The sequence below is a fragment of the Heterocephalus glaber genome, unplaced genomic scaffold, assembly GCF_053883595.1.
Source record: "Heterocephalus glaber isolate CG9 unplaced genomic scaffold, H.glaber_assembly_v1.0 deba00000546, whole genome shotgun sequence".
NCBI lineage: Eukaryota > Metazoa > Chordata > Mammalia > Rodentia > Bathyergidae > Heterocephalus > Heterocephalus glaber.
Window position 1 is genome coordinate 2,241,018 of NW_028258147.1, and position 1,118,180 is coordinate 3,359,197.

The 1,118,180-nt window shown below is 36.5% G+C and overlaps 2 protein-coding genes, 1 long non-coding RNA gene and 5 pseudogenes across 15 annotated transcripts; 3 read left to right on the top strand and 5 right to left on the bottom strand.

Annotated features, from left to right (window-relative positions):
- Positions 1 to 9,427: 9,427 nt before the first annotated feature.
- On the bottom strand, positions 9,428 to 146,497 carry Lrguk (leucine rich repeats and guanylate kinase domain containing). Of its 4 annotated transcripts, XM_087204411.1 has the most exons (17): positions 119,258 to 146,497; positions 118,189 to 118,283; positions 87,894 to 88,001; positions 85,431 to 85,512; positions 82,191 to 82,291; positions 78,502 to 78,583; positions 67,071 to 67,195; positions 62,467 to 62,610; positions 53,201 to 53,281; positions 50,857 to 50,943; positions 48,349 to 48,455; positions 43,073 to 43,192; positions 36,168 to 36,264; positions 32,388 to 32,501; positions 29,949 to 30,150; positions 28,154 to 28,249; positions 9,428 to 19,242 (listed from the first exon to the last, which is right to left on the bottom strand). In XM_087204411.1, the coding sequence occupies exons 5-17, from the start codon at positions 82,269 to 82,271 to the stop codon at positions 17,060 to 17,062; spliced, it is 3,519 nt and encodes a 1,172-aa protein (XP_087060537.1). In that variant the 5' UTR covers positions 82,272 to 82,291; positions 85,431 to 85,512; positions 87,894 to 88,001; positions 118,189 to 118,283; positions 119,258 to 146,497; the 3' UTR covers positions 9,428 to 17,059. The 4 variants fall into 4 exon arrangements, with proteins under 4 accessions (XP_087060537.1, XP_087060536.1, XP_021093251.1 ...); XM_087204410.1 differs by having other exon boundaries at positions 118,189 to 146,497; XM_021237592.2 differs by lacking the exons at positions 118,189 to 118,283; positions 119,258 to 146,497 and adding an exon at positions 94,170 to 95,952 and having other exon boundaries at positions 10,402 to 19,239.
- Positions 146,498 to 146,634: 137 nt separating this feature from the next.
- On the bottom strand, positions 146,635 to 963,172 carry Exoc4 (exocyst complex component 4). Of its 8 annotated transcripts, XM_087204414.1 has the most exons (20): positions 962,999 to 963,111; positions 942,652 to 942,777; positions 941,948 to 942,137; positions 928,869 to 929,063; positions 898,301 to 898,485; positions 889,083 to 889,192; positions 856,857 to 857,100; positions 830,804 to 830,978; positions 752,721 to 752,866; positions 747,871 to 747,959; positions 682,636 to 682,686; positions 605,027 to 605,123; positions 402,537 to 402,756; positions 333,997 to 334,133; positions 303,971 to 304,126; positions 277,626 to 277,804; positions 220,824 to 220,965; positions 211,005 to 211,183; positions 207,897 to 208,056; positions 146,635 to 148,044 (listed from the first exon to the last, which is right to left on the bottom strand). In XM_087204414.1, the coding sequence occupies exons 4-20, from the start codon at positions 929,034 to 929,036 to the stop codon at positions 147,807 to 147,809; spliced, it is 2,676 nt and encodes an 891-aa protein (XP_087060540.1). In that variant the 5' UTR covers positions 929,037 to 929,063; positions 941,948 to 942,137; positions 942,652 to 942,777; positions 962,999 to 963,111; the 3' UTR covers positions 146,635 to 147,806. The 8 variants fall into 8 exon arrangements, with proteins under 8 accessions (XP_087060540.1, XP_087060539.1, XP_087060538.1 ...); XM_087204413.1 differs by lacking the exon at positions 942,652 to 942,777 and having other exon boundaries at positions 402,567 to 402,756; positions 962,999 to 963,172; XM_087204412.1 differs by lacking the exon at positions 942,652 to 942,777 and having other exon boundaries at positions 962,999 to 963,172.
- Positions 228,095 to 230,890, bottom strand: LOC106010375 (protein SET-like; annotated as a pseudogene). Its single transcript, XR_015448676.1, has one exon. The product of XR_015448676.1 is annotated as a protein SET-like (transcript).
- LOC101721885 (inactive phospholipase C-like protein 2) lies at positions 309,309 to 315,996 on the top strand (annotated as a pseudogene).
- Positions 352,078 to 352,737, top strand: LOC110344258 (origin recognition complex subunit 2 pseudogene; annotated as a pseudogene).
- Positions 465,424 to 492,845, bottom strand: LOC147829594 (phosphatidylinositol N-acetylglucosaminyltransferase subunit Y-like; annotated as a pseudogene). The gene has a single exon (XR_015448680.1). The product of XR_015448680.1 is annotated as a phosphatidylinositol N-acetylglucosaminyltransferase subunit Y-like (transcript).
- LOC110344259 (uncharacterized) lies at positions 737,259 to 751,606 on the top strand. The gene is made up of 3 exons (XR_002386708.2): positions 737,259 to 737,474; positions 743,382 to 743,446; positions 751,282 to 751,606. It is a non-coding gene; the product is annotated as an uncharacterized LOC110344259 (long non-coding RNA).
- LOC147829595 (kelch-like protein 5 pseudogene) lies at positions 830,988 to 854,311 on the bottom strand (annotated as a pseudogene).
- Positions 963,173 to 1,118,180: the final 155,008 nt, after the last annotated feature.

The window sequence follows — 1,118,180 nt, forward strand, 5'->3', positions numbered from 1 at the left end:
TAAATTTCAATATCCAATTCTTCATTTATAGCAAGTATACACAGACCTGAATTTTTATATATACCTTGTGTTTTCTAATCCTGCTAAATTCAAGTACAAGTTCTAGGGGCTCCTAGAGATTTCTTAGTAATTTCTCTGTAGATGATCATTTCATCTACATATAAAGATTTTGCTTCTGCCGTGCCAATCCTATCCTAATTGTGTCATTTTATTGCCAGACTATTTTGGTGGGGACTAGGTTTCAAAGTTTAATGGACAGATAAAGAGTAAGCATATCTCCCCTTGTTCCCCACCTTAAGGAGAAAGCATTTTATCTTCTCCATTCATATAAGGCATTCTTGCTGGAAGTATGGAGTACGTGTCTTTAATTTGTTGAGAAGGTTCTGTTCTACTTCTAGTCTCCTGATAGCTTTTACCATGAACAGCTGTAGAATTTGGTCCAATACTTTTTCTCCAACTAGTGACAGGATCATATAGGTTTTTCCTTTCCTCTGTTAAAATGAGGACTTTTGGGGCTGGATCTTCCAATGCTGAACCAACACTGCCATCTCTATAACAAAACCACTTTCTACATCCTGCCAGATCTGACTTCTAAGAGTTTGTTTTGTTAAACAAATTTCTATCTATGTTCATACTTTTTTCTTCTATTATCTTTATCCAGTTTTAGGATTAGCACAATGTTGAGTTCCTAAAATGAGGGGAGAAGGGTTCCTTCTTTTTTCTGCTTTAATTGTTTGATATAATTTATCAGTTAAAATGTTTATGAGCCTGCTGTTGTCACATAGGTAAGTTTACAAGCTAGGAATATACTTTCTTTAATAGGTGCTATTCAAATTTTATATTTCCTCCAGAGTTAGTTTCATTAATTTGTCTTCCAAGGTACTTCTTAGAAAGTGTCAAATGTACTAAAAAGAAAAAAAAAAGAGATGAATCACACTTAACAGAATAATGTCTGGTTTTTTCTACTGTTTTCCTAACCAAAACTTCTGGTACTTTAGTCCTCTTCAACAAAGAAAATTTGTCTTTAATAAGGTCCACAAGTTTTCTGACAGATAACACTCAGATTGAACATATTTACCAATTCAAAGGCAGAGGGATGCAAATCAGTGGTGTATGTTTCTCTCTGCCTGTTATCAGGTTGTGCAGTGTCGGGAGCAATGCTACATAATTTTAGGGAAAAATCATTTGGTTAGCTTAGTTCTCCTGCCTACAGCCCAGTTATGGAATTCCGAGACATAATTTCATTTTGGCCTCCAGTCACAAGTGAGACCTCAATGATCCGATGATGCTGTGATTCTCCAGGACAAGAAACATCCTGGGAGCCGAAAACATCCTGGGAGGAACAAACATCTACTCAGTTCCTCCTTGTTCTTGGATTGTTACATCTTATTTATGCAGGATGTACTGAACTCTCTGCAAGCCATTTGTTACATTTGTTTCTCCTGACGTACTGAGTACTGAATAAAAGGTGTGGTAACGGTGGAGGCTTTCGTCTTTGCCGCCCAGAACAGCACTGATCAGACCCAAAGCTCAGCTTCTTCTCAGTCTCATTTTTCTACCTTTCCTGTAATTTGCCTTGTGCTGCCATGGCTCACAGGAGACTAGGACTTACTGCAGAGGTTCTAGTAACGTCCCCTTTCCCTGTTCCCTATAGTGCAGCAGGAAACTGAGACATGGGCTGAGGCTAGAAATCAGGGCACAGGCTCATCATGAAGGAATAAGGTAGCCAGTATTTTGTGGTCTGGAGGTTTGAACTCTGGATATCCCACGTCCCACGAGGAGATTAAAGAATCTATATTTGAATGTCTAAACTCTTTGAAGTATCAAGCCATACCATCCAAAAAGGCCAGGATATCAAGGGCAGATAAAGAAACTGATGACCAACTTGGAAAAACCTGAGTTTCATGAGGGTACAGAGGGTAATGAGTTCCTCATGTAGAAGGAACCTTACCTATTTACTTCTACCCAGCACACCAGGATCCAGCAAGATCACAGGGGTAGGAATTAAGAGAAAAGCCACCAGTAGGAGGGGAGAGGATACGCAGAATACCAGAAACAGAATTTAGAACCTTACACAGGAACATTTTCAAGGTCAACAGGATGGTTTGGAGGTTACAAGTCCTGCAATTTTTCAGGACAGTAGAAGCCTTAGTATTCTTGAACTTAATCCAAACATGGGAAATGATCCCCATTCCTAATGACTGATATTTGGTGACTGGGAATAACTCCAGATTTAATTATTTTGTATGAATAAATCTGACTTTCCTGACTCACACATCACGGCCCCAATTCCTATTATTTACAGATATCTGGAGTACACCCACCCATTCCTGCTTCAAAGAGACATCATCTGTACCACGGAGCTCCACCTTCAGCCCTGCCACAGGGGACTGCCTGCACAGGCAGTATAACAGAACTTTTGTGGCCTGGCTTGAAAATTCAAGCTGAGCCAATTAAATTTTTTTGTCTCCAGCTATATAAACTAAAAAGACAGAAGGAAGTAGCTGGGAACTGTGGGTACAAAGCCAAGAGGTTGTAAAGGGTCAGGACTGGACTGTGTGTAGGGTCCACTCGAGGGGGCAGGTAGGTGGAGTGTGTGAATGGAAGAGGCCTTCCCTCAGAGAGAGGTCAACAGAACACAAAACATCAGCAGACATATCCATTTCTTGTACCTAGAATATTCAACAACCATTATGACTTCAAGTAAAACGCAAAGCCATGCCTTGTAGGTACCTAGACCTGAGACATTTTGTAGGAAATAACTAGTAACCAGTCTGATTTTTTGACCATTACCTGTGCTTCTCATTTCGGAAGATGTGATTATTTGCTTAAAATAGGCTAGCCTTAAAGCATACAACCACAGAGTCCAAAACCAAAACAAGAGTTCTGTTGCTTCTGCAATTTCAATGATTGCAGTCTCTTTGCATTCCCACATCATCACACAAAAACAATTCCAAACAGAAAATGAGAAAAACCTAACTTTAATGCAGGGCCCATTTTGCATCCAATACACTTCTGCGTGCTGATTTCTTGACATTCCCAAAGAACTGAGCGGGGACCAAGTTCATGACTCTGATAAAATGCAAGACTCTGAGTAGACTCACTTTTCAAGCTCAGCCCTAAATACTCAAAATTACATCCCACATATAGCACAAGTTTTCTCTTGAAACACATATTTTATTGTATTAATTTTATCATAGTGCTTTTCTAGCCTCACAAAATAGAAAAGTTGAGTGTCAAGAATTTTCACTGGGAACCCAAGGGAAAGGTACTCAAAAAAATCTTACACTGAATATTATCCTTCTAGAACCAAAATCTATTCTTAGAGGTGTAGAAGGGAGTTGTGGGGGCTATATTCAGGTCACACCAGCCAGAAAATAGTTTAAGGGAACTTTTTAGTCTGCAAATATTAAATTCTCTTTTTGTCTGACATCATATAAGGCTCAGTTGCCACTTTACCCCTTCTGTCCCTCCCTTACCACTGGCGTTTTTTTCGCTGAAAGTTTGGCCCATAATTTAACAAAGTAGTTTCTCTTTGTAGAATCCAGGAAATCACTCATACTCGAAGCAAAAGACTTCCTAAGACATTCTTCAGCTCTCAGGTTGGGTATCTCAACATCTGGTAAGAAAGAAAGTAAAATTTAAAATAAAAGGCATAATTTTATAGTAGGATAAGAGAATTTTCTGATGTGATAGAAATATTTTTTATTTTTATTTGCCCAAACATGAAAAACTGTATAGTCTGTGCATTTCAACTTGAAAGTAAATTAAAAATATACCTTAAAATAAAGTAACAATTATTAATATTGATAAAAATCAGCCCATAATACTGAGGAGACATACCCTAACAGTATACCTAGTATTCAAAAATACAGGTCTATAAATGGAATAAAAGGAAGTCAAACATGTCAAAACAATGGCTTCTAGCTACTTAACTGAAAAATCACCCCTATAAATACTTTTCATTTGACAGAAGTCCTCTAAAAGGCTAAAAGGAAAGTGAAACATGCAGTTTTTGAAGAAACTTTGAAATAGAATGGATGATGAGGTCACTGTTTATCAGAATTTATTTGTAAATAATGTCTAATATTTCCTTTAAAACATTAGAATATCCAGAGACCTAAAACATAAGAATATAAATCTATATTATTTCTCATACAGAGGACCCAGGTATAAACACCTTTAGATATATATCAGTGTCAATACTTTCAGAAGTACTGCTTTTAAATGCTAAAATAAATTATCTCCATAAGCAATTTCAGTCAATATAATGGCTGAGCAGATATGGGAAGCTACCCCCATCCAAAGACAAAAAATTTACTAATGTATAAGAGAATTTGTTTTGTTTTTAATACTTAGCTAGGCTGAAACTAAGAAAGAAAGTTTTCCAGTTGTGACAGATGAAATGAAGCCTTAAGCAGAGGAATAGGAATTAATGCCAAAAGGGCAGAGGCACCAGGGACTTAAGCCTGGATGCCTGGACAGAAGGGGGTGGCCAGAGTTCCCATGTGCCTGGCAGATAAGATCTGGGCTCTTTGATAAGGTAGGAAATTAGAAAGGAAATGTTTGAAAATCTCAGCCCACAAATGAAGGGACTTCACCTGAGTACAGTCTCACCTGAACTTACAATAGAAGTACCTATAGGAACTCAGACCTCTATTTCTGTGCTGTATGCTGTTAGAGAACCGTGCTTTGAACACCCATCAAACTGTACAGCATTACCAAACCAAAAACATGAGGTAAAAGTTGTTGCAGACAAGGAAAAATATTCAGTTATGGCAGGGAAGTCTAAAGGGCCACAACACCTGTCTTGAGGGAACAGGAGAAAGATTCAACAGACGTAACATACGGTCAGGACATATATTCAAGGAGTTCCAGGTAGCAACAGATTCATCTAAAGAGGAGCATTAAAGTCACCATATTGATCACAACCAAAGTGATTAAAGGAGAAACTGTGTAGGAACATTCTTTGTAAAATCTTCTTGGTAAAGAAGTCATTTGAACCATTTTTAATGAGCATCCACCATGGCTGGATGTTCTGGATGTTGGGGATATAGCAAAAAACAAAAATCAAAATTCTTTGATCTGTGGGGATTGTATTCTAATATTGAAGACAAATGACACATTTAAAATGTCAGATAATAAGTGTAATGGAGCTGGATAAGGGGTCAAAGTGAGAGATGGCATGGTGGGCAAAAGAAGTCCTCTGTAAGATGGTGACATTGGAACAGAAATTTAAAGACATAAAGAAGGAAAGTATGCAAATATCTATGGGGAATGAACATCAGGCAGTGAAAGTAACTTGTATGAAGAGCCAGAAGTGTGCTTAATGTGTCTGTATCACCATTAAAAATTCACTGTTGCTTGGGGGAGGAGGTAGATCCTGTGTCAATTTCTTTAAAGAAAACTCTTGTCTGATTGAATAGTGCATTATACAAAAACTAGATGAATTTGAACAAATTGAAGTAAAGTCAAAGAACAGAAGCTATATTCATTGAAATAATTTCCAAAGAAACTATAACATACACACACACACACACACACACACACACACACACTTTCATAGTTTATATCTTCAGGGTTCTTTTCTTTTAGCTTTCTAAGACATAAGCCATTTACCTGGTATAATAAATCAAGTTCAATCTGATGACACAGTGAAGATATAATTCCAACAATTTAACATCTTAACGGTTTCTCAGCAACAAAACATTTTGGGTATAGATAATGTGTTTGGGTTACTATTTAACTACATTATAATGCGACTACTCTAATGACTTGAACCCATATAATAGTCTCATACAGTTCTTATATATTTTCTAATGTCTTACTATGTCAATGGAAAAAAGATTTTTACTTTACAATTTTTAAAAACTATACTTACCAATGTTATAATCTTGCCAAAAATTTTCTTAATGTGATCTTATTTAAACTATCTAAATCAAAGTCATCCTTGAGTCCTAGGGCAGTGAAGCTCAGCCGGTCCCAGCATCCGGAAGGAAGCTCCCCTCCTCCATCCCAGGCTCCTAGGGCAGAGAAGCTGAGCTGGTCCCAGCACCTGGAAGGAAGCTCCCCCAATGCCATCCCAAGCTCCTAGGGCAGAGAAACTGAGCTGTGTGGGAGCCAGAACCCCCCCCCCCCGTGGAAATGAGAAGACATGTAAACAAGCCTCAAAAACAGACTTCTGGATCACCTACAGCAACCCCAGAGGGAAACGAGATGGAACACTCTGATACTCAACCACCTGGACTCTCTGAACTGGCAACAAAAGAGGATCTGGGAAAAATGAAATCAGAAATAATTACTCAGATAACAGCAAAGATTTTGCTCATGGTGCAAGACATGATTAATAAATCTAGAGAGGACACAGATAAAAAAAAATAGAGGAGCTGAGGAACATGATGGAATCCCAACATAGGAAACAAATGGGATCCATAAAACAGATGCAAACAGATTTCCAGGAGATTAAAAACTCCATCAAAAGTCTGCACAGCAGAATGAACCAATGTGAGGATAGAATTTCAGATACAGAAGAAAAGATTTCAATTAGTGACCAGCAAAGAAAAATTGCTTTAAAATTGTAAAGGAACACGAGAAATCAATCCAGCAGCTGCTAGACGATGCAAAGAAGAATAACATAAGACTGATTGGAGTCAATGAAGAAACAGGAGAGAGTACAGATGACATAAAAAAACTCTTCCCAGAAGTGATGGCAGAAAACTTCCCAAGGAGGGGAAAAGAACTTGACATACAGATAAGTGAGGCATATAGGACTCCAGCTAGCCTTAATCAAAAAAATCTCCACATGGGCATATAATAGTTAGGATTCCAGAAATCCAACAGAAGAACAAAAATTCTACAAGCAGTGAGAGAAAAGAAACAAATCACATATGAAGGAAAGTCCATCAGAATCACAGCAGACTTCTCAATGCAAACCCTCAAGGCAAGAAGAGTTTGGAGTGATGTATTTCAAGCCCTAAAGGAAAACAGCCTCCAACCCAGACTGATGTACCCTGCAAAACTATCTTTCAAAATTGATGGAGAAATAAGATACTTTCATGATAAAGAGCACCTCTGGAACTTCAAGAATATCAAACCGGCACTCCAAAAAATTTTAGACAATACCCTAGAAAAGACAATGAGGATCACAACCCAGGAAACCCAGCAGAATGAATCCATTGGGCCTGACAAATTAAACCCAAAGGGGGAGACTCCAACAAAAAGAAAAAGTCATGACAAGGCTTTTAAAACTTTTGACTTCATCTCTCTAATGAATGTATAATTCAATCTTGTTATTGTACTGATTAGTATTTTTCTGATTCTAGAGTTGCACACCTTTCCTTGTGCTATACTGGCTATTTATCATCTTCTTATGTCTACTTTTTAATTGGGTTGTCTATTAATGAGCTCTAAGAATTCTTTAGATATTCTGGTCATAGGTTATATACATTGTAAATATGGTCTGTTTAAGGACTACTTTTCATTTTAATGATGTCATTTAAAGTTCTAAATTTTGATGGAATCTCATTTATCAATTCGTTTCTTTTATACATCCTGTTTTTTTGTATCCTAGGTCGTTCTTGCCTACCCTGAATTCATAAATAGTTTCCCTTATAATTTCTTCTTAAAAGTTTTATACTTTTAGGCTTTCTTACTTAGGTTCATAGATCCCTTCAAGTTATTTTCATGTATGGAAAAAAAGGATTGAGGTTAATTTTTTATATATGGATACCAGGTGTTCTAGTGCTGTTTGCTGCAAACACTATCTCTTCCTTGGCTCTTGAATTGAGTTTATATTCTATAAAATGCTAATGTTAAATAATCTTTCAAAACTCAGTGGACCATATACGTGTGGTTCTATTTCTAGATTGTTTTATTCCAATGATCTATATGTTTTTCCATACACCAACACTGCCTTGATTACTGTAGCTTTAGAAGAAGTCTTAAAATTGGGTGCTAAATGTCTTCCAACACTGTTTTTGTTTTTGTTTTTTTGTTTTTGTTTTTGGCTTTTCTAGGTCATTTGTATTCCTACATAACTTTTAAATTTCAATATCCAATTCTTCATTTATAGCAAGTATACACAGACCTGAATTTTTATATATACCTTGTGTTTTCTAATCCTGCTAAATTCAAGTACAAGTTCTAGGGGCTCCTAGAGATTTCTTAGTATTTTCTCTGTAGATGATCATTTCATCTACATATAAAGATTTTGCTTCTGCCGTGCCAATCCTATCCTAGTTGTGTCATTTTATTGCCAGACTATTTTGGTGGGGACTAGGTTTCAAAGTTTAATGGACAGATAAAGAGTAAGCATATCTCCCCTTGCTCCCCACCTTAGGGAGAAAGCATCGTATCTTCTCCATTCATACAAGGCGTTCTCGCTGGAAGTATGGAGTACATGTCTTTAATTTGTTGAGAAGGTTCTGTTCTACTTCTAGTCTCCTGATAGCTTTTACCATGAACAGCTGTAGAATTTGGTCCAATACTTTTTCTCCAACTAGTGACAGGATCATATAGGTTTTTCCTTTCCTCTGTTAAAATGAGGACTTTTGGGGCTGGATCTTCCTTCCAATGCTGAACCAACACTGCCATCCCTATAACAAAACCACTTTCTACATCCTGCCAGATCTGACTTCTAAGAGTTTGTTTTGTTAAACAAATTTCTATCTATGTTCATACTTTTTTCTTCTATTATCTTTATCCAGTTTTAGGATTAGCACAATGTTGAGTTCCTAAAATGAGGGGAGAAGGGTTCCTTCTTTTTTCTGCTTTAATTGTTTGATATAATTTATCAGTTAAAATGTTTATGAGCCTGCTGTTGTCATATAGGTAGGTTTTCAAGCTAGGAATATACTTTCTTTAATAGGTGCTATTCAAATTTTATATTTCCTCCAGAGTTAGTTTCATTAATTTGTCTTCTAAGTTACTTCTTAGAAATTGTCAAATTTATTTCAAAAAAGATTTTTGTAATATGCTTTCTATATCCTTTTAAATTTTGTAAAATCTGTGGTAATGTCTCCTAGATCTTAATATTGTAATTTAAAAAATGTATAACTGATATTGTGAAACAGGAAGAAAAGGTCTAAAAGAGCAGGGGAATTGGGAGGGGTAGGGGAAGGGAAAAAAGGGAAAGGAAAAAATATGAGAAGAGATAAAAAATGGAAACAAGGTCTTTGCAAATATGGAAGGGTGGAGGGGGTGAAGGGAGGGCAAGGGAAGGGGAAAAAAAATAAGAACCAAGAGACTCATGTAATGGTACAAGATCCCAATGATGAATGTAATTGTATACCTAAAATGTACCAATAAAGTTAATGGGGGGGGGAAGAAAATATTCCTCACTTTGAAATGAAAAAAAACAAAAAAACAAAGTCATCCTTGAAGCAACATTTAAATATATATATTATTTTATAGCACACAAAAGACAGAAAGTTATTTAGTATATAGACCAATTAAATTTATTTAAACACCTGAAATGATTTTATGATTTTATGATTTTAATGAAGCATGGCAGATTTTAAAGTTATTTTATGGATTTGCATCATTACCAAATGCAGGAAACTATAAATGAAGTATCTGGGACAACTGCAACTGCATCTCAAAATAATTCCAAATGGTTTAAACCTTTTAGACATATTTTTTTAAGTTTAACGAGTTACATACTATTTGTATAAAACATTTAAAAAGAATAAGCACAGAATCCAACCTAGGTAACAAATGTAAGTAGAGTCAATATGCCTAAGAATAAAACATTTGTGTATTTAATATCATCATACAGGTTAAGTACAGAATTTTGCTGCATAAAGCAAAAGGGAAAACAAAAAGGTGTCAATGATCTGGTACTATAGGCACATATCCAAGTCAATTTTAAAAAACAACAATCCTAATTTTATTTTATTTTGGTACCAGGGATTGAACTCAGGTCCTTGCGCTTGCAAGGCAGGCACTGGAACCACTGAGCTAAATTCCCAGCCCTAACAATCTTATATGAGCAATGTTTCTATACTAATAAGATTACATGTATCACAAAGCAACTTAATCACTCTCCTGTACAAAAACATGATAGTGATCACTTTTTAATATGAAATTTTTAAACATTTAAATGAAACCTTGCAAATAAATGTATCCATACTTTAGTTTATTGCTTTGAAAACAATTGGAAATAGATGGGTTGGAAAATAGACTTTAATCTTTGGACAAAATTCCTCAGATGTCCAGATGTCTTCAGAATCAATTTTTCCCCAAATAAAGCTATAAAAATACAGTGAGGTTTTAAAAATTGTAAGAGTAATTTATACTTCGATTAACTGCAAATACATATAAAATATAAAGCCCTATAAAAGAATCTCCATAACGAAGTATGCAACCATGAAAAGGGATTAAGGCAAATTAAAACACAATAATCTGCTATAAAATTTAAAATATTTATTTATAATAGGATAGTTACATAATTTATGGTAAAAAAAAATAAGAAAAAAACATTTAGTTCATTAGAAACTTCTATCACAAAACTGAAGATACCAAAAGAAATCATTTTTTTCCAGGACAGAATTACATCTTAATTACATCTTATCTATTTATGCTTCTTAGAAAAAAATAACAGCAAGTAGGAAAGTAATAATTTTACATAGAACCTATGATAATTCCATAGCACAATAAGCTTTTACAGTAGAAAGCTATCACATAAGTCCAAAGAAATAAGAGTAATAATGTCCATGTGTATATGGTAAAATGAATACATTTACTAAACTATTCTAACAGCAAAGTGCTATATCTTCAGTGTTCAATCAAAAGAATGGGCAGCTACTGAAACAGAAATAAGCTCTATACTGAGAAAGAGGAAAACATGAAAATACATTCACAGAAAATGAGGCAAAAAGCCCCATTACTTTCTACTAAATTTCATACTTTATAATGGCTTCAGTAGAATTTAACTAATGGGTCAACATTTGGGCACCATATCTAGAATGTTTCAATTAAAACATTTAAAAATAATACCCAGAAGTTTTGAAAATATGGATGAGTTTACTAGGTAGTTGATACTTCAAAGGATATAAAATATTGAGCAGATAAAAGTGGAAAACTTTTAAAAGTGGAAATTTGAAAAAGTGGAAAAAAAGTGGAAAACTTTCAAAAGTGGAAATTTGATACATAAAATCTGTATTACATAGAAAAATAGGGGAGAAGGAAAGATGAAAGAGTAGCAATGAATGGCAAGAAATGGGATAAAATCCTTCAGGAAGCTTCACTGGCATTTAAGTTTTCTCACCTTTGATCAATACTTTGGAATAACTTTATCTCTGACATGACTTCCACCCAAGCCCACACTGCCACCTGTGTGGGGATCTATGCTTGCTAAAGGCTTATCTTTTTGACTCAAGCAACCCTCCCACCTCAGCCTCCCAAATAGGTGGAAATACAGCTGTGTGGAACCACACTTAGCTAGGATTCATCCTTTAAGAATAATTGTTTCAAAATGTTTTTTTATTGGATGCTTTCTCCAGCAAAGACATTTTTGTCTTTCTTTATTTTACTTTTCTATTTTTGTCCTTGGACATCAAGGGTCTTTAGATCTGGTAGCAGCCAGTCTTTATCTCAACTCACCACAAAAAGCAAACAAAATGCCCACTCTGTGGACAGGTAATTTGACATCACTTACTGTCTAATCAATCTGAAAGCAAGAATAGACCCGAGCTTGATTTTATCAATGATGAAATAACAGTAAGAACAATAGATAACATTTATTGAGCATCTACTATGTGCCATGTCCTCCAAGTCTTCAATGTGTGTATCACAAGGAAATTCACAATCACCTTGGAACTGATGTTTTCCTTGCTTCTTCTCTAAACTGCAGTGCTGCCTGTGAATGCCTATTGAAGAATCTCTTGTTCTTAGTAACCTTTTGCTCAATTACCATTTTTCTAATTTTGTTTAAGGCCCTTAATTCAACTGAGGTCATCGAAGTTTTTACAAGGACTTTCAGAGAAGCTCATCTCATTTACTAAATATTTTCTAATTTGAACAGACAGTATTGTCCTATTCCAACTAATGATAAAATGCGGGGTTTTTTCCCCACTGCTTATGTGTTAATACTGACAAACACACTCATCTAAGCACGTACTATGTGCCAGACATTGTTTTGGGTATTTTCAATATATTAACTAATCTTCACAGCAATCCTGAGGTAGGTACTATTATTATCTGTATTTTATCCATAAGAACTTCGTAACTCACCCAAGTTCACACTAAATTGTAGTGGAAGTGGAATTTTCAAGGACTATTTTGACTTTTAGTCTTATACACAATCACAAGTTTCTAAGGTTCCAATCTTTAGTACAATGTCTTCAGCTTTTGCTATTCCTGACCTATCTCCCTTATTCAGCTTTAAGATTAGAGGGTTGGTCTTTAACATTCACCTATTATCAACACACATCAATGTCAAAAAGGAGTAGGCCCTCCCTCTCCTCTTCTCTGAATGCCTGGCTAATATAGGAAAGTAATTTCTAGAATTAATACCTTTCAAATTAAACGAAGCAGTTAAATTTATCTATGGACATACCATGCCAGATACTGTATCAATGGTACAGTTATCTGAAGTGAAATGTGGACGATCTTTTATGGTAAAAAGATTATGTTTAGGTTGTCAAGGAACAAAAGGCAAGGAGGTTAGCTAAGTACTTGATTTTTAAAGTATTTTTTAAGCTTTACATAAGAACTTATTACTATGTATATACTGACAAAAGACATAACTGCTAGTATCTCAGATCCATGGCTCAGAGAAGAATTCAGCATAAATGAGGCCAACCCACCCACCCAACCTCACCTGAAGGCTGCCTGAGCAAAGTAGTTGACCTTCAAGGGTGGCACCATACCAAAGTGCCAGAGTCCTCAGTGCAGGGCTTTTCAAACTGCAGGTTGCAAACTAAATTGTGAAATCAGTTTAGTAGGTCACAATCTGCATTTGGAAAATTAAAACTCAGCATAGAAAATGGGTAAGAGTGTTTTATGATGCTATGTATGTATGCGTTTACTAGGTCATGATACTGTAAAATGTATTTCTAGTTATGGAACTTGGGCCAAATGTTTGAAAGCTGAAGATCTAATGAATACTAAGTGTGTGCAATTTTCTAGTACTAAGCACTGTGTTTAATAAACCAGACAGCTAGGTTCTTCATAGCCAGCAAGTTGAGCTAGTTCTAATAAATGGCTCAGAGATCATAAAAGGAAATTTAAATATCATCCAGTCCAATAAATCACCCAGCATATGGAGACTTTTTTAAGATTTCTGGAATAGAGTATCTAACTTCTGGAGGAAGCCTGTTTGTTTTTCTACAAATCACCTCTGACTCTTAGAAAGTTCTTCATTATGCCAAATCGAAATGGACCATAAGGCTGCTGCTTTCACATGACAGCTCTTCAAAGCGTGTGTCAGTTTAATTCTATTTACTTTTTCTGAATAAACAGATTAATTGTAGAAAATACCACAAAGCATAATGAGAAAATAAAAATCATCCATAATGTAACAACCCAGAGGTAACAATTGGAGCCATGCTGGCTATACCTCCTTAACCTGCTTGCTCTATACTATATCATGAATATTTTCCTTTAAGAAAATAGTCTAAACATAATTATAATGACAACACAGCACTCTAGCTTATGGCTGTACCACAGCTTTTTTTAAAAATCCCATTAGATGAGTAGATTATTTTGAGATTTTATATAAAAAATTGGTATGTACATCCTTGCACATAATGATTTCCTCATGATAATTGCTGGTTTTAAACCACTAGATTAAAAATACACCGTTTTGTCTTTGACAGATACTGGAAAACTGTCCAAAAGTGTTCCAATTACTTTCTCACTGATGACACAGAAACCTCACTACCGTAGACATTAACCTGTTTTCATCTTTGACAACTTGGTTTCCAAAAAAAGTCTACTCTGTTCTCACGTAATGAGGTTAAATATTTTTTGACATATTTACTGGACATTTTCACTTCCTCTTTTGTGAATTGCTCGATCATACCTTTCTCCAATTATCCTTTAAGGTTTTGAAAATAACTGATTTAGGTCATTAAATATTTGAAGAAGGCTGTGATATCTGGTGGAACTGCTATCTCCATTGACTTGAATACTAGCTGCCAGACTTCTCTCTGAAGCTGAAGACAATATTGTTAATATTGTGACTTTTAAGTCCACTATGTTTTTTTCCCCTCTAAAGATCACTTTGTTGAGAAAAATATCAAGAGGAACTGATATGAACTTTGCTTGTTAATGTAAATGGGAAATGATAATTTTTAAATATTTAAGATTAGAAATTTCCCTTACATCAATCAATAACATCAGTAAAATCCTCTCATCAGAGGCAAGTTAACAGTCTTTTCGACTCCCTTCCTTGGACCACAAACAAAATGTTGTCTAGCTGCACGGAATTTAGCAACAATTTATACTATCAAAACAGAGACACAAACAAAAAACTATTAGCCTTATGAATCCCAGAGAAAGGAGGGGTGTGTGAGTTTCCACTGAGTAAGATGAAAAATCTGCTTAGTACTTCCCACTTGAACACTAACGAAAATGTAAACAGATGCCAAAGAGGACAAATTTCTGAAGTTTGTCTAAGTGAGGCGTGGGCACCTCTAATGTGTCCCCATACAGCTCATATTCTACTCTCTCCCACATCCAAGGTAGACACATCCAATCTTCCTGCAGCCACTGCCTTACTTCAGGACCTTACCAACTACCACCATAGCATGCCAGCCATTCTTCTTGCCTCCAGTTGCCCTCCTTAACTTTGTTCCTTACATCACCTCCAGAAAGATGCCTCTAAGATACAAATTTAACCATTCAGGGATCCCCTGTTGTTACAAGATGACGTTTCCAACCTCATTAGCGTGGCACAAAAGGCCTTTGGATCTACACAGACCTACAACTCTACTGGCATTTGGAGGCTCAGAACATGACAGCTGCTTATACCTCTGTGCTTACTTAGGCATATGCTGTTCCCTCTTCTAAGAGAATGTTATCTCCCCATCAGTCTGCCAGTTCTGCAACCTGAAGACTCAGCTGAACGGAGATGACCTGTTGGAAGTGTTTCCTAAGATAATTCTCCTACAGCAGGCTGGATTCTGTGTCCTTCCTGGGTATCCTTAAGACAGTTTAGAAAAGTAAATAAATGAGTTTTATTGTCCGTGAGATGCCAAATATTAGCTTAGCATGTTGCGGGGCCTCCAGGTGCCCTAATTACACGGCAGTATCATGAACCTCTTTGTCTCCCTTGAAGGGTCTCAATCATTTCACTATATCTAGAAACTATCATTGAATGGTACACAGGAAATGCTCAGGAAATGCTTATTGTATTAATGACCTAATAAACATGATTGTGATATGCTTTTAAAAATCACCCTACAACTTTTATTTTGGATAAAACAAATCAGAAAACAATTGCCAACAATACATAGTTGAAAGAAATTCTTATTTTATAAGATAATTCCTATGTCCTAGATATTTTTAACTATCAATTTCCTCTACTGAACTTGAAATAACATTTGATATTCATATAGTTTTTTGTGGACACACATCCTTTATGTTAAGACAAGATGCATCCATACAGTCATTTAGTCATTAGTTAGTTTTAAAATACAGAATGCCAAACGCAGATCAGCATGTTGCCTATGTACATAGCAAATGCTCAACAGACATAAGTACTTATGAGCAGAATTGTGGGTTGGCTGCTTAGTTCACAATTATTCTCTTTTCTGGCATGTAGTCTCCATTCACAGGAGTAGACCCAACGGATTATATCAAAGGTAACCTTGACCTGACCATAGTACATTGATTTACAAATGAAGACCTGATCCAAGCTAGGCCAATCAGTTTTTCCTCATTTTTTGTTTTTGTTTGTGTTTTTTAATCTTAGGACCAAGGAACATTCCAACTAGACCGTTTATAGTAGTGAGAATTGCCAGAAGTAAATCCATTCATAGAACTTGAAACCTGTTGGTGGCCATGTTCCCTGCCACGTATAGAAACAGATACATGGTCATTTGTAGTTCAAAGAATGAAGTCAATGTAGTGGGAAGAAACAGATGAGAAATGATGCGAGCCCTAGACAAGAGCCTGGAAGATGACAAGAGTCCTTATAGGAATCCTGGTGATGTTCAGTATTTGGTTCTCCATCTCCCTGAGAATCTGCTGCATCCCTGCCCTCCCCAAAGTTTGGTTACGCGAGATACTCCAGCCCTTCTAATAGATTGACATGCACTGGCCCCAGTTGGTCTTCTGTCATTTGCCAGCAACAGAACAGAATAGACATGAATAGATAAATGAAAACCCTGAATTTTCCCCCATTCATTTTTCCAACTCATTCAACCAGATGGTTTGGCATAATGGAGGTACAGGCTAATTTATATGAGGCTCCTGTTTGAAGAGGGAAGGAAGGTATTCATTCTGAAATACATTTGAAACAAAAGTAAGTTCCAGACAACATATGCCAATGCAGATCTGAAGCACTTGATCAGGGTGATCCATGCAAAGATGTAATCTCCTTCCTGCGGAAAGCAAATTAACCATAGGTTGGGAATCTCCAGAAACAGAACTTTTTCAGAGTTGTTTTTGTTCAGGACCCTTCAATAATGGGAGAGGCATGAGAACATTTTCTAATCAAGAAGTGAATGTTCCTAATGCAAAATATAATGGCAATTTGGCTCTGCTTCAGCCAGAGTTGGAGCTGCTGTTGGAATTTATTTATGTCTGGACATAAAGGCTCCTTGTTGGTATTAGCCTTCAGGACCGGCCTGTTGGTTGGCAGCAATTGACCTCACTGTCCCCGCTGCTGCTGCCTCTCTCTACAAGGACTACTTTCCCACTGCAATGGTGAGCAGTACAACAGAAAGAAGGACAAAGACTGGCTCCGGCTGGCTGGCCATCATGGACTGGCCCCTCTCACTGAGGTGACCTGTGGTTGCAGAAGGAAGCCAATGTGTAACTCAGAGCACCCTCACCATAGTTTTTCATCTGTGGGGTAACAGCCTTTAACAACCTGGTGGCTCCATGGTGGGGGTCACACTTTGGTGCTCTGACTGCCCCTGGCTCGAAGTCGTCCGGTCCAGCTGCCCTGCTCCTCGGCAGACATCTGACCCTGGGAAACAGCAATGCTTTTGTCTTGTCCTATGCCCCCATTTTTGCGGGTTTGTTTGTCTTTGGTTTGCAGCTTGGGAGCAGGTACCCTATCCCTTTGGACAGAGCTCTCTCTGATCTGACTAGTGCCTTTATGGGACACACTGTTTTCCCCTGAGGGTTCCAACACAGTTTCTCTCTTCCAAGACTTTTCCCTGTTGTAGACCTGGTCCCCCTTCCTTGGATGTTCCACAGGAGCAGGGTGGCCCTGTATTGACTCTGTGGGGTCCTTTTCACTCTGTATGGGTCTTTTCTGTGCAGGCAGACCCTCTTGAATTGGCTGATCACCACTGAGGGCAGCTTTGTTTTCTTTAGATAATCCTTGAGTATTCTCTCTTTTCAAAGATGGTCCTTTTCTGGATTCACTTGGTGGCAGGTTAGTCTGGGCCTTTTTCCTGGAATGATGTGTTTTTTCCCTTTTCTCTTCCTGTGATTGGGGGTCTTTGGGTTGTGGTTCAGTGTGGGGTAGCTCAGAAATTCCTGGCATGTGGACTTGTTGTCTCTGGTTCCCCTGAGAGCTTAGAGAAGGGCTGGGACTGGGATGGTCAGGTACCTTTGTGGGAGCTGGCTTGCTAGGGGACTCCAGCTGCAAGGGCATCTGTGGGCCTCTGGGCGGTGCCTTTCTCAGATGTGCTGGTCCTCTAGCTATATCTCTTTGGAGAGGGAGGGTTTTTTTCCTAGTTCCTTTCTGCTGCATGGGCTTTTTGCTTTGGGGTGAGGCCTGCATATCTGGGATCTTCTTACTGGAGGGATGGCCTGCTTTGGGAGCTTTCTTTTCCTTTGCAGGCTTTGGATCAGGTTGAACCCCCACGGTCGCAGGTAGTTGTAGTTGGATGAAGGGAGTAGGAATCTGAGGGAGCCTGATAGTGGGAGCGTCCTCCTGGGATATGTTGGGGATGTGCTGAGGCACTTGGTCCTGGACAGAGGGACTGATAAGAGGGAGTCTCACCTCACCAACTTTCTCTTCCTGGTCTTGTTGAGGAGTATGGGTGGCATGGGCACCCAGATTTGGGGGCAGTGTGGAATGGGGAGGACTGATGGCAGGAAGCTTACTGGGGTCTGCTTCCTGAGTGGGGAGAGGCCTGGGAGAAGGAATCATGGTTTGATCTGAGTTTGTTCCAGCAGCCTCTTCCCTGCTGGGTGAGAGCAGCTTGGGGGTGGGCCTCCTGCTCTGGAGGGGTGCAAGGGTCCGAGGCTGGGGCAGCCTGGTAGGAGCGAGCCGGCCTCTGGAGAGCAAAACCACTGGGTGTTCCCTATCCTGGGTCTCTTTTGTGGTAGTGGATGAGTCTTGGGGAGGCACCAGTTCAGGGTAAGGAGTACTGGCTCGGGCTGCTCCTGACTTGTGGGTTTCCTCCTTCAGAGGTGGTTGAGAGCCTCCACCGAGCTTCTTCATCGAGTCAGGGTGGGAAGGATCTTCTGGAGGAACCTGGTGGGAACTGCAAGGTGTGGGTTTGGAGGGCTCAGTTTCCACATCCTGGACTTTCTGAGGGCTGAGAGAAGCTGGACCTTGTGAAGGTTCAGATGGGGGAGGACTGCTGGGAGCCACCTTGGCCTCCCCTGATTCCTCATCCTGGTCTGAATGAGGCCCGTAGGATGGAGGAGGGTCAGGGTGTTGAAGAGGCATGTGGGAAGTGGTAATGGAAGACTGCTCTCCTCCATCTGCTTCCACCTCTGAGGGCTGGGTCTTGCTTTCAGAGACATCTGTCTCCGTGGTGGTTGTTATTTTTGGAGAAAGATCTGACTGTTGCGCACCTTCTTCCATCGGGTGTGGAGATATGTCCTGGGTCTGCTGAGGAATACCAACTGCTGGTGAGCTGGGCTGCTGGGTAGGCTCTGAAGAGATGAGTCTATTGGGAGACAGCTCTTTCTTCTGGGTTTCTCCCTCCTGGGCCAGCTCTTGGTTCTGGGAGGGAGCTGGGTTCTGATTTTCCGAGACCTTTATATGAACCTGCCCGGAGAGATGCTCTGTTATCTGGCCATCTGCTTGCAGTTTCGTCAGGCGCCTAGGGGAGGGAACCAGGTGTGCAGGTACCCCAGAGACAGTCTTCTTGCTAGAGGGGGCTCCTGCTTTAATACAAAAACAAGTTAGCTAAATGCAGTCTTAACTGTCTAGAAATTAATTACCAAAAACTTCTTTCCCTTTTGTGATGCATGTAGATCCTTAAATTAAAAGGAATAAAATCACATATAGGAGAACATAACCTTCCCTTCTCCCTGGGATAATAATTATCTACAATACTTACACTTAATAAACCTTAGAACAATTTTGGTCAACTTAAAACATGTGTAGAACCAAGTTTGGGACTGTCTGTGGGTACTGAGGAAATTTTTCACATGAATGTGATTTTAAATTTTCACCATTTTACAGATCAATGCTGCTTTTGACTGTAAAAACTAGACGGTGGGCATCTAAGCCAGACAAGTTCCCTTGTTTCCTTGGTAAATAGTGGTCCTCTTAAATAATCTGTGAATTCTATGATGGGTCATGTCTGATTACCAGTGCTTAGCAAGGGGTATGGAGCTCAGCAGGAATTCAATAAGTGATGAATGAAGAAGGGAGGAAAGAATGGGTCCAGTGAAATCACAAGGCAGCATGGCTCAGAGAAGCTGCTCCTGAGAACCTACAGTTTGTGCAGCTACCACCCACCCCGACTCTGATCCCCAGATCTCCCCTTTTCCCATTGTCTACTCTGGCTTCAAAGATGGTTCTCTGAGGCCACTGGTGATATTGATGCTGCAGAAAAGCACTACTTCCTCCTGTCACCATGAGAACAAGTTCTCAGAGTGACTGATTTCATGGATGCAATTTGCTTATGATAGAAGCCCTGATATAGGTTGGTGAGCTAATTATCATCTTAACCCAGCCCCCAAAACACAGCTAAATGTCAAGTTATCAGAGGTGGCATGCCAGTCTAGAATAGCCTCAAAGAAATGAATCTTGTCTTACTTTGGAGGAGACCTGATGCTCAGAGATTCCAAACCAAAGCAGACCTTTGAGGATATCCCAGAGTGGTCCATCTCCAGCAGCAAACTACACTCCTAGCAACCATTCCCCCTTCCCTGAAACAAGATAGGCTTGCACTACTCTGAGATCACCCTGACCCTCCTAGTCTGGACCCTCCCTCTCTGCATCCAGTCAAACCATATGTTCTTTCGGAGGGAGAGGGGAGTGGGAACAAGGAAAAGCAGCTTTCTTGGTAGGGTTCCTGGGCATATGCCCTGCTCATCATTCTTATCTCCCTAGTTTGTAAAACAAGTATAAACTAAAATACTACTTTAGATAAGAGTCAAGGTTAAATTAAAACATAAAACAGTGAAAACATCTCAAATAGGCAAATTCACAGAGAACAAAAAGTAAATTAGAGGTTATCAGGCATTAGGGGGATTTATTATTTAATGGGCACACAGTTTCTGTTTTGGATAATGAAAGATTTTGCAAATACCTAGTGGTGATGATTATAAAATATTGAGAATATACCTGATGCCACTGAATTATACATTTAGTATAGCTGAAATAGCAAATAGTACATAATAGGGACAGACATGCATACACATAATACATACATATATATATGTTTCTGCATATGTATACATTTATATATATTTTTTATGTGTATATGTACTTTTTTTTCCAATTTAAAGACAGAAAAATAAAGAAGAGTGAAACCCAGTGATGAAGGTTTTTCCCCTTAATCCCTCTAATTTCCTACAGACACAGCGATTTTCCTACTTTCACTATTTATCAACACATATAATTTGCCAAATGATATTGTGCCTTTTATTAAAATAAGAGGACCACTTATGGGCTAGTAAAATGTTCAGTTTTCCTGATCACTAATACCATTTTTTCTACCATTAGTCAGAATTCTGAACAATGATTTGCAAATATAATTTCATTTCATGATCTTTACAGCAAGAACTTGGGATGATAGCTTTCTAAAATCTTATCGGAAGCACAGACTGTCCCAGAAATAGGTTGTCTAGAGACAAAGGGAGAGAAAGACATCTCTTACACTGACTTGTGAAAACAGTGAGGTTTCTCTTTATGTTATATTGTTTAGTTGGGATTTTTTTAGATCTTCATGCTTTAAAAACAAATACTGCTTGTATTACTATAAGAGAAAAAAATGAGACAATCCCATACCTAAATTGGTATATACTTTAATAGTACATCTAAAGATCTCATTAGTTTACCATTACTCTGTGCCTAAAGCTACTATTTTATAGGTTCATTAAATGAAAATTTAATTAATGTGTCCACTGGTTCACATTTCTGGATTTAGGTTGACAGATGCTTGTACACTGAAGTGATAGGCCTTGGGGCTTAGTTTCAGCCCTTTTTCTACTCTCACTGTTAATAGTAGAAATTACACTTGCATTCTCAGTTATAAACTAGCAACATATAATTACTAAGGATAAAGCTATGTATCTTTATTTCAAATATCTGGGAATTATCTTTAGTTTGGTATGACATAAGATTACCTCTTTCAGAAAGCTGATGATGCTGGCCATTAAAAGTGTTTGTATCAAAGCCTAAACACACAAATGGTTTAATCCAACTGGGGAAAACCTCAACTCTGGAAAGCTAATGATGTCCTGTAATACTCAGTTTTCTTTTTTTAAGAAAAAGATGATTTTCAAAATCATTTCTTGAATCAAATTAGTGGCTATAGGTTAGATTTAGAGTAAAAAAGTAAGGTTTCACATTTCCCATTTAGTTTTCTCATTGCTCAGGCTAAATGGTTTTTCATAGAATTATAAATATTTTTTATTTCAATTTCTTCTCTTGGAGAGCTGAATTAGATAAAACAATTCCACTATATTAAAATTGTTGTTTTTTATTTTGAGGGGACTCATTTATATAAGTACTGTAAGTATTTGTGTAAATATACCTAAACCATAGAACTTAATATCTGAGTGACCCAGCTCAGAGTAGAGGCAAAGGCGAGACACCAGCTAGACCCAGAATAGCAGCTGTGTAGGTCCTGAGCCCTTTCTCAGGGAGTCTTGACTTTTTTTAAAAGGTAATTATGGTTGGGCCCCATTCTCTTGCACTGAACCTATAAACATCTGGCACACACACCTTGGCAGATTTTCACCCTGAAACTCAGAGAAGCCATTGATTCTAATTCTTGGGTCATTAGAGACACCATAAAAACGTAATACTAAGGACTATGTTTCTTTGGGATATTTTAAATACTCACTTAACTAATGTCTGGCCTCCACAATGTCACTGTATGTAGAAGCTGATTCTTAAACTGTCAACTACAAAACATAATTACCTCTGCAAATTAACTGTAAAAACAAGATAAAGTGTTTGGCTTAAGAAAACATGTTATTTTCTAAAATATTAAGCCTGCCAAGAAAGTAAAAGTCTGTTGAAGTTAGTATTTGATATATTAACTGCAACTCTTCCCATCTACTTTTCAAGCTGGAATTCTATTAGTCTATAACTAGATGGCTCAGGTTCAGTTAGTAAATGTATCTGAGAGTTATAAATTTTATAAATTCTATAATTCATATCTTTCATTAAATCAGTCAGCTCTAACCTAATTAGTCCATATAGATAAAGTTTTATTATACTCTTAAAATGGGAGTCCATTTTTCTATGCACACATTATCTGGCCTATTAATTTGCCAAATAGCAACTGCATCCAATAGTCAATGCTCCTGATTGTTGTAGAATAAAGAAAGATACAAAATACAGAAACGGAGCTTCTTCTAGCTGTTAAAGCTAAGTCTTGCTCATGCACCTCTGTTCAGAGGAACTGATTTAGAAATCCATATTCTCAGCTACTCAAACTAGGTGAGCTCTGGGGACTGACTCATGTTTATTCAAAACCACAGGAGGTTGACATAAAAGCCAGCACACCAACCTACTGATTTACAATGGGAGGTGGGTTAGGCTCAGGGGACAGGGCAGGGTGTTCTAACGTAAGTTACAATTCCCACAAGGGCAGATCCACCCAGAGGACCAAATTAAAGATCAGAACGTTGCTTGGATAGCAAAGAATTAAAGTATAGGGAGCCAAATTTCCTCAAGAGAAAGTTCTATGTAACCATGGAACTCTTGTTAGGTACACTGCATTATTCTACTCAATAGGCACAGCTCTGTAAAGAATTGGTGCTTGGTATGGAGAATCAGAGCAGGGTTGAACAGATACACTGACATGCTCATAATTTGAGGCCATCCCAATTTACAGATGGAACACAGCCCTCCTCTTCTCCATTAATGCCTACTTTTAGGCAGGTTAAACTTTCTTCAGGCACTTTCCAGTTGGCAGGTCATACCTTGGCTACTTAATCTCCTATGAGACATACACAGAAAGAAATTCTCAGCCATTTTCTGTTGATTTTTTTTTTTACCAGTTTCACACTAGTCTCATTCCAAAATACTAAGGGCACTTGACCTGGCAAAAGTGTTCAAAAAAATGCAAAATGGCACAGTTGGCTTAAACTTTGGCAAAATCATGACCTGGCCTCTCTCAGTCTCCCAGAATGCAACTGAGTAAACAAAATCATATTTGAGCAGTCACAAAAACTAAACTACAAAGCAGCATAGGATCAACAAAGCAGCAAGAGTGTAGTGTTCACATTTTTCAAACTATGAATGGAGTTCAGTCTACTGAGAGGATGTTTTTATTGTAGTAAAATACACATAAAAGATATCATTTTAACCATTTTTAAGCGTACAGATTCGTGGCATGTGTACATTCACATTGTGGTACAACTATCACCATCATCCCTCTCCAGAAATCTTTCCATCTTTCCAAAATCAAACTCTGTACTCAGTAAACAATAACACTCCTTTCTCACCCTCCCCCTGCCACTGGCAAATGCCCTTCTTTCTATCTCTATGAATTTGACTGTGTGAAGTACCTCACCTATGTGTAATCAGAAAGTATTTGCCTTTTTCTTCTTTTTTTTGGACTGGCTTATTTCACTTTGAATGAGGTCTTCAAGGTCCATCCATGTTGTAGTATGTGTCAGAATTTCTTTTTGAAACTGAATAACAGGCCCAGGGATTTAGCTTAATGGTTCTACCACCTGCCTCACAAGCACAAGGTACCAAGTTCGATCCCCAGTACCAAAAAAAGAAGAAAGAAGAAAGAAGAAAGAAGAAAGAAGAAGAAGAAGAAGAAGAAGAAGAAGAAGAAGAAGAAGAAGAAGAAGAAGAAGGAAGAAGAAGAAGAAGAAGAAGAAGAAGAAGAAGAAGAAGAAGAAGAAGAAGAAGAAGAAGAAGCAGCAGCAGCAGCAGCAGCAGCAGCAGCAGAAGAAGAAGAAATAATAATAATAATAATGGAGGGATTCCTAATACATATGAATTATGAAAACAAGCCAAAAAGACTTAAAAATCTCAAATAATCTAATAACAGGCAATGAAATTTAAGCAGTAATAAAACCCCATCAACTAAGAAAAGCTGAGGACCTGATGAATTTACTACTGAATTTTAGAGACGATATAACACCAATATTCCTGAAGCTCTTTAATGAAATGGAAAGGGAAGCAGTGCTCTCAAAGTCATTCCTGGAAGCTAGCATTACCATGACTCCAAAACCAGACAAGAGTCTAACCAAAAGAGAACTCTGAGGCCAATCTCTCTAATGAACATAGATGCAAAAATCCTCAACAAGATACTGGCAAACAGAATGCAACAAATTATCAAAAAGATCATACACATGACCAAGTAGGTTTTATTCCAGGGATGCAAGGACAGTTCAACATAAACAAATCAATAAATGTAATTCATTTACATAAATAGAAGGACAAAAATCACATGATAATCTCAATAGAGGTAGAAAAAGTCTTTGACAAAATTCAACATCCATTCATGATTAAAAATCTGAAGAAAATAGGTATAGAAGGAACTTATCTCAATCTGATAAATGACATTTATGACAAACCCACTACCAACATCATATTAAATGGGGAAAAACTGAAAGCTTTCCTTCAAAAATCAAGAAGAAGACAAGGATGCGCATTATCACCACTCCTGTTTAACATAGTCCTTGAAACATTAGCTACAGCAATCAGCCAAGAGAAAGAAAAAAAGGGATATGTATAGAAAAGGCAGAAGGCAAAGTATTATTATTTGCAGATGACATGATCTTCTGCTTACAAGATCTAAAAAATTCCACTGAGAGACTCCTAGAATTAATGACCAAGTCCAGCAATGTAGCACAATACAAAATTAACACACAAAAATCAATAGCATTCCAATATAATAATGAACTCACTGAGAAAGAAATTAGTAAAACAATACCGTTCATATTAGCATCAAGAAAAATCAAATACTTAGCAATTAACCTAACCAAGGATGTGAAAGACCTCTCCACTGAAAATTACCTCACTTTGAAAAAGCAGATTGAAGAAGAAATCAGAAAATGGAAAGATTTCCCATGTTCCTAGATAGGCAGAACCAATATAGTCAAAATGGCTAAATTTCCAAAACTGATACGTAGATTTAACGCAATCCCAGTCAAAATACCAACAGCATTCCTCATAGTCCTAAAGAAAACAATCCAAAAATTAGTATGTTCCATATTAAAAGAAGAGACTTTGAATAGCAAAAGCACGTCTAGGCAACAACAGCAACATAGGAGGCTCTGCAATACCATATTTGAAGTTATATTACAAAGCTGCAGTGATGAAAATAGCATGGCACTGGCACAAAAACAGACATGTGCTTCAATGGAACAGAAGAGAGGAAGCAGAAAGAACCCTAGGCACATTCAACTATTTGATCTTCAACAAAAGGGCCAAAAACATGAACTGCCGGAACAATAGTCTCTTTAATAAAGGGTGCTGGGAAAATTAGATAGCCAGAAGATTGAGTCTAGATTCACATATCTCACCATGTATTAAACTAAAATAAAAATGAATCAAAGATCTAAATGCTCAAACAGAAACAATCTGCTGGAAGATAAAATAGGTAAAACTCTTGAAGACAGAGGCATATGGGTCAGGGATTTAGCGCAGTGGTTCCAGCGCCTGCCTCACAAATGCAAGGTCCCGAGTTCGATCCCCAGTACCAAAAAAAAAAAAAAAAAAGACAGAGGCATACATGAACTTTCTGAAGAGAACCCCAATGGCACAAGAAATAATACCAAGAATTAACAAATGGGCTTATATTAAATTTAAAAGCTCCTGCACATCAAAGGAAACAACTAATAGAGTGAAGAGACAACCTACAGAATGGGGAAAAAAAATTGCCAGCTACTTCTCATACAGAGGGCTAACATTTAGAATATGGAAAGAAGTCAAAAAATTAGACCCCTCACAAAATAAAAGCCCCAATCAAAAAGATGGGCAACTGAAGTAGACACTTCTCAGAAGTACAGATGGCCAATAAATACATCAAAAAATGTTCAACATCACTGGATATTAGAGGAATGCAAATTAAAACAACAACGAGGTATTATCTTACTCCAGAGAGAATGGCTATCATCAAGAAATCAAATGATAACAAATGCTGGTGGTCGCTGCCTGCCTTGCAAGCACAAGGACCAGAGTTCGATCCCCGGTACCAAAAACAAAAAACAAAAAACAAAAAACAAAAAAAACAAAACAAATGCTGGTGAGGGTACAAGGGAAAAAGAAACGCTTCTACATTGTTGGTTGAAATATAAACTAGTACAACCACGATGGAGATTAGTATGGAGAGTCCTCAAAAAACTAAAACTAGAAATTCCATTTGACCCAGCTATTTCTTCTAGCAATCTTCCCATGTTAAAGTCCTCATATTACAGGATACATGCACACCTGTGTTTACAGCAGCACAATTTATAATAGCTAAGTCCTGGAAACAGCCTATATGTCCCTTAACAGATGAATGGGTAAATAAAATATGCCATTTATACATGATGGAGTACTATTCTGCCATAAGGGAAGATAAACCTGAGGCATTTGTAGGTAAATAAATGCACCTCGAGACCATAATGTTAAGTAAAATAAATCAGACATACAAATTTAAATATCACATGGTTTCTCCTTATATGAGAAACCCAAAATATAAGTAAAGAGCAAAATAAAGGTTAGATAATAGAAAGTAGGCAAATCTTTTTCAAAGGGGAAGGGGAACATGAGATGTGGGTGGGGAAGAAGGGAAAACAGATTTTTAAAAAGAGAATCAAAGAACCAAATGGAAATAGAGCTTTTTCAAATGGGAAGAGGATTAAGAGTTGGAAGGAGCAGGAAGGGATGGGAGGGAAAAGGGACAAAAAAAGAATTAAGATGCGTTATGTACATGTACAAACTCCCCATGATAAATATAATAATTATGTACTGCAAACATGCACTAAAAAAAATTCAGTTAAAAAATACTTGTATACTGAAATTCTAAGCCTAGGAACCCTAGATTCTAATGGGATGCACTCATATCTTACATCATTTGCTGCTCCTGATCCATGAGGTAGGAACAGGAGTAGCCAGAAGTCCATTTAGCAGGACAAAAAACTCAAACTCAAAGAGCAGATAAGAAATTTACCCAAGGGAACAGGAGGGCCAGCACCAGGGTTATCTGAACAGTGTGCTTTGGTTATCTGGTTATCTGGCTGCAGTGCAACATTTTGAGGAAAGAGCAATTCAAAGAAAAGGGGAATGAACACTTCTGGACTAAATCTAAACCTGATGAATAGAACCACACCTCATCCCTGTAAGGGAATAAGCTTCTGGGAGGCTAAGTTCTAAACCATGAGACAACCCTATCTACTGCACCCTTCCAGGGGATTCCCCTGCATGTCTCTGAAGGGCAGTCCCCTGAACTCCATTACAGCCATGGAGACAAGCAGTTACAGACAGGTCTACAGGGCTGATTCATGCGGTTTGTTTGTGGAACGATCACCCCAGAAGAATAGCCCATTAAAGAGTTAAAACCAGCTCTACCCTGGCTGACATGTACTCAAATAATAATTCACAGACTGGAATTTTTTTTCAAGAAAAAAAAAAAAATCGTGGCACAGGGAGATGGGAAAGTACCTGCAGTTGGAGCCAGACCCTTGGCAGGTTCTTCAGCCAATCCCAGGTATTCCCTAATGAGCTGACTCAGCTTTTGATAGGCAACATCTAGATCATCTACAGTAAATGAAAGATTTATTTTAATGCAATGGGATCATGTCAAAATACACTCCATGTTCAACTGCTGGTGGTACTGATTTGGTCATTACATTTAATTTTATGAATACAGTGGTAGACAGCATTAAGATCACCCAAATAACATTTTACCTCTGTTTAATCTTCTGCCCTTAAGCGTAGGTGGAGACCCTGTGGAGCTAATGAGACGTCACTGCTGTGACTATGTTATATTATATGGGATTTTTGCACATGCAAATAAAGTTATTAATGAGTTTGAGTTAGTTAACAGGGAGATTATCTGAGTGAGTCCATTCTAATCACATGAGGCCCCATAGAAGGACCGGGTTTTCTCTAGCTGTTGGGAGAAGCCAAAGTCAGAGACTCAAAGCACAAAGAGGACTGGATGTGCTGTGAGTGGCTAGCAGATGGTGAGCACCACACAGATAAAACCTTGGGAGTGGTGTCTGTGGACTAAGGCAACCTCTCACAGACAGGCAATAAGGAAACAGGGCCCTTGGTCCTACAACTGCATTCTGCACCAAGACTGAACTTTGGAACAGATTTTTCCCTAGACCTTTAGAGGAGAACTCAGCCCTGCTGACACCATCATCCCTGCCTCCGGATACCCTGAGCAGAGAACCCAGTTATACCATACCACACTCTTAACCTGAACTGTGCCCTAACAAATGGGTATTACTTTAAGCTACTAAGTATGATCATTTCTATGCAGCACTAAAAATCCAATATGAATTTGTAATATCTTAACAAGTTTTAGAGACCAAAAACTATTAAGTTGAACTGTATGAAATTGTTTTTATGAATCAAAAAAGTTGAATATTAATAATTTCATAATTCAATTTAATGCCCCTCATCTCTCCAGTCCCCCACCAAAAACAAAAAAATCAGTACTAGTTTTTTTTGAGAATTCTTCCAGTAATATTTTCCTATAGAAGTACAAGAAAATACAATTACATAATTTTTTACATAAATGATGGCATACTATACCTATGGTTGTGAATCAGGATTTTTTAAAGTACCAATATAACTTAAAGATAATTTCTTATCTATATACAATGTTTTCTCTTTTTTTTTTTTTTTTTTGGTACCTGGGATCGAACTCGGGTCCTTAGCTTGCGAGGCAGGCGGTGGAACCACTGAGCTAAATCCCCAGCTCTCATTCTTTTTTATGGATATAAAATATTATACAGTTTTAAAATATGTAGAAATTTCCATATTCCAAGAAATTCTCTCACTGACTACTGCTTCAAGTAAGTAGCCATTTCTGAGTTCATTTTTGAAAATGTTTGTTTTATACAGATATTTTTATAGTTATATTTTTAGTAAATCAGTTTTTAACTATAGGAAGATTATGATAAAAACTGCTTGAATTTCATATGCCTTCCTAAAAATTTAAATGTCTACTTCAAATTATATATCTAACTTTGTTCCCACCATGTCCCTAAGGAAAAAAAACCTATTCCTGGCCCATTTTATGCTAAGTCTTGTTAGTTAGGATCTTTCAGAATAATAAAAATAATACTCTGATTAAAACATTGGAAAGTCAGATCTTGTGTATTTTTGCCTCTTTTGCAGCTCTTTGTAACTGTTACAATATTTTTCCCTTAAGCATTTTATTTCCATGAAACAAACTTTTGATCCAGTGACACCATACATCAAAACTCTACTGAGAGTTACTGACCTGCATTGATTACTGCATCAAAATAACCTGGAAATTTCTGATTAATTTTAATATAAAGGTCCACTCGGGAAATGGCAAATTCAATTTCTGCACGACTGAATAATCCTTTTCTCCGCAAGTATCCCTCATATTTTTCCTTATTCATGGGTACCACCAAGACATATCGAGGCTCAAAATAGGAAAATTTCAAACTTCTCACACCCTAGGCATTTAAAGAAAAGATAATGAGTTGGAAAGACACATGATTTAGAAATCATTTTGGAGACATCTGGCAACATAGGTATAATAAGTATTGAATAATTTATTTTGTCTGTAGAATTAGCCACTATTTTCTTATGAATATTTCAAAGTTGGATTACTTTTCTCTCTTCATTAAATATTAAATTGTCACTGCAAATATTAGAATTCATTCCATCTGGTTGTCCTCTAATTAATCATGCAAATGAATATAACTGTTAGAAAACAGATATAAAACAGGTACATTCATGTCAGTACTGGTACTTTATTACCAAAAAACAATTTCGATTCAGTTTATCACAAGGCATCACTGGAGCACAAGGAGATGTAACTAGAGGAAAAAAGCTCCTTTGCTGTGCCTCAGTGACCACGTTGGGAGCCTTCCTGTTCCTCAACCAGTAACCTGGGTGGGCTGGTTCCAATGACATCTCATAGCCTCTGTCCACAGAGAAGCATGAAGACCAAACTCATGGTAACCTACTAACCAGGAAATCATAGCTTGAAGCCATGTATGGTGCTTTCCACGAATATGGAAAGCTTGGTTTGTGACCACTGCTCTCCAGTTCTTGTAGGCTCTACACAAATCCCTCAAGCTCTCTGGACATGAGTTTCCTTGTGGGTAAAAGGAAAGAGTTGGTCCAAATGGATTCCACAGTCCCTTCTATCCCATTTCCATCATCATCAGTTTAACTCAAGCTCAAAATCTTTGTTTTAAAAATTCAGTAGAAAGAAACATAAGCTCTTTTTAAAAGTTTCTGAGAGAGTCAACAATAAGGGCAGTTTGGAAAAAATACTTCAGCTGGAGAGAACCAGGGGAATAAAACATGGTTTATAGACTCGACCTCCTGAAAATGAGTAGCACGAAGCTCTCAAGGAGGAATAAAGTGAAACAGGAGCCATCACTCAGATAACTGTTGAAGTGGAAAAAAGGTAGACCAAAAAAAGATGGAGCATTTCTACACTAAAAATTGCATTAGTTTTTGTTTCTGTTTTGTCCAGAAGAAATTTTTTTCTAATAGGTCTTTTTTTAAAAAACTAATTAACATCAAAACAAACAAAACCCCCTCTTCAAGATACAAAACCAATCAACTGCAGAAAGAAATGCAAGGTTTATACAGAAGATTTAAAGGCTAGAAGAAATGTAATGAGTTCAATTGAAACTAGAGAAGAATTAAACCAATTCAAGGAGCAAATTAGAATTTAGTCTCTTGCTCTGTGAAGTTACAGAAGAAAATGCAGAAAGATTCAGAGTTAACAGGAAAAGAATACCAGACTTGTCTAGGTTTTATTTTCTTTAAGTCTGGTCTACTTGAATTATCTTTATTATAAAAGTATTATTATGGGGGCCAGGGATTTAGTTCAGTGGTTCTGCTGTCTGCCTCACAAGTGCAAGGACCTGAGTTCGATCCCCAGTACCAAAAAAAAAATAAAAGTATTATTATAATGCTCTGAGAAAGTACTTGGAAAAAAAAACTGTCTCTGAAGATTTTAAGTATTTAATAAAGCTATATATATATATATATATATATATATATACACACACATATATATATATACTATATATACTTGTGAAAAGAGTGAGTAAGAAATTCATGATTTAACTCTGGATCTTAATTTTGGAAAAATTTATTTATATTCTAATTTCAGAAGATTTTTTTTTTTGGAGGTGGGGGGGGGGGTGGAAAGAGAGAAAAACCTCCTGAAACTTGCAAGTCTAAGTTGCTGGCAGTATAAAAGATTTAACACCATGAGCAACTGGAATCAAATGGCAGCACAGCCCACACATTCCCCATGAAGAGCACAGGATCAGGGGTGACTACTCCTGAAGGGACAGGGACTAGGTTCACACACTGCACAAATCGGGGTTTGCCTAACATCACCCTGAATAAACAGACACCATGCTGTTAAAAAAAAGGACAATTTAGTGATGAGACAAAAGAAAATAAATCTTGAATGGAAATTTTACTCATGCTACATATACAGTCTCTTGAATTGTGATCTAAATCCTGTCACTTAACTCTTCCCATGTCTTGCCGGCCCCACACTAATTTTAAATGTAATACCTCACACACACTTTGGTACGCATTTCTCTTGTGCCTAGTACTGTGTTGCCTACAAATTGTAGGCCTAACTTTACACACACACACACACACACACACACACACACACACACACAAAGTTAATTAAATAAAAACCACTTACTTCTATTTCCATATGGACACAGCTTGCTAACCCATCTCTTGCAATGCCTTCTACGGTGTCCCTATTTAATCCATAACTGTAATTGCCATAATTAAATGTTAGAATGAATTTCCCCTGGAATTCGAGAAGTACAAAGATTTTCATGTAATGGCAACCATAATGAAATTTAGTATAAGTAAAATAAAATAACTTGATCTCTTATTTTCAACAAATATTAGCAACTGTAAGAATGACAAAATTATAACAGGGTTATGAAACTGAACATCAAACTGTGATAGAGAAATTTACTCAGAATCCTCAGCTGACAAAAATAGGTTTGTGGAAATAATCTGTTGACAAAACATTAGAGGATGGTTAAGGACTGAAGCTTACTGTACAACAGACCATTTGGATTACTTACACACTTTCAACCAAACCGGCACCACAAACCTTCATTAGAGACAGTGAAACTCGTAGCCTGCTCTTTGCCTCCACCATTTCACTCTGCCAACATCCCAGGTAGTCCAGAAAAGGCTCCCATTCCCCAAAACCTTGCACTCCAAGATAAACCATGAGTTACAGCTAAATCCTGGGGGCTACGATATACATGGACATCCTCAAAAGTTTAAAAAACAGACTCACCATGTTTTCCCTCATAAAGACAGCTTTTTATTGAAACTTCTCCAAATATTATTCAGCATAATTATTGTCTGCCCTGTAGTCATCTGAACAACAAATACCACCCCCTCTGTAATCCAGAAGCTCAGTTCTTCTGACAGCTATACTCCCTTGCAAAACATACAAGAAAAAACACCTATCTCAAAATTGCTTGTGACTTTTTCTTTGACAATAGTATATTTATTAACTAAGTCTAATATAAACTGAAAGGCTGATGACAACAGAAGGAATAAAAATGTGGATGACCTTAGTAAGTGTGATTTCTCATACATATGACTTTAAAGCAAATAATGAAGTGAGAACTTCCAGGGCTGCATTGAATCTCACCAAAGGGCAGCAACATCATTAAGAATAGCAAGCAGTTAAGAGTCTATTGCTATCCTCCTGGGCCCAGATGTTCTGGAGATGTGTGCAGATGGAGGATGGGTTATCTGTCAGGGGAAAGGTGTGGAGCAGAATCACAGGATATCTCTTGGGATTGGCTGGGTCTCTGGGAGATGTGTCTCCTGCGGGTGATGAGGAAAATCCATATCCCCCCATAATCAAAATAAGTTTCTGTTATGTACAGTATTTCCAAAGGTAAAAACTCAAAACAATCCTTAAAATTTTACTTTTTCAATATCATACTGTCTCTGTTCTTTGGGAAAAAAGGTACTGTGACTCCTTTTCTTTATATATACATATATATGTATATATAAAATATATATGTGGAGATAGATAGATAGATAGACAGACAGACAGATGTATCCCTAACCCTAACTCTAGCTATCTAGGTCTCCTCCCAAATATATATGCTTTATCTTTTACAGTGTGTGATAGTTAATTTTATATGTCAACTTGGAGGACATCTGAGGATGAGATTAACATTTAAATTGGTGAACAGTGTAACAGACTGCCCTCCACAATGTGAGTGGGCTTCACTGATGAGGGGAAGACCTGCATGGGACAAAAAAGTCAGCCTTTGGACTTCACCTGCACCATCTGCTTTCCTAGGGCTGCAGGCAGGCAGATTTGGGTTTGCCAATCTTCATAACCAGATGAACTAAGCCCTTTTATTATCTCTTTCTATATATATCCATACACCCTATTGGTTCTGTTTTTGTGGAAAAACCTGGCTAGTAATCTGACACCCTGTTTTCAAAATGTATAGATATTTGAATTACTTTTCAGATATGTGTTTGCTTACATGTTTGTATAAGGATGTTCTTCTGTAGATGCCAAAAACATTTTTTGGATGGATGCACGTTTGATCCCATTAAATTGATTTGTTAAGCATTGAGATGAAGTAGTCTCCCTGTTCTGGCTGCAATACTTTCATTTCTTGCTGCATGTGGATTTCCATAAATAACAATAGTCATACTTCAAAAGTTCCCAGGTCTATGCTTTCATTTCCACAAGGCAGAGAGCATTTCTGTAGATAAGTGATCACATATGTGCCTATGAAAAGGGTTCAGGTGTCTATGGACCACATTTGGGAATAATCTGTGGGCTGGGGGAGGCATCTGTTGGAGGAGGCCTGTGGATATGGGAAGGTGCAGGTCCATATGTCATGCCTGTCACAGAAGGTAGGTGTGACTGTCCACAGTAGGTGTTGGGGGAGGGTAGGCCAGGGTGTCTGTCGAAGTAAGCCATGCTGTCAGGGTGGGAGTTGTGAGTGTGTAGAGACATCTACATACAGAGGGCTGAGTATGTGGGTGTGACTGGTGCATCTGACAATGTGCCATGAATTTATAATTTCTAAGTTTATCGCCTATTAAACAGTCTCACACTGATGTTAAAAGAGATCACAGGCAAAATTCAAGTAGAACAAAATGACAGTATATTAAAGTAATATATGTTAGCAGAAACAGTAAAAATGAGTACTTCTAAAACACATGGGGATTTTTATAGAGTGTAAAACTACAAGGCTAAATATAACATGGAAGCATAGTGATTTCTTAGACTAGGAACTGAACTAGACTCACTTGATTTCAGACCTGATAAAGGTGTGGAACATCAGGGGAGCGCGCAGGGTCCCTAACGACAGTGAACTCAATCAATAGGAAAATACCTCAGAGTCTAACAGGAAAAACTAATAATTTTGGGAACTACTTGTCTTTCAACCTAAAGAGTCTCAAAAGAGCCTATGACCATACCATCCGGAATGTGCCTAATCTTGTTTAAAGAATCTTAACAGAATGGTTCTTTGTAATATCAAGATAACTCCTTCAATCTCTGTTGAGGCTTCTAGAAATGCACAATTCCAGAGGAATCAATAAATCCAACTAATTGCCAAAATAGAGGCCTTAGAAAGAAAATTATAATGACCATGATGTTCTTTTGACAAGTTTCGAGGAGAAACTGCCCAGGGAGTGTAGGACTTTCTCACTAGCGCTTCTCTGTGAGTGCAAAAGTCCTAGAAACACACTGTGTGCAGGGGTGGTCCTTCAGAACTGAGTTCATGGAACCTGAAGAGCTTAAATGCTCCATGATGCCTAAATGTTCCCTGATAGTGTATTCTGAGGGTACAAGCCAAGGTCTTTATTCAGGGGTGAAGACAAAGACTGGAGGGAGGAAAGAGACGGAGACAGAGGAGAGGGAAAATGTACCTATCCGTGTCGCAGGATGGATGGTGATCTTTCAATGCCAGAAACAGATCAGGCCCTTCAAGAAGGCTTTAGAAGAAAAAGTAGCAGTGTTGGATTCATTTGGCAACAGAAAGAAGGATAATATAAGCAAAAATAAGTCTGATGGTGAAGAAAAACCCAGAAGCTTAGAGGTTCATTAGCAGTGACGAAGATGTAAGGCACAGTTTAACTGAAGTCATGGCTAGGTATGTACTGACATTCCCACAGATAAAATATCTTAGGATTGTGAGGACTAGCTTTCTCTATGAAGGCCAAGAAGAAACAAATAAATTGTTTTTTAAAAAGTGAATTCAAAGACAAGGGTGCTGAGCATTACTACCAACGACTATTACTATCAGGGTTTCTGTAAAAAACAAAACAAAAACAAAAATATTTCAACTCAAATGATATTTACAAGTACAAAATTTAACTTCTCCCTTTTAAAAAAATCACTATTGCCTAATATTTCTGAACTAGAACATGTATTACTTATGCAATAGAAATAAAGTCTCCTTACCATGTTGAGCATTTCATCGAAAACTTCTTGAGAGATAAAATGATAATCAACTCGATCCCCTTCTCCAAAGTATGGTGGCCTTGTAGTGTGACAGGCCCTAAAATCACAAAATAGACAATGTAGTCTATTTCTATTACCTTGAACTTCCAAATGGAGATGGTTTCAGTAAACAAAATGTTTAAAAATTGAAATTGATCTATATAGCATAAATCATAAAATAATCTAATTGTGAAGACACTGTGGTTGTAAAATGCTAGACTGCATTCAATCACTATAGACTGTAAGGATTATACAAATTTTAGATTATTAGTATCAAATTTTTACTCACTGCTATTTTATCACCTTCTGAATCACTCCCTCTGCCACCACCTAATAATTCTTAAATAAGTACAACAATATCCATTACCCTACTAACTGCTTTCATGTTCTCTCTGCTGTATGCACATTTTCTGCAGGCTCCCCTCCTCTTTCTCCACCCTGCTGGCCCTCTTGTTTTGCATGACTAAATCTGTCACCCCTCCTAGCATTTTCCCTGAGCTCCAATGACTGCACTGTGCACCTCTTCATACCCCCATAGCCTCAATCTGTGCCAGCTGCAGTCTAATGCTTGTTCAACACTATCTCCTCCAACACTGGAGGGCAGAAACATCTCATTCACCCTGTGCTGCAAGTCCATGTCAGTACTTTACTTGACCTTCCTATAGGAATCTACAAGTCTGATGCTGAATGGAATTCTCAACTCAACCAGAAAGGCCTTTTCTATCCACTCTTTAAAATAATATCCCCACCCTATAAGACTCCTGACGACTATTACCAGAACTGTCTTCTTTCATATACATTTTTTCTATATTCCCCAGAACATACAAATTATGAGGGGAGGACCTTGTCTTGTTCATCTTGCATTCCCAATGCCTGACATATAGCAGATATTCACTAATTAACTATAAAATTAATAAAAATGAAACACATAAAGCAGCTAACAGCAGCTAGGAACTCCATTGTATAGTTAACTATTAAAGTGACTTCCCCAGGGTCAAACTGCAGGCTGGGCAGTTCTGGGCAGTCCCAGAACAAGAATATGGGGTCCCTGCTACCCAGGACTCTGGATTTCATATCATTCTGCCTTCTCAATATTAAGTTCTAGGAGTGTAAACTGATTTTTAGATTATCCTAGGATTTTAAAATGAGATGAAAATAGCCAAACACTTGACATGTTGTTTCATTTATTTCTCACAAAAACCATGAGGCAGATCTTAGTTCTTATTTCTATTTTACAGATGATGAAACTGAGGCATAAAAATGATGTATGCTCCTAAGTAGCACCACGAGGATGACTCCAAAGTCAACTGTTTTTTAAATAGCATACTGATTAAGAAGGTAAAGTTGCTACTTCAAAAACCTACACGTCATAAAATCAAAGACAAATGTTTATATCTGACTGTTCCCCTTCTATTATAATCAAGAATTAATGGCACTAGCACATTTTCAGGTCTTCACATTAATTTAAGTTACATACTCTGGAAAGAATATACATCCTCAGAGATCACTGTCAAAACACTGTGACATTTGTTTTGTGGTTTGAATGCACTGGCATTTCTTCCCCAGCCTTGGCAGAGACCTGAGATCCTCTGTCTACTGGTGTCCTTGACAGTCAAGGAAGATAAATCCGTGGCCTGGCATCCTGTGCTGCGAACCCTTAGCACAATCTTTACACGCTACACTGAATTTACATTTCCCTACAAAGGAATTGAGTGGCAGGCACTTTTTTCAGAATTTTTAAAAGGGAAACAAAACAAAGAAGCAATCTGAAGCATGTAGGCAGGTAAACAAAGAGATGCTCCACTGATGTGGAGAAGGTTGATGACAGAATCTGCAACTGTATAGAACTTTCTATTAAGAAGGGCCTAAGATGACCTGTGGGTTTTTTGAATCTGTCATCCAATTTTCACATATAGAAATTTTCACTGTGTAGTACACCATCCAACTGTGAATATCATAAAAGGAATACTTCATAGTGAAAGCAATGTTTCACAAAACTTACTTTTAAAAAATGATGCTAAATTTAGAAAAATTTATTTGAGTCATCCCTTTCAAATATCCTTCCCTCTTCTGCCTAAATACTTCCATGAGGGGCCGGGGATTTAGCTCAGTGGTTTTACCACCTGCCTTGCAAGCGGAAGGATCTGAGTTCGATCCCCAGTACCAAAAAAAAAAAAAAAAAAAGAAAGTAAATAGGTCCATGAGTTTGTTCTTTATTAATTTACTAGATAAATCAAGGTAAATAATCAAATCATGGTTTGCAATGGAAGCTACACTTCCTGTTAGTTTTACTTAATAGACAAAAGGACTGATTTGGACATTAACCCCAGACTGCAACTCTGGTCCTAAATAAAAGTCTAGAGTAAGTTTAGACATTCCAAAGGCCAATTAATTGGTGAACTGTCATCAAGGCTGCTAAGAAAAAAAAGGACAGGAGATGACCAGGAGCAAAGGGAATGTGGAAAAACAGGTCAAATAACAGAATGCTAAAATATCCGGGGAAATATAATAGGAAGAAAAGACGTCTAAGAACAGCTGGCAAATGGATGAGGAAATAGGCTTTTTTTTTTTTCAGTGTGATTCAGAAGCATGCAGATTTAGAATCTCAATTTGTGACCAGATTGGCTCAGGAAACACTGCACTTCCTGATATTACCAATAGTTAGGCAGAGGCTTGGCAGTGAGCACATATGAACTCAAGCACATTACAGCATGCCATATTGTGAGTGAGCTTTTTCAATGGGTATCCACAAAAGCCCAGATATTCCTAGAACATTTTATAGGTAGATTAAGTTGGTTTTCACACTCAATGCTAGTATACATCAATAAATTGCTGGACACAATTTAAGGGACCATGAACACAGGGATTTCCATACATACTATGTCTGAGTATCAGATTTCATGAAGCCCCTACTCTGCTCATGTTCCCTTAACTACACACTGACCCCCAACTCCTGCCTTCATCACCTGTTTCTGTATTCTAATTGGTCTTCTCACCTTCCTTCCCCAAGCCCCGTCCTAACTGCTGACAGGATACTCTCTAAAATGCAACTGAAAATATTCCATTCCCCTGCTTAAAAGCCCTTTGTGACCAGACCCATGACTATCTTTCCAGTCTTTTCTTCTGCATTTTCCATCATACTTCAAGCTTAGGCATGCTACCATCAGTGTTCTCAGTTAATAAAACTTGTCTGTTGTTCTCTACAAGGAATGCAAAAAGCAACTCCACTTAAGGTCCACATCCTGCTTCTCTTTTATTTTGAGCACTCTTTACTTCCTCATCATTGCAAACTATCTTGTTAGACAGCATTTCCTGTCTAAAGCCCATGCCAGATTGACTGGAAGCTTCCAGAAGGAGAAGACCCACGTCTGTTCATTTCAGTTTTTATCACCAGCACATGGCATGTGGACAGTGCTCAATAACTACTGGCTGAATGAATAAATGAGCCATTCTTCAAATCTGTTATATTTGTATAGACAGAGTAGACTGTATTTAGGTTGCTATACCTCATACCACCTCATGCAACTACTTTAGTATAATGCAATTATTTATGATGTGAAAAATAAAATATATTTAGTAGTAAACATCATGAGGTTATGAAAATAGAGATTGTTATAAAATAGAAATTTAAAGAAGAATAAAGGTTTTCTTTCAAGTCTATTCAGATCCATAACATGACCTTAAATTTGGAAGATTAAAAGGCACGCTGGTATGGTTCTGTGGTGCCCTCATTATCCAGCATATTTCCAAGAAGCCACTGATTTGAGTGGCAATATAAAATTAGAAATAGACTGTGAAAGCAGTAAATGTGTATCTCCAGGCCACTCATAACTAACAGAGGTAAAGAAAGAACATCCAACCTATTTCTAAAAACAAATAGTAAAATCACAACCTAAGACTAGAGCAGAATTTCTCAGCCACACCATTTGTTATATGATTGAATTTTGTTTTTATTTATCTATATGGATATACAACTTAGCATGTGAAAATTTCACTGAAATGTCTGGATCTTCAGTCAATATAATTTAAAAAAGAAATAAAACACCAGGAGAAAATAAATAGGAGGAAAAGATTCAAGCAAGTGGCAGGGAAAATGCCTTTATAAATGCTTTTATATTTCACAAAGAGACTATATCCATGCCTGCTTTCATTTAATCAAAAATCAATAAAACTTACGTTGGATAAAGAATTTAAAAATAAAGTCTAAACAAAAGCATTACCTTGCCCCTGAAGATGTGCTTTGGTTTTATCTTCACTTTTAAAGGAAGTTCCTGCATATAATGGTAGAACTCTCTTACTTTCTCAATGGATGAAATTATTAGCTATCTAACACCCTTTTTTTTCCAGTGGCATGGTCTTTGCCCTAGGCCTTGATGGAATTCTCAGAATGATGTGTACCCCCTAAGCTAGCCCTGGTCTCTGCCTCCGGCAGACCTGACACTGAGTGGTTGGCCCATACTCTTGAGCCTGTGAGGGAGGTGGATGAGTGAGGATGTAATCAGTAGGGAGAAGTCAGGAGTATTTTTCCACTCACCACTAATTCCAGCCACAGGAGAAAAATCCTAGAAGCAGCACTGACAGTACTGGATATGAAGTTCATTTTAAGGTTCCATTTTGCCATCTCAGGCCACCACACAAACTACACAGCACTAATTATATAAGATCTGAATTACCCCCCACATTATATGTTTCATAAAGGCAAGGACCTCACCAGTCTTGTTTTCATTCTATCCTCAGAGACAAGCACATGGGAAGAACTCAATAAATATTTAATGAATGAATGAATGAATGAATCCATCCAATTCCCCATGTACCAGAAACATCATCTTTGCCTCTAATCACAGCTATTTCCACTAAGCATTGTATATGTTACCATTATTCGGCTATTCATTCACTCACTCAGTCATTTCACAGATATTCACCACACATATATTAAGTACCTGGCCATGTGCTGTGCCCTGAAAACTCAAATGGTAAACAAGGCTGACATGGTCCCTACCCTGATTGGGGTTACAGATGAGCAGGAAAAAACAGATATGAAATAAATCAATCAAAGCTTGATAAACTTTCTAATAAGGAAAATGTAGGATTTAGTGAAAATGAATAATGGGGGCGGGCAGGTAGGAATGTAGAAGCAGATTACACCAGAATCTTGATGGGGATTCAACAAACACCTCTAAGAATACATCAGACCAATCATGCAGTAGCACATCACAAGCAAATAAAAAGGACTGGGCTACCAACTATTAGCAACATAATTGGTATCGGAGATATGAAAGAAACCAGAGAAAGCTGTGGCTTCCTAAGTCACTTTGGTTTGCTAAAATGTTCTAAATTTACACATTAGCACACACCTTTTTGTCCTTATTTGACCTTCTATTCACAGTATTCAGCTTATCTTTTAAAACAGGTTAGGTGCCTCCATATAAGCATAATGGCACTATATACTTTTTAAATTCTAGCATTAACTTTTATTTTTGTTATTTCAGGGTGTTTAAAATATAGCAAATTAAAATAAGCAAATTATTCTATACTATATGCATATTAGAGTTGTCCAAATGTAGTCTGCAATTTTAAATACCTAAATGAATGAAAAATGAAATGTAAAGTGGATAACAGCTGCTAGGAACTCTATTGTGTGAACATATGTAGCTTAAGTGAAGGGCTTCTTGTGACAGCATTAGAAAAGTTTGCACTTATTTTTCTTGCTGTCCTGCATATATTTGTAGTCACATCCTGAGCTCATCAACATGTAGTACTAATCTAAAAGTAATTCTTTTTGCCACACATAAAAAATAAAAGAGGAAACCTATTTAAGAGAACACAGTGACAATTCTAAATCTGACTCCCAGAAACTTCTAAAAAAATTTGTAAATCCAGCAGGACAGTTTTCTTGGATGGAACTAGTCTTCCGGACACTATCCTCTATTTTAACAGGGCCACTAGGGAATCACTCAACACAATATTTGCTCCAGAAAACTTTAGTGTATTGACTACTCTGCTGAAGGAAAGGACAGGAAACAACTTTGCTGCCCCTTCTCTGTCCTTCCTCCTGAAATATGCCTTAGAAGAGGAAGGCAGGTCTGGAGACACAGAAGCTCAAGTACTGCCAGAGCAGGAAGGAGCTTTGGGGACGTCCCTGGAGCACAGCCCCACGCACCAGTGCACTGCCCACATGCTGCCTGACACACTGCCAGACAACAGCAGAGGAATCCTGCCTTCAAACACCATTCTGCTCAGTTACAAAGCAGAGTATTTTCAAACCCTGCAGAGAGATTTGGGCTGGCATTGAATTAAGTTAAACATGAGCAGAATTAAAGTTAAATAAATACACACACACACACACACACTATAATATAATAAATGGAAAAGAAACTTGAACCTCTTATGCCAAAAATGAGCAATGGCATAGATGTACCATGCATATTTACTTGTCTGATACAGTGGTCATTACTAAGTTTACTGTCTGTTGCACAAACGAGAAACTATTTTACTTCTTGCTACTTGCTAAGTTCTTCTGTAACTAGGAGTACATTTTAACAAGCATCTCTACCACATCAATTAGAATGAAATGAGAATCAAGATTCCTGGTATTTCTAAGACCAGATAATCACATTGATCTGATTTTATCAATAAATTACCTTCAAGGACTCTCAGGTTGCTCTGTCCCTACCAAGAGTTCATATCTATTGAGCATTCAATGAGCTTACCACTTGTAGCTCTGCTGTAAAATGGATCATAAACAAGTTGCTTTGTATATTTGTGAGCTTGTTTAAGTAGTCAAAATTAGCAATATCTGAGATTTTTATCAGGAATCAACAATTTGGAAGAATTTCTGAGGCTTACAAGTCAATAAACAAACTTACCCATATCTGAAGTAAGTATTAAACTGTCTGCAGAGGCGGTGAGCAAGTTCTCGTTTCCCACAAGCTTGAGGCCCAGCCAGTATCAGCATGGGATAAGGGGCATCCAAACTGGGAAGAGTGCTGCAACACAGGACCAGGCAATTACTGTCCCACGCCTGTCAGAGAGGCCACATATTAATTGTAGCCATTTGACCCAATCTCCATTTCATAAGCATCATTAATTACTACTTGCTGTATCCAGACAGGGCAGAAGGATGTGCCTACTTTCCAGAAACAAGTTGATTATAATTATCAAAAATAATCTTCAAAGTATAGGTAACAAGGTAAAATACAAATTTGTGTAAATTTATTTTAAAAAGCTTTTTTTAAAGGAAAATGTGGTAAGATATTAGTTCCTGCTAAAGCAGTCTCAGTAAAAGGAATGACTGTTCTCTGAGCATTAATGTTTAACATTCATATCTATTACATTAGAATGCAGGTAGGCATAACAAACAATAATAACAACTAAAATTTACCTGAGTAATTACTACGTGACAGGCACTATTCTAGGAGTTTTATGTGTAGCTCCTTAATTATAAGAAACTAATAAAGATATTTCTGTCATTATCCCCACTTAGCACATGAAGAAACTGAAGTACAGAAAGGTTAATTAACTTGCTCAAAGGAAGAGAAGAGTTATATACAACTCTAGGCTTAGCTTCCATGCCTGAAGACTGAAATGAAGAATGAATTTAATAAAATCTCCTGCGTGTTCACTCATGAAACAAATTGTAGAATTACCCAATAAAATGTTTTGTGGTAGTGGAGACTGAACCTAGGCCTTTGAACTGAGCTACATACACAACCCTGTTTTGTTTTGTTTTTTAATTTTGAGACAGTTTCTCGCTAAGTCACTGTTTCCCAGGATGGCTTCAAACTTACAATCTTCTTGCCTCAGCCTTCCAGAGTTCTAGGATTACAGACACACACCAACAAGCCTGATTAAAATAAGATATTTTAAAATACATTTTAGGTGTGGATTCAGTAAAAACTATGAAATAGCACATTATCCAGGATCTCTGAGTACCCACAGAAAAACATAAAAATTTAAGAACAAGAGCCCTTGGAAAACATTTATAACAAAACTAGATGAAAGAAAGGGTATCTCCAGGAAAACAAACCCTGACAAAGCCTGCCTGGTCCTAGAGTCTGTGTGGAAGACGCCATGGGGCAGGGCCTGGCAGATATGAGGACAGAGAACCCCAACAGCCACTAGGTACTTGCTAGATGCAGACAGGCTCAAACTGTACATGTGCAAAACCTGTTCATGAATGTCCATAGCAACTTCATTAGTAGCCAAAAGCTGAGTCTACCGAGATATCCTTACCAGGTGAATGGTTAACTGTGATACATTCACAGCACGGAATACTACTCAGCAATAAAAAGGAATGAACTGTTGATACATGAAACAACTTAGGTGAATTTCTGGAGAATTATGTTGAGTGAGGGTATAAAAATCCAACCACCAAAAGTTGTACTGTATGATTCCATTTATGTGACACTCTTGAAATAATCACAATTTAAAGATGGGGACAGATTCACGGTTGCCAAGGATGAAAAGATGAAAGAGAAGGAGGTACAGTTATTACAGACAGCTAAGTTAGGTAAAAATATTTTAGGCAGTCAGCTAGGGCTGGGCCCTCAAGAGAGTCAGTACAAAAGATAAAAACATTACAACTGTGGCCAGAGGTTCATCTGTTGGAGACCAGGCTTCAAGATAAAGACAAAATGACCAGGCCTACATACTTCCCCATGGGATGAGATAAGTGGTAACACTTGGCCCAACAAAGCCTAGATAGACATCAGTCACCTTGGTGGGTGACCAAGACCCTTGGACCTATCCGTCCCTTAGAAGTTCTTTGTTCTTTTCATGTACACCTGCTTCGTGACTTGCTTCCTCGTTGGATCACTATTACCAAAGTGAGTATACTTGAAACCTTATTGGTTGATCATAGCTTTAACCCACATCGTACCCTTGTGGTTGTGTTCTATAAAACTTCCCCTGTAAAGTGAGATCCCTGGCCACCCATTCGGGACCTTTCCTGCCTCTCAGGAGCTATATCTCTCAATAAATATTTCCTATTCTTAACCTCTGTTGTTCCCTAGAATTCATTATTTGATTTTGAGGAACACGAACTGGCACATCTGACATCTAGCAGGTTGGGAGTTATAATATTTTCCTATACCATATGAGGTCCGATATCATTCCCATATCACTGTGGCTATGAGAGGACATCACCAGGGATCCTCATGATGAAACTGCTCTGTATCATGAATGTAGTGGTGTGCAGATGAACCCACCCATGTAATAAATTTGCAGAGAACTAAAAGCATATGCAAGTACATGAAAAACTAGTGAAATCTGATAGTGTTGGTGGATTTCCTGGTCAATTTGCTGATTCTGATACTCAAATAAAGTTATGTAAGATCATCCTTGGGGAAAATGGTGGAGCATATGTAGAATTCTCAGTATTATTTCTTACAATTGCCTGTGAATCTGCAATTATCTCAAAATAAATTCTTTTTTAAGAAAAATGCCTAAGAAGAAAAAAAATATTTGAGAAAGTGACAAATACTGAAAATAGGCAAAGGAGATTTTCCTAAAGAAGAAAATCAAAGCAAAGGAACAGGAAAATTTTAAAGACTAATTCAAAAAATTTTTCTTAAAACTAAAAAAAAAACTAAACAAAAAAGGGGGACACATTATACCTAAAATATCCCAGAACAACTAATAATAAGATAACATCTAGTAAAATTACTGGACATCAAGAAAAAGAAAAAAAAAACAACTAGAAAAAGACAGCATAGGATTTTATAAGGGAAAACAAATTATTAGATTTTGATAACAACGTTTTATGCCAAAAGAAAATAAAGCGACATCTTTAATATATTCAAGGGCAGAAAGTGTGAGCTATGAATTCTATATTTAGCAAAAATGACTTCCAGGTATGAAGGACACAAACTATAAATACGTAAGAATGATCTTCTAGCTCTTCCTGAGGAATCCTTTAGAAAACAAGCTTTGCACAACTAAAATGACTCAACCAACATCAATATAAGGACTCATAATAAACATACAATTGCCATAGACTAATGAGAACTAAGACTAAATAAAAACGAAGAAGAAAGTATAGTATGTGATGTCTGTTATGTTTTAACAATAAAAGCACAATACACTACTCTTTAAAAGGAGTGGTTGGTACAATATATGGAATAGGCAAATTCACAAAAACAGTAAATTAGAGGTTATCGGGGGCTGGGAGCAGGGGAAGGGGTTGAATGGGTAAACAAGGGCAAAAATGCTTTTAATGACTTTCAGTGATCATGCGGGTAATAGTATTGGGCTTCTGATACCATTGTGATAAAACGTGGACTTTAAAATATACGTAATTATGGGATTTTGCAATTCTGTATTCCTCTGTGTGCTTGAAAACCAGGATTCTTTGGGTGGGAGAAAAGAAAATGATATGTGAGAGAGAGAAGGCTAAATAAAGCCTTGACTGTTGTCTTGAAATTTAGTTCCAAGTATCATTATCAGGAGTTCTAGATAAATCTATCTAGATACAGAGAAATAATTAGATGGAATAATGTAGACAGGTACAGACAGGATGGGTGGATGGGTGGATGGATAGATATATGGATGGATAAATAAAAATGAAAAATGTTCTTAGTTCTTTTCACTAAAAGGCCTAGAAACAATGACCAATTCAACAGCAAACAATACTGCTAGCACTCAGACTGAGACTAGGATGTACCATTTTTCACAAAAATCAGTGCTTCTTGGAGAAATAGCTAATTCTAGATTTGGGACAGAACACATACAAGATGAGTCTGAGGATGTTTGTCATACTAAAGAGCAAGGGAGCTATCGATGGCTACCCGGCCAGTCAAGGTTTGTCTGTGTCATTCTAGGATGGTATTCTTGCCCCAATCATGCCAAAAGAGGGGCCAGTGATTCTCCAATAATGCAACATACATTTCACAAGGTCAAGAGTCAAAATGACTCCTGGAGCTGTGTGCTGGCTTGGCATGGGAAGGGAAATGTCAGGCAGGCCAGCTACTGGTCTAGAACTGTGAGTGCTGTTCCATTCTGAACTCCAGGCCTGCTTGCCCTTTGCTCTTTGCCTGATAGCCAGAAATGATTAAGAAATGCACATTTATCAAAACACCGCTGCAAATATTTGATACATGCTTTTATACAAATGTACCCTAAAGCATGAAACAAGTATCAATATTATAAACTAAAAAAGAAATACAATGAGGATATAAATATACTTCCTTAAATCAAATGTGCTTTTCCAGATGTATGCAAATAAATGATAAATCATTTCACCTAGAGGGATCTCATTCACATATAAAACTGTCAGTGTCTACATTATCAAATTATATGTAAAACTCATGTCCTGGGTCACAAAAATAAAACATTTTGCTCTCTGTGGGAAACCAACCAGGTGAAGTACAGGAGCAAATACCACATGAAGAAAAAAAGCCATTTACATCTGACAGTTTTACAAGTATTTTTAAAGTGCCTTTGGGTATTGATAGAATTTCTGCATTATACTTATAGCACAAATGGCCATCTGTTTCAACAGATTGTTTTAAAAGAAATGGAGAAACCGCGGTAAATCTGTCTTCAAATTTAGAGGTGAGAGACTCTATTCATGTGTTCAACCAAGCTGGGCCACTCCTTCCTGCTGGGTTGATTGTAGCTCAGTACAAAGACTATTTCAGGTTTCCCTCAGGCTAGCTGGGCTTCCTTCTAGGGACTCTCTAATAATCTGAATTCACAGAATGCTCTTTGGCTGGGGTATTTAGCATTCTTTCACACCCAAGGGAAGATTTATAATGGATATGAATGATCACAATTTTCTATTAATGAGGCTGTCTGTGATAGTTTCCTAAGCCAGAAAAGTTGACAAACTTTAAAGATTTCACTGTCATATGGCTCCGGGTAGCTAACATACAAGGGGCCAGATGAAAGAATGAAGATCAATCAGCTCACACCATGCCTGGGAAAACACCAACCAGTGAGTGAGTAAGAAGCCCGTCCCAGTTCACGATAACACGCCATGACAGACCTATAACCTTCCAAATAAAGACCAGGCCCTTTCCTCAGAGAAGGTGCAAAAGTATCATTTACAGGAAATGAAGGGACACAAAATAGAGGGCTAAAGAAAATGATGAGGTTCTTCTTTGCTGGCTACCCTGAGCTTACCCCATAGGATATTGGTAAATACCTGTCAAAGATCCTCTGAGGTCGCATAACGCTGTTGACAACGTGGGTCAGGTGATCTTGAGCTGCGACCACTTCAGGGGGAGGGTCATATTTATTCACAGCTGCCACCTTTTCCAGAATTAGAAGAGTAAGAGGGGAAAATGACTTGTTTCTAAAAATAAGCCAATGTTCAGGTTTTCTTTAATGAAATAGTTGAGACATACAACCAGGTATACAAAATAATTAAACACATAACCATGAGCCTTTGTATTCAATCTTCATATCAACTCTAACTTTCCAAAAAACTAAATAATGATAATTATTTTTAAATATTGAAAGAAGTCTTCTGATCCCCTGCTTCTTTATAGTTCTTCATTTGAAAGGGGAACAGGGGAAAGGAAATCCTGAAGTTCATAGTTACTTTTAATATAGTAAACATTCCAACTTTTAGTAAGAGAAGGAGGGATAAAATTTATAGATTCCAGGTAGTTGATTCTGGTGAACTTTTTTCTCATACTGTATCCTCAAGAATTATGCTCACGGGGGCTAGGGATATAGCTCAGTGGCACCGCACTTGCCTGGAAAGCTCAAGGTCCTGAGTTCGATCCCTGGTACCAAAAAATAAAATTTTTTTTAATTCTAAAAAAAAGAATTATTCTCATGATTTTGCATTCTACAAAAACTCTTAGCTTAACTTTCTCTAGTCAAGGGTACAAAGTAAGATCAAAAAATATGATGAATGTTTAAATAAAAATGTATTAGTGTGTCCTTATCCACTTTATTCACCAGATTTGGCACTGTATGACTTCTGGCTCTTTTCCAACATCAAAATGATTGTGAAAGGCAAATGAATTGACTCAGGGTAGAAGGCAGCCATGAAAACACAATTAAAGCTGAAGGACCCTAGTTAGCAAGACAGACTCCATATTGCTGCTTGACCCACCTGCCTGCCCTTTAGATGAACTCAGAAGGAGGAAGCTTAAAAACCTCTTCCCCTTAGAAAGTCTCTTTAGAAACAACAATTAATCAACTATTGTTTTACAAATGTTGTAACAGCAGGATGTTCTGCTTCTGTACCCTTTGCTTGTTTTACTAGTTCTATCCCATGGGGGGCCTAGAAACTGTTGGCCTCAAAGGTGTATAAAACATGTTTGTCAACCCCCAGTCGAGGCTCGAGTCCGATGCTCAGCTCGGGTCCTGGCCAGTAATAAACTCCTGTGTGGATTTAATATCTTAATATCGGTTTCTGGTTGGTTCTTTCTTACTGGGTGTAACAAAAGCCACTCACGAAAGAGGACTCCCAGAATGGCTTCAGAAAGTGGCAAGAATGACTGGGTGTGTTCCAAGTGAGGGAAGTATATTGAGGAGGATTAATGACAATGTGTCTTTTATTTTAATAATTTTTAAAAATTTTTTAAATGTACTGTATTTTTATCACACCTGGAACAAGTCTTTTCTTCATAATATACAGTTCTAAATACATTATTCTCAACTACCACACTTTTCCAGAATATGTGGTTTAATTCTTATTTCTTTTGCAAAATGTTAAAGGAAAAAAGAAACCTAAGTGCCTTTGAGTGTGAGAAAAATAATGGGGAAGCATCTGTATCTACCTTTAACCAAGATTGCAAAAAGGCATATATGAGATGGAATATGTGCCTTTCTATGTATTTATACCTCTTTTGATTCTTATCTCAAATTTGTATCCAGTGTAAGAAATCCCTCATTAGTAGAGATTTCAGCTGTCATCATCCACTAAAGGACAACAAAGCAGCTACCACAGCAATAGAGAGATGGATCCTAACATTCAAGACCTGGTTACTCTGGAATTGTGTGACCAAATGAATCATTATTTTAAAGGGCAAAATTGAAGCACTTAAAATATCAAGGTAGTGATTTATTTGAGAACCTTTACATTATATGGTAGAATGACATTATAATACATTTTATTGTTAAATGCGCTTTTGAAGTAACATGGAATCATATACCCTCTGAATAGGACCATCATATAAACTGCGAGTCTGCCACAACATGACCTAGGTAAGAGGATAAAAAGAGTATTGTTCTTGTCCTTTACTATCAGGCTTTCCACTGTACCGATGGCTGGCCTTCTACTGCATTTGTGTTGATGCCAGTCCCCAGTTGGGTTACTGGGGATTAAACTCAGGGCCTTTGGACTGAGCTCTGTCTTAACCCCTTTATTTATTATTTTTGATACAGGGTCTCACTGAGTTGCTAAATTGCCCAGGTAGGCTCAAACTTAGGATCCTCCTGTCTCAGCTTCCCAGAGTGCTGGGATTACAGACGCGCATCACCACACCCAGACATGTGTCCAGCTTTGCAGAAGGCTCAACTTGAGATCCTAGCCTAAGACAAGGAATCAGTCCCACAATAAAGAATTAATTTTTTTTAAAGATTTAATTTATGTATTAGCATGCATCTCGTTGATTGATAATATTGGTCCCACAGCAGGCAGCATGAATTTTTGAGATATTAATCCATAAACACATGAAATGACATGATCGCGTACCTTTTCTTCCACTTTAATTTTCTTCTGATCTAATTCTGTTAATCGCAGTAGCATAAATATTACAAAGAGCCAGTATTCAGATTTCTCCTATTTAAAATATCAAGAAGAACATTCAGTTGCCTTCCTTTCCCCAGTTCACAAGCATCAGCATGCTGTTCTCATAAGCTTAGACTTTCACAATTACCCTGCCATCCCCACACCCCTCCTAGGTTTCTACGTGTTCACACTTAGCCCTCCCCTTCTATTAACAACTCAGATGCAAACTGTGCCTTGTAATTCATAAAGATCTTCAAATGTGCACATCTTATTAATCTCCCTATGAGTTGATTAGGGTAGGCAGGATTATCCTCATTTCTAAAGAGAAAAGCAACTGAGCCTCAGAGATGTGAAGCATCTCATATCTAAATTCCAAGGATTCAAACACTGCCTTCTAATGCCAAAGAGTTTTATTCCTGGAAATGATGAAATTTTACTATTTATTATTATTTTTCCTTTTTTGTATTCTTTTGTATTAACTTGTGTCATTCACCATGAATTTGTCTTACAATAATAAAATTATATTCATTTGTAAAACAAATTATTACTCCCTATAATCTGCTGCATTAGGGTTATCTGCATTTTAAAAATGTAATTTTTTCTTCATACTAAGCTGCTACATCTCTTAGAAGTGCAAGATATTAGTGGATGCTGCCATTCATAGATGAGAAGGCACATGCAGTAAATATGTATCTTTTACCTAGGTTCCCAATGCAAAGAAATGAGGAGATTATTTTATGTACTTCCACATGTAAATATTGCAGGAGGCTTCATATATGATGTGTTAATGTGCATCTAAAGGTTTGTGCAGTTTACACAGATGTATGCATGAACACTTTCCACAGATCTGAAACCGGGGTGTGATGAGGCCATTAAGCCCTCTTCCTTAACTTCCAGAAATGCTTTAAATTGCCTGCCACTATTCCCATACCAGCCATTTTTATTTTTTAATTATTTTCCTATCTGGAATAAATATATACAGAAGGAAATAGGTATTAAAAAATAATACAATCAAGAGTCTGTGGAAGGATATAGGTAGAGAAAGGGAATGAAGGATAAACAATGTTATGGCTTGTATCTAGATGTCCCCCTAAAACCTCATGTAGGTGGGGCTTTTTGGAGGTGGCTGGATCTAGGGTGTATGATGCAGGGATTAAGGATGTGTTGCTAGGATTGATTCATAGTGCAAGGCTAGGATTAAGGCTTTCCCACCACGGGTGTGAGTGCTTTTGGCCCTAAGGGACAAAATGAGGGCTGCTGTTGTCACTTGATGCTTGCTACTCTGCTGTTTTGCTGCCTTCTGCCCTCCATGAACTATTTCTCCTCTGTGAGGCCCCTCTGCCATGTCATTCTTCCTTGGATCCTGCATTGAATTCAGGAATTCAATTCAGTGAATTGAAACCTCTACAAATGGTGGTGAGCTACAATAAATCTTTCCTCCTTTAACTTTGAATGTCAGGCATTTTGTCTCAGCAATGAAATAAGTAACTAAGACAGACAAAGAGGGAAGGAAAGAGGCCAAGAAAATGGATCTGTCAATGGAAAAAACAGAGAAACCTGGAAAAAATGTCCCTGAAGCTTAAATGATAGAGGTTAAAAACCTCTACGACAGTGACCTCTAAGACCTTTTGCCCAAACTGCTACTCAAAACCCACTTATTTATTGCAAAGTTCCAACACTGCAATTAAACTTGAATACTGAGGTTTTCATTTAGAAACACAACCCATACATTAACATCTTTTGTCTTAAAAGAAAAACAACACACATGCCATAGGTTCACCACCACTGTCATAGTAGATAGCACATAACTTGGCTCTATAATTACATATTTTACAATCAAGCCAATTTCATGGCTATATCCAGGCAAATTATGTTAGGTATCTAATCTTATACTTTCTTTTCCCCATTGTAAAATAGGTACAATATTCTGTCTACACCTCTGGGGTCTCGTATTCTCTACTATGAAAGAATATTGCTCTACAATCTGATTAGCTTTCTCCTGTAATCTTTAGAAAGTCCTAAATGACCACACAGAGCAGATAAATGACATTCAACTTTAGGTTTTACTCTGACAGTGGTGCCATGTCATAGCTTGTTAGTCACAGAGAATAACAATTTCTTGAAAAGCAACACATTTTAGGATCTACTTTACTTAATCCTTCTAATTGATTTCTAAGAGACAGCAAATGAAGATTTTTTTTCAAAAATGTATTCACATTCTTGATCAAAAGTACTTATTGAAGATGAAAAATTCCAGAATCATCCTCCCCTATTTCCCCTCCCCAGATATATAAATGATCATTCTCACCTGAATTGGATTTCTTAGAAGATTGATAATTCGAAGGATAGGAAGATTTTCAATATATTCTATTTCATCCAGCTCAGCAATCTGTTTAAGCAAAGAAAAAATATTGTCAACAGATAATGCACAAAGACAATAGAAAATATGATATAATAGGAGCCACTTTGGAATCTTTAAATTCAAATTGAATTTAAATTTGAAACTGAAATTGAAAATTTGCTGTTGAATATCTTGCTTTTTAATGAGAATCCCCAGAGCTAGTACATAGCTCTATGTAGTACATAGGAATTATTACAAGCCCCTTCAATACATGTGGACACACACTGCCACATCTTCTTTTTCCCCCTCTGGCAAGAGAACAGTAAGCTTCCTCTTCTCATCCATGTTTATTTAAGTAGAAATAAAATAGCACATACAGTAAGAGAAACAGTATGAAAATCCATGCATGGATGACTTGGTTGCCCCCTTCCCCTCCTGGCCCTCCCACACCACCCCCAATGTCCCACCCCAGCCTGCCTTCTGCTCCCCGCTTACCATGTGTGGCTCTGTCACTTTTCCCATAGGAAAGAATTATTTTAAGGAAAAGTGAAAATTGTTTCTTTTTTAAAAATTTTTTTCTAATTCTTTAAATTCTTTTATTGGTACATTTTAGGTATATAATATGTTTACATTTATCATTGGGTGCTTGTACCTGTACATGATGTATCTTGGTTCTTATCTTTTCCCCATTACCTATGCGCCCTTCACCCCTCCACCCTTCCCTATTTACATAGACTTTGTTTCCATTTTTTTTCTTTCCTCATAATCTTTCCTTTCCTTCTTTCCTTGAAAAATGTTTCTTGATGGGTATCTACTGTTCACCTTAAATTTTTTTGCTAAATTGAATGCTTTATACACTTTTTTATATAGGCTGAGGTTTCATGGTTCTAAAAAAAATAAGAGAAGATAAGATTGCCTGTCAGGTCTTTAACCCAGGATAGGGCTTGGATTGCCTAAATTTTTCACAAAACACAAACATTTTTATTGAAATTTCCTATAATAAGTAAAATAATAATCTTATTTCAAGTATAGATATTGAACTTTTGCAGTAAGTTAAGGTGTTGGTTAATCTTTATTATAAAGTTGGTTGAATTGAGAAACATGTAGGAAATTGGTAAAGCACATTTCTGGGTATGTCTATGAGGGTATTTCTTGAGAAAGTTAGCACGTGGCATAGCAAACTGAGGAGGAAGACCTGTCCTGAACATAGACAGCATCATGTAACAGGGTGGGAGCCCAGTAAAACAAAAACAGACTCTCACCCTCTCTGCTTCCTGGTAGCCATGAGGTAAACACCTTCTCTCCACCCCACACTTCTGCCATGATGCTTCTGCCTTCCCACAGGCCCAAGAAGAATGGAGCCAGCTAATCATGGACTAAAATCTCTGAAACCGTGAGCCAAATTAAACCTTTTCTTCTTTTCTCAAGTATTTTGTCACAGTGACAAAAAGCTAACACAGCTCTTTTTAGTTCTGGTTTTTGTAAAAAAATCTAAATCATTTCTGTATGCATTATAAAAGCATTTCAACATCCAGGTCACCAATAACTCCTGAATTATCCAATTACAAAATTCAACTAAATGTAAATTTAGTCCCCTTGTGCTGGGGACTTAGCACAGTGATTCCACCGCCTGCCTCGCAAGTGCAAAGTCTTGAGTTCGATCCCCAGTACCAAAAAAAAAAAAAAAGTAAATTAATCCCAAAGCTAAATCAGTGAAGGAACATATGCACCCTGTTCAAAGGATGCCATTTTCAAAGATAAAATATGAAAAGGGCCAGGGATTTAGCTCAGTGGCACTGCGCCTGCCTGGCAAGTGCAAGGTCCTGAGTTCAAGTCCCAGTACCTCCCCCCCAAATACATGAAAAGTAAGCTCCAAAGTTACACTATACAATGTGTACACATTAATCTGGCTAGAGCGACGTTATGCTATTATGCACATCTTTTCCCATAGACTGTCCACTAGACTGCCATTTGGATCATCTACAAGAAAACGATTTTATATTGCTATAAAAAGGTTTTATATTGCTATTCAGGAAGGTGGGAGGTAAACTTGGTTCATATTGCTCCATTAGAAGTTTCAAGTAGTGGACAGATTTCCTTCTAGTATATAGTTCTTGTTCTTGTTACTAACACAAACATTAAGAAGAAATGTGTTCCTGCATCCATCCTGTCTCATCAACAAGTTCTGACCACATGCACCTGCAGGCATTGCTGGTAAGAATAGAAATTGGAACGGTCTTTCTGCAGGGCAATCAGATGTGTAAATATGTACATAAACTATGAACCAGCTGTCCACTTCAAGGGGTTTACACTAAAGAGATCATCAGACACACAAAAAATAGATTCAAAAACATTCAGTCTAAAGTTAAAAGTTCCTAGTGTCTTAAGAACATCATTACATGATTAAATGAATCATAACACAGTCCTACAGTAGGAACACTACGTACTCATTTTAGGATATGGTGATATCTATGGCGATTGATATGGAAAGATCTTGATATGTTGTAAATACCATGAGTGCAATGATCATGGACTACATAAAAGCATATTACCAATAAGATGTCTACTGGGTCTTCTGAGAATCAAATGTAAGGGATCCAACTTTCCTCCCAATCCTTCCAAGGGTAGGATGAGGTTTGTTAGAGGAAATAAGCCTGAGAGCAGCTGGGCTTTAAGTCTCCACTTCAGCCAAATTAGCCAAGTGCAGGAGATACTGGTTCTGCATGTGTTCTCCTTGCTGCACAATCCCACCCCATCTTTTCTCCTCCTTGTATCCTCTCTCCAAAAGGCCAGAGCCCCAAGGTTGTGCTTTTATAGAAGGCAGAGAGACAGCAATACTCCAAACAACTGAAAGTAAAGTACAACCAGAAAGGTTATATTCTTACAAGAATTTCAGCTATCTGCTGCCAAGAATGTCCCACCAGCACCTTCTGTATCCTCCCTGGCCTCTGATGGCTTCTTTCTACCCAGCAAGGATTCTGCCAACTTCTGGTTTTTGCCATTTCCTTTTTGGCCATGCTCTCTAAACATCAGCATCCAGACCTACAGAAGCCAGGTAAGGCCTTTTCTTTAAAACATACACACACACACACACACACACACACACACACACACACACGCATGCACACACACGCACACACATCTTTAGGAAAGAACTGAGTGCAATGATTAAAGTTTTTCCACTGAATAAATCTGTGCAGTAAAACAGTTTTTTTCAATCTGTGGGGCTTTAACAACTAGATAATGATGAAGAACAATATGATGATGAGTACTGGCCTAAGAATCAACAGATGCATTGGGTATGGTGGTGCACACCTGCAATCCCAGCACTCTGGAAGTTGAGGTAGGAGGATCACAAGTTCAAGCCCAGCCTAGGCAATATAGCAACTTAGTGAGAGTCTCTCAAAATAAAAAAATGTAAAAAGGGTTGACATAGCTCAATGGAAAGGCCCTAGGTTCAACTGCTAGTACCATAAAAAAAATCAACAAATGGACTAATTGGACCAATGAAACAATATATTTAAAAAAGTAAACCACAAATCAGTGAGAAATTTATTCAGTAAAACTACTGATTAAATGAATGAATAGAAATTATTTAGCATAATGAAAAGCAAAGGAACAACTGTTGTCAAATAAATGATAGTTAAAGGCATGAATCGACTTTTATTTTTTTTAGACAGGATATATAGTTCAGGATGGCTTTGAACTCACCATGTAGCCCAGTCTGGCCTTAAATTCTCGGCAATCCTCCTGCTCAGCCTCCCAAGTGCTGGGATTACAGGTATGCACCACCATGCCCAGTTTGAATAGAGAATTTTTAAATAAGAAATCAATGATTGACAAAAAAAGTTTAATCTCTCTGATAATCAAAGAAATTCATATAAATAGAATATAAACTATCTTTTTCTCTATCAATTTGATGTAATTTTAAAATATTTGTTGATAAAGGTATATAGTAAGATGGGCCTATAATAAGCTATTTTAACGTCATATACTGCAGTGGAGTATTAATTAGTATGAACCTTCAGGAAATGTATTAACAATCTTTAAATGTCCATATCCAGTAAATCTATCCTAAGGAAATAATTAAAACTGAATATAAAGATTTATGTATAAGGATATATACTTATTTTTAATACTAAGTTATAAACATAACAAATTTTAAGAAATAAATGGCTCAATAAATCCTGATATATTCCTAGCACACTGGGAGGTTGATGCAGGAAGACTCCAAGGTTGAATCCAGCCTGGGCATCTTAGTGACTTAGTGAGACCCTGTCACAAAAGTAAAAATAGAAAAGGACTGGGATATAACTCAGTGTGAAGGCCTGGGTTCAATTTCTAGTACTTAAAAACAATCTGACATATCAGTTAATAGACTAACAACTATTAAATCAGATTTTTTAAATGTTGGGAAAATTTTGTCTCCCGAATGAGAATTGGATGCTCATCTCAGACTACCCACAAAAATAAATCTTAGTTAAAGACCAAACAGGAAAAAAAGCCTTGAAGTTATAGGAGAATATTTAAAATCTTTAGGATATGGAGAAACTTCTTAAGTGAAACATATATGCACACAAACAGAAATTACAAAAGATCACAGTTCAGTATAACTTTCAGCCCTCATTCTGTATTTACCAGATGCAAAGCTTCACTTAGTGTATGCGGACTGCATTGTGTGTCAATTCCTAGGACTGCCATGACAAATTACCACACACTTGGAGGCTTAAGACAACATAAACTTATTCTCACAGTTTCAGAAAGCCAAAGCCTAAAATCAAGGTGTAAGCAGCTCCACGCTCTCTCTACGGAGTCTAGAAGAGAATCCTTCCTTGCCTCTTCCAGATTCTGGGAGCCCCAGCATCCCTTGGCTTGTAGCAACACAGTCCCAATCTCCGTCCCGCCTTTACATGGCCACATGGCCTCTCCCCTGTGTTTGCCAGTTTTCTTCTATTGTGTCTCTTACAAGGACACTGCATTTAGGGCCACTCTAATTCCAGGACTATCTCATCTTGTGATCCTTAACTTGGTTTATTTGTAAAGACCCCTTTTCCAAACAAGGGAACATTCATAGATTCCTGGGAGGGAGGGCTTGGTCCTGTCTTTTGGTGACCACAGTTTAACCCACTCTATTTCACCAGGATTAGCTTCCAGGAGAAGTCATTCCATGCCACAGCTGCCCTTCCATCCTAGATGGCTGGCATAGTGCATCAGGGCTGGAGAGGGATGTCTGGTCTAAAGTTGAAGGAAAAATGGATAACCTCAGAAATCTCTCTGGAACCTTCTTTCTCCTTCCTTACTACTTCTTTGTGTCTTACTGAAGGCCTTGTCTCAGCTAAAATGATTCTGCTGATCTTCAGTCTCTATATCCTCTCTACACCCAGTAGGGAAACGTTTGAGCCTCGTTCTTATACATAGTCATTCCAGCATCTTACCACATGCATCTGAAGCACCAAGCAAGCACTTGAGGCAAATCTGAGTATCCTTGAGGGCTTCTGAGAGTCATACATGCAGTCAACAAACATTGTTAAGTGCCAATGATGAACTAGACACTGCATAAGGTGAACAAGAAAAAGTCCCTGAGCTCATAAAGCTAACATCATATTGAGAAAGACAGAAACTCTTCAAGATACTGAGTACATGATTTGCTATAATTTCAGGCAGTAATAAGTACTAATGGTAAATAAAGCAGTTGACAAAATAAAGAAAACAGAGAGGGGTTGCTGGAGAGGCCAAAGGTGGTCAGAAGCCATCTTTGAGGATTTGACAGAGCCTAAATGAAATGAAGCGGTGAACTGTTTTGAAAATTTTAGGAAAAGATTCTAGCAGAGATGCCAGATAAATTTGGAGGAAAGACTTCAACAGAGGTACCAGATCTATGAAGCCCCTGAAGTAGAGAAATAAGGTTGGTCTGTAGGAGGATCAGAAGAAAATGCTGGCAACTTGCCATTCCAGTCCCCTTCGGAAAGGAGCACTTAGCTCTAGGTGCCGCAACTGAGAGTGCCAGTCTCCATTCTGTCCCCAGGCAAGTGGACTGGCTGTGACAGGCCTTCTTGGGCTGCATTGCTTAGCTAACCCAGTCAGGCAGGTCTTTGACTTGCTTTAGCAGGGTGAGTTCAATTCCATGGAGCCAGGTCACCAAGAAGTAAGCCAAGTTCATCACCATGACATAGGGATTAAGTTGGAAACTACAAATAAAGAATAAAACCATGATACTCTTGGTCTGGAAGTTCAACAAGTACTTGGAAAAGTGAGGAGGTAACACTAGGACCTGGACTCCAAATGTGCACTCAGCAGAAAACCAAGGCTACCTGGAAAGAGAAATTGCTAGAAGAGCTTCTGCTATCAGTGTAACTATGCACTAGCTCAGGCTGACTGGCCTTGGCCATCTTCTTGCATGTAAAGAAGGTATAAGCCTCCAAGGGGGCCAGGTCTCCCTCTTGCCTGTATCCCATGACAGGGTACCAACTACCACGAATCCCATGACCAGATACCTGGGCCAGATAGAATGAAGACTAATTTTATCAGGAAATCTGATCATTCCAGCATTTCCTATACTCAGCACTGACTGTATCTATATCCATGTTGTCAGCCTCGGGAGGCCACAGGCCCCCAAGGAAACATCTACTTCAACCCCTATCTTTTCAGGCCTAACAAATGTAAATCAAGAGAACTATCAAGTTAGATTAGGAGTCAAAGTGTCTTCAATCCCTTCCCCCACTCCCCACCCTGTTCCTTCTGTTCATATACATGAACAAAAGCATAAGCCAGCATCCAGTGAAGACAGGGTAATGTCCATGCATTGCTTGCCTGAGAAATTAAACGTCATGCATCTCTGAACAACAAGAAGCAAAAACAACTCTACAAAGAATTCCTATCCATGTAAATCATTGCTAAAATAAAGACCAGAGCTGGGGATTTCCTGAGTTCGATCCCCGGTACCAAAAAAAAGAAGACTAGAATCATGGTCTTCAGGAAGAATGGCCAAGGCACTCTAAAAAAACTAGGAGGGTGAAGGAATGTGGCAGTTACTTAGGACTAAAGTTCTTTCCTTGCTTCTCTTGCTTTATGAATATTACCTTGTTAATCTGTACAGAAACTTAGAAAAAATATGGGGAACAAATACAGTGAGATGATGACAATAAGACTCAAAGAAGTGACCCAGCATTCTCTGAGTCACTCTCAGACAAATATCCCATGGCCAAAAGAAAGGATAGAAATTATAACAGAGTTAACCACTTGATGTATCTTAACTGCGAGACATGACTTAAAATCTAACAGGGACTGCAAAGTGGAGTAACAAAGGCCTCCACATTGCCAGTTGACAGTAAATATTTGCAAAGGACAGACATGCAAATGACCACATGATCATAGCATGCTTCAACAGTTAAAACAAGTAAGCAATATTGAAAGTGCTAACAATATAACAATATTCCTGACATCAAATTAATCATATAAGAAGTAAAAGCTATGCTATGTTTCTTTTACATGAAAATTTTCCATTTCTAATATATAGAATTCCCAGTCATCCTGGAGAAATCTCTGAGGAACATTCAGATGTCACTGCTCAAAGAATATTTCAAAGTACTCTTGGTTACTCCCCAACCTGTCCAGTGGGAAGCCAGGGAACTAGTTATCATCATGGACTCAACTGTTGACAAAGGAGATCCTTTGGGACAAGTGGCCACTTTTAAAAATACACTCTCTTTAATATTTGAAAAATATAAACTCCTTTCTTCATTTAAGGATGAAAAGTCTCTTGAAATGGAAGAGAACAATATACTATTTGTGAGGGGTTTCTAGACTTGCACCCTCCAATATGGTAGTTACTAGCCATGTGTGGCTACTTAGCACACTTAATACAGCTAGGATCAAGTGAGATGTACTCTAAGTGTAAAACACACACTCAATGTCAAACTCTCAGTGTGAGATGACAGAAGGTAAAATATCTCATCAATAATTCTGTATGTAAATTAAATGCTAAAATTATAATATAATATTTTGGACATATTGAGTTAAGTAAAATATTTTACAGAAGCTAATTTCAGCTATTTGGTTTTTCCTTGTATTGTGGGTACTAGAGAATTTTAAAGACATCTGTGGCTCACATATATGGCAAATATTATATTTCTATGAGAAAGCACTTTAAACAAGCCTTACACCATATCCATTTCTGAAGGGAGGGCACTGGCCTTTCATTCGCTGTATTAACCTGGAGAGGTAGAACACACTGACTCTGGAGGCAAATCATTCTAGATTAGAATCCTGGCTCTGCTATTTGATTGAAAAATAGCTTTAGGCAAGTTATTTAGCTTCTCTGTGTCCCAATTTCTACATCTCTAAAATAATAGCAATAGGGTCGTATCAAGGATTAAATGAGATGAATAAAGTGCTTAGGCCAGTGCTTGATGTATAAGTACTCAGATTAAAATAACTCAGATATCTCTGGGTTATTTTATGATTGTAATTGTTACTAGTATCATTACTGTTATTCCTTTTCCTAAATCCTGAGCTGCACTGATTTGAGATTTAATGAGTGTATTCTACCTTTTCAACACTCCCTGTGTATATGTGAAATCCATTAAGCAGAAAAAAATTTTTAAAACAAGTCATCAATGGCATCTGCATAAAGGGGACTTTAAAACTACATGAAAGCGAGATTGTGCTGACTTTCCAAGACATGGCATTGGGAAAAAAAGGTCATCCTCTAGAATTAATAAACCTAGAAGTCATCAAAACAATTTAAAATACAAACCAAGTAAGATGAGGATGAATGGTTTTTATTATGATTAAGTTTACTTATTCCAAGACCTTAAGGATTAACTTTTCTTGATTTTTAGCAACCTAACAGATGATACAAGGTTTCTGGAGAAAGGGTCGTCAGCAAAACTGATAAGCCCCCTCACAGCATGACAGGCACGGTCTCCACAGCGTCACATCTTACTCCAGATAGTGCCCTTTCACAATCTGCCCAACTTTTCACTTTCAAAAAGAAATAAACCTTTAAAACAATGTAATTAGGAATCATAAAATTTTCAAAAATTATGAACTGTAGTATTATTTACTTTTAAAAAATAGTTCTGCAACTACTACTCTAGGAAGTTTGCTAGGACATTTCTAAGCTGCCAGTTCAGATAGCAGCCCTTGCAAAACTACTAACGGAGTGTCTGTGCTGACTCTCCAATATGACCTCTTATGTACACCCTGAGACTAAGAGTTGTGAAGTACATTACCTTATTATCCTCTAGGTTGATTACTTCCAGAAGGTTGTGATCCTCTAAGCCTTGGAGGCTACTTATTTGATTGTGGGACAGATCCAAGTTCTGCAGAACTTTCAGATCTTCCAAACCTGTGATCTTCTCAATCTGGTTATTGTTCTAAAATGGACAAAATACACTTAATGTTTTAAACCCATTCAACAGGACAAGTCTTCATTTTGGATACTGCCCCAAATTGCTCTAAAAAAAAAAATCAGTAAGCCATTCTTCCAACCGCCCCCTTTGCATCATTCTCCTCGCCAGAAATAAATCCTAGATTTTTCAGCTTAAAGATCAGACTGTGGTATTTTATTTATTATTTTAACATTTTCAAGTTGAGTATCCAGATCAGTAGGAAAGATGACAGCTAGATAATATAAGCTTTTGACATTGCAAGTCTAAAGCCTAATAGCAGCTCCATGTTTGTCTTTAGAAATACAAGTTTAATGCCACTCAGTTTCATTTGATCACAATAAAACTTGAATATTGTAATTCCCAGATACATTTTGTTTTCAGAAACATTCTAAACACAATGACATCACATCATGCAGGCTGTGGTAGTCTGTTGGCTTGATGGCCCTCCAACAAGCCATACCTGCAATTAGGCATGCTCTTGTGCAGTTGTCTCCTCTTCAGCCTAGCCTGGCCTCTAACTTCCCTTATAACCAAAAGAGGATATCAGGAGTATGCCATTTCAAAGCCTCAGGGCAAGACCTGAGATATCATGAAGAACTGCAGCTATTCTATTGTAGAAAACTTGTGCAGAGGTCACCTAGAAATAAAGTCATGCAAATAGGCCCCAGGACTAACCACAGAGAGAACCCAGCCACCTCAGTGCCCAGATGAGTCACATCCTCAACCAGTATGTTAGCTGAATGCAGCAAGATCAACAGAAGAACCCTCGGCTGACCCTAGCTCAGATTAAAAATTGTTAGCTAATAAAATTCTTTCCCAAAGTTATTACAAGTGAGGTGGCCTGTTATGTAATCCTAGATAACCAAACAAGCTCTTCAAAAATTCACACATAAGCATCTCTCAGACAATGAAAATAAAACAAAGATCCCATATTCAAATGTTGTGGTTGTTCTGATTTTCAATGTACCCACAATAACAAGAATTATAAAAATTTACATTCTTTTGCACATTTTCCAACCCATTTCATTTCTTAGTTTTCTTAGCTTTGAGATATAGGAATATGTCAGAGTAAAATTAAAACCTTTAGTTTGAGTTGAGAACTATGAAAAAGAATAATATTGAAGTCCCACTTAATACTTTTACCTGTCCTCAAATATTCAAAACTTTTAATGAGCATTAAGAACTGAAAAATTAAAAATATTCTCTTCCATCAATAATATTTTCATTGGTACATGTTTCTTGGTACAATAGCAAAAACTCATTTCCATCCTGTTTTTCATAAAGTTTTGCTTCAATAATGAGCCAGATTTGTGTCCATTAGTATAATTCTATGGCACCTTAAAACATGTTAATAAAATATTAATAATCTATAAAGCTTGGTTATAGCACATGAGGGTTTATACTATTCTTTGGTTATATATTTGAAAAATCCCATTATAAAATGAAAAAAATATTCATAGCCCCATTTGCCAAAGTGAAGTCAAATTTCCTTCTGTGCAGAGTTCAAAAAAGCTATAAAAAGTATTATAGAAAAGAGAAAAAACTACACAAAATTTATCACATTACCCATATCAATTTAATGTGTTGAAATAAGACTTCAATATCCTATTCCAAAAAATGCCCATGTACAAATTTATATACAATTCACTTCTTCAAAAAGAAACTTTGAAGAGCTTTAGATGTGCTAGCCAGATTGTAATTCCTCTTCTCAGTGTCTCTGATGGCTTTCAAAGTTGCAGATGATATGAGCAGAGTGAGGCCTAGAAAAGTTTAATTAGATAGCCTGTGGTCATAAAAGAAACCAGAACTGAGAAAATTTCAGAATCACAGAATTTCTGAAAGTTAGGTAGTTAGAGCTTTTATCCGAGGCTGAAAAGCTGATTATCACTCCTAGACTTGAACATCCAGTTTCTGCATGAACAATTCTTCCTGCTTGTTTTATAATGATCATAGAGAAACACTTTTAGAGAAAGCTATTTTCTTAAATAAATGAAATTAGAAACATTCTTAATTTACCAATTTGGGAGAGAAAGCCAAGTGGCTCTTACTGTGAGAAAATGAAGTATAAAGTTCGGAATGCATTGTCATCACTTGCTTAGAAGCTGGACTACAGAATTAGTAAACCACATTTCTCATTTCATCTTTAAAATTATCTTAAAAGTTGAAGGTTGAGAAGTAGCAATTGGCTTGTTCTTCTTTTTCTAAATTTTAAAATGAATTCCTTTCAATAGTAACTAAAGCAACTGGCTTTCTGATTCTATGAATTAAAAATAAAAGCATATAACACTATTGAAACCAATGTATATCATTTTATGTTATAAATTTATTAAAATTTAGGAAAGAAAATCATTCTCAAAAATTTTAAAGAAAATAAATGATAGCACACTAATTTTTAGTTCTTAGGCAATGGATTCAGAGACTACAAACAACCTACTTAATCTATTTGTAGAAAATATAAGTATTTTATGCTTCTTTTTAAAAAACTGCTTGAGACAGAACTGTCAACGTGGATTACTTATGTTATTAATGAAACAAATTCTTAGGATGAAAGTACTATGTGTCATTCTTAATAATGAGTTCAATTCTCATTCCCCATAGCACTCCTCCATACTTCTTTCCACTTTTCATGCACTATTTAAAATTAGTGAGAATGTCAATACAGGCAAGTATGTAGAGAAAAGGATAAGCTTTAAACAAACTACAAAATGAATAGTACAATACTGCCAATAATCCTTCAGATTATCATAAATTTGAAATGTGACCTTCTTTGCTAATTTTAAATTTTTCAATTCAATTTATCAAATTCATTTCTATGCTTTTCTAACATGCCTTAGTAGGCAGAAAACATAAAAACCACAGGTAAGTTATTAAACTTTTCCATCCTCAGTTCCATCCTTAGTCCTGGGATACAGTCCTCACTGTAGTCTCAGAAAGGACTTCAAAAAGCACTTCAGGCTCTAAATTCAGGGCAAGAAAATTATGACATAGCCAACCTTCAGTGATATATGGCTAAATACAGTAAGATAGGGATAGTATATCAGATATCAAAAATCTGCATATAACTTAAGATGTCATTTCAAACAACAGTTCAACATCCTGTAAAATAGTTTACATAAAAAATGAATAAGCTACAAGAGTCACAGCTTGAAATCCTCCCTACCCACCCTGGGACACATGCAATAAAAAATAGTAAAGTCATCTAGGGTAGATGGAAAAGGGAAAGAAGAATCCTGGATATTCCACTAACACTATTACAGCCCCTCACTTTAGTGATCCCTGTACTATTATTTTTTAAATATCATGTATTTGGGGGGGGAACTAGTATGATTCTGATAAATTTTTTTATAAATAACTTCCATTTTCATTGAGTCACAGTCACATGACACATCACATGGTGTTAAGGCTTGTGTCTCAATGTCCCCCACAAAACCTCATGCAATCATAGGTGGGCTTTTCAGAGGTGGCTGGATCTAGAGTGTGATGCTGGGATTAAGGGTGTGTGATTACTAAATTAGTCCACTGATGGGTTTGGCATAGTTCTAGGTAAGATTAAGGGTGCCCCATCTTGGGTGTGAGTGCTACCTGCCCTAAGGGCAGGTAGCTTAGATATAATATAAAGGGATAGAAAGACTCTGTGGCTTGAAATTTGGGGGTTGCTGCTTGCTGCCTTCTGCCTGCCCTGCTTTGCCATGGACTGTTTCTCCTCCATGATGCCCCACAGCCATGCCACCTTGCCTTGAAGACAGCCAACTATGAACTGAAACCTTTACACACTGTGAACTAAATAAATCTTTCCTCCTTTAACTCTGGGTGTCAGGTATTTCATCTCAGCAACAAGAAAAGTAACTAAGACGCATGGCTTTAAAAGAAAGCTCTCTGAAAAAACAATCTAATTTAAACTTTCTGCTTGGAATTATTCATTTATTCTCAGCACAATTTCTGATTTTCTAGAATGAGAGACTAGCATGTATTAATGTAAAAGGACTGCCCAAGTTCAGTACCAAGAAAACATTTTGAAAAACAATAAAGAATGTGTTTGAAAGCAATAAAGTAAGAAAAACAATAAATATCTTGCTTAAATTTGCTCAATATTATTTTTTTAATTCATTAAGTTTACTGGTACATTTTCACCAAAAGATATTTTAAATACTTATTTAAAATATACCTTTCTTTCCCAGTGTAAAAAATCAATCTAAAAAATGTAATTTGGACACCAAATAGGAAAATCAGTTTACTTTAGCATGGAATATTGATCATGTGTACACACATACATACACACACACACACACACACACACACACACCCCAAGCAAACTAAAGACAATAGCATTTAATGAAGAAATTAGCTCCTTATACACTTGAAAAATTCTCAGTAGTCAAAATTCATACATTTACTAAACATTACCCATTACTTCTATAAAGAATAACATTTTGCTCAACTCTCACCAGACAAAGTATTTTGATTGGTAACATGTTTAAGCCATTAACTGTTGTGATCTTGTTGTTGGCCAAACTAAGGTGAGTTAGACTGCTGCACATCTCCAGGCCACTGATTTCTTCTATTTCATTGTCTGTATACCATGACTATGTTTAAGGAAAATGTGATTGAATGGATTTTGAAGAAAAAAAGAATTAGTGTTAAATCATCGCTAGAAAACTCAGACAATAGCATAAGTATTATATGCCTGATATAGAATAAACACTAAATCCTGAGACATATTTTTATTATAGAATATCAGAATATATTGTATAATATATACTATATATATTAGAATATAACACATCATATACATTCTTTCAAATATTAGAATATAAGAAAATTAATTGTGCCTGGTGGCATACACTTGTAACCCCAGCACTCAGGAGGCTGAGGCAGGTGGATTGTTGCAAGTTCAAGAATAGCCTGTAAAATTAAAAAAAATTTTTTTAAAAAGAATAGCCTGTAAATAGCAAGGGATGGAGGGGTTGAAGGGAGGGCAGGGGAATGGGGAAAAAATAAGAACCAAGGAAGATTATGTAAAGGTGCAAATTTCCAATGATGAATGTCATTAAATTGTATACCTAAAATGTACCAATAAAATTAATTTTTAAAAAAACCTAAAAAAATTGTATAAAATTAAATTAGTATAAAATATAAAATTTCTATAGCAAAAGAAAATAATAGCCTGGGCTACATAGTGAAACCCTGTACCAAAAAAAAAAATATATATATATATATATATATATATATATATATATATGTTACGGCTTGTATCTAGATGTCCCCTAAAAACCTCATGCAGTCATAGCTAGGGCTTTTTCAGAGGTAGCTGAATCTAGAATGTGTGATTGATTCATGGTGCAATGCTAGAATTAAGGGTGTTAGGATTAAAGGTAGGTAATTACCTACTAATCAGTCCACTGATGGGTTTGGCACTGTCTTAATCCTGGTAGCCTAGATACAATATAGGGGGCAGAAAGAAGCTTGTCTTGTCCCTTTCGTGTTTTGCTACCTTCTGCCTGCCATGAACTCTTTGCGATGCCACCCACCTTGGAGCCAGCCAATTACGGACAGAAACCTCTACAAACTGTGAGCTAACTAAACGTTTCCTCCTTTAACTTGGGGCATCAGATATTTTGTCCCAGGAATGAGAAAAGGAACTAAGATAGAATATAACAGAATTATTTTGCTTTTGAGTGTGCTTAGTTGCATTTCATTCATTATTGACTCATTTAATCTATATGTGAAGAAATACCACAGGAGTTCAGAGCTGCCTCCTTGGTAGTGTGTTTTCCCTTGGTGAGATAATGATTCCATGAAAAACTCAAGCACTTCCCCTCAGACGTGTCTTCTGAATACAGGGTTACTCAGTGAGCTTCATCATATTCATTACTAGAGTAGCACCACGTGACACGTCCTCTGTAGCAAATGGATGGTCCAAGACCAATGCCCTTTCACTCTTTCTACCTCTACTGGCTTTTCTTCTTCCTTTAAAAATAATGAGGTTTGAATTCTGCCTTAATTTCTTCATCTGTTGTTAAGTTTCTCTACTTATTTTTAAAATTTTAACATTTTATCTTGTGTCCTATCCTTGTGGTCACCTAAAACTGCACTCTCAAAGTCACCAATTCTAAACAAACAAAAACAACAGAAACATGAAATTCAACAAAATGTCTCCCTAAACTCCCAACTCCCCTGAAGCCAATCCAAGGGGCACCAAGGAACAGAACAGCATAAGGCACACACCCAAATTAAAGGATAAGTGAGGAGATCAGAAAACAGATGGAAGAGGTATTCAGGGAGATCACAAAAAATATAACTAAACAGATAATGGAAGTAATAACCAAAATGATCCACGGGCCTTCAGAATACATAATAAAAAACTAAATGAGCTAATCAAAATGATAAAAAATCATGAATGACAAGTTTAGCAAAGATTTAGAGTCCATGAAAGGGCTTCAATGAGCAATCCAGGAGATTAAAAATTATACTGAAAGTATGGGCAGCAAAAGCAACCAGTGTGAGGACAGAATTTCAGAACTAAAAGATAATGATGCTTTCAAAAACCAACTACTCAGAAGGGGAAATGGCGAGGGTAGGGGAAAGGAAAGAAGGGAGTGGAATTAATATGAGAAAATGAAAAAATGGAAACAAAGTCTTTGTAAATACAGAGGGGTGGAGGGGTTGAAGGGAGGGCAGGGGAATGGGGAAAAAATAAGAACCAAGATACATCATGTAAAGGTACAGATTTCCAATGATGAATGTCATTATATTGTATACCTAAAATGTACCAATAAAATTAATTTTTTTAAAAACCCAACTATTCAAAGACACCTTAAAAAGACCAAAAGAACATGAAAAATGAATCCAACAGCTGCTAGATAACACAAAGACTAACCTAAGAGTAACTGGAATAAGTGACAAATCAGAAGACAACACAAATGGCATAAAAAACTTGTTCTAAGAAATGATGGTAGAAAAATTCCAAAATATAGGGAAAGAAGTAAACATACAGATAAGTAGTCAGGTTAATTTTTTTCAAAATGTTGATTAGATATTATGCTTCAATTGAGAAATTCTCATAGGATGAATTCCAAACTCCACTCTGGCATATAAGGCCCTTCACTGTAAGCAAAACCTATTTATCCAATTTCACCCCAATTATAACCCAATGGGAATTCCCATTTCTCCCAGGTCAATTTTCTCAATCATTCTGAAATACTAAGAACTTTCTTACTTGGCAATGTGGATATATAGATATATATAGATAGATAGATAGATATAGATATAGATATAGATATAGATATGACCTTACCCATTCTTCAGGACTTACTCCAAATGCAATGATAGGGTGTTTTTTTTTTTTTCTGTTTTTCTTAAACATTCACATTAAACTGGCATTTGTTTTTGACAGATAATCCTCCTTTTCTTATTTCTTTTTAATTACACAAGTAAGTCCAAATGATAGCCTGGGAGTACAGATTCAAAATACATGTAGTAGGCAAAAGATTACCAATCACAATACATTTTATCGATAGAAAAAGACAAACCAACACAATAGAAAATGGACAAAGAATATGTCCAGGCAAGTTCCAGAAAAACAAATCCAAGTGGTTAATAAAAATATGAAAAGATGTCCTATTTCACCTATAGTCAAGGGAAAACAAATTAAAATGGGATGTCAGCACTCTGACAGGTTGAGGCAGGGAGATCACGAATTCCAGCCTGGCCTGGGCAACTAACCAACTTAGCAAGACTCTATCTCAAATTAAAATACTGAAAAAGGGAAGAGGATGCAGCTCAGTGTGAAGGCCAAGGGTTCAATCTCTAGTACCGCAAAGAAAAAAGAAAGAAAAAAATATATATATAAGATGCCACTTTCACTCCTCAGTTTAATAAACATTTTAAAGTAAAAGGTTTTGAAGAACAGATCATTTTCTATTACTAGGTGAGAGGTTCATTATGATATAGCCTCCGTGGAGGCAATCTGGCAAAATCTATCATAACCATCCATAAGGCAGAGCTCCTACTTCTTGGTATCCATTCTTTGTGAAACCATTTCTTTCTCTAAGCCTTTTGTGGTCAACTTACGACACTTGGCTCTCTTTCTGTTACTCAAAGAACAAGAATTTTTTAAAGAGAAAAGAAGGAATCTTAGATTTCACACAAGGGCTGGGGGTTTAGCTCAGTGGAGCCACCGCCTGCCTCGCAAGCACAAGGCTCTGAGTTTAATCCCCCAGTACCAAAAAAAAAAAATTTCACACCAAAAATACATTCTGCCTCATAATTATCTGTAATTATCCTAACTGTGCTACTTATTAGATACATGATTTAACTGCTCTCTGCTCAGATTTTTCATTTGTAAAATGGAGTCAACACCAAGCTGCCATTAGGCCAAAAGGTAGGCCACAGGCAAAAACTAGAAAATGGGTGCTAATGTGATAACCTCACAATTAAAAGGCACTGATATCATTACTAAATTACAATTACACAAGGCCAAGAAGTCCTCTACCGCTTGGCCAACAACATGGAAATGGAAGATTTAAGGAAAACTAAATAAGAATATGTTGCTAAATGTGCCAGAAATTCCTAGGTTTCCCTCATTGGTTTCAGATTCAATTCATGGGCAGAAGCATAGTTTTGTTATGGCTAATACACATTTTCAAATCTACTTCCATAAAGCTCCTGCCAGAAAAGCCCTACAAATAGACATTTATATTCACAAACACTATCCTTTCTACTACCATTTTCTTTGGGCTGCTTAAATAATTATTCCAGAAATAGGACAAAGACCAGATCTTTGTAGATGTCTATTGTAATGAAAGATGGGCATGAAATACAAAAAATAGAAGATTAAAGTATCTCACACAGCTATCTATGGATGCAATAAAACACCCTTGGACCAGACAATCTTTGGCAACAAAATTAAACCACAGAAACTTCAATGGGGCATTTGCCTCAGTGTCACAGAGAGAGCAACAGTATTTACACCCTTCTTTAGGAGCAACAGTTTCCTGGGAGCTCTACTCCCACAAGACGAAGATGTTCAGAATCACGGCAGAATAAAATGGACTGTGTGGGCAGCTGGGTAAGGAAACATTCCCATGAGAAGTGGGCAAGAATTTGGAAACTAGAAGACAGGAATCCTAACACTATCAAGAGATACCAAGAATTAAAAGCTTGTTTATTGGGCCCACAACAATTTTCCAAGACATTCGAGGCTACCATGGCTCCCTTAATGTATCTGGCTGCCTCTGAGCTTTGAAGCCAGCAGCCAGTCATGTTTTCCAAAGCGAGTACTGCAAGGACGGAGAGGAGGAGGAGGAATGCAGATGCCTCCCTGTGATCACAGCCAAGCTTCCCACAGACTCCACCGCCATCGCCCACAATGCTGGGCCACAGGTGAGAAATGCACCGAATGCCCCTATTGAGAAATATCCTCATTTCAGAAAAATCATCTCCTCCCATTTCCCAACTCTCCTCTCCCCTTTAACTTTCAAGGAATGTGAGGCACTGGAAGTTAATCAGGTGCTCAAGTAGAGTGCAGCTGGTCCTCCACATCCACAGGTTCCCATCCTCATATTCAACCAACTAAGCTCAGATGGAAAATATTTGATTGTACAAAACTGTGTCTCTATTGAATTTGTTCAAACTTGTTTCTTGTTGTTATTCCCTTAAATATACATTATAACAACTATTTCCATAGCTTTTTGTTGTATTAGGTATTGTAAACACTGGAATACAGGGATGAATTAAAGTATAAGAGCAATTATACATAAATTATATGTAAGCACCAATCATGTATAAGACTCAAATATAACTGGATTTTGATATCTGATAGGGGTCCTAGAATAAATTGCCTGGGGAATAACGACTTCTTAGAATGGCACAACAGTTTTCCCTACCTAATTATTCCAAATCACACCATGTGTGACCATCAGCAAGAATAACAGTCAACATGCTGAGCTCTGAGTTTGCAATTTGCTTTAAGTAATACCTTTTTCTCTCCAATCTCCTGTTTTCTTATTTTAAGAAACTTCATGCAATGTTTCTTACCCTTCCTCCTAATATTATTCTTGCATGCTTATCTTGGGAGTTTCTGATAAGAAGAAATATAATCTGATAAATTACTAAACTCTAACAATGAGTTCGCTTCCTGGGTTAGTCCTCTGAGATGTATTATAATTTTTAAAGATGGCTAACAGGAGAAAGAGAGTCAAAGAACTCAAAATCATCGTGTTGCCTTCTAGCTCTGAAGTTTTACCATTTTGTGAATAAATCTTTTGCAGTGGAATTTTAGATTCTTACAAAAACTGAGAGAAGAAACCCTATGGCACTTAAGCACAACTTTACAACTAGGGGGGAAAAACACAACAATATATTTTTACAGTTTGGCAGTGCTGACAATGGTTCACAAATGCTTGACATGAATTATTCACTAGTTCAGTATTTGGTCTTATTCATTTGTTTACAATCATAAAATATGGTTCAAGTGTATAGAAAATGGTTACTGAAAAATAAGTAGGAAATCCATCACAATTCTCTTAGTGGAGAGAACCACAATGATGGCTTTAATCAAAACCAATCCTGAAAGATCTATATCACTTTACCCTTGAAAAATGGTTTTCACTCTAGGGGTGAATCTTTCTAAGAAATGAAGCATGCACATCGTTTCAACGGCTCTGTGATAAAAGTAGTAATTACTCAGTGAACTGCAACATGGGAAAAAACCAATGGAATTCAAGAGACCAGTCTCAGTTGGACTATTTATCAGATGATCTTGGGCAAACTGTTAACTCCTCTCTGGGTCTCATCTCCTTATCCATAAAATCACAGTGTGGACTAGATGGTCTCTAAAGTTTTGTCCAGATTTAAAATTCCATGAATCATTTTTTAAATACATTCCAATCACTACTCAATGATTACTTATAGGTAAAAAATAAACTTCATTTTTACCTAGCAACAAAGATATTTACCTAAGCAAAGTTGATCATTTTGCAATTTTGGATGATTATTAATTATCAGTTGTCCACATAGAGAAGAATAAAATAGCCTGATGAGATAAACTAAAAAATTTATACCTTATAATTAATAATTCTTTCTGGGGTAGTATTATAATCTATAATCACACTTTCAGTATTATTAGTTTGATTAACTGATTATTTTCAAAGAAATCAATTCAGAACTTTTAAGTTTTAAAATTCTTATATAGAACTGAGTTAAACTGAATTCTTAAATAATATTGGCCCATGCACCAGCTGCTTTTGTTTACTTTTTTTTTTTTTTTTTTTTGGTACTGGGGATTGAACGTGGGTCCTTCCGCTTGCACAGCAGGTGGTGAAACCACTGAGCTAAATCCCCCGCCCACGCTTTTGTTTACTTTTAACAGTATAATGGGAACTAGGGGTTTAGCTCAGTGGAAGAGCACTTGCCTAGCATGTACAAGGCCCTGGATTCAACCTCTAGCACCACACCAAAACATGCATGCACAGGCACAGGCACACACGCGCGCGCACACACACACACACAACATTCTTGCAACTATTCCTCACCCCAAAACAAGAGGTAGAACATTGGCAACAATGTAAATCTGCCTCTGCACACCTCTCCTGTCAAATCCTTATGTCTGCCTCTCAGAGATAATCACTATGCTGAACTGTCTCTTCCTTCTTCCCTCTTCCATTAGGTTTATACCTAAATTATATTTTTTATTAAGATTCATGCTTTTTGCTGCATGTATGTACATTTCACTCACTTTCACAACTATATGACATACTGCTCTGTGACAATAGCAAAACTTATGTTTTCTCTAAATAAATGATTGGGCTGTGCTGATTCAAGTTTTTGCTATTATCAGCAATAACACTAAGAAGATTCTGACACAAGCATCCCAGTGCATATTTGCTAAACTTTTCTTTTGCAGAAATGAAAGTGCTAGGTTATAGTGAATTTAGATACTTAACTTTAAAAGATAATATAAAATTGTTTTCTAAAGCGGTTGAACAAATTTCATACACACAAACAAAGTAAAAAGAGAGCCTTCTTGCACCAATATGTTCTCCAACAATTGGTATTTTTAGTTATCTTAAATTCTGTCACTGGAACGGATGTGATAGAGTACCTCATGTGGTCTTGAGCTGCATTTCTCTGAAAGCAAATGAGACTGATATCTCTTCATATGTTTATTAGCTTTATCTGATTTTTTGTAACATTCTTTTTACATCTTTGTGCATCTTGTTATCTAGAAACTTCAGATATATTTCTCCTTAACTAGAATTCAATACCCTTCAGTATTTATGATTTCCTCCTTCCCCAGGACTTATTGATCCTTAATAAGATTTATGTTTGTTAGTTGGGCGGGGAGACACATACTCTGAGAGGCTGAGGCAGAAGGATCACAAATTTGTGCCCAGACTACAATTTAGCAAGAGCCTGTCTATAAATGAATGAATGAACGCCATGTATGTAGCTTAGTGTGAAGGCTCTTAGTCCAATCCCCAATACTCCCCCTCCTCCACAAAAAATTATGTTTGCTGCTCTTATAAATGGTGTCGCTTGTTTTTTGTGTAAAGACATACAATTGACTTCCATGTATTAAATTTATGTCCATCCCCCTTGCTGACCTCTCAAAATTCTATTGCTTCTAGTGCAAGTTCTTTTTTATATTCTTTGTTGATTTTGCAAAGAATGGCTTTTATTTTCTCCATACCAATCTTATACTGCACCTCTGTTTCTTTCTCTTGGTTATGGTGATGAGACCTCCAAAGCAATGAGTAGAAGTAACAATCGTAGAAATCCTTTCCCTTATTCCAGACTTCAAAGGAAAATGCTTAGAACATATCCCAAATTTGGATAAAGTTTCTTTAACACTTTTGTACACATTATCAAATAGAGAAAACACCCTACGACTGAGAGTTTTATTGTAAATGAGTGCTGGATTTTATTAAATTTTACATATCTATTCAGCTTCTTTAGCTAAAGATACCAAGATTTATTTTCCTTGAATTGTTAATGTTGTAAATGACATTTCTAGATTTTCCAATTTACCCTTACATTCTGAGATGAACCCAATTTGATCATAATAAATCATCTTTTTGATATACTGTCAGATCCATTGCTATTATTTAGGATTTTTAAACTTATGCTGTACTACGAGTGAAATAAACCTGTCCTTTTCTTTTCTCTTACAGTTCCTTGTCTGGTTTAAATATCAATGAACTTCCTCAGAATGAGCCATGAGTATGCCTATTTTTAATGAAAGACTTTTTTGATTATCAGAAAGTATTCTTGGAAAGTTCGGGTCTGATGGGTTTTATTTTGCTTTATTTTGGTAGAATGATTTTAATACATTAAGTTCATTTTAATTTGGGATGAGTAACTTAATAGGACTACTCAAGGTTTCTATTTTCAAACCAATGCTTTTCTGCATAATGTTTTTATAGAAATTTGTCTATTTCATCCAAGTTTTCAAATGTACTAACATAAAACTTGGTTTAAAATCCCCATTTTTTTAATCTCAAAGCATTTTATCCTTTTGAAAGTAATCTAATATTGTGCTTTTTTCCTCCAAAGAGATTAATTTATAATCTTATCAGCTATTTTTTACTTCCAGCTGTTCAGAAAAACTCATAAAACTCCACTGCCTACATCATGCACAATATTTGATCAAAAGGAACAAAAGAGAAAGAGGCATATCTAATACTCTTAGAAACAAGCCTACAATCTTTTCAAAACTGTAAGACATCCGAATTTACTTCATCAATAGCCCACAAAGAGTAGATTGCTTTGGCTACTTGTTCTTGCGCTTTTTTTCAAACACAGGTGAGTAATGACGCCACTGTTACACTCTAATTATACACACACATGCTGAATTTCAGTTCGTTCCGGTGTATAATTACAGCTTTTCATACTTCACTGATAAGCCTCAACTGCTATATCTAATGTCAAGTTTTAAAAAATAGCCAGGCACAATGGTCAACATTTATAACCCCAGCTACTCAGGAGGTAGAGGCAGGAGGATAAGTTTGAGGTCAGCCTGGGCAACTTAGTCAGACCCTGTCTCAACATAAAAAATAAACAGGACTGGGGATGTAACTCAACAGAAGAGCATTTACCCAGTGTGCACCAGTGTGACCCTAGGTTCGATCCCAACACTGCAAAAAATAAAATAAAATTCCTTTATGATATTTAAATTTTCAAAGTCACAATACATTTTTACAAGGTCCCGAGTTTGATCCCCAGTACCAAAAAAAAATACATTTTTATACAGAAAGCTAAATTTATATAGAGATTAAGATTCTCATGATAGAAATGTTTTAAACCGTATTCCCCATTTTGAATCTAGAACACTAGAAAGTTATTTTCTTTGGCAATTCCAGTCTGCACACAGAAGAATGTTTTTCTGGGGGACAGCTCTTCCCATAGAAAACTCCATGCTACCATGTCTGGACCCTGAAGGACAAGAAGGGACTCTGGATGCTGAGTGCCCTTCCGGTAGCCAGCAGTTTAGAGGGCAGCTGACTCCAGGGCTTCTGAGGCTTTAAATGCATTTGAAAGGTCTGCATCTTGTTTAAATACAATTTGTGGTTACATAGGTCTGGCATAGAGCCCAAGAATCTGCACTTCTAGGAAATTTCAGGTGGTGCTACTGCTGCTGGTGTCTTCCATGTGGCCTGAGATGAGATTTTGAGCCAGATGGCTTCTGAGCTCTCAAGCTCCATCTCTTTGCAGTTACTGCACACGATTGTTCTATGGAAAGATCTCACTAGTGTGTGTGAACTTCTAGTTTGTCATCAGAACATTTCAGTTGGATCATCATCTGATTGCTCTATTAGGCTACTATCAGGAATAGCTGCTCATCACAAAAGCTCTGTCTAAATGCCTACCGATTGGACATTTTCACATATAGGTTCTAAAGGGAGTGGGACTAGGTTCTATCACTCCATTATATGAGAATGAATTATCTCTACAAAATACGTCTTCAAGGAAATGTACCTTCTGCGATCTCAGCTGCTTCACAAACAAGCTGCTACCACATCCCTGGAATGAGGCACCAGGGGCAATCAATTCATTCTCCATCCTGCCCCTGCTCAAAACCTCAGGTGAATAGAAGATACTTACTGAGGAAGAGAAGGTCCTCCTCCTGTATTGCCCAGAGAACATCAGTCTCTGGTGTAAAGATGAGAGGCAATCTCATTAAACTCATAGGTCTCCAATGAACCCCTTACACCCTGGTGGTTGAAGGTGACTTTAAAGTAGATACTCTGTATACATTGGGGCCTTCTTTATGCAAGACATATATTTCCAAAGTTGGCTGCAAATCAAAAGTTGATTTTGGCCTTTTTTTTACTGAAAGAATGTTTTAAATCTAATATAGAGGCTGGTGGTATAGATCAGTGGTAGAGCACTTATCAGCATACTCAAACCCTTGGGTTCAATCACCATCACCACAAAAACAGACAAACAAACAAGAAAGGTTAGCTTTTTTAAAGGAAACTTAGTGTGAATTATTTTGTACAATAATCATAACTTTGCCTTGGATAAATAGCTGAATTTTTAAATGCTGAATTTATATAAAATAGGGGACAAGATAAAGTAGATTTTAACAAGTAAACTAAAACAGCTTCTCTAGTTCCAGATTAAGAAGAATCCTTCATTTATTAGAAAAAGGATTATCTTACTTAGCTTTTGAAGAGTAAGATGCTTTTGGCAAGCTTTGAATTACAGTTTTATTTCTTGGTACAGTAAAAAATCTTTCCTTATTTTGTGACTATCAATTCTTAATCATTTCAATGAGACAATTCTAATACAATGTCTATCTGTTACTATTTCATGTAATCTGGTATACATTCTTTGTTGGAACTGTTAATTGAGTTACCCCCTTTATTCAAAGGATACTGTCCAAAATTAGTTTGGTGAGAGAATGGTATGCTGACAAATCACACATTTCAGAAATTTGGTTGCAGGAAAAATCCACCTTCTGGTAAGAAAAAGAAAACAATACGTTACATATTATTTTTCATTCATACTCACCACAATAATTAAAGAACAAGAAGGTATATTTGGTTTTAGGGTTAGAATTCATTACTGAAAGAACACTAAGGCTAACACATTCATGTATCGCTGACCGTTTTCTAACCAGCATCCTTGTCTGTCCACTTTCAAGGATACAAAGGAAGCCAGCACTTCTGTGGGGGATCCCCATGGCCTAAATTCTTCCTTTTCCCACAGCTACTCTACTTCTCAGTGTTTATTTTCCACTCTCTTGGTCTTCCTTCACCATTTATCTCAGTTCCACCCTCACCACCATGCTTTTCATGTTCTGTAACCTCCAGTAGACCTTATCCAGCCTGTTTATATGCAGAGCTTGTTTCTCTTGCCTTTGCCTTTTCTGCCCCTGTCTCAATAGATTCTCCCATGTCACCACCTCCTAACTGCCAGAATAGTCCATCTTCTTCCTCTCTCAGGCTACACCACCTCAACTTTACATTCTTTCTCAAAATTGACTATTTTAAGGAAGACATTTTCAGCAACATCTGTTGTTTCTAGTCAAAAACATGAGGGTAGGGGCTGGGAGTTTAGCTCAGTGGCAGAGTAGTGCCTAGCACGTAAGGTCTTGGGTTCAATCCTCAGCACCACCACTGGGGTCAGGGGGCTAAAAAACAACATTAAATAACTTTCATTAATTATTCACCTACTGGTAAAGATAAACAAAAAAATTTTTTTAAGAAAAAAAGTGTTTGAAACACTGCTTAGATAACTTGCTGGGCACACTGAAATCATTTTCTGGAAAACTATCAAGCAATTTGTATTATACACACTATTCTTAATTTTCATGACCTTTAAAACTGTGATTCCACCCAAAAACTTTACAAAGATTGTTTTAGCAATGAATTAAGTGCTAATACTTTAAATACAAAAAAAATTTTAGAAACAACACAAGTAGCAAGAGTAGAAAACTGCTTAAGTCAATTACAACATAACAAGAGTTACCTAGTAAAATCCAAGTTTGCAAACCATGTAAAGAAACAGAAATGTGCAAACAGTGTTAAGTCAAAAGCTTTGAACATAAATTTACTTGCTACAAATGGCAAGTATGTAACATGCACACTATGAAATAATTCAGCTTGGCATGATGTAAATGGAGTTTAGCATTCAGTTTTTTTCTTATATAATAATGGTGGGTTAGAAATAAAGTTATTTTATGGGCTTACTTGTAACTGACACTTTTCCGCCAACACCTAACTATGCCTCTGTTGGGGCTATATGTCCATACTATGCCTTCTAAGTACCTATGATGCCAGGTTTGTTGAAAGGTTTTAAAGGTGTTATGATATTGCTCTGAGTCCCATTGGAACCCATATCTTACAGGACGTATCCATCAAATCAAATAACACTTTTCACCTACTAAGAGCAAAAGTGTTGTAAGAAATCTAAAACTGTACAAGTACAAGCCTCTGCTCTTTATAAAGAAATGCATGCTCTCTCTGGATGGTGGCAAAAGGCTTATAGATATTAAAAGAAAAAAAAGTAGATCTTCTCAAGAGGGTGGTACATAGGTCTGCTCAAGCCTGACTTATTGGGAAGATACAGGCTTTGTGCTCTCAGACATGGAGTTCAATCCCAGCTCTCCTACTTTCCAGCAAAGGTTAAGTAGAACTTAACCTTTCTGAGTTTTCAGTGTCCTCATCTGTAAAATGGGCCAGTAACAGCTGGCTCACAGATTAACTGGGAGGATTAAATAAGAAATGCATTGAAAACACCAGAAAGCCTCACTGATTTCTTCTCAGGTCCTTCTAGAGTTTGCATAAAGTTGAAACACCTCATTCCAGGGCAAATACTTCTCAAAAGTTACCAATGTATTTGCTGGTAATTCTCCAAGAAGTTGTAACCTCAAAGATGTAGCATATGATTTGTTTTTTGTCGGCTTGTGGGGTCTTTTGGGGAGAAGGAAAGGCAGAGGTGATTGGAAGAAACTGCAAGGAAAGTTTCCCAGGGGAGGAATCATGCTGTTACCATGACTGATTTCCCTGGGGCTCAGACTGAGGTAAATAGGACAGCAGAGGAAAACTAAAATGGCTCTGCAAATATAATTCTTGACAACTTTGAGACTATGCAGTCCCACACTGAGCACAAAAAGGCCCCAAATGTGGCTTATTTAGACAAAGGCATATCACTGTCACCCTGGGAATAACTATAATTTCAAAAGAAAAACCACAATACTAATAAAAATGGAATGACGTGAAACAATAGGGAAAAAAGGTATTATCACTCCCAGAAGAGAAATATCAAATTCTTGATTTCAAATAGATTTTCATATTTGTGCAGACTTCAGAGGAATAATTCGTATCTAAGTTAACTGATTTTGTACATAAAATGGATAATAAAAGATAGTAATTGATGTCCATTCCTTAGAATACATTTTATTAAGCATGATGGCACATGCCTATGATCCCAGCACTTAGGAGGCTGAGGCAGGAGGATCTCTGTGAGTTCAAGGCCAGCCTGGGCTGCATAGTGAGTTCTAGGCCAGCCTAAACTACATAGGGACACCTTGTCTCAAAAACACACAAAAAAGGGCCAGGGATTTAGCTCAGTGGTCCCGACGCCTGCCTCGCAAATGCAAGGTCCCAAGTTTGATCCCCAGTTCCAAAAACACCCACCATTTTATTAAATATTTGAATCCAACAGAACAATACTCATCACAAGCTCTGCGGCAATGAATCTTAAATTTGTCAGCATACATATTAAAATCACCTTGGGGACATCTAACACATCCAAAGCCCAGTCCTTACTTTGTACCACATCAGTCAGAGTCTCTAGCATGGAATCCAGGCCACAGTAGATCTTAAAATTCTCCCAGGTGATTCCAATGTGCAGAAAAAAATGGGGGACCTGCCCTCCATGATCTCTACTTAAGTATGGGCCAGTAGCCAGGATATTACCAGGAAGACTGGAAGAAATCACAGTCTCTGGCCCCATCCCCAACCTGCCAGGTGGGACTCTAGGTTTCACAAGAACCATGGGGGACCCAGGTGCACCTGGAGGCGGAATACAGCAGAGTTCTCTAGGGCAGCAAACCGTTCCCCAAACCACTGTCCACAAGAAGTTCATTTTTGCTTCAGAAGTACCAAAGCAAATGCAGAGAAGCAGGAAAGGAGATCCGAAAGCATTATTTTATTTTTTAAAAATAAAGGTTGGATAATTAAGAGAACAAAGTTTGAACCTCTCAGAAATTTTTACAAATGTTTCAGATAAAACTGCTCTGGCAAGCGAAATGTAATAATGACTACTGTTTAAAAAGGCTGAGGTGGGGCCGGGGATTTAGCTCAGTGGTTTCACCACCTGCTGCGCAAGCGCAAGGACCTCACTTCAATCCCAGGTACCAAAAAAATAAATAAATAAATAAAAAATAAAAAGGCTGAGGTGACAGACCATCTCCCTTTTCCTTCTTTTTTATTCTGATTGAAACACACGATTTACCCTACAAAGTACTCTCTGTCAATTTTCCACTTTAGCTCTATTTTGCTTATTTAATGTACGTTGAAAACCACTTACCATATGTAATTAGTACTAATAAAATGTACCTTGAGATTTTTGGGTGGCTTGAAATTGAAGAACGTAGTCAACTTATTTTGAGAAGCATTAAGTTCTAGAAGATAAGGCATGCAACTAACACAAGACAAATCTGAGGGGGAAATAGACACAGAACAGCTAAGTCAATAAAATAACTTGAAAAAGTCATTAAAAACAGCATATGCTGCATCAGAATATTTTTAAATTCCACCAGTTGCAAGTACATCTTAAGTATTCTAGATGAGTAAAATAAATGATAGCAGGAATGTGTGAAATATTTTTTACAAAAATGTGCAAATACCTCTAGTTCTTACCTGGAGCCTGCCCACCTCTTCTGTCCCCTGATTTCTGGGATGTCCAAGTAATAAATGGCTGAGATCCCTCACACGTCCCTGCTCACCCTCCCACAAGCTGCTAATGCCTAAATATTTCAAAAATTACCAGCCTTCAAGGAAAGGATGAGAAACTGAAGCCTTAGATAATCCTCTTGATAATTAGCCCCTAAATAACTGAATTAGGTCTTTTTAGAAGATTGGAAATGCCACAATTAGAGAACCCTCTTTGTTGTAAATTCAATTTTGTTTTAGTTGGAATTAATCCTAAATCTCATTAATTATTTTACATGATTTAAATCGTTGCTATTATTCTGATTTGACTCTGGATTGGTTTGAAATTACATCTGAATTTTGCATTTTATCCCTAGCAAATATTCTGAAATTTAAATACTAAAAGGACTATGTGCTAATAGATTCCAAATGGAATTACATATAAAACACAAAAGCTGTGAAGCACTGTTTTTTCTTTCTCTGCTGCTTTACAGCAGAGGCACTCTGAGAAGGGAGAGATCAGGAATAATCAGATAATAAGGGTTATAGCCTTGTCACTACCAGCAATTCACTTCACCACCTGCAAATAATAACAATAATAGCGTCTTCCCAGTTCTCAGACTCTAAAGTGTGGACAGGGCCATTACAACTGCTCAGAGGGATGGCTTCTAGTAGGAGAAAGCAGCCTCACATTCAAAGCCAAGCAATGCGCTTCTACCTCCCACATGCAGACTAGGAGAGGTTAGGGTGCCAGGGCTGTGGGGACCCTGCCTTGGAGCACGTGGGAAGGCAGTTCGAGAAGGCCTCTGGCCCCTTTCCTTCTCAATGGACCTTAAAGCTACAAAATCCCCACCAATTTCTACTTCATTCTTCTGAAATAAGACACATCCTAAATGCAAATGGCTCTAGATGAGACAATAAATTGGGACACTGCCACTTTGGCACAAATGAATGAGCCAATCAAGGAGCTGCCTAAGAGAGAAAGTAAATGCTTTATGATTTGTGTCTATCTGTCCATTCTGAGCTTGGCTGTATGTGTGTTGGGAGTGGGCTCTGCTCTATCAACTGCCACTTCCCAAACCTAGTTGTAGCCAATCCTTTTGTCATACTCTGGACATCTGTCTGATAGCAGAAGCAGCAGCTACGTAGTACTTAGAGACAAAGTGATGTTGAATACATTTCAACACTTTGTAGAGAGCCAATGTTTTTGAAAATCGCCATGACAAATAATCCCCGGTCTGAGTGGCCAGGCCCCAAACTCCAGCAGGCTGTGAAGTCCCTACTAGGTGCAGTGACTTCCTTGTCCACCAGATGGCAGGAGCACCTCATATCTATATTAGTGGTTCTCAAAGTGAAGTCTGGATCAGCATCATCAGCCTCAACCAGGAACTTATTCTAAACGCAAATTTTCAGGCACATCCCAAATTTACTGAATCAGATACACTGAGGGTGGAGTTTGGATATCTATTTTAACATACCCTCCCAAGATGATTCTGCTGCAAGCTGAAATTTGGTCTACATCATCAGAAATCAGGAAGGCTGCCATCACAAAAGAAAAATATGCTGTACCCAACTCATCGCAGGCTCTCAAAGATTGCTAAATGAATAAAATGGGCCACCCAGGATTACTGGAGACTGATCTGGGTGAAAAGGAAAGCTTCTGTTGCAACTGGGGACTCCTTGCCCATGTGGCATGGACATGAAGAAAGTCACTTTCTTCGATGTGAGGACCAAGCACTGCCAAAGTCACCCACCACTCTGCAATCTCTCATCCACTAAATCAACCTTGGAAGTGTGGGGTGGGTGGAGCACTCCTGCCAATAATATGAAAAAAGTCTTTCTGATGATATATATGATCATCATAGTCTGGGATGCGCTTTAAAATTACCTTAGGGTAGAGGGACAGGGAGATGTAGATGAAACAAGACTGCCCATCAGCTGCTAACTGCTGAAGTTCAGTACACACTCCAATATTCTCTCTATGCAACTGTTTGTAATTTTCAAAACTAGCTTTAGACTATTTCTTAGCTATTGAAGAGTAAATTCTGACTATTAGAGTCATATGGGAAGGGATCAGAGAATGAAACGGAAGATCTTTATTAGGAACATCTGATTTAATCAGTAGAGAAAGCAGGTCAGAAATAATGACTTGCTTTCTTCTCTAGAAGTCTGAAGAAAAAAAATGTACACTGTTAAAAACAAGTAAACCCAGATACAGCAACAGGAATCAAGCTTTGAAGAAAATGTGACAATTATTAAATGTGAGCAAGGTGTTATAACAAATATATAGAACTACAGATGGCAGAGTTGGGTTGAGAGAATCAACTAAACATGTAGAGACAGCAAAAAGAGAGAAAAATAAATTTGTGAACCCTTGGGGCTCAAACAAGGATAGAAATAGCTAGACAGGATTACAATGTAAATATAAAAGCAAAATAAAGAATTCACTATAGAGGGCTGGGGATTTAGCTCAGTGGTTCTAGCACCTGCCTCACAAGCGCAAGGTCCCGAGTTCAACCCCTAGTACCAAAAAAAAAAAAAAAAAAAGAATTCACTAAAGAAAAAAGACATTTGTCTGCATTAAATAACAAATAGAAAGAAAAAGGAATCATCATTCAGGAAGTATTTTAGAGATAACAATTGATCTCTTAAAAAGGAAACCTAAGGCAAACATCCCATCCCCTGTTTTTAATTATCCTTGAGTGCATATCAGCCATATCATCGCAGTGCAGACCTGTGCCTTTTCCTCACTCATCCGGTCACTGGTGCCTTCTGAGGGAGAGGGAGCATGGAAAGGAAAGGATCAATAGGAAAACTAATCTTCAAACCACTCATATCAAGTTTGGTCTTATTAAACTGCATTATATACTGCAACGTTTAAATTTTGAAATCAGTGCACAATCTGCTAGGATGACAATTACATACCTTCAATTTTATTCACCGAAAGATCCAACTTCTGCAGGTGAACATATCCACACAAAATGCTAATGTTGGTTAAATCACAACCCTGAGAAAATAAAAGACTTTAATATTGGGTCAGCAGATTAGTAGCCAGCCTTACAATATCTGGAAATAATTGTTAATGGAAAGAAATCCAGAATTTCTTTCAAGAGTACAGAAGAAGCAAGAGAACAAAATCTGAAACCTATTACTAATAGGATCTCAGACTACAGACCCCATTAAAAAAAATTCCTCTGAAGAAAATAATAGCTTAGAAAATTAGTATTGTTAGCAAGAATGAATACAACATGAAAAGGCAAATTAAAGCAGTGTTCATGAAGACCTTCAGAACAGTTTTACATTTTAAAAAACACACAAAATAGCAATAAAGACAAAGCTTTTATCTAGTAGAAAAAAAAGCCAATGCCTAGAATTTAAATGAAGTTTTAAGAGAGTTCACACCTAATCAGGAGATCATTAATAATACTACTTACACTTTCACAAGAGCTCATTTTCAAAGCTCTTTCACAATAATCTCAGCTGATGAAACACACCTATGAGATGTATAGGGCAGATTATTCTCAGTTTAGAAATGAGGACTATGAGGACAGAGAGGCACATAAGTTGCCCCAAGTCACAGAGCAATTAGAAGCAATATCCAAGTTTCCTCAGCTCTTGTTAAAAATTCACCCCTGGAAACTCTGCTTCTAGGGAACTTCAAGTGGGGATTAAAAAGGAATTTGATCCTGAGGAACAAAGAATTATATGACTATATATGTCATATTGTCAGGATCAGGAAAATACCACCAAAGAAAAATCATTGTAAGTAAGCTCTCATATAGGAAAATGATGATTGTTTAATGTAGACTGCTAAAAGAGTAATCAATACTGAATATATACTATGTACTAGACATCACTGAGCTTGGCATGGTTCAAAATAAAATGATAAAATAGAGATATATTGTGCCCTTAAGAAATGTATGACTTAGAAGGAGAAAAGATATCTACACAATAAGAAGAAATTTAAAAATGTATAATGTAAGTAAGATAAAAGGGGGGGTGTCATTGAACCAGAAAGTGTATTCAGTAAGACAGGTTAATAAGGCCAGGTAGTTCAACATGTAATATCTCAAATGTAATGAGGTCAGTGGCAAAGTAAGTCAAGCTTCAGTCCCTTCAGCTGGAATAAGATTCAAAGGATTGCTTTCTTGGTAGATCAATTTAAGGCATGGCACTACATGCATAAGTAGAATATTGATTGAAAGGGACTTGTGTGGGACTGTATAGGCTGCTGGAATTATATCATTCTGATAGCTAACAGAGTGCATTTGCATAGGGTATTCCCTGTACGTTATTGTCTGACTGGCTGAGTCATCAGTGAATAATGTTATATAAAGTGATAGGAGTAAAAGATTATAACCTTAATGTGCTGACTTCAAAGGACAAATCATGACACAGGTGAAAACAGCTTAATATTCCTTGAATAGCTTACCAATTAAACCCAAGACAGTCTTGCAATGAATTTACCAATCATGAAACCAAACATGGTGCTACAATAAAGTTTGTGTGCTTTTTTTCTTTTTCTTTTTCTTTGGTTTTCTGAGACAAGGTCTCAGTACGGATTCCAGGCTGACCTTGAAATCACTATGTAACCCAACCTGACCTCAAACACGAGGCAGTCCTCCTATCTCACCCTCCCAAGTGCTGAGATTACAGGTCCACGCTACCATGCCTATCAGTGTGCTTTTTTTTTTTTAACACATGTATCTATGTTTGCAGATCTCCGAGAATTTAACATTTTACAATTTGAGGGAGCAAAAAGAGTTAAATTACTTTGCTAGGACTGTAACGACACAAGGAAAGAAGCTGAACTCTGAAGAGTGCTTTTTTAGGATAAACTTGGAGCTAAGATTTTGTGTCATTCTAAGACTCAGAATAAAATCTTGAAAACTGATGAATAACAATAGATTTTTTTTCTCCAATGAGAGGTATCTATTAGAAAGAAAATATAGCTCAAAGCTACTTATTTCTTGACATACTTAAGGGGAAAGTCAATACCAAAATACTTGGTTCCCTTGGATTCAGATATAAATTTCAGTGTTTCTTTCACTGATCAGAGAAAAAATTCTTAAGGTTTTTGGTTGGTTGTACAGAATCAAATTCAACCTCCTGGGAAAAAGCACTGATTACTATAATATAGACTACTTAAGGTGAAAGAACTAGAGTGTGAAGAGAATGGGAACAAAGGAATTTGGGGGCCTGATTACTGGACTGGCCAGAGTCTTTGAAGTCCACTATTTACATAAATATCTCTTATCATCAGTTTCCATCAAATGCAAGCCCTTGAGATTTTGCTGCTATCACAAAAGCTATGAGTACCAACAAAAATGGCCATGGTCTAGGCAGTGTCAAGAGGTAGTCAGCCTAAGATGAGCCTGTTATACTCACTGATAAAGTTAAGTGGAGGTAGACCTGCTCAGTCCCAGAGCCCGAGCGCCCCAATTCATGGAGTGCCTGGGCCACAGCCTCTTCTGTCAGGACCCCATCAAATTCCTCCTGAAAAAAAAAAAATAGTGGTAGACAAAGAAAGGACTACCATTAGGAAAAAAAAAACTAACCTGTCATATCCAGCACTTATTTAGGAATATATGTATATTTATACCCTGAGCAAATGTATACAATTTACCATTTCCAAAGAAAATTCTATGTTGAGGACACATAATACTATATATAATTTAATAATATCTATATAATTACTGTTTTTACTGTCCTTGATTTTTCATGTGGTCACTTGTATTAGTTATTCAAAGTTGAGTGAATACAGTACTTGTTGAAGCATTAGTATCAATGGTGATTTTTATCATTGATCAATTCCCCATTCCAAGCACCGTGGAAGAATTCTCTCTCTCTTTTTTTTTTTTTTCTTTTGGTACCAGGGATTGAACTCGGAACCTTGCTCTTGCGAGGCAGGTAGCAGAACCACTAAGCTAAATCCTTGGCCCACTATGGAAGAATTCTTAAGGATCAACTTGTTAACCCATTTTCAACCCTCATGTAGGTATTCTTATGTCCATTTTAAAGATGAAGAAACTACGGTTTAGAGGTTACCTTGCCTCGTAGAGGCAGTAAGTCTGATAGAGATCAAATAAAACCCCAAATATACCTGACCCCTGGGCAATTCTATCTTTAATGCTTTCCCACACCCCAAAGGATGGTTACATCAACTGAAGGCAATTAATTCTCTAAATCTAGTATTGTTGATGAAGAAAACAGGTCCTCAGTTCACTTCTTTTTGGCTATTTTTTCTGGATATATGTAATTTACAAGACTTATTAAAAGGGTACTAGTCATTTCCATAAGGAGATTGGCCCTTAGTCTATATAGACATCCTATGAACCAATGGTCAACCAATATGCTCTCTCTTAATAATGACAGAAGAAATAACATGTGGGTGTTATGTTTGTGGTGCCTCCAATGCTATAATGACCAACACATTAACACTGACATCAATGTGGCAATAGAAAATACACCAGTCACATCTATGTACCTAGCCACGACGAGGATATGAACTACTGCAAAATATATTTTTTCTGGGCCGTCTCTATTGATTCAGGAGCCAACAACACTGCCCTAGCTGCTGGTACTGAGGGCGTAAGTATTGTAGGCTTGGGCTACTTAAAGAGCCCACCCGAAGATTTCCACAGATCACAGGAATGCTGTCTATATGGAAGATAGCACAATTCTATATTGGAACTGGGCAGGCATGGTTTGAACCTCATCTCTGCCATTTTAGATATGTGACTCTGGGGAGCTAAGGTTTTCTCTAAACCTTCGCATATCTTCATCTATAAATAGGAAATGTTATTTTCTTTGAAGGAGTTTTGGACACAACACCCCAAAGTATGTTGCTTTGGTGTATTGATTGTTTTGAGCTAAAGGCACTTGAAAAACAGCAAATGGAAGAAGAAGCTTTCTCTGAACTCCTTTTATCTACCTAAAGACAGACCCTCCAAAAGGAACTCAATTGTCATAAATCCCCTCCCTGGGAGTTTCATCAGCCAGAGAAGATTGATCCTTATCACAGCAGAGGAGAAGAGAGCTTGGCACCACACTCAGAAAAACTCTGTTAGGAACTATTGTATCTTCTATCTATTCTTCTAAGAGCCCATGCGTCTTTCCTGAAAAACATTTACTCTGCCTTGAATAGCCTCTTAACATGTTATATAAGCTTTCAAATTTCACTGCTTTATGGAGAGTATTCACTTTTTTCCTATGATGCTTCTATGCATGTAATATTAAAAATTAGTAAATTTGTAAACCTATTGCCATGTTAATCTGCCTATTTTTGGTTTAGTTCATGGACCCAACTATCACAGCTAGGAGGATAAAGGGAAAGTCTTTCCTTCTCTATATCTCCTTTGATGTTTTGGGAAGAACTTTTAAAATGTATATAAAGCTCTTAGCACAGTGCCTACAACATAGCAAGTGTTTCCAATAAATGAGTTACTATGTTCTGATGACAGAAATTCCACATCTTAATGTTTCACGCAACTATACCAATCAACCTATTCACAAGATAGGAAAGATACTCTCTTTTCTGAATAAAGGTCCACTGTCTTTTGTTCCACCTAGACCCTCAAATTCACCCCCATTTTCTGGACAGGAGTCATTCCATAGTAAGTGGATGCCTAACAGGGAGATGAGCCACACTATTAGTACCTTCCCTAATTCTCAAGGCAAGACCCCACACAGCAATCCCCTCACACCTCCTTTCCTATGCTTTGGCAGTTCCATACCTTCTTCAAAGGCACAGTGAATGGGCACTTCTTAGTCCTCTTTCCACTTAACCTACTGGCAGCTCAACCCATTCCCATGTTTCTGAGGCTCTTTTTGTCTTGGCTTTCCATATAGTTCTTCTTTCTTTTCCTATTCCTCTGACCAGTCCTTTCCAATTTCCTTTGCTGATTCTTCATCTGCCTGCCAGTGAAAAACCTGTATCCCTGGGCTTCTGTTCTGGTTCCTTCCCTTCCCTTCCCTTGTCTTCCTGGATGATATCAACAGGCTCTGCTGCTAAGGTCTCTAGGTCTCCTACTCTGAGACTCCTCCACTTATTTCCAGTCATATGCTTCCTATATCCACCTCCTTAAGGCACAACTCCATCTGCTCTTGATTCCTACTGCACACAATGACCAGACTATCCCCCTCTGGCCCCCAATTCATGTCATCGGCCTAACAGTCAGCCCAGATGTCTAATATTTAATTAGTGAGTATCCCATCTTAAATATTTTAAGTGTTTCATCTTTAGCTTCCCTTCCATTCTCACTGTGACTATCTTAATCCAGACTCTTCTCACTCTCCCCTAGATATTGCTAGAATCTTCTCAGAGTCTCAGCTATCCTATCTCACCCCACCTGGCCATCAGAGCAGTCCCATACTGCTTAGAGACCCAAGTCTATGTCAGTACAACAGCACAGAGCCCTACCCCAAGTGCTTCTTTCTGCTCTGACCTATAATTCTTGAGGAGGAAAAACTGCCATCCACCTGCCCACAGCTCACCTCTCCACCCCTACTGAGTCCACTTCCCCTAATCCCTACAATCGAGTTGTCATCTGTGCACATCTCTGGATATAAGAGTACAGATACTGAATTGCTATGATTTACTCACATTTTTATCTCCTTTTGAGAGCAGGGACCATGTATGTTCTCAATCATGTTCTTATCTTCTATCACTAGGCCTGTGATTTATTATACCTATAATTTTTGAGAGCCTACTCTGTAAGAGACACTATATTAAGACCTTTAATATAGAGGTTTTCATTAAATTCGATGTCCATAACTATCCCATGAGTAGGCATTATTTTCCACACTTGATTACAGGCAAAGACTGGTTTTCATGAATCAAATTTTGGGCCCAGACATTTTGGCTGTATATAGTCAAAGAATGCTTCCTATTTAGCAATCATCCCATAAGTGTTTGCTTAATGAAGGCTAAATTAATTACTCAGTGGGATATAATTAGTTGATAAAAACATGTAAGCTAATATTTGTTTTAGTATCAATATTATGCTAAGCTTTCTATATACAGGATCTCACTTAATTCTCACCTTATGGGATAGGTATTTTTACAATCCCCCCACTACTGATGAAACATAGGCAACTTAAGTAACTTGTTCAAGATTTCCTAACAAAAGGCTAAACCAAGTCTCAAAAGTAAATCCTTGTTTCTGTAGGCAGTTCTTCGAACAGCTAGTCTATACTGCCTCCCTTCAACTCATAAGGGCTTCTGAAGTTTGAGATTGGTTGCACTGTGAATACTCAATAAACATTATGCCATCACAGCATTATAACTTTTAACCAGACTAAGACATGAAAAATAAACCATTAAACATGAACATCCAAGTGTTTCTTTTCAAAACAGTTCAGTTGATTCAGCATTTTAAAACTTACTGTTTTTCATATAATACTATGAAAACTCCAAAAGAATGTGGAAATACAAAACAAACATTAATGTTTATATGTAAGTGAAAAAAATAATGAACTTCTTCCAAAGACATCCTGCAATCCAAAAAGGAAAATAACTACTTCAGGTCAACTCTGTCTATGGGTTGTTAATGGCATGCTGAAAGACAGATTAACAACGGTACTAATGAACCCCATAGCTGAGGACCATGTGTTAATTAGAATAATAAAGTATATGGTGGTTCATTTGTGAATTCCTCTGAGATGGAAGCTGGTAGAAACCACACAAACATTTCAAAGTTGCAAAAACACTGTTACAGTTTTGCAATAATGGCTGTTAAAGGCAGCAAACTAAGTCAACAAAGTAAGTAATAACTTTCAATGGTCAATTTAGAGCAAAATTAAGAGTGGAAGCAGCTCGGATAGGAGGAAAAAGAAAAGACAAGATGAAAGATGAGACAAATATTCAAAGAGAGCCAAGGGACATCACAAAAGAGGGCTTGAAGTAAGAGAAGAGTGTAAATGGATAATAGTAGAATCAGAATAACAGAAACTATTTGCAGGTTAAAAGGGAGACTAAGAAGACAAAACAGGAAAGGAGTTTGTGAAGGTAAACAGGCATAACAAAAATAAACATGTTTGACTTCAAGGAAGAAAGGTGATTAAGATAGAAAGATGCTCAAAGAGAAAGTCAGAAGAATACACAGAATGGAGATATTGGAAACATTCTATTTCCCCTTATTATATCTACTTCTGAAAAGAATCTATACTATAAACAATTTATACTATGAATGTGGTAGCCAAAACAAGGAGGAAAACCTAACAGTACTGAAAAGAAACAAAACAATACATGTTTTTGAAAGAAAGCAAACATTTTATTAGAAACCAAGAGAAGAAAGTAATGTGATGAGAAGTAGAAAGGAACAAGATGGCCGGGTAAGAAAGAAACAGGAAGATAGTAAGTGTAAAAATAAGTGGAATAAATGAGTGGTGGCTAAAGGAAGTATAGTAGAAAACAGAGAATCAGTATTAATATGAAAAACAATTTCACTACCCCAAGTAATACAAGTGGGAATGTTCGGAACACTTCCCATTCTAAAATACTCCTACAAGTACTACTCAGCCATCAAAACCGAGAAATTAGAGGCATTTATTGCTAAATGGATGCGCATGGAGGTGATATTCTTAAGTGAAATAAACAAGACACACGTGTAAATACTGAATAGTTTCTCTAGTGTGAGAAACTGAAAGTGTAAATAAGGACTAAAAGGTATAATAGATAATGTGTGATAGGAAGAAAAGGGGCAAAGGGCAAGGGGAAGGGGGAGGGGTATGGGAAAGGAAAGAAAGGAATGGAACTAATATGAGAAAATGAAAAAATGGAAACAAAGTCTTTGTAAATAGGGAAGGATGGAGGGGTTGAAGGGAGGGCAGGGGAAATGGGAAAAAATAAGAACCAAGAGAGTATGTAAAGGTGCATATCTCCAATGATGAATGTCATTATATTGTACACCTAAAATGTACCAATAAAAGGATATACAAAAAATAAATAATTAAAATACTCCTACAGGGAACTGGCTGAACATTCTATGGCTCCTTCTTGTGTCTGTGTGTATGTGTATGTATTGTTTACATAAAGCACATACCCCTGGCAGAAGTAATATACATATAAAACTTTTAAGTCACATACTCTTTGAAGGAGCACCCCAAGATGAATGGACCCCAGATTTGGTACAGTGTTCTAGTACTTCACAGTTCTAGGAAACAGATCTTGGGGATGCCAAAGATGAACTCTGTCTATTCACAATAAAGTAATAATTTTGTCAAGGTGTAATTATGAAAATGCTATAGTCAAAACTTCTATTCTTGGGCTGGGGATCTAGCTCAGTGGTTTCGCCGCCTGCTGCGTAAGCACAAGGACCCGAGTTCGATCCCCGGTACCAAAAAAAAAAAAAAAAAAAAAAAACACAACTATAACTTTTCATAACGATGCTGGGTAACTATTCATAAGTAGCCAAATGTGTTCATGAAAAGGAAAGATATTTTGAGATATTTAAAACAGGGAATAAAGAAACGGGTAAGAGTAATGTGCTGACAGAAAAAGGAAGTAAAAAGGGTGGCCTTGAAGCCATCTGAAGAGGCGCTCGAACCTAAGTGAGCTCAGCTGCAGCGGGTGTGGGGCGCGTTAGGGAGCCGCGGGGAAGCAGCAAGGCCTGAGGGCTGGAGAAGAAAGCCAGAGCGAAAAGACTAGGGGGAAAGGCCCACCTCCAAATCCAGCATTTCGGACTTTGAGGACTCCCCGGATTCCCCTTCTCCGTGTTCTTCGTCCGGAGGGCGGCGAATGAGCTGCTGGAGCAAGTGAGAGGAGGCTCTGTTGAAAGTACCTTTCGGCCTCTGTCCCGTGGAAAATTGAGACCAACAAGACTGAAGTCCTTTTTCTGAGCCTAACGGTCTCGATGGGCCTCCAGTTGATAAAGTGCCCAAACGTCTCTTGAGAGAGAGCAAGCTCGAACCCGGGGGATCTTTCCAGGAGGCCGCCATCTTGTTTAACTTGGTCGCCTAGGAGACTGGCGCCGGGGAGGTGGAGCCGCGAGGGATTCTGGGCGCTGTAGTCCCTGACCCTCTGCGCGGGCTCCCCTAGCGCTCAGACTTTGATTTTTTTTTTTTTTTTTTTTTTTTTTCCTGTCTGGCTCTTTGTTAATTTTCTCTTGTTAGTCCGCCCAGTCGCTAGCTATACTTCTTTTTGCTTGTCTTTCTCGTTTCTACCTTTTTTCTCCACCTTTTGTCTTCAGATGTCTTTCTCCCACCTCGAGACACACACACACACACACACACACACACACACACACATACACACACACACCGCCCCTTAGAGCTTTTTGAGCCCACCCTGGATCACAGGTGCGTCTGTCCGGCTTGGTTCACAAAGGATTCTTTGGCAGACTCATACTTTGGAAGGGTGTGAGGTCCCCAGTGATGTCTATAAGAAAGCTAGTGACACCGAAATGTAACTGCAGAGCTTGGTGCTCGGAGCTGAGGCTGTGCAGAAATGAAATAGAAGGCATGACTTGTCCTTATGGCTTAATTGTGGATAATTAAGAGAAACTAGGAGGCGACTTCTGCGAGCTAATTTGCAAATAATTTACATTTCCCCACTCCCCGAAATGATAAGCCCTGTCCTTTCGGATCCACAGAAAAAGAGGAAAAAATGACTGTCAAATTGACACTGTATCTGAGAGCCCCTGAAACGCTATTAGCATCCCATAAATAATTGTATTAGTCAAGTGACCTGCATTGGTAATTATTTTAATCTTGCTGCATAGGTTCTTTCTGCAGTTTTAGAAAATATTCTTTGCGAGAATACAAAAGATGATCGTGCTAGTGTGATTTTCGTGACCCAAATCCCATAGCCTTAAGCTCCGCAAAGTAGACACTCCATAGAAAAGTGGAATGAAAATTATAGTAACCATTACTGCTGTAGTGATGACAATAAAGATCCTTGCAGGGAAGTCGCCCTCATCCTCCTGGCCTTACAGGGCCTTTTCTCCACGCTTCAGTGACAGCAGTTGCAAATACAAAATGATTCTGTCAATGGCTGTCAGGGGAGAAGGAGAAAAAATCCTTATGGACACCATCCATTGACTATTATCTTTCTCAGTGCTTGAGGGACCGTTAAAACTGACATAAAGCTTTCAGAATTACCTTCCTTCATTATCTCGCTAGTCATAAATGTAAAGGCTGCATTGAAAGTATGTCTTTCTGCTTCGTTCATCTTGCTTCTTTCCCCAGGCAGATTCCTCCAAGGGATTCATCCCCACAGCCACCCCCAAAAGGCCTGGCTCCAAATAACTGCAATAGGAAGGAACTGGTTAGAAGATATAAAATGCAAGCCCAGTGCATGTGCATGCAATTTGTGTGTGAGTGTGTGTGTGTGTGTGTGTGTGTTTTAAATAACTTAATCAGCATTCTAGCAAAACTGGCCTTGCTAATGTCAATCTATTGAGAGAAGTGTCTTAATGCAGAATTAGGACTTGTCAAAGAATAATTTCAAGAAATTTTAAAAAATAAAGATTCTCAAAAACAAGAAACATGTGAGAGATTCTGCTCAACTCATTAATTAATAAGGAAATGAGTAAAATGGTACCGAAATATTAGGACTCCATGAGGAAAGACATTCAGAAATAGGTTTGCCAAGTTAGACACAAAACTAGGCAATGCCCTACAAGATGATAAATCTTAGTCTCTGGGTTTACATACATATTTCTAAGTATTTGGCTTCTTTTTTTTTTTTTTTGTCTTCACATCTACCTCTGTCATCACTTAACATATGAGGCTCAGGGAAGTTAAATAACTGGGCAAAAGTCATGGGGTAGTACTGAAATCCAATCCCAAAATAACCAATGCCACAGCCTACCACTGCCTTCAACCAATGCCTTCAACTACCACTTTCACAGGTGAAGAAAAACATGTGAAACAAGATAAAGCTACACAATAAGAGATCTCAGAAGGAAAAATATATCAGTCTAGGTTTTTAAGAATTAATACAGGCCGGGGATTTAGCTCAGTGGTTTTGCTGCCTGCTGCGCAAGCGCAAGGACCCAAGTTCGATCCCCGGTACCAAAAATAAATAAATAAATAGATAGATTTTTTTTAAAAGAATTAATACAAACTGGGTGTGGTGGCATATGCCTGTAATCCTAGCAGGGTGAAGGCTGAGGCAGGAGGATCTCAAGTTAAAGCCAGCCTGGGCAATTTAGTGACTTAGAGAGATCTTGTCTCAGAATAGAACAAAAAGGGGCTTGTAGCTCACTGTGAATGCCCTGGATTTAACCCCTAGTATCAAAAAAATTACTCAGAGAATTGTTTTCATAAAATATCAAAGCATATTAGAATCCGAAGGAATCCAGAAGTCCACATTAAAACAAACTCTTCCTTTTATAGAACAAATGGGTGACCCTCAGGACCAGTGATTTCCCAGAATTGCCTGACTTGTTAGCAGCAGGGTAGGATTTGAGTCCAAACTTCTTGTTGCTCAGTCTTTGCTCTTCCTAGTTTACCTTAGGCTCTGTAGGTTGGAATTTTACTAATAAAATCCTTACTTTGGGATTCTGAACATCAAAGTAGAAGGCTTTGTCTTTATAAAACAAAGAAAGGTCTAAAGGGGAAGAGAAGTGGGACGGGTAGGGGAAAGGAAAGAAGGGAATGGAATTAATATGAGAAAATGAAACAATGGAAACAAAGTCTTTGTAAATAGGGAGGGATGGAGGGGTTGAAGGGAGGGCAGCGGAAGGGGGAAAAAATAAGAATCAAGAGATATCATGTAAAGATACAAATTCCCAATGATGAATGTCATCATATTGTATACCTAAAATGTACAAATAAACTTAATGAATAAAAAAAATTTTAATTTATTTTCTAGATAGAGAAGAAAAAATTAAAGAGAAAGGAGGTGAGAAAAAGTATTTTGTCTAAACTCTTCCCATCAGTACAAAGCATGAGTAATCGCTTCCATTTATTCATTGCTTACTGTAAACCAGGCCTGTGCTACATAAACTCAGGGCCTTCACAGTGAGCTACCAGCACATTTTTATTTTATTTTAAGACAAGGTCTCTCTAAGTCATTAAATTGCCCTTACTGGCTTCAACTTTCAGTCCTCCTGCCTCAGCCTCTCAGAGTGCTAGGATTATAGGTCTGTGCTACATGGAATATACACATCTCATTTAGTTGTTTGAACTTTTCTCTGAAAAAGTAATTTATATCATCACTTTACAAAGGAGAAGGAAGATCAAAGATGTTAAATAAGTTACCTAGTCATGTACGTGCCTACACCCCCTCCCTTTCCTTTTCTTCCTTTCCTTCCCTTCCCTTCTTTTCTCTTTTTATTTCTTTTTTTTCTTAGCCACATATGTATCCAAACCAAAAAGCCCCTGATCTTAACCATGCATGCTTTACTTTCCCTAAACATGTGAATTTGTTTCTCCAGAATTTCTTGTAGGCACAGAGCCTAGGGAAGTGGAGAGCCAAGGCAGTGAGCTGGGGTCCCCCAGCAGGCAGGATCTTCTGTGATAACCCTGAGTCCTTCTCAGCTTTGTTGGGAGGAAAGTGAAAACAGAGTTGCAGAGAGAGAGAGAGAGAGAGAGAGAGAGAGAGAGAGAGAGAGGCGCCTGAGAGGCACTGCCTTGAGAGGAGATCAAGAACAGGGAGTCGTTAGGGGAGAACTGAGGGAACAAAGAACTTAAATTGGAAAGAAGATACTAAATACCAGGCTGGGAATTTAGCTCAGTGGCACCATGCCTGTCTCGAAAGCACAAGGTCCTGAGTTCAACCCCCAGTACGGAGGGGGGAAAAAAAAGATGCTAAATACCAATTTTAGCTACTCAGTAGCTTTTCCTTGGTGCTATTATCAACTCTTACCTCTAACTTTTCTTTTTGTTTGGTTTTCTTTCTTTCTTCTCCTTCAGTGTGCTCCATACTGCCTCAAGGAGCCACAGAGAACTCACTGAAGCACCATGAAGTATTTCATGTTTTTTAACACACTGATATTTTGGCATGTGTTAGATATAGTACAAGCTTCTAGTTCATAGTTAGCCACAGTTTCAGCATTATATCAGGTTATGTTCCACTTGATAAAGTCACATTTTGTGAAAATACACCAATTGCTGTATTTAAAAAAATCAAGTACTGCAAAGAATAATGTGTAACAGGAAATGAATGAGTGAGGGTGGCAGTGTTGAGTGTGATTACAAGGTCTGTCTTCCTGCTGAAACTTCTGTGCTCAACTGGGGTCTTTCCTCACTGCATTCAGCACTCTGGTATGAATCCTTTCCTACTGAGAATGGAAAGAAAAGGCAAGATGAGCGCCTGTTGCCTAAATTTGTAAAGAGTATCTGCCCAGGATTGTGGTTATGGGGCAAGGGAAAGAATGTACATCTCCTTCCCCTTTTTGTTCCTACACCTTCTCCCCAGCCGTCTGTGAAAAAGAGGAAAAAACAAAACAAAACAGTGCTTCTCAGGCATGTTGAGATGGCAGCATCTTGAGTTCATGGTTTGGTTTTATTTTATAAAACACTACAGTTTTTACAGAAAACCATGAAATGAGAAAGGAAGATAGGCAACAGAAGGTATCACTGATATAACTATAACAACTAAAATACAACCACAGCTAATATTTATGAGTGATTACTATGTTCAGGGAATGTTCTATGTGTTTTATGTATATTAACTCATTTAATCCATACCAGCACATGCAAGGTCAAGATTCATGTTTCCATACTACAGATGAGGAAAAATAAATGTAAAAAGGTCATGTTACCCACTCAACCCACTTTTTCAGACAGTAACAAAGCCAGTACTCAAAAGGAGAGTCTAGTTTCCCAGCCTAAGTCCTTAATCCAAACACTGTACTTCTATCTGCTTTAGTAAAACTTTATGGAGGAGAACCTTAACTTTGAAATGATTTGATGCATTACATTATCTTTTTATGTTTTTTTTATCTCTTTCTATGAAGAAGGAATGATTCTTCATAGGAAAAGAAGCTTATCGCTTAATAAAATCCTAGTAGGTCTATAGACGGTAGGTAAATAATTATATAATCATTTAGTTTCAGTGCCATCAGGGCTAAAAGGGAGCAATAGAGTCTGTGGGACTATCTTCTGGGGTCTTGATCCAAAATAGCAGGGAGGGGCCTTTCAACAAAATGTCACACAAACACGTTGGACCCCATAATGATTATGTAGGAAGCTGGGAAAAGATGGTACAACAAATGAGGAATTTATTATTACCCTGGCAGAAATTAACTGTATTCCCATTATTATTGTCACAATTAGTTGAACTAATGGGATCCAATAAAGTCCAGGAAGGACTTTGAGCCAAGTAATATCTCTTCTAGCAGATATAAAAGGCATTTTGGGGTGAGCCCCGGTAACAGTTAACCTGGATTAGACACTGGTGTTGAGATAAAAGATAAAAATGGCAGTCTGGGCAAACATCACCTTAAAAGCTCAGAGTCTAAGTCAGGAAAGTCAAGCCAATGAAGAGTTCTTACAAAAGAATTTCAAGCATCAACTTGTGAATAAAATCTGAGCAGGGGACTATGTGGGGATTACTGAGAATTTCTAGCTCAGATAACTTTAACCCACAGAAAACTGGTTTTCATCAGGGATGTCACAAAGACTTAAGATCAAAATGATTAAAAATGATGAGCAGAGGGACTCTATAAAATATTTTGGATGACAATATAAGGACTTGAGGATATTATGCCAGGAGGAATTCAGGAAGAAATTATCAGCATGGGTGGCAGGAAGGAAAGAGAGCTTGAGAGATCCCAGGTTTAATAACCAAAGCATCCCAATGGTACTGAATAATAAAAACAAAAGAAAGAGCAAATAGAAGACAAGGGGATGAAATGGCCAAGAAATCCTATCACGGCCAGCCAGTCTGAAAACAGCAACATACTTCAGTTACTAAAGAGCAGGTGTGCAACTGCAGTCCTTTGTGGAAGAGCAAATCACACAAGCTCCAGCATAAACCACAGAGCACAGCCATGTCATCCTTATCACCAATTGCTTACAACCTAGAAGGCCCCACTACCATAAGCAGAAGGGTTTGCTGCTTCAAGCCCTGCAGACACAAAAATAGCTAAGGTCCCCCCTCCCCAAGGATTGAACCCAAGGCTTTCACACTGAGCTACATCCCCAGCCCTTTTATAATTTTTCATTTTGAGAAAGGGTCTTGCAAAATCACCAAGTTACCCAGTCAGGGATCCATCGTGCCATCCTCTTTCATCAGCCTCCCCAATTTGGTCTCTTTTTATAAGGAATTTGTATATGGTTGGTGTTATGACTTGTGTCTAGATGTCCTCCCAAAGCCTCATGAGGTCATAGGTGCAGCTTTTCAGAGGTGGCTGGATGTGATGTATGTGATGCTGGGATTGATTTATGGTGTAATGCTAGGATTAAGTGTCCCCCAACCTGAGCATGAATGATATCCACCTTAAGGGCGGGTAGCCTAGATAAAATATAAGGGTCGGAAAGGGGGCTGCTGTTGTTCCTGACTATTGTGTGCTGCTTTGCTACTCCACTTTTTTGCTGCTTTCTGCCTGCCATGAACTGTTTCTCCTCTGCAATGCCCCTCTGCCATGCCACCCTGCCTTGGAGCCAGCCAACTATGGACTGAACCTCTAAGAACTGTGAGCCAAATGAACCTTTCCTCCTTTAAATTTGGGTGTTGGGTATTTTGTCTCAGCAACAAGAAAAGTAACTCAGACAGTTGGGCAGCAGAATACGGAAAACAATAGATTAAAAGTAATCAAGAGGAGATGAATTCCACTTGATTGCTCTGGCATTATCTTGCAGGCTCTCAGGGAGGCACTGAGGAGGGGACAGCATGCAGGACACCAATCCCATCTACAATGCAGAGAGCTCACTCCTGGACTCAATGCCCCTGACCAGTCCAGGGGAGACCTCGGGGGAGAGAACATTGGTCTGGGGAGAGAAAAGTATAAGATAAGTCAGATGATAGATAGATAGGTAGATAGATAGATGATAGATATGATACACGATAAATATGCAGGTACACAGACAGATGGAGTAAGGAATTAGTTTATGCCATTATGAAGGCTAAGAGGTTTACAATCTTCACTTGGCAAACTAGAGACCCAGCAGAGCAGGCGGCACACTTCTCGTACAAGTCTGAAAGCCTAAGAACCAGACATATGGTAGTATAAGTTCTAGTCCAAGGGCAGGGAAATATCAAAGTCTCAGATCAAGCAGTTAGCAGAATTTCCCACTTACTCAGCCTTTTTGTTTTATTCAGGTCTATTGATTGGCTGAAGCCCCCATATTAAGGAGGGTAATCTACTTTCTTCAGTCTACCTATTCATATGCTAATCTCATCCCATAATACCTTCACAGATACACCCAGAACGTTTGATCAAATATCTGGAGCCTGTTGGCCCAGTCAAGTTGACACACAAACTATCCTAGCAAGTAACACTCATGGGAAGTTTCTAAAGTGAATGACAGAAAGCAGGTCCTTTGGAATCTGTGAAAGAGAAAGAGCCTCACATCCTCACTGTTGCTATAGCAGCCTCCCTGTTCACCAAGTGGGCCTCGTGGATGCTATGGCTGGACATCCTTCTCTGCTTTATGGAGCACGGCCTGGGTAGCACTCCTGCCTTCCTTATGGTCATCAGGATGCAAACCACTAAAAATATTAAAAAGCCTGGGGGCCGGGGATTCAGCTCAGTGGTTTCGCCGCCTGATGCGCAAGAGCGAGGACCCGATTTCGATCCCCGGTACCAAAAAAAAAAAGTCTGGGATGCACATGGAAATAATAATGATTATGATAAGAGCCATACTTGCATGAAAAATTACCAATAGATAAAAAGTGGCTTTGAAATTCTTTTCTTTCCAATCAAACATCAGAAGTTCAAAGTGGAAAGAGGATGCTAAAGAGAGAAATCACACTGCTGCAAGGCCTTTTAGTAAATCATAGGACATTATCTTGGCAACATACATTTCTGGAGAACAAAAATCTATAATCATCAGAAGAATAAGATGGAAGTTTGGCCTTTGCCCTGCACAGCCTTTAGATAGTCAGGTGAGTAAATTCGTGTTCAGATTATTTATCTGATTTATAAAGTCTTGCAGATACAAAAAGTTCTGTATATGCACAATATTTTCATTATTCAATAACCAGAGATTTAGGGCATTTTTCAAGGTTCATTAATTATTGACATCCTCCAAAGCAACTCAGTTTGTTATGTTTTCAGTTTTTGGTTTTAGTTTTGTTTGTTGGTTTGTTTTTTGAGACCGAGTCTCACTATGCAGTTCAGGCTGGCCTTAAACTCACTATGTAGCCCAGCCTGGCCTTGAATGATCCTTGCCTCAGCCTCCTGAGTGCTGGGATCACAGGTGTGCACCACCACACCTAGATTCTTTGCTTTGATTTTTGTTTCTTGACCAAATCAAATTACTCAAGAGTCCACCTTGACTATGAACTTGTTTGGAAAGTGATTTACAGCTTTTACAAATTTTTTGGAAAAAAATCATTTTGGAGAAATTTTCCTTTCACCTCTAAAATACTGAGTTGCTCTTAATGCTATGCTTTCTTAAGAAAATGTGGTGAAATACATATTAATATATAATTTATGAAGTAACCATGCTTAAGAGTGTAAGCCAATGACATTAAGTATATTGATATTGTTTTGCAATCACCACTACCATCCATCTCCTGAACTTTTTCATCTTGCTAAACTGAAACTCTGTGTTCATTAAACACTTCCTATTTCTCTCATCTTCCTTCCTGTCTCTGTGACTTTGACTAGTTTGAGTACCCCATGCAAGTAGAACCACATAGTATTTGCCCTTTTGTGACTGGCTATTTCATTTAGCATAATGTCTTTAAGGCTCCTGTATGTTGCAGCATGTGTCAGAACTGTCTTCCAGGGCCTGGGATGTAGCTCAGTGGCACAGCGCCTGTCTAGAAAGTGAGAGGCCCTGAGTTTGATTCCTGGTATCAAAAAAAAAAATCGTCTTCTTTTTTAAGGCTGAATAATATTCCACTGCATGTGTTTCACATCTCACTTGTCCATTAACTATCAATAAACACTTGAAATGCTTCTACTTTTTGGTGATTGTAAATAATACTGCTACAAACATGGGTGTGAGGGCCAGGGATATAGCTCAGCAACACAGCACCTGCCTGGCAAGCACAAGGTACTGAGTTCGATCCCCAGTACCAAAAAAAAAAAGAGAGTGTGAAAACACCTCTGTGAGATTCCCCTTTTACTTTTTTGAGGGTACATATACAAACATGGAATTGCTAGGTTATGTAGTAACTCTATATTTAATTTCTTTTGAAGAACCATCATATAAATTTTCTGCAATGTCTGCAACTTTTTACATTCCCAACAACAGTGCACAAGGTTTCCAGTTTCTCCACTTCCTCACCAACACTTGTTACTTTCTGTTTTGTGAGAGGAGCCAGCCTGATGGGTATGAACCTCATACAGTACATTCTCCTAATGATTATGATGCTTATTGCTCATCTTTACATCTTCTTTGGAAAAATCTCCAAAGTCCTTCAAGTCTTTCCCCACTTTAAATTGGTTTTTGTTCTTTAAGTTATGAGTTCTTTATATATTTTTTAAACTAGCCCTCTAGCAAAGGTTTGGTTATAAGTAGTTTATTCTAAACCATAGGTTGTGTTTTCCCTCTGTCGATTGTAATCTTTGAGGCATAGCATATTTTAGCTTTGATGTAGTCCAATTTACCTATTTGTATGTTTATTGCCTGTGATTTTAGTGTCATATCCCAAAAAATCATTGCCAAAACCAATGTCATGAAGCTTTTCTTAGTTGTTTGTTTGTTTGTTTTTCAGCTTTACTTTGGTATAACTGCTGAAAATTATATACAGTTCAGGTATACAGTTTGATGTTTTGACATAAATATACATTGTGAAATGATCATTGTAATAAAGCTTATTAATATATTATTCACCTCAAATAATTACTTTTCCTGTATCTTTCTTTCTTCCTTTCTTCCTTCTTTTTATGTGTGTTTTTGTGTGTGTACTTAAAATCTATAGTCTTAGGGGTCCGGGGATGTAGCTCAGTGGTGCCTCACCTGCCTGGCAAGTGCAAAAAATCTACACTCTTAGTAAATATAAATATACAATACAGTATTATTAACTATGGTCATCATACTATATATTAGATCTTCAGAACTTATTTATTTTTCTTGAAACTTTGTACACTTTGATCAATGTCTCTCCATTTCACCCTCCCCAAAGTCCCTGGAAATTATCATTCTATTCTCTGTTATTGTCAGTTTTACTTTTCTTTAAAAAATTCAACATATGAGATCATATTCTGTCTTTCAGAATCTGATTTATTTATTTTACTTAGTATAATGTCCTCCAGATTCATTCATGATATTACAAATGGCAGAATTCTCCTTCTTTTAAAAACTGAATAATATTTATATATGCTACATTTTTTTCTTTATCCATTCAACTGTTGATGTACTAGGTTATTTCCATATCTTGGTCATCATGAATACTGCTGCAATCGACATGAGAGCACAAATTCCTCTTAAAGATCCTGATTTAATTTCTTTTGGATATGTACCCAGGAATAGGATTGCTTGGTCATATACTAGTTTTATTTTTAGTATTTTTTTATTTTGTTTAATTTTTAATATTTTAAAAGGAAACTCATACTGTTTTCCATAATGGCTGTACTAATTTATATTCAAGAGAGTTCAAAAGTTCCCTTTTCTCCATATCCTTGCCAACATTCGTTTTCCTGATAACTGGTGATGTTGAGCACCTTTCCATATTTCTGTTAGCCATCTGTACGTCTTCTTTAGAAAAATATCTATTCAGATTCTTTGTTTCATTTGTAATTGGGTTGATTTTTTGTTGCATTTTGTTTCTGCTAATGATTTGGATTTATTCCTTATATATTTTTGATATTAGCCCCTTATCAGGTAAATAATTTGCAAATAATTTTCCCATTCACTCCTTTTGAGTTTTTCCTTGATACGCAGAAACATTTTAGTTTGATGCAATGGCACTTATCTGACTTTGCTCTTAATTGCCTGGACTTCTGTGTCAACCTGAAAAAATCTTAACCAAGAAAAATGTCAAGAATATTTTCTCCTATTTTTCCTTCTAGTAGTTTTACAGTTTTAGGTCTTTGTTTTGAGTTGATTTTCATGTATGGTGTGAGATGGGGGTCCAATTTCATTCTTCTGCATGTAGACACCCAACATCACTTGTTGAAAAGACACTTCTGCTTTTTTGTTTTTGGGGGGTTTCTTTTGGTACCAGGGATTGAACACAGGACCTTGTACTTGTGGGGTAGGCATAGGAACCACTGAGCTAAAACCCCGGTCCCTAGACACTTCTGCTTTTTAAAAAAATATTATTTGCTTTCTTTGATTCTTCAGCTTCCTGCTGTAGTTAGACCTTGGATACCTCAACATCCTTTGTTAGTTACTGAGTCCCTTTGTTAAATTCTCTACAGATTTCTGCCTGGGCCTTATGTTTCCTGCTGGGCCCACGACTGATAGGAATGGTAAGTGAATCTAAACACAATCATTTGAAAGTAGCCAAGAAACTGCCCAATTAGTCCAGAGAGATATTCACCTTGACTTTTAACATCCTGTTTGGAGGGGTTTTTTTTCTTTTTCTTTTTCTTTCCCCATCGGGAGGGAGAAGCTGAGGAAAGAGAAGAGAAGGAAAATTCTGATTTTTTTCTTTTTAAAAGCTAAAATTTCAAAGGGAAAACTTGATGTAAAAGACCAACATACCCTCCTGAACACTGATAAAGATAGTTATTATAAACAGACCAGTAATAGGATTTTATACTACCAGAACCTTAAAGTAACCAAAAGTGATTCTATGATGTCCTCAAATCCGGTCAAGAAGTCAAGCATTGGGCTGAGTAAGGGTGCATCTCGGTGGCAGAGTGCTTACCTAGCATCAACCATGTTCTGGGTTTGATTGCAACACTGAACAACCAGAAAAAAAACTGGAGATTTAGCTCAGTGGTTCTGCTGCCTGCCTCGCAAACACAGGGACCCGAGTTCGATCCCCAGTACCAAAAAAAAAAAAAAGGTTAGGCACTGCTTATATATTACTCAGCCATGGAAATTTGTTTGCAATTTGGGTATAAGAGTCAAACTCATGGCTGGATTACATTAAGCAATAATTTATGAGAAGTTAGTGAGAAAGATGACATCAATCTAGGACTGTCAAAGTGTTCTTTTAATCTTGTTCTTTTAGTCCTGTCTGAAAGTGATTACATCTTCTGGCTCCTTTTTCTTTTATGCATTTGAACTTTCTAATTGGGCAAAGCCTTCCTCACCCTGAACTATATCAATTATTGACTAATCTGATGGAGTCCAGAAGAGCCTTCTGCCATCTAACTGTACTTGAATTAAATTATTCTGTGAACTACACCCAGGATCTTATAAACATAGGGATGAACTACACAGGTAGTCAGAACTATAGCACTTCCTACACCTGGAAGGTATCTCTATTGCTGATTCAACAATTATGAAGTGCTACTGCTATTCTTATAAATATTCCCACTTTTCAACAACATCTATCAGAATTGCAGGGTTAGGCTCAGGCCTCAGATGAAAATCCACTATGTGTAGGAAATTTTGCAAACCCAACCCACTGCAAGGACAACTACCATCACAGTTTATCTGGTTACACAGTGAATTTCTAATCCGTTGACTTATCAAAAATTATTCATATCAATCTCTAATAAAATGGATTGGGTTATAGTTTAAAATATAGATAGAATGATATTCTCCTGACTAATCAGCCTACACTTATTCAAATAATGGCTTAAATTAGGAGAGAAGACTTCCAAATTTGATTCATATCTCCTCACGCAACCATTTCTCAGAGAAGCTGCCACATCTTCTTAGATAAATCCTAAACAATATTTTATATTTTCATTAAGCTTGTTTTTAAAAATGAAAGTAAAAAGACAAGGTATTTTTCACTCTGGCAATAAACCTGCACAGGCAGAGAATTAGGTGTCAGAATCTTTAGTAGCAGCCACATTATTTAGCTGATGAATTAACAGGAATTTGTGGAAGAGGAGGTAGGATTTAAAGTTAAAGCTGAATAACAATTAGGTTTTAGTGTCATTAAAATTCTACTTTCAGCTGCTACTAATTTTCTTTTGACCACAAAAGACATTAGTTTTTCTGTGTAAAGAGGAAGGAGATCTACACTGTTTTACAACAGTACCTTCCAAAAAGACTGCCACTGTAGTACGAGGTTGTCATTTGAATTGTGAAGACAGGAATAGATGAACAGAGAGGGCAAAATAGGGAAAGACAAGAATGTACATACTGTGGTGCAGGCTAGAATCTGGAAAGCATGAACAAACTCAGCAATACTGTTTCTCTAGGTAAGAAAACAGGTGTGAGACAGTAACCAGCAAGAGCAGAGGCAGCCCCTGGGCCTCTCAGTAAACCTGGGAGCAGAGCACTGACTCATGTGGATATGGGCCAGATATTAACAAGAAAAGAATCAGATGCTTCAAAAGGAAGGATTGAGATGTCATGTAAGGCAAAAAACAAACAAACAAACAAAACAAGTCCTTTTAACTCCAAGCAACATTGTGGCTATTGGGATTAAGCTGTCATTGAGATATTGATTTATATTTGGAACTTACATGGAGATGACAGTTTTAGAAACTAGTGCCCAAAAATGGAGCACCTTGCTGTACTGAATATTTTAAACTGAAGAGATTTGAGAAAACCATAGAACCAGGAGGGTCAATGACCACCCCTCCCTTCTTCCCTGAAACAGGTCACAAAACCTAGGAAGGATTTTTCTGGCCTTCCCTGAAGCAGATCATAAGGCCCTCATTGGAGAGATGCCCCCACCGGATGTTTGGAGGAAAGGAACATCAAAGAAGATGCTAAGAAGAATCTGAACAGGACTTGCTAACTTTCCCCCAAGTTGTTAGCATTACATCATACCCTTTCGCCTTGTCACATTTTTCTATGCCTTTCCACTCTTGATCAAAACCACTTCAGATAATACTTGGGTTGAACTGATATAAGGAAAACATAACTCCCAACCTGCTAGATGTCAAATGAGCTCAGTTTGTGGTCTTACAACATTGAAGAATGAAGTCGTGAACCAAAGAAGGAAGTTAGAAGAGTTCATTGGAAGTAAGAATAAGAATAGCTCCTAGATTTCCAGGAGGGGTCCTGGGTGGGTGGCCACTAAGGCCCTTTGTCAGGGGTAAGTTATACAGCAAAATCACAATGTCGGTCCAATGTGACTCAAACTACAATCAACCTATAGGATTACAAGTATAGCTATTATAGGCAGCTAAGTTAGGTAGAAATAAATATATAGTCAAGGAGGGCCTAGGTGTTCAAGGAAGTCAGCAGAAAAAAATAAAGACAGCTAGGCATGGTGGCTCATACCTGTAATCCCAGTATTTAGGAGGCTGAGGCAGGAAGATGGGCCTGTGAGTTCAAGGCCATCCTGAAGAAGGCCAGGCCCAAGATAAAAACACAGTGGCCAGACCTACATGCCTCCTAAGGGATAAACAATGAATTGAGATTATATTGTAATTAGTACCACCTAGACCATTAAGTGCAGATAGGCATCAGATCCCCAAGTGAGTGAGCAGAATATCTGGACCTACCCCTTCCCAAAAATGTCTCTGTTTCAGAAGTCATAGATAAGCCATGGTTAATGAAGCCAGACATATACCCTAGCTAGGTGCCTCACTTCCCTACTGGATCAATATTAGCTAAGCGGGTATACTTGTAATCCCATAGGTTGATTGTAGTTTGACCCACATTGTATCCACATTGTGACTTTTCTGTATAAACTACCCCTGACCAAAGGCCTAGGGTCCAACCCACTTTCAGGACCTCTCCTGTCTCTCAAGAGCTATCTCTCAATAAACCTTTCCTAGTCTTCACCTCCTTTGTCCCTTGGAATTCATTCTTCAATTTCAGAGGCCATGAATTTGGCACATCTGACATTTAATAGATTGGGAGTTATAGCTCTCCTATATCATAGCCACTTAGCTAATATTGATCCAATAAGGGAAATGAGTCATGTAGCCAGAGTACATGGAAAGAACAAAGGCATTTTTAAGAAGGGAAGAGAGTACGGGTCCGAACGTTCTGGGCATCTGCTTATGTGTCTGATGCCTGGCTGAGCCCACTGGACTAGGTGATGCTAATTACAGTACAATCTCGAGCTGCTGTTTATCTCTAAGGAGGGGAGGCTTCGGGTCTGGCTATTGGATGTCCATCCTGAGGCCTGCCTCTCTTCAGATTTGCCTCCAGCCACGATTCTGATGTCTTTATTTTTCTGTGCTGACTTTCTCAAGGGCCCAATCCCTCTCTGACTACATATTAATTTCTATCTCACTTAGCTGTCTTTAATATTACTACCTCTTCAGGTCTTTATTTCTTTATGAAGATGCCTGTGTCACATGAAAATTTATGTTAAATAAATTTTCTCTTACTAATCTGAATTTTGAGAGCCCTACACAATATACTTAGGGTTGGTAGAAGGAAAAAGATATTTTTCCTCTCTTTCAGGACAGGACTTGAGTTATAGCACAATTATTCCTTTTCTCCCCTCTCCCAAACAAATGCCCGGTGCTCTTTTAATGTCACCAGGACAATCCGCCTACCTAATTCCTGATTAAAGATAATAAATATAGCAACTGAATATATTTCACTGTTGAGCAGGCCCATTGAAGTATTAATTGAGAGCAAAAGATCATAAGCCTTTTAATTAAGTGACAAACTAGAATCTGAGCTGTGGACTGTCAGATACAATTCTGAGTTCAACCATTCAAAAACTGAAGCACTGATGGAGAGGAAATATTACAGCTTAAGGAAGGTATGGAAATCCAAAATAAGGATAGGGCCACCACAGCTAAAACTCAAGATCATTACAGTATTAGGAAAAACTAGACATTCTTCTTAAAGCAAGTCTGGTAAACACACAGCTCCCGGAGAAAAGCAGCAAATCAAAGAAAGCTGAGTCTGTAAATTTTGAGCCACTCAACTAAAATAGAGGAACAAGAATTTGCTCTCAAAGAACAAGAGTTAAAAAGAGAGCTGCCAAGAGAGGCTGAGATAAGAAAGGAATGACTCAGCAGGAAGATGGTAGGCCTCTTAAAAATGAAATGTGGGTCAGAGCTTCAGCTCTCTCCAGCCTTCCTAATAGCTCTTCAGAGGGTGGCTCTGTTCACTTTGTAGCCATCCCTTAAAGACACAAGGACACGCATCCCATTGACCTCATCGCAGCACTAAAAGGGTTCACATTCAGTTGGAAGATGCCAGTCCTTCTTTGTAATTTACATACTAAACAGAAGCTTCTAGATTCCTGGAATTTCCCTTAGGAAGACAAAATAAATGAGAAGAGGTCCTTAGGCTAACTCATGATCTAGTAGGAGATACTGAACCAAATCCAGATCATTCTTTATGGGTGAGCACCGTAATACAGTGTGATGGACGCTAAAATAGGAAGCTATGGCCTGAGCACTGAGGAAAAGCAGAGGAGGTGGTACTTGCCGGCTGACCCTTTCTGAACCTAACACTTCTCAGGGTCATAGCCTAGTGAACAGTGGAGCAACAAGTCCTTGCAGAAGAGAGAAACAGCATGCCAGTTTTTCCTTTTTTGAGTCCCCTAACTTACTAGACTGGCTCAACATGTTTTCTTTCCTGAGTATTTATGAAAAATACTTTATCTTACCAGTTTTCCCCAGAGACTGTATGGAACTGTAAATTATTTAATGTGTTTTCTCTGAAAATGTATCTGTCGGTTATCGGGTAGCTTCATCTAAAAATGGCTCACAATTAAACATTACCAGGTTTGGGGCTGCTCGTCTCTCCTTCTGGGGTTGGATTCCAGGTTCTTCTTGTATCAAAGAATTGAATGAAATGAGCCAAAAGCAGTGATAAAGTTTATTTGAAAAAGTAAAAATGAAGTGTTATGGTTTGGGTCTGAATGTCCCCCCAAAGCCTCATGTGGTCATAGGCTTGATCTAGAGTGTGTGAAGCTGGAATTGATTCATGATGCAATGCTGGGCTCAAGGGCACTAGGATTAAGGGAGTGAGTGCTACCTGCCCTAAGTAGTCTGAATAAAATAAAAGGGGCAGGGAGCCATTCTTAAGGTTCCCTTGTTGCCTTTGTGACCTTGTCTGAACCATGTTGTTTCTCCTCTGCAGTGGCTGTTTGCCATCCCTGCCTTGGAGCCAGCCAATTATGGACTGAAACCTCTATGAACTGTAAGAACTCTAAGCCAAATAAACCCTTTCCCTTTTACCTTTGGATGTGAGGTATTTTGTCTGAGCAGCAAGAGAAAAGTAAGTAGCACAAAGAGTGAGGGAAAAACTGGCTCTGCAGTGCAAGGCTGGGCTGGGTAAAAGAGGAAAAAGTAAGATAAAAGCAGACCCTAGAGGAAGCAGGGCAGGATATTGTAAGGAAAGCCACAATAGCAAGCTCTTCTTGGTGTCTGTGTCCTTTTATGCTGACTAAATCTCAAGGAAACCCATGAGAACTTCCACATGTGGGTCCTGAGAGGCGGTGCTGGGATCCCATGCCTCAGGCTGATATCAGATCTAGGCCATCCTGTTGAAAATCTGCGAGTTCTGGCAAGAAGTCCCTGTGTAGGGCTTTGGGATCTGTTCTGTGCATGTGTTTTGGGATCTTGTGATTAACAGGTCACACCTACTTCCCCAGCCAGTTTTGCCATGCCCTAATCGCCTATGTCAAACCCACTAGCAAATTAATAAGCACCTTGTCCACAGGGTACTGCCACCATTTCAAAGATACATGAACTTTACAGGAAGGGTATCTATTCTATTCCAGGCACCATAGTGCATTCTTTACATACTTTGTGTACTTCATGTTTCTTAATATTCACATGGGGATTTGCTATCCCTATGTTGCCGATGAAGAAACAGAGTTTAGGGTGATCGGGAGACTTTCCTACCAGTACATGCACTGCTTTGTACAGCACCAAAATATATGAACCCAATTCTTCTGATCCCAAAGCCTGTGTTCTTTCTACCATAATAAAACCATCCCACAAAATACTGAAATACAATGAAGAACACCTGAAATTTCTTAGAGGGGAAAAGCTATTATTGATTAATAAATAGATTAAAATATTGAGTCATGAGAAAGCAAAGCCAGAGCATAGCCCAAAAATCAACTGCTTAAAGATGAGAGATTCCCCACCTCCACTCTACCCTTTCTTCCTAAAAGAAACTCTGCTCTTTCAGGAACCCTGACTTCCAGTGGCCCTGAGGTAGGACAGAAGAAATAAAGATAGGTAGAAGGGAGACAAGAAAATTTTTATTTTATTTTATTATTTATTTATTTATTATGGTGGAGGGCGTGAGACAAGGTCTCATTATGTGATGCAGGCTGGCCGCAAACTCACTATTAGCACAGGCTGGCCTCGAACTCATGCCAATCCTGCCTCAGGCTCAGTGCACCAGCAAGCCCAGCAAGGATAATTTTAATTTTAAAATTCTACGTTAAGGAAAATATAGCTTCAGGACACAAAGTTACCCAAGGGTACAGTGCCTTTTTTCCCTTCCAGGAAAATTTTTCCAAAAAATTCCCAGGAGTCTGAAAATTACAATAAGCCTATAAATTGGGCCTGTGCTTTTTACCTACAAACTGAGCCTGCATTTTTTTTTCCCTCTGATGCTATAGATTCACAAATTCTACAGACTTCCACCCTCAAGAAAACAAAATTATTAATTAGTTACCATAGTTTTAAACTTCAAGTACATCCAAATGGTTTGTATTTTAGTGTCAAAAATAGTTTATTTAATTAGCTTATGAATGAGATAGGTAGCTAGGGAAGAGCCTGAGATAGAGTTGGGTGATCAGTCATACTGATGGGAATTCAAACAAGAATAAACAATGAACTAGGACTCTGGATCAAGAATAAACTTCTTCAGGCAACATGGAATGCAGCCCCTTCCGAAGTGCAGCCATTCCCTACTAAATTCCTAAGTTTTGAAGAAGTTAAAATGCAAAAGAAACAGGTTTCTTTAATCCTTTAAAAATCCAAATTTCCTTTAAAACCTACATGTTGAATAACTGGGTTGAAGTCTGAATTCCAATTGGTCACTTTTTATCCAGAGAGCCACCGGTGATAGATGGCCACTAAACAATTGAGCAATCCTTCAGCTCTAGATTGAGAGGTCATATGGCCAACCTCTCTGGACCCCTCTTGTAAATCCACCAGCTACTTTTCTTATTATTATTTCCAGTAAAATTCCCCTAACCTCCTTTTTTTGGCTCGTGACTTCATTCTTTGATGTTTGCAGAACCGCAAGCTCAGTACATTTGGTTCCACTAATCTAGCCCACCAACGATAACCTGACAGACACTAGGAATACATGTCCTAGGTCTCCTAGACTATCCATCTTGAGGACACCTCCACCCAGGAGCACATAAATACTGCCAGCCTCAGGCCACAGTGCACCTCTCTCTTGAGCATCTGTAGTCTTATTTTCTCTGAATACTTCCTTAACTCTGTCTAAGAAACTATGCCTCTCACTGACCTGTCTCAAAATGCTTTTCTGTGATATGAGACTTTGAACCTACTACCTACTCTGTGGATGGATGGGTGGATGGGTCTCCATCTTCACTTTGTGGGGACCACCTTGGATCCCAGCAGGTGACAGCCCTACTCAGTGACAGCCCCTTGATTGATGTCAGCCAGTCAAGCCAGTTTTTTATTTAGGATGGATACATGGAACTTGTCTGATCACTGATAAGTCTATGATTGTAGGGCCTCTGGGAACAATTTTCCTGCCTCCCCCCAGGGGACTGAACGTAGGGCTTTGCATATACTAGGAAAGTGCTCTACCACTGAACTATATCCCCAGTCACCCTCTTTTTTATTTTGAGACAGCATCTCACTAGGTTGCCCAGGCTGACCTTGAACTCATGATTCCACTGCCTCAGCCTCCTTGGGATTGCAGGTGTGCCCCACCAACCTGGTGGGAAATTTCATTTATTTATTTATTTTTGGTACTGGGGATCAAACTCAGGACCTCGCACTTGCCAGGCAGGCACTGTGCTGCTGAGCTACACCCCCAGCCCAGAATCTTTTTTAAAAAGTTTCCAGGAAAAGACAGATGATCTCTTTTTGCATGGATTTGTGACTGTTCCACATAGGGCTCATAGGGATCTTTGAGATTCCAAGGCTGGCTTTTGATGACACGGTGGACAGGTGCAACATATCCAAACCTGTGTCTTTGGGTATGTCAGTGAGCTTCCCCATTCACAACGTTTGTTATACACATGAATCATCCCCTCGGCTGTTAAAGCCACTGGTCGATAAAGTCTTAACCATCCATTTTCTATAGCCCTGCTCTTCGTTTTCTTTTCTCTAAAACAGGGAGTTGATAGAAGCTTTCCAATCATCTATGCTTTATGGCTTAAAGAAAAGGAATCTTAGGAGAAATTACTGTACAACTTCCGGGTTCCAAAGCTCCTCTTTTGTAAAGGTTTTAAAATTAATTTTATTGGTACAGTTTAGGTATACAGTATAATGACATTCATCATTGGAAATTTGCACCTTTACATACTCTCTTGGTTCTTATTTTTTCCCCATTCCCCTGCCCTCCCTTCAACCCCTCCATCCCTCCCTATTTACAAAGACTTTGTTTCCATTTTTCCATTTTCTCATATTAATTCCATTCCCTTCTTTCCTTTCCCCTACCCCTCCCACTTCCCCTTCCCCTTTGCCCCCTTTCCTCCTATTACACATCTATTATACCTTTTAGTCCTTATTTACACTTTCAGTTTCTCACACTAGAGAAACTATTCAGTATTTTGTATAAAGTTTTTTTTAAAGCAGATTAGAGTAGAAGAATTCCCTTCCTCTCTCTGGTTCAGGCATGTGAATTTTAAACTCCTGAAAATGACCCACCTTCTTGGTCAGCAGGATGAATTTGGGGTCTGTGGAGGGAGCCTGGGGTCCCTTGGCTCTTTTATCATTTGCCTTTATGGTGGCTGTCTCCGATGGTTAAATGGTTACTCAAGCTATTTTGCCTCTTTTTTTTTTTTATAGAATCTAGGGCAGTTAATCATTTCACATTCATTTCTCATTTGTAATTTAGAGAGCTTTCTCTGTGAAATGCAAAGCAATTTCACAGGAAGCCACAGGAAACTTCTCTCCCCACATTCCTTCATAAGATCAAACAAGTATCTGTCAACAAAGGGCAGTCATCCTGGACTCAAGCCCTTTAATATGATAATGAGATAATGCCAGGTCTGGATTTCTCCTGGGATTTTCAAGGGTGTTCAGACTACATCCTGCCAACACTTCTTCTCCCAATTCTACCCCTCACAGCATCCTTGACAACCCCTCTCTCTCTCAAACTCCAATTCATCTCTCAATAGTCTCTGTGTTCTCTGCACTCTTGACCCCTTTACTTTACAGCCTCAAACTCATAAGACATCCAAATTTTTGTCATTCAAATCACCAAATGCCGTGGAATTCCTACTATGTGCAAGGCACTGTGATAAGCACAGTGCAAGATGGAAACCACAAAACAGTCATATGTCAGCCCTTAATCCATATTCAAGTAAGGGAATCAAATAGGAGTAAATAAGATGAGCAGAAAGTCCAAATGAGGGTTCCAGTTTTGACCAAATGAGGCGGAAAGGACAGGTGCGACAGAGGGAGGTGTACTAGTCAGTTTTCCCATCGCTGGACATGATACCCAACACTCACAACTTAAAGGAGGAGAAATTTAATTTTCCCATTTTAAAAGGATTTAGCCTATGGGCAGCTGGCTCCAAGGCAGAAATATCATGATAGAAGGACATGGTGGAGGAAAGCTGCTTAATTCATGGAGACTGGGAAGCAGAGCAGGGGAACAGTGTTAGAGAAGAAGAGCCAAGGGACTGGATATTGACCCTCAGGACCATTTATCCCACCCAGGCACGCCCAGAAGTGTGTTCTACAAATCCTCTGGGTGGTTTCCAAAGCCAATCAAATTGTCACTACACCCTAACCACCACATCTCACCTCTTTTCAGCTTTATATTCAAACACATTTTCTTAAGCCACACTTAATCTCCAAATAGACAATAGCAAGTTCACATTTCCGCCTAACATATTACAACTATCATGCATTACACTAGAAATGCAACAATACCTTCTCCAAAGTTGTAACTGTTCCAACATTTTTCAAAAGTCTAAGTCTACATCTTTTCTGGGACTCAAGGCAAACTCTTGGCTGTGAACCCTGTACAAATAAAAACAGGTTACGTAATGCCAAGGTACAGTGGCACAGGGTAAATATCCCTATTCCAAAAGAGAGGAATAGAAGGATAGAAAACAATCAAACCAAAGCAAGACCAAAACCCAACAGGGCAAATATTAAGTACTTTAGCTCCATACCCAGCATCCAGAGCACACAGTGGCAAAATGTGAGTTCCAAAGGACTTGAGCAGCCTCATTCCTATAGCTTTCCCAGTTGCAGCCCACATGGTTTCTCTCTTGGGTTGATTCCACTCATACCTTGCAGATTTCCTTGGGAGACATTTCATGCACTGGCATCATCAATTTCCTGGGGTCTCCACTCTACCTTTGGCTTTATTTCCACAGCTTCATGAACTGCCCTTTCAGGAACTCCTTGCCTGGCCTCCTAGGCCTCCCTCTGAAATCTGGATGGAAGCCTCCCTGAACCTACAATGCTTGTATTCTCATGCTGGTAAAACCACCATCACCTGAATGCTGTCAAAGTCTGCTATCAGTGGGAGAAGTAGTTGGGTCCCCTTGGACCATGGCTTCAGCCACCTCTGAGTGCCTAGATGCCTGAGCATGGTGAAATGAGTACTGGAATACCAATCTCTAGGAGGCCATTCTCAAGCAGGTGTCCCAAGGAGTCTCTTCTCAAATGAAATGTTAATGTTCTTACATCCTTGAAACTTTGATGGATGGAGTCTTGCTGATTTCTTACATGCTCTCAAGACATCTTTCTCCTTCTTGTGCAAAGTAGTTGGTTTCTTTTTAATGGTACCAATCTCTTCAGCCACCACACCGTCTTTATCTCAACTTCACATATGGTTCCTTCTGGGTCTAAAATTAAGTTTTTCAAAATTGTCTGCCCTGCTTTTTGTCCCCAATTCTCACTGTAAATCTGGATAAAAGTGGCCAGCAGTACCCATGCCACAGCCTGTTGAGCTGCTTTGAAATTTCCTCTACCAGTTCAATTAGCCCACCACCCTTAATCTGTTGCATAGTATTGGGATATGGGCAAGATATAAACATATTTTCTGCTAAAGTGTAACACACATAGTCTCTAGTACAATTTCCAATGGAGGGCCAGGGATTTAGCTCAGTGGTTCCGCTGCCTGCCTGCAAATGCAAGAACCCGAGTTCGATGCCCCATACCAAAACAAAAACAAAAACAATTTCCAAGGGAGTCCTTGTTCCCAACTGAAGCTCCTAGCCTGGTTTTTACTGTAAGCATTTTTATCAGCTTTCTGGTCTTCCAAGCTCCAACCAGAAACCACCCATCGTGTTCTTCTCACAGCATTCTAAGGCTTCTTTAGCCTACATCTCAAACCTTTCCAAATTCCTTTCACAAACCAGTTGCAAAGGCTTCTAAATTATATGGTCAGATACAACTTCACTTCTAACACAAATTTTCTGTATTAGTTAGCTTTTCCATTGCTGGACAACCACAATTTAAAGGGGGAGAAATTAATTTTGGCTCACATTTTAAGGTGATTCAGTCCATGGTCAGCTGGGTCTAAGGCAGAAACATCATGTAGGAAGGTCAGGATGGAGCAAAGCTGTTTAGTTTATTGTGGCTGAGAAGGAAAGCATGAGAAGAGTGTTAGAGAGGAAGGGACAAGGGAACAGACTTAGACCCCAAGGCCACACCTCCATGATACACTCAGACACACTCAGAAGTGTATCCCACCAATCCTCCAAGCAGATTCAAAGCATATCAAATTGACACTCCACCTAAGTACCACAAGAGGTATGGTGCAGAGTAGGGTGAATCAGCCCCTGCCACCCTCTCATCTAGTCTGGAGATCAACTGCAGGATCTGGTCTCAGATGCCCACCATTTTTTCCAGCACACCCTTTTCTTTATCTCTGTTTTTAAGCAGTCCATTGTGGTTTTTTTTCCTTTTTTCTTTTACTTTTTTAACTACTGCCTCCTCTTGCCAATGACAAGCTCTCGTCAACCACTTTTACAAATGCAATATTATTATTATTGTTGTTTTTGTTGTTGTTGTTATCATTGCCTTTTACTCACTTTTTCCTCCTGTAAGCTGTGTATTTCTTTCTTTCTTTCTTTCTTTCCTTCTTTTTTTTTTTTTTTGGTACTGGGGATGGAACTCGCGACCTTGCACTTGCAAGGCAGGTGGCAGAACCACTGAGCTAAATCCCCCGCCCAAGCTGTGTATTTCTAAAGCTGAGGATGAGAAAGGGTCCACTCAGGGCATTGATCAAGTAAATCTTATATCCTAGCCCATGGGGACAAGTATTTAACAAAAGAGGGGGCGCTTGGAGTTCCCTAGGGCAGAGGGTGAGAAGATGGTTTAGCCTCTGTCTCTTGATAAATTTCCCAGTCTCACTTTATCAGGAGATACCACGAGCTTCAGCGCTATGGTAAATGGGATCTGCATGGTGCTGTGCGAAGTGACATGAAATGAGGCAGGATGGGATGGGTTCAATGCCCCGTGTGCCTTTTCCATAAGAACATATGACAGGCTTAGATACCTCATAGCCTATATTTCAGTGATTTGTTGAATGCTAGAGATAAGGAAACCTACCAGATACCACTGAAGGGGTGGCCTTTGTCCTTATATTTCTTAGAGCTAAAATAACCATTAATACCAAAAATGAGGACCTTTTACTGGCAACATGTACTTGAACAAATATTTAGCCTATTTTATCTTCAGTTTTCTCACCTGGAAAACAAAGGTAGTAAATGTATTAGGCAGGATTAATGTGAGAATTAAATAAAAGAATGTAAATTCAGTGCTGACCATAGATTGTGGCAAATAAGTAAAAGTTAGTGAATGTTAGTTCTTCTTCTCTCCAATCTCTTTACATAAAAATTTGAGATTTCAGTTTGATTTTATACTATAGGGGAGGAAAAATATATTTCCTTTTTCTGTCAGTAGACTCATGGCTGAGGCCCCTATAACAAAAGACAGAGTAATGGGGGAAAAGCATACATTTCATTTAGTAATTCACACCTAACAACTTCAGAAGGAAATGAAGACCCAAAGAAGCAGCTAAATTAATGCATTTTAAACTAATTTGATGAAAAGTCATACAGAAACATAATTAGAGAAACATGGATGATTCAAGGATAATAAACTGGGGGGAGGCCTGTTCATTTGGGTTTTTCCTCTGTGTCTCTTTGTCTTCAAAGATAAAAATACTCCTTTCCTCCAAGCATAGGGAGGGCACCTCTCCAATGAAGGTTTTATGACTGTCTTGGTTACTTTTCTCATTGCTGAGACAAAATACCCAATGCTCAAAGTTAAAGGAGGAAAGGTTTATTTTGGCCCACAGCTTGTAGAGGTTTCAGTCCATAGTTGGTTGGCTCCAGGCCGGGTGGCATGGCAGAGAAGCATCACAGAGGAGAAACAGTCCATGGTGGGCAGAAGGCAGCAAAGAAATGAAATATCAAAGCATCAGCCTGCCTCTCCCTTTTATCCCTTTCAGGCTACTTGCCCTTTGGGCTGTACCACCCACATCAAAATGGGCCTTCCCATTATATCCACATCCAGAACTATGCCAAACCAATCAAAGGACTAATTTAGTAATCACATACCCTTAATCCCAGCATTGTACAGTTAATCCCAGCATCACATACTCTAGATCCAGTCACCTCTGAAAAGCCCCTCTTATGACCATGTGAGGCTTTGGAGGGACCTTAGACACAAGCTATAATAATGACTCACTTCAAGTAAGGTCAGAAAATCCTTCCTAGCCTTTTTTTTGAGGGGGGTGCCGGGAATCAAATCCAGGACCTTGTGCTTGCCAGGCAGGTGCAGCACCACTGAGTTAAATCCCTGGCCCCTTCTTAGCTTTTATGAGCTGCTTCAGGGGACAAAGGTGAGAGGTCAGTGAGTGATATTTTCATTTCTGTATTTTTCTCATATTCTTTCTGTCATTAGGTGGAGTATAATGAGGCCCCCCCACAACAGGAATCTCAACTTACCCCACCCATAAGCTACCTTGTAGGTTCACGTAATTGTTACAGGAAATTAATTTTCAAGACACATCAGTGAACAATATAGAAAGGTTTATTAGTCAGAGTTAAAGAAGTACACACTCGAGAAAATAGAGTGCAGGTCCTCAAAGGCACGGTATGGTTGGGGCTGGGAGTATTTATGCGTACTTAGAGATGTCCTCAAAATAGATGACCTAGGATGTATTTTCCTAGTGTTGGTCAGGTTACTCATTAGTGGGCTATGTTAGATGGTAAACCATTTGCATGTTTGTGAAATTTAGGGATATGCTACCCCCTTAATAATGCTACTTCCTGGAGGATGGAAGTCTATGGGAAGAAAAGCACAGGCTTAATGTACAGGTGAAAAGCACAGGCCCAATTTACAGGCTTATTCTACTTTAAGAACCTTAGGAATTTTTGGAGTGAGTTTTCTGGAAGGAAAAAAGGCACTGTAACCTTAGGTACTTTGTGCCTTAAAGCTGCAGTTATCTTAAAAGTAGAATTTTAAAGTTACAAGTTTCCTTATCTCCTTTCTAACCATCTTTATTTCTTCTATCCAATCTCACTTCTACTTAAATATGTAATATACCACAGTGCTATTTGGCAGGGGTGGTGGTTGTGGTGATGGTATTAAGCTGGGGTGTCAAACTAAAGCTCAATGTAAATAGTAAAACAAGAGATTTGACCAATCAGAAAGCACCACTAACCTTTCCACTCTAACCTATTAACTATATTGTCTTTGCTTCTGCACCACCCTGTAAAAGCTCACTGTCCACCTGCTCCAGAGGCCGGGCTCTCTGTATCTCTCTGGTTCTCAGTGCTGCCCAATTCAAGAATTGCTCATCCTCAAATAAACTGTCAAAATTTATTTTCTTTAAAACTTTTCTCTTACCAGAAGTAAAAAAAAAGACTACCCATTTTTAAAATGAGATAGAATCCCATAACCAGATGTGTATAAATATCTTAGCAAAAGTCTAAAGTCTTCTCTTCAGAGGAGAGCATACTGTGCTTCTGGATAAGGTGGCCACTAGCCATGGTGGTCAATGATCACTCGACATGTGGCTAATACAATTGAGATGTGCTGTAAGTGTGAAATAAACTCTAGATTTTGAATACTTCATGCCAAAAAAGGAAAATGCTTTATTCATTTAAAATATTGTATATGGAAATTATAATATTTATTTTGGACACATTAGGATAAGATCATGTAAAATATTAATTTCATCTGTCTTTTTTCCTTTTTTAAAATGGCTATTAGAAAATTTTAAGTTACCTGTGGCTCATATTCTAGTTCACTGTTGAACACTGAGGCAGTGAATGGTTTTGGTGACAAGCCATTCTGTGAGATCTTATTCAATGTTATTGGCCTAATAAGCTTTGGTAACAAGAGATCACAGAAGATGTTATTCACTTGTACCTGTCTTAATACATATAAAGCACAGAAGGATGTATGGTCAGGTATGAATTATATCCTAAGATCCTTCAGTGTTAACCAGGGCTTTTCTTACTTGGCGTTAAAGAAAGGATTTCTGTCTGGCACTAAAAGCATCCAAGGTCTGCTCAAGCTGTTTCTTTTATGCCTTTCTCCTGATACATCAATTAAGAAGGCTTTGATGACCTGAGCTAACTGTGTGTCAGAGAGCTCCCTGCTCACCTGCTAATTAACTCTCCAAAGAAAGCACAGGAGTTGCCATATCTAGAGGCTTCCATTTCTGCTTCCTGCTTTGGCAGGCAGAACAAGCAAATCACCCACCCAAGTTCACGCTTTTGTCTTTCTGGTTGAGAAAGACTTTTCTTAACAAATAATAGCGCTCTTTGCATGACTTCATCTTTGCAAATAGAGGGACCTCTTTGTTAAAAGCAAGGCTCCAGCAATTTTTGCCAGTGACCAGGACTTTTCTTTGCAAGTACCATAGTACTTAGACACAAAACTCCTCTACATTTGAATAGGTCAAAAATGGACTAACAGAGCGGGTCTTCTCTCATTGCATTTTATTTAATTTCCTGGAGAGCAGAACTATTTATTGGCTGGCTCCCAAATTTCACTTCTCTTGTTGAAATGGATGATTTTATATTTTCTTCTAAGTTCAACTTCCTGCTGGACTCCCCCACTTCAAGGCCCCACAATCAGTGTGTGCCAGATAAGCTTGCCTCCATCCACAGGGCCCTTCTCCTCTACCACTGCTGTTCACTACAGCTGTTCACCAGCTACTGCCTTGCCAGTCACCAGGCTCAAAACATTGATGACTAGCAAACTATGCCATGTCAACATATTTTCACTTCTTGTCCTCATCCCCTCTTTTTTGGTCTGCTGCCATTTTCCTAATTCAGACTTTCTTTGCTTCTTTTTCATATAAATGCCACATTTCTCACCTTGACAGCTTCTTGGCTTTTTATTTTTTTTTCTGAGGAGGAGCATGTGAGTTCATCTTTCTGTGGAGGTCTGAGCAAGTCACTCCCTGGCACAGGACTTGGTTCCCTGGGGCCTATATCCTCAGGACAACTATCTCAAAGCACGTTAGGCCAAAGTGGATACAACCAAACATGAACAGAAAACAAGAAAACTCTCCCAGATAAAAAAGCTGGAAATCTTCCCAGCATTCAAAGCTATCTGTTGCTTGGGTATAATATTCCTTCCTATGATTCCTCTTCAAGCAGAGGTTCCAGTACAGCCTTCTTTCCATGCCCAGGTATGTATTCATTATCTAGGAGGTTCACCTTCATCTCTTTATTACCAGGAAGGAGACTGAGGGGTTCTACCCTGGGGAGATCAGAGATCCAGCTCAGCCCAGACAAGAGCGTGTTCCTCCAAAAACAGAGTTCAAAAGCAGACATGCTCTGAGGCAAATCACCAAGGAAAATTAGAGTAACAGAGAGACAACACAAACAGTTAAGGAAACCCAAGTACACCCAAGGCAGTGGGAAAAGAAGCAGGTGTGGGAAAGTTCAAAGAAAAATATATGGTTGTAAAGTATGGAGTAAGGGTTAATCAGTTGATTCTTAGGAGAAGGGAAAGGAAAGAGGGTTTATTGGGATGCTTATTAGCACATGGGGCTTCAGTTGACACTGGAAAAATACTGCTGATCAGTTGTAAATATCCTGTTATTTTAGAGGGTTCTGTTTGCATCTTTGGTTGACCACTCTTGCAAAGTGTTCATAATGACTTTAATCTTTTGGTGCACTGCAGCCTGTAAATGTTAAAGTTTGACAAATAGGTTGCTCAAGTGGGCTGGATCACTACCTTGTTAATGTCTAATTCTCTACCTAACATCCCTCTCTACCTTTATCTAAGGCTGTCTTTTTCCATGTCTAAAATACAGTACATAGTGTGTGTGTGTGTGTGTGTGTGTGTGTGTGTGTATTAGTTTTCTAGGGCTGCTGTTACCAACTACCACTAACTGGTGACTTAATGCAACAGAAATTTACTGTCTTACATATCTGGAAGTCAGAAGTATGTGATCAGGATGTCAGCGGTGCCGCTCCCTCTCAAGGCCTCTCTTCTAGCCTCACTTCGCTCTGTGACTTGTGGCAACAAACTCCCACCCTTATACGGGGTCTTCCCATATGTGTGCCTATCTCCATATTTCCCCCTGTAGGGGAGAAAAGTAATGTATTTCCCATCCAATTTATAGTTCAAATCTGAGACTCCTATAATAAAAGATAGATTAACAAGAGACAAATATATACATTTATTCATCATAAGTTTTATGTCACACTATACCCTTCATGAGTGAAGACACAAAGAAATGGGGACTCGTGTATTTTTATGGATAGGTGAGCAGAGGTATGACTGGAGGACAAAGGGTCTGATCTAATGGTAATAAGCTTGGGTGGGGGATTTGGTAAGGCCTGTCTTCTCAGATTCTTCTTGGCATTCTTGTGTTATATTCTTTCCACCGGCATAGGACAACATGACTGTCTCATGAAGGTCTTCAAGGGAGAAGAGAAGGAGAAGGTGAGAGAATGACCTTCCTAGGTTTTATGGCCTATTTCAAGGTGATAGAAAAGTGAGAATGACCTTCCTGCCCTTTTTGTTTTCTCAAATGCCACAACATGCTATATTGGAGTAGCATGTCCAGAGCTCCATCATCTTGTTTTATTGGAAGATGTAAACTATAGACCCACCTTATTCCAGTATGACATCATCTTAACAAATTACACCTACAAGATCCTGCTGACAAATATGATTACATTCTGAGGTATCAGAGCTCATGACTTCAATACACAAAGTTTTGGAGGACATAGTTGAATCCATAACACCATCCTTTAAGACAACCCAAATGCCACCTTCTGGAAACATCCCTGACTCTGCCCATTTCCATAACCCTTGACATAATCTCTATTCTTCTGTGAGTGCCTCTGGCCTGAGTAACTCAGAACTTTTCCCTGTTTTATGACACAAAACACTGGCTTTGCATCTGGTTCAGATGTTTCAGTTGGCTCCAAGTTATCTTCTACAGGGAATGTTGACCTTGCCTGTACAGCTTCTAATTCTCATGCCTGTATCTCATCTGCCTTGGAGAATAGAGCACAGGAAGGAAAATAGCTCTTCTTGGTCCCAGAGGTTATTTTTTGCCTCACAACAGCACCACGGTTCTGTGGACAGCCCGGAAGCAGCACCTCCAATTGCTGTGGCAGAAGAACTGAAGTTGTTCTGAACTATCCCCAATCAGCAACTTTCCCATCCAGAGCAGATAATCTGCTAGTTAAGATGCAGATCTTGATTTCCTTTCACAGCCTGCTCAGCCACATTTTGTGGTTTTGATTAGGAAACAGAGCCTTTTGTGTGAGAATTGGGTCGGGTCACACCATTTAATAAAGCTATCATGACTGATGCAAGCACTACACACAAAAGGAAGCAGGAGTCGCACAGCTGTACTCTTTGTGGCATGAAATCGTGCAGCTTGCACTTGGGTAGAGACCTTTTTGATGTCACAGGGTGAGGGATTAAGTCATAATTATGTAGATCTAAATTACCTTCCAGCAAACCCACCGGCAGTTCTTCATTAACATCACAGCAGGCTTTAATTCCGGCATAAGACTGATCATCCTTCAGCTGCCTGACATCCAGCCTGCAGAATATGTTTGGAATTAAGCAGGGACCTTGGTTGAAAAGAACATCAGGTGCTGTTTCTCTTTTGTCTCAGATGTTACATTGATTAATATGTGTGAGCCCTCTTTTCATGACAGGGCTTGGGATACGGCCCCACACACCTGCTTTCACAGTCCAATGCTCCCCGTGCTGGAATCTTAGAACCAGTAGTTATGGGGACCTTAGCTAAAACTGCTAATTTAAGTTTGATCAGAAGGCCCTGCAACCCTAGGTCATATTTTTCACCCCCAGAATCATTTATGACTGAGATGGCCAATGGAACACACCATGAATATTTTCCAGACCCCAAATGGCTCTTCAGACTTTGAATCAGAGCTATAACATCTTAGTGCTTCTCCCTAAGAAGGCTGAGATAAGCAGGAGGAAGGGCTTATGGAGAAAAAGGATCATCTGGTAGCTTGGGCATTTCTGTCCCATCTCAAGTGGTAGAGGTAGATCCCTGTTCAATGTGCAGGAAGCCTTGGCATTAATTATTTGACTCTTCCTTTGGGTCACTCAGTTGCTTGTCTCAGCAAAGATAGTCTATGAGCCAAAATCACCTCTTGCATCTTCCATTAGGGTGAACCACAGTGACCACCTCCAATGTATGCAAAATATAATAGCCTGATGTAAGTGGACTGACTGCAAAGTAGCCTCTGTGAACAAAGAAGAGTAAGATTTGCACTAGACCATGAAGGAGTGAATGATTGTCACACTCATCTCTGGGACTTGTTATATTTGTAAAAAGGAATCTTTAGCTTATTTTATATTTGATAGTACCTAGCTGCTAACAAAAGCACACAGGAGATATCAAAGAGTTAGGAGAGACCATCCCAGCCAGTGGATATCTAAATAGACCTGCTTTTGAAAAAGAACACATCACCAGGCTTCACACCAGGCCTACTAAATCAACATTTCCATTGGCTTGAAGTTGGATTTTCTTCCTCTTTGAGTTTCCATGAGTCTTAGTTTTTTTTGTTGTTGTTTTTTGTTTTTTTGGTACCGGGGATCGAACTTGGGTCCTTGTGCTTGCGAAGCAGGCAGCGGAACCACTGAACTAAATCCCCAGCCCAAGGCTTAGTTTTTAAAAATTTTTATTTTTTTATTTTTCCAAGGCTTAGTTTTAATTGGTGCAACTTCCTAATTCTTCTTTGTCATCTCTGATAGTTGTTTTTATTTTATTTTATTCTACTTTATCGAGATAGGATCTCGATATGCTGTCCAAGGTGGTCTCAAACTCCTGGGCTCAAGTGATCCTTCTAGCTCAGCTTTCTGAATACTGGAACTACAGGTAGTGGGTGTCACTGTACTCAGCTTGTTTTCAAATTTTTTATCTTAACTTCTTTATGTATATACTTAATAATTCCAGATGACTTCAAATCCTTCCTGGAAAACAGATGGTGGTGGTGAGTATCAAATTATAAGTAAATTTGAAAATAGAGATCATCTTGTGCTGAAACAATCCTCTAGGCACCAGAGATGAAAATCACATCCATCATCTGTGATAAGTGGCCATCTATCTTCTGATGAATCTTGAAATGACAAGCAGCACACTACTTTCAAATGCAATTTATTCCATTGTGGGCTGCTCTTACTATGCGAAGTTCTTCCTTGTTTTAAAACAAAGTTATGTGTGGTAACATTTCCCTATTTGTTTTCATTCTTTCCTTTGATTGTTTCAGAGGATTTTTTCCCCCTCAGCATGTAGCAGTTACTATTGCTGCATAACAAATTATTCCAAAGCTTAACTGCTTAAACAATAAACATACTTTGTGTGAGATGCATACTCAGGGAGGGTCAAGAATCAAGAAAAAATGCCCTGAGTGAATCTGGGTCAGGGTCGCCCATCAGGCTTATTATTAAGATGTTTGTCGGTGGGGCTTGGCTGAAGTTGGGGGGTTTGTTTCCAAGATGACCAATCCCATGGTTTATTTATTTATTTATTCATTTATTTATTTATTTTTGGTACATTTTAGGTATACATTTATCATTGGGTGCTTGTACCTGTACATGATGTATCTTGGTTCTTATTTTTTTTTCCCATTACCTGTGCACCCTTCACCCCCACCACCCTTCCCTATTTACATAGACTTTGTTTCCATTTTTTTTTTCTTTCTCATAATTTTTCCTTTCCCTTCTTCCCTTTCCCCTTCCCCTCCCGCCAACACTCCATGGTTTGGGAAGAAGGCTTCACCTCAGTTTCTTGCTGGTTTTTATCAGGAGCTCTTTCCATAAGACTGCTTGAATGTCTATCACATTGCAGCTAGCTTTCTCCAGAGACGTGATCTGAGAGAGAACAAGTGGAGGCATCTGGCCACACACCATCACTTCTGCCATATGCTACTCAGGAAAACTGAGTCATGAACTACAATCCAACTCAAGGGGAAGGGAATTAAACTCCATTTATTCTATCTTTTAAACTAATTTCTCTCTCATTATTGATATCCTCTCTTTGGTGAGACATTAATTATACTTCCCTTTTAACATGAAATAGGAAGAAAAGGGGCAAAGGGGAAGGAAGTAGGAGGGCTAGGGGAAAGGATAGAAGGGAATGGGATTAATACGAGAAAACGGAAAAATAGGAACAAAATCTTTGTAAATAGGGAGGACTGGAGGGGTTGAAGGGAGGGCTGGGCAAGGGTGAAAAATAAGAACCAAGAGAGGCTATGTAAAGGTGCAAATTTCCAATGATGAATGTCATTATATTGTATACCTAAAATGTATCAATGATTAGAATGAATAATCGATAATGTAAAATAGGAGGAAAAGGGCCAAAGGGGTAGGGGTAGTGGGAGGGGCAGGGGAAAGGAAAGAAGGGAAAGGAAAAATGCTGAGAAATGGAAAAAATGGAAATAAAGTCTTTGTAAATAGGGAAGGGTGGAGGGGGTGAAGGGAGGGCTAGGAATGGGGAAAAAATAGGAACCAAGATGCATCATGTAAAGGTACAAGTTCCCAATGAGAAATGTAAATGTGTTGTATACCTAAAATGTACCAATAAAAGAATTTAATTAAAAAAATTATACTTCCCTTTAATTCTTTAGTCATAGTTTCTTTTAGTTCTTTGAACATATATATATTAGCTGATTAGAAGTTTTTGTATAATGAGTGCAACATCTAAGCTTTCTCAGCGAGAGTTTCTATTGGCTGTTTTTCCCCCTATGTAGAGCCCATACTTTCCTGTTTCTTTGCGTGTCTCAACTTTTTATTGTTGACAGAGCCATTTATGTATTTAATTTTAAAACTGAAGTGTGTAAAATAGTGTAATAGTTATGCTTTTAAAGTATAGACATGGGCTAGGGAGTTGAATACTTGCCCTGAGTCCAATCCCCATCACTGCAAAATAAACAACAAGAGCAGCTAGTAAAGAAGATGTATAATTCAGAGCATTTTAGCATATTCACAGGATGGGCAAATATTATCAATATCTAATGCCAGAACATTTTTGTCACCCTGAAACTTTACACCTGATAGTTGAAAAATGGACATTAAAATAATGTAACGGGGTAACCCTGGAAATCAGAACCCTTCCTTGACCAGTGGTTTGTTCCTGTTTTATTATTGTTGTTGTTTAGTAACTTTTCTAGAAAAAAATCTGCATTAGATGTACTCATTGTTAAGGTTTAAATACTAAATATTCCCCCAAAACTCATGTCCCCAGTGTAGCAATATTCAGAGGAGGGTCCTAGAAAGTTAACTGGATCATGCTTTAAATTCATTGATGAAACTGTAATTTATTTATTTGTTTAGAGACAGGGTCTTGCTACATAGTTCAGGCTGGCCTTAAATTCATTATGTAGTCCAGGCTGGCCTCGAACTTGCAGCAGTGATCCTCCTGCCTCAGCCTCTCGAATGCTAGGATTATGGGCATGCACCATCATGCCCGGGTTGTGGTCATATCTTAAGGCCCACCATTGAGTACCTGTACTCAGAACTAAAATCCAAGGTCTTTTCTCTTAACCTGGCCCCAAGCTGCCTTAACAGTTATAACACTTCACCATAGAATTAAGGTGGTGGGGAGGCCAGGTCTTTGGTGAATGCTTTATAGCCGAAGAGGGCACTTTTCCAGAAGAGCCTCTTTTCTCTTTGACCATTTGGAAAGCCAGTAGCCTCTGTACAGCCTTGTAAGGCAGGGAGGCATCTACTTTCAGAAAAGCCTTCCCTAGGTCCTCCTGAGACCAAGGTAATCCAAGGGGAACTCAGGTGTTAAGCTGAGAGAGGAGGACCTGCCAACCTCTTGAGATCTTCACTGATCAGCTTTCCCCTCCAGGTTTCCCAGTGCTGATCCCACCAATTGCAGCCACAATCTCACTTTTGGCCACTCAAGAAATGTTTGTATAGTTCATGGTGCCCTGAGAAGAGATTTTATGCTGTCTGTAACAATGACATATCTTTCTGTTATCAGATAATTTAGGAAACATCCATGACTTCCACAAGAGCCTTTGGGAGTTATAATTTAGGTCTGCACATTTATCTTGGAAACAGCGGCCTTTACAATGACCAGTGGTAGGTGGTGACCAAGTGATAACTGATCAGGAGAAATTCCACTCCTTTGGCTGAGCCATGCTTCCAAAAAGGGACGGCTGAGACTGAACTGACCAAAGCTCTTTCTTTGTGAAAGGCCTTCTCAGCAGAGCCAGGCGAGCAACTCATTGGAGCCAGACAGCTTTGGCTTGTATTGCCTGTGCATATTACTGATGTTGGAAGGGGTCCTGTTGGCTTTCTATGAGTCTCATTGTTCTGTGGAGAAAGAGCTGGAGAGAGATTCATTTTGTAAGACACTTACATAGAGGAACTGACCCACACAGTAGAAGGTTAGGAGGGGAATAATGTATATACAGATCTTGCCCTCCTCGGAATCTTGAACCTGAGAGTGTGGTAGGTTAAAGAAGGCTGCAGCTTCACTAGTATTCCTTCTAATGGGAAGTGGATCTCTTAGTGGTCTGTTACTTTTTGACCTTTAGAGTATGACCAAATGATAGTATGCAATTTTATGCCTGGTCTCTAACAGAACTTGTGTTTGTTACTTTTCCTCTTGTTGCTGAGACAAAATACCCAATCCTCAAAATTAAAGGGGAAAAGGTTTATTTAGCTCACAGTTCACAGAGGTTTCAGTCCATAATCGGCTGACTCCAGGGCAGGGTGCAGAGGGATCACAGTTCAAGGCAGCGGAAGACAGCAAAAGCAACAAGGGAGCTTAACAGTGTCTCTCTGCCCCTTTTATCCCATCCAGACTACTGGGATTAGGGCGGTGCCAAACCAATCACTCACGTGTAGTGATTTAGTAATCACACATCCTTAGTCCCAGCATCACACATTCCAGATTCAGCCAACTCTGAAAAGGAAGCCTCACTTCATCTGCATGAGGCTTTTGGGGGGACATCTATACAGAAAGCATAACAGGACTGGTAGCTTCTGTTTTAGACTCTTAGAGCCTTAAGCCATTATCATGAAAGATGTTCAACTACTCTGTTGGAGAAACTCCATGGAGAGGCTCAAAGATGAGACAGAGAGAGAGAGAGAGAGAGAGAGAACCCAGCTGTGGAGCCTGACCAGTTGTTCCCACTAAGGTGTCAGGCCTGTAAGTAAAGCAAGCCATCTAGGGTCCTCCAGACTGGCCCAGATGGCAACTTAATATCACAAGTGACCCCAGTGGGTGCCACAGTAGTGGAAGAATCACCCCACTGTGCCTTTCCCAAATTCATGACCTATAGAATCATGGGATATAATCATTGTTTTAAAATATGAAGTTTTGGGCCGGGGATTTAACTCAGTGGTTTCGCTGCCTGCTGCGCAAGCACAAGGACCCGAGTTCAATCTCTGGGACCAAAAAAATTAAAAAAAAAAAAAAAATGAAGTTTTAATTTTAATCATGCAGAGATAAATAACTGGAACAGGAAGCCAGTGCCCTTCTATGACAGTGTCCCTTATTCATGAACTAGGGACCAGAGTTAGACTCTGGCTTTTCTGTAGCTGTATGTAGATGGGGAATATATGGAATATATATACATATATTTCTTTATATAATTCTCCTAGGTGCCTGCTTGATGCACAAGCTGGTCATACCCAATAGGGACGCCTTTGTCCTCTTAGTGGATGGCAAATGTTGTGCTTATGACCAGTAAGTAAATATCTAGAAGGAAAATTGCTGAGTCACGGATATTTATGGTTCAGAGCTTTTATGTACACACTGCCAAATTTTATTCCAGAATGGTACTACAGATTTCTACTTTCTTCCAAAGTCTGTGAGAATCCTTTCTTCCTACACCCCTCCTTTATCCTTAGTAATACTGGTTGTTATCGAATATGGTAGTGTGATCTTATAAGTAATGTTATTTATTTACATGCCTGAGGTGTCACCATGCCTGGCACAATGTCTGGAACAAATTAGATGCATAATAAATTGTTTTAACAAATGAAGAAAGACTATAAAGCCTGCAAAAAGCTCTTCCTCTAGCTCAGAGGCCTCTCTGTATTTCCTAGATGTCCCTCAAATTTATCATCCATCCACACCTTTACCTCCAACTCTGCTTCTTCCCCTTTGATGTTCTTTCCTCATCTCATGAATGGTATCCTATACACTCAGTTAACCTACCTAGAAACCTGGGGACCGTCCTTTCCTCCTTTGCTACTTCTTACTCCCTCCCTCCTATCCAACCAATGATCACATCCTGTCTGATTATTTATCCTCAACCTATTCACTCATTCTAAAAGTATTTATCAAGCATCTATGATGTGTCAGGGATTGTTCTAAGTACTAAAGATACAGAGAACAAAAGATACAAAAATCCCTGCTCTCACAGTTAAATTGTAAAGGATCCCGGAGTCGATAAAAACTATGGAGAAAAATTAAGCAGAAAAGGGAATAAGGTAGGTGAGACAGGCTGCTGTCTTAAATAGGTGGTCAAATAAGGATTCATTCAGAGGCTGAAATTCAAGCAGAGACCTAAAGGAGGTGAGGGAGCAATCAATCATATCTTAAAAATCTCTCGAATCTGTCCACTTCTCTGCTCTGCTGTGCCACTGGTCCTGTGGAAACCACCACCGGACTACTGACTACTCGTCTTTGTGCCATCCACCTTTCATTTCATATCCATCTTCCCTTCAGGGGGGTATTTGTTAAAGTCAAAACCTGATATCCTCTCTTTGCTAAAAATCACTTAGTGCTTACCCCAAATTGCTCAAGATAAAAAAATTCAAATTTAACCGAGTGTGGTGGCGCATGCACTTGGTAGGCTGAGGCAGAAGGATCATCAAGAGTTCCAGGCCAACCTGGACCACATACTGAATTCAAGGCCAGCCTGTGCGACATAGTGAGACCCTGTCTCTAAAACAAAAACAAAATACAAATTCATTAACTAATATCTCCTTAAAAGCTCCTGGATCCTTCTCCAAACTTCTTTCCCCCATGTCTCCACTTACAGCCACAGGTACTTTGAGTTTTTTTCAATAAGCATAGAGCTGAACTTTTTAACATTTTCTCACAGGGCCTTTCTTCTCATTCCATAAAGAAGATAGGGTTTTGTTTTTGCTGTTGTTTTATTTGGGTTTAAGATGCATTTTAGAGAATGTAGCTCTCTTTCAAAGAGCCTTGCATTCAAGGATAGGTTTTGTGACAGGATGAAACTTTCTAATCAGGAAGGTAAGAGCTAATCATGCAGATGAGCGACATTTGTAGCTTAACTAAAGCAGGGGCTGTGGCTATACATTATTAATAAGCTGAGGGCTGGTGGCATGGCCCTGGCTATTAATAGCATTAAGCTAGATGGACTCCAAGTCTGGACGTGATGAGAGTACAAAGTTCTGCATCCTCCGAGAGGGAGTCCTTTTGCATAGCAATTGGGTTAGGTTTTGGGAGGCGGAGGACTTGCACTGAAGTGCTCATGTACAAGTTCATGGGCTCTCTGGGTCAGAATTCCCCACTGTAGGTGACTGGAGAACTCCGTGAGTGAGAGAAGCACCAGGGCACAGGGTCAGACCATAGCCTTGTATCCAGGGGACCTTGTCAGTGTTCTTGTGCTCTGAGGCAGGCCAGGATCACACTCTGGATCCTGCCTTGCAAATCCAAGTTGTAGTTCCCAAGGTCAGGCGGGAAGCTCATTGCAAATCCGTGCCCACAACCAGCAAGGTGACAATTAGTAGATGTCCTATTGCAGGGATTAGAGAAACTGATACTGCATCTGAAGGGAGGAATATTAATGAGGGTCAGGACAGATGAAGCTGGCAGCTCCCTGAGAAAGGCTGTCCTTAAAGAAAGACCAGACATAGGATCATCCTTTCAGAACCTACTCTCCTGAGAAGGGCACAGTCAGATTTCTCGAGGATTGTCTCTAAATTGAAATGATGCCAAAGGGCTGGTTAATTAGCACAGGAAGGGTTAGAACGAGAGGTGAAATGGGTTTAACACAAGTGGTTGGCTAGTATGACTTTATGGGCTTTCTTAGTTTCTGTGAATGAATTTTAAAATTAGTAAACTCAGAACTTAACAGCTATAGAATAACATTGGATCTCATAATTAATGGGGAATTCTGTCTTTAGATCCACTCAAATGTGGGTCTGATTCTGCTGACAGAACATGTTTATGTTTGCCTGGTAGTAAATGTTCCAATAAAGTGCTGGTCAGAGACTGGGGACCTCACCTAACCTACAGAGCGTGTTGAAAGATGACTTTTGTACTTGCTTGTAAATGTGGTTTGTGGATTGCTTACTTTGTAGCTTACCACCTGCTAGCAAAATTTTGAGGAGGAAGCTCATTACTCTGAACTCTTCTTAATGGTAAAAGACTACCGGTATTTACCAAATAAACCTGCTAATGAGAAATGTCAAATCTCCATAGATCAGTCCTTTCTGGAGGGTTGGGATTTGGGGCAAATTACTCAAATACTCTTATTTTCCTTCTGAATTCTGAATGGGGTTTGGGACCCTATGTAACCATCTCAGGGGTCTGATGGGCAGGACCTACTCTGTAACTAGCTGCATCCAGGAGATGTGGAAATGAAAATTCAAGAAAATGATGACAGTTACAGTAAAAGGACAAAACATGAGAATTTCTATAACCCCTATGAAAATACTTTATGTTGCTGTAGCATAGATGAGTGAATTGCACTCTTGAAGTACCAAAAGGCCCAGTGCCTTGTGCTTTATTAGTCTCTTAGAGCTGGCTGATTTAACAGCTTTTCAGTTTATGTCCCCTCATTTTAAAATGGCAACTTCAGATCTTGTTCAAAACCCACATTTACTTCCACTGGGACATCAGAAAAATGCAAGAAACTCTGGCTGTTGCACAGGAGGGTAGGAAAAGAGAAAATAGATTTTTTCTCCTGGTATTTTCATGTTTGATGAATGTGACTTGAGTTGTCAGAAGGTAAAAACTCAATTCTGAGGACTGGTACTGAATAGTATATAACGCAACTCCAAAACAAAAAGGGGCTGGGGCAGTGGAATAACTAGGCCTTAAAATTTAACAGCAGCTATGTATGGCCTCTTGTCGAGTTTTTTTTAAAGCTTTAATAATTGTTAGTTATTAGAGATAGCAGTTTTCTACTTCTATATTGGGTTTCTATAGAGCTTACCTATGATAGCTGGAAACACTGAACTAAGTCCTAAGTATACGGGCTCACAGACATTATTTGAGAGAAAAGAAAGGAAGGAGCAGAGAAAAAAAAAGAGTGCTTAGTTGTGCATACTTCTTGCCCCTGCCCTAAACCTTTCTCTATTTAAACCTAAAGCTCGTGTCAGTAGCTCGGAAATGCTTGATCCCCCTTGTCTTCCCAATGTAAATGTATTGGCAAATTCCTTTCCTGTCTTTCTATTTGGTTTCTGGGGCAAGTGGCTGTGATAGGGAGGGAAGAGATGTAACTCCTAAACCTGCTAGATAGCCAAAATGTGAGTTCGTGTTCTCTAAAATCGAAGAATGAATTCTAGGAACAATGGAGGTTAAGAGTAGGAAAAATTTATTGAGAGAAAGAAAGCTTCTAAGAAAGACAGAAGGGGACTGGAAAGTGGATTGCCTGCCCACGCCACTTTTCAAAGATTTTTTTTTTTAATTTTTAATTTTTTTATTTTTTGTCACTGAGGATCGACCTCGGGTCCTTGCGCTTGCGAGGCAAGCGACGGAACCACTGGGCTAAATCCCTGGCCCTCAAAGATGTTTTATATAGCAAAGCCATGTGGTGAGGTAGGTACAAAGCAGGACAAAAGTATAAGACCCAATGGAAATTTACAAGGTAGGCATGAGGTGGGGCCAAACCACGAGCAACCAGTAAGATTACAAGTACAGTCACCCAGGTGATATTGATTAAATGGGGGTCAAATGGGGGAGCAAGTCAGGCAGCAAGCATACAAGGATTTTCAGTAAGGGTGGGTCAGGGATATTTCCTGGAGAGGCTGGGTTAAAACCTTGACCCCCCCCACCCCGGTGATTGATACCTGTTTAGAATATCAGTCACTGCTATTCATCCTCCATGGGTATGGTAGTTTCTCTCCTTTTACAACACTGGCCTTCAGTGAATGTGTCTTCACTGTCCTCCATGTTGGCTCCTCCTGGGCTGGCCCTGTCTAACTGCCTACAAGATATCTAATTAATTTACCTATCTGCAATAGCTGGATCTAGGACTCCAGTAACAGCAGCAGACCAAGACACTGATTTTTCTTTCCCCAATTCTTATTTTTTGTTAATGCATGTTTGATTTCCTCTCCATTGGTGCCTCTTGGATCTGCTTTGGGAGACTTGACAATCTTTGGAAGGGTTTCGTTGCCTTGTTTTTTCTTCCTTCCTTTCTTTTTTAAATTAATACACACTTGCAGTATATGATGACTGCATTCATTGTGTGGGGTCGGTACGTGTACATAACATATCTTAATTCTTTTTACCTTCTCATCTCCCCTCCTCCTTTTTCCTCCCTGCATCACTTGGTCCCCTTCCCATTTGTAAAAGATCTGTCTTTCCCTATGTCCTATTAGCAATCATTTATTTTGCTATTTATTTATTTTTACCTTTCTCTTACTTTTTAATTTTAGAACATTTAGTTCATTTGCAGTAATGACTACATTCATTGTGGAGAGTTGGTGCATGTACATAACACATTTAATTCTTTTCTCATCCCCCACCCAGCCCACACCTCCCTTCTCTTAGTTCCTTTCCCATTTGGAAAAGCTTTATTTCTATTTTTTCTTTTTAAATCCTTTCCTTTCCCCCTCTCCGTCTCTTGTTCTCCTTCCCATTTGAAAAAGATCTCCCTACTATCTTTTATTTTGCTCTTTATTTGTATTTTGTTTTATATAAGACAAACCATGTGATATTTAAGCTTGTGTGTCTGATCTATTTCCCTTAATATTATGGTCTCAAGATGCATCCATTTATCTACAAATGCCTCGTTTATCCTTCTTTATGGCAGAGTAGTACTCCATTGTGTATAAATGCCATAGTTTCCTTACCCATTCATCTGTGGATGAACACATAGGCTGCTTCCAGGATTTAGCTATTATGAATTGTGCTACTGTAAATATGATTATACATATATCATTGTAGTATGATGTCTTTAACTGTTTTGGGAAGGTATCTAGAAGTGGAATAGCTGGGTCAAATGGAATTTCTAGATTTAGGTTTCTGAGGAGCCTCCATACTGATTTCCACAGTGGTTGTAGTAGCTTAGATTCTCACAAACAATGTAGAAGCATTCCTTTTCCCCCATAGCCTCACCAGCATTTGCTATTATTTGATCTTTTAATGATAGCCATTCTTTCTGTAGCAACAAGTCTTCATGAGTGCACTCTGCTATCTTGCTCATGCTTCTAAGCTTTCTTTTGGTTTACTTGCATAGCTTTTTTTTTTAACTGTGGAGGTTGTCAAAATATACCCTTCATCCTAAGACCCCTTGTTCCCTAACTCCACTTTTTCATAAGATCATGGGCTGATGCCACCTTGTTCACTAAGTTGCGTTTGGTAACAATAGTCTACAATCACTATCCCTTTCTCTGAATTCCTCCAGTATTTAGCCTGAACCACAAAGTGAACTTTCACTGGTATACTGGCTTATAACTTTCCATAGCTGATTCATGTGTGTTGCCCTGTTCTTTTCGTAAGATGGTCATGTTTTTGAAGGCAGGGGCTTGTCTTCTTTTGTTCTACTCGGCAGCCCAACAGTGTGAGAGATATGCTGGGTCTCCCAACTGTGGGGCCCTGGGGTGTGGTAATCAGGAGATCTCCACACCTAGCCCTAGGTGTCTCCACTCTGTTCACTTGGACATCTTCATTTTGCTGCTTTGGAAAGTGTAATGGTTAGCTCTCTGAAGTGCAATCCAACTCTATGTATTCACAGTAGACTAAGTTATGGCTAAGTTTGGATCGCAATGTCACCATAGGCTCATGAATTGAAAGTTTGGTCCCCAGCTCATAGAAGGTGGTGGCACCTTTAAGAGGTGGGGCCTAGTGGAAGGAATGTAGATTATTAGGGCCACGCCTTTGGAGTAGGTTGTGAGAGCCAGGTCTCCTATTCTCTCTCTTTTCTGCCTCTCTGTCATGAAGTGAACATGCCTCTCCTGCCATGCTCTCCTATATATGATGTTGGTCCACGCCCAAGGAAGATGGACTGAAACCGCTGAAACCCTTGTTATGGCTTAGATGAAGAATGTTCCCCAAAGGCCTCATATACTCAAGGTGGGGCTTTTGGAAGGTGACTTAATCATGAGGGTGACATGACTGACTTTCTGTTAGGAGGTGGGGTCTGGTTGAAGAGGTGGGTCACTGGGGGCATGATCTGGAGGAATATATCTCACTCTCCAGCTGCTCTCTTCACTCTCTGCTTCCTGGTCACCATGATGTGAGCACCTTTCCTCCATGTGGTTTCGATGCTGGAGCTGGCCAACCATGGACTGTAACCATAAGCCATAATAGATCTCTTCTCCTTTAAGTTGTAGATGTCAGGTATTGTGGTCTCAGTGATGAGAAAGATGACTGACACCATGATCGAAAATAAACCTATCCTTGTTATAAATTGATTTATCTCAGTATTTGTTATAGTAATGAAAAATTAAAAGCTAACAATTACTGACAGATTAATTTATGTCAATCCTTGGCCCTAAAAGAGTAAAAGGAATGTCCCCTCTCTCTGCCACCTTTTAGAAAGGTTATCTGGGCACTTCTCTTGAAGTCTCCAGATTCCCTTTACTTCTAGGTTCTGGTTAACAAACTTCCTGTTTCAGGGCAGAAAGAAAGGAGAGAAAGTAAGGGTTGGGAAGGGAGGAAGAAAACTTACCTTCACCAGGGAAACCACCTCCAGTAGGCTATTATTTTGAAAGGTTGTGACCAAGGGAACAGAGTCTTGATATCCCAGTGGCAGGAAGGAAAAGAGACTGGCATTTGGAAGAAAGAACAAAGAACTGTCCAACATCGAATGCTGTATGTACAAAGCTGAGAAAGAGACAGGGCTGAGGAATCCATGTAGCTCTATTATAGACAGTTAAGTTAGGTAGAAATATCTGTAGGCAGTCAGACAGGGTTGGGCCCTCCAGGGAGTCAGTGCAGAAGATGAGAACACACCAAAACTGTGACTGGAGGTGCACATCTGAAGATTAAAATCACAATGGCCAGATTTGCATGCTTCCCTAGGGGACAAAGGGAAGCTTGAGATTACTGGTACCATCTTTTTGAGATTTCCCCTATAAATAAACCGTTATCTCATTAGGGCTGGGCCATTCTCTCCCACTCACTGAGACCAAGACTAAAGACAAGACTAAGACTATACATTATCAATCAAGGTTAATGATGTCATCCATGTACAACTGCTACATGACTTGCTTCCCCACTGGATCAATATTACCTAAGCAACTATACTTGTAATCTCATTGATCCTAATTCTGTACCCACCTTGTGATTGTGCTCTGTAAAACCTCTTTTGTGAAGTGGAGTCTGTGGCAACTCACTTTCCAGGTGCTCTTCCTGCCTCTCAGTAGCTGACTCTCCCTCAATAAAATTGCCCTTTTTTTTTTTTTTTAGGCAGGGTCTCCCTTTGCAGTTCAGCCTGGCCCTGAACTATGTAGCCTAGGCTGGCCTCAAACTTTTGGCAATTCTCCTGCCTCAGCCTCCTGAGTGCTGGGATTACAGTTGTGCACCACCACACCCAGCAAAATTGCCTACTCTTAACCTGTCAGTCTTCAGAATTCATTCTTTGATTTTGGGGAACACGAACTTGGTGTGTCAGACATCTAGCAGGTTGGGAGTTACATCTATTTCCCCCATATCATTTGGAGGTCCTATATCAGCTCCACTGTGCCTGGCTCACAGTACTCACAAGGGACACTATTAGAGGCTTGACCATGAGGTCTGGAGATCACTGGTGAAGCCTGGGGACACTGGTGAGGACTTCTGCATTGGGAGCAAAAGCAGCAGAAGACAACAGGCACCCAGAGTCACAGCAGCAGCAGGGCTGACAAAGTGATCAGGATGCCTTCATACCGATGCTGTCTTCACCCCTATCTTCTTGATTTGTTTCAGCAGTACGCTGTTGGCCCAATGGGAAGGAGGGAAAGCCTTCCCCTGGAGAGGAAGCCACAAAATATAACTGAACTTGGACTTGTGCTGAGAGTGTTAAGGAGAAGCTTAGAGCTACATTTGATTTAGAAAAATTAGAAAAACAAAAGAATATGACAGTTTATTCACCTCAATTACATAAAGCAATTTGAGAACTTATTAGAAATCCATGATTGCGCATTCCTCAGAGTAAGAAGGAAGAGTAACAGAAAACTCAAAACCCAGGCAGGCCATTAAGCCTGTGAAGGCCTGGTCCCTAAAGGATACTGAAGCCTTCAGAGTTGATGTGAGGTGCATAAACAAGCTGGTGGCAATGAGATGCAAAACCCTTGCTAACAGATGAAAAGAAGCAGACTGGAGGAAGCAGACACGAAAGACAGTTGTCCTGCATCAGGGAGGGGGCTGAAACCATCAAGGAACAAAATCAGGACATCTGGTTCTGGCTCCTGTCTGGTTCCCTGGGGGCGTCAGGCATCCAAACACAGCAAGCAGCTGTCTGGGGCCCCTCCTGCCATTCCCCAGGTCTTTCTAACCATCTGGGTCAGTGTGGTGTCACTCTTAAGCCACTTCAAAAGAGCACATTGTTTCAGTATTAGGTCAAAAACTCAAGGAAATGGACAAGATAACAACAATATTGTTTATGTATATATAACATTTATTACATACCAAAGAGTAAACACTTCTTTATTCAGCAATATTATTGGATAGAAGGTATTATTATTATTACCCAATTTCATAGATGAGAAATCCTACATTTTGGGAGTTTAGTGACTTGTCTGAGAGGAAAACACTTTTTAAAGGGTGATGGGGTTTAGAATCTGCCACTCTAGCATACTGAATATTCCAGGCTGAAGGAACCCAAGAAACAGCATGTTCAGGAGGATCTCTCTGACATGTCTCATCCTTGTTCTCTGGAGCAGGTCATAAAATCTAGGCAATGTTTCTGATCTGTCCCTGAAGGGCACCTTCTGTGAGGGGTACCTTCTCTACATGGGGCAGAATGGAGCCTCCTTTTCTCTGAAGACACAGAAGCAGAGAGGAAGCTGACCAAATAGGTACGTAACCCCCAGCTGGCTCCTGCTCCTTTGTCCTGTCATTCCTCTGTAACTCTCTACTTTTCATCAAACCCACTACTCAACAACAACAACAGCAGGAGCAGCAACAAAACAGTTTAACTGTTCAGGTTTTCCCTTCTTAATGAAGGTTCCTGTGTCATATAAAACTAATTACATGTATATAAATTTGTATGTTTTCCCACTGTCAATCTGTCTTTTGTTGAAAGGGCCCCAGTCTAGGAATCCAACGTGAGTAAAAAGAAAAGATTAGTTTCTCCCCTATAAAGGCTAAAGGGACATTCTGAGCCAAGATACAACAGATTTCAGAACTGTGGCATTGACCTCATCATTCTCCCAGCCTTGGCAGCGACTGGCCCAGGTGTGGGTCACTTCAGCCTCCAAATAGGGCTCAGTCCCTGGGGCCTTAGGAGGTTTGTGTTTCTAGGTTTTTGTAGATACACTGGCTACAGGGGTGGGCTCGGGCAGCCAGAAGCTAAGGAAAGGCAGAAAGAAGGGTGAGGAATGGCAACCCCAAATTAGGTCTAGGAATGGTCTGTCCTCTCCAGGGAGCCATAGGAAAGGACAGAGGGGTGGAGGAGTCAAACTCAGAGAATGTCAGTTGGGACTCAGAGGAGGTGAAGTGCTTTTCGTTTGCATACTGGACAAGGTAAGCTCAGAATAGAGAACAGAGAAAGGAGATTCGAACTTGAACTCTGGCATAGGGCCAAGCAAGACCACCTGGCAAAGTCCTCACTCCAGGCCTTAGTTTTCTCTGTAATGTAGGTATGATAATATCATCTCTGTCACAGCATTATTGTGGGGATTAAATGAAATGATGTCATAAAGCAACTGGAAATCATCTGACACATATTCAGTGTTCAAGAAAAGGTGTGTAAAGCAACATGACAGCAATTATAAAACAAAAACAGTAACAAAACCCTGCTACTAAATGGTTTCCTGATCTCTCATAGTTAAGTACATCCTTGTGAAGGAAAACTCAGCCTGGGTTTTCTGTATGGAATCAGGTTCCTCCTAGCATATCTATTATAAGTCAGCAGCAAGCTGAGGCCATGTTTGTAAGCAGGATCATATATAATGGAAACTGCACTCAATGGAAAGTACCTCACCTCTTTTTCTAGTTGTATGTATTCATTTAAAAAAAATGTCTGCAATTTTTTTTTTTTTTTGGTATCGGGGATTGAACTCAGGACCTTGCACTTGCAAGGCAGGTGCCAGAACCACTGAGCTAAATCCCCGGCCCCATGTCTGCAGTTTTTACAGGTCATTTCAGTCTTGAGATCCCAGGGGCTCCCGTTCCAGGAGTGTCAAAGTCCTGGTGATATTTTTAAACACAGACACATAACTGGCCCAGGTACATTACAGCAACTCCTCCAGTCACGCGCATTTCATCACACTCACACCTTACTCTCTTACCAGAAATGCTTTTCTAGTGTTTGCATCTTAGTTCATTTTTACAGAAATTTCCAGTTCAGCTCCAGTAGCATTTGCATCTCATTACACTCCTGATAATTAGCTCTATCTCATTACACCCCAGCCCAGTTGGAATAGGATTAGTTGTTTTCAGGTGTAAAACTATGGCGTGCAACTTACTACACCTCTTCAAAATTCCAGACAGGCCTTCTGCCTCAGCCAAATTAGGACAACAACTTCCAGCTGTGTACAGTTCATTACCACTTCTATTCAGGAAAAAAACTTCACTGTATTTCACATCTGGTCATATGCTTATTAATTATGTACTTCTCATAACAACTGGGCCTAATTAGGACAGAGTTGAGACCTTTGTCGAGCCTAGTGATTCTTTATGTTTTCTTGTTCTTGATACCTCATTACCCTCCCTCCAAATTAGGCCCAATTTGTTTTACATCCTTGCCACATTAAGACAATTGCTCTCAGGTATGCATATTTCAGCATATACTTTGCTTTTCAAGCAAAATTTTGTTGACCAGAACCTCATTTTCATATCCTGCTAGAAGGGCAGCCACTTCGATGGTCTTCTGGTCACATCTGCCTTGAATGGAGTGATTCAAGTTTGGGCTTGCTAAGTTCAGGCTGGTGGCTGGTCTCTTGTTCTGTTATGAAATTTCTGTGGTCTGGTCCTGGGGAGGCAGCCACAGCAATCCCTCAGGACAAGAATCCTGAATGCAATGGCCACGGTCCATTCATAGAGCCAGTGAGGCAGGAATCCCTTTGTTCACTAAGAAACAGTAAAGGGTAAACTGCCAGGCTGTGCTAGCCAGCAAGGGCACAGTGGGTAGTGAACAGTGACGTTCCGAGACTCCAGAGGGCAAAGCTCAGATGAGAGCAGCAACAGGGGGTCTGGCTGAAAGTTTCAGTCCTCAATCCTATCAGATGTCTTCCTAAATGAAAGGAAGTCTTACAGAATTGGGGGACTCTGGCAAGAGGAAGATCACAGTGGAAGTTTTAAGCAGCAAGTGGAAGTTTAAGTGCCATGTCACAGGAACTGTCTTTTTTGCTTGCCATTGCATGAATCCCACATCACCTGAGCTGTAAGAGGCAATTATCTTTTTCTGACTGACTGAATGAATACATTAGTGCTAAGAAATGTGGATATGACTTGACAGTAAGAATCATCAGGGTTTGGTTGCCACCAATTTAACTTGTCTGTGTTGGAGTTTTTCTTTCCAACCTATTTGAACCACAGAATAATGACTACTAAGCTTGGCAAACACGCAGGCAAGATTGCAGCCCAAAGAGGGTCTGGGGCTTATGTGAATGGAGTCACACTGTGTGCCTGACGCAGTGATTCTGGGTGGAAAGTCCCACCACAGACTTTGGGTGAATGCCCAACTGATGAGTATGGGCTGTAGGAGCTCAGGCGTGGCCCTACCACTGAATTCCAGCTGATCTGGACCCACTTAGAAGTAAATTTGGCCGGATGGGGATTTAGCTCAGTAGTTCTGCCGCCTGCCTTTGCAAGCACAAGGTCCCGAGTTCAGTCCCCGGTACCAAAAAAGAAGAAGTAAATTTGGCTTTCAGAGCCTGGAAGCAGATATTGTCCATTTCGGGCAAGGACAGCAGGAGGATGTACTGTGTCCTTGTCTAATGTGGGGATGTTATTAGCTGTGAGGGGGAGAAAGTTCTAGTTGAGTAAAAAGCTTTAATAATCCCATTGTGAGGTAGGAATAAAAACACCACATTAAGATGAAAGTTCTTGAAGAAACTTTATTAATAGGATGGGTATTTTAAATAGGTGCTGATGGGGTAAAGGGCACAAGAATATCTGAAGATTAGTTTTGTTTATAAATTAAGAGGTGTACTGACACAAGATAGATAGCTAAAAGTAACAAAATAAAACAAAACAAAACCCTGCAGTGGAAACAACTACCAGTACTTCTGAGAACACTACTTGCCAACACATTTCAAGAACTGAATCCATCCTGTTAAATTTAGTTTTTTTAAAGGAATTTACCCTAAGGGTGGCTAAATTGGGAGAGACTCTTCCATTACTTTCAGATCCCCTGGGCATGGTAGAAAGGAAAGCAGTGTTTATGACACAGGGTTGTTGTGAGGAGAAAATGGGAAAAAATGATAGGTATCATAGAGCAGGTGACAGTGAGCAGGAAGCTCTTCCTGGGAGCTGCCATTGCTTGTGGAGCTTTCTCTGAGGATCAGGCTGGGTGTAACAGCCTCAAAGCCCTTCTCCTTCACAGTCATGTCTACTGTCCATCTCAAGGCTCTCCCTAGTTCTTTGAGCCCTCTCCAAGGTGCTGTGATTAGTGTTGCAAACAAAGTGCCATATACTGCTGTCCCTGGTATGGGAAGGGGACTGGTTCCAGGACCCTTGTGGTTGCCAAAATCCAAGGATGCCCAAGTCCCTTCTATACAGTGGCATGATACTGAATATAGCCTATGCACACTCTCCTGTGTCCCAAATCGTTTCTAGGGTACTTATACTACTTGATATAATATAAACACAATGTAAATAGTTGCAATGTTTTGTCTAGGGAATAAAGATAAGGAAAAAGGTCTGTTCATGGTTATACAGACACAATTTTTTCCATACGTAGGTGTGATCTGTAGTTAGCTGAATCCTACGAGGCAGAAGCCATGGGTAGGAAGGGCCAGCTGTATGTCATCCCATTTGTCCTGTTTGCTTTGTTTTCAGTGCTTCTTTGGTGAGGCCTATCTTGTCGGGCCTATGAGCTGCAACAGCACACTTTAAGGAGTTGTCCTTACGGCAGAATGCTCTGTGGCTATTTGTCAGTGTGTGTATATTCTGGGTCCTATCCTTGGTGGACCTGGATCTTCTAGCACTTTCCAGTCATGACTCTGAATAGCACAAAACCAGTCTGATAATCTCCCCAAAGTAGACCATAATCTGTGGAAACCTTCACTTTATCCCCAATGATGGTAGGTTTTAAGATGGCCAAGTCATCTCCATTTCCATCCATTCAACCATTTGCTGAATGCATTTTTGACTTTTTGAAGAATGAAGACTGATGTGATAATCTTCAAAGAAATTTGTGCCTTGAAAGTCTTAGACCAAAATCCCTACCCTCCTCTTTCTATGCAGAATTGATGCTTTTCAATTCCATCATTACTGTAAAGTCAAGCAAGGTGTCCACTTTCCTAAATGCTCCCCTGTAGCAGCTGATCTGCCATTTCTCTGCTGGTTCTCAGAGCTCCTGACATTCTATTCAGCCCAAAACCACAACCCTTTCTACCTCCAGAAACACTATGCTGAGCCCTCCCCAGTCCTATCCATAGCTCTTCTGGCATCGCAGTCACTCAGTATTATTACCCTGGATGGGGCAGGAAGGAAAAGAGAAATCAAAGTGTCTACTCTGGGATGCCGTGGCTATTAAGTGGAGGCTTTCATACCAAAGTGATCTATTGCGCTCTCCCCTTATTGTCTTCCTCCCACATCTACTCTTCAGTAGATCACTTCCAAGGACCTTGTTGGGAGCCATTTGTTTTTCCATGGTGGTTTCCTACACAGACTCAAATTCTTCTCAGTCAGCCCTCTGACCCATATAAATGTGTAGCATTTCTTCCCTCCAGAAGCCCCCGGAAGGCTGTCCTGCAGCTCCCTGCTGGATCCCTGCACAACTGCTCCACTGTCTAATCCAATTCCTAGCTCAGCCCTGAGTGAGCCCTCATCAAGATTTGGAGTCAAGTCCCTTCTTAGATAACAGTAGTGTCCTCTTTGTCTACATATCTGCCCTGAGCATAGCAGTACTTGGCACACATTAGGCCATCAGGGAATGTTTGCTGAATAAAGAATGTAAGAAAAACAACATGCCACATTTAAGCTTCTCAAGACAGTCTTTATTTTTTTGTTTATTCCATCAAAACCAAAGTTGTTACAAACAGGCACAAAATCCAGTCACAGACCTTCCCGCTCGCCTTTCCATGTGTGTTCAAGATGCTTCCTGATCACCGCACTGTTCCTCCTGTGACAGGTGACCATGCACAGCAAGAGGACTGGGGGCCTGGGGTAATGGTGAAGTCCAGTGTGCCAGGAACACAGTGAGCATCTGCACTACAGGAAAGCAACTCTGAAACAGGCTCAGTTGGTGGCCCCACAGAGAGAGGAGAAATGTCATGGCTGTCCCATCATCCTTGCCCTCAGCTAAGCAAACCTGGGCTACTTTCCCAGATGTTCATGGGAAGATAAGTAAGCACCTCAGAATCATTAACCTCCAAACAAGGTTTTAAGTGAGGCGAGACGTTCTCTAACCATTATTTTTTTGGAAACCAGAGTGGGTCAGACCACCTTTCCTTCTTCCATTTTTATCACTAATTTATGGCTCTTGGTTTTGATACAGTCAAAATACAAAGGCAGTAAACCAACCAACAGCCTAGGTACAAGCTACAGCATATAAATTCTCTAAGAGGTTGAGATAAAGGATATTTTCCCCCCTAACTCTGAAGAGTTCCTGTTTTGGTTAGGGAAATTTGTTGAAAGCCACAACCAGCTGAGAAGCCATTTATATGATTTGGGTAAAGTGATAGAAAACAATGCATGTACACTTATTTTATTGGACTGTAAACCAACAAGGTCAAGAGAGTAGAAACAGAAGACTATTAAGTGGCTTTAGGAATGGACTAAAACATAGGTGCCAGTCTACTTTGAAAGCTGGAATTTTATATATGCCGGGGAATAAACAAAGTATAAGTCATCCATTCGTTTCTCAGAGTGTAATAGCTTGATATACCTTCCTTCCTTGGCCTACCTCAGCCCCTTTAGAATCAACTGTACTAATGTAGTTGTTACAGTAAAACATTTTGTACTGCAAACTTCCTTCAGAGCTCCTAACAAAAGCCAAACCTAAAGAGAAAATAATCCTTACACTTTTCTTTCTACTAAAGCATCAGCATAGACAAAACTAACCTTGGAAGATACCAAATAACATACCAATAAAGAGGTGAGTCTGAGGAAACAAAAGCAACCCCCACCCTACCGCAGTGCACCCCATTAAACAGTAGTTATTTTCTTATCTTTGGTGGCCTGCTTGATGGCCGCCTGCTCACAGATGATCTCCTTAAGTCTCTGGAGCCTCGAGTTCTGGGTGGTCTGGTCCCCCACTCCCGTCTGACTTCGGTGCAGCAGGGTCAGGGCGTGGATGTATTCCAGCTCCGTGTACTTCACGCCCTGGTCCACCACCAGGTTCAGGAGCTCGTCGGCCGTGTTGTACAGCATCTCATAGTACTGCCTAGGATGAAGATAGAGCCCTGCTCAGTGCCATCAGCAGCAGCAGTGTTGGCTAAGTGGGGATGAAAATGCTCTTGAAATGTTAATTGGTTTACTTACTCCACAAACACTGATCTCCTGGCAGTCTGGTTTTGTTTCATTCAATCCTTCATTTGTTCATTCATCATTTATTATTGGAGTCTTTATAAAACATATGTTTTTTTTCCTCCATAAAGAAGATAATAATAGTACCTACCTTTTAGGGTTATTGGAAGAACTGAACTGATTAATCTATATAAAGCAGTTAGAATGGTGGTGCTTCATAAAGGTAAAGTCTTCTTAGAACTATGATAGAAATATAACAAAAGTAACAGCATGGCCCTTTTTCCTCAAGAAGTTCCAAGACAGGTAAGAAAGGGAAAAAGAAACCTAGAAATAGCAATTTTATTGCTGGTGACAGAGTTCCTTCCCCTGCCTGGTGCCATTTAACCCTCACTACACCCAGGAAGTTGCAACTTCCTTTACTTGGATAAGAAAACTGAAGCCAAGAGGAGTTAGAAGACTTGTCCAGTGTCACAAAGACAACACCTACCATCCCTAAAACCAGCATTTCCGCTACTATACATGTACTCAGTGTATGCAGGACTCGGAACTACCACTTGCACTATTCCCAAGCACCTAGGGGTGGTAAAGGCTCTGAGCCAGCTTTGCCAACACAGCCTGTTAGCAAAGGGACAGAGGGCCTCCCCGGGCACCATTCACTTTCTTCTCTCTTCCTGATATGAAGGGAGCTTTGGGAGGATTGAGGGATTCAGGCAGTAGCGGTTTAAGGCAACTCTTCTGAGTGAAAGGATCTTAAGGCTCTATCTGGATCACTGGCTTAAAATCCTGTGTTATTGGACTCAGGGCTTTGGATTTGTTTCTTCATCAGGAATACCTTGGAAAAAAACACACATTCTAAAATGAAGCCATTCTAGGAGCTTTGTAATTTCAAGAATATTTTATAAATCACTGCTGCAATGGATATGTGATCAAAAAAAGTTTTGGTATCTTTTCATATGGTTGGTCTACTTCCTGCACTGCTGACCCTGTTTTTCTAATTAACATACAATTAAAAAATAGAATACTTAAAAAGAAGATTGAACCCAGACAGTGCTAAGGTACATTCTCATCCCTTTTTAAAAAATCTTATTTTGAGTCAGTTTTGCTAAATTGCTCAGGCAGGCCTTGAACTTGTCAGCCTCCTGCCTCAGCCTTCTAAGTACCTGGGATTATAGGCATATACCACCATCTCTAGTGAGAAATGATATTCTTTTGTGATATTCTCTAAATAGTAATGGGAATGAAAGTAGTTATTTTAGATGAATCATCATGAATCTCTTCTAGGAGCAAATTGTTCAGCATCACTGTGTACAGGGTCCTCTTAGGGCTACTTTTTTGTAATAGTTTTAAATGAGTGTGCCTTTTAAGCTCCTGGAGCCTGGTAGCCAGGAGCCACTGCACTGGTCAAGGCTAACTTTGAATGTAGACAATAGTACTTCTTATGTATTTCTTATGCTTCACGTGTAGTATAAAACCCATGTGAGCTTTATGTTCTACTCCTCAATATATCTGTTGTAGTTCAAAATATAATACTTTAAAAGCTGGGTGTGGTGGTACATACCTGTAATCCCAGCACTCTAGGAGGCTGAGGCAGGAGGATTCTAAGTTTGAGCCCAGCCTTGGCAATTGAAAGAGGCCAAGCTTCAAAATAGAAAATAAAAAAGGGCTGGGGAATACAGTTCATTTCAAAAGCCCTGGGTTCAATCTCTAGTACCACAAAACAATAACAACAACAAAACATACTGTAGGAAGATGTACTGTATTTGGCCTATGGCTTCATATGTTTCCTTGTACACAATGGCTTCTTCCCTGTGTGGGACTGTGTGATTCAAAAGTTAATTACTCCCCTAGATTCTGTTGTAAATTTGATGGTTGGAGTGTGTTTGCCTCGGGACAATGGACAATCAGTAATAGGGCGAGGTTACTCAGCCATCTGTTTGCCCTAAATCCAAATGTCCCGGGGCCCAATATCTATAGGACAATCTGTAAACAGGGTGGTCGTAACTGTCAGTCAGGATGTCTGCTGAACATCAGCATATGACAATGAGCCACTAACCTTTGTTCTTTTTTTTTTCTGTGAATCCACATGTTAACCCCCCCCCCCCCCCTTAACCCCCTATAAAACAACCTCGGACTCTGAGCCAGGTGCCTCTCTAAGCTATTTTGCTTCGGGAGTGCCGTCTGGCCAGACTAATAAAGGTCTGTTTCCCAACATGGCCGGTGTGTTCCTTCCCGGGTGTGCTCCACTCCAGCTCCTTGGAGCGTTTGGTAAGGCCCTCGGTCTTACATTCTGGAGGCACCACTGGGATCCCCGGGTGTGCTCCACTTCAGCTCCTCGGAGCGTTTGGTAAGGCCCTCGGTCTTACACCTGATATTGGCCTTTATTTTGAGAACTGAGGCTGTATACCATTTAATTGTTTCCCTTAGGTGCACAAGTGAGTGAGAGAGCTGTCTCCTTAGGGAAAATTCTTAAGAATATACATTTTTAAAATTGCTTAAGAACTCAGAAATAAAAGTAGATTTACCAAACAGAATGAAAATTTTGGGCTCATGATTCTTTTTTTCCTCCCTTGATTCTTAAGTTAGAAGGGACTTGAAACCTGCAATTTCTAGACTACTGGTTTTCAAATTTCAGAGCACCTCACTATGAAAAGAGCAGAGTGCTGAGGTCCAATCCTCAGATATGATGATTGTCAAAGAATCTAAGCCGGTCGGCACTCAGCCAGAATTTGTTTGGGAGGGGAACAGTTACACAGCCATCCCTGTCTCTGCTAGCCAGGACCTAAAAGCAGCAGGAAAGGCTACAGAAGCAGTAGTGAATGGTTTGTGATATTTTTCACTAAAATTAAACCAAAAGAATTGAGGTTTTTGCATTATGATGCTGACGTTTTCATAATTTCTCTTAAGAAGTAACACTGAATGGTAACATTGCAGCTCAGATGCAATTGGATTTCTTTTGAAAAATCAGATGAATTGTTTCCAGGGATACTGGCTGGTTTTCTATTGAGACTTTGTTTCATGCTGGGAGCAAACAAGACAAAGATGCCTGGGTGTCTAGTCCTGGATCATCCAGTGATAAGTGACAAAGGCCATGCCACTTAAGTCCTTAATGTTTCAATATCCTCTGTGCAATGAAGACCTTTATAAATCCCAGGATAACACCCTGAAGTGGACTGAGAGACAAAAAAGAGTTCTCAAGAGCTGCAGATGAACAACAATGTGCCAGAACCGCAAAGCTGAGTTATTAAACAAAATTGACAGGTAACTGATGGTGTATTTTCTATAGTTAGGGAAAAATTTCCTTATAACCATGATGATATATTAGATCATAAGGAAATATAAATATTTAAAGACAGAATGAAATTCATTTATCTTTCAGAAAGGTACCCAGTAGCAAAGACTAATAAATCAGCATAGCAACAGTTAGATGGGGTAGTGAGGAAAGGGTGCCACAAGGTGCCCTAAAGGGAAAACAGGAAAATGCCCCAAACTATGCAATTAGAATGAGCTTCCATGATAAACACCGACAGACTGAAATGAAATCAGGTAACTCCACAGGGATAAATAACTGATCAGTACTCATAGAAGCCTCAGGAAAATGAAAGTTTGGTCTTTATCATCAAGTACTAAAATAGCAGCCATGGCTTCCAGGGCACCACCTTTTATATTAGCTGGCACTTTACTTAGCTGGCTGGATGGGATCAGTGAACCCACATTTGATTTAGATATTTTCTGGCTCATGACTTATAGAAAAGTCTCTTCATATCCCATAATGTTCAAAGAGCAAGTGCTAGATGTGGAACAAATATCCTATTTCAAAGACCAAGGAGTTTCACATCACCCTGGTGGATAGAACATACTTTGAGGAAGTGTCTGCCTTCCCAGGATTGATTTTACCCTTTGCTGTGTGTCTTTGGGGAGCTACTTCCATGGCAGTATGAGCAGAGAAGGCAAGGGGGTGGGGGCATGATGTCACATAGCCTGGCCTATGGTCACCATCTATAGCATGACAACATTGATACTCTGTCTGATACAAACAGATTACTTTCTCTTACCAACCTTATGTTTGCTTTATCAACAGACTGTTCTTCCTTGTGATTTTTTTCTCTCTTTTTCCCTCCCAGTGCTGGGCATTGAATACTCTACCACTAAGCTATACTCCTATCCCTCTTACTTTATTTTAATGGCACTGCACCACCACTGTCTCCTCATTGATTCTGTCTGAAAACATTTTTACTAGTAAGCGTATTGTGGTAAGATGGGAAGATCATCATATATATATATATATATATATATATATATATATATATATATATAAAATCTTTCTCTGATTGGAAAATTAATACAGGTACCATATAGAACATATGGGCCATACAGAAAGATTATATGGAGAAAGGATTGCTCATATAATTCTATTATAATGACATGCAACATTTTGGAATATTTTCTTATAGTCCTCTTCCTTTGATGTAGTATTTTAGCCAATTTTTTTCTTATGGTTGAAATATTTGGGGTAAAACACAATTGGACACTGGGATTGTTTCCAATTATAAAAAAACTTTCTTTTCTGAGGATAGATTTCTAAAAGCAGAATTAGTCAAAAGGTAAGTACATTGTTGAGAACATTTGTCAATACTGCCAAATTGCTTTTTGATTTTCAATATATGTAGTTATACAGTAGGTACAAATTGCTGATTTTTCAATTTTTGAGTATTAGTACTTTTCTGATCTTTTTAAAAAGCTTTTCATAAATTTTCATACACATACCAACCAAGGAGAGCTTGAGTATCTTGTCCCTTGTTCTATACCTCCAACTCTGGCATGCTCAACATAAAACTAGGTACTGCATCTCTGCAAGTTACTGCAAATAGTTTCAGTTTTATTTTGTGTAAAGCAAGGGAATAAAGCTTTATGAAAACCATCTCTTCCCAGTGCAACTCTCCTTCCTGTGCCTGCAGTCCTGGGTGTGAATGACAGGAAGGCCTTGAATGGAGAACTGTCCAAAGCCCATGACAAAGCTTGGCCATCTGTCTAACTTTACTTGGTGGAATTCAGAGTCTTGTCCCTGAAAAGAAACTGTGGTTCTAAATGTAGTCATTCCTTGCCACGTGCAGAGGATTGGTTCCAGGATCCCCAGGCTCAAGTATTTATATATAACTTATATACTTCCTCCCATATGTTTTAAATCATCTCTAGATTTATACCTAAAACAATGTAAATACAACACAAATATTTGTTATACTGTAGTGACAAGGAAAAGACTTCTAAATAGTCAGTACAGATAAAATTTTTGTTCCTGAATATTTCTGATCTTTGGCTGACTGAATTCATGTATGTAGAATCCATGGATATGGAACATGTGAATGAGGATGACCAACTGTATACAGCTATGTTTCATGCTGTTTCATAATCTGTCTTGACTACAGTAATATTAATAATGTATAATTTTTAGGTACATCAATATAGTTGATCCTTTCAAATAGGTACAATAATTATCCACATTTTATAGATGAGAAAACTGAGCTATAGGGTATGAGTGATTTGTCTAAGGTCTCAAAGTGAATGAGCCTACAAATCCTCTGTAACATAGATATTTTATACCGTAGAAAGCAAGGAAAGAATAATTGCAAAGAATATTTGAATAGCTAGTTCATTTTTATTCATGATTTTCAAAATACACATTAAACAAAATTCCTACCTAAACTGCCTTCCATTGTAATAGAATGAACCAATATTATGTCAATTTAAAATTCACTTACACAAACTTGAAGTCATATTTGAATAGCATGGGATTTAATCTGGGAATTCAGTGTTCCAAACTTAAACTTTAGCATTTAATTCAGGAGTTACAGGATAGATTTTTGGTCCTTTCACTTTATTATCTATCTTTTTTGCCCCTCCAAGCTTATAAGGGTGAGGTAATTGTTCTTTTAAAAAGTTGGCTGCCCTTCTGATTCATCATTTCTTTTTTTTTTGGTACTGGGGATCGAACTCAGGTCCTTGCACCTGTGCAGCAGGCAGAGAAACCACTGAGGTAAATCCCCAGCCTGACTCACCATTTCTTTGAAGAAGGGAGATAATTAAGTATTCTTTTTGTTCTGAAATGGGAACTCTTAAACACTAGTGGTGGGAATGTGTAGCCCCATGGAAAACAAAATGGAGATTTCTTTAAAACAAATAGAATTACCAGATGAGCCAGGAATCCCACTACTGGTCATATTATTTCCTTTGTATAAAGGAAATAAAATCATTATATCAAAGAGGTACTTGTACTCTCCTATTTATCACAGCAGTATTCACAATGGCCAAGATATGGAATCTACCAAAGTGTCCATCAACAGATGCAAGAGTAAGGAAAATGTGGTACATATGCTTAATGGAAAATTTTTCAGCTATAAAAAATAATGAAATCCTGTCATTTGCAGCAATTTAGATGGAACTGAATGGAGGTCATTATATTAAGCCAGACAATGCCACATATTTTCATTTATTTGTGGAGACTAAAAAGCCACTCTTACAGTAGAAGGAAGTAGGATAGTGCACACTAGACACTGAGAAGGGTTAGGGAAAGAGGACAGAAAGATGTTGAATAAGGGGACTAAAACACAGTTAAATAGGAGGAATTTATTCTAGTTTTCTATAGTGCAGTGTTATGGCTTGTAGCTAGATGTCCCCCCAAAGCCTTGTGTGCTCACAGGTGGGGCTTTTTGGAGGTGGCTGGATCTAGGGTGTGTGAATATGGATTAAGTATGTGTGATAACTAAATTAATCCACTGAGTAGTTTAGCATAGTCCTGGGTATGGATAATGGGAAAGCCCACCATGGGTGTGGGTGGTACTATTCAATAATCTTATAGCCTGGATAGGATAAGAGAGAAAGGAGGGGTGCTGCTTGCTGCTTTCTGCCTGCCCTACCATGGACTGCTTCTCCTCTGCCATGCTGCTCTGTCTTGGAGCCAGCCCACTATGAATTAAAACCTCTACAAATTGTGAACTAAAATAAATCTTTTCTCCTTTAACTTTGGGTGTTGAGTATTTTTCTCAGCAATGAAAAAGTAACCAAGATACATAGTAAGCTAACTATTGTCAGGAGAATCTATGATACATTTGTAAATAACTGGAAGAGTATGATAGTTTCCCACATATAGAAATGACTAATATTTGAGGATATGGAAGTGCTTATTACCCTGAATTGATTATTACATATTGTACCCTGTAAATATGTAAAAATATTATATTCAATAAAAAAACACTCTCTTCTAGTTCTTCCTGAGATAAAGCTAGTACAGTATTAACATCAACAAGAGAATTAAGTGCTGTGGCTGACTTCTAAAATACAAGCTTGAGAGGGTGAAAAACTGACAGTAAACTGCAGTATTGATTGTAGCTCCCAAAATTATTTAGCCAATACAGATTGATATTCCTTATCTGAAATGCTTGGGGCCAGAATGTTTTGAATTTACATTTTGGAATATTAATATGTACAGTATATAATCAAATATCTTGGGGATGAGACCCAAATCTAAACACAAAATTCATTTATGTTTTACATATTCCTGCTATGATTTGGATCATAGTTTGGGTATCCCTCCAAAGGTTCATGTGTTAGGAGGCTTGCTCCCCAAGATGGCAGTTCTGGTAAGTGGTGGAGCCTTTAAGAGGTGGGACCTAATGGCAGATTCTTAGGTCACTGGGCATGCTGTCCCTAGAAGGGAATACTGGTTTCCTGGAGTGAATTTTGGGAGAGTGAGCTGTTATAAAAGCCTGGGCTGACCTCTGTGACATCTCAAGCTTCCTATATCAAGATGTGATTGGGCTCAGTGGCACTGCTCCTGCCTGGCAAGCACAAGGTCCTGGGTTTGACTCCTAGTACAAAAAAAAAAAAAAAAGATGTGATCTCTTGTTCCTGGATACCTCCCATCATCGCCACCCACCACGACATGATCCAGCCAAGGGGGCCTCATGAAAGCTGAGCTGATGCAGAAAGCATGCCTTTTAATCTCCAAACCTGTGAGCTAAATAACCCTACTGTCTTCAGAAGCAGCTTGCCTTGGATATTTCATTACAGTAACAGAAATATGACTAACAACATTTATACAGTATTTTTAGTAAGCCTGCAATTAGACTACAACCTGTCACATGAAGTCAGGAGTAAAAGTTTCTACTTGTGGCATCATGTTGTTGCTCAAAAAATTTTGGAGTTTGGAGCATGTCAGATGTCATTATTAGATTAAGAATGCTTAATTGTAGTTGGGGTATTTCAAGTACTTTAATAGAAACTCAGAGGTAAAAAGGGCCACACATTTTCAGGTGAAACACTCAACTCTTACTTTCTCTATGTCCTCAATGGTACATATGATTATAAGTAGGGAAATGGAAAGAAAGAAAAGATAGATCTGAATAATCCATAAAGTAGATAACCATTCCATAAATAATTGAGAGGTGGTTATAGCAGAAAGATTTGGAGAATACTCAAGAGACCAACTACCCTTAGATTCTGGTTATGTCTCTCATTCCCCCTTAACTAGCCATGTGACCTTGGTCAACTGCTGTCAGGTCTTTGGACATGTTTCCCAGGCGAAAATCAGAGAGGTCACAGCAGATGCTATTTAAACACCATGGCGTGTTTGGATTTTACACCCTTTAGAGCACTTCTTGCCTATTCCTGTAATATCACAGGGCTTCCATCAGAATCAGCTGATTCTGATTTCTAACAAGCAACGGGAGGCGAGATGCGTTAGCAGTACATTTGGAAACATCCCGAGTAAGTGTAATCTTAGCTCCAATGGACCAACAAAAAAATGATGGTAATCCTGTGTGTCACAAGAATAAATTAGTATATTGAAAAATATAATATAATAGCCCTTAAAGAGCTTACAGTTTATGCCAGACATGGTTAAAATTTCTAATTTGCAATGAGTTGATGTTACTTCCATTTCAGGAATGAGGAAACTAAAATAGAAGAGAAAGCTAAATAATTTTCAGACAGTTAGTGGCAAAATTAGATTAACATCCCACATTGGAATAGTTTTTTTTTTTTTTAACACTCTTCTCAACAGATTGTGCAGGTTTTTGTTCTGAGCAGAGCACTCTAGAATTAAAGAACGGTCTTTAGAGAAGATGTTGCCTATATTCCTTCAGATGCCGGCAGAAAACCATGTGAGAGGTAGAAACAGACTGACAGACTGTGGCTTTGAGGCTTGCTTGGGTTTCTTTGATCAGTCATCTACCTACATTTTCTTCATTGAAAGTGATACAATCCTCCACCCTAACAAGAGACTCTGGGTTCAATTCTCAGCACCACAAATTCTTTTTTTTAAAGAATAAAGTATCTTGGGCCTAGGATTTAGCTCAGTGGTTCTGCTGCCTGCCTCGGCAAGCTCAAGGTCCCGAGTTTGATCCTCTGTACCAAAAAAAAAAAAAAGGAATAAACTATCTTAACTACCACATTTCAGCAATACTTGGGGTGTCTCTCCCAGAGAAACTTTAAAAGTTATCATCAGCTATGTTCATTTCTCTCAGGAACATATTCTGATCCTTTTGATGGTCAGTAGAAGCCAGGCCCTGGGTTTATTTCTCCTCTGAAAATACTGTTCAAAAACGAAGAGATTCATCTAAGACATCTCCATCTCTGTTGAGATGATGACTCACTCCCAGAGGCAGTTACAGTAATTGTAATGGGAGAAAATGTCTACGTTTCCTTAGTTGGTTTCCTTAGTTGGCAACTTTGGTCTCTCCTTAGGCTTGTGTTCATCCTAAATTTATAAATATCAATGGTTGAAATTTCCTCTACAACACTTTAACAATTCGTATGTCACTCTCTGCTACATCAGATAATTTTTTAAATTAAGTTTTCTACAACGGGGCTAGAGCAGGATCTGCATTTTAAATTCAGTGCAGTTAAAATTGTGTTTCTTTGGTCTGGCACTGCCTTTGGTCAAGGCCCATTTGTATGAATAATTATTTAGCCATTAAGTAGGCTGCTCAACTCCTCCTATTTTGATGGTTTTAATAAATATTGATCAGGCATATTTCTGTTTGCACTTGCCAAAGCAATTCTGATGGATTCATCTTCTGATGCTATCAAATAATGAAATATGAAAGAGTGAATAGAATTACCCTCTTGCTCAGTGATTTTATTTAGGCCCTTCATTTTACTTTCATAATTGTGTTTGTCTCATACTTCTGTAAATGCTCTTTTGATTATCAAACCAATGCCTAGGTTCTTAACCCAGACCCTGGGTTAAGAAGAGCTATACTGTGCTGAATATCACTTTAGAGTCTTTTCAATTAAAAAAATAGTTTATCAAATATCCCTTGAGAGTCTTTTCAATTTTAAAAAATAATTTATCTAAAATCATGGGTTAATAAAAGGACACAATATTATTCACTTTGGTGACCACAAAGCTACCTATTGTTTACCAACTTGCATGAGCTTCTCTCACTGTGTATTATCTCTCTTTCTCTGCTTTTTTTTTTTGGTACCGGGGATTGAACTTGGGACCTTGTGCTTGTGAGGCAGGCACCAGAACCACTGAGCTAAATCCCTGGCCTCTCTTTCTCTGCTTTGATATGTGGGAAATAATTGCTAAGGTACAGTGAGCAGAGGCTCTATGGTTTTTTCAGTTTTAGGTAATGAAATGGAATTATTAACTTTTCAATTAATAATGCAAAGCATTTCTTCAAAGGAAAACCTAATATTATCATTATTAATGTTTAGAAAAGTCCAATGACATTTAAAATGATTATATAACATAAAGGTACAGTCTTTGGCTTCAAGAAGCTTTTTATTTACTCTTTCAAAAAATTAGCTGGGTGTGGTGGTACATGCCTATAATCCCAACTACTAGGGAGGCTGAGGTAGGAGTATTGAAAGTTTGAGGGCTTAGCAAGACCTTGTCTCTCAAAATAAAAGGAGCTGGAGATGCAGCTCTGTAGTAGAGTACCCCTGGGTGTGATAACTAGTACAAGGAAAAAAAAATGAAATCTATCAATCAATCAATCCAAGCCTAGATCAAAGGTATTCAAGACACAAGGCAAATGTTTTTATTTAAAGTTCAGCAAAGGTGGTGCTTGCCAGACTTCCTGTCTGTTCCTTATTTCTTGGTACATGAAGAAGAAGAATTGGAGGGCACTAGACAAGCGAAAGAAACCAAGGCTTGGTGGGAAGTAATGATTAGAGTTAGTGATGGGGGATGGGGAAGAGAGTAGCTAGTGGGCTTTAGGCTTCTGGATAGATCAATCCATCCATCCATCCATCCATCCATCCATCCATCCATCCATCTATGGTGCTGGAGACTGAACCATGCAGGTCCTCATCTATGCTAGAGAAGTGCTCTACTACTGTGCTATATACCCAGCCCAGCTCCTGCATTTATAATATGGGGGTCTTGAGGACCTGGAAATGTCTAGGGTGGAAGGTCACTAGAGATAGCTTAGATTGCATGGGTTTGACAGGAAAATATTCTCATTAGAAATTCATCCCAAAAAGGCCAGGGTGATGCATTGATTGTAGTCGATGCCAGTCACAGTAGTTCTGTTTTGTGGCTATCAACTGTGCTACCTCACAATTAGGCTGAGGCAAGTGCTGGTGACGGTGAATGTATCATTCACAGCAACCCATTACTGCTATTGGGCTATCATTTGCATCAGCCTTGCAAACCTCTCAAAACATCTCAAAACAGTTTTGTCTCAGCAAAATACAATAAATATTTTTGGACTGAAGAGGCAGAAAAGAAAAAGGTTTGGAAGATGATCTAAAAAAAATCAGTGGATTATTTGAAAAGTGTGAGCATATGCAAATCACAGGTCCCAATAGCAAACACTTGAGAAGGGTGCATTAACCAAACCCTTAGCTTATTTATGCAAGAGAGAAAACCTAAATAAACCAAAGCTACAAAACGGGACACCTGGGATTCAAGGACATGTGATTCAGAATGGATGCCAATTAGAAAAATAATGGGCTAAATAGGAAGGAGTTAATGGAAATATGTACAGTATCCAGCAGGGTTTAATTAAGGACCCAAAGACTCTGACAAATGTGATGGATAGCTGTGGGAGCAATGTGAATTTAGTGGATGAAAAGACCATTGTAGCTGATACATATTTGCACGCCAGTGAACCATTTGATACAGTGGCTCTAAAAAAATAAAACTAGCAAAATGAATTTATTCTGAATGGCTACCTCTGAGAGGACATAGGCTGAAAAACAAACAAAGGGTGATGATAAAGGCAAGTCAAGAAACTCAAAGGCGAAAGAATCTAGTGAATGGTAAGGACATTGGCTTTATAACTGATCTTATGTAATACTTTAAGGTGCAGGAAGATACAGAGAGTGGTGGAAAGGTCAAATGTTAGTAAGTGGGGACAAGCTGGGAACAACAAAGAGAAACAATGCAAAGGACTCCAGAGTATTTAAAATTAGGGGAAGCAAACAACAAAAGGAGATTCTTCTTAGAGAAATCCAGGTGAATTTGTCTGGAAGAAATTGTGACCACCTATATTCAATGGTTGGCAGAAACCTTAGAACAGCCATAGGTAAGATAGTCCTTGGGGGTGTGGAGGGGAAGGGCTGTGAACTAGGGAATTTTCTTACTTACTTTAAAAAACAGTACAAAGAAGTGATGGTAATTCCTGTCGTTTTGGGTTTCACAGTTCTTTTTTGCTTTATATCATAAACCAACTGAAAGAAAATTAGAAAAGAGCATCACAGAGGGTTAAAAGGACAGAGGGTTGGGGGGAAAATAGAAGAGTAAAAGAGATCAGCCCAATGATGGTTTGCAAATGTCAGGTTATCAGAAAGTGAGGTTTTCCCCTATCACCTTATTTAAAATGATACTGCTCCATTCTCATCACACTGTCCTTTCACTGAGCTTTGGCTTTCTTTTTAGGAAGCTTTTCCATCTAAAAATCTACACATTATAAAATATATTTAAACATATATTTTATATTATATATACTTAAATATATGTATAGTGAGAGACACAGCATAGTAGAAGGTTACGATCACAGTGTTGGGTCCCAGTGGTCTAGGTTTGAATCTCAGTTTTGCTTCTTACTGTTTTATGACTTTGGGCAATTTTTTTTTTCAGTAGTGAAGTTTTATTAAAGGTAGGAAAAGAAACAGGCTCTGCAGAGTAAGTTTGGGCCAGTAAAAGTAGGAAAAGAAGAGTACACCTTACGGTTTGAGGCTGGGCCACCATGCAAGAGAAAACAAAGTGGCCCATTTGGGGCAATTTATTATTCTTGCTGTGCCTTATTTTCTTCATCGGAGGAAAAGAAATAGTAAAATGGAGTTGTTACAGAGGTTAAATGATTAAGAACCACGGATTAAGGTGATATAAGTATTTACTGCATAAAGAAATGTCTGCCTCCCCTCACCCTCAAATAAGCTCTATGAGAAAGGGATGGAGTCTCTGTCATTCTTTGCTGTTCCCCTTGGCCTGTGAAGAGGGCACCTGGTGGGTGGGCATTGAATAAATGAAAAGGAATGAATGAATATGAGAGGTGGAAGTTCGTAAATTTCATTAAGTGACACAGCACAATGTAAAAAGACTACGATTCTCTGAAACCAGGAGGAAGGAATTGTGAATAAAATAGTTGATCTACGTAAAATCCAAAGGAGCATTCTGATGTAACTCTGAGAGGACGATGTTTGGAATAACTGATTGCCAATGGCAAAGAGAAAGGCACAGAAGGAAAAGATGCATTTTTTGCTAATGATTTGTAATTCTCTTTGTTAAGACTTGTGTTTAGCTGTCCCCGCCAAAGCCTCATGTGGTGATAGGTGAAGCTTTTTTTTGAGACAGGGTCTCACTATGTAGTTCAGGCTGGCCTTGAACTTACTGTGCAGCCCAGGCTGACCTCAAACTCACGGCAATCCTCCTGCTTTAGCCCCGCAAATGCTGGGATTATAGGCATGCACCACCACATCTGGCATAGGTGGGGCTTTTTCAGAGGTGGCTGGATATACAGCATGTGACTCTGGAACTGCATCATGGTGCAATGCTAGACTCAAGGGCACTAGGATTAAGGGTGTGAGTGCTACCTGCCCAGAGTAGCCTGGATAAGATAAAAGGGACAGAAAGACACTGTTAAGGTCCTGTGTTGCTTTTGCTGTCTTTGCTACAATGAACTGTTTCTCCTCTGTGGTGCTCCTCTGCCATGTGCCACTCTGTCTTGGAGGCAGCCAACTATGGACTGAAACCTTCACGAACTCTAAGTCAAATAAACATTTACCCCCTTAACTTGTGGATGTTGGGTATTTTGTCTCAGCAACAAGATAAGTGATTAAGACACCCTTTAACTTATCTTTCATTCTCTGCAAGAATTAGACATAAACCGCCTTTTACTTAAGATGTATGACCTTGGAAATTTTTTAACAGTCTGAACTTCAGTGTCTTCATTTACACAATGGGATAAGCAATACTATGTCATGGGTTATGCGTATTTACTAATGCTAGTAGGTTCAAGTCCAATCTCCCAACACTGATATCCAAAGCCTTTGAAAATATTTGGCTCCTATTTGGCTCACTTTTTCTTTTACTTTTCTTCTACTAGTTTCAAACTTTCAGTTAGGTCAAACCAAGTTCACTTTTTCTTCTACTTTTCTTCTACTAGTTTCAAACTTTCAGTTAGGTCAAACTAAGCTGGTCACTGTCCTCTGGATTTAGAACTTTTGCCTCTAAGTATCCAAGCCTAGCTCTTCTTCAAGAATGAGTGAATCTTTTTTGTTTGTTTTTCTGTCTTTTTTTTGCGGTACTGGGGATCGAACTCTGGACCTTGTGCTTGTGAGGCAGGCACGGCACCAGTGAGCTAAATCCCCAGCCCCAGGAATGAATCTTTTAATCTCTATGAAGATAATCCTGAGCAATCATTCATTCTCTATCACTTGCTCTATGAGTTATCCATTTCACATATATCATTCAAAATCGTATCTCTTTAAATATTAATTTTAATAACAATTTAAAAATCATCACATAAAAGGTGACTAAGGTACTTAGTAGATATGTAAACTTGAAGAAGTTATTTAACCTTTCTAGCCCTCAGTTTCCTCATCTGTGAAATGGAGATACTGGTAAAATCTAGCCTATAGAATTATTAAGAGGAATACACAAGTTAACATTTATAAAGTACTTGCAACAGTATTTGGCAAATAACATTTGATATAAATTTTTGTTAAGTAAGCAAAATGAAAGGAACAAAAAAAAAAAAGTGCAAAGTCTTTCATACCTTCGGCCACCCACCCTACTTCCTAGTTTCTAGTGTATACTGCCAAATACAGTTACACACATACATACAAGGATAGTGGATTTTTTAAGTGTGTGTGTGCACATACAATATATTTAAAGATAAATGGTATTTACATGCTGTTCTGCACCTTGCTTTTTCTACTTAACAATGTGTCTTGGAGATGGTTTCATTTCAGTACATATCGACCTGCCTCATTTTTTTTAATGGCGGCAGAATAGTCAATTGTATGGATGTACTGTAATATATTTTTATTATCTTCACCAAGATTGCAGGCTCCTCTATGACAAAGATTGTCTTATGTCTCTCTATTGTCCTCAGTGGTTATACAGAGCCTTTCAAAGCCCTGTTTTAAAAAATTTGTTTACTTGTTCAATGAATATTTAAGCAGCAATTATACACCAGGTGATATATAGTAGGTATTATGGATGCAGAGATCAGTAAAACATAGTCCTTGATCTCTAGTGGTGCCATCTGGTATGAAAGTAGCCATGCACTTACAGCAATGTGACTGTGGCTATGATAAAGGTACAGAGAGAGTCAGGAAGGGTTGTATGCTTCTTCAAGCAGTGAGGGAAGGCTCACTGGAGAAGACATTAATGACAAGGCAAACATGAGAGGACAATGTTCTCCAGGTGCACAGGAAATGGACTGTATGACATGGGTGAGAAAGTGGGGAGAATAGGATGTTTCCTTGAAGTGGAAATGATTTATTCCTCAGTGGAGTATGAGAGAGATGTGGGGCAGGCAGGAAGGAAAAGGGGTAGGAAGGAAAACAGACCTGGGGGTCATGCAAAAGACTCTGGCCTTTCATGGGTGGGTGAAAGGAGAAAAGGAGTAGGCTGTCTTAAGAGCTGTTAAGCTTTTATTTTGCCTAAACAAAATGTTGTACTTATCATCTATTATAAGGTTTAATAAAAAAGGTATTTTTTACACTCCTTAAAAAGACATAATCTCCAGACAAAAATATTAAATGTTTTATTTTACAAGAAACTCATTAAACTCACCCCTTTGTAATTATTTTTCTAATTTCCTATGGATGAGGACCACCATGCTTCAGCTTACCCCCATCTCCATCCCTACTGCCATGGCACTTGGGAACCTATGCTGTAGTTGATGGTGGGGAAGGAATCTGAAAACAGATAACCCCCTTTCAGGAAGAAGTTACACATGTTGAGGACTGTGTTTCAGAAAGACTCCTCCTGCTGCAGCATACAGTTGGGCCTGGGGGGCCAGAAAGCTTCACATTGGTGGACAACCTAGTTTGCTGTGGCTCGCCCAAGTTCTCTTCACTCAGGACTTGTCAAATTTCTGGAAGTTTTCTTCACAAGTCCCCAAACTTAGAAGCTCAACAAAATTAATCTCAGAGAGAGAGCAGGGTGGTAGAGAACAATACAAACAATATATTCTGACTCTTATCTCTAGTATCTTTCATTTAGGTCAGTGCTGGCCCCAGGGCCATTACGATACACACCCTTGGGCTGGGATGAGGCAGAGGCTGAGAGGAAAGGGAAGGCTGCCAGTGAGAATACAGGAGACGAGAGGAATGAGTTTTACTCAAAGGGCCTGGGGAGCCTCATGTGTAATGGGTAGGAGGTGCAGAGAAACACACTCACAAATGAAAATCAGGAAATATCTGCAGTGGGAGAGTGACTAAAGGAGGCTTCAGGGTGACTGTCACATTCAATATCTTTATCTTGCTGATGGTTACGAGGGTATAATCACTTTGTAAAGGATAATTAAGCTGTACACTTACGATATGTGCAGTTTACTGTGTATACAGTTCAATAAAAACACAATACCTCCCTCCTCCCTCACCTCCCAGAAGCAAAGGAAAGAAAGACAATCATTACCCCTACTCCTCATGGTCTTCCTGACCTATGAGGGAGAGACACCAAAAATACAGAAGGTAAATCAAGAACAGGATTGCTATCTAATTTAATCTCCGCCAACCATACAAGAAAGGTTTCATGACTTTAATTCAGTGAATAAATAAAGTGGCCTTGTCTTCATGTGACTGACATGAATTCAGACCCTGGTCAGTATGCTTACAAAACTCAAGCTCCAAGAATCGACCTAAGTTCTGTGAGCTTATGGGAGCACTAGCACTTAGAAGAGTCTTTGTGACACAGCAAGATGGTGCATAGATTCTTAGCTTAGAACTGGGAGTTCAGTCTTGGGAGGATGTCTGTAGGGACATGAGATAGTGTAGGATAAAATTAACCAAAGAAAAATACATTCTGAGAGTCAGCAGAAAAATGAGGCATTGGGGGAAAAATAGCAATTTTTAAAAAATGGTCCTTTTCATATAAAAAGAGTAATACTTAGACAATGGCACTCTTCTCAGTCTATTATAAAGAAAAGGGGCTTTGATGAAAAAAATTTATATAGTGTCTGCATTCTTTTTCCTTTTTTTTTTTTTTTTAGCAAGAGAAAGTATCTGATTTGAAAAAAACCTCTCAGAAAGGACACCATTATGAGAGCAAGGCCTGTGAACAAGTTTAATGCCCTATTTAAATGCTAATACTAACCTATACCTCTGGAACGCACAAAAACTAAAGTTTTTCAAAGACCATAAAGTGAATTTAAAATGAAACCTTAATTTCTTTATGAAATAATTTTTTTTAATTTGTGAAGAGCAAGGTAGCCTGTGGAATTTTGTGAGAGAGAATACCATTTTGATCAGAGTAAAAACGAGCTGGTGACAGGGTAGGTAAAGTGATGGGAGAGATTTCAGCATCCAGTGAGCAAGGCTGCCTCTGCCACCGTGCTTCTGCCACACGTTGTACCTGATGAGGAATGGAGGTAGATTCTCTCCTCCTCCTCACAACTGTTTCCTGTGATGACAAGAAACAAAGAGAGCCAAGAGTACTGGTGTCTGGAAGGAAAGCTGGGGACAAAAGCAAAAAGGAAACAAAAGCCTGGGAGTCACTGGGTTCAGAATAAAGAGAAGGACACAAGTGCAGCTGGAAGGGGTGCTTGAGAGTTTAAGAGCTGCTTTATTCTCCCAGAAACCAATGTTAATGAATGCAGGCAGCCAAGGCTGGAGTGCCCGGACAGGCTTTGTTATAAGGCAGCCAGGGCCTGGGGGGGCCTCGCATGTAATGGGTGAGGGTGCGCAGGGAAACACTCAAAAATGAAAATCAGGAAATACCTGTAGTGAGGAGTGACTAAAGGAGGCTTCAGGGGTGACTGTCATATTCAATATTTTTTATCTTGGTGATGGTTATGAGGGTATAATCACTTTGTAAAAGGTAACTAAGCTGTATACTTAAGATATGTGCAGTTTACTATATATACAGTTCAATAAAAACAAAACACCTCCCTCCTCTCACCCTACAGAAGAAAAGAAAGGCAAAGAAAAAAGAAGAAAGAGCATGTGGCAGACCAGCTATTAAGGTAGGCCTGGATATACAGTATATATTTTTAACTCAGTTTCATACCCTAACATTAAAAATGCTAAATTTATAAATGAAAATCCTATGCTAACTGAAAGATTATTAAAAAGACCGCACACTGCATAATTCCATTTATATGAACTATCCAGAAGAGACAGAAAGTAATTAGTGGTTGCCAGGGGTCAGGGTTATAGAAGAATGCAGTGACTGTTAATGGATACAAGGCTTTTTTTAGGGGCACTGAAAATGTTCTAAAATTAGCAGGTGATGATGGCTGTACAATTCTGTGACTACACTAAAAAACCTGTGAATTGCACTTTAAAAAGGTTAATGTTTATGGTATATAAATTACAACTCAATAAAGCCATTTTAAAAATGCAGGTTTTATGAACTAGAAGCATGCCTTCAATATACAGAAGACATTGGTCTACAGCCAATACTGTAGTGAAGAACCATCCATTAATTAGGACATTTGCTGCAGATCAATGTTCCACTGTGATAACTGCAGAAAAAATTCTCTAAGCTGACAGATATGAAAACATTTTCATTAAGTGACCCTGAAATGCACTAAAGCCACTTCTCAGGGCGCCACACTTTTGTCATTTAAGTAACTCTCAGCATTTTGTACTAAAGGCTTTCAAACTCACTCCATCCCTATATACTAATCTCAAGAAGAATTTATGACAACAAATAATGAGTAATGTGTAGTAGAAAAACAGGTTAGAACTGGGAACAACTCTACATATAATTATAGAGTAATAGAAGTATAATTGAGCCAAAGATACACTAATGATTGTATTACTGTTTATTATTAAGAAGGACAATAATGAAGGGGAATAACTAGCATTTAACACTTATTACATGGTAGGTGGTTTCTGGCATACCTGAAGTCTTACAACCCAAGGCTCACAAAGACTAAATACCGTTATCTGGCTGATTCAAAACACCACAATTGAATTATTTTCTTCAGGATTGAATTCTGACTACAAAACAATATGCTAGCCTATCCTGTCTCTCCAGATTATCCCAGAAAAACTACTGAGTTGAGTCATGAGAGAACAGTTTCTAGAAAACAGAGTAAGGATTGTGGAGCCAAAAATGTTCACTCATGAGAAGGCCACTGAATATGTGTAACAAGCCTATGGAAACCTTAAAGTGTTATACAAATCTATGTGTCTGGGAAGAACATATTAATGGGTACTGAGTGAGGAAATCAGACTCTGAGGTGCAGGTGACTGCTCAAAGAGTAAAGATGCTACATTACAGTGGAAGATGAGACATCTTGCAATTGTATGCTTTTTTTTGCATAAATGACCTTCAGCTCTTCATTCATGACCATGAATGATTCTTCACAGTTGAGGTGAGGTTATAACTAGAGAGGAAGGCAGAGGACAGGATGGCCTGGGATCTCAGTGGGTAAAGATTTTTAAAGAAATATATTTTCTTTAATGCTGATCCCTAATAGGAAAATAAGTTATTGAAAAGGCAGCAAAAAACAGTCTGGATGCTTGAACCTAATTCTCCTCCAATACTGCAGAAGAAGGTGGCAGGTAGAACAGAGTACAAAGGACTTATTCCATTTCCTTCATACTTGCTATCTTCAGAATCAGTCTCATCTTTTCCAATGCTTTTAAAAACCTAATGAAGTTTCACAGGGCTTCACAGGTCCTGGTGGGGATGTCTGTCATCAGGATGTGGTCTCTGGATCATTCCCCTATGGCTCCGAGGCAATGATAGTGTCATGACTTCCATTTCAGTGCAAAATAACTAGGATGAGGGCGGTGACAAGGACTCCTCGATCGAACTTTGGATACGCTTCTTTGAGCCTCTTCTCCACTAGACTTCATTGTGTGGCAGGATGGATTATTTGAGATTGTCCATGGGTCACAAATAGAATTAGATTCACCCTACACTGCATGGACTCTTAAGTTGCTTATCTCATTACATGCTCCATCATGATCAGGCCAATGCTACCAACCAAGGTTAAATATTCTGCATCAAATTGACGCCTGTGTTGGAGATGCAAAGGCCACCTTGGCAAGTATGGAAAATAGAAGGAGTAACAAGCAAGCCTCAATCTGAAGTATTCTACAGTGGAACTACTCTGGCCTGCCTCCTGCTTCCTCACTCCACTCCATACTTTCTTCTCAGCAAATATTCTAAATTAAAAGCTGAGGAGAGGATTCACCAACTACCCTCCCCAGCCACACAAAACTATAGCACTATTCAATATACCTACTGGAGTTTTAAAGTCAAAGAATGTCAAAGTGATACTGGAAGATGTTACATGTTTTTTAGGGGCCAGGAAAGAACTGCTATGCTTGGAGGTCCTTCAATGTCCCAAACCAGGTGGCCAGAGTATCCTTTCCATTCTAAACTTATATTTCCATTCAGAATCTGTTTCACTGGCAAACATTTCTAATGTTTTCAAAGAGAAACATTTCAAATGTAGTGATGAAACAAACATTGGTTTGTGACCCAAATGTTTTCTCTGGCTGGGGACTGGTAGTGGTGTTTGTGTAAATGTTTACAAATCATTTGGGCAGGAAAACTGCAGTGATGTGTCTCAGTAATAGTTGCTTGGAGGAAAAAATTTCAGTGCTACCAACTGCAGCCAGCATATCATTAAGAGAATGCTTATCCTTTCCTTCTTATTCCGTGTGACAGCATAGATATGATATGACATCTCTGATGCATCTATTCAAGTCTTTGTCCTGTCACTAGCTAACTAGTGACCATGATTATGCTACACAATCCCATTGTACCTCAGTTACCATTATCTGGAAAAGTAACTAGATTAGGCTAGAGAAGATGACATCTAAAAGCCATCCAAGCCTATGAGGGAGTCCGGGGTTGGGGGAAGGGACAGCATTATTAATATTATTTCCATTTTCCGGGAAATGCAATTTAGGCTTGGAGAGATGAGGCCCCAGGTCACACAGCTAATCAGCAGCAGAGCTTTGACTTAAATCTGCATCTCCTGAGCCCACAGCCTGTAACCTTCCCATTATACCACACAGGCTCTCAACAATTTATCTGGTTCCCTGGCTTCCTGGGGGCCTCTGTACTAAACGATAGTGGGCCCAGTCGTAGATGGCCCACATTTATTACTTTCCCTTTCACTTTCATTATTTTTCTAGCATGCATTGTGTCACTCAATCTGCACTAAAAAAAAAAGTGCTTTTGACACGAGGGAGCATCATGCGCATTGGGAAATGTGGTTGATGCAGCTTTATTTCAGTGTATATTCAATTGAATGGAATAGCAGCTTCACTGTAATAAAAAGCTTTATTGTGTTTTGTAATGAAGACACAAAATACTTAGTTGAAATCTCAGTCTTTTAAATGAATCTGCTTTACACTCTATTGCAGAGATGCAGATACAAGGGAATTCAAAAGAGGTTTCCACAAATGATTCACTCAAAGTGCTGAATCTTTGAGTGGGCACCTCAGTTTTGCCCAGGGATTCTTACTTTTTCTAAGGGTTAGGCCAGGTTTCTTATCTTTTTTCCCCCCACTGTGTTTATGGCAGGACCTCCCTGATCTTTCTCAATGTTTATTCTAGTTGTAAGGACTGATAGACTTCCCACTAAATAGCACTGTTATATGATCTCAATCAGGGTGTGTGACCTATGGGTGCACATACACTTAGGCACACACAGCAGAATAAAAGACAGCTAGCTCTAGGGAGGAGGGAAAATGAGGAGTGTAAAGTCTTTAAATAAAGATTGTAACTGTTGTTGGACTGCACAAAGATACAGAGTAATTAAAAAGCTCTTCAAAGAATGGTGTAAGTCCATTAAATCCAGTTAAATAATTTTTTAAAACACTGCAAGAGATACTTCTTGCTGTTTCCTTCTCTCACAATGAACTGAAGGAAGAATATCTCATTTTCCAAATGGAACTTTATGGAGTTTTCAATAAGGCCCCTCTGCACTTATCTAAATCTTTAATTAGTTCTATAATATACTGATGATATCAAGCCTAATTAAATTTATATAGATAAGGTGCAATGAAATTCTAACCAAGTGAGCTGGAAAGCATATATGAAACAATAAATTTAATGGTTCAAGCTGATAAGTATAATTTTATGTAAAAAATTAAATTTACACGTTGTATTCAAATTGATTTTGAGTGTGCAAATTATTAGAAAAAATCTCTTAAATATATCAGTAAAATTGCTAATCCAGCCTGTTTAAATATCAGTTATTAATGTCTGCATTTGCAAATAAGCCACACACATTTGCATTTTCACTGCATATGGTAAAAAAATTATCTAAACCTTATGGGGCTTTATTAAGAATACTACGTGATTCTTCTTTTGGCTTCATATATAAATTAAGAAGGCAAAGAAATGACTATTGAGTTTAAAGAAGAGTCAGCAATTCAATATATAGCAAGGCAAAGATGATATGTATGTATTTGCTGACTAAAGCAGTTTATGTGATCTTTGGGAAAAGAACTTTACAATGGTACAATTTCCCCTTGCTTAGAACTAACTGCAACAGAGCCATCTACATATATCTGATACCATAATTGTGGGGAGAAGTGGTCATAGCAAATATGGTAGCCTTTGCCATTGGTTTGGGGAAGAACTGAAATGTACAGTTACATTTTATCAAAGGGTAAAGGTTCACAATAGCTCTTTACATTTCACAGTTCAGCCAAGGAGAAGGCTTGGAAAGCCGTATTAAATATTTACCTGACGAAAGAAAAGGCCCAATCACATATAACATGGGATTTTATCAGTAATTTTGGGTTTCCCAATGTGATTTGCTGCCCTTAGAAGCATTAGTCTTAAACATTCTTACATCTTCTTCTTTGTTGAAATAATATTGAAGATATCACAAATACTGAGTTTAAGTGACCTCAATATTAGATACATATTGGTAAAAATTTGCGCAGTGATTACTCTGCCATTATCATTATATGCCTTATTATACATCATGTACTTGCATTATGGAGTATACAAATAATATGTAAATGATTTAGTGAACAGAAAAATGAGGGTCAACTGAAGCAATCATTCTTGAGAAGGGATAGATGTGCAATGTATTTTGGAAGGTGGGAAGTTTAGGAATCAGTCAGCAGCACAGCTAGAAGAACAAAGGAATGGAGGAAAGGAAGACTGTAAGATCTATGGGAACAGAACAGACTTCAGAGCAAAGAATGAGAAAAGTAGGTGGCCAGGTAAGAAGGAACAGTCATTGGGTGAATTTATATTCAAGTATGAAAAATGAGGGATGGACTGAGTATTTACAAAGATGTCATTTGAACAACTGAGCAAAATATTAAGAGAAGCAGGATTTGGGGATGATTACTCAAAATACATCACAAAAAAGAGCTGAAGAGAAGAGAATGAAAGACATGAACATTAACTGAGGGATCACTGCTTTATCTCTGATGTCATACAGTAGAGATGGTGGGGATAGTATAATAGGAATGGAAATGAGAACTATTTAGAGGAAGAGTTAACAAGTCTTAGTGTTTCCCTGGATATAACAGGATGACAAGATAGACAAGATAGGCTTATTTGCAAATGCAGACATTAATAACTGATATTTAAACAGGCTGAATTAGCAATTTTATTGATACATTTAAGATAACTACTGTATTACCAAGTTTTTATAACGTGAAGTCTAAGGAATGGGGAGTGGAACTAAGGTTCAGATCTTAAGACTGCTTTTAGAGAAGCAAAATCAAAGTGAAGGAACTTGTTTGTTAGAGATATCTGAAACACTGGGGGAAGAATTGCTAGGATCAAATAAGTATAATGCAGAGCATCAGAGGTCAACAACTGTTGAAGGTTTCCTTCCTGAATGGAGAATGCTGTCAAAGTTTAAACTGGAGACTTGCTTTATGAGAGAAGATACTGAGCCCTTTTTGATGTCAACTATTCAATGAAGCAAAAGCCCTTGTGCTCTGAGACTCTATCCCATGGTTGCTCATTCTCTTGGGGCAGCTTAGCCAAACAATATCAAGAGCTGAATGGCAGTAGTCAGTTGTGAATGGAAGTCTATGATGGAAGGCAGCAAGAGGGAGACATTAGACCTAACAAGGTCATGTCACTCTGCATTATTAATGTGACTACCTGTTCTGATCCTTAGTTTTTTGTTTGGAATTCCAGGAATGAAAGCAAATATAGAGCACCAAAGAAAAGTGATTTAGAGTCTTATATTGCCTTTTACAAATTTGGTCAAATCATGTATTACCTTGCCAGAAACAGTTCACATCTACATAAAACAGATTTTGATAACATTTCCAGGTGTTTATGGACCCCTGGAGCTCCATCATGCACTCTCAGTTAGCCTTACATGATTGATACTCTCAACAGTATACCTACTCAGAAATACATACATACATCTGTTTAGAGACTTGTCTTTCCTATGTGACAGGAAGCCTATGTGAGTGCACATACACTTCTCACCCATCTGTCTCCCTACCTGTTTATTAAGGCCTCATCTAGTGTTCCTTCACTCATTTTTATTTCTGATTAATCATTCAGACAAGAAGGAAGAAGAGTGCTCCAGCAGAAGAGTGGAGCAATGTCGGGGTAGGCAGATCTTTCCATGTTTCAGCAAAGAAAATGAAGGCAGCTTTCAGTCTTTCCAGGAGCAGGAACACAGGTTATGGAATTTATTATGTAGACCCAACCATGTATTTTTTTACCTATGCACTTTGATGGGTTTGAGTCTTCTGGGCAAGCAAATGTGCAATTATCTTGTTTCTTGGCACTTTTATCTGGACTCAGTCAGGCCCTAGGAAGATCTTGTTTCAAACAAATAGCCTAAGGATCATTCAAGACCTTTAGTTATTGTAGATGGTGACAGATTCAGGTTGGAAGCATCCTGTGGCACACCTATGTTGCAGGGTCTAGGCCTCATACTGCTGTCAGAAAAGACGAGGACATGAGGGCCATGGAGGAAAGAAAAGGAACATGAAGCCAGAAATGGGAAGAAGTAGCACAGAGATGGGAGTTAGTTAAAAGGTAGAGACAGGGAAAGGGATCCAGAATTGAAAGGAGACAGTAACAATGTGTTACAAGTGATTTCTCAAAAAACTATACACAGTAATTTAGCTCAGCACTTTAAGACAATTTTAATGATACTAAAACAAACTAGAGAGGCCAACAAGCTCTAACACCTGACTTTATGCAGTGGTTCCTGAAGAGCAGAGACATGAATGCCTAGAGTATCAACACAGCACTTACTATTCAGTAATGCCTAACATATCCTGCAACCAACACAAGTTTAACTCTTTTTATGTGTTTCTTAGATCTCCAAGGGAAAAGTCTCAGGCTTCTACAGCTCTGGCTGCATGTTAAAATCCTAAATCTGCTGTGTGAAGGTTCAGCAGTGCCAATCCACCTGGTGTGGCTGCCTCTCAGCTGAATGACTTCAGACATGCTCCACCTGCCAGATACGCTAATCTTTTCATAATCAATACTGCAACATCTTAGCCCACAAATGCCAGCTCTGCCTTGGAAAATGTGATGTCTCTTCTACTGAGTGGGACACAATGGACAAAGGAGGCCTAAATTGCACTCGATTTTGTTCCCATCTTGACCTTTTAAAGGTAGACAGCGGAAAGACAAGTTAGATATTTCAGCTTCTTGTTATTCATAGTTCTAGACATTTTGAAAAGAACTCCCAAGGTTCAAAATCAGAGAAAAGCTGAGGTGGTAAGTAGTTAAGTCATGAGGATTACTATTTTATAATTGGAATACTGAAAGTAAAAATACATGCTTCTCCAAGAACTCCTGGGTTATCACTGAGGAATAAGAATATGTAAAAAGTCACAGGAAGTCTTGGGTTTGTTTTATGTGGCACTGTGTTCCATAATATGAGTCCATAAACCTAGAATAACTGCTCTATGGGAATTCAGAGGAGAAACTGGAAAGACCAGTGGTCTCAGGACCAAGAAAAACTTCTGAGGAGGGAGGGATGGGAATAGTCAACTACTAAATTATATCTACAAAGTTCATGGCAGTTTAGAGAGCCATGGATACCAAAGCTACAGGAACACTGCTCCTGTCTTATGGCCTTGGTGGGATGAGAAGAATGGACAACCTAACACCAGACCCTAATCTCCACTGATATATGTTGTGCTTATTTCAGTTTCTCTGAGCCTCTCCATCAGAGAAAAATGCTAGAGAATCAATTATTGAATTATAACCCTATAACATATTTTACCTACCATATCATGCTTTTTGACCATCTGATTTCATTTTGTAATTCAAAGTGTTTCAGTGAAGAAATAAATTGCCCTGGTCTCCTTCTGTGAGACCACTGCACTGAAATCCTCTTCAATGGAGCTCTGTAGGATCCAGCTCAGGGCAACGTGGGAGCAGCTTGCAGTCTTTGATTGATAAAATGTAGTCAAAACCACTGATATCTTCTCCCTTTGGTCTTTCTCCTTGTTGGTTTTCATCTTTCTTCTTGCTGCTATATTCATGTTTCAAATGAGAGTTAAATTCCCCTGTCTTGACCCCTTATTTGCCTCACTTTCCAATAGTATCAACAACCTACTATAAAAAATATTAAACCTGGGAAACCAAGAGTAAGATGTCCTTGTGCATGTTACAGTAGAAAAAAAGGATGGAGCCAGGGATTTAGCTCAGTGTTTCCACCACCTGCCTTGCAAGAGAAAGGTCCTGAGTTCCATCCCCAGTACCAAAAAAAAAAGTAGTTGGAAAAAGGATAGAACACTTACTGATCTCTTCCTCGAGTTTGTACTTAGTTGCTTCTATTTGCAGTTTTATTTTAATCCTTACAACCCCCTAAAGTGTAAACAAGTCATCTTTATTTTATAGAGAAGGTAAATAAAGTATTAAAAGGTTAAGAAACTATTGGGGGTTATGCAGCTACTACAGTTTGAGTTCAAAACCTGGTTTGCACTTGTTTGTACTTTACCAAGTTGCAAAACAAGAAAGTTTTGAGAAGAGAAATAGAATCCTTTTATCTCTATAGAATCTATTATGTGAAATCTATAGAACATGTAGAGAGATGAAGGATCTTTTACATAATTATACAAGCTATTTAACCAAAGGAAAAAAAATCACATAGCTATGAGGGTTCTAATTTGATACTTTAGCCAGAAAGAAATTCTATTTCTGTATCCTGAATGTGAATTTCTGAACACAGGAACCTGACGGTGACCATAGCCTTTTGTTCTGAAGTATGACTTGTAGCAGAACTGAGTACAGGGATAACACAAACAACAACTTTTCTTTAACAGGTCTGTTGGTAAGAACACTTATGGATTAAGACAATATCAGATTACCAGATGCCATGCCTAAGTCTTAGGTTTCTACTGAGATACACACTGGCATTCCCAGGGACTTTCCACCAAAGTAAGAATGCTGAGGATGGCTGGGAGGAAGCACTTTTCAATTTTTGTGGCCAGTGACTCATTTTAGGAAGGTGTGTGATAACATTTTAGCCATTCAGACATGAGAGGAAGTCCGCTGAGGGATTGCTGGAAAATGTCTCCTTGTTAACAAAAATAAAACACAGGAAAAATGTTCCACTTCCATGGGATGTTTTTGTGGTGCTTGGAAATTCAGCTGCCAACCCTAAAGCACAGAGGAAGCTTCTGAGTATGAAGGCAACACTTTGGGTGATGGAACTGCAAAGAGATGGCAAGAATCTGGGTTCTTAAAGACATCAATGGGCCACTGAATTAGCCACTCTCAAGCCATGCTCCACTGGGACTTTAACTTACACGACAGAATATACAGTTAAGTGCTTTAAGTGTTTTAAGTCAGAGTTTTCTTTTACATGTAGTCAAAAGCATCCTACAGATAAGTCTATTTTACAGCTCTTGTCTATACTTTAGGCTTATAATGTATACTTTCAGTGTAAGATGAAAATGATGCTTTCATATTTTGTCTGCATGATGATTCATGAAAAAAATTAAAAAGGATTTAGGCCACCACGTGTACATATGTAATAGTGTTCAGCCAGGTACTGTGTAAGGGTTACATTTCTTTATCAGTCAGTCACAACCCTCAGACCTCCTGAAGACGTTTCTAGAAGTTTGCTTTGTAGGAATTTCTTGTTTCCCCTTAGTATTTCCAATTGGCTTTCCTGTTTCTTGCACTACTTGTATTTGTCATACCTTACATTTTCTTTCCAACTTGTCAATCACACTACCTATTTTTTTGTTTTTTCTTTCCCCAGAGACCTTTCTCCAAGGGAACTATATCTTATTACTCCAATTTGGGCTTATTCTCCTCTATGGCCACTTCATGGCCACCCTTTCAGTATTTTTCTGAGTGGGGTCAAGTGTTTTTTAGACACGATGTTTTCTAATTCTTTGGTCTATTTTCTTGCTTTACTTGAATACATGCTCAATTAGGGCCCTAGGAGCAAGAGCGGGAAAGGTAAATTTTCTGAGTCTTTATACATCTAGAAAGGTCTCTCTTGCCCTCAGAAATGGCTGATACAGTTTCTGATATATAATTCTACGTTAAAATCATTCTTCCTCAGAGTTAGAAAGACACTGCTTCATTATCTTCTGGCACTTGGTGCTATTTATCTCTAGTCTGACATCAACTGACTTTTTAACGTCTCTCTCCGGAGCATTCTGAAAATTCATGTGACTGGGTTTATGTGTGGCTATTTTTTCATCCCCTGCCTTGGGCACTAACAGACTCTTGTAATACAAAGACCCATGTCCTTCCTCAGGTTGGCAAAAACATTTCTACTATTTTTCAGTAATTTCCCCTCCCCTTCATTTTCTGTTCTCTTTTCCTGGGACTTTAATTCACTGGATCCTGGGCCTTTTAAGAATAGGCAAAATCAAGTTCCTAAAATGTCTCTTCTAGTGGTTGGAGGGTGTTGTGCCTTGGAGTGTAATGTGGGGTAGTACAGAAGACACCAATAGGTAGGTTTCTCTTTTAGGGGAGCAGATGGAATGTCAACTGTCAGGCAGGGAACCTCTTTCTCCAGTTGCTAAATTATGAGGGCTGAGGCATCAACATTTCCATCAGAAAACTTGACTTGACTTAAATACTTCTTAAAGTGGCTTTTCATTCTCCAACATTTTGGAAGAGAGAATAAAACAGTGCTATGTGATGTATTTTGATCAATCTTTCTATTTTCAGTTTCTCTTGGCACTCCCAACTGGAACTTTCCTGAAGCTCTCACTGCACATTCTCAACTGAGGGTTTTCCACTGGTTTATTCATTAACAGTGTCCCATATTGTTCCTATCTTTCAGAAATCTACTGACACCTTTTGTTCATTGGTAAATCCCCTCCTATTTGTTCTCAGTTGAGGATTCATTCCTTTCTGTTTCTCTATGAAAGTACAGTAGTGATGTCTGCCATATTGTCTCCTACATATTATTTGAGTTTCACAGGCTTTGTTAAGGACATTGTCAAATAACTTCCAACGTATGGCATTAACCTCTATCTACCCAGTGGTTGGGGAGGAGGAGCATTAAGCAGTAAGTAGGTACCTGGTGAGGGGGAGGCTGTTGATGTTCTCCCTTATGCTAGACAGAATAGTCTCTTAATTGCTTTTTATCTCCAGTAACCAGTTAAGAAGAGACCTATTGGGCTTTACTATGCCAATCCCTAAAAGTGTAGGATTCTTTTATTCTCCTGAACCATTTTCTCTGAAAGGTAACCTGCTTCCATAGGTAGCCAGGTGACCACCATAGTCACTTCACCAGTGAATGCACCCTGCTCAGGCTGGGGTGGTCCCAGTTGGTGTTAACACTGGGAGGGTGAAAATGAGCAGTGGCAGTAAAGGGTGTCAGATGGCTCTGAGACTGGCAGGGTGACAGCATCTGCACCTAGATGTGGTATGGAGAGATGCCAGTCACTCCCATTAGCAGCAGAAAGATGATAGCAGGGGCGACAGCTTGTATGTGATGGTGATGACAGCAGCAGCAGTGAGATCATGCTGGCAGGTGCTGCAGACACCAGAGGAGCAGCCACTGGACAGTGACAGCAGTTACAACTGCAGAAGAAAAGTGGTGACAGATGTATGGCTGGACACATCTAATACAGTAATGTCATAGATTAAAAATCACTTTTAGTACATAGGGTATTGCTTTCTAGGTAATGGGTAATATGATTATAAGAAAAGACTTCATTTCATTTAGTATGTTTAAAGATGCCACAAAACAAGGGGCCTTTTTCTGATAGCAAGGTCAGAAGACCTTATAAAAAGCCTTTGTCACCATCTCTGTATCATTAATTCCTTATTTCAGCTTTCAAGGACTTAATTTACTGGTAGAAAGGCTATTATTTCTAGACAGGCTGTACTCTCTGTTGTCATCAGGAGGCAATAAAGAGTCATAATTTATATTCCTAGATGGGTGGGGTTACCTAGGGAGTTCAGATATTTAGTATTTTAAAGCATGACTTTATAAATTCATTGTCTACTTATTTAAATCACCACAACTGAGAGTTTCAGCAACAAATGAAAAGTTATAAAAGAAAAATGTTCAAAATACGAGACAAAAGAATTCTGTTTTACTTCTTTCGCTGTTCTGAACTTAATGGAGTCTAGACTCATTTGCACAGAAAATTTCCTTTCCTTCTTGAGATGCATTCATCCTAACACTGGAATTGCTATTTCTTTAGTAGCCTATTGGAGCATGGGTCATTTTCCAGTATAAGGAAATCTAGCTAGAAGGAGATGTGTGTCACATTTTTAACTAATACTATCTGTTTCCATCCTCCCAAATATAATGGATTCTTCCTCTAGCTGGAAGGTCCTTAGCCATAATTAGCTCCACAACCAATTCTTAATAATAATAATGAAGATGATGAAATTAATAACATCTCCAGGAGTACTAAAAGCATTCCATTACTTCCAAAGGCAGCATAAACTCAGTAGCACTTTTTCCTCAAACATAAAAATGTTTCCCTTTTGAGGATGTAGAGAGGAACTCCTTGCCACTCTCAACTTTTATTCTTCTTAGTTTGTTTTTTTAACAAAATAGCTTGAGAGATAATTCATAGAACACATAACTCTTCCATTTAAAGTGTATAATTCAAAGATCTTTCACATATTTATAGATATGCACAATCATCACCATAGTGAATTTCAGAACATTTTCATCAGTTTAAAAAGAAGCTCTGGTGGGCCGGGGATTTAGCTCAATGGTTTCACTGCCTGCTGCACAAGCGCAAGGACCTGAGTTCGATCCCTGGTACCAAAAAAAAAAGAAGCTCTGGGGAATGGAATAAAATTTTTAAAAAGTATAAACTTCAAAAAAATAAACATAAACTCTGTATGCTATTCCCATTTCCCACCCAGCCCGAAGTGTTAAATATCAATCTGTCTGTGCAGATTTCCCTGTCCTAGGCTTATGAATCAAATCATAGAATATGCTGTCCTTTTGACTTTCATTTAGCATAATGTTTTCATGGTTCCTCTACATATGCAGCATATATTTATAGCATGTCAATCTTATTAATAACACTTCCCTATATGGATTAGCCACTTTTTAAATCCATTCATCACTGATGCTCATATGGCTTATTTCCACCTTTTGGCTATTATGAGCAATGCTGCTATAAATATGTGTTTGTAAGTTTCTGTGTGGACAAAGTTTTCATTTCTCTATATACCTGAGAGTGAATCTTAGCTTAATGTTTTCTCTTAATTATTATCAGATTGTACTGCTCGTATTTCTAAGCCTACTGTGGTATAGTGTACACAGGCAGGAATCATATCTTTGTCTTTGCAGCTCCATGAGTTATGACTCTCACATACCTTCGATAAATAGTTGATGTTCAAATGGAATGACAAACCCCTTGCCAGTCTGTCATAACTACTTTAAGTAAGTGACTCTTTTAGAAAATGTTTCAGATATTGGAGTAGTTTAAATTATATGTTTATGTTTGTACATGGATACACTTATTAAGCAAATTAGTGGTAAGAAAATTCCAATGGTATATGCTTCAAAGAACAGGCTACTTCGAAAGAACCACTGACCCTTGTTGCCTTTGCTCCCTTGTGTGTGGCATGTTGTTTCTCCTCTGCGATGCCTGTTTGCCATCCCTGCCTTGGAGCCAGCTGATTATGGACTGATACCTCTATGAACTGTAAGCCAAATAAACCTTTCTTCCTTTAACTTTGGATGTTGGGTATTTTGTTTCAGCAACAAGAGAAAAGTAACTAACATAAAAACAAAACAAAATTGTCCAAGCTGGGCTCAAAATTGCAATCCTCCTACATTAGCCTCCCACAGTGCAGGAATTACAGGCTTGCATCACAGGGACCAGCACCTTGGGGTTTTATAGAAAAGGGGGACAGAGCTCACAGTGCAGAGGAGGAGGCTTCTGGGTCGACGTACCACTGCTCCCAGCATAGAGGAGGAGGCTTCCGGATCTATATATCACTGCTCCAAGCATAGAGGAGGAGGCTTCTGGGATGCTGCAGCACTGCTCCCAGCACAGATGAGGTAAGCTGTGCAGGCACCAGGAGCACACCCCCATCCAGTCAAAAGGAGAAGACATGTAAACAAGCCTCAAAAGCAGACTTCCAGATCACCTACAGCAAGCCCAAAGGGAAACAAGATGGAACACTCTGATACTCAACTACCTGGACTCCTCGAACTGGCAACAAAAGAGGACCTGGAAAAAATAAAATCAGAAATAATTTCTCAGGTAACAGCAGAGATTGTGCCCATAGTGCAAGACATGATTAATAAATCTAGAGAGGACACAGATAAAACAAATAGAGGAGCTGAGGAACATGATGGAATCCAAACATAGAAAACAAATGGAATTCGTACAACAGATAAAATCAGATTTCCAGGAGATTAAATACTCCACTGAAAGTCTACACAGCAGAATGAGCCAATGTGAGGACAGAATTTCAGACAGAGAAGATAAGATTGGAATTACTGATCAGGAAAAGACAAATTGCTTCAAAATTGTAAGGGACCAGGAGAAATCAATCCAGCAGCTGCTAGAAAATGCAAAGAAGAGTAACATAAGACTGATTGGAATCAATGAAGAAGAGTGCAGATGACATAAAAAAAACTGTTCACAGAAGCAATGGCAGAAAACTTCCCAAGCAGGAGAAAAGAACCTGACATACAGATAAGTGAGGCATACAGGACTCCAACTAGCCTTGATAAAAAAAAATCTACACACAGGCATATAATTGATAAGATTCCAGAAACCAAACAGGAGAACAAAGTTCTACAAGCAGTGAGAGAAAAGAAACAAATCACATACAAAGAAAGCCCAAATAATCACAGCAGACTTCTCAACACAAATCCTTAAGGCAAGAAGAGCTTGGAGTGGTGTATTGCAAGCCCTAAAGGAAAATATCCTCCAACCCAGATTGATGTATCCTGCAAAACTATCTTTTAAAATTGATGGAGAAATGAGATATTTTCATGACAAAGAGCACCTGAGGAACTTCACAAATAACAAATCAACACTCCAAAACATTTTAGACAATATCCTAGGAAAAGACAATGAGGATCACAACCCCAGGAAGCTCAGCAGAATGAATCCATCAGGCATGGCAATAAATTAAATGCAAAGGGGGAGAATCCAACAAATAGAAAAAGTCATGGCAGTGATAAGTCAATATGTTTCAGTTATAACCATCCATGTTTATGGTTTCAATTCACCAATCAAAAGAAATAGACTGGCAGAATGGGTCAAAGAGCAAGATCCAACAATATGCTCCATACAAGAAACATACTTAATTCAAAATGAAACTCATAGACTGAAAGTTATAGGGTGAAAAACATTACTCCACATGACAGCAACCCGAAAAAAACAGGAGTAGCTATCCTCTTTGCGGATCAAGTAGATTTCAAATCCACACTGATTAAGAGAGACAAAGAAGGACACTACATTCTAGTAAAGAGAACAATCGAAGAGGAAGAGATGACAATCATAAATAGACATGCACCAAACACTAGTGCACCTAACTATATAAAACAAATATTAAAGGACATGGAAAATCAAATAAGCACTAATACAATAGTAGTGGGAGACCTCAATACCCCACTGTCACAAATAGATAGATCAACTAGACAAAAAATAAGCAATGAAATACTAGAACTCAATCAAACTCTTGAACAAATGAACTTAACAGATGTTTTCAGAGTATTCCACTTCACAGAATCAGAATACACATACTTTTCAGCTGCACATGGGTCATTCTCAAAAACAGACCACATACTGGCTCATAGAACATATTTAAGTAAGTGCAAAGGAACTGAAGTTATCCCCTGTATATTATCAGACCACAGTGCAATGAAATTGGAGATCAATAGCAAAAGAAACAGCAACAATTTCATAAACACATGGAAATGGAACAACACACTTTTGAATAACCAATGGGTCAAAGAGGAAATTAAAGAAGAAATCAGACAGCTCCTTCAATTAAATGACAATGACAATACAACATATCAGAATCTATGGGACACAATGAAAGCAGTCTTACGAGGGAAATTCATAGCAGTGAATACGCATATTAGGAAAACAGAACAAGCCCAATTAAACAACCTGATGCTGAACCTCAAGCTTCTAGAAAAAGAAGAGCAGGACAACCCCAAAGCTCATACAAGGGAGGAAATTATAAAGATCAGAGGAGAAATCAATGCAATGGAGACTAAGAGAACAATACAAAAAATCAATGAAGCCAAGAGTTGGTTCTTCGAAAGAATCAACAAAATTGACAAACCCTTAGCCAACCTTATCAGAAAAAGGAAAGAAAAGGCCCAAATCCATGCAATTAGGAATGAAAAGGATGAAATTACAACAGACCCAGCAGAAATCCAGAGGATCATCAATACCTACTTCGAGAACCTATATGGCAATAAGCTGGAAAATATAGAAGAAATGGACAGATTCCTAAATATGTATGAATTACCAAAGTTCAACGAAGAAAAATTCTAAACAACCCAATATCAACCAATGAAATTGAAAATGTAATTAAAAACTTATCAACTAAGAAAAGCCCAGGTCCTGATGGCTTCACTGCTGAATTCTGCAAGACATTTATAGAGGAACTACTGCCACTACTCTTTAAACTCTTCAATGAAAGGGAAGCGATACTCCCAAATTCATTCCTGGAACTAAGCATCACCTTGACCCCCAAGGCAGAGAAAGACCCAACCAAAAAAGAGAACTATTGGCCAATCTCACTAATGAACATAGATGCAAAAATCCTTAATAAGATACTGGCAAAGAGAATGCAGAAGATCAACAAGAAGATCATACACCCTGACCAAGTGGGATTCATCCCAGGGATGCAGGGATGGTTCAACATACACAAATCAATCAATGTAATACACTATATCAATAGACCCAAGGACAAAAATCATATGATCATCTCAACAGATGCAGAAAAAGCATTTGACAAAATCCAACACACATTTATGATGAAAACCCTACAAAAAATTGGAATAGATGGTCTCTACCTCAAACTGATAAAAGCCATCTATGAAAAACCCACAGCCAATATCATACTGAATGGTCAAAAACTGAAATTCTTCACACTAAAATCAGGAACAAGATAAGGATGTCCACTATCACCACTCCTGTTCAATATAGTCTTGGAAACATTAGCCATGGCAGTTAGACAAGAGAAAGAAATAAAAGGAATAAAGATAGGAAAAGAAGAAGTCAAATTGTCATTATTTGCAGAGACATGATACTCTATATAGAAGACCCCAGGAACTCCACCAAAAGTCTTCTAGACTTAATAACCAAATTCAGTCAAGTAGCTGGATACAAGGTCAACACACAAAAATCAATAGCTTCTCTGTACACGAACAGCAGACTCACTGAGAGAGAAATAGGGCAAACAATTCCTTTCACAATAGCTTCCAAGACACTGAAATACCTAGGAATCAACCTAACAAAAGAAATCAAAGACCTCTTCTCTGAAAACTATGGCACTCTGAAAAGAGAGTGAAGGTGATATCAGAAAATGGAAAGACATCCCTTGCTCCTGGGTAGGAAGGATCAACATAGTGAAAATGGCCATACTTCTAAAACTGCTATATAGATTCAATGCAATCCCAATTGAAATCCCAGCAGCATACTTCATGGACCTTGAGAAAACAATCCAAAAATTCACTTGGAACAAGAAGAGACCCAGAATAGCAAAAGCAATTCTAGGTAACACAGACATTGCAGAGGGTATCACAATCCCCAACTTGAAACTATACAGCTACTGTGATAAAACAGCATGGTACTGGCAAAGAAACAGACTTGAGGACCAGTGGAACAAATTAGAAGATGCAGAAACAACCCCAGGCACACTCAGCCACCTCATCTTCAACAAAGGTGCCAAACACCCTTACTGGAGGAAAGATAGCCTCTTTAATAAATGGTGCTGGAAATATTGGGTTTCAATTTACCAAAGATTAAAATTAGACCTATATCTCTCACCATGCACTAAACTAAAATCAAAATGGATTAAAGATCTAAATATTAAAACAGAAATGCTGAACTGGCTGGAACAGAGGTTAGGTAGAACTCTTGAAGACACTGGTGTAGGGAAAGATTTTATGAACAAAACCTCAGTTACCCATGAACTAGCACAAACAATCAACAAGTGGGATCTCTTCTTATTAAAAAGCTTCTGCACAGCAAGAGAAACCACCAAGAGAGTGAAGAGACAACCCACAATGTGGGAAAAAATTTTCACCTGCTGTTCCTCAGACAAAGGTCTACTATCTAGAATCTATAAAGAACTTAAAAAAAAAAAATCAGACCTCCCAAATTTAAAGACCCAATCCAAAAATGGGCATCTGAAATCAACAGACATTCCTCAGACAAAGAAGTAGAAATAGCAAAGAAACATATGAAAAAGTGTTGAACATCACTGGTCATTAGAGAGATGCAATTGAAAACAATGCTGAGATTCCACCTCACCCCAGAAAGAATGGCTGCTATCATGAAATCAACCAATAACAAATGCTGGCATGACTGTGGGGAAAGAGGAACACTGCTCCACTGCTGGTGGGAGTGTAGACTGGTGCAACCACTGTGGAAATCAGTATGGAGATACCTCAAAGAACTAGGACTGGAAGTCCCATTTGACCCCGCTATTCCCCTGCTGGGTATCCTCCCCAAAGAAGTAAAAAAATCATACCACAGTGATATATGTGCATCCATGTCCATAGCAGCATAGTTTGTAATAGCTAAAACTTGGAAACAGCCCAAATGCCCATCAACTGGAGACTGAATAAAGAAAATGTGGTTTTTAAAAAAATAAAATGGGGTGCTACTCAGCCATAAAAAATGAGAAATTAGAGACATTTATAGCTAAATGGATGCACATTGAGGCGATACTCTTAGGTGAAATAAATAGGACACGCATGTGTAAACACCAAATAGTTTCTCTAGTGTGAGAAACTGAAAGAGTAAATAAGGACTAAAATGTATAATAGGTAATGTGAAATAGGAAGAAAAGGGGCAAAGGGGAAGGGGAAGTGGGAGTGGTAGGGGAAAGGAAAGAAGGGAATAGAATTAATATGAGAAAATGAAAAAATGGAAAGAAAGCCTTTGTAAATAGGGAGGGGTGGAGGGGTTGAAGGGAGGGCAGGGGAAGGGGGAAAAAATAAGAATCAAGAGAGATTATGTAAAGGTGCAAATTTCCAACGATGAATGTCAATATATTGTATACCTAAAATGTACCAATAAAATAAAATTTAAAAAAAAAAGAACTACTGAGGTTCTATAGAAAGGAAGAGACTCAATGTACATTCTGTGAGGGAGACATCAAACAACATATTTTGGGTAATGAAGCCAGGTCATCCTTCAACTTAAAAAAGACCATGAACTGGATGAGTATCTTGGTCTAGCTGTGGTACACTTCCTTTATCACATACAGAGAAAACCAACTGGGCATGTATCCTATTGCCATGAGGTAGACTTCCCATTGGTTCCTCCAGACTCCTCAGAAAGACCACTGGAGGGGCTTAAGGGTTCACTCACATCTCTCACATCTATTGTAGCAGGATGGATTTTATTTTTGCTAGTGCGGACTGAACCCAGGCCTTTACACTGAGCAATGTCCCATCCCTGCACATGCTTTTAAAATTTTGTGACAGGGTCTTGTAAATCATTACGTTGACTAGGCTAGGTTCAAACTTGTGATCCTCCTGCCTTAACCTCCCACCATGCTGGAAGTACAGGCATAAGCCACTATGCTGAGAACACTTTCAAGGTAGTCAGTGGGAGTGTATCTTAGACCAGGATGTAAGTGGCCCCAACACTGTGCTTTTCTCCAAATTGGAAATATATCTATGTAGACTTTTCTTCCCTTGTCCTGGTATTTTAAGGAGACATTTGTTCATTATGATCATGAACACTCGGCTCAGGCAAAAAACCTGTGCACCCAACTGAGAAATCTTCACTGGAGGTAGTAGTTCCAGGTTACCACTTGACAACATAAGTGCTAACCCATATTTCCCAACCTTGGGCAGTGGCATCATGCCTACTTGTTACAGGAAGCGAGAGGGTCAACCTCCACACAGGGACTAACCCAACTATGGTATGCTCTTCTGGTAAAGATAAGACTTTCTGCTCCTTAGTAGTAGGAAGTCTCCTATGATATCTCATTCTCACATAATCACAGTTTTTTTTTTTTTTTTGGTACCGGGGATAGAACTCGGGTCCTTGAGCTTGTGCAGCAGGCGGTGAAACCACTGAGCTAAGTCCCCGACCAATAATCACCGTTCTTATATGTTGTTCTGATTTAGTTTAGCAGAATTTAGATAATTAATTGTATTATATTTTCTACTTTAATTTCCTTACGGAAAATGATCCAAATGATATAGGCAGAGCATATATTTATAGTTGAGAGAGAATAGCAATATTATATCAAAAGCTAATAAAACTTATAATCTGTTTGCACTTGTTTAGTAACAAGGACATGAGTATAATTATCACCCACAGGAATTGTTTGCAAGGAAATCTCTGGAGCAATACTACTCTAGTATTAGAGAAGGAAAAACATTATGGTTGGTTAACATGACATCCTTAGGAGTACATCAGGACCAGGGAGAGGAGATGTCCACCACAGAAGATGCCCTTCTGGAGGATTCCAGGAATCTTCTTCTCAGCTGTCCATTGCTGGTGCAGGGCACTACTACTTGTGAGGAGAATGTGAACAAGTGTGAGAGCTTCTGGCATCATCAGTCTGAAGGCTGTATTGAGATCTTCAGGAGGGAGCCTAGAGCAAGGAGATTGGGAATCCAGGCTCCAGCCCTATGAGGGCCATTCACTGGCAGTGACTCCATCTCTTAGAGTCAGTTTCCTGCCTGTCAAGGAAAGGGCTAGATGGCACCATCCAAAAGGTCTCTCTAGCGAAGACCTTGTTGATTTTGGAAAACACCGCCTTAATAATCTCAGCTGCCTGGGGTTCTTACCAAGTTCTACACTTGGTTTTGCTCTCTAATGCTTTCTCCACCACTCTCAGGAAAACTATAGTCTGCTCAGCCAATTCAGTTTTTACTGCTTTTCTTCTCATATTCTCAGACCTCTTTTGCAGCTTTTTTCAGGGAGGGGGATTATTTCATTTTTTTTTTCTTTAGTTCATGAGAGAGGTACTAATCACATTCCTGAAAACCTTCAGCTTCACAGGAGAAATATAAGCAGGGGTTACTATTGTTTCTGGTCATTTCAGCATGTATTGTTAATCAAAGGGACAGAAAATGACCAATGAATTCACATCTTGAAAATGACTCTCTTTTGTTTGATAGCAATCATCCTGAAAGTTTTATTTTTATATGAGCCCATAAACACTAAAACACACACTTGGCACATCCAGGGCTAATACATTCTTGAAACAAACTAAACCTGAAGGAATAAAGTACAGCATACTATGGTCAACAAGAACTTGATTGTTTTATAGGTATAGTTTCAGGACAGTAGAAGCTTTCTCAAATTATATTTTGTAATCTTTTTTTTTTTTTAGTAGCATTTGATTTTTGAGAAGGAAACCTTTCCTGTGCCCATCATGTCCTCCTTCCTTCTAAATTTACCTCTTTCAAAGTGCAACCCCAAACTGCTTCAACATGTTCTCTATTTCAACATACTCTGAATAATGTCGTAGCAGCATATCTTTTTTAAAAAACAAATTTCTATAAAAGAATTGTTTTAAAATGTCTATCTTCTTTGACACATCAAAAACTCAGTACTTTATTGTCTGGACCACCTATTTATTAAACCTTATTCACTCAGCAAACTGCTACTAGGTTTAGTGATTATCCCTTGTTTCTGTTTATCCAGCATCTATTTCCTCTTCTTTTGGTAACTGAACCTTTCTTATCTCTGGAATGTGTCCTATGAGGTCCAGGTTTGACTAATCAGTCTTCCATAACAGGTGTGGACAGGTAACTTGGACTGTCCAATCAGAATGCTCCATTTCTCCTGAGTACAGAAACTGGCTCAAAAATGGATACAGCTGGTCAAGGGTTTCTCCATGACATCCACTGTATGCATTTTGGAAGAATGAGACTGACTCCCCCAGCCAAGATTTCCAGTTACGAGTATGAAATAAGTTTGGGCTACTATCTTACCATTTTGAAGAGACAGGCTATGAAATAAACCCAAGTTGATACAAATAAATGCAAGAGTTGGAGGAAGAAAAGGAGTGAGTCCTGCTGAAATGATTTGAATACTTGGGTAAAAGCAAGTCTAAAAGCAAGTTTCTCTTGAAAATCAGTTTCATGATCCAATAAATTACTTCTTTTGCCTTATACTAGTTTGAATTAGGTTTCTGTTCCCTATAACTGAAAGAGATCTCACAGATACTTTAGCTGTCTACTGAGTTAAGTGCATCTACCCTGGAGCCTGTCCAAAGGTAACCCTCCATGAACTATGCGTTGCATCATTCCTGCCTTCATTTAGTCCTCTTCTACCTTAAATCTAGCTAGCCCTGTGATTTGCTGTAAGATGGATACTGTGCCAGTCCTGGGCCTAATAATTGATAATTTGAAATAGGAAAAGGTCCAAAGGTGTAGGGGTGGTGAGAGAGGAAGAGCAAAGGAAAGAAGGGAAAGGAAAAATTATGAGAAAAGAAAAGAAATGGAAACGAAATCTATGTAAATAGGGAAGGGTGGAGGGGGGTGAAGGGCACACAGGTAATGAGGAAAAAATAAGAATCAAGATACATCACGTACAGGTACAAGCACCCAATGATAAATGTAAACATACTGTATACCTAAAATGTACCAATAAAAGAATTTTTAAAAAAAAGGCCTGGCAACTTCTACTTTTTTTGCTTTTGGGCCCCTAAATTAACAAGCATCACTGTGCTGTTGGAGTAACCATATGAGAAAGCTACACAGAGAAGGACAATCTCTGAGATTGTCCAAAGGTGACTGGGGAACCTAGCCATCTCTGTATCCCAGCTGAGACCAGTCTTCCATTTATCCCTGGGTCATCAGGTATATGCGAGAAGCCATTTTGGGTGTTTGGCTCCAGCTGCAATCAGCCAATAGCCTTACAAGAAATCTCAAGTCTTACTGCTGAGCCCCAGTCAATCTGCTAAATCAAAAGAACTAATATAATGGTTGTTATTCTAGTTACTATGTTTTGGGAATGATTTATTACACAGAAACAGATGACAGAAACAAACGCATAGATCCAATAATTAAGTTTTTACATTCAGGAAATGCAGTCTAGCCAATTTTGCTTTTTTTTTCTTTGGTACCGAGGATCGAACATGGGACCTTGTAAATGTGAGGCAGGTGGTGGAACCACTGAGCTAAATTCCCAGCCCCTTGCTTTCTTTTTTAATAATGAAAATTTCTGATAGTTGTAAGTATGTTATATAATTCACCAAGATAAAGAGATACGATGTGGATAAAACTTTAATAGTATGTAGTGCATGATCATGAAAGACTAGATTTTACTATGCATGTGTGTAATGTGTGTAAGAGTCAGGGTTCTAATCGCAGAGAAGAAATTATTAGAATGATCCTGAATAACTCCCAGATAAGCCAGGATGACTTGAGAGTGAGACTTGGAAAGTGATCAGGAATAAACAAAGCTAGGCAGCAGCTAGGAACATGGCCAAAATCATTCTAGAATCACTCTTCAAAGACAGTTTCATGAAGATACCATCACTGCTGCTGCTGGAGACACAACAGCATGTCTTGTTCTGCTGCCAGAAGAACTGGACATTGGCCATGTCATGGCCTCTGCTACTGCCACCACCTTATGCAACTGGAGGGTGACACTGAGACTACTTCACATGGTTCTCCATTCCCTTGTGTTCCCAGATGCTGGTTCCCTGTTCAGAGTCTGTTGTAGTGCATTTGTTGGAAAAGGTCCACATAGTGAGCAGGTCTGGACTTTTTTTTTTTTTTCAATGAAGACTGGTCTCCACTCCTTCCAAGGCCCAGTGATGGGAACACCCTCAACACAGAGAGAGACTAGGTGGCCAAAACATGACCAATATCAACCATATATTACCTACAGAATTCTTTCAAAAGGACTAGATATTTTCTTGACAGAAAAAAAAAAGTACATGGATTTTTGATTCCTCTTCCTTTTTGAATATTTTAAACTAATTTTCAAAAACCACGTATCTTCTAAAGACAAATTTCATCAGTTGACATATTACCACCACATGTAGAGATTCTATGAACACTCTGGGGACTGAGACTTGTTCTTGGTGGCAGTCCCTCTCTGCTGCACTGCCTGGCCTAGGCTTCCTCCCTGCCTTGGACAGCCTCTAATGCAACAGCCATGTTAGGTCTCTCTGAGGTCCTACACCCTTTTGGCCTCATTTGCGTATATTAGTGATGGTGGTCATTCCTTTCCAGGCCTTAGGTGCTACGCTAAAATCCTTCCTCATAATCTCGTATTCTCTTTTTTTTAATCCCTGCTGGTCTGCTAAACAACATCGTCTTTCAATTTGTCTTGGAGAAGTTAAAAAAACTGTTACACACAAACCCCTTTACTGCCTTTCAACTAGGAACACTCCATTACCACTGTCTATTTAATAGTCAATAAAAGATACTGAGGCCACAGTCTATCTTCTTGAAGTACTAATGCATTACATTGTCATAAGCAATATGGCACAGTGGCTAAAATACAGACAGACATGGCTTTCTATCATGGTCCCGTTATTTACTACTAGTAAAAACCTTGGGTTGCTTAACCTTTTAGAGACTTCATTTGCTCATTTGTAAAATAAAAATGCTAACACGTAAGCATGAGTTTAATGTAAGGATTCACTGAGATAAACCACACACACACACACACACACACACACACACACATATACATGTAAACCACATATAGTAGGGTGCCTTGCACAAAGTATATGCTTAATACATTGTATCATTAGTAACATTAACAATAACAAATGATATAAATATTTAAGTAATTTGTTATTATCTAGTCTTATAGAAAAATAAAATGTTATGACAGAATTATAAACATATAACTCCATGATGAAGTATGAAAAGGAAAAGAGGAGCTGTAGTTAAACAGACATTCTCTCTCTCTCTCTCAGTTTTTTGAGACAGGGTCTTGGTTGGTAGGTAGTTCAGGTTGGCCTTGAACCCACCATATAGCCCAGGCTGGCCTAAAACTTGGGGCAATCCTCCTGCCTCACCCTCCCAAGTTCTGGGATTACAAGTATGCATCACCATGCCTTGCTTATACTGAGATACACTGAATGAGCACTTTTTTACAGACAGAATACTATACAGTACAATTTATATACTACTACAACTACCCTAAAAGTAGTAATTCCCTTCTTTGAGGACAAATAGGATCTTCAAGGGCAAACATCATGAACTCCAACTGTCATTGCAAAAACATACAGAAGACCCAGTGAGAATGATCTTCCAAATAGAAGAATTAACAATAATCAATTCTCACTGTTCTTATATTTGATGCTAAATATACATAATAATTCAAAGAAAGAAAGTACTGCTGGAAAAGGCAAACTTTTTTTTTCTTTTAAGAGAAGGAGAACTTGGTCTAGAAGATTAAGCAAATTTTTGAGGTTAGGACTTATAATTGCTGGCTGTCCAGGAAAGGACAAGAAAGATTAGGTAGGATAGAAAAACACTGTTAATATTAATTAGTTGAGTTGAAAAGAAGTGTGAATATGTATAGTTCATATAGTTAGGGGTGAGCTAGCCTTAGTGCAAACTGCAGGATCTCTATGTGAGATAATATATCATGCTGGCCAGCGTGTATGCTGTACTATGTATCTCCCTGTTAAGAGAATTGGCCAAAGGAAATTTCTCTTTGTCCAGACGACCAGAGGTCCTAATGGAAGGAAGGGACTCCAGGAAGGGAGCTGCAGTTGTTTTTTGAAAGTTGCACATTTGGTTTTTTCCTTTTAATTTTTTTAAAAAGGGGGAAAGAGCTATTATAGACTGTGGCTTGAGGGCCCATAATTTAAACATATGCCATTGGTGAGAAGGAGCCTCAAAATGCCTGACAGCCAATTCCCCCTTCTGTACAACATACAGTAAATATTTAAAGCTCATTAGAGGAACTGGCAAATAGCTGATAGCCAATAGCTACACAACTTCACCAAGGCAATCAGCTCCCTGACAGACATATGCTTCTCTTGTTCAAATGTTAGTTATGTGTCATTATCATTTCAATACTTATGTCTCTGGAGAACTATGAAATCGAGAAATGAAACAAGCCAAACCAAATTTCTGAAAACTGAAAAATAAAAATTCTCCTATGTTCTATAATTAAGATTCACAAAAGAACCAGACAGACCACTATGAACACGGAGCAGAAGGAAGCTGAAGCTTTAAATGAATGATTTACCACAGCAAGTAATTACTTTATGTTTTTCGCAAACATTTGAAACCTATTATTACTTTCACAGTGGCACACATCAACAGAAGACTGTCACCTAAGGGAGAAATGGGGAACTGGGCTGTAATTAATTTCTGGTCGAATATATCATGAAGCCTTTAATGTTGTCAATAAAGGCTCTAGCCACTAAATTCCCCAACCTCTCCCTCCCTTCTCTGTCCCCAATACTGCCAAAATGTTTAATCAGCATCTTTGAGAAGCAGATTGCCCGGAGGAGAATGAGATGCAGTGTTAATGCCTGCTGAAAAGTTGAGCCATTGATCGGCCCCTCTCCCTGGCCAGGAGTATCAAGACAGAAAAGTCAATCAAGAACTGGCCTCTTCTACCCCGACTTGGTTTTTTTTCTTATTTGACTCCATCTACAATTGAGAAAAACAGAAAGTACACAATTCTTCGGAGGAATTTAAACATGTAGATGTCGGGCAATGAAAATCATTACAGCAGCAATGGAAGCCTATATCTTTAAAGGTTAGAACACAAAGATTACGAGTGCCTCCAGGAAAAGTGAAATGGCTGATCTGAATAAAACGTTTCCATCAACTGGAAAAGCACAGCACAGCAAAGCAGATGAAGAGCTACAGCGGATGTGACATTTATGTTTTTGAGTACCCACATGTTTATTTTTTGAATTACTGTTCAGAGCCTTATAAGACCTTTCCAGGTTATGGACAAAGTGTAGCCAGCTTCTATCTCTATCTGTCTGCCTTACTCTTCCGCACCTGTGGGGGAACAAATGCTGCAAGCATGATCTTCACTATGAAAGTCTTAGGCCTGCCTGCATTACTTCCTTCTGACTTTCCTTCATTCACACACACAGGTAGTAGTCAGTTGCTCAGTCAACAAATACTTTTTTTGTTTTTTTGGTACCGGGGATCGAACTCAGGACCTTGTGCTTGCAAGGCAGGTGGTGGAACCTGAACTAAACTGAGCTAAATTCCCAGCCCCAGTCAACAAATATTAAAATGGCTGTTATATATTGTAAATCTGAGAAATTTTTGCAGTATCTTAACGGAATTGGGTAGGAGTTAATTTTCTTTCTTTTCAAAATCTTTTCTGTTTCTTTTTGAGAGAGAGAAGTAGAGGCAAGAGTAGCAGCCCTCTCAACTCCACCACTGGCACTACCATCATGGAACTCCGGGCCAGTCAAATCTGCAAGAGACCCAACAGTTGATCTTCTAGTCAAACTCGTTTTATAGATAAGGAAATATCAGCCAAGAGAGTTGAAGTGAGTTGCAATGATTAAAGATTTAATTTGATTACCCCCCACACACTAGAAAAATGAAATACAGATGCCCCTTGACTTCATGATGGAGTTATAAACCCACTGTAAGTTGAAAATATTGCAAACTAAACATGCATCTAATATATCTAACATATGCAGCATCACAGCTCACTTAACCTAGCCTAAGTTAAATGTACTTAGAACATTTATCCTAGCTTATACTTGGACAAAATCATCTGACACAAAGCCTATTCTCTACTAAAGCAATGGCAGTATCATGTAATTTATTGAATGCTTTATTAAAAGTGAAAAAAGTAATTGCTGAATATGCTAGACCCTGGGTTCAATCCCTAGTATAAAAACAACAAATGAACAAAGAGAATTCTTGGTTGGGTCCATTTTCTCACCATCACAAAGTTGACAAATGTAAGTAAAACCATCATAAGCTGAGGACGTTTTAGTTCATTTGAAACTTTCAAGAACCCAACCTGGTTTTGCCTCAGTTTTTACATGTGTAGACTGACAATAATAATGGTGACTCCCTTGTGAGTAGTTTTAATGATAAATCAACTTAATCCACAAAAGAGCTTTAAGGCTGTTTTTGCTTTTACTTCCTGCAATAGGAGAGAAAGAAACAAAGAAAAAAACAAGGGGAAGGAAATAACAAGGGGACTAAAAGAGAGTAACAGGCTGAAACAAAAATGGCCTGGATATTGTATAAATCTCAAAGACCATGAGAGGAGGTCAGGGCAGTATTTCTCCAGGCGTGTCCACAAACTACCTGCATCAGGATCTGGTACTCTTCCACTGGACATGTCGGGGCCCCACCTTCAACCTTCTAAATCAGATTTCTTTTTCAGTACCGAATATTCAGTCCAGAACCTTTGTACTGAACTACATCCCCACATCTTTTTATATTTTATATTTTAATTTTTTTTTGAGACAAGGTATCACTAAGTTGCTAAATTGTCCAGGTTAGGCTTCCACTTTTGATCCTTCTGCCCCAGCCCCCCAGAGTGTAGAAATTACAGATGTGTATTACCATGGCAGCTCTAAATCAGACTTTTTATTTTTTATTTTTGGTGGAGTTAGAGAGTTTCTTCTTAAAGTCATCAGAAAATTTTTATACCCTCTTGCCTTCAGGAACATTTATTTGGTTAAACAGCTTATTGTCTTCAAAGTACAGGTCTATACATTGGGGATCAATGTTAGAGCTGGTCAGTGATGTGGAAGATCAAGCTCTAGTTCTAACTTGTGGTATGGTTCTGGGCTAGCAGTCTCGGGTGATAGATAAGTGCTACTACACCACAATAGTCGACAGTGGGTTGTACGACCAGCAGAAGACAGAAAAGCAACACAGATTCTGACGGCTGAGCAAAACTAATCCTACAATACAGGTCAGGATAGAAGGAATCTGCAGCTAACTAAAACTGTCAGCCATCACAGCTAATGGATATCAAGGGGGAAAGACACAAAACTAGAAAAAAAAAGGAAAAGAAAATATTTGAGGACTAAGACCTTCACTGATGAATGAAATTATACTGTAATTAAACTAAGCAAAACAGATATCCATTATTTATCAAAACAATACCCTTACCTCACATGATTAAGCTTATACATGGAATTTGGGGTTGGGATAACCTAAGTTTGTATCCTGCCTGTATTATTATGTAAACTGGGAATTTACTTAACCTCTTTAACATGTCACTTTTTCATGCACAGAATGAGATAATAATAGCTACATATAGAGTTTCAAGGAGGACCAGGCAATGTAGATAAAGCATGTTATGTGCTACTGAGCTGAATTATATAATAGTAGTTACTGTATAATTACTCTTATGGTATTATATCATCAGAGAGAGAGAGAGAGAACAAAACATGTTCTCTAGGATGATTTGCACTAAAGACACTGGTCTTCTAGGAGCTGTGTTTGTTTTAGAGAAAGAAGTTTAGAGTCAGAGGTCGGTATAGCTCTGACTTGACTATTTTTTAGTAACCTATCTGTATTTAGCTAAGGATGCTTTCTGAAACATACTTGGAAATTCATATAGAACCAAACATTCTTCAAAGCCCAAATTACATTCATAAATACCTTAGTTAGTGAGTCTTTTACAAAGAAAGCAAACAAGCCAACAAACAAAAACAAAGAAAGAAAACCCCCAAAACACCCAGAAACCAAAGCAAATAAATAAAAATATAATCATGGTAACTAACCACAAGAATTTCATAATTAAGTAATGAGGGAGAACATGTTAATAAAAATGAGAGTAATAAAACAATAAAAGATGGGAACAAATACAAAACAATATGGCATATAATGAAGCAATGAGTATAGAAAATTAGGGAAAAAGGATTATAAAGAGAGACTGATATGGGCAGACACATTAGGGAAGGTTTGAGAAAGCAAAGGGACTTGGCTGAGCATTGGTTATAAGCTTCACTGTGGCCGGATGGCCCCTCTTCAGGACTCTGGTCTTGCTTATTTGGCAAAGGATGTGAAGTAGAGAAGGAGGCAGACACAAGAGAGGTCTTTCTGCATATGATGGAGCAACACAAGGCAGGAGCTGGAAAGGACGTTGACCTTGATGTGACTGTAAGGAGCCAGTAACTTTGCTTTTACAACTACAGCAACGGTGCCTGTTTCCTACTTTTATGCACCCAAATTTCAATAGTATATCTTCATTTAGAATACAAGGTCAGCTTCTCCAAGTTTTTTTAGTAATAATTCTAATAAAGTCAATAAATGATCATCCTGGGCTTTCGTCACAGAACAAGCTTAATTTTTCTTCAGCCCTCCCCTGGCAGAAAAACAGCCTTTATTGGGTGGATTAATTAATTTCCTAACTATGATGGCCTCAGAGGTATTACAGGATATATAAATAGCACAACTTGACAAGAGATTTTGGACAAGTCACTTCTGATTTCTGTTCCTTGGGATCTTTATAGGATAATAATAACACCTGCCATCTATGCCAATCTCTGAATAATTCCAATTCCAATAAATGTGCTACAAAGACAAGATTGCCACTGTCTGCCAGTAATCTCAAGGAATTTTAAATTATACATTGACATTATATATGTACAAGGTGTGGTGACATTAACTGAGCATAATCAAAAGAAATCTTAAGCAAAGCTCACATATGATACACATTTATGAGAAATCAAACAGTTATGGACAGGTATTTTTCTGAGAGGCTTATAAGTACTCATTGTTCCCAGGTGCTTTATGGAGCATATGTAGACTAGTGAGACATACTCAATGCATTCAAAGAGCCTTAATTAAACAATTATAGACCAATGAATTGTTACAATGTATGGAGCCTACCATGAGGGTAATAAACCCAGAAAAAGAAGATCAGATGAAGCAGTATGGGCAGAAATAGGGTAGTAAAGTCAAATGAATTTGCAATTAGATGTAACATTACTTAAATCTACCTATATAAAAATGTCTTTAAGAATATTCAGAGACTGTCATACACATTTTTGTTTTATTATTAAATTTTATTAACAAGTCCATTTCCTCAAACCAGGCAGCAAAAGCTATGTAATTCACTAAATTTGCCAATTTACTCTGGTCTCTAGGAACATTATGGTAGCTTTTTATTACTATTAAAGAGACTTATTAGTATTTTTATGGGCATTATTATTAAAATAATTTTTGGCAGATGACTAATTTCTCCTACAAAATTAATCACAAAGTAATATAGTTTTTTATCTTGAGTCAAAAGTCTGGAGTATTAAAGGTGAAGCTTGGAAAAGGGGCAGGTTATCTGGAAGCTAGAAAGCCAGATAAAACCAATGGTAGAATAAAGCTGGTAAAACAATAAACAGTGAAAAGGATGTAGAAAATGTGTTGTTTTTTTCTTAGAAAAAAAACTACTTTTCTGGAAAGGCAGTCAAAGAAAAATTTTTTAGATACGTGGGGACATTTTCTATCAGCCAGGACCCATTCTCAATTCAAAATAGAGATGGAGTTTTAGACTGCAGTTATTCATGTGTCTGGATGCCTGTGGGTGCTTCCAGTAGGTGGCAGCATGTCATTGCTAATCTCCCTCTAAAAAGCTGTGTCCTGGTCACTCCAAATAGGAAAACTTATAATCTTTCCAACAGAAAACAAAAGTAATGTTCCCATTCAATAGGCTGGTAGGAAATAAATGTATGAACAACCCCCTCCCTGGCATTCAATATTCTCAGCCATAACAAAGATCATTTCTAGAAAGTACAAGGTCAAGGATAACTCAAGGGTCTGAATTAGATGTTTAGTTTCTAGGCCGGCTCTGTCATTCTGTCACCTTGAGGAAGGTATGTGGACAGTTCACCTCCCAGAGGAGTAGAGAAGTTAAAATGAGAAAGTGCTTTTATTAATGAGGAAGCCAGATGCTACATTAATTTATGGGGAAAGCAGCCTTTCTGTGCAGGCAGACGTGGGCTGCGCATGGATGCTCTTTGCCGTCATGTAAATTCTTTCCTGGCCCTTGTCCTGTGGTACCATTCCTCCTCTTTTATCTTCAGGGGTTCCTATTCCCTCTCATCTTTCACTGTTAGTGACTGGTCTCAGTCTGTAGTATATATTTTCTCTTAGATGTTTTAAACAACGCCATGCTGATAATCCACCAAATCTGTTCAACTCTGGACTTTCCCTCAAGCTTCTAACTTATGGATCCACTTGTGTATTGGACATCTGTACTTGGCAGTCCCACAGGCACCTTACATTTGTTAAGCTACTAATGCTCTTCCCCTATCAAACCTAGTCCTCTCTTTCTTTGGACTTGTATGTTACTGTGCCCCCAGTTAGCTACCGGTGTTAGAAACTGGAGAGTCATCCTTCACTTTTCAGTCTTCAAATCTTGCCAGTTTTATCTCCTTCACACTTCTCAAACCTGTCTCTTCCATTCCCATTAGCACTGATCTGATTCACACCACATACACCATTCTCTCAGCAATCACCTTTCTGTAGGACTGCAAGGTCTTCAGTTTTACCTCCCTCAAATTCATGTCCTTGGTAGCTGCTGAGCTGCTTGAAATATAAATATAATCATCTCATTCCTCTGCTTAAAATCCTTCAGTCACCTGCTGGATAAAGTCCAAGTAACTGTATCACCCTGCAAGTATTTACTGAATATCTACTACATGCTAGGTACTGGTCTAGGCTGAGTCCATAGTAGTGAACAAAGAGTCAGAACCTACAGAGCTCCCATTCTACTTTGGGTAGACAGATAAGGAACAACAGACAAGTAAATATAAAATATGTAAGATATATGACAAGGCAAAGTTAATCAGGGCACGAAGAATAGGAAGTGCTGGGTGGGGGGAGAAAGGTATGTTTTGAAATTGTAGGGGAGAAAGTAGCACTTGGAGCTTACCCTAAGCTAGTTCTGACTTCCTCGCAGGACTCTTCTTTCACTGTCCTCTTTCTTAAATATCTCCCCCAGTCCCTTTGAACTGTTCTTTCTGTTCAAAATTGCTCCATCACCACACTGTGCAATTCCACTTAGTTTTGATATTAAGCATCATTTCCTTCTCCAACAATGCCTCCTTGATCTCCTATATCTCAAGATGGATTAGGGAAATTAAAAAATTAGCCAAATTTCCTTTATAAAATTCTCCCATGTATGTGAGTATAAAACTTGGGCTACTCATTTCCTATGATATATCACTTAGGATTTTTAAAGCTTTTTAAGCTCTACTTTTTTTAGAACAGCTTATTGCAATATAATTTACATACCATACAATTCACACATTAAGATATACAATTCAAGGTCTTTTAATGTATTCATAGGGTTATACAACCATCAGCACAATCTAATTTTAAGCATTTTCATCAGCCTCAAAAGAAATCCTGTGTCCATTTCTCCATTTCATTTCCTTTCAACCCCTCAGTTCTACATAATCACTAATTTACTTTCTATCACTACAAATTTGCCTATTTTGGACATTTCCTATGGATGGAATCATATATTACGTCACCTTTTTGACTAGCTGCTTTTTATTTTCTTTCCCCTACCATCAAGCCAAGCACTCTACCACTGATTCACATCCTCATTTCTCTGACAAGCTTATTTAACATAATATTTCAAGGTTCATCCATGTTGTGTCATGTATTAGTATTTTGTCTATTTCATGGACAAATACTACTCATTTATGAACTTACCATATCCTATTTATTCATCAGTTGATGAATATCTAGGTTGTTTCTGCTTTATGGCTTTTGTGAATAATGCTGCCATAGTTATTTGCATGTGTACACATGTTTCCAGTTTCTCCATATCCTCAGCAATACTTTTATTGTTTTAAAAAAATATTATCATAATCCTGGAGGATGTAGAGTAGTGTCTTACTGATTTGCATTTCCTTAATCACAAATGATGTTGAGTATCATTTCTTACTCACCTGTATATCTTCATGGGGTAAATATTTATTCAAATTTTTTGCTTATTTATTAATATACTTTATTTTTTAGAAGTTTCAGATTTATAAAACAGTTGAGATAACAGTACATTGTTTCCGTATAATTTATACCCAGTTTTCCTATTATTCATATCTGACAGGTACCTTTTCACAATTAATAAACCAATTTGAATATACTTTTATTAATTAGAATCCATAGTTTAGTCATCTTAGTTTTTACCTAACGTTCTTTTTCTCTTCCAGAATCACATCCAGGATACTATCTTACATTTAGTTGTCATGACTTCTTTACTCATGGCTGTGGTAGCTTCTCTAAACTTTACTTGTGTTTGATGACTTTGACAGTTTGGAGGAGTACTTTGAAGGTATTTTATAGAATGTCCCTCTACTAGAATCATTCTGATATTTTTCTTGTGATTAGATTGGAGTTATGGTGTTCTGGAAATCTTGGAAAGAAATGCTCAGAGACACAGAATTTGGGTAAAAAAATAAAAGTTTACTTGCAAGCCGGTGGGACTGCCAGAAACTGGTCTGGTCAGAGGTCCTGTCATCCCCCCTCCCCTTTCTTTTGTTAGTCTCTTCTCTTTATACTTTTTGTTAGTCATTATCTCACCCCTAGTGGTCTTTGATGTGTAAATACAATTCCAGTTCCTACCTACAAGTCACAGACACAAGATAAGCACATACACATTGTAAATTCACTTAGGCATTTGCAATTTTGTTAGGTTAAAATGTTATTTATAATTAAGTTACCGGTTAACACCTTAAACATCAAGAGCTTTGGGAAAAGCAAATCTTAAAGGAATACATTACTTATTTTGCTTCTACAATTACCTTCATATTCAATCTACTAAGCTACTTAAAACTCTCCTCTATCAATGTGATTTACAGAAAGCTTCGGGTTTATGTGTAATTTGACTAGCAAGGCAAGGTAACTGTTATTTTAGTTTGGACATGTGGACCAATTCAAGTAGGGGGGTTGTGGTTAAGAAATGCTGCAGGCATTTCCTTATCTTGGGATGGTGCTAGTGCCTGCAATCATTTTACATTTCCCTTAACAATGGGATCTGGGAAATGATTACAGATGTAAAGCACCATTTTTATCACATTGTATCAATGGCACATACTGTCAACATGTTCATACATGTTGATGTTGACCTTAAGAAAATGGAGGCTGTGAATTTGGTTGTTTATATATCACATTACTAATACTTGAATCATATTTCTGTTTGCCCTAATTGCATTAGACTTTAGTGAAGAATTGAGCAGTGAGAAGCCTGTGCCTAAACATTAACATGTGAAGTTTATTCTGTTTTAGGTAAGTTCTGTAGGGAAGATAAAAGGATGCAAATTAATGCATTTCAGGCCTTTTGGCACGCCCACTAGTAGACAGTTCTCTGTCTTGAGCTAATTTAATATATCAGCAGCATTTGACACAGATAAAGACACCCCACTTCCTCTTAAACACTCCACTGGACTTCTAGGACCTGGCCCTTCTTAGTTATTTTTCTACTTTATTGGTTGTATCTGCCCAAATTCCTCTGCTGGTTCTTCAACACTCCAGCATCTAAATAGTGGACTACCCCAAACATTTCTCATCCTTTCTCAAGGCCTTAAATCCCATCTATATGCTGATAATTCCAAAACTCATCTCCAGCCCACACCTCTTTGCTGAACTCTCCATCTATAGTCAGTCCTCTCCATACTGTTTCTATATTGATGACTAATAAGCATATCAAACTTAACATTCGAAACCCAACCTCTTGATATCCCGTCAGTATCTGCCTCCTGCCTTCCAAGTACTCAACTGGCTTCACCCATAGTCTGGTTCATTTTCATTTCAGTACACAAAAGCTCTACACTGTTCAGCAGAAAAACCCTGGAATTGCTCACAACCATTGCTGCTGTACTCCTAATCCCTAAACAAACCCTGTAAATTTGTTTCTTTTCTTTTCTTTTTTCTTTCTCTCCCTCTCTCTCTCTCCTTCCTTCCTTCCTTCCTTCCTTGTAGTACATAATGTTTACATTCCTTGTGGGAAAGTGGAACATGTACATAATATCTCTGAATTCCATTCTTCATCCCCCTCTTCCTTCCATCCATCTCTTGATGCCCTTCCTTTTCTTTTTTGCATATGTTTGCAATATACACAACGTTTACATTCCTTGTATGGAGCTACTGGTACACGTACACAATACATCTTAATTTCTTTTTAGATCCCCTTTCCCTCCCCTCCCACTTGCCCATCCCATCTCTTGTTCCCCTTGCCATTTGAGAAAGATCCATCTCCCTGAACACGATCTCCTTTTCATTGTTTTCACTGCTGTCATCTTGGTTTGAACCACTACTATCTTTCAGCTAGAAGACTACTGCCATAGTTTTATAACAGACCCTTCTGTTTCTGACCTTGTCTATAACCTCTCCTCCCTAATTATCCATTTTTTTAACATAGCAACCAGAGATTCAGATTATGGTACGCTTCAGTGTCAAACCCTAATAGCTTCCTATCTAACTCAAAGCAAAAGCCAGTGTCATTACAACGGCCTTTGAGATCTCAGCTCCTTAGATTAAATGTCTGACATCACCTCTTACTCTTTTCCTTGGTCACTTCATTCATGGAGGCCTTTCTACTGTTTCCAAGTGTCAAGCAAATTCCCTCCTCTAGAGCTTCACCCTGAGAGTCCCTTATTTAGTCTGTTCTTTCCCTAGATATCCTCATGTCTTTTTCCCATTCTTGTTTTTGCTCAAATGTTACCCTCTCATTCATAATTTCCATGAACACACTAAAATTTCAGATTACTTCCATTATACCCTGGCATTTTCTATTCTCTTCTTCATGCCTAGTTTTTCATCATAGAATATATCATCACATTTTGCATTTTACATATTTACTGTTTATTAGCTTGTATCTCATCCCAGAACAACACAAGTACCATGAGGGCTGAACCTAGAGAGCACACACTCCCAAGAAGTACTGAATCAGTTGAACGAAGGAAGAAATAAAAGGTTTATCAAAGCTTTCTTGTGTGTTAGAGCTTGTTTCCTTAATAGTTGCTAAACCTTAGCTTATATTTCCTAATCTTTTCAGAATTAAGAGTGAGAGATAACAACCTAAAGAAACTTAGAATGAGCTAATGTGGTGCTATATACTTGTAATTCCAGCTACTTGAGAGGCTGAGGCAGAAGCACCATAAGTTTGAGGCCAGCCTGGACAACTTAGTGAGACCTTGACTCAAAATACATAAAGGGCTGGGGATGTAGCTCAGTGCTTGTGGGTTCAATCTCTAACACCACAAAAAGGAAGAAAAAAGGAACGAAGGAAAGAAAGGAAGAACAAAAGAATGAACGAACAAGAGAAAGAAAGAAAGAAAAAAAGAAAGAAAGAAAATCCAAAAGGGGGTTAAAAATCAAAGAGCAATGAAAGTTTGAAGGAGGAGAGCAGGAAGCAGAATGATAGGATACAGGGAGAATAAGAGGTCACTGTAATGGGAGAAATGAAGAGAGAAGGGAGAACGAGGGGGAAAAAAACTAACTCTGGGATGCTCTTTTTGAATAATGACTTCATTTCTTCTACAAAGATTACCAGATTTATGCTGGGAACTTCAGCACCCATTCAGACCTTTCTTGTAATACGGAATTGCACATGGGAGTTCAAATTAAGATGACTTGTGAAGAAAGAAGCAAAAAAAGTATACTTAGGAAGCCCTTCTTCTTTCTAGCTAATCTACAGCATTTTTTCTTGGACAAAGTATCTTTTTGGTTTTGAAAATCAACAATGGGGTCAAAAAGGTCAAAACCATGGCAGAGCTCAAGTGATTATTATCACAAAGGATGGGCTCTTCATCATTCTGGTAAGGTTATAGGATGTCTTATCTTTTGCTCACCCAAGATTTACTCTCCCATTAGAGATTAGAGTACAGGTGTGTATGAAAGAGATTGACAACAATACCACGACCAGAAGATTCAACATAAATGGAATTACTCCAGATCTCACATTCTTTAGTACAGAAAAATGTCATGCTTTCTACTGGCCAGGAAGGCTATGAAAGTAAAAAACTGCAACTACTGTGTAACTTCTTGTTAAATAAGTTTTCTGACACATGGCAACCAGTGATTAATTACTGTGTTAGAAGATAACATTCCTATAGAGATTTGTTGGAAATACAGATGCTGTCCATGCCTGATTAGACATTGGTTAAGGAATGCTGAGGCACACTGCAGCAGTCTATTATTTCTAGCTATTTTGGTATTGCTGTTATATTTATTTTACATAGTTTCAAATTCCATACAATTGATGGAGCCCATTTCACAAAACCTGTCTCTACCAAAAACAAGGAAGGAAAAAAATTAGGCTATAAAGTGTGTTGTATTAAAGCAAGAGAAAATGAGAAAGGGACTATGACTAGGAGGGCTACATTATTACTTTTTGCAATGCTTTCTGCTTAAAAAAAAAGAATGGAGATGCTTTTTGCTGCTTAAAAAAAACTATAATGGAGATGCTTTTTTAAAAAAAATAACCCTATAAGAAAACTGCTATGTCAGCTGGTTAAGACTTTCAGGGTATTAAAGATAAACTAACCTGTCAATATCCAAGCCCTTCAAAAGCACCAAAGTAAGCCTTGATTTGACATCAATATTCATCCCATACACATAACAATAATTTTTTCTGATTCAAGAACTGAAATAACAGTTCTAGTCTCTTGAAGCTTACCATCTAGATAGAGCTTACCATCTAGTAAGAAGATGTCTTCTAAACCAGGATTGGAAGGGCATAATGTTTCAATACTATATGTTTATCCTAGCTTGTTTCCTTTCATAATTCATTAAGAAGAGTAATAGTGTAAGTCTTTCCCAAGTGGTCACATTCAGCTTTTGCCTACTTCCTCAGACATAATTCACAAATCCAACTATGAGAAGTCATGACTGGGTTGCCAGTCAATCTTGTCCTGAACAAACGGTTCACTGGAATGTGGCCCACTAATGCCAGTCTCAATATTGCCCAGTCAGCATTTCATGATTCAGATGCAGCTTTCCCAGTATGTGTTTGAGCCCTGTACTGTCTGCCAAGCACTGTATTAATTTATTTATTTTAGCTAAATAAAAAAATCATTTAAAAAAGGATGATTGAATTTAGGAATTATACTCCTCAGAGAATTAGTAATGGTTCTCTATATCCCTCAGGCCTTCATGTTCTTAACTTCCTCTTGTCAATGTTATTATGAATAGACTAATTCAATAATGAGATCATTTCCCATAAGAGAAGGCAAATAAATGCAGCATTCAGTCACACCTGGTTTCCTTAATCTGAGCAAGGAAGACTTTCCACCAAATTTAGCTTAAAACACAGAATTTCATAAAAATTATACACACACACACACACACACACACACACTTTCCTGCAAGTAAAAGAAAAAAATCAGGGAAGCAGAAGGGCAAAAAAGCAAAGGAACAAGGTAGCAGCACAACAAATGGAATAGTAGTGTGGGGAACAAAAAACATTTAAAATGAACATAAGTGGTTCATTTTCAAAACAAAGATTCTCAAATGTACATCTTCATAGTGTCAAAGTAACAGAATATTTATCATATCATTAAATACCTCAATAATTGCTTCAATTTTCCTGAACATTTCAAGAATCAAAAAATCAAATGAAAAGACACAGAGTAATAAATAGGCAGAAGCACTCTGGACAATCACAGACAAATGACTTCCCAGCCACAAAAGCTTCTGGAAAATGAAAAGGTTTATGGAATAATCTACCTATGTATAAACAGCAACAGAGCTGCTATTATCACCCACCCTCTTCAAAGCTGTTTAAACTTTCATTAAAGATCTGATTATTTGAAATATAAACAGTGTTAAAGACCAAATGAAGAGCAAACAAAATTAACTTTCAAGTTTGAAAAAGTGTCTTATGAGAAAAACATTAAAAATTGAGATCAGCAAACCTAGAAAAGGGAAGGAGAGGTGATGAAGAGCCATTTTTCTCCCAGTGGAAACAACAAGAAGAGATTGGTTTCAATGGGAACAAGACAGAAGAGGTGACAAAAATGGGTTCTTGTTATCTACCACTAAGAAAAAAAAACAAAGGAAACTATTACAAATGGTTAAAAAATAAATAATGACTCCATTATACCATGGAATATTTGTTCAGGCATTAAAAGGAATGTTTTCAAGCAGTATTAATGAACATTATAGATATGAGAAAATGCAATTAAAATTATACTAACACAGTTCCAATTTTATTAATAGAAATATGCATGGATACATGTAAAAAGACACATATATATACCAACATGCACCAAAAGCCAGGATAAAGTACACTAAAAAAATCATAGTTTCTAAATCAAAGGCTTATCAGCAATGTTTAGATTCATCTTTTTATATTATCTTAGTATTTTATGTAATAAGACTATATTACTTTTATATTCAGAAAAAAAGTCACAAAAGCTTGGTAATAAGAAGAACTTAGATTAGACAGATGGAGTAACTATTTCCTTAAGGGATGTTAAACATTCAACAGAATTTTGTAGAATTAAATTTTCTATCAGCTAAGAATATCTATCTCTTACTCTTTTTTTTAAAATAGGCTTTTAAAATACTAAGAATCTAATATTTAAAATGGCTTTACAGGTAGTGAGTCCTAGCTTTGGTACAAGAAACTTAGTTCAACCTTTCCTCTTACCTTGCAAAGTCCAAGTCTGCTTCTCGTGACATGGTGATGTTGGTCAAGTTCTGCTGAAGAACAAAAATGTTTCTACACATTTTCTTGATGCCAGATTCACTGATGCGCCTGAAGTACTGGGCACCATTGATGAGGATACAGGAGATGAGGTGTCCCAGGCCTGAACGGTCAGCACAGTATAAAGCGGAGGAAAGACGGGGAAGATTAGTGGCATCCGGCAGAAACTTGCACACAGGATGACTCTTTTTTCATCTGCCATAAATTTAAATGGCCACAGAAAACCTGTCTGATGGCTGCAACAGTTCATCTCACAATAATTTCAGAATATTTCTGCATGGACCTAGTGGTTAGAAATGGGAAGAATTTGTGCTGTAAACAAACCCCACTACATCCCTAGTTCTAGCATTGTCACATTCACCTGAAGCTACCATACCAAGGGCTTAGAGAATATTCCGGGTTGTTATAAACTATTAACATGCATAGCAATTCTTGGCTTTATGTACAGATATCTGGGAAGCAGAAAAGTACACATGTAAGAACATCTGTTGGGCCTGTTGTGCATTACATATGTATAAACATCTGTATGGCTTCTCCTTCCTCCCACATAACAGAAAGGGGGATACTTTTGGCTTAAAAGCTGATTAAGAACCTTAAAAAGTAAAAATAAATTAATACAAATGGAGGCACTGACAGTAATGCGAACCAATCCCAACACTTACAAGTAAAAATCAACCAGTAAAAAAGTTACTGGCAATAATGCATTGGCAATGGTAATAGAATATAATGTAATAAAAAGTAAAGTGTAAAGAAAAAGCAGATTGTGACCTTTTGAATTCCCATGAGACATCTCTGGACATTTCTGTGGCTCTATAAGTGGTTTATTTTCCCATCTGAAGGACCACTGTAGAGTCTATAAAAATTGGCAGAGAGGGGCACAGGACATCAGCAAACTAATAGGTTTTCTTCAGGATGTCCCATGTAACTAAAATGAAGTATGCTGGTTCAAAAGTGAGTACATATGGGTTATTATTTTTAAAAGTTAGAGTTAACTCTATATACTTGGAAATAGGTAAATGTTCCTTCATTTTTTCTTCTTCCAAAGTTGGCCTCTAGGAGGACATTTTATTTAGAACGCTAAAGGTAGTATGACAGGTTACAAGCAGTCTACTATTTTTTGCTATTTTTCTCTTCTGGAATCATAGTCTTCATGGTTCAGACTGCAGTGCAGGGCACATCTTCAGCTTCTTTGGCTTCCTCTGTTTACAAAATATATTTCTCCTTGGTTGAAATGAAAGCAGAAAAGGGAGAGGAAGATGCACTCTCTTTTGCTTCAGCTACATTCACCCAATGTTGCTTCAATACCACAAACTTGTCTGTGGTACCAGTTAAAATGAAGAAAGAGGCTTTTATGTCAAGAAAAAGAAGCACAACTATGAATTCTACATTTAAAGCTAGATTACTTGTATTTATATAAAAAATATTTCTAGGTCAAGTTCTGCTGTTATTCTACTGTGTCAATATTGTGACTTCAGGTATAGATTTGCTCTGTGCTGATATAATGTGGTCTGCCCAAAGTATAGCCAATGAGGTGATTGTACTGTTTGTACAGAATAAGAAATCATAACTTGTAAAAAAATAAATTTTATCATATGAATATATGGATGTTGTTATGTAGGGCTTGGAAAGCCAAGGTCCAAGGGGAAGCTCTGTGTAGTTAAGGAAAAGTGGCTTTTCATGGGAACACTTCAGCTTTAAGCTGCAGAGAATTAAAGGTGCCACCAAATTCATAATGCCACAAGCTAACGCTAACCCTTTAATCACTTAACTTTTTGACTGAAATCTCTTTCAGAACACATCTCCATTTTTATGACTTCATCTTTATAACTGAATGGGAAAATAGGATTTTAGAGGGACCAAAATCGCTGGGACATAACTTTTTCATAATGTAAGCTTTGGCCATGCACTGACATTGTACCACCATCCGTTTGCTACAAGCTTTAAACAGTGTATTTAATTATCTTAAATAAAACTGGTTTAATTCTGTGTGAGAAAAGATACTTTTGGTACTCAGGTCTATGTTTAACCAAATCAAACCAAATACAAAGGGAATATAATTTGAAATATAATTGAATATAACTTGACAAGCGTTTGCTATACTTCAAATAATTGCCCCTCCTCCCCTCAAGTGGTGGTTCTCAAGTGGGCACTGTTGGGAGGTGCTGGCAACTCATGTGGTGGGGTCTAGTCGGAGGTCCTCAGGTCATCGAGGGTCCAACCTTCAGGGGAAATGTGAGATCCCAGACTTTTTCTCTTTCCTTTGGCTTCCTGGCCATGAGGTGAACAGTTGGCTTTGCCACTTGCTCCCTGACATCACCTTCCCCACCCCTATGAGAAGCCTAAAGGTATTGTGTTTGCCTGATCATGGGTTAGAACCTCTAAAACTGTGAGCCAAAATAACCCCTTTATCTTTGTAAGTTAATTATCTCAGGTATTTATTATAGTGACTGGGTCCGATGAATGAAATTCAGCATGAAAAGTTATTTGCCCAGCACCACAATTTAAAAAATTTTGAAGGCAGATATCTTTAGATAGTACTGCCTCTTCACACCTTCCCTGCATGGCTCTTGCCTGAAACATTTATGGATGTAGCCTTCCTAAAAATTGCTGCTAACCATAGGCTTCTGTTTTTTTTAGACAAGATAAATTTTATGAGAGAAGACTTCTCCTTCCATTGATAATTTTACCTAATGAAATATTTTTCAGGGTTCTCTTATTGTATGTGTGTTTTCTTTCCTTTAATGAGCAACTCTTGAGTTAATTTGTAGTCCATTCTGCGTATTTATTCAAATCTCAGAAGTGGCCTGTCAAGGTAGGCAGCCAGACAGCCATCTGCATTATCTTGGATTAAATCTCCCTATCAACCAGGAGCAGATGGCAGCCATATCATCTACCTAGTAAAACACAGCAAGGCTAGGTATTGCAGCTTTAATCCAAACTTAGCAAATGACTTTTTTTCTACAAGTTCTGAACATCAATAAAATAGAAAATTAGGAAAACCTTCACCCTTCTTTCCCCCCAAAACTCCCAGAGACAGGGACAGGGTCTGACCTTCAAAGATATACTGGAACTTGTGCTGTTGAAGGCTGGCACTCATAGCCTCTTCAATGGCGCTGATATCTTTGTTGAGCTTGACCACCAGAGGGTCATAATCCATGCTTTCCACATTGGCAACAATGGCATAGTTCCCCTCTTTTGCTAGAGGGATGAGATAGTGGAAACAGTGAACTCTGAAAAAGAGATAGTTAACAATAAATCTCTCTGGTGAAGATAATGATCTTCTGTGACACAGCACCAAAATATCTGAAGCATCAGTGGCTTCATAGATTTTTATGTACCCTTCCAACTGTTTTCAATCAGAAAGCCATCTTAGTTTTTCCACAGAACTGAGTGATCTGGAGCAAGTGTGTTATATGATCTTTGCTTGTTTATCCATACAGTGCTGGTAAGGAATGGATGAGTTCTAAAGGTCTTTCTAATGCCAGGATTATATGCACAGTACAAAAAGCGTTATATCTTTCAACAGATGTTGAGAATGAAAGGGCAGAATTCACAGATCCACAAAATACAGGCTTTTGAGGGAGATTAGTGGTTCTGATTCCCAGTTCCAACATTTACTGACTGTGTGACTTTAGGCAAGCTACTTTTATCTTTCTGTGCTTCAGTTTTCCTATCTGTGAAATGGGGATAGTAATACCTCCTACCTCATGAAGTACAGTGAGAAACCACTATATATAAAGTGTATAGCACAGTGACTGCCACAAGGAAAATGCACAGTAAAGTGTTCGCTGTCATCATTAGTACTATTTGTATTCCTGCTAAATTACTACTTAAATCACATACTGAACATCTACAAATTTGTTAGAAAGCATGCTAGGTTCTGAGGATATAAGACAGTTTGTGCCCTTAAAAACTCTATAACTTAGAGGGGCAGCCAGAAAAAAAAAATGAACAAAGGAGACAGCATCTCACTCAAAGTCCATCTACACAGGGTGCCATGGAAATTGGTCATGGTATGTTAGGAAAGGTTCATGACAGAAGGAAATACTGAATCTCAGAATATATTTGAGTGAGCTTGAGGAAGAAGGGCATCTCTGTGCTGAAAGGTCTTAGTTATATTTCTAAAGTTCTTTTGGTTGAAATTGATAACTGCCAAAGAAGTCTAATGGGGGTAATGATTGGCTATACCTCCACAGTCCGCTTAAGTTGTCATGAAAGCCAAATTGCCATAAAAATTCAACCACACATACATCTATTCTGAAAAAAAAAACAAACCTCAAAAAGCAAAAAACTCCAAATGAACACCATCCATTGTTAGACACAGTTTAGTCTGCTTCTGTAAGCTCAGTGAAGTCTTAACTCTTTTCTGTTCTAGGTACTCTGTCTTGAATGGAGGGTTTGCTGCAGGTAGACATAAGCTTAATTCAGAGATAGGGTGGGTTCTATGACCCAGAGAACTGACATCAGATAAAAAGAAATATTACTAAATAGATGACGGCAAGGACCTTGCATGTTACAGTATCTCTAATGATACAACAACAGGCTTGCCTACCATTTCTCTTTTTTTAGTCAGGTTCATTGAGAAATAACTTACAGTAAAATTCTGCCTCCTCTTGTCAATGTATACAACTATTAGTTTTTGTGGGTTTTTTGCACTTTATTAAATTCTTTTATTGGTACATTGTAGGTATACAACACAATTACATTTCTCATTGGGAACTTGTACCTTTACATAATGCATCTTGGTTCTTATTTTTTCCCCATTCCTAGCCCTCCCTTCACCCCCTCCACCCTTCCCTATTTACAAAGACTTTATTTCCATTTTTTCCATTTCTCAGCATTTTTCCTTTCCCTTCTTTCCTTTCCCCTGCCCCTCCCACTACCCCTACCCCTTTGGACATTTTCTTCCTATTTTGCATTATCGATTATTCATTCTAATCATTGGTACATTTTAGGTATGCAATATAATGACATTCATCATTGGAAATTTGCACCTTTACATAGCCTCTCTTGGTTCTTATTTTTCACCCTTGCCCAGCCCTCCCTTCAACCCCTCCAGTCCTCCCTATTTACAAAGATTTTGTTCCTATTTTTCCATTTTCTCATATTAATCCCATTCCCTTCTATCCTTTCCCCTAGCCCTCCCACTTCCTTCCCCTTTGCCCCTTTTCTTCCTATTTCACATTACCTATTATATATTTTAGTCCTTATTTACACTTTCAGTTTCTCACACCAGAGAAACTATTCAGTATTTACACGTGTGTCCTATTTATTTCACTTAAGAGTATGGCCTCAATGTGCATCCACTTAGCTATCAATGTCTCTAATTTCTCATTTTTTATGGCTGAGTAGTACTCCATTTTATAAAAAAAGCCACATTTTCTTGATCCAGTCTCCAGTTGATGGGCATTTGGGCTGTTTCCAAGTTTTAGCTATCACAAGCTGTGCTGCTATGAACTTGGGCGCACATATATCACTGTGGTATGATTCTTTGAATTCTTTGGGGAAGATCCCCAGCAGTGGAATAGTGGGGTCAAATGGGACTTCCAGTCCTAGTTCTTTGAGGCATCTCCATACTGATTTCCACAGTGCTTGCACCGGTCTGCACTCCCACCAGCAGTGGAGCAGGGTTCCTCTTTCCCCACAGCCCCGCCAGCATTTGTTATTGGTGGATTTCATGATAGCAGCCATTCTTTCTGGAGTGAAGTGGAATCTCAGCGTTGTTTTCATTTGCATCTCTCGAATGACCAGTGACGTTGAACATTTTTTCATGTATTTATTTGCTATTTGTACTTCTTTGTCTGAGAAACATCTGTTCATTTCAGATGCCCATTTTCGGATTGGGTCTTTAAATTTGGGAGGTCTGATCTTTTTAAGTTCTTTATAGATTCGAGATAGTAGACCTTTGTCTGAGGAAGAGCAGGTGAAGATTTTTTCCCATATTGTGGGTACAACTATTAGTTTTGACAAATGCATATAGCTGAAAAACCACCATGAGAGTCAAGTTATAGAAAATGGCCATCATTCTAAATCTCCTTGTGTCCCTTTGCATTAATCCCTACTTGATGTCTTTGACAAGAACTGGTCTATTTTTATCCCTATAGTTTTGTCTTTTTCAGAAAGTTATCTAAATGAAATCATTTAGTATGCAGCTTTTTATTTCTCTTCTTTCATTTTGCATAAAACATCTGAGATTATGCTGTTACTGTTCATTCCTATTCCTTGCTGAGTAACTTTCCACTGAATGGTAGAAGGTTTATCCATTTATCCAGTCACCAGTTGATACTGAGATTATTTCCAGTTTGAAATGGTTACGAATAAAACTACACATGCATAGGTTTCTGTGTAAATATAAATTTTCATTTCTCTTGGGTAAATAAATACTTAGATGTGGGACTGCCAGATCATATGGTAAATGAATATTTAATTTCATGAGAGGTGGGCAAACTGCTCTTCAAGGGATCTCTGCCATATTGATTTCCTACCAGTAACGCACAAGAGCTCCATCCAATTGCTTTGCATCCTCACCAGCACACAGTGTATCCATTTATAAAAAGTTGTACTCATTTTAATAGATGAATTTCATTGCTGTTTTAATTTGAATTTTCCTAATGACTAGTTGTAGTCATTTTAATAGATGTACTTCATTGCTGTTTTAATTTGCATTTTCCTGATGATGAGCATTTTTCATTTTCTACCCACATATCTTTGGTGAAGTATTTGTTCATATCACTTGTCCAATATTTAAAAAATTGGGTTCTTTGATTTCTTATTAAGTTTTCTTTTGTTTTGTTTTGTATTTTTGGTACCAGGGATCAAACTCGGGACCTTGCACTTTTGAGTCAGGCGGTGGAAGCACTGAGCTAAATCCCTGGCCCTCTTATTAAGTTTTGAGAGTTATTTTTATCTTCTGGTTAAAGGTCCTTATCAAACATTCTGCAAATATTTTTACTCAATCTTTGGTTTGTCTTCTCATCTTTAAAATAATGATTTTTTAAAAAAAAATAATGATTTTTAATTTTGATGAAATTCAACATCATTTTTTTCTTTTATGGGTGGTATTATATTTAAGAAATCTTTGCCAAAACAAAGCCATACATTTTTTCTCCTACATTTTCTTCTAGAAGTTTTAGGTTTTACATTTAGTTCTAAGTTTTACTATAGCGTTTGTTTTTTTTTGTGGTGGTGGTGGTGATAGTGCTGAGAATCAAACCAAGAGCTTTGTACATGCTAAGTATATACTCATCACTGAGCTACACCTTCCAACCTCTAGGATCCATTTTGAAATACGATTTTGTGTAAGGTTTGTGATAATCTTATCACCTGTTCATGCAAGGGAATCTAACTGTTTTAGCTATGGTTCCTTTTCACTGATAGGTGTGCATCTTAACATGACTATTTTCACCAATTAAAACTCATTCTAATATCCATGTGCTGGTTGCAGTTCTCTCTCAAACATGATCTTTCTGATATAATGAAAGCTGAACAGCCCTGGAATGAGATTTATAACTAGGTCAACTGATTGCTACTGTGGCACAAATTTAAAGAAAATAGCATTTAGTTGACATCAAATCATCTATGCCAAAGTGGTTTAAAAAATAAATTATAAACAATATAAGCCCAGACAACAGAAAGACCATGTAAAAAAGTCTGAGACACTAATGGAGGATGGTCCTGAGGAATGGCCAGTGGTTCTTTTCTGCTACGTACAAATCACATGACAGAGGCATGAGGTGAGCTTGGCGAGCTGGCCAGACATCAGGTAATCGCAGGCTCTGGAGTTCATCTAAGGCATCTGCACTTTATTTTAGGATCCATAGGGAGCCCTAGGAGAATTTTAGGAGGTGAAATGATATAATTAGATATGAGCTTTGCAAGATTAGTGTGGCACAGTATAAAAGTGGATTGATGAGCCACATATGGTTGCACATGCCTGTAAATCCAGCTACCGAAGAGGCAGAGGCAGGAGGATCACAAGTTTGAAGGCAGTGTGGGCAACTCAGTGAGGTCTTTTCAGAAAAAAAAAAAAAGCTAGGGATGTAGCTTCAAATGGAATCAACTGAAGGTAGAAAGACTGGTTAGGAAAGTCTTTTGAATTGGAGGTAGGAGCTTATGAGATCCTAAAGCTGGTGGTAGAGAGGAGAGACAGCCACTGCTTAAGGTATTATCTTCTTCTTCCCAAATTATTAGAGATTAAAAAGAAATTAAACTATTATCTGTGAATGTCAAATTCAAGTGAGGTTTTTTTCCCTTTAAATTCTGGCATGTTGTTGCTGACCTTAACATGACTTTGGCATTAAGGTTTTCTGCAAACACTGCTGATTACACAGCGGGATGGTTGATTTTCAGAAAGTGCACACTTAGGATCCCAATAGTGACAGGCAGTTACTGTTGAACCCACTTAGAGCCCTCCTGATGGTGAGGGAAATCAGGTGATAAAGGTGACATTCTTGGTTGGCGTCTTGGGCTCAAATGGCAATTTAATTTTCTTCTAAAGTTCAAATAGAGGGGTAAAAAACCTCAATAATTTTTTAATGGTGTCACCATGTCTTTCATCTTGGGCGTGTCATCTACCTTATGCCTCAAACTGTGGAAAAGGCTGCTTGGTAGTTAAAAGTGACACAGGTAAAATGTCAACTGCTCTTTGGATGGGTTCTTCAACATTGAACTTGCTGGATTTGAGAACATTTTTGGTTTGAACTTTAGCAATGTTAAGGAAAAGTATGTGCTATGGATATAAAGCTATTTTCAAGAGTAAGATAAATTGATATTTAAAGTTGTTCTGGACTTCTAGCTTGCATATCTCCTTTTATATGGATTTTTTTTCGTTCTATCTGTGCTCTTTCAGTATAGTGGCTTCTTGGCTAAAAGTGCCAGACACAGTACCTAACCAGCCACTTCTTTATCACACCAGTTCATGGACAACAGAGCTTCAGTTCTAACACTTTTCAAAGCAGGAGAGGAATAAATCAAATAATAGTTGATTATCACAACAAGGATAATATGGGCCACATAGTCTCTGTACCTTTTGGGTACAGTATGTGTACTGGATTTGCAAGTGGATTGCATGGGAAAACAGAATCTATAAACAAGTTCATTTTCTTTAAACAGCAATAGATTTTGTTTGGGGAAACAGAACCTGTTTTGTCTGGGTTTCAAATGAGTTACTTCTTAAGAATCAAGCATGTTTTAAGTGAGCACATAATACGCAACAGAACTGGTCCAGGTTCAGGACATCTGTAACAAAGAACAAGGCACAGCTGGAGGAGCTGATGGTCTCTCCCCAGTCCTGCATTCTGGGTCCCCACTTAGCAGTTCCTTCTGTTCTCTATCTTATTTGTTTTATATTATCACTGTATGGTGCCCCCTGACATTGTTAATGTGATAAGACAGAATAAAGTATGCCAACATTTATCATCTGAGCCACAAATGAAACAAAAACAAAATGGAGCATTTTCATAAGAAAGTAATCTGAATGCTGAAACCATGCTATAAGTGGAAATGTGGAAATTTAGAAGAAAATAAACATATTTAGTGTTCTCAAGGTCAAGGAGAAATAATTCTCCATCCAGGCCTCTAAAATTCAGGGTTTTTTCATTATTCAGTCTGAAATTATTTTTTCTGTTTTTAACCTGATGTTGAAAGAGATACAGCAATGGGTATTACAGTATTGTATGGTTTCTTATAAAGTTAATAAATAATGACTACAACATGTTCAGCATTATAAGAATAGTATTGCCAAGATGTACAAAAATAAAAAGGGCAGAATAGAGGTTAAGGATTTAAAAGATTTTACTCAGACGTGTTGAAAATATCCCACTTGGAATTAGCTATGTTACAAGTAGGTAATTCTTAATGTTGAACACGTCTTGCCAACACACAATCAATAGCATAAATTCCAGGAGTTGTGAGAGTAATTAATTTGGTGTTCCCTTGATTTTCTTTGCAACTCAGGTAACAGGGCAGAATATTACTAAGGGTTTTTTTCCCATCTTTTTCTGTTACATTTATCTATTCATAGAAAACACTCTATTTCACTATCAGCTTGAAAATAAATAGAAAACAAATCTAAAATTTATCATAAAACAAATCAGAAAATATAGCAAGAGCCTTGATTTTGGGAGAGGTTAATGTAAGAAATAAAATTCAGAAATATTGTGGAGTAAAATAGATTCTAAGTCTGCAATGCTATTTATAAACAGTAACACACTGGGCAAGATAATGAGGAATGAAAAAGGGCAGTGACACACAAAAGAAGTGACATCAACACTCCTGAAAGGCATCTGACTGATAACTGGAGTCTAAGCATATTCCAAAGGTTGAACTGTGGGCCTCAGTTTTGTCTACACTTTTAAAACTTAAATCTAGTAAATCTTTACTAGATTTAAATTTTAAAATAAAATATTCAACACAACTTTAATAACGTTCTAAAGTAAAATAAAATATTCGACACAACTTTAATAATGTTCTAAAGTAACAGAGAAGAAAATGCATTACCACATCATGCACTTTCTGATCCTGAGGTTTCAAAAGTATATATCCAACTGTCCACTTGACATTGCTGCCTAGATGTTTACTAAGCATCTTAACCTTCTCTTCTTCAGTTTTTCTGATCCAAATATGGCCCTGGCATCTTCACAGTTTGCTCAGGCCCCAAAACTGGTGGTGGTTTTCCTGGAGTGCTTTACTTCTTTCACTGACATCAGCCTCTTTAACCAGCCCAATTTTCCAACAAATTTTATCACCTGTCTTTAGTATAGGTCCCAAATTCAATACCTTCAGACCTCCACCCTGTCACCTTGGTGCTCATAACTGGTGTCAACTGGTCACCTAATTTCCATTCACATTTCTCCCTACATTCATATTTCTTCCTTTTCCATATACACCCAGAGTGATCTTTCAAAAATGTTAATTAATGTCTCTCTCCTGCTTCTTAATGTACTTCAATTAAAATCTGAATTATTCACTTGGACTGTAATACTACAGTTTGTCAGGCTTCATGACCTCACATGACCTGGCTCCAGTCTGTCTTCTGGATCTTTTTCTTTTATTCTTCCCAGCTGCCTTGTTTATCAGTCTATAGACCTATCTGGCTCTTCACTGCCAAACTTGATTGTGTCTCAGGACTTTTGTGAGTGTTGAACCTTCTGTGTGAAACTTTTCTCCCCTAATGTTTATACATATGGCTCTTTTTTTTTTTTTTTTTTTGTACTGGGGATCGAACTTGGATCCTTGTGCTTGTGAGGCAGGTGGTAGAACCACTAAGCTAAATCCCTGGCCCCATTTGGCTCTTTTTGTCACTCTGTTGTTTCCTCTGACTACTCTTTAAAAACAAACAACTCCTCCCATTCCTAACCAATCACATACACTGTGCACTATCCAATACACACTGGCCACATGTGGCTACTGAGTACTTGAAATGTCACTTGTCCAAATTGCTATAAAAAATATAAAAGGTGCAGAGTCCAAAGGTTTAGTACAAAGAAACAAGATATTTCATTAATCATTTTTGTTAATTACATGTTAAAATAACACATCAGATATACTACATAAAGTAAAAATATTATAAGTGAATTACTTGTTTCTATTTTTTCAAGTGTTACTGTAAATTGAGTATCTCTTATCCAAAATGCTTAGGAGCAGAAGTTTTCTGAATTTAGGAATAATCACACAGACTTTATCGGTTGAACATCCCTTATCTAAAAATCCAAAATACTCCAAAATCCAAGGAGGATTTCAAATTTTGGACTTTTTGGATTAGTGATGCTCACCTTGTATTAGAACATTTTAAATGATGTGGCTTGCATTTGCAGTTCACATTTTCTTTCTATTGAATAGCAGATTGATCCCACTATGTCATATTACTACTTTAGTTGTACTTATCTGAAATTATCTTTTTTGGTCTAGTCATTGCCCCCAACAGTAGAATGTTGTCAGTAGAATGCTGTTCACGGGAGCAGGGGTCTTGAATGTTTTGTTCATTGGGGTACCTCAATTTTTAGAACTCTGCCTGGTGCAGAGATGGCACTCAGTAAGTATTTGTTGAATAAATGAATGAATAACTGGAGGCTTTTAGTTCTTCTTCCCTTTCCATCTCTTCAATAATAAAAAAATACTAAAGCTAAACAGAATTTTCTGCACTGTAGCAGAAGGAACACAGGCTAAGAACATGACATCATTAGAAATGTGTTATTTTTTTGCTGTTATGCTTTGAAGTTTATTCCCTAGCTGAATCTGTTCTTGAATTATTATTCTCTTCATTTGGATTTTAAGTTCCTTGAAGGAGAGGACCATGGTTCTTGTATCTATATATTCCTTTCTTTTTACTTTAGTAAAAATAACAGTGACAGTAAGGTCATCATAACTGTAAAGCTACCATATTTTGAGCACTTACTATATGGCATACATTTTGCTAATTATCTATTTCATTTATAATATCTCTCTAAGTTAGGAATTTCCATTTTTAAAATTTTAATTTTTATTAGTACATGTTTGTAGGACATAATGATTACATTCATTGTGGGAAGTTGGTACATGTACATAACAACCATTTCCATTTTTATGAAAAGGAAACAGAGGGCTTGCAATGTTACTTAGATGACCTCAGATCACCTAGTAAGTCAGTAGAGATACTCAAATCCAGGGTGTTCTGGCTTCAAAGGCCATGTCTACTCTGAGTCATCACACTCACAAAAAAGCAAGAGCTCAAATGGTTAAAAAGTGACTGAATAATGCTAAAAATCATGTTAAAGAAAAAGGACATCATCAATAAACACCACAAATTATGGTGATGAGCCCCAGAAATAAGCAAGTGATGGATAACCCATAGTGCACTGGCATCACAAAGTCCTGTGTTCGGCTGAGTCATACCTCACTTCCAGATGTAAGACCAGCAAGCAGCGGTCGGCCATGTCCTGGAAGGACTTGGCAAGTTCACTCAGAGTCTGCATGATCTGCTCGGAGACAGGGGGCAGGTCCATGTTCACATGGCTCTCTTGAGCAGGAGAAAGCACTAGAAAAAGGAGTGAGGACAAAACATCAATCATTTCATTCATGCCTACTGACTTTTTTGGAATACATTATTATTTTCTTGTTCATCTTGTTATTTTTTTTGTAACCAATTTGGCCAGTGCTAATGTGGGCAGCATTAGAAGTATAAGACATGTTTGATGTAATCTGTACTTGATTAACTATGGGAGCTCAGCTGATTGTCTGGAATCAATTCAGAGAATGACTGAAACACGACCTCAGAGCTGGAAGTGGCCTGTACAGTTGGGTGACTTGACTAAATGTTCTGTGCTTGTGTTTTTTGTATACCTTCAAGTGGCTGTTCAGCTTCTTGTTGCACTCACACAAATGTTTGTGAAAGGAAACTAATACCTTTTGAAGCAGCCTCTTCCATCTCTGAAATATCTGATTCTCTCACAACAAAGCCCAGGATCTGTCTTCATTGACTTCTCATGATTGGCTCTCATTCTACCTAACTCTGGTCATTCTATTGTGTGTCACTACTTCATGTATTGAAGATACCTCTACTGGTTTCCTTGAAGTCTTCCCTTTCCATGCTGAATGTTCTCAGTTCTTCAATTATTCTTCAAATAACTGGATTAAATAATTTTATAATTCTTAAAATGTATTGACCAAAACATTCCAACTGTTCTATATCTCTTTGAAATGTGGAACTCAGGACAAAGCAGACTAAATACTACAGAGGGGCCTGACCAGCATAAATAGTACTTTTTCTAGATCCCCTGCTCCTTGCACTGAGGCATAAAATCTGGAGTGGAAATGGTAGTGCGCTGTATTCCATTTTAACTCATATATAGCTTACAGCCAATGAAATGTTCTAAGAAGGTCTTTTTGGAAAATTGGATAGAGTTACCTTCTATATCTAAAATAATTTATGAAAATATTTAAAAAACATTTAAACATTTTCTTCCAGAAAATACTGAGCAGCAAAAAAAGTGAGCTATATTTGTTTATGTCTAGAATTCGATTCAATTTTCAGCTCTCCACAATTTCTCAAATATCATCAACAATAATTTGACATTATTTAAAATATCTCTTAAACCCATCATATTAGACTGATATGCATATCCATGTTTATAGCAGCATAGTTCATCATAGCTAAATCATGAAAGTGGTCTGTATGTCCATCAACAGATGAATGGATTAAGAAACTGTGGTATTTACACACAATGGAGTACTTCTCTACCATAAAGAAGGATATACTTGAGTCATATGTAGGAAAATGGATATACCTTTAATCAATAATGTTAAGTGAAATAAATCAGACACACTGCTTAAAATAATGATTTTTCTTGTATGAGAAATCAAAAGTATGAATAAATCAAAAGTAAAATAAAAGACAGACAATAGGAAACAGGAAGATGGGTCTTTGGCAAATGGGAGGGAGACTAAGAGACAGAAGAAGGAGGGAGGGGAAGGGGACGCAAAAAGAAATTGAATGTTTCTTCTGCATGTACCAACTACCCACAATGCAGGTATTCATAATGTATTGCAAACATGTACTAACAAAAATTTTTTACAAAGTTAAAATTTCTCTTAGTGCTTTACATGCTAAGTACATGAGTTCTGTGTTTCTACCGCTTACATTATGTGACAAAGAGGTAATTACTTAAATTTTCTCTGCCTTAGTTCCTTTTGTAAAATGAGGATAATAGTACTTCTATCAGGAAGTTGAACAGATTAATATAAGTAAAACACAACAATAGTACATGAAGCTTACTCAATATTACTATAAATCAGAAACAAATAGTTTTATTATTTAGCTTGTTATTTGTTCAAATTGAGTCTTAAGATTAATTACAGCCACACAGGACTTACAAAATACTTCAGTCTGTAAGTTCAATTTCCATTTAACAGTATTTGTTTTCTTTTCTATCTGTACATCCCCCCACCCCCAGCATATAGAATTGTTTGGCTCCCTTGATTTGGGAAACATGGGGTTTGATGAGGCATCCCTGACTAACTTGAGAGGCAGGCTCACTTTACAGGATGGGGAGTCAGCATCTGGTTGTAGCAGTATCTACAGTTATGGTCTCTCAGTGCTGGATCAATTCCTAAACTTTGTCAAGGCCAGACAAGGTCCCAGATAGATAATCCAGATGTATAACTTATAAGGCTAAATTATCTTCTGTGGAGCCAGACTCTGATCAATTAAAATAATTATGATAAACATAAAAAAGCAAATGTTGCTCAAAAGAACTGATGTATAAGGAGGAAGGGACTGTAGCAATATAGATTTTTAAATTATTACCAGTTTTGATATCATCCTAGATGTTTACTCGGTCGATCTGCTGGAGGGTGATACAACATTGCATCCCCTTTGTAATGGTAACGTTATTCATGTTATTTGATTATAAGGCAAGAGCCTTGCTTTCACAATGTTTCATATGGCAGGCTAGGTGAAAGGGACTGTAAGTAACACTGTTAGAATATTTTAAAGCATTTTAGGGCTTTTCAGTTTCTAGATTCCTCTGTCCTGTGACATTATGGCAAGAAGAGTTACCTATGTGTATATCAATAAGAAGAGGCAGAAGTCAGGCCCAGAATGGTCTAAGGTCCAAAGCTATATTAATTGACCAAATTTTATCAAGAGGATTCTGGACAAAAATGCAACCAAAAAGTGAAAAACTATACTTTCCAATTGCAGAAATACATAATTTCATCATGTGGAAATTGGTACTGTCAAACTATGAAAAAAAAATCTAAGCAGCGTAAGTCAATGGCAAGTTGAGCTGCAAGGTAAGAGTAATTTTGAGTAGTGACACACTGTATATTGCATTTGAATGTAACCCACAGCAAAAAATATAACCTTTTATTAATGCAATGAAAAAATAATACCCAGAGCTCTACAGAAAAGCTGGCTTATAAATTCCTGAGGGCTTATTGAAATTTAGTTTTCTTAATAAGAAAAAATATATGGAACAAAAAAAGGCTGAGCATAGCAAACAAAGACAACACAAAACAATTAACTACCTTTAAATGTCAAATGGAAATACACAAAAAGGCAATGCTGACAGATCTGTTTGGGAGATTATAGTCAAGAAATTAAGTTACTGGACACCCCTCCCACCACAACTGCACATACTCTTTTAGAGGCTGATTTCATATTTATCACAGGGATTGCTCCTCACATCAGAATGGTCTACACGGATTGAGCTTTATAAAATACTAGTTCTACATGAGGAAACTGAACCTTGTTCTCTCAAGCAGACATTGCTTTTATTTCTTATTTTTAAATTTTTTTTGGTGAAAACACAGTTATTCCAATTCCTCTCCTTATTCAACTCTATTCTAGATTCTGCAAAGGATTATTATTTGCATTCCCAGTCCTGCTTGTAGCTAAAGGTGGCCACGTGACAGAGTTTGGTCAGTGACCTCCTAAGTAGTCTTCTGTAACTCTTGGGAAGATTTTGTTTTTCCTGATAAAAGGGGAGAGTTGAGGCTGGTGCCATTCCCTTAAGTCCCCTCACTCCCCCCATTTTTCCCAAGAAAAGATCAGGAACCAGATGCTGGTTTTATTGCTGGACGACTGAGCAACATCAACAAGTTTGCCTTCAGCTTTCTTGTTCTAGTAGGAAAATAAATACCTCTTTAAATCACTATAGGTTACATAATAATAATTTGCTGCCATGTAAAATTCTACTTTCAGCCTCCGAAAATTTAAGTTCTAGTGTCATGTCTGAAGATTAAAATTTTTCTCTTTTAGCTCTCTCATACTCTCTTTTCCATTATACCTGCTGTCCAGCTTTCACGTGGTAATCCCTTCAAGCTTTCCTTGTAGATTAGGTCACTTTCAGGGCCCTCAGCATGGTTTGCACAGTTGATCCCCTCAGCTACTCATTTACCAGGAACCTCAACACACTTAGTTCTTCTCTTTTCACTAAAGCTAGCCAAAGCTCTGTCTAATCCTGGATCAAGTCTAGAATTCATCCTTTGACAGGAAGACCAAGCAAAAGTACAACTGTTGCCAATAAAATGTTCTGGATTTTAATCTCACCCCCCACCCCCCAAAAAACCCAACAAAGCAAAACAAAACCAAAAAACTGGGCATGGTGGCACATTCCTGTAATCCTAGCACTGTGAGAGGATGAAGCAGGATTGTCCAGCCTGGGCAATTTAGTGACTTAGCAGGACCCTGTCTCAGGAAAAAAAAAAAAAGTAGGGGAGTGGCTCAGTGGGAAGATCTTGATTACATCCCGAGTACCACAGTGCCACAATTAAAGTAAATAAATAAAAATGAAAAATGAAAACTTTCGATACCACTTGTCAGTCCTTTTTCCCTCACTGTTGCTTGTTTAGTTCCTGTTCCTTTCTCAGTAACTTTTCCATATTCATGCTGCTCCTCAATCTATTCCCTATTACTTCTCTCATGAGGACCCAGATTCTTACTAGGACTTCAAGTTGGGTCTGTTGGTGTATGGCCATAATCTCAGCTACTCAGGAGGTTTAGGCAGGAGGATTTCAAGTTTTACACTAGCTTGGCTATTTAGTGAGATCCTATCTTAAAATTAAAAATTCCTCAGGGTACCATAATCTCATTTCTACCTTAATCTCTTTATTAAAAATTATTCTGACAATGATCAATGATAGCCTAATTTCCAAGTCCACTGGATAATTCTCAGTCCTGGTCCCATTAAAGCTCTCTGCTACATATGACATCAAAGCCCATTTATTTCTTCAAATTATGTCTTCTTTTGGCTTATATGGCATGTTCTTTTGGTGTGGTTTGACCTCCCTGGTATTTTCTGCACAGTTTCCTTCGCTGAATTCTCTTCCTTGGTCCCACCCATAAATGTTGGTGTTCCTGGGGAATTTTTTCCTCTCTTGGTCCTCCTTACTTGTCCTTATGTCCTGGGTTAACTCATCCATTACCACTGCTTGCACTATTGTCTATGAGAGAATGGCTCTTAAACCTCATTTGATTATTTCTTTCAAGATATTGCTACCTGTGCATCCCCTAGACATCTCTAACACTGTGTTTTAAAAACTAAACACAAGGGCTGGCAATTTAGTTCAGTGGTTCCTCTGCCTGCCTTGCAAGTGCAAGGACCTGAGTTCAATCCCCGGTACCAAAACAAACAAACAAACAAAACCAACTAAATGCATTATCTTTCTTTGGCATCTGTTCTCTAACCTGAATTTCATTTCTGTCAGTGATATATCAATTTAGAAATCAGAGCTACAAATATCAGTATAATCTTTGATCCTTCCTTTCCAACAAAGACTAATTTCTGCCAATTTTATTTTTATTTAAATGTTTTCTTAATATTTATTTTCTCTGTTTTCTACCTATGGCCACTGTCTTGGTTTACACCTCATTTCTTCTACAGAATACAGCAATAAGTCCCTTCCACTGGTGCATTTGTCTCTTGCTTGACCTCTTTTCATCTTGTTAACATGAATTAGGTAAATAGAATTATTTATCTTAAACACAAATTTGGTTACGTTGATTTCTTATACAAATCATATCAAAGTTTCCACTGCTTATATGATCAAGTCTAAGCTCCTTACCAAGGCTTTCCATGAATTATGATTTCTACCCAACCTTCCAGTTTTTCTCTATCTCTTACTAGGTTCTTCTTTTTCTCCAACTTATCTTCTAAGCCTGGTCCTCTGACCTACAAATCTTTTGAAGCAAGTTTCCTAAAAATATCATTGTTTTATGATTCTGTACTTTTTTGGGCTCCTCTCTTTCCAAACTATTTATGTTTTCTAGGGCAGGATCAGTGTCTCTTTCAGGTGTTTCTTGTTCACATCCTTCAAAGAAGTGGTTATCATGTACCACTAAAGTTATCAGTATGTCTCCCTTCTAGACCACTAAATACTTTAGGACAAGGATAATACATATTTTTCCCCATTGTAAAGCCAGTAGAATAACTGGAATCATTGCAGGGTCTCAATCAATGCCTTTTTAATTAAACTGAACTAATGATTTCAAATTGACCAACATAACTTGACAGAGAATTCACACAATAACAAGCTGATAAAGAAGGAACACTTTTCATTTATGCTTATAACTTTCTCCTTGGTTTCCTGGTTGTAATCTAGGGAGAAAGTGGGGATGCGGAAGTAGTTCATTATAGTTAGTTTTCTAAGCTATTTAGCAATCTTGCAGAAATACAATTCATACAATTCTGGTTAATCTTTATAGTCCAAGTACTTCTCTTATAGACTGTGAAGCCCTTTAAAAGTCTTCATGATTAGTTAATCCACCTTTCTGCAGCTAAGACATGGAGTTTCTCTTTTCTGTTGACATATAATCCTTAGCATGTCAAATTCCCAGCATCTCTCAAGGAAAGCCAACATACTGTCATGGAGAAGCAATCAGTCGAGGACATTAGGATGTCTCAAGTGGTTCCATATCCTAATATTAACCAGACTAAAATCTGTTTAGATCTTAAAATTAGTCAAAATTGGACTCATTCAGACCCAGAAGAGCATCTGTTTTCAAGGATGCAGCTGCTACATTTTCAATGGCAACTTACTGTGACTTCTTTAATTGATTCATATGAGGATGTCCTTGTGCATCTGCAATATTATCCAAAATTGTGGTAACATTAGCTTACACTGGTATCAGCTGTCATGAAAGTGATAAATTGAAAAGGGAAAGAGTTATCATGGTAGGAAAAGTAAGGTTAACTGTGAAATCAAACTTCTTTTTTAAATCAAATTTTTTAGAAGATAGAAAAAATGATGAGTGATGCCATGAGACTTTCTCACTGGAAACATTTTAGGAGATCCAATTTTGGTACATTAATGATTTCTGAATCCTCTTATTTGTACAGGGTGACAGGTATCACATACTGATATCTGCTCTAACCTAAAATTATTTAATTTCCAATATTCCATTTTCCTATTTAGAAAATGGTGGCACTGGCATCTTCCTAGCTCCTAGAGCAATGGGTTATAAGGTCTGATAAATAATTGTGAGATCCTTTGATATTGGTACATTTTTGTGGGTATACTCACGTTTATTCTTCAGACTATTACTACTGAATTATTAATTTTATGTTTTATTATATTAAACAATGAGTACTTACCAGAAAATATATAAAAAATAAAGTATTAAATTTTTAATATTTATCATTTACAAAAAATCATCAAGATTTTCAACATCAACTATTTTTTGGTGCACAAAGTCTAAAAAATAACAGTAGAAATAAAATTCCTATATGACTTGCCATAAAATACCAATAGAACTCTACAAAAAATAATCTTTATTTCAATTATCACGCCTAAGGCAGACTTCACACATAACAACAGCAGGTTCCATACATACGTATTGCTTACACTAACAGTACACATTTTGCTTTCCTGACATTTTTGTAGGCTATACTTGACATCTCACTGGTCTTGCTGTTTTGTCAGGAGGTTATTATATTATACAATGTGTAGTTAACAGGAAAATAAAACGTCAATAAAGTATTAAATTTTTAATGTGTATTTGGTGTTTAGACTAAACATCAACTTTTTCAAATCAGCTGTGTACTTGCGTACAAAACCTAAAAGATAACATCAGAAATAAATTCCTTTATGAACTACAATGAAAATACCAAGAGAAGTCTACAACAAAAAAAATCTTTGCTTCAACTGTTTGCACCCAAGGCAGTCTTCACACATGACAATTGCATGTTCCATGCACACATCTCCTTACACTGATAGCACATGTGTTTACTTTCCTTTCCTGTGTGGCAGGCCACTCTTATTACCTTTCTTGTGTTCTTCTTTTGTCAATAGCTTATTATACTGTACTATTGCAGACAGCAGAGTTAATTAGATACACTGTGGGTAGTTGAGACAGAGCCAGGCCCTTGAGGGAGTTAATATAGAAGACAACTGAGGCCCATTTACTGAAGGCCAGGATTCAAAAAAGAGGAACTATTACGCTTTTATACTTCTCCTAGGGATGAACAGCAGTATTTTTTTTCATTAAGTTTATTTGTACATTTTAGGTATACAATACACCGTTATATTCATCATTGGGAACTTGTACCTTTACATGATGTATCTTGGTTCTTATTTTTTTCCCATTCTCCTTCCTTCCTTTCAACCCCTCCACCCCTCCCTATTTACAAAGACTTTGTTTCCATTTTTTCCTTTTTCTCACATTTTTTTCCTTTCCTTCTTTCCTTTCTCCTACCCCTCTCACTTTCCCTACCCCTTTTGGTCTTTTCTTCCTATTTCACATTATCAACTATACATTTTTTTTTATGTACACATGTAGTTTTATTGTAACAAAGCAACTTGTACACTTTGAACGTTTAAAACTGCGCATCACCTTTTCCTTTCCAGTGAAAACAAAAAAGAATTTAAAAATAAACCAACAAAATTACAGTAGAGAATGTCAATTCCAAATAAGACCCTACAGGTTCTGCTGATTCTCCCATCAAGTGGCAGGGCTCAAGTCATCATTAGGAGAGGATTTTATTTTAAAAGTGTCATCTTAAACTGCAAGGATGTCTGTTAACATCACAATTAAACATGCCAAAGGAGAAGCCATGTTGTCAAATGCCCACTTAACCCACCCAAACATCTCAAACCCACCCTTTGCTGATCTTCTATACCCCATTTTTTAAAGTTTTTTTTTCTTTTGTTAAACAAGAGAAAGTAGACAGGTACCTGTTGGTAAATGCTAACTGTCCATATTCACATAGAGACACAGTGTAATCTCTGAGCCCAATATACAGAGAAACGAGGAAAAGAGCTAGACTTCTATGCACTACTACACAGGGGCCGAGCGCCCTCCAGCTTCTCGCAGAGCGAAGGGAGCTGAAGGGTTTTCTTTTGTCCCACAGAGCACGGTGGTGTTGATTCCATACAGTTTGTGTGAGACAGGAGGGGATCAAAATGAATTTAGGACAGAAGGTTGTTGAGACCCTTTTCCCATTGTGTTCTGCTCAAGGCATCTTCCCACAAAGTAAGTCGAGAACCACGGTGTTTGAGAAAAGACTTCAAGAACAGGGCAACTGGGCACAAGAGGGGGGAAAAAAGACTGCAACTTGCTCCCAGAGAATGGAGAAAATTTAAAAAAAAAAAAAAAGGGAAAAAGGGGGGGGAAGAAGGTTGGAATCCATCAGTGTTCAATTAGTCATCTTCTCCATCCTCCTCTCCTTCTTCCCCTTCATCATCATCTTCATCACCTTCATCCTCATCCCCTTCTTCATCAATGTCTTCCAATCCTTCTTCTTCTTCTTCATCATCTTCATCATCATCATCATCTTCTTCTCCTTCCCCTTCCTCGTCATCCATATCAGGAACCAAGTAGTACTGCAAGGGATTTGGCCAAATACCACCCTTGATGACCTCTCCTAACTCATCTGCACCTGCATCAGAATGGTCGGTAAACCAGGTAAAGAAGCTCTCGGGTTCTTCATGCTGTCTCTTTCTACTGGCTTTATTCTGTGTTTGACTTGAACGTTTCGTCAAATCCTTTCCAGATTTCCATTTGATTTCAGTGGACTTTGAAGATGGATCACCACTCTCATTCAGATGAAATTCTTTGGAGAGAACTTTATTTTCGAAGTAAGGATTTTCATCAAAATAAAAATCTATTCTGTAACCTGATTTTATATCTTCAAATTCTGTCACTTCGACTCTGGTCAAATAATGCACTGCCTCTTCGTCTTCCTCCCCAAGCAGTGCAGACACTTGTGGATGGTTAACAAATGTTGTTACCCAAAAATTGGGGATTTTGGCGATCAATTCTGACCTCTTCTGAAAAAATGGTTGGCGGAGTTTGTTCTATTTCTGTTCTACTTTCAATATCTCCTCACTGGCTTGTTCATTACGTCTATTTCATTTTGTACTTCATCAATACGTTCAATTGCTTCTTGTTCTTTTTCTGAGGTCTCGTCGGCCCCGTCGTGGTTGGAGTTGAGCTCTTTTTTACTGACTTTGGCCGCCGGCGCTCACCTGGCGCTGCTCCGCGGTCGGGGGAGAGAAGGGAAGGCGAAGGGGGCGGGCGGGCAGGCGGCTTCCCTCACGCCACACGCGCGGGCGCCCGCTCGGTCCGGCGTGCCGGCCCCGGCTGGGGCTCCTGCTAGCGGAGGGGAGGCGGCGGCGGCGGCGGCGGCGGCGGGCGAGCGCTTTAGCTCCCTCACTCGGGCTCCGCGCTCCCGCTCGCTGCTCGCTCTCCCCTCAGTTATACATTTTGAACAGCAGTGATTGACATTCTAAATAGGTATCAATCACCTAGGTGGAAGATCAAAACCTCCCTAGTCCATTCTCTCCCAGAAAATCCTCATTCATTCCATGTAGACTTGCTTCCCCATTTCATCCCTATTTAATCAGTATTACCTAAGTGACTATACTTGTTTTAATATTGGATGACCCTAGTTTTGTCCCACTTCATACCCACCTTATGATTTCCAATCGAATCAATATTACCTAAGTGACTATACTTTTAATCTTATTAGTTAACTATAGTTTTGTCCCACCTTGAACCCACCTCACCTCGTAGCTTTGGTCAAAACACCCTTGAGAAGTGGGCTTGGTGGCATCCCACTTTCTGGGTGTCCCCTTCTGTCCCTCTCAGGCAGGAGCTGTCTTTCCCTCAATAAATACTCCCTTCTCTTAACCTCCATTACTCCTAGAATTCATTTTTTGATTTTAGAGAACATGAACTCAGTGTTTCAGATATCTAGCAGATTTGGAGTTATAATATTTCCCTTACATTATTTAGATTATTTGGAAGTCCTATATCACACGCCCTCATATCGGTACAACATGCACTCAGCAAGAAAATAAGATATCAATAAAATAAAATATCAAGTATCTAATGAGTGCTTAGAATAGCCATCAACATTTTCACATCAGCTGCTTACTTACTTACAAAATCTAAAAGATAGTATCAGAAATAAATACCTATGTGAACCACAATGTAAATATAAACAGAAGTCTACCACAGAAACAATCTTTGTTTCAACTGCCACACTTAAGGCAGTCTTCACACATAACAAATGCATGTTCCATGCACACATCTCGCTTACACTGACAGCACATGTGCTTACTTTCTTGTATGACAGGCCATTCTTGACACCTCTCGTCTTCTTTTGTCACAAGCATCTTACTATATTGTACAATATGTACTTAGCAGGAAAATAAGATATCAATAAAATAAAATATCAAATATGTAGTCAGTGCTTAGAATAGATATTAACATTTTCACATCAGCTGTTTACTTGCTTATAAAACATAAAAGATAATATCAGAAATAAAAACCCATGTGAACAACAATGTAAATACAAACAAAAGTCTACCACAGAAATAATCTTTGCTTCAACTTCACACCCAAGGCAGTCTTCACACATGAAAATAGCATGTTCCATACACAAGTATTGCTTGCACTGATAGCAAGTATGTTTTGTTTTCCTGTTCTTTCTTGTAGGGCACAGTTGACATCTTTTCATTTTCCTGTTGGCACAGTAGGTCTTTGAGATGCTGTGCCTGCCTGTTCACCTGTCAGCTCACCAGTGTGCTGTACAATTTTTTTTGCATAGTTTCCTGGGCAGAAATATTTTGTTTTTCCTCTGCTGTAAATGATCTCTTTTGAGTTCCAGTCCCAATCCTCTAAGAGAATTTTTCTGCGGTATCTTTCACTTGTTATTTTCTTTGTAAACGACCAAACTATTTATGCCACACATGTTTAGCACAGAGTAAAACATAATCATTGGCCAATGCTTTGTTTTGAGTGACATCATGGTTGCAACAGAACTCATCAACATTTACTCCACCCTTGGTTTTGTTGTAGAAAGTTAACATCTCAGGCTTCTGTTCTGTTGAGGTTTCCCTATCAGTATTTCCATCATGGTGCAATGCTGACATCAGCACTACCAGTTTGTTTTTCATCAATAGTCATGTATTCAGATGGTGTGTAAACTGACAATTACACACAAATCTCTCAAACAATGAGTGGACAGTAGTCAGATGATCAGTTCTTTTTCTTTCTTGCTGGGTGGTTTTGTCATCAAACATCAGGCAATTTTAAAGGAAACCAAATCTCCTCAGTGTCATTGTTATTCTACAAACTTCATGCCCACATTAATTGCTTTTCCATAAGCCTTTTACATTCTTGTGATTACCATGAGAAAGCCCTTACTAAATACAGCAGACCTACGAATGCCTTCAGTGAGGTGTCTCTTATTAAATATATTTTGAGTTTGACTATTGGTGCATATAGAGCATTTTACTTGTAGTTCAGCATTTGTGTATTTTACAATATCTTGTAGCATTTCATCCGTTACAAACAACTTCCAACATTGAATGGCAGTCCTGGCATTCTGTCCAATAGGTTTCACCCATGCCAAGATCCTCACTGTATTTTTGGATTTAGTTCTAACAATGGATCATTCCATTTGGTTGTGTGACCATTTACAAAATTTGACTAGTGAAATATGTACTGATATTGATGTTTTCTTCATCATCTCAATCAAGGAGGTCTGCATTTCCTGTGTCTGTATGGGTCAATTCTTGCTCCATTTCACTGTCACAGGAACTCTGGTGCACAGGCCCAACATCAAAGTCATTATCACCTTCATCATCCCTGCATGAGTAATGTGATGATTCACTTTCCTCCAAAACTTGCAAATCTGGTTTTTCATGTGCCATTCTAGTGAACTGGGCTACCTAAAGTAAACTTTTTAAAAAACAAATCTTAAATGCACAGAAATTTAGCAATAAGCATATCATGGGTAAAATTTACCTGTTGCTGCTTTGGAGTTCCTGTACACAACGAGCCTTCATCTGCCAAGTGCTGAATGCACAGATTGGTATTTGCTTTCCTCAGGTGCACCCACATTCCATTATGGTAAAATACATGTTTTTATAACAGAAGAGTGGTGTACGTGTATTATACTCCCTGTAATGCTCAGGTAAACATACATAAAATGTTAGCTGGAGCATTATGTGGGTAAAAATCCTAGTTTGACACTTTTGCATACATGCACACATCTTGCTATTCTTTGTACCAAATGAGTAAACAAAAAGATTGCTTCCTGTATCCTTCAGGCACAGCTACTGAGACACACAGCCTGCTACTATTATGCTAAAGTACAAATTTACAGTAGAAAAGTATGGGATGGTTTGCTGTAACTATCCCTCTCCCTATATGTCTATGGGATATCCTACCAGCAAGCCAGTATCAGACATAACAATACCACAGCTCCAAGTTGAAACTTTAATGCCAGCTACTTTTATCCTGTGTTTATAATTGCTTTGTGCTACCATTCCTACTTTTTATTCATTCCCTTTAATTATTTATGAACTACACAAGCTAATCTCCCACCCCTACCCTAGTGCTTTGTACATTTCAGGTACTTGATAAGTGTTTACTAATAAATTGTTTATCTATTTATGAAGCCTAGTGTCTTCTGAAATGGGTATGTGACCTTCGCTAAAGTGTTTTCTACCTTATTAACATTTAATTTGAATTTTCTTAGGATAAAGATGTCCTTTGCTCTTTAGTTACTGTAAAGTTTCTTGGTAACTCTGATTACTCTCTTTCCTGAGACACATTTTCTAATACTTAGTTACTTTTCTGCAACAGACTTCAGTTTCTGCCACTATGTCAATTCATTTGTTTAGCTGCCTTTCTCATTTTCCAAACCATCTACAACCTAGTTTTACGGGGGTTTTTTTTGCTATGTTTCTACATAAAAAATGTTTGGAAAGTTCTCTTCATTTTATATCCTATTTCATAGGCAATAGTTCTTCTATCCTCAAATAATAACTAGTAACTGAGTTTGAACTAACCAAGTCAATTGATTTTGAAAAACAACGTGCAGACTGACATTGTTCAGTGGAATTCTGATTCCAAAGGATGGGGACATATTCATATTCAACATTATCCAGATTAGACCCCTTACACGCGCGCGCACACACACATGCACACACACACACCACTTGTCCTAGAAATACAGCCAATTCTATAAAATATAGCTGCAACCAATGAATCCTTTTCTATCTAAATAATTGTGCCATAAGAACTCCCAGACTTTTCACTGCTATCCTTGCCTGGGAGGTCTCTTTTGCCCACTTTTACAGGTGAGGAAAGGCAAACAGAAGAGACTAAAAAATTGTGGTGGGAAAAGTAAAAAAAAAAAAATCATTATCAGAAAGTAAAAAAGACATAAGGGTATGGAGTCTGGATGGCAAGGTGAAAGCATATTATTCATATTTGCCTTTCTAATCTCCAGTCACTTAAGTGACAATATATTTAAATGAAAAACAAATGCTCTGTGAATATGGAGGAAACATTTTATATGTGAATGTAGGAGGTGGATACCTACTTTTCTTCTGTTATTTAAATGATCATGTGTTAAATCTCTTCTTCCTACTGTTCCTAAGATGATGTATAACATAACTTCTAAGAATTCTATAGAACTTTTTTTTTGAAATGTCATATATTTCCCTAACTATAGGCAGTAACTCTTGGGGGAAGAGAGGGTGTGCCTGTCCTACTCACTGTGCAGCTTTATGTCTGAAATGCTCAGTAATTTTTATTTGAAACTACACTATTATAAGCCCCTCCTTACCCCCAAAAGATCATGGACTAAACTCATAAAGAATTTGTACTTAATTTTAAGGATGCTGTTTAATTTTCAACTCATTTCCTGCTGCTTCCCAAAATATAATTTATCCTTTTACTTGTTATTAATGCTAGAACAAATTTCTTGCCAGCTCTAAGCCTTGTTTTCTTCCTACACACAACTCAGAGAGTTGCTCTGTGGACCAAATGGGGGACTGTGGTACCTAGCACTGTGCCTGCTTGTGGCCGTCCTTGGAATTCTAGTCACATTCTGTCTCTTTCCTATGGTCTTAGTACCTTTCATTTTGCACTGAATTTACTCACAGTCATCTCTAGTACACTGAGATCTGTGCAGACAAACACAAAAACTTGTTCTACCTGGCACCTCTTATTGTATATAGCTGCTCCTGCTGATACTCAGCAGATGGCTGATAATGCTTGCTGAATTTTACCTTCAAGTTAAGGACAAGTCAAAGAGTTTTATAAGCATTTTTAAAAAAGTATATCTGCATAATGCTTTTAGCCTAATGTCTTCCAAATAGTTCATTAACCTGGAACATTATTTTTTTTTCAGAGTAAGAAATTGAAGCTCCAGAGGGTATGAGGATCTGAAACTGAAGAATTACTCCAGATATTTAACTGTATAGAAAGAACAAAGGAGGCTCATGTAAGGCCCATTCTGAAGAGAGGAAAAAAAAAAAAAGAGCTAAGTTAAAAGTGGATATTTGTTCCCTTAAGCTACTGTGGGATAAGAAGTCAATTCTGAGCCAGCAGTATACACACAGCACAGCTCGTTACAGACAATCTCATCTAGTTACTCATGAAATAGTGCTTGATAGTAACAAGTATAACCAGGTCTGCTGAACATTTCACTTTAGGATCCTATCTACATACAGTGCACCCAGCACAGACACATGATCTTTATACCTTGTAACTGATAATAAGACCCCAGTCTCTTTCAGTCCTGGGGAGAAACATTAAGATTGATTTTTTCCTTTTATTTCAAATAATCCTCCCAAAGGCTTTGTAAGAACCTCATCAACTACTAAAAAGGCATATGGCATGGCCAATTCAGCTCCTGGTAGATATGAAAGAGAAATGAGTGGGGGAAGCTGATGAACATCTCTGAGTCCTTTTGCTAAAAAGCACTATTGTGGAGTTATATTAGATTTCCATGGATTTTGTTAGTCTTTTGTATTTCTGTAAAATCCCACATCAAAGAGCATCTTAAAGTGTTAACAAATACTAAACCAGATATTTTGGGTGAATAAGTGACATGGATTTAAGTTGTAAGGTAATTTTTGAGGCAAAAATATTACAGGGCAGAGAGAGAACATCTGTCCATGTGTTCAAACAGTATTCTACTAGCTTTAGCATTTGTAAACTTTCCAAAGAGTCTCAGGGGAGGACTTACTCACTGAGTAAATTAGAATCATTAGGTTCATTTACAAATGGTAAAACTGAAGCAAAGAGAAGTAAAGTAGGGTTCCCAATGTGACACAGCAAGCAAGTGCTACAAATGGAGGCAGAATTAAAGGACTGAACTGAAAGTGCTAGATGGAATCCCTCTTTAACTTTTTCCATTTGCCTTTTTTTTCATGAAATTTCTTTTTCAGGCAGCTGTATCTGCCTGAATTTGGGTTAGAATTAAGAAATAATCATTACTTTGCTGACTGCAAGTACAACTTCACTTTTATCTTTGTATCCCAATGTACCTGTGGTTTCTGGGAGTGGGAAGTGAGTGCGAAGGTGCCCTTTGGAAGCAGAGACCTGAGTTCAAAATCTGACTTTCTCATATACTTTTCTATATCAGATTCTCTATCTGTAAAAGAAAGATCATCATACCTACCTCACAGAATTCTGATGACTAAATGAGAAAATCTACAAAGGAGTAGAACATTTGACATATAAATGCTTGTTAATGGCAATTACTATTCCTACTACAACTATTATTTATTCAGTAAAGATGTGTTAAATGAATACATAACAAAAAGCCACTATCTGTATTTTTTATATTTTTTTTCATTCATTAATTTTATTGGTACATTTTAGGTATACAATATGTTTTCATTCATTATTGGGAATTTGTTCCTTTATGTAATATATCTTGATTCTTATTTTTTTCCCCATTCCCCTCTCCTCCTTTCAACCCCTCCACCCCTTCCTATTTACAAAGACTTTGTTTCCATTTTTTCCTTTTTTTCATATTTATTCCTTTCCCTTCAAAGCATTTGTTATATTAATCTTACTTTTGTTTTCTGGTTCATTTGTCTCTCAGATTCAAGTTAACATTTAGTATCATTTTCTTACTCTGAAGCAATCTTTCTACATACCTTTTGTCTTACACATTACATTTCTACATGTTTTTCCTCCAACAATGCAGTGATATACATACATACATATATATAAATGCTTTTAAAGATAGTTAAAAGGAAGATGAAATATGCATTTATACTTCCTGTTATAATTAAAAAATTATCATTTTCAGTGCTCTCTATTATGTCTGTGCTGAGTTTTATTACTGCTTATAGTCACTTGTCTTCTATATGAAGACCTCATTTAGTATTTCTTATAAGGTGATCTACTAGCAACAAATTCACCCTTTCAGTTTATCTGGGAATGTCTTTTTGATACTTTAATTTTTAAAAAACAATGTTGCTGAATAGGATTCTTGGTGGACCTTTTCTCTTCTAGCACTTTGAACAGATCACTCTACTTCTTTGTGGTCTCAATTATTTCTTATCAGAAGTCAGCTGTTAATCTTATTGAGGTCCTCTTACATGTGAGGAGCCACTTTTCTCCTGCTTATCAAGTATGTTTTCTTTTTCTTTCAGCAGTTATATCATTAATGTGTTTATTGTACATCTCTTTGCATTTATTTTACTAGGTATTTATTGACCTTTATGGATGTGTAGATTAATGTTTACTTTTCATTAAATTTGGGAAGTTTTCAGCCACAATTTCTTCAAATATTCTTGATACTTCTTTGTATCTCTCTTGTCCTTCTGGTTGTCCATTACATGTATATTGGTACACTTAGTTGTGTCCTGATTTTTCTGAGGCATTTTCATTTTTCTTCTTTTTTCTTTTGGTCTCTGTTCTTTGGATTGCATAATTCATGCTAACCTATCTTCAAGTTTACTAATTCTTTCTTTTGACAGTTTAATTATAATGTTGATCTCCTCTAGTAAATTTGTTATTTTAGTTATTATACTTTTAATCTATAAAATTGTCATTTGGATTTTTTTTCTAATTTTGATGTTATTGATAATCTCTGTACAAAAACTGTCATCATACTTCTTAGTCACTGTTATAGATCTTCATATATTTATAATGTCTACTTTAAGGTTAAATGTAAAATGTGACATCTCGTTACTCTCTGAGGCAGGTTTTATTATCTGCTTTTCTTCCTGTGTGTGGATCACACTTCTCTGTTTCATTGCATGAAGTACAATTTTTGTTGAAAACTGGACATTTTTTGGTACTAGGGACTGAATCCAAGGCTATCACACTGAGCTATATACCTGCACCTAGCCATTTATTATCATTATAACTAACATTATCATTATTATTGTTATATCACTAAGGACAGGACATCACTAAATTGCCCATCTGGGCCTTGAACTTGTAATGCAGAGTCAGCTTCATAAAGTGCTTGGATTACAGCTATACATTATCACGTTTTACTTATCGTTCATTCTGGATACCGTATTCCACTGTGAGGAACTTATTGTAGTTTTCTTGTCAATTTGTTTACTGTCCTGGATGAACTATTTATTAAAGTCTACATCTTGTTTCCAGCCATGTACATTCTAGTGTTGCTCCTCAGTGGATGCAGGCTTAAACATGCAACCAGTCACCTGAAGTCACAATTGCTTTAACAGGTCTCTCTTTGATTGTTCCTCTGTATGCACCTAACCCGTAGGCACCACTAATTGCCAGCTGATTGTTCTATTATAATGGCCTGTGGCATAAATTGTCCCACTGGCTGATCCAGTTAAGTCTGCATTTCTGATACGGTGGTTTTTGGAGTCAGAGTTTGAGATTTGTTCTGACTCTGGGGAGGCACTTCTCAGCTCTCTTTTCCTCTGATTCTCTTTGTTAAACTTTCTGGCCTATCATCTATCTTGTATCTCTTAGGAATTTATCAGACTTCTTTTTGCTGTTTTAGCACAGCCTCTATTATTTTTGGGAGTGTCCTCTGACTCAAACTTTCCCATAATTTGTTTCAAATAAAGTCAATTTCTTGAGAGCTTTGAGTTTTATGACTTCCCTCTCCCACTGGGAAAAATATCTTATCTTGGCTCTGGAACTTGGTAGGGAGCAGTTGTTCAATTCTCTTTTAGCAACAATTCTGCTTTTGTTGCAGTGTGAAAGGCAAAAGTGTAGTTTTTGAACTTCTTCGGTTATTTTTTTCTGTTGTGTATCCTTCATCCTATGGGTGAGGATGACCAGGGTCCTATATTTAGAATGTGCTATTCCTACGAGAAAGTTTCTGTCACATGAGTGAGGAGGCTTCAGTAGAAGGAAGAAGCCTCTAATTTCATTTCTTCCCTCTCCTTAAATTCCACTCCTGCAACTCATGATGGAAGCAAGGAGAAATGCTGCCTACTTGCTGCTTCTGGGAAGGTGCCACACCTCTGAGCTGGGATCTGGGGAAAGGAGCACAGTGTTTTTTCCCTACTATCTGTATGTATGTGGACACTGGAATTGGGTTTGCTTTATACATTTGAGGGTAAAACCTGAGTGACTTTGACTGCAGAGGAAAATAAGCAGAGCCCTAGAAACTTGGCAATCCTGTTCCTGTTGCTGTGTGGACAGCAACATACAACTGATTTATCTGGAGATTGAGGTGGCCTTGTTGCCAGGCACAGACCATCGCTGTGACTAGCTATGTGGTTGGTATGAGCTCCTTTAAAGCATGCTGGAAATAAAAAATACACAGAGAATTAACTTGCTGACACGCAGTACAGAATTTGTAGGTATAAATCTCTCTAAAACAATTTCTCTTCAGTGAGTACAAGTGTGGCCCATTCTCCAGTACGTGGTAAAATAACAGTTAAATATTTCCCCCTTATTCTCTCTTGTGTCACATATTCCTTGTTGTAGGCTAAATTGATGTGCTGATACCATATACATTTCGACTAATGCCTTATGTAGTTTAATAATATATGACCATATTTCTGTCTTTATTCATTAGTAACACATGAGTACTATTCACACATTCATTTTAGTTTTGCCATATAATCCTGGAATAATTAACAGTCCATATAGATGCTTCCAGAATAATATTTCCTAAAAAGCGAAATATTTCTAATCTGTGCCTATAACCTTCCAAGAGAAGTGATCATTTATCCATCAGCTGATTACATGATTTCAGGATATTGCCTGAAAACCTAAATAACTTTTTCTAACTAAAAGAATATGACTGTTCTCATATTAAGTATCCTAAATAACTTTTTCTAACTAAAAGAATATGACTGTTCTCATATTAAGTATGAACCAAATTTTTCTATCAACAACATTTTTATTGATTATCATTTCCTTTGGAATGGCCCCAAAAGCAGTGGGTAAATTCTGTCTGATTCAACCACTCACTAATTGAATAATGCTAGGCAAATTATTAAACTTGTGAATCAGAGTGACAATATTTTTAGCCTAAGAGGGTCACTGTGAGAACAATGATAATAAACACAGTAAATGTTCAGCAAATCTAAATTATTGTTTTTCAACTTTCTGAGAGGAACCCTGTACCAGTGTTAATTCCTAGACTCATTTTCCTACCAAAAACCCTTTCATGACTAATGGTCACAAAAGAAATGATATATACACATATTTAGACATTTATGTGATACAAAATATGACATTTTGAACTTAAGGCATCCCACAGCATTAGAAATGTACAAACCAATGAAGATATGCAGGAGAAAAAAGGGATTAAAGGTGGCAGGTCTGAATTTTATGTACACAATTTTCATCTAGAAAAAAGGAAGAATGATTTTTTCCAAAGTTGTAGAGATGGTACTTCAGGCAGGCATATGGTCATGGTATTTTGGGGAAAAACAAGAAATGATGTTCAGAAACAGCTCAAGAGGAGACAATAGTGTTTCTTACATTATTTTGAGGAGAAATGACCTTCAGGATCACTCCTTTTCCAAGGAGAGGATGCCTGTGGATCTTAATGCTTTAGCAAACTGAACCTATGAGTCATTTTAGGAATTCAAAGTATTATTCAACAAATTGTTCATGCATTTGAGAGATTAGGTCTGTCTTGTACAAACATGATGTGAAAGGTCATGTTTATATTGGTACTTTGAATCAACATTTAGTTCATGACCACAGTTTACTTCTCTTCTGTCAAAGGCATGATGAAAAGAGGGGAAAAAGAATACACATGGGTGTGATTCCAATATGGTTTAAGTAAGGGAGTGATGATTATGAATCTAAACAGCCATTACTGGGGCTCTATGTAGTTTTGACCTGAAATTATAGAAATTGTGATATTTTCACCTGAAGAAACAGAAATTGGGTTATAAATTATTTTAATATGCACATAAAAGACACCAACTAATCAGGTCTTCTATTAAGGTTTAAAACAGCTGAATCAAGATTATTTGGGAAAGATGATTTTTCTATTTATTACTGTAGGGCTCTTGTTATTTTATTTGGTTTCTTAGAAATATGTTCCCTTTCATATTATCCTAGACTAAATTAACTGCAGAAAGTGAAGTAGGAAAACACCTTTGTGTCCTTGTCTGTTGTCATCATGGCATCCTCCTAGGCCACTTTTCTGGAAGCAGAGGAACATTTTCTAACCTCCTGGCAGGACTTGGGGTTTGCATTCTGCCACTGAGTGGCGCTCCCAAAAGATGCACAGAGAGGAGAAAGCATTCTTCTGCAGTGGTAGAAAGATGCTCAGGCAGTTGGCAAATAAGAGGCTTGCATCAGCTTCCAGGAGAGCTCCTGCAAACGGCTGCTTCCTTGCTGCAGGCAGGTGAACCCAAGGGGTTCCATTTCCTGACTTTGCTGAAAGCCAGCAGCTACTTTTCTTGCTTTTTGTTTCTTTCCAACTGTTTTCTCTGCCCTTTAAACAATTTTTAAAACCTCTATTTCCCTGTATTAAACTTCCTCTTGGTTGCAATATCTAAACTGGTTTCCATACTCCTGATTGAGCCTTGATGAATGAATGCAACCTTCTACTCACATTTGGAGGGGGACAAAGTGGGATAAAGGGTCACCAAGAAACCCCGGGATCTCCTTTTTATGGAGTATTGTAAGCTCCAAGGCAAAGGTTTTCAGAAAGGGCTCTGCAGACTTTCTAACATTTCAACCTCCATTCTCCTACCTGTCTTGACTTTCCCCATCTTACAGAGGGAAGTTCCACTTTTATTATCTAATTAAGATTTAGCTGTATAATTATACTGAAAGAAAGGGTTCTGCTGCTGAAAAAAAAGAGAAGAAAGAAAAAAAAAGGTGTTTACAAACAAAGCATTTGGTCACAAACAAGGAAGTTTCTACTGCATTTCACTTGCACCTGACACCAAAGCAGGTGAAAAAGTCAAACATTTAAATTGTGAAATAACTTCTATAGGCTGAGGATGGGTGGTGGGAAAATCTTATATACAATAATATTTATTTGGAGACAAGAGAACTGCTTCTCTTTTTTCTTTATTATTTTAGTTACGTGATCTGTAGTATTTTATCTTTTTGCATTTACTGAGTACAGAATTACAAGTTGCTCATATTCTCAAAAACACATTCTAAGATTCCCTTCCAAAGTAGATGCAGTCTTCCTTTCAGAAAATGTTCCACAGAAACATTTTGCTTTCTAATTTTTCAGAAAATCATACCATAGGCTTCTCTATTATTTTGTAAATAAATCCCAGTTTAAAGATGTAGACCCTGATGGACACCTAGGTTGATCTTGTTTCTTGGCTATTGTGAATAGTACTGCAATAAACATGTGTATGAAGTTGTCTCTTTGATATGCTAATTTCATTTCCTTTAGTTATATACCCAGAAATGGGATAGCAGGATCATATGGAAGATCTGTTTTTATTTTTTGGAGGAAGCTTCATGATGACTGAATAGATAAAGAGAATGTAGTATATACTCACAATGAAGTATTATCTAGCTATAAAGAATGAAATCTTATTTGCAGCTAAATAGATTGAACTGGAGGATATTATGTTAAGTAAAATCAGCCAGGAACAAAAACAAGTACCACATGCTTACTTTCATATACTAAAAGAGTCATTCTGAATGTAGAATAGTGATTACTAGAGGATGGACAAAGAGGGTTAGAGGAGCAGGAATAGACAGAAATTAAACAACAGGTACCAAAACACAGCTGCATAGAAGGATTTATAGGTTCTTGTGTTCCACAGCACAATAAGGTGACTATAATTCACAATAATCTGTTACACATTTTATGAAGATCTGGAAGAGAAGAGCTTGAAGGATCCAAATAAATAAGGAATGGAAATTCTAGTTACCCTGATTTAATCACTACATGCTTGTATACATGTGCTGGAATGTTACATGATACCCTATTAATATGTATAATTATTACATTTAATTTAAAAAGATGCAGACCTCAACAAAACAGACTTCATAGCAGGGTCATTCAATTTGGGTTTGCTTTCAATAATTCTATAAAAGATTCAGGGTAGCACCAAATATGTCTTCCCAACTTCTTGTTTATAAACATACTAAGAAGGTAACAACTTTTGACCTTCACTGTTTATGGAGTCCAGTGATGGCAAACCATTTACAGCTTTCACTGATAATAAATCTCTGACTATGGCAAGCATGACATAGGGTTGCCACCACTGGTTTATACCGTCAGCCCATTGGCAAATGGATTAAAGGCTTGAAATTAAGAAAGAATCAAAATTGATCAAGATATGATCGATTACCCAACAATAAATGCGATTATTATGTATCTCAAACATATAACACTAAAAGAAAAGAAAGAAAAAAATCACTTATTAAGGAAAGGCTTAGCTTTCTTGTTCTCAGGCTTATTCATAAAATACTCACTTTCAAACAGCAAATACTGGTTGAGTAACCCTTATTCAAAATGCTTGGGAGGAGAACAGTTGCAGCTTTCAGATCTATATGGATTCTGGAATATTTGCATAGAGTATATGAGTTGAGCATCCTATTCTGAAATTCCAAAATGCTCCAAAATCTGAAACTGCTTGAATATAATGTTGCCCAGAATTTTGGAGTTTGAGGTTGTTGAAATAGAGCTGGTCAACCTGTACTCCAAAATTTTTGCATCTTCCTTCACTGGATTAAATAGAATTTGGTTTTCAGAGAAACAATGAATAATAATGGTACACTTTAATTTGGTAGGATACAAGAGCTAAACTGAAAAATATGTCCATATCTGTTTGAGATATTAAACATACATATTTGGGACTGTGGCAAGAATTGGCTTCTAATGACTAATTATATGGATATATGGATAGTGACCCTCTTTCTTCTTTCCAAGTCTCAACCAGTCTCTTTCCATGGCTCTTGGGCACCTGCGCTATTTTTCTTTCCCTCTTGTGAATACATATTGGCTTCTGATGCATTCTTTTCTAAGTGCTAACAATTATATTTGTTCTAGGGATTATTGTTTAACTTTAGTCTATTCAGAGTATAGTCTCTAGAATTTCTTCATTCACTTTTTTGAGGTCAGGGATATCCCCTAGCAATTTCAGCAAATTTCCAGTAACACCCTCAGATTTGATCCACATGAGCTCTACTTTAAAGAAGCCAGATGCCATCTGATACTTTCCTTGCAAGTGTTTCTTACCATAACTTGACCTCTCCTTTCATTTGAAGATCAGTTTCTTTTCTGAAGAGAGGTGTTGCTTTCTATTGACATACAGTTCCCACTTCACCACTCAGTGGGCTTTCTGTTTCATGTTCTTTCTATGCTTAAGCACAGCCATATACCATGCTTTTGTTGTCTCAGGAGCTGGAGCATCAAGTCATTCTGTGTTTTAGCTTCTTGGACAATGCACCTGCAGGTTCACCTTGTATTTCATGTGCCTGTGGTGCATTCATCTGTGACTGTAGGTCTTTTCATTTTTTAGACATAATTCTCTGTGTGAACTCATCAGAGAGTTCCTTTCATTATACACAAGAGTGTGGTAATTAAAGGTACAGACTGCGGAGCCACACTGAATTCCAAATCTGGTTCCATCATCTAAAAACTTAATAGCTGTCTGTCTTTGGGTAAGTTATTTCACCTCTCTGTATATGAGTTTACCACTATCTAAAGATGGAGAGAATTTCAGTATCTACTTCATGGGTTGTTGGGAGAATAAAATGAGTAGCTTATATGTGTATTTTAGAATACCCTCTGACATAGAAGATATTTGCTATTATAGTTTGAACATCCTTACTTGAATATCTGAAATCTGAATTTCTACCAAATCCACAACTTTCAGAGTACTGACATGATATCACAAGTAGAAAATTCCATACCACTCTTCATGTGATGTGTTGTCAAAACTAAGGTGCACTAAGAATAATGCATAAAATCACCTTCTGTCTTCTTGTATAAAGTATATATGAAACATAAATGAACTTCATGTTTACACTTGGGTAGCATTCCCAAAACATCTCATTACATATATGAAATATTCAAAAATCTAAAAAAATTCAGAATCAGAAATACTTCTAGTTTCAAGCCTTTTAGAGAAAGGATAATCAACCTATATTATATTTTATTAAAGCTACCTAGCATACTGTAGTTCAACTTTTATAATGTAAAATCTCCCTCATCATGAATTACAGTTGTTCCTCAGAATCCACAGGGATTGGTTCCAAGGACTTTCTATGGATAACAAAATCTGAGGATGCTCAAATCCCTAAATAAAGTGATAAAATATTTAAGCATAACTTACACACATCCTCTAGTGAATTCTAAATCATATTTAGATTATTTCTAATCCTTACAAAGCAAATGCTATATAGTCTTTATATTATATTTTTAAGGGAGTATTGACAAGAAAAAAGTCTGCACATGCTCAGTACAGATGAAATTTTTTCTCCCAAATATTGCTAAATCCATAGATGGAGAGCCTAAGTATATGGTGGGCTGACTGTACTCTGTTATGGCAGCACTAAATAGACTAGACAAGTCTTCACCACCCATCACTCACATTAACAGATCCAGTTCTAACTTGTCTCTTTGCCTCAAAAATGATTCCTCTCCAATATATTTCCCAAAGTTTAACTAGAGAAATCCTTCTAAAACACCACTGAATCATGTATCTTATGTCTAAAATATTCTTTTAGTATCTTGGCTGTGTTCTCCAATAAAATGTCAGCTGGTCCTTGTGCACATCTCTAGCGTGAGCCCCATACATGAATCATCCCTAGAGTGAGTCCTAGGAATACATGAATCATCCCAAACTCATCATAGTTTCTTTCACTTCATAGCCTTTTCTTTCACTTACGTGATTTATCCTCTAATTATCCCCAGACAATTAGTATTTATCCCTGAAGACCAGATCAGAGGTCACCTCCTTCAGAAACACATCCCTGCTACAAATCACATTCTAGTGAAACTATTTTTATTCTATCTTTTTCATGACTTATTAAACTCCTACAGGCAGAGAATGGGTAGTGTTCACTCCTGTCACTATAGATTTTTGAGAAGAAAGTGTATCTTTGCTTTTTACTTCTGATGAAAGACTGGCAAAAATCTCTCACTTCATAGAGTGTAAATCATAAATACAATGGATGGACTGATTGTCTGCAATGCAAGGTACTGAAAGAACAGAAAAGACAGATTGAGAAGGACAAAGGGAAGCAGAGGGAACTCATTTTAGCTTAATGAAATGTAATACGGCCCTCAGACCAATATCCCAGCTCCACCACTGGCCCAACAGGTATTTTTTATCCTTCAGTTTTCTCTCTATAAAATGGGAATAAAGATGCCAGCTTTCTAGTTAGCTCAGAAGAAGGCTATGGGGATTAGCCAACAATGGATGACTGCAGAGTAAGGTACAAATGTAAAGGGCTAGGGAAGTTTTGCGAGGGGTACCTCAGGAAGTCAAAGAGAAAGCAAACTTAAAAGTAGATACAACAACTTCGTAGCTTCCTTGGGATCTCTGATTGCTGGTTTTGAGGAAGAGACAGTGACTCTCAGTGAAGTTCAGAGAGTGATGCAAACTCATTTGAGATGAGCTGTGATAAGCAGGCCTGACCATGGACCCATCAGCTTACTAAACGCTAAGGACAGCGCAGACTGCCACTGGAGATGAAGAGCCAGCTAAACACTGGATTAGCTTTTCATTTTGTGAATTAATGTTCTTCATGGATTGTGTACACTAACCACTAATGAACTGTCTCCTTCTAACTGCCTGGGGTACTTCTCACTGACTTTGCAAGAAAGCATAAATTTCACATGGAAATTAGCACTTTCAAGGAGGCAATCACTTCTTTAAAAGAGGATTTGTTTTCCATTAGTTTCTGCAAACATCCTGCCTTAAGAAAAAATTGCCTCTTTATAAATTATCTAATTACTTTTATAAAAACTAAAGAGACAAAAAAATCTTTCATAAAAATTTATCTATCCATCAGTCCATCTTATATAAAGGCCCAGATATGAGCTGAGAATATTTATCCAAAAACCCAACAACTCTAAAGCCATACTAGTGTTCCATAACAAAATCTATCTCTTCCAAGTTAGGATTTTCTGTTTGCCAAGGTCCTATAAATCTTTACTCCTGTAGAATTGGACAGTCAAACCTCTGATGTACATACAAGTTAAGATAAAATCATGTTTAAGTTAAAATAAATTATCACAGAAAAAGATACACTGGCAATCCTCTTAAAAATCCCCCTTGGGAGGGCCGGGGATTTAGCTCAGTGGTTTCACTGCCTGCTGCGCAAGCGCAAGGGCCCGAGTTCGATCCCCAGTACCAAAGAAAAAAAAAAAAAATCCCCCTTGGGTTGAACATATGTATCTCATTATTCTTGCTATTTTTTTAAGAAGTTTCTGGAAGTCTTTTTTCATGTCTTTAGTTGTACTATCATGGCTGCCTTGATGTCCTAAATGAATTCAAAATGTTTACCTTTCATGATCATTTTGACTTTGGAGAAGAGCCAGAAGTTGCACAGTACCAGATCCAGTGAATAAGGTAGATGAAGACACACTAATGTTTTTATGAGTCTGCCTTTCTGTTGGATAACTGGCAGCATTCACTGCATTTCTGATCATACTTTGCAAAGACACTCACAAAAGAAGACTTCTAGAACTGCTTCAGAAAATGTCAAGAGTGGTGGCCTAAGTGTTTGCAAAATGGAGTGTTCTGAGGGGGATTAATAGCAATGTGTCTTTTACTATAATAATTTTTTAAGATTTAAACTTTCACTGTATGTTTTGATCAGCCCTTGTAATAGTATTTCATTTATCTGGGCCCTAGGACCTCTGTATCTTACAAAGAATTGTATGGTCAAGGTTAAAGGTCTCTTCTCAGCCTTTAACCAGCTTTTCTGAGGGTACTTCATCTAGAAAACATTTTTTAAAGATGCAGTAGTACTTTGGGAACCGTTAAAAGGAGGAAAAGGATGGTGTGTCTGGGGAAATGCTGCCTGGTGGGCTGTCTGCTCTATGGCTATCTTGAACCAGTAAAGCCCAGAGTGATAAAAGTAAGTGCAAAAGCCTGTGAGAAAATATGCATTGTTTTTTTTTCTTCAATTGGGTTGGCTTTCTTTTTTAATATAAAAAGTTATGATCTAACATAAAGAGCTAGTCAAGAGGCTGGGAGGTCTGAGTTCTATTGGGTCTTTCGCTGATTTTTCTAGGAGCACTTAGGATTTATTTTCTTCCCCAAAGATTTATATACTTGCCTATGTTCCTAAGAATTTGAAGTTCTTTCCCATATATTACTTCTTATTAGGCTTGCAGATTTTAATTAAAAGGATTTCACAAGGGCATACATACATAATAAAAACATTCTCATAAAATATATAAGACAAGTTCCTATTTCTATACTTAATATTCATCCTTTAAAGATAAACTACCCCTTTATTCTTCTCTTCATAATCTTTAATATTTCCTAGGTAATTGTGTTAAAAATAAAACAAAACCTCTGTACTGAGGTAGCTCATGTCTTATGCAGATAATGGCCCCAGGAGACCAAAAGCTCCAAAGCAGCCAAGACCATGTACCTACTGTTCATCTTTGAATCCCTCAGGCCTGATACAGTCCTGGGCACAGAGTGGACTGAATGACTGAAGTAACAGAATAAATGAACAATATGCCTTCTATCTAGGTGACAGTTTTATCTTCCTGTTTCTTTTATGGGAGTCCTCATCTTTTTCCTTTATGACAATCTAGTATCAGGGAGTATTTTCCAATAATTTAAGTATAAAATCAGTCTTTTCCCCAAATCCTTAACCTGACAGTAATCTCACTGGGGCTTTGGTGCCCACAACATCTAGCATTTTGTTACTTTCCTTTAATTCTTGTCTTTATTCATCAGAAACATCCCTGAGTACTGGCATTTCTTTTGCCCTTGGGCTGTCTCCAGTCTACAGAAAAGATCCTAAAGGCTTAAAATTTCTGTGCTCCACTGTGGAATATATTTTCTAGTTTATATAACGAAAGTACTTAGGTAAGGCTACTGGTTTTTGTTGGCCAATTAGCATTTATTAAATAGTATATACTCTAAAATGTTCACTTTTTTTTCCTTTTAAATGTATGAGCAGTTCAAAGCTCTGAGCATTTTAAATATGGGCACCTTCCCTCTCCCCACCCAAAACAAAACAGGAGCCCTGAAATCACCTTGTCATGATACCTAATCTGGGGAAGCAAAGGGAGGCATAAATACAGCGAGGGGCTACCTGAAGCCATTTGGTCAATGGCAAGTCCATAAAAAGTAGCTGCAGGCTGCTTGGGATCAACTCTCTGTTTATATAATGCTTGCCACCCCAGTATCTCAAAGGCATCCCTACATGTACAGCACGTGAAAACATATTGAAATCCTCTTCAGATCACAATACATCTGTTCTAAGAAGCTGAATGGGAGATGCCAGGGGAACATTAACTCACAATTTCCTAACTTGGGTGGAATTAAAATATCAGTCACAATGTGGAATTAATGTAACCCTTTGCATTTTAAATACATATTATAATTAAATGACACCCATCTGTAGAATATGAGACTGCATTTTTATTGAGGATTTCAAATGATATAATCTGTTCCTATGAAGCATAAATGGCTTGGTTCATGTTTCCAAAAACCTCAAAAGAATTATATAGATCTGGCATAAGCACATGTGCTGACACTCAATTTTGCTTAAATTTAAATCTGTTTAACTTGTATGATAACTGTTGTTTGTGTGGGAAGATTGAGATTATGTATAAAGAGTGACAGAAAATAAAGAGCACAGCCTTTTAAACGTTTTGAGTTGTGTCTTGGCAGAGGCTGTCGGAGGGAACCAGAGGGTGAAGGCGGCCCCTCTTTACCTTGCTACAGCAAGGTAGTGACAGTAATTCTCTCAAATGAATTTAATTTAATGATACTGTCCTCAAAGGTAAAGGTATGTTAATGAGCCAAACTATCAAAATACAGACAGGACAGACACTCGAGAATTGCACAATTAGCTAAGACAGAAAGGTTTTGGGTATGTATAAAATTTCTTGGAAAAATGAACCTTACCAAAAATAAGGAGAGAGCAAATGCATCATTTTGTATTCAGGACTATTATTTAGCATATTTCTTGATGTGGTATTTCCACACTAAATATAAGATAAAGCTACAGACAAGAAGGAGATAACCCAGGTTTTATGCAGGTCTTTCTGTGGCACTGCCCTAATGTGTGACCTCAGGAGAAGGAGACATTCGCTCTTGGTTTTCTCATTCATAAACTGCAAGAGGACAGCAAACTGGTGCTGGGATTAGGAGTGTGAGAACTAGCGTCAACTGCACTTTTTTCTCCACTACTGAGGATTTAATTGAAGGCCTTTGCATTGAGCTACATCCCCAGGCCTGGCCCCCTTTTGGAGACAGGGTCTCCATAAGTCACTTACATGCTGTGACTGTTAATCCTAACATGTAAACTTTATTAGATTAAGAAAAGCCTAGTGGATTAGAAAGCATGCTCAGGGGTGTGCCTGGACAGGTCACAGAGACATGGCCTTGGAAACTACATATATTCCCTGGCCCATTTCTCACTGGTATTACTCCTCTGCTCTGCTTCTTGGCTTCCATGGGATGAGTAGTTGTAATCCACCAGGCCCTTCCATCATGCTGATTCTGCCTTGGAATAAGCAGACTATGGACTTAACCCACTGGAAACTGTAAGCCAAATAAACTTCTGAAAGTTGTGAGTGATGGGTATTTTGTTTAGTGACAGGAAAATGACCAATACAGATGCCCAGGCTGGGCTCCAACTCAAAATACTTCTTCAGCCTCCCAGCATGGTAAAATTACAGGCATTCATCATCACATGCTAACTGCAGTTTTAAATTCTGCCTTCACCAATCTCAGTTAGAATTTCCTCATCTGAGAAATAAGAGCATCCATCCCCTATCTGTAGGCTGTTCTAAGAACCAGACAAGATGACATGTTAGAGTGGACAAAACAAGAGCCTACTTCCTACCAGGCTGGTGCTCAGTAAATGCCACTGCAGTCAGAAGAGTCTGGCTTGCCGTTCTAGGTTGTCACCAACTCTCTCATGACTTTAGAAGTTATTCAATCTTTGAACTTTAGTTTTGTTATCTGAAATAAATGGAGACAGTAACACCTACTGTTTGGTTTCCTGTTGCTGCTGTGACTAATCACCACATTACTTTGTGGCTTATTTTCCTACCCTTCTGGAGACCAAAAATTCAACATGGATCTTACCGGCCTAAACAGGTGTTAGAGGACCTAGGGTGAATCCTTTTCCCTGCCTTTTCAAGATGAAGAGGCTGTTCACCTTTCTCACTTTGTGCATCCCCCATCTTGCTCCTTTTTCAAAACTAGCAATGATGGGTTGAGTGTTTCTCACTCTTCATTACTCTAACCTATTCTTGTTCTCTTCCACTTGTAAGGACTCTTATAATTATACTGTGTCCACTTGCATAATCCAAGATGATATCCCTATTTTAAGGTGAGCTGATTAGTAACTTTTATTCCAATTTGCCTATAGTATTTTATTGATTCTAGGAATTAGGGTGTAGATTCTTTTAGGGTGGGTATGATTCTGTGTACCTCACTTTACCCTCATAGGGCTGGGAAAATTAGAGATATTCTTAAACCCTCTGTATACTATCTTGTACATTATAATTGCTAAGTAAATGGTAGTGCTTATCACTGGAGCTAAGTTGTGGCTAAGGCCCTATCAAATTTAGAAATTCCGTGATCTTTAGGTATCACAGCTAAATGTTTTTCTAACATTTTTTATAATTTGATTATAAAGAAGTAGAGTCCAAGCTCTCAGCATTTATCTGTAAATACTTCTCTATGAACAGCCAAAATATTTTAACAACCTAATATGTGGCTCTCTGATTGATCTTGATAGCAATTTGAGACAAATTAAATCTCTCAGCCAAATTATTATATCCCTGGGAGGATATGCCTTAAAAGCTCTATCAAACAGCTTATATGAAGATCTTCACAATGGAGAATTATTTGTAACATTATTTATGGGGGATATATGTTAAATCTTTAAATATTAAATATACATGAATTATTTTTTACCTTTTTTGCATATATGTACATTTATTTACTTAGTTTTATAAGAAAAAGCCTAAGTCAAAATCTTGGGGTATCTCTTGGAAGTACTGCTGGTAAGTAGAATCAGGGTCCATCTACTCTGATAGGCACTGTACAGAGTAGAGACGTGCCCTGTTAACTTTAGCTACCTAATGTCTTTATGAAACTGGAGAATACCTTGGCAAGAGAGTGTGACCATGACCAAGGCAGAATGTAGAAGAAGCCACCTGGGATTTTACTGAATACCAGAGAGTAGATTTTTTATTATCTTACCCAAATCCAAGCAATAAATTATTCTGTTCAGATATGGGTTTGATGATCATTATAGGAAATTAGGGTAACTGCTGTCATAAATTTCACAGAAGAAATTTTAGAAGATTCACAATTATGGAAAATTCAGGATCCAAGTGATACTTGAAAGGTCCATTTTTCTTTAATTTTCAGATCTCAGGAGGACTGATTGGAACTTTGTGGACAACAGGCTCTTCCTTGATTGGGCCTACCAACATATTTTCATATAGTAGTATAAATTATTAATAACAATTGATTAAAAACATAAAAGTGAGCACTCAGAGAGGACTTTTACTACTGCAATTACTTTTAGTTTGCTTATTAATCAAAGGTAGATATGCACATAGATTCGAGTCAATTTTCCTAAGCTTTTTCTTTTGAACTAGAAAACCACTTTCAATTCTTTTTAGTTGAATTCTTTAGCATAAAGAGTGTGCTATTACTTTGTGATTTTTTTAGTTTTAGGTGTTTATTTGTTGCTCTGCCTCCAAGAAAGACAAGGATTTCAACTTCCTCTACGTACATGCTCTTCCCAATATCTTTTTGCTATAGAGTTTCCCTAACATTGGTTAAATCAACATCTCCCGTTTAAGCAATTGTGACTAGATAAATGCTCCTGCTATCTAAAGCTATGTGGTATTCAACAATTTTCCTCCTTATATCATATTTGTTTTCTCTGGTGTTTTTAACAGTCTTATCAGTTGCTTCCTTAGTTTTCTACGTGCTGAGGATCACTCAACTCAGATTGAACAATCCTCCTTTCAAAACACTCAGAAACACTGAGTGTTCTATCCACATATTTCTTTACGCAGAGTTCTTATGACACCCGAGATATCCTTCTGGGTGAGCTCCCCCTAGGCTGGTGGCAAACCTGGTATTGTGGCATTAGGATCCTGTCCTCAGCCTGGAAATGTTTTTTTTTTCTGTGAGGATTCTAGAACCCCCATTTCTTGCAGTCTATGTCTTCCTATGTTTATACAAACTGCTTTAGTTTGGTAGATTCTGTGGAAGAATGTATGGAAAGTAATTTGTTTTGAGACTTGAATATCTGAAAATATATTCTTCCCTTATACTGAAATGATCATGTGGTTAGACAAATGACCCTAAAGATAATGTTTCTTAGAATCCTAAAGGTCTTTTTCTATTGTCAAGTAACTTACTATATTACTTTTAACAAGTCACTGCTTTCCTGCTTCTTGGTCCAGTCTACAGAAACTAATTATTATTTTTTGGACAGTTGTAGGATTTTCTCTTTATCTTGAGGGTTCTTCAACTTTGTGATGACTACTTTGGTAAGAATGAGGGTTGGCTTTTAGTTACTTAGCCCTATCAATTTGAAAAGTCATGTTTTACATTTTAGAAAGTTTTCTTATGTATTTGGACAGGTCCCACCATTTGTTTTCTCTCTTCGTGGCTCTATCCTTCAGTTATTTAACATCTTAGGGTCCATGGGTCATTTTTTCCTCCCTCCTGCCCCTTTTTCTGTCTTTGTTTTACTCTCTTGGAATTCTTCAACTCTACCTTCTAACCATTTTTCTGAGATTTTTATGTCACTTTCTTTTTATTTTCTGAGATTTCTTATTTTGAATGTGTTCCTTTCATACAGGATGGACATTGTTCTTTTTCTCATGGATGCAATATCTTCTCTTATTTCTTGTAGGGAAATTTTTAAAAAATGTATTTCTTTTTCTTTCTATATGATACTTGTCTCCTCTAAGTTACTTTTTCTATTTGTTCTGTTCTCTTTGTTTTATATTAAATGAGCTCTGCAAACTACCCTTGGCTGTCTGCTCATATTCAAGAGAAGCTAAATGAAGTTTTGCATCTAGGGTGAGACTGATGAATTGTGGTCATCCTTGTAGGCGATCTGGCCAGTCTCTTTAACTGGGGAACTACTGATGTTAATGTCTTTAGGCCACCCCCCCTCCTGCCCATGCAACTGATTATATTCTTCTAGTCTCTTGCCTGAAGTTATACACTAGATGCTAGACAATAAGTAAAGAAGAAAGGTCTCCGTAGTCATTAAAGTAAATTTTGCCTAACTTTAGTATGATATCTTTATGTACTAAGCTATGATTTATATTCCTGAGTCTAAGGAATCCCTATTTTACCAGGTTTTTTTTTCATTAATTTTATTGGTACATTTTAGGTATACAATATGATGACATTCATCATTGGAAATTTGTATCTTTACATGATGTATCTTGGTTCTTATTTTTTTCCCCATTCCCCTGCCCTCCTTCAACCCCTCCACCCCTCCCTATTTACAAAGACTTTGTTTCTGTTTTTTCCTTTTCTCATATATACTCCTTTCCCTTCTTTCTTTTCCCCGACCCCTCCCAGTTCCTCCTCCCCTTTAGACCTTTTCTTCCTATTTCACATTATCTATTATACATTTTGATCCTTATTTACAGCGAGAAGCTCGTGTGCACCTGAGTGGTGCGGGTGTGCACAGGCCCCAGCCAAAGGCCTGCCTGGAAAAGCCTTGCTCAGGCTCCCAAGCAACCTCCAGAGGCCTGCCCAGATACCATGGGTAAGGGCGCACAGATCTTATTTTACCAGTTTTAGAGACTGAACTTCCCAGTGCTTTGTTATGATAGGAGCAGTGGCACAGCTAGGTGAACTGGGGGAAGGGGGAAAAATCTGAGGGTACATATTTCTGAAAAAGATTTTCAATGAATTTTCCTGTTTTTACTCTTGTCTTCATTTTCTTTCAATGGTAATTAGCTATGCCAATTCCCTACCTTTGGATAAAAAGGATCTCCTAAAAAACAAAATAAATGTGTTATTCAGTAAGTGACTATTTGGGCTGAAGTAGGCACTGAAGGAAAAATTATGTAAAGAAAGGAAAGATAAGTCAAAGTGGAAGATAAGAAAGAATATTTTCAGTAAACAAAATCCACACTTAGCAAGGGATAAAATAGGCATATACTTCAATCTATTGCTTTAAATGAGCAAACTAAATGACTAAAATACTATGGAAATTCAAGGGCAGCCCTTCTATTTAATCATAGGAAAAATTCTTCACAGAGATAAATGGATGACTAGAGAAGAACCTTCCAGTGTTACAGTTGTTATTAGCAATTTTGAAATGTAAGAGGAGAAAAAAGGAATAATATTTGAAGAATAAGAAAAATAGTTGGTTTAGTTGATTCAACTGTCAATTCTGCAAATAGAAGCAAGGTAGAAGTTATAAGGTTTGCACTGGAAATATTTGTTAATTTAGTTCAATTGCATAAAATATTTACTGAGTACCAGATATGTACATGGAATTATGCTATTAATTAGTCTTATTACTGATACAGACAACCATACTAACCCTGTGAACATCTAGATCAACAGGAAATATCACTAGGCCTCATTAAGCATGGTTGTTAGTACTTTTGGTGTACAATCTAAGACAATGTAAAGTATTGGTGAGGAAAAGAAATCTCAGTGCTAACTGATCTAGCAGCTGGGTTGCTAAGTAATTTGCATGTCTATTTCTATGTGGAAAGCAGAAAATTAAGTGGATTGCCACCTAGGCAACTGACCCCTAACAAATTAAAGCTAAAAAGCTATTTCACTGTTCTTGTTTCCCACACTACCTAAGTACATTCCTGGAATGCATTTCTCAACTGTTAACATGTTTCAAATAATTCTTCAGGGGTTAATAACAGCTCCTAATAATAAAGAATTTTGTTGCTTTATGATATATGTGAAACTTTAAGAAATGAACTCTAAGCGTTGAGGATGAGCCTTCCAGGCCACCGTACCACTGCCCCCAGCACCGAGGAGGTGAGCCACACTGGTGTCAGAAGTACCCGCAACCCCCCAACCCCCAGTGAAAGGAGAAGATGCATACAGAAATCTCAAAACCAGACTTCCAGATCACCTAAAGCAACCCCAAAGGGAAACAAGATGGAACAATATTATACTCAACCATCTGGACTCCCTGAACTGGCAACAAAAGAGGATCTGGAAAAAATGAAGTCAGAAATAATTTGTCAGATAACAGCAGAGATTGTGCCCATAGTGCAAGACATGATTAATAAATCTAGACAGGACAGAGATGAAAAAATAGAGGACCTGAGGAACATGATGGAATCCCAATACAGGAAACAAATGGAATCCATAAAATAGATACAAACAGATTTCCAGGAGATTAAAAACTCCACTGAAAGTTTACACAGCAGAATGTGCCAATGTGAGGACAGAATTTCAGATATAGAAGATAAGACTGTAATTAGTGACCAGGAAAAGAAAAAGTAATTTAAAATAGTAAGGAACCACAAGAAATCAGCAGCTGCTAGATGGTGCAAAGAAGAATAACATAAGACTGATCAAAGTCAATGAAGAAACAGGAGAGAGTGCAGATGACATTAAAAAAACTGTTCACAGAAGTGATGGCAGAAAACTTCCCAAGCAGGGGAAAAGAACTTGACATGCAGAAAAGTGAGGCATATAGGACTCCAACTAGGCTTGATAAAAAAAAATCTACACACACACACACACACACACACACATATATAATAGTTAAGATTCCAGAAACCCAACAGAAGAACAAAGTTCTAAAAGCAGTTAGAGAAAAGAAACAAAGCACATACAAAGGAAAGCCCATCACAATCACAGCAGGCTTCTCAATGCAAATCCTCAAGACAAGAAAAGCTTGGAGCGAGGTATTGCAAGCCCTAAAGGAAAACAGCCTCCAACCCAGACTGATGTACCCTACAAAACCATCTTTCAAAATTGATGGAGAAATAAGATACTTTCAAGACAAAGAGCACCTTAGGAACTTCAGGAATACAAAACCAGAACTCCAAAACATTTTAGACAATATCCTAGGAAAAGACAATGAGGATCACAACCCCAGGAAGCCCAGCAGAATGAATCCATCGGGCAGGGCAAGAAATTAAACACAAAGTGGGAGAATCCAACAAAAAGAAAGTCATGACAATGATAAGTCAATACATATCAGTTATAACCATCAATGTTAATGGTCTCAATTCACCAATCAAAAGAAATAGACTGGCAGAATGCGTCAAGAAGCAAGATCTAACAATAAGCTGCATACAAGAAACACACTTAATTCAAAATGAAACTCATAGACTGAAAGTAAACAGGTGGAAAACAATACTTCATGTGACAGCAACCCGAAAAAAAGCAGGAGTAGCTATCCCTTTTGCAGATCAAGTGGATTTCAAACCAACACTGATTGAGAGACAAAGAAGGACACTACATCCTTGTAAAGGGAACAATCCAAGAAGAAGAAATGACAATCATAAATATACATGAACCAAACACTAGTGTGCCCAACTATATGAAACAAATACTAACGGACATGAAAAATCATATAAGCACTAATACAATAGTAGTGGGGGACCTCAATACCCCACTGTCATAAAGAGATAGATCAACTAGACAAAAAATAAGCAACAAAATAATAGAACTCAATCAAATTCTTGAACAAATGAACTTAACAGATGTGTACAGAGTGTTCCACCCCACAAAATCAGAATACACATTCGTTTCAGCTGCACACAGGTCATTCTCCAAAATAGAGCACATACTCGCTCATAGAACATGTTTAAGTGAGTGCAAAGGAATTGAAGTTATCCCCTGTATATTATCAGACCATAGTGCGATGAAATTGGAGATCAACAGCAAAAGAAACAGCAAGAATTTCATAAACACATGGGAACTGAACAACACACTTCTGAATAACCAATGGGTCACAGAAGAAATTAAAGAAGAAATCAGACAGTTCTTTCAGTTAAATGACAATGACAATAAAACATATCGTAATCTATGGGACACAATGAAAGCAGTCTTATGAGGGAAATTCATGGCAGTAAATACTCATATTAGGAAAACAGAGGGAAGCCCAATTAAATGACTTGATGCTGAATCTCAAGCTTGTAGAAAAAGAAGAGCAGGACAACCCCAAAGCTCATACAAGGGAGGAAATTATAAAGATCAGAGGAGAAATCAATGCAATGGAGACCAAGAGAACGATACAAAAAAAATCAATGAACACAAGAGTTGGTTCTTCGAAAGAATCAACAAAATTGACAAACTCTTAGCCAACCTTATCAGAAAAAGGAAAGAAAAGGCCCACATCCATGCAATTAGGAATGGAAAGGGTGAAATTACAACAGACTCAGCAGAAATCCAGAGGATCATCAATACCTACTTCCAGAACCAATATGCTAATAAGATGGAAAGCACATAAGAAATAGATTCCTAGATAAGTATGAATTACCAAAGTTGAACGAAGAAGACCTAAAAATTCTAAACAACCCAATATCAACCAATGAAATTAAAAACGTTATTAAAAACTTATCAACTAAGAAAAGCCTGGGACCTGATGGCTTCACTGCTGAATTCTGCAAGACATTTAGAGAAGAACTACCACCACTACTGTTTAAACTCTTCAATGAAATTGAAAGGGAAGCAATACTCCTGAATTCATTCCTGGAAGCAAGCATCACCTTGATCCCCAAAGCAGGGAGCAACCCAACCGAAAAAGAGAACTATAGGCCAATCTCACTAATGAACATAGATGCAAAAATCCTTAATAAGATACTGGCAAATAGAATGCAGAAGATCATCAAGAAGATCATATACCCTGACCAAGTGGGATTCATCATCACCTCATCCTGCTGACCAAGAAAGTTGGTGATTTTTAGGAGTTTAAAATTCACATGCCTGAACCAGAGAGAGGAAGGGAATTCTTCTACTCTAATCTGCTTTAAAAAAAAAACTTTACACAAAATACTGAATAGTTTCTCTAGTGTGAGAAACTGAAAGTGTAAATAAGGACTAAAAGGTATAATAGATGTGTAATAGGAGGAAAGGGGGCAAAGGGGAAAGGGAAGTGGGAAGGGTAGGGGAAAGAAAAGAAGGGAATGGAATTAATATGAGAAAATGAAAAAATGGAAACAAAGTCTTTGTAAATAGGGAGGGGTGGAGGGGTTGAAGTGAGGGCAGGTGAAAGGGGAACAAATAAGAACCAAGAGAGACTAAGTAAAGGTGCAAATTTCCAATGATGAATGTCATTATATTGTATACCTAAAATGTACCAATAAACTTAATTTAAAAAAAGAAATGATCTTTAATAAAGGGGTTATAAAATACAGGAAATTATGGAATAATCTATTATTTACATGGAGGATACAGAAAATGCCATATTAACATTTAGATATCTTGACTGTCTAAAGACCAGAGTGGCTTGAATTCCTTGGATCTTCATAAGAAAAATCTCAATTTATTTTAAATTATGGTTTTGTACCAGGAATTTATTAAAGACTAAAGACTGGTAGAAATTCAAAATTAAGTATTTAAAAGTTATGGTATGCGTTTTAAATTAGTGAGTAGTTATTGGACACTTCTATTATACATGGTATTACTGGACTGTCAGTATTCAGTACATATTCCCAAGTACATACAGGGTCACTCAGATATTTAATGGTGTATAATTATTCTGCCTTTCTAAAATAAACTATTTATGAGATATAACTGAAAAAAATCCCTATGAACAATTCTTTTAGTGAAACATATTACAAGTTAATCTTTAATGAAGAACGAAAGAAAGAAAAGCTTTGACTTTAGGGAAATACACTTGCATTGAAATCTTTAATTCAGTCAATTCTAAGCCATGGATATAAAGACCATTTTGAGTATGCTATTGAGGAACACTAAAAAGAGGCATCATTTTAATTGTGCATTTTAGTCTCTTTCTCTAGTCCTTACATTGAGAAAAAACAATTGAGTGTATTATCAGTTCAAAAATAGAGTTTTTAGTAAGAAATGCATAGTACGTATATTCTGTGTACAGGCCAAAATAATTAATTATAAATAATATATATACCTTTTCTGGTACTATTTCCTTATAATTTCCAGAATGAATGTGGTAGGAAAAATATGGTTACAATTCTTTGCAGCTTTTCTCATTTCGAAGTAGTCTTTTCCCCACCTCTTCCTTATGGGTTACATTCTTACATTGTCTGACAGGACGTGGCTGAAATTATCTTGGATAAGCTCCAGAACCTAGGCTTAGATATTCCCAGTTCCACCTTTGCCTTCTTGGAATTACCCTGGGTGCTGACTCCCCAGGTAAGGCACCCTTAGGTTTGGTGTCAGCTAAATATAGCTGCTTGAAGAGCTCTGGCCAGAAAAACTGCCTAATCACCTCTCTGAATTGTGGGAAATATTTGAGTGTTTGTTTCATAGTTCCAGATAACAGATAATGGAAAGAACAAGTTTCTGTACTCTTCTGTACATTTATTTATTTACTTATTTATTTATTTTGCTGTGGCATACTTCATTTTGCAATGACTGAGACCCAAGAGGTTCCAGAGAAGAACTGTTTTTAATTTCTGCTTTACTTTCAAAACATCTTTTCATATTGAGTCACTTCTATCCTTTACCACTTTATTTTAAATTATGTAGAAAAAAATCTGAAAGCTGCTAAAGTCCCAATTATGTCATATTTTCAGAGACAATTCACAGTGCTTATCTAATAAAAAACCAAAAACAACATGAAAACAAAAAAGCAATCACAATGCTGTCCTTTTGGTCCCATAAGAGCTCTATTTGGAGACAATACTGTTTAGGATGATGATCCCCAAATTCCTTTGAGTACATATGCCAGTAGCAAAATATTTTTGAGCCCAGATTATCAGCATATGTACATTTAATTATTTAAAAATAACACACATGTATTATATTACTAATCTGTTACATACATTTAACATAACAGAAATCAATAATAGACAAGCTAAAAGTGGAACAAATAACGTTCTTAAATGTCTTCCTAATTATATATTATGTCTTCCTAATTATTTGCTCCACCAGGAGCAAATAAATGTCAGCTGTCATTTTCTCATCGTTCATTCTTCCTTGTATCTTTAATCCATAGTTTCCCTTTTAAGCCATTAATCTACCTTGTGAAGGTGCATTTAGTAAAATCTAGAAAATACAATCTATAAATCCTCATCACCAGGTACTTTTTAGAAAATGTTGAAAATGAAAAAAAAATAGCAGAGGATAAAAAAATGTCAATGTCAGCCCTCCTTATTGTGGAATCCTTAGGGATTTCCTCAGAATACCTCCTGTAATACTCCTTAACATATAGCTCTAATGAGAGTTTCCATGTCATCTCTCATATTAAATATAAGTAAAACATATTGTTTCTGATCGTTTTAGTTTTTACTTTTTATTTTTTTTTCTCTCTCTTCTTTTGTTTATTGAGACAGGGTCTTGCTATGTAGCTCAGGTTGGCCTTGTACTCATAGCGATCCTCCTGATTCAGCCTCCTGAGTGCTGGGATTGTAGGCATATGCCACCATGCCCAGATGTTTTAGTTTTAGAAGTATAAATAAATGAGCTTCTCTTTTCTGTTCCTGACCTAATGTATTATTTTATACATTCCCTGGGTATAGGCATATAGTCCACATTGTAAATAGCTTATCTAGAGAATAGCACAGTGTACTTAAATTCATAGAGATGGGAAACAGAATGAATGGTGTGTGCCAGGAGCTGGAAAGAGAGGAATGAGGAATGATTCTTTGATGGGTACAGAGTTTCAGGATGGGAAGATGAACCAAGTTCTACAGGTGGATGATGGTGATGTTGTACAACAACATGCATGTACTTAATGCCATAGAATTGTCCATTTTAAAATGTCTAAGATGGTAATAAAAAGAAATATTAATTTCCATTTGCACTTAGCACTCCTAAAGTCTGAGCAGCATGAGGACTCTGAGAACTCTCAGAAGTGTTTTAGAACCCTAGAGGCAGCAAGAAAGGGGTAAGCAGCTGACCAGACAATCTATTACTTTTGTGGAGAAGGCCTAGCTGAAGCTTGGATACGTGTGAACTAGGGCTATCCCATAAGTCTTCTTCAACACAGACAGAATCCTTTGATGTTAAAAGGCCCAAGAACTCCAGAACAACTAGGAGCCCTATTATTATGTGGTCTACATGTTTGTTATAATCTTCACTGAAGCCCCAGTACAGCAGCTGTTCCATTTCCGTATCTCCTGATACAATGAAGGACAAATTTATAGAGAAAGTCATTTCATGAAAGTTGGAGGTTTAACCTTAAGTTTCACTCACTGTGGTCCTAAATAAATGCAACTTTACCCTGTGCCTAAGTTTCAAAGCCACATAGATTTTGGGAGGTTTTTAAACCTAAGAGCTCAAAATCTAACTTCAAATGCAATACATCAAAGATCCCTTGACAGTGAAATTAAATTATCAAACAGAATATCAAGAAGAAGGATAGGTCCGGGTATTTAGCTCAGTGGTTCCGCCACCTGTCTCGCAAGTGCAAGGTCCAGAGTTTGATTCCTGGTACCAAAAAAAAAAAAGGACAGGGAGTGGGGAAAATAAACAAAAGGCAGATGTGGGCATTTTAAGTTCAGTACCACTACAGACAAATATTGGCAGCAAAATGGGAGAGTCAGAAATGAAATAGTTTCAGGATGGCTAAGGATGAGGAAAAGAGCCTTACAAAAGTAGCAGAAGAAAGAAACTACTACTTATTGGGTTTAGTGTTTTCTAGACACTGTATCCAACATTGTTTATACATTGGTCGACTTGATTCTTCAAACAATCCTGTGAGGGATTTAAAATACAGATGACACTGTCAGCAATGTTAGGTACCTTTATCCAACTCCTCTGTTGAGTTACACTGGTGCTGAGGAATAGAAAGAGGCAAGAGAGTTAGATTATATGTAGACTTGGCCTCAGTACTCCAAGGACAAGACTGGGTCAAGGGAGAGAAAATCTAGACACAGTGTAAAAGAACAGCACCCCTACCCACTTGTTTTGTGGGAATGGGAGCTGGTAGGAGGAGTTTCTGGCCGCTGGTGGTGCTTGTGGCAGCCATCTGTCTGTCAGTGACCCATGCTCTGCTTCCTAGAGAGAGGCAGATACAGCAGCATATGCAGAGCTCTTGTGGGGGTGTTTCTCTAGCACACTTCCAAGATTTCTGCGAAAAGCTAAAAGGCTGTTGGCTTGAACAAATGCGTTAATTGGGCTTGTAGTACCTTTAAACAAATAATATAATGATGAATTTTTAGTCATCTCTCTTTTAGACCCAGACACGACAGTTCTGAGCATCTCCTTTCTCTGGGTAATGTTTAAACAAATATTTTTCTTCACATAGTCAACCCCAAAGGACAGCCCTTATTATTAGTATATGAAGGAAGATTCCAATGCTATTTCTGTTGAAGGCATACAATAATAATCCATAAATCTTAAAGTTAATACTTTGGTGAGAGTTTTCTAACAAAATCTTTTTTTCCCCAGTATTCTGATATCACAACTAAAAGATCATCCCCAGAAAAGGTCAAGATTTTGTCATGAAATTTCCTGAGTGAGGTTCTGTTATTTTTCTAAAAAATGTAAGAATATCTCCTGGATAGCATGGACAGGTCCTCAGGAGGCCTAAGGAGAGATTTCCCAATGAAAGGAGACATGTGGCCATTTTTTTCTGTTCCTCTGTTGAAGCTGTCTCACCTGAATCTTCCAGGGACTGTCATTCTGTAGAGAAGAGACTGGGTCTTAACTACAAAAGAGCCATCTTCTACAAGAGTGCCTAAGATAAAGCCTGGAGTAAAGAAACACCTAAAACCATGTGTTATAGATTGGATCCAAAGCTTAGGTAAAGTATATAGATCATTTAAAAATAATCATTCTACAGTCACAGGTAGGAGGACCTTTTCAGATTTAAAATAGTTAAAATTCTCCATAATGAGTTATAGATAGAGAGAGATATTATTTGAACTGGCATCTCTCCCCCAGGTGCCAGGCTAATGACTTCATCATTTTCTTTTCAGGAAATTTCTCATATAAAGACAGTCTGTATTTACAGAGAGATCCACTTACATTGCTTATCACCACCTTCCTGAGGTACTATAATATAATAATTCTGATAATATTTTCCTTGCCTTGTCATCTAACCACATCAGCTTCATAATACCTCATACTTGCCATCAACTGTGCGTTTTAACAGAATGGGGGTGGGGGTCCAAAGAGATACAGAATATACATATGCTGGAAAATAAAAAGAATGAAACAGAAGAAGAGGGGAAAATCCTAATTGCAATTAAAATGCAATAGTTCTTCACTGCATGTCCCAATGCTAGTTAATACAGACATTTCCAATAACTTTAATCTTTAAGTAATGATTGCTGAAAAAAGAATCAAGTTTGCGTTTCTTAAAAGACAAGAGGGTAGAAAATAACTTGTCATATCTGGCTGGTTTGGAAATATAAAATCCAATTCTGAAGAAGTAGAGATAAGAAAACTGCAGTGGAAGTGCCATCAGCTTAGCAAACACTAAATAATGAACAATGCAGAGACTGTCCAGCATGATAAAATACTCTATTAGACGGACTGTTTTTAAATGACTGATAATTGTGGCACATCCACAGTGAAAGGTTATTGAATTTTTATCTGTACAAGAAGCTTTTGACAGACTTGCTAAAAAGTCACCTACAAATAGTACCTTCTTTAGATGAATTTGACCAAAGGGGTTTTCCAGTATGTAACATCTTTCTGACATTTACAGGATTTTTGCTTCCTTGAAGAATCAGATCATATATTCTTGGTTTTTATAAAGATACTTAGATATTTCATCAGTCTTAGAGGAAAAGTCCCCATTCTTTTCATAAAAGTTGGATTAAGTTGTTAGTTAAGCACCCAGTCAAATCCACCCAGGATTCAATGAACAGAGTGCAAAGATGTTAGTACACAGAATTAACTGCTAATTAGTCCTTAGAGACCTATACCTGATGTATATCTGTTCCTCATATAAAAAGGAAGGTCTTTTATATTTTTATTGTATAATTTATAAAATTTAATATAATTACAGTATTTGATTTAATATAATGAAATAAAAGAGTTTTTCCCTGAATACATGATCATCAAAGTTGCTTTCAGAATAGATCCTTTAAGGGCAGGGGATACAACTATAATGCTTCAGGTTCTTAAAAGTAGGTGAAACAATGTCAATCTCCCCATTCTTCCCTTTAGTTTACTCAAGGCCATTCATGCCAGAGACACAGCATGGGATTCATCTTAGTGTTGGAATTTTGAGAGACACCCAAAGAGAGCCACATTTCTTTCTGTAAGGAAACCCAGGCACACTGATTTGGTGTTCTGAAGTACCCTGTAAAAAGTGACTCCAGTGTGTTGTTTTTCCACACCCTGAGAACAGTCAGATTTAGTATAGATTTTGTCACTGACTCAGTTTGACCTTGGGCAAATGGCCAAACTTCTGTTTCATGATCTTGCTTTGTAAAACAGAGAAATTAAAGGCTGGCCTGTCAACTATAGCTTGAGGCAGGGATAGGTAATAAAAAATTAATGATTACAAAGGTCCTTGAAAGTATGAAATGTAATCTAACTGTGGAGTACCATTACTATCATGATACCTTTTGGGACTGTTACATGCACACACATTCGCACATATGCCCCTTGGCAACACTATCCTGGGGTTGGCAGTCTGGAAAAAGTCTTTATGCTCTATTGATGAGTAAGTAAGCTATCTGAAAAAGCACCTCCAGTTGATATTTAGAATGATTTTCTAAAATGCCACCAAATGATAGAAATTTCTTAGCCAGTTCTTCTCTCTTTCTGGGTTTTCTCTCAGGGTTCATCTTTCCTCACTCATTGCATTCTGTGACATATCTAAACCCAGTTTCAAGGATGAAGAAATTAAAACACATACTCTTTTTCTAGTGAGGAGTTCATTAAATCACAATTTCACATTGGTCCAGGGCTTATCTACAGCTTTAAAGCATCTAACGATTAAGATAAGAGCTGAGATTTAATGGTACAATCAGCACCTTTAGGTACAATCTTTCACTATTTCTCATTATAAAAAGCCTTTCGGCAGTCAAATCAGTCTCCTTAGATCTCTTGTTCCAGATATACTGCCACAGAAGCCATTCTTCAGTACTATGCCCGGTGTCAGCTAAGGCCTGGGCAAGTCTGCATTTTCACATCTTCTTAGTCTGGCTCTACAATTTTGACATTCCATTTTAGAGCCTTCTTTTGCTTTCCAGCTTCTCCTGCCTCTTCTTTTTCCCAGAGATTTTCATTTTATTTATTCTTCTTGTTTCTATTTCATAGTTTTGTTTGCAGATACAAGCATTCAGCTGTAAGCTCTCAGCCACCACACTTAAGTATCAACGATATTATCATATTTTAATAAAATATTTCCCTTAGGGATACAAATGCTGGCACTTGCAAAGAAAGAGCCACATAATTCTTTTTTTAATTAATTTATTTATTTTGGTACCGGGGGTCGAACTCGGGTCCTTGCGCTTGCATAGTAGGCAGCGAAACCACTGAGCTAAATCCCTGGCCCAGCCACATAATTCTTTATGGGGAGAAACTTGGTGCTCCATAATTACACTGGACCACCAGCAACAACCTTCTATAGCATCACAACTGATAATAACCTCCTTGCAGAGTGGGAACAGATACTGCTTCCTAATTAGGACAGGGAACTCTACAGATGAGCAGCTAATTGTCAGAAGGGAACTGGTTTTGGATCTGGCACATTTTTCAATAATAGCTTAGCCTTCTTTTCATAGTTCTGAAGAACAGAAAGGTACCCTGACTTCTCAGATGGCTATTTGTGGGCTTGTGAATGTAGATCTACTCTTAGACACATTTGGGAACTGGTGGAGTGAGAATCATGCTTTACTAGAAATGATCCAGGAGTACAGATGTTCAGTTTTAAAAGTCATCAAATATGAGATAAAAGAGAAGTCAAGAGGAGTAGGAGAAAGGTAAAGACCCAGTCCAAAGAATGATAAGATTCAGGGCAGGAATAAGAGAGTGATAAGATTCACACAGGAAGCTCAGGAATCTACTATTGAGTACTCTCTGTGTGTCAGACACTGCTAAAAACTCCAAGTTCATTATCTCATTTAATAGTTACAGAAACCAAATAAGTAGGCATCATTATTTCAGATTAATAGGTGAGGGAAATCTATTTAGCTCAAAAGGACTAAATAACTTCCCCATAGTGATATAATAATTTGCTTGAATTGTCCTCAAATATATCTTACTTCAAAGTTAAGTGTATGTGATATGCCTTAGACCAAATAAAAAGAATGGAAAAGATTCTATGAATTAAAAGAAGAGCACAGATATGTGAAGAAAGGCAAAAGCAGCCATATTGGGTGCCCAATGAGAAGAAAAGGAAAACAGTAAATAGGAATGTTTAAAAGAGGTATCCCTTGTGCACCAGCATTTAAAGTGTGGTCACAGCATAGGAACCTAGGAAATCCACTGAGATCAGCCCCCAAACTGGATGATAATCGACAATCATCCTGTATTGTACTTTAATGTGGAACAGGAGATGGAGGGGTTCAGGTGATATTCCTTATTAAACATAAGAAAAAGCAGCTTCTCCATTCCTAGTAACAACATGGGATTCAGAAGAGTCTTAAATGATCAGGTGAACACCTGAACAGAGCAGCTTCCACACAATTCTCTCTTCACTGTCATAAATTTCAATGCATTTATAAATATCAACAGAGTACAGTATAATTAAGACTGAAAATGAACAAAACTGAATCATCATAAAATTACCACTTGGTGTTTTTGTTCCTACAAAACATGATTCGTTGTGAAACTGAAATTGAGTATAACATGGAAATATATTTGGACATTATTTTAATAAGACAGATAGACTCACATAGAAGTATAAGTAGTATCAATTAGATGAAACCAAAACATATTCAGAGTTGGACAGTGGGTGGGAAACTCAAATACTAAAGGCAATTTAATTTCTTTAATAAACAATGTGGTCTTGAAATTAATCAAAAAATTTGGAAAGCAGCATCAAAAAAAGAATGATAGGAATAGGATGAAAATAGTATCAATAAAAGAAAAACGATAGCAAGAGAACCACAGCATAAGAGACAACTTAAGAAAACGACAGCTCCTAAAAAAAAAAAAAAAAAAAAAAGATTAGAAAGCCTAACCACAGAAACTAAACATGTAGAGATGTAGAGATGGGCTAAGCAATATTAAGAAGGAGCTGTCTGATAATAGTCTACAAATATTTGAAACTTGTAAATATTGAAGCAGGAGACAAATTACCTAATACACAGGGAGTTCTAATTCAAAAGAATCAGATGAAATTATGACAAGGAAAACTCTGGATTAATGGTTTGAAAAAGGAAAACTGAAACAGGACAGTTTCCTGTGAGACATTGATTAGGGAAATTTATTCTCATTTGTGCCAAGGTGGAAAACAGCTGGGAAATTTGCACTTTATTTTTAATTCACCATCAAAGCACAAGGAGTCTAACATAGTGAGCTCTAGCATGAACAAATTCAAATTACATCTTTACAAAATGTTATGTCATAGTAGGCAAAGTATATACACATCCTGATATGTGACACAACCATGCACTTGGGAGATGGGGTGGACAAATGATCTTTATTTGCAATGATACATTTGACCAATAAACACATCCATAATCATTCCATAGGTTTGAAAGTTATAGATTTTTGTGTTGAGAAACATGTATTCCTTATGCCCTTTCTAGCTTGAAAAGAGTAAAAGGAATTTTTACAGTCAGATTTGGGTGATAGTTGGGCTAACAAAAATTTGCTAAGCAGAAGTGGTTTATTGTGCTAACTCTGGCATAGAAACAAAGTACAGTATATCTGTGCCTGGTGTTTTTGTTCACAAAATTAAAAATCATGTAAATGATCTGAGAAAAAATCTGAGAATAGAAGAACCAGCAAATAAATTCAAAACATTTTCCAAATATAAAGAGCTACAGAAACTGAACAAATTGTGGTTTTTTTTTTTTTTTTTTTGGTACTGGGGATCGAACTTGGATCCTTGCGCTTGCGCAGCAGGAGGCAAGACCACTGAGCTAAATCCTCGGCCCTGAACAAATTGTTAAAGGCTCTAAAATTAGCAGTTCTTAACTTTGGCTGGAGAGATAATAGAAATCATAGATGATTCTAATATGAGCCAGAGTTGAGAACCACTCCTTTAGAATTCTGGTTTTCAGTCAGGATATTGCCCTATGGCAATTAGATCAAAATCTCTAGGAATAGGGCTCAGCTCCCCAGCTGATTATAACTGATACACAGCCCAATTTGGGAAATGTTACTCTAAAAGGATATATCCAAGAAAGCAAGTTTCACTGGCAAAAACACTGTACATTAAAATGTAATAAAAATTATTTTAAAATAAGACTTTTTAGTGAAGAAATCTCAACATGGTTTTGTTTGAAAATAATATGGTTGTTTCTATGTATTAAGGGTTGAATATACACATGAGAACTAAGAAGCAGCTGCAGGTTCTAACATAGTGGCTCAAAAGGAAAACCAGCTCCTCCTACCTAAACCGCTTTAGACACATAAGATTGTAATTTATATCAATTACATAACTGTTTAAGGTAGATAATCATTTTGGTAGGTATTCACTTGTCCAATTATTGAGTTTACCATAGATACATTCACTATATTAAAGCATACCAATTTGTGATGAGAAAGTGGAGAATTGATTTAGAATTCAGAAGGAACTATCTACAAAGGTTTATATGAATTGGAGGCACGAAAATCATTCTCAGAATATCATCAGTGATAAGTTACATGGATAACATAGATCAGTGATGGTGAACCTTTTAGAGCTTTCAATGATAAACAGCTGGCTGCAGCACTGGTACTACATGTTTGCACCACTGAATAGAACCTTGATGTGATCAGAATGCACTCTACCTTTCCAAAATCCAAAATCCAGAAGCCAGTCTACTGATGAAAAGACATCAGACAAACTCACATGAAGGACATTTTACAAATACCCAACCAGCAGCATTCCTCTAAACTGTGAAGGTCAAAAACAAGAAAAGCCAGGAAACTGTCAGTCTAGATGAGAGTAGGAGACAAAATAACTAAATGTATTGTCATATCCTGGAAGGGCTACTAGGGCAGAAAAAGGATATTAGGTAACAACTAGAAAATTTAAACAAAACTAGGGACTTCAGTTAATGGAAATGTTTATCACTTTGGTTCATTACTTGTGACAAATATAATACAGTCATGTCAGATGTTATTAAAGGAGAAAACTGGGTGTCAACTATTATCACTGCAACTTTATTCTAAAACTAAGACTTTTGAAATCAATTTTTATTTTTAAAAGGTCCAATCCTAGGACCATAATGGACATATTAACCTTTTTCTGTAAATTAAGGTTATGGTATTAGAAATGCTTTGCTTCAAAAAAAAAGTAAAATAAATTCTAATCCTGGAGATTATAATTATTATTCATTTATTTATTTTTATTTTTTTATTTTTTTTGTACCACAGATCGAACTCGGGTCCTTGCATTTGCGCACCAGGCGGCGAAACCACTGAGCTAAATCTCCGGCCCTGGAACAAATTTTTAGGTGAATCTGGCTGTGTCATGGAGGTGGGGCCTTGAGGCTTGTTGGGTCCTTCACCTCTTTGGCTCTGGCACTCTTCCTTTACTCTGCTTTCCTGTTGCGATGAACTAAGCAGCTTTAGTCTGTCATGCCCTTCTGCCATGTCCTTCAACAGTGCTGTCTCACCTTGGGAGCCAGCCAATCATAGATTGAAACCATGAGCTAAATTAAGCCTTTCCTCCTTAAAGTTGTGGGTATTGTGTACTGTGTTTCAGTGATGTTAAGGCTGACTAACACAGTCTCCCTGAGAAAGCAAGGAATATAGGCAAACAAGCCCATGAGCTTCCTTCCAGTTCTATATAGTCTACTTTTAAAAGCAATACCTCCTTACTACAGAGCCTAGAAGTAAAAACCATTTATTTACCGCCAATCGATTTTTGACAAAGGTGCTAGGAAACACACACTGGAGAAAGGACTGTCTTTTCAATTAATGGTGCTGGGAAAATTGGATGGACACATGCAAAAGAAAGAAACTAGACTCTAGTGTCTCACCAGTTATAAAAATCAACTCTCAATGGATTAAAGACTTAAATGTAAAAACCCTAAATGATGCTGCTGCTACAAGAAACCATAGAGGAAATGCTTCAAGATATTAAAATTGGCAAGGTTTTTTTTTTTACAAGATCCAAAAGCACAGAAAAACAAAACAAAAAATAGACAAATGGGTTTATAGTAAACTAATACCTTCTTTACAGCAGAACAATCAACAGAGTGATACAACAACCTACAAATGGAAGAAAATATTTGTAAACCACACATCTGACAAGGGGTTAATATACAGAATATATAAGGAACTCCCAAAACTCCACAGGAATGAAACAAATAACCCAATTAAAAATTGGCAATAGATCTAAATAGATATTTCTTGAAATAATGTATACAAATGGTCAATAGGTATAAAAAATGCTCAATATCACTAATCATCAGAGAGATGGAAATTAAAACCATGATGAAATACTGTTGCACCTCAGTAAGAATGGCTTTTATCACAAAACACAAGGCAGCAACTTCTGATGAGGAGATGGAAAAGGGAACCTTTGCAAACTACTAATGCAAATTAATATAGCCACTATGGAAAATACTATAGTATGGGAGATCCTCAAAAAATTAAACTACCATATGATCCAACAATTCCACTCTGGGGTATATATTCAAAGGAAATGAAATCAGAAGATTGAAAAGACAACTGAATTCCCATGTTCAATGCAGTACTATTCCCAACAGCCAAGAAATGGGCAAAAAACCAAGGTCTCCATCAACTGATGAGTGGATAAAGAAAATGTGGTACATATATATAATGGAATACTATTTAGCCATAAAAATGAAATCCTGAAAAATGAAAAATGAAATTTCCAAGAGCATAGATAGAGTTAGAGATCATTATGCTGAGTGAAATATGTCAGGCACAGAAAGGTAAATACCACATGATCTCACTCATATGTGAAATATAAAAAGATGGATCTCATAAAAGTTAAGAGCATAGCGTGTGACCGATGTGGTGGTTACTAGAGGCTGGGGAGAATATGAGTGTTGAGAGAGATGGGGTACCAAGTTACAGTTAGATGGGAGAAAAGTTCTGGTGTGCTATGGCATAGCAGGATAACTACAGATAATGTTAACAATACCGTATCTTTCAAACAGCTAGAAGGAAGGATTTTGAATGCTTTCACGTTAAAGAAATGATAAATGTTTGGGGAGATAGATAGGTGGTAAATAACAAATGCATGTATCAAAACATCACATTATCCCTTAACTATGTATAATTGTTTTTAAGTATTAGGTAAAATAAATTTAATAAATAAATAATATAGCCTTAAAACAAAAGAATAAAAAAGTCACTCATATAAAAATTGGAATATAATCTAAGGATTTTTATGTAGGTCACATTTTAATCTGGGAATTTTCTTAATCATAACAATATCAGTCTTTAGGATTCCTACAAACAGCAAATATTACAAAAAGCAGATATTGTTTTATGCCTTTACTGGAAGATTGAAATTGTGATCAGTGGTGGAAAATATGTATAAACCTAAGTTATGAATACTCAGTGCTAAATGTGACCATACTCAACTTGCACTGAAAGATTTGCTGTTAAAACAGATCCTGAACATAAAGGTATTCTAGAGGAGGGAGTGGCAGATAGACTTAGTTCGGGTTGGAGAGAATGACAGAATCAGAAAACAATACACATACTGACAAAAGAGAACCAGAGAGACCACCAGAGAAGGTCAAGCCTGGTCAATCCAAGTCCTCCCTGGGACAGTTTCTGGAGCATTTGGCAACAACATTCTTTTTCTCTGGAATCAAATCATCCTGGGACAAAAGGCGGTCAAAAATATCATAGGGAAAGTGCTTATCTGAGATTAAAAGCAATAGAGAAAGCGCCAAGAGATAAAGAAAGGGAGAGAGACAGGTGAGTAAGCAGGCCTGTGACCTGATGGTATCTTCTAAATATCTGGATTCAGCCACACCTGAAGGCCTTTCATTTATCAGCTTCATGAGTCAATGCAGTCATTTCATTTTGGTTAGTCTGTAGCTTTCAACTGAAAGAAGCCTATGGGGGACAAGTGCAGCAGAGGTTGAGGGAGAAAATACCCAAAGGACATGGAACAGGAATGAAGGACTGCAGTAGCACAAAAATGAGAGAAATGTCTTGTGTAGTTAGCATCTAGAAGAAGTGGGAAGGCCCCTTTACATGTAAAGAAGATGGAGTGACATTTAGGTAAACCCTAAAAGATATCTTAAAATTACCTTTGAACGTATCATCACTTCTCATTCTCTGACAATGTATGACCAACCATTCTCTTTTTCAACTGGCAGAGAATTCTGCTCTGTACTCTTTGAAGGAAGATTCTACTATGAAAATAACTTTCTGCAAATGTTCTCTAGTCCATTACAGTATAGCTTCTTTAGTTTAATAAAGGATGGCATTTACAATACCAATTAGCAAACAGGACATGCAACAAGAAATAAACCTGAGGGGCCGGGGATTTAGCTCAGTGGTTTCGCCGCCTGCTGCACAAGCGCAAGGACCCAAGTTCGATCCCCGGTACCAAAAAAAGAGAAATAAACCTGAAATCTTCTTGTCTTTCCTCCCATCCTATGTGTCCATGAGTGCTGAACAAAAAGCCGCTATTTTTTTCATAATAACTAGGATCCAGACTTAGCAATGCTTTAGCTGTAGTAATTATTTGGTTTGCTTTTCAAAAGAATACTAAAGAGCTGTCCCTTCTCCCTTTGTAGAGTCACACTGACGTGGAACAATCAAAGTAACTCATAATCAGAGGATCCCCTATTTTGTTCAAATTGTAAATATCAATGGGCATCTGTCCTCGGGGTTCACAGAGTAGGCAAGTGTGGTTGAACCAGGCTGGCTGTTGCAGGATTAGCCAGGGTCCCTCAATGTTCTGTTTTAGCAAAACTCCAGAAATTGTGATTATAGTTCACTTGGGTTTTGTACTGATCATCAAAATGCTGACAGTCACTTAAATCACTCACTGGGTGGAATAATCACCCTGAAGAAACTGAGAGGGTGCAACATATGATAAAATGGAGCTAAGCACATAAGACAGAGTGTTAACAGGCATGATAGAAGAGATCTGTGTCAGAATAACAGAAATGATTAAAGACGTGAATTAGACATCCTCTCTACTGGATATTCTTAATGACATGAACACAATAGCTAAATGTCCAGTTGCAAAGTTAAGCATAACTTAGGGAGCATCTTCTGTTGATGCCAAGTTAGCCTGTCTGAGTCACTCAATGGCTTGCTATAGAGGCTATGAACCATCTCACCTTGTAGAGCCCTTTGTGAAAGGACAAGAGCAGAAATCTGGAATGCTGTGCCATTTGAAATAAGAGACTGTGTTATTAAATATGAAATATTTCTGGCCCACAACACGAGAGGACCCATTCTAAAAATCACTGAGAAACTGGCCCAAACACTAGCAGGAGACAAAGAAAACCAGGAATCTGGTCTCTTTTCAGAGTCATTCATTTTGTAATTAACAAAGAGAAAATTAGCTTGTTCTGACTTTTTTTGGGGGGTGTGGATTAGGTTTAAGAGACAAAATGGGTACTTTCAATTACTGTTTGCGATAGAATTGCACGCTATTATGGGATTATAAAAGTTGGAGGGGTCTTTCCAGGATACTTCTGAATGCAGTTTGCTCAAATATAATACTATGACCAAACTACCCTTACTAAGTACATACATTTCCTACTCTTACAGATTTCTGAGAATACATGTGAATAATTTTATCATCAGATAAACATATTTTAAGTCAAATGTATAAAAATAAAAGCACAGCCAGGTAGGACGGTGCACACTTGTAATCCCAGTTACTTGGTAAACTGAGGCAGAAGGATGGCATGCTCAAGGTTGGCCTAGATCATTTAGCAAGATCCTGCCTCAAAATAAAAAAAATAAAAAGTATCAGAGATATAGCTCAGTGGTATAACACTCTTAGGTTCTGTCCCCAGAAATACAAAATAAAATGAAAATTAAAAAATAAAATATAAGTGAAAAGTATTTTATGAAGATTTATAAAGCAGATTATCTTCCCATTTTTTCAGTCCCTTCTTCCCACGACACGCTGGTCTTCCAGATGGGGATACAATCAGACTGAGATTGTATATGTAGTAAGCATTCAAGGGATGTGTTGAATCTGGGTATGGGGCCTATATTTCACAAAATAATTTACACCTGTGAATTTTAGTCACTCTTCCTTCTCTAGGCTGGAATCATTGTTAATCAAATAATAACAACTTCTCAAAGAACAGTGGTAATAAATAACTCATTCTGAAGTTCAAATAGCATAAGCATTTTCTTTCTTGTAATCATCTGACAATTAATCCTAATAGGAAATTCAGCGCTGATTTTGCTGTTTTCTTCTTCCTGCTGATGATCTGCTTTTTACTATCCTGTTTCCATCTCTCTATTCATGTATCTAAATCAGACTTTTCTTTTATTCCTTCTTCATGTCAGTTTTTCTTAGCTTTTGTTTTAACAATATCATAAATATTCCCAAAGTAATGCTTTCAAAAAAGTTATTTATCTTATAGTCATTAAAGCTTACATGCATTAGTTTTAAAATTATTTTTGAGTCATTGGTCCTTTATAGAAAAAGAAGTTTCCCACTCTTGTTTCATAACCTACTCCTTAATATCCTTGAAATCTTTGTTACCTCTCAGCAATCTCTTTTCCAGAATAATTGTTGTCCTCATTACCTTCATTTTCTAGCACCTTAATCACTTCTATTATTCTCTTTTTAGACACTTTTTATTAGCTCTGTATCAAGTTAAAATGAGAACATAGCTGTTCACTCAGCCCTGAGCTGAAACACTGCTGCCCTTCAGAAGTTCTCGTGCCTTCTGCTCTTGAGGCAAAGTGGTTTGATCTGACGCAATTTTATGTTGCTAAGATTTAGCATCAAGCTATGTTAACATGAGCTTTCCTGGCTCCCCACACACCACACAGGGGAAACAGATTAGTCCCTTCCCCAGAACCTGAAGTAGGAGATAAGCAACAGGAACCTTCTGACAACCTGGGACATGCGCACATATGGTGACAGGTGCATGCACACACATTTCAAATGAAGGCACTCAGACAAGTTCCTCAATCATCTCTATAATTGGTGTTTTACTAGAAACTTACTCTGAGATGTAGAAAGATTAGAGAAAGCTGACTTCGTTCGGCCTGCCAACCATTCTAAGCTTTCATGCATGTTAGCCAAGGCTTTGAGGTCACTGACGTCACGGAGGATGTCTTGTGGAGGGATTAATTTATCACCCAGGTTCCCAATTAGAACTTCAGATTCCTTGCCAAAGGCTGCCCTGAAAAAAAATCAGATACATACTTCACTTACAGCATGACAAAGGGAGGGCAACACTTTTTAGGGCGTGCCTAACACAATGATGACTATAATCACTATTTCATTGCACACTCTTTACCCTAGGTTTAACTTTACTAGAAAACTGTTACATGCCTGCTTAAAACTGTTCTGGTAGGGGAAAGAGTTTTTTTGAAAGAAGAAAGAACTGACCCCAATGGTGTACCATCAGCAGGAATCAGTATGGGCTTGAATGATACAGTGACAGTCCCCAGGGTTGGCTTCTATGCTGCTTTCTTTTCTGGTTTCTTCTCCAGCTATGGAAACTGATGAAGGTAGGGTGGCAAATATGTACATTGTTTGCAGGTTATTGTAATAAAATGAAACAACCAAGTTAATCTGGTGGCTAGAAAATATTGTAAAATAGTCAAAAACAGAGAGTACCCTGCCTTTTTAAGAGATCATCTTATAGCTGAGATAGATGAAAAGTTTCATTCATTTACTTTTTTTAGAAAAGATCGGAGACATACTACAAGCCTTAAGGTATTCATCATTTGGAAAAAGAAAGCAATAAAAATCAATGCTAAGATTCTTTTGCTAACTGGAAAAATATAATCAGGTGGGTTTCACAGAGTCTAGTGTCTTCCAAATGTTTTTAGGGGTTGAAAAGTCAAGTCACATGGAGTTATAAAGGACAAAGTTGGAAGGGACTCTGGAGAACACATGGCACAGCTACTGTGGAGATGAAGGAATAGAGGCTGGGAAGTGAAATGCTTCTGTCCACACTACACAAGTGGGAGGGCTGGGGCTCATGTTGCCCAGTTTCATCAGGTCTCTTTCAAAAAGAGATAGGGCTCAAATGAGAACTGGTAACTGAGGATGGCAGATAGAAAGATCATGTCTTTTCAGGAAAGTTACACATGGTAGGCAGCAGATGCTGGAGGAAGATACAATAGGCACCTGGAGTTTTCGCGGGGTTTTTAAATCTCAAAACACCTTAAGTGAAAAGATAGACAAAGGCTTTAAGTAGAACAGCTCAAATTGAGTTTCAAGCAAGCAGTGACTATTAACAGGTGAAATATAGTCAGAAAGATGCTTAATTGACAGACTGGCACTCAATACCCACGACTACAGCAGATGCTCAGTGTCGAGAAAAATTACTGCTATGAATTAAATGCTTATTAAAAGTATTTCTGTCATCAAGTAGTAACTCATGATTAACCTTATTTCAAGAGTTACCTTTTTATTTTTTAAATATTGTTTTTAAATGTTTATTTTTATTACTACATGTCTGCAGTATGTAATGACTGCATTCACTGTGAGGAGTTGGCACATGTACATAACACATCTTCATTCCTTCTTCACCCTCCCCCCTCCTTTGCAGGGCACTATTATGGAGGCAATCAAGTGTAGCAGACTGCACACATGAAACTGGTGCCAACAGATCTCATCTATGCTCTTGCACAAGATCTTGGAGGACCCAATGCTGCATTTGTAACTAATTTCCAGATGAGATAATGCTATTTTCTTTGACTAGCAAGGGTCAGAGCACAGGTTTCAAAGTGAGGAAAATCTGGGTTTGAATCCTGAATCTGTCATTTACTGTGGGATGCTTTTTAACATGTGGGATGTCTGGGGGTTAGTACTGATGAAATAATGCAAGGATCAGATGATTAAAAAAATTTTTTATTGGGGGCCAGGGATTTAGCTCTGTGGCACCATGCCTGCCTTGCAAGCACAAGGTCCTGAGTTTGATCCCTGGTACCAGAAAAAAAAAAAAAACCTTTTCATGGGAAAACTTCAATAATAATAAAAATGGTTAAGAGTATAACAAATCTCTATGTATCTACTGCCCAGTTTAGCTATCAGCAACTCTTAGTAAATCCTGTTTCCTCTGCCCTTACCACTACCCTCATCAGTGTATTTTGAAGCAAATCATTCAGGTGATGCTCTTAAGTGTGTAACAGTGCTTGGAACTAGTCAAAGCAAGTAAGTTATAAGCTGATATTTTTTGGGATCTGTTAAGACGACTAGTTACTTAGCATCAAGTCAAGGCATGTGATGATGAATAAATTTCAATAGGTAAGAATAAGAAGCAGGAAATAAGTTAGATCCCAAACTAGTTTTTTAAACTCAACCATGTAACACCATCATATACATCACCATCTCACAGAATCTTCAAGAGATGAATTACTGCGACAGAAATAACTAGCTGCCAATCCAGTACTTATTATCCTATGCCTTCCTCACAAAAGGACCCTAATATTGCTGGAGTCAACAATGGTTCCAACTTAAAAAATAATGAAACACAACAAAATATCCTGCTAAATTTCCCTGCCTCTCTTGCAGATGTGGTGGTCAATGACATGTAAACTGAAATCATGAGCTTCTAGCCCACTTTTGGCTTTGCCCTTTGTAGAATGCAGCCATAGGAACTGAGCTGCAGCAGCTCTTCTTAAACATCAGGTGACCTTGAGCATTGAAGTCAGTGCTGAAAATAATAGAGCCAAAAGATAAGAGAACATACTGAGGACATCATGGAGCTGTGATGCAGTCCCAGACAATGTGCTTCTGGGCTTCATGTCATAGAAGAGAAAATGAAACTGTCTTTATTTAAGCCACTGTTATTTCAAGTTTCTGTTACTAGCTACTAAACGTAATTTCTAACTGGCACAATCATCTAATTAGCATAAGTTATGTCATCCTTAGAAAACTTTCTCTGAATTTAGTTATCTCTAAAATCCAGTTACTGGGAAAAGCAGAACTGTGTCTCCCTCATAACTTGAGTCCAGAAGACATTTATAATATCTTCCCCTGGGCTGTCACTCAGTCAAGTTGTAAATATTTAGTTTTCTTAATCTGCCCTTCTGTATCAACTCTTTCTGTCCCTTAATCATCTTTGATAGATATAACACAAAAAAATGCCTCTGAGCTTGGTGGTTAAAAGCAATAGGGGAGGCAAACAGCTTTGAAAGCCAGGCTTGAAGCCATTTTTATGCATGTAGGTGTAACCCCGGGTGCAATGTGACAATCAAGACAAATGTTATTATGTAGAAGTCTAATCCGTGGTGTGGAGATGTGTGGGCCCCAGGCTTGTCTGTGGTATGCTTCCAGCGCTAGATGCAGATCCCATTTCCCTTTGGCTCACTGAGATTTGCTTAACCTCCTCAGACAGGAGAACAATAGACTGAGAAAAATACAAACTCAAATTCAACTCATGTTGAATACATAGTAGACATCTCATTTGAAAGGAATTCATAATCACCCCCTAACAACCTGGAAAAAGCACAGAAACCGTGACATGGAGGATAACTGATTGACAGCTATAACCATTTCACACAGAAAACCATTCCTTCGAGGATTTGTATGTGTGAAAGCTTGGTGGAAGGTTTTTATGTGTTACAATAACCTTAGAGTAGTGGCTTGAGCTTCTTGAGTATAGATTTTTTTCCTAAACCTTCTGATTTATTAAATTATAGCACAATATGCTATGAAAAACTATGAGGTTATTAGAAATTATATAGCAGAGAATACTTATAGAAAAAAATTTGATATAGCTTATTTTTAGTCATTGACATGCAGTTGAATCAAACAACTATTAAACTATGTACTATGTCATGCCTATCATTACCATAATAAGAAAATAGCTGTATATATATGAACTGAATAAAGATTGGATCTCATTGTACCAAAAATGTGAACTGTGTGACTAGATCATGCTTTATGTTTTCTGTACTTTTCAAATTTTCTTTAAAAAAATGTTTACTTTTAAATAAAAAAGATACTTAAAATCCAACCAAACATAAGAAAACATTCAAACATGGGTACTTTTAAAAATTTCAGCATGAACAGCAGGCAGGACAGGTACTAGAGCTGAACTGGGAGCCGACAGGCAGCAGGCCTAAACTTGTGGCTCCAGGATTGCTAAAAACATAGTCACTGTCCCCTGTAAAGTACCTCACTGGCAGAATGACTACATTGCAACTGGTATTATTAGAATTATTTCCACCTTTTAGATCTGAATTTTACATAGTCTTCATCTTCTGCTTATTACAAAAATTTAGTGAAGACATCATGTATTTTTGAGTGTCACAGACAATAGAATAATCACTGTGTTGAGAGGATGAAGAGAAACTCAGGGACTCAGGTCACTGCACTGAGATAATCTGACGTGGCCAAGAACAGAAAGAAGAACTAAAAACTTGCATGTGTTAAGTACCGAATCTCATATATACAGCCCCTTCATAACTAGCTGGCCAATAAGCTCACACAAAAGCCTACAAAACTGAATTAGACTGTTAAACCTGTTAAGCTTAATTTTTACCATACAATTTTTTTAATTTTTAAAGAGCTTGATCTGATGAGAATTTGAGAATTTTGCCAAGAGTGTTAAAGCCATTTAACTTAATTTTACCATACAATTATAATCTTTAAAGAGGTCTAGCTGACAAGAATTCATTTAAGAGAATTTGCCAGATATGCATAAAATTGTTTTTTTAAATAGTTTTGTTATCCACAAAAAGGAAGGCAAAAAAATCTGCATTTTCAGCAGACTAAATGAAATTATGAAAGAAACATCATAAATGGTTTCAAAGTGATTGATTTGCAGATCAGGGCCTTATCTGATCATATGACAAATACATTCAGACCTATTTCCCTCTCTCCCTGCCCCCATCCCCAAATCTACCACTGCTTCCTGTTGCTGAGCCAAAATCTGAGGTCAGTGCTCCAGGAGTTCAGGACACACTGCCTGAAGGGTGAGTTACCCTATGATCAGAACAGATTTGGGAGCCCTGAGGATTGGTTCTAATGACCAAGCAGGTGGACAGACTACTCCCCTTGTGGAGGGGGCAGTGTTGTGCTTACTCCTACCTGTAACAGACACTCTGGGTATGGAACTGCCTTCCTTGCCTGAAACATTTCTGTCACCACTGTCAGTAGATCCACTCAAGGTCTTAGTCACAATCATGGCATCCCATTCAACAATGTTTCTGACCAAGAAATTTATTTTACAGCAAAATGAGGTAAGGCTCAAAGTCCTAGAATTCCCCTCTCTTGCTGTATATCCAACTGTCCAGATGGAGCTGTATTGACAGGGGTGGAATGGCCTATGCAGAATTTAGCTATGACACAAGTTAGGAAACTATTTACAAAGCTGGAGTACTGAAATACTTTGACCCAGAGATCAATATATAGGGCTCCTACCCACGAAATAACAAACGTGGAAATGTGAATTTGGGAACACAGGATTAAAACTAGAAAAGGCCCCTCCTCTCATTAGTAATATTACCCATGGAAGTTTTGATCTTTCCATGCAACTTTGGGCTGAACTGGCCTAGTGTTATCCAGGAAGGAATATTTTCACTATAAATTATAACAATGATTGCATTTAATTGGAAGGAGAGGTCGTCATCAGACTATTTGGGGCTTTTCACACTATTCAACCAACAGGCAGAGAAAGGGATTATGCGAACATCTGGAATGCATGACCTGAGTTTCCAAGGAAAAGTAAGTTGCTTCTGTGCAGGGAAAGGAGGACTATGTTGGATTCACTGGGACCCCTCTTAGTACCATACTTCCATGTGCATAGCAAAAGCCACAGAAAAACCATGGCAACCCAATGAAGGCAGAACCACAAAGATACAGGTCCTTAAGAAACAAAGGATAGGTTCAAAACAAACGGGTAAAACACTCTTGAGTACTGGAGGTGTTGGCAAAGGGCAAGGGCATCGTGATGAGTGGCTGAAGTAAGTGGTAAATAGTACCCACTGTCTTGTGACCAGTTACAGAGAAGAGGTCTGCAACAGCCTTGCACTTTAATGCACATATCAATCAATGCTTTCTTCTTTTGTTCTTTTGCTTCATCTATTTTTTATTATATTAAAATATACATAGGTGCATACATTGTATATGTATATATCATCAATAAATTTAAATATACAATTCAACGACACTAAATACATTTACAATGTTGTGCAAAGATCCATTTCCAGAACTTTTTCATCATCCCAAACAGAAACTTTGTGCCCATTAAACAGTAACTTTCCATTTCTCCTTTTTCCAGCCTCTGGTAACTAGTATTCTACTTTGTATCTACTGAATATTCCTAGATATTTCATATAAGTGGAATAAGGCAATATATGTTCTTTTGTATCTGCCTTGTTTCACTAAGTATAATGTTTTTAAAGCTCATTTTGCTATAGATCAGAATTTCATTCTTTTTTTCCATTGTATGTACAGATCACATTTTGTTTATTTGAATCTGTTAATGGATAATTGTTGTTTCTATATTTTGGCTTGTATGAAGAATGTTGCTATGAGCACTGGTGTATGTTAATCTATTACAGTGCCTGCTTTAACATTTTCGTATGTATGTCTAGAAGTGTAATTACTACATCATAGGGCACTGCTTAACTTTTTGAGGAATAGCAAAATTGTTTTCTACATTTTAAATTCTACAAGGATTCCAATTTTTCATCTTTATCAATATTTGCTATTTTTTGTTTTTAAATAATAGCCATCCTAAAGGGTATGAAGCAATATTTCCCATACTTTATATGAGCAGTGTTAGTAGTAGTTAACATTTTACCAGACATGAAGAATCACATCTCACCTAAAATGGAAGACTGTGGAGGCCCTAGGCGTGAAATAAATACACTAACTGATGAAACTTTGAGTCTCCTTTGTTGGGGAAAGGGGAAATGCTTTTATATAATCAATGGTTACCTTATACTAAGCAGAAGCATGAACTTCTAAGATACTGGTACAGAGTAGGAATGGGTGCAGAATAAAAGGGGTAGACCCTGAAACTCCTATGCTGCTTTACTTTTAGATCCATCAATCCACTCTTCCCCCTTCTCTGATCTGCACTCGGGAGAGGAGCCTCACCATGTGGCTGTTTCCTAGGCTCCCAGTGAGGTCCTGACAATGGGAGACCCTGGCAGGTAAATGAAGGGCAAAGAAAAAGGAGAACGTCAGGGCTTTTATCCCCCTTCCTCTCCTTACTAGAGGAAGTCTCTAGCAAATCCGAGATGTCTCATGCATTTCCTGCCTGGCTCTAGTTCCCATCATGTCCCAGATTCCTTTGGGTGCATGTGTGTGCTACTAACATGTCTCCCCTTGATATTTTAGCTAAGAGGTGTGGTGGTGGTGGTGCTGGTGGTAATGGCTTCATGTTGCTGCTGAGCTGTGAATATTCTGTTTGATTCTCAAATCCTTATTAGTCTGTGTAACTAATTCTCAGCATTAAATTCCCTCCCAGGTAAATACTTAAAAGTGGTTTTTATTTTCCATGATAGACCTTGATTTATATGTACAAGACCTCATAATGATATTTGACTATTTAATGGAATTGGGAACTGATTAAAGTCTTTAGCAAGTAGATTAGCTAGATCTGTTTTCTAAGTAGAGAAACAGAGACATGTTAAGGTGACCTTTTAAAAATCACTTAGGCACTATCTAGCAGAATTTAAAAAATAAAGGCTACGTCATCTACCTAAATTCCTAATAATACTGACTGGTTCTTATGAGATGTGACAATGACACTTCTATTTAGCTTTTCTGCTTTCTACAACTGTTCAATCTTCAGCCTTTTCAAAATCTATTTTTTCAGTGTCAAAAGTAATGATGTAGTGCAATTCTGATGTGTTCTTTAAGCAGGCTTTAAAAAACTTTTTCCAGAATGATCTTAACTAACCCTTCATATATAAAAAGTAATAAAATTGTTCAGTTATCTTGATAACAATATATGTTTTCCTCCTAGAAACTGCTAAAACTCATCGCTAAGTCTTTCCTGCAAGGGTTTTCATGCATGTACATTTCACGACATACTATCATGTGAGCTACTTTTCCTCTTTAAAAATAAGCAATTGTTTGTCTTTAGAAGTTTGTCTCTTCCTTCAATGATCATAATCAAGGACTTTTCCTTTGTTTTCTTTACTGAATGGTCTTTCGTCATTTACAAACTTGCAATGCTTTTGGCTAGCTAGATGAGGCCACTCAGTCTCACAATGTGCAGAGGCAGAACTGAGGAGTGCACAGGACCTCAGTGTGTTCTTTGCAATTAAATTGCACATAGGAAAACAACAGTAACTTTTCTTCTTCTCTGTTTTGCTCAGATTTAAAATATTTTTTTCTATCTGAAGGAAAATTGGGGTTTCTATTTATTCAGATATGACAGCATGAGAAATTGACCATGACTGCCATTAAGATGTATGTAGGTTGGCTGCTTGCGACTTTAAATCAGCATGGTCAGTGGGACAGGCACAAACCCTAGACTTAGGGATTTATGATGTTCCGTACACATTAAACCTCACACCACAGACCCTCCAACCTACAGCCCCGACTATAAATTTACTTTCTGTCTCTATGGATTTCCTCTTTCTGTACATTCATGTAATTCTCAACCATATACATAGAATCAGACAATATATGGTTTGTTGTGGTTACCTTCTTTCACTCAGCTTATGTTCAAGGTTCATTCGTGTTCAAGATTGTAGTAGTATTTCACTTATTTTCTTATTGTCAAATATGGTCCATCATATGTATACACTGCATTTATCCATTCATCATGTGATGGGCACTTGAGTAGTTTCTACCTTTAAGTAATTATGATGCTTCTATGAAGACTCATGTATAAGTTTTTGTGTGGATGTGTGGTTTTACTTCTTTTGGGTGTACATATCTAGAAGTAGGATTGCTGGGTCACATAATAATTCTATCTTTAAGTTTTTAAGAAATGACAATATTTTCCAAAATAAGTATACCACTTTACATTCCCCAGTGGTGAATAAGGTTTCCAATTTCTCTATATTCCTGTCAACACTTGTTATTATCTGCTTTTAAAATTGTACTCATCCTCATTGGTGTGAAATAGTACCTCCTTGTGTCTTTGATTTGCACTTTCCTGATGGCTAATGATCTTTTCATGCACTTATTAACCATCTATATATCTTCTTTATAGAAATATCTATGCTTATTACTATCCATATATCATCTTCAGAGAGATGTCTATTCTAATTTTTTATTCATTTTAACTGTGTTGTCTTTTTACTACTGAGTTTTCGAAAATTATGTTGCAGATATTTAGCAGGAATTCACTTTTAAACAGGCCATACCCTAGACCCTGTGTTGTGTTCAAATCCACCCCTGTCATAATAAGCACATCTAGTGGTCAGATTTTGATTTCTAAATAACATTTCTAAATAAAAGAAACCAGGATTCTGAGGAGAATGGCTGATTCCAGGTATGGAAGGAAAAATACAAGATGAGCATATGAAATTTGTTGTACTACAAGTATTCAAAGATAAATGGGGTCAGGTTAGGTATCTGAGACAATTTGAATCTCAAAAACAGTAAAAGTAATAATGAATTTTTTTCAGTTGTGATAGAGAAACTGGTATGGAATCAGTTCTCCCACTGTGGGCCAAACCATAAAACAATCAAATAATTAAGTAACTGCTCAGATGCTGAACAATAGGCAGCAAAATACTGTGAGCCCCCGGGAGAGGGAAAGCTATGAAGTAAACACCATCCCAGCTTCCCATCTGGTGGCATTATCTACACTACAGTGCAAATATTTTATATACATAAAATTATATATAATATATTATATATGTGTATGCATATATATGCATATTTATATACACAGTGTAAACACATCAATGTTTGTACATATGTGTATAAATATATATGTGCATGAAATACATATTTGCATTGTATATATGTGCACTATGTATCTTAGTTATTTTTCTCACTGCTGAGACAAAATACCCAACACCCAAAGTTAAATGAGGAAAGATTTATTTTGGCTCACAGTTTGTAGAGGTTTCAGTTCATAACTGGCTGGCTCCAAGGCAGGGTGGCATGGCAGAGGGGCAACATAGAAGAGAAACAGTTCATGGCAGGTAGAAGGTAGCAAAGCAACAAGGGATGACAACAGCCCTTTCTATCCCTTGTATCTTATTCATATTACTTAGGGTGAGTGGCACTCACACTCTTAATCCTAGTGCCCTTGATCATAGCATTGCACCATGAATCAATCCCAGCATCACACACTCTAGACTCAGCTACCTCTGAAAAAGCCCCACCTTTAAGCACATGAGACTTTGGGGGGACATCGAGACATAAGCCATAATACTATGTATATAGGCATATGTGTGTATCTCCAATAGATAATTAGCGAATACATCACTGGACTACAGTAGAATATACATCCATTACAGTTATACTTGGAGGAGATATCAAGGTCATACTTTGAGCCATTATTATAACAAATACAATACATGTTAATGAATTGAATTAATTTCAGAGTGTATCATCTGACCATAAAATAATTAAATTACAAATCAGTAACAAAAAGATATCTGGAATGTCTCTGAATGCTTGAAATGTAAGCAACATATGTTTGAATAACTTGTGAGTCACAGAGGAAATAATAAGGAAAAAGATATTTTGAACTGAATGATAATGAAAACACAACATATCAGAATTTGTGGGACACAGCCATTTTCATTCATTGGTGCATAGTCTATGGCTGCTTTCATATTATAGCAGTAAAGCTAAATACCTATGAGGGAGACTAATTGGCTCATAAAATATAAAATATTTTTCAGTTCATCCCTTTACAGAGTTAGCTAACTTTTGCTTTAAGTAAACTGATCAAGAAATAAGTGAGGGGGCCAGAGATTTAGCTCAGTGGTTCTGCCGCCTGCCTTGCAAGCGCAAGGTCCTGAGTTCGATCCCCTGTACCAAAAAAAAAAAAAAAAAAAGTGAGGGAAGTCATATCACCAATATTAGAAATTAAATAGGGGCCACTACTACAGATAATTCAGACAGTAGAAAGATAATAAGGGAATATTTTAACCCATTGTATCAATGACTTCAGTAATTCAGGATCACATGGATAAGTTCCTTAAAATATACAATTTGCAAAATTGATATACAGGTAGTAGAAAATATAAATGCCATTATATACAAAATAGTAAAGAAAAGCCTCTCAAAAAGAAAACAGCAGATACAAATGGCTTCATTATTGAATTCTAGTAAGCACTTAAAAAATAATACTAGCACTCCTCTTACCCTTTTAATTTAGTAGTGGGGACTGAACTCGTGGCTATTACACTAAGCTATATCTGCAACCCTTTTTTAAATTTTGGATCACGGTCGTGCTAAGTGACTAAATTCCCCAGGCTGGGCTCAAACTTAAAATTCTCCTGCCTCAGCCTCACAGAGTACTGGGACTGCAGGTGTGCATCACCGTGCTTTATAATACCAGTCTTATAACTCTTACAGAATATAAGGATCAGGAAAAAGGCTGGCAAGGATGTGAAGTAATGAGGACTCCCTTGGCAGTTTCAAATAAGATTAAACATACCCTCCTATGAGCCAACAATTCTACTTCTATGTAATTGTACAAAAGAATAAAAATATACGGCGACAAAAAGACTTCACCAGAATCAATGATCAACACAACATCATTAGTAGCGGTTTTATGTATGAGGAGCTGAAACTGGACACAACCCAAACAAGTGAATGGAAAAACAAATTGCAGTACTGTATATTCAAAAGTACTGCATAACTCAACTGTAAAATTAGTATAGATGAAACTCAAACCATTATTCTAAGTGAAAGAAGCCTGATACAAGAATATAAACTGTATGATTCTACTAATTAGAACTTCCAGAATAGGCAAAACTAACCTATGGTGAAGATATCAGAACAGTGGTTTCCTCCAGTGGGGAAGAGGCAGGAGGAATCTTTTTGGGGTAACAGATGTGTTCTCTATATTGACTGTGGGTATAGGCTACATGTGTAATTTGTCAAAACTCACCCAATGGAACATTAAGACCTGTTGTATTTACTGTACATATATTATAGCTAATAAAAAGTTAAAAAAGAAAAAAGAGGGTGATGATTATAATGCACTGAATGTTTTTAAAAATGCGTTAGCACAACATAAGATAGAATGAGAGGGAGAAGCAGATGGGGAAAGAAAGTAAGGAGGTAGAGAGCAAAAGTTCTTTTTTCATATAAGAATATCAGATAATAATGTTTTAGACAAGGTTTATCAAAGGATGCTGAATGTATTGATGAATGTTAGAGGAAAATCACATTGCTTTAGGGATTATTAAAATAATAACAGAAGGAACTAAAAGCACCTTTACAAAGAGGAGGTCTGGCAGTTACTACCTTAAATGGCCAAGCATGGCTATGCTGGAGGTTTGAGCCAGGGTTGAGGTGAGGTGATACAGTGGAAAGTACGAAATATCATCTATGTGGTGTTACTGACAGAAATGGTCATGCTGGATATAAGCACAAAGAAATGCCAGATGATTCAGATCTTACTTGACCTCTAGTCTAGCCTAGAGACTTACCCAAAGATCATGTAAAATAGAGGGACTTGATGAGACCATTGCAGATTAGTGGAAGCTAAAGAGATAAAACATAATGTGTGAACTCTGACTGGATCCTGGATATTTTAAAAATCTAGGTGAGATTTCTGAGGAGTAATTGGGGAACTATGACTATAGACTATATGTTGGACAGTTTAGAATGAAGGTTGATTGTTTTAGGTGTGGTGCCCTAGAAAGATGTCCATATCTTAATTGGAGAAAACTGTGACTATATTATTTTAAATGGAAAAGGAAATTTATAGATGTGATTAAGGTTAAGAACTTAAGAGGTAGGGAGATCATCCTGGATTAATTGGTATATCAAATCTAATTATATGATCCTTAAAAGTGAAGATCCTTCCCTGTCTGTGGCCAGGGAGTGAGATGGTATCATGGAAGAAGGGTCAGAAAGATGCTCTGTACTCACTCTGAAGATGAAAGCAGATCACAGACCAAAGAATTAGTCTGGGCTCTAGAAGGTGGAAAGTCAAGGAAATGCATTCTTTCCCACGTACTCCAGAAAGAAATCCAATGTTGCAGATACCTAGATTGTAGCCTACTGAGACTTGGGCTACACTTCTCACTCACAGTAGTACAGAATAACAAATCTGTGTTGTTTTAAGCCACTATATTCATGCTAATTTGTTAGGGTAGCAACATAAAACTAGTATGTGGGTATTTAAGACTTTTTTGTTTTTGTTCTTGGGAGATGCATACTGATTGTTTAAGAGTGAAAGGTCATTATGCCTATTGTTGAGGACCAGAGAATTAAGGCCTAATTGGCCTCTTCTGTGAGCACAAAGGAGAAAGGCTGCACTCAAGGGTGACTGCATATTAGGGAAAAGTGAAGACAGCTGAAGTTAGGTTGTTTAACCAGAGAATGTACTAATGGATACTGGGAACCAGATGAATCTTGTGTTACCTTGATTTCTTATGTCCGTGTTTGGGTAAATAAAAGCAAGGTGAGCCAAAGGCTCAGGGCTCTTCTGCCAGTTAGAGGTATGAGCTCCCTGACTGACCTTAAGTAGACCCGACTCAGTGTCTCTTCATCATTCATCCTGGGTCATTTGCCTCCCAGTCAGGGCTACAGGTGTTGCCCCAGCGTGGGACTGGAGACCCAGGTCACCTACAGCCTATAGCATAATTTTGGATGGTTTGGCAAGTGGAAAAATTGGATATGTATTTGGAGAGAGAGTGGAGTGAGTATTGCAAGATGCAATCAGAAAATCTAAGCAATGTACGATGTATACATTGTACCGTTATTCCAGCATTTTGGTGGGTTTACATTTTCAAATTTCAAAACAAAAAAGGATTAAGCCCAGGGATAAAACTAAGAAGTAAGAAACAGAAGAGCAATTATTGGGCCTTTATAAATTACTATCTCCTCTACTTCTATTCAGAATTGTTCCTAGGCAGTGAGTAGTGTCCTGGCAATTACTTCCTACAGAGATCCCTTGACAGTGTTCTTTAAGTTTCTAATCAGTATGTTGATCTTCTGGAAATGGAGGTTTTGCACAAGGTATAACGTAACATGAATAAAAAAAATTAATGCACTAAATCAAAACCTTGGACAATATTACTAAAGCAATCAGAACTCTTGCAAATTCTTTCTGCCCTTCTCCCTTGAGATCCAGAGAGAGAAAATATAGAATGATAGTTATGTTCTGACCTGTTTAACCCACGAATGCATAAATGCACATTTTTTCTGGTCAGTCTTTCTGTCCTTGTACCAGTATTTTGGACTTGAGCTCTTATTTATGAGCAATGAAAAACTACTGTGTATAAGTGAACCTTTTCTAGAAGAAAAAAGGCTAAAGTTATCAAGGCTACAGTAGGCAAGGATCTAGAGACTAAATTGCAGGCCCCATTGTGCTAAAGGGCACTTTTCTGCAATGTGGGCTCCCTATCTAAAACACACACAAAAGTATATCCAAACAGAGCTGAGATCAGGGTTCAACCAGTCAGTCTCCAATTAGAGACCACTATTTTAATCGTAGGTCAACGTAGGTAACTATGAGATAAGTTTAAATGCAATATTATGGGAGATTCATCGTGCTAAAAAAATTTCTTCATATTTGATTCAGACCTGCATAATAGATACAAAAGAAATTCTTTAAAATTTCCCTATAATTATAGTTTTAATTTAAGCTATTTTTCCCTAGTGCTATCATTTTAGTTCTTTTAAATATTAAATATTCTATACAGTAAATAGTTATCTTTTTATTTTTGATTAATTTCCAATTGCTAATTTAAAACTACAGCTCATATTTTAGGTAAACAGTTAAGTATTTGTACTATATACTTTAAAATTCCTACGCTATTCTTCCTCTTAACACCATTACCTGTACAGTGGACCCTCAAGTTATGACCAGCCTGACATAGGAACAACTTGGGTTGTGATCAGAATTTTAGTTTTAACTTTAGACCAAAGTCTTGAGCTATGAACCCGAATGCTGGCCACTTTTGCTTCCCGATGGTTTCAGATACAGATTTAACCCTAAAAGAGTTCTGGGAGGAACATTACAACATCCTTTCCTGTGTGGGGTTAATTGAGAAATTCTGGGCCAATTTCTAAGGTCACTGAGATCTGCCTGTATACAGCAGATTTTGAAGGCTGTGTAGAGGAGCCTGAGCCATCAATTGACCAACTTGAGTTACAACCAGCCCTCAGGAACCAATTGAGTTCGTAAGTCAAGGGTCCACCGTATAACAATTAGTACATTAATGCAGACAAACATGCATTCAATAAGCATTTACTAAACAGCTATTACGCCCACTCATCCTATGCTTGTCATTTAATACTAAAATTCTAGAAGAATGATATTCATCAGGCACTCTGGTCATCAACACCACACCTTTGGTATCTGTGTTGAATCCTGATTTGACCTAGAAACTGGATAGTTTCAAAACCCATCTGCTTTTGTGACCAGTGCTTTTCTGGAAACTTCATGGGAAAATAGTAATCATCAAAGAATTAACCAAATCTTCTCATAAAACATCTCTATAATTGAAGGTTGTCTTTCTGAGGTACCAAATAAATGACAAGTATTTGTAAAACTATGCCCTAAATGTAAACAATACTAAAACAAGAACTCTATAGTAACTAAAACTAGGAAAAATTATATTGAGAGTTTGATGAAATGATCAAAATGCATTGAGAGTATTCATTATACACGGAGTTCTAATCTATTCCAAATTATATATGCAAGACAAAGCCACAACTTTATTGGAACTTAAATATAAGCAAATATGCTGGTGAAAAAAAAACAAAACCAAATACTGGCACATGTGCACAGGCATGAACACACACAATCGTTATTTTTAAAAATAGTGTATAAGCCTGTAAGTTCTAGACTCACAGAGGGTGGCTGGTGGATAAAGAGATGGAGGTACACGGAGAATCAGAGTAGGGCAGGAACCCAGGGCTCAGTCTCAGGGTTTTCTCCACATTTTGTGTAGTATTCCTTATTTGGAATAAGTAGATGAATATACCAACATATCCAAGGATGGAGAGTCAAAATTCCTTGAAAACTGATACTGGTAACAAAAAGCAAAATGCTAAATTGTGAAGGCAGCATATTACTTAGAGACTGATGGCTCCAGCTAAGAATTATGGTATACAGATTCAACTTAGAATAAAGTTGCACTGACATGCTCTGTTAGCTTGGGGGAAAATATATCTTTTAAAGTAAGTCACTCAAATAAGCTTTGCCACTACATTTTCATTATAGATGATGTCAAGCAGCACCAGATACAAACAGCTAATACAAGCTGTTTCTTCAGTTCCTGTGGCTTCTTGGAGGTATGTGTTTTCCTATCAGGAGTAACAGTGAGTTATACTTTCATTCAAATAGCAACTTTACCATCAGAAACATGTCTTAAGCTTCAAAAGATTATCAGTACAGGATTAAAATAATAATCATAAATTGAACACAAGTGTAATATATTAAGTTTAAAAGTCAAATTAATAGAGCACTAAACACCTTCCTCTGAGTATCCAGATTATCGACTATCTCTAATTGTCATACAGTCCTTTGGAAGAATCTAAATCTGTTCAGAACAGAGACACTAAACAACTGATCTTAAGCAAGAACAACTAAGTATTAGTTCTTCAAGGCAGCTCTCTTAGAATAGAGAAAAGAAGGGATGAGAAATAGATGGGGGGGGGGGTTCCAGGAGAAAGATACACAAAAAAAGATAGAAACTGGCAGTAAAGTGAGACACTAGAAATGAGTGAATGTTATGAATAAAATTGGTAGACACTGAAGATGAATTGAGATTTTTTTCAGCAATAAAAATGTTAGAATGCTTGTATTTGTGAAGAAATAGTGAACTGGCAGTATGTATTAAGAGGGATTGAGGATGTATGACATTTTTTAAAGCAAATAAAAATTTTAAATCAAAGTAATAATTACTCATGGTTAAATAACCTATAACAATGAACACTGATACTCTGTCCTGCTCTATGCTAGCTTCAGTTCTGGGTCCCAGAAAAAAATGACATGCAATGTTTAAATAAAAAAATTACATGCTCTGAATTCTTTCAGTGATTACATCCATCTTGTTAAATGATCTATTGAAACTGCTACATATTAATATATTAATTTTAGACTTTTTATTCTGACCTCTTGGATGGGTGACGTTTTAGCTTACTTGGATCCCTTCCTCTTACACCCAATTGCATCCCTTCATGTTCCTATGTAGTTATCCTATGAATTTTAGTTTTTTTATGGTCTTATCTTTATATGTTTACAAACAGTTTTAACTCTAGCAGCACTGTTCACCTCACTTGTGTGCCTCTCCCCACACTGTGATGTCCTAGCCCAAATGAACCAGGGTGGTTTGCAGGAGGAGAGAAGGTTTCTGGCAAGGGATGTTAGAGGAGCTGCTACCTGAGCTCTATCTTGAAAACTGAACTGGGCAGGTACAGGAGATAAGGTAGGATTAGAGGGCATTCCAGGAAGGAGAAATGGGCATGGCGGGCAGAGGGATAAGAGACCATGGAGGACCAGGAATCTGAGAACATTCAATAGGGAAATAAAGCAGATGTGAGCAAACAAGTGGTTCTTCATCATGTGGTAGAAAATTTCAGACTGCAGAAAAGGCAGGGCTCAGAAAAGCCTACAGCAGGCACAGGACTTAGTAGCAGTGGTTCCAAAAGTCTCCCTGCTTGCCCTTGTCCTGTTCACTACCCACTATAGGCATTAATGGGCTTCATTATAGGCATCCTGCCCATCACCATAATGGCACAGATAATCACTGTCAACCTCAAGGCATGCCAGAATAAGAAAGATGGCAAATTTTTATCAAGACTCTAAAAGAGAAAAAGAGCAATGGGATTAAATACAAACCTACATAAAAATGAAACAAATCCATGATCTGAACATAAATTAAAAAATAGAAAATAAAAAATTAGTGACTTTTTAATAGTACAAACAGAATTTTAATTCTCAAATAGCTGCCTAGTCATATAGCATCCATGCAACCCATAGGGAAGATTTTAAGTTTGGGGTTTTTGTTATTGTTTTTCACTTACTGCCAATGTTTTGCTAAAGACTCATATCGTTTTGATATAGTAATATAGTGAATAATTAAATCATCTTGAACATTAATATGTTTGTAGCTGAGTTTCCGGTAATGGCCTGCCTTTTTTGTTTAATTTGAGATTTAAATCTGCTTCTCATCCTGACTCGCCTTGCAATGACCCACCTCCAGCCATGACCTTCAACTTGTTTAATTGAGGAGAGGAAAAGGAACATTTTAGCAAAGCATTTTCTACCCTTGCACATATTTAATATATTCATGTTTTCAGATTCATCTTTCCTTTTATAATTACATTTTTAAAGTCATATTAAGCATCCAGAGATAGTGAAATAAATGTTTCCATTCTAATGAAGGTTTTGTTCAAGATAGCTGGAATCATTTTTTTCCCCCTTCATCATCTCTTTCATTTGCTCTTCCAAATTTATCTAAAGATTCTTGAATAACTGTATTTAGGTGGAACATTTTAACAGCTGTTGCTTATATTATGTTGAGAATTTTAAAAATTTCGAAGTGGAACTTTTTGGAAATTATTAATGCTCTAGTTTATTCATACTATTTCTTTCTTTCTTTTTTTTCTTTTTGGTACTGGGGATCAAACTCTGGACCTTGCGCTTGTGAGGCAGGTGGCGGAACCACTGAGCTAAACTCCCAGCCCTATTCATACTATTTCTATATCTAAATATAGTCCTAGCTTTGCTAAGTTTCTGCTTCTCTCAGAATTGTCTAATCTAAAAATAAGAAAGCGAACAGGTATAAAGACCTACACAAGGAAGAAACAAAACAAACTAGCTAGTTGCTGTGCTGAGCACCACTCAGGCCTGTGCTTTAAAGGGAAAATGTTATTAACTATATGTAACTTTCAGGGAGTCCGCTTACTACATTTTCTTACAATTTGAGACATTCCCATTCTTCCTTTGATTATTTTCATGTGAAGAGTAACTTGATTCTTCCAATTTTTAAAATCAGTTTCATTCGGCATTCATTAAGGATCTATTGTGTGTTACACAGATTCCAGACAAGGAAGGTAAAAGTGCAAACATACCTTCTGTTTTTATTCTCTTTTTTCATGAAACATGTAATATAGAATTCATGCCAAATAAAGACTCAGAAATTATAATAATGGCTTGAAAATTGAACACAGTATTTTGCTATTATTTAATCTTTATTTCATAATTTCATAAAATAACAAAAAGCCATCTTAATGAACGAATATACCACTCATTTAATTCTCTAGGTAAATTTTATAAAGTTATGCTCTAACTCAATAACTAAACGTACCTAAAAATCTTCTTAAGTCTCTCATCTTTGTTCAAGACTTCATCACCTATGTAAGACCTATATAATTTATTTAACGTAATTAAAAAAATTTTTTTTTTAATTTCTTTTTGTACCAGGGATCAAACTCGGGTCTTTGCGCTTGCGAGGCGGGGGGTGGAACCACTGAGCTAAATCCCTGGCCCTATTTAATATAATTTTTATATTTCATCTCCTTGGTGGTCTTCTTTCCCTTTTCAACAACAGTTATGCCTATTTTCTCTGCTTCGAGTAGGCAAACATATAAGACAAAGGAAAGCAAAAGTACCAGTTTTTTTTTTTTGGTACCGGGAATCAAACTCAGGACCTTGCGCTTTCGAGGCAGGAGGTGGCACCACTGAGCTAAATCCCTGGACCAAAAGTAGCAGTTTTTAAGTACCTACAGTCTTAGTTTCAATACATTATTCCTCCCAGATGTAGATGGATATATGCTTTTTAACAAGGTGCTACTGGAAGAGAAAGAGCTCACAAAAATACAATACATTAAATATAAGACAGTACCAATAATAGCAAACAAAATCTAGAGTCAAAGTGCCTACACGGTAAGTGTCTGACATTAGCAGAAAGTGATTTGATTATTAGACAAAATTACGATCATAAACATGAAGGAATAACTCAAAAGTACAAAAATTCTGATCCTTTTTTAGGCTGATGGACTATAATGTGGTGGCTCTGGTAGCTACACTACTTAGGTTCAAATTCTAGCTCTGTCACTTAATGGCTGTATGAACTTGGGGAAATTACTTTCTCTGCACCTTAATTCCCTCAATTTGTTGAATGAGAATAATAATACTTGGAAACTCATAATGTTGTACAGTGCTAATCAATGGCAACTCTTACTGTTACAACTGTTGAAATAGACTGCACAATCCATTCAGAGACTTAAGTATCATCCATCTCTCTGCCTGCTGTAGTTCAAGACTAATTCGTAGTTTTTATGTATTATTTGTCCTTTATTACCTGGAAACTCTGGTCCTGCTAATCACACTTAAGAATTTTCAAAGCTGACTCTAGAGAAATGACACTTATTCTTTGAAATTCAGTAGCTGTAAGTGAAATATTTAAAGGTTTTTGGGGACTCTTTTCTAACATTGGCCTACCCATCTCCAAGATAATCCTTCCCTGTCTCCTTTACTACCCTCAATACCTTCCTCCTTCTGTTAATTACAGTTCCAGAAAGACAGGCTACTTTTTACCAGTGGATATGCTCTGTTCCCAACATACATAATATCTAATGTCTACACACACACACACACACACACACAGGTGCAAAGACAATGAGTTGGAGAGCCTGCTTTCAGCTTCCTTGGGAACAAAAGCATATTTGCTATTTTTCTTTTTTGTATTAAAGCCCTAGCTTGACATAGTTTTTTCTCCTCTATTGAAAGTTAAGCCTGAAAATACTACATTTTATTTTTCAGTTAAAAAACAAGAATGAAAAAGGGTCTCATTTAGTAATGAAGGGAACATAACCTTTATTCAATTCAAAGGGCAATGGATTCTATACTCATCTATGCACCAAACAGCATTCGGAACTTTAAAAGATAATTACAGGAGGATAGTGTGACTTTTCAGTCTTTGTGGCTTATGCCTTGTTCTATGGTGCTCTAATGGGCTAAATCAAAGCTCTCTGTTAACTCTACCATGTTGGAATATAAATTAAAAGCATCTTCTCTTACATACTTCTTTTAACTTCTAATCTGGATAGAGAATGTGACAGGTTAAGAGGAAAGAATCAATCACGTATAAAATAAAAGACTTAAAATCATTTCTCTTCTATTAAAGCAAACATAATTTGCTTTTCAAACCATGTCAACATGCAAAAAAAAAAAAACCTGACAAATCTCTTGGGCTTAATGTTCAGCAAAAGAAACCAAGTCACTATGATTAAACTTACAGAAAACTTGAAGACAAAGAAAACTAAACTTTGATTATAGAAGTCAGAATAGTGGGTGTTTTGAGTGAAGGACTTTGGGGGACATTAGAAAAGTTCTCTATTTTGATATGGTAGGTAGTCCTATGGGTAAAATCATATATATTTCACTGAGTTACATGCTTAGGATTATACTTCATGTAAATTGCATCAAAAAATAAAAATTGTCTAATTTCTTTTTTCTTCAAGCTTAAAATAGGAAATGATACACTTCAGTGAGCAAAGCAAAAGTAAAGACAGCCATAATCTTAATTCTAGCTCTTTTAAATAAAAAGAATGAGGTGGAACACACAGGCTCATCTCTTTGGGTAACCACTCTCTTTTCTGGAAAAGAGCCACAAAGGACGACTGAAATATACAGTGAATGTTTAAACTAAAAAAATTATTATAGTAAGCTATTTTAATCCTCTTCAAAATACTCTCTCTTTTTAAAAACACTTATTCTGTTGTTCTTGCCACTTTCTGAAACCATTCTGGGAGTGCTTTTTTGTGAGAGTCTTTATGGGATGTGGTAAAAAATACTGAGTATTTGTGAAAACATTCCAGTGTGTCCACATCTACCTCATTTACACTGAGGAAGGCATAACAATGCAACTAAAGACATTCTTGAAACTGTTTCCTATAATTGTAATCAATTGATGATAACTAATACAACTGATTAAAAAATCCTCTGAAAGTATAAAATACAATTAAGAAATTATATAATAATCAGCTCAGAAATAACAATAAGAAGATACACAATCATTTAATGTTCTAGCCCAACTAGGACTAAATTATCCTCTGGAAAGTAATTTCAACACAACTATTAAGCTAATAAATATGGTTAAATGAGTACACTTAAAGAGAAGAAATGGGGATATGCTTAGGCAGACCTGTTAAAAATCTGGCAAAATAGGGGCTGGGGATTTAGCTCAGTGGTTCCGCTGCCTGCCTTGCAAACACAAGGTCCCGAGTTCGATCCCCCATACCCAAAAACCAAAACCCAAAAACCAAAAAACAAACAACAAAAAATCTGGCCAAAATAATAAGTTATTCTGTGAAACAGTAGAGTCTTATGGCCTGAATGTCTGTCTTGGGGTCAGTTTGATAATTTCTACTTGAGACTCTAATCAATCAATCTCCAAATCATTTTTTATCTCTTGAAAGAAAAAAATGATAAATATATTTTGATATTAAATCCATAATAATAATCTACATGAAGGGAAGCATGGAGTACAGGATAGGCAATAAAATTTAAGATAGATAATTTATTTCAGATACTGGGGGATATATATTCAGCACAAAGTTTTTGAAGAAAACCTTTCTGACTTTTTCATAAGCAAAAATTTCTTCAACAGGATACCAAATGTATTTCCATAAAATAATAAATTGGAATTGTTAAACCTTTAAAAAGTTTTATTTAGTAAAAAACACCATCAAGAGAGTAAAAAGGTGACCTATACAGGGCTAAAAGACTGATATATCTGTAACAAAGGAATTTCAACTTGATAAAGAACTTAAAAATCACTAGGGAAAAAGACTATATAATTAAAAATAGACAAAACATGTTATAAAAGAGGATGTCCAAATGGCCAATAGTTGCTTAACTTCATCATTCATCAGAGAAATGTGTATTAATGACAATGAAGTACCTCTACAAAACTACTAGAATGGCTACAATTTATATTAAAAATATCAAGTATTGGTGAGATATGGAGCAACTGAAACTCATATTCCATTGTGAGGGTATAAACTCTTAGGGTCACTTTGGAAAATTGACAGAGTGAACTAAAACTCAACATTTACATAGTATTATCCAGTCATTTTACTCCTAGCATAAACCCAACAGAATGCATACACATGGTTACTAAAAAAAGTACAGCAGAATATTCATAGCTGTACTATTTAAAATTGTGCCAAACTGAAAGTTATTCTGATGCCCATCTGTAGTAGAATGAGTAAATTATGTATACACATTTATGTGTAAATACACATATATATGCTACACATATACATTTAAACATATATATAGACATATAATAAAACATTTTTTAAAAATTTGGTGCATACACATAATGGGATACTCAGAATAATAAGAATCTATCTATATACAAGATGGATGAATCTTGCCAATGTAATTTGGAACATAAAAGCCAGTCATAAAAGAGTACATAACTGGATGATTTTATGAAGCCCAAAAACAAATTAAACTAGTCTTTATAGTTAAATAAAAGTAAGTCTTGAATAGGCAGCAACTGGAAAGAAGTACAAGAAGACCTCTTGTTGAGCTCTTCTGTTTCTTATTGTTAGTGTTCTGTTGCTTGATCTGGGTATTGGTTACACGAATGAAAACTGAAAATTCAAGCTGTGCCTTTGATATGTGTAGATTTTTATATATTATGCCTCATTAAAACCATATATTTATTAATATGTAGTAAATGAAAAAACAAACCACAGGTAATGTGTGTAGAAAAAAAATTATAAGAATTAAGAGGAAATTTTAGAAATAAAAAATACCCTAGTGGAAATGAAGAATGTCTTTGATAGGATTAGCAATAGATTGCATATGACTAAAGAAAAAATTGTAACCTAAAAGAAATGTGAATAGAACTTTCCAAAACTGACATCCAAAGAGAAAAAAGAATGGAAAGACACAACAAGGTATTTAAGAAATGTAAGGTAATTACAATATATGCAGAATGGTGAAAAAAGTGGAAACAAAAGAGAAGAAATACCTGAAACATCATTTCAAAAATATTGAGAATTTTTCAAAACCAAAAAAAATACCACACTACAGATCCAGAAAACTCAGAGAATACCAAGTAGGATCTGTACTCAAAGTTTTACCATGAGGTATATCATATTTATACTACATAAAATCAAAGACAAAAACATCTTTAAAGAAGCAAAAAACCCCAACTACCTTACCTATAGAACAACAAGGATAATAATTAGGTCAGGCTTCTCATCAAAAATCATGTAAGCAAGGAGAAAATAGAGAGTAATATTTAAAATGTTTTAAAAAATCACCAGTGATTAATTTTATGTGTCAACTTGACTGGACTAAGTGATGCCCAGATAGGTGGTGAAACCTTATTTGTGATTTGTCTATAAGGGAGTTTCTAAGAGAGATTAGCATTTTAATTAGCAGGCTTAGTAAGCAAGGTCTATCTACACCAATGTGGGTAGGAGAAGGGAGAATTTACTTTCTCTTTTCTTAACCTGAGATATCCATTCTTCTGTCCTTAGATATCAGAGCACTTAGTTCTCAGGACTACGGACTCTGGAACTTACACCAGCACTATTCCATTCCTGGTTCCTAGGACTTTGGACTTAGAATTGCAGCCCTTGCTTTCTTGGTTTTCTAGCCTACAGACAGCAGTGAGACTTTTTGGCCACCATAATCTTTAAACTAACCCTGTAATCAGTCAGTCTGTCTATCTATCTGCCTGTCTGTCTATCTGCCTGTCTGACTGTCTATCTACCTATCTATCTTTCTTTCTATCTATCATCCATCCATCCATCCATGCATCTAACCATCCATCATCTATTTCATTGTTTCTATTTCTCTGGAGAACACTGACCAATACACCAAGATTTCTGTCCCCAGTGAAATTACCCTTCAAAAGTGCAGGAAAAATGAAGATTTTCTTAAACAAACAAATATTGTGGGAATCTGTTATCAGCAGACTTGTCCTGCAAGCAATGTTAAAGGAAATTCTTCAGAGAGAAGGAAAATGAAGAGGTCTGAAACTTGAATCTGTGGTAATAAAGAATTTATAGTAGAGAGGGAATAAATAAAAGTAAAAATGAAACTTTTTTATTCTTAATTGATAGTTGTTCAAAATAATAGCAATATTTTGTCTAGTGATTATGGACTATGGTTGAATGAATAACAACATTATAAGCTCCAGAAGGGAGGAATTAGGACTACTTTATTATATGGTACTTATATTATTTTGTAGTGGTACAGTTTTAGATGAAAATGGACTTTGGATGGATTGCTAATTTATTTATCTACAATTACTGTTCACATTGTGAGAGAGACAAATCCAAATTAAAGTAAAATATTGGACATTATTTCTTTTAATACTTTTCTGGCCTTTGTTTCTTTAAAGTGCTTTTATTTTATTTTATTTTTTTACCATTTATTCTTTCACTTACATAAGCAAAAGTTAATAAGAATGAAGCTAGGGCCAGGGATTTAGCTCAGTGGTTTTGCTGCCTGCTACGCAAGCACAAGGACCAGAGTTCGATCCCCGGTACCAACAAAACAAAACAAAAAATAAGAATGAAGCTAATTTTGATGTGACAAAGTATTACTGTCACCATTTTTCTACTTTTTGTAGTTCTAAAACATCAGAGGTGCAAATGTTTCCCTCTTCCAAGCCAGCCACATGGAAATGAGGATCTTCATCAAATTCAATGGCTAAGTAAATAATTTAAATTATTCAAATTTAAATTTTAGGTAAAAAGTTGAAAGGACAGAGTCCTTACTTTTGTCAAAACAAGTAGAAAACCATTAGACATAATATGACCTATGTGAATAAACATGGAGAGCACATTTGCATTTTTGGAAAACCCCAACTAACAATATTCTGATAGAAGGAATACGTTAAGAACAATGGTAACATACTCTGTCTAAGCAAGAAGCTTCTCTTTTTATCATGTTTGTAGGGTACAGGATCAATACATCTTTGCTGAGAAAATGAGTGAACAAATGAATTGTATCTTCCCTTGTAGGGGAGAATAACCTATAAATTAAATGATATTTTAACTTGATGTAGCAAAGCTCCAAATTTAACTCACTCCAATTCCTTCCTTGTAAAATTTTGAGCTCAATGCATATTTTGTGGGAAATGATGTGAGACAGGATGAAAACAGATTTTACTAAGTTCATGTAATGACAGCTTGATCTTTAGAACTGGCCAAACTTTCATGTAAAAAAAGATTAGCTAAATACATGTGCCTTTCTATGTTTAGTACAATGCAGAAAATAGACCTTTACCTTATGAAATCTTCTTCTTCTTCTCTCTTTGGCCTTAGCTGTTTGGGTTGAGCCATATTGATCCAGTTTGGTAATGACTTTAAGAGTCTGCTGATATCATCATCTTTTGCCCAAGATGCACTGATGACAAGTTTTTCTTCTGACTGGACAATGCCCCTAAAAACAGCCAACAGAAAAGAGACATTTTAGCATAATGCCTGGTATTCAGTTAGCATTTTTCCTCTACCTTATCTTCAGGATAAAGATGTCACCTCCATCTCCTTTAAATGGTGACATCCATGAGTAAGTCACATTACTGGGGGGTACTATTTCTAGATTTCATTCTCAGTTTCCTAATTGTTGAGTAACCATGGAAGCCGCTAATACTAATTATTCCCTCTAACGTTACCTAATCCCTTAAGATAAATAAAAATGTATGGTAGGTTTGGGGGAGGTCTTTCAAAAAAACGTTCAATAAATTTAAAGTTGGGTAATTTTTTTTTTTTAAGTACCAGGGATCGAACTCAGGACCTTGTGGTTGGCAAGCAGGCATGGTGCCACTGAGCTAAATCCACGGCCCCAAGACAGGTAATTATTTTAAAATTCTGTTAAATGACAACATAAATGGTACCTAAAAGGTGACAGAGGTGGTACAAATGGTTGTTCTCTGACTTCTTAGTTTAAATTATCAATTAATTCTACCTGCAGGTATTTTTCGAACTATGGACATGCCTTTATTCAAAGCAAATCTACCAGCATAAAGAAATCCTCTGCTACAAATGTCAGGCAGAAAAAGCTTTTGATTATGGCTGTCTCCAGTGGGCTTTGGCTAGTCATCTAGAGCTGACAGGCTTCAAGTCCCTTAATAGGGCCCGTGGGTTCACTATTTACACTGCTCTTATCTGAATGTACCTATAAGTTCACCTTACATGTTCAATTTCAGTTTCATTAAAGATCTCTTTCTCTTCAACACTTCCATCACTTGAACTGATTTTGATGGTCTAAAAAGTCCTTATCAGCAATATAAGTGACATAAATGACATTTATTTATGAAGGGAATGCTAATTAGCTTAAGACAACCAAGGCTCTAGGAGGTTTCTGCCATTGCAGGTGCAGCCATGAGTATCTTTCGGTGTGAGGGTCACAGTGGGATGCATTAGGAATTTTCAACTAAATATATGCCACATGTATATACATGTAATAAAAACTGCTTGATCCTATAGACAGTTTAATGTTTACAGAGAAGTTGAAGCACAAAGTTGTACACACTTTGATTCAGGACAGCCCAACTGCATATAATATAGCTTCATATCATAAGAAGCAATATTGTTCTGATTCTCTTAAAATAAGCTAGAATAAATAAGAGAACTGTGGATAATTTCTAGGATTCTTCTAAGTCACTAAAAGCAAATGTTTTCTAACAGTAATTATGACCCCCAAATAAAAATTTAAGTATCAAAACTTCTTCCATTATTTCAAATTACTCTCACTGGCATCTTCCATTCCCTTCTCTCTTGTTATTTTCCTGCATCATTTCTGTAATAGGTGGATTAATCTATGTATTAATCCAATAGTGTAACTTTTACAATATCATACTTGTGTTGCTAGGTGCAATCTTTGCTAGGTGCAATGTTACAGAATAGTATAACTTCAGATGTCTGATATCTCTTTGCAGGTGGACCCTCAATATTCTTTGGGATTCTTTTTATGAGTCTCTCATCAGCTTTTTCTCCCCATTTCCCTTAGTGGTTATTTTTTAAAAAATGTTATTTCAAATGTTATTTCTTCTCATTGCTCATCCTTCATGTTCTGGCTAAGTGACAGAGAAAGGAGAGGACCTGTTACAGACTTTGAAACATTCTGCCTCCCACCTCCAACCACCCAACTCAATTCAAATCTGTTTCATCCCTACCTATTTCCAGTAATCTCCAATTATCTCCTTGTTTTCCTGAATTTTTAGTATTTCTCTTTGCAATATTTCTCTAATTCCCTGTCATTTTTTTTAAAAAGAAACAATGAATGAATAAGCAAATCATTCTCTTCCTTTTATCCAACATTGCTCTCTATCAAAACTCTTCTGGGGCCAGGGAGTTAGGTCAGTGGTACTGTGCCTGCCTCACAAGCGCAAGGTCCTGAGTTCAATCCCCGGTACCAAAAAAAAAAAAAACCCCCCAAGAAAACAAAACAAAAAAACAAAAAAACTTGTTTATTCCCTTCAAAGAATTCCCAAAGAATTTATTCCCTTCATTCATTAAATGAGTAGCCTGAGAATCTAGTTTTCCTGATTAGTTCCGCTCACTGATATAACAGTCCCTATCATAAGTTCTGCAAAAAGATCTCTTCCTCTCAGTTTTGCAGATGTTAAAAATGCCAGTCCCTATTTGACCTCTAGATATAGTCTGATACTTCTGTAGGCCTTTCAAGCTCAACATTTGCTTGTTTCTACTACTTTGAATTCCTCTTTCATTTATAGCATCTAGTGAATTCTGTCTTCCTTTTGAGTTTGGTTACCTATCTGAAATACCTTTAAAGTTAACAAATTTTATACAATTTGCATTTGCTAGGAGTAGCAAAAGGGGTTCCTACATCTATTTATTCCACATTTTTTGACAGAAAAACCAATTGCAATAAGGGTTACACAACCAGCATTTCACTGATGTTGCTCCATCAACCCATGAATATGTTTTTATCTTCACATACTTTGAATATTATGAAGCATCCAATATTTTTGATTGGTATTTTCTTTTTTGGTATTTTCTTGACAAAATAATCATTTGTTTCCACCACTATTTCCTTCTGGTTCTTTTCCTGCCATTCTAAATCCCTAATTATAGCCAAACTGATGACTCTTCCTGTGCCCATTCTTAAATGTTGTGGCCATAGGATTTTGCATTTCTCACTTTGTCAATCTCATCTTCTTGCCAGGATCGACCCATCTGCATTGTGATGATTTCTAAATTAATATTTCCAGGGCAGCCCTCTCTTCTAAGTGTTGGACCTGCATCTCTAAAGGTTTATTCAAGAACTCTATAGTCTCATCATCATTTCAAATTAAAATTAGTCAAAAGGAATTCATTTTCTGTCTCTCTCCCAGTAGACACCTGGCCAAGCCATCCTGCGATTTGAGCCACAAAACAGTCATCCTAATTGCCTACAGCTACCACATCCAGCCAATTCTACCTCCTTAAAAATCTTACAAATTTGTCATTTCCTGTCCCAGTTCACTGCCGTTAACCTGTATTTAAATCCTCATCATCCCTCACTTGTTAGCAATAACCTTGTAACTGGGCTTCTTTTTTTTCAGGTACTGGGGATCGAACTCAGGACCTTACACTTGCCAGGCAGGTGTGGCACCACTGAGCTACATCCCCGAAGCCTAGAGCTATAAGACTATCAGTCTAACTCACCACACTACTCAGAACAGTCATGCTTGTAAACTACAAATACAATCATGTTATTGCCCTTCTTAGAACTTTTCAGTGACAAGTCTATGTAAGAACAAGACAGGACTTAGCAAGGCAAAAACATCTGCCTCTTCAGCTTCACCTCCTATTGCTTTTTCCTCTTTTGTCTCTGTTAACTACTGCAAGACAAACCTCTGTGCATGTTGAACATCCTAACCATAATGAGTTCTGCAGAGTCTTTTGAATGGGATATAGTGTTTTCTGCTTCTGCATGTTGTCACTGCCTAGAGAATCATTTTCTCATCCTCCTTGTTTGCTACTACTTATCAAGTATTATTACCTTGGCTCTTCTCTTGCTGTGGCTGAATTCTCTCTTTTGTGCCCCATCACCCTTATATCAGAGGTTTTCAACTTGGACTGCACATTAGAATCACTTTGGGAAGCTGTTAAAAAAGCACATGTCCTGGCAAGACCAAGCAAATCAGAATCTCAGGGTGGTGGTCATGGGGTAGGTAACAGAATTTTTTAATTTCCCATGTGATCCAAGAATGCAGTCAAGTAACAACCTTTGCCTTACACATAACTCTACTCTCATTGGTCTTCCTACACTGCTTTTTAAGTTGGACTCTCAAACTAGATGAGTTCTCTGAAGGTTGAATTGATCTCTTACTAGTTTTTGTGTGCCCAGTGCCTAGTATAATACCTGGTATGCATACCGTCTTCACTATTAGCAATAGGATCAGAGACAGAGAATAGGGAAAGGTAAGGGAGGGGACAGGATATGATCAGAGAATATTATATACATATATGAAAATGTCACAATGAAATCCACTATTTTCTACAATTAATATGTACTAATAAAAATGCTTCTTCAATTTTAGGTATCTAGATAACTTATTAAACAAAAACCATTTTAGTTGATTACTTTTTTTTTTTTGCACTGAATGACTCAGATGAGTTATTAAGTTCTTTGATATTGAACCAAATCACAGATCACTCTGTGCTTTTCTAAATTCAATACAAATCAAAATAATGAATAATAAATTCAAGTGTGTCCCTCTTTGAAAAATATTCAGCACAAAAAATTCCTGATTCATAAAACAAATGAACTAAGAAGTGATTGCTGACAAGTCTTCCTCTTCCTAGGTGGTCTATTACTGGAAAGCCTCAAAAGCTCATTTTCTCTATAAAGAGTTTGTTGACTATGGCATTACATACACTCCCTTTGGAAAGGAAATGAACAAACTCTATCACCTATGACTTTTATACTTATCACCTATGACTTTTATACTTATCACCTATGACTACACAATTAACACTTTGTCTTATACAATGGGGTGGGAAGACCACAGTCTGTGGATCAACTCTCTCCATGAGCTGTCTTCATATGTCCTGTAAGCCGAGTGTTGATAGGTTTAAAAGGTTTATCAAAAAAACCTTTTTTTTGGTACAGGGATCAAACTCAGGTCCTTGTGCTTGCGCGGCAGGCAGCGAAACCACTGAGCTAAATACCCAGCCCTAAAAATTTTTTAAAAATAAATTTTTGAGAATGGAGAAATTTAAATTTAAATTTAAATATCCATATCCAGAAAGAACTTTGGGTGAGTGGCTCAGTTCCTTTTAGAAGTCACATTTTAGGCTAAATTCTGCTTCGGCGCGGGGGGGGTGGGGTGGTCGGTGGCGCTTCCTGCCCACCTCCCCAAGCCCGGCCCTTGGCCCCAAAGGCGCCCTGATAGCCGGAGCTGGGGAGGTTGCCTCAGCCACGCGCTAGGACAGTGGCAGGGTTTCCAACGGAGACTGCAGCCTCGGCGGGCGTGTCCGGGGAGGAAGCCCGGGCCAGCCCAGCCAGGGGACCCCACGGCGTTGCACTCACCCCGACCCCCGGCCCGGCCGCCTGTCCCTTTCTGCGAGAGAGCAAGCCGGGCGGACTGCCCCGCCAGAGCAGCATCATCAAGGATGGTTCAAAAAGAAAAGGGAGCGAAAGAAAACAGTGTCGTTCAGCAGCATGCCGACAGAGAGGATCAGCAGTGCAAGTGATTGTATCAATTCAATGGTTGAGGGTTCAGAACTCAAAAAGGTTCGCTCCAACTCTAGAATATACCATAGGTATTTTTTACTAGACGCTGACATGCAAAGCCTGAGGTGGGAGCCATGTAAGAAGGATTCTGAGAAGGCTAAGATTGATATTAAATCCATCAAGGAAGTGAGAACAGGAAAGAATACAGACATATTTCGCAGCAATGGCATTTCAGACCAGATATCTGAAGATTGTGCATTTTCAGTCATATACGGAGAGAATTATGAGTCACTCGATTTGGTTGCCAACTCTGAAGATACTGCGAACATCTGGGTTACAGGACTTCGGTACCTAATTTCTTATGGAAAACATACACTTGATATGTTAGAAAGTAGCCAAGACAACACGAGGACTTCTTGGGTTTCACAAATGTTTAGTGAAATTGATAATAGATAGCATTGGACATATAACTTTGTATAATGCTGTGCCGTGTATCAGAAACCTCAATCTTGGTTTAAAAACAAGCAAAATTGAGCTTAAGTTCAAAGAATTGCATAAATCCAAGGACAAAGCTGGTACAGAAGTCACAAAGGAAGAATTTATTGAGGTTTTCCATGAGGTTTGTACTAGACCTGAAATTTATTTCCTTTTGGTTCAGTTTTCAAGCAATAAAGAATTCCTTGAGCTGGGGATTTAGCTCAGTGGTTTCGCTGCCTGCTGCACAAGCGCAAGGACCTGAGTTCAATCCCCGGTACAAATAAAAAAGAATTCCTTGATACTAAGAATCTTATGATGTTTCTTGAGGCAGAACAGGATGTGGCACATATAAATGAGGAAATAAGCCTTGAAATTATTCACAAATATAAGCCACCCAAAGAGGGCCAGGAAAAGGGCTGGCTCTCCATAGAGAGATCACTAATTACCTTATGTCACCTGACTGTTACATATTTGATCCAGAACATAAGAAGATCTGTCAGGATATGAAACAGCCTTTGTCTCATTACCTTATAAACTCATCTCATAATACATACTTAATAGAGGATCAGTTCTGAGGTCCCCCTGACATCACAGGATATATTCGAGCTCTTAAAATGGGTTGCCAGAGTGTTGAGTTAGATGTATGGGATGGGCCAGATAACGAGCCTGTAATTTACACAGGCCACACCATGACCTCTCAAATAGTCTTCTGCAGTGTCATTGATATTATTAACAAGTATGCGTTCTTTGCTTCAGAGTATCCTCTTATTTTATGTTTAGAAAATCACTGTTCTACCAAACAACAAAAGGTAATGGTTCAACACATGAAAAAAATTTTAGGACACAAGCTCTATACAACATCAACCAATGTTGAGGAATCTTATCTACCATCCCCAGATGTCCTGAAAGGGAGAATACTAATTAAAGCAAAGAAGCTATCTTCAAATAGCTCTGGAGTAGGAGATGTTACTGATGAAGATGAAGGAGCAGAAATGTCTCAGAGGATGGGAAAAGAGAATGTGGAGCAGCCCAACAGTGTGCCTGTGAAGCGATTTCAGCTTTGCAAAGAACTGTCTGAACTGGTCAGCATCTGTAAGTCAGTTCAGTTCAAAGAATTTCAGGTGTCATTTCAAGTCCAAAAGTACTGGGAAGTCTGCTCATTTAATGAAGTCCTTGCCAGCAAATATGCCAATGAAAATCCAAGAGACTTTGTAAATGACAACAAGCATTTTCTTGCTCGGGTCTTTCCTAGTTCAATGAATATTGACTCTAGAAACATGAACCCTCAAGATTTTTGGAAATGTGGTTGTCAAATCGTGGCCATGAACTTCCAGACACCAGGACTGATGATGGATCTGAATATTGACTGGTTTAGGTAGAATGGAAACTGTGGCTATGTCCTTTGGCCAGCCATCATGAGGGAAGAAGCCTCATTCTTCAGCGCTAATACAAAAGACTCCATCCCACGAGTCTCACCTCAGCTTCTTCACATTAAAATCATCAGTGGGCAGAACGTCCCAAGCCCAAAGGCTCAGGTGCCAAAGGTGATGTGGTGGATCCCTGCGTCTATGTGGAAAGCCATGGAATTCCTGTGGACTGTGCAGAACAAAGGACAAAAACAGTGTACTAGAATGGAGATGCTCCCATTTTTGATGAAAGCTTTGAATTTCAAATCAACCTACCTAAACTGGCCATGGTGTGCTTTGTAGTGCTAGATGATGACTATATTGGGATGAATTTATTGGTCAGTACACAATTCCCTTTGAGTGTTTACAAACAGGCTACCGCCATGTCCCCCTGCAGTCTATGACTGGAGAGGTTCTTGCACATGCTTTTTTGTTTGTCCATGTGGCTATTACTAATGGAAGAGGAGGAGGAAAGCCTCATAAAAGGGGCCTTTCTGTGAGAAAAGGGAAGAAATCTAGGGAATATGCATCTCTGAGAACACTGTGGATTAAAACTGTGGATGAAGCGTTCAAGAATGCCCAGCCCTTGATATGGGATGCCACAGATCTGAGAGAGAACATGCGGAATGCAGTGATGTCATTCAAGGAGCTGTGTGGCCTCTCCTCGGTGGCCAATCTCATGCAGTGCATGTTGGCAGTGTTTCCCCGCTTCCTGGGGCCCAATAACACAGCCCTGGTGGTCCTGAATCTGAGCGAGCCATATCCCACAATGGAGTTGCAGGGAATTGTGCAGAGGTTCTGAAGATTATGACAACTTATGACATGATTCAGTCCCTCAAGGCACTGATTGAAAATGCAGATGCTAAGGCAGAGAAGCTCAGCTGGTCCCAGAACCCGGAAGGAAGCTCCCCCATTGCCATCCCAGGCTCCTAGGGCAGAGAAGGTGAGCCTGTCCCAGCACCCAGAAGGAAGCTCCCTGCCTCCATCCCAGGCTCCTAGGGCAGAGAAGCTCAGCCGGTCCCAGCACCCAGAAGGAAGCTCCCCCGCTGCCATCTCAAGTTCCTAGGGCAGAGGAGGTGAGCCGTATGGGTGCCAGAAGCACACACACACACACACCCATATGGAAATGAGAAGACACATAAACAAGCCTCAAAAACAGACTTCCAGATCACCTACAGGAACCCCAAAGGGAAACAAGATGGAACAATCTGGTGCTCAACCACCTGGACTCTCTGAACTGGCAACAAAAGAGGATCTGGGAAAAATGAAATCAGAAATAATTATTCAGATAACAGCAAAGATTTTGCTCATGGTGCAAGACATGATGATTAATAAATCTAGAGAGGACACAGATAAAAAAATAGAGAATCTGAGGAACATGATGGAATCCCAACATAGGAAACAAATGGAATCCATAAAACAGATGCAAACAGATTTCCAAGAGATTAAAAACTCCATCGAAAGTCTGTGCACCAGAATGAACCAATGTGAGGATAGAATTTTACGTATAGAAGATAAGATTGCAATTAGTGAGGAAGAAAAGAAAAATTACTTTAAAATTGTAAGGGAACATAAGAAATAAATCCAGCAGCTGTTAGATGATGCAAAGAAGAATAACATAAGACTGATTGGAGTCAATGAAGAAAGAGGAGACAGTGCAGATGACATAAAAAAAACTGTTCATAGAAGTGATGGCAGAAAACTTCCCAAGCAGGGGAAAAGAATTTGACATACAGATAAGTGAGGCATATAGGACTCCAGCTAGCCTTAATAAAAAAAAACTACACATAGGCATGTAATAGTTAGGATTGCAGAAATCCAACAGAAGAACAAAATTCTACAAGCAGTGAGAGAAAAGAAACAAATCACATACAAAGGAAAGCCCATCACAATCACAGCAGACTTCTCAATGCAAACCCTCAAGGCAAGAAGAGCTTGGAGTGATGTATTTCAAGCCCTAAAGGAAAACAGCCTCCAACCCAGACTGATGTACCCTGCAAAACTATCTTTCAAAATTGATGGAGAAATAAGATACTTTCATGATAAAGAGCACCTCAGGAACTCCATGAATACCAAACCGGCACTCCAAAAACTTTTAGACAATACCCTAGGAAAAGACAATGAGGATCACAACCCCAGGAAACCCAGCAGAATGAATCCATTGGGTGTGACAAATTAAACCCAAAGGGGGAGAATCCAACAAAAAGAAAAAGTCATGACAAGGCTTTTAAAACTTTTAACTTCATCTCCCTAATGAGTGTATAATTCAATCTTATTATTGTACTGATTAGTATTTTTCTGATTCTAGAGTTGCACACCATTCCTTGTGCTATACTGGCTATTTATCATCTTCTTATGTCTACTTTTTAATTGGGTTGTCTATTAATGAGCTCTAAGGATTCTTTATATATTCTGCTCATAGGTTCTATGCATTGTAAATATGGTCTGTTTAAGGGCTACTTTTCATTTTAATGATGTCATTTAAAGTTCTAAATTTTGATGGAATCTCATTTATCAATTTTTTTCTTTTATACATCATGTCTTTTGTATCCTAGGTAGTTCTTGCCTACCCTGAATTCATAAATATTTTCCCTTATAATTTCTTCTTAAAGTTTTATACTTTTAGGCTTTCTTATTTAGGTTCATAGATCCCTTCAAGTTATTTTCATGTATGGAAAAAAAGAGTTGAGGTTAATTTTTTATATATAGATACCAGGTGTTCTAGTGCCATTTGCTGCAAACACTATCTCTTCCTCGGCTCTTGAATTGAGTTTATATTCTATAAAATGTTAATGTTAAATAATCTTTCAAAACTCAGTGGACCATATATGTGTGGTTCTATTTCTAGATTCTCTGTTTTATTCAAATGATCTATATGTCTTTCCTTACACCAACACTGCCTTGATTACTGTAGCTTTAGAAGAAGTCTTAAGTTAGGTACTAAACGTCTTCCAACACTGTTTTTGTTTTTAACTTTTCTAGGTCCTTTGTACACCTACATAACTTTTAAATTTCAATATCCAATTCTTCATTTATAGCAAGTATACACAGACTTGAATTTTTATATATACCTTGTGTTTTCTAATCCTGCTAAATTCAAGTACAAGTTCTAGGGGCTCCTAGAGATTTCTTAGTATTTTCTCTGTAGATGATCATTTCATCTACATATAAAGATTTTGCTTCTGCCCTGCCAATCCTATCCTAATTGTGTCATTTTATTGCCAGACTATTTTGGTGGGGACTAGGTTTCAAAGTTTAATGGACAGATAAAGAGTAAGCATATCTGCCCTTGTTCCCCACCCTAAGGAGAAAGCATTGTCTCTTCCCCATTCATATAAGGCGTTCTCGCTGGAAGCATGGAGTACATGTCTTTAATCTGTTGAGCAGTTTCTGCTCTATTTCTAGTCTCCTGATAGCTTTTACCACGAACAGTTGTAGAATTTAGTCCAATACTTTTTCTCCAACTAGTGACAGGATCATATGGCTTTTTCCTTTCCTCTGTTAAAATGATGACTTTTGGGGGTGGATCTTCCAATGCTGAACCAACACTGCCATCCCTATAACAAAATCACTTTCCACATCCTGCCAGATCTGACTTCTAATAGTTTGTTTTGTTAAACAAATTTCTATCTATGTTCATAATTTTTTCTTCTATTATCTTTATCCAGTTTTAAGATTAGCACAATGTTGAGTTCCTAAAATGAGGGGAGAATTGTTCCTTCTTTTTTCTGCTTTAAATGTTTGATATAATTTATCAGTGAAAATGTTTATGAGCCTGCTGTTGTCATATAGGTAGGTTTTCAAGCTAAGAATATACTTTCTTTAATAGGTGCTATTCAAATTTTGTATTTCCTCCAGAGTTAGTTTCATTAATTTGTCTTCCAAGGTACTTCTTAGAAGTTGACAAATTTATTTCAAAACAGATTTTTGTAATATGCTTTCTATATCCTCTTAAAATCTGTAAAATCTGTGATAATGTCTCCTAGATCTTAATATTGTAATTTAAAAAATGTATAACTGATATTGTGTAACAGGAAAAGGTCTAAAAGAGTAGGGAAATTGGGATGGGTAGGGGAAGGGAAAAAAGGGAAAGGAAAAAATATGAGAAGAGGAAAAAAATGGAAACAAGGTCTTTGCAAATAGGGAAGGGTGGAGGGGGTGAAGGGAGGGCAAGGGAAGGGGAAAAAAAATAAGAACCAAGAGACTTATGTAATGGTACAAGATCCCAATGATGAATGTAACTGTATTTTATACCTAAAATGTACTAATAAAGTTAATGGGGGAAAAAAAAAAGAAAATGCAGATGCTGTATATGAAAAGATTGTGCATTGTCAGAAGGCAGGCAGGGAATTCCATAAACATTTGCACAGCATAGGCGCCAAGGAGGGTCTGAAGGAAGAAAAACTACAAAAAGCAGTGGAGAGCTTTACCTGAAATACTACCCTCCTAAAGGGACAAGCAGATCTTTTGAAATAGGCTAAGAACGAGACTTTGGAGAACCTGAAACAAATCCATTATGCTGCTGTTTCATGCGGACTGAATAAGCAGGGCACTGAAAATGCTGAGGTCCAAAAGCCACGCTGGAGCCTAGAAGTCATACGTGAAAAAGCAAATGATGAAACTGGAGAATAGAGGAACTTCCTACAAATCATTATAGAGTTTATAACTCTAGGACCAATTGTAGTCAAATGAGACATTTGCTTTGCACTCATTAATGAGAATAATATTTGGGATTTTAAAGCACAGCTGGAATAGGTAATTACAGTCTATTAAAACTGTGAATGTAAGTAGCAATCCTGTGTGTGAAGGCAAATAAACTCTTTAAAAAGAAATTATATTCCTGGCCAAAACATGGTATGTTTGTATACAAAAACCTTCTAACGCATGAAGAACAGATTAGCCACTTTAGTTCCATTGAGAAACAGGTATTTTCCTAAGTAAAAATAATTTCTTAAGATTGGAAATGGATTGGACTGCCAAATTAGTATTTATTGGTGATAAGACCTTATCTGTTCATTTTATACATGTGTGGTTGCCAGAGTCTCTGGGTTATAGATGACTTTGGGGTCATCCTTGCTGAGCCATAATTACTGAGGAGAATTAAGTGGACAAGTTCCCTGAACCCCCGGGAACCTTGGCAAGCCATCGAGGAGAATGAGAATGTGTAATTGGACTGAAGCTCCCTGCTTGAAGACTTGTGTTAGCATATGGGGAGTCGATGCAACAGCAACAATCTGAAAGTGATGCCTTGTAAATAGTTTTTCATTGTATGAAGTAGTGTTCACATTAAAGAGATGTTTTATCATAAAAAAAACAAAGTTAGAAGCTTAAATTTAAGTCATTTTTCCAGCATTTAAATCTTTGAGGCAGATACAGTTCACCCTAGGGTTCAGACCCAGTTTGGGTCTGCGAATGTGAAATGGTACTATACACCTTGGAGATTACAAATTTCTATCTTAGCAGTTGATAGAATAAAACAAAAATTAGCTTGGTGAATACTGTGTTAAAGATATCCATATTATTTACTTAGGTATTTTATAAACATTGGCTTAAAATTTTTAACATATTCATATATTCCATTTTTTAAAGGATAGCGATTCTAATTAAAATAGTATCACATAATTCAACAATAAAAATATTCATACTGGAATGAACACCAATCCCAAAAGCAATTACAAATATTCAAAATATTCTATTTGAAAAACTGGCATTGATTAACATACAATTACTCTAAAGGATTTTTTTTATTTAAGTGGCAAAGTTCCCAACCTGACCAATTATGCTTATTAGTTTATTATTATTATCAGCAGCAGCATTTTTTAAACAGGGTCTCTCTCTGTAGTTCAGCCTGACCTTGAATCCACTATGCAGCCCAGGCTGGCCTTGAATTTGAGGTGATCCTTCTTGTTCAGCCTCCTGCATTCTGGGATTACACGTATGTATTATACTTATTAGTTTTTCATTTTTTTTCCCCAGTACCGGGTATCAAAGTCAGGACCTTGCACTTGCCAGGCAGGTGTGGTGCCGCTGAGCTACATCCCTGGCCCTAGTTTTTGATTTTGTGACTAAAAGGATCATGTGGGTTACAAAATTCCTAGACATATCTAAATCACCTCAGAAAAGAAGTGTTACATCCCCAATAAGAGGAGTAAGGTTAATCATTCCTACCAGAACCATAATCTTCTCACTAATTCAGAGCTCAATGGGCTAAAGACATAGCCATATGTGTAACTATTTGCACTTGTTCCCAGGAGCAAGAAGAAAATAGGTGTACTTCCTGAAACAAGGTGATAAGGCTGCCAGGAGAAGACTCCACTCTCTAGACACAGCTGAGTGGATTTCATTCAGAAAACATCTGCTGGTGTCAACTGGCTCTGATGTGCACTGCTTCCTTGCTGGAACAGTTGGGAAGTGCAAGTGTGCATGGTCCCTGGAAACAGCTGGGCTGCTGAGTCTTTCATTAGGTAAACAACCAGGGGCAGGTGGGGCTAATTGGCTTCAACTGTTTGGTGACGGCCAGGGCATGATGCTTCCTTTGCCAGGCTGAATCTTTTAGACTCTTCAAAAACTAGGAGCCAAGCTAGACAAATGAACCCTAGACAAGTCTGGCCCAAATTAAACTGCTGTAGTCCAATCTCCACTGTGGATGACTGGTCCTGCAGCAGACCAAAGTGCAGTACAATGTCCAGCAGCACGTATTAATGACCATTAGGTATGCAAAGAAGGAGTCAGAATTATGCTATTGAGGAAAAATAACAGAAAACAAACACAAAACCAAAAAATCTCTTATGGAGAGATATTTCATTTTAAAATGAAACAGAATACTGTATAAAGAAAACCACAGAGAAACATCAGATCATCTTTGGTATCACACTCCGTGGTGGTCCCATAGTTTTTATGATGGTGTGTATTTTTCCCCAGATGTTAAGAAACATTTGATAGCTCTGGAGATGGTTCATGGAAAGCAATTCAAGAGGACCATAGGGAAGGAGAATATGGAATCTGAGAGTTTAGAAAGTGTAACTTGGGGATAATATAATAACAATTTTAAATAGACAAGTTCTCATATGAAGAGTCATAAGCCCAAGAAGAAAAGAATAATACTGCAGCATAAGAAGTGAACCAGGAATTAATATAAAATCTGTCTCAACAATCAAATGTTCAGTTTTCTTATGAGAAGAAAATTTAAATATGTTCTATGTTTGAATATTCTTAAGATTTTTATAAAAATATATTAGACCAGGTAGCTCCCTGTTTAAACTTTCCATGACTTCTCATTCCATTTAGAATAAAATTCACATTTTCTGGTCTCAAGATCCTTCATTAATAGCTCTTAATTCTGGATATATATTAAAACATCTGAGTAGCATTTAAAAATGTATCAACTTCATAGGGCTCAGACTAGTATTTTTAAATCTCCCACATACTTAAGTGTAGTCAGAAAAGACCAAAATAATCTGACTTTCTCACCTCACGCAGTGTTTAATCTCCTTGTTCCCTGTATCCCATGAAACTGACCTGAATTCACATAAGCTCTAGGCTACTTCTTGCCTTGTACTTGCTCCTTCTACCTGGAATGTTATTTCCCACATCTTTACACAGCTCCTTCTTCTCCTTCATAATTCAACTCAAACATTTCCTCTTTAGTGAGGTCTTTCTTGGTACTCCTCCCTATCTTGAATCTTTTAAAAATCACATCATCCATATTATTGAGAAATCTATTTTATTTCTTTGTCACTATATTATCTATCTCCCTCCATTAGAATATACAATTTATGATGTCAAGACATTGACTACCTCATTTGTTTCTCTATTCTTAGCCTTCAAGAAATAAATGTGTATTTATTCAAAAATTTTATTTTAAATTATAAATTAACAAATTACAGCTCTATATATTTATGGGGTACAAAGTAATGTTATGATTTATGATTAATTAAGTCAAGTTAATTAATATATTTATCATCACTGATACTGTTTTTGTGATAAGTACATTTGAAATTTACTCTCCATGATTTCAAAACATGTGATACATTATTGTATACTATATTTACCACACTGTGAAATATAGCCTTATTCCTCTGTCTAATTGAGTCTTTGAACTCTCATCATTAACTCCCTTTTCTCCCTCCAACAACATCTGGTAATTACCATTCCATCCTCTGCTTCTGTGAATTCCACTGTTTTAGATTCTACATATAAGTGCACATAAGGTATTTGTCTTTTTGTGCCTGGCTTATTTCACTTTTATATTAGCCAATTTCTTCCATGTGGTTCCACATGGCAAAATTTCTTTCTTTTAAAAAGTGAATACTTGTACCATCTTTCCACAAGGAATGTAAACATTATGTACTATACTACACTTATGTACTAATAAACTAAGATTAAAAAAATCTGAGCTTGGGAAATCTTTGCACCTTATATATTTAGTAATGCTCACATCAGAGGAAACCACTCTGACTTGCTCCATACGCTAGCTTTAATGCTTTATGAACCTTTATGAACTTCACAGAATATAGTCTTGTCTGTTTTCTTTCATGGAACATAGTGTCACTGCATCTATTCATGTTGTTGTGTATCAGTTCTTTTTCATTCATTCCCTTGAAAGGATATACTATATATTGTCAATCTGTTGCCCAGTCAGACATCTAGGTTATTGCTAAATGGGAGCTACTATAAATAAAAATATTCTGAACATTTTCTTTAGGTGAATAGTATTAAATTGTGTATATATACCACGTTTTCTTTATCTACTTGTCTGTTGATGGACATAGGTTTATTCTGTAACTTGTCTATTATGAATAGTGCTGTAGTGAATATTGCAGTGGAGAAATCTTTTAAGCATACTGATATCAAATATTTTGGATAAATATCCGAAAAGGTATTATTGCTGGATCATCTAGTAATTCTATTTTTAATTTTTTGAGGAACATTCATTTTGAATGTTCCATAACAGCTGAACTAATTTACATTTCCGCAACAGTGCACATGGAATCCCTTTTCTCTACAGACTCACCAACACCTACTTTTTATCTTTTGATAACAGTCATTGTGACAATTATGAAGTAATATTTCATCATGGTTGTTTTTTTTTCCATTAAGTTTATTGGTACATTTTAGGTATAAAATACAGTTACATTCATCACTGGGATCTTGTACCATTGCATGAGTGTCTTGGTTCTTATTTTTTACCCCTTCCCCTGCCCTCCCTTCAACCCCTCCACCCTTCCCTATTTGCAAAGATCTTGTTTCCATTTTTTTCCTCTTCTCATATTTTTTTCCCTTCTTTCCTTTCCCCTACCCCTCCCACTTCCCCTACTCCTTTACACCTTTTCTTTCTATTACACAATATCAATTATACATTTTTAAAATTACAATATCAAGATCTAGGAGACATTACCACAGATTTTACAGATTTTAAGAGGATACAGAAAGCATATTACAAAAATCTGTTTTGAAATAAATTTGACAACTTCTAAGAAGTACTTTGGAAGATAAATTAATGAAACTGACTCTGGAGGAAATATAAAATTTGAATAGCACTTATTAAAGAAAGTATATTCTTAGCTTGAAAACCTACCTATATGACAACAACAGGCTCATATACATTTTCACTGATAAATTATATCAAACATATAAAGCAGAAAAAAGAAGGAACACTTCTCCCCTCATTTTAGGAACTCAACATTGTGCTAATCCTAAAACTGGATAAAGATAATAGAAGAAAAAAGTATGAACATAGATAGAAATTTGTTTCACAAAACAAACTATTAGAAGTCAGATCTGGCAGGATGTAGAAAGTGGTTTTACTACAGGGATGGTGGTGTTGGTTCAGCATTGGAAGATCCACCCCCAAAAGTCATCATTTTAACAGAGGAAAGGAAAAAGCCATATGATCCTGTCACTAGTTGGAGAAAAGGTATTGGACTAAATTCTACACCTGTTCATGGTAAAAGCTATCAGGAGACTAGAAGTAGAACAGAACCTTCTCAACAGATCAAAGACATGTACTCCATACTTCCAGCAAAAACACCTTATATGAATGGAGAAGATACAATGCTTTCTCCCTAAGGTGGGGAATAAGGGCAGATATGCCTACTCTTCATCTGTGCATTAAAACTTTGAAACATAGGCCTAAACCAAAATAATCTGGCAATAAAACGACACAATTAGGATAGGATTGGCAAGGTAGAAGCAAAATCTTTATATGTAGATGAAATGATCATCTACAGAGAAAATACTAAGAAATCTCTAGGAGCCCCTAGAACTTGTATTTGAATTTAGCAGGATTAGAAAACACAAGGTATATATAAAAATTCAGGTCTATGTATACTTGTTATAAATGAAGAATTGGATATTGAAATTTAAAAGTTATATAGGAGTACAAAGGACCTAGGAAAGTAAAAAGAAGAAGAAAAAACACTGTTGGAAGATGTTTAATACCTAATTTTAAGACTTCCTCTAAAGCTACAGTAATCAAGGCAGTGTTGGTGTAAGGAAAGATATATAGACCATTTGAATAAAACAGAGAATCTAGAAATAGAACCACTCATATATGGTCCACTGAGTTTTGAAAGATTATTTAACATTAACATTTTGTAGAATATAAACTCAATTCAAGAGCTGAGGAAGAGATAGTGTTTTCAGCAAATGACTCTAGAATACCTGGTATTCGTATATGAAAAATTAACCTCAACCCTTTATTGCCATACATAAAAACAACTTGAAAGGATCTATGGACCTAAATATGAAAGACTAAAATTATAAAACTTTAAGAAGAAATGATAAGGAAAAATGTCTATGAATTTAGGGTAGGCAAGAACTACCTAGGATATAAAAAACATGATGTATAAAAGAAAAAATTTGATAAATGAGATTCCATCAAGGTTTAGAACTTTAAATGACATCGTTACAATGAAAAGTAGCCCTTAAACAGACCATATATTTACAATGCATATAACCTATGACCAGAATATATAAAGAACTCTTAGAGCTCATTAATAGACAACCCAATTAAAAAGTAGACACAAGAAGATGATAAATAGCCAGTACAGCATAAGGAAAGGTGTGCAACACTAGAATCTGAAAAATACTAATCAGTACAATAGCAAGATTTAATTATATACTCATTAGGGAGATGAAGTTAAAAGTTTTAAAAGTTTGTCATGACTTTTTCTTTTAGATGGATTCTCCCCCTTTGTCATGCCCAATGGATTCATTCTGCTGGGTTTCCTGGGGTTGTGATCCTCATTGTCTTTTCCTAGGGTATTGTCTAAAAGTTTTTGGAGTGCTGGTTTGGTATTCATGAAGTTTCTAAGGTTCTCTTTGTCATGAAAGTATCTTATTTCTCCATCAATTTTGAAAGATAGTTTTGCAGGGTACATCAGTCTGGGTTGGAGGCTGTTTTCCTTTAGGGCTTGAAATACATCACTCCAAGCTCTTCTTGCCTTGAGGGTTTGCATTGAGAAGTCTGCTGTGATTCTGATGGGCTTTCCTTTGTATGTTGTTTGCTTCCTTTTTCTCACTGCTTGTAGAATTTTGTTCTTCTGTTGGGTTTGTGGAATCCTAACTATTATATGCATAAGTGTAGATTTTTTTTTGATCAAGGCTAGTTGGAGTCCTGTATGCCTCATTTACCTGTATGTCAAGTTCTTTTCCCCTGCTTGGGAAGTTTTCTGCCATCACTTCTGTGAACAGGTTTTTTTATGTCATCTGCACTCTCTCCTGTTTCTTCAGATTCCAATCAGTCTTATGTTATTCTTCTTTGCATTGTCTAGCAGCTGCTGGATTGCTTTCTCATGGTCCCTTATAATTTTAAAGCAATTTTTCTTTTCCTCCTCACTAATTGCAATCTTATCTTCTATATTTGAAATTCTGTCCTCTCACTGGTTCATTCTGCTGCACAGACTTTCAATTGAGTTTTTAATCTCCTGGAAATCTGTTTGCATCTGTCTTACGGATTCCATTTGTTTCCTATGTTGGGATTCCATCATGTTCCTCAGCTCCTCTATTTTTTTATCTGTGTCTTCTCTAGATTCATTAATCACATCTTGCACTATGGGCACAATCTCTACTGTTATCTGAGAAATTATTTCTGATTTCAGTTTTTCCAGATCCTCTTTTGTTGCCAGTTCAGGGAGTACAGGTGGTTGAGTGTCAGATTGTTCCATCTCATTTTCCTTTGGGGTTGCTGTAGGTGATCTGGAAGTCTGTTTTTGAGGCTTGTTTATGTGTCTTCTCATTTTGATGAGGGGGAGGGTGCTGCTGGTGCTCACGCGGCTCACCTCCTCTGCCCTGGGAGCAGTGGAATGGCGGCCTGGGAGTGGTTGAATGGTGGCCTCATCATGGTTGGTTTTAATTTGCATTTCCTTAAGGATTAGTTATGTTGAGCCTTTTTTTCTTCCATATCCATTGGCCAACATGTGTCTTCTTTTGACAAATGTCTATTCAGGTCCTTTGTTCTTGTTTTTTTTCTTTTGCCTTTGATGGTGCTAAAGATCTAAGTGCTGTAGATGTAACCCAAGGCCTCATATGTGGTAAGTATGTGCTATACCCCTGAGCCTATATCATCAGTCATCCTTGCTTGTTTTTAAATTGGATTTTTTTTGTGTGTGTGTAGTTATTCGGGTTTTTAATACATTTGGGATCTTAACTACTTATCACATGAATGGCTTGCAAACATTTCCTCCCAGTCTATACGTTGTCTCTTCACTTTCTTATTTCCTTTGTTATGCAGAAACTTTTATTTTTATGTAATCCCATTTGTTTATTTTGGGTTTTGTTGTCTCCAGTTTTGGGAGTCCAATCTGAAAAAAAAACACTGCCTAGCTAATGTCATGGGGATTTACCCCTATGTTTTCTTTCTTTTTTTTTTTTTTTGTACCGGGGATTGAACTTAGGTCCTTGCGCTTGCCCCTATGTTTTCTTCTTGTGCTGTCACAATTTTTGCTGTGAGGTTTAAATATGCAATTCATTTTAAGTTGATTTTTTTTTTAATATGGTGTGAGATAAGGGCTCAATTTCATTCTTCTGCATATGGATATCCAGGTTCTCAATGCCATTATTGAAGAGACTGTTCTTTTCCTAATATATATTCTTGGTACATTTATAAAAAAAATCAATAAACCATTCATGTGTGGGTTTCTTTCTCAGTTCCCAGCTCTATTATTTTGGTTGGTGAGTCTTATTTTTATGCTAGTATCATTCTGCTTTAATTACTATCATTTCATAGTATAGATTGAAATCAGGTAGTGTGATGCCTCCAGCTTATTATATTTTGATCAGAATTGCCTTGGTTTTGCATGTCTCTGTGTGTGTGTGTGTGTGTGTGTGTGTGTGTGTGTGTGTGTGTATTTCCAGATGAGTTTCAGAATCTTTTTTTTTTTTGGTTTGAAAAATGAGAAACAAAAAGGAAAAGAGAATAGAAGGGAAAAAATGGAAATAAAGCTTTTGTAAATAAGGAGGGGGAAAAGGGGTTGAAAGTAGGGAATGGGGAAAAAGGAAGAATCAAGATATATTATGTACAAGTACAAATTCCCTATGAGTGTAATTATTATGTATATCAAAAGTATACCAAAAAAATTAATTACAAAAAAGAAAAATGATTCTGAAATTTTGACAGGAATTGCATTGAATCTATAAATCATTGAGTGTACAGACATTTTTACAATATTAATTCTTCCAATCCATGAACACAGGTTATCTTTACATTTATTTATGTATTCTTCAATTTACTTCATTACTGTTTTAGTCTTCAGTACACAAGTTTTTCATCTCAGTTAAATTTATTAAGTGTGCTTTTTCATAAATATTGTGAACAGGATTGTTCTACTGATTTCTTTTTCAGAGTATTTGTTGTTACTATATAGAAATGCTACTGAGTTTCACATGTTGACTTTGTATTTTGTAACTTTATTGCATTTTTTTATTAGTTCTAATAGTTTTTGTGGAATATTAAGGGGTTTCTACATAAATGATCCTGTCTTCAACAAACAGCAACAATTTGGCCTTTCCTTTTCTATTCAGGATGCCTTTTTTTTTTTTTTTTTGGTCAAATTCCCTGGCAAGGGCTTCAATACTATATTGAATGGAAGTGGTGAGAATGGGTGTCCTTGTTTTGTTCAAGATATTAAAGGAAAGATTTCAATTTTTCACCATTGAGTATAATGTTAGCTATGTGCTTATATTACCTTTACTGTGTGTATTAAGGTATATTCTTTCCATACCTCATTTGCTGAGTGTTTTTATCATGAAAAGAAGATGAATTATGTCAGTTTTTTTCTGTATCTAATGATTATCATGTGTTTTATTCTTCACTCTGTTAATGTGATGTATCACATTTACTGATTTGTATATGATGAAGTATCTTTTTATCCTAGAGATAAATCACACATGATCATGGTGAATGATGCTTTCAATATGTGGGTGAATTTATTTTACTAGCAAGAATATTGGCCTGTACTTTTCTTTCACTGTTACGCCCTTACTTGTCTTTAGTATCCAGGGTATGCTGGGCTCAGTAATTGTTGAATAAATAAAGTAACAGACTGAAAAATGGAATAGTATAACTGAAGCACAAAACACCAGGGAAATAAGAAAAGGCATAAAAATATCTTTCTTATAACACCTTATTAAACAATGTCAACAATGTTGTCAATGGGTTAATTTAACAGTAAATAGCAAAGATACCACCAATAGCAGCAGCAATAAATAATCATAAATTCACTAATACTTATTTAATATATACCAGGAACTAGAATTCTTTAAGCACTTCACATATATTAATTATTTTCATCCTCACAACAATCCTGTGTGGTACAGTCTATAAGTATTTCCATTTCATAGATAAAATACCCAAGGATTGAAGCTAGGGATTTGCCCAGGATCAAATGCCTGGTGAGGCAGAGGACCACACCTATTATTCTGGAATCTGTGCTCCTTACTATTATTATTACTTGTTACTGTCTCTCTAAACGATTTAAAATATTTTTTAGGTTTTCTATTTCTTTAATTCCATTGACTCTTCTTTCGGCTTTATAGTCAGAAGAGACTTAGCTTTTAATGCATGCACTATAACTTGTACACTCTCTGACCTTCTCCACATTCTTATCCTTTCTGGAGCTCTGTTTTCTCATCTATAAGGTAAGGAGAATCCAATTTAACAGAGTTGCTGTAACTGACCAGATAAGCTAAAGACTATAAAGTCCCTTGCACAGTGACAATGTATTTATTGAGTCTTTATTTCTATTCCAGTCCAAGTCTTTGTAAGAGCATCAAGGCAACTGCAATAGACTCTTATCTGATCATAGTTAGGCAGGAGAAATGAGGACTGGCTGCTTGGTGCAGAATTGGTAGTACATGTGGTTAGGAAGCAATATCTGTACTGGACCAGGACTGCAGCTGATGTGCACTGGAACAGTAAAGTGAAGGTATGTACTTGAGCAATAAACATAAAAGAAAGCCCTCTACAGACATACCATGTTACATTTTGGAGATAATTATGTGAGAAAAGTCACAGTATGCTCCTTCTAGAAGCTGATAGTTCAGACAGTGATTTGTAACAAGTAGCACACATGAAAATAACTTCAGGGAAAACTACTCTTGCCCATGCCTGACTCTCTGTGGGCCTAGTGTGGGAATCCAGAAAGTATACTAAAATTTCTCCACATAACTCTGCTGTGAATCCACAGCTGAAAAGTAATGTTTTAGAGAAAGTTATAAATCATAACTGATCAAATAAAACATAAATTTAAATTACAATACATTGGGATAAGTACCAGAATAGAGTTCTATAAAATAAATCATAGAAGCATGTAACAAAAGCTTACTTGCTAAATGTCCTCTATGAAACAGACACTGTGTATACTTTATAATGTCCATTTCTGTCTATTCAATATTTAATATTTAATAAAAATGGTTCAGTGCTAGGTGATCCAAGAAGATAAAGGAGAAGCATAGTTTCAACAGGCAGACCAGAATTTAAGCTTGTGAGAACTGGCATACGACCTTGGCTGTTCCAGCATCCATAGTTAAGCTGGCAAGGGTAGGATAATAAGGCTGTAAGTGTAGGCTGTAAGAGTAGGATAGTAAATACAACAAAGCTGAAAGGCTTCATGAACCACCAGAGCTGTCTGTGTTCATTTCTGCTAGTTAGCACAATGGGGCCAGAGAGATTTTCTTAAAACACCATTTTGATCATGTCATCCTCCTCACAAAAACTTGTGATAATATTCTTTTACTCAACAGGAAAATTTTCAAAGGTCCCATTTCCCACCCAACCACACTATTTACTCTAGTCACCTTGATTTCTCAACCCTTCTCCCATGCTACTCTGAGGCTTGCTTATGCTGTTCAGAATGGCAGCATTTCTTCATTCAACAAACATGCCAATGGCCAGCAAGGGGTCCAGTCATAGTTTCTGTCCAATCGTAGTTTCAGTGATGACAAATACATCCTCATCCTACTCTTTCTTCATGTTCCAGCATGAGTTGTAGCTCCTCTATGAAGAAGCAGTGAAAGCAGTGAAAAGTAAGACCCGAGGGTGGTTTCATCCCCACCCCCAACTAATATGCTCATGTTTCATATCAATTGAGCTAAGAGCAGAGAAGAGCTTTTATTTGTATTCTCTACCAGGTCTAACATTATTAGGGGAGGGGGTCACTACCAGCCTCTGAAAAATAATTAATGAATCAATGGCAAATTGGAACAGAGAGAAACTTCAGCACACTGTGACTTCTAATTGTGAAATTACTATCTAGGGGCACATAAGCTGTTGGTTGTATCTCAGGGCAAAGAGAACAAGCAAAGGAGAGAAGCATTTAGCTTGGAAGTAGCAGAGTAATGGACCAACTGCCTGGTTGCAAATGCAGTGCAGAATTCATAGTTGAGCTTTCCTTTAGAATCCAAGGAGTGTGACTTCTAGTCCTCACCATGACATCATTTATAGTAAAGTCTCTCTCCAGGGTGAGGTATGCACAGAGAGGTGACATGTGTTTGACTTTTCTTCAAATTCCCAATGGTAGCTCAGTTTCTCTGGTAAACTTGGAAAACAAACTGATTCTCAGCAGAGGGCATTGTGAGCTTATGGATTTGATCAGGTCTGAGAAAGATCTGCTGAGAACCACACTGAGAAAATCAGACTGCAATGTTTCCCTGCTCCCTTTCTCCTTCCCAATGTTATATCATTTCGGATCATTTGAATTGTATATGGATTTCTATTTAAATCAGTCATTTTCTGGCAGCAAAACTAGAACATTTCCTGTTTTTCCTCTCACTGTAATCAGGATTTGGCTGTCCAAATTAGGACTGCCCTAATTACTCCTCAGCAGGTGCCAATCTGGGGGAGAGCAATAAATGGGAAGAGAGGAAGTAAGGACACTTCACATCTCCAGATTCATACAACAAGAAAACACATTCTCCCTGACCTGAAAAATCTGATACAGTAAATGTGCAACAAGTACCATGGGGTTATGTGTTGTGTGTGAGTGAGTGCACATGCGTGACTGTACTGCTGAATAACAAGCATAAAGATGACTTTCTATTTACTCTCTTACCAGGCTTCACAGAGTTACTTTTCTCACACTAAGAAAAATTCAACATAGGTCTGTAATTCAGCAGCCAAGACAGATCGCTCCTAGAAATTCTCCTGTATGTGGAATAATCTGAGAGTGGATATAATGAAGTGGACAACATTCCAGAGATTTTGTCCACGGGGGATGTCAAAGAGGTTCAGTCCATTGGGGGACAGAATGAAGATATTTTTTGATGACACAAAATGCCAAAAACTAAAAGCAATGGCTGTGTTCTAGAAGAAGTAGTACAAGGGAGACATAGGTTTCCTGTTTTGACAAAATGGTACAATATAAATGACAGAAAAATAACTTAATTCCCATTTTCAGGATAGACCACAGTAAACAAAAATAGTCCTGTTCCTGTCTAAAATCAATCATTTTACTTGTGCATTAGATGCCATCCCTTTCTAGCTAGCCCCACACATAACTTCAGTGATTCTCCCCTTTCTTTCCTATACCACCAATTCTCTCTTTTCCAAATTGCTTTCTTCAAAACCAGACATGCACTAATTTCTCCTATTTAAAAGAACACATCAAACAACAAAAAAATCCTTCATGTAACCTCAGGTCTCCAGGTATTACCTCATATCTCTGTTCCCCTTTGCAGTTAAACTCATGGCAAAAGTTTTTCCTATAATTACAATTTTTCTACTTCCATTTTCTTTTTTTTTAAGTCTACACTAGTCAGGTTTTCATCCCTACTACTCCACAGAAACAGCTCTTATAATAGTCACCAATGACCACCACATTGCTGAATTTATGATTCAGTTTGTTCTCAGTTCAACTGATGATTTAATAGCAGGAGTTGATCACCTTTCTCTATCCCTTTATTTGGTTTCCCGGACACCAAGTTCTGATTTCTATCTTACTTTACTGGTCATTGCTTCTCAGTATCCTTTGTTGGTTTCTCTTCATTTTGGAAACTTCTTGAGTCCATAATCCTCTTCTGTGCCATGTATATATTTAACTCTGTGGAGAACTACATGGTTTTAAATGCCATTTACATGTACTACACATATGTTGACAGCTGGCAAATATGTACCTCTAGGGTGGAGCTCTCTCCTTTTGATATGTATATCCAACTGTCTATTATAGTCTTCTCTATTTCTATGTGGATGTGTCAAAGACATTCCAAATTTAAGTGCTACTTTATTTGCCCCCAAACCTGCACTGTTCTCCATCTTAAATAGCTGGCAACTTCATTTTTTTAACTGAGAAATAAAAAGTCCCAAGAGTCGTTTTGGATCCCTTTTGTTCCCTCTTATACTCCATATCTAAAGTCTGGTAGAGAATTCTCTTGGCTGTCACTTCAAAATACATTCAGCATCCACTCACTTGTCAACATCTCTGCTACTACACAGTGTGAGCTGAGTTCATTTCTCACCTGGACTAACCCAGCAGCCCTTAATTGGTTGCCCTGCTTCCATCCTTGTCTCCCTACAATATATGTTCAACAGTAACATTTTAAAGGGTAAGCAAGATCAAGCTGCTCCTAGGCACATTTCTTTCAATGTCTCCCCATTTCACTCAGAGTAGAAATCAACATCCCTACAGAGGTCCAGCTTTCTGTTTCCTCAAGGCCATCCTCTGGTACTCACTTTACTCCAACCGTGTTGGCAGTCCCGCTGTTAAAATGTCCCACAGAAAGCTGTCTTACGGTCACAGCCTGCTGCTGGGCACTCCTTTCCCTAGTTATCCTGTCTAAATCTTTCAATTTCTTCTAGCCTTTCCTCAAACCTCAACTCTAAAGGGCCTCCTTGGGGTACCCAAATGAAAATTACAATCTCCTTCTCCTATATTCCTAAGGTATCTGCCTTCATTTTTTCTCCACAGTACTTATTATCTTTTATCTTTTTGGGGGGATACTGAAATAACTGAAAGCATGGAATCACAGAACCACTGCTGATAATCTTGGAGGTATACTAACATGTAAGGAAAAATGCCTAAGAGCATATTCTTGAGTTTCATAAAACAAAGGGAAGGTAAATTAGAGAAAAAGGTACATTTAGAATAATGGGCAAAATTCTGAACTCAGTATTACTAATAGTTCATCAACAGTTAGGAAGTGGTAGTCACCAGGAACTAGGAAGATTTCACAAAGAACAAGTTACATGAAAAGATCTTTTCAGCAATGACCAGTCTGCTTTGTGGGTGCAATGGTGCTATGGTTTGAATTAGAAGTACAGGTAATGACTCCCACTGCAAAGGTCTACATGTTAGAGGTGCGGTCCCTACAGTAGCACCATTAAGAAGTGCAGCCTTATGGACAGTCCTTATGGGCAGTCACTGAGAATGTTGACTAGTGCATAGGGGTTCCCAAAGACTTCAGATTGAGAGGAAATAAAACCACGAGAAAAGATCATCCATGATGCATAAAGTGCCACAACATAGGAAATTTAAAAATTTCTGTGAAAATAAGAAAACCAATAGTATAAAAATGGTCATCAGTGGAGTTTAGATTTTAGAATCAACTTTACCTTATTATAGTCAGGCAATGTAACATCTCCACTATAATTAATACTCATCAACACTGTGGTTTGTGAGAATTATTGGGTCTACATAATCATATATATATAAAAAGAGAGCATGCCCTGCTTTTTAAAAAAAAAGCTTTAAAAGTTAATGAATGTTCACTATAACATACCCATAACTTTAAAATGTAATGCTATTAAAAAAGTAATTATTTAAAAACAGTTTTATTGTTTAAGTCTTAAAATATTTTTATTAAGTTTTAATATTTAAAATGTTATTCAACTCTCATTCTGGTGAGACATTGGTACAATTACTTTAGAATTTGATTTTTTGAAGCTGAAAATACAACTATTGTCCAGAAAGTCCAACATTAGACAACCATTCTAGGTTAGTGGTTTTCACAATTATTGAGTATCCCTTGAAATTAAAGAGAAAAAAAAAATTAAAGAGAAAAGCCTATATTCTCCTTCTCACACTTTTATGTTGATATTGTTGCAAAAGATATGATATTCATTACAATAATAAAATAATAAACCATAATAAATATTGACACTTGAAAATCACTATTTTAAGTGTATCCAGTGTCCAGGCACAGAAATACTGTTATGATCTCACCTGTATACAAATCCACAAAAATAGAGAGTAAATGGTAGTTACCAAGGGCAAAGGTGGGGGTGGAATGAGATGAGGATACATTGGTCAAAGGGTAAAACATTTTAGTTAAACATGAGAAACATGTTTTTGAGATCTATTGCATAGTCTGGCTATTATGGTTAACACTAATACATATTCTTAAACTGCTAAGAAATTATAAATGCTCACATCATACACATGAAAAAGATATGTGAGGTGACAGGCTAATTAGCTTGATTTAATAATTCAATAATGTATTTGTACACAAAAACATTATTATACTCTACAAATGTGTACAATTATTATTTGTCAACTAAAAACTTAAAAATCCATCCAATGAATTCTTAATACCACAGGGATTTTATAGTCTCAATTATGTATTTAAAATGTACATGAAAAGGCTCTTTAACAGTTAGATTTTTTGATTTTCAATTTGAATTATTATTTCTATTTCATTTCCTCATTGAATTTTATCCTGATTGAATATATTTTTTGCTTAAAAGTATTTGATTATTCCATTGTAAATTTTCTACAAATATTTGCATGAATTCAAATCTAAAAAATATACTTTAGTTTTCTGTTACCCTAAGAGTAAGTTCTTCAATTACTATTAAGATTACTTAATACATAATTGATTATAAGTTATTAGTTATAATGATTTTAATCTAAATGTAATATTTGGTGAATAATCACTGAATACAAGAAGTAAAATATTTTTGCAAGTCCATTGCAATGATACGGTTGAGTTTCTTTTCTTTAGTTGGTCAATGTAACTGTGGATAAGTAGTACTCACTGCTGCAATGAGGGAGGGAGCTGAGGGATCAATTTATACTGTATTATTCTTTGGGGGGGGTATTGGGGACTGAAATCAAGACCTTGCACTTGCGAGGCAGGCACCAGAACCACTAAGCTAAATCCCTGACCCTATACTGTACTATTCTTTTGGATTAATTTTTCCTAAAGATTGTTTCCTGGTGCACTTATAATGACTCATTATTTATTATCCAATGTCTAAATTTTCAAGTTTATCCTTTAAGATCCTTTGGTGGTTGGTCTTACTCTGCCTATTCAACATTATTATCTCCTACTACCTTCTACTAAGGACCCTGTTCTAATCAAACTTTCTTTTCTTTGTCCCCTCCAAATATTTGGTAACTCCCTTAGTGCTTCCTCTCCTTCCTATGGCACATTTATTTATGGTCTCCACCTCCATAGATATCATCTGTCCAGTAGGTATCTTATCTTCTGCAAAATCTTTCTTGGCTGCAGCTACCCTTTCTCTGTCTTTCTCATATTTTCTTCTTTTTGCCCTTAATAGCCTGTATAATACAGGTAGTACCTGATTATGTACTGTTCTGTACCTTTCTAACCTTAATTATATATCACATATAATTTAGTATTTTACTATACATTTTTTTCTTCTGTAATTTTCACATCTTGTCAACCAGACCATAATTTGTTCCTATTATTAGCTTTCTATGAGAAATGCTATGATCTTTTCTACAAGCCCGGAGGGATTTCTGAACCAAGTGAAAAGGAATTAGAGGTATAACTAATGGTTTTCAAGTTCCTCACATTTTTTCATCCACTGATGCTGAAAACAGGCATAACTGTCCTTCTGTGACAACAAGCATGCTAGAGATCAAACATCAGGAGGAATGTATTTGTAAGAATGAAAAGAAATTCTTTATAGGTTATTAAGAGTTTAAAATTGCTCTACTTAAAAGATCTTTTCATCCACAAGATGGACTATTCAAGATCTGGAATTTTCTTGAAGAACACAAATCTTACAATTCTAGGTTTTCATAAAATCAAGACTGACTCCTCAGCTGAGCCACTCAATAGCAGACTGAAATGTCTCTGTCTCTTCATACCTTTTATTTCCTCTACTGGTAGGACTATTCAAGAATTTAACAGACTATTTTTGTGGTGCATGTTCTCAATGGGCCCTTTGATAAATTCAGGAATAAGTCTTTTCAATAATGGTGGAAGGCAATGAAGGCATTATCAATAGTCAGAACCACCACCAGATTCTAACATGACTTTGCTTAACTACTAACAAGGCTCTACCTGTAGGCTACAGAGCAGGTGTCCTTGTACTCTTGGAGCTTCACGCACACCATGTTGAGGAACTGATCGGAATATGCACTCAAGTCATGCATCAGGTTCATGAGGTCTTGCACTGTCTTCTCCACAATGATTGTGCTCTGGAAACACATAAAAAGAGAGGACACTGAAGCTCATGAGATTTCTGTATGCAAATAATGAGTAGCACAAATTAAAGGATATCATAATTTAAGACACTTGAGCTTTCCAGAAGGACATAATATTTTAAAATAGGGACTAAAATTAACAAGAAAATAAGTATCTTACATAGTGCTGATTTTCCAAAGATCCAAGAAGGTGTTTTCCCTGGAATTATCCAGGATAGGGATTTTCAAATTCCGATTTATTTCATGGAATTTTTGGCATCTATTTGTGTTTGTGTGTGTGTGTGTGTGTGTGTGTGTGTGTTTAAAGAAAATGAATATCCAGTGGGAGCCTGATTATCACCCCCAGGGTTCTACTTGAGGGTGGAACTTATGATACACAACACAAAGAAAAGTTTCAGAACTATCAATCTATTAAGAACAACTAACATTTTTGTTGAATCTTACAGCTTTTAGAATGTTTTTTCCAATATACAGCATATGTTATCTCACTTAAGAAGCTCATAATTATCATGATTACCATGAACATTTATAGGGTTCTTATAAGTGCAAGGTATAATGCTAGGCACTCTGATTTAGCTCACTGAATCATGTCGACATTCCTACCTATCAGGCAGACACGACAATCACCTCTACTTACAAATGAGTAATGAGACTCAGAGACATGAAACACAAAAAACAAGAGCTCCAGGTTTTATTTTTTTCGCCTTACCATTCTGCCACAGGGGCAGGCCTTAGTTCTTCTGCCCATAGCCCATTTTCTCACAAGGTCTTAGTATTTCATATTTGTGTTAGTCAACTTTCTGACACAGTAATAAATAACTGATCAACTTACACAGACAGTTTTTTGGGGGTTTTTTGGATCTCAGTTTGGAGGTTTCAGTCCATCATTTACTGGCCCTGATACTCTGGGCATGAGGTGATGCAGTACATCCTGGCAGAAGTACATGGTAGAGCAAAACTCATAGCCAGACACAGAAGAGAGGAAGAAGAGGCTGAGTTTTCACAGTTTTCTTCAAGGGTATGCCCTCAATAGCCAGAAACCTCCTACCAGACCCCCACCTCTTAAGGACTCTACAGTCTCCCAATAGCACCACCCTGGAGAACAAGTCTTTAACATATGGGCAGTTGGGAGAACTTTACAAATTCAAACTATAGCAATATTATTGTCACCATTGTGTAAGCAAGGTCAAACAGACTCAGACATATTTTAAAACTGAATTAAAGAACTACCTAAGCAAAAAATAATAAGCCCATCTTAAGCCTTGAGACAGATAGTACTGTGCAACAAATCAGTGTTATATCTGAAAAGAGGCACATTCAATAAACTCGATATCTTTGATTAAGAAAAGACTGAGGCATTTAAACCTTTAGTTCATTCCTCTTTCAAAAGTAACAGAATTACAATGGAATAAATATTAATCACATGCTTGGCAGTCTGGAATCCTTTGGTAATAAGTGTGTTGGATGTTTATTTATACAAAATTACATAGGAGACTTAGTCATAAAAATAAACATTAAAAATACTTTTCTAGTCTGACAGTAACTTACTAAGGAATCAGAGGTTATTTTTATTATATTTAAAGACAGACCATGGGGTACAAGATTTTGGGTAATATTTTCTAAAAATAAAAATATCTGTCAACACAATAGAGGATTAATTTGAATAGTGATTTATATTTGAATGCTTGTTCAAGATTATTTGGTTGTAGAGGCATTTGGTTTTTTTCCCCCTTCCCTTCTCTTTCTATCCCTAGAAAAATAATTAGATGAAGAGAAGGAGCAGTTATATTCTGTAAGGCAAACCTCATAGAAAACCAAATTACAGTCTCGATAGAATCCCAAGTTCAACTTCCTTTTCTGTATTGATTTTAAGATTAAAGCACTGCAGCTTCACCCTGATCCATAATCCCATTCCTCTGTATTTGTGTGTGAGTGACAGGAATTGATTCTGCCCGGCTACATGTCCCATACTAAGAATTTAAAATCCCCTTCCTGATTCAGAAACAGGATATTCTACAGCAAGTGGACAGCAATTAATAAAGGACAGCCATCCTAACAAAGCCTGTTTAAACCCTAAAACATTGCAGGGAAGATGAGCATGGAGAGATTACTCCAATTATTAGGAAAAGGGGCCTGATTCCATTCCCAATTACACTCTTGATATCATCTCTGAGGTAGTTTGGGAGCCCCTTTCTTTTCTTATGACTCAATTTAGCCCTCTAATAACCAAGGATAATTTGATTGCTTCTTTATTGGCCCACATGATGCATGTATTCAATTTGTGCATTGGCACTTTGACACCAGCTGAATTACTGTGCCACTGTTCTGGAGTCATCACAGGTGTGTTTGGCCTTTCTGACCAGATTATTAACTTCTCAAGAGGGATCAGCATTCTCCTTTTCTTTTTATCCATCTCTCATCTTTCCCTTTCTCCACTTGTTTGTAATTTCTTGGGATCTTCAAGAAAATACCACTAATAAAAGAATGCTCATATGCAAAAATAAACCTCTCTTAATGTCTTGCACATGAAGGGTGTGAGGCACATATCTCTGCATTAGGAAATCTCTGTGAGTGAAGTAGGTTTCCTCTGTATTTGTTGCAGTGCTCTCAGGTACCAACAATGCACTGATGGCATTTGGAAGGGAAAAGGTGACTGAAAACACTGGTGCATATCCCCTAGAGATTACGGATTTGAGGGCAAACAGGAAGTATCAGCAAGGAATGAGTAGAATGGCATAGTTTAATTCTAAAGGCTATGTCCAATATGGTACCTATGCAATGCTATATGATTATATACAATTTTCCAGTTATTTGGTTGGTTTACCTTGTCACTGTAGCACTCTGGATAATCAATCACTACATTGTCTTTAAGAAAAATGACACTGCAGCTTGGAAAATGATGGCAATTTTTATATGAAAAGAAGTTCTCATTTTTCAAGAATTTATAACAATTTGTAAATCAGTGGCTCTAGCATATAAATGTTGAAAATATTAAATTTCAAACAAGGTCAATCTTATTTTACTTATTTGATCTGTTTGGGATCTCAAAAGGTTTCCTGACTCATTATTAATTTTTAGATTTGCTAATGCTGAATATAAGGAATTCATAAGAAGTAAAACCCTGATTTTATTCATCATGATTTCTATTAAACACATTAAAAATGAGTGATATTTATTTAGAACCAATTCAACTGAAATTTCTGACAATTTATTAGCAGGTAATAAAATCTGGGTATAACAAAAAATAAAGGGAAAAATGCCAGGACAGTTGATGCAATAAAAAATTGCTATTAAAAATAAACAACTAAAGTTTATTACAGGGATACAATAGCCATATCGAGCAGAAAATGGGTATATAAAAACCAGCTCATTAGTTCTGCACTTGCCTAGCATGCACAAGGCCCTAGGTTAGATCTCCAGCACTGCAAAAATAAACATGAAAATAAGATGGATAAAAGTCTGGCATGAGTAAGTAACCACTTGAGCTAAAGCCAACTCACAAATAAAAATATTAGGAATAAAGATGACAGGACCTTTGACACCTTGTCCATTATTTGCCAGAATGGAGCTCTGCAGCGTGATACTAATAATATTAATTGGAAAATTGGCTCCAAGCTCAAATAATAGTGAGTTAAAGAAAACAAAAGTGGTTCCTTTATTGGAAGACTGAAAATCTTTAATATGGTAATGTCACTGTAAATCTTAATGTGCTAAATATAGGGTTTACCTTCCTACAACGAATGAAATTTAAAAAACTAAAACCATTTTCTCATAAGCCCATCTTTTTACATATATACTGGAATACAGTTTCTAGAACATGGTTTACGAATGTCTCTCTCAGTTCTCTAATTAATTTTACTGTTTTGGACACTAAAGCCCAATGACATGCTTGAGTCACATAAGGAGCACTGACTGATGAGTACAAAGGGAGAATTCAGGTCTCTTCTTTCTGGGTCCACACCCTTTCCCACACACCATGCCTCTTACACTCTGGCCCTGCCTACTTTGTAAGTCTTCTCTCAAGTTCTACTGAGCATGCATACTCCTTACTTCAACTACACAAAGTAATTAGTTATTCCTTGCTTGAATCAGGCTAATTTTTGCCTTTGTGCCTCTTGGTTTCTATGCTTAAAATGCTCTTCCTGCATTATACCTCTCACCCTTGAAGTCAATACAAGGATTACCTAGGTGCTCCAATTTCAATGCCCTTCTTCTGTGCTCCAGGAACTCTCTGGCTAAATAATTTAGAAACTAGCTTCTAAATGGGGTAAGGGAACCACCTGTTAACCTATTTCTTCCACTAGAGTCCTGTACATTCTTTTAGGTCAGTTTCTATAACTTTATATCCCTAACACCTAGCTAAGTATCTGACACACTGCAGGTGCTCGGGAAATGTTTATTAAAGGAGGTAATGCACAGCACATTCTGAACATGGTGAATGACAAGGTCAGAGAGACACAGAGTACAGTGATAATCCTCACTCCTAGGTCAAAAGCTGGACTTGGTTAGACTCAGAACACAACCTCCTTATTATTACACTACTACATCTTAATTTCCAAGGTTGTACAGACTGAACATTTACTGTGGGTGAAAGTCTTAGGTATTTGATGCAATAAACACTAATTTCATCTTATTGTATTATTTTCTATAATAGAGATCCTTTTAATATACAGTAATATCTTGGTTCACAAAAGCTTCAGTCTGCAAACAATTCAATTCACAAACAAGAGTCTTCAGCAAAATTTTGCTTCCTCTCTCAAACTCTGCATTGAGTGACAAATACAACCATGGCCATCTTCCCCATGGAAACGTAAACAAACATAGCCATCTTGCACAAAATCATAAAACAAATTAAGTTTGTATTAATAAGTAAATGTATGAGTTTTAAAGTTTTAAGACATATAAGCAAATTCACAAGTTAGAAAGAAAAATATAACTTTAATTTGGAGAATTGAGTCTCTGTAGGTTTGCTGTTTCTTTTAGCTCTTTTGTTGGTTTAGAGATGCTGCACAACACCCAGGAAACTGGAAAGCTCTTTTAAAACAATAAGAAAGAAAACATGGTCAGAGAAATCCACCTGTCCCTTTCGAAACATACTCCCCACTACCAAGACACACACACACACACACACACACACACACACACACACAGGAAATCGTGGAAAAAAAGAGTTGCACAGATGCTTGTTGATTATAATAACTTTCCTATTTATTGGGGGCATATTCAATTACAAGTCAGCAAAACTTGTATCATATTATCTGCCTTACTCTTAGCTCTAAGCAACAGTTAGCTGTAAACAGTGATGATAACTACAGCAACAACGACAGGTGCCAAAAAGAAATCTGCTTTCTCCTTTTATGTTTTGATCTGTATAATATTTAAACTGCTCTGAATGGGCCTGATCCTTTACTAGGCCAAGCAGGTAAAAGGCTGTGAATCCAGGGATTGGTGCCTGAGGAATGTTGTCTCTATTCTCCTCCAAATCATCTATCCTGCACCACAGTGATCATTTAAAAAGTTACATTTCCCACCAAAATGACTCCTTGTGTCCATCAAAAAATAAGAGCACAAATAGTTACAACAGTTTTATTTATAATAGAAGTAAATAAGCAATTCTCATGTCTATCAATAGGTGTGAGCAAATAAACTGTGGAATAGTCATATGCTGTAGAGCAAGGACAAATACTATGATATTCAACCATGGATGAATCATACAGACCTCATGCTTAGTCAGAGTGGTTAGACATAAGGAATAAAACTGCAGGATTTTATTATTACTATAATTCAGTAGCAGGCCAAAGTATTGACTGGTGAGAGAAGTTAGGATAGTGGCTTTCCCTGGAGGGGGTATATTCTGTTCGGGAAGGAGAAAACCTTGTAAGTACCAGTAATAGTCTGACTGTGTAGTTGTTACATGAGCAAAAACATGTGAAAATTCTCTGCACTTAAGATTTGTGTACGTACACTTTGTAAAGTTAACATCAAAAGAAAAAAAGTTCAAGTTATATCTGACCATGTTTCGCAGCAGCTTAAAACTCTTTACTGGATTGGGCCCATGTGTTTTAGATAATTTATAAGATCCTGCATTACAGCTTTTGTCTACCACTCCAGCCACATCTCCTACCATTTTCCCTCAGCTTTGTTAAGGTTCAGCTATGTGGGGCTCCTTTCAATCTTTCCTCACCATTTCAGAGCACTGCCCTTGCCTGTATGCTTTGCCTTATGTCCCCCTTTCCTGGAATACCTTTTCTTATCTTCCAAGTCTCAGATGAAATGTCCTTTTTGTAGAAACACTCTTCCTAACCTCCATGTCAGAGAAAGTTTTCCTGTTGCAAACACCTAGCAGATCTTTTACTTCTTGTTGTAAGTTTTACATACTTTTAGTTGTTTCCCCACTGGTCTACAAGATTTTTTAAAAGATAGTTAAATAGAATCTGGCACATAACAGGTACTCCTGAAGTATTTCTTAATTGAATGAGTAAAATTACGTACATTCTATATAAAGAACAATTCATCATCTATCAGAAGAAGGAGGAAGGATAAAAAAGCAGGTCACTGAAGCTATGCTCTGGAGTTTGGATCCCAAACAAAATCTGACATACAAACCCGTAACTGGCAATAACTCATATGTTCACCAACAGTAGAATGAAAAATAAAATTGTGACATATTCATACAAGGAGATATTATAGACAAAGCAAAGTCATAAGCTAGTGGTTCACACAATTCACATGGGTGTGCATGTTTAATGCAATCAGCCAGTGACAAAAGAGTATATGGTATACTGTTTGTTCCCATTAATGTGACACTTAAAATCAGGCAAAGGTTGTCAGAAGAGTATTTATTTTTACTACAGGAAGGAATGATATTGACCGGGAAGGGCTTCTGTTTTGGTGGGTACATGTTAATTTTAATCAATTTATGTGCAATCACTATATAAACAAATAGGTGTCCCTTCAGAAATGTTTATGAATACCATCTATAGATACACTATAGGTATTCTATTAAGATGGTTTTGACTTATAGTATATTTTAAAATATTAAGATGTAGCAGTTAGGTTGGCAATACTACTGATGACCAAGAGATAAAAACTGTTCTGGAGAAGATCAAGTGAGAATTAACTACTTGATAAAACAGAACACTATTTATTAACTAAATATCTTCTCTGTGCCAAATATTAGGCTAACTGTAGGAGATACAAAGCCAAATAAGACAAGATTCTTGCCTTTCAATAATCTTAGATGAAGAGACAAATTCACAAATAAGGACAATAAAATATCAGTGCTACAACAGGCATTTTGTATAGCAGAAACAGAAAGAGTTAATGAGATGGGTGGAAGGCTAGAGAGAGTGGTGAGAAAGAATTTACAATTGAACTGAGTCATGAAATATACATAGTGATTTTCAGGCTGAACGAAGAATGGAAGAAGAGTACTCCAGCTCCATGGAACAGCATGAACAAAAAATAGCCCAGGGCTGAGAGAATTGCAAGTAGTTCTTTGAGGCTGGGATTGAAGGGTGTGTGTGTAATCAGAAGCTAAATCATTGAGGTCCTTTCATAACATATATACACACATGGAGAACTGAACATTTTAAATATTTCTCTTTTCCAGCAAGAAAATACAACATATTAATCCAATTTGATGTCACTCATCACTAGATGACCCACTTCAAGTACAAAAATATAATTTCAAAAAGTTCCACTCTTCAGAAAAGATGAATGAACTTGTATCTAACAGAAAAGGAAAAAAACATGCTGAAGTTCTTTCATCGGGCTAAAGAGTTTTTGTTTTTTAACTAGAGAATTAACTCTTCCTATGCTTCTGCTCTACCATATACAGTAGAATTTACAAATAGGCTTGAACAAAAAAAGTGAAGTCAAATTTTTGATATTCAAAAAACTGTATCAGTTTAGAATTCAGAAAAGTGAGTATAAAGTTTATTTGCCAATTAAAAGCAGAAATTATATGATATAAATTGTCAATGATATATTTTAAACATTTTGGGTAAAGGATTATTAATAGTTGAATAAAATCTTTGCCTAACATAACATATATATGTTATACATATAAGCACAGTTAGATCTTTATGGGGCTTATGTGTGTGGGGGGTGTGATTTCATATTTAAAATAAAACAGCAAGGAAAGGGAAAGCAGCCAACAGTCATTCTTAATTAGACTGTAAGATGCTAGGGGGCAACTTTCTTTCCCTATAATACTAGGTAATAAAGAAATAACTGATGACATATACACTTCACTGTGACTCTATGGCCAAGTTAGTAATTTCACTGTATATGTAATCTAGAGAGTGCAAAGAGATCTATGGAGGGGTGAGCACTGGCACTTGTAAGAAATATCTGCAGCACACGTGCCCAACAGACAAAAGCATCTTAAGGTTGTTATTCAGCAAAACAGAAATGGCTAATTTTAGGAAAGATATAGATGTATACAGTAACATTAGTGGATAAAGTACTTCTTTTCTGTCAAGCCATGTTCTTGATAAAAAGCACAGGGCCTCCTTTCTGGAGTCGATGCTAAACTTGTTGGGATACTATCACTTGGAAGAGGAAACAAGTGATATTACGAGAGCAGATAGAAACTGGTATAAAAAGACAATGCGGGGAATGGGAGTAAAAGGAGGAGGATGTTGAATTGGGATCTGGAGGATGGATGAAATTTGGATGCTTGCAGAGGCAGAGGTGAAGTATTTCATGCAAGAAAAAAGATGTAGGAAAAAGTTGAGAACAAGAGGTGAACAGTTTGGAGACAAATGTGGCTGGAGGAGGGGCTCCTGTTGAAGAATTGGGGGAGAAAGGGTTAAATGGATGGGGGAATCAGCTGAGAAAGGCCTGCATGAGGCCGGGGTCTCCTGTACTTGGACTGCAACAGGCAGTGTTTGAGGTCATGGAGCTTGTAGTCCTAGTTCTAGAACTAAAAGCAATCCTTGTTTTCCAAGCTAATTCTCTAGTTAAAAAACAAAAACGAAACATAACAAATATAAATATTAAAGAGGGTGACAAGATATATAAGTTAGTTGATGGTATTTCAAAAGCTAAAGTCCAGGCCTCAGAGTTCCCTCTGTCTAAAACAGATGATTAACGTATGAAAAAAAATACACTGTTGAACTGATTATATTTACTGAAAAAATATGAAAGGCAACGAAGAGAGAAAGTTAGAAAAAACTCATTTGTCACAATTAAAGTAACTATTAAATAAAATTCTCCTTTGAAAATTGTTAAAGAGAAAAAATTGTACATTTGCTATGTCTTTCTACTAGGAAATATATTTCAGCATTACCAAATGGGGAAACTCTAATGAAGAATGTAAGCTAAGAAATGTAGAACACCTTAATTAGAAAGTCATTTTGTAGCCCTTAATAAAACAATTGATTCAAGTAAAAGTTATCCATTGGAACGAAAATAAAAAATGAGATATGACAGGGAAATGAACATTCACGTAGTACAAAAGTTACATCACACAATTTACTTTCTGGTCACACAAAGAAAACAATACACACTGAGTAAAGATTAGAGGGTCCTAACATCTTCCTGAGGTTAACTGCAACGTCACAAATGTTAGAAAGCCAGGTCTTATGGGGGAATTTAAACAATCTGGAAATCTTACTGACATGAGACAGAATTTGAAGTTTCAGAAGATCTAAGCAGCTAGAGTTTTGTGAGGCCAAAATACTGGAGACAAGGAGCTGCACAGTTAGAATGACAGCAAGAGGAAGAAAGAGGAGAGAGGGTTGAGACAGGGAGAGAAGACATAGGGTGGGAGAGGGAGAGGAAGAAAAAATATGCAAACTCTTTAGATCTTCAGATGGGTCCTCTTAAACCTTTGGCTGAGTACTGATCTGTGTGGAGAAAGCCACTGAGGTGAGGGAGGCCATGGAGAGAACTGGCTGAAAGAAGCAGGCAGAACAGTCCCCTAAAGTTCACTCATGGCCAGGAATGGTTCATGTTCCCATTAGCTTGAGTGGAAGAACGATCTGTCAGATAGGGTGTTGGATAGAATCCTGAGAAAGAATATGTCAGCAGTGGGGTCAAATTAGTCTTGCACTAAAGTATGCCCTGGATAAATCTGACAAAGCACAGTAATAAGCCTTAATATGATGAAGATAATTCTAAATACAGTAACTTGAATGTGTGTTCCCAAGGTTCAACAATATTCAAAGGGCTATGACAAAATCTAGCACTTAATGTAAAAATAAAACCACATTTTGCATCCAATCAAAAATTACCTGTTATGAAAAAGTATGAGGAAATACATAATGAGAAGAAAAATCAGCTAAGAGAAGCAGGCTCAGAAATGACACAGATAGTAGAAGTAACCGACAGAAGGTTGAAATAGCTATTGTAAATGTGATTCTATGTTCAACAATGTAAAGGAAAATATGAATATGATGAGAAGAGAAGTAGAAAACATAGCAATAGAAATTATCCAAAAAAACAAAGATTGCAAAAACAGAACAGAGTCAGTGAACTGTGGGACAAAATCATGCAGCCTAATATGTATGCAACTGGAGTTACCAAAGGAGATGGGAGACAAAAAAATAGTAAGGAGATACAATGGATAAAAAGTTTCCAAATATAATGAAAATGACATGCATATAGATACAAGATAAATAAATCTCAAAGAGAAGAAAAAACAATAGTAGGGCATATAATAACCAAATTGCTGAAAACCATCATAAATAGAAAAAAATTCAAAAGCACTGAGAGGAGGGAGAGAGAGAGAGAGAGAGAGAGAGAGAGAGAGAGAGAGAGAGAGAGAAAGAGATTGAGAGAGAGAGATCTGAAAGGGCTGTGCCCTGACAAAGGGAAAATGGTATTAGATGAACAAAGACTTGGCAGACATACTGAAGGTGGCCTAGAGAGGGAGCATTCATAGCAAGGAGGTGCCTAAGGTCCTGGCAGTGGAACAGAATGGCTTCAACAGTGGCGGTATGAGGTAAAGAGGCTCCAACAGAGAGAAAAAGAACAGGGACACAGGCAAGGCAGAGCAAAAGGAGAGCGGAGGAGGAGGAACGAAGGAGAACAGAGTATGATAAAAGGTAAGGAAAAAGGCTCAAGCTTCCTGTTTGGCCACATGATCCCAGGTGCTGCTGCCATGACTCCATCCGCTACGTGACACAGCCAAGGGAGTCTCCTCAGAGCTCAGCCGGTGCCGGCACCATGCCCTGGAACCTCTAATATTAATCCTTGCAAAATGGCTCTGATACAGATGGTGAGAGTACCTTTTTTTTTCAGAATAAAAGAACACCTCAAAACGATGGCTCAATTAGCTTTGGAACCAGCAAAAAAATAATAAGATGTATTCAAGTCAGTTTGAAGAGTGATCCTGAAATTATGATAAACATTTCTCAAAGTAGCAAGGGACATTCTGCTTAAGTTCAGCTGAAGAACAATGACAAAAGTGACTGTCTCTCAACACTACTTTGCAGTCTAAGAAAAAGATTAATAGTTCCAAGATCTCATTCTGACAGTGAAAGTGAATATTTTGTTTCCAACTCAGAGGATGATGAAGGGGCTACAAAGGAATGTAAAGAGGATTCTAATTTTGTCAAATTCAAAGGACAGAGAGTAGTTTCAGTTCCTGATTGCAAAGAAACACCTTCAAAGAAAATGTAAAAGAATAAAACAAGTGACTTGAAGGTCAGAGCAGTTCCAAAATGTTTTTTTTGTATTAAACTCTTTTATTGGTACACTGTAGGTATACAACACAATTACATTTCTCATTGGGAATTGTACCTTTACATAATGCATCTTGGTTCTTATTTTTTCCCCATTCCTAGCCCTCCCTTCACCCCCTCCACCCTTCCCTATTTACAAAGACTTTATTTCCATTTTTTCCATTTCTCAGCATTTTTCCTTTCCCCTGTCCCTCCCACTCCCCCTACCCCTTTGGACCTTTTCTTCCTATTTTGCATTATCGATTATTCATTCTAATCAATGGTACATTTTAGGTATACAATATAATGACATTCATCATTGGAAATTTGCACCTTTACATAGTCTCTCTTGGTTCTTTTTCTTTTTTTTTTTTTTTTTTTGGTACCAGGGATCCAACTTGGGTCCTTACGCTTGCGAAGCAGGCAGTGGAACCACTGAACTAAATCCCCGGCCCTCTTGGTTCTTATTTTTCACCCTTGCCCAGCCCTCCCTTCAACCCCTCCAGTCCTCCCTATTTACAAAGATTTTGTTCCTATTTTTCCATTTTCTCATGTTAATCCCATTCCCTTCTATCCTTTCCTCTAGCCCTCCCACTTCCTTCCCCTTTGCCCCTTTTCTTCCTATTTCACATTACCTATTCTACATTTAGTCCTTATTTACACTTTCAGTTTCTCACACCAGAGAAACTATTCGGAATTTATTCATGTGTGTCCTATTTATTTCACTTAAGAGTATGGCCTCAATGTGCATCCACTTAGCCATAAATGTCTCTAATTTCTCATTTTTTATGGCTGAGTAGTACTCCATTTTATAAAACAACCACATTTTCTTGATCCAGTCTCCAGTTGATGGGCATTTGGGCTGTTTCCAAGTTTTAGCTATCACAAACTGTGCTGCTATGAACATAGGCGCACATATATCACTGTGGTATGATTCTTTGAATTCTTTGGGGAAGATCCCCAGCAGCGGAATAGCAGGGTCAAATGGGACTTCCAGTCCTAGTTCTTTGAGGTATCTCCATACTGATTTCCACAGTACTTGCACCAGTCTACACTCCCACCAGGAGTGGAGCAGGGTTCCTCTTTCCCCACAGCCCCGCCAGCATTTCTTATTGGTGGATTTCATGATAGCAGCCATTCTTTCTGAAGTGAAGTGGAATCTCAGTGTTGTTTTCATTGGCATCTCTTGAATGACCAGTGATGTTGAACATTTTTTCATTTATTTATTTGCTATTTCTACTTCTTTGTCCGAGAAATGTCTGTTCATTTCAGATGCCCATTTTTGGACTGGGTCTTTAAATTTGGGAGGTCTGATCTTTTTAAGTTCTTTATAGATTCCAGATAGTAGACTTTTGTCTGAGGGACCGCTGGTGAAGATTTTTTCCCACATTGTGAGTTGTCTCTTCACACTGCTGGTGGTTTCTCTTGCTGTGCAGAAGCCTTTTAATAAGAAGAGATCCCACCTGTTGATTGTTTGTGCTAGTTCACGGGCAACTGAGGTTTTGTTCATAAAATCTTTTCCTACACCGATGTCTTCAAGGGTTCTACCTAACTTCTGTTCCAACTGGTTCAGAGTTTCTATTTTAATATTTAGATTTTTAATCCATTTTGATTTTAGTTTAGTGCATGGTGAGAGATACAGGTCTAGTTTTAATCTTTGGCAAGTTGAAGCCCAATTTTTCCAGCACCATTTATTAAAGAGGCTATCTTTCCTCCATTTGGCTCCTTTGTCAAAGATGAGATGGCTGAGTGTGTCTGGCGTTATTTCTGCATCTTGTAATCTGTTCCACTGGTCCTCAAGTCTGCTTCTTTGCCAGTACCATGCTGTTTTTATCACAGTAGCTTTGTAGTAGAGTTGCAGGTTGGGCATTGTGATACCCCCTGCCATGTCTCTGTTACCTAGAATTGCTTTTGCTATTCTGGGTCTCTTCTTGTTCCAAATGAATTTTTGGATTGTTTTCTCGAAGTCTATGAAGTATGCTGCTGGGATCTCAATTGGAATTGCATTAAATCTATATAGAAGTTTTGGAAGTATGGCCATTTTCACTATATTAATCCTTCCTACCCAGGAGCAGGGGATGTCTGTCCATTTTCTGATATCATCTTCAATCTCTCTTTTCAGAGTGCCATAGTTTTCAGAGGTCTTTGATTTCTTTTGTTAGGATGATTCCTAGGTATTTCAGTTTTTTGGATGCTACTGTGAAAGGAATTATTTGCCCTATTTCTCTCTCAGTGAATCTGTCATTCGTGTAGAGGAAAGCTATTGATTTTTGTGTGTTGACCTTGTAACCAGCTACTTGACTGAATTTGGTTATTAAGTCTAGAAGACTTTTGGTGGAGTTCTTGGGGTCTTCTATATAGAGTATCATGTCATCTGCAAATAATGACAATTTGACTTCTTCATTACCTATCTTTATTCCTTTTATTTCTTTCTCTTGTCTAATTGCTGTGGCTAATGTTTCCATAACTATATTGAACAAGAGTGGTGATAGTGGACATCCTTGGTCTTGTTCCTGTGAAGGATTTCAGTTTTTGACCATTTAGTATGATATTGGCTGTTGGTTCTTCATAGATGGCTTCTATCAGTTTGAGGTAGAGACCATCTATTCCAATTTTTTGTAGGGTTTTTATCATAAATGCATGTTGGATTTTGTCAAATGCTTTTTCTGCATCTATGGAGATAATCATATGGTTTTTGTTCTTGGCTCTATTGATATCGTGTATTACACTGATTGATTTGCGTATATTGAACCATCCCTGCATCCCTGGGGATGAATCCCACTTGATCAGGGTGTATGATAGTTCCAAAATTTTAACTTCTAAAAGAACACTGCAGAAGCTAAAGAGAACTAAACTGTATTGGCGAACTTTGTGTAATTTATTTAGCAAAGCTTCTCCTTCCTTTTCTGCTTGAACTTCACTAAATCAACAATATGAAAAACTGTTTCATTAATGGATGCTGTATTTGCACCTTGGGTTAAACATTATGCTTTAGAGTTTTGGTTCTAAGAGAGATTTACTAGAAAAACTTCAAACTACCATATTGCAGTATTTCATGTAGGAGTCATCAACGGTTTCTTTCTTGGAATCAGTGTAGAATCAGTCCCAAATTTGGTAATAGAAGTCCTTGATCATTATTAGTATTTTCTGGCATGTGCTGGATCAGCTAGACTGCATAATAAACTGTCTTAGTCATTTCCTCATTGCTGAGACGTAACACTCAACAACCACAACTCTAGGAGGAAAGGGTTATTTTTGCCTCACAATTTGTAGAGGTTTCAGTCCTTAGTTCGTGGGCTCCAAGATAGGGCAGCATGGTAGAGAGGCCTGGTAGAGAACTACTCACAGCAAGGGAGGCAGGAAGCAGAGAGAGAGATTAAAAGGAAGAGGAAGGTGATACACCCTTCTGGGCCACTGACCCAGGGATCCACCTCCTCCAAGCAGGCTTTACCTCCCAAGTCACATTCAGCGACAAACTCATCAGTAGAGTAACCTACTCATGAATATCACATACACATGATTCAATCACCTCCCAAAAGCCCCACCTATGAGCACATGAGGCTTTATGGGAACACCTAGATAAAAATGATAATAGAAATCAATTTAAAGAAGATTCTTCTTTAGAACTCTTTTGCTTTTGTACAAAAAGTTTTAGTAGAACACAGACCTACTTATTTGTTTACATATTGTATGTAGCTGCATTTGTATTAACTATGTCAGAAAGGAGTAATTGCAGCAGAGATTATAAATGAACCATAAAGCTTAAAATATTTACTGACTACTTAGAATATTTTTACTCCTGATTTAAACCTATGATGGACAACACTAATATTAAAAAGTAAGCTTAAAAATGTGGGTTTTTTTCCCTTTGGTATTGGTATATGTTTGTGATAATGATAATTACTTTCATCTTGGGAAATCGGTACATATATATTTAAAATTTTTTGTACATATTTATAGTACATAATTATTAAACTCATCATGGGGGATGTACACATGTAATAACACATCTTCTTTTTTTGTCTCCTTTTCCTCCCCTCCCTACATCCTGCAGCCCTTTTCCCCCTTTCCATTTAAAAAGATCTATTTCCATTTTATCTTTCAATTCTTTTTTCTTTAAATCCTTTCCGCTTCCTTACCCGTCCATCTCTTGTTCCCCTCCTTATTCCAGTAAGTTCTTCCTACTTTCTAATATCTATTCCCATTTTGTTCTTTATTTATATGTTGGGTTTCTCACACAAATAAAGCAATGCAATATTTAAATTGATTTATTTCACTTAAGATTATGGTTTCAGGGTACATCCATTTACCTAAAAATGTCCCAAGTTTATCCTTCTTTAGGGCAGAGTGTACTCCATTGTATATAAATACCACATTTTCTTTATCCATCAGGTGTTGATGAGCATATGGGTTGTTTTCACAATTTAGCTATTACAAATTATGCTGATATAAACACGGGTATGCATGTAGCTCTGTGGCAAAATGACTTTAATTCTTTTAGGAAGATTCTAGGAGGGGAATAGATAGATCAAATGGAATCTTTAGTTTTAGTTTTTTGGGGAATCTCCATATTGATTTCCTTAGTGGTTGAATCAATTTATTCCCCACTAAAAAGGGTTTCATTTTCCCTAAAGTCTCACAAGCATCTGTTATTGGTTTGGTTTTTTTTGTACTGGGTATCGAACTCAGGACCTTGTGCTTGCCAGGCAGGCATGTCACTGCTAAGCTAAATTCATGGCCCTTGATTTCTTGAAAATAGCCTTTCTTCCTGGAGATGGAATCTCAGTATTGTTCTAATTTGCATTTCTTGAATGGCCAGTGATATTGAGCATTTTCATGTATTTATTGGCCATTTGTAATTTTTCATCTGAGAAGTGTCTATTCATTTCAGATGCCCATTTTTTTATTGGGTCTTTTTTGGGGGAGGTCTAATTTTTTAGTTCTTTATATATTCTAGATATTAGTCCTCTGTCTGAGGAGTAGCTTGCAATTTTTTTTCCCATTTTGTAGTTTGTTTATTCACTATGTTGGAGGTTTCCCTTGCTGTGCAGAAGCATTTAAATTTGACATGATCCCATTTGTTGATTCTTTGTAAAATTTCCTGGGCAATGAGGTTTTATTGATAAAGAATTTGCCTACAACTATGTGTTTGTTTTACCATAGATTTAGTGTTTCTGTTTTAATATCTAGATTTTTGATCCACTTCAATTTTAGTTTTGAGCAAGGAGACAGATATGGGTTCAGGTTCAATCTTTAGCATGTGGGAAAGCTAGTTTTCCCAACACCACTTGTTAAAGAAGCTATCTTTCCTCCAGCAAAGGTGGTTGGCCCCTTTGTCAAAGACAGGGTAGCTGAGTATGCCTTGAGTAATTTCTGCATCCTCTATTCTTGTCCACAAGTCTTTTTTTTTTTTTCCAGTATCATGCTGTTTTTTAATCACTGCAGTTTTGTTGTATAACTTGAAGTCTGGGATTATGATGTCCCCTGCCTTGCCCTTGTTGCGCAGAATTGCTTTTGCTATTCTAGGTCTCTTCTGGTACCATAAAAATTTTAGGATTGTTTTCTCTAGTTCTGTGAGGAATGCTGTTGGTATTTTGCTTGGGACTGGATTAAATCTGTATAGCCATTTTGGAAATGTGGCAATTTTCATGTATTGGTTCTGACTATCCAGAATTGAGGATATCTTTCCATTTCTAACACCCTATTTGATATTCTTTTTCAGGGTACTATAATTTTCATTGTACAGGTCTCTCACTTCCTTGTTTAGGTTACAACCTAAGAATTTCATTTTACTTGATGCTACTGTGCAAGGTGTTCTATCCCTAATTCTCTCTCAGTGAGTTTGTCACTGCTGTACAGGAGTGCTATGGATTTTTAAGTACTGATTTTGTATCATGCTATGCTACTGAATTTGGTTATTAATTCTAGGAGCCATTCTAAGAGTCTTTTGCTGGAGTTTTGGGGTTGTATAGGATCGTCTCCCCAGAAAATAATAATTTAATTTCTTCCGCCCCTATCCACACTCCTTTTATTTATTTCTCTTGCCTAATTGCTCTGGCTAATGTTTCAAGGACTATAATGCACAAGAGTGGTTATAGTAGGCATTTTTTTTGTCTTGTTCTACATATACATATTGTACCTTAATCATTTTTACTTCCCCTCATCTCCAGATCTCTTTCCATTTCTACAAAGTCCACCTTTCTATTTCCTATCACCTCCCTTTTATTTTGCTCTTTAAATATTTTATGTTTTGGGTTTGAGAAACCATGATATTCAATTTTCTGTTTCTGATTTATTTTCACTTAGCATTATGGTCTAATTTTCTCATTCACAATTTGGATAGCCAAATGTTGAGAAGAAACAAGAACCAGCAAATTATTGGACAGTTGCTATCTTTGCATAACATACTACAACATCTATTGATTACCTCAGTACTCCTCTCATGTGGGATCATGCAAAGCACAGTTTTTATAACTGGCTCTGGTATGAAGCTACTATATATAATCCTTAGACTGCAGAAATCTGCTATGAACATTCTGGTTAAACAATTTGGACCTTTACCACTTAGTTCTCTGACTCATGTCTTACAAAACCTTATCCCCAATGCAAGGAAATCATCAGGCATTGATAAAACGTCAGCTGATATCAAGATAACCTTCCTGCTTTGGACTTTCTTTTTAAGATTTTTACCAGCAGTGTCAGGAGGCATTCCTTCTCAATAGCGACCTAACGCTACTTAACTGAATTTAGAGACTACAGGATTATGAGAAGAAGGGAACTGATGTATGGAGTATTTATTGATTTCTGTTGACAATGGAACACTGACAGTTTTCTTGGAAAAGGAAGAAGAGGAGGCTTCAAGATGTCCTTTACTCTTAACCTTGTGTGGGAGGGTGGTGGTATTCCAGCTGACTCTCCTCTGTTGAAAGTGTCATGCTTACATCCAACATTATTTTTCTGTCATATGAGATTTAATATTGGGAGGAGGAAATGCCATCAGTTTGAACTTTTGATTAGCCTGGTTGGTGTTCCTTTTCTAGTATTATGCAGTGGTACTTGAATTGGAGAAAATGTGCCTTTCATTCATTACCTGCTAGAGACTTTTTGCTGGGATGAATGGTGCTGTTTTTAGAATTCTTTTACACCACAAATATTATTAACTTTTCAGAGCCATTTAGCACGTTCTGAGCTCACTGTCTGCAAGTGAATTTGTTCCAGAGTATGGAAGTACAAAAGTACACATCATGGAAATCTGCTTTATTTGTTCCTCTAAGTATTGGGACTCATGAATGTGACTGAGAAGGCACACCATCTCTGGCTGTTTCTGAGACAAAGAAAGGTACTAATTGAGAAGCAGATGTTGTAGCCTTCTTCTTTTGGGTTTAGGCTACATAGTTTTGAGTAGGGTAGGGTAGGTCAAGATATGATTTCAGTGGGGATAGCAGGAAAAGGAGGAAAAGTACATAGGGTACAATATAGATAATATTTGGAATAATTAACATGGATGTCTAGAGAAATAAAATTGTGAAATACATTTTAGTAAATGATTTTAAAACAAAAGAAAAAACATTTCATTATTCTTATGTATTGACATGCTTTTCTTAAATAACATGCAGGTAAATAGTGTATTAATGACTAAATGTAACTTAACCTTGTCTCTATCAGGTAGGCATAAAACTTCTTGCAAGATATTTCAATTTTCCCCCTACAATCACAATTACCAGCCTTCTAAATATTTGCATAAGCCCCTTTTCTAAGGGAAATAAGAGGTTAACCTTCGCCACTGTCATCAGCTTATAATTTCCACCTATTCACTCAAATATTTCATACTTGAAAATGATATTCTTCTTTAAAATAATATTGCAATGCATCAGCATTTTTCACTAAAAAAAAAAGGTAAGCAAATAGAGCAAGGAAGGGGAATAGTGTAAGGGAATTTGACCTTTAAACCATAAACCAACCAAAATCCTCCAACGCAGAAGGAAGGACATAGGAGGGCTCCCTTCACATACCAGTGCTCCCTGGATCTTTATTTCCCAATTGTGTATTTCTAAATATTGTCTTTCATGCTCTACAATCTAGCATGCACAAATTTTAAAAAAAACACCTCTTCATTCTTTTCCTTAACACAACCAATGTGAGTTGTTTTGCTTGTAAAAAGGCACTTTACTCAAGAGAAAAAAATTAACAGGCAGCATAAAAATTAAAAAGTACAAAAAGACATAAATATGGATGAGTGAGAAGAGATATATACATTCGAAGATAACCAAATTCTAATCTCTACTGTTCTTATTTGACCAAAGTAAAATACCCAAGAATCATTATTTCTTTTCTCTTCTTTTGGATATAAGTGTAAATAGAACTTATGTTATAAATATTAATGTTAAAATTAGCTACCAACCTATCATTCATCTGCCATTCCATCCAAAATTTACTGAGAGGGCACCAATTTTGTGTGAGGGTCTTCCACTATACACCACTGAGAATATACCAGTACAAAGTTTACACATACATACACAAATGTAGACACTCACACACACAGAAGGAGGGAGGGAGGGAGGGAGGGAGGAAGGAAGGAAGATGGGGAGGGAGAGGAAGACAGAGAGGGGAAAGGGTGGGAAAGAGGAAGAGAGAGATTGATTTCCTATCCTCCCAGGGTTTATAGTTTAGTGAGGATAAATAAACAAGAGGTTATAATGAAATGTTCCTTAACAGGTCTAAGTACTTTATATGCATTATCATATTTATCTCATCATAAAACATTTAATCATCTATAAAGTAGGTACTATTATCAACTATTATTCTCATTTTTTATGATTTTATAGCATAATGACATTTTTTATCAATGCACTTACTTTTTACATCAATTATTTCCTTTAGCCTAGAAATGCAAAAAGACATGAATTTCAGTCATTCACCTTTTGTGGATGACAGCAGAAGTGAAGGAATTTTGGGTCACCTGATTTAGAGTACAATGCTTGGATCTATAGTTTTTATTTCTATCAATTAGCCTTAGACTTCTTCAGTGAGCCTTAGAGTTATGGGGCTTAGAGATGCTTAGAAGCCCAGAGAGTTTAGTGACTTCTACAAAATCACACAACTGTTATTTACTCAGAGTGCAGGACCTACAATTTAGTTCAGGGTAATATGACAATTTTTATGGTTCTTTCACAATTCTAGCAATCATTTTTCATTTCTAACCTATTTACCTGCTTAATAAAAATGCCACCTGAAGCATAAAACACCACTTAATAATATCATCCCCATTTTACAGTTGAGAAAACTGAAGTATTAAGAGGTTAAAGAGTTGTCTAAGGTCACACAAGTAGAAAGCAAGAGTTTTATCTAAGATGTAACTCAAGCAGCCTGAATTCAGAGCCCATCTTCTAATCACTATTTTTGTTGCTTTGAGTAAAGACACAACAGTGAACGGTGAGTTAAATCACTGCAGGTAGTTCCTAGGGTCTGGTGTAGGTCAAGGTGAATGAGAATGGCTTGAGGAAGGAGGTTACTGCCACCTTCAGACAACAGTTACATTGGTGCAGCTGGTGAGACTAAAACCAGATTTACAGAAAGCTGTGAAGGGAGTATGTAGGAAAGGAAGAGAGACTCACTTGAGATATACTTGAAACAGCTTTGAGACAGTCACACCTTGAAAGGAAGGCTCTGAAAGACTGTAAGCAGATGGGATGGATTAAAGACAGGAAATGAAGACTGTACCTTTCCATTTATAAGTAGGCTATTCTGGTTGACCACAATCTTAGTTACTTTTCTCTTGTGCTGAGACAAAATACCCAACAAAGTTAAAGGGGGAAAGGTTTATTTGGCTTACAAGTTTGTAGAGGTTTCAGTCCATAATTGGCTGGGTCCAAGGCAGGGTGGCAGAAGGGCAACAGTTCATGGCAGTGGAAGACAACAAAAGGAACAAGGGAAGGGGGAGGGACCTTCAACAGCCTCTTTCTGCCCCTTTTATCTTATGCAGATTACGTAGGGTGCATAGCACTCACACTCTCAATACTAGTGCCCTTGAGCCTAGCACTGCACCATGAATCAATTCTAGAAAAAGTCCCCCACCTGTAATTGCATGAGGCTTTGGGGGTACGTCTAAACACAAGCCATAACAACCACATTTCTGGAGGCGCGGGCCACCCTCATACCAGCAACCAAAAGATTATTCACGGGCAGTTTAAGTCAGCAAAGGCTCCTCTTTCTTCCCATTTTCCTGAGATTTCTAGCTCTTAATTCACCCAGAACTGATATCTAAGACAAAACGATAGACCAGAAAGACATAGGACTGCCATAGAGCATCAGGCTAATAGTCCAATCTATCTTAAAACTTCTTTTTGAAATTGTATCTTAGCATAATTTTCTATGCTCTGCTAACCACATTACCATAGCATTTTTTCTAACAGTCTTCTTCCTGTTCCTGAGAACTCTTAGTACTGTGCAAATATCTCAGTCAATATCCCAACAGATTGTGAGAAAGTGGAGCAGTCATTATCTTCCCTATTTTATAGCGAGTCTAACACTTAAAGCAGTTTCAAGGAACAAGAATAACACTTAGAAAGAGGTGTTCAAAGAACACCAGAATATCAAGCTGCCACCAAAGGTGGCTGGAAATGCTTTTTATTTCTTTAGATTTCTTAAATCCTCATGCTGACTAGTTTCTGTCACTTCACAAAGCATCTGTAGTCACAGGAACCCCTTTCTTGAAATAGCAGTATTATTCAAGCATTTTGTGTGATTATTTTGTCCTTTTAAAGATTACATGTCATCAACCCCTCCCCTTTAGAGCCAACAAACAAACCTCAAGTTTCACAGAGCAGAACCTTTACTTTTTTTTTTTTTTTTTTTTTGCTAGCAAAGGCAGGAGACTCCAATGACCCACAATGGGACATGATTCATTAGGGAAGAGCTACAAATACATAAATCAACATGTCAGAGAAGGAAGTCCAGTTGGATCCAGCGGGACATGCACGCTACATACACATTTGTTCCGCTCTGTGCAGTCTCACCTGTCTTTGGTGGCTCACACCATATAATAATCAATTATGCTGACAAGTTTCCCTACAAATTGTTTCAGCCTCAGTTACTCATGCACTTCAAGGGTGAGATGCGGAGGCCTCTAAGGAAGAGAATGAGCAGGGAGCCTGGCTTCCTGTAAAATAGAACATATGGAACTGTTTGGGGGAGAGAGCAATCAAGGAAGGGTGCAAACATGCACACACGAAGGAAAATTTGTTCAAGGGTACAGATACAATGCAGACAAGCCTCATACTGGGAGTGACGATAGCATTTGAGAACTAATGACTTTTAAAAAGTAGTTCTTGTTTGTAAAAACACTCGCAGTTGTAAACCCAGCATTCTAGCTCATTCCAGGAATAAATTTAACTGCTCTATACATCCTTGACATGCCGAGCAAAACAGAATGCACTGCAGGCAAAAAGCAAATAACTAGTCAGGAGCAGACCTGGTTTCCAAACATGGTTTTAACATTGACAGACTTTGGGATGTTGAGCAAGTTATTCTCCTTTTCTTCATTTGCAAGGGGATGATATTTTTCATGAACAATGGTGACAGCTCCATCTTGCCCACCATAAAGTAAACTTGGGCTTTAGCTCATCTCACCAAGTTTAGGACATGAGGCAATCACACTTGTCTTTCCTAGATTTTAGTCATCACAGCACATTACTTGTGAGGAGATAGGCCGAAATGAGATTGGATATCCCCACGATGCATTCTGATGAACTAAAACTAAACTCCAAGGCATTCTGCCAAAGTCAGTGTGAAAGAAACAGTACAAACAGTAATAGAACCACCCACAATAAGCCCAGAGAGGCAGCTTTTCCAAGTACAGAAATAGTGGTTAAAAATCAGAATATTCAAGCATTGATGCATTTCTTTCTAAGACAATCTCTTCACACAGGAAACACTTACAACTTTGGGAGGGATATAGCCAATACTTAGAACATTCATTATTTTCAGATTGTAGGATTTCACCAACCAGGAAAATAAAGTAGACAAACATAAAGCCAAATTTTTATTATAGTTAGTAAAGATGCTTGAAATAAGACATAAAACGGATCACCTGCTATACCACTGCTTTCAGAAAAGCGTGAATGTTTTAATACCAAATATGGCAAGAAAATAATAGCAGAAAAAATAGTCAGTGCCTCCCAAGAAAGTACACTTGAAATTTTTGCTTGTTCATGTGTGCTCTTGTGCACACACACACACAAGCCTCCCCACGTGCACACAAACATACTACCTACTTCATTGACTCTGCTTTACCCCTTTTCTATGGATCATATGCTGGACTGGCAGGACCAGGTAGGTAGAATGGCCTTTGGGGATCACGCTCTAAGAGGGAGTTGTTAGGTATCAGTAACAGTGAACATTTGCAGATTGCTATGCTTGAGGACACATAAGGTCAAGTACAAAGTTAAAATGTTGTGATTGCTTTTTGGGTGGTACAGAAGCACTCTTGCTTTTTAAATGGGAAGTTGTTATACGAAGCCAGGGCTTCATACTTTTTACTCTCACACTAGACTTCAGATGGAAACAGACACAGACTCATATGATTTTAAAAGTTGGAGAAATAAAATATACAAAGACTCAGCTGTAATCATTTTATCTTTGGGTTGTTAAGTATACATTTTTTAAAAATACTAAATTAGTACTAAATTTGAAAGTATTAAATGAAATTGTTCAACAGCTTCTTACTGTGGGTAACTTAGAAGGAACATTAAGGACATGTAGATATAATCTGAAAAGAAAACGATAATGATTCATAGAATTACTACAGTTCTCATGTAACTGAAAACAATAGAGCCCACTGCAAAATACAGACAGAGCATTCAAATCATTTTAATGGTTTTTCATTTTTTTTTCTTTTAAATTCTCTGCTCCTTTTATCACTACCATTTTTTTAAATGGAAAGTAGAATGTCCTTGCTGCCCATTTTCTTCTTTTCCTTTTGTTCTAAAAATGAGGGTAAAATTAAGTGCCTAGATCACTACAGATTTCCAGATGGTCAGACAAATGAGTAGTTCAACTCCTGGGCTTACATTTTTCATAGATATGGACACTTACCTCTCACTCTGACTCTATGGCTCTTGTTCAATACACATTTTATTTAGCCTAAGTATCCCAAATACGTGAAAACCAAATTTTTGCCTTGAATGAAGACCAAAATTGATTTAATTGCTAAAATCAAAATGGGAATTTTTCTATGCAGTTAGAAAAATGTTCCTATATTTTCCTGGTGTGCTTGTGGTATGTGTATTTCTGAAAGAAAATACTGAAAGTTTACATTATTTATATTTTAATTTTTGCTAGTTATTCTAAAATGTGACTGTCTTCTTATTTTTCTCCCTTTCTGCTACCCTTCTTCTGATTATTGCATTTACCCTTTTCCTAGTTTCCTACAGCTATTATTCAATGTTACAACTGCAAGCCCTTTTGCCTCTTCTTTTATTTTCATGGGTTCTTTTACTGCTGTGATTTTGGTCTTGAATGCTACAATATAATAAGCCTATAGGCAAAGACTAGAAAACAAATACAAATGTAATAACTGCATAACATATATTGCTCAATATATGTCAGGAATCATTCCAGGTGTTTTTAAAATTATTAACTCATTTGAGCTCGATAATAACTTTATGATATAGGTATTATTATTTCTACTTCAGAGATGGCAAAACTGAGAAACAAAAAGTTCAGTAAGAAGCCATGGTAAGAGAAGTAGTAAATGGTGGAACCAGATTCAAAGCTACTCAGTCTGTATCCAGAGACCCTGCTCTTAACTACTGGTAGATGAAGACTATAAAGGAGGAAAAGAGAGAAGGAATGGGAGGAAGAGGGAGGAAGAGAAAAATGAGTGACTGATTCACTGGAAATAGAAAGGATGGTAGGAGGTACAAACAAGTAGTCATAAATCCGGAGTAAAAATCTGGGCTTGATGTTCACTAGGGCTATGGGCCAAAGAAATATAAGGTAAGCACGTCTACCTTGGAGAGGCAGTTTTACCATCTTGAAGATAAATGGTAACTAGGGTGTCAAGAGGTCACTAGTGACTGGTTCAGGAGTAGAAGAGCATCATTGGTGATATTCTGGCAGACAGCTGATAGCTAGCCCTCCTGGGAGATGGAAGAGTCCTGATTTACAGTGTTTTCAAGGTCTTAGTAATATAAATAGTTCCACCAGGGCTGATTTTCAGCAGCAAATTATGCTGAAATTATCAGCTAATGATGTCACTCAACTTAGAGCTCGGAAGAAATGTACAGAAACATACATAGTGATACAATATTGTTGTCATCAGCTACAACAGATACAAATAATGTCAAGAGTAGTCATCTTAGTGAAAAAATTAAGAACTGACAAATTTATCAAGTATTACCTTTGCTTTCAATATTATGAAATCTACTTTTAATTAATAGCTGTGCTTATTAACCAGTCCAAAAAAATCCTAAAAATTTCAGAAACAACTCTCAGGAGCCTCAGGAGAGTGACTACCCTAAAGCATCCATTCTTAAGTAGGTGGATGGATACTGATCCAAAGATTGGATCTTGTAAGAACCCAAATTCACCAAAGCTAAAAAATAAATGAAGGAAGAGGGAGACAAACAAAAATGCTAAGTTTATGAAAAACAGAATTTGTAGTCTAATTTGATGAGTGAAGAAAGAGGTCAAATGTGAAAAAGAGTCTGAGAAGGTAAGTCCAGAGTGGGGCTGGATCTCTGCTCTCTGCCATTCTGCAGGCCATGAGTAGCAAACAAAAAAAAAAAGCACACCCTCTCAAGTCCTTAAGCAAGAGCTCATATCTAGTTTCTTGGTTCTGTGGAAACTTTCTTTCAGGGAAAACAATCAAAGATCAAGGAGGAGTAGATAGTATTTCATAAAACAGGCTTTAGATGAGCTGTAATGATAAGTCATTGTCTTACTGTTCTTTGGCTGGAACAAAATATATGACACCCATAAGTTAAAGGAGAAGAGTTGTGTTTTGGTTCACAGTCCACAGTTGCCTGGATCCAAGGCAGGGTGGCATGGCAGAGGGGCACTGCAGAGGAGAAACAGTCCATGGCAAAGCAGGCAGGAAACAGTGAACCAGCAAGCAGTAACAGCCAGCCTGCTTTTCCCTTTTGTCCCACCCAGGCTACAAGCCTTCTGAGTGGGGCTACTGTTTTCAGTAAATCCATTCAGCCACACCCAGAACTATGCTAATTTTGATCAGCAGACTAAATAAGTACCACACCCTTAATTCCAGAATCACACACTCTAGATCCATCCAGCTCCAAAAATCCCAACTATGAGCACATGAGGCTTTGGGGGGACATCTAGATACAAGCCATAACAATCATGCAAGAAGAAAATGTGACTAAAGAATGTAATGAAGACACTCTGTGCATAAAGTGGGATATGGCACTGAGAAAAACCTGGATGGATGGTTCTGAATAGACAAAATAAGTCCAATATCACAGGCAACTCATGAGCTTTGGAGGAAGGCAGTCTGTTTAACTTATCTAGGTTTCCTCTGAGTCATGCACAGGGCATGGTACCATCATACAATCAGGATTTTTCCACTAACTGGATTTCCGTGATATCCTGTCTCATGAGGTCTTTGAAAATGTCATTACTTAACTACAAAGGGATTTGGGAGGTGTGTGTGAAAAAATACTTTGTTTATAAAACATTCTGCCTTTTTCTTTATTGTTTAAGATTCTATTTAAAAATTCATAAGCTCACAAAGAATGCATATACAGTATAAAATTACTGCCCTCCAGCTCTTTCTATAACTTTCAGTATATGTAGCACAATACAGAATTTTAGATATGAAGCACTTATCAAATGCTTGTCCAATTAAAAGATTAGAGCAAGATCTACCTCATTACTCCAAACTGCCAAATAATGGGCTGTTTTATTAATTGACACCTGAACACATAATTATAATTGGCAATCCTACATAGCAGAGTGCCTCAGGTCAAAAAAATCAGCTACTTTCCAGATCCCAAGTGGCAAGCTGTGGATTGAACTGGAAGTTAGTTAGCATAGTTCTCACTTTTATAATTGTAAAGAGGAAGCACAGCTGTAATCCCCAGGTTGGCTTTGGTAAAGCCAATATTAAGATGGAGGTTCTTTCAGTTTTACTGAACACTGTGTTTCTACTCCCCTGTGCCCCTTACTCAAGCAGTAATGCTCTCCTGCCATAACATTCCAGTTCAGAGAAGGGCTTCTACCTTCCTGCCATGGTTGATATGAAATAGCTTGGATACAGAAAAAGAGAACAACTATGTCTAATGAAGAATCTCTGCTAAGCTCTTTTTTGAGAACAATCATTTAGTGAATATTTCTTGAACATCTACTTCCAAGAAACACTGTGCTAAGGAGATGTGAGAATAAAGGAGCAAGAGACTTTAATTAAATACCTCCTCTACATTAGGAATTATGCTAAACAGGATCCCCTGCTTCATATCATTTAGTGCTCACTATTTCATTTTACACATAAAGACAGGGAGCTGTAGAGAGGTTAAGTTCAATGTTCCAGATAACACAGGTGAAAAGTGATAGAGCCCAGAGCTGCCCCCAGACAGTAACACTCCAAGCTTCTCTTCCCATATATCACATTAGAACTAAAATCACAAATTGTCATAAATTGTCAGGCAGGGATCTGGCATGAAGAGCATGTAACTTATTCTTAGTTTTCTGGAGGACAGTAGAAAAGATGCAGAAGTTCAGCTACACACAAGAGATATACACCAGTACTATTCATCATGGCCTGGTATGCTCTAGAATGGTTTTATAGACAAGTTAGGCAGATTGGGAATTTATGGAGAATAAGTACAAAAGCTGGAACTTTATTGCTTGGGTAGGAAGAAAGAAAGGGAGGGTATTCCATATTCCTCCCCCATACCTGTTGGAAAAGGAAGGAGAGAGCCTGCTGAATAAAGGTACAGACAGCAGGAATAAGAGATACATTGAGGGAGAATTTACTTCCAGCTAAAGAAAGCAGACTGAACGTCACATTAATTCATTCTCTCATGAAACTCTACTGACATTACAGTGAAGACATTATTTTTTCTTTTCCAAGATTATTTTTTCCTTTACCTAAAGGGTATTACTGTTCACATTTCAAATGTCCTTCCCCACCAATTTCTCATATGTTTGGAAGGTGACTGGCTCATGGAGGTTCTATGGCTGACTTGTTTAACAGGCAGTGGGGGATGGCTGGAGATGAATCACTGGGTTATGACCTGGAAGGGTTATCTCCTTCCCCCACTTCTTTCCCTCTCTGCTTCCTGGCTGCCTTGGGTGAGCAGCTTTTTCTCCACTAAGTCCCTCTGCCATCCTGTCTGTGCCTTGAAGGTAGCCGATCATGGCCTGAAACCATGTTTAAGTTGTTATTTAAGTTGTTAAGTTGTTTAAGTTGTTGTTGTGGGTGTGGGTATTTTGTCTCAGAAATGAGAAAATGATTAAGACAAAGAGCAAGAAAAACAGAAGGGGTAAAAGAAAAGCAGCCCAGTTTTGGAAGCTGGAAAGCAGATAAGAGGGACAAATATCTCTAACAGACTCAAGAAACCAGACTCAAATTTGTATGACAGTAGTAAGGAAAGCTGAGAAACTTTGAATTCTCTCTACTTTGAATTCTTGACAGCTCCAGAAACATCTGGATGTAGGAGTAAAAGAGAAGGAGAAACTAGTAAAAAGATTACCTGAAGGTCTATTTAAGTAGTCAGATTCCCAGATACCTTCTCCAGCTACGCAACTATCTTTCCTCTACCTCAGGGAAAACTTGAAGCTTTAGTCTCTAAAAAGAATTAAATAGAGAGAGGGCCTCTGGACTGCAAGAGAGTAAAAGTAAAAGAAATTATAATTAAAAGTAAAAGAAATCATAGGCATTAGGTGAATTTATGCACACTAGACACCAAGAATCTCCAGCCTTCTTCTAAGATCTTCTCATTCAGTTCCACAGCTGCTGGCAGCCAGGCCTTCAATCTCTAGAAAGCAGATTATAGAATCTTTATTCTTAGAGCCTGGTTTAGAAAGAATGACCTAAAGACATGAATATTCTGGGTTTCCTAGATAAATAGCCCAGGCAAATCTCCACAGTTCTATAATCCTAGCCCAAGCCACAAAGTGTGATCAAAAGAATAAATGAAGCAGTTATGAACTCTCATTCTTAATATCTGAATAACAGAAAGGATCTCTTTGAACCAAATTCCATATAGAACTATTACCAAACACAGTTTATAGTATTATAGTTTACTTTAAAAATTCTTGTCTTTCCACCTTCTATATTCTTAGCAATTATTTTATCGCACAACTGATGAAATAACCTCACATGCATCCAGGTTTAAAAGACAAGCACACATGCTTTAAACACCCCTTAGAAGCATATACTAATCAAGAAACATACAGAGGCTAGTGTACAACTTATAATTTTCCTTTAATTAAGTTACTCAATATATATTTGCTCAGGGTTCCACTCAAGGGATCTGGCCTCTTTCAATATGAGCACCATTTTTGAGGGGGCTAATGATTTGGTCTTTGGCAGGTTTAAGGAAGGGAGTAAGATTTTCCACTATTATCCTATAGTCATACTATATCACATTTAAGTGAGTATGGCAGAATAATCTTCTGAGGGATTAAATCTGTTCTAACAGCTTTAGGAAACTTGGCAAGGGGAGGGGGCGAAAAGTATTTTTCTCCTTTTCTGCCCCCAGGTAAGAATAATCAAGTCTCTGTTTCCTCAGGAAAGGATTAACAGCTTCCTTTTTTGCAGAGGGAAATGTACCAGTGAGATGTGAGAGAGGAATGTGGACTGGGATTATTTTCAGCGGGAAGGGGTAGGGGGTTTTATATGTCTTGAAAGAGTTGATGCCAACGATGGTAATGACAACAGTCAACATTTACTAAGTGCTGACCACTGTTTTAGAAAGTGTTTAGAAATTTCTAATTTACATATAATTTATTTAATCCTTGTAACAATTTTGTAAAAACATACTATTATTGCCATTTTACAAAACTGATAACTGGGGCACAGAAAGAGTGAGTAATGGGCCCTAGGCACAGGCGGTAGTGGCAGAGACAGGAATTGAACCCAGGCAGTCTGGGCCCAGAACTCACTGCCCTAATCACTCATGATGAATCCCTGATGCCTAAGAATGCCTGGAGGGAGAAGTGGTAGCTTCCCTAAGTGGCAGGATTCGATTCCATAAACTGTCCCATATCACTATACGTTGTTGTCTTACAGCCCAATACTACACTACCATTGGATGAAGTCCAGTAGTTGAGCTTGGTTGGCCTGGGTGGAGAAATTGCAAGGCCAGATGTTTTCAAATAACCAAAGGGACTTGCAAATGAATCTCCCAGCAAGGGCCAGAATGAAACTCCCAGCAAAGACCAAGGTGGCCAAAACCATTTTCAATAGACAGAACATGTACATTTCTATTTTCATTAGAAGTTGCACAAGGCTTGCCAAACTTTAAAATTCAAAGCTTCAAATAGTACAGGAAGTGGTAGATGTACTAATTATCTTGATTGTGATAATCATTTCACAATGTACACATATAAGAAATCATCACACTGTACAATATACAAGTTTTAACTGTAAATTATACTTCAATAAAAGAAAGGAGAAAACACCCTCACAGCTTCAGAGCATGCAGGCTCCTAGATCAAAAGATGAATCAAAATGAGTTCTACGTTGGAAGAGGGAAAGTAGGTAAATAATTAAATAGGAGGGTACTTGCCAGAGCTGAAATTCAGTGGAAGAAGGAAGAGTTACAGTGCCTCAGATTAACCAATCCCCACTGCCCAGCCTGCATGACTGAGTAGCCCTTACCAGCAACAGGACAGCAGTCTCACCAGCATGGTCTCTCCAGAGGCATCAACTTGTACTGACTTCCCTTGCAGTGCAGGGTTGCACTAAAGAGCACATTCGTGCCCCTATTCTTTATTCCCCTGTGCACAACCATCTTATCCCAAGCAGACCTCGACATATTAGAGGACCTGTATATTCTGAGCAGCCACTCAGTGTCTCAGTGATAGAGTGCTTGCCTAACATGTATGAGGCCCTGGGTTCTATTCTCAGAACAACAACAACAACATAAATCAGAAAACTAGATAGTCAACAGAAAATGTTGGCAGACTAGATCTGACTGAGGGCCTGGGAGTAAAGTACCTGGGCTTTACTATGTAGGTTTATGATCACTAGTTATGTAAGTCAAAAGCTTCTGTTTTACTAATCTGCTTTTGGATATGGAGACACCTCCCCATCAGAACACAGAACAGGGAAAGGGGCAGAATAACAATAGGACTGAATTGTGAATACAGAGAAGGAACCCATGGCCTGACCATCCAGGACTGGAGAAGGTAAGTGCTCAGAAAGGACCTCTTCTTCCCATTGTCCCCAGGCCATCAAGTGTTACCAGGGTTTATGACAACAAGCCTGTTCATGTCTTGGGTTTCTATTCTTAAAAGTCTTGCTCTAGGGAATATGATCATCTCCCCTCACTCATGTGTTTTCAGTTCTTACCACACTGGACTGCTAGATCCAGATGTACCCTGGAATTAAAACATTTATGGTCCACTTCTGGTCCACATAATTTACTTGATTGTTTCAAAATTATCTACAGTCATCAAATATCTCTGCCCTTTCTAACTTGAATGCAAATATCTTTTAATAAGAAGAAAATGAATGATTTGACAATTTCCCGCTTATCAATCAATATGCTATGGATTGGTATTTGCCAAATTATTAAATACTAATCGTTACTAGAAAAAATTGGGGGCTAGTGGAATCACCTAGTGATTCCTCTTAAATTCTGTAAATTAATGAGAACCCTTAAAGTCTTCCTGATCCAGAAGAGGAAATGAAGTAAGAAGAACACAGAATCAGAGTTAGAAGAGGTAGATTCTTATCTACCCTTGATGGTGCTATATAAACTAAATCATAGTTTCCTTCTTTATAAAAATGGACAGAACAACCTCTCACAAGATGGTTGGGCATAGGATACATACAAAGGCAGTACATAAAATGCTATCCAAATGTTTGTCAGTATCATCAGTTTCCACAATATCAATCAGCCTAGTCAAATCAACTTTCAGAACCTGTAAACAAATACCCACAACAGTCATTCAACGCTCTCTACTCTTTCATCTTAGTTGTCTGAAGAGGCCATTAGAGATGTCTGCAGAGACAGTGCCAACAATCAGCAAAGTATTAACTGATCATGGTAATAAGTCCTAGACATAGGAAGAGGAAATTCTAGAATCAATATGAGAAGATATTATTGCTAATAATCCCATCCTAAACAGATGTAAGTAGAAAATGAATAACACAAGGGCTGCCTACTATCTTTTATGAAATCTGTTTACTCATATAACTGTTTGGTTAGTAGATTTCAGTAGAACTGCTGAATGTCACAATCGTTAGTCACTAGAGTCCCAGAGCTCCAAGGCAGGGAGCTTTTCCAAATAAGAAACTATTCCAAACTAAATGGCAGCCTTTATTTTCTTGGCATAGTGTTTACATGGAATAAATATACAAAGAACAAAACTGTTACCTATGTTGACAAGTTATACAGACTCATGTATCCTTGCAACAGCTCAAAGACTGTCAGCCTGGTAACTGCTGTTTTAGATGTTAATTTTTAAGTGTGTTTACTCATATATTATGCCCACTAGTATAATTTCTCACCATTAACATAAATTTGTCACATTACTAAATGTAAACATATTGGAAAAATATTTGCCCTATATAATGCTCACCTCATTTTATAAAAAAAGAAATATATACAGAGCAGGGAGTTAAGCTCAGTTGTATGTACGTAAGTATATACGTGTGTATGCATCCATGTTTCTCCCCCTCTACCAGTGCAAAGAGCAATCTTGACTTCTCATAGATAACCCTGAAAATCTTTGAAACAGCCACACATGAGTTGCACAGCTGGGAGCAATGCTTTGGCTTAACTAAAGGTCATCCTTCCTGCTGTAATTAGTACTTTTGTTAGTCAATCAATCAATCAGTCAATTCAAGAAATAAAATTTCCGGGGAATAAAGCTCTTTTTAATGAACTATGTTAAAAAAAAAAAAGAAAGAAAGAAAACTAAAGGTCTGACTTACGTGAGCCAGTATTGGTGTGTGCCTGATGGCTTTACTGAATTTTTTTTAAAGCTACATACATTACCAACTGCTGATCAACTACATTATCTCATGATTCTATTTGTGATATCAGAAGAAAATGAGCTTGAGTTTAGAAAAAACTGAAAAGATACCTCTGATATTTCCAATCTTGCCTTCTTTTCCTTAACATAAAAGATACCTGTCCTCCAAACCAGTGTTTCTCAAAATAAGTCCAGGAACCACCTTCATCAAATCACCCTGCATGCTTATTAAAACTGAATTCCTGGGCCGGAGATTCAGCTCAGTGGCACCATGCCTGCCTTGCAAGGACAAGGTCCTGAGTTTAATCCCGAGTACCAAAAAAAAAAACCCCCAAACAAACAAAAAACTGAGTTCTTGGTCTCCACCACAGATCCAGAGAATCAGAATCTGAAGGGAGGCAGAGAGCATATTCCATTTTTAAACAAGGCCCACAGGCAGTTCCTGTGTACCCAAAACTGTGGGCTACTATTTCTGGTCCTATTGTCCTTTCTTTATTTTCTGAAAATCTTTGGCGCCCTCTTCTGTGACTTAGTATCTACCCTGTCTGAACACAGGGTGGTTGTAAAGGGGTACCCTGCCTTTCATATGCCTCACTGTGACTTGAGGACAGCTCAATTACTTCCAGCTGAGGATTCTCTGTAAAAGAGGTGGCATTGAGCCAGTCATATTTAGGTATTTGGGGGTAGGTGGAAAAGCATTTAGTAGAGAAAAATGAAAGAGTAAGAATGTAAAAGCAGGAATGCTCTCAGTATGTAAGGACGATAGGGATCAGTTGAGTTTGGCTGAGATGCCTGAATGATCTTTAATTATATCTAGAGAAACAAACACACGCAGGTTGAGAGCATGCGTATTAATGCATGGAGGTAGATCATCAGATCATGTATGGGGAGGTATTTTTAAGAGTTGAAAATATTTTGCATAGGCCATTAATATTTTGTGGGCCAAAATTTAAAAAATTTAAATTCTAGATTTGAAAACTGGAAGAGTAAGTAATATCTAATAAGCACTTATATTTGTTGGCTCTATATTAGATAATTAAGCATTTGATCTTGATCAATTCACCAGTCTCTCTGAAATATTATTTTGTTTGGTGTAAAACCAAAAACCTGTACGTATTAAGATATTTGCCTAAAACAGCAGATAGAAGGGAGGAAATATTTCCTTCTCATTTGCTTTATATGGTTCTTTCTTCCTTCTCACAAACTGTCAAGTAACACATTTTTGGAGTCACCAGGATTAAACTTTTCATTATCAGTGGCACTTTTGAGGAATGAGGCTGTTTTACCCGCTTCCTCAGAACTTTCAGTTTGGTGATCTCTCATGCTCTGTTAGCTTGACTGTGTACTATGTAGAAATGCCGTGGAAAATGAGGCTTAGAAAGGGAAAATGAGCTGTCCAACATTAGTCAGTCTGTGTAACCAGATGTTCCCCCAGCAGAGCAACTCTGAGGCATATTTCTGATACGGTTAACAGCTTAGAGTTGGGCTCCTCTCAAGGACAAATGGGCATTAGCCTATAGGCTTTGGATGTTTTCAGAGGGGAAAAACATACCTATGGTACTCTGTAAGCTTCCAGAATTATATCGACAAAGCCAGCATTGTACAGGTTGCCATTGCTAAGATTTGACCTTGTTTGACTAGCAAAACTGGTAATTTCATTATCTGTTACAAACATTCCAGATGTGTCATAAGGATTTTTCTAGCCTGTATTCTGGTTCTGCTTTCTAAAAGACAAAACAACCATTTGTTGCATAAGTTCCTGCTATTTTTGAGGAGCCTCAGGATACAAAACATTAGCAACACTGACTATTACACTTAAAAGTGCTAGAGCAATTTTCATCCAGCATCTTATTTTATCTTCATAATTCTGTGCATTGAAGACACACAAAAACTTATTCTTTTCCAACTATTTTAGGGCATTTGTTTTATCTCTAGAAGGATTTTGTGAATTCATTCTATATAAAACAAAACAAAATAACCAACCAACCAAACTGTCCTAACTGATCAAGAATGGCAAGAAAGCAGCTTTCTAGTCCTTGTCTTCAATATCATTTCCTCCCTGTGCTAATGCCTGTAAGCCACTATCCTGTGAATAAACCCATTTAGTTCTCCTAATGTCAGCTGCAAGTAGGAAATTAAAGCAAATGGAAAGCCAGGCGCTGCAGCAGTTCCAGTGTGGGGACCAGGATCCAAGAGACACTCATCCATTAACCAAACAGCAGCACTTTCAAACCCAGCGGGAACCAGTGGCTCCCTGCTAAGAAACAGAAATTAACTTTTCTAGGAGATAATTCGTCTTTAGATGGTTGTCATATTCAGAAAAGCTCTCTGGGTGAGATGGTGGGAATAGAGGGAGCAAGGCTCCTAACAACACAGCCACACATAAAACAAAAGTTTATAGGGAGCCAGGTGGCGCTGAAGATTGATGTTCTCTCTTGCTACCTCTGGGACATGTGCTCGAAATGTAGCAGGAGCTGTGGTGCCATTTGCCTCTAACGGCTGCTTGGAAAAATTCTAAGACTGAACAAGCAATGACTATAGATTTAACTCACCCAAGAAAAGAACAGAGAGAAAAGTGGAATCAAGTTTTTGAGAATCTAATTGATGCCACTCGGTATGGTTTTGCAAAGTTTGGAGGGAAAGAAATCAAATACTATTCAGAGTGCCAACGATGTCAACAAAGAGACCTGCTGGAATGGAAGACTGTCACAAAATAGAACTGGAAGCTGAAGGGCCTTCTGGGAGTGGACAGCAAGCTTCAATAATATGCCACTTGCTGTTCAAAACAGATGAAGCTTAAAAGGTGCCTAGGATTGTGACATTATTTTGATGAACTTGAACATGACAGTACTACAGGGTTGGATTAACTGCCATGGGGTGAAAGTACAGGAAAACACCCTGGTATCTGTGAACTGAAGAGAACACGACTTAGTTTCAGAATCAACATTTCCTGAGCACCTGCCAGGTCTTCATCCTCAGGGTGTTTCCACTATGTGTGATTTCCAAAGGGATTCTCCATGTCTTCCTCACAGCTATTTGCCAAATACAATTATGCCTTTTTAGTTCAAGGGTACTAAACACCAATCAAGTTGAAAGTATTATTTTTAATGTTTTCCGATTCTCCATAGCATCTCTGGGTTAAAGAACCTACCAAGCAAACCATCAAGTAACCCAGAGGTGCAAAATGGGAGCAGCTTTGATTTTAACCAGCTACATTAATTGGCTACTGCCCTGTCAGTTCCAGCTTATACTACTTTTATAAATGTGAATGATACTTTTGAGGTACCACAGCACAAAAGGTATGGCAGATGATAAAAGTCATAAAATTATTTATTCAACAGACGTTTCTTGAGTACCTCCTGCATGTTAGCTATGCCAGTAGGAGCTATATGTGCAGCAAGAAAACAGTCTGTTTATACTCAAGGAATTTGAAGACTTGGGGTGACAGGGAAGTAAAGGAACAATTACCAAAGAAGCGATATTACACTGATAGTATACACCAGTGCCAGGAATTAGGCTGAGGCAGTGAGCTTCATGTGCTTAACTTATGTAATGTTCTCTCACAGCTTGCTAAAGCATCGTATATATTTTTTTCATTTACAATTATACCAATAATTTAACCTGTATAAGTCTTATATCTTTTAAATGCATTACTTAATCCTCATACTTACGCTAGAAGGGTTGAATGAGTGCTATTTCAACATATTAGATGAGGCAACTAAAGCTCAAGGAAGTCAGTCTTCCTATGAAAGGTCATAGAGGCATGGTGTGTGTGGTGGGGTGGGGTAGGCCTGGGATCTCATCTAATATTCAGGTAAGGTTCACTTTACAAAATGATTTTACCTATTCCAGATCACTTAATCTTCCTGACAATGTGTGAGGTAAATATCTCAGATCACGGGTGAGGAGATCAAGTCTCAGAGTGTTAGGGATGAGTACTATATTCATGGCTACAAGTGATAAAGCTAAAAAGGCTTACTACCAGGTACCATATCTAAACCAATGCTTTTCACATTATAGCCTACATATGTGGATATAATAATTGCAGGTAATTATTACAGTAATGTAATAATTGTTCACTAACTTTCTTGAGTGTGAAGGGTGATGCAGGGTTTAAGACTCTGACTGGCAGAAGGAACACAAGGAGCTGACTTAAGAGCTACTTTCCTATCACTAGTTGCTTCTACTCCCTCCACAAAGAAAAAGGTGCACACTGTGCTCTTCACAATCATTTATCCTTCTATATTCTGGTAACAGTAATTTTATATCATGATTCAGGCACTTAGGGTAAGAAAATGAATTTGGAAATGTGAAAGTCACAGATTAAACTATGGATCCCAAGGTCCTAGAATAAAAGTCACATAACTTTGAATGCAGTTGTGCTGATGCCTTGAGAAATGAGATAAAGAATCATTCTTGTCTGCCCAATAAATGGAAGATACATGGCCATGGTTGCTTGCATACTTTATTTTCATGTCTTATTAGAAGAAATATAGGTTACTTGCTCCAGTGTAGGTAGCTGAAATTCACAGGTGGAAATAAGTTGGTTTTCTGGTCTACTCCCATTAGATTATTCCAGGAAGGTTGCCGGTTCAGCAGGGTTGGGACAGCAATACAAAGCAGAAGAGGTTCTCTTTATTAAATGTATGGAATAAGCCATATATGAGACACAAGTGTCCACTTTTCTTTGTGGATAAAAGGAGCTGATCTGGAAATGCCTTAGGAATAGGAGGAGCCATGTGCAATACCGTAATTAGCTAGAGGGCAGCACTGTGCTACCTACTTCCTGAAATGGGAAAGATATAGAGATATTAAAAGAATCCTAAGAAGTAGGGCCAAATACTGCACAAATCTCTAGCTGATGGTCTAGATCATAAGGCATCTTCCTTCTTTAATTAATGTCAACAGGCAAGATCTTTTCTTTTTTAAAAAAAAATTGGCTTCTAGGGAGTAAGGGAAAGAGATAGTGAGAAGACAATACCTAAGCAGAAGAAATATCTAAGAGAGACCATTTGAAGGTAGGGATAGGAGTTAAAAGGGCTCAAAACCTTAAAATGCCTCAGGGTCCCATACAGCCTCTCAATTTTGCTGTCGGTTGCTCTTGTGTTTTAAAAATAAAATATCTGCTGAGTGGATTAAAAGAGTAAAGTGAATTCCCAGGTCTCTGATTACCTTTCCCTTTACCCTTTCTATCAGAATCAATCAGTAAGGTTGTCATATCTGATGTAAAGTTCTTTCCTCTTGTATTCCTTTTAGCTTCACAGCATGTGAAATACAGGACTAAAATTTTATGTGTATGCATGCGCATGCATGTGCTTTTTCAGAGTTGAGCCCAGTTAAGAAAAATGCCAAAGACAAATACCTCAAAACTGGGAGACCAATTTGAAGGGGTCAGTACATGCATAGAAGACTCCATCCTCAGTCTTTGGATGGTCTTGCCCTGAATCAATCTTTGTAGCCTGCTCTATCTTAGACTCAACCTCAGAGACATGGGAAGCTGGCTGGCTAGTGGAGAGATAAGTGTAAAAATAACACTGCTCATGTGTCACTATGAACATTCTCCTGCGGTCAAGTGGGATAGATCCTTGGACACACTCCTGCCTGATTATCTGATGAGGCAATTGTCCCTCAGCTCCTGATTAAGGCTGTTTCCCCCATGCACCTCATCTAATGGAAAGGTGAACATTCTACCTCTGGAAGTCAATGGAAGCAGTCACATCTTTGAACTCACTAGCCTAGGAATTCCAGAAACCTGTTCCTAACTATCTTTGTGCCTACAGACACACCAGCAGAAGAATGTACCTGGAAAGAGTGTACAAACATGCTGCTTAACAAACATGAACGAGCAAGCTCTTCTTAGGTTTAACCTGGCCAAACAGGTGCGAAATGTCAGGATTTCTGGTGCCCCAGAGATGAATAAAAACATGAGCACATAGTGAGGGTTTGATAAACAATTACTGAACTGTAGCAAACTAAATCAGAAGGTCTAGGGACTATTAACACTTGTGAATAGTTTCGTGGTCCTCAGGTATGCCTAAATCTGATGCTGAGCAACTTAGAGGTTAGGGCAAACAAATATTTTCTTTTCCCATAATATAGTGATGGCAATGCCAAAAAAAAAGAGAAGAAAAAAAATGAAATCTCCACAATAAGAATATAAAGAAGAGAAAAGTGGATGACAACAGACTGTAGCTAGCTACATGAAGCTGTTCCAGCTGATGAATAAGCACATAGTTCCCCTCAGTGTTAAGATAAAAAATGGCATTGTTCTAAGGAAGCCTGAGATGATCTTGGTGCCTAAACTCTGATCAAATTACACTTTTACTGATACTTTTCTACTGTGGGGCAGAACCAGTTACTGAATTCTGAACATTAGAACTAAAAAGCCAGGTAACTGACTAAATCCTAGATTCTAGTAATTTTACCTATCTTATTCTGCCAGACCCACAAGGAATACTTAAGAGCAGAAATATTAGATTATTTCTTTATTACTTTAGTTTTATTTTCCACAAATCTTTGATCTCTATGTCAGTATCAGAATACCCAATAAACTTGCTATATGTGAATGCATATAACACATAGATTTAAAGGGACAGCAGATATATATATATTTCTTTCTCTTAGAAAAATACTTCTTCCGAATTCCTTAATAATTTTGCTTGTACCCCAATTTCTATCACAAAGACTAGAGTCAGGGAAATGTTGTGCATATTTTTAAAATGGGGAAATAATGTATTTCAGAAACTATTAAATTTTAAAGACTTTTTAAGTTTTGAAAATTAGACAAGGAAATTTTATCTAAGAGTTATCATGAACTCACATAGATTCTATGTTAAATTTCTTATAGTATAAGTAGACAAAATAGTCTGTATGTCTTGAATTATCTTGAGGTAAAAGTAAAGGATGGCTGAGAGCTCACAGAGTTCAGTATTAGGAAGTGGCTAAATAACTATACTGAAGGGCTGGGGATTTAGCTCAGTGGTTCCGCCGCTTGCCTTGCAAGCACAAGGACCCGAGTTCGATCCCCGGTACAAAAAAAAAAACAAAAAATCTACATTGAGAAAAGGTTGCTTGATGAATTCTTTTCAACCTAAGGGGGTATCCCTGACAAACTACAGTACTTAGAAATGACTCATACAGAAATTTATTGATAACTTAAAACAAACACATATACTATTAAACCTACTAAAACCAGAAAGGTGAGAATGCTCTACTATCAGTAATGACAAAATCAGGATTCAACACTATCCTGATAATATGAGATCAACATTATGAAATTTAAGAGCAAGAAATGTTTTTCACTTGGATTATAAATTTGACAAAAATATGAATCAGAAATTTGACAGGTTCTTTAAAAGCTATTGGTAACAACAAAAAATCTTCAGCTGGATTCACAGCAGTATAATGTAGCATGATGGTTCATGGGAAGATCAAATCAACTGGAATTATCTTTTAGAAGTTTGTCTCACTCTTTGCTTACATCTTCCAATGGCCTCCCACTATGCTTAAAATCTATATGCACCTACCTGAGCCTTGGTAAAGTCAGTAAATAAACTGGGCTGCTGCTTTTCTCCCTGCTGTCATCTCAAGTTACTTTCTCCTCCTCTCATTACACCTCCTATACAGGGTCTCTTGGCATTGACAATTCTTGTCCACAATTAAGTCTGCCTCTTCCCATTTCCTCGATTTGAAATGCATTCCTCTCAGACTCCTTTCACCTCTTGGCTCCTCTGTATCCTTCAGGAATAGTTCAAATGGCACTTCCTGAGTGGCTTTCTCTCACCTCTGATCTCAAATAAGCTCCAGCCATCCAAGCCCCTTCTATTATATTATCCTGTCTTATTATCTTTGTAATATTTTTGACTACTTGAGACCATCTTGTTTATTTGTATGTTGTCTGGCTTATTTGGTTTTTCCACTACTTGACAGTAAGTTCCGTGAAAGTTATGACCTTGCCTGTGAAGGAAACTGAAACATCCCAAAGATGCCAATTTGGCATGCTGATTATTTTGAGCCAAAGGCAACTGAGAAACAGCAGTTGCAGAAAGCACCATCTGAATTGCCTTTTCCTACCTATAGCAAGCCATAATACTTCCTTTGAGAAAGATTCCTTCTTTGAACTAAGATGAGAAGATAACTCTTGTTAGCTCAGAGCCAGCATCAGACGAAACATGAACAAATCTTACTCCATTAGTTTCCCAAGTATTTACCACCCTACGACTGACTTCTCAGCTCCCAAAGTCTATTGTTCTTTTTTTTCAAGATGCAATATAAGCCAGAATTCTAAGCCATTGCTTTGCATAACTATCCTTGAGCTTTCATGTCTGTAATATGCACCACACACATTAATACACTTGTTGAGTTTTTATTTCTTGCTAATCTGTCTTTTGCTATAGGGATCTGTCTGAACTATGAACTTATAAGGGTTGAATGGAAATTATATTTCCCCATCAACACCTGTGTTGGGCTTGCTGTATTTCCTGCATCCAGAAGAATGCCCAAAATAGAACAGTTGCTCCAGAATTATTTGTTGAATAAAATGTTAAACATTTGTACTTGGCAGATCATAGCAGACTGTGTTTAATTCTAGGCATCTTATTTTGAGAGGGACACTGGACATTATCCAGGGAAGAGTAACCAGGATGGTAAGAATTCTAGAAACTTTCTCATTGCAGATAAGAATTGAGTAAGCTAGGAATATTCAATCCAAAAAAGAGAAGGGTAACAGGAAACATGACAGGCATCTTGCAGAAAAGAAAGTAAACTTGTTTTGCCAATATTCCAGATGGCAAAACTGGAAGGAATGAGAAATTTATTGAAAAACAGATTTTTGGTTCAATTATAAGGAAGAACTTTGTTAAAAAAGGAAAGGAGGCCAGCAAAGGAGTGGACTGCTTTTTGGGGTGGTAAGTTTCCTGCTAAAGTTTTTATTCGGCAGCAGCTGGATGGCCATCTGTCAGGAGTGATGTAAAATGAATTCTGACATGGGTGTGTGTGGGCAGGAGAAATAATCTAGATAACCTTTGAGCTCTCTAAATTCTAACCATTCTACAAGTCTGTTCATATATATGTGCAATATTTCTCAGACAGCATTTCCTGAAACATCAAGTCTCTGCAATACTCTTGTGAAAAAAAATCATTTGGGAAATAATATATATTTTATTCCCTTCTGTTATGGGCTACTGAAACATATTTAACAGTTAACTAATTCTTTTCCACATCTATTTTGACCTTGGAATCAATTTTCACATAGTACCTATTACCATTCTACAGAGCTGGATCTTACAAAACATGTTTTGGAAAATGTTAGCCTATGTTATGGGAAAAGTATTCTTTTCTCCCTAAAATGCCCTGAAGTATAAAAATACTAGAATTTCTATTTTAAAATTCTGTCCAGTGCCAAAGCATTAGGCTAAAAACATGGAAGATATACAGTATCCAGAAAAAATTTAAAGATTTCTGCAATTTCATAGACAAATAATTTATGTATCATAGAAATTGGCAGTGTGTTGGTTTTGTTAGTTTAAAAGAACAGAAGCAGCTCAAAAGAAATGGACATTCTGCTGAAAGTAGTTCCTGAGCATATTTACATTAAGAGTTATTTCTCTGAACATTATGGCCATGAACAACTCACATATACTTGGTTGCAAAGATATGGAAGACATTAATATTTTATCTGTTGAAGTGCTTAGCAATGAACATTCATATATTGCTACAGTTAAACAAAAGAAAATAAAATGTGATTTCTAGGAAGAAAATCTTTTTTCTTTTCTTTTTTTGTATTAAATTCTTTTATTGGTACATTGTAGGTATACAACACAATTACATTTCTCATTGGGAATTGTATCTTTATATAATGCATCTTGGTTCTTATTTTTTCCCCATTCCTAGCCCTCCCTTCACGCCCTCTACCCTTCCCTATTTACAAAGGCTTTATTTCCATTTTTTCCATTTCTCAGCATTTTTTCCTTTCCCTTCTTTCCTTTCCCCTGCCCTTCCCACTACCCCTACCCCTTTGGACCTTTTCTTCCTATTTTACATTATCAATTATTCATTCTAATAATTGGTACATTTTAGGTATACAATATAATGACATTCATCATTGGAAATTTGCACCTTTACATAGTCTCTCTTGGTTCTTATTTTTCACCCTTGCCCAGCCCTCCCTTCAACCCCTCCAGTCCTCCCTATTTACAAAAATTTTGTTCCTATTTTTCCATTTTCTCATATTAATCCCATTCCCTTCTATCCTTTCCTCTAGCCCTCCCACTTCCTTCCCCTTTGCCCCTTTTCTTCCTATTTCACATGACCTATTATACATTTAGTCCTTATTTACACTTTCAGTTTCTCACACCAGAGAAACTATTCGGTATTTACACGTGTGTCCTATTTATTTCACTTAAGAGTATTGCCTCAATGTGCATCCACTTAGCTATAAATGTCTCTAATTTCTCATTTTTTATGGCTGAGTAGTACTCCATTTTATTAAAAAACCACATTTTCTTTATCCAGTCTCCAGTTGATGGGCATTTGGGCTGTTTCCAAGTTTTAGCTATTACAAACTGTGCTGCTATGAACATGGGTGCACATATATCACTGTGGTATGATTCTTTTAATTCTTTGGGGAAGATCCCCAGCAGTGGAATAGCGGGGTCAAATGGGACTTCCAGTCCTAGTTCTTTGAGGTATCTCCATACTGATTTCCACAGTGGTTGCACCAGTCTACACTCCCACCAGCAGTGGAGCAGGATTCCTCTTTCCCCACAGCCCCGCCGGCATGTGTTATTGGTGGATTTCATGATAGCAGCCATTCTTTCTGGAGTGAAGTGGAATCTCAGCGTTGTAGAAAATCTTTTTTCATTTGTTTTAGGTTGTATTAACTTTTTGAGAATGTAGAAGAGACTGGAGTGATTCATTCAGTCAACAAACATTTGAGTATTTACTATGTGTTTAACATTACAGATGAAATGGTGAGCAAATACAGACATTATCTCTGTGTTCAGGAAGCTCATTATTTTGAGAAGGAGGAAGACAATTAAATAAGTCTTTATAATGATCTCAGATAAGAATAGTGATGTGCTGACTCCTGTCAGTTCGTAAGAGTGGATGGAGCTTTAGGACTTTTGTGAGTCAATTATTAGACATTATTTAAAATTATAAAAACATACAATTAAATAAATTTCATTAAAACAAAAGTAATAAATACTCAAAACTGACTACTTCCCAGTTGTTTCCTCTCTACATGCTTAAAGTTATTTATGTTTATAGTACATGTATGAATGGTGTGCAAACGTGCATTTCTTTCCAAAACTGCATTCAGCACCATGCTGGTAGCTTAAAACTGGCCATTGTGCAAGTATTTGGCAAGCAGTATAAATCAGGGCTTGATTTATTAGTCTTCTCCCTATCCCACTTCTTTTCTAGAAAGTTGGCCATTAAACATTTACCTTAACACTACTGAATAAGAACTACTTTCAAGGGGCCGGGATTTAGCTCAGCGGTTTCGCCGCCTGCTGTGCAAGCGCAAGGACCCAAGTTCAATCCCCGGTACCAAAAAAAAAAAAAAAAGAACTACTTTCAAGTGCCAAGCCTTCAGGTTTAAAACAGATGCAACCTCCATTTAAAAGTAGTAGGTACCAAAAAAGATTTTTGTATCCTGACATTCTTGATTTCAGAAAATATCTTTACTTTTTCTTAAACAAATTTTTATTCAATAAACATGTTTTAAAAACCTACCAAAATGCAAGGCTCAGGTAGAATTGAATTAAAAATAGTCCCAGAAATCAGAAAATGTACAATCTCATTGAGAAAAGTGAAAAGATAAATAATAAAACGGATAAACTGTAACTTATAAATGACGGTCCAGACAGCCAGCATTATTAGAATACAGGGAACTAGAACATTTCAGATCTGAGAGAAGAGGTGAGATGTATTTATAGTTAAGATATGACAGTTGAAGGGAAATATGAAGGATATTTCAGGTAGTGAAGAAGAATTGTGAAAGAGTAGAGTTAACAGAATTCTAAGCATCCTTTTATTTATTATTTTTTGGGTACTGGGAATTGAACTCAGGGCCTCTCGCCTGCCAGGCAGGCGCTGCACCTCTGAGCTACATCCCCAGCCCCCAAGCATCCTTTTAGAGACAGTAACCAGACCAAGTAATGGGACTGTGTTATACAAATAAACTGTTCTACATAAGATACAATTATCTTCCATACTTGTCCCTTAAGAGACATGGTAGCTTTAGTAGCGTTAAATATAAAGAAACTGAGAAAGTTTTTTGCCCCAAAACTTGAGTGTACCAAATTCTTGGCAAGTTTAACATCTTCACACGAGAACATTTCACCAAAAAGGAGACTGGCAGGGCCAGGGATTTAGCTCAGTGGTGCCGCCGCCTGCCTTGCAAGCCCAAGGTTCTGAATTCCATCTCCGGAACAAAAAAAAAAAAAAGAAGACTGGCCACAATATCCATCATTATGTCAACTGCCAAGGTTGATATAAAAAAAATCACAGACTCTGTGGACAACCTCTTGTTCTCCTCTATGGTCTTCCTCAATTTATGCACTCAGGTAATAGGGGCCATTTCTTATTTTTCTTCCCTTTGATAGGCTTTTAAATGAAAATCATATTCATGTGGGGATATGTAGTTGCAGTCTAGCTCCCGGTATGGAGTTCTGTAGGACTTGTTGTAGTTCTGTCCCCAAAACCTAAGTTTCAAAATCACTTGCCCAGTATTATTGTGGGGAATTAAAAAGTGAATCCTAATCATCTACTCCTCTAGAAAAGCTGACTTACTGCTGTTAACAATACTCACTTAGGGCCGGGGATTTAGCTCAGTGGTTTCACCGCCTGCTGCGCAAGTGCAAGGACCAGACTTCGATCCCCGGTACCAAAACAAAAAACCAAATAATACTCACTTGGGAAAAAAAAGCTATGTCTACACAGTACTTCATAATGAATAAATCTGACTCATCTACATTATCCTATTCAACAGTCTAAGAGAGGCATGAGAAATGTTATTACCATAAACTTTACAAATAAAGAGATCAGTTTGGGATGATTATAGGTCTCAAACCCTAAGAGAAATTCTAGCCAAAATCCAGCATTTTTACCACTATTCCAGGGGTCAACAAACTACGGCTGGGCCAAATCTATACACAAAATGCAATGAACCATAGCCACATGGGTTCATTTTTGTACTGTCTACAGCTACTTTTATGCTACAAAGGCAGTGCCGAGTACAGCTGTTCCTCAATTTATGATGTAATTACATCCTGATAAAATCATAAATTGAAAATATTGTGAGAATTCATTTAATGTACCTAACTTATGGATCATCAGAGCTTTGCGTAATGGAGCATACTATAGAGTATCAATTGTTCACTCTCAGGATCATGTGTTCCTCTGGGAGCTGAGGCTCACTGCCCCTGCCCAGTGTCACGAGAGAGGACTGGACTGCACATCGCTATCTTGGGAAAAGATCGAAATTCAAAATTCAAAGTACATTTTCTACTGAATGTGTATCAGTTTTCCACCACTGTAAAGTTGAAAACTGGTAAGCCAAAACTCTGAAGTTGGGAACCATCTATAGTTACAACAGTAACCATGTGGCCTACAAGGACAAACATTTACCATCCAGCCCTTTATAGAATAAGTTTGCTAATCCCTGCATGAAACCACATTGCCTTAGTTGAGTGGTCATAAATTTCTAGAGACACAGGTATGGACTCTTTCAGTCCAGCATTACAGTGGAGCTATCTGTATCTACTGGGTACTGGAAAGCCAAGGGACTACACCAGAGTGCTATCATGTGATAAGTGACATCTACATATCAACCACAGACTCTATGTCAGAGTGCCAAGCACAGCCTGCATACCACCAAAGCACATCTCAGTTAAGGCTGGTTAAAAGGCTATGATTATAAGGTGCTTAACTAACTTGAGATAGCCTCTGGTTTCTATCATTAGCATTTTTTTTAGGTTTCCAAGAAACTGAGGAAAAAGAACTGAGTAGAAAGATAGAACTAAAGATTTAAAAGATTAAATGAAAGCCTACAGTAATGAAGGAAGCAGCTGACAAGTTAGAAGTGGACTTTATGAAATTCCCTTCTCTTCTTGCTTCTTGCATTGCCTTTTCTCAAATTTCCTATCATTATTTCTCCTATTTCTTTGCTTGACTGAAGACCATTACATAGGTACAAAATAAATACAACTTTCACTATTTTGGCTATAAATTAGAATTTTCATGTGTGTATGTGTGTGTGGGGTTGTAGAAAAGACAGCAGTTATCACACAGTTCACTGAAAACTCTGTTGGTTTATTACAGTGAACAAATGATTGTCTTATATTTTTTCCTATCTTGTGAGACTGAAGAGTTTCGCCAGTCAGCCAGAGATACTTCATTTCCCCCAAAAACAGAAAGTGCACTATCAGCACTCTGATGCTACAGCAGCAAAGAACCAGATTATTATGTCTTGTGTTCATGACATGATTATAAAATAAACCTGTAATCTGTTAAAGTATGCAAAGCTTCTTATAATTCATTGCAAGCAACATGAAATGTGAATTTCGCTACACTAAGCTCTAAAGTGATACCAAGAAAGATGCAATTTGCTGGGTGAAAGGGAGTCACAGAGGCTGGGACATGTGACAAGAGCTATAAGCTGGGGAGTGATGTATGTAAAGTGCCTCTGCCAGGGAGAAAGCCCACCAAGCCACTTAATGTTTTAACTTTCTGAGAGAAGCAGCTAGCAGAACAGTTTGGGACAACTCTTACTCATAGGTATCCTCAGTCAGGACAAAGGCCAGAGGCATATTCCTAACTGGCTCTCTATCTTTGCTAGTGGACCCACATTGGGTGCTCAGTACATTATAATTCAACAGAGTTCCCAGTGGGCCATTTGTTGTAACGAAGAGTATGACCTGGATGTGTGTGGATCATGCAACAGCAGTGAACTGTGCTAGAAAACCAACATAAAGGACACACCTGACTAATTAGTCTCCATATAATCTTTCTAAATAGACAAAAGGATTTATTTCTATGAGAAAACTCTATTTTGAAGAGAAAACACTGCAATAAAACCCAAGTTCCCATGATGTAGAGAGGCTACTTATACATACACACTTCAATTTTAAAATGTTTGAATTTTCAGGGTTGAGTTAATGAATGGCCTTTTAAATAATTTTAAAAATCCATACGTGGTAGGACAAAATCTATTACAAAGCAGAAAATATAGTATGATTTTCATATATAGAAACACAGATATTTTCAGATAGTATTTTAAGAGGAGCCAAAATGACCTTTTCTATCAGGAATGAGCCCCTGACGGGGATTTTTACAAGTTTCATTTTAAAACTGAGTTGAATCTGAGGGAAATGATGTAGAGATGGTGTTCTACACACAGAAGCACAGCAGGAAGGCATGGGCAAGGGCACAAGGAAGAAAGTGAACAGGAAAGAATACACGGGTCAAAGTGGTAGAAATGGGATGCTTGGTTATGGTGAAGAATCAGGGTGACTGAATTGGTCTGGTAAAAATGTGTACATATAAATAGTTTGAGGTGATCATTAGATTTGTGTAAGGAGGATATGAAGATGGGCAACTAAATAGTTTCTGTGACAGTACTGAGGTGGAGGTAGCAAGTGATTTGTACCTATCTGCATAAAATAGGTATGAAAAATAGACTCTACTTGGAATAAGAATGGTCCTAAAAGCCAAAAAAGCTGCATTAGAAGAGACCTTGCCTACTATGAATACTATATTCTGTAACTGAGCAAATGTAAACTTTCTAGACAATGAATTCAGAAACCTGGGCAATGTAGTATACACTGGTGTTCCATTCCCAACCAAGCAAGGGCCATGTGGTTCTGCTGCCTGCACTCATCATACCCGCAAGGGGCTGTTTATGCCCTTCCCGTTCATATGTTGAAATTCTAACCACTAAGGTAAAATTCTAAATCCTAGCCCTTTGGCAGGTGATTAGATCAGGAGGTTAGATGTCTAGGACTTTTCAGCCTCCAAAACTGTGAGAAATAAAATTTCTGTTGTTTATAAGTTATCCAGTTATGGTATTTTGTTACAGAAGTCTGAATGGACTAAGACAATATAAATTCTTGAATTTCTTGCTGGTTTATTTCAGGCTTTCATCTTCTTCTAAAAAAAAATCTATTTTACATATAAAAAATAAGTACACACCCTCACACAACACTACAATTTGAACCTCATTTGAGTGTGTCTGCCAAAGGGTTTGCGGGCTTGAAGGCTGCTCCTCAATGTGGCAATGTTGAGAGGTAGTGGAACCATTAAGAGATGAAGCCTAGTGAGAAATAACTAGGTTACTGGAGGCATCATTCTTGGAAAAGGTTCTTGTAGGACTCTTGAGAGTTCTTTTAAGAACAGCTTGTTATAAAAACTGTGAGCCTGTCTCCTGAATCTCGTTTCTCCTCATTCTGTGATCTCTTCTGCACACACTTCTACCACTGTGCCAAACAGATGGGGCCACTCAATTTTAGATTTCCAGTCCCTAAAACTAAGTCAAACCAACCCTTTTTATCATAAAGTACCTAGATTCTAGTATTTTGATACTGGAACAGAAACCAGATCTATTTTCATTGTAGTATAGGATTCCCTTGTAGTTGCACATGGCAATGTATCTATTACCCTTAATGTCCCATGCCTCCAAATATATGTTAATGCTTTTTCCTCTACTAGGAACATTCCTCAATTCTTCTAGGTTAAGCTTACATATCATCTCCTTTATAGGATCTTTTTTGGAATGACTTTAAAAGCAGAACTGATCACTATTTTCTGAACTCTCAATGTGTCATATACAAAAGTCGATGATGATAGAGATAACACTGACTTGTTAGTATGTTTGCTCTTCTCTAATAATGAATGAGCTCATGGGAAGGACTCAGGTCTTCATCTGCTGCTTCAGTGTCTTATGTAGTGCTCTGTACTGAGTATGCACCCAAGATACATGTTGGCCAAAGTCCAAAGAGTGTTAGACAACTTTCAAGTGTAATACTTCAAATTCCAAAGAAATTATAGAATTCTGTAAAGCATTCATCACTATAGGGTTTGAGTATTGGCACAAGTCCTTTATAGCTTATACCCTAAAGCTCCATAAAACTCTTAAATGAATACCAGCTTTGGTCTTCTTTATTGACCTCCTACTCATATGACCACTTTCCTATTACTGTTAGACAGACAAATGCTAAACAAGCTTGCCAAGGAAAATACAGTTAAATGAATTTATTAAGAGCATACATTTTTCACCAGAGCACAATCTTCAGAGCAATTGCACTGTCATTATCTCATTACAGTAATTTCAACACTTGCTCCTGTTAACTTATTAAAAAACATTTTAAATCACTTTCTTCATTGCAGGCACAACAAACTATCTTATTACTCAAATATGGATCACTGCCAAATGATATGGCAAGGGATACGATAAAAGAAAAGCACATATACAGGAAAGTCACAGAAGAAAGGTATGCACGGAACAATATGTAGCTATGAACTACTGCTTGCCAAAAAGGAAGCAATTTTTCAATGGTGGTGCTGTTATGCCACAACAGGGTTAAGACATTATTCTTCTCACTTCATTCTATATCCTTTGGAGGGAAGAGATAGCTTACCAAGTGGCTTAAAATTGCTCTTCTATAATATTTAGATAGAGTATAAATGAAGCTCTACTTATTTAATATACATCATAAAACAACTTTATAGAAATATGTGAATATCAATCTTAAAACAGTAACAAGGAAGGCTGGGGATTTAGCTCAGTGGTTCTGCCACCTGCTTCCCAAGCGCAAGGTCCCGAGTTTGATCCCCAATACCAAAAAAACCCCCCCAAAACCAAAAAACAATAACAAGGAATCATTTCCAACATATTATCTAAGGCAGGGGTTGGCAAACTACAACCTACAAATCCAGCTGCGGCATTTGTTTGTTTTTTGGTAAGTAAAGTTTTACTGGAACACAGCCATATTCATTTACGTACTGTTTACTGGTGCTTTGAGTCTCCCATCCCCCTCAGTACTGGGATTGAAACCAGGGCCTTCACACAGAACTACATTCTAATTTTTTTTTTTGGTATGGGAATCAAACTCAGGATCTTACGCTTGGGAGACAGGCAGCGGAACCACTGAAGTAAATCCCCGGCCCCATTCTAATTTTTTATTTTGAGATAGGGTCTCACTAAGTTTGCTGATTAGCCAAGGTTGGGCTCAAATTGACAATCCTGCCTCAGCCTCCCAAAGAGCTGAGATTATAAGTGTGTGCCACCACAATCAGTTTATGGTCACTTTTATATTACAATGGTACGGTTTTTCAAATAGATGGTATGAATCCCATGGCCAAAAATATTTACTATCAAGATCTCTAAAGAAAAGTTTACTGACCCCTGGTCACAGCCTTGCTGCTGAGTTTATGTATCAGTATTATCTGAGTACTTGCTCGGAATGTAGAGCAGCAGATTTCTCCCAGACTGACTAGGTCAGAATGCACATATTAACAAGACCCTGCCTATTATGAACATGAATATTAAAATGAACACAGTCATAGGGAGAAATAAAATTCCCAAAAGAGGGATGTGTTTATTACTAGACTCACAATATTTTATTACTAGGTAACAGAGAAGGTTCCTTGCAAAGATTTTTATAAAAATAAAGGAGAGAAAAAAGGAGACAGTTTCCAATAATGTAAAATATTAATATGGTGTTATGTAGGGGACAGATTTTTAGCATGAATTTATGCCCCTAGAGAACAAGGAACATACGCAAACTATGTTAGTCCAGATGGCTAGTTTTTGGTCAGAAAAGAAGTATTACTACTGAAAGCTGGTCTAGGTCCCATATCATTCTCCCTAGTACAAAAACACCAGGCAAATAAGAAACAAATTTGCTGATTTCAACCATGTCCATTTTGTTGTCATATTCATTTCCTTTTTAAATACTCCATTTTCTCTGTGTAACAGGAAAACTGTTTTTCCAATAAGGCAAATGGGTTATGATTTGCTCCCTGAAAATAAACATGTTATAAAACCAACTCTCACTCTCTATTTTATCATGTGCTATTTCTGTTCCATTTATAAAAGGCTATCTGCTATCATTTTGGGTTTATCTTATCCAATACTCTAAGGATCTGACAGAAATGAATATCATTTCTTCTAACAGTTACAGAGCCTGCCATGTCATTTTGTTTATATTTAATATCTTTTCATTTTCCAAGTTTTGAGTTGTATTACATCCAAATTTGATATCTCAAAGAGAAAAGAACAGCATATAAAAAGTTTAAGAACCATTTTATGATCTTCCTTTCTAACCAATGGACAAAGAAATTTAGACTTGTTAAAATCACAATACTCTCTGAAACAACAGCTTTGTGAGTAGCGAAAAAGGGTGTTAGGTAATCACCTGACCGGGAACGTTACTGCTCTTTTGATAATAACTTTCAGTAGCTCTGGCAATGTTACATTCTGCTTCCAAACACATTTTGCTTTGGGTATGCTGAACTTAGCAGGTAGAAAATCCTTTTTTTTTAAAAAAAGGAACTTTTAATCTAAATATTTTAGTTTGGACCATCTTTGATTCCAGAGATGACAAACTGACTTCTGTCACTGAAAACTTATACCTTTTACCATCCCTCATTCGTCCAATTAAACCTGACAAAGAAGGAATGTGACTGATACAGTTTTGATTTTTCTTTGGCAACTTTCCAAATATTACAGGTAGGAGGAAATTCTGAAAAGGCTCAATTTCTTCTGTACAGTGCTGAGAAACTGAGGCCCAGCAAAGTTACACACATTGTCCAAAGTCACGTCATGATTTGGCAGCAGATCACCAGTGTGCACAACTCTAGAGGATGGAATTTTTCTTTTTAAGTCTCTGCATTTCCTAACTCTAAGTCCTATACCTGGCATACAGTGGGCATTCAGAAGTTGTTTGTTCAGTGGACTCCAAATCCCTGAATCCCTGTCCAAAGTTTTTTCCATTCAACCATGCCTGTTCATGTTTAACAATGGATTAATCTCTTTTATCTTCCAAAAGAATCAGAAGTCACATTTCAAATTATGCTTTTACACAGATATAATTAAATCTTTAAAAGGTGGGATGGCAAAGAAATTAGAGGTTAGAGTATAACAGACATTTTACAACCTGCAGATGCCAACAGCAGGCAGCTCCCACCCTGCTCCGCCCCCTCTTCCCCCACAGTATAATGGCAATTATATTCCAGGGTGAATAATATAATTATCTAAATGAAACCCAGAAGAAAAAAAAAGCATGCAACATAAAAGGATTAGCTGCTCAAGGACTTGTGGTTGGGGGAGGCAGGAGGATGGATCCAGGCTGACAATTTCATAAAGTAGCCATCAATTATTTAAATCATTGTGACTTTTCAGACAGCATTCTGGACAGCAAGGGAAAAAAACACTAAAAATTTGAGGAGTATAAATTAGGAGAGAGATGCTTGTTATTTGGTTTTGGAATGAGATGTGCTCTGCCTAGAGAAAGGAGCAAAAGAAAAGGCAAAGTCACTGTAAATAGGAGGTGGTTTAAAATGTTACTTTCCTGAAAATTCAGCAGAACAAAATATTTCTCTTACAGTACAAATGTTGGTGCTGTTAAAATCCAATACAAATAAACCACTCAGCACATGAAAAGTAACAGGTTTTAAGTAACACAATACATAGAATACAAAGAGAATTGGCTAAAAAGAGAGGAAGCTGGATTCTACTATGGGAACTGACATTTACCAGACATGTCACCTTAGACAAGGCACTTAACGTGTTGAGCCTGACTCCAGTAATGGACATGAATCAATTTCTAAGGCACATTCTAGCCTGGAAAATTCTGTTGAAGTCAAGTCTTTATATAATACAGAATACAAATACTAACCAAGAAAACAATAATTCAGGTTAACTATACACAATCAGGCTTTTATTAAAAAGAGTTATGACTTAAAAACTGAAATTTGTCCCATGTAGTTTATGAGTTTGGTTACAACAGTGCTTGCCTGCTATGTTATATTTCCACCATATAACTAAATCAATCTATGCCTATATATCCAAGACTTGAGAGAGGTAAATAGAATTAAAATAAGCCTACCATTTTTGCTATTACTTGAAGTATCTGGATTTACTAAGCTAGCTCTAAGGGAATTGATTATTTCTACTTGGGCGCAAGGTCTACAATTGGGATATTACTCATGAGGGGAATCTGGTCAATAGTTTCAGGAACCAATTAGCTTGGTTTTCCTTAGATTTAACTGGTTGAGAAAGAATAAAAATAGCTTTCAAATAAATCACTTATGATGACTGTTATAAAACTACTGCATTTTCCATAAAAAGTAGACATTATAAATATATAATTAACTACATAAATATTTAATGCATTTTAGACAAATATATGAGGCTTATCTCGTATGTGCAAGATTTCAAAAAATAATTATCTAGGGTCTAATTAAAAACATTCAACAACTAAATAATAACTATATAAATTACAACTTATCTCTGATTTGTTTCACTTAAAGAGAAATCTTTAATTTTTTCTTATTTATCTTCTATGCCACAAAAAGCTTCTGATCACTTGCTCCTTACAAATTTCTTGTTGTGAGTGACTGTTGAGAAAATTCTTTCTGCACTTATATTTTTGCCCGTCTGCCTGTACATTCACCCTATAAATTCCTCTCTAAATGGTACATACATGGCACTATGTGTTTGTCAAGATCTACAGAACTTTAAAATATGAAGAAAAACTGTGACTATATGAACATTTAAAAAATCATTTAGGATTTCATGAGATCATAGGATAAAATCCAGAATATGACAAAACCAGTTAATGAATGTACAAAACAACTTCACTGAAGGGAATGAGGAGAAATGACGCTACTCACTTTGGAGATGAGCACAGAGTCTGTAAGCCTAAAGGCAAAATAAAGTATAAATAATCATAGTAAATTTGTTTTTAAAGTTAAATCCAAGAAGGGTATGGGTTAGCAATTCTGATATCCTATACACACATACCAAAATTCACCACTTATACTGGAATCCGACAGTTAAGTAAACGGATGGTTGGAGATAGTTGGAGCCAGGTTTCTCACTCTTGACAGGGGGAATCCAAGTTAAGCACGAGGAAGAGCCTAGAATGTTCTAAGTAGTAATGAATTAGTGCTGGAGAAATCAGTATGAACTCATTTTTAGCTTAATATAGACACAAGTATTTATATACAGAAATATTTATAAATATGAATATATACAAGGGCTAGTATACACACATATATTTCCTCTGCCAGCTGTGAGGGCCTAGAAGTAATGATATTTAAAAATCTTACCAAATTTCCAGATTTTAGATTTTGATACCATTCGTTAATAAAAAGAACTAAGATCTTCTAAAAGCTGCCTGATTCTAAGAACAGGGCAGTGAATGCATAAGATTTATCTGGAACATACTGTAGTGCCCGTAGGTAAGGAAGTGCTTTCAAAAATTACAATGATAGGGAAATAGAAAATACAGAAGCCTACCGAAAGAGCCCCTGATGGCCAAAGCTGGAACAATTTCTGAAACAAAATAAATAAAATGATACTGAATTATAACTCTAAGTATCATCCATGAGTCCATACTGATACAAATAAATGATTAAATCAGTGGTGGTGAACCTATGGCATGCATGTTGTTTTGCTTTTAACACAAAAGGTGCTCATGTATGGTTATTTCTTCTAACCTAAAACCTCAGTATTCAAGTTTAACTGTAGTGTTGGCACTTTGCCAACACTTTGATAAATAAGTGGGTTTGGGTTTGTAGATTGGGCACTCATCTCTAAAAGGTTCACCATCACTGAATTAAATACATATAGATATGGAGGAAAAATGACAAATCTGTCATGTAGAAGCATTCCAAATAATTTAAGCAGATACTCCACTTTCAAACATAAGGAGCATACCTTCTTATTCTTACTTTGTACAAGGTTGTACAAAGTGGCTTCCCTCCAAAGAGTACATTATGTAAAAGGAAAAAAAGAATAACTTTTAGTGGGAGAACCTTTCAAACACTGCCTTGGGTGAGCAATCAAGGTTGACATCAACAATGATAAATCATATCGATAGTACATGCCTGTGAGATGGTGTCCAAAAACATGCCATCCCAGTGAAATCATGAGAAAAGATGAAATAAGGCTGTACTTCAGGATATTCTATAAAATATCTAACAAAAATTCTCAAAACTGCCACAGTTGTCAGTTATCCATGCCTGCAATCCCAGCTACTTGGGAGGCTGAGGCAGGAGAATTGCAAGTTTGAGATCAGCCTGGGCAATTTAGCCAGGTCCTGTGTCAAAATAAAAAGTGTTTAATAAGTTGGGGATATAGCTCAGTGGTAGAAGATCCTTGGGTTGGATCCCTGGTACTGCAAATAAACAAACCAAAAGTAAAACTAAATGAAAACTCACCCAGAAGCAAAAACAAACAAAACTGAAAACTTTCCAAGAAAAAAAAAAAGAATAAGAAACTGTTACATCCCTTTTACATCCAAGAGAGCCTAAGGAGAAACAACAAATTTAATATATTCTGGATGGGATCTTAGTCCTGCAAAAAGATATTAAGGAAAAACGAAACAAAAAAATAAGACCCAACAAGTCAGTATGAGTAATACAGAAACTCGGGTTAATAATAATAGAGCAATATTATTTCATTATTATTTCATTAATTATAGCTAATACACTGCAAGATGTTAGTAATAAGGAAACTTGATGTGAGGTACAGAGTGTGAAGAATTTTTTGTATTATCTACCTTTGCAAATTCTCTATAAATCAAAACTTCTTCAAAATAGAAAATTTATTTAAAAAAATCAGTATGCAATACTACTTTCCTTAGGAAACAACATGTTTGTTTTTATACACTCTATCCCTAACCATAGAAGACAGAGAGCACTTTGACCTAACTGTTGGCAATTACCATTTTATTCATTCAACAAGTGAGTGTCTAGTATGTGCCAGAAAATTCTATTAGCACTAAAGTAAAACTTTGTTAGGATGGAAGAAAAGGGTAGGGTAGTTCAAGACCTAAGAAATTAACTGACAGTCCAGCCCTCTGCTCAGGCAGACTCATCACTTTGGTAAAGCTTTGGAAGTCATGGGCAAGCACAGCAAGCAAGGTTACCAAAGCACTTCTGCAAGTGTCTGATAGGCAGCCTTGACCTTCCAATGACCAGGGGGACAACAAATTCAGAAATGCTTTGTAGAAAGAAGAAGAAGAAAGCAATTAAGCTCTCATGGGTTGAAATGGGGCAAAGAAAAGTAGCGTGTGTCCAATGGGGAGAGGTAGAGAATGGCTCTCATATAAGTGTGGTTATCTGAATTTGACTCTGTAGCTATTTGCAAATGAATGCTCAGTGTGTTCTGGACTCCACAGATAGGACCGTCCATCATGGGAATAACTGTAACTATGGAGAGGGAAAAAAGCAGATAAAAATGGTAAAGAAAAAGAAAGTGAAACCAGAGGCCTTGATGAATTTTTACCTTCAAAAGTCTTATTTCTAGCATGCACAATCCAAACTGGACATAATGATGTAGATAACCTATTAATAAGTTAGCTGTAGGATGCCTTTTCCCCAAAGCAGGACTTTAACTGTCAGAGCTACTCTGTAACTGAAAAGGAAGCAAATAAAAAACATATAGTTCAATTTTTAAATAAATAGAAATGGGGGCCAGGGATTTAGCTCGGTGGTGCTGTGTCTGCCTGGCAAACGCAAGGTCCTAAGTTCGATTTCCATAAATCCATAAATAAATATATAAAGTACCATATATTAATCCATAAATAAATATATAAAGTACCATAAATAAATAAATAAAAAGTGCTACAGCCAAATGGCTGCTCCTGTGGACACAGAAGTGGTGACCAACTCCATCCAGTTGTCTTTGAGGCACAAGAAGGGAAACCTGATGGAGATTTATGAGTAAAATATTTATTCTGGGGCCAGGGATTTAGCTCAGTGGTTCCACCACCTGCCTCGCAAGCTAAGGACCCGAGTTCGATCCCCAGTACCAAAAAAAAATTTATTGAAAAACTCATTGTTTTGAGTTTCTTTGGTCAATTATGACAATCAGCAGAATCACTTTAAATGGTGAGCTCAGCAAAATGTTGAGGCTACCAAACTTCAGGTAGCCATGAGGTCATTATCAAAAGATTCCATCTACAGAGAATTCAAAACACTCACAGGAAGCTTTCTGTCTCCCCTTTAGTTACTGGATTCCTAGATTCCTGCCTTAGCTATGTCAGTGACCCCAGTTTCTCTAGCCTCTAATGTGCTTGGGACATTAAGTCCCAAAAAGCCCACTTTTTCTTTAATGTCCATCCATCTGATCATATCCATTCTCTAAAACTTTTCACAACTCTTATCTCTTCCCACTTCAACAGAAAGCTGGTCTCCAAGCCTCAGATTTGCACTATAGAGTTTAATGCCCTCTGTTAACCTTATTTCTCACTCACCATTCATTACTTCACTCAGTTAAGACTATTCCCCCTGTCTCATGAAAACACAATGGTCAGTTTTACCTTCTATGTCTTTTTCTCTGCCTTTTCTTACATATCCTACAATGCCATAAGGCCCACTCCTTGCCAAAGGACTCTCCTGAATCTTTCAGTTATCAGTGCCTCCCCCTCCTTAACTCTTATAGTGCCAATATTCTGAACCATCACATTCAATTATAAATTGTCTTCTACTGTTCATGAATGCATAGGTGTGAGGAATTCTAATTTCCTAATTACTGGAACTGATAAATTCCCGAGAAGTGGGTTTGGACTTAAATTCATTCTGTATCTCTACATTAGCTCCTTTGATAGCACAAAGCAAGTGTTAAATAAATATTAATTTAGTTTTATCAGAATTTCAACAGTGGATATTATTCATCTGTGTCATGCCACTCTTGTTTATGGGGGAATTCATCAGATTTTTACCAGCCCATCTTACTGTCTATGCCAAGATTAAATGTATACAAGTTCTAAGTAAGACAGGATCCTTGAAAAGCATGAAGAAAAACAGCTGCTTTCCTTGACCAGTTAATCTTAAAGGGTCATTTAACTTTCATGTTGAGATAGTCTTGTTTCTCTCAATTTTCTCACTAGAACATCTCTAAGCCAGAGCTGCAAAATCCAGAAAGGGTAAAAATTACTTAGGATAAGAACCTCAAAAATTCTCTAAGTGTAGCAGTTCTCTGTCTATACTCATCTGGCTCCAACCAATAATCTTTCCAGATCAGCAATTCTGCTGCTCCCAAGAATGATAACTATCATTTGCTTGAGTTGTCGAGTCAGTCTTTTCTCTCTTCCTAGGATCTTTTGATGGGAAGCTCTTCCTCTTCTCGAACATTAGAGGAAAGTAAATAAATCTGAAGATGCTTTTGTTAGCAAGTAAAGTCAAATATATTTCAGGCAAAGGCAGCTCTCTAAAGATCTGAGTGACAGAGTGTTAATGCAGTTTGGTCCCTGTCAGCAGATCTGTCATAAGTCATTACCTTCTCCTCTGCTTATCCAAGGAGTGGGTTGAGGCAAGATCAAAAGAGACAGCAGCCAATCAACATCTCAAAATATTATCTCAAATAAGCCCCATTTCTTAGGACAGTCTACATGATGTGTAAGCTGGCCATCAGTGGACCCTGCTCCACTCACGACAGAAAGTAAATTCAGAGTCCTACTTTAAAACCCAGGGCTCAAACAGCCTCCTGTTCAAAGTTTCTTAGCACCAAGCAAAGCTGGTAAACAAGTGTCACTAGCTGTAATTACTTTTCCATTTAGCAGTCCCTTATGACTAAAGCCTTCCAGCTTGTTCTTGAAAACTGCCCCCATAACCCAGATATGGTAGATGAATTCTTGAAAAGTACTGTCTAAATAAAAATGTGTTCCAAATACATTGTGTGAGATAAAGAATTGTGGAAGAATACATTGGGAGTAATGATTTACCTAAAAAAAATTAAAATTTGAGATGATTAAGGATTCTGATAAAATACACAGAAATGGCTATGAAGATTTCCAATAGACAAAAGAAAAAAACAATGTTTATCTCTAGCCTTGTGGTATTACTCCAACAGCCTAGCTAGTTAATCTCAGTAGAAGTTACTTTAAATAGTTAACTTTTTTTTCTCTCCTAGCTCTGCAGAAAGCTACTTATAGAAGTCTTGTTAACCAGGACATTCTCTAAGAAAACTAGACAGACAGATGAGATCCTATATTTTTCAGAGATAAGGATATAAGTTAAGAATATTTATAAAATTAAAGCTGATAATGTTATATGTCTGATTTGCCTGTACATAAAAATCATTTCTCACTTAGCAGCCTTCTTCATCAAGTTGTAAGTTCCTTTGTAATATCATAGAAAGGCCCTTCTTGTAGATTATTCACAAGCATGAGATGGTCAATTTCCTGTTCCATGAAACTGTTTAAAGGAACTGTCTGGATGAGTACTTATATAAATTGAGTGCTTAACAAAGCAACTATTCTCTCACTTCATGTAGCTCTCTGTATGTTCAGATTTTCTAAGTGAGATATTAAAATCCTGTGAGTAGCACTATGGTAAGTGCTTAGGGAGTGGCTGGGAATTCATATCTGGGATATCTGAGAAGAAACAAAAATGACCAGGTTCAGTTTTGTTATAAAATAAATATAGGAAAATGTTAAGTGTAGAATCTGTGTGGGGAGTATGTTGGCATATAATGGACATTTTTCCAGCTTTTATGTATATCAAAATATTTTCATGGCAAACTATTAGAAGAAAATAGTTTCAAAGTTGTCAGGTTCTTATGCTGGTTGTTTAATCATGTATAAAAGAAGTTGTTGGTAAACTTTTTCATTTAAATAGAAAAAAATTATGGTCACATTGTTCTTCTCCCCTAGTCTTATGAGGTAGTTCAATGTCATTTTTATTTTACAAATGAGGGAAAAAGGGAGCTCAGGGAAGCTAAGTGCCTGGACTTGTCGTGGAGTTTCTAAGGATACCAGATACATACTTCATATGCTTTTCCTGCTTGATGAAATTGAGTAATAATTTCTTCCAGAAATGGCTATGAAGAATCGTAACAAAATCCTACAACAATTTAAATATATTAAATATATTAAACTAGTAATAGAATTAATATTACAAAAACAATACAACTAAATACAATGACTTAAAAACACAGATGAATGTTATAAGATCCCGAAAGTCTCCATTAGTAATGAAAGAGACAAGTTGCTCAGTCTTCAAAGTGAATAATGAGTGCTGAAAGCTATACTGACAATCTAAACAATCAAAGACAAAAACAAAGCTGTCTTCTAGTACTACGTCTTCCTGCATGAAGTCTGAAGTTGCTACAAGTGGCTGGTTATCTGAAGCCTATACTGGTCACCAAGAGACCAAGCTATGCTGCTAGTGAATGACTCAAATAATAATAGTTAAATTCAAAGAAAATAAAAGCTACGAATGGTAAGTTAGTGTTATTTAAGTATGGACAAATACGGAAGTATGAGATTAAACCTTGAAACATCTTAGCTTTTAAACCTATTTCAGCACACTAAGACCATTAGCATGATCTCTCAGAGCTTCCAGGGGAAAAAAATCAATTGATCAGCTCTCTTTTCAACTTAATGATTTTCATGATGACTTCCAGCAGACCTTAAATGGGACTAATCTATTTACACTAATAAAAGCTGAATCTATTCTGTACTAGAGAGTGGAACAGCAACAACTGGCCTTGATGCAAATGCCACTCAAATGCAACATTCTTCATATTAACATAATTTGATATAATGAAAACAATATGCTCTTGCTGCTAGCCACACTCTCCTGGGAAAACATAAGAGGCTTTTGGCAGTGCTTTGGATTAGTTGGGAAGATAATAGGTTTGGGCATCAGTGTAATTTTTTCTGGCAAATTATTATACTGTAAGTAGCTGTGTCCACCAACCTTTAATAAGGCTTAACTTGAACTCCAGCAATCATTCAGCCTACCAAGAACTTTCATTTTGAACCTTGTTGGCATCTAGAATTAAGACCATCCTAAGCCAAATGCTTTAATAGCAATACATCTCACTGCTTCCTGCCAGGTCTTCAAGGAAAGCACTGCAAATTAAATATATTGCATTCTGCGTAACTTCCTTCTAGTTACTGACCGCAGACTGCTGGTCCATTAAAAAGAAAGGCTAAAAAAGTGAAAAGTCCAGGGATTCTGTTTGTCCCTGGCAAAACTACTTCATCATCTAAAATAACAAGTATATGATTTGCATGCCTACTTCTTAAGAGAGCATAAATATTGGTTAATTACCAGAAAAAAATAATAGGAATGGAAAACAGTGGTATTCCAGGGGAGTATTGCCAGTGCTACAATAACTGAATGTCACTTTTTATATATAGATATAGTGCATTATACCTAATACTGTTTCCCTTAAATCCTACATGAAAATTCAGAATGTAACCTAACTTGGAAATAGGGTCTTTGCAGATATAATTATGGTTAAGACTGGGATGAAAGCAAACAGGATTAAGATGCTGAAATCCAATGAAAGTTCCCTTATAATAGTCAGAAAAGGAAAAATGGATACACAGAGGGAGAAGACCATGTTAAGACACAGGCAGAGTCTGAAGTTACACGAGAGCCACCAGAAGTTGGAAGAGCCTCCCTTAGAGGCTTTGGAGGGACTGTGGTTTCTGGCATCCAGAACTGTGACAGAATAAATTTCTGTGTTTTTCAGCCAACAAGTTTGTGGTGACTTATTATGGCATCCTTAGGAAACTAATCTATAGCTTTAATGATCATAAACACTGTGTGCCACTGCTGCTAACAAATGATCAGTAGCAAACCCCAGAAAAAGGAAACGGAGAAAGGAAGTGAGATAATATCATCTCTTACTGTTGTGCCCCCATAGTAAGGGGGCAAAGAGCATTCACTAGGTGGGTGTTACAGTACAAAGAGAAAGAAGTAGGTAAGCAGCAAGCTAATGGTGAAGATGCAGGATGAAAATTTAGACACATATGGCATGGATTGAGGAGCCATCAGAAAAGGTAAAAGGTCAGAAAGCTATAAAAGTTGGAGTTAATGAGCTGGCAGCTCATGAATCAAAGCAGTCACTGCTGAGATTCATGCCCATGTCACACAGGGTTGGTGGGAGAGGGTATGTTTTACAATCATTATTCCATTTAAACCAGTAGCTATTCTTATAAGACAGATTTTAATATTCCCATTTCATAGAGAAAGAAATAGATATAGAGAAGGTTAGCAATTTAGTCATGGACACAAAGATATCAAATGAGCTGGCTGAAATTTAAGTCCATTTGTGTCTGATTCTGGGGCTTATGTACAAAGCTTCGTTCAAAGTATTAAGCAGAGAACTCTGTTATAACTGGATTTAATTAAAGAATGTCTCAACTATAGCTTTTTATGCTCTCCCTCTTAGGGCATTAACTGAGTCTATGGAGTATAAAGTTTAAGGCCACTGACAGTAATTTTGGCTGCATGTTGGGATCATCTGGGCATCTTATGAAATCGATGCCCAGGCAGGCCCCATTCCTACCCAACTGATGGCATATGGGCAGTGGTGTTTTTAGGAAGCCCCTTGAAAATTCTAGTTGCTGAGAACACTGCTCTAAGTCCGCAAGTGTGAGTGGGAAGTGGAGCTGGCTGAGGAGGTGGTGACAGTGTGGTGTTTGCAGGCAGACTGTTAGCTATTTCACTTCTCAGAAGTGACTCTGACAAATACTAGGGCAGTGAAGAAAATGAAACTATGCTGTAAATGTTTAAATGTTTCAAGATTGCTTAAATTTTTTACTTGCACAGCTTATACTTGTTCCTCCAGTGATGTGGGAAGTTGAGCCTGAGCATTAGGAAAGCTGCCTCTGTCTCACGTTGCCCTGCATGAGCCAAGAAATGTGGGCTTCTCCTGCCTTGGAAAAGGCTTTGCAAAATTCAGCAATGTGCTAGACTAGGAAGTAGCTTCTGTTGCCACATCAAATATTGTTTTTACAGGGTCTGGTCCCGCATGAAACATAGTGGGATACTTTCTTTCTTTTAAGTGCCTACAACAGTAAAGCCTACACCACAAAGCTAAAGCTCACAGTATTGGACCTTAGTTCTTAACCCCAGGCTGGGAATGGTGATATTGTGTTAAGGGCATGCTTCTCAAACCCCAGAGTGTATCAAATCACCTGGAGGTTTGGTTAGATCAAAGATTCCCAAAGAGGGGTGTCTAAGCAATCTGCATTTCTCAAAGGCTCTAGTCCAGGTGAGGCTGATGCTACAAGCGCTTGGGCCAGGTTTTGTGCTGCACTGATCTAAAACAATGCTTCTCAAACACCACTGGGTAGACAAACCAGCTGGTGACACTATCCAAAAGCACACTTTGCTTCAGATGTCTGAAGCTCCTGTCTACAGGTCACTTCTTAAGTAGTTAGGGTACAGGATATGCCTTTGAGAGTAGAAGAGCTAGCTTTACTTGGGTCATTGTTCACAGACAGTTGTCCATCAGTGGTTTTCTAGGTAAAGGATAAAAACATTAAGTATTAGTCCTTTCTCACTCTCTCTTTTAACATGAGACACAAAAAAGGAAATATATCTCCAAATCAATGATAAATTAGGAAACTAAAGTGAATAAATTCAATCTCTTTCCTTGTGTCTAAGAAATGAACAATTTGTAGATTCTGGAAGGCGTATTAGATCTACCTTAAATAACTATTTCCCAAATATCATGTCCAGAATGGAACCAGAAACCCCACGATTCAGGAATAAAGAAGACTTTCTTTTAAGAGATTTCCTTAGTTTACTTTGAATCAGCATGGTTTGCTTTGCAATGGGTGGAAGCCATTTTGCAGAAAAATCAATGGCAACAGAGGATTCTCAGATGGTAAGACCAAGAAGTAAATTCAATCTTATCTTCATTCTGGGAGCATCAAAGGCATAAGAACTATGACATTTTAATTTAAGCACTGCCAGAATCATTACTACTAGCTACTATTATGACTGCTATTGTTACTATCAAACTCAAGATTATGAATTTTATATCATGGAGGAAAACATACACACACATTCTTGTACTAAGAAAGCCACTATTCATTCCTTAACTTGTTTCCATTCATTCACTGATTAAATATTGAGTGCATCCTCACTATTTAGGTCAAGAAACAGGTAAAGCTGGAGGTTTACTTAACCTCTGAATAATTGATTTAAAGGACAAGAGGCACAGTTACATGGTAAAGAAGTTGGGAGGGATCTGTCAGACACATCAAGAGACTGCCTAGAGGTGACAATTAGCTGGGAAATGTATGGCCTGGCATGGCCCAGACTGTAGTCAACTAGTTAAGAGTTTTAATGTGTCTTTGCTACTCAAGCTGAAAATGGCCATGTTTAATAAGACAGATTCTCTAGTTTACACATTTATTCAGTAGTGCACTGTTGCTTTTCTTTTTCTTTTTCATGCATCTATTGACACGTGCATGGCATTCACACTCATTCAACAAATTATTTATTGGGCATCTTCCTGCTGCCTGACACTATACTATGCTTTTGGAAATTGCTTTCTTCCAATGGGAAAAGACAGAAAAAAACAAGTTAGCAAAATTAATTACTACAGTCACAAATGTCAAGAAGGGGAAAAAAACTGAAATGTTACAGCTAGGACTATAGCTCAGTGGTACAGTGCTTGCTTAGCATGAGTAAGACCCTGATTCAATCACTAATAACATAAAAAACTAAAAATAAATTTTAAAAAGCCCAAAGTGTTAAAATAGTGATTAACAAAGGACAGATCTCTTTGGGATTCTGACACTAAGAATATTCTGTTCAGATGATTCATCTGAAGAAACATTAAGGAAGTACAGAACTTACAGAAGTACAGTCACGGTTGAAAGAAGTAACAAGGGATGTTAGGGCATCCAGAGACTAGTAATAGCAGAAAGCAGAAATCAAGGGGCAAAGAGAAGAAATGGTGTTGCCACAACCCAGTAAGAGCTGGAGCTACGGAGGGAATGTCCATCTGGCAGGACCTCTGATCATAGAGGGATGCACCAATGGCTAGGATCACGATCAAATTAGGAAGGGAAATGGAGAAGACATTACTCAACTTTGTCTTCTCACTTTCCAATCTCTTGCTCGTGCTTCCTATTTTTTAGAACCTGATCAGAAGCCACCTGGAAAGAGAGCCTTGGTGATAGAGTCCATAATGTTTAGCTTCAGTATTAAAAATGCATGGGGAGGGCCGGGGATTTAGCTCAGTGGTTCCGGTGCCTGCCTCGCAAGCGCAAGGTCCCAAGTTTGATCCCTGGTACCAAATAAAAAAAAAAAAAATGCATGGGGAGGAGTGGTCCTTCAGTAGAAAAGCCAGGAAAAACCTCCTAGTAGAGGTGACACTGCAACTAAAATTCATAGAGAATGTCTCAGCCCTGCAAAGAACCACTGGAAGAGCAACTCAGCAGAAGGAGGAGTGAACATATGTCTTTGCCATTCCTCCTTGTCTGTAGCCAAGGCTCAGTAGACAAGCCTTGTAGATCCCTTGGGAGGAACAGATCTAACAGTGACCCAAACAATCCAAGAAAGCATCTTCCTAGGTGTGATGTTTCTATTCAATTTTCTCAATACAAAAGAAGAGTTTGCTCATAAAAAGAATGCTCATAATTAGGATACTTCTCTAAGAAAGGCCCAGCACCACCGTTCAGTCTAAAGTATACATAAGGTAAAATTAAAGAAGATACATATGCAGGCAGGTAACTGAAACATATTATAATCTCCATTTTTGCAGCTTCTTTTTGTAGAGATCAAGCTTTCTGTGCTCTATATTGTCCAACTTAAGTAAAAATGTGTTTTTATATCAATGTTCCTTTAAATGAAGAGAAGCTATAATGATTAAATTACAATGTAATGATAGTTATGTATGCATAATTTGAACTCAACACTAATTTTCTTTTAGTTTCATATTTATCTTTAAGTTAATATATGTACAAAATATATCTCAACCCCACTAATAAAAATATCTACTAACAGATTAGTTTATTTCTATCACCTAGAAAATATTTCCTTATGTAGTCAAAGTAAGACTTTCAATATTAATAAGATCATTATTTGAATTAAATGATCTAACTTTGAAAAGCCAGGTTCAAATTCACTGTGAGCTAGTCAAGTTATTTACTGTAAGCCTACCACCCTCAATGATAAAGGGTTTCCTACTGGTAATTGATGCTAGGAAGAGTAACTAATTTCCTTCCTGTTAATCCCTAATATTCTGGGATGCATTTACCAATGGAAAAAAACCAATGCCTTTCAAGGACAAATTCCACGCAAATAATGAAGAGCTGTCTGCATGCTAATGAGACTCAGCATCTCCCACATTCAAAGTTAACCACTGTTTTCTTAAAGAGCTTAAGGAACTTCCATTATCCAACTATATTAGACCGAAATTTCCCTAGTGCATGTTTAATTTATTTCCTCTTGTTCTGTCTCTGATGAATATGGAAACAGATGGTAATTCTTCTTTTTTTTTTTTTTTAATTTACGACTCTTGGCAAGTCAATAAAAACAGCTGACAAAAATAGTTCTAGTGTATTATCACCTGCAGGAGAGGGCGCTGCACTCCCAGTACCTTCATGGTGTCTGCGTTAGCTAGGATCTTCAGGGGGTCAGACGTTTTAGTGACTCCTTCAATCTCCTTGTTGATCTCAGCCAAGACCTGATTGAGGAAGATGTTTTTGATGTACACGGTGAGAAACTCTCGAAGAGGACACTGCTTGGCTGGGCCAAGTCCCAGGGCATGTTCAATCTCCTGAATAAACCTGGAAGACAAACAGAGCAAAAAGTTTATTAAGCACATCAGAAAATAGTTACATAACTATGACAGCACAGCTCTGGGGATCTGTGGTCTTTGTTTCTTCTAAGCCGAGAACAGACCATTACTCCATTACTCATCTATATACAGGACTTTAGATTTTTTTTAAATAAGTTATTTCACTTATTAAACAGAAAAACATGACTTCTAAACTGCCAAGAAAGGAGAAACAAAAATACTCGTATTAATTCAAGAAGAAAGTAAGACTATATATGAGGCAAAGGAAAAGTATATGATAAAAAATTGTGGTGCAAATTAAAGAGTATACCCATAAGTAGTACATATTGGCCATTGAAACCTTCATAGTATACATATACATGTTGAGAGCAAGAGAGCAAGAGAGAAAGAAAAAGGAAGATACTCTTAAATTCATGGTACATGTGTTTTCACATTAAGAAAGGGAATGAGATGGGAGGTGAAAGACAAAGGAAAATGTCAACTTCATTTGTAGTGTTTTATTTCTTTTATTAAAACAAAGTATACATAACAGAATGTTAATAACCGTCAAATCTCAGAGACAACTATGTAAATTTTTATATCACTCTTTGTACTTTTCTATAGAGGCAGCTCCTTCTTTCTCTGTACAAGTTGAACTTATTACAGTTTAATGACATAAATCAGTCTCCATCCCTTTTCACAACATGGTTTAAATTCCATAGTATCATAATTGAGTTAGCACAGTTTATTAAATTCAAGTAAATGCATAAAGTACCAATGATAGTAATAAATCTTCAGAATCCTCTATGTGGATAACTTACGTGCATCAAGATCAGTGACCAATCATATGACTTTTTCCAAGTCTATTGGTAACTGTTCACTATACATCAGTTATTTAGTTCATGTACATGCAATAATGTACACAACTGTGTTATTTCCTTGTCTCCCAGTGATAAGCCCACATAACATTTTTATTAAGACCTACAGAGAGAGAATTAGCCAACAAAGATAAAAGTGCAGCAAGAAAAGTGATGACACTATGTGAAGTCTGGTCTGAATACAGAGTTATGGAAGAAATGGTGATTGTGGGAATCTTGACACATTTGCCATTTGAGAGACATATATAGCTACAGAAAAGGCAAACTTCTCAACACAAATAAGGACAGTAACTGTGACAAAAAGAGGGAGAAAGATGAAGAGGGTTGGGATGCCAGAGGAAATAATGGCAGCAAAAGAGTTCATATTTAAGGAAATACTGGAGATAGTTTACAATAATGAAAAAACAAGGCATAAAATGCTGGCAGCTGATCCAAATGTAGAAGAAATAGGGCAGTTGGCATAGAAAAGATGCTTATGGTGTATCTTAAAGTATATAAGGTGACGGCAGCAAGCATTCTTCAAACTACTCTTTGTAAGACATTTAAAAGGAAGTAAAACATTTTAATTATGCTTCTAATGTTATAGTATATTAAATACATATTAATTTTCTTATTTTTCACTGCCATATACATTTACTAATGGCAGTAAGAGCTTTTAATGTTGTTGGGTGTGATGGTACATGCCTCCACAGTACTCAGGAGGTTGAGACAGGATCATGATGAGTTTGAGGCCTGCCTGAGCTACATAGTGAAACCTTCTCTGAAAAAAACAAACAAATAAAAACAACCCACCACCACCAACAAAAAGTTTTTAATGTTTTAACAAAAATTATGAAGCGTCATGAAACAACTGTGATTGTTAATTAAGACTGCTTTGCATGGTTTTAGATTGCATGTTGATTTTTACATTTCCACAGTGCTATATAAAGGAAGTGCTGCTTTTAAGTTTTCTCAAAAAATAGGATGAGGAAAATAAAGTAAAATAAAATAAAATAAAGACAAAAGATGAATAGCTGAGATGATATATTCTCAATTTGTACCATAGATGATTCCTAAAAACCAGTAGAAAAGTGATCAAAGAACATGAAAAGATAATTTACAGTAAAAGAAATACAGCAGTCATTAAACATTAGAAAACAAATTCTGGAATTCATTCATAAGAAAAATGCAACGCATACAATTACACCCACACAAGTGGCCAATTCCAAAAGTTTGAAAACATACTCTGATGGCATAAATATAGGGAAAGAAGTATTCTCATATATTGTTGATAGAAGAAAAATAGTACAACCCTTTTGAAGGGCAAGTTAGTAGTACCACTCAAAATTACAAATGTATTTTCTTTTGACCCCAGAATACCACTTTCAGGAAATTCTTCTAATAACTATTATCTGAATATGGATGAGATGATCTATATACAGAGTAGAAAGATGATTTTAGCATCATTTTTATGGCACAAGACTGGGTGCAGATCAGTATGTATTTACTAAAATTTACAACAAAACCTCTGTATAAGAATTATATATCTTATCTTGTTTACTTTAGCATAAAGAAAACCAAGGAACATTTGCAAAAAAACAGTAAGCACCTGTAGGAGGCATGAATAGGGCTGAAGACTGAAGGAGGAGTAGTGGAAATGAGACTTTCCAGTTACAACTTTTCATAATTATTTGATTGTTAACAACTGTCAATGTACTAGCTACTCAGTTAAAATGAAATGAAATTAGAAAATTTAAAAATTACCTCATACATATCAAAGACTATAGTTCATAAACTGCTTTCTAATTAATTTAAAGTTTGATGTATAATTCCTTACATTTAAGCTGCCTAACGTAAGTGTCATTTACTTAATAAATCAACATTTTGCAGAAAATATTCTATCACCATTTAAATATTGCATTAATCTCTGGTGTCTGACTGCGTGCATGTGGCAGAAGGGACAGGGAGTACAATAGTGGTGTATTTATAGAATTATCATAATGAAAAGAGTAACCTAAGAAAATCAAGAAAGAAAAAAGAAAATTAAAAGGCAAGAGAAACAATAATAAGGCTTCTTAATTGATATTTTCTATATGGAAAAAGAAGTAAAAGCTTGACCCAAATCAAAGACTCATGAATCTTTAAAGAAAAGGTGAGTGGAAGGAGGCAGACAAAAAAAATGGAGAAATAAAAGCAGATAGTGAACCCTGGCCATAATTTTATTTTATTATTATTATTTTTTGTTACCAGGGATCGAACTTAGGACCTCGCACTTGCAAGGCAGGCGACGGCACCACTGAGCTAAATCCCCGGCCCTGGCCATAATTTTTAAATCTCCAAATCTTACATCCTACCATGCTGAACCCTTCTGATCTCATCTAGCCTCTCCAGAAATCCACCAACCAGGTGCACCCTGTTTCCCTTAGTCTGCCTCCAACAAAAAACTACTGTTACTAATTTGCTAATAAGTCAATCCATCAAAACCTTACTATTTTTTAATATTTTGAAAATCAATCATCAGAATACTTATCTATTTTCTTCAAAGGGATTCAGAAAAAAAGTTTTCTGAGCAGAAGTCTTTCTTACATGTTAAAAATCTTTAGCATTTACTAGAATAAAATCTTTACTAGTCAACCTGTTCCTAAATACAGTGACAGAAGTCTCTAAATCCATATTTTCCTTTTTTCTAGTTCTGTATTTGACTTTAGTCTCTCTGAAATATGAAAGGGCTTCAAGCAGCAGTGGCAGTGGGGCCCCCATCACTTTCATCACTGAGTGCTTTCTTTCAAATACAAGTCATTTATTCCCTCAAGCATACACATCAGTCTCCAATGACACATCCAGGTTGATACTGTCATCTGTAACTTGAGGGGACCTATTCAACATATTTCCAAATCTGCTTTCAGAGCTGTGAGGGACCTCACTGTGCAGAAAGCATGACATATGTGGGTAAGAATGAAAGAAAAATGAGGGCTGTCTTAACACTCCTTTTTTAGTAAAAAAAAAAAAAAAGTATAGCTGCTATTACTAGAGCTGGGGCAGAGGAATGGTAGCAAGGTGATGTTGGTCAAAAGATACAACATTTCAGTTAGAAGGAATAAATCCAAGCGATTTACTGTACAATGTGGTGACTCTACTTAATGTTTTGTATACTTGAAAATTACCCAAAGTGTAGATTTTTAGTTTTCTCATAAAAAAATACATAAATAACTATACACACTGATTAGCTCTATTTAACCATTCCATATATGATAAATATATATAAAATGATTTGTTGAATGGCAGACAGGAGGGTAAAGAAGACAATCTTCAAAAAGCTCGATTTTTCCAACAAAGTGCCTAATTACCTTTATGGAAGGAAGAAAGAATTGAATTTTTGACAATAAAAAGATCTCATTAGGAAAGAAAATACTGCAAAGTTAATCTAGAATGCAGATGGAACTCTGTCAAAGAGGCATTATCTAATCTGGAGAAATGTTTTCACACTGGGGGATTTCCTACCTCTCTAAACCACAAGCAGGCAAACACAAAGTACAGGTACATCTGTGCATGTAGAAAAAGAGACATCTACACAATGTTGTATCTAGGGCATCTAATTACAGGATTCTGAAGAACATTAATCAAATAAGTCTCTCTAAAACAGGATAAACTAAAAAGCAAATAATGAGAACATTCAACCAATTCTCAACACACTTGAATATTTAAAATATAGATCTTATTTTCTAAATTCTAATATTGCTCTTTGTAACCATAGGTTTTCTTTTCAGATTATCAACTAGCAGCCCTCTAAAAGGATATACATATTGAATAACTAAACGTTTTAATTCACTCTTACTTGCAGCAAGTTATGTGTTCTTTGGAACACACAAATGAGCATGCACTACTGACATTTCAGCAAGTAGTTTAAGAATTTTTAGCTTGATATGATTTCTATCCAGAGAAATTATAAATTAATTAAAATTTCACTCTACTTCCCAAGTCTTTTGCTTAAGCCAGCCACCTTATCACAAACTGCATTTTATCATAAAGCTTCATTTTTCCATTTTACCTAAGCCAAGAACTGTGGCCATTACCAGAGGGAAATATCCTTGAATATGCAGGGTCAATATAGCATTGTAGACTTTGCAATGGGAGCAGTGACATTTATTCCTATGAATAAAGTAACTGCTCATAATAGAATTTTATGAGAATACAGTATATTCAGAATCTCTATTGCACTTGATTTGAATGAAAATAAAATTAACCTAGAACCCATAATAAAATCTATTCCCACATGTGATCCAGTAATTCACAAAGAGCTGACCAGTTAGCTATATTCAGGTATATGAGGTCTTGAAATGACGTCCAAGTAAGGACATGCAAAGGGCCAGAAACTATTCAGTCTATAGAAAGAAGACACAGCAACAAAATGGGTCCTTTAAGAAACGTTTCATATTCAATTGCTCTCAGATATGACATTTAAGGTACAGAGAAAAATGGAAGAAAAGAAGCCTTGGAGGAAATGATTTGAGATATAGTCAACTTATATTATGAGTCAAAAAAGATCGTTTAGAAATGATTTACAAGGGACTCATTCAGAAACAGCAGCAACAGGCATATTTAAGACCATAAATCAGTAGAACATGAAAACCGAAGAAAAATCCATAAAGGTTAATGCACTTTGGAGCACATTTGCCTCTTAATTCATGGGAGTGAGCCACTGGCACATCAGGCAGAGGTTCTCCCCCAATAGCCTGTAATTGTTCATGCTGAGTCTAACTACAATCCGTGTCTTTTGTATATAAAGATTTTCTGTGTAAAAGTGCAAAATAAGCTCATCATTGCAGAACCCAATCATGTCCTCAGCCCATACCCCTAGGAGACAATTTGCTGAACTAATGAAATAAAAAAGGGATTTGGGTGCTCTTATTTGTAATGAGTAAAATTCATGCCTAGAACTAGAGAAGAACAGAGGTAAAAACCATTAACTAAAGGGAGAAAAGAATATTATCTATAACATTTGGATTCTGTAGGCTCATAAACAAATTTAACTTTTAAAAGTCTTGCGTGAGTATATTGCAAGTGATTTGTGACTACATTTAAGTGTTCCCTCCAGACTGAAAAGCACTTTAGGTAAAATGAAGTAAGGCTCTTTAAAATGACAGCTGTTAAACTTTTTTAAGCATATAATTTGGAAATTGAAGTGACTTAAACTCTACCCCTTAATATCAGGCAATCTTTTTTAAAACTCCTCCAAAATGCATATAAATAAATAAATAAATAAAGGCTACCGATACAAAACTCAAAGGCAAAATAATAATCCTGCTTTTCCAACAGATTGGGGATCCTGTTTTTAGCCTTTCAATTTTACTTTACTTACAGTAAGGTAGTCTTTCTTTCATTTTTTTTTTCATGAAATACAAAGCTGTCAAAAATTCCCCAAGAAAAATTGCAAGTTATTACAAAATGTCTATCACATCACATGGAAACTTGTGTATAACCTATTAAATATGTTCTATTTGAGTTGCTCCAGATCAGTTTGGCCTTCAGATATTCTAATGCAAGACACAGGAATCTGACAAGTCTTTCACCTGTTGCTATGTGAGTGGGAACTGTGTTAATAACTACTCAAAACTATGGAGCCCTTACCACATTCTAATCAAGTAGTTTTATAAGGATTATTTCATGCAATTTTCAAAATCATTCTATGAGGACTGGGGTATTTATTACTACTTCTATTTTACAGAGGATGAAACTGAGAAACCGAAAAAACAGCAGTAACATTAACAGCTAACAGCTTATATTGTCCTTTTTATATATCAGAACTGTTTCAGGTAAACATAACACTTTGTTTCATATATTTCTTACAACACAATGAAGCAAAGCACTTTTATTACTGCCATTTGGAATAAGAAAGGAAGGCATAAGAAGGCCAAATTTGATCTTGGACAGTTTGGCTCCAGAGATCATGCTGGACTTAATCCGACTCTATGTAACATACACTGCTAATATCACTGCCTCCATTCTTAGGGTTAGGACTTGATGTGGGCAGGTAATGTGGGAACAATCAACAGACATAGTATTTGCTGAAAACTCTACCATGTGAGTTGATGTAGTGGGACCTATATAAATGGAGAGGCCCATGATTTTACAAAACACAAATATCTTAGTATTATAAAAGACTGAATTATTTTTCCTGAAATATAATAAACCTTACCTCTAAGATTGACTTTCTGGTTCTGATTTGCATTTTTAATCCCATGTTCAATACTTTTAACTGGAAGTCCTCCTGAAAATTCAAATTATACCCAGCAGAGAACACTTCACTGCAGTCCTCTCACTGTCATTCCAGTCCTCTCTTCTGTATTCTCTATTTTTGAGTCATCATCATCTCAGATACCAAGGCTCAAGCTTAAAAATCATCTTTTATTTTTTCCTCAGTCTTACTTCATGTTAGAAGCTTCCAGACTTAGAGTCATTCTTTTTACACAATCTCTTGACGTCATACATATACTCATTTGTTCATACCTTCATTAAAGGCAACATTTGTGAACTGTCTACCTTATGCTAGACACTATAAGTGCTAAAGCATCCACAGCGAATAAATCATACTCTTGAGGGCTGTTGTTCACATACCATATGATACCAATGATAACTCAACTAGCTCAATGGTGGAGCCCAGGGAGATATTCTTGTGCCTCCATCAACATTGTAATTCATGTTCACATTAAATGAGATGATGGAGAGGAATGGAGAGAACTTAATATAAGGCCATTTCTTTCCCAGCCCTCTGCAAAACAATCTCCTAACTATTCTTTCCATCTTGAATCTATCTCACAGACAATTATCTTGTTAGTCTCACTAAAGCACAGAATATATAACTACTTGTACTTTTGTAAATGTACCCTACTCTCCTTTGTCTCTAAGCCTTTGCACGTGCTGGATCATTTACCTAAAGCACTCTCCCTACCTCTGTTTCCTGATTGTCATGTGTCCGGTTGGGTGTTGCATTAGCTTGGATGTCTCTTTATCCAGGAGTCCTTGTCCTTTACGTGTGCTATGCTGCCACACTACCCTATGTCCACAGACTTCTCTGCTGAGGGGTCTGTGCCCTACTGTTTTTAATTTTTTTTTCAACCAACAGAGTGAAGAGACAACCTACAGTATGGGGGAAAAATTGCCAGCTTTACCTAATATCTAGAATAATATTTACAATATACATCTAATATCTACATATATAACTAATATTTAGAATGTATAAAGAACTAAAAAACATTAGTCTCCTTCCCCCCCCAAAAAAGACCCAATCAAAATATGGGCAGGTGAAATGAATAGACACTTCTCAGAAGATGTACAAATGGCAAAAAAATACATGAAGAAATGTTCAACGTCAATCACTGGCCATCAGAGAAATGCAAATGAAAACAACACTGATATTACATCTTACCCCAGAAAAAATTGTATGGCTATCAATTAAAAATCAAATAATAACAAATGTTGGTGAGACTGCAGGATAAAAAGGAACCTTTTTAATTGTTGATGGGAATGCAAGCTAGTACAACCACTGTGAAAATCAGTATGGAGATTCCCCAAAAAACTGAAACTAGAAATTGCATTCTACCTAACGGTTTTAAAACTGCCTTCTGTGTACTCCATATATTAAAATATAAGTAAACAAAAAAACCCTGTCTTTTTTTTTTTTTTTTTTTGGTACCGGGGATCGAACTCAGGACCTTGCGCCTGCGAGGCAGGCAGCGGAACCACTGAGCTAAATCCCTGGCTCCCTTGTCTTTTTTTCATGAGATCTATGCAGTGTATTTCGAATATACCTGAATTTTCTAAATTGTGGCATATCTCATATCAGCTAGATATATTCTAGCTGATATGGAAGTTTGAAAAATTATCATTTTCACTATAGTCTTCCTTCAAGAACCAATCTATACCTGACTTACTTGTTCATGAAGTTTGGTCACAATCTCTTTAAACTGCTTTACTTCATTGCTTTATATATTTATTTGAACTACTTTAGTTCATAGTATTGCCATTTTTCTACCTATTTTTCTCTTTCATAATACATTTAAACTCCTTCATAATGATAGCTGTGCTTTGTACATCTTTGAATTTTACCTGAAGTATGTAATGATATACCAACTACAGTGGATATAGTTAATAAATACTTTAATAAATAATACGAAAATATCATTATAATTCACTTAGACTTGTTGTTAAAGGCCAGTACTTTTTAAAGGGGTTATAATGCATGAATTATTTTAAAGCTATGTTTTTATGGAATGAATATGGTTGGCTGAACAAGATGATAAAACAATTGAAATGATAAAAGAAAAAAGGCTATAAAATTAGATGATGCATGCATTTGTTAATGTATCAAGATGAGGAATTTAAGACAAATTATTAGCAAGTTAAAATATAGATCTTCTCTGTCTTGTGAAATATAGTTATCCTGGTCTAAGTTGAACCTTACTCAGGCATCAATAACGAGAAAAAGATGAAGTATTTCATGTGTCAAAAATATGACTTGTGCACCTGTTGGGATAAAATTACAGTATATATTTGCTGGAAGAGACAGGTAAACTACTAATAGTTCTCTTCCTCCACTGTTTCTCAACAGGATGGGTTCCATTATGTTTAATAAATGAATGGTTTGGAAAACTCAGTTTGAATTATCTCTAATAAGCCTATTTGGCAGTTAATTTTGTTCCTGAACTTAGCTTATGATTACTTCTCATCCTACTCTCATGTTTATCATCAATTGAATAATAGACAACCTGAACACAAAGCACTCTAAGGAAAAAGTACCTGTAAAAGTGTGAGTGATCCCTTAGTTGACAATTATAACATGAATCATGCCCAGAGAGTAACAAATATGAGACCTGGCCCTTAAACTTTTCTACTTCTATCTTTATTCTCATACTTTGTTATTTCAATTATGCCAGGATAATTTTCTGATATCACCGCGGTTCTCTTCTCTGCTCCCATAGCCATTCTTTCTCAGGATACATACACACACATATTCATATATATTCACATATACATATATGAAATAATATTCACAAGGTTATTATTATTTTATCTTGGTTCAAAATTCTCCATAAATTTACTTCTCACAGAGCCTTTCCTTACATAGAAAAGATTATCATATTTTAGAGTCACTTTTGGCCATGTATTAACATACTACACTCAGGGATTCGATATGAAAAAGTGGGCTCATAAAATATCAAGTTAATACCAAGATGGAACTAAGATAAACATTTTTAACCCATAGTAGCCAGCATTCCATTCTTACCATCCTGTATTCCTCTTAGAGGCATCAGATTTATTTCTTCTTTGTAGATAATTTCTTAAATAGGCTCACTTATTAGATGGGAATTAAAGGTTTTATTATTCCTACCATTCCATTTTATTTGTTTTCATATTCTCTGTAAGGTTAAATCATAGATTTAAATTTGGCTCATAAATCTGAGACACAGAAAAATATAGATTATTATATTTGTACACTGCATAAGACAGAACAAGAATGGTCATTCCTGTCTGGATGATAACCTGCAGGTGAGTATGTATCAATGGTCAAGGCATTAAAATGATGGAATACATAGCAATACCAAAGATAAAGTAGATCCTATAAAAGAATTTAGGTAAAAATATTATTAGATATTAGATAGAAGATACTAGATAGTAGGTCAAATATTCCTGAAGAATGGATATTCTTCTGGATTATGCTGATGACAAATATCTAAACCACACAGGAGGTGAAACAGCTGTTTAAGAGTCAATGTCTGCAATCGGGTGCTCTGCTCAATGGTTAAAGTCTTGGGCAGATTATTGCTACTAACTACAGCTGAATATGCAAAAGACTGAAAAAGCCTATAGAAATAGTTTGTACCTTAAAAATTCCAATGCAAGACCTCATTTCATAAGACATGTTTCCTCTTTTCAAAGCAATGGAAAAAATATAAAGGAATACATGCTTTCTTACATCCTAAGAAAATGTGAAGTGCCACCCAATGAGAAAAAAATAGATTCAATAAACTGTTTGTCTCATACAAAATTTGTGAAAAAACATTTCCAGCCATCATACTAGCAACCAGTTCCTGTTTATTGACAGGATGATAATAAACACAAAATTGTTCATTTTATGTGGTTAGAATGAAAATTACAGCCATAGGCATGAGAGCTCCAAGTACAACTCTTGGTTTTGCACTGACCATATATGCATTCAGGTTGTTACTACAAGGCATTCATATTTTTTGATACATTTAAGAATTTTTGTCATTTCACTCTTGCACATCTTGTTTGGGAAGTGATATAATAAAGTCTTCTTGGACAGGAGATATTCAGTGTATTTTTTTTTAAATGCAGCAAACTCCATTTTACTGTTTGTTTTTCATTAATTTTTGGCAAAAATCATTCATGTAAGATCACAGCAAAAATCTAAAACATAATGGTAAACCTCCCAAATATCTAACGAATTAATTAACTAAACTATTATGTGCCGATCATGAAAAAGCTGTGCCTAGCAGCTAGGGATGTGAAGTTATATAAAGCAAGTGGATCATGTTTACAAAGGGCTTTTACATATTTGAACTCATTCTGCTTTGAGGGCTTCTTTGACATTGATGATTATTTCCACTTACACATGACAAAATTGCAGTTCAGAAAAGATGAGTAATTTGCTGAAAGTCACATGGCTATCAAGTTTTAAAACCATGTCTTGAAATCAGATCTGGTTCCTAATTAGTCTACCATTCTTTCTTCTGTACCACACTTTTAAAATGGCAAAGTCTAATTCATGTAAAATTGAGATCACTGTAAAATATTTGGTCACAGACTCAATGATGCTAGAAAATGTCCCAATGAGCAGAAATATGGAAAACCACATTTTTCATAACTAAATTTTAGATACTATGGTAGTTTTAGAACATTCTCCTGCACTGTTATATCCTGAACAGTTCTAAAACCTTGGTGAAGGCCCAGGGTTCAGTCTCCAGGAACACACACACACACACACCTGTGTTCACAGACAAAAAACCAAACCAAAACAAATCCTTTGGTGAAGTCTAATGCATACAGCTTTGCTAGAAGTGAAGAACCAAATGCATATATAAAATGGAGCAACATGACAGGATCCTGTACTATTTGTATGTTTATTTCCATAGGAAAAGATTACAGAATGTGTATAACATGACACTGATGCCCCTTACATAAGCATTAAGAAGTACAAGAGATCTGGAATTTTCTAATACTCTAAACTCTTTAGTCCAAGCACAAAACTTGCATCTTTTGCCTCTCATTTCAATACTGATTCTCCAGCGACAAAAGTGAAACAGTAATTAGACTATGTGGGTTTCTCTTTAACCTGGTTGGCCATTTCCCCTAACAGCACAATTACCCTGCTAATGAGATTAAATGTGTTTTAACTAGAGGATTATCTCACTGCAGAACCCCCCTTCCTCGCTGGTTCCCACAGGATCCACAGCACTGTTGATGCACCCATCTAACATTCATTTATCTTAATGAAAGTCAGACATAAGAATTGGGCAGGCACAGTAGTGAAAAACACAAGGGCTTTGGTTTATATTGAAAAAAAGCCTCATTTAGTCAATCTGAATCTTTCTAATACCCAGTGAAATATTTATTAATGAATATCAGCACAGCAAGCCAGGAAGTCTTATTTGCATTAATTTAAACTATAAATAATTAAAGGTAGATTTCATTCTATAAGTCATGGTTTTAGAAAAATCCTCAAGTGTGATAAATAAGAGACCATTAATAAAATGAAATATATTAAAACTTGAGGGTGATAGATATTTTCATCTTCCCTCATGCTACAGATTGTTTCTCAATAAATAATTCATTGTCTTGTTACATTTATAACAGTAGAGGTAATAGAGTAAGACTCGTGATTTTTTATTTCTTCCGATCAGGATTATGGTGAATATATCCATGCTATTCATCAGGTTGGACCAAAAATTGTTATGATATTTGGATAACCCTTTATTCACTCACTTACTGTACATTTAGTGTGTTTACCACATGTCAAACATGATTGGATGGTTAAGAATTAGAAACAAACAAAAAGAATTTCACGTGCTTGGTCCTGTTCTTTAGGACCTCAGGATAAACCATCCTGAGTCAAACCAAAGCTCACATCCTAGTAGTGGTCACAAAATAAAATTACAGGTTTGCAAACAGAATGGGGGTGAGGGAGAAGTTGAGAAGATAGAAGGAAATGGGTCTGAACAGGATTGGAAGTACTAAGGTGAAGTACTTGTATTAGTGGTAAAGCGTTGTAATTTTTATACTTAATATTTATAAATATTATGTTTTATTTTATGTTACACACATGTAAAAGTACTAGATCCTGATATAAAATACTTTTTACTGTGGATTATAGTAGAGAGAAAAAATATAAAACCACTGATCCACAGAGAAAAGAACTTCAGAATTATAGTCTAGACAGGCTAACAGCACTAATGGCAAAGATCATTGTTTAATGGTTTACATATCTTATTTTCCCTATCCCTTTCTGGATTCTAGGTTTTCTGAGGGTAGACTATGGGTTAGACTTATTATTGTACTCCCCATAGTGCCTAGCAAAGTGCATTAGCAGATGCTCAGTGAAAACCTGATGCATAAAGTAAAAGTTAAGCCTGCTCTGAAAATGGCCATGATGTAAACCAGCTCCTTAGGGCTATTCTGAACTGAATATATGTGAAGAAAATATATATCCATTTGCTGTTGGTTATTACTTATGATCATTTTATGCTTGTATCTCTCTAACCATTACAATTAGACCTAACTTCACTTGTGCAAGCTCTAATTAATATTTCTGAGACTCTACCTTCAGGAGGCATTCTGGAATTACAAACAATATTGCGACTAAGACAAATTTGTGTCTTTTAGTTGGATTTGGGGTGCTGTAGGAGGAGGAGAGCAGGCCTACCAAAAACAAATGTAACATATTTGCCCAATAGCAGAACATAAAGATGGGGTGGGTGTGGGGAGCTAGTAAATAATGTGTAGCTCACAGCTAATACAAAGAAAACCCCTTTCCCCAAACATCTTTCCATGCTCTTCATTTCATCACTCCCCATGGGAATGTGTACAGTAATAAATACTATTGTTAAGAAGGTAGGAAGGAGCAGAAGGAGAGCCACCTTTATGCTCTCTAATCATCCTCATGCCATCCTTGTTATCACCTGCTCTCACCATGTTAAAGAAATTGGTGGATGTCTGTCATGAAGGTTGTAGCTCTTGGCCAGGTGCCATGCAACAATTCTTTTATTCAGGTAGGAAAAGATGGCCATGATCAACTTCAAAATAAGATGGAACCATTTTATTTGCCAAGACAACTTATATAAGTTAAAATGCTGGAAGAGAACAAAAGCATGAGACGATCTTAAAATTTTTATATTTTGCTTTGAGACTTGAGAAGTTATACATGTTTGACACTTTGTAGTACTGTTATTGGTGAATAGAAGACACCTGCCTGCTAGGTCCTCACACTGGGGAAAAAAAAAACTTATACAAAGATATCAACACTACCAGTTACTTAGATCAACTAAACTTTGAAAGCAATGACCAAGGGATGTCCATGAAATGTTTCCATGAATGAACTTTTTCTTGATCACTGTTCCTAAGATTGTCTGATTTCTCAAATGAAAGAAAATTTACTTACCAGTGGACTGAAAATTCAATGCTTGACTATTACTTAATTTGAGGACTATGACTTTATATTGTCTTATGAGACAATAAAAGATATTACTAAAAACAGAATGTTTACTCTTGGAGTTGCAAATCTTTCATGAAGAGTATAACAGAGGAAATCAAAGTGGTTAATTTAGGCCTTGATAAAAACAAGGGTCTCTTTCTTTTTGGTGAATTCTCTATAAGATGTTGTCATAAAAATGGAAAAGAAGCAGAACAGTTAGAAACTAGATCACTCAAGGATACATAGTATTTATTTTCAAATATATAAATACATAAATCTATCCATTTAATTAAAATATGATTTTAAGAGATCCATAAGGGATGACAAAGAGGTAATAAAATAATGTGAACAATTCAAATTTGTTTTCAGAATTTTTAAGTCGCTTTCATAGTTGTCACCTAATTCAGTACTACCAACATCTTATGGTGCTATGCTAGGACTTTCATTTTAGAAAGGAATGTGTTTGACTGTTAAGTATAAATTTTTTTTTTTTTTTGGTACCAGGGATTGAACTCGGGTCCTTGCGCTTGTGAGGCAGGCGATGGAACCACTGAGCTAAATCCTTGGCCCTGTTAAGTATAAATTTAGAAAGGAAGGAAAGAAGATTGGATGGTGGGATGGATGGATGAAAGAGTACATTCTAAAAAGCTATAGCTAGTGGATTTACTAAGTTCTTGGTATTTAATCTGCATCTTTGAATGTATATTGGTTCCTTTAAACTGCTTTGGTGCAATCAAGTAAGTTGAAAGGGCAATAAAATTATTTCAAAACAAATCCATTTGTATGACTCATTTATGATTCCTTTTAGCATCCTTTTCCAGATTATTACAAATGTCTTTGAGTTGCTCTTTTCCATTTCTACTTCACTAACTACCCCACATTTTACTAGCAGATTAATCTTCATTGAAGACTGCTTTAATATAATATTCTATTTTTTGAAAACCTTCAATGGCTTCTACTTCCATCACATGAATCTCGATTTCTCTCTCTAGTTTTCAAGAACCTCCTCCATTATTTTCCCATATCACTGCAGTATGCTTGTATGCTTGTGATTTCATAAGAACACAACATTCTTTCCACTCTGGACTTTTTGCCAATGTTTTTCTACTCATTCAGAACACATCTTTCCAGACTGGTTTCAGAATATCCACATTTGATATTTATGAAATTAATGAAGAATGGGCTGAGGGCAGGACAATATAAAGATAAAACAGTCAACCAGCCATTCTAAATCGTGAGAGTATGTCCCTGGGTGAACAGGAGAAGGAGATACAAATTCAATTCCCTCCATCCAATTTAGCTCCTGACTGTCAGTATTTATTGGGCTTATCAACTTTTTCTTTTTCTGGTACTGGGAATCAAACTAAGGGACTTGCGCTTGCCAGGTAGATGCTGTGCTGCTGAGCTACATTCCTAGATTGATGTCACTATTTAGCCACTCTCAGAGTGACTGTATTTTATAGTGGATCTTGTATTTTAAGATTTTTTTTTTTGTACTGGGATCAAACCCAGGGAGTGCTAATCTACATCCCCAGGACTTTTTATTATTTAATTTCACACAAAGTCTTGCTAAATAGGGTAGACTTGAACTTGTAATCCTCCCACCTCATCTTCCCAAGTAGGTGGGATTAAAGATAACATCCAACCTGTCTGATTTAAAATATGTATTTTTTATGGAATATGATGGGTAAAATACACAGTAAATACTTTTTTTTGGAGTTCAACCAAAGGGAGGTAAAACTGGAGGAAAATTTACCCGCATTGTGTTTACTATGTCAATAATTTACTAACTTGCTAAGTAATTTTCAGAAAAAAATGTGCCCATATCTGATTTTCACCCTACGTACAGCAGTGGATTCTAACATGCATATATGATTGAAACTCTATGGTATAGCCTACCTAAATTCTACTTGTCTTTCAAAAGCTCAGCTGAAGGCTTATTGTCTGTAGTCTACATTAATCTTCCTCTCTTCCCTAGCTTTCATAGGCCAAGGAATGCAATTATGTGTTTATATCTCATCTTTCACTGTCCTCTGTTATTTCTCACATGATTATTTCTCCCTAACTGTATTTCCATTTCTCTGAGTACAGAAATTGTGCTTTTATTTTTTTCTTCATTTCCCATGGTTCATAGCTCAGTCTGCCACTCATATTAGGAACTCAAAGGTACAATCTTTTTTGCAACAAGGTAAACAGAAGAGAGCACAGGGATTAGGACCAGGCATGCCTAGGTTGGAACTTCAGCTTTCCCAGACATTTAACTGTGGGACTGCCCTGATATTCTTGTTCCTAATCTTCAACATGAAGAAATAATACCTACCTAGCAGGATTATTATAAAGTTTGCAGTGATATATGTTTTCAATAATAACATGTAGTCAAATAATGTATATAAGTACATGCATAATGTATGTAAGTATAGCAATTAATACCTATATCATATATACCTATATATGATAGGTAGCATTTCCAATGATAAATTTATGTATACATGTGCAAATTAGATTAATAGAATAATGGTGGCATAAAATTTTTATCACTAAAGAGTCGGTGTCTTTAGGAAGGAAATCTTTCAAAAATTTATAATAGCCCAGTTTACAATGATGGGGCTCTCTAGACCTTGTTTGGATTTTACTAACACTATCATATGTTTATATATTGTTTAGAGCTTACAATACCCTCTTGTGTACATATCAGTATTCCCCAACTTGCAAATAAGTGATAGTGGAGACTATTATCAGGCAAAGGAAGGTGATAACACTGACAAAAATATTACAGTTTACTTGGGCCTCTGACAGTGTTGCCTTCTACTGGTGCTGCTCTTCCTCCAGTCACATGACTCACTGTTCCTCTGCAGTCTGCATACATGTTACTTTCTTAAGATGTTCAAGAAAGTCCAGGCATCTAAAATATTTCCCCAATAACTTTCTATCTCCTTCTTACCTTTTATTTCCTTGAAAGAACATCATAATCTGATATCACATATATGGATTTACTTGTTGATTTACATTCCACCAACCTCATATGAAAGAATGTAAGCCCAAGGAGGGCAGGGTTTTTGTTGATTTACAGCTGTACACCTAAAACCTAAAACTATGCCTGGCACACTGCAGGTACTATTTAGATACTTGTCGAATACATTTAAACTGGCTGGACTCCTGTCAAGTTTTCTCTATGAGCTTCAAGGACAAGAAACTACAGGAATTTTAACAAGCAGGGTTATCACTCTTAACAGAACCAGTATGTAAATGGAGAGAATGTCTTTATTTGTGTTTCCTCACCAGATCCAATCAATCACAACTGTTTGAAGAATGAAGTTCAGAAAACAGTTCTGCTTCTAAACCATCATATTTTACCCATCCCACATGCTCCCTGACTTTTAGTGTTACCTGAGGAATACTGTAATCTGTGAAAGAAAAACAAATAGTAACATGACACGGGTCTAGGCCTTGTCACCCTTCTTTAATGCCTTATCAAGATGTTGTTTCATCATTGTACGTGAAAAGAAAAGTGTAAGTGTCTATTAATATTAATTGGGCAGAATACCTTCAATTATTTAAAAAATTATTACCAGTAGCATATTCTTGCATGTTCAAATCATGCAGCTCTCAATCTGGCCCCCTGAAACAAGTAACATATGCTCACAATAAATCTCTAAAATGGCTCTATTAATAGAGTGGCTGTGGTGACAGTTTTATAAATGGGCCCCATCTTTATGCAAACTGTTTTATTAGATTGCATTATAATGAATTGTAATAAGAATACAGACATGAATTCTGAGAGACAGGACTGCAAACATGCCTAAGCTGGTCAGGGGTTTCAAAGCCCATGTATTCTGTGTGGAGGTCTGGGCATTTTGGGAACAACAGCCATCATCGGATTAGTTTTGCTTCAGTTGTATGCTTTTCTGTCTGCTTTTATCCAATCAGATAATAACAGTCTAATAACTGGCTTTGTGTCTGTCAATCCAATTACTTCCTATTTGGGATGTGCTGGCATAATTAAATCAGCAGAGAGATGGTAAGGTCTTTCATTACCCTCTGACTAAATAATTAAGTTCCTAAGCCCATCTAAGAAGTCAGGTGCCTTCCAAATAAAACAAAAGATATGAATCACTAAAAGTAATCTTGTTAACCCAATGTTATGTCAATCCCATACCTATAATAGGCATAGCCATCTAGTTCCTCCTTCAGTCCCCAGAGAAACTTCCTGGGAAGCCTTGATCAGGAATAGTTGCTCTATGGCCATATTTCCACTGGAGTCCTTTCCCCCATAATGTCTGATTGGTATCCATTCCAGGAAAATTACAACTTCAGTCTGTGATCCAAATGATGTCATCTTGGAAAAGTAAAACAGTTCTTTTATCTGACATAATCCCATTAAGAAATTAAGAGTAAAATACTGAGTAAAATAAGCTGCTGATGGAGGAAGTTAAGTGAAATTTAACTGAAAAATTTAAAGCTATATGATTATATGTCTACAGTAACTTAAATGCAAACACAAGAATTTTGATAAGGTTACCTTATAATACTCATAGGGAAATTACAACACAATTAGGAAGAATTTAAAAGGAAGCAACATGTCTTCCACATTCTCTACTCTGTCTTCCATAATGATCAGCTATAACAGGTGTTTCATGAACTCTCTATTAAACTTAATGATATTTTAAACAAGTTGTTGATAATAATAGTCAAAAATTTAAGAGGTAATACATGTGATACAGTTGGAGAAATTAGTGTCTCAAAATATAACTCGAGTTTACTTCTAAGACCCAACATGGTTAACAGATATGCTTTTTAATTTCTCCATCCTTCTTGAGTAGCTTTGTCACAGCTGTCCACCATTATGGTTAAATTCAACGTGGATATTTGGCATTTCATATCTTTCCTAGGTTAAAATCTCAGAAATAAAAAAAGATACATTAATATGGAAATAGCATAATGTCATGGAAAGAACATGGACTGAGAAGCTAAAGAACTGGAGTCCAACATTTTTGCACTGTTTTTAACCATGTAACTCATAGCCTCAGATTACTCCCTAGATCCACTAAATACAGCCTTGCATTCCATGGTTCAATTTGGGATGCTAGCATGATTTGGCCTTTTTCTCAGCTTTCCTAGTTGATAAAAGTAATCCCCTCAGGACCCTAAAAGGGATCTGAATCATCACTGCTATCTCACTATGAATATTCATTCTCAAAGGCCACAAAGACTAATAAACTCTAAGCTGCAGGGAAGGGGGGTTGGGAAGGGTTGGGGGTGTCAGCATAATAAAACAGCACTAAAAGTAAGGAGACATTAGTGTGCTGATCCACTAAAGCAGATACTTTATAGCCCTTTAATGAAGATTATATTTTTATGGTTGTGGTTAGAGAGAAAAGCTAACCCATTATATTAACCATCGTTCTCTCTTTTCTGAGTGTCTTCACTCATTGTCTATTGAGGATAATAGTACATTCAACAATGGTTATATATGAACTTGCTTGTGCAATGCCTTTTTAAAAAAAGTTATTGGAATATGTAGTCCTTCAGTTTAACAGGTAAGAAATTAGGCACAGAAAGGAGCTGCTTTGAAAAACAGTGATTAGACTGGGAGAAATTCACTCCATAGGGCCAGAGAGTGCTGGTACTCCAGAAAACGTGACAGGCAGCTACAGGTTGGGGCTATTATCAGCAGCCTAGACAGTTTCCAAGCAACTAATACAAAGATGGAAGGAACATCTGGGCTGAAAACACTGAAGTCAGGAAAAACTGAACTGAAGGTAGTATCTTTAAGGTTCTAAGGAAAGAGACAGAATAGCCTAGCAAGTTCAAAATCAGGAAAAAGTTGATTTAATTTTGAGATTTTGCAATCTCTGAAAATTAAATAAGAATGCCAAAGTGGAGGTAATATTCAATCCTGGATCAGTAAGTACTCCGGTTAGCTTCAAGTCACAAGTAATGTGGACAAGGAGCTAGGCTGCCAGTGGCATTCTGAAGTAATTCATCATTTAAACTGGGAGAGAGACATTTACTTAAGTGAAGCCTCGATTTGGCCAGCAAAGATGAAAGATTACTCTAATTCCTGAAGTCTCCTGAATCTATGAAGAATATAGAAATCCATAAAAGTTTTTCTAAAGAATTATTTTCTCGTTTGAGTAAGTCAAATTACAAACAAAGTGCACAATAAAGGATGGATAGAAGGAGACAAGGAGATAATTCTCTTGCAAATGAGAAGTGGTCCAAGAGAACATGGGTGAGAAGAGAGAGGAAAAGAGAAATGAAAAAAATATATATAAAATAAAGATATGCCATGTACAGGAACCTAATAACCTCAATGAACATAAGCATCATGTGACATAAACATGAGATAATATTAATAATATCAATAAGAACAAAAATTGGGAAAGGGAGTTTAGAGGTGAAGAGAAGCAGGAAGGAAGGGGAAGAAAATTAATAAAACAGAACCAAGCAGTATTATGTACATGTAGCCACTTCCCAGATTACTATAAATTGCTTGAATACATATGCCAATTATAACAATAAAAAAGAATATCACAAAAAAATGATTTCGACTTAGGGACAAAAGCCTTAGAAGCCTCATGAAGTGTTCAAAGTTGACTACAGAAACTGGGAAAGGAAAAACACACACAAACCATTAAGTAACAAAAAGCAGACCAGATATACGAGGAAAAAATGGCTTCCCCTATGTTCATGGTTCTCAAATCTGACTCTTTAACCAGTTTATCACTGTATCAGGAGAACATAAAGAGGAAAAGACTTTCCAAATGCAAGGGAGACCTTTTCATTGTTGTTAGAAAGGAAATGTGAGGCTGAAAGTCCTCTGAGGATTATACATTTGAGACCTATAGTTTGAAAGTTATGTCAGACACCTGATAAATATAGTCAAGATTAACAGAGCATTGTTATCTCTGTTAGAGACTTTTCAGATCATGAGAATTACAGCTGCACGCATACCTCAGTGGTAAAGCATCAGCCTAGTATGTTTGTAGGGTCTAGGTTTGATGCCCAGCACTGCTTTTAAAAAATCACTAGAATTAAAAGCATCTATGAAGATAATAAAATGAGGTGAGAATGCCCTGTTCAAACTGTTCCTCAAAGATTTTGGGACTTTACATTTACTAAATGTCTTCATTTACTAATTGAAAGCACTGGGCTGCTTTCCAAATAATCAGCTTATTCTTACAGGTAAAGAAAAAGGTAAATGGTAAGGGAGAAAATACTTTAAAAAAAAAAATCACAGTGAGTGTCCACATTTATCTTTCTTTAACATAGCCCTGTGAATGTCTCAAAGACAGAACAAACACCCTGAGAAAATGACTCACAGTCTGGTTCTCTCTACTATTTGGACAACTTAAAGTTGACTATCTGTTTCTATTATATGTTACCTTCTCTTAAAGAACTATAAATGCTTACTATTTTTATGTATTTTTCTAGAACATTAAAATTGTCTAAATTTTTACAGCTGCACTTTCATTTTGAGATAAAAATGCATATTTTACATTATAGCTCCACTTATGACTTCATCGTGACATAGTAATTGAGATTTTTGCTCTTTATGAACAATTTTCTTCTATAGCAGGTTTATTTTCCATATTTATAAAAACGGAAAATTCCTTAGATGTAAATAAAGTAATCAGCTCCTATGGACAATGTGAAAAGTATCTTTTTGAACACTTGAAGCAATGAAACAGTATGAGCTGTTTAATTTGGTTCAGAGTACAAGCCAAGAAAGCTCTTTAATTCTGAAAGGAGCATCCAAAACCAAGAGAAGGACAAAAGCCATGGCTGCAGTTCCCCTAAACCAAGGTCCTGAGCTAGGTCTGCAAATTGCCTGATGCTATGTGTAAAAATGCATGGGTGTGGCACACAAGTATTTCTACAGGGTTCACAAATTCTCATCTGATTCTTCAAGGTGACTGTAATTCCCAAAATTCTAAACCACAATATTCCTTTAAACAGTTTCATCTTCATATGAAAAACAATAATCAGTTCTGTTTCTACACTCGAGAGATAACAATAAAAGCCATAACTGTCAAGGTAAATTTTTAGAGTCATGAGTGTTTGATTTCTAAATCTAAGACAATTTTTATTTCAGAAAGATTAAATAAATGTGGAAAGGTAGCTGATGTGTTTTAGAGAAGATAGGTGTGGTAGGAAGACTTGTGAATCTTATCACCAACTTCACGGGCTTCTAAGAACTGGGCACCCTGAGCAGGCAGCTGTTGAATGAGGTCAGCTGCCAGATTCCTTCTGGTTCTGCAATGTTAAAATTCCACCATTCCCAGTGGATAAAAGATCCATAGTTCAATACCAGCCCCTAGTATTGGCCCTAATAAAAATACTTCAATGATTAAAACATTTCACATCCTTCTATCTACGTGAGTGCCTTCTTTCACTAAAACCTAATTATGCCTAGAACTAAAGTAGTTAACTAATTCAACCAATGTAATGTACATCTCCCTCCATGCTTCAGAGAGTTGAGTTTAATGCCTTTTTTGATTACTAATTATTTTCTAAGTGAGTTTAATGCTAGTGAAAACAACTGAGACCAGATGCCTGGGAATGAATGTTGGTTTGACAAACAGGTTCTGCAGAATCCTTGGTGGCATGCTGCATGAAACTCTATCTACAAATCTCAATCTGTGAGGCTTGTTTTATGAAACTGAAGAATATTTCAGTCGTGATATTATCCATTCAGTTACTGGCTAGTTGTAAACCTTAAATAAGAAGACAACCTAGCTTTAGTAATGGGGGGTGAATTATATGAAGAATTTGTCTAATCATTTATTTGAAACGGAATGCATGTAACTATCCACAAAATAAAAATTGTGTGAAATAGGACTAATGTGAACTAGTGAGAGAGGCAAATAGCCTCCATATATTTTTCTACCCATAGTCTAAGTTCTAGCACTTTGATGCAATTTGAGGTGTTACTGTAATCACCCTCTCAGTTCCAGGAAATCGAATCATGTTTTTGCATCATTTGTTTCAGCCTACAGAGTCAGTGCTTAGCAACATGTAAGTGCCCCCAATGGGATGAGCAGAGACTCATTAGCAGCTCAAAGCTTTAGGACTATTAAGCAATCTCAGGTGAAGACATCTCTCAGAATTTTCCAGTGAAAATCAATTCATCAAATTCCTTGTCTACATTCTACTGCATGCTCTACTGCTCTAAATAAATAAATAAATAAATAAATAAATAAATAAACCTTATTTCTCTTTCAGCTGGCGGAAAAGTGCAGTTCACTCAGCAACAAATGATTCACTGACTGTATTATACACTGTGAAGTGTGCTGACTTTTATTTCTGCTGGGAAGATCAGGTTGTGTTAGTTGTATGCTCATTATTTATGAGGCTGAAGGCAGCTTCTGACTCAGGAGCTGCCTAACACTAATGGTGTCAGGTCTGTTACATGAGAATATATATTTTGTCTGATTATATCGTCAATGGGTTGAAGATCTCACTAGTCCAAGCGGCAAGTCCTTGGACACTTTAATGAAAATGATTAATATGGGGCCAGGGATTTAGCTCAGTGGTTCCGCCACCTGCCTCGCAAGCACAAGGACCCGAGTTCGATCCCCAGTACAAAAAAAAAAAAAAATGATCAATATGTGGACTACATCTAAGATAGGGAGTTAGAAAATAAGTCAGTGTAATGTGATTCTGATGGTTAAACTACTTAACTGACTCAAAGTCTATCACTACTTTTAACAACAGTATAGTCTATGAGAATTACCATTACATTTTTACAATCTATGATGGTTTAGAAAATTCCCTGAAAAAAAAAAAAAACAACTCCCTGAACCTGCTTTTTGATGTGCTAAATTCTCCTCTAGGCCCTTCTCTAACTTTGGATCCAGTGAGGGTGGTTCCTCAGACCCCTTTTGAGAGAATGATCCATAAACTCTAGAAGGGTAGACTGTTTGAAGTTATTTCTTCTGCTGCAAGGCCCTATCTTTGCTTCAGGTGGTTCGTACAGTGTCAAAAAATAGCTGGCTAGAGTGACAGTCCTGGGACTTTGGAGTTGGTAAGAATTTGGGCTTGTAATGGGAACAGTATAGAGAGAAGACTCATATACTCCTTTTGTTAGGTTCTCCAGGGTGGGCCCTTGGTTTCTATTCTTCCAAAAGTTGGATTAGATGAGATATTCTAATGTCCTTCTAAAAATTACCTTTCTTGCTCACAAGATCTGAACCTTTGGTATTGGTTTCTTCTAATTACAACTGAAATAACAGTTTGTTGATATACTTGGTACACCAGAACAAAGTTGGGATGTGAAGTAAGACTTCTTAGTTTTTCTACAGGAAAATCAAGCATTTAACACATGTGCCTATTTGTCTTTCATCTCTTCCTTTAAATTCAATTTGGTGACTGGAAATAATGGCATTCTCAGGTCCTGTGGATGGAAGGAGCCAGGCAGTTTAGAGAAAGTGGGCAAGTACTCAGGGAAGACAGAGAATATACGGCCATATTTGTCTGAGTCATTCCAGGTCCTCCCCGTGTTATCTATCCCTAAATTAAACAGTAATAAAAAAGTCCTTAATTATGATACACTATAATAAACCAGACACATATAGAAAGAAAAAAAATCAAAGGAAAGAATTTCTCAATTCTATGGACATGGTTACTGAAAATGTTAAGACTCAAACTAATCCTTGCATTATTATTTTCATATTTAAAAGAAAACTTCAAAAATGATAACTGAAAAAATGTATAAGCAATAACACTACTTTTAGAAATTAGACACTTAGCCAAACAGGCCTGGGAGACATAATTTTAAGCTATTATTCCATAGCTGTTGGACTGGTAAACAGGGGTTCTTGTTCTAGATCCCTTTTTGATTATGAGACAGTAATCTGGGAGAGATGTTTAAGTGGGAATGGGAATATGACAACTGGTGATTTTACTTAGTAAAGTTAGTCTAATGAGTACTGAACTCATAGCCTTGTTTGTAGTCAAATTATGCTGTAATTAACTGTAATACACCATTCTGTGGTCACATAGCTGAAGATACCGTCTGCAGGGCCTGGAAGAGAACAGCTGTTAGGAATAAAAACCAGCAGTCAAGCAGTTAACTGCATTTTGGAAAGTAAAAGAATTTTTTTAATGGTTTCTTTTTTTAAAAGTTAGGCTGAGTGCAGCTGTGATTCTTGAACAGCTTGTTCTGAACCACACGGCCTTCCAGCCTCCCAATCTTCCCACTATGTTCCATGCTCAACTGCCTTTCAACAGCTTTCCCGAAGCAACTCTTCAGCATACTAAACTTGGGATTCTTTAACACCAAGTAACACTTTCTCTCCTTAATGGGATAATTTAGCCTTCTGACTTTCACAGCAGATGCATTTAAGACTCAGTGATGTCATTTAATTACAGACTCTGAAGAAATCTGAAAGCATCATTTTAACTAGCCTCTGCTGTCAGCTCCCTGTCCACAGTCAGCTCCCTGATGCAGCCCAACAGCAATGCCACAAATGAGAAGAAAGGACTCCAGGGAGGAATAAAGAGAAAAAGACCCAGGTCAAGGCCTATACTCCATCACCTGAATATTGATGTCCAGTATTCTCCATATATCACCTAGTTAAGTGGAGATAAAACTCAGAAAGACAAAGACTGAGAGTCCAAATTAGAAGGCAAATGAATGATCAGGTCAATATACCTACTGAATAATTATTAAGGTGCATTTTCTCAATTAGAGTGATCAAATTAAGATATCAAAGGTGCATTTTTCTGTCCTCTTAATGGTCTCTTGAAGGCTTAACCACAAGAGTTCAATAACTGTTATACACTATTACAAGCAGTTCCACTTGACTTTTGCTTAGTGAGATGGAGAAAAAAAATTGAGCAAAGAGAAGACCATGTGTTAATCAAATGAGAAAGTGTTTTATGAAAAAAGTGGCACAATTCTTATTGATTTGAATTAATATTTTTAATAATAGCACTGAAAAATGAAATGATAGGTTTCTATTATTTGTTTTTCTGTTTTTGTAGTGCTGAGGACTAAACCCAAGGCCTTGCACATGTTAGAGAAGTGCTCCTCTGCTAACCTACATCTCCAGTCCCAAAACAGATGTTTTAAACTAATGGTTTATATTCTTTAATAGCATTAAGGATGGGAGGGTGAAGAAGTTTTCATATAAGTTGTTCAATGAAAACAAACCAAGCCACATCAAAACTAAATATCCATGTACTGCTTAAAACTTTCTACTTATGCCATCAACCAAATACCTGAGGAATTAAGTTATATAAGATAAATTAGTAAAATCTGAAATCATGGCCTCAAATATGCACTAACTCCTGGTTTTGAAAACATGTACCTCTAGTATAAGTGAAGCAAGAAAGTTCTAAGCTATTTTTGTTAAGTCTGTCAACTTCTTAACCTTCCTCTTTTCCAAACCAGTTTTTAAGACTACTTACTAGCAATGATCTTACTAGCAATAAGCTCTTTCCACAATTCACTAAACGGATACTTTATTATACTTGAATGTAACAAAGTTCAAGAGCATAAAGATGGATGAGCAATTTAGCATGGTGAATGAGATGACCATTCTGGCCCTCTGTCACTAGGAACCATAAAATTTACTGTGTATAAAAGTAGTTATATTTTGAGGCTGGGGATTTAGCTCAGTGGTTCTGCCACCTGCCTTGCAAGTGCAAGGACCCGAGTTCAATCCCTGGTACCAAAAAAAAAAGTAGTTATATTTTAAGACAGTCACAAATAGGGTAATGGTCAGAGCCACGCCTTGCTATGATCATGTCACACATAGCAGTGATTCATATGGAAGCATCAAAGTGCACATGAGCACTTATCTATAATGTATCTTCTACCAATTGACCATAGCCAACTTCATGTCTCTGGATATGTCCAAGTAGAGCAGGTCTCGGCAGCCTGTACAGTAATGACACTTAAGGATGCTATCAAGTGTGGTACTCTTAAGCCCTGTAGTCAAAACAGTAAACTTTTCAGAGGATGCAAAGGCTCATATCCATGGTAGCAGATGCATTATAGAATTCTTTAAAAAAATGTTTGCTGAATGCTATTATATAAATATTAATCTTCTTATTAATCTTCATAATACTTCCATGACATAAACATTATCCTTATATTAAAGATGAAGAACAGTGAAATTGAGTAACTTCCCCAAAGTCATTAGGCAAATAAATAGCATAGACGGAATCAAAGCTTTATCTTCCAAAGGCTCAGGCTGGTGATCAGAGCAGAATCTACCAGTGGATGGCCTTGAAGCTGGGGGTAAGATCTGTGGAGACTTGTTCTGTCCTTCTGTATACTCTTCACAATATCATCTGTTACAGTTAACTGATTGTCAGCTTGAGAAAGAAATGCCCAACTAATTTGAATCGGCATAGTTCTGAGTGTATCTGAGGGGATTTACTGAAGACAGAAGACCCTCCCTAGGGCAGCCTGTCACCTGAATGGTATAAATGGGAAACAAATAAGGAAGAATCACTTCTGTTTCTCTGGAGGAGCTCCAGTCTTCACCTTCAACTTGGGCGTCATCTTCAGCCTTCCTGCACAGTTCCATCAGACTCCATCAGACTCTTCAGCCTCCTGAATGGGCTCGCATGGGACACTACAGTGAGCTACAGGCCTTCGACTGGATCCTTCAGATCTCCAGCGTGCAGACAGACCTTTTGTACTCTTTCACATCTGACTCTGTGGGTGGCCATTGTAAACCTATATAAATTATTACCTATTTGTATATCTTACATTAAATCTGTTTCTCTAGTAAGTACTGACTGATAAACCATCAGACTTTGCTATCACAGCCCTCTGCCCACATTCATAGTACAATTGTAGATATGTATTCAGGTCCTGGGAATATTTAATCCAAGGTGACAATCTTGTCTTGCATTCATTTAACAAGATTTTATCTGTAAAAGAAAGTGTTTCAGGGGCCCACTGAAGTATGACCTGCCCTAGGCTTGTCTTCTACTACGGATGATGCTGTAAAGTCTCTCATGTTGGGATCATTTTTCTGCCCCTATTTGAAACATATCTTTTGACAGCTTTCAGCCTTCCTGATCTAAGTCTCATCTGTTCAAGTAGATTATTGCAAAAGAGACTCCTTGCATAGTGAAATCACAATAAGCAGGAAGAATCAGATAATTTCTAATTGAATTTTATATCACTTTGATTAATTTTAATACCCTCAAGGCCCCAAGGATGGGTGCATTTGTGTGATTTGAAATAATCTAACAATTTTGTAAAACCAAGGAAGTATATTGGCTTGTTGGTAACCCATGAGGCTCAAGTATCTAACTAATATGGATCCCAGAATGAATGCATGCCCTCAGAGGTTACATTAATTTTAGTAAACCTAGATATGTATAAACATAACATTTCCTAATGTAGCATTTTAACAAATAACTGGCAATATCTAGATTGATTAACAAAAGTAGTAATATCACTTGGCAGCTTAGTGATACTGACTCAACTTAGTTGTTTTCACTGTTCAAAATGAATTATGTAGAAAAACCCATACAAGCTAGGATCAAAAAGGAATACTGTTTCAAAAATAAAAAGCCACAGTAATGATTAAAATTAGAAAAGTTTGGTTCTGACATAACAAAATCTTTCTTGTGTTATCACTTGTTAAATGGCATGTGTGGAAGGAAGCATTATTTGTATTTTGCAGCTGGTGAAACTAATAATAAGTTAGACAACTTGCCCAAAGATGTAAGAGCTGTGAATAAGCCAAGAACATGGTTGGGAGTTGAAGCTCTGAGCCCCCTACCTCCCCATGGATCATGATGAATCAGTTTTGAGCTTCATGTGAAACTTACAAAGGTGGAGAAAGCCCAGTACAAGGCAGTTTCACAGGAGACACATAAAGCTCTCCCATAAGCTTCACACATGTTGGTGGCTGCGCTTTGAGGGCTGTGATAATCTGGATAGTTTTAAAACTATAGAAAGCTAGTTTATTTTTTATAATGAATCTAGGAACTCCCTAAGGTCTGGTTTAATCTTGAGTTTGGTGGCCACCCTGGGGCAACAAAAAAAGAATCAGATAACTCAGAATAGCCCTTAAAATATGTTTAGCTTACAACAGCCTTCTTCACAGACTGTTTGGAACACTACACTTCAAGTTTTTCTGTTTCTTGATACTATATAATTCTCATATATAGAAAGACATCTTAGCTATAAGTTGGCATTTTTCTTTTTTAAAGTACTGAGAGAACATAAGTAGTATATGCTACTGCTATCAAGAGTTGCTGACTCACTGGCCAGTGAGTCCTACTCTCAAAGACTAATAAAAGGTCACCTTCCCAGTTGTGTGATGAGTCACTATAAAGCACTGCATATAATAAAAGCTATTTTTAGTAGATCTAATACTCATTTTGCATTTCAGGAGATAAAAAGTCACAATTCTTAGTTTTAAAAATGCTATCACGCTAACAGGAAATGTGGCAGCCATGGAGGTGACCCTCCTAGGTCTCCCATCACAGAGATCTGCTGAGGGGAGCAGAAATGATTGTCTGTCTGTATGTCACATCTTTGCATCCCTGTGGTCTCGTGCCAGACCACACTTCCCCTGGTGTGCTCCTAGCCAATGACTCTAAGCATGGCAGGCATACTTAACTGGGCCACTCATACTCAATGCAGAATTCTTCAGGACACTACAGTGCTGTAGCATAAAAAGAGACATTATTTGTGCAAAAGAAAAATTTTTGGTAGACTTCTGGTGAATCTGGGAGAGCTGTTAAGTCTAAGTAAGAGGCTGCCTCTATTAATATAAAAGAGCAATTTTAAAAATATGTGCAAGAATAAAACAGTTTAATGACAAGCTCTTACACCTGGTTCTGAGTTTCTGGCCTAACATATCTTGAGGCCACTCATATCATTAATGACCCATTTCCAAATTTAGAAAAACAAACAGTTGTTATTGACTTGGTAATACTGTCAAATAAAATGCTAAAGGTGTATTTTTCTCTAAGTTATTAGAAAGCAATTATAAAAAGAAACTGTTCAAATAGAAGAAAATGAAGCGTTTCATTTTAGAAATCATATTCACTATTAATCTGAGGCATTTAGGCCACTGACTTGATGACTAGAAAATATAAATATAAAAATATAGTTAGTTGTATAAAACTATTAGTGGCAATTAGCTCTATGATAATATCACTTGCTAAACAAATTTCATCCCTACAGCATCGAACTCCTGTTCTCCCAATCTCTCAGAATGCAGAATACCACTCTCTCTAGCAAAATCATCGGGGTAAGTCCTATGACCTAAACACCAAAAAAATCAGTAACTGGAATCTCCCAAATGATGCAAAGGTCTAGCTGAATTCTGAAAAGTTCCAAGGAATACAGTTTCTAAGATAATGAATTGTTCCTTCTCTTATTTTTTTCTTCTCTTTGCATTTTATAGTTCCATAAATCCACGTTTCTCACTTAACACTATAGCAAAAGTGAGAGTTAGTAGTATTGAAAAAGCCATTAAAAAGAAAAACTTCACTTTTATAGACAAGCACATTAAATGCATAGTATTTAAACCTCTCATTTATACAATGAAGGTGGTAAGTAGCTATAAATTTTACAGTACCTAAAAGCTAAACCCTGTGGCCTACCCAAACAAAATTATCTTCCCAATACAACACTGCAATGGAAATTTAAGCTCCAAAGGTAATTTTGCATCCAAGGTACTCACTGACGGATGATTTATACTCACAGAGATGAATCAATAGAATTTGTTTGATTACTTCATCATCCTTCGATTATATCAAATCTTCTAAGACAGCAGGACAGATCATAAGACATTTGAGAATTGCTTATGTGAAGATGCAGAGAAGGCCAAATCCTATCATATCTATTAAGGAATGGAACCTGACCATGAAATCTTAATTAACAGTGTAACAATTTACTTAAAATCTCTGATGCAGCTCGTTTGAGGCTAAATCAGAAGGGAAATGCTGTTAGCATTTTAGTAGAATTAAATTACAAGAAAAAACCAACATGACAGAGGCCACAGTATAGACTAATAAGGGATCAGACAAAACAATTACTGCTTGAGAATTGTTTCTTCTATTTGAAGAATGAAGAGGAAACAGCTCTGAAACTTTGGTGAGGCTCTGACAACTTTCTGAATGTGCAATGGTGAAAACATAGTAAGTGAATTCTATCCTCACCTTGGAAATGGGGGCAAACTCTACAATGAGATAAAATCAAGTTCCATTTTGGGTTAATCAGGGAGTCCTGAGGGACTCTGTTTATACTTTTTCCTCATTAATTGCTTCCTAAGGGCCGAATCAAGAGATGGAACAGGATGGACGGTAACTTGGGTGAAAATTCTTAATACTTTGGACCTTTCCTTTGTCTTAATCATGGCACAATCCTGGTTAAAAGGTAAATATTCTTGAGAGAATGCCTGCCATTCTCATCAACCAAGTATACTTCTGTAATACCTATAGAGACATTCGTCTTCTTAAAAATAAGATGATTAAGCATGAATGTCAGGTGACAGGAAGGCTAAAAATAGCACAGAAAGGCAAGGAAGATACAGTTACAGAATATTACCCAATTAAAGTATGGTACCAAGACAAACTTCATAATAACTCATGATGATAGTTTCTCTCTCTCACCTATATATATATATATATATAATTAAATATTATATATATATATATATATATATATATATATATTCAGGGGAGTGGGGACAGAGTGATACTAACTACATGCCAGAGACTGTTCTAAAAACTTTACATGTATTAACAAATTTAATCCTTATAAGGATCTTATAAAAGTTAGTACTTTTATTATCATCTCCATATTAGAAAACTGAAGAACAGAAAACACAACTTGCTCAAGATCACACAGCTAAAACATAATTGGGCCAAGATTTGAACCTAGATAATCTGGCTTTTTAAAGTCTGCATTTCTAACTACCAACTACTATTTCTCATATTATTCATCTACCTCTTCCTACAATTCCAAATCAGACCATCCCTGATTCTATGAATAATCATAATACGGCCTTGTTCTTCAGAAGAAATGTAATAAGAATGCCAAAATACTTTGCTGCTCTACAGTGCCAACTTTCTACATGGTCCTCAGCAGGAAGTATTTTTACTACACATTGTGGTTCAAAAGGCTACTCTTAGATTGTCTCAATGAACCTGCATGTAAAATTCCGTAATAAGGTTTCCAGATGATTTTTCTTCTGAACATTATCAAATGAAATCAAATGTAATTGATATACACATATTCTCTCTCAAAACAAGCAGAGATCTGGAAGAATAAAGTATATATGGTTTCAGGGCTGGGGATTTAGCTCAGTGGTTCTGCCGCCTGCCTCGCAAGTGCAAGGTCCCAAGTTTGATCCCTGGTACCAAAAAAAGAAAGTATATATGGTTTCTATTCTAGATGGAAATTCTGATAAATAGCATGTTCAAAGAATTCTCTTCATTTAAACCTGTAGTTTTAGCAGACTAAATATTAAAAAATCTATAACAAAAGATATTTATAAAATAATGTCTGAAAACATAAAGCAAATAATTTACTTGGCCTTCAAAGTCACCCTATATTTAGAACAAAATTAAAGCTCTTGTTTTTTTGTTTTCACTTTAGTTACTTTTCAGAAAGCTAAAGAGGCCTTTTGGTTACAGGACAGTTTTGTTTTATATGTTTAATATAAACTTTAGACAAAGTATTTAGGAAGACATCCCAAAAGCAAGGGACAAAGGAATGGCCCATAACTTGCAATAAGGAAACAGAAAATCACTCTTTGTTAAGAACACCCATTTGAATCAATAGGTTTCTGAACTTAATCCAAGTTATTTGGCATATGAATAACCTTCTCTGAGCCAAATGTTAGCTCTTGAACATTTGATAACCCTTGAAAAATAATATGTTGATGACTTAAGAGGATACAAATCAAACATGAATTGAGTCTTTCATAAATTACCCATGAACTTGGAAATTAGAAGAATAAATGAATCGTGTCCACATTCACAATGGATCCCAATTCATCATTCACATTCTGAAGTTCTTCATTCACAAAAAGGTCAATTAGCTCTTTTTGGTGGTCCCTTTTACCATAGAAAAGAATTGGGCTTGGGGCAACATGTGCCAAATGTCTGGAACAAGAGACAAGATATTCAATTAACTCCTAAAACATGACTGAATAGTGAATTAATACACAATTGAAGCTTACACACAAATCATGCCATTGCAGTTGGCAGCATCAGAAAGAAAAGGGAAGAGCAGCCTCTTGGTGTGTTGTTGTTTTACTGAACAACAACTTGGAGCAACACTACTTATATTCTTAGCACCAAAGGGTGCAGCTAGAAAATAGACTTGTGAGAATCAATAAAGATACTGTGGACAAAAAGAAACTGAAAAACTCAATTTCCTTAAGCACCTATCCTACCTAAAATAGCATTCTTAGAACTTGAAGTCACAACTTCCTTTAGCTCTCTAGTCTAGGTAGAAATGCTTCTTTAATTTAAGAGTACTTTTTTTCTTGTAGAATAACCAGGAATGACCAAGAGCTGAAAGTCCACTAAGATTACAGGCCAAAATAAGATAGCTGTAATTCCATCTAGAGATTTGGTGAAGTGATGTGGGTTTTTATTTCACCTAGCACCAAATCTAGTCTCGTAACTCCTAGAATCCCTTTTATGAAGCCCAAGAACATCAAAATTCAATTCTTTTGTAGATTTTAGAATATCTCAAATGGTCTATAACCATGACTCATCTGCACTAAGGATGTCATGCCAGTCCTACTATCTCCTATGTATTTTTGCATTTAAGATATACAAAAGAAGAGTGAATACAAAGGTTTGTTGGATGCAGATACCTTACAGAAGACATGGCCAGGAAAAAAGACTATATATATATATATATATACACACACACACACACACACACACACACACACACATACATACACACACACATACACACATGCTATGGTGGTTGGGATGCCTCCAAAGGAGTATGCATTAAAGGCCTGGGCCCCAAGATGGCATTATGGGGGGGGGCATATACTGCAGAGGTGGGAACTTGTGGGAGGTCTTAAGGTCTTGGAGGCATCCTTTTGAAGGGGATTGTAAGACCCAAATCTCTTTCCCTTTGCTTCATGGCTCATGATTTATATAGTTGGTCCACTATATGCTCCCACCATGATGTGCTGCCTTGTCAGCAGCACAAAGCAAATGAAGCCACTCAATCCTGGACTGGAACCTATAAAACAGTGAGCCAAAATGCATTTTCTATAACTTAATTGCTTAACTTATAACTAAATTGCTTCAGGTATTTTGTTAGAGGGACAGAAAGCTGATTACCATGGTATGTTCTAGCTCTATAATACCAAGTCCACAGGAAAATTATAGGGAGAATATATCCCAGATAACAATAGTGTAGTTACATACATTCTGCTGGATGCACTTGCTACACATTTGGCAGATAACATTAATTTAACTACCTAATTTTATTAAGGATAGTAAAGTATAGACAAGAGTATAAAAACAATGCCACATTATATGTCCAAATAAAGAAGGGTATATGTTTGTACAGCAGTCAGTGGGGATGTCAAGTTGACTCCTTTACTGTGGGAGTCCTTAAGAGGTGACTTGGAGTCATTTTTTCATGATATAAGCTGTGAAAGATTAATGTACTGTATTCTGATTGATATGCACACCTAACAAATGGAGGCTGTGGACTTCATCCATGCTGATTTCTATTCCTTTTCTCTGACACACGGGTATACCGTGGATTAAAAGTACTAAGAATCTTTGGCATGTAGCAGTAGAATTAAAGAATTTAGGGAGAAAATACAATTTTTCACCTCCGAAAAGACAAATTAAGAAGAAACCATGGAAAATATTGTCTGCTTTTTTGAAAAAAATGCCACAATTATGGTCCCACAGAGAGTTAAATCTATTTAAAACCTCTAGGTTTGGAGACCCAAGGGTAAAGACAGTGCTCCACTCTACCACTATGTATCCGGGTCACTGCTAAAGGTAACAGAGTTTAGTCAGGTTAACCATGTTTTTATCCTTATTTATTCAACTAATAAAGACGGAGGAGGGGTGGGAAGCTGAGTGGATGCTAGAGTCCTTAGGGAAAATAATTATAAACTTTAAATTGACCTTGGGAATTATCCATAAGCCCCAGTGATCCCTGATACTGGTCCAGGGATCAGCTTCACACAGCCCATTTATTTCACCTGAAAACAGCTAATTAACTAAACTCAATGGAAACACAAGTTCAGAACAAATGTCCATAAGTTAAGGACCATATACTATAATATGCACAAAGAGAGTAAGGAGAGGCTTGAACAAAGTAGATATTTTAAATTGCCCTTTACTGTATGATAGGCTCTGTCTACACTTACTGTAACATATCATCCCATTGTCTTAGACTTCCTTCATTTTTCAACATCTTTACTCAATGTCATTGTCCTTCCTACTGGAACAACTTTAAACTTACACAAACACCAAGAGTCCACCACTGGTAAGGAGGCTGCATTCAATTAAAAAGCAAGTGAACCATTATAGTTACCCATATGGAACTGGGTATGCATATACTGTTCATGCCTGAGAATAATTTAAATATGTCTGGATTTTCGGGGATATTAATAGCCTACAATCCCATACCCTTCCCAACTCTGCCTTGGCTGGTTAGCTGATTGGGTAGAGAATCACACAATGTAGTGAGAGCTATGGCTTAATCTGCTTTCTGATGCCAGATTATTCTGCATACAGAATATTCACTCATTACCATATATTATGGTCTTGATTCCAGCTATGAATTTTGAAAATAGTATCTGTGATCACAAGGGAATCAGATATAGATTGGCTTAATACAAGCCCAGCCCTATTATTAGGATAATGAGCGACAAGATTAAAAACACCACCATAAAATAAAACAAAGCTCAAATGTATTTCTTATTGGTAGATAGCAGACATATCTTTAGAGATGCCAGGTATCAACTATATAATCCTTTTAGGTCAGAATAGTTGTGGACAGGATGCTAGCAGTGGAAGTAGGTAAAATTGTGTACATCTGACTATATAAGGCCAAGAAAGGCGTGCTGAAACTTCTGGAAATTTATATTATCAGTCCACTGATGATAATTCAACCTCTAAAATGTAAAGTTAATTAGCATCCATATAAAAGTATCCAGAGATTTTAGCATCTGTGGAAGTTGAGACATTTTGGGATAGGATCTGCTCTGGTAATCAGAAGCTCCCAGGCAGTCACTCTAAAACCTGGCTGCTCTCCACAGTTATCCAGGGAGCTCAAAAGGCAAAAACCTAGTAAATACACAGATTAAGAGGAACTGCTCCAAATCTGCTGTATTAGGCTTTTTTTTTTTTTTTTTCTGAACAGGGACTAACAGGAGGGTGGAAATGGGGCAGGGGAGCAGGGGTCTATTACTATTATAACAGTTTTTTAGAGCTGAGGGTAGAGATCAGTGGTAGAGTACTTATCTAGCATGTACAAGACCCTAGGGTTTGATCTTACATAACACAGAAAAAACTAAAACAAGTAAATAAAAATAAAATACTCTGCAGGTAATTTCTTCATTGTGTTTGGAAACCAATGGACATCAGTTATGATAAGTTGGGTTGAAAAATCTTGGATTTCTGGACATACTTTGAAAGAGTATGCCTCTGTATTAGAAAGCAGAAATGTAGTGGGAGGCCTGAAAAAGTATGTTTTTCAACCAAGAAGGGACTGAGAGCCAGCCTTCCAATGGGCCTTTGAGCTGTAAGCAAACACTGGGAAATGGTGAGAGTGGGGGAAGAACTCAGAAGACAACACTAAATTGCTTGCTATCCTGCAGAAGACTCACTACATTTATGTTCCCCATTTATGCTCACTGAAACTCTGTGAGATTTGTATTATCCTGTGCCCATTTTACAGATCAGGAGACTCGAGCTCAGGAACATCCAGTGATTTGCCCAAAGTCACCCAGGTAATAAGTCAGTATGCAGTGGCCTTTAGGGGAAAGAACAACAGTTCAGAAGAATGGAGTTCCAACTCGAGTCTGCCAAGAAATTAACTGCACAATCTTTAGCATTCTGAGACTCAAATGCTTTTGTACAATGAAGGAACTGGGCTAGATAATTTCCACAAACCTTAAAAATTTGACAATCTATGATTTTAAGCTGACACACTCAAGGTTTCTACCTCATGGCCTAGTTTATTTAAAATTATACATCACTGCCATTTATAATAATGTTTGGTAAAGTAGGGGTATGGATAATCTAGGTTAAGTGCTACTGCAGGAGTTGTCCATATTTAAGGTTGTTAGGGCCGGGGATTTAGTTCAGTGGTTCCGGCACCTGCCGCGCAAGCACAAGGTCCTGAGTTCAATCCCCGGTACCAAAAAAAGAAAACATATTTAAGGTTGTTATAAACATAAGAAGAAATAACCTTAATTAACGCTTTCTAAGTTCTGTTTTAGAAGAGAGGGGCTAGTTGCAATTTGACAGTGTGAAAGAGGCTTTGTGCTCTAATGCATAAGCTGTAAGGACAAGTAGCACCTTCTGGGAGACCAGATGTTAGAGGCTGCTGTGTGAGATGTCCCTAAATATTATCAAGACTATAGTAACATCTCTGTGTGCAAAATGCTCGCCCATCACTGCTTGGGATGTAGAGCACATACTAAACAGAAGACACAGATTTGCAGAATGGCTGTATAATTGTTGAACTCGTGCCTCATATAATCATAGTTAATTTTGGCAGCTGATTTTAGTTATGGGAAGTGGGAAGAGGGGGAGGGGGTGACTTCTCCTGTCCTTCAACTTCCCAGAAATGTATCAGAAATGACAGCCTATGATTGCTGCAGACAGTATCTAATTAACTGTCATTATAAAACACATGTCAGAGCCTGGGGCCTATGAGAGAACTGATGTCTAATTTCTTTCCAGAATAATAAGAGTCTCCTTTGAAACAAGCTGGTGAATGAATTTTGTCTTATTAATCAAGTTATTTCAATATGACCCCTCATTTCTCCCCTATACCTCATTTTTTTTCCTGTGGATCCCCTTCCTCTAACTATTTTGGAACTCATATTTTAGACAAGTGATGGATTTAATACAACTTCTTGTCATCTTCTGCCTAGGCAATCTCAATAAACAGTGACTGCAAAAATATGATATGGAAATGCAAGCTGTTTGTAAAAACTATTAACTCACTAATGAAACAATTATTCCTAAACAACCATGAAAATTACTTACAAGCCTTATTTTCTCTCATTTTGGCATACCACGGGATTGCAATTCTATTTTCATTCCTATTAATTAGAACAAAGAATTTATTCCTTTTCTCCTTCTATTATGCAAAAACAAGCATGGTTATTGGGAAGCTATCTAGTTTCCAATTAATTTTATTTAGGAATGAGTTGCAGAGACAGAATCATTACTGATGTCCTCTAACTAGGAGGTTAAGATGAAATGGGATCTGAATGAACATAGAAAGTAGGTAATTTCCTTCAGTTCATTTTTCTGTTCACAAGATTACTCATTGGCTTCTCCAAATGGATCCATGACATTCTGAAACTAAGCAAGCAAATGAAGCTGAATGACATAAAACAAAAGACTGTCAACTGATAGAAGTTATGTGAGATTCTACAATAATATATCCATAGTAACTCTTCCTCCACTTTAGGAGTGCCACAATACACATCTACAATCATTTATGATTTCCTGTGAATGGGGACCAAGTTTATATCTGCTTGAGTCTGGGTTTTTTTTTGGTACCAGGGATTGAACTCGGGACCTTGCAATTGCAAGGCAGACGCCAGAACCACAGAGCTAAATCCCCAGCCCTTGAGTCTGTTTTTGATAATGATCAAAGCAATGTATTTGAACTGTGTATCATGTAGCATGGAATGGAAATGAAAAGAAAAAAATAGAAAATATCACAGTATCCTGTACATTTACACGCACTGTAAACTATATGCAGACATTTGGTTACGGCCCAAATGAGCTAGTACACACTTGCAGAACACTTAATTTCAGACTCTTTCTGTTAGCTATATTTGCTCCCATCTTCCCTTCACAGGAGTAAGCAGATAATAAGGAACACTCATAATACCAAAGGTCTAAAGATAAACCTATGACTTCTGGTAAAATCAGTTCCAACTTCTGCTGAAGATTTAGCTGAGACCTAGGATACTGGTATACTGGTAAATGCTGAAAGCCTCTATTACATGATTATGAAAATGTAAAAAAAAAAGCTATAATTAAAATAGGTAATTATATTTATTTAAAAATGCTGGGATGTTTATTTCACAGTCAGAAGTAATTACTTAATTGTGACATATTCCATAGCCAATACAACTCAGTAAACTATTTATACACTGAATATTCACATTTGCTTGCCCAGGAAGTACTAAAGAGTAACTCATACTTTAAAATCAAAATGTGGATTGTATTTTACATTTTCTACAGGACTTCATCTAAAGTTTTATGTGCTACAGGCAATGGAGAGGTGGCACAGAGGATTAATAATGCTAATAGATGTTGTGAACTGGGTTGCTAAGTGAAGAACAAAAAGGAAAAAGATTTATTTGCCACATATGTATCCATTTGTCCAACCAGCACTTAATCAGCAGTAACTATGTATCAGACATAATGCTAGGTATATGAGACATACAGAAGATAGTTGAATATTTAGTAAGAGGGTATCAAACTATAAACAAAGGAGTGGACTAAATGCTAGAGGTTGTGACACCAGAAAACATGTAAGTCAGTTTTGAGGCCCTTTACCTCTTAAACCTATCTCCTCTCTGTCTTTATTTACTGCCACTGCCTTGGTTCAAGTCCTCTCATCATTTCTAACCTAGTTTACTAGTATAGTTTCCACACTACAGCAAGAGGAAATTCTCTAAAGCAGAAATTAGATGTGATGATTCATTTGCTTAAGGTCTTCCCAGTGTTCCCCAGTGCCTGGTCAGAGAAAAACAAACTTAACCAAAGTAAGTGTATTTATTATTCCTTGCTTTGGGCTACCACACCTCTGTTCATTACATGGTCCCATAGTCCATTTAGCTAAACCTTGAGGATCAGATGTACTTCAGAACTCAGGAAGGTCAGATCTTAGAAAGGTTATGGAGGCCATTTAGCATAAATTACATAACAATTCCAGTTGTTTGGGGGAGGTAGTAGCTCATACTCAAATGTCCGTATGAAAAATTATACTAAGTTCAATCTTTGGTACCAAAAAAAAATTATACTAAGAGGTTCAAATAGAAACTACATAATCTATTATAAGAGATTAAGTAATTAGTTTATAAGTAGGCAGCTAGTAAGGGACAAGGTCTAAGACAGAGTCTGCTGGTCAGTGTTACAAAGAAAATAAAACGTACAGTGGGTTAAGAGTTAACTCGAGCTACATAGATCACTAGACTCAGGAATGCAAAAGCAAACATGGGAAAGTAACAGGAGTTAGGACTTTGACCCAGAAAGCAGTTCCTTGAGCAAGAGCAGGAAGTAAACGATCCTTCCCTACATCCCAGGCCTGAGTTCAAAGAATTTGGAAAGGTAAAGTAACCAGTTTTCTTTGGAACTCTGCATTACAAAACCTGAGCCTAACTGGTTCTTTTAAACCCATAGAGCCACCTGTGATAGGTGATCTCTGGACAACTAAACAAATTCCTATGTTCTGCTTATACATATGAGACCCTAGACAAATATATCATGTAGCATCCCTCTTTTTGGGACACCTCCCATCTACTAGGAGCTTGCTTTCTTCTTATACTTTCAATAAACACTTCCCCATTAACTACATGCTTTCTATGCATGATTTAATTCTTCGACTTCGTTAGACAATGGGCTCAGTTTGTACATACTACTTCACTATCATCAGTTCAGGTCACGTATTAGTGCTTAGAGACTCATACACTAAAAACTTTCACTTTGGAATACAGAATTCTGGATAAGGAATTACATATAATTATTTTCTTATAAGTCTTCTCAACTAGATATGATTTCCTCAAGGTCAACAGATATCATCTGTTTTAAACTTCAATGCTTATTTAATGTCTGCCTTATTAGCAAACACACACTTGCTGAATAAATAGCTTCTTAAGTATGCATTGGCTACAGCTTACTTTCAATGTTTACAAACAAAACTATCAATAAGCCAATATGCACTATCACAAGAGATCAAACTATGGTTGACAGTAAGAACTGTCATATATAAAGTCTACTTTAGAGGATAACAAAGGATTAAAGAATTGCAGTATGGCCTAGTGTTTAACAGTATGGGTTCTGAAATCAGACGTGCCTGGGAATGGACCCCAGCCCTGTCAGTTGCATGATAATAAGGAAGCTGCTTCATTTCGTGAGCCATAGTTTCCTCACTGATAAACTGGATTTGCTGTAGTATCTACCTAATGAGAATATTGTTATGTAACGATAAACAGGAAAACACAAGCCTAGTGCTTAGTAGAAGTTAAATGAGACAAAACAATAGTTAACTAATATTGTGATTATAAAGTAATTACAAGAACATTGACAATGTGACTGAAACAGCTACAGGAAGGATGAAGGTGGCACTTCATAAGTATAGAGGCTGAATATGCTGATTTCACCAAGCTTATTGAAGCAATGATCTACACTTTACCAACATACAATTTGGTTACTTTCTTGATGTCTCCTCTTGGCAAAGGTGAACATATTTAAAATACAGGAGATGAAGCCAGTGAAACAAAGGCATTTTGCTTTGAGTACAGGAAAAATAATTCTCTTCTAGAAGAGGAGGTGGCAAATATAATCAAAGTGTGAGGCTCCCCGTAGTGATTACTAATAGTTCTTCAAACCTGAAAGCTAATTCTGAACAAAAATCACCTCCTTTAGATATTAAACATTCATGATAAAGGGAATAAGGGAAAAATTCAAAACTATTTTAGATTTGCTTTGTTATCTAATAAGATTGACATAATTCATTTAGAGGTTTTTCCTCATTAGAAAATAACCAAAAGTTTCTCTCAAATAAGTCTCTTCTTTCTTAAATAAATGTTAGCTATTCCCCATAGTTGTTAATAAAGAGAATACTAGGAAGAAATCATTTGTCCTTCTACATACTATATGGCTCAAGGCACAATGTGTCCAGACAGACCTTAGAATTTGGAATAAAAACCAGACACAACCTCAGGATAAAAAGATTTGATGGATCAAAACTATGTCTGTTCAAAGACTCTGAGAAAAATGGTGTATTAATTGGGAACGAAACTTTCTGCCTTAGCAACCTAACTATTGAGTAGGGGGCTGCCAAGCTCAGCTGCTATCAAATACCAAAATGTGGCTATCCTGACAATGAAAGCCCAGTTACCACTGTTCAATCAGAAACCAACATGTTTTTAAATGACCAGTGCACTGGGCCTCAGCCTCTTTATATGTAGCTCACATTTAATTTTTATAATTTTGGGGTAAACAGTAAATGTAGATATAGAAAGTGATATTGAGAAAGGTTAAATAACTGGCCCCTGTACAGTTACACAACCTTGTGTGTGGCCAGCCAGTTTCTGGTACCAGATTTCCATTCCAATAAAAATCACACAGGACAGGTTTCCATGTATTCTTCTGCCTAATTCCTAACTCATTAAGTCAAGTGTCATGGCCTGAGATTACATCCTCTTTTCTATGGTCCCACAACCCATGTTTTAAAGTTTTTCTGTAGCACTTACCAAAATATTTTGAAAGTACTAACTTACATTCTGACTTCTTCATTAGACCCTGGGCTCTGACAGAATAGGCCATGCCTGGGTCGGGATTTAGCTCAGTGCCACCGTACCTGCTAGTAAGAATAAGGTCCTAAGTTCAATCCTGGCACCAAAACAAAAAAAGAATAGGCCCTGCTTTTTTCCTCTTATACCTCATAAATAAGTGCCTAGTATATAACAGCTTATTAAAGAGTGTCTGTTGAATGGAACTGGACATATGTCTTAAATTCAGCATCAAATTTTGTGGAATTCATTAAAATGTTATCATAATCCTTTCCAGTGGTCCAGGTACAAATTTCACTTAATAAGAGAATTCTTCTCAAAAAACGCTGCATTTCCATTTAGCTAATTAAGATTTATCACTTACCTTGGTGCCAGTTTGAACTTGAAAAAGAGTTTTGATGACTTTTAGTGTCTAGAGGATACAGTTCCACTACGGGGGGGGGGAAGCGGGAGAGAGAGAGAGACAGACAGACAGACAGAGAGAGACAGATATAACCCAGGGTCCCTGTCCTAAACTGCTGATTGCCTGTTTTCAGTTGACATGGGGTCAGGACAACAGTACAGTTTCTGAAGAGCATTTTTCTAAATAACAAATTTGAAGTGCCTTATACTGACCATTAACCAAGTTTTCAAATTGTCAGACAACTGGATCCTTCTTTTTCATTCTATTTCACTTCGAACTTCTTAGTTCTGCTCTTCCCACTTAAGATGATCAATGCACTGAGAATATGCTTATGTTTCCCACCCAGGGTTTCTAAGTCGTCTTCTTTTAGTCCCTGATAAGCCCACAGAGGTTTTTATTTATATGAAGATCCCTTTCCATTCTTGGCAATCAAAGCTCAAACTGCTCAAGCCATCACCAGAGGAAACCTTCCTAGGTGAGTCTATGGGTAAACAAACACAACCCTATTTCCTCTGCACATTGTTTACAACTATTGATATCTTTATTTGAATCTAGATTTACTGAATCTCAGAGCTGTAAGAAATTGTTTACTGGACTGTGAACTCTTTGAGGTAAAAGACTATGTCTTAATTTATCTTCATCTCCTGTGCTAGCACCATACCTAGTATACAGCAGATACTCATTAATGTGAGTGAATTCAAACTCATGGTTCAGTAATTTTTAAACTATGGACCTCAGAGTACAAGATGTTTGCAGACTTGGAATAGCACAAAAGGACCTTGTGTTTCATGAAGAATAGTCACATCTTTCTCCTTTATGTTAAGTCACATATGGTTTCATGTAAGATTTCGGTTGTAAAGATTTTCCACTGTTAAAAAAGCTTGAAGAAACACTGATATTAATATATCTTTTCTCATTTGTTAATATGTTTGTCTCCTGAAATAGACCGGAAGATGATTATGACACCAGGAATTCAGCTGTGTCTAAAGAGTAAGTTTAAAACACACACACACACATACACACACACACACACACACACACACGGGCGTGCATGCATGCGCTCCTGTATGCACACACCCCACTGTTTAATTGAATTCTATTATGAACTAGATGCTTTACAATATGTTATGTCATTAGACTTCCTCTCTAGTCCTATATGGTAATCATTATTGATAATGCTATCTTTTCATTCTTTTTTTGTACTGCAGATTAAACCCAGAGGTACTCTACAACAGAACTACATCTCAGCCCTTTTCTTTTTTTCTTTGTTTTTATTTTTATTTTGGGCCGAGACTTGGTAAGTTGCCTCGGCAGGACTCAAAGTTGCATTTCTCCTGCCTCAGTCTCCCAAGTGCTGGGACTACAGGTGTGTATCATTGCACCTGGTACTAATAGCCTCCATTTTATAAAAAAAAAGAACTCTAAGGCTCATAAAACTAGCAATTTACCTTAAAAGGGTTTATTTAAAATTCATTTCTACATGGATCAAAGATCAAGTTCTTGAAAAAAAAAAGTCTTTTTTATCTGAATTGGGGAAAGTAAATAGAATAAATTGAAAAAATTTAAGTTGGCATTTTAGACAGAGAAAGTAGTTGTAAACTAAATGAAGGAAAAGAACTGGTAAAAGTTAAACCTGAATAAATGCAGGCAGATATGGAAGAAGGAGTAGTTGTGTAGTACAGAGTTCCTGCCTCCTCACTAACATAAGGAGGGGAAGTTTTTTTAAACTATCCAGTGTCCGAGAATGGTGAAAGGAAGGGGATACCTGTAGAGGTAGAAGAAATCAGAAACTGAAGAAGGTGAAGAGAATGCAACAGAAAAGACCCAGCTCCACTGAGAATCCTATTTTAATTTTAATGCAAGATGTGCAAACTTGAGAAAGCCTAGAAATATACCAGGAATTGGGTTGAGTGATCATAACTAAGGGATCTGAACAGTCTGACCATAAATGTTTCAGGGAATGTATGAGAAAGTGAACTGTATTTGTTGGCTCTTTTAGAATCATTGTCAGGTACTAATTCTCTCCCTCTCTTTTCTGGAGTAGGTGGTAAGGAGGTCTGGAATGGCAGACAAGGGTCTCTTGAAAAGATAAAATGTATCCTTCAGTAGATGAACCATGTGCAGCATGATTCAGCTGGTGGTTTGGTGATGTTAATGATTTTACTCTAAATCTTAGTCCCAATTACTAATGGATATTAAAACAACTCTATTCAATTTTAGCCAATCAAAATTCCACTGAGGTAGATAAATATTTTTAAACTACTATTCTAATGAAATGTCATCATTATTATTTTAGGAAGCATATTAAATTGGAATTTCATTTAAATAGAAAGCGAGTTGCTTTTCTTTAAAGAATTATGCTGTTGCCTGTGTTAAGCAAATAATAATTAACAAGTACATACAGTTATAATTAGCAGGGAATTTAATTAAACAAATATGCCAACATAACCAGATGCATGACAAAGTAATTGTAATATGCCTTGCCAATGTATTCTTCCCCACTTCATAGTTCTTACATAGTAATTATAAAGCTATCTCTTTTTTATTTTTTTTTACAAACAGAAGTTCTAAATACAAGTCTCCTAAAAGCCACATTCAGGTAAAAGAAAGCAAAAAAAAAAAGAAAAGAAAAGAAAAAGAAAAAGAAATCTTACTAAATGGAAAACAATGGAAAATGGAATACATTGTATCACTCAGAATTTCTGATAAATGTTCAGTTGATTTTGATTTTTTTAGCCCCATCTGAATGCTACCAGCTTTCACCATTGATTCAATTTTTGGGGGTTGTGTCCTTAAGCTGGGAAAGAAGACACTGTATTTTTAAAAGATTGATTTTACATAACCTAGAAGAAAGAATATTATCCTTAGAAAAGAAAGCAAGTCATGCAGAAATCATATGCCATTTTTGTGTCCCAAAAGAGATAGGTGAATTACCAAAGGGACAGAAATACAATTTACAGGGAAAGTAAAAATATGTATTCTTGGCCCAGGGATTTAGCTCAGTGGTTTCACCGCTTGTCTAGCAAGCACAAGGTCCCAAGTTCGATTCCCGGCACCAAAATATATATATTCTTATATAACAGGGAGGAAAGAAATGTGATGAGTTAATCTGACAGTTTCCATACAGGAAAAATTATAATATAAAGGAAAATAATTAATTCAGAAAAATACAAAAATTTAATTAGATCCTATCTAAAATAAATTCGAGTATAAATTTTGATATCACAATGATATGCTATGTAAAGATCTTAAATACTATATTCCCTTTTAATTTTTATCCTACGCATTCAAAAACTACAAATTTTTTCAGTGATCAAGAAACAAAGAGCCAGGGATGTAGCTCAGTGGTGCCATGCCTGCCTGGCAAGCGCAAGGTCCTGAGTTCAATCCCCAGTACCAAAAAGAAAAAAGAAAAGAAACAAAGAACATTCACTGTAACAGAGGAAATCTAGAGATATACAGACACTTCTAATTCTTTCTTGAATCTGCCATCCTTAGAAGCATTCCATTACACTTCAGTTTTCAAAATGAGAACAGGCCATTTGAAAATATGATCTACTCTGCTTTGAAGAAAAGAAATAACTATTCAGCTTTTTATTCCCCTCCCAATCCCATCTCTCTGTCTCTGTCTCTTTGTGTTGGGGGTTGAACTCAGGGTATTGCACACACCAGACAAACATTTTACCACTGAACTATATCCTTAGCCCTCTCAGCTTTTTAAATTTTCCATTGCACAAGCTATGTCTTTAGCAGTGATTAATTCAATCAAATGGCAGGTGGGCTATAATCATCTGTGTTCAGGGATCACTTCCATTTAAATGGAAGTGCTGAAATCAGGGGAATACTCAGTTAAATCAAAGTATAAAATCTCACTAAAAAAAAAGAGTTGCTCATTTTACAGAAAACTTGTATTCACAAACAATTTAACAATGACAGCAACAATGGCCTACTACTACCTTGGATTAGTGATCCTACCTACCTTAATTAGTTAAAAAAATTTCCTCACACTTTAGCTGATGGTTACAACACAATAGTTCCCAAGTGATTCACATCTGTATTTAATGATGTAGTAACTGAGCCTTGAAAAGGTTATATGTTCTCTCTATAGTGACAACCAAACTCAAAACCAGGTCTTTGAATTTTCAATCTTCTGTCTTCCCTAATACCTTCCAGATGTCAGATATCACACAAAGAACACAGAAGTGTGTGTGTGTGTGTGTGTGTGTGTGTGTGTTAACAAATCATCACTCTCTGAGCACATTTAGTCTTTACAACTAACCTATAAGGAAGCCATCTTGTTACCACTTACATCAGAGACAAGGGCAAAAGTCAGAAGATAAAGGAAATTCTACTGAGAGAAAAGAAAACTTTTCATGTTTCCTTATGATTCATTTTTATTTTATTTTTAATAAAATACAATTTAAATATAAAATTTAAATATACATAACGATCACAGTCATCAAAGGGAGTTTGTATCTGTATGTGGTATATCTTGATTCCTCTTTTTCTCCCAATCCTCTGCCCTCCCTTCAACTCTCCTTATTTACAAAAACTTTGTTTCCATTTTTTCTTTCTTTTCTCATTTTTTTCTTTTCTCTTCCTTCTCCCGCCTACCTCCTTCCCAATTTCCCTTTCCTTTTGAACAATTTCTTCCCATTTCGTATTATCTATTATGCATTTTTGTCCTTATTGACTTTTCAGTTTCTCACACCAGAGAGACAATGGAATATTTACACATATGTGTCGATTTATTTCATTTAAGAGTATAGTCTCAAGTTGCATCCATTTAGCTATGTCTCGTTTATCTTTCTTTATGGCTGAGTAGTTCTCCATTGTATAATAAAATACATCTCTTTTTATCCATTCATCAGTTGATGGAAATTTGGGTTGTTTCCAAGATTTAGCTATTACAAACTCTTTCCCCATAAACATGTGTGTGCATATATCATGGTGGTATGATACTTTTAATTCTTTTGGGAAGATAACTACTAGGGGACTAGCTGGCTCAAATGCTACCTCTAATACTAATTTTTTGAACAATATCCACACTGATTTCCACAATGGTTGCAATAGTCTACACTCCTACCAACAGTGGAGCAGTTTTTTATTTTAAATGAATTAAAATGTTATATACATGTACCACAAGGAATGTAATCATTATATACTGCAAACATGCACTAATAAAAAATAAAAAATAAGGTGCCAGGATTTAGCTCAATGGCACCATGGCTGCCTCGCAAGCACAAGGTCCTAAGTTCGATCCCTAGTAACAAAAAATAAATAAAAATAAATAAATACAATTTTAAAAATCAAAACAAGACTAAGAAACTTTCAAGTAATTTTGAGAGCTCCCTTAGCTGGTAATTTCTGGGACTGTGGAGGCCATTAAAATCAGAAATGTCCAGTAGAAACCTGTCATACTGCTTTTAAGGAACTCTTAGTTACTCTACAATTCTCCCCTCTGGCTTCTGCAATAAACACAAAGGTAACTATCCTCTTTGGAAAGGGTTTCCTGTTACAATTTTTTGGCTAGATACTCAAAGTCATAGTTTTTAACTCCTCAGGATAGACAAATATAGGGCAGTGAAAAAACTTGCCCCAAACTTTCATTTGTTGGAGCTTAGTGACTTACAAAGAGATAGCATTTATAACTGGCTCTTGGTCTTGATGGTATGTATGTATGTATGTTTGTATGTATGTATTTGCCTTCTAGGGATTGAACTCAGGGCCTTGCACCTGCTAGGCAAGTACTGTACCTCTGAGCTACATCCCTAGCCCTCTTTATTTTGTGAGTCTCACTAAGTTGCCCAGGCTAGCCTCAAACTTGTAGCCTTCTTGCCTTAGCTTCCCAAGCAGCTGGGATTATAGGTGTGAGTTACCATGCTTGGCTCTGAACCTTATTTTAACTGTACCCAAATATCATTTATGAGAGTCTGCCCCTAGAAAGCAGAGGCTTCACTAGGATGCTGAGGCTCAGGTAAGAACAGCAACAGTGGATATGTGTTGAGACTAGGAATTTGTTTTCTCCCAGGGATAACCCCAATGAATGACTCTCCATATTAGTATTTCTCAAAATGTGGCTTCCAGATCCACAGCATCAACACTACTGGGAGAATTTAGAGATGCATATAGAGCTTTGGCCAGGGAGATTTTGTACTAACATTATAAACTAGAGTCCATCAAACAATTATTTTGAATGCCCTCTGTTATGGTTTAGATATAAAATGTCCTCCAAAAAACGCATGTGTTTGGAAGGTGATTGGATGACAGAAGATCTATACTTATTAGTTAATTTAGTCACTGATCAATTCAGTAACTGAATGTGTCCTTAGGAGGTGGGACCTGGTTGGAGGTGGGTCCCTGGGGACATGACAGGAATGGTATGTTCTTGTCCCCACATCATCTTTTTCCTTTCTGCTTCCTGGGTGCCATGGGTTGAGCACTTTCCTTAGTCATACCCCTCTGTAATATTGTTTCTGCCTTAGAGCCAAACAAGCATGTACTGAATCCTTAGAAATGTGAGCCAAAATAAACCTCTCTTCTTCTAAGTTACAGGTGTCCTGTATTTTATCCCAGAGATGGAAAAGCTGACTAAGCATGCTCCCATACTATAAAGAACATGTATTAATAATTACTAATATATAGTATTACTAATATAAAGTGACATTTATATATGCTAAGTGCATAACAAATGAAAAGTAGAAAGATTACTTTTTGTCAAAGTTAATACACTATCAAATTTTGATATAGTTTGTCTTTTTTCTATGATTATAAATTTTTTTAAACAATTATGATCATATTGTGTATACAATTCTGAAACTATTCACTTTTTCATTCTGGATACTTTCCATTGACATTAAAAACAGGTGAATACTAGTTTAATTACTACATAACACTGCATGCTATAGATATATCATGATTAATTCACCATTTCACTATTGCAGCATTTAGTTGTTTCCAATTTTCTGTTGTTATAAACGACCTGTGATGAACATATTTATAAAAAATATTTATTCACATACCAGTGTACTACTTTGGTGTAAGTATCTGCAGGTAGAAAACATTGAGTTTAAATATTTCCACAAATATTTACTAGTTGTATTAATCCATGCTACTACCAGTAGAATATTAAAGACTATTGTTGGCTATTTCACAAAAGTAAGTAAATTATTTCTTTGTTAAATTTTGGTTCCTAGTGAAATCGACTTTTTTATACATTCCTCAGCCATTATGATAGTTCTGCATATTATCTGTTCTCATCTTTTTTTCCCTTTTCAAGTTGTCATATTTTTATAGGTAAAATCAGCAATTTTATACTATTCAAACCTAACAGCTTAACTTTCAGAATTCTTAAACTGTATCACTTCCATAGCGCAATTCTAAAGTTGTATCACTTATACAATGATAGAATTCTTGGGAACACTAGACATATATACATAAAAAGAACAAAAAATACACATTACTATTCTCAATACCATTTTGGATCCCCTTCAAATCTCTAACTCTTCACACAACCAAGACTCCACTGGGATTATAACGTTTTGGACAGGCAGACAGACAGATGCAGACAAAAAAAAAAAAGGAGCATAAGAGAACCAAGCTCAGGAAGATAGTGAGGTTTCAGAGAGGCAGTGAGTCCACATATCTCTTCATGTGCTTTTTTCTCATGCTTTCTTGGCAAGCCACTTCAATGAAGTTACACATGAGGAGGGTGAAGAAACACTTTACTAGCAAAAGCCATCCCAGTATGCTGTTTGGTTAGTAGAGGCATAAATGAATGGATCCATATAAAAGTGTTTGCTTACAACTAGTACTGCAAGTAAGTCTGCACAGGGACATGGTTAGAAATGAATAAAATCATATAGAGAACTTACTCACCAACTATTTGCTCAGTCAAAAAAGTTGATTTGCACAGGTGGGATGAAGGAGCCATGAACTCATCTATATCTTTCAGACAGCTGGAGTCTAGCCCTAGTTCTGTCACCTAAACTAGTTGTGGGACCTTCACTGAATCAATAGCCAATCTATGAATCAGTTCATTCTTCTGTAAAAAGAGACTCTACAGTATCTTTCCAGTTCTAAATTCTGTAAATGCATTGACAATTGAATAATACTACTGACTGCTTCTTTTCTGTACTCTGCATTTGGTAATAGTACATTTTTATCAAGGGAGACTCAGCAAATCTTTCAAAGTAGGCTCTTAGGCACCCTTAAATTCTCACATATGCTAGAAAATACAAGGCTTTTTATGAGTTTCATGTGTCTGTTTCAAATGTTTTAGAAGAATAGTGTTATCCAAACTAATTAAATCATTTCATCTGTGTGGCTCTATGCAATTGTTGGGATTTTTCCAAAAATGCTCCTTAGAGTATCTTCTGCTTACACTGTTTTGTTCAAAACTTCAGAGGTAAACATCAACAGAGAATGTTAATCTCCTTTTAAGACTTCTTAATTAGGGAAGGTTGAAGCACCTGTAGATTTACTGCTAAACTAAATTCTCAATTTACACGTTTATTTGTGGATTCTGTATCCACAAGCTGAATACATGCTAGTTTTGGTGCAGGGTTATAAATACACCATCTTATTTTTGTCATCAAGTTGTAATGCTGGGTATTATGGGTCAAATAATAATAAGATAAAACCCAAAAGATAAACCCAACAGATATCAATCTGTTTTTCTGTTAAAATTTTGTTGTATCAGATACTGCCCAAAATGAGTATTTTCAATGCTTTATAAATATTTTGGGACACAGAACTTTCTGTTGACTAGATAAAAAGCCCCTTTTAAATCAGCCTGATAGGACATTAAGCATACTGTGCTATATTTGAACTTGTTTTTCTCAGGAAAGATTTTGTAGTATAGTGGAAATAATAATGACAGACTGAAGACCTCAGTTCTAGCTTTGGTACCTGGGCTTCTTCTAAAAGAGGCACAGAATGGTGCAAAGTCAAGCCAAGGGAAGTAGTCACCAAAGCTAGAAAACAAACCACAAGTGCCACGTACTCAGTTGTGCAGTAAGAACAGTTACACAGAGGATGAAGAGTAGAGATATGCTCTAGAAGATACTATATTCTGACATTTGAAAGCAACAGATTTCTAGCAATTTTGTAAGTCACCCTCCCCACTCCTATCTTATTCCAGAAACAGATACTCTATTAAGGCAAATAATGGTATATATGCTTCCATATCTCATCCCAATATGAATCAAAATAATATTCTGAAAAGTTTTGTTTTAAAAACATTACACATTATACTCAAATATGATCGCTGAAAACACACACCCACACCCACACACACCCACACAATACCAAAATGCTACTTTCTTCACAACAAGGACTAAACAAATATGGAGTCTTCTGAATGTCTGTTATATAAATTTGCTCTGATTTTTAAAACTTTTAAAATTTTGCTGCGCTAAGACTATTGCCAGAGAGAAATGGAAAGTAGATGAGTCTACTGTCGTCTTTACACTTTATTTTCTTCTACTGCATTCCTTCTTACATTCTGACCATCGCCTCTCCACCCAACATCCATGGACTGAAGGCATTTTTCCTTCCTTGTTTACCTCAACTTTCATGTGAACTTCAACTGAATAGGAACCTTCTATTCTTAGTTACCTTCAGTAACTAAGTTATCCTAGGCTGTAAGTATCTGATAACAATTTTATGTATACTGGTGATAGAGACAGGTTTAGATGTCTAAGCAGTCACACTACCAGGTCTTAACTCTGCCATTTACTCTTGTGCAACCATGAAAAAATAATGTAATATTGTTAAGCATGAATCTCATCTCTAAAATGACAAAGTTTCTAGGCCAGTGGTGGCAAACCTATAGCACGCATGCCACAGCTGGCTGTTTGTTGTCACTGAAAGCTCTAAAAGGTTCACTATCACTGTCTTAAGAGATATAGCATTGAAATGACAAAATACACATAAAGCCACTCCAGATCTGTGCCCGACACAGAAAATGCCCAGTAAATTAACACATTATTTTAGGATATCATTAATAGGTTTTAAATATTACCACTTCATCATTTATTAACCCTTCCCAGAAATGCTTCCATCTTAAAAGAAAATTCTTCAGAGAAATAGTATCTTAATCCAATATTCAAAGAAAAAAAAAAAGGATTAGGTACTTATATAAATTGGGAAGTGCTGGACTAAATAAAACCAAATGGATTTTTTTTTGAAATGTGGAGTTTTAGAACATTTATTATTTTAGGTTATAATGAACTGCCAAGAATGGGATTAGTAATAGTATTTTCCAATTTTACTCTCATTTGATTACAGAACACATTCCTTGCCTAGAATACCTTCTACCATCTTGCAAAACAACAGAATTCTACAGAACACAATTTAGTGCAAAATGCGTTAATGTAGAAGATTTTAATAGTGGAATCTGAAGGACTAACAGAGGGAGGAGACTTTGGACATGGAAGGGGTCCTTTAATCCAAAGTGTTTCATCACATTTAAAACTGCCTACCTTATCAATATCCTACTAGAATCCCCTTTTTATTCCTCGCCATCCACCAAAAATGCCTGAAAACTTCAACATTTCTTAAGCATTTGAAACTGGCAAAGTACTTTAATTCTTGATTTTCCCTGATGAATCACAAAATCTTTAGCCTCTTTACAATCTACAGAATGAAGAGGCACACACTATCCAAGGGGGGATATATTTTAGTAAGGTTATTAAATTTCAAAGATTAATAAAGAATCATGCTGGCATTGGGCAAGAAAAATTAATTAAGATGTACACAAACATGATTTTCACATATAATGTTAGGATTGTTAAATATGAATCCATTTAAGTCATTAAAAAGTATATACATGTATATGAAATATAAATGAGAAAGAATGAACATGTGAATGATTCAACTTCCCATTCCTGTGACAAAATATGTGCAATAAACCACTTATAAAAAAGAAAGATTTATTTTGGCTCGTGGTTTTAGAGGTTTTAGTCCATAGTCTTTTGGCCTTGGATCTTTCTGAGCCTGTGGCAAGGCAAAATATCACAGAGGTGAGTGCACTGGGAAAAGTATGATAGAGGAAGATGCTCATCTCCAGGAATTCAGAAAGCAAAAAATAACAGAGAGGATGAGCCCAAGCTCCCACTATCTCCTTCAACGTTAGCCCCAATGACTAATTTCCTTCCACTAGATCCACTTCCTAAAAGGTTCTACCAGCTCCCAACAACACCAGTATCTGGAGACCAAGCCTTTAAAACATGAGTCTTTGGGGGACATGTAAAATCCAGAATCTGGGCTGGGGATTTAGCTTGGTGGCACTGCACCTGCCTCACAAGCTCCAGGTCCTGAGTTTGATCCCTGGCACCGAAATAAATAAATAGATAGATAGATAGATAGATAGATAGATAGGTAGATAGATAGATAAGATCCAGAATGTAACAACATGTTCATCCTCACTACTTGCACTGTATCTGTACACTATTACAAATATACACCAATGGGTTTCTATGATTTTCTCCCAAACACAGAGCTCCTCAGGAGCTGAGGCCTGGCCTTTAAGCCATCTTTGTATTTCTAGTGTCTGGGATTTCACAGGCAACAATAAATTATCCATCTGATTCAATAAATAAACTATGTATTGATTTAATTATTTTCTAGTAGTATCATGACTTTCTGACAGGGTCACGGTTGCTAGTAGTACCACTAAAGATGTTTCCTTCACAGCTCAGCAATTCAGAATTCTCTCAATTCAACAACAACAGCAACAACATCAAAAGCAGCCATTAATATGATCTTTAACCTGTCTAAATAAGAAAGCAGGCTCTGGAGCAAAGGGCCTGAGTTCAAATACTGTCTCTTACTTGCTATGTTAACTTAAGCAAGTTAAACACTTATGCTTTTAACATTCATTCTCTGTATTTGTTTCAAAATGGGGGTGACAAAGAGTCAATCAGGATTAAAGGAGTCAGTCATTCTAAAGGTACATAGAACAATGTAAGTTATATGCAAAGACCACTGTCAGGACTTAGGACCAATCATTCAAAACCAAACTGATGGGGGGGGCCGGTTATTGAACAAATATTTAGCTGGAATTTAGATCCATGAATATTTGTGTTAGTCCAGGTCTGAATTTTGTAAGAATGTTAGTATATAAAAGAGTTTTCTACAAATAATGAAAGAAAGACATCCCATGGGTATTGTTACTCATTTTAAGCTATCATTTAATTCAAGCTGAGACTTGATGGCATTTAAAAGCCTCTCAGAAGAATCCACCAAACAGTTTTGATTCCAAAATTCCTCTGGAAAAGAGCTGTTTGACAATTTTCTCTTATCTTAGCCTGATGATTTTCCAAAGCTTAAGCATCCTTATGACATTCCTTTAAACATCTAAATAAAAAGTAAACATAGTCTACACATTTTAAAAAATGAGCCACTTCTTATTTTTTTCCCCAAACTATCTTCACCTCCCCTTCTTTAACTCAGCAGAAAAATCCTGAGCCATTTAACTAGGCCTTGAATGAAACTTATGTTCAATAACACATATTTGAAATTATATCATTTTCTCCTGCAATTTCATTTTAATGTAGGATCTACTACTATCTTCACCTATAAGAAGAGGGCCCTGGAAAAAAGGATAGCATCATCCATGTTAAGGCATAATGTTAACATCTGCTTATCTGTTTACACACAGAAAATGAAATCTTGAAGAGCTAATTTCACAGAGTTTTAAATAATATACGGTGAAGCCAGGAAACATTTAGTCTTTAATACCTATTTTAAAGAAGCACCTGGATAGCTTTGATCTTGCCTATTTTCCCCTTCCTATTCTATAAGGCTGAGTTTAGCATTTCCATTACAATAGCTCCAAGAGTCACTGTTTTTGACTACAGTGATTTCCCTTAAAGGAATCATCAGATCAGACTCAAATATTTTTAAATTATTTGAGTCAATATTTTATGTAACTTTCCAACGTATTTCAAACATGCTTTTCAGAATTTCTTCCCATTTTCTATTTTCTTAGTTGCACTGTATGAGAGTAAAAGAAGTTTTACCCCATCATAGAGAAGGAATGGCAGCTATTTGGATCAAATATTTCATGTGGTGTCAAGACAAGAAAAAATTAAAGCGAGAACATCTGGGACACGATATAAGGAGCTTAGAGTGGTGCAATACACAGTGAAGATAAGTGAGAAGACCTGTACTGTGCCTATTTGTACAGAGTCTACAGCAGAGTAGACATTCAGAAAATGCAATTAGGTGCTACTCTTATTTTTCTATAATTCCTTTAAAAAATTCTCAACAAAGGGCTTACTGATTACTTCAAATGGCTTTCCAACTTTGTTTTAAGAATTAATATATTATCAAGTAGGTCTTACGGAAATAAAACTGGAGAACAGAGGATTTATTAGAATTTATTTTCCAATTATTCTCACTCTGATTCACAGCAACTGCATTTTGTTTTTTGTACTGGGGATCGAACTCAGGACCTTACGCTTGGGAGGCAGGCAGCAGCACCACTGAGCTAAATCCTCGGCCCCACTACATTATGTTTTTAAAAGACTAAGTTGATAGAGGAAGGTATACAAGAGAAATCCAGGGTCAATCTTTTTCAGTAGAAAAAAGATCATCACCAATATACATTTACTGACAAGCAGCTGTGAGAATATGTTAAAAAAGATTTATAATATAAACCATCCCTCCTTGTGAAGAGTAAGGGTAGGCTGGGGATTTAGCTCAGTGGCACCATGCCTGCCTCGCAAGTGCAAGGTCCTGAGTTTGATCCCTGGGTACCAAGAGTAAAGGTATGTATATAATAAAACAAAAAATGCAAAGGAAACCATCAATACAGTGACTTTGAATATCTTTAGAACTGGATCTTACAGAGAATACTTAGTTGCCCTTCTAAACTTTAAGAAAAAAAAGAGAAAGTTATTATTAAATATGTAATGATTATCTTCTTTGTTAGCATTAAATTTAAAGTAAAATTAAGATGGATTTTAAAATGCTACATATCATATTTCATAGTACATCAAAGAACCTGTATAATTAATGAGTATGGTACATTTATGATGACTAATCAGTTTATCACAGTAAAAAGTTTTAACAGTTTATAGTAGCAGATGTATCTTCACTCTACTCCCCATTCCTCTGACCACCCCTTAAATTGTTTTGCTCCCTGATGTGGAGTTCCTTGTGACACCCAGTGGGTCAATGTCTACTCTGTTGTCTGGGGTATGGGAGGGGGGACAAAAGGCTGCTAATTCTAAGGAGCTGGAAAGTCTTGAAGACAAGATGTTTTGCCAACTGGAGCAGAGATGGACCTCACTGGGAAAACAAGGAAGCTCTCCAGAGCAGATAAAAGTTAATTATTCTGCCAAACTTGTCATGATGCCTTGCTTGCCTGCCTTGCTACCTAAAACAAACATTGGTGCTCAGCAAAACAATACTGCCTTTGTTGTTTCTCAGTAAATCTAGGGGTTTGAGTTTCTTTGGGGTTTCACTCCATTTTGGTGAAGACCCCTGGCCCCCTGACAAAGATATTCTGGCTCTCATGTCTTCATTCATCTCTCTTAACAGGGTTTGCTGGCCCAAACCCAACACCTGAGGTATCACCCATCTCTTCTTCACTTTCTATGGAGTTTAAGTACTATCATGGGTTAAAGTAGCACCTAAATACTTATAACTCCTTTACATACGTGCTGCTTCCCTTTTGAGCTCTTGAGAGATACTCCTAATTAACTAATGCACTTCTGTTGCCACAAATTTAAAGCTAAACTTTATTTCTCCAGAAATCTATTCCTATTATTATAGTTTCTACTTCAAACAAAGGTTCTGCAATATACTCAGCTGCCTAGGGGAGAACTTCTGATCAACTTTGCCTCTTTCTTTACCTCCAACGGCTGGTTAAGACCTGTCAATTCTACTGACAAAGACCCCTTACCTCAGACCTACTGAAATGATTATTTTGATCATTTTGGTCCTAAACACTTCTCAGCCAAACTATTATAAACTATCCTCACTACCTTTGTTTTTACCCCATACAAAATATTCTCTATACTACTACCATGTTACTGTGGGGCTAGAAGATGAAAAGATTAAGTGAGTAGCATAAACAAAGAATGTAGATTTGGGGCACATTGTAAGGATTACGTCATTTTCTACTCCCTTTCCTTACCATCTTTAAGTTCAAATTAGATCAAATAATTCTGACTTAAGTCTTTAAATACTCCCTATTTGATGAAATCCAAGTTACAATCTCTATATAAAATGTGCCCTCAGATTTATAGCCTTGGGCACTTCTCCAGCCTCTTATTCATACCTCTAAATACACTCAGCACATGAGCAGTGAGTAATATGTACTTGTGCAAATGTATGAGGTTATTTCCAACTTTAGAGTTTCTATAAGTTGAATCTTCAGGCTAGAATGTGCTCCTTTCCTTGTTCACCTACAAAACTCGTTGCCATCCTTTAAGATTTAACATATATAGCTGGGGATAGTGATGCATGCCTATAACTCCAGCTATACTTGGGAGGCTGAGTCAGGAGGATCACAAGTTTGAGGCCAGCCAAGGCAACTCAGCAGGCCTCTGTCTCAAAATAAAATAAAGGGCTGGGGATAAAACTTGGCAGAGTACACCCTAGCATGCACGAGGCACTGGGCTCATCATTAAAAGGAAGATATAACATATGTGATATAATGTTAACTGAACCTTTCTGGACCTCCATAAATAAAGATCATTTAATCCCTACAGTGTACCTCTGCAACATTAATTTTATCTTGCTATAACTACTAGATATTTATATATTTCATTTCTAGAGACTTTGTTTCTTGTTTATGTTTACTTATAACCTAAGGTCAATTCTAAATTTTTAAGTATTTTTTTGCTTAAATAATATCAAATATCTAATATGTATAATTCTTGAGTGTGTTAACAATACAAACATGAATAAGTTCAAGGCCCTACCTCTGAGACCACAGAAACGTAGCAGATTCAAAAAATTGTTACAATGAGAACAGCAGCATTGGTCTTAGCACAGAAAGGTTAGTTCAGCTTTTTCATATGCATATTACCAATAGATCAAAGATTCCTGTATTTATACATTGCATTTGTTTATTTTCTCAAGAAAGGCCTTTTGCAAAAGATTAAGTTCTTTCATCTTTGGAAGAGATGGTCAATGTGATAGGAAAAAGCCATCAAGTATTCCACAGCATGGGCATAAAATGGCTGTCAGAAAAGCAAGAGTGACCAAATCCCAGAGAAAAGAAGCCAACTGAAGGGGGATAGCATTAGCAACACATGAACTTGGAGGCAGGAATACATGTGGGACAAAGTGTGACAGCATCCATTGAGTGTTTAATGTGAACAGAATTAAGAAAATGTTCCAACATTTGCTAAGGGCAGTAAAACATGGCCTATTTATTCTTGTTTCTCATCTTCCATGAAGCTATCCGTGAAACTTACACTTATTTGTTGGGCAAAGTTTCTCCTGATTCTCTTAGCCCCCACCCATTTCTCAACCCGGCAAAAAAACAAAAAACAAAAACCAAAAAACTTCAATGATTTCCCTTTGATTTTTTTCCTTGTATTGTTCTGTAGCATTTTTTTTCTTTTTTGTCCATATGTTTTTACTTGTGTATTTTAGAAAACTTTGTATTCTCCAAAAATAGATCTTTAGTTTTGCCACTGAACAACTTCAGCAATAGTCCATAATCCCCTCATCTATCAGCTGCTCCTCTCTCAAGGACCACACTATCTTGGCCACAGTTTTAAAGCTCGATTCCCAACAGCATTAACCACCACAAACATTTTTACTTTACATATATAGGTTGAATGTTCCTTATCCAAAAATCCAAAATCAGAAATGCTCCAAAATTCAAACCCTTTTGAGCACCAACATGATTCCACAAGTGGAAAATTTGATCTCATGAGCTAGGTTTAGATGTTGGATGTCCCCACAAAGGCTCACGTGTGGTCTTCATGGTGGTTGTACTGAGGTGGTGTGAATCTTTAACAGACAAGGTCTAGTGGGAAGTCCTTAGGCAACTGGGATATGCCCTAGAAAGGGATTAAGGTGGTACTCATGTGACTCTTTGGCAGTTTTTGCAAGTGGGTGGTTATAAAAAGGAACAAACTTAGTTCCTCTATCCTCCCCTGGCTTCCAGTCTGAGATGTGATCTCCCTTTTCCCACATACACTCCTGCTATTGTATTCCACCATGATGTGACACAACCAACAGCGCCCTCAACAGATCTAAAATTTTCTATAGGCCCCATGTCATTGAACCTTCAGAACTGTGAGCTAAATAAATTTCTTTAGTTACTTTAGTTATTTTTGTTGTAGTAACAAAAAGCTTTGTTTCATGCACAAAATTATTTAAAATACTGAAATGAAAGGAGAAAGGACAGGAGGGAAAGGGGATGTAAAAAAGAATTAAGATGTATCATGTACATGTACCAACTCCCCAGGATGAATGTAATCATCATGTACTTCAAACATATACTAACAAAAATAAAAATTAAGAAAAATAAAATATTCTAATAAAATTACCTTCAGGCAATGTGTATAGGATGTACATGAAACATACATGAATTCTGTGTTTCGACTTGGGTCACATCCCTAACATATCTTAGTATGTATATAAGCAGTCCAAAATTTTTTTTAAAATCCAAAAATCCAAAAAATTTCTCGTCCCAAGCATTTAAGATAAGGAGTACTTAACCTGTATCTCTTACAGAAGACATTGGTGAGCTATGAATGGTGCTGAGTTTCTATCTAGGAAAGACTAAATAAAACCATGATAGTCCAGGACTTAAGACACTAGAGAGCAATGGATACTTTGGAAAAAGTGTTTTAGATAAGAAATCTTTAAATATACTGAAGCCTCACTATGCTTGACATATAAAATATTAATAATAATGACTCACTATTTAAGGCAAATAGAATCCAGTATCTTGGCAAGAAGAGAACAAGAGGAAACAGATATCATAAACATAGGCTCTGTAATTTGGATTCCAAGGTCATTTTAATATAACTCTCCATTCTCTGCTGACAATTAGAAAATTTCATTAGACCTTGTGACTTTCCTTGGCTTCAGATGAAGTTCCAGCCATCTCAATCTCAGAGGCTTGTTTGTATAGTACTCAGGGCATCAAAATTCACTGATAAAGAAAAACGCAACTACCTTGTGGAAGGCCAAGAAGGAGAACAATAATGAGTTTAAAAAGTAGCTAGGGTTCTTTGTTATCTACTGAATCTCAAAGAACTGTTAAAGGAGAAGTAATTTACTTTGGGAAAAAAAATTAACCATTGGTTTGATGTCAAAATACTAGCTCATACTTGATCTTGCTCAGTGCTTCTGCTAGGAAATTTTAGACATTATATTATCTTTGTTACATGTGATGTGATTGGATTTACTTAATGACACAGATCAAACAAGATTCAAAACAAGTTACAGTTTTAGAGTTCTTCAATGTGATTATGCACAAAGCTTTTCAACACTGGCCACCCATCCATCAGGACTTGGAGACATGGGAAAAATTATAAAGTTATCCATCTGGAGAGTATCTTTCCATTTTATCATCTCTCTGGATTCCATTAAAGAATCTACTGGTGAGAGCAGTGATTCGCAAAAACAAAGAAAACCAGGGCACTAGAATCCCCGGAATTTAATTTCCAAGCTACTGAAGTTACCACCATCGTCAGTCATCTTTACTGATGCAAGGATAGGAGTTTATCTTATGTATAAGAGAATAGATATCTGATGTAAAGCTAGCTATTTTGGCTGAGTCTATTCTGTCATGGTGCCCTTTAGCCACCTATCAAAATCAATGGAGTAAAGTACTCTTGTGTAGAAAAGGATTAACACATTCCCATTGGCTTGAATCACCAGTGATACATGCATGACTGCCCTATCAGGCAGCTTGCACCACTGGTGGTACAAACATATCTAAAATTTTTACAGGTCTTATTACTAAAAAAATGAAAATCCACCTGATGGGACAGTCATGCAAGTAACACTGGTGGGTCAACCTGCCTGGAAGTGAGACATGAATTACAGCCCCATCATGAACTTCTTAACCTACCAAATCTGAGGGTGCAAGCTTATTATGAAGGGCTTTTGCTTCCAAGATTGGTCTTTGGGATTTGGGAACTTGGATTTTGAAAGTGGTCTTACTTCTAACTGATAAGGGTGGTGCACGATCCCTGGTGTCTTTATGCAAAAAATGTGGTTTATATTTGACACTTGCATTTCTTCTGTAAGTCTGGAGTTTTTGTAAATGTGAGACAAAGGTTTTCTACATGAGCAGGTGAATAGTCTCTGACCTTGGGGACTAAATACCTAACACAGGTTGCTGCACTTTGTTGCTGTGGGAAAAGCATGCTCTGTATGACCTTCTTATGGGAAGGAAAGAATATAAGGAAGTCTAAACATGGAATCTTCCTAGACCTTGTCTTTACCTTTTCCCCCAATCATTCAGTTGAATGACTACTAAGTCACAGATACAGTTTCATGCTAAATTCCACGAGTGCTTCTAGTGAATCTCCAACCATGGGAGTGACTGTAAGGACCTTGAATATAACTTTGGATGCCTCTCCAATATGAAGCCTCCTCTGACTCCTCTCATCTCTGGGGTTCTCCCATTGGTGGGTTTCATTTGCCTTCTCTGTCTTAGCTCACTGTACCTCTCTAGATTATGGCTACAGACATGAAAAAGAGTCACTGTAGTTTTCTAAAATCTGGTATCTTCCTTTAAATCTAAATCATTTTTAATAAGTAAAGCTTTGAAAAAAATAACTTCAGTGTCTTAGTCGCTAGGGTTACTATTGTGTCATCAGTCTTATTGTGTCACTGGGACACAATACCAGACATTGGCAACTTAAAGGGGGAGAGGTTTATTTTGGCTCACAGTTTCATAGGCCATAGGTCATGTGTGATTGGTTGGCTCCAAGGCAAAAATGCCATGGTGAAAGAGCTTGGCAGAGGAAAGTAACTCACATCATGGCAACCGGAAAGCAGTGAGAGAAGGTAGGAACACAAGGAGGGAGATACACCCTTCCAGGTCACACTACCAGTGACTGTCTCCAACCAGAAACATCCTAACAGGACACAAAGATAACAGAACTCATTAGTGGATGAATCCACTGTTGAGTGTAGTGACTTCATGATCCAATCACCTCCAAAAGTCCTGCCTTCTTAGCATGTAATTTTGGGGGACATTCTAGGTCTAAACCATGACACTCAGGTTCGTTAATCAAACTATTATATCATCCAAACTATTAACTCTGATAATAGAAATTTAAGGTCAGGTAGAAAGATGGCGATTCAATAACTGATCAGTGAAAGGATTTAGATGCAATACAGGCTTTGCAGTGTGCCAGATTACACCAGGACAGCAGTTCCTAGATCTGCAAGCCAATAGGACTGATCTAGCACAGAGGGAAGATTTAAGCCATGTCCCTGACTAAGTAAAAATCGACTTGAATTTTATATTCTGACTATACAGATTCTTTTTGAGTAAGAGAACAGGGAGCAAAAAGTTAATGAGACATTCTTAATCTGAGAGGCCAAATTTTCAATCAGGATATAGATGTTGCAATTATGTAGTAATGGCTGATAGGCAAGAAAATAATTAATATTCTACTTAACTGTTGGCTTTTCTTGCTGAATCATACAGATTTTACTAAATACTGCCTCAGAATCGGAACTGGAGTTGGAGTTGGAGTTGGAAGTGGGGAGAAGGAAACACTATAGAAACTAAGAAGTCAAGTTGTATGTTCAGACTGATCCTATAAGGGAAAAAACCTCAATCAGCAGAGCCATTCAACAGACAAGGATCAGAAAGGCACATTATTATCACGATTTTACCAACATATATTACCATATGTATATTTAAATGCATAGTCACGTATTATTTTATTGTATCTTCAGTGCATACCAATTTCTGTGAATATTTCTTGTGTTATTTTAAATAACTGATGCTACTATTAATACTCTTGGAGTTCTTACTGCAAGTTAAACATGCTAACATGTCTCCTGTAAGAAAAATTAAATTATAAAAGTGGTATCAATCATTACCACTATCACTACTGTCACAAAAGCAACACGGACTGTATCATTTATTCCACTAAGTATAGAGTTGTATTTATTCTGGACTATATTGCTTTCAATAGTAATTGATTTCAGGTGTGTTCACTGCAAAGCATTCCAATACTATAAAAAATAAGTAAATAAGTTTCAACACAGAACAATAATAGTCATTTCAGAAAACTGAATCATTAGCAATTTAGAATAAACCTAACCTAAAAGCTCAAAGAAGAGAAATCTCAGAACTTCAGAGCAACAAAATGTTACTTGGAGATTCCTGAATACACTTAATTATGTCACTCCCATTACGGGTTTAGGTGTTTTTCTAAGGGTTGCCTGAACTAACAAATCTTTTGTCTTGACATACCTGAATCATAATGTTCCCCAGGCATATTTTTACTGGGTACTGCCTTTCTTCTGAATCTCTGATTTTCTCTCCTTAACATATTCTTATTCTTTCTCTCTTCCTTCCTTTGCTTTTGTTTTCTCCAAAGTGCTTCACTGAGACCCTGTTCAGAAAAATCTCTGTCCTGACTTATAAGACCATTATAGAATTTCTCACTTTCAGTCTGGCTGTTGAAGGAAGAATCATGGGAAAGATGGACTGTATCTCTGTGACTTTGAAATTTTTGGGAAGCAGATGAAAAGATTTCTGCATTCTGTTTCAATTTTCTGTATGCCAATTGTTATGGTTTGTGTCTAGATGTTTCCCCAAAGCCTCATGCAGTCATAGGTGAGGCTTTTTCAAAGGTGGCTGGAATTACAATGTGTGACACTGGGATCGATTCCTGGTGCAATGGTAGACTCAAGGACACTAGGATTAAGTGTATGACTGCTACCTGCCCTAAGTAGCCTGGATAAAATATAAGGGATAGAAAGAGCTGTGGCCAACCATTGTTGCTTTGCTACCTTCTGCTCCCCATGAACTGTTTCTCCTCTGCGATGCCTGTCTGCCATGCCACCCTGCCTTGGAGCCAGCCGATTATGGACTGAAACAAATACAAACTATGAGCATCTACAAACTGCAAGTAAACTTTTCCTTCCTTAACTTGTGAGTGTTGGGTATTTTGTCTCAGCAAGAAGAAAAGTGACTAAGACATGAACCCATGTGTATCATTACAAACCTGCTTCACTGAGGCTTCCTCTTTAAAAAAAAAATGACCATTCACTTACATAGCTACCAAGAACTGTCTGCACCTCCACACTGAATGCCAGGGCAAGTTTTAACGAAAAGCAAATTCTCCGAAAGACAAGCGAGTACAGGCCTATCTGTGTATAAGTTAAACTTAGGCAGAGAGGCATTGTGGCTCAGTGAGTTAAAAATAGAAAATCAATTAATTTGTATAATTAATATATGTTAATAATTATAATTTGTAAAAAAATATTCAGAAAAAATTTAAATTATACAAGATACTAGGAAATGACTCTTGCATTGGGAAAATTAATGCTGAATAAACCACAAAAGAAAACTGTGAGTTCACTAGCTAGGCTACAATTTTTGGAATTAAAAATTGGCATGTTTCTTCATCTGTGATACTGCTTTAATATAAAATTCAACTAGAAAAAAACCAAAGCTATTTGTTACTTAGATTTCGCAGTTATCCTAAACAAAAAGAAAAGCTTTATTTTGTTTAAAACAAAATAGTGGGAAATTAATCCACCTAGGATTTACATGGGTTGATTAAAAGTTGAAGATGAAAATATCAAAAAGTTAAAATAAATAAAGGCTATTGGTTAGAAAGGCCAGTTCTAAAAAGAGTAAGTAAATACATAACCTGAGAAGCCATTGCTTCTTTTTTGATACTTTGCTATGAACTTTAAAGCAATAAAGTGCCTTTAGGAAGGCCGAGATAATGTTTTTAAAACAGCCTTTTCTCCCTCTGTTATAAGTATTTTCTGCTAACACCATTGGAAAACACAGAATAGTCAGATATAAACACATTCACTCAACAAATATTTATTGAACGGATATTCTGTGCCCAACAACTGGCATTAGACACAGGATACAAAATTCTGAAAATGGCTGACATGAATCCTTTCTTATAAAATTTATATGCTAGAGGAAGAGACAACCCAAAACCAAGTAAATAGACAAATAAAATAACTGTGTTGTGGTAAGTACTTCAATTTTTTTTATAAAAGACAGAGAGTAACAGGAGAAAATAATTTTAAAATAAACCACATATTTTGCTCTATTTTATTTAAATCCTTTGAAAAATGTTTAAGTGCTTGTTTTATATGCTTCTCTAATGGCCAGTGGTAATGATTTCTTCATGTAGTCACTGGGCATTTGTACTTCCGACTGTGAAGGGTGTATTCATTTCCCTTGCCCATTTTTTGACTGGGTCTTTCTTGTGAGGGGGGGCAGTCTAACATTTTTGAGTTCTTATTTTTTTAAATTTATTTTATTTTATTTTTATTAAATTCTTTTATTGGTACATTGTAGCTATACAACACAATTACATTTCTCATTGGGAATTGTACCTTTACATAATGCATCTTGGTGCTTATTTTTTCCCCATTCCTAGCCCTCCCTTCATGCCCTCTACCCTTCCCTATTTACAAAGACTTAATTTCCATTTTTCCCATTTCTCATCATTTTTCTTTCCCTTCTTTCCTTTCCCCTGCCCCTCCCACTAACCCTACCCCTTTGGACCTTTTCTTCCTATTTTACATTATCCATTATTCATTCTAATCATTGGTACATTTTAGGTATACAATATAATGACATTCATCATTGGAAATTTGCACCTTTACATAGTCTCTCTTGGTTCTTATTTTTCACCCTTGCCCAGCCCTCCCTTCAACCCCTCCAGTCCTCCCTATTTACAAAGATTTTGGTCCTATTTTTCCATTTTCTCATATTAATCCCATTCCCTTCCATCATTTCCGCTAGCCCTCCCACTTCCTTCCCTTTTGCCCCTTTTCTTCCTATTTCAAATTCCGAATTTTTAGGTCTTCTTCGTTCAACTTTGGTAACTCATATGTTATCTAGGAATCTGCCCAGTTCTTCTGTGTTATCCATCTTATTGGCGTATAGGTTCTGGAAGTAGGTATTGATGATCATCTGGATTTCTGCTGGGTCTGTTGTAATTTCACCCTTTTCATTCCTAATTGCATGGATTTAGGCCTTTTCTTTCCTTTTTCTGACAAGCTTGGCTAAAGGTTCATCAATTTTGTTGATTCTTTCGAAGAACCAACTCTTGGCCTCATTGATTTTATGTAATGTTGTCTTTGTTTCCATTGCATTAATTTCTCCTCTGATCTTTATAATTTCCTCCCTTGTATGAGCTTTGGGGTTGTCCTGCTCTTCTTTTTCTAGAAGCTTGAGGTTCAGCATGTTTAATTGGGCTCGTTCTGTTTTCCTAATATGCTTATTCACTGCTATGAATTTCCCTCGTAAGACTGCTTTCATGGTGTCCCACAGATTCTGATATGCTGTATTGTCATTGTCATTTAATTGAAGAAACTGTCTGATTTCTTCTTTAATTTCCTCTGTGACCCATTGGTTATTCAGAAGTGTGTTGTTCAATTTCCACATGTTTATGAAACTTTTTGAGTTTCTTTTGCTATGGATCTCCAATTTCATCGCACTATGGTCTGATAATATACAGGGATAACTTCAATTCCTTTGCACTTACTTAAACATGTTCTATGTGTGAGTATGTGGTCTATTTTGGAGAATGACCCATGTGCAGCTGAGAAGAATGTGTATTCTGATTTTGTGGGGTGGAAGACTCTGTAAACATCTGTTAAGTTCATTTGTTCAAGAGTTCGATTGAGTTCTAGTATTTCAGTACTTAGTTTTAGTCTAGTTGATCTATCTATTTGTGACAGTGGGGTGTTGAGGTACCCTACTACAATTGTATTAGTGCATATATGACTTTTCATGTCCATTAGTATTTGTTTTATATAGTTGGGTGCACTAGTGTTTGGTGCATAGATATTTATGATTGTCATCTCTTCCTCTTGGATTCTTCCCTTTACAAGGATGTAGTGTCCTTCTTCGTCTCTCTTAATCAGTGTTGGTTTGAAATCTACTTGATCTGCCAAGAGGATAGCTACTCCTGCTTTTTTTCAGGTTCCTGTCGCATGCAATATTATTTTCCACCCTTTAACTTTCAGTCTATGAGTTTCCTTTTGAATTAAGTGTGTTTCTTGTATGCAGCATATAGTTGGATTTTGCTTCTTGACCCATTCTGCCAGTCTATTTCTTTTGATTGGTGAATTGAGACCATTAACGTTGATGGTTATAACTGAAATGTATTGACTTGTCATTGCCATGACTTTTTCTTTTTGTTGGGTTCTCCCCCTTTACATTTCATTTCTTGTCATGCCAGATGGGTTCATTCTGCTTTGCTTCCTGGGGTTGTGATCCTTAATGTCTGTTCCTAGGATATTGTGTAAAATTCTTTAGAGTGCTGGTTTGGTATTCACGAAGTTCCTAAGGTGCTCTTTGTCATGAAAGTATCTTATTTCTCCATCCATTTTGAAAGATAGTTTTGCAGGGTACATCAATCTGGTTTGGAGGCTGTTTTCTTTTAGGGCTTGGACTATGTCACTCCAAGCTCTTCTTACCTTGAGGGTTTGTGTTGAGAAGTCTGCTGTGATTCTGATGGGCTTTCCTTTGTATGTGATTTGTTTCTTTTCTCTGACTGCTTGAGTTGAGTTTCTGGAATCTTAACAATTATATGCCTATGTGTAGATTTTTTTTGATCAAGGCTATTTGGAGTCCTATATGCCTCACTTATTTGTATGTCAAGCTCTTTTCCCCTGCTTGGGAAGTTTTCTGCCATTATTTCTATGAAGAGATTTTTTATGTCATCTCCACTCTCTCCTGTTTCTTCATTGAGCCCAATCAGTCTTATGTTATTCTTCTTTGCATCATCTAGCAGCTGCTGGATTGATTTCTCATGTTCCCTTATAATTTTGAAGCAATTTTTCTTTTCCTGGTCACTAATTGCAATCTTATCTTCTATATCTGAAATTCTGTCCTCACATTGGCTCATTCTGCTGTGTAGACTTTCAATGGAGTTTTTCATCTCCTGGAAATCTATTTGCATCTGTTTTATGGATTCCATTTGTTTCTTATGTTGGGATTCCATCATGTTCCTCAGCTCCTCTCTAGATTTATTAATCATGTCTTGCACTAGGGGCACAATTTCTCCGGTTATCTGAGAAATTATTTCTGATTTCATTTTTTCCAGATCCCCTTTCGTTGCCAGTTCAGTGGTTCCAGGTGGTTGAGTATCAGAGTGTTCCATCTCATTTCCCTTTGGGGTTGCTGTAGGTGATCTGGAAGTCTGGTTTTGAGACTTATTTATGTGTTTTCTCACTTTGACTGGGGTGGAAGGCTGTTAGTGCCTGCACAGATTATCTCCTCTGAGCTGGGAGAGGTGGGACAGGCGCCGGGAGCAGTGGTAGGGATGGTGACCCAAAAGCCCTTTCCTCTGGTCTGGGAGCAGTGGGAGGGATGGTGACTGGGAAGGCCCTTCCTCTGGACCAGGAGCAGTGGCACGACGGCTCAGAAGCCCTTACCTCTGGGCCGGGAGCAGCAGGACTCAGTACCTTGGTCTGATGGTCTGGTGTCCTCTAAGTCTTTGTAGTGTGGAACCAGGTGGCTGCCTGTCTGCAGCGGGGTGATTCGGCATCTTCTGCGCAACTCAGGACCTCGGTAAGGCATGCACAGACCTGCCTGTCTGCAGCGGGCTGATTATGCATGTTCTGTGCAACTGAGGACTTTGGTAGGGCATGGGCAGACCTGCCTGCCTGCAGCAGGGTGATTCGGCCTCTTCCCCGCGACTCAGGACCTCGGTAGGGAGTGCACAGACCTGCCTGTTTGCAGCGGGCTGATTCAGCATCTTCTGCGCGACTCAGGACCTCGGTAGGGCGTGGACAGCTTGAGTTCTTTATATATTCTACATATGAATTCTCTATCTGAGGAATCACCAACAAAATTTTTTCCTATTTTGTAGGTTGCCTTTTCGTTCTACTGGTTATTTCCTTTGGTGTATAGAGGCTTTTTAATTTAATCTGATCCAATTTGTTGATTCTCAGAACTATTTCCTGTCCAACTGGGGTTCTTCATATTACAGAGATACATGCTTACTCATGTTTAAAGCAGCACAATTCCTATTAGGTAAATCTTGGAAGCAGCCATATGCCCATCAACAGATGAATGGATAAAGATAATGTGATGTTTACATACCTCGGAATACTACTGTACTGTAAAGAAATATAAACTTGACTCACTCATAAAATGAATTGCAATACTAAGAATAATTCTCATCCAATCCCTAGTTGTGTCCGTGCCTCTTCATCTTACTTTTTGGTGCCTCTGAACTGTATATTTAATGAAATACTTCTACATTACACTCCCATGAATTTCTATATTGATGAGATTTTTGACTCATTGAGTAATGACCATGCTTCACCAATTCCAACTTCCCCTAAAAAGTCCTTTTTGGAAAAAAAAAAAGGCTTAAAGTAAAAGTATAATGAAAGGTTTAAGAACTTGTGCTTTGAAACCAGACTATCCTGGATATAATACTGATTGTCTCACTACTTATGAACAAACTGAGAAGTAAGGTGGGTGAGATTTGGGGATGGTGGTGACAGTTAACTATATTATGTCCTTTACCTAGGGAGCCTTTTATAGTGTTCTGAACATAGCAGGTGCTCAATAAATAGCTCATTTTATATTCTCTATATCTAATTTTCCTGTCTATATTTAACAATAGCTAGTTCTCTTCTAAATTTTTGGGGGCCTCCAGGAAATATGTGTTTGGCAGATGTTTAACAGCTTCATATCAGCAATAAATGAAATGATGTTGGTACATAATTTGATTGTAACATTTATAAAGTGCTTTGGGCTGACAGAAATAGTGCCAATGAACACTGTAAATGGATATAAAACATAAAATATCCCTCTCACCAAACTATCCTTTCTCCTTAGATTTATATCTCTCAAACTAGGACTCCTATTTATTCCTTCCTCTATGAGATAGACACAGCAACCTAGTATGCAGCAGTAAGAAACAGGGTAAGTGTAATTTATTTAGAAGACTTACGGTACCAGGGCACAAAAATGTCAGAGTAGCTGAAACATAAAGATTAGGCTCGTTCACCTAATGTGTATGGCTTGATCATTAAGGCCTAATAAACAGATTGTGGGAATCCCTGTCAATTACATCCATAAAGAACAATGGCTGAAGTATGGGGGACAATGACTGCCACTGGGCTTTGGACTTAGTTTATAGTTTTGTGAAGGATGGCATCTAACTTCCAGAAAGATCTTGATGTTCTGGGAGAAATTCATCCACTGTCTTCCTTTGAGCTTGAATACATGACATGCCACAGTGCTTTTGGGTGGGCTTCTGCCAGTGGTGCAGAAACTGATGACATGAAACAGGTACCAGCAATGGCACAGCTGCTAATGGGCACATTTAAATCAACAGCTATTCTTCCCTTGCCATCATGCAAAGCCCCTTTTACTGCTTTAAAACAAACACAGCTTAATTTTATTTCCTGCCTGGCTTTGTATAATTTTGACATGTCTTCAGTCAAACCTGACCCAGTCTTTCAATCAGTTCCTATTTTTCTGGAGATGAGAAAACAAGAGGAAGCTAAAGTAATTATTGAAAACTCATAAGCAGCAGCTTTACCCTAATTACCTTGACTTTCCTTTTTAATTTTTTTATCGATTGTCTCTTGTTAATATACAAGTATCGACTGAGCTGGTAGAGCCTGGTGCTACTATGATAAGAACAGATGCCGTTGGGAAGCAGAATGTAATTAGGAGACCCAATATTCTGTTCGTCCTTTTCAGAAACAGAAAAGACTTTGGTAGGAGACCCTCTAAAGAATCACAGGTGTAGCACTTAAACAGCAAGAAGCTTAAATGTCTTTCCTGTCTGGTGCCTTTGCCACCAGAGGGCAGCTGGGAAAAGGAAAAACAACTCCTTTTTTCTTTGTTCTTCTTTTGATATTAAAAGAACGTGTTTCCCCTATTTTCAGCACATAATCTAGTAGAACTTTCAGGTCAACAACTTCAGGGGAATGAACAATCCAGAATGAAGGCTGCAGCCTTTTGAGCTGTGTGTTCCCTTTCAAATGCTGTTGTATTTATAATCTCAACTTAAAAAACCAAACAGCACAAAAACAACAAGTGAGTAATACTGGGTGAACTAACCTGAATATTAATGTGTCACTGGCAGTTCCTTTTAACAGATCCAGATTCCTTTGTCTGGGAGAAATTTAGGGTTTTTTTGCCATAGGCTATGGAATTTGCTTAAAATACATATGCCTATTTCTAAAGTGCTTTACACTTTTCAGTTTTTCATAAATTTGAGTTTTCTGGAACATTAATACCTTGTTGGTTGAAAGTCTTAAATTGTCATCCAAGTGTAGCTCATTGTAAACAAATAGTAAAGTTACGTGCAAATCAGTTTTCAGAGGTCAAGATGACCCTGGTAAACCAAGGTATAGCGTTGTATTCTGTTTTACTTTATCTTTTTAGGTAACTCAGAGAAGAAATAAAGCAGGAATAGTAAGCAATCCTAAATCTCTAAACAAGGTCTTTCTCAAGGGCTGGCAGTAACTGTAAGGACTGTGTTAGTGTTGCAAAATCCAAGCATGGGGGAATCAGTAGAAAGAATCCAATGGCTACAAGGGAAAAAAATGAATGAAACAATCATTTGACAAAGAAAAGGGGGTTAAAGAATACAGCAGAGATGGTGTGCTGCACAGCAGAACCATCAGTAGTTCAGTCTCTCTAAAGCATGTTACAATACAACAAAGGCACATCAATTAAAAAGTGACAATTCTACAGATTTGGGGGCCATTTAATGAATGGGTAAATGGGTTTCTAATAAAATAACTTCATCACTCCCTGAGGGAATCACTGTAATTAGCTAGTTACAGGCATAAGTATATCGCTAATCCAGATGAGTAAATGACAAACAATTCATTGGAAGGAACTGAAAAAGTCATACTATAATCTGTACAACAGTATAGGAAAGCATCAGATAATGTCATAGCTATTCTCCCATAATACAGATTTCAAAATACTCTAGTGAAATGTTGGTTCAGGCACCTTATATAATATTTAAGATTCAGAAATCAAAGCTGGAAAGATCTTTAGGATTTTGAATTATTTAAAGTTCAAGGGTAATACTGTGCTATGCACATAGCTCACCTGGAGCACCTAGACTGGGTTTCGATAGTTCAGGAAATATTTTCTCAATGCCATTAAATCCAAAGTGGTGGAAAACAAAGGCAGATTATGACTTGGGCTTTCGTTCTACGGAAGTCATTCTCTAATAGAGAGAAACACTCAAAAAAAATCTGACATAATGTGATAGTAAAAATTATTATGATAGCAATAGTATGTTAAGTCAGCTAAAGGAAAAAAAGGAAAGATTTAATTTTTCTTAAAGCTAAACTGAAACAGTTTTCTTAAAAACATAACTGAAAAGAACAACAGGGTAGCAGCAGAGCTGTAGCAGTGGAGAGGCCTTTGCATGCTCAGGTCAGCCAAAACTTCAAGAGTGAGGAGACAACCAGTAGACTAGGCAGAGACACCTGCTGGAAGACTGACTTTAGGAGACACAGGGAAGGGTAAAGAGATGAAATAAAAAGAAGTCGTCATTATGCACAACTTGAACTGTAATTCTTACTGACTTCCAACATATGGGTATGATGGAAAGCAGCTTGAATCTGTCGTGAGGTAACTTGGATTTAAGTCCTAACTCCACTCTTTATTATGTATGTGACATTTTAAACCAGAATTATTTTAGATGTAAGTGTTAGAAAACTGACTAAAAGTGGTAAGTAGGGTTTTATTGTAAGCAATAGAAAGTACTCTAGTTACTTTAAACAGAAAGGGATTTCATACAAGAAATTTGATGCTTACAGTATCATAGGAAGACTTGGTAGAGCTGGGTCTATCTAAGCTAGGTTTCCAGTAATTCTTCTAAAATAACACTAAAGAGGTGACCCACCAGAGGAACTCTAAAGAGTGAGAATATCAACATTACAATTAATGTGAGAGAAAGGAAGCTTATCAAGTGACTTGTAATACTGTCAGAAAAATACCAATATTCTCATATTCCTCCAGGTAAAAAACCAAGCCACACATAAAAAAATTGTTTTCAACTCAGTTCCTCCTTCCAAATCTCATGAGTGCATCTGTAAGAGGAGCCTAATTTGTACCCTAAATACTGCCATAAGGAAGACCAGGAAACACAGCCTCAAAGGGCACAAAAGGAGGAGCTTGAAAAGTGTCTTGAGTGCCGAATCACCATATCCACCACAGCAGATAATACATTTACATTAAGGACAATTATTAACATTCATGATAGGATTTCCAAAGATAGGACAGTTTCAGAATTAGCTAATCCAGTGGCTCTATATATCATTAAGGACTTAAAGTCTTTCCCTTTTCCTTTTATCATCAAAAACGTATCCTTGGGCCGGGGATTTAGCTCAGTGGTTTCACTGCTGCGCAATCAATCCCCAGTACCAAAAAAAAAAAAAAGTATCCTGTCTTAATTAAAAAATGGCTGCCACACTTCTACTTCACACATGTGCAAATGCCACTGGTGACAGGAACAAATGGAACTATTTCTTTGTATTATCTTTTAATCAGAGAAAAATCTTTCCCCCAAAGGATTCAGCAGATTATCTCTCACATTCACTAGCCAGAACTATGCAATTTATCCATGTCCCAGGACATGAGTGGCATAAGACATAGTATGAACATGACTAGCCTAGAAAAGTCATGATGACACTGACAAGTAGGACAAGACCCTTCCCTAAGCATATCACATTGCAGAGTGCAATCTGAATACACATCGGATTGGACTTCTAGGAAGAAGAGGGTGGGGACAGATGTAGGTAGGTAAACAACAGATTCAGCCAAATTGCTTATCTCCAACTCTCAACGTGTCTTATGCCACTGAATTCTAAAAGGAGATTGTTAATATGAGCCTAGTTGTCTATCAGGGTCATCATTCCTTTAATAAGCAATGCCTGTGATCTAATGGTCATCATTCAAGGAGGATCACATGAAATGGCATAAGTGAAACTTCTGTAGATACTATTTTTATGGAGAGTGAGAAAATGGATTTTTTTCTCAGAAAGTACCACCCTCTCTGAATAGTGTTGATTAGAAGGACAAATAATTGTCAGAAGAAAAGAAATATGCTGTGTTTGTGAAGCATTTTATATTGTCATCATAGAAAAGAAAAACTATATCTGATGAAAGACAACAATAAACCATGAAGATGGAGTGTTTCCAGAATTTTTTTTTTTTTAAACAGACTGTCATAGTGAACTATGTCACCATGCTGGTGAAGGTACACTGCCTTTACTAAGCCTGTTAACTGCTATCCCAGCAAGTAATATTGGATCAAGAATGTGAAATTTAAGGGACAAGTCTTGGTAGTATATAGATGCTAATGTCTATGCAGGCTCTTCTATATAAAATGTGTGGATAATTAGAAATTTTATGGTCCTAGAGCTTTCAAAGGGTCATATGCTCACTTGTTGCCTACAATGTAAAAGATGATGCCTATGAATTCTGCCTGTCAACTTCTAAAATTTTTTTATACTCAGTAGCATTTCATCTCATACAATTATAAAGACAGCAAGAATTATTGCTTAATAATATGCTAGTATCCTTTGGCTTGCCAAAGTCAATTCACTTAACCAAACTACATTATATTAGGAAATATTATTGTAAAACTGATGTCATAAATTGAAGATTAAATATTCTACCAATATCTTCATTTATTTACTAATAAGATTGCTATATTAGAATAATTTATCCTTAAGGACAATGGGCCAAGACCCATAGTACCATTATTATTATTATTATTATTATTATTATTAATTTGGTATGAGGAATCGAACTCAGGTCCTTGCACTTGCAAGGCAGGTGGTGTAACCACTGAGCTAAATCCCCGGCAACCATTATCAATATGATTATATATACTGGTATGTATAGTGATAAAGAAGGCTAATACTGATAAAGAAGGCTAATTTGTTATTATGGTATAACAGTAACTTGTTCAGCTGGAGCAACTTGAACTGCATTTTTCCATATCCCCCTCCCAGTGTGTTTTGGGTTAGTTTGGGCTACAAGAGGACAATTTTTCTGGCAATGAAAAGAGTGGCAGTGAAGCAGTACCCACTGTATTTTATACACTCAGCAGCTGTGGCCTCATTGTTGGTACTTCATTGCTGGCTTAACTCCCCAGCATAGGGCAACCTCCCAGCCTGCATCTGCTCCAACTATCTAGCTTCTCCTTCTTCTTTTGTTTTTTAATGGAAAATTGTGATCATCTTTTTTTTTTATTAATGTAAGCATTGGACGCCAAAGCAAAGAAGGTAATTTTACAAATTCAGAATTTTTTAAAAACATGAAATTTATTTTCATCACAGTAGTTCAAATGCATTTCTCTATAACTATCTGATATATCTGTCCTGGGATTATGTGAGTCATCCCTAACATATGGCTTTATTACTGACTTTGAAGCTAAACAAACAAAATTACAATTGACTACATTTTTAGGTTAAAAGGACAAGTCTTCAGATGATGAATGGAAGAGTTAATCTCCAACAAGACATTTTGTTGATATACTTCTTCTGATACAGCAGTTGCAAGTCAGAATCATCAAAAAACAATGCAAAACAGAAACTCAACTGAAGAAGCTTCTGGAATTTAAACCCCCATGGTCCTGACCCAAGTTAAGCAAAGCAATATAATATTGTTCCACATGAAATGGGTTTCTAATAATCCCATCTAGCTGACCTTTCAGAGACAAAGGCCTAAGACTTATCATTAACACATGTACATCTTGGCTGTGGTTACATTAATTATGCCTGAAGAGTTGAATGTCCATCTGTCTAAGTCCAAAGGTGGAAGAGCACATACGTTGGTATGGTAACGGGCAAGAGCAGACTTAAAAGCAAAAGCTGGCTATGCTAGTGAAGGCCTACGGGAAGCTTTCTCCACAGAGGCAGAACAGAATGGTCCTGCCAGAGAGATCAGTGGAATAAAAAGAATCAACGTAAGTAGAGACAGATACATTCTTCTCCCCTACTTATTACCTGCCACCTACTTTAAGCCAGACGACTTCTGAGCCAGGTGTCTCTCTGGCTCCGTGATGGTGGTACCAGCTTTTCTTAGAGGATACTCACATCTTTAAAGTTGGAGATATGGAGAACTGACAAAACTGTAGCCCATTCTCACAGATTCTAGCTTTTTTTTTTTTGGCTCTTCCTAATTTTCTATCACTCTCTTCTTCCTGTTAGTCTGATTTGTGGACTTCAAGCTCCACCACACATTGTAAAGAAAACAAGTTTGCAGGGACTGTTTAACCTGATCCTACAATTACTTAACATGAAGTCTGTAACAAATCCCTTATTTCTCTCTCTCTCTCTTTCTCTCTCTCTTTCTGTGCAGGTAGATTTCCTGCGGTCTCAAGTTTTCCTTTCACAAAATGGGTTGTAAGAAAAACAGTCATGTACTATAGTAGGTATAAAATAAGGCAGAAAAGATAGGGATATCAGGTCTTATAGTACCCCAAGTAATTTGCATTTATATTGTACTTCATAGTTCAGAATGCACTGTTAGATCTCAGGTTCTGTATCAAACTTCACTGGACCAGTTAGTTCCATTTTCTTCCAAAGCTACACAGTCAAAGCAATACCTATTTTATTAAAGTCTTCTACATATAAAAAGGATCCCATGTCTAGAGAATATTCATTTCAATTACTGGAAAACAATTCAGATGGAATGGAAGTAACAATACAACTTGGCTTAGGAAGGGACTTACAGATATACTGGTTCATATGGTACCTAAACTCCTGTCTGTAGCATCACTGGAAATGTCAGTAACACATCTTCAAATTAGAAGTTAATAGTTTAGAGAATATTTAATGATTACTGTTTTAGAGATTTAAAATTATGTTCTCTGAAAATGAGGTTCTCAAAACTCCAAAAATACATGACCAAAATTATGTACGTAAAATAGGTCATGATGACAAGAACAACTGAGCACTTACATAGGTGCAGAGTTTCACAGTTAATCCCAAAAAATGCCTTGTAGAAGGCAGATGAAATAGCATGAAATTATCATTTTATCATTCCATTCCACCTCCACTATAAAGCTCATTCTCCTACAGGAATTCTTGTCTTTTAAAATGTTGTACTAAGTACTATGCCATTTCCAGCAATGCTAACCACAAAGGTAATGAAGCTGTACATTTAATTTTTCCAGCCTTCATGAGTCTACTGGCATTATAAATGAGTCATTAACAGTCTCCCAAATAGATTGACACTGTTGTTTGCTACTGCTGAGAAATTCCATTTCTTTCAAGATAGCATAAGAACAATTTGGATTTAATAATTGAGGGGAAACAGAAAGCATGTAAAGTTAAGAGAACAGAAAAGTAAATGGGGTCCAACTTCATAGAATATTTATTTTGTCACTAAACTCAAAGGCTGAATAGCAATTTTCACAAGAAGTCTAGTTTGGAAAGATAACTTCACTTGTACAAAGAAACAAACAAAACAACTAAAAAACATCTTGACCTTGAATAGTTTCAAGGATCAATTTGCTATACAAAGTCCCAGGATATCACATATATCAAAGTCAGCCACAAACCACTTTCTAATATTAACACATATTCTGGTTAAATGTGATTCAAGAAACCAGATACCTTAGGCTACTAATTCTACACTGAATTTAGAAGTCAAATAACATAAGAAGGGTCCATATAGCTTAGAAATTTATGGCAAAAATCTTCTTGCTTATGGGATTCAAAAATATTTAATAAGTTTCATAAGATAGAAAACTTCTGAAGCTGGGGAACAACAGGAAGCAGCTCAGTTTAGCTGAAACAGTCTTTGCAGAAGAGTGATGGGGATGAATTGAAATTGTGGCAGGGGCTTACTATCCGGTGCCTCGCATTTCATGCTAATTGTTTCTATTCAATTATAGTCAATAGGGAGTCTTAGAAGGTTTAAAAAGATGTCAAAAAAGATTAGAGCTGTGCCTGAAAATCAATATGACAGTACTATACAGGGCACAGCAAAGATCAGCTAGGACGTTATTGCAATTGTCCATATACAGCCAGAACAAGATTAATGACTGTGGAGATATGAAAAGAATAGCAAATTAAAGAGCAGTTCCTAGGATTGAATCTATATGATTTAGATAATTATTGGCAATAATAAAAAGGAAGATGAAATTGAAGACAAACATGGTGTTTATGACACAACTGGCTAAAAAAACGCCAGAATCTAGGAAAACAACACTCAGGATGATAAAATCTTTGGACATGAATGTCAATGGTACTTGCAAGTAAAGATGTCTAAAAAGCAGTTTACAGTGAGGGCTGCGGATTTTGGGAAAGAAAAGTAGAGTGGTATTTAATAAATGGTGAAGCAAGGAATGATCACTAAGCTATATTTAATACAGTAGCTCACAGGCAGAGCACTTGTCTGGCATATTTAAGTCCCTAGGTTTGAGTCTGGCTGATAATGATAATAATAATGATGATGATGATGATAATGATGATGATGATGATAAGGCAGAGCAGTATTTAGGAATAAGGAGAAATGAATCAAGAGGACAGACAAAATAAGTAGTCAGAGAGATGAGAGAAAAAAGAGAATACATTGTTTTAACCATAAACACTTATGAATGTAAGGAGTAGGTTTTCACCTATGTCTAAAGAATAATCCAAGGAGGATAAATATTGGGTAGAAAATCTGCTGGATTTAAGAATTAGCCAGTTATCACAGTGATCAGAGCAGTGGCTCTCAACTCAGATTCCACATCAGAATTTTCAGGAAAGAGGTTTTAAATGATGAATGGGGATGTTTATTACTGACCAATTAAATAGTAAGTTGTTGGATTGGTGTCCAAACATTACTTATTTTTAAAAGCTATTCACATTCTAATGCACCTAGTGAAAACTGCTGTTCTCAACAGAAGACAAGCAAGAATATTCAAAGAAGAAAGATTACAGTCTGTTACAAAAGGTGCACAATCTACTCTTTGGATAAACTTTGGATAAAAAAGTAGTAACTTCGGCTGGGGATTTAGCTCAGTGGTTCTGCCGCTTGCCTTACAAGCACAAGGACCTGAGTTCAAATCCGAAAAAAAAAGTAGTAACTAAAGAGGATCTCAAGCTAGAGAAGTTTCTTTAGAAGGGGCAAATGAGCGTAAAATAAATACAGAAAATAAATATGGGAAAAGAGGACTGGATTGGATAGGTAGAGGATATGGAGCAAGAGATAATTGAGGGATTTGATATGGCAGAAGTGATTTATCCTTTAGTGGGAAAAAAAAAAAAGGAGAGAAGAAAAAGAGAGCAGAGTGGGGCCATGCTAGATAAAGCCTCTTCAGGTGGTCTCAATTGGTAAATGAATAAGCTGGTAAAAATGGAGAAAGATTACAGTATCTCAAAAGACAAAGCATCTAAGATCTGATTTAACTGAGGTTAGTAAATAATTTTCTAACTTATCAGACTTCTTTATGAGAAATGATCAGGAAGATGGCTGGAGTATATGGAGAGTACTCAAACAATATGGCTCAAAGTTTGACACCAACTACTTTATTTACAAGAAAAAGAAAAAAATGAACTACTTGAAGTTTCAACTAACATGCACATTAAGGAAATTAAAGATCTGATCAAAGTCCTGAGAGGTAGGAAAAAGTTCTGAGGCTTTAAAGCAGTAGACCTACACCAAATTATAACCTATACTGACAAAGTGTGAGCCACAGTTTTTTTTTTTTTGGTGCTGGAGATTGAACTCAAGACCTTGTGCTTACAAGGCAGGCGGCAGAACCACTGAGCTAAATCCCCGGCCCTAGCTATGGTTTTTGAAATCCTTACAATTTCAGAAAGTTGCAGGAAAATTAGAATGTCAAGGGGGTTTCTGAAAGACAAACAGAAATTTTAAAAAACTGGGAAAAAATCAAAATATAGGTTTTCTAATAAATTTAGAATAATAAAAAAAAAGAGATCATCTAAAGTTTCAGCCTCATAACCACGTTTTCAAAAAGTGAATAATTATCATGAGAAAGGTGAACTTCAACAATTCCATTTATATTCTGCCAAGTCCTGTTTAACTAAACTGGAAAGCCAATTTATGACACATCACTATCTCCCTACTTAATGTGATAATGACTGCAGAGGCTTAAAAGATTTAATTTTAAATTCTTTATAGTATGTGGGATGTTCTCATCAATAATTTGAGGTTTTAAGTGTTACCAACTCTCATCCTGGACTGCTAACAGAAGCTGTCCCAGTGATACAATGAAGCTCTCCTGTGGATAACAAACAATTTACCTGTACAAATTTGTTCTGCCAAAGGTGCTACTGTCTACTGCTTGGTAAATGGTTTGCATGAAAATCCATATATTGAATTGAGCATAAATGAAATAAAATCTGAGCAGTGATAGAATGTCAATTACGGAGTTGGTAAAATAGCCCTGTTAAAAAGTTGCTAACTTCGGCAGTTTTTTGATTCTAAGAATTTGATTTAAATATCCTAACAAGGAAAGGGAGTAACATAAAAACAGACAAGTACGTAACACAACATATATGTTAACATTTTCAAGTTCTAGTTCAGATCTTCAGAATACTTACACATAATTAACTGCTTGGTTTCTTACAATATCCCTTTGATGTAGGAAAAAAGACCCTTTATTACACCCCCTCTAAAGTTGACATAACTGAGGCTCAGAGAGGCTGAGAAGTTTGTCTTGAAGCAACTATCCAGGGTAGGTGTTGGAGGCAGGATCCAAACTAAGGTCTTCTGCCAAATTTCATACCAGTCTATGTACCAATGCTTTATATGACTAGACATATTATTTTTATCTCTTTATCATTTTTCTCTGCTGTTTTACAAGTTACATAGTTCTACAATTCAGTATATATTTATATCATATATTTTTATAATTATCATAGCAATAAATATATAGTCTTCAACTGGCACCAATTAATTTAGAAGAACCAAGGATACTGGATATTCTTTTATTTATGTTCCACATGAGAAATTTTTTTAAATGCCATAAAAAGGAAAATAGAGAGTTACCATGTAGTGGATAAGAGCTTCAGTTCTGGAAGATGAATAGGTTCTGGAGATGGATGATGATAATAAAGTTGTACAATAATGTTAAAGAATTTAATGTCACTGAACACTACATTTAAATCATCAAAATAATAAGTTTGATGTTATGTAAATTTTATTACAATATTAAAAGCAATAAAAATGTTTAAACCACACGAAGCTTTGACTGACATATTGTTGTACAAATTATAAATTTGAGGGTGAAATACGTTTGATGATATATGTTAAATATGGTACACTTCCATTTAAATGTCACCTATATTTAAAGTAAAATCGGAAGGGAAAAAAACCTAAATATCAACCAGCCTGCAGCTTAGCCATGGGGGCTCCAGCTTAGCCATGCGGGCAGGCAGAGCAGGCACAGGCTGAGTGCACCTTGCTAAATTCGGCTCGCTCCGCCCACTTGCAACCAGGAGACTGAAGGAGGGAAGACCGCCCAGGCATGCCCACCAGCCTCCAGCTCCGCCACATGGGCGCCTGCAATAACAGCTGCCCCCCCCCACCCCGCCCATTGGCTGTACAGCTACTTGGATCTACAGCACAGAGGCACCGGGGGGAGGGGGGCATGAAGGCCACTGTCCTGAACTGCAGAAGTGAACAAGAAAGAGAGGGCCTCTCTCAGGTTCCCTGATGAAAACTGCAGCCCACTGGAATAGTGAACAGAATCTCTGCAATAAAGGCACACCAGACCACTGTGCTTGGTAAGTTGGAGGGATCATCACCTCCCATCAGAACCTGGACTATCTTCAGGGGAAAGGCAGCTAGAACCTGCAGTAGAACCTGACAGAGTTCAACCCTGCAGGAGGTCAGGGAGCTCAACGTGGGACTTGCAGCCAGAAATCTGCCTGAATCTCACAGGTCTGTGACTGGCTTACTGAGACTCTTTTTTTTTTTTTTTTTGGTACCAGGGATCAAACTCCGGTCCTTGGCTTGCGAGGCAGGCAGCAGAACCACTGAGCTAAATCCCCAGCCCGAGACTCATTGACTTAACAACTGCACACTGCTGCCCACGTTCTATTCTGACAGCAGAGACATACCCTGAAGGAGGCCCTTCATTTCTATCTTTTATTTGTTAATTTCAAAATTACCACTTTTTTTGCTCTTATTTTTAATTTTTTTCTAATTTGCTACTCTTTTAAAATTTTTATTTTTCTCTTATTTCTTTCTTTTCTCTTTTCTTTCTCTCTCTCTGCCTTGCTCCCTTGCTGTTCCACATTGTTCTTTATCTCTCTTTGTGTTCCCATTCTGCCCTTAATTCCTATTTCTTCTTTATCTTTATTTTCTTGTCTTTCTTTCTCTCACTTGTACCCTCTGGCCTCACTGATAATCTTCCCCTATCCTTCTACTTACCTATTCCTCCCTCCCAAATGCCTTGTAACTCCCCATCCCTAAGGGTAAAGTTGCTATATTGAAGAGTTTATTCACTATAAACATATAGTTGGGTTGGTCCTTGTTTTGATTCAATTCACACAGTTAACGGTGATAGATTAACAACTACCACAAATTGTCATTTTCTAAGAGGTACATGATGGTACTGTATTGCTGATTGTATCACTTGGGCTAAGGTGTTATGATTGATCTAATCAGTTGTCCTTCCTGGTATAATGAAAATGAGACAGCTTCAGAGCCATGGGAGACTCAAAACCTAAAGACCAGCTATATCTGGAAGACACCTCTGAGAAACAACAATTCCATAAGTGTTCTAAATACAATAACAAATATACTTACAATAAACAACTTCAAAGTGTCAACCTAGGAACTAAACCAAGGACATTATCAAAAACAAAAATGAGAAGACATTTAAGTAAGGCACAAACTCAGACTTCCATCCCCAAAAAGGCAAATTCTGAGTCTGATAATCAACCAGCTGGACACCCTGAACTGATAGCACAGGAAGTAACAAAACAGATGAATGAGGCTCTAGAAAAATTCAAAACAAATAATTTCCCAGGTAACTATAGAGATGGTGAGCAGAGTTAAAGACATGATTAGAGGCTCTAGAACAGAAACAGATAAAAAAAAATACATGAGCTCAGAAACATGCTGGAAGCCATGAATGCCCAGCATAAGAAAGAAATGGAAAAAAAAAAAAAGAAAGAAAGAAATGGAAACAGATGCAAAAATCCTCAACAAGATACTGGCAAACAGAATACAGAGGATCATACACCCTGACCAAGTCTCATATATCCCAGGGATGCAAGCAAGGTTCAAAATTCATAAATCAATAAATATAATACACTATATTAACAGAGGCAAGGAAAAAAACCATATGATCATCTCAAAAGATGCACAAAGGCATTTGACAAAATCCAGCACCCATTCATGATAAAAACCCTACAAAAAATTGGAATAGAAGGTCTTTATCTCAACCTGATTAAGGCTATCTATGAAAAACCAAAAGCCAACATCATACTACATGGTCAAAAACTGAAAACTTTCATGCTAAAATCAGGAATAAGACAAGGATCTCCACTATCACCACTCATGTTTAATACAGTTCTGGAAACATTAGCCACAGCAATTAGAAAAGAGAAAGAAATAAAGGGAATAAAGATAGGAAAGGAAGAAGTGAAACTGTCATTATTTGCTGATGATATGATACTTTACATGGAAGACCCAAAAAACTTGGCCAAAAGACTTCCACACCTAATTGACAGATTCAGTAGAGTAGCTGGATATAAGGTCAACACTCAAAAAACAATAAGCCTTCTTATACACAAATAACACACTCACTGAGAGAGAAATCAGGGAAACAATTCCTTTTACAATAGCATCCAAAAAAATGAAATATCTAGGAATCAACTTCACAAAGGAGGCAAAAGACCTCTACAATGAAAACTACAGCATTCTGAAAAAGGAGATTGAGAAGGATATAAGAAAATGGAAAGACATCCCTTGCTCCTGGGTAGGAAGAACCAATATAGTGAAAATGGCCATACTTCCAAAACTACTATATAGATTTAATGCAATGCCGATTCAAAGTCCAACAATATACTTCACAAAACAAGAGAAAACAATCCAAAAATTCACTTGAAACCAGAAGAGACCTAGAATAGCAAAAGCAATTCTATGCAACAGAGACATGGCTGGGGATATCACAATCCCCAACTTGAAACTATACTACAAAGCTACTGTGATAAAAACAGTATGGTACTGGCAAAGAAACACACCCGAGGATTAGTGGAATAGATTAGAAGATGCAGAAACAACTTCAGACATACTCAGCCACCTCATCTTTGACAAAGTAGCCAACCACCCTCATTGGAGGAAAGATAGCCTACTTAATAAATGGTGTTGGAAAAACTGGATTTCAACCTTCCAAAGATTAAAACGTGACCAATACCTATCACCATGCACTAAACTAAGATCGAAGTGGATTAAAGATCTAAATATTAAAACAGAAACACTAAACTTGCTAGAAGATAAGTTAGGTAGAAGACATTGAAGACATTGGCATAGGAAAGGACTTTAGGAACAAAACCTCAGTAGCAAGGGAACTACCACAAAGAATCAACAAGTGGGATCTCATCTTATTAAAAAGCTTCTGTACTGCAAGAGAAACCATCAACAGAGCTAAGAGACAACCTACAATGTGGGAAAAAATTTTTAGCAGCCGTACTTCAGACAATGGTCTACTATCTAGAATATATAAAGAATTTAAAAAATCAGACCCCCCAAATTCAAAGACCCAATTCAAAAATGGGCATCTGAAATGAACAGACATTTCTGAGGCAAAGAAGTCAAAGCAGCAAATAAACATATGAAAAAATGTTCAACATTACTGGTCATTCGAGAGATGCAGATGAAAACAACACTGAGATTCCACCTCACCCCACAAAGAATGGCTGCTGTCAAGAAATCAACCAATAACAAATGCTGGTGGGGGTGTGGGGAGAAAGGAACCCTTCTCCATTGTTGGTAGGAGTGCAGACGGGTGCAACCACCGTGGAAATCAGTATGGAGATACCTCAGAGAACCAGGGCTAGAGGTCCAATTTGACCCAGCTATTCCTCTGCTGGGTATCTTCCCAAAAGAATTAAAAGAATCATACCACAGCAATATATGTGCACCCCTGTTTATAGCGGCACAGTTTGTAATAGCTAAAGCTTGGAAACAGCCCAAGTCCCATCAACTGGAAACTGGATAAAGAAGATGTGGTTGTTTTATAAAATGGAGTAATACTCAGACATAAAGAACAAGAAACTAGAGACATTTATAGCTAAATGGATGCATATTGAGGCCATACTCTTAAGTGAAATAAATAGGACATACATGTCTAAATACCGAATAGTTTCTCTAGTGTGAGAAACTGAAAGTGTAAATAAGGATTAAAATGATTAAAATGAATAATTGATCATTTGAAATAGGAAGAAAAGGTCAAAAGAGGTAGGAGTAGTGGGGGGGAGAGGTAAGAAGGGGAAGGAAAAATTATGAGAAAAGAAAAAAAATGGAAACGAAATCTATGTAAATAGGGAAGGGTGGAGGGGGTTGAAGGGTACACAGATAATGGGGGAAAAAAATAAGAACCAAGATACATCATGTACAGTTATAAGCACGCAATGATAAATGTAAACATTGTATACCTAAAATGTACCAATAAAAGAACTTAAAAAAAGAAAACCTAAATATCATTTTCCATTTGAAAAAACAGATTCATTTTGTAAAGATTATAAAGACTTTTAAGTGACTCTTGTAAAGTCAAATGAAAATAGATCAAAGTTGAATATTTATATCTTACATGGCATTCATATCAAATGAATAAAGCTCACCATACTATGCTTATCTATTCCTATGAGTTAACTTGTTTAAAATATGAGGAAAAAATAGAACCCATAATTCTAAAGAGTTTTATTCTCAATGCTGGTATTTTTGGTCATTTTTTTCAAAATGCTTTGGATTATAAGCTTCTTAAGAACAAGGACTTGTCTTTTTATTTGCAGTATGCTCACACTTTTAGTAAATAACAGAGGAAGAGAACTGGGGAAGGTAGGGGAGGGATGGAAGATTAATGATTTTACAAACATATCCAAACAGATATGAGGAAAAATTTGGAATCTCTCAAATCTGAAACAGCTGGTTACTCATCAAGTTGACTTTTTGTATCAAAAAGTTATTTTTTGTAGAGCCTTGTTCAGTAAATATGTCAGCACCTTTCTCAAACTATCATCTGTTTGAAAGGAATAAGGGCAGGTCAGAACATTTCAGCAAAGGGTCATTATAGACAATTAATTCCAATACTCCATTACTTGTAGATCCTGCTTGCCTGCTCCTATGATTTCCCCTATAAGATCTCTGACAATATAGAGAATATAACTTTAAATCTATGTAACAAGATTACCATATTGTCATTATCAATTATTACCTTCTTTACAGTAATCTCATTTGTACTATGTAGAGCAAAAAGAAGGTCACTAAGAAGGTGCTTTTGTTACTCTAGCAATTACAGGCTGTTTTTTGGTTTGCTTAGTTTTTAAACATTCCTTGTTTTGTAGCTGTTAGAAAGAGTACCAATATTAGAACAATAGAAAATTAAAGCCATTCCATTATTTAGTCAAAAGTCTATGTCTTTATTCCCTCACCTAAATCTAAAAAAAGTAATCACAGTAGCCAAAGATTATTCATCTGAATGCTATAACATTTAATTTCTAAAGGTCAATTACTTTATATCTTGCTCTGGGAAGTTTCCAGATTAAGATTTCATTAATCTTATTCCTTTGACCAAGAGATCAGGCTATTTTAGACCTAGAAAAGGAAATTTTCTTAGTCTTTTGTAATTAGGAAACAATACATCTCCTGAATACACGGAAGCATTTAGAAAAGGAGAATTACAAAGTTGATTGTGACCATTTCAATTCTTTTTTAAAAAATTACCATTAAACTATGAGCACAAACATTTGAAAAAGAAGGCTCATTAAATAAAATGTTGGACAAAAATCTGTAACTAAAAATATAAGGAAAGCTTGAGAAAATTTCACTATCCCTTAAGGAACCAAGTAAATATTCATAAGTAAGCACACACCCTCTTTCAACCATGACACATAATAGCATTTAAATCACAGAAAACACAATAAGGCCTTTTCTTTGTTTCCTAATACACAAGGAAGTGATAGTCCTGCTTCCTCCAGGTGAAATAAGTATTTACCTGGCAAAATAAGTATTTACCTGGCAGTATCTTTTATATATTCTTTCCTTCCTGCAGTTCCTCAAATAGGTATTAGCAAGATTTGTTTATTAGGCCAGTGTGATGAGGCCAGATCCACTGATTAATGACAAATAATAGTACTGCTTTCACAATACTGTACAATACAATACAGTAGTCAATTACTGTCTTCTTAAAAATGTAAAATTCGGGCCAAGGATTTAGCACAGTGGTTCCGCTGCCTGCCTCGCAAGTGCAAGGCTCTGAGTTGGATCCCCAATATCAAAAAAAGTAAAATGCTTTATAAAATGGCATAGTTATATATTTACTGAATAGACAGTAAGCAAGACAGCTGTCACTCATTCCCATTTCTTTTTACAGCCTGCCTCAAGTGTTTAGTTAGAATTAAGTTTTTTGTATTTGTTGGTTTTAGTTTTTCTTGAAAACTAATTCTAAGGAAAAACAGGGGAAGAAAATTTATCAATAGCCAACATATCTGAGAACCAAATACAGCATATATAATAAAATGATTCTCCTGTCATTCATATATTTGCATTCATAGATTTGAAAGATTGGTTTGTGAAAAACAGGTCAGACTATTTCCACAAAAATCCAAAGGCTAGAGCTGGAGCATTCAGTTGAGACTAGGAGGAGACAATGTTTTGCATTAAAATATCTTTTCTAATGGCAATTTGATTGAAAGATGAAATGAGTTTCTTCAAAAGATACAGTTTTGTGTAATTAGCGATTTAAATATTAGGATAGACAAAATTCACAATAATAGATAAATACTAGAGAAAGTTCATGTGTTTGAGGTTAGTTAAGAGTAGAAGACCTTAAAGGTCTTTGTATAATGATTTGTATATAGAAAATGATTATTTTAATCTATCTAATTAAGAAACGGGGTAAAAATCCAAATGTAGTTTATAGAACAGAAGAACTTTACATCGTGTTATAATGGAACATAATATAAGTTCCAAGTAGCTAGAAGGCAATGAAATAAGGAAAGTTTGCACTAAACATCAAGATTCATGGTTTCTCTTATAAGAAAATCTCTCTCTCTCTCTCTCTCTCTCTCTCTCTCTCTCTCTCTCTATATATATGGATATATATATATGGATATATATATATGGATATATGGATATATATGGATATATATATATGGATATATGGATATATATATATATGGATATATATATCCATATATGTACCTATATATGTGTGATACATAAATAGGAAGTAAGGATAAGTTCAAATAATTCCCCAAATTGACTATTCTGGTGTTTCAAAACTATTTTAAGATCAATGCTAATTCATTTCATTTGTGGTACTAGTTTGTTTTGTTCATCAAAAAGAAAGTTTTCTCTTTTTATTTTTTTTGTCTCTTCTTTGTAAGAGAGAATCTTTTTTGTTTATGATTTGAACTCTGAGTAAAATTTTGGCCATTCTGTTAAGATCATGATACACAATATATTAACCATTGTTATTCTCTAATTTTAAAAACAGAGACCAGTCTCTCTCTTAAAGAAAAAGATAAATTCCTAACAAATGCAATTTTCCAAGTGACAGACAGAAAACCCAACTTAAATCTAATAAAAAAGGTACTCACTGATTGAGTCAATATGTTCAAAAAGGTTTGAGACAGTCTGTAATTCTCAATGTTATCTATAGTTCTGAAATAAAAAGCTGTCTTCGATAAAGTGTGTGACAGTATCAATAGGAAGTCTCAATAAAAATTTTCCTAGCACCTACTGTCACAGAAATAATCCTTTCAAAACAACTTCCTAGCAGTTACTTTCAGGTAAGAACAGCTATGCTTCTTGCTGTCCAAGGTTCATGGAGCCATTACCTGGAGGTTTAGTTCCTCATATAACTTTTCCTTTCTCTACCTGATGCACCACCATAAATTTTTCACATAACACTTTAAGGTGTAGTGAAAAAGTTATAAATATTGACTTTGGCTGAAGTTCCTTCTCACTCAGTGATACTCTCTTGATCCACAAGAAAAGTGGCATTTGAAGGCAAAGAAAGAATCAGATGTTCATGGGCTATTATCAAGTGAATAAACTGCCAAGTGATTTAGAAGAACTTCAATAAAGAACATAAAATGAAACAGAGAAATTCAACTCTATTTAATGTAAGGCATATAACTTAAAGCATAAGCCTTTCAATATAAATGTGAAAAACTGTGCAAAGGTAAGTGGTAATAGTATAAGAGATAGTATAAACATGGATAGAGTAACAATTTTTTTGAGTTTTCCTTGTATAGACTTTATTTACAAGAAAAAACTTTAGCTTTAAGTTGACATAGTAAATAAATGAATAAAATTGGTATGACCATCTCATAAAATTCCCACAAAATCTTATTTATCTTTATTTATAGGTGAAGAAATGAAGCCTATAAGAATTTAAATTATTGAGCAAAGTGACAAGCTAGTAAATGGAAGAACTGTATATAAAAACAGTTCTTTTCCCCAGCCTCATAAACTTTCTACTGTTGTGTCATACACCTGCTCCTGTGTTGTCTAAGATATCCTGAGAATTAAAATCAACAACTAAAATCAAAGGCAGAGTGAGACGCATAACAATGGCAAGGGAGCTAAGACAAGGGTTTGAGGGTGGGTTAGATGAGACAAACAGAAGGAGAAAATACTCCTGGAGGGAAGGCATCTAAATTGGTCCTGAATAGATGACTAATGTTTCAAAAGGTAATGAAAGACAAAAACATGAAGAAACTTACAAAGAGAAGACAGAGAAATACATAATTGCAGGGCCTATTGAGACCTATGAAAAGGTGCTATACTTTAGGTCATGACAATATTAAAATATAAGTTTCTAGACAAGGAGTTGGGAATGGGGACTCATTAAAGGCTTCTGAATAGGACAGAATTGTATATTACAATTTAACAAAAGTCAGTAAAGGGTAGTATGTACCCAATGATACTCTGACTCAACACATAAACGTTTGCTTACTATATCCCAGGCAGCATTCCTCCTTGACGTGCTTTCATTTGGCTGCAGTGACTTCATTTTCTGAGTTTTTTCAATCTTTCTTATAGCTGTCTTTACTGCATTATTCTTGGCTGTTTTACTTCAGACTGGAGTTTGTCATATATCAATCCTCAGCCCTCTTTGTCAAACTCTCACTTGAGTAAATCCAATTCATACTCTGGTTTTAATACCATTATTTCTGATATCTATCAAATCTATATCTACAATTCAGAACTCCCTCCTCCAGAACTCCAAACTCCTTTTTATATAATAGACATCTTAAACTTAACAAAGCCACATTAATTGCACTTTCTTCTTCCAAATCTGTCTTATCAGAGTCTTTCCAATCTTAGTAAATGGCAACTCCATTTTACCAAATATGAAGACCAAATATCTTCAAGTTATTTCAGTCTTTTCTATCATACTGCATATTTAATCTACCAATAAGTTCTGTCAAGTCTATCTTTGAAGAAAAGTTTGTTCTTCATCATATGTCATCCAGAGGAGTCACCATCTAGTTCATGAGCCAAGTGTGACCAACAAATAAATTAAAAATTCTAGTAGCTGGACAAGGTCAACACTCAAAAAACAATAGCCTTCTTGTACACAAATAACAGACTCACTGAGAGACAAATTAGGGAAACAATTCCTTTTACAATAGCATCCAAAAAAATGAAATATCTAGGAATCAACTTCACAAAGGAAGCAAAAGACTGAAAAAGGAGATCGAGGAAGATATAAGAAAATGGAAAGACATCCCTTGCTCCTGGGTAGGAAGAACCAATATAGTGAAAATGGCCATACTTCCAAAAATGCTATATAGATTTAATGCAATGCTGACTGAAATTCCAACAATATATTTCACAGAACTAGAGAAAACAATCCAAAAATTCATTTGGAACCAGAAGAGACCTAGAATAGCAAAAGCAATTCTAGGCAACAGGGACATGGCTGGGGATATCACAATCCCCAACTTGAAACTATACTACAAAGCTACTGTGATAAAAACAGTATGGTACTGGCAAAGAAACACACCCGAGGATCAGTGGAATAGACTAGAAGATGCAAAAACAACTTCAGACATACTCAGCCTCCTCATCTTTGACAATGGAGCCAACCACCCTTACTGGAGGAAAGAGAGCCTATTTAATAAACAGTGTTAGAAAAACTGGATTTCAATGTGCCAAAGATTAAAACTAGACCCAGATCTATCACCATGCACTAAACTAAGATCAAAGTAGATTAAAGATCTAAATATTAAAACAGAAACACGAAACTTGCTAGAAGATAAGTTAGGTAGAAGACATTGAAGATATTGGCAGAGGAAAATACTTTAGGAACAATACTTCAGTAGCATGGCAACTACCACAAAGAATCAATAAGTGGGATCTCATCTTATTAAAAAGCTTCTGTACTGCAAGAGAAACCATCAACAGAGCTAAGAGACAACCTACAATGAGGGAAAAATTTTTAGCAGTTGTACTTCAGACAAAAGTCTACTATCTAGAACTGAAAAGACTACTATATAAAGAACTGAAAAAAATCAGACCCCCCAAATTCAAAGACCCAATTCAAAAATGGGCATCTGAAATGAACAGATATTTCTGAGAAAAAGAAATGAAAGCAGCAAATAAACATGAAAAAATGTTCAACATCACTGGTCATTTGAGAGATGCAGAAGAAAACAACACTGAGATTCCACCTCACCCAAGAAAGAATGGCTGCTATCAAGAAATCAACCAATAACAAATGCTGGCAGGGGTGTGCGGAGAAAGGAACTCTTCTCTATTGTTGGTGGGAGTGCAGACTGGTGCAACCACTGTGCAAATCAGTATGGAGATACCTCAAAGAACTAGGACTGGAGGTCCCATTTGACCCAGCTATTCCTCTGCTGGGTATATTCCCAAAAGAATTAAAAGAATCATACCACAGCGATATATTTGCACCCCTGTTTATAGCGGCACAGTTTGTAATAGCTAAAGCTTGGAAATAGCCCAAGTGCCCATCAACTGGAAGCTGGACAAAGAAGATGTGGGTTTTTTAAATAAAATGGAGTACTACTACGCCATAAAGAATGAGAAACTAGAGACATTTATAGCTAAATGGATGCATATTGAGGCCATACTCTTAAGTGAAATAAATAGGACATACATGTGTAAATACCGAATAGTTTCTCTGGTGTGAGAAACTGAAAGTGTAAATAAGGATTAAAATGATTAAAACGAACAGTTGATAATTTGAAATAGGAAGAAAAGGTCCAAAGGGGTAGGGTAAGTGGAAGGGGATGGGGAAAGGTAAGAAGGGAAAGGAGAAATTATGAGAAAAGGAAAAAATGGAAACAAAGTATTTGTAAATAGGGAAGGGTATAGGGGGTGAAGGGAAGACAAGGAATGGGGAAAAAATAAGAACCAAGACACACCATGTACAGGTACAAGCAACCAGTGATAAATGTAAACGTATTGTATACCTAAAATATGCCAATAAAAGAATTTAAGCAAAAAAAAAAAAATAGAAATTTCAAGTAACATTTACATGAATACTAGTTATCCTGTTTTGTTTTGTTTTTGTACCAGGGATCGAACTTGGGTCCTTGAGCATGCACAGAAGGCAGTGAAACCACTGAGCTAAATCCCTGGCCCTAGCTATACTGTTTTGATCAATAAAGCTAAAGTAGATTTCTGCACTTCAACAAAATAAAACAAAATAAAAAATAAAAATTCTATGGGAACACTACCATGGTAGTTTATTTACATAGTCTCAAAGGAACACTAGAGTAGTTTTTTGTTTTGTTTCATTTTGTTTTGTTTTTTGGCACCAGAGATAACACCAGAGTAGTTTTAACAGAGATCATACGATGCGAAAAACTTAAAATATTTACTAACTAGTCCTTTACGAAGAAAAATTTTTTTGCTAAGTTTTGGTCCATCTTATTACAAGAGCTTTTTACCTTCTCTCTGCTTTTGTCTCCCTGCCTCCCTACATCCTATGCTCCAGGAAACAACTAGAGAAGATATGAAACTACACTTTCCAGTATTGTAGCCACTAGTTGCATGTACTATTTAAATTAAAATTATACTAAATTTTAAAATTCAGTTCCAAAGGTGTATTTGGCATACTTCAAGTGCTCAATAACCACTGAACACTGCAGATAGCACAATAGTTTCATCATCATAGAAATTCTGTCACTCAGCATTGCCTTAAAGCCTAAGTCAGATCATTTTTCTATATTTCTCTAACCTTCCAACAGCTTCTCTTTTTATTTAGTATCAAAGTTTTGCTATAGCCTATTATCTGATCACTGTCCATCATCCCAGTTTCCCACTACTTCTCTGGCCTCATTTCCCTTCACTTTTCTCCATTTACTGTGTTCTATCATACAAATCCCCTTACAGTTCCTCAAAATGCCAGGCATGTTCTTCTTTCAGGCACAATGCACTTGTTTCTCTTTCTAGAATATTTGTCTCCAAATAGCTGCTTGAATTATTCTATTTCCTTTGGCCTCTGTTCAAACATTATCTTCAGAGAGCTCTTAGTTCTCTTTATCTTAGTGCTATTCTTCACCAACTGTCCTATTATCTATATTTTGTGACTCATTAATAAATAATATATATCACATCAATAATATCTGCGTTTCCTCCTAGAATATAAGTTCCAAAAAAGCGGAAATTTTGTCTAAATCATTGACTGATATATTCCCAGAGCCTATAACAACATGTACAGAGGAGTTACTCTATAAATATTTGTTAAATGAGTCAATGAATATACAGGTGAATTGGAACAAACTGCAAAACAGGATCAGAAGCATTAAGAAATATGAGGCTCTGCTTTTGAAATATGCCTCACTGACTTATCTTCCAGATAGGAGCTTGTCTTGTACTGCCAATGAAGCTTGGTTTAACAAAGATCTCCTTTAGGGTGACTTTGGAGAAACTGAAAAAGCAAGAGGATTTTCAATGGCACTCGTGTCTTAGATACTTTTTCTCCTTGCTGAGACAAAATATCTGACATCCAAAGTTAAAGGAGAAAAAGTTTATTTAGATTACAGTTTGTAGAGCTTTCAGTCCATAGTCAGTTGGCTCCACGGGAGGGTGGCATGGCAGAGGGGCATTGCAGAGGAGAAATAGTCCATGGTAAAGCAAGAAGCAGGAAGCAATAAAAAAGCAAGGGACAAACCATGACAATAGCAACCCTTTCTGTTCCTTATATTCTTATCAGTACTCACACCCTTAATCCTAGCATTACACCCTGAATCAATCCCAGCATCACATCCTTGATCTCAGGATTACACAGCCTAGATCCAGCCACTCCAATAAAAAAGAAAAAAACCCCAGCTATGAATACATAAGGCTTTGGGGGACATCCAGACACAAATCATAACAATCTCTCTGAGCAATCTCTCTGCTTCAAGATATTCAACAAGAAAGTGTGTAAGATTTGAAATATCAGTCTGGGAAAACAAGACTTAATCAAGATTTAACTAAGGCCTCAGACTACCTTCTCTAGTCCACAGACAACACTTAACCATTGCTAAATCTACTCCTGGGTTTAATTATTAATGATAATTAATAATCTTTAATCACTAATTAAAATTTTAATAATTATATGATATTTTTGTACTCTGACATAATTTAGATTGGCAAAACTAGCAATTACATATAAGATTTTTGTTTATACAACTCAGGGCTTCACTTTTAATTTTGAGTCATTAAGGAAAGAAACTCTACGTATTCAATGAATCAACACTAATATTCTCCCATCAAATATAAAGAGTATTGTTATACCTTTGCTCCTTGCTCACCAGGAAGATACTATTTCTCTTGTTTTAAATAGTGTTCTATTTCTCTAATCTAAACAATTTTCCTTAAGACTGAATGAAGGAAATACACAAAGGTGGAAGGGTGAATACAATTCCTTAAGGTCTAGCAGAAATTACTACAAGGCCAGTTAGTGCCAGCTGCAAAACAGCAGATTTTTGTTTGTTTGTTTGTTTGTTTTTGATACCGGGGATTGAACTCAGGTTCTTGTGCTTGCAAGGCAGGTGTGGGCACCACTGAGCTAAATCCCTGGCCCAGAACAGCAGATTTTGATAAAGACCAGCTGACCACTTCTCTCCTGTTTTCTGCCCTTTATAACACTTTATTTTGCCAAGAACCCCAAAGAAGCTATTTAATGAGCAACAGACAAATAGCACAAATATATTCACTCATCTAACAGTTTTCATCTGGCAAATTTGTAACATATGAATTCCAAAGCAGTTAAATAATTTAAGATTAGTAATGTAAATGGAGAAGTAATATTTAACTTATAAATAATACTCATAAAGAAAGGTATTTTTATTCTCTGAAGCATATGAATAAAAGCAAATCTGTAAAATAATCACTGACCTAGGAAAAGGTTAAGAACAGTTTAAATAATAAATGCAGAAGTGGAATTCAGACTGACACAAATTTATTTTTCTTGCATCCATATGGCAATAATCCAATCTGAGAAGCTGAATTTATGCAGCAAAGGCATAACTCAAAGTCTGCTTGTTTAAAAATGTAACAATTTAGGGCAGTTTGGAGTATTGATATTACACACTATTTTGCATGTTGAATGGTAAAATTTTACATTGATTTTCACAGAAAACACTTAAATGAACAAAAATTAATGGGTTATTTTCCCTTTCCCAATGTCCTTTAAAATAGCCAGAATTGGGGCCGGGGATTTAGCTCAGTGGTTTTGCTGCCTGCCTTGCAAGCGCAAGGACCTGAGTTCGATCCCCAGTACCCCGCCCCCCCAAATAGCCAGAATTGAGGATGAATTGTCTAATACAGTGATGGCGAACCTTTTAGAGCTTTCAATGATAACAAATAGCCTGCTGGGCACGAATGCCATAGGTTCCCAACCACTGGTCTAACAGTTACCACTTTCATTTACTACACACCAGTTCCATTATTCCAAAGACCTAGGATTTTGGTACTGTTTTACAAACTGGGCATAGATAGAGATCTGTGATTGCCCAAAGCACAGTTTAACAACAGCCATTTCCCCTGTGTGTGTGTGTGTGTGTGTGTGTGTGTGTGTGTGTAAAGTGTGTAGTGCTTAACATTTCTCCAACTCCAGCATCTTGATTTTTCTTAAAGGAGAAAGAAATAAGACTATTTTGGACACTTAAAGAGCTTCTGATTTTCCCCTGACATGTAGATAAATGCAAAGGTGACAAGAATTTAATAAATTCAGGTAGAGTATTTGAATATGTGTGATCAGAGAAACTAGTTTACTGTAGTTTTATGTCTTCCACTCTCAAAAATCAAAGTTCATTATCAATAGATTTCCAATATTTCACTGCAATGGAAGAATGATTTTAAGCCATTGAAGTCCCAAATGAGGTAAGATGTAAGACCTATTTAATAAGAAATAATAGACACATTTTATGTTATTAGTTCTGACCTCCTTTCTATGTGCCAGAACTTATATGCAGTTCTAAACTGCATCAGATCAGAAATTCATCTATGTGCCTTATTTTAAAATCAGTGTTCGAACTCAAGTCTGTTGAGGCCTTTGAAGAGTCTGAGATTTTACCCTATCTCCAAGCTTAAGTTAAGCCACCACAGTTTCATAAATGCTGGCAGAATTTTAAAAAACAAAAAACAAAACAAAACATTTACTCCTCAGTGAGAAACAAAAGACATTTTAATACTTTCTGTAGTAGTAGGAACCAGGGTATCATCATTACCTTGCAGTTGTTCCCTGAGGCCCAGGACCCACATAGGAACAGGATATGGGTCAGGTACATACTGAGTTGCACTGCAGCAGTGGAAGCCTGAGGTTGGGAAAGCCCAATTTTCATAATGGGCTTCAAAAGTAAATTTGGCTAACTGTGGCTCTGTAAGGAGACATTATGATAGCAGACAGCACACAATCTTTCTTCTAAGGCTATTATACACCCTTCTTGAGGAAATAGTTCACAACAAAATGGTATTCATGAGACATGAAGGACAAGAGAGCCATGGAAAATTGTCTGCCAAGAAATTCCTTATTATTTAAACGTGCACAGGCATTTCATATAAAAGAGACGCTTGACTTACTTGGAAGTCATAGAAATTCTTGGTATATCTATTTGACTATAAAGGTTTAAAAACTTACTCATCTTGTACCAAGTATCATATTATTTCTTTATTTTTCTTCTACTAAATCAAACAATGACCTATGTCAAATGTGATAAAACTTGTCCTCTGACATAGTAACAGTGTTAGGAATAGCAATGAGACTCTTGACTGCCAAACACCATTTTTTCTACTACTCCACTGCCAATGTACTAAAAGAGATTCTCTATCTTCTTAATGCTTCCAATTATCAGTTTTGATTTCTGGTTCTTGCCCTAAGGATGTTACATGAACTCTAAATAGGTAACATTCAAAAAGTATGTCTGATGAGGTTTCAGAGTATTTTTCTTTATAATAAGCTCCTATGAGTATGGAAAATAGTAAATTGCAAGGTGTTGCCATTGCTGATAAATGTATAAAATACAGATGTCTTACTTAATCTTAATAAAAAAATGGAAATAAAGTTCATTATTTTCCCATCTTCACTACAAACTTAGGCCAGTCCATTAATTCAGTGACAGGAAGAATGATTTCTCCAAGTTTCAAGTTCTCTATTTTCCCTTAATTGGATAAAAATAGTAAATGCAAGAGTAAGTCCACTAGAAGAAATGAATATAGCCAAACTATCAGCTTAACATCAAACACTACTTACCTAAATATTTACTTTAGGAAAACTGAAGGCTTCTATTTAATGCTAGATAGTTCTAGTCCAAAAGATTTTCTTGTTAAAATTATCAGATCACATTTAATCCCTGAATAACAATCCACTGTCACTGTGGCACATGTTGAGTGTGGCAGTCAAGTCAAGTCTCCAGCTATCTAGTCCTTTGTTAGAATCCTTTTTTACATCTCTAAGTGGTCTATCTGTTTATCTACTATGGGAATATTATTGTTTGCAAAACAACATGGAGTGGTTCCACAAGTCTCATCAAGAAGTTAAGCAAAATACTGTCTGACTTTCAGAGTTCTTTTTCTCTGATATTTTAAGAGAAAACAACAGACAAGAGTTGTACATTATATTTAACATATTATTTATTGGCAAAAATAGATGTCTTTTATATTTTTATGGATAAGGAAACTAAGGCTCATAGATCTTAAGTGAGTTGCCAAGACCCTAAGCCAGAAAAAAAAAAATCCCTCATTAGTGATGCACTGTCTTAAAACCCCAAGTTTACCCTTATTATAGATGTGGTTTTCACTCACTTATGGAAAGATCATTCTAGGCACTGAGCTAAGAATTGAGTTTCAGTGAAAAAAACAGACACAGTCTATGCCCTAAGAGGTTCCAGGGTCCACTATGGTAATGGCAGGAGACAATTACACACAATCACAATTTAGTAGGATAAGGTCCAACTATTCTCAATTCCTTTGAAGGCTAGCCATCCATCCATCCACCATTTCTTGAGAAGCAATCAGTTCCTAAACAACACTATATTAGGCAGAGTTGGAAAGAATGCTGAACAAAACATTTCTAACTTTTTATAAAACTCTAGCTTGACACATTAAAAACAATTATTATTTTTTGAAAACAGGATGCACTGTTTCTGAGTTTCTGCCTGTTCAATTTAATGAGAATTCACTAAAATCCATTTCAGAAGTACCATTCATGCTGTTTGTATGTGTTCCTAAGCATTATTATAAATAATTTGTATTAACTGTTTAACTCTTTGTTTTTACAGTGCTAAGTCTTAAACCATACCCACAAGGAAGAATGTCAGATGGACCAAGAGACCTGATGTATACTATAACTAAGGCTGTAACTGAAAGGATAAAAACAGACCAATTGGAGTCAAAGTTCAAACAACTCAAATCCACAGCTTCCTCAAACATAAATTACTTTTAGCCTAAAAGTCTTCCTGCTTCTGGTTTCTTCACCTCTTAATCTATATGGAATGCCTACTACCATATTATTCTTGCTAAAACTTCTACATAATAGTAGAATAGTACATAATAGTTTCACATAAACATCTCCACTGGCTCAAAATGGACTGGAGGATGACTCTCTGTACTATTACATTAAGGGCTCTCCACAAATCCAGTCCTACTGTTCCCAGAATGAACTCGTTCCCTGACTAGACTGGTTTACTCACTGTCCCTGAACATACATGTGCCCACACAAATTTTCTCACTATTCTCTTTGTTTGAGGATCTTTCTCTTTCAGATAATATTCACTGAACATTATGCTAAATGCTTATTTAATTCACACTAAAATCCTATGAAGATTAAACTACTATAAGCCCACTTTCACATTTTGGATTATTGAGACTTAGAGAAATTAGAGGTTTAATGTCACAGAGCCAGAAGGTGGCAAAGCTGGAACTTGAATTGAAGTTTCTACTTTTGGGGTCCAAACTCAGTCACAAAACAGTAATTCAGAAATATGGGGCTGGGATGGGGCCAGATTGGGGAAGACCTCACAGGTGGGAGGAGACAGAGACAGAGATTGAATGTTTACTACAATTTAAATTTAGTATAGCTTTGATGAACCAGACTAAAAGGAAGCAGATTTCTACAACAGGACAGGAGAAATACACCAACTCTTTAGTTCTTAAATGAATGAAACTGATTTAGAAGAGGATTCCCATTTTTTAAAAAATTACAGTTTATTTAATGGCCTCTTCTACCAGTAACTTGAATTACACAGAAAGAGTAATTGTACTAATTTCATTATTTGGCATTATTCTAAACAAAAGAATGAGAAGGAACAGTGAAATTTTTGAACATTCTAACAGTTCACCTCATCTTCTTCCCCAAACTGGGAATTGAACTCAGGGCCTCATGCTAGGGGCATTATTACACCCCAGCCCATCTTTCAATTTTTATTTTTTGAGACAGGACCTTAGTACCTTACTAAGTTGTCTAGGCTGGCCTTCAACTTGCAATCCTCCTGCCTCTCCATCCCAAGAAGCTAGGATTATAGGCCTCTGCCACCATGTCCACCAAAAATTTATCTTGGCCCAAAATTCTTTTTTTGTTTGATTTTGGTTTTGATTTGGTTTTAACAGCTAAAGCAGAGTCTATGGGAAATATCTGATGGATTTACTTTGTAACTGGCCATTTTTAATCTAACAGTGAAAGAAAAAAATAAAGTTCTTATTTCTTTATTCACATCTTAAAGAATACAGGACTGGGATGAATTATAATCCACTAAAGAAACACAGACTTTTAGGAATGTATTTTTAAATAGTGTAAAGAAGTAATTCCTGTAAGAAGGTTCTAGAAGAAAGCGCTAATTTTCTGGATATTTTCATTTTTGCAATTCATGACAGGAGAGCACATCTATACTGTACTAAAAATTATTTTAAGTCCTCAAAAGATAAGGATAGGGATGAAAAGTACATACTTTTTTTGTGAACAGGGAGAACCTCTCTGAGATCCCTCCAAATCAGTCTTTACCTTCAACATTTTCTAAATCTATGTCTGTATCTAGGTAGATTGTTTTTGTCCAAAACTCTCTCCCACTCTCCCACTAACCTCTATAAAGAGCAGTGCATTTAAGCATTGCATTTATTTTCTCTGACATATTGAAAGCCCACTGAATGTAGAGTTCCCTGTCAACTTGTTCAATTGGCAGTCTCTGCATATAGTAAGTACTCAATAAATATTTGGTAAATGAATCACTAAATCATGAAAAGTACCTAGAAATATCTTTCAAGTTAGTATCTTAACATAGTCTTTGAGAATTTGACTTTAATATTTTTAAGGAACAGAAAAAATTTCTTGATTGAGATACAAGTGCTATCTATATAAACAAGGCAAAGGTAATTATTTTAATGATTTTTGTATTGCTGACATATTCTCCCCACTTGAATAAGAACAATATGGATATCTGACAGTACTGTAACTTCCCAATGAAGAAATATGGCTTCTGGAGCAAGAATGAGAGTTAATATGAGAAGTAAACTGCCTTATCTCATGAATCTATACTACAAACACTCCTCCCTAAATGATGCTGACCTCTTAGTACTCTTTCTTCTGCCTCCATCCCTTTGTGAATGCCTCTAACAGTGTAAAGAAAACAAGCAACATCTGGTGAAATATTACACAAAATGCAAAACAGGTAAGAAATAGTCAAGTTTGATTTTAGCAAAGTTACTTCAGACATAAAGTCCTTAAGCGAGGCCTCGGTTTAAGAGAAAAATACAAGAGGTGAGCTAAAGGCCAGACAAATGAAATTCTTCCATATATACAGGGAAAATATAAGGGCCTTTATGCTATAAGACTAAATTACTATAGCACTTAACTTATGACTTTTAACTTGGGTATCTCCCATCCATTGTATTCCCAGTACAGTAATTCCTCCTTCAAAAACAGTCATTAAAAGAGGCATTTTTGTTGTTGTTGTTGTTGTTGTTGTTTTCAGGCAGGGTCTCCCTTTGTAGTTCAGGCTGGCCCTGAATTCACTATATAACCTGGGCTGGCCTCAAATTCCCTACAATCTTCCTGCCTCAGTCTCCAGAGTGCTAAGATTACAGGTGTGCAGCAACATGCCCGGCTCTAAAAGAGGCAATTTTAAGAGCTACCTCAAGGATAGCAGAGAAAGGGGTTAAACACGGAACATTATATAGTCTATAGCACAGTTACAAAACACCATATTTAGCTGGGAATGTTCAATGGTGGCAGGAAAAATGAGGAGACAGTGAGAACACAGAGGTCTCAACCAGGTGGGGACTGCAGACCCTAGAATACTTAATGCCAGATTACCCAAAGGTTCCACTCTCTGCCTAGATGCCTCCTCTATTTATACAACCCAGGAAGGAACTCCTGCTCTTTTGTGATTATAATGATGATTATGAGGAAACATGAAGAAAAGACAGAGAAAGATATGAAACATTAATGGAATCAACAGGTTTTAGATCCATAAGTAAAGTTGGAGATTGACAGATATAACCTACCCATTACACTGAAGAGAAAAATGAGATCCACAAATATGGTGTCTTTCTGAAAGCCACAGAGTGATAGAGCAGAGGCTAATCTTCAAATTTATTTACTCCTGTTTAGTCCAGTACTATTTTTATTAAATTATGACAATGATTGTGATATGAACAGAAAAGAGAGATTTGAGTTTTAAATATCAGAACTTAAAACCTGCCTGAGCTTTACACAAGTCAGCACTACAGCCTTTCATTTCCACTCTGATAAAATGGGGATGACTGGCTAACTTGCAAAACTGTTTCCTGAAATAAGATCATGTATTTTAATATGTAATACCAACTACAGAATAAAAATCCAAGGAGATCTGCTCATCAGGATGCTTTCATTAGCCAGGGAAAGCAAGAGTTAAGACAATCTGTTTTCTTATATAGCAATTGGCCAAAAGATGGGGATGGCTCCAGGATGATAAACCCAGGGCAGGGGCCCTCAATGGTTGACTCATTCGGCTCCTTCTTCCTAGACAGGCAGCCTGTCTTCAGGTTTTTCTCCCTTCAAGTTGCATAGGAGATAAAGCCTTTCTTTCTCAACAATGGAAAACAAATCTTTCAGTTTGACTGAGTCAATTCAAGTTCTAAATCTACCCTATACTATTGATATTCCTTAGGGAATGCCATGTTGTCTGGTTTAGCTCTGAGTTCTAAAGCCATCAGTCAAAGGGAATACAATTATCATGACTATATTTGTTTAGCCTGGCCTTAACTCTAGAGCTTTAAAAGTTAGATTTGCCCTAAGTCCCAATGGCTGCTTTAGGGAAGGGTGGACAGTATTAGCAAGGAAGAAAAGGAAGTGGATCCTAGGTAGGTAAACACTACTGTTCACTATAGGTGGTGGTGTTATGATAATGAATATAAAGATGACCACACAAGCCATGTCTGATGATATGGTCTAATCTCATGGAAAATACAGGCATCTTCAAGGCCAAAGAATGAACCAGTAACAAAGATGTACTTATTCCTAGTGCCCTGTACTTGTGGTTAAAATCTTTTATGTACTTAAATTCCAGAACACCCTGTTTTAAGGAAGTCCTTACTTTTCTCTGGAATCCTGAGATACTGTAAGGTTTGGATCTATTACCCCTTGTTATCTCTGACACTTGCCTAATTGCTTTCACCCTACCTTTTCTTCTCCAGCTGTAGTTTGATGTTGTGAGTAAACAAACCCACTGATCAAAAATGATCCAACCACAAAAGTTACACACATAGAAACTATATGTACTTTTTCCCAGCTGTCAATGAAACTATCAAGAGAAAGCAAACAACCGTATACCTTCTGATTTTAGTCTCATGTTTGGTCTTTTCTTCATCAATGTTTACAATTCTGACCTTACCTGTGTTCAGAAATCAACTAGAAAATATTATAAGTGACCTAGAAGTGAACAGAATTTGTGTGCCCTCTTTTACTTAATAAAATGTAAAGGTAAAAGAGAATGACTAGACAGAAGACAGCAACTAGAGTAAACAAGATCTACGGGAGTGTGTAGAAATGCTATCATAATGCAACTAGAAGTCAAAAATTGATCAGTGAGTCCAACTTGGGAACAGTGGAGCCAGAAGTTAGGGAAGAGTTCAAAGCAGTCAATACATCAAAAATCCTGTTTAAAAAAAAAAATCCTGTTATCACACTAGTAGGAAGTGGTAAAAAGCAAAGTTGTATTCAAAATAACACAAAAGTGTTCATACCAGTGATCTGAATGAGGCATCTGGTTAGAGGTTGTGTGTGTGGAACCAATCTGGAAATATGGAAAAACTTAATGTTGGAAGCAAAGTCTTGGGAAATTTATACAGCAAGCACAAGGTGCTGACAGCAGGGATAACACAAATGTTTAGGCAACCATCTGCTTTAATCTATATTTTTTTTTCTGTTGGGATAGAACTCAGGGCCATGTGTATGATAAGGATGTACTCTACCACTAAGCTATATCCCCAGACCCTAGAAGGCTTCTCACTAGAAAATTTCTACTCACATGAGAACTTACTGCAGGCCCAAAGGTGGTCATCTCCCACGTCCAAGGTCCTGTGTATCCTCTCAAGTGGAATAGACCAAGTGCCCTTCCATATTTTTGTGCCTTAGCACCCTACTGGTTTCCATTACAGCTCTTAGCATGTCCTGTCATACTTCTGCGTTCATTTACTTATTTTTTTGTCTTTCTTCTCAACTAAAATGTAAGCGCTATGAGGAGTAACTTGTATGTACCTTGGTCATAGTTACATCCCCTCAAAATAGCACAATGCTGGTGACACAATAAGCTCATATTAAGTATTTCATCAGAATGATACAATTAACAAGAAATTATCCCTATTAAAAAAAAATCCCAAGTCAAACAATCATTATTCTGAAGAAGGGCACATCTATTTGGTGAGAATGAACACAGCCAATATTTCTTCTGCTATGAATTAAATTAACTTTTCTTGTGTAGGCAACTATGTAGAAGCCAAGGTCAATTGACATTATTTTTCATGAAATTCACCCAATCCCCAGCATCTCCAAATAAACAGCAACAACAAGTCTATCTATGAGAACTTGTCTTTATCAATCTTTTCCCTTTCTCTTCTCTTGGATAACATCTCTCTGCTACACATGTTTTCAAAATAATTTATTATGGTGACATTCATAAAACATAATGTTACATATTAAAATGAAGAATTCATTAGGGTGAAATTTATATATCATAACATTAACTATAATAAAATGAAGAATTCAGTGATGTTTAGCACATTTACAATGTGCTAATGTGCTAAACATTTACATCCTTTTTACAGATGAATAATACTACATAGTGGAAGTACCATTACTCATTCTATTCATTTACATAACAACAGATATTCGAACCAATTTTGTCTTTCTGGCTGCTCTGCACAGTACACATGTAAACATGTACTTGTTTGAATCTGCTTTTCTAGTTCTTTTCAATTTACATATACCTAAGAGTAGAACTGTGGACTCATATACCAACCTATACTAATCTATGTTTATCTTTTTGTGAAATTATCAAACTTTTAACTGCTGAATTATTCTGCATTCCTACTAACAATGCAGGGGTGCTCCAATTTTCAACACTGCCAACAGGTGTTATTTATTTTTTGTTTTATCAGTACATGTGTGTAGTACACAATCTCTACATTCCTGTGGCATGTTTGTACATATAAATAACACATCTTAATTCCTTTTTTCATCCTCTTTTCCCTCCCTTCCCTTTCCCATCCATCTAATCTCTTGATGTTTATTTTTCCATTTTTTTGTAGTACATGTTTATCGTACATAATGTTTGCATTCTTTGTGTGGAGTCAGTACATGTATAACACACCCCAACTTCTTTTTTCTTCTCATATCCCTCCCCTCCCTTATACCTCCCTCCATTTCTTGATCCCTTTCCCTTACTTCCTATTATCTATCTTTCATTTTGCTTTTTATTTTTATTTTGGGTTTCTCACATAAGAGAAACCATGTGATATTTATGCTTGTGTGTCTGATTTATTTCACTTAACATTATGGTCTCTAGGTGCATTCATTTTCCTACAAATGACTAAAGTTTATCTTTAAGGCAGAGTAGTACTCAATTGTGTGTAAATACCACATTTTCTTTATGCATTCATTTGTTGATGGACATATGGGCTGCTTCCAAGTTTTAGCTCTTATGAATTATGCTGCTACAAACACGGGTATGCATGTATTACTGTAATAGATTATCTTTAACTCTTTCAGAAAGATACCTAAAAGAATAGCTGGGTCAAATGGAATTTCTAGTTTCAGTTTTTTGAGGAATCTCCACACTGATTTCCATATTGGCTATATTAGTTTACATTTCTACCAACAGTATAGAAGGATCAGACCCTGCTCACTCCCTCACACCCCAGCCTCTGCAGCATTTGATTTCTTTTTTGTTGTTGTTGGTTTGTTTTGGTAATGAGGATCGAACTTGGGTTCTTGCACTTTTGGGGCAGGCAGTGGAACCACTGAGCTAAATTCCCGCCCCTAGCATTTGATTTCTTGATGATGGCCATTCTTTCTGGGCTAAGATGGAATCTCAGTATTGTTTTAATTTGCATTTCTTCAATGGACTGTGGCATTTTTAAAATGCTCTAGTTTTGATACTTCATTTTTCTGTTGGGTACTTTTGAATCCTCTTCATGTCATATCCATTTTACATTATGAATCTCAAATTTAGGCTAAGTAGGTAATCTTTTAAAGTTTCTTGATATTAAGCACACAGAATGCCAAATCCAACATGAACATGAATTATTAAAAAACCAGGGTGGTGGGTAACAGAACTATGACCAGTCAATGAACTAAACTGTAGGCAGCAGTCAGGAAATGGAAAAAATAAAGGGCACCCATATGAAAGGAACCCTTACTCTCAACTGGGAAATCTCATAAGTATGGCCAGAAAACAATTTTGACTTTTTCCTGTTCTTTGCTAGCTCAGGCTCACTAAAGAACCAAATAAACATAGTTTTACAAATATTCAAGGTTGTTGTCATGGCACTGACTACAGGCAGGTACACCTAGCCTGACAAGAGTCTGAGTTCTTCTAAATGTAGGGAGGCTTATCAGTATCCAGCTGAGTCTATTTTACCTATAAATATCCATGGATTGCTTAATACCATGTACTTTTATGAGACTTTCAAAAGCGTTCATATGTATCTTATCAGTGGGTTTCGGTTTGTGCATCCTTGTACAAAAATCCATGAAACTCTCTCGATTTTGAGTTTCACTAAATCTATTTCTCTTCTCATTTCAGTCTGAGCATTGCAATCCAGCTCTACAGGTAGCAAATTGAAATGTTTAGTGGCCCATTGCAGACAGATTGAATCTGAAAAGAATACGGCAATAAGAAAGAAGCAAGGCATCAATATCATACAGCAAAGCTCTCACCAATGACAGCGCTGATGTAGGGTGAATGATTGAGCATTTGTTAAACTTCTACCATTGTGAAAGTAACCTATTATTTTCCTGGTTGTGCACTGAAATGCCTCAATCACCAACAGAACAAGTCAGTAAAAAACAATATAGTTCATTTTCTATTGCTGTCGTGCCTGGGGATAGTATGGCATATAGTACCCTCACCCCTGAACTCTACTTTACCAGTATGTGCTCAATTTAACCCTCTCTTCCTTCATTTTGTAGAATGTTTACTACACAGGTGACTGATGGTGATAGCTTTTCCTTTTCCTCTCCTTTCATCCAATCCCTAAGTTGTTAAAATTAACCCTGATAGTATGGCATGATTTTCTCGGTTAGGAATACCTTATCTTAAAAAAAAGAAAAGAAAAAATAAGAAAAGAAAAGAAGAATAGGACAACCATATGAAGGCAAAACAAAGTAAAACAAGAATAGTAGCTGCCCTGGAATATGTTGCTTTGTTTCTTTGGCTGCACAATAAAAATAGTTGAGCCTAATGGATAGACCTTACCCAGTAGCATTTCATAACAACTATAAGTTTACATCCCATATAGTTTCCATGTGTAAATCATCTCACCTCTGAGTGAAATCCCCATACAAAATGTGAACCACTCAAGCTGCACTCAGGTTTGTGAGCAAGAGGGAAGACATGGTGCAGGGAGACAGGAAATCCCTAAGGGTTGTCCAACTTAGTGATGGAAGCCCAAATTAGTACCTGTGCTGTTGAAGCTCCACTTGTTCTCATGTGTCCTGTTCTACAGGCCTGGTCATTAAAGCATGAAATACTTGACTGAACTAACAAGTTCTTTGATAACCAATAAAAAGTTGAAAAAATTCAGAGTCAAGGTACAAAGAATCTAAAAGTAAATGCTCTGGTTCATCTGCCACTTGATGGTGAGGATAATGTGACTAATTTGTGTATGGCATAATAATAACAACCTAACAGCAGTCTAGCTAGTGCACAGAACATTGACCGTATGCCAGGCATTCCTCTATGTGTTTCACGCACAAAAATCCTATCAAATGCTTGGAGCTGGGGTATAATTCAGTGGAAGAGTACTTGTCTAGCATATAATCCCCACAGCCAAAAAAGAAAGAGAGAGAGAGAGAGAGAGAGAGAGAGAGAGAGAGAGAGAGATATTAAGTCATTTGCCCAAGATTTCATAGGTAGACATTGGCATCAAGGGAATCAGCCTACAATTGCAGAATTTTCACTACTACATTGAAAGCATATGATTCTAAAAGGAGGTAGAAAACAGATCATGATGGTGATGGGTCTATCAGGGAAAATCTTAAAACAATGCTAAACTCAATGTAGGCAATGAATAGACATAATTCCCCAGCCACCTCCTGTGAGGTTTGGGCAAGCCCATATTAAAATATGATTATGTTCCCCTTCTGCTGGACCAGATGTAATCAAATCCTTAATCTGATAAGAAACAAGGTATTTAAACAACTTGGCAGGTAACAACTCTAACCTGCTGGGGCAGAGCCCATTGACACATGCCTGCTGATAATCAGTTTGCAGAATGTCTCACTATAGCTGATCGGTAATGTATGGAACTGCCTTGGTTCTTTTTATCTTTTTTTCCCTTCTTGATGTCATCTCCTAGATTATACTGCTGCACAAAATCTATATATTTCTATAGCACCTCTGCCAATGTCAATGGTGGCAGACTCTGCCTGATTATAACTGGCCGTACTTTGAGATTTCACAGACCATGTCACTGAAAAGGCAACTACTTATCAGTTACCCTTTTGAAGACAGCATCCATTCAGAACTGTTCTGTCGTTACTGAGTGGAACAGCAGTCTGTTATACCAGGTCAGACTAAAGGATCTAACATCTTTAGAAGACATATCCAAGCCTAATACTATAAAACTACTCTGACAAGAAGGCAACTAAATGATGAGCAAACTTACATTTTAAACATTAAATGCTGATTTTGGTAAGGTAGTCTTATAAACTACCCATGCAACAATGGGTGATAACACAGTACTAGATTTATGAGGCTATGAGGACAGACCAAGTGAGATTATTATTTTGTATTTTTAAAAACCACATTATTGAGATATGATTAACACATGAAAAGCTGTACACAGTATACTTGATGAGTTTGGAGCTAAGTATACATCACCTTTCTAGGGCAATCTTGAAGAATTTGTAAGACCCAGGTTTGTGGTCTTTTTCTAACCCTCCCCTTTTCTCCTTTTGCTTTTCTTCGAGACAGGGTCTCACTACTATACTGCCTTGGATGCCCTTAAGCTCCTAGGCTCAAGCAATCATCTTGACCCTCCCAAGTACCTGGAACTATGGCATATTCTGCCACATGTGACTATCTTCATTTCTCTCCCACTCTCAACCACTGCAATGCTGTGGACCCAAGACTTCACATATTATACTAGGCAAGTGCTCTTCCATTAAGCTACATCCCCTGCTTCACCTTTAAAGTGGAAATATTGATACTACCATAGGTTGCTGTGGGATTTAAAAGAGAGAACATATATAAAGTACTCAGTAAGTGCTGGCAATGAAATAGAAACTTCTCCCCTACAAGAATTTTACCTCCATGACAGTAAGGATACTTGACTGTTCTCTAGCACATGAGTGTTCAATAAATACTTATTCAATAGATAAATAAATAAGCATGCTGTTTGCTCTTTTCCAAACCCTTGTCAATTAACGACAATTCTTTGTTTTCAATAGTGTGGAAAGAAATTCTTTTATTAGGACTAGGTAATTTATTGAATCAATATGTCACTGTCTTAAGTCTATTTTATGTTTCTATAATGGAATACCACAGAATGAGAGATTTAGAAAACAGAAAATTTTATTTTTCATAGTTTTGGAGACTGGTAAGTTCAATATCAAGGTCCAAACAATCTGATGAGGGCCTTCTTACTGCATGGTAACATGATGAAAGGACAAGTAAGCATTCAGGCAATGAAGAGGGGCCCACAAACTTACCCTTTTATCAGGAGGCACTCCTGCAAAACCTATTCCCTTGATAAAGACATTAATTTACCCATGAAGGTGAGGGTCCATGACTTTCAATGGTCTAACTCAAAATATTGTTAAACTGGCAAATGAAAAAAATTTTGTTTTAAGTTTCTGGTGCCGGGAATTAATCCAGTGCATTAGTTTATTCTATACATGACTCAGCCACTATATCATAATCCTGCATAAATTTCAATATGAGGTTTTTTTGTTTTTCTTTTTGTTTTTTGCCATACTGATGATTTAAGTCCAGGGCCCTTATATATACTAGGCAAGTACTTGACCACTGAGCTACATCCTCAGGTCTTTCCTATCTATCTATCTATCTATCTATCTATCTATCTATCTATCTATCTATCTTCTATTTATTTGAAATAGGGTCTTGCTATGTTCTAGAGCATGGCCTCAAACTTGTGGTCCTAGTGCTTAGGTTCAACCTGAGTTTTAGATGGGAAATTCAAGCTACAGCAGTCCCCATCTGGTCAACTAAAATATTTTATCTTTCTAAAACTTAGTCCTGTAAACACCACAAAAGCTTATGATGATAAATGCCTCAAATTCTTCATTTATTTTAGCTTATTTATTTTATAGTTTTATTCTTCATGCATGAAGAATTCCTTTTTTTCTATGTTGATCACATATTTTTCTTTCTCCCCTTTTTGTCTTTTCCTTATAGTAAGTAGTCATATACCTCTACATTACTTTATATACTAATAAGATCAACACTTCTATGGCCAGTCGGAATAGAACTTGAATATTGACTCTTGCTCTAAAATGTCTCTGAGTCTTTCAGTCTCTCTGAGAACTCTAATGGTTCCCATTGGTTTCTGTCTTAAGAACTTCAAAACAGCATTTTATAAATAATATAAAGTAGAAAGCATCAAGAAAATTTCAGGTACTTTTATTGTTTCATCATCTAAGCAACTGCCAATTATCACTTGTGATAGCCACAATTTCAAAATTCCAAGGCCTTAAATCCACCAGAAGCAAATTACTGCAAATATCTCTCAAAAATAAGGATTTGAGAGGACCACAGGAGTTGCTCAGTGGTATAGCATTTGCTAAGCATCATGTGCAAGGTTCTGGGTTCAATTCTCAGCACTGCACAAAAAAGGAAGTGTGCTTTTGGGATGTAAGATAAAACTAGGCAGATTATTAAATGTAGTTTAAAATACAGACTATCAACCTACTGGTATTTTGTAGCCAGATTTATTTTTGTTTTATTTAATAATGGCTTTTCTGTCATTTTCTTGATTAAGCACAAGTATAAGCTAATTTTACCAGTACAACTTCAGTGAAAACCTTTTGTATCACTTGACAATTAATTATGGCTTCAACAAGTCCAGTAGTTTCAATTTTATATTGATTTTGTTAAAAAGAAAATAAGCATAGAGCTGGGGATTTACCTCAATGGTTTTGCCGCCTTCTGTGCAAGCTCAAGGACCCAAGTTCGAACCCCGGTACCAAAATAAAAGGAAAAAAGAAAAGCAGAAAAAGGCCATTTGATGAAAATACAAAAAATATAGGAAACTCTGTCTTCATATTCATATTCATTGAGCAAACTACTCAACTAATCTTGAACCTTTCCTCTGAGTAGCCTTAGTCCCAGCCTTCTGTTCCACCCACTCAAGTTAAAGAAAAAGCCTTCAGCTGCAGGCCTTCTGCAACCTGGACACAGGCAGGCTTTTCTTTTCTGGCCTGAGGAGGAAACAGGAAGGGCTGGAAATTTCTGTGCCTCCTTCCTGATTTGAATTTTTAAAATGTTGCTGCCATCAGCAAGCTAAGAAAAATAAGTGAGACAGCTCTTTAGGTATATATTCTTTGTGTCCACATATATTTAGAAAGCTCTCGTATTTTTCTATTTTGTGTTTCTTCTTCACTTTCTATAATAAAGAAGCAGTGATTACTGAGAAGGTTGTCAAATGATCTATGATTAAATCCTGATTTGATTATTCTCAAAAACCTTATCCTCCTCACAGCTACAGACTGACAATCATCTACCCTCTGCTGTCCAATATTGGTGGCCACCGCCACACATGACTATTTAAATGCTTCAAATGTGGCTAACCCAAACGAAAATGTACTCTAAGTTTAGAATACACCTTGGATTTTAAAGACTTTTTTTAAAAAATTAAAAACAGAAAGCAAAATATCTTAATATTTTCTATACTGGTTACAGGTTGAAATGATAATATTTTGGATGCGCTGAGTGAAATTAAAAATAGTATTTATTTAATCTGCTCATACTTTGCACATGCGTGTGTGTGTGTTACTGAAGATTGAACACAGAGTCTCACACATAAGAACAAGTGTTCCACTACTGAGTTATATCTCCAAGTTCTTTATATTTTTTGTTTTGAGATATGATCTCCCTAAATTACTCAAGATGGCACTGAACTTGCAATTCTCTCATCTAGCCTCCAAGGTTCCTGAGATTACAGGTCTGAGACATAGCACCTGGTTTGTTTAAACTATTTCTTTTTATGGTTGGCTCAAATTATGTTTCTATAGGAAATAAAATCCCATTTGTGGGTCACATTATATTTCTACTGGGAATAAAGTAACATTCATAGCTCATATTATATTTGTATTGAAGAGGGATGACCTGTACATTTGCTAACCCAAAGCCATATCTAATGTTGATTTAGGGCTTCGTGTATATATAAAGGTAAACATAAGAACAAATATAGATATATGTGTATGCACATTTCTTTTACAGTTTGCTTTGGTAATTGATAAGTCAGTTTATAAATTACTATAAAAGAGAAGAAAGGTAGTTTGCTGTAAATTGTTTAACTAGGTGTTTTCATTATTATAATTTACTTATATTGAGGCTAATGAAGCTACTAAAATAAAAACACAGACATATTTCATACACACAGGCCTACATATATACATACATATGGTAGTCATAAAAGTAACACATATTCAAACAAGTTGGAAAAAATGGTCATTCACAAACTAGCAGCAAGGCCAGGTGAATGTTACACTTTTATAAAAATTAAGTTTGATTATTTTTAAAGGTATGAGTGTATTGCGACTGCTAGATAAATACTAACACAAGCTATAGTTTAATAAACAAAAATAATGCACAACTGGCATAGAAAAGCCCCAACGGAAACAAGCTCTTTAACAGTGCCTAAAACAGCTTGATTAAACATGCAGTCTTGATCTTGTTGATCTTGTCTGTTTTTTAAAATTCTCCTTCATTAAAATCTTTAAGGTAATATTATACTTCAACTCAGCCCCAATTCAGATCATATCACAGATGCTGCATTATGTAATCCATTACTCTGCACAGATCATTTTGGGGCTTGTAAGAGCTATTTTGATCACAGAAAGTTTCTAAAGTGTAGAAGTACAGTTTAGTTTTAATTACATAGAGAGAAATGCAACTTGAAAATTGAGACTTTCTGGGTGTTTTTAACCCCGTGAGCGAATATCACAAGTTGAAGGTAATTTTTAATTTTCAATTTATGCCCATCTATATACTTAGATTCTCAAATCTACTATTCATCTGCCCTTTTCTATTTACTTAGTAAAAACATTACTACTTTTGATAAACATATAAATAGATATTAAACATTTAAATAAGAGTTAACCTCCTAAAATACTTGCTTTAGATGCTAGATATTTACATCAGAATTACTGCCACAGTTAAAATATCCTAGAATTCTACTTGAGTAACTGGCTTAGAAAAAAATTCAGTAGCAGCATGTCTTTCCATTTAAGACCAAACTTCAATATGAAGTAAACAAATTGGACCCTATGATGTGATTGATAGTAAATATGTTACATATATATACATATTCAAATACATACAAATAATATATATTAATATATACAAAATATATAAAGCAACTGTACTTAATTCCTAGGACTTTAAATTTTCTCTGAGGTAATTCCAAAGGATTTTTATTAAAATGTTCAGAACATTTGTTGGAAAATGGATGCACTTGAGACCATAATGTTAAGTGAACTAATCAGAAATATATGCTTAAATGTCACATGGTTTCTCTTAATTGAGAAACCATGTAGGAGTACAGAGCAAAATAAAAGATAGATAATAGGAAGGGAGGGAGGGAGGGAGGCAGAGAGAGAGAGAGAGGGAGAGAGAGAGAAAGAGAGAGGGAGGGAGGGAGAGAGAGAGGGAGGGAGAGGGAGAGAGAGAGGGAGAGAGGAAGAGAGAAGGAGAGAGGGAGGGGGGAGGGAGAGAGAGGGAGAGACAGAGAAAGGGGGGGAGACAGAGGGAGAAAGAGGGAGAGAGAGAAAAAGGACTTTCTTAAAGGGGAAGGGGATCAAGAGATGAGGGAGGAGGGTGAGAAAGGAGGGACAGAGAATGAAAAAACAAATTGGGATGTTATGTACATGTAATCAACTCCACACAAGGAATGCAAACATGTACTGAAAACACGTACCAGAAAAAAAAAAGGAAAGAAAAAAAGCAAGGAAGACTCAAGAGATGGGTGAGGAGGGGAGGGAGAGAAGAAGAGGATGAAAAAAGGAATGAAGATGTGTTATGTACATATACCAACTTCCCGCAAGGAATGTAAACATTACATACTACACTCATGTAAGAATGAAAGAAAATTTGTAAAATGTTCAGAATAAGAGAAGCATATTTACTTAAAATAAATATATATATATATATATATTTTTTTTTTTTTTCACATCAGGTTGATTTTATTTTTGCCACCATTGATGTACATTGTGGTAAAATTCAGTGTCTACATGACTGGTGATTTCTCAGCAGTCAGACCATTGAACACTTTCCAGTTAGGTCTGAAGTCCCTGCTCTCACTCTGAAATTACAGGCTTTCTGGATCATCACCTGAAATACTGGAGTCCTCCATGGTGTTTTGGTCCTTGTCTGGCTCATCCTTATTCATTTCTTCATTCATCTGGTGGTAATGGCCAAATAGTGTTGCTCCTTTGGCTTTCTTGGGCTTTTTTAGACGGTTGCTAATGTTTTCAGAGGGTTTTTTTCTTGAGCTTCCTTGAAGGGGTCTTTTTGCTTTCATGGTGGCCTTCAGTACCTTGCCACTACCTCTGAAACTGACTTCTTCTTTCTTCCTCTGCTACTGGTGGGTGGTTGGTCCTTAACTGTGTTAGCCTTGGTACCACCTCTGCCACTGGCTTGACAGGGAGCGCTCATCCTCTTTCTTCCTCTAGTACTGGAGATTGGCTGGTCCTCATCATTGTTAGTCTCCTGTATTTTCCTTGACACCTTACCCATACTGAAGCCTCCCAGTGGTCTACCCCAGAGCTCTGGTCTAAAATATATATTCTTAAAGTAAATGTTTTATGCATAAAATTCAATAGATCAAATCTGGATTGTTTACTAAAAGTCAGTCCTTGGATATCAAGTCTTTAACATATCAACTCAATAAAAAATAAAAAAACCAAAAAAACTGTGTAGATGTTTCCTCTACTTCCTCTAGTATTCCTAACTCAGAATCACTAAATCAGTCATATTAGGTATGACTTTTAATTTTCTCTTAAATGGAGAGGAAAGGAGTTACCCTGGGTCACAAAAATCAGTCTTGAGTCACAGCTCAATATTCTTCCCACACTAATTCGTACCTACAGCACTCCTTCCTTTTCCAAATTCTGAGAGGCTGACTTCTTCATTCTCATAGTCTCAATATTTGTTTTGTGTGCATTTTTTCATGGACTACATTTAACCAAATTAAGCCACTTTTTCCTTGGAAAAACTAATAACTGAAGTGTCCTTTCTACTATTACCAATTTCACCCAGTAACTGAATGAATACTCTTTTGTACTGAGGATCATGGGCAATAACAGGCTCATTCTTCTTACAACTAATGCTGTGGATTCCCTTTCAATATCCATGATCTCTATTACCTTTTCGAAGTTCCCATCTCAAATTACAATACAATGTTTAAATGTCCTCTTATCATTAAACTTTAATTCATAATAAACTTAAGATTTGAATTTGATCAGCTTAAATTTTCTAATAACAGACACCATTAGGCTAATATTTATTTATTTATTTATTTTTGGCATCGGGGATCAAACTCGGGACATTGTGCTTCTAAAGCAGGCACTGGAACCACTGAGCTAAATCCCTGGCCCCTAAGCTAATATTTAATATGAGAGAAGGGCTCTTTTTTCCCCTTTACTATGCAAAAAATAAATGGCAACAGAGAAGTCTCTGCAGTATTTCTTGAGCCACATTTGATACCTAAATGTCCATTTAAAAAATAATTACCAAGTTAACCTACTCAAGCAATAAAAACATAAACTTAACAAAATAAATGATTGTAGATTGTCACTGTTCTTTGTATAATATGATCGGCCATATACATCTTGATCCAGGCCTATTAGCAAAACAATGACTATAGGTTCAAAAATAATAGATCCAAAGGTTGAGTATTTGACCATGTGTCTCCGCAGATATCCATCTTGTTTATAAATAAATGGAAAGGATCTCCTGCAGTTTTAGGATTTGTCAGAACTCATAGAAGAATTCAGAAACAAATCCAAGAAAAGAGCCCAAAACGAATGTTTTGAATTTCTTTTGTTACCATACAAAGTCAAGATGACTTTGACAAAACAAGTTGACTTGATATCATGCAAAATAGATTAATGCACATGTTACAAACTGTATGTTTTATAAAAAGGGGGTCCTTAGCAAAGAAAAGACTAGTCTTAAGGAGGGGTTCTGTTAACATATAACTGGAAAATACTGCGTGCTTCACTGATCTCTTGGGCACTATGCAGTTCATCACATTATACTGGGGAAAAGTGCTGAATTGTACAAAAAACCAAAACAAAAAAATTAACTTTTACTTAACTAAGTCTCTTTCCACCTCATCTTCCAAGTCCATCTTCCCCTTTACTAGCCATAAGTCCAGTTATATTTCTTGGAGGCAATAGTTCCTACAGAATATAGTTTGCTAAGTGTTAGTGTACTGAAAAGTACACAGGATTGAATCAAATGAACACAGTGTCAAACTAAATTTAAGGAACAATTTGTATGATGTTAGCAAGCTATTTAACTCCCCAATACCTGAGTTTTCCTAATAATAAGGAGTCACAATATATTTCACAACCATGTAATGTGAAATCAATTGCTTTGGTACACTTTTGCTTGCAAGGGAAAATAATTTTATTCACTACACCAAAATAATATTTAGTGAATGTACCAGAGATGGTCTTTAAATCCATAGTAAATCTATAGAAGTTCCTAGAGACAGACAGCCTTTACTTGAAGCAACTACATGTAGATGAATATATACACACAGAAATTAACCATTATAGGGAGATTACAGAGGAACAAAAATGGTAGTTCCTCTATTTATCTGAGATTTCATTTAATGCAGTTTATTACTAGTGGTCAACTGTGGTCTGAAAATGTTAATTAAAAAATTCCAGAACTAAACTCATATGTTTTAAATTGTGCCATACTGAATACTACAAATAAAATCTTGTGCTGTCATGCACTGTCCTATTTCAGACATGAATCATTCCTTCATCCACAGTAGATATGTTTTATCTTCTTTCCACTCATTAGTCATTTGGTACCTGTCAGTAATTACTGGGTAGCCTGTTAAATGATCTCTAATTGAATCCTAACTTTATCATTCTCAGTACTAAATATTTTTACTCTAATGAAGACTTTCTCCTTTGACCAAATTTAGAGAAAGTTCTCCCTTGTCCTCTTTCTACCTAGGCCCCTGACTTTGGGCTCTGTTTTGGCCCCTTTTGCCCAGCTTTAGCATGAACATTGCTGAGTCAGTTTAGAAAAAGGCACTTACCATTGATATTTGATCACATTTCTCATTCCTGACTCTTGATAACTGATTACCCTTGATATCTGATTAAATTCTTTAATCCCTCAGCCTGAATATCTTATAACCTTAGCATACCATTAGCAATAATCCTGTTAATTTGATTTATCCAGAGTGTTTTTTACCCCTGCTGTTTCTTTAGTCATTTTTCCATTGGAGAGTCATTATTCTTGGTTACAAATCACCAGTCTTTGTTGCCTCTGGTATTGAGCCCAGTCTTCCTCCCCTATTATACAACTTTACTATGGTACCCCAACTTGAACGAAGATTTTCTACTGTCTTTAGGAAGTGTCATTAATAATTTTTTTTCTTTAACAACTCCTTCACAGCTCTCATTGCTGAAATGGTGTGATAGATTCAGCCAAAAGACTGTTGCCTTTCAATACTTTATATGTGGCTAGAATGGAGAGATGTAGGAGGAACTATATGAACACTAAAGGAGAAAGCCTAAAATGTACTGAAAGTATTTCACCATAGTTATAAACACTCTTCCCTACTAGGACATTCATTCACCAAGAAATTGCTGAATGTGTTGGTTATTTGCTTGGAGACCAAAACATAATTTCAAGACTGTTTAATTTCCAAACCATGTGAACTACAGTAACTTTGGGGGAAGGCTATAAGATGAGAAGGACTGGGTCACATAAGGAAGAAATTACATAAATAGTAGTAATATGACAAAATATATCTAAAGAAAGGAAACATAAGCAGAACTCAGTGTGCACACAAAATGTGGTGAATATTTGACTGGTACCTGAGATACCACTAGTTAATTCCAAAGGAAATGGGATCCTTTGGCTTTTCAAGTAGTGAGAGGGTAATAAATGTCAAGACTCTTATCCAGGAATCAATGAAGCATCTCTTGACAAGGAAAAATGGGTGTAGACCATGGAGCTGTGTCTTCTGAAATATTTAAAAGGCCAGATAAGCTAAACATGAAGATTTCATTTTTCTAAGGCAGGCAAACTACATTTTTATGAATATTGAAAGATAATTTACTTGTTTAAAAAATATATTCAGGCCGTGTTGTTCTAGTTCCACAGCTTCTCATACTACTTACAACAGAAAATCCTACTAAGTAATATAATAAGGCACAATTTCTGTTATTATCAATCCCAAAAGAGCAATAATCACTAAGCCATCATGTGTAATGTAAAGTAAAATCATTAATCCATTGGGACACAAAGGAAAGAGTTGCAAGGTATTGTTTTACTCTTGCCACTTTTTCAATGCATTTTCATTTTATAGAAGATTTTCATTCTATTTAATTAAAAATACATACTGAACAAAGAAAAATGCAGGTAGCTATATACATAATGGAATGCCTATTCTGTACATTGTGTGCCTGCGCTGGAACTTCCCTTTTCAACCCACCTCACATAAAGGCCAGCTATCTCAGAGTTAATCATGTTATAAAACTTACTGCCTTCTCCTTCCTGGCTCTGGTGAAGCTCCCTATAAAATTACACAGTGACCTCAGGACACTTCTATTTGCATTATAGGGTGTCTCAATCATAATCCTAACCCCGAGTTCAATGTCATACAAACTGATGCTAAATAGCTCTACTCCAGACCAGATATTTCAAGAGAGATTCAAGGTAAATATCCTCTAATCCTATTTTTGAAAATAAATTTCATACATTCCATACATACACAATTTTCTAGATTTATACACTAGTATTTAAAGATTCTATATAAATATTTTTGTTAAATAAGTACTTTTAGTCAACAGAATTATTTCATTAAGTTATATTTCAGAGCAACTAATTAACAGACAGTTAAGGTAAAATACTGTAATTGTCAGTTGCTTGAATTATTTTAAAAAGCCAGATTGAATAATTTATTTTGCAGAAAGGTTATTAATAGACAAGTCACAAGGTATAGGGAACAATGGTGCTAAAGAGGCAATTGGGAGAAGGACAGGTACCAACATGAAAACTGAGAACACAAAATACATGAAGAATAAGAATTTAAAGACAATCATTAAATGTAGTAGCATTCAAAAATATGTCTGATCTTTATTCATTAACTTATTAAAATTGTTAAGAGTACCATAAAATCTCAGTTGGCATTAACCAAAGAGATGGAGATCATACTTTGCTGACTATACATATCAAGGTATATTAGATAAAGTCACTGCCACAATAAGTGAGTACACATCTCCACACGGTCTCTGTTGATATGCTCAGCTAAAAGATATTGTTCTATAGCAGGATTCTATTCCACTAAAGATGTAGTTAACTGGGGCCAAGAGTAGACCTCAAATGGTAGCCAAGTCAAAGCATGGCTAGAAGCCAAGATAACCATTTTCTTAATAGAAATCTAAAATTAAAATGAAGGAATTAACATAGGAAAAAAAGCACTAAATGATCATGATGTTGAGAAAGACAGGAAACATCATGACGCATGCACTGAATATTTAAAGAAAACTTCAATTAAAAAAACAACATTAAGGGCCTGGGATTTAGCTCAGTGGTTTCGCTGGACCTGAGTTCGATCCCTGGTACCAAAAAAAAAAAAAAAAAACCAACATTAAGAAAGGGAAAAGCAACTCTGCTCTAGTTTAAGCAGCAGATAAAGCTCTGAGGGAAATGGCAACATGTAGAGGTAGGACTTTACAATGGTTGGCTTGGGGGTAGCAGGGAGGGAAGCAGACAGGCAGAGATGACTGACAACAAAAAATTCCAGCTGATGTTTTGGTACTTTGTAATACTAAACTTTAGAAGTGAGAACCCTGGAAGTAGGAAGGAGACCCAGAAATAACTCGCATTGAATTTCTTACCAACATAGGGGCCTATGAGGTTGAAGACAGGCCTAAGTTGATTTGAAGATTATAAAAAGATATTTCTTTTATAATTGTTTTCATCACATTTAATACCTGCATTTAGATTTTTTAAATCTCTAATAAATTTCTGATAAATTAGATCCAGGAGAGTAAGAAATTGAGCATGGCTAATTCTATAAATAAAAGAATGGTTAAATACTGAGAAATTTACATATTGATCACATTTTTGGACAAATTAAAAATTATAATATTATTGCTACTGAAATATGAAAAATTCAATATTTGTGATTTTCTGATATTGTGATAAAAATTCTGCAGTGAAATTAAAAATAAAAATGCGTGTGTCACTCTTACAATTAGTATTTTCATATACTGTCTTATTTTATTCTAAATAAAACAATCCTATCCCTATTTGTTAAACATGAAAATATACCCATAATGTACCATAAATGGCTAAAGTTCATATAAATTCTTAATTGATTAAGTTTGAGGGCCGAGGATTTAGCTCAGTGGTTCGACCACTTGCCTCGAAAGCACAAGGACCTGAGTTCAACTCCTTGCACCAAAAACAATAATAATAATAATTGATTAAGTTCAAATGCAGGCAGTATGTTTTCTTACAAACTCATTGCTTCATGAAATTTCATGGTCAAAAATAATAGGAAAAAATGGAAATAAAACTTATGTAAATAGGGAGAGGTGGAGGGGTTGAAGGGAGGGAAGTGGAATGGGAACAAATAAGAACTAAGATATATCATGTACATGTACAAATTCCCAATAATGAATGTGATCATAATGTATACCTAAAATGTACCAATAAACTTAAATTTTTAAAAAATGAAATTTCATGGCCAAAAAGATAGTAAATGATAAAAGAAAGAATAAATCAAACATACCCAGGGGTGGGGGGAGTAAGGGAAAAGTGAGTAAGAAGATTGGCTAAATCATTATGGAACATGAATATCTGTGGGCCAGCTGCAATTCAGATTCTGCTGCCTCATTCAACTCAGCTTTACAATGTTTACTGCCATTCTTGTGTTGCCCCTGCATTTTTTAATAGCTTCTAACTATGTCACATACTTGCCATAACACTTGAAATAATTTGAATGATTCTCAATTTTTTCCAAACAGCCAATAAAAGTTTGGATGAAAGTTTCACCAATAGATTTTAAAGCCTAATTAAATATACAAATAAGCTGTCAGTTCCATAACTCATCCTTCTGCATTCAACCAAATTTCCACTGGATAGAATATAGATGGCAATAATAGCCTCACAACCACAATTCTTGACAATTTTATAATTAGTAACTCCTTCACTAACTACCTGTCTTTTGTTGGGGGCGGGGGGGAGGGGGTACTGGGGATTTAACTCGCAACCTTGTGCTTGCCAGGCAGGCCTGGTGCCACTGAGCCAAATCCCCGGCCCACTTACTACTTGTCTTAAACTAGTCTCTAACCTTCACCTCACATACCTCTCTCTATTCCTTTCATAATCACTTACAAGAATTTCATTCATTGTTGACAAATCTCAGTGATTTCCAAGTATCTGAGAAATAAAAAAACAATCTTCCTTACCAAAATGTAGCAGCCTTATTTGTTGCTATAGATATTCAAGTGATCAGGAGATTTTTAAGGATATAAAAACAATTTAGTGGCATTACTACTGATATAAAAGCTCAAATTCCATCTTAATAATAAGCAATATATCCAATTCACAACAATTCAACTTCCTAATCATCAACCACAGGTTCTATATAGGTATGGGAATGTAGCTCAGAGGCTAATGTGTGTGGGGCTCTGGGTTTGATCCACAAACCCATAAAAAATCCACCAAACCTATAAGGTTCCATACTTTTTAGGTCACATCTTTCTATGGCCCATTTTATGTACTCCCAACTGCCAAGGTTAAAAATCTCCCAGTCGAATAGAATTGATTTCACAACTGACTTCATCTATTTTATTGTGCATTAAACTTACTCACTAGGGCTGGGGATTTAGCTCAGTGGTTCCTGTGCCTGCCTTGCCAGCACAAGGTCCCGAGTTCGATCCTCAGTACCAAAAAAACAAAACAAAACAAAAAAAAAATAGACTTACTAAATCAAATGTTAAGTGAGATTCAATTCATCTATCATTCTAATCCTTTCAGACTAAGTATGTATTTCTTCCAAGGGGTATGGAATACTCCTGCTTGATTTTATTCCTTTTCCTTCCTACTACCTTGAGATCCAAGGGTGACTGGTTCTAGGAGCTCCTGCAGGTACCAAACTCTGTGTATGTTCAAGTCCCTTAAATAAAATGGCATAATATTTGCATATAATCAATGTACATTATCTCTAAAATCATCTCTAGATTACCTGTAGTATTTAATGTAACATAAATGCTATGTAAATAGTTGTTCCACTTACTGTTTAGGGAATAATGACAAGAAAAAATATGTACCTGTTTAATATAGACATAACTTTTTTTTCCAATTCACATTCAATCCAAAGGCGGTTGACTTCATGGATGTAGAAAAAAATGGGTCCTGAGGATTCAGTGTGAGACCTCTAAGGAGTACAGATCTGCTCGTTTGATTATACTTCTTTTCCTTTCCTGATATACTGAGTTTAACATTCATCATTCAAAACTATGTCATTATATGTATGGATCATTAAAGCACATATATATAGACATGTACTGCCTCATACTTGAGATTTCTTAAATTTTAAAACTTTAAGTAATGCCATCATACTATATTATTTACCAAGTATTAAATTTGGAAGATTGATTCACATTCACATTTTACTGCTTCTCTATTCAATCATATTTTACTGCTATATGTTTTCACAGCATATGTATTAATCCATCTACTGATGAAGAGCTGAAATGTTTCCAGTTTTTAGCTGTGCCAATCAGTGCAAGGTGGTACTTTATTGGTAAAGCAATGTATCTTTGCTCTCTGCTTATTTGGTTATTGACTGGTTGATTGTATTGGGGGTTGAACCCAGAGCCTTGTACATGCTAGGCAAGTACTCTACCACTAAGCAACATCCCTCTTACCTCATACTGATTTCATTTTAAGAAAGTGTCTCACTAAGTTTCCCAGGCTGACCTGGAACTTGTAGTCTTCCTGCTCAAACTCCCAAGTAGTTGAGATTACAGGTGTACATCAACATGCAAGCTCTTCTGTCTGCCTTTAAGTCTGTTTTATCTTTGGCATTCCTGTTAAGATAGTTTTATTTTGATGCATTAAGATATGTATTTTTTCTATTTCCACTGTTTAGAATTCATTATGCTCCTGGGATCCAAGCATTCATGTTATTTACCAATTGTGGAAACTTCTCAATTTTCATCGCTTTAAATATTGCTTCTTCCCCTTTCTTTTTATTATCTTTTTTTTGGAAATTGTTTTTAAGTACATGTTAGAACTTCTTATCCTATGTGTTACATTTACCTATTGTTGTGTAAAAACCCACCACCAAACTGGCTGATGTAAAATAAGTACATTCTATGGGTTAAGAATTCAGGGAGGGCACAGCAGGAATGGACTATGTCTTCTCTCCCTTATGTTTGGGATCTCAGATAGGAATGCTAAAATAATTGAGTGACTCAAATAGTTGGGATGGACTCTAAATGTAGTTTGGGATTCCTCAAAACATTATGTTTTTTAGTTAGATTTTTTTCATGTCAACTCAGCACCCCAAAAGCCAATATCCATCAAACTAAATAGAAGCTGTATAATCTTTTATGACCTAGTTTTGGAAGTACCGTAGAATGATTTATGCCATACTCTTGATTCAGACACTCAAAAGCCTGGCAGTTAGAAGGGCATAGGTTCTGTCTCAAGATGGGAGAAGTGTTGAAGAACTCATGGTCCTTCTTTAAATCGACATAGAATGAGCTTGTTTTGATTTGTTGCTGATGGCTAAACTCAAGGGCTTGCATGTGCTAAGCTCATTCTGTCACTAAATTACACTCACAGTAGAATCCTACATAATTTAACTTCTCATTCATACTCTTTATACATTTTTAATTTATTTATTGGTACCGGGGATCGAACTCAGGGCCTTGTGCTTACACAGCAGGCGTCGGCACCACTGAGCTAAATCTCTGGCCCTAATTTTTTTATTTTTGAGACCAAGTCTCACTATGCAATTCAGGCTGGCCTTGAACTCACTATATAGCCCAGGCTGGCCTTGAACTCGCAGCTATCTTCATGCCTCAGCCTCCAGAGTGCTGGGATTATAGGAGTACACGACACCCAGGTAAACCTTTCACCTTTCATCTTTATATATATATATTTCACATTTATGTAACAGCTTGCTAATAATCTCTTGAGTGTATCTAATCTGCTGTTTAACCAATAAACTAAATTTTAAAGGCAAAGATTAAACAGATATTTCTCAAAGAAGTAAAAGCAGCAAATAAACATATGAAAAAATGTTCAACATTACTGCTCATTTGAGAGATGCAGATGAAAACAACACTGAGATTCCACCTCACTCCAGAAAGAATGGCTGCTATCAAGAAATCAACCAATAGCAAATGCTGGCAGGGGTGTGGGGAGAAAGGAACCCTTCTCCATTGTTGGTGGTAGTGCAGACTGGTGCAACCACTGTGCAAATCAGTATGGAGATACCTGAAAGAACTAGGACTAGAGGTCCCATTTGACCCAGCTATTCCCCTGCCGGGGATCTTCCCAAAAGAATTAAAGGAATCATACCACAGCGATATATGTGCACTCATGTTTATAGCGTCACAGTTCGTAACAGCTAAGGCTTGGAAATAGCCCAAGTGCCCATCAACTGGAAACTGGATAAAGATGTGGGTTTTTTGTTTTTTTTAATAAAATGGAGTACTACTCAGCCATAAAGAACGAGAAACGAGAGACATTTATAGCTAAATGGATGCATATTAAGGCCATATTCTTAAGTGAAATGAATAGAGGACACACATGTGTAAATACCGAATAGTTTCTCTAGTGTGAGAAACCGAAAGTGTAAATAAGGATTAAAATGATTAAAACAGATAATTGATCATTTGAAATAGGAAGAAAAGGTCCAAAGGGGTAGGGGAAGTGGGAGGGGAAGGGCAAAGGAAAGAAGGGAAAGGAAAAATTATGAGAAAAGGAAAAATATGGAAACGAAATCTATGTAAATAGGTAAAGGTGGAGGGGGTTGAAGGGTGCACAGATAATGGGGGAAAAAAATAAGAACCAAGATATACAGGTACAAGCACGCAATGATAATTATAAACATATTGTATACCTAAAATGTACCAATAAAAGAATTTAAACAAAAATAATAATAATAATAAATGCAAAGATTAAAAATCTTTATTCCTAGAACTCCATCTGGTTCTTTTTCAAGTCTTCCTAGATATTTTTTTATAGCATCTTATTCTTTTCTCGTGTTTTCATTCAAATTTTATTTTTAAATATTTGAAACATGCCCATTTTACACTCTACAATTAATAATTCCATTTCTAAAAGTGGGAAGTAATTGAACTGCTTATCCTTTCTTCCGATTCTAGCTATAGTTATGTAGTTCTTCTGTATTTCTGTAATTTGGGGTTGCAAACATGTGTTAGCATATTTTATCCATGGGAAGAACCAAGGCCTAAAACGGAAGCATACACTTCAAGAACTGTTTGCTTTTGCCAAGACAAAATTTCCTTGTTGTCTCCTTTTGCTGATAAGTCAGCCAGTCTGTCTGTCTGTCCTTCCTTTCCTTTCCTTTTCCCCTGCTGGCTCCCTTCGTGTCTCCCCCCAACCTCCACCTCAACCCCATCTCTTCCTTCTTTCTTTGGAAGGGGGATGTTGATAGGATCTGAATTTTTCTACCCTTTTACTGAAGGTGTAACTCTTCAAAATTTCTATGCTTTATATGGAGTTTTAAATTTTAAATCCTCTCTTGCACAGGCCCCAAGCCCTCTGTCCATTAGGCAGGCAGGTGCTAATGCTCCAACCTCTAGGTTAAGAGCCCAACAAATGCCCAAAGGCAGCTAAGATCTTATTGCCAGCTTACTGCCATGGTTTTCAACTTTCTCTTTATTTTTATCCTCAGGAGACCTCATGTCTATAACAAGGTCAGCAAAACATCCAGAAGAAGTTTTGTTACACTTTATCGAACATTTCTCACTACTTTTTACCAGGAAATTTCCCAGATATTTTAGCTCTCAACCTTGTCAGGGTCCATAGTCTTTTCATTTTCTTTTTTATGTGGCCCTTTTTTCCTCCCCATTTTCTTTGACTTAGAAACCCAAAATTTAACACATATTATAGAAAAGCCTTTACCTCAATAGGCCAAGTTTTTAAAACTTCAGATACAATGCTCCCTCAGTTCATAAACTTAATTCTTTCTATTATTCTGGTCACAAACTGAAGTGGTCAAGAACAAAATCAAATTCAATGGTTAGGTTCCAAGTTGACTTTCTGGAGAAATTTGATTTGGTTCTGATCCAATTTGATTTATGACCAGAATCATGGAAAGAATTAAGTTCATGAACCAAAGTACCACTGAAATTTGTTTTTTTAATTATGAGCTCCTAAAATTGGAAATTAAACAAAATACAATAATTTTATATTATAATTTTCTCAGTTCTTGATCTCCTTCTGAACCTGAACTGAGTAACACCTCAGACTGACAGTGGGAGTTGCTTGATGGAGCCAGCATGCAGCTGCTCTGAATTTCCAGCTCAGCTGGCCCCTCTCCAAAATGGCAAAAGGTCAACTGCCCTCTCCTAAGGGATGTCTGAACCTGAGTAACTCACCAGCCACTGCAGTCTGCTGTGTCCACTGCTCTGTTCCTCTACTACTTTTCCCCATGAAAGCCTCTGGGGTTGCCAGTAGTCACCATGCGTCTGCAGGTTCGAGCAACCCCTCCCATGCAGTAAGTCAGGTAACAGGGAGAAAGTCCTGCTTGCCATCTCCTTCTTTTACATTGAAATCTCTCTCTGCTCTCCCCATGAGCTTCAATTCTCTCTTCAGATCCTTGCTGGGTCCCGGGGACACACTTCCCTCCTTTTTCTCTTTCTCACATTGCTACATTCCAGTGTCTGGACATCAAATCTCAGAGAAGCTGTTTCTCTGCTATTCACCACTCCACCATCTTTTTTTCTTTATTTTTAGAATTTAAAATGCTATGAACTTTCAAATATGGACAGTGTTAATTAAAGATTTACACTAAAATTTTTAACAATGAAGGAAATATGACTGAAAAAATCTGGAAAATGGATTCACAAGACTGTATCTTTGGCTTAAGGTTAAGCTATATTCCCAGGGTTCAGTTATCTCTGAGTACTGACTAGATAGTCCAAAGTCTAGCTTATTAGAAAGGGCAAAAGAGTCAAGTAGACATTCTTAGGTCTATAAACAATACTTTTGATTTAGAAAGGAAATGTTTATTTTGTGCATAGCTCAAGCATAAAACACTTAACTGTCTCCTGGTTCTTTATTTTTTGTAGTTCAGACTTAGGTTTCAGTAAAATGAGTTACTGAGAATGCATAAGCATAGCCATTACTGACCTGATTTGTTCTGCAAACAGTGAAATCTTCCATAATGCTGGTGTTGAGCAACAGAATGAGCACTGCTATGTAGATTTACAGTTTTGTTACAACACTGAGCATCTACTTTATTTTTTGTGATGAGCCTGTCCACCACTTACTTATAGTGAGTTAAGTCCATGTTTTTAAGGCTTAGCTTCTTTATCTATAAAGGATGGTCAAATGAAATGGTATATGTAAAAACAGCTTTTTCAAAATCCATATTTGGAAAAACATTTTATTTGCATAGCCTTGAAGTATCTCTTCTAAAGTTTATAGGGTGGCTTTAACATAAGTCTAGATTTTTCATACTGCTGCATCTGTGATGTAACACCTAATCCTTTGCTGTAGAGCTGTTCTGAACATCAAGGGGATTCTGCTCCAATATTCCATGTTGGCATTTGTGAAAATGGCAGAAACAAAAAGGTCACTCTCTGACTTTCTCTCACCCTTCTCTTAAGCATACCATAAAACTTAGAAAGGATTTTCTGATCTTCCCCTGATACAGATCCTAAGACCCTCATATGAAAGGTCCCCCTCCTCCATAACTAAAACATGGGATGTTCTTGTCTCTGTAGATCAGCAACACAAAGAAGAATCAGAACAAATTGGCTTTGGCCAAGTTCCTACCCTGTTTGTCCAATATTGTTTCTCTCCAACTATTCACTTCTTAACCAGACTTAGTATAAATATACACAGGTTTCCTTATTTTTTATGTCTTCATTTCAGGAGGCTTCCACATCATAAAAAACTTAAATGCATTTATTAATCTGTCTTTTTTACAGGGGCCTTAGCTATGAATCTAGTGAAACAAACATGATAGATACCATCTTGTAAGTTCTCTCTGTTTATATCACCAGTATAAGACACATACTGATATCATGTATCCCTCCCATGTGAAGATGAGAAAAGAAAAGGCACTTCACCTCTTTGGTATTCTTTACAAAAATCCATAGCCACCATCTAATCCTATGAAAACATCAGAGAAACAAAATAATTGGCTCCTACTCTTCAAAAGCTTCCAAAACATGAAAGATAAAGAAGGACTGTGAACTAAACTTCATGGTAGGAGACTAAGGAGATTTGACACCTGAGTTCAATGTGGCCTCAAGGACTGGACTCTAGATCAGAAAGAAAACATTAATGGAAACACTGCAGAAATTAGAATAAAATCTGTACTTTAGTTGATAATAATGTACCTGTGTTAACTTTTTAGTTTTGATAGTTACACCTTGATTAAAAAAGGGGAAGACAGTGAAGGTTATTAAAAAGAGCTCTTTATACTGTCTTTGCAATCATTCTGTAAGCATAAAAATATCACAAAATAGCATGCCTTTAAAAAAAAAAAAAAAAAGAACTCCTGCATATGTGAAGTATCACATAGGTATATAACAATTATTGTCATAAGATGCATTCGCTGTGTTATATTCAATTTTATATAATATATAATAAAATCTGAGGACTGGAAGTCTACTCTGTGGTAAAGCACATGCTTAACATACACATGTGTGATTCCAAACACCACACACATACATATACACCCATACCCACATATGCACACACATACACACACAATATCTTATTAATGTACTGAAATGTTGCTACCATATCAAGTTTGGCTGAATTTCTTTTGTTACCATTTTACAGCAACTACTTTATTATATATTTTCTTATATTATTTTTCTCCTGACTAGTCTATTATACATTGACTTTAATTTAATGGTTCTTTTAAAATATGCACATATAACTTATGGTCTCATATACTCCTTCATTTACTATGGGGAAGAATGTTATCTCAAAATGGTTGAGATAGAAACTTATTAAAAAAGCAAAAATGTACAAGTTCAATAAATGATAACAGAAGTCAGAAAATCAAGAGAATTTGTTAAACATGATAACAGTAATGCAAGTAGAAGAGCTAAAAATTATAGAATGGTATAAATCTAATACTTTTCAAAGATATATATAAATACATGTATATAAATTTATTGAATCCTTACAATTATTTACAACTTATCAGTTAGGCACTGTTGTTACCTCACTTTATAGGTGTTGTAATTCAAACACAGTGAAGAAAATCCAAATTTATACAATGTGCAAACCATCCATTTTTCTCTACTTCTGAAAATTCCTTTCACCAGATTTATACCATAGTGTTTACTGAATTCATACCAAATAATTATGTAGTATATTATGCAAAAGGGATATATCGTGAGCAATTTCATAAGCCACTGTTTTCATGCACAGATTATAATTTTATACCCCACTAGTTATGCACTATATGCAAGTAGTGATTAAGATCAGACTTTTGCTACCACATAAGGTTTGAGGTTTCCGGTGAAAATTATTCAAAAGCTGACCCTGCTGAGTCTGAGAACATACTGTTATTTTTTAAAGAACTAATACATGCTTTTAAAGGAAAGGAGTTGGTCCAAATACTGCAGAAGCATGATGGATTTCCCTCTTGCACTGAACACCATGAAATGCCTTTCTTTAAACAAGTTGGTATTCTGGTCTTGCACAGACTTTGTTATGCTGTGAAAGGATTAAGGGACCATTTGAAAAGCTCCTCTCATTTTCATCTTGATTTTCTGTGCACAGTAACTCTTTTGAATATCATCTCACCTCTTCTTTTACTCTTGTCTTTTTTTATGGGGGCTACTTTCTCCTTCCCTGTGTATTTATATTAAATGGCTCATTCTAGATGACACATTTTGTTAGTGTTATAAGACGGATTAGAAGGAGTAAAATCACTGTGAGTGTTATTTCTCTTTCTTCCAGGTCAATAAGCTTACTTTCAAAGACAGCACTCCTTGATTGCTCTGCTTGGGTCATAAATGATCAATATCCAGTTTGTGGTTTATTGTACATCTGACTTATTAATTTAACTCACTGTGTACTGATTTCACAAGCAGTGTTACTCCATATCTTGGGACTCGCATCTATCATTTAAAACTGTCAAGATGCTGGCAATAGAAGAATGAATGACTTATAATTTGATTATCAGAGCTATGATAAGTAATAGATGTCAGGTTTTGAATCAACTGAAAATATATTGGGATGACTATTCTTTCACTAACCACTAAGTATTATTAAAAATGAAATTTGTGAAAATAATTTCCAGTAAAGTCTTCATTTGGAAATCTAAACCTAGAATTGCTTTATGGTCCCTGCATAACACATTTCCCCTTCCTTCCAGTTTTGTGACATTGAAATAAAATGTTAGGCACTCTTGAACCAAGAAAAGCAACTTTGTCACATCTGTTAAAATAGTTAAAGACAGTTTTCACTTTTGTAACATATGGGGAGTTAGGTAATATATAAGCATCAAAATATTTAAAGCTGGTAAATATATCCCCTGTACATGTAAATATTCAAAATTATAAGGAAATATATGTAAATAAAATATATAGAAAAAATAAATTTTCCATTTTTTAAAAAGACTAAACATAGCAATGATTATAATATACAACCAAGTTTGATTTACATGTTTAACAATCTGTCCTATCTGATTTAAAGAAACCCCAACAAAATGAATAAACTGGGCAAAGCAAATACTTAAACAAATTGGGGGGGGACCAACAACAGGAAAGTAAGATGACAAGGAAAAGTCAATACAAATCAGTTATAATCATCAATGTAAATGATCTCAATTCAAAAATCAAAAGAAACAAAGAGGCAGAATGAATCAAGAACCAAGATCCAACAATATCCTGTATACAAGAAACACATTTAATTCAAAAAGAAATTCATAGGCTGAAAGTCAAAGGATGGAAAACAATAACAATACTCCATGTGAAAGGAACCTGGAAAAAAGTAGGGGCAGCTACTTTATTTGCAGACAAAATGTATTTCAGCCAAAGACTGATTAAGAGAGAAAAAGGTCACTACATACTTGTAAAGGGAACAATCCAAGACGAAGAGATAACAATCATAAACATGTAAACATCAAATAGCAGCACACCCTAACTAAACAGAACAAATATTAATGGATGTGAAAATCAAATAAGCACTAATACAATTGTAACGGGGGACCTCAATATTCTACTGTCACAAATAGACAGATCAACTAGACAAAAAATTCAACAAAGAAATATCAGAAGTGAATCAAACTTTTGAACAAATACTTAGTAGATATCCACAGTGTTCCACCCCACAACATCAGAATACACATTCTTCGCTGCTGCACACAAGAAGTTCTCCAAAATAGAGCATATAGAATATGCTTAAGTAAATGCAAAGGAACTGAAAATATCCCATGCATATTATCAAACCATAGTACAATGAAATTGGAAATCAATGGCAAAAGAAATCACAAAAAATTCATAAACACATGGAAATCAAATAACACCCTCCTGAACAACCAATGGGTCACAGATGAAATTAAAAAAGAAATTAGACACTTTCTACAATTAAATGATAATGCCAATACAACACATTCTGGAACTTAAGTGATCCAATGACAGCAGTCCTATGGGGCAAATTTATAGCAGTAAATTCCCATATCAGAAAAACAGAGTGAGCTCAAATAAACAACCAACGTTGAACATCAAGCTTCTAGAAAAAGAAGAGCAAGTCAAGACCAAAGCCTGTATGAAGGAGAGAATTATAAAGATCTGAGCAGAAATTAATGCAATTGAGACTTAGAAAATAATACAAAGAATCAATCAATTGAACAGTTAGTTCTTTGAAAGAGTAAATAAAATTGACAAACCCTTAGCCAACCTTATCAAAAAAAGAAAGAAAAGAGTTGAATGCATGTAGTTAGAAATGAAAAAAGAGAAATCACAAGAAATCCTGCAGACATCCAGAAGATCATCAATATCTACTTCAAGAACCTGTATTCTAATCAGAAACTGTATTCCACAGAAGAAACTGACAGATTCCTAGATACATATAAATTATCAAATCTGAATTAGATATAAAATTTCTAAATAAACCAACATTAGTCAATGAAATTGAAGATGTAATTAAAAACCTACCAACAAATATAAGCCCAGGCCCTGATGGATTCATTGCTAAATTTTAGAAGAAATTTAGAGACGACCTAATACTTCTCAGACTCTTTAATGAAACTGAAAAGGAAGCAATACTCCCAAGTTCATTCCTGGAAGAAGCATTACTTTGATACCAACACCAGAGAAAGATCTAACCAAGAAAGAGAACGACAGGCCAATCTCCCTAATGAACATAAATGCAAAAATCCTCAATAAAATACTATAAAACAGAAAGCAGCAAATCGTCAAGAAGATTATACCCCATGACCAAGTAGGATTCATTCCAGGGATATAGGGATGTTTCAACATACACAAACAAATAAATGTAATGCACCATATCAACAGAGCCAAGGACAAAAACCATATGATCCTCTCAATACATGCTGAACAAGCATTTGGTAAATTCCAACACCCATTCATGATTTAAAAAAAAAAACAAAACCCTATATGAATCGGAATAGATGGTCTTTATCTTAATCTGATAAAATCCATCTAAGACAAACCAACAGCCAACATCTTAAATGGACAAAATCTGAAAGCTTTCATTCTAAAGTCTCGAACAAGACAAGGATGGCCACTATCACCACTCTTATTCAATATAGTTCTGGAAACATTAGCAAGAACAATTAGACAAAAGAAAGAAATAAAAGAAATAAGGTAAGGAAAGGAAGAAGTTAAATTATCATTATTTGCAGATGATATGATACTCTACATAGAAGACGCCAAAAAGTCCACCGAAAGACTTCTAGATATAATAACCAAATTCAGTAGCAGAGCTGGATACAAAGTCAATACTCAGGGCCGGGGATTTAGCTCAGTGGTTTCGCCGCCTGCTGCGCAAGTGCAAGGAACCAAATTCAATCTCTGGTACCAAAACAAAAACAACAAAAAAACAAAGTCAGTACTCAAAAACCAGTAACATTCTTGTACACAAATAACCCACTGAGAGAGAAATTAGGGAAACAACACCTTTTACAATACCACCCAAAAAGATGAAATACCTAGGAGTCAATCTAAGAAAGGAAATAGAAGACCTTTACATTGAAAACTACAGTACTCTGAAAAAGGAAATTAAAGAAAATATCAGAAAATGGAAAGCTATCCCTTGTTTTTGGGTAGGAGGAACCAATCTAGTGAAAATGGCTATATATGCAAAATTGTTATACAGATTTAATGCAATCCCAATCAAAATACCAATAGCATATCTCACAGAATTAGAGAAACCAACCCTAAAATTCATTTGGAACCAGAACAGACCTAGAATAAGAAAAGCAATTCTAGGCAACAAAGGCAAGCCAGGGGCAACACAATCCCTGATTTGAAATTATACTACAAAGCTACTATGATACAAACAGCATGATACTGGCAAAAAAAAAAAACAAACAGACCCAAGGATCAATGGAGCAGAGTAGAAGATGCAGAAAAAGCTCCAAACACATTCATTCACCTTATTTTTTGACAAAGGTGCAAAATACCTTCACTGGAAGAAAGATAGCTTCTTTAATAATTTAATAAATGGCGTTGGAAAAACTGGCTTTCCACATGCTGAAGATTAAAACCAGTGCATATATCCATGCACTAGACTAAAGCAGAAATGGATCAAAGATTTAAATATTAAAACAGAAACACTAAATGCGCTGGAAGACTGAATAGGTAGAGCTCTTGAAGACATTAGTGTAGGCAAAAATTTTATTAACAAAACACCAATCTCACAGAAAGTATCACAACTAATCAAAACTGGGATCTTGTATTATTAAAAAGCTTTTGTATAGCAAGAGAAACCACCAACAGAGTGAAGAGACAACCCACGGAGTAGGTAAAACTTTTTGCCAGCTATTTATCAGACAAAGTCAAAGGACTAATACTGAGAATATATAAAGAACTAAAAAAACAAAAAACAGATCTTCCAAATTTAAAGACCCAATTCAAAAATAAAATAGACCCTTCTCAGATGAAGAAGTACAAATGGCAAATAAATATAGGAAAAAATGTTCATCACTGATCACTCAAGAGATGCAAATTAAAATAACACTGAGATTCCACCTCACTCCAGAAAAAAATGGCTATTATCAAGAAATCAACCAATAACAAATGCTGAAAAGAGCTGTGGGGAAAAAGGAACTCTTCTCCACCGTTAGTGGGAGAGTAGACTGGTGCAACCACGTACAAGTCAGTGTGGAGATTCCTCAAAAAAACTGGGATTAGAAGTCCCATTTGACCCAGTTATTCCCCTGCTTGGTATCTTCCCAAAAGATCTAAAAGCATCAAACCACGGTGATATATGCACACCCATGTTCAAGTGGCACAGTTTGCAATAGCTACATCTTGGAAACAACCCAGATACCCATCAACTGGTGACTGGATAAAGAAGATGTGGGTTTTTAAAAAATAAAATGGAGTATTACTCAGCCACAAAGAATGATAAACTAGAGACATTTATAGCTAAATGGATGCATATTGAGGCCATACTCTTTAAATGTATAATAGGTAACATGAAATAGGAATAAGGTTCAAAGGGGAAGGGGCAGTAGGTGGGGTGAGGGAAAGGAAAGAAGGAAAAGAAAAAAATACGAGAAAAGAAGGAAAAAGTAGAAACAAAGCTTTTGTAAATAGGGAGGAGTGGAGGAGTGCAAGGGAGGGAAGAGGAATGGGAAAAAACAAGAACTAAGATATATCACGTACAGGTACAAATTCCCAATGATGAATGTGATCATAATGTACAGCTAAAATGTAGCAATAACCTTAATTTAAAAAAAGAAGCATGATATAACATGCACAGGTATAAATTCCCTATGAATGTATCATTTTACATATATATATATATATAAATATAAAATGTACCATTAAATAAAAGAAACCTAGGGCTGGGGATTTAGCTCAGTGGTGTCCACGACTGCCTCATAAACCCATGGTCCTGAGTTCAATCCTGGTACCAAAAAAAGAAGGAAGGAAGGAAGGAAAGAAAGAAGAGAGAGAGAGAGAGAGAGAAAGAAAGAAAGAAAGAAAGAAAGAAAGAAAGAAAGAAAGAAAGAAAGAAAGAAAGAAAGAAAGAAAGAAAGAAAAGAGAGAGAGAAAGAAAGAAAAGAAAGAGCAAGCAAGCAAGCTAGACTTTCCTATAAAATTCCAATAACATTTATAAAGCTCTTTCCTCATTCAATATTTTCAAGCACATTATGGGGTAAACAGAATAACTTTATACCAAGTTTGCAGACTAGACACTGAATAGTTTAAGTGGGTCACATCAGACAAACTAGTAACCAATAGAATTAGGACTTGAAATTATATAGAACTACATTAGGCTATAAATTTATATTTTCCATATCTGATAGTCGCTTTTAAAATTTACATCTGAATTTATCTGTGCATACTTGGCTTTATCAGATCTCTTCTTTCAGATAAAATGAACACTTAAACATTGCAAGAATAGATTTTTTTTTCAAATCATAAAACTTGTGCTACATTGGTCTAGAGATGTGGCTCAGTAGTAGACTGCTTGCTTAGAATTCACATGGCCCTGGGTTCAATTCCCAGTACACACACATACACACACACATACACATACACACATACACACACAGACACACACACATTATAGTAAAAGAAAATAAAAGTAAAACAAGCTCCTTGGATCAAAACATAATAAATGTAGTAGAAAAAATAAAGGAGAAAATAACTAGAGACAACCATGATTATTACTTGTTATATTATCTCCTGGAAATATTTTATACAGCTGAGATCATATTGCATCTATAATCTCACATTCACTGGAAACATGTATTTCCTTTGGCTGATAAAAGGTTTTTCATGGATATAACTTTAATATACTGCTAACAAAAATAATATCAAAGCAGTTATGTGAAGTTCACATGAATATTTAACTGTTTCATTCATATATATATATACTTAATTTTAATCAGCTCTATGAGGTAGATAGTATTTTGCTCATTTTACAGAAAAAGTCTGACTTAATGATTAGATAACTATACACTCTCTGAAAAAATTTCTTTCTTCTTTCTTTTTCTTTCTCCTTTCCTTCTTTCCTTCTTTCTTTCTTTTTTTTTGAGATGGGGTCTTGCTGTGTTGCCCAGGCTTGTCTAGAACTTCTGTGCTCATGTGATCCTCCTGCCTCAGATTCTTGAACAGTTGGGACTATACGAAGGCATCACTGTGCCTGGATCCACTATTTCTTGATTTTTAGGTTGTTTATAATTTGTGAAACTGTAATGCACATAGCTAATACTAAATTCTGACTCTGCATAAAAGTATGCTAATTTGGCTGGAACTATGAATGAAGTGAACTGAGAAGTGAAACAGGGTCTTTTATTAGACATTGCTGAATAAGTGGTACCAAAATAAAAGGTAATAAAAAGCAAGGATGCCTTTATATTTGCAATTAGCTTGCACTGCCTGTAACACTAACTTTTAGTCTCATGGCCAGGGCCAGAAACCCATTTAATCACATTTTTGCCTGAAGAATAGTCATTTTAGGTGATGTCACCTTCACTCCAAGATCAGTCAATAAAGAGCCACTAGAACTCAGAAAAGCCACCAATGTTAACTATTTGGGTCTGGCAGATCACACTGCCTTTCAATTTTAGTTCTAAAGTCCTTAGAAATACTTTACTTGAGTATAGTAAGAAGACTAAATGTGGAAAGTTGTTTTGCTGCCTCTGGTTCGGAATTATTATGCAAAAAAAACTGTTTTGTCATAAATAGACCTTTTTCACTATAGCTATAGAGTGAACATTTATTTTTAAATTAAAAAAAAAATTCCCCTTCAAGCAAGTTTCTATCATTGAAAAAGACAGCTGGTGCAGCAATGCCCTTTACCTGCTTTATTTCCATGAGAAACAGGACAGAAAGAGACTTAGGCTCTACACCATCTAATTTCTCAAAGCTACAGCCATTGATTCTTTGTAAGTTTATTTATTCAAAACAACAGCACAAACAATTCTTTTTTCTTGGGTCAGCAGCTTACTGAATTAACATCAATCATCAAAGGAGACGGGGCTGAAAGGAAGATGGAAGCCCATTTTCTCAGAGATTGATTTTTTTTTAAAGCCAAAACACACAGGCATAAACAGGAGGCTATTTACCATCAGAAAAGGTTCAACTTGAAAGTCACAGCCAAAAACTGGATACTCACAGCACTGCCCACTTTCCTTGAAATCTTGAATAAAGAAAATGTTGTTTAAAAAATCACTTAAATTTCTTTTTTAATGGCCTGTGAGTTTGATTACTTTGCTATATAAAGCCCACCTAAATAGCTTAAGACAAGGAAAGGGGAGGTTTCAGTGGAGAGGGAAGTAGATCAATGTTGGTGTTTATTATAATGATTTTCTAATGGCTTTCTCTACTCTCTTTACTTCCTTTAATGTACTCAAAGTGGGAAAAGTTCATCAAAGACCTCTGTGATTAGGGGCTTAAATGTATTCAAATAACTACCTTTGGCATGTTTGAAAGGTGATTTGCTCCATAGGTCCTAGCAAAATTATTCTTTGAAAACCTTGATTTACTTCTTGCTAGGAATTCAGCTCAATTATTTTTCCTTGCAAGGTGGGGGTGGAGAGTTGTTGCTTGAAAATGAAGTCAGAAGGGCCAGTATTCCTGAGACTGCCTAAGAACTGCAAAAAATAATTGGTTTATATCCATTCTACATCCTGTTGTGTAGGGGAGTATGTTTCCTTCCTATAGCTCTTCTTGAGATTTATATAAGGTGTGAAATGCATTAGACCAAACATGGATGAAGTGCTGACTATCTATTTCAGTAGAATGTGCTATATCCTTTATTTTAGATATTTTTAAACATTAACCATATTGTTAAATCAACTTAGGGGAAAATGTGAGATATTTTTTAATCTCCAGTAGAAGTGAATAAAGAAAGAGGAAAAAATAAAAGGCACGCATGCCAGAGGTGGTTGGCAGAGAGGACCTGTGTTATCAGTTATCACTATTTTCTCTCAAATTAAGATAAAATTTATTTCAGTTCAGAATTTGGTATCAAAGCCATCAATCACTCTCTGTGTAGAATGACACAGGAATATCCATTTGTTCTCCAGATGTAAAACAAAAAAAAATTTAGCCTCTAATTCACAGTGATTATTCTGAGGAATGAAGGTTACTCTCTGGAAGGGAAAAAATATACAAAATAAATTTACCAAATAAAAACCATGAAGAACTTGCACCTAATTTAAAGAATAACAAAAAATCCCTCTATTTAGCACTGAGAGAGCAAACTTTGTAACCAATATAAATTTAATTTCTATTTATTCTCATTCTTAGATCATAGACAAAAAAAGTAAAATAATTTTGTATTGCAATTATATTATTATCTACTGCTATTTTTAAGTAATCTTTTACTTTTCAATGTTGTGCAATTAAAATGCAAACTCTAGGAGAGCAAAGACCTGCCTCAAATAATGACTGGCAATGTCAAGTGATTATGAAGTAGTATAGGTAACATGATCCCTGTACCATTCTAAGAGAAGGTGAGATTCAAGTGAAGCCTTTGGTAAGAACAAGGCTCCTGGAACATCAGGCCAAGGGCTCTGCTTCTGTAGCTCTACAGTAGAGTCTGTGATGGGCAGAAACCTTCGAAGCCACCAGAGCACTAAGAGCACACAGGGAGGAGGTGAATGGTCACAATCAGTTATGAGGGGGAAAAACTGAAGACAACATTATTAACAAAAGTACTTTGGAAGAAAGTTAAAAAGCGCGATTGGAAAAAAAGGTGGCAAAAGGAATAAAAAGGCTTTATAAAATTCTGAAAATCAAATTTTCTAAAATTTTCAAAATGGCTTAACACTTTCAATATGATGGGTCATTCCCAAAAGAAAAGTTTATGGTAGAGAAGCAGCAGACTTCCAGAGACAGCAGGTAAAAATGTGCCCAGCTTTTGCAAGGGTGGAAGTGCCTAAGAAAAAACCCGAAGGCTTAAGTTATTGATATGCTAAGAGGCATAAGTATTTTAACAAGACAGAAGTCCTAGCATTATTTTGAACACAGAAGGAATGACCAAAAAAAGATAAAAATAAAATCTCTAAGTAAAAGAAGCATAGGATCAACCAGGTAGGAAAAGAGAGGTAAGAGCCATCAGAGCTAAGTTGGTGACACAATGTAGAAAATTCAAAGGGGGGAAAAAACGAAAGAAAGAAAAGAAATCAAAAAGAGAATGAGAACAGGTGTAACTGACTGTATGACCTCCAAGAAATGAAATAATTTCAAAATAAACATAACCTTGAAAAATTAGTTACTTTAATAATGGGGTCAGCATGAGGGAAACAGTTGGGAGTAAACTGCATTAAATTATTTCCCTATGAGTGAACACACAGTGCAGTAAGCTGTGAAGAGGCTAATTCCATACTTACATTGTGTTTTGCAAGCAAAATGGGAAATTGAGAATTACTGAACCTTGCTTAAGTTCTTATTCAAATGGGTGTTTCAATTAGTTAACTAAGATTTCTCCATGTTTTAGAAGTGAAGTCAGTATGTGAAATAAAGCACCAAAATGGTCCAACGAACTTGTTATACATGGGATTAAATCTAACTGAAGAAGGCTATTTGTGCTTCTAACATACAGCAATAATTTACATATCATAAAATTGAACTTTCCCCCCCCAGTATTAGGGACTGAATTAAGGTCATTACACATGCTAGGCAAGCATTCTACTACTGAACTACACCACGGGCCCCTTTGTCAAATTTTTAAAATTTTGAGACAGGGTCTCATTAAGTTGCCAGGCTGACCTCAAACTTCTGAGCCTCAGCTCCCAAGTACCTGCGATTACCACATCTAAGCTAATTGCATATTTTTTAAAAAGCTTATTATGAACTTCAACAAATACAGGACAACATGGAGACTTATTAAAAATAATGAACAAAGAGCTAGGCCCAGTAGCGCATGTCAATAATCTCAACTACTTAAAAGGCTGAGGCAGGAGGGTGGTGAGTCTGAGGCCAGGATGCATGAGACCTAGTCTCAAAAAATGAAAAAAATCAAAAGGGCTGGGTATGTAACTTAGTGGTAGAGTGCCCTGTGTTGAATTCCAACGAAAGAGGGAAGGAGGAAACAAGAGAAAGAGATAACAAAAAGAGGGAATGATGAATTTTTAACTCCAGTACACTGGTGAACACATTATAGAACACTGAATAAACATCCTAATTCAGTAAAATTAATGAAAACAAAATATTCCCTTCTGACATTTTCTAGTAGAACGATTAGGATTTACAGTTGACTGCTTGGTTTGGTGGTCTTGGAATGAAAGAAGGCAGAGGTAAGCTTTCACTTACTTTTCTAACTATTAAGATTCTTAGCATAGTTTTTCAGATATAGTGAGCATTTAAGAAAGATGTGCAAAAGAAACAAAGGCCAAAATATATGAAGAATACAAAAAAAGCCAAACAATTGCAAGACAAGACAAGCTTTGAAACATAAGTATGTAATTCCAAATTTAGGCTCTGGAATTGTATTTTTAGGTTTGATAATTTGGTTAACAATCTTCTACTTTTTAATGTATGTAATATATTGACATACTAGAAATTCTACTACATATGCCTTGTGATAAGGTCAGTATAGCTTTGACAAAGATGGAAATGTCTAAAGATGAAATCATGAAAGAAATCAAGCACAGTAAATCACTTGGATAAGGCACTCTGATCCATGGATTTAGTTGAAGCCTTGTGAAATGGAAAAGACTGGAAGCTGTTACTTGTTCCTAGTAACAGTAATACATCTTAAACATAACAAAGATGTTAACAAGAATCTTCTAATTCTTTTTTCTAAAACTTAAATATGAGAGACAAAGGAAATTCTAAAAATTATCAAAACAGTTTTATTTCATGTATAAGAAACAGGGGGTTCAAATAAAAACAGAATAATAGCTTATAGGGGTAAGACAGATATTTCAGTATAAATAAGAAAGTCAGAATAAAGAAGGAAGAAATCCCCAGCCAGGGCATGTATCACATTGTTCACACACACATTTCTGTACCTCAAGTAATCATTTTATATAACTTTTAAAATTATAAATAATCAGCTCCTATTGTGACTATAAGGGCTTAACCTAATTCTTTTTAGTAATGAAAATGTCAACAAAAATCAGAAAATAATACTTCAAGAGTATACATACTTAGGTAGCACATTGGATCTTTTTTGAAAGATAAAATTTTGAGCACATTCGAAATGTAATTTAGGTGAGATGGAAAATAAAAAGGTCATCAGACAAGAATCCTAATCTCTTAAGAGTATATTATCTATAAAGGAAAAGCAAGTATTGAGAATGAGTACCATCTAGTATCTGGAACAACGCCTGGTACATATCAGATGCTGAATAAATATTTTTTGAATAAATGAATGATTACAACTCTGACCTCACTAATTTTTTGACCATTTGCTTGACTGAGTTGCATCAGATGGTCTGCCCAACATGTTACACTTTAAAACTGCTAGTTCACAGAGTAGGTAATCCTGCCACACAGAGATGACACATTCTTAACTCATGATGCAAGCACAAATAACACACCAGACAGAAAGAGAATAGAGCCAAAAACTGCTGCAGGGCATTCAGAAAGGAGTAAAAATTAAGGCAGATTTCATTTCAACCTAATAACTGAAGATGTTCAACACAGGAACAAGTATTGAACTCTCAGCTACTCAAATCAAATTCTCCTTTTTGAAGCCTCTCTTCAGAGGGCTACTTGATACTACCCCCATTCCTATTCTGTTATCTGGAGATGCAGTCTGGGCCTAATTCATCTTGGCAGCACCATCAGGAATGCAGTCTTCTCTAAATCAAATAGTCTACAAAACAAAATAATTTGTTCACACTAGAGATAAGCAACCAGTAAATCAGACCTTCCAGAATAAAGTCAACTCTTTCCAGATATAAAACTATAGCTTATGCTGATTCTGTAACACACTAGAAAATTCCAAAGTGATTTAATATATCCTTAAATAAAATTATGAAGATAAAAGCCTTTATAAATTGACATACTGACATGCATATAGATATTATTCTAGTTAAAAATAAATTATATCTAGAGAAACCACATTGAGTTGCAGAGACCATTCAACATGAATTCTCCTCAATACCATATAATAAATTAAAAATTATGTTTCCGGATTATCTTTAAATGAGAAAGTACATATATTCAGTGACAAATCTGCTTATTGCTTACTAGTAGTAAAACACAATCATCAAATCACTTGTCTATAACTCTCAAATTACAAAGGAAAACCTCAGTACTTCCCTTTACCATCCCTATCTTTTCAGATCAGCATACATTAAAATAAAATGTAGATTGAACTTTAAATCCTGAAGTGTAAAAATATTGTATAAGGGCTGAGGATTTAGCTCAGTGGTTTCGCTGCCTGCTGCGCAAGTGCAAGGACCCGAGTTTGATCCCCAGTACCAAAAAAAAAAAAATTATATAAAATCACTGAGTGTTTTATATGTATATACACGTGTTTATCTATGAATATAAGAATATGTACATAATATACATGCCTCTACTTTTCAATACCTAACTTCATATAGCAGTCTTCCTTTAAAGAAGTTAAAAGAACACCATAGTTCAGTAACGTTGTTCAGCTAACAGTTCAGTAGGAGCCTTGTGGTTTTTTTCTGTAAGAAATTTCACAAACTGATAATTTAAAGCATAATTATCTAACCAGCAACCTATGAATCAAAACTAAGAGTGCTGACATAGCTAGTGTGTGACTACACATTTAGTTTTTTAAAAGTTAACTGATAATTGAACATATTAGGGTTTCATATGACACCCTTGATTTTTTAAAATTTAGAAGACTTAAGACCACTGGGACTGTATTCTGGATGACAATGGTTAGCTCAGCAAGGGATGGGCCTATCAGATAGATGGGACAGGGTCATTCGATCCATATAAATTCCCATTCATGGACAGGTAACTCATTTGTTTTATGAATCAGGTTCCTATAGGCATTTACATTTGTGACCCTTTATTTCAAGGAACAAATACATAGCGAAGCAAATAATAACAAATAAAAACAAAGGTAATACAAACATAACCTGAATAATCTTGGGATGTAATAAGATACACATGTTTATAACAACACTCATAATTGACTCTTCTCAGGATTCCTCTGTGGGGGGCACACCCTATGGACCAATGACTGTGACACTGAGGTTCTGACGTTTTATGTATTGATGGCTGACAGGTTCATATTGAAAACTCCAAATGGAACTGAAAATGAAGGGATTTTGATGCAATGTTCCCTCCAAAATAAAACAAAAAAGGCTAAGGGTGTATATGTGGGAGAAAAAAGGGCAAAAAGTTAATATTTATTTATAAGAAATTAAGTATACTTTTAAAAATACTTTCTTATTTGAACTGCCAATTTGAGTTTGAATATAATCTTAGAATATAATCTTCTAAGATGCTGCTAATATGTCTAAGTCTTTTCCTTCTCTGAGTCTCATTACATTCAGATCCCAGTACTAAGCATAATGTTAAGCATTGTAATTTTGCCTTTATTAGATTCAGGTATATAAATAACATCCCAGTGAGCGTGGTAAATTTTGATCATTATTTCTCCACTCAAGTTGTGTTCATCTTCCTGCTGAGAGGATGATCACTAAGTTTTGCAGTAAGCCCAAGGGACCTATTATTTATTATATTACATTTTATGATGGAGAGTAAATAAATGGCATTAAAGTGCTAAATTCATTCACAGAGATGAACTGTATTCATAAACTGGAGAAGTTCTTCAAATCAAGTCTACGCTGCTAATAGCGTCTTCATAATAATGCAGAAAACATTCATTGTAATGACAGCAATAAAGAGAAGTAACTTGGTTAACACACAGAAATATTAGAATGCAAACATTCTAAGAAAGTCACATAAATGGCATATAAGTGAATTTTGAGGTTAAATACACAAATCTCATTTAGTGATGTCATTATCATGTAACTAGGTTGCAAAAATTCACACCTAAAAATAATATAATTATCCTTATAGGAAAATTGAAACAAAGTATATGAATGCATGAAGAATCTAGCAACACTGATCCTACCTAAGATATGCCTTAATTACATTGCAGTTTGCCTTAACTGGCTTTTCTTATATTAAAAGCACTGGGCAGGGAATATGTGTGCATTCGTCTTTTGTATTATATATAATTCATTCTCATTTTCATCTCTGGTTTCTATAGTTTCAAGCAATTGCTTTTGATACAGCTTTTGACTATAAAAGATTTTCTAGTCACCAATCCTTTGGGATTTCCTTTCCCCATTATTCATGTAACTTTTAATCATTCAAGGCAAGCTACAGCTCTGCATTTTTTTCTCTGGCAGATTTAAACTCTGGAGATCTTGAAAGTGACAACAATTCCTTGTCTCCCTTGCACATGCATAAAGTCACTATAGGTCATAAGGGTCAGACACCATACTACTCTACCATCTGCTCCTCCTACAAGATGCTATACCAACACTACCACCGGAGATATGAGCATTTTTAACAACAGGAATGAGAATGCGTTCTATGTCAACTATAATACTCATTTTGTACTATGAGATGGTACAATACAGATACAAAGAACAGGAAAAACAAAGAGTAAAAAAATGTCATAGTAATTATTTAAAATCATACTAAAAAGAATTACTATAGGAACTATACTTAATATATTAAAAAAGGAAAAACCATGCCTCTTGTCTCCTTGGATAAAAGATTTTTCTTCAAGCTAATGTAATAATTCAGCGATCACAGAAAACAGTATATCAAATATAGAAAGGAAGCTAAGGGAGAGCTAGGTGCACAGAATGAAGTCAGAGGCCTGCACACGTGGGAGAAATTCCAAATGAAGGCTTATCAGGGTACTGCAGGATAAAAGAAGGATGTGTGTGGTTACATTAAGTAAGAATCTGTCTCGAGGCTTCCACAGGAACAATGAGTGCAACTTCAAAATAGAGGAATGAGGGAGAAAAGAACAAGGGAAGAATACACAGGAGAGTAAGGTGAAGACACAAAACTGGCTTTTAAAACTCAAAGTTCAGAAAGAAAACTAAAAGGGAAGAAGGGGAGAAAGAAAAATCAGACCTAGATATCAGAGATTTAGGGTAAAATTGGCTTCTCAGCCATATACAATAACTTTAGTTGACCCTAAAAGGTGATAGAGGGTAACTGTACATATACTTCTACCTTCCCTACATAGGAATTTCATTTAAGAGGACTCTTAAGAAACTAATGCTAGGGCTGGGGATTTAGCTCAGTGGTACCACAGCCTGCCTTGCAAGCGCAAGGACCAGAGTTCGATTGCAGGTAAAGAAGGGAAGGGAAGGGAAGGGAAAAGGGAAAGGAAGGGAAGGGAAAAAGGAAGGGAAGGGAAGGGAAGGGGGAAGAGAAGAGAAAGAAAGAAAGAAAAGAAAGAAAGAAACAAACAAACAAACAAACTATGCTAAAAATACAAAGTACAGGATAAAGAATAGCTGAGATAAGAGGTAGAGATATCATCTCCATACCTGCTGCTCTAAAATATGTCCTGGTAGGACTATGGAGGGCAAGAGCGTGTCAAGGGCTAAAGGGTAAGTGGTAATGAACACAGCTGGAGAATTCTGGAAGGTCAAAGTTCAGGGATATCAGAAAATGGTAATTTGCAGAATCTAAGTAAGGAGTTCATTTATTCACCTTTCTTCATTTTAGAAATGATTATAAAGCAACAATTACTTGCTAAGATCTAGGATGAACAGAGGCCTCATTTTACAGGTGAGGAGAGAAGTTTAGATGATTAAAGAACATGCCCAGAATCAGAGAGCTGCCAAAGACAGAATTTTAACTTAAAGAGGATTCCAAAGACTCCACAACCTGAGATAACTTAACACAGCTAGTGAGGATAGTCCTCACCACAGCAATATAGATGCCAACCTCAGAAACAAATCTTTTACATTCTCAAAAACCAATTTCACCAGTTATTTGTAATTTTAATGCTCATAACAAAATCAGTTGCAACTCTGTATGACTGAAAGTTAAAATAACTAATCTCCAGAAAAATCTATCAAAATCACATCAGAAACTTCAGTCTTAAGAGAACAAGTTTCCTACCCCTACCACCAAAATTCATAGCTACAATGCCAAATTAGTAAAGAAAATAACTCCATGAAAGTAAAATGTTTAGATAAAAAGCAGAGTAAGACCAACAATATTATTGATATTTCTTTTAAGAATTTCTCAGAAATAAGAATGTTCTCCCTCCATCCCCTCCAAGAAGCTCTAGGTCAATCAAAGGGACTCTCAAAGCATTCTGTTCACAGTGCTCTAAAGGAATTTACATTTTACATTTCAGTTCATCCATCCTCAACCATCCTTTCTTAATCCAAACAGATGCATTGGGCAAAAGAGGATATATATTCTCTTATGCTAAATATTGTGTGGCATTTAATGAACACAGTTTTTCATTCACTGTGATGTTTGAATATTATCTAATTACTTTCTAAAGTTCTACTGTCCATTGAACTTCGCAGATTTGTTACTAAATCACAAATTCTGATTTTTCAAAAAAGTAGAGTTTCAAGCGCAAGGGATCGAGTTCAATCCCTGGCACCAAAAAAAAAAAAAAAAAAAAGGTAGAGTTTCCCATCTACCCTCTTCTGCCATATTGCAGACAGGTACCCCAGCCTAGCCAGGAAGTTAGAACTATTCTTCCCCAGCCCCAATGGCATCACCAGGCACTGCCATATGAGGCTCTAGTCCTGCATTCAGGCAGCTCATCATCTGCACAGCCCAGCTGGACTCTACAGAGGCTCTTCTGTGTATACGACAGAAACATGAGTACACCTGCTGCACCACTGCAGACTCTGCAGCCACCAGAGACCTCTCTGTTTTGCTCCTCTGGGAGGAATCTGTTTCTGTGTGCTGGTAGAGACAGTGGGGAAGACAAAGATGAATGTCATTTTGCCCCCAAAAACAATGCTCACGACATGCTTTAATAATGACCAAGGGAAGTAGAAGAGCAAAATACAAAGTGAGAGGTCAGAAAAGGGAAAACAATTCTGTCAGGTGTAAGAAGAAAGGTCCTACATATTCACTCCTGTCCTCTGACTCCTATCCCTCCCTCCTCTTCCTGTGTCTCACCCCAGAATCTCTATTCTACCCATGCCACATCCTGCTTCTCACACTGGTGATCCCAGGAAACCTGTAAGACTGTGCCACTCCCGAGCTGGCTCTCTCTAGAAAGGAACCTCTGACCCTGGAATTGGTAACCATTCTCAAGTATGATGAGAGGTTCTCATTCTCAAAAATAAGATGGCTGGACTAGACAAACTCCACAGTCCCCTCTGCTCACCCTATTCTAACACTGCATGAGCTCATTTTGAGGTTTTAGTAGGAAAAAATGTCCTCCTCGAATCTCAATTCAAACCATAAATCCACTCCCAGGACACATACTTTCATTATAGTTAAATCTGAGAAAGTTACAGGGAGGAGTACTAGAGACAACATTCACAAACTATTTTGTGGACATTTGCAAGAAATAAGATTATATGTATGAGAAAATGCATTCCCAGTTCCAAAAAGCTGACTTACAAATGATCCAGAGGTACGCACTATAATCTATTCACAAGAAAAAAATTATATATATATTTTTTTCTTAAATTCTTTTATTGGTACATTTTAGGTATACAATACTGTAAGGAACAGGGGAAGGGGACGTTACCAGAACCTCTGCAGTAAGTCCTAGTCCCCTGTGAGCCACGGCAGCACACCGCGAATTACAGGAAAAGTAGACAAATGAAACTGAGAAGAAGCTGAGCTTTGGGTCTGATCAGTGCTGCTCTGGGCAGCAAAGACAAAAACCGTCTAGCTTGCAGCACCTTTTATTCAGTACATGGCAAAACAGATGTAACAAGTGAAATATAGAGTTCAGTACTTCATGGAATAAACAAGGTGTAACAAAAGGCTGGGGGGCAGTAGAAATCTAAGAACAATGAGGAACTATGCAGATGAAGATTTGGTTCCTCCCTGGCATCTCCCACAGGTGTGGTCTTGCCCTGGAGACTGCAGCATCCAGGGGGGATCACTGAGGTCTCAGTTGTGAGCAGAGGCCAAAATGCAATTATGTCTGGAATGTCCTAGCTGGGCTATAGGCAGGAGAACTAGGCCTACTCAAATGATTTTTCCCTAGAATTATGTAGCATTGCTCCCAACACAATACATTTACATTTCTCACTGGGAATTGTACCTTTACATGATGCATCTTGGTTCTTATTTTTTCCCCATTCCTAGCCCTCCCTTCACCCTTCCCTATTTACAAAGACTTTATTTCCATTTTTTCCATTTCTCAGCATTTTTCCTTTCCTTTATTTCCTTTCCCCTGCAGCTCCCACTACCCCTACCCCTTTGGACATATTCTTCCTATTTTGCATTATCGATTATTCATTCTAATCATTGGTACATTTTACGTATACAATATAATGACATTCATCATTGGAAATTTGCACCTTTACATAGTCTCTCTTGGTTCTTATTTTTCACCCTTGCCCAGCCCTCTCTTCAACCCCTCCATTCCTCCCTATTTACAAAGATTTTGATCCTATTTTTCCATTTTCTCATATTGATTCCATACCTTTCTTTCCTTTTCCCTACCCCTCCTACTCCCTTCCCCTTTGGCCTTTTCTTCCTATTTCACGTTACCTATTATACATTTCAGTCCTTATATACACTTTCAGTTTCTCACACCTGAGAAACTATTCGGTATTTCTACATGTGTGTGCTATTTATTTCACTTAAGAGTATCGCCTCAATGTGCATCCACTTAGCTATAAATGTCTCTAATTTCTCATTTTTTATGGCTGAGTAGTAATCCATTTTGTAAAAAAACCACATTTTCTTTATCCAGTTGTCTCCAGTTGATGGGCATTTGGGCTGTTTCCAAGTTTTAGCTATCACAAACTGTGCTGCTAAAAGCTACTGTGATAAAAACAGCATGGTACTGGCAAAGAAACAGACCTGAGGACCAGTGGAACAGATTAGAAGATGCAGAAACAATGCCAGACACACTTAGCCATCTTATCTTCAATAAAGGAGCCAAACGCCCTCACTGGAGGAAAGATAGCCTCTTTAATAAATGGTGCTGGAAAAATTGGGTTTCAACTTGCCAAAGATTAAAACTAGACCTATATCTCTCACCATGCAGTAAACTAAAATCAAAATGGATTAAAGATGTAAATATTAAAATAGAAACTCTGAACCAGTTGGAACAGAGGTTAGGTAGAACCCTTGAAGACATCAGTGTAGGAAAAGATTTTATGAACAAAACCTCAGTTGCCCGTGAACTAGCACAAACAATCAACAAGTGGGATCTCTTCTTATTAAAAAGCTTCTGCACAGCAAGAGAAACAACCAGCAGTGTGAAGAGACAACCCACAATGTGGGAAAAAATCTTCACCTGCTTTTCCTCAGACAAAGGTCTACTATCTCGAATCTATAAAGAACTTAAAAAGATCAGACCTCCCAAATTTAAAGACCCAATCAGAAAATGGGCATCTGAAATGAACAGACTTCTCACACAAAGAAGTAGAAATAGCAAATAAATACATGAAAAAATGTTCAACATCACTGGTCATTCGAGAGATGCCAATGAAAACAATGCTGAGATTCCACTTCACTCCAGAAAGAATGGCTGCTATCATGAAATCCACCAATAACAAATGCTGGCGGGGCTGTGGGGAAAGAGGAACCCTGCTCCACTGCTGGTGGGAGTGTAGACTGGTACAACCACTGTGGAAATCAGTATGGAGATACCTCAAAGAACTAGGACTGACGTCCCATTTGACCCCACTATTCTACTGCTGGCGATCTTCCCCAAAGAATTAAAAGAAGCAAAAAACTATATTGCTATGAAAGCACAGGGTACCACCATCTTTAAGCTTTTAAAAAAAAATAGGGTCTTTGGCATATGACCATGAACTTCACTTCAAGATGCCCACAGAATAGTTTCCAATGTAAGTATATGTTTTTATCTGACTTACATACTTCCTCAAATACATTTCTGAGAAAAATAAAGCTTCTGTTTAACACATCTCCCATCCATACATTTAATGGCTTTTATTCCCCTGCCTGTATTTATTGAACTTACTTTCACATAAAAAAAAAAAATCTGAATTTAACCTACACAGGGCTTCTGCATTATCAGATTTTAACCATGAATCACCTCACATATGCCAAGAAGCAAGGAGAATGGAGGCCCACCAGCACCCCCAATACAATATGGCTATTAAGGTAAAAACACCCTCAACCTCGTGATGGGATAGATAGATGAGAAAACTATAAAGAAAAAGAACAGCTAATGGATTTAGGTATTTTCTGTAGAAAAACAGAAAAAAGTATTTGACACTACAGGCTATTTTTGGTCTATTTTACTGTAAAGGCTATTTATATAAAAGTTTATACCAGTAGCTAACTTATGATCAGGTATCATCCTATACTTAGTGTGTAAAGAAAGAGTCAAAAGCCTTGGGGTTCTTTTAGCCTCTGCTTCTAACTAGGCCTATGATCACAAGTAAATACAAGTCCTTTCTGACCTGGCCGCAATGTACCTTTAAGTGAATATAGGGGACAGATTAGGGGAATACTGATCATTAAAACATTAATTTCAAGTATAAAAATACCTTACAGATTAAGCATTAGCATAAGCAGTGGGGAGCTGGTGAATTAAATATTTCATAGGGTGCAACTCAGTTTGAAGGGAAAAACAGATTCAAAGACTGACTCGATTATATTCTCAACACCTGTCCTGGGAAAGCTGGAATTTCTACCCACAATATATTCTAGTGCTATCAGTCAAATGAATGGTGAAAAATGTCTATATCATCCATTCTTTACAGTGTGTTATGAAGGAAAAAAAACCCCAAGATACACTCTTGAATGTGTTTGATTCATAGAAGCTCAGAAAAATGTGGCATACACTATTTGCCTCTAGACATTCCCATGCATCTTGTGTATTAAAGCTCTTAAAAGTTATGCAATAAAGTTTGTTTTAGAAACAAAAAGAACATTGTTATGTTTTTGTTGTTGTCATTACTAAAAATGGTCAACAAGAACAGACTTTCTTGGGTACAAGAACTAATTCTTAATTTACTTTCCTAGCCTTGGCATAGCATTTGATATGAGAAAGTGTTTGTGGGTTTTTTTCTTTGGGTTTTTTTTTTTTTTTTGGTACCGGGGATTGAACTTGGGACTTTGCGCTTGCAAGGCAGGCTGCGGAACCACTGAGCTAAATTCCCGGCCCAGGGTTTTTTCTTTGAAAAGTTGAGTGAAAGAACCTAAAAATACGGCTAATGTTCTTATTATTAGGTCTTGTATAGTAAAAAAATAAAAAGTAAAATGTACAAAGGAAATACAATTGCAAATCTGAAATATTTTCCACGTAAACAATAGTTTTCCGCAAGGACAAAAAAGTGAATCCAAGTCATTAAGTTGCATGGAATATTTTCCTCAAGCCTAAAGTAGAAAGCTAGAAGTAAAATATAATGCACAGGGCTCATGAAAGTATTATGCTACACATAGACTCAATAAACATTAGCTGATGTTTCCCAGCAGTGTCCATAACTTATTTATCCATCCACTTATGCTCTCAATGCCTCAATTTTCCTGTCTATAAATTAAACAAATACGTACTGTAAAATAAAATAGCAACCTATACGCACAGAGGAGTTGAGAAGCTTAATTTAAGTTCCAGAAGCACTTGGAAAAAGGCCAAAGATGAATGAGACTGTCAATCATCATCATTGTTCACACCTGCTATTGGGGGAAGCCGGTTAGAAAAGCAGCATGCCAACTCTCCTGGCTCCAGTGTTTTCTGCCAATGGGAAAGGTGCCCTTTTATGATATCACTCACTTTTCCACTTCTTAAGAGTATGAAGAGAATGATAAGAATTGCTAAGACAATAAAACTGAATATAGTTAAGTTTCAATGATATGCAATAACAAAAATTTCCAGTATTTTGTGAACAAAGTTAATATAAATTATTTCCTAGGAAGAGTCAAGATGGTAAAGGGAGAGGAAGAGGAAGAGGATATGTAGGGGAGAAAGAGAAAGATACCTGGGTTTTGAACACAGAGTTGAGGGACCAAAAAAAAAAACTTTGGGATCTTGACTGTCTACCACAGGTTCCGATTCCATCAGTTTGTAAGTTATTTGGGCAATCATTCTTCATCCCTAGTGGCTGGCACAGCATCTGTAATACATTAGGCACTCAAGGAAGACAGAATGAGTGAACACCTATGTTTCAATATATACCAGGCAATAATCAAAACCTAACCAAAGGCTGACAGTAACAATCCCAGTTGTTTGTAAAATGCTTTAAAGAAAAATTTTAACTGTTTCCATCTCTTTTAAGATAACCCTTAAAGGCAGGAAAGAAAATCAGGAAGAGAGAGAGAGAGAAAGAGAGAGAGAGAGAGAGAAGCTAGCATCTATCTGTACAAGCTACAAAATGTCCACCAGCTTTAATATTTGGTATAGCTATGTGAGACTGCATAATCTTTGTTCCTTTTCTCCAGCCCCATTGTGATTAAATGTGATTTAATGGATAAAGATGCTTGTTAGTTTTGGGACACTAGATAAAATCTGTAACAGACCTAAAGTCCCAAAGTAAACTACTCAACTCCTTGTTTGCCCAGAACTGATGTTCAGGACACCACAATCTATAGAACAAGCTGCAAATGTCTGCTGACCATCAATACGTGACAGTCGACCACTAACCTTTGTCCCTTTTCTTTAATTCTATACGTTAACTTCCCCCTCAACCCCCTATAAGAACAGCCTCGGACTCTGAGCCAGTTGCCTCTCTAAGCTATTTTGCTTTGGGAGTGCCGTCTGGCCAGACTAATAAAGGTCTGTTTTACTTTCCAACTTGTCCGGTGTGTTCCTTCCCAGGTGTTCTTCGCTGCAGTCAGCTCCTCGGAGCGTTTGGTAAGGCCCTCGGTCTTACAGCTATCAATCTGTACAGTAGTCACCCCAATCCATTCTGGGGGGAAAATCATTGCTTCTAACATTATACACTAAAACAAATTTATAAATGTTAATAAAATTTTTTAAAGGTCAGGTCACTACTTCCTGTAACATATCTCAGGGGAACCTAATACATCTCAGTATCAGGTCATTGGCAGGACAGCCATGACATTAAAGAATGAAGAAAATGGAATTTTTTTCTTTTAAAATTAGTTAACCAGCACATCTGTCTGTTTTCCCTTTAGCTGCCTGGTATGGAGCGAGCAGCGTAATGGGAAATTTATTGAAACATACCTTTAAATCAATATGGCAGAGCACTTTACTTTATACTGGGCTATAAAAGTCATGCATGTGGGAAAACTGAAGGGAAAGAATTGGCACTGAAAATAAGAATGAAAATGTTTTTAAAAAGTAAATGGATGCCTAGAATTTATAAATTTAGTAGATGAGGCAGTAAAACCAGGGTTTTGAAATTGGTCTTGTAACCCTTTGTTTTCAGATTAAAATTAGAGATGCCTTACTCAAGAATCTGGCTTAAAAATGATCCAAAAAGAGGGCTCTGGTTGCATTATCAGAAATTACTTTGGAAGAATGTAATAAAAGTAGATTTATAGAAAAGCAACATACTAGGGTTTCATATAGGCACAAATGGAGATGCTATATTTTTGTGGATCATCTAGGAAGATTCAGAGGGCAGGAAGGAAATGTGTTGTTGAGTAATTCTGTTGAAAGTAGAATGTGTCCTGAATATCTGAGAAGCAAACATTGAAACTATAGTTTGTGCAGGTAATACTATAATTCTGAACAAATTAAAAACAAAAATCCTGGGCCACTTTAGATTAGAGGTTTCTCTCTCTTATAGGATCTAGCAGAAAGATTACTTTTGGAAACCTTAGAAAAAATCTGGTCTACAGTTAAAAGGAGTCTTAAAGATCAATTGGTCTGATAATCACACTGGCATTGTTAATTTAAAAGTCAGTAGCACTTTAGTAAACACATTTGTAAGTAAGCATTTGATCTTCATAACAAGGGCATGCAATGGAAAAAATTAACTGATTCATCCAAGATCACTTAGCCAACCACTGAAAGTCACAAACAAGCTTTTCAAATAAAATGGGAAAAATGCATAGAAAATGAGGTATATTGATATGGATCACTATGATAAATGGTGTAAGTGTCTATAAGTAAAAATAATGAGCAACTAAAAAAAATCCAACAATTTGCAAAACAATGCCATTGCCCCAGGAAAAGAAACAACTATATTAAGATGCTACTAGAAATAAAGGGTACTAGAGATTCCCCCAAGACTGCACAATGGTGTATGCAACCTTTTAGGCCTGTACTTTCAATGATGTATACAATTTCAAAAACAAAAACAACAACAACAAAAGGAAAAACAAAAAAATACCAGGAAAAATACCTGGAATATGGCCTGCAGGTTGTTTCTTTGCATCTTTGGCATTGGTTTTGTTTTCACTTTTTCTCATTACCATTATCAAAAGAGGGGGAAATCCCCATCTTGCATAGAATTAAGCCTAGAGAGACCCATTTTGTTACAGGCAACTAAAGTTCATCATTACATAGCTAATGCACTTGTTGGTTCCCTTTCATGAACTCTGTACAGATTTATCTTCAGCTAATGTAGCAGAGGCTACGGGAAACTACAAAGGTCTCTGGATTTGTTTGCTGTTATGGGACAGCATTTTAAGTCATTCTGGGCCAAAGGGACTGCACAGAATTGGAGATGGTCATATGTGCTGCTCACATCTGGCTCTAACAAGCAAAGCTTGTTCATGGAGATGAAGATCTGAGCATTCAGAGACACTTTTGTTCAGAGGTTGAAAAATGGTATCTTGGGACCATAGCTCAGAGATGAGAAGAAAAATTCCATTCATAGACAAATATATACAGTACTTTTATACCCTGACTATAGGCTCAGAAATTTTATCCACTCAATAAACAATGATTGAAGGCTTACTATATGTTAGGTACAATTCTAAGTGGTAGGTAAGAACAGTGAACCAAATACATACAAATCATTGCTTTTATGGAACTTATATTCTACAGAGAGGAGACAGAAAAAAAGCCAGATAAAAGATAAAGTAAGTATATACATGGTAAAAAGGGCAAAGTGGGGAAAAAAAGCAGAGAATGTTGGAGGGTGTTATTATTTTTTTCTTTTGTTGTTGTTGTTATTATTTTCAATATGATAGCTGGGGAAGGCATCACCAAGAAGGTTTATTTGAGAAAAGCTACAAAGGTATTAAGGAAATGAGTCAAGTGGATGTGTAAATGTGCAAAAGTTTCAAGGAATAGATGTTTCAAGCTAGAAGGCCAGAGTGGTTGGAGAATGGTCATCTAGAGAACAGGTTATGGAAAAGGAATTCAGCATCAACTGGGAGGGGCAGATATTTAGACACTTGGAAACCATTATAAAAAATTGCAGTTTGTGTGTTCCATGAATTTCTATTGAATACTTTTGAGCCAAAAAGTTTATATGAAGTAGCTTACATTAGACAATATCATTATGGTGAAAAGACAGGTGAACAGGAGGTAATGCATGGGAGTCTAACTCAATAATTTAGGCAAGAGATGATAATGGCTTATACCAAGGTTAATAATTATGAAGATTTGTCACGCCCAATGGATTCATTCTGCTGGGTTTCCTGGGGCTGTGATCCTCGTTGTCTTTTCCTAGGGTATTGTCTAAAATTTTTTGGCGTGCAGGTTTGGTATTCATGAAGTTCCTGAGGTGCTCTTTATCATCAAAGTATCTTATTTCTCCATCAATTTTGAAAGATAGTTTTGCAGGGTACATCAATCTGGGTTGGAGGCTGTTTTCCTTTACGGCTTGAAATACATCACTCCAAGCTCTTCTTGCCTTGAGGGTTTGCATTGAGAAGTCTGCTGTGATTCTGATGGGCTTTCCTTTGTATGTGATTTATTTCTTTTCTCTCACTGCTTGCAGAAGTTTATTCTTCTGTTGGATTTCTGCAATCCTAACTATTATATGCCTAATGATAGGTCTTCCACTACCTCAGCAGCTATTATGTATAGTAGCTGCCCTCTTCCTATGGTGCCTTGCCCCTCCCCTGGGTGATGTCACGCCAAGATGGTTGCTCCCGCCAAAGAATAAACCCTTCCTCCCAGCATGCCCCTGGTCCCACCTAGAGAGTAACCTAATACTCGCTCACCCCCTACCACCTAGTGACGTCACCGGCTCCTCCACTCCCTGATCACTACCTCACTCAACCCCACCTCAGCCCCTACAAGCCCCACCCCAGTCTCTATAAAAGACTCTCCCTGCCCCAGCCATATTGCTTTTGTCTCTCCTTTGTTCAGAGACAGCCCGGCAGATCTATTCCCCTAATAAAGGCTTGTTGTGGCCTGGTCTGGTCTTGGTCTTCGGCACTTTTACCTGACATTTCTGGTGCCGTGACTCGGATGGTAGATGGTCCATTAACAGACGATCCCCCGCAGGACGGGGTTGATTGGCCTTTTTGGCCATCTCCATCGGACCAACCCTATCTGCCGTTGCCAGGACCTGCCGGGGCTTTCTACCTTTGCCATTGCTGACACTACACATCCACACCGGTCACCAATCTCTGGGTGAGTAGGCAGTTCAGCCTCCCTCTCGTTGGGTTCTCTGTCTCATTTTCTCTCCCTTTGGGGACTTCTCAGAAATCCAAGTGCTTGGTCAGAGAAACCCCCACGGGCCCTGGGCCCAGGACTGTGCCCCTGAGAGACGTCCCATCGGCCCGGCTCCTCTCGTCCTCTCCCTCTGGGAGACTAACTCGGAGATTGTCAAAGGAGACAAGGACACTTCTCCCCTTTGTCCCTCTCCCAGGGGGCTATCTCCTCCTCACTCACCCTAACATGGGAGCCCAACAATCCAAACCCCTTCCCTCAACGCCTCTGGGCTGCCTCCTGGCACAACTTAAACCCCTCGGATTGTTGGGACCAGACTTTAAGCCAAAAAGACTTGTTTTCTATTGTAATCAGGTTTGGCCTCAGTATAAATTAGATAATGGGTTTCAATGGCCTGAAAATGGCACTTTTGATTTTAATATACTACAGAATTTACACAACTTCTGTCAGCGCAATGGCAAATGGTCAGAAATCCCCTACATACAAGCCTTTTTCTACCTACGCTCTCGGCCCTCCCTCTGTCAATCCTGTTCTCCTTCTCAAGTACTCCTAGCCCAAGCCTCACAGTCCATCCTTCCCGATTCCACTCTTTCTGATTCTGACTCATTTGATCCAGCTGATCACTCACCACTAACACTTCCCCCACCTTATAAACCCCCAAATTCTTCTTATGCCTCATTCCGTGCTTCTTCTCCTCCACCATCTTGTACCTCTTCTTTGTCTCCTTCCACCTCACCACATGGCCCTTCTCCTCTGCCATCTTGTGACCCTCCTCCTCCGCCATCTTGTACCTCTTCTTTGTCTCCTTCCACCTCACCACATGGCCCTTCTCCTCCGCCATCTTGTGACCCTCCTCCTCCGCCATCTTGTACCTCTCCTTTGTCTCCTTCTTCTCCCCCGCCATCTTGTGACCCTCCTCCGCCATCTTGTGACCCTCCTTTACCTCCTCCTACCCCATCCCCTACACCTCACATCTCCCCACCCCACACCTGTTCTCGCTATCCCACCCTTCCACCTTTAGCCCTGGCCACACAGATGCCCCTCCGAGAGGTAGCCGGGACTGAGGGCATTGTTAGAGTACATGTTCCCTTCTCTTTCTCTGACCTTTCTCAAATTGAAAAACGCCTAGGCTCCTTTTTCTCTGATCCCGATGTTTATATCAAAGAATTTCGCTACCTTACTCAGTCTTATGATATGACCTGGCGAGATATTTATTAACCCTTTCAACTACTCTCTCCCCAGAGGAACGCCAGAGGGTCTGGAGGGCAGCCCAGGCAGCAGCAGATGATTTTCATGCCACAGATCCAACTAAACTAGTGGGTACCCAGGCAGTGCCAGATACTCAACCTGATTGGACTTACCAGGATGGAGACCCAGGCAGAGATCTCCGAGACTACATGATTGTTTGTCTCGGAGAAGGCTTAAAGAGAATTTCACAAAAGACAGTTAATTTTGATAAAATTAGGGAAATAACTCAGGGACCCCAAGAAAATCCAGCACAGTTTCTTTCTAGGTTGGCTGATGCTCTTCAAAAATATACCAAAATTGATCCCACCTCTCAGGCAGGCATGATTGTTATTAACACCCATTTTATTTCACAGTCTGCCCCTGACATCAGGAGAAAACTAAAAAGGGTTGAGGAGGGCCCCCAGGCCACACAAACTGAGCTCCTCAATGTTGCTTTTAAGGTGTTCAATCACCGTGAGGAACAAGCAAAACAACAAAAAGTGGCCAATTACCAGATGCTGGCAGCAGCCCTACAGGGTAAACCACCGTCCTGCAAAAGGACATTTACTCGTGCTGGGCCTCCTGGGGCCTGTTTTAAGTGTAATCAGACTGGACACTGGGCTAGAGAATGTCCCAATCCCAAGCCACCGCCTGGCCCTTGTCCCGACTGCAAGCAGACGGGTCACTGGAGGGTTGACTGCCCCCTTCGCCAAAGAGGTAAGAGGCCATCCCCTCCTCAAACCCAGTCAGCAGGTGTGGAGACGTCTCTGTCAGAGCTCATCGGCCTGGCGACGGAGGATTGATGGTGCCCAGGGTCATCTACAGCCCCCACGGCCATCACTCTCAATGAGCCCAGGGTAACTGTCAGCGTCTCAGCAGCAGTTTCGGGCCTTCCTTGAGTGTGCTCTGGAAAACGTCGCTTGGTGCTCCCCACAGGACGACATCCCTGAGACAATCCTCCAGAACGAATGAGGGCATTCACCAACCAGACAGTCACAGAATTCATCATGGCAGGGTACCAGCCAGTACGACAAATAGAAGAGGTCCCCACTTGCCATAGGCCTCATCAGATCCAGGTCTAGCCCCAATCTTCGCCCCTGGTCAGCAGGAAGCAGCTCCAGAAGAAGAGACCTTCGCCCAACTGTCATAAAACAAAAGCCTGGAATGATAGGTCTTCCACTACCTCAGCAGCTATTATGTATAGTAGCTGCCCTCTTCCTATCGTGCCTTGCCCCTCCCCTGGGTGATGTCATGCCAAGATGGTTGCTCCCACCAAAGAATAAACCCTTCCTCCCAGCATGCCCCTGGTCCCACCTAGAGAGTAACCTAATACTCGCTCACCCCCTACCACCTAGTGACGTCACCGGCTCCTCCACTCCCTGATCACTACCTCACTCAACCCCACCTCAGCCCCTACAAGCCCCACCCCAGTCTCTATAAAAGACTCTCCCTGCCCCAGCCATATTGCTTTTGTCTCTCCTTTGTTCAGAGACAGCCCGGCAGATCTATTCCCCTAATAAAGGCTTGTTGTGGCCTGGTCTGGTCTTGGTCTTCGGCACTTTTATCTGACACCTATGTGTAGATTTTTTTTGATCAAGGCTATTTGGAGTCCTATATGCCTCACTTATCTGCATGTCAAGTTCAAAGAATAAGCATATCTGCCCTTGTTCCCCACCTTAAGGAGAAAGCATTGTTATCTTCTCCATTCATATAAGGCGTTCTTGCTGGAAGTATGGAGTACATGTCTTTAATCTGTTGAGAAGGTTCTGTTCTACTTCTAGTCTCCTGATAGCTTTTACCATGAACAGCTACAGAATTTAGTCCAATACTTTTGCTCCAACTAGTGACAGGATCATATGGCTTTTTCCTTTCCTCTGTTAAAATGATGACTTTTGGGGGTGGATCTTCCAATGCTGAACCAACACGGTCATCCCTATAGCAAAACCACTTTCTACATCCTGCCAGACCTGACTTCTAAGAGTTTGTTTTGTTAAACAAATTTCTATCTATGTTCATACTTTTTTCTTCTATTATCTTTATCCAGTTTTAGGATTAACACAATGTTGAGTTCCTAAAATGAGGGGAGAAGTGTTCCTTCTTTTTTCTGCTTTAATTGTTTGATATAATTTATCAGTTAAAATGTTTATGAGCCTGCTGTTGTCATATAGGTAGGTTTTCAAGCTAGGAATATACTTTCTTTAATAGGTGCTATTTAAATTTTATATTGCCTCCAGAGTTAAGTTTCACTAATTTGTCTTCCAAGGTACTTCTTAGAAGTTGTCAAAATTTATTTCAAAAAAGATTTTTGTAATATGCTTTCTATATCCTTTTAAATTCTGTAAAATCTGTGGTAATGTCTCCTAGATCTTAATATTGTAATTTAAAAAATGTATAACTGATATTGTGTAACAGGAAGAAAAGGTCTAAAAGAGCAGGGGAATTGGGATGGGTAGGGGAAGGGAAAAAAGGGAAAGGAAAAAATATGAGAAGAGGAAAAAAATGGAAACAAGGTCTTTGCAAATAGGGAAGGGTGGAGCGGGTGAAGGGAGGGCAAGGGAAGGGGGAAAAAAATAAGAACCAAGAGACTCATGTAATGGTACAAGATCCTAATGATGAATGTAACTGTATTTTATACCGAAAATGTACCAATAAACTTAACAGGGGAAAAAAAATTATGAAGATGATGAGCAATTACTAGATGTTTGGTATTTTATTTTGAAAACCCAATAGAACATGCTAATGGATTTATCTGGAGGTACATGAACAAAGGTTGACTTCTAGGTTAGGTCTTAGCAACTGGAAGGATGGCACTACCACTTACGGAAATGGGAAAGATTAAGGGAGAGGAATTGTCAAACATATGGTGCAGATCTCAGATTGGGATATTTTAAACTTGAGATTCCTATATGACAAAGAAGTAGAAATGTCAAGTGTGCTGAAATACATACAAAAGTGGAGTTCAGTGAAGTCACTCAGTATGGAGATATATATTTGGAAGTCACCAACTTGACATGGTATTTAAAGTCCTAAGATGGATGAGATCACCATAAGTTAAGTGTAGATTTAAACTTGGAAAATGGCCAAGGACTGAACATTGGGTACAACAGGGTCAGGCAGATGAGGGGTGAACCCAAGCAATCCAGTGAGGTGGGAGGAAAAATAGAACAGTGTATCACCCTGGAAGACACATAAGGTCTTTTGAGCAAGAGGTAGTGACAAGCCCCATAATACTGCAGATGGGTTTAGGGACATGTCAAAGTAGCTGGTCACAATGATAGACATTTTCTTCTGATAAGCAGAAAAGTACAGAAGAGAAAATATACAGAAAAGGAAAACTGCAGGTGATATTTGCTCCATATGATTTCATTCTCCATTTCAATTTCTGTACTGTAAAAGAAAGACACGGGGACAAAAGGAAACTTAACACCCTTATTCTCAATACACTGTATTTTATTTATGAAAACTGAGGAAGTATGTGAAATGTTTTGAATACCTGAGTAAAAAGCACTGAAAATCTTACTCTCTAATAGAGTCCACTAATATCTTCACCACATCTTTTACTGCTACCCTTTATATATGTCTTGCCAAAATTTTTCCTAGATAAAATGAGGAAAACTCTTTGGTATTATTCTGTCATTCTCAGTAAGGCAGACATTATGTTAGTATTTTTCTTTATTGATTTATTTTGGAGAGGATAGAACAAAGAAGAAAGAGGAATGCCACACTGTTTTAATGTGTTAAAAATGTTCAGACATATTAGCCTAAATTATGCTCTTGAACTAGCCTTAAGTGATATGGAAGGGTAATCACTGAGTAAACTAATCCAAAGCTTCAAAATGAATGTCATATCGAGATATGATTAAATGCTTTATTCAAAATTGCTCTTGTCAAAGTCTCCAAAGACACATAATCTCTATATCCTATAATTTCTCTCTCATTCTCTGTGATTTCTCTCCAGCTTTTAACGCCTCTTTTCTTCTCTAGACACACTCGTGTGGTTTCCATAACTGGCTTTCTTTAGTTGACCTTTGCTATCTTGTGATCTGCTGTCTCAATGCTTCTCTCACTTCCTTCATATAGGTGTATACTATGATTAAATTAGGCCTGGTTTCTAAATATGTACATTCAAGGCATAAAAATAACCTCTATGCATTTGAATTTTACTCTGACATAGGGCAAGTTACAAATATTTTTTGAATGCCACCTTCCTCATCTTTACAAGGTAGGTAATGCAGTATTATTCACTAACTGTTTTATGGAATTTTCTAAAGGTTAAATTGGCTAACCTTGTAGGAGGCTAAATAGAGAGATTTGTACTAATTAAGTATGCAAAATTTTTGGCTATTACTATGACTCCCAAGTATAAATTTCAACCTCCAGCCTTATTCCAAGATTAATTTCAAGGTACTTGCTAAAGTACCAAGAGGATAGGTATAACAACATATTTTCTAAAGTATGTTCACTATCAAATTCCTGCTCAACAGTAGCTCACTACTTACTTTTAACTTGATATTTTGTTGCCCAAACTTTAATTAGCAGATAATTTTGAAATGCAGATTTTCACTGCCATCAAAATTCTTTTACTTCACAAATATATAGCCCCTATTAAGAAGCAGTGAATTAAATATAGCCAGAGGGACACATTTATCTTTCCTTTCCTTCCTTCTCTTCTTGTTCTTCCTCCTGCCCTCCATGAGGTACTACTTCTGATTATATTCAAAAGCCTGGGAGACATAAGTGCATCTGAGGATACTTAGGACATGACTCCACTCTCAGGTAAATGAGCATAAGAGGCCACAGTTACAGAAGAGTGACTTAACGTACGTAACCACGCATGCGCAGCATGACCAAGGTCACTGGGCTGTTTTGTCTCACCATGTTCCAGTAGGCTGATGTGGCACTATAAATGCTGTGAACTAAACAGCACTATAGCCTTTTAGTAGCTGTTTTTGCTGAAAAAATACAGATATGCAGCTCTTGAGCTCTGGGGCTCTGGCACCAACCCTCCTGCTCTGATAACCCCCCCGTGATGGCAATAAATGGCTCCATGTATTATTCTTAATAGGGAATTAATTCACTCATGGAACAAAGGACTATATAGACTAAACAACCCCCTCTTCAGATGCCCCGGGGAGGCTCAGCCTTAACAGCCCCCCCTCCAACCCCGCCGCCATCTTCCTCTCTTTCTCTTTTTGTTTTCTTAGACAGGATCTTATTCTGTTGCCCAAGTTGGCTCCCAACTTCTTAGGTCAAGAAGTGCTTCAGCCTCAGTACCCTGAGCAGCTGGGACTACAAGCTAATGCCACCACATGAGACATTTTATTTTCTTTGTGTGTCCAGAGGAAGGGGCTAGAACATAACCACAATAGCTTGGGTTTTGGAGACAATTACTAAAATGTGTGAAGTTCTGCTTCTACTCCTCCATGAGTGCTACAGTTAGAATCTGAAATGTGTCCCAAACGTCCATGTGTTAAAGGCTTAGGTTCTAGCTTGGGTCAGTGGTAGTGGCACTATTAAGAGATGTAGTGAAGAAGAAAGTTAGTGCTTCAGTGGTGGTAGAATTATCAAGAGGTATAGCCAAGAAAGATAAAGTTACGTTGGTGTGTGTGTGGGTGGGGTGCTTTTAAAAGAGCTATTGGTATTTCAGGCCCACATCTTCCCTCTCTTTGCTTCCTGGCTCTCATGAGGAAAGCAGGTTCCTCTGTCACATGCTCCCCACTAACCATGGACTGAAACATCCAAAACTCCCAGCCAAAATAAACTCTTAGTCTTCTAAAGTTTATTATATCAAGTATTTTGTTATAGTGACAGAAAGTTAACGTAGTGCCCTACCAGTAAGATATGTATATGGTTCATTGTGATTTTCTATTTCTCTTATTCCAAACACAGCTTATAATGGTAATCCTAGAACCTCACCCTGCAGATATGGAGCTGCACTGCTGGATGTGACAAGAGACTTATGAGTAGCACAACACATATAAAATGGGTTCACTTCCCTTATCCCTCTCTGAGATGATGTTTTGCCTCCCTGCATTTTCAGATATCACAAATGTCCCTCAAAAATACCCCAACTGGGGCTGAAAAAGCCCCAACTGGATTGCAGGTTGTTCTGGCAATCAAATATAATTTAAAGTATACAAATATGAATTCAAATCTCAAATTCATCATACGGTACTATTTTCTGTAACACTGAGCAAATTCCTTTATCTCTTTTTCAGATTCTTGCATTTTAAAATCAAATAGTAATTACTGAAACTAAAAACACACATGAAAAGTAGTTAGTACAAACCCTGCTAGTGTAGAGGAAGTGAGCTGCTCCCTGTGCACAAGAGGAGGCTTCCGGGCCACTCTACCAACACAGCTAGCACAGAGGAGGTGAACAGCTCCCAGTGCACAAGAGGAGGCTTCCAGGTCACTGTACCAACCCGGCTAGCATAGAGGAGCTGAGCTGCATAGGCAGCAACAGTAACCCCCCCACACACCTTGGCAAAAATGAGAAGACATGTAAACAAGTCTCAAAACCAGACTTCCACATCACCTACAGCAACCCCAAAGGGAAATGAGATGGAACACTCTGATACTCAAACACTTGGACTCCCTAAACTGGCAACAAAAGAGGACCTGGAAAAAATGAAATCAGAAATAATTTCTCAGATAACAGCAGAGATTGTGCTCATAGTGTAAGACATGATTAATAGATCTAGAGAGGAGCTCAGGAACGTGATGAAATCCCAACATAGAAAACAAATGGAATCCATAAAGCAGATGCAAACAATTTGGAGATTAAAAACTCCACTGAAAGTCTACGCAGCAGAATGGGCCAATGGGAGGACAGAATTTCAGATATAGAAGATAAGACTGCAGTTAGAGACCAGGAAAAGAAAAATTGCTTTAAAATTGTAAGGGACCACGAGAAATCAATCCAGCAGCTGCTAGACGATGCAAAGAAGAATAACATAAGACTGACTGGAGTCAATGAAGAAACAGGAGAGAATGCAGATGACATAAAAAATCTGTTCACAGAAGTGATGGCAGAAAACTTCCGAAGCAGGGGAAAAGAACTTGACATACAGATAAGTGAGGCATATAGGACTCCAAATAGCCTTGATCAAAAAAACTCTACACATAGGCATATAATAATTAGGATTCCAGAAACCCAACAGAAGAACAAACTTCTACAAGTGGTTAGAGAAAAGAAACAAATCACATACAAAGGAAAGCCCATCAGAATCACAGCAGACTTCTCAATGCAAACCCTCAAGGCAAGAAGAGCTTGGTGTGATGTATTTCAAGCCCTAAAGGAAAACAGCCCCCAACCCTGAATGATGTAACTTGCACAACTATCTTTCAAAATTGATGGATAAATAAGATACTTCCATGACAGACAGCACCTTAGGAACTTAATGAATACCAAACCAGCACGCCAAAAAATTTTAGCCAATATCCTAGGAAAAGACTATGCAAATCACAACCCCAGGAAGCCCAGCAGAATGAATCCATTGGGCGAGACAAGAAATTAAATGCAAAGGGGGAGAATCCAACAAACAGAAAAAGTCATGACAATGATAAGTCAATACGTATGAGTTAAAACCATCAATGTTAATGGTCTCAATTCACCAATCAAAAGAAACAGACTGGAGGAATGGGTCAAGAAGCAAGATCCAACAATATGCTGCATACAACAAACACTTTTAGTTCAAAAAGAAACTCATAGCCTGAAAGTTAAAGGGTGGAAAACAATACTCCATGTGACAGGAACCCAAAAAAAGAAACAGAAGTAGCTATCCTCTTTGCAGATCAAGTGGATTTCAAATGAAAATCTGAAACACTCTGGTCCCAAGAATTTCAGATAAGGGATACTCAACTTGTATGTACAAATCTATTGTGAACATGTGTTTTCATTCCTCTGAAGTAAAAAGTTAAGAACAAGACTGTTGGTTCTTAACAGTAATACAAGAAATTTCTATATTGTTTTCCAAAATTGTTTTATCATTTTACATCCACATTAGCAGTATTAGAAAGTTCTAACTGGCTCACACCTAAGCTGACATTTGTTCTTTTAAAACTTTTAATTTCATCTCCCTAATGAGTGTATAATTCAATCTTGTTATTGTACTGATTAGTATTTTTCTGATTCTAGTGTTGCACACCTTTCCTTGTGCTGTACTGGCTATTTATCATCTTCTTGTGTCTACTTTTTAATTGGGTTGTCTATTAATGAGCTGTAAGAGTTCTTTATATATTCTGGTCATAGGTTATATGCACTATAAATATGGTCTATTTAAGGACTACTTTTCATTTTTTTAATGATGTCATTTAAAGTTCTAAATTTTGATTTAATCTCATTTATCCAATTTTTTATCCATCATGTTTTTTATATCCTAGGAAATTCTTGCCCACCCTAAATTCATAAACATTTTCCCTTATCATTTCTTCTTAAAGTTTTATACTTTTAGGCTTTCATATATAGGTTCATAGATCCTTTCAAGTTATTTTTATGTATGGAAATAAAGGGTTGAAGTTAATTTTTTATATCCAGATACCAGATGTTCTAGTACCATTTGCTGAAAACACTATCTTTTCCTCTGCTCTTGAATTGAGTTTATGTTCTATAAAATGTTAATGTTAAATAATCTTTCAAAACTCAGTGGACCATATATATGTGGTTCTATTTCTAGATTCTGTTTTATTCCAATGATCTATATGTCTTTCCTTACACCAACACTGCCTTGATTACTGTAGCTTTAGAGGAAGTCTTAAAATTAGGTACTAAATGTCTTCCAACACTTTTTTTTTCTTTATACTTTTCTGGGTCCTTTGTACTCCTACATAACTTTTAAATTTCAATATCCAATTCTTCATTTATAGCAAGTATACACAGACCTGAATTTTTATATATACCTTGTGCTTTCTAATCCTGCTAAATTCAAATACACGTTCTAGGGGCTCCTAGAGATCTCTTAGTATTTTGTATGTAGATGATTCATCTACATATAAAGATTTTACTTCCACCTTGACAATCCTATCCTAACTGTGTCATTTTATTGCCAGACTATTTTGATTTGGGCCTATGTTTCAAAGTTTAGTGGACAGATGGAGAGTAGGCATATCTGCCCTTGTTCCCCACCTTAGGGAGAAAGCATCACATCTTCTCCATTCATATAAGGTGTTTTTGCTGGAAGTATGGAGTACATGTCTTTGATCTGTGGAGAAGGTTCTGTTCTACTTCTAATCTCCTGATAGCTTTTATCATGAATAGGTGTAGAATTTAGTCCAATACTTTTTCTCCAACTAGTGACAGGATCATATGGCTTTTTCCTTTCCTCTGTTAAAATGATGACTTTTGGGGGTGGATCTTCCAATGCTGAACCAACACTGCCATCCCTATAATAAAACCACTTTCTACATCCTGGCAGATATGACTTCCAATAGTTTGTTTTGTTAAACAAATTTCTATCTATGTTCACACTTTTTTCTTCCATTATCTTTATCCAGTTTTCGGATTAGCACAATGTTGAGTTCCTAAAATGAGGGGAGAAGTGTTCCTTTTTTTTTCTGCTTTAAATGTTTGATATAATTTATCAGTTAAAATGTATATGAGCCTGTTGTTGTCATATAGAAAGGTTTTCAAGCTAGGAATATACTTTCTTTAACATGTGCTATTCAAATTTTGTATTTCCTCCAGAGTTAGTTTCATTAATTTGTGTTCCAAGGTACTTCATGGAAGTTGTCAAATTTATTTCCAAAAAGATTTTTGTAATATTCTTTCTATATCCTTTTAAATTCTGTAAAATCTGTGGTAATGTCTTCTGGATCTTGATATTGTGATTTAAAAAATGTATAATTGATATTGTGTAATAGGAAGAAAAGGTCTAAAGGAGTAGGGGAAGTGGAAAGGGTAAGGGAAAGGAAAGAAGGGAAAAAATATGAGAAAAGGAAAAAAATGGAAACAAAGTCTTTGCTAATAGGGAAGGGTAGAGGGGTGAAGGAAGGGCAGGGGAAGGGGAAAAAAATAAGAACCAAGATACTCATGTAAAGGTACAAGATCCCGATGATGAATGTAACTGTATTTTATGCCTAAAATGTACCAATAAACTTAATGGGGGGGGGAGTAGTTAGTACAAGCAAACAATCAATGAAGAAAAAGCAATTTTCCATCTCAAGGCTATGTGTGGACTTTTGCAAGTGGCAGCACATCCCTACACATCCATCATTTAATCAGATTCTGCATTTAGGTTTAATGAAGTATTTATTATAAATACACAGAAAATAAAACTATGAGTTTCCTCATAAAGTAATCAGAGGAAAAAAGAATTCTTACAAGAGACTAAGGAAATCTTAAATTGCACTCAATAGTTTAGTATTCTTTCAACTGGATGCCTTTACAATTGCCAGAGTTCCTGTAGGTCCATTCACTAGGAAATATATTATCTTCCATGGCCTATAAAGATCACCACAAAACAAAAACAAGATACATTAAAGAGCTTTACACCTTTACTCTTTCACATAATGTGACAGAAATAATATCTTATTGGAGTAGGCATCTACATTATCATTCTTTCTCCTTTTCTCTTTAAGGTTTTTAAAAATTATTGCAGCTAATACTGGCAGATAGTTGTCTATCTATTCCTAAACATTTCCTCTCACCCTAGCTGACAAAAAGTCATTTTCCTTACTCACTTTTGCTTGGAAAATACTCAGTAAAGAAATGAGTAGAAACAAATTAGTCATTCACAGCCTACTGATTAAACCACAGTAAAGCAGGGTCAAAGAAGGGTCACGCTGGTTATGCTTTGGGGGAAGGGAAGCAATCAATTCCAAGCTGAAAAAAATTTAATGAAAACACATACAGAACTCTGAGTCGTTTTACCTTGTTATTAGCATTTAGGCTATGAATCCTAAAAGTATTGCTAAGGGCAATAAGAAACCTTATTGAAAGGAAAAGTGTATTATACTGTGAGTTGGTGGAAGAAAGGAGCTGGCCTCTGCTTATTTTTACAGATATAGATGCTAGGATGAAAAGGTGTATCTAGAGAAGAAGAGAGTTTAGTCATATCTCACTTTTTTCCCATGTAAATGAAGGTCACTAAAGAAGTAAATTGCTCTTTTTCTCCAACCATGGTGGAGGGAGGTGCAGTTTTCAAGATCCAAAGATGTAGAAAACATATGTAATAGAAAGGAGGGGAAAGTGACTGACAGCTAACCTTTTTGTAGTAACAAATGGAGGCCAGTGAGACTATAGGATTGTAACAAGTTGCAAACTTCAGTGTGTACAGGAATCCCTGGAGACCCTGTACAAACACTGATTTTCCCCATGCCTTGCCCAGTAAGGTCAATGTAAGGACTGAATATCTGTATTTAAAATAAGTTCCCACGATGATTTAATGTAAGTGGTTCTTGGAACACACACTGGCAAACAGTATAAAAATATAATATGGAACTAAAATAAGCAATAATTTGCTTTGGGAAAAATAGAAATTCAAATAACAATACAAAATCAGTCCATTTTCTCCTAGGAACCAGGTTAGATGACAGGGTTCTGAGGACATCCTTAGAATATATTTGCTTAGTGAATAAATGAATGAACACCCTCATATTTAGCAAACATGAGCTGACAGCTATTATCATAGTTTCCATTTATGAAGTATGTAATTTCTAGCAACTCTGTGAAACAGCTGCTGCTGTTCTCTCCCTTCTCCTTTTCTCGTTCTCTTCCTTTTCCTCCTCCACTTCCACCACCATTGCCCCTACCACGACCACCTTAGAAAGATAAGTAATTTAACCCACTCAATGTAACACAACTAAGAAATGGTGGAGCTAAATTTCATATCACAGTCCATGGGATTCACCAGAGGTACTTAATGGTTTAATAATGTGGGCACTGTTCTCAAGAGAGGACACCTGAGAACTGTCCTTGAGAAAACAATCCTAATAATAACCTTTTCTTCCATTTACATTAACCCATAAAAAAGGTTTCTCTGAATTCTCACCAAATCAGTGCCTATCAAGTTGAAGAGTTTTTTGTTTTAATTGTAAACTAAAAGGTCATTTCTTTACTATACAAGCCACTATTTTAGGTAACTCAGTCTCTCCATATACAATGTATCCCAGTCTTTCAATACCCCTGTCTTCAGTCTTGACACTTTCTGATTAGAACAGCAGTCCTATTCCAGACCTTTATCAGTATCTTGTTTGATTCCTACTCTCTCAGAAAGCCTCTCTAGATGATTTTGCATCCAATTCTCATTCATATCCATCTTTCTTGCCTGAAATTCCTACTGTGCTTACAATGTGCTTCATTGTCATAATAAATCCATAGAAGAGAATGCAGAGTTAGCCCAAAGAAACAACCAATCTCAAGTCATTGGTAAAACCCGACGTGGATGAACAGCACCAAAGGGCTAGTGTGTACTTTTGGGGCTTGGGCAATATAAGCCAAAGAGCAGAATGATAATACATGAATGATAGGACATTCAGTAAGGGAAGTCACAACACGAGAATCTCCCCTAGGTACAGGAAGATGCAATTTTTAACCTGATAAGATTCTGATATATGATGTACTGGTATAGATTCCCTATGTTGAATGTTATCATTATGTATATCTAAAATGTACCAATAAAAATTTTTTTAAATGACCTGATATGAGTATGAAAAACCCTAGAAATACACTAGCAAAGAAGTCACATGGCCAACACTCACTTGTTTGCACTTTCAAACCACAGGGGATAAATAGCAAGAGTTAATAGCTAAACATGTTCATACTGGCACAGTCTAGTGGCTGTTAGATCATAGAGCCCTCACAGATGCACATGGATTTCTTTTTCTTGCTCTCTTTTCCTCAAACTGCCTCTGCACGTGCTGTGCTGTACTCTCTGAAAGAAAAGTCCTTCCCTTGTGCCTAACTACTACCCATTTTCCCTAGGTCTTAGCTTAGGCATTTCCTCTTTTATGGGGACTTGTCTGGCACTCAAAGGCCAAGTAGGCCACTCTACTATATTCTCTCATTCTTTGTGACATTTAACTGGTTTCTTCATGAGTGCTTATCTCTATTAATCTGTAAGGTCCATAAGTATTATATATGTTATCTGCATCTAATTTATTGCTATTGTCTCCCACAGGGACTAGCACAGGATAGAGGCCCAGTAAATGGTCACTGTGTAAATCAATGAATAAAATAAAAAGCCAAACTAAGCCTTGCCAGAGTCCAAGGATTCCTAGTAGCTTCCTTTATATAGCCACCTGTATATGATTTATTTCATGTATGAGTCTTCTGCAGGAGTATAAAATGCCTAAGAGTAAAAATAATCATTTGATTTCTTCTAAAAGCCCAAATTAATGTAGAGCATTAAAATATTCACAGAGAACCCACATCTCTTGCTTTTTTCATGCAGCTTGAGTAACCATTTGATTATCTCCCAGCACTGATTCCTTAGTCAATGAAGGTAGAATCCATAATAATTACAAAATAAAAGTGCAATTCTCATTGGAAGGGAAGAAACTCAGCCTCTCTTTCCACTAATGCTGTCCTTGGGAAACTAGAGATCATTTCTCTTGGTAACTACAATTTATACTGAAAGTATAATAACCTCCTGTAAAATACCATCATTACTTAAATTCAACTGTGGCTGTCAAGGAAATTGGGATAGATTAATATAAAACTTCCAATGATGTTTAATACCCATCTTTAAAAATGATCTAAAGTTCTGTTTTTCAGTATTTTATATTTCTATCCTTAGGAACGAAACTCTAGGACCTTATTAATAGTACCTGTAAACGACAGTTTCTTTTTGGGCTGAGTATTAATTACAAATGGAAAGAAACTGATGCCCAGGACTCTCATTTGCTAGATTTAATTCATGATCTTTAAGGTAATAAACTAGAAGGGATCGGTAATCACCACCAGGCACTTAGGATAACTTTCTTTTTTCTTAATCATGCCTGAGTTCCTAGAAGAAATGTCATTTTACCTTACTAGATTGAGAACAAAGAGACAGGAAATAATATCAGCCACTTCTGATGTTCTCCCTGGTTGTCTGCATATCTTCACAGCATGTGTTAAATTAGGTGAATAAGCTTTTTCCCCTGAGTGCCTTTTTGTAATCTGAATTGTTCTTATTTCAAATCACGACTTAATTCCTAAACCTGGCTATGAAAAGTAAAATTCAGACAAGTCTACAAAACTGTAAAAGAATCACTACAAAGCTATACTAAATTATTTTAAAATATTCTAATTGGTATTCACCTAACAGAACAAATCATATAAAGAGAATCAAGTCTGACTCAATGAGTTCAACTCTTATTATTTTTGGAACTATATTCTGCTTGAGAATAAAACATTTTAAAACAGGTTGCTGCCTGTATATTTATTCTGTAAGGGTTCACTACAGTCCTTACTTACAATTAATTTGTTTACCACAGAGGTGTCTATAATGGCACTTTCATCAGCATTCTGCTGCCATTTCATTTGTACTATTATTTTAATTAAGGAGGGTCATTATTTTACTCTTTTCCCATATATAGGGGGTTCCTACTACCTTAACATTTTTAGAATTCAAAAGTAATAATTCTTACTTCAATTACATATAGTGGATACTTTATGAGATGAAATTCATTTTCTATTTCTTATAATATCCAATTTTGCTAAAATAAAATGCATTATTATAAAGTGCCCAAAATTATATCTTTGCCACTAAAGCTTGAAATTCGGCTCTTAATAATTTACACACAAGCAATTTTTCTCCAAGTCTTCTACTACTGTAGAAATACTGTAGCAAAATAATATATCCTATTACTTTAGGATGAATGAACTCTGAACAATAAGAAAAAAGAGCTGTTGAGCCTAATAGTGAGGAAGGAGGAAAGGAGCCAGTGTTTTCTCTCCCTTCCTCCAGTTTGCCCTGTCCATAACCAACAAGCCCTAAATGCTAAGGTGCTGTAAATCATCTAAAAATGCTAATCCACTTAATTTTCCATTTCCTGTAACAACCACCACCTTTATAAATACTTACTGTATTTCAAACACACTCTTCTTCCTTTCTCCCCCTTCCTTCCTTTCTGCCTCCTCCTCTTCTCCTTCTTCTGCAGTACTGCAGATTGAACCCAGTGCTTTGTTCACACTAGCCAAGAGATCTACCCCCGAGCTGTGTCCCCATACACATCTTTAAAAAATGTTTTTGAGATTTAGATTGGGTTTTACTAAGTTGCTCAGGTTGACCTCAAACTTGGGATCGTCCTGCTTCAGCCTCCAAGGAGAGTAGCTGGGAATACAGAAAGTGTACCACTGCACTGTTTTATGTACAAGGCTCTTTAATTTAAGTAGACTGTCTCATCTTATCTTAAAAATCCTACAAAGCTAATGTTATTCTTACTTCACAGAAGAAACAGAGCCTTAGTGAAGTTCAGTGACAAAATGGGAATGGAATTTAGATTAGTTTGACTCCAAACTTAAATCTCCACAGCGTTCTGCCTTCAGAGCTAAAGAACTCCTTTCATAAATCAGATATACAAGTTTAGATATCACATGGTCTATCTTGTGTGAGAAACATAAAGGATAAATAAGGAACAAAACTGAGGACAGATATAGGGAAGTAGGAAGAGCATGTTCAAATGGGAAGGGAGAGAAGGAAGGGAAGGAAGGGAAAAGGGATTTAAAAAAAAGACAATGGAAGAGATAGAATGGAAACAAAGATTTTATAAATGAGAAGGTGAAGAAGGGTTGAAGGGAGGGGAGGGCAATGGGAATAAAGAAGAATTAAGACATACTACGTACAGGTACAAATTCCCTATGATGAATGTGATCGTTACATACGGCAAATATGTACCAATAAAACTGGAAAAAAAAAAGTTTGTGTCACAACTCTCAGAGTACTAATGAATTTAAGACCCTCCTTTAACTCCCTACTAACACGTATTTTTTTGTGCAGTATTGATTTTTTTATAAACCCTTATTCATAAATGCGTAGAACTGGTGTCTTAATGAGAGAGATCACCCAGTGCACTACTTGATTCTTTATTAAATAAGAATTCTACATACTGCAAATACTATTTTGTCAGACAAAATGGTTATCAAGGTGGAAACATGGTCCCATAACTATTCATATCTTTCTGTACAGTTTCTTTTTCTTTCTTTCTCTTTTTTGGGTACCAGGGATCGAACTCAGGACCTTGCACTTGCGAGGTAAGCGCTGGAACCACTGAGCTAAATCCTTGGCCCAAAGTTTCTTAATTGTAGTTAGACTTTCTCAGGTCTACTCATCATGGACTAACAGAATTTGAAAATCTCCAGTCGCAAATTTTGTCCTGTCCTGGGTTTGGTCTAATTCTCACATCATGCAAGTATAAAGACAAATAGCCATAAACAGATAGCAAACCATTCTCAAATAGCTCTATTTTTTTTACTTCTAATTCTACCATGTGGTTCAGAAGCAGTATGTTGTCTGGAAAGTGACAAAAAAAAAAAAACATGGGGAGTTTATAAAGTCGGGTTTACATTTACTTATCTGTCAAAAGACAGAAAAATTCAGCTCTTCAGGAAAAGGCATTTGCTGAACTTTGGGAAGTTTATAGAAGTAAGGAAATGTCTGCAGAGTTGAAGATCCAGAGAGAAAAAAAGATTAGAAAGGTATTTATCTTGTTAACCTGTCAGAGAGAAATGAACTTTCTGAAAGACAAATATATTGTTGTTCTTGTGCACAAACATAAAATAGTATAAGAATTGTACATAGTGGTCTAGTATACACTTCAGAAATTACTTTTGAGGCATAATTTTATAAATGAAGTTTCATTAGAAGATACTCTCACATACACCTTGTAGTATACTGAAAAATACTACATAATGTATTAAAGCACTTTGCATTTTTATATCTCTAAGTAAAGAGTATTACAACGGAAATTTACAGAATAAAAAGAAAATTAAAATTCTATAAAAAAACCAAAAATCATTCAATTCTTGTGAGGGTAATAGATTAAGAAGAGCAAAGCTTCTTTTTTTATCCCCTTTCCCTTCCTCCCTCCCCCTCCATCCATCTCTTGATCCCCTTTTTTTCTTTTTTAACGTGGTTGCAAGATGTTTACATTTAATATGTTAACATTCCTCTTGTGGAGTTGCTACATATACAATACACATCCTCTTTCCCTCCCTTTACTCATCCTTCCCCATCTCTTGATTCCCTTCCACTTTGAGAAAGATTTATAACTCTAATTCCTATGAGCTGTGTTTTGTTTTGCTCTGTATTTATACTAGGGTTTCTCATATAGAGAAACTATGCAATATTTCATCTTGCGTGTGTGATATTTCACCTAGCATTATGGTTTCAAGGTGCATCCACTTTCCTACCCTACTTACCGTTTCCCCCATGTTTCTCTTATTTTTTGGATACTTCTCTCTCTCTTTTTGTTCTTCTTTATATGCTTTCCTTTCCATATTCCTTCCCTCTGCTAACAGCTCAGGTGGAATTGAGGTTTGGTTTTGTGACTGAAGCAATTATTAGGTTTAGTAAATAAAGTACTACATTCTTTTTATTATGCTAAAGAAAAGCTAAATAGCTTATATTTCTCTAATAATAAGACAGGAAAAAAATACAAAAAAAGAAAGAAAGAAAGAGAGAGAGAGAAAGAAAGAAAGAGAGAGGGGCTGGGGATTTAGCTCAGTGGTTCTGCCACCTGCCTGGCAAGTACAAGGACTGGACTTCAATCCCTGGTACCAAAAAAAAAAAAAAAAAGAAAGAAAGAGAGAGGAAGGAAGGAAAGAAGGAAGATTTTATCAGTATTTATCGTCTAATTTATTTTTAGGCAATCTAAAAGGAAAAAAATCTGTCATCTCTGTCTGTAAAAAGGTACTTTACTTCTGGCTATGTGTAATAGTAGTCACAATTCACATTTCTCTGCATGTAAATTTTAAAAATATATCTTTATATCGCAAGTTCTAATTACGATAGTTTTTAATCTACAGAGGATATTGATTATAGATTTCACAGGGGAAAAGACAGTTATAAACCCTCAATAACACTGCAAAATACCTAGGAAAGAAAATAAACCAGCTTTTCTGTTTAAGCTAATAATCAGTTTACCATGTAGTATTTGCCTTCTAAAGTTCCTGAGTTACACAGTATATCTTTATGGGCAATTCTGTATCAGAAAAAGATCCTCAGAGTAATTTTTTAAACCATCCTATACAATGAACAAGGAAGCAGTACCTTCAAATTATGATATAATGCTATGGCATTAATTCAAACTACAAGTAAGTCAATCTTATTTCATTAAACTATTATTTTGATAATGTAATAATTTTTCAGATTAATGAGTCATGATGTATTTCTGAATATTTTCAGTTCAACACCAATACAGAATGTGCAGTGCTATGAAACTACAGATGTTGATTTTTCCTCATATTTTGTTTTGATGTTTAATTTTCTGAAAATGTATAGTCTTCCCCTCTAGATTTATTGAAGTTTGAAAGAAAAATTCCTGCTTTAGTTCTGAGATTCGATCTTTCTGAGCTATGATGTCTTCCTTGCCCTAGATCCTAATGACACTAAGTCACTACACATGCTGTCAATCATCCACATCATATGTTGAGAATGAGCACACTATCAATTTGTCATACCATACTGATCTCTTTGGAGAGAAACAGGGAAGGAAGAGAAGGTGGTTGTTACTTTTTTCAATTTTTTTCTTTCTTACATGGGGAGTACATTGTTATATTCTTGCCTGTGTGCACACTTCTCTTATTGGGGACTGAACCTAGGGCCTTCACGTTGAGCTAAATTCCCAACTTTTTTTTTTTTAGTCAATATCTTTCTTAGTTGCTAAGTTGCTCCAGCTCCAACTCATAATCCTCCTGCCTCAGCCTCCCAAAGTGTGGGGATTACAGGCCTATACCACCATACCCATCCTGAATATATTAAAAGAAATGTACACGTCATCATAATTAAACCAGCAAAGAAATTCTCCTCTTTTCTTCTTTTCTGAGGTCATACAACAAATCTCCATTCTAGAAATGAGACTGAACAATTTCAATACTAAGAAAACTTTATTTAAATGCCAAATAAACAGATTGCATTATAAAATAATTTAGTAAATAAGAATATGCATTCTAGATTATCATCCTTTTAAAATTTCTTCCACAGCAGTTATTTTATATAGTAGAGTCAATCCTTAAAATAATAAATTACCAGTACCAGGTATGGTACTGATTACATCTTATGATTTAAGAATATTACTCCCTATTCAGGTTTCAACACTATATGAAAGTCAGCCAGGATTATCAGTGCAAATTCTCAATGCAAGGTTCACTTCCTAGGGGCAATTCATTTTCTGGTTCCCCTTCTGTCTATCTTAGACAGAAGCTATCTTTATGTCAATAAATTCTTCCTACTCTTAACCTCCTTTGTTCCTAGCATTCATTCTTCAATTTTGTAAACAGGAACTCCAGTTCCAGATATCTAGCAGCTTTTGGGAGTTGCATCTATTCCCCCTATATCATTTTGGAGGTCTTCTACCAAGATTACTGGTCAGAGACTCAAAGCTATATGCCTACCCAAGATGACAATGCCTGGCATACACCTAGGGCCTTTAGACAGACCCTCTGTAGAGTAACTCTGACTGCTGACCACAACTACAACCCTCTTCAGCCAGAAGTGGCCAGAATGGTCTTGTGCCCCCTCACAGCAGTTAGGAGTTACTTTTTCAGAGGGGGAAATATTGCAGAGAGGTAAGTTAATTAGATATCTTGTAGGCAGACTGGGCCTGCCTTCAAGGAACCAACATGGAGGACAGAGGAGAAGTCAACATGGAGGACAATCAAGACACCTTCACTGAAAGCCAGCATTGTAAAAGGACAGAAACTACCACACCCATGTGCTTCCCCTAAGGATGAATAGCAGTGACTGATATTCTAAATAGGTATCAACCACCTGGGTGGGGGACAAAGATCTTCCAAGAAAGATCACCAACCCACCCCTTACCACTGAAAATCTTTGCTCATTCCTTGTACCTTTGATACATGACTTGTTTCCCCTTTGGATCCTTACTTAATCAATATTACCTAAGTGACTTTTTATAATCTTATTGGTTGTTCATGGTTTTGTCCACTTGTTATTTCTCATTGGATCAGTATAACCTAAGCAACTATACTTGTGATCTTACTCTTCTCACCTAGTGGCTTTGTCCCATAAAACACCTTTGAGAAGTTGGTTCCCCTTCTGTCTCTCTTAAGCAGAAGCTATCTTTCTCTTAATAAATTCTTCTTACTCTTAAAAAAAAAAAAAAGATTTACTTCCCAACTGGAAGGGATAACTACTATAGTTAGGGACCTTGAAACAGCCACTCCTTTAGTTTTAAGTGGTGCTAATTAGGATTTATAATTGAGATCCTATGTACTACACAGATATAAACATGTACCATGTACTTCTGGCTCATTTTATTTAAAAATTCAATTTGAAAATTAAAATAAATAAGTATTCTTAACTGGGCACAATTTTCATTCTAGAAAGAAAAGAAGCAATTCCAACTTGCAACCAACTTGGGAGGAACAATTGAGTTTAAAGTTCCATTCCACAAATTACTGTCTGGCTGCATTTTACTTCAAGACTCTTTTCTACCAATAATACATTCCAGAGCCAATGTGCTCAAATGAAAACATACAGTATTTAAACAAGCTACAATTTGCTAGTAATATTGCCACATAATCATTTCACACATGACTGCTAATCATGGCATGTGAGGGAAATTTCTAAATTAAGATATATATGTATAGCCATAAGATTATAAAACTGATAAGTATAGGAAAAATGGAAATGGGTTCCTTTTAGGCTTGTTCAGAGTATTAACAAAATCTGATTTGGATAGTTTTAGATACCTACAAAAGATAGAATTCTAGAAAATAACCAATCCTGGAACCATAAACTCATTTTCTTTCTCTTACAGCTCTCACCTAAAATTACTTTTCCCAAAAAGTAATGATATATTAAGTACCTTCCCATTCAGTCACTTTTTGTCATAACTTCTAAGGGCTAAGCTCTTAAAAATTATTTAAGAAAGCCCATTACAATAACAGAAGATATTACTGAAGTAGACTGGCACCAAAGCATAGACTCTTTCTAAATGTCTTCTCACACCATTAATGAGCAGCCAAAGATAAGGGATAGAAATTAAACAAAGTCTTCAAGTACATTTTCTTGCTAAATGGCAAGGCATGGGATTGAGACCAACTCCATTTTTTCCTCCCTTTGCACAAAAGGGTAACAGAAGGTAGTGAATGAAAGAATTAGTGAGGTTTGCATACAGAAATGCCAAGAGAACCATTCCAAACATGCACACCATCCTTTCCCCTCTTCAGAAACACAAATGAGCATGAAAAAAGTTATAAACAATCTTTAGCGGTTAACAAAAAAAAAGAGTAGTGATGCTTCACACATGGCAGGGGCTGGCAGAGGATGCTATAGAGCCAGCATGTGAAATGCTCCCTGATCAAATTCATTCCAGCTGGCTGGGCTATGAACCCTGTCACATATATTGAAAACTAGATGAAACTTCACTAAATGTAATGATAAAGAATGAGAAAAGTGGTACTGGAAAAGTAATCATGAAGCTTTGGGCTCATTTAATGATTTTGTCAATATCTGGAGAAGAGGAATTCCACAGAACCAGGAGAAACTGCAGGGAGATTTTATAAACACTAGGAAGAAATTATACAAAGAGTTTGTGATACCATTACTTTACAAAATAAAGGGGCATATTATTTCAAAATGATAAGCTTGAGAAAATGCCCAGCTAAATTTCAAAGTCTAAAAGGAATTATCTTTTATGAGTGGTAAACTGAGACTTAGCCTTTACAAAAAAGACTACTCAAACCTCTTCAACCATGGAGAACAATAATTCTTTTTATTTCACTCTCTTAATATTAAAGGCACTAAATGTAAAAAGCATAGGTGGATTGAGAGAAGCAAGTAAGAGAAATTAGACCCCCCTTTTCTTTTATAAATCATTTCTGGCAGTGAAATGAAGTCACCACAACTGCAGTATTAAACTGTTCCCCAAACAAAATATTTGATCGGCCATCTCACATGCATTTTGGAAATGCATAAGCACAAAATGAACAAAAAATAAATGAGAACTAAAGAAAAAATGGAAACAGAGCTTTTGCAAATGGGAAGAGGAGCAAGAGTTGGAGGGAGAAGGGAAGGATGGAAAGGAAAGGGGACTAAAAAAGAAGTAAGATGTATTATGTATAGGTACAAACTCCCAACAATAAATGTAATCATCATGTAACCGCAAACATGTACTATCAAAATATTATTGCTGTTTTTTTTTTAAAAATGACATTTCTGAACCAAACTGCTAACCCTTTTGTCAAACTTTTCTAAGGGAATACATAGATGTGTCCACTCTTCCTCAGAATTTACTAAAGCTTAACAAGATGGCACTAACAAAAGGTCCAAGTAAGTCAGAATTGTCTCCCTCCCCTTTTCAAGGCTCCCAGTATATCATCTTACAATAAAATAAAGAGTAAGGGATATGTCATACACTGGGAGATATGTGTGCTGAAAGTCAATTCATAATAATGTCATTAAGCCTGAAATATTTGAGAATGATATTACACTTACCATATTTCATAGAACATGAGAAGGGCCTAGAAAGTCACAAAATATAGAGAAATGCATGCTATTTGGAAGATAATGTCAATAAAAAATGTTTATAAAGGAAACAACTGAAAGTAGCAGAGGAGGCTCTTGAATGTTTTCATTTTATTTCATGTCAAGAATCAAAGCTAATAAGGAAATCATAATATTCTATTCTTAAAATATTCAGGAGCACCCTTCCTGCAATAGAGACATACTTAACTGTGTGATCAAATGCCTTTTGAATAAATTAGATTTTATTTTAAATAGTATTGAAAATTTATCTTGGGTAACTTTATACAATAAAAGTCCTTAAGTTATGCGAATAATTATACTTAATTTGACCAGTTAAATCCATAGTCTTTTCTTCTAAATTGGCTCAAATATTTTTAGATTCTTATCTTTGAGAGCAAAATTAAGAAAAGGGCATAGTGATTAGTCTCAACTACCATGAGAAAGGACTCCTAGGATCTGACCTTGACCTGGGCTAGAAATATCTCTGAGACCCACAGCTAGTCATAGTTTGTCTTCTCATCCACATTTTCAGAGAAAAATCATTTACTCTGACTTATCATGTTTATTAACTGTTCCCAAAGTGTCTTATTCCTTAGGCCCAATCAGAGCCATCATAGGAAAGTCCTTGAATCTGAAAAGCTGCCTGTTTGAAGGGTATTAAATGAAGATACACAGTTATAATATCAAGTAGGAGAAGAGCTAGGGCTGGCTCTCAGTCCTTTTGCCTAGGCTTGAGTCCTAGCTCCTCCATTTACAACAGTGTATTCTTTTCCTCATGTTTGTTTTTTGTTTTGTTTGAGACAGGGTCTTGCTTTGTAGTTCAGGCCGGACTTGTGCTCATAATGTAGCCCAGACTGGCATGGAAATCACAGGATCCTCTTGCCTCAGCCTCCTGACTGCTGGGATTACAGGCATGTGACACCATCGTTGTTGGTTTACAATAGTGTAATCTTGGTAAAGCTAGAAATACTTCATAGCTAAGCCTGAAGTTCCTTAACTATAAAATGGAAATGATAATGACATGTATTACATAGAGCTGCTGGGAAAAATAAATTAGATAATAAATGCAAAACATTTATAACATATGTGGCCGTATCACTAGGGCTCAATAGCTTTAGCTTCTTTTATCTTTGTTGATTGAGTCCCAAATAATATACTACTAGATTACAAAAGTAAAATCCAGAACGTACACTTCAGTGATTAATTCCAAGTCATATGACCTAACATTTCTAGAACTCAAAAAATTTGTAAACTATAAGTTTTGATCTAAAAGTATACTTAATGTTGAAATTTTTAAAAATTTATTACCGAAAAACACACACTGTTCTTGCCACATTCTGAAGCAGTTCTATAAGTTCTCTTTCATGAGTATCTTTCTTTGGGCTGTTGTGGCTTACTTTATGTCCTGAATGGATTTAAAACTTTTACCTTTCATACTTATTTTGCCTTTGTGAAAAAGCCAGAAGTCACACATTGCCAGATTTGGGGAATGATGTGGATGAAGATTCACTGCAATGTTTTTTGATAACCTTGCCTTTCCCCTAGCAGCAGAATTCACCATATTTTTTATCACATCTCTTAAAGACACTCATGAAAAAAGACTTTCAGAACTGCTTCAGAAAGTGGCAAGAATAATGGGATAAGTATGTTCAAAGCAAGAGAGTATTTCCAGTGGGATAAACAACGTCTCTTACAGTAATAAATATTTTAAAATAATTACCATGTATATATTTGATCACCCCTTATTTATTTTGTGTATGATCGAACAAGAATTCAAAACGTATGCTTATTGTTTTTAGGGATATGCAAGTATAAGGAAGAAGCAATATCAATGTTCAAGAAATTGAGTGTTTGTATGGGTGAGACTGCATGTGACCAATGCAAGCAAAATCACTAGGACTCCATCAATGATATGACTCCTTATGGTTTGGGTGATGGTTTTCAAGAAGTTGACTGTTATAGTAGGTAGAGATGGTACTGATTCATTAAGGACTATGCCTGCTTTCTCAATGTGTTTCCTCAAGTAATTTGGTCATGTTTGTTTGGAAGAAATTTTGAGCTATCTTAGGGACATTCAAATATCAGAGTTTTTTACAATATGCTAATATATTTAAATTATAGAGGGATTTTCTGATTGCATTAGAAATGCATCCATCTTCCACTTCTCTCTGCAGAGGGCACACCACTGGCTCTGTCAGAACCAAATGCAAACTTCTTCAGGGATAGGGCTGCTAATTATATTTTGAAGTGCAACTGGCTTCTCGCCTGGTGGTTATTCATCTTCCACAAAATAATAGTATCTGAAATAAGCACGGTACACATACATATATTTCCTCCAACTCCCAAGTGAATAAATATACAGATAATTCCTAAGAGTGGGTTTGGTAGAAAAGGTCTGGAAGACTGAGAAAACAGAAACAAAAACAAAAACAAAAGAGAAAAGATACTTTATAAATATATATCAAGGTCATTTGGAAAAGCTTACACCTTTAAGAGAAAGCAGGCAAAAACAACTAATATTGGGAAGAAAATATATCAAGGCCCTAAGTAAATTACAAAATTCACATATATTGCTGAAAATATTTAAAAATGTGTCAGCTAAGGCTTCCTTCCTATCCCCAATCCAAACTACACATAAAACTTTGTGCAGAAGCATGAAAGCCTATAGCAAAATTCCTCTAATATTTACATCTGTAATGGTTTTTCTTCGAGAAAGAAGGGAAAATATAGAGAAATGAAATTTTTGACAGCCTTTGTGATGTTCAGTAAGGTGGAAGTATGTTTGCAAACTTCAAACCTCACTGACTTGCTGTAGCACCTTCTCTGACAGGCAATGTTAAACAAATGTCTCACATAGGAGCTTCCTCCAATATGTGTGCTTGGGTGTGGGGAGTGGAAGGGAGGAGCAGTTTCATGTGCTGTCGTGGGAAATTAACAGTCTACCTTAAGGAGTTTACAGACTATCATCTTAAATCAAACAGGCAGCCTGTCAGCAAACATAAAGCACAAAAGAGAGAAAAAAGAATGACTCTCTGATTCATCCTCATCTTTCCAATATCCTAAATAACGAGTCCTCTGTAAATAAGTTTACCACAAAACATACTTGAAAATGTATACTTATAATTTTTCTATCTTTATATTTAAAATGCCCCAAGGAGAGCTGGATGCAAGGATGCAACAACAAAAAGACACAGAGAAGAATGAAGGCTCAACCAGGAGCTCTGTGTGGTCACCTAACAACCAGCTGTCTGTTCTCATTATCCTGGGTCTGACAGTGAGAACCATACAATATCAAGTAGGATGTTTTTATGAAGTATCATAAAAAATTCATATTACAGATTCGCTCACCAAATATTTATTGAGAATTGAGTGCATGCTTGATGTTATGGAAGTGCTAGGTATGCAAAACTAATCAAAAAACAGTCCTAGTACTTTCTTTATGAGGGAGAAACACACAAGAACATATAGATAGATAGATTAAAATTCTGTTAGGTCTAAAAGGGCACAGAGAAAAGGAAAAGGGACTACTATAATAAGTGGAGGAATAGTACAGATGTTAGGAGGTTTTCCCAAAATGGGGTTGCTGAGGGACAGGTAGAAATTAACCAGGTAAAGGAGGAAGTAAAAGGGAATCTAGTGGAGAGAAAATACAAAGGAACAAAGGTTATACAGGAGCACTGTGGCTTGCAGAACTCCAAACTGTTGAGGGTGACAATAGGAAGTATTGAAAAGAAAAAGGAAATGAGGCTTAAAAGATGTTTATCCTCCAATCTCATCTTTTCATTCCTTTAGTAAACAAAAATATCCCAAAGCCCTAGTTGTGAAGGGAGCCACAAAGTAGAAGTAGCCCAGACTTCCCTATGGTACATCCCATTAAGTCCTTTAAAAATAGGTCATTTCAGTCCTGACATCAGATACACAGGTTTATGTCTTTCGTCCAGTACAAACAACTAAACATTGAAGCTTCATCCATGAAAATAGAGATAATAAGATAAAACTACTTTTTGAGGTTGTTACGAGAGTTTGATACAGTACTTGGAAGTACTTCGAAAATTGCTATTTGAATGTTAGGTCTTCTTTATCATTGTATATTTTAGAAAATATCATACTCATAGTAGTGAAATTATTAGTTACGTTCTGGTATATCATAGCCATGTAGGTTGGTCTCTACCCTTTGACTTTTATCATAATTATAAATAAATAAGTGCTCAGTGTAATAAATTCCAAAACTACACAACCCACAATCCACATTTCTATGTATAAATGTACTTAGAAAGATATATGTGAATTTTAAGTAAAATTTGGTCATGCTATACATTCTCTTCTGTAACTAGCTTTTTACTCAATATATTGTGCATATATATACGTAATATATATATACACACATCTACAATATTGTAAATGTCTGTATATGTTTTACCCATGTACCATAATTTGTGTAATCAATCTCTAGATGGAAAACTCTCTATATAGATTTTCCCTAAACAACCCTGATTTTTCCATTTCAGAGTTTTTAATATCTTTGCTCTTACCCTATAGTCTTTTCCTTTTAGCCTGTTACTTTATTCCTTCGCCAGAATCTTTGTATTTCAACTCAAGAGTTTTCTGAGGCCTTTCATTTTGCCATCATATGATACATTTTAGTAAGTTCCTTTTAATTGTGAAGTGACTTAATCTATGAACTCAGTTAAAAGTATTTGGTTTTATGCTATCCAGAAGTTTCCCTGTCTTTGACAGACACTCCTTTCCATTTCCCATTCCCATTTTCTAAGCAAAAAGTCTTATATCTGAATACAACCCAATTATTTTTCTCATCTAAAGGGAAACTGAGTAATCCACATGTGGTGAGGATGTGTGGGAATAAGATTAAAAAGTAGAGAAGGTGATACATAATTTGACTATTGAATGATAAAGTTGTCAGAAAATGAAGAAAAAGATTGGGATTGGTGGATACATTCTTGGTAAAAAGAAAAATGAATACCATAATAGATCAAGAAAAAGAAAGGGTTCATGATATGCAAGGTGAGTGTACCATTATATGTAAGGGCAGCATCAGGCTTTCTGTTCTACAAGGAGGAATTGAGACTCCATGGACAGAAAATAAGGAATCAAAAAGGAGAGCAGTATGATCCCTCTTGGAGAGTAGTAGATAATGTAGTGGATTAGTTCAGTTTTAGAGGAATAGAACTGATCAGAACCTGAAAGAACAAAAGAAGGGTGACAGGTACAAAAAGGAGAGGATAGATTGGAGACAGATATGAACTAGAAGCAAAAAGAAATTAGTGTCAATGAATACTGGGGGATTTGGGACAAAAGTGTTCTAGGCAGACTCCAAATTTTTTTTTGGTTTAAATCTCAAGTGGGATGTAGGGATGTTAGATTAAAACAACTGCCTCTGAAAAAGAAAAAGGGCACAAAGAAGAGATGTGTCTCTACAACAAACAACTTTCTAAAGGTAAAGAAGCAAAATGTAGGTGAATGACATCTTTGTCATGAAATTTCTTTCAATCTCAAATTACCACTATGCCCCAATTTGGGGACATAAAAACTCCATACTGGAAAAGACTATATCTGATACATACTAAGCCTTCAATGAAAATGTGCTGGGAGGGGAAAAAAAGGAATGAATGAATAAAATATAAAGGAACAGAAAAAGACGACCAAATTAAAGAATTTCCCTCTAAAATTCCTTGCGATTTGTACCTTGAAAATCAGCATGTCAACCAAATAACGTTAAAAGGAAAATTAAGTTAGAGTTGAGGTCTCTCAGATAAGTCAGTGCCTTTTTATTCCTTAGTGAAATCCTCATTTCAATTTTATTAAAAGCTTCAAAATGAAAAAAAAGTGTAGATTCACTTAGATGCATTTCTGAACACTGATGCACCTCTATCAAACCTGTTCAGCATTTCTAATTTCATTCCAAAGAATAGATCTAGGGATGGCTTTTCTTATAATTTTCTTTTCTATTCTTATTTCCATCCTTACATTTTAACATCTTTCTACCATACTTCACACTGATGCAAAAAGAAACAAATAAATAAAATATGCAAAGAGGGTATCATTGGCATCACTGATGCCAGTGCTCTGGGCACACAGGGCCAAGTGAGCAAAATGGCTGGCAAGGCAAATGACAGTGATGCTACTGGCCAGCAGGAGAGGATGCAAATTTACTAACCTTCAGGAAAAAAATGTTGCTGTGTAAAATGTGACTATACAGAGCATATTACATTCTTAGACAAAGTAACTGAAGTAAAGGTAATGAGTAAATAGACTCAAAACAGTAGAAAGAGGTTAAAAGCACATTTTTAATATGCAAGAATTAAAATGCAATAGTCCATAGAGATTATATTCATTATCTATCAAGTTCTCTATCATTTTTATTTTTTAATGTTTTTTCATCTTGGATTTTTAAAATGGTGCCACTATTTATCTATGATTCATTTGCACATTTACTCAAAATGGTTCTACTTATTCCCCATTATGGATAGGATCATATGACTTACAGTCAATGAAAGTAAATTCTCTACTGACTATAATTACATTAAATCGTGTCAATTGGGCCCATACTTGCCTGCTGATTCCAGTGATAACTCCTCTCTCCAACTGGCTTGTGGCTCATTATTCTTGTCAAGCTTTCCACCCCATTCCCCTATTCCCAGACTGAATTTATCATTTTCAAAAAAGTAGCCTAAGGGCCAGAGATTTAGCTCAGTGGTTCCACTGCCTGACTCACAAGCACAAGGTCCCAAGTTTGATCCCCGGAACCAAAAACAAACCAAAACAAAAAAAGTAGCCTATAGGAATGTTTTGTTTTGAGACAAGGGGTCACTATGAAGTTCAAGCTGGCCTTGGACTTACTTTGTAGTCCAGGCTGGCCTAGAACTCCTGGAAATCTGCCTCCCTCAGCTTCCTACCTGCTGGTATTACAGGTGTGTGCCACTACACTAGGTACAAGAATGTAATGTAAAGTGGCCCATTATCTTTCTGAAAAGGATGGGTCTTAATTCTGAAATAATGTCATCTTCACTTTTCTGAGTTTGAAATTCCTTTTCTCTAATTAAACTGGCAAGTTATATTAGTTACCAATTATTTTTTCACTGATTGATTTATAAATCCCAAAGTCTAAGAAGCAGTCAATTAACTTCAGCTACCTAGGCTTTTCTTCCCAGACCATATGTCACTATTTATGTTCATCATATAGAAGAGTCTAGCTTCTGAACCCGCTGGCATACTGCCCTTGCTGCACACTGTCTCAACCTTCAGGGTCTCTTACTAGCCCGCAGTTTTTAGAATTACAAAGTCTTAAAAGTTCTTATATATTTCAAAGCAATGACTGAATATTGCTTTTTTAAAATAATTTCAATAGTGAACTCAATAACATAAGCCAACCAATTACTGCTGAGACTCCCAATAATGTGGATAATGAACACAAATGCCATGTTGCATTGAAGAAGCCAGACACCAGAGAACCCGTTATATTGTGCTACATATATGAAGTTCAAGCAGAGGCAAAACCAATTTATCTATAATGACAGAAATCAGAAAAATAGTGATCTTGAAAAGAAGAATATCTGGTAAAGAAATACTGTACAAGAGAGCAGGCTTTTGCCTTTGCCACCCCCACCCCCACCCCTGTGTTTTTGCCATAAAATGTAACTGTTAGTTCTACACCCTGCCCAATGCATCAAAGTGCTCTGTTCAAACAATGTAAATGTTAGTAGTGATATTTCTACCTAAGATTTCAATAATGTTAACTCCACTTCCAGGGGTTCCCACTTCTAGCTATGTCTCAGCCCTGGAAGGTTCCTCTCAACTTCCTTTCCCCAACTGTATATGAACTCACTCTCACTACAACTCGGGGTTCAGAATTCAGAGTGCTTAAAGGTCCTCTGGGCCAGTGGGCTAATTTTTCTCCACCTCTTTGAGTGGCTTTCCAATTTCGTCTTTAAATTGCTATAGCTGTAACACAGAGCTGTTAACACTTGGCTGTAAAGCTGAGCTGTCTCACTTTTCTCCAACATATTGACTGTCAATAAGAATAAGTGTTCTGGGGCACTGTAAGGGACCTATGTCAGTATTCTTGTTCTGGGTCATGGTTACACTTGCGTATAGACTGGAATTCAGAGTGTGCTTGAGTACATTTCCATATTCTTACACTGAAGAATGATACCCTAGAAAATTACTAGCAATATATTTTTTCTTCCTGCCATTATTTAAAAAAATTTTTTTACATATTTACAGTGTGATAGTTTACAAGAATAAGCTTTAAAGAATGCTGAGTTTAAAAAACAGAAATTGCCAAATAATTCTATTCTTCCACAACTAATGAAAACTACTAGAGAATATAAAAAAATCCATTATCTACTTTAAGAGCAAAAGAAAAGATAGGATAGACTCAGCACTTCCAAGTTCAAACCCACACAGAACCACACTTAACAGAAAATGAAATTAATGGAATTAAAAACAAATTACCTTTTGTTTGTTTTAATCTTGTCTTGTTTTTCAGTATTGGGGACTGAACTCATGGGGAGGAATCACTGAGCTGTATCTCCAGGCTACTGTATTTACTCTTTATCTTGAGACAAGGTTTCACTAAGTTGATCAAGCTGTCCTGGGACTTGTGATCCTCTTTCCTGAGCTCCTGAGTAGCTGTGATTACAGACTTGAGCCAAGATGTTTCTACCTCTATTTTTCCATATATCTTGCTGTTCTCATTAGTCTTATTTCAAAGAACTTTTCAGTCTCACATATTAAATAATAAATGTAAAAGAAAATATTGTTGCTTACTTTGGGGTTTGTTTCTTCTGGGGCTTTGTTAGTTTTTAAGTACAATAAGGAAAATGAGAAGGAGCTGTTGACTAAGAAATAGAAACTATTTCACTTGCAGTAGGATACACTGCTATGGTTTGGATGGGTTTCTCTTCCTCCCCACCCCCAAGGGTTCACATTGTTGAAACTTTGTTTCCCATATGGAGAGGTTAGAAGTGGTAGACTGTTGACAAGCAGAGCCTACAGCAGTGGTGGTGAACCTATGGCTTGCAAGCTACAATGGGCTGTTTGTATCACTGAAACCTCTTAACAGATTTGCCATTTCTGCCCTAGAGGGCAGTCACTGGAAGCACTGTCCTTAGAACAAATTAAGTTAGTTCTCTTGAAACCCTAGCTAGTTCCTTCAAGAGGAGGTCATTACAAAATGGAAGTCTGGGCACTTTCTGCTGTCTGGTTTCCTGTCTTGCTATAAGATCTCTCCCTGTTCCATGTGTTCTTATCACTGTGATGCTGATAAGGAAATACTACACAACCGCCATGGCAGGCCTTTGTTTCTAAGATCCCCTAGTGTTTTTGCCAGGAATCAGATGTTTTGTTAAACCCACCTGTACTGCACATGTACTACACAATGTTCCTACTAGATGTTTAAAACTGTTTTGTTAACTCTGCCCTTCTACTTCTGTAAACATGCTTGCCCATTACTTGACCCCCAACCCCTCCCCATAGATCTAAGGTTGCTTCCATTTGTTTGGGGCTCAGACTTTGGAGTGTGACCTCCTCTGTGCCTGCAAGTGTAATAAACATTGGTTCACTCCATCTCTCCGAGTGTGGTTCAGTTTCTTTGCCTCCGGAGACCTTCAGATAGCTCTAACTCTTGGCTGTAATGCTGAGCTGTCACACTTCACTGTAACAATGCAGTCTGCCATGAGTTCCTCAGCACAGCCAAGCTAATGCTATCATCATGTCCTTGAACTTCCAGAACTCTTCTATATTACCCATATGCAGGTATTTTACTGTAGCAATAGAAAACACATGAATGCACACATAAATGACTGATGTTCAAATGACAATTAATGAATACAGGAAAATTGAAAACTGTACTTTACAAAAGTCAAAGTAACAAAGTCTGCAAAGCAAAAATGAGAGTTCAAAATAAATAGGAGTATGTATGTGATGTGAAGGGGAAAAGGAATGGTAAAATAATTTTCCAAATTATACAGAGAAACAATTCATAGCTAATACTTAAAGGAATATTAGTTATTAAAGGGAGACACTGTGTTTTTCATTTAGGTAAGCCTATGTTATTTTTGATACCAAATAACATTACCAATTTAAATTTAAAAATAAGACATAAATGGGCCTGTGGCAGGACATAAACATATTTCATTGAATGCTGAACAAGCATATTTTCTCTATTGGAGTCCCAAAGAAAAATTCATGTTTGGAATACATAAAAAGAAATGCAAAACTACTGCATTTTGCACTGAAATGAACCTTCTAAGCAAACTCCCAATAATGTTAATTGGTAGTGATAACAGATAATGAATAAAGTTAAGAAATCCTACATCAAAAATATCAGCTCAAATCTAGGTCAAAATCATCACAGCAAAGACAAGTTGATTTTAGGTTTATTGGATGTGTAGTTTTGGTCCTGTGTTAGCATTTACAGCAGAAAAAAGGCAGCTTCCTTTTTTGGCTTAAGAGTCATTGAAACCAGAAAAAAGAAGAACCAAGATATATCATGTAAAGGTACAAGACCCCAATGGTGAATGTAACTACATTATATACCTAAAATGTACCGATAAACTTAATGGAAAAAAAAGAGTCATTGAAAGATTTAAGTTATATTTGTGTGTACCAGTCACCGGCACAGGCGAAAAACAGAAAAATACAAAAACAGGAGCAGAGAAGAAAATAAAGAGAGAGATAACAGAGGGAAGTATACGGTGGGGAACAGTGGAGTTCCTTCAATAACTAATCTAGATATACTCATTACATGAGTTTCCCTCTAAACCCTATTATGGGAAGTAAATCAATGATAAAATGATACAGAAGCCAACTTGACCCTGCCAGTAAAAATCACCAACATTAACATGAAATGTGAAAAAGTAACCCAAATGAGCAAAGTCCAAAAGAAATACATTTATCCAGAGCTCTGAGCTTGTACAGTATATTAGAAAGACCTACAGTAATAGATTTAGAGAATGCAGACCTGACAGTTCAACATCCAGTTAATTGCAACTTGAATTCAGCTCCTCACTAAGCATCTCCAGGAAGGATACTGTCTTCCAAGGAAAGCTTTCTTCTTTTTCTTGCCATATTCATTAGAAAATTCTTATTATTTAGCACTAAATCTCATTATATAGATTTGAATCTCTTTAAACACTTAATTAGTTCTGTCCAGAGTTAGGAAGCAATGAAAAACAAAAACTGCTTTACCTCTCTTTTCCTTTTTTTTTTTTTTCCTGTTACCAGGTATTGAACTCAGGACCTTTAGCTTATAAGGCAGATGTGTGGCCACTGAGCTAAATCTCCAGCCCTGCTTTACCTCTTTTAAGTGACAGACCTTTAAATATTAGAAAACAGATACTAAATCTTCTGTTTTTCACTTTTACTTCCAATTTACCTTATCATTTTTCATAATGAATGACTTATGCTTTTCTGCTAACTAGACTGACAGAAAATGACACTGCTGAAATGTAACATATGAGTGGCCGCAGCCTTGATTAGCTTGCCGTGTCACTTGGTAATATGGTACTTGCAATCAATGTTTAGCCATATATCATACAACACAATCGGAAAATACAAAATTGAAAAAACTTAGAATAAAAATTTAATTTGCCAGACTTATTTTGAAGATTAAAAGTAATTAACATTTATAGTATAAATTCAAAAGCAGTAACTGAAATATGGGGTTGGAACCTAAATACACCACCACTCAACATTTCACAGATCTTGTTTAGGTCAGATGCTCTAAAACCACAGCAATATTTTTCATAATTCTGAGGACAGGAAAAAAAATCCCGTTGTGTTTCATAAAAATGCAAAAAGGTGGCCACATTTCCTTCCATGCATGAATAATGTATGATTCACAATGTTATTTGCTAGACTGTCTAATCACCAACATCTTTCAAAATGTCTATATAAGCTTTAGCTCATTAAGAACAAACATGTATCTGTATAAAAATATCACATACCTGTAAAGATTCAGACTAATATTTTGCAAAACATCAATGCACACATCAAACTGACATAGGTGAGACTTTTCTGCATTTCCCAAAGATAAAAATATTGTGAAAAGCAATATAGAAGAATTATCTAATGTCTGACATTCATTTTTAATCTAAACATTCAAACTAAATCTCCCTTTCAAAGCAAACCACACACACATACCATTTCAAGATCCAGAGGCTAGTATACCCTTTTTAAATAAAAGTGAAAAAACTCCAGGAGCAACTTGAGAGGTTAAAATAATATTTAAAAGCTGGGTTTCTTCTATTAGAAAGGTTTTATAATCTTAGCATGTTCCATGATTTATGAAAAAACAATGAGGCAAAGATTACTTTAGTTAAGCATAAGCTTTCAATATAGTAAGAAGAGAAAGAATATGTAAAAGGAAAAAGTATAGCAGTTTCTCAGAAATAATTAGCAAAAACAAAATACGATTGCAAGTTACAAAGAGTAGTCATTTAGTAAACAGACATTTCTCAGACAAAGAAGTAGAAATAGCAAATAAACATACGAAAAAATGTTCAACATCACTGGTCATTCGAGAGATGCAAATGAAAACAATGCTGAGATTCCACCTCACCCCAGAAAGAATGGCTGCTATCATGAAATCAACCAATAACAAATGCTGGCAGGGCTGTGGGGAAAAAGGAACATTCTTCACTGTTGGTGGGAGTGTTGACTGGTGCAACCACCGTGGAAATCAGCATGGAGATGCCTCAAAGAACTAGGACTGGAAGTCCCATTTGATCCAGCTATTCCCCTGCTGGGTATTTTCCCAAAAGAATTAAAAGAATCATACCACAGTGATATATGTGCACCCATGTTCATAGCGGCGCAGTTAGTAACAGCTAAAGCTTGGAAATGGCCCAATTGCCCATCAATTGGAGACTGGATAAAGAAAATTTGGCTTTTTAATAAAATGGAGTACTACTCAGCCATAGAGAATGAGAAATTATTGGCATTTATAGCTAAATTGATGCACATTGAGGCGATACTCTTGTGAAATAAACAGGACACACGTGTAAATAAATACTGAATAGTTTCTCTGGTATGAAAAACTGAAAGTATAAATAAGGATCAAAATGTATAGTAGATAATGTGAAATAGGAAGAAAAGGGGCAAAGGGGAAGAGGAAGTGGGAGGGGTAGGGGAAAGGAAAGAAGGGAATGGAATTAATATGAGAAAATGAAAAAATGGAAACAAAGTATTTACAAATAGGGAAGGATGGAGGGGTTGAAGGGAGGGCAGGGGAATGGGGATAAATAAGAACCAAGATGTATCATGTAAAGGTACAAGTTCCCAATGATGAATGTCATCATATTGTATACCTAAAATGTACCAATAAAATTAATTTTAAAAAAAGAGTAGTCATTTAGGATCAAAACTATAAAAATGTAAATTTCTAAAATTACCTTTTTAATTCTATGTTTTATCTATCACAAATACTTATTAGTTACTTTCAATAGTAGGAAAAAGATACAAAAAGAAGTTAGCATACATAGTCCCCTTTTCACTTCTAACCAACCCACAAGTGAATTTCACTTACTGCATTAATTCACAAGTTTGTTCTAATTCCGGAAATACAGGCTAAATGAAGTCAAAAAGACTGGACTCTGATCCAAGAGGGTCAATATCTTTATAAGAAAAGGAAGAGGCATCAGACAGCTCTGTCTCGCTCCACATAAGCAGAGAAGCATCGTGTAAGGACACAATGAGAAGGCTTCCTTGGGTTTGGTGTGTCCTTATTTTTGGTTCTTGTCCTAACAAGACTTGGAATATTGTTTCTAAAGCGATGATGGACTGCATTAAATCCCTCTACCTTTCTTTGATGATTTCACCTGTACAATGGAGTTCTCTGCAATTATGAGGTGGTCGGTGCAACAGAGTCAAGGACTTGGTTTTGTTTTCACTTAGCAACACCCCCACCAACATACCTTATTGGCCTAAAAGGGAGTAGGGGTTAGAGTGTTGCTGAGTATTTTAGATGCTACAAGCGCTGAGATTTTTAAAGACATAACATTCATTCTCACGTATGTTTTACTATATGAAGAACTATACTAACAAACTGAAGCATAGTATGTCATCAGGTTGTAGGAGTTCAGATAATAAAGAATAATGAGAAATTAATGGAAAAACAAAAAGAAAACAGTTTCTCACTTCCTACCTCACAATTCCCACAAAGGGCAGCCACAAAGTAAATTTCCTGAAATAACATTACATATTAATCATAATAAAAAGTGTCACTCTGTGTTAAACTGTGGTTGATACCTCAATAAAATGTATTTTGCTGCCAAAGGTTTATTTATATTTAGATTATGGTTAATAATTACTGTAATGTAAGGTAATTATTTAAAAGTAGTACTTTTTTGGAAAGATACCTAAATGTATATCAGATGCACAGAAAAAAAGAAAATATGCCGTTCAAATTTCAACATTGACATATGTCTGTTTCCCAAACTGAAGATCCATTAAATAAATTTCATTTATTAGAAAAATTATGCCCATTTTTTGAAGGTTTCCACAGAAAAGTGAAAAACAGCAAACATGTTGATAGGCAAAACAGGAACTAGACTTATTTTGGGCAAAGTATGTTAGAATACTATGTCTATATTTTGGGAAAAGTATTTTAGAATTTACCTAGGCATGGCTAGCAACATTTGTTTCAACCTGTTTTGTTCATTTAGATCCACATACAAAAAAAGTTGATTAGATGACCTCTTACCATCACAAGTGTTCATTAAGAATTTAATGGCATGCAGTGTCTCGGTAGGTTAAGGGTAAAGCAAGCCAGCTAACACTATACTCCGTCCTTCTAAGAGAGGAGATTGGCCAGAAAGACAGCAGTAAGGAAAAACATTACATAAACAAGTAAATGGGCCTACAGAGTTAATGAGGCATGAAGAGATTGGAAGTCAGTACATTGCCTTCAACATCCTATGAAAGTGCCTAGTGACGAGACTGCAGGGGTTATAAGGGTAGTACTAGTATAAGTGTATGATCACCTGAACTGAGGCCCTTGTAGAACAATGTTTATGAGAGAACAGTACAGACTACTGCTAGGAATACATAATACTGTGTAAATGCAATCTGTTCTGTAGTATTCTCTGAAGAGTGGTTCAGTTTTCAAAAAACCCAGTAGGCTGAAAAGGATGCACTGCCAGCTGAACAAAAGTTATGAAGTTATTTTAATAAAGTGCAGAAAATCATATGCAAAGCTTCAGGATGTCAGAGTACCACTGATGCTAGACATAGGACAAAAGTAGCAAAGGAAAATGTTTCTCTCTTCCAGTAAAAAAATATATATGAGGGCTGGGGATTTAGCTCAGTCATTTCGCCACCCGCTGTGCAAGCACAAGGACCCAAGTTCGATCCCCCGTACCAAAAAAAAAAAAAAAAATACATATGAGTTCACTAAGAGAGCAAGGAAGCAATGACATATGCTTAAACAGGTACTGTGATAAAAGTCAATTTATGATAAGTTCTTTCTGAACTTTTTAATTATGTTCTAAGTTATAAATGAAAAATTGTTATAATCAATTAGAAGTTCAGCAAATTGAAATGGGAAAATAATATGAATCACTTGATACAAGTAGAAACACATTCAAGAATAGTATTAGGAGGAAGATTACTAATAGGTAACAGAAAATGTAATTTCACACACAAAAAAATGATTTCAGGAGAGGCTGTAATGAATTGTATTCTCCCACAAGGTATAAAAGATTCCAATGATTCACATACTTTCCAAAATCTGGTGTTCTCAGGCATCCAATTTTGCCACCTATGCAAATGTGCACTTTGTAAACAAGGATATAATCTTTTTCTTTAGTTTCCTTAGAATTTCACATAGAATCAGAGGACTCTGATCACAAATAACTGATGCGTGAAACTCAAGTGCAAAGAGCTTAGACTGGAACCAAGATGTTCTGTAGTTTTTATTTTAAATTTCAAATCTTCTACTTCTTTTTTCTATATCTCAACTTTCTTGCACTGCCTCTCACACTATGCCATATTGTCTCTTAAATAACAGAATGCTAAATCACAGCCAGTTTGAACTAACATGAGATTATAGCAATGAGTATTCCAAAAGATGGAAGACATATCTACACAATTATTTTATTAACCTTTCAAAAATAAGAGGAATTGTTTCTAAATCAGAGTTCATAACTTAGAGAAGAGAAAGTACATATCATAAATATTTTATAAACACATGTGGAATATGAATAACTGAACTAGTGAAGGAAAAATGAGAAATTTTAAATGATAATAGAAACAATAACATATACTATTATGATAATTCAAATAGATTAATTGTTTTCCCTGTACCTGGAATTGAACTCAGGACCTTGCACTTGTGAGGCAGGCACGGCTCCACTGAGCTACATTCCCAGCCCTCAATCGATTCTTTTTTTTTGGTACTGGGGATCGAACTCGGGTCCTTGCACTTGTGCAGCAAGTGACGAAACCACTGAACTAAATCTCCGGCCCACTCAATCGGTTCTTATAATTTCAAGAATTAAATTCCTAAACTTAGGGAATAATAAATCAAACACTCACAAAAATGCTTAAATATGCAAAATAAAATTTTAAAAACTATAAAACCTAAGTAATTTGAAATTCCACAGCATGTTATGAGGTTTCAGTTGAAACTGTTTAATGAGTTTGAGATGCAAAGTTGAAATTTGTGTCAAGGGCTAATTTACACTTTAAAATGGTCACTTGCTTATCACAGAATTAACTTACTTTACATATCACATAATATTCTTGCCACTTCCATTAAGAGAGACATAGAAAATATGATAAACTATTTATATCATGTAAAAAAGGCCTCTCTAGTTCTTATAAATAATAAATTAAAATTCTGAATTAGAGACCAAAAATAAGTAAAATGAGTGGGAATATTATCAAGCCTGAAAACAACCCTCTACCAAAGCGGCATACATATTATGCTAAAAAAAATAAAGAACCATAATACATTAAATTATCAGTCTTCTATGTGAAATGTAACCTAAGTGTGAAATAAGTACTAAGACATATTTTTCTACCTCACATTAGTAAAAGCCTTTCATACAAAAAAAAAAAAAAAACAACTCTTGAAAACACTGCTAAATAGCCCACATCAGGTTTCTTCTATACTTGAAACAAATGCAAGAAGAAGGATTCCATCTAGAGCAGTGGTGCCACACCTAAGTTCGACCATGGGCTGTTTTATCACTGAAAACTCTAAAAGGTTCACCATCACTGATCCATAGTATGAGATAGCAGTAAATTATGTCATAAAATCTAGGTTAGAAGATGACTATAATGATTAAGTTATTTTTCCTTTTATCCTGACCATTAACAACGCTAAGTGGAAATCAATTATAATTACAGAGATAGTGAATACTAAACTAATTAGCAACGTCAACTGATATATAGGAATAGTATCATTTAATATAGAAATTCGATATTATAATTTATATACTATATAGGAGATATAGGTAATATCAACTACACCAAGAAAAGCCATCTTAAGAAAAGAAGTCTTAAGTGTTTTAATGTCATAATTCTTAAATAAATTTCCTTGCTGCAAATATTTGTGAAAGCAGATATTTTTAAAGGTTAAAAACACTTCTTCAAAACTCTTGTTATGAAAGCATGATTTTTATTTTAATCTATACATTTGTGTTTTTACTTTTAAATGTAACTAGAGAAATTCAAATAATGCTCACCTAAATAAGAGATTTTAACATAACTAGTCATAATGATATAAATTTAATAAGTTTTATTTAATGGGAAGGTGGAAAGTTTCCAGTTAAATTGCTAAATGTTTTGGAAAAGTACATATAGTATTAACTCTGGCTAATTCAGTACCTTTTCCTTAATCGCTATTCCAAATTCTTCAAATATTATAGAAGTTCTTTTAGGAAACTGAGGTGTTATTCTTAGATGCAATCTAACATAATAAACTCCCAGTTTTTGTTCCATTAAATGAAAATACAGCAAAATGTATAATGGTTTTTGTAATGATTAAGTCTAATTGTCAACTTCACTAGATTAAAAGATTCCTAGATTGGGCCAGGGATTTAGCCCAGTGGTTGGTTCCGTCGCCTGCCTCGCAAGTGCAAGGACCCGAGTTCGATACCCAGCACCAAAAAAAAAAAAAAAAAATTTTAATACATATGCTAATTTGTTTCATTTATACTACTAGTTTCTTTTACTTCACTGAAAAGACAATTTTGGGTTATTATCTGTAATTATCTGTTTGTCTGTTGAAAGAAAAAAAAATTTTTATCTACATCTTGTACTCTCGAGTGACTAATGTTCCACAGTGTATAACTATTGTTATTCTCTTATTATTTTGTTATGAAATTTTGTTTTGTTTATAAAATAAATTATTTCAAAAAAACTAGTTGCAGGCTAGAATTCTTCAATGGGGCATAGTTTGCCAACTTGGGAAACAGATCAAAGAGAGGAGAGGAAGGAAGGGAAGAAGTAGTGAGAAGGACATGACTTGGAAGTAGGAAAGAAAATCAAAACGTGTTTAAGAACTATTACGTCTGAGAACAAATAGCTGTTTGTGAGGTTGACATTGTCTGTTCTATTGACCAACTTAGGCCCTAGAAAAGGAGCAAAGTGTTTCTAGATTTTTTTTTTTTATGAATTGTTTCAGTGCTGACTGAACTACTATCAGTACCAGTACATCAGCATAAATAATGAAAATATCGATCTACAGTAAGTACATCAAGTTGCCTGACTTACCTCAGTAATGGATGAAATATGACAGTAATGTTTCTGGCTCCAGGTTTGCAGACAAATTTAGTTCCTCCACCTTCAATTAAGTTGTCATCAGGACCCCCTTGCAGAAAAAAAACAAAAGAGATATTTAGCTCACTGGAACATTTTACAAATAAACCAAGTCTGTCTACATGACTGTTATACTGTCATAAGGATGATCTTTGAAAACAAATTATCTTCAATATCCAAAAATTATTTTGAATAGCTTGATCCAGTCTTTCTCACTTGATTAAACTATGAATTACAATGTTCACTTGGGAATGAGAAAATGAAAAGAAGCCTAGTAGGAATAAATGACATCCTAAAACCAACAGCACGAGTTAATAACTCAATAAAAATTAAAATTTTAACCTCTAGTCACCAGTCTCTAGCCCAGACAGTAACATGAAACTTTAAAGAGAAAGAAGTGCCATTCAAAGTTGTCCCCAGTTGTAGAGACTGATATAAATCTACATGACCATATTTCATCAAATTTAATAATCTACTGACTATAAGATGCACTATTATTTGATGTACCACTAGAAAAAAACACCCTCTTAAGTAAACTATACAATTGCTGTTTGAAAAATCTTTATATTTTCAGATTGGGAAGCTTTTTAGCTTATTCAATGAACAGAGGTTTACCCTATATCTCTGATAACACATTCAATCAGGAAACAGAAGAAATATAAATTCATCATGCCACACTTAAAACTCACACTTAAAACTATAATCATCTATCTCTCCTGAACGACTCTGATTCAGAGTTGTCAATGTTCTTATTTTCTAAACTGTCATCTTATGTCACCATAAATGAGAGTATCTTAAAGAAGTGTTCCATGTTGCATCAAGTAATTTATTCCAAGCTGCTGATACCCATTCTGCAAAGTATAAAGCTGGTACTTCTTTGATGCTGTTAGAAGATTTAAACAGAAGACTGTCCTATGCCAGTCAGGATTTATATTCCTTCCATTGGAGGGTTATAATGCAAAAGGCAAGCACCAAGCTCACTCATACTGAGTCAACAGCATTTACTATGACTATTTTCCAAAGGGAGACAGCCATTTAGGGGCCTCTCATTTAATATATCTCCTAATTTCAGAGGTCAGAATGTGGAAGATGTATATAACTTTGGATATGGGAAGAAATGCTTCCACTACTACCCCAATCACATTTCTTTTCATTAAATGAAATTCAATTAATTTCCCTGGTATCGACCCATTTTTATCCACACCAGGGGAAGTGAAGTAATTCTTTCGAGACAAAAAAGGTAGGCATGTCTGGCTTAGTAAGCCCCTTATTCCACTTAGGATAGAAGAATGCCTACGGCTAGTAAGTGTTGTCTAGTATAAGTGGAGCTACAAGGCCGGGACTGTAGCTCTGTTATAGAGTGTTTGCCTAGAACAACTGAGGCCCTGGGTTCAATCCCCAGTATCACTATTAATAACAACAACAAGAAGAAAAAGAACAAGAAGTAGTAGTAGAGGAGGAGGAGGAGGAGGAGGAGGAGGAGTAGTTCAGATATAAAGATCCTGCTTTTTAAGAAAAGGAATGAACTACTTCAGCACCATTTATAAATGGGTGAATACATCTTTCTAACTTTGATGTTAAATTTGAAAGCCCATATGACTCTCAATTTAGGTTATGTTCTTCAACCTAGCTATTATCAGTATAAAAATGGTACTTCACTTTCCTTCTACTATGTTGTTTCTTAATAGTTTAAGAACTCTAGCAAGAAATATGGATATTACTTAGGGGATTTCTGAAAAATCCTAGAAATCTACACCTACAAAATTTCATTTATTTCATCTAAATTAAACTTTTTTCTGATTATAGTTCCTTGCATGATACCAATTTTCAACAAATCTTATTGATTTATTATCTATCATAATAGCCTCTAACCAATGAGAAAATTGACGTGAAGCTTCAGAAATGAATACCCTGGATCATGCAAACTTCCCAGAAGAATCAGAGTCTAAACAAATACCACTGGGATTAGTTTTTTCTATTAACTAATCACTGGATACTTTTTCTTAAGAATAACAGCTGGGTATAGTAGTACATGCCTCAAACCCCAGCACTCAGGAGGCTAAGGCAGGAAGATTGCTGGGAGTTCAAGACCAGCCTGGACTACAAAGCTAGACCCTGTCTCAAATAAACATACACACACACACACACATATATATATATATATATATAATATATATATACAAATATATGTATGAGAGAGACATAAAATGTTATATCTAAAAATATGCTTTAGATATAAAATTTTATATATGTAAATATACTTTTATATATTTATATATGACAGCATTCACAGCTCTTAATCCAAAATCATAACCTGCTTCTTCTCATTTGAAAAATTCATCCTATAATACCATATCACAAGTATTAATGTCCTGCTAAATGCTGAAGTTAAAAGAAAACCAAAATGAAAACATAAAGACTAAGAGAGGCTGGGTGTGTAGTTCAATGATAGGGCATTTACTTAGGAAGAGAAAGGTTCAGAGTTCATTCACTTCACAGCATCCTCTCCCCACGCCCCAAAAACCTAGCACAAACCTTACTCCTTTAATAAAAATCATCCCTAAAGGTCACATAGTATTGTTATAAACAGAAAAAATAATCCCAGAACAAATATATCTTTTTATCATCATAAAATCTAATCAGAATTGAATTACCAAGGACATGTATATTAAAGAAACTTGGTTATATTCTGAAAACCAAGAGCAGCATAAGTAATTTCCTATGAGATAAATACTAAAAATAATGCCTTATTTTACTCCAGGCTAACGTATCTTTATGGGACATATATAAGTTGGAATAAATGAATATCAACAGTTTTTGGATAGTCTGGTGTCTTTGATATTACATGTTCAATAACTGAATTGAGACTTGATCAATCTCACTCTAGACAAGCTAGTGGTTTCTTCATGTACACTGAAAGCATGATTTGCATATCCACATATTTCCTTGGCCAGACAGGACTCCCATCTGTCTCTCTCTCTCTGCCTATCAAACCTTTAAAACCTATGTCTCCCCAAAACTGTCAAATCCCCTCTCCCAAAGCTCACAGTTCTTTTATTTTTTTTTTGGTACCAGGGAAGAAATTCTGGTCCTTGAGCTTCTGCAGCAGGCAGTGAAACCACTGAGCTAAATCCCTGGCCCGCCCACAGTTCTTTTAACAACAACTTTATCTAAAACAATCCATATGAACCTTAAAATAGATCACTTTCATTATTGTTATGTGGATTTTAACTTTCACCTAGCTTTTCTTGTGTGGAAGGTAAGTTATTGAAAAGTGGCTATATAACCAGACATTTGCAGGATGAATGAAAAAACAAATACTTAAATGGGTAAAATGTTATTAGAATTGATGAGAAAAACCTGTGAAAAGCCTTTGTAAACTGTCAAAAGCTTAACAAGTGAGGTCTGCAGACATGGTCCTGAGGTTGCAAGCCGCACGGAAAACACCGAAATCAGCCCGCTGCAGACAGGCAGGTCTGCAGACACAGTCCAAGGTCACCAGTCCTGGAGAAAACACCTAATCAGCCCGCACCCTGGCAGCAATCCACTGGACCCCCCTCCTGCTCCTTTGGCCTCTTCTCTGTACAGCCACCTGGTTCCACACTACAAAGACACAGAGGACACTGGACCACCAGACTTCTTCACTGGAGCTGATCAAGTTCTCAGCACTTAAAGAATTCCTGCCCAGAGGTGGGGGCTTCTGAGCCACCCTCCCACAGCTCCTGGTCCAGAGGAAGGGGCTGCTTCCTCACCATCCCTCCTGCTGCTCCCAGCCCAGAGGAAAGGGCTTCGGGGTTGCCATCCATCCCGCCACTCCCAGCCCAGAGGTAGGGGCTTCTTAGCGGCCATCCCACTGCTCCTGGTACAGAGGAAAGGGCTTCCGGGCCGCCAAACGTCCTGCCGCTCCCGGCCAGAGGAAGGAGCTTTTGGGCCACCATCCCTACCATGGCTCCTGGCCCCTGGCCCACCTCTCCCAGCTCGGAAGAGGTGAGCCGCGCTGACGCCAACAGCTCCCCCCATACCCCCCAGTCGAAATGAGAAAACACGTAAATAAGTTTCAAAACCAGCCTTCCAGATCACCCACAGCAGCCCCAAAGGGAAATGAAATGGAACATTCTGATACACAACCATCTGGACCCACTGAACTGGCAAAAAAAGGGGATCTGGAAAAAAATGAAATCAGAAATACTTTCTCAGATAACAGGAGAAATTGTGCTCCTAGTGCAAGACATGATTAATAAATCTAGAGAGGAGCTCAGGAACATGATGGAATCCCAACACAGGAAACAAATGGAATCCATAAAACACATTCAAATAGATTTCCAGGAGATAAAAAACCCCATTGAAAGTCTACACAGCAGAATGAGCCAATGTGAGGACAGAATTTCAGATATAGAAGATATGACTGCAATTAATGACCAGAAAAAGAAAAATTGCTTCAAAATTATAAGGGAACATGAGAAATCAATCCAGCAGCTGCTAGACGATGCAAAGAAGAATAACATAAGACTGATTGGGCTCAATGAAGAAAGACGAGAGAGTGCAGATGACATAAAAAAACTCTTCGCAAAAGTAATGGCAGAAAACTTCCCAAGCAAGGGAAAAGAACTTGACATACAGATAAGTGAGGCATATAGGAATCCAAATAGCCTTGATCAAAAAAAAACTACACATAGGCATATAATTGTTAAGATTCCAGAAACTCACCAGAGGAACAAAGTTCTACAAGCAGTTAGAGAAAAGAAACAAATCACATACAAAGGAAAGCCCATCAGAATCACAGCAGACTTCTCAACACAAACCATTAAGGCAAGAAGAGCTTGAAGTGACATATTCCAAGCCCTAAAGGAAAACAGCCTCCAAAACTATCCTGCAAAACTATCTTGCAAAATTGATGGAGAAATAAGATACTTTCATGACAAAGAGCACCTTAGGAACTTCGTGAATACAAAATCAGCACTCCAAAGAATTTTACACGATATCCTAGGAACAGACATTGAGGATCACAACCCCAGGAAGCAAAGCAAAATGAACCCATCAGGCATGACAAGAAATTAAATGGAAAGGGAGAGAACCCAACAAAAAATAAAAGTCATGGCAATGACAAGTCAATGTGTTTCCATTATAACCATCAAAATTAACGGTCTCAATTCACCAATCAAAACAAACAGACAGGCAGAATGGGACAAGAAGCAAAATCCAACCAGATGCTGCATACAAGAAACACACTTAAATCAAAAGGAAACTCATAGACTGAAAGTTAAAGGGTGGAAAACAATACTCCATGTGACAGGAACCCGAAAAAAAAGCAGGAGAACATTCCAAGAGGAAGAGATGACAATCATAAATATCTATGCACCAAACACTAGTGCACCCAACTATAGAAAACAAATACTAACGGACATGAAAAGTCATATATGCACTAATACAATTGTACTGGGGGACCTGAACACTCCACTGTCACAAATAGATAGATCAACTAGACAAAAAATAAGGAATGAAATACTAGAACTCAATCGAACTCTTGAACAAATGAACTTAACAGATGTTTTCAGAGTGTTCCACCCCACAAAATCAGAATACACATTCTTCTCAGCTGCACATGGGTCATTCTCCAAAACAGACCACATACTCACACATGGAATTGAAGCTATCCCCTGTATATTATCAGACCATAGTGCCATGAACTTGGAGATCCATAGCAAAAGAAACTGGAAAAATTTCATAAACACGTGGAAATTAACACACTTCTGAATAACCAATGGGTCACAGAGTAAATTAAACAAGAAATCAGGCAGTTCCTTCAATTAAATGACAATGACAATACAACATATCGGAATCTATGGGACACAATGAAAGCAGTCTTACGAGGGAAATTCATAGCAGTGAATACGCATATTAGGAAAACAGAACGAGCCCAATTAAACAACTTGATGCTGAAACTCAAGCTTCTAGAAAAAGAAGAGCAGGACAAACCCAAAGCTCATGGAGGAAATTATAAAGAAATTATAAAGAAATTATAAATTATAAAGAGGAGAAATGAATGCAATAGAGACTAAGAGAATGATACAAAATATCAATGAAGCCAAGAGTTGCTTCTTCTAAAGAATCAACAAAATTGACAAACCCTTAGACAACCTTATCAGAAAAAGGAAAGAAAAAGCCCAAATCCATGCAATTAGGAATGAAAAGGGTGAAATTACAAGACTCAGGAGAAATCCAGAGGATCATCAATACCTAGTTCCAGAACATATACGCCAATAAGATGGAAAACACAGAACAAATGGACAGATTCCTAGATACATATGAACTACCAAAGTTGAATGAAGAAGACCTAAAAATTCTAAACTACCCAATATCCACCAATGAAATTGAAAAGGTAATTAAAAACTTAACAACTAAGAAAACCCCGGGCCCTGATGGCTTCCCTGCTGAATTCTACAAGACATTTAGAGAGGAACTGCCACCACTACTGTTTAAACTCTTCAATGAAATTGAAAGGGAAGCAATACTCCCAAATTCATTCCTGGAAGAAAGGATCACTTTGATCTCCAAAGCAGAGAAAGACCCAACTGAAAAGGAGTACTATAGGCCAATCTCACTAATGAACATAGATGCAAAAATCGTTAATAAGATAATGGCAAATAGAATGCAGAAGATCATCAAGAAGATCATACACCCTGATCAAGTGGGATTCATCCCAGGGATGCAGGGATGGTTCAACATACGCATAATCAATCAATGTAATACATTGTATCAATACAGCCAAGGACAAAAACCATATGATTTTCTCCATAGATGCAGAAAAAGCATTTGACAAAATCCAACATGCATTTATGATAAAAACCCTACAAAAGATTGGAATAGATGGTCTCTACCTCGAACTGATAAAAGCCATCTATGAAAAACCAACAGCCAATAGCATACTAAATGGTCAAAAATTGAAATCCTTCAAACTAAAATGAGGAACAAGACAAGGATGAGAACTATCACCACTCTTATTCAATATAGTTTTGGAAACACTGGCCACGGCAATTAGACAAGAGAAAGAAATAAAAGGAATAAAGATGGGAAATGAAGAAGTCAAATTGTCATTATTTGCAGATGACATGATACTCTATATAGAAGACCCCAAGAACTCCACCAAAAGTCTTCTAGACTTAATAACCAAATTCAGTCAAGTAGCTGGTTACAAGGTCAACACACAAAAATCAATAGCTTTCCTCTACACCAATGTCAGACTCACAGAGAGAGAACAGGGCAAACAATTCCTTTCACAATAGCATCCAAAAAACGGAAATACCTAGGAATCAACCTAACGAAAGAAATCAAAGACCTCTTCTCTGAAAACTATAGCACTCTGAAAATAGAGAGACTGAAGATGATATCAGAAAATGGACAGACATCCCCTGCTCCTGGGTAGGAAGGATTAATATAGTGAAAATGGCCATACTTCCAAAACTGCTAGATAGATTCAATGCAATTCCAATTGAGATCCCAGCAGCACACTTCACGGACCTTGAGAAAACAATCCAAAAGTTCATTTGGAACAAAAAGAGAGCCAGAATAGCAAAAGTAATTCTAGGTAACAGAGACATGGCACAGCTTATCACAATCCCCAACCTGCAACTCTACTACAAAGCTACTGTGATAAAAGCAGCATGGTACTGGCAAAGAAACAGACCTGAGGACCAGTGGAACAGATTAGAAGATGCAGAAACAATGCCAGACACACTCAGCCATCTTATGTTCGATAAAGGAGCCAAACACTCTCACTGGAGGAAAGATAGCCTCTTTATTAATGGTGCTGGAAAAAGTGGGTTTCAACTTGTGAAAGATTAAAACTAGACCTATATCTCTCACCATGCACTAAACTAAAATCAAAATGGATTAAAGATGTAAATATTAAAATAGAAACTCTGAACCAGTTGGAACAGAGGTTAGGTAGAACCCTTGAAGACATCGGTGTAGGAAAAGATTTTATGAACAAAACCTCAGTTGCCCGTGAACTAGCACAAACAATCAACAAGTGGGATCTCTTCTTATTAAAGAGCTTCTGCACAGCAAGAGAAACTGTGAGACCTAACTAACTCCATTTTAAATTTTGACTCCATCTTAAATATAAGACAGTAAAGTGGCCTTGACATAAATTCCACTTCACTGAAGTCAACTATTCTCCTAGTCTCCTTTGTGTCCATAAACTAATGATAAAATGTCCTTGCTGTGGGATAACAGATAAAAAAAAAGAGACACAGCTCTTAACTCAATCCTCTGTCTGCCCAGAGAACAGATGCTCCCGGGCCCATTATCTATAGAACATTCTGTCAATGTGTTGATTGTTCCTTTTTCCCATAAACTCTACATGTAGCCACCCCTCAACCCCCCATGCTTGCTAAATATCAACCAATCATGTAACTGCTAAATGGAACATCCCCAAACCTTGCGGTAGCCACAATAAAAACCCTGCTGATTTGGAATTCGGGGCTCTCAATCCTGATCCGTTGCGTAGGTGACGATTGAGTGCCCCTGCTCAAGCTTGAATAAACGACCCTCGTGTGTTTATATCGGAAACGGCTCCTTGGTGGTCTTTGGGGACTTTGAGATCTAGGCACAACAAAACCACCAGCAGTGTGAAGAGACAACCCACAATGTGGGAAAATGTCTTCACCTGCTCTTCCTCAGACAAAGGTCTACTATCTCGAATCTATAAAGAATTTAAAAAGATCAGACCTCCCAAATTTAAAGACCCAATCCGAAAATGGGCATCTGAAATGAACAGACATTTGTCACACAAAGTAGTAGAAATAACAAATCAATACATGAAAAAATGTTCAACATCACTGGTCATTCGAGAGATGCAAATAAAAACAATGCTGAGATTTCAACTCACCCCAGAAAGAATGGCTGCTATCAAGAAATCAAGCAATAACAAATGCTGATGGGGCTGTGGGGAAAGAGGAACACTGTTCCACTGCTGGTGGGAGTGTAGACTGGTGCAACCACTGTGGAAATCAGTATGGAGATACCTCAAAGAACTAGGACTGGAAGTCCCATTTGACCCCGCTATTCCACTGCTGGGGATCTTCCCCAAAGAATTAAAAGAATCATACCACAGTGATATATGTGCACCCATGTTCATAGCAGCACAGTTTGTAATAGCTAAAACTTGGAAACAGCCCAAATGCCCATCAACTGGAGACAACTGGATAAAGAAAATGTGGGGTTTTTAAAAAAATAAAATGGAGTACTACTCAGCCATAAAAAATGAGAAATTAGAGACACTTACAGCTAAATGGATGCACATTGAGGTGATACTCTTAAGTGATGTAAATAGCACACACGTGTATAAATACCGAATAGTTTCTCTGGTGTGAGAAACTGAAAGTGTATATAAGGACTAAATGTATAATAGGTAATGTGAAATAGGAAGAAAAGGGCAAAGGGGAAGGGAGTGGGAGGGGTAGGGGAAAGGAAAGAAAGGTATGGAATCAATATGAGAAAATGGAAAAATAGGAACAAAATCTTTGTAAACAGGGAGGACTGGAGGGGTTGAAGGGAGGGCTGGGCAAGGGTGAAAAATAAGAACCAAGAGAGATTATGTAAAGGTGCAAATTTCCAACAATGAATGTCATTATATTGTATACCTAAAATGTATCAATGATTAGAATGAATAATCGATAATGCAAAATAGGAAGAAAATGTCCAAACGGGTAGGGGTATTGGGAGGAGCAGGGGAAAGGAAAGAAGGGAAAGGAAAAATGCTGAGAAATGGAAAAAATGGAAATAAAGTCTTTGTAAATAGGGAAGGGTGGAGGGGGTGAAGGGAGGGCTAGGAATGGGGAAAAAATAAGAACCAAGATGCATCTTGTAAAGGTACAAGATCCCAATGAGAAATGTAATTGTGTTGTATACCTAAAATGTACCAATAAAAGAATTTTTTTAAAAACTTAACAAGTGTTAAGTGACTCTTCCCAACCCCTAACAAGTGGTAGGTATGCTCAATATTTGTTGATGATAATATAAGGAATAAAAATAACAAAATGTATCATACAATACCAAAAATAAGGCATAAGAGTCACTAGAAATATCAGGTATGGAAAGATTTGGCTATTAAAGAAGAGATTAGAAAATAATAGTTTCATTGGTTCTGTACCTCTGCTGGCTACAATAAGATGACTGCTAATTGACACAGTGGGTTTCAGCTAAATAAAAGTAAAATTTGGACAGAAATTTTCTTAAAAAGACTCTTCCCTACCTCAATCCCTAACCAAACTTCAACAACAGGAACTTCATCTTCACCTCCATTTTTTTAAGTGTCATCTACATTAGAATTGATGTGATTTCTTCTTTGTCGATCAGATGTTCAAATCTACTTTACAAAATGCTGTGGTATGAATATGTCCCCTAAAAAAAATATGTGTTGGAAAGTTAATCTTAAATTAAATGGTGTTGGAAAGAAAGGGCCTGTGTCATTAGTGTCCTCATGAATGGATTAAACCCATTATCACAGGAGTGAGTTCGTTATAAAAGGCTAAATTTGAATTCCTCCTTTCTCTCACTCTATCTTTGCCCTCCTACTGCGGGATGATGGTACTCCTTACCCCTGGATCTTGGGCTTCCCAGTCTCTAGATTCATAAGCCAAGAATTTTTTATTCATTACAGACGATGTAGTCTGAGATATTCTGTTATAGCAGTACAAAATGGCTAAGATACTAAAGTACCAATAAACAACACCGGCCAATGAAAATGCACTTGAAATTAAAGTTATCATGACCAAATGTAAAGGCCATGGCTAAAGACTGTAAGGACTGTGAGTCTCACGTGAGATATTCTCTAGTGTTTTCAGTGTTCTGGTTAAGAAACAAATGCCTTTCTATCTATCATGAAGATACATACAGAGCTGCTGTCATGAACATTAAGAAGTACATTCTCAATCCTGACAAGAGCACTGACTCTACTGGCACATCTCTCACTACCACTCATTTTATTCATAGTCTAATCTCGGCCAGGAGAAGCCAGCTGCCAGGCACCAGAGAAAATGCTGAATAATGATGGATGGTTGGAATGAAAGGGAAGAATAACAATGGTATTACAAGTAGAATATATAGTGTAAAAGGAGAAAGAAATGTCCCAGTCATATATCCCGGTTTTCTTTAACCAATGAGGAAAATCATTTGACACGCTCTCCCAGATCACCATCAACAAGCACCAAAGCCACCTGATGATGGTGCGTATGGCAGCATCACTGGACTTGCAGGCTAGTGCCTTCCTTTAGAATTCATTTATTTTTAAGACATTAGCTTCTACATTTATTTATTCCTTGATTCTACTAAACTAGGGCTTGCTGTCACTGATAATTAATATAATCATCTTAATAAAAGAGAAAGAGAAAACCAACATCTCAGAAAGAAATAGAAAGAAATGTTCTCACAGAAATGATTATGGCACAGCAGAAAAATCAATACAATTTTATGGTCCTAGATATGCTATTATTATTAGTGTAAGTGTGATGAAATTATTTAAATTCTCTAAGCCTCAGCTTTCCCAATTACATAAGTATTGCAATAAACTCTCAAAGACTTGAGGTGATGTTTAAGTAAAATACTACGCACAAGGGCATTCAGTGTGGTGTTCAATACCCAGAAGATGTCAAATAAATACTTGTTACTTTTCTTCATGAAATCAATTAAGGATCTAGATGATTATACACATACACACACATACCATCACTGGACTAGTAGTAAAAAAAAGTCCATTTTTTAAAAAGTTACTCTTATTATTTTAGGCAACACAATACTAGCCAATGTCATTAATGAGACTAACTTTATAACAGATGAATGAAACATGTCTGGGTAATTTGTTTGGTAACATTATTGCAGTGATAGACTTAGAAAATTGCTAGGAACACAGAATGAAATAAGCCTTTCTCCACACTTAAGTTTTCAATTAAAAAAATCAATATCAAATGTACAGACATTAACATTATGGGCCAAGCACTGTACTTAAATTAAAATAGTATAGATTTTGATGGTGACTTTTATTAAGCTACAGAAAGCAGCATGGTCCCTCTGACATTTTTAATGTGTACTGTATTTAAAATTGGCTTTCCACATAGAAAATAACCATAGTGAAGTTGAATTATTCTGAAGAAAATATTTTACTTTAGAAATATACAAAAATGCATACAATAAAATAAATATGAAATGTTTGATTGCATCAATAAATAAGGTCCCTGATTGATCTAGAAGCCAATTGAATGACTTAAGAGTTCCCTGAATTTTCAGCTGTCTCCTTGCCAGAAAAGTTCTTTTGGATTAAGTTCTTTATTATGTACCTATTCTTCAAGCATAAGTTACCGTTATGACTTACTACTGTTGTTACAACGACCACTAAACTTGTATGGAGGGTCTATGCGTGACTCTGAGATTTGGTGCTAAATCAAAAGGAAAATAAATGCAAAATACTTATCCTTTCCCTCAAGTGCATTACTATTAAAATCAAGAAAATCAAGATGGTATTGCTTTGCTCTTTTTCCTGAGAAAAAAAGCCAGTCTACAAGCTGTTTCATGAAACGATCCTCTTCCAGACTCAACTTATACCTAGAGTATAATTACTAGCAGCACCATTTTGTTCATGGATGTACCCTTGTGCCTGAAATAGTTTCTAGCGTATAATAAGCACTCAGTAAATATTTGTTGAATGACTACATGGTAAACAAATGAACACACAGAAAATAAACAATGTCTTTTCGCTAAGTAAATTCTAACTAAACCATGCTGGAATCAATAGTTGTGTTTTTACATGAAGTATATTCTTTTTTTTTTTTTTTTTTGGTTCCGGAGATCGAACTCAGCACCTTGTGCTTGCAAGGCAGGCACTGGAACCACTGAGCTAAATCCCCAGCTACATGAAGTATATTCTATGACAAATCCAGGTTTTAATAAAGGGCTGAAACAGTGTACTGATGAAAATATTATGTATAGAACACGATCTGCCTAATAGAAAGAAGCAAGTTATTCCTGTTGTAAGTGAAGTAAATACCTTGTCAAGGTTTCATTTGCTCAATTATAGTTTATTCTTTTTTAGTTCTAAAACTATACTACAGTAATTTTAAAAGGTATCAAGTATTACTAAGGTTATTTACAAAGAAGGGAAAGGGTCTCATTTTCATCAAGTATCTATTAGGAAACTAGTACTGTGCTGGCTATTTTATGTAAATTAACTCATTTGATCCTAATAAAACCATAAAATATTATTCTCTAACACAGAGATGAAGAAATGGAGTTTTGAGGCTGAGGAGAGGTGAAATGTCTTGCTTAAGGCCACACACATGGTAGGCTCAGTATTCAAACTTAAGTCTTTCTTCTCCAAGAAAAAATTTTCAACTATATATCTACCCTATTATTTAATATCATTTTATGTTCCCAAGGAACTCAGAAACTGAATAAGATGATACAGAGGACAGTGAGACAGGAAAATTACAAAATAGCACTAAACCCCGATTTTGTGGTAGTCAGACACATAAAATATATTTTTCCAGAGAACCAACACTAAATACAGAGCTGCTTTTTCTGGCCAATATATAAAATGCCTCTAATTAAAACCCATCAGTGGGGATCAGGAGAAACCATAGTGTCTCTATATAAAGCTATCAGATAGGCAGTATTTCTGAGGAAACACATTTAATGGCCCAACAGATACAAGAAATGACACTTTCCTCTCTAATACAGTCCCAGCAGGGAGAAGGAGAGCTCTCCATTTTCCTATCTCTCCTGAGGAGCCAATAGTAGACATGAAGAGCTCCCCTCCCTTCACCTTCAAACTCCTAGTAAGGGATCCTTGGAGGCTCTGGAATAGTGGGTAGGCAGGCTAGAAAGGGTTGAGACCTTTCAGGAGGGAATTTTGGAATTTGCCTTACTTGATCCCCAAAACACTGATTGAAAATTTTTTTTTCTCTTACTCCTTAAAAAGAACCAAAAACCCACCACCCTTCCCTTGCTTTGTTTTACTATCATCATAGACAATTTCCAACTTTATAATTACCTGAGACCCCATACAACATCTTAAAAGTTCTTGGCAACACACAAAAAGCATGCAGTCCCACAGAAGTCATCTTACAAGTATTAATTTTGACTTACTTTTGGGGGGGGGGGCCGGGAATCAAACTCGGGACCTTGTGCTTACGCAGCAGGCAGCGAAACCACTGAGCTAAATCCCCGGCCCCTAACTATTAATCTTAACAATAAAGGAAATGGGGACAATAAGGGAAAACATGTTTTGAAAGTCTCAAAAGTTGTATAACAAAATGACCAGTCCTAATATCAAAATGAATTCACTGGCCAGCCTACTTTGTGTCCTTCCTCTCCCCCTCTCTTCCTCTCTTCCTCCCTAGTCTCTTCCTTCTTTCTAAAAATACGACTGCCTTTGGTATCCACTATAATAATAATAATAATTTTGGACTAATATTCATGAAATACATTTCCCCCCTGGCTACACCAAACACCCATAACTTAGCATGGACATAAAAGCCCTGGGAGAAAAATAAGCAATACTGGTGAGTTCTTTTGGTACTTGAAAGTTATAATAAAGTATGGATGACAAATAATCACACAGGATGTCATTCTTCCCTTTCATGGGCACTGACAGACAGTCATGGCTAAGAAGCCTTTTTGTGGTACATGCAGCCACAACAATTGCTGATAATTGAAACTTATTATCTATGTTACTGAGTAAAATCATGTCTCCTGCTCACTATCGCTCCATTAACAGGATTCTGAACCAATACAAAATGATCAAATAAACAAAAACAATGTTTTGGGGGGCATTTTGTCAGTGTTTTCATCATACAGAACAGGAGTGGGATGAAGAACCAAAGAATGAGAGAGTCTTGAAAGCTGCATAAATATACGCCTAATTTCTTCGTAAAGGCTTAAGGCTTCATAAAGGCTTAAGTTGAACAGTGGTAAATTCAAATAATATTTCAAAGGACGGGAGAAAAATATTGATGAAGAATTCCTTCATAATCTTTCTCTCCTACCAAGATCCCAGCTGAGATGAAATATCTGGAAATTATAGTATCACCATACAATTACAGAATATTCTAGAGCAGAAGTAAGTGTGGAAAAGAGAGACTCAGAGCCAGAGACAGAAATTGATCTGCCAGTTAGGATAGAAAAACAATGAGAAAAAGAATTGAAGGTTATTGTAGAGAGAAACTCAGGGCATTAACTATGGATGGGTGGAGCCTTGATGAGAAAAGACATTAGGTAGGAAAGGGCTTGCCCCAACAAAATAGAGGAAACTGAGAAGTGAGGACCTCTATAAGGTCAGTGTATTTATTTATGTCTGGACTCAAAAGGAAGGAAGGGTTCACAGGATGGGAGGCTCGGCTTAATTTCATCCTCACTTCCTGGTCATCACAACCATAGGATCCCATCCTGTGAAAGTGAAAAATGAAGAAGGGGAGTAGTAAATTTGATGTTTGCCACTTAAAGAATTATGTAGCAGCACAGTTTGGGGATGATGGTCAGACAAAGAAATGAAGGATATTCCAAGATTTCCTCTCAGAGGAAGAAAAGCAAGTTCCTTTCGGTGCATCTTAAAATCACTCACAGGTGTAAGGCATAATGAAGAAAAAGAAAATTGAAATTAGGGACTACATAATGATGAGTTATTATAAAAATAACATATATTACATGTGTTTGAATGCGGGTATGTGTAATAGCTTATATCTGTTGGAAATTGCCATGTGAGCAGATTGCTAGAAGGCAAACAGCTCATCTGAGTTTTGCTTCAAGTAAGAGCACTACCTCTAGATTTTTAATGACTATGAAATGATTATTATAAAAGATATCATATACTTTCTTACTTTAAGAATTAAATACAGTCTACATAAAGAGTACATTTAAAAATACTCTGGTATTTATTTTGTACTACTCTCTTGATAAAAAAAACAACAAAAGAGGAAAAAACAACACACACAATTCTTTATTATCTTACTAACAATAAGCCAAAAGAAGTTTGAGTGGACAAGATTATATGGGAACAAAGAAAAACGAAGCAACAAATTTTAAAGTTAATATTAGCTCATACAGAAAAGTGTTACCTGGAGTTCTTCTGCGCTCATAAATCAAGGAAGGACTCATTAGTAGAAGCAACAATGTTTCTATAATGGAGTCTAAATTGGCATGCTCCATGAAGAGTAAAAAATAAGACACAAGCCAATTACCAAAAGACCTATAGTCACTGCATGCAAATTTTCAACTGGTTGATCAATAAGGCACAGGGAACTTTAACTGACCATCATCTTGGAGGAGCATTCTCATCTTAGTGACATTATTCTCCAACTCACCTCATTTTAAGGTTATATAGGGAGATTACACTGATCCTTTCTTCTTCCTTTTAACTAGTTTTAACTGTTTTGAAGTTATTAAATACATTTTAGCTGTTAGTCAACAATATCTAACTCAGAGTTCTCATATATGTAGCTGGGCTCCCCTACCTTACTTATCATATGTTTGGTTTCTTAAACTAGCATATTTTAAATGTTCTTGCATATATACTAGTGCTTCATTTTTAATGGCTAAATAATATTTTAATGTATGTATATATGGCATTTAATAAAATGTTCAAGAGGTGATAAATGAGTAGTTTCACTTTGGGACTATTATGAAGAATGCTACTATGAACATCCATGTAGAAGTTTTTGTGTGAAATTATGTTTTCAATTCTCTTGAATATAAGTCTACATCTAAACTGTCAAGAAACTGCAAGCCTGTTTTCCAAAGAAGCTATATGCTAATACTACGTGTTTTGTTTTCAGCTTTTAAGAGATCAGCTGTCTAACAGAAAATTGGAACTAAGTGGTGTTGGAGTTAGGACAGTAGTCAGAAAACAGAAAAAATAAGTATTTTATTCTTCAGAAGAATTCCTTTTCACAAATACCAGCTCCCCAAACTATTCCTTTTGGGTGGCCCTGTCTGTTTTAAGGATGACTGAGGAAGCATTACCAGATACAACAGATGATGGCCAGACCAGGAGCAGTTGGGAACTGGCAAAAGTGGGAAACTCTCTGTGCCATCTGCACTGTTCCAACTAAGAGGCTATTCTATTTCATCACACATGATTAAAACAGACAATAAGGTTTATATCTTCATTCAGTTTTCAGATTGCAGAAGATTTTACTGTTTGCTGAGGAAATCTTGTTAAAATAAAGCAGAATGACACGAACGACAATGAAATAAAGTACAATGAAGTACCCGAACCAGATAAACCCATTTTAACGCCGACCTATCATGTATGTTTGGCTATTGGTGTCTTTCAATGATGGCTTGCCAGTTGGGTAGTAGCTTTGTGATACAAAGAAGCATCCAACTGAGAACAGATTGAGCCCATCAATCTTATTTTGTATGAAATGGTCTACAACAAAACCCACTGGAAATGATTAGGACATAACTACTTAGTTCATGTAGCATATATGGTGTTTTTTAATGCTTTTATTTGTATTCAGACTCTGGAACATATTTAAATGTAAGTTCTCTCAAAGTTGGAAAGGAACTATGTTGAAGGTATCGACATGACAGGTACAAAGTATAATAAACCAAAATAACTAAAAGAAGTAGGGAAGATGGGAGACTCTTTAAACACAGATTTAGAGTCAAGATACAAGTTGCAAAACACACAGTGGCATTGAGCTTACTGACAAAGATAATCAGTGCTGGCATCCAAACCAAAACAGCATTATTTCATGGTGCATTGGAAGCATCTGGATTACTGAGGCACAGGTGGCTTTAAATAACTTTAGCAGTAAACCTATAGTTATTCTTCAGGTTTCATTAATAACAGTCAAGCTTTCAAGTTCCAGGCACTATGGACAGCAATTCTTGCAATATTGCCATGGAATTAAAAATTAGTCTTCTAAGCCAGGTAAAGATGAAACATGACATGATCAACAATCAAAATGAGTAGTATAGACATTTTTTCTTTTCTTATATAGAGAATAATATAGGAATTTACATACCACATGTTCAACAGATAATTAATAAAAATAATATTTTTACAATCTACCCAAACTGTCCACCTGCAGTTCTTAATGTCCAATACTTTTTACCCAGTAGAGTACTATACAGTAAGTCCTTGACTTACAAACATTTTGAGTTGTCAACTTTCACCAATATGAACATTTGTAGATGCAAACAAGTTGCAGAAGTAGCTCGGGTGTCTGCCAGACATTGTCACATTAAGCTGCTGTGTGCCTACTGTACAGTGCGATAGTGTAAACAGTGTTCAATCAGAGACCAGGATGTCCAGAAGCAAAAGGAAAAGCAGTAGTGACGTGAAGGGGACTGCTAGGAAGCGCAAAGCAATAACCATGGAAACAAAAGTGAAGTAACTGAGAGACTGGACTGAGGTGAAAAGATGGTATACGTTGCTTGTTTTTATAACATGAACTATTCTACCACTGGTATACATCTAAAAAACAAGGACAAATCATGGAACATATGAAGTTTTTTTAATGCTTTGCATTGTATATTTGTGTCGAAGGTGTATAGTACTCACTTTTACCGACTTACAAATGAATCCAACTTAGGAACATTTTCATATAACCTCAGGGTAAAAACTGGCTCTGGTAATACCTTCTCCACTATCTTCTGCAGTCATTGTTTTGCTAGGGCATTTTTCCTAGTAATCCTAAACTTTCTTGCCAGCTCACCAAACCAATTTAATGGATTTTTAAATGCGTTAGCTAGCATTTTTGACTTTTCATGGAAATATCAATGAAAGGACCAGTTCTAGTGTAAGAGGCAGCTTAGTTACAATGATGAACAGGCAGCTCACAAGAAACAGGCCCTAAAATGGAGCCAGGGTAGTCTGTCTCACTAGTAGGAGCTAAAATAAGAATACGCAGTAGGACTTTGCCCTGTAAAGAATTTCTTCAAGTGTAATGCAACCTCTCCCTATATCCAGGGCTGAGTTTCCAGTAAAAACTGGTTTTCTTTGAGTCCCAATTGTTCATTTTAAATCCCCAGAGCCACTTGTGATAGGTGATCACTGACAACTGAGCAAATTTCCAGACTATGTTTATGTGTGAAAGATTCTCCATACAATGGACTCTTTACAGAACAGTCTATTAATAACTTCATTTTCAGAATTCAATTCTTTCCGTGCAAGTATCTTTGGATTCTACTCAGATATTCCTATTACTGTTTGTTTATTTTTCATCAGTTCTCACAGTAAACCTAAGAAAACCATTATAATCAATTCAGGAAACATAATAAATTAATAGAGTAGAACACAGATTCTACCTTAAATATTAACCATTAACATGATATAGGGAAATATTATCATTATATAACAACATGTAATTTAACATAGGTTATAAAATCAGATGTGAGAAGAATAAAATTCTCTACCTTTGATAGCAAATAAATTTATGGCAGTAAGTAAGCAGCTTAGCTTCTCTATCTTTCAGCAAAAAAATAAGTGTGATACTGAGAAACCCATTGTTCTATCAGTTTTGATTTCCTGGATTACAGAATTTCCTTTACAATGCATTTTCTTTGTCTTTTGTAGGACTGCATAAAAAAGTAACCCAATTCTTGAACAGAAATTTATTCCAATTATTATAGTAATAGAAATACCATAGCAGTAATTCTATAGGGATTTTAAATGAGAATGAACTATATGTTTTGTTTTGGTATACCTGTTATGCATTGGGAAGAATAACTGGTATCATTTTGTGCTGACATTTTTATATGATCTAATTATGATTTTTTAATTCTTTTTTCTTTTATGGGAAACATCTTAGAATCTAACATGATTATCACAAGAATTCCCCAGGGCACAGAAATAAAATATCCAAAAAATAATGGCAGGTCTGTGCAATTTTAGTCTGAAAAAATTTTTAAATTATGTGTTCTGAAAGATATCTGAATTTTAAACAAATCACCAGAGTGATTGGTTTTCAAAGAAGTTATTCTAAAGGAAATATATTTTGTAGTCAAACACAACTTCTTTTTATCAATAATGTATAATCAATAACTCAGTGTCTCTGTCTAGAAATGAGCTCATGGTAAACTAAACATAAAAAGTAAATATAATCATTTATCAAGAAGTTCGTGTTATTTCTTTTTTTTTTTTGGTACTGGGGATCAAACTTGGGACCTTATGCTTGCGAAGCAGGTGGCGGAACCGCTGAGCTAAATCCCCAGCCCTCATATTATTGTTAATATATTAAAGACACACCAAAAATTACAATGCTATTATAAAATAGGGCAATTTTGCCTCACAAAAAGACAAAATTGTTCCTCTTGAGTCTCAAAGCATATTTATATAAGCATAACAAAATCCAAGGGAAAAGGGTGAAGTTACAGTTGTTAAGTGGAGAAAATATGACATTTTTCTTCTATAAGTAGTTAAGATATTAATAATATAAAAAAGGAGATTGGCAAAGACAACATGTAATATAGAACTCCTAACATTCGATAAATACCACATGTGGCTGATTAAAAACAGTAACTCAATCACAGAACAAAGGAGCTACTTTTCAACATTTTCTAAATACATCATATAAAATTACTGCTAAAACCTTTTCCTGGAATAGTGCTTATCCTTTGTAATTCTTTAAAGATTGGTTATTTTGAGTTTTAAATGTTGTTTTTCAAAAGTCTAAAATATATACAAGGATTTTATTAAAATGAAATGAACAAAAGAATTACTTATCAATTTAACTCAGAGGGAAGCCCCCATGGGCTGAGGTTACCCACAAAAAGGCCTGGGAGATAGAATCCAGAAAAAGCAATTTAAGCCTAGAAACAATGGTCCATGGGGCACAGCTTCAGTGCAAACATTTTTATCTCACCAATCATGTAGTACCCTAGTAATAGAGAGTCAAAGAGAGATTAGAAGAAAATGGGAGAGAAGCAGAACAACTTCAAATATATTCAAAATTTATTAAGTACTAACCATGTGTAAGTAATTTACAAGGTCCTGCCAATAATATCAGCTTTTGTTTGCCCTCCTGAAGTTGACCATATTGTCAATGAGACTATTTACATAGTGTAAATGACATTAGCAATCATGTAAATAAGTATGTAACTGCAAATTGTCTTCCACATTATGAAAGATTAGACCAGAGTGTCAGGAGAGATCCTGATGCCCCAACAAGTAACTATAACCTCTATAATATCTACTAGGGACTAAGTTACTTCAAGGTCTGAGAACATCTCCCATTTCAGGAAGGAATATATACACTGAGACCTGAAGGATGAGTAGAAGCTGGGTTGTAAAATCAAGGAATGTGAGTTCTAGGCAGAGGAAGAACATGTGTGAAGCTCTGGGCACACTCAAGACAACGAAAAAAGTTCATTGTGGAAAACTCATGAGGAAGAAGGGGGAATGATGAGCAGAAGCAGGCACAGTCATATTACATGGGGGCCTTTGGGTCATATGAAGGAAATAGATTCTTTTATCCTCAATACACTGGAAAACTAAGATTTATAACAGGGGAGTGATTCGACTTGAATATGTAAGAAAGTCATGTCTTTTGAAACTCAGAATAATCTGATACATTGATTTCCTTAATTTTTATCTCCTAAAGAAACTCTCTGGAATGTCTCCTTCAAATCTCTCTACCAAGTAGCATGCAAAGTCTATATATTCTAGGACAACTATGAAACAAAGGTGAACTGGCAAAACACATGGCTCCTCTACATAAAGCCCACAAAACCTCATTACTATTTTACTGTCTGATTTCCTTGGGCAGAAACTATCTAACCATTACTACCCTAGAATCCCTTTCATAATATTCCTTACTTCCTTGCTCCTGATTCAGACCCACTTTTCTGCACTCTCCACAACTTCTCACAAATATTCCTGGTTTTCTCTTGTAAATACAATTCTCCACTGGACTCTCTAGTGTTATTTCTTCTCTCTCTTAGGCAGAAAAACTGTCAGTCTAGACTGGGTGGTATCCCAAAGCATTTTTCAGACCACCACATCTTCAGCATTTCCTTACTAATTAAAAAATAAATAAAACCAATGTATTAGAGTCCATTACTTTGTGCTGTGCCATGACATGCCACACTGTTCTCTTTTGATACCATCTACTAATCTTGGCTCTGGATGTACAGTTTTCTTCTCCTACATTATTCCAGTATCTAGGTTGATGACATTTACATTAATGTATATGGGCCTCTAAGGACTTTGACATTTTCACCTCCAATGACTTCCTTCATTTCACTTTAGCAATTGTGGTGGACACACAGCAGCACCATGCAGAGTCTCTTTCAAGGAAGAGGCTGCTCCAGCTGCAGTAAGTACAGATAGATATAGCATCCAGCTCTCAGCAACTTCAGTCAACCTTTCTGCAAGCCGCCTGACTGGAGGCTGAACCCCATCAGAAAGGCCCACATCCAGTGACAGAGAGGCAAGATACATGGTCCCAGGGATTTCAGTTCTTGAAAGACAATTGTAAAGGGCAAGATCCACTCCACTGATCCTGCTTTGTTGGCTAAGACTTCAATAAGCCTTTCTCCCATTTGACTTTTCCCTCTGCTGATTCCCACTTTTACCCCACTGCCTGTCATAGGTGGTGACTCTCAATAGATACCTTGTACCTTTGTCTCTATTCCAGTATCTGCTTCTGCTATCACTCACTTAGACCCCCTCAATCTCAACCCACATCTTACTAACATCTATTATTGCTCTAACTAGGAATTTCCCACTCTGCTGCAATCTTGTTTCACCTCATCATAACTTCCAATCTACTGAGCCCCTCCCTTCTTCCCATTTTGTTATCTTTTCCATTTTTCACTTCCCACCTTCTTTAGCCAATATCCTATGAGTCAGCACAATGTGAAGCACACGCTTACTATTTCACTACACCAGTCCAGTCTGGGAAATACCAATCCTGGAGCAGCCCAAAGTTATGATGTGGATCTAGAATGTCCCCCCAAATCTTTATGTGTTTGGAAGCTGGTAGGATTTTGCAAATGCTATACTCATCAGTGGATTCATCCATTGATGAGTTCATAGCTCAGTGTACTGTTAGGAGATGGGGCCAGGTTGGAGGTGAATTCCAGGGGCATGACCTAAAAGAGTGTATCTTTGTCCCCAGCTCCTACTTTCTCTCTCAGCTTCCTGACTATCATGGAATTGAACATCCTATCCTCTCCCATACCCAGCCATCATCCTGTTTCTGCTTGGGGCCAACCAACCACAGACTGAAACCATGAATCAAATTAAACCTCTCCTCCTTTAAGTTTCATGTGTTGGGTACTGTTTCTCAGCAAGAGGACTATGATAAAGATCCCCACATACTTGCCTTCACTGTGTTTATACTCAAGAACTACTCAAGAGGTATCCCAAACATAGCATAACGGCCAACTGAAATGGGCCCTTCGATACTGTCCCAAAAGTCCACCATATTTCTCTGAGCAATTCTCTCTCTTGCTGTCTACTGCAACTGTATCAGAACTTCCGCATTCTTAAACCCTAAGCCCCACTACCTGCTCCTTTACACACTCATATTTTGTAAAGAAAACTGATGTCAACAAACTGAACATTTTTCACCTTTCTTTTTGGTAACGGGGATCGAACTTAGGACCTTGCACTTGTGAGGCAGGTGGCAGAACCACTGAGCTAAATCCCTGGCCCTCACCTTTCTATTTCTAGAAAAATAAGTGTTCTTATACCAACTCTAGCCTTCTTGGCATTTCAAACAAGGCTTCTCCAAACCAAGCTCAATACCTAATAGTCTTAGAACATTTTTCAACTTACTATATCTTATAGCTTGTGTCTAGATGTCCCCCAATGCCTCATGTGCTCAGAGATGGGGCTTTTAAAATGTGGTTGTATCTAGGATGTGTTATACTGGGATTAAGAGTATATAATAACTCAGTTGGTTTAGCATAGCTCTGGGTATAGATAATGGAAGGCCCATTCAGCATGTGGTTGGTACCAACCAATAGGCTTGTAACTTGAAGGAAATATAAAGGGAAAGATGGAAGGCAAGCTGATTGCAACCTCCCACCTACCCTGCTATGGACTGTTTCTCCTTTGCCATGCCCCTCTGCCATGCTGCTCTGCCTTGGAACAACAAAGCTATAGACTGAAACCTCTATAAACTGTGAGCAAAAATAAACTTCTCCTCCTTTAACTTGTGGGTGTTGGGTACTATGTGTCAACAATGAGAAAAGTAAGACATTATAGAAATAAAAATTTATTTCCACTCAGAAAAAGCAAAAAACATAAACAGCACACATTAAATTCTGACATGCATGCAGTATTATTTAATGAAGCATGACTATAAAGTATAAGACAAGTTCCATAAGCCAGATTTACTTTTTCAAAATTTGTCTCCTATTAGTCATGAAACTAACAATAAATTACTTGGAAAATTTGAAATCTGAGAGTAATGAAAAATATAACATATAATAACAGAATAAAAAATATATTATATATATACATACACACAGAAAAAATACATTTTTATATCTATCTGTGTGGCGGGTCTACATATTCAATTCATACAATACAAGCAGGTGATTCAGTCTAGAAGAAGTTATCTTTGCCCAATGATGTGAATCTCAATTGGAGTTATATCTCTACAAGTAGGGTAATATTAAAGCCACAATTTTGTTTATTAAACATACTGACTCTAAATTATTCTCTAGCGCATAATCCTTCAGAAAAGCAGGCACTATAGTTCTTCACCTTTGTGAGATCATAAAAGTCTTTCAGAATCTTATCTACACTATTGATTCTCTATGTAAAACACACATACACACAAATGAAGACAAAATTTATACATAATCTATTGGTTTCAAGCCTCAAGGGCAGTCTCAAGTATAAGAGACTTAGTAGAGTTTCTGGGGGCTACAAACAAGTTAAAATGCTGAAATCATATTCTAAGGATGCTAATTCCTCTCTATATATGTCTGCCCTTGGTTTAGATATTTAAACTTTTCTAAACTTTATGTACTTATCAATAAATAGCAAAGTAATATTTAGATATTAATAGAATTTTTAAAGAACTTTACAAATGAGGGGGCCAGGGAATTAGTTCAGTGGTGTCCCACCTCCCACCTCCCACCCCCACCCCCGCACGCGCCTTGCAAGCACATGGTCCCAAGTTCGATCCCCAGTCCAAAGAAAAAAAACCAAATGCTACTTATTATAACGTGGGAACAGTGTTATGTGTTTTGCTAATCGAATTCAGGAGTCGAATTCTCAGAGAAGAATTACGTTTAATTCTTATAGCATTATTTTAGGGTTTAAAATATAGCAGAATAATGAGAAATGTTAAAGTTAGAGGAATGGAGGTTTAGGAAGGAATGTCATTACTGCCTTCAGATATGTGAAGTACTAAACTATGAAAAAGGAGTTAAGGTTATTTTCTATGGTTCTAGTGGACAGTATTAAGACAAATAGGTTTGAACCTTGAGTTAGATAGGAGGAATTAGATTTGCTGCTGTATAAGCACAGAACAGTAACCATAGTCTATAACAATGTATGACAAATTTAAATAACTAGAAGAGTGCAAAGATTCCCAACAAATAGAAATGATTTATGTTTGAGGGTATGGAAATAGTATTACACTGATTGGACCATTACATATTATACATTTAATACAGGTATTGAATCGTCACACTGTACCCTATAAATATGTATAAATACTATATGTCAGTTAAGAAAAAAAATTTAAAAGGCAAGTTCAGCTTTATAGAAGAAAAATGTGCAAAAGATTAGAAAAGCAGGAAAAACTAATAACTACTTTAGGAGACAGTTTCTTCCTTATAACTTAAGGCCTTTGATTTTCCTAAGAGGGAGTTGAATGTCTATTTGTCATGGTATCATACAGAAGATTTAAAGCACTGATTGTAAACTAAGAATCAATTCTGACAGTAAGATTCTGGGATTTCACAAAAATGTCTTGGGATTAAACTCATAAATATTAGTAAGTCAGAGACTCACCAAGGATTTTTACAGAAGTCAACTTCTTTAAAGAATTCACCATTATATTATGTCACAGTAATGTAGGATCATAACAAGGGAATTAGATATATAACATATCTAATTATATCTACTTATGTCTAGCTCCATCAAGAACAAAAAAGAATATTGCAGACATTAAAAAGCAGATGATTATAAAGCAATGTGAACAGTGTTTCGAAAGACTAAGAGGATAGAAAACTACGGAAGCATTTAGGTCTCTCATTTTATAAGTAGAAAGGTTTTCAGGGACTATAGCCACTGGTAAAATGGTTAATATTTAATAAACAATTTCTAAGAGGGACAGGAGCCCTGATTCATAAAATTTGTTGATTTCTGTGGTGGAAATATGCATCATCATGGTCAATTTCAAGTATCAACATGATATCCTCAAACACAGGAAGATTTTTAACAGTGAGCTCCAGGGAGCTAGTTCCAGCCTGCTCTGACACACCAATGAGTCTGTAACTATCCTCACAACCCTTACTGTATAACATTACTATCACCACTATCCCCCAAAACCACAGGTAGGGTAATGATGTTATTTCTTTAAATACAGTCTTTTCCCGTTTTAGTTCTAACTCTGCTTTATAGATATAAATTAGTATTTACATGTCAGTGTAAGAGTCACACTCAGAAAATATTCTTCTATTAATGCTTCTCCTCAGCTGATAGCTCCATATTCCTTACACTTAGCACAGAGCAGAGGGAGATGAGGGTGACTGTTACAGGGCCAGTATGAACCAATAATTAATATTATTTTTACTTGGTACAGGTATAATATACATGTGATGCTATATTCAAAAGAGCCAAAAAAAATTTAGTTTAAGTATCTGAATCTATACCTAACAAGTGCAAGCTCATTTTTAGTACAGAAACATTCTACACATGAAACAATATAAAGAGATTCTGTATTTTCATATTGAATTTCATAGAATAAAATGTATGTCTTTTCTATATGTCCTAAATTAAGTCAAAATATATAATTATATTTCCCAACACTTCCACTGAACTCAGGGAAATATTAATCAATTGCTGAAATTATAGATTTCTCAGAAAGCACCCTTATATTTTACAGATGGATATTCAGTCAAACAGTAATAAAATGCACATTATCTGGGAATTGCCTTAAAATGTTTCAGCAAAGAATAAAAAGAAAAATAGGCAATAAAATAAAATCTCAATAGCTGTGTAACTACTAAATGGAGATAACTAATATGTAGAAGTTACATATTTATGTTTGTTTTGTAATAAATAATAAACGAATAAACAAAACTGCCAGAAACACAGGAGTTGTATTCAACACAGATAAAAACATTTATTAATTTTCTCTGGATTCACTTTACTAAGAAGACTCCATAAACCTAATGAAGCATGTTTCAAAACTGTATTCATTTTTACCATTATTCAATAACTGAATAACAAAATTTAACTCTCAAAACAAAAGTACTTAACACCACTCAGACCTTTCGAGGGGTACCCCAACCCCACCACTGGGATTGAACACAAAATCAGCAGCTACATCACCAGCCCTCTTTTATTTTATTTTGATATATCTTGCTAAGTCACTATTGTGCCCAGGTTGACTGTCAATCTGCTATCCTCCTGCCTTAGCTTCCCAAAATGTTGGGAGTGCACTACTGTGCCCAGCTGCAGTGCTCTTCTGGCAATACACAGATAACTATTACCATATTTATAATATTGTCTTTGTATTAAAGTAACTCCCCCAAGGTAAACCCCTGCTCTTAGTCATTTTTGTTCCTTTTGTTTAGTACAAGCCTGGGAAACAGCACACACTCAGTAAGCCATAATTTAGGCTGAGCAGAAGGCCTGCTAGCATGACTCTCAGTGTACATCATTAAAAGTGTTAGGTGTAAGAAGACCTGCTTAGGGGTGCAGGCAAACGTAATCAACCAAAGGATTCCCCTGACTCAGCATATGTTTATAGCACTTCTCCAAATACACAGTAGGCTGAAGACAAAACATCAAAATTGGGGATAATTTAGCTATGATTTTATTGTAACTTGCGAAAAGCTTTAAATTGGGGCCCATACCAAAATATTGTTTTGCCTAAATAAGTTCATCCATTTCATGTTTTAATACTTTATTTCATCTTCATTCTCAGTGCTTTTTGAAACAGTTAAGTGTGTTGCCCTCTTTCCCCAAGGAATGTAATCATCCTGAAGGCAATTTCTCTTATCTTCTACTTTAGTATAACGCCTAAATTGCTAACTGTTCAGGAGTTAGTGAACACAGTAAATATAAAAACATATTGAGAAGGTAGAACAATTACTATAAACTTAAATGGATTAAACAAATTGTTAACCTGGATACAGTACCTTTGAGGAATATGAGAGGATACTGATTAGACTCATTCTCCTATTTTACAAAAGCAAATGCTTTTGCATTCCTATTTTCCTTTTACCTGACAAAAATAAGTCCCAAATGCAGAGTGCTTTATACTAAACTAAAACATCATACTCTAGCATAAAACAAATTCCCAGGAAATTTCTACCATAAAATTCTGAGTACCTTCAAGTTGAAGAATACTCTCTGAACAAAAGTTTTAATGTGGTACTTCAAAAAAATTTTAAAGAAAAATTTCTAACTCCGCTTATAACTGTTAAAAGCCAATAAAGGATGACTTTAAATTACTTAATGATAGCAGTTCTAGTTTGCTTTATTCTCTGTATCCTTACTTAGCAAATATTCAATCTTCAAAGCCATGCTTGTTTGCTTTCATAAAATCTACTTTAATGTTAGTTGTATACAAGGTACATTTTATATCAATCTTTGAACTAAAGCGACAACATATAGCATGTAGCAGGCACTGATGCAAATTTGTCCATTTAATCTGATTTTCTGCTGTTAATGCTTCTTATGAGCAGTTTATAAAATGACTACAGTTTTCTTATCTTCTTAAACATAATACAGAAAATATTAAAATGATTACAGAATGCCTGTGGTAGTACAATTTTACTCTGATTCTTTTTAGCTACAACTCCAAAGAGATTTTAAAGGCTCCTTTGGCACCATATTATAATTTATTTACTAAATTTTTAAGGTTGAGGTTATAAAATGAATTAAAACATTGTTATACATATGATGGTTAGGGACAATGCCCTTCTGATGCTGTCTAATCGTTTCTGTTCCTAATACTACCTTGTATAAGATCCAATGCCTTATGAATTGAAATAAGTTGTTCTTCAATGTTTCAAAACCTGATTTATTAGTTGTTCACATTCCATCTGTCTCAGAAAACTGCAATGTGCCTTTAGTTTCAATGGCTGCCAAAAGGTTGGGGTCCAATTTTCTTTCACGTTATCATTTGATCAGCTTGTCAGACACGTGTTAATTTCTCCTTTCAACTAAACCACTTAAAATTCATGCATTTTTTTTAAAAGAGCAGGCCAGTATATCAAGATCTTGATTAATGCATTTGTCATCTTCCATATTTACTAGTGTATCAAAAGAACTGTCTTAAAAAATGTCCTTGCTAGTGTAAATTACACCAAAGCTAGGATACAACAATGATGCTTGTCCAACAGCGGAAAATAAATTATTTTTATCATTAGCAAGAATGCATCTTAAGAGCTATAGTTAGAAAAAAGTGGAACAATCCTAGGGTCCACAAGCAACAAGTGATAATAACTTATGGAATAATTTGAGTGTATGGAAAGTTTTAGGGAAAAGAGAAAGAAAATGGTGTAGAAGAGGCAAAAGCAAGGGAAACACCTATTACATATCTGTATGGGAAACAAGCTCTGATGGATGAGACCAATTTAAGCTCTCACTGCTGTGGGAAGAAGGAAGGTAAAGGACCATTCTATAAAATGTTCAGAATATAAGAAATCTGCAAAGATGATTAGGCAAATTCAAGCATTTTACAGTGGAAGGAAATAGAGATGTCCATAGCAGCACTGAATGTAAGGGACTTGAAAATCCTAGATAACTAGTATAATATAATTAACCATTTCCTTCTTAAACCACTTTCTTCACTTAGCTTCCACAACCCTATACTCTTGATTTTTGTCCTAACATCCACTCCAATCCTTCCAGGGTTTTCTTCTTAATTTCCCTAATTTTCTCACCTCTTTACCATCAAGTGCCCTAAGCTCAACCCCTCAATCCTATCATGCTCTACTTATACTCCACAGCTACTTCCTTCAACCTAGGTGGCTTTAGATATCATCTATATGATAATAACTTCTCAATTCATATCTCCAGCCCAGACCTCTCTCCTGATCTCGACTTGTATATCCAAGTAACTACCTGACACCTCTACTGGAATTCTAAAAGGCACAACTCTCATTTAATATGTTCAAAACCATACTCTGACCAACCTCCCATCTCCTACTTCCTCTTTCAATAGTCATCCTAATCTCAGAAAAAAAGGAGGAAAGTACCAATTTACACCACAAAATGCACAAATCTTAAATACATCATGCTAAGTGGCAGAAATTAGACACAAAGACTATATATTATGTCTTTTAGTTTATCCTTAATGTCCAGATTAGGGAAATCCATACAGTCAGAAAACAGATTGGTAATGGCCAATGGCTGAGGAAAGAAGAGATTGACAGTGACTACTAATAGGTAAGAATTTATTTGGGGGGGTAATAAAAGTGTTCTATAATTTGATAGTGGGGATGTTTGTACAACTTTTAAGATAGTGTATATTACGGTAGATGAATTTGTTGTATTAAAAATTCAAAATAAAAAATATAAAAATGATAAGAGACTTTAGGGATTTCACTTGCTTTTGTATCTCCAACATTCATAGTATCAATTGACAATAGTGGGTATTTAGAAAGGCTGCTAAATAATTGACAAATTCACACATATGCACAAACCTATTTTGCTGGGTTTTTTCTCTTTTACAAAGCAAATTTAATGATGTGTAAAAGAAAACAGAGGTTAAGACCAGAAATCCACTGTTCTGTCCTGAAAGCAATCCCAATAATTAATGTAAATATACAACCAGCGCTAAATGAGAAACACCAAGAAAGTCAACTCTTTCAAAACTCTCTTTTGCTAATGTTAATTTTAATTATTTAGATATTTGCATGACCTTGCATTTGAGTTTATTTCCTCACAAAGGATAAATTCTAAATCAATCCAGACAGGGATTACAAAACAACTTCATGTAGGACAAAAGGCACAAAAATGGTGTCCTACCCTCAAGGATTTATAATGTACAAAGATAGAAGATTATCATGTCCTAAAATTTCCAAAGACAAAAAAACAGCAAATAATTAAAATATGGAGAATTTTAGTTTAATAACCACTGAAACATACAGTCAATTTATTCTTATTTTCTATAATCTGAATTTTTGTGGAAATTTAACCATTAATTGGGGTAGTGGTGGATATTCAGTGATTTTTTTTTTTCGACAACTATAACAAAATAATACTTCTTAAAACCTAGAAAACTATTTTCCCATCTCAACTCCAATACATACACACTTATTTCTTTTACCTAAACAATGGGCCTCATGTTCCATTTCCCATTGGCAAAAAAAGAGATCATTCATAACAACAGGGTTGTCCCAAGTGTGCTGTTGCCTGAGCAGCTCTACTCATGCCAGCACGCAGAACACACCTGTCAAGAAGAAAGGCCTAGCTAAAGCCGAAATATCTGATTCCCTAGATCTCAGCCTGCCATATCGAATTCCTCAACCTGTTCATCCATAATCTCTTTTAGATGGGTCTCTCTCCCTTCTCATCATTGCAGCTTTGTTTATTCTGAAATTCAATCACAGATGAATTAGGCTTTAGGAAACATTCCCATTCTAGCTCTGAAGTCACATCAGAAACCCTAGACCTCGTGTTAATTTTGTTACAGCTTTTAGTTCTCGCATTTCAATGCAAAATCATTTCCCCCTGGAGAGTGCCACTGATACTGGCAAGAAAGCACAAGGGGCTGCCACACAACTCAATCACCAATAACAACCGAGGAGACTCAAGCCTCAGCAGACATTAGTAATCACTGGAAAACAGCCAGAACCTTAATCACAATTCTTTCAAAAACAGCAAGGGATTTCAAAATGTTGTTATTCTAGGATATGACCCCAATACAGTGCTTAATCAAAGCCATTGCCAGTACATGAACAACCTGCAGACTTTAATGAAAACCAATTTCATAAGAGTCAGTATGTCAGCATCATGCCAGACCAAATTTAGCAAAGCTCCAAAACCTATACATACATGCACATTCTATAGACACAAATTTGTTTATGATTCTATACACTACCTCTATCTTTGGGATGATGTATTTATACAAACATACACATGCATGGATACATGCATGCCCACAGATGTACACATTGCTATTTAGGATACAGGCACATAATCAAGGTAATATTATCAACAAAAGTACAAGAAAATGGGAACCTGTCAACTGGTGACCAGCTGGGTGGGCAGGTGCAGGATCTGAATTGGATTACCCCATGCCCCAGAGATGGTCGGCAGGCTTTCTTCAAAGCAGAAATTTGGGACAGAACATTTTCAGTGCCAAGCCTCTGCTGGCAAGAGACAAAAGTCCCAGATGTTCAGGAAGCCATGCAGCTTGACTTAACTCCACCACCAGCTCTATTTTTAGGCAATGTCCTGGCAAAAAGGCAAAGGCCATGATCACACCTTGAGATACACCAGCTGGCACAACTGCTTCTGTAGCTGGAAAAAACAGAGGAGCTGTTCTCTATCATTATGGATAGGGAAAGCAGAAAATTGCTGATCTATCTTGTCTACTCTTTACCCACTCCTACAGCTTTCCCCTTCTCCCTAATAGGAAAGAATTAGAAGTGTCAGTAGGTAGAGGGATAGGGAGAGAACAAGAGAGAGGCTGTACTAAAATGTTTTATTCATTTTTATAGAAGATTTCTACCAGCAAATGCAAATAGAATAGTGAGATACAACAATTCAGTGATTTACAACATGGAAGAATTAAAGGAAATGAGGTAACGCTTGATTTTTAAACTCTTGTGTGCATGTGTGTGTGCGCATGTGTATGTCTGTGTGTGTAAGAGAGAGATTTCCCCCAGACTATTTTATCTCAGTAGATATATTTATCAGATCTTTCTAGAAGAGGCTCCTTCAAATAGAAATAACATGGCTATCAGTAAGTACTCCAAGCAATGATACCAATTAATATCAAAACCCAGCATTTCAATGAGTTAAAATTGAATGTCAAATTTTTATCCTTGAAACAACCAACTCCCTCACAAAGAGGTCGATAAAAAAAGTATGTTAAATAAAATATTCTTTGATTTTTTAAAAAATGTAGCACATTAACAAAGGAGAGGCCAGACAATAGATTTGGTCTTTGTTTTATTCCTATATACTGTCACAAGACAATCTTTAAGGGATTATTCTCAGGACAGCTAATTCACAGAAAATCTGTTTTCAGGTGTATACTGATATTTAATTGTGTACTTTCTTGGCATAATTTATGCCAAATTGGTGCTCCTACAGAAGCTAAGAAAAAGACCTTTTTCAAAAAGATCTGTTCCTATTTGACCAGAGAAAGCTTTGAAATGTTAAGAAAATAAGCCAGCAGAGCTTTAAACTAGAACTCTGCACTAAGATGGCAAGAGAAGATGGCAAACTTATAAAGGTTCTTATTTTCTTCTCAATCCCACTTAAACTTTTGGCTTTTACTTCTTAAATTATAAATTGTTAGAACATAAGAAAAAGATCCACACATAAATGTAAATGTTTAGATATCATCTAATTTTTAAAAGTTATCTGCCTTATTGGAAAACTTGAAACAATGATCCTCTCCATTAGTGCAAATAGAGGGTTCTCTGCACATAAGCGATTGGGTAAGTAGGAAACTACACCACTGTCATTTCACTGAAGAAGAATTAAGCCTGAAGAAATAATATCTTAAAATAATATCACTACTAAGGGTCCAAACTGCCTTTGCAATCACACTCTTTGAAGCCTCACAAAACTTTGAGGCAAAGTAGTGCTACTGAAACAACTAATGAGAAAGTCAAAATACCACAACATGAAGCACCTCACCTAAGATCCCTATAGATGGTAAGTGATTTGAAACAAACAAAAATGCTAGGTAATCCAAGGAATATTTGAAAATCTCCAAAGCCACAGATGTATGTAATTTTTAGTATTTGTTCTATAATTTGCTCGTAGTGTGAAATTTAGGGGTAATAATGCTAACTTGGGCATGAACTTGCACCTTGTAGAATAAGAAGCAAACCTCATTCCCCCTATCTCATTACAGATATCAAAATAAATGAAATAATAAATGATAAAAGGTATTTGAATTCAATTCAAATTCAAGGAAAAGATTTGGTCTATGCTCATTTATCATAGACACAATCAATATCCAGAAACAACATGGTAAATGTGGAACTTAATGGTAGAAAAGCTAATTTGCTATTTGTCATCAAAGACAAAATGACACACCATATTCAATGAAATGCACTACATGAATATTACACAGTAAGGTCATCCTCTTTTAAATAGCAATTAGTCCTCACATCAAATTTTTTTGAAGTATGGCTGGGGTTAAAGAGAAGCTTGAAGAAGGGTTTGTGACAATGTAAAAGAGGCAGAGAAAGATAAACATAGAGAAGAGATTTCAGTAGCATCCAGAAAGGACATATAACAAGAAAAGATGAAGCCTATCTGTACTCTTCTGAAAATTTTCTACTTCCTTCAAATCAAAGGATGTGAAGTAGCCTTTTCATTTGCAAAATCAAGTCTTCTGAGAAATGAAGCTTTACAATAGTGCTGACCAACAACACAAAGCGAGCCACACATGTAATTGTGAATTTTCAAGCAGCACATAAAAAATGTAAAATGAGACAGGTAAAATTGATTTTATTAGTATTTTATGTTATCTAAAATAACCAAACTGTTATCATTTAAATATTAGTCATTGTTTAAAATTGAGTTACTTTACATTATAAGTGTTTGAACAACTCAATTCAGACATTGTGTTCTCCCAAATAATTGATCTGTACTTGAGTTTCATAAAATTTATACTTGCAAAAGTAGAATTGAATGTCCAAGTTGTTTCAGAACCAAGTTTTCAATAATTTAATCAGTGTGCTTCTAATTTAAAGAAAATTAACAATTCTCTTCCTCATAGTAGCCACATTTCAAGAGTTCAATAGCTTCACATGACTTATGGCTACCACCGCAAGCAGAAGAGTCACATTTATAAGGTTCAGTAATCTCTAGGACACTGAATATCATTCTGCTGATAATGGTAAAGCTTTCAAAAGGACAAATGGAGGTAAATGAAGTTCACCTACTAACAACAGAGGATCTCTTCACTAATTATTTAGGTAATTAGACTAAAAGGGTGAGGCAGAAAACAATTGAGGCTAATAATCACTCTCCTCGAATTTTTAGTTGAGCATCATAAATTTAGCCCTTCCAGTTATGGCTATAAATTTTGGTCAGTAGGATACAAATGGAAATGTTGTGTGGTTGCTTCCTAGAATCTTCCTAAAAAGATAACAGGAATAAGCTTTTGCACTCCTTTAAATTTTGTTCCTGTCACCATTCAGTGGCTGCAATGGTCACTATTTTGGATCACGTTTCAGTCAGAGAATGAGTTACAACTAGTATCGCAACCATGAATTGAAAGAAGCCTGACTCTTCAAGAATATTGTGGAGTGCTCACTTCGGCAGCACATACACTAAAATTGGAACGATACAGAGAAGAATATTGTGGAATAAAGTCATCAAACCAGGCCCAAACTACATCCTTATGTATAAGTAAGGGCAAAAGTATGTATGTTGTAGAGTCCACTGTTAGGTTAGGTCTGTGCTACTTGCCCCAGAACCTAATTCGTACTGCACCATTCACCATCATTCATCATATGAATGATCTGGCTGGCTGAGGGGGATATTCCACATACACTGGAGAACACACAGAGAACTGAAAATTTGGTTTCTTACCATACATAATCTCTTCTTCTCAAAAGAATCCTGAATTTGTTCTTCTGGACAGGAGCATACCTTACAAAAGTGATCCAAGGCCCTCACCAGAGATGAACTTCATGACAGATTTACAGTTCAGGCTAATGAGACATGAGGACCTTTTGATAAAGTTTCATCTGCACTGTAAAGAAGACTCAAAGGGGGGGGGGGGGGTGTCTGTGTTGCCTTTAGAGATCTCCAATGGATGTTAACAGTGATGATTTGCACAGTGTGCTTATCTAAGAACAAATTTGAAGATAACGTTCATACTAGGTAAAGGAAAGAGGCATGACAGCAGCAAACAAAGCAAGAGCTGCAAATATTACCCTACTTTAGAGACCTCTTGTTTCTCTTATTGGTGTAGATACTTTACTGGGGAAAGGGATGAATTTTTGTACAGAAGTACCAAGCTCCAAAACAAAGTTAATAATTATAAACAAAACAAAGTATGGAAGCTGAAGTATGAAAACAGGGATATATATCATAAAGAAGACTTGAAAGCAGGAAAACTTGACTGGTGTGGGTAGTGAGACAGGGTCTCACTATGTAATCCAGGCTGTCTTTGAACTTGTTATGCAACTCTAGCTGGTACTGAACTTGTGATACTCCTGCCTCAGTATCACAAGTGCTGGCATTACAGGCATGTACCACCAAGCTTGGGATGGGAAATTTGACTATAAGAGGTTCTACTATGAATTCATTTTGCAAATGTAAACAATTTGATGCATAGTTTTCCTACTTTAAAAACAGCATAATTTTGTCTTTTTGCCAAAATGAGGTAACACATTAGGAAACCTAAGAAAACAGCCAGAACAATCCCAAAATTTTTCAAAAAACCATGGTACTTTTTCTTTTAGAGATGTAAAATAAAATAAATAGCATTTCCTAATACAGTTAAATGACAACAATGAAATCCAGATTAGATCAAAGACCAGAATACCCAACAAATGGAACATCTAAGCTGTGGGATAAGAGAAATGACATAGATCGAAGAAACATGCAGAAAATCATAGAGACAGAAATCAAGGTGAATGTAATTATATCTCATAAGGTTACAAGGATTAAATGAGATATATATACAGAATGCTTAGCACAATGCCTAACAGGAAGCATGCATGTGTGTGTGCATTTATATGAGTTATGATCAAAATACACAGTAAAAGTTTAAAAATTTTAAATGTATTACGGTAAAAGACATATTGCCATTAATCCTCTTCCATAATATTCCCCTCACTGTGAATACATTTATCCCATCATTCTTGTCACTTTCTGAAGAAGTTCTGAAAGTCCTCTTTCATGAGTGTCTTTAGTTGTACTGTCAGCGATACCTGTGTCCTGAATTGATTCAAAATGTTTACTTTTCATAGTAATTTTGACTATGGGGAGGAGCCAGAGGTTGCACAGTACCAGATCCAGTGAATAAGGTAGATAAGGACATGATGTAATGTTTCTATTAGCCTATCTTTCTGTTGGATGGCACCTCAGCAGTACAGCAACATTGACTCTGTTTTTGTGACATTGCCTAAAAACACAAAAGAAAAGCTCCAGAACTGCTTCAGAAATCAACAAGAATGATGGGATAAGTGCTTTCAAAACATGGGTATTTTCAAAGTGAGTAATGGCAATGTGTCTTTTACTACAGTATTTTTTAAATGTAAATATCAATATATTGACCATCCTGCATGCACACGTGTGTGTGTGCGTGAGACATACACACACACACACACACACACACACACACACACACACACTGGAGATCAAACCAGGGTCTCCTGCATGTATGGAAGTGTACTACCACTGAATTATATTCTCAGCCTAAAATATTGTTGATATTTTTTACACTTGTCCAAATACTCACAACATAAATAGTTTATCCTGTAAAAAAAAGATGGTAATCAAAGAATGTAAAACACCTGGGCAAAAAATTGCAAGAAAACCACAGGCAATGGCCAGTGATTTAGCTCAGTGGTGCCAGTACCTACTTCACAATCGCAAGCTCCAGAGTTCGATCCCTGGTACCAAAAAAAAAAAAAAAAACCAAACACAGGCAATAAAAGTAAGTTAATTATGGAAATTAAGGAACTCAGGGCAAGGGGTGCATGGAGACAGACTTTCTAGGAGTGGAATGATTACAGAATAACTATATTTCATCTATCAAGATCCAATGTGATTATTTACCATAAAGATCTGACAATTGAGTTTTCCAACGACAAATAAAGTGAGTTTTCCAAAGATTTGTCTTTGGACAAATACACATACATTACATACACATTAGTGATTCAAGGAAGCAAGATGGCCTGTAGCTTATAGATTTCTAGCTGGATTATCTCAGCCTCTGAAGGTTATGCCTGCTGGGAAAGGATTACCAGAGGTAATTTCAGATAGTAAACTGGAGATACTGAAACTAATGAAGAAAAGTCAAGAGTCCACAATGAGAACAATAAAGTAGCATCTCCAATCTTGCCTTGACAAATCTCTCTTTGCCTACATGTGATTTATTCTCCTGTTTCACTTATGAAAATGAAACAGCACCCCCACAGGACTTACTGCAATACAAAAGTGGGCACTATGTATAGCATTGTCCCTCCTAAATTTCAAATCTCATGAAGATCAACAATTACTGAGACCACAATAAGACTTCGCCAATTTTTGGAAGGTTCGGCCTTGATAATACAATGTCTATCAATTCAGTGGCTAGCTGGATCTTTCAAGGGCTTTGGGTGATCCTCGATATACATGTTCAGGCAAAGGGAAATGCTTTACAATTAACCTGCAAAAAAGTCCAGGATTCGCTGTAATTTCTCTGGCCCAAAAATAATTCCAAGAGAATTCTGGAGTTCCGAATGCAAAAAATACAAACCTACTTATTCTCAACAGACTCAAACCACACTCAGGATCACAACACACATCACTGCCCCAAGTCTATGTGCATCTATTTTCATTTTACAGCACAAGGCTAAAAAAAGTGTTTGAACCAATCCTAAAACCTATACTTGTTCAACCCCTCAAATCCAAGTATATGCTTTCATAATCCAGTAAATTACCCATTATGTTTATCCCAATTATGTGCAGATCTAAAAGAAATCACTTCTACCAAGAGACTGTTAAACAGTATCCTTAAAAAATTCATACTGGTGACTTGGTTCTAGAAGCTCTAGAAGTAATACGGGGTTAAAATTGAAAGAAAAGAATGTTGTTAGGAAACATGACTACTACAGTATATGTGTTTTTGTGCATGTATTTATTATTCGCTAAAATGAAATTATGTCAAAATAGTAGGAAAGGATGCAAAAAAAAAGTTCTAGGTCGGTATGCCCCTTTTTTTGGGATATGTCATTTTACATAGATAAATAGAACAATGGCAAAAAGTAATCTGTTAATATTTTACACATAATAAGTATCCCCAAATAGAAAACCATAAATAAGCAAATTATAAATACTAAAACGAATAGCATTTTATTTGTTTCTAGGGTGCCATTTATTATTTTTAAAGGGTGAGAGAGGAAGACCAAGGAAGAAGGAAGGAGAAAAAGAAGTCACTCATTCTGGGTACATGGTATTTAGTTTCGTTTTTGGAATGAACTGAAGATCTGGGTCTCATGAATCTGAATGCTGCCACATGGCCTCGTACTTAATGACTGTTACACTATATCCCTGTTTATTTGATCAATTAAATGGCTTGTCCAAAACAGAAGGCATTACTGCTGTCCAGTAGATAAAATATGCAATTTCCCTTTGGGGATGAATATAGGGCAAGAATATGAAGAAGTATGTCTAACAATGGTAAAAATGTCAAAGAACAGAAAATGTCAAATCCCCAAAGGAAAAACTCAAACTCTGATTTGCACTCCTGAACCACTTCTTATGTGTGATGAAATAAGAGCCTACACTCTCTCCTGAAGGGAAATAGAAAAACAAAAGCAAAAAACTGCTAGAACTAATCAAAGTCTAGTACTTGGTGGATTTTTTCTCAAAGTTCAAAACAAAAGCAGTAGTAATAACACAGCTTTCATGTCATTGTTGGCAGTAAATTTAACTCTTCTCAGGATAACTTTTTCTGTGGGAAAAAAAACTGAACCATAAATTAGGGCTTCATATTCTGAGTTCCTTTCTTTTGATTTCAATTTCCTGGTTAGTATGCTGGAAGCTAAACAAATCTGAAGGACAAACCTAAGTGTTAATTATATATTCAAGCCATCTGATTTTTTGATTGGTTCAAACAATGATGTGAACATTTTACTTGATGGGTTTTGTTCCGTCTGACATGTAAACACCTTGTAAAAAAGAAAATCGTGTGAATAAAACTGGCTATTGACTCCATCTTCCAATGCCAGTATAGAGCAGTTTCAGATTGAACACTGGTACTTCAGTTGGTTCTGCATTCAGACCATGTCCTCCCCTTAGATCAGTTTTCATTATAAAATTCAAAGGTACTACCATCTTTATTCAAAACCTCCAAAGAGAAACTACTAATAGCTGACACTGGCAACTAGCATTTATTCTTCAGGTTTTCCTTTTAAAATCATGTGTGTAGACTAGAAAAAATTAGATGAAACACATACTAAATACTTAATTTATATAGAATTCCAACAACCTCCTAACTAGATATAAATCATTTCCAGTTGTATATGTTGATCGTGTATCAATTCCTTGATATCTTTTTCACTGCTATAAAAATGGAATAAAGAATACAAAGAACTAATACAAATAGTTCCTTAACTTAAGGAGCCTGTAATGGAGTTACAGGTAAAGCCATTGAAATTGCATTCATCTACACATAGCAACAGGTCCAAGTCAGAGTAACAAGAGTATTTCAAGTGTTTCAGATTTCTGAAAAGAAAGTATCTCAGAGAGGCCTTTCTCATTCAACCTAAAAGTTCCTATACTGACATTTTAAGTCCCCTTTCCTCCATTAATTTTTCTCATCATTTATTAAAATAATTTTTCATCTTGGTTATCATCTTTCTCTACTTCTAGACAGAATATAAGCTCCATGGTGGCAGTGACTTTTGTCTATTTAGTTCACTGATATATTTGTATTGCCCGAATAGTACCAAAGCAGGTATTTTCTGAATGAATGAAATGAGACATGAATGATGGAATTTGGCCTTTGCATGTGTGAGAAGAGTGAAAAAGGTAAGGAAATGGATAAGGAAAGGGAGACATAAAAATACAGAAGGATTAAATACGACAGAAAAGCAGGAGCCTTAAATTTAGGCTGAAATTTGTATTTTAAAAGATGAATTAGATACAGACTCCACAGGGCCTTGAATGCCAGGACCTGCATTTTTTAAAATAAATGATCATTTTTAAACCTTTTTTTAAAATAACAAACTCTTTGTCATCTGAGAATTTATATGGAACACTGATATATTAGATAAAAAATCTGAGAGAAAAGTTTGAATATAAGTTAGAAATACCATAATAGGTTAAAAATAAAGGTATGAAAAACAGTGATATGAGGGGAAAATAATACAGAAGAAATTGGAAAGGTATAAGGAAAACAGCAAAAGAATTTGGGGACAGATTAGGCAAAGGTAACTATCAAAGATGCATCCAATTTTATATTCCAGCTGCACTGAGACTGCTCCTATCTTGAAAAGGAAATCTAGGAAGAAAAGTTTTGAGAAAATTATGAGAAAAGTGATCTATAACTACATCTGTATCTATATCTATATCTGTATCTATATCTATCTCCAACATCTCTTATATGCTCAGGTCCCCCTGGCTCTGTTGTCTAGTCTTTGCTCTTCCTATTCCCTCCCAGAATAATCAATGTATCATCAGAGTATCAGTGATGATACTCAAATCTAAGCATGGCCGAGACCACTCTAACTCCAGATTTTACCTGAATATCTTACACATTTCAAAATCAACCAGACCAAATTTGAGCTCCTCTTCTCTGCATTGTGCCTCTTCTCCCTCAAAGTTAGATCCTCTGCTACAAAGGCAGGAGTCATCTCCTATTCCTCCCTGGCCACTATCCCTTTTTCTTCATCTAGCCAATCAGTCGCTAACCTCCTAAACACACCCACACCGCAGTTCAGCCACAGGTCATCATTTCTAATGGAACAACTCCAATAACTTCCTAAATAGGCACACTGTTCCCTTCCCTTTGCTATCCAAATTTATCCTCGTAACTTCTACAAAAACCTGATCATATAAATTCTCTACTTAAAATCCTTCATCAGCTTTATGATTTCTTCCTCAACTTAAGATCCTTCAAAGTCTATCATTTCCTAAAGGACAATAGTGACATTCCTTGGTATGACACCCGAGGCCTTTCAAAATGGGGCCTGTCTTCCATCTCTCCATCCAGCTCTGCCTCACCTTTTTCACTTAGATCCATCACTAAATAAACTGCTTGTCGTCCTCTAAATGCAGTAGGTTCTTTCATGTCTTTGAAACTCTACATATGGTAATCCTCTTGATTGGTATTCTCTACCTTGTACACCAAGCTAACTCCTACCATTATTTGAAATTCAGCTTAACACTCCCTTCTTCCAGGTCTTCCCTCCATCACTCAAGTGCCATCTGCTAGCTTCCCACAACATACTAAACACTATACCCATACAAGCATTTTAGCCTTGCACTGTCACCATTACAAGATTACAAATCTTATCTTCCCAACTATATGAATGTTCTAGCACACAGCAGATCCTCAAATAAATGCTGAACAAATGAATGAAACAGTAACTCATAGAAGACATTATCTGAGTGAGAAAACTGAGTTGGAAAAGTGAACTAGTGTTGGTAAAACAGCTGAAAATTTAGTTAAAGTTGGTGTTAATGTTTGAAGACAAAACAAAGTCTTAAAAAAACAAATAAAGAATAGAGGAGGGCCAGGGATTTAACTCAGTGGTGCCATCGCATGCCTCGCAAGCACAAGGTCCTGAGTTCAATCCCCAGTACCAAAAAAAAAAAAAAAAGACTAAAGAATCCTGATTAGAATGTGGAATAATGAAGAAAAACCTCTTTATTATAAAAGAAAAGGTCTATTCTAAAATTAGTCTGGAATAATGGCTGCACAATTCTGTGAATATATCCAAAACCACTGAGTTGTACACTTTAAATATGTGACTTAGATAAGATGTGAATCATATCTCAATAAAGTTGGAAAAAACACTAAAAAAATCAGTAATACTAATATTTCTTGCCTTCTACATATACTGAAATTTCTGCACTCTTCTTCAAAGAATGTCTTAAAAACCCCTGAATTTATTTGTATTTCCTTTTACTCCTTTGTTTCATTCGTTTAGTCAACAATTTTTGTTTGAAAATTGCTCTGATTACTTTGAGAAATGGCAATTCTTACCCTTGTGATTTTGTTTTCATTGCCATTTAAAATACATTTTCCCAGATTTTTGAATATTAGCCTCGTGATCATTATTCTTATTCACATTAAATAGCAAGGTAACTAATCATTTTTCTATCTGTAAATAATATACATTTATATAACCTTAAAAGTAAAACAGTATATGAAATGTGACGGCAAAGGGACAACTGAGATATAAATAGGTTAATTTTATTTGCTTAAATACGTTTGAAAAACCTGGTTTAAACAATATTGCAAACAGACTTCTAACTTTGTCATGCACGTAGAAGCTTCAAAAACATCTGTAGTTCTATTACATAGGACTCTTAATGATGCTATGAAAACATAAGCAGCACTGTTTAAAAATGCTCTTTATAACACAAATGTAAGTCTTTGAATATGTCAGCTTCCCCATCTCATACCTTCCATTTCCATAATTCTAGCCAATGTTAATAACTCAGAGTACTTGCTGGCTCCAAACATTCTCCGTTCCTATAGCAAAAGTAGCATTAAATAGTTTGTAAGTCTTCATAGGCCCAGTGTCTGCCTTAAAGCAAATATAATATGTGAATGCATGACCAAAACATCACCAGAGTGGAACTATTTATGGAGGATTCCCGAGAAGAGAGGCCTTTTTAATAGTTTTTCCAGAATGCATATGTAGATTCATTCTGACATTTGTTTTGAACACTTAAGACTTCTGAGACACTGGGACGCAGATTCTGCTGGTGCCACAAAGATGAAAAATATGGTAATACAATACATGACACAAATCAACATGCCTTAGCATTCACTAAGTGGAAAGTCCTTCTTTAAGGAAGAACTCAGAAGAGGAATCATTACCTGCAATGTGTATGGGAAGGTTTTTAGAGGAATCTATCTGGGATGTGACTCAATCAATGTTAGTCATGTTTTAGGAGGCAAAGAGGGAGTGAAAAAGAATTTTAAATTTTAATTTATATATTTCAGCACTGTTTGAATCTCTATAATCATTATATATAACTTCTTTGTAGTAAACAAAAACAATAACTGCTTGTGAAGATGTATAGTAACTGGAACCCATGAGGACCATCAATAGGAAGTAAAATGGTGAAGCTGTATGAGAAACAGTATGGAGATCTCTCGAAAAATTACAACTATAATTATTATATGATTCAACAATTCTACCTATAGGTAATTATCGAAAATAAAGCAAAGTTTCAAACACACACATATATAACAGCACTGTTCACAATAGCCAATAGCTGGAAACAACCCAAATACCCAGCAGCAGATGAAAGGATAAATAAAATGTGGTATATATACACAATGGAATATAATGCAGCCTCAAGAAAATAGGAATTCTGATACATACTATATGGCTAAACTTTGAAGACATTATGCTAAGTAAAATAATCCAGTTGCAAAATAGAGAAATAATATATGATTCCTCCTATATGAGTTACCTAGTGTAGTCAAACTCATAGAGGCTGAAAGTAAAAAGATAGATGCCAGGGATAAGAGGAGTGAAAATGAAACTGATAAATGGGTAGGAGATTTTTGAAACAAAGAGTTTATGAATGGTTGAGATGGTTGCTCAACAATGTAAATGTAGACTTAAAAATAGCTAAGATGTAAAATTTTATATTGTATGTATTTTACTATAATTAAAAATTTAAAATTTAGGGCTGGAGGTGTAGCACAGTAACTGAGATCTTGCCTGATGTGCACAAACCCCTGGATTTGATTCCTAGCATCTCAAAAAAATAAAAATAGAAAAATATATAAATCAGTGAAAATGACTTACTAAAAATGAAGACTAGTTCTCTGAAGAAAAAAAAAAGGTATTGATTCCATCTCCAGGTCTGACTTTATCTTTTCTTATCAAAAGAGATGATCCATTGACTACATAATAGAATTATTTACATATATCAGGTTCTACATTTTTCATTTCCGGGACAAAAATCCTATATATTATATTCTATGCAAACTTATCCCTTCACTGTTCATCAAGTTTAATGAAATTTTTTATAGATGGCTAAAGACCTTAAACTAAAATATCAGTATATCATTAATATTTTAATTGAACTATGAAATTCGCAGCCATTTATTTCTTAAAGAACAACTAAATTATTCTACCAGGCAAATTTTAGTTTTGACATGACATCTTACCTTTATCTATATTATAAAAAATCCATTTGAGGTCCATTCATTATTTACTTAGTTTTTCGAACTAACAAGAGCTATTAAACACAAGCAGCATTTTCTCAGATGGCAATTTTCTCAGCGCAGTAATTGTGATGTTGCAAAGTCATTTTGCCCTAATCATCAAACGACTTGTATTTTATTTTTCATGATTCCAAACTAATTCCAATACCATCCCAAAATCTCTTCTTCACAAGCCCAAGAGAACAGCAGAATGCAACACTAATAAAGATTTGCCTCTTTGCTCTTTCAATGTTCTAGGAAAATCTAGCTCTAATTCTGCAAAGAATGCTAAGAACTTTGACAGCTGAACCAAATATTTTATAAAACTAACAGTGCATTATTTCAATTTTCAATCATAAATACCTTTATTTTAACAAATTAGGATAATATCCAAGAATAACAATTTCAAAGGAACAATGAATTGAAAAATATTTATATCTAACTATTGGAAGGTTATGGAAGAAATATCAACACTATTCTGAAAATCTATAATCTCAATCATGTTGTTTTGTATCTGATTATGAACTTTTCTTTCATAATGTGATTGTGCTAGTGTTTCATTATGCAATAACGTCCTTCCAAATAAACCAGATGGATCTGTCTTGGTTTCTTTTCTGATTTTAACTTCCTTTTGGAAGTCATAAAAATTGCATATGCAAAACAAAACTACTACTTTCATTCATTCAGTCAATAAATATGAATCAAGCATTTTTATATATGTGGCTTATGGAAAATAACAAATTTGAACTCTATAATTCTATTCTTAAAGCATGGATGAAAACATTGATAGCAATTTCAAAATTAGACTAAAAAGTGCATATTCTTGATTTTTTACAGGCAATTCAACCAGATTGAGATTGTGATAGGAGATAATATGATTAGAAGCTAGAGTACGGAACAGGAATAACAGGACCTAAGTTTTTCCAGACTCTGGCCTAACTTGTACAATCTTGAACAAAGTCATTAAGTCTGCAGGCCTCAGTTATTTCTCCTGCAAAGTGAACCAGATGTTATCCAAAAGGTCTTCTAATTTTATAATAATCACTGAAATAATTTATAAGAACAATTGTCTTATTAGGAGGAAGAGAGTAAATGTATTTATAATGGTAATTCAAGAACTCACAAAGTATCATTTTTATAGTTCAAAAGTTTTCTATTAAAAAACATTACAGGGCTGGGGATTTAGCTCAGTGGTTTCGCCACCTGCTGTGCAAGCGCAAAGACCAGAGTTTGATCCCCAGTACCAAAAAAAAAAAACATTATTAAAGTTAAGAGGAAAAAAAAGAAGCAGAAGTGTGTAAGTTCATCTTATGCTGCATTTTTAAAGTCTCATGAATGCATTAAATACAGTGATTGTTGTGATAGTTAATTGTGATGTCAACCTGAACGAGAAACTCCTAATGGATTGGTTTAGCACAGTTCTGGGTGTGAATGACTGACTTATTTAAGACTGAAGACTCAGCCTAGGTGTGAGTGGTACCAACCAACAGGCTTATAGCCAGGATGGGATAAAAGGAAAAGAAGAAAGAAGTCCCACTTCCACTTCTATGGAGGAACTCCACTCTTTGCCATTGTCTTTGGATGTCCCTCTCAAGGCTTCCTGCACAGACTCTTCAGCCTTGCAGCACATACTTTAGTCTTCTGGTGCATATTCTTCACCTTCCCAACAGGGACTAGTATGTGACTCTGCAGTGAGCTCTAGGCCTTCAACTTTTGACTGGATCCGTTAGATCTCCAGAGCACATAGTCCTTTTGCATCCTTCCCCACCTGACTATGCAGGTGACCACTGAAGGCCTACTTTGGAAATATAATCTGTTCCTCTCATGAACCCTAACTGATACAAATGTTTAAAGGCAAATAACATGTTTTCCTTCTCTAATATACAACAGTATCCAACAAAGGACTGTCCCACCTCCATCATGTATGTAATTTATTATTTTCTACTATATCTATCATAAACTATCCTGTGACTTTTTTTGACTGTTGAGTCAAAGCTTTTGTGCCTAAAGTATGAGAGCCTCTTCTTCCATGTACTAAGAAATAAAAATATATACAACTCTGGACATTCTCTCTCTCTCTCTCTCTCTCTCTCTCTCTCACACACACACACACACACACACACACACACACACACATATGTGAATAACAGACCTGAAACTACAGAAGTAAAGGCAAACAACCAATTTAATCTTAGCATGTTCTTCTATAAACAGAAATGTCATAATCGTAAGTATTAGGTGTTGCAAAAAGAATGTTTTACAGTGATAATATTTACATACAAATGCTGCATTAATTATTGTAATGATGGAAATTTTATAGGTCAGTCTCTCATTTGTTCTCTGTAAACTTAAAATGATAAATTAATTTGACCTAAATCTCAAAGACTTTTATAAACTTGCGCTGTGTACAAAAGGGCTGTCTTAGACACCTCTTCAAAACCACACTGTAGTCCAAATATCCTCTGTATTACTAAGATGGTTTTCAAGTTCTCATTTCTGTACTTCAGGTTGTTTATTTTTCTACGGAGTGAGATCACCTTTAGAATTATCTAGGTGGTGATTGTTCCCTCCTCAAGAAATCAGCTTTATAGATCTGTGATTACTGGGATCCCCCACCTTTGCTCATTTTGACTTCGCTGGCTGTTAGTAAATTGGGCAATGTAACAGAATATCTTAAATGTTAGCTGAAACTCAACTAACAGATGTCCTTTACAAGTGAGTTAAATGGCCTTTTTTAACATATAGTAATATATTACATAATTATAATCTGACTATGATGGAAGCAACAAACTAAAGTAAAAGAGAAAAGCCAACCAATCATTTTTCTTAAGGTGTGATCTGCCAATTATCTCAACCAACACAGATCCTAATATTATCATTCTAGGCCATATGTGTAATTCTCAGGCAAAAAATAAATCTTTTAACAAGTCTGTAAGAACTGTTGGCACTGATTCATGCCAGCCTGCATTAACATCTTGAAAATTTTTCTTTATTCCAAAAAGTATATAAGAAGGGTGGAGCAGAAGAGGTGGGAGAGAACCTAGCCATAAATGTGAGTTGGTTAAGGCTCAAAAAATGATGCGAAGATCGAGTGATTCTTTTTAAATTTGCTAATAAATAATAAGAAAAACACTGGCAGTGCTGCCTGCTCCCAAGCTAAAGGAAAATGAGGAGGTCCAGAACACTTTCAATATTCACTATGCCCATCTGTCAGTAACACAGTCACCACACAGAACGTGTAATTACCAAAGCCCCTTTCAGATATAATCTGTCAACCACATCTATTCCTCCTGCCAAAAAGAAATCAGAACTGAGGAATGCAAAAACAGATTGGCCTTATGGGACCAAGGAAAAGTTCACTGGTAAAGAAAGGAAAAGGGAAAATTGGAGGACAGTTATAAGCACACATAAGAACATTTTTTAATTGTATGCTACTGGGCATGAAGAAAGCATGGAAAGATAGAAACACTGCTATGATTTATATCAGCTTTGCTTTATTGTAGTTATTACAATGTTAATTTCAAGAAAGGGTCTACCAATTACAAGAATTGGTTATCTGCACCAAGGAACCTACTGCCAAGGAACCACAGTCATTCTATTACCACAGCCTTCCAACAAAGCACAATTTTTAAATCAAGGTAACTGTTTCAATTCAGCAAATATTTATTAAATGTTTTCATCATCTAAAACAGTATTGTATATGTGATGAATATACAATAATTTTTTAGATGAGAGGGGAACTCTTAAAGTTAGTGCTATAAAGATTATAAACCAATACTTCTCTGGTCTACTTTGTGATTGAGTATTCAATACAATCGACAACTAAGATCTGATCACCATTATTACTATAATACTAAATAAATGTGCACTGAAGTATACAATATATAAAATGGATCAAAATTAAGACAGACAAGGATTGGGTATATAGTAAACTCGAGTCTGAGTTGATGAAGACATGGATAATGTGGTAGAAGTGAAACTGAGAACTTATAAGAGGTAAATTAAAATAAAAGAGGAAAGTACGAGAAAATGAATGAGAAAATAACTTCCTGAGTTTGATCCCCAGTACCAAAAAAAAAAAAAAAAAATGACACTTGGAGACATCTTAAAGCCTTCCCCAAAATCCCAAGCTCTTTTAAATCAGTAATATATCCATCCTAAAGTTTACCATTTTATTTTACTAAAGTGATTTTTGTTATGACAGAAGGAATTCCTTTCATATATTTTTTGTCTTTACTTCCTGTATTCTCCCATAACCTTTCAAATGCTGGAAATCTTTCATATATGCTCAGAGGAACTGTCAATTTTTTTTTCTATTGTTCAAAGTAAAATGATTATCCAAGCAACTTAGATTTTTATGATTCGTGTTTTACTGTTATTTTTATACTGAATAAGCTTTTCTGGTTTTTTTTCCCTAAGCTTATTGATTTTTCAGTTCCACTCTTGTTTTTACTGCTATAATTCAGACTTATTGTTTGTACTGTTGCAAATTTAAAAGAGAAATTTAGAGAGCATTCTAGGTGACAATTTAAGTGACTAAATAAACCATGATGATTCAGAAACAAAAGAAAATAAATTAAGGTGCTGTGCTAAAGTACCTTTAAGCAAAACTATGATGGTTCAAGTAATTATCTGCTTTCTTGGATACCAAATAATGTTTTTATTCCAAATACTATTGCCTTTTCCATCAGATTCTCCCCATCATTTTTCATTTCCACCCAAGTACTTGCTAAGAACAAAAAATTAGTGAATTCTAATTATTTGTTCATTAACTTTCTGCTATGGTTTCCAGTATGTTCCCTCTAAAATTGAGCTGTTGCTAGCAGGATGGTATTAAGAAGTAGAGCTTAGGGCCGGGGATTTAGCTCAATGGATTTGCCACCTGCTGCACAAGTGCAAGGACCCAAGTTCAATCCCCGGTACCAAAAAAGAAAAATCAGAAGAAGTAGAGCCTGTAAGAAGTGATTAGACCAGAAAGTTTCCTCTCTCATGAATGGGTGCCCTTCCACCTCCACCCTATATGGAAACCATGTTCCTCCCTGTAAGAGGAGGCAGACCTCATCAGATAGCCAAAGCTGCTGGCATCTTATTTTGGACTTCCCAATCTCAAAAACTATACAAAAATTCATTTATGTTCTCTATAAATTACTTAATCTATCGAATATTATTACAGCAGCACAAAGGGACACATTCGCTTTCTTCTAGAGGTATGCATTTTTACTAATAATTTCCATATTGACTGGGTTCCTTCTATCTGGTGATATTGTGTTGGTATGGACCATGAAGGGGTTTATCTGATTACTATTCTGACTGAGAACTCTGTCTTGCTCTCAATCATTATGTTTTGGCTTGAGTTTAGATGTTCCAGCAAAGCCTCATGTGGTCATAGGTGGGGGCTTTCTCAAAAGTGGCTGGATCTAGAGTGTGTGATGCTGGAATTGATTTATGATGCAATGCTAGGCTCAAGGGCACTAGGATTAAGGGTGTGAGTGCTACCCACCCTAAGTAGTCTGGATAAAATAAAGGGGGCAGGGGCCAGGGATTTAGCTCAGTGGTTCTGCTGCCTGCCTCGCAAGAGGAAGGACCCAAGTTCGATCCCAGGTACCAAAAAAGTAAAAAATAAAAAAAATAAAGGGGGCAGGAAAGAAGCTGTTAAGGTCCTTTGTTTGGTTTTGCTGGCTTCTGCTTGCCATGAACTGTTTCTCCTCTGTGATGCCCCTCTGCCAAGCCACCCTGCCTTGGAGCCAGCTGATTATGGACTGAAATCTCTACAAACTGTGAGCTAAGTAAATCTTTCCTCGTTTAACTTTGGGTGTTGGATATTTTGTCTCAGCAACGCGAAAAGTAACTAAGACACATTACACAACCTGCAGACTGACACAGGTGAACATTTACTAGTCTTCCCTCACTTTTTTTATATTTTAGTTGTATCTTTCACAAGTCATTTAAAGGCAGAATTCAAAACAATTCTAAATTCCACTATCTAGGAAGGCATAACTATCCAGATTGTTCAATAGGAGGAAAGATCAGGAAGTATGGAGATACCAGTACTTAAATTAGCATCTGTAATTAGTTTCAAATTACATTGCTAGTAAAACTTTAGTTTTCTTTGTTCATTTGGTTTTGGTTTTTTTGGTACTGGGGATCAAACTTGGGTCCTTGCACTTATGGGGCAGGCAGTGGAACCACTGAGCTAAATCCCCAGCCCCTAGTAAAATTTTAGTTATCACAGTCTTCTTTTAAATACCCATATAAAGATGACTTATATTGGGCAATTTTATTTTAGTTAATAACCAGCATACTTCCCTGCACCTCACAACACAAGTGGCATCATGTTCAGTTTAGATGCTTCTTAAACTTCTAGGAAGAATTAATCACTTAATATCGCAGAACATGAAAGCCATACATCAAAAAGATATTAAAGAAAAAGTACCAATCCTGATTTTCCTACTTCCCACATGTATGACTTTGATATTTAAATTCTATGTACTTTAGTTTAATGCATTATGTGCTCCACCCTTCTCAAACAGTGACACAAGAACCATCTGCACCTAAGTGGGTACTTACACAAACATACAGATTCTTGGGTCCTGTTCCCAAACCCACTAATTCAAAATCTCTGGAGTTAAGAGATCAGAAATTTGCATTTTTACCAAGAATTATATGGGGTATATGCTGAAAATCAAGACCCACTACAGTGAAGGAGAAATGTGTGCTGGAAAAAAACAATAAAGCCAGCTGGAACACCTTATTAAACTCAGCCACAAATTTGCTTTGTACACACAGAAAACTACTGCTTTAGGTTTCACTCTCCTCTGCTATGTGACTGAATGAATGACCATTAGTTGTTGAGGCTGTAAGGCCTTAGATTTTCAGTTCCAAGTGCAAAGGGAAACAGTGGTTCCACCTTTCCCCCATCTTAATTGCCTCCAGAGGTTTGAAATACATGAGGTCATCAAATTCATTTGGTGCCATTTCTTATACATTATATGTTGACACTACTAACTTGACTTTTATATACCAAAGTTAAATTGCCAAATATTCCCAGATAATCCACAGAAGCCTTCCTGTTAGCTCACAATTCAATTTCAGCAGCATTGTCATCTTCATATAGAAGTAGGTAGGCAACTATTTGATATTTTAAGGCATTTTCCCATTATCTTTTAAAAATTAGTGGTTAACAGAAAAACAAAAATATGGACATTGGTCATAAGCAAGGGGATTGAAATGTAAAATATTAGCTGTTCCAAAGTACAAAATATCCAGCAGCAGCCACAAAATCACCACAAGAAGCCTGGCAACTTGGGTAATGATGATGGAAAAGAATATTAATCTTCATGTATAAAATGCAGAAGATAGTGTCAAACTACAAAAGAATAAATATTTTATACTTCTTTTGGCTCTCTGGAAACAAAACCTAATGCCCTATCACTGTATGTGTTCCAAACACACAGATGTACATATGTACATGAAATATAATCCACACAAACTTGGGGTGATTTTTCTCAAAATTCTATCTTTCTCATAATTTATTTTCTTATTAACACTAGGTTAATGCATGCTTAGCTATGGTGGGTAGTTACATATATTTATAATCTGCTTTTAAAACAATTTGATTATCTTTTCCAGCTGAAAATAACTAACAACAGAATGTCATCCACTTTTGTGAAAGTTATGTCAACTTACACATTTCATCTTACTTTCAGAATTGAAGCTATCCTCTCATCTATTATGTCTGTGGGCATATATAACATTTTTGTTGTCCCCTGCAAAGTGACTGAAAATTCTACTTACTTTCATCATAGGTACCAAATCTTACACATTTCCCCAAATGATTGAGCTTCTTTACCTTTATCACCTGGGAATTTATGCCATCATCGTTCTTGTTATTTTAGGATTTTGTTATCAGATCTTTGGCCTTTTAAAAATTTTATTTTATGATTTATTTATTCTTTCTAAAAAGGAACTCCAAAAGCATGAAGTCTCCCCATTACAAAAGTGAATCATATCATCAGTTAAAACAATTCAGTCCATATAATCAGCAGTTTTTTGTTTGTTTTTTTTTGGTACCGGGGATCAAACTCGGGTCTTTGAGCTTGTGTAGCAGGCGGTGAAACCACTGAGCTAAATCCCCAGCCCTATAATCAGCAGTCTTATAACTCAGAATGGCCCTGTCTCCTAAATCAATTTATTAATTAGCATTTCATAAAACTAAATTGTTTTAAGACACTTATCATTTAAAAGTAAATATAATTCCTTATTTGTAAGTACTGTTCTCTCTTATAAACAGAAAGAATTCATCTGTTTTCTTTGCATTCCCAAACTTATTTAGCATTATACTTATGTTTATTCACATTTCACTTCCCTTGGCAATCCTATTCATCCTACTTACTTCTAAAATACCATATAAAAGGGCATCCAGCAAAATTCCTTGCGCATAAAAGATACTCAATAAAATTTAATTGAATTAGTGGAGTCACAAATAAAGCAAAGTCAAGGCAGAAGTCAAGTAACTTCCTCATGATTTATCCAGAGGTAAATTTCAAATGGAATAAAATTTTAAATGTAAATAAATAAAACTGATAAAATTCCTCACATTATAACCTGAATTGGTGATAGTCTTTTTTAACTGTGTTACAAACATAAGCCATAAAAGAAAAGTTTGTCATATTTTAAAAATGGAAATTAAACATTTCTGCATGACAAAAACTAGGATAAGGAAAGTTAAAGTCTGAATGGGAAAAAAATTAGAAATTCCTATCTCAAAGTGCTTCCCTAATAAAGAATTTCTACAATAAGGAGAGAAAAAGGCAATAAAATTATGTACAATAATATCAGATCAAAAAAAGAAAAAAGTACAAATATATTAAAAAGCTTAATGTCACAATTAAGAGAAATATAAATTCAAACTAAAAGTTTTTTACACATTAGATTTGGAATAAGTCAACAGTTTGAGAACACGATGCATCCATAAGGTAAAGAATAAAGAACACTACTGCTGCTAAAGTATATATTGATATAACCACTATGGTAGGCAGTATAGCAAGCTGTTATACTACAAATACAAAAACCAACACTATTGGCACCGCCCCTGCCTTGCAAGCACAAGGTCCTGAGTTCAATCCCCAGTACCAAAGAAAAGAAAACCAAAACTATAAAAACATATGCCAGTTAATCCACAAATTTCACTTCCAGGAACTTATCTTAAAATTTTTTTTACACAGGCCGGGGATTTAGCTCAGTGGTTTCGTCACCTGCTGTGCAAGCGCAAGGACCCGAGTTTGATCCCCGGTACCAAAAAATATATATTTTTTTACACGTGAAAGGACATTTGTATTGTAACACTGTGGTAGCAAAGGATTGGAAACAACATAAATGCCAATTAATAGAGGACTAGTTATATAAATTCTGGTACATCAATACAATGAAATACTCTTTAGCTATAACAAGTAATAAAAAAACTCCATGATATACTAAATGAAAATAATAGATGTTCAGAACAGTGTTTATAGTGTGTTATCATTTATGTATAAATTGAGAAAAAAAGAATATATATTTGCTTATAGCTGCAGGTATGTAGGTTCTTGAAATGTGATCCTACACCCAGGACGGTGAGATGAGGATTCACAGAGCCCAAGAAATCCAAGGTCAGCCTACTGTAGAAGGTAAGTTAATTAGATATCTTGTAGGCAATGAGACAGGGCAGCCCTCAAGAAGCCAACACAGCCAGGAGCCAACAAGGAGAACAATTAAGGCACATTTACTGGTTAGCATTATAAAAAAAGAAAAGAGGTACTACTTTCCCTAGAGACAGATAGCAGTGATAAATATTCAAAATGGAAAATTCCTTGTATGTGACTTGTTTTCCCATTTGATCCTCATTTAATCAATATTACCTTGGTGACTGTACTTGTAATCTTATTGGTTGGTCATGGTTTTGTCCCATCTCATGCTCACCTTGTAATTTTCCATTGGGTCTTACAGTTTTCTGCTACTTTGTACCTGCCTCACCTCATGGCTTTGCTGTATAAAACACCTTTGAAAAGCAGAGTGGGTGGGAAACTCACTTTCCAGTCCCTCTTCTACCTCTCTTAGACAGGAGCTATCTTTCTCTCAATACATTTTTTCTACTCTTAACCTCTGTTGTTCCTAAAATTCATTCTTCGATTTTAGAGAACACAAATTTGAGTTTTGGATATCTAGCAGATCTGGGAGTTACACCTATTCCCCCTATATCAAGCCTGGACAACAACATAGTGAGACTTCATCTCAAAAAAAAACCAAAAAAGAGTGATCCTAAATAGGTTGCATTATTTACAAGTAAATTCAAACTAGGCTTTTTAGATCTTACAAAAATTACCAAACAACAAAACAAAAAACCCCACAAGACACCTATTGAAATGACAGATACACAATGTTTTCTTTTAGTATGAGCAGGTTCCAAATGTGACATGTTACAAATTCATTTGGATATCCTATATATTTATCTGGTAACTTTGGCCCAAAGCTACTGAATCACAAATTCTAAAGGTGGATCCCAGAAATCAATCAATGTTTTAACATGTTTTCAAGGAGCTCTTCATGCAACTAAAGTTTGAGACTAGGTGGCTTAGACTTTGCTCCTTCCTGAGATATCTCTAATACAGTCTGGGCTCTAAGTAAAAAAATCTCATTCCTTTGAGTGGGTAACGTCTGTAGTTGCCAACATATTTATTGAACACTCATTATGTCTCAGGCACTATCACAGAATTCCCCATGGATTTTTTCTTTCAATGATCATAAACAACATGGACTACTATCACTTCACAAAAGAGAAAGATAAGAGTGAAGGAGGTTAAGCTCAGGATCCAGCATGTTTGCAAGAGTTCAACAAGCTGGTGATATTCACTATTAACCCACCAATTCTCACTGCAGTTCTCACCCCCATTCGTCATCCATGGGTTAACCATACTTGGCTGACTGATGCTTGAATTGATAGAACTGTTGGAATTGCCTTAGTCACCCTGTCTCTCAGGTCTCAGACTATAATCTCAGAAAAACTTGTACCTAGGCCCCAAGACTATTTTCACACACTGAGAATGAGCACTGTTTATCACATTAAGAAACCTTACACATTTAAAAACCTTAAAAATATTAAATCTATAGTGAAAATTGTAGGTTGTCTCCTGTTGATTAGTCACCAAAATTCAGCATTTTGACTGGGCCTTACCTATAAAACTGATCACTAGAAAATGGTTTTATTAGGTTAAAAGTGTAGTTTAGTTGGTTTGGTTAAAAGTGTGTCATAAAGTGATTAAATCTTCTTTACTATATCTAATTTAATTTCCTATTTAAAATAAGTGAGAAAAGAGCCCCCTAAAAGTAGTCTGACTCGGACTATCATTGAAGTGAATGCTCTTTCTGTATAGCCCAATTTGAGAAAGACTGACATGTCAACAAGAATAAAATATTCTCAGCACTTACATTTTTCTCTAAAGCAACTCCTTTCTATTATATTATGACCAAAAGAATAATTCAGCAGGAAAATTCAGGTGGACAAAGTAGTTGATGTTAGAAGACAGCAGGATACTTTAGTTCCTGGAAATTTTATACAAACAAATTTCTATCTTTACCTAACGTGTGATTTGTGTCAAATGCATAAGCAAGTTACATTTGAATCACTATGTTTTAAGGGCCTATTTTATAAGGACTTCATCGAGTTTAGGATTCATCAAAATTTTTCCACTTTACTTGTGTCACACAGTTTTACCAAACCCATTTCAGTGGAAGCACAGGAAAGACAGATAACAAACACATCAGACATCTCCCACTCAAATTACGTCATCTACACCACAGCTGGTGCACATTAAATTTGACTGCTAACAAGTGCTTGGAGGAAAAGTGTTTAAAAGATAAGTGCACTTCTCTTTGGGTTCTTAAAAACAACTAAAGTGTGGTAATTTTTCTAAATAAGCCATCACATCTGACCTGGACAACAACAGGAAAAAGAAAAGTGGCATGTGAAGATAGAGGAGAAAAAGAAGACTAAAACTAGAAATCTCACAGCCAATAACAGCTGCAGGACAATTAAACTCAATGCTTTATGGATGCTTGTGAGAGAAAACTAATTTGCCCAAATTTGATTCTTTTCAAAGTAACACTTTTTGAAACTTAAATTTTTGTTCATTCCAGATACTTTAATAATAAAAAAACCTCCTTCCCTCAACCCCTTAGTCTCTTCTTTCAATGATCACTAATACCAGACTATGATAACATATCAGTATAAATCAAATAAATGAAGTTTAACACTCTAAAATATAACATTCAACCTCCCAAATTTGACCACAAATATTCCTCCTTAGCCTGAAATAACCATTTGCAACAGAACAGTAGCACTGAACTGCCCAAAATGATTCCATGCTCCTTTCATGATTTCATGTGTCACTACACTTTATCCTAGCAGAACAGGGCATTCGTAATGAGCCTTTCTATTAAAATTAGAAAGTATCTGGTTTCATCACAGGAAGGCTAACAATACAAAACACGATGACTCAGAGTAAAAATTAAAAGCTTTTAAGAGGCATGATAACTACTAAAAACAAATTAAGATTCTTTCATTTTATTCATAACTTAAGATTCTTTTCATTTTATTCATAAGTAATAAGGTCCCAGTGTGGTACATGAGCCCCATAATGCATTAGTTGTATCATTAGAAATTACAATGACTCAATGCCCCCAATCTTTCTGTCAATTTGTTGCCTTAGTACAAAACAAGAATATTTGAGCTGTGCTTATCTGAAACTAATTGCAATTTTGCAGCTCTTGGAACCCTTGTGAAAGCAGTCACAGCTAAAACAAAGCTCGTATTTTTCCTAGGCAAGAAAAAACTCTTATTTGTCAGGGGTATGCCATAACTATTGAAGCAATAAGACCTAATAAAAATGATATGTCTGGAAGTACCAGATGAATGAGATTTAGAGAACCACATTAACCAGAAGCACCAGCCAGCAATGTCAGGAAAGTGGAGAAACCTAGTAATGCAGAACCCAGAAATCAGAGAAGCACGGTGAGAATCTAATCTAGAGGTCAGGCCATAGACCAGTGAGATATATCTTCAGAACAGAAACCAAGCCCTGAGCATGGGCAGTCTGGAGCAGGACAGAGTCGACCAGGCCAGCAAATATATCCTTCAGTGAAGTCTATTTCTTCACAGGAAAAAGACAATAAATACACATTAATACAGTCAGCATTCCAACACACTGAGAAATATTCACGACAATATAGTCTTAAAGGGTCAAGGAACGGCATTTTAAAATGATGGGAACAAATAATAAATGATTTTTCTTTTCCGAACTGTACAATGGCAGGTAAGTAGGGGTAATGCCTTCTTAGAAATTCTTTAGGGAAGACAAAATGAACTAAGTAAGGAACATAGAGAAATGCCAGTGAAAGAAGATACAAAAAAATTTATGGGGCACAACTCTTCTGATACAATTTAAAAGATTTTCAAGGGTAATTTTGCCTTTTTTTGGAAAAGCAGATGGTGTTTACTGGATACTCAAATACTACTCCAAACCATCTCCCACAGAAGAGACTAGAAAGCTACATGTTTGTTTGTCAGCATTCCCTGCATGGAGATCTGGGCATGTGACCAGATGTGAACAGAGATGACCTGAGAAAGTTTTCACTTTACTGAATACAAGGGCATGAACTGACATATTTTATTGCTACCCTCCTGCCTCAGACATGAACATGATTACAGCACTAGAAGCAGCCATCTTGTTACTACCAGACAAAAGTCAAAAGAATCTGCTCAAATTTCACTGAGCCAACATCTTCAGACATTTTTTTTAATTATAAGTAATAGTAAATGGTACTGTTCTCTTGTTTCTTGTTACTTACAAGTGATTGCATTCCTGATAGAAATGTCAATTTGTTGTTTCTTAAACACCTGACCCATATGGAAGATGCAGAAACTTTGTTATCTCCAAGTAGTAGATGGACTATGAAAATCTTTGTTTTTTTTCTTCTACTCACTTGTATTTTCTCAATTATTGTTCCATGAAGCTTTATTTGATTATGCAGAAATTAGTAATGAGCATTTGAATAATTGGTAGTAATATGTGAGTATATGTTGCATTAAAGAAAAAAATTGTTTAATGGAGAAGCATACCATAATTCTGGAAAACAAGTCTCAAAAGCAAAATTTTCCATAAAGCAGGAGATATGTAATGGAATTTGATATGCTGATTCTAAATTTCATCTGGAAGAACAAATATCAGCCAATAATATTTTGTATTTTGTATTTTTTAATAATATTTTTAAAGGAATTTTGAAAACATGAGAAAGTACTTGTCCTACAGTTTTATAAATACAGCAGAAAAACACAGCAATTAACAAAGCAATGAACGGAAATAGGCACAGATAAACAGGTAAATTATAATTTCTAGAATCCAGATCCGAGTACTTAAAATAAAGTGGGCAGGGCAACCCACTTTCCAGTCCCCCTTCTGTCTCTCTTAGACAGAAGCTATCTTTCTCCCAATAAATTTTTCCTACTCTTAAGCTCTATTGTTCCTAGAATTCATTCTTTGATTTTAAAGAACACGAACTTGTGTTTTGGATATCTATCAGGTTTGGGAGTTACATCTTTTTCCACGATACCATTTTGGAGGTCTTCCACCAAGATTACTGGTTGGAGGTAAGAGTTTGCTTTTGTCCCATAGGTTCTAACTGATCTTTTTTACTTTTCATTTCATAGGCTTTGGCTATTTGTTTCATAGATTCTGGGGGTTTTTTGTTTCATAAATTCTGGCCTTTGTTTGGCTTTTGTTTCAAAAGTTTCTTAATTTTAAGTTGTGTGTTTTAAATGTTTGCAAATTTGTCTTTCTTATGCATTGTCTTTTGTTAAAATTATGTTTTATTCTTCTTTTGTGTATGATGCATTTGGACTTAGTTGCTTAAAAATGTTGTAAATTGGGTCTCTTATAAAATCAGCTCAGATAAAGACAGTTCAGGCTTTTATCTGTCCCTTATAGAATGCCAAACAGTGTTTACTCTGCCAGCTAGTAATTGCCTTTAGGCAGCAGAGGACAGGTTTCTCCAGTTGCCCTCTGGTGAATCCCTACTCCCACTGACACCAATGGTGGGGTGGAATGTTGACCAGATAGGCAACTGGGTTCCTTTCGGAGATAGATCTCTGATTGCATGGAACTAGAGGAAACTGAGGTGAAAACTGAGGGGTCATGGCCAGGGCTACTCTCTAGCGGATACCCAAAGGTCCCTCAAAAGAAACTAGCTCCCGACACTCCGTCCAGGTAATCAGCAGAAAATCTCCACATCTTGTCCCTATCTGGACTCCTCAGTGAGGTGAAAGGGGAACTCTTGTCAGTGATCATCAGATATCCTCTGTCTCAGAGTGATCTGAAATGATACCATCAGAGCCCTTTCTTAAGCCTCCCTTAAAGAGTTGAGCTACAAGTTTGGACTGCTGTCTCTATTACTAATAAGACAGACCTCTAGACAAATGTACAAAACATATCTTTGATAGAGTAAAAACTACCTGAACCTTTTCTCCCCCCTAGGCATGGTCTTCATCATTTATGTGTGTAGGGGAGAAAAATACCTTTTCTGATAGGTTATGGACTTTGGAACGTTGACTGTGGACTTATAAAATCCTGTATGATAATTTTGGGGGGATGTTTAACCAGCTTGAGCTTTACTTGGGCTTTTTCTCTTGGCTAGTGAGTTTAAAACTCCACTTAAACTTTTCTCCAACTTGTTAGGAGTTCATTTGAAAATCCCTTATAGTCAGACCACTCCTCCTTTCAGAAAGTCAGACTAAGGCAACTCGAAACAGTTTTGTCTTACACTAGGGAAAATAACAATCAGTAACTTGCATTTGTGTTTTTACTCCTTAACTAGAATATGGGACTACTTTGGTGAGCCTTTCTCTTCCTTCATGCATGCACATAAGAAGTCAATAAAGGTGTCTTTACTAGGCAGATTGTGGCTACTATGAGGACTTATGAGTTTCAAATACTTAGTAAATTTAAAATGGACCTTAAAGGAGTAGCCTTGTCTTGCTAATAAAAGTTGCCTAAATGACTGGATAGACAACAGAAATTTCTCAGAGCTTTCTCTGCCCTAGGGCCCACAGCAGAATCTCTGATTTACCATCTCTGGAGATGATCTCTTTTGCAGGAAAAGTGCCCTAATTTAACTATTGACTTATTTTTCTCTCTTTCAAGGAACTGGAAAGCAGTGGTTTAAATCTCTTGGTTTGCTAGCAATACTTCCTTCTCTAAACATGATTGTTATGGCGGAAGTCAACTGTAACTTGCACTTTAAGAGTACCTAATAGAGTAAGGATATGAGTTACCTAAGGAAGATAAGCTCGTGCTCTGGTAAAGGGTAGATAATCCAGTCTGGTTTTATTTTCTGGTTCTCTCTCCAGATGATAGATACCTACCCTGGGAGTGGTATAAACCTTGGGGGACGCCCTAGGAGGCAAAAGACTTATGGGACGCCATACTTGTTTCTCTTGTTTCAGATTAGGAGTTCCATATCTGAACCTCTTACTCCTCCGGAATATATTAAGGAGCAATTTAGTATTTCTTTACACCCATGTGTGGTGTGCCTACCTCCTAAAGCCAAGTACACAGAGGAAAGTACTATGATGATATTTCACAATTAGAATTATACTATAAAAGAGAGAAAATGGTCAAAATAATCTTATGTTGAGATTTTCTTTGCATTAAGAAGTAATTCTTGCTTGTGTTCAAATATAAATGTGGGCCATAGAAAAATAAGAGACACCTCACCCTTAAGGCATCCAGTACCTCTAAGCCTAAGGCTATGCCTCACCCTAACCACCAGGTGCTGAGGGTGGAATTATTAGGCCTGCTGTAATTAATCTCCATGAGGCTATACCCATCCTTAGCTAAGTTATTGAGGTTCCTCAAAGACAAATCCCTTGCAAATGGCAAATATGGGACTACCTGTGTTCATGTGCCTTTTTCTCTCAGTAATCTTAGACAGATCAAATGAGACTTAAAAGTTTTCAGATGACCCTCTTGTCAGTGATCATCTTGAGATCTTTAGAGGACTTATTCAGACCTATGGACTAGATTAAAAAGATGTAATGTTGCTCTTAAATCAAACATTGATTTCTAATGAGAGACAAATAGTATTACAAGCTGCTACTACCACATATAGAGACAGGTATTTTAATTTTGGAAGTTCAAAAAGACAGGCAGCCAAGGGAACAACCGGTTTCTACTTGAACACAAGCAGTTCCTATACAACACCCCCACTGACCTGCCAATCAGATAGGAGATTAAATAGAAGGCATTTTCAGGCATGTATTCCTGAAGGTCTAAGAAACATGAGAACTAAGTCCTTCAATTATATTAAATTGTCAACTATTTATCAGGAAAAATAGGACATCCCTGGATCTTGATTTGATAAAAGGAATACTGTAGTTTTTCCCAAGTCACAGTCTTGCAATATGTAGATGGTATGCTGTTACATGCCCCCTTAGAAGAGTTTTCAGGTCAAGACATCTGTTCTGCTGAATTTTCTGACAGGGGTTATAATGTTTCTAGATCTAAGGCACAACTTTGCAGCCTTGAGGTAAAATATTTAGGCCTTATTATATCGAAGGGAACCCAAAGACTGGAGGAAGAAAGATTAAACCAATTCTTTCTGTCAGGTAAAAGGGCCGAAGACCAAGACCAGACCAGGCCACAACAAGCCTTTATTAGGGGAATAGATCTGCCGAGCTGTCTCTGAACAAAGGAGAGACAAAAGCAATATGGCTGGGGCAGGGAGAGTCTTTTATAGAGACTGGGGTGGGGTTTGTAGGGGCTGAGGTGGGGTTGAGTGAGGCAGTGACTAGGGAATGGAGGAGCCGGTGATGTCACTAGGTGGTAGGAGGTCAGTGAGTATTAGGTTACTTTCTAGGCAGGAACAGGGGCATACTGGGAAGAAGGGTTTATTCCTTGGTGGGAGCAACCATCTTGGCATGACGTCACACAGGGGAGGGGGCAAGGCACGATAGGAAGAGGGCAGCTACTATACATAATAGCTGCTGAGGTGGTGGGAGACCTATCACTTTCCTTTCCACAGCCCAAGACTCTAAAACAGCTAAGGGCATTCCTAGAAATTACAGGCAGGATATAATGATATTGTGCGACCCCTCTATTAGCTTATAGAAAAACCTAAGAGACAGACACCTGGGAACGTTATTCCCAGACCACACTCCAGAAGCTCCAACAAGCACTTGTAAGTGCCTAACTACAGGACACTGTTTCAGTTTGTATGTTAATAAAAGGTGAGACATGGCTTTGGGAGTGTTTCTACAACATCAGGGAGCTGCTCAACAGCCTGTAGGGTATTTCAGTCATAAATTAGATATTATAGATTCAGAGTAATTCATTAAAAGGGTAAGCCTTAAACAATATAGTTAGAACACCTTCATTCTCTTTCAAGAGGCAAAAAGCAGCCATTTGGGTTCTTTGTTTATTGGTTTGATTTTTCTGCTTGGCAATGCAGTAGGAGTCAATCATAGCTTTTGCCTCTGGAGACATGTTTTGCTAAGGATGGCAGATCACTCTGGAAAAGCTCCTGATCTTAATTGTCCTTCTACACCTGAGATTTAGTTCTTGTGCCATACTTAAAGGCACTCTTCAGTCCCATCTCCACTGCCCTGCTCCTGAGATATAACACAGTTTGATTCAAGGCACTTCCCTCCTCTGTGGCTGCTGGATTTCAAGACAAAGCTTCCAGAATTGTGAGTTTCTCCTCCCTGGAATCCTTCCAGAGTAAAGCTGACCTTCGTTTATCACTGGGCTATATAGAAAACTGGTCTAGGTCTAATCCTGAAACTCTCAAAAGATAAATGTAAAAATTTTTGTTCAGATTTATCTTTCAGCCCTCAGGCAAAATTAGAGAATGGTAAGAATAGCTAACCTGGCTCTGGCCACTTCCTTGCACCTCTAGTCAGCCACCACTGGCACTGGATGAGATAAAGTCTAAGAGGCACCTTAGATTGGGCACAGAACAAGAGAGATAGACAAGGATACCTTCTTTCCCTTTGTTTCTTTTGCAAATGGGAAAAACTGTCATAGGTAGACATCTGCAGCACAGCAGGCTGGAGCCTTGGCAGGCCTTCTTCCCTCACTGCTTGGAATTCATACTTAGCTCCAAAGAGTGCCCCCTAGTCTCTTCTACATGCAAACCTGGCCTGAGCAGACCCCACTGAAGATAATTAAAATTACTTGTAACAGTCTGTCCCTTTAGAGGAAACAGTTATATGTGGCTAAAAGCAACCATGAGAAGCCTGTGTAGCTGGGTATTCCAGTCAAATAAACGATCAGCTTAGGGCCCATCTTTAAATGGTCTTTGCTTTCACAGGTGTAGAAGATTTTTATTCCTTTTGATTCTTATTACAGGAGATCTCTGTTAATTGATTTACAAAGTTCTGACTAGTCTTTTTTATAATTATAAACCTAAAAATTATAAAAGTTATTATAGTTCAACTTGGCCAGATACATCTGAGCACACTCTAGTTTATAAACAAATTGTCTTATGTATGTGTTTGTCTGTCTGTTCAATTTGTTACAACACGTACAGCTGTTGTGTTTGAGCTTTTTTCTTTTTGCATTTTGGATTTTTTAAGATGTTTGCCTGTAACTATAGATAAATGTCACTAGAGACATGCTTCTTCCAGGTTGCCAGATTATCCAAATAACATCAACTAGTTTTACAAATACAGTACATATTATTGTCTATATATAATAACTCAGGAATCTTTCATTGGTCAAAAATAATGTGATAATTGTTCTCTACAGGTCATCTCACAGGTTATCTGAAAATTTGTTAAGCTGATAATAAAGACTCTTGGGCTTAGGAAAACTACTGGACAGGATTCCCCTTGGTGAATAAAGAAGCGGCTGCCTGGAAAATAATTTATTCCAGCCTTTGTTCACAAAGGGGACCCCAATAATTTCCATAGCCTTGCGGGAAATACGTTGCTAAACATATTATTGTGATAGGTATACATTGGTCATGGTCTAAATTTTCTGTGGGAAAACAAGGTTTTATTTAAAATGTTCTTGGTACAAAACAAAATTAAATGACAAAGGGTTTCATGTAAGTGATACTCATTGTTATTTCATGGTGTACTAAATCATTCATGGCTTCTGGGTGTACAGGTCTTCTAGGATATTGTTTATGGTAATGATCTTTGACTCACGAATCTGCCTTTCTCTTGCACTCCAGCTACTTGTGATAAGAAGTACATGGCAAGCCAGCATGAGACAGTCAGTCAAATAGTAGTTTTCTTAAAAACTTATGTGACATATGTTATATGTGTCACCACACTTAGGGATGTTCAGTCACCAAACAGTTGAATCAATGTCACACACTAAAATTAGAGGCTAAACATTATAAACTCCTAAGGTGCATTTATGGGCCAATATATATATATATTCTCTTTAGATGGCATCCTACTAAAGGATAAGAAATAAGAGTTTATGTAATTTAATGTCTTGGGATCAGATGGAGGTGTTTGAAAGACTATTTCATACTAAGATGGACATGTAAGTGTTACAAAGATGTCATCATGATTGTCATGCTAAAATATTACGTGTGGCTCTTGATCTTAAGTTTTTCTATATAATGTATAACTGTTGTCTGTTAACATTCTGCAGGGATTCAGTTCAACTACTAAAATGACCATGGTTGATAAAATATATTTTAAAAGTGCTTAATGTCCAGATGAAATTATAATAGTTAAGCTCACTGCTCCTACTGAAATAGTTATGTCACTGATCTTCTCTTCTGGGGGTTCAACAACTAAAGTTTGGAGACCAAAACTAGAAAGGTAACTGAGCTATGCGGACAGCCAATATTTTGGCCCTGGCCCCTCAAGGTCAACAAAGATACAGGACACAAAGGAGCCTTTCCTACAGGATCCTCCATTGTTGGTAAGTCACTCAACCTCCTGAGCAGGGAGATTGCTGGGCACCAGAGGACAAACGTACCATGTGCCAAAGGAGGGTCACAAAGAGAGAAAAATCTCGCATGCTTTCACTGAAAGCAATATGGTCAAGCAAGGCTGTGACCCATCCTGATGGCTGACACTGAGAGAGGAGCTGAGAAGCTCTATGCATGGTTCCAAAGTAATGCCTAGGAAACTTAACTGACCTTGATAGATAGCAAGAGGTTCATATTGATTGACACAGGTCTCACTTTAACTTGATCTTAAACACCCTGAAGAAAAGAATAACCAAAAGAGGTATAAATAAGGTCATAGTAATAAAGCTAGATATAAAAAGGGGCTCCAAATGTGGAGAACACCTTGGAATAAGATGGAATTGTATAACCCTAAGTGTGCTGTAACCCTAAAGTGTGCTATGACTTTAAGAGTGTTGTAACCTAAGTATAACACAATCATAAGAGTGATGTGTAACCATAAGATATGAAAGTAATGAAAGTAGAACCTTAACTGGTATGGAACTGATAAGGGTGTAGCCCGAACTGGACGGGGCGCACCCCAGAACTGGACAGGGCATACCCCGAATTGGGCAGAGTATGCCCCAAGCTGGACAGTGTGATAAGTCTGAACCAATACCATGAACGCCCAGCTAGAATAGTGTAAAAGGAGCTGAAGACCCCAAGCAAAGCGACGATCCGTCCACCGACCAGTCGGCCAGTCAGTCTGATGATCTGACTACCGACCAAGACATCTGCACACCTGATCCCGCTGGGAGGAGCATCGCCGCTGACCAGATGAGACCAGAGGACGAGGCAAACAGAGAGGCAGATAGCCTAGCACCAACTTGACGCCCTTCATCTACGGATCGGACCCTCTGACCCTGTGGGAGGAAACGTCGCGCTCCCATAAGGACTTGCACAGTACAGGTACAGGGACGTGGTAATTGGCAGACTTAATATTGTGTGGTAATTGTATTGAAACAAATTATAATAATACAAGATAAGTGTGTGAACTCCCATCTGAATCTGAGTCCTCTTTACCCACGGTACCTGTTCGCGACACCAAATCACTGACCCCTTCTGGCAGTTCCTAGCTACACCAGTAGCTGACCACAGTTATGGATCATTAGGAAAAAACTATGGTAAAATTTTTAAGAGCTCAGCTAGAGTTTTAAATTTCTTAGGGAGATTTGTTCTTCAAATCATCTCTTACCTTCCTACAGCTAAAACTAGAGAGATTTATGACAAAGTATCAGACTTATACATAACCTCTTTCAATGAAAGAATCTGAGTCAGCAGATTACAATCACTGTTACAGTATCTAAATGTAACTTTCTCTCCAACCTGCCCTTCCATTCTAGTGTGCTCATACTTAGATTATACATGCTCTAATTTCTTAAAAGTTTTGTTTATTCTTGCCTAGAGGCTGCCAACTCCAAGCAGTCATACAAATGGGACCAATGACAAATGTACTAGACTTTTACTGGGATCTAACAGATCGACCTTGTGAACAGTTTACAACTGCTAAACTACATAATATGACTTCTGTCAGGTAAAAGGGCCGAAGACCAAGACCAGACCAGGCCACAACAAGCCTTTATTAGGGGAATAGATCTGCCGGGCTGTCTCTGAACAAAGGAGAGACAAAAGCAATATGGCTGGGGCAGGGAGAGTCTTTTATAGAGACTGGGGTGGGGCTTGTAGGGGCTGAGGCGGGGTTGAGTGAGGTAGTGACTAGGGAATGGAGGAGCCGGTGATGTCACTAGGTGGTAGGAGGTGAGCAAGTATCAGGTTACTGTCTAGGTTGGAACAGGGGCATGCTGGGAAGAAGGGTTTGTTCTTTGGTGGGAGCAACCATCTTGGCATGATGTCACACAGGGGAGGGGGCAAGGCACCATAGGAAGAGGACAGCTACTGTACTTAATAGCTGCTGAGGTGGTGGGAGACCTATCAACTTCTATGTTGGATTACTGGGATCCAACAGATCGACCTTGTGAACAGTTTACAACTGCTAAACTACATAATATGACTTCTATGTTGGATTACTGGGATCCACCCGATTGACCTTGTAAACAGCTTATAACTGTTAAACTATATAATATGACTTCTACGTTGGATTCTGAAGTCCCCTGAACCTTCTCCTTAACTTCTTTGTGAGAGAATATTACTAGTTCCTCCCAGTGCAAACCTTTGTTGGCTATATTCATAGCAGTCCTGCTGACATTATTTAGCCCATATATTCTTTTTTTCCCCCCGCTTAAATTCTTTAATTGGTACTGTTAGGTATTTCAGAGCCTCCACAGAGCAAGCCCCCTCCTCTCCTTTCCTCCTGCCCCACTCCTGCCACAGGGAACAGGGAACAGGGAACTTCCGCGTAACTAAAGCATGACCTCCCTTTGTTAGTGACTCTCTGCCTAGTTAAGGTCTTTCTGCCCCACAGGTTCCATGGTCAGATGTTCCAGTAAGATAGGGGCTTCCCGAAAGCAATTACTCCATCCTCTGGACCAAAATCTGTTGCTGCATACCCCAGCCCCAATTACCCACCCCCAACCAATGGACTAGTGCTCTCCCACCTACAAAATCCTATATAAGCCTCCAGCTCAGCCCATGCAGGTGCTGGTCTCCATTCTGTGAGTCAGCCCCCAGGCTGCAGACTGCCGCCCCCAATAAAGCTTGCTTGAACGCCCGTGTGCCCCTTTCTTCGACGACCCTTTCAGGTACATTTTAGGTATACAATATGTTTACATTTATCATTGGGTGCTTGCACCTATACATGATATATCTTGGTTATTTTTTCCCCAATACCTGTGCGCCCTTCACCCCTCCACCCTTCCCTATTTACATAGATTTTGTTTCCATTTTTTTCTTTTCTCATAATTTTTCCTTTCCCTTCTTTCCTTTAGCCCATGTATTCTTAACTGTTTCTTTGGCTTTTGTCTCCTCCAGACGTGAAGCTATAAGGCTACCAAGATGACAATACCTGGCATCTATCAAGGGCCATTAGATAGACTCTGTAGAGTAACTCTCTAACTGCTGATCACAGCTGATCACAACTATGACCCTCTTCAGCTGGAAGTAGCCAGAACTGTCTTTGCCCTTGGCCCCCTCACAGCAGTTAGGGGTACTTCTTCAGAGGGGGGGAGTATTATAGATAGGTAAGTTAATTAGATATCTTGTTGGCAGGTAGACAGGGCCTCCCTTAAGGAGCCAGCCCTCCAGGAGCCAACACAGTAAGGAACCAAAGTGGAGAACAACTGAGGCCCATTCACTGGTTAGCATTATAAAAAGGAAAAGAAGTACTACTTCCCCTAGAGATAGATAGCAGTGATTGATATTCTAAATGGGAAATTCCTTGTATGTGATTTGTCTTTCCATTTGATCCCCATTTAATCAATATCACCTGGGTGACTGTACTTGTAATCTTTTTTTTTTTTTTTTTGGGTACAGGGACGGAACTCGGGTCCTTGAGCTTGCGAGGCAGGCGGCAGAACCACTAAGCTAAATGCCCCGGCCCTGTACTTGTAATCTTATTGGTTGGTCATGGTTTTGCCCCACCTCATGCTTACCTTGTAAATTTCCAATGGGTCTTTGTGCCTGCCTCACCACATGGCTTTGCTGTATAAAACATCTTTGAAAAGTGGGGTGGGTGGGCAACCCACTTTCCGGTCCCCTTTCTGTCTCTCTTAGGCAGAAGCTTTCTTTCTCCCAATAAATTTTTCCTACTCTTAAAAAAATAAATAAACAAAGTGGGCATCTCTGGCAGGATCAGCCTTTGGTCTGTGCGGTTCTACCAAAACTGGCTGGACTCTTACTTGGCTTCATTTCAAGAACACAAGGGCAGCTGGCCAAACCTGAATTTTTGAAATGGAAGACCAAAAGAGTCCCTCTCTTTCTGAATAGATAAAAGGCTCTGGAACCATTACGAAAAAGTCTATACTGAGAAAGAAAAATGAAGCAAACAGGTAGGAAAGAGAGGAGATGAGAAATAGAGAAAGAATACAATATGATAGATGTGCATCCCTTGCCTTAGTGGTTCCTGAGGTCCAGCCATATTCCTGTTATGCAGTTCTAAGAAAAAGCTCACTTTCCTTAAGAATTATCCCATTTTGCTTAAGCTCAGCAGCCTGGGTCATTTTCACCTTAAATCAAGAAACCTTAATTATACATTTGGAAATCAGCACATATTTCAAATAATTAGAAATGGCAGAACTAGCCAATAAAAGATGCTGATATACTAACTGGACATCAGGAAAAGAATTAAAGTTCTACCTCACATATTACAAACAAGTTTCACATGGATTAAAAGCCTAAATGTAATACAGAAAAGTTGGAACATGGAGAGAGGTCTTTATTTTCAATGTTGGGCTAAGGAAAACTTACTAGACAAAATTTTAAAACCAAGAAGCTATACATAAAATAATAACAGAAAACACACTTTTGTATAATAAAAGACACTATATAATGTTTAAAAAAATAAGCAGCAAATGGAAGGGGTAATTTTACCAAAATGTAAGAAGGATATCCATAATATACACAAATATATACAAATCAGTAAGTAGGGCCAGGGATTTAGCTCAGTGGTTCCAGCGCCTGCCTCGCAAGCGCAAGGCCCGGAGTTCAGTCCCCGGTACCAAAAAAACACAAAAAACAAAAAAAACCAAATCAGTAAGTAGTACAGAAAATGGTAAAAGGGATACAGAAAAACAACTCCCCCTCCCCCAAAAAAACCCAGAAATAGAAACACACATCAAATGCCAACCAAAGTGCAAGTCCAAAGTTTGGGGTAAATGGTTTAACTGCTCAAGATTATAGATCCAAAAAGCATTTTATGTAACTACTGTATATTATCATATATTTCTTCTATACATGTGAGCCTTAAAATATAAGAAAAGCTAAGGTGGTTGGTCATGTGGAACCCCTGATGGGTCTCCAAACATAAAATATCTCTCTTGCTGCCCTGCAGGCTTTTTGGGAAGCAGTCATCATCAGTAGCTTTCCCTCTCTGACCAAATAAAAGTTTATTAGACATTCTGAAGTGCTAACTCTCAGATATATTACCTGATCAGGATTCCATTAAATACTATTTATATCTCATATGTCTTCAATAAATATAACCAGAGCCTATAGGAAGAAACTATCAGAAGAAATATAAAATTTATATTAACCTCTAGAAATGAAAAAAAGAAATGTAACTTTTTTTTTTTTGGTACCAGGGATCGAACTTGGGACCTTGCACTTGTGAGGCAGGCGCCGGAACCACTGAGCTAAATCCCCAGCCCAAGAATATATGCATACAATTTGTCTATAATTTTTAATTTATCATTCTACATTAAGAGCAGAGGATTTAAATATGTATTTCACATTAAATTATTCAACATTTGGTTCACCCCAACTGCCTCAGGTTTTTCGTGACCTTAAAGTAGTACCTGTGCATTTAATTAAAGAAATTGATTATTATGATTTTATACTTAGGAAACAAAAAAAATCAGTATGTAGCAAATTTTTAATTTGAAGTTGTAGTGGAACTCCAAAAAAGCCACAATCGTAATACTTATTAGACTTATCTTTTACACATTTCCTAGAATTTCTAACAGATGTCAGGGCAAAAATGCTTTAAAAAAACAACAACAACAATAACCCAGAATCAAAATGTGAAACCTCTCCTTTCAGGAGAGATTGCACCAAGAATGTTATACAGGTACATTTCTCCTTTGATCAAGGAATGAAGAGAAGATGAAATAACAAACATATATCACAGGTCAGAAACAATGCATGAGAACAAAATATAATTCTCCAAGTTTATGCTGCTTTATGTACAATGAAGGATGGACTAATGAATTAGGGCAGTTGGTATCTGCCAGGTAAAAGGGCCAAAAACCAAGACCAGACCAGGCCACAACAAGCCTTTATTAGGGGAATAGATCTGCCAAGCTGTCTCTGAACAAAGGGGAGACAAAAGCAATATGGCCAGGGCAAGGAGAGTCTTTTATAGAGACTGGGGTGGGGTTTGTAGGGGCTGAGGGGTTGAGTGAGGCAGTGACTAGGGAATGGAGGAGCCTGTGACATCACTAAGTGGTAGGAGGTGAGCGAGTATTAGGTTACTCTCTAGGCGGGAACAGGGGCATGCTGGGAAGAAGGGTTTGTTCTTTGGTGGTAGCAATCATCTTGGCATGACGTCACACAGGGGAGGGGGCAAGGCACCATAGGAAGAGGGCAGCTACTATACATAATAGCTGCTGAGGTGGTGGGAGACCTATCAGTTTCAAGATTTTCCTTACTCTTCAAAACTCCATAAAAAGCATGCACGTTTCATTCACTACATACCTCTATCTCAACATCCTGACAAGTCCTACAAGTATGAATCTAATAACTCTACTTACTCAAAATAAAATTCTATTTCTTAAATTCATGAAAAATAGAAAATTTTTTAAATTTCAAAATCAAATTGCTAACCCTGGCTCATGAAGCCCCAAGGCCATTAAAAAATACACTTGGGATTTAACTGGTAGAGAATCAATATGTAACTGAAGATTGCTGTGTTTGTTTTACTTGAAGTGGGGGTGGAGGATGAGGAAGAAATTATGTGATGTTTAAAAGTGTGATATTCACACCAGCCTGAAAAAATCAGATTGAATAAAAGCTGTATTATCTGTGTTAAAGGGACAGGTTTCTGTCTCCTTGGTCAAGCATTTAGGGTTAGTGAAGAGCTCAGTGATGAAAATCCTGAGGTGAGAGGCAGTTAGAAATTCTGAAGGAGGCCCATCTTCTATTTGTCTAACAATTCTCTTTCTCTGACTTATTGTTTTCACATTCACTTGTTCACTATCCATTCACTCACTCACTCACTCACTCACTCATTGAAACAGAGGGAAAGAAAAGGAAGGAAGCCCAGAGCAGAAAGCTCCAATTTTCTCACTCCTGTATCACACTGTAGATTCCCCTTAAGATCAAGTCCTTGGTCCTCTGCTCTTGAATCCATCTACTCTTTTTTTTTTTCCTTAAATTCTTTTCTTGGTACATTTTAGGTATACAATACATTTATTATTGTGTACTTGTACCTGTACATGATGTAACTTGGTTCTTATTCTTTCCCCATTCCCTGTCCTCCCTTTACCCACTTTGGAATCCATCTACTCTTATGATTTTTTATCCAACATTTCCAATAACACCCACAGAAAAATATTCTCCTGTGTCTTATCTCCCTCATATCCAGTCCCATAATTCTTCTGTAAAAGGTTAATCTCCATCATAATACTCTCTTTGTAGGTCCCCAGCATCTAAGCAGAAACATTTACCTTACACACTGAAACTACATCTTACCCTTACTGTGATATTTATTTTTGTTTCTTTAAAAATCTGACATCATATATTCTACTCAATGTTAACTTGATAATTGACTTTTTTACTTCTGGACAGTGTAAGGAGTTATGAATTTAGCAGTGACTTTGTGATTGAAGGTAGACTATAGTAATAAGGAAGTAAACACCAAAATCAAGTTAATCTTAACAAAATAGGATGGAAAAAGTAAGGACAGAAATCCCCTTTCAAAATAAGAATTAACTCTAGATATGTATGGAAATTCCATTTAGGATAAGGATCAGTGACAGGAACTAGCCAGAAGGGACTATTTGTACTGAAACACAAGCCATTAACTTCAGCCAAGCTAACAGCAAATGACTGCAGTGGTAACTGCTGGCTGGAGATAATTAGTTTAGAACCTATTTTAACATGAATATTTTATCATGCAGCACAAAACTCGTTATGGAGAAGAATTAGAGAGACAGAACTTCTGAAGGCTCTGGAGAGGTGATCTGTCAGGTCCCAATAAAGAGTCTTCTAGGAAAAAGCAGGTTTAGTGATTCAGCAAGACTAGATTTCATTAAGGTTACAACAATCCATTAAGAACATATCTGGTGACAAGTTAGAGTGCAGGTACCAAGCAGCACTGCAAGAACTTAACTATATGCAATAACTGACAGGAAAAATGAAGTTACTGAAAAATCACCTAATGCAAATACTATTTTCTAAGTGATGGATACATCCTATTTCTGTAAGAAACAACCAATACACCTGGCCATTTCTCTCACAAAAAGCATAAGCACTTTATATACATACTTGTAAGAGGTAAAATTCAAACATTTTCTGAAAATTAAAATTTCATTTTGTGTGCTACATAGAAGTATGTCAAACTGGATTTTCACTTCAAAAATACTTGTATATTGAGTACATTATGAAAGCTAACAATTTTATGTTATAAAAGCTAACAAAGTCATAAGAATCTTATTAACATTATCACATTTAATCCTTCAGAATTACCCTATGTGATAGGTACCACTATTATGTCTATTTTAGACATGATTAAATAGCAAAGAAATGCTAATGTGAACACTTACAAAAATCACACAGCTGGAGTAGCCAAATGTTAAAATCAGGTAGTCTCATTCTAAAGTCCATGCTCTTTCTCTCTATGTATACTTCAAAAGACCCTAAGGCTTCTGAAAATAACCTTAAGTTCTTAGAGGAACAAGGTCCTTCAATTTTTATTAAACAAATAAAAACAGGCACAAAGGTATCTACAAAAAAAACTTACTATGACCAAGAAAAAACACAGGCTAAAAAGACTGTAAAAGTCATAGGTTGTCTTGAAAGATGAGACATGAAGTATTCTTTCCTGGAAAAAGAGTTAACGCAAGGTTAATGAACTACCATCTTTTTTAACCACTACATAGTCAGTGACCAGCCAAGAAAAAAGGCATTTTAATTATTGCTAGTTTTGCAATCTATTTAGATGTCTCAGTCTGTGTAAAGAATAGTCAAGTCTAGCACAGACCCTTAGGCTGATGGGTATTCAATAAATATTTGTTCATTGTTATTTAGATAAATAACTTGCCAAGGCCAAACTGTGTTATAAGAATTAATCCATATCCCAGGGAGAATTACAGGCTTTTTTCAATAATTTCTAATTCAATGCTCTCCCAAACATTTTCCATCCATGGCAATCTCGGAGGATTCTCTAGACTTGGTGACACACTCTTTTACCTAAGGGAAGCTAGAAGATGAGAAATCTTATGATTGTTTATCCATCTTTTGATTCCACAAGCGTTCACCACATGTAATGTGCAAAGTATAGGGCAAAACCAGTAAGACATAATTCCCTTACCCATAAGGGTCTCATAGGGGACAGAAATGTATAAATAAAAATTATAATACAATGTAATGATTTTTAACACATGAGAAGCTACTAAAGTAGGAAAGAGAAGACATTAAACTGTCCAAGAGAGGTCACGTGGGGTGCTACTAATGAACAGTGACATGCATGATGCTACAATATTCTTGTCTGTAGCAGCAGACCTAGGAATATAAGTTCAGGTACAGTAATGAGGAGGAAATGGTAAGAGTCACAAAGCCTTAAACCTAAAGTGAGCCCTGTGATTGGCCTTCTGGTTCACTGTGATTTCGTTAAAGAAAAAAGTCAATTTAGTTGTGCTTCACAGCACAGATCAAGCAGGTGGCCACAGATCCCATCCAGCACTGGATGAAAAAGGATTCAAGCAAAAAATTTTATGACCAGAATATTTTCATTATTTTGAAAGTGACAAAAATTATCACAACAATTCTATTTTAGGTATAGAGAACTTAAACATTTAGAATTTAAAACATGAAAGGCTGTCTGTTGACACTGACAAGATTCCTGTTAGTCAAATCATACAAACAAGAAAGACCTGTAAAGAACAGTACTAAATTTTTACTAAATTATTGAGAGACAAAATTTTAAATTTCATCAATCTATCAAGGACAATATATGAAGATTTTCTTTTTTCAGGAATACCCGGGGATGTAATATTTCCTATTGATAGCACTACCTAATATGGAACAGAGTATGACTTAAGAAAAGCTGATATATACAAGTCTAAATTTACAAAATAAACCATGAAATTTTTCAATATGTAAATTAAAATCATCACTTTCCAGCTAGCTTGCCTCTCCATTTCTTTAAATAGCATATTTCCCAAGAAATCAGAATATTATTTATTCAAAAAATTTTATGATCTATATTGTATGAAGTAAGAATTCTTATTGGTCTACATAAAATTCACTTGACATGGGAAGTATAAATTTAAACAGATTACAGGCCGGGGATTTAGCTCAGTGGTGCCACTGCCTGTCTTGCAAGCACAAGGTCCTGAGTTTGATTTCCAGTACAGAAAAAAAAAACACACAAATTTTAAACAGAATAGAATGGACATGAATAGAGACAGGAGACACTGGTTCTATACCACAAGAGAGAGAGTCCAATTTTAACTTCCCCAAAAGCAAAATAAAGCATAGGATCACCTCAAACCGTGATGAGAACAACAGAAAAACCAACTGCATAATTATATAATGTCTCTCCCTTGGCCACCATCCCCCATGCCTAGCTTCTCTTATCTATTCTGTTTCTATTAAAAAAAAAAAACCCAAAAACCTGGGTCTGGCAAAGGGAGAGAAAAGGGAAAAAATTATATTTCAGATGAACCAAGAAAGACATTTTATTGAGTAGAGACAATGTTGCTATAAGGGAGATATGATTCTAGGTAGAAATTGTAATGGCACATAGATGGCAAGTACAAAGAGAAGGAGAGGGTTGGGGATTTAGCACAGTGGTTCCACCGCCTGCCTTGCAAGCACAAGGTCCTGAGTTCAATTCCCAGTACCAGAAAAACAAAACAAAACAAAGAGAAGGAGAAATAATAAGTCCTTCGGGGAGAAAGCAGTGTTAAGAGAAGATAAGGACGGGAAGAGTAAACAGGTGGTACAATAAAAAAGACTGGAAAAGGAGACTATCATATTTAGAACCATTATTTAAGGACTACTCAACACACTGTACAAAAGCAAGTGTTAACAAATTTAGTAAAAGAGGCATAATTAAATTGTGAGGAAGTCAAAGGTCTGAAGTGGGGAGGTAAAAATTAAGAAATATACAAGCTGCATACACATTGTGATATAATACTTTTTACACATATATCAGTCCTAATGAAAACACTGTATGTTGTTTACCTTGTTGGATTCTCAGGACCATTCTACGAAGTAGGACATATATAAATGTCCCTAATTTATCAATGAAGAATCAGTGCCTGAGAGTTTGTAACTTAGCCAATGCCATATTAGTGGTAAGAAGCATTTTGGTACCCACTGTATCTAACTCTGAAAAAAAAAAAAGAAAAAAGATCTTCTAACATCAAAAAAAAAATAGTGTCAAGTACTTTGCACCATACTCTGTGTCAGGTGGAATAAACACAATGGTAGTTAGTTACATCCATGCAGGCTGTTTGTGTTGATTATATACACATGATCACTTCTATCATCATCACTTCTATCTCTCCTCAATCTTTTTTTCACTGATACATAAAAATCTGTTTATGGGGTGATATGTGATATTTTACTACATCTACACATTTTATAATGTTCAAACTAGGTGTACATATATAAATCCTCAGATATTATTTCTTTATGGTGACAATATTAAAAGTCCTTCCTTCTAATATAGTGTCTTGAATGTGTTATGTGCATGTACAAATTCCCTATAATAAATATAATCATTACATACTGCAAACATATGCTATTAAAAATACATGAAGAAAATGAAAATTTTAAAAACAAAAAAATTCAGTACAGTATCACTATCTATAATAAGTATACTATGTGATATAACACCAAAACTTCTCCTAACTGTAACTTAGCACTTATTAATCAATTTTCTTCCCTACCACCCATACATTCATTTTAAACCACAACTGAGACTCAGCAAAAACTGTCTAAAGGTTTTAGACTCTGACCTGCAGAAACTGATTTGCCTTTCATGTCTTGTAGAAGATACAGATGAAAGAACATAATACCTAATCTGCTCAGATTCAAAGTAATTTCAAAAATCAATAATTATGTGTCAATTTCTATAACATGTTGAGTATCAATAAAACACCTTCAGTTAAAAATCTCAAACATATGCTAGACTCTAAGCAAGAAGTACCTTTTTGTTTTAACGTGACAGCAGAATCACAAAGACATCCACCCTGTCAATTAAAACAATTGCTTTGAAGAGTGGCTAAAACATTTAAGATGCAATGTAAAACAATGCTAGCTGACACATAAACCAATAACTAGGCCTCAAGCTTAGAGAAGCATTTTTATGAAGTTTGATAACCATGGTTCAGTAGAGCCATGTTTTGTTTTGTTTTGTTTCTTATTTCTGAAATCAAAGGTTCCTAATGATATAAAACAACTTCAATATCACGCAGTCTCAATATAACCAGTTTTATTACTTTTTCTATTCAATCAAAATGCCAAATGCCATTCACAATACCATTACTTTTGAACCATGAAAACCTATTTAAATTCATTACTATTATTACTTTTTAAAATGTACAAAATGATCTAACTCCATCTTCTCATGAAGACTCAATAAAATAAAAATAAAATAATTTCCCTCTCCACTCCACATGCCAGAAATAGATACACTGCTCCCCGCTGTTAATGAAGTGATAAAAACACTACTGCTGTATTACTAATGCACTCATTTAATGAGTTATTTTTTTCATGGTAATTAACAGAATAACAGTAACCCATCCCAAACTTTAGCATTTTAACTTAGACATATTATTTTCATATCCAGGTTTAGTTTGCTTACCTCTTAAACAAATTTAAATGAATGAAATTCAGCTAGATTACAGGTGGTATAAAGCCCCAAAGAAATACCATATGGAGACCCACATGCTTTGGCACTACATCAGCATATGACAGAAACCTGGAATACAACTTTGGAGCAACTGGCTTCCTCTTTGTATCAACTGTCTGTGCTATTGAACACATTCTAAACCCTGTGTTAATATGTCATACACCTAACTACTGAATGCAGTAAATCATAATGCACCACAGCAACTTTTCTCCTTCCTAAAATAAAAAGCAATTTTGAAACTAAATTTAGCAAAAATATTATTTCCTTATACACTAAATCAGAAAACTAATATCAACAAATCTTCCAGAGAAAGAAAAACCCCAAAATTACAACAAGAGCAAAATCAAATGACCAATCAGTAAGTATACTGCAGTACAGTTTATAGCGAATGTGCAAATGAAAAGTACATAAAGCACAGATATTTATCATACAGCAAGTCTTGTACAACATGGAACACAGGAATAAAGTAATTAATAAGAATCATCATTTGCATCACAGTGTTTCTTACAGAATTATGAGGAAGCACAAATCTAATAGGGTAATATATCAGTCAGGGTTCAAACAGAGAAGCAGGACCAGCAGGAAAGGCTGGGGTAGTGATGGTAAACCTTTTAGAGCTTTCGATGATATAAACAGCCCGTTGAGACACACATGCCATAGATTTGCCACGATGGACTAGGACAGAGACAGTACATTTGCAGTTCCAGCTCAGTTAAGTTCGGGTGCTTATGCTCTTTTTTATTTTTAATTCATAAAAATGGGTGATAAAAGAAAGTAGAAAAAGCCCTACACTAATAATACTATTGGTGGTAATAAAAAAAATAGCAAAGCTGTCACTCTTGGGCAAAAGCTAGATGTCATTAAAATGCTAAATTTGCTCAGAGATATTATATAGTCTCAAACATATAGCTATTTTTCAAAAAAATTTTATTATTCAAATTCTTGCACGAAAAATAACTTTGCTATTATAAGTAATGGCCATAAAATTATAATGAAAGCACCTGAGCAGGGCCAGGGATTTAATGCTACTAAATATAATACATTCTGTTATGAAAGATTCTTTTTTTTTGGTACCGGGGATCAAACTCGGGTCCTTAGGCTTGTGCAACAAGCAGCGAAACCACTGAGCTAAATCCCTGGCCCTGAAGGATTCTTATTTAGGGAACACCTACTATGTGCCTTGCATTCTGCTTGATCCTGGGATCACAAGACTACACAAAGAGTTGTGGTATATAGAATTTCATTTATTTAGTAAATGTGATGATTTATATGCAACACATCTGAGCTGACAGTGTAGAATTATTTGACACCTAGCTAAAGTATTTCAAAACAAAAACCATGGCTCCAATTCAAATATAAAAGTCTTGTTTTGATCCATAAAAAATAGACAATTGAAAAACAAGATTCATAGATTTCTTACCACTTATGGCTGATAAAATATATCAGGCACATAAATTTCAAAATTTAAAATGTCAAGAACGAAACTGATGGGCCGGGGATTTAGCTCACTGGTTTCACCGCCTGCTGTGCAAGCGCAAGGACCCGAGTTAGATCTCTGGTACCGAAAAAAAAAAAAAAGACCAAAACTGACATAAAGAAAGGTGAATTTCAACAATGGGCCATATGATAGTTTAAAGTCAAATAGGTAGAAAGGGTTACTAGACTATTATATAACAGAAATCTGTGCCTAAAATTGTGTCCTAGACTTTAACAAGGAATCAGCAAAGATTTCTCATGCTGTCCTTCTTAAAATACATCTACAAATATAAGTAGAATACTAACATGGACTAAGTACAACATCAAAAAGAAAATAATTACTGTGTTACCTTACAGAACTGTTCTCCAGTGTCAAATAAGGATAGTCAAAAAAAAAAATAAGGATAGTCCCCTTTGTTCTTGTCGTTAGTCAGCATTTTTCCCCCAAGATGGAAGAAAAATATAGTCAAAATACTTAATTTATGCATGTCATGAGACTATGAAGACAGTAAGAAAAAACGTGAATTAAAAAAATCATGATAGTCTAGAGCTCTGTACCCAACCTAAGGTAATTTAAAAGAATAAAGATCAAGTTTTATTCCTGAGCAAAAAAATCAGCCATATGAAAACAGAATGATATCAACAAAACATAAAATTGTAAGAACAAAACTCATATTGAAAGGAACTGACTACAACCGGGCTTGGGAGAAATGAGTAAATAATGGAAATCAGACATTCTACAGTTGAATTATAATAGTTACATGACAGGATAAATGCATCTTATCATCCACCTAAGAAAGGTATCTTTCAAAAAAAAAAAAGAAAGGTATCTTTCTATACATAAATAATTCTCTCAATAATTCTAGTCATAAAATAATTTTTAAAAATAAACAAATGTGGCTTTAAAGCATTACTAATAAAGAACCCTTAGAAGTTATGATGGTCTGGGCCTAGTAGTACAGGCCTATACTCTCACTACTTCAGAGGCTTGGGTAGGAAGATCACAAGTTTAAGCTGAGCTCAAGCAACTTTTACTGAGATCCTGTCAAAATAAAAAAAATAAATAACAATTTTTAAAAAAAGAAAAAATGGGCTGGAATGTAGCTCAGTGATAGAGCACTCGTGTAGCATTTGCAAGGCTCTGGGTTTCATGCCCAGAACCACAAAAAAGATGATGAATCAAGAGAATAAATGGCTATAAAATGTATCTAGAGTAATATTAGACTGCATTAACAGAAGAATCTAGAATAAGAAAAGAAATTACCAGACTCACCCAAAAAGACTGGTCAAAGCATATATGAACAGAGAATCCATTATTTATGATCAATTTCAAACAACTCAAACAGCCAAGAATATCAATATGAATGTCAAGGTAACTGGAAATCCAGATATATTAACTGAGAACTGGGCATTTTCATCTGGAAAAAAAGAGTTCCAATAGGATCATGTCAGCCTATTAGACCTGATGTGTATTAGAAGGGAGGCCATATGAGATTGAGATTAGACATTCTCTGTAGGTTTGACAATGGATCAAAGAAGAACTAATATATTTAAGCAACAGACAAAGACTGGACAACAACTAATATTTAAAATGGTTCACATGAATGAGAAAGATAATCTAAACTGGGGAACCTGTAGTGGACATAGAAAGGAACATAAAAATATATGAATCCAAAATACTTGCTATCTCACAGTCAAACATAAGTATTAGGTCTTTCCTCTTTTCTTATTAAATATTGTGACTTAATTTAACTTGCCTTTCTCTTATTTCTTCACATTCTCATAGTCAGAAAATCCTCCTAATTACTCAAACTTCCTCTCCCTATTATTTCATTTATGGGATACAAAGACCCTTGAAGCATCCAGACCTGGAAAACGAAGGAAGGAAATCTACAAATAGAAAATAATATTTTTCCCATAGCCAATCAACCCAGTACATCAAAGTCCTATTGCTTTAAGAACAGAATCTAAAATGTTATTGCTTTAATGTCCTTGATTTGGTCAAATTTGACAAAACAGCATCTAACAAATTTATTAACACGGTCCTAGAGATCAAAAATGGAGGAAAGGAAAAAACTGACACTGTTGGGGTTCTGAAATTTCGGTTAAATTAAAGAAAAGGTATTAGACATTGCGAAGTGACCTAATTTTAAATTTGTTACAAAAGAGTTGATTTAAAAAAAAAAATTCTAATGCCCTTGATCCTAATTGACAAAGAAAAGACAATTTCAAAGCAAACGCATCAGAATCACATGTAGGAGTAAGGTAAATCAGTTTCCTACTGGAAAAGAAACGAATGGTGAAAGTTACTATAAAAGTCACTTTACCAACAGGAATTGTACTAGATTTCAATTTCACTTGATCTTCAAATAATTAGGCAACCAGGCAGGAATTTAGCTCAGTGGTTCCACCTCCTGCCTTGCAAGCACAAGGTCCCAAGTTTGATTTCCGGTACAACAACAACAAAATAATAATAATTAGGCAACCATAAAGAAAACAGATAAAACAATGAAGACATAAGTATTAAACATGCAGTGATTATCAAGATTTTAAAATTTATTTTAGATCTGAAGAAGAAAATCAAAACACAAATACCTCATAAAACTGACTTGGAACATGTGTTATTTAGTCTACATGAGTATAATTTTTGTTTGTTTGTTTTTGTTATGGGTTTTTTTTTTGTGCCGGGGATCAAACTCGGGACCTTGAGCTTGCAAGGCAGGTGGTGGAACCACTGAGCTAAATCCCCGGCCCATGAGTATAATTTTTAAGTTAGTACTGATGATGAGAAATCTTTTGTTCCTTTCAAGAAATGTATGCTGAGTTCTTAACATTTTGATTTTCCCAAAGCACTATTTAGTGTGATAAATACCAGGCAAAATATATACATATATAATAATAATCAAAGTGTAGCCCCGAGCCTTTGTTATTTAACTTCATTCAGAAAGGTGTAATTCAAATTTTCTAAGTAATGCCATTTCTTGGAGAAATAAGATAAACCTAATTTCATTTACAGACTAAGTAAAGATTTGGGGTCCATTTATCATTTTTAAAATGCTAGCCAGCAGATAAGATTAGTTTCTGTCACTTGCAGCAATGTCAAGATGACTCAATATTATTGTAAAGTCAATTTTTATAGCCATATTTGAATGAATAATAAATGCTCCCATGAAGGCTTCAGTTTAAAGATCTCAAAGAATTTGACTGATATAGAGGATAAACAATAAGCACAGTTCTAGTAGCAGGTTCATTTTATAATCTCATAGCACTCTTTTTAAAGATGTAGAAGAAGGCACTAAAATCATAAAGGCCTAGATAAAACAATATAAAAATAAAGCCTAATGGTACTGGGATTATTGTGTCTGAGAAAAAGACAGCATAAGGGTAACCAAATAATAGTTATTAAATACATATATGAAAGCTTAATATCTGAAGGATGGGAGAAGCTGTTCAATAGAGTGACTTAAGCAGAAATGGAAATTAACTACTCAGGTAAAATGAAAAAAGTAATTTGCCCACAATAGACATTGCAAGTATAAAAATACTTTTCTGAAACTCAACATTAGAGAATAACAACTGGTAACAGTTTAGGTGGAATCCAAAGAATTAATTAAGTTTACTTGGATACTGGAGGTTAATCTGTCTGGGGAGGGGAACTGAGATTAAATACAAACAAAATTTTGCCTTGGGGAAAACATATAAACTATAGAGATTATGTCAGTATATTCAATTTACATACAAAGTGAATTTCAGAAGTTATAAAAAAACCTCTCTGATCTCCTTTTTAAATCAACACCAGAGAGTATTAAATCTTTTACCACACCACACAGAAAAGAAATTACAAAGCCAACCAAGAGTTCAAGTACAAATCTAAAAAGTTAACATTTCCCAATATATTCCAGCTGTTATATTTGTGGTATAAGTGTATAGAACCAAAACATTTCAAGAGCTGTGGTCATCTTATGATTATAATTAGCATATTTCTAGTCTAAACTCATTTAACATCATTAATATTTATAACATCTAAGCTTTATTTTGAATCCATCAATGATTTTAAAAAGAACAATTCTGAATACACAGAAGAAAAACAGAGCAAGTACTCATAATCACATATAAAATTTAATGTCATTAAATCGGTTTCCAGCTATTTCAGATCAATTCATGAACACATTTAAATGGGCAATTCTCCAAAGGACATATTACTTCAAAATAATTTTCAAAGTAAGTTTTAAAATGTATTTATACTGTATACTAAAAAGATTACTACTGATTATTCTGGAAACTTCACTCTACCATGGAGCAAAAGTACATAATCACCCACAAAAGGGATCTGAGCATTGGTCTCTCTCATATGACACAAAGGTGATACCTTGGGAAAATTTCTCTCCCCAAAGTTACTTTCAACACTTCCCAGAATTTTTATTCTATCATTCTGCTTATTCATTTGCCAAATGGAGGGCTCACATGTACTGTTATTGATTTTTCTTTAAAATGCAAATACTATAGTAAATAACATCTAGAAGGAAGAACAACTTATGCAGCAACTGTTTAATATGGCCCTTTACATCACTGTTCCTAAGAGCTTATGTAAAAAAGCTTTCAAGGTAACGGAGATTCTAGCCAATTCTACTAACAAATGGGAAAGTAACAGAGAAGGACATCAAACATGAAAAATTAAGTTAAATGCCATTTGTTCATAAATTAGCATACAATAATTTCCAATAAGTAAAAAGTAAATAATGACTATGATTAACTTAATCAAATTTAAGTACATTTGATTACAAACATGAATGACTCAAAAATTTATTCTGCCTCAAAAATTACTTCATGTAGACACAAATATTCAGAAGATGGGTCACACTGTTGCTTATTGTTGCCTATTTTAATGTGAAGCCTTTCATGTTCCTAGAATTAAAAAATAAAATTGTTAATACTATCAGAAAAGGCAAATTAGCTAGCAAGAACTGCTTTGATTCCTTATGAAAAAATAGCTCACACATGAAAAGATCTCGAATTTTGAAACAAAATATTTTTAAGAGCAATAAAGAATAAATAAACATGCCTAGATGACAAAGTCATTCTCTATTTATAATGGGAAGCTATTAATTTTGCAAGCAGCACTGGCAAAGACCATTATGTCAATGTATTGTTCTACAGCATGAAAAACTTACTGGCAAGAATCTTTCATAATAAGAGACCCAAAGCTTTTGAACAAAGAATGATAATTTACCAGTGAAACATGCACATGTATATATTCAAAGAGTAAATTTGGAACTTAAATTTGTAAATTTTTTTTCACATTTGTAAATTTGAAAGGGTATAAAATGGCAACTTAGCAATTTATTAATTGGTTACACAAATGAAGCGATGAGTAGAAAACTTATTAATAATCCTTTAATAGTTTTCTGAGGTAATAAGAATTATGAGGGAGTAATGGTTGGAGTTATACTGGTTTTTAGGTTTCCTTTGCTGTACACCTAGTACTATATATTTCTAAGAAATATCCATTAGGGGGTCACTGACAAATGGGGCAGAACAATACTCTGAGGCTGGAGTTTTGAGAAAAAATAAGTCCAATGGCAACATTTACACGGTATGTGGTTTACCACAGATTACATAATGACAAAAAGGAGCCATCAGGAGTAGAATTGCAGCTCCCTTAAGCAACTGTATTAGTGAAGCAGGTGCTACATAAATGACAAGTAATGGCAACAGTAATAACAACAACAACGAAAAAGCCTTATGTGTATCTAATGCCTTCCTTCTAAAGCATTCAAAACTACGAACAGGAAATGTCCTCTTAAATTTTAGAGGTTGCTAGATGTGTATGATTATGTGTGTGTGTGTGTGTGTGTGTGTGTGGTATTAAAGAATCACAAAGTAAGACAAGATTTTGTGAGACTACCTATACCAAATTTATTACCTCTATGGGATATTTGCCTCTAAGGCATAATTCCTTGTACTCTTCTAGAAGATAGTCTACAAATTTTCTTAGTAAGATACTATTAGAAATTTTCAGGTCCCAGGATTCACACACTTCAAAGAGCAACAATCTTCTTAAAGAGCAACAAAAATTACAGTTAAATCTATAAGGGATGAGGGAATGGTTTTCATACTTATAAAACTACATTATAATTTCTTTTTCTATGCTTGAAAATTGTTATATCATTTTAAAAGTCTAAAATATTAACCAAGAAGTGGAGAGAAAGGGGGGAGGGGATATAAAAAGAATTAAGATGGTATGTATCTACATGTGGCAACTCTCCATGACAAATGTAATTATTATGTACTTCAAATATATACTTATAAATGTTTCAAAATTTATAAAAATCCTATCATTCTAAAAAGATTAAATCATCCAACTTATACTGTTATTACAGTTAGCTTTTAGGGAGAACTTATATCTAAGACAAATGGCTTTTCCTGTTCTTGATTAACAGGTGAAAAAAAAATACCCCATTTTTACTTATATCAACAAAAAATAGAATATATCTGAGCTGTGCAACTCTATTAAGTCTGTCTTGTCAAGACAGTTGGTTCTTAAGTTCACGATCTGAGGTCACTTTAAAGTTCAGGCATTAGGAATTATGCAAAATGGAAAAAAATGGTCCAAGAGGTAAGGATAGGTCAAAATGAGATACAGGAGAGATGGCTACTTATCAGATACCAGGTTAAAGATAATGAAAAAAGGAAAAAGGCCTCTTACCTAATGAAAGAATCACAGTACTAAAGTAGGACACAATGAAGAATGACATGATTGCCATTTCCATACAGACAGAACAGGACACTCTGTCACTGTCTTCTGCCGCACTCTTTCTAATCATATGGTGTGTGTGTGTGTGTGTGTGTGTGTGTGTGTAGAAATATAAAATTCTTCTGTCAAAGTAATGGAGTAGGGCAGTCTTAAACATACCATAGACAAAAGGTAGTACAAAGATAAGAAAGACAAACAGATTTCCAGGATAGAATATGTTAGATCACAATCAGCTTATATCAAATGTATATAGATAAAGAACAATAAAAGGAGGAAAGAAATGTGCAGCACTTTCATGGAGATAACTATGACCCTTTCTTCATAAACATATGATATATGCCTAAAGAGATTTTAAGTTCCTTGCAAGTATGTACACTTTCTATATTATAAATTCAATCATAGGAAAAAAAGCAAAAAGAATCTAAAGGTAAAAGATATTAAGGACAAAGAAGGAGAAGTTTATTAAACAATAGATGAGAAGAAAAATCAAAAGGAAAACAGCAAATAAAAGAAAACAACACTATATCCAAATATTATGATGGAAATGAGGTTTCTCCCATGAAGGATGACTCATCCATTCTGAAAACAGCAATGAGGAATTTCAAAACCTCACAGTCTGTGATACGTGAATAAATACCCCTATTTTCCAAATTTTACAATAGAGTGGAAAAGGAATTGAGTTTGAATTTAAAGGATGTGAGGTTTGAGTTTTGGATCTGCTACCTACTAATTAAATAATCTTTGACACGTTAACCAACCTCTGAAATCAACTGGTCTGTTAATATTCAGGACTCACATTGCTGTCAATCACAGTAAAGTACATGAAAAAAGCAGAGAAAGATTTTGTTGCTACTAAAGAAAGAAACATTTGCTTATAAAAAAAAACAGATTCGAACAGATATCCAGGACATTAAAGACTCTACTGAAAGTGAACACAGCAGACTGAGACAATCTGAAGACAGAGTATCAGATATAGAAGACAGGATGGTGTTCAGTGAGCAAGAAAAGAGAGACCTCCTAAAACTAGTAAGGGACCAGGAGAAATCAATCCAACAGCTCCTAGATGACACAAAGAAGAATAATATGAGACTGATAGAAGTTCACGAAAAAGCAGGAGAAAGTACAAATGACATTTAAAAAACTGTTCACAGAATTAATGACAAAAAACTTCCCAATCAGAGCAAAAGTATTTGACATACACATAAGTGAGGCATATAGGACTCCAACTAGCCACGAACAAAAAAAATCTACACTTAGACACATAATAATCAAGATCCTAGAAACCCAACAGAAGAACAAATCACTAGAAACAAATAGAGAAAAGAAACATGAGAATCACAGCAGACTTTTCAACACAAACCCTCAAGTCAAGGAGAGCCTTAAGTGAGGTATTTCAAGCCCTATAAGAAAACAATCTCCAACTTAGACTGCTGTATCCTGCAAAACTATCTTTCAAAATTGATGGAGAAATAAGATACTTCCATGACAAAGAACACCTGAGAAACTTAATGAATACCAAACCAGCACTCCAGACAATTCTAAACAATATCCTAGAAAAAGATAACGAAGGTCACAACTCCATGAGGCCCAACAGAGCAAATTAATCAGGCAAGGCAAAACATTAAAAGAGGGAAAAAAATAAAAAAGAACCAACAACAGGAAAATAACATGACAATGATAAGTCAACACATATCAGTTATAACCATCAATGTTAATGGCTTTAATTCACGAATCAAAAGAAATACACTGGCAAAATGGATTAAGAAGGAAAACCAAACAATATGCTATATACAAGAAATGCACCTAGTTCAAAAAGACACTCATAGACTGACAGTAAAAGGAGGGAAAACAATTCTCCATGGGACAGGAACCCAGAAAAAAGCAGGGGTAGCTATCTTATTTACAGACAAAGTAAATTTCAAACCAAAACTAATTAAGAGACCAAACGCGGACACTACATACTTGTAAAGGGAACAATCCAAGAGGAAGAGATGGCAATCATAAATATATATGCACCAACCACTGTGGAAATAAGTATGGAGATACCTCAAAGAACTAGGGCTAGAGGTCCCATTTTACTCAGCTATTCCCCTGCTGGGTATCTTCCCCAAAGAATTAAAAGAATCAAACCACTGCGATATATCTGCACCCATGTTTATAGCAGCACAGTTTGTAACAGCTAAAGCTTAGAAACAGCCCAAGTGCCCATCAACTGGAAACTGGATAAAGAAGATGTGGTTTTTTAATAAAATGGAGTACTACTCAGCCATAAAGAGCAAGAAACTAGAGACATTTATGAATGTCTAATTTATTATAGAAATGTCTAATGGACATTTATAAATGCTAAATGGATGCATACTGAGGCTATACTCTTAAGTGAAATAAATAGGACACACGTGTAAATACCGAATAGTTTCACTAGTGTGAGAAACTGAAAGTGTAAATAAAGATTAAAATGATTAAAATGAATAATTGATAATTTGAAATGGGAAGAAAAGGTCCAAAGGGGTAGGGGTGGTGGGAGGGGAAGGGGAAGGGGAAAGAAAATAAGGGAAAGGAAAAAATATTAGAAAAGAAAAAAAACTGGAAACGAAGTCTATGTAAATAAGGAAGGGTGGAGGGGTTGAAGGGTGCACAGGTAATGGGGAAAAAATAAGAACCAAGATATATCATGTACAGGTACAAGCACCGAATGATAAATGTAAACATACTGTATACGTAAAATGTACCAATTAAAGGAATTTAAGGGAATAAATAAATAAATAAATAAATATGCACCAAATACTAATGCCCCCAAGTCTACAAAACAAATATTAGGGGACATGAAAAACCAAATAAGCACTAACACAATTGTAGCAGGGGACCTCAATACCCCACTGTCACAAACAGACATAACAATCCAGACAAAAAATCAACAACGAAATACTAGAACTGAAACAAGCCTTTGAACAAATGGACTTAGACATCTACAGTGTTCCACCACACAAAATCAGAATACATATTCTTTTCAGCTCCACACAGGTTATTCTGTAAAACAGATCACATCCTAGCTCATAGAACATGTTTAAGTAAATGCAAAGGAAATGAAGTTACCCTGTGTACATTAGCAGACCATACTGCAATTAAACTGTAAATCAATAACATAAGAAACCGAAAGAATTTCACAAACACAGGGAAATTGAATAACACACTTCTGAACAACCAATTGGTCACAGAGGAAATTAAAGAAGAAATTAAACAGTTTCTACAAGTAAATGATGACAGTACAACATACAGGAATCTATGGGACACAATGAAAGCAGTTCTACTGGGGAAATTCATAGCAGTGAATGCCCACACTAGGAAAACAGAATGAGCTCAAATAAACAACCTAATGCTGAATATTAAGCTCCTAGAAAAATAAAAGCAAGACAAACCCAAAGCTCATACAAGGAAGGAAATTATAAAGATCAGAACACAAATCAATGCAATGAAGACTAAGAGAACGATACAAAAAAATCAACAAATCGAAGAGTTGGTTTTTCAAAAGGATAAATAAAATCAACAAACACTTAGCCAACCTTATCAAAAAAAAAGGAAAGGCTCAAATCCATACAATTAGGAACAAAAAAGGTGAAGTGACAACAGATACAGCAGAAATCCAGAGGATCATCAACACCTACTTTGAGAAACTGTATTCTAATAAAATGGAAAACAGAGAAGAAATGGACAGATTTCTAGATACATATGAATTACCAAAGTTGAACAAAGACCTAAAAATTCTAAGGACCCACATTACAATCAGTGAAATTGAAAAACGTAATTGAAAATATACCAACAAAGAAAAGCCCAGGGCCTGATGGCTTCACTGCTGAATTCTACAAGACATTAGAGAAGAACTATTGCCACTACTCTTTAAAACTTTTCAACAAATGTGAAAGGGAAGCAATACTTCCAAATTTATTCCTGGAAGAAAGTATTACTTTGATCCCAAAACCAGGGAAAGACCCAACCAAAAAAGAGATCCACAGGCCAATCTCCCTAAGGAACATAGATGCAAAAATCCACAATAAGATACTGGCAAACAGAATACAAAGGGTCATCAAGAAGATCATACACCCTGACCAAGTCGGATTTATCACAGGGATGCAAGGATGGTTCAACATCCATAAATCAATACATGTAGTACACTATATTAACAGAATCAAGGACAAAAACCATACGATCATCTCAACAGGTGCAGAAAAAGCATTCGACAAAATTCAATACCCATTCATGATAAAAACTCTACAGAAAATTGGAATAGATGGTCTTTATCTCAACAACCAACAGCCAACATCATACTAAATGGTCAAAAAATGAAAACCTTCATCCTAAAAAAATCAGGAAAAAGACAAGGATGTCCACTATCACCATTCTTTTTCAATATACTTTTAGAAACATTAGCCACACCAAGTAGAGAAAGAAATAAAAGAAATAAAGATAGGAAAGGAAGAAGTGAAACTGTCATTATTTGCTGACAATATGATGCTTTACATAGAAGATCCAAAAAACTCCGCCTAAAGACTTCTAGACTGAATTGATAGCTTCAGTAGAGTAGCTGGATACAAGGTCAACACTCAAAAATCAATAGGCTTCTTGTACACAAATAACAGACTCACTGAAAGAGAAATTAGGGAAACAATCCCTTTCACAATAGCATTCAAAAAGATGAAATATCTAGGAATCAATCTAATGAAGGAAGCAAAAGACCTCTACATTGAGAACTACAGCACTCTGAAAAAAGAGACTGAAGCGAATATAAGAAAATGGAGACACATCCCCTGTTCCTGGGTAGGAAGAACTAATATAGTGAAAATGGCCATACTTCTAAAACTGCTATACAGATTCAAAGCAATCCCGATTGAAATCCCAACAGCACATTTCACAGAACTGGAGAAAACAATTCAAAAGTTTATCTGGAACCAGAAGAGACCTAGAAGAGCAAAAGCAATTCTAGGCAACAGAGCCATGGCAGAGGATATCACAATTCCCAATTTGAAACTATACTACAAAGCCACTGTGATAAAAACAGCATGGTACTGGCAAAGAAACAGACCCGAGGATCAGTGGAATAGACTAGAAGATGCAGAAACAACTCCAGACATACTCAGCCAGCCACTTCATCTTTGACAAAGGAGCCAAACACTCTCACTGGAGGAAAGATATCCTCTTTAATAAATGGTGGTGGATAAACTGGATTTCAACTTGGCAAAGATTAAAACTAGACCCATATCTATTACCATGCACTAAACTAAAATTGAAGTGGATTAAAGATCTAAATATTAAAACAGAAACACTAAACTTGCTGGAAGATAAGTTAGGTAGAACTCTCGAAGACATTGGCATAGGAAAGGGCTTTATGAACAAATCCTCAATAGCACAGGAACTAGCACAAAGAATAAATAACTGGGATCTCATCTTGTTAAAAAGCTTCTGTACTGCAAGAGAAACCACCAACAGAGCTAAGAGACAACCTACAATGTGGGAAAAAATTTTTAGCAGTTGTATCTCACACAAAGGTCTACTATCTAGAATATATAAAGAATTGAAAAAAAAATCAGACCCCCCCCAAATTCAAAGACCCACTTCAAAAATGGGCATGTGAAAGAACAGACATTTCTCAGACAAAGAAGTCAAAGCAGCAAACATATGAAAAAATGTTCAACATCACTGGTCATTCAAGAGATGCAGATGAAAACAATGCTGAGATTCCACCTCACATCAGAAAGCATGGCTGCTATCATGAAGTCAACCAATAACAAATGCTGGCAGGGCTGTGGGGAGAAAGGAACCCTCCTTCATGTTGGTGGGAGTGCAGACTATTGCAACCACTGTGGAAATCAGTATGGAGACACCTCAAACAACTAGGATTGGAAGTGCCATTTCACCCAGCTATTCCTCTACTGGTTATCTTCCCAAAAGAATTAAAAGACTCATGAGGGCTGGGGATTTAGCTCAGTGGTGGTGCTGCCTGCCTCACAAGCGCAAGGTCCAGAGTTCAGTCCCCAGTACTGAAGAAAAAAAAAAAAGGAATTAAAAGAATCATACCACAGTGATATATGTGTACCCACGTTTATAGTGGCACAGTTTGTAATAGCTAAAACTTGGAAACAGCCCAATTGCCCATCAACTGGAGACTGGATAAAGAAGATATGGTTTTTGTAATAAAAATGGAGTATTATTCAGCCATAAAGAATGAGAAATTGGAGATATCTGTAGCTAAGTGGATGCACACTAAAGTTATACTCTTAAGTGAAATAAATGATACACACATGTGTAAATACCGAATAGTTTCTCTGGTGAGAAAAACTAAAAGTGTAAATAAGAATCAAAATATATAATTGATATTGTAAAATAGGAAGAAAATGTCTAAAGGAGTAGAGGAAGTGGGAGGGGTAGTGGAAAGAAGGGGAAAGAAAAAATATGAGAAACAGAAACAAAGTCTTTGTAAATAGGGAAGGGTGGAGGGGATGAAGGGAGGGCAGGGGAATAGGGAAAAAAATAAGAACCAAGATACATCATGTAAAAAGGTACAAGATACCAATGATGAATGTAACTGTATCGTATATCTAAAATGTACCAATAAAATAAATCGAAAAAAAAAAGAAAACAAAATGAACCAAAACTATGGGCTGTTGATACTGATATGTAAAACTTTTCCCAATTGCATCTTTGATAATATTCAGTTAGATGCTCTTTCATTATTTCACCTGAATACTGATATATTTGAAATATAGAATACATTTCCATGAATATTTGGGCAAAAGTAACTTAAAAGTGAAGACTGCTATATCATCATTCTTCTGGTTAAAAATATTAAATTCAGGCTGGGAATTTAGCTCAGTGGTTCTGTTTCCTGCCTCACAAGCCCAAGGTCTCGAGTTTGATTCCCGGTACCAAAAAAAAAAGTTTTTTTTTTTTAAATTCACATGTTGGTCTACGTTCAAGGCAATGGGGGGAGGGAGAGAATTCAATATGGCACTGTACCAGATATGCATGCTAGGCCCACAGACACTGACCATGGTGGCTGAGTCATGAAGGAATGTTAAATCTGACAAAAACAGACTCACCTGCTCACAAGAAAATAAACAAAACATAGTTCAAATGGTACTCTCTTTGTTTCCATAAACAGGATAGACTTATAAAATATAGGACAAGAAGTAAATGGTAGCTACATAAATAATGTAAAATAGAATGATTTGATTTCCTGACCTTTAGGTAAAGACACAGCGTATCTCACATGAACCAACAAGACAAACACTGATATGTCCTTCTATGTCCTTCTTCCAGGCACATAAATGAAATAGACTATATATTCTGAGACTTCTTTGCATCTCAGTATGGTCATGTAATCTGTGTTCTTTTACACGTCAATGATCAAAGCCATAATATCAACACTTGACTGCCATACTTGCAAATGATAAAAAAAAAGTATATGTTTTTTATATCACCGTTGCATTGATCCTCTGCTATTCACAACCAAATATACTCCTACAGCCAGGATAAAGATGTCTTATAAAAGACCTATCAACTTGATAAGAAGAACTGTAAAATGGCTTGACAGAAGAGGCCCAGAAAAAACAAGGCAGAGTGCGGACAAGTATAATTGGAAAAGTGGTAAAATGAACATTGTTTCAAGTACTATTTCCTGAAGAAATAATACTAGCAACCCTATTTATCTAATATTAATGACCAGAGCAGAGTCAAAGCAAACTTCAAAGCAGATAAGCAGATCTCATAAAAATCACTAAGACTCTGAAAAGAGAGACAAAGAAAGGAGGGTCAGAAACTATCTAATAAGAAATAATACTGCATATAAAGAAGAATTATAACTTTTCAAACATTTACTCTGAGTAAGGGATTATAGCAGGCATTCCTCTTAGATGTCCTATTTAATCCTCACAATAATCCAAAGTAATGCTAATATTACAGGTAGGATAGTACGGCCTGAAGTTGTTTAGAAAATGAAAAACAGCTAGTAAGTAGAAGAACAAGAATCCAAATTCAGGTCTTGTCTCAAAATACCACACTCTTTCTATTATCTGATGCTGAGGCCTCGAAGTTCTGTTTGAGCAAAACTTGATAGATTCAGAATAGAAGCAAAGTCCAAAAAATTGGCATAAGAAACAAAAGAAACAAATCTGTTAGCACTGTTCTAATGTGAGCCACGAGAAAAGAAATGATATGACAGTAATAGAAATCCTGGAAGAAAATGAATGTTTATTGGCGTTTATAATTGCTACAAAATGTACATTGGAAACACAGTAGCTATGGAAGAAAGAAAATGACATCCTATTTGGAGAATACATAAATATGACTCCAGTGTTGCACTCTATAAGAGAAAATAAAAATCTATAGTGAAAAAAGAATTTTTAATAACATAAAATTACTGATATTACATTTTTAAACACATTAAATTGGTTTCCATAAAGCAATAGCAGAGTCCTAATTCCATAAGAAACAGTCAGTCTGATTGAAAATTTTACAATTCTCTCAGAGAATGCTAACATAAAATTTATTACTGGTTATCTTGAGTGAAGTTAGGATACAGATGGATGTGGTCTATAGATATGATTATAAACATTCTGGTTAAGGAATTTTTAAAAAAATAAATTATGTTATCACGTTAGTCAGGTAAACAGGTAACTACTACATGGCTGAAAGACAAAATTATTGCAACTGGAGTAGAAACACTTGCATTCACAATGTAGTCATTTATTACAGGTGATGCAACTTTGGGCAAGTCACTTACCTACTAGAAACTTGATCAATAAAATCATTTACCTCCCACAATGGGGTACTAAAAAAACAGCAGGTCAAAAGTCAGTACTACAAAGGCTTAAGGTTTTACAGTAGATATTCAATTTCTACCGTGGGTGTACACATAAAAAAGGATTGCTTTCAAAAATGCAGTATAGTTGTTTCATATGGTCAAGCAGAGATAGTGCATAGTATGTAAAACATCTCATTTCCACATAATAATCCTCAGGTGCTTTTAGAATACTACCTCATAAACACAAAAATCCAGATCTGTCGATAAATCTACACAACTGTTACTGAGAAAATTAACACCATTTGGAATAATGCCAGCTCTAAATATAAAATCTCTCCGATTTACCCCATGCTATTTCAGCCCATGTCCCCAAAGACAGTATATTAGCACTGCTAGACATGAATGACTCAATGAGACCTAAGGTAAATATACTGTTTATGTTTGCTGAATTAAAATAACAAGAGAAGCCATATTCAAAGTCTATTTATTTTATTCCTTTGTTTGATTCAGCCTGATTGACTCTAAACATTGATATAACCGTGCTTCTCTGTGTGTATGTGTATGAGAGTATATATACATGTTAATATAATTCAATACTACTAAGTTAAATTGCAGAGAAAACATTTTTCAGCCCTTGATTAAGGCCTGCATTAAACCATCAGACCCTATCACAAGCCTTGCTGATGAGTAGCTATTTGGACACACACAGAGCTGTGATTTCCATCCACTTTACTAATCAGCAAGTTCAGACTTAACTGCTAATGTGACATTGATGAACAGGAATGATGCTAATGTGACAGTGATGAACAAGAATGACAGCTCAGGGTTGATTAAAATTAGCTAAGGTTCCTCAACTACGGACAAAGTGGAGGGACTTTGAAAAAAACTATAGCCAAACATGAATCTCTGAAACAGAAAGGAAACACCAAAAACATATGTTTGCTGATTAGACATGAATTTGACCAAATATACATTGCAATGTGACATTGTTTAAAAGGTATGCAATCATTAATCAAATCCTGCACTAAATCAAAAATGGCAATAAAAACATAAGTACACAGAACCACCAAAATGCTGAGTAAAACAAAATGTCAAAAGTTAGAAGCTACCGTTTGATTATGAATATACAGGGCGTACTAGAAATAAACCAAATACAGTACTTATCAGAGCTGAAAGAAAATTCACTGATCTAAGTTGAGTATCTCAGGAAAGGTATTCTCAACTACCATGTGGACTTCTATCACTCTGTCATTTGCTAAGATCTCGAGCTAGATATTTTATCCACATCCTTCAGGACAATGACCTTCCTTGCTTTCCATTTTCTAACCTCCTTTGCCCATGCTGTACAGGCCAGATCAAATTAACACATTGAGGGGAACAGAAAAATCACTAAACTGTGTCTGTAGGAGTTAAAATCTGCCCCTGTCAAACTAGTAACATGTTTCTATTTTCCAACTTAATATACATGATCCATACACCAGTGATAATTGCACAATAAACAAAACAAAAACAACAAAAATAATACAGAAGTCCACACAGCAAGAAAACAAAAAACAATAAAAATGAAACAAAAAGTCCACATAGTGATGGCATATTCAGCAGAGGTACTACCATAGCTTTTCAAAGATTACATGGAAAAACTGTAGGGAGAAATAAATAATCCACACTGTATAAGCTGCTCCCACAGCTAGAGTAGAATAGAATACCATACTGATGTTCTTTTTTTAAAAATAGAAGTCTGTTCATACATTCTGCCTCTGTTAAGATCTAAATAAAGTGACCAGTTTCTCACTGTTGACAGGGATGAATTTATTTCTTAAAGACAGATTTACTCAAAACATTAATCTGCATCAATGATTCACTCAAAACTAGATGGCATCTACAAGCTACACTGTCCTGGGACAGTCCATCATTCTAGCACCCAAGGTCAGGAAGAATTTTGACCCAAACATTCACATACATGAGGTTCTATAATGAACAAATGAGAAAAGTATATAATGTGTTTTTTAAAAGTCTCAGGATTTTAGCAAATTTTAATTCAGGTTTTATATGTTCACATTGATACTGACTGAAATATTCTACTGGCAAACACCAAACACAAATAGATAATTGGCCTTCTAAGAATCCAAAAATCTACAGATAAGCCAGACATATCTTACAAGCATTTCTGAAAAGAGGTAACAAAGAAGATAGGAGATATACTGCTCAGAGGTTCTGTAATCAGACACTAAAAATCAGTCAACACAGGCAAATCTTCAATTACTCGATTCCCTGTAGCAATCATTGACAGGGCTGTGTCTGGGTTGTGCTCTACCCATGTAATTTTCACCCTGAAATCTCAGGACACTGATGACATTTAGAAAAATCTCTAGTTTTAAACTCTATGATTATCAACCTTATTCCCTCTTTAGTAAACAGTCATTTCTCATGCATAATGTAATTGTCTAAATTATCCATTTAGTGGTATTCCTTATTGAAAGAAAAATTTGAGAAATTATCTTGCTAAATAAATCAATTACAGATCCCTTCCAAAAATTTATATTGGGAAAAGTAATTTCTTTTCCTTTTCTTTTTTGCTTGCTTGCTTGCTTCCTTCCTTCCTTGTCTTCCTTCTTTCCTCCTTCTGCTAAGGTTCAAACTCAAACATAGTTTCCAAATGTGAAGCAGATGTGGCCAGTTTTTGACCTGGCCACTCCAAGGTCCATTTACTTCTAGAAGAAAAGTGTATCACTAGCAGGCTTTCTCCCAGACAATGTTTTCATTTCACAGATTTTCACTTTGTTTTGTTACTACGTAACTAATATATCACCACATATAAAAAGCACTGAGTACTCAGGAAAATAAATTACCTACAAAACTCTACAATCAACTCTAAAATCAGTGCAATCACTCTGCTCTTCTCTGTCTACAACGGGAGACACCACTGATCATAATTTCCTGAGAGTTTTTCACTGAAATAAATTACACCAAATTTTGTCTTTCTCAAAACATCCCTCCTTTTACTTTTCTAATCTTCTTAATTATGATGTGTCATAGGCTAATAAATAATAGTGAAAGAGTCAATTTCAGGCTAATGGGGAAGAAAACTTTCATAACATTTTGAGGAGAAACTGGGTTCCCCAAAACTACAAGTATCAAGTACTGGGCACTTATTGGCCTATCAGGCCTCTATTCCCCAAAACTAATTTCTAAAAGCAATTCCAAAGCAAGTTGTTGTTTTTTTTAATCAAAGAAAACCAATCAAATTTTTGAAAATCAGGCTCACTGCAGAGAAGCAAAACAAATGAATTCTCAACCACAACTCCAGGAAGGATTAATGTCCCTAAGGACTACTATATTTTTTTCATACAAAGATGATATTTTTCATGTCTTTTTGTTATTAACTTTGTACCTCAACTATGATAGGTAGATCTGCTCTCAACGTTAACATGAGTTTAAAAGAAATTGTAGTGCCACAGGTTCTGACTATATCCAAATCTTTCTTGATTTTATTATAATGTTCCTCTGTCTCCTTTCCAATTTTAATTTGTTTCTTCTCCAGTTTGTAAGAGTTTTACAATAAAGTATAAATTTAGTTAATGAATAAGTAGTTAAAAGCCAAGAAAACTATTTTAAAGGTCTAAGACATTAAACAAGCGTGAGGCCCTGAGTTCAATTCCTGGTACCAAAAAAAAAAAAAGTTACCTGTGAAATTGTTTATTGTATCAAAACTATGAAAGAAACACGAATACTCTTCAACATAGGTGGTTCAACGCCATAAGATACTTATGGCATAGTTCAACAGCCCACTTAGGAAAGACTATAAGTACAATTATAGCCAATAAAATAAAATATACTATCGAATATAAAGATAAATCAAATTATTTTAATGGAAATGAGTAATAATGGACACTATACTATTATTTTCCTCAGTACAAATTTCTTCCTTTTCCTACAGTTTTGCTTTGCTGCAGAAAATATGTATCCTAAGGAGTATTTGTATGCATATACATGCTAAGAGGTGTTTATCACTGCATCCATATGTTCTAATGATTTCAGTCTCCACTAAGTCCTGCCTTATGAGTCTTGTCATAATGTGAGAAACGTCAAATACCTTGGAGATACTGTAACTAGAAGAAAAGGGTGAGGGTAAGGACCTCTACTCTATACTCAAGGACGTGCAGTGAATAGGCTAAACACGTGAAACAATTTTCTCTTTCTTCACAAATGCCTTGACATGCAAAGTGAGTCAGAATCCTTTATCTTCCTTTATCTTGGACAAAGCTGTCTATGTGCAGACCACTAGGCTTTCTCAGCCACAGGATTGCCTTTCATTCTCAAAATTCCCAGCTCCTTCTATTTGTACCTAAGAAGAGAGACTTGGGAATCATATTATATTCTGGGTTAATAATAAGTATACCCTTAAATGTACATGTATTTTCTCTTTAGAAAATCAGCCTTTCCAGTTAGAGAAAAGAAACAAATCACCTACAAAGGAAAGCCCATCAGAATTACGGCAGATTTCTCAACACAAACCCTCAAATCAAGGAGAGTCTGGAGTGAAATATTTTAAGCCCTAAAAGAAAATAACTTCCAACCTAGACTGCTGTATCCGGCAAAATTATATTTCAAAATCGATGGGGAAATCAGATACTTTCATGACGAAGAACACCTGAGAAATTTCGTGAACACCAAACCAGCACTCCGAACAATTTAAAACAATATCCTAGAAAAGGACAATGAAGGTCATAGCTCCATGAGGCCCAGCAGAAAGAAGTCACCATGCAAGGTAAGACACTAAAGCGAAAGGGGAGAAAATAAGAAATGAAAGAGCCAACAACAGTAAAACATCATGACAAGGATGAGTCAATATCTCTCAATTATAACTATCAATGTTAATGGCCTCAATTCACCAATCAAAAGAAATAGACTGACAGAATGGATTAAGAAGCAAAACCCAGCAATATGCTGTATACAAGAAACACACCTAACTCAAAAGGAAATCCATAGACTGAAAGTAAAAGGATGGAAAACAGTTCTACACACAACAGGAAAAAAGCAGGCATAGCAATCTTATTTGCAGACAAAGTAGATTTCAAACCAAAACTAATTAAGAGAGACAAAGATGGTCACTACATTCTTGTGAAGGGAACAATCCAAGAGAGAGAGATGACAATCCTCAATATTTATGCACCAAATAGGAATGCCCCCAACTATACAAAACAAATATTAACAGACATGAAAAACCAAATAAGCACTAATACATTTGTAGTGGGAGACCTCAACACCCCTCTATCACAAATAGACAGGTCAACTAGAAAAAAAATTAACAATGAAATTCTAGAACTGAACCAGGCTACTGAACAAATGAACTTAATAGATGTTTAGAGAGTGTTCCACCCCACAAAATCAGAATACGCATTCTTTTCAGGTGCACATGGGTCATTCTCCAAAACAGATCACTTGCTAGCTCATAGGACACATCTAAGTAAATGTAAAAGAATCAAAGTTATCCCCTGTATATTATCAGACCATAGTGCAACACAATTGGAGATCAGTAACATAAGAAACCCCAAAACACCCACAAACACATACAAATTTAACACCCTCCTGAACAACCAATGGATGACAGAGGAAATTAAAGAAGAAATTAGACAGTTTCTACAAGTAAATGATAATGCCAGAACAACATACAGGAACCTGTGGAACACAATGAAAGCAATTCTACACGGGAAATTCATAGCAGTGAATGCCCATATTAGGACAACAGAGAGAATTCAGTTAAATAACCTAAGGCACAACCTCAAGCTCTTAGAAAAAGAAGAGCATAACAAACCCAAAGCTCATAAAAGAAAGGAAATTATAATGATCCGAGCAGAAATCAATGCAATGGAGACTAAGAGAATGATACAAAAAAATCAATGAGTCAAAGAGTTGGATTTTTGAAAGAATAAATAAAATCAATAAATCTGTAGCCAACCTTATCAAAAAAAGGAAAGAAAAGGCTCAAATCCATGCAATTAAGAATGAAAAAGGTGAAGACACAACAAATCCAGCAGAAATCCAGAGAATCATCAATACCTACTTTGAGAACCTGTGTGCTAATAAAATGAAAAACACAGAAGAAATGGACAGATTCCTAGATACATATGAATTGCCAAAATTAAATCAAGAAGATAAAGAAATTCTAAACACCACGGACCGGGGATTTAGCTCAGTGGTTTCGCCTCCTGCTGTGCAAGCCCAAGGACCCGAGTTCGATCTCCAGTACAAAAAAAAAAAAAAAAGAAAAGAAAGGAAATTCTAAACACCCCAATAACAATGAGTGAAATTGAAAATGTAATAAAAAACTTACCAGCCAAGAAAAGCCCAGGTCCCGATGGCTTCACTGCTGAATTCTACAAGACATTTAAAGAAGAACTATGGCCATTACTCTTTAAACTCATCAAGGTGACTGAAAGGGAGGCAAGGCTTCCAAATTCATTCCTGGAAGCGAGTGTTACTTTGATCCTCAAACCAGGGAAAGACCCAACCCCAAAAGAGAACTACAGACCAATCTCCCTAATGAACATAGATGCAAAAATCCTCATCAAGATACTGGCAAACAGATTACAAAGGGTCATCAAGAAGATCATACACCCTGACCAAGTCGGATTTATCCCAGGGATGCAAGGATGGTTCAACATCCGTAAATCAATAAATGTAATACATTATATTAATAGAGTCAAGGACAAAAACCATATGATCATCTCAATAGATGCAGAAAAAGCATTTGACAAAATCCAACACCCATTCATGATAAAAACGCTATGGAAAATTGGAATAGAAGGTCTATATCTCAACCTGATTAAGACTATCTATGAAAACGCCAACAGCCAACATCATACTAAATGGTCAAAAACTGAAAACTTTCATGCTAAAATCAGGAACAAGACAAGGACGCCCACTATCACCACTCCTGTTCAATACTGTTCTGGAAATATTAGCCATAGCAATTAGAAAAGAGAAAGAAATAAAAGGAATAAAGATAGGAAAGGAAGAAGTGAAACTGTCATTATTTGCTGATATGATACTTTACAAAGAAGACCCAAAAACCTCAGTCAAAAGTCTTCTAGACCTAACTGACAGATTCAGTAGAGTAGCTGGATACAAGGTCAACACTCCAAAAACAATAGCCTTCTTATATGCAAATAGCAGACCCACTGAGAGAAATTCGGGAAATAATTCCTTTTACAATAGCATCTAAAAAAATGAAATATCTAGGAATCAACCTCACAAAGGAAGCAAAAGACCTCTACAATGAAAACTACAGCTCACTGAAAAAGGAGATTGAAGAGGATATAAGAAAATGGAAAGATATCCCTTGTTCCTAGGTAGGAAGAACCAATATAGTGAAAATGCCCATACTTCCTAAACTACTATATAGATTCAATGCAATGCCGATTGAAATTCCAACAATATACTTCACAAAACTAGAGAAAACAATCCAAAAATTCATTTGGAAGCAGAAGAAACCTAGAATAGCAAAAGCAATTCTAGGCAACAGGGACATGGCTGGGGGTATCACAGTCCCCAACTTGAAACTATACTATAAAGCTACTGTGATAAAAACAGCATGGTACTGGCAAAGAAACAGACCCAAAGATCAGTGGAATAAATTAGAAGATGCAGAAACAACTCCAGTCATACTCAGCCACCTCATCTTTGACAAAGGAGCCAACCAGCCTCATTGGAGGAAAGACAGCCTATTTAATAAATAGTGTTGGAAAAACTGGATTTCAACCTGCCAAACATTAAAACTAGACCCATACCTATCACCGTGCACTAAACTAAGATCGAAGTGGATTAAAGATCTAAATATTAAGTCAGAAACACTAAACTTGCTGGAAGATAAGTTAGGTAGAATTCTTGATGACATTGGCATAGGAAAAGACTTTATGAACAAATCTTCAGTAGCATGAGAGCCAGCACAAAGAATCAACAACTAGGATCTCATCATATTAAAAAGCTTCTGCACTGCAAGAGAAACTACCAACAGAGCTAAGAGACAACCTACAATGTGGGAAGAAATATTTAGCAGCTGTACCTCAGACAAAGGTCTACTATCGAGAATATATAAAGAATTTAAAAAATCAGACCCCCCAAATTCAAAGACCCAATTCAAAAATGGGCATCTGAAATGAACAGACATTTCTCACAGAAGTACAAGCAGCAAATAAACATATGAAAAAATGTTCAATATCATTGGTCATTTGAGAGATGCAGATGAAAACAACACTGAGATTCCACCTCACCCCACAAAGAATGGCTGCTATTCAGGAAATCAACCAATAACAAATGCTGGCGGGGGTGTGGAGAGAAAAGAACCCTTCTCCATTGTTGGTGGGAATGTAGATTGGTGCAATCACTGTGGAAATCAGTATGGAGATACCTCAAAGAACTAGGACTACAGGTCCCATTTGACCCAGCTATTCCTCTACTGAGAATCTTCCCCAAAGCATTAAAAGAATCATACCACAGCGATATATGTGCACCTATGTTTATAGCGGCACAGTTTGTTATAGCTAAAGCTTGCAAACAGCCCAAGTGTCCATCGACTGGAAACTGGATAAAGAAAATGTGGTTTATTTATAAAATGGAGTACTACTCAGCCATAAAGAATGAGAAACTACAGACATTTATAGCTAAATGGATGCATATTGAGGCAATACTCTTAAGTGAAATAAATAGGACACACATGTGTAAATACCGAATAGTTTCTCTAGTGTGAGAAACTGAAAGTGTAAATAAGGATAAAAATGACTAAAATGAATAATTGATAACTTGAAGTAAGAAAAGGTCCAAGGGTTTGGGGATGGTGGGAGGGGAAGGGGAATGGGAAGAAGGGAAAGAAAAATTATGAGAAAGAGAAAAAAATGGAATCAAACTCTGTGTAAATAGGAAAGGGTGGAGGGGGTGAAGGGCGCATAGGTAATGGAAGAAAAAATAAGAACTAAGATACATCATGTTCTGGTACAAACACCCAATGATAAATGTAAATGTATTTTATACCTAAAATGTACCAATAAATATATATATATATATATATATATATATAAATAAATAAATAAAAGAAAATCAGCCTTTGAAGATGGATAAGTGTATATGTATTTTCTTAATGATATTTCTATGTTCTGATGAAAAGAATGTCAAGGTATTCAAACAATCTCTCTCCCTGTCTTTGTAGGTTACTATGTCACATCATCCTACCTCATACACTGGCAGACAGCACAGTGACTAAGAGCATGAGCACTGAAATCAGATGGTAGTTTTAGCCCCAGCTCTAGATCTGCAAGCTATGTGACCTTGGGTATAATACTTAACTGATCTGAACTTCATTTTCCTCATCTACCCTGACACCTCTGGATTAAATCAAGAAATGCACATATGAGGAGTGCACATTGTTATTCCCAATACATATCAGTACAGAAGCTAATATTTTCCTATGTCCAATTACAAAGAAACCTCCAGGGTGCTATTCCTGATTATCTTTGCCTATTTTATTTGCAAAAAACTAAATAAATAGAAAAATAATCTAGATATAATTCTGAATCTCTAGATAAACATAATTCCTCTGGTTGTATTTCATTTTGTTCTAAATAATCATGCCACATAAGCAGATAAGGATTCCACAAGCAGAAAAATGAACACAGACATGTAAATTTATATAACTCTCCAAAAACTGCATAAATCGTAAGGAGAAATGACAGAGCTGAGGAGACACAGGTTTGGATCTCTGTTCCACAATTTACTACTGAATTTTGGAATGATTCTGATGCTCACTGGTCCATCTACAAAATGAGATGGTACTACTTATGCCCCACAGATTCACTGCTACAATCAAATGAATATGAATAAAGCACCTAACATACAACAAAAACTCAAATATAAGCGCCCTCCCTGAAAAGTATGAGGGATTTAAATTGCAACACTCTTCAATAAAGTTGCATTTTTACCCTAAAGGAGCAAGGGTGTCTGAATAACAGGAATTTATTGTGAAAATCTGCTTTAAAACTCTTCCAGTTATATAAACAAATGATATATACTAATTATACTGGGGTTTTATTTTTTTTAAATAAAAGCCACGGCATATACCATAAACATGATAAAAAGCCAAAGGAGACGGGGATGAAAAGGGAACAGCTGGTATAAACTGTGAACATCATTCAAAGAGGCAATGGGGCCAATAGAGTTTTCAGTGAAAGCAAGAGAACACTAGGTGGTAACAAAATGGATACTTTGGATCTGGGGTAGCAAAACGTATTTGCTATTCCACTGCATACCAGGGGAGACTTGGATAACATCTCCTGTCTTAATGAGCTATACTCTATTCCCAGCTGTTCAGAACAATGACAAGAGTTCACCGGGAGAAAGAATCTGTAAAGAAAAACTCCCTGTTCCCAAGAGCCAGACGTGCAAGGCAAATGCTAAATCATACATCTGTTGATGTTTGGAAGTATAAATGCACAGGGATTTAAAAAATAACATCTTGCACATGAAGGATCTTTCTCCTCCAATAACTGTCAACCCTGCATACATTTTTTTCATTTCTTTTCCTTTTATTCATATAAATATATTGGTCCTCGGCACTGTATTTTATCTTTTTATTAACTGACTTTATTTTTTAGAACATGTTTAGAGTTACGGAAAATTAAGCTAAAAGTACAAGAAGTACACATATGCCCTCTCACTCTGTACTTTTACATGCCTTAGTTGACATAAAATATTAAATAGTCACCAAATACTTGAATAAATCAATGTATTTTCTATTAATTAATTTGCAATTTCTTCTTAGTCCAAGGAATAACTGGTTTACTTCATATTACCAATCCTGTATCACAAATAAATTCCTAGTCAGACATCAATTTTGATAAAGAAGGAATGTCAGGGGCTGGGGATTTACCTCAGTGGTTCTGGCACCTGCCTTGCAAGCACAAGGTTCCGAGTTCGAACCCCCATACCAAAAAAAAAAAACAAAGAATGTCAGTATTTATAAATAAGATTAATTTATGTGAGTAAACTAGAAAAAATGGGAATTTCTAACAAACTGATTTTTGTTTTGGTCGATATAATTTCAAAGAAATAAGAATTTCACAAAAGTCTGGATAAAAATATTGTATTGGTCCCTTAAGTGACAAAAAGAGCCAAACACTACAGAAAAGAAAATAATGTAGCATTTATGACTCTCTTCTGGCAGAAGACACTAAAGATATTGAAGCATTATAGTACTCATCTGCTAATACATAGACAAGTCACCCCTTTGGGAACAAAAAGAAAACAACAATGTCTCTCACTAGAAAATTGGCTCAAGGAAAATACTGACCAGACAAATAGAAGCCCTTTTTTTTTGGTACCGGGGATCGGACTCGGGTCCCTGTGCTTGCGCAGCAGGCAGCGAAACCACTGAGCTAAATCCCCGGCCCAGAAATCCCTTTTTTATTTTTTTATTTTTTTTTATTTTTGGTACCAGGGATCAAACTCGGGACCTTGCGCTTGCGAGGCAGGTGGCAGAGAAATCCCCTTTTTAAAAAAAATTAATTTTATTGGTACATTTTGGGTATACAATATGACATTCATCATTGGAAATTTGTACCTTTACATAATCTAGCTTGGTTCTTATTTTGTCCCCCTTCCCCTGCTCTCCCTTCAACCCCTCCACCCCTTCCTACTTACAAAGACTTTGTTCCCATTTTTTCTTTTTCTCATATTAATTCCATTCCCTTCTTTCCTTTCCCCAATCTCTCCCACTTCCCCTTTCCCTTTGGACCTTTTTTTCCTATTTCACAATATCTATTATGCCTTTTGATCCTTATTTATACTTTCAGTTTCTCACACCAGAGAAACTATTTGATATTTACACATTGGTCCTATTTCTTTCTTTTCTTTTTTTTTTTTTTTTTTGGTACTGGAGATCGAACTCGGGACCTTGTACTTGCACAGCAGGCAGCGAAACCACTGAGCTAAATCCCTGGCCCTGTCCTATTTATTTCACTTAAGAGTATCATCTCAATGTGCATACATTTGGCTATAAATGTCTCTAATTTCTCATTCTTTATGACTAAGTAGTACTCCATTTTATATACTTTCTTTTTTTTTTACATACTTTTCATTTTACATACTTTCTCAGACAAAGGTCTACTATCTAGAATCTATAAAGAACTTAAAAAAAATTAGACTTCCCAAATTTAAAGACCTAATCCAAAAATGGGCATCTGAAATGAACAGACACATTTCTGATAAAGAAGTAGAAATAGCAAATAAACATATGAAAAAATGTTCAACATCACTGGTCATTCGAGAGATGCCAATGAAAAAAACACTGAGATTCCACCTCACCCCAGAAAGAATGGTTGCTTTCATGAAATCAACCAATAACAAATGCTGGTGGGGATGTGGGGAAAAAGAAACCCTGCTCCATTGTTGGTGGGAGTATAGACTGGTGCAACCACTGTGGAAATCAGTATGGAGATACCTCAAACAACTAGGATTAGAGGTCCCATTTGATCCAGCTATTAACTGCTGGGTATCTTCCCAAAAGAATTAAAAGAATCATACCACAGCAATATATATGCACCCATTTTCATAGCAGCAGAGTTTGTAATAACTAAAACTTGGAAACAGCCCAACTGCCCATCAACTGGAGACTGGATAAAGAAATCCCTTTTTAAAAGGCCTTCTTAGTTTGGAATCCACACACAGAATTTGAACACATGATCTTGGGCAGGGAAAAATATCTTCACTTTATTAAGCTTTATTGAAATTTAGATTTTCATCAATTATTAAAATAAACAACTATAATAGTATTGATATACCTGTAACTTTGTCACCTGTAGAAATCTCAAAAAAATACTTTCATATCACATGTTATAGTTGTTCCAGGTATCCTGAGAATTATACTTATGCTCAGAGCTACTTTAAATTATAGTAATATTAGATTTTCACTAGATCTAATTATTTAGCATTCTTTAATACACTTAACATTATTCTGAAGAGTCTAATGGTTTCCAAAAAAGAACTGTGCTTTAGCAGAAAAAAAAAAGGAAAATAGGATAGTGTAGTAGTCCTAAAAATTCCAGCATAAACCCCATCGTGAAAAAGAATTTTCTAAGAAACATATGTGCATACTGTTCTGAAATCTATAAAACAGTTAAGAAGTAACACTGCCTTATTATTTTCACTTAGAAACTTTCATAAAACCTAAAGAAGGTTGAGATGGCCTATTTAGTCTCAATAGAAATAACTGCCAGCAATCACTTTCACCTTAGAAATACTGACCTACTAGAAGTAGCTGTTTTGAGAAAGGAAAGAGGTGATAATTTAACAAATACATTATCAGGAGCTACATTTTCCTCAACCCCAAATCCTACCTAAGGCACCACTAAAGGGACACCATGAGACAGTTCAAGAACCACAGCCCTCACAGTATGAAAAGCAATAGCAATAACTGACAATTCAAGTCAGACAATTTTACACTTACAAGATACTGTAAGTTAAAAGGTCCATTGAATGGATTTCAAATGACCGTCACTAGATTAACATTATGAAAGACTGAAAGATATCAAAACAATCATGATCCAGTATTTTTCTAATTATGAGATACGTTTGGAGAGTCCATTTCTTACAGAAGATATTCTTGAAATAGTGGTTTTGTCAGATACTTTCTAAGTGTTAAGAAAGAACTCATTATTGAAAGGAATTTTACAGTAAGATTTGAAAGGCTGTGTATACTCTGATTTTCAGGTTGGTCTGTCATAGATGTCTGAATCCATATTATAGAAGAGCATGGCAGTAAACAACTACTTCATGTTACATGGATCTCCTCAAACTAATTTATAGAAGGTATTGGATATATCCATTTATATAATTCCTTATGAAAGTGCAGAGTCTGCTTTAATGCAGCAAGCTATCTAATCATCTGAGATTTACTTCATGAGGTTCTGAACAGTAAACTTTTCCTTTTGGCCTGTTCTTTTCTTTTAAAGTATCCTAGTAGTAGCAGTCTTAAGTCATCAGTACATATGATGCTGTGGGACATTATACCCAGTAGTTAAAATTTTAAGAGACGATAAATAATTATTAATAGGATGTGGTAGCTTTAAGTTTATTTATTACTGTTATCAGGCAACAGAAACACAAGGTAGTGAATGAGTTAAACACCCGTGGCCAACTTAACTTGTTTCCAAAATGCAGTGTTGTCAAAGCACTTCTAATGGGCTAGTATCTAAAGAGTTAAAAACAAACTAGTCGGCAATGGTTTTCACAAGGCCACATCAAAGATCCTTGGGCAGGGGCCAGGGATTTAGCTAAGTGGTGCTGCTGCCTGCCCACATTCGATCCCCAGTACCCAAAATAACAAAAAAAACAAAAACAAAGATCCTTGGGCAAATGGGCTCCCACTGCATTCTACTCAAGCATAAAATGAAACAAAGCATGTGTATCCAAAGATTTTACAACAGGGTATTGCTAAGACAGATTTTGTACATTTAAAATGCTCTACAATTGAAAAAAAATACACTTACCCTAACCCTATTTGAACAAAGAATTTTCTGTTTTCCACAATTGTCTGTGCTATATGCCATCCCAATCTTAAAAAAATTTGCACACACACCTACAATTCAGTTTAAAACAAAGACCGTCGCAATATAATTATGCCCAATGAGCCCAAAATATTAAACTTTTATTTTCAAGTATGGCTTTCATTATTCCATCCTCCAGTGCAGCATATATGATAATATACTATTTGTTATTCAGAAGAGGAAGAGTTCCATACAAAATAAATAACTTCAATTGCCTTATAAATTAAACATGGCTAAATGTCTTGGTAAAATAAATTAAAGGAGCATTTGTATTTGATCGCTTCATCATATTACTGTCTTTATCTACAAGCAGAAGAAGCTGCTGTAGTGTACTTCCTGAAATTCATTATGTGTAAAGTCCATAATGGAGAAAAATCACTACTAAGTTATGGCTGAAACCCAAACAAATAACACACATTATGCACCTCAGAGAGACTAAAGGCACATAAAAAGCATGAAACTCAGAAAAGATAATGATGGCCCAACCTGCAGTTTAGGGGTTGGTTTGAATGTTTTTGTTGGAACAGCTTTTACTCACATGACAGTTTTTTAAAAAGTATATGGCATTGTTTATTGCTATTAAAATTCATGTTCATTTCTTAAATCTTGCTAAAATGGCATAAAAGTACAAATACTAATTTTGATGAAATACCTTTGCTTACTTTGATGTAACCAACACGAGTCAAGAGATACTTCTTATATTCAGTTTTAAGGAAAAGTGAATCTGATCCATTATTATCAAACTTTTTCTTTTGTGCAGTGGGGAGAGTGATTTATAAACATAAAATCTTAATTACAACCAACATGAAAAATCAGGTGAAATAAAAATCCAGCAGTTTCTAAGAATTTCAAAACTACACTTAATGTTTCATATAGCAGAAACTGTAAAGTAATACTATTAAAATATGGTAAGTATTTTCAAAGCAATAAAAGTTAAAGCTGATTCATACAGATGTCATTTTGAAAGTATATAAACATTATCATTTCCAGTAGCCAGTATCAAATGGGCTCAGTTTACCATCCAGGCCATGCAATGTGTGCACTTACAAGCCCTAAAGGGTCAACAACATCCCACATAACATCCCATATTTTATACATCATCACCAACAGTAATTACCCTGCACTGGAGGCTTATTTCCCATATACTAGTACTATCTGAAATACACACTTGGTTGACTTTTATGGTTAAACATGGAAAGACATAAATGAAATTATAAAATTTCACTCTTTTGTTGAGCCTGTTGGATGGAATGAGTGAGAATACCAACAATGAAAAGGGAGGGAGGTGGAATAGGGAGAAATGAAAATAGAGTAGACGGAGAGGGAGGGAAGGAGAAAGAAAAAGAGGTGAAATGATCTAGGAGGAGTGAAGTGAGCACTTCTGCAACTAAAATGGACAAGAATTAAAAATGACAGCAGAACTATCTCCCTGTGACTCATATACACTAATAATTTCATTATTTGCATTTAAAAATGTGACTTCAATAGCCAAAGAATTTTTACTAGAATATACATTTCATCTTTTTAAATATTTTGCACAAAAAACCCTTAAGGCATGCTACATTTGCACAATAATTTAACTGAGCACTTTTCTCCACCACTCTCAAATCTGCTTCATTAATTAACAAAAGCATTTGTCCATATTTTAGAGCAAGGATAAATTATGGTCCTCTAAATCCAATTTATTCGTTAACTTTTATTAAGTACCTTAAACTTTGTGGTTGACCATAAAAATACTAAAACTTAAAAAATTCCACACACAGTAACACCACCCTACATGAGACAGATTTTTTAAAAAAGGTAATTATAAAACAATTTGGCAAGTAGAGAAATAAGATACATTTACAGACCTAAAGGAGTTTGTACTCGGCAGGAACTTCAGCCTTTTTGCCACATTTGTTGCAAAATTATTCAATTTAAATTTTGGCTATTAATTTTATGTTTTGTATTAGTAAAAGGCAAGTGTTTTTGCTTTTGTTTTGCAGTACTGAAAATTGAACCTATAGCATTTGTACTGAGCTGCATCCTGTTTTTGTTTTTGTTTTGTTTTGTTTCATTTTTTTCAGACAGGGTTTTGCTATGTAGTTCAGGTAGGCCTTGAACTTGCTGTGTTGTGTAGCCCAGGCTGGCCTGGAACTTGCAGTGATCTTCCTGACTCGGCCTTTTTATATTTTGTTCTGAGACAGAGTCTAAGTCACTACATTTCCCAGGCTAGCTAAAACTTTGAGGAAGGGTCCTCCTTCCTCAGCCTACCAGACTGCTGGGGTTCTAGGCACGCAGCACCATAACCACCTAAGTTTAATATTTTTATGTAACAGTATTAACTTCTTTCAAAATATTTTTATTATTTTTAAGCGTAGTTAATAAATGCTTACTTTTATCTTCTAATTTTATGTTTCTATTATATTTTATCATTTTTAATTATCTGTAATTAATTTTTGAGATGATATAAGGTGAATTGGTAGATTTTTCTCCACACTGCTATGCCACCATTTACTGAATTACCCTATCCTAACCAAACTTATCATATACAGTAAGTACTTACAGAAACTGAGATGTGTATTCATTTCCACTGACGTCATAATCTGATTCACACTCGGACTTCATTCAAAAACTACTTTTTTATGGCGATGGCTAGTAGACTTCACTTCCAAATGTCCAACTTCTATTAACCATAATTCTCACTTGGAAGTTAATTATGTTGCAGTCAGCTTCCATCAAACTATTTTGCTTTCTAAGAACAAGTCTAATGGATTTCTCTTTGCTGTGGCTCATTTTCTCCTCTCTGTTTTAAATAACCTTTTCTCATAGTTTGAAAGGTAACACACATGGGTTTTTATGTATTTTATTTACAGATGAGGTTGCATTGTTTAAATTTATGCCTGATTTTTATTTATGGCACAAGTAATTCTTACAACCTACTCTTATAAAACTTTTAAAGTAATACCTATTCTTTCTATAACTTAGATAAAATATTTATTTACAATTTCTCTTGTTAAGCATTTAGGTAAGGCGCCAATTTTTCATTGCTGCAGTGAATATACAAATATATATATTTTGGTACTGGGGATCGAACTCGGGTCCTTGAGAGGCAGGCCAGTGGAACCACTGAGTTAAATCCCCAGCCCTTGAATATATTTTTTAATTGTGGTAAAATAATACAAAACATAAAATTCACCATTTTAACAATTTTAAGTGTATAGTTTCAGTAGCATTTTCTGTCTGGGAAAAAAAAAACAGTGCAGCTCTCTGCTATCATTCATTTAATTTTACAGAATCACACTTTTTGAAGCTGACTAAATCTGACTGGTTTCAATGTGAAAATAAAGTATAAAAACTGTTCTTGCTGTTAGTTCTAAGGAGAACTTGTCTCTAATTTGAATACAACAAAAATGCATATGATCAGTAAAAGATAAAGTTAGAAATATACTTAGGGATATATAGGGGTAAGTAAATACTGTAGCCACAAAGCACTGCCAGTGAGTATTCTCAGGGCAAACAGGAAACGTGATTCACTAAGTATATTTCATAGGGAAAAGTTTTAGATAACTTAGTAGATTGAATATTAAGGTAGTTGCAGAAGCAAAATAAGTAATGTGTTCCTTTAAGATTTGCTTTTCCTGCAAAATAAGTAATGTGTTCCTTTAAGATTTGCTTTTCCTGTAACTCTCCTTATTTAAGGTGAAGGTAATCTGACTCTTTAAAAAGTAACTTCATTAACTTAACAAAGTTGCAATGGCGGGGTAAATTTACAATGTATATGTGCCTATCTTGTGTCTGTGACTTGTAAATAGGAACTGGAATTGTATTTACACATCAAAGACCACTAGGAATGAGATAATGGCTAAAAAGGATATAAAAAGGGAAACACTGACCAAAGGGGCATGGATCCTAACCAGACCAGTTTCTGGCAGTCCTGCCTTGCTCGGGAGTAGAAATTTTATTATTTTACCCAAATTCTGTGTCTCCGTGTATTTCTTTCTGAGATTTCCAGAACACATTCATAGTTTTGGGCAAACATTACCATTATTGATTTCTAGAAAATTTTTCATATTCCTAAACTGAAACTATACCCATTAAATAAGAATTCTTTACTCTTCCCTCCTGGCAACTACCACTCTACTTTCTGTTTCTATGAATTTTAGCCACTCTAGAAACCTTCAATAAGTGGAATTACTCAATGCTGTCCTTTTCTGTTTCACTTACTATACAACCTTTTCACTTACTGTTTCACTTACTATACTATCTTTAGAATTTATCCATGTGGTATTATGTGTCAGAACTTCCTGTCTTAAGGCTGAATAACATTCCATTGTATGTATATATCACATTTTGTTATTCAGTTTATCACTGATGGACACTTGGCTTTCTTACAGCTTTTGCCTATTATAAGTAATAATGTTATGTACATGAGCATAAAAATATCTGAATTCTTGTCTTCAATTATTTTGTGTTACAATGAATACAACATTAACTTAAGCTTTTTCTACATTTCACACACTTTCCTTAGAACAGAAACCTATAAAACTACACTAGAAGGACAGAAAAAAATAGTGAAGAGAGCAAAAATACTTTTAAAAATTTTGATATCATATAGGAGATCTTTTAAAAGGGGGACAGGGACAAGTTCTTTACTATCGCTGCATGCACATCACTTTTCCACTATGAACTTGGCAGCACCTCTCATCAAGAAAAAGAGCGCATTTCTCCACCATGTGAATCTTTGGTTAAACTGTGGGACATTACAAACTGTGATGCAAGCCCAACCTGGACAAGTGCTTGAGCACAGGGGCTTGATTTCACATGAACAAGGCCCAGCTAATCTCTTGAAGGATGACAAGCAATGTGGAAAGCCCCAGGCTAAACCAGTGGACACTGCCCTAGAATAGCCAACCACAGCTGAGCCAATCCAAATCCTAAAAAATGCCCAGGCAAACCCAGATGAATGAACAATAAGTATTTGGTGTTCTAAGTTAATGACTCTGGAATGGTTCATGTAAAACCTAAATGGTATGTACACATACAAATTAAAGAGTAATTCTACTATTGTGAGTTTAAAATAATTTTGACACAAAACTTAAAACTCTTACACAAGGGATAAGAATGGGGCACTGAACATAATACATTAATTTTGTTAACATTCTCAATATGTATAGATTTCTAGGTTTCCTTTTGCTATCTTGGCAGAAACTAATAACATGTACCACCATTTGCATGGGTTTTCTCATCTGCTCTCTGCAAAACGTCTTTAACTTTTCTCATCTGAGCTATTTTGGAGCTGCCATCCCTATTTCTGCCTCCCAACCCTGTTTCCTATTAATCTTACTCCCTTCTGTGCAGTCACAAACATGTTCCAAACTTTTTTCTTTCTTTGCTAAGGACAATTTATTTTCTATTGGCAGCACAAAGACAAAATATTAATTGAGAACAATGCCTACACAGATGTGGACAATGATATGTGCTACTCAGTAAGAACCTGTGTGCATTTAATCAGCAAGTTTCAAATGTTTGATCACTGCTTACATCACTCAACTGTTTTCTGCAGATGATCAATCAAATCTCTTTCTGATGATGAAAGATTTCATTGTCATGACATTTCTCCAAGGTGCCAACTGTTCTCTAGTCTTCTCTTGGATCTGAAATGAAGCCTCAGGTTGGCATCACTCTCACTCTCCAAATATCAACCCATGCTTGAGCTGCCAACCTTGCCTACCACTGTTATCAGTGCCAAGCCAACCTTCTTCATCCCATTTTTTCAAATGAGATTATCTGTCATTTAAATGAGCCCAACTCCTACTACTCTATTAAAATTTCAGGGCTGGGGATTTAGCTCAGTGGTTTTGGCGCCTGCCTCACAAGCGCAAGGTCCTGAGTAAGACCCCCAGTACCAAAAAACAAGATTTCATTACTCTTTCTTGTACAAAGTAGGATCAATCTCCTGAATAACAGTATATCTCTCATCTCTTGGTTCATGAAATACATTTATGTGGATACTGTAAGACTGTGTGGTAGAAAGAATGGGTTTAGGGAGATGTATGTATAAATGGCATATTTATATTTACCATTTGGGATGTGGTGATTGACCCTCATCATAAATGGACAAATTCATATATTAGGAGAACAAAGAGTAAACAATCAACTTTGAAAACAATGGCTTAAAACAGAAATATCTTAAATAAATATTTCTACCACAAACAGTTCAAATCCTAAAGGAATGAGCAGCTAGTTTGGCAGTTCCCCCAAAAAACTGAGCACAGAGTTACCAAGCAAAATGAAAATATGTCCACACAAAATCTGTGGTACATGAATGTTCACAGTATTATTAGTCATAGTAGTCAAAAAGTAAATCGGGCCCGGGATTTAGCTCAGTGGCACTGCGCCTGCCTCGCAAGTGCAAAGTCCTGAGTTTGATCCCCGGTACAAAAAGTAAAACTCACCCAAAGGTCCATAAATTAATAAATAAATCAAACAAAGAAGAACAGCTAACCAAGAAATTTTCTATTCGGACTCATGAAACCACAGTTATTTGACAATAAGGCTTTCCCTGATCTAAATTCACTATTTTGATAATTATATGTTATAAAAAGTGATGCTATTGATAAATTCTTTAGAAACTGACTGTAGTAGAGTATTTTTACTACTGTAAGAACTTGATTTGAGGAAAATCAAGTGCTACTGGAAACCAATATCCTATGCTACTGACGTAATGACTTCCAGGGCTGGAAGACATAAAGGTTTTATAGCTAACTGAAGAAGATATGCACTGAAGTTCTTGAAATACACTTCATCGTACATGGACATCAACTGGTTTCAAGAAAAAATTTGGTCCACATTTTCCCCTCTCTGTGTAATAATTAAAACCAGTAATAAAATGATGTGTACAAAAGAAACAATATACTCTGAAGAATTTATTCTTTGTAAAATGGTATGTTAAGAATTATTTTAGTTTATCAGACTAAATTGGTGGCAGCAACAAAAAGATTTAGAATAACTGTAGTGCAATGCATTAGATATCAATATAGTTACATGCAGAAGATAATAATTTACCACAGTAAAATGAATACAAAATACTGGGTCAAAAATAATCCTCAACTCTTTTGACATTTTTTTCTCATTATCATGCCCCATTGCTACACCCTTAAGTCTAACTCCTCAGGGTACCACTACCTAAACAATTTAAACGATCTTACCCTACTTTCTTTTATATATTTTTTATCTTTTCTTTAGAATTCTTTTGAGAACTTTGGTGCTTTATGTTGTCTCTATGAACCGTCTCTTCATATAGACTAAAGAGTTTTTCATGAATAATTTTGATACTATGGGCTGGAGCTGTATCTCAGTGGTATTGTGTGTGCTTAGTATGCACGAGGCCCTACATTCATTTCCAACAATAACAACCACAAGGGGGAGGAGGAGAGGCAGAGGCAGGGAGGAGGAAGGAAAGAGGGGAAAAAGAGGGGGTGGAAAGAGGAGGAGGAGGTGAAAGTGGAAGAATTCTTATTGTTGTATGCTGAAGCAGTATCTAATGCTGCTCAGAAGCAGCTCTTCATCAAAGTTTCCGGAATATTCATTCTAGAAGTAAGTTTCTCAGAAATTACATGAAGGAAAAATTATTTGTCATAAATACAGCAATATTCCTGAGTTGAATATCAGAATTACATTAATCAAATTGATTACAAAATAACAAAATATATTTTTTTGTTTTTTGTTTTTTTTGGTACCAGGGATCGAACTCGGGTCCATGAGCTTACGCAGCAGGCAGTGAAACCACTGAGCTAAATCCCCGGCCCCAAACTATTTTAATAAACATATAAAGCACCTAGAACATATCTGGGTATAAAAATTTCTCAATAAGTATTAGATATTACATTATATACATAAATTGGTAAGCATGGTAAAAGCTCTGAGTCAGCTACAAATGTGCTAAAAAAGCACACTTAATGGAAAAAACAATTTTCTCCTCCGCCCAAATACTGTTCACCAAATTAGAGAGCAGATACAGTACACATATCCAGCAATTCCACATATCTAGATATTAATCAAGAATTGAAAGTGAATAAAAATGGCCTCGCAAGGGACAAGATAGATGTTACAAATTTCACAAGCTTTACTGCTTACCCCAGGTGTATTTACTTTCACTTTACACACAACACTACATTCTTATATCCAATTTCTACATCTATAGGAAAGAAGAGAAGGATTACTGAAAGTAAGCTAAGAACAGAGAGAAAAAGGCTGACAAGAGCAAAAGAAAGAAAGAAGGAAAGCATTTCCTAGGAAATAGATAAAATTTTTAATCATAGAAGTAACATCAGATATAGAGCTAAAACTTTCACATACTTTAGCTCCAATCCCAACTGTTCTCCTGAAGGTAAGAAGAATCAACCTTAATGTACTGAGGCTTTAAAAGAGTTAACTTGCCAACAAAATTATGAGATCAATAAAACCATGCTTAACCATATCACTGAACTAACTTCAATTTCCTCCTCACTATCTGACCCTCATAGAATTTCCTGTAGGCCTGAATCTTCTTCCTGACTCAGAGTCTTCACAATTTTCTTCCCTATGTTTGAAATGCTTCTCCTCACCTCTGCCCCATTTCTCTTCATTTGCCCACCTCCAAGGATCCTTCAGAGATGTTCCCCAGAGCAGATTTCTGAGTCTACTGACTAGATTACATCCTATACTCTATATTTTCAAAGGATTCTTTATCCCCTTTTGATAGCACTTATCACAACTTAATAAAATTGTTTGAGGCTGGGCTGAGAATTTACTGTAAATGGACATGGAAGACCATATAAATGGGCTTAAAAATATGTCTTAAAGCTAGACTATAGTAAGTCATATATAACTAAGTAAATTCACTAAAAATCATTAAATTATATATTTAAAATGTGTGAATTTTAAGTTACACTTATTATGCCTCAATAAAAGTTACTTAAAATAAAACAGGTACATCAGATTCCAAAAAACATGCTATTTCATAAGCAGAAAGGAGAAAAAAGAAGGGATTTGAGAGATCCAGTCATAATGTAATTTATGATGAGCTTATAGGGTCGGAAATGAATATTAAGAAAATGCCCATCTTCAATATAAATAGCAAGATTTGTTTAAAAATTTAAAACTATAAATGAATTGGTTAACGAAGACAAGTTTATTTCTTTCTCTACTTTGAAGGTACATATAGTTCAGGCCTGGAATGCTGGTCACCAGAGATCAAGGCTCCTTTCTCCTTTACCACATTAGTGCTTAGCTTGGCTTCCAATTTCAAGATGGCCTTTTAATCCATGATGGCATCTTGATTAATTTCAGCCATGCTGTCCAAATTCTAGGCCAAAATGAAGAAGAAAGGGTACCTTTCAGTTGATCAGCCCATTAAGGCATTCTCTCATAACCTTTATCTAGCTAAGTCTACTTTTACCTCACTGGTCACACCCAGCTGCAAAATACAATGATAAATGTATTTCTGGGAACAATACCACCTAGAATACTGTCAGAAGAGAGGACAGGTGTAAAGGTAGAGAAGGAAGTATATACATGGATACTAAGCCTATGAGAGGCCCTTTAAAATTGGTCAGGGCCAAAATAATCAAAAAAATCTGGAATAAAATTTATACTAATGTACAATTAAATATTTAGCATAGATAGATTATGGCATATTATTTTATTATATTCAAGAATATGGTATGCCTTATAAGAATCTAAACTAGCTACTCATTTTCAATTCAAAAGTTGGGCTGGGGATTCAGCTCAGTGATTTCTCCATCTGCTGCGCAAGCGCAAGGACCCAAGTTCAATCCCCGGTACCAAAAAAAAAAAATGTATTTTCAATTTAAAAGTAGTCACAAATTTTATGACAATAATAGTTTGGAAATTAGTCTTTAACATACCTTTTGTAAGCATTCTCCCATCTCTAGTTTTGTAACTCATGTATAAAACCTAAATGAAGGAGATTTGTACAAACATCCAATTATACAAACACCCAATTATAGAGCCTGGTAGTTGTTAATTTGTTACTATAGCTACAAGTTTTATGCCATTTGATGGGAATATCTCTTTTCAAATTGCTCTAGGCTCAAGGGAAAAGGCATAAGGTTGATGATCTCTCTGGGGGATGTAAGATAATTCATAAATGCTATAAAGTTAAAGAGGAAATAAAGGTAGTTGGTCAGAGAAAACCGGTCTATCCTGATGAGCACCATTTTTCTTCATTTTATTTCAAGGTTAATAGTAGTGGTTCCCAAAGCATATTCCATAGATGAACAGCAACAACATCACATAAGAACTTGCTAGAAATATAAACTTGCAGCCTACCAAGTTAGAAATTCAGGGACTAGAGGTCTGTGTTTTAACAATCCCTTCAGGTATCTAATTCACTCTATGTTGAAGAACAATATCTCAAGAAATACTCCATATTCCACTTTTTTCACTGAAAATATGGTAAGTTCTCAAGGACAAATTAAGATAAGAAATGATGTCATTATATATTTAATTAGGTACCTTTGTGCTCATTGATGTAAAAAAATTGCACACATTTGTTTTCATTTAATTAGTACAAGTTTGTAGTACATAATTTTTACATTCTTTGTGTGGTGCTGATATATGTGTATAATATGTCTTAATTCCTTTTTTTATCCTCTTTCCCTCCACTTCCTCCTTCTATTTGTTGTTGTTGTTGTTGTTGTTTTTGGTACCGGGGATCAAACTCAGGACCTTGTGCTTGCGAGGCAGGCACTGGAACCACTGAGCTAAATCCCCAGCCCTGTTGTTGTTTTTTTAAGAGGAGAAAAATATGATTCTTTCCATTGCTCCAACTTACACCTTAGTTTATATCTAGCTCCAGAAGATGGGGATGGGGAGGTCAACAAGTCATGCCAGAAATCAGCCAGATAAGAACTCTTCATGAAGGCCTTGAAGAATAGAACACAGAAATGATTCTTATGCCTCCTATAAGAAACACATATTGGGCCACATACTAAGCCATATATTACATATTACTAAGCAAGATAGCTATGCCCTGTTTCCATGGCATATTCCTACTTTATCTAGAAAGAAAATCTCAACAGTCTGAGTTTCTAATTTCTGGTTATACCTTGGTATGACTTTTAGTAAGTTGTTAAACATCTGTGATTTCTTTCTGAAGAGTACTGGTGATGCCCATTCACAATGTATAGAATACTACAGACTAATAACAGTGAACCTTTTAGAGATGAGTGTGCAAACTACAACCCAAAACTCACTTATTTATCACAAAGTGCTAACACTGCAATTAAACCTGAATACTGAGGTTTTAGTTTAGAAAACAACTCGTAAGTTAACATCTTCTGTATCAAAAGAAAATCAAATAACACACATGCCATCAGTTCGTCATCACTGCTATAGACTCTGATCACAGTTGATAAAAAAGACTAATTTTAAGAAGAAAAGCAGAGGCAATTTGCTACTTAGTAACTAAAGATTTGAAATTAAATAAGACTAAAGTCTTGAAATTTTATATTACAAAAATGCTGAACTGCTCTATTAGATAGGTATTTATATTAATACAAAATGTTAATTATCATATTTAAAAGTTCTTAAGTTAAGTAATAGTTTATGAGGACTGTGAGACACTACAACAGATTACCAAGGAAAACCAAAAGTGTCTATTTACTTGGTAATCTTTTAGAAACATTTATCCATGCATCTGAAAGAAATCATACCATCAAATATAATACTACAGTAATAGCTTTAAAATTATTTTTTAGAAAAAAAATACTTCCCCCAAATTAAGTCTTACCCAAGCATCAGGCCAGGGATAGTTATTTATAACATGTTTATACCTAGAAACATAAAGAGCACCTAAAAATCATTAAAAAGAAGTTTTTAAAAAGTCCCAAAAAAGTATTTAGTTTTCTATTCTTAATAATAATTTACTGAAAAAACATACCAACATCAAGTAAGTGTAGAAAGATATGTTAAACATCAACTAAGTGCAGAAAAACATGTTATACCCAGCTAATTAGCAGGTACCTACTCCAATCAAGTTGGTAAAATTTGAAATTTAAAAAATTTGATTATATCAAATGATATCAAGGAAAAAAAGAAATGGAAACTTGTAGACTTGCAGGCTGAGAAAACTGGTAAAATGTTTTGGAAGGTAATATGGGGAGTCTATCAAACTGTAATCAGGATTATCCTTTTACTCAAGAATTCCTCATTATGATACCTAATTTAAAGAAATATTCACAATGTTTATGAAAGTGCTCATGTAACATTTTTATAACAGCAAAATCTAAAATATGTGAACACTCAAATATTTAAAAACAAGGAACTTGAACCACTCTGGTTAAAGTTACCAAGAGAAGCTTGAGAACTGTGACTAGTGAACTTTTAGCCCTTTTGCCTTTAAGGCCAATACTTATGCATCTGCTTATGCAATACTTATGTCTCTAAATGTTCTACAGAATATAGACACTTTTAAAACCACTAGACTAGATGAGTTCAAAAGATGCTTCTTAGTCCCTCCAGAGCATATAATGATGTTGCAAAGTTTAGCACCACTGAAGTCCATCCAAACTTCATTTAAATTATTGAACCACTCCCATAGAGTGTTACCTGCAATTCAAATCTATCATACACTAATATTAAAAAATGTATTTATCTTGGATGCACATTGAGGCGATACTCTTAAGTAAAATACATAGGACACACGTGTAAATATCAAATAGTTTCTCTGGTGTGAGAAACTGAAAGTGTAAATAAGGGTCAAAATGTATAATAGATAATGTGAAGTAAGAAGAAAGGGGCAAAGGGAAAGGTAAAGTGGGAGGGGTAGGGGAAAGGAAAGAAGGGAATGGAATTAATGTAAGAAAATGAAAAACTGGAAACAAAGTCTTTGTAAATACAGAGGCGTGGAGGGGTTGAAGGGAGGGCAGGGGAAGGGGGAAAAAATAAGAATCAAGATATATCATGTAAAGGTACAAATTTCCGATGATAAATGTCATTATACTGTATACCTAAAATGTACCAATAAAATTAATTTTTTTAAAATGTATTTACCTAGTCTATTCAAATATTCTAAAACATAACTTAATATCCAACTACCAAATATAACAAAACCATCAATAAGCCAACCACTGTGGACAAAGTATTTCTGAAAATATTTCCTCAGCACATGTCCTATTTTAAAACTTTTTTTTTTTGGTACTGGAGATTGAACTTCAGACCTTGTGCTGGTGAGGCAGGAGCCAGAACCACTGAGCTAAATCCCTGGACCCACATGTCCTATTTTAAAGAAACTGTAGTTGACAATATTTACATATTCCACTGGACTTAGAAAAAGATATTATTCATTCATCCTGTACTGAATGCTGCTGATGGGCTCTGACTAAACAATATGTAAGTAGGAGACAGCAGCAGCAGTTAATGGCAATTAAGTTGAACAAAACTACAAAATCATAGCAATTAAAACTCCTAGAGAGGAATGTGGGAAGTCATCCAAGATACTAATCATTTATAACACTTTTTACATTATTTAAGGGAATCCAGTTACAGATCATCAAGCCATTAGAATGAAATCTGAAAGTACTAGACGTAATAATCTGTAGTTGTACCAAAGTTTTTGAAGGATTGGCATAGAACGGCTCTTACTAACTTAGAAGGTCTTGCAATTAGCTGGGTCTAAGAGAAAGTTCATATAAGTTACAGAGAATCCTTGGTGTTACATTAGAAAATTTGTCAAGGCTATGGTTCATTTCATCATCAAAACAAAACAATTCAATTAAGGATATGATTGCATAGTTAACCAAAGGTCCTTTTTCACTTACAATGTTGATAATGGCTATGAGAGTCATACAATTCTAACTCAGGAGCATGCCAACAAGAACAGACTATTAAACCTTAAACTTGTAAGTTTTAATATATTGAACTCAGAGAGAAAGATACAGTTATCAAAACTGACAAGGGGCACTGAAAGCAAATGCAAATATTTGGTTATGGTTTCTGGGAATCAGGAAGACCTCATTTGGGTTTCTTAAAAAGTTGATGATGCATGATTTTCACAACAGAAACCTTAGGTATCCACTTGTCTGCCCTTCCACTAACTTATTCTAGTCTCCCACCAAGTCTCATAAACTATTCTTCTTCAACCCAGTAGCAGGCTTTTCCTTCAGCTTACTTCCTCTAGCTAGTCTTGAAATTTTCTTTGTATTCATTCTTAACTTACAAGCTCAACAACTACAGGCTTTATATCTACCACACAAATGATTCATACATTTCAATCCCTAACCTTAACCTCTCCCAATCCATTGCTCTAAACCCCAAGGTTTAAACATTTCATTCCACTGACCTACACTCACCTTCATGCTGACAAAGGTCTACACCATTTCAAAAATTTAGACTGATCATGATCCTAAGAAATGGGTTTCCTTGTTCCTACTCTATTTCTCCTAGAGTAAACTATCCTTACTAAATAAGATATGCTGGTGGGAAGTGGAACTAGAGAGAGTTTCAGAGGCTAAATAGCAGTATCATTTTCTCCCACAAAATTTTCAATAACTGAATACATATATTCAACAGTTAAATATTTATATATGTATAAACACACTTGAGCTTATCATTATTAAATATTAATTATATAATACTCAAAGTAAAAGGATTTATTTCTAATCACCACTGGCACATGTTTTTAGATAGCCTTCCACATCCAACATCTACTACTATAAACACTGAGTACATAGGAAAGCTAATAAAGCAGCAATGTTGCCAGGACAGCACCTGACACCATCACCTCACCAATGGAAATTCCACATGATAATGTGATTATTATCAACTATAAGCCTCTTAAAGCCAATCATTTCAATAAATTAATTAATTAAAGTATGTCAAATTATGGATTTTTTAAGATCTCACATTAGAGAAGTAAAGCAAACTTAGAATAGCTTTGTTTATCCACTAACCTAAATAGTAATTTCTGCTTTCTTCAAAATGATTCATCATATTCAATTACTATGGCTCTCCTAATTAGAATTTTCTTAATTCTTATAAATTCAATTATTTCTACCTATCTACCTGCCTACCTTAATATTAAGAGTTAGTAAAGAATTAAATATAGGTATATATGCATTTAGTTTACAATTACTATAAAAGAATCTCATTTTGTATGTTGTATTCAGGTTGTTGTGCTTTCTTCTATAGGTAATACGACTCTCAAAGTTGAAACTGTGTTTGTACAAGTATTCATCAATGTATGTATTTGTGTATACTGATATACACGTATGTAGTAAAACAGCATTTTTAAGCTGAATGAAAACTAGGTAGCCTCTTACCACTCCTCTACAAATCTGCAAACATTGCTGAATGTCACACATTCCCTGGAAGCTACACATGTAACCATCAACCCAGCATATACCTGGTACACACAAAGGTTAAGAATCCATAATTCATCTTCTTAGGCTATGTTATAGACCTGGAAATGCAGAAAAAATGTCCCAACAAAAAAATCTGTAACCATTACATTATAATTTTTCAGCATATATTTATTGGACATCAAAAATGTAATGATCAAAATCCCAAAACATGAACATTAGCACTGAGGCTGGTGGACACAAATCTGCCACATCAACTCTACAGTCAATGATTGGCAGATTTTTATCCTCCTTTCCCCAAGATTGAACTGGAGCCAATTTTCATCTGACCAGTGATAAACAGGTACTCTTCAGCAACAAAGGAAGGAGGCTTAAACAAGACTGACACATAAAGAAGAGAATGCATGGTGGGATTGCAAGAATGATAAATTAGATCGATGATTCACATCCTTACGTCAGAGATGCTTTAGGGGGAAAAATGCAAACAAAAAATCTCTGATTATAGAGATGCTAAATGGGCTCCTCCACTCATGGCTGGCATACTCTGGAATCTGTTTGTGAAACTATTTTATTTTTTTAATTTTTATTAATTTTATTGATATATTTTAGGTATACAATATAATGACATTCATCATTGGGAATTTGCACCTTTACGTAATCTCTCTTGGTTCTTATTTCTTCCCCATTCTCCTGGCCTCCCTTCAACCCCTCCACCCCTCCCTATTTACATAGACTTTGTTTCCATTTTTTCCATTTTCTCGGCCACCAAGATTCTAACAAAAGCTTCTATCTTTTATTTAACTAGAGAAAATAAGGCTGCGAGAACATCAGACAAATCTGATTCACACAGTCCTACTAACCAGTTTTCAACTCTATCCCCACCCAGGCCAAGGAAAGGCTCCTCACAAGTGTTCCATCTTAGAATTGCATACCAACAATTCCCAGCTATCAATAAGCAGATAATCCATAAATAGCATATTACTACTGTACTGTGTATAATGTATTTATATATTATTTATAGCTAACCAGAGCATTATCATAATCACAAATATAAAAGCAAGGCAGTAAAGAGATGGTTAGGTAGCTGGAAATACTGACAAAGTCCATTTATTTAAGAGTCTGAGAATCTAATGAATAAATAGGAAACAAATGTGAGTTTTAACTTGGCAGAGTGGGCTAGGACAAAAGATACATTGCTCCTCTATATCTCAATTAAAATTAGATGTCTAAATTAGAGGATAAAGAGTGAAAAATATTTTCCTTAACAAATGAATTTTTATTATGTTGTATCTCCTTGGGGAACACCAATTACACTAATGACAGGCTATACTTTGTTTTAACATCAGGTCTGGACCTGCCTGACTTCTTATCTCAGGCACTACATTTGACAAGTAAGTGGTAATCTATGGCTTGACATAAGTCACTATACTATGTCTCAAGTAATTTAAAATAATTAAAAATACCAACAAAAACTGAATATACTCCAAAACTAGCAAACTACCCTTTAGAAAAAGAACTTCCTTTTGTTAATGAAAGAAATGTTGGCCTCCCACTAGCACATACAAACATCTTAAATATTTGTTCAGTCACTGAATATCCACAAGAAATTTATGAGAAAAAAGACTGAATAAGTAATAATGAAGAAACAAAAATATTTCTGAGCTTCTAAAGTATACTCTGAGCAAACATTTACAACAGATATTTTGCAGAGCAAATAGGCCACTAAAGAATAAGGCCTTTTAGATTCCTGCATTTTCAGATTTTTTGTTCTTTTCCTCCTGAATTTCCCATTGCCTGAATAGAAATCTCAGAATCAAAATCAAAAGACCTTTTTTTTTTTAACATATAATTCACACTCCCCCACTCCTGCTTTGCTGTCAAGTGTCTGACCCTGGTTTGATAATCTCATTTCCTGAGAATCAAAAAGCTGGAAATTTAAGCTTCCCAGAGTGTTAATTGCGGCCCTGCTCTATTGCTAATCAAAAAATTGGATGTTTTACATGAAAATGCTTCTCTAATTAATTCTCAGTCATAAATCACCCTGGTTTTAATAACCCCTCCTTGATTGGATAGCCTTTGAAGAGACAGTGCAGCTAATCCGCTAAACTAGAAAAAACACACGCAGAGGAAATAATAAGTGGGCTTACAAGGTATGAACTAGATGATTGCATTAATACTGTCAAACCAAAAAAGTGAATGTCCTTTCCAGGCCTTTTATGCCTCACCCTGTACCCCATAAAATAAACCATGAAACCAGGAATCATGAACAAAAGCAAGTGTCACAGAGTTCACGCATCAAAAGTTAAATCTTTTCACTCTCTGTCTACAAAACAGCTATTCCTATCATTTTTAAAAAAGAGGTTTCCCTTGACATTTTTTCCCTAGAAACCAGAGATCCAGCAATGTCCACTTGTCATATTGTCTATTTTAATAAGACAAGGTTTGTGCTTCCCCCTTCCCTCTGCTTCTGACTGACAATATATTATCATACATATCTCTAAGAGGTGCTGAACTGAATTTTCATTATCCAAAATGTCAAGATTCGTTTTTGTCATCAGCGAACACAGCTGGTCTACACCAGCAGCCCTTTGATTAATTCAAATGGAACAAGTCACCTATACATAACTTCATTTTCCTTAGACTAGGCCTTGCATTCTGCAAGTTTTAATTTACAGCTTGTCAGTTTAAGATACCATTTGCTGCCATGGTGGCACTCAAAAAGTGGAAAGTCTTAATTAGCAGCACTTCGCATTAGCCCTGTGATTACCAATAAAACAACCATTGGGAATTTTTAGCTTCAAAGCAAGACTTATTCAGAACTTTCTCACAAACCTTCAGATGATGGAACTATACAGACACACAATAATAATTATTTTTAGTAAGCACTATCTTAACATGTAAATAAATATATCTGTGGCTTTGCAGTTACAGTACTTATGAAACAGTAAAACGTATTCTGTGACACATGAAAACTTAATGAATTTAGATACAAGTTATTTCAAAAGAAATTATACAGAATAAAAGGTGTGGGGTTATTATTATAAGAGCAAAAAGATTTAAGATTGATTCCAATTTGGGTATAGAAGGCCCAAATCCACAATTTTATAGCCTGTATATCACTAAGATGTTATATTAAGAATAGACTAGTGACCACAATGAAATACCATTACACTTCCAGATGAATGTCTAAAATTGAAACAACTGACAATACCAAGTTTTGGCATATACTGCTAGTAGGAATATAAAATGATGTGCTCACTTTAGAAAACTAGCAGTTTCCTTAAAAAGTTAAACATATACTAACCATATGACCCACCAAGTCTATCTTGATGTATTATTCCCTTTGGGTTTGGACTAAAACTACCACTGGCTTTTCTGGGTCTTCAGCTTACAGATGAAAGATCACAAAGATTTCTCCAATTCCACAATTGAATGAGCTAATTTCTCATAAAAAAAATATTTCTATATATCTGGTGTTCCTCTGGAGAAACATGACAAATATATAATCATGTATCTTTTTATGGTACTAATTGGATATCACGCTGTAAGGAAGTGATTTCAAATTGGAGGCAAGAGGAAGGCAAAACAGCAATGTACACAAAACAATGCCAAATGTTCAAATACATTTAATTCATAAATGGGAGGAATTTTATCCTTTCCATTTGTCACAGCCTAATCATTTTGTATTATTTGTGTAGTAAAATCAAAGCTAGTGCTTGATGATCAAAACATTTTTAAAAAGAAATGTGCATGTTCATTATAGACTCTGGTATAGATACAGGCTGGGAAGAGTAGGCTGCTAAAAATTCAAATCAATGGCTGTGGCCCTCCAAGTTTATATATATATATATATATATATATATATATATATATATATATTTCCTGCCCAGACTCTCACAATAGAAGTCACTTAACATTACAACCTTAAGGATGATCACTGAGGTAAACACAATTTCTCAATACTCTAAAAGGACTTTTGTCAAAGAAAAACAAGTTAAAAAAAAAGTTTCTAGGGACCATTTCAGAAGATACAACTTAAAAGTATGTATTCATTACTAATACAGGTATTCATTCATTAATTTATAAAAACATTTGTTGATGTCTCCTACATGTGGAGAATGACGCCTGGTGCTGAGAGTCACAGATAAAAAGCAATAGTCAACATTTGCTCAGTACTTAATATGTTCTAGGAACAGTTCTAAACATTTTACACATGTTAATTCATTTCAATCTCATTATAATCCTTTGAGGATAAGCATATTATATTCACAGTTTATAGAAAATGAAGTAACACGTAGAAGAGTTAATTTGCAAAAAGTCACCAAGGTAGTTATTCTAACTACAGAAAACACACTCTACTTAGACTTTGATCTCTGCAAGAGATAGAGAGCAAGGGGCTGAGAATCTAAGAACCTGACCTTTGGAGACAAATACTGTTCACAGAAACAATTTAACTTCATTTTTCTTTTTACAACTGAGAAAACTGGTTAAGTAATTTGCACAGAATCAGAGAAAGTTATTATGAAAAATGCTTGAGTTTAATACTAAAAACATAGGATACAACTAGGAAAAAATTAAAGAATTCATACTCTTTGGAGAATAAAATGCATACTAAAATTAACATATCCATCAAAACTTAGAAAGAAGAATATAACACTTGCAATTTAAAATAAAGGAGGACAAGGAAAGGAAGAAATCCTTAACTCCAATACTCTAGTCTTTAAAATCATACAGTTATAGGTAAACATGAATTGCTGAAAGCCTTAAATTTGAGGAAGGAGATGACAGATTAGATTAATAAAATTATATTAGATTATATTTGATATATCAAACAAGAGTGACAAAGACAAAAATATATGCTAAGAAAGCTGTCTTCATTCTTAACTAGCACTCTACAAAAGCTATTTCTCTTTTTATATTTCCTTTCTTAACAAATAACATCATTATCTACCCAAGTCACCAGATTGGAAAACTGGTAACCAGCCAAAATGTGCGTCTCTTGCTCAAACTCCACACAGAATGTCATGTCCAACTGATTCTACCTCCAAATTAGCGTTTGGATTTCTTCCCTCCTGTCCAAAAAAGGTGGCATAGTCTTCTATAAGCTCTCACCTGAAATAACAACACAACTTACTTCCTTGTTGCCAACCTTACTGTACTCAATTCATTTTCACTGCAGACACAAGAAAACTTTCTAAAACATAAATTTGACTATATTACTTTACTACTCTGAACCTTTAGAGGACTCCTTATTATCTATAAGGGAAAACCCAAACCTCCCTATGTTTACCAGATCTGCTTACCTGTTCCCCTTGTCAGGTACAATCTTTCCCATACACTCTATGCCTCAACCACAAGAAAATGTCTACAAAATGCCAGGAAACTCTCACATATCAGTGTGTTGATTTACCATCTTCTTCTCCCTACTGCAGTAAGTTCCCTTCACTAGGTCAGACAGTTAAATCATCTTCCAGTTAAGTGTAAGGATTCTTCCTTTGTAATACTTTGTGATACCTTGGAAATGTCAAGGGTTTTCTCCTTAATGCTCCCACAGTAATTGTAACATTCACCAGAACTGTAACTGTTTCTTATTTTTTCTTCCACCTCATACAAGAGATGCTTCCAGCAGGGTCCAGAATAGTGTTGGCTTAGAAATATTGTCTGTGCAGTACATAGTGCTCTCTGCTGTGTCAACTGATACAATAACCCTAAATAATTGGCAAGGTAAGGGTTATTAACTTTATTATACAGATGAGTAATCTAGAGCTCAGAAAGGTACTGTGAATTGTCCAGTAAAAGTGGAATGAGAAATAAGTGCTCCTTCCATTAAACCACAATATCCCCCAGGTTGCTCAAAGCACAAACAGAGCAGCGCCAATATTCCACATATGAACATCACTAACCAGCTGAACAGGGATATGCAAATTAGTTAACTGATGCAGAAATCAGACACTAATGTGCAAACAAACAAGGACTTATTTGAGCTAAGTGGGCATGAATATGCAAATGAACTGGCTGCAATTCAGTAGATGTCATCACAATTCTACGAATGAACATTCTATATTATGACTATTACAATATTCATGTAGCATTCATACATACTATCATATATTACTGTAATGTGGGCTTTTCAAGTTTAAATTTGTGGAAAAGCCAAAAGTAACTTGATGCATATTTTCATCCACATCATAATCTCAAGCTGGAAATCAGATGTGAGCACACAGAATTCTGCAATCTCCATACTGAACCAAGCTGCCATCATCATTTACAGTTCAAGATGAGCTATTTTTAACCTAAGGTACTTTAGAAATAGCTTGAGCTTATACTACAGCTCCTGCCAATATATTCACCCTCATCTACCATGCACAGGCTAAGATATACCACCATAGTTGCATATAAAATGTTACTTTCCTATAAGAATTTTAATACAGTTGTATGGCTATGATGCTTGAACAAAATCCAAAATATTCAGTGTATGATGACATTTAGCTTTTGCCCAAGTGCAATAATGGCCTTTGTTTTCCTATTATCATCAGTATACCATCGGTTCTTACTGATTCTTAATTTCTTAATTATTAAGATGAACAATGGCCAATGTCATTTCACTGTAGCGTTGGCATGCCTTCTATCATCTCAGGTTCCTGAAAGTAACAAATAATAATTTGTAGAGGTCTATACATCTAAAGAAACTTCCTTAATTCATAGAAAAAGTTACATCCTACTCATGTTCTAAAACAAAACTGATAAGAGAACAGCCTATACGTTCACACTTTCATCCATGTATGCCTGCTGTGCATAGTGCCTGAAATCTGTGGCCCCTGTTCATCTGGAAAGCTAGTTTTCATCTATTACAATATACCTTAAGCCTTAAATACATGTCAGCCCTTGTATGTACATGGTTTTATTTTTTTTAAATATCCCAAGCCCAGAACCCCTCCAATCTCCACAAAGTCTAGCTTCCTATTTGCTTTCATCTATCTTTTATTTGGCTCCTAATTTATTTATACTTTGAGTTTCTCAAATAAGTAAAATCATGTGATATTTAGCCCTCTCAGTCTGATTTATTTCACTTAACATTACAGTCTCATGGTGTATATATTTTCCTATAAATGACTAAAATGTATCCTTCTTTATGACTGAGTAGTACTGTATTGTGTACAACTACCATTTTTGTGTAACCCATTATCTGTAAATGGACATGTAGGCTGGTTCCACCATTTAGCTTTTATTAGTTATACTACAAATATGGGTATGTATGTATCACTGTAATAAACCCAGAAGAGGTATCATTGAGTCAAATGGAGTCTCTATTTTTAGTTTGCTATTTATTATTGTATCCTGAGGGCCTAGGAAAATATCCAGCACAAGTAAACACATAATAAATCTATACAGGGTCAATAAGCAGGTAGTCCTAGAAGACATAAAAGCAGAGTACCTGCTGACTCTGTCATGGTAGGTGACTAAGTTCCAAGTCAGAGGATGAGGGAGAAGTAGGAGCAGATAAATCAGGAATTTATCTAACCACAAAGTTTTCTTCACATGAACTACTTAAGGTACAGTACAAATTTAGCGATAGTTCATAGCTTTGGCATCGGCCTGGAGTTTCAATGGAATGGTACAAGCCAAAGTACCTGTCCTGGTATCACAGAAAACTCTAAATTTGGTCTGAACTTCCAAACAGAAACATTAAACTACAAATGTGGTTTTGTCTCTGGACTTTTAAATACTTTGTTCTTAAAACTTACCTGTTTGTACTTGCACTTTTGTAAGATGCATAAAATATATAAAAATGTTTAAGACATACAATTAAAAAAAATAATGAAACAGCTTAAGAAAATAGTGCTTTTTATCTTTGAATCTTCAAATGTTCCTCTGTTTAAGTATGTCCTCTTCCATTCTCTCCAAAGGTGATCTCTCTCCTGAGTTTTATATTTATGCTCCCTTACCTTACTTTCTACACATTTTTTCATAAAGAATGTATGCCTATTAATACTATATTAATACTATTCAGTTCTCCCTGCTTCTTACCTTTATACAAATGGAATTAGAAATTGTATTATTTTATCGCTTCTCGGCCTTTTGGCTAAGATCAAGTATAGATTTTTTTTTTTCTTAAGAGCGTGATTTCAAGATTCAACCAAGGCACTGTATAGTATAGTTCATTCTTTGTTATTACCACATGTTCTCTACAGTATGGCTCTACGGCAATTTGTACATTGATCCTCCCATTTATGGGCATTTGAATATTTCTAGATTTTTGCTATTAAAACAATGCTGTTAGAAACATTCTTCTTACTAAATTTTCCCTATCAATTTGAGTTCTCAATTTATTAAAATGTATTTTCCTAAATGATATGAGGTACAAATCTAATTTCTTTTTATCTATATAATCAATAGTTCACCACCTATATTAATTAGTCTCTTTTTCCATGAAACTATTGTATAACATCAGCTTTTTCCTGTATCAATTTTCCTTCTGTGTAGGGACCTGGTTCTACACAAGTTGCTAATGGTGTTTATAGAGCCCACACAGAGGGTGAAGAAAGAGCAGATGAAGTGGTGATGTAGACCAGTGAGGCTCTGAATGCCAATCCTACTTTTTCAAACTATCTCCATTTTAATCTGTTTTCCATCTCAAAGTATGAAATCACACTTAGAAGAGTTCTACAACTAAAAAGCAAATTTGAAAATATTAAGCTATAAGTTCTAAAATACTTTGTACCACTAAAATCTGTTTTATTTTGTAGACATACTACATACAGGTGTACATGAATTTCTTCTGAATTTTGATAAATTATTTAGAGAAGGTCATTTCTACTAATACTATTACTATTCCTGGAGGACCCAAGTTTCACTTTTAAAATATAAAATTTTCTTATGAATTAAATTGTTCCTCATTGAGACAATGAAAAATTTGTTATTTAGCATTTTATCAGTTCCTACTAATGACTTTATTCACTATATGCCAGAAATGATTATGATCTTCTCTACTTTCCATGAAAGTAGCATTATAATACACTATTATATTTACCAAGAATATAATTTCTGCAGTTCTAAAATCCAAGCAAATGAGCCAAACTGTTATTTTTAACTTACTGAAAATTTAATATTAACTAAATGATGAAAAATGAAATATGACTTTTAAATTTCTCTCTTGCATCATGTTAGAAATTGTTATTTTTTTCATACATTTGATTTTTTACCAAATACCTTATAACTAAAGTATAATATATACAGGAATGTATTTACATCACTTTAAAAATGCAAATACATCATTTTCCCTCTTCTCATAACTATATAAATGAATAGAATTTTTGTAAGGTTCTAGGTTACCAATTAGTTCTGCATAATGACTAAATGTCATATGACTAAATGACATGACTAAAATGACATAATGACTGTCATATCTCAAGAGTAAGGTGCACTAGTAATGGCTATTTTGTACCTTCAAGATCCATTTTCTCATGTATTCCAGAATCTTCCATCCAGCAGTTGTTTATCCAGTAGATAGGATACTGTATGGACTAGAGTTTTTTAAAAAATAAATCCATTTTATATAAACTTCTTTGCATAAGAACATTTTTAAGTAAAATAATTGTCTACATCACATAGATTGAGGCTAGTAGGTACTATACATAATAACAGAATTGGCATAAAAATATTTTTATTTCTTAAATGATTTGAAATAATCCATGACATTAAGAAACTATATTTCTTAGGAACTGATGAAGAAATTATCATTTATAAAACTTTTAAATTCATTATAAGACAAATCTTACATATAAGTTAAGACTATTCTTTTAAACAGCAGGAATATAAATATACAAAGAGAGAGAGCTAATTTTGATATACTGTATTAGAGTCTAAAACAGAAAAGATAACTATGAAAATTAAGTTATTTTTGAAATAATTATATGCAATTTTCAGAAGAAAAAAATGTACTTCTTTTCATGTTCCCTACATATTGTTATATAATTATTAACAATATCATTAGGTAAAATTTAAAAGAATTTTCTAATCAAATTTCAGCACATAAAGTTCAACAAGTGTTTCTTATAGTTAAGGCTGTATAACAAATGTGCGGTACGAGTATAAAATTGCCATTCTAAACAGCATACCTCACTTCAGCCAAAATGTTCCTAAAAATGTGCATATTAGTAAAATTTTGCTTTAAATGCTCCATTATAAAACACCTTTCTATTTAAGAGACTTCTATTATATATCACTTTATAAAAAGTATAATCAACCTACGGTTAATCTGTCTCAAATCTTGTCATACCTTAAGGCAAGGCACCTCCAGACAGATTAATTACATACAATGTCATTAAGTATTCACAATTCCAGTTCCAAGCAACCCATTAGAGAGGGAAACTCAGAAAATCCAGGTCAGGCCAGTAAAAGAGGCCAGTTTTCTCTGATGCCAGTACTTCCATATTTACTATGTAAAGCAAATCCTTTCAGCAAAGTCAATTCGCAAGTGGTTGGAGCTTTACAGAATATTTTAATGTTAAGGCTACCGAAATGCCACTCATTAAACTAATGGAATAAAAATGGCACTCTAAAGATGGTATCACTGAGTACAAACAGGAGTATTAAGTAGCCCCAAGACAGAAAAGAAACTGTAATCAAAACTGAGTATACACTTCTAATCAAATCAATGTCTGCTAATAAACTCTACCTATGTATGAGTATTATCCTTATAAATGAAAGAAGACAAATCATAGGACTCCTACTCTGTTTATTAAAGCTACCACTAGGGCTTGTCAAATAAGTAGGCTTCTGCCTACAAATAAAGAAATAAAGATAGAATCTTTCTTCACCAACTATATAGGGATTGAACCTAGAGCTTCACACATGATCTAACCCAACCCCCCATCACATATATTTTTAAGAGCATATCAATGAATAAGACTTACATTCTGAATGGAGAGAAATGTAGAAAATCAAAATATTAACAAGTAAATAAAACATGCACACATTAAGCAAAGTATTATGAGAAAAATCTCTTAAAAAGCACAAAAAATTTACAGAAGGTAGGGCTGGGGATTTAGCTCAGTGGTTCCACCGCCTGCCTCGCAAGCGGAAGGACCCAGGTTCAAAGCCCGGTACCAAAACAAACAAATAAACAAAAAATTACAGAAGGTAGGGGTGGATGCTGGAAGAGTTCAGGAAACAATAATGAGATCTGAACAGGAGACACAGATGTAGAGGTCCTGTGTATCTAGGTACTCAGTAATTCATGGCTGCAGTCATCTGCGGAGTTAGAGTGAACACAGAAAAAAATCCCAGGACAAAACACTGAGACACCAGGTGTTGAGAAGGCTCAGAAGAAAAATGAAAAGTAAAGTAGCTGCTGAAAGATAAAGGAATCCAGAAAAGTAGAATTCACCAGGATGGAAGTCACTGGTGACTTTGAGGGGAGTCAACTAAGTGAACTGAAGTTAAGCAGAATATGAGAGGCAAGAAAAAATATGTAACTCTTCTACTTCCACAATGGTAATTTTTAAAAGCACTATTTTAATTTAAGTCAGTATCATCATTCTAATTTTCCCAAAGTTTAAACTTCTAACTTACCAGTCACAATATTCCCCTAAAGTAGTCAAGACTGAAAATGGCTCTATTTTTCAGTTGAAAAATTTGAGGTACCAATTGATTAGCCTGAGTTTATTTTGGACAGGAGCAGCATTACTTTTATTTTTTTTAACCTTCATGAGATAATCTGCTCATCAGTTACTTTATTCTCTTAAGGAACTGCACATTAAATCTGAGAAGCTATATTCAAGCTAACTGTTCATTAAATTTCTTTCTTCACCTACAGCACTGCAGTCTAAGTAAGCAGTACAATGAAGCAATAGAGAGGCTCAAAACAACAGGAGGTCGATTATTTAACATAGACACATACACATGTTAGATTTCTACCTGTTATCACACACCCTTTGAAGTAGCACCCCCACCTCCTCAGCCCAATTGCCAATGGCAGACTATATAATGAAAAATCTGTACTGTAACAGTTAGAGCCAATTGAGAGGGGTTGATAATACCAAAGAAATCTTATTTTTATATTATATTCTCATTTGTGCTTTGTTAGGCTAGGTAATATTTTTAATTACATAGTAAACTGAAAACGTTGGCAGGAACTTAACTTCAGTAAAATTTGAGCTTTTTAATGTTACTTTGATGTTCTTTATGGTGGATTTTTTTACAGCTCCCATGCAACGGAAAGAAAAATTGACCCCCATGAACCAAACCACTGGGAAGCAAAGCTTGCAGGTATGTGATATTAACAGAAGAGACAAAAATCTTCTGCCAATCTCTTATGATTTGACTGAACTACTCAATTATGCCTTTTCAAGGACAAGCTGAAATGCAGATCTCACTGTGGTCCTTGGATGAGTCAGATTAATGGAATAACTAAAAAGAGGCAGCCATTTTTAACGGAAGATAGGTGTGGTTTCTTTTCTTTTTTCTTGCTGAAATGTTAAAAGCATTCATCAGACAAACTTTTGTTCCTGAATGAATGCCATCAAACTTTTATAAAACCTAGTCAGCTGATTCATTTTCTCACCAAATGTGTGAGGTGTCAGCTCAACTGAAGTATTTTTAATGATTATTATGAACATGATGTGTTTGCTGACTGCTTTTTCTCTCTTGTAACCAGAGATACTCCTCCTATCTTGCTGAACATTATAAAAGCAAAAGACTCATATTTAAAAGTCCCATATTTTAATGAACTTTTTGAAGACTGGGAAACTTATAGTGGTTCTGTACCATGCTCTAAGAAGAAAATTTCTCTGCAACTTGGCAAATTTTAAAGTGTTTTTTAATACATACTGCAGTTTCTTCATGGGCTAGATAACTCAAGAGCAACTTTCCTACTTCATAAAGCTTATGTACAGTGTGACTGAAAAGAACAAACCATTTGCATAGCCTACACTGCTGCTTAAACTTAAAAACACATGGAAACCTAGCAGGATGATAATGGCTGACAGCAGCCCCACCTCCTTTTACAGTCCCTCTCTTTTTGTACAGTGATCTTTCTATCCTACTTTGCACTGTGACTGTCCTCATTCTCTCTGTGACTGAATCAACTAATATCTCTTGAACATTTACTGTATGAGGCACTGTGGAAAGCACAAGAATTATAATGCTATTAAAATACTACTTCACTAGTGGAACTTACAGTTTTATGTGAGTTTTGTCCCACAATTTAATATAGCAAGTACTCAGGAAGAGAACAATGAAGATATGGCAAGAATACATAACCCAGAGTGTATATGTGTTTGTGATAGGCTGGGGAGCAGAGTAGCCAGCAAGGAAGATTATCAGCATAAATGATCATTAAATTTGACGTAGAAAACTAACAGGATTTAGCCATACAAAAGACAAAACAATGTGTGTGAAAACCCTGAAGTTGTTACTGTACTAGAAATAACATTCAAGGAGAAGGAAGGTATTACATTCATTTTCAGTCAGATACTTATTTAAAAACTCCTCTAACTTTCACTACCACCCTCATGGGTTATTTTTAGAAAAATGAAAAAACAGACACAAAGGTCACGTACCTTGCCTGAAGCTGCAACACTGTGTGGGGAGGTAGGTTTTTAAATGTAGATATTCTGGGCCTAGATCCTATGCTGCACTGCCACACTATGCTACAGTGTCACTTGAGAGATGATAGACCACTGAAGGGGAGCTCAAAATTGTTCCAATGGCAACAGGACAGTATTCATTCCTATTGTCTAACAAAAGAAGAATGTGGTATCAATCATTTATTCTGTTGACTGATAAGGACTGCATTTGAGTGAGTGAAAGTCTGCATTGCTGTCCTATTGATTATATGGTCTACCTTTTTATCTTGACGTTGTAAAGGAAAACTTCACCCTGGTGCAGGATGTCAATAGAAGAGGAAGTAATGTAGGGTAGGGAAAGAAGGGAAAAGCGAAAAGAAAAAAGAATAGAAGGAAAAAATGGAAATAAACCTTTTGTAAATAAGGAGGGGGAGAGGGCTGAAAGGAAGGGAACAGATTAGGGATAAAAGAATCAAGATATATTATGTATGGGTACAAATTCCTTATGATGAATGTGATCACTATGTATATATAAAATGTACCAATAAATTTTTTTTTAATTTTAAATGATTTAACAAGGATTCAAAGAAAGGAAGAGAGAGAGGAAAAAGGCAATCTTTATCACCATTAAAGGAAGGTAATACAATAGAAGTCAGGTCTGGAAAAATTACAAAGGCAAATTTAAAGTATTCCTTAAGGCAACACTGAAGAGAAATACAAATTAGGACACTGAACAAGGAACCTATACCAGCCCTAGACAATTTGTTATACCCCTAAATGACACTTCAAGTGCAATCCCAACTCCTGTAAGAAAATGTATTCTATGTAGCACCATCATTTCCTTCCATACTTTGCAGCCATTCTACTCTCCTAGGAGGTAGCTGCCTGTTACAGCCTGGGTTACCCTCTTCCTTGACTGATTACTGAGCAGATTACTTCTTTACAATTCTAATTACTCTCCAAAGTCCTCCAATTATGCTTTCTACAATGCATAATAATGCTTTAATATTAAATAAAATGTTGGTAGGCTATTCTCCTTTTCCTTATAGTCTAGAACAATAATGGCAAACCTTTTAGAGTTTTCAATTATATAAAATACCCCACTGCTGCACACAGGTTCACCACCACTGGTTTAGAACATGGTTCTAGGCTTTGTACTGCTGATTTTCATGTACGTGAGCTGGGAAATTATTCTGTGACATAAATATGAGTGACTATAGTAGAATCTTTATAAAAATCTACAAATTATAAGATTAATAATGAAGGTGGAAGTGGGATGACTAGACAACAGTCTTCAAACCTAGAAAGGCTGCCTGGTATTTTCACAGTATTTTGGTATAGAACTAAGATTAGACTTTAAGACTAAACATTTGATTGTATAGGCTAGGAAGAGCAAAATGCTCCAAGTGTTCCCAATGCATCAAAAAGAGTAAAGATGTTCCTATCTGCCCTTCATGGAGAAAGCACAGAATCTAAAAATCAAAATACATTAATTGAATCATTTCATCTCTTAACTCCTTTAGCAAGTCTATGTATACAATCTGAGTTATTAGTACTTACTCATATTATTATTGATGTATCTGTGTGTATGTGTGGTTATCCTTTATGAAGAATAAAATCCATAGATGTTCAAGTCTCCTACATATAATGCTGTGATATTATATATAACCTATTTCTTTAGATTACTTACAATACTAATACAGAGTAATTGTTATACTATAGTGTTCAGGGAATAGTGACCAAAAAAACTACATATGACTATAACTACATCCACAACCTGTGAATATGGAAGGCATACACATGCATGCACACATACATATACACACACACACACACACACAAACACATACACACTGTGCAATTTAAAAATGCACTATTTGTTACTCATTACAGTAAAAAAACACATTGCCATTAATCCCCCTCAAAATACTCTCCTCCCTCTCACTCCAAACACAATTATCCCATTGTTTTTGCCACTTTCTGAAGCAGTTCTGGGAGTCCTCTTTCTTGAGTATCTTTAGTGCACTTGTCATAGCTGCCTCAATATCCTGAATCATTCTAAACATTTACCATTCACGGTCATTTTGATCTTGAGGAAGAGCCAGAAGTTGCATGCAGCCAGAACTGGAGAATAAGATGGATGAGGACACATCATGTTTATATTTGACAGAAATTGCCATAAAGATTTTGAACTGAAAACAAAATATCAAGACAACCACAATAAAAGACACTCAAGAAAGTGGACTTCCAGAACTGCTTTAGAAAGTGGCAAGAACAACAATATATAAGTGTATTTGGAACAAAGGGGGAGTATTTGAGGGGGATGAATGGCATTGTCTTTTATTGTCATAATTTTTTTTAATTTCTATTTAAAAATTCAGCATATTTTTAACATACAACATATACTTCTTGCTCTCATAACTGGATCTTGAGGCTTTATGATTTCTTTATAAATGGCTTATCCTCTGTAATGCTTACAATGTTTGACACTTAGCAGGTCCTCACAAATCTTTCTTCATTGGTTATTTTTACCATGATTGATGAAATCATTTTTATCACAAAAGAATATGTAATTGATTTTATTTTTATTTTATTATGATAAGTATTTTTCTTTTGCAGATTACAACTCCTTAGTAAGCACACATGAGTATCAAGTATCCTGTGTATCAAAATTATGTTGATCAGACTACACTATTCAGAGGCATCTTTATTCCCTTAAAACAATCACAGAGGTTTTATTTGCCCTTTTCCAAATTTCACTTTTACCTGCCATCTTCCAGAAGTTGTCAAAAACAGTAATTAAAAGAAGAGTAATAGTAGCTGTCACAGAAAAGAGGCCTTCTACTAGATTGTGACCGGAGCTGTCTGCTATTTAAGCAAAAGCTTGGCCTTTTATCTTTTTTGCTTAAAATTTCCACTTGAAAAAGTAGTATGTCTATAAGTCTTGTGGCCACAGTAATAGTTTCACATGCTTGGCAGAAGATTAGAGTAGAAACAGAATAGAAACTCTTTCAATGCTTGTTTCTAGAAAGAATTATGTGAAGGCAGAACACAAACTCACATGCTATAAACACTTCAGATCTTCCTCCAGAAAATTAATTTGTTCAAAGAAGTCCAATCACCTACCTTGAAGTTCTCCACTCCGACTATAGAGTTCCCTTCTCTGTTCTCGCAAATAGGCACTCATACTGATAGCATGGGAAGATGATTCAAATCTGCAATGAAACACAGGGTAAACAAGTGGCTAGGTAACAACAACACAAGTGGTATCCAGATTTGCATTCCAAAGAGTGTTCAAAGTGCTCTCTTGGTCTGTGCTACACTCTCAGGTATTCCAAACTCTTGACATTTTGGCAAAACTATGACAGGGTCAGAGACAGTTGCCTCTGACCTTGACTTATAGATGATGTTCATGGCTAACACTCTTCTCTAACAGTATTTGAATCTTTTGCTTATTTTCCCTTTCATCTCTGACTTGTCTCAACTTGCCTTTGCTTTCAGACCATCATCATCCTTTGATAGGATTCCTACACACTCAGTACAAAAGCATCCTTTGGTGATTCTAATTTTGCTATTATCCAGCTCAAAAGCCACCAGTGACTGCCAACTGTCACCACAGACATTAGCTAGCAACTCAGGGCAGAACTCTGGCCCTTCTAACTCCCCCAGTTTAAGTACTAGTACAAAGACAGTACTGGAAATAATGCTGAATAACAACATCAAAGATGCAAGGCATATTTGTTCTCTCCCTAAATGTCCTAAAAAATGTTCTTTCCAAATGGCTGCTAGTTTTTTACTATGCCACCTACCCCACAAAAAATACTATCAAAAATACCAGGCTACCAACTGTTCATTCACACCCAACCAGAAACACTTTTTCAAAGGTTAGAAACATGAGAGATGGACGGACTCAGATAAAGAACAGTCACTAGGGCCGGGATTTACTCAGTGGCACTGCGCCTGCCTCACGAGCACAAGGTCCTGAGTTCGATCCCCGGTACCAAAGAAAAAAAAAAGAATAGTCACTAAAAACCAAAATAATAAACACAAAAAATGAAAAATAATCAGTAATAAAGAAAAACTTGAAGGTTAAAAGAAAAAAAATTGGATAAAATGATGAGATTCATTTTGACCCATCAAATGATGAGATTTCAAACCTGAAGTTTCACAAAGGCAGGATAGCAGTGTGATAAAAGAAGGAATCTTCCTGTAATTCTTGCCACTAAGGAGTAAACAACAACAAAATGAAAGAGCAGCTGCGACAATGGAGTAGGTCTCCAGCAACAAAGAAGTGACATAATTTTCTTAATTATGTCTCCTTTATCCATTCCTTAACAAGGAAGATGAATAACCAAAATCAATGTCATTCTGTAAGGGAAACACTTGCTTTGCTTGATCTTCTCTCTGCACCCCATCAAGGACTAAGAGGCACTACCAGCTTAGTGAAAAGCAAAGTGTGCAGTATTTCAAAAGTGCCACCTGCCAGTCAAGTGCAGAAAAGAAGCCACTGACCTCTAAAAAAGCATGCTGACAGCTATTGATCAGAGATGGCAAGGGAAAAAAATAAACTCTTGAGCAAAGAATATAGAGATACACATTGTACAGTAAGAGAGAACTTAAGTACACTTAATTAACCTTGGCTAAGGGCAATTAAAGAGGGTAATAAAGTCCTTCACAGCTGTGATAAAAACAGATTACAGTTCTCCAAAATCTTAATCCTTTAGGACTTGATGTATTTTTGCTATTCAGAAATTCTTTTTATGTTTCCAACAAGTCACAGATTGATATAATCTTACAGTAAAAAAGACACAAGAGGTTATTCGGTCTCACCTCCTTATTTTATAGCCAAAGGCACTGAGGCCTAGTAAGACAGAAGAGCTGCTCAGGCACTCAGGCTCATTAATAGTGGAGCCAAGACTAGAAGCAGGCAAATGTCTAATAACCACCTAATTCTGTGTCAATGATAATAAATGGGTAACAAAGAAGCCATTTCTTTTCATTTCCAACAAATAGTGTTTTTATCTAATACCACAACTTTAGAAGCATTAGCTAAATGTTTGAACATGTATATATGATCCAAGGTGGAAAGGTAGAGGTTATTATGGTTTATATCTACCTGTACCCTCAAAGCCTCATGGAATCATAGGTGTAGCTTTGGGGGGGGGGGGTAACTGGATCATGGGCATGTGATACTCATCAATGGATTGCCCACTGATGAGCTTGTAGCTGAATGTGATAATGGGAGGTGAAGCCTGGATGGAGGAGGTGGGTCACTGGGGTGTGGCCGGGAGGGGTCTATTTCCCTCCTTCCTCCCTTGCTCTCTGCTTCCTGCCTGCCATAATATAAATAATTCTCCTCTGTGATGCCCCTCTGCTAAGCCACCCTGTCTTGGATCCAGCTGACTATGGACGGAAACCCCTACAAACTGTGAGCCAAAATAAACCTTTTCTCCTTTAAGCTTTGGGTGTCTGGTATTGTGTCTTAATGAGACAGTAACTAAGACAAAGGTGACAGTGGAGAACATGAAATCTAAAAACCCTGAAGCCTGCTTTCCACAATAAACCTAAATAGAATGGTAAGTTGGGCTGGGAGGGAGGGAGAGAGAGAAGAAGAAAAGGGAGGCAGGTAGGCTGGCAGAAAAAGGGAAAGGGAGGGAAGGGAAAAGCAGGGCCTGCCTAATCAAGCAGCATCTAAGACAGTTTTAGTTGCCTCTGGGTATTTGGTAAAAAAAAAAAAAAAATTAATGAATTATTAATAAAAAAGATACTTGAAGTGGTTCAGTCACTTAGGAAAAAAATCTGATAGTGTTAATACAGCATAAAATCCACCAATTTTGCTCCCAAAGGTATTTACTCAAATGAGTTGAAAAGTTCTGTCCACATAAAATCCTGCAACTGAGTGTTTATTGCAGGCTTATTCATAATTGCAAAGATGTCTTTCAACAGGTGAAATAGATAAGCAAGCTATAGTATATACACAAAGGAGTATTATTCAGCAATAAAAACAATTATCTAACAAGCCACAAAAAGAAGAGGGAGAAACTTAAATAGAGCTAAGTGAATGAGCTCAGTCTGAAAAGGATACCTGCTGCATGATTCTAAACATAGGGCATCCCTGAAAGGAAGAAACTATAAAGACATAAATATATCAGTGGTCCCCAGGGGTTAGCAAGGAGGGTAGGGAAGACTTGATGGAGACAGAGGATATTTGGATCTGCACCATTCTGTATGGCACTGTATTAGTTGATATGTGACGATTTGCCAAAACTCCTTAGAATTGTACAACACAAACAGTGGATCCTAGCATAACCTATAGACTTTAGTTAATAATGTTATAGCAATATTTGTTCATCAATTGTAACAAATATATCATTAATGAAAAATGTTAATAGGGAAAATGGGAGGGGCAAAATATAAGGGAATTCTGTACTTCTTATTGTACTTTATACCTACAACTGGTTTAAAATAATTAAATCTACAAAATAAATTTTAAAAGATTAACAGAATCACACCCTACTTCCTTGCCCTTTTTTTCAGAATGGAAATGATACAAACATCATGTGATTGTAATAAAGGACTGTTGCTTTGTCGGAAATCGTAAGGCAGAGAGATGAGTGCTAACTCCTTTATGCTACTTTAGTACTGCATAAGAAAATCTTCACATTCATCCTTATTTTGTCTGGTAACAATTTTCCCATATTTCCATCTGGAAGTTTTTGGTACTTGCATCCTAAAGCATTTTCCTTGATAGTGCATCTACCCAATGAATAAACTGGGTAAGAAGGACTGTATTCAATAAGCAGAATGGACTTCATTGCAAGTAGAAACATACTAAATCTCCTATCCATTAAACAACAACATAAACTAACTTTGAATCTTTCCTTAATAATTCTGAGTACTATCAATCCAAAGTAAAACAAATCTCAAAGGTGAAATAATAAAAGGTACTAGAGCTTTAGCTACTGAAAAGAATTTTTAAAAACTAGGATGTTACTTCTTATGTTTATAAATATAACTTTATAAATATAACTGTATAAATATCTATTAACCCTTCAAAAGGATACACAGGTCTGAAGTTAGACTGCCAGAAATTAAATCCTTTTACCACTTGTTAGCTATGTGATCTTATATAATTTACTTAGCCTCTCTTGCGTCTCAATTTTTTGTAACGACAATTTGATTAAAAATAGAATACCTGCCTATAAAGTTGTAATGAGCAAAAGAGATAATTTACAAAAATGGCAAAATTCTCAGCTAGCACTTAGTAAGGAGTCAATAAGCGTTAGCTTCTACTGTTGCTGCTGAAATGTTATTACCCAAATTATCTTTAATTAATATTATTTTCAAAAGCTCACCTAGTACAGTGCTTCATACATAGGAAGCACTCAATCAATGGTAGTAATTAACAATATTAACATTAATAATATAAATTATTAGGTGTTACCAAGAGACATACAGTTTGAGCATATGGCCTGGTGGAGTTAACTAAGAGTAATTTTTTTAAAAAAACTTTCAGATCATTCTCTAATTAAACATCAAATCATGCAAATACCAACAGTACTAAGCTAGGGAGATTTGCATAACTTCATTAACAAAGGTTATTTCTTAGTACTTGGGACTTCTTTAAAAAGCTGACATACTTCATTTCCTTTCATTTCACATAAAATTCTCTAGAAATACCTATGGGGTTTCATTTGCCTTAATTTTATATAAAACTCCCCAGAAACAAATTTAAGAAATTTTTATTAGGAGTTCTAGACAGTCCAGTAATCATATTCAAAAATGGCTATTCTCAAATAGTCACATCAACTTACATAAAAAAGTAAATAAAATTGAATACATATATGTTTCTTATAAATTACTTCATATCAACTTCAGCTGCAACAAGTAATGGCAGTCAATAAAGCAGAAAATCATCCTACTGAGGTCTAACACTTCTTGACACTTCGCTTTCTTACCAGCCGAGTGATACTTACTTGAAAAGAGAATTTTTTGGTCTTTGAGGTTTCTTTTTGGCAAAAAAAGCTGCAAACTCTCGTCCAGTACTGGCGTAGCTAAGTGGGGCTGATGGTTCTGAGGCTGTATGAGTATTTTTCATATCCAAGTATTCAGTCAACAGCATCTGTAAAACCAGATAAACAGTTTAATTTTTACACATCTGTATGTGATGTCTACACATCTAATTCTAAAGCCTCATTACTGACATTCAGAAATATATTAACCAAGCTATTCATTTTTCTATTTGGAGATCTGAAGAAAGATTCATTATAGCCAGAAAGTCATCTATTGCTACCTGCTCAGGAGAAACTGTGATAGACACTGGTACATGGGGATAAAGGGTATATTTTTATTTAACATCTACTGTGGGCCAGGTAATATGCTAAATTAATATCTTTCTTTAATCATAATGTAATCCTCACTACTCCAAACCACATCAGCCTTAGTATCCAAGCCCTAATATTTACTATGGGCTTACTATGCTGCAGGCAATGTGCTAAAGCATGTAAATGTACTATCTCATTTAAAGCATAAAATTTTATCAAGGAAGTTCTCAGACTGTAGCATAAAGACAAGGGGCTCAGGAGCTACAAAGTAATCCCTGGTAGACTGATTCCAGAGAGGATGCTCTTAGCCCTCACTGTAGCAGCACAATGGGTAAGCAATTTATCAAACCTGCTAAAGACAGATATATAGAAAGAGAGGCTATAAGAAGCTCACAGGTCATAACCTGCAAACTTTCCAGGATTACTTCTCATCTTGAAATGAAAAGAAAAGCAACTTCTTTTCTGATCAACTACTGCAAATAGATCCTACTTATAAAAGCAATTTATGTCGGATCCAAAGAGGTTGGAAACTAAGCTTAAATCAGCTATTTTACCATTTCTAAGACACTAAACAGTTATCACTGCTACAAAAGAAAAGCATAGATCTATATCAGAAATCACCATAGTTCCTAAGAATATCTAATGGGGATTAAAATATATCAACTCATTTCTATAATCACTCACATTAAAATAACAGGCCAGGATTTCAACCATCTTTAACAGCCTCTAAAACCTATTCTTAACCATGAAACTCTACTCACACTAATAGCTTTCAAATACAGTGTTACTGGATGTAAAATATTTAGGAAAATTCAGAGAGGAGTGAACGACAAAATCAGGGTAATATATCCTTCAAATTTTCACCTTGATTCCTGGAAACATTACAAAAGAAGTAGTGAAACAATATAATAATATTTAAAATTAAGACCTCCATTTACAATTATTAAAAACTATCAGATTTTCCCCCATAAAGTTGCCAGCAAATGAAATATTAACAGAGAAAAAAGAGAAAAGGCTATGTTTTTCAATATAGCAGTCTAATTTCCCATATATATGGCCTAAAATATTCTGCAGTTTAAAAAAAAAGAAAAACAGTCATTTTGAAAATGGAATGGATGCCTGCTTAATTATACTCATTATCAATGGCAATTGTACTATTAAAACCACTATTAGTATGGTCTTTCAAATAGTTCATTATTTTGGTGTTCAGAGTAAAACAAACAAAAAAATTCCAAGAGTACACATGTAATTCCTGGTCTTATATCAAACACTTAATCAGCAAGCCTAGCTCAAAGACCTCATGTTTTGCTTCTTTCTCTCGTTTCCCAACAGAACTCTTAACAAAAAAGATCTGATTTTAACAACTTCCTTAAGAATGTTTTCATTTACTTTAAATTAAATATATACTTACTTAACATAATATGGAAGGTATTTTTCTAGATATAAAAAGAGAATTCAAAATATACCCTTCCCTTAATGTGCTTATCTGCTGATGGAGATCCATACAGATGACTATGAAACAAAGGAAAAACCAGTAAAATATCAGGATGAAGAAATGCTTACAAGCGTTTATAGCAGGACAAGATTGTGCCTATTTAGGAGAATGAATAAAGGCTTCAAGATCATGGCACCATAGAAAGACAAAAATAAAATCTTGGAATTCTGAAAATAAAATTCTGGCCAATGGAACAGAATAAGCAAAGAAATAGTGACGAGGAAAAAGGGAATCACAGCAAACAGCAAATATTTTAGGTGACATAAACAATGAGATAAGCCTGGAAAGATGGTACGTTGACAAACTTCTAAGAACCTTTAATATCAAGCTCATGTTTAGTAGGCAAATACAAAATGGGGAGGCAAAAAAAGGTTTTGAATAGATGAATAAAATGTTGATAAATGTACTATACATAAATTAATCTGGCAATACATGAAATAATAAATTAGAAAGAAATAACAGTGGGAACCAAGAAACAAATGATTAAGGAAATTCTGTACTAAAAAGGGAGGAGAGCAAGAAGGGAAAGTCCAAAACATAGAATTAATGGTGATGATAATAATAAAAGAGGTTTTACAATGAAATAGTTCATACAAAGAAGTATAAACTTGAGGATCAACACAGAGGCAGAAAATAAAGTTTAACCAGTTCTTCTACAAAGGAAAGCAGAGGAGAAATAAAAACAGTAGCTAAAAGAGTACATATTTGAAGGACTAAAACTTCTGTGATGCCATGAATAATAACCAAGATTGCAAGAGAACAGGTTAAGTATGGATAATAAATTTAGTTTGGAATATAATGCCTTGTAAAGTATATGAATATTCATATTGTTTATCCTGAAATACACACTATGAAAAGGTACAGTGTTGATGAGATTTCCATACTTCTTTGAGTTAACCTGTATTAGGACTGCAAGTGTATGTCTCCAAGCTGATAAAAAATTATAAGCACTTTGAAGGACATATATCCTTAAATATCTGTAATCTAATTTTATCCCTTAATAGCTTTTAGAAAGGCTTTGTTAAAGTAAAATTCATGTACCATAAAATTCACCCACTACAGTGTACAGTTTGATTTTTAAGTAAATGCACATAGAGTATAACCATCGCTATAATCGTTTCAGAATATATACATTATGATGCTATCTATAAGTTTTTCATAGGTTCCTTTCATCAGATTGAGAAAGTTCCTTTTTTAAAAAATTATCAATGGAGGGTAAGTGCTTTGCTGAACCTACTGAGATGATTCCATAGGTTTGGACTTTTATTCTATTATAGTATATTACATTAATTGATTTCTTTTAACAAATCCCAATTAATCATTGTATATAATGTAGTTGATATGCTGACAGATTCAATTTGCTAATATTCTGCTCAAGATAATTATATCTATCTTCATGACAGATAATGCTTTATAGTTTCCTGTGATATATTTAGCCATGCTATTAGGATAACACTGGCCTTCACCGTACATGTTGGAAAGGGTTCCCTCATCTCTATTTTCTGAAAGAATTTGTGAAACCAGATCCAATAAACTCAGTCTGACGAAGCAAACCTTAGCACCTCTCTTCAAAGGGAGGGAGGGAGAGAAGGAAATAAGGGCTCCCTTATCTCTGTATCTGTCTTCCCCCCTTCCCCCTCTTCCTCTCTCCCTCTCTCTCTCTCTCTCTCTCTCTCTCTCTCTCTCTCTGTCCCTCCTCTTATGTTAAAGCCATTATCATTTTTCTGATGACCCGGGATATTTTTGTGTGTGCTGAGATTGAGCCAAGGGGCTTGTGCATGCTAAGCAAGTTCTATACTGCTGGGGAACAAATCAAGCCCCAGGATCAAAATTTGTAGTTAGCTCTGACTCTCTCCAAATTACCTACAAGTCCTATAGTTTTTTTATACTATACATTTCATGACCATTTCCTTTTTAAAATATTTTCATTCCTATATTCATCCTTTTATATCACATCCTCATTATCTTTCACACAGATTATATCACATCCATATTATCTTTCACACAGTCTTTCAAATAATCATCTTGCCTTACACTGTGTCATTCTATGTCACAACCTGTTACCAGATTAGGCTCAATTTAATCATTCCTTTGATCAAGTCCTTCAATGGCTTCAACACAGTTCCAATCAACCTCTATAAATCTAATTTGTTAGTTCTTTTTACACCACTACCACCTGATGAAACTAGATTATGTCCTATTCCCTAAAAAACTCAGTTATTTGTCAGGTCAGAATTTCTTTTTGGGGGAGGCAGGGGAGCAGTCCTTCCTGCCTATAACTACCAATTCCATCTTTCAAGCATAAGGAATAAGATCAAGAAAGTGATGATGCTAAGCAGAATTTAACTGATTTTAATGAACCATATTAGCTCTAGTCAGATGTTACTAATCAGAGTCCATATACATGAAGAAGATGCCACCTCATGCATGAGGAAACAGAGGTAGATGTTTGAAATTTTGGCATCCTGTAGAGGTGTTATCTCTTTGTTCTTGTTTTGGAAGTTCTTTTTGCGGTGGTCTTTTTACGTCACTTCCTCTTAGTCTTACTACATCAACTGGCTGCCTCTATTTTTCCCAACAGATGTCAGTATACATTGTGGGTAGGATAATTCATTCTTACCCTATTTTCTAGTTGGAGGTCAATACCCCACCAGTACACTGACACCCAAGTTGAGGCTATCAGGAAACCAGTGAGAATATTTCATAAGATGCTATCTGGCTTTTGTTACAATTTCTGTCAGTTATTAACAATTTATATTCACATACAGCAGACATGGCATATATAAAAAAATTGTAAAAAAATGCTTAGGATTGATCATGTTTCCCATACATATGCATATACTTGTTCATATCCATACATACACACACACTTACATATATATATACACACACACACAAAGGAACAAACATGAATGAGAATATTTTGTAAAAAGTTATGATTTTTGCCCTCCAGAAAATTATCATTTTTATTAACTGTCAACTATGCTGTCTCACTCTAATTGAAACTTATATTATAGTTTGGATCGCTCAAGAATTTTATCATATAGCCATCTGCCTTCTCTGCTGCCTCTTAGTTCAAGCCATGCCTTCTCTTTGTATCTCTGCCACATCTAATACTGCATCTTAAAGTGGGTACTCTCTAATAGGTTACCTAAATTGAAAGTAAGATGGTCTAAAGGGCAGCTATTTATTGATGCTGCATATTCACAGATGAGCTCCTCGGAGTGTAACTACAACACCCATGGTGAAACTTCAGGCCTTTTGAGGTACATTAATTTACTCACATCACAGGAATACTATTTATTTAATTTCTGCTCCAATGAGATAAGTGCTACTACCCGAATGACCTGAGAGAGTGAATGCATCTTGGAAAAGATGAAAATTACTCTCTGGAGAGAGTTTTATTCAATTAAGTAGGTAAGACCCAGCATTTCCAATTAGTAGTTCAGTTACTAAAGACTCTTTAATATTGGTTATCTCTAATATGTGAATACTGACACACATAAAAATATTTGCTTATAATTCATTCAAACTGAGATCTTTAGAAATCGCAAAATCAGATTCAGATTCAATTAACATTTATTCTGTACCTCCTGAGCGATAGAAACTGTTAAGTGCCTTCCCCTTGGGATTTAAGGAGTATGCTGTGAAGACTGAGGGGTAATGGGGTTTTGAAGGCTCCAGGTAGAGGAAAAAAAATAAATGGTTCCTTTCTTTAAGGAGTCCATAAAGAAAAACTCACATAAATTCATCAGGATAAGGCTCTTTCAAGATCTACTTAAATTTAGCAAGGTACTCCTTCTGAATTATACATATTATTCCTAACTAGAATGGTCTTTCCACATCCTTAAATCTTAGCCTTCCTTCAAGGCCTACTTCACCTCTTACCCCATCCACAAAACCTTCTCTGAGAGAGCAATCTATCTAAAATCATTCAAATTCTTACAGGACTCACAGATGATTACCTGGTATTGGTGATTAATCACACATAGCTGGAAGTTTAATTTTCCCTATGTTTATCTTTTAACTTCCCAATCTAACTAGATGAAAAGGCACTTTATCTAATACTTTATCTAATATCTATTTCATCATTATTTTACATCAAACTGAAACACCCTATTAAAAACCTTTGTAAGTGCTTAATAGCATTCATTTCTAGGCTATGTCAACTCTTGAATCCACAAAAAAATTATTTCTCTAGCAAAAGCAAAACTCTTTTGTACGAAAGTAATGACACATATCCCTTGAGCAAATCATTAAATTATTTTTAATAATAAAACACTACTTATCCACAGCTTGTTTAAAGCAAAAGAAACCCTATTTATCAGTTTTGTTGCAAAAGAAGTCCACACTTACAATAGATCTATGATTATTATAGACTATTTTACTGAAATGCTATGTGTTAATTCAAAATGTAGTATTAGATTATTTCATTTACTGCAGTTGAGATTATACTACAATTTAAAAGGTTAGCAAAATGAACTGCACTGCTGGAACTTTATAGTAAATATAGAAACTTTAAGATCCAAAAAAGGACCACTACTTCATTACTAGTTCCGGCGTAAAATTTAATTCTTCTAGCTTGGTTTTATTACTTAACTTTATTTTTCCAAATATTTTTACATTTTATTTTGATCTTTTATTTAAAAGCAATTTATGCTGTCAAATTTTTCACAGTACAGAAATATGTAAAGATTCAAGTATTATTTAACAGTATGGTCATGTAACGTATTTTATTGATTTGTCTCTATTAATACTTTCATTGCTTTTTCTTTCCAACACTGTAAATAATAAGCAGTGTCCTGCACACATGAGGTACATAAAGAAATTATTATATGCATCAGCAAACAGAAGTAAGTTCTATCATTGAGAAGGGTGTGTGTAAATACCAAATAGTTTCTCTGGTGTGAGAAACTGAAAGTGTAAATAAGGATCAAAAGGTATAACAGATAATGTGAAATAGGAAGAAAAGGTCCAAAGGAGAAGTGGGAGGGGTAGGGGAAAGGAAAGAAGGGAATGGAATTAATATGAGATAAGGAAAAAATGGAAACCAAGTCTTTGTAAATAGGGAAAGGTGGAGGGGTTCAAGGGGGGGCAAGGGAATGGGGAAAAAATAAGAGCCAAGATGTACTATGTAAAGGAACAAATTTCCAATCATGAATGCCATTATACTGTACACATAAAATGTACCAATAAAATTAATAATTTAAAAAAAGGGTGTGAGGTGTTCCCTATTGGCAGCATATGATACAATTATATCCTTTCCGCTTTTAGTTATTTGCCCTCCATAATGGTTTAGGTGTAGAAAGTCCTCCAAAAAGTATCATGTGTTCAGAACTGAAGCTTTTGGAAGATCATAGATTTGCTAACCTTGATGAGTTCACAGCTAAATGTGCTGTTAGGAAGTGGGATGTGGCTGGAGGCATGACCTGGAGGGTATAACCTGGACCCAGCCCCTTCCTTGCTGTTTCTTAGCTGCCAAGGGTTGAGTAGTTTTCTTCCTGCCAAGCTGTTTCTTCATTGAGCCAGCTATCTATGAACTGAAACCTCTGAAACTATGAGCCAAAATAAACTTTTTCTCCTTTGAGTTGTATATGTTGGGAATTTTGCCCAGCAATGGGAAAGCTGACTAATATACCTCCCATTTCCCATATATCACTAAATATCTCAATTTGTGTATTATAGTGCATGTTCTGCTCCAGAGTTCCCCCTCTGCCCCTATGACCCAAGGGCAATGGCTGAAGAGCTGAAATGTCTGCCTGGAGAAGAGTAGTTGTATAACTGAATTATTATTACTCTATTAACTATGCTTTAATTTTTAATTCTCAAAAAGGCTAACACACCCAGTAGAAAGATGGAATAAGTTCAATAAAGTAGGATGATTAATATGATTCCACATGACATGAGAGTGAATGTTTGTAAACATGACTTGAGAACAGCAAGGGAGAGGGAGGATTTTTGCTTAACTCTTACACTTAGGAAAACTGCCATAGCTCTATCTAATTATCCTTGGCACTATTCTACCACTCAGTAACAAGCTCAGACCATAAAGCAAGTCATAGAAAAGAAAAAGACAGCATGCTATTTAAACACCACCCATGTTAATGCTGAAGCAATACAGTACAATTCATGTACCTCATGTTCTCTGCTAATTGCTTAAGACATCCTGCTATACAGAAGACAGCAATAGTAGCCAGCCTCTAGTCTTCTTTAAATGCCAGCTCTTAATAACAAACTCCAAAAAGGTCTTAATTGCATTTACCAGGAGCTCATGAACTTTAAAAGTTGTTAATCAGATTTCCATGTAAATGGAATGACGATTAAAGGTTAAGTACAGGTTTCTGAAATTTCAGAAGTTGAGAATATATTGCCCTTCACAGAGAGGAAAAAAAAACAAAAAACTATCAAACTTGACAGGAACTAAACATCTTAATTAAACATGCAGAAGTACCATGCTTATTTTTACGTGAAGTTCCATTTCCAAATGTCAAAGTTAATCATGCACTTGAATAAAATGCTCAATAATCCCCCTGCCAGAGAAGAAATGCCTTAGTATTCTTTTCTGACAAGACATCAGCAGGTCTCCAAAAATTTCTGTGGTTTCCCCATACCTAATCCCTGCCTGCGCTACAAAAAATCGGAGAATCACAGTGGATTACCAGAAAGATCTTAACTGCTCTCCATCTGAGAAATACTCTAAAGCCAGAAGTTTTTAATCAATCCTGGTTTGTATTTATGTGGCTCAGGAGAAACACAAGGTGCTTCTTCCATAAATTTGCTGCACCTGTGACCCTAGAGTGACATGTTGACAAATGAACATGACATCTTCTCAAACTCCAATAAGAATTTATGATTCCTCGAAAGAATATATTTAATCAATTACAGTGTCATCACAGTTGAAAGCAATACCATGTGTTTGGAGTGCACTTCACAAAATGTGTGAGGGCTTGTATTCTGCAGTGGAATAAACGGCAACTCTAAGCCCCAGAGTCAGGTCTTCACTCCAGCTCTAACACTCAACCTCAGATTCTCTAGCTTAGGAGGAGCTACATAAAACAACCACTGAGTGCAATAATGAATGAAATCAAGAGCTGTGTAGTACTCTAGACAAAATAACTACAGAACTCAAAATCAGAAAATATTTTCAGTGTACTATCTAGCCAATAAAAGTAAATAATTATTCTTTAATCCAGGTACACATTTAAGAAAAAATCACTTCTGAAGCCCTACTTTTTGTTTCTGATTATATTTCTAATTCTCCTTTCTTCCTCCTAAAATTCTGAGAAAAATTCAGGGTTCAATTCAATACAAAGTATCTACACCAGGGCCAGAGATTTAGCTCAGTGGCACCATGCCTGCCTCACAAGTGCAAGGTCCTGATTTCGATCCCCAGTACCAAAAAGAAAAAGTATCTACAGCACACCTTAAAAAAAAAAAAAGCATGGATTCTTAGCATGCTATTGGAGCTACAGCTACTACTTCTATTAGCATTCCTTCTAGTAATTGTACTATTATGATTAAATTTAGCCACAGAACAAACCAACAGTCTTGAGTTGTTTTAAAAAATCCATAAGTAAGAAATACAGTATAATGAATATCCAATTAAGGAGAAGAAAAAGGGAAAACAAAGAAGGGAAGACTTTTTAACAATTATTTTCAGAACATGCCTCTGCTAAATTATAAGGTCTTTTTAGCACAGTCCACGGCTGTCTCTCAATGGGATATGCCAACTCTAAAGGAGAAGAGTTCAAGCTGAATACATTGCTATACATCTATAATCTCAGCACTCTGGGAGGCTGAGGCAGGAAGATCCCAATTTTGGGCCCAGGCTGAGCAAGTTAGCAACTTAGGGAACCCATGTCTCATAATAAAAAAATAAAATAAAATAAAGAAAACGGGCTGGGATATAGCTCGGTGCAAAGACTGGGTTCAATCCCTAGTACCAAAGGGGGTTATGGAGGGGGGTCCTCTTCCATAGAACTACATTTGGGGATTTTACATTTAATTCAATTTAACAAGTATCAATAAAGCTTTGCCAACAATCTGACTGAGAAAATGACCCCAATCAATATGATAAGCTCTAGCTGTAGAAAGACAAGTGTTCTAAGCTAATACATTTGCTACTTGCTAGAGTACTCTGGGAAACAATAGCATTATATATAGTAAGGCTGTTGAACAGGAATTATGAGATTAGTCTGCAAGACAGAATTTGTCAGTAAAAAAGTGTTGAATTCTCCTTTGTATTCCCCAAAGCAGTTTCCACTGAGTCTTTGTGTACATGTGTGTTTTCAATTAATACAAACTCAATAAAATTTTTTATGCAGATGAAACCCATAAGCCTAGTCTCATTTAGTACCTGTTCTCCAAAAGTAGATTTATCCAACAAGATAGACAATCAGGACAGGACCTTAACAAGAACACAATACAAAATTCCTAGGTCTTTAGAAACAATCTCTGATAAACCATTACCACAATATCTACCAAGGCTTATAATCAGACTGCCCTGTTGGATGTCTCACAAAATCAAACTAATTCCACCATCTGTGCTTTTTTTCATAGAGTTCTACTAATTTGCAAAACCATCTCATTTCCCTCAGCTAAATGAAATTCAGTCCTCTTTCATGGCCCAACACAAATATCAACCGTCTGCTAATGTATCTGTTCATTCAGCAACCACGTATTGAATGCAAAGACATGTATTAGGTATTGTTCATACACAGGTGAATAAGGAGTAATCTTTACTATATTCTTCTATTCCTTTGGGCTGTAACATTTAGATTCTCTGTTGGCTTATACAAATAATTCTGCAGAAAAAGTTAACCTTAAAAATATCATAGGCAACACAGAAAAAGTATACACTCAAATGTACCACCAGACCAGCAGTTCCTAAATTGGCTCTTATCTCTAGTTCTCCATGTTCTATGGCCTTTTCCTATAATTTCCTCTATTAATTTAAACACTACTTATGAGTGCTTTCTATGAGCTGGGCACTAAGCTCAACACTTTCATTTGTTATCTAGGTGCTAGATGGAATTGAATCCATTCCCTAAACTACCTATTTTGTCCTTGTCTTGTGATACCTGATTCCATACTAGCTATAGCCCAATCTTAAGCTCTGTGAACTTAGGAAGCCACATCTACTATTAAGTTCAAAATGATAACCTGCACCATCCAGAAGAAATAGTGGTACTCAATTCATTTGTCTAAGTCTGCTTATACATCAAATATTCATTCAATATACAGAATCTAATGTACTATAATTACCCAGGCTACCACAGTAGCTCCATTTGAAGTTCCTCTCCCTCTTAAACATTGTTTGACCATATGATCACATAAGTGTAAATTATAATGGTGTATTCCACAAAGGCAACAGAGTTTATCAGTCCTGGCAGTGACATTCTTTCACATGTGAAGCTGTAATAATTATTTTATTTTCTTGGCCTTGGTGCAGCTATTCTTTCGCCTGAAACCCTAACCCAAACATTTTCTAGTCACATGTTGGCCTCTCTACAATCTAATGACTCATATAAATACAGTGATTCTAAATTCACTTACAATAACTTAAAAGCAGAAATTAGAATCACAGAGAGCAAAGAGTGATTCCTGGGAAGGTGTGGCTTTAACTTCCTTTGCATTTTACTTTGAACTGATAAAAATGTACTTATCTTTAAACAACAGTTTGACCTTGGCAAGGACTTTCTAGTTTAGCCCAAGGGGGAAGGAAACAGATTTCTGACATAATATTTTTTACAATTTGTATTCTCAGGGGTTAAATCCAATATAATCAATAAATCTCAAATTAGGGCTGTGGATGTAGCTTAGAGTTAAAGCCTCTGCGCTGTAACTAAGAGGCACTGGACTTATTCCCAGTACCACATACGTAGAGAGAAAGAGACAGAGAGAGAACAACTGTTGCCAGAGAGTAAACTGATAATTTTTCATTAAAAAAAAGACAATCTAGTTTACAAAAAATAATTCTTAAATTAATAACAAGTTTATGGGTTGGGATATGATGGACAATGTAAGAGCTGCACAGCTTTTGTTGCATAAAATTGTTACTTTTATTGTCTAAAACATCACTAGAACCACTAGTAGATCATTTAATTTTTAAGTCAAAATAACAGTAATGTGAAAACATAACATGGACTTCCAATTATACATACAATTTTAAGTTGCACTCAGCACTTACCTAATCAAACTACCACAAGCTCAGCTTTATCCATTGATATCAGTTCATTTCTGAATCTATTCCTCAAAATTTTAGATTCATGAATTCTAGAACAGCTTCAAAGAAGCCTAGAACTCACTATAGTAAAAATAAAATTATTTTTTTCTTGTCAGCCATGATATTTTTAACTGAAAATCTCTCATAGCAATCTGCATGGTGGTATTCCTGAGGTTTGTCATATGACTCGAAAGTTGATGAGAAAATAATAATCACATATTGCTATCTTAGAAATATGTTCTATTCTTAGCAGGGAAAAAACTTCAGTTTCATAATCTTTAGCCTGACCAAAAACAACAAATAAAAAAGTAACTCCTCCAAAGAAATGAAGAATGAAGATAGTATTAGAGAAATAATTTTTTTTAATTTGCAATAATACAGTTATTTCAGTATGAAAGAAATTTCCTGTTAGAAATAAATTAAGGAAATCATTTCCTAAATTACTGGAAACAATATTTAGAATGTTTCTAGTCATTATGTGTAAACAAGGGTAACATAATGCAAATGTAATGGTAGCCTGTCACTAGTTTTATTTAAGGCTGACATTAAAAAGAACCCACCGCTCCCAGGGCAGAGGTTAGCCAATCCCAGCACCCAGGAGGAGGCTCGCCTCTGTCTTTCCACCACTCCTAGGGCAGAGGAGGTGAGCCGCTCACACCCCCCACACACACCCTGTGGAAATGAGAAGACACGTAAACAAACCTCAAAACCAGACTTCCAGATCACCTACAGTAACCAGAAAGGGAAATGAGACGGAACAATCTGATACTCAACCACCTGGACTCCCTGAACTGGCAACAAAAGAGGATCTGGAAAAAAATGAAATCAGAAATAATTTCTCAGATAAAAAGAAGTCTGAATCACAGAATTTAGAATTTAACCTACTGTCTTGAACCGCCAATGCTGTTAAAATACTATGCTGATCTAAACCAGGAAGAATCTAAGAACAAGTCCTATGCCCTACACCAGTGGTGGTGAATCTATGGCACGTGTGCTGCAGCAGGCTGTTTGCTATCATTGAAAACACCAAGAGGTTTGCCATCAATGCCTTATACTTTATTATCGTCTATGAACTATAGAAGTTGCTTAATCCCAATGTCATCAATAAAGTACTTTTTATATGGAAAGAAAATCATCCTGCTTTCAAAATATAAAGATATGTATTTAACATATAATGTATAACTCTTTAATTGTGTAAGAATTATATATTATAAAGAAAGCTTTCTGCAGCAAAGAATATACTGCTTCCTAAAACAGAAGAAATTATCCCAGAGGCGATACTTTTATTTTAATGTATGCTTTAAAAGGTTGTTCACATCTGTTTATTTGTTTTTCTTAGAAAAATATTAGATACAACAGAAAAAATTGAATCATGGGCCAGGGATTTGGCTCAGTGGTGCCACCTGCCGCACAAGCACAAGGTCCCGAGTTCAATCCCCCATACCCAAAAAAAAAAAAAAAGAATCATTAAGAAAATTCTCTGGATGCCATATAAGTAGCCCAAAAGTTAATCCTTAATTTTAGAAAAGTAACTTTTTGATTAAGTAAAATGGAACGTTTGAAATTTTCACTACAGAGGCTGAACAACTTAACAATTTAACAAGATCCTGTCTGAAAATAAAAATATGAAAAGGTCTGGAAATGTAGTTCAGTAAGAAGGCCTAGGTTCAATACCCAGTACAACACAATACACACACAGGCGTGCAAACACACACAATCTCTATATTATCATCCAAGCACAAATATAAAGAGAAAAATATAGTATTTGTTTTGATACCTTAATATCAATATAAAGCAAATGTAATTTTCACTTGAAAGTAATCATCAGTGTTCTGCAATACCCATTATCTCCAGGAATGTTTTACTACGGATCTTTCTACAATACAATATTCCACATAGAATCTGGTTAACCAATGATATTAAAATCACTGAGCTTTACTGTAGCAAGAAGAAATGTATTTCTGCTTCCATATAAGATGATTTCTATAGCCTTGCTGTAGTATTTATAATTCACAGTGATTTTTATATTCTCACAGTCTACTACAGATTTTTCTTAGTGATTTATGGTAGGCTCTTTTAAAGTCTCGTTCATATTTATGGTTCATTCTCCACCCAGAAAAGGTAACAATCCTTTCTATGTATGTATGTCATGATAAACTTGCAGACTGACAAAGGGTGGACATAGGCAATCTTTACACAATAAAAAGATCGATGAACAACTGGTGATGCAATTATAAGGCACTTTTCATATGGAAAAAAAATACAAATAGACCACAAAATGGAATCTCACATGACAGAATTTTAAGCAGGCTTATATTTCAAATGTCTACATAGTGCTCATTTGTTCACAGTAAACACAAAGGTTAGTGGTTCACACATGTAACATTTTGTTGGCTATTCTGTCATCATTACTAAGAACATGTTTCCACAGGGTACGTGTGTTAGACTGTCAGTTGCTGTCAACAAGCCATAATGGTGGAGAATCAAAACAACCTAGTCAAAAATAACTTTTATAGGGAAAGTTATTATCTAGGTTCGATGACCACTGGTGAATATAGACATAAGAGTTTCTGGACAGCACAGAGAGCTGAAGGTTGGTAGGGTATGATGATGGCAGAAGGTGTTGAGGGTATATGACCCTGGACCTTTTAGACAATTGGGCTGTGTCAGTGTTCTAATCTGGTTGCCAGCCCTCTCCTCAAACCCATTTACCACTTCTTATTACCCACACAAGACATTTCTCTGTATTTCCTGGATTCCAAGGTATAGGTTTTCTCACGTTTTAACATACCAAAAGACAGTTATCTTATGGCAGATGTATCCATTGAAGGTAGTTTTTCTTTTCTTTTTTCCTCATCTTGCTACTTCTTAGTAACTTAAAACCATAGAAATGAGAATTTGTTAATACTGCTGCTATAAGGACTATTTCTAATCTAAGCTTTGTTCCACTTCTCTTGTCTCTGCTTTTATTCATTGTTTTATCTTCAGTTGCTTTCTACAGTTCGTTCACAGAAACATCTGGATTATTCAACAAATCACAATGAATCAGGCAAATTATCTGAGCCTCAGTTCTGCCTCAATGAATAGGACAAAAAGCTTTAAAAGTTAAAAGTAATAACAAAAAGGTAACAGTAATGAGAACATAGTTAACATTACTGAACTGAAGTTCGGTCCTATAGATGGTTCAGAAGATAAATTTTAAGTTATTTTTCACTACAATTAAATGTTTTCTTTAAAAAGGGCACCAGGTATATGTAATTATCCTGACATGCAGCTGTCTTTTCAATTCAGAATTATTGACCTTTTTCCATCCATCAGTAAGCTTTGAGCTGGGCAAGTCTACCCTATCAAAACACTGAAAAACAGCACCATGTCAGAGACATTATTAAAGAAACATCAGAATTGGAGATCCAATTCTTCATCTTCCTAGGAGAGCAGTTCAGTTATGGTCAGGCACCAGCTCTAAATAAAACCTTGTAACTCTTTATCTGATTCAAGGTGTTTAAATCATGTCTGAGGATGAAGAAGAGGAAACTATACAGAAGAAAGACTGAAAATTTTAAAATAGCGAATGAAAGGAAAAAATCATTCAAGAGTACAAGAAAATTTTCTTTCATTAATAAATAAAATCTTAGTAATTACCTAAATATTTGCATTAGTCTGTTAACCATATATATTTAAATTTAAAGACTCATTTACAGCTAAAGAAAATAACATTAAAAGATATTCCCTAAAATTACAAGTCAAGAGGCAATCTGCATGTAGAATTTAGATGAGCTAAAATGTTGAGATGGTATTTGTCAAGTAGTACCTCACACAATTTTTCCCACGTTCCCATTAATATCTATGAATGGAAAAGACAAACAACTCACAATGCTGGCAATCTGGCCCACCACCTCACTAGAACACTGCTTAAAAATAGCACTTCAAATTAAACAATTTATTAGTAAACAGGAGAGGGATGACAATGGAGCTCTGACAAACAGAATCATCTTTCATAAAATATAATCTATAAAGATAAATATTATCATGGGAAATAATTTGAACATTTTCTTATTCTCTCTATATTACTTAAGGCAAGTAATGAAGCAATTTGAGGATTCTATCTCAAGAAAATAGATTTGCATTATATGAAAGCTAGGAACTAAGCTGGCAAGTGTACATGTGAAATTGATTTCTAAGGCTTAGGAAATAATTTAATTAACACCAAAATATTTCTATAGTAGGCTAAAAGACAATCCCCATTTCCACAGTCAGCAAACAACAGGTCCTGGTAGTTTTCCCATCATTTAAGAATAAGTAAACAAGAAGGAAAATAAAAAAGGAAGGAAAACATAAATTTCAAGAAACGAGAAACAAAAAATTTTCAGTACATCCTGGCATTCTTAGTAGCATACAACACATTCCTCTTACCACACTAAACGAAACCTTTAATGGCAAAATAGGTTGAAAGGTGAAGAAAGCCGCAGGATATGACTAAAAGGAACAAGGGAACGTTAAGAAGAACTACAAGAAAGCCACAGTAAAAGTATTATGTTAGTATTAACTGATATTCTATATAATAAGCAGTTAAAAAAAAACAAATTCAAGAAGTACTTTCAAATGTAGATTTGAAAAAAGCTAGGAACAAATGATGAACAGGAAGATTTGGGGAAGGGATTCAACCCAAGATGCACAGAAACACCATTTTTTAAATGAGATATTTGCACATGCATGCATATATACACACTGAAATATATTTTCTTGCTTGCGAGGAAAAATGCCATCAAGAAGGAAACAAATGAGGTTAGCATATGCCGGCGGAGGGGTGGGGGGGCGGGGAGGATAACTCATCTAGACAAAATTTATTTGTAATACAACACCTTGCACCAAGAAAAAAGAAAATAAAGAACTTGTAAAAAGAACAAAAAACAGAATAACTATACTTTCTGTAGCACTAAATGATAGAAAATTAAGAACAATGTCTATAGATTTTTAAAGAAAAAATGTGTGATAAAAAAATTTATTCTCACATTTAAGAGAGTTCAGAAATGATAACCTGAGAGAATTCAGAAAACAAAGAGTTCAAAGCCTGTGTCTTAGAGGGTAAATTAGGTTTGCAGGACAGTGGTAACAAATCACCACCTCTAGTGGGTTAAAATAAATTTAATTCTCTCTCATAGCTCTTGAGGCTGAAAATCCAAGTCAAGGTGTTGGCAGGGCAATGTTCTCTCTGAAGGCTTTAGGAAAGGATCCTGCCTTGACTCTTCCTCGCTTTTGGTGGCTGCCAGCAATCCTTAGCTTTCTGTGGCTTATAAAAGATTATCCTAATTTCTGTCTCCATTGTCACATGGCATTCTTCTCATGTGTCTCCTTCTCTGTAACCAAATTTCCATCTTCTTATAAGGGCAATAGTCATTAGTTCAGGGTTCACCTCAATCCAGTATGACCCACTATAATCCAATATCATCTTAAACTGATTACATCTGCAAAGATCCTATTTCTAAATGAGGCCACATACATAAGTATTAAAGGTTAGGATGTGAACATTAACTTTTGGGATGACACAATTCCACTCACTATAAAACGGAAAAATACTTTTAAGATATGTTCTCGGCTCCCAAGGATGAGTAGAAATTAGAATTTAAAGGATAAGGAAGTCATGCATGATATTAAAGATCAGTGTATTTTCCCAGGCCCAATGTTAGTAATCCACCTGGACTGCAGGGAGTGAGGCACAATGTGTAATCCAAGGGCAAAGTGAGACCAGAAATGTTTTCCGAAGCTGTGCCTTTTCTGCTTTGCCCTTCATCTAAGGAACCACGTATGCTGACCTACACTCAAAATAGTAGTTGGACATTTAAGACAATAACAATGATATTCTACCATTTACTAAGAGTGGCTCAACTAATTTAAACATGTTTGTGACTCTATTCAAGTGGAAATACTAAATAAAAGTGCATTTTTCTCCCTAAATGAGCTATATAGAACAACGTAATAGCCTTTTATTTCTCTTTTTGCTCAGGAACTTAAGTATTTTTTCACAACTTTGAAACACACATTGAACAACCTAAATTGTTAGATTTTTTATAAGTTTTTAGCTCATCTAGGTTGTGACTATACCCATATTATGAATGCTTAAAATTAATTAGGATACAAATTGGATTTTTAAGAGATAGATAAATATATAACTAAAAGTTAAGGCTTATTCCTGGGACTTTGGATGATTTTTTTTTTTGGCGGTACTAGGATCAAACTCGGGACCCTGAGCTTGTGAGCCAGGTGCGGCACCACCGAGCTAAATCCCCGGCCTCTGGATGATTTCTAAGTTTCTATTTTGTGAATGTTCTTTATTTTTCCAAAAATTTCCGTAACATGCATGCAACTATATTTATAAACACAAAAAATGGCTTATTTAAATAAGCATGTACAATTTTATATTCACAATATATTGACAATTATATGACTTTTAAGGAAGCAAAAATTTGGAAAAGTCCACCAAAATGTGAACAATGTAATCTCTAGGTGCTGGGAATATGGAAAAGTTAAATTTTCTTTCTTATGCTTTTCTATATTTCCCAAATTTCTACAATAAATATGCCATATTCTTGCAATAGAAACAATATAAAAATAATATAAAAAGTGGTGAGTGGGGTGGACTTGCCCAGTAGACCTAAAGTAACATTTTATCAGTAAGATCTATCCTACTTGGGAAAAAGCAAACAGAAGTCTCTGCCTAAAACAATGTGTAATAAAAAAGGATCAACACTGATATTTTCATGCCTTAATATGCTTTTTTAAATGATATATTTGGGCTGCGGCTGTAGCTCAGTGGTAGAGTGCTTGCCTAGCATGCATGAGGCCCTGTGTTCAATCACCACTATCACAAAAAAACCTATCCATTTCAAAATAATTTATTTTCTAATCCATCCAGAGCAAAATACAAGAAGATATATGGAATGATGAAATGCTTTGTTGACTTGACCACAATCACTCAAAAATAAAACCATAAGATGCCAAAGCAAACTGAAAACCATTTTTCCTCTTTAGTATTTAACTCATGATTAAAAACCATCATTAATCCTACCAAAATGTTCCTGTGTCTTCAAGGGGCTAAATAAACTTGTATAAATGTAACTGCAGCCTGGGGGGCAGGTGACAAATAAAGTGTCAAAAGTATGTTTAGAAATTGTGATTGAGGCTGACTCTAACTGCCAGACCTTGAAAATTATCACTTGACAGTGAGTTACACTTTAGCCTCAAAATAGTTACCAATCAAGAATATTATCATTACATACATGAAAAAGTAGAGATAGTCCGTAGTTGTCTCAGTTCCTGTGGGGTTCAGAGATCTTCTCTATTGCCTCCAAAATTATATGTGAGGATAGGTCACATTATATGTGACATTTTTGTAAAACAAAACAAAAAAATACATAATTTTTTAAAAAGCAAAGATGAACAAAACCCAAGCTCTAATTTTATGCTTGTTATCCAACAGACATAAAATTATATTGCCCAATCACTAATAGTTTCTAAAAGCTTAATCTTAATTTCTGTACTTATTTCCTCAAGGTCTGGCAACAGTGTGCCAACTGGCCTTGGTCTGGTAACCATGCTCTTAGTAGCTCTGAATAATCCAGTCCAGTTGGAAGCCAGCACATTTTTACTAGTTAGTAGTGTGCAACATTCAGAAAAGACCAACTATATTTTATGGACAACCCTGCACTGATAGCACCATCAAATAACCCAAGATAATTTTATACGAAAAAATGGAGGGAAAAAGACACATGCAAATAAGCATACCTGTGAGTGCTAAAAACTTGACAGAGTTCCCTTAAACAAGATAACTGTATTACTGAAGGGTTTGGGTTTGTAACTGTACTGGGCTGTAAAACCAAAGGGGTTGGTCCAGCTTCACTGGCCGCATGGACAGGCAATGAGAATGTAGATGCCAGGGAAGAACTGAGTACTGTAATGACTTCCAACACACAACTGGAGAGGAAGGGAAACCATCATAAGTAAGAGAAAGGGCTCTTTTTTGAGAAATTTCCAGAAAGAAAAGAGAGGCTCTTCTTTCTTAGAAAGTATCCTGGTTGGCTGAATAATCTTTCAGAGTTAGAAAACACTGGGTAAATCAGCATAGTTCAGGGCAGAAGCTCACAACTACCACTGCACTTGAGAATTACCTGGAGAATTTGTTTAGTTTTATTTTACTTTGTTTTAAAACATCATTTTCCAGGCGTCTAGGCCTTTGGGACAGGGCCTGAGCATGTATGTTTGCTTGCTTTGTTTGTTTTAAACTCCCCATGATGATTTTAATGTGCATACAAAGCTGAGAGCCACAGAAGTAACAGAAAGGGCTATAGTATATAAAATTAAAGTCTTGGATTCTAAGATTGGCTCTAACAATTTTTAGTTGTGCGGCACTGCACAAGTCACTTTGTATTCCAAAGCCTTCCCCCACACAACTGTAAAGAAAAGAATACAACATCTCCTTACTTCATAGGGGTTTTGAAACCTCAAATGTATGTTAACTGTGAAGCACTTTACACATGTTCCAGCAATCCTTTGCAAATACAACACTTACTAAGAGAGATTCCAGGTGCTCTTAATAAATCTGAAAATCAGAATCCTATGACTGCATATGGACACTTCAGTAGATTCTATAATGAGTTTAGAAAAACTTCAATCTGTCAGGATGTGAATGGAAAACTTTGAGAGGCGCTATCCTGTAGCCATCAAATACATAGTATGAGTAATTTATCAATTAATACACATATGATCCACAAGCAATGAAAAATACAAACTCAAAATCATACTCATGCCCCCAGAGTTGTCTAATTGAAAAAACTCTGTTCTATTTAAAATAAGAATTTTAGAGTTGTTGAATTTTAGAATTGTAGGATTGCAGCACTTTCACTGGGTTGGGCCCTCAATATGGTAATCAATCAATCAACAAGACTTTTATGTGCAACTAATCTATGTAAATAGATACGATTTAAAAGAATTCCCTAAAAAAAATGACTGTTAACATCTCATGTGGTCCTGTGACTTTTTAAATGAAATCTATCTGCAAAGACCTCTCAATTTGTCAGCCCAGATCTCTTCTCTGAGCACTTAGGTCAGTATTTGATGTCATGTCTCAGAGCCATCTCAAACTTAATATGGCCAAAACATACGCCTCTATTCTCTTCTGACTCTCAACTTTAATGTGGCTTTCTCCTCATCATTCAGGACTCAACTCAAATGTCATCTCTTCAAAGAGGGTTTGCTGATTATCCTAGTTTAAAGAAGACACCTTCCAGGGCCGGGGATTTAGCTCAGTGGTTTCGCCACCTGCTGTGCAAGTTCAAGGATCCGAGTTCAATCCTCAGTACCAAAAAAAAAAAGAAGATAACTCCCAAACATACATACTCTATCATGTTGTTTATCTAATTTTATCTTTTTCACAGGAGGAAATTATGTATGAGTTCACTGTCTCCATCTCTCCACTAGGATGTAAGCTCCATGGACATAAAATATTATTAAGATGCTATCATATTCCTCAGTGTGACCCAACACATAAAACATTGTCTCAAACAAGGTCAGCCCTCAATACAGCCTCCAACCAGCTAAGTATGTGCCCGAATGGAGGTATAAGGAAGGAGGGAGAGTCAAGAAGAGTAATTGAGCCTGGAAGTTTCCAGCCTCTGTTTGCCACTCTCTGCTTTTATACTGCCTTTTCTAGTCTCCTTGGTCCATTTTCCTGCCTTTCACCCAGGATCTTTCTCCTTTGCATTGAAAACTGACTTTGTACTTTGGCTTGTTCTGAAGGAACACTCAAATTGAACCACTGGGCATCCACTGTCAGTCAGTGAGCTATACTCCACTCTCATGAGAACCTGGTTCTCAGCATGCTTTTGGTCAGAATATCAGTACATCCACATCTCCTGGCTCAAGAAAATAGAAAGTATTCATAATTCTTTAAATCATGCAGTTCCTGGGGTCTGTCACTTGTCCCTGGTTCTGGTACAATAGCCAAAATAAAGACAATAGTCTACCACAAGCATTCCTTATCAAACACCATTCTCTTGCTGAAGGTGAATTTTGTAATTTGAGCTTTCTATTACAGACAATAACACCTCACTTAACACTACATTCCCTGGTGAGGGAGCATTTCTTATCTTACCTTTCCTGAAAAATAACTTTTCAGAGATAAAGATGAGGTCCTGGGGTTCCTAAGTACTATAATTTTTCCTGGCCCATCATCAGTGCCAGGAAGGTGAAGAAGAAACCTGTGCTAAAGACCACTCATACAACGCACTGACACCTCCAAAGAGTAAGAGGCATGCAAATGAAACTGTGAAGCAGCAAAAACAAACACTTATTCAGAACATTTATGGGACTCTGCATCCCATCACTTGACCAGGAAGGATCACAGAAGGGTTTTTAGTATTTTAGTATTTGAGTTTCTACTACCATACAGAAGTGACAATAAACACAGGAAAAACTACTATGCACTTCACAGACCATTTGTGATTCCATCCAAGGCTACCCAGCTACTCTCTGGTGAAGAAAGCAGAGAAGAGCTTCCCATGCTCAGTGCTAGTCACAAGAGCTTTACCGACAGGCTGGGTGTCTACTGTTCATCTTTCCCCTAGGTCAGGGTCTCTACCACTAGGCTCTCCTGGGTCCTTGGCTGCAAACTATGACTCTGGTTCAAATAATGCCTATGTTCTCCATGTCAGGAATAGCATCCACAACCACACCCAAGCCTGACATCTTGGACAAACACATCACCTATGGAAGATGTAAGGACAAGGCAGATGTGGAACAATCCCTACAGGGAAATAAAGTCTTAAATCTCACTCCACAACTCTTGTTACAGCAACTGGGGCTTCTTAATTCACCCTTTTACAAATCCTAGAGTGGGGCAAACAGATACTGCATTACAGATCTCATGATCATTATACTCCCCTTGGTCATCAGTGCTTGTCTTCGGGAACCTACCTTTTCAACCCTCAGTACAGGCTTCCTACTGAACTCCCATCATCTCATACCCAAGTGTATTTAAAAGAAATTTATCTCCTCTTATTATTACAAATAGTACCACTATTCTTTCTGTTGCACAAGACTTGGTCATGCTGAATTTTTTTTTTTCCTTTCCTCAGTGTGCAACAATCTTCAAATTCCTCAACTGCTTTTTTCTTCTTGTCAAAATCCATCTACCCCCACCTCTTCTATACTTTATTAATTATCCCTTCTCCTGGATCATAAACTCCTTTTTCTAATAAATTTCTTCCTTTAGCTTATAGATAGGTCCAAATACCACCCCTCTGAAGCTCTTTTTGCTCCCTTCCCCATTCACACCTGAGGAATCACTTTCTTGGTTTCCAGGACCCCTCACCCCTGTTTTATCATCAAGCACAGTGTGTTATCATTATTAACAAGCTTGAATTCCTACTAGTGAGGGTTCTGTGAAGCAGAAAGCAAAGCTTTTTCAAATTTAAATCCCCACTGCATAATATTAGTAAATAAATTCACTCCATACAACCTCTCTAATAACTATCCTTTTCTTTCACTACCTTTCTTATTCTGTCCCTCCTTATCTCATACTAGACTTTTATGAGGGCTTTTAATTTTTAGTTTTATTATACCTAGTATATCTTTGCTAAAACAATTTAATAATATAAATTCCAGAGATTTTATAAAACATATTAAAATAAATGCAAAACACACACAAACACACACACCTCCCCCAAACCAACAAAAACCTCCAATGGTTCAGCCTTGCTATAGCAAACCAGGTCAATCAGTCAATCACTAGTAATCAACAGATCTAAAAGATGATGCAGAGAGAATTTCTTTTATTTCACACCCTTCTAAGATTATTCACTAGAGAATTCAGCCAGCAGGACTGCACTCTCCTCCACTCTGCTCATGGACTCCAACTTCAGTAATACCCATCAGTAGGTATACTGAGTTGGCTTTATGTACACACAGACACACATACAACACATAAAGGCTTACCAAAACTAGCCCCACTATGTTATCTACATGTCACACAGAAATGTTCCACAGAAAATGACAGGAACTTTACAGAGGAAGTGATAAATGCCTCTTCAAGATTTCAGAAACTTTGTTTCATAAAATATAAAATTTTAAATCCTTAGGTGGGATTTCTAGGCCCTCCGTGACCCAGCCCCAACCAGACTGTCTTTCACTCATGTCCTACATGCGCACCTTCTGTGGTAGGCTAATCAGTGTACTTCCTCCCCAACCCCAAACTGCTTGTATTTTCCTTCCTCTATTTTCTAGTACTGCTTCCCCAGATCTCACTCACTTACTGATCTGTAAATACCACTCCACACCGGACCATTTTCCAATCATGTGTTGAGCTCTCCTTTCCTTTAACTCTGAGTATTTACAGTCCAAGCCATTTATTTGGCATTTACCATTAGCTATTGAAGTTACAACCTCTGAAATGGAAAATTTCACTCAAAATCTCCCAGTACTACCTCCAGTTAAATCATGAACATTGATAACCAAATGTAGTGTGAGAAGTTAATTGAAACACTAAAAGGGCTTGAAAGAAAAAAAAGAAATGAGTGGTAACAGGGAAGAATTAAAGTGAAGTTTCATGAAAGTACAGATTTTATTCTAGTGCCTTCCCCTAATTCTCTTAAATGTCATCTGCCTTCCCAGAAATAGTCAGATTCAGTGAAAACATGAAGAGAAAATAAAAAGCCGTTATAGTTTTCAAGGACTACAGATTTCTGAAAATTCAAAAGGTAATCAATATTACTTCACTAAGCCCTGGCTTGGAAATGGTTAAGTGTGTGTTCATGTGAGATGAGCAAGAGTTTCTAATATGGGATGGTACAATTTCACCAAGAAATATGTTTCTAAAAGGCTTTTAAATAAACATATTCAATTAAAAGGACACAGGAAGCACTGTGCTAACCTGCATTTGTTTTCTTGGAGCTGTCAAAACTGAGTATAGAAGAGTCACCCACTGAATTACAGTCCTCCTAGAGATGTTATTGTTAGTAATCTTTTTATACATTTCACAATTCAATAGTGAGCCAGGCCCAGGGAAATATGGGAAGAGTCACCTAAGCTAAAATACTAATATTGTCCCACTGCATCTTAGCTTCTTTTGTCACATAATACATCCTAATTCTTTCATGTATGCCAAACTAATGATACAGCTTTTTTGGTTATGGGTAATCATGGGTCAGCAGTCAGAAAGTGACTTTATGTGGTATCATTATTCCCAAAAACGCAAACACATGTGCAAAAGCACACTATACTTTATCGGCCATACGATGCACAATTATTTTACATGTTAACATCTCTGAAACAGGGAAAGGTTTGATAAATGATGACATAATAAAATTATAAAATGATAGATTTCCTTTAAACCTGACTGTAAGACCATGAAGGCAGAGACCACAACTGAAGCTCAAACACTGAAAGGAACATGAGTAATGTAGCCTAATTACCCTTTTTATATAAGTGAAACACAGAGAGAGACACAAATAAAAGTCAAACCTGGAAATCATATCTCAGCCCATATGAAATATCGGCACCTTAGCAATGCACCGATGAACTAACTCATTGTCACCAGTGCACAATACAAACTCAAATAAGGTTTTTAGTTAAGGAAGATATAAAGAAAACAATAATATACTAGTAAGGGTTTCAAGATCAGGGAAAACATCCATTTTGCTCATTGTGATATTTTGAGTGCCCAACATAACGTCTTGCAGATAGCAAGGATTTCAAAAAGGAATTTATGCATGAGTATTCTAAGACGAAAAATCTGGATGTTGTATTTAACACAAAGGCTGGCTGCTGGAGTTCCAGTTAGCCGGTAGAGGCAAAATACAGTAGTGTGGTCAGTGGACTACCACATCCAAATCTTTCGGGATGCCTGTTAGAAACTGAGATATCAAGGTTCATGTTTCTGGGGCAAGGACTTATAACAAGTAATCCAGGTGATTAAAGTTTGAGAACTAGTTTGGCAAAAGAAAAAAAGGGAAAGACAGTTATAAACAAATATAAGAACACTTCAAATATAAATGTATGAACACTGAAGAATCATGAACTATGAAAAGCCCTGGGACGAAAAATTAATTCCATCAGTATGCAAGAGGCCAGGAGTACCATATGAGACATCATTAGGATAATTAAATAATTAACACACATAGGATCAAGATTCCTCTTGGGGAAAATGATAATGAACAAGAAGCTCCTAATGTGGTTTCACAAATGACTTCAAATATCCACAAAGACGAATCTGAACCAAATATGGAGAAAAGTAAAAAAGTATCTTGTTACAGGCAACTAAAACTTATAGGAAAGAGTCAGAGGTAGTAAATTAATTCATGCTACTCAAGTAAGTCAGACATGAGAAGACAACCTTTTAAAATTATCAAGGGGGAGAAAGACTAGGAAAAGAAAAATGCTGCTAAAAATGGAGTATGGAATTAATGAAGGCTAAACTAGCTCAGAAACAGAACTAATTCTTCTTAATTTATCTTTGACAAGAAAAATGAAGAAGATGTATTTGTATAATTAGAGAGAATGAAGACTTCGTAAAAATAGCGACTGACAAAAAGCAGATGTGAAACACTTGACAAAACTGAACTCATACCAATCAGGAGGCCTGGACGATGGGAAGCTGAGCCTCTCAAGAGAATTCACTCACACACTTACAGAGTCATTTACAATCATTATGGAAATATGGCAGAAAAATCGGGAAACAGAAGAGCTGAAGTGGAAGGGTAAAATGAAATAATGAAATAGCCTATCAATCTTAAAATGGTTACAAAGCAATGATGGGAAACTTCAGTGGAAACTAGTGACATTTTTTCCAACTTAGACAGTGAGCTCCATGAGGCCAGGGGCATTCTCTTTCACTTTTCAACACTGGCACAAAGTTTACAGAAAACAGTATGTGATCCATGTTCTATCATGGATAAAGACAGGGAGCTACAAAGTGAATGCTACCAAACTTTCCATTCCTTCTAGCAGAACACTACACCACAAGGAGTTTATCATTTTTTCCTCTTATAAATGACATAATATAATGGGAAAAAGCAAAACACTTAAACATCTTGTATACAATTAAATCATAAACCGTAATCAGAACAAAAACCTTAAAAAAACAGATCTGAGAAACTTTAAAAGCAAAAAAATGTACAATATATACTATAAAGCTGGGTAAATCATGTTTTCAGTATTTTCTTTAAAAAGATATTCTCTAATGTATTTGGAGAACATATAAAGTTTTAGATAAATTTTTTTAAATAAATTATAAAAAGCATCTTTTCTATTATTATTATATAGCTTAATGAGTATTAAAGTTCCTTACACATACACTCAAATACAACATCAGTCACCAACACTCAAATATATTTTCATTAACTTACCCTGAATGTATAAATAGGGCATACAGACAAATTTTCATAGAGCCATATGCTTCTGGAAGGTTGACACTAAGCTAATGCAAAAAGATCTTAAATAGATATCAAGTAATTACAAATAAAAGCAAAGCAAGGGGGGCACTGCTACATTTCCTGCACATTAAGTTAAAAGCTGAGGGTAAAGGGAAACTTTATTTTAGGGTATCTTTCTACCCAAAGATTCATGAATTCCACATAGTGCACACATAACCATATACTGATTAAACAAAATTGAAAATCACTGACTCATTTATAGCAAAGGGATAGCATACAAATATTATTTACATGAGTAACAATAGCTGTAGCCTAAAAAGGACAACCAGAGTCAAACTGAAAATCTTAGAGAGCAGAGCTCAGGTAGATAGATGGCCAATTACATGTACTGGCTAAAAACACAAGACAGTGGTAAAATGAAGGCCCAAGCCATTTGTGGGTTTGACCCAGTTCATATCCAGTCAATTTGTGTAGATGCCAAGGGGGGAAAAAAAACAACCTTTAAAAAACAAGAAAGCTGATATAAGAGCACCAATCTCTTGAGTCAACTGGTAAGAGTACGTTCTACTTCCTAAAAAAATAATATATTGTGGGGCCGGGGATTTAGCTCAGTGGTTTCACTGCCTGCTGCACAAGTGCAAGGACCCGAGTTCAATCCCCAGTACCAAAAAAAAAAAAAATAATAATAATAATAATAATATATTGAGATAATTCAAAGATCCTTATGTTACTCTTGCTTGCAGTAACATATGAATAAAGGATCAACAAGAGAAAATTGAAAGGAAAAATATATTTAACCAAATATTTCACTCAAAATGGAGGGAAAAAAAGCCTGCTTGCTTGTCAAAAGAAATATTATTTATTCAATTATCCATCCAACATGATCCAGGTGGGATGAAACCAATGACAGAAAGTATGTACCTAACCCAAATTCTTCTTGAAAATTAACCAAATAATGGAACATTTTCCGATCTATACCACAGAAATAGATGTCCATGGAACATCCCCAACTTAAGTGACACAAATACAGATGGAAAGAACTAAGAGAGAGAACTCTACAATAAAGGTATTTTATTTGAGTACCATTATTAATTTATCTGGCATCCTGGACCATTCAGGATAATAGGAATTAAAGAACAAGAAAGAAAGAAAATATAGACATCTCCATGAACAAAATTTACATATGTTACAAAATCCAGAGTCAAGAACTCATGAATTTCACACCACAGAGGGTTTCTCTAATTATTTCTTTTACACACAATTCTGACCACCCTGGTTCTCTACCTGTGCAGCTTATACCCCAGTAGCTGAACAACTTAGAAAGCAAGAGGGGTTTGTCTTAGAGAGACATGATAAATATTGATATATGATAACCTATAACCAAAGAGCAAGGGAAAAAAGGCAGGAGAAACAGAGTAAGATATCAAGAAATGCCAGTCTGTGGATTGCTCAGGTGGGAAACACTGTACGTAGCTCCCTAAGTAATAAGGGGACTTCTGACTTACCACAATACACTGAACGAAGGGTACTGTGGGAAAAGTTCAACCAAAGCATCATTCATTCAGATTAAAATGGATTCCTTTAATCATGTCTGAATGTGCACAGTACATTTTGACAAAACAATCATTTCAGAAATGTCTAAGTTTCCATTTAAAATGTTAAAACATACCATTTGGTATTGAAAGGGGTGAGATTTTGTTTTCTTTTTGGTATTGAAAGGGGTGAGATCTTTGTTTTCTGGAAAATTTATCTACACTGAGAAATCAGGTTCTGTTGAATAAACTGAGCATTACCAATCTTTTTAAAAGAAAAATATGACACAAGAGTTAGGAGTTTACATACAATAAAGCAATCAATTTCTATTAGAGAAAGGATAACAATCATTAAGACAAAAAATAGTATTGATAAGGCTTTAATTACAAAAACAAAGAGCCATATGGATCTGTCTATTAATGACAGAATTTCGAGGTATATGAAATAGGCACCTCATTTCTGTCCTGACACACAAGCCTATAAAATGGTTAACAAGCTCAAAATATCTTTGAAGCAACATCAATGGTATATTGGGTTTCTGGTTTTTTTCTGAACTGAATTAAAAGTTACTAAATGTTGCAGGCACAGTTCCTCTGCATTCCTCAACCTAGCCCCACCCTACACTCTGGGAAATAAAAGCAGCCCCTACCATCACTTGCAGTCTAGGGTTGGCAAAATGACTTGGTGGGGGAGCTTTAATTACAGAAAGAGAAATATACCATAAATGCCAGAGGGGGGAGCTCAGAGCAAAGGGAAAGACCTTGTCTATAATGGGTAAGAAAGGGAAATGCTGACGACCTTCTGAGTTTCTACACAATACCTTGTTTTCCTTTTTTACTATTCTTTTGAAGGATGGGTTATAATATCCTTTAAAATAAACACTCTTTTTTCTTTTCTTTTTTTTTCCTCAGGTAGAAGAAAAATAAATAAAAGTACTGCTGAGGGTAACCAGTTTAAACAATGAGCAGGATTCGGAAACTTCTGCTTTCAAGGAGGTCTCTGGCACCCAGCTGGCCCTCTGGAATTAGTTTTGTTTACAAATGAATCTACACAGTAGGACTGGCATCTAATGATGCTGGAGGCACAGTAAAGGAATTAGCCCAATACAATTACCTTAAAGAGGTGTTTGGCTTCCTCCAGATTCCTTATAGGTTTACTTCAAAGACAAGATGAAATTTTAATAGGTTCTTTCCATAATTAAAAACACTACATAAGTGTATTCACTGTCCCTTTTACCACTAAAATTAAATAAATACTTTATACAACAAGAATGTAGCCACTGGGCATTATCTTCTCCTAAAAAGGACTTCCAAATCTAGGCATGTTGGGAGATAGAGTCAGGGTCTACCAGCATCCTTGCTCTCCTAGATCTAAACTGTTAAGATTTCTTTTAATTGGGCTTTCAATCCTGAACAGTTTGCCAGTGACCAGAAGCAAAAAGCTAGCATTAAAATAGGTGCCATGAAACAATAAAAGTCTTGATACCACATGGAAAGCTAAAGCTTACAAGAATCAGTACTCAAAGAAAATCTGTACAAGAAATTAGCTACTGCCACAGCAATACTGAGTAAGAAACCACCCCACAACTCAGCAGCATACAACAGTATGCTTTTGTTGTTGTTGTTTATATATAAGCTGGTTATATGGGATTCACCTGTAGGTTGGGCTCAGCTGGGCTTGGTAAAAAAGCTGAAGATCAGGTCGAGATCAGTTTTTCAATCTCCCTGAATTAGCAACTACTAGAAGAATGCTCTTTTACTCACATGAACAGAAGTACCAAAGACCAAGTCCAACTGCACAAGCACAAGTCAAGCCTTTGCTGAGGGCATTATCAACAGTCCATTGGTTATGGCAAGTTCTATGTCTGAGCCCACACCTAACATCAGTGAGGCGAGGACCATATTCGTAGATGCAGACATTTAGAGTTTTTTGGTTTATACCTCATCTGGTATCCTGCTGCTAATGGAATACACCAGGGTATTCCATTTTCACACTGTCATCTAGGCAAATAAAAAAAAAACCCTAGTTTTATATAAGCTTGCCATTTATAGCACTATTAGAAAATATATATTAAACAAAAAGCTGTAAAATTGGGATTATATTGGATTTCTAAATTTAAATGGATATGATTTAGAGTCTTTTTAGTGTTCAAAACTTTAATGAAAAATAAAGAGTAGTAAATTATGGTTACGCCATGTTGCTTAGTATACCTACCATTTGTGAACATGGACTTCCTACATTGTGTACCTTCTATTAGCATCAACAATATTTTATACAGTATTAGCATTCCATGGAAATAACCTGGTAAGCAGCAGAAGTACAAAAAGATAAGTAGGAATGTTCATACCAAGGTTTCCTCTTGGATAATGTAAGAAACAGGCAGAAACTGGAAGACAGTAGAGTGCTAAACTTAATAAGCAGATTTGTAGTAAACTATTAAATCTTTACCATGAACAAAATTTTAAGATAAATTTGAAATGCTCTTTTTGACTAACCACATACATTTATGAGTTAACCTGTCAACCACATAAACAGATAAATACTAATAGAAATAAAATGAGATATGCAGATAGATTTTAAGAAAAAATGGAAAAAAATCATATGCATAAATACCCGTATATTATGTATATATTAATTTAAATATATAACAAAGGAGGTCCAGTGAACCTAGGTTCAGAGCTCACTAACATTTACACAATGCCTACTGTGTCTCCCAAATACTATTTTACTAAATACAAAGCTATGCTCTAAAGTGTAGATTACTGTTGCCCATATTTCACAAACAAGTAGACATATCGTGGAAACGTTTATGGTTTAAGCAAGATTACATAATTAATCTAACAGTCATAATTTGAACACAAATCTTCTAAATAAAAACCTGTGGATTTTTTTCCTATACTTGCTAACTCACTAGCAATGCTTTTATTTTCCAACTTAATAGGAAGAAGCATTCTTTTATATTCTTCCATATTCAACTCCCAACACCACAAGGATGAATCCAACAAAAACAGAATTATGATCTTAATAGACTTACAATCCTCCCTAGAACATGTCTCACAGACTTGGAAAAATATAACTAGAACATGGGACTATTTTAAACCTTTTATTTTAATTGATACCAGAAATCAATCAGCTGTTCAAAAGTCACACAAAAAAATGAGAACACCTTCAAGTAAGGTCTTAAGATTCTGCTTCCTGCCAGGAGTGGTGGCACAGGCCTATAATCCCTCCAAAGGTGGAGGCAGGAGGACTGCCACAAGTTCAAGGCCACCTTAAGTGGCATAGTAAGTTCAAGGCCAGCCTGAACTATACAGTGAGAACCTGTCTCCAAAACCCACCCCCTCAAAAAAAAGCACTTAAAAAAAAGATTCTGCTTCCTGGAATTAATTTTAAATAAAGTAACTGAAATGATGGTTTCCCATAAAACCTTATAAAATAAAGCTTTTGTCAAAAGAAAGTGAATGTACACTCCTGGCACTCAAAGGCTCTAGATTTCTACATACATTCTACAGCTCTTATGAAGTGAATCTCAACTTCATTGTGGGTCCAGTCTATAAACAGTCATGGCACACAACTCCACAACTGCAAATGTGGCTTCAAGAACACGGCTTCAGTTACAAGGTAATCCATGCTTACTTATGCTATGCTACATTAATTTATACATATATTATTCTGAAAGAGTGAAGTAAGGAAGAAAGACTAGTAAAACAGATTTCTCCATCCACAAGGGTAATTAGGAAAAGAGAAAATACTAGTAAATTGTAAACTTGCATTAACTCGTTTCACTTTGAGATAATTAGTGGTGAATTTTTTAAGGCAAGTGACTCAGAAGGGAGGGTACAAATTTATTGTCTTCCACAATCTAATAATCTTGGAGCTATAAAAGTTATCTATTTATTGATGGCCAACTGTAATTTATCTTCCTTAGGTAAAAAACTGTTATTTAAATGTTTTTCTCTTTTTATGAATGCTAGACTCAGCAGTAAACATGTAAATGACTTCACAAGAACAAAAACACTCATTAAATGTCAATAACCTCTCAAAGCACAACTATAAAACTATCAGAAAACCCTGAACTAGGTCAGCAGCAGACCACCAAACTCAGGAAGAACAGTGATTTCAAAATGATAGTGATAGTAAGAGCCCAGTAAGGAAATCAAGACCACAATTCTAGACCCTGTTCTATCGTTAAGTTTCTGTGTAGCACTTAGGAAGTTACCTGTCTTCTCTGGGCATCGTTTTTCTCACTAAAAAACAGAGTTTCTATTAGATTCATTCATTCAGGAATACTTACTGAGCACCTATTATTTACAGTGCTGATCTGGGTAAAATAAATATAGGAGTAAAGAACACAGACAAAGTATCTCACACCTCAGAGATCTTCCATCTCAGTAGGAACATGGATTCATTAAAATCCCTCCAACGCTAAAATTGTGTGACTTTCCAAAGCTTCAGACAATAACTCATTCCAGTATACATGATGTTCCAAAGGCAGCAAAGAAAGGGTTCATCTATTTTTCAACAGTATGTCAGTTACTTTTCAAATATGAAGGAAATACAAAATGGTACAGCTGATTTGAAAGACAGTTTAAACATTCCTCAGAAAGTTGAACACAAATCTACTACATGGACAAAATAATTCCATTCTGAGGTATATTGAAACTGTAATTATATATTCACAGAAAAACTTATACACAAATTTCCGTAACAGTATTCATAATATATAAAAGTAGAAAAAACCCAGATGTCTACCAACTGATGAACAGATAAAATTTTTCATGCAATGGACTATTAAAAATAAGAAATAATAATAAGATACACTGTATAACTAAATCTTGAAAATTTAATTCTAAGTCAAAGAAGCCAGTCACAGGCACATGGTAGGATTCCATTATAGAAACTGTCCAAAACAGACAAATCCATAGGAACAGAAAGTAAACTGGTAGTTGTCAAAGGTTGAAGAAAAGTAAATGTAGGTAACTGCTAATGATGAATGACTACTAAAGATGGTTTCCTATATGGAGTAATGAACATATTCTAGAAATAGCTAGTGATGGTTGTACAACTTTCTGAATATACTAAAACCTACTAACTGTATCCTTTAAAATAGTGAATTTTATTCTATCTGAATTATGTCAATTTTTTTAATTTACAAAAATTTCAAACATAGGAAAATATTCATCCTAATATATAAGAAAATAAATTAACTTAGCAAAAGCAAGAAATGATATATTAAAATTGGAACCAGATAATTTGTTAGAGAAATACTTAAAATAATATTCAGATTATGATTTCAAAGTAATTTTATACTTACTTTATTATTTTAGGTCCAAGGCAAACATCATTAAAATTGATTAAAACCAAGTGTGAAAAACCATGTTTTTATCAACTCTTTCACTAATATTCACTGTTTCAGTACCTCACACTTACCGAATCAATATCCTCCCTATTTCCCCTTCATCACTATCCTCCCAACACAAACTGCTAGTCACTTCAGTCACTATTCTCAGGTCATATCTCTCTGGGTTAATACTCTTCTTGCCCCTTGAGCCTTTCCAAGGCATCACCAATTCTACAAGCCTTCATCAGTCAGCTTTTGACTAATTATGAATTAGGATTCAGATATGCACATCTTCATAAAATTTATAAGGTAGTTTTTGATAAGGGGAAAAGGGGAAAGATAAAACACAAAGAATTAGAATGAGTAATGATATTCACCACAAACAATTTTTCCAAAATAACTTTAGGTTCTGGTATAACGTAGCTCAAAAATACATATATACAATAAGCACCAATAATTGTGGAATAAACAGCCAATAATATAATAAATATATTTATGTAGAAATAACTAAAGAAACCTGAAAATTATGTTAAACAACCCTTCAAGCCCCAAATATTGAATCAGTTTCCTGATTTCCACATTCTACAAAAACAAATATCTGAACATCAAGTTTGTGCAAAACTAAAAAAGCTGAATAAAGCCCCAGGGATTTTTTTAAAGGAACTATGCTAGGACTCATATAATAAATATAAAAAAATACAGCACAGAGTGATTACCTTTCATTCTGAGATTGCTTCTTCCTGCACTCTTAAGGCACGTGCACCAGTTGGGGGCAGGTGCCTGTGGCTGCTCCAGCAACAAATGCTATTTCAGTGTCAATAGAGAATAAGGTCCAGGGCAAAGAGAATGTTAGTGATTCTCTGTTTCATAAGTCCAAGGGAAAAAGAACTCCTTAGAGCAAAGTTTGGTTGGCCTTGACCAGAAACTTAAATGTAGCTGAGAAATTACAATTGATTACATGAGACAAAAGAAAGGATGGCTGCTCCTCCCATCAGACCAAGTGAATAAAACTGGAAAATTTTAAATCAGGACATTCTCTATACTGAGGTTTAATAATCCATAGACATACAAATCACTGTCAAGTGTGATCCAGCAATTGTGAGAGCTGCATTTTAAGCTTCTATTAGGCTGGAGCACTTTTACTATGATCCTATCAGTCATAAGTTGAGAAGTTAAATACTCAATTTCTCAAATTCTTGAAAGCATCACAATTCAAAAGCAAACACAGGTAGTTATGTCTTTCATCCTTTTCTCAAATAAGAAAATTGATTCCTTCCTCAAAATCTACCAATTGATTTTTTTCTTCCTTTTAATGAGGATTACTAAAAGGTTATATAATCTTTCCACCTGGGGCCCTCGATCTTGAAAGGAGGGTCATGGTACACTGGATCCCAAGAGGATGTCCACCATCCCTCATCCTTATCATGGAAACACATTAAGAGAACATTTGGCCACCAACCTCCTCAGCTCTAATCGCCACCAGAACAATCATTTCAGAGTACTACTGAAGAGGATCTCCAAAGGCAAGATATTAATTTACAGTCCCACAGTTTAATCTTCCCATGTATCCCAGCGGACGTATAACCAAGAGATGGCAAAATGAGGCTAGGGAGTATTAATCCAAAATATAAAATGTTCTGTTTTCCTTTTTGACTAGATTATAAAATTCTGGCTCTACAAAAAAAGCTAAAATCCATTTCCATTCTACTTTCTGTTTTGTGAACAAGAGATGATCAATTATAGTGTTTTGCATTCCGTAACATAATAGTTTCCAAATTATCATGTCAAAATATCAGGGTTGCTGATGAAAACGCATAGAGGTAAGCTAAATGCCTGACACTTAGCATATACAGAGCAAACTAATCAAGCAGTAACCAGCAGAGGTGTGCATCACCCTGTGGAGGGAGGCTGGGAGTTGATAAGTCTAGCCTATAAAGTTATACACAAAAACAAATACTTCCTATCCCAACTAAAATGCTCCCAAGCCTTTGAGGTATCTGATATATGAACCAAATTAATGATTCAGGGTGTAAAAAATAAAAGAGCTCCTCTCATTGCCTCTGTGACACCACCAGCAACACAGCAGCACCAAGAATAACATACCAGGATGCTAAGGTTCCTTGAACACTCAGCAGAGTTTAGAGTCATTGCAAAGTGAATCCAATCACTCATTAGTGGAAATGGCAGAGACACACACCATGGATCACACTGTCATAAAAACTGCTCAATTTCCTATTTTGCCTTTGGAGAGGAAACATCTGAAGCTCACCAAGAGGCTAATATGAAAAGATGTTCATGAAAAAGATCAAGAGAAAGTCAATCTGGATGGAGCCATTGAGTACTAATATTCAATAAGAAGAACTTCTATATTCTATATAGTGATGTTAATGTTGAAGACCATTTTCTTAGGGTAGAAAAAAATCTATATGCAATAAACAGTTTTTTCTTCACCATGTATTCACAGATATATTCTTTAAAATTACCCTTGGTAAGACAAAGAAAAAAAGACAGACAACAGTTTTGATAATTTCAATAAAGTATTTATGCAAGGCAAAAGACGCCAATAGTTATCATTTTCCACAGAACAATTAGCAGAAAATTGTACCATGTAAATAAACTTGCCATAAACATCTAAATAGATACTATTATTAACCCACACTTCTTGAGCAACAGTTATTTGCATGTAATTAATTTGCTTATTTCTGGTGCCTCAGACAATGTAATATGCTTATCAGCCTTGTTTCTAAACAATAAGTTTTATATTTATAAGAAAATATTTATCTTGCTCTTTCCTTGACAGATTCAGAGCCATCTGCAGGCACAAAACACAGAGCTGTGTTTGTGGCAATTACAGACACAACCCCCAACTGAGGGATGATGTCACCAACTTTAAAGTGAACATGAGATTGGCCAATGTTGGATTTAGTTAATGCCAGCCTATTTACCAGTGATCCACTGTACCACAAGCATCATTACCAGAGACAGAGAAATATCTAGGAAAATTAGTTGCCAATCATATTTCCCACTCCAACTTACAACTTCGCCATTCTGTTCTTCCTACCTAATGCAGCTTAATGGCTACTTAGCCCACTTATACTCAAAGTTTCACTCCTTACACTCCCATTCCTGCAGTCCATGGAATCATAACAGTGTCTTCCCCTCTCTTGAGCTCAGGTCCTAGAAAAATATCACTACTTCTTCACTGGACTTGTTGCTACTCCTGATGTAGTTTGAAACCATAGGAACCATCCTAATGTTTTCTGAATGCTAAGCAACCTAGCTACTAGAAAATTTGCCACTAGAGAATTTTGGTAGTTATTTGCAAAGTCTTAAGTTAAAGTTAAGAAATGACCCATCTACTGATTCCCTTCCCTCTCTTTTTCTTTTTTTAAGGTCAGCTTCTCTCTGAGAGAATATAAAACATACAAAACAAATGATAACATTTTCATCGATTATTCACTGGCCAAGTTCATAGTGCTAAACTTCACATAAAATATACAATACTGTAGACTAAAAATAATGTTACCTATAAAAATTTCTGGTATATCTTTTTATGAGTAATGTATGTAAGATACAAGATTATATAAATAAACAGTATTTCATTCCTTACTTCCATGGTTTCTGAGTACCTTTTATGTCCAAGGACAGCACAAGGCACAGGGTATACAATGATGAGGTAATCGCACAGTTCTCACTTTCAGTGAGCTTACAGTGTAGCAGGAAAGAAGCTGAAAAAGGTCTATTTGTGCGCACATGAATCCACTCACACTATACAATTAACAAATGAGCAAATGACGTGAAGGCTAGAAAGAGTGCTATGAGAAAACTACCTATGGCTTACCTAAGATGAGGAAGAATACATAGCCAGAGCAGACTATCTAAACTGGTTTTACCATGTTTTAAAGTTTCTAAAGTAATTCTGGATTTAATCTCTAGAAGAATTCTCAAAAAGAAAATTATTTAGATCATCCTTGGATCACTTCATTAACTGTATTTCTTTCTCTAACGATAATTTTCAAATGAGACTAATGGTTTTTTCTTCTTTTATAAAATATAACCATTCCCCACAATTTTAGTAAGATCAAACTTTTCTAAAATTCTAACTTACAATTTTTCCTATTATTAAAGGAATAAGATTCCCGTTTTTTTTTTTTAATTGCTCCATAAATTCCCTGAGGGATGTTCTAAGAATGCCCATTTCAATCAGCTCTCTTAAAGTTGAACGTCATTCTGAACTGGGTCATTTTAAAGAGCTGCATGAGCTAGTAAAACATGTAACCTACATATCCTCCATGAAATATGGTTCTAAAATGCCTATGCCATTTATAAATTCATTTATAAATTCATTAAACACCTATTTTATTATGCAATGTAAACTCTAGGGAACACAGAACTCTTATATGTGGGTCCATGTTTTATCATGAAATGAAAGCTGCAATAGTACCTTTTTTATTACATAATGCAAGGCAGCTAAGTATCCTTTTTGTACATGATACAAGCTACATGGAACACAGAACCTCTAAGGCCAACTTTAAAGACACAAATGTTCAAATTACCCACAGGAAGGGTGACTTAGTCTTCTCAAGATGACTTCCTGAGCAAATTTTTAAAAATTAAAAAAAAAACAAAACACTCAGATCCAGCCTCTGTTTTAAGTTTTGCTTGTATCTTTTTAATTCTCTGCGCCTAGTTAAATAAAGGCCACTACCTGGCCTATTTATAATCCTCAAAGGCACATGCAAAAGTTGTGAGTTCTAAAGCATGTCAGCACCCTAGCATCAGTTAGGGACAAAAAGGATCATTTATTTACCCACACACACACAATGATCTAAGGCTACTCTGCATGAGATAAAAATCACCTCACGTGAGTTACACAGAGTACTTATTTCTTCTGCCTAATATCAAAAGTAGTACTTATATGCCCATCTCCCTCAATAAAGTAAAAATAGCTTGGGTACAAAGATCATATTTTCTTCATCTTAACCTCTCTAAAGTAACCTGAAAAAAAATCACTAATAAATAGATGAAAAAATAGAACTTGCCTTTAAAAACAAATTAGGAGAAAAAAATAAGTGAGTAGTTAAAGGATTTAAAATTTTTAAGTACTACATTTACTGGCTTTCATTTCAGCTGAGGTTGAAAGTAATAGAAAACAACTTAAAATAGTTTAAACAAAAAAGAAAGGAATTTATTATACAGATTTAGAGTTGTATATTATACAACAGAAAAGCAAAATTACAGCTAGAACTAGGAACAGCAAGCAAGAAATGGAAAGCAGACAAGGCCCCCATGAGCGAGCCCTCTCTCACTCTCCATGAATTTCCTTTTTTCTGCAGTGAGCTATGTCTGTTACCACCCTACTTGATTTCTAATCTCTGTATATTAGATCGACAAGAATTGAACTGTCATCATTTCATCCCAAATCTAAATTCCCAAGATGGAGTATTTATCTGTGGCCTGGTTTGGGTCAGGCATCCATTCCTTCTCTGATGGATGGTGGTCACACAAACAGAATCAAGGCACATTCATGACTTTTAAGTACATGCTTCTTTTTTTTTTTGGTACCGGGGATCGAACTCCGGTCCTTGAGCTTGTGCAGCAGCTGGCGAAACCACTGAGCTAAATCCCCCCGGCCCTAAGTACATACTTCTATATAGGTGACAAGAGGGTAGCACTGTGAATTAAACATTTAAAGTTTAAGAAGTTCATTACAATATATAATGCTGTATATTTTACTATGAAGTTTAATTTCTTTAATTCATTCAATTCATACAACAACCCTGTAAAAGAAGAAGGACAAAGTTCACATACAAGAGAATGGATGGTAAAGCCAGTTCAATGTCTATCACATGGTTGCTTTGTTACTAAGACAGGAAAAGATCCTCAAGTCCACTCCTTTGCATCAACTTCCAACACCAAAATGGAATAGTATAAGAGGACAACTCTTTTTTTTTAAAAAAAGTCAGAGTTGGAAACTCACACTCTCAGAAAAGTGTCCAACAGCACCTCAAAAGTGAAAACACTACACTTCATGGAGGAGCGGGTTACCATAAAATTTCCTGATGTGAATAAGCCTTTATATTCATAAGTTATTTTGTTGCTTATTGAAAGAATCATATGGCCAATTCAAGCCCAAAGAACTGTCTTCTCTCTCAAAAACAAACTCTTTTGACACCTACCACCAATAGCACCAGCTATTAAAATGTAATCACCTGGGGAATACAATTGAAATGTAGATTCTCTTTTAGTTCTGTTCTGGATTTCTTTTATTCCCCTAAATTTGCTTCAAAGTAAAACATCAGTCAGGTGGTAAATTCCTTTATTATTCGTTCTCCAAATCTAATTCTGAATTCCTTCAATGATGAATACGAATTTTGAGAACGGAAAGATTTCAAACTTTTTCCTTCAGTGCGTCTATAAACAAACTCTTAATCTGTTCCATGCCATAAACCTGCTTTCTTTTTCTTCCTTGTCATTTTCCCAGTCCTACCAACCATAAATCACCTCATATGGTGCTGGGTATCACTATTCTATAATACCCAAAATTCTCATTAGATGATTCACTGGATGCCTCTCAAATTGAAACCAGCTAGCTATTTTCTTGAAATCATTTCTCTAATTCTACTTTCTTTAATTCTGCCTACACACCCAGTGACTTGAAATAACACTGTTATTCAGAGGCTGTCTCCCCATTTCCTCTGCTATATATAAGACTCTTTGAATTAACTTATACCAAAAGATCACACTGAACCATTTTATGACTTTTAAACATAGTCAAAGATTACCTTTTCCTCAACATTGAAGTTATCTTACAAAATCTTTCCATTGTTTGTTTATTTTTTTTCAGTTTTAATTTAAATTTTAAAAGCTTACCAAGTTTGAGATTTTGGTCTACTCTTATATTCTACATTAGAATTTGTTATAAAGTAGGTGACAAATTACAATAGTATCCTATTCCCAAAGAACGTTTATCATCACTATGGTTCTTAATTAATCTTATATTTAATAATATTCACAGTAATCCTAAAGGTAGTCACAGGTAATGACACAAATTAGGATAAAGAAAAATGCAGAATCCTGAGAATGGTAGCTATGGAACCTCAGGAGGTAAGTCATGTACATTTACACTCAGAAATTCTCTTATAACCCCATGAAGAGTACAGCTCCCATTGTTATCCCAAGAGATTTAACACAATGATCCTTTTTCTTCTTTTCAACACTGGATCAATCTTTGTACATTTTTTACATTTTTCCTAGTAAATTCTGACAGATTATTTTTTATAAAGGCCATTCCTTTAATCCAAGAGTATCTTAGCAGTAAAGTGAAAGTAACTCTGAGACTAATTACTCCATGTTCCCCAAAAGCAATGCACAGTCTTGGTAAGCAAAAGGAGCTGACTGACATTTATGATCCAAGCTACTTTTCCATTCCTTCTAAATTCAAATTAGTAAAGAGTAATTGCAATAATCAATACCAAATTTCTGGGCACTAATGTACCAACAATTCCATGCCCCCAAAACAGTGTTGAGTTTGAGCTTCTACAATATTACAGCCTTCTACCTAAGTATGTTATGCACTGAGCCAAGAAAGTATGCTATATCCCTCATCGTAAACTTTATAGCATGTTTGAAGACATTCCCTTCATGAGATGAATAAAGCTGATAAATCTGCTGGGGTTTTTTCTATAAGAAGAGATAAAGGGGGGCAGAAATAAACAGTTACTTAGGAATTGTTTTTTCAATAAAAATGGAAAAAACAGTTATTCCAACTATGGCCTTTACTCAAAATAAAAAAAAAACCTCATCTTTTGATTAATGCCAGAAAGGTAAAAGCATGCAAAAATGGGAAATGAATAAAGAATTCTAATGCTTCACACGCTCAATCTACAAATAAATTTAAAACTCCATTTTTATATAAGAAGTCAATTATAGTGATTCGCTCTAGATGAAATTTTATATGAGGGTAAAAACATGTACAGCCTAAGGATACTGATGAAGTAAACTGCTTGAGATTACAGCAAGTAATAGGACATGCTTCTTATTACATACAATTGTGCAGCTGCAAAACTGGGCTACCATTAGATCAACACTAATAAAAATTATGTCTATTTTAAAAATGGACAATAAAGATGAAAATACTGAAATATCCAAGATACTTCCAAAAATAAGGTTTTCTAAACCTCCAGAATGTCCCATGCTGTGCATTTTTATCAGCTAATGTCAGTCCATAAAGTATTAGCCAAAAAAGAACAAAAGAAAAAAATCTGAATTCTCAAAGTATTCAGTAGATTAAAAAATCAGAAATTTTGTATAATCTAGAGGCTCTTCCCAGGCTCAAGATTAAACTGCACATTGCAGAACAAAAAAAACCAAGCCCATTCATCACGAAAACAGCTCCTCAAAAGTAATACACCCTACAAACAAACTCATTAATAGGTGATTATCATTAAACAACTCTCTTTAAGGTTTAGGGTCCAACTGCTTCCTTTCAAAGGCCATACTTAGAAGTAAATCACATATTAGAGAAAAAAAAATGTGTAGCCCAAAAGTAAAAAAAAAAATGCTCTGATATGATGATTTACTCCATGATTTTTATCAGACATTCCATATAAACTAGTTATATTCCACTTGACACTGCTACACAGCTTTCCTTACAGCCTGTACTTTTTAGTAAACCTGAAGATAAGTCTCTCATAATCTAAACATAATTTGCACCTGGAGTCCTCTTCACCAGGGTATTTGATAGTAGGATTTTTGTTCAAATCACTTTCTTGAGAATGTCAGTATGTGTGAAATATAAAGACCAAAAAATCACTATACTTTTGCTGATGTTAATTAAAGTCTGAAAACCTTAAACCCACAAATAATCTGTGATAAGATCTAGTTAGAATTCTGGGAGTGTAAAGGTGTATTAAACGTACTGGCAGAGGTCACAAAATGCACAGGAAATGATACATATCTTTTAAATGGATAAATGAATAATCTTTCTATTTAATGATAAGAACTCTCAAAATTGCTTCGATATCACTATTAAAGATAGAATGATAGCAGACAAAGTGATTTTAATGTGGATCTATGATTCCAAAATGTGCAAAGATGTTTCAACCTCCTTATATTTGGCTACTATTTTTAATAAACTAAGGCCCTTCCCTTTGTATCAAAAACTGACTTTACAAATATAAGATGTGAAGTTTAACTGTTTTTTATAAATGAGGGTATGAGTTTATAATAATCTATTATACATTCTTTTGCTAAATTTGACAGAAAAGATAAGATATCTTTAAGATGACTGGCTATTATTTTGGATATATTATACTGTCCAGTCAAAAAATAGACTAAATTTAACTGACCCTAACACAGCTGGCCTCTGTAACTTCTTAAGAACACAGTCCCTTTCAACGTAGTACCTATCTTAAACTTTAGAAAAGTAAGATCAGATCAAACCTAGCACAGTTTAATCATCTATATTTATTGATGCTAATGCACAAACCTATAATCACTAATTTTACTACCATTTTGGACGTACTATCCAAACAAAATACAAAATAAAGCAGAAGAAGATGCCTATATATGCACAATGTGAATATGCATGAAGCCACAAAGAAAAAAAATCATACGGGTACACTCAGTCTTAAAATTCATTTGATAATCCTATTCAAAACTCTAATTTCTCTAACACAATTTTTTTGCTAATATGATACCTCCTTCCTGCCCTCTTCTGATATCTTGTGATATGTAAGTCCTAATAAGACTCAGCTACCTGGAAACACATGTCCAACACATTATTATGATTCCTGCAGGCTGTGTGTTGCTCATAGACATAATGTCATTTCAGAAGTATACTCACTGTATGTGAGCTCAAGAGGATAGGCTGTCTGAAGATATGGAAAAATAAAAAGGCAATAATCAGGCAGGCCTAGGTAAACTACAATTTCATTTACTTAGCCTGACTACCCCAAAAAAAAGACTTCCTATAAGTCTGAATCTTCAGTCTCTATTTTTTATTTGTAAAATAAATCTGAACATTCTCAAGAATATCATACAGATAGGTTTGTTAACAATAAAGAACAAAGAAAATGCAAGATTGTTTTAAAATGTTAACTGACAAGGACTGTGTTTAAGTAATTTCTTATCATTTCTGATTCTTTAATTCAACTCCCCTTCCCAGCCCTGAAAAGCTAACTAACTCAGAGCTATGAAGAGCAAACTATTTCCAACACTTATCAAATTGGCCAATAGAAACATTCTTCAGAATATCAGATCCCTGGGGTAATTAAAATATATAGGAAGGAAAGAAGAAATTAATTGAACAACCACAGCCTGCCAAACGTCTGAATAAGAGCAGATGTTATTTGTTTCACAGTAAGAAAAGTTGGGCAGAGGTCAGGATGAGGATGGCAAACAGTCACTCGCACTGCTCTGAGTTAGTGATCTCCAAAGGTAATAATGAAAATACTCAAGGAAGCAAAAGCAAATCAACTCCTCTGGTCATTTCTGAAAACATTTTGAAGATAAATAAAGAAATTCAGCCTCTAGCACATTCTGCCCCTCACAGCTAGTGACACCCCACGGGACTGCTTTGAAAGATGGGGGTGGGAGTGACCGCTTGTGCTTAGCTGCAGTATGTAGCACAGGATTTTGCACAACTACATTCTTGTATGTAGTAATGTCCTGTAACGGTAATGAATTAAAGTGAGAGTAAACCTAAGGCAGCTAAAATATCATCATTTTAGTAGTCCATCAAAATGGCATTTTCTTTTAGGAAAACAAAACCTAAATAATCTGACAATAAAACTGATCATCCTGTTACTGTATTTTAGCTAAACATTTACAAATTTGCTAGTTTATTGTACAATCCCTTCTGAGACAGCCTATAAGTAGGAACAATGACTTATCTATCTACTAACCTACTGAGAGGTTTATCTGATTTTGATTACATTTCTCTTTTTTTTTCCTGGTACCAGGGATTGAACTCAGGTCCCTTGCACTTGTGAGGCAGGCAGCAGAACCACTGAGCTAAATCCCGGGCCCTACACTTCTCTTTTTATGTAGTCACTCCAGATAGTTCTGGCAAGAGATAACTGTTTATATAAGTCAATCCTAACCCAGGCTACCTAAAGAAGTTTAGAGAGGTCTTTTCATCATACTATAAAGTGCTACATATTAAAATATGTAAAGATAAATGAAAAGAATCATTTATACCAATTCAATTATTTTGTACTAGGTCAACAGTGCTAAGAAACCATGGTTCATCTCACCATACTATGAAACATCCAGAATGCGCACATGCTAGACTGAAAAGATGGGAAAGCAATGTAACATTTTGGTATAGTATGTATATGAACTTAGATGTCAGACTAACTTGAATTCAAATCCAAGCTGTGCTACTTAATAGGCATGTAATAAAATAGAGAAAGAGCCTGATTGCTATTTTTTCAGAGCTAAATTAAGCATACATTTTTTAACATGGTTGATATCACCTATTTTTTCACATTAACCCACACTATCTTTAAGCTTTATCCTCAAGCATAGATTTAATTATTTGAATTCCTTTTCCTGCTATGAATCTGTCTGTTAAAGACAAAACTCACTTTGACACTCTGTAAAGCAGTAAAGAAGGCTTAAGACTACTGCAAGGACCGGCTGGGGATTTAGCTCAGTGGTTCCACCGCCTGCCTTGCAAGCTGAGGACCTGGGTTCGATCCCTGGTACCAAAAAAAAAAAAAAAAGACTACTGCAAGGGGACAGAAATAGGGCTGAACTCCATATACAGCAAAGACATTTGGAGACTTACAGTCAACAAGCAAAATGTGGGAAGAATTCATGAAAAATTACTAAGCGGAGACACATGAAGGGTCAGGAGTTTCTTGCCAAAGGAACTTAACAAGATTCTCACTAAAAGCAGGTACAGGATTTATACATTAAAGGTGAAGAAATAAAAACCTGATCAGATGTTAAAAGTGATCAGATATCAAGGGTGAGGTTAGAATGACATAAAGTTTCTTGCTAACCCTAGACTCAACAAGGGTGGACATGGAGATCGAAGGTTAAGGGCTAGATCAGACAGGGCTGAAAGAAAAGTAACTAAAGTTTGGTCAAGAACAGACTCTGCTAAAACTAAGAGTAAATAAGCACTGAATGCCAGCCAAGGAGCCTCCCTAATAAAGAGCACAAGGATCACTGCACACACTTTGGAACCCTCACATTGGTGACAATGGTCTATGTTCAAGCTAAAGACAAAGGTGGTATAATAATTCTACCTTACATTCATACAGGATTTTACATCTATCAAACCAGTTATTCATTTTTATGAACCGTTATTATCAACATAAATGAACACTAGTGTAAATGAATACTTTGTGTATGAGCAGATAAAAAAATAATTTAAATGAAAGGGAACTACGAGAACAGTTTTTGAATTTATCTACAGAATATATATCAATGTATTTCTTTCCTAATTTTCACTCTACAAGAACTTTACCCTAGTTAGCAAAGAAATTAGAAGAGGCAAAGAAGAAACAAAAGTAATTTCAAAAAAATACTGGCCTTCCTTCTATAGCTAAATTAAAAATACAACCCTAGGAAATATTAAGTGGAAAACCATACATCTAAAACAACAGTGATGCAACAGGTAACATCATGGACATACACTAAGTTATAACAGTTTCCAGTGCTCAAAAGTCACTAACCATTTGAATATATGTTATAAATATTCTTAAAAATTATTTTTTTAAAGTGTGCTCTTGAAAACCTGACTGGGATTCCATGAGAAATTTTACAGTAACCTATGGAGTCAAAACAACATGGTATAAGAAAATAGCACAGGGCTTAGAATCAGAGTCTACCAGACTCTATCTGTGACTTTATGCAAATCACTCCTAACTCAATTTCTTCAAAGACACATGAAAGGCCTCTACAAGCAGTAAATCTATAGAAGACCAAAGCAAACTCACACTTTAAAATTTTTTTTAAATTATGGATATAGTTTATCTTTAAGAACACATATATCTTACTTGAAATCCCAGCACCTAACATACTATCTAGCTCACAGTAGGCATTCAAATATTTTCTAAGTGAGGTAGATACATGGGTGAATACGGTTAGCTCTAGGCATTTAAATATTTGCTAAGTGAGGTAGATAAATGGGTGAATACTGTTAGCTCTAGATGATAATCAAGATGCCACCTGAGAATGGTGTACTTGCTCCAAAAGGCAAATAATCATATTCAATAGTAATGAATTTTTAGAAAATTTTATCATAATCTGAAAAGAAAAACTAATAAAAGGGACAAATGTTGCATTTTTTACAATTTTCCCTCTATCTCTACTCAAATATTTATTATTGGTCTTATGATTACTATTCCGATCCTTTCCCTCTTCCTTCACATTTAATATGGCTCATTGCCTATATATACTAACACAAAATTACAAGTTTCATTTTATTGACATTTGCTGTATGTACATCATTAAAATGCAACTATTAACTCAATGCTGTATGTTATTAATATAGTTTTCATAGCCTCAAAAACACTGCAAATTGTACTTTAAACAAAATAAAGTACATAAGTTTCATGGTCTTTTTACACATTCAGTCCTTTATTCAGTTAATATTTCTAAAGTGCTAGGCAGTAAGAATACGGCCATACACAAGACTCAAATACAGCCCCTAAAATGTTCCCCGTCAAGCCAAGAACAGACAATAACAATATAAGATGAAAACCACCAAGGCAGAAAAGTGCACAGGACTTTAGGGAAGTTTGCAATGGAGGTACCAAATCCTGCCTTATGTATGCAGGACCTGCCTTCCAGAAAGCCTCACAGCAAAGCTGAGAAGTAAAGGATAAATAAGAGTTTCCCAGGGAAAAAGGGGTAATAAAGGTATCCTGGATAGAGGATACATAATGGGTAAAAACTTGTAAGCAAAAAGAACAGGACCCCACCAAAGAGTTTGGAGCTAACCTTCAAAATTTGGATGTTAAGGGAAGATTTACCATTTAAAAAGATAATGCCAGCCTGCAATGTAAAATGTAAATTAGCACAAGGTCAAAAGGAACAGGATGATATAGTGACCTGGAGAGAGAAAACAGTGCCCTGAATTAAGCTTTGGCTATGGAGAAAAAGAAATAAGATTTACTTAGAATTGAGAAGGGGCAGAATTACTGAATATTTGTGGTTAACATAACGTGATTTTAAGTGAAATAAATAGGACACACGTGTAAATATTGAATTGTTTCTCTGGTGTGAGAGACTGAAAGTGTAAATGAGGACGAAAATGTACAATAGATATTGTGAAACAGGAAGAAAAGATTCAAAGGGGAAAAAGAACTAGGGAGGGTGAGAAGGGAGAAAGGAAAGATGGAAAGGAAAAATGAGAAAAGAAGGAAAAAATGGAAACAAAGCTTTTGCAAATAGGAAAGGGTGGAGGGGTGCAAGAAAGGGAAGGGGAACAGGAAAAAACAAGAACCAAGATGTATCATATACAGGTACAAATTCCCAATGTTGACTGCGATCATAATATATACCTAAAATGTACCAATAAACAATGAGTAAAAAAAAAGGTGATTTTGACCTGGAACATACGGAAGGACAGGTAATTATCAGAAGTTGCTAAGCTAAAGAATGCAGATGGTTTGGCACTCAGCACTGAGTTAAACAGTAGGACTCAACAAATAATACTGGCATCATTCCAGTGGCCAATCACTATAAGCTTAATCCATTTCTACTACTATTGACAACCTACAGAGAAGTCCAAAACTTGAGTTCTGAATTAAATGTGACGCCGAGTTCAGCTAACAGTCTTTCCATAAATGTAGCAGCATTGCACTAATTAGGGGAAACATACTGCAGAAGCAGGGATCTTGACCATATCCCTTCATGGGCCACAAACAGTCGCCAAAGATCTCAAGATGAAAAATACTAAAGGATGTCAATGAGGTGTACATGTGTATTTCCTATATTTTCTAAATAAATATATTAAAAATAAAAAACGTATCTCCCCTTGTTCCAAACAAATTAACTAAAGGCTTGCTCCACAGAGTGTGTACAAGCAGCACTGGCATCATCTAAGAGCTTATGAAAACTGCAAATTCTCTACTCCGACCAAAGACATACTGAATAAAAGTCTACAACTGAAGATCCCCAGGTGATTCATATGCTTTGTGAAGCTCAGGAAGCTGAGAATACTGAAATAGGGAATTTGTCTACAACTCATTCCCTATGGATAAAATGAAAATGTCAGTAGTGTTGACCTCATACTTTACTGAAGGAGTAACTCAACAACAACCTTCAAATTAAGCAACTTACAAAGCAACACACACAGACACTTATAGCAACTACTACTGATCAAAAAGTAATGGAGAATTTCCTGTATCCAGTCAGCCAGAATACTTAGGCAAACTAATAGAGCTGTGTATGGTTTGTTCTTAAGTAGTTTCCAGAGGAAAAATTCATTTCCACTACACATTTATTTAGTAGAGCAATAGATGACTTACATAATTTCAACTTATCCCATTTTCTCATTTCCCCAAGGGTTCTGCAAGACTCATTACATACTAGTCTGAAACAACTATTAGCTAATTTTCTGCCCACCACCTTTTGTCAGGTGAAAATGTGTTACCACACTTCTTACAGAAGGCACAGTTAATATGTTTTGGATAGTGAGTTGCCTTAAAAGCGGTAATATTCCAGTTCCAAAATAAATGGCAAATCTATAAAAAATAGTGCACTCAGGAGAAGATTAAAGGTTGAAGAAGCTAAATTCAAAATTTAGACAAAAACAACGTCATACTAAAATCACTGCATATACTAATATCTTTAGTTATATTTTTAATCCTAAATGAGAAATACATATTTAGACTGATAATTTATCCTGTAATTACTAAAGAACATAAAACACACTGTAGATATTAAGAAAGACTGAAGTTTAGGGCAACTAAAATCACTGAGAAGTGAAATACTTGCCTGAAAAAAAAGAAAGAAGAAAAAAGATACTTACCTAAATTTGGATGAGTATTAAAACAAAAGTCACAATAGTCTCAAGTTCTCCAGATTGCCAAATGAAGAGATCATGCGGACTCCAGCATTTAGAAACAATACTGTGTAACTGAGATTATTAGGCATATTCCAGAATGGTATGAAAAATCATGGCAAATCTTCTAATTGGTTAAAAGAAAACTTGAGAGACATTCAATAATTTGTACTGTTTCCTATACAACTTAGTTAAAAGTTCAAAAACCTAACTTCAACTAGAAATCTCAGGCTACAGACAACTTCTCATGCTACCACTTTGAGGTCTCCTCCTTTTTAAATTTCCACTATTCTATGTTAATCATCTGTATGTTTTTTTCTCCTACTTCTGCTTCTTAGTTCTCTATCTTCTCTGACACAATTCATTAGAAGAGTACCCATTTATCAATCTATGTACATCACCTATTTCAATATCTTCTCATTATCTAGCCTGTTAACTCACATTCTAACACACACACACACACACACACACACACACACACAAACAAGACTTTCACAAGGCTGATGAAAAAGGGAAGCAGGGCCTGAGATGAACCTTAATATCAGTTATAGCCAAGAAAGGCTGAAAGAATAGAAAGACCACGTGTGATTTCTCAAAGAGATCTGGCTTTTGTTTCTAAAACAAAGGAGTAAGAAGAAAAGAGAGGGAGGGAGGAAAGCAGGCAGAGGCAGAGACATGGAAAGGGAGAGGGAGAGGGAGAGGAAAAGGGACTGAGACTATATACTAGATTCAATAATCTGACATAAGAATGCTATTGAAAAAAAGAAAAAATTCCTGGGGAAAAAATGTAAAGAACATTGTAACAACCACAATCTTCAATCATTAGGATGACTCCCAAACAACTGGTCATATATAGACACTAAAAAGTAACTTACTAAATGGTTTCCCCCAAATTAACTAAAGCCAAGGGGAATGGAACTGCTCATCAAACCTAGTATAGAGATGTCCATACAGTAGGTGATTGGGAAGTACTGTATTTGCCAAGTACACATTATATTACTATAAACCCAATACATTGGATTATATAAGGAATAACCATAAAAATCTAAAGTCTATCATCTAGGGCCAGTTTTACAAATGTTAGGATCAACCCTAATCAAAAATGTCATCACCTCACATTTCATCAACCGTAAGTCTTCGAATTTGCTTTTCCTTTCCATGATCCGTTTTTCCCCAGGTTGTTCACGTATCTTCAGCGCCACTGACCCTGCCCCACTGCACCAAATGTCTTGAATGTAAACTCAAAATCACAGAAAACCAGTAAGCATTGTGCCCACACAGATACTATATGATGCCACTTCACTATGAATCCTAACTGGCACTCAAAATTCATTAAAATGTGCCACCTATTTACTCATCAAATGGCAACTATGCCATTACATGAACCCACTACTCCAAATAAATTGGGACACTCCCTGTCACCAGAACATGGCAGATATGCGTAAGACATTTCTATCTGCTTTGAAAACATGCCCCTATATTTTTTTTCCTTCTCTGAATTCAAGCCCACTCTGTAGTCCCAGCCCTCTCTCCCCAGGAAATGGCCCAGCTCTAATTCTACCCTTAGCTGAAGTATTTTAAAAGGACCCAACTTGCTTCTGAGAAGTGCAATAGTATTTTTTGTCTATACCACTCACAAGGTACATCTTAGGACAAATCTTTCAGTGAATATTCAGAGCTGCCTAAAGCTAATGGGATAACATTTCTGGAATTTATCTGTTTGTTTGGGGTGTTTTTTGGTACCGGGGATCGAACTTGGGTCCTTGCGCTTGTGCAGCAGGCGGCGAAACCAGAGCTAAATCCCCGGCCCCATTTCTGAAATTTATAGAAATGAGTTTCATAATTGAAGCAATATCTAAGCATGAAAACGTATTATGCTCATCATTACAATTATATCAATCTTTTATCTTTAAATGTACGAGAATCTTGCATGCACATCTATGTTCAATGAGTAAGCTTCAGAGATGCTGGAAGTATGCTGTTTCCTGATATGTGTTTAGTTCAAGAAAATAGGTGAAAAACATACATCTAAAATATATACCATACAAAAGGCCAGGGATCTAGCCCAGTGGCAATGTGCCTGTCTTGCAAGTGCAAGGTCCTGAGTTTGATCCCTGATACCACACACACAAAAAAGTAAAATATATACTGCATAAATTTTAGTATGAATCAAAATTAGCAAGCAAACAGAAAAAGTAATGGACAGTAGAGAGAATAGAAAAAGCTAAGATATGCAATCTATCCAAGTGAAAGGAAACCAGTGATTTTCTAATATTGGCCTGAATCATCTCAGTACTTCTAACACCCAGTTACATATTCCAGAGCATTTAAGAATGCTTGCTACAGGGCTAGGGATGTAGCTCAAAGATAAGAGTGTTATCTAGCAAAAGTGAGGCCCTAGGTTCAATCCCTAGTACCATAAAGGAAAAAAAAATGTTTATTCATGTGGTTTTAAAGGTATTAATTGCTTTTACCCTTTAAACAAGGTGTACTTTGGCTGAAATTAAAAACAATAACTATAAACTGACAATGGCAAATTTATAGAAATGCCAGGAGGACCAGCTAATTTACATGAAAAAAGCATTTTGGAAATGTAAATGCTATATAACTTCTAAATGATGATGATAATGATGGTTATCTATATTTTAACCTTTATAAATGTAATTAAAAAATAACAATCACTTATACACCACTTTACATTCTGTAATCAGTTTAGAGAGAGCAATTAAGCCATAAGGCATCTCCCAAATATATGTAAATATTTCCATTTAGAGAAAATGGGAGTCAAGTCACCAAGTAAGGGTTATATTGAAAAGAACTAAAGGTAATTCAATTCTCCACAGTCCTTAGAAATTCAGTGAGAATGTGGGATTTACTGAAATAAACAAAAGAGAACAACAGAAACTCAGCTTTCTGTTCTGATTGTAGCTCCCCTGTAAATGTAGTTTACAGAAAGAACAGATTGCTAAGGACAGTCTGGAAAGGGAATGTTATTAAAGTGAACATAAGGCCCTACTATGTGTTCTAGTCCACACTAAATGTTTAACCTTAACTGAATAAGGCAAATGCAAATAGTGAGCACAAAATAAAGAAAAGTCACTAAATTTCTGGACTGAGTGCCTAGGAACGAAGTCACAGAACAGTGTTACAGGGCTTACCTAGCATAGACCTGCATTCATTCCCTACCACTGCCAAGGAGAAAAGATGATGGATTGAAAGAAATTGTTTGAAGAAGCAAAAGGAAGTAAATAAACTATGAAAATGCTGATACAGTCCTATTTCATAATATGATTGTGTGTGTATCCTTGTTTCTCCTTATACTGTAATTACTGAAAATGTCATCCAAGCTTAAGTATGACCATATACTAACATCATTATTCAAAGGAAAAGATAGCTTGAACCATGTGAAATAAACCTTAACCTGAATCTGTAGCTCATCATGGCCCCTTATGACATCAGGTATTTTAAAGACCCCAAGGCTCTAGATGATGTAGGACTTCTGATCTGAAAGGACTGTAGTTATGGTTTAGATTAATTCATGAATGTCTCCCAAGAGCCTCATGCACTCAAAGGCAGGTCTGTTGGAAGGTGAATGCATCATCATAAGAAACTACAGCTGACCTGCTGTTTAGGACATGGGACCTGGTTAGAGGTGGGGCACGGGGAACATGACCTGTAAGGACATATCCCCCTCCCTAGCCCCTCCCTTCTCTCTCTGCTTCCTGGCCACTACCATATAAGCAGCCTGTTGATAACCAAAATAAACCTCTGCTCCTTTAAAATGTGTGTCAGCTATTTTGTCCCAGCAATGAAGAAAGTGAATAAGACACTTACCTAGCTGTTTCTTCATTCTTTCCCCAAATTACAAGCAGATTCAGCCTAATACATGAATAAGACACAATAATAAAGCAAAGCAAAAAGAACCATAAAGATTTACACAAATAATGAAAACCATAGAGACAATATACCATAGTGATTAAGTGTCTAACTGAAATCAGGCAAAGCTGAGCTTGAACCTCAGCCTGACCACTTAATAGCTAGGCAGGGTTGTTTAACCTCTTTAAGTTTCATTTTTGTCACCTATAAAGTAAGACTAATAATGGCATTATTAATGCACAGATTAAACGATATAATGTAAGTAAAGCATTAAACAGTAGTATATGCTAAAATCTCATTACATCTTAGCTATAATTTTAAACTTTCTTATTACTCATGGAGACAATAACTTTAGAAGAGGATGGAATACCTACACTAGGGGAATGGCAAGTACAAATGCTCAGAGGAAAGAGAAAAAAGGCAATACTGAAATATAAATAAAATAATACATAGAGGACAGGTTTGAAAATAATAGAATAGGCTAATGAATAAGGAAGAACCAAAATACGCTTTAGGAAATATTGAGCACCTGCTGTGAAATAAAACAGCATTGGTTTACGGATAAAAAGCAAAAAAAGTATCCTGTATGCCCAAGGGCCAGTAATTCAACTATGGAAATTGCAACCTTATATGAAAGGTAAAAAAACAATGACAAAAACAAAACAAGAGGCTTAAATAAAAGGTCTAGATCAGCTCTGAGACAGGTTCAGACTGGATCAAAGGCAATTTGGAATCAAGGCTTGAGATGTTGTTGTGAGCAAAAATGCAATTCAAAGAAATATTTAAGGTTTGCAAGTGGTCTACTAAATAAAACACAAATAAAGTGAACTTCAGAATCTTGCCTGGTCTCTAATTTCTTTATGTATCAAAATAGAATAGTAGCAAAGTTGTGACCTTACAACACCAATGTGAATAGAAATAAACTATAGCTCTTTTACAAAAGACGATGACCTTGAAAAAGTCACTCCACTAAGCTTTTTCAGTTTGACATGGAAAGCCTTAATGTAAAACAGGTGCCACAATTCACAGGGAAATTACAGTCATCTGAGAAACTGAGACTCCCAGGAAGAAGACATTAAACTGACTAGCTCAGTGATGATGAACCTACGGCATGCATGCCACAGTGGGCTATTTGTATCTTTGAAAACGTTTAGGTTTGCCATCACTGAACTACATGAATAAGAGAGCAAAAGCAGAGCTGGGGCTAGAACTGAGTTTCAGCTTTACACTCCAGTTTGCTCTTGCCCTCAACCTACCACTTAGTCTTCTTGGTGTCTTCCTAATACCATTCTTAATCGTAAAATGTCGCCGGAATGGTCAGGAAAAATTATTCTTTTTAAAAATCTTCCTATTCAATAGTAATAAAGAGAATTAACTTTGAAATCAAACAAAGATTCAAAGCCTGATTTTGCTGCTTACCAATCACCCGGGCTTGGACACAATGTCATCACCTGACCATAGGCATAACAGCAAGCTCCCAGAAGCATCAGATGGGTTAAATAAAACAATGTATTTAAACCATGGCCCAGGTCACATCCATCAGCATAAGTTAACATGTTGAAGTTTCTTGAAATAACATTAGTGTTTCCTTATTATAACCTAAAATCTAAAGTCATTGTCACAAAGCCCTATCTTTCAAGAGTTTCTCAATCAAAAGATCTGGAACAAATCACTAGAACTTGCATTTCTAACTAGTTCCCAAGTGATGTGGATTCAGAACCACTAGTCAGACTAAGATCACTCTTGATGTCACTTTTAAATCTGAGAAATTTTCAGGTAAGACAAAGGAATAAACCCCTCTCATAGAGTTAGAAAAGGATAACCTAAAAAAAGATCATATTGTCATGTCATTTGTCAGATGCCCACAGAATGTAGAGAATAAACAGATGGCCCTTTCCTTTCTAAATACTGTGATATGTTTGTTTCCTTAAGTAGTAACTCACTGCCTCCAGAATTACATAGGGCCTAGAGGTGAATCATCTCAGTGTATTCATAATCACAGTTCTGGGGTTCTAGTCACTTGCTCTTTTGATATTGTGAACTGTTCATGCCCTATATCATCCCAGTTGGCCATGGATGAAGGAAGATACAGATTAAAATCAAAAGTATAATACATAGAAAATATGAGGATTTTCGCAAGCTCTTTGGCTGTCTCAGGTTTTTATTTCAAAGCAAAGAGTAGTCCTCTTGTGTGTCTCTATCTCTCTAACCTCTGATTAATGATGCCAGAAGATAAATAACACCTTTCACACATAGTGGGATGGTATTTACATGTGAGTGAGGGAAAACTGTAAGACCTTAATATTAAAAACACAAAATTTTCATAATGTAAGGTCTTTAAATGTCCCTATTTTGTTTCAGGAAGTATGCAGATCTTTAATCATCTTCAAATGTGATAAAAAAAAAAAGGCAGAAATATTGCTATGTAACCAGTACAGTAACATAAGGACTTGGTGACTAGGGTGAAATTATTCCTTTTACCAAAGACTAGCTGAACATCTTTAAATTGAGGCTATCAAAAGTAATTTACTACCACAAGCCAATTCAATAGTAACAATTTTAATTTCATATTCTTGCAATTACTTTTTTCATTTTTTTCACCTTTTAACATTGCTGGTCTTTAAAAAGGACACTGCCAGACACTCTGGGTAGAGTCTTTCTTTTATGCTAGATTATTTGTAACATTCAATTGAAGCTTGAAATTAAAATTTCTTTCTCCCACCAACTTAGTCCCTTCCCATTTGGCAAACATCTTTTTTGATTCTTGTATCTCTAATGGAGCTGAAAATTAATATGACTTTTTTGTTTAATTCTTTGACTATTCAAATAATCATCAATGTTAGCATGGTTCTGTGTAGTAGGCCAGGAGTGTAATAAAAGCTTACATTTCTATAGCACATTACCTCCCAGAGGACTACAGAACACTTCACAAACTATGCTCAAAGGAAACACCTCCATGCCACCAGTGGAGCTGCCCCTCCAGTGAGATGCATGCTCTGAGTAACTAGCATTTTCTCAAAGAATAACATAACAGAAGTCCCAGTGACTCTAAAGAAAGACTTAACACTTAAGAATGTAATTATACATTGAAGATATCACTGAAAAATGTGGATTTAATATACAGGAAGTTCATTTCACTTATGGCAAGATACGGAGGGAAGAAATTTTAATAAGGGTAAGAAAATCAAAATCAAAAATGTAAATGTTTTTTTCCCAAAGAATGAAGGATAGTCTTGGTTAGTTTTATTTTAACTAAATAATATCACCATTCTTCCAAATATATTACTCATGCCCATGATGAAAATGATGCCTGTCAATGAGTGAGCATCAGTGAAACCGCAGCAATACTACAACAGCTTCAACTATTAGTGGTTTATTTTGACAACATTGCTTTATTCTTCTTATCCAGAAAACTTAACTAATCTGCCTGACCAATCACATAGAGAGAATTTAACAACAGGCCAGTCTAAGAAAAAGTAAGCCATACTGATCCCAGGAACATGGCAAACTTCACAGTTTTATGATTCCTCTGCTACATAATTTTTAAATCTACAAAGTTTATCACATTTACAAACCATTTAAAATTCAATTTCATTCAATTTGTGATGCTATAACAAAATACCATAGGCTGGGTAGTTTACAAACAATAGAAATTTATACCACCCCCATTTTGGAGACTAGAAAGTTCAAGGTCAAATCACCAGTAAATCTGCTATCTGGTGAGAGACCACTTCCTGCTTCACAATTGGCCAGGCTCTCACTGTAACTTCATAAGATGGAGTGAGGAGGGAGGTCTCTGCAGCCTCTTTTATACTGGCACTAATAGGCTCTGCTATCACAACTTCCTCCTCTCACAAAGGTCCACTTCCAAAATAGAATTCAACACAAGAATTTAAGACGGACATAAATACTCAGTCTATAGCAAATCTTAAATCAATCAATGACTATGTATTGAATAATATGTATTGAATAAATATGTATTAGCTACATATTGCACAAAAGAACCCGTCCCAAACTCTGTGCAGAGAGGAGGGGATGTACACAATAAATAAAATACTCTCTTTTCTCAGGAGGCTTAAGGATTAGTCAAATAATGAAAAATAAAAGGACAAATGAACTGAGAAATTTAAAGATGGGTAAAACGGCACTCAAGTGGTCTTTTAATCTGATTAAAATAGAAACGTGCAGGTTCTATACAGAAAGAAAAATATATTAGACATGTCAAATGAGTATAATAGTAAAAACAAAAAAGTACGAGTTTCTGAAAGGAAGTGATCAACTGATGCCTCAATCAGAAAAGGTACTCAAAAGTGAAGAGAGAGACAGTGGGAAAGATGGAAAGTACAAACCTAAAGGACTAGTATAAGAAAGGATAGCCCTATCTGGAGGACAGAGAAAAAGACACATTTAAGTGAATTACAGCCTTTCTTCTACAGGAAAAGAATAAAAATAGCCTAGAAAAGTAGAGTTTGTGAAAATTGTAGAGACATTTGAATGCCACACTAAGAAATCAATGTTAGACAAAAGTTTATTACAAGGAAACAAATATTTGTAATAGGACTAAACTTTAGTTTGCATTTTCAGTTCAGTTCTTTTGATTATACAATGATACTATTATAGACAAAGACTGGCATACACATCATCAACATACCATAAGGAGTCAAGTTCATCTTCAGTAGACTTTTCCCATCTGGGAACCTGAAATGACCATTTCTACAAGACAAAGTAAGAGTCTATGGTCACCTAGTCTGCTGAACATCATTTTTCCTGAAAGTAAAATCCTGGGAAAAGAGAAGGAAATAAGATTATTATTCACTTCTGCAACTCTTTTGATCCCAGAGTACTCCAGGAAGGCTAGCTGGCAATGCTGCTGGTTTATGAGTTATCTTAAAAGAAGACACTAACTCCATACATACCAGCCTACTCTCAAATTTATTTACCTTCAGTAATGACACCTAACACTGCATCCCAAACAGGGGAGAGTCACTGTTCAAAATCTGAGTCGATTCCAGGGCAATGAAGCTCCACTTCTAGCCTATGTCAATCAGCAAAGCATCAAAATAGGGGTAAAGATAGAAAAACAAGATATGAGATTTCTTTCTGATCACAGTAGGTGAAGAGATGATCAAAAAAGCACAGAATAAGAGAAAAGATAAATGAAAAATGCCTACAGGGATAGTCAATTTTCCTAGTGATAAACATTTAATTCTATCAGGATCAAATGTCCAGAAAAATTCAACCCAATTTTCCTAGCAGAATAATCTATGGTCCATTAGTTCTCACTGAAGAACTATACTCTGTTATTCCATTTAACATTCTGCATTTCTTCCTTTCTCTCTGCACGCTCCTTCATACTGCTCTGGAAAGAAAATAATTCCATTATTTCGTATTTTAATTTCTAAAGATTACTACAAAGTCTCACCTCCGTTGTTCCCAAGTTCAACATTTGCATTTGAAACTGCCATTTAAAGCACCTGACCTACATAATGTTTATTATTTCATATTCTTTTGTCCACTACAGAAGTCAGTGCAAATATTGATTCCCTGATAAGAAACACAGGTGACCATAAGTGCTTAATTTTGTTTTAGAGCCCCTTTCTGATGATCTGCAATTTGTGAAAGATCTTGAATAACCTCTCTGAAGTACACTATGGCAAACCAATACCAACTATTGAGAAAGCCTTTCTTCTTAGTGCCCAAGTTTACAATGACGATATTTGTTCAATATCTTCCTATCTCTGAAAAGGTTAAGATCTCTATACTTCCACGCTAATTCCAAAACATGTCACTTCCTCTACAAAACAACAAAACTTGCCTCATATGAAGTCCTTAATCACTGCAGATGCTCTGCTTTTGACTCCCACCTATCTTCCCAGTGCACATGTGCCCAATGCTTAAGGCACCCTCTCAGATGCTTGCTGCCTCTTGAGAACTGAATAGAGAGGGATGATCAGCCTAGCTCAGTGATGCTATTTTGTGCAGCACAGTCAAAAATAGTGCAGTCCTTTTTCATTGCCATATCACGCTGCTAACACATATCTAATGTGCTGTCGTTTATTATCCATGTGAGGCTGGCTACTTCATGCTGAGCTTTTGCCATTTGCTATGTAACTCACTTGGCAGCAACTCTTCTCTTCCTATGGAATCACATCCAAAGTAGTAGATTTTGTTGTTGTTATTCAGGTTATATTTTCAAACCCCTTCAAAACTTTTAGATACCTATTCCAAAAGTATTTATGACCCTCAGTTAGGTGAACAAGTCTTTGACAACAACAAAAAATACTTCTGGGAATCCAGAACAACTTCTTAAAAAATGATCTGCCCTTTCAGTGCTATAAGCTTTGCTACAGAATCTCCTTAATGAGGATTTAAAAAATGAAAATTGTTTTGAACACAATTCATCTGTAAGGAAGGACTCATAATCTTTCTTCAACATTCCACTGAACTATAGGTGAGATCTGTTAGCCAAAGATTTGCCATCTTTCTACAACTCGGCAAAAGTACAAAGGACCCTTGACTTATGGATTGGTTCCCAAGGGCTGGTTGTAACTCAAGTTGGATGTACATCAATACAGCTGAGGTTTAAATGTTTACCTGGGTACACGCTATATATAACAAGAGGCAGATGAATCTTCCATTAACCTAATTAGCCCGAGTTGTTCGTATGTCAGGCTGGTCATAACTTGCAGGTCCACTGTATAAAACGTAAGTGATTTGATGCTATCAAACAGTTTAAAAGATATTCCTGAATAAGATTTTAATATTCTTTCAGTTAGGAAGGGCGTTTTTATGATTATACACAATGTTTGTAATCTCCCTTTAGCCAGATGTCCGTATCGAGATGAAAGTAAGAGAAGCAACAAGAGAAGACAGTGGGAAATTCTTGGTGCCATTCACACTAACCGGTTCTCAGTCATATTATATTATATGTCAGGCTGCAAACACAGGAATTACAAGGGAAAGAAAGAACACTAAAACTGGAATATTCAATTTCTCAACTCCAAGGGCTTTTCCTTAGAGCTGGGCTGATATGCTTCTGCCTTGTCTGCTCAGCCTCTTCACGTCCTTCCATGCTCACTCATAAATCTACCATTTATCTCCTCCTTAAGCTTTCAGTCCCTATCCCCTTGGAAGCACTAGCCTCTGAAAGCCAGCCCCTGTCTTGAACAGCATCTGGGTCTTTGTGACAACTTTAGAGCTGAGAAGACAAATTGCTTAAGGAAAGTACTCCTCACTTCACCTGTATGTTTCTGACCTGTCCCTTGGTGCAACTTCAGCTATCAATCCCAGGAGATAGACCTGTATGCTGCCTATCACACAATTCTACAGATATATTCTGCCAGTATCTCGACTTTAATGCATACAAAGAACCACTTGCCTAAACCTAATTCCCAATCACCCAGGATCAAAATTTCATCCTGACTTCTGGCTCTTCATTTGTTAATGATAAAAGGTTACGAAAATTCATTTTTTTAAAGGGCTCTCTAATCTCTGTCCGATCCTTTCACTACCCTGCCTTTCACTCCCACATTGATTGAACTTGCCTTTTAATTGGTATCTCTCCATACATTTCCTTCTCTAACAATTTACTTTGCACACTGTTGCCAAGTAAGTCATGCTAAAAACATAATTTTACCAAATTACTCCTCTATCAAAATAAGAGGATAACATCTACCACATCTACCATTACTTATGAAGTAATCCTTCCCCCATCAATTTAAATTTCCTCAAGCTTCTAGTCTAGACCCAAGGTAAAGAACAAAAGTTAACAGCAAATGGCACTTAGCAATCAACAAAAGCCAGACTCTGGGAAATTCTGCAGGCTAAATGATCTGGTTTATTCAATAAATAAATTTCAATGGGATTAATATGAGAAAATGGAAAAATAGGAACAAAATTTTTGTAAATAGGGAGGACTGGAGGGGTTAAAGGGAGGGTTGGGCAAGGGTGAAAAACAAGAACCAAGAGAGACTATGTAAAGGTGCAAATTTCCAATGATGAATGTCATTATATTGTATACCTAAAATGTACCAATTATTAGAATGAATAATCGATAATGTAAAATAGGAAGAAAAGGTCCAAAGTGGTAGGAGTAGTGGGAGGCACAGGGGAAAGGAAAGAAGGGAAAGGAAAAAATGCTGAGAAATGGAAATAAAGTCTTTGTAAATAGGGAAGGGTGGAGGGCATGAAGGGAGGGCTAGGAATGAGGAAAAAATAAGAACCAAGATGCATTATATAAAGGTACAACTCCCAATGAGAAATGTAATTGTGTTGTATACCTACAATGTACCAATAAAAGAATTTAATACAAAAATAAATAAATAAATAAATAAATAAATAAATAAATAAATTTCAAGGGCTACAAATAAAATGAAAGATGGAGGAGAAACCTGCAGATTTGAAAAGTTCTAAGAAATTTATCAAACTATAATACTTAAACCTTATTTGAATTCTGACTCGAACTGTAAAAAACATAAAATTATCACACTTGAAACAACTGGAAACGTTAACATTGACTAGGTATTTGATAGTAAGGAAATTTTATATTTAAATATGGTCTTTTTAAAAAAGTTCTTTTCAAGCTCTTTTAGAAATAGATTTTACAATATAGACAAAACAAGATGATCTCTAGGACTGTTTTGAAATAAGGGGAAGTAGGTAGACAACAACATTAGCTATAAACTGTTAACTGTTCAAACTGGATGATAGTACATGAGGATCCATTATACTTTTCTATGTCTGAACATGTTTGCAATTTACTCTACTGGAAGGATTAAAAAAAAAAAAAAAAACCTATAATGGTACTGCCCAGTCTCCTCTTCAATGACCTTGGTATCAATCCAAATTCTTTTTTTTTGGCAATACTCTCCAAAAAAAGATAAACAAATTAACCAAATCAAAGCAAAACAACCTTTCCCTTCTCTCTCAAATATCTCTAACCCTATTACAATGTATCAAGTACCACCTTCTCCATGTACCTTGCTCAACTACTTATACACACCCTCATATCTTCCTTCTGTAGTCTTCTCAAGCACTTGTGTTCATACTAAACATTTTCCATGGGACCATAAACTGCTCTGTATTGTTCCTGGTTTGTGTTTTTGTCTTAACACCCATGCAAGATTAAAATTATTTATCAAGTTCCATTTATAGGAACATGTAGAAGGAAGAAGCTTCCTTTCTTCCCAATCATCAGAAGCAGAAACAAACCAAAACAAACAAAAAATTCACCAATATAAATACAGAAAACTTAAACAAGTAATAAATGGGAATGGAGGGAGAACCCCATTTCTTAATAACAGAAAATAATAATTAATGTTATGTTATTGTTTCCGATCAAAAATGTTCCTGAGTTAAAAAAAAAAAAAATATATATATATATATATATATATATATATATATATATATATATATTTGTCAACATTCTTAACTATTCAGGTCAGAAATAGAAATAACTAATGCTTGCTATCTTTGGGCTGCTACTCTAAAAGTTGAGCAAAACATGTAAGTAGAGATTAGTAACCAGTTGTTTAATTTTTCTTAATCCTTTAAAGTGCGCATTAAAGTCCTTTCCCATCTTCATGAAATTTTTTCATCCTATTATCATTTGCTATGTGTTATGGAAAACAAACACTCTCCCAAAAGTATAATACAGATATATCTTTCAAAATTAAATTCATTTTTTATAACTCCTTGAGACTGTCCTTCATGGTCTGGGTTTTATTATGACCAAACCTGTAACATTTGCTAATTCCGGCTATGACCCAAAAGTGCATATTAAAATCAGTCAAAATCCTACAAAGCAGGCTCTCCAAATACCATAGAGACCCCCCAAGTAATTGTGACTGCACCTAAGAGAGACCCAGTATTTTAAGACAGTAGAGAAGACAACACCAAGACATGCCAGGACATGACTAGTATAATCCAAGACTAGTTAGTATACAGAATCTAGAAGATTTCTTTGACCAGACTCTGTGTGTGTGTGTGTGTGTGTGTGTGTGTGTGTATGAGTGCAAGTATGCATGTGTCTATGTTTAAAACAGACCAAATAATAGGGTCCTATAGGTCACAGGGTCCTGTCTCCAGGTCCTGAATCAGTGCTTCTTGCCATCTCTTAACCATACCAACTCAGTGTTGCCCAACAGGGCTGAGCCTCCCAGAGTAGCTCTTCTTCCAGTAGTTTTAGCAGAACTCAGGATGATTTTACAGGCAAAGATTAAGTGAAATACTACAAAATCAAGTTCTGTATCACCCTTTACCTCAGAAAGTCCAAGGCTAAAGACATGAAATAATAATACCCTGTTACTTAACCTCTACTTAATATATTAATTAAATTTTGAATATACCCATAATGTTATTGACATACCAGTAATATTTTTCCTTTGTATATTATCAACTTTTACCCTAGAACAAGACTATAAATAATAGAACAAACATGTTCAAGGACTGTTCCCTTCACCACTAGAATGCAGTCCTCAATGAAGTGATCAACAGGCCAAAGATGCACATCCTTGAAAGCAACCACCAGAGCCTCTCTGTGATCTCTGCAGTCATTTCAGGAAGGCAAAATACACAAGAAAAAACAACCATTTCTTAATATAGGGAAAGAAGGAAGGGAGAGAGGAAGGAAAGCAGGCAGGAATTCACAGCTATTCTAGTGATCATTGGGCTCATAGAGGCAGAGAGCCATAGAGGGGCCCAGTGATCACTGACTACCAAAATACTCAAAACATCTAGGTTATCTAATCTGAAACTACTGCTAAAAGCATAAAGAAATAACCTTAGTGTCCTTGATGCTAACAGGGTAATTCAAAAACTTAAACTGCTCTTAGTGTATTTATGGAAATCTTTGTCATTTTAGAACAGGAAGAGCCAAATTTCTGTGTAGTGACTGCTATTCCTTTAACTTGAAGTTCGGAATCTTCACAATTTGAAAAAAATCATACCTATACACAAATATGGGTGTAAATACAATGGTACATTTACTTTTACTTAGAAAAAACCTTGGTGAAACATATTCCTCAACACAAGGACTTCATTTAAAATCACTTGGACTAAATGGATCAACGAAGAAGGTATCACAGTTTCCCTTAAGTGAAATGTCAAGATGCCCAAGTATAAACCAAAGTAGGCTTGTAAAACAATCATTTAAAAAATTTAAAAAGAAAGGGAAAACTGAGTTCTGCACTTGACTCTTTTAGCACTCATTATTTTAGTTTCTCCCTCTCAAAAATGTAGACAATATGACAAATGGTAACAGAAGAATCAAAGAGATTAATAATATGTAAGAAATCATCTCAGTGATTGAGACAGATAAAGTGTAATTACTATAAGAATTTGCATAAATTCACTTGAACAAAGCAATCTTGGACAGACTTATATTTTGCTAAATACATCGTGAATACAACTTTACACAGTATTTGCCTGAAAGTAAGACCTAACCAGAAAATAAGCCCTAGGATGATTTTTCTTCAGGATGCTTGTTACATAAGCCCTATCCCAAAAATAAGATTCAGTAAGGATTGTCAGCCTGATGCATTTAGTACATCTGTTGCAACACATGACAGATATATTGAATTATAAAATAATATCAATATATAATTACATAAAAATAATACTGTTGACATTAATAGTTAAAATAAATAATACAAATTATAATTAAGTACAGGTATTTGTAAATACCCAGTGAGCACTTTCAGATGAGAGGTAAATGCCTATGTAAACAGATGAACTCCAGACTTATTGCCAAATGATCAATCACAATACAGACAAAATGCACAAAAATAACATGCGCACTTGATAATGAATAGATGTGGCTGTATCTAATATGAATCTTCGTAATTCAAGACATAATGTACTGAAATAGATGTACTTAATGCAGTCATGTAAAATAAAAAAAAATGTTCTCAGAGTTTTGGTGCCTGCAATTTTTCATGGCTTTTGTGTGAACCACCATTCTTTTTTTTTGGTACCAGGAAACAAACTCGAGACCTTGCGCTTGTCAGGCAGGTGGCAGAACCACTGAGCTAAATCCCTGGTCTCTAAACCACCATTCTTAATTGTCATCATTTTTGTTGCCACTCCTGCCTTGTGAGTTTTCAATTAACACCTGATTTAATGAAAACTTTGTGAACCTTGGCCTGTAAGAGGTCATGACTTGAGTGAAGAATTCATGGGATAAAATTACTGACAGCTGTGTTGATAATGCACTATAAGCAGGCAAGATGTGTTTAATTAAGGAGAGCTCTATTGCTGGATAGCAGAGATTGGGACCAATGAGTCTAGGAAATGGAACTACAAGAAATTCAGGCCAGAATTTAGGATTTGGAGAGTTATGATGATGTTCAAGGAGATGACTGCATTTGAATAAATGGAAACCATTACACATGAATGAATGTAGATTATTATACATGAAAAAATAAGACAACCCCTGAAAATAAGCTCTATTGAGTCTTTTGGACCAAAAATTAATATAAACCCAGTCTTATTTTTGAAGAAATACAGTATGATTAATGTATGAGATTATTAATCATTTAAATATTTTCTAGCCAATTAAGAGAAGCAGCTAAAAAGAAAGATTCTCCTTCTTCTGAAAAACACACAACAAAGTAATCTCATGCCAATATCTGATCCGGGTAAATCTATAAAACCAAACTTACAAACCCCACATATTGTTGTGGAATAAAGATAGCTGCAATTCTTTGCCACTCTTCTCTCACTAAATGGACTGTTTCCCTATTTTCAATCTGAGCTGTGCTTTTGACCAAAAGAATGTGGCAAATGTGATATTTTGCAATGTCCAAGACTGGCCTTCAGAAGATCTGTAGCTTTCACCTTTTAGAAGTCACCCTATTAAAGCTAACTATCATTCTGTAAGTTCAGCTACCCTCAGACCAGCACACTTGGAGGTCCTGTGGAGGAAGAAGCCATATGGAAAACCACAAAGGTGCCAAACATATATTTAAGTCTTCTTGGACTTTTTATTTTTAACCCAGTCTAGTGTAGCAAAGCAGCCAGGTGAATGATCCCACTGACACCAAGTGCAGTTAAGGCACTGTACAGATGCACTTTCATGAATTCCTGATTCATAAAACTGTCAGAAATAAAATGGTGTCTATTTTATTCTTCTTGTTACTCAGGATGGCTTTTGCTATTCTGGGTCTCTTATAGTCCATATGAATTTAATCACTGTTTTCTCTAGATCTGTGAGAAATGATACTGGTGTTTTGACTGGAATTGTATTAACCCTGTGTATCAGTTTTGGAAGAATAGTCATTTTAATTATATTGGTTCTGTCTGTCTTTCCATTTTCTGATCTCAATTTCCTTTTTCAGACTTATGTATTTTTCATTGTAGAGGTCTTTTACTTCCTTGGTTAGGCTAATTCCTTAGTATTTAATTTTTCTTCATGTTATTGTGAGTGGTATTGTTTTCCTAATCTCTTCCTCAGTGAGTTCATTATCAGTGTACAGGAACACTATTGATTTTTGTGTGGTTATTTTGTATCCTGCTACAGTGCTGAATTTAGTTATTAATTGTAAGAGTGTTTTGGTAGAAATATTTGGGTCCTGTAAGGAGACAGAGGAGAGAAAGGAGAGGGAGGAGAAGGAGGGAGGGAGGGAGGAGAAGGAGGGAGGGATAGAGGAAGGAAGGGGGGGAGGACAAAATAGAAGATAAATAGCAAGGAAAGAGAAGTTCAAATAACTCCGTCAAATTATGCATTCTGTTATTTCAAAAACATTTTAGGATAAATATTAATTTGTTTCATTTATACTACTAGTTTCTTCTGTTCACTGAAAATAAAGTTTTGTCCTTTTATTGTTTGTTTCTTCTTTGTAAGAATCTTTTATTGTCTTATTGTACTCTGAGTGACATTTTGCCCATCCTTTTAAGATCATGATACACAGTATATTAACCACTGTTACTCTTATTATATTGTTATAAAATTTTGTGTTATTTTTTCAAAGGAGAGTGTTTTTAAAATTTTCTTTATTAATCTCTACTTAAATAAAAGATTTTAAAACACACACACACACACAGATCACCAATTCAGAAAAATGTACTTATTACTGCCCTGAAATCTTCTCTGATAGATATAAGCAAGGTCAGTGGAGGTGATGCCTGTTGTTTTAATTTCACACAGCTCACATAATGATACTTTTTATATCACTCTATCTCATCTATGACTATTAATCACCTCCAATTACTATGACCTCTTTGTTCCTAACAACTCTCTTGCCTAAGCCCAGGTGCACCAAATCTTGATAAGCTCACCTAAAACATGAGCAGCATCATAAGTCAGATGGGCAAACAGTTTTTAACAGTTCGCCCTCTAGGATCTCAGACAAAACCAGGTAAATAGATAACCTTTGGAGGTGATGGGTTGGACTAAAGGCCTGCCATTTCTACCTATTGGTAGAATGCAGAATAAGCTATAATGAGACTCAAACACAACCATCCTGGGTATCTAAGAATGTAAGTAAAGCAAACTTGACCCAAGATCTATCTATTTTGGGGTATCCTTGTCCAAGCTGCTACTTTCTAAACTTTGGCTCAGTGTATTAAGCTACCATACCTGCCACACCTGCACTGGGAGCCAGAACGATCTCCTTGGATGTCCATCAATTCCTGAATGAAGACTTACTAGTGAATAGGAAACAACATAGGTAAGTCCTGGCACTATAGAAACTGACTCCAATCTATGGGAAATTTTTTAAATTTAATTTTTAACCATTAATTAAATTCTGTTCATTGTGCACCATACTATACCTTGACAAGACAGAACAAAATTCTAGGAACAAAAACATTTCTATACAATCAATGTCCTGCCTGACAACGTGGCTTTGCTATGCCACTCAAATACAGGACATCAACAAGTTTTAAAAGCTGAGAAATGAAAAAAAAAAAAAAACGTATTTCTGCAAGAAAACTTTCACACGTTATCTGTCCTAGAATACTGAAGAAAGCTAGCTTTACTTTAAGGTAGGGAATCCTCTGCTCACCAAAAAATCGGATGCAACCTAAGGACAACTCAGTTTCAGGCCTAGATTCAAAATAGAAAGTGTATGTTTCCTTGAAAACTCCCTTCCAGGTCATGGGTCAGTACCAATGATTTTGCGGATTTTCTTACCTGACAGAAAACTTCAAGTTTTTGTCCCATGAGGTTAATTTTATCACTACTTAAACATTTATGTGGCAGTGAACAAAAGGAAAATGATTTTATATTCTGCTTTCTGTTAACTCTCTAGAAAACGAAATCAAGGCACTAGAAAAGTGAAATAACTTGTTTTGAGAGTCTCTCCTAGTGGTAAACAGTGTAACTAGAATCCATTATCTCCATCTGTATACACTGCTTAGCGCACTAAGGGATTATACAGTTCAACCAACACTGGCTAGTGGGAAGTTTTATTTTGAAATGATTTATGAAAAAATTATAGATTTTCTTCAGAATCATAATGCTTGGAAGATGGGTTAGATCAAAGAGACCCTCTTATTTTCTCTGTTATACAGAATCCCAAAAGAAATGAATATTTTGTTTCTAGTGTACCTCAGTCTAATACACTTGAAAACATGTAGCCAACACTTTGGCAGGCATGTCACCAACTAGGTGATATTTTGGAAGGTCCTGCTGCTGCTCAGAAGGGCAAAAACATGTATTTCTATTATCACAGTTTTCAAAAGAGTGCCAAACCGAAAAAGGAGTGCAATGGTGTGTGGTCACAGGGCTGACACCAGAAGAAAACCACAACACCTTGTTACTATGATAGCTATAGCCTTGTCTCCTCACTGTCTGTCTCCAGACACAAACATGCTCAGACAAATGAGCCTTCCAACTAAAGAACGGGTTCTGCCTGCCAGGGATAGCTCAGGTTCCAGTGGAGAAAAAAAGATCAAGAATTGTTTTCTTCACTATGATTTACTATACAAAAGAACTTTGCAATTTTTTAACGAGAAAGATTTTCAAATCAAAACAAAAATGAAATTTGAACTAAATGCTTACAATTCCATTTGTCATATTATCTCATCACTTTCAATCATTTCATCATTATCATTCACTCATTATTATATCCTTGACTGTAGATGCCCACTGTTCTCAATTATTTCATTTTCCAGGAAAAGTTTTTTACCTAAAGAACATTCCTCCAGCAAGTATTTGAAAATTGAATTGGCCCTTTGCATAAAATTACATGGAAATTTAAACAAAAAATCTTTCCAAAACTCTCCATGTAGGTGATCATAAACATTTCCCAGCCAGGGCTCTATTATTTAACAAAGATAATGAATAATGAATTTAATAGAAAATAAACTACTGCAGACTCTCCTTCACTTCAAAAGAGTAAGCTCTCTATCTTTATCTTAGCTTTATTCCCCAGTATTTGGCAGATAATTGGTCCCAATAATTTAGCAGTAAACTATTATTAAAATATCTGTCCTCTTGGAAACTCAGCAGACAGGTCAAATATAACATTTTACAGATATTCTAATACACTCTCAAACAGTTCACAAATCTTTCTCTGCCTTCTTTGTATTCTTTTCTCCTCTACCATCAAAACCTGTCATGTTTATTTCATTCTTAGACACCTCAAGTAACGTAAGCCGGAGCAAGATCCCCAAATATAGGACACTAAAGAAAGACATCTGAATCACCACAGGATGAGAGAGGGAGGTAAAGAGGGAGGGCGGGAGAGAGGGAGAGAGGGAGAGAGGGAGAGAGGGAGAATCTGGTCTTTGTCCACAGTGTTTATCATTCAAAAGGTATAGGATGGGGATAAGACTCAAACCTTAGGTACATCCAATATGTGGCCAGCCTCAGAAACTACCAGTATTAGTTTCATAAATCACATACCATACAGATGACACTAAAGGCTTTCCATAACCTGCACCCAACTCTACCCATCCAAGTTTATCTTGCAGTCACAAAATAAACCTTCAGTTGTAGATAAATCCTTCTTATCCTCAAATACCCTCATCCATTCATTCCTTTTGTACCACTTATTGATATTACAACTCATTATCTTTTCCACTTCTCTGTATGTAGAGCCATTCCTCACTTTCTCTACCTCTATGAGCCTTCCAGTTTCAAAAATCTTTCTTGGTCCTTCCAGCATGTCTTAAATGATTACAATACATACTTCATCAATTATTGTTCTTAAATTTAGCAATTTTAATTCATGTGCATGTGTCATTAGATATCCAGTTTATTAATGGGTATATTCATTAATATTATCCAGTGCTGTGTAACCTGAAAGAATTCTGAGGGAATTAGAAAACATAAAAATCTAAAAACAATTTAAGAGTTGTAAAACAATTTATATTACATAGTAATAACAACTTAAATTATTTAGAAGAACCTCTTATTCAAAAATGCTTTATTCTCAGCCAGATTTGGTGGCACATGGTACATGCCTATAGTTTCCCTACTTGGGGGGCTGAAGGAGGAGAATGACTTGAGCCTAGGAGTTCAAAGCCAGCCTGGGCAATGTAGAAAAGAAAGGAAATAGGAAGGAAGAAAGAACGAGAAAGAAGGAGAGAGCAGGGGAGAGGAAGAAAGAGGGAAGAGGGGGAGAGGAGGCAAGAGAAGACAGAAGAAATAAAACATTAATAAAAGGAAACAGGGAGATGTATCTTTTGCAAACAAGAAGGGGGCCAAGAGTCTTGGGATGAGGGGAAGGAGAGATTTAAGAGTCATCACAATAGGTACCAACGACCCCCAATGAATGTAATCTTTATATGCCATAAACATGAACTAAAAACAAAAACACAATAAGAAGAGTAATAACAGAAATCAGGAAAGGGGATCTAGAGATGAGGGAAGGAGGTAGATGGGGTGGGGAAGGAGAATACCAAGAACCAAGATATGTTCAGTGCATGTACTCACTCCCTACGATGAATCCAAACACCATGTACTCCAAATATGTATGAATTTTTAAAAAGAACCAGCTATGCTTTATTCTAATCTTTGAATTAATAAAGATGAGTAAATAGTTTAAAAACAATAACACATTAGAATAGATTCTAGTCATAGATAAAGTCATTTTTCCAAAACATGAGGGCAGAAAAGTAAATAGCTAACACTGAAAGCTGGAGAAAGAGAAAAAAAACCACTGTCAATGTTCAAACCAATTAAACAAAATACATGAAATAAATGTCATTTCCACGTTTTGCCTCTTACCTTAAACTATGACATGAGTTTCAGTTTTTGTATTCTTTATCTGTCAAATACCGTATGCCATTGTTATATGTATGCATTAACATGAAATAGCAAGAGGAATGTCAAATGTATAATTTGGAGGCTACAAGTTACTGGACAACTACAACACACAATTGATGCCTCTTCAGTGTCTTAAATATATCTTGTCTACTTTCTCTTAAACTGTAAAATTTCTATATATCTGTATTAGAGGAAACCAAAAACTGAACTGAAAGAAGACCATGGATCCATGACTTTAAAAATAATAGCTCACTTAGCTCAGTGGTTCTGCCACCTGCCTCGCAAGTGCAAGGTCCCGAGTTCGATCCCAGGTACCAAAAAAAAAAAAAGAAAGAAAAGAAAAAAAAATAATAGCTCATTTCTGAAACAATGAGTATCTAGTAGTCTAAGACAGTAAGGACTTTGATAGGATAGTTAAGTGACTGCTAACAGAAATAAGGTTTCTTGCTGGGGATTTAGCTCAGTGGTTCCTGCTGCCTGCCTCACAAGCCCAAGGTCCTGAGTTCAATCCCCAGAACCAAAAAAAAAAAAAGAAATAAGCTCTCTTGTTGGAGTGATGAAAATGTAACAAAATTATGTTAATGGATGCACAACTCCAAAAATACAGTAAATACCAGTGAAATCTATACTTGAAATGGGTGAACTTTATGGTATATAAATTCTCATTAAAGCTGCTTAAATAAAACACAAAACATAAAATCCATAACAAAAAATCGTTTCCTCAAATCACTCATTTTATATGCATATATGAAAGGCATGACTCATTTGATAAACCAGAAACATATTTTTAATCAGTTATACATTTCACCTATTAATTTCACCTAGAGTTTAAAGTTTCTTAAGATATGGATTTTGTTTCCAAAAGTATAGGAAGTACATATATATATATTTGTGTGTGTGTATGTGTGTGTGTACCGGGGATGGAACTCAGGACCTTGCACTTGTGAGGCAGGTGCCAGAACCACTGAGCTAAATCCCCGGCCCAAGCATATATATTTGACAAAGCCAAAATAAGTAAAGAAAAGCATAAATACCTTAACATCATTCATAATAATAATTAACTCATGATGGAATTAGAAATAGGATCCTAATAATGTCCATGTTCTTTTGAATTTACAATATTAGTCCAAGCTACCAAAAGATAAAGATCATACATCCTATCCAAAAAAATATTTTATAACTTTGCTGGAGTAGGATTACACAGTCTTATAACATGCTTTTTAGAGCTTAATGTACTCAAGTTTGAAATGTCATAAATACTATGACACAAATAATTCCATTTGATAATAATATAGACTCATAGTATCTGGTGTGCTTATGTAATATTAGTTATTATTAGTATTTAAATTATATATTTCCATTCTTACACCTTTAATCTACCCTTATCTTTATATTTACAGTGTGTCTTTTTAAGATACGTATGGTGGTGCTCACTGTAATTCCAGCAGTCTGGGAGCCTAAGGTAGGAGGATTCACAGTTCAAGTCCCACCTGAGTAAGTGGGACCTTGCCTCAAAATTTTAAAAAAAGAAGGGTGGAGGTGGGATATAGCTTAGTGTAAAGGCCCTAGTTTCAATGCCTAGTAGAGCAAAATCTAACTAACTAAATAAAAATAAAAATAAAATGTGTCTTTTAAATCCAAAATGAAAAAGTTGTATTAAAAGGGCAGGAATATATTTTCTTTTATTTTTATTTTAATTTTTTATTAGTAAATATTTGCAGTACACAATGATTACATTCCTCATGGGAAGTTGGTACATGCGCATAACACATCTTAATTCCTTTTTTCATTCCCTTCCCCTCCCTCCATCTCTTGGTCCTCTTCCCCCCTGCCAAAGGTCTATCTCTCTGTTTCCCATGATCTATCTTCTTTTCTTTATGTAAATTTTGGGTGAAATCATGGAATATTTAAGCTTGTATGTCTGTTATTTCACTCAACATTATGGTCTCAGGTATCTTCCTAAAGAAGTTAAAGACATCATGCATACCTATATTTATAGTAGCACAGTTCCTAATATCTAAATCTTGGAATGATTTAGTTACTTATATAACCATAAATAGACAAAAGGAGTATATTTTTCAAAAATGTCATTAACATAAAAGGAAAAGAAGAAATGGAAATTTCAAGTTTATAGCAAACAAATGTAGTATCTGATCCCAGACTGGTGTCTCTACTGGAGGTACAAAAAGAACTATGTAGAAAGAACATTATTAGGTCATTAAAACAAAAGCAGAATATATACACTAGATTAGATAAATGGCTGCCAAGTTTTCAGATGAAAACATTTGTGTGTGTATAGATAGATAAAGAGATAGAGATAGATACACAGAGAGAAAAAACTGACTTTAAAAAGTGGTAAAATGTTAACAATAGGTAAATCTGAATAAAGAAGTACATGGTGGGGGTTCCATTCTTATTATTACTACTTTCTTAAAATTTGAAACCATTTCAGAATTTAAATGTGGGCCAGGGATGTAGCTCAGCAGTGCCATGCCTGCCTGGTAAGCACAAGGTCCTGAGTACGATTCCCAAAACTGGGGGAAAATAAAAAAACAAAGAATTAAAAAGTAGTAAGATAATGTAAACACTCTTGGGTTGGGTCTTTTTGTTTCTGTTTTTAATCCAATATGATCTCTGCCTTTTAATTGCAGTTTAATAATTTATATTTAATATAATTATTTATATAATTGGTATAAGTAACATTTTCCTATTCATGTTCTATTCTTCCCACTTTTGCTTTGTTTTGTATCTTTTCTTTCTTTGTAGTTCTTTTTTTAGTTTTCTGGTTTCTGCTTTAATGCCTTGGATTAATCAAATATTTATTCAACATTCAACTGTATCCTCCTCACTGACTTTTTACCTGTAGTTCATTTTACTGTCTTCGTGCTCTGGGGATTAAATTGAACATCCTTAACTTATTATGCCTTACCCTAAAAATTATAGCTCTTAATGTATGTTGCATGAAACTTGAAACAATAGTTTTATTTACACTACTTCTATCCTTGGTGCAGTCATTGTCATACATTTTAATGCAAAATATAAAACCAACATATATTATTTTTGTCTTAAACATAAATTAAGAAGTTCTAAATTAAAAATTTTTAAATTAAGAAATGAGAAAAAGATTTTACTTTTGGCCACACATTTACTATTTCTGGCTCTCTTTACTTTTTCTTATAGTTACCTGAGTTATCATCTGGTACATTTTCCTTCGGTTTAAAAACCTCTCTACAATATTTCTTAACATGCAGATATAGTGATGACAAATTCTTTCAGCTTTAGTTCACTGAAAAATGGCTTTATTTTATCTTTATTTTGAAGGATATTTTCAGTTCATACAAAATTCTAGACTGACAACTTTTGGATTTTCCAGCACTTTCAAGATTACATTCATTGATTTCTAGCTTGCATTCCTTCCAATGAGAAGTCAGTTATAAATTTTTTCTCTGTTTACCTGTAGGTATTATGTCCTCCTTTCCTTTAGCTATTTTTTAAGATATGAGGGAGAGGTCAACAACCTGCTAATATGTCTAGATGCTGATTTTCTTTTTGTTACTCTTGTTTGGGATTTGTTAAGCATCTTGGATCTGTAAGTTCAGATTTTTCAACAAATTTGAAATTTTTGACTATTCTTTCTTCTGATCTTCTCCACTCTAATCTCTCTGTCCCTTCTCCTTCCATACTTGCAATCCCACAATTGTTAGATTGTACGATATTGTCCCAGAGGATACTATACCTTTGTTCATTTTTCTTTTTGGTCTGTTTTCTCTGTGTGCTTTGGTTTGGATGGACTGATCTATCTTCAAGTTCTCTGATCCTTTCTTCTATGGTACACAATTTGCTCCTAAGCCCATTTGGTGAATTTTTCATTTGAGGCTCTAATTTTTGCCAGCTTTTATAATCCTGCTTATGAGTCATGTTTTCTTGCTTTTTCATATGAAAGAATACTTCATTATTAATAATCTGGATCATATTGTCTTACTTTAATGAGTTTTGTTTTGTTAGGGAGTTAACTTATAGGAGGCTCAGGCTGCTCTTCTCACACCGGCTGGTTTGAACCCCAACATTTCCAAGTACTCTGTGACTCCTTTTGGAATCTCCTTTCGGCTCACAGTCTCACAGCAGCTGTTTTCTGCTATGCTTTGTAGTATGCACAGCTTTGTATCTGATCAAAGAGCTCAAAGACATTGTTTTTAAAGTTTTCTGGGGATCTTTTTCCACATAATTCTCACATCTCAGTGTTCTAGTCCACAAATCCCAGCTTCCTCTACATCCCTAATCTCTGTTTCCTCTGCTAGGAGAGTCTCCTGCCTTCTTTTTAGACTTCACTTCCCCCTGCCATAGTTTGGAGAGTGCTCCCAGGAAGAAGGAGGGATGAATGTGGTGCTCACCTCATGAGTTATCTTCTCTCTTTTTCTGTGCTACCTGAGTCCATCCGATTTTACAGTTACTTACAGAAATAGATAATTTCATCATGTCTAGAACCAGAAATTCCTAATTCTAGGTATTTTTGAAATAGCTCTAAAATCTATTATCCTTAAAATAAACAGTTGACATGAAAGACACATGTCACTTCTATATGACAAATTAACAAACCAAGATACAGAATGTTAAATAACCAGCCACTCCATAAAAATATTTAATTCGATGCACAAATATTCATCAAGTCCCTGCTACAAGTAGTAATTTACAAAGTTGGTAAAGAAAAAAAGAACTCAAAAAATGTAGTTTCAACCCACATTATTTCTACTAAACCATCAATAAAAAAATTTACTGTCCCAAAAAACTGTCTTATGAATATCCAAGAATCAATCATTCAATGTACCAGAAGCATACCTCTATCCTCAATTTGTAATTTACATTCATGATTTCTTTTTATTGCAAAGATTTCTATTTGCATACAAGCAATTGCATTCCTACACAGTTACACTTTTCAATTCCCAACAGATACTTATTTTTTTTCATATTAGGGGATACTACCTAACCAAGTCACTTCTATTTACCTGTGTCAAAATTGCTTCAGCTAACTCTTAATTGTATTTCTAATTTTAATCTGCCCAAATAAAATGTATTTTGCTGACACATAGAAAGAAAATATAATACAATTTCCAAATGCCATCTCAGTAAACTGCAATACAATTCTTCTTATCTTCAAACAAATCAATCAAAATGATACATAATAGCTTACTGATTTAGTCTCATCTCTCAGAATAAGCTCATTTAACCTAATATATGCAAAAGGTAAAGGGAAACAGTCAATAAAATTAAGCTTTATAAAATAGATTTAACATTTCATACTTATTACCTTCATATATGATTAAACCCAGAAAAATAAAGTACATTAGAATAGAAAGTTTCTGTACATCCTTGATTACTACATATTGAGAATATGTTCCTATTTTTGAAGCATAGCCAAAAACAAGTTTGTTAAAAGGCCTTGAAGATGGAATGTTAATGGTATCAGAAGTTATCACCTTTAAATGGAAACACTACTTCCTTGGCCTGTTTATGATTCTTAAGGTAGTATTTTAGGTGGCTCATTTTTTTTTGCTCTTCCAAATTACTGTCCTGAATCAAGACACTATCCTTTATATAAAGTCCTCACCTGCAGCACATCCTGGATCTTCACCCACACATCTGCCATATCATACAGTTTGATCTCTTCCTGCTGAGTCACTGGAATCCCAACAGCTTCCTGCAGGTATCCCAGCACCACAAAGTGTGCAGTGGCCACAGCATTAAACTTGTCAAACAGCAGCTCCAGCAGCTCTAAAAGTAACCTAGTGGCAAAACAAACAAATAACATACACATGCGCACAGATGTTTTACACTGGCCTGAAAGAAAAACAAACATCAATCTGAGGTGAAGCACAGTAGTATACTTTGACATAAACAGAACAAATAGCAAATTTCAACAGATTTGATTCAAACAATTATAGAATCTAAGCAACTTTTAAAAATTTATCCAAGCCTCATTTTACTCTGCTATAAAATGGAAATGATTTAAGAATTTAAATTGTAAACCTAAACCAACAGTAGTAGCTCAGTAAACATTTGTTTCTTTTTTAACATAGTTCAATAACTACAGTACTACTGCTCTATGTTCACATAGGCCACCTCTCTGAGGAATTCAGCCATTTTTTTCAGACATCAGTTCAGATGTTACACAGAATATGCTATCCCCTAGAAATAAGCTGGGCTGGTAAGAATACTAAACCTTTTAATCCTGGAAAGCTGTGCTTACTGCCATTCAAATGTATGGCCTAGGACCAGGGATTTAGCTCAGTGGTTCCAGCGCCTGCCTTGCAAGTGCGAGGTCCCAAGTTTGATCCCCGGTACCAAAAAAAAAAAAAAAAATCAAATGTATGGCCTAAGGTGCCTGAAAAAAAGTATACAAGTGCCAAGCAATCTGACTTTCACTACAGGGAACAGCTTAGGCATCCACATCATCTCATTTATTATAGTGAGATACGCTGGACACATATTACTACATCGATTTTATATGCTCAAGGACACAAAATGAGGTTGCAAGGCAGCTGGGCCTAGAACAAAAGTTGATTTCCATGTCAGTGCATTTAGCCACCTACCTCTTACACCATTCTAGGATGTAGATGTATGCTTAGAGATAGCACAGTGCTTTCTGTCATGGACTCAAAGTAATTCCTCCACCACTGTTTATAGCTTCACTGAACACCCTTGGCAAAATCATTTCTTCCTCTGAACTTGCACAGTATTTTATCCTGCTTTCAAGGAACTTACCACATGTGCTTCACATATGTAGCTCAGTAAATGTGGGTCACATTCATTTATATACAGATATTTTACCTCTCTTCTCTACTATTAGTCTTCAAGGAGACCCACTGCCTTGTGCTCAGGAGCACTTAGAACAATGGTTACCAAATATTTGCTGAATGAACTTAATGTGTATATCACGAATGAGTACAGAAACTCTTGGAATTTAGGCTTTATTGTACAATATATTGTATGGTTTTCAGTTCATAGCTCTTGAATGGACTATTAAACCAACTTGGAAAGTAGGAAGAAAAACCAAAAGAGCTTGAAAGAAGACCTTGACAGAAATGTCGACTGCCATAAATAAGAGGTTGTAACTATAATCTCATCAAAATGTACAGCATATTATCTACTCCTATGGCTTCTTTACTGCCCAATTATTATAATGAATGTGCCAATGTGACAGCCCATAACTATCTTATGATAAAATCCTAATATCATTTTGACATTGTAATTTAGATGAGACAGAATCACTAGAATTTACGGAGTACTCCCAAGTCTAGGATATACGTAATCTACACGTGACATATTGTATTTGTAAACAGGAGCCATTCTACCTTTACAGCAATAATTAAAAAAAAATTTTTAGATATCAGTTCATATTTATAATTACATATGCTGAAACTTATAATTACATGTGCTGAAAAATCTTCCTTCTCATCTGTGTTATTGGAGAACTATTCAAAATATCAACAGAGAGGTACAAAATATGGAAAGATGTGTCAAAACATAACAGTGAAATAGTTAATTCAGTGTTGGGAAATAATCAGTATAAAACTGGTCTGTGTTATCACATACAGTAAATATTGGGTTAAGCAAACACTCTACTTTTCAAATAGAGATTTTATACTAAATATGTAAGACTGTGGCTCCCAAATAGAAATCTATAGACCATATGTATTTTTCAGTGGTGGATAGCAAAATAAGAAAAATAAAAACACTACACTGACTTTTCACAAAGGTAAATTTATTTAATCTTATATTTTTTATACCCTCTTGGTAGGAAAATCTCAGTTATTCTGTCATGGTGATAGTTATGTCATCAAATGTCCTCACTTGATAAAATTAAAATTCAATGACCATATGTTATACTCAATATTTTTTGAAAGGATATTGATCTACAACATTCAGGAGCCTGAAGCACACTAGGGGCCAAAGTCCGTGAACTTCTAGGTATAAGACTATGTACTAGTAAGAAAGCTGAAAACACTAGTAGAGAAGCAACTCTTATAAATGCATGGGTGCTGCTGTCTGCTTATCTCCAGGACCAATGAGCTCCATGGCTACACACCTTATCTATCTGTCAGTTAAGGACAAGAGCAGCTCTGCAGTCAGGAGCAGTGTTCCATTTAGAAAAGAGACTCAGCAGGGAAATGAGGTATAAGATGAGATTCATAGTATCCATTAGCATCATGAAAATAGCTAACCTTGATGAAATGCTGAGATAATGCCAGCTTTGGCCACTCCTGAAGGCTCAAGGCTAAAACAAGCCTGTTCCTCTTTAGTGGCCATCATAGCCACAGGGAAAAGAGAAGGGAGGTAGAGAAATAGCTAAGAAGAGACAGGTCAAGTGTGGAAAGACTCCACTGGTAACTCTACTTACTTTGAGCCTTCCACTCATTTCAGAGAGAAGGAATCTCTCCTCTGTCTTACCACAGCCCAAACATGCAGTGTTAAGACCAGCAGCTAAGGTCTCAAAACTAAAAGTTTTTGTGCTCCAAATGATACCACAAAAAAAGTGAAAAAGAATCCACAAAATGGGAGAAAAGATATGCAAATCTTTTGTAAACTTGTAAAAGACCTGTACCTAGATATCTACAGAACTCTTATTACTAACTTGTAATAAAGAGAAAATAAATATTAAAAAGGACAAAGAAACCAGGCATTGTAAAAAAAAAAATAAAAAATAAAAAATAAATAAAAAAAATAAAAAGAAAAGAAAAAAGAAAAAAGAAACCAGGCATCATGATGCACACCTATAATCCCAGTCAGAAGCAGAATGGTGACAAATTCAAGCCACCCCCCCCAACCAAAAGAACCAATAAGCGTCAAAAAGATGCTCAACATCATTGCCCATTGGTGAAATGCAAATCAAAATAAAAATGAGAGAGCACTTCAATTGACCACAATGGTTTTAAAATCAAAAAGATAAACAAAAAGTGTCGGTAAGGACACAGAGAAACTGAAACTCTTATACAGCGCGAGTAGGAATATAAAATGGTACAGCCACTGTGGAAAATATCTTGGCAGATTCTCAAAACACTTACATATAGTTATCATATAGACTCAGTGATTTTACTTCTAGATATATAGTCAAGAGTAATTAAAATATGCATACACACAAAAATGTGTGTACAACATTCATAGCAACATTACTGATAATGCCAAAAGATCAAAATAATCCAAATCTTGAAAATATTATGCTAAGTGAAAAAAGTCACAGAAGACTAGCTATTGTGATTCCTTTTATATATATAACATATAAGGATAGGAAAAGTTACAAAGACAAATAACAGTACTGGTTACTTAAGTGTGGGTGGGAATTGACTGATAAAGTATAAAGGATTTGTTTTGAGGGCAAAAAAAAAAGTGTTTCAATACTAAATAGTGGTGTTCATTGAAAAACCTGTGAATATACTTTAAAGGCCCTGAATTAGATATTTTCAACTGGTGAAATGTATGGTACGTGAAATATATCTCAAAATAGCTGTTTAAAAGAAAAAATAAGGCCGGGGATTTAATTCACTGGCGCCACACCTGCCTCGCAAGCGCAAGGTCCTGAGTTCGATCCCCGGTACCAAAAAAATAAATAAATAAAAGGGGAAAAAAGCTGTAGCTCTGAGGATATTGAAGGTCTAACATCTCTTCTGTGGTTTAGATACAGATATGTTAAGTATAAGGCATTACATCTTTAAGTACTTCTATGCAAGGCAGGAGCTCAGGAGAAAGACTGATACTGGAAATTTGAAAAGTACAAATATTTGAGAGGATGAGATCATTCAGAGAAAATATGCAGAGTAAAAATAGCAGGCAAGGGGCAGAGTCCACACTTGAGGAAACAGCAGCACTAAAAAGACTGTTAGGAGTGGTTAGAAAGGAAGAAAGAAGCCAGAAGAAATTTTGGAAGACAAAGGAAAGAATATCAGCAGTCAAATTCTATACAGAGGTAGATAAAGGAAAGTAAAAATTTACAACTCACAGGTCCCAGGGACCTGGGCAAGAAGGGTTTCAGCAGATCAATGGAAGGTGAATTCAGTAGTGGGATGAGCAGTGATAAGGATAGGAAAAAGAAAACAAAGTCAATCATAGGGTTTTCAAAAGTATACCACTCCTCACCAGCATGTACACTTCTTAAAAAAGAAAAAGCAAGAAAATGCTCCCTTCATCCATCAAATAAAAGAGATTAGAAATTACATATATAAGCAGGCCATAAATCTACACACTGGCCTGATTTAAACCTACTGGAAATAAACTGAAATATGTCATTAATATTCATATACACTCTCCAACTGCCCACACAGCACAAGATTGTGAAAACAAGCATTTGCCTTTAGCTGCAGACACACTTAGGATGAACTAAGCACACAAAGCACCACTAAAATAATTCTCCACCCACTGCCTCCACAAAATATTAAATAAAAGAAATAAAACATTATATTGCAGTTAGCTCAGCTGCTTAAATCAAGCTCAGATCGAGGTTTTCACTACTGATCTAAAAGACAATAGATCAGCCAAGATCATTAAATTACCTGATGATTCCTTATCCTGAATTGAATTATAAAAGGCCTCTTACAGGAACAGGCTAAGAACCTTAGAGGTTTGAATTCCCATTAACTGCAATTTCTATCCTTCAGAAAAAAACATAATAAACACACACCCCTCTTACAAATTATTTCTTAAGTCATAAAATAGTACACAATAACATGAAGTACAGCATCATGAAAGACAGTATTTATTCTAGAAGGACAATGTGGTATAAATGCCAGGGTAAATAAAGCACTAGTATTACAAACCTAGACTTGAATACTTGCTCTCTGTTAAATAGGCACATGACCTTTCCAAACCTCAAGTACACAATCACAATTTCCTAATTACAAAGTGATTGCAAGAGTTATATGGAAAAACACAGGAATGCTTCATAACAATTACCACCTAGAATCAAGAGGAGGGAAGAGATTACAGATGTTTCCAGGCTCAGCTGTAGCTCTGTCCTTACCACAGTTTAATTAATAAAGTCTTGCTTGTATTCCGTAAGATACACTGTATCTTTCTAATAAAAGCTCTTTAATTAAATTAGTAGTATTTGGGTTAGTGTTAGTTATAACAAAAAGAGATTCAGAGAATAAGAACCAATTCCTTCATTCCTTTGTATTACTCTAGTCCTTTCAAACAAAACAAAAAACCCTGATTATTACAATAAATTTAGAGAAGTGACAACATAGTGGTACACATACCCTTCTTGGTCAGAAAGTGAGAACAGAGTCCTTATTTTATGTTTCTTTGTAACCACATCTCTCTATCAACACATGAATCAATGTCTATAATGGAGAAAAGTGAAAGTTGGAGGAACTAAATTCACGAGTAAGAGTAAGCAATGCAAGATAAAAGTATTAGGAGAAATCTAAGATTCAAGATACTGACTGGACTCTTTCCTCTTCATGAGGGGTGTTATGGTTTGTGTTTAGATGTCCCCCCAAAGCCTCATGAGGATGAGGTGGGACTTTCTTTTTCAGACGTGGTTGAATCTGGAATGTGGAATGCTGGCGTTAAGGGCTGTGATTACTAAACCACTATGCGGGAGTGATTGGTTTGGCACTGCCCTAATTCCCGTAGTCTGAGTAAGATAAAAAGGGGAGAAAGATACTGTTAAGCTCTCTTGTTACCTTTGCTACCTTGTGTGTGCCATGTTGTTATTCCTGTCTTGGAGTCAGCCAATTATGGACTGAAACTTCTAGGAACTGCAAGCCAAATAAACCCTTTCCCCTCCAACTTCGGGGGTCAGTTATTTTGTCTCAGCAATGAGAGAAAAGTAACTAACTAACACAAGGGAAGTAGCTAAAGGTATAAAGCAGAAGATCTATAATAAAGGAAAGCTGAAAGGAGGGGTGGGAGGGAGGGAGGGAGGGAGAGAGAGAGAAGCAGAAGGCCTTCTCCAGTCTTACGAAGTAGCCGCAGCACTTCTGTTCACTGGCCACTCCCTCCTTTTGGAAATACTGTCATCCACTGGCCCCACAACATCAGACTCTTCTGTTTTCCTTTCATCTCTTGGTTGTTCCTACTCATTAACCTCCTATACAGCCTCTTCATGTCTGGTCAATCCTTCTCAATCCTCATAGTCTCTCTAGGTGAGTTTATTTATCATGTCTTCATTACCATCTACTAACAACTGCCAAACATTTGGTGGAAAAATTATTCTCCAGAGAGATAAATCTCAAACTTAACATGACTTTAATGAAATTCATCTTTCCCAGATTTACTGTTCCATGTTCCCAAATCAGTGAACAGTACCACTTGTCCCAGCAAACAACCTTCACCTTACTCACATCTAAGATTTCACCAAGTCCCCTTACCACTATACTACCTCTCAAATAAGCCTGTTTGATTCCATTGCCTCTGTTACCAGCAATGGAATGTACTCTTCCCATAGTTTTTTTTTGAAGAGTATTAACATTCACATATGTAATTAGAGTTTACAAATGTACAAAACTTTAGGTAACAAACACTTTAAACGTATTTTTCAAACATTCAATTAGCCCATTCCCCCAAAAGTGTCTGATTATAAAGAAGCACAATGGATTACTAATTGTGGAAACCATAAAAAACAAGGCAGGGGAGGCAAACAGACTTGAGAACATAAATGACTATCTAAACAATTTTGTCAATCGTAAAAGACAAAAAAATCAAAACAGCTTTTGTAATATAAAAGCAAACAAATTCATATAATTAACTAGGTGAACATTATAGAATATGATATTTATTTTCTCTACATAAATTTGCATATCTTAAATTTAATGTAAAACATCATGTTTCAATTTTAGTTGAAGAATAGTATACATGTAGTTCTTGGTGACTCTTAGATGTAATGGAATGAATATTTAAATAGGCCCCAAAGATCTTATCAAGTGTTTATTTGGTCACTGTTGTTTTAATGCTTTAGTATTATTCCTCATTTACTGGACTAACCCAATTTTAGAAATAAAATCCACAACCAAAGCAAATGCAATGTAGCTTTTGCTGAAAAAATTAAATAGTGTATCTTTATCATTAAAAGTGATTGTGATTAAACAAAAATTACTGTAACTCATGTGTAGTAAACTTACAGAGCAGTATTTTAAGTTTTATATATGTTTGCACTGTAATAAAATAAATCTGGGTAGTGGGAATAAAATGTGCTTGATTGTGAATGAAATAAATTCCTAGTTAGCACTGGATTGTTTGACCAGTGGATTTGCCCTCATATTTTATATCAGAAACATGTTCACAATTTTCCAGTTGTAGTCCTGACTTATTAAGGAATGAAAGTATTTGATCCTGGTCCATCTACTCCTTCCTCCCTTGGTTTAACATCTTCACTTTGAGATGAGGCACTTTGTGCCCAGGAATGTGGGATTGCACATCTGCTAAAAATTTACCCACTGATAGAACATCTGTACTAAATTAATAAAGGATGAGGGTGTCTTCACTTAGAAAACAATGCATATAAATGTAAAATTGTAATTTTACAGTCACAGTACAAGTTCAAGTTCTTCCTAGGCACAGTGGAGCAACATGGGTCCACTCATTTGTCTGGGGATCATAAGCCTCCACTATATTAGGATAAGCCTGTCCATCGTTCCCTCCAACGGCATACAATTTATTACCAAGTAAACAGACTCCCACTACATCTCTGCTGATGCTCATAGATGCTACCTCAGTCCACACATATGTTTTGGGATCCTATCTCTTCACACAGTCTGAGTCTGGAAGTCAAGTTGGATGTGGGGGCATCATGTCCTCCAATAGCATACAGCAGACCATTCCAAGTTGTTTCTCCGACACCACCTCTCCTTTTTGACATCTGTGCACACAGTGTATGAAGATCAAAGCATTCTACTGATTTGAGAAAAGAACTTCCACCACGACCACCAGCTGCATAAAGTTTTCCACTGAGTACTGCCACACCTACTGTGCTCCTGGGTGTGGACATAGTGGCAACAAAATTCCACTGGGGAGCTTGTGGGTCCCACCTTTCCACCGAGTTCAGATAGCTCCAGCCATTGTGCCCTCTGACTGCATATGTGGGGCCTTCCAGCACAGCCACACCAAGGCCAGGTCTATGTGTGGACATACGTGGCATCACACTCCAAGTTTTTGTTTTGGGATTGTAACACTCTACAGTGTTCAAAGTCTTCAGTCCATCTCTCCCTCCAACCACAAACAGTTTGTCATCTAACACCGCAACTCCGAATTGTAGCCTTCTCCCATTCATAGTTGCCACAGCAGTACACATATTTGTACGGAGATCATACTTTTCAATGCTTGTTGCGCCTTTTGTTGAATACATTCCTCCAATTGCAAATAATGTACCAACAGTTGACTTTCTAGGTTTTGTTTGAGGACTTTGTAACATGGGTCGTCTCTCTGGTAATGATACTTCATTGCTTCAATAATGAATTTCTGACATTCTATGTCATCCTGAAAAAGTGCATTATTTTCCATATCTGCCAGGAACTGTGGTGCAAGAAGAGGTAGCCTAATACAAGCTAAAAGTTTACTGAGATCTTTCCTTCTCTGCTCTAAATTGTGACAGACCCAAGTGAGAAGCGCATTCAATATTGTCTCCTCATTAGGAATGCTCATGTCATCACTGGCCAGGAGCTTTGCAATTTCACTGGCTGGTAGTAATACAAATTCCTGGTTTCTGATTACTTCCATGAAATGTTCCATAGTATGATTGTGAGCCACTTTATGCAAATCTGTACAACCTTGGCCATCAGCAAAAGAACAGATTCCAAGACAGTTGGATGGGTGAAGCTATTTCATTAAAAACTTACAGCATACCTCCACAACCTGTGAAAACTGAAGGAGGCAGGCTGTAGATAACAGGCACTCAATATTATCTTCTTTTAACTCAAGGCGGCCTGTATATGCATACTAAATCAAGGACCATACCTTCCATTTTTATTTTTTTCCCGTCTTGCCACTCTGACATCATTAATAAACATGGCAGCAAAATAATCTTAGGACAGAGGAGAGCACCAATCTGTGAGCTGGAATTCTCCAATCACCAGAAACTAAAATTACATCACATAACTGTGTCTCAAAACTTTTCCATTTTTTTAAATGTTTGTTCAGCATGATTAAGGGCTTGAAAAAATTCATCGGATGAACATGGCTCCACAGTATGACAGGATAATGTCTGACTACTACTGGAAGTCCGCATCAAGCTCCAGGGGTGGCCAGGGATCACAGCGAGGCGGGGCAACCAGGCGGGAGGAGGAAGAGGGGAGGCGGGGGAGGAGGGGAGGAGGGGAGGAGGGGGCCAGAGGACTGAGGAGAGGGATGCTAGACCCCTCGCGCGTCCCCAGCCCCTTCCAGGCAGCTTCACCTCCAGCCACCAGCCGCCAGTCGAGGGCAGCAGCCAGCTACCCTGCTCAGTCAGGCCTGGCCAGGCGGAACTCGTCTCTTCCCATAGTTACTGAAACAGCCTTCAAACTAGTGTTCTTTCCTCCAGTTCTTGCCTCTTCCTTTTTTAGACTGTCAACTCACTGAGGGCAAAAATCTGTTTGACTCATGCCTGCATTCTTGTATCTGTCATAATAGCCAGCAAATCACAGGCAATAAATGAGTATTTATTGAATGAAGAAATAAAAAGTGGACTCCAACAGAATGGGAGGATAGAGGCCTAATAATAAACAACTAGTGGTAAGGAAATAAGTGTTATTGATTATAATCTCCTGGTCTTAGAAGCCCATAATGAAAATATTTCACACACAACTTTTCAAAGAGATAACTCTATCAATGTAAACATGAGAACATGAAGTAGTAGTTAAACTGAAAGACACACACTTTCTGAGCTAATTTTAATAATACTGCAATTAAATCTATTTTATGTTTTAAACAAGAAAACTGTCAAGATGAAGAAGGCACTTGTTCTCTAAACATATGTCCTATTACCTGGCAGATTTTAAAATCAGCTTTCTTATAAATGTAAGTAAAATGGTATTTATTCTCCCAGATCTTCTATTAACTCCTACCAGCGACTATCCCTATGTAACTAACTTATCTTCAGGTGCAACCATGGAAAAAAAAAAAAAGAGCCCTCAGAAGAAAATGCTACAGAATGGTCATATGCACAAGGCAAAAAATGTCTATGATGTAAAGCTACATCATCAAGCTGTGAAAATGTTCAATACTTCAGGTGAGATAAGACTATCTGAATCTAAATTTAACATCCAGGGAACCTTGAATTAGTCATTTGGCTGGAAAACTCATGTTTGCAGCCAAGAAGCTGCCTTACTTGGTCACGAAGAAAAGATACGCACAAGGTAGAAAATCAGTTCTCTTCCACTATTTATCTGCTAAGACCTTAACATCAGGGTTCTGCATTTTCTCACTGACAGAAAAAGGTAATAACCACACAGTATTTATTTCTCTAGCACTATGCTCTAAAAGCTAAAAAAAGTACTAAGCTCAGGGTTTACATTTTAAGTGAAGCTGATCATCATAAAATTATATCATATCAAAATGATCTTAGTTGTGCCTGCCTATATCTCACATTTTCTCAGTAAGCTTGGGTGTCCTTTCATTTCAAACTGGACACAGATCTCATTTAATCATCAAGGTTATCTAAAGCCTACTTTTAAGGAAAAAAGGTAAGCTTTAACACTTACTAATAACAGCCTCCATGTAGAAAGAAGCTACTATCTGAAGAATGCTGACTAATTCTCCATCTGTGCTATGACAAGAAAGGGAAAAACTTATTAGCAATATAGAACAGAACACAGTAGGAATAAGAAGACTGAACTGGTCCTGGCTCTATTCACTTCCTTCCTGTGTCACTTCCCCCCGTCATGTTAGGCTTCTGAATTCTGCAGAGAAGACCTCAAAAGACCAATTCTGATGTGTGACAAAATACTGACTAAAATCAGAAATAAATCTAGGCCTTTTTTCTTTGAATTAAAGTATCAGTGTCATTCCTTTAAAACCCTTTCTCCTATTTCAAAACTAGTATTTTATCATAATGGAAAATTAAAATTGTATCCATAAATCTATTTCCCAGAGATAACACAAGTTATGATTTTAGGTACATATTCTAAGTACTTTGTTATATATTATTTTTAATATAATATAAACTTTAGTACAAGACCTTTAAAGAAATTGTTTAGGTAACTAAGTTTGAGTCTCAAATGAGCTAATTAGGATCCATTTACTTTGTGGTTTCTGATCCTACTTCTTAACATGCCCAGTTATTTCTGAGAGGCCTGTCACTGATCACAATGGGGGGGGGGGTGTTGAGGAAAATGGATATATCAGTGCCAATACTGTCCTTTTCTGGGAAAAACAAAATCAGGTCCAGGAAATGAGTTAAAACATCATCTTTATATAAACCAGACAGCAAATTTACATGGTAGAAAGAGATTACTTCTAATCTCAATTCCATCACCACAAAGCTTTGTGAACCGTCAAATTATTTAGGCTTTCACATTTGCTTGGATAAACCTGGGATTAATAATAATGCCCCTGCCTGAGATAAGGCCATTGGTCATACTCACTCAGGTGAGATACCAGATTGCAGAAAGCTTTGCAATCCATGAATGCTATAAAATTGCAAAAACTGTTATGTTCTAAAACTTTAACATGCCTAAGAATCACCTAAAGTATAGTCTTGTGGGCCTTACAACCAGAGATTCCAATTTAATCATGCCTCCCCTACCATGGGGACAATTCGAATTTCAACCTCTTTTTGTTTTGTTTTTGTTTTTGGTACCTGAGATCAAACTCAGACCCTTGCGCTTGCACAGCAGGCGGAGAAAGCACTGAGCTAAATCCCCGGCCCTCGTATTTCGACCTCTTAAGTAACATTGGTGCTATGAATTCTTAGACTTCATTGTGAGTAGGACTGAAACTTTTGTAAACATTCACTTCCTCTTATTTAAAATTATTTTCTTTCCATATTTTTTATATTTATTCACTAAAATTCCTGGGCATTTAATATATGTCCACATCTAAATCAGGCTACAAAGCTAACAAACTCTTACAAACTCATAGTCTAATCAGATTAGAGACCATAAAAAGGGGATAGGCCAAGAGCTTCTAGAAGCACAAGAGCCTGGATAATATGAAATACAACCTGAGATACGCACAGGGGTTTTTGTAGTAGTAGCAGCAATTGTTGTTCTTGTTATTATTGTGTTTTGGTTTTTGTTGTTGTGGGTTTTTTAATTTGTTGGTGGGGGGGGGGGAGGTTCTGGTCTTACTGGTGATTGAACCCCAGACCTTCATATTGAGCTACATCCCAAGCCTTTTTTTTAACTATTATTTTTTTTTTTTTGAGTCAGTCTCACTAAATTGCTAAACTGCCCAGGTTGGGCTCAAAGTTTTAATCTTCCTGTCTCAGCTTTCCAAAGTGCTGAAATTCAGGTACGTGCCATGATACCCAGCTTACACACAGTACTTTAATTATATTTGCTATCACCCCTACATATAACTAAGGAAGAATTTCACTTCACAAAATTTCATCTGTGTGTTTATTTTTGTAAAGAAAAGATCCAGTGTCAGTTTAATCTTGGAGTACCTTTCGTTTTGTGAAGATAGCCCATGCCCAGAAAATGACAAGAACCAGAAGTAACTGGGCATGGTGATGCATGCCTGTAATCCCAACCCTTTCAGAGACTGAAGAAGGAGGATTTCAAGTTTGAGCCCAGCCTGGGCAATTAGTGAATTAGAAAGACCCTGTTTCAAAATTAACATTTTTTAAAGGGAGTGGGGATGTAGCTCCATGCAAAGGCCCTGGTTCCAAGTACCCCAAGAAGTGATCTTGACATGGCATAAAGGGTGACATTTAAAATTAAAACAACCCATAAAATACATTTTTATTTAGTATTCACTTAACTGGTCCAATCTCTAACCTGGGTCTGCTGTAGTATGTATTATAAAAGATATCAAAAGCAGATTTTAACTTTGTCAAATTAAAAAAAAAAACATTTAAGAAAGGTAAGATTGGATAAAATCTCTGGCCCATTCAACCAAAATCCTTTTTTCTAAAGACTATAAGCAAAAAAAAAAGCACAACCAGAAAGCTATTCAACTTAATCTTTCCAAAACATTACTTGAACATTATTGATATTACCAATTCACATAATTTGTTATAGAACTATTATCAATTAGTTTATTTAAATCTCACTACAAAAGTACATAGACTTGGGACCTTCCATGTTAATGAACTGTGTATCTTAGCAATTAGAGTAATAAGTCTAATATGCTAAAAAAAATTCCTTTTATTTATTTTAAAAATGTTTCAGTAAAGCTGTAGAGGATATAACCTAGTTAGAGACTAGTGGACTTTTTTCTATATATTCCTGGTTCATCCTATTCATATTCTTCAATATTTAACAGCTGGGTGTATTTAAAGCATGTTCTGACTGATACATGTAATCGAAAGTAGAGATTTAATCAAATGGAATCATAATCACTGAAGTTAAATTTACTTGCTTCCCACTTGCTTTGATTCGAATTAACTACTCATCTAAATTACATCAAGGCCCTTTTTGATTTTGGGGATGTCCATCCAGGTGTTACATGCAATGCTTAGCAATGGCTACAAGAAGTCATGAGGACAAATGCTTGACCCTGCTTCAAAGCTGCTCTTATATGACTTTTCTGTAAAATAAAATGACCAATTTCTACTAAGTCCCGCATTTCAGATACTTAGGAGAAGAGTAACTAATACAGAAAAAAAGAGATGAAATGCTATTTTGAAAAAGAAATACACGCTTTACTCTAGCCACAGGTCTAAAAATATCAGGAGAAATACTTCACTTCACTTCTTTCATAAACATTATATATGTATTATAAAACTAACCTTGGGGCCCTGGGCCTTTAGATTTCCTCCATTTTATTAAGAATGCTCTATTAGGGCTGGGGATTTGGCTCAGTGGGGCCACTGCCTGCCTCAAAAGCGCAAAGTCCTGAGTTCAATCCCTGGTACAAAAAAAAACAAAAACAAAAACCTCTATTACACTAGTATGTCCTCCTGCGAAGTTCTAAACTCTAACTTTTAAAATATATATTTTCAAATTTTGCATTAATAATTCAATTCATCTCTGAAAACTTACACTCTTCACAGGCTGAGAAACCAGGGATAAAATATTTTGGGAAGTGAAGCAAACATAAACCTTGAAAAGGTCATGACTATAAAGTAAATGATTCAGAGTGAGAATTATTCAATGAGCACTTAATGCTAATCCTGACAATCAAGTACATGACAGATATACAGATAGTAGAATTAAAAGGGGTATACAATCCATTATAAAACAGTATACAAGTATGGGCTCTGATTAAAAGTAGTGTGGCCTCTCCTTCAGATTCCATATGTATCAAAGATATATAGTAAGTCCACTTTATCTGTGGTTTTGCTTTCTGTCGTTGCAGTTAACCACTGTTAACTGCAGTCCTAAAATAGTGGGAAATTCTAGAAATAAATAATTTATAAAGTTTTAAATCATGTGTCATTTTGCACACTATGATGAAATCACCTCTTTGTCCTGCATATCTACTCTGTATTCTATCTGTCCAATAGTCACTCGGCAGCTGTTTCATTTATCACCTCAACTGTCATGGTGTGTATGTGCTCAAGTAACCTTTACATGGCAGCCTAATGCTGTTACAATGTCTACATCACTTACCTTAATAATCCCATCATGTATATATTTTATCACCTCACCTTATCACAACAAGGATGAGTACAGTATTTTGAATGACAACATTCATATAACTTTTATTACAGTATATTGCTATAAATGTTCTGTTCTATTTTCATGTTAGTTATTATCATTAATCTCTTCCTGTGCCTACTTTACCATCAATATATATGTATGGAGAAAGTAATATATATATATAGGGTTTGGTACCACTCATGCTTTCAGGTACTCATTGAGGGTTTTAGTACACCCTATGGATAAGGAAGTACTACTGAACTATAAATATAGAGGGTCCCCAATCGCAATGGTTCAACTTCTAATGCTTTTTATTATACAAAGGGACAAAAGCAAAATGTGTCCAGTAGAAATTGTACTTTAAATTCTGAATCTTGGTCTTTTCTTGGGTAGCGATGGTAGACAGTGCAATACTTTCTTACGACACTGAGCTAAAGCAGCAAGCCACAGCTCCTCATCAGCCACACACCCATGAGGGTAACAACTAATACACTACTATAACGTATGTTGCTAAGCTTTGGTATTAAACAGGTTAAGTGTACTAAATGCATTTTGATATGATATTTTTAATTTACCATGGGCTTATTGGGATATGACATAAGTCAAGGAGCATCTGTATTAAGAATGAGTGCTTGGGCCGGGGATTTAGCTCAGTGGTTTCGCCACCTGCTGCGCAAACGCAAGGAAATGAGTTCAATCCCCGGTACCAAAAAAAAAAAGAATGAGTGCTAATAAGTACTAGAAGTCTGGATGATTTCTTTTTTTTTAATCTAAGAATGTGGAAGACCTAGTATGATACCAAATCCAGAATCTATAAAAGAAAACATTTATAAATATAGCCTCATAAAAACAAAACTGTCTACATAGCCAAAAACATCACAACGAAAAAGCAAAATGAACTGCAGAGAAGTTGCAAAATAAATCTGAAAGCATCAATTTCTTAAATATATAAAGAGTTTCTACAAATCAGTAAAGAATTTATTTAAAAGGAAATTAGAGTATTCACTGAAAGGAAATAAACATTATTTAAAGACTGGATTACTGAAAACATCAAACATCAAAAAGTAAAGGTGACAGGGGGCGAGGATTTAGCTCAGTGGTTTCGCTGCCTGCCGTGCAAGCTCAAGGACCCGAGTTCGATCCCTGGTACCAAAAAAAAAAAAGTAAAGGTGACAGGATAATAAACCACCCTGTACCCATCCGTGGCTTCAGTAAGTGTCATTTTTATGCCTTTTTAAAAAATCTGTATCTTCACTCATTCTCAATACCACTAACTTTGAAGCAATATATCCATATACTATAACACAGCATCACAAAAAACAAATTATTTTTATACAAATGAAAAGCTGAACTTCACTCATAATAAGAAAAATGCAAATTCAAACCATGCTAAAAATACCACTTTTCACCTTTCAGATTGGTAAAGAAAAAAATACATGATACAACCTATTGGCAAAGGAATACGTATATGAATCACCAAACATTATCCATGACATAAAAAATTGCCATCATCTCTAAGAAAAGCATATTTGCAACACTCATCAAAATTTAATCAACCACAGAGGTCAGCAAAAACTGCAAATGGTACATGAAAAACCTGGGCCCCTTTCTTCTCATATCTTAGATGCCAACCTTACTACATATCTAGAAGACCAAATGATAGGTGCCAGCAAATGAATGCAGCCTGACAACAACAACAATATAAAATAATAACAGTTCCCTTACTTTATTATAAAAAATGATAATATAAGCTATTTCCTAATGCCTACCTACCCAGACTAAATAACATACCCATGGTCATATGCTTTCATGGCATATTTTCCATGTTCTTTATAGCTATTCCCATAAGGTTCTTAGATTAAAGCCTTTCTTCCCCCTTTAAATTACTCCACGAGGATTAGGACCATGTCTGTTTTGTTTAACACTTTTGTCTAATGTCTGGTCCATGGAAGATGTAATATATGGAATTCATTTTTTCATTGAATAAATATTTATTATGGGTCAGGTGGACACTATGCTAGATTCTCCAGGTATGGTGCTGAACAAGGTAAGTTGTTTTCTCGTCTTTTCCATTCTAGAGGGAGTCAGAAAACTAACCAAACACACAGATAGATACACACTGTCATAAAAAGAAACTTAACAGTATCTAGTTGGTCTAAAAACAAGTACCACAGTTTTCCTCACTAAAATTTAGTATGGACATTCATACCCTCATAGGCATTTTCACTTTTAATGATTTCTTCTGATTAAAATAACTTCAGTAAATATTTAAATTAATATTTAAATAATATTTTTTCAATATAATTTGATATGTTATAAAATGGCAGAGAGGCATACAACACATATAGCCTTATAACCCAAACACAACTACTTTAAGCTTTAAAGGGTATTTCCTATTATCTCTGACTTTCTACTATATTACAGTAAGCACAAGGCATGCAATTTTCTCTTCTTTTCATGGCTTATACTTAATCTTTCTTCTTCATAATAGAGGTCAATGAACATTGCAAAATGGTCTCCTTCCAAAAGAAAGAAAGGTTTTCCTGACAGCCATGGTGCCAACTTATTTAATTCTTTCTGCTCTTTTCAAGATTAACAGTTTTAGCAAAATAGAGCTGGGCTTCAGCATCTCCTGCAATAAATTTCTGCTTCACATATAAACAGGCCAATTTTCAAATAGATGGAGTAGTTGCTGTATACATGCCAATAGCTCTTTCCCCACATTCTCCTCTCTTCCTTATTCTTCACAGGATTTCACACACCTTTGAGGAGAATTTTTTCCTTCCATTTCTTCCTCATGCTTTTATTTGTTAAATACTATTCAACTCTTAACAGCTTCTTTGACATAAAATGATACAAAAATACTCATGAGCTAGATTTTGGGAAAGAATCAACAATTAAGCAGCAGAAGTTGAAGAAACTGGTTCTGATCTGCAGAGGATGCAGGCCACATTTACCATCTGAAGGTGAATATTCTGCCTGCCCTTCTGGAAAAATAATGGGTAGCAGGTGGTTTTAGTAGATTACCAAAGCACCTATTGCCCTAATGTTTATCAAGCGGACAATACTAGTTGAATATTTTCTTTTAATAGTGTGTGGAGGCATAGAGACACCAAAAGATTGTGAATGAAGAGAAAAGATGAAATATTCTCTGATAAATAGACCATAGTTTGGTAGATAAAAATAAAATAAGTGAGTCAACAAAGTGACTTTTTTAAAACTGAAGAAATATTCTGGCTCTGTAGGAATTAAAGCAAGGCAGAATTCACTAGACTGGTTTCTTCTACATTTCTAGCAAAATAACACACAACATTAATCCTCTTTGCATAACGACAAATGAAAAGAGGCCAGCAATGCATCATAAGCAGAATACACTTAACATGATGATGATGAACAATGAAACTTTTAGGGAAAGTTACAATGGTATCTTGCCTCAGAAGAGCATTTATATGCTAATGTTTTAGAATAGGCTATTACTTTTGGGTTGAGAAAGAACATACACGTTGGTGAGGGAAGATTCTTGGGATTGTTTTTCCCTATGCTCCAACTTTCTTTTCCTTAAGGAAAACAAATTTTTATGCTTATAACCATAAAACTTCTTAAATAGCAATAATTCAACATTATTATGCCAAGTACTGTGATTTTTACCTGTCTCTGAAACAAATATCACTAACATCTTCCTAAGTCTGATGCACACAAACCATGCAAGCTTCAAGGGATATTTCACAATATCCTTTCCAAAATTCCAATCCTCTAAAAGTAACAATGCTAATCACTTTTGAATGATTAATTCAAAAGAATTAATTCTTGAGTTTTAAATCATTTAACATAACACAACAACCAGAAACCTGCTCAAAATAATCAGTCATTTGGAATCCCAATCTAAGGATTTAATCTTTGATCTTCTAAAGAAGTGGCTCACCTTAAATGTTTGATTTCTCTGTAATAGTTTATGTCATAAAAAAAGTTTTCTGACCAAAAATTTATAAATCATTATGTTTTATACAATGTCATTCTGTTATACATAAGAAGCTGAAGCAGCTTGTTTACTTATTAGTGTTCAATACATCCTGCCTGCAAAAGCTTTCTAAAATACTGATCAAAAAAATGAAAAAAACTGAAGGAAAAAATGAAATAAAGTGAAGGAAAAAAGAAAACTTCTGCTGACTCATTCCTCATTGAAAAACATTTAGTATTTCCTGGGGCAGTGAGCTGAATTTCTACTTCTACTGCCATAATTTCCACTCACAAATTCTGGAAAGGTCTGAGGCAATAGAAGAGGAAGAGGTCAAAATCCTGTGAAAGACAAAATGTTTTTAAAGGTACCGTAATGAGATCTGCAGAAGTTATTATCTGTGCCCTTTTGCTTTATTTCCAGTATATATTATAGTAATGTTATTTCTCTATGAACATTCAGTATATTCGTCTAGGGACTTATAGCAACAGGGCAAATAGCAAAGCAGAATTTCAGACTATTCATTAGTAAGAAGTCAAAAGGTCTTTATGGAAATCCAGGCACTAGGCAAAGAAAGAAGAAAAGCAAAGTTCAATTTACAATCGTTCCTTGGCTTCTCTGGATCATGACATGAGTGATTAAAAAAAAAAACACTGAGATGGAAGAGGGCACCATAACAAACACATGCATTCATATACATAAGTATGCATGCATTGTATTTGCTGGTGATACTCTACTAAATAACTTTAACATACATCCACATCTAAAGCAAGCCCTGTAAAATAGGTATTATTTTCCACAGATCATAAAACTGGAATACAAAGTCAGTTCTTCTCTCCAAAACCCATGTTCCTCAATAATTTGCTTTGAAACATTCTTTTTTAAAAGCAGAGTACACAGCACTTTTTTTTCACCAACACCTGCATGTTTGAATGAGGTTCACAGAGAATCATAAAATTTTAAAATACAATTAAAATGAACGTTATTTAGATACAGAAAAGAATATAGAAAATGTAAATAGACTACATTAATTCTTCGAAAAAATTAAAAGTCGGGGAAGTCTATTCTAAATGAACTAATATCATTTCTCCTTCAATTTAATTTTTTATAAAAATTTAAAAGTTCCAAGTACAAATAGTAAAATTTCCTTCACATCATATTAACAAGATTCTAACCTCTTTATATCTATCACCTCCCAGGAGCTCATATGCTTTGAACAAATGAGAGGACAGGCTCCACTTTGCCTATTTTCACATGGAAGTGTGATCTCCATGATCTTTTTCCTTCAAGCCAAATTCCTGCCTTTTACATGTCTGGTATATGTAGGAGTTAGGAAATAGAAGCAGAGAATCAGGGATTGAGGCAGGGGCACGAGGACAGAGGACTTTTTACAGTGAATCTTTTATTTTCCAAGAAATGCCCACTTTCAAACACTGTCAGATGACACTGGTCTATTATGTTCTCAAATCCTGTTGGGTGAACATGATCCAAAATATAGTAATGGTAGGGGAGAAACGCATTAGACAGAATGCCAGCACTGCCATTCAATGTTGGAAATTGTAACAGATGAAATGCTACAAGATGCTGTAAAATACTCAAAGGCTGAAATAAAAGTAAACCATTCCGTATACACCAATAGCCATGTTCAAAAATGTATTTATTATGACACCTTGCTAGCTGAACTGAAAAGAAACATAGGTCTGCTGTACTTAGCAGGGATTTCTCATGGTAATCACAGAAATGTAAAAGACTTTTGGAAAAGCAATGAGTCAAATACATGGCATAAAATTTATGCCCTTGTAAATGTGAGGACTTACTATGCTTTCAATTTGGAAATTTATCCTGGAACTCAGCCATCAGGTCATAATTCACATAAACCAAATGATGTTATGAACAAACTTGTTGTTCCCACCTCCCAAACTAATCAGAATGTGACATTCAACAATTGGTTTACCACTTTCCAATCCATATTACACTTGCAAACAGAGCACAAGTTGAGCAGTATAGAAACTGTACACAGGAACAAAGCAGAAATTCCAAAGAAAACATTGCAAATTCAAACAGATAATAGGACAATCTTTAGATTTCAGAAAGATTTACACTGGCCTCATATAAGGCAAAGAAAAACAAACTGGTATGGCTCATGTCAACATTGCACCACAATGGAAATGTTGATAGGGAAACCTGGACAAAACAGAAGGTTGAAATGGAAATTTTCTAAAAGTAAAGGTACAGTAGACATTGCTGATGAGTTATGCAGCAACTATGATGTCATTCAGAACACAAAGCCTTTACCAACACTTGTGTTTTACTCAATCTTAAACATGTGTGGCATAAATAGTCTGATAGTTTACAAAGAAAATAACAAGTGTAAAATAGCAAGAAGAAATTTTCTTAAGAGGATTGGGATTGGAACTCATAAGAGATGATTTACAGCAGAGTAAAAACAAAATGTTTCTGCCCAGGGAACTACGCAAAAAAACTGTGGAGCACATTGGTGAGCTGACAAGTGAATAGGCAACATTCCGAAGACCTACTACAACAACAGGAAAACTAAAAATATATCAACTGTGCCCTGTAAGGACAGGAAAACAAAACATACGTGCTATCAGCGTAAGCAATATTTGTGTACGGAATATGCAATTGTCCTGTGTGAAGACTACCTTGGGTGTGACAATTGAAGCAAAGATTATTTTTGTTGTACGGACCCAGCAGAAATCCAGAGGATCATCAATACCTACTTCCAGAACCTATACGCCAATAATATGGAGAACACAGAAGAAATGGACAGATTCCTAGATACGTATGAATTACCAAAGTTGAACGAAGAAGACCTAAAAATTCTGAACAACCCAATATCAACCAATGAAATTGAAAATGTCATTAAAAACTTATCAACTAAGAAAAGCCCAGGCCCTGATGGCTTCCCTGCTGAATTCTACAAGACATTTAGAGAGGAACTGTTGCCACTACTGTTTAAACTCTTCAATGAAACTGAAAGGGAAGCAATACTCCCAAATTCATTCCTGGAAGCAAGCATCACCTTGATCCCCAAAGCAGAGAAAGACCCAACTGAAAAAGAGAACTAAAGGCCAATATCACTAATGAACATAGATGCAAAAATCCTTAATAAGATAATGGCAAACAGAATGCAGAAGATCATCAAGAAGATCATACACCCTGATCAAGTGGGATTCATCCCAGGGATGCAGGGATGGTTCAATATATGCAAATCAATCAATGTAATACACTATATCAATAGAGCCAAGGACAAAAACCATATGATTATCTCCATAGATGCAGAAAAAGCATTTGACAAAATCCAACATGCATTTATGATAAAAATCCTACAAAAAATTGGAATAGATGGTCTCTACCTCAAACTGATAGAACCCATCTATGAAAAACCAACAGCCAATAGCATACTAAATGGTCAAAAACGGAAATCCTTCACAGGAACAAGACAAGGATGTCCACTATCACCACTCTTGTTCAATATAGTTCTGGAAACATTAGCCACGGCAATTAGACAAGAGAAAGAAATAAAAGGAATAAAGATAGGTAATGAAGAAGTCAAATTGTCATTATTTGCAGATGACATGATACTCTATAGAGAAGACCCCAAGAACTCCACCAAAAGTCTTCTAGACTTAATAACCAAATTCAGTCAAGTAGCTGGTTACAAGGTCAACACACAAAAATCAATAGCTTTCCTCTACACCAATGACAGACTCACTGAGAGAGAAATAGGGCAAATAATTCCTTTCACAATAGCATCCAAAAAACTGAAATACCTAGGAATCATCCTAACAAAAGAAATCAAAGACCTCTTCTCTGAAAGCTATGACACTCTGAAAAGAGAGATTGAAGATGATATCAGAAAATGGACAGACATCCCCTGCTCCTGGGTAGGAAGGACTAATACAGTGAAAATGGCCATACTTCCAAAACTTCTATATAGATTTAATGCAATTCCAATTGAGATTCCAGCAGCATACTTCATAGACCTCGAGAAAACAATCCAAAAATTCATTTGGAACAAGAAGAGACCCAGAATAGCAAAAGCAATTCTAGGTAAAAGAGACATGGCAGGGGGTATCACAATCCCCAACCTGCAACTCTACTACAAAGCTACTGTGATAAAAACAGCATGGTACTGGCAAACAAACAGACTTGAGGACCAGTGGAACAGATTACAAGATGCAGAAACAACGCCAGGCACACTCAGCCATCTCATCTTTGACAAAGGAGCCAAACACCCTCACTGGAGGAAAGATAGCCTCTTTAATAAATGGTGCTGGAAAAAGTGGGTTTCAACTTGTGAAAGATTAAAACTAGACCTGTATCTCTCACCATGCACTAAACTAAAATCAAAATGGATTAAAGATCTAAATATTAAAATAGAAACTCTGAACCAGTTGGAACAGAGGTTAGGTAGAACCCTTGAAGACATCGGTGTAGGAAATGATTTTATGAACAAAACCTCAGTTGCCCGTGAACTAGCACAAACAATCAACAAGTGGGATCTCTTCTTATTAAAAGGCTTCTTCAAAGCAAGAGAAACCACCAGCAGTGTGAAGAGACAACCCACAATGTGAGAAACAATCTTCACCTGCTCTTCGTCAGACAAAGGTCTACTATCTCGAATCTATAAAGAACTTAAAAAGATCAGACCTCCGAAATTCAAAGACCCAATCCGAAAATGGGCATCTGAAATGAACAGACATTTCTCACACAAAGAAGTAGAAATAACAAGTAAATACATGAAAAAATGTTCAACATCACTGGTCATTCGAGAGATGCCAATGAAAACAACGCTGAGATTCCACTTCACTCCAGAAAGAATGGCTGCTATCACAAAATCAACCAATAACAAATGCTGGCGGGGCTGTGGGGAAAGAGGAACCCTGCTCCACTGCTGGTGGGAGTGTAGACTGACGCAACCACTGTGGAAAGCAGTATGGAGATACCTCAAAGAACTAGGACTCAAAGTCCCATTTGACCCTGCTATTCCACTGCTGGGGATCTTCCCCAAAGAATTAAAAGAATCATACCACAGTGATATATGTGCGCCCATGTTCATAGCAGCACAGTTTGTAATAGCTAAAACTTGGAAACAGCCCAAATGCCCATCAACTGGAGACTGGATATAGAAAATGTGGTTTTTTTATAAAATGGAGTACTACTCAGCCATACAAAATGAGAAATTAGAGACATTTATAGCTAAGTGGATGCATACTGAGGCGATACTCTTAAGTGAGATAAACAGGACACACATGAATAAATTCCGAATAGTTTCTCTGGTGTGAGAAACTGAAAGTGTAAATAAGGACTAAATGTATAATAGGTAATGTGAAATAGGAAGAAAAGGGGCAAAGGGGAAGGAAGTGGGAGGACTCGGGGAAAGGATAGAAGGGAATGTGATTAATATGAGAAAATGGAAAAATAGGAACAAAATCTTTGTAAATAGGGAGGAAAGGAGGGGTTGAAGGGAGGGCTGGGGAAGGGTGAAAAATAAGAACCAAGAGAGACTATGTAAAAGTGCAAATTTCCAATGATGAATGTCATTATATTGTATACCTAAAATGTACCAATGATTAGAATGAATAATCGATAATGTAAAACAGGAAGAAAAGGTCCAAAGGGGTAGGGGTAGTGGGCGGGGCAGGGGAAAGGAAAGAAGGGAAAGGAAAAATGCTGAGAAATGGAAAAAATGGAAATAAAGTCTTTGTAAATAGGGAAGGGTGGAGGGCGTGAAGGGAGGGCTAGGAATGGGGAAAAAAATAAGAACCAAGATGCATTATGTAAAGGTACAATTCCCAATGAGGAATGTAATTGTGTTGTATACCTACAATGTACCAATAAAAAAATTTAATACAAAAAAAAAAGATTATTTTTGTTGCAGAGTTCTATTGATATTTTCACTGTAGTTCACATAAGTTTTTATTTCTCATGTTATTTCTTAGGTTTTGCAAACAAGTACATATCTGATGTGAAAATGTTGATGTTTATTCTAAATGCACAATACATACTAATAATTTAATACTTTATTTTAGTGATGTTTTACGTTCCTGTTAACTACACATTATAATATAATAAGAACCTCCTGCCAAAACAGCAAGAACAGCGAGATGTCAAGTATGTCCCACAAAAAGTGCAGGAAAGCAAAATGCACTCGCTGTCAGTTTAAGCAATATGTGTGTATGGAACATGTTACTGTCATGTGTGAAGACAGCCTTAGATGTGATAAAGATTTTTTTTTTGGTAGAGTGCTATTGGTATTTTCATTGTAGTTCATATAGGAATTTATTTTTGTTGTTCTTTTTTAGACTCTGTACACCAAAAAACAGTTAATGTTGAAAATTTTGATGCTTTTTTATAAACACTCCATAAATATTAAAAATTCAATACTTTAATTTGCGATTTTTCCCTGTTAAGGACTCATTGTTCAATATAATAAAACTCATAAAATTAAAATTGATAATTCAGCAACAGAAACATTCTGAAGAATAAACATGGGTGTTTATGTCCTTTTATGACAAAATTAGTGTTACGCTCCTTAATTACTTAATCTGAGCCTCAGTTTGCCTAATATAAACTATGGATTCTAATAACTAGCTTGCAGAGTTGTAATGAGAATTAAATGAGACTATATATACATGGAGCCTGGGAAACTACATAGTATATCCAATACATGTTCAATAACTATTACATTCAATTTACTTGTTCACTCAATATATTTGAATATATCTTTTTATAGACATGTCTGTATCTTTCATTCAACATATGTGACTAAGGACATTATGCTTTCAAATTTCTGAGCAAAATAAAAAACCAAGACAACTGAATTATGCTGAGTCAAGCTGTTTGTACTTATATGAGTTTGTATGAGCTATAATAGGCCAAGTTCAAGAAAACAGTATGAAGAGAAGATAAATTACTCATGTTTCAGCCAGGAAAATAGTCATCAAAAAACAAACTGCACCCCCATCTACCTTGGTTGGTTCTCCACAGTGAGGTTCTCTACCCGCTGATAGCCACTGTCTGCCACCTGTGTGGTAGATCTCTTCACAATTTGCTTTAGCTCCTGCTCCAAGCGCTCCTTGATTGCCTTAACTGTCTCTGGAATCTTCTTCAGTTTAGCCAGCCCCTTAATAAGGATACCCATGAAAAGGGTGCTGTTCTCCTCTGGGTCCAATTCCAAGTCCTCCTTGATGTCCTGCAAGTTTATGTCCCTCACTGCAAAACAAATAATAAGAAGATAGAGGTCCATGATGAAATTCAAAAATACAGCAGTCTAATGAATGGTATCCCCTTTGATTACATAAAGGAATCAGTGGGGTTTTTTTCGACTAAATTAATCTGCATAGTAACTACACAAGAGTCACAAAATAATATTTATATTCCTGAAATCATATCCATTAGTTATTAATAAGAAGTAGAGAAATTAAAATTGAGTATGCAAATCTCCACAGGAATTTTTGGACAGACTACTTCTAATACAAGTCTATTGATATTCATTAATCACTCATTATTTATAAAATGCTAAACCTGGTGCTCCAGGGGAATTCTAAAGAACCAGACCCAGCCTCAAGTTTCTATTCATTAGTTAGAAGTCATAAGCAGCTAGAGTAAAAGATATAATAAACATATGTAGGGCAGAGTAATGAAGTTAAAATTATAAGAAATGAAACAACAAATTGAAGAAAAAGGCAAAATAATATGTACAACTTGGGCTGGGTATGTAGTTTAGTGGTTCTGCATCTGCCTGGTAACCACAAGGTTCTGAGTTCAATCCCCAGTACTGAAAACAAAAAAACGAAAAACAAAACAAAACAAACAAACAAATATATATATGTACAAGTGAGATGAGACTTTGATAAAAATAAGTAATGAAGACATTTTTCATAAATACAAAAGAACAACCTCCTATTTTTCTTTAAAACATATGTTTGTTACATCATTATCTATCAGTGGCAGACCTCACTAAAACTTGATGGAAATTTTCTGAGAAGTAATGTTGTATGTCAAAAGCCTTTCTAGATCTTTAGACTACAGCCATCATTAAAACCATTTCGTTTTTAAAAGAAAAATTCGCCTAAAACACTGGTTCTTAACCCCTGTGGTTAGCTGGAGAGAGGGATTAGCTGGTGATCTGAGACTTCTGTATTTATTGAAGCCACAGGACATACACACACACACACACACACACACACACATGCATTAGTATATTCAGTATATATATGTATATATATCTAAATTATATCCATATATATGTATATTCACCCAAAACCTTTAATATGAATTTAGAGGTTTCACAACTGGCAATAGAATGATAGGTTACAAATCTCTGGTCTAAAAATATATCACTTTACAAATGGCTGGATAAGGCTAATGGCTAAAAGTTCTCATCATCCCCTGTCCTTTATCCATCAAAACAAATGGAAGTTTTTCATAACATGTGATAGTCTCAATGAATGAATGTGGTCTTCCTTAGTAGATTTAAGCCAAACTGGAATATATAGACCACTATAAGATCTTTTTTACCACTGCAATCATTGTATTGAACTCTTAGGGAACACTGAAAATAGACCAATATATGGAGGAAAGACCACTGCATAAAGGCTTTAAAACCTAGGCTGTTCTCAGTCCTGGAGTGGGGGGGCACAACTCTCAACTCATAAAATTTAATTAAAGAGGATTCTGATAAGATGGAAGAGTAGGAAGCCCCAGGAATTTCTCTCCCCACCTAGGCAACAATTGCACTGACATAATCTGTATGATGTACCTACTGTCATGTGCCACAAAATGATATTATAGTCACCAACAGTCCACATAAATTATTTTGGTTTCATAAAATTATATTGCCTGGTGACATCACATCCATCTTAGTTTATGTAAACCTACTCCGATTTTGCACAAGGACAAAATCACCTAACACCAGAATGTACTACCACCATTAAGTGACACATGATTACATGTTAGAGCTCTAGAGAATGTACCACCACCATTAAGTGACACATGATTACATTTTAGAGCTCTAGAGGCTACTGAAGGACTGTAACTTCCATGGGAAGGCTTAGATGGTTAACTGCAGTAAATTTTAGCTCTTAGCACAGCAGTACCTGCCTAACCACCACAACTCCAGATCCTTTGCAGACAGCTATGTATGTATTCCTAGACCAACTTGCACACCAACAGCAGGAAATAGGATAGGCAAATAAGAACTCTATCTTCCAAATATTTAGGGTCTGTGCTCTGATGACTGATTGCTTCCTCTAATCACAGAGGGGCAGATGAAGAGGCAAGCTGCCACTGCCAAAGCCCAACTGTTCAAGACCCTTTTGTTCTTGCTGAAGTAACTTCTAGGGGATACTGTGGGATAACACCTTCCTTCTACCTCTTCATTTTTTCTCTTTTTCATCTTTTTGGAGCAAGACATTTTAACATTCCAAAAACAATTACAAGTACAGGAAAAATTAGAAAGTGACTATCGCCAAGAAAAGGTGCATACACAAAAAAATCTGAAAAGATATTAAATTTAGACTCAGCTTATCTTTGGGACAGATATAACGTACAGCAACAATAACTATGACCAGCAAACCCTGGAAAAGAAAGAAACTCTAATTTTCAGAGTCATAAAATTATTAGATTCAAACGCTCAGTTTTCAACAAGAAATCTAAGACATACAAAGAAAGAAGAAAATATGACCCATTCAAAGGAAAAAATATATCAATAGAAAGTGTTCCTTAAAAAGACCTGATAACAGATGTTTTCAACAAAGACTATAAAATAACTATCCTAAAGCTGCTCAGTGAAAAACAAAAAAACAGAGGAGAAAGTAAAGAAAATGATCAACGAACAAAATGGTAACATCAACAGAGAGGTAGAAAATCTAAAAAAGAAACCAAAAGGAAATTCTACAGCTGAAAAGTATAATCGCTGGAATGAAAGATTCACTAGAGGGATTCAAAAACAGATTTGATCAGGCAAAAGAAAAAAAAATAGTGAACCTGAAAATAGGACAATGGACATTATCAAGTCTGAAGAACAAAAAAAAAAAAGAATGAAGAATTAATAAAACTTACAGGACGCATAGGGTAAAACCAACATAATGCACTTTAGAAGAGAAGAGAGAGAAAAGAGCAAATACAATAATTGAAGAAGTAATGGTTGAAAACTTCCCAAATTAACTTTTGTATTTTTCTAAATATAAACATCTGAGAAACTCAACAAATTCCAAGAGGAAATCAAAGCAAATCATAATGATACATACTATCATCCAACTGCTGAAGCCGGGGATTTATTGCAATGGTTCCACTGCCTCCCTCACAAGCACAAGGTCCCAAGTTCAATCCCCGGAAACAAAAAAAAAAACAGTTGCTGAAAAGATAAAATCTTAAAAGCAGCAAGGGAAAAGCAAAACTGACCACATACAGGAATTCTCAAATTATTCACACATTTATCATTAGAAAATTTAGAGGCCAGAAGACAGTGGGCTACTTCGAAGAACTAGAAGAAACAACAAAAAAACCCTGTCAGCCAAGAATCTTTTATCTTACAAAACCATCCTTCAAAAGTGAGGAAGATAGTAAGACATTTCCAAATAAAGAAAAACTAAGGCAGTTCATTACCACTATGCCTGCTCGGCAAGAAACACTGGAGGCATTTCGAAAGATTGAAATGAAATGACATTACACAGTAACAAAAAGGTGTATACCAGAAATGAAGATGGTAATAAAGATAAATATCTGGGCAATTAAAAAAGCCAATAGTTATAATCTGCCACTACACTTTTTGTCTTCTACATGGTTTAAGACAGTAAAGTATTCTTAAAACATAGTGATATCTTCCTACTGGAAGAAGGAGGTTCGTACAACTGGAGTTATTGCTGCAGGATGAAGCTTTAATTTGGGACATTTCAGGGACTCTTGAACTGACCACATTACAAATTGAAAATTTCTCATTGTCTTCTAAAGAAACCAAAAAGTTATTCTTCCAATGGTGATTTCAAAAGGCAAGTTTTCTAAAACTCTTTTGCTTGGTATTCTCATTTCATTCATAAGATGACATCAGAACTGAATGCCGAATCAGTGAACGATCCATGCTTCTACTGTTCGCACGACATCTTCCTTTCACATGAAGCTCTAAAGGATTATTATTTGGTTTGAAAATCAAATAACAGGTGCTAAGCAGCAGATTGCATTTGTTGTAATGAGAAGACACCTAAACAAATCACAAAAGCAGACTTCCAGATCACAAAATTCAACCCCAAGGGGAAACAAGATGGAACAATCTGAAATTCAACAACCTGGACTTTCTTAACTACCAATGAAAGAGGATCTGGAAAAAATAAAATCAGAAATAATTTCTCAGTTAACAACAGAGACTGTGTCCATAGTGCAAGACATGATTAATAAATCTAGAGAAGACACAGATAAAATAAATAGAGGAGCTGAGGAACATGATGGAAATCCAACAAAGGAAACCAATGGAATCCATAAAACTGATGCAAACAGCTATCCAGGAGATTAAAAACTCCACTGAAAGTTTACACAGCAGAATGAGCCAATGTGAGGAAGAATATCAGATACAGAAGTAGGATTGTGATTACTGTCCAGGAAAAGAAAGATGTCTAAAAAATAGCAAGGGACCATGAGAAACCAATCCAACAGCTACTAGATGATGCAAAAAAATAAGACTGATCAGAGTCAATGAAGAAAGAGGAGACAGAGCAAATGACATTAATAAAAAAACCATTCACAGAAGTAATGGCAGAAAACTTTCCAAGCAGGGGAACAGAAGTTGACATACAGATAATTGAGGCATATAGGCATTCAACTAGCCGTGATCAAAAAAAATCTGCACCTAGGAATATAATAGTCAAGATTCCAGAAACCCAACAGAAGAACAAAATTCTACAAGCAATTAGAGAAAAGAAATAAATCACATACAAAGGAAAGCTCATCAGAATCACAGCAGACTTCTCAATACAAACCCTCAAGGCAAGAAGAGACTGAAGTTAAATATTTCAAGCCCTAAAGGAAAACAACCTCCAACACAGACTGATGTACCCTGCAAAACTATCTTTCAAAATTGATGAAGAAATGAGTTACTTTAAAGACAAAGAACACCTGAGGAACTTCATGAATACCAAACCAGCACTCCAAAAACTTTTAAACAATATCTTAGGAAAAGACAATGAGGGTCACAACCCCATGAAACCCAACAGAATGAATATATCAGGCAAGACAAGAAATTAAATGCAAAGTGGGAGAATCCAACAACAGGAAAAGGTCACGACAAGGATAAGTCATTACATATCACATATAAACATCAATGTTAATGGTTTCAATTCACCAATCAAAAGAAATAGGCTGGCAAAATGGGTTAAGAAGCAAGACCCAACAATATGCTGACTACAAGAAACATACTTAATTCAAAAGGAAACTCACAGACTGAAAGTTAAAGGGTGAAAAATAATGCTCCATGCAACAGGAACCCCAAAAATAGCAGGAGTACCTGCCCTATTTGCAGATAAAAATGATTTTAAACCAACACTAATTGGGGGAGACAAAGAAGACATCCTTGACAACAGAACAATGCAAGAGGAAGAGATGATAATCATAAATATATACACACCAAATAATAGTGCACCCAACTATATAAAACAATTATTAACAGGGGCCAGGGATTTAGCTCAGTGGTTCCAGTGCCTGCCTTGCAAACTCAAGCTCCTGAGTTCAATCCCTGGTACCAAAAAAAAAAAAAAAATTATTAACAGACATGAAAAATCAAATAAGGACTAATACAATAGTAGTGGGGGCCTCCATATCCCACTGTCATATATAGATAGATCAACTAAACAAAAAATCAACAACAAAATACTAGAACTCAACCAATCTCTTGAACAAATGGACTTAACAGATGTTTACAGTGTTTCACACCACAAAATCACAATACACATTCTTTTTAGCTGTACACAGGTCATTCTTCAAGATAGACAACATACTTGTTCATAAAATAGGTTTAAATAAATGCAAATGAACTGAAGGTATATCCTGTATATTATCAGATCATAGTGAAATGAAATTGGAGATCAATAGGAAAAGAAACCACAAGAATTTGATAACCACATGGAAATTGAACAACATACTCCTGAATATCCAATGGGTCATAGTGGAAATTAAAGAAGAAATCAGACAGTTTCTGCCATTCAATGACAATACCAATACAACATACCAGAATTTATGGGACACAATGAAAGCAATCTTAAGAGGGAAATTCATAACAGTCAATATTCATATTAGGAAAATTCGTATTAGGCTGAAATAAACACCCTAATGCTGAACCTCAAGCTTCTAGAAAAAGAAGAGCACGACAAACCCAAAGCTCATACAAGGGAGAAAATTATAAAGATCAGAGCAGAAATCAATGTAATGGATACTAAGAGAATGACACAAAAAAAATCAATGAAGTGAAGAGCTGGTTCTTCAAAAGAATAAACAAAATTGAAAAACCCTTAGCCAACCTTATCAAAAAAAGGAAAGAAAAGGCCCACATGCATGCAATTAGGAATGAAAAGGGTGAAATTACAATGGACCCAGCAGAAATCCAGAGGATCATCAATACGCACTTCAAGAACCCACATACCAAAAAGATGGAAGACACACAAGAAATAAACAAATTTCTAGATACCTATAAATTACCAAAGTTTAGTGAAGAAAACCTAAAAATTCTAAACAACCCAATATCAATCAATGAAATTGAAACAATAATTAAAAACTTACCAACTAAGAAAAGCCCAGGTCCTGATGCTTCACTGCTGAATTCTAAAAGACATTTAGAGAAGAACTATTGCCACTACTGTTTAAACTCTTCAATGAAATTGAAAGGGAAGCAATACTCCCAAATTCATTCCTGGAAGCAAGCATTTCCTTGATTCCAAAAGCAGAGAAAGATCCAACCAAAAAAGAGAACTATAGGCCAATCTCCCTAATGAACAGAGATACAAACATCCTCAATAAGATATTGGCAAATAGAATGCAGGAGATCATCAAGAAGACCATACACCCTGACCAAGTGGGATTCATCCCAGAGATGGTCCAACATATGCAAATCAATAAATGTAATACATTATATTAACAGAGCCAAGGACATAAACCATATGATCATCTCAACAGATGCAGAAAAAGCATTCAACAAAATCCAACACTGATTCATGATAAAAGCCCTACAGAAAACTGGAATGCACGCGTTTTATCTCAACCTGATAAAAGCCATAAAAGCAACAGCCAATATACTAAATGGTCAAAAACTGAAATCCTTCACACTAAAATCAGGAACAAGACAAGGATGTCCACTATCATCACTCCTGTTCAATATAGTTCTGAAATATTAGCTACAGCAATTACAAAGAGAAAGAAATAAAAGAAATAAAGATAGGAAATGAAGTTAAATTGTCATTATTTGCAGATGGCATGATATTCTATATAGAAGACCACAAGAACTCTACCAAAAGTGTTCTAGACTTAATAACCAAATTCAGTAGAGTACCTGGATACAAGGTCAACACACAGAAATCAATAGCCTTCCTATACACGAACAAGAGACTCACTTAGGAACTGGAGAAACAACTCCTTTCACAATAGCATCCCAAAAAATGTAATACCTAGTAATGAACTTAAGGAAAGAAATCAAAGACCTCCACTCTGAACAATGCAGCACTTTGAAAAAAGAGATCAAAGAGTACATCAGAAAATGGAAAGACATCCCTTGCTCCTGGGTAGGAAGAAACAATATAGTGAAAATGGCCATACTTCCAAAACTGCTATACAGATTTAATGCAATCCCAATTGAAATTCCAGCAGCATACTTCACAGACCTTGAGAAAAACAACGCAAAAATTCATTTGGAACAAGAAAAGACCTAGAATAGCAAAAGCAATAAAGCCAAAGTAGGTTGTTTCACAATCCCCAACTTGAAACTATACTACAAAGCTACTGTGATAAAAACAGCATGGTACTGGCAAAGAAACAAACCCAAGGATCAGTGGAACAGATTAGAAGATGCAGAAACAACTCCAGAAATACTCAGCCAGTCACTTCATCTTCGACAAAGGAGCCAAACACCATCACTGGAGGAAAGATAGCCTCTTTAATAAATGGTGCTGGAAAAACTGGGTTTCAACTTGGCAAAGATTAAAACTAGACCTGTATCTCTCACCATGCACTAAACTAAAATTGAAATGGATCAAATATCTAAATATTAAAACAGAAACACTAAACTGGCTGGAAGAGACATTAGGTAGAACTCTTGAAGACAATGGTGTAGGAAAAGATTTCAAGAACAAAACCTCAGCTGCACGTGAACTAGCACAAAGATTCAACAACTAGGGGGCTGGGGATTTAGCTCAGTAGTGCCGTCGCCTGCCTCAAAAGCACAAGGTCCTGAGTCCGATCCCTAGTACCAAAAAAAAAAAAAAAAAAAAAAAAGAATCAACAACTGGGATCTATTAAAAAGCTTCTGCACAGCAAGAGAAACTACCAACAGAGTGAAGAGACAACCCACAACGTGGGAAGAAATTTTTACCAGCTGTTCCTCAGACAAAGGTCTACTATCTAGAATATATAAAGAATTTTTAAAAATCAGACCTCCCAAACTTAAAGACCCTATCCAAAAATGGGCATCTGAAATGAACAGACATTTCTCAAAGAAACAGTGAACATATGAAAAAATGTTGCACATCACAGGTCATTCAAGAAATGCAAATGAAAACAATGCTGAGATTTCACCTCACTCCAGAAAGAATAGTGGCTACCAAGAAATCAGCCAATAACATGCTGGCAGGGCTGTGGGAAAAAGGAACCCTTCTCTACTGTTGGTGGGAGTGTAGACTGGTACAACTAGTACGGAGATCAGTATAGAAATCAGTATAGAGATACTTCAAAAACTAGGATTAGAGATCCCATTTGGCCCAGCTATTTCCCTGCTAGGTATCTTCCCCAAAGAATTAAAGGAATCAAACCACAGCAATATATGTGCACCCATGTTTGTAGTGGCACAGTCTGTAATAGCTAAAACTTGGAAACAGCTCAATTGCCCATCAACTGGAAGCTGGACAAAGAAGATGTGAGTTTTTTATAAAATGGAGTACTACTCAGCCATGAAAAATGAGAAATTAGAGACATTTATAGCTAAATGGATGCACTCTGAGGCCATACTCAAGTGAAATAAATAGGACACACATGTATAAATATGGAATCGTTTCTCTGGTGTGAGAAACTGAAAGTGTAAATAAGGATCAAAATGTATAATAGATAATATGAAATAGGAAGAAAAGGTCCAAAAGGGAAGGGGAAGTGGGAGGGGTAGCAGAAAGGCAAGAAGGGAAAGGAATAAATATGAGAAAAGGAAAAAATGGAAGAAAGTGTAAATAGTGAGGGGTGGAGGGGTTAAAGGGAGGGCAGGGCAATGAGGAAAAAAATAAGAATCCAGATATATCATGTAAAGGTACAAATTCCCAATGATGAATGTCATCATATTGTATACCTAAAATGCTCCAATAAACTTAATGAATAAAAAAAAACACAGTATAATAATACTAGTCTAAAATCTACTATAACTTTACTTAGTAAATCCACATTTTGTTTTCTATAAAAATTAAGAGGTTAATGCATTTAAAGAATTACTTGTTTAAGCCCAGGGATTTAGCTCAGTGGTTCCGCCGCCTGCCTGGCAAATGCAAGGACCCAAGTTCAATCCCTGGTACCAAAACCAAACCAAACCAAACAAAAAAAGAATGACTTGTTTATAGTTTGAGGAACACAATATATAAGAATGCAATTTTATGATACTAACATCCAAAAGTAGTGGAAGCACAGCTATTAAAGCAGCAAAGTTCTTGCATGTTATTGTAGATAAGTTCATATAAATTCAAGTTAAAGTGTTATAACTATAGAATGTTTAATCCCCATGTTTAAGCCTGAAAGGCAATAGCTACAGAATGCATAAAAAAGGAAGTGGAAGACAATTTAAATGTTTCACTACAAAAAAAATTCAAGTAAATACAAAAGAAGAAATAATGCAAGGGACAAGGGACAAAAAGGCTATAAGGCATGTAGAAAACAAATAACAACAATACAGAAGTATCTTCGTATCAGAACTTACTTTCAATGTAAGTGGATTAAACTCTCTAATCATCCAGGCATTGGTAGAATTAATTTTTAAAAATCATGATCCCCCCCCTACCTGCAGTGTAGAAAGCCATAAACAGATCCAACGGCACAAGCAGACAGAAAACAAAAGAACAGAAAAGTTACTCAATGAAAATAGTAATAAAGGAACAGGAGTGGCTCGGCTAATATAAGACAAAATAGACTTTAAATCAAAAAAGATTACAAGTGACAAAGATATTACATATTAATAAAAGGTTCAATATTGAAAGAAGATATAACAATTATAAGCATTCATACAGCTAATGATAGACTATCAAAATATATTAAACAGGGCCGGGGATTTACCTCAGTGGTTCTGCCACCTGCCTCGCAAGCGCAAGGTCTCGAGTTCGATTCCCAGTACAAAAATAACAATAATAATTATTAAAATATATATATATATATATATATATATGAAACAAAAGTGATAGAAATGAAGGGAGAATTAGTTCTATATAAATGGAGGATTTCCTACTCTCAGTAATGGGTAGGAAAAACCAAATTTAAGATAAGGAAACAGAGGACTTAAACAAAACAATAAACCACAAAAAAATATGAACAAGGGGCCAGGGATTTAGCTCAGTGGTCCCGCTGCCTGCCTCGCAAGCGCAAAGTCCTGAGTTCAATCCCCAGTACCAAAAAAACAACAACAAAAAATGAACAAACAGAATTCAGCAACATATTTACAAGATTATGCATCATGACAAAGTAGTATTTCTGGAATGCAAGGACAATTCAACATATGAAAATCAAGCACTGTATTGTATCACATTAATGGAAGGAAGAGGAAAAAAACCACATGAGCATCTAAATTGATGCAGAAAATCATTTGACAAAAATGCAACATTCTTTCATGATAAAAACAGTTGACAAGCTAGGAACAGAAGCAAACTAACCCAATATATAAAAGCCATTCATGCACAATAGTGTGTATAACTAAACAAAATGAACAAATTCCTAGAAATATAAAATCTGCCAACATTAAATCAGAAAGAAATAGAAAAATGTGTAATGGAACTATAATAAAAAGATTGAATCAGCAGTCAAAAATCTCCTGACAAGAAAGACCTGATGGTGGATTCTGCCAAACATTTAAAGAATTTAAACTAATCTTTTTCATATTTTTCCAAAATTCTAAAGAAAAAGGAAAACTTCTAACTCATTCTATAAACTCAAAACCAAAGATGCTACAAGAACACTACAAATCAATTTGATTCTCAAGTAGATATCTGTACATCATGTTCACGGCAGAATTATTCACAATGACCAAAATGTAGAAGCAAGCCAAATGCCCATGGACACATGAATGGATAAGTAAAATGCGATATATACAGACAATGGTACATCATTGAGCTTTAAAAAGAGAGAAAATTCTGACATACAGTACAACATGAATAAATCTTAAAACACTCTGCTAAGTGAAATAATCTAGTCACAAAAGACAAATACTGCATGATTCCAATTATAATGAGGTATTTACAGTAGTAAAGTTCCTAGAAAGAAAAAGTAGAATGTTGACAGTCGGGGTATAAAGAGGAAGGGGAAATGGTAACATTGTTTAATGGGTATAGTTTCAGATTTTCAAGATGAAAAGAGTTATACAGATGGATGGTATTAATGGTTGTCTACACTATGAATGTACTTAATATCACTGAACTGTACACTTTTAAGTGGTTAATTTTGTTAAGTGTATTTACCATAAAAACATTTATTTTAAATATAAACCAAAGGAATTTTATAACATACATGGGATAGTTATACAAGTTAATTCTTATGTGAATAAATCTTCCACACATTTATTCATTATGGCATCTTAGATTCACTAGAACCCCAAAACTAACAAAGAGTAGGGCATAAAGAATGACCAGATTCATATAGTTTTCCTTGCATTGTAGAGGTCATTTGATGATGTGGTACTTAACAAGTTTATCTTTTTAATAGTAGTAATGTTGGCAGAACCAAGAAGCCTTAAGCCTCTTAAGACAATAATTCTGAAGGAAAATACAAACAAAATCATCAATGTTTCCAAATGTGACATTTCAAGAATAGACATTTCAGTTACTGGTATTGTTTTATATATGAAGAAGCCAGACACCTCAGGTCACAGAAGTACTCTATCCAGCAAAATCAACCCCACAGCAAAGTGGGTAAAAGTCCTTAGCAGCCAAGGAACCATTTGAATTCAGCAAGTTACAGGGGGAAATAAAGCTAAACTATAAGAAGAGCTTCAGGCGGAAAAAAAGTGGAAGAAATTTAGCTGAGACAAAATGCACTTCACAAAAGAGCCCATATGAGTCACAAATTGGACACATACAAAGAGCCACCTAAACAACACAGCTACCTGCCCAAGAATGATTGGTGATGAGGTAAATGTAGTTTAAATCAATAAGGCCTGAGATTACATGGCATATAGCTACTTATATGCACACTAATATGATAGATAGCCCATTAAAAAGCAACAAATAAGCAAAGTACGAATAATAAAATGCCACAGCCTCAATGGAACATTTGTTTAGACCTTATCTTTCTGTTTGTCTCCTGAAATCTCCTAGAGCATAAACACTGAACATATCCAATATTAATTAATTTATATTATCTATTTCACTTGCATCAGCTGAAAATTAAAAGGCAATTTAAAAGGATAATATAATCAGCCATGACTAGCCTAATATTCACAAAAAAACCTGTGAGGTAAGATAAAATTGCTAGAGCTTTATGAGAAAAGCTTTGTTCAAGAATAATGTAACTGAAATTCAGTAAGGCCTCACACAATAATTAGAACATAATATATCTATTTCCAAACTACTGAACCCCAGATCATTCCCTCCTACCTATATTATATACTCAATGTGTAGACTTTAAGCACTTTAAAATTGGAAATATTTCCTTTCCTAAGTTTTTTACTGTTAGAATTTTTGGGGGGGGAGGGGGTTGGAGTTTTTGCAGGGATGGCTCTAAAGCTCTTAGCAAATGAAGACTTCTCAAAACTGGTTTTGAAAACACTCACTGATTGGTAGGTTAGTACTAAATATTAAGATCTTGATGCCCTTTTACCAATTATTTCTACTAAAATCCTGTCGGCCTCAAGTGTTGCTCAGCATATACATCCTCTTATGTATGTATATACAGACATATAGGTGTATATTACTAAGTAGATATATACTGTGTTTGTAGTTGGGGCTAAGCATAAATTTATATAAGAATGATTTAACTAAGACTTTCTAGAACTTATGTAAGGATTAACTAGATGATATCTGAGGTCTTTTCAAGCTCCAGGATTCCATGATCACATTAACTACAATTTAAATCCATACATCTCTGATAATGTGGGCTATAGCTAGCAGGATAGCACATTTAAAAAATAACACATAACAATAACATAAAAAAACACATAAATGCATGAATAATCCATTCATGTGTCTAAATATTTTATTTTAAAAACTATTTTAAATACAGAAAGCTATCTAGACCACCAGTCTATGAGTGCTTTCTTTCTTCAGTACATTTGGTAACAGAAGATAAGTAATTATGCCACAGCTTATACACCTATGTCACAAAACACAGAAGACAAAGTCCCTGGTAATAATACATTTTAACTTTTTATTGAATAAGCTATACTATTATATCCATTATTTATATTTATATATGCTAATTACAGTACAAGACAGTAGCAGTATTTACTATAGAAACGCCGGGCAGATGTCATTCCATTTATTATTCACATATACATACCATGCAAAGTTCTTATACAATATAAAATTTCAATCTACATAATTTAAATTATATACTGTATTCAAGAACAGTATCCCTATGTGAGAACTGTCTGCCAGTATTGAACAGAATGCAATATACCAAAGAGCCTTCAAAAAAAAAAACCAGAAACACCAAACTTAATTACCATTAAAGCATCAAACAAAATACTTATCTATAATGCTTCCTCTACGGATGGGAATCTGGCCACAGAATACTGACAATATTCTCAAGAAAAAAATAATAAAACAGTTATCATTTTAAAATAATTTGTGTTCTTCCCAGGGATTTAGCTCAGTGGTTCCAGCACCTGCCTCACAAGTGCAAGGTCCCGAGTTCTATCCCCGGTATCAAAAAATAATAATAATAATAATAATTTGTGTTCTTTTGATCAAAAATGGCACTATAAATTCACACTACGGAGGTACAGAATCTGCTTTACACACAACTATACACAGAATATAATTTAAGACATTAAAAAGAAATAGTCTGGCTCAAAATTGGAGAGTGATATCTATGAGGACAAGATATACAATGAGTGAAGCCAGAACATAGGTCCAATTGGCTCTAAGTGGAAAAGCAGACAGACAAAAGCTGAACTTAGTCCACATTAATAGAGATTTAGTGAGATCCACTGGCCAAAATCTATCCTCAAGGGCTGCAAGCTCAAGACCAAATCAAGCTCTTCTTGGACTGGAAGGCTACAGACCTTAACCAATCATTATCCTCTATTCCTGCTTCTGTGTAAATTCTTGTTCAACTACAATACCATTCCTTTCACTAGTGAAAATTTATTTCTTACATCTTTCATTCTAATTAATGCACCCACTGGTGCAGATTGAGAGCAATATCTGATGCACTGGTTGCCTCAAGAGTATAGAATCTTGATTAGGGTCTTTCAAATGTTAACTAACTACCCCTGGAGTGTAGATTCCTGATTAAGGTACTTTAAAAATGTTAACAAAGCACCCCTAAGGTGTGGATTAAATTACTTTAAAGAAAACCACAGACAATGTAACACCCCACTCCAGAAAAAAAGGCTGCCAAATGTTGTCACCTGCTATTTAGGATTAGAATTTCCATGATGGGAGAATTTTACACAGCCTCAGAACAAGACTATGCAATGCTGTAATAAGAGGCATAGTTTCAATTCAGGGATGGAGAGAACGGAGTTTTGAAAGCACTGTGAGCATACAGCAGTCCTTCCATAAGTGAAAGTTACCCAAGAGGAAAATGATGGTAAATTAGTTCCAGAAATGCAGAGTAGAAGGTTCTATTAGGAGAAAAACAAAACTTACATCTGTTGCATCATTTTCCTATGATACAGCACTTAAGGGGTATTAACTGTCTCATTTAGAGCATAGAATAGGTACTTCCAAAGGTCAAGGAGTAGCAGTCAGTGGACAAGAACTTACTAGAATAGAACAGAGATAAAAGATAACAGGAGGGACAATGACATGATAAACTGATAGTTTATACTGATAATCATTAAAATATATTAGGCCTTTAACTTTTCTTAAGTTCAATTATTCAGGGAGACAGCATGATGTAGTGAAAAGAACAAGAGTTTGATGTCATATAATTTTAGATTTGTTTACCATCTCTACCACTTTTCTAGTTGTGTAATCTCCCTTGAGTCATTTATCTTCTTGAGCCTCGCTTTCTTCCCTGGCAAAATGGAGATAATATTATTTACTTCACAGAGTTATGCATATTAAATGAGATGATATGACATCAAAACTCCAAAGAAAAATACTAAAAATTTTAAAAGTACCTTTAAAATGACCAACTTTGGAAATCCTGGATTCACCATGGTGGCTGCTTAGGTCCCTATCTCTCAATATTTTCTCAAAAAGCAATACTGTACAGAACAGTAAAGAAAATAATCAAATCTACATAAAACCATTTCAAGATAACACGAAAACAGAAAATGCCCAAACTTCAGAACAACTGCAAATAAAAATTTAAAAATACCTAATTCCAGCTAGTGATTTCTTATACTTCAACTGCACCTCTGCTCTGCACAAGGCTTTTGTAGCAAACAAAGGTAGAATGTGGAAACCTATGATGAAGAGAACTAGTGAGAGTAAGGGTGATCTAAAATCATCATGAAACAATCATCATCAAAGAAAAAGCCCACTCTGAGTTTCAGAAGTATAAAATATACTATAAAAGTATCCAAGCAGATCAGAGCACTGACTATAGGGAAGGGACTTAAAAGCAGGCACAATTTGAAGGAGCAGTTTTTGAAACACATAGCTCCTGGGAGAGAAATAAGACAAAAAGAAAGAGAGAAATGCTCTTTGGCTATCAGACACTTAAGAGAAAAAGAAACAAAAAAGAAAAAACTTGAGATACTATAAAAGAGAGCCAAAATCCAGAGAACATACAACCTTCTCCACCATCAAAACAAACAAAAAAAGCTGTAAAAGTCTCTGGATTTGCTATACTGACAGAAGAGGGAGCCAATGAGCTAAAAATCCTATAAAACACCCAACACCATAAAAATTAAAAGACAATAATGAATACATTCATACTTAGGCATTATTTTTTAAAAAGTCAGAAAACCCAACATATATCACTGGAGATAAATCCTCTCAAAAACAATGAAGTACAAGAAAACTGGAAGGCAACATTCTAGACAGAATATATTCAAACAAGAATTTGGTGATATAAAAACCACCTTGACCCAGAAATCCAAAAACTAAGAACATATATAGACAAATAATAGGAAGATATTGAAAGCGACTGAACTCTGGGAAGAAGTGAAAGCAAAAGACAAAGCCACATCATACCTGAAGAAAAAACTTATTAAATGCTAAGGACAGAATGAACCCAAAGAATACGTCATAAGAAGTATTCAGAAATGCAGGTAATAAAAAACAGAAAATAAAGTGGAGACAAGAGATTTTTTTTTCCCTTAAATTCTTTTACTGGTACATTTTAGGTATACAATACATTTACATTTATCATTGGGTGCTTGTACCTGTACATGATGTATCTTGGTTCTTATTTTTTTCCCCATTTCCTGTCGAGACAAGAGATCTTAAATGATCAAGTGGTAGAAATAGAAAACAAAGCAAAGAGAAAATAGCACATCACTGGAGCAAGAAAGAAAAACAATAGAATGGAATTAGTATGTGACATTTGAAACCAAGAAAATTTTCTAGAAATAAAACCTTTTTGAATCTACAAAATGAAAGAGCTCCTTAGGTATCTGAGAAAATTAATCAGAAATAATAAACTCCAAAGTGTATTCTAGGTAAAATTATTAAATTTTGAGGGTTAAAAATTATATTTTTAGTCAGGCATGATGGTATACACCAGTAGTCCTAGATACCAGGGAGGCTGAGGCAGGAAGATCACTTAAGGCTCGTGTTCAAGACCAGCCTGGGCAGCATAAAAAGACTTTTTTGGATTCAAGTTATAATAGTAGTAATAGTAACTTAATTTTTTTTAAAATCTTCTAGTGGGGGTTCAGGGATTTAGCTCAGTGGTTTGGCCGCCTGCTGTGCAAGCGCAAGAACCCAAGTTCAATCCCCGGTACCAAAAAAAAAAATCTTCTAGCACTATAGGCAAAAAGATCACAATAAGGAAAAAAAATTAGGTATCAAAATTTCCATAAAACATACAAAGGAACACAACAATCAAACAGAAGTGTTTTTATAAACTTAATGAGTAAGTCAAGGAATTTATACCCACTAAAGTTTAAGTATCAAGATTACAAAAAATAAGAACTCATAAATCTATTAGATGATTAACCTCACTCAACCAAGAGATGACTAGGAAAAGTTCAACAAAAGAGCTCATGTTAAGTACTTTCAATATTTAAATACAAATTTAAGACAAAAACAACTGTGGGGATAAAGACAGAAGATAACTACATAAAAGTAATGTTTTGAGAAGTAAAAAGTATACAACTGAAAGATATGGAGAAAACAAAGCGAGGAAAATAGAATAAGGTTATTGTTTGTTACATAGGCAAATAGATGGGAAGTACAGGATACAAATAAAAATGGATAAATCCAATAGTAAAGTCAAATAGGAAAGCAAGGGACTAAGAATATTTTTTAAAGGTATAACTACAAAGAAAATCACTATAAAAACTATGAGAAAAAAAATGGAAATGAAATCTATGTAAATAGGGAAGGGCGGAGCGGGTGAAGGGAGCACAGGTAATGGGGAAAAAAATAAGAACCAAGATATATCACGTACAGGTACAAACACCCAATGATAAATGTAAACGAATTGTATACCTAAAATGTACCAATAAAAGAACTAAAAAAAAAAAAAAGAAAGAAAGAAAATCACTATAAAACTAGTATTCTAAAAATTTATGTGGATCGGGACATGGTACCCCAAAATGTGGTCTACAGGCATTTGAGAAACAGGAGACTCAGGGACACCAAGAAGAATATGAACAAACAAGCTTTGCTCAACTGTCCATAGATTATCATCATCAGATCACACCCTTTATCCTCCAATCTTAGTTTCACACAACTACCCAGTAAAAAACAGACTTCCCCATTTCCTTGGGTCTTCACATCTAAAACCACTTGTATCACATAAAACTTATGTTAAATAAATCTCTTAATGTTTTTCTTAATCTACCTTTTGTGACAGGAGTTTCAGCCATGAACCTAGTGATAGGTTAGGAAAAGATATTCTTTTTCTACCCTATGATATCAAAAAATTATAAAATTAAAGAGTAAAAAATACAGTCTCAGAAAAAAAAAAGCAATGTAATGTAACATACATCTTTATAAATCATGACAGTTGAGGCAAAACGTATCAGTCATATCATATATCAATGGATTCAACTCACTATTGAAAGAAAAGGATTTTGAATTTGGCTTACAAAGCAAGGCCCAATTATATGCTATACACACATCTAAAACAAACTAATTTTAAAAGGCTATGAAGTGAACAAAGGTATGCTAGTCCAAAGCATTAAGCATAAAAAAAGGAGGACTTCTATAAATACCAAAAGCCACAATTCACAACGAAGCTATAATTTTCTAATTATTTATATACCAACTCACTCTTTTTAAGCAAGAACTACAAGAGATACAAATAGGTATGGAGAAAACACTATTAATAGAAAACTTTTGACCATCAGAAAATAAGAGAGAGAAGACTCAAGCAACAAAATTAAAAGGGAAAAAAAAATTTGAAAGGGGAGCTCTTGTGGATATATATCCAAATGTCTAACTGGTAACAGAGAACCACCTTCTCCTCAAGTATGCATGGAACGTTCACAAATAACTTATTCTACATTAAGTCATAAAAACCCAGTGAATTTCATAAATTAGGAATATTACAATGTTCTCTGAAGTAAAGCTAGAAAGTCTTTTTTAAAAAGCAAAAATATAAAATGCCATTTATCTCTAAAATTTTATTATAAATACTTGGGGAAAAAAAGAAAATATAAACTGAAATAAGAATTTTTAAATGAAAATCCCACATATTAGTTAGTATCTATGGGCTATATTTAAGGTAGAAAAAAAATTGTATCACTAAACACTTTTATCAATAAAAATGAAAGCACTGAATACATAACTTGAATTTCTAGCTCATGTTTTTAAAGCAACAAAATAAACCGAAAGAAAGTACAAAGAAAGAAATAACACAGGCTAAAACAGAAATTAATGAAGTAGAGAACAGAAAAATAGTACACTTAAATAATTCAAATCCTGGTTTCTTTCTTTGAAAAAGTAACAAAACAGACAACTGCTAGGTACTTTAATGAAGAATAAAAGGAAAATAAAAAACATTAAAAACGATAAAAAGGAAATAAAATTTTTAAACCAAAATACTTTGTAGAAAAAAATAAATAAAATTGAAAAACTCAATGAAATGAATTTCATAGAAAAATATATGGATCTTAAATTATATCACAATTTATATAGAAAAAATGCAAAAAAATAAAAGAAATAATAAAAATATTAAAAAGTGCCAGATCCAAATAGTTTCACAGAGAAATTCCCAAACCTTCAAATACCAGAGAGCCCTAATACTCCATAAACTGTTCTCTGAAAGTAAACTTCCAAATTCCTTTTATGAATCAATTATTGCATTGAAATCAAAATTTGCTCAAGTTTAGAATCTAAAATTGAGACAATACAGTATCATACACATGACACTATCTGGTGAGATTTAGACTACACAATTATCCGTAACATCAATGCAAAAATCTTAAATAAACATTTGCAGATATTTACTTCTTGAATTATTGATTTATCAGACTTCATCATAGATGAAGAATACTGTCAAAATCCTACCTGTAAAGCTAATATGGGCTAAATATGTTTGGGCCACCAAAGCTGCCATCTTAGTCCAGGGCCAGATAACAAGGAACAGATCATAAAATGTGGACGATCTTAGAAAAGAGAGCCTGCTTGCCTCATTCATTTGGGACACAGTCCAACAGATTAAAAAAAAGGAGAAAAGCAAATTCTTCGCTCTTAATCTGATCTCCCTTCTACCCACCAGGGCTTGCAATGGAAACTGCACCCACTCATTTCCTTTTGGTAGGTAAAGTTACACATGGGGTCACTGTTAAAAAAAAAAAATCAAATCAAATTTAAAATCAGCAAACAATTCAAAACCACACTAAGAACACACCATGATCAAAAAAGGTTTATTCCAAGAATGCAAACTGGCCCAAGATTAGGAAATCCACTATTACCACATATTACTAGATTTAAAGATAAAGAATAGAAAAATGAAAAAGGATGTGCTGTTAATTGACAAAATACAAAAATATACTTTAAACATGAGAAACTGTTCAAGCCCATTCAGAATTTAGAAATGCAAAGTAAAAAATAATGTGATAACATTTTCATCTACCAGTTTAGAAAAAAAAGTAAAAAACATGACAACATATTCTGTTGGCCAGGCTACAGGGAAACAACTATCATACACTGCTACTAGGAATACAGACCAACACTATTCTTCTAAAGGAGAATTTGACAATATCTAATAAAGCTGCAGATCCTTACCTTATACCGTATATAAAAAGTAACACAAAATGGATCAAAGACCTAAATAAGATCTGCAACTATAAAACTCTTAGTAGAAAACACAGGGAGAAAGCCTCAGAAAATTGGATTTGACAAGGAATTCCTGGATATGACCCCAAAAGCACAGGCAAAAAAAAAAAGAGAGAAAACAGACAAATTGTACTAAATCAAAATTAAAAACTTGCTGTGCATCACTAGATACAATCAACACAGTGACAGAGCAACCTATCAAATTAGAGAAAATATCTGAAAATCATGTATCTTAAAAGGAGTTAATATTAAAATAAAAATATCTACAACTCAACAATAAGAAGTAAATAATCAAGAAAAAATTAGCAAAGGACATGAGTGGATGTTTCTTCAAAGCCAATATACAAACAGCCAATAACAACTTGAAAAGATCTTCAACATCACTAATCGTTAGTAAAACACAAGTCAGAACCACAATCAGATATGAGATGTCATATTCATTAGGATGCTTATTACTTTAAAAAATGACAAGTGGAGAGAAACTGGAACTTCTGTGTAAAGTAAGAATGTAGAATTGTACAGCTGCTGAAAAAACAGTATGGCAGTTCCCAAAAAAAGTTAAAAAATAGAACTACACATGATCCAGCAATTCCACTTCTAGTTACACAGTATATTCAAAAGAATAAAAGGCAGATATGAAGGAAATATCTGTACAACCATATTCATAACAGCACTATCACAAGCCCAAAAGTAACTAAAGTGTCTGTCAAAAAAAGAACAAAATGTGGAATACATACAACTGAATAAAAAGAAGGAACCCCTAACACATGCTACAACACAGATACATCTTGAAAATACTAAACCAAGTGAAATTTGCTAGTTACAAAGAACAAATACTATATAATTCCACTTATGTGAGCTATCTAGGGTAGTCAAATTCATAGGAAAAGAAAGTACAGTTAGTTGCCAAAAGTTTAGGAGTGGAGGAAAGGAGGAATTGTTCAATGTATAAAAAATTTCAGTTTTCCAATGAGAAACCTCTAAAGATTGATTCCACAACAATGTAACAAGACTATTGTGCTTAAAAGTTGTTATGATGGTAAATTTTATGCTGTTAAGTTTTTTACCACAATAAAATATTTTAAAGCTTTAGAAAACCTTACATATGGACCGCCCTTGTGATTAAGCTACCTCTGCTCTATCATTTTACTCTAATGATACATTTCAAACAATATGAAAATACATATGCACATTTTCATTGCATCAGATAATGGCAAAATATTGAAAATAACCTAAATACCCATATATAAGAGAGTGGTTGAATTATGGTAAATCAACACAATGCAATACTACACTGGTGTTGAAAAAAAAAGAATGACCAAAATTTCTATGAACTGATATGGAGGGATTTCAGGGTGTACTGCACAGTGAAAACAGCAAAGTACAAGAAAATACACTACCAGACCTGGGATTTAGCTCAGTGGCACTGTGCTTGCCTTGAAAGCAGAAGGTCCTGAGTTCGATCCTTGATACCAAAAAAAGGAAAAAAAAAAAAAAAAAAGAAAGAAAGTACATACCTTTGATGGAAATAGTATATAAGAAAAGATACATTTACCTGCTTGCTTAAGAAAAAAAAAAATATATATATATATACATAGTGTACAAGAAAGAAAAAAGAAAAAAACAGTATGGCTGAACAGCAATAGGGGATAGGTAAAAACAGAAGAGAAAGGATTACAGGATTAGGATAAAAGATTGGGGTTGGAAAAGTGACACTGTCTGAGTGCTTTTTATGTAGTTGTGATGTTTTGAATATTATGTTGTATTATGTACTCCAAAATAATTAAACTCAGCTGGGATGTATGAGAACCCAAATGATACAAAAACAGTAACAAATCAACCGAAATGTACTGCAAGTAAATAACTATAAAATAGGCTGGGGAAGAAAGGACTAATAGTAGATTTTGACTATTTTGACTATAAACACTAAGCTGTATTATATACAAAGAGAATGGTACACAAATATTATAAAGTCAATAAATTTGGTTTTCACTGTATCATAAAGTATTTTTCATGGGTTAGCAATTATGAACACACTTTATGTGTATACTAGGATTACTTAAGTTTTAAAATGAAAATCAGGCTTCTCACTGGGGAAAAGAGGTAGAAATAAGGAAAAGTATAAGGCTAGACATATAATGAGTTGCTTTGGAATTGGAACTGAATTCATGTTTTACATATATGCATATACAGGTAGAAATAGATACAGATCTGTATATTATTTTTGTGTGTATGGTATAAAAATATCCACATATACACAATATACACAACATACAATACATACACAATATACAAAATATTCACACAAACAAAATATCCACATATACAAATATACATATTTGGTTTCAAAATATCATTCTCCAATAAAAGGAACAAGAGTTCCTTAGAAAGATGGTAAAGTCAAAGGCTAAGGCAGGAAATGTACAAGGTGAGCCTGAAATGCCTGGCAGTACATCTGGCAGTACTGGAATGTAAGGCAATGTTCAATACATGATGGGGGTAGTATTGGAAGGACCTACAAGCCACCTTGAAAAAGCTACCTACCAGTTCAGTAACAAACTAAATAATGATGGTTATTGACTATAACCCATAGAATAAAGTAAATATCCATTAATTCATACTGATTGAATGAATGAATGAATACAGAAGACACAAACCAGCATTATTATAGAATTCTAATAAAACAAGAAGAAAGAATGATAGAAAACTACAATTTGGCAAGCACTTTAACATTGCTGCAAGTAACGATCAGCTTGGAATGTTTACTACATTTGAAAAAAATAAAGAGAAATAGATGGTTGGTAACTTTCAAGTATCTCTGCAGCACAGTCAGTGCTAAAACATAAAGGTTAAACTCTATTCTTGAAGCATTTCCAATATAAGATGCATTACTGCCTCTACAGTTGTTATACTATATGTTCCCAACTTTGCAAAAACTAATAAACAAATACAAAGAAAAGGAAAGGGGAAAATGTTTAATTTTTAAGAAACAGAGATAAAATTACTCCTAACTATAGACACTACGATTGTCTACACAGAAAAACCAGGAAAATATTCAAATGTATTTTTCAAATATACTGCTAGAATTGTTCAAATAATTCAGCAAAACTGTTAGGTAGAAAATCAACATAAAAAAAATCAACATGAAAACTGTATAACAAAATAGAAAATATAACAGAAATCATTCACAATAACCACAAACAATGTAAAGAACTCAGAAACACATGTAATGAAAGATAATCAAGACCTTATGGAGCCAAAAATTTAAGTGAAAAGACTATCTCAAGTTCACAGATGGAAAGAGTCCATTAAAGATACAAATTTTTCCTAATTTTAAAAATTAAATACAACACTAAACAAAATCCTAACAGGAGCCAGGTGCGATGGTACACATCTGTAATCGCAGCACTGAGGCTGAAGCAGGAAGATTACCACAAATTCCAGGACAGCCTGGTCTACATAGTCCAGCATGAACTGCAAAGGGAGATCCCACGTCAAAAAACAAAAGCAGGGCCGGGGACTTAGCTCAGTGGTTCCAGCACCTGCCTTGCAAGCGCAAGGTCCTGAGTTCGATCCCCAGTACCAAAAAAAAATAGCAAAAACATCCCAAAAGGACTCTTACTGCAACTTAGCATCTGACTGTAAAATCTACATGAAAGAATAAAGGGCCAAGAATACACTATCTAATTTTGAAGATGAGTGAAATGGAACTACTTCTCTTGCTGGGCATCAAAATAAACAATAAAGCTATAGATATTAAAACAGTGTGGTATTGGCACAGAGATTGATAACAGTCCAGTGGAACAAAAGACTAAAACTCTACATATTATGAAAAATAACTGAAATGGCATTAAAAACCACTGGGAATTTTTGTACTGTCTTTGTGGTTTTTCTACTAATTTAAAAACTATTCTAAAATAAAAAGCACTTATTACAAATTTTAGTCAATGGGGAAAGAATGATCAGCGATGACTGGAATAATTATTATTCATAGGAAAACAAAATTTAGTTCCTAATAAAAACAAATTTCAACTAGCTTAAGACAGGCAAGTTTAAAAAGCAAGTCTAAGGGCCGGGTATTTAGCTCAGTGGTTCTGGTGCCTGCCTCGCAAGCGCAGGTCCCAAGTTCAATCCCTAGTACTGAAAAAAAAAAAAAAAAAAGCAAGTCTATAAAATATTAAAATATATGCAAACATCTTTCATGGAATTGTAGTAGAAAAAGATTTCATAAGGCAGAAGAAATGAGAATTTATATAGGAAAATACTGACAAATTTAGCTACATCAAAATAAAATCTAAAACACTTGATAACAATAAAAATATAAACAAAGTAAGAGAAACTATAACTAGGACATATATGCAAGCAATTCGTTTACAGAAAACAATTAGCATCCACTTAATTTCCTTATACCTTAATGGAAAAAAGAAACAGAATAATAAACTGTGTAAACAACAGACAAAACACAAGAGACCAAAATGGCCCATATATATGGAAAGATGCTTAACTCATTAGAAAACAGGAAATACAATTAAAATAAACAAAACTAAAATAGAAAATATTAAGTTTGTCAGACTTGGAAAAATCAATTTGCAAAAATTAAACACTAACATAAGCAACAGAAAGGTCAATTTGAAAAACAAAAGCTCATGCAACTGCTCAGAGGCATCTGCATTGATTCAATCACTTTAAAAAGCAATTTGATTAGAAAAAATTATTTCAAATGCAACAAATGTTTGAGGTTATAGATACATTTAATATTAATTAAACACTGAAAAATGTATAATGTATCTAAGCATCACATAGCACCTGGTTATTATGCACATTTTTGTTTTCAACATATTGGGTGAAACATCAATTTCCTTTTTAAAACAAAAAAAAAGCAAGGGGCTGGGGATTTAGTTCAGTGGTTCCACTGCCTGCTCCACAAGTGCAAGGACCCGAGTTGGATCCCAGTACCAAAAAAAAAAAAAACAATTATGAAAAATAAAGTTTAAAATGCACAACATTCCTATAAGGACAAACATACATGTGCAACCTAGGAGTAGGGCTTCTCTAACTTTTGGGCATCATGACATACATGGGAAAAAAAAGTACTTATGGAGCACAAAGGGGTAAATGGAAGTGGTTGCATGTGACTAGAGATGATTTGCCTAGGGATTCTGACTGCCTCAAAGGTTGAATGAACGGTTCAGTACCTCAGATATATCCACAACTGGAATGCACGAGATCAATGGGTAGGTGGGAAATAAGAATACCCATTGCTATAAGGTTCACAATAAAAAAAAACTGAAAACAATGTATACTTTCCTATCTATAGGGGGAATAAACTGTGATCTATTATATAGTGAAATGCTATATACCAGTTGAAATTAATAAACCAAAGCTACACTGTCATCTGAGAAAATTTTTAAACTGTGATGAGTAAAAATTCCAAGTATATAGTAGAACAGTGTATATTTACACAATTTCCTAAATGCTTAAAATATTCAAAACAATAATACAATTTGTACATGTATATAAATATATAAACATTTATATATACACACATATGTGAATATATTTAAACAGTTTCTATATACCTACACCACATATATATGCATATGCATAGTAAAAGTATGAAAACATGTAGGAAAAAGATACACAGAATGATTTCAAAATAATAACCACCTCTGAGGTAGAAGACAGAAGAAATTTAGGAAAGACTCATACTCTTATAAATACCTTCAATTACACCTACAATGTTTTGATTTTGGAAGGGAGGAAGGGAGGGAGGGAGGGAGGGAGGGAAGGAGGGAAGGAGGGAAGGAAGGAAGGAAGGAAGGAAGGAAGGAAGGAAGGAAGGAAGGAAAGAAGGAAGGAATGGAGGGAGGAGCCCAGCCACACAACTGACTTTGAGCCAGGCCTGGTGGAACAGGACTGTAATTGCAGCACTCTAGGAGGCTGAGGCAGGAAGACTGTAAATTCAACCCTGGCCTAATCAACTTAGTGATTTAGTGAGACCCTGTTTCAAAAAATAAAAATGGGCTGGTGATATTTCTCTGTGTGAAGGCCCTAGGTTCACTCCCTAATACCAAAACAACTAAAATAAACAAAATGTAAAAAGACTTTGAAGTGAACAGGAAAAAAAATTATAATTTATTAATCTACTGGGAAACATATGGGGTGATGGATATATTTATCTCTAAAATACGAATAATGCAATGTCCTTATTTTATTTTATAATAACATTTATAATGAAAACATTTTAAATATCTGGCCTCATTCTATTTTTACATTTAGAAATACACAAACTATGAATTTATTATTGAACTTGGCCTCCCTTACATATATTCTTCAAGGGCACTTATGATCAAACATAGAAATCAACAATCGCATTTCACAAAAACATATACAAAGACATTTTAGGAACAGTTGACTTAAAATGCCAAGGAAGGCTCTAACCTAAGGACAGAAGTAAATCAAAAGGTATCACATTTATTATTTTGGAGAGTCAGATCTTCACTATTTTTTACATATGAGTTCTAAGAGGAGAAATTCCATCTCCTTTTACATTAGGATACTTAGCACCTACACCATGTAGAGAGAGTCTTAAACACTGAGCTTCAGACAAGACTTTATGGAATAAAATACATATCAGGAAAATAACAACAAATGAAAAAATCATTTAATCTGTGTTTTCTCTAGGTTTTATTGCTTAACCTATGTTGGTGCAAAAAAGGAAAGAAGTCCACTTTCATTATAGCAACAATCACAGCAATCACAGCAGGAATGTGAATAAAATGAATAAAGAATCCACAGATGAAATGCCTTTGTACCCATGGAGTAACTGCTCAGTCAAAATGGTCCAAAGGCATTTTGCCAAATGAAAGGACATACTGGGAATCCAAAAGCTTGAACCAACATTTGTACTACGACTATTGGCTTTTCTCCACACTTCTCCTATCTTCTATCTAAGTTATAGTTTCACTGCTACATCTAAATTAAAAAATAGTTTCCCTGTACGTTTCAAAATACTGTGATGAGAAAAATAAGGCAAAGATTTGAAAAATGCATCACCTGCATATTTAGAGTGGTAACAGCATGAGGCCAGGATCCATCAATAACCATCTTGGTCAAATATGGATTAATCAGGCAATCTGCCTGGAATCAGTTTCCAGATTTATAAAATGATTTTTAAAATAATGCACAATTAACTGGACTATAAGTAATTTGTCTTACGTATACTAGCATAGTTTCTCTTTCAGCAAACTGCATGGCTATACTTCTGCCTATTAGTCTATTAGCTTGTCTTACTGATTTATATAGATTCTTCATAAATTCTGGATACTTAACCTCCACTGACAAATGCCAATGTACATAGACTCTTCTTTCTGTCAGTTGTTGTTCATTATCTACCCAGTTCTTTATTATGCTATTTCTTTTCTTCAGTAATATGTAGTACGAAAGCTAAGTGGATGCGAATCATTTTTTGTTAATTTATTATTTGCTTCTGTGACTTAACTTTGTATTTTGTAAGTAAGTGTTAAGTAAATGTCTGTAAGTAAATGTTTTATTTTCTAATTAAGTGATATATACACATACATCAGTCTATACAACTTTTATAATACATTAAATATGCGACCATGCACTTAAATATATACATTAAATTTAAATATGCACTTAATTATATTATATTACACTTAACTATAACAGATTAAAATACAATAATTATAATTGTAATGATAATAGCACCATAGGACTGTTGCATCTGTTAAATAAAATATACTTTGCAAACTATCACTTAAAAAGTATGACAGAAAATCTCTCATAGAAAAGTCATTCACAACTCTACCTCTAAAAGAGACATCTAAAAAATGACTCATTCACAAGCCATCAAAATTTTCATTAAATTAATAATAACCTGAAAGTTCTCAGGAATCACCTCCAACCTTAATTTATGGCACCCCAATGGGAAATCTGTTCTACCTAGGGATTCCCCATTGGAACTTCCTCTATGAAAGTGTCAATTCTAATGAATTACACTCTCAATCCTACTGTTTCACAAGATGAGAGGGAAGCTTTAAGAGCCTATGTTAAATTCCCTGCTGAAAGTGGCCGTTACTTTCCAGACTGACTTGCAGAGAACTGTACAAATAGACTTGTAGGACTTACTGTTCTTTATTAAGAAAGTGACAAAATTTCTGCCCTTTGTTATAGTATATTTCATCAGTCCCATGATTTTACATGTACTTCGCGACATTTTATTCAGTCTCTACATAATTTACATCTTCCTCATTTATACAATCTCCTTTAATAGCGTGATCCAGATTAATATAGTACCAAAGACTAGAACAGAAATTACTTAAAAAGAATTCACTACATAATTTCAAGTCAAATTTTTCATGTGTTTGTTACTAAACATAACTTAAGTCAGAAAATCAGCAATGTAGAGTTTGGTAAGCAGAATAATAGTTCTCCAAAGATATCCATTCCTAACCATTAAAGCTTGTGTATAGATTACCCTACAAGACAAAGGAAACTTTGCATATGTGATTAAGTTCAAAAACCTTCAGATGGATATATTTTCCTGAATTGTCCAGATAGACTCAATCTAATCACAGGAATCCTCAAAAGAGAAAAAAGTGAGTCAAAAAGATGCAACTTGTAGGGCCGGGGATTTAGCTCAGTGGAAGGAGGCTATAAGCCAAGCAATGTGACACAGCCTATAGGAGCTGGAAAAGGCAAAGAAATATGTCCCTCCTAGAAAGGCCAGGAAAAAGCATACCTCTGCCAGTACTTTGATTTTTTAATCAAAGTACTGTTTGATTTTTGACCTGTATGATTTTTGACCTACAAAACTGTGCGATAATAAATTCATGTTGCTTAAGCCACTGCATTTGTGTGAATATTAAACTATACACAAAAAATATCTAACTTATTTTTAGCAAAAAAAAAAAACAAAAACTGATTAGAAGAGCATACTCTGGAGCCCATATCCTGAGTTGAAATAAGGTCTGCCACTTACCACCTTTATAATTTTAAGCCAATTATTAACCTCCATATGCCTCAGTTTTCTCATCTATAAGTAGGGCTTCTAATATTTTAATAAATAATATATTTACTTTCTTTTTCATTCACTCACAGAAAAATTATAAAATCAACTCTCCAAAATAGTCAAGGAAGGGGTGGGGATTTAGCTCAGTGGTGCCACTGCCTGCTTTGCAAGTGCAAGGTCCTGAGTTCAATCCCCAGTACCAAAAAAAAATTAATTAATTAAACAAAATAGTCAAGGAAATAACCCCTTCTAGAAAGAAATCTTTGTACATATTTCTAAAAGCCATTTTCTTAATGGTATCTACTTCATTAAACTACGATATGGTTCTTCAAGAGTTGTTCCTAATAAGGCCAAAGTGTCACCGTGAACTCTACCAAGTAACCAATGCTTACCGTAGGATCTGACAGGAAAAGTGCTCATCAAAAAGTAAAGGCTACTTATTAAAAATAATAAATGTAGCAAAATTAGTTTCTACTTGAATTGGGCATAATTGCCATTTTTCATTTATGTGATATTTATACTGTACTTTCATTTAAAAAGCCTGCCACATCATTTCATTATCAATTAAAATTTTTGACTCAGCAACATTTACAGAAATTAATATAATCAAGCTAAGGAGCAATGATTCACATGACAAAAACTCAAAGATGTAACGATTGGTAACTTCCAAAAAACTACAGAGGTAAAATATAAATCAAAAGTGTAAAATATTTTTAATTCATAACTACACTCCACAAAATTTCAAAGTATTGTCAAACCCTGAAAAGCAATAGTACATCAGAAAAAGATAAAAAGAATAAGCCTTTTCTAACTTTATGGAGACTAAACTAGAGTATAAACTTTTTTAAGGTATCATAATAAAAATTAGTGTTTGGAACTTTCTAAGAACTCAGTAACTTAGTAAACTGACCAAAGAAAAATTTTTATAAAACAATTTCTATAATTTTCTCCAGTAGAATAAACTTCAAGATTCCAAGCCTAAATAACCCTAAATTTAATTAAATGACATTTTAAAGGCTAATGAAATACGTCCTAGTAACAATGACATATTGTTAAGCTTTCAAAACAAATACATTTTTTAGTTACACAAATGTATTGATTGAATCCAAATTAGTCTAACTTTTCTACTTTCACTTTATGGTAAGCTCTACAAAATTGTAGATCTTAATTAGATCTAGTTAGATCTTTTTTTTTTTTTTTTTTTTTTGGTACCAGGGATCGATCTCAGGTCCTTGCACTTGCAAGGCAGGCGCCAGAACCACTGAGCTAAATACCCGGCCCAAGTTAGGTCTTAATTAGATACAAACTAATATCTAGAAAGGTGATTAACCCACATAAGTATTTTTTTGAAAGAGACTTAGGATTTTGGCTGCCACATGGGCACCTGAAAAGCATCACACAAGGTACATCCAATCCTTGCATTCCCAACCAAAAGCTGCAAATATGCTGAGAAACCCTTTGCAGAGATCCAGAAACTCTCTAGTTCTGGCTAAAGGGCACCCCCGACAGATGGGGCAGGTTTAAGCTACTCCAGAAGATTCCCCTAAATCTTTACATTCATCCATCAAAGTAAACCCCTCCCATTCTTAACCTTAAACATATACCAAAATGGCTCTCTTGCCTTATTCAGCAGGACACTAGATTACCCCCCTAAAAAAACTAATTTATGGATATTTCTTCAAAATGTGTTCTGTTTGTACACATGTGTGAAGATACATTAGGAAGTAGTGAGGCCACTAGAAGATATAAAAGGAAACAAGTCAGAGGACAGGAGTCACAAACTTAAAAGCTCTCAAGAACTGGCAATGAAATGTAATACATGAAACTAGATAAAAGCTCATAGGAACAAGAGAGGTTATAGAAACCAGAAAAGTACATGCTCTACCAAAAAGCACTCAAATGCAACTTTAGCAATTCAAACAGTGCTAGTGAAACAAAACATCCACAGCTAGAATCCACAGGCAGGCCATGGTTAACTGCCAGTTTTCAACCCTGATAATGCAACAGGCCCAGCCAATGGTTGTATACTGTATTTCCTGTGAGGGTCACAGATGGCTCATCACAGACTCCAAGGCCCTCCCTGCCCTAGCCACACCAGCCCCCACAGTTTTTTCCTAGGCTTTGTAGCTATACTAAAAAGTTCAATGACTGAATAATGAAAAACTTACCAACTGAGCTTCCTGCAGTAGAATACTGAGCAGTATCTAGAAATTTTCGTGGAGTAGGGAGATTTGTAACATCAATCAGAGGGCCAGGAGAGGTATCCTTCACATGGGTGCTGCAGAGGAGAAAGAGCAGCAGTTAGCACTTTCTCCAAAAACCAAATGAAATGCCATTCAGTACCCACCCCTTATCACTTTCCTTTTGATAGTGACCCTTCTTTATCCTGTGACTTCAAACATCTCCCAAGCATATTCCCACTAAGTGGTAACTGTCACATCCAGGGATATAAATACATATTCTAAGTGTTCCAAGTACTTATTTTCTTTTTTCACTTTGATGCTTCTTTAACAAAATTACTATAAGGATATCCTGGATCATCTGAATGTTCACCATATAATGATATAATATGCCAAACAATTGTACTACCCTCCTTTGCATCTGTATTAAAGATTATTTTATCCCCAACAAAAGTACAAATGACACTATGTCAAGATAATTAATGAAGGTTTAACAATACTTAAACCTTGTCTAGACTTGTGTTTTTCAAGTTAGTTTTTGAGATATTTGGGGATTCACTACTTTCAGTTGTTTTAAAAGAGACTCACCGGGCCGGGGATTTAGCTCAGTGGTTTCGCCGCCTACTGCACAAGCGCAAGGACCCAAGTTTGATCCCCAGTACCAAAAAAAATAAAAAATAAAATAAAATAAAAGAGGCTTATCAATTTCAACAAGTTGAGAATCACTACAATAAAAGCTGATTTAAGAAATCTCTAACAAGTTTATTTAGTATATACCTTTTTCAATAATACCCTACCCTCTCATCTTGATGATTAAAACATGCTGATTTTAAATTATGCAAAGATTATACAAAACACAATTAAATTTTCAAGGTAACTCATTATTCAAAAGCACTTATAAAGTGCAAGAATGTAGGCAATGCCAAGGCAAATGAAACCTGGGTCCTGCCCCTCAAAAAGCTCAATCATCTACTCATACTGTATCTACCACAGAAGAGCTTGTCCAAGTCCACTCTCAATGGTATGGAAGCCAAGGCCACAAGTCTCACTTTTTTTCAGTCTAGAAACACAACAGCAGTAGACTTGATTTTCAAAGTAGATCAAAAAGGAAGAGTAGGCCAAGGGTGGCAGGACCACCCACACCCATGGGAAAGATCTCTCCAAACAGGATGGAGGGATGTATACAACTGTATACACCTGAATCCCTCCCGCCAAGAGTGAATATATCCCCATCTCCTTCCCACACTGCTTTTGGTATGTGAATATTTTAATTCATTTATGTTTTTTGTAGTGCTTAGGATCAAACCCAGGGCCTTATATATGGTAGGCAAGCAGTGTACTACTGAGCTATACCATCAACACTGTGTTTATTTTTAAAGTAATTTTATTTTTATGGCACCGGGGATGGAACTCAGGACCTTGTGCTTGTAAGACAGGTGCAGCACCACTGAGATAAACCCCCAGCTCTTTTAAAGTAATTTTTTAAAGGCATGTTTTCAGAAAAAATTTTTTACAACAAGCTTTGTTAAAAAGCAAAATTATCACTTAAAGTATTACTATTTTTACTGTTAATAATGTGTGAACCATTGTCCTAATTCTTGAGGATGATTATTAACAGTCATTCACTTGTTCCTTTTCCTTTGTTAAAGGAAAGGGGGAACCATTACTCAAACAATTCTTAAGCATCAGTTAGTGTTCGGCACTGTGCTCAGTGCTAAAGAAGCAAGTATGAAGAAGATAGGAGCTAAACCAAACTTAGCAGTATTCAAATAGTTACAGTCACTCACAGGTTAACACTATATAAAACTCAAATGCAGTATAAGATATAAAAGTAACAAAAACAGCATTTAGCAGGAATTGAACTGGCATAGTTTCAGTAACTCTTTTCTACCAAGTTATACATTATCTAAATTACCTTAAGAAAACCCAAAAGTCCTGAAATCCAATGGTATATCATAATTTATATTTTTATAAAATCAACTAGATCCTAGATTTATCATTTTTCATCTTTTCTGTCTACTTTGGTTGTCTCATTTTTTTACTCTCAACTACATCACCCTCTTTTACATGAATTTTATTCACAATTAGAAAACCAGCTTTACACATTGCTCTATCCCCCAAGAAAACACATGCCTACAAAAACAATCACTGAGGTTTACAGTGCCATTACTGAATAATTAAGAAAAAAATTAACTTCAATTTTATATAACAGAAAAGTTGTAGAATTCATTTTATAAATATTTAAATAACAAAGTAGTGGAGTTATCTGTAAAAGAGGATAAGTAACAGCAGTAAAATTCAGATATATGTATAGCTGGAATACTGCCTGCCAAGCCTAATTAATAATAAAGCAATACAGTTAGTGCATATTGTGTGTGCACAATGATATATGTATACACATGGGTATAATAGCATATACTTCTATGAATACAGATGTGCATATATAATTCACTTTAGATGAAAATCTATGATTATTTTCTCAGTTTTAATCTACAAAATGTGCTTCAGTTAACTACAGAGTAACAAACAGTTTGCCATTTCAACCTTGAAAAGCATAACCTCTCAAATATAATCAGAGCCAGAAGGGTCCTCAAACTCCATCAATAAACTTTTAGAAAAAAAGTCAATTTACTGCAAAACTATCTTCATAGACTCATTCCCCTCCCTCTCTCTAAACTTTTCCACTTAGGCCTCAATTTTCTCCTTTGTGAACACTAACAAAAAGACAGGAAACTCTGGAAATAATTTTTAGGTTTTGTTTTTTTCTTGTTCTCTGGAAGGATTAAGTTTCAAAAGTTCCAGAAAAAAGGGCACACACTCAGTCATCTAGTGACTACAGGCATGAAGCTCAGTAGAGAAGTAGGTATTGATATACACAGAGTATCATAAAATATTAGGGACCATATTTTTCATTTCAAAAGAGAGAAAAAGACCTCCTCTTACCACATATCATAGATGAAGTTCAGAAGGTATTAATTCCTTTAAAGAGTTATGAATCTCTCAAAGTATTTTAGAAAACAAAAAGTGAAATTAAAAAATGTATTGTTCTTTTTAAGTTTGTAATATGAATGCTCTGAACTGCTTTGTTTTGAAAGAAATAGTATTGAGAAGAGCTATTTTATTTTTAAACACTACACATGATTACAAACTTTTACTTTAAATCTATTAAAATCATTCATACCTAGACAACAGCTAAGGTACACTAAACCCCACCTGGAATAATACATAATAGTTGCACCAAAATCAATTCTATATTGTGAGTGCATGTGTTTTTCTATTTAATAATATAGTGAAGGACAGGAAAACTATAAAGCAAATTAACCTGCACTAAAAACAAGCAACTACGGCCACCATAACCCAAAGGACTTTTTGGCCATTAATCAACCATCCAACTAGTAAGGATGTGCCTCTAAATATGCTCGATTTCAAAATATCAATCCATGAAAACTGTTCCTTTATTAAAAAGAAGGGTTAGAAGTGCTTAACAGCTTATGAAACATTTGCTTTTTTTTTTTTGGTACCAGTGATCGAGCTCAGGACCTTGTGCTAAATCCCCGGCCCCATTAGCTTTTTTTTTTTGGTACTGGGGATTGAACTTGGGTCCTTGCACTTGGAAGGCAGGTAGTGGAACCACTGAGCTAAACCCCCAGCCCCATCCATTTGCTTTTTAATTAGAGCATATTTCTGTTCCTTCACTTAGTAGTAAATGAGCCCAACTATGTCTGAAATTTATAGCTGTAGCTCATTTGGCTGATTTTATTGTCAAACCAGAGACTGAAAGAGGTGAGCAGAACCCTAAGCTGTAAATCTAGTTACTAATATATTCACCTCTATAACCAGAACAGCTGGCAGAGTACCTGTCATAAAGGTATGCTGAATCAGACTGAGCTGAGAAATATCTTTCAAAGATAATTTCCCCTTAATAAGAAAATTTAACTGAAAGAATAAAACAGGAATGGCTAACATAATAATGCTATACAGTTCTAGGCTCAGGCTGAACATACAGAAGGAGTAATGAGTGATTTAGAGGATGTGAAAGTTTAAAAGAGCCATGTTTTCAAATGACAGACCAAGAGTGAAGACGGTAATAGAAAATAAAGTGATGTTAAAAAATTTGAAGTCTAAGCAATGAAAGGGGGAAAAAAGAACTAAACAATAATGAGAAAACAGACTTGAAAACAGAAACATAAATTTAAAAATAAAAGAAGAACTAAATAATACAGTGGAGAGACGAGTACGGACACCAAATCAATGGGTCTGAAATATTCTCCTTCACTAGCTAGAGGATGTCCAAAGAAGAGAGGTTAAATCCAGTAACCTAGGATATGCAATAAAGGATTGACCATTATTAATAATGTTTGCTTGATTTTATACACTTATAAAGGTGTATGTTCTTTTTAAAAAAATACTGTATAAAGAAAAACTATCCATTAATATCATCTGATGTAGTTCCTTTCAAAATATTCTACATACAAAATCTGTCAATCTACCCCATACACACACACACACACACACACACACACACACACACAAAAGGCACACATGCTGTTTTCAATCTTCTTTGAATTATTCTGTATAGTTAATCCTAATTTTCCTCTTCAACATTAAAATCTAAACATTTTCCCATTCCACTTAAAATCTTCAGGGCCAGGGATTTAGCTCAGTGGTTCCACCGCCTGCCTTGCAAGCGCAAGGTCCTGAGTTCGATCCCTGGTATCAAAAAAAAAAATCTTCAAACTTATCATCAATCATTATAGTGCCATTAAAGTAAGACATGTTCTGGGCTGGGGATTTAGCTCAGTGGTTCTGCCGCCTGTCCCATAAGCGTAAGGACCACAGTTCGATCTCCGGTACCAAATAAATAAATAAATAAAATAATACATGCTCATGGTGCAGAAAAGGAAGTCCTTTTTTGTTCTTCATTCCCCATTTCTACTTCTCACAATTAACTCCTTATGAGTGCTTTGATATTATCCTCCCAGGCATTTTCTATACACAAATATCTATGTCTATATAGAGAAGATAAATGTTTAAATATCTATCCATGCAATTTTTACTCACTGAGTTCAAATAACATACTGCAGTTTTCAACTTTTCTTGACCCAATAATACATCTCAGAAATGTTACCAAAACAGCACGTACAAATCCTTCTCATTCACTGTAAGGTGCAGTATTACATGGAATGAATACATCATAATTCATTTAACCATACTCTTCTTAATGAACATTAAAGTACTGTGGGTTTTTTTGTTCTTCTTACTAATAATGTAATGAACATATATATATTGAAAACATATATTGAATACATACATATATTGAATGTTGTAATGAACATACATATATTTTAATAATGCAATGAATATCCTATTATATATATTGACATAAACTGTTATTTTTGCTGCATATAGATTTAGAAATGAAATCCCATGGTCAAAAAATACACAAATTTTTATTTTCCAAAAAAAGTATATTAGTTATGTAACTACAAAGAGAGAAGTATTCATTTCTCCTATCCTTGCCAATACAGCACTCTATGGATGTCCTTAACTTGATCATCTGATGATCAAAACCCTGCATTTGATTTCTCAAAGTTGGATATCTCTACTCATGATATTATATAATTTACTGTTAATTATTCATTTACATTTTTTAAATCTATGAATTACTTATCTATTTTATATTTTAGGTATTAAATCTTTATATGATATAAATACATTTCTCAGTCTGTTTTATCTTTTGGATCTTTTATACTGTAGATTGAGTTTTTAAATAGTTAAATTATTTAATATTGGTCTTTATGTTACTGATAGGCTTTGAAAAGCTTCAACACATATTCTACTGTATTTTTTTCTACTGCTAGTAGTTTTATCATGTGGTTTTTAAATCTAATTAGAATTTTTTTATATAAAAAAGCTAAGTACATAAATTTACTTTCTTCAAATCAACAGCCAACTGGCTCAGCACTATTTACTAAATAGCCTTTATCTCCTATCTCTCCACTGAACTGAACTACTGTTAAAAAATTCTAAAGTCTTATGAATCCTGGGATTGGTTTCTGAACTGCTTAGTCTCCGCAATTTGATTTTCTGCGCATGCCTGCATGTATAGCTTAAAGTAGTGTTACAATATACTTTAATATCATGCAGGAAAACTACCTTCCCATACCATGAAACAATAATGGGGAGCTACATATTTAAATATATATCTTCTCTATATAGACATAAATATTTGTGTATAGAAAAAAATTCTGAATTTTTTAAACAATGCTTACATTCTCATATTTACTCTTCCATATGAACTTCACATTTTATTTAAGTTTCAAAAACATCAACTGGGATTTAATTGGAACCAAAATCGTGAGCAAGCATGTAGGCATATACCCTCTTATGTATCAATTATATGAGTAGTCTATTTTCTATTTCAAAAAGCTCTGTTCTTCATATGGATATGCCTCCAGGGGATTTGCCTTGTTTTCTCCTGTAGTAGAATTTGTTGATGTTTGTTTGTAACCATTTACTTGAAATATATATATATATATTCTGTCTTTATATTTGGACTGAATCTCTACTGTTGAGCAAAGTGAAAAGAGAGCCTGACTTCCTACTGTGGAAGCTGAAGGAGACCAGATATGGCCCATCCTTCTCAGCAAATGTATGCTTCTACACACAACTTTAAATTTTCAGGAGATAAAAGAAAGGAGAACATTTAGCAATTATTTACAGGGGAATTTTAAATCCAGCCATGATAGGCAGGGTGCCAGCCACGGTAGCGACCCCACCAGACCCTTCCTGTGATTGTCTAATATTCTGCACTCAGCTGCTTAAATCTGCCTTGGTTCCTATTGGGATTGAGAACACGATTATGCAAACTTCCTACAGATTCTGTGAAATACCAGGTAACTTTGTAAGAAATTCCTTTTTTCTTTTAGTTATCAGGACTGATTTCTGCTTTTTGCAATCAAGAGCCTTAGCTGATACATTATCTTTTGAAACAGAGAATATGGTCATGTGAGTCTGTCTTCTCTAGTGATTTTTAAATACATAACCTTTAAATATAAATATCTAGACTAATAAAACACAATTCATCCCATACCACTACCATTTTAGTATAATCATCTTGAATATCTAAAATCACTGAATTGGTCATTCCTTTCCATTTTTCATATTTATCACCTTTCTTTCATCATCTTGTCTTTTTCCTCTTTATGAGGAAAAAAGTTCTCCCTGTACCCCACTGACTCAATTCTTCTCTTTTATGCTTTAAATACTTAAATTTCTTTACTTCATTTCTTGTTTTTCTTACATTGTATTCATGTTTCAGTTCTCTTAGCATCTCTCCCTATTGCATTCTTATAGCTCCCCATTATTGTTTCATTGAACCTATATATGCTTGCTGCATACAACCACAACAGCTCACTGATATCCAAGAATAAGCACCTATTTTCTATTTTAGAGACTACCTGATTGAATGTGGTTGGCTCTGTTGGTTCCTGGTGTTTCTCTTTTCTTCCTCCTGGGAACACAAGCATGGCAATGGCAGAGGCACAAGAGGGCACACTCACCAGCATAAGCACATTTCAAGCTTCTGCTTATAACACGTCCTAATGAATCACAAAACCAAACACCCAAAAAATCAAAAGGTAGAAAGTGTAATTCTCCCATTCAAGTGGAGAGAAAGGAACAGTTATTATAAACAATCATCAAATCTACTATATCATGCTTCTTTTTTTTTTTTTTTTTTTTTTGGCACCGGGGATCGAACTCAGGACCTTGCGCTTTCAAGGCAAGCACCGGAACCACTGAGCTAAATCCTCAGCCCAACTTCATGCTTCCTGTTTCCTTTGAGAAACCTCAAGCTTAAATCTCCTGAATTTTTGTTTACTTTACAAAACTTTTTTCAAGCAAATATTCTCTCTTTTCGACCTCAAAGTAATGTTCATTTTCCCCTTATGATACAGAAATTTACAAAGGACTCACAATGATTTTATTATTTATCCTTGCATGGTAAGAAATCTATTCAGGTCTTGTATGTACAACCAGGCACTAGAAAAATTTTCCTTAGAATCACACACACACACACACAAACACATATGCACACACATACTATACTCTCTGCTAAAAGGATTAACTAATAGCTTCCATATTCGGATCTAATCTTAAAGATACCTTCAAGTATTCACTCCCTAGCTCAATTTCTGTGCCTGGCAAAACTTTTTCTAGTCTCTATATGCTGAAAAGAAGTATAAATGTCTCTTTCTCTATCAGGGTCTCTGACTAAACTGAAGCATCATGTACAAAGTTGACACATTTTGTTCAAACAGGATAGGGCTTGAAAGACATCATTCCTGGCATTCCCTACTTCCAGTGTTCTTTTAGTATAGAGCTGGACAAAAAAGCATAAACATGTGTATTTTAGTAGACAGGGCTAAAAATCCCCTCTGAAAAGACTGTATGGCTATTTAAAGGAATGTCACATGGATACCTACTATGCACAACTATCTGATACATGTTCAAAGCCTCAATATTCTACTATTTTAAGATCTAGTCCTATTCCCTACCAGGTCTATACTAACCTAATAAATTTCTTGGCCCCACCCAGACCCTTAAATATAGGGCTACTTTGTAATTGCCCATAGGATAAAAGAAAAATGTTCTCTTTGAACCTCTCCTGAATTATTCCAGGAGGGAAATTGCCCACAGTTAAACATAACCCTAAGTAATAAAGACACTAAAACTTTAGTTCATATATCTATATTTCTTGGGGGTTTTTGGGGGGTTTTTTTGGTACTGGGGATCGAACTCAGGTCCTTGCGCTTTCGAGGTAAGTGATGGAACCACTGAGCTAAATCCCCGGCTCCAATATATCTACATTTCTTAATTCAGCTGACTTCACTGTCCAATTTAAGGATTTTTAACTTCCTTCTAAGATATGCAAAAGTGTCTCTTATCCAGTATATAAAAGGTCCACAGGAAATTTTTCCTACATATCCTTACTGAATAATACTACATAAATGTACAATGAATGAACAGACAAACTTTGATGTCAGTTTCTCAAAACATGAAGCATCTGCTATTGTAAGTCCATCTTCAAGTTTCAGAGATAGTACATTAAAGAAAAAGTAAAATACACTACAATATTATAGAAAAAGAATAATTCTTCCAATAATTGCCACAAGACAATTTAGCAAAGAAGTCCTTTAACCAACCTCATTTTCCCTTTTTCCTTGTTATGCTGCACAACTCGGCTAGTGGATTTGATGTACAAGTGCCGGTGCAGTTCATCTATGAGAACCAGGTGGAGGTTCATCTTCTTGCTGTGAAGCTCCAGCCTGAGGTCACTCAATCCTTCCACCTGGAGCAGCGGACCCTCCAAAGACTCTACTGCTGACACCTGAAAAGTAAAACAAAAAAGTCTTTTAAATACAACTAAATAACCTAGCAATATTATAAATAAGAAAAAAAGACATGTTTAAGGTACTCTTGAAAGCAAGTTTGAGAACTCTATCAGCATACATCAGGTTTTGCATAGTATCATGTAGATAGACCTACTCTTGCCCTGAAAAAGTTTATCTAAGATACTGATACTTAATCTTCTTACAGAAAATTTGCCTCCAAATTTGAAGGTGGAAAGTCACTGGAATAAATAAAAAGGAAACAATTCATGGTCTTTTATATTTTCAGTATGCATGTTAAGAATTATGTACAAAGTGAAATGTCTGGGGCCGGGGATTTAGCTCAGTGGTGCCACTGCCTGCCTCACAAGTGCAAGGTCCCAAGTTCGATCCCCAGGACCAAAAAAAAAAAAAAAATAGAGAGAGAGTGAAATGTCTGTAGTGATCCTCAACACAACCAATAAAATCTCAAATATGGAAGACAGGAAAAAAAGTTTATCTAAGAAAAATAAACAGAAAATTCTTGACAAAAATAAATACAAAAACATGTACAGCACCACAACAAAGCTGAAGTACTATTTCCACACACATTGCTTATCGAAGGACATGTGTACACATACACACAAAGGTAAGTACGTCTTTTACATGAATGCTAAAAGTGGAAAACAGCAACCATCCCCACTTCCTAGACTGACTCAGTTTGATAGAAGAAACAGGACTTGAATTGTGAATACAAGATAAACTATAGAGAGGACGATATAACTGGTATAAAGTAGTTTGGAAGATTTTAAGGATAAAAAACACTGAATCAATCAAATTGGGGTAAATCAAATTTTCCATTTCCAAGAAATGGAAAAAATAAAGAGTTCTGGGAACCGAAAGCTACTGACTTTGAAACTCTGTAACTTCAAAGGAGAAAAAAAGCATAAATGGTATGATCCTGTTTATTCATATTCATAAAATAATATTTGTGTGTCGAAAAATAAAAATATTTTCTATCTTTTTAAAGAAAACAGTGAAGCAAATACTCTACTATTCTTTGAGAAGAAAAAAAGATAAAGCAGGAAACACAAGGAAGTTAAAAGAAAAAATAAGAACAATAGTAAAAAAATGATTATAACCTAAGCTTGGAGGGAAAAGAGCAAACCAACTTCTTGAGGGCAGAAGGCCTATGACTATTCTCTGCTTAGGTTACACTTGTAAATATTCTTAACAGGTACAGACGAAGGCAGTAACTAGTAACACTATCTACTTCTGGGTAAAACCATTAAATTAATTATGAATACAAAGATGCCCTAGAAAAATAAAGCATTTACAACAAAGCAATAGATAATACAAACCTTGAAACACACTGATAAGCACAAATGTTGAGTACAGATCTGACACTCTAAAGACGCATCTAGGAGTTTGTTAACATTGAATTCAGAAACCTTGGAAGCTGCCAAATACAAACTAGCATGAAACAGTTAAACAAAAAGTGGCAATGGCTAACCCACAAACACATCACTTGTTTTGTGATGTGCTATAATCAAATGTCAGTAACAAATAAGTTCCCTTAAGTTAAGCAAGAAAGAATCAAGGAATGGAAGAGTGACAAGCCCTGGGCCAGCTCTGCCCTCTGAAGCCTGCAGTTCATTTTAATGCTGACTTGCAACTGCCCCTGCTACCAGAGCCCCTGGGCCCTGTGCAAGCTGCCAACAACTCCAAATGGAAAGGCAGCCTCACAAAATGACCAAAGTGTCCCCAAGGAGAAAAAAAACAACAATAAATTCATTTACACTTATGCCCTAAAATGGATTTTAACTTGGGTCTCTAGCAAAGAAAAGAGGATGCATTAACCTTCAGTGACATCAAGATCCAGAAAATAAAAAATAATTTGGTAAACCACTGGCCCATCATGTAGCCTTATCCCTTAAGGTAATTAAATCCAGCTGAGATATTTAAGCCTCCAAACAATCCACTGCACAGCCGCACTTGATTTGTTGGTAGGAATTTGCATGAACATTTTTAACCCAAACAATTCATGTTCCAAACACAAAATCACATGACAACATCAACTTTCAGAAATACAAATCAAATTTTTTTTTTAAATTCAGGAAAAGCACTTAACACAGGGCCTGGCAAAGTACCCACAGAAGTTCTTTTTAACAGTACCTGTTTATTCTATGGATAAACTTCAGAGAAGATTAACACGGTGTTTTAATGCAGCATTTTCAGTAAATATCCTTTCCTTTAACAAACTAAAATAAGCACTTAAATGATAAAATTTCTCAATTAGTTTCCTTGACCCAAAACTCAAGTACAATTAACATGTATTTTAATCAAGGGTAGTCTTAAAACTTCAAACTTCTTTTTTTGTATTAAATTCTTTTATTGGTAAATTGTAGGTATACAACACAATTACATTTCTCATTGGGAACTGTACCTTTACATAATGCATCCTGGGTCTTATTTTTTCCCCATTCCTAGCCCTCCCTTCACGCCCTCCACCCTTCCCTATTTACAAAGACTTTATTTCCATTTTTTCCATTTCTCATCATTATTTCCTTTCCCTTCTTTCCTTTCCCCTGCCCCTCCCACTACCCCTACCCCTTTGGACCTTTTTTTCCTATTTTACATTATTGATTATTCATTCTAATCATTGGTACATTTTAGGTATACAATATAATGACATTCATCATTGGAAATTTGCACCTTTACATAGTCTCTCTTGGTTCTTATTTTTCACCCTTGCCCAGCCCTCTCCCTTCAACCCCTCCAGTCCTTCCTATTTACAAAGATTTTGGTCCTATTTTTCCATTTTCTCATATTAATCCCATTCCCTTCTATCCTTTCCCCTAGCCCTCCCACTTCCTTCCCCTTTGCCCCTTTTCTTCCTATTTCACATTACCTATTATACATTTAGTCTTTATTTACACTTTCAGTTTCTCACACCAGAGAATCTATTCGGTATTTACACATGTGTGTCCTATTTATTTCACTTAAGAATATGGCCTCAATGTGCATCCACTTAGCTATAAATGTCTCTAATTTCTCACTTCTTATGGCTGAGTAGTACTCCATTTTATAAAAAAACCACATTTTCTATATCCAGTCTCCAGTTGATGGGCATTTGGGCTGTTTCCAAGTTTTAGCTATTACAAACTGTGCTGCTATGAACATGGGTGCACATACATCACTGTGGTATGATTCTTTTAATTCTTTGGGGAAGATGCCCAGCAGTGGAATAGCAGGGTCAAATGGGACTTTGAGTCCTAGTTCTTTGAGGTATCTCCATACTGATTTCCACAGTGGTTGTACCAGTCTACACTCCCACCAGCAGTGGAACAGGGTTCCTCTTTCGCCACAGCCCCGCCAGCATTTGTTATTGGTTGATTTCATGATAGCAGCCATTCTTTCTGGAGTGAAGTGGAATCTCAGCGTTGTTTTCATTGGCATCTCTCGAATGACCAGTGATGTTGAACATTTTTTCATGTATTTATTTGCTATTTCTACTTCTTTGTCTGAGAAGATCATACACCCTGATCAAGTGGGATTCATCCCAGGGATGGTTCAATATATGCAAATCAATCAATGTAATACACTATATCAACAGACCCAAGGACAAAAACCATATGATTATCTCCATAGACGCAGAAAAAGTATTTGACAAAATCCAACATGCATTTATGATAAAAATCCTACAAAAAATTGGAATAGATGTTCTCTACCTCAAACTGATAGAAGCCATCTATGAAAAACCAACAGCCGATAGCATATTAAATGGTCAAAAACGGAAATCCTTCACACTCAAATCAGGAACAAGACAAGGATGTCCACTATCACCACTCTCATTCAATATAGTTCTGGAAACATTAGCCACGGCAATTAGACAAGAGAAAGAAATAAAAGGAATAAAGATAGGTAATGAAGAAGTCAAATTGTCATTATTTGCAGATGACATGATACTCTATAGAGAAGACCCCAAGAACTCCACCAAAAGTCTTCTAGACTTAACAACCAAATTCAGTCAAGTAGCTGGTTACAAGGTCAACACACAAAAATCAACAGCTTTCCTCTACACCAATGACAGACTCACTGAGAGAGAAATAGGGCAAATAATTCCTTTCACAATAGCATCCAAAAAACTGAAATACCTAGGAATCATCCTAACAAAAGAAATCAAAGACCTCTTCTCTGAAAACTATGGCACTCTGAAAAGAGAGATTGAAGATGATATCAGAAAATGGACAGACATCCCCTGCTCCTGGGTAGGAAGGACTAATATAGTGAAAATGGCCATACTTCCAAAACTGCTATATAGATTTAATGCAATTCCAATTGAGATCCCAGCAGCATACTTCACAGACCTCGAGAAAACAATCCAAAAATTCATTTGGAACAAGAAGAGACCCAGAATAGCAAAAGCAATTCTAGGTAAAAGAGACATGGCAGGGGGTATCACAATCCCCAACCTGCAACTCTACTACAAAGCTACTGTGATAAAAACAGCATGGTACTGGCAAAGAAACAGACCTGAGGACCAGTGGAACAGATTACAAGATGCAGAAACAACGCCAGGCACATTCAGCCATCTCATCTTCGACAAAGGAGCTAAACACCCTCACTGGAGGAAAGATAGCCTCTTTAATAAATGGTGCTGGAAAAATTGGGCTTCAACTTGCCAAAGATTAAAACTAGACCTGTATCTCTCACCATGCACTAAACTAAAATCAAAATGGATTAAAGATCTAAATATTAAAATAGAAACTCTGAACCAGTTGGAACAGAGGTTAGGTAGAACCCTTGAAGACATCGGTGTAGGAAAAGATTTTATGAACAAAACCTCAGTTGCCCATGAACTAGCACAAACAATCAACAAATGGGATCTCTTCTTATTAAAAGGCTTCTGCACAGCAAGAGAAACCACCAACAGTGTGAAGAGACAACCCACAAGGTGGGAAAAAATCTTCACCTGCTCTTCCTCAGACAAAGGTCTACTATCTCAAATCTATAAAGAACTTAAAAAGATCAGACCTCCCAAATTTAAAGACCCAATCCGAAAATGGGCATCTGAAATGAACAGACATTTCTCAGATAAAACTTCAAACTTTGAAAAACCTTACCACAAACATAGAGAATAGCCTCTCATTTAAATTTTAAAAATACAGTGATTTATTTTCTGGCCTTCATGTATTAAAAGTCTATTTATAAAACTACAATAATGGAAGTCAGGCAAGGTCATCATTTGCCCTCACCTAACTTTATCAAGCAGTACTCAGCCAATTTGAAGAAAATAGTTATCAGTGTAACATTTGATCCCCAGAACATTGATTTAAGAACCTGGCATTTTTCTTTACAGATTTTAAAGAGCCTGTACCATAAAGTTTACACCTAAAAGAAAACTTGGTGAAATCACAGTCCACTTAGAGACCATCACTGATAGTCACTTCTGTTATACTGAGGTGTCTGGTTTCCAACTATTCGCTATGTATTTCCAAGCGTGTGGGATTTACTAGAAGAGTAAAAATTATTCTGTATGTACAAATGCACTTAACTAAGGGGAAAAAAAAGATTTTTAATACATGGGAAATGATCATTTTATAAATTATTTCATTGGATGTGTTAGCTTTCCACTGCTGGTACAAAATGCTTGAAGTAATAACTTTTAAGACATAAAAACTTATTTTGGATGACAGTTTCAAAGGTTTCAGTCCATGGTTAGTTGGTATTGTTGCTTTGGGCCTGTGGCAGCACAGTGAGAGCATCATGGCAGAAGCATGACAGAGGAGGCCTGCTTACCTCAAGATGGCTGGGAAATGAAAGAATGAGAAGAAGGTTCTGGGGTCCTGATCTCCCCTTCACAGGCATTCTCCCAGGGACCTAGCTTCCTTCCACTAGGACCTGCCTCCCAAAGATTATAACACCTTCCTATAATGCTGACATTATATATCATATAAGGCTTGGCTGACAACCAAGCCTTTGGTATACAGGCTTTTGGGAGACATTCAAGACTCAAAACATAAAACTGGGTTTTCCAAATTAACTATACTTTTTTTTTTTGGTACCAGGGATCAAACTCGGGACCTTGTGCTTGCGAGGCAGGTGGTGGAACCACTGTTAACTATACTTTTTAAATGATACATTGATCAAATAGGAGGAATTTAAGAGATGAATTTGGAATAAAGTAGACAAAACGGTCTCAACAAGTTAACTGCTACAATAAATTATCAAAATCAGGTTTGTAAGTGTGACAGGTGACAGTGAATGTCACAAATATATATTACAATTATTGAATGAGGCTGAAAACAAAGTATGATGAATTGAAAATGCATCTGTACATCTATTCACAGAACAAACACTATGATCTCTTATATGAACTCCTAAAATTATCCCACATTCCATGCCATTTCTTAGAGTACTACATACTGACAGGAGTAGACTAAATACATATATTCAACTAATTTTGCAGAAAAAAAAAGAACACTACTATTACCACCTAGTAGAATATTAGTGTTTTAGTCAACACAGTTGGAAACCACTCAGAGATAACAGAAGTCTGGTTTAGAGTTGAAATCAAATATTTCCTTTAGCGTTACAAAAATAAGCAAACACTCCCAAGATATTTTAACACAAAATATTGAACAGGACAATGTGATTTGTTACTAAACACCTATGCATGTAAGAAAACAGAAATTTTAAGAAATGTTTTCATAACACAAAAACCAGGTCAAGCATATAGTTAAAATGTACATAATCAAGAATTCAAAAAAGTTTTGTCATGAGTTGAGGTACAAGTCTACGACAAAGGAAAATCTTTGTAATTAGGAATTACCATACCCATAAACTCTTTTCAATTTTTTTCTCAATATCATTTTAGTGTAAGGTACAGGAAATTATTATTTAATAGTTAAGTGCTTGTCTTTAGCCAGTCTTACTCAAGCTTTTACATAGAATGATCTAACTTTGTGCTCTAACATAAATCAATGGGAACATTTTGAAGGAATACTGAAATTGACCATTCTCACCTGTTGCTCCATTTAAAAAATAAAATAAAATAATATTGATTTATTTTTTATTTGGAGAAGGTGAAATGCAAAGGTAAATGACATTAGTAAGTATTTCTGAAATAAGTATCAAGCTAAAAAAAGAAAAATTATAAATAAACAAAAAACCAGGCTGATGATGAAACCATCTGCCAGCTAGTGAAAATGCTTATTTTGGCAGCACTATTCTTCAAGAAAACAAATATATTGCCATTGTTGAGTCCAAAACAAATATTTCCTTCAGCATTCTGATAATTATACGCTTCCAAAATGTTTTAACACTTTTCAATAGGTCAGTAAGTCTCCCTAAAGGAAGAGTTTTTCTAAAGACAACAATTACCATTCTAAGACTGTTGTCATGGCCCTACTTACAGATGCAATAAAAAGACAGGAAATTAGGCTACTCCAGAGAATTGATATTTTCTCTCTCCCTACAAGTACATATATAAGAAGACACAAGTTAAACATATTTTTTAATAGCTTCATCTAAATAAGAACACTTCAACAGAAGAATTATGCCTTGGAACTCCACACTTACTTAGGTTACATAATTGCTACCACCTTGCCCCTAAAATTCCGGAAGGCAATCTCTAGAGCAGTAGAGGCAAACCTATGGCATGCATGACACAGCAGGCTGTATCACTGAAAGCTCTAAAAGGTTCACCATCATGTCTCTAGAGGCTGCCTCTCCCAGACAGCCCTCCACCAGGCTCAGAGAATTCCAGATAGGGCTGAGAAGCTTCTAAAATTCTCAGAATGCGGAATACAGATATTCCTCATTTAACAATCGACCTGTTTAATGACTATTCTGACTTATGACTTACCACTGGGACTTATGATCAGTCCTTTTGTTTGTTTGTATATAGGATCCATCCTTTTGTTTTACGGTTCTGTACATCTTGTTTACAGAGCCTCCATTTCTTTTTTTTTTTTTTTGGTAAAGTACATCTTCTTTATATAGTACTCTAATTTTTGCTGACTGTATTGTACAGTGTTGTAGCTTTATGTTCTGTTATACATTACAGTACTGTATTTAAGAGTTATGCAAATAAAAGCAAAGCCATCAAGTTGGAGTTTCCTTTGACCATTTCTTTGTTCTGAATATTGTAATGTACATACTATATACAATTCCTCATTTAGCAATTGGTTCATTTAACAACCTAGTCTCAGGAAATGAACTCAGCCATTAAACAATGAATGTATATAATTCAGACCTACTTCTGCGCAAGCAGGGAAGATGTTTATCACACATGAACCAAGAATCCTAGATAATACTCTCTCTCTCATCAAACACTTTTACTTTTCTACACATTATTTGCACAAATTTTGATCTTTATCAGACAAGACTAGTAAAATAAACTGAATACTTCTTTAAAAAATACAGTATCTCCCATGTATTAATTTGAACCATACGAAAATACTTTTTTTATTGTTCAAAAAGGATCAAATATTGTTCATTTCACATGGTTCAATCTGTGAAAGTTGTCAGAATCAAAATGAAGTCACTTGTGCCAAACTCTAACCAAAGGAGTAATAAAAGCTTATTTTAGGCAAATGTACCTAAAATAAAAACTATTACAAAGACTGAAAACCACAATTTGCACAAAGCCCACCACAATTTTACACAAAGAATCCTTCTGCAAGGATAACTACCCAAGAAATTGCCTGCTTAAACTTGGACAGATGCCACTGTTGCCATTGATCCTTGTAGCCAAAGATAATTATTTCCAAACAACTTATGTCACCTTCCTCATTTTACCTTGAAAAGCCCAGTCTTCCCTTCTAATTTGGATGTCCCTATGACTTGTCACAGCATATGCATCCCAGATTATAATCCTATTTGTTTGAGTAAATTCATTTCTTGAGAGAGACTTCTCTATGTTATTTTAGGCTTCCAAACAACAGTTTTAGAAGCAAATCTGAAAACTGTGGTGTATGTGGGACATCATAGGATTCTTGTAGAACAAGGACCTTTATAAAAACTTGTGTATTTAACTATATCAGATATATTAGAAACAATTTTATTACTAGAATATAATAGCATATTATATATATGTAACAATACATGTTCACAAAAATCCCAATTATTAAATATAAACTCAATAATATCTACTTAACTTTATGGCATGACAACAGCTACCACTTAAAGGTCTTCATGCAAAAGTTTTGGTTAGGAGGTGTTGTGGTTTGGGTCTAGACATCCACCCAAAGCCTCATGCAGTCTTTTTCGAAGGTAGCTAAATCTGAAAAGTGTGAGGGTAGGTATAAGGGCGTGTTATTACTAAACCACTACAGCTGAGTGATTGGTTTGGCACTACCCTACTCTCTCAGTAGATTGAATAAGATAAAAGGAGCAGAAAGACACTCCTAAGGTCCCTTGTCTTTGCTACCTGTGTGCGCCATGTTGTTTCTCCTCTGCAGTGCCTGTTTGTCATCCCTGCCTTAAAGTCAGTAGACTATGGACTGAAACCTCTACAAACTATGAGCTAAATAAACCCCTTCCACTCTAACTTTGGGTGTCGGGTATTTTGTCTCAACAGTGAGAGAAAGTAAGTAAGACAGGAGGGGTGTGCAGCATACAAGGAAGAATAAAGGGAAACCATTCAAAGCTCAGGGCTCTAATGAAGGATTTGGGAAGTCTTGGGGGACTTACAGGAAAAAAGATCTCTTATCCCAACTTCACTGAAAAAGACTAAAAAAATGTTTTTGGCCCCCTGTGGCTCAGCTTTGCCACTGTCTTAATTCCCCCAGGTTTACTGACAGTCTAATGCTTAAGGCAGGCTTCTCAAGATAGCTACAACGCTGGGCAAGGCCAAGTGCCTGAAGCAAAAACATCTCTTCCCCCTTACTCCTCAGCCTGTATGCTAATCAACACCAATCAAATCAGGCAATCAAAACTGCCCATTCTTAAATCACTCTGATACCAGAATATTGATCAGACTCAATCAGGTGCCCCATCTTGCTCAAGAAACCCAACAGAACTACCTATGATGCAGACTCAGCATGGTCCCACCATTAAAAACAGGATGCTGTCTACCTCCATTATCCCTTCATTCCTGTCAGGGTTATCTCATGTTTTTATTTAATAAACCTTCATCAGCTCAAATGAACGCTTGTTATTAGTTGAGCTAACAGCCAAATGATAATGCTCCAGAGAAATATCAGTGCCTGTTGGTGCATTAACAAAAAAAGGAGAAGGGCTGAGGTCAAGCATGTGTCAATGTAAATGAGGCGATATTAGGTACTAAAGGCTTAATGCAATAGATTGCCTAAGAGATAATGGAATTCACAGAATAAAGCAAATGAGATGAAGTTACTGATAAGTGAAAGAAGGAAGGGGGCCTGTAAGATAAAGTGTTGTCAAAGAAAGCACCTTTTACTTATGGATTTCTTCTTTAAAGTATCTTCAAATCTATCTTAGACAATAAAACTCAAAAGATATCAAATGAGACTTTTAGCTTCATCAAAGATCTCACCCTATTACTACCATAAAAAGGACTTGTTTCTAAAAGCATTCCATTTTATTCAGCTTTTCTTAAGCTTTCTTGTGAACTCAACTTTTTAATTTTTTTATTATGAAACATTAGGCATTCTACCAGAAATAATTTCTATATTTTATTAAAAGAAAAATCTTTTTTCTTTCCTTTTTTTTTCTAGTTCTTCTAAAACAATCCATCAGCCCAGGATTCACAGAATGCCAGTATTGGAGGGATGAAATGTAAGAACTTTCTATTGTATGAGATCTTTAAAGGCTGATGAAAAGTTCCACCCATTTTATACACTTTAAAAAAAAGGGGGGGGGGGCCTGGGGATTTAGCTCAGTGGTGCCACCGCCGGCCTTACAAGCGGAAGGTCCTGAGTTCAATCCCCAGTACCAAAAAAAAAAAAAAAAATTTGAGTGAATAAAAAAAATTGAATGAATAACCAAGAATGCTACTGTTATCAGGTACCCTGCTTTTAAAAGTGGATTGCCAACTAAATGTTACAGGGTTCTGAGTTGCTCACCTAGCCCTCTGGAGTTAGATTCTGGGTTGTTCTTCTCTGGAACAAAGAACTGGACAAAATGAGCAAAAGCAAAAACAGTGACAAAGTTTATTCGAGAAAGTAAAAGTGAAAAGTGGGGAGAAACTGGTTCTGCAGAGTGAGCTTGGGCCTAGTAAAAGAGAAAAAGAGGGTAAAAGTAAAAATAAAAGTACACACTCCATCCAGGAAACGCAGCATTGGTTATCATGGAAAGTTACGACAGCAAGCTCTTCATTGCGCACCTCTCCTTTGAATGCTGTCCAAATTTTAAGGTAACCCGCAAGAACATCTACGTAGGGGTTCTGAGAGGCAGTGCTAGGATCCCACATCTCAGGCTGACATCAGGTCTAGGCCTCCTACTGAACACCTCATGGAGTTCTCTCAAGAAGTTCATGTGCAGGCTCTGGGAACTGTTCTGCACATGTGTCCACGATGATGTAATTCACACGTCACGCCTACTTCCCCAGCCAGCTTTGCCATACATTAATTTCCTATGTCACCATTTTTTTCTTAAGCTTTATTTTCCTCCAAATACCAAAAGTAATCCATACTAAACCAAGAAAACTTAAATGACACATAACTTCACTCAACAGATGTAATAATATATAATGTTGAACCTAAGCTATTCAATCAACTTTCAGCTCAGTTTATGCAAAAGTGATTATTTTTAAACAAGTTTTTTTTTCTCATTTGGGAACACTTGTCCATCCCTAAAAATATAATTTTTAGTGTTTTTATACTAATCCACAATGTGAATATAAACAAATGACATAAATTCACTATACTTAAGTCACTGGTGTTTTTCAATTTTATAAATCTTACTGTAATCAATATCTTTGTGTGTGTATATTTATGCAAATATATTTCTGAACACACTGTATTAAAAACCTTAATTCTTTCTTTACCATTAAATTCTACAAACAGAATCTCAAGACAAAAGTTATGCACATAATTAGCGGTTCTCAGGCACAACATCAAATTAAGAAACTTATTTATTCTAAAAGTCATTATAACAGTTCTGTTTCCAATTACTTTCTTGACGAAACTAAACTATACCTAACAACTTATAAGAAATATAAGAATTATAAGATGAATACAGAAAAGTTCAGAAACAAAATCCCTCCCCGTTCTAAACCTCACAGTCTCTTTAATTCCCAGTTCACATCAGTGCTCTGTGAAGAGAACATTAAAACCTAGGTTTCTTCTCCAAAAATCCAAGAGACCACTAGGAAAGACATTTTGTTTTAACAAGGGTCCCAAAGTCACTTACCCTATCATCTTATTTGCTATTCTGCAACATGAAAGATTTACAGAACAACAATGTCATTTCTTAACGGTTGGCAAAGAAAGCCTCTGTGAACTACTTCAAGTTCACACTTAAATCAAGACAATTTCACCCACAGTCTGCAAGAGCCCCAAAGCCATGAGAAATGCTCAGCACTTATACAGCTCTTTACTAACATGAACTCTTAAAATTCCACAAAGCAAGTTTCTCCTAATTTGCTATTTTGACAAAATCTGTTTTCTCTGAGATTCATCCTGATACTAACTACTTGTTGCCTGACTCTTGAGATGAAAAAAAAAAGCTATATTCTCTCACATTCCTTTGTGGAATTTTTTTTTGGTTTTTTTGGTACCAGGATCGAACTCCCGTCCTTGCGCCTGCACAGCAGGTCACGAAACCATTGAGCTAAATCCCCAGCCCTCCTTTGTGGAATTTTAAGAGTTCACATTAGTGCACTTTAGGAATCACTGCCCTATCACCCAGCAAGATGAATGAAAATTCCTAAACCTTATATGGTATAGGGCAATAAAACAGAATTTCTATTGGCTTTAAAATAAAAGAGGCAAATAAATAGCAGATTTAAAAAGAAAAGGGAAAGTAATATAATGCCCAGGTATTTATCAAACAGTTTGGTTTTAAGAAACCTCAGCCTTCAAAAACAAATATAAATAAAAGGCTTTGAGTAGCATGAAAAATAGTTATTATAATGCTTTGTACTTTTATTCTATAAGAGAAAAATAAAGCTGCCACATGTATAATTAATTGGGGACACAAAAACCAAAGTTACTCATTTAATAATTTTATTTTCAGCTTTTCTTAACTCATTTTAGAGAGATCAGATGTAGATGTTTGAGGGAATAAAAGGGGTTCCAAATGCAACTAGAAGCAGCCATTGCTGACTAGCCTATTCAACGAGCAAACCACACTAGCATACTAACCCCAGTTTATTTCTGTTTGTTTGTTTTGGTTTTTTGAGCTTTTTTGAGATAGGGTCTCACTATGTAGATCTTCCATGCTGGCCTGGAACTCACAGCAAGCCTCCTGCCTCAGCCTCCCAAGTGCTGGGATTAAAGGCGTGGATTTCCACACCCAGTTTTTCTTATTGCATGCTTCCTCCTTGTACTTACCATGATGTGAGAAATTATTAGTCTCTCCCTACTAGCATGTAAACTCCTTTAAGGTGAAGGAAATCTTCATAGAAAATATACACCAACAACCAAAGAATAAAAAAATGGCAGTGTCACACATTAAAGACCCAAATATTGGTCTGTCTTCAAACTATGGCCCAGATTCTTTCCTGATAAATTACTACTATAGAATATTGGTCTTAGTGTTTCAAACTGATATTCTATACTAGAAACAGATGTGCTATAGCAATGGCTATTACATTATTGATCACTGCTGTATTCTTATCATGTTATAGAGAAATCTATATTGAATACTTGAACAGTTTTGCAGTTCTGCAATCACTGAATCCCTTTCAAGTTAAGTCCAATAAACTAATTAGATGTCCCAGCTCCTGATATCCACACTGCTTTCATCTCAGTACCAGTCCCAGAATAATGAGAGAAAAAAAAATAAATCTATATAACCTCAGAAACTCTAAAACCAGGTTAAAGGAATATATGTTTTGACCATTTTTTCTTATTTGTACATTAATCATTTGATAGTGGATGCATAATCAACTAGGACATGAGAAAATAAATGCCCTAGGAAAGAGAAAATAAGTTCAGTCTATTTGTTAATGACACAGTTACACTGCTTAAAATTATAAAATCAGTAAGTCCCCCACAAATATACACTTGCATAGGCAGAATAAGTAATGATAGAGAACCTGAAATTTATGCATGCCAAATCTCCAATATACAGCATAGAATTGTGAGTCTTGATCATTCACCTATGCGTATGTTATAGCAACCTAGAACTTCTTTCTGACAAAAACAAAAAACAAACAAAAAAAAAACACCTCTCTCTGCCAGAGGAATTCCTGTGACTATAAAGTGGAAGTGGATCAATCACAGAACTGCTGTCTGACGGCAGACGCATCACTTCCCAATTACCATCTCTCCTGCAGCAACACTGAGTCTAACAGCACCTACTGCCCTCACTACCGTCTCCCCCCACCCCATGTTCAGCCTCTGGGTATCTGCACCAACACTGGGCTTAAGGAAAGATGCTGTAGGCACCCCACACCACAGGACTGCAAGGGTCAGATGCCCTTGCCAACAGCAGAGTTTGCCCCAGCAGTGTCTGAGGAAACATCCAACACAGTCACAGGACCATCATTCCCACTGTTGGAGTGGACATATATCAGGCATACCACCCACACTGTGTGTGCACCACACCCACCTGGTCTACTAATGACCCTAGCTCTATGTGGCTACTGCCATGTAGCCTACGTGCGCTATGTGGTACTATACAGACTGCACATAAAGCCATCAATTACAGCCAAAGAAGCTATAGAGTACACGATGGAAGCCAACTTGAACCACTGTTGAGTGCATACCAAACTGATATCCTGAGACACATCTTCCCAAAAAAGCCATTTATTTAATAAACCACATTTTAAATGTGGTAGAGATAACTCACCCACCAGATGTGCAAATCTCAACATAGGATCAAAAGAAATATGAACAAACAAGGTAACATGACACTTCCAAAGGAACATGAAAATTCCAGCAAAACATTTAAAAGAAAGTGCTATTTATGAAATACCTGATAAGTAATTCAAAATAATCATTATAAGAAAACTAGATGATTTAAGAAAATAGAAGTATATAGTCGAACAAAATTAGAAAAATAATTCATAATATTAACGAGAAATTCAGCAGAGATAGAGATACTAAAAATAACCAAACAGAAAACTTAGAAATGAAGGACACAATAAGAGAAAAAAAAAAGAAAGAAAAACAAAAAGCTGACAGCCTCAACAGCAGACCAGGTGAAGCAGAAGAATATCTGAACTTAAAAGACAAGTCTTTTTTTTCAATTTTAAATACTGAGATATCTTTTTAAATTGAGACATATTTAAATATATCTCAGAGATATATTTAAATATAAATATTGAGATATCTTTTTAAATTCATTCATTTTATTGGTACATTTTAGGTATACAATATGCTGACATTCATTATTAGAAATTTGTACCTTTATATATCTTGGTTCTTATTTTTTTCCCCATTCCCCTGCCCTCCCTTCAAGCCCTCCACCCTTTCCTATTTACAAAGACTTTGTTTCCATTTTTTCCTTTTCTCATATTTATTCCTTTCCCTTCTTTTCTTAGGGGTAGGGGAAAAGACAAGTCTTTTAAAATATTCTAGTCAAACAAACAAAAGAATGAAGATCATTTCGTAGACCTCTGGGACACCATTAAATGAACATACTCAAATTTCAGGAGTACCTGAAAGCAAAGAAAAGGAAAAAGGCACTGAAAAACTTACTCAGTGAGGGCCGGGGATTTAGCTCAGTGGTTCTACCACCTGCCTCGCAAGTGCAAGGTCCCGAGTTCAATCCCCAGTACCAAAAAAAAAAAAAAAAAAACTTACTCAGTGAATGAATAGCTGACAACTTCCCAAATGTAGACACCCAGGTAGAGGAGCCCCGTGGACATGACTATGGCCTGGCAAGCACGAGGTCCTGAGTTCAATTCCCAGTACAAAAAAAAAAGCCCTATCGCGGTACATTATAACTAAACTGCCAAAAGTACAAGACAAAAACAGAATTCTAAAAACTCCAAGAGAAAAGCACTACCAAGTCACACTAAAAGGAAACCCTATTACGTTAGGCTACCAGCAGATTTCTCAGCAGAAACCATATAGCCCATGAGGGAATGAAATGACACAATCCAAGTTCAGAAAAAAATAACAGCTGGGGCTGGGATGTAACTCAGTGGCACCATGCCTGCCTTACAAGCACAAGGTCCTGAGTTGGAACCCTGGTACTGGGAAAAAAAATAATAACACCAAACCAAGAATATTACATGTTGCAAAAGCATTCTTCAAAAATGTAGAAGAAATAAAGATTTTTTTTTAAGGCAAGTAAAAACTGATGGAATTCACCACCACTAGATGGCGTTATAAAAAAACACATAAGGTAGAAAAGGAAAATACGTGAAAATAGAAAATCCACAGGAAGAACACACTCACCAAAGAAAAACTAACCAAATCTTATCAATAAAATAAATCACAATGATGAACATGAGAGGAAGAATGCATAAAAAAATACTCAACACAAACACAAGAAATTTAACAAAATGCCAGGTGTCAGTCTTTACCTATCAATAATAATGTTGATGGCAAACAGACTAAATTCTCCAATTAAAAGATACAGATCGGCTGAATGAATGCAAAATCAAACTCAACAATATGGTGCCTACAAGAAACTCACTTCACCAGTAAATATACAGACTGATGGTGAAAGGATGAGAAAAGATATTCCAAGCAAATGATAACCAAAAACAAACAGCAGTAGCTGTATTTGATTTAGGCAAAATAGACTTAAAGACAAAAACTATAAAAAGAAAAGTCATTAGATAATGATCAAGGGATCAATTCAAAAAGAAGATATACTGGCTGTGATTGTAAATATGTCTCTAAGGCCAGAACAGCCTAATTTACAAAACTGTACAAAACAAGCACTACTAGGCCAGGGATTTAGCTCAATGGTTCCACCGCCTGTCTCCCAAGTGAAAGGTCCCGAGTTCAATCCCCATACCAAAAAAACCAAAAAAAAACAAGCATTACTAAGCATTTCTGAAAGGAAAGTAGGATCCAATATAATACAATAATACAGCAAGACTTCAACACCCTACTTTGATTAAGGGACAGTTTATCCAGACCACTTTCTAATAAAAAAAAAAGCAACAAAGAAACATACTGTACTATGCTATAGACCAAACAGACGTACCAAACATTTACAGAACTGCTACAGATTACATATTCTTTACATTAACAAATAGAACATTCTCTAAAATAGTCTATATATTAATTAGCCCATAAAACAATTCTCAAAAAAGTTTTTAAAATAATCAAAATCATATCATGTTTCTTTTCTGATCACAATGGAATAAAACTAGAAATAAACAGGGCTACCCACTGAGGACCCCTCCTGCCCCTCAGGAGCTTTCCTATCAATAAATATCTTCCTACTTAAAAAAAAAAATAGAAATAAACAAGAAAAGAAACTTTGTAAATCACACAAATTCATGGAGACTAAACAACAGTGTATGGAATGAACAATACACTGATGAAATCAAAGGAGAAATTAAAATTCTTCTTGAAGTTAATGAAAGTAGAAAACATATCAAAACTTACGGGATATAATAAAACAGTAATAAAAGGATGTGTATAACAATTAACACATACATCCTGAAAGATTTCAAATAAAAAACCTAAAACTGCAGCTCATTAACTTAGAAAAGCAAGAATAAACCAAACTCAAAATTAGTACAAAGAAAGAAATACGAATATCAGAGCAAAAAAATAATTGAAATCAATACAACAAAAATCAAAAAGTGGGACTTGTTTGTTTTGAAGATAAACAAAATTAGCAAACAGCTAGACTAGCCAAGCAAAAAAGAGAGAAGATATAAACAAGCACAATTAGAAATGAAAAGGGACACATTACCACAAATGCCACAGAAATGCAGAGGATCGTAAAGAAACTACAAGAACAACTATATACCAATAAATTGGAAAACCTAGAAGACATGGATAAATTTCTGCACCAAAATTGAAGCCTGAAGATGCAGAAAATTTGAACATACCAATGACAAATAACAAAACTGAATCAGTAATAAGGCTCTCAACAAAGAAAAGCTGAGTACCAATGTTTTCACTGATGATTTCTATTCAACTTTTAAACAACAAATACCACTTCTTCTCAAACTATTCCAAAAAACTGAAAGGGAGAGAATTTTTCCAAACTCATTCTACAATGTCAGAATTATCCTGTTACCGAAACCAGGCAAAGGCACAACAAAAATTTTAAAAGGAAAACTATAGACCAATATATCTCATGAACACAGATGCAAACCAATACTAGGAAGTAAAATCCAACCGCACATCAAAAAAAAAAAATCATTCATCATAATCAAGTGAGATTTATCCCAGGGATACAAGGATAGTTCAACATATACAAATCAATAAATGTGACAGGTCGCATAAATAAATGCGCTTGACCAAAATCCAAAATCCCTTTGTGATAAAAACCCTGAATAAATTAGGCATAGAAGGAACATATCTCAACATAATAAAAGCTACTTATTAAAAGAAGAACAGGGCCGGGGATTTAGCTCAGTGGTTTTGCGCGCAAGGACCCGAGTTCGATCCCCAGTGCCAAAAAAAAGAAGAACAAGAGGAAGAGGAGAAAGAAAACACAGTCAACATCATTTTAAATATAGGATCTGAACAAAATAAGGATGTCCACTCTTACCCACTCTTATTTAACATAGTACTTATTAGACATGTTAGCCAGAACAATTAGGCAAGAGAAAATAAAGGCATACAATTAGGAGAAGAAAGTCAAATTATCCCTATTTGCAGATGACTCAATTCTACATGGAAAAACTTAAAGATTCTACAAAAAGATTATCAGAATTGATAAATTCAGTTGCAAGATAAAAACAAAAGTCAACACACAAAAATTAGTACTATTTGAAATGTGACCCCTATCTCTCACCCTATGCAGAATTCAACTAAAAACAGATCAAAGACCTAAAGGTAAAATCTGATACTTCTGAGGAAGAAATCTCATTCACAATAGTTACAAACAAAAAAGAAAGGCCCATAAATAAATTTAAGCAACATACAGAAAAAAAATCTCTATAATGAAAATTATAAAACTCTGATGAGATAAACTGAAAAAGATACAAAAATTGGAAAGACTTCCTATGTTCATGGTATGGAAGAATTAATATTATTAAAATGTCTACTCCACCCAAAGCAATATATAAATTCAAAGGAATCTCCATAAAAACACCAATGACATTTTCCCACGAAATAAAAAAAGAAAATCCTAAAAGTGCAAGACTCCAAATAGCTAAAGCAATCTTGAGGAAAAGAACAAAGCTGAAGGAATGAAGCTACCCGACTTCAAAATATACTATAAAGTCACAGCAATCAAAGCAGTGTGATACAGGCATCAAAACAGACATACAGGCCAATTAAATAGAACAGTGTGTCTAGAAATAAACTCTTGTGTTTACCGCCAACTGATTCTTGACAAAGGTGTCAAAACGTATATTGAAGGAGAGCCTCTGAAATAAATAGTGCTGGAAAAACTGGATATTCACAGGCAGAAGACTGAAATTTGACCCCTATATCACCCTATGGAAAAATCAAATAAAAGTGGATCAAAGGCCTAAATGTAAAACCTGAAACTGTGAAACTACTAGAAGATCACAGGGAAACACCTCAAAACATCAGTATAGGCAACAATTGTTTGGATAACACCCCTAAAGCACAGTAAACAAAACCAAAAATAGACAAATGGGATTACATCAAACTAACAAGCTCCTGCACAGTAAAAGAAACATCAACAGAGTAAAGAGACAACCTACACAGTGGGGAGAGAGTGTTTGCAAACAATACATCTGACAAAGAACATCCAGAATACAAAAAACTCAGTAACAAAAAGATAATAATCTTATTTTAAAATATGCAATTAATTAATGAATACATAGTTCTCAGAAGAAATTCAGGAGCTGGAAATACAGCACAGTGTTAGAGCACTTGCCGAGCATTAGTAAGGCCCTAGGTTGAATCCTCAAATCATTAGCCAAGAAAAAAAAAAAAAAAAGAAGAAGGAAGGGAGGGAGGAAGGAAGGACAGACAAAGAAAAAATTTAAATGACCAACAAATTTATGAAAAGTACTCAATATCATTAGCAGTCAGAGAATTACAAGTCAAACCCATTATGAGATATTATTTCATCCAGGTTAAAACAGCTATTATCAAAAAGAACAATAATAGGGCTGGGAATTTAGCTCAGTGGTTCTGCTGCTTGCCTCGCAAGCACAAGGACCCGAGTTTTGTCCCCGGTACCAAAAACAAAACAAAACAAAAAGAACAATAATAATAATAACAAACATTGGCACCTGTTTGGAGGTAATGTAAATTTATATAGCCAACATGGAAAACAGCACAGAGTTTCCTCAAAAGACAAAAAATGAGCCAGGCACAGTGGTGTTGTGCCTGTAGTTCCAGCACTCACGAGGCTAAAACAGAAGGATCACCTGAGTCCAGGAGTTTAAGCCAGCCTGAGCAACATCGCATAGCCATGACTATCAAAAAAAACAAAATCCAGCCAATCTCACTAATGAACATAGATGCAAAAATCCTTAATAAAATACTGGCAAACAGAATGCGGAAGATCATCAAGAAGATCACACACCCTGATCAAGTGGGATTCATCCCAGGGATGCAGGGATGGTTCAATATACGAAAAGCAATTAATGTAATACACTATATCAATAGAGCCAAGGACAAAAACCATATGATTATCTCCATAGACGCAGAAAAAGTATTTGACAAAATCCAACATGCATTTATGATAAAAATCCTACAAAAAATTGGAATAGATGTTCTCTACCTCAAACTGATAGAAGCCATCTATGAAAAACCAACAGCCGATAGCATATTAAATGGTCAAAAACGGAAATCCTTCACACTCAAATCAGGAACAAGACAAGGATGTCCACTATCACCACTCTCATTCAATATAGTTCTGGAAACATTAGCCACGGCAATTAGACAAGAGAAAGAAATAAAAGGAATAAAGATAGGTAATGAAGAAGTCAAATTGTCATTATTTGCAGATGACATGATACTCTATAGAGAAGACCCCAAGAACTCCACCAAAAGTCTTCTAGACTTAACAACCAAATTCAGTCAAGTAGCTGGTTACAAGGTCAACACACAAAAATCAACAGCTTTCCTCTACACCAATGACAGACTCACTGAGAGAGAAATAGGGCAAATAATTCCTTTCACAATAGCATCCAAAAAACTGAAATACCTAGGAATCATCCTAACAAAAGAAATCAAAGACCTCTTCTCTGAAAACTATGGCACTCTGAAAAGAGAGATTGAAGATGATATCAGAAAATGGACAGACATCCCCTGCTCCTGGGTAGGAAGGACTAATATAGTGAAAATGGCCATACTTCCAAAACTGCTATATAGATTTAATGCAATTCCAATTGAGATCCCAGCAGCATACTTCACAGACCTCGAGGAAACAATCCAAAAATTCATTTGGAACAAGAAGAGACCCAGAATAGCAAAAGCAATTCTAGGTAAAAGAGACATGGCAGGGGGTATCACAATCCCCAACCTGCAACTCTACTACAAAGCTACTGTGATAAAAACAGCATGGTACTGGCAAACAAACAGACTTGAGGACCAGTGGAACAGATTACAAGATGCAGAAACAACGCCAGGCACACTCAGCCATCTCATCTTTGACAAAGGAGCCAAACACCCTCACTGGAGGAAAGATAGCCTCTTTAATAAATGGTGCTGGAAAAACTGGGCTTCAACTTGCCAAAGATTAAAACTAGACCTGTATCTCTCACCATGCACTAAACTAAAATCAAAATGGATTAAAGATCTAAATATTAAAATAGAAACTCTGAACCAGTTGGAACAGAGGTTAGGTAGAACCCTTGAAGACATCGGTGTAGGAAAAGATTTTATGAACAAAACCTCAGTTGCCCATGAACTAACACAAACAATCAACAAATGGGATCTCTTCTTATTAAAAAGCTTCTGTACAGCAAGAGAAACCACCAGCAGTGTGAAGAGACAACCCACAATGTGGGAAAAAATCTTCACCTGTTCTTCGTCAGACAAAGGTCTACTATCTCGAATCTATAAAGAACTTAAAAAGATCAGACCTCCCAAATTTAAAGACCCAATCTGAAAATGGGCATCTGAAATGAACAGACATTTCTCACACAAAGAAGTAGAAATAGCAAATAAATACATGAAAAAATGTTCAACATCACTGGTCATTCGAGAGATGCCAATGAAAACAACGCTGAGATTCCACTTCACTCCAGAAAGAATGGCTGCTATCATGAAATCAACCAATAACAAATGCTGGCGGGGCTGTGGCGAAAGAGGAACCCTGTTCCACTGCTGGTGGGAGTGTAGACTGGTGCAAGCACTGTGGAAATCAGTATGGAGATACCTCAAAGAACTAGGACTCAAAGTCCCATCTGACCCTGCTATTCCACTGCTGGGGATCTTCCCCAAAGAATTCAAAGAATCATACCACAGTGATATATGTGCACCCATGTTCATAGCAGCACAGTTTGTAATAGCTAAAACTTGGAAACAGCCCAAATGCCCATCAACTGGAGACTGGATAAAGAAAATGTGGTTTTTTTATAAAATGGAGTACTACTCAGTCATAAAAAGTGAGAAATTAGAGACATTTATAGCTAAGTGGATGCACATTGAGGCCATACTCTTAAGTGAAATAAATAGGACACACATGTGTAAATACCAAATAGTTTCTCTGGTGTGAGAAACTGAAAGTGTAAATAAGGACTAAATGTAGAATAGGTAATGTGAAATAGGAAGAAAAGGGGCAAAGGGGAAGGAAGTGGGAGGGCTAGGGGAAAGGATAGAAGGGAATGGGATTAATATGAGAAAATGGAAAAATAGGACCAAAATCTTTGTAAATAGGGAGGACTGGAGGGGTTGAAGGGAGAGGGCTGGGCAAGGGTGAAAAATAAGAACCAAGAGAGACTATGTAAAGGTGCAAATTTCCAATGATGAATGTCATTATATTGTATACCTAAAATGTACCAATTATTAGAATGAATAATCAATAATGTAAAATAGGAAAAAAAGGTCCAAAGGGGTAGGGGTAGTGGGAGGGGCAGGGGAAAGGAAAGAAGAGAAAGGAAAAAATGATGAGAAATGGAAAAAATGGAAATAAAGTCTTTGTAAATAGGGAAGGGTGGAGGGCGTGAAGGGAGGGCTAGGAATGGGGAAAAAATAAGAACCAAGATGCATTATGTAAAGGTACAATTCCCAATGAGGAATGTAATTGTGTTGTATACCTACAATGTACCAATAAAAGAATTTAATACAAAAAAAAAAAAACAAAATCCACCATATGGCCCAGCAGTTATCACACTTCTCAGTATATATCCAAAGGAAACAATGTCAGCATATCAGAGAAACACCTGAATGCCCATATTTATTGCTACATTATTTACAATAGCTAAGATATGCAATCAACCTACTGCACATCAGTGGATAAGCAGGTAAATAAAATGTGGTATATAAACAAAATGAAGTATTTTTCAGTCACATAAAACAATGATATTCCAACATTTGCAGCAAAATGAATAGAACTGGAGGACATTATGTTAAGCAAAATACGTAAAACACATAAAGAAATATACCATATATTCCCTCTCATATGTGGATGTCAAAAAGTTGATCTGAATATAGAATGATTACTGAAAGATGGGAGGTGAGGGGCAGAAGCAGGCTGGACAAAGGTACAAAAATACTACTAGATAAAAGTAGTAAGATCTCATTCTATGGTACAATAGAGTTCAGATAGCCTGTTCTATGTTTTATGAACAACTAGAAGAGTTCAAAAGTTCGAAACACAGAGTAATGACAAGAAGTTAGAAATGTTGCCGGGGATTTAGCTTAGTGGTTTCGCCGCCTGCTGCACAAGCACAAGGACCCGAGTTCGATCCCCGGTACCAAAAAAAAAAGAAAGAAATGTTTACTACCTTCATTTGATCAGCACATATTATGTATGTGCAATGAAATATTACAATATACTCACTTATCAGGTACAATATGTTGCTAATCAAAAATCTTAAAAAGTGTTTAAGAAGATGGGGAGCTGAGGATTTAGCTCAGTGGTTCCACCGCCTGCCTTGCAAGCACAAGGTCCCGAGTTCAATCCCTGGTACCAAAAAAAAAAAAAAAAAAGAAGATGGAAATACAACTTATCCTGATTTAATTATCACACATTGTATACATATATCACAACTCCATAATTCTGTATAACAATAATAATAATATTTTTTAAAATAAAAGAGGAGGGTAAGTCTTGCATTCAGGTGATGTGCACGTTGAGCGAAGAAGAAAGGAGTCAAAAATACTTAACCAGGCTGGGGATTTAGCTCAGTGGTTACGCTGCCTGCCTCGCAAGCACAAGGTCCCAAGTTTGATCCCCAGTACCAAAAAAAAAAAAAAAAAACCCTAACCTAGTACTACTTCAACTCTTTTACTAACTAAAATCAAGTCTGCCTACAGACCAGTTTTTAAGTTTAAAACATTGTAACAATCACCATATCCTTTTGCATAATACCAATTAAAATAACCAAATAATAGTAAGTAACAGTTCAAAAAACTATGTATCCTGCAAATATTTTACATACATAATTTAATATCTCATTTAATTCTTTCAACAACCTTTGGTAGCATATATTATTCTCAACTCCAACTGCCAGGAAAGATAATGATTAGCAACAAGTCATCCGGCTAATAAGAATAGTCAAAACTGGAATTCAAGCATAGGTCTACTCAAACCAAATTAAGGTCCATGCTGACATTCACAACCCTCAACGTTACCCAACAACTGCAAAGGATCTTTCTGACTGACAATACTAAAAAAATAGTAATTTTTATTACAAGATTCTAAAAAAATATTCAATTAAATAGTAGCTGCTTTATTTTCTGTATCCCAGATCTGATTATATTTTCACAATGTAAGTAAAATAATTCCATCATACTACTCTCTCAGGAAAGCATTTAGAGATCCTCTGGGAAGAAGGCAGCTACATAAATATAAGCTATTATTATAATTATCATAATAATTCTTACCTGACTATACAGCTATGGATTCTTTCTGTACAGACATATAAACAAAGGCAAAATGATTAAGAGACATTCCAAATCTCTACAATCTCAGGAAGGCTCAGAAATGAAAAAATTATTTTCACCACAAGTCTTACAACTGTCAGCTAAAGTGCTTCAAAACTACTTATACCGGCTTGGTTTCCAGTGATTGAATGCAATTATGAATTGACTTCTATGGGCTGATAAATCAAAACTTCTGCAAGTGGTTTTCAAAGCTCCCTATGCAATTTTAGAAAGATCTAGACTTCTACACACAAATTTTCCTTGGGAAAAAAAGTTTATAAAAATATTAACTATCATGAAATACCTTCCTTGTTAACTCATACCACTGGGAAGAAGCTGCTATTCTTATATTAATAATTCTCCCAGAATTAATCAGTCACTGTACATTAGAACCAGCAGCTGGAGTGTTGTGAGTGATAATGAAACCTATAACAAGGCATCTTCAGCTGTCTTTTCAAGACAATAAGGGAATTAAAATTTCAATTTAAATGCAGAGGTTTGAAACACGCTTCACTGGCAAAATTACTTCAATTAATGTGAGTAGAATACAAAGGACAGACTGCAGAAGTGTGATGCAGTAACCAGAAATTATGTCATTAATGTGCTTGCATCAACCCAGCACAATGACTGCAAAGGTCTGATTTAAACCATACATATCACAAAACTACAGGCCACAATATTAATCAAGTCTCTGATTTCAATGTGACGGATACAGGCTTCTTGTTGGATCATTTTTAGTTTTTCGTAAGCCAACAGCAGCTGTTTACCTTGAAGAAGGAAACAAAAGGCCAGGTTTATTTGCAGACATTCCCTGTCATGACAATTTAATTATTTTATGCAATACTTGGGGTTATCATATCAAAAGAAGAAATAAATGTCCAACCTACAAGCCCAGCCTATAGCTACTAGACCAGTTTGATGGTGAAGCAGGAATAGCAGGAGCTACCAAGAAGAACAGGTCACCACTAATTTATTTACTCTGGATTTATTAACCTAAACTGAGTAGGGATCAAATTACTACATATCTGCATCTGCACCTGCCTTGAAATGAAAATGCAAAATCTTCAGACAAATAAACCCAAGAAAATTAGGGAGTTTTGAAAGGTTAGACTGTTTTGTCTTTACTTTCCTCTGATGTCGTTTAGCAAAGATTTCCATTTGCACCTCTGAGATTCCTAAAGTAGATTTTACTCCTAATAACATATAATCATGGGGAAAAGAAATCTGATTATTTTTTATATGAAGTCCAGTGAAAGAGCAATTATAGAACTTACTCTTCATTCATAAACAAAAGACCAAGTTGAAGAATATTTGCAACCTCTTACAACACACTTTTAAGTCCTACCTCCATGAAATTTTTGTTAATTGGGATGTACACACAATTTCCAATTCCCCAGGTCATGTAAAACAACTACCTCATCTGTAAATAATAATCTCAGAAACCTTTGGTCTTGTTGTGAAAATTAACTGGGTTAACAAATGCCATATACTTAAAATGGTGTAAGAGGTGCGCTTACATATTAACTATGCTATAATTGTTGTTCATTTAAACACTTCAAAAGAGAAAGTCTAGAAACAGGAGAAGCTCATCACTAAAAAAAAAAAAAAACTAACAAGAGGATAAAAAACAGACCTGACTCCTAGAAAAGGAACAAGTTTTTTTATATGTACCAGTATTAAAGTCTTTCACGTAGTTATTGCTTTTGGGTAGTGATTTGTGAATTCTGACTATATTCCACACTATGTAGGTATAGGGCAGAAAAAAGTAGATAAGGCACAACCCCATCCTCAGGGACCTACCACACAAATAAAAGCAATTATGTCACAATGAGATACATGCAGCTTACAAAAGCATAAAGCAAAACAAAAAGTGTCTAAGTATCTCAAACATTCAGAGAGTTGATGAGATTTGCACCAAGTCTTAAAGAATACCTCAGCATTTTCCAAGCAGACAGGATTGGGAAATCAGTTCAGGAAACTAAGTGGTAAATTTAAAAAGACAGATCTATCACATACTTATATGCCAGCAACAAATAACTAGAAACTTTAATAAATGAAGAGCTACTATCTTTCAAAAGTCTCAAATAAAGAGCTACTATCTTTCCAAAAAATATATGGTGCCCCAATTAAATTAACAAAATATATGTAAAACTTTTAAGGAATATATTACTAAGCATTACTAGAAGACATAAATGAAGGTTTCAATAAATGAGGTATATACTACTCACTGATAGAAGGCTCAATATTGCTAACATAGAAATGCTCTTAAATTCAATCAAAATCTTATACTTTTTGTGGAATTCTGTAGAAGAATAAAGGATCAAAAACGGCAAAGATAATTTTGAATAGCAAAATGAGGGAATGTATTTTACCTCCTATCAAGTTATATTACAAAATTGTAACAATTAAAACAACCTAGGGGCCGGGAATTTAGTTCAGTGGTTCCAGCGCCTGCGGTGCAAGCTCAAGGTTCCGAGTTCAATCCCCAGTACCAAAAAAAAAAAAACCTAGTTCACAGGTACAGACAGGACCAAGTGAACAAAAAAAAGAACACTGAAACAGACTTATGAATGGGTGAAAACTTGGTGTGTGACAATTGGCATTGTAAATCAACAGAAAAAGGATTTCAGTAAATAGTCTGAGCCAACTGGCTATAAAGGAGAAAACTAAAATTAGATCCCTAGTTCACATCACATATAAAAATGGACTTTTGATGGATTAAAGAAGAAAATATAGGAGGTTCTCTGTATGACACTGGGGCAAAACAAATGTTCTTAAAATAAAATCATGTGATACAAACAAATAAGATTGAGAAATTTTACTGTGTTAAAATTTTTAAACTTTTATAATAAAAGACACCATAAACAAAGTGAAAAGATTCACTACCAACTTAGGTATTTGTAACCCAGCTAATAGATAAAGGATTAGCATTACAATATATAAACAACTACAAATAAAAAACAAAAGGAACAAAACTTCTTGGAAACATGTCTTATTCACACACTTTTCTCGAGGCAACTATTCTTCCTCACCACCCCACTTCTCACTCACAACCACATGGTTTTAAATAAAACAGATGATCATGGTACCGAAACTGGTTCTATTTAGATCTCAGATATTTTTATTAGAAAAAAATCATTTTCTTTTGCAAAGCAATATTCTGTCAAAAAGGGGATTTTTTTCCTTCTGCAAAGGTGTAAAGGTATAAACTATAGCCTATATTCCTTCACCCTCAACACCTGAGTTCTTCCCCACTTAATTTCCCATGTAATGAAGTCCTTTTTAAAGAAAAATAAATCAAATTTTTAAAAGGGAGATAGTATTCATTATTGATTAACCTAAGTAAATAAATTAGCCCTTCAGTAATAAAACCATAAACCAAAAATCTGAACTCCTAAAATGAACATAATACAGAAATAAAATCTAATAATCCAATTTAATATGTGGCATTTACTTCAAAGTAGGCCTACTGCCAAAAACTGTAATTCAAATAGATGTATATATTCAACACAAATATATACATATACATCTACTGATTTCTGAATCCTGATAATTTAGCCCAAATAAGCATAACCCAACCCTAAAGACGAAAAGTAGTATTTTTCTGTTGAACAACATATAGTCATTATTAAGGAAGATGTCACCTTGAATAAGACACTGGAAGCAACCAATCCTTCTGCCATTCCCATGAGCAGACCATTATTAACCTTCCACTGTGAAAACTGACTGTTCAGTCCATTCATAACTAGCTTTCAATACATGATAGAATACCATGACAGTTCCCACACTTTCGTTATCCATTTTCCTTAAAACATCTCATGAAAGACTTTTAGCAAAATTCTTCTTGGAAGTTGGAATGAATTAGAGATACTTAGCACATTTAATCTGTGTTCCCACCAATTCTCCTCAGTGTTTTTCCCAGTGTTATAGCCAATCTAATTTGGAGAAACAAAGATAAAGGGCTTTTACCTCTTGGGGAAAAGAAAACAATTCAAATACAGTCATCCTGCTGCTGAGAGCTTCTGTGATCCTCTGCCAACTCTGATGCAAGTGGGTATGTATGTGTGTAGAACAGGCAGGAAGATAGGGTGGCCCTCTTAAAGAGCCACAGGCCTTGGGAAAGTGAGGATTACTAGGGAGCAAAATCTGCATTTTTATTTTTATTCATTTGCTTCATACTCACCACCAACTGCAACTTCGTAAGAACTAAGATAGAGGCCAAAGATTAGGTTGTAGAGTACTCTTGCTTAACAAGGTTGCTTCTAGCTTAAGACTTATTTTCTTTTTTTTTGGTACCAGGGATCGAACTCGGGTCCTTGTGCTTGTGCAGCAGGCAGCGAAACCACTGAGCTAAATCCCTGGCCCCTTAAGACTTATTTTCTTTGCCAGGGATTTAGCTCAGTGTCTCTGGCACATGCCTCACAAGAGCAAGGTCCCGAGTTTGATCCTCGGAACCAAAAAGACTTATTTACTTTGTTATTAATTGAAGGAAAAAAACCCCACAAAGCCCTAAAGTTAACATTTTTTCAAATAATTTGTTGAATACCAAGTCTTATATAAATCTTTAAAAATTCTGTGTCATGTAGATTTCATTCTTTAAAATGGGATTCATGCTAGGCTCGACGACATATGCCTGTGAACACAGTTACCTGGGAGACTGAGAAAAGAGGATCAAAAGTTTTAGGAGAGCCTGGCCAATTTAGTAAGATCCTGTCTCAAAATAAAATTTTAGAAAAAAAGGGTTGGGGATACAGCTCAGTGGTACACTTGCCTGGCATGTGCGAATCTCTGAGTTCAACTCTGCAAAACAAAACAAAGCAAAAACCGCAAAAACCGAAACAACAAAAATGAGATTATCTTCCTCTGAAGCTTAACAACACTCCCTATTATGATTCCAACATGATTTAAGTACTCCTCCCTTTCCATTATACAGTATGTCTTGCCATTGTTCCAAAGCAAAGAATACGTAATAATCATCTGCCACTTCAAACATGAAATGAGGAAGAGAACATCACCTTCAAAGCCTTGTGAATCTCAAAAGGGAAGTTTTGTAATGTACTACATACATCACAAAATTGAGAGAACAAAAAAGAAGTATTTTTTTTAATCTACGCAGAAAAAAACCTCAGCATAGGCTGTTCTCTTACCAGCATGTCAGTGGCACTGAGATAATGCTTGCTGGCCATGCACTGTTCTAGCTTTTGAGGCACTTGCTTGATGTTCTCAATTTCATCTAGCAGGTTCAGGACGTGCTTATGTTCAATTCCTTCGATCCACAGTTTCCGAAGTTCATCCCGTTTGCAGTGCAACAACATCTTGCATGAAAGAAGGTTTTCTTTTACCTGGTATACAACAGATTCAATCTTGGGTTAGTCCAAAGGTTTGCCAGCCTAAACCCATAATGTAGTTAGTATTCCTTATTGAGATTACTGTATGTAACAGTTCCTAATTCCCAGTCCCACTTATTCCTCTTGGTTGGTCTGCTTGCAAAATTCTAATCCTGGTTCTGAAACTGATTTACCTGGATGCATCCCTACTTCTCTGTATCTGTATTTTCTCTGCCATGAAATTAGAAAATTACTCCCAACATACCTTTGAGTGAATCTAGAAATAATTACTAAGGATATAAAGCAAAAAGAAAATACAAAGCACCATATAAATGTTAATATGTCTAAAAGGGGAATGATCAATTTGAGAATTTAATGCCATTCTCCAAACCTCCTTGTGGATGATCTACTCAGCTGACAGGTCACATGGTCCATGCTTCTAGCTCTAGAACTCCAGGTAAAGTTTACAATCAGGGATCTGAGTGTCCTTCTCAACTGAGCCGTTTCCTCAGTTTCCCAAAACAGTAGGTACACCTAAACATAATCTCAACAGGACATACCAAAATTTTTTGCCTTATATTCTAAACATTAGACATTAAATAAGATAATCTACATCATTCTGTAGATCTGCAGAGTATATAACTAACAATATGATAAAAATAAAAGGGAGGGGAAGAAAGAGGGACAGGCACAATGCACATGGTAAACATAAGCTTTTATTTTTTACCTTAATTAAAATGTGCAATTTTTACACCATGAAATGATAGAGATTCATGGTCATTCATAATTCATAGATCTGCTTGCATATACTTTTGACAATTCTAATACACATTTTTATTTAGAGTTTGACACTGTTTCCAATTTTGTTTCTGTTTCTTCTTTGAGGTAAAATTTGTGAAGGAATGCATTTCAAATATATCATTTGATGAATTCTGCCACATGTGCACACCTGTATAATCCAAGTCTTCAGTAAACATACATTTCCATCACCCTAAAAAGACTACCACATATTTGTCAACTGAAAATCTGTATTCTCCTTCTATGAGATTTGGTGTGGTGGCACCAAATGAAACTACACTTATAAACCAAATTTCAACATTGCAACATTTCACTGAAACTACACTTATAAACTAAATTTCAACATTTTTTTTTCTAACAGGCATGGAAAATATAAAGATAGAATGCTAAGATAAAAAGCTTTCTTAAGAAACCACCTAATCTATTTCTACAACTGCAGGATAAGGCACACATGATACTTTTATGAAATTCTCCCATGTTTAAAATACAAATAAAAGTCTTGAATAAGAGGACTTTGTGATGTCCCTTGAGAAATAAGCATAGTGGAATATTAGTTAATTGGGGGGGGAAGTGAGCATAGACCCCATGGAAAACTCTGATAAAGTTGATCCTAGTTATCACTTTTCCATTCTGCAACTCCAAAAAAGTAATGGCAAAGAGGGAATTTTTAAAGTACAAAATATCAAGAAAAGAAAACAGAAGGAACAGCAAATAAGACATGGCCACAAAATTTTGAAAGCTATCAAGATGAGTGTTGTGTACTAAGTTAGCAGACTAGAGAAATCTGAACACCTTGGCCTGGAGCAGGGCTTACTATGACTGGGAAGATTAGGGGTACACAGCTAAAACTTTCTGTGGAAGTATTTTGAGGCACAGATCCCTATCAAGCCTCATAGACATAATTTCTTCTCCTTAGCATTGGTCAAATCTGGGGAGAGCTTATTTATAAAGAATCTGAAAAAGAAATACAAGGTGTAAGTAAGAGAAAGGTATGAGGCACTATAATGAAATAGGAAGATGAAGTCAAAGGGGAACCTATTAGGTGGTATAATTCTCAGCCCCTCTGGACCTTCATCCTCCTTTAATGATTAGATTTCAGTAACAGTGGCAGCTTGACTCATACCCCAAACACACGAGAGTTATGGCTTTCTCCTTAGGAAAAATGACCTGATTCAAGTGAAAAGACTTCCTTTTTTCTTTTTTCTTTTTTTTTTTTGGTACGGGGATCAAACTCAGGACCTTGTGCTTACAAGGCAGGCACTAGAACCACTGAGCTAAATCCCAGGCCCAAAAAGACTTCTTAAGATACATACTGACTCTAGAGTTTTCACTGAAAAAACAGCTGAGTTCTAGATGAGTGCTATAACATGCTATGAGTTCCCAATTAGTTCTTTCCCTCTTGCATACAAATGGTTAGCCAAGGATCACCAAACACTCAAGGAAAGACATGCATCAAAACATACAAAAAGAAAATAGTACTGGGATGGGGAGGGGTAGTTGATAGGGGAGCAGAACCATACAGAATATGGGGGGGGGGGGTACTAGAGATCAAACCCAAAGGTATTCCACCACTAAGCTATATCCCCATCTGTTTTTATTTTTTATTTTGAGTCACTGTCTCCCTAAATTACCTGGGCTGCACTCAAACTTGCAAACCTCTTACCTAAACCTCCTTCGCCACTAAGATTACAGGCATACACTACTGACCCCAGCTTGGAAACAGAATTTTTAAAAAGGACAATTCATATTTAGAGGAAAAATAAGAGAAGTTATTACATCAATGGAACAAATCAGGTTAACTATAAAAAGTTTTAACTATAAAAAGAGTTGATAAAAACAACTCTTTGAAAAAGATTTTACATGATAAAAACTTTTTAAAATCCAATAGAAAGGTTAGAAGACATCCATGATGAATTCTCCAAGGAGGAAAACACATGCACACCCAAAAGATAAAAGATAGGAGAAAATGAGGGGACTGAACTAAGAGTCCAATATTTGCCAAATACAAGTTTCTGGGGAGGAAAATTAGAGTGAAGAAAAATACCAACACATTTTTAAAAATAGAAACAAAATTTTCCAGAACAAAATGATGAGTTCCAAGGTTGAAAAAGCATACCAAATGCTCAGGACGATGGGGTGAGAAAAAGTCTATCTCAACATCTTCAGAACACAGGGGTAAGAGATAATCTAAAAGCTTTCAACAGAAAAAAGGCAGACTCTCTAGGGTAAGGAATCAGAATGGCATCACACTTTTCTAAACAGCAATACCAAAATCTGTAAGACAAAGGAATCTTATATCCTCAAAATTCTGAGACGGAATTATTTCCCAGAAAAACTCTCACTCAAGTATGAGGAAATAATAAACATATTTTCAGATGTATAAACTCTCAAGAAGTAAACATTATATGCAGCACATCTTGGGAAATTTCTGAAGAATGTGCACCATCAAAATAAAAGAGATAAAACATGGGATCCAGGAAATGAAAAGCAACAGGACCATTCAATCATTAATTTCAGGAAAAATAACAGCAGCAAAAAAACTACACAACAGAAAATTTATCATACTGCATGGCTTAGCTGTAAATATTTATAGTTATAATAAAATGAGCACTGTCTATTTAACCAACCATAGGATACAACTACTATTTTTAGAGGATTAAGAAGGAATATGTGATGGAGTGGGGGAAAGAGTAGAAGGACAACTAAATAAATCCTCATCTTCCATAGCTGAACATGATACACAATGTCTAAAATAGGATATTCAAGAAAAAAATAGTGTAAGCAACTAGTAGAAATAAAAACATCTAAGTGAGTGGATACTAGAAGCATAAAAGTAAGTATCTCTGACGTGTCAGAAGTGGGCCTGGAGTAGGATGAGGCAGGGTATGCCTAGTTTTTAATCATCATTTGTGGCTTGATTTGACTTTTAAATATAGTTCTTTAGGCCATTCCCAGATTCCCCTTAGAGTTCCTGGTCTCTGGAATAAGAACTTCAGCTTTTAAACTCATTCTATTTGAAATCTTAGTTAACATCTGTAAGAATTTGGTTTCTTTAGTCTTTTTTCTGTTGTTTTTCTGTTTGTTTTTTGTTTTTTTGCTACTAGGGATCGAACTCAGGACCTTGCGCTTGCAAGGCAGGGGCAGTGCCACTGAGCTAAATCCCCAGCCCAGAATTTGGTTTCTAATATCCTACTCATATCACCTTGGTTCTACAATTCTCAGCTTTTTTCCTCCATGTGTAATAGTTGCTATGGAAACAGAAAAATTTAAAAATAAATTTTATGTCATACAACACCTAACTAGGCTTTTGAATAAGAATGGGGGATAAACTTACAAAGTGTCAATAAAGCTGGGCAAACTCCTACCTGACTGGGAAAAGGCTATAATGGCATTTCATACTAGCATATATACAACGTAATTCATTCAAGTACCACTTTTGTTCATTATATGGAAGTAAAAGTGAAAGTAAGGTAGAATTTATGGAGAAAAAAGCATAGTCATCAGACAATGTAGAAAATGAATTTTACCAAAATAATTCCCTAAACTTGGGTAACAAAACTGTAGACACAAGAACTTCTATTATTAAATTGCTCCAAGGCTTCCGCTTTTTGACTAGAAAAGTCTCACATATACAGAAATGTTATTTTAAAATTTAGGCATGGGGTCAGTCAGCAACAAAAAGGAAGAAACATGAAGAATCTCAAAAATACTCTGATAAGCAAAAGAAGCCAGATACAAAAGAGAACATAAGGTGTGAAGTTCTAGAACAGCCAGAACTAATCCACAATAATAGAATTGAAATCACAGTGGAGCAGGATGTGAGAGAGAAGTAACTGTAAAAAGGCAGGAAGGAGTTCCCTGGGGTTATGACAATACATTCAAGGATTGAATGTACTGCATTTGCCCAAGCCACTGAACTGTACTCTCAAAATATATGCATATTACTGTATGTAAATTATACTTCAGTAAAGATAGGAAGTACAGCTATTATGGAAAATAGTGCAGAGGTTCCTAAAAAAAACAGAATAACATATGACCCAACAATCCCATTACTGAACATACAGAAGGTCCCCAACTTATGATGCTTCAACTTCACAATGGTGTAAAAGTGATACACATCCAGAAGAAGCCCTACTCCAAATTTTGATCTTTTTCATCATTTCCCAGCTAGTGAAGTGCTGTATGATCCTCTGGTAATGCTGGGAAGTGACAGCAAGCAATAGTTCCAAATGAAACAGCCAATCTCTCACAATGTACTGTGTTGCTGAAGTAGGATGTTCAGTGGTGTATTAGTCACTTTTCCATCACGGGGACAAAATACCCAACACCAATCCACGGCTTAGGTGGTTCCAAGACAGGAACAAGATGGCACAAGGGCACTGCAGAGGAAAAGGTACTCAATCCAGAGAGAGAAGAGAGGAACTGGGGACAAGAATACAACCTTCCATGTTACACCCATAGTGACCCACCTCCAACCTGACCCCAATTCCTAACAAAACATTTAGCTACTCAACTCATCAATGGATAAATCCACTAATGAATATACTATCCCATGATGTAATCGCCTTTCAAACGCTTGAGACTTTGGGGGGGATATTTTAGATCTAAACCATAACAAGGGGGTTGTGTGTATTAAATGCATTTTTGATTTGTGATATTTTCAACTTACAATGGGTTTATCAGGATTAATCCTACCATAAATCAAGAAACATCTATAAATCCAAAGGAAATGAAAACAGTATGTCAAAGAAATATCTGCACACTCATGTTCACTGAAGCATTATTCACAATAGCCAAGATAGAGAATCCACCCAAGTGTCCATCAATGGATGAAGAGGTAAAGAAAATGTGATTTCCATACACAATAGAATACTCTTTAGCCATAAAAAAAGATATATTGTCATTTGCAACAACATCGATGAACCTGGAGGTTATACTGAGTGAAGTTAGGCATAGAAAGACAAATACTAGATGATCTCACTTACATGTAAAATCTTAAAAAGTCAAAGTCATAGACTAGAATAAAAGTGATGGTTACTGCCAGGCGTGATGATGCACACCTATAATCCCAGCAGGAGGCTGAGGCAGGAGGATTTCTGTGAGCTCAAGGCTAGCCTGGGGTATATAGTGAGTTTAAGACCAGCCTGCACTAGAAAACAAGACCCTGTCTCAAAAAAAAAAGAACCTAAACACCAAAAGTGACAGTTACCAGGGTGTAGGATTAGACAGAAGTTGGTCAAAGGATATAAAATTTCAGTTTAATAATCTGAATAAAATTTTTAAAGAATCATCATAAAACATGCTGACTATAGTTAATAACAATATACTGCATAATCTAAAATCTCTAAAGCTGATGGTGTAGCTCAGTAATATGAGCCCACTTGCATAGCATGCACAAGGCCCTGGGTTCAATTCCCAGCACCTAATTCCATCAATCAATGTAAAAAAAAAAGAAAGAAAGAAAAGAAAAGAAATTGATATAGTTTAAGTATTCTCACCACCAAAAAAAGGGTAAATATGGGAGGTAATACAGACGTTACTGGGCAACCCATTCGAGACCTCTCCTGTCTCTCAGGAGCTATTCCTATTCCCCAATAAATTTTCCTACTCTTTAAAAAAAATATATACATGTTATTTAGCTTGATTTAGACATTCCACAATGTATTCACATCTCAGAATATCATGTTGTACATAATAAATCAATATAATTTTTGTCATTTAAAAGATGGGGGACCAACCTATGCCCATCAATACCAAACTATACATATATATTTATTTCTCAAATCCCTGTTCTACTTTTATAAGTGATATTTTCATTCTATTCTACTTAATTGAAAAGTATAATTAAGATTGAATAACTCCTTAAGCAAATTTATACAGAGACAAGTTTCCTTTGTCTCTTCAAAATTTTAGTATCTTGCTCCTAACCACCTGTTCCACAATACCAAGAATTTCAGTTTTCATATACAAGAGCTGCAAGTCATTCAAATCAGAGACTATTAGAAGAAAAGAAAATAAGGAAAATATGGCCCCAGAGGCTACTGTGAATAGAAATGAGAAATGTTGTGGCTAGCAGAAAAGTGAAGATTTTTGCAGCCCAGCCTAGGGAAAGATAAAGAGGTGAAAAAAACTAAATGGACCTTTTAACTAACGCTACCTTATCTTTCATGAAAGGAAAAGCAGAAATATTCTTACAAGGATCTGAGAGATACAGGTATGGGGAAAATGATGGAAGGCTATAACATTTAGATCATAAAAGGAAGAAAGTCCTAAATTTGGATCAAGGAGAAATAGTAGAACAGATCTCTAAGTGTATATATTTTCTAAATAAAGCACAGTAAGTGCGGAAGCAGTTCACTGAAACCATAGAACAGAAACACCCTGAAAAGTTCCCTATGAGCAAGAGATGGTCATTGCAGATTAATCCAAGTCAATATTATCCTCAATTTTCAAAGTATAAAATAGTTATACCTTTCGTTGTTAATTTCTTTGTTTTATTTCAGTAGTAAATCTGCATATAAGTGCTTTCATAGACATTTATTTGCCTGCCACAAGTCCCCAGGTCAATTTTTCCATAGAATTTCATAGAAAGTACCTCAAAATAGAGAACTTGGGAAACACTGCTCAATGTCAGGTTTTAAATCCCTTTGGAACTACAGATCATTTTAAAATTACACTCGTGCTTTTACTTCCCATACTTTTTTTCTTTTCATTTTTTAGCTGCCACTCTAAGGTCTTAAATTCTCTGAGAGGCTCCCCACAACTCTGTCGAAGGGCAATACCTTTCTTTGAGCTGAGTGTGGATACAATACACAAATACAGAAAGAGTTGAACTTAATGTAAAGATTATCTCATCTTGGACTATATGAACGAACTCCAGACTACTGTCCCGATTTTAAATTATGGTATCTCATTAGTGCCCACTGTTTACCATGTCCATTTCTAGAAACTTGAAGTGTTTTCTGCCTTTCTCAAACAAGTAGCTAGGAATTTCCATTTTAAATTTGGGCCATAAATAACTTCCTACAAAAACCATGCTGTTTTACTATGACATTCTTTATATTAATTAAGGCTATTCTTCATTCTAATTCTACCTTTCAAGGTATACTTTCATATAAAGCCAAAAAGTTATTTTAGGCAAATTTTAAGTAATGAACATTGCATTACTGAATAATTAAGCTCTAACAAGTTCACTTGAATAATCACGTAGTTATTTCTAGTTACAGGCGAGAAAAATGTGTTTCAGAGCCTGATCTAGTAGCAAGAGAGCAGGGGAAAAAAAACCAGGGTGAAATGTAAGATGTATACATCACAACACAGCCAAATCTCTATGTCCTCCCTTCAGTCTGCTCCTGTGATGAGCATTAGACCGACTACAGTACTTAGTATCTTTAAAGAAATCTGACATCATCTCATCTGCCCAGTACACCACAGAAAAACACTCAAAGTGAAATATAAACAAATATCTCTTACATGGACCAAGTCTCCTACTTGTACCAACTTACATTCATCTAGTCTTTTCTCTTTTTTTTTTGGTACCAGGGATCAAATTCGGGTCCTTGCGCTTGCAAGGCAGATGGTGTAACCACTGAGCTAAATCCCCGGCCCATATTCATCTATTTTGATGCTGCTGCTATATCAGACAGTCATTACTAAAGACACTGGCAGAATTCATGGGTTTTGAGGATTTCTAATGTTATAACATCTCATTTTGATCAATTTTACAATGCTCTCAAAAATAACAGAATCACCAAAATATTTTGTTTATTAGCCATATTAGCTGACCTCATCAATCACATATGGTATTTTATTTGCACATTTTAAAATATATAAAAATATTCCAAATAGAATTCACCAATGTAAAAAAGTTTGGGCATCTGGGGAAAGGCAAAACCATCCAGCATCTCTCATTTATCTCAAGAACACAGATTCTACCAATATAACATAAATTAATATATGAAACTGATGTTAAAAATGGGAAGTATAAACAGTTCTGTGATATTACACTTTAGAAGGGGGCAATGCATAAATATGAAGATGTCCATCCAACCAACTCTTCATTCCTACCCAAGCATCTAGAGAAGGCATTTTAAAAATTTGGGCCCGGGGATGTAGCTCATTGGTTCCAGTGCCTGCCTCGCAAGCACAAGGTCCTGAGTTCGATCCCTGGTACCAAAAAATAAAAAAAATAATTAAATGTTACTCACATTCTGTCACTTTATGTTCAAAACCTTACAGCAATTTCCCATTCTATTCCAAGTTAAAAATCAGAGCCCTTCTAAGTAACTGTTGTGGTTTATATCTAGACGTCCCCAAACCTTCATGATCTCATCACAGGTGGAGCCTGGCGGGGGGGGGGGGGGGGGGGGGGGTTGCATCACAGTGGTTTGATAACTTATCACTGGATTAGTCCACTGATGAGTTTATAGCTGGGTGCGATGTTGGGAGTTGAAGCCTGGTGGGAAGAGGTGGGTTGCTATTGGCGTGGCCTGGAAAGGTGTATCACTCTCCTTTGATCTCTCTCTCTGCTTCCAGCCTGCCTTGCAATGAGCAATTCTCCTCTACACTGCCCCTCTGCCATGCCACTCTACCTTGGAGACAGCCAATCATGGACTGAAATCTCTACAAATTGTGAGCCAAAATAAACCTCTCCTCCTTTAAGTTGTAGGTGTCAAGTAGTCTGCCTCACCAACAAGAAAGCAATTAAGACAGTGACTTACGATGCCCTATGTGCCCTGGCCCACTGTACCATCCCTCACCTACAAGCTCTCTCATTCACTATCTCCACTCCTCACTGTACTCCAGCCCCTCACCTCCTCTTCGCTTCTCAAACTTCTAATCAACACTGCTTCAGGATTTTTGCACCTTCTATCCCTACTTTTTGGAGTGACCTTCCTGGGCACCCTCATCTCCTTCAGGTTTAGGCTCAAATGTAACCTCAGTAAAGCCTTCCCTGACAAACCTAATTAAAAGAACATCCCCCTAGTCTTCCTTCCTTGCTTTTTCGTTAATTTTTTTCCTTTCTGAATACATCGTACCATCTGTTAGTTCATCTGTTTGTTTATTTATTAGTTTATAGTCTGTCTCTCCTGATTAAAATATAGCTTAGAATGTAAACTCCACAAGGACAGGAATTTTGTCTGTTTTCTTCATTTCTATACCCCAGAGCCTTGAACAATACTTTTAGCACAAAGCTGACACTCAAAATATAGAGATTAGGTGTTAATAAATATTATCTGTTTGTTTTTCTCTTTTCCCACTAGCATATAAGCCCCACGAGGACAGGAACTGGTTTTTTCCACTTGTATAGTCCCAGGACCTAAAACAGTATCAGGAATTCAATAAATATTTATGGAATAAAACCTCATTATATTCTTTTGCTAGAGAACAGAAAGAGTATTTCAATTCAGTTCTACACATCCTCAACATCTTGTTTGGCTCTAAAATAATGTAGCCCAATGATGAATGAATCTTCCTCATTTTTACTTTGAAAAAATATATACCTATACCTTGTATGGAATCCAAAGTGCAATTAAAAAGCAAAAACAACAAGGAAAAATTAGTGAGGAAACATCAGTGTTTCCTTGGTGATAAGAAATGGACTTTCATGGTACAAAACTGTCAAATTATGCAACAAAAACATACTTTTATTTTGCCCCAACATTTTTCTTCTTCTAGTAATCAATTATTAAAGGCTTTTTTGCAAAGAGCTATAGCCCTTTATTTCTCTTCCCAACACTGAAGCTAATTCATAACACTGAATTATGTGACATTTACTTTCTTGACACTGATGTAATAAAGGTTTCTTTTGTTTGTTTTCTTTTGCTCAGAATCCCAGTACACTGAAAATGAGGAAGAAAGAAGAGTGTGGCTACTAAAAACAAATGTGCAATCCTCAAGATGAAGTCCCCTTTTTCAGTACCAAGTGAGCATTTTTTTGTTTGCAGCAAAGATGCTATCGACTCAGAGTGATAGGGAGCAAAGCAGAAATCAGTGCTGGTGCTTCCCGCGAGATTAGGACAAAGTCTTTTCAGTCAACCAAACTAATCAGAAAATACAAATACCAAAAGGTCCTTCACCTTCCCTGTGATTACCCAAGGCAAAGCCAGAAGGTCAGCAGCTCTATACATTCATTTTCTGACCCCTTTTAAGCTTAGTATATTGGGTCAAAACGGACTACAGTTTACTTTAAATCTAGAGGAACTGATCTACAGCTTTACCTAGTTTCATAGATAAATCCATAGGATGAATTCATCACTTTACAAGCAGTTATTTTTAAAATGTAAAGAGGTCAGTACATTGCTTCAAAAAGATTAAGAGCTTACTGGTTCTTAGAGTGAAAATCATGTACCAGTAGTATTCTTAGAAGCATAACTTGTATCTGCCTATAAAATCATACTATAAGGTCTAGAGAATACAAAACAAAACATGTTAGAATGCCATAAGTATTTATGGGCATTTCTGGGCAGGCACTGGCCAAAGAGTTCCCTACCAATCTCATAGCACAGAGCAGTGAACTTCAAGCTACAGTCTTGTGCAGCGTGCATCCCCTCAGGAGGAACTAGAGAGGGCAGCTGCCAAGTGTAAGGAGGGCAATACACATGATGATTTGGACCTCTCACTGTAATATCAAATAAACAAAAAGCACTACTTCTCTTAATATCTGATACACTAGGGTTATGCAAAATATCGCAACTTTTTTTTTAATGCCTGAAAACCAGCACTAAAGACTTTGGAGTCAAGAAGACCAGAGTTCAAATTTAAATTTGTTGAGAGAATAGATACGATCATGCCTGGCAAGGAACGGGTATTCAATAAAGTACCAATTATTGTAACTTAAAATGTATTAAAAGAGTGACATCAAAATACACAGCCAAGATCCACATAATCATGATGTAACAGTACATAAGCCTTATTTTATGTTCATCCCTTGGTCAAATACGAAAATAAACCCCCAAAACCCACTTTATCCTTTACATATTAAAGGCATGTAACCCAGGAACCAAGGATTTACCACAAAAGCAAAAGGAGACAGGAAGGTGAAAAGAGAGAAACAGAGAGAGAGAGAGACACAGACACAGAGAGAAGAAACAGCTCCAAGGCACGACAAGGAAGTTACAAAATAAAAATTAATATAAGCTAAAAAAAAATTAATATAAGCTCATCATAACTAAAACATATTCAAATATTTTATAAACATTTCATTGTATGTGCAAATAATTTGCACGTCAGATTTTCTTCACAAAAAAATATACAGAATACACAATGATTGCAGAGGAACTGCAACCAATTTCAAGTTAGGTGACATACTCAAAGCCAAAATTTAAAAAAAAAAATCTTTTTAACTGTGATAGTAATATACCTATACAGATAAAAAGTGAGCTATGAGCACATTAAATATACTTGCTACACTGTGATGGGAGCCTCTAATAGTAAGAGACTCTAAAGTTCTCCCCATCAATTCAGATTCTTTTCGGTCTTCCTCAAATTGAGGCCATTTTTCCCTGCAGTGAGAAGTAACTGCAGAAGCCAAGACATAGAGCAGAAGCAGCAGCAAGCCCCAGATGGTCTCTGGGCTCAAAACTCCTGAAACCTGTTGGGAGCGCTCAGTGTAGATCACTATGGCCAGGCCTAACTCACCTCCTCCTGTGAATGAAGCAGGGCCCCATGGGAGGAGAACAGGCAACAAAAGGGCATGGCAGAGCAAGGCTTGGCCAAGAAGAGGACATGTCTTCCTCCCCATCCATTCTCCACAAAACCATCAAACCATGATGTTCTGCACAGCTTAGCTATTCTCCCAGTTCCAGTTACAGACCAGCCCCTTCTCACCTTGCACTTTCCTTACCTCTACCACTATAAATAAATAAACATGCTGCAGTTGCCTGGCAGTCTTTTTCTCCCATCAGGAGGAAAGCTCCACCTGGCCCCAGCCTTTGTATCTCTTTGTCTTCTTCATCCTCCACCGTTCTCCCTCCATGGACCCTTCAGGCTCGCAGCAGAAACCCATTATGAGCCACTCTTGAGGACCATCACTGAGGACCATGGCACCCCTCCAAGCTGCACCTGTACTAGCCACAGTCACCAGATGAGATGAAGCTCACCTGCTTTATTTTATTCCGGGAATTAGTGATGCGCTCGGTGATGCTCTGGTAGGTGCGAATGGCTGTTGTCAGCTCTGTGTAGTGCTGCACTATCAACTCATCCAGGTCACGGTCACACTTCTCATATGCTTCCTCAAGGCGACCCTTTTCATTTTCTCTGTCTTCAACATCGTCACTAGTAGACAGAGTCCTGGTGAAGATAGAGAATATATCAACTCGAGTGAAATTTAGAAAGCAAAGCACAAGAAAGGTGACTCCGTCGATATGCCAGCAGATTCATCTTACTAGCTAGGAAATAAAGTATTGTACGTTACTAGCAGAAAATATAAAATCACCTTCACAATAAATTTCAGTAGCCCATCAAAATGGGTTTGTTGGCCCTTCCTTTCACTTGTGTCCTTGGCCTTAGAACTGATTTTAATCAGACAGCAGGTAGGTATGAACTTTTCAAGAGGTTGGGCAGCTCTTGATTTGTCTGAGTAAATCACAGTAACTCCTAATAATTCTATTCCGCCTACCAGAAAAAAAAAAAAAATGTGGCCAATGAGATCTATGGAACTTCTAGCAATAGTTTTCTTACAAAAAGAATAACAGGAAAGGTGCCCTTCCTCAACCCTACATATTTTTATACAAAGCTGAGACACTCGGATACTTCAATCATCTTAGAAGTATGGAAGGAAAAGCCAAGGGAAATGCCAACCTACCACAGTTTTGTCACTGGGCCACTGAAGCAGCCAGGGCTGAAGCTGCCTTAACTCGACTTCTTGTTAGGGGAGATAATAAATATCCATTGTTTAAGTCACTTTCAGTTGGTCTTCTTTCACATGTAGCTGAAAGTATACTAATGATAAAATTACTCATATATTGAGACAAAGAGCTCATTTGAATGACCTGAATTTGGTACAGAACCCCAGTAGTCTGGAAATAAGGTCATATTAATTCTAAAATCTGTTATAACAGCAGTAATCTAAGCTATAGTACAAGACAGTCCTGCATTTACTATTCTTCAAACAGCACTAACAAGATTGATAGGAATCAACAATAACCAGAGCATGAAATAGATACACTTATTAAAAATCTTTCAATAACTTAGTTTGATACATGGGCCACAGATCTTTGTTTCCTCTATTATCTTTCTTGGATAATTTTTTTTAATTTAGTATTATAATCAGTAACAAAGAAACCTTTTCCTCTTATCTGTTGGCCACGGTAATTTAGAGTTTCATTAAATTTTCAGATTTGTCAGCTTATACATTCAGCCTAGTTTATTTCATTTATCTTTTTTAATTTAGGGTGGGGGTTATTTTAGGCTCTGAATGATGGATGCAATCAATTACAAGTCCATCATTAGAAATGCTTTCAGAGATGGTCTGTCAGCAAATCAATCACATACCCACTTCTAAATACTTGCAAGCAAAATACTGTACAACAGACTCCTCCAAACTGCCATTCAGAGCAAAGGATCTTAATTCATGAGTCACACAATATATAAAACATCTTTTTCAATTTAGAGGAAAATTCAGGAGGCCAGTCTTTGACTTCAGTCTAACCTTAAAATGATTTTTGTAAATGTGGTAGAGACGCCAAGAGACCGAGTATTACATGAAATGGAGGGTAAAAGAAATGTAATAAAGAAAAAAAGCAAAAGCCACAAAGGCTAGTATGGGATACTCAGGAAAGCAACCTTACTGGGAACTGAATGAACTGAGGGCTTTACCATACCAGATCGTTTCTTTGCCGATAAACTGGTGATCCTAAACCAGACACCTTCCTAGGTTACCTTCAGGTAGAGAATATCACATGAGTATTTGACTACTAAAGTAAATCAAAATGGAAAATTTAGGGGGAACTTGGTTTCACAGATAAAGCTACAAAGATTACTTGCAATGTATAGGTACCAAGTAGCTTAGCAGGTCTTCCTGATGTTTGTATGATACATAACTTTGCTCTTTAAATGTGAAAGCATCTAGGCTATTAATCTAAAGTAAAGCACAATGCTTTCAGTTTATCAATTGTCCCAAAGGCAAGGGATCCTAGATATTTAACTCTATCATTTCCCTTTGTAACACCAAATACTGTAGTCAAAAATTTTCAAAGCTACAATGCATCAGTCTGTTATCTTTACAATGCTTTCATAATTTCCTCTCTCCCCTACCATCCGAGGAAGGAAACATGACAAACATTTCACATTGTTTACCTTAACTAGCTAGAATTACCATTAAGGAAAATGTCAGGCCCAGAGAGGACACCTTCTCTGGCATCAGCTGTCACTAAAACACATTACTGGATCATTAGGAGTTACCTAGGAAATAGAAAGGGTTACTAAAATGAAGATTAGAGAGTAAATTGAGTCTACAGGGGATTTTTGCTCCTATTCTCATTTTTAAAGAAAATATTTGTATAAGGAATATCCTGTGCCAAGTTTGTCCCACATTTGAAATTCATCCTCTTTATATAAACTGGGATAAATGACATTTTATCTTCAGTCCAAAACACATTATCGAACTTGGAGAGTATACGACCATTTAAAGTTTTTTTTAATTAGAGAAAAGGAAGGCAGAGAGGATAATAAAAATAATAGTAGCATCTAATATTTAGAGAGGCTTACTAGCTGCCAGGAAGCAGCTGTGTTGCACATTTTACAGAATGTGTGTAATCCAAAAGGGTTACACAAAAGGATTCGGGTCCTATTATCGCCCCCTCCCCTTTTTACAATGGAACCAGCTGAGATCTGACAAGGTTAAATTAATTTGCCCTACCTCACACAACAAGGGTAAGGGATAGCATAGGGATTTAAAGCCCAAGTTGGTTTGTTTGCAGACCTAAATAAGAAACCTAGCTCCACCATATGAGCATCTCATTTTGCTCACCTAAGAAATGGAGATAATACAATATTTCCTTATAAGATTACTGGTAAGTGTTAAATGAGACCACAAGGCCTGGTATATCATTATCACTCAACAAATGTTGATTGTGTTTGTTAGCTATTATTGTTACAGTAACAGTAACTGTAGTACAGATTGAGTCTCCACTATTCAAAATGCTTGGAACTACAAGTGTTTCAGATTTCAGGGTTTTTTTAAGATTCTGGAATATTTGCATATGCATAAGGATATGTTGCATAAGGTACCCAAGCCTAAACGTGACATTTTATATATACGCCATATGTTTCATATATACCTTATACACATAGCCTGAAAATAACTTCATACACTAATTTTAGTAATGAAACAAAGTTTCATGGTATGGAACTTTCCATTTGTGGTATGATGGCCTCCCTCAAAAAGTTTGGGAATTTGGAGCATTTCAGATTTCTGATTTTCAAATTAGGGATGCTCAACCTGTAGCAAGAACACAATGGCAATAGCATTTTTTCAATAATATTATGAAAAATATGCTAGAAACAAAGTTTTAAATCTCACCACTCTCAAATACTAGATCATTTAGCCCTGGGCATGAGATTCCTACTTTACTCTTCCTTAATGTAAAGAGTTGTGGAGAGTTTACTCTTTGCAACCTAATGTGTTAGCCTGCCATCATTTCATGAGTGCTGACAGAAGAAACAAAAATCCTACGTCAGAAATTAAGGACTTTATTACTCACAGCATAGCAAGCAGCATGAGTACCAGTATATTTGCATCAGTTCCCCTTGCCCCAAAGTCCCATGCAGGTTAGGCAGATGGGCCCAGATGGATACTCAAGCCATCTAATTTACCAAAGAGGAATCCTGAGCAACCAAACACCCTTCCATCTGGAGGGACAAACTTACTTTCCAAGGCACTTTACTAAGCAAACATCCTTGACAATGGAAGTCTAAAATGAAGAGCTCTCAGTACTTTTGCTCAAAAGATCTTCAGAAACATATCAGACCCAAGAAAACTCTCCCAACAATGAAGCAACCTAAATCACTGTATTCCTTCATGAACTGAATGATAGCATGGTTCCTAGCAATGGTGGGAAGTAAAGATTCATTTCCAAGCTGTTTCCTTTTCTGCAAAATGAGTCCAGAAATATAATGCCTCAAACAATAAATATTTGCAAAAAAAAACAACGAATGTTAGATCACTAACACATGAAAGAGCAGACAATTTTATAGATAAAGATTTTGGGCATACTGGCAAGACCTAGCAAGCTGCAGTGTGAGATTATTTTACTTTAAGACTGTCACTTGACCTGAACTGAGAGCAGTATAGAAAGAACATTTGTCACCTAGCTCACTCTACCTAAGCCAGGTTAGGAACCTCTCTCTTCAGCCATCTAAGTCTCTGCAGAATGAAAAGCTCACCAGCTCAAAAAGCAATTCATTGCAATTTTGAATAGTTCTACTTGTTATAAAGCCTTTCATTAAAATAAAGTCAGCTCCTTCATAATATCTACCCATTGATTTTAGTTCTTTTTCAGTAACACGAAATAAGTCTATTAGATCGTCTATAATATATCCCTTTAAATTATAGAAGATTCTCAAATAGCTTTCATTCTCAAGTTAAACACTTCCAATTTCTTCAACTATTTCTTCAACATTGTGGCTTCCAAGCAGCCTATCACTCTTGTTGCTTTCCTCTGAAGTCCCCTCAAAAAAAGACTAACACTTAAAACTTAACTGTGGGGTAGGCATTAAACTAAATGATTTTGTTATTGTTTGCTATCGGACTGGGGGGGGGGGCACCATGGTACTAGGGGTTAAATCCAAGGCCTTCACTCTGAGCTACAGCCCCAGCCTTTGAGACAGTGTCATGCTAAATTACCCAGGCTGGTCTCAAACTTGCAATCCTCCTGCCTCAGCCTTCCAGAGTATCAGGATTACAGGCATGCACCCCAAGCCCAGCTTAATCTAAGTGTTTTAAATGTAATAATTCATTTACCCTATAAAGTGGATACCATTACCTTATTTCTAAAGAAGACACTGAGTTGTTTCTTCAAGGAACAAAGTTTTTAAGTCACAGACCTCAGCCTGTGCCATCTAACTTATAATAGCTTCACTAACTTATCTCTCAAAATGTGCTCAAAAATGAATACAACATACTTCAAAACAGAAAGAGGTTTTATATCTCACAACATGGACAGTATAATTTTAGTAACCTAGCCTAAAATTACAATGCATTTTTTAAAATACAGACCAAAAATTATCCAAGATACCTTTGACAGAAAGTGCTGACAAGCCAACTTTAATTTATCTCCTATTTGTAAAAATGTAAAACTAAATGCTGAAATTAATGTACATCTCTGTGTCCTACATATTGGGAATAAGAGGTGAAAGTGAGGCACAGGGCACAAATTACTGAGTGTTTATAGTACAACAGACAGTACAGTTATTTTCTGTCTTCAATACAATCCTCAAAATAGTCTAATGAGCTGGATAGGATCGTCACACTTTTTGCAGGTAAGAAATCCCAGGCCCAGAGAGGCAATTTGCACACATAACATCAGAGCTGGGATTAAAGCTACGTGTACTTGGATTGGGGATTTAGCTCAGTGGCATCATACCTGCCTCACAAGCACAAGGTCCTGAGTTCGATCCCCAGTACCAAATTTTAAAAAGCTATGTATACTTGACTCCAAAGCACATGCTCATTCTGGTATACACATCACAAGCTCCTATCTTTTCTGCCTTCAACTCCAGGGCTGCTACACCCTAATCACACTCCAGCTGACACGCAGAGAGAACACTGGACAGCTGGAGATGGACACAGAGCTTTTGCAGTAATAAGTCTTGGATCTGGACAAGAAAGTTTAAAAGTATGAGTTAAAAGATGTAGCTCAGTGGTATAGCACTTGCCTAGCATGTTCAAGGCCCAGGGTTCAATCCCCAGAGCCACAAAAAAAAGAAAAGACATGAGGTTTAAAGTTGCCACTCCAAGATGCATTCAGATTACTGAATCACTCTTACGGTTTTTCTCCATTCTTGTCTCAAAATGATTATAATTTACAAACTATTTCAAGTTCACAGAGGAACACTGCATTTAAGCTGGACACAGAGACATTTCTGAATCACCAAGAATTTTTCATTAAGACAGCTCTGGTATTTTGCATGATGAACTACATCTATAACCATGACTAATTAATCCTTAGGAAAGAACTTATTTGCCTAATGGGCTAAAAGGGCCATGGTATTGTAAAGCTACTGTTAACAGAATCCAGTAGAAACAGGTATGTTCTATGGATTCACAAACTGTCATCTCTAAGCAAGTCCTATAAACAAGTATTAAAACCCAGGGTAAGTAATTGGAGATTGAAAATTGAATTTGTCTGTTTCCTTTTTTATACCAGCTGCTATATTTTCTGTTGACCGGTCAAATGTTTTAAAAGGAAAATAACTAGTCAACATCACTGGTTCCATCTGTGGAGCAATTTTGCTTTCACTTTGCTCTTCAATAAAGTAATGAAGTCTAGAGGAGAAAGCACGTAAGTCGATATTCTTTAAAAAGACAAAAGGAGGCTTAAATAAAAGAAAAACCACACCTATGAGCACAAGGTGCCCATCACTCAAAGGGAAAAACATTCAAAGAAAGAATAAAATATAAAAAGAAAAAAACACAAATCTAGAATACAGCCATAAGGAACATTCCAGAAAATCTTCTTACCACTCTCATCAGACATATCAAACAAGAGGCACCCATGCAAATCTCAAAGGACTAGAAGTTCTGGAATGCAAAAACCCATTCAAATAAGACTCTGTAAATTTAACCTTGAGCAATTTATTTCACCTCTCTAGGTCTGGTGTTTCCTTATACAACAAGCAAGATAATAAGAATTACTAGCTTATCACAACACTGTAATGACTGGAGAATTGTGTAAATGTGCCTTGTAAAACATAAAATAGGATAAAAGCGTTGGCTATTACTGGAAATAAAAAAAATCTATGAATCACAATATTGTTAGCCCATTCTGCTAAAGCTTCCCCCCTTCTAAAATTCCTGAAGATATTTATGAAGCAAAATCAGACCTTTTCTTTATATGTTTACTGACTCTGGGTGCTCTTTGAAACTACATAGACATTAGCACCCGGTCAAAGAATACTAACTTTTAACCAATATTTAATGGTGAAACTGAAAAACAGTACAGTAGCTACATTCAAGTTTCAGTTTAATTATATCTCACCTCATTTTGAGAGAGAGAGTGAGAGAGAGAGATTTGAGATGGTTTGTATAAGAATGTAAATAATAAAAAGTAAAATACACATGAAAAAGTGGGACTACAGAGAAATATGACAAAACAATACCCAAGCATAGTTTAAATGAATTAAAGCCCCTACTCTAAATTTGAGTTTCCAGGCAGCCAAGATAAAAAGTGATATACACAGTATTACAATTCTCACTCAAGAAGATAGACTCTTGTTCTACTAAAAAAAACTTTACACTTGGCCTAAATGTCAAAAGAAATCATTAACTTAAAGCCCGAAAGGGGGGTGGGGGACAAGTGTGGTGGCCTACACCTATAATCCCAGCACTCCAGCACATGGGAGGCTGAGGCAGAAAGATCACCATGAGTTCCAGACCATCTTTGGCTACATGGTAAGTTCAAGAAGAGCCTGAACTACAATTACACAATAAGACCTTATCTCAAAAGAAAACAAAATAAATTCAAATACACATACATACATACAATAAGGAAGACATACAATACAGTGAATGATCCCTACAAAAACCTTAAAACTAAGTAATGCATTTTACATACCATTTCTTAATTTCTTTCAGGAGCAAACATTAAAATCCAATTCAGACCTAAAGATTTTGAAAGACTACAAATACAGTCTAAGCATGAAGTTTTCCAGTGATTCATTTTAATCTAAGGATAGAATTTGGGGAACTTACAGAACTAAATGGACCAAATTATATTTTACCAATTTCCTCCTCTCGGTGCAACTTCTGATACTTCAAACCAACCAGCTTCTTTGAAGAGAGTGTTCAGTACAATTGTTGGTAAAAGACTATTAAATATTGTAAGGGAAAAACATACAGTAAGGTTAAAAGCCAATTATGAGATATTAAAGAGGCTGACAAGGGCTATTGCCTGGACCTCAAGGTTACCAGGAGGTGATGACAAACTATCATTCTGGATGCAGTTTAAAGTATTCAAACAAGTAATAAAGAGACCCTCATGGTACCACCTGTTGTGAACTGATTTTTACTCTGCATTCCCACCCCAAATTTGTAAGTTGAAACCTCAACCTCAATGTGACTGTACTGTATTTGGAGATGGGATCTACAGAAGAAGTAATCGAGATTAAGTGAAGTCAAAGAGGGACCTTAACCTGCTAGGCCTGGTGTCCTTATAAGGAAAGCAAGAGATAGGAAAGAGGCTTTTCCACCCACTCACAAAAGGAAGGCCATGGGAAGATAAAGCGAGAAAGTGGCCATCATAAGTCAGAGTCTTCACCAGAAACCCATCCTGATGGTATTTTGATCTTGGACTTGTAGGCTCCACAACTATGAAAAAATGTATTTTGTTATGGTCACCCAAACAGAATATTTACATTACCACCTTATAAAACACAGGCAATGTTATTTTGGTTGGCTAAATTCTCAAGGAAAATGTTACTAGTCAGCCTCCTTAGCCATAAACAAAACACACACATTCTTGACACATCCACATGAATTAGCTGCCAAAATACAGCCACAAATAACTAATTAACCTTGCATAAGAAATATTTAACATAATACACCTGCATTTTGGTGACACTTGCAAAATGTTTAGCATGAAGTCATTCTTTCTGACAACAGTTAACAGACTTAACTGTCTACTAAGGGCATTCCTAGTTGGCATTCAGTCACTTCTCTTCTAGGAATAATAAAGATTAACAAAACAATTAATTGAAATCCCTTCAACTCAGAAAAACTAATTACAAGTAAGGCTTCATATGTCAAAAAAAATCACTTATCAGGAAATGACCGTGCTACATCACACAATCTACAGTTAAAATCAAATCTCCTCAATGACCCCCATTCTGAAAAGCACTTGAAATGGGAACAGACCAGCTAGAAGTCACAGAATCATCAAGAATCGAAGCCCGTCAGTGCAGCTTTCTCTCTTGTTAGGACAATTCTAATTTTTTTAACTGCAAAATAAAAAGAACATCAGACAGGGAATCATCTTTATGTATTTACAAAATATTGCAAAACTCTCACAAGGCAGAAACTAAGCACGGTTAAACTCTCAAAAAATACTCAAGGATTAACTAGTTTTAGAACCTCACTCAAAGAGGAAAAAAATTATGTCCTGTCTCATTGATCTTTCTGAAACACAATATTCCTTTTTGTTACTGATCCCAACACAAGAACAAAAGTAAACAGTTGGCATGACTCTTCAAAATGTGAATCCCAGGCCCGGGATTTAGCTCAGTGGTTCCGCCACCTGCCTTGCAAGCACAAGGTCCCAAGTTCAATCTCCAGTACCAAAAAAAAAAAAAAACCCACAAACAAAATGTGAATCCTGTTCTCTTTACCAAACTGCTTCTAACCCGGAGACATTTGGTTACAGTATCAGATCTAGCTAGCGCTCATTGCAGCATACTTTATATATGATGAATGTCTATAAATGCTTCCTCTGAATTCTAAAACTAAGAGATCCTCATCATAATTCTGAGTTTGCACAAAAAGCCACACACTAAAGAAATATTCATATGTGTAACACTATGTAATAACATAAGGCTTCTCTCAAAGAATAAGGAAATTTACATTACCCTTTTAAACCAGATTTTATTGTATTCAATTATACATTATGATTGCTTGTTTCTTAATTATGTCTTTATTAAAGCCTAGAAAATACAAGATAATCCTATCCCAAATGATATCAATTCACAATTACAAGTCCCTCTGAAAAACTTTTCTGATGTATAAGAATATCCCTTAACAGTACAAAGAGATGCATTTAATATCAAGTGACAACAAACAATTTCTGTTTTAAGGTCAACTGAAAATTCCCTGGAGTCTTGCTTCAGACAGCACTTAGGACCAATTATTATACCCAACACACACATTTTTCAATATTTCAACTAACTTGGTTACACAGAACACTTTTGGGGACAGATACCTACAAATCTTTTAGCCAAATAAAGACTAGAATGTAAAATTAAGTAAAACCACCCCACTCAGGCATAAAAACTGACTTAAAGGCTGACAAAGTCAATTTAAAATCTCCCCTTACCCTTCTTTAAACAAGCTCGACTTCTTCGCCCACTTCCATTTTAAGCCACACATCCTCCTTTAAAGCACTGTCCACAGTGACCTTATATTCTAGTGAGTTCCTTACACATCATGTTTCACAAGATATTGATTAGTAAAAGGCAGTCAAGTGCATATTGGAAATTCTGGGTTACACATATTGAAGTTACAGAGACTATCACAGGGACGAAGAAAGAACTCCTGAGCCTTAAGCTGTTACTCAAGAAAAGCATGATTTGTGTTTTCTTCTGAGATAGTGATCTAGAGGCTGGACTGACAGATGCACAAAGGCCAACTAAAAGCAGAATAAACCTTGGCATCTGTGCCTTCATTGTTTGTCTCCCTATTACCGGAAAGCTCTGAGACAAATTCCTGCTTTGCTCTGCATGGTGGTGGCAGGTTAATCAAGTGAGGAGTATCTGTTAAATGTATTAACCCTAACTTTACCTAGGCTATCTCATCCCCCTTCAAGTCTGAAGACACCAAGATAAAAGTAACTAAAGTAATTTGGGGGTTTGCAGGAACAATTGTCAGTTGAACTCAACTGTCTAGTTCCAGACCCTCCAGAGCAATACCTACAAGTCTCCACCCCTATAAAACTATATAATCATGTGGAGTTCCAGGAAAAGGAGAGCTTCACTGACCAACCCGTGATGAAATCACCACCCTCAAATAGGAGCAATTACCCTATAACAGGAGCAGGGGCATTTCCCCTCCACAAGTAAGAGCAATCATCTCTTTGGGAATCAAACTCCCCTGGAGGCACAAAACCAGAACTGAGATAAGATCAATTGGATCCTCACCCACCTCCACTAATCTATAAAAGCCGGCCTCATTCTCTGGTAAGCAGGCCAGTCTGAACCTCTTCATCAGTCTGTGCCCCCTCTAACTGATCAAACTCTAGCCCTTTTCTGTTCTCTCTTACCTTCTAACTCAGCCTAAAAAATCTGCATATGCCTCACACTGATGGGTCCTGAAATTCCTTTCTGTGAGGAGAGTGCACAAACCAACTCCCCAGGGCAGGCTAAGGTGAGCTTCGTTGGACCCCATGCAGTGACCAGAAGCAAGTTTGTTAACTAAGACATCCATGAGACATTACCATTAATGTACATATTCAGAATGGACAAGTGACAAGACTAAAAAATACAGTAAGTAGCATTTCTGTGATTTAGCATTTCTACAGAACCTTTTTTTCCCACCCGTTCCACCTCAGGCTATACATCTATATAAACACACATCTTGTTTTGTTTTTGCAGCACTGGCCATTGAACCTAGGACCTCCAGCGCACTAGGCAAATGCTCTGTCACCCAGTTATGCTATCAGCCTCAACCCTGACAATACATTTTCATGGAAAATTTCAACCATGTACAAAAACTGAAACACTTGTCAAAAAACGCAGCTTCAACAATTATTAACATCGGGCCTGGGATTTAGCTCAGTGGTTTCACCGCCTGCTGCGCAAGTGCAAGGACCCGAGTTCGATCCCCAGTACCAAAAAAAAAGTTCCAAACAATTATCAACATAGTCCAACCTTGCTTCATCTTACAACTCTACTGCCTCTAAGCCTCCTTCCCAATTACTCTGTAGCAAATCCCAGACATGCTGTCATATTTATTGGTATTTATTTTAGTATATATCTTAAGAATAACACTTTTTAAGCAAAACAAAAGATAAATAATAGAAAATAGAGAGATAGATCTTTCTCAAATGGGAACAGGATGAAGAGATGGAAGGAGGGGAAATGAAAAGAAAAGAAGGGGGTGAAAAAGGAATGTGATACATGCATGCACCAAAAGAAAGAATGTAAACAGAAAGAATGTAAACATTATGTACTGCAAGCATGTACTAATAAAAATTTTTAATGTTTCTCAAAAATAGCCCCATTACCATTATCTCAGCTAAAAAAAAAAAATTTTAAGTTCCAATTGGTTTCTTTTACCTTATCTTTCCAAATACATTATGTTCCAAGGGCTACTCAAACTGTCATGCTTTTATTTCACCTGGGACTCATTAAAATGCAGATTCAGGGCAGGGATTTAGCTCAGTGGTTTCCCTGCCTGCTGCACAAGCGCAAGGACCTGAGTTCGATCCCCGATACCAAAAAAAAAAAAAAAAAAAATGCAGGTTCAAGCAAGGTGAGTCAGGTGGCACCTAAGATGGTGCACTTCTACCTAGATCTCAGGTTATATTTTAAGTATAAAATAAAATCACCCCTAAAATTCAGCACAGTGATAGGCACCAAATTTTAAATAGAAAAACACCTTTTAAATTATGTTCTACTTTATTTTTGGCAAGTTTTTTAAATACTTCTAAAAGAATTTTTAAAAATCTCAAAATACTTCATTTTCTTACCAACAGTATGAAATGTAACACAAAACTTTCCTTTATTCATGTTAAACGTTAGTTCCCATGTTTTTCAAGGCACATAAAGAAGGACTAGCTACTATTATAGGGATCATAACTCATTTCACAGCTTGAAAGCAGTTAACAAAAATGTACAAAGCAGGAAAGTATCAGATCACCCAAATAATAACAAAAACAAAACAAAAAGACTGAATAACCAGCCAAAAGATTTTAATACTGTGTTACAAAAAGAAAATCCCTTATTAGACACATTAAACCTCAGGCCAACAATTTACAAAACTACTGCAGATATTATATAACAGAACTGTATCATTAAAAATAAAGAAACATAAGGGCTGGTGATTTAGCTCAGTGGTTCTGTGGCCTGCATCGCAAGCTCAAGGTTCCAAGTTCAATCCCCAGTACCAAAACTAAAAAATAAAATAAAATACAGAAACATATAAATGTGCATTATAATTTCAATGCATCTGTAAGAATTCTTTCTGATGGAAAAATTTCTGGAAAAGCATTAGAGAAAGTAAGGGTAATTAACTGTTTAATGCTGAGCAAAATTTTTTTTTAAATCCCTCAATGTTGATCTATCTAGTTCACTTTCATGTTATAGCTTTAAACAGCATATTTGAATTTATTCTTCTCTGAGCATATGCAATCTAAAATAGTACCAATGAAAAATAATCCTTAATCTTTACAATAATCTTTAAGTATTTTTTAAGATATTTTTTAAAATACAAAATATTAATTAACTTATACTTTGAGCCTAGATGAAATAACAAGGACTAACAAAGCAACAAATAAAACAGGCCTCAAAACACCGGACATTCAAACCATTAGTTTGCAAGGCATTAATAGAGAGGAGGCAGAGTGGCACAGAGTACTCTGGAGACCTGTCCTCAACACAGTAGTGATCAGCACATGTATGGGAGGTAACTACCCAAGGTCAGGAAAAAGAATAACCAGAAAAGATTAGAGGGAACAACTGTATGAATTCATGTAGGGCCAAAGATAGTGTCTATCCCCCAACAACCACCCCAGCTAGAGCCAAAAGTCTCATAGTTCGTAGTACTGGGTGGAATATTCAAAAAAATACCAGAACAGGGAGACAAAATTAGTCTTAGACTAAATTTTGTTCTGCACCTAATTAGTAAAACTTAGACCAAGACCTGAAAGGACCAAACTGTTCTCAAGTAACTCAATCACATTCCAGAACAAAGCTTAAGAATTTTTACAGGAATACAAAGATATCCAAAACCACTCCTGAACAAGACAAAATCTATAATGTCTAGCAATCAATCAAAAAGTAGGAGGAACATAAAGGGGAAGAAATTAACAGAAATGGCACAGATGATTACATTAGTAAAAGGAAATTAAATAGTCATGATACTAGTATTTCACATGTTCAAAAAGTTATAGGTAAGATTTAAGATGTAGGCAGGGAAATGAAAGATATTTTTTTAAAGTCACAAATCAAACTTCCAGAGATGAAAACTGCAATCTAAAATAAAAATTATATTAGGTGCTAAACCAGGCATTGCACATGCCTGTAATCCCAGCACTCCAGAGGCTGAGGCAGGAGGATCAGGAGTTCAAGGGCAGCCTGGACTACATAGCATGACCCTGTCTCAAAAAACAAAAATAAATAAATAAACAAAAAATTACTATTAAATGGGATTAACAAAAGACTAGCAAGAGCAGCAACTAGTTAAAGGGATAGCAACAGAAACTAAGAGGAAAAAAAGAATTTAAAAAATGAATTAGTATTCAGTGAACTACAGCATAATATGAAGTGGCCTAAAATACTTACAGGTAACTTCGATGGGAAGTGTTTGCGACCTGTACACTGAAATCTACAAAAACTTCTGAGAACAACTGAAAAAGAATTAAATGGAGATATACCTCTCAGTGCAATTCCAAACAAAACCCAAAAGGTTTTCTGGTAGAAATCAGTATATTCTAAAATTCATATGGAAATGCAAGGAATGTAGAACATCTAAGACAACTTTGAAAAAGTAGAATAAAGTTTAAAAGTTCACCCTGTACATCTTGAAGATATACAAAATAATCAAGACATAAAGATATGGTATGTCATCAAGATGGATAAACATGAATGAAACAGACTACAGAGACCAAAAAAAGAGACACACATATAAGATGAACTGATTTTTGATAAAGGTACAAAAGAGAATTCAGGAAAGAAGGGATAGTCGTTTTAACAAATGGAGTTGGAACAACTGGATACCCTTACATACACACATAACTACACCTACACACACACACACACACACACACACACACACAAACTACTGAGGAAAAATGATAAGAAAGGAACATTCCGGGTTCTAGGATGCTGGAAATGTTCTGTATTTTCTTCATTTGGATAGGTAAAAATTCATCAAGCCATGTACTTAAGATCTGTGCACCTTACACATATATATAATAATATACATCTCATATATAATATATATATGTCATATATATATACCTTCAAAGGGATTATAAATAAAATTAGCATACATAATAAGATTCCACATTTCATACATAGAGAGATATCTGAAATTAGGTTCACCTAATATTAATGATAATTCATAGAGGATAAAGTTTGAAAATTTTTAACATTCATCTTCATTTCTTTCTGCAATATCATTGTTTAAGTTTCTTATCATGAATATAATATTTTTATAACAATAGTTTTTTTAAACTGGTATTATCAGTGGTTAATTTTAGGTGGAGAAAATATGGGTAATTTACTTTTTCTTCTATGTAATTTTCTGTGTATCTTTACTTCCTCCACTTGAAATTACAATTTATATATATATATATATATAAAGGCTGTATAACAATATAAAAGTGTCTTTTATGCTAAAAAATGTTAACTCTGTGATAATTAACAGCTATTAAACCTTTGTATGTACGTGGACAGGACCTATCCAAAAACACAAAAAAGGCAAACAGGTAAAATGGTCGGAAATAATGAGACAATATTCCTCTCTTACAACTCTATTCTTTTTAAAAACTTGTACAATATAACTTTTATAAAGGAACAAAGGGTATTTGCACAAAGAGATCATGGGCCCTTTAATTTGCTTGTTTGTAATTTAGATTATCTCTTAATCTAATACATGCTTCCTATTTTATGTGTGCTTAGCCTTTATGTTTTACACACAAAAATGTGTATACATATGTAATATATACATATAATATATACATATATAGAAATATTTTACATATACATATAAAAAAATCTAGCTTCTTTAGCTCAATCTCAAATCATCAAATAACTGACATTTTAATTCAGCTCCACAAGGTTTCCCAGTTATAAAGAAAATATTCTGACATGGAATCAAACGCTGGTTAACTTGGCAAGGATACTTCTGGTGGAAAATTAACATTATATCCTGGTTACTATCTGTGATCAAAATCACTGAAGATCAAATTATTAACCCATCTTACAAATGAGAAACTAAGACCTGGGGGTTTTAAGTAACTGCTTCAAAGTCATATGGGTTATGTAGTAAAGTTTCTACCGGTACATAACAACACCACAGCACATACTGCACCGCTCACTAAAGGCTGCAACCACACATATTTATTAAGTGATAGCTTGAAAGAATTTGACTGTGTCAACCAAAATGAAAATTAATGCCTCGAAGACTTCAAGAAATTCTGAGGGTTTTGGTTTTTTGTTTTATCGGGTGTTTTTGTTTTTGTTTTTGGAGACAAGGTCTTGCTATGTAGCCCAGGCTGGCCTCAAACTCTCACCAATTCTTGAGCCTCGGCCTCCAAGCGCTGGGATTACAGCCATATGCCACAACACCTGGCATATGCCACCACATTAATATCAGGAAGTTCTGGTATTAATAACTCAATGTGGAGTTAGAAATTAAGGCATATATTCCCAAGATATTAATTTTGCACATTCAACCAGAGGATGGGAATGTTTTGCCCCTCACTTCCACATCAGCTGTCAGATGTCCCAAGACTTCCTGAAAGTTTACAAAGTGTATAATTTCCACATTTTGTTTTTCAAGCAACACTGTTTTGCTGATGCCAAAAAGGCAACACTGTTTTTGCTGATGCCATTCTGCAAAGATACAAAAAGAACTGAAACCTAAAAACCTTCTCGAGGTGGTCAAAAATGAAGAGGCGAGCTGGTGCTGGAATCATGAATACCGAACACAACTTCCAGGACTCCCTTTGGAACAGAGCGACCACATTCCTTTCCTGCCACAAACTCTGTCATGAACCTCAAAGCTATTTGTTCAAAGCCCTGATCAAAGCCTGGGCCCCTTCATCCAAGTTTACTTTGAATTAAGTACAGGCTGACCAAAATACTCTCTGAGGAGGAAGGAAATTTAACAGGTGTCTAGAATAAAGGATTTCCTAAGTATTTGAAATTCCAACTTCTGTGAAGTCATCAAAAGTTGATGAAAACATGAGCCTTCAATTCCCTTCAAACCTCCTTGACATCTGTACCCAGAGTTTGTCTACAGAAGATCTCCTCCGAGGTTTCAATAAGATCTTCTTAAGTCACAACCAAAGTTTGGCTGCCCAATTAAACTGGCTATTTTGGGCCAACTTACAAAGAAGACAGAGACAACATTTAATTGGAAAGCAAAACACCTAACAGTGAGTGGTAGACACATTTTCCAATTAAAAACCTGACAAGAACCACAAAAATAAAACATCTCCAAAATGCTACTCTGTTTATTTCCCATCTAGAGAGGCTGCTTCCCCCAACTTCACACCAAACAAAAGATTGGGGAGAGGGGATCAATAGAAAAAGAAAAGGAAAAGGTTGGGGATGTGTGTGTGCACATGCATGTGTGTAAAATTGTCCAAATTGTACACCAGCAGGTAATCAGGACTCTGTCCACCCAATTAGTTCTGTTTTAAAGGGCCAGTGGCAAGATTTAAATGCAAAAGCTGCACAGTTAGCAGCAGCCTCCAACTGACTAAATCCCAAGCACCATCTGTCTCCTCATTAAAGCCCCTCCTCACAGGTCTGAGGACCTCCTCTATAAAAGGCAGGGACTCTACCCTTTGAAATGTCTGACTGTCCTAAAATAATTCTTATTAAATATTTTTTAAAGGTTTATAATTTATATTGTGTCTCAAGATACTTTAAAAATCCATCTATCAAATATAATGATTTTATTACAATTGCACTATCTGTACTGCACCTTTAAATTATTTTGACTTCCAAATGCTTTTAAATGACAAGACTATCATACTAGCAAAATATAGTCATTATTTAATAATTTACCACCATGGTGGGAAATTGCAATGAAACCCAGATATTTCCTTTGTCCACACCTATTGTGTCCTTACATTTAAACTTGTTCCCCTGTAGCTTTTGTTTTTGTTCTTTAATCCAGTATTAAAAGATGGCTACAACAGTAAATGCTGTTCCAACTACTAAGAATGGCAATTTTAAAACAATATAAATTGTTACAATACATAACATAGTATAGAAACTACCTTTTTATGTATCTGATCGAATTGAAGTATTTTTAACATTCAAAAAGAAAACTGTTCAGTAATATGAAAAGATAAAGTTAAATCCATCAAATTTTTTTACAAGACAGTGTACTCTATCACTAACAATTTATTCTGTAAAAAATGATAGGGAAATATGAAAAAGCTGTCATGTACCAGATATTACTCCACGAAAGCTCAGACTTTATAAACATAAGGCTAAAATGGGTTTTCTTTTTTGAAGCTTGTTGCCAAAGCAACCAGTGAAGCTACATTCTTTGACAATTTTTAAAAAAGGTTAAGGGTAGGTGATACTTAAAAGTTTTATATGAGTTAAGAAAAATGAATTCCATGTTGCAACACAACACAGATGATACTCATTGAATAGACAAAATAGCAACTTCAGAGTGACAATACAACTGCCTAATCAGAAACATATAATCCTCATTCTATTCCTCCCTAGAGGACTCTCCTCTCACCTCAAATCCTAAACACCAAAGAAATATTATCACTTACTCATTCTCTGCCATTGCTTATGAAATTTAAACCACTGGATAAATTCAAAAGCGTATCAGAAAACAAGGAAAGAAAACTAGTAACATCCCCATTCCAATGCCCAAATTCTCAAAGAAATGACTCAAAGAAATGTTGATATTCATACATCAACACTGCAACACCAACAACATTCAGTCTTGTGGCTATATATAACCACAATTTCCAATCAGAATAAAATATGCCCTGAATGCTAGGTCTGGACATCCATTCCCTGTTACCATGTTTGTAACAACCATGATAAAGTAAAAGTGTTATTCAAGTACACTGTGAGGTCAAGGATAAGGAAGAAAAATGAAAAAGTAATATACAACAGAAGTCAAAGTAAACAATGCCCAATCTCAAATCATGGTGATAAAGTGAAGGTAATATAGGTCGACATAAAAGATGGATAATCGCAAAATCATACTGCAGACCATCCAACAGGAAGAGATTCTCACTGGAGAACACAAGAGAATGTTCTCCAAAGGTAATGTATATCTCTGTGTCAGTATCAGTAAAAAAAAGCTTTGCTTTGGATTTCATGCTGTTTTCATATATCAGACATTTAGGATAAATTTAACTGATATTGAAGAAACTGATATAGCATACCTACAGAACCACAAGTATACAGATGAGAATGGTGTATTTGTAAACACTTGTACTTGTAAACACTTTCCCTAACCCTCACTCCACTTTCATTCAAAGTAACAACCACTCCTCCTGAATTTCCCTAATATTTTATCTCTCTTCTAGTGTTATATCAGACTTTTTATGCATATTTTATCCCCCAGGTAGACTATTCTCTCAACAATAGTATATCTGATTTGTCTTTGCAAAACTCAGGACAACCACTCATTCATTCTACAGATATTTAATAAGTGTACAAGTGTCAGGCACCATACTGTAAACTAGCACTAAATATTCATTGTTTCAGTGAATGTTGACTATGAGGCAGAAAAATAAACAAGTTCAAAGAAGAATCCAAATAAAAATCACCTATTATAATTTCACAGAAGATAAGCTTGAGAAACTACAAACATTCTGACTGGAGTTTTATTATCATGAGACACATCTATACCACCTGTGTACTGGCAAAGCATGGATGTGGGCCTGTAGATCCACAACAGAATTTCTTTAGCCTACCAAGTATATTATTTCTATAGAAAGGATTTTCTTAATTGTAAAAAAAAAAAAACTTATTTAACAGCCTATAATCTTATAGTAATCTAAGTAAGACAAATGAGTATCAGTACACAAGTGGTAAGCTGTTTTAAAAATTTGGTACATTCATTCATTCAAGCACTTGGTTGCTGGGGATTTACTCAGTGGCTCTGCCCCCGCCTCAAAACTGCAAGGTCCAGAGTTCAATTCCCAGTACCAAAAAAAAAAAAAAGAAAAAATCACTCAAGCACTTGTTACCTACCAGATACTGTTCAACCCTGGGTTTTAAAAAAGATCAGAGCGTGGCGTGGTGGTGTGCGCCTGTAACCCCAGCACTTCTGGGATGCTGAGGCAGGATGATGGCAAGTTCAAGCCCAGCTTGTGCAACTACATGGGAGCCTGTCTCAAAATGTAAAAACTTTAAAAGGGCTGAGGTTGTAATTCAGTGCAAAAGCCCTGCTCTGGGTTAATTTGGGAAAGGAGAGGGGTTATCAGAACAGTCAAGGTGGCCTCCAAGAACTCAAACTGAAGTTTAGCATGGGGGGGGGGGGGCGGTTCATGAAAAATATCCCAGCTTAAATTCAAATACAAACAAAGTAAAAACGTGTCATGATACTTTTTATTCGGGTTTTTATGGCCATTCCTTGTATAATCCTTATCGCTGCTCAGTTTTTCACTTAAAAAGAAAACTCCCAAAAGGTCCACCACTCCAACTCTCACGCCAATATTCTCAGGGACAAAAACTGCATAGAAGATATCTTGAAATTTGTTTTGTTTTTAATGAAGAAACTCGGGCAGTAAGGCAGGAAAGAACAGAACAAAAATCGAAAGAGATGTGAGCCTTCAAACCCATAGACCTTCTACCAGCTCCCTGCAGATTCTAGTATTTGAGGCTGCAACCGTTCACAGGTGGTGCAAAGGGTCCAGAGTTGGACAAAATGCAACTCGTGACAGGTGACTCTGGACTCCTGAGCCCTACATCCAGAAGTTCAAGACACAAGGCGCCTTTCTCAGTAAGCGTTACGACAGGTAATTAATCCATAAATGCTTTATGAATGAAAGAACACACCTTCTACCTAGTTTCCTCTACCAAAAAACAGGCGAGTTTTTAGGGCCCACGGACACTAAAGAAAGCTGTGGAGCAGGGCTCCTCCGTCTAAACCCAAATCCAGAGGGAAAAAAGGGGGTGACTCCTGAGGCTGAAAAGGGGAGAACTGCTGAAGCTCTGGGGAGGGGCTGCGGTGAGGCAAGGAGAAAAGAGAAGGGTCAGCAAGGTGGAACCCAGCTAACCCCTCTCCTTTCCAAAGCGGAAGTCGAGCCGCTGCCCCCGTCCCCGACCCTGCCTCCTGCCTCCCTCACCTGATCACAGAGATGAGCAGCCCCGAAGGGTCTTTGCTTTTGCTGACTGTGCTTCTGTATTTCCCACCAGCTGCTTCTGCCGCCATCTTGGCACGGGGGACAGAGCCGGTGGGCTGCACAGAACTAAAACGAACGTAGACTCCGTCTTTGACCGGCCTGAGTCTGCACCAATGGGAGAAGAGAATCCAGACGCTCGGAAATAGACTATCCAGTCACAGGAGTGAGAAGGCGGGACCAAGAAAAGTCTCGACGCGGCATTGCTTCGCTCTAAGCGCTCTGGGAATCGTAGTTCACCCTCCTCGGCTCCGGGGAGGATCCGGAAGCTAAACCATTGAGGATTTAGACCCCAAAACTTCTGGCGAGTGTCTTCGTTTAACCTTGGGCTTATTTTTCACTTTGCTTGCTTTTAGAATTTTGTTGCAGTACTAGGAATTTAATGCAATTTTTAATCAAATTTACCTGATGATGATAAAATGAATATGTGAGGGAATGTGTTCAAATGGAACAGGTTCTTATGTTTGAGGCCTATGTGCAAAGTTTTCACTTTAAATACAAGTGATTTTTAGCTGGACCAGGTGGTGCCTGCCTTTAATACATTCTGGAAAGCTGAGTCAGGAAAGCCGCAAATTCTAGCCCAACCTGGACAACTTAGCGACTTAGTGAGACCCTGTCTCAAAATTTAAAAAGGGCTAGAAATGTAGCTCAATGAGAAGGTCCTAGGTTCAATCACCGGGGGGGGGCTTTAATCCAAACAAATGCTAAAATTAATCGAAACAAATGCTTTTCTTTCTTTGGTGTTTTCTTAAACATTTGTCTTATGTGTGAATTGAATTCTTTCATTAGGTGGGTATCAAGCTGGTAAGTAGTTCACATTGATTTTTTTAAGATTAGTGAGAAATATATATAACTTTAAGGCATTCAGCCCAGTCACTCTAGTCGTAGGGACTTTGTTCCTAAAGAAATAGAGATATAGTTAAAATATTGAAATTTTTGAAACAACATAGAAGACTGAATACATTATGGAAAGTTCATATGATACAATAACAGCCAGTGAAAATCAGTGATTATTATAATTAATAATTAATGATTAATCATTAATTAATCATTAATAATTTAATGATTATTGACCAAAAAATTTTTCACAATGTAAGTACAAAAAATGATATAGGGCTGGGGATTTAGCTCAGTGGTTCCTTTGCCTGCCTTGCAAGCACAAGGTCCCGAGTTCAATCCCAGATACCAAAAAGAAATAGGCTATAAATAATTCAGAAAGGTAGATGGGCCTAGTGGTTAAGAATGCAGGTCTTTGAGGGGAAAGCATGAGATCATCTCAGTTAATGCAGAAAATAATCTTTTGTCGAGATCCACCAGGCTGTCAGTCAAAATGCTCAGAAAACTAGAAATGGAATGAAGCTTTTTAAATATAATAAAGGAAATTTTTTAAACCCACAATATAATCAATAAGGAAAAACCTGAAATCTTACCTACTAAGATCTGAAGCAAGAGACAGATGGTCACTTTCACTCTTTCTAGCTAATAGGATGTTATACCCAGAGCAATTAGGCAACAAAAAAAAATGGGGGGGGGGGGTACCGGGGATCAAACTTGGGACCTTGCGCTTGTGAGGCAGGTGCCGGAACCACTGAGCTAAATCCCCGGCCCAACAAAAAAATTTTTAAAGCATCCAAATCAGAAAGGAAGAAGCAGAATAATTTCTATTTGTAGATGGCATGATCTTATATAGAGAATGTCATATAAAGAATACATACAAAAATCTGTTAGACCAAATGAATTCAGCAACTTGTAGGAAACAAAATCAGCAACAAAAAATCAGTGATATTTCTATATTCTAGCAATGGAAGATACTAAAAGGAAATTAACAAAACAATTACTTACTCAATAGCAGCAAAAGGAATAAATATTTAGAAAAAAAAAATTTTAATTTAACCAAGAATATGAAAGAATTGTGTGTTGAAAACTACAAAATACTGTTGAAAGAACTTAAAGATCTAAATAAGTGGAAAGATATCCTATATTCATAGGTTGGAATAATTAATACTGTTAAGGTAGCAAAACTTCCCAAAGCTATCTACAAATTCACTGCAATCCCTATCAAAATTCAGTGGCCTCTTTGGCAGCAATGGAAAAGCTGATTCTAAAATTCATACGGAAATGAAAGGGGCCCCAAATAACCAAAATAATCTTGAAAAAACAAATACAGAGGATTCACTTTCCAATTTCAAAACTTAATGAAAAGTTATAGTAATCAAAATAGGGTAGAACTACCATAATGAGAAACACAAAGATAAGTGGAAAAACTTGAGGATCCAGAAATAAGCCCGTGTATTGAAGATCAGTTGATCCCTTTTTTATTTTTGATTCTGAGACAGGGTCTCATTGTGTTGCCATGTTGCCCAGGATGGGATTGAACTTGTGATCCTCCTGTTTTAGCTTCCCATGGTGCTAGGATTACAGGCAAATTCCACCATGCCTGGCCTAATCAAGTGATTTTTAAAAAGGATGCCAATGCCATTATAGGGGGAAAGAACAGTCTGCAATAATGGTGCTGAATACTAGATATCAACATGCTAAAAAGATGAAGTTGGACAGCTACCTCACAACAGGCAAAAAGTAATTTAAAAGAGATTGAGGACCTCAATTTAGTAGAAAAAAAAAACTTGAAAGAAAATACAAAGGTAAATATTCATGGCCTTATATTTGGCAATATATTACTATATAAAGCTAAAAGCAACAAAAGAAAAGAAAAAAACAGATAAAGAGGACTATATTAAATTAAAACTCTTGTGCATCTAAGGACACCATGAAGAAAGTAAAAAGACACACCACAAAATGAAAGCTAATCATGTATCTGATAAGTGTCTTATATTTGGAATATAAAAAACCCCTCAATAATAAAAGATTTTAAAAAATTTAACCTGGACAATGTACTTGAAAAAACATTTCTCCATCGAAGATACACAAACTGTCAACAAGCTTATAAAAATATGCTCAACATTATTAATCATTAGAGAAATGCAATTTAGAATAGCAATAAGATACCACTTCACTAGATTGGCTATAACTTTTTAGAGTGGAAAAATAAATGTTGGCAAATATGTAAAGAAATTGGAACCTCTGTACATTGTGTTTGGGAATGTGAAATGGTTCAGCCACTGTAGAAACAGTTGGAGGTTTCTGAAAACTTTGAACAGGCCCCAGCAATTCTGCTCATAGGTACAAATGCAAGAGAATTAAGTGTTCAAAAGATGCAAAAGATGCAAGAGAATTAAGTGTTCAAAAAAAAAGTGTAGCATTCATAGCTACAGTGTTCACAGTAGTTAAAAGGTGGAAAGAATTCAAATGCTCATCAGTATGGTATATGATTGTGGGATAAATACGGAATACCTTCACAATACAGGGTTGGCCATAAAAAGGAACAAAGTACTGATCCATACTACAACATTGAGGAACGCTAAAACATTGTGCTAAGTGAAAGAAGTCAGACACAATGGCCATATAATGTTTGATTCTATTTATATGAAATATCCAGAAGGCATGTTAGTGACAACTCCAAACAGGGGGAAGTGGAAGACAGCTTAATGGATATGGCATTTCCTATTGGCATGATGAAATGTTCTAGAACTAGACAGTGTTGGCTGTATTAAAGCCACAAAATTACATATTTTTAAATGGTTAAAAATAATAAATTTTATGTTATGCATATTTTACAACAGTGAAAAAATAAAGAATGCATGTGGTGCCTAGATTCAAGCCTAGGTCCCCACTTGGCAGCTACCTAACTATTGGAAGCTTACATAATCATTCAGTGCCTCAGTTTCCTTATCAGGTGTTAATACAATTTTATTTAGAGAGTAACTGTGGAACTGTATAAAATATGTATCATTAGCACTTGGTGAATATGTTATAATTACCAAAATATGGTACTAGTATTGTTTAAAATATGTCTCGTTGGTAATATGAAATTTTTAAAGGCACAATAATGTGCGCAATTTTTCATTTTTTTAATCACACTTCTGAGGTTTCTGAAACTTGTAAACAGAAATGAAAGTATTTCCCTTAAAAAGCAAGAATTGGATAAATGTCAAAATAATGGACTACTTTTATGACATACAGGAAATACAATTAGTGATCATTAATTTACACTCAAATGAACTCTTCATTCAATAAATTGTTTTGATTATTCTCCTTCCTCCACATCCATAATATACCTTTCATTTTCAGGTAACAAACATACTCATACCATTTAACATTGCCTCTATTCTAAGTGGCTTTTCAAACTAACTCCAACCTAGACTTTGAACAATGAAAAACAAAATCTGGGGAAGGATGAGTAGGCTTATCCACTTATCAGTTTCAGCTTCAGCACACACTGCCAAACTCTCCAAGCTACTTGGAACCAACTAATATTTATGAGCATATAAGAGATTAATTACAGGGCTGGGGATTTAGCTCGGTGGTTTCATCACCTGCTGCGCAAGCTCAAGGACCCAAGTTCAATCCCCGGTACAAAAAAAAAAAAAAAAAAAGAGATTAATTACAGACTTCTGTGTGGAAATTCTGACATGCTATACAGGGAAATAAAAGGATATGTAGAAATGAACATAAACCACAGAATCTACTGAATGCCTAAATAATAAGAGAATAAATACTTTAGATGTTTCACTAAGAAATAATCAGTGAAGGCTTGGGTAGAAAGGTCTTCATGGAATTAGTAGGTTATAATTAAGCTGAAGAAAAAAAGAATACATACTTAAGTCCCTAAAGATGAAGAGAAGGGCCTTCTAGACAAGTTAGGTTACAAAGTGAAAATATGCATCTTATGTGGAAATAATTTGTCTAGAATAAACATTTCCATAGCAGAGAAGTAGTGTCATAAGGTGAGGAAACACCTAAGATCATTTTAGAAAAGACCTTGAACTCCGTGGCCATACATTTGATTCCTTTGTGCAATAAGGGCAAGAAACAGTATATGTTCAGGTCCTGTTTTATGTTGTCTATTATTTTGTAAACGAAGGCAGACTGGTTTTATTATTACATTTGTAAATATACCCAGAGGCTCTTAAAGCCACAGGAACATCCAATTAAATTAAAATGCTTTGACCTTTTTGGATGAACAGCTCTACATAAATCCAAGGTATTGATATTCTTATTATTGTGGATAAATGAAATGTGTGAGGCTAGCTCAGCAGCTGAATGGCTTCCCTGAGATTCATAAAAAACACCCAGGCCTGGGTGTCTGCAAAACACCCAGCCTGGACACAGATTTGAAAACATGTGGCTCATAATATCACCCATGGAGACCGAGTTCTAACAAAGGACCTATTTCATACCCCCATCAACAGTCCCTGCTCACAAGAGTCACCTCAGCTAAGATATAAAAAATGCGCTTTAGGCATGGCTAAATAAATCAATTCATGGAATATAGATTATAAACTCAAGGAAAAAGCCAATACTTCATATGGAAAAAACAACTGTTTTATACAGGATCTAAATTTTGTACTAGCTTTTTCAGTTACATTACTTTAAATCTTAAATGTAAGTTTAGCTTAAAATTCACATATTGCATTCTATCTGGAGGGGAGCTTTATAAGTAGATTACAGTAGACTGTATCTTTTGCCAGTTAATTGTGTTGTCCATTTTCTCAGCACTTGTTTCAGCTTATGTTGTCTGATTGAGGAAGGGTGGTTTAATTTTTGTGTTATATTTGGGATTTGTTATATTGGAGTGTTTTAAGAAGTTCATCAAAAACAGTATTTTGAATAATAAAGAATAATTATTGTTGAAACAAGACTGTCCTTTGTTTCTGTGGGACAAGTCTGACTGCTAGCTAACTAAGACAGCAACTATCTCCCAGCTTCTCTTCCAGCTTCAACAAACACTGCATGCATGCATGGAATATTTCAGACACCACGTATAGCCGAGTACCTCTTGCTATGCTCACCACATCTCAAAAAGGACTTATGTTTCCCCATGGTCTTGGCATTTCCATCTTTTACAAAGGAGCCAACCATCCTCACCAGAGGAAAGATAGCCTCTTTAATAAATGGTTTTGGAAAAACTGGATTTTAGCTTTCCAAAGATTAGAACTACACCCCTATCTTTCACCATGCACTAAACTAAATTTGAAGTGGATTAAAGATCTAAATATTAAAACAGAAACACTAAACCGGCTGGAAGAGAGGTTAGGTAGAACTCTTGAAGACATTGGCATAGGAAAAAACGTTATAAACAAATCCTCAGTAGCACGGGAACTAGCACAAAGAATCAACAATTGGGATCTCATCTTATCAAAAAGCTTCTACACTGCAAGAGAAACCACGAACAGAGCTAAGAGACAACCTACAATGTGGGAAAAAATTTTTACCCGCTATTCCTCCGACAAAGGTCTACTATCTAGAATATATAAAGAACTCAAAAAAATCAAACCCCCCAAATATAAAGACCCAATTTAAAAATGGGCATCTGAAATGAACAGATATTTCTCAGACAAAGAAGTAAAAGTAGCAAATAAACATATGAGAAAATGTTCAACATCACTGGTCATTCAAGAGATGCAGATGAAAACAATGCTGAGATTCTACCTCACCCCAGTAAGAATGGCTGCTATCAAGAAATCAACCACACCCAATGATAAATGTAAATGTAGTGTATAGTTAAAATGTACCAATAAAAGAATTTAAGGGAAAAAAAATCAACCAATAACAAATGCTGGCAAGGTTGTGGGAGAAAGGAACTCTTCTTCATTTTTGGTGCAGATGCAAGCTGGTGCAACCACTTCGGAAATCAATAGGGAGATACCTCAAACAACTAGGATTACAAGTCCCTTTTGACCCAGCTATTCCCCTACTGGGTATCTTCCCAAAAGAATTAAAAGAATCATACTACAGTGATATATGCTCACCCATGTTTATAGTGGCACAGTTTGTAATAGCTAAAACTTGAAAACACCCCAAATGCCCATCAACTGGAGATTGGATAAAGAAGATGTGGTATTTCTTATAAAATGGAGTATTACTCAGCCCTAAAGAACAAGAAACTAGAGACATTTATAGCTAAGTGGATGCATGTTGAGGTCATACTCTTAAGTGAAATAAATAGGACTCACATGTGTAAATACAGAATAGTTTCTCTGGTGTAAAAAACTAAAAGTGTAAATAAGGGTCAAAATGTATAATTAATATTGTGAAATAGGAAGAAAAGGTATAAAGAAGTAGGGGAAGTGGGAGGGGTAGGGGAAAGAAAAGAAGGGAAAAGAAAAAATACGAGAAAAGGAAAAAAATGGAAACAAAGTCTTTGTATATAGGGAAGGGTGGAAGTGGTGAAGGGAGCACAGGGAATGGGGAAATAATAAGAATCAAGATACGTCACATAAAGGTACAAGATCCCAATGATGAATGTAACTGTATCATATACCTAAAATGTACCAATAAACTTAATGGGAAAAAATAATAATAATAGTTTAAATAAATTATTACAAAATAATATGCATTGTTATGGCAGAGCTGAATAATTTCAATATTCTTGTTTTTACTTATGTGTTTTACATTTTCACTAGTATCTTGTGTGGCACAGAGCACATATTTGTTTTCTACTAAGGTGATGACAGCCTGTTGACTATTAGCACCTATCTGAGAAAATCTACAGCATGTGACTCTTTTCGTTTCCATTCTCCCTCTTCAGCATTCTCTGTCCATGTTCCAATTAAGTCTCCAAAAATCTTTTCCAGTATTTCACTGGCATTTCTGACACAGGTCCTCAGAATCCCTCCACACAAGATACTTTCCCACATGCTAAGTCTTTTTTAAAGTTTAATGAAAGTGTTGCTGAAAATCTCAACTATGTAATTTATCATAAACCAAATTTTTCTTATATGTGTTGAGTAAATGCAAAATAGTTGACATTTATTTCTCTTTATAGGTTTGTGATATTTCTATACTTAATTTCAAAAATAGTAAGTAAATAAATGCTCTGATATGCATCCAACTCTGAACCACAGTCCACTACCACTTGTTATCTGTTCAGTGCCAACATTTATAAATTAATAAATATGGCTTTTACTTGAGCATTAAATATTGAGTTCTTTGGGGGGAATATTATGCGTGTCTGATTTTTATATATGATAGACTAATGTGAGTATAATGAACAACAAAATGCAGGGAATTATGAGAATACCAAGGAGATCTAATATCTTTAATATCTTATCTCTAATATCTTTAATATCCAACTCATATCTTTAATAAAACTATTTAATCTTTAATCTATTAAGTGATTCAATAAGCTATTAATAGATCTAACAACTTTTTTAAAAGATGGAAAAACTAAAATAGAGTAATATGAAATGTGTATATTGAAAGTTTTCATTTTTTTAATGCCAGGGTGATGTAAAAGTTCAGAATAGTATGAAATATACTGAGTAGACATGTCAGTCTTGGTCCTGTAACTTATCTGCTGTGCCATGAGTTAGGACATTAGGTGCTGAGTGTGCCTCTGAGAGTGTGATTGTTAATTGTGATACGTCAACTTGACTTGAGGAAGAACCACCTAGCAGATTAGTAAAGCTCTGGGATGTCTGTGGATGCTTGACATGTACTGAGGGAAGTACAAACTGAGGGAAGACACACCCCAGATGTGGGTGGCAACAACCAATAGGCTTGTAGCCTAGATGGAATAAAAAGGGAAAGAAGTCTTTTCCCTTTTTTTTTTAGAGGAACTCTAGTCTTCACTGTTGCCTTTGAACACTAGTCTCCAGTTCTCTCAGGTTTCCAATATAGACTCTTCAGCCTTCCATAAGACTCTTCAGCTTTCCAAGAGAATCACACCAGTGAGTTTTGAGCTTCCAAGCCTTCAACCTTTGACTGTTACTGGATCCTCCAATTCTACAGTGCACAGATGGCCATTTTGAATTATTCGGTATCTGATTCCACAGAAGGCCATTGAGATTCTTACCCTTCTTATCCTGTAAGCCTACCTAATAAATCTCTTGTATAATTATAAATATATTGTATATTGATCCTGTCTCTAGTAGACCCTAACTAACACAGAGAATATGAGGAAGGAAGCACAGGGTGGGTACTTTAGGCAGTACCAACAGTGAACAGCATTTCAGTATTAACCATTGTAATTATACTCGTACATATCACCAAAGTATCAACCCTACTCTAATTCTAGCTCTTCTTCTTTTTTTTTTAAATTCTTTTATTGGTACATTTTAGGTATAAAATACAGTTGCATTCATCATTTGGATCTTGTACCATTACATGAGTGTCTTGGTTCGTTTTTTCCCCCCTTCCCTTGCCCTCCCTTCACCCCCTCCACCCTTCCCTATTTGCAAAGACTTTGTTTCCATTTTTTTCCTTTTCTCATATTTTTTCTTTTCCCTTTTTTCCTTGCCGCTACCCCTCCCACTTCCCCTGCACCTTTAGACCTTTTCCTCCTGTTACACAATATCAATTATACATTTTTAAAATTACAATATCAAGATCTAGCAGACATTACCACAGATTTTACAGAATTTAAAAGGTTATAGAAAGTTTTGAAAATCTGTTTTGAAATAAATTTGACAACTTCTAAGAAGTACATTGGAAGACAAATTAATGAAGCTAACTCTGGAGGAAATATAAAATTTGAATAGCACCTATTAAAGAAAGTATATTCCTAGCTTGAAAACCTACCTATATGACAACAGCAGGCTCATATACATTTTAACTGATAAATTATATCAAACAATTAAAGCAGAAAAAAGAAGGAACACTTCTCCCCTCATTTTAGGAACTCAACATTGTGCTAATCCTAAAACTGGATAAAGATAATAGAAGAAAAAAGTATGAAAACAGATAGAAATTTGTTTAACAAAACAAACTATTAGAAGTCAAATCTGGCAGAATGTAGAAAGTGGTTTTGTGGGCCTGGGGTTTCGCTGCCTGCTGTGCAAACACAAGGACCTGAGTTCAATCCCCGGTACCAAAAAAAAAAAGAAAGTGGTTTTGTTATAGGGATGGCAGTGTTGGTTCAGCATTGGAAGATCTACTCCCAAAAGTCATCATTTTAACAGAGGAAAGGAAAAAGCCATATGATCCTGTCACTAGTTGGAGAAAAAGTATTGGACTAAATTCTACAGCTGTTCATGGTAAAAAGCTATCAGGAGACTAGAAGTAGAACAGAACCTTCTCAACAGATTAAAGACACGTACTCCATACTTCCAGCGAGAATGCCGTATATGAATGGAGAAGATACAATGCTTTCTCCTTAAGGTGGGGAACAAGGGCAGATATGCTTACTCTTTATCTGTCCATTAATCTTTGAAACCTAGTCCCCACCAAAATAGTCTGGCAATAAAATGACACAATTAGGATAGGATTGGCAAGGTAGAAGCAAAATCTTTATATGTAGATGAAATGATCATCCGCAGAGAAAATACTAAGAAATCTCTAGAAGCCCCTAGAACTTGTATTTGAACTAGCAGGTTTAGAAAACACAAGGTATATATAAAAATTCAGGTCTGTGTATACTTGCCATAAATGAAGAATTGGATATTGAAATTTAAAAGTTATGCAGGAGTACAAAGGACCTAGAAAAGTTAAAACAAAAACAGTGTTGGAAGACGTTTAGTACCTAATTTTAAGACTTCTTCTAAAGCTACAGTAATCAAGGCAGTGTTGGTGTAAGGAAAGACATATAGATCATTGGCATAAAACAGAGAATCTAGAAATAGAACCACACATATATGGTCCACTGAGTTTTGAAAGATTATTTAACATTAACATTTTATAGAATATAAACTCAATTCAAGAGCCAAGGAAGAGATAGTGTTTTCAGCAAACAGCACTAGAACACCTGGTATCCGTATATAAAAAATTAACCTCAACCCTTTATTTCTATACATGAAAATAACTTGAAGGGATCTATGAACCTAAATAAGAAATCCTAAAAGTATAAAACTTTAAGAAGAAATTATAAAGGAAAATGTTTATGAATTCAGGGTAGGCAAGAACTACCTAGGATACAAAAGACATGATGTATAAAAGAAAAAAATTGATAAATGAGATTCTATCAAAATTTAGAACTTTAAATGACATCATTAAAATGAAAAGTAGTCCTTAAACAGACCATATTTACAATTCTTAGAACTCATTAATAGACAACCCAATTAAAAAGTAGACATAAGAAGATAATAAATAGCCAGTACAGCACAAGGAAAGGTGTGCAACTCTAGAATCAGAAAAATGCTAATCAGTACAATAACAAGACTGAATTATACACTCATTAGGGAGATGAAGTTAAAAGTTTTAAAAGCCTTGTCATGACTTTTTCTTTTTGTTGGATTCTCCCCCTTTGCATTTAATTTGTCACATCCAATGGATTCATTCTGCTGGGTTTCCTGGGGTTGTGATCCTCATTATCTTTTCCTAGGGTATTGTCTAAAATTTTTTGGAGTGCCGGTTTGATATTCATGAAGTTCCTGAGGTGCTCTTTATCATGAAAGTATCTTATTTCTCCATCAATTTTGAAAGATAGTTTTGCAGGGTACATCAATCTGGGTTGGAGGCTGTTTTCCTTTAGGGCTTGAAATACATCACTCCAAGCTCTTCTTTCCTTGAGGGTTTGCATTGAGAAGTCTGCTGTGATTCTAATGGGCTTTCCTTTGTATGTGATTTGTTTCTTTTCTCTCACTGCTTGTAGAAGTTTGTCCTTCTGATGGATTTCTGCAATCCTAACTATTATGTGCCTATGTGTAGATTTTTTTTGATCAAGGCTATTTGGAGTCCTATATGCCTCACTTATCTGTATGTCAAGTTCTTTTCCCCTGCTTGGAAAGTTTTCTGCCATCACTTCTGTGAACAGTGTTTTTATGTCATCTGCACTCTCTCCTCTTTCTTCATTGACTCCAATCAGTCTTATTTGCATCGTCTAGCAGCTGCTGGATTGATTTCTCATGTTCCTTTACAATGTTAAAGCAATTTTTCTTTTCCTGGTCACTAATTGCAATCTTTTCTTCTATATCTGAAATTCTATCCTCACATTGGTTCATTCTGCTGTGCAGACTTTCAATGGAGTTTTTAATCTCCTGGAAATCTGTTTGCATCTGCTTTATGGATTCCATTTGTTTCCTATGTTGGGATTCCATCATGTTCCTCAGATTCTCTATTTTTTTAATCTGTGTCCTCTCTAGATTTATTAGTCATGTCTTGCACCATGAGCAAAATCTTTGCTGTTATCTGAGTAATTATTTCTGATTTCATTTTTGCCAGATCCTCTTTTGTTGCCAGTTCAGAGAGTCCAGGTGGTTGAGCTTCAGAGTGTTCCATCTCGTTTCCCTTTGGGGTTGCTGTAGGTGATCTGGAAGTCTGTTTTTGAGGCTTGTTTACATGTCTTCTCATTTCCACGGGGTGGGGGGGGTTGCTTTTGGTGCCCGCGTGGCTCACCTTCTCTGCCCTAGGAGCTTGGGATGACAACGGGGGATCTTCCTCTCTAGCTCTTCTCAGTAACAAGTATCATATATATGTATATATATAACATCATGTTCTAAGTGTACAAAATTTGTTCTTTTTAGTCTATGTAATTTTTTCTGGGTATAAATATTTTTTCTAGAGTCTAGAAAAAACCATGGGATAGGAAATACAAGTGAACAACTTTGAACTTCCACAATAGTTCAAAATGACTTTGAGAATATAAGAACAAAATGCAATTCATAAACATTAATGAGATACTAGATTTTTAAACAACTATTTTTTTATAAGTTTTAAGATAATTATGGAATTTTAAATATGGACTGTATATTCTTATTTTTCCCTAGGTGCTAAATACTATTGTGGTTACATAGTAACCATCTTTATTACATAAATGGTTACATAAACCATCTTTATTTTTAGGGAAAGTGCATTGAAATATTTACAGGTGAAATATGATTTTGCAGCTTCTGTTCAAATAGTTTAGAAAAATAGGGTTTGCATAAATATATAAAGTAAATGTAGCCAAATAGTAATAATTAGTAAGTCTAGGTGAAAATACGTATGTTTGCATTGTTCTATTTTTCCAATTTCACTATAGGTTTGAACATTTTCAAAATAAGAGGTTAAAAGGGCCGGGGATTTAGCTCAGTGGTTCCACCACCTGCCTCAAAGGCGCAAGATCCTGAGTTCGATCCCTGGTACCAAAAAAAAAAAAAAAAAGAGGTCAAAAGAAAAAAGAAAAATGTAATGGAATATATGGAAAAAGTAGACTTACAGAGTTTAATACATTCAAATGAGTGGGATATGGAAGAAAATTTCAGAAAATGTGACAATATTGCCCACCTGAAGAAACACACTAGCAAGTTGAGGACCCTTACAAGCCTGGCACATGATTACTATTTGATGTTACTGCCTGATTTTAGAAATGAAGTATTTAAAAGTATCAAGGAGAATCCTTAGCACAGAGAAGAGAATCTTTAAGGGTGTTGCCCAGAAAATAGCATGGTATAACTCCAAGCAGAACTTTTAAGCATAGTTGTCAAGAAGGACATAATAATTCCCACCAAAAGTGATTCAACATCTCTGGTATTACTACCATGAAAAGAACATGGACTATACCAAGGCAAAAAAAAAGGGAGGGGCGGGGAGACAAAGGAGAGCTGTGTGTTCCTAGGAGAAGATAGAAGAGCTCCCAGTCTCACCACATATGCACTCCTGTTAAGTAGAGCAGGCAACTAGGAAGTAATTTGGAGGATGCATGGTAGATATCTCCAGAGGAAATTTGTAGGTGGAAGAAAAAATTTATTAAAATGCGATTTGTATATGTACCAATTTCCCCACATGAATGCAATTATTATATATTACAAACATATATTAATAGGAAAGAAAAATAAAGAAAATATGTAATAGTCCTTAGAGGTGATGTTTTGGTATGAAGTATATCTGCATTTATAGCAAGTACAACATAGATCACATAAAAAAGTTTGTAATCAAGACTAAAGCCCAATTTCTCCAACATATAGGGTTGAAGTTTTTTATCAGGACATTAAAAGACATGCTTTAGAGCAGTGACAGCAAACCTTTTAGAGACAAGTTCCCAAACTGCAACCCACAGCTCACTTATTGCAAAATGCCAGCACTGCATTTTTTTTTTTTTTTTGATACTGGGGGTCGAACTTGGGACCTTGAGTTTGCAAGGCAGGCAGCAGAACCACTGAGCTAAATCCCTGGTCCAATTTTTTCTTTTCTTTTCTTTTTTTTTCAGATGATCAAGCAAGACTGGTGAACTTTAATTAAACCTGAATACTGAGGTTTTAGTTTAGAAAAAGGCAACTCATGCATTAACATCTTTTGTCTTAAAAGAAAAATGCAATGAAAGAGCTTTCAGTGATACAACTTTTTATTGAAAGGTAAAAGATTGCATTTGGTGTGCTTTTGCACAATTAATGTGATCTTTGCCATTGTATGCTGATAATTCGTCAAATCTTGAATGGGGGGGCTTGACTCAAAGGCCAACAGAGTGGGTCTTGTGTGCCTGCTGTGGCACGTGTGTCATAGGTTCACCACCACTGCTTTAGACTATGTTAAACATAAGTGCCTGAAGACAAATAATGATTTTCTTTACAGGGAGTATATTAAGTCTTTCTCCATAAATCTTTGCTGCCATTTCCATAAAGTTCTGAAATAAGAAAATTTTTTTTCTGTTATTACATCAAGATATCCTGGCCCAATGAAATCCATATCAATGCTAAATCCATATTCTTATCCTGAGTAGGCAAACAAAAACTATGTATCCCCTTTACAGAATAAGATCTCAACAGCCTTATTTCCGCTTGTATGCTGTTATATTAATGTGAGGAATACTATAAGTAATTGTTACAAGAGTCCAGAGACTTTAAAAAATTAAAAGCTGAGAATACATCTGAGAGAAATGAAACAACATAGTGGGAAACCCAGGAAAATGATTTGGGGTTATATTAAAAAGAAATACTTCCTGACTGTAAGGCTTATCAGTCACACAGGATTGAGTGACTATGGGGAGTTTCACACACACACACACACACACACACACACACACACACACACACACACAAAGAATTTTCACAAAAATCTTTAGGCCATGAAAATCCTGTTTTCCCCTACAACAACAGAATTGTTCTTCCTACAATAGGAAGCACTCCCTGGCTGACCTCTCCTTCACAGTCATCAACTTCACCTTTGGTATCCTCCATATCACTAAAATAAGAACACAGAAGCATCAGCCTGCAGCAAATTCTAAAAGGCCTTAGGCGTATCTCATTGGTTTTGCATCAAATATATTGCTGAATTTCACTGGCTTTTCCTGATCTGCTTTATTGCTGATTTTAATCTTGCTTGTTTTAAGCTTCTGAGCCCCACTGCAAAATACCTAATATACTCTTTGTAGTTAGAGACTGTATAAATAAAATGCATCATATTCCCAGTATAAGCACACTATATCATCTACATTATGCAGCACCCATAGGTGGCCCATATTTTTAATTATTTCCCTCTCAACTCTAAATTAATACAATGAATTTAGAAACCCCTCCACCTCTCATCAGAGCAAGTAATTGAATACTCCATTATGATAATAAACCATTTTTCGTTGTAAGTGCTTAATTCCCAGAGGGCTTTGCTCTGTGCAGTAAGTCTACCGGCAATAGTTCTGAAAGGGCACTCTGTGCTGTGTATGCAGATAATAACACTTTGTTATTTTGCCTTAGATCTTAAACCACTTTTACTCTAACAAACCTTTCCAGTATTGTGTAAAAAATATCAAGGAAGCTCCATTTTTCTGGGTAGAAAAGCAGATACGAGGAAGCGGCTGCTTTTCCACCACATCACAATGATTCAGGGATAAGAGTTAGTGATAAAGCTTGTACTAAACAGGGCTGGAGATGAGTATTCTGTTCTAGTTCTCCCATCTTGTTTCATTGTCTCTTCTAAATGCACCTGGGTCCAGGTGAGGCATAAGAGAAGATTATGTCTTGTGCATCTTCAGTCCTTCCAGTGCTTTGTATACAATGGGCACTCAATGAGCATTGAAAAAGTAGACAAGAAATAATGCACACTCCCCAACCTAGTTCACCTAAAGTATAGGTGTGGAGCAGCAGAAGACAGCCTCACATCAGAGCGATTGCCCAAGGCCCAGAGCATAAGGGACAGAAAAAAAATTTATTCCAGTGTTGCAATAACAGCCTACAAATCTGCAGGAACATGCAAAGAGATTGAACATTAACTGCAGTTCTGATGTAAAGTGTTTTAAGGTTAAAACTTGGAATATAGTGGATTAAATTAAAAATTTGGCTGCTCTGCAGTCAGACCACTTTGATGTCAATTTTGTTTCTGCCATGTATTGGCCTGTGGTAACTTTAGATGAAGTACTTGACCTCTTTTTTGCCTCAGTTTCTTCATTTCTAAAATGGGAATAAAAATAGTGTTAACTTTTAGGGTTGTTGTGAAAATTAAATGGATTGAAAAACATTTAGAACAGTGTCAGGTACATTATAAATATGGTGAGCTATTATGGTTATGGATCCTGTGCAGATTGACACTGAGCAGATAGGCAGCCAACTCCATGGTGAGGTGGGAAGGCTGGTAAAGGGCCTCTTTGTACAAAGTCATCTGCCCCAATAAGTCACAGGAATAAAAAAGGACTCATCTGTCTATCCTTCATGTCAGAAACCCCTCTGAAAATAAAAGTAATAGTATAGGAGAAGAAGGAGACAGGCCTCCATTGATGGAAACTGCATTTAAAATGTGAACTTCAAGTAATAATTGCTAGCGACTAAGAATCATTTGCCACTAATATACATATCTGAAAACAAGAAAATGTTCCAACACAGGCCAGCAGGACATAGAAACAATTTCTTCAGCTTCAGTCAAATGACATTCCCTGTAGCAAATTGATCTAGTTAGGTTAGAGTTTCCAGGTTTAATAAATAAAAATACAGTGTAGATAAAGAGAAACTGCGGGGAGGCTGGGGATTTAGCTCAGTGGTTCTGCCTCCTGCCTCACAAAAAAAAAAAAAAAAGAAAAGAAAAAAGAACAAAAGAGAGAAATTGAGGGGAGGGGTGCTGAGGACCAGGGCCTTCAAACTGAGCTACGTCATCACCTCCTTTGCTCCCTTTAAAGAAAAATTTATTTTTGAGACAGGGTCTTGGTAAATCACTAAATTGCCCAGGGTGACCTTGAACTTGCAATCTTCCTGTCTCAACTACCCAAAATGCTGGGATTACAGTCATACACTACCACATCTGGCAAAAACATACAGTATAAGTATGTTCCATATATTATATGGGATATACTTAGGTTAAAAAGATAATTTCTTTTAAATCTCAAATCCAAATTTAAGTATCTTGTATTTTATCTGTCAACCCTAAATTAGGTGGGGTGTGTGTGTGTGTGTGTGTGTGTGTGTGTCTGCCAGCCTGCCTTTCTGTCTGTCCTGTCTGTCTCTGTATTTTTAGGAGAGAAAAACTGAGGGACAGAGAGTACACATGGCTCATCTAGTTTGTACAGTCTACCAGGGTGAAAAAGGGTCATTGTCCATTTGACCTTAAGACACTATGAAAAGCTAAAACAGTAGTGTGAAAAATTTGAGATTTTCTTTATTCTTGTTCCTTTTTCAGATCCTTCTGCTTTATAGCCACACAGATTCCTAGTTAACCTCATCTATCCCGATTTTGGCAGTCATCCTCTCGGTTTATATCTGCCAATGAGCCTGTCTCCTTCGCCTTGTTTTTTTCATTCAGCCCCTCCCTGAGGTTTAATTTTATTTTGGAGACTTCTCAAAACCAACACAAATAAATGAAACTGTCAACTTATTGCAACCTGGACTAGGCAGAGTTAGGAGGGTGGTGAAAACAAAGCAAAAGAGAAGGGGGAAAAAAACCTGTTTCATGTGTCTCTTTTTGTCATATATCATTGAATATGGGACCTGTTGTGTCTGTGATATTTATCATAGAAACAAGCTTTGTATAAATTGAGTAAGCCACTTGACCTCAATTTTTTTTTCAAAAGTAAATAAAAATAATCTCAGCCTAGAACTGCAGGTAATTTCCAATGAGAAAAAAATTTACAAGTACTTTATAAATGTTAAGTGCTATGATTATGGGATTATTTTTCCTCTTACAGTACCACAACTAATGTAGATTTTGATTTCTTTAAAGAAACATTCTCGATAAATTCTTTTCAGTATCACTCAAGTCCTAGCTGCTAGTCAAAAATGTTTTAAGAGTGGTAAGGGGGGTTAGTTAAAGTGGGCCAAGAGCCACCTCCAGCATAAATCACTAGCAACCTGTGGTTTGCCTGGGTTACTTTCCTTTGCAAAATGGGTGATGGTTGGGAAGAAACAGTTATACTCTTTAAAAAAAATTTTTTTGGGGGGGTACCAGCGATCGAACTTGTAACCTTGTGCTTGTGAGGCAGGCAGCAGCACCACTGAGCCAAATCCCAGGCCCTACTCTTTTTAAATTTTATGTGCTTAATATATATTATATATAATTGGGGATGGAACCCAGGGCCTCAAGCATGCTAGACAAGCATTCTGTTGCTGAACTACACTCCCAGCCTGATATTCTCTTTTTAAAGCCATACTGCAGTCTCTAGGAAATGACAATGTTTCAGATGCATGAAAAGAAATACTCTGGAGCTAAACACCAGGAAACATCTATCAAAACACAAAGGAAGTGACAAACTACTTTATAATATGTAGAAAAAAATGCATTTGAATGATCATCTTTAAATACTTGGGGAGGGGTAGGGAATAAAGCATTTATAGATGTCAAGCAACAGGATAGGTGACTACATTATTCTTCTATTAAATCTTCCCAGAAAAGGAAACTTAAGGAGCTTAAAGATACTTTCAAAGTTCCTTTCTTCATCTTATTTGTTTTTTTTTTATTTTTGCTTTCAACAAAGCACCATAACTCTGATGGTTACTTCTACCACCTATGCTGTGTCTCCGCTGCTATACAGTATACTGTTTTACTTCATCTTTTAAACATCCATTGTGTGTTCTTGTCTTTTCAGTTCCACAGAAAGAGCTATGTTTTCTAGTTGCTTGTGTTCTTATATCCCTTGCGTTTGTTCCTCTTTTATAAATCCAAGGTACAGTGATTCCCTACCTCTAACAAAAGGAATGGGCCTCTTACACCTTTTGTCAGCATTAGTTGACAGCAAACCAGTAGACTGTCTTTAAAGAAGGGAAGGGACATGATGTTCCAGGCTGGGTAAAATGATCCATCAGTGTATGAAGAAAAATAATAAAATATATATTTATTTTTCTAAAATACAAAAGGAGCTAGACTAGGCTATTTAGCAAATGGATTGACGCTAGCACCCTCACTTGGTCTACTCAGTCATTTGTTACAAGTCTATCTTAACAGTGAGGGTACCACAATGAGTTGGCATTAGCAATGGCCCCAATACTCATTCATTTGATTTCACAGAACTCTGTAATGTTGCAATGTATATAGGATTTTACAGATGATGTTATTTGGCTTTTATCCACAAAATGAAGTAGCTTTAAAACATTTCTGCAGAGAAACCATGAGTTTAGTTGCATTTTAATAATGCAGGCACAGGAAATGAGAAAGCTCAATTTCAGCCATATTATAGGTGAAGACAGTGGTGATCTGATAGAGTTTCTCTTGGTTAAAAAAAGCATGTTTTCATTGACAAGAAATTTATTTTAAAATATGATTCTTTTTCTCTTAAAAATTGTATAATCATAGTAGTAGAGTAGTACATCCATACAATGTAAAACTAACCACAAATATTTTGTAGTTGTAAACCCAAAGAATTGTTACTAATAAATATATGAACCAAAACAGTTTGGCAATCACTGAATGAGAGCCAGTGGTTTGCTAAAACTGGCTCATATAGGCTCATAAGAAGGTACAAATTTCTGGAATTTTTCAAGCTGTTAAACACAACTATTATTAAAATTTTAATTATATAAACATAATTACATAAATTATACTAGAAAAAAGGTAATAAATACTCAAATTTCAGTATTTCCTAATTATTTTACTATTATCTGTGCTCTTGAGGCTATTTACATCTATTTTATCTGTATGCTGGTATATTAGTTCTCTGTTGCTGCATAACAAGTCAACCCAAGACACAGCAGCTTAAAAATAACAAACTTTAATTAGCTCACATAATTTCTAAGTTAATAATCTGAGAACAGTTTAGCTTTGGCTCAGAGTTTCTCATGAGGCTACAATGAAGATGTTAGTTGGGAAGTGCAGCAGCTCAAGAATTGACCTGCGGCCAGGGATTTAGCTCAGTGGTTCAGTTGCCTGCCTTGCAAGTGCAAGGTTCTGCGTTCAACCCCTGGTACAAAAAAAAAAAAAAAGTCTTGACTTGACCTGGAGATTTCACTTCTAAGAGTGTTACCTCATATGGTTGTTGGCTGGAGGCCTCCATTTCTTTGATGCATGAACTTTTCCAACAGGCTCCCACAGCATGGCAGCTAACTTCCCCCAAAGTGAGTGATTCAAGAGAGGAAAGAGACCAAGACAGAAGCTTCAGTGTCTTTCATAGCCCTACCTTGCAAGTTACATACCATCATTTCTAGCATTTTCTATTGTTTATACAAATTAACCCTGAAACTATGTGAGAAAGAAACACTGTGTATGAATCAGGGGCAAGATCTTAGGAGCTTGCAAGTACAGGTGGAAAAACTGCAAAATGATGTCCTGTATGTCTCTTCCCTGCTTCACATTCAGTGACATCATATGGATTGCCTGAACTTGGGCATTATAGAAATATTTACACTGCAGAAATCATAAAATACACACACATATACACGTGTGAGATACATAAATAGAAATGTTCTACAGACCCCAGTAATCTGCCTACTAACACTACTGTCTACATCTGACAGCTGGATCTATTTTAGGTTCAAATTTAAGAATTGTACCAAAGTACTACAGGAAGTGAGTTGGGAGCTCTGGTGGATAGGTCAGAAGAATAGGAAATAACATACTTTGGTTCAGTATGTCTTTGTATTTCTTTGTGTTTTGCCAGAAGCAGTCCTGGAGACAAGTACTCAAGTGCATGTAATACATTCTGGAAAGATAGGAGTAAGGGACTACAGAACTGAGACAGGGAATGGAAAGCAGCAAACAAAGAATGCATTATCAAGGTAACTACCATTTGGGTAATAGAAGGTTACATGTAACAAGAAGTTCTATAAGAGGTACAGAACACACATCTGAGACACGGCACCCCGGAGTATAGTCATTAAAGGACTGTTCTCAGCACTCAATTAAAAAAAACATAAAATATAAGGATACATTTGAATTCAGATAAGAAAATCTGGGTAGAGAGCCAGATCCTACAAAGAAGAGCTTTAACAACATCATGGGTACGGGGCGGGGATTTAGCTTAGTGGTTTCAATGCCTGCTGCGCAAGCTCAAGGACCCGAGTTTGATCCCTGGTACCAAAAAAACCCAAAAAACATCATGGGTAGTTAGAATTTTATTTTTTAAATCCAAAATTTTATTCAAGAATCTTACTCTGTAAGTATTGGATATCTAGAAATTTTAGCATGGAAATGTCACATGGCTTACATATTTAGCTTCTAAAGTTTGCTTTGACTATTGTGTGGAAAATAAGTTTGGGGAGAATAAGACTTGAAAGGGACAAAATAAGAAGATAATTAAAATTTTTAATTGGAGCCAAAATATGTTGGGAACTCAGGCTAGGATGGCAGTAGCAGAAATTGCAAGTGACATGATCTAAAATTATTTCAAAGGTAGAATCAACAGTAGTAAAAATAAGAAATGAGAGAAAAAGCAAAAGCAATGGTGACTCTTGGGTTTTTGACATGAGTAATTGAGGAAAAAGTACACATTTGGTGGTAAAAACCAAGAGTTCTGCCAGGGATTTAGCTCAGTGGTGCTGGCCCTGCCTGGCAAGTGCAAGGTCCTGAGTTTGATCCCTGGTACTGAAAACAAAACAAAACAAAACAAGAATTCTGCTTTGAATATTTTATGTTCAAGTGTCAGTTATACAAGTGAAGCTATTAGGTAAGTTTTTGGAGCTACAAATCTAGAATTTAAAGGAGAATTCTAGCTTGAGATATAAATTTAGGCCGTAATAACATCAACTTAGGTGTCAAATGAGAGATAACATTAAAAGCCAAGAGATCAAACTTCCAGCTTTAATATTGTTGCAGAAGAGATTTCTGTCATGGTGTCAGATAGCTTCTATTTGACACTCCAGAACCACTCTCCTTATCTCTCTACCTTATTTCTGCCTGAAGATTAACGAGTCTTAGTCTACTTTGTGTTGCTGTAACAAAATATTTGAGGCTTGATAATTTACTTTAAAAAGAAGTGTATTTAGTTCATGATTCTGGTGGCTGGAGGATCCAAACAGCATGGTACAGGCATCCTAGTGAAGCCTTCCTGGCAGAATCAGGGAACAAGTCACATGCAGAAGAGATCAAGTGCATGGTTGGCCTTGGATTTATAACAACCTGCTCCCAAGAGAACTAATCCAGTCACACAAGAGATAACCCACTCCTGTGGAATGGGCATTAATCCCTTTTGGAGGTATTGCTTCCATGATCTTATCATGTCCCATGAGGCCTCACCTCCTAAAGTTTCCACCACCTCAATACTGTTAATTGGGACCCAGGCTTTCAGCTTAGGAAACTTTGGGGGACAAACCACAACAGTATATATGCATAGAGCAATTAGTGAGCTTCCTTGCCCCTTGGCCCCTGGTTGAATTCCATTTTCCATCACTCTTAGGAGATAAGAAGAAAGACAGTGAGGAAGGTTGATGAGGTCCTTTGCCTCCCTCTAGACTCACGTCCCTCAAAACTCAGTGCTACTCTCTCAAAATGGCTTCCTCTTTTTGTCTTTCTCTCATTTCCAGTTGCCTTTCTCTCTTTTCCCTTTCAGGCTGGAAGCTAGGTGACAACTCTGCTAAACTTCTGGCACTGCAGTACTCTATGGTACTCTGTGCTACTCTACATGCAGCTCATATCTTTGTAAATAGTTCATTGATTGAAAACTACTGAAATCATTCTAAGTTTAGTATGCAATGGGTTTCTTCTTGGGACATGAATAATGTGCCCCTCTTCTCTTGAGAATCACCCAAAATAAGAACAGAGAACAGAACAACCAACTCTATCTTGTCATTTATAACTCTAAGCAAGACTCTATGAAGGTGGAAAAGTAGGTGAGGAATAATAAATGACTTTGTAATCATTAGGAAAGCCAAGAATTGGAACCACCATGTTCTTTGGAAGGCAGTGAAGAAGCAAAGCATTAGAAAACAGGAAGATTATTTAAAAGATTCTACAGCAACACCCATATCCCCACCTCTTCTTCAAATCTGGGACACTCTCATCCAGTTGTGCACAGCATGGTACTGGCAAAGAAACAGACCCGAGGATCAGTGGAACAGATTAGAAAATGTGGAAACAACTCCAGACATAATGAACCACCTCATCTTTGACAAAGGAGTCAAACACCCTCACTGGTGGAAAGATAGCCTTTTTAATAAATGGTGCTGGAAAAATTGGGTTTCAACTTGTCAAAGATTAAAACTAGACCTATGTCTCTCACCATGCACTAAACTAAATTTGAAATGGATCAAAGATCTAAATATTAAAATAGAAACACTAAACTGGCTGGAAGAGAGGTTAGGTAGAACTCTTGAAGACAGTGGCATAGGAAAAGATTTCATGAACAAAACCTCAGTTGCATGTGAACTAGCACAACGAATCAACAACTGGGATCTCATCTTATTAAAAAGCTTCTGCACAGCAAGAGAAACCAACAGAGAGAAGAGACAACCCACAATATGGGAAAAAAATTTTTACCAGATGTTCCCCAGTTGTGCAGAGGGTGAGAGATTCATTTTCTGGAGGAATTGAACTAGAGGGGGTCCAGATTCAAGCAGGAAGGAGGGGTTCTGAGGAGAATATTTCTGCAAGATAAAAATTAGAATGGATCAATTTCTTGAAAAGTTTGACTGTGGAAAAGCACTTCTAAGTAAATGAAAATGTGAGTATATTTTAAATTCCAGGTAAAACAAAAAATGAGCAAGAAAATAAATGTAATTATGATACATCATTTGGCTCAGGAGTGAATATATATCCCTAATAGTGAAAACAGATTTGACATATTACTACGAAATTAGAGTATCTATCAAGAATGTGGGCAGGGGATTTAGCTCAGTGGCAATGTGCCTGCCTCTCAAGTGCAAGGTTCTGAGTTCAATCCCCAGCACTGGAAAAAAAAAAAAAAAAGAATGCACATATCCTATGACCCAGTGCTTCTTCTTAAAATAACAAATTGCATGTTGGCTGAAAGCTCCAGAACAACAGTGTAGAGCTTAGCTGACACTTGTCCTGATGAAGGTGGGGATATTTCTAATGTTCCATCTGAAGTTCTATCATCTGTGCAGAACTTATGGCAGATATCCTTTGTCAAATTAAGGGTGTTTTCTTTCTTCAAAATTTTAGTATGAAGGTTTTTTATGTTAATCTAAACCAGGAGTTGACTTTGAGCAAATTTTAAAGCATAGATCAGTACTGACTTCATTTGTTAGTGTAGAAAATTATAAGAAAAGATTTTTTGACACTGTAATAGCCTTCCATTCATGGAATTAAATTCTACTTGGCTATGCAGTGGGATTATACATTTATTTTATAATATATTATTTAGGGTATTTATTTGCATTCATGGACATGTAATTTTTCTTGTCCTACCCATGTCTGTATAACACGTTGTAGGGCTTTAAATCTTTTTCTATTGCTGAAATAATATATAAAATATGAATTATCTATTTCTTGAAAGTTTGGTAGAACTTGCCTATAAATTGTGACTAAGCTGTTTAAAGGATAGATATTTGATTACCTATTAAAATACTTTTATAGATATTGAATTATTCCATTTTTGACCTCTTATATCTCCTTAAATCAATATGGGAAATTTAGGGCTGAGGATTTAGCTCAGTGGTCTCGCCGCCTGCTGCGCAAGCACAAGGACCTGAGTTCAATCCCCGGTACCAAAAAAACCCCCAAAAAAACAAATATGGGAAATTTATATTTTTCTGAAAAATCATCCATTCAATCTATATTTTTAAACTAAATGCTATAAAATTTACATAATCTCTTGTAACTTTTAAAACTACCACTGAAATTTGGTTTGTTCACTGTCTTCTTTCTGAAGTTTATTTTCCTTTTTTCTCTTTACTCTTTATAAGATTAACAAATAAAGAAAAGGTTTTTTGTATTGTTTTAAAATAATTCATTTTTGTTTATATTGATCAATTCTACTCTATTTTCTGTTTCATCTATTTCTACTTTTATTTTTGTATTTCCCTTATACTTTTTTGTTCTTTTCCAAGATTACTGTGGAGAATGACTAGATCATTTAGCTTTAGTATTTCTTGTTTTATTTTTTAAAAATTGGGTTTTTTTGTTTTTTGAGACAGTGACTCACTATGTAGTTTAGGGCGGCCTTGAAATTGTAGCAATCCTCTTGCCTCAGTCTCCTGAGAGCTGGGATTACAGGCACACACCACTTTGCCCAGGTTTCTCATTTTCTAATAAATATATTTATATATATATAAATATATATTTTATAATATATATTTATATATATATATAATATATATAAAATTTCCTTGGATACCCCTAACAGTTTTTGATATGTAGGACTATTATGGCCATTCACTTCTCAATAATTTATATTTTTAGTATTGATTTCTTTTTTAAGTCAAGAATTATTAGAAAGGTATTTTAAATACCCAAGTGATATGTTCCAGGAACTTGAATTTCCTTTTTAAGACAAGAATTATCTAAAGGCATAACAGTATGAATATATTCGATAGTACTGAACTGTACTCTTAAAAATGATAGATGGTAAATGTTATTGTACTTTTCTCACATTTTCTAAATGAAAATAAAAGGCAGATTATCTGGGTAGATCTAATGTGATCACAAGGGTCCTTAAAAGTAAAAGAGGAAACAGAAAAGAGAACTAGAGAGCTGGCAGGTTCAGAACTTGGCCTCATGCCACTGACTCTGAAGATGAAGAAAAGGGCCATGATGTAAGAGAAACCTCCAACAGAGCTAAGAGACAACCTACAATGGGGGAAACAATTTTTAGCAGCTGTACCTCAGACAAAGGACTACTATCTATAATATATAAAGAACTGAAAAAAATCAGACCCCCAAAATTCAAAGACCCAATTCAAAAATGGGCATGTGAAATGAACAGACATTTCTCAGACAAAGAAGTAAAAGCAGCAAATAAACATGAAAAAATGTTCAACTTCACTGGTCATTTGAGAGATGCAGATGAAAACAACACTGAGATTCCACCTCACCCCAGAAAGAATGGCTGCTATCAAGAAATCAACCAGTAACATATACTGGCAGGGCTGTGGGGAGAAAGGAACCCTTCTCCATTGTTGGTGGGAGTGCAGACTGGTGCAACCACTGTGGAAATCAGTATGGAGACACCTCAAAGAACTAGGGCTAGAGGTTCCATTTGACCCAGCTAGTTCCCTACTGGGTATCTTCCCAAAAGAATTAAAAGATTCATACCGCAGTGATATATGTGCACCCCTGTTTATAGCGGCACAGTTTGTAATAGCTAAAGCTTGGCAACAGCCCAAGTGCCCATCAAGTGGAAACTGGATAAAGATATGGTTTTTTTATAGAACAGAGTACTACTCAATCATAAAGAACAAGAAACTAGAGACATTTATGGCTAAATGGATGCATATTGAGGCGATACTCCTAAGTGAAATAAATAGGACACACACGTGTAAATACTGAATAGTTTCTCTAGTGTGAGAAACTGAATATGTAAATAAGGATTAAAATGATTAAAATGAATAATTCATCATTTGAAATAGGAAGAAAAGGTCCATGGGTAGGGGAAGTGGGAGGGGAAGGGAAAAGGAAAGAAGGGAAAGGAAAAATTATCAGAAAAGGAAAAAATGGAAACAAAGTCTTTGTAAATAGAGAAGGGTGGAGGGGGTGAAGGGCGCACAGGGAATGGGGAAAAAATAAGAACCAAGATACATCATGTACAGGTACAAGCACCCAATGATAAATGTAAACATAATGTATATCTAAAATGTACCAATAAAAGAATTTAAACAAAAAAAAAAAGAAAAAGAAAAGGGCCATGAGCCAAGGCATGTAGTGCCCTGCTGGTCAATTCCCCCTATTGCCCCAAGAAGGAACATCACCTGGCCAACACCTTAATATGAGCCTATAAGACCTCATTTGAATTTCTAAATTATAGAACTGAAAGAACAAATTTACATTGTTTTATGGGCAAAAAAAGAGTTCTCTATGAGGATTTTTTAAAAAATCAAATTAATGGGAAAAAAATATATATCCTAGCATAAAATTCTTGTTGTGTAAGATATTCAAAGCCTCTTGTTTTCTTGCCATCATGTGTACAACCATAGTGAAGAAAGTATCGTCCAAGGTTTTCAGTGAGAACCTACAGACAGAGGAAGTTCAGCTCTAGGACCTCAGGATCAGTGTTGGGTGAGGGGATAGACTTCAGAGGTCAGAGCAATTTCTACCATCCAGAATTCATTGAATGCCCTTCAGAATCCACTCCATGTAGCCAAAATCAGAACACAAAGCCCTTGGCATCAAGATCTAGTGTGGTCCAAAGAGTCAGAGCTGTGAAAATATTAAACTGAAACACTCCCAAGACTTTTATCTGCCAGTGTTTGGAATGGCAGTGAGAAAGTGAGCCAAGCTGTGAGAGGGAGGGAGGGAGAGAGAGAAAACATCTCACCACACTCTTGTCCTCTTGAGGGCTTAAGGGAATTTGATTCCTGGAAATATGTACAGAGCCCTTGCCACTGTGTCTCAGATGTGTTCCACCTGCTTATCCTTTGAACTTTAGATTGCATTATAAGAGCTAACATTTGCTTGCCTGGAAGGAAGCTGAGTCTCTTCTTGACCCTTCTCCCTGGCCATTTGAGAAAGGTCTGGGAGTGAGAAGGATTCCTTTAATAAATGGAGACAGAGCTTCATCTTGCTAACAACATGTTCATCAATCTTTCATTTTACTGTTTTAAAAACCAGAATTCAAAGAGAATTGCAGATTTTGTACAATTCCTCTGACCTCTGATTCTTTTAATTGATAGACAAGTGTGAAGCTTACTGGCCATAAAGTGGGAAAATTGAGGCAGAGAGTGGGAAACCGATAGAGTGATTGTTTGAAGTGGAATTTGAAAACTTGTGATGGCATAATGAGTTGATTGGAAACTTCACCAGTGGATTTCAAATTGTTTTCTCTTTTCCTCTCATTGATTCTTCAACAACTTAAGATAATTGTCTCTTAGGTTTCATCTACAGTTCTCTTTCTCCAGTGCAGAAAATGAAGGTGAAGATGGATTCTGGATGTTAAAAGCTGAAGCCACACTTTTCTCTGCCCCCACTTCAAATCATCCAAATAATCCAAGTAATTACCACAGTCCTTGAGTCCTGAAAAAAGCTTAAAATTTCTTTTAAACAGTTTTTTTGGGGGGGTATTAAAATGCTTTTCCTAATGTGAATTCTGTAGACCAAAACAATATTTGCACATGATAGTTTTTATGAGGACTCCTTTCAACACATAATCTTTACAAACTACTTTCCTATGTAATCTTCCTCAGAGAGCAGTTTACTTAAGAAGGCAGTTTATAAAAATTGTAAGTTGTGGAGAAGTTACTAAGAAAAATCATTTATGTGCAAAATAAAATATAGATCAAATGATTATAACTTGGAGTGAGCTCTCACATAAAAGGAAAATAAAACACAAAGATGTAAAAGCTCTCAAGTGAAGAGAGACCTAGAAATAGAATTAATTATCAAGAGGTTTTTTTCTGAAAAGCTGAAATGCCTTACCTGCTCATACTTTCTGCCTTGTTCTGCTGCATGGAAAGAATTCATGGTAAGACCTAAAACTTCCAAGGAACTACTTTAGCGGAAGCTGGGTAAAGAGAGAAACCAAAATGATTCTTTAAGTTGAAGCAGTAGCCAGTACTTGATGGAAGCTATGAAAACAACTTTTTGTTTAAAAAAAAGCCTGTAGATCACAAACATGACCTACCTGATATGTTAATTGACTTTAAAATAAGTATTAAAGAGGAATTACATGACCAGAGCCTGGAGTTGTGGCACATGCCTGTAATCCTAGCACTCAGGAGGCTGAGGCAGGAGGATCACTGCGAGTTCAAGGCCAGCTTGGGCTACATAGTTAGTGCAAAGCCAGCTTGAACTACATAACGAGACCCTGTCTCAAAAAATAAAACAAAAAAATTGTTTCTCCATTCTTCCCTTCAAAGGTTCCTCAGCGACTTAGAACAGTCATTTCCTAGGCTTTGTATTTGGCTGTCTTTTTCCAGTGCAGAAGAAAGGGGAAATAAATTCCACATGTTAGAAGCTGAATCAACACAAAGATTCACTCTTTTATATTATTATTATTGTTAAATGGTAATGTTTAGAATTTGTAGGAAAAGAACTGAGTTTTATAAACTACAGTGTTTTCCAAAGGTTAGTGCATCTGAAACTACATTAGTGCTCACCAATATCCAAGTATGTTCTGCTCAACCTGCATGTGAGACTACTTCCCCTCCCCTGTTTACAGTTAGGTGTGACTTCTCGGTTGAGTTTGGCTCTGGACGCATTACGCTTGCTGACACAATAGCATGTAAAAACCTTCAAACCTCTCACATGCTATCCACATTGTAATCTTGTTTATAGCTGGAGACAGGGATTTTTCCATGGATGACTCCAAATCCCTAAAAGATGACAGAACTATGAAATGTAAGATTTCGTTCAGGTCCCCAAATCTCTGCAGTGAAAACCACAAACCCATTTTGATCAGGATATGAGCAAGAAATGAACCTTTTATTATGGTAACCATCTGAGGTTTAGGGGTTGGCAAATAGGCTGCCTTGATTAATCAAATGCTTATTAAAATTGTAGGTACCTTGACCTTTCCCAGATATAAAGCATCAGAAACTCTCAAAACAGGGTCCAAGAGCCTGGAATTCAAGGAAGTTCTCCAATTGATTCTGTGGATACTGAAGTTGTAGAAGTACTGATACACTTTGATTTCTTTAAAAGTTACTCCATATATTCATCAAAATGAAACTTTCAAATATATTGAGTTGCATAAAAGAGTTTAAAATCTGTTAACGTTGAATAATGAATTTGAGATAGTGCTAAAGGGCATGTTTGTCAGATTATGCAATATTTATTAAGCATTCACTATGTGCGACTAGATGCTAGAGAGATAATTATCAGTGAATGGTCCTATTTCCTTCTTCCACAGGACCTTCCATAGATATATCTTCCACAGATATAACTGTAATATATTGTGATAAGTGAAAATACCTGGTACTCTGGGAACAAATAGGAAAAACATTTAACCCAGGTGTAAATTCAGAGAAAACATCTTAGCTGATGTATGAAGGAGGAATAGGAATTAACCTGTTAAACGGTAAGGAAGTAGGGGGTAAAATATTTGTCAAAATAGGTAAATAGTATGCAGGAAGACCAAAAGCCAAGACAGGATGTGAGCCAAGGTTGAGGATGAATATGAAAAGAGTTGTGGATTAAGAACTAAGTATGGGCTAGGTCACAAACAGTGATGGGAATTAATTGAAGGAATCTGTGGAATGAAGGAGAATGAAGATCCATTGAAAAAGTTTTAAAAAGAAAATATATTTTATCAGATTAACTTTAAAAAATTATTCAACTGCGCTGTTGAGGATATTATGGATGAGCCAAGAGTTGGACTGGTTTATATATGTTACAGAAATCCAGGTGACAAGTTAATGCATTAATTTAATGTCCACACAATCAGTATTTATTCAGCCCCATGAAAGGGGATGAGATAAAATGTTGGCAAGGTGGAAATGAGCTCCATCTTCATGAACTTTAAAGCTGAAGGCGGGAAGAAGAGAGAAAGAAGAAAGAAAAATGAGGATGAGAAAAGAGGGAAGAGGTAGAGGAAAAGGGAAGGGGAAGAAAGGAGAGGAGAAAAGAAGAGAGGAGTAGGAGGGGAAGGAAAAGGAGGAAAAGGGAACTGGGGAGAAGAGACAGGAAGGAGACAGTGAACATGTGCCTAAAAATAAAAGTAGTCTGGAGCCACAGTAAGTGTGGAGAGAAGCACCAGTAATTGATGAAATGTTGAAATTGAGGAAAAAGCCCAAGATTCCAAGATGATGTTCTGGTTTTTGGCATGAATGATAGTACCACCATTCAATGAGATTTTAAAAATATAGGAATAAGAGTAGGTTGAAAAGATAATGTGTAAAAAAAAAAGAAAAGATAATGTGTTGAATTTTGAACTTACACTACCTGATTTCAAGATTTACTATAAAGATGCAGTAATTAAGACAGCGTGGTATTGACAGAAAGATAGAATAATAGATCAGTGAAACAGAACAGAGAGTCCAGAAATATATAAACACATACATTGCCAATTGATTTTCCACAAAGGTAAAAAAGCAATCCAATCTTCAACAATGATACAGGAACAATTGGACAACTACATGCAAAAGATAAATTTTGTTTCATACTTTACTTCATATAAAAGTAAACGTAATATGGATTTTAGATCTAATGATAAAACCTAAAGCTGTAAAATTTCTAGAAACATAAAAGAAAATATATGTGTCCTTCAAGATTTCTTAGGTACAGTAACAAAAATACAATTCATAAAGGAAAAAAATGGCTACATTGGGTTCCATCAAAATCAAGAACATTAAAAGGAACTTTAAAAAATTTTAGTTTTTAATTTTATTAGTACATGTTTTCAATTCATGCAGTTTACAATCATCTTGGAGAGTGGTCATATGTACATATTAAAGTTTGTTTATTTTTTTAATCTCCTTGCCCTTCCTCCCTCTCCCCTCCTCATGTTTTTCCATCCCCTTTCTTCATATTTGTTGATATTATTTGTCTTAATCATGTTATGGCATATAGTGTTTACATTAATTGGGCTTATTAGGTTCCTGGACATACACATCATTATTCCTCTCATTTCTTCTTCCCCTCCTCTTCTCCCCTCATGCTTTTCCCCTTGGACCATTTCTCTATTGCAAGAGATCCATCTACAAGGGACTATTAAGAAAATGAAAAGATAAACCACATATTGGGAGAAAATATTTGAAAATCCACATATTTGATAAAGAACTTAAATCCAAAGTATATAAAGAATTCTCAAAACTCAGTAAGAAACCAAACAATTATATTGAAAAATGGTCAAAATATTTGAGAAATCATTATGCCAAAGAAGATACATAGATATGAAATAAACAAATGAAAAAAATGCTGATCAGCAGTCATTAGTGAAATGCAAATTAAAATTATAATGCACACCTAACTAATGTCTATTGCCCACCTCTGATGGCTGAAATTAGAAGACTGCTCATGTCAACTGTTGGAGAGGATATGGAATAACTGGAACTCTGGGAATATAAAATGGCAAAATAAAAATGTGTGTCTAACCCAGGTGTGGTGGCACGTGCCTACAATCCCAGCGTTCAGGAGGCTGAAGCAGGAGGATAACAGCAAGTTTGATTTTATTATTTAAAGTAGTAGAAAATTCAAACCAATCTATAGTGAGAGAAAGCAGACCTGTTATTGCCTGGGAAATGGTGGAGGTGGCACAAGAGGCTGGGAGAGAATATAGGAAGCTTTTGGGGATAATGGATGTGTTCATTATCTTGATTGTGGGGATGGTTTCATGGATGTGGATATAATGTAAAATGTTTTTCAAATTATATATTTCATAGTTCTATCTTACTTTTTTTTTTTCAGTACTGGGGACCAAACTCAGAACCTTGTTTTTGGGAGGTAGGTGCGGTGCCACTGAGCTGAATCCCCAGCCCTCAAATTATATATTTCAAACAAGTAGTGTTTCTTTTATATCAATTATACTTAATGAAACTATTAAAATATCTTAGAAAGTAAAACTACATTGCATTTATCCATAAAAGTATCCCTGCAGAGAGTAGTAAACTACAAAAAGCAGCAGAGCAGATTTGCACTTCTGGAAATGAAAACAACTTCTGGAAACTAAAGCACAACTGAAATGTAAGATTCATTGGATAAGCTTAGCATTAAATTGGATATAGTTGAAGAGTGATTTAATGAACCATAAGATAGATCAAAGGTATTTATGCTTTGGGTTTAGCAATAAGGGCGTTATAGTTGACCTCAGGGAGAGCAATTTCAGTGGTGTAGTGGGAAGAGACCAGACTATATTAGAATGAAAAGTGAACAAGAAATGATCTAAATATTAAAACAGAAGCATTTAATCTGCTGCTAGACAAAATCGGTGAAACTCTGAAAGACGTAGGTGTAGGCAGAGACTTTCTGAACAAAACCCTGGTTGCACAAGAGATAACACCAACAAATGGGATCACCCCAAATCAAAAAGCTTCTGTGGAGCAAAGGAAATCACCAACAGCATGAGGAGATAACATATGGAATGCAAAAAAAATTGCCAGCTACTCCTCAGACAAAGGACTAATAATAGAATATATAAAAACCCCAAAACATTAGACCCCACCATATTTAAAGACCCAGTCAAAAATGAGCATCTGAAATGAATAGATACTTCTCAGAAGAAGTACAAATGGCCAATAAGTGAACAATATTTAACATTGCTGGCCAATTGAGAAATGGAAATTAAAACAACACCGAGATTCCACTTCACTCTAGAAAAAATGGGTATCATAAAGAAATCAAATAATAAAATTCTGAATAGGCTGCAGGGGAAAAAAAGAAGCCCTTCGTCATTGTTGATGAGACTGTAAATTGGCACAACTACTATGAAAATCAGTATGGAAATTCTTCAAAAATTTACACATAATGGACTACTACTGTGCCGTAAAGAAGAATAAACTTCAGTCATTTGTAGGAAAATGGATGCACCCTGAAACCATAATGTTAAGAGAGGTATACCAGACATATAAGGTTAAATAGTATGTGGTTTCTCTTATATGAGGTATCCAGTATATAAAGGGAAAAATAAAAGCTAGAGCATAGGGAAAAAAAGAGAGAGAAAAGTTACTGTAATCCAGCATGGCCAATGTATCTAAAACAGTTAATTTAATATAATTGTTTTATATGATTTTGGTCTGTTAATCTGTCTCTTAACCTGTTGTTTATGATAGTTAACATGGTGAAGACTTAAAAATAAATAAATCTGAGGCTGGCAACAAAAAAAGATGTGTTACATACAGGTACTGTCTCCCTACAATAAATGTTATCATTATGTATTGAAAACAAGTACTAGTTAAGTGCAAGGACCCAAGTTTGATCCCCGGTACCAAAACAAACAAACAAACAAACAAAAAAACCCCCAGAAAACAAGTACTATTAAAAATAAAAGTTAAATATAAATTAAATTTTAAAAGAAAGTGTTCAAATCTACAGAAAAGTTGGAATGATGAACCTTAATATACATCTTCCCCTAATTCAAGATCTCACTCTGTAGTTCAGACTGGCCTTGAACTCCCAGAGATCCTCCTGCCTCAGACTCCCAAGTGCTAGGATTATAGGGATGTGCCACCACACCCAGCCGAGATATTTTTCTCAAAGCATCCAAATTAGTCCAGTTGGTATTTCACACCAGATACTTCATTACATATCTCCCAACATCAAGAATACTCTGTTCCAGATATAAGACAATCAACATAAATTTGATAGCTTCCTCTAACATACAATTTATAATCATATCTCCTCTATTATCCTGGATTTGTCTTCTGGCATTATTTTTTCTTTTTGACCCAGGATTCAATCAAGTTCCAGATGTTGCATTAAGCAATTACGACTCTTTAGTTTCCACCAATGCTTCTTTCTATTTTTCTTGAAATCAAACCTTTTGAAGAGTCTAAGTTAGTTGTCTAGTAGAACATTCCACATCCCAAGTTTATCTGACCATTTCCTTGACATAAATTTCAGGTCATAGGTTGTCTTATAAGAACACCACAAAAGTGACTCTACTTCCAATTATATGACTACATTAGGAGGCACAGAGTATGAGGCCACCTCACTTTGGGGGTGGCAACTTGCTATTTGTTGAAGATCATTACTGCCCTGTCTAGGGTAGAATTTTTTTAAGACTGGAGAAATAGTTAAGAAGCAGAGAAAGAGAGACTGATAATGCTGGAAAGTAAAGGAAAAAGGATTAGCCTTAAACAGAAGGAGAAATATCTCTTCCTCTGGGTCAGAAGGGAAAGAAAACCTCTAGTTATGACCCAAGAAGTTAATAAATTTCCTATCTGATGAACTTTGTATAGAGACAAGGTTATCTGCTGAATGTGGGGCCCAGAGATGGGGTTGAAGAGTTGGAGACCTGAGGATCGGAGGTCTGATACAGCTGCTGTGGAGAGGGGAGAGAGGAGCAGGTGCTCTGTCAGCTGTTCTTGAGGACTGTGCAGAAGTTGGAGGCCGCCTGTGGCCTGGGCCTAGAAGCAGAGATTATAACAGTAGAATGCTATCAGGCCAGATGCCTAGCTAGGACAGGAAATGAGACCACAGGGTTGAGGAAAGAGAAAGCAATGAATACAGGGGTATGAGCTGTGGCATGTGGGGAAAATAGATGTGTCAGGGAAGTGGGTGTCAAAGTTGTCACCTAACAGATGTAGAGGTAACAATGAGCAAATGAAAGTTGCCAGGGGACAGGAATTTTGAATGAATGAGAGCTTTCAGAAATGCAGAAGCTGAGGGTGGTGGTACATGCTTGTAATTCCAGCACTCAGAAAGCTGAGGTAGGAGGATCGCTGCAAGTTTGAGGCTAGTCTGAATTGTGTAATGAGATCCTGTCTCAAAAAGCAAACAAACAAAAATTAAAAACAAGAAATGAAGAAATTCTGGATTTTGCCCAGATCTAGGAATACGGCCTTGGAAGTAGATGGCTGCGAGTGTCCATGATGTTTGCTGGTGTATGGAAGTCAAGGAACTAATTGCCTGGTGTTGTGTCCTCCATGTGTTCCTGGTGAGTGGAGGATTTGAAACAAATGCAGCCATTTTTTAGCTTATACAAGAATCTCCTACTTGCAGTTTTCTATGTTGTAAATATTGCGGCATCTGTGGAGAAGTTTATACTCCTAAACATACAATGATCAGAGGAAAAGATCATACCTAAAATATTTTAACCAAAAACTTGTGTAGAGTTCTAGCTGGTGGAGGCCATCTTGTCCTTTTAGAATATTTTTTCAGCCCTGCAAGCTATAAGACTTTCAAAAAAAATCTCCTCAGAAAAGTGCCTTTCTTGTGATTGATCTTCCCTAATCCCTTACCTGGCACCTCGGAATTAACACAGTAACTTGAGTTAGTTATGATTGGATGGTCTCAAGGAAATGAGGGCATTGGATTAGATAAGTGAGAAGTTCCAAATCTTTTTTCATTGTTGACCTCTTGGAAAATTTGATGAAAATATGAATCCTTTTTTTTCCAGGAGAATGAACATTTGCACATACCCACACAATGCTGCATCCAATTTCAAGGTGTTTCACAGACTGTCACTTAATAACCTGAATTTGATTACGGTGGTATCATTTCAGTTTTATAATATTATGACTATACTACAAAGCCAGTTGGCTTGTTAGCTTAAAAAATATTTTAAACTTTATTGCAATATTTTTCACCTAAACTTGTCTTCTGAGACCTCTTTCTGCCCTTCATGAAGTCTAGAGCTGCCAGAATTCCTCTCTGATGGGGACCTGGTTTTTCTCTCCTAGTGTGACCCTTCCCTGTCACAGTACCCGGGAGCCTTGTACCATTCGCCACAACAGATTTTATTTAAAAAGGATCAAGTCTCTCCAGCTGAAACAGCTGAGCCTGACATCCAGTTTATTGACTGGCAACAGCCCAGCCTGGCAGCTGAAGTCATTGAAGGGACATCAGAGGTATTTGCCTTCCAGCCAATTCATTCTGGTCTGGGAATTGCAAGGCAGAGAAGGGGATTTGGGCACAGAAGGCAGTGTGGGCACTGATGGGCTCAGAGAGGGCGTTTCTGCTGAGCACACTTGTGGTCATGTTCTCTAGGGTGTTAGAAATGACAAGCCTAAGAAGAAAACACAGAGTGAAATGAGGAAATAGAAAAAAAATACTCCCCCAAACAAGCCAGCAAGAAACATTCATACATTTAAAAAATTGTGTATAGAGCTAGTCTTGATTCTTTTTCTCCTTAAATTAAAACCAGCTGCTAAGATGGTATCTCTTTCTTTCTGCTACAAACTTACTAACAATTCCTTTCAAGCAATGGTAGGAGATCTGCTCAGTGTCCAGTGTGGGTGCCAATCCCAATCCATTCTAAGCGAACTGTGTACAGTAGATTATTGCTTCCTGCTTTTTTTGTTACTTTTACTCTGTTTCTCTCAATCTTTACCTTCTCCTTTTCTATGGCATTTCATTCTCCTCATCTCTAAAAAAACTCTATCAAATTCTTAGAATGGTAATATAAAAATTATGTGCAATTTATTTACTTATTATTTTGATTTTATCTACCACTCTGGAGTATTTTAAATGACTCACACACACACATAAAAGACAAAAGTATTGAAGAAACACTAAAAGACAGCAAGAGAATAAGAGCAAACTATTAGGTAGACAATGGCTGTGTCATAAATATTTAGGATTAAAAAAATTGCTGAAGTTGATTCCAAAACATATCTATCAGCACCCTGGAAGCTAAGATTTAAAAAAAGAGCTATCATTACTGAGATAGCCTTCCTAAACTCCAAAATTAATTATACCAATTTAAAGGATGTTCCTCCTATTATTAAATTCTAAAATGAATTTATCTGTTATGAAGATAATTCAATCCTATGCTTTGCATCCAGTTATTTCTCTTCTGGGAATTTGATTATTTTGTAAATCAGTAAATAGGCAGAAAAGAGGTCCCCAAAAGAATGTATTCACAGTCACAAAAGCATGTCAGGGTTAAAGAACAATCCAACCAATTACAGAAGGGGATACTAGAACTCCTAGCGCTTGAGGCCCACACAAACAACTACGTAAGATGTAGATCCTGACTTGAGAACTGAGGATGGGCAGGGGGAGAGAAGAGGAGAGGGGAGGGGACAGGAAGGAGAGAAGGGAAGGGAAGGGAAGGGAAGGGAAGGAGAGCACACAGACTCCATTTAGATATATCACGTTCCTGGCAGAATGTTTCCTGGAGTATGAATTCCATACAACTTCCACAATGACTCCATGTTCAGCTAGTTTTAGGAAGCCAAATAATGTTGGGAATCTGCACACTCCATCATGGTCTCTGGTGAGGTACAATAAACATTCCCATATGCAAAACAGCATATTCTTTTTAATCCAGAATTTTCTGAAATTTTTTCCTGCCAAATGCACTTTGCCAAACATAGTGGCAAGGAAAACACTGACATTTTCTAAGCAGAGTAGTATGCAACAATTCTACACCTAGGTTACAAATGGAGAACTCACAGCTCAAAGATTTTACCATGAGTTTGCCACATTTCACCCAAGACAAACTTCTAACAAATTAAGATAAGTGTCTACCCTTAGCACAATTGGTCCCAGAAGAGTTTGACTTCCTTCTTGGTATTTACAGGAGCTGTTCCTTCTGCATTCATGGTGTAAACTAACAAGATATATTGTAGAGAGCTACCATACAGTGGGTACTTAAAATTAAAACTAAAGATTTGTTGTAAAATTAATAGATTTTCCTGATTCAATGTAGGTGAAAACATTTTCTATGAGTGTGACATTTTCTTGTAATTGGTAACCTTTAAACTTATTTACATATTTGTATATGATGATTGTTTTATAGAAAAAAGATGAGATATGAAAGTAAATTATCATTTGTCACCAATTTCAGTTCCTAGGCTGGGTTGTCTACAAAAGTTGTCAACTTGATATTTGCAATAATCCTATTGGATAAGTCTTATCCTCCTTTTCAGATTTGAAAAACAGGGCCAGCGATTTAGTTCAGTGGCACCGCACCTATCTCACAAGCGAAAGGTCCTGAGTTCGATCTCCACTACCAAAAAAAAGACAAACAGATTTGGAAAACTAAGGCTAAGAGACATTAATAAACATTTCTCATAAATGGGAGAATTCAGGGCTTTTAGACTCCAAAGCCTATTTTCTAGTATTCCGTGAACATAGGACACTAGAAGAGGGGTGAGAAGAGAAGTTGGCCATTTATTAAATATATGGCCTTAGCCAGTGGTGCTCAATAGAAATATGGTACAGGTTGCATGTCCAGTTTTAATTTTGTAGTAGTCACTTTTAATTTGTTCATTTTTGTTTTTTGAGACGGGGCCTCACTTTGTAGCCCAAGTTGACTTTGAACTTGAGATCCTCTTGCTTCAATCTTCCTGAGTGCTAGGATTATAAGTATGCACCACCATGCTCAGCTAGTAGTTACATTTTACTTAACATTCCAAAATATAATTATTTCAACATATAATTAATATTTTAAAAATTATTAATGAGATATTTTACATTCTTCTGTGTAAGATGTCAAAATCCATTATGAATTTTCACTTTCTGCATTTCACTTTCTGCCTTTCAAGTATTCAAAAGTTATATGTGACTGTTTGCTACCTTATTGGCTAGCACAGCCTTATTCTATATAGTTTTCTCTTTCATAAGTCAGAAATGACAATAGCCTGTTCTCTAGGTTGTTTTAGAATTTACATAACATAATTTAACTAAAAGCATTTATTATTATTTCTTTTTTTTTTTTTCTTTTTAGTAGTGTCTCTCTGTGTAGCTCAGGCTGGCCTTGAACTCTCAGCGATTCTACTGCCTTAGACTCCTGAATGCTAAGATTACAGATGTGTACTACCACACCTGGCTCAAATCATTTTTTTAAAGATAGGATGGGCCGGGAATTTAGCTCAGTGGTTCTGCCACCTGCTTCGCAAGCGCAAGGTCCAGTGTTCAATTCCTGGTACCAAAAAAAAAAAGATATAATGAGTGTAGTAGACTGATAATGTCCCCATTTCCAAGAGGTCCATGTCCTAATCTCTGGGACTTGTGAATATGTTAACTTATGTGTGAATATGTTTCCTTATATGTCACCTTATAGGGCAAAAGTGTCATTGAAAATGTGACTAAGTTAAGGGTTTGAAATAGAAGATTACCCTGGATTATCTGGGTGGGCCTGATGTAATCACAAGTGTCTTCATAAGTGGCAAGCCATCAGAGTGAGCAGTAGGAGATGTGAGGACAGGAAGAAGAGGGTGGAGGGACGTGAGGAAGGAGTCATAAGCCAAGAATGGGGCAGCCTCTGGATACTGAAAAAGAGTAGGAAATAACTCTCCTCACAGAGTCTCCAGAAGAAAACAGCCCCAAAGACCTTGATGTGGAACGTCAGTGACACTGATTTGAACATGTAACCTGCAGAACTGTAAGATAGTAAGTTCTAAATTCTTATTCTAAGTTCTTGGTATTGATCTAAGCCACAAAAATTGGGGCAATGTGTTATAGCAGCAATATGAAACTAATGTTAATGATATAGTCACCATGCATGGATGTAAAAGATTTTTAATTTTGGCTTGGCAAGATTTGAAGCTCAACTGTGGCTGGGAAGAGGATTTTGTATAGTATGGGATTTGGCTGTTGTCAGACAGAAAGGTAATTCCCCATTTCCATCCTTCTCTGTTTGCCATCAGAAATAAGAATTAAAAGCCACCTGGGGAAAACTATATTGCATCTTCTCCTTTTTTTTCTGAGAATGCAAATATAACAATATACACAAATATACACAAATATATTTATGATGTAGGTAGACCAGTCCTCTAGCCTAAGGCTTGAGTGAAGAACAGGACATCAGAATGCCTGAGAGGAGACAATTGCAAAAGGGGATGAAGTTGGGGCTGGTGGCCTGGACTTAGAATGAGCAGCTTGGCTGCCAGAAGAAAGTACTGGTTTGGGACAGAGCTCTTAGATTAAAACTTTTCACCTAGCTTTTCAAGCACTAGGAGACCTCCATGGTGACAAACTCAAAGAGCTGACTCTTCTGAACCTGCAATGTGGCTGCCTGCCACTGCCCGATATTCCATTTGGCCTGATGGCAGGAACCTAGGTCTCATTGCTGTTGAGTGATTGGCTGACCACAGGGATATCTGAGTGGTCTCCTAGCTGCTGGCAGCTGCAAGCACTGAAAAGGCCTTACAGAAGAAATCATGGGCATCTTGAGGAGATTTGGCACCTGGGGTTTAGGTGTGTGGTGCTCTGGCATAGATTTATTTTATTTATTTATTTATTTATTGGTACCGGGGATCGAACTTGGGACCTTGAGCTTGCAAGGTAGGCGCTGGAACCACTGAGCTAAATCCCTGGCAGCTCTGGCATAGTTTTAAAAATGTGAATTCTTTGTTTTAGGTTATAAGCTTGTAGGTTTGGGGCATTTGGGATACTTTAGGGAGTTTTTCAGGCCTACATTTGCTTCAAGAACTAAGAAATGAGCACATGTAAGTGATGTGCTGAGGTGGGTGGGGATAGAAAGGTGACCATCTACAGTGATGCTTTAAGTGACATCTCTCCTGGAGAGACTGCTCTTATCTCAAGGAAGATTTGCTTGAGCAGAACACCTGAAAATTTAAGAAAAGGGCTACCTGTGACTGTGAGACAGCATGGCAAAGCTGCTCACAATCAATATGTCTTGATATAAAACTGGTCTCTGAGGAGAAGGTAAACAAATCGAAGGAGACACAAGAAAACCTTAACAGGGAAACACAGGGAAAGCCCTGACTCTAACATAGAGTTTGTGGGTACATCTTCAACCTGGCCCCTGGGCAATGGGTATGAGAATAAACTCGCTCTATCACCACCATCGTCAAAACTCTCCCCAGGCATTAGCCTTTGGCATTTGCTGACAACTTAAGGTATTATGGTGGACCTCAAGAGAGAGATTCTGGGCTTTCTGCCAATAGGTGCATGGGAACATTTTGCTGTAGGGCAAAAAATAATGGGAAAAACAAAAGAACTGTGAACATATTTGCACCCCGAATTTATAGAACAGTTCATACTATTGATATAAATGATGCTGTATAGCCTGAAACATTCAGGAATCTACAACATTCAGTTTTATCATTTTCTTCCAGATCAGACAAACCTCAGATAGGGTAGTGTTAGGAGAATAGGTTGGGAAGTACATGACGCTTTAGCTGCCGTCCTTTGCAAACAGGACCCAGACAACCATCACTGGGTTTGTCTGACATTTGCCAAATTCCTGCATAAATAACCATTACCTGAATCTCTAGCAGCTGGGAAATAAATAATATTTAATAGGTTCAGATGGATAAGGTGGTCCAATCCAGCTGACTTTGTTTTGAGATGAAATAAGATACTCGTCTAGGAGCTGTGACAGTGTAAATATGCGCTAAACATGGCACTGAAAGCCTGTTAGACACAGCTCTGGGCTTCAGAGAGGTGTGAGAGGAAAGAAATTTTCTTGGTGCACAACTATGGAACATTTTAACACCCTCTGTCTCTTTGGATGAAATACTGTCATCCTGTTGGATCTAAAGTCTCTCTGTGTTCCTTTAATATTCAGTTTTATTCACCGAAAATTATACACAGTAATTTTAAGAGAGAAATATTGCTAGAAGAAATCAAGTTGGAAAAATTAATGGCTGGAGGCTACTGAAGCTCTTATTAAGGAAACAAAGTGTTATGCAGATGAAGACAAAGACAAGCTTCAAGATGGAGGTGAAGGCTTAGATTAGATTGGTAAAGAGATCCTAAAAATCCTACCTTATTGGAAAATGACTATTATTGGGCTCCTGCACTGCTGACCTGAAAGCATGGTAGGGTGACAGATCATTCCTTGCAGCAGCCTTGAGCTCAGCTTGAGACTCCTAGTTCAATTAAGGGAGTTTCTTATGTACTTATTTGCATGAACAAAGAGTGGTAACAAGAAGAAGAGGAAAGAGAAGGATGAGTGAGACTGGTGATGAAAAGGCCTATAGGAGAGTGAAGTTTTCCATCTCTTTCTTCTAAAATGTCTTCCAGTTGTTTGAAGATAGCTCTGTTAACAATTCAAATCTGCTCCTCCTCTCCATGGGGTGTAAGCTCTGCCATCTGTTCCAAGTTACCTGGCTCTACCCATAGGAGAGTGAATTGCAGGGACAGCAAGAGTCCCTGGTCTTAAATTCTCAGGTTTTCCAGGATTTATAGGATAATAGCTTGGTTCATTGAATAGCCTGGTGCAGAGTGGAGGCCAGGACTTGGAAGCATCCCCCATCAGGCCCACGCATAACTTAGGTGGTAATGTAATACTATTCAGGAACAAAGCCAAAGGTGTCAGCAATGAAATGTTCAGAAAAGAAGGTGTCATAGGGTGAATAATGACTATAGACAAGTTTGTTCTGGTGACAGTGATGAGTATGGCAGGTAGAAGGAAGAGAAAAATAATAATTTGTTCAAGTGAGACATGGTGCAACCAACCTCAGAGCCTTTGGCTTTTAGCATGCTTAAAATTCTAAATCCCATTCTAAGTAAGAGCTGTGTGCTATATTTGGTTGGTTGATGGGCTGAGACCCATCAATTTCAATATCTCTAGATTGTGGCAAAATCGTTTAGAAGCTCTTCTGACTGATGGGCTGTTCTTTTTCTCTTCCATCATCACAGCACATCGACTCTGCGCTTGCCATAATTAACTAACTTAATGTTAATAGAAAACTTCAATGAGGTATATCAGCCCTCTAACTCACTAAGATGAAACAAAAAAAAAAAAAGACAATTTTTTTTTACTTTGCTTAACACACAATCCCCTGGGGAAATCAGAGGGTACCAAAATTTCTAGCAATGAAATTAAAAACTATTTCCTCAGAGGATAAACTCAAGTAATAGGGAATAAGATTACCTGTAACTTAACTGTAAGGGACATTTTAGTGTTATTTCAGAATTGACAATGATGGCACACAATAGGCCTTCAATAAATGTTGAGAGGTAGGAGAAAGAGAGATAGAATATATGAGGGAAGGAGGCGGAGAGATGGAAGGAAATGGGACATGAAAAAGAAGGAATAGCTGACTGCAGCTTAGCTCTGAATTTTGAAAAAGCCAATGTCAGTGAAAAGGGAAACAAAGGAAAAATACATGTTGCAGAACTTAATTGCTTCCTGACACTTTGACATGTCAATAGTTACTCTGACACGTAACTAACAATTAAGGGAATCCTATAAATATTTTATTACAGTAGGAGGAGTCCCCAAGTATTGCTTAGAGCATTTGAAATGAGAATAAAGAAGAGTTATCTGAGTCAGCAAAGACTAATTTTACTGAAAGAAGAGTTCCTCAGGACCTCCCGGATTTACAGGAGACAAAATGAACCTTATACTCTCAACTTCTACTTGTGTGTGTATGTTTGTAGTTTTTATTTAAAAGATTCAATTGTGTAAAATTAGGATCCCAAAGAAATATGAAATAGTCAAGATATAGAAACACATAATTGCTTATCAGGGGTGAATGTATAAAGAAAATGTAATGTATACACATGAGGGAATATTATTCAGCCATAAAAACATGAAAATCCAACCACATGGATGAACATTGAGAAAATATCACAGAGAACAAACACTCCATAATTCCACTTATATGAGGGATCTAAATAATCAAATTGATAGATGTAGAGAACAGAATTGTGGTTGCCAAACACTGAGGGGAGGGAGAAATGGAGAGTTGTTGTTCAATGGTTATAAAGTTTTAGTTATGTAAGATGAGTAAGTTCTAGAGATCTGTTGTATATTATTGTCTTAAAAGTGTATTTTACACTTAAAAATGTCTCAAGAGTGTAAATCTCAGATTAAATGTTCTTAGTACAATTTAACAAAAAGAGAGAGGACCAGAGGCCCCCAGCACTGAGCAGCTGAGCTTTCAGGCTGCTGTATCACTACCCCAAGTGCAGAGGAGAAGAGCCCTGCCCAGCACCAAGGAGGTGAGCCATGTGGGTGCCAGCAGTAACCCCCCTCCATGCCAATGAAATGAGAAGACATGTAAACACATCTCAAAACCAGACTTGCAGATCACCTAAAGCAACCCCAAAGGAAAATGAGATGGAACAATCTTGATACTCAAACACCTGAACTCCTTGAACTGGCAACAAAAGAGGATCTGGAAAGAATGAAATCAGAAATAATTTCTCAGATAACAGCATTGATTGTGCCCATAGTGCAAGACATGATTAATAAATCTAGAGAGGACACAGATAAAAAAGGAGAGGAGCTGAGGAACATAATGGAATCCCAACATAGGAAACAAATGGAATCCATAAAACAGATGGAAACAGATTTTTAGGAGATTAAAAACTCCATTGAAAGTTTATGTGGCAGAATGAGCCAATGCAAGGACAGAATTTCAGATATAGAGGATAAGATTGCAATTAGTGACCAGGAAAAGAAAAATTGCTTTAAAATAGTAAGGGACCATGAGAAATCAATCCAGCAGCTGCTAGACAATGCAAAAAAGAATAACATAAGACTTATCAGAGTCAATGAAGAAACAGGAGAGAATGCAGATGACATAAAAAAACTGTTCACAGAAGTGATGGCAGAAAACTTCCCAAGCAAGGGGAAAGAACTTGACATATAGATAAGTGAGACATAGAGCACTCCAACTAGCTATGATCAAAAAAATTTCTGCACATAGGTATATAATAGTTAAGGTTCCAGAAACCCAACAGAAGAACAAAATTCTACATGCAGTTAGAGAAAAGAAACAAATTGCATACAAAGGAATCACAGCAGACTTCTTAACACAAACCCGCAAGGCAAGAAGGGCTTGGAGTGACTTATTTCAATCCCTAAAGAAAAACAGCATTGGACCAGGGATTTAGCTCAGTGGTTTTGCCGCCTGCTGCTGTGCAAGTGCAAGGATCTGAATTCGATCCCCGGTACCAAAAAAAAAAAAAAAAGAAAGAAAGAAAGAAAAACAGCATCCAACCCAGATTGATGTTCCCTGCAAAACTATCCTTCAAAATTGATGGAGAAATAAGATACTGTCATGACAAACAGCACTTGAGGAACTTCATGAACACCAAACCAGCACTCCAAAAAATTTTAGACAATATCCTAGGAAAAAAAAATGAGGATCACAACCCCAGGAAGCCCAGCAGAATGAATCCATTGGGCATGACAAGAAATTAAACAAAAAGAGGGAGAATCCAACAAAAAGAAAAAGTCATGATAATGTTAAGTCAATATGTATCAGTTATAACCATCAATGTTAATGGTCTCAATTCACCAATCAAAAGAAATAGACTGGTAGAGTGGGTCAAGAAGCAAGATCAAACAATATGTTGCATATAAGAAACACACTTAATTCAAAAAGAAACTCATAGACTGAAAGGTAAAGGGTGGAAAACAATACTCCATGAAACAGGAACCTGAAAAAAATCAGGAGTAGCTATCCTCTTTGCAGATCAAGTGGATTTGAAACCAACACTGATTAAGACAGATAAGGACACTACATCCTTGTAAAGGGAACAATCCAAGAGGAAGAGATAACAGTCATAAATATATATGAACCAAACATAAGTGTGCCCAACTATATAAAACAAATACATTTTCATGGACATGAAAAATCAAATAAGCACTAATACAATAGTAGTGGGGGACCTCAATACCCCACTGTCACAAATAGATAGATCAACTATAAAAAATATAAGCAACAAAATACTAGAAATCAATCAAACTCTTGAACAAATGAACTTAACAGATGATTGCAGAGTGTTCCACCCCACTAAACCAGAATACACATTCTTTCAAGCTGCACGGGTCGCTCTCCAAAATAGACCACATACTCACTCATAGAACATGTTTAAGTAAGTACAAAGGAATTGAAGTTATCCCCTGTATATTATCAGACCATAGGGTAATGAAATTGAAGATCAATAGCAAAAGAAACTGCAAGAATTTCATAAACATGTGGAAATTGAACAACACACTTCTGAATAACCAATAGGTCACAGAGGAAATTAAAGAAGAAATCAGACAGTTCCTTCAATTAAATGACAATGACAACACAACTATATCTGAATTTATGGGACACAATGAAAGCAGTCTTATGAAGGAAATTCATAGCAGTGAATACTCATATTAGGAAAACAGAGTGAGCCCAGTGAAACAACCTGATGCTCAACCTCAAGCCTATAGAAAAGCAAAAGCAGGACAAACTCAAAGTTCATACAGGGGAGGAAATTATAAAGATGAGAACAGAAATCAATGCAATGGAGACTAAGAGAACAATACAAAAAAAATCAATGAAGCCAAGAGTTGGTTCTTTGAAAGAATCCACAAAATTGACAAACCCTTAGCCAACCTTATCAGAAAAAGGAAAGAAAACACCCAAATCCTTGCAATTAGGAATGAAAAGGGTGAAATTACAACAGATCCAGCAGAAATCCAGAGGATCATCAATACCTACTTCCAGAATCTATACGCCAATAAGATGGAAAACACAGACGAAATGGACAGATTCCTAGATACATATGAATTACCAAAACTGAACAAAGAAGACCTAAAAATTCTAAATAACACAATATCAATCAATGAAATTGAAAACATAATTAAAAACTTATGAACTAAGAAAAGCCTGGGTCCTGATGGCTTCACTGCTGAATTCTACAAGACATTTAGAGAGGAACTACTGCCACTACTGTTTAAACTCTTCAATGAAATTGAAAGGAAAGTAATACTCCCAAATTCATTCTTGGAAGCAAGCATCACCTTGATCCCCAAAGCAGAGAAAGACCCAACCAAAAAAGAGAACTATAGGCCAATCTCACTAATGAACATAGATGCAAAAATCCTAAATAAGATACACTCACAAATAGAATGAAAAAGAACATCAAGAAGATCATACACCCTGACCAAGTGGAATTCATCCCAGGAATGCAGGGATGATTCAACATATGCAAATCAATCAATGTAATACACTATATCAATAGAGCCAAGTACAAAAAACCATATGATCATCTCAACAGATGCAGAAAAAGCATTTGACAAAAGCCAACATGCATTTATGATAAAACCCTACAAAAAATTGGAATAAGACAGTCTCTCCCTCAATCTGATAAAAGCCATCTACGAAAAACCAACAGGCAATATCATACTAAATGGTCAAAAACTGAAATCCTTCACACTAAAATCAGGAACAAGACAAGGATGACCACTATCACCACTCTTGTTCAATATAGTCTTGGAAACATTAGCCACAGAAATTCGACAGGAGAAAGAAATAAAAGGAATAAAGATAGGTAATGAAGAAGTCAAATTGTCATTATTTGCAGATGACATGATACTCTATATAGAAGATCTCAAGAACTCCACCAAAAGACTTCTAGACTTAATAACCAAATTCAGAAAAGTAGCTGGATACAAGGTCAACACACAAAAATCAATAGCTTTCCTCTACATGAACAACAGACTCACTGAGAGAGAAAGAAGGCAAACAATTCCTTTCACAATAGCATCCAAAAAACTGAAATACCTAGGAATAACCTAACAAAAGAAATCAAAGACCTCTTCTCTGAATACTATAGCACTCTGAAAAGAGAGATTGAAGATAATATCAGAAAATGGAAAGACATCCCCTGTTCCTGGGTAGGAAGAATCAACATAGTGAAAATGGCCATACTTCCAAAACTGCAATATAGATTCAAAGCAACTCCAATTGAAATCCCAGCAGCATACTTCACGGACCTTGAGAAAATAATCCAAAAATTCATTTGGAATAAGAAGACATCTAGAATAGCAAAACTAATTCTAGGCAACAGAGACATGGCAGGGGGTATCACAATCCCCAACTTGAAACTATACTACAAAGCTACTGTGATAAAAACGGCATGGTACTGGCAAAGAAACAGACCTGAGGACCAGTGGAACAGATTACAAGATGCAGAAACAACCCCAGACACACTCAGACACCGCATCTTCAACAAAGATGCCAAACACCCTTATTGGAGGAAAGATAGCCTCTTTAATAAATGGTGCTGGAAAAAGTGGGCTTCAATCTGCCAAAGATTAAAACTAGACCTATATCTCTCACCATGCACTAAACTAAAATCAAAATGGATTAAAGGTCTAAATGTTAAAACAGAAACACTGAACCGGGTGGAACAGAGGTTAGGTAGAACTCTTGAAGACACTGGTGTAGGGAAAGATTTTAAGAACAAAACCTCAGTTGCCCGTGAAGTAGCACAAACAATCAACAAGTGGGATCTCTTCTTATTAAAAAGCTTCTGCACAGCAAGAGAAACCACCAACAGAGTGAAGAGACAATCCACAATGTGGAACTATCTAGAATCTATAAAGAACTTAAAAAGATCAGACCTCCCAAATTTAAAGACCCAATCCAAAAATGGGCAAATGTAATGAACAGACATTTCTCAGACAAAGAAGTAGAAATAGCAAAGAAATATATGAAAAAATGTTCAACATCACTGGTTATTTGAGAGATGCAAATGAAAACAATACTGAGATTTCACCTCACCCCAGAAAGAATGGCTACTGTCATGAAATGAACCAATAACAAATGCTGGCAGGGCTGAGGGGAAAGAGGAACCCTGTTCCACTGCTGGTGGAAGTGTAGACTGGTGCAAGCACTGTGGAAATCAGTATGGAGATACCTCAAAGAACTAGGACTAGAAGTTCCATTTGACTCAGCTATTCCCCTGCTGGGGATCTTCCCCAAAGAATTAAAAGAATCATACCACAGTGATATTTGTCCACCCATGTTCATAGCAGCACAACTTGTAATAGCTAAAACTTGGATGCAGCCCAATTGCTCATCAGCTGGAGACTGGATAAAGAAAATGTGGTTTTTAAAATAAAATGGAGTACTACTCAGCCATAAAAAATGAGAAATTAAAGACATTTATAACTAAATGGATGCACAGTGAGGCCATATTCTTAAGTGAGATAAATAGGGCATACATGTGTAAATACCAAATAGTTTCTCTAGTGTGAGAACCTGAAAGTTTAAATAAGGAGTAAAAGGTATAAAAGATAATGTGAAATAGGAAGAAAAGGGGGAAAGGGTAAGTGGGAGAGGTAGGGGAAAGGAAAGAAGGGAATGGAATTAACATGAGAAAATGAAAAAATGGAAACAAAAGTCTATGTAAATAGGGAAGGATGGAGGGGTCGAAGGGAGGGCAGGGGAATGGGAAAAAGTAAGAACCAAGAGAGTTTATGTAAAGGTGCAAATTTCCAATGATGCATGTCATTATATTGTATACTTAAAATGTGCCAATAAAATTAATTAACAAAAAAAAAAGATTCACTAGTTGGGCATGGTGGTGCATGCATCTAATCCTATCACTGGGAAGGTGGAGGCAGGAGGATGGCCTCAAGTTCAAGGCCTGGCCTGTGCTACATAGTGAGTTCAAGGCCAGCCTGAACTTCATGGCAAGACCCAGTCTCAAACAAAACAAAACAACTCACTTATGATTGAATCAACAATCTACTTTCTATCTCTTTGAATTTGCCTATTGTAGATACTTTATATAATTAGGATTATATAATATCTATATTTTACTTAGCATAATGTCTTCAAGGTTCATCCATGTTATAGGATGTATCAAAACTCTATTCCTTTTGTGGCTGAATAATATTTCATTGTATGGATATACCACAATTGTTTATCCATTTATCTATTGATGGACATTTGGTTGTTTCTACCTTTTGAAAATTATAAATAATATCACCCCGACCATTTTTGTACCTGAGTATTTGAGTCTGTTTTCAATTCTTTTGGATATTTACATTGGAGTAGAGTTGCTGGGTCATATGGTAGCCTTTTCAAGAATCTTGCAACTGTTTTCCACAGTGACTGCACTATTATGCGTTCATACCAATTTCTCCAAAAATATGTTCTTCAATAGGATTTCTGCCTTAATATGCACAGCTCCACCTTTGTGTGCCCTCACTTCACATTTTCTTTTCTGAGAGGGAGAATGTAACTGACCCACCTTGGATTGGTCGGAGGTCTGTCCCTGTATCAGTTGGCAATGCGGGGTGTGTGTGCAAGAACATGCGACACAGACGTGGTCATGGGGACGGGATCGTGTGAACGGAGTGGTCAATCCAGGAGGCTTGTACATACGCAGTTCCTCTTTTCTGAAATGGGGATAATAATACCAAATGCACTATACCTGTGAGGATTAAATAAGATATGCGTGGAAAGTTCTTAGGAAGTGCCTAGTACTCAATAAAAGGTAGCAGCAGTTCTGAGAGTGGCAAACAGAATGCTTTGCAGGCAAGTACAGCTATTCTCTGTCAAGTGTCAAGTATACCTAGCTTTCCTATTACACAGGAAACCTCTGTTGTAGATTTATAAGCCATAAATTTATCCAAAGCAATTTTGAACCTATTTCTATTTTCAGCCTATATCACCTTCAGGGGCAACATGTTTCATTTCTTTGCTACCTGCTTCGTGGAGTAGTAATTTGTTGTATTTGTCCTAAAACCACCCCTTTCCAGCTCCTGAGACAGCTTCTTGGTTCTACTTCAGTCGCCCTGGAGACCTTCACCACAACAACCTGTTCACGTTTCTGCATTTGAGTGAATGGAAACACTTGTACAGGCTCCAGGCTTTCTTCTGAGTTGCATTCCAAGTCACGTATTTCCTTTGCATATCTTCACAGACAAGCTTGTAGCCTTTTTAGCTTTATTAAAGCATCACAGCAAAATCATTTCTTCACAGCATTCACATGCACTGCTGCCTAAGAGAACAATGCTGGGTTGCGGTGTGGCTGCTTGGTGACTGGCTAGGTGCCACCATCTACAGACCTCAATCACACGACTTGTCAGCATAGGTGATTCAAACTCATGCCTCAACAAAATGATAAACCACCTTACTGGACCTTGTAGTTACTCTGATCACAAGCCAAAACTCGTGAATGCAAGGGTCTACTGATTCAGAATTGAGTTAACATGAATTTTCTTATCCTCTTTGTTCTTTTGACAATCAGGGACATGATTAAGGACATCTGAAAATAAATTTTTCCATATATAAAACTACACAGAGATCTGATTCTTGCTCTTCCTCAGATTCCATGAACTGAGTTAATCACATTAACCCTAACTCTGAGAAATGCTGTTGTGATCTGATCCATACATGACAACTGTGTATCTTCCTCATATATAGTTACTCCCAGTTATCTGCACAAATGCAGAGGTGCGGTGGTGCAGATAATTCAAAACAGCAAACAATCCAAATGCCATTTCTGCTTGGCTTGAGAATACATTATGCAAATTTGGGGCAGCAAATTTACCTTCTTTATTACATTTTGCTTGGATTCATATTAAAAAATTGTTTGCATTCTCTACAAGTGTGTATGTATTTGTAGGGGAAGGGCTGAGAATGGCATCCCCAGAGTTCAAGAGAACCATAAAACCTTGGCACCAAAAATAGCCTTAGAAATCACAATGTAAATTCCGCCTTCATTTTTTAAGAGGAGGCAACTGAGGCCTAGAGAGGTTATGTGACTCACGTGAGATTTTAGAATAAACTGGTGACAGAGCTGGGACCAGACCGAGGTCTTTGACTCCCTCATTCCAAAAGGAGAAGCACACACTGTCAGAAGCCTGATTGAGGGACAGAGAAGCTGAGCTGATCCCAGCACCCGGAAGGAAGCTCCCCCACTGCCATCCCAAGCTCCTAGGGCAGAGAAGCTGAGCCAGTCCCAGCACCCAGAAGGAAGCTCCCCTGCTGCCATCCCAAGCTCCTAGAAGCCTCATTGAATCTGTGGCTTTGCTTGGCAATCTTATTCATGGCTTAAAGGGTGAGGCCATCAACATTCTAATTTCAGGAGGCCCAGAGCTTCTTAACAAAGCTGAATCAGGAGACTCTGCCTCCCTGTGGTCTCTGCAACACCTGTTTCCCAAGGCAGCCTGACGGCCCAGGTGGGCTCTGAGCCTTCTTAGCACATGGTGTGTTTAAATCTCCTGACATCAGCTGGGAGCTCTCAAAAAGGTTAGCGAACACTGGGATTAGTGAAGCTGTACTTTGGGGAATGTGGCAAGGGAAAGCACGTGAAGGCACTATTGGTTCCAATCAGGACACTAGCAGCACATGCCAACCTGATGGATAACCTGGGGATTGGCTGCTTGTGAGTTAAGTTGACCTTGAAATAACAGCTAAAGAGCAAACACGAAGCAGATAGGCAGGGCTCCACCTCTGGCTCACCTCCCCAAGAAACACAGCTGCAAGGTTTGAGAAAAGAGACATTTACAGGATCAGTCAGCCAGCAGTCATCATCATGGGAGCCCATAGGGAGCAGGGTAGCTGGAATAAGGCTACTCTCTGCATCAACTTCCAACCAGCCTGTGGCTGAACCGAGAGTCATTAACATCTAATAGCTTTTTGCAGCTTGGACCTCACTGGCAGAAATGTCTTCAACTTTTCTGTGTGGACAGGTGTTCTCAGTTCTTTGGATTATTTTGAAGCAATTTAGCAGGAGGAGCTGGAGTGGCATTTGAGGTTGGGAAAGGAATCCAAAGTTTGAGGAGATGATCTGGGGAGGGATATAGGAAGGGTTTGCTTCAAGCTTCCAGCTCTGACAACTTGAATTTATCATGTCTCTTCCCTGCCCTGTGTTCCTTTATTTTCTGCCAAGAATGGAGATAAATATTTACCTTTGACTGCAGAATAACTTCTGAAGATACTTAATGGGTGGAAGGCCTTCTTTTTAATCAGACTGGTTTCCTTAATGGTTGCTAATTCTTTCTGGGCAAAGACTTTTTCTCTGCTGATAACAACAGCCACTCCAAACTGCTGTGGTTATCAACACTACAGTAGTAACATTACAGCAATATGATGGATTACTAACAGTCATACATAACTACATAACGTAACTTTAGCTTATGGAATGTTAACATTGATGGAATACCTTGCATAAAATTAACATTTAATTCTCACAATAGACATGGAAAGAAGAGAAGAGCACCTTATTATCCTCAGGGATTTAGGGAGGTAAATTTACCAATCCAAGAGCACAATGGAATAGAAATTTGAAACCAGTGCTTATCATTCTTTCCCAGGTTTTATGGCTCTCCCTGCAAATACGGGGGGGGGGGGGGCGGAGATTAGCTGGCTATGACTAAGAGCAAGAGCTACGAGGTTGACCTCAGTGCTTGGCACAATGCTTAAGGCACGGAGGCAGTGCCTTGAATACATGGTCTAGGTCAAGCCTGACATTTGGCTTGGGAGCCTCAATTAGCAGCTCACGGTAGACACAGAACAGACACAGGATAATCTGAGGACCACTAGAAGGAATTTAAGATACAAATTCTTTTTTTTTTTTTTTTTTTTTTTGTACCAGGGATCAAACTCAGGACCTTGGACTTGCCGGGCAGGCGCTGGTGCCGGCTGAGCGAAATCCCCAGCCCAAGATGCAACTTCTTAAGCCTGTCTAGACTTATGGAATCAGAAACCCTGAAGGTAGACACAGCAATCTGTTTTAATAGGTCCTTTAAGTAATTCTGATGCACACTAAAGTCCAAGATCCATTTGAGCTCCATGTGGTAATCCCAGTACTCTGGGAAGCTGAGGAAGGAAGATCATAAATTTGAGCCCAGCCTGGGTGACTTAATGAGACCCCATTTTAAAATTAAAAAGGGCTGGGGCAGTGGTGGCAAACCTATGGCACAAGTGTCACAGCCTGCTGTTTCTATCATTGAAAGCTCTAAAAGGTTTGCCATTGCTGGGCTGGAGGATGTAGCTCAGTGTGAAGGCCCTGCATTCAATTTTCAGTATAGATCAGGGGATCAGCAAACGTTCTCTGGACCACACCAGATAGTAAATACAGAGTCTGCCAAAAAATTATATGCACAAAAATGCCTGGAAGCTAATGGCCACCAGTACCTCTTATAATTGTAGGGGCTGAAGGTAACTTGGGTTACTCTCATGATGGCTCAATACATTTAGTATTAAAACATTTATACAAGTGTTTCTTTTCCTGATATATACTTTTTTTTGACAGACTCTGTATTTTAGACTTTGAGGGTAACACAATCTCTACTGAGATTGTTCAACTCTGCTATAGTAGTGTGAAAGCAGCAATAGAGAAATAAGAACAAATGACTGGGGCTGTGTTCTAATAAAACTTCAGATCACTCAAGGCTCTCTTAGTTAATAATAGTAATACACCACTGTGTATTACTAGAATACGTCTACAGAATTGGTAAGTAAATTTTTTTCAAATTGCAATGTGCTACTTTATGAAACTTCAAAAAGTTTAATTTTTATGATGACTTATGTCTAGTCTAAAATACCTAGCTTGTTAGTATTGCAAAGACACCTAAGTGAGCCTGAGCTTGATAACACGACTGTCATTGGCCAGTGAACTGGCAGGAGACTGCCCCAGGACAACTTCCATCACATGTCCAGACATTGGCAAGATAGTATCTGGGTCACATTTTTATCTCATAGGAGCAGGCTCAGACTTATTCCAGTGGTAGCTGTGTAGGGCTCTGAGAGAAGGTTGTGCAAGGTTGCAAGGCCTCTGGAGGCCTATTCTCACAACTGGCTCAATGTTACCCCTGCCATACTCCCTTAGTAATGCAATTCACAAGGTCAGACTAGATTCCAGCCATAGAGAACTACACTTCTCTTGAGGGAAGGAGCTGTAAAGGCACATAACACTGTAATGTGGATTCAGAGACAGGAATAATGTGGCCATTTTTACAAACACTATATTATAGGAGTGGTTTTCATGTTTAAGACCTGGCTATTAGAAAGTTCTGAGAAAAACTGTGTAGATTATGAAGTTAATACAGACTCCTGCCTGGCACTTGGAGTTATTCTATCCTAACTGGTTCCTCTAGGAGAGATCTTATGAGATGTTAACAATATATCCAATCAGTGAGAAGAGGCCAAGGAGATGTTTATTATTATTTTTTAAGTCTCATTTGACAAGCTATGAAGCTAAAATATTTTGGAACCATTGCCCGTATCTTCTCTTTCTCTGAAATCTAAGGTACATAAAGTGAATTTCATTTTTTGTAGTGTATAGTTCTAGAGTTTGACAAATATTCATTTGCATAACCTCAACAGCATCAAGAAATACACTTATTCCATCACCTCCCCAAATCCCTGGAGCTTCTTCAGAGTCAGCCCCACACTCTACCTCTAGCCCTGGCAACTGCTGAACTGTTTTCTGTCCATGTAATTTTGCCTTTTCTAGGGTGTCACATAAATAGAAAAACACATTATATGGTGTTGCTCTGGTTTCTTTCCCTTAATTCACTATCTATCCAGTCCTGGTGTGTATCAGAAGTTTGTTCTCTTTTATTATTCTTTACTTTGTGTTCCTTTAAATCATTCTTTAGAAAATTAACTTAGGCTGAGTTTAGATGTAAGTTCTAGTCACACAGATATTTTTTTTCTAGTCCAAATCATGTGAAATTACCACAACAAGGAAAAAAATGCCTATCCAGGAAAAAATAACATGGTAGTTACCTTTAACATTTAGTTGCTTTACATATGTTTATCTTTCAAGTGGTTTATTTCCTTTGACGTGTTCAATAAGTGCTTTTTGACGGTAATGGTAATTTTAAAGATCACCTAATCTAGCCTCTTTATTATCTTTAAATAAATGCTTATTTCTTAAATCAAATTATTGCAGTCAGATAATTTTATAAAATCAAATAGAACTAAATAACTTATAACTAAAAGTCATAATGCCCTGCCCTACCATTTCTTTACTGTCAACATGCAAACCTCTGTACTTTAACCCTTTTGGTCTTTGTTTTGTTTTACCTTTGTATTTCTAAATTGTGTAAACATGCTGATAATGTTTGCTCTATCCATTTGGATGTTTTATATAGACTTCATATTATGTTAATGAAGATTTAGGTCTCTTACAGTCTCCTTTCCTCCAGACTCATAGTGTGATTTTATCAGAATTTAAATTGACACTTGTATCTACATTATATTCTTACTATTTTACAAACTTTGTTTACTGGTTGTCTTAGTTGTTGCTGAGACAAAATACCTGACACCCAAAGTTAAAGGAGGAAAGGTTTATTTGGTTCACAGTTTGTAGAGGTTTCAGTCCATAATCAGCTGGCTCCAAGGCAGGGTGGCAGAGGGACAACAGTTCTTGGCTGTGGAAGACAGCAAAAATAACACAGAGCCTTAACAGTGTCTTTCTGTCCCTTTTATCTTATTCAGTCTACTTAGGGTGAATAGCACTCATGCCCTTAATCCTAGTACCCTTGGGCATTCATTACATAATCAATTCTCTTTTCTGGAATTTTCTATCCTTTTGCTCCAATTTGAGCAATTTGGTTGCTGTCAGGGCTGGGCTACCTAGACTTTACCATTATTCTAATAATTCTCTTCATCTGCCTCTCTCATGCTGGTTTCCCATTTTCCTGCTCCTCAAATTTTCTTATTATTGTTTTAATCCTTTTTGTGTAATACATTTTCTAGGAGTTTCCTGAGATTCATTAATGACAGGAAAAATTTTTAGATTCTTTTATACTTGCAGATGTTATTACCCTCATACTTGACAGTTTTGCTAGACATAGGTAAAATATAATTTTCTTTCAGAATTGTAATGAAAGCTTCCCATTATCTTTTATTTCTATTACTGTTATTGAAAAGTCCAATGCCATTCTGATCAATGATCTTTTGTACACGACTTAAAAAAAAATCTCTACCACTCATTAGAGTCTTTATTCCTGATGTATTGAAGTTTGACAATGATGTCCTTTGGTGTGGATCTTTTTATTCTTTGCACTGACATTTTGAGTCTCTTAATCTAGGGACTTGTGGTCTAAACTTTTCTTGCATTATGTCTTTGATGATTTCCTGACATTCTTTGTTCTCTGTCATGTATCCATCAATCAGATGTTGGAATTCTTGGTTTGAATTTCCAATTTTCTAATAGTTTCTCCTTTGGTTTATTTTTGTGTCTCTTTGTTACATTTGCTGGGAGATTTCTAAACTCTTTCTGCTACCCCTTTAAAATATTTTTATTTAATTTTTTTGCTTTAGCATTTTTAATTTTGAAGAACTCTGTTTCTCTGATTCTTTTTATAGTTTAAATTCTTTTCCCAATAAGGTAATATTTTCATTATTTCTAACAATATCAATAATGCTTATTTTGTGGGAAAATAATTTTTGCTACTTCCCCTTATCCTCTTTGTTTTTTCCTACTCTCTCTCTCTCCTATTAAAAATTTTATTGAAAGATTTTCCATAAATGTCAAATGATCTCTAATTGTCAGTTGCTATTTTAAAAAGAGTAATTAAAGAGCTGATTGGAAATTCCATTTGTAGGGTTGTGTTTGTTGGCTTCATTTCAGGACAGTAGAATAGCAGCCTGTTTGTTTTCATTGGTGGAATTCTATGTCTTTAGATATTTTCTCTGAGATATTTTCAAATTACTCTATCAACTTTGTACTAACTTATATATATAACAATATTAAAAGGTGTCCATTCCCCATCTGAATATATCAATTTTTAAATCTTAGTCAACCTTAATTAAAAATGGAGGCAGTGTAATTTTAACTATTTCTTATAAAGGGCACTAAGATCTTATTCATCCTAAATTTAGTCATTCAGTAAATATACATCCTTGCACACAACCATCTGTAGATAAATTACTCTAAGTTCCTCTGCACTGGATGGTGTCAAACGGGGTCCCCCAAAGAGGAGACGAGGACCTCAACTCACCCCACTCATGGAGTAGGTTTGCTGAATTGTGTCACAAAAAAAGGAATTTTCAAGATGCATCAGTGAAAGGCATACAGTGATTTATTAGGCAGAATTTAAAACATGCACTCTGACAGAGAATATGTTATAGTACAGGCCCTTGAGAGAGGCTCATTGTAATCAGAGCATGGGGTTTTTATGTGGCATTGGGAGTGTCCTCGAGATGGGTAATCTAGAATGTGTATTCTTATTGTCTGTCAAGTTACTCATCTGGCAAGGTTGTTATGATGAAAACCATTTACTAGTGTTTGAAATTGAGATATGCTTGCCTGCTAATATTGCTGCTTCCTTGAAGACAGAGCTCTGTAGAAAGAAGATGAAAAGAACAGGGCCAGAGTCCAACTTATGGATTTATTGTGTCTTTTAAGCCCTTAGGAAATTTTTTTTTGGAGAGAGTTTTCTGGAAGGGAAAAAGGTTTAAGTAAATATTGTGCCCTGAAGCTGCAGTTTTTCTTGAAAGTACAATGTTAAGATTACTATTTTCCTTGTCTCTTTTCTGCCTATCTTTTTTTTTCTATCCTCCTTCACCTCTTTGAAAATACTATATCAAAGGGCTCACCCTTCTGACAGTGGCAGTAGCATTTGAGATTTCACATGAGGGGACTTGTTCATATGCAATAAAGGACCCAGTGAAGTGAACTTTAAGAACAGAGGATCCTGTGCCATTCTTCCCTAGTTTGCTCTTTCAGAATTTCTTCTCAGGAGACAAGTAGAGGTGACAGAAAGGGAATGGGAGACTTATCCCACATTATGCTTTCTTCTCAGGTTCCCAACATCTTAATTCTTAGATTTACCCAGTATGTGTCCTCTGAACTGTTCAAGGTGCTGTATAATCTCTTTGACAGTGAACATTTCATAAACATCACAACAATCCAGCTGTCAGACACTATGCTGAAGGTAAAAATCTGGCACAGAAGTTAATCCAAATCTCTGGGCTGCAGTCACTGAGGGCTGTGGAAAGAAATGCTTAAAAGAGAAAAATCTGATTAAGAAGTTATCTATTCTCAAGTTTGAGAGATGTGAGGGGATTGCATTTTCCATTTTATGACCAACTATTCTCCATTGAGGACTTTTGTCTTTCCAAAAGTATAGAGATTAAGTACCAAAGACTCAATGGAAGGTATTAAGGAAGATTAGGCACATTCCAGAGAACTGAATATACCTAGTTGTGAAAGTATTTTGCTAATGTGTGAGAGACCTGCTTCTTTCCCCTTTATTGATATTTTATGGTGACTTTTCTATTTAATTTGTATCTGTGACCAGTGTATATCTATGGCTTTACTGAGGAGGTAATCTCAGCCCAAGAGAAAGGTTAAGGGAATAAGGAAAGGTTTCAGTTCAGTGTGGCATGTAAGCTGCACAAACAGCATGGCATTCTTTCTTGTTTTTTGAGACTTATTGATTGTATCCTGTCTTCTAAGGGTTCTTCTCCTCAAGGATTTAAATAAATCTTTCTTATTCTAAAAGAATTTTAAGCTGGACATGATGGCACATACCTGTAATCCTAGCACTCAGGAGGCTGATACAGGAAGACTGGTGTGAGTTTGAGTCCAACTGGGGCTACATAGTAAGCTCAAGGCTAGCCTGAACTACATAACGAGACCCTGTCTCAAAAACAACAACAGGGCCAGGATCCTGAGTTCAATCCCCAGTACAACAACAAAACAAAACAAACAAAAAATTTTAAAAACAAGTAAATTGTAAGCTTGGTTTCACTTAAAGTTGATGTATAGTTGTAAAATTACTTCAGTGCTCATTCCATCACCTTCATACACAAGCAAATGGAAATACACTTCTTTCTGCCTTGACATCAGATGAGCAAACCCGACCACGTACTCTGCCAGACTGTTTTCGATGGATTAGAGACAGGGATATTGGCATTACACTTCAGTTTCTATGAATGATTTTTATTTTCTCTAGTGTATGCCTAACACCTGTGGGTCTCCAATGCCATACTGTAGTTCTAGCTTATTTAAGAGACATTCAGCAATTTCATCAATAAGGTTTTTTGTTGTCACTTGACAAGGGAACAATACAGCAACAGACTAAATCCACAACAGCTTCTATCAATCAAGCACTTTGGGAAATCAGAAATGACAATGAAACCCACTGCATTAAATAACCCATGGTGCTGGGAATTAATCAGAAATCTAGTTTGCTGAAAATAAATGAGTTTTTAATAAATTAGATTTGAGAATTACTTACAAGCTGTGGATTATGGGTCTGTGTGGAGGCAACTTCCAATTCATTGGGAAATCCATAGGTGGTGACTGGTGCTAAAGTAGACAGGAAAATACGCTTGTTTCTCTGGAGAGGAGGCTACTCAACTATGTGCCAACTTCTCCTCTCTTGTCCATGCCCACACTGGCTAGGCTAGATCTCTTTGACCTTCACCTTCTCTCTCTTGACTTTGATATCCAATAAAGAAAAATTGGTCCTACTTGGGCTCTTACACCCTCCATCTGCTTTTCGTTGTAGATTTAAATTGCCTGAAGTTTTAAAACAAATTATTTAAAATATGATGACATTCAATTTCATAATTACATTAATCAATTTAGTTTTTCTGGGACACATTCAATTAATGATCTACCATAACAGCAAGACCTGGTTCACTAGACTCTGGCAATCAATTAGATCTAATTCAAGGCAATACACCAATTATTTGTGGAGTCCCTACTATGTGAGAGATGTTATACTGCATATTAGGAGTACAAAATTCCAAAGCTCCCTCAAGGATCTTAGGGTCTTGTAGGAGAAGCTGGATCTGAATACAAAGTAAGGTATCCTAAGTGCTCAGTTGAAGTTACAAATTTCTATAAAAAGGGAGAGGATGGCCAGGAAATTCTGGCTTGAGGAGCTTGGGAAGACATTTATAGATAAGGAGTATCTAGAGTAGGCACAGGAGAACTAACTAACTTATAGTTAGTGAGGGAATGGTTAATAGTGTTGCAAGCTGATAGAACAGTGGAATCTTGAGGGTACAAGATATAATTGAAAATTGAAATTTACTTATTCAACAAGCATTGAGTGTTTACTCTAGATTAGCTACTGTATTATATAGCTGGAGTATGAAGTTGAGGAAAGAATTTTGTAGTAGATGAGATAAGGAAAAAGTTTAGGACTAGAATTTGAAGGAGAATGAGTTCATATGAGTTTGTATGAAATGTACAGTTTCATTTTGTTTAATATTTTCACAGATGGCATTATAGTGAGACTATTTTTCTGTTGCTTTTCTGTTTTCACTTAATATGTCATAGAGATAATTCTATGCCCATACCTATAAGACTCATCTTTTTTTTCTGTATGGTTTATAGAGATGAATCCTAAAGTATCTAACGTATCTAACCATTTACCTGCTAATGAATATTTACAAGAGGGAAAACTATTTTAAGCACTTCCTTTCTTGAAAAGAAATCAGCCCAGGGCAGGGGATTTAGCTCAGTGGTTTCGCCACCTGCTGCGCAAGCACAAGGACCCGAGTTTGATCCCCGGTTCCAAAAAACAAAAAAAAACACACAAAAAAACAAACAAAAAAGAAATCAGCCCCAATGTCATTTACTAAGTTGTAGAACTTTTTAAAGGAAGATATTATTAGAGCCAAGATTGAATACTATTAATCATTCAGTTAGTTGATCAATTGATCAATCAATCAATATTTGCAAAGGACTATCAAGTCAGAAAAGACACAGTATATTCAAACTAGATAATTGAGGAGAGTTTAATAAAGTTAAAAGTCAATGAAGATAATAAAGGCAGTTTATGAAAATTCAGACAGAGTTTATGGGAAGGTGTCATACCCCACAGACTAACAAGACCAGGGAGCTGTCACCAACCTAAGCCAAACTGGCAATCAGGGGGAATGGTTACTGCAAGTAGCTATTCAGAGAGGAGCAGCCAATTCATTATGACCAGGGGGAGGGGGAGCCACGACAGTCACATACCTTGACCTCACTTTCCTCCTGTCCCTTTTTTCTTACCCCTGCTTCCCATTGGTCAAGCCATTTAGCAGTCTGAGGGCAAGAGGATTCTGTCCACAGAAATAGTCTCTTGGGACACAAATTGGGATGGAGAGAGAATCAGGAAGAATACCTAGATAATCTTATGTATAAAGTTATCTCAATTAGAAGTTATCAAACATTTTTATAATTCAAATATTATACTGAAAGATGAGGAGTTTTCATTTGGAATTTCAGAATGAATATCTGTTGGGGGGAAATTAATATTTTTTGAGAGTCAGAAACAGGACTTCTAGGACATTCTATAATGTGCCTGAATAGTACTCAAAAAAGGAGCTCTAAAGGCTGAGGATTTAGCTCAGTGGTTCCACCACCTGCCGGCAAAGTCCTGAGTTCAATCCCCGGTACCAAAAAAAAAAAAAAAAAGGAAAAAAGGATCTCTAAATCTCTATCTACTCTTGAATTTCAGTCTCAGATTTTTATTGATGGCTGGGCATCATTCCTATATTTCTCTGTCAAAGTTACTATGTTTCATTCTTGCTTCTCTAAACCTGTCCCTGACTCCTGCCTCCCTCAGCTACTCTTTCCTTCCCCTGCCTCTGAATGTCTATTTTTCTCCCATTATATTAGCCAGTGTTTAAATTTCTTCCTTAGCTAGATTGTTAGATATTTGAACTCAAGAAAAGGCTGTGACTCCTTTTGTATCTTCCACAATGTTTGTGTAGAGCCTACTTCCAACTTGAGGAGAAATAGGAACTCTTTCTTCAAAGGAGGTGTTCTTTTGAAGACTTACCCTAGTTGTATCACCTTGGTTATTCTCAAACCATTCAAGTTTTTAGGCATTTCCTCATTATATTACAAATTATTTGAGGGAAGGGACCTTTGTCTCAATGCATCTCAATGGTATCTTGTTTTCTGAGGGAAAAATATAAGACTCAGTGGGAGTGCAACAGCTACTGTTTATGTTTTTGCTCTCATTGTTAATTGTGTCTGGAGTAAACTGTATCTCAGCTTGGGCACCTTCTAAGCTTACTAGACAAACCTCAATATAAGAACTAAGTTTGGAACTGTTATATTAAAGATGGATTCCTATTGTGTCAGGGCTCCCAGCTGAGAAAATTGCTTTCAGTTCAGCCAGCATTTAACGGCTTCTTCAGCGGACATGAATATGCAAAAGAAAAAAGGATCACCAACAGATTCTGGTATGGCTTGGTGATTAGACATTAAGAAACAGTTTGGGCTGGGGATTTAGCTCAGTGGTTTCGCCACCTGCTGCGCAAGCGCAAGGACCCGAGTTCGATCTCCGGTACCACTGAATCAAGAGCTACAGGTATCAAAAAAGGGTACTAAATATTTCTGATTTTGTTGAAATGGCTGTTAGACAAGACTGAAAAATACATGATTGTAATTATCCCTTTGTGGGTCTTTTCCACATTCATTTAGAAGAAGTATGGCAGCTCATAAAGAACAGCAACTACCTTGGAAGCCAGAGGGCTTAATGAAGAATTAAGGATATTACAACCTTGTAGCTGAAATAAAGAAAGAAAATTGAATTATTCTTCCCATATTAAATGCATATATTCCTGAGTATTTCTGCCAAAATGACTTTGCTAACCCATGGAGTGAAATACACTTTGTTTTCACATGGGTGCACTAAACAAAGCTGTGGGCTCTCCTACAACTGCTTTGAAGGGAATGAAAAACATCAGAATGAAAAAGCACTCTCGACGTTTGGTTATATCAGCCCTAAATTGTATCACAGCTGCTTCTGGCACCATTACATGGAACACTGGGTAATTTATAAAAGTCATTTTTAACAATTTGATTGTTGTTATATATCTGCTGAATTGATTGGTTGTGGAGACAGATCTTTATTTTTATAATAGCAATAACATCCTTTGCAGATTACTGCTCAATTTATTTCTGATGCTAACATTACCAACCAACATCTATCAATTTATATTGGAAGATATGTTCTTATTTCTTAATTATCTGTTAATTGTAGGAAGAGTATTGCCCCATAATGCCCTGATTTGCAACACTAGAATGTTTGCCAGAGTTGATGACAGCCTCATGGTTAGGCTTCTAGATGGTTCTGTACAACTTCATGATACTGACGACTTTTACTTCTGTGTATATAAGAAGGCACTTGTGCCCTGATACAAGCTAGCAACACAGCTGGCTCTTCAGCATCTCAGTGGAAGTCCTCATGAACATGTAAATGGATCTCAATGGACCAATTTCACTCCTGGTCTAGTAATGACACCCTCCATCAGGTCTCTGTTGGGCTCCATGGCCTTTGTATAGAGAGTGATTGATTGGCTGGAGGGCAGGACCACCCACATTTTGTGGCAGCTCATTGGAATAAATTATAGACCCCATTTCTGGGAAATGGGTTACTTCAGTTGGCAGAAATGGAAGCTGTTCACATTTAGCCAGTTTCTTCTTCACCCATCCACTACTACTAGACATAAACAGAAAGTTTTGTACAGGTAATAGATATATATAAGAGTGCAACTGCTATAATTAAACCATTTCATTCATATTTGACCACTCTTATTGTGAGCTTTAAATTTTTTCATTATTTTTATTGTGGTGAGATACACATAATGAAATTTACCATTTTAACAACTTTTAAATGGATAGCTCAGTGACAATTAGTATATTCACATCGTGTTACCATCACTGCCATCCACATCAGAACTATTTCATCTTCACAAACTGAAATTATGTACCCATTAAATAATAATGCCCCATTTACCCTTTCCCCGACCCTCTGGCAACCACCATTCTACTTTCTATTTCTATAATTTAGACTATTCTAGATATCTCTTATAAGTGGAATAACACCATATTTGTCTTTTTGAGTCTGGCTGATTTCACATTGCAAAATCTTCACAAGGTTCATTCACATTGTGGCATGTGTCAGAACTTCATTCTTTTTAAATCTGAACATCCCATTGTATGTATATACCATATTTTATCTATTCATCTGTGGATGGACACTGGGGTAGGTTCTATCTTTGGTCTGTTGTGAATAATACTTTTATGAACATGAGTATACAAATATCTGTTGGAGTTCCTGCTCTCAGCTCCTTTATCCATTCTTTAGAAATATGGATCATCCCTTTGACTGTGATCCCATTCCAATTTTCATTGTCACTGTCTACATTCTACCTCTTCTCTTTAATAGCAGCCTCATATGCTTGACTTCTGCATCCCCTTCTTTAGCTCATAGATTCTGGTTTATCTATCAAGATCCATTTTCCATTTGATGGTAGGGCAGAGATAGAAACCCAGGACTGGAGTCTTAAAGGGGGAATTCGCTCACAACTTATCAATGATATCCATAAACCTAAATGGGCTCCATTTCGAAGAACTTTTTCAAAAGTAATACTCAATTTCTACATAGCAGGCTACATGATACACAAGGGTGAACACAAGCACTTGTCAAAGATCAAAATGGCCTGTGGAATGGGCCTCAGCTGCTTTGAACTCCATTAGCAATGTAGTACAAGATCATCTTTGTCCCAAATCAGATCCAAGCTCCAGTAAAGAAAATCCCTCTCCAGTAGGAAAATAGTTTGCTTGGAGCCAGAAGGCCTTTCAGGGATTATAATTATACCTCTTTTAAATCAGCTTGATTTTTTTTTTAACTATTTTTCTTCATTGTGATCATCATCATTATTATAGACAATTTGCATTTTTTGCATCCTTACTATATACAAAACACTTAATTAATCTGCTTACTATTAATCGAACAGTCTTTGGAGCCACAGTGCTAAGTTTAAATCCAGGTCTGCCTCTTAATAATGGCTTGAACCACTCTATTCCTTATTTTCCTCATCAAAGGAGACTAATAATAGAGTACACCTTATACAGTTGTAAGAATTGAATGGGATAAGTCATGAAAAGCATTTACAACAATACTTGGTGCATACATAGTGAGTACTTGACAAAAGTTAGTTTTTATTATTATTTCTCCATTTTAAAGACAGGAAACTAGGAACAGTTAAAGAAACTTGCCCAAGGACACACATTCTAGGACTGTTGATACTAAGTTTGTAATATTTCTTTGGAAGTTTATAGGTGCTTACTCTGTTGTTCATGGAGGAAGGAATAGAATCAGTAGTATTTCACCCTTTTATATATATTACAAATATGTACCTACCCCAAGGTGTATTTTGTTCTAACTTGCCTACAAGTATTTCAGGTTACATAGAGTAGATGACACAGAGTTAAGTAAAATTCTACCCTTTAAATAAAATTTTTTTTTGTACCGGGGATCGAACTCAGGACCTTCTGCTTGCAAGGCAGGCGGCAGCATCACTGAGCTAAATCCCTGGCCCTCTACCTCTAATTTTTACTGACATAAGGCAAGTGAATATCTGAAAGGCTGATATATTGATAATATCTTCCATGTACAAACATACATTAAGCATAGAGATTCCTTATCTCACCCTTTGTTAAATATCTATTCTCAACACTCCTAGTCACTGGGAAGCAGACTATTAATCCTTTCTCCTATCTCTCCACCCTCATCATGTTCCACAAATTGGTACATGAAAGATAGTGAATGTAGATGGCAATTCACAAAGCCAGAAATGATCTCTACAGGTATTCCTGATGGAGAAAACTGCCCATTACCCAAGAAGGACTGAATGGGTTCTTCTCCAATGCATTTCAAAGTAAAAGCAGCAGCAGCAGAAGCAACATTCTTTCAAAATATGGACCATTTCAAAATTATCTTTAATAGACTTACCATTTCATTTTCTTGAGCTTTACTCAAATCAGAAGAAATGTCACTCATCCCACTTTTGAAATGCAATGTTTAGTTGATATTGATTGGTTATTTGCAATTGGGCATGATCCATCTGGCCATGTGAAGGTAATAGGGCAAGTTTCTGAATGTGATAGTTTTAAATTGAAGCATCATTCTGCTTTGATTGTAGGAGGGCCTCCGGACATAGATGTGAGCTTATCTTCAAAAGGTAACACTATGAAAGCTATGAAATACATGTGAACTACTCTTCTATGAAGGTGGTTAAGGTTGGTGGTACACATGTCTAGATGTGTTATGAAAACTGCTTCTGCAGAAAACAAAGATTATACTAGAAAGTGAAGTGCAAAATCACTTTCAATAACGAGTTTTTCAGATCCTATATGACTGAGTAAGTCTGTGTGTTGGGGATCAGGGTTTGTAAACATTTTATGTATATTTCAGGACTGACAAACCATATGGTCTCTGTCACCAATATTCAACTCTACCATTGAGGCAGGAAAGCAGCCATGGATAATTTGTAAATGAGTGAGTATAGCTGTATGCCAATAAAACTTTATTTACAAAAACAGTTTGTAGGCTGGATTTAGACTTTAGACCATAATTTGTAGTCCCATACCAGTTCTGTGCTGAGCATTTTATATACATTATCTCAATAGCTCATATCACAGAAAAAGTAAGAATTTTTGGTCATCAGTCAGTAACAGTAAATAAGGCTGGCCCCCGACTTTCTCCCAAGAGCCTTCAGTGCTAGAAGACAAAAGAGGAACATCATCAAAGCTGTAAGAGAAAATGTGACCCGTGAACGTGACATTATCCAATAAACTTTCAAGTGAAAAGCCTCAGACAGTCCTTCTCAACCCATGAGATAACTCAAAGAATATAGATCCATGAGCATTTCTGAAAAAACTACAGGGAACAAAATGCCACATTGAGATAAATTAAAATACAGAACTCAGCATGGACCTTCCATGATAAAAGGACTGGTAGTGAGCATAAAATGCATTTGAATACAGAGCCAAATGTAGAACCCAATCAGGTTTCCAAGTAACCATATACAGATATTAAACTGAAAGTTATAAATGTGAATAGTATAATGACAATAATGCAGCTAATATAAATCAAGAGGTAGAGGAAGCAAGATGGACAGAATTGTGAGAGTGCCAATGTCTAAAATAGAAGTGTAATAATTCTACCCTCCTAATATTTTTCATAAACTCTTACTGGTTTTAGAAGGATCTTTAAGAAATTGTTCCTATTGCAGTAAAGGAAATGCTTATTAGAAGTTCAACAGTTCCTCTGTTTCACATGTATTAAGATAAGGTGAAATTAGGGACCAGGGATTTAGCTCAGTGGTTCTGCTGCCTGCTGCACAAGCACAAGGTCCTGAGTTTGATCCCCTGTACCAAAAAAAAAAAAAAGAAAAGACTGCTCTTTACCAAGATAAGGTGAAATTAAATTTAATTATCTAAATTTAAAATAGTATCTATAATACCATTTAAATATATATTTGTGATTATTTTTGCTGATCCATATCTGCATTTCAAAAAGATGCTTTAGATAACAAAGAGTTTTTGTTGTGTTTCATCATTCTTAACAAAGAATTTCAAGGATAGAGGAATTTGGGCTGTTTTAAAATTTAACATTTTTTAAAAAGAATCATACCACAGCGATATATGTGCACCCATGTTTATAGTGGCACAGTTTGTAATAGCTAAAGCTTGGAAACAGCCCAAGTACCCATCAACTGGAAACTGGATAAAGAAGATGTGGGTTTTTTTATAAAATGGAGTACTACTCAGCCATAAAGAATGAGAAACTAGAGACATATATAGCCAAATGGGTGCATATTGAGGCTATACTCTTAAGTGAAATAAATAGGACACACGCGTAAATACCTAATAGTTTCTCTAGTATGAGAAACTGAAAGTGTAAATAAGGATTAAAATGATTAAAATGAATAATTGATAATTTGAAATAGGAAAAGGTCCAGGGTGTAGGGATGGTGGGAGGGGAAGGGGAAAGGGAAGAAGGGAAAGGAAAAATTATGAGAAAAGAAAAAAAATGGAAATGAAATCTATGTAAATAGGGAAGGGTGGAGGGGGTGAAGGGCTCACAGATAATGAGGGAAAAAATAAGAACCAAGATACAGGGCCGGGGATTTAGCTCAGTGGTTCTGGCACCTGCCTCGCAAGCGCAAGGTCTAGAGTTTGATCTACGGTACCAAAAAAAAAAAAAAAAAAGAACCAAGATACATCATGTACAGGTACAAACACCCAATGATAATTGTAAACATATTGTATACCTAAAATGTACCAATAAAAGAATTAAAAATGAAGAAAAAAGTTAAATTTTTTTTAACATTTCCATGTTAATTGAATTTATATCAGAGCAAGTAAAAAATTTATACAAAATGGAGTACTTTTTATAAAGAAAAGAATTAAAAAAGACAAACGTCAATAGTAGCTAATTTTTGATAATGATACAAATGATATTTTTGTTCCTTTATATATTAAAGTAATTTTAAAGAAACAAACATGAATTTATAAAAACAGAATAATTATATTGTTACAGAAGTATAGAAAAAGCATTTTCAAGCAGGCAAGAGTGCTCAACAACACCAATACTAAAAAGAGGACGTACATGATTAAGACAAATATTAGCAATAGAGAAGTCAAAGTTAACCTTAATGAACACATTTCAAAGAATGGTAGAAGCAGATGCCAGAAATAATTGAATATAGAGTAAATGGAAATTGAAGAAATAGAAATTCTAAAGTTAAATATACCAATAAACTTAATGGGGGAAAAATAAATAAAAAGCTGTTTGTATCATAAAAAAAAAAGAGAAATTCTGAAGTTAGGTGACTCTTTCCAAATGAGTCATTCTTCCTCAAAATCACACCCTGGGATAAATTCTATCTCCACTATTCTTAGAAAGTGAGGTTTATTCTTCTTAATCAAAGTAATAGAGAGTGACCACTGGGTCAGTATTTGAAAGTAAGTCTTTCAGACTCCCAAGCCTGTTCTTTGTCACTATACTAGGATTTGTGTGAGGTTTTGATTGGAAGAGGACATGGAGAATGTAACAGAGTGGGGAGAAATAGTAGTTAGAAAGATTTAATTATTTTAATCAATTATAAATGTGAACAATATAAAAATAATAATGCAGCTAATACAAATCAAGAAGTAGAGGAAGGAAGATTGATAGAAGCTTGAGAGTGCTGATGCCTAAAATAGAAACATTTTAGATACATGTCCAGGCTACAGTCTCCCTTCCTGAGGGCCTTGCATGGTCACAGGAACGGGTGAAGATAGCTGTGTGTGTATTGCAGGGGCCTGCCATTGAAGCTACCCAGAACCCAGAATGCCCTGAATGGATTACAGGGAAACAATAGTGATTGGATTTGGGTAGACCCAACCTAAGTCTTCTGGGAATTTTTTCAGCCAGTTACTTCAACCGAAGAGAATTAAAATGGGCTGAGGTAGCCATGTTGCTCTATGTGCATGGGGGGGGGGGGCAGGGGAAGACTCACCCTGGACAGTGAAGGTGAGTGACTATGTGGTTCCTGAGAGAGAAAGGGACCAAGTGAGGACAGAGTGGAGCTGATTTGGCTCAAATGCTTGACAACTCTGGGTCTGGCCAAGTCTAGCTGCACTTTCTTGTTTAAGCTACTTTGAATGGGTTTCTGTCACTGCTACCAAATAGTCTTGGGTAAAGGGTAAGATAAGAATTAGCCTCTTGGGCCAGGGATTTAGCTTAGTGGTGCCACCGCCTGCCTCGCAAGTGCAAGGTCCTGAGTTCGATCCCTGGTACCAAAAAAAAAAAAGAATTTAGTCTCTTGAGGAAGACCAGTGGAGCTCTGAAAGCTGAAGTGTCCCTGATATTGCCACGGCCCTACGCCTATTATCCCTAGTCATCAGATATGCCATTTATCCACTGGAGAGTTCTAATCCTACTTAAGCAAAAAGTCTCCTGAGAAATAGAGTCCTGATCTCTCTTCTCAGGTGTTCTCCTTGCTCTCTGACTGGGCCAAGAAAGCCTCAGAGGACAGACTTTTCCAAAGAATATACTATTGGGAAGCACTTGCCATCTAAAGGCAGGTCAGAAACTGAACACTCTCCTCACAATAATCTCTCCTTTTAAAGAGGAACCAATGAGGAATACCAGGCTGCTGTGAAAAAGGACACCAGTACCTCTTAATCTTTGAAAGCTAAATGTTGCCTTGTTGCCCAGTGGATTGGATTTAGGAAACGTGAGGGCTCCCATGAGTGTTGGGTCCCAGTCATTAAGAGAGGAATTGAAGACCTAGAATTCTGATGTCAAACATTTATTTATAGTGAAAGATTGGCTTTAGAGCCTTGGGTCATTCATTCAACTATGGTTCATCATCAGAGCACCCTGAAAATTCTCATGTACATAAATCTATTAGTTAGAAGAGTGATGATAACAAGATCATAAGTTTAAACCCCAAGAAAGTCACTTAGCATTCTGAGTTGAGGTGCCAGCTATTAATCCAATCTTATACTTCATAAATCACTTGTTTTTGATATCCATCAGCATCAAGATTTGAAGAATTCCTTGGGCATGACCCATCCCACAGTGCATTGAAGGCCTCATCCTCTTCCTTCAAATTTGGAATATTTTTATTTGTCAGATTCTTTCTCTTTAGAATCCAGTGGTTTTGGAGTTTTCCACTGACAGACAGATAATTCAGTGAGTGCAGTGGATGAACTTCAGCACTCGGAGGGAGTGTGACACCATTGCTGTCCCTTGATGCATTTTATTATCTCAGCCAGCAGTTCCTGCACATTAGATCACATTCTCTGAATAAGGAGCATCTAGTGTCCAACCCAATGTGTGCAACTTGGCTGATGTAGATTTAAATGCTATGATGCATTACAAAGCGCTACATGTCACCCCAGGTTGTATTTGCCTCCATCACGGTTTAAGCTGATGGGATGCAACATAACAGGATGTGGCAAGCTGGGAGATGTATAATGCAATGCTATGTGTCCTGCCTCCAAAGCAGTGCATTCTCAGTGGGAGCAACACATCACAACAGAATGCCCTGCTCTCCTCAAATCCTGCATCTGTCAGTGGCTTAGGGGGAGCCAGTTTACTTAGATAATGGGCTCTCTCAACACCTTAGAAAGCACTATATAGTTCTAAGCTGCATTGTGTCAGCAACTGCGTTCAAAAGCCCGATTCTATCAGCAATTGCTTCAAAAAACAAAGCCCATCAGCTTCAACCTAAAGCCACCTCAGGGAAAGATGAGCTTGGAATTGCATGTCTGTAGTTAGGAATTAGGCATACTTGAGATCTTGGCATTTGCCTCTACTTTGGAAGGTCCTTGTGAGGGTGACTTCCTATACATGTGTTCTTCATATGTTTACCAGGTTTGTTTTTCACTGTGAATATGATTATGTTGCTGATGCCAAAGAGCCTATACAGGGCTATTTTAGCTTAGAAAGCACTTCTCTCTAAATTAGAAAAAGGCACCACGTCTTCCACCAGGTACCTATAAGGCTGCACATTCTGACTATAGTTATCCAGTGCAATCTCACTTCCTTGTCATTTGAAAAGATCTCTAACTAGTCTCTTTCCCAAAGACCACCTCAGTCATTGGCTCATTGTCATTGGTCTGTCTCCATGCAGGGCCTTCTTCAAAGAAAATTTACACAAAAAATAAATGCAGTGTTGAAAGTTCATGCTTTCTGGAACAGCCATTCCCTGAAGGTAGGATGAGAACATGTTAATATATATCCACAACAGTGAAGAGGATATTGTGAGGGTCTCACCAAATATAAGATATTCAATGATTCTTAATAAATGAGGTGTTGGTGTTTGTAAATCATTGACTTTCTCAATTATGAAAGTAATGCTTATTAAAGAATAGTTGAAAATACTTAAAATAGAAAGTAGAAAACTAAAATAAGTAATAGCCCTACCACTCAGAGATAATTACCGTGTATTTTCTTTCAATGTAATGGGCATAAACATGTATTTTTAAAAACTCTTGAAGTTAATATACATATATATGTATGTGTATAATATATGTAATTTTGTGCCCTTTTCTACTTAATATAACATCATTCATATTTCCCGATAAATTACTTTGGATAAATTACTAGCACAGGAATTACTAGGTCAGAGGGGAATTTATAAATCATATCAAACATATAGGCAAACTACAAGGTTATTGTCTTGCTTTGAAATCTTAGCAACCTCTCAGACAAGTTCAGAAGAATCCATCATCTTCCCCTGAGAAGGACACAGTTCGTTACAGAAACTGACTCACAGTGATTGGAGGTTGAGAATGACACTCTTATTTCATTCACCAAGTCATTGAGACAGTAAATATTTCCACTTTCAAGTCTCAGTTTCCGTCTCTGAGTTGAACTTGAAAATGATTGCCTCCAGAATTCCCAAGATCTTGTTGTGGGGCTCAAAACACCCATAATGGGTTTCCAGGCTTTCTTGGTTCTTCACTCTTTTTGGTTTTCCATGGAAGTAGGTTGTTATTAGTTCATTTTTGGTTAATATAACAAAATACTTGAGACTAGGTACTTATAAAAAATGAGATTTATTTAGCTCACAGTTTTAGAGGATGAAAATACAAATAGTATAATTCTGGCTTTAGTGAGGGTCCACTTAGCTATATCCCTTTACGGAAGATGACACCAAGGAATAGTGCATGTGACAGGAGGAGACCATATCACCAGACAGGAAGCCAAAGAGGCTGATGAATGGCACGTGTGTTCTTTTATAATAACCCTCTCTCAATAACTAACTCAGTGATTCAACACTTTAATCTCTTCCAAGGGCAGGACCCCAGTGACCTAGGGACCTCCCACTAAGGTGCCACCTCAGCTCACCACTTTAGTGCTACCATACTGAGGACAAATCTCAAATGTGTGGGGGACAGACCACAGCCAAAACAGCACCTGCCTTTCTACCCAATGCACATTCTTTCTACAGATTGGAAAAGGGGTTTTGGTAAATATAAGATTGGGAGCAGAAGTAAAAGGTGACTGATAAAGGAAAAATGCTACAGTAGCCTTGTGCTCTGCTCCATTTCCTAAATTTGTCTTTAATTTCCAAATACTTTTTTCAAGAGAAATTGAGACCAAAAGTAATCTTTTTCTATAAACCTGTCCAATGCAGTAGCTACATGTAGCTATTTAGATCTAAATTAATTAAAGTTGAACGCAATTAAAATTCAGTTCCCCAGTCTCACCAGTCACATTTTTAAGCATTCACTAGCACATATGTCTATATAGAATATTTCCATGATTGAAGAAAGTCCTATGTGCACTGCTACTTAAAATTCTTGGATAGAGGACAACAATTCACATCCCTCAAATTCTGGAATTTCTGTCAGAACTTGATTAGAAGAGAAATTTCTTTGACATCTCTTATTTATTTCTAAAAGCTCATGTGAGTTTCTCATGTTGTATTGTAATGCATACACCTTTGTTTTAATGTAAAAATATTAAACACAAAACATTGAGTAACACTGACAAACCAGGAAGGTGTAGGATATATTCTGTGGATTTTCGTGTTGTAGTGGAGGAACACAGCTACTGGAGCGCTGGGGGTAATGCTTGCCTCTGACTGTCACTGGTGCTGAGCTGTCCTTCTTCACCAGACGCACTGTGGAAGGAAAGGGGTTGTTGGAATGAAGTGATTCATAATTAGGCCCTGAGAATGATAGATGTGCCAGCTTCTCACAGAACTCCACCCTCACCCAAAGAGACATTGTGATGCACAGGAAATATCTAGGGTCATTTCTGCTATTTTTTATCCATGCTGTGACAATCTGGCTAGCTGGGTAGATACATATTGAATTCCCCATCCTACCGATTCCTGAGATCTTAGCTTTCTGTCCTAGGATGCTGCTCCCAAGGAGATATCATCAACCCCAATGCACTAATTTGGTTCCCTAAAGCCAGGAGTTTTCCAAATTACTTGGAGAAGTTATTACCTAGAGATTCTGATTTAATCTGCATTTGAAACAATAGCCCAGAGTAATTATATTACATGTGATCTCCAGTAACAGAACCTCTACTGTATGTGGAGCACAGTATTGGACACCAGACATATACGGTAAATAATTATTTCTAGGATCCTAATTTTGGAAACATCTTCCAAGGATCTATAACCCATCCTAAACCATAAGTGGATTCAGACTGATGCATGAGATGGGGTCCTTTGTTAATAATTTGGCCCACACTTTTTCCAAAGTAGTTCTTTCATCTAGTAAAAGCTACATTATAATTTTCAACAAAGAAGATGTCCAAAATAACATTAGAAAAATGAAAACTTGTACAGAACCTAAAGGAAGCTTAAGTTGGGACTTACAGCCTCTCTGCATTTCTAACGTATTAGAGAGAATTAATTCAAGTAACTGAGTAGTCTCCTGTTTCAGAATCTAAAATATCGAAAGTTATGTTTAGTCTATATTCCACATTTGGCAGTTGAGGCTCATTTCTTCTTTGTACTCAGTAAAGATGGAAGTTGCTGATTTGTATTCTTGGGAAAATAAACCAAGAAAATCACTCTTATATTTGAAAGTCTTTATGAATGTAATTTGAAGACTTACAGCCCAGGATAAGTCATTTACCTTCTTTTACCTTTCTCTTCTATGCTATTTTCCCACTGAAATCACTCTTTCTGGTTTCTGCAACATCTCCAATCTACTCTTGTCCATCCTAGGGTAAATAAACTGGACAAAATAAGGTCCTAAACAGTGTGATGGAGTTGGATTCACCTAAAACTGCACCAAGAGCAACTAATTTCAATTGGACCATTGGTTTTCCTCTAACCTGGGGCTTAACACCTCTTTTTCTGTTATTTTCACCCCTGATCAGATCTGTCTATTAAGATTCTCTTGGCATTCAACTGTTGCAAATAAATCATCTATAGGAGTTGTTATTACAAATATTTGCTTCAATTAATTAGCAATGGACTTATGATGAAGCCTGACTGCACTCTTCTATTGTAACCATGTGGTAGCTTTAGCCCCAGGGTGATGCACAGCCCAGCAACATTTCTTAACGATCCTCTTAATTACACAGTTAGGGTAACCATTCTGTCTAAAAAATCTGCTTTGTAATTACAAAATCACCAGCCCAGCCAGCCGTGTTGACCCATCAATCGTGTGCATTCCACTGTGTCCTTAAAATGTGCACTGTCTTCTCTCCAAATGACAGGGAAGCTTTGGAAACTGGTGAGTGTGGGTGCAGCTGCTCCTGTAATAAAAATGTTCTCTGCCTCTTTTTCTGCCCAGAGCTGCTCCACTGCTGGGATTCTTCTTTTACCTCCTGCCATCTTTCCCTCCACAATAGCCTAAAAAACACAAGAGAATGCATCCCCTCTTTCAAATCATCTACAAAAAGATCATTGCAGTAATTTAACATAAGCCTGAAAAAGTAATTATGTCCCCTCAGGTTGACTGGCCTGGTTCCTGGATTCAAAGGCTGTTGCTGAAATTGTCACTTAACTTTTTCTTTTTTACTAACCAGAGTTGTATCATCCACTCCAGAATGAATGTGCTTTGTTTGGTTAATATGCATACTGCATTGGCTAGTGATGATTTGTGGGCATGTTGGTCTCTTTTGTATGATGAGTTCTAGGGTGCTGGCACCCAGCACAGTGACTGGCCCCACAGTACAAGCTCAATGGATCTTTGTGGATAAGTGTTGGCAAATGAAAGTCTGAAGAATCTTAATTTTTTTCCTATGTCATATATTTATACTTTGAAAACTCTGCTGGTTAATTTGTCTCAACTGTTGTGTATGCAAGGAAATCTTGGGACACAGGTTATGTATGTTCAGCCTGAGTGTTGGTTTATGAAGCTCCTTTTCTATAGTACAGGCCTACTATTTGTGCAATGAGAATTCTAAGTACCTTGGGTGCCCTCTACACATTCTTCCCTTATTGCAAAACTATTGCAGCTCTTGGTGTCCCCTACAGCCATGGGAAAGACACTGGGCCCTCGTCACTACCTATTCTTATAGAAACTAGGCCTTCTGCAGTGAAAGAGACAGGCTGGGACCTTTTCTTCGTGTTGTGAAATATATGATTTGAATTAAAAGGGATGGCTCAGGCCAATAGGAACCCTTACTCATTGCTGATGGGAACCCAAACTGGTATAGTCACTTGGAAAGATAGTTTGGCCATTTCTCGAAAAGCTAGTGTTTTTATATAACCCAGGAATTACACTCCTGTCTTTTTACTTAATGGATTTGAAAACTTATGTTCACATAGAAACCTGCACATATAAGTGTGCTAAAAAAATACAGTGAACATTTAAATTTTAAAAATTTATTATGATAAAGGACACATTGCCATTAATCTCCCTCAGAATATTCCTCCTTTCTTCAAATACACTTATCCCATTGTTGTTGCTACTTTCTGAAGCAGTTCTGGAAGTCTGTAGTTGTGCTGTGGTAGCTGCCTCAATGTCCTTAATTGATTCAAAACATTTAACTTTCATAGCCATTTAGATGTTGGGGAAGAGCCGGGAGTTGCACAGTGCCACATTTGGTTAATAAGGTAGAAAAGACACACTGTAATGTTTTTATGAGCCTGCCTTTCTGGTGGATGGCACTTGGCACCAGTATTTTACCATTTTTTTAATCACAACTCATAAAGACAGGAAAGGGGACTTCCAGAACTGTTTCAGAAAGTGGCATGGACAATGGGATAAGTGTGTTCTAAGAGAGGGGAGTATTTTAAAGGGAATAAATGTCAGGGTGTCTTTCATTGTAAAAATCTAAAATATTTAAACATTCAGTGCATATTGTGATTACCCCTTGTAAATGGAAATGGCAGCTTTATTCCTAATTGCCAAAAACTGGAAACAGCCAAGATGTCCTTCAATAGGTGAATAACTAAACACACTGTGGTACATTCATACTCTGGAATGTCATTCAGTGATATAAAGAACTATCATTCTACAATAATACATGAAAGAGCCTAAAAGTTCCTAAGTGAAAAAAGCCAGTTAAGTAGGCTTATATTACATGATTTCAATTATATGACATTCTAGGGTAAACGGTACAGGCAGTAAAATGATCAGTGATTTCCAGGTGTCAGGGAAAGAGGGAGGAGGGCATCAGCAGGTGAAGCACAGGGTATTAAAATTATTTTGTATTATACTCTAATAGTTACAGGCCAGTATGGATTTGTCTCAACTCATAGAACTTTACAGCACAAAGAGTGAATCTTGATGTTTGTAAATTAAAAATAACTCATTTAGAAAGTTGAAGCACCCCAGGAATAAGTGCAGACTATGAATCCAATTATATTGGATAAAAGTATGGAATAACATCACTGAAGGGAGCAAGGGGGAAGGTGCTGACTAAATGACTTTAGAAATTAGGGGAATCTGAAAGACTAAAGACAAAAGGAAATGCACATAAGAACTGTATTCTAAGGGGAAAACTACTGTATTTATACAAATTGATAAAATGTTAAATCCAGGGTTGTGAGTGAACAGTTCTGATCCTCCTATAGTCATATATTGGAAGTGAATATTTAATGAATGGGAGGTGGTAGAAGTCCAATTTATTTCTACTGGAATGAAAATTTATAGATCAGAAGAAGAACCTAGACTAACACAAGATAAAGGATTAGAGTTGTATACATCAGTATGAATTCATGTTTAGCTTACAGGTATAGATGACTACCTATAGAAATATGTATAGATACAGATTTTTAAACCCAATTTTTCTTTGTCATCTAAGAGAGCCTAAAAGAAACATCATCCCAGTAGCAACATACACACCTAACGTCCAGATCTTGTTTTCCAATATCATTTCCAGTAAAAGGAACCAGGGATCCTTGCAGAAATGATAGACTCTAGGACAAGGACAAGAAATATACTAGATAAGCCTGGAGCATATTTTAAGAACAGAAATAAGAAAATGCAAACAAAAACAAAAATGGAAAAACACATTGATAGTAGTATGTCAATAGGAGCCAACTGGAAAAGCTTCCAATGTCCAAAACTGGATCAATTTGAACAAAATGATTCATAAAGTAGTATCAGATTATACACCAAAGTGTAAAATAAGTATTCATGAGTCCATACTGACATAAGTAAATGATTGACTATATTAACAAACAGGAAAGAAGAGAGAAAGAAAGGAGAAATCTCTTATGCAGAAAAATTTATGTAGTTACTCCACCATCCAAGAAAGAGACATAATGGCCCACTCTCTAGGTGGACTACACATAATGACTTCCTTCCAAAGAGTACAATATTGGGGCTGGAGATATAGCTCAGTGGTAGAGCATTTGCCTACCATATGCAAGGTCCTGGGTTCTATCGCTCAGCACCACAAAGCAAAACAAAACAAAGAGTACAATATTGAAAAGGGGAGGAGGTATAAATACATTACAGAAGCCTGTAATGAACACTACCTCAGCCTGGTGATCAAGATCAGCAATAACAGTCATAAATCAAGTTGATAGTGTGGACCCTTGATATGATGTGATGAAAATGATACCTTAACTCTATGGCTTGTTCCCCAGAAAACCATAACTCCAGTCTTCATAAGAAAAATATCAAACAAATGTCAATAGAGAGGCTTCTTCTGAAAGATCTGACCACTACTGCTCAGAGCTGTTAAGGATATAAAGAACAAGGCAAACTTGAGAAACAGCCCAGCTAAAGAAAGCATAAGAAGACAAAACAACTAAACATAATGTGGTATCCTGGATAGGATCCTGGCACAGAAAAAAGCACTGGAGGACAAGTATGGACATCTGGAAAATCTGTGGACTTCAGTTAATAGCAATATATCAATATTAGTTTGTTCATCAAAACAAAATGTTTTATACTAAAGTTAGATGTTAATAATAGGAGAAACTGGGTGCAGAGTGTATAGGAAGTCTCTGTATTATCTTCAATTTCTTTCCTGTAACTATAAAACTATTCTTTTTTTTTTTTTTTTTTTTTTTTTTTTGTACTGCGGATTGCACTTGGGACCTTGCACTTGCAAGGCAGGCAGCAGAACCACTGAGCTAAATCCCTGGCCCTATAAAACTATTCTTAAAATAGTCTATTTAAAAAGAGGGGACAGGCGCTGGGTCATCTGGGGCACTATCCTGGTCCTGTTTTCTCATGGCTCACATTCTGGGAGTTTTATACCTCTTCTTCTTTGCCTTCTTTTACTTGGCTAGGATGACAGGGTGAAACTGTCCATTCTCTGGATTCCTCCACCACCCTTCTCTATGCCTCTGGAAGTTCACCACTCTGAATGGCACTAACTGTGTACCCTTGTCCTCAACTTTTGGTTGGGTTCTACAATTAGAAGGCACTAACAGGAGATCAGAAAGAGAGCGAAGATTGCTTGAGGTATTTATCCTCTAGTGTTCCTACTGCTTGACTATGGGCTGGTAATGACTCTGTGTCCTTCAAGGCCAAAGCCCAGTCTGGGACATCCTCTCTATGGCTCTCTCTCAGGCTTTCCTTAACTGTTTCCTGCTCTTGCTCCTCCAGGCCTAGGCAAGTAACTGTTGCCACCTTGGATATTTTACCATTATTTACTGGTTTGTTTTAACCCTTCCTACACCTCTGTAAGTAGCCCCTTCATGAAACTCATCCCAACTTTTCTGCTTGGGTGGGCCATATGTATCCTCTAGGATCCTATGCATGCTTAGGGGTTCAGGACCCTGATGACCACCAGCACTGCCTTCTGTGCTTGCTTTGCCCTTGACACCACACCCCACCAGCAGGAACCCATCATGCTTCTCTAAGAAAAGCAAGACAAGCTTGCATCCTACAGACACTCGTGAAGCCCCCACCCCTAATACTTCAGTGTCTGCAGACCCCATAAAGCAGGAAAATGAGACATATTTATCTCTCAACATAAGCTAATGGTACAGAGCACTCTTACTACTCACCCAGGTCTTCATTTGGAAAAATGAGGATATTGTTCCAGGTCACCTCATTTCTTTCTGTAAGAATTGCTAGTGACAACAAGAAGGAAGCCACTATGAACTTAAAGAAATATGAATAACATTGTTTTTATAATCATGTTTCCCATTATTAAAGTAATACTACTTCTACAGTGTTAAATGTTTTACAATAAACATGTATTCTTTTTGGAGTTAAAAGAGTATAAACAGAGAAAAATAAAAGTAATATATGATTATTATTGAAAATTTGAAAAATATTTTAAAAATTTAAAGGAGAAAGTAAAAGTGACCAATAATCCTGGAACAACAAAATGACATGTTGAAAAAACCTGAAAATTCTCAGTTTGAATGTTGACTTTAGCTTTTAGCTCTAACCTTGTGCAAGTCAGTTAGTTCCTCTGAGTGTCATTTGTCACAGCTATAAAAAGGGAACACTAATACTATCTTGCTGTTTTGTGGCAAGAATTGAGATAATGCAAAGCACTGTCCTTTAGCACAGTGCCTCGTGTAGAGAGTATACGAATGAGGAGAGATTGAGGTTTGAATCTCTGCCTGTCAGTTCCAAGCTGTTTGAAGCTTGGGAAAGTTAGGGGGAAAAATCTGTAAGTCTATAAAACAGGGATAAAAATGGTAACTTTTTCCTAGAATTAAGCAGGGTAACCAATGAAAAAAGAAAAGCTTCTCTTAGTGCAGCGGATAGCACGTGGTGAGCACACTTCATCAAATCAACTATCTTCATCTTTATTATTCTTATTTTTATATCTAAATCATCAACAATAGTCATCATCTAAAGGAAATCAGAGTTGAAGTGACCTAGCATATCTGAGCTTGCAAACAGGGTATTTACACAGGCAGTGAGACCCAAGGGCCTAAATTGGGCCCACCCACTAAAGTTATACCTTCACAGAGGCATTTGTTTAGTTCAAGTCTACTAAAATGCAGCAGGGGTAGCAGAGGAGCTTATTAGTCACTAGGTTTTTTTAGAAAGTCCTCTCCCAAAAGAATAGAGGCCATGGCTCTTCCCACCCCCAACACTTGCAGACTGATAAAGCCAGGTAAGAATGAAGAGAAGCAGTAGCCTTGAATTGGAAAAAAGCAAGATGCAATTTGGAGGAAGTGAAAGAGAGGAGAAAAACAGTAGAGGCAACATAAGAGGGATATGAGGAGGGGCCATATTCTCTCATTTCTCTCAACAATGGGAGTAGCTTTGCCAGCTTTTTATTTATTTTATTTACATTTGCTTGCTTCTTAAGAAATGCATATATTGTTTTCTGTGAGCCAAATACCATTACAAGCCTTTATAAGTATTAAATTTGTTGGAAACAGACAAATATACATGTATAATCATTTGGTCATATGTAGACCTAGGAGTCCCAGGCCTTTTTTATTGTAATAGGGATATCTGTGCTTCCCTATTACTTCTCTTTCTCTTTCCTGGGGGTCAGTGAGAAAGCATTTGGGTACCCAAGTGCATACCACTTATTAATTTAGAGAAGAAAGATTCATCAAGAACATGTTATGTCAAGGCATGTGCACACACTGGCCTTCCAGAACTTCTATTCTTATGGTAACAATTAGTTATCATTGTTCTAGGGCACAGCACTCGGTATGAACACGCTTGGTGCTGTTTTCTCTGAAAACAAGTTTTGATGGAGAGAGGTGGCAATAACCCAACGACCTGGTGTGGGGGAAGAAGGTTTAATTAGAGGAAGACTCAGGTGGGGCCACTATAAAACTGGATGGCTGCCTGGGGTCAGCTCAGGATCTCTGCCTGGAGCCTTGGTGTCTCTGGGTAAGTCTTGCCAGGCTCACCACACTTCCCTGGAGCTCTTAGACATGGTGTGTGCATGCACAGACACAAACTTCCATCCAAGGATCAGGTCGTGCTGAGCCCAGAGGCTGTGCTGTTTCAGAACTTTCTTATCGCTTTGTCTCCTGTGGGGACTGTTTCAACAAGCCTGAGGGGATCTGGGGATGATAAATTTTCTTAGGAAAATCATATTAAAGTTTAATTTGTTAAATCAGCCTCCTGATCTTATCAACAGTGGGCAGTTGTTGTAGCAGCAGAACCAAGAGGTGATAAATTCTATAGGCTGAGTCCACAGATAGTTATCCTAACAGTGTGGATGAAATCAATGGGGAAGTCATCTAGTGAATGTACTTGGGGCTTATATAATACCAGGCTGGTAATATTGCTTGATCAGATTGTAATCATTGTTTTCCTCTGGTGTATGTCATTTTAATAACAAAGATTTCAACTAAGTTGGAATTTTCCTCTTCTGGTGAGAGCAGCAGAAACACCTGTTACCTCCGTTCCTGTTCTCAGCTACTAAATTCAGATGTTTACTGTGCCAGAGTGTTTCCTGGAAATGTTTGGAAACAAGGCTGGGAGAGGAGGTTTTATGCTCCTGGCAATGAACACAAACTTGTACAATGTCAGTGCTTCATAGAAAGCCTTTAGTGCAGAAAAAAATATCCCTGCAGACTGAGATGCATGGAGTTGTGGGAGCACCTGTCTTTTGGGACACTTTTTGGGGAGATGGGACATGAGGTTAAGCAAGTGAGTGCTTTTTAGGAGGCAGTGAGGGGACTGGCATGTGCCCCAGTTGATTAGCCACTCAGTAAGTGCTGAGCAGGTCCCATGTACAGTGAGTGGTACCTCGGTACTTGTTCTTAATTGCTTCTGAAAGATTCAACAAGTACCAAAACCAGTAAGTCCAAATAAAGTGTTTGGGCTGGAAAAGCTAGCTAGCTATATGTTCTAGCTTGCATGTACCAAACAATCAGTATTGGGACAAAAATTTCCTGTCAAAATGCATTGAGTACCAAATTCTAGAAGTCTCAAAGCAGTCAAGTACCAACGTATGCCTATCCTGGGCATGGAGCTGAGCACAGAGGGGAGGTAGCTTGAGAAGACATTCCGACTCTCAGGCTTCTCACTGTCCAGCTCAGGGTGGGCCAATCTTCCTCTGCCTATTTTTGTATGGCCTAAGGGCTAAGAATGGTCTTTACAATTTTTAATGGTTGAAGAAAAGTGAGTGTTTCATGACATGTAAAAATGATATGAATTGCTAATGTCAGTATCCATAAGAAAAGATTTACTGAAACATGGCCTTGTTTTTGACTACGGTTGCTTCCTCACTATAATGGCAAAGTTGAATAATTGCAACAGAGACTACATGACCTGCATAGCCTAAATATTTACTACCTGCCATTTAAAGAAAAAGTTTGCAACCATGGTCTAGGGGCACAGACAAGTAAGAGGAAGCTACTTTGAAATTTAGAGAGTATAGCCTATACCTCCCTGGCTTTAGGATTGCAGATAGCAATGATATCGACTTGGTCATTGGCAAATGTCATTGTGGTTACAAACAGGGCTGAGCAAGCCAGAAGGGAGTGTTTGAGCACCAGGGAAGGTTATGCTGGTTCGGAGTAGCTGCTGATACAATGCATGAGAAGACATGAAGCCAGTGAAAGATGCAGGGGGAATGAATGAAATGAGACTGACTTGGGTTTGGGTTTCTTTGAAAGAAAAGTCTGAGAAAAGAATTTGAGTATGGGTAGTCTACGTGGGGGTCAAGCTCAGAAATGAGTAGTGAAATAATGGAGAGAATGAAAAAAGGAGGGAGATAAAGGTATTTTTTTCAGTACTGGGGATTGAACCCAGGGCCTTCACATTCCCAGTCAGTTTTTAAAATTTTGAGATAAGTTCTTACTACATCACTCATTGCCCAGGCTGAGCTCAAATTTGCCATCTTCCTGCTTCTTCCAAGAAGTGCTGGGATTGCAGGTGTGCACCACCATGCTGGCTTGAGTATTGTAATGACTGGTTATTGCTGTGGGCCACCAGGGCTCAGTCCTTCTGGAGACTCTCAAGGAAGCAGTGTGGAACAAGCCTCAAGATTGCTCCTCCTCCCTCGAGGACCACAGACCTGGGAATTTACTCCTGCTGCTTTAGGCCTTGGTTAAACTCATTACCTCCATTGCATTTTCAGGTTGCACCTGCAGGTGGCTGCTGAGCACCTCCTTAGGCTTCAGTGAGGCGGAAGAGATCCTGAAACCTGAAGTGAGATGCTGCGTGAATGGAACTGTCCGCCACCCAGTGCTGAAATCAAGTGCATTCGGATCTGGCGCTGTGCATCAGGACCATCTTCGACAGCTAAGTAAAAGGATTAACTTTGGCTCCAGGCTGTGGTGCATTCTTCTGGGCTAACTCCTGATGCTGGCTGCTCAGATCCTCAGGCTGACTGTGCAGCAACTGGGGGAGCCCGTGGCTTGTGTGCTGGAAAGAACACAATTCTGGGAATCAGAAGCCCTTGATTCCATCTGGGCTTACTCTGTCTTGTCCCTGCCTGACCCTAGTAAGCTGGGACTCTTTTCTAACTAGAAAAACTGCTCTTTCTAACTCATACATTTGTGATGAGGATTAAATATGCTTCAAGTTTTATAAGAACAGAATGCCATATCAATATGATAGCATTATTATGATTATTTCTGTCAGAGGCCCCTTTTCATTTCTCCCCTCTATTACAGAAGATTTTTTAGAGAGTATTAATTACCCATTAGCAGCTTGCCAAGAGTCCTGCTCTGTGTCCAGTCAGTGCTTCTTGGCAGTGGAAATTTTCCTCTGCCGGTTGGACAGGTTTGCCTGGGCCCAGCATGCATCTTGTTACCCATTGAATACTTTGGCATTTCTCCATCTCTTTGTTGATTAGTCCAGCTTCCAGGCTTCCAGGCACCACTACAGTATTTATGAAAAACTAGGAATGTTGCTGGCTTTAACAAAAGCAGAGTAACTTTTGTCCAGGAGTTTCCTTTGAAAATTTAAAAAAAAAATAGGAAAGGCTAGGATGTTTCTGGACTCAGCACCACTGTTTCTTGGGGTGAAAAAGTAATATGTTTGGGTGGCAGATGGTAAACATTTTCATTATAAATTCCTCACTTGCCTAAGACATTTGAACAGGCACTTTTCATATTTCTGAATCTTTGATTGTATCTGCTACTGGTACACTATCTGCTTTTAAATATATGCCAAATATCTCTCCCTTGTAGAAGGTGGTTTCCATCAGCGGGAGAAATAAGCAGAGAAAGGAATAAAGAAATTGATAGAGGGAGGTAGGAAGAGGGGAGACAGAGAGCAGTGAGCCATCTCAGGATTCCAACCATGTCCTGGGCTGTCAAAGGAGAGGTACGAGCAGAGAGAAATGACAGCAATAGGGAACTGTCAACATCTGGAATTCGATGATCATTACTTTCTTGGTTTGGTCTAGGTGAAAATGTTGCAGGAAGATCTACTTTGCTCAAATCCATTTTCACAACAACTGAGAGAGTCATCAAGTATAACCAATTCCATTTTAGAGATATAGGAAGTGATGTTCTCTGACAGTGAACTTGACAACTTAAGAATTCAGATACGTCCATTTTGTGGCCAGTTTCACCTTGAAAGAGCCTGATTCTGTCTTTTTTTTTTTTTTTGTCAGTTCATCCCTCCACTTCCAGTGGCATCTAATTCCTCAGAAATCATGAGAATTTGTGCTAAGTTTCTGTCATTTGGTGAAAGAACTTTTTAAAAAAATTGAAGCCCTCCAACTCTAGAATTAATACCTTAGGTTTCCTTTTTGTTTTAAACACCAAGTTGCAGAAACACTATTTGTAAAGAAAAGTGCAAATCAAAGGCAAGAGTTAAAACCACCACTACAGACCTGCTGCTTTAAAGGTTTTCCCACCATTGCTGTATTTGGAATTTGCAATAAGCAACATGTCTTGTGTCCGTTACTTCATTTTTCTGTCATGCTGTCTGTCCCTGAGAATTTGACAATCTAATATATTCCCACCAATCACAGAAGCCAACTTGATATCCTTATTTCTACTTAACAGATAAAGGTCTTAAAACAGAGAAATGGCATGTGGCTTTTCTTGAGTTCTTATCAAAGTCAATAGAAGAGTTGGCCTTTGGAGCTGTAAATTTGGCATTCCCCTTTTCTACTTGTTTATTAACTAATATATGCAGACCAGTCCTGGGTACACATGATAAAATACATATTTTAAATATTCTTAATCCTACCCTCTCTTTCCCTCCAGAGAGATAATTCCTTTCCCTGTCTAATTTACACCTTCCTCCTCCAGGAACAATGAATACAGGCTACAGCTCAGCCCCATCTTATTTGAAAAATTTCAAACTTACCAAGAATCCAAAAGGAAACCACAAGGCACAAAAGCCTTAGCATACATGAAGACATCTGCCTTCTTGCTCTCCTGGAGGCTATAGTCTTTGTTGCATGGCTATAGTTCAAGTCCCAGGTGCTAAACTGATTTGACTTAGAAAAAAAAGTCAAATTTCAGTTGAAACCTATATTAAGGGCAAACAATTTATAAGGCATAGAAAACAAAGAGATAACATTGAACCTCCCTGAAATAGGCTTGCCAGAGAGAAGTATTGCCTTAATTTTCCCTGTTCAGGTTTTGTAGCCTCTTCAATAGGATTATCAGATAACTCTGGAGCAAGGGGAAAGTCCAATTTAGCAGATTCAGAGCCAAACGACTGGATTGGGAAGTCCTCTGGTTTCAGAGCAGTGATCTCTTCCACTAAATCTGGCCCCTTTGGCATACTCCCTGACAGTGACCCACCACCAACTGGTCCATGTGGGTAAGCGTTACCTTCTCTTTCCCCAGCACTGACTTACAAGATTAATGCTTAGAGTTTGAGAATTGTCACAGGTTGAGCTTTCCAGGAATCTGGAGTTTTTCTAGGGAGTTCTTTTGGGAATGACATATGAAAATGAAGGAACTTTTGGAAGAAGAATTGGACAAAGAGAGACATTAGTCAACAATATTTCAGCCCATGTTATAGGCAGCTGTGAAGATGTAATCACCTAAGAGCTGTCCTTGTTGGGGCAACAGGGGCCTGGCTTTTAATAAGTTCATGACAGAGTCATTCATGTGTCTTGCTGTCCATTGGCTCTGAGCCACTATGGTACATGCATGATTGTACATGCATTGGGTGGCATGGAACAGTCATCTTGGGTGGTACAAGCTGCTCAATGGGACATTCATACATGTACTACTGGTGATTCAAGCTGATGGGAATGTGTTAAATTCCCTTTTGATCAATCAGTGGATGCAGACTGCCCTAGGAAGGAAGCATGACCTTTAGAACTCTCCAAAGGAGGACAGCAAAGTAGCCAACAACAGCTTCCAGCAACTGAGCAGCAATTTCTTCATTCTGGAAGGGGATCTGGGTCATCCATCACAGCCTCTCAGATCCATAACAGAACAGGCACTAATAATTCCAACAAAATATTAAAAATCAGATGAATTCAAAAGTCTCAAATTCCCTAGTCCTTCCAGATGGTCCTTTGACAAGAATCTTATTACATGCATTCAAGAAGCTTTGGAAGATGCAAGACATAAGTTGAGAGATGCAAACTCTTATCTTCTTATTTGCACAGTTTTGATACTGATACAAAGGACATGTCCACTAGCATCAGGGAGCTGGACAATGTTGCAAATACCAGCTCTGTAAGAGAAGAATGTGACTGAGAGTAAGATATCCTTTTTGTTGCTAAGGAACTTTTGAGCTTGCAGATTTCAGGCTGGCTTAACTCAAAACTGCCCTGGAATGTTGTAAACAATAAAGGGCAAATTTGCCAAGATTTCCCTTATGATATGAGAGTTAGGGCAAGCTAGGGCCTGCTGGATGACTCAAGCCTCTTGAGTTACTCCTTGGAAACCCTTCTACACATAGGCACAGGAGCCTGGATATGAGTAACAATGCAATAGATGCTCAGGAGTGGGACTTACCCTAAAACTGGGAAAGAGATCTACTGAGAGAAATTTTTACTGCTCCTAGGCTTGGATATCCTTTTCCAGCTCTCCACATCACCATTTGAATCTTGATCTAAAGAAAAAAAAAAGATATCTGGGTTCCAAACTTAAGCTCTGGTATCACAGAGCTCTAGATAGGATAACTGTATTGTTGAAGAAGGTCAAATTTAGTGCAAGTATGGAGGGCTGATCTGCTATTTTCAGTAGTGATCTTTTGAGATGTGAACAATTACAGAGATGGATGCACTGATGTAACTGGGCTTATCTGTTTAGATTGTCTTGATTTTAATCAGTAAGTTCCTACCATATCCCTGTATAGAATCTTCCCATTTATTCTTCTTCTTTTTTCTTTTTTTATTTTTTTCTCCATTAACTTTATTGGTAGATTTTAGGTATAAAATACAGTTACATTCATCATTGGGATCTTGTATATTACATGAGTATCTTGGTTCTTATTTTTTTCCCCTTCCCTTGCCCTCCCTTCACCCCTCCACCCTTCCCTATTTGCAAAGACTTTGTTTCCATTTTTTCCTTTTCTCACATTTTTTCTTTTCCCTTTTTTTCTTTCCCCTACCCCTCCCACTTACCCTGTTCCTTTAGACCTTTTCTTCCTGTTACACAATATCAGTTATACATTTTTAAAATTACAATATTAAGACCTAGGAGACATTACCACAGATTTTACAGAATTTAAAAGGATATAGAAAGCATATTTCACAAATCTGTTTTGAAATAAATTTGACAGCTTCTAAGAAGTACCTTGGAAGACAAATTAATGAAACTAACTCTGGAGGAATATAAAATTTGAATAGTACCTATTAAAGAAAGTGTATTCCTAGCTTGAAAACCTACCTATATGACAACAGCAGGCTCATATACGTCTTAACTGATAAATTATGTCAAACAATTAAAGCAGAAAAAAGAAGGAACCCTTCTCCCCTCATTTTAGGAAATCAACATTGTGCTAATCCTAAAACTGGATAAAGATAATAGAAGAAAAAAGTATGAACATAGATAGAAATTTGTTTCACAAAGCAAACTATTAGAAGTCAGATCTGGCAGTATGTAGAAAGTGGTTTTGTTATAGGGATGGCAGTGTTGGTTCAGCATTGGAAGATCCACCCCCAAAAGTCCTCATTTAAACAGAGGGAAGGAAAAAGCCATATGATCCTGTCAGTAGTTGGAGAAAAAGTATTGGACTAAATTCTACAGCTGTTCATGGTAAAAGCTATCAGGAGACTAGAAGTAGAACAGAAACTTCTCAACAAATTAAAGACACGTACTCCATACTTCCAGCGAGAATGCCTTATATGAATGGAGAAGATACAATGGTTTCTCCTTAAGGCGGGGAACAAGGGCAGATATGCTTACTCTTTATCTTTCCATTAAACTTTGAAACCTAGGCCCCACCAAAATAGTCTGGCAATAAAATGGCATAATTAGGATAGGATTGGCAAGGTAGAAGCAAAATCTTTATATGTAGATGAAATGATCATCTACAGAGAAAATACTAAGAAATCTCTAGGAGCCCTTAGAACTTGTATTTGAATTTAGCAGGATTAGAAAACACAAGGTATATATAAAAATTCAGGTCTGTATATACTTGCTATAAATGAAGAATTGGATATTGAAATTTAAAAGTTATGTAGGATTACAAAGGACCTAGAAAAGTTAAAACAAAAACAAAAACAATGTTGGAAAATGTTTAGTACCTAATTTTAAGACTTCTTCTAAAGCTACAGTAATCAAAGCAGTGTTGGTGTAAGGAAAGACATATAGATCATTTGAATAAATCAGAGAATCTAGAACTAGAACCACACAGATATGGTCCACTGAGTTCTGAAAGATTATTTAACATTAGCATTTTATAGAATATAAACTCAATTTAAGAGCCAAGGAAGAGATAGTGTTTTCAGCAAATGGCACTAGAACACGTGGTATCCATATATAAAAAATTAACTTCAACCCTTTATTTCTATACATGAAAATAACTTGAAGGGATCTATGAACCTAAATAAGAAAGCCTAAAAGTATAAAACTTTAAGAAGAAATTATAATGCATGTCCTACTGAGGTCCCGAGTCACCCGGAAGACGCTGAAACACCCTGCTGCAGACAGGCAGGTCTGCCCATGCCCTACCAAGGTCCCAAGTCATGTGGAACACAACGAATCAGAACGCGCCCTGGCAACAATCCACTGGACCCCTGCCCCCGCTCCTCTGTACAGCCACCTGGTTCCACACTACAAAGACACAGAGGACACCAGACCACCAGACCACAGTACTGAGTCCCACTGCTCCCAGCCCAGAGGTAGGGGTTTCTGAGCCACCATCCCACTGCTCCTGGTCCAGAGGAAGGGGCTACCTGGTCACCATCCCTCCCACTGCTCCCAGCCCAGAGGAAAGGGCTTTTGGGCCACCTTCTGTCCTGCTGATCCTGGCCCAGAGGAAGGGGCTTCCAGGCCACCATCCCTCCCACTGCTCCCGGCCCAGAGGTAGGAGCTTCTGAGGTGCCATCCTACTGCTCCTGGTCCAGAGGAAGGGGCTTCCTGGCCACCATCCCTCCCGCTGCTCCCAGCCCACAGGAAAGGGCTTTTGGGCCACCATCCCTACCTCTGCTCCCGGCCCCTGTCCCACCTCTCCCAGCTCAGAGGAAAGGGCTTTTGGGCCACCTTCTGTCCTGCTGATCCTGGCCCAGAGGAAGGGGCTTCCAGGCCACCATCCCTCCCACTGCTCCCGGCCCAGAGGTAGGAGCTTCTGAGGTGCCATCCTACTGCTCCTGGTCCAGAGGAAGGGGCTTCCTGGCCACCATCCCTCCCGCTGCTCCCAGCCCACAGGAAAGGGCTTTTGGGCCACCATCCCTACCTCTGCTCCCGGCCCCTGTCCCACCTCTCCCAGCTCAGAGGAGGTAATCTGTGCAGGCGCTAACAGCCACCCCCACCCAATGGAAATGAGAAAACATGTAAATAAGTCTCAAAACCAGACTTCCAGATCACCTACAGCAACCCTAAAGGGAAATGAGATGGAACACTCTGATACTCAACCACCTGGACCCACTGAACTGGAAACAAAAGGGGATCTGGAAAAAATGAAATCAGAAATAATTTCTCAGATAACAGGAGAAATTGTGCCCCTAGTGCAAGACATGATTAATAAATCTAGAGAGGAGCTCAGGAACATGATGGAATCCCAACATAGGAAACAAATGGAATCCATAAAACAGATGCAAATAGATTTCCAGGACATGAAAAACTCCATTGAAAGTCTACACAGCAGAATGAGCCAGTGTGAGGACAGAATTTCAGATATAGAAGATAAGATTGCAAATAGTGACCAGGAAAAGAAAAATTGCTTCAAAATTATAAGGGAACATGAGAAATCAATCCAGCAGCTGCTAGATGATGCAAAAAAGAATAACATAAGACTGATTGGGCTCAATGAAGAAACAGGAGAGAGTGCAGATAACATAAAAAATCTCTTCACAGAAATAATGGCAGAAAACTTCCCAAGCAGGGGAAAAGAGTTTGACATACAGATAAGTGAGGCATATAGGACTCCAAATAGCCTTGATCAAAAAAAATCTACACATAGGCATATAATTTTTAAGATTCCAGAGACTCAACAGAAGAACAAAGTTCTACAAGCAGTTAGAGAAAAGAAACAAATCACATACAAAGGAAAGCCCATAAGAATCACAGCAGACTTCTCAACACAAACCATCAAGGCAAGAAGAGCTTGGAGTGATATATTCCAAGCTCTAAAAGAAAACAGCCTCCAACCCAGATTGATGTACCCTGCAAAACTATCTTTCAAAATGGATGGAGAAATAAGATACTTTCATGACAAAGAGCACCTTAGGAACTTTGTGAATACCAAACCAGCACTCCAAAGAATTTGACACAATATCCTAGGAACAGACATTGAGGATCACAACCCTGGGAAGCAAAGCAGAATGAACCCATCTGGCATGACAAGAAATGAAATGTAAAGGGGGAGAACCCAACAAAAAGAAAAAGTCATGGCAATGACAAGTCAATACGTTTCAGTTATAACCATCAATGTTAATGGTCTCACTTTACCAATCAAAAGAAATAGATTGGCAGAATGGGTCAAGAAGCAAGATCCAACAATATGCTGCATACAAGAAACACACTTAATTCAAAAGGATTCCAGAAACCCAACAGAACAAAATTCTACAAGCAGTTAGAGAAAAGAAACAAATCGCATACAAAGGAAAGTCCATCAGAATCACAGCAGACTTTTCAGTGGAAACCCTCAAGGCAAGAGCTTGGAGTGATGTATTTCAAGCCCTAAAGGAAAACAGCCTCCAACCCAGATTGATGTAGAGAAATAAGATACTTTCATGACAAAGAGCACCTTAGGAACTTCATGAATACCAAATCAGCACTCCAAAAAATTTTAAACAATGTCCTAGGAACAGACATTGAGGATCACAACCCCAGGAAGCACAGCAGAATGAATCTGTTGAGTGTGACAAATTAAACGCAAAAGGGGAGAATCCAACAAAAAGAAAAAGTCATGACAAGGCTTTTAAAACTTTTAACTTCATCTCCCTAATGAGTGTATAATTCAATCTTGTTATTGTACTGATTATTATTTTTCTGATTCTTCAGTTGCACACCTTTCCTTGTGCTGTACTATTTATCATCTTCTTATGTCTACTTTTTAATTGGGTTGTCTATTAATGAGCTGTAAGAGTTCTTTATGTATTTTGGTCATAGGTTATATGCAATGTAAATATGGTCTGTTTAAGGACTACTTTTCATTTTAATGATGTCATTTAAAGTTCTAAATTTTGATAGAATCTCATCAATTTTTTTCTTTTATACATCATGTTTTTTGTATCCTAGGAAGTTCTTGCCTACCCTAAATTCATAAACATTTTCCCTTATAATTTCTTCTTAAAGTTTTATAGTTTTAGTCTTTCATATTGAGGTTCATAGATCCTTTCAAGTTATTTTTATGTATGGAAATAAAGGGTTGAGATTAATTTTTTATATACAGATACCAGGTGTTCTAGTGCCATTTGCTGAAAACACTATCTTTTCCTCTGCTCTTGAATTAAGTTTATATTCTACAAAATGTTAATGTTAAATAATCTTTCAAAACTCAGTGGACCATAAATGAGTGGTTCTATTTCTAGATTCTGTTTTATTCAAATGATCTATATGTCTTTCCTTACACCAACACTGCCTTGATTACTGTAGCTTTAGAAGAAGTCTTAAAATTAGATACAAAACATCTTCCAACAATGTTTTTTCTTTTTACTTTTCTAGGTCTTTTGTACTCCTATATAACTTTTAAATTTCAACATCCAATTCTTCATTTGTAGGAAGTATACATAGACCTGAATTTTTATATATACCTTGTGTTTTCTAATCCTGCTAAATTCAAATACAAGTTCTAGGGGCTTCTAGAGATTTCTTAGTATTTTCTCTGTAGATGATCATTTCATCTACATATAAAGATTTTGCTTCTACCTTGCCAATCCTATCCTAATTGTGTCATTTTATTGCCAGATTAGTTTGGTTTAGGCCTATGTTTCAAGGTTTAATGGACAGATGAAGAGTGGTCATATCTGCCCTTGTTCCCCACCTTAGGGAGAAAGCATTGTATCTTCTCCATTCATACAAGGCATTTTTGCTGGAAGTATGGAGTACATGTCTTTGATCTGTTGAGAAGGTTCTGTTCTACTTCTAGTCTCCTGATAGCTTTACCATGAACAGCTGTAGAACTTAGTCCAATACTTTTTCTCCAACTACTGACAGGATCATATGGCTTTTTCCTTCCCTCTGTTTAAATGAGGACTTTTGGGGGTGGATCTTCCAATGCTGAACCAACACTGCCATCCCTATAACAAAACCACTTTCTACATACTGCCAGATCTGACTTCTAATAGTTTGCTTTGTTAAACAAATTTCTATCTATGTTCATATTTTTTCTTCTATTATCTTTATCCAGTTTTAGGATTAGCACAATGTTGATTTCCTAAAATGAGGGAAGAAGTGTTCCTTCCTTTTTCTGCTTTAATTGTTTGATATAATTTATCAGTTAAGACGTATATGAGCCTGCTGTTGTCATATAGGTAGGTTTTCAAGCTAGGAATATACTTTCTTTAATAGGTACTATTCAAATTTTATATTTCCTCCAGAGCTAGTTTCATTAATTTGTCTTCCAAGGTACTTCTTAGATGTTGTCAAATTTATTTCAAAACAGATTTGTGAAATATGCTTTCTATATCCTTTTAAATTCTGTAAAATCTGTGGTAATGTCTCCTAGATCTTGATATTGTAATTTTAGAAATGTATAATTGATATTGTGTAATAGGAAGAAAATGTCTAAAGAAGCAGGGGAGCTGGGAGGGGTACGGGAAAGGAAAGAAGGGAAAAGGAAAAATATGAGACAGGGAAAAAAATGAAAACAAAGCCTTTGCAAATAAGGAAGGGCGGAGGGGGTGAAGGGAGGGCAGGGGAAGGGGAAAAAAATAAGAAGCAAGATACTCATGTAATGGTACAGGATCCCAATGATGAATGTAACTATTTTATACCTAAAATGTACCAATAAACTTAATGGGAAAAAAGAAGAAATTATAAGGGAAAATATTTATGAATTCAGGGTAGGCAAGAACTACCTATGATACAAAGGACATGATGTATAAAAGAAAAAAATTGATAAATGAGATTCTATCAAAATTTAGAACTTTAAATGACATCATTAAAATGAAAAGTAGTCCTTAAGCAGACCATATTTACAATGCATATAACCTATGACCAGAATATATAAAGAATTCTTAGAGCTCATTAATAGACAACCCAATTAAAATGTAGACATAAGAAGATGATAAATAGCCAGTATAGCACAAGGAAAGATGTGCAACTCTAGAATCAGAAAAATCCTAATCAGTACAAAAACAAGATTGAATTATACACTCATTAGGGAGATGAAGCTAAAAGTTTTAAAAGCCTTGTCATGACTTTTTCTTTTTGTTGGATTCTCCCCCTTTGGGTTTAATTTGTCACACCCAGTGGATTCATTCTGCTGGATTTCCTGGGGTTGTGATCCTCACTGTCTTTTCCTAGGGTATTGTCTAAAATTTTTTGGAGTGCCAGTTTGGTATTCATGAAGTTCCTGAGGTGCTCTTTATCATGAAAGTATCTTATTTCTCCATCAATTTTGAAAGATAGTTTTGCAGGGTACATCACTCTGGGTTGGAGGCTGTTTTCCTTTAGGGCTTGAAATACATCACTCTAAGCTCTTCTTGCCTTGAGGGTTTGCCTTGAGAAGTCTGCTGTGATTCTTATGGGCTTTCCTTTGTATGTGATTTGTTTGTTTTCTCTCACTGCTTGTAGAATTTTTGTTCTTCTGTTGGATTTCTGGAATCCTAACTGTTATATGCCTATGTGTAGATTTTTTTAAATTAAGGCTAGCTGGAGTCCTATATGCCTCACTTATCTGTATGTCAAATTCTTTTCCCCTGCTTGGGACATTTTCTGCCATCACTTCTGTGAACAGTTTTTTTTATGTCGTCTGCACTCTCTCCTCTTTCTTCACTGACTCCAATCAGTCTTATGTTATTCTTCTTTGCATCGTCTAGCAGCTGCTGGATTGATTTCTCGTGTTCCCTTACAATTTTCAAGCAATTTTTCTTTTCCTCCTCACTAATTGCAATCTTATCATCTATATGTGAAATTCTATCCTCACATTGGTTCATTCTGCTGCGCAGACTTTCGATGGAGTTTTTAATCTCCTGGAAATCTATTTGCATCTGTTTTATGGATTCCATTTGTTTCCTATGTTGGGATTCCATCATGTTCCTCAGATCCTCTATTTTTTTATCTGTGTCCTCTCTAGATTTATTAATCATGTCTTGCACCATGAGCAAAATCTTTGCTGTTATCTGAGTAATTATTTCTGATTTCATTTTTCCCAGATCCTCTTTTGTTGCCAGTTCAGAGAGTCCAGGTGGTTGAGTATCAGATTGTTCCATCTTGTTTCCCTTTGGGATTGCTGTAGGTGATCTGGAAGTCTGTTTTTGAGGCTTGTTTACATGTCTTCTCATTTCCAAGGGGCAGGGGTGTGTGTGTGTGCTTCTGGAGCCCGCGAGGCTCAGCTTCTCTACCCTAGGAGCCTGGGGTGGTGGCGGGAGCCTCCATTTATTCTTTCAATGGACATTTTTGTTGACTTACTCTTGATGAGATATTACATTAGAAAATGGAGTTACAAAAGGCTATGGATAGGCCTTTCCCTTGAGGAAAACATGTTAGGCCTTATGCATTTTTCTTAGAATCATTGTGTCAGTCACAGTGTTAGGCAGGGCAAGGTGGGCTTAGAGTAGAAAGGATATTTAAGGATTAGTCTCAGGTCCAATGACCTTGACTATTTCATGTGAACTCCAAGGTTTCTTCTGGGGTAGGAGCCCTGCCTGGAACCTAAGGAGTCTCAAAATCCTTTCTGACACTTTGGAAAATTCTCCTAGCTAGTGTTGGACTTTTTTAACCTTGATGCTGCCATCTTTCTATCTCTGTGTATATCAGTATCATAGAAACTTCTGCTGACATGATTCACCCATTTGGCAGGACTTCTACATACTTATACCACCCTGAACTAGGCCTGAATTTCCTATGGTCCTTTGGACTTGGTGACTTCCTTCCTTCCTTCCTTCCTTCCTTCCTTCCTTCCTTCCTTCCTTCCTTCCTTGCTTCCTTTTTTTTCTCACTGGGACTAAGGCTACCTTCCCTTGAGGACCATCCAGACAGCCACATTAATACTGCAATTCCAGGCCTACTTATTTATAGTTCACCTCCTTTCATCTTGTCCAGCAGCTGAGAGGTCAGGATGTTTTCAGCATAGGCACCACTTTTGATGACACTGTCCATATTAAGCCATAACCAAGGAAAATGTCATCCTTGATGCCATTTATACCTTGTCCCCGCCTCTGTGCTCCCATCATGGATTCCTGTGTGTGCAGTGGGGAGGACAGCAGGATGAATGCTGATGCTCTCGAACCTGGATGGCATGATGATTTCAAAATCATGTATAAAGTCAATTGACCCTAATGACCTCTTTTAACCATTTTCTCCAGATAATTGTATAGATCAGTTTGAACATAGGAGTTATTCTAGGGCAGTGGTAGCAAACCTATGGCACATGTGATGCAGTGGGCATGCTGATCCTTTTCTGTTGGCACGTGAGCTAAGTCACCCCAGCGTAGGCCTCAGCAGACCAGCATCAGATAACAGCTGGCGTTGGGGCCATGCGCATGCTTGGAAAGGAATGCTGGCACCAAGTGATGATGTCACCAGCTGGGACTCATCAGCCGCCACTCTCCGAGCTTTCACATGGCTTGTCAGTAATCAGGTTTTAGTTGCAGTGTTGGCACTTCATGATAAATAAGTGGATTTTGGGTTGCAGTTTGGGCACTCGATCTCTGAAAGATTTGCCATCTCTGAGCTAGGGCTTTAGGGGTGGCACACATGGGTTCCAATGCCATGTTTACCTTCTTCTGTGACTTTGGACATATTATTTAGCTTTCTAAGTCTCTGTTTCTCTAACTGTAAAACAGTGATATCCTCCTGTCACTCAGAGAATTGGTAGAGTGTTTAAATGAGATGGTTTATTAAACTATGGGCTTAGTATTCAATGAGAGCCCAAATCACAGCAAATATGTATTTGTATGTGGTGGTACTGAGAATCGAACCCACAGCTTTTTCACTGAGCTTCATCTCTAGCCCTTATAATTTTTAATTGTGATAGCTTCTCCCTACTCAAATCTTAAAAGAGCCTTATCACTTGCAGTGCTGATACTGAGGTGTACTCAGGTCCAGGGGAAGAGTGCAGGAAATGGACAAGCAGCTTGGGGAGAGGATCTAGGGCTCAGTCGGAATCTGTCATGGGTGAAATGGGCTTTTTCCTTTCTCTTTTAGGATTCCTTTCTAGAGTCTCTAGCTTTCTTTTTTCTTTACATTATGGATACTTTCAAATATACAGAAAAATAGAGGGGTGCATTAATCAACCCCCAATGTGCTCACCTCTTGTTTCTAACAATGATCAATATTTTCCCAACCATATGAAAGTTGCTCTTGGTGCGTTAATTTCTGCCACATGTAAAAAGTAATTGCCATGTTTGTTCTCTTGACTTCAGGATCCAATAGTGATGATAGTGAAGACCTACAGTGGTCCCAACCCAGAAAACTTTCCACAAAAGCCCTAAAACACAGCATTCCATCTTTCCAAGTACAAGAGATTTCTGGCAATGTTGGAATTTTCCAAACTGTCACATCCCTTCCCAAGCTTGTCCAAAAATCCAAAACATAACCACATCACACTTCTCCCCTCTCACTCCTATCACATTATGCAGTATGAAAAAATCTGAGATTAAAATGACAAATTAACTGTTAACTGCTAAATATTTAATGTCAAGAAAATGCTGTTTAAAAGCCATAAAAATTCAGGCAATAAATCTAAATAGTATAGTGGGGAAATGTTATATTAACAGATTTTGCAGTACTTTAATATTGTCTTATATCAGGCATTTGCCAACTGGAGAACACACAGCACATTTACTGCATAAATTTATGAACATGTTCCAGTCACCTCATCCATTTTCTCTGTATTGTTCTCTGTTGGGATTTATAGCAACTTCAGTTTGTCTCTGCACAAGGATAAGTGATTTTTAATTTTTTCCTTCAAGTTTTTTTCATTTAGTTTATTGGTACATTTTAGGTATACAATACAGTTACATTCATCATTGGTATCTTGTACCTTTACATGATGTATCTTGGTTCTTATTTTTTCCCCATTCCTCTGCCCTCCCTTCACCCCCTCCACCCTTCCCTATTTATAAAACTTTGTTTCCATGTTTTTCCTTTTCTCATATTTTTTCTTTTCTCTTTCCCCTTCCCCTCCCACTTCCCCTATTCCTTTAAACATTTTCTTCCTATTTCACAATATCAGTTATACGTTTTGGTTCTGATTTACACTTTTAGTTTTTCACAGCAGAGAAACTATTCTGTATTTTCACATGTGTGTCCTGTTTATTTTACTTAAGAGTATGGCCTCAATATGCATCCACGTAGCTATAAATGTCTCTAGTTTCTCATTCTTTATGACTGAGTAGTACTCCATTTTATTAAAAAAAACCCCACATCTTCTTTATCCAGTCTCCAGTTGATGGGCAATTGGGCTGTTTCCAAGTGTTAACTATTACAAACTGTGCCACTATAAACATGGGTGCACATATATCACTGTGGTATGATCCTTTTAATTCTTATTTTATTTTTATTTTTTTGGTACCTGGGATCAAACTCGGGACCTTGTGCTTGTGAGGCAGGTGGTGGCACCACTGAGCTAAACCCCTGGCCCTTGATTCTTTTAATTCTTTTGGGAAGATACCCAGTAGAGGAATATCTGGGTCAAATGGGACTTCCAATCCTAGTTCTTTAAGGTATCTCCATATTAATTTCCAAAGTGGTTGCACCAGTCTGCACTCCCACCAACAGTGAAGAAGGGTTCCTTTCTCCCCACAACCCCGTCAGCATTTCCATCCAGTTTTGGCCCTTGTTTGGTGGAGTACACTCATGGCCAGCTCACTTTTCTTCCATCATCCTTGAAAAAATGAGGTTGATTTTTTAGAATTTAAGTGGTAGAATCCAAGACAGCCCTGGAGAGCAGTTAGAGCTCAGGAATAAGAAACCCTCACTCCTCACCTCTGCCAATAATTCACTCTCAGAATTCAAGTTGCTACTTCTAATGTTTTCTACTGAGATTGCTGTGAGGGTAATAATATTTTCCACAAACCAGTTCTCCAGGGATACAGAGAGAGTTAATGAAGTAATAATGAGGTGAAAGTTTCAGTGAGTTACAGAATGTTCCTTAGATTAAAGTGGTAATAAAAGAATGTGGATCAAATGAGAACTTCTTGGTATGTTCTCATGTTATCTACATTTCTGGAATGCTTAATCCCTTTCTCCTTTTAAATAGTCATAGGGATGCTATAAACAGGTATAAATGTATGGAGTTGAGCTGCTTTGCTTTACTACATGCTCCCTGCTATGGTGTTTCTGTCTCACCACATGCCCAGAATCAGTGGAGCCAGGTGACCATGGACTGAAACCTCTAAAACCTTGAGCCAAAAAAACATTTTCCTTCTCTATGTTGTTTTTCTCAGGCATTTTGTCACAGTGATGGAAAGATAACACATTCCCCAAAAGTATTTTCACTAGGGAATCCTGAAGAGCCTAGTGAGCTGCAAAGAGTGAACCAAGAAGGAGGCTTTAATTGCACTTGCAAAACCCAGTACTCTCAGTGATGCAGAGCTGCCCATAGTAAAACCACATCAGGGTGGGCCTAGGACTCAACCACTGCCACTGAGAAACCAAAATGGGTGCTCAGGCACAACCGGTCCTTTCATATGGAGATACATCAGCTGAAGGTCTAGCTTAAAGCTTTTGGGATACAGCTCCCAGAATTCCATACCTAAAGGTTGAGACCACAACAGACATAAACATTTTTCCAGCTTTAGACTTTTTTTGGAGGCCATAAGGCTCTAGGTTTAGGTGAGATACAACTAAACCCCACTTTGCTCCAAAAAAGAGATTAGAACCTTTCTATTAACATCATTTGGGTGCCCAGCCAGAGTCCTGCCATAGACCATAACTTCAGCCCATTAGGCATCCTGGGCTAAAGCAGTTATACTAATAGTTTGATACATTGCCATATGTAACCTGTGATTTATGTTTTACATAATATTCTTCCACCTTAGTCTGGAGGAGAGAGAATAAGTTACATTGCTCTTCCCATTTCTAGAGGCCAGCACAGTGACAAACACACACTGGCAAATCCAAATGTATTTGTTAATAGAGTCATGCATATGAAGTAAGTGGTTTAAAATTGCCCAAAGTAATGAGGAGCATAGCTCTATATCATCTACCTTTTATTACTGTGTGTTTGCATCCCTCTGGTTAATAACCCAAACTTATTTCTATGCTGAGTGTGACAAAAGTATGTGGTTAGAGATCTGTAATTTTTCCCTTCCTTTTGAAAAATATATTATGTGGCCGTGCAAACTGTAACTTTACCTCCCTCTAAATTATTTTTAAATATTATCTTGCTGCTAACCTATCACTGCCAATGGCCACCTAGAGTTGCCTTCTTCTGCCATACAGTTGACTGCTTCAGAGAAAGTTCTTGTAAAAGTTAAAGGAGAACTAGGGCAGAAAATATAAAGATGAGAATGAGAAACAGAGAAATTATATTTTTGTGAGACTATCTTATGCTGGCATATGACTTCATTTAATTCTTTTGACCCTATTTTCCTGATAAGAAAACCAAGGCTCTGAAAGGCAGATAAACTACTAATGACAGGACAGGTCTTCAAAAATAGAATTTGATTCAAATCCTGATTTATCTCATATCAGTATCCAGGCTCCTTTCACTACATATTTTAGAAGAAGTCAGGTCAGTAAGGTAACTCAATAATGAGACCATTGAGAATTAAGGCTAAAGGCAGGATGAATGATAGCCTACACAATTTTTGTTTGGTGGTAAAAAAAGACAAAAGGAGATAATATTTTCATATAAAATGTGGCCTTGATTTTATCTGATAGAAGGGCAAGATCACATCTGTCTGTCCAATGCTAACACAATGTCTGATTCCAAATTTGTGCTTAATTTGTTGAGTAAGTTTCTAGTCTTTGATGTGAGACTTTTGACAATTAGATTTCAGCAAGAACAATCATATGCACCTTTAATGATTTTTGCTGCCATGCTTACAAATTTTCTAAATCTGTAATCAGTAAATCTTCCATTAGAAGGCAATTGAAGAGAGCAGTTTGGAGCTGTGCTGTCTGCCGCCATAGCCACTAGCCACATGAGACTATTTAAATTTTAACAAATTGAATGAAAAATTCAGTTCCTTGGTTGCACTAATCACATTTCAAGTTTCAATAGTTACATGTAGCTAGTGGCTATGACATTGAACAAAGTAGACAGACAGCATGTCCATCATCACAGCAAGTTCTATTGTACAAAACTAAGTTACAGCATGGTTTAGTGCCAGACAGACTGGGGCCAAATCATGCTTCCATCACTCAATGGTTGGAGAGATTAGTTGGCATTTATACAATGGAAATAGCAGTTGCACCTGTCTTAGCCTAGATTTTTCCATAAAGTGGAGCCCGAAATGGAGGGTAACTGGCAAATGCATTACTAGGGAGTGCCATTCCAAAGAACAGGGGTAAAGAATCGGGCATGTAAAGGAGGAAAAGCGAGGGCCGGGGATTTAGCTCAGTGGTTTCGCCGCTTGCTGCACAAGCACAAGGACCCAAATTTGATCCCCGGTACAAAAAAAAAAAAAAAAGGAAAGGTGGGCGACTCCACACAGAGAAGAATATTTGAGCCGGCCTCAGCTGTAAGTAATCAGAAAAGCTGTATTTAATGCATCTCAGAATCAGTATTCTGGAGGGTGTAAGGAGGGAAGGGAAACATTTATCTTTCAGTTCCTACCCATTTTTCTTTCCTGGTAGCAGGTGATTCAGATATTAGATTTTGATATCTAAACAGTTTAAGCATTAGTTGCCTTATCAGGCAGTGGTGACTAGAATTCCCATTTGCTACTCACCAAGTGAGTCCCCTGAGTTTCAAACATACTCCTCCCTATTCAAATTGTATAATAGTAGCTACTTGTGATAATCAGGGTCACTATTATACTCTTGCTAGTATAATAATTTCTTTCTCAGTTTCCTTCTCCTTCAGTGTAAATATCCCAATGTGATCAGGTGGCAATGTCAGGTTCAAGTTCAATGACTAAGTGCCCAGGCATTCACCATCTATCCACCTCTACCACGTGTGGTAGCTGTTGGAGAGATGGCACCACATGTCTTCTTTTGACTCAATGTATGTGCCATGTCCTTGAGGAAAATGTCATAACCCAATAGAGTGCTATCTCTGAGAAAGAGCCTTATCAGGGATGACACACCTTGGTAAAGTTTTCTACTAGGCCAAACAATGTGATACATGGATCAAACCAGGAGATCCTATAATCCTGTGTCCATGGTTGTACTTCTTTTACATATAAACCGACCCTTTCTTCTGAGACAATGCTGTGCTATGTGCCATGCTAAGAGATTAGGCATCCTGCAGACCAATAATGGTGGCTCAGCTGGAGGCACTACATTGGAAAGGCAAACACATATCTGAAGTAAGTATGAATTCTGATAAGGATAAATTTCTGTTCCCTCTAGAGTAGAAGTATTTAATATAATTAACCTGTCACCAGTGTCTGGCTGGTGTTCTTGAATAAGGTGCCATATCAAGGGCTCAAAGTCAGTCCTTGCTATAGGCAGGTTGGGCATTCAGTAATACTATTAGCCTTTGTGAGAGAGAGCCAATGCTTTTGGTTATATGAATAGTCACCATTCCTGCTACTACGGGCACTATGCTTATAAATGCATTATGCCACCATTGGAGTGGCTTAGGAGAAAGGCTGACTGACATCTCTAATATGAGTGATCCTGTCCATCTGCCTGGCTGCTGAGACAGTCCTCTGCAAGACATGTTCTCTGTTGGACATTGATATGAGACAGAAAGACCTACATGTTTTCTTCTTAGAAATCCATCCACATGCCTTTTCTTCAGACTTCTTTGTCCCATGTCTTACAGTCTTATTCCTTTCCCATATCTTATAGTCTTATTCCTTTCAAGCCCCTGCCCACCAGTCAAAGCATCCATGGTGCTCAGGAATCCAAACCTTCAACCACCTTTCCTTTCATAAAATAATAGAATGATTAATGTATTACTGCTCCTTGCTTTGCCTACTAAGAAAGTTTTTCTTTGACACCGTACTTTATAAAACCCAACTTGGATCAGCACCAACTTATAATGAAGAAATTGTTTCTTCCTCTATTACAGTAGTAGGATGAAGGGCTCCCCCCTCCAGTCCCATAAAAGCCACTGATGTGGCTTAAGGAAGAGATGCTTATACAATGGAGTAGGTGACTCAGGGATGGAGCCAACTGATCATGTGTTGTATGTGTGCATTCTACACCTGCTCTGGCGTGATCTGCTCCTATTTGTAATGCATAGCAGATTGCAGCAATGTGAACTGACTTAATGACTTGGTGGTTCTGGTAACAGTGAACTCAGAATGGTCAATTTGAGTCTCACATTCACTTTTATGTCCCAGGAGTTAGATCTGTAATAGGGCCAAGGAGCACAAAAGGGTCTATTTCTCAAAGGGAGAATAATTCTCTGCTTTTGAGCTCATAGTCTTGCTACAATCCTACAATCTGTTACAATCCAAAAGTCGAGGCTTGCCAGACTTGACGTGACATAGAATTCGTATCCACCACAGATCTCTTCAGGACAATTAGACCTGCTGGGTCAAGTGGAAGGGCAGTTTGTTCCATACCTGGACCTGTTACAGAGTTCTTTTTGTGTTCTGGGATTGGTTCCATTGCTTTGGGCCTGTGGCGAGGCAGCATAACATGGTGGGGTTGTGTGGAAGAGAAACATCACTCACCTCATGGCTGGAACCAAAAGAGAAGCAGAGGAAAGGTGTGGGTGCCTCTGAGGGCACAACTCCCTCAGTAACCTAAGATAATAGCTTCCCACAAGGCTTTGCCTTTTAAAGGTTCCAACACCTCCCAACAGCACCACCCTGGGGACAAAACCTTTTCCACGTGGACCTTTGGGGGATATTTAAGATCCAAAATATAACAGGATCCCACTTTAAAATGGATGCCTTTCTTTTTTCTTTTTTACATTTTAAATTAGTATATGTTTGTGATACATAATAAGCACATACATTGTAGGGAATATATACATATCAGATGCCTTTCTGATCACCTGTTAAACTGATTCAAGCCCATTGTATGCTGCTTCCAGAGTCCAAAAAGACTCATCAAACATAAAGCTTCCTTACTAACAGGAGATGCAAGGTATAGAACTTGTCATTTACCTTAGAGACATATACCCATGGACTCTTGACTCCTAAAAATTTCATCACCAACTGTATATTTATATGAAACACAGAAGAGCATGTAAAAGATACCAGAGGAGTGCAATTAGTAAAATCCAGCCTGTATAAAAAATGACCCATTTTCTTCAACAGATAAATTGGAAAAAAGAAAATGGAAGTAGAATTTATAAACTAGAGACTTTTAAAACATATCAACCAATTGAAACATGTAAGTTTTATTTGTATATTTATTTAGAAAACCACCTTTTAAAAAATGACACTTAGCTGGGTGTGGTGGTGCACGCCTGTAATCCCAGCACTTGGAAGGCTGAGGCAGGTGGATTGCTCTGAGTTCGAGGCTGGCCTGAGGGCTACATAGTGAGTTCAAGGCCAGCCTGAACAACATAGTGAGACCCTCTCTCTCTCTCAAAAAAAGTGACATTTATGAACAATCGACAATTTGAATGGTTGACTATTTCATGATATTAAGAAATTATTATTTTTAGAAATTTTATGGACATGATAGTTATGTTTAAAAAGTTTTATCCTTTAAAGATGCATATGTAATATTTATGAGTGAAAGGGCATGACATCTAGGATTTGTTTTAAAATTATATGGGGTATGGGGTCGGGGATTTAGCTCAGTGCTTCTGTTGCCTGCCTCGCAAGTGCAAGGACCTGAGTTCAATCCCTGGTATCAAAAAAAAACAAAAACAAAAAAAAATTATATGGGGTATGCTGGGCATGGTGACACATAACTGTAATCCTAGCACTCAGGAGACTGAGACAGGAGGATCACCATGAGTTCAAGGCCAGCCTGGGCTACACAGTGAGTTCAAGGCCAACCTGAACTATATAGCGAGACCCTGTCTCAAAAAAAGTATATGAGGAGGAGGGAGGGAAATTATACATTCTAAAAATTGGCTATGAGTTAATAATTGTTGAAGCTAAGCAAAAGACATATATAATTTATTATATTATTCTGCCTAATTTTGTGTATGTTTAAATTTTTCTATAATAAAAATATAAATTTTCTTAATTAAAAATGTGAAATTACTAGTAAATAACTACATTAGTTGTGCTTTCTGTCTAAGTCTTTGTTGACTGGCTCACCTGCAAGTGCATCCAGGATGCTTGCCACCCCATTCTCAGTAGATCCCATTAGAATGATGTCATGAATGACCTCGTGGGCTTCCAAGATGATCCAGCCCCTGCAGATTCTACTGAGGCAGGGAACAGGCAAGCTAATATATCCCTGGGGCAAGACAATAAATGCATTTCTGTCCATCTCATATAAATAAAACTGATTCTGATCTGGATGGGAAAAAACTGCCAGATCAATAGTCACATACCAATAGCTAGGGACTGTAATGATCTGCTGTAAAGACAGGACAGCTGGCAGGGCAGCTGCTCTTGGGGATACCACCTGATTAAATTTATGATTGTCATCCACCATGATCTATCTTGCTGTTGTTGTTGTTGTTTTCAGCAGCCAGACAGATGAATTGAATGGAATAATTATGGGGCCACAACCCTGGCATCTTTTAAGCCTTTGATGGTAGCATTAATCTCTGCAATGCCTTCTGGGAGCCATGGTTGCTTTATTATCTTGACCAGAAAGGTAGGGGTGGAGGGCAGGAACAAGAGCTTCCCTTCCCATTATGGAGTCTCTACAGATCAAAGAACTACTGTCCTTCCGAGTCCAAAGTATATCTATCCAAATGACATACTCAGGAGCTTTCTGTAAGTGTGTTATGCTGCAGCATCAAGTAGGAGCCCAGGACCAGCAAGCAAGTAGTGTTTGGCAGGAGCCAAGGGCACCACTGGGAACATCTGTATGAAGCGGGCTGGTGTCCGTGTATAGATAGCACTGATCACTGCAGCACAAGCTAGGTCAGCATATACGAGAAACCGAGGGAATGTGAAGCAGTGCCCAGGGAAGGTCCTATTCAGCACCCATTTCAGAAGATTTTTAGGAAGACTGAGGAAAGAATGTAAAACTGTGTTGTATGTTAAATATTGTGTACTCAAAAACTGTTAGCCACTCTATTACTGTCATCATCATCATCATTATTACCCTGAGGGATAGAATTTTTATTTAGAGGAAGGTAACAATAGCTTAGTTTATTATACTACTACCTGCCGTTATCTCTGGGGTCTTCTTCAGGAGTTCAATGCTTGCTTAGCCCCGTAAGGCCTATAAACATAATTAAAATTACAGTATCATTTGGCTTTTTACCTTTTCCACCAGTATCTCTGCTGATAATAAGAAGATATTCTTTTTAAAGCTACCTTCCCTCCCATTATTAATTAATTTTTTACCTAGTAGCTATGCTGGATATTTCTTATTCCTTAAATTCTCTTCTCAGAGGCCTGTTGTGACTTTATTGTGGCATTTGGATTCTGAGCTATTCCTAATTCTGAATCTTTCAGACTACATTATCAGGGTCACAAAACTTGACTTCTTGAAATATAACATTCCAGTAACTTCCAGGAGAGTTAAGAGGGAAAACATGAGAAAAATTAAAAGCAACCAATTTCAAAGAGAGAAAAAAGGAAAATGAGAAGAAATAAAAAACATAAAACTGAGTAACAATATAAAGACGGGGTGGTAGATATAAACCTAAATATATCAGTAACACAAAACTTAGAAGCTAGATGCAAAAGATGCAAATACATATTATTTTAAAAAATATATAAAACCTGAGGTTACAGAAAGACTAAAAGCAAAAGAATGTAACTTCTGCTTCCAACCAAGACTGAATAACACAAACCAAATACATCCTCTACCCGAAACAATAAAAACAAATAAAATGAATGAAACAACTGTCTTTGTGGCACTGCACACCAGGCAGTGAAGACGAGTGATCTCTGAAAGATGGGATACCAACTAGATGGCCCTGCCTCCAGCCTCAGTTTAACATCTCAAGTTCCAAGATTGCTAGGGACGGGGGAAGAATCCCAGCAGAGTTCAAAGAATCCGTGGTTTGTGGAAATAGAGCTCAGAGTCTGAGGCTGGAGTGGTGGCTGGAGTTCACAGGCTAAGTGCAGTACTAGAAGGAACTGAAGAGATTGAGACCCCTGAGATCTACACAGGGCACTCAGCTACTCAGCAGACTACTGACCAGCACACAGATGTGCTGAAACTGAGACTATAAGAAAGAGCCACTTGTAAAGATGACAGGGTATAGCACACAACTCTCACACAGGACTCAGAATAATTAGTGCCTCTTCCCACCAGTCAGTCTAGGAACCCAGTCCGCAGATAATTGGACAGAGTAGTTAGAAGGGTCTGGCTTCAGCAGTGAGGAAAGAAGCGTGCTAGACTAACTACTTCTCTGGCCCTGCTTAACAAAATGTAAAAGAAAGAGCAGAAAAGATAAAATGGTTTCTAAGTAAATTACCCTCCAGGACAGAGCTGAAAAGTATTTATAGAAGTACAAAAATATATAGCCCCCCACAAGGTAAAATTCACAACATCTGGCATCCAATTAAAAATGATCAGGTATGAAAAGAAATCTATAGATTGACCAAGAACAAGCAGATGACTTAGTTAGCAGTCAAAGACATGAAAACATCTATTATAAGTGTATTTTAAAAGGTCAGTAGAGGGCCGAAGATTTAGCTCAGTGGCACTGCGCCCGCCTTGCAGGCACAAGGTCCTGAGTTCAATTCCTAGTACTGCACAAGAATAATAATAATAATAATAATAATAAAAAGGTCAGTAGAGACATGAAGAAATACCTTTAAAAACCAAGTTAAACATTTGGATATGAAAATTACAGTGCGTTGGATGAAAAACATGTTGGATAGATTAACAGCAGAGTAGACATTGCAGAAGAAAGTAGAAAAGTGAACTTGAAGAATAATAGCAATAGAAACAACTCAAAATGAAACAGAAAAAAAGTTTAATAAAAACAACTTCAGTGAACTGGGAGATAATTTCAAGTGGCCTGAAAGATGTGTAAATAGAATCCCTGAAAAGGGGGGTAGGAGACAGAAATAACATTTGAAGAAATAAGCAGGAATAGTCTATTGATAGATACAACATAAATTCCAAAATAATTATAAGTGACAGAAGCCAGATTTTTAAGAGTGCATAATGTTTGATTCCATTTATATAAAATTCTATATAAATGAATCCATACTGACAGAAAAAGGATAAATGGTTGCCTGGGAACTGGTGACGAAAGGATGCAAGGAGAGTTAAGGGAAGAAAAAGAGGCAAAATAAATTTTGGGGGGTAACGGACATGTTTGTTATTTTGATTGTGCTGATAATTTTATGGGTGTATTATGTTAGTACTTCTTTGGCAGTATGCTTTAATTATGTGTAATTTATTGTATGTTGGTTATATTTTGGTAAAGTTTTTTTAAAAAAGTAAAAAGCTGCATGAAATTAAACTAACCAAATAGTAACTTAAAGAAAGCTAGTTTATCTAGGCTTGTATGTTGTGTAATACTAAATTTCAAAATTACTAGTGGTAAAGATGATCATTTTTTGATGATAAAATTAAAATTTTCATAAAGGTTTAGTGAATTTAAATTAATATGGTCCTAATAACATCATGTCAAAATATAGAAAGCAAAAATTGACAAAATTAAGAGACAGATAAATCCACAATCCTACCAAGAGATTTTAACCACTTATCTCAGAAATTCATAGAATTTCTTATTGACAAAAATCAATAAGAATATGGAAGACTAGAATAATCAGTAATTCAATCAACAAATTTTGCCTAAAGGCACCCAATAGCACAGCATCAACTATTTTATTATTTTATTTATTTTTTATTCGTTAGATTTATTGGTATATTTTAGGTATACATTATGTTCACATTCATCATTGGGAATTTGTATCTATACTTGGTATATCTTGATTCTTCTTTTTTCCCCTTTCTCTTTCCCTCCCTTCCATCCCTACATCCCTCCCCATTAAAAAAAATGGTTTCTGTTTTTTCCTTCTTTTCTCATAGTTTTTCTTTTCCCTTACACCCCCTCCACTGCCCCTTCCCCTTTGGATATTTTCTTCCTATTTCACATTACCTATTATACATTTTGGTACTCATTTACACTTCCAGTTCCTCACACCAGAGAAACTATTTGATATTTACACATGTGTGTCCTATTTGTTTCACTTAAGAGTGTGGCCTCAATGTACATCCATTTAGCTATAAATGTCTCTAGTTATCATTCTTTATGGCTGAGTAGTACTCCATTTTATTAAAAAAACCCCACACCTTGTTTATCCAGTTTCCAGTTGATGGGCGTTTGGGCTGTTTCCAAGATTTAGCTATTACAAACTGTGCCACTATGGGTGCGTGTAGATTGCTGTGGTATGATGCTTTTAATTCTTTTGGGAAGATACCTAGCAGGAAAATGGCTGGGTCAAATTGGATGCCTAATCCTAGCATTTTGAGGAATCTCCATACTGATTTCACAGTGGTTGCACCAGTCTACACTCCCGTCAGCGAGGTGGAATCTCAGTGTTGTTTTTACTTGTATCTCTTGAATGACCAGTGATGTTGAACATTTTTTCATATGTTTATTTGTTGTTTTTACTTCTTTGTCTGAGAAATGTCTGTTTATTTCATATGCCCATTTTTGGATTGGGTCTTTAAATTAAGGAGGGTCTGATTTTTTAAATTCTTTATATATTCTAGATAGTAGACTTTTGTTTGAGGAGCAGCTGATAAAATTTTTTTTCCCACCTTGTGGGTTGTCTCTTAACTCTGTGGTTTCTCTTGCTGTGCAGAAGCTTTTTAATAAGATGAGATTCCAGTTGTTGATTCTTTGTGCTAGTTCACATGCAATTGAGGTTTTGTTCATGAAGTCTTTTCCTATCCCACTGTCTTCAAGAGTTCTACCTAACCTCTCTTCCAGCCGGTTTAGTGTTTCTGTTTCAATATAGATCTCTGATTCATTTCAATTTTAGTTTACTACATGGTGAGGGATATGGGTCTAATTTTAATCTTTGGCAAGTTGAAACCCAATTTTTTCAGCACCGTTTATTAAAGAGGCTATCTTTCCTCCAGTGAGGGTGTTTGGCTCCTTTGTCAATGAAGAGGTGGCTTAGTATGTCTGGAGTTGTTTTTGCATCTTCTAATCTGTTTCATTGATCCTGGGGTCTCTTTCTTTGCCAGTACCATGCTATTTTTATCACAGTAGCTTTGTAGTATAGTTTCAAGTTGGGGATTTTGATACTCCCTAACTTGTCTTTATTGCCTAGAATTGCTTTTACTCTTCTAGGTCTCTTCTTGTTCCAAATGAATTTTGGGATTATTTTCTTTAGTTCTGTGAAATATGCTGTTGGGATTTCAGTCAGGATTGCATTGAATCTACATAGGAATTTTGGAAGTATAGCCATTTTCACTATATTCGTTCTTCCTACCCAAGAACAAGGGATGTCTTTCCATTTTCTGATATCCTCTTGGATCTCTTTTTTCTGTAGTTTTCAGAGTCCTTTACTTCCTTCATTAGATTGATTCCTAAGTATTTCATTTTTTTGGATGTTATTATGAAAGGATTTGTTTTTCTAGTTCCTCTCTCAGTGAGTCTGTTGTTCATGTATAGGAAGGCAATTGATTTTTGAATGTTGACCTTGTGTCCAGCTACTCTACTGAATTTGGTTATTAAGTCTAGAAGACTTTTGGTGGAGTTCTTGGGGTCTTCTACACAGAGTATCATGTCATGTGCAAATAATGACAATTTAACTTTATTTCCTATCTATATTCCTTTTAATTCTTTATCTTGTCTAATTGCTGTGGCTAATGTTTTCAGAACTATACTGAACAGGAGTGGTGATAGTGGACATCCTTGTCTTGTTCCTGATTTTAACGTGAAAGATTTCAGTTTTAGACCATTTAGTATGATGTTGGCTGTTGGTTTTTCATAGATGGCTTTTGCCAGGTTGAGATAAAGATCATCTATTCCAATTTTCTGTAGGGCTTTTGTCATGAATTGGTGTTGGATTTTATTGGATGCTTTTTCTGCATCTATTGAGAGGATCATATGGTTTTTGTTCTTGACTTTGTTAAGATAGTGTATTACATTTATTGATTTGCATATGTTGAACCATCCCTGCATCCCTGGAATGAATCCAACTTGGTCAAGGTGTATGATCTTGATGATCTTCTGCATTCTGTTTGCCAGTATCTTACTGAGGATTGTTGCCTCTATGTTCATTAGGGATATTGGCCTATAGTTCTCTTTTTTGCTTGAGTCTTTCTCTGCTTTGGGGACCAAGGTGATGCTTGCTTCCAGGAATGAATTTGGGAGTAATGCTTCCCTTTCAATTTCATTGAAGAGTTTAAACAGTAGTGGTAATAGCTCTTCTCTATATGTTTTGTAGCATTCAGCAGTGAAGCCGTCAGGACCTGGGCTTTTCTTTGCTGCTGAGTTTTTAATTATGTTTTTTATTTCATTGATTTATATTGGGTTGTTTAGTATTTTTAGATCTTCATTCAACTTTGGTAATTCATATGTACCTAGAAATCTGTCTATTTCTTCTGTGTTTTCCATCTTACTGGAGTACAGTTTTTCAAAATAGGTATTGATGATCCTCTGGATTTCTGCTGGGTCTGTTGTAATTTCAACCTTTTCATTTCTAATTGTGTGGATTTGGGCCTTTTCTTTCCTTTTTTTGATAAGGTTGATTAAGGATTTGTCAATATTGTTTATTCTTTTGAAGAATCAACTCTTTGCTTCATTATTTTTTGTATCGTTCTCTTAGTCTCCACTGCATTGATTTCTGCTCTGATCTTTATAATTTCCTCCCTTTTATGAGCTTTGTCTTTGTCTTGCTCTTGTTTTTCTAGAAGCTTGAAGTTCAGCATTAGGTTATTTGAGCTTGGTCTGTTTTCCTGAAAATATGGGTCTTCACTGCTGTGAATTTCCCTCATAAGACTGCTTTCACTGTGTCCCATAAATTCCAGTATGTTGTACTGGCATTGTCATTTAGTTGTAGAAACTGTCTAATTTCTTCTTTAATTTCCTCTGTGACCCACTGATTGTTTAGGAGGGTGTTTTCAACTTCCATGTGTTTAAGAAGTTCTTGTGATTTCTTTTGCTATGGATCTCCAATTTCACCGCACTATGGTCTGATAATATACAGGGAATAACCTCAATTCCTTTATATTTACTTAAACATGTTCTATGAGCTAGTATGTCTTCTATTTTGGAGAATGACCCATGTGCAGCTTGAAAGAATGTGTATTCTGGTTTTGTGGGGTGGAACACTCTGTAAACATCTGTTAAGTCCATTTGTTCAAGAGTTTGGTTGAGTTCCAGTATTTCATTGTTAATTTTTTTGTCTAGTTGATCTGTCTATTTGTGATAGTGGGATATTGAGGTCCCCTACTACCATTTTATTGGTGCTTATTTGGATTTTCATCACCAACATTTTTAGTATGATGTTTTTCAAAGATTCATTGATAGTTTACAGAAATTGACCAAGTACTAAAACAAAGGAAATCTTCACACATTTTGTGAGTATTGAAATCATATAGAATAGCATTTCAAGTTGAGTTCTGCCTCAGCATACTTTGAGATAGAATTTTGGGTGAACAATATTTCTTAGAAAACAATAACTGTTAAAAAAATGTAAGAAGCAGAAGGAGTCAAACTATAAAGCAAACCTAACCAATCCTTGGCCAACATTATAGAGAGCACTATAGAATTGTGCATCTTTGTGTAGCTGAAATTGCTGAACATCATTCAGTCACTCAGGGCAGACTGCTGTGTGACTTCAGGCAAGGGACCCCTCTGCAGCTGAAGTTGACCTTGAAGAAGCAAATAGATAAAATCTATCTGCTGACCATATGCATCCCAGCTGAGCTCTTCTTTGAGTGAAGATTTATAAGATACACCCACATGTTTACTCCACAAGCAGATCCTCACAAAACAAGACTGTTTAATTAAGTTAAAATTAATTAAAACTGAGTGTGGTGGTGCATGTCTGTAATCCCAGCACTGGGGAGGCTGAGGCAGGAGGATCATCATGAGTTCCAAGCCAGTCTGAGCTACATAGTTAGTTCAAGGCCAGGCTGTACTACATACTGAGACATTGTCTCAAAAAAAAAAAATTTATTGGAAAGGTATAATGGGGGAAAATCCCCACATATTTGGAAGCTAGGAACATACTTCTATATAGCATACTCCTAAATAACCTCTGTGTCAGAGAGGATAGCGGAAGAGAAATTAGAAGATGCTATGAACAGAATAATGTGTGTTATGAATGCATAATACAATCTCAATTTATAGAGAAATTTGTAGCCTCAAAAAGTTAGAAAATTCTGCCTTGCAAGCACAAGGACACGCGTTCGATCCCCAGTACAAAGCAAAAAGTTAGAAAATTAATGAACCAGGAAGATAAAGTTAGAAAAGTTAAGCAAGAAACTCAAATAGTGAAAAAAGAAAATTAGAATGAGAAGAATGAAATGTAAGTAAATAACAATATAATGCTATGAAATGAAGGGTTGATAAAGCCAAAGGTTGATTTGAAAAAAACTGACAAACTTAGTGAACTGTATCAAGAAAAATTTAAAAAGAAAGCACAAATGAATAAGAGTGAAAAATGGAACATTATCATAGCTTGTACAGGAACAGAAGATATTATGAACAATATTATGCCAATACATTGGACAACATAGAACCAATGGGAAACTTCTTTTTTAAAAATTAACTTTAGAAAGGTGGCTGAGCTGCTTTGGAAACAGTTTGGCATTTTTTCAGAAAGTTAACAGGGTTAACACATGACCCAGTAATTTCACTTCTGGGTATATTACCCTAGAAAACTGAAAATATATTATACAAAAATATCCAAAAATAGATCCAGCCCAAATGCATTGGCAAATCCATAGAGGCAGAAAATAAATAGTGGTTGCCAGAGGTTAGGGGGAGGGGAGAAAGTACACTGACTACTAAAATGTATCAGTTTCCTTTTGAGGGTAAGGAAAATGTTCTAAAATTAGTGGTGATGGATGAACAACCTTATGAATATACTAAAGACCACCAAATTGTGTACTTTAAAAGTGTGAATTTTATGCTATGTAGGTTTCAATTTTTAAACATAGAAAAAATAGCAGTTAATTAATGAGATTATTTAAAAAACCTTAGTTAATCCAATCCAATAAATACATTAAAAAGACACTACATCATCAACAGGTTGACTTCATCCCATAAAATATAGGCTATTCCCAGTCCTTCCCTGTCTTTTTCCTTTGCCCTTTCCCCCAAGGCAAGTCAAATATTACTTTTAGACCTTTTTTGGGGGGTACTGGTCCTTGTGTGCCATAAATTCCATGAGATACATAAAAATCTTTTTCCTTATGTCTTATTTTGGAGTCTCCAGAAACAGACTGTAGATAAGAACATAAGGACAAATAATTCATTTGGTTGGGAATCCCAAATATACATATAGGGATGTGGGAGAACGAGACAGAAAGCCCCCTCCAAAAACCTATGAATCTAGAGGAACTGCTATGAAGGACATAACTGTCACTGACCCTGGGTCTCAATCCTGCCATGAAAGTCTAGAGGCTAGTATAAAACATATGGTTCAAATGTATTGCTCCCAAAAAGCCAGGAACTGGTGGCCCTTATATTCAGTTTCTGTAAGTTAAAGATAAGAGACTGCTCCCCTAGGGAAGGGCTGGGAAGGCATTCGTTTTTGCACTTATTATGCGGGCCCTGAGAGCCAGAGAACAAGCTAAGGAAAGATAAAGAAAGGTGAGGCAGGAAGTTGAAAGTTGAGTAAGCACTAATGTGAGAAGGGCAAGGGGATGTGGGTAGAACACCATGGCAGAGGTGAGGGCAGGGAGTGTGATAATAAACACCACATAGATGGTCCTTCTAAACACATCCTCAAATTGCCTTTTATATATCAGTTTTCTCATACATTGCCTGGAGTTAGAATATGTGCTAAAGCTGGCCACAGTATTCTTTGCAACCCCCTTCACTTGTCCTGCATCCGTGGTCTAGCACTGCAATTTAGAAAGTAATGGGATTTTGCACCAATATTCATGAGTTGGGAGAGCCTGAACCAAATCCTGAGACAACAAGTGTACAATTTTTGCATCCTAATACAAATTCTTATAATTCTTCATCCTTCCCTGTTTTCACTTGTGGTGACTTGGAAAAATCCCTATTCTTTGAAAACAGAATCTAAACCATGTATCTGTTGGTGAACAGGGTTTTAATTATAGGACTGGGAAGGAATAGCAGTTTAAATATCTTTGGAAAATATTGGAGTGTTAGCAATATTTGAGGCATATGGCACAAGTTATTTTGTTATTTCTCAAAGGGTAAAACAAATTTGAGTGAGAAAGGAAATCTTTGAAATGCTGGAGTTGACAATGATCTGTAAAGTGTCCATCTGTGCAGCAGCTCTCTGCCCTCGGAAGCTCGAGTCCTACGCATGATCCTCCCACTTACCCAAGAAAGTAGCTCAGATAAACTTTTCATTTTGAGTCCAAAACCAAAAAGTTGGAGAGATCATTTTCCCAATCTGTTCAAGCATCAACAGACCAGAACAATCCAATCCTCCAGAAATGTTGGTCAAAAACAATGCTGCTGTCTCCAACTGAGAGCTCACATGATTTGTGTCTCAGGTCTTAGTGCTCGTAGTTGAGCTATTGATTCTTTCTTTGCAATACCTCTTGAACACATCCCTGCATTCCACACTCCTGACTTCTTAGATAAGCTTTCCATATGGCCTGTATGAACTACAGCTATGCTTTGTTTGACAACTTAACTCTATTCTTGAAAATACATCGTTAGACAATTCCATCCTTGTGTGAACAACGTAGAGTGAACCTGCACAGACCTAGGTAGTATAGGCCAATCACTCCATAACGCCTCTTGATGCAATGAGAAGATGTGGTAAACATGAGATGTATTAGATTGCTAACATTGTAGCACAGCATACTGTTTCACAGTAGGAATACACTCACACAACAGTAGAAAGAATAGTATAATAAATACATAAGCCAGGAACTGCCATTTATTATCATCAAGTATTATGTACATACATAGTTATCTGTGCTATACTTTTACGTGACTGGCCAGCCCAGTGTGTTTTTTTACATCATCATCACCACTCACAAGAGTAATGCATTGTGCTACAACATTATGATATGTAGGATATCACTAGGGTTATAGGGAATTTTTCGGCTTCATTATAACCTCATGGGAAAACAATGGTATATATAGTATGTTTTTTTATCAAAATATTGTTATGTAACACATGGCTATGTAGACTTCTGAAAGGTTTTCTTGCCTCCTGAATGTCTACCCTTCATCTACCCTGTACTCTGTACCCAGAGTAAACTCAGTTATCCACCTGTGATGGTTGAATGATTGTGTCAACTTGAGAAGTTTAGTTAAGAGCTTAGCTAAATCAGCTCAGCAATTCCACGTCCTAGGGTATGAGAGATCCACCGTAGTGCTACTCATCACCTGGATGTTATAAAGGAATCTTCTGGCTTCCAGCACAGACCCCTTGGCTTCTGGAATGGATCCTTCAGCCTACCAGTGTAGACTCTTCAGCCTTCCAGCACAGACCCATTGGCTTCCTGATACAGACCCGAATGGGCCACTGCAGTGAGCTCCAGGCCTTTGACTAAATCCTTTGGTCTCCAATGTGCAGACAGATCCTCTGCACTCTTTCTCATCTGACTCTGTGAGTGGCCATTGTAAGCCAATCTTGTAAATTCATATATATTTGTATATCTTGTGTTATATCTGTTCCTCTACTAAATACTGACTTATACACTTCTCTAGCTCCAAATTTTTATCCGGGGTTCTATACTGGCTTTCAAAAGTCTGGCCTCTTCTTATTTGCCTGGGATACTCTGTCCCTAATCTCCAATGTCCATCCTATGCCCTCCCTGGTTTGGTTTGTTTTCTTATTGTCGCCCAAATACATGACATTTTTTCTTACTTTCACACTGCACATACTCTAACTATTCCTTTACCACTGACTCCTAAAATATCTCCTAACGTATCTCCCACTCCTAACATATCCTAACAGATGTTAGTAAGTCAGATTAGATGTGTAGAACAATCCAGTCCCCACAAATCTCACTGATCATAATTTGAGGTCCACAAAGGAGCCAACCACCCTCATTGGAGGAAAGATAGCCTATTTAATAAATGGTGTTGGAAAAATGGGATTTCAACCTGCCAAAGATTAAAACTAGACTCATAACTATCACCATGCACTAAACTAAGATCAAAGTGGGTTAAAGATCTAAATATTAAGACAGAAACACTAAACTTGCTGGAAGATAAGTTAGGTAGAACTCTTGAAGACATTGGCATAGGGAAAGACTTCATGAACAAAACCTCAGTAGCACGGGAACTAGCACAAAGAATCAACAACTGGGATCTCATCTTATTAAAAAGCTTCTGCACTGCAAGAGAAACCACCAACAGAGCTACAATGTGGGAAAAAAATTTTAGCAGCTTTACCTCAGTCAAAGGACTACTATCTAGAAAAAATCAGAACCCCCCAAATTCAAAGACACAATTCAAAAATGGGCATCTGAAATGAACAGACATTTCTCAGAGGAAGAAGTCAAAGCAGCAAATAAATATATGAAAAATGTTCAGCATCACTGGTTGTTCAAGAGATGCAGATGAAAGCAACACTGAAATTCCACCTCACCCCAGAAAGAATGGCTGCTATCAAGAAATCAACCAATAACAAATGGTGGCGGGGTTGTGGAGAGAAAGGAACCCTTCTCCATTGCTGGTGGGAGTGCAGACTGGTGCAACCACTGTGCAAATCAGTATGGAGATACCTCAAAGAACTAGGGCTAGAAGTCCCATTTGACCCAGCTATTCCCCTGCTCGGTATCTTCCCAAAAGAATTAAAAGAATCTTACCACAGTGATATATGTGCACCCATGTTTATAGTGGCACAGTTTGTAATAGCTAAAGCTTGGAAACAGCCCAAGTTTCCATCAACTGGAAACTGGATAAAGAAGATGTGATTTTTTAAAAAATAAAATGGAGTACTACTCAGCCATAAAGAATGAGAAACTAGAGATATTTATAGCTAAATGGATGCATATTGAGGCCATACTCTTAAGTGAAATAAATAGGACACGCATGTGTAAATACCGAATAGTTTCTCTAGTGTGAGAAACTGAAAGTGTAAATAAGGATTAAAATGATTAAAATGAATAATTGATAATTTGAAATAGGAAAAGGTCCAAAGGTGTAGGGGTGGCAGGAGGGGAAGGGGAAAGGGAAGAAGGGAAAGGAAAATTTATTAGAAAAGAAAAAAAATGGAAACGAAATCTATGTAAATAGGGAAGGGTGGAGGGGTGAAGGGCGCATAGGTAATGGGGAAAAAATAAGAATCAAGATACACCATGTACAGGTACAAGCACCCAATGATAAATGTAAACATGTTGTATACCTAAAATGTACCAATAAAAGAATTTAAGGAAAAAATAATAATTTGGGGTCCACCAGTCATGAGCCTTTCACCTAAGAAGAATAAGGCAAAAAGAAACTTATTTTAAGCTTTAATCAATGGAGTCTCCTAAACCAATCACTCTAAAGCCCTCCCCTCCATTTCTCTTTCATTCTGTTTTAATTTTCTTCATAGTATTTATGAAAATTTGAATCATCTTCTTCATATACTCAGGATTATCTCCTCCCTGCTAGATTGTGATTGCTCTGGAATAGTGCTTTGTCTCGCTTTATCTCCCAGTGACTGCGCCTGGCACATAGCAGGTGCTCAGGAAAGAGCAGGTGAACAAATGAACAAGTCTATTCGGTGAAGCCTCCTCCCGTTCGGTTAGTTAGCACTGACTTCTCATTTTCCTGAATGCTAACTCTATACCAAACATTTGATTCTGGGCTATGTATATGGAGTATAGCAGCTTACTGAAATTATTTGTCTAAACGTATTTTATACATATGTCTCTCATTTGTCTTCATACCTCTCAATTTTTTGGCAAGAATCAAGGATTAGGGATAGAGATCACTTGGAGTAAGAGAATCAGATTTAAATTCCACTCATTAGCTGGATGACTTTGAAAAAAGTTATTCAACCTTTCTGAACTGCAGAGAAAAAAAAGGAAAGAAACAGTACTTTTCTCAAAGGAGTAAAGGGGAAGATTTAATGAGATATTCATGTAAAGCACTTGTTAAAGTGACTTGGACATAATGAATACTTATTAAACCTAGATACTTTTAACTTGAAAAATTACTTTCAGAAAATACAATGTATATTATATTTATATTATATGTTTTAATAAGCACTATAAAATATATATTATTATGATGAATTTTTAAAAGAAAATATGACAACCATGTGTCCCATTCAGAATTAATAACTGTTAACATTTCATTTTTCAAATACTTTTAAATTAAAAAAATGAAACAAAAAAAAGAAATGAAACATTAAAACATAGAGAAGTCACTTTTGCTAAATATGGCCATGATTATGATTTCTACCCAGAAATGTTCCTTGAGAATAATAACCACATCACATACTCCTATCTTTTCCCATTCCAGCTTTTCCAGAACAAATGATCTTATAGGTGCTCTAGGAATATTCATTGAGTTAAATTGGAATGATAGTTTGTTTATGCACACTGCAGAAAGCTGATTTAAAGTGGAGAAGCAACTTCCTGGTTGCATAGCTAGGCAAAATCTGCAGTGCTTCTGGATTATGCAGAAAAGATTTTTATCACGTTTATCAACCCTGTGACAACGCTGAAGATAAATTCTCTCCCTGAAAAATCTCAGAAAAACAATACAATTTTAAAAAGATACCAAACAAGGGTGGGATTCATATTTTACTCCATCGAGAAAGCCTTTGAAAGCAGCATCCAGCTAGCTAATAGGAGTCAGAAAGGCTTCCAACAGGGAAGACATGATTAAGAAGATGCTGTTCGTCTGTTCAAGGCAATCTTTTATGAACCAAATCAAGGGTAGCAGGATTGTAGCACCCAGGCAAGGCCTAAAAATGCAGGTGCTGTGATCGTCAAATGGAGCAGCAGCACTGATCAGAACCAGCACCAAAGCAGGAGTCAGAAGATCCAGGGCCCAAGTCTAGTGGTTGCTAACCAGCTACATAATAAATTACTTGACTCCTGTAGGCTCAGGCCTCTTACCTGTCAAGTGAAAGGATTAAGCATTGGTCTCTGAGGTCCCGTAAACTATAAAGTGCAGTGTGTTAACGGTGCTAACAGACTGGAGTTTGGTCTGTTTCTGAACTGAGCCCTACTTCTTCAAATTGCATTAGTTCTTTATGTCCATGTAACAAATTAACCTCAAACTTGGAATCTTAAAACAGGACACATTTATTTTGTCTCAGTTTCTGTGGGGAAGAATCCAGGCACAGCTCAGCTGGTTGCTCTGACTCAGGACCTCTGAGAAGCTGCAGTCAGGTGTTAGAAGAGGCTGCAGCCATCTCAAGGCTGGACAGAGGGAAGATCTGTTCCAACCTCAGTCAGGAGGCCTTGGGTTGAAGGCCTTGGGTCCTTACTGACTATTGGCTGGAGACATCAGCACCTTGCCACATAGGGTTTTCTGTAGTGCTCCTCCCAAAATGGTAGCTGGTTACCATCAGAGGGAAGAAGGGAAGAGGGGTGGTGGGGAGGGCAGGAGACAGGAAAAGGAGAGGAAAGAGAAGGGCAGGGGAAGGGAGGAGGAGAAGAGTATCATAGATGAAAGCCACAGTCTTTGTAAATTCTAAAATCATCTCAGAAGTAAAATCCCTCCACTGCCACCCTATGCTCATTAGAAGTGAGTGGATAATTCCTGCCCACACTCGAGTGGAGAAGAGTACACTGACGTGTGACTACCAAGAGGTGGGGATCATTGTGACCGTTTCTCTGTTAATTTAAATTTTTTTTACTTTTCCGTTTCCCTTTTTTATTAGTATATGTTTGTGACATACAATAAATACAGTCATCACGGGGTTTTGGTATATATATGTGTATCATGTTTTGATCCTTTTAAAATTCCCCTTTCCCACCTATCTCCTCCTATCTCCCCCCATCCCCAGATTCTCTTCCCAAACTGGGACCATGTCAAACGCCTACCATAAAGTGGAAATGGAAACAAGCTCAGATGGAGATACAGAACAAGGAGGAATTGGCTTGGTGAGACCTGGGCTAGAGATGTAGGTAGAGGGTCCAATTCACTATAATTTATGATTTTCTTATTTTTAGCCCTGTAAGTCGTGCTTGCCAAGAAGCTACCCAGTCCCCAGCACACTGGGACAGTTGGTTACCCTGTAGGTGTTCTGACAATCATGAGTTCTGCTCTTTGAGGTTTGCTCTGTCAGTACAGAGGAGGGCTCTCTGGAGAAGGAGCTGCCCTCTATCATAGTGGCTCTGACAGACAGAGCTCATATTACCCCCAGGATAAGGTCTACACTGAGATGGGTCATACATGACTTGCTGTAATGAGCAGCATGTTTCTCATTTGTCACTTTATGCCTTCCCCAGGAAGACCTTCTTGTTGAATCGGTATACAGTTTACTGTGTCATGCAGGGCATTGTTGCTAATGCCACTTTGGCTGGCACTGGGACTGGTGGAAATTGGCATGTCATCCTGCAGAAAGGGCACCATGCCATCATGACAGATGGATTCGTGTGCTGGCATGTTGCAGAATCAACAGGTCCATCAAGTATGAAAGTGTCAGGCCAAAAAGGAATCTCAGAACACATACTGACTCCTAGGATATATGGGGATATTGTTCCAGTAGTTCTATGAACTTCAAAGTTTTTTGAGACGAATTTTCTGAAAATGAACTGATGTACCAATGATCTTATGAAAAGCTGTGCAAAAGAATTTGGTGATAAAGAAAAGTTCCACCCACTATTGTTTTTTCCCTTTTAATGACAACAAATGCCCAGCTGGAAGATCATCTCACCATTAGCACAGTGAATCACAGTAAATCTGAGAGAGAGAAAAAGGAAGAGAAACAAGATCCTACAGATCTAATTTAACTTTTAATTCCTCCACTCTTTTACCTTCTTATGCGTGTGTGGCTAAATTAGGTGTCAAGTTAATAGAAAACTCCTTAAGTAAAATCTCCTTTAAGAAACACTTTTGCTAAAGATAATAAAAGATATCTCATACATTATTACATGTTTTTAAAACTGAGAGTCATCCTCATTCCCCTAGAATGTGATTCAATTTACCATTGTGACTATTATCCCCTGTGTTTTCCTTAGAAACCTTAGGAAAAACACTTTCAGTGAAGAGAAATTGTATCAGGAATAGAAAAAGGATGATTTTTAGTTTCAATGCAATGTGTTTTTTTTTCTTAGACACAAAAGGGCATGAGGGAAGGGGGCCAGGAAAGCAAGCCTTACTTTAGACTGATGTGATACACTTCCCAGCCTGGAGGCTCTACTGGGCTTTCCTGCTTGGCTGGAGAGAGAAACAATGTTTACTGATGGAGACAATTAGAAGGAGTAAAACAGAGAGAATCACAGAATTTCCAGCCAAGTCAATGATTTTTCAAGGGATCTATTAATTTTTCTGTTCAATACTTTCTCATCTACAATCCCACCTTGCAGAAGAGGTAGGAAAGGTGACATTAACTCCACTTTATCTACAAGGAAAGGAAAGGATGAAGAGAAGCCTGCCATGGGTCTGAACTCCTAGTCAGTATCTTATCCCTGGATCCAGAAGACTGGAGTAGAACATTGCCCTAACCAGAGCTAATCCATACATCATTCAGGGCATAAGTATATCGATCTACGCTCACCACCCACTTAGACAACCACTTACACTTAATGTGACAAAGGAAGAAATATTTTCCATTTTTAATCCTCTTCTCCTCTAAGGAAGATGGTGGCCCAAGAAAGTTCTTTGTGAGGATGCAAATTGAAGAAGTCAAGAGGAGTTGCAAATTATTGAATTCTGAACAGCTGTGAGGTCCATTTAGCAGGAAGGACAGGCTACTGGGTGTTAAGAGGAAACCAGAGGGGTTCATTTCAAATTTAGCTGACTGGACTGTGGGTTAGCTCTCTTCTTTATCTCATTATAAGAACTGGCAGAGTTTACGCAACTTGCTAGAGCCTCTGGAATTTCAGTTACAGTATTTTAGATGGGTTTGGTGTTGTGTTTTGGTAAAGGATGGGGAAGATGTAGAAAGTACTGAGGTGACTTCAAGAGGGGTACTAAGAGGACGCACAGGGGCTGCCAACACAGAGGAAACCAACCTCAGTCACCCTGGCAAGAACTTAGAACTATTCAGTGGCCTGAGATGTTAGACATGGTCAGGAAGCATGTTGTAGAGTTGCAGAAGCAGTAAGGAAATGAGAGTATTTGTTTATTTCAGTCATTTAAGGTGGAGAAGATACTTGGATATCCTGTTGCAGAATGGGCCTAAAGAGGATAGCGCTTTGAAAGTTTGTCTCTGGGTGCTTGTCCCAGTTGCCCTCAAGTGGAGAAGAGCAGGACACCAAACTGACCTTCCAATCCAGAGCATCCATGTTAATTGTCTGTGTGAAGACTTAGGGAGTTACTTTTTTTCTATGTTCTCTGTTCTTTTTCCTAGTGGTATATTATTGCATAAAAGTTCATGATGAAAGCCTACCCCTACTCATTCTATTATTTGTTTGGATGCCTCTCACCCAGATTCTATGGAACTAACATTTTTTATCCCCAAAGCTTAAAAAATTCCAGATAGTGTTAACCTCTACTTTAAAATCAAGTAAGTTGAACATATTAGCAACAGAAACTTGGAGTAAGAGCATTGCACTGGTCTCTTACTGAGAAAATAACCTGTTGTAGTTGCTAGCAATTAATCAGTGTGTTATTTTGTGTGGGATTCAGAGACTCCCATGTTTTCCATGGGCTGGTAGCAAATTATATTTATTCTGAGTAGACAATAAATTCTCTACCAATCCTCCATCACAGCTGAAGTAGATGTGAAGGGACAATGGCCAGGAAAGAGAATGTGGGCTTAGCATTGGGAGGTGGGAGGTGTTTTGATGCTACTGCCCTTCCCACATGCCAGCTCTGAGAGTCAGAGGGAAAATGGACTCCCAAATGCCAGCGAAACATCTGTGCCTACTGCAGCAAACCCTGTGCTCCTTCCCTCTGCTTTTTGACTCATTGCAGGAATCTCATTATGAACTCATTGCATCTCTCCAGGGAGCAAGCTGATGAAAGACACTGTTAAAATTGTATTTCAGTGTCTTGAACCTACTGAAAGCAGACTGCTGGGAGGTTATTATCATTTCTGTCATTAAAAGTAGAAACAATGCTAACAATAATAATTTTTTTATTGAGCAGTCAAACCACAAATATTTCTTGAGTAAGTATTGTGCCTACCTCGCACTGTATCAGGCACCAGGGGAGAATCAAAGCAGATTAGTACTTTGTCCTTGGCTCAAGGAATTTTTAACATAGTTAGAAATGAGATGGACTTTAAACTATTTTTAGTACAGCTAGGTGGGATAGACAAAAGACAGCAGCCCAGTGTCACAGAAGATCCGGTTTCTAGGTTTGACCTCACTGTTTACTCACTGCATAATATGGAGTAAGATCTGTGGCCTCAGTGTTTTTATTGATAGAATGACAGGGTTTATTGTTGGGAGCAATGCTACATAATTTTAGGGAAAAATCATTTGGTGAGCCTAGTTCTCCTGCCTACAGCCCAGCTATGGAATTCCGAGACATAATTGCATTTTGGCCTCCGGTCACAACTGAGACCTCAATGATCCGGTGATGCTGTCTGTGATTCTCCAGGACAAGAAACATCCTGGGAGCTAAGAACATCCTGGGAGGAACAAACATCTATTTAGCTCCTCATTGTTCTTGCACTGTTTACCATCTTGTTTACGCGGATGTACTGAACTCTCTGCAAGCCATTTGCTACATTTGTTTCTCCTGATGTACTGAGAACTGAATAAAAGGTGAGGTAAAGTGGGGTTTTCGTCTTTGCTGCCCAGAGCAGCGCTGATCAGACCCGAAGCTGAGCTTCTTAGTCTCATTTTTCTACCTTTCCTATAATTCGCTGTGTACTGCCGTGGCTCGCAGGAGACTAGGACTTAACTGCAGAGGTTCTAGTAACGTCCCCTTTCCCTGTTCCCTACAGTTTATCCTACTTTTTTCATTCCGCCAACATTGACTGAGCAAGTATGTATCACGTAGGGATTATAGAAATAATTTCTATGTTGTAGTGGAAGAAGCAGAAAATCCATAGATAATTATCGTATTCTATGTAAGATGATAATATAACAGATGCATTTGTTCCCTCCTTCATGTATTCACTGAGCACCTACAATGTGCTATATACTCCTGAGGTTCTTGAGATGCAACAGTGAACAAAATGGATAAAAATTCCTTACCTTCATGGATCTTATATTGTAGTAGGGAGGAGACAAATAGTCATTAAAAAATAAGTAAATTATACAATATGTTACAAGGTGATCAATATAAGGACAATAAGATAAAGGTAGGAGAGATGGGGGTGAGAAAGCAACTTTTGAAGAAATGAGGAAGTTAGTCTTGCGAATAGCTGGAGGAAAGGATTCCAGGCAGAGAGTTTCGCCAATGCAAAGACCTGTGATGGCAGGGCCTATAGTATTTAAGGAATGGTAAGGAGGCCAGTCTGACTGCAGCAGAGAGGGTAAGAGGCAGAGGAATGAGGGAAGAGAAGTATGGGGGAACGTGTGGCAGATTATGATGAATCTTAGGGATTACAGAAGAGTACTGGTCTTAACTCTGTGTGAAATGGGCAGCCATAGGTGAATTCAGAGTGAGGAGGTTAAGCTGTGGTTTAAGGACTATGAGTCATCACTATCCAGCAACCCTGAAACCCCAAGGAGATTAGGCCATGACCTGAAAGCAGTGGACCATTCTATGCACTGGAAGTGACATTACTGCTATCCAAATTTTAGAGAGTTACTATGATGGTTAATTTCAATTGTCAACTTGGTTAAATTAATAGATGCCTAAAGAAGAAGAGTTGTGATGGTGCTATACTCATCAATGGACAGTGAATGGGCTATTAGGATATGGGGCCTAGTTGGAATAAGTGGATCTCTTGGGGCATGTCTTTAAATGCTATATCTTTCTTCTGCCTCTTTCCTTGGTCTGTGCTTCTCAGCTGCCATGAGGTGAGCAGCTCTCCTCTGCCACTCCCTTTGACCATGATATTTCTGCCTCACTACAGGGCTGGAAGCAATAAAACCAAATGAGAATGGACCAAGACCTCTGAAATCATGAGCTAAAATAAATCTTCCCTCCTTGAGTTGTTTTTCTCAGGTAGCAATGACAGAAAGCTGATGTCTTAGTTACTTTATCGTTGCTGAGACAAAATACCTGACACCAACAAGTTAAAGGAGGAAAGGTTTATTTTAGCTCACAGTTTCTAGAGGTTTCTGTTTATAGTTGGTTGGTTCCAAGGTGGGGCATGGCAGAGGAGAAACAGTCCATGGCATGGCAGTCAGGAAGCAGAGACTTCCTTCTTTCCCTGTTGGTTGGTGTAACCATACCCAGGGTAAGTCTTCCCCCTTAAATCCCTCATGCACATCCAGAACTATGCTAAACCAGTGGACTAATCCAGTATCACACTCCCATGATCCAGTATCATACACCTATGATTCAGTCATTCCCAAAAGCCTTACTTATGAGTGCATAAGGCTTTGGGGGGATATCTAGATATAAGCATAACAGTTACTTCTTGCAGCATGTAGAGATGGGTAGGAGCCTAAAGGTGGGAAGAATAAAAAGAAGCCTCTTCTAACAGTCCAGGAGAGAAGTAAGGTATGATAAAACTAAAATAGTATTATAGATAGAGATGGCAAACCAAATCAAAATCTTTTAAGGTAACAGAGTTAAAAAGACTTTATGACCAATTTTATTTAAAGAAGGGAGATCAACCAGGTTGGGCTTTCACAACCAGAAGGATGGTATCCATCTCTGGGAATGGGGTGGGGGTACAGGGTGAGAGATAATCTGTTAAGATTCAGACTTCTTATATGTGAGAGGACTATGGGATGTTGTGATGGAAGGGTTTCTTGGCAGTTGTGCTAGACATGACATAATGAGTTCTTGTCAGCATCTGCCTCTCTTCTCCTTCCAGGCTCATGAATACCACTCTTCATATCCCTGTTGCTGTTAGGCAGTTCTGTGTGGTTTGTTTTGACCACTGAGTTGTGAAGAAAAGTGAGGTGGACTGTTTCTGAGCCGAAGCCCTCATGTAATGCTGCTTTCTTCCCAGCCCCACACCAACTAAGGTACACAACACATTCCAGATTGTGCCATGATAAGATGTGGAGTCTCTATCAAGTTTAGTCCCTGTTACACACTAAATTTTGTCCCCTCAAATTTGTATGCTGAAGTCCCCCTCCCCAGTACCTCAGAATATGACTGTATTTGGAGAGAGAGCTTTTAAAGAGATGATTAAGTTAAAACAAGGGTGTATGGGTGGGCCCTAACCCAATGATGGTGTCCTTAGGAGAAGAAAATGTGGACGCAGACACGGACACATACACAGAGAAGACTGAGTGGGAACGTGGAGAGAAGATGGCCATCTACAAACCAGTGAGTGTGGCTTTAGAAGACATGATTCCTACCAACACTTTGTTCTCAGATTTCTACCTTCTAGAACTGTGAGAAAATAAATTTCTGTTGTGTAAACCCCTAAATCTGAGTACTTTGGTATTTATGGTAGTCTGATCTGACTCAGAGAGTAACAATGTAGAATAAGAACCCTCCCCCACCTCCCCTGCTGGTACATATTGTATTTGGGGAAAAGGGGGGGTTTGGTTTATCAAACGTGGATCAAAGCACTGAAGCTTTGGGCTTGTTTGCTATATAAAAAAAATTGCCTGGGGGCTGGGGATTTAGTTCAGTGGTTCCAGTGCCTGCTTCGCATGCGCAAGGTCCTGAGTTCAATCCCCAGTACCAAAAAAACCACAAAAAACCTGTTGTTAGATATATGAGACTGGAGTTCAAGAGAGAAAGTTGGGATAAAGCATAAAGCTTTGGGAATTGTACACATGCAGGTGATGTTTGAAGATATGGGTGAGATTTGGTTGCCATGGCATGGGAAGTTTTGTAACTCTGTATAATTTCCAGAGTGTCTGATCTTTCAGAACAGTTATAAAAACATATTGATACAAATCATTTTCTTTGAGTAGATGACCTTGATCTTTTAAAATGTCTTTGGAAGATAGTCTGGGAAAATTATTTAAACATTTTTAGTTATGCATCTTCTTTGGCCAAGTAAATCCATCTCTTGGAATCTTTTTTTTCCCCTAAATAGAGGTATATGCAAATATTTAAATGCTAGTTTATTTGCTATGTTTCTGTTTACAACGAGGAAAAATTAAAAACAACCTCTTGTCAGAAGTGAAGGATCAATTTTTAAAAATTGTAGTATAGCTATATGGTGTAACACTATGTGGCCATTAAAGATAATAGGGTTTTTTAAATTGAGAAATTCATATAACATAAAATTAACCATTTTAAAGTGTACAACCCAGTAGCATTTAGTACATTTATAATTTGTGAAACTAACACCTCTATCTAGTTTGAAAACATTTTCATCGCTTTGAAAGGAAACTCACGTCCATTTAGCAGTTACTCCCTGATTCCCTGCTTTTTCCAGCCCCTGGCAGGAACATGTTTGCTTCCTGTCTCTACAGATTTACCTATTTTTATATATCATATAAACATAATCATGCAAATATGTCTGGCTGCTTTCATTTAGCATGGCATTTTTGAAGTTTATTCATGTTGTGTCAAATAATAATATATCATTCTTTTTTTAATGGATAAATACTATTCTAATACGTTTGTGATGATTTGCTTATCTATTCACCTGTTAATGGACATTTGGGTTTTTACCTTTTGGCTGTTGTGAATAGTGAGGCTATGAACATGCATATACCCACATTTGAATGCCTGTTTTCAATTCTTTTGGATGTATTCCTAGGAGCAGAATTGCTGGGCCATCTTTTTTTAAGGAATGGTCAAACCATTCTCTACATAGCCTGAGCCATTTTACATTCTCAACCACAAAATATGAGGATTCTAAGCTTTCCACATCCTCACCAACACTTACGAGTATTTTTCATTTAAATTTTTTTAAGACAGCCATCTTACTAGGTATGAAATAATATTACCTTGTGGTTTTGGTTCACCTTTCTCTAATGACTAATGATGTTGAACATCTTTACATATGCATCTTGGCTATTTATGCATTTTTGTTAGAAAAATGGCTGGATCCTTTGTCCATTTTGAAATTCAATTGTTTTACTTTGTATTGCTCATTTGCAAGAGTTCTATATATATTCTGAATTCTAGATATATGATTTGCAAATTTTTTTTTCTGTTTTGTATGTTGTCTTCTTTTACTTTCTTTTGCATGTGGATGCTTATTTGATTGTCCCAGTAGGGGACTGATTGATTGATTTCTCCATCCATCAAGTCATTCAATGATTTATTTGAGACAAGGGCTCACTATATTGCCTAAGCTGGCCCTGAACTCCCAGAATCAGGTTATTCTCCTGCCTCAGCCTTTTGAGTAGCAGGGATCACAAGCATGTACCACCACAACTGATGTGGTAGAATTTTTTTTCCATTAAGTTTATTGGTACATTTTAGGTATAAAATACAGTTACATTCATCATTAGGATCTTGTACCATTACATGAGTCTCTTGGTTCTTATTTTTTCCCAATTCCTTTGCCCTCCCTTCACCCCTTCCACCCTTCCCTATTTACGAAGAATTTGTTTCCATTTTTTTTCCTTTTCTCACATTTTTTCTTTTCCCTTCTTTCCTTTCCCCCACCCCTCCCACTTCCCCTACTCCTTTAGAACTTTTCTTACTATTACACAATATCAATTATACATTTTTTAAAAATTACAATATCAAGATTTAGAGGCCATGACCACAGATTTTACAGAATTTAAAAGGATACAGAAAGCATATCACAAAAATCTTTTTTGAAATAAATTTGACAACGTCTATGAAGTACCTTGGAAGACAAATTAATGAAACTGACTCTGGAAGAAATCTAAAATTTGAATAGCACTTATTAAAGAAAGTATATTCCTAGCTTGAAAACCTACCCACCTACATGACAACAACAGGTTCATATACATTTTAATTGATGAATTATGTCAAACATTTAAAACAGAAAAAAGAAGAAACACTTCTCCCCTCATTTTAGGAAATCAACATTGTGCTAATACTAAAACTGGATAAAGATAATAGAAGAAAAAAGTATGAACATAGATAGAAATTTGTTTAACAAAACAAACTATTAGGAGTCAGATCTGGCAGTATGTAGAAAATGATTTTATTATAGGGATGGCAGTGTTGGTTCAGCATTGGAAGATCCATCCCCCTAAGTCATCATTTTAACAGAGGAAAGGAAAAAGCCATATGATCCTATCAGTAGTTGCAGAAAAAGTATTGGACTAAATTCTTCAGCTGTTCATGGTAAAAGCTATCAGGAGACTAGAAGTAGAACAGAACCTTCTCAACAGATAAAAGACATGTACTCCATACTTTCAGCAAAAATGCCTTTTATGAATGGAAAAGATACAATGCTTTTTCCCTGAGGTGAGGAACAAGGGCAGATATGCCTACTCTTCATCTGTCCAGTAAACTTTGAAACACAGGCCCAAACCAAAATAGTCTGTCAATAAAAAGAAACAAATAGCATAGAATTGGCAAGGTAGAAGTAAAATCTATGTGTAGATTAAATGATCATCTACAGAGAAAATACTAAGAAATCTCTAGGAGCCCCTAGAACTTGTATTTGAATTTAGCAGGATTAGAAAACACAAGGTATGTATAAAAATTCAGATCTATGTATACTTGCTACAAATTAAGAATTGTATATTGAAATTTAAAAGTTATGTAGGAGTATAAAGGACCTAGGAAAGTAAAAAGAAAAAAAAATAACAGTGTCGGAAGACATTTATTACCTAATTGTAAGACTTCCTCTAAAGCTAAAGTAATCAAGGCGATGTTGGCATAAGGAAAGACATATTAGATCATTTGAATAAAACAGAGAATCTAGAAATAGAACCACACATATATGGTTCACTGATTTTTGAAAGATTATTTAACACTAACATTTTATATAACATAAACTCAACTCAAGAGCAGAGGAAAAGATAGTGTTTTCAACAAATGATAGTAGAACGTCTGGTATCTGTATGTAAAAAATTAACCTCAAACTTTTATTTCCATACATAAAAATAACTTGAAAGGATCTATGAACCTAAATATGAAAGCCTAAAGGTATAAAACTTTAAGAAGAAATTATAAGGGAAAATGTTTATGAATTTAGGGTAGGCAAGAATTTCCTAGGATACAAAAAACATGATGTATAAAAGAAAAAAATTGATAAGTGCAATTCCATCAAAATTTAGAACTTTAAAAGACATCATTAAGAAAATGAAAAGTAGTCCTTAAACAGAACATATTTATAATACATTTAATCCATGACTAGAATATATAAGAACTCTTACAGCTCATTGATAGACAATCCACAATTAAAAAGTAGACACAAGATGATAAATAGCCAGCACAGCACAAGGCATGGTGTGCAACACTAGAATCAGAAAAATACTAATCAGTACAATTAGAGGATCGTATTATACACTCATTAGGGAGATGAAGTTAAAAGTTTTAAAAGAACAAATGTCAGCTTATGTGTGAACCAGTTAGAACTTTCTAATACTGCTAATGTGAATGTAAAATGCTAAAACCATTTTGGAAAACAATATAGAAATTTCTTGTATTACTGTTAAGAACCAACAGTTATGTTCTTAAGTTTTTACTTAAGATGTATGAAAACAGATGTACACAATAGATTTGTACATACAGGTTGACTGTCCCTTACCTGAAATTCTTGGGTCCAGAAGTGTTTCAGATTTTGGTTTGACATCCACTTGATCTGCAAAGAGGGTAGCTACTCCTGCTTTTTTTCAGTTTACTGCCACATGCAGTATTGTTTTCCACCCATTAACTCTCAGTCTATGAGTTTCTTTTTGAAGTAAGTGTTTTTCTTGTTTGCAACATATTGTTGGATCTTGCTTCTTGACCCATTCTACCAGTCTATTTCTTTTGATTGGTGAATTGAGACCATTAACATTGATGGTTATAACTGATACATATTGACTTATGATTGTCATGACTTTTTCTTTTTGTTGGATTCTTCCCCTTTACATTTAATTTCTTGTCATGCCCAATGGATTCATTCTGCTGGGCTTCATGGGGTTGTGATCCTCATTGTTTTTTTCTAGGTTATTGTCTAAAATTTTTTGGAGTGCTGATTTGGTATTCATGAAGTTCCTAAGGTATTCTTTGTCATAAAGATATCTTATTTCTCCATCAATTTTCAAAGATAGTTTTGCAGGCTACATTAATCTGGGTTGGAAGCTATTTTCCTTTAGGGCTTGAAATATGTCACTCCAAGCTCCTCCTGCCTTGAGGGATCATGTTGAGAAGACTGCTGTGATTCTGATGGGATTTCCTTTGTATGTGATTTGTTTCTTTTCTCTAACTGCTTGTAGAATTTTGTTCTTCTGTTGAGTTTCTGGAATCTTAACAATTATATGCCTATGTGTAGAATTTTTTGATCAAGGCTAGTTGGAGTCCTATATGCTTCCCTTATCTGTATGTCAAGTTCTTTTCCCCTGCTTGGGAAGTTTTCTGCCATTACTTCTGTGAACAGTTTTTTTAATGTCATCTGTACTTTCTCCTGTTTCTTCATTGAGTCCAATCAGTCTTATGTTATTCTTCTTTGCATCATTTAGCAGCTGCTGGATTGATTTCTCATGGTCCCTTACTATTTTAAAGCAATTTTTCCTTTCCTGGTCATTAATTGCAATCTTTTCTTCTATATCTGAAATTCTGTCCTCACATTGGCTCATTCTGTGGTGTAAACTTTCAGTGGAGTTTTTAATCTCCTGGAAATCTGTTTGCATCTGTTTTATGGATTCCATTTGTTTCCTATGTTGGGATTCCATCATGTTCCTCAGGTCCTCTATTTTTTTATTTGTGTGCTCTCTAGATTTATTTATTTATTTATTTATTTATTTATTTTGGTACCAGGGATTGAACTAGGGTCCTTGTGCTTGCGAGGCAGGTGGCAGAACCACTGAGCGAAATCCCTGGCAAATCTTTGTTTTGTTTTGTTTTGTTTTTTGGTACCAGGGATCGAACTCGGGACCTTGTGCTTTTGAGGCAGGAGCTGGAACCACTAAGCTAAATCCTCAGCCCCTCTCTCTAGATTTATTAATCATGTCTTGCACTATGGGCACAATCTCTGCTGTTATCTGAGAAATTATTTCTGATATCATTTTTTCCAGATCCTCTTTTGTTACCTGTTCAGGGAGTCCAGGTGGTTGAGTATCAGATTGTTCCATCTCATTTTCCTTTGGGGTTGCTGTAGGTGATCTGGAAGTCTGGTTTTGAGTCTTAGTTACATGTCTTCTCCTTTCAACAGATGCAGCCTGCTGTGACTTGTTGAGGGTACTTTTTGCTCATCCAGTGGTCTTCCATTCTCAGCAAGCCACTGAGCAGCCTTTTCTCTGATGTTCACCAGTACACTAATTCCTGGGTTCAGAAAAATGGCCTTCTGGGTCCCTTAGCTGACCTGTTGTCTGGGTGGGCTTCTGGCTGGGGCCTGTGCACACTTGGGATGGTATCTAGGTGTGCCTCTGGCTAGGGACCCTATGTAGCTGTTGACTGGGAGAGCCTTTGGCTGGGGGCTATGCACCACAGTTCCTGTTGAGTGAGCAAGCTTCTGGCTAGGGTGTCACACACTTACTGATGGTATTGGGGTAAACCTCTGGCTGTTGCTTGTGTACCTGTGCAGCTCTTTTCCAGGTGGGCCCTTGGCTTAGGCCAGTGTGCCCCAGCCTCTGTGGTTGGGGCGGAGCCCTGGCTGGGATCTGCTTGTGCACTGCTCCCCCAACTAAGATGGTCTGGTGTGCCTTTATTGCAGAGGTTTTCTTTACTTTTCTGGTGGGATTTAATTTTCATCAAGGGACCTCAGAGAGGCCCTCTTTCTGTTTTCACTTCTGCTCTATCTTCTTGAGTTCAGAACAATGTCCTGTATGACCCCTGCAACTCTGTGGTGTGGATCCAGGTAATGGCTCGACACAGCCATGGGGGTGGGGGGGGCAGGGTTGCTGACACCTGTGAAGCTCACCTTCTCAGTGCTGGTAGGGGGGGGCTCTGCTTCTCAGCACTCTGGGGCCATCTAGAAGAATTTTTAATAATGTGAAAGGCATTTACAATATATTTAGTGGGAAAAAGCAAGATATACAAGAGTGTAATATAAAAATGGTCCCACATTCATTAAAATTATACCTACATGTATCACCTCTTTCTATCCCTTCTACATACCACATGGTTCTACATACTTGTTCCTCATGCTAAATTTAACAGAATTCTATGAAGCTCTTGAAGTTTCTGAGAAAGAACTAATTAAAGTATCTGTAAACAATACCAAGGAGGTTTACACCTCATGTCACTAAGCAAACATCGGTCCATTGGTTATGACTAATTTTGAAGATCCTTTTAATTCTACCATGAAGCCAGTGACATTTTTGCCTCTTATTCTTTATATAACACTAACACTCTTGGCCTCTCTATAGTTCTTCCTGACTATCCCACCTGCCCAAACACATTTGTCTCCTTTTTAATTATGCCAAATAATTTTCTCTGCTTTGGTTTCTATCTCCACATTTGTATTACTCTTGCCAGTACAGCGTGCAACAAAGGAATCTCCTGTTATCAGCACCTGCCCTCCTTTTAGGAACTAAGGTGGTAGAGGATAACAATAGTAATTTTTTATGTGTGACATTCAGGGAAAAATACTGGAAAATATAATCCTTACTAATAGTTAATTTCTCTATGCAGTGGGATTATAGGTCATTTTAATTTTCCTACTTTTGCATATTTGTGCTTTATTCAATAAATATATATTGATTTTGAAATAAGAAAATGTTATTTAAAAATAGGTCACCATGTTAGAACATTGACAAGAAACAATGCCTTCTCTCTCCCTTTAAAAATCTACTAAAATAAAAAAGAGTAAAGAAACAAGAAGAATAAAGGTATGAACTCACCTAGACCAAAAGAATAGGAGAAGCATGAGTAAATACAATTCAAGACATTTTTCGAAAATGTCAGGAAGAGGAAGAGGTATAAGCTGATTTTCTCCAGCAGAAGCAACTATGGGAGCAGAGGAGCTGGTCTACTCCACAGAGCCCATACAGTTCTGAGCAGAAAATAATATCCACCCTAGAATAATCTTCCTAGCCCAAATTATCTATCATGTGCATTGATATAACAAAGATATTTTCAGGCATGAAGCCACTGTAGAAGGAGGATAAGGAAGAGGGAGGAGGAAGAGGAAAAGAAGGAAGAGGAGAAGGAGGAGCGGGGTGGGGGAGAAAAGAAGGGAAGGAGGAGGAAGACCTTTGTTAGGAAGACAGTGGAGAGGATATGCTCCAGAAGAATAAGGTATATCTCAAGGAAGGGAAAGTGGAGGATTGTTGTGTGGGGGTGTGAGAGGGTTGTGACTATCCTAGGTTCTTGGTATCATGAATAAAGAACTGAACAGGACACACAGAATTAGAAGTAAAAGCATAGATACAGGGTACACTCGTCAGGGTGGGAGCTGAGTAGTGAAAGAGTTCATGGCCCTGAAGATGTCAAGTGTCGGGGAGGAAGTAGCTCTTTGAACTAATATGCAGCACTTCACTGCAATAGAGGACAAGTCTCCTTTTTGTTTGAGGGAGTAGTTTTTGTCCGTTGAGGGAACTGTCATGGCACTCAAAGCCTACAGGTTGGGGTATCAAAACCACAATTTAAATGTGATTATAATTAATTATAATTAGGCTAGGGTCACTTTTGGGTGTTTAGAATATTCTACAGTGCATGTGTGCGTCATCAGGTATGGCTTAGTTATTAGAGGTGGGTGCTCCTTGTGGTTTCTAGAGAGCTCATCTTGGGCTTCCCAAATACAGTAAACATGCCTTCCAGTCTTTCCTGGCTGTGGTCTAGCTGTTAGAACTGGGTGCTTTCTGGGATTTTGGGACAGCCAACTTTCTTATTTTCTTTCTGCCCTTCTGACTTCCTCCTTCCAGGAAATTCTCCTGTCCTGCCTCAGGATGAAAATCTATATTAGTAAGGGCTAATATAGATAATACACAATCTATATTAGTAAGGGCTCTTTTGGTTGCAAGTGACCAAAAGTAACTCCCAGCTAACCTAATGATGAAAGCAGTAAAGGGAATTCCCAGCTGAGGTGAGCGATGCTGATATTTATGTAGAGAAAGGGCTTCCAGAGGTCAGTTTCCAAGAGAAAATGGATATGTTTGATCACACGAGAACACAATGAATGGATGTGTGATAGTAATGTTGGAACATTTGGAACCTACTGTGAAATAAAATTTACAAGAGGCTATTGTTTTGGACCAAAAGACCAGATTAAAAATCCAAATGGTATCACCAATACTAAAGTTCCACATCATCAAACCAAAACTAAGTTATTATCTGACCTTCCTAGAAATCAGGAGAGAGCCAAATTTCCCAAACAGGATGATGATAAATTTCCCTCAACCTTAATTAACCCTTACAGGAAAAAGGTAACCTGAAATAATTTGAAAATGACTAATCAGCTATTTTTCCATTGTTCTGTCCCTGCCTTATAAGGAATCTAACTCTGATATGGCTAATCAGCTTTTTTGTATTTTCTCTCAAATTTCTCCAGATTTTTCCTGCCTCTTCTGCTCAGGCCACTGAAACACTTACTCTCCTTTAGGGAATGAAATGTTGCCCAATTGTGGAATTGAAAATAAAGCCAATTAAGATCTTTAAGCTAAATTGCTGTAGTTTTGTCCTTTGACTCTACTAATGAGAGGCTCCTAGAAAACTAGGCAAATTGGTTTCATGAGCATCAAGCTAGCTGAGCACTGGGCCACATGCCTGTAATCGCAGCTACTTGGGAAGCTAAGGTAGGAGAATCTCAAGTTCAAGGCAGCCTGGGAAACTTAGCAAGACCCAGTTTCAAAAAAAAAAAAAAAACAAGAAAAGAAAAAAAAAGCATGAAGACATGTCATTTTATATGACAGTGAACTGTGAACTGTTTAGTTTAAGAAAAGGGGCCAGGGATTTAGCTCAGCAGCACAGAACCTACCTGGCAAGCGCAAGGTCCTGAGTTTGATCCCTGGTACCAAAAAAAAAAAAAAAAAAAAGGAAAGAAAGAAACAATATTTAAGTATTCGTGTAACAGCTCTTCCTCCAGTGCTTACTGTGTGCCAGTGACTAAGTTACAGCAGTGAATGAAACAGACTAGGTCTTTGCTTTTATGAAACTAATATTCTAGTGTGCGTGGGGGAGGTAGACCGATAAACCTTCTTTTCCATGTTGCTACATTTTAAATTTTTTTAGTTCATGTTTGCACTACATAATGATGGCATTCATGGTGGGGAGCTGGTACATAACACATCTTCATTCTCTTTTTTTTTTTTTGTACCGGGGATCGAACTCGGGACTTTGCGCTTTCGAGGCAGGCATGGGAACCACTGAGCTAAATCTCCAGCCCTATCTTCATTCTTTTCACTTCCCCTTCCCTTCCCCTTCTCTCCCCTCCCTCCATCTCTTGGTTCCCTTCCCATCTGCAAAATCACGTTTTTACTTTAAAACTAGCATGTACCATATAGCTGATGATATGTCACACCTAACTAGCAACATTTTTCCTTCTCAGTAGTATGTAAAATAGTAGTATATCTTATTCTTGATGGAAATCTTATATTTGATGAAATATGGTTCATAACACTCATATAGATATAGATGTACATATAGATACCGATTGAGTCAAAAGCTCTGTTATGTCAGATTGATGGGAGTCCGGGAGAATGAGAGCAAAGTGAGGTGAGTTAAGTTCTCCTCTGCCATTGTGGGGTGTCAATAGTGGTAACAGTATATTATGTTATTCAAATTGATGAGATGAGTACCAGTAGAATTAGAAGATGGGCTGGAAAAGGGTTGGACAGGGGACTGCTATTCAGCAGTCAAAGCCTTTTCATACGGTTTAAATTCTTAGCTATATATTTGATTAAAATAAAAACCAGTTTAAATGACATGACTGAGTGTCTTAGGTTATAGTTTCTTGAAGAGGGGGCCAGTGCAGGTGCATGGGATATAATGATGGAAGGCTCTTCAGGATCTCAAAGAGAGCAGACAAGTAGGATAAGGAAGGGGAGGAGCTGAGCCAAGATGTGACCTTTGGAAGATCCAGGGGGCAGCTCTGGGTCCTAAATTGCTCCGCAGAACTGTCCAACCTTTCAGGAGGGTATCATTCTACCTGACTCAGTGGGATGTAACTTCCCAGGCATCTCAGGATAAGGGGTGTGTCATTAGGTACTTCCCATGGCGGCTGGATTGGGGGGAGTATGTGCACTAGTGAGAAGGGGCTTCTGGGTGGGACATGAGCAACATCTACAACCACCATGCCATAAATCTCAATGGTAAAAATACAATCTGTATTAGTAAGGGCTCTTTTGGTTGCAAGTGACTGAAAGCAACCCCCAGCTAACCTAAGGGGCAACAAGGTTGCAGAAGGGTTTATTGACTCTCATAATTAAAGATCAGACTTGGCTGCATCAGGGCTCAACAAATGTTACGTTGGACCTGTCTATCTTTCCTTTTCCAGTAGACTGTTCATTGTGATGATATCTCACACTCCAAGATTCTCCTCTTGTTGGTTTAGCAGTCCCAAGCTAAAGGGAAGGCTTGTTGTAGTTCTGGCACAAAAGTTTTCAGGAAGGTTGTGGACTAGCCCCTATAAGTCACATGCCTTACCCTCAGCCATACCCTCCAGGCCTGGGATGAAGAGGGGATAGGAACAGAAGTTCTCTGTCTGTGGTGATGGGCAGGAATAACTCTATCCAAACCCTATGTAAAGGGTTTCCCATGGCAAATAGGGAGTCAATCATCAGGAGGAGAAGAGAATGTTAAGTGTTAAGCAAAAAAACAAAACAAAACAAAACAAAAAACCCCAACAATTGTCAACCACCATTCATTTTTCTAATTCTCCTTATTTCCCCTGTGGCCAGAGAGGAGGAGATTTTACATCTTTATTCACTCCAGTTCAAGAGAATATCAACTATTTCAAACTTGGCTGCAATCTTTAAGAAGCCCAGGGAATTGATATGAAGTAATATTTGTGACTCCATTTAGTTTGTCTCAATTCTATTTTATGCTGAGGAAGTCTAGGGAGAGAAGAGGGCTTGTAGAAGGTCAAGATAAAAGTAAAAATTTTTGACCCAATGATGAGACAATCACTTTCTTAGCTCTGAGGTCTTGAATCAGGCTGGGATAACCTTTTCAGAGTTCCAGTTGTGTGTTCTGTCAACGCGGTTATTAACCCAAATTGAGGGAGGCCTGGGGACTGAATGGATGAAAACAGCCTATCATGGTATATTCAGCAATTACTTAGCCAAAGAGTCTTCATGCCTTTTTTCTTCAGCTTTAACACTATACTTTAATGAATTAGAGGATGATATTTCAGAAAAGAACCCATAATTCATTTCTTCCACAATGGATTTTATTTTTCCCATTCACATGAATACTTCTCAGCTTAGAATCCCTAAGCTGCTTTTAGAGAATGAATATTATGGCTTGCAACAAAATTCGATTCTGATTTAAACACCTACTGGCCTAAAATCTTGCTTCTCCAAACCTTTCTCAAGTTTGGACCTTGTGGTACATAAAAGAAAAAGTAAAAATTGATCCTTAATGAAGTATATGGGGGAAACAGTCAATTCTGCAAAGTGAAATGACAGGTAAGTGTCAAATGCTGTACAATAACAGTTTGTAACGTTAGGAAGACAGGAAGCCTGTGAAAGAAATTTTAACCACAGGAACAGCAGTGTGGACTTCAGACTCCCTGCATCAGAATCATCTGGGACGCTTATTAAAAAAGTAGATGCCTGGGGCTGCACCCCACATGAGAGGAATCACAACCTCTGGGAATAGGGCCAGATACTTACTTATGAAGAGTCCCATGTGATTCTGGTGCACATTAATGCTTACCCTCCCTCTCTCTCACTGGTAACCACTAGACGCAGAGCTCTATCTTTGATAAATTACCTGTATTTGGCACTTGGTAGGTGCTTAAATTTTAGATTGCTTTAGAAAGCTAAACCCTTTTAAGGACAGGTAATACAGTGGCATCTCATTCTTCCCAATATGATCACTTTGTAGAAAGGGCTAGAAATGTTTGGCACAAGATTAGTATTTTTTTAAAGAGAATGTACTATTTGATTAGGAAATACCCAGGTCGTGCTTCAAAGAATAAAAGAAATGAAAGAATTGGAAGGAATTTAAAATATGAGTTTGGAAAAGTATATTTAAGATATCACTTGAATATTCAAATTTTCTACTAGCCAGCATCACAAGATCACGTTAAAGCTATAACAGAATAGCTCCATCTCAAAGCAGTGCCAAATCAAAGAAACAGTCACAATTAAAATGCTCCCTGTCTACATCCACAGGTATCACTCCACTGTGACCCTGTGTAGGTAAGATCCCAGCTGCCTCTCAGTGGACTGTGTTTTTTGAAAGTGTTTTGTTTGCATTTCACAGAGATTTATAATTTCAAAATCAACCTCAGTACCCTTTTGAGTCTAAATTCTCTTTAGATAAATTCTAGCTAGCATGAAAAGAGGGCTGGTCTATGTCTTATGTCTGATTCTGCCACTTTTATTATTATTATTATTTTTTTTTTCTGTACTGGGGATGGAAGCCAGGGCCTTTGTATCAAGCTACATCCCCAAGCCTTTTTAAATTTTTTTATTTTGAGACAGGGTCTCATTAAATCACTACATTGTCCAGACTAGGTTTGAATTTGTGATCCTCTTGCATTGGCCTCCCAGAGTGCTGGGATTAGCACTTCCCACACCTGGCTGATTCTGCCACTTCTGCCTCACCTTGTGAACCTAATTCCTATCTTGCTCTCAGTAGATGAGACTTGCATTACATGTGGCCAGGCAAGGCCCATTCAAGGTAAAAGGAAACACTTTTATATTTACTAATCATACTGCATTCATAATCTCCTTAGTTCTTTTTACTAAGGGGAAGACATTCTGGTATAAGAGGGAGCCTAGTTGAGCATTACAGAAATAAATAAAGGGGAAACCAAGCATCATATCCTTGTTTATTAAGTAAATATTTATGATTAAGAATGCATCTTATTCTGGTGCCGTGGTTTGTCCACAAGGTTAGCACTTCCCATTTTAAAATGCCCAACATCTGTTGCTACTGAGTGGACTGTAAGTTCAGCCTTCATTCTCTGTTAAAGTCACCAGCTGCTCCTAACCCTAGCCAGCTGTCCCCTAAATTGAGCCTGTGGCTGTCAGAGAAACCTAGGGAGTATTTGTCAGTCATTGTATGGGAAAAAAAAAGAACTCCATTTTTGCACTTGATCTTAGCCAAAAGGCCGAGAAGCTATAAGAACTCCATTTTTGTACAAGCAATTAAAGGTACATTACTGACAGCACAACTTTTAAAAAGCTTTGTTAAAAAGAAAAAAGGAAAAACTTTGTCCTTCTGTTCAAATGAAAGAAATATCATCTGGGAACTACTATCTCTTAGACATTTCAGGAGGCTGCCTGGTACTGCTTGGATTTGGTGTTTGTCAATGTCCCAGGACCTCAGGGGCCACAATGTCCTGGTAATGCTGACTAGCCATGCTCTGCATGTGAAAGGGGAGGAAGTCTAAGGGGAATTCCCCATCACTGTCGCTTTTGCCAACAACCAGAAAAGAATGGAAAGAGGCCAGGGGATGGTAGGACATGTCCTTTTCACCTTGAAGCCAAAAATCAAGTCTTCTATTTATTTACTGGTTATTTTGTTTATGTTTTTTGAGTTATAAATACTCATTTATGTTCTTTTAAATATACTTCCTGTATATACAGCAAAACCAATTTAGTCACCTCACATCCCATTCTTCTCCTCAGAAAATCAGCTTAATCATATGTTGTGCTAGACAGTTTTCTGTAGACTTACATTCATAGCATACATATCAAGCCTTTAATTTGTACCAGTGGTTTTCACAAACTTTACTGACCTTAATAAAGCACTAGTGACTCTCTCTCTCTCTCTCCTTCCTTCGTCTTTCTTTTCTTTTCTTATTTTGTAGTATTGGGAATTGAACTAATGGGCTTCACACTGAGGCTATTGTAACAAAATTACTCTGTAAGTTCAAGGCTTGAAATAATACAAGATTCATTTTGCTCTCAAATTGCCATTTGGTCAGGGCCCAACAATTTTTTTTCAAAATTTTAAATTTTGAGGCAGAGTCTTGCTAAATTATTAAATTGCCCGGGCTGGTCTTGAACTTGAAACCTTCCTGCCACCCCCTCCCAGAGTGTTGGGATTACAGGCATATGCCACCACACCTGGGTTTTGCTGTTGTTTGTTTTGTTTTTACATTTTAAGTGAGTGAATAATCTAATAATCTTTCTAGGACTTGGATTCCAGATCTGGAAGGATAATTGTTCCAGTTACTATGACTGTTGTAACAAAATTACTCTGCAGCTTCATGGCTTGAAACAATACAACATTCATTTTGCTCTCCAATTGCCATCTCGGCTGGGCTCAGCCATAATGGCTGGTCTCTGCTCCTCTTGGCATACACTGGAGTGAGTTGAGGCTAGAGTCATCTGAAGTCTCACTCCCAAGTCTGGTCATTGGTGCTAGGTGGAAGCTGAGCCTGTCAGCTGGATCACCAAAATTTGGCCTCCTTGTGTGGCCTGGGCTTCCTCACAGCATGGTGGCTGTATTCCAAAGGTTAGCATTTCAAGAAAGAGAGAGCCAGGCAGAAGCTATATTGCACTACCTCCCCCTGGCCAGTGGAGATTGAACCTAAGGCCTTTCCACTGAGCTACAGCTCCAGCCTTTTTTTTTTCTTTTGAAACAGGGTCTCCCCATGTCACTAAGTTGCCCAGGTTAGGCTTGAATTTACAATCCTCCTTCCTCAGCCTCCTTATCCTCTGCATTCTGTTCACCGAATCTGTCACAAGTCTCAACCAGGCCCAAGGGCAGAGAAAATAGATTCCACCTCTTCATAGGGAGGGATAAATATTATAAATACTGCTGTGGTCTTGTTTTGAAAATGCAACTTCCCATAGTGATGATAGAAAATCAAAGCTGTGACAGTTCTGCTCCCAGACACTTAAATCTGGGAGGAAACAGTGACTGGGAGGTGGCATAGCTTGGGGCCTGGGTTTCATCACCACTCTCTCTATCTCTGAAAGTCTGGGGAAGGCAAGGCCTAAGAAATGAAGGGCAGAGAGGAAGGGAATTGACAAGCGTTCTTCATTGTGTTGTTCCTAAGCCACAACAACCATTTGGCATTCTGTTAGGAGAAGGCTGGCATCTGTTGCTGGCATTTTAATTGAACCTCTTTCTGAATGCACTGGCAGCACAGTCATGGAGATGGGACCAATACTGAGATCGCTAAGGAACCTCCCAGCTCGAGATTAACTATACACTTTTAATGTGTTCAGGTAAGACATGTCTCCACCTCACAGCAGACAAAGAGGCAAACACAATGATCTGTGAAAGAGAGAAACTTGAGATGCTGCCCAGGTGCAATGAGCCTTTATTTGTCCCTTCCTCACCTTGTGCTTTTGTAGCTCTGCCTGCAGGCTTCAAGCTCACTGCCTGAGGTTTCCTGATGGATTCCTTCAGGGATCATTAAAAGTGATTTGTGAGCTGATTGGGCTTGTGTCTGCCATGCTCAGGACTCCATAGATAGCATGTACCCTGGGAGAGGGTGTTTGGAGGACTGCTTCCCTGTCCAGGAAACCTACCCCAGGGAGTCTGAGAGGGCTTCAACAGTCCATTGGTGATGAGCGATGCAAGATATCCCAGGTGTCCCGGGAATGGGGTGTAGGTGGGCAGGGGAGCCAGGAGGTTATTGTCTCCCTTCCTCACAGTGAGCCTGCCACAGTGAGGAGAGCAGGAGAGCACCTCCATTCATGGCCCTAGAGAACAGAGCCAGTCCTGTGTGTAGGGCAGTTGCTTCAGATGACTGAGCTGCTCTAAAAACCTTTGGAATAGTTTTTTTTCTTCTCATTGCTGGATCAGCTTGCTTCCCACTGTCCCTCTTGACCTCCTCTTTCCCATCAGGAGGTATTTTCATTTACAAATAGATAGAAGACTTGGATTTTGCAGATGCATGGACTAAGTTATTATGCATGAAAATACATGTCAAGCATCAAAAGTGCTCTCTTGAGACACTAGCCCTCCCTTTGGATCAGCTCTTCATACTAGGATGCACACATTCATCTTGCCCACCCTTTGAGACAAAGCCTGTTCCACAGAATCCTTTAAAAGAGAGCTAGAAAGCCCACCTGCCTAGTTACCTTCTCTTCCTCCCCTCACCCCACAATGTAACCAGTATAAGTACTTGCACGGAACCTCCTTAATCCTCTGAGTGGTGCTGCTCCTTGTTTGTGTATGGGGCTTTACGCTCACTGTTGTTCTGTGGTCCGTCTCAGGTCAGGGTCTCACTCAAACACAAAAAGGTAAAGCAGATCCAATCTATATTGGTGTGATGGTCAGTTCTATGTGTCACCTTGAGTAGGGGATAATACTAAGGTATTCAATCAAACACTAATCCAGGCTCTACTGTGGAGACTTTGTGCAGAAGTGGATGACATCTATAATCAGTTGACTTTAAATAAATGAAATTATCTACAATGAGGTAGATGGGTCTCTGTTGAAAGGCCAGAAGAGAAAAACCAAGGATTCCCTGAAAAAGAAAAACATTTGCTTTAAGATTGTAGCATTAATATGTATATGTATCATTTCTCAAGATGAATATAATTATTATGTATTACAAAGAATATATATATATATATACCTTGGAAGGGGAAAATAAAAGACAGCAGCATTGGCTCCTAACCCAGAGTTCAAAGACTACAAGATTGCAAATCTGCTCTATGGGTTTCAAATTTGCCAGCCCCCACGATTGTATAAAATGATTTCTTGAAATACATATATCTATCTCTATTACCTGTCTACAGTGATATATGTATATATATATGTATATATGTTCTACATTATATCTACATCTAAATCTACATTCATGCGTGCATCTATATCTATGTCTATGTTGACATCCCTATCTATAATCTGTATATCCTACTGGTTCTGTTTCTCTGGAGGACCTTATTGATACAGTTGGCATCAGCTGAGAGACAATAAAGTGAAGTCAATTCACAGCCCACAGAAGCATTTGTTGAATTTTCCTATCATTCCTGTTGCTCCATTCTCCAATCCTTTATACACTTATGTCATGAAGCTGAGCCTGGCACCCTCTTCATAACCTTCATCAATTGCATGTCTCACTGCTTGCCCAGGAAGCTACTTCTCACTTCCTCCCTACTTCCTTTCTCTCTCTCTGCTGCTCTCTCTCAAAGTCAAGCCAAGGTTTTTCCACTGGGCCACCTGAGGTGGCCCCCGCACAGTACAGCTCAGGATGCTGCCTCTGGCTCCACTGACCAGCACCGTTTGCCCAGGTGTGGTGATGTCAGAAAGGACAGCTGGGGCTGCTGAGAGGACCAGCCACATGTGCACATTGAATAATCGGAGGAAAAAAGAGGGCATTTGTATCTCTGTCATTTTGTCTTCCAATAAACTGTCAAATGATTTTTTTTATTTTAAAAAATTTCTCACAGAATCGCCATGACAACTGATAAAATTATTCTTATTTTACATTTATAAAATAGACTGGTTGGGTATTATCCCTTTTGTACAGACAAAGAGACCAACAGAGAAATTAAAAGTAACACTGGAGGTCTCATGTTAGGCCTCATTTTACTGATGACAAAGTTGGAGTTATGTCTTACTCACTTTCCACATCAGTGAGAAAAAATACCCAGTACCTGCAATTTAAAGGAGAGATTTACTCTGACTCACATGTTAGAAATTTCAGTTCTTGCATGGTCATTGGCATGTTGGAAGGGCCTGAGCAGAGAAATCCTGCTCACCTCATGGCAGGCAGGACACAGAGGGTGAAGGGAGGAACCTGGAGGGAGATAGACCTTTCCAGGCCATGCTCCCCAGTGACCCACCTCTTCCAACCAGACCTTACTTCCTAATAACAAGTCAGCTATACCTCCCCATAATCCAGTTACCTTTCAAAAGCCCCACCTATGAACACGTGAGGCTTGGAAGGACATCCAGATATAAACCATAACAGGTTACAACCTAAGATTTTTAACTCTATTATTATGCTGGCTCTTTATAAAAGAGAATATACCTGGTCACATTAGTTTTTTTGTAATTAATGTAACAAACATCCATTAAAGACTTGGGACCCAGTACAGGCTGAGTATAAAGTTGGATGAGTCAGGGTCTCCACCTTCAAGGAGCTCATGCACAAAGGAAGACGGAGTTGTCATGGAATGCAACCCCCCTTTTCTTTCCACCAGTAGGAGGAAGGTCCTTCTTTATGGATTATCCTCTACCTACCTTTTCCTCCTTCTTCATAGGACATTGTTGGCAAAAATTAGCTTGCCACAAATCTAGCAACTATATGTCAAGGACTCCATTTGTCATCATGTGCACAGGGCGGATGTGGATGCAGTGGCCAGTCATAATGCCATTCCTCCATATGCACAGCATGGCAGTCACTGGAGTCAGTAGCATTGCTTTGTGAGTCCCCAAGAAAGGACTGAGGAACCAGCCTTGGAAGGGAAAGAAGATGAGTGGAAGCATAACCGCAGGATTCCTGAGAAAGGGTCTTCCAAATTCCCTGGAGCATCATGGGCTCTCTCTATCCTAACTATTGCTGTTTCCACTTTCCTCCTTTTAGTTTGAAACTCATTAAAAAAGATAATTAAAAGCAGAGAAGATTTTCAAAAGATGTAGGGAGGAGATAAGAAGGGTTATATAAGGCAATAAAATGATTGGAAGAAGTATTTAGAAAGACTCATTTAGATAACAGCAATTATAAAAAATGAGAACAAGTTTGAAAGATTAACAATTGAAACAGTTGTAAAATAGTTTGAAGAATAACGTCATAATTAATAATGTAAAATTAAATTGCAATTAATGTTAGTCTTAAAGTAAAATTATAACAAATTATATATTTTGAAGATTAATTATTAAAAAGTAGAGATAAATAGCATTAAGTTTAAAAACTGTAGTTAATTAAAGTGTGTTATAGAAATGATGAGTATGCTAATAGAAAAATGGACAGAGAAGATGAATTCATACAATGAAGAAATTAAAAAAATGTATGTGGAAAAATGTTCAATCTCACTAATAATAAAATAAGGGCAAGTAAACTATGAGCTATTGATTTTTACTTATCAAATTGGTAATGGTTTGTAAAGTGATGATATTTAGTATAGTCAAGATACAAGAAACAACCACCTCATGTCCCACAGGTAGAACTATAAATTTTTTGGCAACAGAGGTAAGCAAGACACAAGAGGTTTCACAATATGCAGTTTTTCCCCCCTTGGTAAATTCAATGCTAGAAATTTATCCTAAAGAGATAATCACAAATACTTATACTGAGTTGCCTGTAAGAAGGTTCACCAATATTATTGGTAATAATGTTAATAATATTTTTAAGATTAGGGAAAAATCCCCAAATTCCCAATAACAGGAAATTCAATAAATAGATTAAAATTATCACATAATAATCACTAAAGATACTATTATAGGCCGGGGATGTACCTCAGTGGCACAGTGCCTGCCTGGCAAGTGAGGTCCAGAGTTCAACCCCCTGTACCCCTAAAGAAGAAGAAAGAAAGAAAAGATACTATTTTAAAAATAGTTAATGACAAAGAAATTATACTATGATAAAAACCCAACAGGTTAAGTAACAGTATATACTATATGACTCCTTTTGGAGAAAAAATAATACATGTGTGTATTACTGAAATATTACTATGAGTTTTTTATGAGTAATAGGTATTGTAGGTGGGGTTTTTTGGCTACATTTGTTACAATGAACACATTTTAAAATTTTAGCTTAGTTTGGTTTATTAGTGCTCTCCTTGTGGGAAGTTTTAATAAGCAAAATTGCTTAACAAAGACTAAGGGAAATAGGATAAGAGTTTAGAAATAAATCCAAAGTAAGAATCTAAAAATTGGATCAATTTGAGTAATTTAAATATCTGAAACATATATAAATGTATAGACCATGAAAAGATTGGAAATAATATTAAAAATGTACTCAAAATAAAAAAGAATAGAATGCAGACTAACATAAAATCACTATTTATTGAGTTTTTAGTGAATGCCAGATGCTATTTATGCCAGGTGCTTTAAATATGTTAATACATTAAATATATTACCTAAAATCAGTGTAATAGGGTATTCCTTTATTCAGTGAATCAATGGATAAAAAGGGCAAAAATATCTGCCAAAGGCTCCTTAGTTCTTACAGCAGCCTCTAGACTGGACATCCACTCCTCTTCCAGATCCCCTTCCTCACAGCCAAGTATGGGGTAAGTGACTCTTTCTGACATTTACTAGGTGTCAAGAAGCAATACAGCCAATGGTTCCTGAGGCACCAACTCTTTCTATGTAGTTTCTGTCTCTGTTCAGGCTCTAAGAGAGCTGCCATCCAGCCCCTGACCCAGTCCCCACATCCTACCCTAGCAACCAAAGGGACCAAGCAGCCCTGGCCTTGTATAATGACATTCCTATGCTATCCTAATAGTTGGAAAAATGAGGGTCACTTGTTAGACAGAAGATGAAACAATTTTTCAGTTAGTATGCTTTATGTAACTACTTAGAGAAAATAAGACTCAGGGTTATCTGCTTGTGTAACCGAAAATTCCAGGAAAACACCAAGTTTTAGGTAGTGTTTGATTCAGAGCCAAGTGAAGGTGTTACTGTTTCCCCAGTTCTCTGCTCTCTCTCTCTCTCTCTCTCCATTTAGCTCAGTTTTCAAGCAGGTAGCTTCTCTAGGGAACATAAGGAGATACCTGAGACTATACCTTCTTTCTTATACAATGGGATTCTATTACCAGTAGCTTCCTTGTAAGGATACTTTTATCTTTTAGAAGTGCCAAGAGATCTGCTAATAGGCTTAAGCCTTGGAATCTCATCCCCATCCCTTGCTGGAATTGAGGATGGAGACAGTGTCTTTCAAACTTAATGATTGAGAAGGGAAAAGAGTGAATTTGCCAATAGGAAATTAGACTATTAATAGTGGGAAAGCATAGAAACAAATGTGAGGGAAAACCCAGCAACTATCCACCCAGCAATTCCCCCATTTTAGGGAGCCATAGAAGACTTCATTGAGGAAGGGACATTTAAAATGGAGCTTCAAGGAAGTTCATGGCCTGAAGATCAGAAGCAAAGTCTTTGTAAGGTGTCACCAGGCTGAGTGGTTCAGAGGTATGAAAAGTACTGGGCTTCCTAGAAATGGTGAAAAGTTTAGGGAGATGGTCATTACAGGTACACAGGAAGGGAGACTGCCTGTGACCACACCATGCCTGGTTAATAGTGAAGGAACAGAGTGCAGATACATTTCATTTGAATGTACAGAGTTACCCTTAAATCCATTTTAACAACATGCTGCTTAATAATCAGCTTGAATTAAAAATAAAAAAGTCCTGATTTGTGTGGTTTGCTTTCTACTGTGGCAGAACTATTCCCATCATGATCAATTTCAAGCTGGCCCTGAATATAGAGTTACGTGTCATTAGATGTGGGGTAGATGTCATGATTCATTGGGAGCTGGCTCTAGTATATATCTGCTTTTAATTCCTCAGTGACAATTTCCTCAATTTGGGATTGTCTTGGACACCTCTGTCTGACTGCTGCTTCTTTTTTCCACTTCTGATTTTCTCAGCTTCATAAATGAATGACTATAACAGATTCAGAATATTCTTGTTAATTATGAAGTATTCTGGATCCCAGGTTTTCAGTAGAGGATTTACTCATCCCCTAAGACATTTTCTAGCAAGCAAATCTCTCTTTCCCCCTTTAAATTTAAATTTTAATTGAAATATTACTTACAGGCAAGTGCACAAATCTTAAGTGTGGAGCTCAGTGAATTGTTACAGACACACACACCCAAGTAATACCCACAAAGGTTCGTGGTTAGAACATTTCTAACATACTGGGAGACTTGATTGTGCCTCTCTCCAGGTCAACTCCACTCACAAAGGTAACCACTTCTCTGATGTCTATTATTATAAGTTAGTTTTGTCCTGTTCCTCTCACCCCCAGTGGTGGTGATTTAACCTAAGGCTTTGTGCATGCTGGTCAAGTGTTCTACCTCTGAGATGTACTGCCAGACTTTGTCCTGTTCTTGAACCCCAGGTAATAGGCCTTATGCTATATTTATTCATGTATTCTTTTGCTCTTTCTTTCTTCACTTCTTCTCTTTCTCTCTCTCTCTTTCTTTCTTTCTCTCTTTTCTTTTTCTTTCTTTCTCTTCTTTCTTCCTTTCTTTCCTCAGAATTATGCCTATGGTACACAAGTATAGCTATGTTGTTAAGTGTAATAATAATTTTGTTCTTTTTTGTTTTAGTATAGCATTTCATTATGTGAATATACTAGAGTTTATCCACTATAAAGTTGATGAACATTTGGTATTTGGGGGGTTAGATGGTTTAAGTTCAAAATGTCACCCAAAAGATTCATGTATTTGGAGGATAAGTGGATCATGGGGGCACTGTGTTCATCAGGGGACTCATCTATTGATGAGTTCAGTAGCCAATGTGCTGTCCTCAAAAGATTCATGTGTTTGGAAGGTGATGGAATCATTGGGGAGCTATACTTCTCAGTAGATTCATCAAATGTGCTGTTAGGAGGTTGGGCCTGGTTGGAGGTGGGTCACTGGGGCTGTGACCTGGAAAGGATGTATTTTTGTCCTTGGTCTCTTTTTGCTTCTGTCTCTATCTTGTGTTGGTCTGTTCTCTCTCTCTGTCTGTCTCTCTCTCTCTCCTCTCTCTCTCTCTCTCTCGCTCTCTCTCTCTCTCTGTCTTGCTGTTTCTCTCTCTCTCCCCCAGCTGGTACAAGTTGAGCAGTTTTTCCTCTGCCGTGACCTTCTGCCATCTTGTTTCTGCCTTGGAGCCAGGCAACCATGGAGAAAATCCATATGCTGGGTATTTTGTCCCAGTGAGAGGAATGTGACAAGACAGGGATTCCTGTGAATACAGCCATGGAAAGGTATACTGATTTGTGCCAAACCTTGTCACCTGTGTACCAGAGGCCTGCATCACTACTTCAGAGCTGTGTGCTGTTGCTCACCATCTCCACTTAGTAATCATGTTGGGCTTGGTTCTACAGGCTGCTGCAGTGTCCTGCATCTGGCATGACAGGGCTCTTGAGAACAGTTTCCCATGACAGAGGAACAGGAATAGTGGGAAAGTGCTAGACCAAATGGATGGAGATCTGGAATCCTACCAAGATCTGAGATAACCAGGCAGTGTGGTCTTGGCAACTTACTCAGCCTCTCTGGGTCTCAGCTCCTTCATCTGTGAAATAAAGAGAATAGACGATTGTCAATCAGTGTTGAAACCCCATGACTCCTAATGCAGTAGACTCTGTCCAGTCTTTGTTCTAGGCTGAGGGTTAGAATTACACTTGTGAATAAAAGTGTCTCAGTGGAATTGAGATGTTCACAAAATGCCCACCTTGGGACAAAAGTGAAACTGAACAAAGCTGCACACTCAGGTGAGGGCCAGTTGTGTAGAATGTGCACTTGGGGACATTTACACACTATTAGCATCGATACACAGGCATTTCTCTGCTGTCCAACGTCACAGCAGAAGTGCTCATATAACCTTGATGCATTTCAAGCATTTGTTATTTGGAAGTAAAGAGGCTAACAGCCTGCATTTCAGAAATCTCTCAAGTTCTGTGACAGGTAGATATTGTTAAAGGGTTAGGAGAATGTCCCTGTGCTCTCCAGTAAAAATGGTTTGAAAATTCATCAAGGCCAGAGGAGCCATACAGGAGCGATGACAGATGAGATGTTTGTGGTTGTTTAAAGGAACAGAAATGAGAAATGAGTCTCTTCTGACTTGTGCTCTGCTCGTCAGAGATGATCACTCTAAATCCAGTACAGAGGAATCAGAGGGCCTCAGGACCCTGGCAGGCATGAATACCAGAGAGAAAGTAGTTGGGCTGGCTTTGCCTCTCTCTCTGGCACGTGTCTCACTGCCATCCCGCCTTCTACGTCCTTACACCAGCACTCTGTATTTCAGGCCCCATATTTTGACAAACACATAATGAGGAGAAAAGAAATGAGATGGCAAAGAAAACACATAAATATGAAAAAAGTAAAATAAAAGGATGTCCAGGAAATGACAGGGAGTGAACTTTTATAAACTGCTATAAATTTGGTGAGGATTTACTCTACAAGAAACTTTATACCAGAGGTACTAGGAAATTTCCCTGGTGTATTGCCAAGCTTTGAGCCATGTGCAAAATTTATTTTAGCAGCATGTCCCTTAAGCAGCCTGGTCACCGGAGCCCAGCCTACAAGATGTTACTGCACAGCATATACAATTCAGCATGAACAAGAATTAGTGGCAAAGGTACTGTTTGTTAAGTGGAAGCCAGAGACAGATGGAGAGGTTCCTGACACGGGGGAGCCTCTGCCTCATGATTTTGCTAAAATGCAGTGATAGGTGTTTGAACAGTGATGGGGTACTTGAGGGACAGTGATTTGCACTGTTACTAGGAATATTTTGTTACATGCCCAAAGATACATCTTTATACTGTACTTGTACATGCCTCTAATTGTTACTGACTTGTTTTATGCTATTTTGAGTTTTTAATCTTTTCAAGGGTGCTGCTCAAAATTCTTGTATTCAAAATATGTCACAGAAGCGCCTATGAGTGCATACACACATGCACATAGTGAGAAGGACTGTTTTAGAGTTTTGTTGTTTTTACATTATTTGATATATGATAATTAATGGGAAAAGATTTAAAGCTGATGTTCTGTAGTGGCTTGTGGAAT

Coding starts and splice junctions, on each gene's coding strand:
- Lrguk (XM_021237591.2), bottom strand. CDS start 94,445: ATGGCGGCCTCCTGGAAAGATCCCCCGGGTTCGAGCTTGCTCTCTCTC. Junction 50,944..53,200: donor TTCTAAGAAATCCAATTCAG/GTGAGAATGATC, acceptor TATTTTAAATAG/GAGAAATCTGAATACTGGCT. Junction 36,265..43,072: donor AATACTTACTTCAGATATGG/GTAAGTTTGTTT, acceptor TTGTGATTTTAG/GGCCTGTCACACTACAAGGC.
- Exoc4 (XM_087204412.1), bottom strand. CDS start 963,084: ATGGCGGCAGAAGCAGCTGGTGGGAAATACAGAAGCACAGTCAGCAAA. Junction 942,138..962,998: donor CTGCTCATCTCTGTGATCAG/GTGAGGGAGGCA, acceptor TATCTTCACCAG/GACTCTGTCTACTAGTGACG. Junction 682,687..747,870: donor TCGGAGTGGAGAACTTCAAG/GTAGGTGATTGG, acceptor TTTTTTTTTCAG/AGTTAGATACAGTGGGTACC.